Consider the following 1,153,433-nt stretch of genomic DNA (forward strand, 5'->3'; position numbering starts at 1 on the left):
AGAAATCATTTCAATTGGCCTCCCTGGGCCCAGAGGTAGAGCTCAGCTATCTTGAGCCTGTGGGTGGTCTGCAAATCCCCAAACAAAACAGTGATCTGTCAGCAAGGAAGAAATAGAGAACTATTGAATAGGCGTCCAAGGGAATCTGCTATCCATGGATGATTTCGTTTATTTTAAACTTCACTATAATTCTGTGAGGGCAGTACTATTATTAACTTCATTTTACAGGTAAGGAATTAAAGTTAAATGTCTTGCCCAAGGCCTTTCAGCAAGCAGGTGGTGGGGTGATGTTTCAACTAGGGTCTGACTTCAGACACCATGCTCCTTAAGAGTCATTCTACGCTGTACGGATTGCCTCACACTCACACCCCACATCATTTGTACTGAAAACTGGGCTACTGCTAGCACCCTGTCCCATTAGTTTCCAGGAATAGATCACAATTTCAAGGTCCAATCTGAAGAACTCCTAAGTTTTTGTGAGTGTGTGTGTATGTGGGTGGGTGTGTGTGCAAACACAAAAGCCAATAGGAGAGTTTTTCCTTTCTTTTCTCTTTCAGTCTTCCCTCTCTCCCTGCATCTCTCCTGACTTAGTCTTTCACTCTCTTTCTTTAAATACCTGTCAATAAACAGATACTTTATGAGAATATTACTTCTCTTTTTTTAAAGCCCCACCCAGAAATCTGTGGAAATAGCTCCTGGACTACCCAAGACACTGACACCATTTCTCCAAGTTTCAGAGAGTTTGGTCGTGATGTGTTAAAAGGAGTTTAATTAAGCAAAAGAAAATCCAATAAACATATATTTTGCAACATACCATCATACTGTCCTGATATTTATTTTCAACAGAGCTTCAATTTATACATGTTGAAAGAAAGAAAAAAAGAAAGAAAGAAAGAAAGAGAGAGAGAAAGAAAGAGAAAGAAAGAAAGAAAGAGAGAGAAAGAAAGAAAGAAAAAGGAAGAAAGGAAGAAAGAAAAGAAGGAAGGAACGAAGGAAGGAAGGAAGAGAACAATTCAAAAGCCAATTCACTGAGTTATTTGTTTCTCTTAAGTACTTACAGAGCATACAATCCCATTTCTGAATATAAGTGCATCTTTAGGAAAATTACTTAAGTCTCTAAGCCTCATCTTTCTCCTGCGAACATAGGACAATGGTGCTAACCCTCTGGGCAAAGGTCATGGTCAGTGATAACGGAGACGCTCTGTGTTCGGCACATAGCAGAGGCTGGTCCAGGTAGGAACTCAGGTCACATTAGTTCTCTCCATGCTCCTGCTTGCTAATAAGTTACCCATCAGAAATTTCCTTCTCTTGAGGTTCACCCTACCTCCTACCCCTGATTTACAGCAGTTTGGGGATACCCACTTTCAGCTGCCTACACATATGCTCCTTCTGTATGAAACCCTTCCCCCACCCACTCCCAGGTCTCCTCTTGAATAACTCGTATTCATCCTCCGTGTTTCAGCTTAAACATCACTTCCCTAAGAAAGCCTCCTCTGATTGCCTCCTAGACCAAGTCAAATCCTATTGAATACTCTCTTGACGCCATGTATTTCTCCTCCACAACACTCAATACATTTGTGATCAAAGTATTGCCATGATGAGCTGTGTAATGTCTGTCTTTACCCCCAGGCTGAAAGTCATCCAAGGGAAGTCACTCTGTCTTATCTGCAGTTGTATCAGCAGCATATAGAACACACTCATAGAAATATCAATTAAGTGAATAAATGAACTCCAAGTAGTGCCCTGCCCCCTGCCCCCCCATCCCCATCACCTCTTTAAGAAGTAAGCTTCATCTCAAAATACATGAGAGCTCCTATAAAACTGCCTTGGACCAGGCAAGATGGCCCCACGCTTTAAAGTGTCCTGCCAACACTGGGCTGCATCCCTGCCTACTAGGTGAGGAATCTGTGGGCAAAGAGGATGAGCCCCAGGAGTCTGTGCTCCAGAGAGTGGACCACACCCAGTATGTTTGCTCCCCTGGACCTGAGGGGAGACCACGGATCCGCTGTTTGCAGGCACGTGGCTGGAGCTGGGACAGAAAGGCCAAGGAAGCCCAGGCTGTGTTTGATGGGACGGGATGGAGGGTGTGAGAGGGAGGGAGAGGGGAGCAGGTTGCAGGCTGTGGCTGGGAACTGATCTTCCTGTGCTGTCATGTTCCAGCTCAGATCTCAGAGGAGTCCAGGAATTCTGAATTCAAACCCAGCCTTCCAAGTCTTAATAAAGGTATATTTGTCAAAGTATACATATATTTTGTTTAACAGTTTGTTAGGTTATTTATACCTTCTAGATGTTTAGACATAAGGTATACAAACCTCCATTTGTACCTTGCCATGGGCCCTGCAAATATTGGGTGGAGGTCTGTCTAGCAGGTTATGGAAACTTTCTGGGACCCCTTTCTTTCTCCCCATTGATTCAAATATTCCTCTTTAGGTCCCATGCCTACCTAGACGGTGGTTGGCCACAGCCCCAAGACCTCCATTTAGTGAGAGTTATCTCGGAAATGGAGTCCCCTTTCTCGGGTCCCTTAGAGCCGGTGTGCTGAGGCCAGCCTCTGTTCTCCCTGATCCAGATCATCAGAGGCTAAGATCGTTGCCATGGCGCTGGGACTAGATAGCAAGGTGGAGGAGGGGGGAGGCTACTTCAGGGAACACCTGGAGGCAAGAATCACTGCTCTGAACCCTCAGCTTCCAAAAGAGCTCCCGGTGGAGATTAGGGGCTTAACAGAGCCTCCCTGTCATGCCTGGACGTGGGCCAAAAAGGGCAAGACCTTATTTTTATAAATCAAGCACCAATCAGAGAGGAAAAATTCTGTGAGACCATCTTCAACAGAAAATGGAGGTGGTCATGGTTCACTACGGAATGGAAGTTTAGGGTTGAAAATTAGATTTCTGTGAAATTCATTGAATGTTAAATCCACTGAGAAAATTCTTTGCATGCAGTTAGGTCAGACACTGGACTAGCAACACTGACACCCAAGATGATTTGCCTCTTAGCATTCTCAAAGCTTATTAAATATTTTCTCCTAAACACAGACTGGTCCTGATGTGTTTAGAATGCAGAGAGGCCAAATCAACTAATTCCTTGTCATGTGGCCACTTCTCTGTTACATTTTGGTAGTGCAAGCACTAACAGCTCTACATTCTTTAGCACCTGGATTTTAGAAATTACTAGAACTAGCTTGTAGCAGCTTGTTACTTACTTGGGAGTTAATTGGCTGGTTAATAGATTATCCAGAATGCTGAAACAATAGCCAGGTCAGCTAATGACTTTCTGCCTTTGTAGGTAGAAAGCTCTCTTCTATTTCTTTGCCTTTGTCAGGATTAGCCCATATTTAAAGGGGTGGGGGGTGGGGGGAAGGGACCTCTACAACCTTATCTGAGCTGGGCTTCACAGAAAATGCCTCTTTTGGGGGGATGGCTGACTTTCAAAGCCCTCTTCCTGCTGATGAAAGTTCAGGGGTTTAGAGGTTTGTTTTTACCATCATCATGAGCTGTGTTATTGATTTGTCTTTATTTTTCTGAGGCTTAGCTATTAAACACTGAAATTCATCCAAGTGTCCAAACTGTAACTTTTTCTTTCTTTTCAAGTATCCAAGGACTTTATTTTCCTCTCCAGACAAGTGATTTTTAATTCTTTTGCTATTAAAAGATTTTCATATTTCCAGTTAATGTTAGCATTCTGAAGTACTTGAGGGGAAGTATACTGATGTCTGCAACTCCTTTGAAATGCATCAAAAAGTAAGATGGATTGATGGATGGATAGGGGATTGGCTAGATGGATAGAAGTGTGATAAATCCAGTATAGTAAAATGTTAAATGTAGAATCTAAGTGGTAAATATGTGGGGGATTGCTGTAAAATTCTTTCATGTTTTCTATATTTTTTAAACTTTCATAAGAAAATGTTAAGTAAAGTAAAAAAGACTTTCACAGACTCCCTGATTATGAGTAGTCCAACCATTCCCTCAGTCAAAACATCTGAATTGTTATCAATCTCAGGCTCCACTGTGCAAATAACAAGGGAAAAAAAAAAGGTGCATATTTGTGTCTGGCTTAAGAGAATAAAGAAAGAGTTTTTTTTAATAAAAAGACTTTAGAACAGTTTTATAAAGTTAAAGTATATGGTGATTACACACACTTGAATAATATCCTTAAACTTGTAGTATCATATAATATCTTGAAAACAAGATTTACTGTAGCAGCAAGGTGTCATGTTCTATACATAGTTGCCTTATATTAGATAACCTGTATAAATTTCCAAGATGGTCGTTTCAATAATACACATCCAGGGCTTCCCTGGTGGCACAGTGGTTGAGAGTCCGCCTGCCGATGCAGGGGACACGGGTTCGTGCCCCGGTCCGGGAAGATCCCACATGCCGTGGAGAGACTGGGGCCGTGAGCCATGGCCGCTGAGCCTGTGCGTCCAGAGCCTGTGCTCCGCAACGGGAGAGGCCGCAACAGTGAGAGGCCCGCGTACCACAAAAAAAAAAAACAAAAAAAACAAAAAAAACAAAAAAACAACACATCCAGAGAAATGATAGCATACATTACTTCATTAATTTCCTCTTCCACTATCTAGACTGCTTTTAATCTTTTAAAGCTATGTATCAATTAAGATTTGTAATCTTTTATAATTTCCTTTATTCAAATTTGAACATTACATGTCCTTGAAATGAAAGATAAAAAATTTATAGGCAATCAATCTAACCATCATGTATTTTTTATCTCATTAGATTAACTTATCACCTCTCTCAACCTTAACTGTTCATAAAAATCTCAGTTCAACTAAGACATATAAAAGGAAATGATTTTCAATTCTCCACACACTTTCCAAGTAAAATATAGACATAGAAAAACTAAAGATACCATGCTCCCCAAAGTGAATCTCTATTTTGTTAAATGTATAATTACTCAATAATTTTCCCCCTTAAGATGGTCTTACACTAATTCAGCTGCCTGTTTAAAAGTTCAATTAAAGAAAAGAATAGAATCTTAAAAAATATAAAAGAATACGTTTTCTTTGGCTCAAGATTATCAAAATACAATTGCTGTATTTCTAAAATAGCAAAGGCCATTTCCTCCTTCATTTTTTAAAAGTTTCTTTTACTTATTGAAAGATGTTAGATTCAGATTTGACAATTTTGTCTAGCGGAGAGAAAATTACACCTATTTAAATATCTAATTCAATTAATTTAGCCAAGAAGCATTAGTCAATTAAAACAATATGCTCCTGTTCACAGTAGCTACATCTTTCATTAAGTGAGCAGCTTTATAATACTGAGGAGTTTGAGAACTACTTCATGAGGATGGAAGCAAATTATGTACCTACACAATCACATGTGTATTCCAGGGCTGCCTCGTGCATCCTAGAAAGGGAGGTGTATGGTGCATGCAAGGTATGACACTAATAACATTTATATATTGTGCAGATACAACCATTCATTACATTAACAAAATAATAAAAATGAAATAGCAAGAAAAGAGATTTGTTGTATAATACTTGTTCCATTTTTATAACATAAAAGCAGGTCAATCAACTGTTTCTTTTGCAGTAATTCTTACCAATGATTTAGAATTTAGATGAGGGCCATGAAAATGGCCTGCATTTGCATTTATCATTCAACAGATTCTAACATATACTCTGCATGAAGTTCAGTTTCTCTGTACTTAACATTCACTATTCAATGCAGATCTCTTGCTTTTTACATTGCCTCATGCTTTCCAAGGAAATTTTCCCTGAAACGAATGGGTGAAGGTAAAAGCACAAGGTGAGCTAACATGGGGACCACCTGGAACACAGCTGCTCTTCTGTACATGATTAGAATCATGTCTCCAAATGGAAGGAGCACCTAGAGAGAGAAGAATCTGTGGATGCTATGCTGCCCAAGATGAGACAAAGCTGGTTTCTGTTTTTCCAAGTAAAAGGCCAAGGATTGTTAACCTCGTGGGTTCAGGTGCTGTGCACAAGGCCACTCAGGATCAGGTGAGACTAAGGTCACCCCCAGTGACTTCTGTGAAGCCTCAAGACAGGACACCACATTTATCCTTAAATGAGCAGAATCTTCTAGCAACATTTAGTATCACTTTTCAGAGAAAGTAGAAGGCTGCAGAAAGAGTGGGCTGCAGCGGGAAGCTGTTGCTTATTTCTACACTGGCCAAAATGATGTTCCTGCTGGTGACAGCAATTTCATTTGTGAGAAATTATAAGCTGCTGTGGCAAAACAATTAGTGCAGCCATTCCCTTCCAGGGAAGTGCATCCACTGTCGCAAAATGCATCCTTTCACAACAAAAGAGGTTTTCAGAGTTGAAAGCATTCTAAAGTCATCTTATTTTGTATGTCTTCATCTGATGGTGGAAGCCAGTTGTCATGGTGGCCAGAAACTACGCTGAGCTGCACGTGAGGTGGATGACTGAACACTTGACAACATCTCCCCAAATCATCCATCAGCCTAGAAGGAGCCCCACCTTCCTTTCTTCTGAGGCATCAATCAGAGCAAAGATGGTCTCAGGTTGCAGCAGCTATGCATGGTCTGGAAGGTTCTCTCTATTTGCCATTTTCTTCATAATCCATCTATCACGTGACCTCTTATTTCCCCAAGTAAGTGGCTCTCAGCCAAAAACATGATCCATGTTAGTGCAGGATCAAGAACAAAAAGCTGACATTTTCATCTCAGGCCAACTATATTGAAAGATTACTAAGTAATAGATAAAAAATTCACAAAATAGAAGAACTGTAAAGGGAGCAGCCATGAGCATCAGCTGCAAAACTCTCTCCTTCTTTAATGGAAAAAAAATTCTGCCTTCTAAATCCTAAACTGATTAGAGCCTTTTCTTCTGCATAAGCTGGGTTCCAGTGTTGACCTGTTGAATCCAGGTCAGCATGATATGCTATCACTTATCTGTGGAATCTAAAACAAAAAAAGAAGAAGATACAAAAAAACACTTCTCTTTCTAATTGTTCATGGTACATAGAGAGAAATACAGTTGGTTTTGTACATTGATCATGTATCTTGCAACCATGCTAAACTCACTTAATAGTTCTAGGAACTTTTTTAGAATCCTTGGCATTTTCTATGTAGAGAATCATGTCATCTGTGAATAAAGGCAATTTTATTGCTTTCTTTCCAGTCTATATGGCTTTATGTCTTTTTCTTGCCTTATTGCACTGACCAGGATGATGCTGAATAGGAACTGTGAAAGTAGCCAGCCTTACCTTGTTCCCAGTCTTAGAGGAGAAGCATCCAGTCTTTCATCCTTAAATATGATGCTAGCTATAGTTTTGTTTTTTTAATAAATTTATTTATTTTCTATTTATTTATTTTTGGCTGCGTTGGGTCTTTGTTGCTGGGTGCAGGCTTTCTCTAGTTGTGGCGAGCGGGGGCTACTCTTTGTTGCGGTGCATGGGCTTCTCATTGTGGTGTCTTCTCTTGTTGTGGAGCATGGGCTCTAGGCATGCAGGCTTCAGTAGTTGTGGCACGCAGGCTCATTAGTTGTGGCTCGCGGGCTCTAGAGTGCAGGCTCAGTAGTTGTGACACATGGGTTTAGTTGCTCCGCAGCATGTGGGATCTTCCCAGACCAGGGCTCGAACCCGTGTCCCCTGCACTGGCAGGCTGATTCTTAACCACTGTGGCACCAGGGAAGTCCTTATAGTTTTATTTTTAATAGATACTCTTTATCAGCTTGGGTTTTTGTCATGAATGTATGTTGAGTTTTGTTGAATTTTTTGCATTAAAGTGATCTTATGCTTTTTCTTCTTTAGTCTATTAATATAATATGGTGAGTTATGTTGATTATTTTAGAATATTGAACTAATCTTGTATTCCCAGGATAAACCACTTCTCCCAACCCTTGCTTTAGTAGGGATATGTTATATTTTATACATAGCTGGATTTGAATCATCAATATTTTGTTGGGGATTTTTGTGCCTGTGTTCACAAGAGACATTGAGCTAAAGTTTTCTCCTCCTCCTTCCTCCTCTTTTCTTTTTAACGCCCCTAGTTTTGCATGCAAATTATGTTGGCCTCATGGAATGAATAGAGATAGTGTAAAATTGGTATTATTTCTTCCTCAAATATTTGGCAGAATTCACCAGTGAAGTCACCTAGGCTTGAAGTTTTCCTTGTTGGCAGGTTTTTAACTTGAATTTTATTTCTTTAATATATGTGAAACTACTCAGGTTATCTATTTCTTCTTGTGTAAGTTTTGGCAATTTGTGTCTTTCAAAGAATTGGTCCATTTCATCCAAGTTGTTGAATTTATAGGCGTAGAATTATTTACAGTATTCTCTTGTCATATTTGTAATGCTGTGGGATCTTTCACGATATCCCCTCTTTTGTTCCTGATATCGGTAATTCATGTGTGTGTGTGTCTCTCTCACAACTCAGTCTAGATTTTATTCATCTTTTCAAAGAACCAGCTTTTGATCCCACTGATTTTCTCTGTTGTTTTTCTGTTTTCATTTCCATTAGTATCTGCTGTTTATTGTTTCCTTCATTCTGCTTGCTTTGGGTTTAATTTACTCTTCTTTTTTCTAGCTTCTTAAGGTACAATATTAGATCTTTACCTGAGGCCATTCTTCTTTACTAATACATTGTAATGTTTTAAATTTAATATTTTTATTTCACGTATTAATTTTCCTATAAACACTGCCTTAGTTGCATCCCACAGATCTTGATATGTTCAAGTATTTTACAGTTTCCCTTGGATAATTTCTATTTATCTATTTTCAAGTTCTTTGCCTCCTCTGTTATCTCCATTCTGCTATTGAACCATTCCATGGGGCTTTTTATTTCAGTTATTATCAGATTTGAGGTCTAAAATATTCATTTGATTTTTTTCTTATAGTTTTATTTATTTGCTGAAAACTTCATTCTTTCACCTCATTTCAAGAGTGTTTGCCTTTACTTCATACAGCATAGATTTAATAACTACTTTAAAATCTTTATCTGATAGTTCCAACATCTGAGTCATTTTGGGGTTGGAATGTGTTTACTGTATTTTCTCATGAGAATTGTTGAGATTTTTTTCCTGCTTCTTTGTATGTTGCATAATATCAGAATATACCCTGAACACTTTGAATATTTTCTATTGAGTCTTTGGGTCCTGTTTAAATCCTATAGAGAATGTTGATGTTTTTGTTTTAGCAAACAATCAATCTGTTTAGATTCAGAGTGAACTCCTGATACACCTTTATGTGTTGTGGCTTCAACGTCAGTTTAGTGTTCAAAGCCTTTGCTGTACTATTTGAGTCTGCAACATGTGAGCATCACTCAGGTCGGGACTCAGAGGTGGTTTACAAGCTCTGCAAGCCTTTGGTATGTTGCTTCAGATCCATTACATGCATGTGCAATTCAGTGATGAGTCCAGGATTTGATACACAAGCAAGGGGGTCTCTTTGTTCAGTTCCTTTCTTTCTGGGATATCACACGCTCTCTAGCTCCAAGGGGTCCCTTTTCCTGGTCCTGTAGTAGAAAACTGGATTTGTATTCTCCCTGCACTGTCCACCTTAAGGGCATAGGAGTGAGAGACCACAAAGTCCACTTGTCAGAGAGAAAGGTATGCTCTCAGAGATTTGGGTGTCCATATTTTAGACCTGAGATTTAACTGTCTCAGTGATTTGGGTACAGTCTCTGCTACCATGACAGAAATATAGCTTCCTGATGGGGGTTTGCCTCAGAGTAGGATTGAGAGAGTAAAAAGAGAGGAAAATAAAGGGAAGGAGTATTTCTTCCCCATGCTTTGACATGCAAGGGTTCCACTTCCTGGTCCTCTAGCCAAAAAGTGAGGGCTTTTCTCAGCTTTTTTTTTTTTTTTTGTCTACACTCTCTGCACAATTCTAGGATTCAGGCTGCTTTCAAGTGTAAACTGGAAGGTATGGTGGATGAAAGAGAGGAAAGAAAAAAAAAGAAAGAAAGAGAAAGAAAGAAAGAAAGAAGAAAGAAAGAAAGAAAGAAAGAAAGGGAAGTCTACCCTGTACCAGTCATTCTTCAAGATTTAATTTTTCTCCCCAGTATGCCTGCTATTATTTACTCTTCAGTGTTCTCAGATAGTTTTATATATTCTGTCCAAAGCTGCAATCAGGGAGATAGGGTAGAGCATGCTTAATCCATCATAACCACTCAAAGTTAATTTTGTGTATAAGGTATTTTCTTTTTTCTCATGGACTTTAGAATCTAACCTAAGATTTAAGATTCACTCCCACTCTCTTTTTTTTCCTCTCTTATTATAGCAGCTTTTTTCAAAGTGTTATCAGATTTTGCTAGCTGTCATTTCTTATGTGAAGGCACTGAAGGTTGTAAAGGGACTCGCAAATAATGGGAACATTGTGTCACGTAAGAGGGTGGGGTTTGGTGTCAGAAGCAGTTGGATCAAGTCCAGTCCTGCTATTTATCAGCTAGGAGGTCTTGAGCAAGTTATCGAATCTGTCTGAACTGCAGTTTTCTCATCTGTAAAATAAGAATCATTACACAAACTTCATAAGATTGTTGTGAGGATTAAATCAGACATTACGTGTGTAGTGCCTGTCAGTGCTAGGCACATAAGACATGGTAACTATTTTTATTGTCAGGAACAGTTTGCATTTTTCATGTTTCTTTAACCAATTCTAGCCAAAAGACATTCTCTTTTGCTTTGTGGTCTTGTTTCAGTGCTCATTATACCAGTAATAATCAGACCTCATTCAAGATCATTGCAAACTATGGATTAAATCAGTCAGAAGCATCTTGAAAATGAAGATTCATAAGGAATCTGTTTGCTTGTGTATTTTTTGAGGATGTGGTTATGGCAGATGGCAGCGACCCAACAACCAGCAAAAAACAACGTCTTCCAGAGAAACATTTACCAGAGGTTTGACCACCCAGAACCCAAGAATCAAAATAGCTGTGGAAGCACAAAGGAGGGCAGAGAGCACAGTGACATCTTCTACCTTTAGCAGAAATCTTTTAGCACAGTAGTTTGCTTTAATATTGTAGCTTGGACTCACTTATTTCTTTGTTCCCTGAAATATCCTGATACCAATTATTTTCTATTCATCAATCCTCATTGTAAGTTTAAAAGCTTGTCACTGCTTGGAATTTCTTTGTTGAAACTGAAGAAGCATTTTTAATAATTCAGCCTTCTTTGGGCCCCCTAATTATCTTTTTCCATTTTCTAATTAGTGGTCACACTGTTCTTTTTTTTTTTTTCACCTCTTTTTAATGTTCTATTGCCTCTCTCATATCTGGCAAGTTATAACTTGCTTCTGCATTGGCTTCTTGAATTTTTTCTTCTTGCTAGCTCTCTTGTTTATGAGCTTATAATGCTTGCTTGGGACTTTTTAATTGCACTCTATTTGAACACAAATGGCTTCCAAACTTTTTATTCTTCACATTTCTACAAGTTATAGAGTCAAATTTAACTAGAGAAGAATATCGCAAGTTCTCTAGAGCAGAACACAGAATAATACAGCATTCCATTAGTTTTTAGCACCCACACTAGAAATTTCACTTGCTGTTAATTCTTTTCTATTCCATTGCTATTGCTACTGCATTCAAAATTTCTGCCATTATTTCAAAAGTGCCAAAATAAAGCAATGATTCCTTCCACAGGGAAACGTAGGGCTGAAAATTGAGCTGACTGCTAATAAAGGAAAAGTATCGGTTATACTGAATGTTGAAATTCCACATCAACCAATAATCAAGTGTCTATTGTCTATATGAGTGCCTACTGTATACCTAGCAATGTACGAAAATGAAAATGAAATATGTCAAAAGCTCCTCCCTTCTCTATACCATCTCCTGCTTCCTTTCATTCTAGCTAACCAATTTTTATCCCAAATACTCCTTCTTGAAAAACATGAACCTTAAAAACTTCTCAAATTTGACTTTCCAGCCCCCGAGAATGTGTAGGTACAAAGAATCCTGAGAGTCCAAAGTGTGGGCCACCAGAACCCCGCTATGCAAATGTGGAAATGTCACTCAGGTTTGTGAGCAGAACTGGCTTGTGAGGGAAGATATCGTGGAGCTCTTCTGTTTTGGCTGAACAGTCAGGAAATCTTCCATGAAACTGGTGTATGTGATTCATTTCACTTTTTTAAAAATGGTATTATTGTGATGGTAAGGGGAGGAGTGAACATCTGAAAAGAGACCTGCATTAGCAAAACATTCTGAGCCGTGATCTGCGTTTATTGCTGCCTTTTGTTATTTCCAAGTTTGTTAAGCTTTTGTAGTCAGCTAAGAAAAAATATATCTTAAATTGATAATGTTGTGTTAAAAATAAATTCCTAACAAAGATAATAAAAATATATGTCTCTGTAACTGGCTGTCAAATCTAAGCTAAGAATTTTTTTTCTTCCCAAACTATTGGAGTAATTGGTCTTGAAACAGCCCTCCTGTTGAAAACAGCTATAAAACTGGAAAAGGTATACAAAACACCGAATTTCTTTGACTACAGGAATGCAGAACTATGATCCCAGGGTAAAGGAAAGCAAAGGAGGTGAGCCCCACAACCGGCCCAGCACTTCCTGGACTGGGGTGCAGGAAGCAGAACGGTCATGGACACTGGTCATCTCAGAAAGTGGAGGGACACAGATTAGAATGCAGACACTGAGTAGGCTGGCACTGATGGGGCCCACCTGGTCTGCAGAGCACTGCCCCATCCATTGTCATGACCTTCTTGAAGCAAACTGCAAGGAAAAGTGAAAATATTTGGCCTAAAGCCTTAAAGAGCAACACTGGCTCCAAAGTCCCCTGCCTGCCAGGTTAGCCAAGGCTTGTTGGGCCTTCACTAAAATTTAACTTCTAGCTTTACCCAATACTCTTCCCTCTTCCAATAGAAGTGTTGATCACAGGAAAACATCTTCCATCCTCAAACTCCATCTCGGCTTTGCTTACAGAGATTCCAACCTGCCATACTGGTGAATTCTAACATTTAAGCAGGAAATAATAACAATCTTATACACACTCAGGAAACAGGAGAAAAGAACACTCCTGATCTATATTATATGGCCAGCAGATACCAAAATCTGACAAGGGCATTAGAAGAAAACCAAAGATCAATATCCCTCATAAACATGTATGTAAAAATCAAATTTCATTGACTATGTTAACAACAGAGCTAAATCATATGACCATCTCAATAGATGCAGAAAGAGCTTTTTACAGATTTCAACATGACCTTGTGATTAAAAATTCTAAACAAAATAGAAATAGAAAAGAATATCTTCATCTGATAAAGGGCAGCTATGAAAAATCTACATGTAACATGATATTTAATGGTGAAAGAATTAATTTTTTCCTCCTAAAAGATCAGGAATGAAGCAAAGCTGCCTTATCTTTTACTCTATTCAGCATTAGACTGGAAGTTCTAACCAGTTCAATAAGGCAACAGAAGAAAATAAAAGGCAAAAAGTCTGGAAAGAAAGAAGTATAACTGTCTTTATTCACAGACAACATGTGTATGTATAAAATTCTAATAAATATATAGAAAATGTTCAAACAATTCAGTGAATTTAGTAATGTTGTAGGGTACAAGGTCAATACACTAAAATCAAATGTGTTTATTTATACCAGCAACAAAAACCTGGAAAATACATTTAAAAACAAAACCATTTATAATAACAAACAATGCTAAAATACTTAAGGATAAATGTAATGAAAAACACACATTATCTCTGATGAAACCTGAGAAATTAAAGACTGAAATAATTGGAGAGTAATCTTACATTCATAAATTAGAAGACTTGATTTTATTAAGGTGTCATTTCTCCCCAAACTGATCTATAGATTGAAAGCAATGTCAATCAGAATCCCAACAGGCTTTTTTTGTAGTAATTAATAAGCTGATTCTAAAATCTATATAGAAATGGTAGGTATAGAATAGCCAGAGCAATCTTGCAAAGAAGATCAAAATTTGAAGGCTTACACTACTTGATTTCATGACCTAGTATAAAGCTATAGAAATCAAGACAATATGTTGTTGGTGAAATGCTAGACATGTAGATCAATACAGACCAATCAGTATAGTCTGGAAATAGACATATATGGCCAATTGATTTTGACTAAGTCATCAAGGAAATTCAGTGAGAAATGATAACAGGTGGTGTTGGAACAACTAGATATCATAAGGGGGAAAAAATCTCAACTTTTAACTCATACCGTATAGAAAAATTAACTTAAAATACATTATAGAACCATGCATAGAAGTTAAAACTCTAAAACTTCTGAAAGAAAACATGTAAGAAAATTTTCACAATCTTAGAAAAGGAAAAGATTTTATAGACAGGACACCAAAACCAAACAATAATAGAAAAAAATTCATAAATTAAATTTGCATCAAAATTAAATTTTTCTCTTCTTTGAAAGACATTAAAAAATAAAAAAGCAAGCTACACACTGGGAGAAAATAATTGCAATACAAATACCTAACAAAGAACTTATTTTAAAAACTCAGAATTTTTTTTCTTTTCCATTATATTTTATTACAGGATGTTGAATAAATTTCCCTATGCTATAGAGTAGGACCTTGTTGTTTATCTGTTTTATGCATGGTAGCTTTTATCTGCTAATCCCAAACTACTAATTTATCCCTCCTCTACCCCCTTTCCCCTTTGGTAACCATAAGTTTGTTTTCTAAGTCTGTGAGTCTATTTCTGTTTTGTAAATAAGTACATTTGTACTATATTTTAGATTCTCCATATGAGTGATATCATATGGTATTTGCCTTTTTCTGACTTACTTCACTTAGTATGATAATCTCTAGGTACACCCATGTTGCTGCAAATGGCACTATTTCATTCTTTTTATAGCTGAGTTGTATTCCATTGTATATATGTACCACATATTCTTTATCTATTCCTCTGTCAATGGACATTTAGGTTGCCTCCATGTCTTGGTTATTGTGAATAGTGCTGCTATGAATATTGGGGTGCATGTATCTTTTAGAATTAGAGTTTTCTCCAAGTATATGCCCAGAAGTGGGGTTGCTGGATAGTATGGTAACTCTATTTTTAGTTTTTTAAGAAACCTTCATACTGTTTTCTATAATGGCTGCACCAATTTACATTCCCATCAACACTGCGGGAAGGTTCCCTTTCCTCCACACTATCTCCCACATTTGTTATTTGTAGACTTTTTAATGATGGTCATTCTGGCTAGTGTTAGGTGATACCACATGGCAGTTTTGATTTTCATCTCTCTTATAATTAACGATGAAAAACAGTGAAATTTTTAAAAAGGGAAAAATATCTGAACAGGTACTTCACAAGGAGATAAAAAAAATAACCAGGAAGCAATGAAAAATGCTCAATATCAATCGTTATGAAAATGCAAATCAAAAATATGAGATACAACTTTACATGCACTAGGATGCTATAATAAAAAAACTGATAAGAACAAGTGTTGGTGAGAATATGGAGAAATTAAAAACCTCAGACACTAATGGTGGGAATGTAAAATGGCATAGCCACTATGGAAAAAAATTTAGTAGTTCCTCAAAATGTTAAAAACAGAGAAACCGAGCTCTGCTCACCAGGGCAACAGCCAGCTCTACCTTCCACCAGTCCTTCCCATCAGGAAACTTCCACAAGCCTTTTAGATAGCCTCATCCACCAGAGGGCAGACAGCAGAAGCAAGAAGAGCTACAATCCTGCAGCCTGTGGAACAAAAACCACATTCAAAGAAAGATAGACAAGACGAAAGGCAGAGAGCTATGTACCACATGAAAGAACAAGATAAAACCCCAGAAAAGCAACTAAATGAAATGGAGATAGGCAGTCTTCCAGAAAAAGAATTCAGAATAATGATAGTGAAGATGATCCAGGACCTCGGAAAAAGAATGGAGGCAAAGATTGAGAAGATGCAAGAAATGTTTAACAAAGATCTAGAAGAATTAAAGAATAAACAAACAGAGATTAACAATACAATAACTGATATGAAAAATATACTAGAAGGAATCAATAACAGAATAACTGAGGCAGAAGAATGGATAAGTGACCTGGAAGACAGAATGGTGGAATTCACTGCTGCGGAACAGAATAAAAAAAAAAGAATGAAAAGAAATGAGGACAGCCTAAGAGACCTCTGGGACAACATTAAATGCAACAACATTCACATTATAGGGGTCCCAGAAGGAGAAGAGAGAGAGAAAGGACCTGAGAAAATATTTGAAGAGATTATAGTCAAAAACTTCCCTAACATGGAAAAGGAAATAGCCACCCAAGTCCAGGAAGCACAGAGAGTCCCATACAGGATAAACCCAAGGAGAAACAAGCCAACACACATAGTAATCAAATTGGCAAAAATTAAAGACAATGAAAAATTATTGAAAGCAGCGAGGGAAATATGACAAATAACATACAAGGGAACTCCCATAAAGTTTAACAACTGATTTCTCAGCAGAAACACTACAAGCCAGAAGGGAGTGGCATGATATACTTAAAGTGATGAAAGGGAAGAACCTACAACCAAGATTATTCTACCCATCAAGGATGTCATTCAGATTTGATGGAGAAATCAAAAGCTTTACAGACAAGCAAAAGCAAGAGAATTCAGCACCACCAAACCAGCTCTACAACAAATGCTAAAGGAACTTCTTTAAGTGGGAAACACAAGAGAAGAAAAGGACCTACAAAAACAAACTCAAAACAATTTAAAAAATGGTAACAGGAACATACATATCGATAATTACCTTAAACGTGAATGGATTAAATGCTCCAACCAAAAGGCACAGGCTTGCTGAATGGATACAAAAACAAGATCCATATATATGCGGTCTACAAGAGACCCACTTCAGACCTAAGGACACATACAGACTGAAAGTGAGGAGATGGAAAAAGATATTCCATGCAAATGGAAATCAAAAGAAAGCTGGAGTAACAATACTCATATCAGATAAAATAGACTTTAAAATAAAGAATGTTACAAGAGACAAGGAAGAACACTACGTAATGATCAAGGGATCAATCCAAGAAGAAGATATAACAATTATAAATATATGTGCACCCAACATAGGAGCACCTCAATACATAAGGCAAATGCTAACAGCTATAAAAGAGGAAATTGACAGTAACACAATAATAGTGGGGGACTTTAACACCTCACTTACACCAATGGACAGATAAGTCAAACAGAAAATTAATAAGGAAACACAAGTTTTAATGACACAATAGACCAGATAGATTTAATTGATATTTATAGGACATTCTATCCAAAAACAGCAGATTACACTTTCTTCTCAAGTGAGCATGGAACATTCTCCAGGATATATCACGTCTTGGGTCACAAATCAAGCCTCAGTAAATATAAGAAAATTGAAATCATATCAAGCATATTTTCTGACCACAGTGCTATGAGATTAGAAATCAATTACAGGGGAAAAAAGGTAAAAAACACAAACACATAGAAGCTAAACAATATGTTACTAAATAACCAAGAGATCACTTAAGAAATCAAAGAGGAAATCAAAAAATATCTAGACAAATGACAATGAAAACACGATGATCCAAAACCTATGGGATGCAGCAAAAGCAGTTCTAAGAGGGATGTTTATAGCTATACAAGCCTACCTCAAGAAACAAGAAAAATCTCAAATAAAAACCTAACATTACATCTAAAGGTACTAGAGAAAGAAGAACAAACAAAACCCAAAGTTAGCAGAAGGAAAGAAATCATAAAGGACAGAGCAGAAATAAATGAAATAGAAACAAAGAAAACAATAGCAAAGATCAATAAAACTAAAAGCTGGTTCTTTGAGAAGATAAACAAAATTGATAAACCATTAGCTAGACTCATCAAGAAAAAGAGGGAGAGGACTCAAATCAATAAAATTAGAAATGAAAAAGGAGCAGTTACAACAGACACCGCAGAAATACAAAACATTCTAAGAGACTACTACAAGCAACTCTATGCCAATAAAATGGACAACCTGGAAGAAATGGACAAATTCTTAGAAAGGTATAACCTTCCAAGACTGAACCAGGAAGAAATAGAAAATATGAACAGACCAATTACAAGTAATGAAATTGAAACTGTGATTAAAAATCTTCCAACAAACAAAAGTCCAGGACCAGATGGCTTCACAAGTGACTTCTATCAAACATTTAGAGAAGTGCTAACACCCATCCTTCTCAAACTCTTCCAAAAAATTGCAGAGAAAGGAAAACTCCCAAACTCATTCTATGAGGCCACCATCACCCTGATACCAAAAGCAGACAAAGGTACAACAAAAGAAAGAAAATTACAGACCAATATCACTGATGAATATAGATGCAAAAATCCTCAACAAAATCCTACCAAACAGAATCCAACAACACATTAAAAGGATCATACACCATGGTCAAGTGGGATTTATCCCAGGGATGCAAGGATTCTTCAATATATGCAAATCAATCAATGTGATACACCATATTAACAAATTGAAGAATAAAAACCATATGATCATCTCAATAGATACAGCAAAAGCTTTTGACAAAATTGACCAGCACAGGGAGATCAGCTCAGTGCTTTGTGACCACCTAGAGGGGTGGGACAGGGAGGGTAGAGGGAGATGCAAGAGGGAGGAGATATGGGGATATATGTATATGTATAGCTGATTCACTTTGTTATACAGCAGAAACTAACACAACAATGTAAAGCAATTATACTCCAATAGAGATGTTAAACAAAAAAATAATAAAATAAATCAATAAATTTTTTAAAAATGAATGAGTTTTTGATACATGCAAAAACACAGGTGAACCTCAAGGCAGAAAAAAAGTGTACATACTCTGATTCCTTTTATATAGAATTCTAGAAAAATGCAAATGTAAACAGAATGACAGAAGATCAGTGGTTGCCTAGAAATGAAAGAGGCAAGACAGGGAGGGAGGGAGGAATTAAAAAGGAACACAAGGAAACTTTTTTTTTTTTTTTTTTTGCGGTACGCGGGCCTCTCACTGTTGTGGCCTCTCCCGTTGCGGAGCACAGGCTCCAGACAGGCAGGCTCAGCGGCCATGGCTCACGGGCCCAGCCGCTCCGCGGCATGTGGGACCTTCCCGGACCGGGGCACGAACCCATGTCCCCCACATCGGCAGGTGGACTGTCAACCGCTGCGCCACCAGGGAAGCCCCACAAGGAAACTTTTGACGGTGATGGATATGTTCATTATCTTGATCGGGGGTGATGGTGTCACAGATGTGTTTTTATGTCAAAATTTATCAAATTGTACACTTAAACTTGGGTAGTTTATTGTGTTTCAATTATGCCTTAATAAAGCTGTTTAAAGAAATAACTATATTTTCCAAAACAAATTAGTGAGAAAAGTGTCATTGCTTGACATTTTTGCACATCTGTTTTATGTCATGCTTAATAAAAGACAGCTGGATTCTCATATATGCTTGCTGCATTCAATATGTTGCATTACGTTGTTTTAGTTTACATATATAAAGAAAACCCATCTTTATACAAATATATGGTTGGAAAAGGGAGATATTTTTCAGATAATTGTGGATATTCTTCCTTGATACCACATCAAAACTTGACAAGTGGTAGTTTCTTAAATGTTAACTTCAGTGTGGATTAAACCAGATTAATGAATTTTCCATACTCTGTTATATTAAAATCTTTGGATCCATTTTATAGTTTGGATGGATCTTTTCCCATGCATGGTTGTACAACAGCATGCATTGGTCACTTAGAAAATATTGGTTCACTGAGTTATGCAGCTCTATCAGATGTTGACACTTTTCATTTTATATATAATATCATTTTAATCAATATTATATATAAAATGAAATGTATCAACATCTGAAATATCTCTGTGTGTATGTATGTGTGTATATATTTCAATAACATACCACTGATCTTATCACAAAGTCTTCAAGTATTGGAAAGCTGTCAAATTCTAATTTTCACTTGAAAACTCAAATTTTGTAAATGGCAACAGATGCTGTTAGTTGTTTTTCTTGAAATAACAGTCTCATTTCATTTATTTTCTAGAAAATGTCTACCGAACATTCAAATCTAAATAACCACAATTTCTATTTCAGTCATTCCTTTAAAAAATGGTTTCTCCTAAAGAAAGTGGCTAGTTCAGCCTGCAACTTGGACAATCTCACAGGGGCTTTTCCTTGAGACAATCATTATACCTTGGTATGCAGCAAACATACTTCTCATTTCCTAACACCAAATGTCAAAAAGTTATTTACTTAAGGGTTGAGATTTAATATAGTTAGTTTTTACATCAAGAACATTCTTAAGGGAAACTGGTGATTTTTTTCCTACAAGCGTATGATGGTAAATTAGGCATTAGGTGCAATGCTCATGGTACAGTTTGGTGCCACTGCATTAATTTTTGCTACATCATCAGCAGTTTTACTCAGCATTGTTTTGAACTTCTCAGTCCAAATAGTAACAAAGTGAAAAAAAAGTCTCTAGGACCCTCTTGGGTCCAGAGACCACACTTTAAAAAATGCTGCCTTAGCCTGAAAACACAACTGTTTGTGCTTGACCCATATCATCCTTCCTAGAAATCAGTGCGCCCTTAACAAGACTAGCCAAGCTTGAAGAAGCCTGCCTCACTCATCGCTTAAGAATTTACTGAGTGATTTCTCTGGGCCAGGTCCAATCCTAGGTGCTGAGAATAGTGAATGCAACCTAAGACTCACACCCTTAGCTCTTACATTCTAAAAGCGATAGACAACAAACAAAAAAGTAGCAAGAATAAGCAAAGTAAATATTTAGGATGCCTGATGGTGACAAGTGTTATGTAGAAAAAGTAAACACATTTAGGGGATGGAGGGCAGCTTTTTTGAATAGGGTGTCAGGGAAAGCCTCACTGATAGGATATCTGAGTTAAATCCTAAAAGAAGTGAAAGAGCTAACTGTGCCGTAAATTATTACAAAATAGAAGCACACACATGGGCATGGCAGTAAAGAATCGGGGAGTTAATACTGTATAATTCTTTGAAGAAGAATGTCCAGTTTTGAAAACTGATGCAACATTGCATAGCAAATATCTACAAGCTTAGGAATTAAATTTTTACCACCATCACCTCTGGTGGAAAAGAGCACTATTTTCACATGAAACTTCAGATGAACCACTCATTAATAAGGAAGATTTTAAAATTAATTTTCTTGTGTTAAAAATACAGCAATAAAGTATATAAACAGGCATTTTGAATTATAAACATATCATGAAGCCATGTTCAGTTTCTTGTACTATTTCTACAAGTTACAAGAACTGTCAGAGGAAACATTAAAATGTTATTGTAGGGGCTTCCCTGGTGGCGCAGCGGTTGAGAGTCCGCCTGCCGATGCAGGGGACACGGGTTTGTGCCCTGGTCTGGGAAGATCCCACATGCCACGGAGCGGCTGGGCCCGTGAGCCATGGCCGCTGAGCTTGTGCGTCCGGAGCCTGTGCTCTGCAGCGGGAGAGGCCACAACAGTGAGAGGCCCGTGTACTGCATTAAGAAAAAAAAAAAGTTATTATATAAATTTATACTTAAAATTAAATTCAGAATTACACGAAGTAGACTTCTTTGAAGAGTTAAATCTTTTTAGAAAAATTGTTCTGTGAGAATCATCAACTCTAAATGTATGAAAATTTATATTTTGAAATTACTTATCAAAATGTATCCCAGTTTTGTTACAAACTATAAAATAATCTTACTAAATCCAGTAACAGATGTGTCAGCAGTAAGATCATTTTCAAAATTAAAGATGATCAAAAACTATTTGCAGGAATTCCCTGGAGGTCCAGTGGTTAGAACTCGGCACTTTCACTCCTGGGGCCCGGGTTCAATCCCTGGTTGGGGAACTAAGATCCTGTAAGCTGCATGGCGCAGCCAAAAAAAAAAAAAAAAAAAAAATATATATATATATATATATATATATATATATATATATATATATGTTTGCAATCTTGCATTTGCCAGGAGCAACTGATATCTCTTTGAATTATATCAAATGAACTAATAAATGAATTTTCAGAGATGTGAGCCAGAAAAATCTTACCATCAATCAAGATAACACATTAGTCAAGTATTATGTGTTACTTTACATAAAAATACAGCACTAAATTTCTTTTTCAGTTTGCAAGGGTTTTTTTTGTTTTTTTTTTTAAGGCAGAGGACGGGTGAATTTGACCTCTCTCTTTTTTTTTAATTTATTTATTTTTTTATTTTTGGCTGTGTTGGGTCTTTGTTTCTGTGCAAGGGCTTTCTCTAGTTGTGGCAAGCGGGGGCCACTCTTCATTGCGGTGCGCGGGCCTCTCACTATCGTGGCCTCTCGTTGCGGAGCACAGGCTCCAGACACACAGGCTCAGTAGTTGTGGCTCACGGGCCTAGTTGCTCTGCGGCATGTGGGATCTTCCCAGACCAGGGCTCGAACCCGTGTCCCCTGCATTAGCAGGCAGATTCTCAACCACTGCGCCACCAGGGAAGCCCCATTTTGCAAGTTTTTGTTACTCATGTATCACTCTTACCCCTATTAAATTTTATAAGTAAAAAAAATGTTTTTCATGGAAAAAATTTTCTGTTTTAGTAACATTAACAGAACTTTTCCCCTAGTTTTTTAACAAACAGCGCTTGTCTGACCAAAAAAAAAACCTGACAAAGTTGTTGCTGGATCTCAGGGTACTCTAACCAGAAGCATACTTCAGACTCTCCACATGGTCCACAAACCAACAGGGCAGTGACTGTATCAGGGCCTTATCTTCGGGTGCCCCTAAATTAATACTGAGTACGGCACAGTCACAGGGATATCTTGGCTTCTTTTACAGGCAATGCCAGGACACTCAGAAACTATTTTTCAAAGGATATTCATTTGAGTATGGAGACTAAATAAATAAACCAATTGTCACACATGTTTTATTTAACTATGACCACACCCATCTCAGAGTATGGATATTTTTTCCATGCAGGAGTAGTCTGACTCACGACCAATACAAATGTCATTGACTGAGGTCAAAGTGTAATGAAGAAACTTATTCACTAGATCTATAGGTTCCAGCTGTAGTCTAAATGAGAGCCAGACAAGTCTGGGCACATTTGGCAAATTGGCTGGGTGTGTCTGCCAAGTATTGACTGGCAGGAGAATGGGAGGCCTCCCAGGAGAACTCATTCTGGGAAAAGAAGATGCTGTATAAAAACAGCTAAGTTCAATAAAGCATCTGTAGTGACTGGAGAGGAGGTGTGGCTCTGTTTCAAGCATGGTGATTGTAACTCGGCTCCCTCTCTGGTCTAACCCCATAGCTGGGTCCTAGGGTTAAGAAGAGGACAGTAAAAACTGTAATAGCTATTTAGCTAAACTATGTGATTGGAGCCTAAGCAGCACTAGTCAGGGCACCATTAACAGAGTGTGGCACAATGGAAGTGCAGACAAACATATAGTGAGAGGTGGTGGAAGGGCATGGGTCTCCATCCACTTTCCTTTACCTTCAGTCTGTTCTCCAACCAGCAGCAAGAGGAATCTTTACAAAACAAATCAAACAACCTCTGCCTAGAGCCCTTCAGATTGCTATAAGGACACAGTTTATCTATGGTAAGATCTTGGGATGGAGACCAAGCTTAAGTCACAAACATGTACACTAAACTGCTATGCAGAGGACAATGAGGGGAATTAACTGACTCCTAGATAAGACAGAGGAGAAGAGTGAAGAAATAGGTGCCCCATCCCAAATCATCAGTAGAGTGCCCAGTACCCATGGATGCTTGGTGATGAGGGCACAACCACGGCAGCATTGCTGGTAGCTGGTGTCCAGGATACAGAGGAGGCCAGAAGAACCTGAGTTCCCCTGACATTTGATGGAAATCCCTGGAAGATCTTTGGACATTCACATACCGTGGAATGGTGGTGTTCAAATAAATCTCATTTAGATCTCAGAGAATGGGGAGTTCCTGGCTGACATCTGAGATAACACTGAATGAATGGAATGAATGAGGGAAAGAGGGAACGAATGAATGAATGAATGAAGGCATCAGGTTCTATGAAGCTAGACTGGAGAATTTTATAATTTTATATACTTCAATTCTTATAGAATAGTCTAGAAGAGTGATGTCTGAGTATCAGATACTCCAAAGTCTCCCCATTTTACTAGAAATACATCTTGATAGTACTTCTTGTACTTTAGCCCTAGATTTCTAGTTATTATGAGCCTGAAACATTGAGGTCAACCTTGTCTCCTCTCTTCCCCTCATAACCCACCTCCAAGCTGTCTGTAGATCCTAATGAGTCTGCCTTCAGAACATATCTAGAGGGAATTCCCTGGCAGTCCAGTGGTTAGGACACGGCGCTTTCACTGCCATGGGTCCAGGATCGATCCCTTGCTGGGAGAACTAAGATCCATGCCGTGCGGCCAAAAAAACAAAAAACGAACAAACAAAAATATCTGGAATCTAACCACTTCTCACCAGCCCACTGCTAACCCCCTAGTCCAAGCCACCACTATCTCTTGCTGGGTTATTGCTGGAGCCTCTTCACTGGTCTCCCTGCTTCCACACTTGCCTTTCTTGGAATCTTCTCAACTCTTTTAAAAGTTGTTAGGTCAGGCCACTCCCGCTCAAAAGCTTTACCAGTTGTTTCTATACCTTAGCTATTGTAAATAATGCTGCTATGAATACAGGAGTGTAGATATCTCTTTGAGATCATGATTTTTTTCCTTTGGATATATATCTAGAAGTGGGATTGCTGAATCGTATGATATTTCTATTTTTAATTTCTTGAGGGGGCCCCCATACTGTTTTCCACAGTGGCTGTACCAGTTGACATTGATGGATGTGTTAATTAACTCAATGGGGGAAATCTTTTCACAGTGTATACATATAGCAAATCATCACCCTGTACACTTTAAATATCTTATAATTTTGTCAATTATACCTCAATAAAGTCCTTTATGGCTTACAAAGCCCTAAGTAATGTGCCTAACCTCCCCCTGTCCATTCACCTTATCTCCTACTATTGTCCCACTGCTCTCTTCCCTTCAGCCACACTGGCTTCCTGGCTTTTCCTGCTGCAACTCAGGACATTACACTAGACATTGCTGCTGCCTGGAACATTCTTCCTCCAAAGAGATGTGTGGCCTGCTCCCTCGCTTTCCTCAATACTCTGCTCAAATGTCACTTTCTCCATGAAGGCTTCTCTGGCCACCCTTTACAACTGCAAAACTGCCCACCTCCTGGGACACTTCCTATTCCTCTTCCCTGCCTCATTTTTCTCTAAATAGACATCACTGTCTGACACAAGGTGTATTTCACTTAATGGTTTTATTTATTGTCTGTCTCTGCCCAATAGAGTGAAAGCCTCATGGGAGCAGGGATTTTTGTCTAGTTTATCAGAAGTGTATCCCTAGCTCCACTAACAGTACCTGACCCTGTAGTAGGTGCTCAATAAATAAATGAATTAATGCATTGTTCATTCTAACTCTGATTTGAGGCCATTGTTCCTTGCACATCTCAATTTATATATAACCCTCTTAACACCAGCCCTATCCTGGAAGCGGATAGTGACATGTGAAGTAAATTGTGCCTGGAAAAACACAGTCCCTCTCAGAAGCCCTAGAGGCATTGCTAGGGCAACAGAGATTATGTTTTTAGCCAGTTTCCTCTCATCATTCATAAATCTAGAGCAGAGACTGGCAGAGAACAAGTTGACCCAGGCTGCGCAGCAGTTAGAAGGGGCCTTTGATAGGCCCCCCTGAGGAGTCCAATGACCCTATGTGAAAACCAACTGGAATCTGGCAAAACCCCCAGAATTCTGGGAAGCTCTGCCTCAACACAGGAAGCACAAATCCTTTTCTTCTGGGCCTGCTGACTGGCCATTCCCCACAGAAAACTCTGTCTCCATAAACAGAAATAACCTTTATGCCAAAACCAGACCAATGTCCCTGCATTGCTTGGGATACTTATGTTCATTGCTTATCCTTTGGTTTTGAGATTAAAACCATGATATTTTAGATTGGCCTTGCCTCTGTCCATGAAACACAATAATTATAACTTGGCTTTTTGTAATGTTTTCTGTAGAAATGGTCTCCATGGGGGGCATTCTGCAATGGGTAAGCTAACCTTGCCTGCCCAATCTGGGTGCTAACACTGGGTGGAACAACCCTATCCCCAGCAACTCTTCTTTACTCTGACTCACCAAAACAATAGGAAGATTAGGCAAGAAGCCTTGCTGCCTCGACAGATCTCACTACCTGTTACAAATTGAATTGTAACCCCTCAAATTCATCTGTTGAAGTCTCAATGCCAATATTCCAAAATGTAACTGTATTTGGAGATAGGGTCCTTAAATAGGTGCTTAAGATGGAGCACCTAATCCAATATGACTGGTGTCTTTGTAAGAAGAAGAAGGGGTGAGTGCACAGAGAGATAACCACATGAGGACACAGGGAGAAAAGAGGCCGTCTGCAAGCCAAGGAGAGAGGCCTCAGAGGGAACCAACCCTGCAGGCACCTTGATCTTGGACTTCCATCCTCTAGAACAGTGAGAAAATTAATTTCTGTTGTTAAAGCCACCCAGTCAATGTGATTTTATTATGGCAGCCCTAGCAAATGAATACATGAATTATTTCTCCTGTTCTATTTCTGTTCCTATCTGATTTACCACACATCATGAAGTGTTGAAAATTCTAAAGATGTGTGTGCCTTCCTATGCAAACGCAGTTCTTAAGTACCTGCTGCAAAGTTCTTGTATATGCCTTGATACATTACAGCCCACAACCAATTCCTATGGCAATGATGAGATGGTCTTAAAAATAAACTTCCATGGTGAGTAGGGAAAACCATGAAGTTGATTTGCAGGAGAAATCTGATCAGAATCTTGCTCTTAATTTGTTAGTGTACGAAGTTGGTTGAAAACAAAGAACGCTGATTCTTGTCATCTAAGCTCATTGAAATATATAAAGCAAAGCACAAACACATTACTTTACAGTGAGAGTTACTTCTTTCTAGTGGCTAAAATACTGCTACTCCTTTATGAAGCATTGTCTTCCCACACACAAACACTGGGGAAGATGTACTGACAACTGGCGATCAGACTTGGGAGTGTGGCATCAGATCAGAGGAGAGTGGTGGATGGACAGTAGTAGAGGTGTTTTTCCAGGGCGTGTTCCCTGTGCCAGCAAGAGCGTTCCTCACCAGGCACCAGAAAACTGGTGCTCTCCAGAGAAGCACCTCTCTCACCTGGAGAGTGCCAGGTATACACTTCCCACTTTGCATGCTCCAAGTTGACCCTGCTCTTTCTGTTCGCCTACTCTTTATCCAAAAAGGAGATGATTCAGTTGATTAGACTTTCTTTTTCTAATGACAGATCACGTTCAGGTTGGAGTTTTAGCTGTTCCCAAATTCTTGGAGCCCTCGTTTACACACAGTTTCTTGCTTTACTCATGAAGACATCAATCATACCGATCGGATATGGATTTTATTAGATGAACACTGAGGACAGCCATTTTTCCAGGGTTTAGGGAGCACATTACTAGGATCTCATGAATGGACAATAATACCTGGTTTTCAGTAGGAAAAAAAAATGTCCTAGGCACCATTGTCTATTGTATCCCCCTTCAGTAATTCCCAAGCTGAGGCTGCCCCTTGCTGCTCTTTAACTTCCATGCCCAGTCGTGTCTGTGCTCTGCTTCTGGGGCAAGTTCCACGCTTGGCACCCCACATCCCTCTTAGCGCACAGGGCAATAGACGTCACAGAAACTCCAGGTGTTCTGGTCAGGATTTGTTTGGTTGCCAGAAATACCCAAACTAGCTTGAATAAAAATAGGACTTCTGGGCTTCCCTGGTGGCGCAGTGGTTGAGAGTCCGCCTGCCGATGCAGGGGACACGGGTTTGTGCCCTGGTCTGGGAAGATCCCACATGCCGCGGAGCGGCTGGGCCCGTGAGCCATGGCCGCTGAGCCTGCGCGTCCGGAGCCTGTGCTCTGCAACGGGAGACGCCACAGCAGTGAGAAGCCCACGTACAGCAAAAAAAAAAAAAAAAAAAAAATAGGACTTCTTACATAGGTACACAGCCTTCGGGAACTTGAAGGTATTAGACCCAAAGCTCACCTGGGCAAAGCAGCCCCAGTTTGGCTCCAGTGTCCCAGAGGGAGGAGAGGAGGATGGTGAGACAAGCAGGGGCTCTCCCAGGACTGCAGCTGATAGACCACAGCTTCTGTGAGAGCTTGTGTAAAACAAACTTCAAAGTTACTTGGCGGCCTAAGGAGAAAAGACAATTGTTAAAATATATATCTTATGTGACTATTTTTTAAATTATAAAAAGCACTCTGCTTTGCCTCTGGGTGAAGGAGTATATTTGACTGCACAGACCCCCCTCTGTTCATGTCTCCTGCTCTTTCAAAACAGCTGTTGGCAGATGGATTCGTAAGAGTCTCTTGAGAGCTCATGCAAGGAGTCTCTCTCTCCAGGTCTACGTTGTTCTCCTCTGGCCTTTCATCTCCATCCTCTCCGTGGCTCTCAGCCATGCTTTTCCCTCACACACTATCTCCATCAGCTTGCGTTCTCAACTGCACATTCTTCCTTAAGTTTAACTTGGCACATGGCTGTAGCATCCATTTATTTAGCCTCAATATTTATTCCATATGATCTTTCAGTGCACATTCACAGTCTCTGTAAATCTCAGGTGAAGATTCTCCCAAGAGGGAGAATCTGATTGGTTGCAGGCCACCCAGCAGCTGAGTAGGTCTGGGTCAGGCCTCCACCCATGATGTGATCAGCAGTGACTGAAGAAAGAAGGTGACCACTAGCTAGCTGTAGAGGATGAGGCACAAGAAGCCAGGAGGGAGCGTTGGACATGGCAGCAAGCAGATCAATATGTCCTCTGCTCCTAAGTCTCCCAGCGCCCCTGAAATAAAACAGCCCTGAAAGCCAGGGCTTCTGATGCCCAATCCAATGCCACATCCACTGGAATATTTATGGTGAGTATACTAAAAGTAGAGTTTCTCCATCCAGAAATAGATCCACATATATGCTGTCATTTCATTTACAACAGAAGTGCCACCATACTGCAGTGGGAAAGGATGGCCTTTCCAATAAATAGTACTGGAGCAATTGGATATCCATATTGGGGGCAGGGAGGGGGAGGATAAACCTTGACCGCTTCCTCGTATCACACTTAAAAGCTAATTTGAGACGTGTCATATATATAAATGTGAAAGGTACAATGATAAAGCTTCTAGAAGACACGTAGGAGAATATTTTCTTGACTTACGCTAGGCAAAGACTTCTTCAACAGTACACAAAAAAGCACCAAATGTGACAGTTAAAAAAAATTTGTTTGATAATTTGGGTCTCAATAAATTAAGAACTTCTGTTTTTCACCATCAAGATAGAAAATAGACAAGCCATAGAATGGGAGAAAATATTTGTAATACATAATATAATGAAGGACTCATATCAAGAATATATAAAGAACTCCTACAAATCAGTAAGAAAAAGACAATCAACCCAAAATAAAAATGGGTAAAAGAAAGGTACTTCTCGGGCTTCCCTGGCGGCACAGTGGTTGAGAGTCTGCCTGCCGATGCAGAGGACGCGGGTTCATGCCCCGGTCCAGGAAAATCCCACATGCCGCGGAGAGGCTGGGCCCGTGAGCCATGGCTGCTGAGCCTGCGCGTCCGGAGCCTGTGCTCTGCAACGGGAGAGGCCACAACAGTGAGAGGCCCACATACCGCAAAAAAAAAAAGAAAAAAAAAAAGAAAAAAAAGAAAGGTACTTCTCAAAAAAAAAAGTATTCAGTTGGCCTATAAGCTTATGAAAAGCTTGGTCAACATTATTATTCACCAAGGAAATGCAAATTAAAACCACAATGATCAGAACAAGAGAGACATATATCATATGATATCATTTATATGTGGAATCTAAAAACAGTTATACAAATGAACTTATTTACAAAGCAGAAACAGACTCACAGACTTAGAAAACACATTTATGGTTACCAAAGGGGAAAGGGAGGATAAATTAGGACTTTGGGGTTAGCAGATACAAACTACTATAAATAAAATAAATAAGCAACAAGGGCCTACCGTATAGCACAGGGAACTATATTCAGTATCTTGTAATAAACTATAATGGAAAAGAAAAAATAAAAACCACAATGAGTTACCACTATATACCCGCCAGAATGGCTAAAATTAAAGACTGAGACACCAAGCACTGGTAAGGATATTGAACAACTGGAACTCTTACACATGGCTGATGGAATCTCAGCCATTTTAGATGACTGGCAATAACCACTGAAGTTAGACTTACACCAATTCCACTCCTGGGTATATAACGAAGACAAGGGAGTGCTTGTGGCAACTAAAAGATAAATGCCAGTGTGTTCCTAGCAGCTTTATTTATAATGACCCAGTATTGAAGACAACCCACATGTTCATCAACTAGAGAATGGATCCATTCTGATATAGTCACATAAGGAACGCTATACCCAATTTAAAAAAGAAAAATCTACTGATGCAGGCTACAACATGAATGAATCTCACAGCCCTGTGGAGCAGAAGAAGCTACACTCAAAAGAGAAATAGTGTTCGATTCCATTGATATGAGGTCCATAAGGACGCAAAACTGTGAATTGTGGTGAAAAATCATATTAGTGGTAAACTCCAGTAGAGGGCCAGGTATGGACAGGCAAGGGGTGAAGGAACTTTCTGAGGTGCTGTAGATTTTTATATCTTGATCTGAATGGTAGTTATATGAGTGTATACATGTAAGTAAAAAGTACTGAGCTTTACACTTAGGATTGTACATTTTGTGCACTTTGATGTTAACTTAAATTTTGTGCCTCAATAAGAAAATACATAAATTCTAAGTAAAAGACTAAATGGTGGAAACAATGATTCTTCTCATTGTTTGTCTTTTCTAGACTGTGTTTGAGGCCATAATGAAATAAGGGAGTAGAAATTAATAGTATTGATTCAGTAATGAATCATGAATAGTCTTTAAAATAATGGTGGCATTGACAATCACATGTACAAAAATCCATATATTCTCTCATAGGGACATGGAAAATACTGTTCCTTTTTCAGTGTTCTGGGGTCTTAATTTTCTTCACAATATACTAGCTTTAACAATTAAACACACAGCACACTCTCTACCCTTATAACATTCTGGAAATCCGTTAGATCAGGAAAAGTGAAGCAGGGAAACAGTTTTTATCTTATCTAATCTGAAAAAAACAGACCAATTGGATTTCTATAAAGAACAGGAAGGAATTGTTAATGCTATCGATGTATAGTTAGCCTTGTGTGCAATGCGCCTCTGGAGGGCAAAGCAACCATAATACAAACAGTTCCCACACTTGGCCTCCTGCTTGTTAGGAAAACAGGAAACAACATTGACATTAGGAAGATAAATCTTGCACGGAACGCTGCTCCAGACAAAAGGGCAATAGAAGCAGCCACCAGACTGAATGGGAGATGAGGGGTGTTGTATACATTGAGATAAAGTCTAGGAAGCATGAGGCTATATCTGAAAGCAATGTACAGAAAAGCAGAAACAAACTGGAGCAGATGGAAACACTTGGGTCTGAATGACAGCTGGCCTTCATCCTTAGTGCCCTCGTACTGACCTCCCAGAAAATTAGATTTGCATCTGAGGGAAAAGTCCACATAAGTTTCCTTAGCCATAATTTATTTTTTAAATTGTATTAGATAAGAAAATAATAAGACTATAAAGAGGAAAAGAATAGAGTGGCAGGATGAAATAGAAAGAAGTTTCCAAATATTTCCTGAAGGCCTGGTTCAACCATGAATGGGTTATATGGCCTTGTGTGAGTCCCCCAACTTTTCTGGACTTCAAGAGCCTTTGCTGCCCTAAAGTTTAGATCAAATCTGTAAAACGTCTCTGAAACAGAAACAATTTACAGTTTGTGAATTCAATACAAAAAGTATTTAACTTTGGATAAATCCATCAAGTTTCTGACTCAAGATATACATATATATATATATATATATATATTTTTTTTTTTTTTGGATGAAATTGCCTTTTCTCCTAGACAACTCAGCTGAAGATAGTACCACTAGCTGTACTTCATGATTCAAGTAGGCCAGGAAGACATTTGACACAATCTGCTAGGCTGAGCAAGTTTTTAAAAAATCTTTTCATCATAACACCTTTGTTTTAGCTGGGGACCAGCAGGAAGACATAAGGTTAAATGTTTTGACCACAGTTGACCTTGAAGGTGGTGGCTGGCCTCAATGGCCAATGATCACAACCTTCAACAGAGCTCATCAATATGAAGGAGAAGGGCAGATTCAACCTCACTCTCTCTTCTAACACTTCTATATCTGACACTCTGCTCTTATCTTTTAACCTTTTTCTGCTTCTGGAATTTGTATTTAAAATCCTCAACCACAGTCACAAAACAGCATTTTAAAAAATATGATTCCCCTCAAACATGATCCATGGACAGCCAGCATCACAAAACCACTGGGTGGGGAGGTGGGGATGCAGTCCTTGTGAACATGCAGATTCCTGGGCCTAGCCCCAGAGTTTCTGAGTCAGAAACTGTGGATATGGGGCCTGGCACTGTGTGCTTTTGACAAACATCCTGAGTGATTCTAAAACACAGTGAATTTGAGAACCATTTATACAGCTTCCCAGCCTGAACAAAACTGAGGCTTCACTGTTAAATTTTAACAGCAACTAAAAAATAAGGTGGGAGGTAGGAGGTTAGAAGTTTAAATCACTATAGCTTTGGTTCTATAATATGGGGTATCATTTTTTAAGTGTTTTTTTATGTGCTCAAGGCTCACCCGAGGATCTGGTTAAAATACAGATTCTGATTCAGTGGATCTAAGGTGGGTCGTCGTATTCTACAGTTCCCACAAGCTCCTGGGTGATGCTGGTGCTGCTGATTCATGGACCACACTTTGAGCAGGAAAGGTGTAGAACTTTGAGATCCACTCTGGAGCAGTGCATCCATCTCATAACTAAGGGATCTGGTCTCTGGCATTCTGTTAACCAGTAAAGCCTCTTGTCAACATGTCTGCATCTGGAACGTTATGGTAGTTGACTTGGGAACAGCCCTTCCAGGTGTTGACAGTATTCTAAAAATAGTGATTAGCATTTGGGGGTTATCAGTTTTGGCTTCATGTCCCACTTTCACCACCTAGTTCTTGTGTATGACGTTGGGCAGAAAACTTAATAACCTGTGCCTCAGTTTCTTCATCTGTAAAATGGGTACACTCCTGATGCCTAATCCTCTGAACTGTTGGGAGAATCAGATGAGAAGAAAAGTAAAAACACTCTGAGCTACAAAGTGCAGCATCAGTATGGATGATGGAGAACTCCATCAGGCTCCAAATTTCAACTTTCCATTTGTGGGACTTTGAATGAATCCCATAATCTCTCGGGGCTTTGGTTTCTTCATCTGTACAATAAATCTGTCTCAAGGAGTTGTTAGGAGAATTAAATCAGATACTGTGCAATGCAAGGCACGTAATATATTTGTTAAATGTTAGTTAAGATAATGTGTGTTATTGTTTATTTCACTACTACAGGTATTTTAGTGCACTCTATTTTTTAAAGAAAATATGTAATACATTCATTAATCAGATTAATGAATCCTTGCTCTTAACGTGATAACTTTCCCTGGGTTTACCTAATGTCTAAACTCAATTAAAACATGAATCTCCTTATCATCTCACACCAGTCAGAATGGCCATCATCAAAAAATCTACAAACAATAAATGCTGGAGAGGGTGTGGAGAAAAGGGAACCCTCTTGCACTGTTGCTGGGAATGTAAACTGATATAGCCACTATGGAAAACAGTATGGAGGTTCCTTAAAAAACTAAAAATAGAACTAGCATATGACCCAGCAATCCCACTACTGGGCATATACCCTGAGAAAACCATAATTCAAAAAGAGTCATGTACCACAATGTTCATTGCAGCTCTATTTACAATAGACAGGACATGGAAGCAACCTAAGTGTCCATCGGCAGATGAATGGATAAAGAAGATGTGGCACATATATACAATGGAATATTACTCAGCCATAAAAAGGAACGAAACTGAGTTATTTGTCGTGAGGTGGATGGACCTAGAGACTGTCATACAGAGTGAAGTAAGTCAGAAAGAGAAAAACAAATACCGTATGCTAATGCATATATATGGAATCTAAAAAAAAAAATGGTCAGAAGAACCTAGGGGTAAGATGGGAATAAAGATGCAGACCTACTAGAGAATGGACCTGAGGATACGGGGAGGGGGAAGGGTAAGCTGGGAGAGAGTGGCATGGACATATATACACTACCAAACGTAAAATAGATAGCTAGTGGGAAGCAGCCACATAGCTCAGGGAGATCAGCTCAGTGCTTTGTGACCAGGTAGAAGGGTGGGATAGGGAGGGTGGGAGGGAGGGAGATGCAAGAGGGAAGAGATATGGGGACATATGTATATGTATAACTGATGCACTTTGTTATAAAGCAGAAACTGACACCCCATTGTAAAGCAATTATCCTCTGATAAAGATTATAAAAAAAAGACAAAAACAAAAAACCCTGGAAAAAAACCATGAATCTCCTGAAAAAGACCATTAAGAGGGATCAATGATGGGAATTTGGGCAGAGACGGTATTAAATTAAAACGAGGCCTTATGGGTGGGACCCTAATCCAATATGATAGGTGTCCTTATAAGAAGAAGAAGTAGAGATAACAGTGGTGCATACACAGAAGGACGGCCATGTGAGGGCACATAGAGAAGACTTCCCTCTGCAAGCTAAGGAGAGAGGTCTCGGCAGATACCAGTATTGTTGACACCTTGATCTTGGACTTCCAGCCTCGAGAACTGTGAGAAAATAAATTGTGCTCTTTAAGCCACCCAGTCTGTAGGGTTTTGTTATAGCAGCCCTAGTCAATTAAAACAGGAAGGAAACACTTGGGCAAAAGAAGCCTTTGTCATGCACAAACCACACCTCACAAATATGCTGTTATTTTTCAGCAGTGCCCCCATTCCACATAATTTTTGCTGTGTTCAGTAAAAATATTTAATGCACCGCTAACATGTGTCATCTTCATACTTTCACATGAGTATGAACAACTCTATGAATATGGAGGGAGAAATCTTCGCCAGTCCTCTGTATGAGTTTTGATTCATACTCTGGTCTCCCTTCCTGTAGCAGGTGTGAGGCTCCCAAAGAGAAGCCACACATGGGGGTCCCTCTATTACCCGGCAGGCCTGGGGTGTAACGGTCCCTCAAAGACATCCACGTCCTAATCCCTATAAATATGGTAAAAGGGATCTTGCAGGTGTGATTAATTAAGGATCTGGAAATAGGGAGACTATCCAGGTGGGCACAATGTCATCCTAGGCATCCTTAAAAGAGGGGAGCAGGAGGGTGAGAGTGAGGCGTAGGAGATGTGATGATGGGGGCAAAAAATTAGGAGTCGTGTGAGGAAGGGGCCACGAGCCAAGGGATGCAGGCAACTTAAGCAAGTTGAGAACAGCCAAGCAAACAGATTCTTCCCTGAAGCCTCTGGAAAGAACACAACCGTGCCAACACCTTGATTTTAGACTTCTGAGCCCCAGCCCTGTGAGATAATACATTTGTATTGTTTTAAGCCACTAAGTCTGTGGTACTTTGTTACTGGCAGCAGCAGAAAAGTGACATAACAAGCTACCACTCTGGTTTGCGGAGGTGACCAGATCCCAGGGAGCAGACCGTCTCTGCAGTGAGTGCGGTCCAGGGCTGAGAGACTCAGTGAGGGGCAGAGGAGGGAGGCCACCTGGAGAAGTGTTGATTCCACCCCTGCCTGCTCACAACTGTCCACAGCAGAGCTGGGCAGTGTCAGTCCCCTGTTCCCTGTCCAGGCACCTCCCTGACCTGGGACAAGTCTCAGCACCCCAGCCTTTTCTGCCCTGCTCATGGGCACCAAACTGACTGTGCCAGGTACTGGAGCAAGGTCTCAGGGGCCCCAGACGTACAGGTACTACTCATTTGGTTGCTGGTTCATAGGGTTCCTGAGGAAGGTGGTCTGGGTAGCTGGGGGCAGCAGAAGGACATTGAGGGGCCCAGGTAGCGGCTATGGAAAAATGTCGGTATTTTTGCATCTTTGACAGCCTCCCTTATGCGACCACCTGATGATACAACCTGGCCGCGCTCCTCATGGGGCTTTGTCCCGGGTCTCTCCCAGAGATGGAGGCCCAACCATAGGAGCAGGACAGATGGAGTGTCCAGCATGCTGATCCTCAAGCTGGCAGCACAAGCCTAAATTAGCTACCCTTGGGTTGGACTCCATGTCTGTTCAACAAGCTGTGGCCCTGGGGGCAGTGTCACATGGCACAGAACCTGGCTATTTGTGTGCAGGAACCAGAAGCTTAGTGCAGTGTATAACCCTGACTATAGCCCTTTATGGGAGTGGATGGGGGTGGTGAGTTCCGAGGTCTCTCCTATCCCGTGTATATCTGCTGACCTCCTGCAACGCCCACCTACAATGGCTTTTCTTGTCAACTGCCCATTGTCTTGATTAAAGATCCCATGTTGTAGGCTGCCCCTTGCCCTACTTGGACAGAGGTCTAGTCTTTTCTCTCTAATTGAGAGTAAAAATGAGAGTGGGGAGAGCCAGTATAATTTTACTTCTTCAATCAAAAAAGACCTCGAGGGCTTCCCTGCTGGCATAGTGGTTGAGAGTCCGCCTGCTGATGCAGGGGACACGGGTTCGTGCCCTGGTCCGGGAAGATCCCACATGCCGTGGAGCGGCTGGGCCCGTGAGCCATGGCCGCTGGGCCTGCGCGTCCGGAGCCTGTGCTCCACAACGAGAGAGGCCACAACAGTGAGAGGCCCTCGTACCGCAAAAAAAAAAAAAAAAGACCTCGAGGAGAAGGCAGTGTTTCATGGTGATGTGTAACAGCACACACGCCTCGTGCAAACACAGTCGGTGGGGACTCTTCCCTTGGGAAGAGTTTCGAGGAAGGAGGAGAGGCAGGGTGAGGTGGGAAGTGCTTGGAGAGTAACCTCAGGCATCACTGTCTTTTTTCCTTCAAGACTGCTGGTCCTCCAACTGTCCAGACTTCACATCCTGGGACAGTGCCAGCCATGGGACCACACGACTTAGCCAGCCTTTTTATTTAGTCCTTGAGCACAGAGCTAAGATCTCTCCCTGCCCCACCCCCCACCGACTTATAGTCTCAATCTTCCATTTGCTTTAAATAGCTATCAGGGATTGTGCACAGAAGACTCTTCTCAGAGTGTAAGTGCTGATCCTCACACTGAAATGCCCCAGTTCCTATTGTCTGTGAATGAAGTAACTTCAGGTAATTCTGGACGATCGGATTTGAGGAATCTGAGGAGAACTGAAATGGGGGGAAAACTACCTTACATTTTCCTCCTCCTGGTAGCATTCTCATTATTCCAGTGATGTGGACAACTACACTTCTCTGCAAAGTTCCAGAGTCTGACTCCTGCATGTCAGGGGTGACCCTCACTCTACTGCTTAAACACCAGGCTCTGTTTTCTAGTAAAATCCAGGGTTCCGAGGGCATAAGTTCCTACCATGCTCCAAGCACTGCTTTAGGAACCATAGGTTCCTAATATTCAAGACAGATGTATTGGTTAAGGGAATTCTAGAACGTGTAACAAACTAGGCTCAAACATGACGGATGTTGATTTCTCCTTCACATACAGTTCACAGTGGGCATTGCTCACAAGTGCATGCCTCATCCAAGCAGAAATCTGGGGACCCAGTCTTCTTCATCTCGTGGCTCTGACAGGTTTAGCACGAGGCTTTCCAGGTCTCTGTGGAGCATGGAGGACGGCCTGTAGGGGCCTAGAGGGCAGAGCAACTAATTCTATTGGGGAAGTGGTTTAACCATGTTAAATAAGAAAAACCAGAACTGCGTTGAATAATCATGATATTATTTGGTATCTTTTTTTGCTTCTTGAACTTGATGTTTATGCTCCCAACGTTTTACTGTTAAGTATCTGTGGAGATGTCCCCTTTCTCCCACATTCAGAGAGTGTCTCTGTAACCCTAGGTTTGCTTTTGAAGCAGATCCATTGAATGGGGACCAGAGATGACTGGTTATGGGAGGCAAACAGGCAGCAGACAGGAGGCTGTTTCCTTCTTCCCGGGTGCACTCAGGAGGACCAGGACCAAGACCGTGGCAGGCACTGGGCCAGGGATGGAGCCAGGACACTTCTGTGGATCCCAGGGCTTGAAGAGGGGGTATGAGGGACTGTGGGTATCTTTATAGTTTCTACCTTGGGAGAGTTACCCCAAGTGTGCATGGGAAGAAAGGAGGTGAGATGGATTAGAGGAGGAGGATGGCGGGCTCTGGTTGGGGACCGGCAGGACATCTAAGGTGACAGAGTAAACAGATAGTTGGAAATATAAATCCAGAACTCAGATAAGGAATTAAGGATGGGCAGAGAGCGACATCAATATATGTATTGCGTGGGCAGGTAGTAGTGAAAGTCGTGGCAAGTAGAGAATGAAGTTGTTGGGGGTTTTTTTTTTTGGGGGGGTGTTCTGTTTGTTTTTTGGCTTGCAGGATCTTAGTTCCCTGACCAGGGATTGAACCCCGGGCCCTGGAAGTGAAAGCACCCAGTCCTAACCACTGGACCACCAGGGAATTCCCAGAAGCTGTTGTTTGGAGTATGTTAGAGACACACACACAAAGGAAAGGTGTCCCTTAAGGGTCGACCCCTTGAAGATCAACACATTCCAGCATCTGGGAGGAAGGGAAGACAGGAGCTCAGGCAAGGCAACAAGATAACCCATCTCTAGGCCAGCGTGGGTACAAAATGACTTTCCTAGGTCCAGAATTCATTCTGGACTCTGAGCTGCTCTGCTGTCCTGTGGTTCTTATTCCTCTCTGGAGGTTGTGTGGCTTTCCCTTGATTCCAAAGGGGCCTGGCCAAGAGCTTGAGATTATGTTTTCCTTATCTCCATATACATACTAGCAAAACCCACCTTACTTGAAGTAACACAGGTAAGTGTACTCCTTTGCGTTCTTTACTACCAAGGAGTGGAGTGTGTGTGTGTGTTTGTAGAGTGTGTCCTGTGTTGGGAAGATGAGGTGAGAAGTGAAAAGGCATAGAGGGCAGCAAAGCGGTGATGAGATTGGGAGGACGGAGAGGTGATAGGGTAGGAGAGTCGAGCCAACAGAGTAACGGAAATGGACAAACTCATCATTCCGGCTTCTTGACACATTTGTCTGGCACCAGAGCCGTGGCTTCCTGTGTCACTCAGATTCCCTTTCTCTTAAATATATCACATAGGCAGAGAAGAGGGTACATATCCCTTCTATTTACATTCCTGATCCATCGTTGTATTTACTCAGAAAGTCAGCTCATCTTCTTCTAAAGAGCTGCTTTGTAGACCATATTGGTCAGGACTCCTGCTCAAAGGGGGAAGAAGCCCAGTTTGGACCAACCTCTGGCTTCTCCTGGCCTGTCAGTCACCTTCCCATGGACCTGCTGTCTCCTTGGGGCTGGGACCACGAAGGGGCGGCTCCTGCATCCACATCCTTGCAGCTTCACCGGCCCAGACCACAGAGACCCTTAGAGTGAGCGCTGTAACCAGAAGGGAGCTGTCCTATTTGCATCACATGTGAGAGCCTTGAAAAAGGTTTGGGGCAAGCACGATAGGGGAGTTGCTGGGATCCACACACACACAGAGTGTCTGCCACATGAGCTGTGGGCCTGGCTCTGGATGTGACCAGCATAGCCGCCACTGCCCTGGACACCCCACTGTAGACTTGCAGCTCCCCTCTATCCCAGTAGGAGGCAGCATTGCCTCTCTTTGTCTGCTCAGCCCGGGCCTCTCCACAGGCTGTGATTCCAGGGTTCCGTCTCAGCCGGAATGGAATTGGAAAAGATGATTTTATCTTCAGAAAACTCTCTCACTCCTCAAATGTCAAGACTCTCCAAGAGTAATCTAGATTTCCCTCCTCCTCTTAAGGTCTCAAATTTTAAAATGGAATTATAAAACAGAAGGAGCCTTTGGAATTATATCACTTCCAACACTCTGGTTTAAAGATGAAGAAATAGAAAAAATAAAGAAATAGAAATACATGAAGAGAGGCAAAGAGATTCAAATATATATTTTAGTATTTGGTAGAAAATTGCTAAGTCATCTGAACCAAACATAAAGCAATCAAGGAGAGAGAAAAATAGCTAAATGAGGTATCGGTTCTCAGTTTCTAGAAGGTAGGAACTAAGCTTTTAATAGAAAGACAACTTGTAAAAAACACCCAAGTAACCTTGAAGAAGAAACACTTGTACAATATTTGGACAAGCACTGTGCACCAGAAATATCATTTGAGCCACAAAGTTTAAGACATAGACATAATTTTAAAGTGGCTGCCAGAAAATTTTTGAAAGGTAAAAAGAAACAGGTGAAATCAATTTTAATAATACTTTAATATTTAACCCATGTATCAAATATATTATTTTACCATGTAATCAATAAAACATTATGAATGGGATCGTTCACAGTTTTTTTCTGCACTAAGTCTTTGAAAGCTGGTGTGTATTTTACCCTCAGAGCACCTCTCAGTTTGGACCAGTCACATTTCAAATACTCAGTAGCCACGTGCTGGTGGTTCCTGTATTGGACTGTGCAGGATTGAACACCAGGTTCATTCCAGACCTTGCAAAGCCTTCAGGATACACTGCACAGACACCTGTGCTCACCCAGAGCCCTTCTGAGAAATGTTTTATCCAAATGGAATATAATGGACTGATAACCTTTGATCAAAAGGAGCTTCCTGTTTCAAAATAACCTACTTTTAACTCCACCTCTCCTCCTCAGATAAAGTCCAGAAGGACACATGATATTCTCATCCTTGTTATTCTTCAACAATGAGCTAGAGTGGACACGGTCAGGTCAACGTCCACGGGAGCTGGATGGAAGAGGCTGTCCTGCTCTCTCCCAGAGGGACGCCACACTCCATGCCGCAGGAGGGATTCACATGCTATCAGCAAGCCTGCTGAGAACAAATGTGCTGAAAACACCAGGGGCAACTTTCACAGAGCCACCCTTTCTTTATAGGGGCTGGTGGGAGACGGAGCTGTCATCAGAGTGTGTTATGAGGACAAACAGAACACCTCGGGCAGATTGCTCCTTTTGACAAAAGCCAAATAAGCAAAATAGCTTTCAGGATTTCCAGACACTTTCACATGCTCAGGAATGGATAGCGGTTCCAAACCCAGCGTCAAAATGAAGAAGAGTCAAGGCCAACCTGGATGCCGGCAAGGAGTGGGTTAAGAGGCCCCCGAGGGCTTCCCTGGTGGCGTAGTGGTTGAGAGGGGAGCCTGGCTCCTGAGCAAGCAAGCCAGTCTTGCTTTGAGTCATACTGTAATGATTTTTCTCTAAAAAATTAAGTGAAGAGACACAGAAACTAGGAGTTGAGAGCTGAGTCTCATTAATGTCACAGTTGGGGTCCACATGGCCCTCAGGACTGGCTGTTCAACTCCTCCTTGAATTCTAAGAGGAATCCATGGAATTCCCCTCGTCCAACACGGCTACTTGTAATTGTTAGTGAAGAGCACTTGAGTTGTCTTTTCAGCACGCTTGGCTTGAGTCCTGTACACTCATAGAAGTCGTATCACTACCTTTTATTTCATTGATTCTAAAACATCATCTCCCAGTTTAAAGGTGTCTTATTTAGTTCTTACAAATGAAACACCATACTCTAAATAGTACTGTCTAAAATAAATCAAATTTATTTACACCCTTAGTGTAAAAGCTCCCCAAGGGCATTGATTTCATCTGTTTTGTTTACTTCTGTATCCTGAGCACCTAGCAAAATGCCTATTACTTAGTAGTATTCAATAATAATAGTAATAATGAACAAAGAGCTATGTATAAATATTTTCTCCCATTTTAAACATGTGGTAACTTGCTATATATACTGTTCTGCATGTTGCTTTTTTTTCTTGAAACTTATTCATATACATTAGAGATTGTCAACAGAGGGGCAGGAGGCAGGATTCGTTTAATGAAAGAGTTCTAAGCAGAAAAAAGCAACTCTCCATCCATGCATTAGTGTACTAATCCCAGGAAGCAGCCATCATCCAGCATGAATTAAACCCGCTGGGCAGGGCATGCCTGGTATGTGACAGAGCCCCTCTTTGTTCTGTTTTTAAGTGAGATGGCCCACACAATAGCCTACATACAGCCTACAGAACCAGTTAAATTTTTAAATGTCTATTTTGCCCTGTGGAATCCTTTTATCTTCCTACGAAGCTAAACACAGGTGACTTACACATTATAGGCACTCAAACGTGTAGGGGGTGAATTAAAAGTTAAGATCTACTAAAAAGTAGCTTATATTAATTTTTTTAAGTTAAGGTGATTCAAACAACAATGAGATACCACTATGCACTTACTAGAGTGGCCAAAATCCTGAACACGGACAACACCAAGTGATGATGAGGATGAGGAGCAATAGGAACTCTCATTCATTGCTGGTGGGAATGCAGAACAGTACAGCCACTTTGGAAGACAGCTTGGCATTATAAAACTAAACATATTCTTACCATACAATCTGTCAATCGGACTTTGGTATTTACCCAAAGGAGATGAAAACTTACGTCCATACAAAAACCTGCACACAGGGCTTCCCTGGTGGCGCAGTGGTTGAGAGTCCGCCTGCCGGTGCAGGGGACGCGGGTTCATGCCCCAGTCCGGGGGGATCCCACACACCGTGGAGCGGCTGGGCCCATGGGCCATGGCCGCTGAGCCTGTGCGTCCGGAGCCTGTGCTCCGCAACGGGAGATGCCACAACAGTGAGAGGCCCGCATACCGCAAAAAAAAAAATAAGATGTACAGGTGTGACATAGCTACATAATATTGCCTGAGAAAGAAACCTGGAAGTGGAGGAGGAAGGGGAAGAAATGGAGCTGCTGTCTCTAAGCTGAACCTGCTCACCTTTTTTGAGCAAAGAGCCCTGGGATGTGAAGAAAAGGAGACAACAGTCATATACCCAGGTAGGTTATTACAGACTGTTGAGGAGAGTTCCCTGTGCTACCAGCCATGTGGCTGACAGGGTCTTGGTGCTCCGGTCAGGTGTCAGGCCTGAGCCTCTGACGTGGGAGAGCCAAGTTCAGGATATTCGTCCACCAGAGGCCTCCTGGCTCCACGTAATATCAATCGGTGAAATCTCTCCCAGAGATCTCCATCTCAATGCTAAGACCCAGCTCCACTCAACGACCAGCAAGCTACAGTGCTGGACACCCTATGCCAAAAAACTAGCAAGACAACAACACAACACCACCCATTAGCAGAGAGGCTGTCTAAAATCATAATAAGTTCACAGAAACCCCAAAACACACACCAGACGTGGTCCTGCCAACCACAAAGACAAGATCCAGCCTCACCCACCAGAACACAGGCACTAGTCCCCTCCACCAGGAAGCCTACACAACCCACTGAACCAGCCTTACCCACTGGGGGCAGACACCAAAAACAACGGGAACTATGAACCTGCAGCCTGGGAAAAGGAGACCCCAAACACAGTAAGTTAAGCAAAATGAGAAGACAGAGAAATACACAGCAGATGAAGGAGCAAGGTAAAACCCCACCAGACCAAACAACTGAAGAGGAAATAGGCAGTCTACCTGAAAAATAATTCAGAGTAATGATAGAAAAGATGATCCAAAATCTTGGAAATAGAATGGAGAAAATACAAGAAACATTTAACAAGGACCTAGAAGAACTAAAGAGGAAACGATGATGAACAACACAATAAATGAAATTAAAAACTCTCTAGAAGGAATCAATAGCAGAATAATTGAGGCAGAAGAATGGATAAGTGACCTGGAAGATAAAATAGTGGAAATAACTACCACAGAGCAGAATAAAGAAAAAAGAATAAAAAGAAGTGAGGACAGTCTCAGAGACCTCTGGGACGGTATTAAATGCACCAACATTAGAATTATAGGGGTACGAGAAGAAAAAGAGAAAAAGAAAGGGATTGAGAGAATATTTGAAGAGATTATAGTTGAAAACTTCCCTAATATGGGAAAGGAAATAGTTAATCCAGTCCAGGAAGCACAGAGAGTCCCATACAGGATAAATCCAAGGAGAAACACATCAAGACACATATTAATCAAACTATCAAAAATTAAATACAAAGAAAAACTATTAAGAGCAACAAGGGAAAAACAACAAATAACATACAAGGGAATCCCCATAAGGTTAACAGCTGATCTTTCAACAGAAACTCTGCAAGCCAGAAGGGAGTGGCAGGACATATTTAAAGTGATAAAAGGGGAAAACCTACAACCAAGATTACTCTACCCAGCAAGGACCTCATTCAGATTCAGTGTAGAAATTAAAACCTTTACAGACAAGAAAAATTTAAGAGAATTCAGCACCACCAAACCAGCTTTACAAAAAATGCTAAAGGAACTTCTCTACGCAGGAAACAAAATGGAAGGAAAAGACCTACAATAACAAACCCAAAACAATTAAGAAAATGGTAATAGGAATATACATATCGATAACTACCTTAAATGTAAATGGGTTAAATGCTCCAACCAAAAGACATAGACTGGCTGAATGGATACAAAAACAAGACCCGTATATATGCTGTCTACAAGAGACCCACTTCAGACCTAGGGACACATACAGACTGAAAGTGAGGGGTTGGATAAAGATATTCCATGCAAATGGAAATCAAAAGAAAGCTGGAGTAGCAATTCTCACATAAGACAAAATAGACTTTAAAATAAAGACTATTACAAGAGACAAAGAAGGACACTACATAATGATCAAGGCATCAACAAAGAAGAAGATACAACAACTGTAAATATTTATGCACCCAACATAGGAGCACTTCAAGACATAAGGCAAAAGCTAACAGCCATAAAAGGGGAAATCAACAGTAACACAGTCAGAGTAGGGGACTTTAACACCCCATTTTCACCAATGGACAGATCATCCAGAATGAAAATAAATAAGGAAACACAAGCTTTAAATGAAACATTAAATAAGATGGACTTAATTGATATTTATAGGACATTCCATCCAAAAACAACAGAATATACACTTTCTTCTCAAGTGCTCATGGAATATTCTCCAGAATAGATCATATCTTGGGTCACAAAAAAAGCCTTGGTAAATTTAAGGAAATTGAAATCGTATCAAGTATCTTTTCCAAACACAATGCTATGACACCAGACATCAGCTCCAGGAAAAAAATTGTAAAAAATACAAATACATGGAGGATAAACAATACCTACTAAATAACCAAGACATCACTGAAAAAATCAAAGAGGAGATCAAAAAATATCTAGAAACAAATGACAATGAAAACACGATGAGCCAAAACCTATGGGATGCAGCAAAAGCAGTTCTAAGAAGGAAGTTTATAGCAATTCAATCTCACCTCAAGAAACAAGAAAAATCTCAAATAAACAACCTAACCCATCGACAGACAAATGGATAAAGAAGATGTAGTACATATATACAATGGAATATTACTCAGCCATAAAAAGGAACAATATTGGGTCATTTGTAGAGGCAGGGATGGATCTAGAGACTGTCATACAGAGTGAAGTAAGTCAGAAAGAGAAAAACAAATATCGTATATTAACGCATATATGTGGAACCTAAAAAAATGGTACAGATGAACCGGTTTGCAGGGCAGAAATAGAGACACAGATGTAGCAGACAAATATATGGACACCAAGGGGGGGAAACTGGTACGGGGAGTGGTGGTTGTGGGATGAATTGGGAGATTGGGATTGACATATATGCACTAATATGTATAAAACAGATAACTAATAAGAACCTGTTGTATAAAAAAAATAAAATTAATTAATTAATTAAATTAAATAGGAAAAAAACACAACCTAAACTTACACCTAAAGCAATTAGAGAAAGAAGAACAAAAAAATACCCAAGGTTAGCAGAAGGAAAGAAATCATAAAGATCAGATCAGAAATAATTGAAAAAGAAATGAAGGAAACAGTAGCAAAGATTAATAAAGCAGAAAGCTGGTTCTTTGAAAAGGCAAACAAAATTGGTCAACCATTAGCTAGACTCATCAAGAAAAAAAGGGAGAAGACTCAAATCAATAGAATTAGAAATGAAAAAGGAGAAGTAACAACTGACACTGCAGAAATACAAAGGATCATGAGAGATTACTACAAGCAAGTATATGCCAATAAAATGGACAACCTGGAAGAAATGGACAAATTCTTAGAAAAGCACAACCTTCTGAGACTGGACCAGGAAGAAATAGAAAATATAAACAGACCAATCACAAGCACTGAAATTGAAACTGTGATTAAAAATCTTCGAACAAACAAAAGCCCAGAACCAGATGCCTTCACAGGCAAATTCTATCAAACATTTAGAGAAGAGTTAACACCTATCCTTCTCCAACTCTTCCAAAATATAGCAGAGGGAGGAACACTCCCAAACTCATTCTATGAGGTCACCATCACCCTGATACCAGAACCAGACAAACATGTCATCATAAAAGAAAATTACAGGCAAATATCACTGATGAACATAGAAGCAAAAATCCTCAACAAAATACTAGCAAACAGAATCCAACAACACATTAAAAGCATCATACACCATGATCAAGTGGGGTTTATCCCAGGAATTCAAAGATTCTTCAAAATATGCAAATCAGTCAGTGTGATACACCATATTAACAAATTGAAGGATAAAAACCATATGATCATCTCCAGAGATGCAGAAAATGCTTTTGACAAAATTTAACACCCATTTATGATAAAAACCCTCCAGAAGGTAGGCATAGAGGGAACTTACCTCAACATAATAAAGGCCATATATGACAAACTGACAGCCAACATTGTTCTCAATGGTGAAAAACTGAAACCACTTCCACTAAGATCAGGAACAAGACAAGGTTGCCAACTCTCACCACTATAGAAATAAAAGGAATCCAAATTGGAAAAGAAGAAGTAAAAGTGTCACTGTTTGCAGATGACATGATACTATTCATAGAGAATCCTAAAGATGCTCCTAGAAAACTACTAGGACTAATCAATGAATTTAGTAAAGTAGCAGGATACAAAATTAATGCACAGAAGTCTCTTGCATTCCTATACACTAATGATGAAAAATCTAAAAGAGAAATTAAAGAAACACTACCATTTACCACTGCAACAAAAAGAAAAAAATACCTAGGAATAAACCTACCTAAGGAGACAAAAGACGTGTATGCAGAAAACTATAAGAGACTGATGAAAGAAATTAAAGATGATACAACAGATGGAGAGATATACCCTATTCTTAGATTGGAAGAATCAACATTGTGAAAATGACTATAATACCCAAAGCAATCTACAGATTCAATGCAATCCCTATCAAACTACCAATAGCATTTTTCACAGACTAGAACAAAAAATTGCACAATTTGTATGGAAACACAAAGGACCCCAAAAAGACAAAGCAATCTTGAGAAAGAAAAACGGAGCTGGAGGAATCAGGTGCCTGGACTTCAGACTAAACTACAAAGCTACAGTAATCAAGACACCATGGTACTGGCCCAAAAATAGAAATATAGATCAATGAAACAGTATAGAAAGCCCAGAGATAAACCCACACACATATGGTCACCTTACCTTTGATAAAGGAAGCAAGAATATTCAATGGAGAAAAGACAGCCTCTTCAATAAGTGGTACTGGGAAAACTGGACAGCTGCATGTAAAGAATGAAATTAGAACACTCCCTAACACCATATACAAAAATAAACTCAGAATGGATTAAAGAACTACATGTAAGGCCAGACACTATAAAACTGTTAGAGGAAAACAGAGGGAGAACACTCTTTGACATAAATCACAGCAAGATCCTTTTGACCCACTTCTTAGAGAAATGGAAATAAAAACAAAAATAAACAAATGGGACCTACTGAAACTTAAAAACTATTGCACAGCAAAGGAAACCATAAACAAGATGAAAATACAACCCTCAGAATGGGAGAAAATATTTGCAAATGAAGCAACTGACAAAGATTGATCTCAAAATATACAAGCAGCTCATGCAGCTCAATATCAAAGAAACAAACAACCCAATCCAAAAATGGGCAGAAGGCCTAAATAGACATTTCTCCAAAGAAGACATACAGATGGCCAACAAACACATGAAAGATGCTCAACATCACTAATCAGAGAAATGCAAATCAAAACTACAATGAGGTATCACCTCACACCAGTCAGAATGGCCATCATCAAAAAATCTACAAACAATAAATGCTGGAGAGGGTGTGGAGAAAAGGGAACCCTCTTGCACTGTTGGTGGGAATGTAAATTGTTACAGCCACTATGGAGAACAGTATGGAGGCTCCTTAAAAAACTAAAAATAGAACTAGCATATGACCCAGCAATCCCACTACTGGGCATATACCCTGAGAAAACCATAATTCAAAAAGAGTCATGTACCACAATGTTCATTGCAGCACTATTTACAATAGCCAGGGCATGGAAGCAATCTAAGTGTCCATCAACAAATGAATGGATAAAGAAGATGTGGCACATATATACAGTGGAATATTTTTCAGCCATAAAAAGAAATGGAATTGATTTACTTGTGTGAGGTGGATGGACTTAGAGTCTGTCATACGGAGTGAAGTAAGTCACAAAGAGAAAAACAAATACCGTATGCTAACACATATATATGGAATCTAAAAAAAAAAAAGTTCTGAGGAAAGTAGGGGCAGGGCAGGAATAAAGATGCAGACGTAGAGGATGGACTTGAGGACATGGGGAGGGGGAAGGGTAAGCTGAGACGAAGTGAGAGAGTGGCATGGACATATATACACTACCAAACGTAAAATAGATAGCTAGTGGGAAGCAGCCGCATAGCACAGGGAGATCAGCTCGGTGCTTTGTGACCACCTAGAGGGGTGGGATAGGGAGGGTGGGAGGGAGACGTAAGAGGGAGGAGATATGGGGATATATGTATATGTATAGCTGATTCACTTTGTTATAAAGCAGAAACTAACACACCATTGTAAAGCAATTATACTCCAATAAAGGTGTTAAAAATAAAAACAAATAAATAAATAAAATATAAAGTTACAACCCAGTTTGGTAGAGCTTGACTTCAGATATCTCTGCATTGTTTAGGCTTTCACTCTCACCCTTCTCAAAGTCCTTCTGTCCATTACCCCATTTCAAAGTCACACTCGTAGGTTCAGGATTTTGTTATGGCAGCACCCCACATCTGGATTAGTTATCAACTACTGAGTAAAATAATACCTCAGAGTTTAGTTTGGCTTAAAACAATTGTGGAATAATGGAAAATATATAGAATCATCTTTATCTACAGTTCCTGGCACACAGCTTCTAAGACCCTTGGAATTTCTGCAAGGATGTGTCTTTTTTTGTTTGTTTTTTGCTGCTTTCGGGATCTTAGTTCTCCGACCAGGGATTGAACCTGGGTGACCACAGTGAGGGCACCAAGTCTGGACCGACAGGGAATTCCCCAAGAGTGTCTTTTATATGCTAATGAGATGACTGGTGGCCTGGGACCTCTAGGTAGCTTCAGGGTGGGGCTGGTGGCCAGAAAGACCAAGCCATGGTTAGAGTGTTGGAAATTTCAGCCCCACCCGCTCAATCATTTCCCAGCCCCTCCCTGGCCCTCAGAGGGGAGAGGGGCTGGAGGTTGAGTTCAATCACTAACAACAAATGATTTGATCCAGCATTCTTATGTAATGTTACCTTTGTCAAAATCCTAAACAACGAGGTTCAGAAAGGTTCTGGCTTGGTGAACACATCAAGGTGTTAGGAGGGTGGTACCCCCAGTGAGGGCATGGAAGCTCCACTCACTTTTTCCATACCTTGCCCTGTGCTTCTCTTCCATCTGGCTGCTCCTGAGTTGTATTCTTTGCAATAAACTGGTAAAGAGACGTAAAGTGTTTCCTCAGTTCTGTGAGCTATTGTAGCAAATTTTATTATCTCACAGTTTCTGTGAATAAGGAATTTGGGAGCAGCTTCACTGGATGGTTCTAGGTTAGAGTCTTTCTGGGAGGTTGCAATCAAGAAGTCTCGGAAGGCTACAGTCATCAGAAGGCTTGAGTGAGTGGGCCAGGAAGATTTACTTCCAAAGTAGCCCACTCACATGACTGCCAAGTTGGTGCTGGCTGTGGCCAGGAGGACTTGGTTCCTCACCTCTGGGGCCTCTCCTGGGAGCTGCTCAGGACATGATGGCTTCCCCCACAGCAAATGCACCCCAAGAAAGCAAGATGAAAGCAACCATGTGTTTTCTGTCTTAGCCTCCTAAGTCATACCCTGTCATTTCCAGCCTCCTAAGTCATACCCTGTCATTTCCACAAAGTCCTCTTGGTCACCCAGGTTGGCCCCAAGGATTATAGAAGGAAACTACCACATAAGAACATAAATAACAGGACAGCCGTCTCAGAGACTGAAACACAGTGTTCAAATATATTTTTCAAATAAATGAATGAATGATTTAATCATCTCCAAGTCCTCTAAACTCAGTCCATTTGGATCTAGTGTTTAGCATGAGAGCTCAGGCTTCTGGCAGCATGAAACTTTTTATTGGCTTTTGTGTTTTCACTCTGGAGGAGCTCAGACAAATGATCTGCTTTCATTGTGTCTCAAGTCTTAAAACGGGGGTTGTAAAATCACCATGAAATTAAATAATTTTAGAGCCATGAAGAATGTTCACTATTAAAATTCTCCCACAGGGCCAGCCCCAGGCAAAATTGTGAAGTGAGAGGAACTTGGCTTTTCTACCCCAAATCTACAAATCTCCACAAGCCCTCCACCCACAACCATTACCTAACTAACACATGCAATATCCAGCTCCATGGACAGACATGTATTTTGCAGAGTTTGCTTGAGGAAGAACCAGTTAAAAATCATAATACTATATCACTGCACATTTTAGTAAATTCAATAAGACCAATTCTTCCCCTGGCTTTGAAACACATCACTCAATCAAAGTTGAGCATCTGATAAAATTATTGGCTTACAACTAGGAGTTGAGGCGTATGGAAATCCTTAGCACTAGGAAAGTTCATTGTGGGGAGATAATCAATGTCTAGATCTCCCTAAGGTGCAGCAGATTCCCGCACCCCATCTCAAGCTCACTTGAAGAACACACGCATTGAGTGGAAAGATAGAGTTTACTTATCTGTTCATTTAACAAATCTTCTCTGAGCCACATATTGTTCTAGGTGCCAGGTTACTCTCACTTCCAGTCTTTGCTCAAATCTCCTTTCAGTGAAGACTAGCCTGACCGTTATATTTTAAATTGCAATTTAAATTGCAGACTTCTTGTATCTTTTTTACTCTGCTTTATGCTTTCTTGTTTCATAACATGTGCTACCTGCTAACATACTATAATTTACTTTTTTTAAATTTTATATTGGACTATGGTTGACTAACAATGTTGTGTTAGTTTCAGGTGTACAGCCAAGTGATTCAGTTATACATATCCATGTATCTATTCTTTTTCAAGTTCTTTTCCCATTGAGGTTATTACAGAGTATTGAGCCAAGTTCCCTGTGCTCTACAGTAGGTCCTTGTTGGTTATCTATTTTAAATACAGCAGTGTGTACATGTCAATCCCAAACTCTCAATCTATCCCTCCTCCTCCCCCTTCTCCCCTTATAATTTACATCTTTATTGCTTTTTATTTGTATCTTTCTCCCCCACCCTGACTCCATGCTAGAAGTTCAGCTCCGGAAAGCAGAAATCTTAACCCGTTTTGTTCACTGATACAGGGCCTGGCTCATAATAGGTACTGAATAGTTGGTGAGTGAACAGAACAAGGCCTGGGGGTACAAGAGTGAATAAAACAGACACAATTCTCTGCCTTCTGCAAACTTACCCCGCTGTCCCACTCTCTCCATCCATGCACAGAGTTGCGATTCACTGGGTTTAATCTAGCAATGATGGATTTAACACATAGTCCTGAACTTTCTGCTGTTTTCTGCAGATGCCCCAGGCAATCTGTGGCTTCTCCTTTCCAGAGAAGCCTAAGTGCCTTGGCTGCAAAACCTACATCCTCCAGGTCACTCCAGATTCTAATTTCACACTTGTTCTTAGGAAAATAGAGTTTGCCCTTCAAATGTAAAATGTTCCAGAGCTCCAGCCCTGCTTCCTGAACTCTCTGCGTGGCAGTACTTCTGGGCTTAAGGAAGAAAACCTGCTTGTTTTTACTCTCAAATCATTCAAAACAGGGTTACAAAGCTACACTCTTTTGTCAGTAAAGTTAAGATTATCACCCGTCCCTTTCCAAACTATGAAAAAGACAATGCCCGTTCCTCTCCAAAAAGCCATATTAAAGGCAAGAACATTCCAGTGACAGTTTAATAAAAAACAGGCCATGCCAAAAGGAAGCATACAGAGAATGACAACTGGAATTAAACAAGGGGGCCAGAGAGGCCAGATTAAAATTCTTAGTGAGCATGTCAGCAACAGGCATATTTTAAGGCGGGTTTTCATTAAAGTGCATGAAAATGGTAACTGGCTTAAGTAACATCCATGACCTTTCAACAGAGATAATTACATTAGCGTATGTGATACAGATTAGACATGAGGAAGTATTTTTCCAGGTAGAAAACAAAATGGGAACAAAAAGCATTATATGTGGAAACCAACTGGGCAGAAAACCAGAGGAAAAAAAGAGAGGATATGAGTAAACGAAGGGCTGTCTCAGAAATTTAAAGGAGTGTTTTGGTGGGAGGGTGGGAGCAGAGAGGAACACACACACACACACAAAAACCCTTGCGGCTTTTGTTTCTTTTGCTGAAGAAAGAAAGGCCCGTAGTATGTGGTCCTGCAAACCTGGGACAGAATTATAACAAACCCGATCCTCTAGAGCTCAGTCCAGTAAGGTAGCCACCAGCCACATGTGCTATTTAGAATTAACTAAAATTAATGGAAATGAAATAAAATTTAGATTCTCAGTCATATTAGCCACATTTCAAGGGCTCAGTTGCCACATGTGACATAGCATAGTGCAGATAGTGATAGTTTCCATCACTCCAGAAAGTTCTCTAGGGCAGCACTGTTACAGAGCTTGATAGTGAAAAAGCAAATACATGTCAATACCTATACCAGCTTGACCTATTATTCTCTTATCCCCCTAAAGAGAGGCAGACTCATAATGCTGTAGTTGGCAAGGACCTTGGCAACCTAGGTCGAAATTCTTCTCACTGCTCCTAAAGCTTTTTTTTTTTTTTTTAACAAATGAGGCCCTGGGAGGTTAGTTTAAGCCATTTATTGAACATATATTTATAAAGATGCCAGAGACACTAAAGTGAATAAAACACAGTCCAAAACCTCTAGATGCTCACATCTAAGTCAGAAGAATGGACATGAAAGAAACTAATTGTATCAAGTTGGTAAATATTATAATAGAGGTGTGTATAAGGCACTGTAACAGATGGATTTTCTAAAAACAGGAACGGCAGTATTTTCAGTTCCACATACTTTTCCAGAACTCTCTCTCCCCCATCAAGAGGCAGAATCAATTTCCCCACCCCCTCCAACCTAGGTAGGCTCGTGACTGCTCTGCAGGATACAGTATGGCAGAAGTTATGCTATGTGACTTCCAAGGCTGCTAGATCATATAAAGAATACAGCTTCTTCCTGGCTCTCTCTCTGTACACCTCTGGAGCCCTGAACCACCTTGTAAAAAGTCCAGCCACCTTGAAGCTGCAATATGGAGAAACAGCAGAGATATAGAAAAAGATGCCAAGGAAACCCCACTGTTCCACCCCACAGATGTTTGGCCCTTTCCATCAACCACCAGCCAGGTGAGTGAACAAGTCATCAGCTGATCCTAGCCCCACCATCAAGCCTTCCAACTGAGGCAGGGACAAGCCACCCTGCTGTGCCGTGTACAAATTCCACGGAATCCAGGAATATAATAAACAGTTATTTTCACCACTAAGTTTTGGAGTAGATTGTTACACAGATATACTAAGTGAAACAGCCACTCTGGGAGAATGAAACTCTTCACTCTATTTAGGGAAGTCAAATAAGATTGTCCAGAGCTGCTGATATTTGAGCTCAGTCCTGAAGGAGGATGCACAAGGAATTCCCTGGATGAACAATAAAGAGATATTCTTCCAGACACAGAATAAATTGTGCAAAATGCAGAAGCCAGAGAGCAAGTCTACAAACTGTTAACAGTCAGGTACAGCTGGAGTGTGGGAAGCTGTGCTCGAGGTAGGAGTTTCATTCATTCATTCATTCTCTTATTCATTCATCCAATAAATACATATTGAGCCCATGGTGTCTGGTACCCAACTCATGTATCACTGAGGATTGCTTTTGACTGCAAATCCCCCCTCCAAAAAAGTGGTTTCAACACTAAGGAACTATTGTTTACTTAATGAGAAAATCAGAGGTTGCCAAGGCAGGCAGCATCAGGTAATGCAATGCAGAGCCACGGAAAGACATGGAAAGGTTGCAGGCAGCACACTGATTTTTTTCAGAAACACAATGGGAAACAAAGGAGAGGGAAAGAAGGGGAAGCAGAGTATAGTAATTTCCACATCATACCTTCACAAGTCACTCTTACACACGCACACACACACATACACACACATACACACACAATCATATAATTATTATTTAATTCAATAAGAATAATAGGACACATTAGAAAACTCTGGTGTAGTATGGGAGATGGATTGGCTGGGACTAAGTCAGAAGCAGGAAGACTAGACTTGTCAAAAAAAATCCACCTTAAACAGACATTTCTCCAAAGAAGACATACAGATGGCCAAGAGGCACATGAAAAGATGTTCAACATCACTAATTATTAGAGAAATGCAAATCAAAACTACAATGAGGTATCACCTCACACTGGTCAGAATGGCCATCATCAAAAAATCTACAAACAGGGCTTCCCTGGTGGCGCAGTGGTTGAGAGTCCGCCTGCCGATGCAGGGGACACGGGTTCGTGCCCCGGTCCGGGAAGATCCCACGTGCCCCAGAGCGGCTGGGCCCGTGAGCCACGGCCACTGGGCCTGTGTGTCTGGAGCCTGTGCTCCGCAACGGGAGAGGCCACAACAGTGAGAGGCCCGTGTACCGCAAAAAAAAAAAAAAAAAAAAAAAAATCTACAAACAATAAATGCTGGAGAGGGTGTGGAGAAAAGGGAACCCTCTTGCACTGTTGGTAAGAATGTAAATTGGTGCAGCCATTATGGAAAAGAGTATGGAGGTTCCTTAAAAAACTAAAAATAGAGTTACCGTATGATCCAGCGATCCCAATCCTGAGCATATATCTGGAGAAAACCATAATTCTAAAAGATACATGCACCCCAATATTCATAGCAGCTCTATTTACAATAGCCAAGACATGGAAGCAACCTAAATGTCCATCAACAGATGAATGGGTGAAGAAGATGTGGTACAGATACACAATGGAATATTACTCAGCCATAGAAAACAATGAAATAATGCCATTTGCAGCAACATGGATGGACCCAGAGATGATCATACTAAGAGAAGTAAGTCAGACAGAGAAAGACAAATATCATATGATATCACTTATACATGAAATCTAAAAAAAAGATACAAAAAAATGATACAAATGAACTTATTTACAAGACAGAAATAGACTCACAGACATAGAAAGCAAATTTATGGTTACCAAAGGGGGAGGGACAAATTAGGAGTTTAGGATTGAAATATACATACTACTATATATGGAGTAGATAACCAACAAGGACATACTGTATAGCAGAGGGAACTATACTCAGTATCTCGTAATAACTTCTAGGGAAAAGAATCTGAAAAAGAATATACATATATATGTATATACATATGTATGTATAGCTGAATCACTTTCCTGTACACCTGAAACTAACACAACATTGTAAATCAACTATATTTCAATAAAAATTTTTTTAAAAACACAAAAAATCCACCTTCGTTTTAAAGCAAATTTGAAGCCAAGTTTGAAGAACCTACTTCATTATTATATGATCTACAGAAGCATAAAAATTGCCTTCTCCAGAATTCCTTTCGATTTAAATGTTTTCTATAACCAAAGCAATAGAGAAAGAGGCAGAAGTAAATTTCTTTAGATTCAGAGAACTTTCCAGTGCTTTAAAGAGGAACAAAGGAACTTTGTAACACAAAGAGTGTCAGCTCCAGAGAGGATGCCCGCCCCCTCCTGTACCAACTGCTCACCTTCCCCCAGCACAGGAGGGCAAAATGCAACTCATTTTTCACTGAACTGCCAAAGCACATTTTCTCTCCACCAAGCTCAGTCCTGAGCTTGATAGATAGAAAGTGTTCAAATAAGAAATGGCTCTGAGATGTTCTAAAATAGTAATTAAGCTGCATACACAATTGCTCTAGCCAAAAGGGTCTCTAATCGTTTTTCTGCAGATAAGAAATAGACACAATTACCCAAAGGCTTCTGAGTGTTGGTGTTCAAAGGGTATATTGAGAGTGAATTACACTGGAAGGTTAGGCTAAACATAAAAGTAAACTGGCTCATTCTTCTAGGAAAAGTTACCTTTTTGCTGAAAAATGAATCTGACTGTGAGGTCTTGCTTTTCTCCCAAATCAGTGTTCAACCAGGAGATTGGAAGTATCTACAGGATGAAAAAGAAACATGTGTGAGTGCTGGGTGTATACGGATGGAAGGGAATGGGCACAGCTTTTTGCTGAGGGTGGAGGATCATACGTAAGAAGTGAAATCTCCCTGCCAGCTGCTCTTGTCCCTGAGTTGCCCCAGCCAGGTGTAGCTCTGGGTAACTCCAGCACAGCAATGTGGGGCCCACCTAAGACAGGCAAGTAAGCATCAACCCAGCTGCCCAGGGTTCTTGGTGTCCTGCAGAAGCCACTGGAGCCACACTCTACCCCTCCTGCCGGCTCCCCAGTCATCCCCTGCATTCAAGCCATGCCCCTCAAAGGAAGGAGCAACTCAGCCCGGGCAGGGTGGTGGCACATGTTAGAGAGTGACCTGTTTGGTTGGGGAATAAGGGAAATGGGAGAGAGGAGTGACTGGGAAACTGTACCTCCTCAACCCCAAGGTCTAAACCTCCCACCCTCTCTCACATGTATGAATAGTGATGGTTCATGTGTCAGCTTGGCTAAGCCACCCTACTCAGATATCTGGTCAAACATTGTTTCAGATGTTTCTGTGAAGGTATTTTTAGATTAACGTTTAAGACAGCAGATTTTGAGTAAAGCAGATTACCCTCCATAATGTGGGTGGGCCTAATCCAATCAGTTGAAGGCCTTAATAGAACAAAGATTGACCTCTCCTGAAGAAGAGGGAATTCTGCCAACAGACCTCCTTTGGACTCAAGCTGTAATTCCTTCCTGGGTCTCCAGCCTGCCAGCCCACCCTACAGATTTTGAACTTGCCAGCCTTCACTGTTGACTATTGTGTGAACCAATTCCTTACAATTTTTCCTCTTTTTCTCTCTCTCTGTCATGCTGGAGGGAAGCAAGCTGCCATGTATGACCAGCCTGATAGAGAACCCCATTAGACTAGGAACTGCTATCCCCAGCCAATATCCAGTGAAGTTCTGAGACTTGTCAACAGCCATAGGACTTAGCTTGAAAATGAATATTCTGTAGCCTGCCAACGGTGACCTGAGTGAGCTTAGAAGCAGATCATCTTGTAGTCAAGCCTTCAGCAGCCCCAGCTTGAATGCAACCTCATCAGAGATCCTGAGCAAGAGGCTCTCAGCTGAGTGACACCCAAATTCCTGACCCATAGAAACTGAAATACTGGATATTTGTTGTTTTAAGCTGCTAAGTTTTGGGGTAATTTGTTACACAGCAGTAGATAACTAATACACTGCTGAAGAAAGTACATCCACTTGGAGGGCAATTCGGCAACATCTAGTAGGGCAGACAAGCCTTCGAACCAGAAATTCTAATCCTGGGTATTGTGGTAAACATTTATTATGCTTTTTAGCCACCAAATACCCTTTGAAAACTGTCCTCCATTTGAGGGATTTCCCACCTTTAGCTCCATCTCCCCGGGGCAGAACCTCGTGCTGCCTCTTTCTCAGCCCCCCTTACTGCTAAAGCATAGGAATATGACCCAGGCTTCACCATTTAGATACACTCACGTGAACCTATGATTTAGAAGAGAATAGGGTGGAAATGATTCTGGCAAGGAGGAACCACATGACGCTGGCCTTTCAGAGGCAGTAGACATGGAGTTCCCAGTGATAAGAGCCATGTCTGGCATCATGGTGAGAACGGCAGTGCCCCTGCTAGAAGCCTCAGCAGCTCCTCTCCCCTGGGGCAATCTGACAGTGTTGGTGGATATTTTCCCTCACTATGAGCTTCCAAATCTGCTTCTCTGCCCTTTCTGGAGATTCTGTTTGAGTTAGAATCCTCTAATATATCCTTTTTACATGTGCCTAAGCCAACTAAGGCAGTCTATTTTTTGCAACTAAGACCCCAAAGGAGTTCAAGGAACTGTTGGGTTGAAGGCCTTAGTTCCTCACTGGCTGGTCATCAGAGGCTTCTCTGAGTTTCTTAGCTGATTTGAGTTGCTATAACAAAATGTCATAGACTGGGGAGCTTAAATAACAAACATTGATTTCTCATGGTTCTGGAGGCTGGGAAGTTCAAGATCAAGGTGCCAGAAGATTCAGTGTCTGGTGAGAGGCTTCTTCTTTGTTTACAGAGGGTCTCCTTGTTGTATCCTCACATGGGAGGGAAAGGTTGGGGGGAGGGAATGGTGTCTTCCACCTCTTATAAGGACATTAATCTCATTAGGGCAGGTCTACCCTCATGCCTTTCAAGTTGGTACTGAACTATATGTTAAGTGCCTGTGATGTGAACACTGAGTATCCTACATGCAACTGGTGCTCCATCTATGCTTTATTGGTTGCTAGATTTGTGGATTCTTGTGTCTATAATGTCCAGGCCTGGACGCTCTCTGTCCTTTGGTCCTTACAGTGGGGCCAGCCCACTGAACATAACTAGAACCTTTTTTTTTTGGCTGCGCCGCAAGGCTTGTGGGATCTTAGTTCCCCCACCAGGGATTGAACCCGGGCCCTCGGCAGTGAAAGCACAGAGTCCTAACCACTGGACCACCAGGGAATTACCCATAACTAGATTCTTAATTAAAGCAGGATGAAGACCAAGCAGTCCCTATCAACCCTCTCCTGGATACGGCAAAATTTCACCACCTAAAAAATTCACCTGGGGGGCTTCCCTGGTGGCGCAGTGGTTGAGAGTCCACCTGCCGATGCAGGGGACACGGGTTCGTGCCCCGGTCCAGGAGGATCCCACATGCCGCAGAGCGGCTGGGCCCGTGAGCCGTGGCCGCTGAGCCTGCGCGTCCGGAGCCTGTGCCCCCCAACGGGAGAGGCCACAACAGTGAGAGACCCGCGTACCACAAAAAAAAAAAAAAAAAAAAACATTCACCTGATGCCACTGGACACTGCAGAGAAGGTGCGAGTCAGCTCTGGACCTCTCACAGCTCCTCTCCAGTAACCCATGCTGCCAGCCCTACCACCCGTTCCCGAGGTTTAGGGACAAGGAAAGTTTTGTGGGAGTAGGTGGTGCCAGCTGTTAGATAGTAGTAAAACTGGGTGTCAGGGAGAGTGAAAGGGCACATCGAACCCTCTCTGAATTTCTTTTTTAATTTGCACTAGAGTTACTAAAGCTATATGATCAGAATTTTTAAAGGATGCCCAATCAACATGATCTTATTTATCTCCTATTCCAGGTAAAAGGGGAAGCATAGTTTTATTTATTTTTTTAGTATATTGGCCAATAAATTTGCATGGGCTCTTAGAAGAACTCTCCTAGCACTCCCCCTTTTCCCCTCCACTACCTTGGCCTAACTATATTCTTGTCCTTTGGATCTTAGCTTAGAAGTAATCCCCTCCAGCATGTTAATTTTACTGCCACACATCATACTGCATGTACTTGCCTGTATAACTGTCTGTTTCCCTGAGAGCAATATCCATGACTTATTCATGATTAAATGCCTAGATCTTGGCAGAATGCTGAGCACATGCTAGATAACTGTTGAGTTTAATGAATCTGGCCCAATCCTTTACCATGCCCCAACATCATTTTATCATGTTTGCTTTACTAGGTGGGAACAAGGCACTCCCCGCCCCACAAGACAGCTTGCTCCAGATTTAGAAAGTTCTAGATATCAGAAAAATAAGTCTTCCTTAAAATGGGCTTACAGCTGCCTTCCTGTAATTGTTTCCACCCACTGGCTCCAGTTCTGCCTTCCTAAGCTACACAGAATAAGCCCAGTACCTATTCCGTCAATCAATCCTTGAGCGCTTGGAGCCACATCCTCCCTTCCCAGACAGGGCGAAGCTCCTTCTCTTTAGTCTTTAGATCAAGCATCTGGATACTTATCAACACGTGTGAAGTATGTGTTTTCCTAGTGAATACTGTTTATAGGAAACCAAATAGACTTCAGACCCAAAAGAGGTAAGACATTTCTTAAGGCCAGCAATTGCATGTTACTTTTCTTTATATCCACTTCCCAGGGCTCAGTAGATGTTCAAATTCAGCTATTTTGGCTATTCTTTTTCTTTTATTGTATAAATGTGAAAAGACAAGCATGGCTCCACAAAGTCTTCCCCTACATTGTCCCTCCTCATGCCCACCCCCAGCCCTGTTGGAAAGAATTCATTGATCCTTCAGATACTTTCACAGCCCTTTGTACAAACTTATGTAAGAGTCCTGATCACAATGTATTATCATGAAATTTCCTGTATGTGTCTATTTCCACACTAGACCATGAACCCCTTGAGGAGGGCAGGGTCTTATTTGTTATTGTATCACATTACCTAACACAGTGCCTGGTACATCATAGATAGTCAATATATGCTGCAAGTAAGTGCCATAGAGTATCTAGGCTAAAAATACCTTATTTGTACACAGGATGCCTTGTCTTATCCATTTTGAATAAAGGGATAAAGTTCTGCTTTGCTGGGCCATTTGGGGGCAAGAAAAGATGACTGTACCTATATTGTAGATATAATGTTCAGATATTTGGGGGCTCTCAAAAGGGAGTCTTTGCAGGTTTTCAGAAGAAAAGGTATATATTTTTTATGCTTCTGTGTAGTAAATTTACAGAGCACAGGCTACGCCCTGAGTTGAATTTAATGGCATGACGCTTCATTGAGGGCACTCGGATGTTCCAAAACATGATGCCTGGAGAGTGCAGAAAATGTCCTCGCCCCTTTAAGGAAACCTCTGTGGGAAACAGCAATCCAAGACAAGACTTCCCCCTGGGAGTCAACCCTTACAATGAAATTTCTTTCTTTCTTTTTTAAAAATGAATCTCTATAGTCACTTTAATCTTCTTTAGCAACCTAATGGATTGGTGGGTTAGAAGTCAATAGCCATGAAAAGCTTTTCCCAAGAGGTATCCTCACAGCTGCTATGAAATCGGAAATGTGTGTGTAGCATGGAAGTGATGGGTCAAGGAGACTTCAGTTCAAAAAGAACCAGAGGGTACTAGAATTTCACTGAGATGCCCCCAAGGACAGACACTCAAATTTACAAAAGTGAAGTCCAGACAAATTCCATGGCAACCATCGTTAGGAGATGTGGGGTTAGTAAGAGAGAAGAGAGTTGGGAACAACAGATGAGCTTTTATCTTATGGCTATTGCAAAGCATGTAACTGTCCATTTCCCTTTTGCAGCTGGCTGTTGAGTGAGCCAAATCTGTGGTCCACCCTTAGGAATTGTGAGTTTACATTCTGTATACAACCTCTTTGCTGAACTATCTTATGTGTCTACCTTATCTTTATCAGTCCTCATAAATTTGTTTGGGAACAAAGTCAGAAATAGTGGAAACTCTCTGTACACAGGGCTTGTTGCCTGGTGGGCTTCTCTGGTGGGACAGTAGGCTAGAGATCACTAATTCTTTGCATGCTCGGGCTAGATACCACTAATTCTTTTCTCTTGGGCCAATTGGTTTTACCAGAGAGGCATCTTCTGACTTTCTGCCTAGGAGTAGAGAGGGACTTAAAGCCTCTTTCCCCGTCTGCATGTGCTTTCAGAACCCAGTGGGGAAGGGGAACTAGGGAAGAGGGTAGTCACTGTTCAGTTGATGTCCTCTTGTGATTTCCCCTTTGCTTGTCCCTTTACTAGATATTAGTGATGGGGGAAGGGTGGTGGACTGAGGTAAGCATGTGTTTTCAACCTACCATGATTAATTGCAAGTCCTTCCAGGGATGTCAGGGCATGGTGGGGCCCTGTAAGTGATTGCATGAGCAGGAACATCAAGTATGACCTGTATCAAGTATCAAGTATGACCTGGAGAACACTCAGCTGAACTTTCTCTTTGGAAACAGAGCTGCTATTCTTCAGGTTACCTACCATTCCTTGGACCATACTAACCTAGTATATTCCTGAGGGACTTAAAATATCCATCTGTGAAAGTTCCAGAAAAAGGCCAGACACTGTCTGCTATGTAGGTTCTAAGCCATCCCCAATTGATCCGGGGTGGCCTCAGCCTGCAATGACTTGAAGCAGGATTTTGGTTCCTCGGCTGGAGATTGAAATCAGGTCGCAGCAGTGAGAGCGCTGAACCCTAGCCACTAGTCCAGTGGCCAGTGACAAGGCCCCTGGCCTGTTGTCTTTGTAGAAGTGAACTCCCACAAAGAGACAGAAAGTAGTGAAACAAGTGTTTAGTAGGAAGAAAAAGGGTACGTGTGAATAAACTCACATGGGTGGGCTCAGAGTGAGAGTTGTGCCCTTGTGTTAGTTTGAATCACTTATGTGGGGCATTTCTTCCAGGTTTCCTTTGGCCAATCATCTTGCTTTGCCTGGTTCTGAGTCCGTATTTGGTTTGTCTCAGGGTCCTCCCCTGTGTGCGTGCACATCTCTTAGCCAAGATGGGTTCCAGCAAAGAGGCCTATGGGTAGGTTGACATCACTCACTTTTTGACCTCCAAGGAGCCTTTCTGCGCATGCATAGTCAGGAAGGTCTCATTGACCTTGAGAATGAGAAATATGTGGTTTCTCTTTTATCTGGGCAGGGCCCAGCCTCTCCTATTATCCTCCTGCCATTATCTTCATCTTGGAGTATCTGTCCACAGGGGACAAACTCCAGCTGCTCAGCCTGGAGCCCATCTATCTCCTGCCTCACAATTACTAGGGACCCCATGGTCTTTGAAACCATTATTGAGAGAGGTTTGGGTACACACCAGGACCGTCCTGGTCCACTTCCTCAAAAGGAGTGCTCCAGATTAGATTCCAGGCTAAGGTCCTGCTAGGGGTGCCTACTCTCCTTCTCTGTGATTATTAACTCTAGAGAGTCCTAGTGTCCTCAGGTGACCCCCAAGCAAACTCAAACCCAGGAAGCTCTGGGAAGCTGGGAGAATGTGGGGAGGCTGCCCACGTCGTGCGAGGCACATTTCTACATACCAGGGATACAACAGGGAAGAACGTAGGAAAAAATTCTGCCCTGGTGGAGCTAACGTTCTCAGGAGGATGAAAGAGAGCTTAAATTTAAAGAGAGCAAGACCATTTTTAGGAACAACCTACCCACTCATTCTAATTTGGTAAGAAAAATAAATACAAGTGGTGCATGTAGGCTTCTAAATCTTAGGAAACACAGGTTTTTATAAACTCAAAGAGTGAAGGTGGTGGCCACAGGGGAGCAGAATGGCAGGTTAGCAGGTCAGCAGTGAGTCAGCAATGTTCCCAAGGCCCCTGTGAGGTCTGGACTGGATGTTCCTCTCCAACCATTGCTGAGCTGGTGATCTAACATTTTAATTTTTCACATCTGCACTTTCTCTATTGGATACAGAAACACAGGTAAAGTGTTGTACACAATGCTCAAAGGATAAATGCTGATATTACAGCCATTGTAATGAACTGTCCTGCTTCTACCCCTTATTCAAGTCTTACTGTGTACACATACATTTCCAGACACACTCCTCTTATCTGAAACTTTGTTCCCTTAAAGCACTTGGATTTATGCTCTAGATAAAATTTCTCATTTAACCCCATAAAAAAACATTTGGAAAATTGCGGTCTCCTTTGACTGTTTAGGGTGTTGACTTCTTTTGTTATCTTAATGCAGAGATCAGGTTTAGGCAGGTCTGGTAAAGGACATTTGTTGATTTGGGGTCATCCAGTATCCATTCACCCTACTTCCACTAATAGGCCCTGCTCTCATTTTCTTTGGGGAATCCACACTCCCTTATTCTTATACCATGTAGATCAGATGTACACCACCCCTCATCTCCCTGTGACACCACCACCCCCGCTAAAGCACAAGGGGTGAAGTATGTGAACTCAGCTAAGCCACTCATTCAAACTCCCCACATGCAGTGATTGACCTAAGGTACCAACACACGTTCTAATCAGAACTACAGAAATGTAATGAGACCTTCTGTGGAAATGCTAGGATAGAAACCAGTGTTCTTTCCTGATGAACCTGAACCTCAGACATTGGAAGACCTAGGGCCACGGACATCTTGAACCAGGAGGACACTGAGAATAGAGCTAAAATTGAGGAAATAGAGCTGAAAGGGTGAGATAAAATAGGGGAGACAAAGGATATAAAAGGAAAGAGGAAAGAGAGATTGGATCCTGTGGACGTTATATGAGCCCTGGATCAACCTGTGCTGGAGCCTGGAGAGAGAGCCCTGGACTTTTCAGTTATGTGAAGCAATCATCTCCCATTTCCACTTAAACCAATTTGCATTACACTGATTGTCATTTGCCAAGAGAGGAGCTTACTTGATAAGCTGGTGTGGCTACCAGCAGAATGAGGAGGAAAGGATGCCTCATGGATGTGACTTGAAGGACACCAGGTCCAGGACCAGCTGACCTGATGGGAGAGAAGTGCACACATCAGACCCTCCTGGTCATCCTACAGGACCTGGGACTGCTGAGAGCTTGGAAAGAGGAGACACTGTTTGTGTCAAGTAACACTGAGCCTATATGGCTATAAATTTGGAGGAGACGTGATTTGAGAGATTGCAATTAGGATAATAACAAAGTGCTTCATAGGTAGATTTCTTAAGTCTCTCAGATTCCAGAAAGGAAATGATTCTCATAGGGTTCTAACACATGGATTCATCAAAAGATCACTGGGTCAAAGGAAAGAACCCAGTTCCCACATTCTAAACCCCAGAAACTTTTTAATGTGAGGTACAAAGTAAACCACTGTCTTAGCTCAGGCTGCTATAACATTAAACAGGTGGCTTAAACAACAGACATTTATTTCTCTCAGTCTGGAGGCTGGGAAGTCTGAGATCAGGGTGCCAGCACGGTGAGGTTCTGGTGAGAACCCTCTTCCTGGCTTGCAGACAGCTGCCTTCTTGCTGTGTCACCTCATGGCAGGGAGAGAGGAAGCTCCAGTGTCTCTTTCTTTTCTTATAAGGGCACTAATCCCAACACGAGGGCTGCACCCTCATGACCTCATTGAAACCTAATTACCTTCCAAAGGCTCCACCTCCTAATACCATCACGTTGGAGGTTAGGGCTTCAACATATGAACTAGGGGCAGAGGGGAGGCAGGGAACACAAATGTTCAGTCCATAACAATCACCAAGATGCTGCAGATATTCAGAAGGTTCCTGGCTGGTGCAGCTATTTAAATTTCATACTATTACAAACCCCTTCTGGTTTTTCAGAGGCTGCTGTGACAATTTTAATAGCTGAGATTCCAGACCCTCAGTTTCGACCTAGCACCCCAAACCAACGTGCCCCATTCTTATGGAGTCAGCAGGTTTCCTCCGCGTTTTCCTTCCTTCCTTCAGTTCCAAGTTTGACCCTGTTTTCTAAATTGGTATGCTGCCCTTGGCTGCTGATCATGGTGACCTGCTAAAGGGGCTTAGCCAAGAAAATAAGCCTCGTTCATATGAAAGACCCCTGCTGGAAAAGCTTAACTTAAACCACATTCCACAAATCACACCACCCCCGGAGAACCCTCCGTTCTAAGAAGACGACTGCACTTTTTGTCTATTAAGTAGAGCTCAAACTCCTGTAAATTCTGTCAGGGATTCTCCATGGGATAATGAGATTTGGGAATAGGATGAACACCAGAGTATATATCGCCAAAGTTTCAAAGAATTACTATTCTTTAAATCCTGTTTTTCATTTTGTTAGAAAATGAAGTTAAAGGGACAGCAAATTACTCACTGGCTTGTTTGTTAATTAAAACAATATGGAGCAAAAATTCCATCTTTGGTCAGCTTGAACAAAGCATTCTCTACCCAGTGATGTATCCTTAAATTCCAGAGTGTGATTTCCATATGGTCCAAGCCAAAACGTAAAATAAAAGAGAAGAAAACTAGGCAGAGATTCTCATCTTCTCTATTAGAGTACACTCACTATTGCAAAAAACAACCCCAATCTTAGTGACTTAACATTAGTCAATTTTCTTTCTTGCTTATGCAAAGCTCAGTTGTCTGTAAGGCAGACAGTGTAGTGGGGCTACCGTCTTCCAGCTGAGCCCTGGGGTTGTCGCTACACCCTCTGCTCCTGGCCCGCAGATGAGGGCAGGAGGGAAAAGAGGAGAAACACGCAGGAGGATGCAGGGGCAGGAGTCCCTACTAACTGCAAGGGAGGCTGAGAAATGCAGCTCCACTCTGTCCCCAGGGAGAGGAGGGCATGGGCCCTCTAGCTGGACTCTGTCACCTCCGCTCTGCCCAACACTCTAAGTCAGCATGCAGGCTTCTCTTCTGTCTTCTATGTAGTTCTTATCAAAATCACAATATTTGCCTCATATTTTGCAGTTTGTAAAGCCCTTGCCTGTGCACTATTTTACTAATCCTCCCAACCATTTTAAGAGACGGTGATTAGTGTCAATGATTAATCCCCACTTTAATGATGAGCAAATTGAGGCAAGAGTGAATGAGCAACAGAGCTGGGTCTGGAACCCAGGGCTTGTGGCTCCAACTGCTCTACTTCCCCAGGGGGACAGGGTAGCGAGGTGGCCAAGGGACCTGGCTCTGGCACCAGACTACCGGGCTGCAATCTGAGCACTGCCACTGGTTGACCACATGATCCATGGCACTTGTTGACTCTCCAGCACCAGTTTACAACGTGGGGCAATTGAAAAACAGCTCTCGTAGGGCCACTGATGAAATTCCAGCTGGTGATGTCCAAGGGGCCTGCAAAGCACCTGGCTTCTAAGAAACATCCTCAATGATTGCTAACAGCAGCCAGGGGAAGAAGACTAAGAAAACATCCAGACTCTCGTAGGGCCCCTGCTTAGAGCTCCAGGGTTTGCTATTGAATAACATTTTCATAAATTTCATTTCCATGCAGAGAAAGAGCCTTCTGACTGCATTTTCACTTTTCATCACCACAGAGGGGTGCCCTCTGGTCTCTTGGTGAGGGACCCACGGAGTTAGTATTCTCTCTCCAGGCTTCCGTCATGACAGCCCTTCATTAATTGCCAGGATGTGCTCAACCCAGAGAGGGAGACTCCAAGACTGGAAACAACTTCTGAGGGTCCCATGATGAGGACCCATGCCCAGGGACCCAGCCCAAGGTGGCCTTCAAACTGGGGACTCACAAACACTTGGACTATTTCATTTCAACACCATGGGTAGTTACTAATGATACCAAGACCCCACCAAGTTTCCGTAGACTCAGTAATTTACAAAGACATTCCCCACTTGACTGTCTCACACTTCCCCCATGAGGGAGACATGGAAGACGTTATTACTGGCCATTTCTAAGACTAAGGAAACTGAACCTCACTTTAATAACCTTTCCAAGGTTGTATGGTTATTAAATAGCAGGGTCAGTACTAGAACCTTGCTAGAATATAAAGCGTGACTGCCTTTCTTTGTATGGAGACCTCAGGTGCAGACTCTGGACAAGGATTTGAAGGCAAATAGTTCATTTTAGAGACGATCCCAGGAAGTGGAGAAAGGAAAGAAGAAAGGGAAGGAGCCAGTGTGTCTCCTGTAGGCAACTGTGCAGCTCATCCTGCTGGGGAGTTCTGGAAGATGGTGTAGAACATGCCACCCCAGGGATGCTTGTCCTGTAACCCCCATCTGTCATTGGCCAGGGGTCCCAGGGACATTAACTCCCGGGCCCATTCAGCTTACCTCATACCCAGGCTGAGAGCAAGCCTTTGTGTGGAGAACCCTGGGGCCTGCAGTAGGATGCTTCTGACATGAGCCCGGACAGGGGGTGTGAAGGGGAAATGGGTGGGGCACCCACAGCATCTGCCGGGCTCAGTGTGGGACCAGAAGCCTCCTTCCAGTGTCCCCTCCTTAGCCCCCAACCTATTCCCACTGACAATCTCTACAGGGGGTCCATAATGGAGACTGGATTTTCCCAAGGGCTGCACATGTTTCCTGAGAGAGACGGGATTAGAAATAGCTGATGATAGGGATATAGATTGAATCCAGCTCTGTCATTTCCTTGGGTAAATCACCTTAGCCTCTTAGAGCCTATTTCTCCACCTGTAAAATAGGGATAATATATATTGCAGTGGATTTGGGAGAGGATTAAAAATAGAAAAACTAAAGGGTAAGCCCCCATGACAGCAGGGACCATGCGTGTTGTAATCATCAATGTATTCCCAGAATTTAACACAGTGTTTGGGAACGAATGAATGAATGAATGAATGAGTGGAAGGAAAGATAGAAGTAAGGAAAGTGGAGGTGGAGAGAGAGAAAAGAAAGAGAGACAGAAAGAAAGAAAAAGAAGGAAGAAAAAGAAGGAAGGATGGAAGGAAGGAAGGGATGATGTCAAGTACCTGGTCCACTGAAGGCTCTCAAAAAGTGTTGGTTCTCATCCTGCCTTCTGGTTCTTGGCCTGGTGGTATACTACGTTATAATAGCTGAACCAGGAGAAAATGAAACCTTTAAACTCTGATAAATATTGTTTCATTTCTCAGGCGAGCCACAGAGTATAAAGTTTAAAAAGTGTTTCCCTAAAAAAGAGGCTCAATGTCTCTCTAGCTGTGGTCCGTCAAGCACTGGGTGGACTTGCCCTCTCTCCTCCCCCTGCCTCCATCCTGTGGTTCCTTCTCCCACCTGGACGGGTGGTTTTTCAGCCCAGAACTGCCAGGTGCAAAGACAAGGGCTGGGCAAAAGCTCCAATTTTCTTCCTGCTTTCTGCACCTTTCCTTTTATGTCCTGCCTGCCATGGACCACCTCTGTTCACCTCCCTCCTCTCCCATCTCCCACCTTACCCTAGTAGTGGACCCCAGCAGTGGACGCCAGCAGTGGACCCTGGCAATGTACCCCAGCAGTGGACGCCAGCAGTGGACCCTGGCAATGTACCCCAGCACTGTTCCTCAGCAGAGTACCCCAACTGTACTGCGAAAACTAGCCTCACGTGAGAAAACTTGCCTCACGTGGAATCTCCTACTTATCTTGGGTCCCAGTGAACGTTGCTGTGAACACTCATATGTCCCCCAAAGCCAGAAACACGCTCTGCATTGACAGTCGTAATGACAATGCTGAGACACCCCAGGCTGATTCACTCCTCCCACAAGCCTTTACTGAGCCACTGTCACGTAGCCGGCAGTGTGCCCGGTTGTGGGGAGACAGTGGCAAATAAGGTAGAACCTGTCTCTCCTCTCACGGAACTTGAAGCCTAGTAGGAGAGGCAGATAGTAAACAAGTAATCACCAAACAAATACATATTTACAGTCATACGCAAGGTGAAGGACACGTACAAGAGCCTGTAGTAGGGAGATGACACCTCACCTGGGCAGGTTTGCTGCAGAAGTGGCATTTGGTATGCAGAGGCTAACTAAGGCAAGAGGTATGAGCAGGAGATGGGGACTGCCTGGTAAAACCCTAGAGCAGGAAGAAACCCACTATGTGCCGAGACCTGAGAGGCCTGTATGACTAAGGCGCCGTAAGTGAGGAGCATGGGACGCCGGTGAAGCCTGAGAATTTCAATGACCTGTCCTGAGGTCACACAACCAGGACATTTGGGGACTGGACTGGATCCTGAGCTGGATGATGCAGAGCATTATAGGTTTAAGTCATTCATTCCATGGACACTTATTGAGCACCTACTGTGTGCCATGCACTGTTTTAGGCATTGAAATAGAGAAGAAAATAAAGTCTCTTCTCTCAAGGAGTTTGATCTTTGTCCAGAGCCCTGGAAGCTCCAAGGAAGGATTTTAGGCAGGAGGTAACAAAATCAGACCTGTATGAGAGACTGGGCTGCTGGCAGTGCGGTGAAAGGTGCAGAGGCCATCTGGGAGGCAGCCCGGTGGTCAGGGTGAGAGCCAACAGCAGCTTGGCCCAGAGAGTGACAGAGGACATAGAAAGAAGTGGACACATTCCAGAGACATTTAGAAGGAAACAGTTATAGCCCTTGGTGATTCATTGGATGTCAGGGTGACGGTGATAGAGACATCACAGGTAACTTCCAGGTCCCTGAAGATATGCAGTGCCTTCTGAATCACCTAAGAATGAATAGTTTGTGGCAAGGTAGTGTAAATATTTGGATTCCTAAAACCATGGACACTGGTATGGGACACCGTAGTTAACCAGAACTCACCCTTTTCTCATCTATGTTTAGCTTAGGATAAATGAAAGGTGCGTGTGAGTAGGGGGTGTTATTTGTACTGGCAGAAGTATCGTTGCTGATAAAAAAAATGTTCAGAATGTCCTTAATCATCATGAGGGTTATATTAGTTTCCTAGGGCTGCCATAACAAATGACCACAAACATGGCAGCTTGAAACAACAGAAGTGTATTTGCTCACAGTTACAGAAGCCAGAAGTCTGAAATCAAGGTGTTGGCAGGGTTGGTTCTTTCTGGAGGCTCTGAGAGGGAATCCACCCCATGTGCCCATGTGCCCCCCTCCCAGTTTCTGGTCACTAGCAGCAATCCTTGGCCTTCCCTGACTTGCAGACGCAAAACTCTAATCTCGACCTCAGTCTTTACTGGCTTTCCCCCCAATAAGGTCCCTTATAAGGACCAGTCATTGGATTTAGGACCTACCCTACATCCAGGATGATTTCATCTCAAGCACCCTAACTTAAATACATCTGCTAAAACCCTATTTCCGACTAAGTTCACATTCATAGAGTTAGGACTTGGACATGCCTTTTGGGGAGATACACTTCAACCCATTACAAGGAAATAACCACAAATATTAGGAAATATGATTGCAGGAAACAGACTCGGAGAGAGACATTTCTGGGTTTCAAGGATGTGCATAGAAATGCACCAGTTTTCTCTTTGTTGCTAAACATTTTTTTTGTGTGTGTGTGTGGTACACGGGCCTCTCACTGTTGTGGCCTCTCCCATTGCGGAGCACAGGCTCCGGACGCGCAGGCTCAGAGACCATGGCTCACGGGCCCAGCCGCTCCGCGGCATGTGGGATCTTCCCAGACCGGGGCACGAACCCTTGTCCCCACATCGGCAGGCGGACTCTCAACCACTGCATCACCAGGGAAGCCGCCCCTTTTTTTTTTTTTTTTTTGCTAAACATTAATTAACATAGTCTTTTCTTTTTCTTCTTCTTCCCGAAGTGCCTTAGAGGAAAGATGAGATTTCCATAGTTCTATCTCACAGCTTCTATATAAACAGAGGAAACAAAGGATTTGTTTCATTGTACATGGCCCTGGAGATTTATACAAATTATTTCAAGCTAAGACTAATTGTTTAGTGTTAAGGTTGGTAATTTTTGTGCCTAAGAGTAAGAAAATAACCAGAGATTAAAGAACAGCTGTGGATGAATTAATTTTATCTCCAATCACGTGGCTGAGAGCTGGAAATGTACCAGGAGGAAAAGCAAATAAATGAATTGAAAATCCTAGTCATGTACATCAGACTTAAGCTGATCATTTCCAATCTATTCCCCACTGCAAAGAATAATAATAATCACAGCTTACAATATTGAACATTTACTTTGTGCTTGCCAACTACTGTTCAAAGCACTCTACATATATTATCTATGTGATCCTCACAACAACGCTATGACAATTATCACCCCCATTTTGCAGAAGAGAATATTGAGGCAATAAGAAACTTGCTCAAGGCCACAAAGTCACTAAGAAGTAGAGAGGCCAGGATTTGGACTCAGGCAGACATCAGAGCACCTACTTTATGTAATTTTTAAAGTCTTCTTTATTTCAAAAATATATAATAACCACTATTTTTTTCCTGCTTAAGGCAAAAATGTTGGATAAATTCCTGCCAGTCTCTACCAAGATCCCAAACTTCTAATCAACCTTCATCTTCCTACCTTCCAAAATGATCATTTGACTGTATTTAATGTCTTTCTACAGAAAATGTTAAGTGTAAAACTGTTTTTTAGGGAAGGCGGTCTCTGTTTGCATATCTAGCCAGTATATAAAGGACTTCAGACACTGGGGCAAGGTCACATAAAGGACACCCTCCAAGATTAAAACCAAGAAAACTCAGATTGTGGATTCTGTTTAAAAAAAAAAAAAGAAAAGGATGAGAAGAAACCTGCTGATTAAAAGAGACTTAAAAGATATAACAATTTTTTAAATGATCAAGTCTAAACAAACCATAGTGTCCATAGATGCACACCAGGTAATAAAACTATTTTTAAAAACACAAGAAAGTGATAGCAGTTAAGTCAGCAGAGTGGTTACCTCTGGGGAAAGACGGGGTGGTGTTTAGAATGGGGCACGTGGAGGGCCTTCTGGGTGTCTCCCCAAGTTCTATCTCTTGTCTTGGGTGATGGTTACAGGGAGTTCAATATGCTCTCCAGGTCCCATTAAACCATTCATTGGCTTTATGTGGTGTTCTGTGTCTGTGTTTTATTTTACCTTAAAGAGGTTTTATAATTTAAGAATAATTTAAGCATATCATTTACAAATACAGAGGTAATCAGGAGAAACGGCTAAAACAGGAGAGGATAGTTCCTTCTAGGGGGTGTATGGCTTAGGGGTGATGAACTCCTATATTTCATTGTAAATCTTTTGATGCTGAGTCTTTCTGATTAAAAAATTAATTAATCTTAAAAATAATATAAACTAGGTATAGTAAAAGCTTACCTGCAGGACTGTCAAAAGGATTTAATGATGAACACGGAGCACCCAGCCCAGTGCCTAGCTCTTAGGAGGCACTCAGTAAATGATGGCGATTCTATTCCTTCTCCCATGCCAAACTGAGGGATGGAGAAATGTGTCCATGGATCCCCAGCACTGCCTGGCACATAGTATGCACTCAATATATATCTACTTATCGAATGAATAAGTGAATATAGGGGTCTTTTTATATAATTCAACGTATTTTCAACATAAGCTTCCTAGAAAATCCTTGCTAGTTCTGACTGTGAGCCAGCTCGGAAATGCCACATCGTATTAAGGCATTTATAATTAGTGTGAGGGAGGTATTGAAGCAGGGTTCGATTAAAATATTTCAGAGGAATATAGCCTCTCTGCCCCCAGAAATAGTTGAATAAAAAAATATTAAACTCTAAATCACAAAAGTAGCATGTATACTAAAAAAAACAATTTTTTTTTTGGCCACACCCCATGGCTGGTGGGATATTAGTTCCCCAACCTGGAATTGAACCCACACCCTCAGCAGTAAAAGTGCAGAGTCCTAACCACTGGACTGCAAGGGAATTCCCAATATATTAAAATATTTTAAGCTGCCTTTTGCCCCTCCCCACCACACTGCTAAATGTGGGCTGGACTTAGTGACTTGTTTCCAAAGAATGGAACAGAAGAGGAAAAATAATAACATTACAGTGGCCAAGTCTGAGATACCACCTTAACCTAGGGACCAAGATTAACATCTACAGTGATAAGTCCTGTTGATGGCTAGCAATGAGAAGGCGGATGCCTCCTCTCTGTGGAATTCTTTCCCCGAATTCACAACCTCAGTCTAATCATGAGAAAGTCAAAATTGAAGGACATTCTATAAAATATCTGACAAAACTGTCAAGATCATGAAGAAACATGGTAATTAATTTGATCGTTGTAATCATTTCACAGTGTGTGTGTATATATATATATATATATATATATATATATATATTATAAAATCATCACACTATACACCTTTAGAAAAAATAAAAGTTTGCTGAATGAAAACAAAATCATGAAAAACAAGGAAAGAATGCAAAACTGTCCCACACTAGACTGTGGCACATGACAACTAAATGTGATGTCTGTCGTATCCTGGATTGGATACTGGGACAGAAAGAGAACAGTAGTGTAAAGACTGGTAGAATCTGAAGAGAGTCCAGATTTTAGTTAATAATATTGTACAATCTTGGTTTCTTACTTCTGACAAATGTACCAAGGTGATATAAGATGTGAACATTAGGGGAAAGGGGTGAGGGCTGATACAGGAACTCACTGTAATATCTTTGCAACTTTTCTGCAAATCTAAATTATTCTAAAATTAAAAGTTTTTTTTTAACCCTGAAATCCTGTTTTTACTAAGCCTTAGTGCATGTGAAGGTGCATAAGGTTATACAGCCTAAGATCCATTCACTGACATTATTACTTTTAAATTTATTTATTTTATCTTTGGCTGAGTTGGGTCTTCGTTGCGGTGCGCGGGCTTCTCATTGTGGTGACTTCTCTTGTTTCGGAGCGCAGTCTCTAGGTGCGCGGGCTCAGTAGTTGTGGCTCTCAGGCTCTAAAGCGCAGGCTCAGTAGTTGTGGCACATGGGCTTAGTTGGTCTGCAGCATGTGGGATCTTCCCAGACCAGGGCTCATCCCCTGCATTGGCAGGTGGATTCTTAACTACTGTACCACCAGGGAAGCCCTAAAAGTTTATTTTTTTGAGTGCTGCCTTTTAGATTCTCTTATTACAAAAAGGCTTCAGAAACAAAAACCAACCCTAAACGTACTGCATAGGAGAAGGGTTATACTTCGGAGTGCGCTGAGGGTGTTATGGAGCATCCTGCCTTTTGAGTAATGCAGCATGAAAGCAATGAAGCAAAGAAAACAAAAGACAGGTAGACTTACGGAGGGAAAAATATTTTGAACACAAATCATCTTGCAGTGACTTCCATTTCAAGGGAATGGCAATTCCTCACTCTCTTCCTTGGGTAAACTCCTGGAATGTGCAGACCGGCGGACTGTGAGAATGGAGGGGGGGAAGAGCTTTTCACGGAGAGGGATTGATCGGCTCAAGGAACTGGAGGAAGCCCAGTAGAGGTGGTGTGGCGAGGCTAATTCAATGACATGCCTCTGGAGGGAGATTAACCCAGCAGAACCACACGCTGATGACTTTCCATGGTCCCTCTGACCCCTGATGTGATGCTTGGAGAAGGAACCTATCCAAAATGAATCACCCACATTTATTTACTCGTGAGGAAACCTCAGACGAACCCAAGCGGAGGAATGTTGTATAAATGACAGGTCTGCACTCTTCAAAAGAGTCTAATGTTACAAAAGACAAAGTCTGAGATTAAAAAAGGCTAAAGACATAACGAATAAATGTCTGCTAGGGACTGGATCCCTGAAGAAAAAATAATTTTATAAAGGGCACTTTGGGGACAATTTGTGAAATTTAAATATGGACTGTATATTAAATAATAGTATTGAATCAATGTCAAATTTCCGAGTTCGATCATCGTACTGTAGTTCCTATGTTAAGAGGATGCCCTTGTTCTTAGAGGATAAGGCTGAAATATTTAGAAGTGAAGGGCCATGATGTCTCCAGTGTACCCTCAAGTGGATCAGCAAAAATAAAATACAAATAATAATAGTAATAGTAATAATAAGACATATATATTGAAAGTGATAAAGCAGGTATGGCAAAATATTGCAATCGGTAAATCCAGGGAAAGGGTAGACAGGTGCTTATTACTCTGTTCTTGCAACTTTTCTGTAGGTTTGCAATTTTTCAAAATAAAAAGGGAAAGGAAATCCCTCAGGCTATTGTACCATGAATGGATTGGAGGGAGAAATAAAGAAGGTTGGTCCAGGTAAGACAGAAAGGTGGCCTGGACTAAGCATTTGGCAATGGACATGAAGAGATGCATGTATGGTTGACGTACATCTGGGATGTGAAGGAATGAAAGGAAGGAGGTGTTATGTTCACACTTGACATGTGACAAGTCTACACCTCAGTTGCTTTCTGACTGGTGTATCAGCAAAATGATACCTTTCAACATGCTACAATAATCATTAAAATCACCATAAGCATAAATGTAATAAGTGTTATTGTGAATGTTATTATTACAAACTACATACTAATAATTTGTTTCCATTGTGATAATAAATGCTCATGGATGAACTGTAACCACAGGTTGAAGTCTATGATCCAGTTGGTGTTGGAGGGAGACCCGGGAAATTATGGTGAAAGCTTCCTGCTGGTTCTGATGTAGTCAGGTCACAGAGCCACTGCTCTAGAAACCCAGATCCATTCTAGTCTGGGTTTGGATTCCAGTCTCTCATCCTGTTGCCTCTCAGTGTTTCAGAGGAAGCCCACTCTCAGGCTAAGTGGGTTTATTAATCACTGTTGCAGGGATTGTCCAACAGACAAACAAGATTATTCAAGAGAACTTGAAGTCAAAGCAGGGGAAGATATCATCACCCTCATTAAGGACTTAGAAAGAGTAGCTTCTTTTTTTTTTTTTTTTTTTTTTTTGCGGTACGCGGGCCTCTCACTGTTGTGGCCTCTCCCGTTGCGGAGCACAGGTTCCGGACGCGCAGGCTCAGCGGCCATGGCTCACGGGCCCAGCTGCTCCGCGGCATGTGGGATCTTCCCGGACCGGGGCACGAACCCATGTCCCCTGCATCGGCAGGCAGACTCTCAACCACTGCGCCACCAGGCAAGCCCAAGAGTAGTTTCTTAAATTCTCTCTCCAAGTCCTGCTCCTCAACTTTCTGATTTCTAAATTTTATCTCAAGGATAGCGGAATAAGAATACATGTTGTGGCATTTACAATTTAAATCATGTGACTTTGGCAACAGTTACAAAACAACCTCAAATCAAGGAAAAACATTGCAGCAAGAAGACAAGTTTCACAACTGGAACCGCTGGAAATTCCAAACCCTGGTGAACGTGAAACAACAGAAAAACACACACTATCAACTTTCAAGCCTCTCTCAGCTCTCGGACACTTGAAAGAATTCCAGACACCAGATGAGGATAGACATCAAGTCCATTACAATGTAATGATGGCTCCTTAGATGATGGCTCCAGGTTCTGCATACATTCAACCAATGTGAATCTAAGAAATCTCTTCTGGCATTCATAAAACCAACTAGTTCTGAAGTTCAGTGTTCATTCTTGTCCGAGATTTAGAGACCCTCTACTTTCACGAAGTGCTTCCCTGGACTAATTCAACATGTGCACATAGATACAGCTAACTTTTCCAAGCCTACCGGTGTAAATCCTTCCTGCCTTAAGAGGAAAAGTTTTAAGTTTAAATGAAAAATGCTGTTTGCACAAAGATATATGTACAAAGACACTTACTGCAAGGTTGCTTATAACAGCAAAAAAGAACCTAAATATTCTTTAAATAAGTTATGGTATATCCATATTATGGAATTATATGCAGTAATTTTTTTTTTCTTTTTAATGAAGTAGCTCTGGTACAGAAAGATCTTTAAGACTATTAGGCTGCAGGGGGAAAGAAAGTTGCAGAATAACATTTTTTATTTTTTTAAACATCTTTATTGGAGTATAATTGCTTTACAATGTTGTGTTAGTATTTGCTGTATAACAAAGTGAATCAGCTATACATATACATTTATCCCCATCTCTCCTCCCTCTGGCGTCTCCCTCCCACCCTCCCTATCCCACCCCTCTAGATGGACACAAAGCATGCAGCTGATCTCCCTGTGCCATACGGCTGCTTCCCACTAGCTTTCTATTTTACATTTGGTAGTGTATATATGTCTATGCCACTCTTTGACTTTGTCCCAGCTTACCCTTCCCCCTCCCCATGTCCTCAAGTCCATTCTCTACATCTGCGTCTTTATTCCTGTCCTGTCCCTAGGTTCTTCAGAACTTTTTTTTTTTTTTTAGATTCCATATATATGTGTTAGCATACGGTATTTGTTTTTCTCTTTCTGACTTACTTCACTCTGTATGACAGTCAAAATGGATTAAAGACCTAAATGTAAGGCCAGACACTATAAAACGCCTAGAGGAAAACATAGGCAGAACACTCTATGACATAAGTCACAGCAAGATCCTTTTTGACCCACCTCCTGGAGAAATGGAAATAAAAACAAAAATAAACAAATGAGACCTAATGAAACTTAAAAGCTTTTGCACAGCAAAGGAAACTATAAACAAGATGAAAATACAACCCTCAGAATGGGAGAAAATATTTGCAAACGAAGCAACTGACAAAGGATTGATCTCCAAAATATACAAGCAGCTCAATATTAAAAAAACAAACAACCCAATCCAAAAATTGGCAGAAGACCTAAATAGACATTTCTCCAAAGAAGATATACAGAATAACATTTTTAAACATTTATGTTTAAAAAATCAAAACTAAATACATATGCACATGTTAATATTATCTCTGTGCATATATATGTGTGTTAATGCAAGAAAAGGTCTGGAAGGGCCTTCTACAAACTTTCATTAGCATTTACCTTTGGAGAAGGAAATGGAGTTGGCAGAAAGCAAGGGGAAACTTTCATTTTTACTCTATTTAACCGGGTCTTGTTGAATTTTTAATTATAATCATGATTTGTACATCACTTCTGTAATTTTCCAAAAATTTGTAAGTCAAATGTATAGAAAATAAATAGCAAAAAAGCTTTGTGAAGATTATTCTATTCCTATTGTGTTCTCCTAACTGCAGATAATGAGCATTTACTACTTTTATTTTTAAAATAATACAAAGTGTTTTTAAAAAGAAAAGATAATCATGTTCTCTAACTGGAGCTGGGGAAAACCAGGCTGTTTCTGAGTAAAAGAGCCCAGTAAGGGATCCCTAAATGGTTCAGGAAAGGGTTGCCAAATTTGCTTCAAATTTGCCACAAAGCTGCTACAAGTGTGGAGCAGTTGGTTTGCTGGGCCGACCTTCTGTGGACCTACAGGGATAGAGAAGCCTTCACCCCGGGGCCCTGTTCCCTGTCCCTTTGGGCCCAGGAGGGAACAGTACCTGGGAGTCTGGGCCACTGCAAGCAGACTGCCCCTCACTGAGCCCCATGATATGTGCCCAACAAAGGCCTGTAGCCGGCAAGCCCCTCTGTCCTTCTGCAAGGACAGAAAGAGCACCTGAGGGGACAACGCTGACTTCATTAGATGCCAGCAGCAGGAACTGCTCCTGGGGGCCAGACTGCTCCCAGAGTGACTTACGGAAGTTTGCACAAAACACAAGAGTGAGAACTTGATTATCTCAGCTCTCTCTGCTCTTTTTTATTGGCTGGCCCAAACAGCATCCCCCTATGCCTGAGACTCTGACCTGCCCAAAAGGAAGATACCAAACATTAACTTTAGAACCAGGCCATGGCAGAGACCCAATATGAGCTGATGTCTCTCAGAGAGGCGACCATACCTCCAAAGAATCAAAGAATTAAGCTAGGTGGTTTTAGCATCATCTTCTTTCCTTAAATTAATCCAGGCAACCTCACTTATTCTTATTTTAAATACGTGCTTAAGTGGAAGATTTAATGGGTACCGTTTTGTTCAGCTAGGCCTATTAGTGAATTAACAATGACAAAATAATAGCTAACACTTACAGTCCAGCATTGATATGTATTGCACGCACTGAACACGTGGGCAGGTGTTGTGTTATGTGCCTGACATACTTCATCTCATTTAATCCTTACAACAGCATTAGACCTGGGTGTTATTATTATCATCCCCATTTGACTGATGAGGAAACTGAGACTGACCAAGAATACACAGCTGGTAAGTGACAGAGCCTACATCCTAATTTGTGTTCATTTGATTTCAAAGCCTGTGCTCTTAACTGCTGTTATTTGGGGGAAAGATCTGTTCTTCAGATGAACAAAAGTCCTAAACTATCTCACCATTTGTACCTGAAATTCAAACCAGGTAGCTTGAGAGGTCCCAAAACAAAATGCTCCAAAAAGACCCTCAGTGTGCTCTGGAAGTCCCAGTCTCAGTGTTTTCATCTCTAGATGGGAATGGTAATACTAGACCCTATCTCACAGGGTTGTGAGAACCCAAGGAGGAAACTCACACAAAGGGCTTAGTTTAATATCTGGCACATAGCAGTTGTTCAATAAATAAGTGATCAAAATAACTAACACTTCAAAAGCGTGCCAGTAAATATAGCAGCTGGATTAGTTTACCAATACAGCCAGCAAACACCTCAAAGAAAGTAGGGTCCAAGCCATGGGATACTGAAAGGGGAAGTCTTAATGGAAGGATGGAAGAAGTCACGAGAATTAAGTCCATGTACTAGGCAATGCTCCTTGGAACTGGAACCCACCCCCTTGGTGCCAGGCAGGGGAGCAGAGAGGAGGGAAGGGAGATGGGAACACAGGGACCCAGGCAGAACAAGCTGGCTACTGCACCTTCCTCTCCATCCTCCCACCAACAGGGCTATCTTAGTGAAATTGAGGTACAATGAGCTCAATGCTATTTGAAAATTGCTAAGACAGTTCTCACCACAAAACAAAACAAAACATTGTAACTATGTGAGGTGATGGATGTGTTAACTAACCTTACCAGTGGTATTTATTTGCAGTACATACATATGTCAAATCTTTATGTTGTATACCTTAAACATACATAATGTTATATGTTAATTATATCTCAGTAAAGCTGAAAAAATAAATTAGTTCAATGCCCTCTCTAAAAGGGGGGAAAGCCATGAAAGGGCAGCATTAAAGGCTGAAAGATGCTTGGGTAAGGGAATAAAAGGAGGCCTTACCTTTTTAGCATCAGATTGGTGGTTTTCAAACTGTGTTCCATGGAACCCTGCTTTGCGGGTTCCACAAATGTTTTCATTAGGATTTCACTTTTTAAAAATAACTAGGTTAAATAATCAACAGACATGCTTAAGAGTGTTATAAATCAAATTTAAACTCATTAGAGACCCCCAACGGAGATAATTTGGGAGGTTAACTTATTTTTATGAAGACCTCAAAAGTAAATGTTCTACTACCTTTCTTTATTGAAAAGAATCTTGGATAATGCAAGACAACTGTTTAAAAAACAACAGAAACAAAACAGAAGCAGTATTTTCAATCATGTATTTGTGTGAACTTGGATTTTCTTAATCCTCTGTGAGCAAAAACAAAATTCAGATACAAACTGGGTGCTGAGACCAATAGCAGACTGCCACTTCCAAAATTTCATGCTCTTCAAGTAGCTGCTTTGTTCTCATTAACTTTATAAAATTAACTTATAAAATAACTGTACACTAATAAAATACCATGTAAAATACTACATACATATGTAGTAAGGTTCTTCATAAGATTTTATTTTTCAAAAGGATTGTGGTACTAAATGGAAAGTTTGGAAACTTCAGCCCTTGATCATTTGGACAATGGGACGGGGAGGGTGAGGTTCCATGCATAAGACCCTCTGGTTCCTGCTCTACACCTGAATGTTAAGACCACCTCTTTCTCTTTCCTGTCCAACCCCCTGTGGCTCTGAAGGCACCAGGACGAGACGGAGATTCAGAAAGCTGAAATGGAGCCTGCAACCCTTTTCTGCTGCACGGGTCCACTACACAGAATAGTGACCCTGCTTCAATGCCCAGCAACTTCCACCAGCTCCTCCTTCCTTACTCTAGGTAATACTGACATAGAAAACAATGCAAGCCAGTCTTGCTAAGATCTCAGGGCTTCCAGGTCTTAACACAACTATGGAAAATTTGCACTCTTATCCAGGAACTTCCTTCCCTCTCTGGCATTCTTCAGTTTAATCCATTGATTAGTGAAAACTGCTAATGACACGCCATAAGGAAAAATACAAACAGGAAAAGGTAGAGACAAACAGAAACGTTGAGCCTGGCCATCTCTTTGGGAAAATTCCAGAAGTAAGGGGTAGACAGAAAGGTGAAAACCTACAAGAGAAAGCATGTGGGAGAGCTGTGGGCCTTTGCACTTTTGTATAAATATACGTAAGAAAATATACGTAAGACCACATTCTATATTCTACAGTAAAGTGCCATTATCTTTGTTATAATTTTCCAAGTAAATGTGGTCACGTTCAAACACTGCAGCTTCAGTTCCACCATATTTCATATTATTTAGCCACTATACACAGTAAGCCTATTTCAACCATAACATCTCTATATCACACACACACAAAAAGTTTCTGCATTCTGCATTTATGCCAAAACATTTCAAGTTAGAGGAATGACACATTATTTCAAGTCAGAGGAATGACTAAGTAGATAATCCCTTGGAGGTGGTTGTTAATCTGAATTGAACTACACCTCGCATAGTTATCCTCTACAGGTTTAGAGATTCTGAAAAGTTGGAAGCTTGTTAGTTTGGTGACTTTCCAATACTATACGAGAATTCTGTCTGAAACAGGAATAGCCGTAGTTAACTGGTGAAGCTGAATCGTGGGTTCATGGAGGTTCAGAAATGTATTCTATTCTATATCCTACTTTTGTACATGTTTAAAATTTCCCATAATGAAGTTTTTAAAAATAAAATGTATCTGCCTTCCTTGAGATCTATTTTAAAATAGATTCTATCAGCCAGCTTCATCTAACTCTTCCTGTGACAGAAGTCACACACTAACCAGCCTCGCCTACGAAGACTAACACGTTCTTTCTCTCTGTTCCCTTTGGCCCTGCTTTGCAATTTTTCTTTATTGAATGTTCTCACACTTCTAACATTCACTTATTCACACTCTTCAGACGTCACTAGAGACTTCTGTCCAATACTTCACTTCCCTATATGTCCAAACAGAGAAGAGAAAAATCCTGAGCCTGATGTAATTCAAGTTCTATTACATATCCTGAAGTTCGGGGTCAGCAGACATGATTACAAATAAAGGTCAACACAAAAACAATGTAAGACTGCTCCAAACTGCAAATGAATTTTCCAGAAATTCTAAAACCACTGAGTCCCTGTGAGGCCTGACAATCTTTATCACAAAAATCAATAGCTTATAGAGAATTTTAGCCAAAATGTGCACAGAAAATAAAACAGTATATTTGCCCTTGGGTTGGGCTTTAGGGAGTAAAACGATGCCTTGTCACCTTAGCTGGCTTGCTGTGGGTAGCTCTCCTGACACTTCCCCAAATAAGACAGAAGCTCTTAGATCTTTGATTTAAACCCTTACATCAATTTCTCAAAGTTGCCATTTTTCCTTCCTTCCTTATCCTTTCTTCCCTTCTGGCTTTGTGACATTAACAAGCTAAGTAGGACCAGAAATCAATTGTCCTTTACCCTCCTGACTTAGTTCCTCCACACCAGCCCCTGCCTGATCTCTTGCTCTTGTTTTCACTCAATGCCCTTCTCTGGCCATGAAGCTTCAGAAGTGAACAGGACACTCTCTGTCTTCAAAGAGGTCATTTTCTTCTCTCCTTTGACCCTGGGTTCCTGTGTTCCAGTGTCCCATCTTGCTGAAAGGTGAGGGCCTGTTTAACTTAAGCCTTGGCATGGAGTCAAGGTAATTGTTGTCAGGTTTTGGGTTTGTTTCTAACAAAAACCCATGGACAAATAATGTATATGAAATAAAAGCGAGACGTGTCTAGCAGTTCTTTTGAGAAAAATCAGGAGGTATTTTAGGTCATTCCCGCTAGAGAGCACTAGACCCAGCACAAGTCTTCAATCACCTCTTCTGCCACCTGCCTTCACCCCTCGCTGCCCCTTATCCCACCCCAGCTGTAGGATTCTAAAAACCTCTTCCACATACACAAGGTCCGTACAGAATTGGGACCTTGCCTGTTGTAGAAAGTTGGAATTCCTGAAATAGATTTTACACCCTTCCTACCGATGGAGCTCAGGCCCCATCTAATTGGTTTCAGACCCTGCCTCAAATAGGGGGTTCTGACACTGCAGTGAATTCAAGGGCTCTAGAGACAGACAGAGCTGAGCCTGAGGGATTCTAAGGGTAGGTGTGGAGGTGCCAGGAATAGATAAACAAAGAACAAAGCTTGTCAGTCTTACCATATCCTGCTCATAATCACATTATATACCTCTCATGCTTTCTAGCAGTTTCTACACATCACAACCCTGTTCTAACTTTATTTTACAGGTTAGGAAAAACTGAGGTCCAGATTCATCCAAAGTTACTTGGCATCCAGCCCACGATCGGCATCCCCTCTGGGCAGGAGTCACTGAAGATCAATTAGGTCTCAGGACACTGATGACAACCTTGAATGTGTGGCCCTTTCTCCTTTGCAACCATGAGATCAGCAGACCCAGGCTGACCCAAGGAAGCGTCTGATCTCTCAGTCCAGCACAGTCCTCTGTCCATGCTGTCCAGCCAGACCTCCAGGAATAAAACTGTGTTTAACAAAACTGTGTTTAAAGCTCAGAGAGACCACACACCGTGGGGAAGCGTGGGGAATTTCAGTAAGAGGCTGTTAGAACTTACAGGATTAGGGCTTTGGTTTGGTGATTTGGGGGAGGGTTCAAGGAACAGAGTTTCACTCTGGACTGGGTGCTGTCAGGAAGGGGGGCTAATCCTTTGATCATGTATCTTAATAAATCTCATCTAGGACAGATGGGAGCAGTGCTAAAGCCGGCACTGGTACAGCAGCAGCAGTGACTGGGATTTGGCGGGAGAGGGGTGTTTGGTATTTTGCAATTTGCAGTGATCTTGTTTTTGTCCATGCTTAGGTGAAATTACAAAGTGGTCTTGTTTATTGCTTCACTTCATCATGGTCTGAGGTTGGTGTCCTGTCAGGTTGTTTATGTCCTACCAGGAAACACCATGGTCCAGCTGGAGTTGCTGGGCCAGCTCCAGAAAACATCCCAGGTGTAGCTATCGCTGGCTATTTCCTGGCTATCAGGGGCTGCTTTTTTTTTCCCCCCCTCAGCTCTCTTTAGTCTTGTCTTTTATGCCTGGAAGATGTTGTGGGGATTAGATTAAATGAAATAGTACAGCACAACACCCCACAACGTCCTGTTTAAGTAACCAGCTCTCATATGCTCTCTGTTGTTTTGGCAATTGTGTCTCCACCTCCCTGAGGACCTGAGAAGGGCCCTTCTGACAAATACCTCTCATTATCATCCCAAACCCAACATTATGACCAATATCTGACTTAGGTGACAAACCTCTAACATCATCCAACCAGGAAGCCACGGTCAGGACTTGAACTCAGACCTTCTGCTTCCTGACCCTTTGCTTTCCGCACATGCTATGACGATGGCACCAGCTAGTCACAGCCCACGCTAGAACCTGGACTTGCAATTCCAAGTCCAGTAGGGCTTTTTCACAAGACTATTGACTTGAGTCTGAAATTCTCCTATTAGAGATCAAGGTCAGGGCAACGACAGAAAGGGCATAGAGTCCGTAGGTTGTCTATCAGATAGGGGCACTTGTGGGGCTTGCTGCAATCCCACCTGACTTTGCAGGGCAAAGGCACAGATTGGGACAGACATTGCAGTGAGACCTGAGGCCAGAAGCTATGCTATGTCACATTAGAAGGGTCTCAACCTTATTCCCCTCCTCTTACCCCCTGAGATTCACAGCCCACCTCCTCATTCTTCTACATTCTCTACCAATTCCCATCTGAGGGCAGATTCTGCAGTGAGTTTGTTCTTCATGATCTTTGCAGACTCCTCAAATGACACAAAGATCAGGTCAATCAATGAATGTCCAGGAGGAGGGTCCCTCTCCATTCTGCAGCCTTCACTCCTACTTCTGCTGGAGGCTCATAAGTCAAAGTTGGAAAAGACAACATATTTAGGCTAATTTATACTTACTTCTGGTTCTCTGGGCTTTGGGGTAACAAAGGTGGAAAACTATGCAGAAACAACTTCTTTTCAGGGTTTTCAAACTATTCTATGGGGTTGGGGGGCGGCGAGAGAATGAGTTTCTCCTTTACACAGGTTTTATAACCCACAGAAAAATATTTTTCTACCCCTCAGCTTGGGAAACAGGCAATTCTCAACCCAAGACGGGCTCTACAGTGAAGAGACCTAGCTTTCTGTAGAAGACTCACTCTCAAATTTTCCTTGTGTTTATTTTCATTCATCTCAGCACAGAATGTTCTCTCAGGCAAGGTCAATTAAGAGACACTCTCTGAAATACAAATACAGTTGAGTTGGATCATAGAAAGAGGATTTGGTTAAATATAGAAATAGTGGTTTCAACTATTAAATTATTTTGCTTCCTGCCAAGTCAAAACTGCATCTCAGTTTTCTTCTCCAAGATCCCTAACTACCAGGACGAGGTAAGAACAAAATAGGATTTCCACCAACACCACAAATGGCCAACCTTCCCGTGCAGAGTTTCTGTGGAATTCCACACCACCTTGATACAACCTGTATGCTCACCCGAGGGAGGAGAAAAAAGTGAAAGACGCATCCATGTAAATTACAACATGAACATGATACCCCCAAGGTTGTTAATAAATACTTTATTATGAATCATCACGTGGGAAATGAGTAGAAAATTAGGAATCCTTTTTACAAAATCTAATGTTTCTGACTCTGGTGTCTTAGGACCAAAATGAAGCTATTTTTCATTCATCTGTAAGCTCCTAATGTGCTTTACTCAAAGCACTATTAAAACATAAGGGAGGGCTTCCCTGGTGGCGCAGTGGTTGAGAGTCCGCCTGCCGATGCAGGGGACACGGGTTCGTGCCTCGGTCTGGGAAGATCCCACATGCCGCGAAGCGGCTGGGCCCGTGAGCCATGGCCGCTGAGCCTGCGCGTCCGGAGCCTGCGCTCCGTAGCGGGAGAGGCCACAGCAGTGAGAGGCCCGCGTACCGCAAAAAAAAAAAAAAAAAAAAAAACCTCATGCTGGATTGATTTTGGTTAAGTTTGGATAGGCTCTAATTATTTGGTAATCATGGAAAGAGATCGTTTAATTTATTCATAAAATCCTCTGTTAAGACTTTCAATATTCTGGCTCTTTTAACACGAGAATTAAGAGGCAAAATGCTCAAGTCCATCACTGTAACCTAATGGATTTAAGCAGTTTTAAAAATTGCGTCGTCCCTATTAGAAGAAGCTAAAAGGCAGGCTAAGGCAACATGGAGAGCAGGAAAGGAGGAAAGTGGGACACCAAGAAGGGGACCCAAGGTCAAGAAGGAACCGGGCTGCTTTACCCACAGCACCAGCTGGAGCAGTGTCCATCTGCTCAGGAAGACCCAGGCTGAATACCCAAATGAGCAAGATTGTGATGAATTTCGCCGCCCACATGTTATCTCCACAATTTAAATTTCTTTCCCGCAAACCTTTTTTCTCTGAGGGAGGAAACTAGAAGAGGGATCCTATCTGCTTCACCTTTTTATCCCCCAACTCCTGTCCCCTTGCCTAGCATATAACAGGTGCTAAATAATGGCTGAATTAAAAATCTCTCCACCTGGGACATCTCTAGGACAAGTCTAAGAGGTTTGAGTACCATCCCCACGATCAAAGTCTTCCCTCGGGGATGGGGGGTGGGGAATGACTTAGGAAGCTTTTTTATCTTCATGGGGATACAAGGCATGGAAATGGAAGGCTTCGTTCTCTGTTCAAGGGGTTTTAAGTCTCAGTGAACAGAGGGAGGGAAATTTGGAGAAATGGGCAACTCTTCTCATTCCCCAGAAACTGTGTTGTGCTGGTGGTGACGGGCCTATCCTATAAACCCTATAAGACAGGTGGACAACAGGAGGCCGAGAAAAGAAAAACCCTTTTTCCTGACGTCTTCCATTCCCGTGGCCGTCATGGCGGATGCGGGCTCCTCCCCAGCAAGCCTGTCCCAGCTCAGCCAGGTTCAACTGAGCTGCCCTGAGAGAAGATGGATGGAAACCGGGAGACTTCAAGGCACTTTGCCTTGCCCTTGGTCTGTGGGGTTTTATTCCCATCACTGGGCCCAGGAAAATGTATTCAAATGACAATCTCCTGTCCACATACGGACCCCTTGAAGTGACTGGTTGGGGGGAAAAAGAGCCTTACGCATTTTAACAGCAAGCTTGAGTCTCAGCCCTGGGAGGGCCACACTCTGAGACTATAGAACATGGGCCTGCACTGCCCCGTTTCTGGCAGGCCAATAGAGGGAGCGGTGTGCACCCCGCTGGGGTCACTGCAGCTCAGACCCCGACCAGAAGCCTGGGGCTGCTGGCAGTACACCAGGACCCGGACCACACTCCTACTCTTTCCTAGAAACCAAATGCTGATGGGATCAAAGAGCTGGAAGCCACTTCCTTATTTTGGGAATGGATCTTTTAATTTCATAACTGGTAAAGGGCATTTTCTATGCAAAATCGCTGCTAAGCTATTCACCGTGATGCCTAATATACCAACCCTAATTCTTTTTTTCACTGATAGTCTCAATTTGCTCTTCCCCAGACACAGGTTTCTGGATTAATTGTGTTGATCTTTCTCAATCAAAAAAGTGGTGAGATATCTCCAGAACACTAACTTTATGAACGTGGACAGTACGTTATTATTACATGTCCATTACTACAATGACCAGAATATTCTTTACAATGCTTCAAAATTGGGTTTGTAATGACTACTTGGACAGGAAGCTTACCAATGACTCACATTTTATAAAAAGGATTTTAAGTCCATGTGTATAATGCTACCGAGATAGAATTCTCTAGGAAGAGAATTCCTCTTTTATTTATTTATTTTTTGCCAACAATTTTAGAGGCAGGGTGTTAAACTGATTGAAGTTTCACAAGATTGACATTATTGCTTAAAGTGCTTGAACTGGTTACATTAAAAAAAAAAAGGTACAGATTATTTTAAATAAAAACTAAAAAAAAATTTTTTAGCAACAAAGTCAAATAAATGAATGCCACACAAATACAGTAACTATTTTGGTTATACAGAAATGGAAGCCAAAATAAATTAATGCAATACCGAAAAACAAATTTAATTAGGCAGAAACATAGGAAATCATTTTCCCTGACCCATGCCTCTTACATGAGTTAATCACACTAGTGCTGATAAATGCCTTGACCATATAATAGCAAACGAGGGCAAAACATTTAGTGCACAATATTTTAATACACAGGAATATACAAAGTTGATCAAAATGCAATGCTTAAAGATAAAATCCATCTGTAATAAAGCTACACTCCAATATCTAAAATAAGCCCTAAGCTCCAGTTAGAACATAGTTTCATTGTTAGGCATGCCCATGAAAATTAAGGGTATCCATGAAAATAAATGCACAGGGACCATTTCCGTCATTTTTTCCCCATTTCATCTGAAATCCAAAATATACCAGGCTATAAAACCAATATGACTGGTTTCCTAGTCAAAGCACCACCCTCTTGTGCTGCTCCTTGGCTCTCTTCAAACCAGCCCACTTCGTGTTGCCTCGGAATGGAAAATGCATCAGAGTAACAGGACTGGGCGTCAGCATTCTACCAACATTGACTTTCAAACACTGTAACATAATCTAGATGTTAAACAAGAAGTAACCAATAAAGCAAATATTCCTTCTCTTTTTAAAGTGAAAAACACTGCAACTTAACACCCAGCAGTTAAAAGAAATACAGCAGGCCTGCTCACTCCTGCCAGAAAATGACACACAAAAACCCTGGCCATTTGAGGGAATATTGCTGAGCCTTTGTGCTATTGTTGACCTCAGAATGGTCTCACACATCCCACACCATCTCTGCTTCACACAATGAATGAGGGATGAAAAATAAAGAAGTGTTTATGTGCTCTAGTCTTCACATAAAGTGAAATGACTGAGGGGGAAATGTAGCTGCCTCGAGTTTCTTTCGTTTATTAAAGAGGAAGGGGGAAGAAGTTCCCAGATAGCTCTAAAGTTTAAAAAACTGATGGAGTGTTGGCGGATAAGTGTGTTTTGGTCTTTTTTTCAATCTTCTTTTCCTGCAACACACAACCATTTTAGTGTCTTTGTATTATCTTCGATACTTATTTTTTATTCCAAAAATTTATCTGTGAATACTGAATTTTAACTAACCTTTTCTACTAAAAGGCATTATTTCAGTTAAGTCACTGGGAGAAACTTTTTACACATCAAAAAAAAAAAGTACTGAATCTATGACTTAGCATTCAGATATTACTTCCATAGACTTTCAACTGAAACTATTTTTTCTAATAAATTAGCTTCAAGAGTCATTTCAAAGATAATTTTAATAGTTTTTCTCATGTATCAGTTCCAAATATATTACGGATCAATCAGCGTTTTTTTAAACTTTGCAACCTGCAGTCAAATATATGGTTTATGTATAGTACAAACAGCTCCCTGTATCAGTCACCTTCAACTGGAAAGTGTCTCTCCTTAAAAAAGAATAAAAACACACCTTCCAGGTACGCCATTACTGCATAAGTTTTGTGGAGGAAAAAAAGACAAAATATTTATAAATATGAATTCACCTCTAAACAAGGCAAGATATATTTTCATCACTTTTATAAAACAATAATGTGAAGATCACCCTGTTTTTGTCTTCTCCAGTGAAAAGTAAAACATTTCACTTCAAGCACGAACAGATGAAGTGTTGGCATGCTTATGTAAGTTGTGAGCGACAAACAGTTCAAGATACTTCAAAGATAAGAAATCCAGTTTTCATCTAGATAAAGTGCTATGTTCTTAATTGTCGCAAAATGGCCAGTAACATTTTCAATTTCAATTTTAGTTCACATTATGCCACAAGTTTGCATGTTCCTTCGCTGATTTATTAGGTAACAAAATAACAGGTTCACAGTATATTATAGCGTATGGAAGTCAACTGTCTTCCCAAAGGAAGCCAAGATCTACAACTCATAACATTTGTAGGAAACCAAAAACCAGCTCAACAGCAAAACACTGTATCGACCCTTTTAATAAAAGGTGCCAATACTCAAAAGATTTAATAAATACATATGTAACAAAAAGTAACTACGGTGAGATGAGGTTCTTCCAAAAAACTCCATTTGTCAAGCAAGCGTCCTGGAAGTCTGAGCCAAAGAAACGCCACCATTTTGTTCATCCCTCCACCCGCCCACTGACACTTCCTTTGACCCACTTGCATCCCCAGCTAACTCCAGTATCTCCTGTAGGGAAGGTTCCATGTTAGCCCTGGGACTTGCCAGGGCCTCAGTACACAGACTGAAATGCTAAAACGTGAACAGCTGTACAATGTGGCTGATGGGAGGAAAGGTGCAGAGCCTTCGTTCTTCCTGGGAAAGGACGGTGTTGGTGCTGCCTAGCTAAGGAGAGCTGGGCGGAAGGCAGTCCCTGTGGTGGCTCAGCTCTGCCACCACTGACTGCGAAACACCAGTAGGATCGGAAAGATACCTTGGGAAGCTTAGCAGCTCCGGATAAAGGAGATACAACTCACAGGACAGAAGAAAAGCATCACTAAAAACAAAGAGCATAGAGCTATTTTCCTGAAACTTGGTTTTGGTAGAAAGATAAGAAAAGCAACTTTCCGCTGTGCACAAAAGCTACCTCCTCTTGGCTTTGCCTGCCCTGAGCTCCACACCTCCTCAGCCTCTGGAATTCTCATGGCTGGGTGAGCTCAGCCCGGGGCAGCCGCTAGCAACCGCGAACGGCTTCTGTTCACCCTGTTCCACCCGGAGGATGAATTCAGTTTCGAGGTTACTCACTTTTAAACATTTTCACTGGCAAAACTTAAAGCTATAGTTGCAGCTCTAAAAGGTGAGTATCTACCCTGTTCTTCTGTCCTTCCGTCAGAAAAGAGGCAGAGAAGCTAAAAACGGGAAGCGGTGTTTCCAGGGACAAGTTAAAGGAATGCATTGAAAGGAGACCCTGGAAGCCATTTAGGAAGATGAGCAAAGACCCCAAAAAGACGGTCGACGTTCACAGGAAATGTCCTTCTAATTCAGCCAGACACAGCCAGTGGCATGGCATGTACCTGATCCTAAAATTAGCAAGTGTTATTCATCTAAAACTTACTACAATCTGATTGCAGTTACCTCTACCTCAGACTAACATAAAACCACGAGTAGTGAGTGCTGCATGTAGAAAAACAAAGGGGGAGAGTCACACGGCCAGGCCCCTGACCTCGGAGCCGTGCCGCTGGTGGGCCGCGGGGGAAGAGGGACATCTGCAGAGAAACCAGGTAAGAGCGCTTTGAACATTTCCCCACTCGACTTAGTTCCACAGTCCTTTAAGTTATTCTCTTGACTGATAGAATAAAATATATCCAGATTCTGAATTTTTTGATATATCTGATGTCAGGCCATAGAATTCTTCAATAGCTTGGGCATCTATTTTCTGCAAGCAAAAGAGAAAACAATACACCGGTTTAACATGATTCCTGGGAGAAGGAAAGAAACGCTAATGGAATGCACAAGAAAATGTAAGAAACACTATCATAAAATTGGGACCTTTCAATAGCAAATGGATAGCTCCACAGACCTGACAGAGGGACATGATTACATACATTGCATATCGCTGGGGAAGAAAGCCGCCCTTTAATCTATCAGCAACCATAGGTGGGCGCTCTTTGAAGAAGCCAGGACTTCCGTCTTTCAAATGGTAAACTGGGGGAGCTCTTGGGAATAACCTTAATTCTTTCAGGCCATCAGAGTTTATTCCCTTTAGTGCTACCTTAAGTGGGCTAAAACAGACCACGTCTTTGAGTGTGGAATTCTCTCCAGCTGGTATTCCTTTACAACAAAATGAATATGTGGAATACTTTGGTATCATATAAAGATTTCCAGGTTTAACAGATTGAAAAAATATATATTTTAAAATAATAATCAATACAAGAAAAATTTGGTATAATAAAAGAATTTTAATAGAACTTTGAAGTTTATTATTTGGTCCCAGAGAGGGCTTTAGTCACTGTAGGAAACAGGACTTACACATGGGCAGCAAAGAGATCCCATGTCTACGCTAATCAGTTAACAAGAACACAGTACTGATAAGTCCACGATCACACCCCTTTCTCCCCTTCCAGGGAGAATGGGGAGCAGCAGAATTTACTTTTGAGAGAAACGTAAGTTGTTTTCAAGTCAGGTTATGGGAAAATAGGCCTACTTTAGCAAATGTCCACACACACACATCCCAAAACACCGTCTCTGCCCCACTTCTCTCTGATACAATCATCTGCATACCAACCTCTACAATGTCATCATCAAACAAAAGCCAGAAGCCATGACTTTTCACAATAGTAATATAATGCCCACGATTAGGACCACTGGAAAAGAAGAGACAAAGAAAGTCACCAAGTTAACATTTATTTCTCCATAAAACTCTATGTAGCTCTCTACATGCAGTGATTTACTAGGGAAAAAAACCCTCTATCTTCAGGACAAAGAACTTGGTATATATGTCTATTTCCACATTCCTTTGGCCACAACTCACAGAAGGACACCCAGGGACTGGAGCTGTGCTGGGCATAAGAGAAAGATGAGAAAAACCTCATCTTAGTCTTCTAAGGACTCGCGATCTGCTGGGGGAAACAGACATTCAAATTCAACAAATATTAACACATAATTATGGTACACCCACTATGTGCCAGACGCATTCTGGCTGTCAGGCTAAAAAGCAGTGAACGAAACAAAGTCCCCACTTTCTTGAGATGAGGGTTGGAGAGGTAATAAACAAACTAAAATACAAATATATTTCAATTGGTGGTAAGTGCCGTGAAGAATATAGCAGAGCAACGGGATGGTGAGCGATAGAGGGAAGGCGGCATTGGATATAACGTGCTGAAAGAAGGCCTCTCTGATGACAGGTGATTTGAACAGAAGGAATTTCCCTGAAGGAAGGGGAAGGGGAGTGTGTGTGTGTGTGTGTGTGTGTGTGTGTGTGTGTGTGTGTGTGTGTGTGTGTGTGTGTGTGTGTGTGTGTGTGTGTGTGTGTGTGTGTGTGTGTGTGTGTGTGTGTGTGTGTGTGTGTGTGTGTGTGTGTGTGTGTGTGTGTGTGTGTGTGTGTGTGTGTCAGAGAGAGAGACAGAGAAAGAGAGAAGCCATGTGACCACGTGATGGAAGTGTCGGGAATGGGAAAGAGCAAGTGCAAAGGTCTGGGGGAGGCGTAGGGGTGGGAATAGTTCTTGGTGTGTTCACCCAACAGCAAGGCAGCCAGAGCCCAGTGAGCCCGGGGTGAAGGAGGGACGGGAATGGGCTATCGCAGCTAAGATTCTGGACTCTGCTGTGAGTGAGCCAGGAAGACACTGGGGAGTTTTGAGGAATGACGTGATCTGGTTCAAGTTTTAGAAAGATGTGACACTAAAATGTATAATAACAAGCACGAAAACAAAAAGAAAGAACAACCAAACAGCTGCTACTATGTAGTTGGATCTGCACAACGGAGGGAATTTTTAACTCTAAATCTAGAGTTTTGTTTTGTTTTTTCAATGCACCATCAAAATTGGAAAGCTGAATTTGCCTTAGTTTGCTTTCTTTAAATACAACATGCCCCAAAGGGTCTGTTCCCACCTTTGTCAGGCCACTCTCTCCCCTCCCTCCGAGCTCCAGCCCACAGGCCTCCTCTGTTTTCATACACATCACCATTCCCATCTTGGTTCTGTGCCCGCTGGAGCTTGCCTGAAATGGTCTTCACCCATGTTTGCCTTCTTGGCTCTTTTTACTCCTTAGGTCTCAGCTCAAATGTCATCTCGGTAGATAAATCTTTGCCGACCACCTTCCCTAAAGAGGTGCCTTCGTTGCTCTCTGTCATTGCCCCGATCGTTCCTCATAGCACTAATCAAAATCATAAAGTGATTTTGCAGTGGTTTGGTTTTGGTGGTAGCAGCCTGGTGCGTTTACTTATTAACTATCTGTCTTTCCCACTAGATGCTCAGCTTCATGAGGGTAGGGCCCCTGTGTGTCCTGTTCACTGCTATAACTTCAGATCTTGCTACGGAACCCAGGAAACAAGGGTTTAAAAATGCTTGCAGGAGAAATCAATGAAAGAGGCTGTGCACCTGGGGCAACTGTGGGCCGGGGGGTCCTGGCACAAGAAGGAAGGGCTGAGCTCCCTAACCTCAGAGCTTTCCAGAGCCCACGGCCAGAAGCCACCTGCTCCATGTATGAGAACAATTCCACCTCTAGTGGGGAAGAATTTAAAGAATCCTCCTTAGTAGCATGCGTGACTCGGCACCAGCTCAGCCTTGCTGCCAGGGCTGCTCTGACCTTGGGCCCCAGTTACAGAGACCGACTATTCTAGAACCCAACCTCCTACTTGCCCCCCAGTTCTCATAAGTGGGTCTCTGCCTTGTCCTCACCAGTGTTCCCAGGGACCACCCACAGAGATCCATACTGAAAACCCCTGCGTACCCCACACACCTGACAGCTTTTGCTTCTCCACCTCCTGTCCACACTACCCACCTCGGCCACCAGAGACCCTCCAGGTGCCAGGCTCTGCCTGCCCCCAAGACCTCCTCCCAACCCAGTGTTCATGGCTAGTTTCCAGATCGCTGAACCCCTATGTTCTTTAAAAGAATTGACTGTTAGAAGTATTCTTCAGGCGAAACAGAAAGATGGCTTATAACTGATCGACAAATACAACTTTCTGAGAACGTAAGGCAATTACCTGTGACTTAAAGTTACTCTGCATGGGACAAAACATGAGGTGCTTCAGATGTGAAGTCACAGTTTCTGATGCCATCCACTCAGTACAGGGCAAGAAATCAATCCATCCATCCCTCCACGTGGAACCACGCATCCTCTTGGTAATGGTCTGTTCACCACAACCCAATCCAGGAGAATGGAGAGGAAAAGACACCTGCTCTGTGACAGGCCCTAATCTGAAACCTATAAGGGTGACGGCATGCCGATCCCAGGGAGGGGACACAAACCCGTCCCAGCCGAGCAAAGGATAGCAAACAGGTGAATTTTCGGCAGACTTTTCCAGGCTTACACCAAATTATGGAATAAAAAATACTTCCTCAAAAGACTTCCAGCAAATATACTTTGCTTCTCTACATCGAGAGGCCTTCTCTCTTACTCCCTCTTTTTTTCTGATTATGTACTTATTATAGAATATTGGGGAAAGACTAAAAACTGCATAAAGAATATTTGTTAAGAGTACATTTTAATCATTCAAAATGCCAAAAAATTTTTAGATTCCATCTACTGCTTCTAGTCTTTATTCACACATCTTAAACCACTTCTGAGATACTATACGTGTAACCTGGTTTCTTAGTTAAAATCATAGCATAAACATTTCTTTCTCCATGTGATTTCAAACTCCATAAGCGTCATTTATATCCAATGGAGACTTAGTACTTCCCTTATGAGAGAACGTTTAGATTATTTTTATTACAATGCAATTGTTTTATTTTTTACTTTTTAAATTTATTTTTTATTATCTTATTTTATGTTTGTACATTTAGGTTCATTTTGAGGTGATAGATAAACCAGAGCTTGGAGGAGACTCCCCAAAGCACCATTACCGCTGAGTCTCACCAGCCGGGAAGGGTGCGGCGGGGTCCACCCGGCGCAGCCCGGGTCCACCCGGGGACAGCCCTCCCGCTTCTCCCACGCCGCGCTCCCCACCTGCCCTCACCTGCCGCAGTGGACCACCACCGCGACCAGGTCGTACATGCGGTCCAGGTTCACCGCGTCGCTGGAGGTGTTGAAGAGCCGCAGTTCCAGGGGGAAGACCACCCGGTAAGACAGCTTGGTGTACCTGTGGAGCTGCTCCATGTACTTGAATCGCTTGAGGTGCAGGGCCAGAATCATGGGCAGCTTTTTGACTCTCATCCTAAGAAACCATGACGTAGAAAATCAGTGGTAGCCAACCCCCATGAGAGGAAGAGAATACACCGCCACCTGCACAAATGGAGAGCAGGAGGGGTCCAACAAGCTTCAAACCAGCAAACGGCCAAACCACTCGCAAGAATAAAAGGATACTCGCTTATGTAGAGCTGCCTTCTACAGGCTCGGCTAGCTGGAGCCTAGCCAGCAGAGAAAAGCGCAACGGAGGGGGGGTCTCTGTTTGGTCAAAGGAGACATCCCAGAACTTTCGTACCAATGAAAATACGTAGAATTGCTCTGCATTACTGCCCTCTGCCTCCCAGGGAGAACAGTATTTGGACAAACCCCCTCACCCTGAGATAATGGAGACGAGGGGGAGAGTTTCTGAGAGAAGGAGGTTGGGGAGAGGACAAGCGGAAAGGTGCAGTCTGGACACACGGGTTCTGAGGACCGACCAGCAGGGATGCCTCAGATACTGCCCACTGCGGGCCATCAGGTAACCAGGCAGGCAGGGCCCACTCTCCCTCCCTATCCCTGTGCTTCTGGGCAAGTGATTTCCCTTCTCTGGCTCTCAGGTTCCTCGCTTGTAAACACAAGGGTTGGCTTAGGGCTACATTTACCCAAACAGGCTCATGAGAGCCCTGGAGATGTTAACGGATGCGGGGTTTCTGGGGCCAAGTCTGCACAATGCTGCCTTCTATCCTGAAGTTCCTCCTCGCACATTAGCATACTGAGGGATTTGAGAAATCCTGCAGAAAAGGATTTTCTTTTGTGTTTGATGCAGCATTTCGCCAACTTACATAAACATGGAAAGCTTTTTTCACTAGATGACCATTAATATTTCTCGGTAGGAAGTCACAAAGACCACAGTTTACGTGGATAACTCTCCTAGAATAGAGGATTTTCTGGTTGCCTTCCAGGACCCCCTCTATGAAGGTCCTGAATCAGTGTAAATGCTGTTCAACTTGTGCACATTTTCAATGCATATTATTTGTAAAGGACAAATTTTAAGAGAGTATTACTCAGAAATCTATGGAGTAAAAACCCTGTTCGTAAAAATAAGCAAAATAACAACATCAGCAGAAACATAAGATTTATAGTGAACCCTGTATTTTTCAGGAACATGACATTTTAATGTATAAACCTCCAGGGCTAAACAGAAAACACCTTCATGCCCCATAGGAAGACCTAGATTACATGGGTGGGAGAAGAGGTGAGTTCCTCGACCACTGGCAAGTGTTAACTCCTGCCTGCCACCACAGTGACTAACCTTTCTTAAGTTTTGATGCACCAAGAAAAGATGTGCATGTCTGAGGATGGAGGGCTGGGAGACTGGGCAGAGAAACTATTTCGACCTCAGCTCTAGACCCCTGAGGGTTTTAGGCGGCAGGAATGGGCGTCTGTGAGTTACCCTGAATATACCACAACCACGGGCAGGGTAAACGTAACTCACAGTAAGCCTTCACAGGATAATTAAAATGTCGAGTTTCTTGGCTTCTGGGGACAGAACACAGGGAAGGACTGGCTATTTCACATTGTCCAAGAGCTGGAACTGGCTGGTGCTGGTAAAGAGATGGGCAACTCTGGGTCCTGTATCAACTCAGAATATGATAACTTTCTTATCACCTATCCACAAACTGATGTTATTGATTTCCTCATGATTCCTTATTAAGTGATTTTTTTTTTGGCCTGTCTTCTAAATAAGGAGTTCCAATATTTAGGCAATACTAACAATATTATCGGGTGACCACTGTGTGTCATGTACTATGCTAAATCCGTTTTATAATTTGCCTTTAATCCCAACAGGAGAGTGCTTATACTTGCTCACCATTTGTTTACCCAGCACGAGTATCTGGCACATTGAATGAATGAACAAACAGATGAACAAACAATCAGATGAAAGGGCAACCTCCCCAGGTAGGCGTTCTTATCCTATTTTACCAGTGAGGAAGGTAACTGACTTCTCCAAAGCTACTTGGCTACAAGACCATGGAACTGGGATTCAAAAATCAGATCTGTCGGGCTCCACTGTCTGGTTCCTTGTGACGACACAAAGCCATCCCCTGAGCTAAGCCCTTTACGTACCTTTTCTGGGCTTCCTGTTTGCTGCAACACGTTTCACAATAATACTTCTGTTCACTACACAGTGTTTCTGTGTTGCTGAAGTCTCTGCAGAGAAAAATATTTTCAACTTAAAAGAAGTCCAAAATGCACTCAGTTTACCATGTTTTAAACCCCCTATTACCTGTAGGGTAATTTTTAAGTGAATGTGGGGAAAGAAGTAATGAGAAAAGATCCTTTTTAGAAGCAGGTGCTATGACGCATGAGAGCATGTCCACTGGGCTGGGTTATGATTTCACCACAAGAGATTTTCAAGTATAGCTTTATTTAATGGGACACAGATAGATCTAAATTAGGATTTCCAACTGATTCAGAAAAAAAACTCAGGGTTTAACAGAGAGTACCTGTAAATTGGAAATAAAATTACAATGGAGGGCTTCCCTGGTGGCGCAGTGGTTGGGAGTCTGCCTGCCGAGGCAGGGGACACGGGTTCATGCCCCGGTCTGGGAAGATCCCACATGCTGCGGAGCGGCTGGGCCCGTAAGCCATGGCTGCTGAGCCTGCGCATCCGGAGCCTGTGCTCCGCAACGGGAGAGGCCACAACAGTGAGAGGCCCGCGTACCGCAAAAAATAAATAAATAAATAAATAATAAAATTAAAAAAATTACAATGGAAAAATACTAACTCTAGTAAAAGCCAACCATTTCAGTGAAAGTCGAGTCCAAAAATGTCAATCAAACAAAATGCAAGGCGTCATTATTACGTGGTTAATGAAAAATGGTCTGTCTCAGGTGGTATTTTCAAAGAGTACAAAAGTAAAGATAATAAAATTTAAAGCATATTCAATGGCCCTTATATTGAACTAAGGAAGTCCCAAATGATCAGGAGATGTCTACCAAGCCCCTGCTCCCTACCTCCCCACACGCCGGGAGATAACTTCAGCCTGCCTCCTGAGAACAAATGCCACTGGGATGTTATATCTGTATTCACCTTATCATGAGGTTTTACTGTACTACCTATAGTTTTCATTTTTTAAATGTCATGGCTTTTCATTCTTCTCTGGTCCCTGAGATTCTACTTAACATTCCTGTGGTACTGCTTCAAAGGCTGAATAGAACATTCAGAATATCATAATACCCCAGAGTCTTGAAAAAGTCCATGACATTTCCTTATTCATAGGGAGTGTCCTAGCGCCAGAGTGATCAGATTTATTTAAATAGAAAATGTTATTTACATGGTGTTAATGACTCAACCACTTAAACAGAGCTTATCAAGAGAAAACATAGGTTGTTCATTCATTAAATTCCCCAGTGGCTACTGACAGTACCCTGGGCTAGGTGCTGGGGGTCCGCAGAGAATGCCTGCCCTCACCCAGCTCACAGTCTGCCAGAGACACGTGCAAGAAGCCACTTGCAACACAGTGTTCACTGCAGGCTAAACATAAATCATTTCACACGATTGACTCCCCTGCCTAAAATCCTCCAATAGTTTCTCAATAAAACTCAAATCTCTTACCATGGCCAACAGACCGTCTGTCCTCAGAGTCCTGACTGCTCTTCTGGCCCACCTCCCGCCCCACCCCATCTCCTTCACTCTGCTCCAGCCCCGCCGGCTGGCCTTCTCTGTAGCTCCAGAGTGCCACGCTCTCCCTGCCTCGGGGCATTCGCTGCTGCTATTTCCCCTGCACTGACAGCTTCTTTCCAGATGCTTCCATGGCCGGCCCAGCTCACTGCTCAGAGCTCAGCTTAAATGTCACCTCTTTGGAGAGGACTTCCCCAGCCACTCTCTCCAAACCCATCCAGCCCCTACTCCATTGCTGTCTTGTTTTCTTCTGAGCACTTATCACTATCTGAAGCATCCTCCTATTCGATGGATCACCCGCCTCCCCTCTGTGTGGGCAGTGACCCTGTCTGTCTCATTCACTGCTAGAACCCCAGCACTGAGAACAGGCCCAACCCATAACGGCCCTCAATGATGTGTGTCGGCTGAACAAAGGAACAAAGAGAGAATCGTGTGTATAAAGTCCAGGGGAAAGCACAGAGGACAGAGAAATGAACTGGCATTATTCAGGACGTTTCCCCAAGGGGTGATCTCTGAGTCAAGTTCGCAAAAAGGGAAAGTGAGCCAGGGGGTAAGAGTCCAGGGTCCCAGACAGAGTGAAGGCTGAGGCCCAAAGGCATGAATGCAAGGTACAGAGCACGCTTCTTAGAAGCTGTGTGGACCGTGTGGCTCTCTAACTGGTCTCTGCAGGGGCGACAGCATCAGACAGTGCTTTTTGGATCACTTCTGGCAGCGCTCTGGGGGAAGGACTGGAGGGGGTCAAAAAGCAAGGAAACAGTTTAGAAGGCAATTACACTCAACCCTCAGATTTCAAGTGCTTGGTGCCTAATTCAGACTCAAACTTAGCTGAATGCATACTAGCCAGCTCTTCATGGAGTTAACTGATGTGAAATCTCTTCTTGGCCCACACACGGTTTATTGGGGTGGAACGGGAACAACCAAGGAGAAGTGGGGGATGAGCCCGGGTGATGGTGGAGATTCACATTTTTGGAATGTCTACCACAGACAAATCTCTTCATCCAACTAAAGAATCAGAATAAGTAAGGCAGGCACAACAACAAATAAGGAATTAAACACTTTCTACTCTCTCTTATTCTCCCTCCCCCCGTCAAAACAAACAGAAGTTTTTGTAGACCCACTACGTAGAAATATAGCAGAAGTTGGTACCTAATGTGAAGACCTGATTCACAAATAACCACCATCCTGCCCAGCCCTAGCTGGCTGGAAGCTCAATGACACAGGAGAGACAGGGTGATGCTTTTGGATCATCTGTGAGTTGAGAATTGGAAAATGCGGCTAAGTTAGGAACACAGAGTGGCCCTGGCAAGAAACTGAGGCAGAGCAGACCTGTCAGGTGATGCTATACAGTTGTGGGAACAAAAGCAGGCAACAAAGGTTGAGGAAACTTTTCAATGAGAAAAATCAAAGAGAAGAGGAGAGAGTAGAGAGGTCTTTTTGACACTTGGGATAAATTACAACAAAGCACAGAGGAGAGGTTACTGGGAAAGCACAAAACTCTTCGTATTTCTTTAGAAAGAGTCAAAGTGGCAATGAAACACTTTTTAAAAATACACTTTGGGAACAAATCTAATATGAAACACATACCTGTAAACGGAAACTATGAAACCTAATGGAAATGTATACAAGAAAACTTGAAAAAAATGGAGAAAGACTATGTTCCTGGGTAAGATGGCTATAGGCTGTAAAGATAGCTACCATGTCCATGTTTAATGTCTATGTTTGATACAATTTTAATTAAAATCTTAACTTTTCACTCAACACAATAGCTAAAAATTTGAATTTAAAAGAATTCTCAAGCTAGGCTTCCCAATAATTTTCATGTCATGACCCACATAAAATAATGGTGCTACGTAGAAATGAAGCAGCACCGATGCGGCTGCTTCTCTGGCAGCTCCAGGCTCTGCCCAGCCTCCCAGAAGCTGAGGGGATCTACACGCACCTGTAACCCATCTTCTGGGGCACACCAGCTGGGAAGCTTTGTTCTAGAATCTGCAGCAGTGGTTCACCCAGCTGCTCATCAGAATCACCTGGGGAGCTTTAAAAACAATCTCAATCGCCCCTCACCCTCCCCCAAGCCTAATTACAACAGAATCTCTCCAGGTAGAACCAGGCACTATTGTTCTTAAAGCTCCCTAGGTGGTTCCAGTATGCTGCGTGGGCTGAGAGCCACTGTCCCCAATGCTTTGCAAATATTAACATGCACTCATGCACTGGGAAATCTTGTCAAGACGTAGGCTCTGAGTCATGCACTCATTCTTGGAGGAGACCTGAGATGCTGCCGTACTAATGAGATCCCAGGTGATGTCAACGGCCCTAGTTCACAGACCCCTGTTTGAGTAGCACAGATCTAGAGCGGGGGTTCTCAAACTCTGGTGGTATAAAAACCACCCAGAAAAATTAATTAAAAATAGATGCCCAGGCTCACAAAAGTCGAATATGGCCTGGGCCTCAATTTTTACCAACTTCCCCAGGTGATTCTGATATGCACCAAAGTTTGAGAACTACTGACTAGAGTATTACAGAAGGTCAAAAAAAGAAATCCAAAAGAAAGACATGTCAGATATTAGCAAGCACCATATATAAATAATAACCAAAACCAAGACATAAGTGAGGGAAACAGAGAAACTAGTAGATGAGCATATGGCAATGGATGTGTGATGGGGATGCGTGTAAACTTAGCACATAGAGCAAGTTTCCAAAATGAATAGAAAAGACATTTCTTTAAAAAGAGAGTAATTTTAAACAAAGAGCTTTGGGAGAACTAAAAGGCTGACCTCCCTGGCCCTGGGAGAATGGGAATTTTTAATGACAGGAGGACACAGGAAGAGGAGAGTGGTTTCAGAACTTGGAGCACTTTGAGGAGAAAGGTACGTTTCTGTGCAGGAACCACAGGGAGGGACTAAGGCCCTGAAGCAAAAGACAAAAAATACCAAAAAGGACATGGGGGGATAATTAAGATAAACTTCACGTATTTTAAGTTTTTGCCTGAGGCCATTCCTGAACTTTTTAAAAGAAAAAAAAACCTTTCTCAGCATCCTCCTATGATACAGATGGTTTACTCTGCCTAAGACACAGTGCTGAGATGTGAAATATCAGAATCATAGCTCAGCTACAATATGGCTTCAGTGCCTTCTCTAGACCTGTATCCTGAATTAACCACCATTTATATCATCATTTCTCTGGGACAAAAGTTCACGGAAAACACGCTGTAATTGATCATCTAAAGCCCTTCAGGAAGGAGGTGGCAGGGATCTTACGTTTAAATCCTACAATGTTAGCTTGATTTTTAACTTCTTTCAAAATCAAAACAAATGATAAAATATCACATCAGAAGAGAGATGCAGGCATGATGTTAAAGAAGAAAACTCATAATTCTAGTTTGAGAAAGAAACCCTCAAGAATGCAAACCAAATTAAACCATGAAAGGGGCCAAAAAAGATCATAATCATTCCTCCTCTTTTGTCTCAAATAGAAAAAGCTAATGGATCAGCTGGCATCATTTATTCCCTGGAACTTTCTCCTGCACTTTGTTCTTTTGGGAAAGGCTGGAAAGCTGCCACCCCCATCACAGAACTGTCAGCGGTGAATGGCAACACCTGGCAGGCCTCTCTTTCTGTTGGGGAGGTGAGACCTTAGGCATATATGAGGGCAGGTCTAGGTAAGTCAGTCAAGGTCTGTGTTAAGGATGATGTAAGATGGGGTGGGGCAGGCACTTCAGGAATATCCGCCTGGACAGTCAGATGAGAATCTGATGTTGTTTAAAAGGTATTCTGAGGCTATTCTGTACCCACCCATCCTGCTTTAACGCCTCCACATGCCTCTAGCCTGCCTTCATCAGGTATGCATCGCCAATATACACATTTCTCCATGGAAAAGAAAAGGGGGGGCAGAAACATAACTCTGGGTTACATTTGTTTATAACAAGGTTCCCCAAAGTTTGGAATTATAACTAACTAAAGTTAGCCCTTTACCTGCTTAGTCTCAAAGCTACAGTCACTGCCATCTGCCCTTTTGAACAGCCCAGAATTTCTTAGAGGGGAGGGGAACAGTCAGCCTCCCAAACTAACTCCCCTTCTCAAAAAGCAGAAATGGGCAAGTAATACCTTTCCTCCCACCCCCTCACCTACGACCAGCGCTGGCACAACCTTAACTTTTTCGACTCCCTGTGAACACAAAACCCTGAGGAAATCAAAACTAGCTGCTTTTCACTGGAATATTAGGAGCCCATGCCATAAACTGAACCATTCGGAAGAAAGAAAGGCCATCCAGGCTCACAAAATGCTTTGCAAACAAAGAGGTAACAAATGTATCCTAGACACCTGGACCCAAGGCGTTTGGAGACAAGGGATGAAACATCAGACCAACAGGACGTGCTGCAGTAACCCTAGGGGGTGAGGGTAGGCTCAGAATCCTGGGAACTGGAGAGTAATCAGCCCCCAGCTCACACAATACATGATGCTCAGATGGACCAGGATGCTCTTCCAGGTTGGAGTTGGTGCCTTTGCCCTGAAAAACGACTTTCTAACAGCCAAACGGCCACAGCAAGTCTCTTTAATCTAGTCTAAAGAGTTCTAAGTAAACTGAACTCCTGATAGAACAATTCTGTTACACAATTCCCACTGATAAAGATCAACAGTGGCTTGAAAGTGAAAGACAAATACCATGTGGTATCACTTATATGTGGAATCTAAAATGTGACACAAATGAACTCATCTATGAAACAGACTCACAGGCATAGAGAACAGACTTGTGGTTGCCAAGAGGGAGGGGAGGTGGGGAGGGATGGACTCGGGTTTTGGGATTAGCAGATGCAAACTATTATAGACAGATTGGATAAACAACAAGGTCTTACTCTATAGCACAGGGAACTATATTCAATATCCTGTGATAAACCATAATGGAAAAGAATGTATATACATGTATAACTGAATCACCTTGCTGTACAGCGGAAATTAACACAACATTGTAAATCAACTATACTTGAATAAATTTTAAAAAATAAACAAAAAAAATAAAAATCAATAGTGCCTTGTAGTGACACAATAAAACGTCTCTGAGCTGACGTATCATAAGCAATGGGAAGGCCCACCTGACCACCTGGTCTATACTGGCACCCCCAATACCAGGCACTCTCTAGACGTGTTTAATGTCCTTCAAAGCACTGATCCCTGTCCATGGATTCCCACTAGACTGTAAGCGCCATGAGATGCATACCTGCCGCTCACCCTCGACCTCCAGTGTCCACAACAGAGCTGGGCTAATTATAAGCACTCATGATCACTTGTCGAAAGGAGGAGAAGACAGTGAGGACAGGAGAAGGGAATTGTGCTTCTGTATCAACTTTGAGCACATTTTCAACACACAGGTCAATGCACAATAGCTACAGTAATCCTGGGCATGTGCTGCTCTTATACCCTGGGCTCCTTGCTTTTCCTCAACCCTAATCAAGAGGAAGTTTTTTTTTCCATAAGTGAGCTCCATACAATGCTGAAAGATGGAGGAAAAGGTAACGCCCTCATTGGTTCTCAGCTCAAAAGTGCATAATTTTTTTTTTTGGCCACGTTGCACAGCTTGCGGGATTCTTAGTTCCCGGACAAGGCATTGAACCCCGGCCACAGCAGTGAAAGCTCCAAATCCTAACCACTGGACCGCCAGGGAATTCCCATAATGTTTTAAATAACAGAATAGATAAGCGTAGAAAAAGAAAGTAATGGTAGGCAACTGTAGCACTTTTTAACTTAATTGTGTGACTCTGTGATTGTGTGTGTCTCTGTGTGTGAGAGGGAGAGAGGCCGATGAGAGCCCAAAGCACACATCTGTATTAAAGATCAAAACCTTATTTTTAAACTTAATGACTAATGACTTCCACTTGATCCTCTCTCTCCTCAGCAGGACTCTTCTCCAGACCACATACACTTATTTTTAATCTCTCTTAGGAAAGAAGAAATAGAAAATAATAGGATTATATTTGTTTAACAGAAAGGAAGATTATGTCCTGAAGAAACACAAGATTTTTCCCCCATGTACTTACTAGCCTGATCAAAAGCTCAGACCACTGTCAGAATTCATGAGGTTACCTTAGACAGTGGGTAATAGATGTATTCTGCTCCACATCAACAGAAAGGTCAAGAAAATCTTCATCTTTGCTACTAACCTGGAGCAAAAAAAGAAAAAAAGTATTAGGCACAAAATACATAATAGGCAAGTAGATAAAACTTTGAACACCTACAGGTAACCAAAAACCATAGCTGCAGTAAAAGTCAGGTATGGCTTTGTATACTCTCTGGCTACCAGTTACCTTGAAAACAATCCAAAACAAGAGGAAATCCTAAATTCTCCATTTAACCTTATCTGTGTCCAGCTTTGATTCAGGCTTTTCATAATTAAAACTCAACCAGATTTCTCTTCCTGTCCATTCATTGCCCCCACTGTTTCAAAGCAGGAAATATCAAACAGGTATCCATATAGCTCAGCCTGGCAGAATGATAACAATGGAAATGGAAAAAGGACAAGAGCCTTAAAAAACCTACTGCTCAGGTGATCACCCTCCATTCAGCTGTCTGCACTTCTTGCCAGTCCCCTGAAATCACTCCCTTCCTCCTGTGCCTAGCCATTCAAACTGTGTGGGGGGCCCGGGGGCCGAATGTGCTATGGGCTGGAGGGTCTCGGTCTCTGTCTCTGTCTCTGTCTCTCTCTCTCTCTCTCACACACACACACACCTGTCCTCTGGCCCAGGAAGTGTTGTCCTTTGTAGAACACGCCCATGCTGTCTGTGGTACCACTCAGACCTGGAGCTAGCCGGGAGCCTGGGCTCACAGGGGCCCAGCAGACTGGACTGCTCTCAGCCACACCCATCACCAGCCCTGGCTGTTTCTTGGCCTGCACAGCTGACACCACACCAATTCTGGGTCTGGACTTATCAAAGCTCACCGAGTGGTGCTTGCCTTCCAGCAGCTCACCAGCTAGCCTGGCATTTCACTGTCTTGGAGTGGGAGGGACAAACTAGCCCAGCAGGAACTTTGAGGTGCCCAGTCAACTGGCAGCAAAACAACAATAATACTCCTGTAAGTGAGTCAACTATCCTATGACCCAATACTCCAATAGTCAGAGATGTGGACACAATCCTTTATACTTTTATTAGTATACCCAAGAATGGGTATTGGCAGACTGCCCAACTCCATATCCTGTCTCTGCCACTTATAAAGTGGATGACACTAGGCAAGGTACTTAGCCTCTCTGTACCTCAGCTTCCTCATCTGTAAAGTGGGAGCAGTAAGAGTATCTATTTCATAAGGTTGTTGTAAGGATGAAATAAGACAATACATGTAAAGTGCTTTAAGAGGTAAGCACTCAACAAATCAAGGACGGAAAAAACATTTAAAAGTGCCTAAAATGGTCAAAAAGTTGGGAATGGGTTACTACGTTTTGAGTATCATATTAAATGAAACATGAGACTGCGCTCCTGCACTTCCACCGTCACCATGAGAAGGGTAACCCAGGCTAGCCCACTGCTGCCCAGAAAAAGATGAGAGACCCACAGAGGAGAGCTGTTCTCACTAAGGTGCCCCAGCTAAGCCCAGACAGGAGCACCATCCCCACCGGCCTCAGACACATACGTGAGACAGCTGAAATGCAGACGTACGGGCTCAGCCAAGGCCAGTTGGATCAGGCGACCCCCCGCCAACCCATGGTTGCATGAACTACAGTAAAAAAATCAGAGTGGATTTAAGTCTCAGAGTTTTAGGGAAGTTTGTAACAAAGCAACAAATAACCAATACAACTACTTAACATGACAGGCATTCCTCCTTTTACTGAACTTGGCAGATAGTGTGTTTCTTTCAATTTGAAGTTTTGTGGCAACCCTGTGTCGAGCAAGTCTAGTGGCAACAGCATTTGCTCACTTCGTGTTTCTGTGTCACATTTTGGTAATTTTCACAATATTTAAAACCTTCTTCATTATTATTATGCTTTATGGTGATCTGTAATCAGTGATCTTTGATGTTACTACTATGACTCACTGAAGGTTTGAATGATGGTTATCACTTTTTAGCATTAAGTATTTATGTACATTTTTTAGACATAATACTATTGCACACTTAATAGACTACAATATAGTGTAAAAATAACTTTTATATGTATTGGGAAACCGAAAAATTTGTGTGACTCGCTTCATTGTGATATTCACTTTATTGCAGTGATCTGGAACCAAACCCACAGTATCTCCAAGGTATGTCTGTATGTATATTTTATTTTTATTCATTTATTGTCTATTTCCCCCTTACTAAAGTGAAAGTTCAAAAGACTGGCTTCTGTAATGACTAAGATCCTGCCCTTCCAACACTCCTCCAGAAAAGTATAAACTCAAATAACTATAAACTAACAGCAACTACCTGAAGGCAATGGAGGCAGATGGGGAGTCCACACGTGGAGGAAAAGAGCTGCAAATAATGAGTTCATGGTTTCACAGCCTTTAGTGGGATCCATGGGGGGAAATGCAGTCTTTCTGGTCTAGGAGCCAGAAAAACCAATCTGGGAAACCATGTCCACTGAGGAGAAGGGAAGGAATCTGAGAAGGTATCCCCAACTCTGTCTACCCACATCTCTGGCTGACCCCTGAGCCACACACATGCACAGAGTACACTCACAGCAACTTGGCTGGTGACAAAAGGGATGACCCAAGAGTCAAACTGCTGCCTAGGAAACAGTTTGTAGTATGAGTCCAACCAAGATAACTACCTGCTAAAACTAAAGAAACTCAATACTAATTGGAGAAGAACAGCAGAACCCAGTCTCTCAAACTGAACATTCTCAGTGTCCTAGATATGATCCAAACTTACAATATGTGAAGAACCAGGAAAATGGAAGATATTCTTAAAATAAAAGGAGGCAACTGAGACCAATACTGGGATGACCCAGATGTTGGAAGTAACAAACAATGATTTTAAATAAGTTTTTATAAATATCTTCAATAAAGTGAAATATATTCACAGTGAACCAAAAAATAAGACATCTCAGCAGAGAAATAGAAACAAACAAAAAGAATCAAATGGAAATCCCAGAACTAAAAAATTAATACACTGGATGGACTTAACAGAGAACTGGAGATGACAGAGGAGACACCAGTGGACTTGAAGACAGAACAATGGAAATTATCCAAGGAGAAGAATAAAGGAAAAAAAAGAAAGATTGAAATAAAAATTAACAGATACTCAATAAACCTGTTAGATATCATATACGTAATTGGAGTCCCAGACGGGGAGGAGGGAGAACAGGGCAGAAAAATGATTTGAAAAATAATGGCTGAATATTCCCTAAATTTGGTGAAAGACGTATATTTATAAATTGAAGATACTCAACAAACACCAAGCAGGATAAATACAAAGAAGGCTAGCCAAGGTCAAACTGTTGAAAGCCAAAGGTAAAAAAGCAAATCTTAAAAACATCTAGAGAGGGCCTCCCTGGTGGCGCGGTGGTTGGGGGTCCGCCTGCCGGTGCAGGGGATGCGGGTTCGTGCCCCGGTCCGGGAGGATCCCGTGTGCCGCGGGGCGGCTGGGCCCGTGAGCCGTGGCTGCTGGGCCTGCGCATCCGGAGCCTGTGCTCCGCGACGGGGGGGGCCGCGGCAGTGGGAGGCCCGCGTACCGCGAAAAAAAAAAAAAAAAAAAAAGAGTAAAAAAAAAAACATCTAGAGAAAAATGACACATTACAGTGAGCTCCCTGGTGTCCTAGTGTTTGGAATTCCAGGCTTTCACTGCTGTGGCCTGGGTTCAATCCCTGGTCGGGGAACTGAGATCCCACAAGCTGCATGGCATGGCTAAAAAATAAATAAATAAACACTTTTTTTTAAAAAATGACACATTACAAGAGAATGATTCTGTTGGAAGCTGGCCTCTCATCAAAAATTACAGAGGCCAGAAGACACTGAACATCTTTAGTATGCTAAAAGAAAAAGTTATCAAAACAGAATTCCTGTATCCGATAAATATATCCTTCAAGAATGAAGATAAAAGTGAACAGAATTCATTATTAACAGACTTGCACTACAAGAAAGGTTACAGGAAATTCTTTAAACCAAAGGGAAAAGCTACCAGCTGGAAAGCCAGATCCTCAAGAAAAACTGAAGAGCATCAAAAATGGGAATTATGACATTGTCCTGTGGGGGTTATACTATACATAAATGTAATACATGTAGCAACTATAGCATAAAGGTCAAGGTAGGTCAGGGGTGGAAGGAATATGCACCTACACAGTTATAAGTTAACTATGTTTTATGCGAAATGGAACATTATTAATTGTAAGGGACTGTGAAGAGTGAAGAATATACTGTACTCTCCAGAGCAACCACTAAAAAACAACGTACAAAGATATACTAAGAGGAAAATTAAAATGGAATTGTTAAATGTAATATACACACACACAAATAATCCAAAAAGGGAAAAACATTTAAAAAGCAGAGAAGGAGGAAGAGAGAAACAAAAAGCTCCGGGGGAATAAATAGAAAACAAATAATAAAATGGGAGCCTCAAACCCAACCATATCAATAATTATATTAAACACTAATGTAATAAACTTTTCAAGTAAAAGTCAGAAATTGAGTTGAATTTTTTTGAAAGGCAAAACCAGCTACATACTGTCCACAAGAGCTATACTTTAAATATAAAGAAACAGATAAGCGCTGAAAAAAAATGGATGGAAAAAAATATACTATGTAAAGAGTTAATATGCATATATAGTGGGCTATTTAATATAAGAAAATAGATTTTAGACAAAATTATGAGAAATAAAAATGGTATTTCCTAATACTTGGGTCAATTTACTAGAAAAACATAATAAAAAATATGGAAGTCCCTCATAACACAGCCTCAAAAATATATGAAGCTGGAGCAGTATTCACCAACAAAATGGAATGAACCACATGCTACAACACAAATGAATCTCAAAAATGTTATGTAAGTGAAAGAAATCAGACACAAAAGACCACATCTTGTATGATTCCATATATATGAAATGGCCAAAAAAGGCAAATATCTAAAGACAGAAAGTAGCTTAGCGGTGGCCTAAGGCTTGCAACAGAGATTAACTGCCCAATACAAAGGATCTTATTGGTGTGATGGAAATGTTTTAAAACTGGATTATGGGCACAAAAACAGAAATAAAAATCAATGGAACAGGCTAGAAAGGCCAGAGATAAACCCACGCATATATGGTCATCTTATCTTTCATAAAGGAGGCAAGAATATACAATGGAGAAAAGACAGCCTCTTCAATAAGTGGTGCTGGGAAAACTCGACAGCTACATGTAAAAGAATGAAATTAGAACACTTCCTAACACCATACACAAAAATAAACTCAAAATGGATTAAATACCTAAATGTAAGGCCAGACACTATAAAACTCTTAGAGGAAAACATAGGAAGAACACCCTTTGACATAAATCACAGCAAGATCCTTTCTGACCCACCTCCTAGAGAAATGGAAATAAAAACAAAAATAAACAAATGGGACCCAATGAAACTTAAAAACTTTTGCAGCACAGCAAAGGAAACCATAAACAAGACGAAAAGACAACCCTCAGAATGGGAGAAAATATTTGCAAAAAAAGCAACTGACAAAGGATTAATCTCCAAAATATACAAGCAGCTCATGCAGCTCAATATCAAAAAAAACAAACAACCCAATTGAAAAATGGGCAGAAGACCTAAACAGACATTTCTCCAAAGAAGATATAGAGATTGCCAACAAACACATGAAAGGATGCTCAACATCATTAATCATTAGAGAAATGCAAATCAAAACTACAATGAGGTATCACCTCACACCAGTCAGAATGGCCATCACCAAAAAATCTACAAACAATAAGTGCTGGAGAGGGTGTGGAGAAAAAGGAACCCTCTGGCACTATTGGTGGGAATGTAAATGGATACAACCACTATGGAGAACAGTATGGATGTTCCTTAAAAAACTAAAAATAGAACTAGCATATGACCCAGCGATCCCACTACTGGGCACATACCCTGAGAAAACCATAATTCAAAAAGAGTCATGTACCACAATGTTCACTGCAGCTCTATTTACAATAGCCAGGACATGGAAGCAACCTAAGTGTCCACCGACAGATGAATGGATAAAGAAGATGTGGCACATTTATAAATGGAATATTACTCAGCCATAAAACGAAACGAAATTGAGTTATTTATAGTGAGGTGGATGGACCTAGAGTCTGTCATACAGACTGAAGGAAGAGTGAGGGAAGTCAGAAAGAGAAACAAATACCGTATGCTAACACATATGTATGGAATCTAAAAATAAAAAGTGGTTCTGATGAACCTAGAGGAGGACAGGAATAAAGACACAGACATAGAGAATGTACTTGAGGACACAGGGAGGGGGAAGAGTAAGCTGGGACTACCAAATGTAAAATAGCTAGCTAGTGGGAAGCAGCCGCATAGCACAGGGAGATCAGCTTGGTTCTTTGTTACCATCTAGAAGGGTGGGACAGGGAAGGTGGGAGGGAGGTGCAAGAGGGAGGGGATATAGGGATATATGTATACATATAGCTGATTCACTTTGTTATACAGCAGAAACTAACACAACATTGTAAAGCAATTATACTCCAATAAAGATGTTAAAAAAAAAAAGCAATAAGTGGCTGTAAGAATCCCACCCCTGAAAAAACCTGGATTTTGGTCATAGTTACACAGCTGAGCAAATCACCCCCCACAAAAAAAAATCACCGAATGGATGAATTTCATGATAATTAAACTGCACCTCAACAAAGTTGTTTTTAAAAAGTAAAAAAAAATCATGAAGCAAAAACTGACAGAATTAGAGGGAGAAATAAGACAAATCCCACAATTATAGTTAGAAATTTTAACACTACTTTCTCAGAAAATAATATAAAATTATGGGGGAAAAAAATCAAGAAAAACACAGACAATCTGAATAACTCTACCAACCATCATGACGTACTGATAACTACAGAATACTATACCCAACAACTACAAAATATAAATTATTTTCAACTCGGTGGTTCTTAACAAGGGAAACTGCCTTTCAGGGGATATTTGGCAATGTCTAGAGACATTTTTGTTGTCACATCTTGGGGGATGTTACTGGAATCTAGTAGGTAGAAGCCAGAGATGTTGCTAAACATGCACAGGGCAGCACCCCACAAAAAAGAATGATCTGATCTGAAAGGTTAATAGTTCTAAGGTTGAGAGACCCTGTTTTCAAGTACATTTACCAAAATAGACCGTGTGTTAGGATACAGAACATGTCACGATAAATTGTAAAAGACTGAAATCATACAGAATATATTCCCTAACCAAAACAGAAAGAAATTGGAAAATATTAAAATACCTAGGAAAAGACCAAATATTTGAAAATTAAACAACACACTTCTAAGTAATACATGGGTCAAAGAAAAAAAATAACAAGAGAAATTAGAAAATAATTTGAACTAATGACAAAGAAAACATATCAAAATTTGAGAAATGCAGCTAAAACAGTGCTAAAAGGAAAATGTATAGCTTTAAATGTGTATATTAGTAAATAAAAGAGCAGGGACTACCTTTTCTGTTTGTTTTAACTGCTATATCTCTAGTACATAAAATAATTTCCAGTATTTAATAGGTACCCAATAAATATTTACTAAATAAATGAATATATAACTGAACAAAAGACTAAACAAATGAAAAGATATCTAAACACCAATAATGGCATCTGGGTGGCAGAATTATGAATGATTTTCTTTTTATACATTCCTGTGCCTGTGTTTTAAAAAATAATTCACAGGTATTATATTTTTTAATTAGTAAAACTTTTTTTAAACATAAATGGCCCTTCTCTGAAAGATAATAAAACGATTATGGCCAACTGAAGTTATACATAATTTAGATAGTTCTACTAAAGGTCCGGTACTTGAAGGGGGATGAAAACAAAGACACACTGTCTCCCTTTAGATGCAAATCTTTCCCTGTACTTGTTTCAGGGAGAGGGAAGAAAGGTACAAGTCTAATTAAAGAACTGGAGAAAGTTACTGTAACTTTCTCAATTCCCAGTGCAAACTGCTTCCAGAATTAAGAGTGAGAAAGCACTGCTCAGGTGGATTGCCCCACTGGTGACATCAAAACATGGCACTAAACCCTTCCATTTGGACTTTTCTCTCTCCCCCTGTCTCAGACTGACATAGTCAAAAGCAATGAGTGATCAAGCAATTTTTTTTTTTTTTCCTTTTCTCTCTTCCCAGAAAGCTGCCAGAAAATAAAACCATTTTCTTCCCACACACAAGGATCTCATTCTGGTCTAAGTGAAAACACAGCTTGTCTCCAAGGAAACATATGTATCACTAAGACTCTGATACTCTCAGCAGGTACAGGCTACATCTTATTCTCCTTTCTTCTCCCCCGATTTTGGGCATGGAGTTCCCCAAAAACTAGTTTTAAAAGGGTGGAAGAGACCCTACTTGTTCTTGTTTTTAATTCATTACAAATCAATTAATAGAGCAAATTAATATAGGGGGCTTTGCTAAGTTCCTGAGTAATTAAAAAAAAAAAAGAGCTTTGCTAAGTTCCTGAGTAATTAAAATCCTATTCAAATGTGCTTCTAAATCCCCAGCCACCTTTGCTGGGCTTAGCAGAAAAGGTGACCAGGTGGCAGCTCCACGCTGTTCAGCCAGGGACTGAAAACGTGCTGGCTCAGAGTCGGTGCCAAATTGCTGGGCTCAGGAAGAGTGGCAACCGCAGCCCACCTGAGTCCCGGGGACTCAGAACCACCCCTCAGCGACTGACTCCCCCTGACCACAGCGCCCATCCCCACTCCTCTCTGTGAAGGGCTCAGAAGCTCTACTGAGTCAATTTTAACCTCTGCAAACAAAGCTAGATGGGGCATACAATTGGTACTTAATAAAGCAGCTCTTTAGACAACCTTTTGGCTTCTCAGTCTTAAAGCCACTGAGAAGCACTGAAAACCACAGATCTGCAAAGCAAAAACTCAGTTGAAAGAGAAGGTGGGTGGGGGGGGCGGGAATTAACAACAACAAGAAAATTAAGCTCCAACCAAGGGAACGTGGAGGCTAGACTGGAAAATCCCCACGCCTCCTGTTCTGGAGTGCCTTGGTTAAGGTTATCTGGGACAGTCAGCACTGAATGACCCCCTTAAAACTGTCTCTCCAAGTCTACTGCAGAGTGAAACCGTTTGTCTCCATAAACCCCTCAGTTGACATCTGCACTGCAATCACAGGCAACATTTACAAAGGGTGAGACCCAGAAAAAGAAGAAAATTATCGTCTGAAAGCATGAAGACTTGCACAAAGCGTTTTGCACAATTGGAGGAACTACCAGCTGAGACTGCCCCTACGGCGAGGCTCCCCCAGGGGCTAATTTGCTGCTCCAGATCTAGTGCAGTTCAATCCCACTGTGAGTGTTCCACTAATGGTCTTGGCAATTCTGCCGGAAGCGCTCTGTAAAGGCTGCTTGCCCTGGGCAGAGGACATTACTTAAACGGGGCCCCGTATTTCTCATCCTGTGAAGGAAAACTTTAACTTAGGTCTTCTTTTACACTAAGTTCTCAACATTCTACAGTAACAACAACTAAAAAGCCCTCAGACTATGCATTTTCTTAGAAAGTAGAGGGCTTTCTAACAACTAGAGCTTTCTAAAAATGGAAGGCATCGCCTGGGAAGATTGAGTTCCCTATCTCTGGACAGGATCCAGCAGATGCTGGGTGACCAACTGGCTAGGACGTCACAGAAGGGACTCGGGCACTGGGAGAGGAAGGATTAGGTGACTTGTAGGATCCCGTCCAGTTAAAGGATCTAAGAAAATGGAGGTGATTATCCAAGTAACTCCAGAGCGGGGAAGGTGGGAAGCACTGCTGCCTCAAATGTAATCATTTCAGGGGATAATAAATGTAGGTTTTTCAGAGTGCACCATCCTCCACAAAGATGCACCCACACACTCTCATTCTGTTCCACAAACGAAGTATAAATGGTTGGAATCCCACTAAAACAAACTCTATGGTATGATCCAAAAGTTTTGGAGGAATCTTTGGGCACAGGCTTCCGATCCATGGTAACCCTCCATGAGAAATCAGGCTCTGTAACAGCTTCTGCAATACAATTATCTGCGGGTGCAATATTTGCATTGTTGGGATCAACTGACCTGTTCTTAGACAAAAAAAAGAAACTACAAATGTGACTGAGCCTTTCTGAAAATCCACACAGAGAATCACAAGATGGATGTAGTAACTGTTAATTTCAAAGATAACCAAAAGGATTAGACCAGCTCTACAGTCTGGGGCAGGTTTCCTGGCTAAATGTAGAGATGTGATGCCCCATTGTCTGGTTCCTGTATCTAAGCTCACAGAATACTCTGTACTCCTTCACGGAACTTTGCAATTGTAACCACAAAAAGTTTCAGAAAGGCCAGGCTCTCACTGCATCCTCAGTGTCTATACCTTTACTTAGCAGACGTGGGAAGAAAAAAAAAAGTATTTATTGAATAAAAGAATACTCGTCTATACAAAAGCCACTATATAACTACCAAAGTGAAGAGACATCTGAGAATAGTGGGTATAGACAAGAATGCGGAGAATAAGAATGCTCATGCACTGGGTGTGTAAAATGGTACAACCACTTGGGGGATTTGATATTTTCTAATGAGTTGAATGATAAGCCCATCTTATGACCCAACAAATCTACTTCTGTGTATATATCCTAGAGAAACTAGATTTATGTACACTAGATTATATATGTATTAGAATGTTTACAGCAGCATTGTTCATCGTTGCCCCAAGTTGGATACAACCAAATATCCACCAACAGTAAAATGGATTCATGAATTGTGGTATATTCAGGCAATGGAATACTATATGACAATGAAAATGAATGAACGAAAGCATCATGCAACAGCACAAATAAATCTCACACGGGATAGTGAGGAAAAAAGCAAAAACAAAAACAGGACACTAAAGAATACACACTGCATGATTCCATTCATCTAAAGAGCAAAAAAAAAGCCAAACTGAACTATTTATTTTAGGGATGCACAGGTAAGTTTTGAGTTCTAGCAAACATTCAAAGAACAGATAAATCAAAACGTACACATACTGTCTCAAAGAAGATAAAGAAACTGGAGGTCACTACTCTACTTTGGGCAGGAGAGTAACATGGAAAAGGGCAAGAGAAAAGCAAGAAAACCCAGTAGGAAGTTACTGCTGTAGCTTAGTTGAGACTGCCAGTCAAGAGCCGATGGGTTCCTCCACCCTTCTAGGTTCTTCTGGCTGCTCTAAAGAAGTAAATTGGCATGAGATATTAACAGGAGAAAGTGGCGATGGGTGGCCTGAGCCAGGGTGGGAGCAGGAGGGATGAAGAGAAGCAGAGGATTAAAGAGAGACACAACAAGACAGGACCTGGTGACAGACCAGATACAAGAGGTAAGGTGAGGATGGTACCAAGGGATACTCCCTTATTAAAAGAAGGGAAGAAAGCAAAAAGACTGCAAGTCTGCAGATTATACTATGTACAATATAGCCCTAATTTTGATGTTTAAAAAGGACATGAATTTACTCTAAAAATAAATTTAGTATCAAAAAGAATTAAAAGGGGCTTCCCTGGTGGCGCAGTGGTTGAGAGTCCGCCTGCCGATGCAGGGGACACGGGTTCGTGCTCCCGTCCGGGAAGATCCCACATGCCGCGGAGCGGCTGGGCCCGTGAGCCATGGCCGCCGAGCCTGCCCGTCCGGAGCCTGTGCTCCGCAACGGGAGAGGCCACAACAGTGAGAGGCCCGCATACCACCAAAAAAAAAAAAAAAAAAAGAATTAAAAAACTGCAATGGATTAAAACATAAAATGTTAAAACTCAGGAGTTCATCACAAAACTATAATGCAAAAGAAGGAAAAGGAGATGAAGGGTTCCAAAGGCTCTAGCATTGCTGGGAAAGTGGAAAAAAAAACAAACCAAGTTAAGGATGTGTATTGTAGTCTCTAGAGTAACATCTAAAAGAATTTAAAACTAACAACAACAAAAAAAAAATAGGAAGGAAGACAGATGTTTCATTGATACAAAGGCAAGAGAAAAAAAAAAAAGTATAAAATAGGTGGGTTAAATAGAAACAAAGAATAGGATGGTAGAAACATACTGCCATTTCACAATACAAGTTAAACACCACAGGATGTTTCCAGAATGTGGGAAATTCTTTCAGACAAACAACCTGATTTCTTCAACAACTAAACTACAAGGGAAAAAAAGGAGGGGTGGTAACTCATAGACTAAGACACATACTGACCAAATGCAATGTGTGGACCACGTTTGGATACTGATTTGAATTAACCAGCTGCTTTAAAAAAAAAAGTGACATAATCAGAGAAACGAACACTGAGTGAACAATGATTTAAAGGAATTCTTTTTAGGTGTGATAATGGCATTGTACCAATGTTTTTTTAAAAAAGATTTCTTACCTTTTGGAGATATATAACAAAGTAATGAAGAAATTACAAATGGAATGATGTTACCTGGGACTTGCTTAAAAGCAGACCAGTTCAGTGAAGTGGGAGGGGGCGTGAAAGGCAAGATGACTGAGATGGGCCAGTGTGTTAACAATCATTGATCCTCAGTAATACACATACGGGATGTATTATACTATTCTATTTCTGTATGCACTTGAATTTTACCGGAACAGAAGGCGAAAGGGAAGGAGGAGAGATCTCTAGATAGATAAGTATGTGTAGAAAATGTTTTGGCAGGATATATTTCAAAATGTTTAAATGGTTATCTCCAGGCTAACGTGATCACAATTTTTAGAAAATGTTACAAATTTATCATCTCTGGGTGGGGAGATTACTGGTAACTTTTAGTCTCTTTTTGCTTAGCTATGTTTTCTAATTGTTTCTACAATGAACAAACCAGAATGCTTCAAAAATTGTTTAGAAGGATAGAAGACTGCCAAAAAACAAAGAGCCTCCCACTTAAATCCGCATTTCTTAACCATTTCTGGGTGCCAGTCCCTTGGCAGAGTCTGATGAAACTACTGTCTCTCTCCCCAGAAAGATGCACAATCCTACAGAAATTTTCATATGACGTTCTTAAGAAACTCTGAGACCTCAGATGAACCCATACTTTCTATGTTATTAGTAGTCATAATAAATAGTAATAGTTGGCTTTTATTGCACAGTTGGTATGTGCCAAGCATGGTTCTAAGTGCCTTCCAAAAGCTAGTTCATTTAATCCTCCTAGCAACCCTACGAGATAGGCACTCTCATCATCCCCAATTTACAGATGAGGGGAGTGAGGTCAGAGAGGGTGAATAATTTGCACAAGGTCCCACAACTGCTGACTGGCAGAGCCAGCATACAAACTCAGCAGCCTGGCCCTAAAGCCTTTAAAAAGCTTTTTTTTTTTTTTTAGTTAAAGCTGGGCTTTTAACTACCACATTAAGAGGCCACTCAGAGAGTTAAATCAAATATACAAAGCCAAGGCAACATCCTGAATCACGCCCCGGAAAATGTCTTTAAATTCAACTAACACTAAGTGCCTACCTACCATGTGCCAGACTCACCCAGACACATAAGCTAACCCAGCCCTGGCAACAGTGCTGTCAGGGACTTGTTCCACACACCCAGCTAACTGCTAGAAAATCAGAAGCCAAGCCTGGGGGCTTCCCTGGTGGCGCAGTGGTTAAGAATCCTCCTGCCAATGCAGGGGACACAGGTTGGAGCACTGGTCCAGGAAGATGCCACATGCCATGGAGCAACTAAGCCCGTGTGCCACAACTACTGAGCCCACATGCCGCAACTACTGAGCCCACATGCCGCAACTACTGAAGCCCGTATGCTCTAGGAGGGCCTGTGTGCTGCAACTACTGAGCCCGCGCCTAGTGCTGCTCCGCAACAAGAGAAACCACCGCAATGAGAAGTGCACGCACCACAAGGAACAGTAGTCCCCACTCGCCGCAACTAGAGAAAGCCCGTGCACAGCAACTAAGACCCAAAGCAGCCAAAAAAAAAAAAAAAAAAGTCAAGCCTGTCTTCTGATTTCAAGTTCACCATACACAGCTGACTCCCTTTATGTTGGGGAGGTGGTCTGTTCTAAGTCACACATGACCTCCCCGTGGCCAAACTCATTTCAAGATAACCAGTGGAGGTCCAGTTCAATACTTCCAATTGGTAGACCCTAAAATTAGCCCATGGGGCTTCCCTGGTGGCGCAGTGGTTGAGAGTCCGCCTGCCGATGCAGGGGACACGGGTTCGTGCCCCGGTCCGGGAAGATCCCACATGCCGTGAAGCGGCTGGGCCCGTGAGCCATGGCCGCTGAGCCTGTGCATCCGGAGCCTGTGCTCCGCAGCGGGAGAGGCCACAACAGTGAGAGGCCCGCCTACCGCAAAAAAAAAATAAATAAATAAATAAAATAAAATAAAATAAATAAAATTAGCCCATGATGCATAGCAATCTAGTTTTTGAGATTTTCCCTCATCACTCTACTTCAGCCAGCTGAGACGTCTTAGATGGAGACATGCTTCCAAAAGTTTGCATCGGAGGTTCATACACATAAACAGAACAGTATGCATATACTGAAGACAACTGCTAGGTGCTACGATACTACACTACACTCACGCACAACATACTTAGTACAACTGTACACAAGCAAATTACATGAAAGCCCTCCTGATGCTTACAGTTTCACAGTTCAAGCATCGAGTTTCATTGGTGAGCGTTCCCTGAAAAATCTCATGGACCCAGGTGAGTTCTGGTTTATTATTCTCCGCAGGTTCGTTCATGTTGCCATTTTTTAATTTTCCATTTTGTTTCTCCTGTTTCTTCTCTTCCTGCAGGATGTCCGCAATAGTGTTTAGCAAATAATTTAAAAATTCGTGAGCATCCTGCTGCATGTAGTTATCAAAGAGATCTGGAAAGGAGAGGGTCGGTATTTCAATCTCTGGCTCTTGAAAAGCAAATAAAATGCTAATTTTACAAACCACACTTCAGTTTTTATATTGAAAGAGTGGACAGGTATGGAATATATATTCACCTCTATTTTGCAACTTCAATGGGTAAGTTTTTAAAAAATTTTTGTTTACTTCCACTTTTTACCACCCACCAAGAACTAAATTTCCCATATCTTCCTAAAGTCAGTCATATATATAAAAAGCTACCAACATTTTTATTTGTTCTACAAAAAAAAAGAAAAAGAACAGGAATTACTTGATAAGCTCCCTGATAAAATATCAGTATTTAATATGATGTGACCACCAATGATCAATTATTCACTTCGTAATCTATCCAGAGCAACAGGGTCTCTTCCCAAAGATCATATTAAACCCTGGACCAACCTGGAAGCAGCTTAAATGAAACACATAAGGGAGATGAGGGATATATATGAGAATGTATCTATCTGAGAGTGTTCTGAAACCAAATACAAATGATTCCAGCAGCCTGTTACTATTCCCTGCCATAAGGACAAACTATCAAGAGATGAATGCAGCTGTGAAACTTCATTATTAATCATGTGCACAAGGAGACTTGGGAGGGCTCTGCTTCCTTCTCAGATTATTTCTATTCTGGTGTGTATAAACTACAACAACTTCAAAAGGCAGCAATCAAATTAAATGAGACTTTATAAGACAAACATCTGATTAACTGTGCAAGTCTGTTGCAGTAAGGCTGAAATCTAGGCTAAACACAAGTTGCCATATCAAATATTTCTATAGTCATAAAAATTACCCATGCAAAACTTGTGGAATAACCTCATCTCTACCACCACTTCTCACACACACAAAAAAGAATATAGGGCTTCCCTGGTGGCGCTGTGGTTGAGAGTTCGCCTGCCAATGCAGGGGACACGGGTTCGTGCCCCGGTCCGGGAGGATCCCACATGCCGCGGAGCGGCTGGGCCCGTGAGCCATGGCCACTGGGCCTGCACGTCCGGAGCCTGTGCTCCGCAACGGGAGAGGCCACAACAGTGAGAGGCCCACATACCGCAAAAAAAAAAAAAAAAAAGAATATAGAGAAAAAAGAAGAAAATCAGGTGACAGCAGGACATTTTTTATCACAGAAAAATATCAGTTTGATATCCTTCAACTTAGTTGACAAATAAATATCAAAGGTATTATTTTTAAAACAGCAGAGGCTGTGATTAGACAATCTGCATTTAGTTTAATCACTTATGACAAGTTTATAAGATAGTACTATTTTATTCAATTATTGCATCAACCTATGTATTCCAATCAGTGTCCTGCCTTGGGCAATTTCTCCTCTTACAATGATCCTACCCAGAAAAAACTCCTTCCAATGTGGAGCAAAAAGAAAAGGTCATTCCAAAATGGAATGATAAACTTGAATTTTTAAATATATTTTTAATCCAGTTTTGTTTTATATACTGGCTGGAAAAGGAGAAATATCTTTTCAAATCATATTTGAGTAGGTGGCCATATTATTTTCCCATTTAAAAAAAAGGGTTTCGTTTTGAGGATATCCAGAACTGTCAATTCTCCTTATTTCAGAGCCTGAAACCCATTCATCTCCATGCTACTCACCATTTTCTTTTCTCAGCCTCGAAATGAACTTCTTTGGTGGGATCACGCCAACCTTCTTCTTCTGCGTGGCGATGCTGTGGAAAAGGTCTGCCAGGCAAGTCAACAAGTTTTCCTTCTTTTTTTGCTGGGCCTTGTATGCCAGCACATTCTCCCGGAAGGGCCGGCAGAAGTACAAGGCCTGAAGCACGGAGTTACAGTAGCATGTGTTTCCGAACTGCCAAAGGACAACAGGGATGGTTCAAATCAGGGTCCAGGGCTGCACCACCTCCGAACCAGGTGGGGAGAGGGCCGCCCTCCGTGGGAACCAGCCCAGATTCCGCACATCACAGCCCTGCTCACGGTGGTAGAAGACCAGTATATGCCACTCTGAACATCACCAGGGAAATGAATGCTAGTATATGCAAGCCTGGTAGCTCTCTAGCCCATTATAAGTCTCTAAAATGATAAGAAGCACTCGGCCTTGATTTTAAAAAATCTAATGAAACTTTCTGGTGCTTAAAAAAGAGAGAGACACTGAAGAAGAAAAAAATCGACATGATGTGGAGACGCAGAAAAGCAGCTGGCTACACAAAAGATGTCACAAGGCAACACATCAAAACTCCTATGACAGGGAAAATAAAAATCCCAATCAGAAAGAAATCCAGGAACTAGGAACCACTTGCTCAGCTAAAACAGTCTTCACCGAACGGGGACTTGTTTTAGTTTCTCTCTTTCATGATTCCAGCACGCCTGCCATTGGCTTCAGACCACATTTCCTCACTTTCTCCAAAGCAATCTTATTTCTGCCAAAGTAGCAATTGTCTCAATACAATAGTACCACCCAGTTCCTGGTCTCCTGCAATCTGATTAGGGCCCACAGAGTAATATTCTGACCTCTCAAAAGCCACGGATACTCAAGATTATGATTAACGAGGGAAAAAGTCATCATCTCCCTGGTTTTCAACTGACTACACAACCAACTCTGTGGGTGAACACATAGCTGAGACATTCACTTTAGAATTTTTCATGCACGTTAAAATGAAAAGGAAAACAAACTAAGGAAATCAGAAGATTAATAACAGATTACGAACTGCTGTGTAAGATTAAAATAGAACATGAGCATTTCAAGATTGGTTGTTGGCTTGTGTGTCGTCTGCCCAAGAGCAAGGCAGATGCACCACCATCCTTAATGTGACATTTCTACGTATGTTAAGATAGAACATTTCCTATTTTTATATATTTTAATCTACTTTGACACAATTATGTAAAGAGACAAACCTCTTTTTAAAGAGAAGCTGTAACTTTCATGAATTACCATTCGAAATAAACATAAATGAAACTATTAATAAGTTTAGGTCTCACAATGCTTCCACAGACTAGGAGATGGCCTTAGTTCTTTTTTCCTCTATAGTCTGCACTTGTCTTTTCCCTGCACAAGGTAGAATTCCAGCAACTTGAATAACTATCCTCACAGAGCTTAAGCAAGAGGCCTTTGCACTATGCCTAAAAAAACTGCATAAAAATTAGGAGTCAGTATTTCATCAACACAATGTCCTATATTCCAGTACTGTAGCCTCCTCCTACCATTCTTTTCTCTGTTACTCAGTACCTCACCTTCACCCAGACACCCTTTAGTAACACTTGGCCCTGGGCCAGTGGACAACGTCTGGGAAAGAAAAGGAACTAACATTTACCGAGTGTCCACAATGTGCCTCAGCCTCACGTCAGTACCTTCAATAGGAGCTCTCATGGATCCTTCATTATAGGCCGAGAGGTAGAAACCATTATGATCTCCATTTTACAGAGGGGGAAATGGAGACACAGAGAGGTCAAGTGACTTGCCCAAGATCGCACAGCTAGTGAACGGCATAGGCAGAATTCAGACTTACGTCTGTACTACCGCAAAGCCAATGTCCACTCCATTATCCCACAGGCGGCATTCACTCAGAGAATAGTCCCAGCGGAAATTACCACCTAGCACACCTGAACTGACAGACTACTCAGAGCAGTTGTTCCAGAAAACCAGGTGCATTATGAGTTAACACCGGATGTCGCTTAAATCCTCCACCCGAGAGAGACAGGATCAGGTGGGGAAGAAAGCTCATGAGGGTGGTGGGCAATACTGCTTTACTACTTGGTCATAATCAACTTGTCTAGGACACAGGCCCTGGCAAGTATGGCCGTCTAGAAGGGGACCATTGCTGAGCACAAGCAAAATGAGGCCAAGGGATTTTGAGATAAACTGGCCCCAGTTTTCCCAACTCCCCACCCATACTTCAAATACCAAGTTGTGCTGTTAAATAGCTACTGGTGATAAGCTGGAAACTCTTTCGATGCTCTGGCTGAACTGATGCACACTGAAACAAAGCTACCACGGAGCCCACCCAGATGGTGAAGGGAGAACATACAAAAGCAGATGTTGCTACAAAGGCTAATAATATCACTGTGAGAGTTATGTGTGCAGAAGAAATCTTTTAAAGCACAGGGGAAAAAATGAGAATCTGACCCGATAATGCACTAATTAAACACTTTCTTCTGGGGCAACTCATACTTTCAAAAACTGGACTAAATTTCCCCCACCCCAACATTTGCCACTTACGGTAACCAAGGAGTATGAACGATTATTTAAAGCTTGATAATAACGAAAATGGGAATGGAGTTGCTTCAAGAACTCTAAAACATTGGATTAAGATAGTACATTTTAAAATACTTACATTGACCAATCCGAAGTAGTGTTCATTGATTGGAAACTGCTCTGGACCAATGTCTTTTTCCAGAGCAGAGGCATTGGTGCCCTAAAAGAGAAAAATAACAAAAGTTCTGTTGTGTGTAAAATAGACAAGAAAGCAAAATGATACTTGAGAGAGTCCACTATTGAGACCAGCATCTCCTCGGGTGGCCTGGAGTTTGGTGACGGTCACGCTGAAAGAACAGGTGTCAGAAGTAAACCGCAGATGAGGTAATGACATCAGCCTACTCCTCTCCTCATCCAACTTCATCATTCCCTCAAACCTGTTCTAACCGGCTTCAATTCTCTTCTATTAGGAAAGGAGGTTTGGGACAGGCAAATCAGCAAATCATCATTCAGAACTTCCGAATAAAACATTCTAAGCTCAGCCAGCTGCAGTAGCTTTTATACTACTGGTGTATAGAATCGTACCACCACTTTCAAAGTCAATACCATCATCCTGATAAAGATTTATGTACCTTGCACCCACTACGTGCCAGGTACTATTCTAGGCTCTGACAACAGAAGAGTGGACAAAGACAGGCTGAAAGAAAAAGCAAGTACACTGGACAGTACATCAGAAGGTGACAAGTGCAGTGAAGAAAAACAAGGCAGGAAATGAGGGTGGGGACTCCAGGGAGTAGGGGGTGAAGGGGGGGCATGGAGGGGGAAGGAGTGGAGGGTAGATCATTGCAGCTTAAATAGGGTGGTCGGGGGGGCCTTACTGAGAAAGTGAAATGTCCAAGGGATATTGTATATAATGGAGAAATACAATTTAAAACCTAACAGTTCCCAAATGCATCAAATTGGTGAGCCATGTGTACTCAAGTTCAACACTCCAACACGATGATAATAAGTTCCTGGGTACTCCCACTATATTCCAGGAACTGCACTATTTATTCTCACAACATCCTATTAGGTAAGTACTTACTATCATAATCCCCATTTAACAGACAGGAACTTAAGGCTTCGAATGGTTAAGAACCTGCCCAAAGACCACAGGCAGTAAGTAAGTGGCAGGGCTACGACTTGAACCCAGGAGTCAGACTTGGGAGCCCACGGTCTTAACCAAAGGCTATGCAGAGCAATCCTATGACAAAACCATTTACTGAACCCCGCTAAGGGCCAAGGGGTCACTGACAAAAGCACACTGATTATCACTCCCCCCCGCCCACCCCTGCAAGGCCTGGAGGAGTCTGCTGGGATTAGGAAAAGCGACCAAAGTTCAGTCCAATCAGGTGAGTAGTTAGGGCGTGGGTAGGACCACACGCCCCACGTATACCCGTGGCTCTAACATCATTCTACAGCTTCTCACATCCTCAGGCTATCACGGAAGACTCACAGCCCACAGAATCTCAGAGATTTGGGAGACAGGTATTTTAAAAAGAGACTGTTCTGTTTTATAAAAACTAAATCTGCTGCTGCTACTTATTCTGGGCTCATATAACTAGAATCTCCCATCACAGAAAGAAATGGCCAAAAGGTGGGCTGAGAACCAGTTAAAATGGTCACGTGTCAACAAGCAAACATGAAATGCAGAATAACTCAATTCTAAGCAAACACAACCTCCGCAGAAACAGTACATTCCATCCCCTTATCACAATATCCTTTGTTTCTACTTGTTTTCTAGGTCCATCATACTGTTCCACCAACCTAAATTCCTTTACTCATTATCGGAGACCTTGAGTTTAGCCGTCATCTTTGTGCACAACAGTTTCCCTATCTTTTCATGGGGGCGGGCAGGGGAGGCAGGGTTTCATTTCATTGCCTTCACAATAATGTGACTCCATATACAGGCAGAATTTTTAAAATAATACTTATATTAAAGCAGGATTTTATGGTATAGACAAAAATCGCTGAAAGTTTTCAATAAAGCTACATCTCAATCATAAATCGATGTAAATAATGTGTATTAAATATACCCACAGCCATTTTTGAAACAACATTAGAATATATGGCTTAGAGCCCAGGAGGAATGTCAGATATGAAAGTATAGCACATGGAGACAGATCTCATTAAATCTAAAGATTCAATCCATGACTTCTGTTATTCGGGAATTCTTGGATGGAGTGCTTTTTTCTATCTTAATATTTTCCCACTGGAGAGGGAGCTGGTGGGGGGTGGCTGGCTGTGACTCAGGCTAAGTACAGTGACCCAGGGGCCGTGATTAAGAGGAATAATACCCTGGGTGGGAGGAATAATATAATAATAATTATTATAATAATATGATAATACCATGGAGGTAGCAGGGCAGGAGCGCCCACAGCACAGCTCGGGGGAGAAGAAAGGGAGCTGGCCGTGTCTTCAGTGAAACCTGGCCCTCCCTCCGGTCAGGTCTGCTCATCCCCTCTCACAGCCCCTGCACACACAAGGTCTAGAAGGGTCAGGAGGGGAGGTCAACCGCGCTCTGATCCCCAGCGTCGCTTCCAGACCCCTGCACCATCACCCATCTCGTCAAAACATCCACCCTCTGCAGCCCATGCCTCCCAGCACCATACAAACCCCTTCCCTTCTCCTCGTCTCGCCTGACCCCTCCACGCCCCGACGACCTACCTTTACACCCTGTCTCCTGCCATCGTGCTGGGTAGCTTCAGGATCCACGTGGCGGCGCCTTCCCATACCCTGCTCTCTCAGCAACTCATGCCCTCTTTTCCAGCTGTCTTTTATTTCACTCCACTCCAGCTACCCACTCCCAAAGACGCACCCTGGACCTGGTCGCCACCCCAAAACCCAGCCAGGCTGGACTCTGTGTGCCGGCTCATCCCATCAGAGCCACTCGTACACCCGCCAGGACCCCGTCGCTCCTCTCCTTTCTCATTCAGCTTAGAGTCCATGGATCATGATGTCAGTGGCTCTTATAAACACCACTTACCTTATGCTTTGCTCACACCACCTGGCAAAAAACCCACCCAATGGGCACCAAAGTATTCACCTTCTCTGAACAAACGCCCAGACAGATGTGCAGCGCTAGGGGGGAGAAGTCGCACCTCAGGCTGATTGCATTCGCTCAAACTCACCAAATTCAAGCGGCCCACGTCCCCACACTCCAAGAGCCTTTCTCTGAGGCACTCATTCTCCACGCCACAGCGACCTTTTCCAAACTTCCCCAAGCGCCTCGAAACTATATACCTCTCTGCCCCTCTCACTGGCTTCCCACTCAACAGGAAAGAGAAGAAAAAGAAAAAGATTAAACCAGCAGAGAGGAACTCTCTTAAGTTCACACTCTCAAACCTTCAAACCTATGCGCCTACCTCTCTCAATGATGGAGACCTCGCTCTCGTGCAGGTCAATTGCTCCCGCACTATTAGATCCTGCCCGGCGGAATTTAACATGCCTCCGTGTCTCTCATGTTAAAAATACACATACACGTCTTCTTCCCACCTCTCCCAGTCCCCACCCTCTTTCTCACCTCCCCTTCATAGCTAAACTTCTTTAAACAATTGTCTATTCTGACACATTTACAAATGAATCAGATGATTTCTAAGATTTACTTCAAATGATCCAGTGGGGAGAAGTGGGAGGTGCGCGTGCGGGGCTTTTTATACTATTCCATTTATACTTTTACATATATGTTTACAGGCAGAGTAATGGTCTCCCAAAGATGCCCAGGCCTTCATCCCCAGAACCTGTGATGACGTCACCTTACATGGCAAAGGTAAACTTCGATTGTAGAAGGGCTTAATTTGCTAATCAGGACTTAATTTGACCTTAAAATAGGGGGACTGCCCTGGATTATCCAGTTGGGCCCAACGTCATCACAAGCATCCTTAAAAGTGGGAGACAGGGCAGAACAACAGACCGGACCGCTACGATGTGTGAAGGACTCAACCTGCCTTCGCTGACTCTGTAGGCAGAGGAAGGGGCCAGGAGCCAAGGAACCAGGCAGCCTCTAGAAGCTTAAAAGGCAAACAAACAAACAAACAAACAAACAAAAAACCAGTTTCCGCTAGAGCCTCCAGGAAGAACACAGCCGCACACTGCCTTCATTTTAGCCCGGGGCAGGGGGGGCCTAGCTCAGACTTGTGACCTCCAGGCTATAAGGTAATATACTTGTGCTGTCTAAGCTGCTAAGTTCACGGTAACTTGTTACAAAAGCAATAGAAACTAATACAATACATCTGAAGTTTTCCATAATACTCGCTAAGACCTGTCTCTATTTCCTCACCTCCCCATCTCTCCTCAAAATAACCCCTTCTGGATTCTACCCCTGATGAGCTCCACACATGGTCAACTCAGGAAGACACATTTAGCTGTTGGCTTTCTACAGGTGCTGTCTAAAGCCCTCTTCCCTCCCTCCATGCCTCTTTCTGTAGGGTCCAGGCAATATCCAGGCTTCAATCAGCAGCTACATGCCAACCATTTCCAACGCTTCACCTTCATCCCAGAAAGCTCACTTCTGAGCTCATTCAGGCGGGGTGAAGACACAGTTCCACTTGCTTGTCTCGCAGGCCCTCAAAATCACTCTACCCCAAAACAAGAGCTTTCACTTCTCCTTCCACTCAAATCCAGTCTCTTCCTGTTTCCCCACTTGTCCATGACACCACCTTCCTCCTGGCTCCTGCTAGAAACCTGAGGGCCACGCCTAACGTCCTTCTCCACACTCGACACCCATCCACCACAGCATACTACTGACCGATTCACTCTCCTTAAACCTCTCAAATCCCTTCGCTTCTCTTGAACCTCCTGCCACCAGTGAGACCAGGCCACCAGCATCTCTCATCTGAATTACAACAGCCTCCTAAATGGCCTCCGACACCCACCTTGCTCACCTCTAACCCCACCATCAACATGGCAGCAAAACTGCTCTTTCTAAATACAAATCTGCTTTAAAACGCTCCAGTGACTTCCACTGCTGTCTCCAACGTCACCTCCTGCCACCCATTCTCTCATACACTTGGCCTACTAGGATGGCCTTTGTTCTGGTCCTCAAATCCCTCAAGTTCCCTCCCATCCATCACCTGAATGCTCTTCCCCTACTTCTTCACCTGGCTGTACCCTATCATCCTTCTCCGGGAATTCTTTACCGGCCACCCCTAGATTCAGATAGTCTCTGTAATGGACAGAATAGTGGCCCCTCAAAGATGTCCACACCCTAATCCCTGGAACCTGTGAATATGTTAACTTATGTGGCAAAAGGGACTCTGCAGGTATGATTGATTTAACAATCTTGAGATGGCGGGGGGCAGTTATCCTGGATGACCTCAGTGGGCCCAGTGTCATCTAGGGTCCTCATGAGAAAGAGGCAGGAGTATCAGAGTCAGCGAGGAGATGTGACGACAGAAGCACAGTTCACAGAGAGACCAGAAGATGCTACACTGCCGGCCTTGATGATGGAAGGGGCCCAGAGCCAAGGAGTGCAGGCAGGGCCTAGAAAATGGAAAAGGCTCTCCTAGAGCCTCCAGAAGCTGTGCAGCCCTGCCGACACCTTGATTTTAGGAGTTCTGACCTCCAGAGCTCGAAGAGAATAAATTCCTGTCGTTTTAAGCTGCTAAGTCCATGGTCCTATTTTACAGCAGCAACAGGAAACTAACACACCCCTACCCCAACAACCTCCACTCTGTCTGTCTCCCTTACAGTGTTTACTACAATTCTTATTTATGTAATTATTAATATCTGTCCTACCCCCTCAACTACGTGTCTCACAGGAGCAATGACTTATGTCTGACCTGCTTAATACTGCACTCTCAGTGGCTGGCACAGATTAGGCCCAGGCCTGCTGGGTGGGTGGGTGGGTGGGTGGGTGGATGGATGGACGAATGAGTGGATGGTTGGTTGGATGGATGGATGCATGCGTGCACAGATGGGGATGGTTAGGGCTGTGCAAGTTGCTTCCATGTCCATGATCATTTGGACACAGGTGTGTGAGCTCCCCCGATCTACTGTTCAGTCAGGCCTACATGGTGCTCCCTTCCATTTCCCCATTCTCCCGTCTCGTTTATAAATATACACCCTGGGAATTCCTTCCCATGGATACAGAATGTCACTGATACTGACATCTGGAACCAACCTCTTGCTTCACATGCTAGCGTCTTCCACTGGTAACATGAATTTTTGTGCATCTTTAACAGATTTTGGAGTTCTCTACGTTAAATGTAAATCTCTGTATGATAAAAGGACACACACATGATGGGGAATGTTTCATGACAGATGGTGGGAGCTTAAAGATCAACTAGACAGTATAAATCGAAATTTTAAATGAGCACATCCTTCAACCCTGCAATTCTTCTTTAAGCAATTTGTTCCACATCTAAACTCACACAGGTAGAAAAGATACAGAGACTATAGCAAGGACCAAAATAATCCAGGCCTGGCTTAAACAAGATGGAAGTTTAGTTCAAGAGGAAGCAGCGCAGGCCTGACACGGCAGCTCTGCAGGGCTGGGGACTCAGGCTCCTTTTATCTTGTTGCTCTGTCATCCTCAAGAATGCATCTTGGGAACCAACATGGTCACTCCAGCCCCTATCATCAAACAACCTCCGCCAGGGGGAAGCAGACAAGACGGGGAGAGACTGCGCCTTCTCTTCCAAGAATGTTCCTGGAAGTCACATACATCACTTTTGCTCATGATCCCGATGGCCAGAGTCTCACCCAGCCACACGGCCACACCTAGCTGCCAGGAGAGCCTGGCAAATGGGCTCTATAGCCAGCCAAAATTAGAGATGGAAAAAGGATACTGAAGGAACGATCATCAGGCAACATCTCAGATGGTCCTCCCCAGCAAGGTTTGCAAGAGGAAAAAGTTAGAAATAACTGGTTAAATAATTACAATAGTAAATAGGATGGAATACCATGTAGCTACTTAAAAAAGTAAAGCTACTCTATAGGTATGGCTATGAAACTTTGTCCAAGATACAGCAATAAGTATCAATAAAAACGTGTGAGAGAGTAAGTGTGTGTACAGGACAATTACTGGAAATGTCCTCCTTTCAAGCAGCAGACGCTGAGCCCTCTTCGTGTCCAGCACGACTCTACTTCTGAGGGACACAAAGGGACAGAGCGGCTCAGGCCTGCCTTCAACACCTGCATTCTCATGGAAATTCCAGAACGAATACTTGAGAAATTATTAACACTTGTCACCAGTGTCTAGGAGTGGGGCTGGCAGATGACAAGGCCACCGGGGGCTTTTGTTTTCTCAACTGTTCAAATTTTTTACCATGAGCATGTATTATTTTTGTCATAAAAAATGTAAAAGAAAGTTAGCAAACTAATATCCTGCAGACCAGTTATCTAAGGCCCACAGCACACAACTCAGAGCTTTATTTGGCCATTTTTCCCCCCGGTATGAATTTGTTTTCCCCTCTCTTGGCCTTAGTTTCCTGGCTGAGAAGTGGGATATTCAGCCTGCCTATGGCTCAGGTGGCAGAGAGAATCAAACAAAACGGGGAACATTATCAGCACTACGTAAACTGCAAGGTGTGCTGCAAACCCAAGAGCCTGCAGTTCTACTGCGGGCACCAAGCACAGTGATACATAAGGCAAACGGAAGGCACTGAGAATAACTGACCAGATGCTGAACAAAAAACTAATCTATAGCAGTAAATCACAGGGTCTGGGGGTATAAGAAACACAGTTCTCAGTTTCATCAGTAAAAAATTTGGTAACCTTTGAAAACAATGCACCACACTTTATTAAAAATAGAATCTGGGCTGGGACAAGTTCCAACAAGAAGACTGTAATGCTAGCTCTTCACAGCACTTCTGAAAGCAACTGTGTGACTGCCAAGGGGTGGTACAAAAACACAAAACCAACAATAACAACAACTTGGGAAGGATGAATCATAAATGTATAAGACGGGTATAGAAAGGCATTTCTTTTAAAGCAATTTTAAAAGCAGTTTATAGGAAAACATGTTAGAATGTCTTCCTTCGGGGGAGGGGCGAAGAAGACAGATTTTCGCCCAGGAGGATATAATCAGAATGATGGCACTGCTAGGTCTATAAACACCAATGAGAATATCACCTCACACCGGTGATACTACAAACAATAAATGCTGGAGAGGGTGTGGAGGAAAGGGAACCCTCTTGTACTGTTGCTGGGAATGTAAATTGATACAGCCACTATGGAGAACAGTATGGAGGTTCCTTAAAAAAACTAAAAATAGAACTACCATATGACCCATGAATCCCTCTATTGGGCATATAATCAGAGAAAACCATAATTCAGAAAGAGTCATGTACCACAGTGTTCACTGCAGCACTATTTACAATAGCACTACTTATTTCCAAAAATGGAAGCAACCTAAGTGTCCATTGACAGATGAATGGATAAAGAAGATGTGGCACACATATACAATGGAATACTACTCAGCCATAAAAAGAAATGAAATTGAGTTATTTGTAGTGAGGTGGATGGACCTAGAGTCTGTCATATAGAGTGAAGGAAGTCAGAAAGAGAAAAACAAATACCGTATGCTAACACATATATATGGAATCTAAAAAAAAAAAAATGGTTCTGATGAACCTAGGGGTAGGACAGGAATAAAGACGCAGATGTAGAGAATGGACCTGAGGACGTGGGGAGGGGGAAGGGTAAGCTGGGACAAAGTGAGAGAGTAGCAATGACAGATATACACTACCAAATGTAAAATAGATAGCTAGTGGGAAGCAGCTGCATCGCACAGGGAGATCAGCTCGGTGCTTTGTGACCACCTAGAGGGGTGGGATAGGGAGGGTGGGAGGGAGACGCAAGAGGGAGGAGATATGGGGATATATGTATATGTATAGCTGATTCACTTTGTTATACAGCAGAAACTAACACAACATTGTGAAGCAATTATACTCCAATAAAGATGTTAAAAAAAAAAAAAGAAAACCAATGAGAACATTGTATAATATGCAGGAGGCTAAACCAAAAACAGAGACCAGGAAGGGGTCTTGGAGATCAGCTCCATTCCACAGATGAAAAAAACCAAGGCCCAGAAACATAAACCTCCTCCCCCAATTCTGCATCCTAAGGCAGGCAGGATCTCTTTCAAGACTGTACAAAGTGGAGAAAGGCCTGAAATAACATGTAAGGATTTCTAAGTACACAGAGAAAAAGTCACTGGTTATAAACCATGAATTAAAATATATGACAGGAGAGGTGAATATTGTTGCTAAAACTACATTTTTAAGTCTATATTCAAAAAAGGCTAGTTTACTTATCAAGTACGTTTTCAAAGTACAAAAGTACATAGAGGACTAATTCTCAGAAGCACTAGTATTCCCAGACTTCTGATGACAAAAGGTCATTCCTAGAGCCTTAAGGAGAAAGTGAAGCAAAAATGAAGTGATGTAGTTCAAGATTTCAGGATGAGTCAGGAGCCACTTGCCAGAATTCAAGGATGGTTAAGGAGGAATTATAGTCACTGGCTTCCACATAATTAGTAATAATAATAATAGACATCACAAAAATAACACTTACTGTGTCCAGTCACTGCTCTGAGGACTTGATGTATATTTTACTCATTTTAATCCTCACAATAATGCTGTGAGGTGGATGTCATTATTGTCTCCATTTTAAAGATAGGAAAACTGAGGCACAGAGAGGGTAAGTAACTTTATCCAAGTTCACACAGCTAATAAGTACTGGAACTAGGTTTGAATTCACACCATCTGACTCCAGAGTGTACGCTCCCAAGCACTACACAATATTGACTCTCAAGGTGGCAGGGTCCCCTCAGAGTCCCAGAATTGCAGGAATGAAAAACCGAGGAAATAGAAGGGGTCACAGAGTTATACAGGTAAACCCCTACCTCTGAGGCACCATTCAAAATATTCTAGAATGAGGAGCACAGGTGTCCTTCTCTGTAAAATCACCACAGAACACTGCAACCTATTTAAAGAGAATATAAAATTGAGGTTGAAAATCAGGAGAAACTTGAGATGTAGTCAAGAGGAAATAGATTTTTTTTTCAAAATGGTTTCAGGCTGTGGATTTTTATCTAGCCAAATAGGCAAAGAAAATAATATTGTTTAAAATAGGAAAAAGTGAAAACAAGATCAAAAAGCAGAAATGAGTTCTAAGAAGTAAACCATCTGACACCTAATACTAGAAAAACGTGCACTCTCACTTCCCTAACTTCTAAATTTTTGGATACTGACAAGAAAAAAAAAAAAAAAAGGAACAGAAAGAGAAAGGACCCACCACAAGTATGCAGAACAAAATGTGTTAATATATTAATACAGCTCATCTCTCAGTGTTGGGATTATTTGGGAGGGGTGAGTGGGGAGAAGTAGTATGAATTATATATCAGGGAAAAAACTGCCATTATTTTCTTATCCAAAGAAACTGGCAAAGCATCTGCTGTGTCTCTACAGAGACAGAAATGCAGATTGCAATTCTGAGCCTCTTGGCTCAGAACTAGTGTGGCCAGTTCTCTGGCCCCTCAGAGCCGTCCCCTCTTTCCCCCCATCTCCTACTCAGCATTTGCCTTCAATGTCACTTCTTCACAGCTACCTTCCCTGACCCTTCCCTCTCTCAGAATCCTGTGTGTCTCTTCATACAACGAATCACAATTTTTAATAACTTACTTATTTGTGACTATTTAACACCTGTCTTCCCACTGGACCACAGGTTGGCAAATGACAGTCCATGGGCCAAATGTGGCCCACCAACTGTTTTTGTAAATAAAGTTTTATTGGAACACAGCTGCGATCACTCATTTACTTACGGTAGCTACTTTCACAGTACGACAGCAGAGTTGAAGAGCTGCGACAGAGATATCATGGCTCACAAAGCCTAAAATATTTACCATTGAGCCCTTTACCAACAAGTTTGTCAACCCCTACACTAGACCATAAACTCTACGAGGACAGGGTTGTGACTGACTGGTCTCCTAGGATCACGCAGAACATCTGGCATACAAAAGCACTTACTAAATTTGCTGACTAAATAAACTTGGTAAACAGGGTAAGCAGTATGTACCGCTCGTTGTTCAGAGAACCTCATGTCTCTGTATTCATCGACTCCACTGTCCGCCAACCAAGGCAGTCCCACTTACTGTCCCCATGCCACTCATGCAAGAACAGAGGGAACCTGCCCGGGCTCACTCAGCCAGTAGAGGCAGCGCCAGGACTCAACCCCAGGCCACTCTGGTCCAGAGCCTGAGCTCCTGACCACAAGTCAGAGAAGATGGTCTTCTCATTCATACTTTTAGTAATTCCTTAGCTGCAGACATAGAGACTGGGCAGAGGGCCGCTGCTTCTGAGAGTGTCCTCTTTGGCTGCTGGCCATCACACATCACCTATCCACGGGCGGGCAATACCCAGAGGGGCTATGGATGCCGCCCATCCTGCTCAGAGAGCACACACATCACCTGGTCCCATCGAGCAACACTGACACTCTCCCTCCAGATAAGTCACACACTCAGACTCACTATCCCCATTTCATAAGTGAGGGAAATGAAATTAATGGAGGTTAAGTAACTGGCCAAGGTCAAGTGTTAGTATGAGGCAGAGGTCAGCTGTGAACCCTCAATCTTAAGACCATCACGACTCCAACTCCTGGCTCAACAGTGCTCCTCTGCCCCCCTCCAGGCTTCCGCAGGAAGGCAGTTAAAGAGCATTTTCACTCTGCACCAGGATAGCACGTCATTTCCATGGCTTATACGATACTGGGGAGAGAGAAACAACTCTGGAAAAAACCTCAACGTGACTTCACTTAATGATGTAACGCAGAAGCAAAAATGTCTGCAACTGAAGAAAGATGACCCTGGGATACATAATGATCCCAAGTCATCATAGGAAGGACAGTAAACAGCAGCTAGAGCCTCTGGCTTGTAAAACAACTCTCTTTGTGGCTAGACACAGCTTAACAAAGTCCTCAGGCAGAGATGACATTTCAACTCAAAAGGAGAGGGGCTTCCCTGGTGGCGCAGTGGTTGAAGGTCCGCCTGCCGATGCAGGGGACACGGGTTCGTGCCCCGATCCGGGAAGATCCCACATGCCGCGGAGCAGCTGGGCCCGTGAGCCATGGCCGCTGAGCCTGCGCGTCCAGAGCAGGCTCCAGAGCGGGAGAGGCCACAACAGTGAGAGGCCCGCATACCGTAAAAAAAAAAAAAAAAAAAAAAAAAAAAGGAGAACAAAGAGCTGGGTCTGTCTTCTAGCAGAAGGTGGAGGAAGAAGTATTTACCCAGTCCCTGAATTCAGTGACCTGGAACCAAGAACCTCACTCCCAACCCAGTGTTCTGCAAAGGCACCAAGCTGCCTCCTCGAACATGAGGTCTCTTAAGCTCCTACTTTACCCAAAGGTACCCTTCTCATCGTTTCCCTGAAAGGCAGCATTGGTGTCACAGGATCCTGGCAAAGCCCCAGGTCAAAGAGGCCAAGTCCTCAAATTTAACCAATAGGGTGATTTCAAGTACTTTTCTCATCCCCCTCTCTAGTTCGAGCTCAAGGTCTTCATCAGTGAAAAACCAGGACAGCATTATCCCCACTTCACAGTGTGGAATCCCTGCCCTTGCATCGGTGCTGCACTACCAGAGATATTTTAGTCTAATGTACTGAAACCACCCTGTAATGTATTGATTATGAAACATAAAATATAAAATTCTGTGCTCTCTTCTCCCCTCCCCAGACAGGATGGCAAGGGGAGAAAAGAGAGGTAGCAGGTCTTCACAGCGGTACTGCTCAAAGCGTTATTGCTCTGCCGGGGAGCAAAGTTCAGAAACTGAAAACATGTACAATGAATGGACCGGGTAAGTTTGCACCTGTAGAGTTTAGTAATATAACAACTGGACTTGGTGTTTTAAGCATCTTTGAGGTTTCTATTCCATTTTGCAATTAATGTTTTATTGTATTTTACCAAAGTATCAGTCTGTGACAGATTGAAAATAAAACTGGTCCTTCCCTACAGACTGAAAATAATTGCCAACAGCAAAACAGTTAAATGAAATTGAGCTTGTTTTCTGAAATGTGTGAATAGCTGCTCAAGCTCACTCCTAATATGAGAAATGCAAACTAAAAATATACCAAGACACCATTTTTTCCCCCACTGGCAAAGATAAAAAAGCTTTTGGATAGCATCCGACTTTGGCAAGGCTGTGGGCTACGAGAGTCACACATATTGATAGTGGAGGGCAATTTGGCAGTTACAAATGCATCAAAGTTACAAATGCAGATCCATTTCTAGGAAGTCAGCTGACAAGATACACCCCAAAGTATGCAAAATGATGTAGGGACAAAGTTGTTCCCTGAAGCCTTGTTTGTAAAATACCAAAGACTGGAACACTACCTTCAAGCCCATCAGCTGGGGGCTAGTTAAGTGAATTCAATATGTTCAGGCAACTGAATACTCTGCAGCCATAAAAAAAGAATGAGGATGCTCTTTACTTACTAACACAGACCCAACTCCAAGATACAAAAACAAAGGGCAGATCAAGACTGTTCAGTACATGCTACAAGCACTTTTGTGTTTTTAAAAACTAGGAGAGAAATATAAACATTCTTGCTTGGGTATGCATAAGATACCTCTGAATAGAAGCGGAAGAAACAGCAAATACTGCTGGATGCCAGAGACAAGAATTGGATGGTGGGTATAATTGCAACATACATCCTTTTGTACAATCTAAAATTTCTACCATGTAACTCATATTAACCTTTTCAAAAGCTTTCTTTAAAAATTCTTTTAAAAAAGGAAGAAACTGAGCTTAGTCGCCTCACGTGTTTTTGTTAGGAATACCTAACTGTACACCAGATAACACAAGAGGGTATGTTTATGCTTATCAGATGACTGAAAATTGTTTACTACATGATGTGCCCTCGTTACTAGGAAAGGAAAAACACAGTATCCTGACTGATGATTACAGAAGCTTTGCCACACACCCTCAGTCCTGCATCTTCCAACAACATCTCAGTCGGAAATCACAGCTTCTTCCTCCTTTTGTCCGCTCCACGCACTTCCCCTCCCCGGGCTTGTCTCAGATTGGAAGCCACAGTGAGTTTATAACATGCTAGCTCATCTTCTCAGCACTGCTCACCAGGAGCAATGGCTCTCATACAGACCCAGAGACCTAAACTCACCTGCCCAATGCCACAAAAGTGACAAAGTGGCAGGATCAAGATTGGAACCCGGGACCTCGGATCCCAAGATCAGGGCTCTTTCCACTACAGCCTTTGGACTCCTTAGCTAGTGGGAAGGAGGGGGCTCTAGAAGAAAACTGCAATTAAATGGCCAGGCACTGGGCTAAGTGCTAGACACAAATGATTCCACTTACGCCCCACAATGCCCCAGGGAGGGAAGTTCTCTCATCACCCACATGCCATGGATGAGAAGCAGAGTCTCTGAGAGGGTGGATGATGGCCAGCTCTCACACCCGACCAACCGGATCCCATCCACACGCTGACCTGCCTCAGGAGGAAGCTCGCCAGCCTGCAATCCGCAAACCGTTTAACAGGGCTCCTCCAAGAGCCAGTTAGGTGAACCACCATAAAGAACCTCTTATCTGAGCCAATGTCTCCCTAACTACAGACCATGAATGCCCAAGGGAGGGGAGATAATCTTAGGTGGCACGAATATGAACATTTTTCACTTTAGCAACTACGCTTTTGATATGTATTTAAAAAGCACATAACCAGCTCATCAAACCCGTTACTTCACAGATGTCATAGCACAGAATGAGGCCAAATTAAAAGAAGCTGAACAGATTTAAGGACAACTACTAAATAAATAAGTTCAGGTGGTTCTGAGATATAATGAAAACCGTGAAGGACAACAAACTGACACTTGAAAATCACGGGTCTAAGGAAGTGGATCCAGTCCATGGCTTTTCTCTAGAGGAAGAGAAGCTTGGGAATACCCCAGCCCACAATACACAAGAGTTCTAAATGTCACTTTATTTGTATTTATTTTATTTTCATCCGCCCTCCACTCTCCACACCAGCCAGCCTCTCTCAGATGGATGAGGCAGGACGCCAGTTACCAAAGCATCCTGAACACTTGTATCTAAATGACAGTGTCCTGTGGTGGCTTAACCTTGGGTTGACCACAGGCCTAGTTTGCCCTGAATAGCTCTGATTACACCTATAGATCAATTAGTATCAAATAATTAGTTTGAGCATGCCCCCTCTCACTTTAAGTGTCTGACCTGGGGAAGAAATTGGAGAGCTGACTGGCAGAGATGTGACCTCATTCTAGCCCTTCACACTCAAGAAACAGTGAGAAGGGAACCCCACTTCCTCAGCACCCGCAGTCAGAACCGCAGCATCTGATGAATTTTACCTCTGCTCTTGCCCAACCTCCTTCCCCAATCCTATTTTTCCCAAAATGCCCACTAAATGTAGATGGCAGGTCAAAATGAAAGGATCCCATTGGCTCTTGCAATACCAACAGTTCTGTGCTTTGAACAAACTGAAGGAAAATGTTCATTCGCTAAAAGAGAATTATGAAAAAGTAATACGCGTGAGGGCATCACAGCTCACAAAACACTTCCGCAGGCAAGATATCCTTTGATTCTCCAAAAAAAAAGCCGTGAGGAGGGTATTTCATCATGCCATTTTGTGTTGTAAAGAGATGGGGAAACAGGCCTTGAGATTTACCAAGCAGGATTTTAAACCCCAAACTGCTCCACTTTAGAGCTGTATGGAAAAAAGAAATTGTTTTCCTTTTCTCCCTAGGGTCTTAAGTGTGCTCCCCAAACCAGGAGGTCACGAGAGAGGATGCTAGAAAGGCAAAATCTCAGCCCCACTCCTAACCTAGTGAATCAGAATCTGCATTTTAACGAGATCCCCAGGTAACTCCTGCAGACAAGACAATTTGAGAAATCCCTGGCAGTCCAATAGTTATGATAGTTATGACTCCGTGCTTCCACTGCAGGGGGCACGGGTTTGGTCCCTGGCCAGGGAACTAAGATCCCGCATGCTGCACGGCATGACAGGGAAAAAAAAAAAAAAAAAAAATATTGGGGCTTCCCTGGTGGCGCAGTGGTTGAGAGTCCGCCTGCCAATGCCGGACAAACGGGTTCGAGCCCTGGTCTGGGAAGATCCCACATGCCACGGAGCAGCTGGCCCCATGAGCCACAATTACTGAGCCTGCGCGTCTGGAGCCTGTGCTCCGCAACAAGAGAGGCCGCGATAGTGAGAGGCCCGCGCACCGCGATGAGGAGTGGCCCCCACTCACAACTAGAGAAAGCCCTCGCATAGAAACGAAGACCCAACACAGCCATAAATAAAAAAAAATAAAAAATAATAATAAAAAAAAAGAGCTGGTGACACGTACGTGCGCCGAGACAGCGCGAATTGGAGGGAAAAAAAAAAAAAAAAAAAACCTCAATAGGTTACCAGAGTAATTCAAGGTAAACTACAAATAAAGGATAATTGAGACAGCACCCAATTTAAAAAAAAAAAAAAAAAATTGAGGAGCACTGCTTTACTGCAAGGCAATCCTTCCATTCTCCCATGCTGCATCTCTTCCTTCATTTATCCAGTAATTATTTACTGTGAATCTACCACACTGTGCTGAATGCTGGGAAATCCCCAGTGAATAAGATAAACATAGCTCCTGCCCTCGTGGGGTTGCCAGTCTAACACAGTGGTTTTTTTCAACCTTGGGTGCTGATCAGAATCAAGGGTGGCACTTAAGGAAAAAATGCGGGTGCCTAAAACCCACTCCAGACCTACCTACACCTCCTTACAGTCAGAAACTGAGACTGAAGCCCTAGATGCTCCTTATCAGACAAGCTCCAATTCATGCAACTACGGTGGAGAACAATGTGACAATACCTAGGGAAGCTGCGGGCGAGCATATCCTAAGAGCAGCATTTCCACTTCCAGGACTATATCTTGGAGAAATGGAGGCATGTGTGCAAAGAAGATAGGAACAAGAACATTCACTGCAGCACTGTTTCCAGACAGAATATTCTGGAAACTATCCAACTGTCCCTAAATAAGGGAATGAATAAGTAAACCATGGTGAAGTCAAAAAATACTGTTAAAGAGCCCTTAGAATGAATAAATAGAAAATAAATAGATGTATATGTGTCAACATATTCTCGAATATAATTGTTGAGTGAAAAAAGATAGTCACAAAGTCTATACAGTTTTACACACACAGATATACTGCTTATGGATTCATAAATAGAAGTATAAAGACATGCATGGTAAACACATACCATCTTCAGGAAAATGGTCAGTTCTAGGAGGAGGGGATAGGAAAGAGATAGCAGTGGTTAGTGTTTTTTTTAAGGTAGCATATCTAAAAAATGATCTTAACCAAATACGATTAAAGTAAAGTCTGTTAAATCTGAAGGGTTGGCATTTGGGTATATAACATATATTAAATTACATTCTTTTTTTCCATACTTTTTTGGGTGCTAATGTTTTGTGATTTAACTTCTTTAAAATTACTTTCAAAAGCTTCACAGGGGATGTGATATATAACCAGGGTTGGGAATCCCTGTTACAGGAACATAAAGCAATAAAACTCTACTATTTAATATCAGGAAATACATCTACAGAATGGCAATGATCTATAGCTCTTGAAGTTAAATTACTACCTTAAATAATTTTATATAGACTTAAAAAAACCTTTCACATGGCAGATAATTTCTATAGGCTATATATATTTTTTTAGGAGGCCAAGGTTATTACCCAAGGAAAGCAACATTTCTCAAACTGTGATCCTTAGCTCACCTGCCACAGAAGGAAGAGGGAGTGAGAAGAGGAGGGAATATTTATTAAAATGCAGATTCCAGGTTTTCTACCTTAGACCTACTTAATCAAAATCTCTGAGGGCAGAAACCCAGAGGCTGAATTTTTAATAAAAGAATGCACCTGTGGGCACAATTCTTTCGTACACCGAAGAACCACTCAGGTATATTTTTTAAGTTAATGTTACTCATATTTTTAAAACCATACGTGTCTGCGTTCAATAAGGTGACATTCATCATACTCTGAAAATTAAAATAAAGTACAGGGAATGTTTTCTAAATACTTGAGATCATAATTCCACAAGTACATTCAAGCAGATCCTGATAAAAACTGGTTTCCTGCACAGTGTATCTAACCTGAAGGACAAAGAAATGTGTTTCAGGAAGAGGAACATAACTTCACATTGCCTTTCTGAAAGAACTTCAAAAAGCAACTGGGTAAACAAAGCTCCACAGGTCCAGCCTTGCTGCTATTCTCACCGGAAGAGGCCCCAGACACGATTTTCACCAAAGCCAAATTCGATTAAACAAGGCATGAACGATGTAACTTGAACTGAGGCCTGGCTAGCACAGTAAAAGATCCCAAATTTCCTCTCAACACTCAAGACTATCTTCTCCATTCTAGTCTATAATCCTTTTGCTACATTTTCCCCACCTTGTTATCATGTCCTCAGCCTCTATCTTCCATTCCATCCTTATCTTGCTTGACTTTTTCTTTGGTCTCCCTGATGCTCCCCTTCATTTTCCTTTTCCCTACGTGCAGACAAAACCAACACCACAATCCTGACTTTCAAGCCCTGGAAAACTGCTCTGGAGCCCCTGGATTTAAAACAACCCAGGGCCTCCCTGGTGGTGCAGTGGCTAAGAATCCGCCTGCCAATGCAGGGGTTTGAGCCCTGGGCCGGGAAGATCCCACATGCTATGGAGCATCTAAGCCCATGTGCCACAACTACTCAGCCCGAGCACCACAACTACTGAAGCCTGCACACCTAGAGCCCATGCTCCGCAACAAGAGAAGCCGCCACAATGAGAAGCCCGTGCACCGCAACGAAAAGTAACCCCAGCTCTCAGCAACTAGAGAAAGCCCGCGCGCAGCAACGAAGACCCAATGCAGCCAAAAATAAATAAATAAATAAAAGTTTTTTAAAAAATAAATAAATAAAACAACCCAGCGCAGGGACTTCTCTCAAGGTCCAGTGCTTAGGACTTGGCGTTCCCACCGCCAGGAGCCCGGGTTCAATCCCTGGTCAGGGAACTAAGATCCCACAAGCCATGCGGTGCGGCTGAAAAAGAAAAAAGAGAGGAAAAAAAAAAACAGCACAAAGGGTGGTGGCGGGGGGGATAAATTAGGAGTTTGCGATTAACATATACACACTACTGTATATAAAATAGATCACCAAGAAGGACCTACTGTGTAGCACAGGGAACTCTACTCAATATATTGTAACAACCTATAATGGAAAAGAATCTAAAAAACAATATATATGTGTGTATATAACTGAATCATTTTGCTGTACACCTGAAATTGAACAACACTGTAAATCAACTATACCTCAATAAAAAGTTTTTTTTTAATAAAATTAAAAAATAAAAACCCAGCAGGGAAGAAGGGAGAGAGTGGCATGGACATATATACACTACCAAATGTAAAACAGATAGCTAGTGGGAAGCAGCCGCGGAGCACAGGGAGATCAGCTCGGTGCTTTGTGACCACCTAGAGGGGAGGGATGGGTGGGAGGGAGGGATACGCAAGAGGGAGGAGATATGGGGATAAATGTATATGTATAGCTGATTCACTTTGTTATAAAGTAGAAACTAACACACCATTGTAAAGCAATTATACTCCAATAAAGATGTTAAAAAAATTAATAAAAGAAAGAAAAAAACAACCCAGCAAAATAAACACATGAAAAGATGTTCAGCCTCACTAGAAAACAAGAAATTGCAAATTTTAAACCATAAAGATATCATTTCACACCCATCAGACTGGCAAAACATTAAGTCTAACAATACTGAGTGCCTGCAAGCATGTGGAGCAACTGAAACTCTCAAACCTTCTGGCTGGAATGCAAATTGGAGAGAAATAAGGCAATATATTAGAGTCAAAGATGCCCATTTCCTTTGACCCAGCCATTTCCTTCTAGGTATGCACCACAGAGAAACTCTAAACAGATGCACAGGGAGACAGGTTCAAAACTGTCATGGCACACATACAAAATACTAATCCAACAATAAAATGAATAAATATATTGTAGCACATTCATGTGATGGAATATTATACAGCAGTTAAAATAACCTAGAATTACATGTATTTGCATGGATAAACCTCAAAATCATTATTTAAACAAAAGCAAACAGATTTTTCAGCATTACAAACGTGAGGAAGCAATACTCAAATCTGGTTTATGAATACCTACGTATCTAGTAAAGGTATAAAAACATGTGTTAAACACCAAATTCAGAATAGTGGTCATTGTCTGGGGGGAAGGGAATGAGATGGAGAAAGGTTCACTTGTATTTGTAATATTTTATTTCTTCACAGGATGGAAGATACTGGGTGTTCACTCTTATCAGTCTCCATATTTTTCTGTATGCCTGAAATTCATCACCACCTAGAAAAAGGGTCCCAAGTCTGAGCTACTTGAAAGCATTTGGCGGTTCTGAGAGTAGAATCAGAACTTGATGGGGATTTCCCTGGTGGTCCGGTGGCTGAGACTCCGCACTCCCAACGCAGGGGGCCCGGCTTCGATCCCTGATCACGGAACTAGATCCCGCATGCCGCAACCAAGACCAGGCGCAGCCAAATAAATAAATTTTTTTTTTAAAAAAAAGAACTTGATGGGCAGGAGGAAGGTTGAACCTACAAATGGAAAGCTCAGAGAACCAACAGGGTTCCCCTCTCACTCTTCAAACTACCCATGGCAAATAATCATTCTCAGAATTGTGGTAAAATTCCATGTAGAGGACTTACGATGTCCCCAAAATTCGAAGCCACAATCCCAGAACAGAAATATTCCGAAAAGCCTTTAGTGCCGGGGTTGGTTGCTGACACAGAACTTATTTGCCTCAAGAAATGTTTTTGCTGGTTCATTTTGGGGTGGCCTATTCTCTTAAAAGATCAGCAAGGTCTTTCAAACCCTTAGACTAGCATTTGGTTCCACCACAACTGAAGGTTTATTGTAAGAAGTTACATAAAATATTTAGGCCAGAAAAGTTAACTAGACTAAAAGACACCATTTTTTTACATCTCTCCCAATCGATTTGCTTTGGGCTGGCTCCGTGGGTAGGCCAGAAATAAAACCACCAAGAGATACCTTTCTGATGATACCACAGAATTAGATACCATCATAAAACCTCAACTCATTCAAACTAACTAGACAGACTGGGGCAGGGGGGAGAGGGAGAGGGAAGACGTGAACTAGACAATCTTCTCTTAATTGCTCAAGAGAATCAAAACTGAAAATTACTTTCAGTTACAACCCAAACACACCAAAATTCCACATTAATGAAAAATAAATAGGTTTTATTGTTTGGGTGAACTGGAACACACATAGTTGATATCCAGAAAATGGTATCACGTTAATTCTAACTAAATATTGTCATTCAGCTTTGTTTTCCCTTACGATTCCAAGAAAAACAAAGAAGAATCTGTAGACCTAATTGTCAGGTCCTAACCCAACACAAACTCCTCCATATTAGATCTGAGAGGCCAGAAGAACAGAATTTTTCTTTAAACATTAACCCATGCCACCTCAGGCTGCAATTTCTAAATCTGACAAGTATCAGTGGAGACGCTCACACATGACCTTAACCTCTCCGAGCTGATATATTAAACTCAACTTACGATTTCCAATTATCTTTGACAACGGGAAGGAGTAACAGTAATAGAAGAAGAAGCAAGTTATCTCTTCCAAATTTTGAGATTTACATATTTTTAAGTAACTTTAAAGTTTTTTCAACTATTCTCAAAACACTTGCCTCAAATAAGTAACTGACTTACCAACATAAAGTGATCTCTATAAAAATCCTCTAGCGTTGTTACAAATGTTTACTAATTCTACTTCCCCTTCATATCAAGGTGACTTCATCTATTTACAAGAATTCAAATCTGGCACTCATAGTGATGTCCAATAATATCCTGGGGTTGTTCAATGAATGCTGAAATGGTCATATCTGGTAAATTCAACACAGTTTTAAACAAAGTAGTTAGCCACTCAAGTAAAGACTCCAGAAACTACTACTCACTAAGAAGTTTCTGACAACCAAAAATATATATATCAGTTTTACAAGCTGAGGAAAAAAACTAAGGTCCCAAGAAATATAACAATTTGTCCAGAGACACCATTAGACTCAGGCTTAGCTGGAGAAACACCCAATGGCACAGATTCCAGTTCTAAGTTACGCTGACTATAATCATGTCCTCATATCAAATTAAAAAAATAGTCAAACTTGAGTCAAATGCAAACTATATTACAGAAACATCCTGCTGTGTTCATTAGTCCACTGAATCGCTTCTGAGATTTTGTTCAACCTTTATCCCTGTGGATACCACACTGTATTGAAATTGTTTCATCTTTACCAATGTTTTACCCACAAGATAAGAAACCACTGAGCTCCTTGGGGACAGGGACTCACCTCATTCAATTAAGTACCTGCACATAATATGTGCCAACACTAATATAAAGGTCCTCAACAGATGGCCATTTTCGGGAACAAAATGTAATCTATTTGACACACAGCATTTCTTCCATGGCACAACTTACAGCGCTATTACAAGTGAAATTAAGATCTGATGATTTAGGCCAATTTGCATCAGTACAAGTCACATTTCTAGAGGGCACATTTGGTTTCTCCTAACAAATGCTTCCTCTTTAGAAAATTTCTCAGGCTCTTCAAACAAAATCTACCCCTAAAAAACCTTCCATTTGTAGGGCCATAAAAATATGTAGGAAGTTAAATCCATTGGTCTGGACAAAAGTCAGGATTATCAACAAGGAACATTTCCTTATGCTTGGTAGCGGCTAGTACATTTTAAAAATTACAACACACCAGCCAAACAAGCTTTACTATCTCTGAACCAGAAACGCTGTGTGGCTAAGCTGACAAGCCCTAAGCAAGTTGATCAAGAATCACTATGGCAGGAATTCACACGAAGTGAAATTAAAACAAATGGGAACTCACATTAAACTGCCAATGGACTATAAAACTTCAGTGGGGTAGGGGACAAGCGGAGGGATGTGAATATTTTCCACAACTCCTGTACCTAAAACTGGCACAAGAAGTGTGGGGAAAAGAGAAGGTGTTTATTTTTCAATCACACAAAGGATTTGCTACAAGGTTTTTCCTGCTCTGCTGGGTCCTTTCTTGTCGGCTGGATGAAACAAATCCACTTCTCAATGCTAGGTCGGTTTGCACAAGTCTTACCTAGAAGGATGATATCTTTTAACACTCTTTCTGGACACACATCAGCCTGTTTAAAATATGCCAAATGACCTGCTTAAAAAAAACCCAAAAAACTGTCACTCGTTCTAACTACGACTCAGACCAGCTGGGGCCAAATGGAGTTGGGAGTGGGAAGGATCAGTAAGAGCCCCAGAGAGAAATGAAACAGTGAGGAGAGACCCATAGAAAACCTACCTGGAAACAATTCATCATCAAGTGAAGAATCTAAAGAGAGGTCCAATGAAAACGTATGTTTGATCAAGTGAAAAGACAGCAGTCTCCTCATCACCGAGCCTCCTCTGTGGGAAGCAAGACTGGGAGGGGCCACACTGACCTGAGCAGCCTTTTATAAGGGGCGGAGTTAAGGATTCCCATCCCAGCCTCCCTATACTGCAGTCAGCTTGGTTTGCATAAATGAACATGTGGGTTATCTTAGTGGCTGCTTCCATCAGGTACAAGAAGACATCAAACCCATTGCCCTTTAAACCATTGAAGATGACATAATAACGAGAAAGATGATGTTGATAACAACTAACACTCAATGAGTACTTGCTACATACTAGGCTCAGTAACTCATTTAATACAACAGTCCCATGAGGTAGGAACCATTATCATCCCCTTCTTATAGATAAGGAAAGTAGTAGAGAGAGCAACTTGTTCAAGGACAAAAAGCTAGTATATATTAGAAGCAGGTCATTGAATCCAGAAGTCTGACTTTAGAGCCCAAGCTCTTCATATCACTTACTCCAGGCACAGTGTCCATACAGAAACTAGAAACGTAAGACTCCCTAGTTATGAATTATTGGTTCCTCACCTCACCTGGGTGATGACCCTAAATTTGGGGCCTTTTTAGGGACTCCATATGAGGTGCCAACTTTCCAGACACAGTGCCAGCCCGCTCTTCTCATGTCCTCCCTGCAGCTTGCCTCCCTGGCCAAGTTTTACTGGAAACAGGTTGTGACATTCTACTCAGGTGTGCTAAGAAGCCCCAACTGCATTGAGGGCCAAAAAAAAAAAAAAAGCAGGGGACTGACTTCATCTTGGGACATGTTAGCTCTCAAGTTTCCAGCCTGGTTCAATACAGAGAGGTGTCACCACACACAAGCAGGACAGGAACACCACCAAGAGCTTCACTGCCCTGTAAGCCCAAGGCCACCCCAGCAGGCACGAAAGAGAGTATTGGAGATGCTCTGGTTTCAGAGTTCCCCTCAGGAGCTGGTCTTAGCAGACAGAGAGATGGAGAGGATCTTTTCACTGCACCAAGCAACATTAATGCCACTCGACAGGAAGGAGCAGAAGACCTATCTCTGTGTGGAAAAGGCAGGAAGAGAGGAAATGTAAACGTGCCAGGAGCCACTCACCACAGCTGGTCCTGCACCAGTACCTTTGCAGCTATCACTCTGGGAAGGCCCAGCAACTGCTCTGCCGACCACAGCGGTAGCCACGTCCAACGGTGCTGAAAACTGAAGCCAGCACCAGTGGGTCTTGATTCCACCCCTGAGCTAACACATGGCTCCTTAATGCTCCTTTCCCATGTTGTTAATCTTGCAACAGAATGTGGGACAGAAGATTTATAAAGCTGGGTGATGGGGGAAGGGCAGCCAGATCACCTTACTCCCAGGCTTCTCAATCAAGCCTCCTCAGATTCCCTTTAGTGGCCTGTATTATTAGCTTCAAGGGAGGTTCCCCCAAACTGGCATTAAAAGAGCATGTGTTCCATTCAGCTGGGGGGAGGGGAAACTAGATGCGGGGCGGGGGAACCCTGGAGAGCCAAGGCAAAGCACACACTCTCTCATCCTGCACAGGAAGGCAATGCCTTACTCCAGGGGGCGAGCTGTGCTCTCCAAGGCTCTGACAAGTAGAGGTACCAGCAGGATGCACCCTGGGGACCCAAGGGCTGGAGGCTGTTCCTGTAGAAAATGAAAACGAAGGGAAAGCAATGGGAGAAACCCAAGTTAAAGTGCTCACCACGTCATGGACCCAGTCCAACTCAGAGCCCAGCAAGGTCCCCTTGCTGTGGCCACGCCCACCAGTCCGCGCTTGGGTCTACAGTGGATCAGGCAGGATAATCCTGGAGACCAACTCCACGCCCCCAGCCGGCCCCACCCTTAGGGCCTCTAATTGTTACTGCCTTATAACCTTGTCCCCCTTTCACAGATGGGAAAACTGAGGCATCCAAAGCAAATGCCATGCTTTCCTAAACCAGGTAGAAGTTCACTTCCGTAACCACAATTTTGCACTTTTTTACAGCTCTATCACATTTCAGATTTCACCAGATACACCTATTGCCTCTGCAAAGTGAATCTTAAATACAGTTTAAGGAGTGAACCCAAAAATGAGATGAGGGCGGTCAGGGAGTCCGGCAGGGCTTTATCTGTGGCAAGGACAGGATGGGTGCCCCCCCAGCCACCAGCTTCTCCTCCAACCCGGTCCACCGGGACGTCCGGGTTCTGCCTCCCCCCCAAGACGCTTCCACCCTAACCCGAGGGCGGAGGCGCAGCGGCTCGGCCCGGGGACCGGCAAGCGGGGTCCCCGGTCGGGACCGAGAAGGGGGCGGGGGGCTCGGGGCCGCGACCGGCCCGCCCAGCCCGGTGGCCGGGAACTTCTGGCGGGGCCGCGCCGCCCCCGCCGCCCCCACCCCCACCGGCCGCCGGGCGGGCGTGCGACTCGGGTTTCCCTTTCTTCGCCTCGCCGCGCCTGGGGCGCGACCCCCGAGGCGGCGGCGGCGGCGGCGGCCACTCACCATATTACAGATGGAGGCGATGTTTCGGACAGTCATTAGTCTAAAGGTTACAGCGATCCCGCACCGCCATCTTTATAAGGTGAAAACAGGACCGGCCATGGTGAAGCGCTCGCGGGGAGGCCGGGCGCGGCAGCGGCGGCGGCGGCGGCGGCGCGGCGGCGGCGGGGAGGCGGCCTGGGGTCCGCCTTTCAGTTTGGCTGGGAGAGGGAGGCCGGGAGGGAGGAGAGGAGGAGGGGAGGGCGGGGAAGGCGGGAGGCGGGAGGGAGAGCGGAGGGGCGGGGAGTGGCGGAGCGAGGGAGCCTGGGCCGCGGCCGGCGGCGCCGGGAGGAGGGGCGGTCCGAGCGCCGCGTGCAGCCCGCGCCCCGAGCGCTCCCGCCGCGCGCCCGGCCCCGACCCGGCCCCGGCCCCGGCCCGGGTCCCCGCGGCTCCTCCTCCCTCCTCCGCCCGCCCGCGCCCCCGGCCACCTCTGCTCGGCCTTTTTTCTTTTTCTCTTCTGCTGTCCTGCTTCACTCTGAACGGGTTGGAATGCGCGGCCAGGCCCTCGCTCGCGCGGCTGCCGCAGGTCCCCCGCGCGGACCCCGACGCGTCGGCGGCCTCCTCCGGCCCGCGGCACCGCCCGGGAAGCAGGGACCGCGCCCGCGTGGGGTGTCGGCCGGCGGAAGGGGCTGCCCTCGGGCCGGGGAAGCGGGGCACGTCGCCGGGGACAGGGGGCCGCTTTCGGTCTTCATTTGTTCTTTCCTGCCGCGCGGCACCCAGCAGCCCCGGGTTTTTATGTTTGGGCGAGTGGAGGAGGCAAGGGGTAGGGGTGACTACATCCAACTTTTCGTTTCTCCCCGGGGCTCCAGCCAAATGGCACCCGCGGGGACCCAAGAAGTAAATGGGGTCAGGACACGGGAGTGTCCAGAGCCCTGGCCAGCCGCGGGCCGGCTGCCTGATCGAGGGCGCGGGGAGGGGACAGGAATCTGGGTCTGAGGGGAAGCCAGCCACGGCGCGCTCGGCCAGTTTGTGACATTAGCAGGTACAAAGGGAAAGTCTCGGTTCTGGACAAGGACTAGGGACGGTCCAAGGAGCGATTTGAATCTAGAAAGAACGAAAACCAAACTTTTCCGCGTCTTCTAGAAATACCTACCTCTCTTGCGGGCACCCAACCTCTTTAGGTTTTGAGAAGGGTCATTGTATCGGCTTATACACATTTCCTGTATAAAAGGTCGTGGGTTTTGACTCAAAGCGCGAATCCACACCATTTAGCAGATATGTTCCTGTGAAGTGGAGGAGCCCATTTCCGAAGGTGTGAAACAATTCTCATACAAGGTTGCAATTCAGTGCTTTCAACAGAGAAGTTGTACAAGCGCAACGCGTGATAATTCTTAAACCAATATATTTAATGACAAATCGAATTAGAGGAGAAGGTAATATAATTGAAGATAGCTTTTATCTAACCAAGAGGAACATACTGGGAAAATAGCACGCTTCCTGTCCTCCATTATCTATTTAGTGTTAGGCATTGTAAGATTTGAGAACCCTCGATTGCTAACATCCCTAGGACCTGGGATGGAAATAAGACAAACAACAGCGACTAAAGTTTCCTTGGGGTCATCTTGGCTCTGTATATTTAATGGATTTAAGGAATAAATTCCTGCTTATGTTAAGTCATTCTGCCTACATCTTATTTCCAAACAGATCCTGAGGATGATGATAGCTCGCTTTGATTTTTCACCATTGTCAATCATGATGCTCTTTACATTCATAATCTTCAGGCACCAACATAATCATCAGGTAATAGATGCTATTATAATCGCCTTTTGTAGATCAGTAAAATAAGGCTTAGGGTATCAAGTATCCTACCTCAATCATGTTCCCCAAATGTTACAACTGAAGTTGGTGTGCTCATCTGGCTGAGCATCTTAAAGAGAGGAAAAGGCAGCAAAACACCCAAGCTATGGCCAGTTGGGTAACTGACACCTGGAAAGGTTTAAATACTTGAGGAAAGTCATAAAACAAGTTCAGGAGCAACCTCAAGGCTAAAACTCAGGCCTTGGGACTCAATTTCACAGACATTCCACTATGAAGGCATTAATCCAAAACCTTAAATGATATGGAAATTTTATACCATAATAGAGTTCAGTATTTCTGCCAACATTGGCATAATGGATAGCAAAGTCCACAGGATTGAAAATGCCATTGACATAATGAAAATTGAACATCACTCGATTACCGAGTGCTACGTTAGCAAGGCATCCTTTGCATGCTTTTTAACAGCCTAAAGCCTAAAACTGAAGTGTTCAATATAGACAAACATCCAGATTGAAACTCAGGCAGTGAATTACAAACACAGCAAATCAATTGAACACGGCAGATCTTGTCAGACTCATGAATAATTAAATACATTTTTACACTACTACAAGGTTGGTATTCATAGATCTAAATTGGAAAAGGCATCAGTTGAAGAATAATTGTAACCTCAATCTTGTTCAGGGAGGAAACATTACTTGGAGGTGGTTAGAAGTAAAATGATGAAAATGTTGACAAGCTAATAAGAGAACTTTGAGGAAAAGTGTTCCACATATAGGGGCCAGCTGGTATAAAGGTATAGAGTTAAAACTGGGAAAAGTGGGCAAATGGAGAGACGGAACATAGGCTAGCACTAAACAGATGAAGGCACATGATCCAGGCCTGGCCAGTGAGAGCACCTCATGGCCCAGCCACAATGACTGGTTCAGCTAGGAGGATGTAATATAAACTGAGCCAATGAGAGTTGGCCCTGGGTCTTTGGGGAAAGAAGTGCTCCCCTTCCTGAGTTTGCTGAGCTGATATGATAAGATCTAGAGCTGCCATCTTTCCACTTCCTGAGAATGACAAAAAATAAAGCTGAGAAATGTAAAAGAGATCCTAAGGACATCATTTATCCTGTGGCTGCCAGATCTGTATCCTGGACTCTTCAGCAACTCAAGGTGGTTAAGTCCTTGTTTTCTTTGGTAGTTCAAATTGAATGTCTGCTGCTCACAACTGAAACAATTCTAATACACCATTGTCTCCCTGTGTCCAAAATTCATTAGGTTCATTCTGAATTCATGGTGTTTCCTTTTCCTCTCTTCTCTACCCACTCCATGGATTTTTCCAGGTCTTCCTCCTCTAGATCTGCCTCCTCCGTGATGCCATCCAAGATTGCTTCCCACCACCACCAATGAACTATATCCAGGTGTTTCCATGCTCACCCTTCTGTCGTTACCAGTTTTGTGTCAGTGCCCCCTCCTGCTTCCCCTCTTTGCTTAGTTAACACCACTCAGCCTTCAGATGACTTGAGACAAATGGGATGCCTTTGTCATATGTTCTTACAGCACCATCAGTCTTCCCTTCATGGACCTTATATTTGTGAATATGCTTATGCCATCTAGCACACAGCATGGAGGCAGTAGAATGGGTGGTTAAAAAATGAATCCTGGATCCAGACTCTCTGGACTAGGTGTGTGATCTTGGGCAAGTGTCTTAACTTCTCTATGCAGAAATTTCTGTATCCATAAAAAGAAGAGGCCCCTTCATAGAGTGTTATTATATAGAGTACAAAAAATATGCCTGACATGCACTAACCACTACATAAGTGACACTGCTATTATTATTGTTCATGTAATTGATTAATGTGTGCTTCCCAACCCTCATTAGATGTGAAGTGAGAGAGGTCTGTTTTTGCTCACCATTTTACACCTAAGAAGGACACAGTACCTTGTCTGTAAGAGCAGCCAAGAAATCAGATATTAAATATTTGGACAGTTGCCTCTCTCCAAGTGGCCTGGAAGCTCCTGGAGGGAAGGAACCTTGTCTTGTGCATTTAAAAAAATCTCATCCGGTCTCAGGCACTGTGCCTGGCACATTCGTTCCTTTCCCTTTTTTCCTTATTGCCAAATAGGTTACTGCAGCTCATGTGAGATGCAAGTGCTAGTAAACGTTTGGCTGTCTCAGGGGAAAACATTTTCCTGACTGTACTTTAAAACCAAACTGGTTTCTGAGGATTATATTTCAATTCTGTGAGGAACTTTATGACAGCCTTTTCCCTTTGTCATCATGTATCAAACAAATCCTGAAGACATGCTTTGGGCCAGATGCTGTGTGAGGCGCCGGTGGTCCCAGGATAAGAGAAGGCAGTCACAGCACTCGTACTGCTCAGTTTCTAATGTGAAACTGTTTATGAACGTCTTCACTACTTTTTGCATGCACTTAGTACAAAATAAGGATAAGCTAACTTTGGAGTGAGTTCCTACAACGGGGAAACTGCGTCTAAAATCATGCATGTATTTATGCGTGGTTAAGATTCCCTAAGTCTTTGAAACAATTGGCTTATTTTGAAGTGCCGACTGAAATGCCATTGAAGGACTCTTAAGCTAGGTTGGAACATGATTAGATTTCTATTTGTTAATACATTTTGATTAACTGAAAGAAGAGATGACTGTAGCTGGCTACTGTGTGGGGAGAGAGGGTTGAAGGAGAGCAAAAGGGCTCTAGGGGAGGCCAGTTAGAAATCTGTGGAGAGGGAGTCCCAGAGCTGCTGGGAGCCTGAGTTTAGGTAAGGAATAGCAATGGAAAGGGGAGAAGCAGATAGATCAAAGACATTTTTTTTTGGAGGTAGTTAGCTGAATTTGGTGATTTACTGGGATGAGGGACAAGGATAAGAAACCCAAGTTTCTGACTAGAATGAAAAGGAATGTCATTTTTTATAATAGGGAATGCTGGAGGAACAGGTGCAGGTGTAGGTGGCTGAGAAGAAGTGAACTTGGTTTCAGAGGCGTTGAGTTGCAGATAACCATGAAACACCTGAAAAGTTATATCAGGTACCACTGGGGCTCAGAAGAGATGTCTGGACTGGAGATAAACCTAAAGGTAATTAATATATAGAAGATAACAGAGGGATAAACCTAAAGGTAATTAATATATAGAAGATAACAGAGGGATAAACCTAAAGGTAATTAATATATAGAAGATAACAGAGGACATGTGGTTATGGATGAAATGGCCTAGGAAGAGTTTTGCCAAGGAGGTTTTCTTTTTTTTATGAATTTATTTATTTATTTATTTTTGGCTGCATTGGGTCTTCGTTGCTGCGCGCGGGCTCTAGAGTGCAGGCTCAGTTGTTGTGGCGTGCAAGCTTAGTTGCTCTGCAGCATGTGGGATCCTCCCGGACCAGGGCATGAACCCGCGTCCCCTGCATCGGCAAGCGGACTCTCAACCACTGCACCACCAGGGAAGCCCTGCCAAGGAGTTTTGACTGAGAATAGATAAAGGGATAGTCAAAAAGAGCTCCACCATGCAGGATCAGACGGAGGAAGAGCAGCCAAAGAAAACTAACACAGTGCTGCTAATGTGGTAGAAGAAAAGCAAACAAACATGCAACATTGCAAACTCCAGAGTATTTTAAGATGGGAGGAGGTAGTCAGAAGTATCAAATACAGCTAAGAGATCAAAGAAGATGATTAATAATAGTGACAATGTTCAATTCTTGAACAAAACTTTAACATGCATTTAATCCTTCTGACAGCCCTATGAGGAAGGCATATATATAATCCTCATTTTAGAGAAAACTGAAGCTCAGAGAGTTTAAGTAACTTGCCCAGATTCATTTAAGCATTATTTCACCAGAACCTATTACTCAAAAGTTCTTTGAATTCTATCAAAGGCAGTTTGCATGGAACAGTTAGGATATTGGATATTAGCTAATCCATATTGGAATGGATTCACAAATAAGAGGGAGGTGAGAAAACAGACTAAAGGTGTTTGGCTTTCAAGGGAAGAAGAGATAGGGAACTAGACAATTGAAGAGCTCAAAATTACCTTCATGGAATGGGTCTCTGCCTGGTTTGCAAGCACCTCCTTTAAATCAAATATTTACATCACTCTCCCTTCATGCTTCCAGGCCTGCAGCCTCACCCTCCGATGATTATTCTTCCTTCTATTTCAAGTCCACTCACTCCTCAAAACTCCGTTCAAAGCTCACTTCCAGAGGAAGACTTCCCAGTTTCACCTTTCTTGGTAGGTTTTTATCAGAGGTCACTTTTGACGTTTCATTAAGATTTTTTTTTTTTTTTTGATGTGGACCATTTTTAAAGTCCTCATTGAATTTGTTACAACTTTGCTCCTGTTGCATGCCTTGGCTTCCTGGCTGCAAGGCATATGGGATCCCGGCTCCCTGGCCAGGGAGCAAACCCACACCCCTCCAGCCCCCGCCTCCCCCGCATTGGAAGGCAAAGTCTCACTCATTGGACTGCCAGGGAAGTCCCTTGATGTTTCTTTAGAAACCTGAAATGCCTGGCACAACGCTAGGTGCACACAGGAGTCTCTCAGATAATTAACAGGTAATTAATTCTTTACCTACAACACTTGGCTCACTTAATCAGAACCATTTTACTCACCACCCTGCTTTCCTGGTGGTTTTCTCTTTCCTCCAAGTTCTGATCTGAATTATACAGAATTTACAGCCCTCATGGGTATGAGGAGGGCAGGGTTTAGAAGGTAAGTGTGTGGCGAGGAAGTTGAAGCAAATGAGCTTCCCTCATTTAGAAATAAGACTTCTAGAAAGATTTGGTCATAAAATAAGGAGAGATCTCAGCACCTTAAGGGAGGCAAGGGAATCAATGGAAGGGTTTGGTCATCTTATTTATCCCTTTTACCATAATTATTAGTACATTTGTCATCAAAATGTGAGGCGTTAGTGAATCTACAAGTAAGGCTTGATGGAGTGCCCTTATTAGAAGGGTAGGGGTCATGTCAAGGGCCCAAGAGTTTTGGAAAGGAGGAAGTACGTCCATTAGATTGAGGAAATTAACATGAGATGGCCTCCATCTTCTTAGTAGACAGGAATAGATGCTCCATCGCTCCCTAGAGGTTTTGACTGCATTGTTTACTGCCATACCCCTTAGAATAGTAAGGCACATAGAAGGCACTCAATAAATATTTGTTGAATGGGCGATTGAAAGGATAAGATTAGAAGAAGACTCTCTGGGGTAAGAGAATAGTTGTTCTAATAGCCTAATCAGATTTCGAACAGACTTTCTTTGGGGGCATTTACATTCCTTCCATGTCCATAAACACTATTTACAATAAAGGAAAGATGTATGCCTTCTCACCAGATTGTACCTTAGTGTGCTCCCAGCCCATATGTGATCACTTCCATAGTTTTAACAGCCTCCCGACCACCACTGCCACCTGGTGGAAGGGCAGGGATTCACAAGTGGCACCTGGAATGAGACTTCCCTCAGGCAGCAGCACCTGTAATTCTCCTTTTGTGATCATGCCCTTCTAGAAAGCTGGCAACCATGTGGTTCATTGAAAACAAGATAAGACTGTCCTGAACTCTCTCACTGTACAACTTTGTCCCCAGTGAAGGCTTAGGGTTCTACTCTTGCATTTCTTCTCAGAAAGTAGGGTCAGACAGCCAAATTAAGGGTGACACTGATAAGGCCACATGAGCAGATCCTCCTACTGGTGGCTGTGGTGCTATGTACCTTGAAAAGCACTATACACATGCCAGTCATCACTCACTGTCACCAGGGACCAAAAAGAGATAGGCTCTGAGGAGGTGACAGCTCTGAATGCTATACATACTCATTTGATAAGCCTTTCAAGTTCTGCATGAACTAGGTAAATAGATTCAAAAGTTTCAAGAGTACTAATTGATTCAAATGATTACAAGTGATTTATGCTGTTTTTGATGGAATTCTGGTTCAACTGGAACCTTTGAAACAATGATCTGTAGATGTTTCCATTTGAAGCACACTATACTCATTGCTGTTTAGACTTTATTTTTGAATAAAAAGGACTATTCAAGATAGCTTACTTGTCTTCTTTTTGGGGGGGTAATTATGAGCCACTTAGTTGAAGTCACTGTTATAAAATAATGTTTCAGCAACAGCTATTATTGATTCCTATAGGTTATTACTAAAAGAGCTGTTGATATCATGTCTAAGCACAAAGCATGAAACTTTCCTATGTTTTTAATATTTTAAATTGAAACATACATTCAGAAAATTTAATTTTTAATTAAAACATAAATACATGCATAAATCTTAAGTGAATTGTCACAAAACAGGCACACCTGTACACCACCACCCAGGTAAAGAAATAGAACATAACCAGCATCCTGAAGTCCTCACCCACACTCCTCTCAACCACTGTGCTCTCTCCCCCAAAGGTAACCCCTACACTGACTTCTAAATCCATAGCTTAGTTTTGCCTGAGTTTTCTGTTTGTGTTGCTATAAATAAAACCATGCAGTGTGTAACTCTTTTTTGCCTGGCTTCTTTTGCTCAGTATTATGAGATTCAGCCATTTTGCTCAGAAAAGCTGTAGTTTGTTAGTTTTTGTTGCTGTATAGTATTGTGTTGTATGAAGATGTCACAGTTTATATACAAATTCAACACCATCAGGTATTTGGTTTGTTTCCAGCTTGAGGCTATTACCAAAAATGTTTCTATGAACGTTCTTATATGTGTCCTTTGGTTAACATGGGCACACATTTCTGTTGGATATACATTTAGGTGTAAGTTGCTGGGCCATAGGGTAGGCATGTGTTCAAATGGGGTGATAATGCCAAACCGGTTTTTAAAGTGGTCATACTAATACTTGCACTAGCAGAGTGTCAGAGTTCCTCTTGCTTCACACCCTACCTATACTTAGTATTATCAGACTTTTTTTTTTTCATGGTCTAAATCAGCATTGTTTTAGGTCTGTGGAGATTGAGAAGTATAAAATACAGGGACTGCCTTGACCAATTATTGCATTTGAATAATTTTTAAGTGAATGCTTTTCCCTCTTTTCAACCTGAAGAACTTCTCCTTTTCCTTCAAAATGTACCTCATCTGTCTCTGAAGGCTTCCTTGATCCCTTCCTGCAGTTAACCACTTCCACCTTTGAACCTCTTTTTTTTTTTTAATTAATTATTTTATTTATTTATTTTTGGTTGCATTGGGTCTTCGTTGCAGTGCGCGGGCTTCTCATTGTGGTGGCTTCTCTGTTGCAGAGCACAGGCTCTAGGTGCGTGAGCTTCAGTAGTTGTGGCACATGGGCACAGCAGTTGTGGTTCACGGGCTCTAGAACGCAGGCTCAGTAGTTGTGGCGCATGGGCTTAGTTGCTCTGCGGCATGTGGGATCTTCCCAGACCAGGACTCGAACCCGTGTCTCCTGCATTGGCAGGAGGATTCTTAACCACTGCACCACCAGGGAAGTCCCTGAACCTCCTTTGCATAGCATTTATTATGTATGATGAATTTTTTAAAATCCCATTCTTATTAAGCCATTTCTTGGTGTTAGGGACTTCCTCATATGCAGCCCCTTGCATATGGACATACTCCCTCTGTCCTACATATACAAAACACTACCTATCTTTCAAAATGTGGCAAAATATTACCAATATTAAACTGCCCCTGATCTTTTAGCTATAAAAAATTTTCCTCTTTTTGTTGATCTTTCATAATATTCTCAATCAGCGCCTCTCAAGCTTTAATGTGCATATGAATCACTGAAGGATGATCTTGTCAAAATGTAAATTATGATTAAGGCAGATTCTGCATTACTAGAGCCCAGTAATGCCAATGCTGCTGGTCTTTCGCGTCTGCTGAGGAGACAGAGGTGAAGTCCCCGTTAGTGGGGGACTACGCTGGGGGGAGGGCCCCGCGGCTGCATCTCGCGGCCCCTCAGAGCCCGCGGCGGAGGAGGAGGCGGTGGCCAGGCCCAGGCCCCAAGGCCTCCGCGCCAACCCGCGCGCGCGCGCGCGCCCGGCAGTGACCCGCGAGCTGAGATGGGTATCCCAGGAGCGAGGCCGGAGACCTATCAGACTTTTTAACTTTAGCCATTTTGGTGAGAGAGTGTGTGTGTGTGTGTGTGTGTATTTCATTGTGGTATTAAAATACTGTATTTTAATAAACAACGATTGTGTTTCCTTTTATAGCAGAACAGAGGGAACCATATATAACTTAATAATGCTCATCAAAATATTTTTGGTACTGAGTCCACATCATCCTATTTCCTTTTAAGCCCATCTCAATGAGCAGTCCATGTCCCAACTAGTATAAAAATAATAACATATATATGTGACAGGTCCATCCATTTTTTGGTAGCAAACAGAAGGATTCATCTAATATCTCCTCGAAATGAAACAAGATAGAAAAATGAATAGTCAATGACTATAAGCAGTAACAGAAAGCAACCAGCTTTAAAAAAAAATGAAGTTGTAGAACAATTGAATATTACACTTAGATTCATCTAATTCAACCAACTTGGAACCAGGAGAGGTTAAATGATTAAGATCCATATCGGTTGCAGACAGAGGTAGAACTAGAATTCTAGTCCATACACCCCTGGTCTTTTATAGGATACCCAAAATTTTAATCAATGTGCTTTCTTAAGTCTAAAATTTCTCTTTAAGCTCAATTTAATTTCCCAGAGTCCAGATTAATTTTGTAAGTGCACTTAGTTAACCATGAAAGAACACTCTGTCCACATGTTGTAATTATATAGCCATGCTTTCTCTCTCTGACTAATTAGAAGACAACTCAACACTGAAATCCAATCTCAACAGAACATGCTATCTGGCTATCACTCTTCAGAAAGGCAAAGCAGTCTGCCTAAATTCTCACTACTTTCTTTGCCAGCAAGTCAAGTCTTAGAGTTTTATAAAGCAATCCATGTAAATACTCTGCTCTGTCTTCCTCTGAGGACTCAAGGGGGTCAGGGGGCTAGCTCTATAATGTGATGGCTTTCTTGTAGGAAGATGTCACCATTGACCCACAATCAATAGACCATGGACTTTGAATTATGGTTCTGCAATGATCTATATATATTGATCCAGAGCTTCTAGATGACAAATGGCACACAATTACAAATGTCTAGCCTCTGGCTACTGACCAAAATATAGCTAATTTATCCCTATAAAGTTCATGGTTTGAGGGCTTCCCTGGTGGCACAGTGGTTAAGAATCCGCCTGCCAGTGCAGGGGACATGGGTTGGAGCCCTGGTCTGGGAAGATCCCACATGCAGTGGAGCAACTAAGCCCGGGTGCCACAACTACTGAGCCTGTGCTCTGCAGCACACAAGCCACAACTACTGAGCCCGTGTGCTGCAACTACTGAAGCCCGTGCACCCCCACGGCTGTATTCCCCACCCCCAACCCCGGTGAGTCAGTGCATTCAACAATGCTATTTAAAATTCAATAAATAAAGGCAAATGAAATTACAAAAATGGATCATCACTTATTAAAAAAACCAACTAAACAAATCTGTTGCTCAAAATGTCAAGCATTCGGGGACTTTAATAAAATATTGAAAGTATGTTCCCTAGAGGGGATAAGCAATTCAAAAATAGGACGTATGAGAACAGTACTAAGTGATCCTTCAAATACAAATGGCACCCCATGTCCTAATGGATACACATCCATGTTACCTGATGCGATGCCACATATCATGCAGTGGGAGTCTCTGGGGCCCAGTGGACAGCAGCTGTGCAGGATCTGAGGCTACAGATGTGAACAACAGTGGTACATGGGAATTCACAGGAGAGATGAGTTCAATGTCATGTAGAGCCACGCTGTACAGGATTTACTGTTGTGAAAGTTTCCCAGAGTTCTAGTAACAATGGGTAGTCAGAACCTAGATTGTCTCAACCAGGGCAGAGCGCTGTATGGGGTCCAGGACTGCATAGTACTACTCCTGTCTGTTGGGCTCTTCTTGAAGGAGTTAATGTATCCACCCTCTCTTTTCTTGAATTAACAGTGGTCATTGATCTTGGAACCTTTTTTTTTTTTTTTTTTTTCCGGTACGCGGGCCTCTCACTGTCGTGGCCTCTCCCGTTGCGGAGCACAGGCTCCGGACGCGTAGGCTCAGCGGCCATGGCTCATGGGCCCAGCCGCTCCGCGGCATGTGGGATCTTCCCGGACCGGGGCACGAACCCGCGTCCACTGCATCGGCGGGCGGACTCTCAACCACTGCACCACCAGGGAAGCCCTTGTGACCTTATTTTGAAGTAACTGCTCGGGTGTGTACCCACTTGGTGTTTTGTCCCCAAGCTCTGATGAGGTAATCCCATAAGGCTATCCATTCCATAGCTATTTTAGAAATCCCTAGAGAAGTTTGTTAGAAATGCAGATTCCATGCAGATTCTAGGGCTCTACTCCCAAAGACTCTGACCCAGTAGGTCTTGATGGGGACCAGGAATTTACATATTAACCAATGCCCCGGGGGATTCTGATATATATGGTCTGTGGCCATACTTTGAGAAATGCTGTCTCAGAAGGCTGATGCCAATGCTTCATGGTACCATCTCCAACAGCAATTTTAAAAACATACTTTTAATGAATATAAAACCTGAATATAAAAATCCTGAATTCGTGATAATATGAAACCCTCCTGTAATTATCGAGGTTGTATAACTCTGAAATTGGGGGGGCGCGTAGGCAAAGAAAAAGAGTTTATCCTGCCTTTCCCATATGAACTGTTTTTTGGGGGTAATCAAATAGTGTTTGAGAGAAAGTTGTTTGTTATAGAAGTCCAGCTAATAAATGCAGAAGGAGTGATTTTTAAAATTTTGTAATTTGTTTTACAGCTATGAAACAAGAGTTTAAGGAATGAGCATAAGTGGAAGCTAAAGCCATTCAGTGAAAGGGTAATGGCTAACTTGGTAGTGGAGGACACCACCTCAACCCACTAATAAAACCTAGAAAAATGGGACAAGTATGCCATTACGGGCCTTGCAACGTGATGCACCAGAAGTATGGAAGGTTTTCTCGACCCAAAATTCAACTTGAATCTCCAGTTTATAGAAAATAAACAAGTTAAAAAAAGAAAAAGAAGTTAAATGAAGATAAAGAAACACACTAAATGCCAGTAAGGGGAAACAGACAAATCCAGAATGTGGGTCATTTTACAGGAGAAATTACCCAAATTCTACAACAAATCAGTGATCAGGTAAAGGAGGAGGATCGTTATCAAATAAAAGAGACTTAAAGACATAGCCAAATGCTATGTGTGGATCTTGTTTGGATTCTGATTAGAAAAAACCAACTGTAAAGAGAGAGTTTTGAGACAATCGGGAAAATCTGAACATGGACCTGGTATTAGAGGATAATAAAAAAAAATTATTAGGTGTAATAATGGCAAATAGTTATGGTTTAAAATGTTTTTATCAATCTAGAAATGCAAACTAAAATTTTTACTGGTGAAATGACATAATGTCTGGAACTTCCTTGAAAATGACTGCGTAAAAATAAAGGGGGGTGGGCAGATGAAATGAGATTGGCAAAATATTGCTAATTGCTGAAGACTGGTGCTGAGTATGTGAAGCTTCTCCTTATTTGGGGGTATGCTTGAAATTTTTCATAATAAAAAGTTTTTTAAAATATACTTTTGCTATAGGCACTCACCCATTACAAGTCAGGCTAATGAGTCAAGAAGTTGAGGTTATTATTACTCAGGAATTAAGCGTTCCCTTCTACTGGCAACTCCCCTATAAATGCCCAGAACTAAGTTTTCATATCCTGAAATCCATTTTTTTCTCTCACAGCCCAAAAAAGCACTGGTGGTTTTTTTTCCCACATTACTCTCTTCTGTAATAGCTTAATGAGATGCACAGAATAAATGGAACTCCATTTGCTACTGCTACTTTGGCTGCTCAACAATCATTAAAAGACCTTTAAATCATCACTCATCTATTAAGTGAAAGAAAATCCTTGAGAATTCCCTGGCAGTCCAGTGGTTAAGACTTCGCCTTCCAATGCAAGGGATGAGCGTTCGATCCCTGGTCTGGGAGCTAAGATCCCACATGCCATGCAGCCAAAAATCCAAAGCATAAAAACAGAAGCAATATTGTAACAAATTCAATGAAGACTTTAAAAATGGTCAACATCAAAAGAAATTTTTAAAAAAATGAAGGGAGGGAGGGAGGAAGGAAGGAAGGAAGAAAACCCTTGTCATTAAATTAAGGGAAAACCACTCTTCATACTCAGGAGTTCGGGGTGTTTAAAATGCACTATTTAGATAGTGAAAAAGTGTTGAAGCAAACATGGTTGTACCTTGTTGTAGCCTATGTCTAGAGGAAAAGAGGAGCCCTCTTAGAATATTTACAACCTACTTTGTTCTTGCTTACCTAACAGAAAATGGCTTCGGATTAAGAATTAAAATTTCCTGAATCAAGAAGTATTCTAATTAATCAATCTGAGCACATTTGTAAATGTTGAGGTCAATACTGTAAAGATTGGTGCAGTAATTTAATTCTTAGAGGCTATTTGGCTTTCATTGCCTTTAAAACTAAATTTGGCTACTTCACTCACTCCAGGGTGCCTAATTAACAACCACAACACAATTCTCCTGGCCATCATTCCTGCAAACGTCTATCTCCAACCCGGAAGACATCAGCCAGGGTATTAACTCAGGCCCTTTTTATTATCGTCATTCTATAGTAATATTTCCAACTTTGTTTTTTAAAAGTCTTAGTCAATAATCTACCAGTTGCTATTATGGCTTTTCTGTGAAATGTCAAGTGCTATTAAAATCAAGGTTTAGGGACACTTAGCAGAATTTCTCAAAGTGTATTCTGGGAATACCTGCATCAGAATCAACTGGTGGGTTAAAAATGCAGATTCCTGGGTCCCCTCTCCAATCAGACTACATCAGACTCTCCGCTGATGAGCCTGGAATTCTGCACCTTTAGCAAGTGTGGCAGGTAGTTCTTTCACACACTAAAGTCTGACAACCAAGTTTTCAAGAATGTGAGGTTTCTCTCAAGTCTTTGAGAAAAACAGAGGATAAAGACACAAACAGCAGCAGGAGAAAGCAATCAGCCAGCATGTGGAACACACCACAGCACAACTGACCTGTCTACCAGCTGATAAACAGGTAAACAAAATTTAGTATGTCCAATCAATGGAATATTATTCTGCCATAAAAAGGAATAAAATCCAGCACTGCATAGCACTACTCTTGTTTGTTTAGCCTTGAAAACATTATGCTAAGTAAAAGAAGCCAGAAACAAAAGACCACATCTTGTATTATACAATCCCATTTATGTGAAATGTCCAGAATAGGCAAATCCAAAGAGACAGCTAGAGGATGTGGGGAGGAGAGAGGTAGGGAGTGGCTGCTAGTGGGTGAGAGTTTCTTTTTGGAGCGATGAAAATGTTCTGAAATTAGATAATGGTGATGATTGTACAACTCTATGAATATACTAAAAAATACTGAGTTGCACACTTTAAAAGGGTGAATTTTATGGTATCTGAATTATATCTCCAAAACTGTTATTTAAAAAGTTAAAGGTGTTGGAATTAAAAAAAAAAAAAGAAAAACGGAGGACATTTTTTTCTTCACCAGAAGAGGCTTAAGCTTTGAAGACATAACTAAATACAATAAGTAAACCTTGTTTGAATCTTGATTCAAACAAACTGTAAAACAAACATTTTTAGACAATGGGGGAAATCGAATATGAATTTTGAATTATTGTTTACTTTCTTAACAATCATGCTGGCATTGTTGTCAGGTACGATTACGTCTTTTGAGATTAATACTGAAATATTGAGGGGTGAAATAACATGATATCTGGGGGTTTTCTTTAAAATACTTCAAGAAAAAAGGTAGATAGATGGAACAAGTATGCAAAATAAATGCTGGTTTTGGTTGATAGCTGTTGACTGGAAGATAAATACACAGGGACTTGCTGAATTTTATCATTGGGCATATTTGGGAATTTTCATGATAAAAATTTAAGAATGAAGGAACTCAGGGCCTCTTGATTATTTTAATGTGTTTTGATTCCAAAAATTTCAGTTGTACCTGCAGTGTTAGGGTGAGATTGAAGGGCAAATATTAGAGGCAGGTTCTTACTTTTTAGCTTTTCAACAGGAAAAGGTCAGAGGGAGAATTGAGAATAATTCCATAAACTCAGAAAAATTAATGGACAGACTACAAAGGCACTGAGCTCAAAGTTCCTTGGTCATTTTTAAAAAAGAGAAAAGCGGGACTTCCCTGGTGTCGCAGTGGTTAAGAATCCACCTGCCAATTCAAGGGACACGGGTTCAAGCCCTGGTCCGGGAAGATCCCACATGCCACGGAGCAGCTAAGCCCACGCACCACAACTACTGAGCCCGCGTGACACAACTACTGGAGCCCACGCACCTAGAGCCCGTGCTCCGCAATAAGAGAAGCCACCACAATGAGAAGCCCCTGCACCACAATGAAGAGTAGCCCCCGCTCACTGCAACTAGAGAAAGCCCGCACGCAGCAACGAAGACCCAATGCAGCCAATAAATAAATTAATAAAAAAAATTTTAAAGGCCACTTTAAGTTCTAAGAGGATAAAATTCTTGTTAACTGAATATTCAGTTGATATTTACTCTAAGCAATGAATTAACTTCACATCAAAACAAATTTGTACTTTGATGTGCTGTGCTGGACTTAGGATTTTATTGTTGAGAACTTCCTAATTTTATAATCTTGTTAAAGATTTAGTTGTCTTAAAAATCTAATACTGTACACACACACACACACACACACACACACACACACAAACAACTTAATGCTGAATCTTTGACCAGGGAATTAACCCAAATTGCCATATCTTTCTTATGGGAGCATACTACTTGTTTTCAATCACTGATTTCAGTATTTTTATAGAGTGTGGCCTATCTGCTTCATAATCAGATGCAATTTCCTTCTCAAATGTCACCTGGCCTGACAACCATCTTGCCACATGAAAAATTGTTTTAAGTGAGTTTAAGTATGTGAAATCACCTTGACTAGGAAATCCTCCGCCTGGGTGTCAGAAATCTCAGACATGTGAATTACAAACATTTTTTTAGGTTATTGATATTGAGGAAGTTGATTGCAATGCCCTCTTTATGAAGATCTGTGGAGGAAATTTCCTTCAGGAATCTTTGTGCTTCTCTTGAGTGTCTGATTTGTTTCCATTTTCTGATTTTCGCATTGACTGCTAAGCAGCTCAGAGCAAAATTTTTGGCCTTCTTTCAGCAAGTGTACAGCGCTTCATGGGTTATATTTTGTGTACTAGCCCCAGACTTTATCTTATTTTCCTGCAATCCAATTTCCTCACTGTTTTAAAAATATCATTGTAATATAGTCTTATAAACTACATTCATATTCTTTTTGGACTAAAATGGGATATAAACAATGAATAAATGAATGAACAACGATAAATTATTAAAAAATTACAAATATCAAAACAAATACAAAAATATTACAAGTCATTTTCATGTTGCTGGTTAAGTCCATCTCACTTTTAACATGTACCACTTCCTTCTTTATACATGGATGTCAGCCTCTCTTCTGACATTTATCAACTATGAACGAGCTGGGCTTTACCACAAAAACAGGACTAAGAGAGCTTCAGGTTTATTATTAGGACTTTTCTACATTGGAAAAAAAAAGTGGATTAAAAAAGGTCTGAGGAAGGGGACTTCCCAGGCAGTCCAGTGGTTAAGACTCCACACTTCCATTGCAGGGGGCGTGGGTTCAATCCCTGGTCAGGGAACTGGGATCTCACATGCCACGCAGTGTGCCCAGAAAAAAATTTTTTAAAAAAAAGGTCTGAGGAAGATACTAGGATTAATGTGTTTCCGTGCAAGGCAGTAAAAAAGAAGAGGAACATGTGATATATATTCCATCCCAAAGAGGGTGGAGAAAAGCAGTGTTAAACTGTTCCCAGATCACTTCCCAGCAGCTTTTTGTCCAGAAGTCTTGGTGGCTGCATAGAGAGTGCAGGCAATTGGCCATTTTTATGTTTGGGTCTGTGGATCTCAGGGAGCCTTTCTGTGGGTTGACCCATCATTTCTAAGTAACTAAAACTATCTTCATTTTATGTAGGGGAGATTGCTGGGCATCAGAACCAAGCTTCTCCACCTCATCTTCCAAATTTGGCTGAGACCTTCTGCCCACTTCTGGTAACTGGATCCATCTCCTAGTGATCTATCAGGTCACTGATAGCCCTGCCTGCTCTTAACCAAGTGGATTGAAAAAGGTCTGAGGAAGGGGACTTCCCAGGCAGTCCAGTGATTAAGACTCCACGCTTCCATTGCAGGGGCCGCAGGTTCAATCCCTGTCAGGGAACTAGGATCTCACATGCCACGCAGTACAACCAGAAAAAATTTTTTTAAAAAAAGGTCTGAGGAAGATACTAGGATTAATGTGTTTCTATGCAAGGCAGTAAAAAAGAAGAGGAACATCTTCCTACAGCCAGGGTCATGTTGTTGAATCTCAGCTTGGCAATCCAGAGCCTGCTCCCTGCTACAGAGTCTCTGTTTGGAAGACTCTGAGAGAAGAAGGATGAAGAGACAGTGAACAGGTGTTCCCTCTGCCACCTTAACCCATTTTACTATGATCTTATGAATATCTGCAAGGTAGTGACTGGCTGCTAGGATTTATTGATAAATTTTATTACATTTCTTTTCCTCAAATCATCTTAATCACATCTTTAAACCACAGCTTGGGGGCTTCCCTGGTGGCGCAGTGGTTGGGAATCTGCCTGCCAATGCAGGGGACACGGGTTCGAGCCCTGGTCTGGGAGGATCCCACATGCCGCGGAGCAACAAAGCCCGTGAGCCACAACTACTGAGCCTACGCGTCTGGACCCTGTGCTCCGCAACAAGAGAGGCCGCGACAGTGAGAGGCCTGCACACCGGGATGAGGAATGGCCCCAGCTCACCGCAACTAGAGAAAGCCCTTGCACAGAAACAAAGACCCAACACAGCCAAAAATAAATAAATTAATTAATTAATAAACCACAGCTTGCATCAGGTCCTATCATCCTCCATTTTTAAATGCTTGAACATCTACACACTACTATATATAAAATAGATAACTAATAAGGACATACTGTATAGCACAGGGAACTCTATGCAATACTCTGTAATGACCTATACAGGAAAAGAATCTAAAAAAGAGTGGATATATGTATATGTATAACTAATTCACTTTGCTGTACAACAGAAACTAACACAACATTGTAAACTAACTATACTCCAATAAAAAATTAATAAAAAATAAATAAAATAAAATGCTTGAACAGCTTTCCATTGTTCTCAGCATAAAACACAAACTCCACCAGGGCCTCCTGCATGGTCTAGCCCCAGTCTCAGGCCACTCTGCTCCTACATCCTTAAGTTCCATTTACACTCTGGGTTCCTTAACAGGTCAAGCGCTTTCCATTCTACCTCCAGGCTCTACCATAAGCTGTTCTTTGTGCCTGTAGACCCCCAACTCCACTGGAGATGCCTACCTTGATCAGCCAGTCAAACGTAGGCCACTTGTTTCCCTTCGCTCCCGACTCCACCCACTTGAGGAGAGCAATGTAGTACAGCGTTTTGAGGGGCTCTGCCTTCAAACTGTTTGGGTTCAAATCCCAAATCCACCACTTGTTAGCTTCCCTGTGACTTTGGAAAGTTACTCGACATGTCTCGGCTTCCCCACCTATAATGTGGGGATGATTAAAAATATTTTGAGGATTAAATGTGTTAACAGAAGGTAAACTCTTAGAACAGGAATAGAAGTTCTCACTTTAGCACATACTCCAAGTTAAACCCACTTAATCGTTTGCCAAGTTTTGAGTCCGTCACTTCGGGAAGGATTATAGTGCCTCCCTCCCTACCTCCCACCTCACGCCCAACATAGCCCCCCCGCGCCACTCCCACCCCCCCAATCTACTTATTGAACCCTGTGAATGAATGAACAGAGAGCATGAAGAAAGGAGGCTGGTCCTCCCAAGTTTAGGAGGGACCATGGGGTGAGCGTGTTCAAGAAGACGTGGTCCGAGCCTCTCTTTAAGCTTACAGTTTAGCAGGACAGGTTCTAAACACATACTGAACTTGCGTAGTCGTAAGAAGGGGAATCTCTTGGGTCCTGGCTCAGCCCTGGGGTAATGGCTAGAGCTTCCTAAGGAGAGTCCAGAGGAAGGCACTTTGGCCTCAGAGAACCAGATCCACGAGCGCCAAAGCCTGGGGAGGCGTCAAGACTCCTGGAGCTTCCGAGAAGCTTGCTCCGCGTAGGCTTAGCTCATGCTCCCGCCACGGAAAGACCAGAAAGACCCTGACCGGCCAGGGACCACGGGCACCAATGGCCGGACCCGCACCACCCGCCTCCGGAGACTTCCCGGGGATTGGCTGCCCGCCCCCCCTACCCCCTCCTTCTCCTCCTCCCGCCCCGCCCCTACCCCCTCCTTCTCCTCCTCCCGCCCCGCCCCTACCCTCTCCTTCTCCTCCTCCCGCCCCCGCCCCGCCCTGACTGCAGTGGCTCGGCGCCGCACGCCCGCATCGCCCTCAGTCTTGCTGAATTGAGCGGTGAGTGTGGGTCAGCGCAGGGCGGTGGGGGTGGAGGGGCACTCGGCCGGTCCGCGGGCCCGGGTGGGGCTGGGCTTGCCCCGTGTCCCCTCGAGCTTTGCCCGCCCGGAGCTCCACTGTTCCCGGCGGCCAGAACGCAGGGGTAGAGCAGCCCTCGGCGGCCCGGGGGGGCGGGCGACTGTGCCCGTCCCGGGGCCGCGCTAGGCACACGCGCAGCGCCGAGCCGCCCCGAGGCTTCCCGGCGGCCAGGCCCGGGCGCGGTAACAAGTTTGCGCTTTGCTTCCCCAGGGCGCAGCCGCGGCTACTTTGTAGCGGGTTCGGGCCAGGCCCAGCCTGCGGCGGCAACAGCGGGTCTCGGACCGACCGTGAGCCTGGGGAGTTTGTCTCCAACGACTGCGGGTGCAGCGGTCTGAGTTCGAAACGCAGGTATGTCCCCGTCCTTGAGTGAGGTGAAATGACCCGGGCCCGAGCACGTGGCCAATGGCGACCGGAGGGTTCCCAAGCACGTGTTTGGTGCAAAGGCCCGAATCCGGCTCTCCTTTAACAAAGGAAACGGACGTTCACAAGCAGAACAGCTGCTTCTAGTGGGTTTTCAGACTCGGTTAAAGAAACTGCTGAGGTCCACGGACACTGACGAGAGGAACGCAGGAAATCGTAGAGAACCCTGTGAAAAACCCAAATCGCCCTTTCCTGTGCCCTTTTAAGGTTGACGCAGTGCCTTAAGAGGCTAACACAGAAGGGTAAAGAAAGTCTCCATAAAACCCAGAGAAGAGATTGTAGAACTCCTCTTTGGATCCTGTCTGGAGTCACAGCTGAACCAGAAGATTTTCTTTCAGTTTTAGCTCCTTAGTGATATTTGTATAGTTAATAGCAAAGTGATAAACTTAACCTTAGGTTTTTTTTTTTTTTTTTTTTTTGCGGTAGGCGGGCCTCTCACTGTTGTGGCCTCTCCCCTTGCGGAGCACAGGCCCCGGAGCACAGGCTCAGCGGCCATGGCTCACGGGCCCAGCCGCTCCTGCGGCATGTGGGATCCTCCCAGACCGGGGCACGAACCCGCGTCCCCTGCATCGGCAGGCGGACTCTCAACCACTGCGCCACCAGGGAAGCCCTTAACCTTAGGTTTGACGGTACCTTCAGGCCTGCTTTTTAGACTCCTCTGGGGATACCAGCTAGTGTTTTCAAATAGAGAAGGGAATATGGGTATTGTGGTCATCTATGAAGGTGGAAAAAAATCTAGACGATGGAACAGGTGTACAAAAGGCTTTTTCTGGATATCCTTTGAGACAATCTGAAAAGAATACCTCAAAGGTTTTTGTTTGTTTGTTTTTCTCTATTTGTTCAGAAAGGTAATTTTAAAACTTTTCTTTTTATAGGTTGAAGACTACAGGTACAAGCCAATGAAGCTGGAATGCCCTGACACTGGTATTTTAACTGACTTACACCAACTATCACTCTGCAGTTGACAACATACAAGTGCCTCCAATGAGGTCAACTGTTCTCACACAACTTGTAGCAACCATGTATCTGCAGTGGCTTGGGAGTTTAGGGCAGTGGGATAGTGCTGGTGGTTTAATTCTCACAACTCTGTGAAGTGGATACTGTAAAATTACAGATGAAGCAGTAGTTCAGGTAGTGAATTGAGATTCCATCACATATGCATAGCCCTGAACAGGGAGCCTCATATGTACCTTTTTGGCTATGTAAACTATGAAAAGTCACTTATCTCTCTTGAGATTTAGTGTCCTGGTTAAACAGTAGAAGTATTCAGATGGGGATTAGGTCAGTTTGGGGGTGGGGGGAAGTGTTAAGGACCAGAGACTTATTGTTGAGAATATAAGCTCTTTATAGTATATAGTTACATTGAACCTAAAAGAAGTCAGGGCTTCCCTGGTGGCGCAGTGGTTGAGAGTCCGCCTGCCGATGCAGGGGACACGGGTTCGTGCCCCGATCCGGGAAGATCCCACATGCCGCGGAGAGGCTAGGCCCGTGAGCCATGGCCACTGAGCCTGCGCGTCCGGAGCCTGTGCTCCGCAACGGGAGAGGCCACAACAGTGAGAGGCCCGCATACAGCAAAAAATAAATAAATAAATAAATAAAAACTAAAAGAAGTCAAAATTTGGCACGAAAGGAGCATCCATCAGCACGTTAAATGCTTCTGATGAATGTAGCATAATGAGCTGTAAAAAGGAATTTAAAGGACACAATGATGCTGGATAGTTAGAATTTGAAAGTATTGGAGGTGATGGGAAAGTTTTCATATGGGAAGAAATGTGTCAGTGTAGCAAGATTAACAGCCAAGTGTGTGCTAGGAGTTCTTCCTGTTGATCAGCTCTGAATGTTTACAAATACCTCATTTTCCAGAAGTCTTAAAGGTATTCACCTTGGGTTCATTTTTAATGCTTATTTCAAAATATTGTTTTAGCCTCTGTTTAAACTTCATTTCTTTTTATATTCCATATTATTCTGTAAAATCTAGCTTCCTAATATAGGAAATTTATTGAACAAATGTTAGCGTAATTGCTAGAGGGAAAACAAGGTAAGGGAAATAGGAAGGGCGTGTATGTGCACTGTGAGTGGAGGACATGATGATTTCAGATGGAGCTGGTCGGAGAATGACTAACTACAGAAGACCTGAAAGAGCTGCAGGAGATAACATGGTTATATACAGTTGATCCTTGAGCAACATGGATTTGAACTTCATGGGTCCACTCATACACAGATATTTTTCAATAGTCAGTACTACAGCACTATGTGGTCCGTGGAGGGCCATCTATAAATTATTCAGATTAACCCCTGCATTGTGCAAAGGTCAACTGCATATATTTGGATGAAGAGCATTTCAGGCAGAGGAAAAGTAAGTGCAAAGGCCCTGGGGAGGGATGTGTTTAAAGGTTTGGGGGGAAAGCAAGGTTAAGATGCAGAGAAGTGACCTTACGGGAGGATTTGACAATAGTTTGTGTGCAGGGCTAAGGTGGATATTTTAGACCATTCTAAGATGTCAGCTTGCTTTCTGGCCTCTCAGGCGTCTGAATGCTGTAACTTAACCTAGAATGCACCCATACACTTTCCCACGTTTCTATAAGCACTATCTTTCCTCCCAAGTGCTCTTGTTATGGATTTCTGTAGCACCCTGTAATGGCCTTATCATACTTGGAAGCACATTTTGTAGTTGCTTGTGAGCTTGCCTAATTGCCCCTGCCCATAAAGTCCCTCTTGGTTTCCACTATATTCCTGGGGTCTAACCAAGTGCCTGGCATACTATAGGTTCTCAGATATTTAACTTGAGCCCTAAACCCATGATGACTATAGTACAAGGAGCAGTATCATTTATAATTAAGTTTAGTACTATCGTTAATTGTGTTGGAATGAATTATAAATTGCATTCAAGCAGGTGGCTTACTTAGGAGTGGCATAATAAGAGCCTAGATTCAGATCCCCACCCTATATGACCTTAGACCAGTTACTTCTTAACTTCAGTTTATCTGTAAGTTGATAGTAATGACAGTTACTAAAAAAAACCCTGGTGAGTAGTAAGCACTTAGTAGTGCTATAGGGCCATTTTGACAATACCGTATGATCACTGTAATATTGAATCAAAATGAAAATACTGATATTTGATATTTATATGGTACTAAAATGCTGGCCTTAATGTTCATAAAAAACGATAGAGCACCTACTAGGGCCAGGTACTATTCTAGGTGAACACATCCATGAACAAAGCAGATCAGTGGATGTGATTGTGACTGGTCCATTGACGGAGGCCTCCAGTGTAAAGGCTTGTGATGCTTCCTTAATTGAGTCCTGTGACTAGTTAGCACTGTGGTGGCGGAGAGCGTATTCGGTAGGTTAAAAGCCTAGATGAGGTGACTTCAAATGCTAGCTACAAAAGTCTGAGGGCTCTAGCAAAGATCTCAAGGACGACCACTGGTTTCACAAATGGCTCCACTCCACTGAGTCCTGGTGTTGGTTCTTTGCCCCTTGAGGAGTTACTTGGGCTGGGTAGACAGGTGGAGACCCTGGGTCTGCCACAGATCCTCCCCCTCCCACTAACCAACCTCAGCCAGTTACAGTCTTGTTCATACTTCGGTTTTCCAAATAATTTTTTTTTTTTTTTTTTTTTTTTAGTAACAAGGCTTTTGGCTAAAAAGCTTGGAAGTCCACTAGACTAAACAACAGCAGGTGAAAGATGTGAGCAGTTTTATAGCCAGGGGGTAAAACTTTGGAGGAAAGACAGAACAACTTTTTAGTTGCTTCGGAGTCCAGAGTTTAGAACTATAGAAACACTAGAACTGCGCTGCCCAGTAGGACAGCTCTTAGTCACACGTGGCTATTTAAGTTAAAACTAAAATTAAAAAATCGGGGCCCCCAGTTGCATTAGCCCCTTTTCAAGTGCTCAGTAGCCCCACCTGTGGCTAGGGGCTACTGTACTGGATGGCAGATACAGGACATTTCCATTGCTACAGAAAGTTTATTGGCAGTACTCTTCTAGAGGTTATATGGTGAAGACAGAAGGAAAACCTAGAGAGATGGTGTAGTAGGCTAACGGCCCCAAAGAGATCAGATTCTCGAACCTGTAAATGTTACCATATTGGAAAGAGGATCGCTGCAGATGTGATTAGGTTAAGGGTCTTGGGATGGGGAAACTATCCTGGATCATCTCTGTGGGCAGGCAGGAGATTCCGTGAACAGAGGTGGAGGCCATGTGAAGAAGCAGATTGAATGTTGGCCTTGAGATTGGAGTGATGCAGCTTCTAGCTGAGGGATGTTGGCAGCCACCAGAAGCTGGAAGGTGTGAGGAACATGTTGATTCCCAGTCCCCCAGAGCCTCCTGGGGGAGCATACACTTGATTTGATCCAGTGGAGTTGATTTCTGACTTCTGGCCCACAGAATTGTGAGAGAATAAATTTCTGTTGTTTCAGTAAGCCACCAAGTGTGCGGTAATCTGTTACACCAGCCTCAGGTATCCAATACTGATGGAAAGCTTAAGATCACAAATACAGCCAGAGCTGGAACCTCACCTCACCACACCACACCACCTCCTATGCTGTGTTTTCACTAATACCTTACTGGTGGGTAGGTGAGGGTAGATCTTAACTATTAGTCAATTTAAAAATTTTCAGAGGTATGGCGATTAAGTTAACATTTGTTTAGATTTGAATCACGAGATATCAGCATGTGGCTAAAATACGGAGGATTAGCAAATGCTTCATAATAAAATACAGATTATCAAAACAAATATAAGAAATCAATGTATGATTTATTGGAATGTCATTTATGTATACTTTTAATAAATTTCATTACACAGTATAAAACACCATCCAAAGTTCAAGTTGTAAAAATCTGGTAACGAAACTAAAACAATAGGAAAAAATTATGTTGGTTATATAATTTTTGCCTTGTAGGCCATACAGCTTTGGCTAGCAGTGTCCCAGAGGTAACACAGACTTGCCTCATGTTTCCACAAAAAGTAAAACTGAATTTCTGGGAGGGTTAAAAAAAACAGTATAACAAATAGAACTAGTTTTCTCAGGGTCACTACCACAGGGCTCTGACTTGTCATCCATACATTGGAATTTTGATGTACTGAATATCTAGGTTACAACAGTACTGATACTGAATAATGGCAGCTTCATGCTAGAGACTGGTAAGGAAACTAGGGCAAAGACCCAAGTTTCTGAATAAGAAATTCACACTTGTTGAACTCAGTATTCTTATGGGACCATCACACTCAGTCAAATAAAACATGGAAAACCTGAAGGTCAAAACTCAGTCCTTGTTGAAAAGATTGTGTGTTGGTTACATGTTGCTATTTACAGTATTGCCTTTTGAAACTCTTCTCAACCTATGGAATCTCATTCTGATGAAAGAAGTTAGGATCAAAACTGAGCCCTATCTGTCTACCTTTCATACCAAGTTGCAGACCTGAACAGTTTATATCAGAAAATTTATTTAAAATTGGAATTTACATAACGAATAGGAGGCTTCATTAACTTTTGACCAAAATCAGGTCCTGATTGGGGGCTTGGGGGAGGGGGGGTAGAAGAGAGTGTCATAAACTGCCCACCATTCCTTGCAGCCTCTTCTGCTTCCTCCTTGCTAACAGACTTGAATACCTGTTTCCAACGTCTCCCACAACAAAAAAGTTTCATTATTAGAAGTCTGAATATTTCTGCCTAAAAGTGGCCACTATTTTTTGAGATGTTTCCACAGTTACATTGATCTCTAGCTCCCTGTTTAAGGTTTAACTCCCAGCCTGCAGGTAACCCGATTATTCAAATGAACTCAACTTGAAATAAGATAGAAATGCTCCCATGTTGAGTTCCTCATTCCGAGCTAATGGTTTCCTAGGTTCCTCCTAATAAACTTCTAGCTCCATGCTATCTACTTGCACACTCAACTCTACAGGTTTCACTCTGCTTAAATCACTGTTAAGTGCCTTAAATCTACAGAGCCAATGAAAAATGTCTGAAGAAGCTCAGCTCATTTTAGTTTCTCCAAAACCAATGAAACAAAACTGTAGGACTGCCCTGAATATGCACCCAAGTGGCAGGTTCCTGTGCAGCTCTATTTTGGTTTGGCCTCTACAGGATCATTGACCACAACAGCAGGAGAGATCATCTTGCCAGAAAATTTCTTCAGTTAAAGTTTTCTTTCAGAATGAGTTGGTCTAAATTTTTACCCGTGTTTTTCTTAGAGTTAGTTGGTTATTTGAGCAAACCAAATTCTGACCCTCTCAATTTTCATGTCCCATGGTGACTGGCCAGCCACTTCTTGCATCATCGTGGGTATCATCTCTGCCTTCTTTGAACCTTTTATGCCAAAGACTCTTGCTCTTGACATTACTTCACCATAAACTACATTTAACATTTCAAGTGTCTTGCTTGCAGATTTACTTAACTTTACACAAAGTTTAATGTGCATTCTTTGCTCTAAATTACGGTCACTCATTTTTATGGTTGAAAAAAATACTGTCATATCTACTCACAAAGATAGCTGGCAACCTTGAAAGCACTGTTGTGGCCAGCTGAAACGTGTTATAATAATATCCGTGCAACAGTCACTCCTCTGATGTCAAAAGCCACACATGAAAACTTAGTCAAAATTAAAACAGAAGAGTGCAAATAATCTTTGAAATACATTACATTAACTATGTGCAGGGAGCATTTACCCCTACCCGCCCGCCCCCCAAAGAACCTAAGATAAAAATACATCCTAATGACATGGAAGCTGCCACTTGGCTTGGCTGTATATTTAGAATGAGCTAGTTCAAAATGATCTTTTTTTGTTGATTGATAGGCCAAATGCAAGGTACCAAAATAGTTTACTTCCAAATATATAACAAGAGAATGGATGCTGTTGTCTCCAGTCTGCTTTCAATTTTGGTTATATACCAAGAAGCAGAGTTGCCGGATCATATGGTAACTACTTTTTTGACGAGCAAACTGTTCCACGGCAGCTACACCATTTTACATCCACCAGCAACGCACAAGGGTTCCAGTTTCTCCAGCTCCTCGCCAACACTTGTTATTTTCTACCAAGTTTCACAGTGGTACGTGAAAATTCAGGTATCTACAGATCTCAGTATTTTCGCAGTCCCCGTCTGCCTTTCCCCCCCTTGGCAGTGCTTTTTCTTCAGTGAAAATACAGACTCGGGCTCAAGACTTTTAGTTAATAAGTATAAACTACTTTAAGATAACTTTTTGTTGTTTGCCATGCGCAAGAATTCAGTACATACTGACACGCTTCTTTACTGGAGGAATCTGCATTACCTTTTTAGGAGGTGAATAGGGCTGCTTTTAAGTGTCTGCATTAGAAACGAACTTCAAAATGTAGATGTGACCTTACCCTCCCTTAACTATCGGTACAGCAGCCAAATAAGCACGAGCTAGAAACAGGCTGGGACAAGAACCGACCATTTAAGCAAGGCGGTTCATTCCTCTAAGCATTGTATCTCACCGTACTGCGTGCACTCGAAAGTGCGTTAACCATAGGACCACAAACTCGCCCACTATTTTTAATTCAAATGTCCCTTCCAAGGCTGCAAACCGTTCAACACAGACGGAGCGAGCGTCAGTACCCGGCAAGGCCCAATCAGGTCGCGCTTTACTACCTGCTAAGCGGCAGCAGAGCCGCGCGGACCGCGAATCTCCGCCCGGCGGAGGAAAAGGCATGGGAACGCGAGGAAAAGCCCGAGCTCGGGTGGCTAAGAGACCCCACGGCCCGGGCCCCGCCTCACCTCCGCCTCGGGCACCGCGGGTCCGGGGTTCGAGACAGGCAGCTACCTGCCTGCGGCTAGTCAAACTCCCTGGCCGCGCCCACTGTCCCTCGACGCCACTCGGCCCAGGTTGGGAGCGGACAGACACTACCAGGGGTCCGAAGTACCGGAAGTGGGCAAACCCCTCGGCAGCGAAACCAAGTGCCCAAGGACCGGAGAAAGACCTGCACCCTCGCGAGAGTTCTGACAAGCCCCCACAGGCCGCGAGAGCCCTCGGGGACGCGGTCTGCCAATCACCAGATGGAGGCGGTCCTGGGCGCACCCAATTGGCTAAACACGGGAAAGCTCGCGTCCCGTTGGCATCTTTTCCGGCCCCAACTTCACCTCCTCAGCCTGAATCCCCGCCCCATTTATCGGCCCCATATCTCAGCTGAAGAGGTGGGGAGCACGAGGGGATATGTCTACGCTTCCCCCCAGTTCCTAGTGCAGGAGCTCGGGCTACCTGAGTAGAATCCCAGCTCTTCACCCGTGGCATTTTAGGACCATTTCACGCCCAGATTCTGACATGACCTGTCTCATTCCTAAGCTCAGCATTCTACCCTGTGTCCCCAAACTGACCCAGTCCTGGGCAGAGAGCTGATTTTACCTGTGCTTGGGAGTAAGCAGGCTTCCATGGACTTTGCCAAATTAAAATATTTCTCTAAAAGCTTTCTCATCTCCATACCTATGTCCTGCTCTGCATAGTATGCAGTGAGAATTAAATTAAAATTGCTTTTTTTTAAAGAAAAGCTAATCCTCCTGTGCCTTAACTCATTAAATCATCAAAATAATCATCAATGAAGTAGGTACTGTTAATATTTTTCAAGTGAAGAAACCAGAAGCACAGGGGAATTTAGTGACCTGCCCACGTTCTGTGTGCTCTCCAAACAGGAACTATACTCTGTCCTCTTCACCCGTATCTCCCTTACTTTATTTCGGGACTTCATAATTGCTGGATTACTTCTACAGACAGCCCCTTAACTCCTCTCCTTGCCATCCTCTACAAAGCCAAGGATTAATCTTCCTAATGCAAATCTGATCATGTCTCTCAAATCCTTCTGAAGTCTCTGAAATGTCAAATCCTTCTGTGGCTCCTTATTGCCACTCTCTGGCAGACAGTGCTATTTATTGAAGTATTCACACCTACAGATAAGTACACAAGCCAGGTTGGGTATATACCCAGAAATGGAATTGTTGGATCATAGTTGTGCCATGTCCAAATTTAGTAGATATTTTAAAGCAGTTTTCCAAAGTGTTCGCACCGATTTACACTCTGATCAGCAACATCTGAGAGTTCCAGTCGTTCCACAGTCTCATTAACTCTGGGTATTTCCCATCTTTTTTCATTTTGGCCATTTTGGTGGCTGATAATTATGTCTCCTGTGATTTTAATTTGCATCTCCCTGATTAATGAATTTGAGCACCTAGTCATATGTTTACTGGTTATTTAGAAATACCTTTATGAAATTTCCATTCAATTCTTTGCCCATTTTTCTGAGTTGTTTTTTAGTTGATTTTTCCTAACATTTGATTATAAAAATGTTCAAATATTTAGCAAAGTTTAAGGAATTTTACAGTAAACACAACTAAACCTACCACACATTCTACCATTAATATTCTATAGAACCTGCTTTATTACATTTCTATCCTTCTCTTTATCCATCTTCATGTTGTTGCATTTCAAATTGCAGATAGCAATACATGTCCTCTAAATACTTCAGCATATATGTAATTAGAATTCAGTATTTAAGGTTTGTTTTGATGTAAAACTTACATTAAATGCACAAATCTTCAGTGTAGATTTGCTGAGTTTTGAGCAAAGGAGTTTTTCAATGCCACCTCCCAGTCATTCTCCATTTCCACTCTCCTGGGGGCAATGACAGTTCTGATTTATTTTTTTCCCTGCTGTAGATTAGCTTTACCCTGTTTCAGAATTTCATATAACTAGAATCATACAGTATGTGCTCTTTTGTGACTTCTTTCACTCAGCATACTGTACTCCTCCATGTTGTTGCATATGTCAGTAATTCATTTCTTTTTACTGCTGAGTAGTACTCTCCTGGATAAGTACACCACAGTTTATCCATTATAAGAGGACTTTTTTAATATGCATCCTTTATCAAGTGCATGTGTTGCAAATATCTCCTCCAATTCTGAGTTCCTTTTCATTCTTTTAAGGATGTCCTTTGAGGGGAAAAGTTCTTAGTTGTTTTTTTTTTAATTTTTATTTATTTTTGGCTGCGTTGGGTCTTCGTTGCTACACGCAGGCTTTTCTCTAGTTGCTGCGAGCGGGGGCTACTCTTAGTTGCAGTGCGCAGCCTTCTCATTGCAGTGGCTTCTCTTGTTGTGGAGCATGGGCTCTAGGCACGTGGGCTTCAGTAGTTGTGGCATGTGGGCTCAGTAGTTGTGGCGCACGGGCTTAGTTGCTCCGTGGCATGTGGGATCTTCCCGGACCAGGGCTCGAACCCGTGTCTCCTGCATTGGCAGGTGGTTTCTTAACCTCTGTGCCACCAGGGAAGCCCCCCAAAAGTTCTTAGTTTTAATACTCCAATGTATCAACTTTTGATGGTGCCTGGTTTTATTTAAGAAATCTCTGCCTACTCCAGGTTATGAATATTCCTTCTCTGTTTTCCTCCAAAAGCTTTAGTTTGCCCATTTAGAATTGTAATCCATTTTGAACTGATTGTTGTGAGTGATGGGATATAAAACTGGGTCCAGACATCTTTTTTTCTATGTGGCTATCCAATGAATCCAGCGTGGTTATTTAAAAGACCACTTCTCTCCATTTGCAGTTATCATAAGTCAGGTGACCACATATGTGTAGACCTATTTCCCACTCTATTCTGTTTGATAGGTTGGTTTTGTCTATCTTTGCACCAATACCACATGGTCTTCATTACTACAGCTTTATAATTATTCTTGATAGTGTACCAGTGAACTGAATTTTTAATTTAATTTAAATTTAAATAGTATGTGGCTAGTGGCTACCATATTGGACAGAGCAGATATAGAACATCCTCATAGGAAGTTCTGTTGACAGCACTGCTTTAGAAGACATCTAGAGGCCAATACCAGATAGTTCATTTCACAGCCACAGGCCATCTTGAGTTATGGCTGGGCTGCTCTTCAAAAACATCTGTGTAATATCTTTTTAAAAGAAATTCAAATTGCATCTTCCCAAAGATAGGTAAGATGTCCAGCTCTTTTGACCTTGCACTTTTAGCAATGAAAATATTATTTCAAGTGTGGGAGAGTTTAATGCTTTGGGAGACATTTCCTGTGATCAGACACCATAAAATTTGTAGCCCCAAATCACAGGGAAAGATTCTTACTCTAGTACCATTACCTGTAGTTTATTATCTCCTGTCATCCAAGGTCACACTTAATAATTCTCTTTCAGAGGGCTTTCCTGGGCTGTCACTAGCTGTGTTTGAGGGTTTGCCCTCAGACCTGCAATCAGAGGTCTGAGTCAGATCTGGCTCCTGTGTGTAAGGGATTCCTCAAGCCATACTGTCCTGTTTATTCCATCAGTGACATTGGAGTCTTTTGACTTGTAAATGATACATATGTACTTATTATGTCCTTCGGGTGTTTCTTTTTACATTAAATGTATTTATTTCTCCCCACATTTGATACCTTTCTTTTCCAATGTCTTGTGTTTTATAGTTACTGTGATGGCTATTTTAATTATTGTTTCCAGATCTGAGGATAGCACAGGGCTATAGTCATGATCTAAATTCCCACTGGGGCAACAAATATTTATTAAGCACTTACTCTACAAGATGTCCTGTGCTGGGCCCTGGAGATAAACTCTGACAACCAATAATATTGGGTTGGCCAAAAAGTTCGTTCGTGTTTTTCCATACGATATATCAGGAAAACCCAAATGAACTTTTGGGCCAACCCAATAGTTACCATGAGCATCTGCTCTAGCCCAAGCACTTGCATTTGTTATTTTTAATGATCATAGCGACACTGTAAGGTAAATACTGTTACCACACTTTTCAGATGATAAAACTAAGGTTCTGGGGGGTCAGATTCCTATGGCTACTAAGTGCTGGAGCTGAGACCGAAGCTATGAATCCCACCACCACCACCTCTATGAGAGCTATTAGACTTCAAAGGTGCTTCGTTACCTCTTGAGGAACATATTGTCTAATAGAGGAGGCAAGCCCACCATAACCACAACCCCCAGCAGAACAGATACTACAAAAGGGAGATGGGGTGAAAGCACAGAAGAAATGAAAGGTGGCAATGAATCCTGCTGGCAGGTCTGTAGGATGTCATAGCTGAAACTAACCTGTGGGAAATGAGCCAGATGGCCCTAGCAACTTGGTCTTGTAAATGCCTCCTGAAATCCTTTCTCCGCCATGAAGTCCTTCTGGAATGATCTGAGGAGAAGCAACAAGCTTCCCTCTCCCTCTCCTCCATCCTCAGCGAGGCTTTTCTCTGACCCCCACTTCTGAAGAGGAGGCATTGCTAACAAGTGGCCAGTGTCCTCTTTAGGAGAACAACTCTCCAATGACCACCTCAGAACCAGAATCTGTTTGTGCTAGGCTGCTTTGAGACACCCTCCAGAGCAAATATTCAAATTAATGTGCAAAAGGACCTGCAAGGATGGGCCCTTTAAGAAGACTCTGAATGTAAATGTGACGGCTGGATCTCTAGCTGCTATCTTTGACCATACCCTCGATGTTATGGGTTGGATTGTGTCTCCCCTAAATTCACATGTCCAAGTCCTAACCCCCTCAGAACGTGACCTTATTTGGAATGTGATGTTATAGGGTCATTGCAGATGTAATTAGGTAAGAAGGTCATACTAAAGTAGAGGGAGCCCCTAATCCAATGACTGGTGTCCTTATGAAAAGGGGAAATGTGGGCAAAGACACACACCCCCAGAGAACACTATATGAATATGAAGATGAAGGAAGAGATACTCTACAAGCCAAGGAATGCCCAAGGTTGCCAGAAAACCACCAGAAACTAGGCGAGAAGCCTGGACCAGATTCATTCTTCCAGCCCCCAGAAAGAACCAACCCTGTCGGCTCCTTCATCCCAGACTTCCAGCCCCCAGAACTGGGAGACAATATTTTTCTGTTCTTTAAGCTACCCAGTTTGTGGTACTTTGTTACAGCAGCTCTAGGAAACTACACTAAAGATGGCAGAGAAATAAGGTATAAGGAATCTGAGCCCCTGAGAACTGTATGGAGCACAACTTCCGCATCAGCCTTGGTCCTGATAAACATCTGCCTTGTTCAAGGCCCTGTGATACTGTGATTTATAATAAATATACATCAGGCCTTTGTCCCTGTTTCTGGCACAGAGCTCCTAAAACCCTTGGGACTTTTTAAGTGTGAGATCAATAAAGTGTCTTTTGTTATGTTAATGAGGTGACTTTTGGAAAGCACCTAAGGATGGGGGCTGGTTGCCAGAGGACCCAACCCTGTGGTTAGAGGGTTGGAACTTTTAGTCCCTCCCCCGCCCTGACACACACACACCAGGGAAGGAAAGGGGGCCCGCGGTGGACTCGATCACTAACGGCCACTGATTTAATCAATCACGCCTAAGTAATGAAGCCCCCATAAAAACCCAAAAGGACGGGGTTCAGAGAGCTCTGGGTTGGCGAGTGCATGGAGATTCTGGGAGAATGCCTCAACGAGGGCATGGAGACTCCACCCCCTTCTTAATATGTTGCCCTCTGCATCGCTTCCATCTGGCTGTTCCTGATTTATATCCTTTTATAATAAACTGGTAATCTAGTAAGTAAAATGTTTCTCTGAGGTCTGTGAGCCACTTTAATCAGTCGAACCCCAGGCTAGGATCGTGAGAATATTTGATTTAAGCCAGCTGGTCAAAAGCACAGGTAACAACCTAGACTCACAGTTGGCACTGGATGGGGGGTGGGGGCAGTCTTGAGGGACTGAGTCCTTCAGCTGTGGGAGCTGATGCTCCCTCCAGGCAGACAGTGTCAGAATAGAGCTGAACTGCAGGACAGCCAGCTGGTATCCAAGCATTACTTGGATGTGTGTGGGAAATCCCCACACATCTTAATTGGTGATCAGAACCTTAGGCACTATTACTGGGCCTCTGTTATTTGCATTAAAACCAATCCTGAGGGCTTCCCTGGTGGCACAGTGGTTGAGAATCCGCCTGCCGATGCAGAGGACACGGGTTCGTGCCCCGGTCCGGGAAGATCCCACATGCCATGGAGCGGCTGGGCCCGTGAGCCATGGCCGCTGAGCCTGCGCGTCCGGAGCCTGTGCTCCGCAACGGGAGAGGCCACAACAGTGAGAGGCCCGCGTACCGCTAAAAACAAAACAAAAAACAAACAAACAAAACCAATCCTGATACTAAGGGTAAAGGTCAAACTCCTTAGGATGACATACTAGGCCCAGTAAGACGTGTCCCCTGCCTTCTTTTCTGCCTTCCCCCTTAGAGCCCACATACTCAGTCACATGGCACTACTTAGCTCCCAAAGCCCTCTCTTAAGCTCTTTCCTCTGTGCATGCTTCTCCCTCTGCCGATAACATCTTTCTTATACTCTGCCTGTGTTCTTTCTCGCCCTCCTTGGCCTGGCAACTTCTTAACTTAGGTTTTTGCATTCTTCAGAATCCTTCCCTGACCTCACTGGGACTGGCTTCTGATCCCAGGTTCCCAGGGCTTCCTGCTATCGCAATGTTTATTAATTATGTTGTAGATTATGAACTACTTTTAGAGTTCAGTGCCTGACCCACCATAAATACTCATTACATCTTTGCTCAGTGATGAAGCATCACCAGGGATTTTCCTTGACCCACCTATGGGAAGATGTGTTCTGAATTTCTAAACAATTTTTAAAAAGATTTACATAGATTTTGTTTGTTTGTTTGTTTGTTGAAGAGCAGCCCAACAATTAACTTAAGATGGCCTGTAGGACTTACCTGGTAGCGCAGTGGTTGAGAATCCACCTGCTAATGCAGGGGACACAGGTTTGAGCCCTGGTCCGGGAAGATTCCACATGCTGCGGAGCAACTCAACCCTGACCTGCACTCTAGAGCCCACGAGCCACAACTACTGAGCTCGTGTGCCACAACTACTGAAGCCCACATGCCTAGAGCCCGTGCTCCGCAACAAGAGAAGCCACTGCAATGAGAAGCCCGCACACCGCAACAAACAGTAGGCCCCGCTCACCATAACTAGAGAAAGCCCACTCACAGCAACGAAGACCCAATGCAGCCAAAATAAATAAATAAATTTTGGGGGGGAAAAAAAAAAAGATGGCCTGTAGCTATAAAATGAAGCATCTAGAATTGGCTGCTAGATGTCTTCTAAAGCAGTGCTGTATAAAGAACTTCCTGTGAGGATGAAATGTTCTATGTTTCATATGTCATGTTTCATATATACAGTATGGTGGCCACTAGCCACATGGATATTTAAATTTAAATTTAACTAAATTAAAAATTCAGTCCTCAGTATGGTAGGTTGAACAATGGCCTCCAAATAGATCCAAATCCTAGTTTCCAGCACCTATTAGTTGTAACTTATATAACAAAATGGACTTTGCAGATGCAATTAAACTAAAGATCTTGAGATGGAGAAATTATCCTGGATTATTCACGTGGACCCTAAATGTAATTACAGGTGTCCTTATAGGAAGGGGACAGAGAGAGATTTGACTGCATAACAGAAGAAAAAGACAATGTGACAGCTGAAGCAAGATGCTATGCTGCTGGCTTTGAAGATGGAGGGAGGGGCCTTGAGCCAACATATGCACGGAATGGAGCTCTAGAAGCTGGGAGAGGCACAGAAACAGAGTGTTCCCTAGAGCCTTCCAGAGGAGCGTGGCCCTGCGGACACCTTGATGTTGGCCCAGTGAAACTGACTTCCAACTCTGACCTACAGAAATGTATAATAAATGTGTGCTTTAAGCCAACAAGTTTGTGAAATTTGTTACAGCAGCCATAGGAAATTAATATACTCAGTAGCACTAGCCTCATTTCAAGAGCACACTTCTAGACAGTGCAGTTCTAGAATCCTCTGCCTGGTGAGGAAGCATATCTCCTGGACAGTACATCTTTCAGAATTTAGAAACTCTGAATATTAATATGCTCCTGGCACCCAAGATGAATTTATGATACAATTACTTTGCATAGGAAAACCAAGCTAAGAAAGCTCACCTGTCTTCTGCTCAAGCAGATTATCAGGACTAGTAAATCAAGGCCTTTCTTTGACATTGTGATCCATCTCTTTCAAACAGTCAAGACAGTTTATAAATGGCCTCATTTTTGTCATGAAAGTTGATACCAAAGAGACTTATTTCACTTCAATTCATCTTTCTCTTTGGAACACCAGAAACATCGTCAAGTCCAATACAAATTATACTTCTCTTGCTAAATGCCTCACATAATAGTGATCTCGATGTCTTTTTGTTTGCTGTGTACACATGCAGTCCAGGCAGGAGTACATCAAACGTGTGAGGGTGAAAGAGACTCTTCTGATGTTTGCTTCAGAAGGATCCTCACACAATAGTCTTCACAGCATTGCATTGCAGATTACAGTTTTACTGCCTCTACCTGTCTGCACACGTGCGGAGGTTTTATAACAGTTAACAATTGTTAGGAAAGTAAAAGAGCTACCTTCTTCAAAAATGGTGTGGAGAGAAAACCACCACCAAACAAACTCTATTAAGGCCATTACTAAATCACTCTGTATCACATTCCTTACCATCAACACTCTAAAACCAGCTGGAAAAGGTGGCCCATAGCCCACCACTGGCAACTTTTCTGTTTAAAATTTTCTTATTGTTCTAAAATATACATAACATAAAATTTACCATTTTAGGGCTTCCCTGGTGGCGCAGTGGTTAGGAATCCGCCTGCCAATGCAGGGGACACAGGTTGGAGCCCTGGTCCGGAAACATCCCACATGCCGCAGAGCAACTAAGCCCGTGCACCACAACTACTGAGCCTGTGCGCCACAACTACTGAAGCCCGCACGCCTAGAGCCCATGCTCTGCAACAAGAGAAGCCACCACAACGAGAAGACTGCGCACACAATGAAGAGTAGCACCCGCTCACTGCATCTAAAGAAAGCCCACGTGCAACAACGAAGACCCAAGGCAGCCAAAAATAAATAAATAAATTTGTATAAAACAAAACAAAAAACACACACAATAAAAAAAATTTACCATTTTAACCATTTTTAAGTGTACAATTCAGTGGCATTAAGACCATTCACAGCGTTGTGCAATCCTCACCACTATCCATTTCCAGAAATTTTTCATCATCCCCAAACTGAAGCTCTATATCCCTTAAACAATAACTCCCCATGCACCCTTCTCCCAGCCCCTGGTAACCTCTATTCCACTCTCTGTCTCTATGAATTTGACTCTTCTAGGAACTTCATATAAGTGGAATCATGCAAGCTCTGGCTTATTTAACTCAGCATGACGTTTTCAGGTCCATGCATGTTGCAGCATCTATCAGAATTTCATTCATTTTTAAGGCTGAATAATACTCCATTGTATGTATATACCACATTTTGTTTATCCATTCACATCCATCTGTGGGTATTGGATTGTTTCCATCTTTTGGATCTTGTGACTAACACTGCTATGAACATTGGTATACAACAGCGGCATATTTTACTACTAGGCTATGCAAACCTATTTAACCAGAATTTATGCAGGGTGAGAAACAGGTTTAAAGTCTTTCCTAATTAGTGGTTATAAAATTTGGCCGTACATTAGAATCACCTGGGGTGTTTAAAAAACTTTCCAGTGCCCGCGCTGCAGCCCAGACCAATTACATCAGATTACCTGGGAGTGGGACCCAGGCATCAGTATCTTTTGTAACTCTTACTAGTTGATCCCAATGTGCAGCCCAGTTTGAGAACTAGTGCCCTAAACAGTGAGCTAGTAAACACTGTTTCATCTAAAGTATTCTTCCTTTCCCTACAATATCTAAATCACACTTAGATTTCCCATACTTTCAAATCCAATTTAGCTGAATTAAATTCATCTTTATATTTTTAGGGTCTTTTAAGGTCTTCTAGCCAGAGGACTTACACTTATAATTTAAGTTTGGCAGGGGGGTGGGCAGGGGGAAATCTCAGATGTACCTACCATTAGTATGGAAATGTGTGTTCCTATCAGACAAAATGAAAACGTTCAAGAATAGAAAAATAAACTTTTATGCAATTAGATCTAATAATAAAACTAGACACATTTTCTTTCATTTCAGGCCTAAAAATTAGCTCCCACTTACACAATTATTTAATATTGCTTTGGAAATCCCATGCTAATGTAATTATACATGAAAAGAGAAAAGCACCATTTTTTGCTGGTGATGCAACTGATATCCTAGAAAATCCAAAGGAATTAGGTTTAAAAAAAAAATCCTGGAGGTATAAAAATAGGTTAATGGTGAGAAAAAAAAAGAAAGTCAATAGGATCCTTGTATAACCAGTCATAACCAGCTGAAAAATAACAGACCCAATTTAAAAGTCACTAAAGTGTATAATACTTAAAACAACGAAAGATATAGTATATATTTATTTGTTTAGTCATCAACTATACCGGGTAGTGCTACAGAGAACAGCCTGTGGAGCAGGCTGCTTGGTGCCCACCCTGGCTTCCACCCTTAGTAGTTGTGGAAATTGGGAAGTTATTTAACCTGAGTCTTAGTCTAACCATCTGTAAAATGGAGATGATAACAGTATCTACCTCATAGAGTTGGACAGGTTACACGAGTTGAAAATGTAAAGTGCTTAAACAGTCCCTGCTACATAGTACCATTTCTGTGCTAGCTTTTAACTTTATTACTGGCAGTCTTTTGAAAAGGGAATTGGACAGATGGAGAACTATAGCATATTCTTTTTTTTTTTTTTTTTTTTTTGCGGTACGCGGGCCTCACTGTTGTGGCCTCTCCTGCTGCAGAGCACAGGCTCCGGACGCGCAGGCTCAGCGGCCATGGCTCACGGGCCCAGCTGCTCCGCAGCATGTGGGATCTTTCCGGACCGGGGCATGAACCCGTGTCCCCTGCATCGGCAGGCAGACCCTCAACCACTGCGCCACCAGGGAAGCCCTATAGCATATTCTTGAACAGCATGAGTTTACAAGCATAAAGGATGGAGGGAGACAGAAAATAAATAATGAATCATTGGGTGCATAAGAAATGAAATCTGAAACTTGAGACTATTTATGTCTGTTTACCCTATTTAATTTATAACTGCATAAATGTGTAAATTATAGCATTTAGATTTTAATGTAATTCTAATTAACTATAGAGAATACTAAATATAAAATTATTTAAATAGAAAAATAAATGGATTCAAATATAATATATATTATACATAATATATGTGAAAGAAAAGGGCTATTACCAGCTTTTATAGCCTATTATGCAGCAATTACAGACTAGTAGTGGTACAGTAGAATTCTACTTCAATTTAGAAGAATTCAGAAACAGGCACAACCCCAAGAAGTTTAAAGAAGAAAAAAAACAGAAAACCTGGCTGTGTAAGAGTTTTCAAAATCAAAGGGATAAAGGAAACTCATGAATACATTTTGATAACTGGATAGAAATTTGAAGAAGTTAATAAGAATTTAAACATAAAAGCTTAAATTAATGGAGAATTATTAGAGAATGATTTTTTGAAACACATCAGTGGAAAAGTCAATTTCTCTCTTCTTTGAAGAACTCAATAGAAAAAAGACATCTGAATTTTAAATATCTGTAAAATGGAAAACAAAAGCACATAACAGAATAGGAAGTTTAAAAATCAAGTATGACACAGAGTTAATCCATCACTTCTCCCAGTCTTCACTTCTGCGATCCTGGATCAGAGTCTCTCTTACCTTGACCTCTGAAATAGCCTCTCCTCTAACTTGTCTCTCTGGTTCCACCCTTGCCTTCCTAAAAATCCATTCTCTGCATGACAAGCTGAGTGATCCTTTTTAAAGATCTTAATAAGACCTGGTCAACTCTCACACTTAACACTCTCCCTTGCTTTTCTGTGACTCTTAAAATTTAAACCCCTCGTCAGGCTCACATGGCCACAGTGATCACTCACCTCCCCCCGTCTCTGCTCTTGAACGGCCCCACCTGAGTCTTGTACCAGCTGTTTCCTCTGCCTAGATCGCTCTCCCCAGCCCATCTTCACGAGGCTGGGTCCTTCTTGTCCTTTAGGTCCAGCTTAAATATGTCTTCCTCCAAGAAAACTTTGTCTGAGTCCCCAGTTTAAGGTAAAAATAAAACACTATCATTTGGGAAGTGTTTTTCTGTATGTCAGGCACTTTCTGACACTTTACATGCAAAATTCAAGCACTCTCACGAGAACCCAATGAGACAGACTCTATTATTATCATTCCCATTTTACAGTAAGGAAACTGAATCCCAGCAAAGGTATGTAAATCCCAATATACTGCAAGAAAGCAGCTTATCAGAGTAGTAGTGCCAGCTACTCACAATCACAACGCTACAGCACTTTCCAAAGTGTGATTTTGTGTGGGCTCCAGACTTGCTCTCTGTCACTAACAGTAAATGTGCTGTTTTTCATCAAACATCTGGAGAAACTTCCATACCTTTCTGTAAATTCTTTTAATTTCTCAGAAATATCTAAAAGGGGAAGAAAAAAGTCCATGAAAACTATAAAACTTCATGCTTTTAGCCAGTGAGAAGGTAATAAACCCTGCCTACAGTGTTTTCATGCAAGCTATAAAAGCAAACAAACAAACACATTACATTACATTCTGTCTCCTCTTGACACAATATAAACCTATGTCTGCCTTGTTCACTGGGGTATGTTCAGCTCCTAGAACAATGGCAGGCACATGGGAAATACTCAACTAATGTTTCCTGACTGTTGAACAAATGGATGAGTACATAAGGGAATAATTAAGAAATCAACTTGATAAGAAAAAAAAAAAAAAGACCAGGAGAACCAAAGGGTCACTTTTATTCTTTTTTTTTTCCAACATATTTATTGGAGTATAATTGCTTTACAATGTGTTAGTTTTTGCTTTATAACAAAGTGAATCAGCTATACATATACATATATCCCCATATCTCCTCCCTCTTGCGTCTCCCTCCCACCTTCCCTATCCCACCCCTCTAGGTGGTCACAAAGCACTGGAGCTGATCTCCCTGTGCTATGTGGCTGCTTCCCACTAGCTACCTATTTTACATTACATGTCCATGCCACTCTCTCACTTCGTCCCAGCTTACCCTTCCCCCTCCCCGTGTCCTCAAGTCCCTTCTCTATGTCTGCGTCTTTATTCCTGTCCTGCCCCTAGATTCTTCAGAACCATTTTTTTTTTTAGATTCCATATATATGTGTTAGCATACGGTATTTGTTTTTCTCTTTCTGACTTACTTCACTCTGTATGACAGACTCTAGGTGCATCTACCTCATTACAAATAACTCAATTTCGTTTCTTTTTATGGCTGAGTAATATTCCATTGTATATAAGTGCCACATCTTCTTTATCCATTCGTCTGTAGATGGACACTTAGGTTGCTTCCATGTCCTGGCTATTGTAAATAGAGCTGCAATGAACATTGTGGTACATGACTCTTTTTGAATTATGGTTTTCTCAGGGCATATGCCCAATAGTGGGATTGCTGGGTCGTATGGTAGTTCTATTTTTAGTTTTTTAAGGAACCTCCATACTGCTCTCCATAGTGGCTGTATCAATTTACATTCCCACCAACAGTGCAAGAGGGTTCCCTTTTCTCCACACCCTCTCCAGCATTTGTCTTTTTTTTTTTTTTTTTGCGGTACGCAGGCCTCTCACTGCTGTGGCCCCTCCCACCGCGGAGCACAGGCTCCCAACCCGCAGGCCCAGCGGCCATGGCTCACGGGCCCAGCCGCTCTGCAGCATGCGGGATCCTCCCGGACCAGGGCACGAACCTGCGTACCCTGCATTGGCAGGTGGACTCTCAACCACTGCGCCACCAGGGAAGCCCTGTTTGTAGATTTTTTGATGATGGCCATTCTGACTGGTGTGAGGTGATACCTCATTGTAGTTTTTTTTTTTTTTTTTTAGTTGCATTGGGTCTTCGTTGCTGCGCGCAGGCTTTCTCCAGTTGCAGCGAGTGGGGGCTACTCTTTGTTCTGCTGCGCGAGCTTCTCGCTGCGTTGGCTTCTCTTGCTGTGGAGCACGGGCTCTAGGTGCGCAGGCTTCAGTAGTTGTGGCTCTCCGGCTCTAGGGTTCAGGCTCAGTAGTTGTGGCGCATGGGCTTAGGTGCTCCGCGGCATGTGGGACCTTCCCAGACCATGGCACAAACCCGCGTCCCCTGCCTTGGCAGGCAGATTCTTAACCACTACGCCACCAGGGAAGTCCTCATTGTAGTTTTGATTTGCATTTCTCTGATGATTAGTGATGTTGAGCATCCTTCCATGTGTTTGTTGGCAATGTGTATATCTTCTTTCCCACCAGCCATTTTTAAACCATCTGCTAGCTGCAACCTTATCTCAAGGTTGTTCCCCCGTGTAACCATGCAACCAATTCAGACCCCAATCAATCCTTATTTAACAAGCACCCTTACTTCCTGCCAGCTCCCATTGTAATTCTTAATAAACAAGTTATGTAACAACTGTAACCTTGCAGTTTTTGCCTTGATAAGTCTCCCCTATTTGGTAGTCTGGTGGAACACAATTCAAGTGCTTCTTGAAGCTGTCTCCCATCTTAATTCTATTTGTAGATTAAGGTGTTCATATCATTTATCATTGTAACAAATATCATTCAAAGGATTACTCTTAATTCTAACAGAATTGATTACAATGGCCCCTGCTTTCTGGCATCTTTCACTGAGTCTTGGTAAATGTTGATAAATAATTCAATGAATTGTTAAAACATCTGAGGCTTTTCAGTTGGCTAATAAACTCTTTTGCCAACTAACATATCTTGTGCTCCATCTGTTACAAACTGATGGAAAGACAGTATCTGTCCTACAAAATAACTTAAGATCTAAGTATCAAAAATGTGTCCATTAATAATTTTGAAACTATTTTCTATAACTTTTCATGCCCTACAAACTTTACATAAGGAAGCAGAAAAGGTGTATATCCTTTAACGCAATATTGTGTGGCTAAACACACCTCGAAATCACTCATGCCAGTTGATAGAATAAGACCTTATCCTTCCAATAGACATTTTCTTTTTTTTTTTTTTTTTTTTTGCGGTACGCGGGCATCTCACTGTTGTGGCCTCTCCCGTTGTGGAGCACAGGCTCCGGATGCGCAGGCTCAGCGGCCATGGCTCACGGGCCTAGCTGCTCCGCGGCATGTGGGATCTTCCCAGACCGGGGCATGAACCCGTGTCCTCTGCATCGGCAGGCGGACTCTCAACCACTGCGCCACCAGGGAAGCCCCCCAATAGACATTTTCTAACATTCCAATTACTACACTCTCATTTCACAACTTTTCCTCCTAACTTTGTTAGAACTCAATGGTGTGAAATAAGGGCTGAATAAGTAGATTTGCATATATGCATAAGGTTTCTAATGTACCCGAATACTTGAAAAGGGAAACAAAGTAAGTCATGATCAGAACTCCAAAATGGCATATAATCAACTTTATTCATAAGTTTTTGGAAATTTACATCTGACAACAACCAATGCCGAAGTTCAAACCTGCTACTCATATTGGCTGTAAGTGAACTCTATCTTACATTTAGTTAAGCAATGCCCAAGGTCAGCTTTACATGCATTACTTAATCCTCACCACAACCCTCTTCATTGTGATTCAACAAATATGCCTGTCCTTGTGAAGCTTACATTCTACCAGGGAACAGACAATAGGTATACAAATAAGTTTATAATCTAGTGTGTCTCAAACCTCTTTAAAAGTGACCCTTGAGCACTGAATTCCAAGGGTCAGTAGCTATCAATCTTCTCCTGAAAGGAAATTCATTAACAATAAACTTTGTATCAGTTTTTGTCACAAAGGCCACAGAGAAAGCAGTGGTGGCCTACCTACCCTTTACTGTTTTTCTCCATTTTACAGAAGAAAATTGAGATTGTGTCAAGAATCTAGATTTCTTTTCTGATCACTTCCCCCAATTGCTTAGAACACTCCTGCCACTCTAATTCAGCATCCCATGACCCTCATCTATCCAGGTACCACAAAATGCCCAATACCGAAAGCTGAACGCTCATCTTTTAATGGTTTCTCTAGTTTCAGTGCAAGAATTTAACTACTGTTTGCTTACACACACAGGAAAGGAACAGATAGAGGACTGCTGCTCAGGAGCCCCCCTCTTACTATGCCCTGTACCACTCCAACAGTTTTCATATTTTATCTTCTTTTGATATCACTATCACTATGAACAATAAACCCACCTCTAAGGATGTACCCAGAATACTGTTCATTTTTTGGCATAGCTTGAAATAACTTTTCAAATAATTTTCTCTATGTGAAGTTGTCAATTTGCTATAATGTTCATTAGTTTGTTTATATTCAACTTTCAGTTGTCTTTTTGCAAAGCTGAGTAAGTATATGTATGTATACATACAGGCATACCTCGTTTTATTGCTTCACTTTATTGCACTTTGCAGATACTGCATATTTTACAAATTGTCGGTTTGTGGCACCCCTGTGTGGAGCAAGTCTGTTGGTTCTATTTTTCCAACAGCATTTGCTCACTTTGCATCTGTGTCACATTTTGGCAACTCTTGCAATATTTCAAACTTTTTCATTATTATTATTATATTTCTTATGGTGATCTGTGAAGTCACTATTGCAAAAAAGATTGACTTGATGAAGGCTCAGGTGATGGTTAGCATTTTCTAGCAAGAAACTATTTTTAATAAAGGGATGTGCTTTGTTTTTTAGACATGTTGCTACAATAAACTACAGTATCGTGTAAACATAACTTTTATTTGCACAGGGAAACCAAAATATTTGTGCGACTCCCTTTATTGCAGTGGTCTGAAACCAAACCCGCAATATCTCCGAGGAATGACTGTGTATTTTTTCTTCTTTCCTCTGCTCTATGAAAGGTTGCACACTAGATACCAGTTCTGCATCTTGCTCTTATTTTCAGTAATGGTATAGTCTTTTTTTTTTTTTTTTGGCTGCGCTGCATGGCACGTGGGATCTCAGTTCCCCAACCAGGGGTTGAACCCATGCCCCCTGCATTGGGAGTGTGGAGTATTAACCACTGGACCACCAGGAAGGCCCAGTAATGGTATAATCTTTAGCAAGTTATCTACCCTTCCAATTTATTCATCTGTAAAACGGGAAGAACACTGTGTGAGAATTAAACGGAATAATGTAAGGACAGGAGCAATGGAGTGACACGTGCAATACGATAAATGCTACCTCCGCTTGGTCCCTACAGCCCCCCTCGCTGCTGCTGCCCATAATCGTAAGACAGCTACAACTCATACCAGACAAACACCCTTTAGACCGTAGATTAAATGCTCACGGGTAATCAGGAGAGTACAGCAGATCATCCCAGATTAAATGGTCTACAGCTTTCTCCCTAAGGGAAATAGAGAGAAAGTTTTCAGTCAGTTATTAAACACACAGTTTGAGACAAATTTAAAAGGATTTCCACAGAGCCTGTGTACATGTACACTGGATTCTTTCACTTTCCAACAAAATCAAGGTTTCCAAATTCCCTTATGTATTTGAACACATTCTCTGGTGGATCCAGAAAAGTCTAAAAAGTGTTACTGGGATGAAAACCTTTTCTTTACCAACTTAGGTTGAAGTACTGGGGGCCTGTGAATTAACAGATTAATAGAAGCCAAGATTATTATACATGTAGGCAAGAGCATGCTGTAAGGAGTAAGGATTTATATACCAGCTTAATAGGATGGGGGTGGGGTGGGGAAAGGTATTAAGGCCTCAGTGGGAAAGTACGGAAGGTTCTCCCAGGATGTATTTACACAGTTCCTTGGCAGGTCCTGATGCCAGAGAGGGCTTACAGCAGCTGAATACTTAGAAAGACCTGCTTTACTTATCAAAGGGAAGTTCAGAGAAAATTTTCTGTATTTTTGGTGTTTTTCTTTTTTCTTTTTCCCAGCAGCTGCTGTTTGTTCAGATGGTCTCAGTTTCAATAGTCATTATGCCATTTTGGTGAGGTGAGTCCCTTCATTTCCCTGCTATAACCTATCATGAAGTTTCATAGGCAAGGAGCTGGGGAGATTGCTATGGGGAGACATGGATTAGAAGTCGGGAGGTTAAGAGATCTGCGAACAAAAACATAGATAACGATGAATACGCATAAAAGAGCAAAACCCAACACAGAGCCCCATTTTTCACTGAACCAGTCTCTTATTCTCGAGGTCAGTCCAATTAATCAACGGTGCTTCACTCATTTTATGTAGGATGTCAACCCGTTCTTTTATACGGTTCAAACTATCCTGTACTTTTGATTTATTTACATACAAGCAGCACTGTCTGCCAATGATGGCACACTGTGTTCCCTGTTGGGCAGCCCATGTAGCCAGGAGATGGCGATTTCAGAGCACAGAGGCGAAACTGCTAACCCCTGACGGATGTGCTTTCAAGGTCTGCGGGGTGCCAGTGAATCCTTGTTCCATGACTTTGGAAATGTTCAGAATTGCTTCTTCTAAATCAGAAGTTTTCAAGCTTGGAAAAAGGGTCCTTACTGAATCAGTATTGCGATACATGAGTGGCCTGCCTACAATGTCTGGTTGGATGCGTCTACTTGGTGCTACTTTATGCCTGAAGGAGCCCAGGTTTGTAATCCAGCTAGCATTTAAAGTGGGATAACTAGTGAGGGAAGGTGCCAGGTAGCCAAGTCCACATCGCCCTGACCATTTAGGTGGGAACCCTTTATATACCTTATTGCCACATAAAATAAACAGACCAGAGGTGTTCACAAACAAGGTCAGAGTGGAACCTGTGACCCACCAGGTTGGAGTTCGGTGTCCATGGTGGCCTTTGTCGTTAGTTATGTTGGCATCTGTATATCTCCATTTCCCATGTGCCTCTGTCAGGCTGTAAGAGCAAAACAGGCTACGAAATATCTGGTAAGAGGAGACCTTCAGTCTGGTTTTGGCAGCTACCGAGAAAGGTCATTCCAGAATTTTGGTCGACCCATTTGTGGCCTGGGGTATCAGGCAGACCAACCAGGGGAACAGCTGAGCTGTTCCAGGTCCTATTTGTGTGGCCTGCAGACCAGGAATACTGTCCAGTGACTAAGCAAACATTTGTATCATTATAATAATCAGTCTGGAACTCATTTATAACATCTTTGGAGGATTTGAAGGTGTCATCTGTTGGAGTCAAACCAGTGTTCGATTACAGTATTGTTTTGGTATGTTACCTAGGAAGGGTCCAGTGCTGTTTTTATTTTCAATGCAAAGAGAAAATTTTCCCTCCAATACCCTCACCTGAGTGAAGGACAGACCTCAAGCCTCCATGGGGGTTCCCCAATGCCAAGCCACTCTGCCGTAGGAGGAAGCAGAGTGCCTTCCTTACTTCCACTGCCCAGAATGGGTCCACCAGGTGCTTGCACTGGCAGGGACAAAACCTAGTTCAGGTTCTGGTGCGTTATTTAGACGCTGACATAATCAGCAATTAGACTGATTAGTTAAGGTGGCCAGGGTCTGAAAGATTGGTGTGAATGGGTGTGGTGGCCATGCTAAAACTGTTGAAAAAGCAGTAAGAATTCGCTGAAGCAAGACATAGTCTGAAAGGGAGCCCGTAGTGGGGGAACAGAGGGAGGGATAGGTTTAGACAAGCAACCTCCAGTCAGTCCTTCTGTAACTGAAAGAGGAAGGGTTTTGTTTAAATTTCTATGTCAGAGAATTTTGCAGGTCAGGCAGAGGTTGCAAGGGAAGATAAATGGAGACAAAATTCTTGATCAGAGATCTTGGGTAAAGCTGGCTACTTGGTGGTGTCGTCTGCTTCTGGAGCCTGAGTAAGCTCTTGAAATCCTCAATTTGAGGTCACACATAGGGATGGCCTTCTAATTGTCCTGGGGGGTGATGATATGGATCTAGCTTGGTATCTCATGTGAATCCAGGAGGACTTTTATTCTGATGACAGGGTAGATGGTTAGCAGTACTTCCTAAGGCCTCTCCCAGCAAGGTGACAATGTACGTTTTCTTCTAAAAATGTTGATGTATACTCATCTCCTGGAAGAAAGGGATGGCAAGGCCTGTCAGTGAGGACCATGCTTTTTTTCACCTGTTGATGAGATGCACCAAGTATAGAAGTTCTCGTATATAACTAGTCAGAGTAATGAATTGTTCACTCATGTCCCCATGTTGCTCACCCAATCCAGGAATGGAAGGTTTAGAGATGCCAGCTGGCACTGGGGTGACTAAAAACTATTTCAAGAGGGGTCCCTTTGGAGTATCCTGGATCTGTATAAGGGCCAGGGATAATGCTTCTAGCCATGTAAGTCTAGTTTCTAGATAAATTTATTTTCCCCCTGGCATTCTTTTTTATGTCTACATTTTAAGGTCTTCCTTCCCCTGAGGATAAGGGATGGTAGGGAGTATGAAATGTTAACGAATATCCTCTCTGAGTCTTTGTGAGCAAGTGATTTGTTTCTGCTGTAAAGTGAGTTCCTTGGACAAACTAATGGTTACCAGTGGAGGCCGGGGGAGGCAATATAGGGGTGGAGGACTGGAGGGTACAAACTATTGGGTTTGCAGGCTCCAAGGATGTACTACACGACACGGGGAATACAGCCAATATTTTGCAACAACTGTAAATGGACTGTAACCTTTAAAAATTGTATGAAAAATTTAAAAATTAAAAAAAAAGTTCCTTCGTCAGATTCAGTTCATAAAGAAATGCCAAAACAAGGAATAATCTAAGTTATTAGTTTGTTACAACTGTTGTGGCATCAGTATGTCTAGTTGGCTAGCACAGACCATCCACTAAACATGCAGACAATAACTAAACAGTGAAAAGAGCCTAGGGCTGGAGGTAAGTCTATAAAGTCCACCTGGAGTGCCATAAAGGACAGTGTGGGTCTTGGAGGACTCCCTGAGCTACATTGGTTACCTCCAGAAACTTGGTAGATTTATAGGTGGTACACTGGGAAATAATTTGTAGGAAGTACCAGTACCTGCAGAGGTCAAGAATCTGTGGAACTGCCAAAGTGTGCTAACAGCCTGACAGACTCTAAAGGCTTATCTAGTCGGTGTAAATGTTTGTAGCTTTCCCTTTTGCCAATGTATCAGCCCTAGGAAGAGCTATGAGTTCTGTAGCTTGGGCTGATTTTCTAGTGGGCAGCATGCAGCAAGTGTTTGCTGTGGCATAGTCAGCTTCCCTGAAAATTTTGTTTACAAGAGCCATAACACAGAAGAGCATGTCTGGCTTGCTAAAGGACATGTCCAAGAGGTCTTCTTGTGGTTTAGAAATCATCTCGATGGTTATAAGGTAACCATGTGGAATGGCTCTTTATCATGAGGGGTTTAAGAGTATTAGAGGTACAAGATGATGGAGGGGTATTTAACAGGCCTGTTCATAGGTGGTCTTTCATTGAGAAGAGAGGTGTTATGTTTTATGGACTTGTAAGAACTGATACAGCATGGGAACAAAAAGGTGAAAAGGGGAAGCTTGTGTAAGGCTACTGGCTTCTGAATCAAGGTGGCAGCCAAGTTAATGTACTTAGGCACAGGGGATGTCTGATGCCATAGGGTCCAACTGACATGAGAAATATTCTGTGGGGTGTATGTGAAAGGGAAAAGGTTGTCCTGGAATACCTGCATCTATCCCACTCTTTTCATGGCAATATAGGTGGAAAGGTTTGTCAAAACTGAGTAATCTGAGGGCTAGGAGATGGACAATGTGAATTTCAATGCTTCAGTAAAGGATTCTGTGGTATATCTGGGAGGAAGGCATATAAAGGTTTGGCGGGGACAGCAAAGTTGGTAATCCATTAGTGGCAAGAGCCAACTGCCCATAAAGATTTGCATAATTGTTCATCTTTGGGAGAGGGATGGACAAAATTGAGTCAAAGCATTTGGGGTGAGTTTTTGCATACCCTGAGATATTTCATGACAGGAGAAGGTAACTATTGTTTCTACCCAGTGAAGTGTGACTCTGGAAGTTTTATGACCTTTGTCAACTGGTGCATTTAGATGCTCTTCTCAATTTTATAGTCTTTATATCATTCTAGTGCGTTGTCCCGGCCTTCAATGACAAATACCAACACTTGTACTATCAATGCTAAGGTTAAGTTTGAATCCATCACTTCTGCTCTGAGCTGTGTAAAAATATCACAAAGGTGCTCACAATGAAAGGAACTTTTCTTCTGGTTCAGCTGTGACTCCAGACAGGATCCAAAGAGGAGTTCTACAATCTCTTCCCTGGGTTTTATGGAGACTTTCTTTACCCTTACGTGTTAAGACTCTTAAGGCACTGCGTCAACCTTAAAAGGGCACAGGAAAGGGCGATTTGGGTTTTTCACAGGGTTCTCTACGATGTCCTGCGTTCCTCTCTCGTCAGTGTCCGTGGACCTCAGCAGTTTCTTTAACCGAGTCTGAAAACCCACTAGAAGCAGCTGTTCTGCTTGTGAACGTCTGCTTCCTTTGTTAAAGGAGAGCCGGAAACACGTGCTTGGGAATCCTCCAGTTGTAACTGACCACGTGCTCGAGCCCGGGTCATTTCATTTCACTCAAAGACAGGAACATACCTGCGCTTAGAACTCAGGCCGCTACACCCGCAGTCGTTGGAGACAAACTCCCCAGGCTCACGGTCGGTCCGAGACCCGCTGTTGCCGCCGCAGGCTGGGCCTGGCCCGAACCCGCTGCAAAGTAGCCGCGGCTGCGCCCTGGGGAAGCAAAGCGCAAACTTGTTACCACGCGCGGGCTAGCAGGCCGGGAAGCCTCCGGGAGGCTGGGCGCAGTGTCTGTGCCTCGCGCGGCCCCGGGACGGGCACTGCCGTCCCTCCCTCCCACCCCTCCCCGGACCGCCGAGGGCTGCTCTACTCCTGCGTTCCGGCCGCCGGGAGCAGCAGAGCTCCGGGTGGGCAAAGCTCGAAGGGACGCAAGGCGAGCCCAGCCCCACCCGGGCCCGCGGACCGGCCGGGAACCCTCCCCGCCGCAAGAGGCCAAGAGACCGCAGACTACGGTAACACTCACCGCCCAACTCGGTGGCACAAAGAGACCCACAACCCGCGGAGGCCCAGCAGGTGGGGCGGGACCTGGAGGAGGGCTGCGGGGCGGGCAGCCAACCCCCGGGATGGTTGGGGAGGGGGCGGGACGGGAGGAGGGCCGTGGGGTAGGCAACCAATCCCAGGGAAGTTTCGGGCCGAGAGGGGCGGGGGCCCCGGTCTTTCGACTTCGGCGGCGGCGGCGGGAGAGCTAGCTGACTGTGCGCCGAGCGTGCTTTTTGGAGCCTCAGGCAGTCCGCACGCGGAAACCGGATTTATCTGGCGCTTCCCCAGGCCTTAGCCCTCGTGCATCTGGTTCTCCCAGGCCAACGTTCCTTCCACAAGATCTCTCCTAGCGAGGCCTTCTCCTGTATCCTCTCTTCAGGTTAGCGCCTGGTCCAGGGCTCCCGGTCACACAACCCCCTAGAATGCTGAGCTGCTCGTTCCTATGCCACAGTTTAATTTGAGTGCCTACTATGTGCCATGCACCCTTCTAGTCTTTAAAAAGGCGAAACAAAGGCCTTTGACATTCTAGTGGAGAACAAAAACAATCAAGATGTAAAAATAAAATGTAGGGTAATAAGTGATAAGGAGAAAAACCTAAGTATTTTATTACAACTTGGGAAACTAAAGATAGAGACAGTAGTCTTTGCTGTGAACAAATGCCCCTTATGGCACTAAGAAACAAAGAAGCAAAACTTGTCATGACTAGCGTTACTGTGCTGCTTTGGAAAATATATTTCACTGTAGAAATGACTAAATATGATGGAAGGCTGTTTACCAGAGATCCCGAGTAGGGTCCTATTTGGATCCATATTGCAGAGGGGACCAAGATGGACAAGGACAATGGCCCTGGGCTACGGGACACATGGTCCACAGTCCTGGTGGCAGTCACTAGTGAGAGGATGCTCGGGAAGGAGGCTAACTGTCATGGGGATGGGATAGTGGTCTTCAAACCCTTCAGATTCCCAGGTCTCCTCTCCCAGCCCTGAATAGGCCTGCAGCCTGCTTTATCCTCCCCAGTGTTCTGCCAGCTGGGGGGAACCCTTCCCCCAGAGCAGCACCAATCCCACTGCTCTGGTCTGGGCTCCAGTCCTATTAGCTTCCTCAGCCCTGCCAGGCTATTTATTTTTTATCTCCTGCCTCTTCAAATTTCTCTCTCTTTTGCTCTTCAGTCTGGCTCAAAAAATGGGTGTAACCACTATTCACACTGCCCTTTGCTTATGCTGATTCACTGCCCCATTTATAACTCTGTTTATTTCATTGATGTCTCTTTTCCTCCCTCTCCCTTTTCAATTAAATTACATTTTATTTTCCCCAAGCTATTTTTGCCTTCCAAAACATGTTTGTTTTCACAGTACAGCTGAGTAAAGCCAGGGGTGAGGGGAACAGTGATTGTGAAATAAAGTGGAAAGAGAGAAATGCTCAGTCCTTGGAAGGAACTGCCTCCTGTTGGGCTGTGTGTATTCATTTATAGAACTCATATGTATTGAGAACTACCATATGCCAAGCCCTGTGGTAGACCTAGAGGTACATAGATAGTAAGAAAAAGAAAAAAAAAAAAAAACAGAACAAATCATGGACCTTGCCCATGTGGAACTTTTAGTCTAGTGGGTAAAACATATTAATAAAGAATCACATTTTTAAAACGTGAAATTACCACTGAAGAGCTAAGAGGGAGGTCAGAGTCTCAGCTGTGAGGTTGAGGAAGGGGTGATTAAGCAGAAAATTGAAGATGAGTTTATAAGGCAAAGCAGAGGAGCCTGGGGTTTAGTTCCACATAGAGGGAAGAGCATGTGCAGAGTGTGGGCTCCAGGAAGGAGCTCAGTGCATTCATGGGAATGTACGAAGGCTGCTGTGACTTCTGCACAAAAAGCCAAGGGATGGGGATGGAGAGAGATGCAGGATAGGCATGATACAAACTGGGCTTGTGGAGGGCGGGGTTATCTGGAGATGCTGGTGGCTGCCAGAACTTGTAGACCATAAAACTGCCCATATATAATGCTCATTAATAATGTGTTGTATACATGCAGGTCAGGAAAGTTGATGTTTGCAAGGCTGGCATGTGTTCAGGCCAGCATGTTGAAGACCGTAAGAGCTAACCTTTATCGCCCACTTACTACATGCTCTGAACTCCTTAAACTGCTCTACACAGATTAGCTTATTTACTCCTTTCAGCCACCTACTGGGTACACAATTTCTCATTTTGTACCAGAGGACCCACATATTGCTAATATTTTTTGAGAGCTGTTCTCCTGCCACTCTAATAGTTTAGGTGGCTGGTAAACATATTAGGAATTGTGAGCACATCCAAACAGTGGGTCAGGTTCCTCCCCAACACGTGTACACAAACATAACCTTAGGGAAGGAAACTGAAATCATAGCTGCAATGGCCAAATGGTGGACAGAGGATGGCAGCATGGAATTCTCAATTTCTGTAACTTTGAAGGTGCTTTTCCCTAAAAGTGATTGTGAAATTTCAATTAGAACTCTGAGAAAATCTAGAATTATGTTGATAGCCATATTAGAAGTTGCATGTTGACCAGCTGAACCTGAACAATGGTACTTCCTGTCCTACAGTATTTGATTATACTGGATTTTAAATATTGCTTTTTCTTAAAAAAAAAAAGCGCTCTTTAAAATAATTACATGTTATCCATGAGAAATGGAATATTGCCTGCCATGTCAGTAAACAAAGGATGTCACAGTCATCAGCGATTGCAGCCGCAGCCGAAGGTAACCTGGTGAGCCCCGAGGGAACTCAGGAAGGAAAAGAATACCTGCCATCTAGCAGCCATCAGACTGCAGCCACTCCCTATGGTGAGTCCTGAGAAAACACCGATGTGAAAACACTGGCCTGGAGAGCTGAGGTGCATATCAAAGGAATGATTTCAATGAGCCCAGACTCTTGCATCTTCCTATGCATAGAAAAGCGCTAAATTCCTTAACTTGAGATATCTGGTTTTCTTTCATTTACAATAATCTTTTGACATTCAGACTACCTGCCCTTTGTTGCAAAACTCCTATAGGTCCTGGCCCTTACCTCGCCTCCTTGGAGCAGTTCTCTCAGGGTTACTTGAGATGCTACCTCCCGGGCTTGAAGTCCTAAAAATTTCCACCAAATAATACATAACTCTCAACTTTTAGGTTGTGAATATATATTTTTAGTCAACATCCATTATGCTTAGCATCCAATGTGCTCTATGAAAGTAGTATATAAATTATATTTGGCCAGTTAAACTAATTAGCATAAGGTATCCAATTGAAAGTACAGCAAAAAATGGACTATTTAATTCTATTAAAGAAAATGGAGTGAAGAGCTAGACCTGCTTCTTCAGTAGCACAATTTAATGAGACTGCTTCAGATGAGTCCTGTTCTACATCAGAAAAGGAACACAAATCCCTCCAGCTTCTATTTCTGGCTCTACCACAGGCTTTGCTATTATACCCAGAGCAAGATGGAACCTGCTACTTTTTTTCCATCTGCAAAACGTAGGCAATGCTTTTAGCCTTTTTCACAGGAGGGGCAGGATTAATGAGAGCCACAAATGACCTTGACCTGTTTTGTAACTGCAGATGCCTTTTTATTGCTATATTTTCATGAAAAGTGAAAATCTGCTGGATTTTTTTTTCTGACGAGTTAATATTAGGCTAAAACTTTAAAGTCTGGAATATGTACTTTATCAGCTGCTCTTTAAAATTCCAGTATCCAAATTTAAACAAAAGGAGAATAAGATAAATCTTTCAAGTGATAATCAAAACAGTAGGAGGGAAGTGAAAGGGTTGCCTTACAAATTGAGGTCTATTTGTTTTTTCAAAACTGTTATTTTCAGTAAGATTAGTAAGACTGAAATACATTATTAAAGCCATGTTGAATGAGGCTAGCTTGCTGGAAAAAAAACATGCCAAAAGTAAGTTGGCGTGTCAGGATATGGTCCACGTGTTTACATGTCAAGCCAGTTGAGGAGTTTGTGATAATGTGCTTTAGAATGATTGTTGATCACTCTGAGATCTTTCCATCAATCCCAATACTGATGCCGCAGGCCTGGGATTGATGGTACATGAAGAAGAAAAATTCTTAAACGTGGTGCTTTTGCAGAGCTCTGACTAGTCAGAGAATATCTTTTCCATCCTAGGCAATGGTTACTGGTCTACATCACTGTAGGAGAACGCAGTCCTTATTTCAGCAATTAGGTCAGATACACATTGTGATATACTTGCTTTTGAAAGACAGAATCTAGGTCAGAATCATAAGGAACGAAATCAACTATTTCAAAATACATAGCTGGTTAGTGGGAAGTGCTTAATTCCCTATGCCTATAGGTTCCAGGTGGAGGTATTTCTAGTAGAATAACATGCTTGTCTGTCTCTGCTCCCTTCCTTCCTCTTCCTCAGGGAAGGAAGGGCTTCTCTCCTGGATGAGTTTGAAGAAGGAGCAGACCAGGAAGGGGCGGCCTCTCCCTACCTCGGGGACTCTGAGACCAGCTGAGCTGCAGTTGCTGGTGTGAATTCTGTTTACTGCAACTGAGTCCATGTAACATATTTGCTTTGTGCTTCTGGCCATGCTATTATTAACGTTTGTTATCTGGAGTCTGGGATGAATTTTACATAATGAAGAAAATTAATCCATATTCATAAAATTCTCCCATATCAAGTCTTATCTTATTTCAGAAACTCAGAGGAGAAATCACCCATTTTATAGATGCCAGAATCCAGATGAAATGTAAAATAATGGATATTCTGTCTTTTGCTTGTGTTCACATTCTTTCATATTCTTCATGGCAGTGGCTGTAGAAGTATAGAGGGAACGGGAAAAGTGCAACGTTTTTACATATAATTTTCCTACTTTAATTTTAACTAAGACTGTGGGCTGTACGAGGCCATCTCCTTAGATCTAACATAGTAGCTAACACACACTTGAAGCTCAACACATATTTGTTGACTGAATGAATTATTAAATTCAGGGCATTTTAATTGAAATGTTTAAAAACCATTTTAAGGTATTTCATAATGCCCTTAATCAAATTCAATAATAGATTACTTACAGGTAATCTGATCCAGCCTGGGGGTCTTACCAAGCTCCTTTTTGGGCAGACCCATCACGAAGGTCATGAGTGTACACAACTGAGGAAGCTTTTAAGTATTTATCACACAAAGGAGGGAACGACCACATTAGCATAGACCTCACATAAATATATAATACAGAAATACAGAATCCCAGCCAAACATTTCTGGATGGGAAGAGTTAAAAAGGATAGCATCTATCATGGACACTGATTACAAGGAAAATGATATCAGCCCTCTGGGGCCTGAAGCTCTAGCCTGTGCCTAGTAACGGCTGTCATTCATCATCTACCTCAACTCAGCCTGTGCCTGATGAGCCCCTTTCTACTTACTAAGTGTACTTCCTCTGCCTCCCTCTGACCTTTCTACATCACATCCTCCAACTGCCTGTCCTTGCTCCAGGTGACATACGCCACTAGGGGTTCTCCTTCTCCTTCCCCAGACTCCTGGGGACTCTCATTTTCAGCCTCATGAGTGAAGGGTGGGCTCACTTCCATTCATGCACTTAATTGGGCAACAGGCACTAACTGAGCACCAGCTCTGTTGAGCACCGGGCTACGTGCCTGGGATACAAAGATGATCCAAACATAGTCCTGGTTCTCCAAGAGTTCATGGGTGACGGTCAGACAGTAAGTGATGTGGTCGAGGTAGCACCGGGCACTGTGGAGACAGAAATGAGACACAAAACCAGCCCCAGAAGAGTTCCAGGAGCAGGACCTCCTTCCTCAGGTTGCCATGTCCCAGAAGAGATGGAGGTGGAGGTAGGCTTAGAATTTTTTTTTTAATTTTTAAATTTTTATTTTTTTTTTTTACAGTAGGTCCTTGTTGGCTGTCTATTTTTAAAATAGCAGTGTGTACATGTCAGTTCCACGCTCCCTAACTATCCCTCCCCCCCACTATTCCCTCCCCACCCCGGTAAACATAAGTAACCATAAGTTGGTTCTCTAAGTCTGCTTCTATTTTGTAAATAAGTTCATTTGTATAATTTTTTTTTAGATTCCACATATAAGCATTATCATATGATCTTTGTCTTTCTCTGACTTGCTTCATTTAGTATGATAATCTCCAGGTCCATCTATGTTGCTGCAAATGGCATTATTTCATTCTTTTTAATGGCTGAGTAGTATTCCATTGTACATATGTACCACATCTTCTTTATCCATTCCTCCGTCAATGGACATTTAGGTTGCTTCCATGTCTTGGCTATTGTAAACAGTGCTGCAGTGAACACTGGGGTGCATGTATCCTTTTGAACCATGATTTTCTCTGGATATACACCCAGGAGTGGTATTGCTGGATCATATGGTAGCTCTATTTTTAGTTTTTTAAGGAGCCTCCATACTGTTCTCCATAGTGGCTATACCAATTTACATTCCTACCAATAGTGTAGGAGGATTCCCTTTTCTCCACACCCTCTCCAGCATTTATTGTTTGTAGATTTTTTGATGATGGCCATTCTGACTTGAGACTTGAGAATTTTGAACAAGTCCCAGATCCAGAACAAAAGGCTTTGTGAAGCTGAGTTTGTGCTCAGACGAAGAGGAATAGTTAGATGTGGGCCCAGCAGAGGAAGGAAAGGAAAGTTCTGCAGACGTTACAGAAAATGTCAGTTTAGATTTGGGGGCTTAGAAACAGCGCTCATCCCTCTTTTTGATGGGCCTTATTGGCACTTTTTTAAAATTGGGGTTAGAGAATCAGGGCTAAGGCATGAAAAGGGTTCATTTACTAAAATTCTTATAATACATCAGGAAAAGTTATGTGTGTGCTGTAGGTATTTTACTGCCATTTTAGAGGAGGTTTATGGTTTCTTAACAAGCTTCATTCATTATAACGTGCATACTTGTATAGACAAGTTGAGGAGAAAGCTTAATTGACACTAATCCCAAAGGTGTTGATGGGAAGGGCTTTTTTTGTTTGTTTGGTTGTCTTTGAAGTGAAGATCAGAGGTGATTCTTTGTCACCCACAAAACTTTGATGTTTTCCTGCCCTAGTGCTTACAGTCAGGATGTAAACACAAATATACACTGGCAACATCCACAATCACTTTATGACTAGGTGAGAAATTTGTTAAGGAAACTATTTGTCACTGCTCAATGTGGCTTTGAAATGTTCCTGGGCCCCCTGGAGGGAAAGCTAGTTCTAGAACAGAAGTATTAACATCCATTAACAAACAAAGTCTACATAAAAAGCCAGTTTAACAGACTGCAAATGAATGTATCAAAATGGCAAAGAAGAAACAAAAAGGTCGGTGGGGGGATGGGGGGGACACTTGCTTTAGTACAGTTGGAGTGGGAGTGTATAAGGATGTGAGTCTGGCTGAGGTTTGGAGCCGGACGGGCTCAGCTTTGAATCCTGGCTCTGTTATTTGCTAGCTGTGTGCCTTCAAGTGAATTACATCTTCTCGGCTTCCTCATAAATTCAATAGAGATAATATTGTTGTTAGGATTAACATTGCTAACATATTAGCAATTACATAGTTAAGGTGCCTAATATATAAGTACATGCTCAAAATGGTAGATATGTTGATCTTGAGCAAAACAGTCATTTCACAAAATTTTAACTGATATCTTAAAGGATATGGTATGAATTTTAAGTGTACTAAATGCCCCAAATGCCCTACCTTGCCAGCTCTTCATGGTATGATACTGGCTTACGTGTTTCATTGTTGCCGTGGATGCTGAAGATGCCCGAGCGGATTCATCAAAGGATATGGATGAAACCTGGTAGAGAACCTGAGGACCAATTTATGCACACACATAACTACAATTATTCCATATGTTGTATTAACACAAGCACCGATGAGTTCTGGTTATATCTGGCTCTCTCTTACAAATATCATCCTCTGCTTAATTTATAACCTGATATACCTAGGTGGAAGTAGTACTTTTGTTAGGTAGTTAGACATTAGCAGCAAGGAGGTGACAGTGGTGAGAAAATCAAGACGAAATTAAGTCACACACCCAGCCATCTGGGGACTCTCCCTTGGCACCACCCAGACGGGTAAAACTATGGTCGTGTGGTGGGCAGCTTATCCTGATAATAGAGGGGCACAGTAACACAATGGGAGCTCCCCCGGCTGCGCATGCCCAGACCAGACAGGCGTATAACCTATAGTAAACCCAAACTCATTATACCATAATTATAAAAAAATCTACATGTGGTTTTGCCGCCCCACCCCACCCCGTGGGCGTTTCTTAGCGATTCAAGGGTGAGAGCATGCGCAGCAGTAAACTTGTTCCATAGCTCGGGACTGTCAATCAAATAATGATACCCTGTCACTCACCCCCACCTCCCTGCAAAATGCTCCTTAAAAGCACCCTTAAGCGTGTATAGGAATGCTGCTTTCCATTCGCAGAAACAACCCGCTCTCTCTCCCTCTGAGAGTGTACCTTTGGGTCGATAAAATTAGCTTTGGCCTTGCTTCACTTCGCTGAAACAGCCCGCTCTCAGAAACAGCCTACTCACTCTCTCTCTCTCTCTTTCTCTCTCACTCCCTCCCTCCCCCTCCTCCCCTCCCCCTCCCTCCTTCTCTCCCCCCCCCCCCCACCCAGAGTGTACCTGTGCTTAAATAAACTTTGCTTTGTGCTTAAGCGTAACGGGGTAGTTTGCAATTCTTTGCTTACTATCGTGAACCGAGATTGCTGGTCCGGGCCTTCCGTTGACCTCCTCGGTTCAAGCTATTTTGTTATAACGTACGTTCACCCCGTGACACTGCTCTTACCGTGAGTCGAATCCGCAACGGTACGTTTGGGCTACTGCCTAGTAGCTCCCGCGGCTTTCTGGTCAGAGGTACGTTTGCGGCGCCTACTTTGCGGCTTCCCCGCGCCTGCTTTGCAGCTTCCCGCAGCCTGCTTTACGGCTTCCCCGCTTTCACATTCGCCAAAGGTAGGATTGCGCCCGCCGGCTGCCTTGCACCTTCCCAGGCTTTCGTTCATTTGCATGACAGTTGCCCCTCCTGTCTTACATGCCTCTGCTCCTTGCCTCATTCACCTGAGAAGGGACTACTCTGTCGCTGCTAACGTGAAATGGCCCTAATGCTGTTTTATTTTCCTACTCACAACTCTCCTTCCCGGCCTCTCGCTTGCGTCCTTCACCACTGCCGGCAGCAACGGTGGACGAATTGCCACCTTCTGACTCTGTTAAGTGTTTACACCTCTACTGTCAAGCCGACCTCCCTGATCAGCTTCCTTGAATTACGGCTATAGAGAAGGCTTCACACCTCTCTCTGGCTCAGCTTACTAGACCTCCTAATCATTTTTTCTGTCATTGACTGGAACCGAGATCAACAGTGGGACTCTGGGAGGTCTTTTTCCCACTTTCATTTCGGGGCCCTTTTTTCCTCTTCTGAGACTCGAAGGAGGTATCTTCTGTGGATAGGTCAGGCTGATGGCCGCCCCCAAACACCCAATCTGTTATATTTGTGAGGACTTCCAGCAGTTCCATACACTTTTTGGCCAGACCGCTCTAATTTGGGATCCCCTCATTCTTTTCCTTGTCGTCTCAAACATGTTTTACATGGTCCCTAAGGAAAACCAACTCTTCCTCCCCTCAGACACCCAGAACAGTGTCCATCACTTACCAGACCTTGCCGATTCCCAGCCTGTCAGGAATCTCCAGGGACTTGCCTTTACGGTCCTGATCACCTGCATAGGAGCCTTGGCCCACTGGCAATGGGAAAGAAAGAATATCCACGCTATTATGAGATTCAGGAGCCAGAGAGTACAAACAAACGGCTCGTTAAGGAGAGGGAATCTCTATTGGTGACACAGCCTCAGTGCGGTGTATTCCGTCTACCTAAAAACCAATTGCTCATCCAGGTGAGAGAATCTCTGTAGGTGACAGAACCATTGGCACATGGTCTGTTCCTCTCCCTGAATGTTGCGTGTCCTCACTGCCAGTAAGGCAGGGGGATCTCTGTTTGTGACACAAAGATCTGGCCTTTGGGCCAGAGGGGACAGACAGTAGTCCTGGAGGGCTATGACCAGGGCCCTCCACTGATACCAGGAGGAGGGGACAGCCTCTCCTGAAGGCAGTCGGGGATACCAGGACGCTGAGACTCCCCTGACCTCAGTGTTGTGTATTCTCTCTCTTTCCAGATGAGTAACCAAACCTCTGGCCTCCTGCCGCCTGAGCCTCCCTTAGGCTGCATCCTCAAGAGCTGGTCGGCCTCTGACCCTGACACCCTAAAGAAAAAGAGAATGGTCTTTTTCTGCAACACTGCTTGGCCCCAGTATAAGCTGGGGAGCCAAGAAGAGTGGTCCTTACATGATAGAATTAACTTTAATACCATCCTTCAACTAGATCTATTTTGCAAACGGCAAGGAAAATGGAGCGAGATTCCCTATGTTCAAGTCTTTTTCGCTCTTAGCGATAAGGAAGAACCCTGAAAGACGTAAAATTGACTCTGCTGTGCTGGTCCTGATGAGACAGCCCCCATCCTCTCCTCAAGAGGATCCATCTGAGCGGGGCCATGCTAAAAGGGAACCTGAACCAGATAAGAGCCAAAGGGAGAAAATCTTTAAACCTGGAGATAGCACTAAACCCACCCCATTCTCCATCTATGTCCCCCTTTGCCACCGACAGCCCCCTTAACGCCTTACCTGGGAGATCTGACTCCCACAAGGCCTCCCCCTAGAATTTGCCCTTTGGTGGAGACAATGGGTGAATTTGGACCCCAACTCATTCAGAAGACTTTTACTCTTCTAGAGTTAAAGCACATCAGACAGAAACTAGGTAAATTTTCTGATGATCCTGACCACTACATTGACAACTTCGGCGTTTGACTTAGCCTGGAAGGATGTCATGATAATCTCAGAGCAAACTCTTTCAGATACTGAGAAAGAAAAGGTCCTAAAGGAGGCCTGCAACTTCGTGGACAGCCTCCATTTATCCAGCTCAAAATATCCTGTGGAGGAAACCACCATTCCCCATAAGGACCCTCACTGGGATTACAATAACCCCAATGGACAATGGGAAAAGGTAGATTTTACAATCTGTATAAAAGCTGGACTCAAAACAAGCAGAAGGAAACCCATTAATTCCTCAAAGTTTTCTGCCGTCAGCCAGGAACCCAATGAAAACCCTACAGCCTTCCTGGAAAGGCTCAAGGAGGCCATAGTTAAATATAGCAAGCTAGACCTGGACTCCCTTGAAGGAAAAACCATTTTAAAGGATAGGTTCCTTACCCAGTCTGCACCAGACATCAGGAAGAAGCTTCGAAAGCTTACGCAGGAGCCCAATGTTAATCTAGATGAATTCCTAGCTACAGCCACCACTACCTTGTATAACTGGGACCAGGAGAAGGAGGTCAAGGCTCGGGAGAGGGAAAAGAGAAAAAATAGGCAGGCCCAATTATTGGCAGCCCTACAGGGGCAAACCTCATCCGGAGAAGCCCGGACCCGTCCCAACGGAAGCCAAGACCGGTGCCAGGTCTGCAAAAAGCCTGGCCACTGGGCGAGGGAATGCCCCAACAAGGACAAGCCTCCTAAGATACCCTGTCCAAAATGCCAAAGAAGTGGCCACTGGGGAACCAACTGCCCCTGGGCTAAAAGGCCAAGGGGCCAGGGGCAGCCCCTTGGATGGCCCTAGATTGACGGGGGCCCTCCACTCCAGATGGCCCCCGTATTTAATGTCAGTATTACTGGACTGGAGCCAAGGGCAAACCTGGATGTGGCAGATAGGACCATATCTTATTGGATACGGGGGCTGCCTACTCTGTCCTAGTTTCCTTCTCTGGACCCTTCTCCTCCGACTCCTGTCTGGTTACAGGAGTCTTGGTAAACTTACTACTAGGCCTTTCACTCTTCCTTCGTATTGTTACTGGGAAGGATATACATTCTCTTCTTCCTGGTCATACCTGAATGCCCCCTCCCACTGTTAGGTAGGGGCATCATGAACAAGCTGGGAACCAGACTGCTACTTGGGGGAACCACTGCAGTAACACCCCTGCAGTTCTTAGTCTTAGAGACACAGCCCCCTCTGAGGACTGGCACACCAGCCTTAGCTGAGTTGCCAGTAGGCCCCCAGGTCTGGGCCGATGGAATGCCAGGGGGAGCTATAACCTCCTCCCCAGTGCTTATCACCTTAAAGGACCCAAACTCTTTCCCCAGTCAGAAACAATATCCGACTCGCCCAGAAGCCCCAAGGGGACTGCAGCATCTCATATCCAAATTTTTACAACATGGGCTACTTATTCCTTACAGTTCTCCCTGCAACACCCCTATCTTACCTGTTAAGAAGCCAAACAGAGAATACAGACTGGTCCAAGACTGAAGAGCTATCAATGAGGCAGTTGTCCCACTTCATCCAGTAGTCCCCAATCTGTACAACTTGTTGGGGACCATCCCAGGCACAGCCTCCTGGTTCACTGTGTTAGACCTAAAGGATGCCTTCTTTTCCATACCTCTGGACCCGCGGTCCTACTACCTCTTTGCCTTTGAGTGACGTGGGGAAGGGAATAGAGAACAACAACTCACCTGGACAGTCCTACCCCAAGGGTTCCAAGACAGCCCTCACCTTTTTGGCCAGGCCCTGGCCTAGGACCTCCAAGATCTACGCCTGGAAGAAGGGACTATCATCTAGTATGTGGATGACCTTATTTGCTCCCCAGACCACAAGAGAGCCTTAACTCATGCTACCCAGACACTTAATTTTTTGGCCAAATGAGACTATAAAGTCTCTAAGTTCAAGGTCCAATTGGCACAGCAGGAAGTCAAATATCTGGGAGTAATCCCCTCCCCAGGGCAAAGCAGGATTTCCCCTGAGAGAATACAAGGGATTTTAGATTTGCCAGAGCCAACTACCCAAAAACAGCTCTGAGCCTTTTTAGGCCTCATGGGTATTGCAGATTCTGGATTCCTAATTATGGACTAAAAGCACAACCTCTTTATGAGGCCCTGAAAAGAAAATCTGACTCTGAACCTCTACTCTGGGGCCCTAACCAAACCCGAGCTTTCCAGCAGCTAAAGACATTACTGTCTCAAGCCCCAGCCTTGGAAATCCCAAGAACTGATAGACCTTTTCAACTATTTGTGGCAGGAAAACAAAGGATGGCTTTAGGAGTCTTAACTCAGGAACTTCTCCCTGTCCAGAGAGACCTGTAGGATATCTGTCAAAGAGACTGGACCTGGTGGTCACTGGATGGCCCAGCTGTCTTAGGGTAGTTGCTGCTTTGGCCTTATTGAAGGAAGAAGCCTCCAAGCTTATGTTGGGGCAACCCCCAACAGTATATACCTCCCATCAGGTTACCTCTCTCTTGGAAGGGAAAGGCCATTTCTGGCTCACAGATAGCAGGATCCTCAAACGTCAGGCATTACTGTTGCAGAATCCAGACCTACATGTCACAGTCTGCTCCTCTTTAAATCCAGCTACACCGCTCTTCTTCCCTGAGGAAGGTCTACCAGTTCATCAATGTGAAGATATAATATTACATTCCTTGTTGCCCTGACCCGATCTAACCGATACTCCACTACAAAACCCTGAGGAAGTTTGGTTCACTAATGGAAGTAGTTTTGTTTCTGAAGGATATAGAAGGGCAGGTATGCGGTGGTCTCCTTGACACAGGTTATTGAGGCCCGGACTCTTCCCCCAGGGACCTCAGTCCAATTAGCAGAAATAATTGATTTAACTCGAGCCTTAACCCTAGCTGAAAATAAGGCCCTTAATGTATATACTGACTCTAAATACGCTTTTTTGGTTCTGCATGCTCATGCTGCTATCTGGAAGGAATGTGGCTACCTGACAGCCTGAAGCAGCCCAATTAAGTATGGACCTCAAATTCTCTCCCTCTTGAAGGCAGTCCTCAAGCCTTCCCAGGTAGCAGTGATTCATTGCCGAAGTCACCAGAAGGGTGATGATGAAATAACAAAAGGAAATCGGCTAGCCAATCAGGCTGCCCGACAGGTAGCCCTTCATCCCTTTGTGATAGAGGGCACCTTAGTTCCTTCCCTTAGTTCTCTCCCTTCCCCGTCTTACCTGCCTGAGATCAAATGGACCATACATCATGGGTACCACCTTGACCCAGACAGATGGTACCAGAGAGAAAACTTAACTCACCTGCCCCAATGGATCCAATGGAAAATTATTAAATCTTTGCATGAGGCTTGTCACATAGGGAGAGGTGTCTTATACCAGATTGTTTTTTCTATCTTCTCTGGGAAGGGACTTTACTATGTATTTAATAAGGTAACCTCATCATGCCCTGCTTGTCTGACTAACAATCCTCAGGGAAGTAAGCCACCATCGTTGTCCCTTCCCACTCAGAGACACGGAACATATCCAGGGGAAGACTGGCAAATGGACTTTACAATGGTTCCTCCCTTCCGAGGATATAAGTACATTTTGGTGCTTGTGGACACCTTTACCGGCTGGGTGGAAGCTTTCCCTACCAGGACAGAAAAAACTTAGGAGGTAGTCCAGTAGCTTTTAACTGAAATCATCCCTAGGTTTGGCCTTCCATCGTCTCTTCAGAGTGATAACGGACCTGCCTTTGTTTCCCGAATTACTCAGCAGATATCCAAGGCTCTAGATACTGAGTACAACCTTCATTCTTCCTGGAGACCCGAATCCTCAAGAAAGGTAGAAAGAGCCAACCAACATTTTAAAAATACCTTAAGGGACTTCCCTGGCAGTCCAGTGGTTAAGACTCTGCACTTCCAGTGCAGGGGGCAAGACTTTGATCCCTGGTCGAGGAACTAAAGATCCCACATGCCGCGTGGCATGGCCAAAAAAAAAAAAAAAAAAAGCCTTAAGAAAAATAACCCAAGAGACCTCCCTCAGTTGGAAGGAAGCCCTCCCTATTGCTCTTTTAAGGACCAGAACAGCCCCAAAGGCCTTACATAACCTTAGCCCTTATGAAATGCTGTATGGTGGGCCTTTCTTACGAGGGGACCTACTTATGGACTCTGACACCTCTGCCATTACGTCTTATGTTACCTCCCTTGTACAGTTCCAGCAAGCCCTCCAGGACTACAGGATAAAAAGGCTTCCTTCCCCAGAGTCTGCTCCTTGCCTTTACTCTCCAGAAACACAAGTGCTCATCAAAACTTGGAAGGATGGCTCCCCTGATTCTCAACTTCAGCTGACCTGGAAGGGAACCTATCCAGTCTTGCTCTCCTACTGCAGTTGTTAAAGTACCAGGGATTACCAGTTGGATTCACCATTCCCAGGTAAAGCCCTGGACAGCCACCGAGTCCAAGGACATCTCCCCAGCTAAGTACACCTGTGAGCCTTTGGAGGACCTCCAACTCCTGTTCAAATGAAAACCGCAAGATAAGTACATTCTAAATTCCTAAACCCACCATTCCCACAGCTGGCAGAAGTAATAGCCCTACTGTATCTTCTGACTTTTCTCATTGTGCATGCTCTCATTCTATTCTGCATATCATCACAAAATGAATTCACATGCTGCCCCTTATTTCCCTACTATGACATCTCTCCTTGAAGTTATTGGACTTTCCCCCTTTCCCTTTATTTCTTCGTATTCTCACCATCCGCTGACACCCACTGTAAATCAAGTTGCAAAATTAACCAATAAAACTGACTGTTGGATATGCCCCAAAGGAACCCAAAACCTAGAGGAACTCTACCTATTGGCCCTCCCTACCTCCATCGAACAGCTGTATAACTTAATTGGTCAATATTATGGGATGGATTACCTTTTATATGGGGGCCAAAGGCAAGTAGACCCTGACTCTTTTGCCTTAGGCCTAGTTGTCCACATAGGTACAGCCTCCAAGCTTCTAGGAAAGATACAACTTTGTTTCCAGAACCTGGAGTGATGGGGACACATCTTGGGCTGGTTAAACGACTCCTTTTGTAACTATACCCTCAACTTTAATCAGACTAGCCTGGGGTGGGATTCCTGGTCAGAAGAAGATGAATACAAAGTATACGAAGGTAATTTCACTTTGTATTGGGGAAACTCAAGGAAAAATGCAACGAAGAAGTATATTAGTGAGGACCATATCCCCATAAACAGCTCAGCCCTGGGAACAAATTATGTAGGAATTGGCATGACCACCAGACACCTACTTAACTTAACCGTCCTACAAAATCCTCCTCCAAAATATAATGAAATCCAATTAATATTCAGAAATTTATGCCAATCCCCCCATCACACTCATAATCAGTCAGAACCCAGATTCTCCCCTCTGTGTATAGATGATTACTTCCTTGGGGTTTGATCTTCCGAATATAATCCTAGGCCATGGGCCCCAGACTTTTTCCAGAGGAAAACTCCCAACAGGTCAAGGCCTGGCTCTGGGGACCACGACAGGGATATCCTTGAGGGGCACCGGATTTTCATTCCAATGTGGTACTGGGGTATATCTAGATCTTCCCACACTTTGGAGGGGCACCTGCACAATCATTGCTGCTGTCCCAGAGGCAACCATTGTGACTACAAAGGATTTAGCTTCCTCAAGAGATGTTCCCAACCTTGGGTCATTCCTCAAAGAAGCCTTAAAACCTGTCCAAGAGACAAAAATGAACTACTGATTGGGGAGGACATACTCATGATAACCTAATTCTTTTTTTTTTTAAACATCTTTATTAGAGTATAATTGCTTTACAATGGTGTGTCAGTTTCTGCTTTATAACAAAGTGAATCAGTTATACATATACATATGTCCCCATATCTCTTCCCTCTTGCATCTCCCTCCCTCCCACCCTCCCTATCTCACCCCTCTAGGTGGTCACAAAGCACCGAGCTGATCTCCCTGTGCTATGCAGCTGCTTCCCACTAGCTATCTATTTTACATTTGGTAGCATATATGTGTCCATGCCACTCTCTGACTTTGTCCCAGCTTACCCTTCCCCCTCCCCATATCCTCAAGTCCATTCTCTAGTAGGTCTGCATCTTTATTCCTGTCTTGCCCCTAGGTTCTTCTGACCATTTTCTTTTCTTTATTTTTTTTAAGATTCCAAATATATGGTATTTGTTTTTCTCTTTCTGACTTACTTCACTCTGTATGACAGTCTCTAGGTCCATCCACTTCACTACAAATAACTCAATTTCGCTCCTTTTTATGGCTGAGTAATATTCCATTGTATATATGTGCCACATCTTCTTTGTCCATTCATCTGTTGATGGACACTTAGGTTGCTTCCAGATAACCCAATTCTTGATCAGCCTGAGTGATCCACAGTGACTTTAGAGGAGTTTTTTGGGTTTGCAAGTATACCCCTCTTGAGAGGTATTGAGAGAAGAGTATTCTCAATCTTACCATCATGGTTCAAGAATCTTGGAAGGCTACAGCAGCAGCCATTGAGAAACAAAAATCAGCCCTAGATTCTCTGGCTGAGGAGGTTTTACAAAATAGGAGGGCCCTTGATATTATGACAGCCAAGGCCGAGGAGTCTCTTCCCTGCTAAATGAAACACGCTGCTTCTATATTAATACCTCTGACCAAGTTGAAGAAAACCTTCGGGTTTTAAAAAGAAACATCAAGCTAACAGAGGATCTGAAAGAGAGAGCAGGACAAGGCCCTAGCTGGCTTTCTTCCCTCCTCTCCTCTATGGAGACCCAGATATGGACAGGGGTCTTGCCATTGTTGGGACCACTAGTCCTGATAGTCTTTGTTTTGTTGTTAGGCCCTTGTATCATTAACCTACTTGTTTGACTCATTTCGGAACGCCTACAAGCTGTTCAATTCCAAATGGTTCTGTGATGTGGCTACCAGCCGGTTCAGCCTGGCCCTGAGACCCAGATCTACATGGGACCCTTTGATGGTCATCACTCCAGACCACCTCCTTGCTGAAAGAGACAAAGAGGAGGGACCCAGTCAAAACTCTGTCCCTTACCAGCAGGAAACAGCCAGAGTGGTTGTCGTCCATGTCCCAAAGAATTGGGTCCCATACTCTTGAGATGGGAATGTTAGGTAGTTAGTCAGACATTAGCAGCAAGGTGATGACAGTGGCGAGAAAGACAAGAAGAAATCTAGTCACACACCCAACCATCTGGGGACCCTCCCAGACAATAGCAGCAAGGAGGTGACAGTGGTGAGAAAAACAAGGAGAAGAAATCTAGTCATACACCCAACCATCTGGGGACCCTCCCTTGATTGCACCCAGAACAGATGAAACTATGATCGTATGGTGGGCAGCTTATCCTGATAAAGATACAGTAATACAAGGGGAGTTCCCTGGGCTGCACATGCCCAGACAGGTGTATAACCTATAGTAAACCCAAACTCATTCTACCATGATTATAATAAAATCTACATGTGGTTTTGCCCCCCCCCCCGTGGGCGTTTCTTGGAGATTCAAGGGTGAGAGAATGCGCAGCCCGCTCTCAGAAACAGCCCCCCCCTCCTTCTCCCTCTCCCTCTCCCCCCCCCACCCCCCAGAGTGTACCTATGCTTAAGTAAACTTTGCTTTGTGCTTAAGCTTAACATGGTAGTTTGCAATTCTTTGCTTACTATTGGGAACCGAGACTGCTGGTCCGGACTTTCCGTTGACCTCCTCGGTTCAAGCTATTTTACAGTGAACGTCCACCTGGTGACAATTTAATCAGCAGAATGGTCCTCCAATCTCTGATTGTCCTACTGTGCCTTAAAGCTTCAGGAGAAAAGAATAGGGTATTGAAGAAGGAAACCACTGCCTGGCCCGTCAGTACAACCAACTTCATCCGTGCATCCATCCATGCTTTCATCCATGCGTGCGTGCATCCATCCATCCACTACCACGTTTTAAGCGGTGGGGACACAATGTTAAGCAGACAACTACCCTCACAGAGTTTTCAATCTATGAATCACTGGGGTGGCTGATCTTCCAGCCAGTTTGCCCTCATATCAGAGCAAAAGAAGAACATTTCATCCCAAATAATTGTTTATTCTAGAAAATTTAGAATATATACAGATAGAAAGTGTTGATCATCTTTAATCTATTTCCTAGAGCTAATCATGGTTCAAGAATCTTGGAAGACTACAGCAGCAGCTATTGAGAAACAGTGCAGGAAACACAACAACCTTAGGGTATTTTGAGAAGAGAGGCATTTAATATGGGGAGTTAGTTAACCATTAACATTTTGATGTATCTCCTTAAGGTCTTCTGTGTTTGTGTGTGTGTAACAATAGTGAAATATTGCAGTACATAATTTTACGTCTTGTTTTATTATTCGCTTAACATTATATCATGAGCAATTTCCTGTGCTATTAAAACTTAAAAATATGACTTTTAGTAGTTGCTTGATGTTCCATTCTATAGATCTATTAAATTAATTTTTGCTAAAAGTTTAGATTGTCATTTTTACCTTTTTTTTTTTTGCTTTTAATTAATACTAAAATAACATCTTTAAACCAAAAATTGTACCCAAATCTCCTTAGGATTTCCCCTTAGATCGCTAGAAGTGTAATTTCTGGGTCACTGGATATGAAAGTTTTATGGCTTTTGCCAAATAGCTTTCCAGAATAGAAAAGATTCCATTCTAGAACATCTGGAAAATTTAAAAATCGTTTAGCTCAGTGTTTGCTGTCATGCATATCAATCACAATGCCATATTTGGCTGAATGACGGTTTCTTCTTACAGGTCAATGTTTGGACACAAGCTTTGTAAATTATAGGTTTTGAGAGGGTGACTTTGAATGAACCATGCTGAAAACAATGGACGTTTTTGGTGTTTTTCTCTCTCTTTTTTCTTTTTTTCTTTTTTTCCATTCCTTACAGCTCACCTTCCTCATTCCCTTTCTTTCTCTTCTTACTCATATCATTTCAAACCCTCCACCCCATTTCCGTGCCTCCACCTATGCTGGTAACCCATCCTTCCATGTTTTTCCTCAAGCTCACATAATCAGATACACATTTATGCAGACACATGCACGCGCACGTGTGCACACACAATCTTGTTATTTTACAGAAATGCTATCTCATTATATTCACTTCCACATAAAAGAAAGAAAAAAGAAAACAGTGCCTCTGGTGGTGAGTTCAGCAGGGTTTTCTGGGAATCATTACTGGAGGTCCAGCTTAGAGCCAACTGTCCTAGCTCTTTCAATAATAACTTCCGGTATTAAGTTTCTAATTAAAGCAGCTAGAGTGGTGCCTCTTTCTAATTAAAGCAGCTAGAGTGGTGCCTCTTTTCTTCACATGAATCCTGGCCTTATTCAAATAGTCTCCTGCCAAATCCCATGATTAATATATGTCACTGCTCTTTAAAATTCTTGCCCGTATGATGGGTATTAGTGATATCTTGGTATTGCTTAATTTTTTTTTTTTTGTGGTACGCGGGCCTCTCACTGTTGTGGCCTCTCCCGTTGTGGAGCACAGTCCCCGGACGCGCAGGCTCAGCGGCCATGGCTCACGGGCCCAGCCGCTCTGCGGCATGTGGGATCTTCCCGGACCGGGGCACGAACCCGTGTCTCCTGCATCAGTAGGCGGACTCTCAACCACTGCGCCACCAGGGAAGCCCGGTATTGCTTAATTTTGGATATGAGTCTAAGCATTTTTTTTTTCTTTATCTTTGCCATTTGTGTGAATTGCCTATTCATATCCTTTGCCATTTTTCTTTTGGGTTGTTTAACTTTTTCTTATCCATCTTGAAGAGCTCTTAATAATATATTAACTTCTAAGTCTTTGTCTTTATCAACAGTAATTTCCACCCTCAATGTATTGCTTTTTAAATTGAGTTTGTTTCCTAAATATAGTCAGGTCATTTGATGTACAGTAATAATTCCTAACCCTTTCTAAATACTTCCTGATCACAGGGGCTGGAAAGAGAAAAACACATTTCACAGACTCCCTTGCAGCTAGGAACGTGATGTGAATTAGGTTGCACCAATGAGACGTACTCATGCAAGGTCTGGAAGATAGAAGTGCTATTTTTGCTGGAAAGCAAGTTGGAGAGACATGAATATTTGTGGCCTTACTTTGCATTCTGTTGTCTGATCACCAGCTTCCTGATCATGACAGTTGAGGAGGCAGTAGTGGTAGCAGCAACAAATTTCTGACATCTGGATTGTAACTCTGTTAATGTGCCCTTGAAATCAGTCATACGGTGGCAGCCACCTTACACTCACTGGTTCTCCTGGCCCTCTCAATACTTTTGTAAACAACTAATTCCCTATATTAAATGCCTCTCTTCTTGAAATACCCTAAGGTTGTTGTGTTTCCTGCACTGTTTCCTGACTGATACACTTTAAGATATCTTTTACCTTGAGAAGTTTAAAATTTTTATATAGTCAATATGTCTACTACTTTTATTTTATGAAAGTTTATGAGATTCCTGACTTGGTTAAGAAACATCCATGACCCTAGATTACGTGGAATCTCCTGGATTATCATTTAAGATTTTTATTATTTAATTTTTATAATTAAGTTTTTCTATCTTATTCTATAAGACACGGATTGAGTTTTACTTTTTAAGGTGGTGTTATGGACTGAACTGTGTCCACCTCAAAGGCATATGTTGAAGCCCTAAGCCCCACATGTGACTGCATTTAGAAATAGGGCCTTTAAGGAGGTAGTTAAGATTAAATCAGGTCACAATGTGGGTCTTAATCCAATATAACTGATGTCCTTATAAGAAGAGGAAAAAATACCAGAGATTTGTGTATACAGAGAAAAGACCATGTGAGGACACAGGAAGATGGCCATCTGCAAGCCAAGGAGTGGCCTTAAGAGAAATCAAAGCTGCCGCCACCTGGATCTTGGACTTCCAGCCCCCAGAACTGTGAAAAGATAAACTTCTGTTGTTTAAGCCACTTGGTATTTTGTTGTGGAAGCCTTAGCAAACTAGTATAGGTGGATAGACAATTGTATCAACATTACTTATTACTTAATCAGCTTTCCCTCATTGAACTGAAATACCATTGTATCATGTATAACTTTATATATATATAAAGGGGTCAATTTATGGATTCTCTAGTCTGTTCTTCTCTTCTGTTTACTACTATGTCTATACAACACTGATTAGATTATACTGGTTTTATGGTATGTTTTGATGTTTGATAAGGCAAATCCCCACTCTGTTCTTCTTTCTTCCCCCACCCCCATGGGTTACTCCTTGAAAAATATCATGATACATGTATACAGTTGGAAAAACCAAATAGTACCATAAAGCTTGTAACTAAAAAAGGAGTCTCTCTTTGGCCCTTAGTATGCTTGTGAATGTTTAGCAACTGACTGTCTGGAAAAAGGAAAAAAAGCTTTGATGTATAGTGTTTTCTGTTCCAGTGATATAAATACTCCCACCATGACTGATTTCAAGGTCCCACTGTGATACCACTGAATAGGGAATTGGGAAGAGATGTGCCCAGCTGGCTTCTCAAGCCAGAATTAAGTCAGCTCTAGCACACCACTGCCCACTCCTGAATTCCTCCTCTGAAACTCTTTCTGGCTTACATCCATACCTTTAAACAGTGTGCTTCCATTACTATTTCCAGGGTATACATTTTAGGCATTATCTATTGATATCCTATGATGGATGATGGGATACCATCAAATACTTTTCTATCCCCATGCTCTCGCGTACTGTCCCAGTAAAGTTCTATCACAATTTTTGTTTAAATGAATAGTCAGTGTTTATTTTATTATAATTACCTATTTATATGCCTAATTACATGCTGAGTTACAATGTTATTATTATGACTATATCCTACTTGGTGAGGCAAGTAACTTACCATGATAAAATTTCCCTTATTATACATTTTTTAAAGCTCCTTTTTCCTGATGGCTGTTTCTCAAGTCCCTAACTTGTTTCTCCCAAACTTTCCAAGAGTAAAACCTGTGGTAAAGCTGGGAGCTTGATAGGCTGTCATTCGGTGAGAATGAGGACTGATCTGCTTGCTGCTGCTGCCACTTGAGGTTATGAGGAGAACCATTTGTTTCTATCATTATTCTGGGTAGAAAAAATTAAAAAATTATTTCACATGAAAAGTGACAGCACCTCCAACATGCGGCTGTGGGATGTAAATTTGTATTGCTAGGGCAGTCAGGGGAAACCCCAAGCTCAGAACTGATGTTATGCGGCTCACAGTTTGCAAATGCCTCCAGGCATATGGCCAAGCCTCTGTAGAGGAAAGCACCTCCCACTGGCTCAGGGTTCCCCCAGATCAAGTGCAGTCAAATAGAGGCTCACAATAAAACATTACCCAGCACAAAAAAGTGACTCATCAGAATGAGAGGCAGCAAAAATGCTAAAAAAAAAATAGACTTCCCAGAATTTAAGATATTGGCATTACTAGCTACAGAACATACATGATGCATAAACATTTAAAGACAAAAGATGAAGTGAAAATTGAGAAAGGAGAAAATTTTAAAAATTAAACTCTGTTTGAGGAAGAATCAAATAGAACTTCCAGAAATTAAAAAATATATATATATGTATACATATAACCATTGAAATTATGCCCATCCTCTTTGAAGTTTTCCTTCTCCTTCTTTATCTAATAAAACTGGTATCTTCCCCAAGGCACTGCCCTACAGCCTTCTCCAGAGCTGGCTGTTGTTTCTCCCGTACCTTTCTGATGTGTCTGAGTATCACTGCCACTCTTTCTCCCTCTTCCCCAGATTTTACCACCCTGCTACCGTTTGCAGTTGGTATCTTCTACTGATTCATAGGTTTTCCCCCTTCATTTAAAAATTATTTTAGCTCGTGCTTCCTTGATACTCTCTCCAACACGACTCCTATCTTAAGTCATGGCATGTCAGTATCCATGCAGGCAATACTTCCAGTATCCTCACCTCTCAGTGTTCATTTCTTTCAGTTGCTGAGTTGCATTTCATTGTATGTATATAGCATCATTTGTTTATCCACTTCCCTGCCAGTGGATCTTTGGGTTTTTCCAGTTTTTCACCCATTGTAAATAAAGCTGCTATGGACATTCATGTTGGTCTTCGCAGTCAGATACAGTGACAAACAGACTCAGAGGTCGTCCACAGATTCCAGCAGGCCCTTGCTCTCCTTTGCTCTGCTTATGGCTGTTTTTTTTTAAATTGAAGTATAGTTAATTTACAATGTCATGTTAGTTTAGAGTGTACAGCAAACTGATTCACATATTAAATCTATCTATCTATCTATCTATCCATTCTTTCTTTTTCAGATACTTCTCCATTATAGGTTATTACAAGATATTGAATATGGTTCCCTGTGCTATATAGTAGGTCCTTGTTTTTTACCTATTTTACATATAGCAGTGTGTATCTGTTTAATCCTAAACTCTTAATTTATCCCCACTATCCTCTTTGGTAACCTCTTTTGGTAAGTTCGTTTTCTGTGTCTGTGAATCTATTACTGTTTTGTAAGTAAGTTCATTTGTATGCCTCTAGCTCTTTAAGAGCTAGTCCTGCTAGCTGGCAGTAGCCCCCAGACCCACTGCAAATGCTTGGTGGTGGACTCACAGCAGGGATAGCTACATAAAGATAGCAGCTTCCCACAGACCTGTCCACAAGCTCCTTCTTTATGATCCCATTGCAATAGCTGGCCATGTTTAGCTTCTCAAGAATTACAGACTTGTCTACTTACACCAGGGCACAGAGCAACTGCTTGTGGCTTTTCCTCTAATCCACTAACTCCACCTTTTAGACTCTCTCCCCAATCATTAAGATCTAAATCCTATAATAAATCCCCTATTCCATAACACCTACAGTGGCTTTGCTTCCCTGACCAATATATGCCCCCAAAGCTGAAATAAACCTTATTTCTTTGATGTTCATTTCCTTTTCCTTTGCCTTCCTCTTTTTTTAAAAATGAGAATGTTTTTAGCAGCTTGATTTGTGATAGCCTCAAATTGAAAATAGCTCAAGCATCCATCAGTAGTAGGAAGGGCAAATAATGTATATTTTATTCATAGAACGAGATGCTACTTAGCAACAAAAAGAATTACTAATATCCTCAGCAACATGGATAAATCTAGCAGACAAATGCCGAGTGAAAGAAGCCAAACAACAAAGAGAACATACTGTATGATTCTACCTATATGAGGTTCAAAATAGAGAAAAGTGATTTATGGTGATGGAAGTTGGGACAGAATGTTCTTGGAATACCCTTTGAAAAGGGCTATGGACAGGGAAGGGACATGAAGATTTTTTCTAGTGATCGAAATGTTCTATATTGTGGTCTGGGTGATGTTCACAAGGATATATACATATGTTAAAATGTTAGCAAGTTGTTCAATGATGATTAGTGTACTTTGTCTTTGTATATATGTGGAGAGAGGGAGAGACAGAAAGGGTAGTCTCCTAGTCTCTTGTCTGGACTCAAGCTCGTTTTTTAAAAAAAAAATTTAGGGAACTTCCCTGGTGGCGCAATGGTTAAGAATCCATCTGCCAATGCAGGGAATAATCAGGGACCAGGGTTCAATCCCTGGTCCGGGAAGATCCCACATGCTGTGGAGCAACTAAGCCCATGTGCCACAACTACTGAGCCCGCAAGCCACAACTACTGAAGCCCGTGCACTCTAGGGCCTGTGCTCCGCAACAAAAGAAGCCACCACAATGAGAAGCCCGCACACTGCAATGAAGACCCAATGCAGCCAAAAAAAAAAAAGGAAATTTTTAATTTGAAATGATTATAGATCCACAGGAAGTTGCACAGATAGTACAGAGAGGTGTCTTGTACCATTTACTAGATTTCCCTCATTGGTTACATCCTGTGGTGTTCATTTCTTCAGAATCATTTCCATCATCATCATTTGGCTGCCCACTACCAGTGGATTTGGAACAGCAGTGTCATTTCTTGACAAAAATGTCCAGAAAAGCTTGTTTCATCATTTATCAATAATGGTTAACATTTTTGAAAATACAGATTTTAATTCCCTAATTTAGTTAATAACAAATAAGTTAAAAAACAACCTTGATTAAAAATTAAAATGATTATAAAAATAATGAATTATAAAAGTAAGTAAATGCTTACATTTTATCAGATTTTTATACACATTTGTGTTATCCTTGACAAACTAGCCTCAAAATGTCACATATTGTCATATGGTTCTACTGCGCATGCCTAACACTTGGCTCCCTCACATGTGGTGGAAATCTGACAGCTCCTTACAGGTCTAGACCATGCTCACTGAGATACGTCCGCAAGTCACACACCTAGATGTAGCAGCAACGTCAAATTGCTATAAAGTTTCTAAGCGCTTACTCAGTTTCTCTACTGGTAACAAAGAATATGCAGACAGGGCTGGTCAGTAGACTGATCTAGAACATTGTTAGTTCTGGTGCCAGAGGGGAAAAAAAGGCTCCTGATGGGTTGTGCGAAGTCAATTAAATGCATGGCTGAAGTGACAGGCAAAGCTGTGGTCACTGTTTTAGCTCCAAGCTCCCTCTGTTTTTGGAACTTTCTTTCTTTTGAGGATGGCCATTTTTAAGTGCTCTTTTTATGTTTATCCACCATATCTATGTCTTTGTATTTTGGAGTGGGGTCTGCATTAGCTCAGGAGTCAGATTGCCTGGGCTCTAATCCTAGCTCCACTAGATCGTAGCTGCATGACACAGGGCAAGTTACTGCACCCCTCTGGGTCTCTGTTTCCTCACCTTTAAAATGGGAGAGAAAAATAAGAAAGTTATGGTAAAGATTAAATGTGTAAAGCACTTGGAACAGGGTATGGAACATAAGTATCAATGAATACATTTTTGTTATTAATGTTATCAGAAGTACCACCCTTAGATATGTTATGTCAAGCCCTTGGAAAATTATTATCCAAGTGTTAACTTTTTAAAATCTAATTTGAAGGAAAAAGCTGAGAATGTCTCTTCTGTTCTAGATTGGGTTTTGCCTTTTTCAGGAGCCCATGAAAACTGTTGGTTTAATGGGGGGGTGGGGTGGGCAGAGCTGTGGGAAGCTAAGAACTAAGGACTTTTGGGAATAAGATTACATAGGTTTAATATCCCCAGCTATCTTCAGAATATCAATGTTTGTTTGATAATTCTGGATACACTCATCTTTATTGACATTGTTAATTTTTTTTTGCAATGCATGATTTAGTAAAATATTAACTTAGACACAAACAAAATAATAAAGTGTAAGAAGGGATGACTGACCTCTGTAATCAGATTGGGCTAACATGAAAATGGAAAGATTTTTGCTGTTGTATCTATCAAGGTAAAATATGTGAACATCAAAGCTAAGAGATACCTTTTGTTGTGGTGTGGTAAGCTTGGTTCCACTCTCCGAGAAATAATAACTATCATTTACCCAATAGCTTCCAAAGTCAGAGACAATCCTTCCTTTAATAGGATTTTCCTATGTAGTCGCTAGATGTGTTCCTGATAATATCATAGCTCTGATCTACATACTGTGTTTCTTTTCTGTGTTTTAAGAAGTTGGCACTCATATTCCCTTTGGTTTCCTTGTTGTATCTGTAGCAGTTAATTCTCTTTACTCTAAAATGATTTTTAAAAAAATGCCCCCAAGTACTTAGTGTGTTTTTCTGGTGAGATAATAAATCAGTTAAGTATCTATGACTTATACCAAGGATTTCATTTGGTCACTATTCATTTTGCTTGGGTACTTTTCATTTTTCAATGTGGTAGAGCCTATTTATATACATTCATTATTTTTTAGTCTCTAGCACAGCATAAAACTCTAGCTATCTAATGGGAAGTGGGTCAAAAGAGTTATTCTTTTAAATTATCTATCTATCTATCTACCTATCTATCTACTAAGGAAAGAATTTGCAATAAAGGTTTAGGGAAATCCTCATGGTGATTTTTGAACTGGAAATTGTAGAAAATGTGTCCAGTTTCCTCATTACTTTTAATTCCCCATAATTACCAAATGCCTCCTGAAATCTTCCCTCTCTCATCTTCAGGGAGGCTTCGCAGAGTAATTAGGGGAAGACAGAGCCCCCCTATCATATTCCAAGTTCCTACAAAAGCATTGGTCTCTTTAGGGGCTTCTTTCTTTTTCCATGGATATTTTGTCTAACACTATTATAGGTTTAAAATACATCTTCATGTCCTGAAGAGTGATTCTCCCAACTATCTCAGAGTTATCTTGGCTCTTCTCAAACATTTATTGTTCCATATAAATATTAGAATCAGTTTTTCAAATTCCCCAGAAAACCTAACAGGAAATTGGATTGGGATTGCAGTGAATGTATAGCTTAATGTGGGAGAATTGAAGTATTTGGAACAATTTTATAATTGATGATTTGGCAAAAGTTGCCCATAAAAACCATTTGAACATGCTGTCTTTTGGGGAGAGGAAGAAATTTTTAAATTTCTTTAATATTTATTGGTTCTGGTGGATTTAATTTTTTTTTTTTTGCCATCCAGCATCTGAAATACCTTCCTTTTGGGGAATTCCCTATTGTTTGAATCTTGGCTAAAGGCAGGACCTGTATTCCACTGTAAGAGTTGAAACAATCAGATATATACTTTCCTCTGCCCTCTAGCATCTAGGACCTGGGAATATGTTTTTGGCTCAGCTCGTGGGACCATCATGCCCAGGATTTTAAGGCTGGAGCCAATGAGCAGAGAATCAAGGACATTCTAGAGAGGTTTTTTTGTTTTGTTTTGTTTTTGTTTTTTTGTTTGTTTGTTTGCACGTGGCAATGGTATGAGAAATAGCATCGAATGTTTAGGAACAACAGTGTCTAGTGGTATCATGGTGTCCTTTCCAATTATGGCATGATTTACCTTTGGATCCTTTTTTTAAAAAGTTCATTGCTGCATTCAGTGAACTAATATTTTATTTTGGTTATTTGTAGGTATGTTCATAAGAGATATTGGCTGGTAACTTTTCTTGCACTATCCTTTTTTCTTTCTTTTTTTTTTAACAAAGCAGAATTATTTTCTGTTGCTTGAACATAGGAACCATGACTAACAAAGTATTCTCTTCAGATCTTCTTTTTCACATTGAATAAATTTTAGTATTCATATTTTTCTAGAAAATTATTCCACTCTGGGAGCAGATGAGGGTGTCCAGGTGGAGGACTGTCCTTGTGACTGTATGATTCAAGAGTGGTGGTCACACAGAGGATTAATACAGCGGGAGTGTCCCCACGCTCTGTGTTCTCTTCTCCTGCCCTGGTCTAGCTTTGTTGCCTCAACTTCTCCCCTGCCCCACATTGAGGAGAGTCGTGACTTGATTTGTTGATTTCTGGGTCTTTGGGATTCTACATGGAGAGAGTGGGTATGGGTGACAGGGCAGGAGAGGAGGGAGGAAAGACAAAAGAGACTGAAGCTTCCAAGAAGGAGGAGAGCATCAAGATTCTGAAGCAGTGTCAGCATGTGAGCAAACAAAATCCCTTAATGACAAGGAAGTGTTGCTGTGGGATATGACTCAGACTCTGTTACTGATCTTTGAAAATACAATCAATGACTAGAGTTACTTTTTAACTATTTCTGGTTTTCAGACTTTTTCCTTCGAATGTGCTTAATGTTTAATTTAGCAATATGAGCCCCAGCTTACATCCAGGTTACAATTGGATAACCACCCCCTTTATTTGTTCAGGTCATTGACTCTTATCTCTGACTAAGTTAAGTTAATTCTTCTCACCCAGGGGGGAGCTGCCCAGTATTAGGGGGTAGGGAAGCACCTTTAAGGAGCTGAGAGTAGACTGGCTCCTCCTTACTTGGCTGGCACTTTTTAATTTTTATTTGGCTGAACTTGCCAGTGAGGCTCAAGAATTCTAACTACTCTAGTTGACTATTGTTGAGTAATTCTTGAAATGTATTTTATCAGTGTCATGGGAATTTTCAGAATTTATATTTCATTGTTTTTTATTTATGTATATGTAGCATTAATTCCTAATTATCCCCAGTATCCTTTTCCCCTTTTGCCTTAATAATAAAATTACCAATGTTTTAGCTCTCCAGAATAAGGACCACATTGCCCAGCCTCTGTTGCAGCTAGGTGTGGCAAAGGAATTTTTTTTTGCGGTACGCGGGCCTCTCATTGCTGTGGCCTCTCCCGTTGCGGAGCACAGGCTCCGGACGCGCAGGCTCAGTGGCCATGGCTCACAGGCCCAGCCGCAACGCGGTATGTGGGATCTTCCCGGACCGGGGCACGAACCCGTGTCCCCTACATCGGCAGGCGGACTCTCAACCACTACGCCACCAGGGAAGCCCATGGCAAAGGAATTTGAGTGGAAGTTAATATTGTCCTTCTAGGAAATGTCTTTTAAAGGAGAGCACACCCTTCTTCAGGCCTTCCTGTCTTTCTGCAGGTTGAAGTGTGGCAAAGTGATTGGAGCCAAACAACCAACTTGGACCATGAAGCACAGAGCCTCCCCTTTAGGATGGTGGATAAATGAGATAGACATCTGGATCCTTGATGATTGTGGAGCCACCCTATCAGACTGGCCTACCGCACTATGTGCTGCATACATGTATCAAAAGAGAAATACATTTCTGTCTTTTAAGCTACTGTTATTTGGGTCTTTTGTCACACACAGCCAAAGCTAATCTGAAATGATACATGTACCAGATATGTAACCATATATTGTTTGATGTGTCAAAAAATTACTCTCTAATTTTGTTTTTAATGCACATTCTTTAATCACTGGGAACCCCAAAAAACATGGCATCATAGTTATAGACTAGATAGCTACTTAAGAGTATAAGCTGCAAAGGAGCCAAGGTTATTATCATTAACACTGAGGGTGGTCTAACCAGCAGGAGAGTCCATTCTTCTTCTTTTTTTAAAAAAAATTTATTTTTATTTTTTATATTTGGTCGTGTTGGGTCTTCGTTGCTGCGCGCGGGCTTTCTCTAGTTGCGGTGAGCAGGGGCTACTCTTTGTTGCAGTGCACGGGCTACTCATTGCGGTGGCTTTTCTTGTTGCGGAGCACGGGCTCTAAGCATTTCAGTAGTTGTGGCGCATGGGCTTTAGTAGTTGTGGCTCGCGGGCTGTAGAGCGCAGGCTCAGTAGTTGTGGCGCACGGGCTTAGTTGCTCCACGGCATGTGGGATCTTCCTGGACCAGGGCTTGAACCCATGTCCCCTGCATTGGCAGGTGGATTCTTAACCACTGAGCCACCAGGGAAGCCCCAGAGAGTCCATTCTTCTAATAGAAACTTAATTTTGTTCAGATACCTACTCACTCCTGTTCAACACAACCTGGGATAAGCAAACCTCACCCCTGCTCTAGGGAAGGTCTGGTGAACTAAGTGTTATCCCACATCTCTGCTCAGAATTTGGTTTAGGAGGGCCTCTGTGACCTAAGTTGGGTCACTGGGATATGAGAAGCAGTTCCAGGAGCTTCTGGGTAAGTTATTACTCATTTTCTCAGGGAGTTTCTGAAAGCTACCCTCTCTCACTTTCCCTGACTGTTGCTGACAAGATGCAAGGCCTGGCACTGCTGTACTCATCTAACTATCAGCTTGAAGATGAAGCAGACACAGAGGAAGACAAAGACAGTTAAGTCACAGGCCTATGGAATCACAGCCAGTGGATTTGGATCATCCCAAAGTGGGTTCTATCTCTGGCCTTCCAGTGAAGGGAGCCAATCAACTTCCCTGTTATTGAGGGAAGATAAAATTGGGTTTTCTACAACTTGCAGTTAAAAGCATTTTTGTTGCTGTTGTTTTTTAATTGTAAATGTTTTTTAACTTTTTTTTTTTTTTTTTTTTTTTTTTTGTGGTATGCGGGCCTCTCACTGTTGTGGCCTCTCCCGTTGCGGAGCACAGGCTCCGGATGCGCAGGCTCAGCAGCCATGGCTCACGGGCCCAGCCGCTCCGCGGCATATGGGATCCTCCCAGACCGGGGCACGAACCCGTATCCCCTGCATCGGCAGGCGGACTCCCAACCACTGCGCCACCAGGGAGGCCCTAACTTTTTTTAAGAATTAATTTTTATTGGAGTATAGTTGCTTTATAATGTGTTAGTTTCTATTGTATAGCAAAGTGAATCAGCTATGCATATACATATATCCTCTTTTTGGGGGATTTCCTTCCATTTAGGTCACCACAAAGCATGGAGTAGAGTTCCCTGTGCTATACAGTAGGTTCTCATTAGTTATCTATTTTATACATAGTATCAATAGTGTATATATGTCAATCCCAATCTCCCAATTTATCCCACCCACCACTTTCCCCCCTTGGTATCCATACGTTTGTTCTCTACATCTGTGTCTCTGTTTCTTCCCTGCAAACCTGTTCATCTGTACCATTTTTCAGATTCCACATATCTGCGTTAATATACGATATTTTTCTCTTTCTGACTTACTTCACACTATATGACAGCCTCTAGTCCATTCATTTGTCTCTACAAATGACCCAATTTCATTCCTTTTTATGGCTGAGTAATATTCCATTGTATATATGTACTACATCTTCTTTATCAGTTCCTCTGTTGATGGACATTTAGGTTGCTTCCGTGTCCTGGCTATTGTAAATAGTGCTGCAATGAACATTGGGGTGCATGTGTCTTTTTGAATTATGGCTTTCTCTGCTAATATGCCCAGTAGAGGGATTCATGGGTCATATGGTAGTTCTATTTTTAGTTTTTTAAGGAACCTCCATACTGTTCTCCACAGTGGCTGTTTACATTCCCACCAACAGTGCAAGAGGATTCCCTTTTCTCCACACCCTCTCCAGTATTTATTGTTTGTAGATTTTTTGATGATGGCCATTCTTACCAGTGTGAGGTGATACCTCATTGTAGTTTTGACTTGCATTTCTCTAATAATTAGTGATCGTGAGCATCTTTTCATGTGCTTGTAGGCCATCTGTATGTCTTCTTTGGAGAAATGTCTATTTAGGTCTTCTGCCCATTTTCTGATTGGGTTGTTTTTTTTTTGATATTGAGCTGCATGAGCTGTTTGTATATCTTGGAGATTAATCCTTTGTCAGTTGTTTCATTTGCAAATATTTTCTCCCATTCTGAGGGTTGTCTTTTCATCTAGTTCATGGTTTCATTTGCTGTGCAAAAAGCATTTTAAAGTAATATGGCCACACTGTGGAAATAAACCCTCAGCTGGAGGAGAATACTTGGTTCTATTCCCAGCCTTGCCACCAATTAGCTGTGTGACCATAAGCAAGTCACTTCACCTCTCTGAAACTCAACTTCCTCATCTGAAAAGGTGAGGCTTTTGGACTAGATCAGTGGTCCTCAACCATGGGTGGCTCTGCTCCCATAAGATATTTGGGGAAATGTGGGGCATTTTTCATTATCACAATAAATGTGGAGACATTGCTGACATTGAGTGGGCAGGGGACAGGGATGCCAAATATCTACAATGCTTGGGATGACCCAAAACAATGAAAATTTGTCTCACCCAAAACGCCTCTTGAGATACTGTGCTAGATGCTCCTCTTATCTCTTGCTTCTCTTCTGACTCTGGGTCATTTATTCCTTTCTCTTGATTTCTGCTTTCTTATTCTTTGCCATCCACTGGTCTCCCTTTGACTGCCTAGACAGAGACTTTATATCCGTGTTTCTCAGTTTTGGTCCCAAGGACAACATGCATCAGAATCACCTTGGGGAACTGCTAAAAATTCAGTTTCATGGGCCCAACCTATGCCCTACTGAATCATCATCAAGATCCCCAGGTGACTCATATGCAGTCTATAACTTGCTTTACATGTTTCTCCATGTCACCAGGCCACAAAATGCCAACAATATAGATGTTTTCTTAAAAAACTTGAAAATCTTTAAAGTCACTTATAAGGTTTAAAAAAATAAGGTTATCACCCATCTTGGTATTTGAGTTCTTTGCATAAGTTATTTCACTAACCCTCACAGAAACCTAGTGAAAGAAGTCTCCTATTCCCATTTTACAGGTTAAGGAAAGGGCTTCCTTATCATTACAATTTAGCAAATGCAAGCGCTGAGACTTGAGCCCAGATATGCTTGACCCCAAAGCCTGAACTCGCTCCATTATGCTATATAGTCTCGTGGGGTTCTCTGTCTTTGTGATACTGGCTACCAAATAGACACACCAGAAAAATGCCTGGCTCCTACTTGCAACGATGCTTTGTTCACACCAGTGATGTTACATCTACAATACATGTGACAGATGTGTGATTTGATTTATTGTTAACAAAGAAAGATCCAGGTCATAAAATAGTAAGTGTATATAGTATAATCCAATTTGTTAGCTATATTCCAAATGTTAACAGTAGGAGGCATTGCAGAATATATTTTTAAAATGTAATTATATTACACAGTGTGGCATAGATGGCTGGCTAACCCTTCCTTAGCTCAGAGTTATTACTTGGACACAGCTGCCCAATGAAGGATTACATATCCCAGCCTCCTTTGCATCCAGATCAGGACATATGGCTAATTCTCACCAATGGGATGTGAACAGAAGTGCTGTGTCACTTCTGGGTTAGGTTTTTTTTTTTTTTTTTTTTTTTTTGCGGTACGCGGGCCTCTCACTGTTGTGGCCTCTCCCGTTGCGGAGCACAGGCTCCGGACGTGCAGGCTCAGCGGCCATGGCTCACGGGCCCAGCCGCTCCGCGGCATGTGGGATCTTCCCAGACCGGGGCACGAACCCGTGTCCCCTGCATCGGCAGGCGGACTCTCAACCACTGTGCCACCAGGGAAGCCCTGGGTTAGGTTTTAAGTAATGGGCTGTGCCTTTTTTCTGCTCCCCTCTGCCATCTGTCAGCCAGGTGCAGAGAACTCCAAGGAAACTGGGGCTATTTGACCCACAACTTGGAAGGTGCCCAGATCCCTGAATGACCATGTGTAGGAACAGTCACTGGCTGGGCAAGAACACCTACTGTTACATGAGCAAGAAACAAGCTTCTGTTGTGCTGTCTTGTGGAAATTTGGGGTTTGTTATGGCACCCTACCTAATACAAGTAATTGTGCTACCCTATCTAATACAAGTTATACAGACTGATCAATAATTATAATCTTTATTTTCGTCTTTTTATAAATGTGTGATTTAAAAAAATAACAATAACATTTATGGGCTTCAATGCTCTAGTTATAGCAATGAGCATCCTCACTGGTTTTTTTGTTTGTTTTTTGTTTTGTTTTTGTTTTTGCGGTACACGGGCCTCTCACTGTTGTGGCCTCTCCCGTTGCGGAGCACAGGCTCCGGACGCGCAGGCCCAGCGGCCATGGCTCACGGGCCCAGTCGCTCCGCGGCATGTGGGATCTTCCCAGACCGGGGCACGAACCCGTGTCCCCTGTATCGGCAGGTGGACTCTCAACCACTGCGCCACCAGGGAAGCCCTCCTCACTGGTTTTTAACTCTCAAAACTCACATCATCTAAATATATTGGAGAGATCCATAGAAGAAGGAATAAAAAGCTGGCAGGATGACTAGCTGCCTCTTTCCTTTTACATAGAGTCAGACCATATATAGAAAGTCATTTAAACATCCTTGAGTTATTACTACACCAAAGGGACAAAGAGGTGTCAAAGATTCTGAATCAACTACCAAAAATTTGTTTTTCCTTGCATTGAGTGGCACTTTATACACAATAAGTATGTATAAACATGGGACAACTGTTTGCAAAGTGCTCTTAAGTCATACAGAAGAATGGATAAAAGATTTGCCTATCCTTTATCATTATACCTGGTATAAATAAAGGAAGCTGAGTTTAATACCTAATTGACTGCAAAGAATCACAGGTTTTTGAAAAGTTGGGCAGTGCCTTGGATTTAATTTCCAGTCAGTTATGCTGCAGCGTGTTATCCAACAACTCATATGAATTGCAGTAACATAATCCAAAGGCAATTACAAACAAAGCTGACTTAACCATGAGGTTTGACAAGAACCATGAAGAGTACACATTGGAAGCATTTTAATAGGTTTAAGATTTCATGAAACATTAAAAAGAAGATGAAGGAAAGGTTTGGAATTGCTTGAGGTAACAGAAGACATCAAACTGGTTTAACTGTTTAGAATGAGAACGCACGAAATGAAAATTTTGTGAGAGGGTTTAGCTCTAAATATAAGAGAATATTTATTTTCATGGACAGTATCAAGGTAAAATGGCAATGACATTTGGTTTCTCATAGTTCCATGATTACTGTGTTCTCTCCCTTAGTATCTGTATGGGGATGGAAACAGACCTTTGTGGACAGAGACTTGATTTTAAATGGATCCTTCACACTGCCTGGCTATGTCTACATGAAACTAGAATATCTAGATCAGGAGCATAAAGCTTTAAAAGTGCCAAATGATGCCAAAGTTTCTGATGTTTCCAAAGATCCAAGCTTTTATACAGATGTTTCCAAATATGTAGATGCTGATGTTGACAGTTTAGTTGACAAAATTCAGATAAGTGCTGGGAATTTTTATTTTTAGCACAGCTATTTTTAGCACAAGGTTTTATCAATGTTTAGTAATGGATGATAGGGTAACTGCTTCAAATTCTTGACCCCAGGAAAAGCCCAGGTATTCAGGGAGGCATTTGGAAACGTGCCCATCCCTCCAGGCTTCTTTGGGTACCACTACCCCTGTCACTTGAAACCTAATAAGTCCTCTAAACATTCCTGAGTTATTCCAGAGAGGTGAAGGCATTTCAAAGCTGTGGGGAACCTGACAAAATGACCTGATGGGCAGCCAAGTAATTTTTGGCTGGACATGCAGTAGACGCTCAATAAATACATGAGAAAATGTGGCAATCAGGGCTTCCCTGGTGGCGCAGTGGTTGAGAGTCCGCCTGCCGATGCAGGGGACACGGGTTCGTGTCCCGGTCCGGGAAGATCCCACATGCCGCGGAGCAGCTGGGCCCGTGAGCCATGGCCGCTGAGCCTGCGCGTCCGGAGCCTGTGCTCCGCAACGGGAGAGGCCACAGCAGTGAGAGGCCCATGTACCGCAAAAAAAAAAAAAAAAAAAAAGGAAAAAATGTGGCAATCAGAAGAGAAGGTTCACAGCCTCCTTTTACCACATCTGCCCACTGACGGCATCTGAAGCCACATCTTAATATAGGGGAATTTCCTACGCTCCCGTCTAAAGCCAATTCTTCCACTCTGCACTAGAGCCCATTCACTCTTGCCTACTCAAGATTCTTAACCTACTCTCATCAGGCTTCTTGTTCTGCCCACTCCATCAAATCTGCTGTCATCCGGCAAGGCTGCAGAATCCATATGAACCCATCAGTTCTCCGTCCTCATCCTAACTTAACCTCTTTGTAGCCTTTGACCCATTGGATCACTCCTTCTTCCTTGAGCCTTTCTCTTCACTTGGATTCCAGGACTTCAGACCCTCTAGTTTTCTCTCTACCTTGATGCTGGCTCTTCTCACTCTCCTTTGCTGTTTTTTCCTCTTTCTCCAATCTTTTGAAGGTGGGTTATCATCAGAGTTCAGTCACTGACCCTTTCCTCTTTTCTAGGCAAATGCGTTTTCTTGGCGATTTTACTTAATCTTGTAGTTTTAAAATTATACCTACGACTCCTGAAGTTACATCTTCACCCTAGCCCTGTCTCCCAAACTCCGGATGTTCATCTTTCTAACTGCCTTCTCCATGTCTCCACTTGGATGTCTGACTGATTCCTCAAACTTAGCACTTTCCAAACTCCACGCCTGATCTTCTCTCAATGAAAGGCAACTCCGTTCTTCTAGGTGCTCAGGTCAAAAGCCATGGAATAAATCCTTGACTCTTATTCTTCTCACACCCTACATCCAATTCACACCCGTGGGAAATCCTGCTGGTGTTACCTTCACAACAGGTCCAGAACCTGCCCACGTTGGGCCACCTTCGCTACTTCCACATAAGCGGAGTCACTGTACTCTCTCACTGTGGAGGCCCCTTAACGGACTCCCTGTTTCTACCCTTGACCGATACAGTCTATTCCAACACAGCAGCCAGTGATTCTTACAACACGGAAGCCACCTCATGCTGCTCCCCTGCCCGCAGTACCCCCCACTCCATGCAGGGGAAGAGGCCCTATAAGGCTCCACGTGATCTGCCCCCCACCTCTCTTCTGTCACCTCCCTCCTCGCGCCTTTGTCCCCACCCACACTGCCCCTTGCCAGCCTCTGAGGCTCCAGCACACCCCTGCTCTGAGCCTTTCTCCCGTTATCTGCTTGTCTGCTCTCTCAGCCCCTTCAAGTCTTTGCTCAACTGTCACTTTCTCACTGGCGCCTCTTCTGATTACCCTTCTTAAAATTCCAACCTGAGCCCCCAAATTCCTGAAAATCCTTCCGCTGCTCTGCCTTGTCTTTTTCCACAGCACGCTCATTATCTTCTAAAGTACCGTACACTTATTTCTCTTTCAGCTCTATTATTTATTGTCTGTCTCCTCCTCCCTGCCACTAGTTCTTTTTTATTTTTTAATTTTTAATTTTTTTTCGGTACGTGGGCCTCTCACTGTTGTGGCCTCTCCCATTGCAGAGCACAGGCTCCGGACACACAGGCTCAGCGGCCATGGCTCAAGGTTCCAGCCGCTCCGCGGCATGTGGGATCTTCCTGGACCGGGGCACAAACCCGCGTACCCTGCATCGGCAGGCGGACTCCCAACAACTGCGCCACCAGGTAAGCCCCCTCCCTGCCACTAGGATGTGAGCTCCCATTCAGGCCAGGATCTTGGTCTGTTTTGCTCACTGATGTACCCCGAGTGCCGAGAACAGAGCCTGCCACATGGTGGGCACTCACTAAGGATTTGTTAAGTGAATTGAATCAATGAGTGGAAGAACCATCATCACAGGCCCAAGCACTTTCTCTCATTTAATCCTCAAAATAGCCACATGACATAAATGTATGTATTTCCCCCATTTTTCAGATGAGAAGTCTGAGGCACAGAAAATTTTTATCATTTGCCCAAGATCGCATGATGGGAGGATGGCAGAGCCAAGGTTCAAGCCCAGTCTGCATGTTTGACTTCCCCACTATCCTTATGAATTCCTGGAGTGAGTATTAATTGGTGCAGCTCTTCTGGAGGGTAATTCTGCCTATGGATAAACAGCTTTACAAATGTTCATACCCTTAATTTTAGAGAACTAATCAGGGAGATGCACAAAGGCCTATCAACACCATTGTTTGTAATGGCAAAAAACCAAACAAAAAACCAGGAAAGAACCCAAGTGATGCATAGCAGGGAACTGATTTTTTAAAAAATCATGGTACATTCACACAACGGAAAACTACGTAGTCAGCACTAATGATGGTATAGAAGAATGAATAATGAAACGGAAAAACCTTCCCAGCATATGTTAAATATAAACAACAAAGACGACAAAGCAGGATACAAAATTGTATACACATCATCATTCCCCCATTTTGAAAAATTATTTATGCACAGACACAGAAAAATGACTAGAAGGAATATACCAAAATGTTAATAATAGCTCTTCCTAATGGTCTGATTATGGGTGATTCTTATTTTCTCTGTAAATTTCTGTGTATCTTTTTATAATAAGAAAACATCATTTTTAAAAGGAATCTCTGCCTTAACATTAAAATATGGCTTTCTATTTATATGCTACATTAATAAATGTTATGAAAAAAATTCAGCATACCTGAATAGGTGAAATGAAACACTAGATCCCTGTGAAATACCCAAGGGTTCTAAGAAGTTAGATTGTTACGACTGTATTTCATATAGCCAAGACTAAAATAGTTTCATTGTACTGCAATATTCTTATCTAGGTAAACTGTATTCAACCATTTCATTTAAGCCCACTAGATTTTCCAAGTTTTAATAAGGTTTAGTTTTTCTTTTCCTTTCTTTTGGAGATATCCCCCAAATACGTGTTATATTCTTTTTCTCTTTGGAGCACTAGGATCTCTTAATTGGAGAGAAGTATCTCATTCCACAGCACAAAAGTACCTCAAGTTGTTTCAAGAAATTGCAAACAGAACATTTAGACTGTGTCATCACATTAAGAAATCGCTGTATTAAGGCACATTCCTAAGCAATTACTTACATATAACTTTTCTCTTTTAACTCCATTCCTGGAGAATAATCTTTAAAGCCCATCTTGGAAAATGTCACTTGTGGGTTTTTTGTTTTTTCTGATCACAAGCCATTTTAAAAGCTTTCAGAAACTGATATAGTGTGAAGGATACTGTGAGGTTTCTTAACATCGAAAATGAGGGCAATGCCAGAATGATTAGTTAACTTACTAAACAAAGAAGGAAAAGGACACATTTAGGTTTGCTTGCTGAACAACTGGAAAGATTCAAAAAGGTTAATGTTTCTACATTAATGGTCATGCAATTGGAAGTGACTTTTTTTTTTTTTTTTTTTTTTTTTGCGGTACGCGGACCTCTCACTGTTGTGGCCTCTCCCGTTGTGGAGCACAGGCTCCGGACGCGCAGGCTCAGCGGCCATGGCTCACGGGCCCAGCCGCTCCGCGGCATGTGGGATCCTCCCGGACCGGGGCACGAACACGTGTCCCCTGCACCGGTAGGCGGACTCTCAACCACTGCGCCACCAGGGAAGCCCGGAAGTGACTTTTATAATAGATAATTCCTGAAGCCCAGATAGAATTTTAACATTCTTGTGGGTTTAAAGATAAAATGTTTCCAAGGACTGGGATGAATTTATTAAAAGAGAGGCTGCGAAGAGAGTGGAGGGGCTGACAGGAGGGGCCACACTGGAGAAGGACACTCACCACAGAGGCACACACACACGTGTACGCACGCACACACCCAACTGTGCACACGGGCCCCCAGCAAAGTGGCCTCACTTCTGAGACCTGAATATGAGCCAAACGCCTGCTCGAAAGGGTGTGTTCAGCACAGGTCAACGTAGCCCAAGAGAAGGGGAAAGCTACTGAAGAGAGAACAGATGCGCCATCAACCTTGAAACGGAAGACAGGGGCTTCGGCCTGAATGCCACGGCCGCAATAGAGGCTATAAATGAATGGAGAGGTGACTGCCAGCATATCACACGGCTATAAACAGATAAGAGAAGAAAACTAATTCGCTTGGGAGAACCTAGTGGTCCAGTGGTTTTCAGCAAACGCCTAGGCGGGTCTGGAGCCTAATGGTCGCCCACCTCCCCCAGCTCTGTTTTCACTCACACGCCCTCAGCACAGTCTTACCTTTTCAGGCGCCGTCAGGGCCACTGCCCTTCTCACCTCAGACCCCCTTCCGACCCTCCAGCAGAGGTGGAAACGCCTTCCTACGAGACCCCTCTCCCCGGGGAGGAGTAGGGAGCATCGGGCCAGGTCATAAGGCTTCCTAATCCCGCAAGGGGAGGAAAGGCCCACCCCTCGGAACAGCCCACGCTGTCGGGCACACAGCCTGTCTACCAGGTACTATCACACCTGTTTTTACTCTCGAGGAAACGAGGCCTATCCTAGCTCACTCAGCTGACAAGCAGCAGCGTCAGGACTTAAAATCAGTTCTGGGACTTCACTGGTGGCGCAGTGGTTGAGAGTCCGCCTGCCGATGCGGGGGACATGGGTTCGAGCCCTGGTCCAGGAAGACCCCACATGCCGCGAAGCAACTAAGCCCGTGCGCCACAACTACTGAGCCTGCGCTCTAGAGCCCACGAGACACAACTGGGGCCCGTGTGCCTAGAGCCCGTGCTCCACAACAGGAGAAGCCACCACAATGAGAAGCCCACGCACCCCAACAAAGAGCAGCCCCCGCTCGCTGCAACTAGAGAAAGCTCGCGCGCAGCAACGGAGACCCAACACAGCCAAAATAAATAAATTTATTTTTAAAAAATCAGTTTTGCTTTCCTCTAAAACTCAGGTGCTTTTAATCACCCCATGATGCCACATCAGAGTTCTAGTCCTAATGGTAAATCCTTAACAAATGGTGGCAAGAATTTCTGACAGAAGCTGGTTTTAGAAATTCTGGTTGTGCTTTTTCTTCCCCCCCTTCTGTCCATTCATCGTCTCCCTCCTTCTAGTCTTCTCTCTCCCTTTATCTTTTCTTTTTTCTAATCTGAAGGGGCAGCTTTAGCCCACAACTCTTAATATCCAGACTTCCATCTCTGATATGGACAACTGAAGTTTTCTGCCTCGTATATAAGGTGTGGCCTCAGAGCCCGTCCCCTCCCCGTATACCCTCTATCAGCCTAGCTGGCCAACCCCATGTTTATAGAAGTTCTGTGCCAGGCCCACATTTCTATGCACCTATTACATGCTTTCAGAGTATCTGGAATACTGTGCCTCTCAGGAAGCAAGGCACATCACCCAGGCTGCCTGCACTATTTCTGCTGTGCCCTTTCTGGATCCCTTTCTTGCTTGCAATGGGTTAAAATCCCAGGCTTCTCATCTTTCTTACCCCTGTTGAGAAAGAAAAAGAGAAAGAATGTTCAGATGGGTGGATGCAGGATATGGACCCTTCCATGTAGGACTCCCCCAGAAAGCAATTGAAAATTGAACACATGCTTTAATTTTTTTCCATTTCAAGCCTTGTGTTTTCCAACAGAAGAAAATGTTCTCCATGGAAACAACTATTGGGATAAAATATGGGAGTGAAGGTCATAACAAGCTTGTGGTGAAGAAACGTGAATAGCAGAAAGAACAATCTGGTTCACACCTGGGGCCCAGGCTCTTCAGATGGGCGGGGAGCGGGGTGCGGGGCCTGGCCAGGCAGGGAGGCCCAGAGAGGGCGGGCCGGGCCCAGGTGTGGGCCTGCCTCTGTTCTCCTCTGGCTGCTTATGTGAGGCTGCCTTTTACTCCAAAATCTTCTGGAACCTAAGAAGAAACATGATAAAATAAATGGGCTGACCCATAAAATAAATGGGCTGACCCAGGAAAGGCTCAGCCTTTCCTGGGGGCTGAGTCTTTCCTGGGGGCTGAGTTCTAGGAAAGCCCAACCAGCAGTCCTTACCAATGGTCCCTGGAGCTCTGTTTATAAATAAATTAGGAAAATAGGACTAATGGATCAGAAGGGTGTAGTGTAAAGCCATAATATCTGTGTACACGTGTGTGAGTATGAAGCCTACTATTTCAGATAAGTCAAGTGTGTTTGGATCAGGGACCTCAGACGTGGCTCATGCATTGCCTCCTCCAGGAAGCCTTCCCTGACTGCCCCCAGCACAGTCTCCAGGGTGGATTAGGCCTTCCTCCCCTGTACACAGCAACCACTCAGCACACCCAGCAGCGCCTTTACCTGGTGTACTTCTCCAGCTGTAAACTTCCTGAGGACCAGCGCTGGTTTTTGTTTTTGTTTTTTTGTCTTCACGGTACAACAGCTAGTCCAGGACCTGGCACACACTAGGCCTTCAAGACCTGTGTGCTTGGAAGTGAGGCATCTTAAGGTCTGGATGCAGGGTAACTAGTGGTTTATATTCAATTGCTCTGGAGCCAGACTTCTTGGAACAAATAACTAACGCTCTTAGCCTGTAGGAACTGTGGACTCTTAGACCTTAATTGCCTCATCTTTTTTTTTTTTTTTTTTTGCGGTACGCAGGCCTCTCACTGTTGTAGCCTCTTCCACTGCGGAGCACAGGCTCCGGACGCGCAGGCTCAGCGGCCATGGCTCACAGGCCCAGCCACTCCGCGGCATGTGGGATCTTCCCGGACCGGGGCACGAACCCGTGTCCCCTGCATTGGCAGGCGGACTCTCTACCACTGCGCCATCAAGGAAGCCCAACTGCCTCATCTTTAATATGGGGGCATGATTGGCACCTGCTTCTTTGGACTATTGAGTGTTGAATGAGGTAATTATTTCAAGAGCTTAGCCCAGAGTCTGCCGCTTAGCTTAGTAGGCCGTCCATAAATAACAGCTAATCTTCCTGTATTGTTCGGTGGAGGGAAACTTTCAGAACAAGAACCAATGAACTCCAGTTCTGTCCCTACTTTGCCTCTAAACCAGGTTTTAGAGACCGCCTCATCCTAAATCCTGTTTCTCTCTCTGTGGCATGTGAACAGGTCCAGCTTTCCCGGAAATGACATTCTAGTCACTTATCAGCAATCTGAGCTCTGTGACCGAGGCTCGTGACTGCTCACTGCTCAGGGAGCAAGTCAGTTTAACTTCGGCATTTCCAAGGAAGCTGATGACATCAGCCTAATTCTGTCCACTTAAGGACAGTGGACGTTATTGCACTTCTGTGCACTTAAGGACTTCTTGCTGGTTGCTGGGTTATAGGATGAACATGAGACAGATGGAGTGTTGTTTGCTTCCTTGGTGCTTCCAAATCTCTAAATACGTCACAGATTGGGAATTTCTCAAAATTAACATCCTCCATTACTCACCCCTACCCCCTGCTAAGCCCATTAATTATTACCTCACCAGCTCACATAACAATCTTATGCGATGGGCAGGCTAGCCTCCCTTTTGTGGATGAGAAATCAAAGGCCCAGAGAAGTTAAGGGAATTCTCAAGGTCACCTTGAGAACAGTAGTTGGGGGGAGGGGCACTGTAGAACTCAGGACTGGACAAAGAAACCAATGTTTTATTTTATAACATGTTTTGGCAATGTTAGAAATATTCCCTTCCTTAAAACCTTTCAGTACTATAGCAGAGACTGCTATATCCATTCTCCCCTCTTTCTTAGTAATAACGCATCCAATTTTTAACCAGGCACACGGGCAACGGGAGAAAGACTCTATTCCCCAGCTTCCCTCGCTGGTAGATGCGGCTACATTATTAAGTTCTGGAAATGAGAGTAAGTGGAAATGATGTGTATCCCAAAAGGGAGAAAACATATCATCCCTCCTTCTTTCTGCTGACTGCCATGTAGATGTGACAGCTGGCACTCAAGCAGCCATTTTGAACCATGAGGTAGGGGTAAACTCTGTCCTGAGGATGGCAGATGAAAGATTGAAGGTGCTAGTCCCTGATACCGTGGACAGTCATCCTAGCCTCTGAGGGATTATGCAAACCTTAGTTCATGTGGGAAGTGATATATTTCTGCCTTGTTTAATAGATTGCTATTTGGGGTTTCTGTCACTTGCAGCTGAACCTAACCTAAACAAAACAAATGGTTTCTACTGCACTAAGAAAAAAATCTTAGATACTCAATGAGGGCTGCCATGCCCTGCATGACCCAGTCCTAGCTTACTTTTTCAGTTTCGTCTCATCCCTACATTTTCACTCCACTCTCCTTTTTTCTCACACGCTGTTTCTTCTGTGTATTCACCTGGATAACTCCTGCTCATCATTGGGGTCTCAGTCTATGTGCCCCATATTCAGAGAGGCATTCTTTAACCAAGCTTCTTTTATGCTTTTCCTTTCTGGCACCTAGCTTTCCAATGTGGAAATATATATTTTATTGCATGGTTAGTTGTTTAATGGCTGTCTTAACTACTAGATATTAGCTCTAAGGACTAAGGGACCCAATGCTCTATACCCTGGCTGTACACAATGCCCACCTGTGGCAGATCGTAGTTTCCAACGATGCTGATAACAATATTTCCCATCCCATAATCGCTTCTGCAGTGTGATTTTCCACTCTCCCATCAAGGAGTAGAAACTATTTCTCCACCTCCTTCAATCTGGGTAGGCCCTGTGACAGCTTTCACTCATAGGCTATGGCAGAAGTGACACTGTACCTGTTCTAGGTGTGGCCTTAACTGGGCTGGCAGCTTTCACCTTTGGAAGCCAGTTGCCATGTAAGAAGTGCAAGTACCCTGAAACCACCATGCTGTGCGAAGCTCACGCCAAGTGGAGAAGGCCTGGAGGGTGAAATACCACGTGAGGGGAGAGGGAAAGTCCATGGGGCACCTGCTGTGCAAGGGAGCCACCCTGGTCTTCCAGCCCAGATGAGCCTTTGGATAACTCTAGCCCCAGCCACGACCTGATGGCCACCACATGAAACCCAAAGCAAGGACCCCTGAGCTGAGCCCAGCCAAAGGACAAATTTATAAGAAGTAATAATAAATAGTTGTGTAAAGCCATCTTGTTTCGGGATGGTTTGTTAGGCAGCAATAGATAATGTGAACCTGGGCACAGAGTAGGCAACTGGTAAATATTTGTCAAATGAATGATGGATAGATTTGTTCTTTTCATTCTTTGATTGCTGGAAGCTAAAGGTCCACAGTAATGCTGAGACAGACCTAGAACCGCTGTGTCTTCCAGGGTGGAGCTCTGGCTCTGGGCCACACCCTTCCTGGAGGCCTGTGATTTGATCCTTGCGAGACTAATGCAAGAGGATGATTTCTCCGCAGGAGTGGGTCCAAGAGTTGAGGACACACATGGGAGCAAACACTGGGGGTGTCAGCTGGTTGTCACTGGCCTCCTTGCCTCCTGCGGCACATGCCATCTTTAAACCGCCCTAAACACACCTAAAGTATCTGACCAAGGAGGGAGATGGGCGGGGAGTGAGGAAGTTCATGAGATACCAGAAGGTGGTGGTGAGAGAGCGTGAATGATGGCCATGGCTGTCTCTGGGCAGGGGGGTTACAGGCTGTTTCAAATACTTCTTCCTTTTGCTCATCTGCATTTCCTAAATACCCTTCAAAACATCTTACTGTTTTACTAAAAATAAGAATATATTTGTATTTAAAGACTTCATTTGTGCTCTGAACTTTGCAGAAGGTGAAAACAACCAAACCAAACTGAGGTAAGACGAAACAGCCAAACAAAACTCAGGCTCCAAAACTTCATTCTCAGCAGACTTTTTTTAGTCTTAAAGGCCATTATTTCAGGAAATAAAGAAATAAACATACCCCAACATAGCTTATGAAGGACAAACAAGAGTGAGCATCAGAGCGGGGTGCAAAGGGGGAGGCGGCAGTCTGGAAACCAGGTACAGAGCATGCCCTCGTCTTTATTCTTCTGTGGAAGATTCGGTTTGCTCAGCTTGGGCCATCAGTGCCCCATCTAGCAGCATCCTGGAGTCATCAAGCTCCCTGATTTATAATTATCCGGCTTTAAGTGGCTCTTTGGAAACTATTTTCGTCATGATGCTCCTTGGTGTGATTAATTATACCTTATTAAGAGACTGACATATATTCTCTAGAAATGTAAACTTTTCTAATTTGGGGGGAGTCATTTTCAGCTTAGCCAGCTCAGGAAGCACATGAACACTGAATCACCAATGGAGAATCACTGCTCCTAAAGTGGGCAGCTAAATCTGATGAGCAAGAAAACCCAAAAGCAACAACAACAAAAAACTTGACAAATTAGCTTGGGAAGGGAATAACTGTCTTTTCAATAGGATCTCCCAGGATTCTCCTAAGGGCAAGTTCAAGACTGTTTAATCTCATTTTATTCAATAGACATTTATTGACTCTTGCTTGTTATGCCTGGAGCTATTTGGGCGACTGGCTCCCCGTAACACATGGCATTCATTTATTCATTCATTCACTCATCCTGTAAGAAGTTAGTCAGCACTTATTCTGTGTCAAGCATTGCTCTACGTCTAGATTCTTGTGTTACATCAATGAACAGAACAGACATAAATCCCTGCCCTGGTGAGCTTACATTCCAGTGGGAGGGGAGAATAACTATAAACCTTATACATAAGCAAACGATATAGTACATTAGAAGGTGGCAAGTGCTGTGGAAAATAAGGCAATAGTAACAGGATAAGGGGTATCTGGAGGACCTGGTGTGTGTGTGTGTGCGTGTGTGTGTGCCCGAGAGTTTATAGTTTTGCAGTTATTAAATAGGGTGGTGTAGTGGGTTGAATAATGTCTGAAAGAAATGTATGAATCCTAACCCCTGGAACCTGTGAAAGTGACCAACCATATTTGGGAAAAGGGTCTTTGCAGATGTAATTCAACTAAGGATCTTGCATTAGAGCTCTCTAGAGAAACAGAACCAACAGGATAGAAATAGAAATAGAAATAGATATAGGTATATAGATGGAGATGGAGATAGGAGTTGTAGATAAGAAGGGATTTATTATAGGAATTAGCTTACACAGTTATGGAGGCTAAGAAGTTCCATGATCAGCCGTCTGCAAGCTGGGGAGCCAGGAAAGCCAATGGTATAATTCAGTCTGACTCTGAAGGCCTGAGAATCAAGGGGCTGATGTTTTAAGACCGATCCGAGTCTGAAAGCCCAAGAACCAGGAGCGCTAAGGTCTGAGGGCAGGAGATGATGGACGTCTTAGCTCAAGGATAGAGAAAGCAAATTTGCCCTTCCTCCACCTTTTTGTTCTATTTGGGTTCTTGACAGCTTGGTGGGTGATGCACGCTCCTGTCGGGGAGGGTCATCTGCTTTACTCACTCTACTGATTCAAATGCTAATCTCGTCCAAAAAAGAGGTGTTGCTGGATTTGAATCCGGACATTCTGGCTCTGAGGTTAAGGTTATAAAGTCCTACATTCTCATCAGTGGTTGACAGAGATTCCTCAACAAACCTGAAAGCTCCTATTTGCAAAGAATTACAGAGTGTCACAGTTGGTGCATATATACATACACACATGGCATAGAGCTGCCAAAGGTGAAACAGTGTTCAGTTTTGAATTTTAGTACATTTGCATGTGTGTGTGTTTTAACTTCTCTAACCCTGAGCAGATCTGTTGCCATATGGAGCAGATTGTTTCCAAGATGGTTATGACAATATCTGTCATCTGGCAAGCCCTTTGCCTCTCCTCCAAGGAAAACAATATGAAAAGAATATATATATATATAAAAAATACATATATATACATATGTATGTATAACTGAATCACTTTGCTGTACATCAGAAACTAACACAACACTGTAAATCAACTATACTTCATTAAAAAGAAAATAAAAGAGGGACCATCACTAAAAATTATACAGACATCAAAAGAATAATAAGGAAATGTTATAAAAAATCTTGACCATCACTAAAAATTATACAGACATCAAAAGAAAAATAAGGAAATGTTATAAAAAATCTTATGTCCATAAATTCAAAATCTTCGATTAAAGGGACAAATTCCTTGAAAGATACAAACGACCAAAGTTCATTTAAGAAGAAATATAGAACTGGACTAGCTCTATATCTATTAAATGATTTGAATTCGTAATTAAAAACATTTCTACAGGGCTTCCGTGGTGGCGCAGTGGTTGAGAGTCCGCCTGCTGATGCAGGGGACACGGGTTCGTGCCCCGAGCCATGGCCGCTGAGCCTCTGCGTCCGGAGCCTGTGCTCTGCAATGGGAGAGGCCACAACAGTGAGAGGCCCACGTACCGTGAAAAAAAAAAAATTTTCTACAAAGAAAAAAGAAGAGATAGAGTCTATTTCCCTTCCATTGGGTCTGGGCTGCCCTTTGTGACTTGCTCCAGCTAATTAGAAGATGGTGGAAATGACATTCTGGAACTTCCAAGGCATGACTTAAGTTGCTTTTAGCTTCTGCTTTCACCTAGGAAAAGCAGCCACCATGGAGAGAACTCGAGGCTATTCTGCTAAAGAGAGAGGACGCCTGGAGAGAGAGGCTCTGGAGGACCAGACAGAATGAATCCAGAGAGGCCACAGGGAGAAGCACGGAGCATTCCAGACAGATGGGTGAAGCCATCTCGGATCTTCCAGCCCAGCTGACCTGTCAGCTGAATGCAGCTGGTGGAGTGAAGGAGCCAATGCCACATGAAGTAGAGTCTTCACACAGAGCCCTGCCCAAATTCCTTACCCACAGAAACATGAACAATAATAAATGGTTGTTGTTTTAAACCATTACGTTTTGGATGGTTTGTTATACAGCAACACATAACTGATAAACTCTATCCGAATCCCCTCTTTCTATTCCTGAGGAATGGAAGAAGTCAAGATTGAGCCTTTTACTTTGACTCACAAACCTGCGAAAGACCTGGAAGGCCTGGGTTGACCCACTCTGTCTCCACTTACCTTCATGTACCCAATAAAGGAGATCTAACTTCGTTAAAAGCTACTGCTCTGACACCAAAATATTATCAGTGGATTTCTCTGGATGATGTGGTTATAGGTAATTGCCTGCATTTTTCAATTTTTCTAGAATTAGCAAAAATTGCTTCAATAATGAGGACAGATATGCCATAGCTCTCTTCCATAATTACAGCAGCCACTCCCAATCCTTTTCTTCCTTCCGGTAGGGCCTTAAAGAGACAGGTACTCACTTTCCTAGTCTCCCTTGCAGCTTGAGGTGACCAGGCAACCAAGTATTATCCAATAAGATACAAAGGCAAGACTGCTGAAGGGCTTTTGAGCAAGAGTTTTCCTTTCTGGAAAAATAGAAAAGAAAAAAAGAGCTACACAGGAGAACTTTCTCTTGCTCTCCTCCCTCTGCTTCCTGACTTCGAATGTGGTTACTTAAGATTGGGATGTTTGGAGCTCCTGTAGCCATCTTGTAACAATGAGACAATAAGTCTATAGATTAAAAAAATGTCTGCTTAAGAAAAAAAAAAAAAAAAAGAACAGAAGGATGGAAAGCACCTGGCTTCTCCATATCTTGGTATCACCAATGGTTGCTAAACAACCCTGAGATTTTCTACCTGTTCACTCATTGTTAACTGACAAATGTATTGATACTTACGGCTTAAACCACTGTAAGATTTTTTTTTATTACTTGCAGCTGAAAGCATTCCTAGCTGATACAATAATCCTGTGGGTATTTAACATTCCATTACCAGTACTAATTTTTTTCCATGTAGCTAAATCCAATTTCTTGCACTTGTAAATTAATCCTTTTCCACTTATTTTGTCTCAGCAGAGACAAGGACTTGCTGGTAATCCATCTTTGCATTGTTAAACCTGTTAGATATGTAATGGCTCTTGTCAAGGGTTAAACTTTAGTTACAGTCCAGTTTATGGACCTATTTGTCTATCTTCAGCTGTGGTGGTAATAATGTCACTGCTATGTAAAACTCCTGGTGGCTTTGGTAGAAGTGGTTAGGTGGCGTGTGTCCTGCTGCCTTTCATCTTGGCTTCACCAAGCAGGATGGCATCATGCCCTCACTGGCCACTACACCCCCATACAAGTAGGCACACTCAGGAAGGCATGCAGAAGGTCTGCACAATTCTCCAGAAGCAAAGGTAAGGGAAAACTCAGGTTAATCTCAGCCACAATGACCCAAACCATTTAGAAAACCTAAAATAGTTTTCTACCTTTATTTTAACTTTAAGTTATGGCAATTTGAAACATATACAAAAATAGAAAAGTATTACACACCCTCACGTACCTAGCATTCAGCTTCAACAATTATTAATTCATGACCTTTCTTTTTTATACTATACACCTCCCCACTTAACTATTTCCCATATTCTTCTTTTTTTTTAATTAAAATTTTGGCCATGCCTCGAGGCTTATGGGATCTTAGTTCCCCAACCAGGGACTGAACCCAGGCTCCTGGCGGTGAGCGCCAAGTCCTAACTGCTGGACCACCAGGGAATTCCCTTCCCGTATTCTTTTTTTTTTTTTTTTTCCGTACGCAGGCCTCTCACTGTTGTGGCCTCTCCCGTTGCGGAGCACAGCCTCCGGACGCGCAGGCTCAGCGACCATGGCTCACGGGCCCAGCCGCTCCGTGGCATGCGGGATCCTCCCGGTCCGGGGCACGAAGCCGCGCCCCCTGCATCGGCAGGCAGACTCTCAACCACTGCACCACCAAGGAAGCCCCTTCCTGTATTCTTTTGAAGCAAATCCCACACATATCATTTCATCTATATACATGTCAGTACGCATCTCTAAAAGCTAATGAGTCTTTAAAAAATCTAACCACAGTATCATTAGTACACTTAAAGATAGTTCCTTAATACCATCAAATATTCTGTCAGTGTTCAAATTTCCACCGATTATCTTTTTAAGATTGATTATATTATATATCATGGTTTTTAGTTGACACAGAAGTAGCACATACTCATTGAAGAACTTTGGGAAAGCATGAAAAAGCACATAGAAAACAATTTAGACTCACAATCCCAGAGCTAACGCCGGTCTCTATGGTGCCGTGTATGATTAGAAAAAGATGGCCCTTCCCAGCAGGGCCAGCCCTGTGCCAGGGTGTCAGCCACTGCTCTTCTCCCAAGTAGATGCTCTTGCACGGTGCACAAACTGGCCATTGTGTGTTCGTGGCCCTGAGTATTTCATCGATGTCTACATTTTGGAGTATAGCCTTCCAGATTTTCAATGGATATATACCTAATTTTGCATAATTGTTTTCATACTGTACATTCTGTTTTGTAACCAGCTTTTTTCACTTAACAGAAGACCACAAACATTTTCTCATGTCATTAAATTTGCTTCCAAAGCATGATGTTCTGTGGCTGCATAGGGGTACACTGTGTGGCTGTACCATAATTGGTTTAAGCAGTGGCCAGTTGTTTAGACCTATTGCCTTTGCAGTGCAGTGCCTGCCTTTGGTGGATAAAACACAGGCAAGAACATTATGTCCTTCTGAGGAGGAACATTAAAACACACAGGGGAGTCTCTGCACACACACTGAATGATCATGCCATTTTAAATTGGTTCCACCCATTGGTTTGGGAAGAAAGCAAAGGTATGGTTCCATTTAGTTCAACTCATGCCTGTGGGGAAGGGATCATTGTCCCTTGATGTGTTTAGATCCCTAGCAATTCCACAGTAAACAAGAAGCTTCGGTGAAGAGCAGTGAGGCAAGAAAATAGAACACGTCTATTAGAACAGTTACTCCCAAAGTTACACAACCAGGAGATTTGGGGTTTGGGCAACTAACCTCAGCCAATGTGTGAGGCTGACAGAAGGCAGTGGGCTCAGGGGTTCTCATGGACCAGTATTGTGGGTGTTAGGGCATGAACACAGCCGCCCCTGGATGCAAACCACCAACTGACTAAGAAACACCACGGACTCGGGAGCTGGCCCATGGATTCTTGGAAAATTGCCAGCGCTTGAGAATTAAGAAAAACATTAAGGTTAATTGCAAAGCATCCATTTGCCCAAACCCCCAGCTCACAGTCAGTCCAAGCCTGAGCCACAGTACTTTTATGCCAGCTCTTGTCTTCTGTACTAAGTCCACTAAATGAAAGGCCTCAGTTTAATGAAGTCATTGGGACAGGGTGAGGTCAGAGGGTAGATGTAAACCAGGAATTCCTAACCCCAGAGGCCACTCCCATGGGTCACAGAATTTGGTAAGTGCCTCGAAATCCCTCAGAGGGGAAGGCCACTTAAATGCAAATGATCAGAATTATGTTGGGCAGCCTAAAGAAAGATTAAGAGGAAAAGTCCTCCAATATTACATCAATTCGTAAATTAAAGTTCAGAAATTGATAAGGAACCCAGGGCATCTCTGGAGGGCACCTCTCCGGATAGGAGGAGGTACAGAGTGTGAGGTCCTACTCAAAGGCGACTTGCACACTAAACGTGATCTGGTAGGTAATCAGGAGTCCAGACCCATAATGAGCCATCTCTCATCACTTCCAAGGAGCTGCATTTTCACCCAGAATTTCACTCACCTCTCGCATCAGAAACACTATTGGATGATGTATTAGTTTCCCAGGGCTGCTGTAACAAAATACCATAAGCTGGATGACTTAAAACAACAGAAGTATATTCTCTCACAGTTCTGGAGGTTAGACGTTTGAAATCCAGGTGTTGGCAGGGCCACGTTCCCTCCAAGCCCCTACAGGAGGACACTTCCTTGCCTCTTCCAGTTTTAGTGGCTTCTTCCGGCTGTTCCTTTGTTGTGGCTGTGTAATTCTAATGCCTGCCTCATCTTCAAGAGGCTGACTTTCCTCTATGTGTGGGCTTCTATCTACATTTCCCTCCTCTTATAGGAAACCATCATATTGGATCAGGGTCCCCGTAATGACCACATCTCCACTTGATTCCATCTGCCGAGATTCTATTTCCCAATAAGGTCACATCCACAGGCACCGGAGGTTAGCACCTCAACATTTCTTTTGGGGGATACAATTCAACCCATAACAGATAGAAAGTCAAAGGTCTGGGATTATAGATCCAGCTTCATCGCCAATTGCTGTGTGATCCCGAGCAAGTCACTTACCATCTCTGGCCCCCAGATGCCACAGGTATCCTTGCTGCCTGCAGATTCAATGCAGTATGAATAAAAGCCTAATTTATTGCAGATTGGTAAAAGAGAAAGGACTCACTGTGGAAAGGGTCTGCCAGGGTGGGCGCAGCATCACAACTCTGAGAGGCAATGCCAAGACAGGGTGGAGAGGGCTGTGGAATGCACTTCCTAGCATGGCAGATCGGGTACCTCGAGTGGGGAATCAAGGGCACAGGATCCCTCCAGCAGCCAGGCCCTCAAGTAAAGAATCATCAGCAGAATTGCCATGCTCCTCCCTCAGGTACCCGGGGCTGCTAACCGCCGGGACAGCATCCATGATCATCAGTCCGAGAACCCAGAGAGCACAGTCCATGACTCTGGGCTTCCAAAGCTCATCATGGGCTTCCCTGGTGGCGCAGTGGTTGGGAGTCCGCCTGCCGATGCAGGGGACACGAGTTCGTGCCCCGGTCCGGGAAGATCCACGTGCCATGGAGCGGCTGGGCCCGTGAGCCATGGCCGCTGAGCCTGCGCGTCCCGAGCCTGTGCTCCGCAACGGGAGAGGCCACAGCAGTGAGAGGCCTGTGTACCGCAAACAAACAAACAAAAAACAAATCTCATCATGAAGCCAGCACTAACAGGTGAGACCCACTCAGCTCAGACAACTCAGTGTAATCAATCCAATTACATATGTCTCCCCTTAGCCCAGCTTAAATATTTAGACAGCCACAGCGAATATGTGTTCCAAATGCAGAGGCTGGGAGTGGGTGAAAGGGTTTTAGCTCTGGGTGAGATTGAAGGAACTTGACATGTTATTGAATCGAGGGCCGCAGAAGGTGAAGCCGGGCAGTTACACATCCCAGGAATGCGGACGTAGCGCTCCGTGTGTATCTGAGGCTGACAGGGTTTAACAGTCTCCATCTGGGAACAATCACCCGCCAGCGGCCGATCCGCCGGGAGGGCTGCCCTGGCTGCACGCCCCCTCCCCCTACCAGGCCCTCTTCCTTCCCTCCCTGCGCAGCCGTGGGCTGTGGACTCCGAGTGGGATGGGGAGGTGGGGAGGACGCGAATGTCCCCGTTACTCCGCGGGACCGGCTGCACGCGGGAGTCCTGGAGAAGGCAGGGCTGGGGGCCGGCTCACCGAATGCCTGCAATTCCAGGAGCAGCGGGCTGAGGAAAGAATCCATTCTCCCCCCGTCCGGGAGACCTGGGTGGAATGCCACGGGGGGACGGCCGTCTGGGATGCCAATGGCTCGCCCGGCCGGCTGCAGCGGGCGGCAGTGAGGCCGGTGAGGGTAGGGGCGATGTGTTCACGTCCCGTCCCATTTCGTACCTCGGGCTTTCTTTGTGCGAATGGGGGAGGGGGCTTTCATCGGTGAAGTTCAAAGCGCCGTACACGAATTTCCTCTGCTAATCCTCACTCTGATCTGAATTTTGTTGTGTAACTAAACTGATTACAGGAATCTGGTGAATCGGGCGAGGCTGGGCCCCTCGGACAGGCTTCCTCAGGCTTTGCCCCAACGAGGCCCGCCAGCCCTGGGGCAGGGCAGTGGAATGGGGAGGCTGATTTATGGCCCAGAGATGCAGGTCCCATAGCCCAGCATAGCCCTGTTTTATACATGATGCTGAGGGTAGCCAGTGTGAGAAGACAGATGTATGACTTCAAAATCTCCCTTCTGTGTCCCCGAATGACAGCTCTGACTACCTCCTGGTTAGCTCCACAGGCCCTTCAAGCACTAAAGTCAGTACCTCCTCGCACCCTACTTTCTCCGGCCGGTACTGCCCTTACACCCGGGGTCCTGGGACCTCTGCCCCAGGGCACTTGGAGGCGCCCCTCTCCTGCTGACTTTTGGCTGTGCCTCTTCTCACTGGGACGTGCCCACCCTGAGCCCGTGCGGACCCCCGAACCACCTTATGTTCCCAGGCCCTAGAATTCCCCGCCCAAACAGCTTCAAGCTTCTCCCAGAGTCTGCGAAGGCCTCTGGGCCGGGTCAGTCCCCCAGAGGATGCTTTCTGCTTCAGGAGAAGCTGTTCATGGGACAGGTGGTGTGCAGGGGCTGCGCGGGCCCGAGTACCCACGTGCCTGACTCCTCATGATGCAGGGGAAGGGGCAAGCTTCAGCCACGGGCCCTGGCCTGTTCCGCTGTGTTATCCAGCCCTGGGATACACCACCAGCCAGTTTCTGCAGCCGGGAACCCTGAGCCAGAAACCCGCCTCAGGTCTGGATCCCTCCTCCCGTTCCAAACAGACGCTCCTCACCAACCAGTCACCACGTTCTCTGGATGCCACCTCCAGGATGGCTTTTGTATGCCTCCCTTCTCGCCATCCAAGCTGCCTCTGCCTCTCCTGCGCTCCTGGATGGAGCAACAGGCTCGTCGCTGGTTTCCCTGCCCCCACACTTGCCCCTCTCCAATTCCTCCTCTGCACTGTGGCCACAAGGATCTTTCATCCTTTGATCTTGTGACTTCTTTGTTATTTACAGTCTGAATAACCCCTGCTTGAACTTCAGCTCTCAACTTGGAGGTCACCCCTGTGGAAGCCTTCCTGACACTCCTGGATAGGGTCAAAGACCAGCCGAGGAACTGCCAGGGAGCCTCACACACTTGGCCCCCAGCACCTCTCCATCATGCATTACCAGTGTCTGTGAATTTCCTATACTGTGAGCACCGTGAGGGCACTGACATTGCATGTGTTGGTTCCCAGGTCCACAATACCTAGCACAATGTCTTGGGCAGGTTAGATGTTAAACAGATATTTGTTGAATGAATAAAGGATCCAGACGGATGGTGTCTTTGCTAAGACTAGGACCTAGGTCTCTTGTCAGAGCCAGGTAACTTCTCAGACCAAGAGTTGAGGGGAGTTTAAACATGGCTGTTAAGCTAAAGCATCCTTAGACATGTTCTGACATGGAACAAACTCTATTTATTACAATTCCTCTGTAGGAGAGTATAGTATAACAAAGATGGGAGAAATCTTAACATTCTCTGGGGGAATATTTGAGCAACAAGTAAATACGGTGCTTTATGAAGTGTTTTTTTTTGCTAGGTGGGTGTGCAAGTTTGGGGCCAGAGCAGAATTGCTCAGGACAGAAAACTGGAGGCTGTGCTGCTACTAACAGCCCTCATTCTCCCCTTTCCCTCAAACCACTCTCAGTGTCTCCGTAGGTAACACAGCGTCCTCCGCAGTCAGGAACAGCTGTGTGGCTGAGCTCTGGCTATTGAGATGTAAGCAGAGTTGTTGTATGGGACTTCTGGGAAGGCTCTGTAAAAGGTAGAGCGTGTGGATACTCTTTTGCCCTTCCTTGGTTCCTCCTTCCTGTTGCCTGGCATGTGGATGTAATGGCTGGAACTCCTAGCAGCCATGTTGGATCATGGAGCAAACTTGAAGGATGAAAGCAATGAACTAGGATCGTGGAGCAGAGAGCTAAAGAGTTTGTGGAGCTACTACAGAAGCCCTCTAGACTTCTTCTATGTAAGAGAGGAATAAGCCTCTTCTTGAAGGTACCACAATCAGGTCGCTAAGATGAGCAATTAAGCGCTATTTCTTTCTTTTTTATTTTTTTTGCGGTATGCGGGCCTCTCACTGTTGTGGCCTCTCCCGCTGTGGAGCACAGGCTCTGGACACACAGGCTCAGCGGCCATGGCCCACGGGCCCAGCCGCTCTGCAGCATGTGGGATCTTCCCGGACTGGGACACGAACCCGTGTCCCCTGCATCAGCAGGCGGACTCTCAACCACTGTGCCACCAGGGAAGCCCTAAGCGCTATTTCTAATTGAGTCAGGAGTCAAATGGTTAGCTTGCCTGGGGTGCTATATGCCTCAGTTGGGTGTGCTCCTGATCCTCAGCCCAGGGCTCTCTTACTTTTTCTTCCTTTCCTTCCCTCTTCCCGTGCTGGCACAGCCCCAGGAACCCAACGATTCCTGCGGGCTGCCTATAAGCAATTCCCTCCCAACTTGGCAAGGTGCACCCGGGCTCAGGTAGTGCACTTGGGTGCAGCAGGAGATGGAGTGCCAAAACTGTTACTAGTAGGGGAAATGCAAACATAAGTAAGACTCTACAAATGTTGTAAACAAAGAGACTCTTTCTCAGAAGTGTGGGGCTTCTCATTACTACAGAACCTGTTTCCTGGAATAAACAGATGACATGTGATTGTTTTCTTGAAACTGTAGACAAAGAACACCGCCAGGATAGGCTGTTCAGAGCACTCTGTACAGCTCCTGCAGGGACTCAGGGTGTAAAGGAGAAGTGGGGGGACTGGAGAAGATACCCGTGTTCCAGTGGGAAAGGGAAACAGAGTAAGGGGAGTGAAGGCAGCCTTGCCACTTCCCAGCCCCTTCACCTCCTGTGAGGATACCCCTCCTTCTGACGGTGCCATCACACTTCCTATAAGGGCCTCAGCGGTCACCGGGCCTCTCAAATGTGCGGCTGCGGAGTTTTCCCCACTCTCAGAGCCTGGAAGCGGGGGCTGTTCACGGACTACTGTGAGAGCACCTCCGAGGACAGGAGCCTGAGGGCTTTGAGAAGTGGGGCGACTTGCCCAAGATCACAAAGCTAATTGGCAGGGTCAATTCAACAACAACAATAGTAACAGCAACCAAGAGCTATATTATTGCTAACACAACATGAAATAAAATATACCTTAATTTGTGACAGACATTCTTCTGTGTACTTTACCCATTTCAACTCTTTTAATCCTCAGAATGACCTCATGGGGCACTCAGATACCCATTTCACAGATGAGGAGACTGAGGCACAAGTAGGTAAAACTTGTTCCCAAAGCCAACCTGCTGGTTCATGGCAGAACCAGGACGGAGGGCCTCTCACTCCAGTGTTCCTTCTACCACAGCACAGGTGTTTTTAAAAAGGCCTCCAAACTAGAGTAATTTCTGAAAAGGCAAACTCTTTTAGTGTCTTCCTGTGATGGCATGCCTCCGTCTGCATGGGACTGGGAGAGAGAGGGACTTCAGTGACAGGCTGGACTCACACGTGGTGTTGGGGGACAGGGTCCAGAAGCAGAGAAAACTTTGCTTCCTCCCTCCCTGCTCTGCCCTCATCCTCTTCCGGGGCACAGAGCGCCTGGATGGGCAGCTTGGCAGGTAACATTCCCACGGGGTGGTGTGAGCAGGTGACCTTTGCATATCTGCACTTGGGGACCAGTGACCCTTTGAACAACAGGTGCACTGATAAAAGCTGGTGCCTTATTTTTACAGACAGGATCCTGTTTGAAATGCCCGAGAGGGCTGTGTGTGAAGCTTGACGGATAGCAGGTCTGTGGGGACTCATTCACACAACCTATTATCAGCTATCACCCCCTACTTTATCTCTCTTGAAAATGTAGGTTTTTGATGTGATTGTTTAAATTTGAGTATCTCTGTATTTACGATTCTGAAACATACTCACCAAGGGTGGGGGGCTTCTAGAGATTAGTGACATTCCCTGCAACAGGTGAGTGCTCGGGGGACGTAAAAGTGGATCTGGCCCAGGCCATTAGGGAGACACCCCTACGTCCAGTGGGGAGGCCCATGCTCTGTGTGCTTTGTTTGACAAATATTACTGAACCCCTTCTCTTTTGCATCTCGACTCACTCCCTGTATGATCTCATAGCTTGAGCGACATCTTTTCACCCATGACTCCCAAAATTATATCCAAGTCACTCAACACTTCCACTTGGATGTCCAGTGGACATTACACACCAACATGTCCCAACGGAGCTCCCATTAGACATGAAAATGAACATGCCTCACCCACAGCTTCCCCATGTCGGTTAATGGCAACTATCTTTCAAGATTTCAGGCCAAAAGCCTTGACGCCAACCTTGACTTTCTCTCTCTCTCAAACCTGATATTCAGATTCTCAGAAAATCCCACTGGTTCAAATTTCAAAATATTTCCAGGATCTGACCACTCTCACCACCCTCCCTGCTACTGCCCTGGTCCAAGCCACTCTCTTCTCTCACTTGGATTATTGCAGTGGCCTGCTGATTGGCCTCCCAGCTTCCACTCTCGGCCTCTTCGTCTACTCTCAACATGGCAGCTAGAACAAACCCGTTAAAACGAAAGTGAGATCATGTCAGTCCTCTGCTCAGAACCTTCCAGTGGTTTCTTAACTCCCAGAAGGAAGGCATAGTCTTGCTGGATGCCCAGGTGCCCTGTGGTTGGCCCCCTCCCTCCCCATTCCATCGCAGACCTCCTCGCCTGCCCCCCACCTGCCCCTCCTCGCCTGCCCCCCACCTGCCCCTCCTCGCCTGCCCCCCACCTGCCCCTCCTCGCCTGCCCCCCACCTGCCCCTCCTCGCCTGCCCCCCACCTGCCCCTCCTCGCCTGCCCCCCACCTGCCCCTCCTCACCTGTCCCCCACCCAGCGCTGCTCTGCTCCAGCCTCCTTCCTCTGCCTGTAGCGCCGGGACCACATCAGAGCCCTGGCACTGACGCTGCCTCCTGGAACTGCCCCCGATGTCCTCCCCACCTTGTCCACCACCAGCTCCCTCACCTCCTTCAGGTACTTTCTCAGTGAGCTCTCCCTGACCAGCCTATCTAGGGTTTTACCTTCTGCTGGCACTTGATTCCCCCTTCCCCCGCCAAGGTAGACACTGCTGTCGCCGCACCCAGATTGTTTCCTGGGCCAGTTCACTCACCGCAAGCTGCTGTGAGTGTGGTCGCCAATGGCTCCGAGATGCCCTGCTTCTCTGGGGAATTGTCCTCGACCAACAGGCTCTGCCTTGGCTGAGAAGTTACAGCCCCTTCCTCACCCACCCCAGGGCAGCCCACAGCCAGGAAATGCCCTCACGGAAAACAGTATTGTTTGCTATTACTGAAACCAAAGAACATATACTGCCCAGAAACCAAGCCCAGGGAGGTAACTAAGTCGCTGACAAGTCAATAGTGCAGAAACTTCAAGATCTGAGCCCCACCTGACTGATTCCACATCTCCAGTCCCTTAGTCACTCCTGGCTGGTAGCAGTGCAGCCTTGCTGGAACACAGCCCTGAGACACCCCTGTGAAATGTGCCAGAATTAACCTCTAGAATGAGTTAGGCAATGGCCCTCAGCTGGCTTTGGCAGGGCTCCAGCTCAGGAAAAAAGGAGCTTTCCCCCTTGCCCGTGGCTGTTCCTATCTCTGTCACGCATTCTGATCGCTCACCCCAATGAGGAAGCACAGCTTCACCTGGGTGCCTTCTACCGAGTACCTTTCTTCATCCACCTAGTTTTCAGATCACATCTGGAGGCAGATGAATAGACTTCCCTTGTTTACCTTATCATTTGACCGAGACCTGAGTGGGCAGACTGTGGGAGGCCAGTAGTCCCAAGAAGAGCTGACAGATGCCTTTGGACAAACAAGCAAGTGAGCTGGGTTACTGGCAAATCATCCAAGATAGGGAGGAATAGAACACTGGGATCAGAAGCCAGCTTTCATAGGCTGGAGAAATTAGATGAGAAGGTGGAATGAGTTTGTGGGCAACAGCATTAGCAGCTCAAGACTCCTGGCTTGACCACCAAGGTCAGGATTTGTGCAAGTCCTAGGATGCATAGAGGCCTGAGGACTCATTGATTCCTTCAACATACATTTGCTGAGCACCTACTATATACCAGGTGCTGTTTTATCTACTGAGGATGCAGCAGGGGACAAAACAGACTGAGTGACTTCCCTCCTGGATGGACATTTTAGTGAGAGAGAGATGGACAAAGTTAAATATATGTTATGTTAAGTGAGCACTAAGAAGAAAAAAAAACAACAGGAAGGTCTTAGGTTGGGTTCCCTAGAAGCAGAGCCTGAGACAGGGATCTGGTGCAGGTGGGTTTTTTTGTTTTGTTTGTTCATTTTTTTTTTTTTTTGAGCGAGAGTTCTTAGATGAAAGGGAGTGAAGGAAGCAGAAAGTGAATGGAAAAAAGTCAAGAAGAATGTGGGCTTAGGTCTGATCCACGAGAGACTCTGGAGTATTCATATAACTCTTACACAATTGTCCCTACCTTGAAGCATGAAAGCCAGCACCTTGGGTCCCCTTATCTTTCAGTCATTGGCTGTGGGCTGCCCTGGGGTGGGTGAGGAAGGGGCTGTAACTTCTCAGCCAAGGCAGAGCCTGTTGGTCGAGGACAATTCCCCAGAGAAGCAGGGCATCTCGGAGCCATTGGCGACCACACTCACAGCAGCTTGGGGTGAGTGCACTGGCCCAGGAAACAATCCGGGTGCAGCGACAACAGTGTCTACCTTGGCGGGGGAAGGGGGAATCAAGTGCCAGCAGAAGGTAAAACCCTAGATAGGCTGGTCAGGGAGAGCTCACTGAGAAAGTACCTGAAGGAGGTGAGGGAGCTGGTGGTGGACAAGGTGGGGAGGACGTCGGGGGCAGTTCCAGGAGGCAGCATCAGTGCCAGGGCTCTGATGTGGTCCCGGCGCTACAGGCAGAGGAAGGAGGCTGGAGCAGAGCAGCGCTGGGTGGGGGGCAGGTGAGGAGGGGCAGGTGGGGGGCAGGCGAGGAGGGGCAGGTGGGGGGCAGGCGAGGAGGGGCAGGTGGGGGGCAGGCGAGGAGGTCTGCGATGGAATGGGGAGGGAGGGGGCCAACCACAGGGCACCTGGGCATCCAGCAAGACTATGCCTTCCTTCTGGGAGTTAAGAAACCACAGCAGCCTGGTTCTCCATCAGTTCTGTGTAAACCTAGTTTCCTTCAACACATTTACTTTTGCTTCAGTTAAGCACAAACTCTGGAGTGAGAAAACTGGATTCAAATCCCAGTTCCACCACTAGCCAGTTCCACAATCTTGGACAAGTTGCTTAAGTTCTCTGTACCTGTATTTCCTCCTCTGTAAGAATGTGTATAACCGGACATACTAGTACCTACCTTATAGGATTACTGGGAGGATTTAATAAGTTAATATACAGCAGCACTCAGAATTGGTCAGCCTTGGGCTTCCCTGGTGGCGCAGTGGTTGAGAGTCCGCCTGCCGATGCAGGGGACGCGGGTTCGTGTCCTGGTCCAGGAGGATCCCACATGCTGCGGAGCGGCTGGGCCCGTGAGCCACGGCCGCTGAGCCTGCACGTCCGGAGCCTGTGCTCCGCAACGGGAGAGGCCACAGCAGTGAGAGGCCTGCGTACCGCAAAAAAACAAACAAACAAAAAGAATTGGTCAGCCTTATTTAATATGGGGGTGCGGGGACCCTAAAGGGTGTGAATACCAGAAGGCGAGGGTCATTGGGACCATCTGGGAGACCAGTTGCCATGTTCCTCGCAAGGAAATCAGTGTGTGGTTAGGAAGGGGGATTAGATGCTGCAAACCCCAAACAGAACACCACACACACACACACACACACACACACACACACACACACACACACACACACACACACACACACACACACACACACACCCAGATATCTACTGGTTTCCTACCAGTAAAATGGGGAAATACTAGTATCTACCTTGCAGGGTTGTCCTGAGAATTACTGTGGAGCTGGTTGCTTGGTGCACTGAAAGCAATAAACAGATGTTAGTTGTTGTAGTTGTTTGTTATAGTTATCAATTTGCTACTCCCTTTCTGCCCTGATTGAATCCACCCTGTCAAGTTTTAGCTGTGCTTTTGCCCTAATTGGCATCTGCTACCTTCACTTCTCATTTTCTGGCCCCTCGGCCCTCAGCACCCACTGCAACCATGGCAGCTGTCCTGCTGCCCTCCTGTCACCTGGTCCACGTCACCTCCTCTTTCCTGAGAATGTGTGAGCGACTCAGGCTGTCTTTCCTTTTCTCTCTTTGAATCCTTCTCTCTACCCAATTTCTCATCTTCCCCTTAATCATTTCTCCCTGTGAGTAACTGGTGTAAGTTATCTCCTGGAATTTCTATCTGTGCTAGATGTTAAGAGGTCTTAGAAGAGAGGAACCCTAAAATCCTTCCGTGGCACTCTCAGTAGATGCAGAAGCGGGGCTTACTCATGTAAAATGTAATGAACGTTACTATACTGTCTAAGATAAATGCATTATTTTGTGGTTTACAAAATAATTTCATATTCACCAAGGCACAAAATTCTGTCCTGGTAACACAGTAAGAACTGTTTAAATTCTAGAATCCCACTGAAGTTGCATGAAGTTGAGCTCTTGGAAGGTCGACCCTAGGGGCTGGGTGATCTAGACTTTGTGGAGTGTGTGGTGAGTTTAAGTGCTACTGTTTTTAGATTTTAAATCCTGCCTGCTGTCCTCTGAGAATCCATTGCTTGCACAATGGGCAGTACACAACAATTCATTCATTCAATTATTCTTAGCAAATGCACTAAAGAATCAGCTAGGAATCACTTATCATGCTGGATGCTGTGTTACAGCAGTGAATAAAGCCGACTCCGTCCCTGCCTTCGTGGAGCTCAGGGTTTGCAGTGCTGGTGGTGTGGAGGAGGTGAAAAAGATATTAAACTAATAATTACACAAATATTTAATTCTGTGGTTTAACTCTGGTGGTTGCAGAGGGCAGAGCCCAGGAGGTGAGGAGACTGTTTCACAGAATATCTGACCCCATTCACCTGCCCCAACTTGCGCTGCCCTGTTCCGCTCTCCCTGCCAGGGGCTGACCCCTGAAGACCGTACGCCAGGAGAAGGTTGGAGACGAGGGCACAGGGAGAAAATCTAAGATACTTTTATCCCCTTTTCCTTCCCGCCTGGGTGGTAGCTGCTCCACGATCCTAACTCCCACCAGACAGGCCTGCTTTGATTTTGGCTCCTGTCTGGGGGCTCCTGCCTCGGCTCTGGTTCTCCCATCTCCCTTCACCCCACACCTCCCCAGCCTTCAGGTGGTAGCTGCTTCCTGCTGTTGCCAATTTCAAGACTGTCTCACCCCTGTAACAAATTCCTCGGCATGCACTCCCTGTTTGAAATCCACAGTGGTTTTTCTTTGCCTAGTTGGACTCAGACTGATGGAACGACTCTCTGTATTTTCAACCCTGTCTATCGCACTTGCTGTAGTGCCTGCTGTTGATGCGGGGCTGGGTTGTGACTTTTTCATGAACAAGCATGCAGCCCTGGGCTGCAGGCAGGGATGGCCCACAGCACTGTGCAGAAAGCACTCGGGTGGGACAGGGACTGGGATCGTGATATTGATATTAATTTCCTCACTTTAGAGGTGAGGAACCTGTTCTAGAACCTCACGTTTCCCGATTCCCAGCCCCTTTCCTTTAGGAACCCACCTGTCACCTCCAGGGTCCCACCCATTATCCAAGGACCTGCAATCCTTGCACACTCACCCCCCGATTCATCTGACTTCATTTCTATCCAAGCGAGGATTATTTGTCTGAGCCCACAACCCATAATTCCCACCCGGGAGAGCTGTGGTTTCCATGGTGTCCTGGGAGGAGGGGGTTGGACAGTTATTTAAGCAGAACAGCGGTCCCAAGTCCAGGGGATCAGCCTGCAGCGTGATCAGACAGCAAGCTGGGACTGCCGATGGAAGGGCAGGAAGTGGTGACGTGCCCATCAGTGATTCTCTTGTCTCTGAACCCCAGACCCTCCCAGGCAAGTGCCCAGTGCCCCAAGCAGCAGCAGGTTAAAATCAACTAACAAAGTAAATCCCCTACATATGAACGAGTTCCGATCGGAGAGTGTGTTCATAAATCCAATTTGTTCCTAAGTCCAACAAATTTAGCCTAGGTACCCAACTAATACAATCAGCTATACAGTACTGTACTGTAATAGGTTTATAATACTTTTCACACAAATAATAGTACTCTATACAGTACTGTACAGTAAAGTTCACAAAAGCACAACCACTTGTAGAGGATGCACGCACGTGACAATGTACACCAGACACGTGAACTAATTTATGTGATTGGACCTGTGAACACACGTTCGCATCTTTGAAAGTTCACAACTTGAAGGTTCGTATGTAGGGGACTTACTGTACAGTCTCTTGGTCCCGAACTGGCTGCTAGAGCCCAAGTGAGGATGAGGACCAGCCAGTGTTTTCCACTGGGGACAAATGTTTCTCTCAACCAGCCCCGTGTGCAGAAAGCCTGACCGCCCCAGACACAGCAGCCAGAAAAATACACACTCCTCATAATCCTACAGTTTCTCGCTAATCAGATGTCTAGACAAGAGCGGTCTCTGCCCCCTTTCCGGTTTGCAAATCTGCCTTGACAAGTCGTATCCTCTTGACAATACCATTAAAATGCTCTTTTATTTGCTCTGCAGGCCTTGGGCGACTTGGTTGCTGGAAATGCTATTAGTTTCTGGATCAGCTCACTTCTCTGGAAATCACGCTCTGATATTCCTCTGCTTAAGTTTCATTCTCTTGAGAGGAGGTCTGTTAACAAGGCAGTTAGTACTCTGAGTATAAGTATAGAGTTCTGTGGGGTTCACGGCCAGACGGCCTGTGAATCAACCTGATTCAGGGTTACGGTGACTCTGGAGAGGGTGCCATTCTCACTGCAGCCCTGACGGGTTCAGAGAACACAATGTGCTTCTTTAATGCGGTAAGGAAAACGGGGGAGAGGGGTTTCAATTTCCATCCGTCCACTGGAGCCAGGAGAGGATCTGTTAATTTCTCCCCCTTCGTACGCTCACATAATGAAGGCTGAAAGCAAGATCTATTTATGTATTTTAAAATTAGCAATAGGATAGTAGGGATCAAGGCCTGCTAGAGAATCAACCCCAGCTTCTCAAATAAGAAGCTGGGGCGGGGGACTTCCCTGGTGGCGCAGTGGTTAAGAATCCGCCTGCCAATGCAGGGAACATGGGTTCGAGCCCTGGTCCGGGAAGATCCCACATGCCACAGAGCAACTAAGCCTGTGCGCCACAACTACTGAGCCTGCGCTCTAGAGCCCATGTGCCACAACTACTGAAGCCCATGCGCCTAGAGCCCATACTCTGCAACAAGAGAAGCCACCACAGTGAGAAGGCTGTGCACCACAACGAAGAGTGGCCCCCACTTGCTGCAACTAGAGAAAGCCTGTGAGCAGCAACGAAGACCCAACAGCCAATATATATATATATATATCCTCATGCCAAAGAGAGACATTAAAAACAAACAAAAAAAGAAGCTGGGGGACCTGGGCACTGGGCTCACAGTCCTCCCCACCACCACCCCCTTCCAAACCCCACCCAACCCACCCCTTATTCTTTGAGAACTGGACCCAGGGTTGGTGTCACCCTCAAGGTCTCAGACAGATGCAGCAACTCCACTTGACATAAAAAAAAAAAATCCAGCATCTTTATTATTTTTGAAAATAGTACGTGCATAGGATATTTGGAGCCTCTCTATTTGCAACCAAATGCCTGCTCTGTCACGTACTAGAGGTATATGCTCTCTGTACCTCAGTTTTCTCATCTGTAAAATGGTCATAATAAGAGTTCCTACCTCTTAAGGTATGGTGAGGATTAAATGTGTTTAAACATGTGAAGTGCTACAACAGTACCTAGTATGTAATATGTGTCAAATCCATGTTAGCAATGGTAACAATACTTTTAAAAAAGTTTTAAAATTCAAACATTATAAATGGGTAGAGTGAAAAGGAAATGTTCTTTTGAACTTGATCTGAAGCCTCCTAGTTTTCCTCTCCAGAAACAATCACTGTTACCAGCTTACTAGTTATCCATCAAGAGCTATTCAAAGCATATTCATGCACAGATATAGTTATTTATATAGGTATACACACAATGGAGAGAGAGAAAGCTATAGATACAGATAACTCCCAATTAAAAGAAAAAAGTAGATATTATATACTGGTTTGCATTTAAAAAATGGAGTACAAGAAAAAGGTTTGTTACAGATCAGAAAACAATCAAAAGATTGTTCCTTATTAATCCCTGCAGATCCAGCTCATTCTCAACAGCTGCCTAGGCCCCTCTGTCTGGATGTGTAGGGACACCTTTAACCAGCCTTATGGCATTTAGGTTGTTTCACCTCCTCTGCCTGGATTGCTTTGGCTCCTACCCTGATGCTCCTTCCCTTCCCTCATGTTAGTTAAGTGGGAGGACTCTTCATGAGTCTTTTCTTGAGGAAGTTGAAGCAGACCCTTGCTTCTCCTGAAATAATCAGGCCTCAAGCTGACTCCAGAGGTGAGCCAGGCAGCTTCTGGAAGCAGCTCCATCTCCAGGTTGCCGGCCCTAAAGTCCACGAGGAATAAATTCACAGACATTGAAAACAAACGTATGGTTACCAAAGGGGAATGGAGGTGGGAGGGATAAATTAGGAGTCTGGGGTTAACATATGCACATTACTATGTATAAAATAGGTAAACAATAAGGACCTACTGTATAGCACAGGGAACTATATTCAATATCTTGCAATAACCTATGGAAAAGAAGCTGAAAAAGAATATATATATATATATATATAACTGAATCACTGTGCTGTACACCTGAAACTAACATGACATTGTAAATCAACGCTACTTCAATTTAAAAAAATTCCGAACACTTGGGTCTGGTCAGCCTTCCAAAAGTTTGCTGAGTTTTAAAATGGATTTGAATGATTTTCAAGAAACCATCCCAAGAAGATAGATGTTGGATGTATAAATAATTGCAGATCATAGACAGGTGAAAGTCTGCACATGTATTTGTACATCAAGCTCGTTTTTCTGGTCTTTGGGAACCCGAAAAACAAGCCATTATACTTGCACAGCCATTTACCTCACTTTCTGAATTAGGTTTTTTGTTTTTTTTTAGTTGCTCTAAGAGAACATTTAATTTTAACATCACAATAATGAGAGCTCTGGAAAATAGTCTCCCTCCCACCCTGACAGGCTTTGCTGTGCAGTAACTTCAGGTATCAATAACGATTGGTATGTTAGAGTATTGTCCAAAGATTAGATAATATGACTGGAAGGAAAAAATATGTCTCCATTTCTCTCTAGGACGGGGAACATTCCAAAAGCTACGCCTTGACGCAAAATTTTGAACGTTGGTAAATTTGTTTGAAATAACCAAAAGGTCACCAGGGAGGCAGCTCAGATAATCAAAGGTCAAGGTTTTCAGCCAGATGGGCCTGCATTCAAACCCCCGCGGGCTGTTCCACCACTTATTAGCCGTGTCACCTTGGTGACTTGACCTCCATAAACCTCAGAGACCTGAGCTTTGACGCAGGAATCAGGTAAACCCTGAGACAAGTGAAAGGAATGAGAGGGGAAATGAGGCCCACCGTGGATGAGCCTGGCAGGTAGCAAGCGCTCAATAACTATGCATCACTTAAAGGGCCAGGCATCTCTGTATTGCTAAGCCCTTGGAAGCACAGAGATGATAGAAGAGAGACCGACCGGCAGCCTTCCTCATCTCTCTTTCCTTTTAAATTTTGTCTGTTGAATTTAAGCGAGGGGGCCAAGGCCCCCCACCTCACACAGGGCCAGTGTCTGTGGGCTCGGTGACAGCTGGGAGAACCATTAGGCTGACCTGGGGCCCCAGAAAGTTCTCATATGGTTTTCACATCACCAGGCTTGTTTTGACTTTCCTGAGCTTCTCACCACAATCCCTCTGTGACTCTGGGAGAGACGGAGTGAGGCCATCTCCAGTGAGAGCTGCACATACACGCAGCCAATGGCACAAGGAAGGAAAACACTTCCCAGGTCTGTGCCGGACACCCCAGAATGGTCCCTTGCAGCGACTCTCCCCTGGCTCTCCTTCCCAGGCTCCCAGCCTCTAGGCTGTGTTGGCCTCCCAAGGACTCAATTGTGTCTGCTCTTTCTTCCCAGAGGAGGACGGGTGGGGGAATTTGACAGGCGAACAAAAGCCATGAGCAGCGTCTGGTCTGGCCGAGGAGGTCCTTGGGCTCTGCTGGGCTGACGTGGGCTGGACCCTCCATCAGCTGCTCTGTGACAATTGCTCCTTGGGTCAGTTCCAATTCTGGCAACTGGTCATCCAGAAATAAAGATGGGTCAAGGAAATTAGACCCTTCCTAGGTGCTGGGTAATGGAGTGGGTTCTGGATAGAGCTTGTGAGTACTGTGTGAAGCCTCATCAATAATAACGATAATAATAATAATAATTCAAGCAATATGTGTTGAGCTCCATATTTATTGAGCTCCAACGATATACCCAGCACTGGACTAGAGCTGAACAAACCAAGTAATGGTGAAACTTTATTGTGTTGGCATGGGTGCAAAGCACTTTTCATATGTTATCTTAACTAGTCTGCTCCTTAGCCTCATGAAGTGGAGACTGTAATTAGTCCCATTCTTCAGATGAACAAACTGAGGCTCAGAAAAATAAAGCAACTTGGCCAAAATACCATCACTAGAATGGAGGCCACAGGTAGGATGGTGGGCAAAAAGTGAACCCAGGACCCTGACAATTGAGGAGTGACCATTACCATGTACCGTGGACCACCCGAAATGTCCACCCTAAGACTTCCGTTATGTGTAGTGCATCTAACCTTAATGCCTCCAAGATTCCTTCCCATTCTGGAATCCTGACTATGAACACAATGCACAGCTTGGCTCTCAGCCCTTCACCTTCTAACCTTTAGAGCCATGCAGAGCTTTACCCATTCCTCTGCTTTCCCCTCCACCTCAGACTGGGGGCCTTCCCCTGGCTAAGGGAGGAGAGGGCTTCCCAGCCCTGGAGCCAGCCCTGGCTTCCCTCCCCCTCAGCCCAGGGGAGCATGGCTCCCCCTGATCTTGCAACCTCTTCTAATTCCTGAGTCCCCGCCTTGTTCTGAGACGAAGCTGCCATTTCTACCATGACGCCCCCACCCCCTGCCTGCCAGGGTCCTCCTTACCCATCTTGCTGCCTGTCTGGTGCTTGGGGGAACCCCCTGAACTGGGCTCCTGCTGGGAGTTTGCTAATAGGGATAGGGAGGGAAGGAGAGAGTCTGTGACGCTCTGGAGAAAAGCTTCCAATTACTGGCTCTAAGGGGTCAGTTTGGTGGGAAATGGAAGGCTAGTACTTTTTTTTTTTTTAAGATTTCTCTTACTTTTTCAGTTCTTTTTTTTAAAATTTATTATTTATTTTGGCTGCCTTGGGTCTTAGTTGCGGCACGTGGGATCTTTTGTTGCGGTGTGTGGGCTTCTCTCTAGCGCACAGGATCAGTTGCTCCGTGGCATGTGGGATCTTAGATCCCCGACCAGGGATCGAACCCACGTCCCCTGCATTGAAAGGCAGATTCTTAACCACTGGACCACAAGGGAAGTCCCTGGAAGGCTAGCATTTTGAGGTTCCAGGCCTTAGGTCTGGGTATCTAACTTCAAGGGAGGAGGGAGCATAACCTCTTCTGCCTGCATTTTCCACTCTGGACACTGCATCTTTATCATCAGCTGGTCGTGACCAACAACTGCACCTCCTCCTTCAGCTCAGTTTCAAGCATCCCCCTGACCATCACCTCCCACTTTTTCAGCTCCCTTTCCCCACAGCTTGTCTCACACCATTCTCTGGCCTTGGGGGGCAGAGGCTCCCTTAAGTCTACAGGCAGTGTACCCCCTACCCCACGTCCCTTCCTCAGTTGCCTCTATCCCCCGTTTAGTGTCCATGGTCCCCGTCTATAGTCACTTCCTTGCAAGAACCCTCAACCCCTTTCCCTCTCTCTTTTTGTTGTAGTTGCCTGGCAAAACATGAACCCTACTTAAAGCTTAGTCCACGTCGGCATGCAGGCCGATGAACAAGGCTAGAGGAAAACACCTCCCATGCTGGCTGGTCTCACTTTACCTCTTTGACCACGAAACTCAGGTCAGTCCTGAGTCTGCTCACTGATCCTCGTATGCGTCCCGACCTCTCCTTCCACGTCGTCACTCACAGGTGATGGCCTTGCTTTCTGTTTCACTGCTAGAACGGGAACAGAGTGACGAGAAGAGACTCCCACGCGTCCCCTCCCCCTGCCGCCGCCCCATCTGCTTTGCTCCCATATCCGGACTTCCGCCAGTTGGGAGAGAGGCCAGCGCCAGCTGCATCAAAGCCAAAGATTTTCCTGAAACTCAACCAACCTCCACTTCCTTTAATCTCACTGGCCAGAACCGTGTTGCATCCTCCTTGCTGCAAAGGAGACTGAGAAAGGAGAGGCTGCCCTTTTCTGCTTCTGTAGCAAAAGGAGCGAGGGCCAGGGGGTTGCGATCGGCTGTTGCAGTGTCTGCCACACATACAGTCTCGTTCCCTGAGACTCATTCACAGCAGCGAAGCAGTTTCCTGTATTATATGATGTTCTCCCAGAGGCTCCCTCCCTTCTCAAAGTGGGGGGCAGCTCATGGACACTGTTGTCCTAGGTGGAGGAGGGTCCTCAGCCAGGCTAAGAGGAAGGGGATAGCTCTTCCAGGCCTTTTGACTTCCTATTTCCCCCTCAACCTTAATCAACACCCTAACTCTATGGGACGCCATCCCTACAACCTAAACTTGAGCACGGGGGGTTCTGTTTTGTTTATGCTTCTTTCTTAGGGATTGGTAGCCATTTCTTCATATTCCCTCAACCACTTATTTATGCTGGGAATTGAGCTTGCTTTATTAAAAAAAGACAGAGATACAATGAAACTCTAAACCGATTAAAACAATGAAGGTTTAGCAATGAAGTCGTGGAATAGTTACACCAGGGTGTTCAGGATGAGGAAAATGCATCCAGTTAAGTGCAAATCTCAGGTCTGAGCTTCTTAGGAGACAAAATAGTGTGTGGTGGCCACGAATGAGTGAAAGGGTGTCTGGGGTGGGGAGAGAGGGTATTGGATGAAGAAGGTCAAAAGGTACAAACTTCCAGTTATAAGATAAATAAATACTAGGGATGTCATGTACCACGTGTTAAATATGATTTAACTGCTGTACGTTCTATATGAAAGGTGTTAAGAGAGTAAACCTTAAGAGTTCCCATCACAAGGAAAAACATTTAAAAATTTCCTTAAGGGCTTCCCTGGTGGCTCAGTGGTTGAGAGTCCGCCTGCCGATGCAGGGGACACAGGTGCGTACCCTGGTCCGGGAGGATCCCACATGCCACGGAGCATCTGGGCCCTTGAGCCATGGCCGCTGAGCATGTGCGTCCAGAGCCTGTGCTCCTCAACGGGAGAGGCCACAACAGTGAGAGGCCTGCGTACCACAAAAAAAAAAAAAAAAAAAAATTTCCTTAATATTCTATCTATGTGAGATGATGGGTGTTTACTACACTTATCGTGGTAATCATTTCATAAGGTGTGTAAGTCAAATCATTATGCTGTACACCTTAAACTGATAGAGTTCTGTATCTTAATTATAGCTCAATAAAACTGGGGGGAAAAAAGAGTGAAAAGGTGTCTCACCAGCCCATTGACTTGGTTCATAAAACATGCGAGTTTTGAGATCTGGGTCTGGGTCAGCTCCTTTTTGTCGTGGATGCCCCTGAGGAAGGGTGGTGGCAGTGTCTGCTCTAACAGCCACCATGTTGAAGTCTCACGGCTGCAGAGGCTTCTCACTGGGGACTTGAACTTGGAGGTGACCAATAGGAGCCTGAGGACAGTGGGTCATGTTCACCAACTGGGAGGTGTCGGAAGAGGCAAACACCAGTCACTCCAGGGACATTGCATTTGTCACAAGCCCACCGTGGAAGAAGTAGAAGCAGCCATGCATGCAAGGCCACATAAGGTGGATGGACAAGAAACCCTCGGGGTGAGCCAAACAGGCCTTTTTCAAGAGAAGACTCTAGAAGGCCCGCTGACCTGGTTAAGGAAGACACTGCAGAACTCCTCTCAGGAGGTTATTTGGGGACTTCCCTGGTGGCGTAGTGGTTGGGAATCCGCCTGCCAATGCAGGGGACATGGGTTCAATCCCTGGTCCAGGAAGATCCCACATGCCGCAGAGCAACTAAGCCCGTGTGCCACAACTACTGAGCCTGCACTCTAGAGCCTGCGAGCCACAACTACTGAGCCTGTATGCCACAACTACTGGGGCCCATGTGCCTGGAGCCCGTGCTCTGCAACAGGAGAGGCCGCCACAGTGAGAAGCCCACGCACAGCAGCAAAGAGTGGCCCCTGCTCGCTGCAACTAGAGAAAGCCCATGCGCAGCAGCGAAGACCCAACACAGCCAAAAATAAATTTAAAAAAAAAAGAGGTTATTTGAACAGTAAACAGTAAATAAGGTCACGAGAGAGGCACGGTTTTGGTAACCTTCAGTAACCATGGTTCTGTGCATCCAGTTATTATCCAGGAAGACCACACTGTGGATGACCACGGAAGTCCCACGGCTGTGAAGTGAGGTGAGCATTGTATGACTGAGGGTTGGCCAACTTTTCATCCAGCCCACGGTGGACTCTTTGGTGGTGCCTAAGAGTTGATTTTGACAGAATCCACTTTCTTGATGGGCAAAAACTTCAGTGGTTGTGGTGGCAGCCGTGGCAGAGAAGGTGAATGATGTGGGAATGAGGGAGGTGGCAGAAGATACGATGCTCTTAGGCAATTACAATTAATCTTCAAATATTGTTTCAGGAAAGAACCAAAATGTTGGAGGCAGAAACCCTGGCTCTTATGGTGGTAGAGGTCACTCTTCTGGCAAACCACAAGCCCCAGGTGGCTCTGGTGGCTCCAGGCTGTGGCAGGTGCTGGGGTTGGGACAGATATCACCACTGGGAGATAAGCCTTGGCAGGGGTGGCAAGAGGGAAAAGTGACAGGGCAGCTGCACTTCAGTCAGGGCTGACAGCCATCCTATGTGTACCGTGTGGCACCCCAGGTCCCTGCTGATGGGTCGTTCTTATTGCTCAGGTTTTGTGCCATAAGACGGATGAATATTTCCAGTGTCATGCCTCAATAAAGCATTGTGAATTCAGCCAAGCAATACTTAGCCCTCTAAGCCAAATTTTACAGTATGTACCTTCAGGCCAAGGCCTCTGAAATAACCCCAAGTGCTCCTCCTTTGGGGCCTTTTCTTTACTTGGACTCAGTGTCTTATAGGGTCCCCAGATACCCTGGTTCAGAGGTAGCCACAGAATCAGGGAACCTCAGAGTCCTGAGGAGACCTTAGAATTGTTCTAACCCAACAACCTTATTTTACAGAAGGGAAAACTGAAGTACAGAGAGGATTACTCTTTGGATTCAAATAAAAACGGGCTGGACCAGTTTATTATTAATTAATTAATTAATTTTAGATCTTTAAATTTTACTCAGTTGAATTTTGTTCTTTTTTTCCCCCCCACATCTTTATTGGTGTATAAATGCTTTACAAACTTTTCTTAGTTTCTGCTGTATAACAAAGTGAATCAGCTATACGTGTACATATATCCCCATATGCCCTCCCTGTTGCGTCTCCCTATCCCACCCCTCTAGGTGGTCACAGAGCACCGAGCTGATCTCCCTGTGCTGTGCGGCTGCTTCCCACTAGCTATCTATTTTACATTTGATAGTGTATATATGTCAATGCTACCCTCTCACTTCGTCCCAGCTTCCCCTTCCCTGTCCCCCATGCCCTCAAGTCCGTTCTCTATGTCTGCGTCTTTAGTCCTGCCCTGCCACTAGGTTCATCAGTACCGCTTTTTAAAATTCCATATATATGTGTTAGCATACGGTATTTGTTTTTCTGTTTCTGACTTACTTCACTCTGTATGACAGATTCTAGGTCCATCCACCTTACTACAAATAATTCAATTTCATTCCTTCTTATGGCTGAGTAATAATCCGTTGTATATATGTGTCACATCTTCTTTATCCAATCATCTGTTGATGGATATTTAGGTTGCTTCCATGTCCTGGCTACTGTAAATAGTGCTGCAATGAATATTGTGGTACATGTATCTTTTTGAATTATGGTTTTCTCAGGGTATATGCTCAGTAGTGGGATTGCTGCGTCATATGGTATTCTATTTTTAGTTTTTTAAGGAAACTCCATACTGTTCTCCATAGTGGCTGTATCAATTTACATTCTCACCAACAGTGCAAGGGGGTTCCCTTTTCTCCACACCCTCTCCAGCATTTATTGTTTGTAGATTTTTTGATGATGACCACAGTGACCTCACTGTGGTCTTGATTTGCATTTCTCTAATGATTAATGATGTTGAGCATTTTTTCATGCATTTGTTGGCCATCTGTATGTCTTCTTTGGAGAAATGTCTATTCAGGTCTTCTGCCCAGTTTTGGATTGGGTTGTTTGTTTTTGTGATATTGAGCTGCATGAGCTGCTTGTATATTTTGGAGATTAATCCTTTGTCAGTTGCTTCGTTTGCAAATATTTTCTCCCATTCTGAGGGTTGTTTTTTCGTCTTGTTTATGGTTTCCTTTGCTGTGCAAAAGCTTTGAAGTTTCATTAGGTCCCATTTGTTTATCTTTGTTTTTATTTCCATTTCTCTAGGAGGTGGGTCAGAAAGGATCTTGCTGTGATTTATGTCATAGAGTGTTCTGCCTATGTTTTCCTCTAAGAGTTTGATAGTGTCTGGCCTTACATTTAGGCCTTTAATCTATTTTGAGTTTATTTTTGTGTATGGTGTTAGGGAGTGTTCTAATTTCATTCTTTTACTTGTAGCTGTCCAGTTTTCCCAGCACCACTTCTTGAAGAGGTTGTTTTTTGCCTCCTTTATCAAAGATAAGGTGACCATATGTGCATGGGTTTATCTCTGGGCTTTCTATCTCATTCCATTAGTCTATATTTCTGTTTTAGTGCCAGAACCGTACTGTCTTGACTACTGTAGCTTTGTAGTATACTCTGAAGTCAGGGAGCCTGATTCCTCTGGCTCCGTTTTTCTTTCTCAAGATTGCTTTGGCTATTCGGGGTCCTTTGTGTTTCCATACAAATTGTAAAATTTCTTGTTCTAGTTCTGTGAAAAATGCCATTGGTAATTTGATAGGGATTGCATTGAACCTGTAGATTGCTTTAGGTAGTATAGGCATTTTCACAATATTGATACTTCCAATCCAGGAGCATCATATATCTCTCCATCTGTCTTTGATTTCTTGCATCAGTGTTTTATAGTTTTCTGAGTACAGGTCTTTTGCCTCCTTAGGTAGGTTTATTCCTAGGTATTTTATTCTTTTTGTTGCAATAGTAAATGGGATTGTTTCCTTAATTTCTCTTTCTGATCTTTTGTTGTTAGTGTATAGGAATGAAAGAGATTTCTGTGCATTAATTTTGTATCCTGCAACCTTACCAATTTCATTGATTAGTTCTAGTGTTTTCTGGTGGCATCTTTAGGATTTTCTATGTAGAGTATCATGTCATCGGCAAACATTGACAGTTTTACTTCTTCTTTTCCAATTTGTATTCCTTTCATTTCTTTTTCTTCTCTGATTGCCGTGGCTAGGACTTCCAATACTACATTGAATAATAGTGGCGAGAGTGGACATCTTTGTCTTGCTGCTGGTCTTAGAGAAAATGCTTTCAGTTTTTCACCATTGAGAATGATGTTGGCTGTGGGTCTGTCATATACGGCTTTTATTATGTTGAGGTAGGTTCCCTCTATGCCTACTTTATGGAGAGTTTTTATCATAAACCGGTGTTGAATTTTGTCAAAAGCTTTTTCTGCATCTATTGAGATGATCATATGGTTTTTACTCTTTAATTTGTTAATATGGTGTATCACATTGATTGTTTTGCATATACTGAAGCATCTTTCCATCCCTGGGATAAATCCCACTTGATCATGGTGTATGATCCTTTTAATGTGTTGTTGGATTCTGTTTGCTAGTATTTTGTTGAGGAGTTTTGCATCTATGCTTATCAGTGATATTGGTGCTATCTTTGTCTGGTTTTGGTATCAGGGTGATGGTGGCCTCATAGAATGAGGTTGAGTGTTCCCCCCTCCACAGTTTTTTGGAAGAATTTGAGAAGGATAGATGTTAACTCTTCTATAAATATTTGATAGAATTCTCCTGTGAAGCCATCTGGTCCTGGACTTTTGTTTGTTGGAAGATTTTTAATTACAGTTTCAATTTCATTACCTGTGATTGGTCTGTTTATATTTTCCAATTCTTCCTGCTTCAATGTTGGAAGGTTGCACTTTTCTAAGAATTTTTCCATTTCTTCCAGGTTGTCCATTTTATTGGCATATAGTTGCTTGTAGTAGTCTCTTATGATCTTTTGTATTTCTGCAGTGTCAGTTGTAATCTCTCCTTTTTCATTTCTAATTTTATTGATTTGAGTCCTCTCCCTTTTTTTCTTGATGAGTCTGGCTAAAGGTTTATCAATTTTGTTTAACTTCTCAAAGAATGAGCTTTTAGTTTTATTGAACTCTGCTACTGTTTTGTTTGTTTCTATTTCATTTATTTCTGCTCTGATCTTTATGATTTCTTTCCTTCTACTAATTTTGGGTTTTCTTTGTTCTTCTTTTTCTAGTTGCTTTAGGTGTAAGGTTAGATTGTTTATTTGAGATTTTTCTTGTTTCTTGAGGTGAGCTTGAATTGCTATGAACTTCCCTCTTAGAACTGCTTTTGTTGTGTCCCATAGGTTTTGGATCGTCGTGTTTTTGTTGTCATTTGTTTCTAGGTATTTTTTTTATTTCCTCTTTTATTTCTTCAATGATCTATTGGTTATTTAGTAGCACACTGTTTATCTTCCATATATTTGTGGGTTTTACTGTTTTTTTCCTGTAACTGATTTCTAATCTCATAGCGGTGTGGTCGGAAAAGATGCTTGATACGATTTCAATTTTCTTAAATTTTCTAAGGTTTGATTTGTGACCCAAAACGTGATCTATTCTGGAGAACGTTCTGTGTGCACTTGAGAAGAAAGTGTATTCTTCCGCTTTCGGGTGGAATGTCCTAAAAATATCAATTAAGTCTATCTGGTCTATTGTGTCATTTAAAGCTTTTGTTTCCTTATTTATTTTCTGTCTGGGTGATCTGTCTATTGGTGTAAGTGGGGTGTTAAAGTCCCCCACTATTATTGTGTTACTGTCGATTTCTCCTTTTATGGCTGTTAGCATTTGCCTTATGTATTGAGCTGCTCCTATGTTGGGTGCATAAATATTTATAATTTTTATGTTTTCTTCTTGGATTGATCCCTTGATCATTGTGTAGTGTCCTTCATTATCTGTTGTAGCTGTCTTTATTTTAAAGTCTATTTTATCTGATATGAGAATTGCTACTCCAGCTTTCTTGTGATTTCCATCTGCATGGAATATCTTTTTCCATCCCCTCACTTTCAGTCTGTATGTGTCCCTAGGTCTGAAGTGGGTTTCCTGTAGACAGCACAGATAAGGGTCTTGTTTTTGTATCCATTCAGCCAGTCTGTGTCTTTTGGTTGGAGAATTTAATCCATTTACATTCAAGGTGATTATCGATATGTATGTTCCTATTACCATTCTCTTAATTGATTGGGGTTTGTTTTTGTAGGTCTTTTTCTTCTCCTGTGTTTCCTGCTTAGAGAAGTTCCTTTTGCATTCTTTGTAAAGCTGGTTTGGTGTTGCTGAATTCTCGTAGCTTTTGCTTGTCTGTAAAGCTTTTGATTTCTCCATCAAATCTAAATGAGATCCTTGCTGGGTAGAGTAATCTTGGTTGTAGGTTTTTCTCTTTCATCACTTTAAATATGTCCTGCCACTCCCTTCTGGCTTGCAGAGTTTCTGCTGAAAGATCAGCTGTTAACCTAAAATAATAATAACCATAAAATAATGTATGCACTGTCTGATATATACCTCTTATCATTACTAATAATAATCCATCAAGTACTTTCTCATAATTTCATATTCACATCCTCACCGGTCTTTGAGGTAGGGAATACACAGTAATTCCTTTGATTAACCTAAGATCACATGGGAAGCAGGTGGTAGAGGTGGAACTTAGACCTGGAGACACAAACATCTCTACCCTCTGCCCACCCCACACCACCCCATGATGCTTTGATTGTCCAGTGCATGTGGGCCAGTCATTGGACATGAAAGCCCTTTGAGAAATGTCATCTAAATTCCATTTTTCTCTCTTCCAGAGAGACACACAAAATGCAAGCAAGAGAAGTAGAAAGCTCCCAAGGGCTCTAGGGCAGTGTACCCTGGCCCAGGCAGGCCCTGTTCTATTTTAATGTCATGAGCAGGACCCATATGAGCCAAATAAGACCCCAGAATAGACTGTTCATTTACACATGGTGGTGGGGGGGAGCATGAGTCGGAGATCTGCTCTTTGACCTGCCTGGTATTCATTTCCTAAATGTAAGCAACCTGTTTTCACTCCTGGTCCCAGGGATCCAGTGGGGCTGATCTCACCCACTCTGCTCCAGGGCTGGGCACATAATCTACACCTGGCCAATCAGCATTTTCTATCCTCTTGGCCAAGATGATTGCCTTTGGGTTGGGAATGTAACCGAAGCCAGGCCAATGAGACTCAATCCTGGAACTTTTACTGGAGATACTGGGAAAGAGGTTTTTCCTTTGAGCTGAGAGTTGCGAGCTATGTGGCTGAGGTAAGCCTGGAGCTTCCAAGGACAACCACCTGGCTGGAGCCTGCCTGAGAACGAAGACGGGCAAGAGAGGAGAGGCTGGCCTGGGACCTGTGGACCTATGGACCTATGGATGCTATTGGAGCCTACGAACCCAGCCATACCTGAACCCACCAAGTCTACCTGTGGATTTTCCAGTTACACAAGCCCAGAAATTCCACTGTGATCCTTAAGCCAGTTTGAATGGAGTTTCTGTCATTTTTTTCTGCAGGAAGTATCCTGAATGCTTGGCAAAGAGAGATTCTTTTCCTATCTTCCCTAGATAAGATGACAACCACTCCCCCAGCCTTGTCGTTCCTCTCCTCCTTAGCTGAGACCAGTCCTGCTCTCTCAGCTAAAGGCATCATGGATTATTCTTCAGCATCACAGGCTGACACTGTGATGACCCCATCTCCAACGATGACCTCAGGACTGAGGGATTTCAGTTGGGAGACAGCTGTGAGCAGAGGCTTTCTATGGAAAAGACTCAGCCTTTCTATTGCTTTGCTGACTCAGGCTTTCTATGGAAATCTCTCTTCATCGTTTTAAGCAATTAGACATCAGCTGTGACATTAAGCCAGCTTGCTACTATATAAGCCATCAACATGACAGTAGTATCCACTTCCCCAAAGCCAGGGTTTCATTCATTTATTCCCTGCACTCACCGGGTACCAGGCTTGTGACCGTTAGCTCATGTTCAGTAAATCACACAGCCGAAGAGAAGGAAAAGTTGAAGTTTTGCAGAAACTAGGGCAGAGCAGTCCATAAATTTTTACTGGCTTCACTTTTCTCACTCAAGTAAGTGTTTAATGAGGTAGAGAGAAATGTATCATCACAGGTTTGGAGTTATTCTCCGCCACTGGCCTTCCAGAGAGAGTAAAGCCATTTATTCCATAGCACAGGCTGGAGAATCAAACCATTTCAGGTGTCTGGTCTGTCTCCAGAGGGGCTGAATCTGTTTGTACTCATGCTGGCCTTTCATCACGGAAGGAAGGCAACCCCCTGGGGGCTTTGTAGAGGCTAGTTTGTAAATCTAGCATCTGTCTATAAATGTGTTTTAATTTTCACCTCTCCCTCTTTGGCACCTCTCCACCTGCAGCTTTCTTCATATCTATTCTATTGGGAGGACAGGAATGAGTGGGCACAAATAAGAACTGGCCCAGTCCCTGGGGTCTGGCAGGACTTGCTTTGGGGCTGTGTACATGCATATCTTGTTCTTTTTTCTATGCTCTTCCAACCTCCAGCCTTGGCTGGTTGGCTGGTTCCTATTCTTGGACTTGACTCTGAGCCTAATACTTCTGCACCTACAGCAGTGCCTGACACATAATAGCCACGCAATCCAGGCTAAGTTGATGCACAGCTCCAAAGGCCCCACTCCGATTTATTCTACATGGTGCTCCAGCGGTGCCATTTATACAGGAAACAATGTGAATGGGGCTCCCTGGAATTGGGCAACTCAACAACTGCATGCAATATATTGGGTTGGCCAAAAAATTTGTTCGTTGCCCGAACGTACTTTTTGGCCAATCCAATATTTTGCTGCTGAATAGACGAATGAATGGATGAATGAAATCCTGGTTGGTCAAGCTTTGGCTTCTCTACTTGAACACCCAAGGTTCTCCTTTCCACTACCTTGCCTTTAAATTCTATTCACAAATCTTGACTGGATGGCATCAGCCTCTAGATGAATCCTGTTCCCATGCCAATCTGCTTTCCATTTAAGCAATTTGATTGCTTACTTTAGCTTCTGGACATGTTCTGCTCCAGCAGCCAATTATTTAGGGTTCCAGGCCCTCACCAGCCTCCTGCAGATTTGTGGTTCCCTTTATCCCTTCTTCCCTCTCTTTTACTGCTGCTTGATCCTGCATGTGGACTTTTGCTCCTAGAATGTCAAGGCACCAGGGTCAGTGGTTTTAGCTTCTTTGTTTCTTGTAGAAAAACAAATGTCAGAAATGGACAATCATTCAAGTCGGTCATTAAATTGTGGTCCATTTCTGACATTAGCTGTGGTCGCAACGTTTCTTCTCTTATTTCCTTTGGTTCCTCAAACCCTACTGTGAGGGCACCTCGTGCCTATTGGAACCTTGAGGTTCCCCACTGGGTTTGGGCACTAGCAAGTACCAAAACAAGTCTAAACACCCTGGCTTCCAGCTTCCAAATCCTTCCATCATCTGGCAACATCTTACTCATCCAACCCAAGTTCCCACTCAATCCTGGCACAATTCCTTCTGTCAGTGCAGCCTTTTTCACTCCTCTCCAAGATGCCACATTCATTCCTCCTTCAAATGCACCCTCTCATCCAAATCTCACTCATCCCTCAAAGTCCAGCTCAACTTCCAGCTCTTTTAAGAAGTCTCCTATGGCCACTCCAGCCCTATTGATCTTCCTTTCTCCTTAAGTACAACTTGACATGCTTTGTATGCATCACAATATATCATCCATTCTTTCCTCTGTAAATCTTGCCCTCCTAACTAGCCTATACATTCCCTGGGAGCAGGGATCATGCCAGATGATTTCATTGACCTTCACATGGCCTCACACACATGATAATGTAAGCAAATAAACTTGACTAATCCTACCTCATGGTTAAATACCTAATATTTCTGGTGTATCTTCTTTTATTTTTTATAAATTTATTTATCTTTTATTTTTGGCTGTGTTGGGTCTTCGTTGCTGCACACAGGTTTTCTCTAGCTGCGGCGAGCAGGGGCTACTCTTCCTTGTGGTGTATGGGCTTCTCGTTGCAGTGGCTTCTCTTGTTGCAGAGCACGGGCTCTAGGTGCGCAGGCTTCAGTAGTTGTGGCTTGTGGGCTCTAGAGCGCAGGCTCAGTAGTTGTGGCTCACGGGCTTAGTTGCTCCACGGCATGTGGGATCTTCCTGGACCAGGGCTTGAATCCGTGTCCCCTGCATTAGCAGGCGGATTCTTAACCACTGCGCCAATATGGAAGTCCCCTTCTTTTTTTACCGTTTTAAAAGCACTGGCTTTTTCAACTTTTCAGCATCACGTTGATGAGGACAATTGAACATATGTTTGCCAGGGCTGCAGAACAAACTAGAATACTCTCCTCTAAACCCCTGCTGGAGCCTGTTACCTATACATAATGGTCACATGGGAAGAACATACGAAGCAATCAAGTTTCTGCGGATGATTTAATGCTCAAGTGGGGCTGTGGCATTTGTCAACAGCCACCAGTGTTCAGCAAATGTGCTTCTGGTCACTGAGCACCAGGACTATTGTAAAGCATTATCTCTGCTCTGAATGGGGCTGATGTTATGTAATAGATGGACAGAAGGTGGAAAAAGCAAAGCACCAAGAAATAGATGAATGCCACTTTTCCTTTTTTAAAGCACCTTTCAGAGTACCTGGCTTATCGTTGGAGTTAAATTGAATTTCACTCCACCGACCCAGTTCTAAGTACACAGTCCCTCGGTACCTGGGAGGCCCCTCAGTTGCCAAAATCTGCAGATGCTCAAGTCCCTTATATAAAATATTGTATACAGTCTGGCTTCCTTTTCTGTGGGTTTTGCATCCATAGGTATGGAGGGCTGACTGTAGTTTCTTTTTCAGGCCTCGAGACTTCTGGGGAAAATGAAGAGGTGGTTGAACTGAATGCTTAAGTTAAGTTCAAGAAGTGATAGTCTTTCCTCTTCCCACCCTGGGAATAAGCTGAAAGTCTTCATTTTGTTCTTGTTTTTCCGATTAGCCAGTCCTCAACTTTCTATGCTCTGACCCTAAATTGACATACTAACATCCTGATGAAATCCCAGCCCTGTAGCTGTGGTTGGGGAAATGCTCTTACCCTGGTGGGTTATATGAGAAGCAATTTTTTAAAATATATATGAGAAGTCATTTTTAAAAATATATATGAGAAGTCATTTTTAACAACTGTAGCTCCTACCACACACCACACACACACACACACACACACACACACACACACACTCACAGCTTGGGACTCCAGTCTTTCCCCAACCTGCTGCCTTCTTCATCCTTGCATTTCACACATTCCTTTCCAAACACAAAGCCCCTCCACCTGCAAGTTGCATAGAAGATGAAAAAGCAAGATGAAGGCTGAGGATAGAGGGGACTTGGCCCTGGGGAGGCGGGACGGTAGAGCATCCTGAGAGGCAGGCGGCAGGCTGTGGGTGGTAGGGCTCTGGAGCCAGACTGTCTGGGTTCAAACATTGCCTTTCCCACTTCCTACCTGTATCATCTTGAACAAACCACTGAGCTTTTCTGGGTCTGTCTGTAAATAGCAGGACAACAGTATTAGCCGTGTCTTGTGTGTTTGTGGTGACAATTAACTGAGTCAATACATATGGAGCACTTGGAATAGTGCCTGGGACATGGTATGTGCCTAATCGGCATTATCATTGTCAGGGAAGGCACATGAGTCCCCTCAGGACCAGGATAAGACCCACACGAGACAGAGAACAACAGCAAACAGTCTGACCCGTTCCTGCACAAAATCTGCTCTATTCATTAATTTTATTTGGCAACTATTTACTGAGATCTAGTATGTGCCATGCACAGAGAATACAGTCCCTGCCCTCATGAGCTTACGGGCCAGCCTGTCTGTACCTGCACAGACTGGACGCTGGCTGTGCAGCATGGTGGCCAGCCCCCAGGAAGGTCCAGGAGTCCCTCACCATTACTCTCCCTCCTCGTCGATATATTTCCCACGTAGATTCCAGAATCAGCCACCCATCCAAATCCCAGAAAAACTCACCCCCTTGGCTCCCTGAGACGCCACACCCCTTCCTCTGCTTCTGCTTCCCTGAGCCACACCCTCCCTATTCCCATCTCATTTTAGCTGGTCCTTTGGTTCCCGAAGCATTTTCAGTGGATGTGACTTGCCTGTTCTGTTCTCCTTGCGCCGTCCTCACCATCGCCCTGTCGTTTCCTCATCTTATCCCCCAGTCTGGGCCGTTGGCCTCAATTCTGCTTCCTAAGACACCAGCCGGCCAGCCACAGCACCCTCTCCATCTTTTGCCCCTGGCAGTGGCCTCCGACTGCAAAGCCATCCTCTTCGTTCGTCTCCTGGCATCAGTGAAAAGAGTGAGCCGAGACTGAGCCAGTGCGTGGAGCAGCCCGGGAGCCTGCCTCACGTCCAGAACCCTTCTCCATCTGTGCTCTCATGCCCACACTCCCCGTGCCCCCTCCGGTCCTGACTCCCCTGCCATCCCCGTCCACAGTTCTAGCTTCCTCAGGCTCTCTCCACAGCCTCTTTTCTCAGTGCTTAGAAAATGCACAGCTTCTTTCACGTGTTGACTTTTTCACAACACCTAGAAGTGCTAGTATGTGCTACATTTATGCTTCTAGGTTCTGGAGACGAAGCAACGAAGAACACAGCATCTCTACTCCTGTGGAGCTTCCACTGCAGTGTAGAGAGCTGGACAATAAACAAGCAAATAGTGTTGCGTGAAGGGTGAAGGATACAGCGAGTTTAAGCACAGCCCAGTGGCCCTGGGCCTGGGGCTGAACTGGGGAGGAGGGATGGAGGGACGGGGGACGGGTCATGCCATAGAAGGGCCTCCTGTGGGTCAGGCTGTTTCATAACGATGAGGGAGAAGCTGCGAAGGGCTCCCTTAAGATGCTGCTTGGCCAATTTGAGGAATTTCTTGAGCCGGCTGCTGTACAGCACAACTGTCTGGAAATTGTTCTCCAAAATGTTCTTGGGCTAGGTGTGTGCTGTTACCTCAGGGAGCCTGCCACATTCTGCCCCAGAATCACAGCGGGTCTGGTTGATAAGCAGTGCACTAGCTCATCCAAAAGACATGGTTCCATCTCTTGTCTGCAGATAGGGAGAGAGGAATGCCTTAGCTCTTGGCTCTACTGGCTCTTTTGGCAAATAAACACAAGAAAGGCTTCAGCCTGGCTCTTTTCACCCTATCTCCTCATCCAGGTCCAGGTAAGGAGGGATTTGGGAGAGGATTTGACTGAGCTGTTAATGGGCTACTTCCCAACAATTGATCACGGGACAATCCATGCTGGAAAAAGAACTCTGCTTCATTTTCATAACGAAGATATAAAAGGATTAAACTTTTACAATTTACCAGGTACTTTCATGTGCCTAATCTCAATGGACATTCAACATATGTATGGCACAAAATCTGTTATAATTTATTTACCATTGAGCTAAATCTATTTTTTAGTTAGAATGGGGGTACACATTCTCTGCAAAAAAGTTAAGTTGTTGTTGTTTGCTTTTAGAGCCAGTTAAGAATTGTCTCAAACTACACTGGAGTTTTCCTATCTTGAAAAACATTTAAGGTCCTGGAGCAGCTAACTTTACATTCCAAATGAATTAATAATGGACCTCACAGAACATTCCCAGCAGAGATGTCCCAGCATACCAATCTTCATGTTCCTCAGGCTTGGAATGTGTAATTCTTCTACAAGCTACTTTCTGCTATGTGCAACTCTATTTTGGGACTAGATTGCTTCTTTATATAGAAACCAGTACTCCTGTCAAATCAAGTGAGTACGTGAGTCATTTGTGCATTTCCTAAAAACAATCGCATCAAATTTTTCTCATCTGCTATACATTTTCTTTTTCAATCAGAAGGGAGATGCATTAACAATGCAGATATCTTGGTGAAAATCCTAAACTCTCATAGAATACTGCTAGAATGAAAATGTTTTTTGGCAGTGACTGAATTTCATGCTTGTTAAAGAAATGATCACATCACCATTTCCATGTTCACAAACCAAGTAACTTACATATCTCTGCTACCTTGGGGCCCCATTTCTATAATTCACACTATGACCCATGATATTTTAGATACTCCTGAATAGCCTGAGCCAGGGATGCTGATTAGGGCTTAGAAAGAATTTGATGGTTCCTGTGATTTTTGAGAGCCAAATAAAGCAACGAGAATCAGTGGCTTTGGCCCCAAACAAGGTTTCATTCCTCTTCATTCCACCATCCAGGTGATTCGGGGAATGGAGGGAAGTGAAGCTTGTTCTCTCATAACATAGGTGGATATTTATGAAGTTTTGATTTCCTTTTAGCTTCGAACATTATGCTAAGGAGTTGAGGCTGTGAGGAGAGGCTTTGTCTTCTCTGCAAAGACAAATAAGGAGGGCTGAAGTGTCCTTAGGTGAACTTTCAAGCACCCCAAGGGAAAGTCGGAGGGCAAATATTAGATGTGTCCAATCTACATAGGAATTTGGAACCAAAGATTCTGCTCAACAATTGGCTCAGTTGTCTGAATCTTTCTGAACCATTTCTGCTTGTGCATATCACCTGATCCCAGTAGCCTGTCAAGTGTCCCAAGAGCAATCATTTCTGGGGAACCGATACTTATTCCCCTCGGCTCCTTAGTCTTCTGTACAAATGATGGGTTGGAGAGAGAAGGGGCAGGATCCTTGTATGCTTGAAGGGTTCTTTCCACTGGAGAAAAGAAGAAGAAAATGATCTCAGAGAAAATCAGCACTGCCTAGCTCCAATATTTTAAGACCTTTCATTTAATGACGAGAACTCCTAACCATGGCTTTATCAATAATGCAGTCCTGTCAGTTCCTAATGCTCAACGTTTTAAAAGGCTTTGGGAAAACGAGCCCTGTGAGTTTTCCTACTCTCCGTGAAAACACAGCGAAAATTCCCTAGCTGTTCCAAGTAATGTTTAAAACTTGAATATATTCTGAGTTATTGCCACCAGATTACTTATCAAATAGGTCTTCTGTGTTGCCAGAAAAACGACTTAGGCGATTAAGACTTAAATCATTGAGAGGAGAAGAAAATCTCAGATTTTGCCCTGAATGAAAAGGAGAATTATTTCCACTTTTTCTTTTACCTTCAGTTTATATATTACATTGAAATAGAGAAAGAGGGCGGAGGAAACCTTCCAGAATGAGAAAGATAAAACCTGATAGAGTAGCAAGGGAATATAACTGTAGAACACTAGTCCTTCTTTCTCCCTGAGTGTGGAAAGGGAGGGGGGAGTGTGGGCCACTTGCTACCATAGAAACCGACCAAGGTATGTGGAGGGGAGGGAAGGCCCATTAGAGGAACTTAAAGATCTTACTTTTTTCAAAGTTAAAGTGTTCTGGTCAGTTGGTGATCTTTCTAATGGCAAGAGGTGTGTGTGTGTGTGTGTCTGTGTGTGTGTGTTGTGTTCTTTTTATTTGAGTTCCAATCTGCCTTCCCTCCTTTGCCTTTTGAACTTAGTGATTCTTTCATCCCAGCCTCTACTAAAAAGAAGGTTGACAATTTAAAAAAAATCATCGCATCCCCACTGTGTACCAGGCATAGCTCTCTGTAGCGGAATCCACAGAACTGTAAGACATTCAACACATGGTGCACAGAGCCATTGGGTGAAAACCTATTATGCTTACTTCTATCTGTTTCTATTTCCACACTTACAGAGCTCTTAGAAAATGAGCAGCTCAAAATGAATTCTCTCCCCTCTTTCATCCAGATGCTGCTTCTGAGCCATGGTTCTTTTTAATTTTTAAAATTGAATGATAAAAACTCTATTACAAGTCATCCTCAGTGAAGATGCAGGCGACGCATCTCCGGTGTTTCCTGTTCCTTTACACGTCCGTGCATAGGCAAGCACCTTTCCTTTTCCCTTATCAGTCCCTTAATCCTTTCCAAACTACTATGGAAGGCAAAGGAGCAATGGATCAGGTGTTTGGAAAGCTGGTGAGGATGCCAATGTCTGCCTTTCAGGAAGGGGGCTCTAGGAGAAAAGATAACAGCTCAGTGTAAATGTGCTGCTGTGGGGCTTCCCTGGTGGCGCAGTGGTTGAGAGTCCGCCTGCCGATGCAGGGGACACGGGTTCGTGCCCCGGTCCGGGAAGATCCCACATGCCGCGGAGCGGCTGGGCCCGTGAGCCATGGCCGCTAAGCCTGCGCGTCCGGAGCCTGTGCTCCGCAACGGGAGAGGCCACAACAGTGAGAGGCCCGCGTACTGCAAAAAAAAAAAAAAAAAAAAAAAGTGCTGCTGTGGATGGTGAGTACTTCCCATCACTTGAAGAATTCTAGATTAGGTTGGACAATCTCTTAGCAGGGATATTGCAGGAGAAAGTTGGACTAGATGCCCTTTCACATGTATATATATATATATATTTTTTTAATAGATTATTTTTCGAGCTGTTTTAGATTCACAGCAACATTGAGCAGAAGGTACAGACTTCCCATATGTAGCCCGTGCCCCGCCCCCCAGACACAGAGCTTCCCCAGTTATCAACATCCCTCACCAGAGTGGTACATTTGTTTCAACTGATGAACTTACAGTGACACATCACCATCACCCAAAGCCCATAGTTTACATTAGGGTTCGTTCTTGGTGTTGTACATTCTATGGGTTTGGACAACTGTATAAAGACATGTAACCACCACTGTAGTATCACACAGAGTAGTTTCACTGCCCTAAAAATCCTCTGTGCTTCACCTGTTCATTCCTCCATCCCTGGTCCCCATGGGCAACCACTGATCTTTTTGCTCTCTTCTTAGTTTTGCCTTTTCGAGGATGTCATAAAGTTGGGATCATACAGTATGTAGCCTTTTCAGATTGGCTTCTTTTACTTAGTCATATGCATGTAAGCTTCTTCCATGGCTTTTCGTGGCTTGATAGCTCATTTCTATCTAGTGCTGAATATTCCGTTGTCTGGATGTACTAATATCCTTTCAGTTGTGTGTGTATTTCTATAGATTGCAGGATATGGCTGAGTTCAGATTTCTGAATGAGGGATGTTGCTGATGCTTGTGCAGAGACCACAACTGTACACAAACAGGGTGTGTGAAGCCGTGTTCAGTTCAGGTGACAGAGATCCAACTCAAACTAGCCTAATCTCGAAAGCAACTGTGTTGACCCCTGTAACTGGGAATTTCAAGGAGTGAGTCTGGATTTTCAGGTATGGCTGAATGCAGAGCCAGAAAAGATGCCATCAGGGTCCTGCCTCTCTGCCTGTCAACTTTGTTTTCTTGTGGGTTGGCTTCATTCTGAGGCAGACTTCCCCACATGGTGGCAGGATGGTTACCTGGAGCTCCAGGCTCACCTTCTACCAGCTGATTAACATCAGTGCAAATGAAGCACCCCTTCCCCCAGCAAAACTCTCAGGGAGATATTTCACTGGCCCAGCCCTGAATGAATCCCTGAGGCTTATTGGCATCTACTCCTGCAATTAGGGATTGGTATCTCCCCATTGCCATCATCAGAGCAACATGAGAATGGGGCAGGGGTGTTTTCCGAAGGCAAGTTGAGGTGCTCTCACTAAAGAATGGAAAAGGATCTGAGCAAGCGACATCAGTAAATACTCCCTGTGCCAGACAGTAGGAAAACAGTTCAAAAAAGCACAGAGGGGTGTCAATACAGAGTACATAAAAGCAACGAAAATAGTGGTCTTGAACAGTGGTCTCAAAGCAATCAGTTGAAAAAGAATCTCATTATACTCTTTTATAATTGAAAATTAAATGTAAGGTAGGGCCCAAACTCTCCTTTTTTGGGCCCCTATGTTCTTTGGGATGCTGGAAAAGTGTGGAGGAAATGGTGGGTTCACACTCACCTTCCTTTCCATTTCTAGTGTGTTAGGTTAACCAGAGGTGGGTGCCGAGAGAGAGAGAACAGTTTAACCACCATAGCATGGCATCACAGGAGACCACCTCACTATGAACATCCTGGATATTTTCTGCGTTACTCATCCTTTTCAGATTTGGCTCTGTCTTTTACAGGATATATGACCTTGAAGGAGTTTTAAAGCAAGACTTTGTTTCCTCATTTATAAAATGGAAGGGTGGTGAATTCCAGATGGCCACAAATTCTTTGACATTACTCCCCTCTAAAGGTGGGATCTATGCCCCGTGCCCTTTAATCTGGGTGGGCTCTGGGACTGACCATCAGAATATAGCTGAAGTGATGCTGTGCCAGTTTCCATGCACTGGCCTTAAGAGATTGACAGCTTCCGCTTCCTTTCTTAGAATACTCCTTCTAAGGGAAGCCACCTGCCATGCTGTGAGGGGGCCTGAGCTAACCAAAGTGGGAGGCAGGCAGGGAGAGATGCTGGCCAGTCCCAGCTGTTCCAGCCATTCCAACTGAAATGCAGACATGTCACTGAAGAAGGCATCTTGGACATCCAAAGCAGCAACAGAAAACTGCAACAGGAAGTAATGATGACACCTACTTCTTAGGAAGAGGTAAAAGGTAAAAGGAGATTTTTGTTTGCTAAATCCCTAGCCCACAGCCTGAAATAAAACAAGTCTTCAATGTATATCAGTTCTCCTGCCCCTTCCCCTTCCTTTTTATTAATTCTATGAATTTCTTAGAAGGAATAACTCTCGTGGCATCCACTGAGGCAGAGTGGCATGGAGGTGGGCTATTTGTTAGATGTTTGGAATTTGAAGAGCTTTTCTCCATCTTTCTCTCTTTTCTGTGTTCTTTAAAGCACAGCCAGATCTCTTAGACCTAAAATAAGAATACCAAATTCAGCCTCTGTGTTTCAGACAGAAGAATCACAGGCTTGGTACAGCTCATGGTACTGAAAATCAAGCCCCAGAAGCTAAAATGATTCAAAGCGAAATTCCCCTTGACAACTTTCGTCATGTCTCTGTGTGGTGTGTGTGTGTGCGTAAAAAGCAGTTAAACAAAAACTTTAGACTACATAATTATTTTACCACATAAGCATGACAGAATTACAGGCTTTTTTTCCGGGGGGGGGGCATTGAAAAGTACATGGTTACCTGTAATTATAGTCTTGCTAAGTTTGATTTTATGGCAAAAAACATAGTGCGTTTTTGCAATTTTTATGAAGAGCAAAATTCAAGTTTGACTCAAACCATGCAGAAAAATATAGTGCATTTTGGATATACTCTTTTCCCTTCTGACTCAAATGGCTGAATTTCTTTCATTCCTGTGACCTCCCCAGAAGTCAACCTTTTCTTGTGTTTATTGTTAAGGTTGTGCACCTTGCTAATTATGTTGCCCATCCTAGAAGACTTGCTGCTGAGTCATTTGAGATTACTCTATTTCGTCCTTGAATTCCTGCAAACATCTAAACCGTGATAGGCCCCAGGGTTCATCTCAACGTCTGAACTGGGTCTACATCATAAATTCTGTGAAATACCTGGTCAATTAAGTCAAGGTTGCAAGGGGGAGTCAAACTAGATGCCTGACATGTGTAGATAAGGGAATTGGTTTACTTTACTTTTACGTTTCAACCTTTAATGTGGGTGTGGACCCAGTGCCACAGTGTTTGCTGTCATTTGCCTTAAGGATAAAAGCCTCTGGAACATTTGGGGGCCCACCAGGTTAGGAGGGTGGGAAGGAGAGGGGGCGAGATGGAGGGAATGGGGAGGTGGTCAGCCTGAGTGTCTGGAGACATTTTACAGCAGTTCCAGCCACAGAATGTTGCTTGGATGGGGAATTCAGCCTACCATTGAAGATGTCTTTCTGTGGTGGGAATGTAAGGGGTGGAGCTTGGGGTTTTATGAGTGCAAATTGGCATCAAGTCACTTAAGTAAACTTGCCATTCCTCATAACCAGAGACTAAGTGCAGACCCTTTCTGATATCTGCCTCCCATCTAGTCAGTATCCAGAGACAGCTGGGGTAACTGTTTCTTTCCTTTTCACATCTCTTGGAGGAGGTGTGAGTGCATGTGAGGCGCTAGAAAGCTTGTTCTATAATTACTTCTAGATTTGCCTCTGGGTATGCTGTACATGCACTCGACCGTATGTGTGTTCACGTGATCTTGTCAGAGGGTGAATGATCCGCCACCCTGCCAACAAGAGCTAGAGCAAACTGGGTGACTTTATTTTTCCCCAAAGTTAAAGTCACATTTCAGGGAAGTGGGTACGGGGGTCTTTGTTACTGATTGCCACTGTAGCCAAATCTATGATCCGGGATGCCACTCCGGATGCACCCGAGTCAGTGCAATCACGCCCCAAATTAAGGAGACAGGCACGAAGCCGGGCAGCCAGACGGGCGACCCCGAGCGCTCACACCCTCGAGGCCCCGGCCTCCCGGGCGCAGGTTCCCTGAGGGTGGGCGGAGCTGGGCCGACCGGTCAGTTGGCTGCGGGGAGTAGGCGGGCGGGTTGGGCATCCGGGCGGGTGCAGATGCCTGGGAATGCTAATGGGGGTCCGAGGCCGCGCTCTTCGGGGACGGCAGGCAGACAGGCCAAGAGGCATCCCCCACGGCCGCCCCCAGACCGAGCTCCGCTTCCCGGAACCGAGGCGCCCCCAACCCCACAGCCACAGCATGTGCCCCGTGCCGGCGCAGCGGAACCCCGGCCCGTGCCCAGCGCCGCCCTGCCCGGCGCCGCCCTCCTGGGCGGCCGCCATTGGCTGCGCCGTCGGCTCCTGCCCACCCGTTGCCTCCTGTTGCCGGCTGCCCCATTTTCTCCGAGCCTCACGGGGCCCTGCACTGGCTCCGGGCGACCCCAGGGGCGTGGCGCGCGCGGAGAGGCGCCGGGGGCGGGGTCTCGCGCAGGGCGCCCAGGAATTGGCCGCGGGAAACAAGGGGTGGGGCCGGCCCCGGAGAAAACAGCGCGCGCGCAGCCCTGCTGCAGTCCCAGCCTGGAACCCGAGCCAGCCTGAGTCTCCTGCCGCGCCCGCTCCGGGGCTTTCTTTTTTTCTTTCCTTCTTTTTTTTTTTTTTTTTTTTTTTTTTTTTAATACCGCGGAGCCCCCTTCCCGGTCCCCCAGCCCGCTCCTGCGCAGCGCGAGCCTCTTCTTGTCTCGCAGGTCCCGTCCCGCGCGGTGAAGCCCCTGCCGAAGCGGCGATGCGCCTCATTCAGAACATGTGCACTATCGCCGAGTACCCCGCTCCGGGCAGCGTAGCCGCCGCCGATTGCTGCCTGGCGGCGGCGGGCCGCCGCCTGGTCAAGATCGCTGTGGTGGGCGCCAGTGGCGTGGGCAAGACAGGTGAGTCTTAGCGCTCCGGCGAGACCCGCTTACCTCCGGGGCTGGAGTTGGGCGGCCCCCACTGAGAGTTGCGGTTAAACGAGGCGTGGGGGAGAGGTGGGAGCTGCAGCCGGATCGCCCACCCTCTCCTACTGATCCGCTGCCCCTCGGGAGGGACCTCAGCCATCTTCGTTTCCACTTCCCTCCTTCATCAGATGAGGGAAACAAACTGCTGATGGCCAGACGACCCTCTACACCACGGACACAACTGGGATTCGAATTTTGGGGTTCTTGAGCCTCTGGCAGTCCCTGGCACAGAATGGGGAGTTAGTGAACGTAACCTCTCCCGGAGATCTTTAAGGTTAGGAAAGGCATTTGTCTGCGGGAAGGCTTAGGTGTGGCTCAGCCGGGCTCCGAGGATGGTGGTGGACCAAATGACCCATCCAGCTGGACAGAGCCATAATTCACGACGCCTTCCAGCCCCCTCCCCGTCGCTGCAGGGTAGGAATTTCACGTGGTGGTCGGCTGGCTTTCTCTGAGAGTTGCTTTTTAGGTTGGGGGAGGGGTGGAGACCAACCTAACTTCTTGTGCCAAGGTTAACTCTCTTTCCCTTCTCTTTTCTGACCTGCAGCTCTGGTGGTCCGGTTCCTCACCAAACGATTCATCGGTGACTATGAAAGAAATGCAGGTGAGGAAATGTATTTGAGGAAAATGCTGTCAGCTTGCACCAGTACTGCTGTTCCCTTTTTTTTTTTCTTTTCAGTGTCTACCAGGCAGGTTCCTTCAGAGTGACAGTCTGAGCACTGGGATCCTGCCACTCCCAACTTCCCTTGCCCCCGTCCCGTGCTCCCCCCCTTCCCATAACTGCCATCTGGCCTCATTCCATTCCAAGCCCATTCATCATTTTATCAAGTGCCTGAAAGTATTCCCCTTGGTATGTTTTAACTATAGGGACCCCAGTTGGAAGCACCCTTTGTACTCAAGAGCCTCTCCCTTCAAAACACTCCTGCAAAAGTCATAAAAAAAAAAAAAAAAAAGATGGCCAGCTCCTCCCCCTACCCCTCGCCCTCTCTGCTGGCTGCCTTTCAGAGGTGACCTTTTAAAGCAAAGGCCAAAGGAGAGCAGTTGTAAACCTAAAGTTCTCTTTTCTTAACAAAGAAAAATAACGAAATGGTAAAATTTTAGGAGGAGAGTTCCTGAATACATGATAGAACACTTTTTCAATCCCTATGTTTAAGAATATCCACTGGGGAGGCTTAAGGGCTTTCTACCTATGCTCTGTTAGCAAATTGTTTAATTCCTTAGACCATATGAAGTACCTACAGGGGATTATTTGGAACGCACTATATAAACCATCCCAAGATAAGGCATGGCAGCCTTGTGCTTTGATGTAGAGTCAGCTATGTTATGTTACACTTATATTCCAACTGATAATGTTGGTTTTGAATTTACTAACAACATTTGCCCACCAAACCATTATATCTAATAGCTAGAATATAAATTTATGCCAAAGAGCGATAAGTACTAAAATAAAATAAATTCCACACATGCTGAACAAGAAAAATTTTTTTCAAGGAAATTCTCTAAACATGGAATCTTCGTTTAAAATTCGACAGCTAAGGTTCCAAAAACGTACGAGCTTTGTCCTAGTTTTAATAAACCTGCTAATGCGGGGTTAAAATTGCAGTTGTTAAAAAAAAAAATCTGAAATAAGCCCATTAAACAGAACAAACTACAGCATATTTTTGTGCATTGGTTCAGGTTATAATTTCTAAGTTAAAAAAATATCCCACAATGTTTTAAAAGTTGTACAAGAAGGAAGGACATAATCTTTGTTTTTTGAAATTTTGCCTTTATAGGTAATCTCTATACCAGACAAGTCCAAATAGAAGGTGAAACCCTGGCTATTCAGGTTCAAGACACTCCAGGTATTCAGGTGAGTATCTGAGATATGTGACTAGATCAAAGGGGAGTCTGCTTGGCCGTGGAATTGTTCGATTGTTTTCAAAGTACCTCATGCTGAAGGAGGAGAGAGACTTGGGGAGTCACTAGGCTTTTATATGTTGTTTGACACTTCAGTTGTATCTGGCTATTGGTCAGTCTTAGCCTGGCTTAATTTGGGAGACTTGGCTAAGGGGCAGAAATCTTCTTAGGAGGATTCTACCCAGCAGGAAAGACCAAACCAAACACACTTGGATTTGGCAAAATGCCCTTGCTATGGTTAAAAAGGTCAGTTTTTACATTTGTGTTTTTGGCATTAGAAATCAAACATCTAGGTAGAGTCTCCAAACACTTGGAATCATTTTTATATGGTGGAAAGTTACGCTATAGACAAAGAGCCATGTGCGTGTGTGTGTGTGTAGTTTTTTTTTTTCCCTCTTGAACTGGGCAGTTATCCAGGTTTAAATGCTTCCAGCTCCTATCTTTACTTCCCCAGACTTACTGTCTAGCCAGTTAATTTCCCATTTTATGCAACTACAAAGTCTCTCTGCATGGAGTTCTCTGCAGGTCAATTTTCCACTCGAGTGTGGTGAGCTGCTCTGTTATTTATTCCAGCTCTGTGCAGCTGGATCAACATATTGTCGAGAAAGCTGAAGCGTGGCGGGGATAGAACTTGTTTACGGCCTGCAACCTGGTGTTCCCGCTAAGGGCTTTTTGAATTCTCTCTCCAGCTGAGCCAGGGCTCTCTCCGGCCCTCACCCTTCACCTTGCCGTCATCTCTTTCAGGTCCACGAGAACGGCCTGAGCTGCACCGAGCAGCTGAATAGATGCATCCGCTGGGCAGACGCCGTGGTGATCGTCTTCTCTATCACCGACTACAAGAGCTACGAACTCACCGGCCCGCTCCACCAGCACGTGCAGCAGCTGCACCCGGGCACTCGGCTGCCCGTGGTCGTCGTGGCCAACAAGGCCGACCTGCTGCACATCAGGCAGGTGGACCCTCAGCTCGGACTGCAGCTGGCCAGCATGCTGGGCTGCTCCTTCTACGAGGTGTCCGTCAGCGAGAACGACAACGACGTCTACAGCGCTTTCCACGTGCTGTGCAAGGAAGTGAGTCACAAACAGCAGCCCAGTGGCACGCCAGAGAAGCGACGGACCTCCCTCATCCCCAGGCCCAAGTCCCCCAACATGCAGGACCTGAAGAGGAGGTTCAAGCAAGCCCTCTCTGCCAAAGTCAGGACTGTCACCTCTGTCTGAAGCCGAGCTGCTCAAGGGGGTTTGGTTTTCCCGGGAAGAGGCCCGAGGTTCTGCAGGAATGTTGGATGCTGGCAGTTATTCATGGTTCCAGGAAGGGCTGGAGCAGAGGGGCCAGGAGGGCCCATGGAACTGCTGCAGACGAGGAAGCGTTGTCCTGAGCAGGGGGACAGAACTGATGCAGCTTGAACGAGCCCACCGCCACCCTCCGAATACGTGAAATGTCCTCCATGTCTTTTCCTCTGGAGTGGGGACGGGGCACGATCGCTGGGGATTTTGTTAACTACCTTGTAAATGACAGTCAGTTGTAATTTCAGCCAATATATTGATGTGATTTACATTGGGAATGAAAGAATGGATTAAGCATTCACAGGCTTTCCTCTTTTTTTTTTTTTCTTCTTTCTTTCTTTTCCTTTTTTTGTTTTTCCCTCCTCCCAAGAGGAGGAATTGCTTTTCTTACACGAGTATATGTGTCTCTGGAATACGCTTCCTTATAGAATGCCCTTCTAACCTGAAGGATACCCAGATTTCTTTTTCTTTTAAAGAACAAGGAGAAAATACTACCCCACCCCACTAAAAAGGGTGGAGTTTATGGGCCGAATGTTATATATACAGACATGTGTAAGCTTGTGGGCCTGCATCCTCCTGACATGGGGTGAGCATGCTGAGTTGGGTACCTGTTGAGTGGTTGAGAACACAAACTCTTCAGCCCCAGACTTTGAGTAATTGTGAGACTGTATAATTTTTTTTTTAAATCGTTGCATCAGGTACAGAAAAACAAAATGTGTCCATTTATTTTGGTCTGATTTGTGTAAACACAGCAATGACGCTGGGTTGTTTCTAGACCTGGCCGAGTTGTGGCTTAACTACAGAAACACTATCTTAAAGCGAGTGAACAGATGCAGGGGTGACCGCCAAATCTCCTACACAGATGCACTTTAAAAAGCCACTCATGCTTTTGGCTTAAACTGTAATTAATTTATTTTATGTACAATAAAGCTCATTTTAAAAGAGCAGACGTCTGACTTGGTCTTAATTGAAACGTTCACCTTCTGTCCTTCAGACAAAGTATTACTCAGCACCTTGTACTTCTTGGGCACGTCGAGTCGGGCATGATACCTTCCTGGGGTGAGCACTTAAGTCTCACAACAAACCACTGAAGTGCATGCTATTCTTATCCCCATTTTACAGATGAGGTAACAGGCTTGAAAACAAGTAAAATAACTTGTCAAAGGCCCCGCCCTGCGAGAGTTGTAAATTGTAATTTGCTGCTTTCTAGTCAAGAGTATAGCACATCTCCTATTCATTTCCTTCCTGATCCTCCAGGTAAACCTAAGACAAATGTCTGGCCCTATATTTTATGTTGATAAGAGATCGCTTGGCTAAGCCATGAAGATCATGCTTCTACACAAGACCACTGTTTCTCCATATGTGCTCTATTGGGCAAACCCTCCTTGGGTATGCTGCTTTCAGAAAGTGCACTTTGTTCTCATTTTGTAGAAGCTCATAGCAGTTGATCCGGGGCTGTTCAGGAACCCCTCCCATGTAGCACCTGCCCCAGGTGATGTGCTAAAACTGCCAGGCCTCTCATCTGCTTCCATCCGAGCCTGAGAGACCTTTCATACAAGCTAAGTGAGTCACCACCTTTATGGGCAAATAGTCACACCTTATATTTGTCTGTGTAGTGCTTTCACGTACCTGATCTCATTTAACCCTCAGAATAAACCAGTGGCGAGGGTGGGGGAGGTAATACAACCATTTTACAGATGAGAAAAACAGGCTCTGAGTTTTGAGTGATGTCCTCAAGTTCACACAAAGGGCATGAATCAATGTCTTCTGACTATATTCAATGTTCTTAGTCCTTTATAATATTTCATATATGGGCCACTGCTACATATAGGGGGCCTTGGGACCAAGAGAAGCAGCCATAATGAATAGTTGAGGGTCTACTATGGAACAGATGTTCAAATCTGTTTTCCCACAGGGTAAATGTCCTGCCTGCTCTTGACAGGGCTTCTGGTGATGTCCCAAACCTTCCTTACATGGAGAGCAATTTTCTACACTTCAAGTCTAACCGAACCTCTGAGAAGGTGTTGGGGTCAGGGAGGGAACAGCGCTCACATGAGATTCTAAAAACGTCTCATTTCAAAGGCAGTGAGACAAGGATCTCTGACTAGATTCTGTTCACGTTTGTTTTTATTCATTCTATGTGGCTATATTAGTAATGTCCAGTGAGTGAGAGGTTCATCTTTATATATTTACCAATGGTCTTCTACCCATGTTCTGGAATTAAAGGAGATGAATTTTCCCGGGGACTTTATCTTGCAAAGGTGCTGAGCGGCGCCAGACGTCCTCTATTTATGAGAGGTGCCCTGCTTCCTCCTCTCCTTTTCCACCTGCTCCAAGAGTCTGCAGACCTCACAGCAGGCCTCTCCTCCTCCTTTGTGAGCTGCCCGTCCTGACCTCCTGGCACTTCCCCGTTGCCCCTCACATCCCCACAGCACTGGACTCGGTCTCTTACATTTCATTTTAGAAATTCAGGTTGAAAGGGTCTCAGGGCTCCAGTCTACCCTGGGGATAAAGTGGTTTGCTGGAGGCCATTCTGGGAGAGAGAGATTGACTCCCGGCTGGAAACCACCCAAGTCCCAGTTCTGTCCACTGTCTCAGGCTGACTTGACTATTTATAGTTCTAGAATACACCATGTTTTCTTCTCATGAATTTAGCTTCATATTTCATTACTTTTGTTCACCCCTTTCATTATACGCTGAATCCCTCTTTGGTTTTAATTTCTGATCTATAATCATACGGCACTGAGAAATGGCCTTCTCCCACCTGGGTAGGGGATGGCTTCCTTTGCCACCTGGGTAGGGGAATGGAGGGGTGTGTGTGTGTGTGCAGGGGAATGGAGAAAGGAATCAGAATTTACTGAGCATTTACAGTGTGCCCAGATTATAATCCTCCTTTAATCTTCTGAAGAATCCTGCAAGGAAGGTAATAATTCCACCTCCAGTTTAAAGATGAGGAAACTGAGGCTCAGAGAGATGAAAGCTGGGGTCACACAGGCAGTAACATTCACTGTTTCTACTGACTGAAAACCTCTGTGCCAGGCACTGTAGGGGGTACTTGAAATAACTTCTATTCTCCACACCAACCCCACAATCCATTTTCAGTCCCTGCTACAGATGCGGAGAAGGGAGGCTCAGAAGAATGAGCTCCTAAGTGGCAGATTCGGATCCAGGACTCCACCACATCTGCCTGATGCCACGGCCTAGACGCCAGGCAGCCGGCCCTCCGCTGCCCAGCCCCGGCTCCTCTAAGCAAAGCCCCCAGCGCACGGAGCTCTCCTCTCCTCTGCTTGCAGATGCTGGCCCTCCCTGCCCAGCCCGTGGTCCCTGTCGGGCTTCCCTCCACCTCCCTGCTGCTACCCTGGGCTCGTGGCCCCACTTGGCTGCCGTGGCCACATCTGCTCTTGCTATCAGCCTGCTGCTCACTGGCCTGCAGTCCCAGCTCAGTAATAAAGACGTCCAGGCTGGGGCGGGGGCCAGCACAGCCCACAGCCCGTCTGCCTCAGCACCGGACCCTTGTCCGTCGAGATGTCTGGCTTTCGAGCTTCCTCCCTGCTGCAAATCAAAACCATCCGAACACTCTGCAGCGGGCCTGGCGCTGTGCCTGGGACCACGATGGCTCCCTGTCAGCGCCCGGCCACAGGGCTGCCCTGAGCCCCAGGTTCAAGAGCTGCGGGCCTGCCTACAGTGAGCCCCTCGTTCTGGTGAAAAGCGGGATTCCGACATTCATGTTACACCCTGCAAGGGAGAAAGCAGATGTGCTTTCTGGACAAACGCACAAGTCTGTGGGCAAATCCCTCAGGAGTGACCAGTTGGGTAACTCCAGGGCTGCACCAGTGGGGGACGGGCTGCCCGGCCAAGTCTCTGCTGGTAAATCAAGACAGGGCGCCTGGCAGTGGCCACGAGGAATGACAGGGCTTTATTTGTTACAATAAATAATCCAGGAGAACTGGTGTTTTCTGCACTCCCTTCAGAGTCTAAAAGGAGAAACTTCCAGAAAGTTCTTATTGTCCTCATTACTCTCCTAATTTGGCGAGAAGAGAACAGGATCGGGGTTATCGCTGATTGTGGCAAAGATCCTGACAAGCATCCTCCATGCCTCCGCTCTCAAATACCCGCCGTCGTCTGGTTTTGTCTTTTAAAATAGAGATGGAGTTTCTCTTAATGTTTTCTGGGCAGCAATGGCAGACGATATTTGTAATCCTGGATTACTTGTTGTTGGGATTCTGTTTCTGGTAACCGGGGTTTAATAAATAATAGTAGTCTTGGGGTGAGCCTGATGGAAGTCTTTGTCATTGGGTAACACTGTAATGGACGGGTCTGGGGTCAACGGAGCCATATCCATAGGCCCCAGTCCTCTGGGGACAACCCCTGGCTGCCGTACCTCCAAACACCTGTCGTGCCCGCTATGTTTGCCGGGAAGCAGACTCCAGAAGGACGGTTTACAAAAGTGGAAGTCAATCGCTAAGGAGTATTTACACCTCTATCAATTGTGTCTGTGAAGAGTGGCTGATGAGATCCTTGGCAGAAGGTTTGCATTTGTCTGTGCTTGTTTTGGCTCTGGCCAGCCAGGGTTTAGGTGGTGAACACTCAGACCCAGGCGGAGAGAGGAGAAACCACAATAAACACCCAGCTCGGCCTTTTAAGCCACCTTCAGGTGGCTGACATCTGGCGGGGGGGGAATCCCTTTAGAACTGGTGCATTTGGATGAGGTTGAAATGGTTCAGTCAGGGTGTCAGTCTCAGAGTCCGCATAACTACTCTGTAGCTAACATTAGGGATGGAGAAAGTTCTATCAGGGACAGGGCTCTGCGTGGGCAATCATTAGACATTAACTGCCAATAATGGTGATTCTTCTGTGCTCTCAGCCAGCTTGCCAAGTGCCATGTTCTAAATGCTTTACACGTAGTAATTCTTTTAATTCTCACAACAACTCAATGTGGTGTGTCCTATCATTGTCCAATTCATAGTCAACTGAGACCAGGAGAAGTGAACCACTGTGCGGAGGAGGCAGGACTGTAACCCAAGCCAGGGGATGGGGCTCCAGGTGCTGCTCCTGGCCTCTGGGCTGCATCATCCTGGAAGTAGGTGGGACCAGGGCATTATTCCTCCTCTGTTTTCTCGTCTCCTTGTGGACCCTGGGAATGCTTCCAGATTTTCTCTTCATTTGACATTATCCGCCTTTTGAGACTTTATCATTTTGTGGGGTGAGCTCCTTGGTGTCCTCAGCAGTGAAAACCCATATTCCTTGGTGTCCCGTACAGGCTGTGTTAGGGATGGCGTCCCCCTACAGCAGCCCTCTCAGGAGGTAGGTACCACTCGTTATTATCAGGATTTACAGATGGAGGCACTAGGGCTTGGAGAGGTACACACTGCTGGGAGTGGCAGAGCTTAAACCCAGACAAAACTATGGAGCTCTGTTCTAACCACTGCTCCTTCATAGGACACCAAGAGCATGATCGTTTCTCCCTCACCTCCTCCTCTCCCGGGCAGTGAGCCCAAGAAGAAGGCAATGCCAGAGAGGTTTTGGGAAGCTCCGCCCAGGGGCCCGATGTGCTACTTCCAGAGTCCCCTTTTTTTCTTATCTGGTGAAGGCTCTTTGCGGGATTTACACCAAGTCGTGCCTCCTACCTTCTTATTCAAACCAAACTCTGATCCCCATGATCTTCTTTCAGCTCACATTTCCTCCAAAGCCTTCCGCTACCTGATTGTCTGCCTGGCTCAATTCCTCCAACCAGCGACCACAGAGATGGAAAAAGACGATTATAAACTAAACTTTTGACGTTCTCCCCATCACTCAGAGACTGCTTTGGACCATATTTAATCTAGTACTGAGAGCATTTTCGGGACATAGTAACTGCTGAATGATAACATTTACAATCAGAAACTTCCTGTTTATCATTTCAGATGAGCAGCTTTTGAATATTCTTTTATAAAAGAGAAAATAAACTTGTAAAAATACATTCAAGGCACAAACACAAATACATGTCTACTGTGAAACATATTCAAATGACACAAATATAATGAGAGCGAGACGTTCCCTTTTCTTAGTCCTCCTATAATATGCTGCTACCCAGAGGGAACCACTTGTTAGCAGTTTGGTTTTTCTATTTCCCGAAAGTTTCCTTTGCATATAGACATATGGTTTAAAACTTAACCTCGGGAATTCCCTGGCAGTCCGGTGGTTAGGACTCTGGGCTTCCACTGCTGAGGGCCCGGGTTCGGTCCCTCGTCAGGGACCTAAGATCCTGCAAGCCATGGGGTAAGGCCAAAGAAAAAAAACCAAAAAAACCCAAAACACTGATCCTTGAGCAGATCCTCACACAGGGCCCGAGTGTCAGGAGAAGCACCAGCTGCTCGTTCTGTGAGAGCCATGGAGTCCGGGATGCGCCTCTCTCCTTCCCCATATCATGGGCAGAACCTCTCGGAGTGCCTGGCACATACCACTGTATAGTTGGGAATGAATGAATGATTGATTGAATGAATGAATGCAGATTGGAGACACACAACAGGTTACTTCTTTATTTTTTTATTTTTGGCCGCGTTGGGTCTTTGTTGCTGTGTGCGGGCTTTCTCTAGTTGCGGCGAGCAGGGGCTACTCTTCATTTTGGTGCATGGGCTTCTCATTGCAGTGGCTTCTCTTGTTGCGGAGCACGGGTTCTAGGCACGTGGGCTTCAGTAATTGTAGCACACGGGCTCAGTAGTTGTGGCTCGTGGGTTCTAGAGTACAGGCCCAGTAGTTGTGGCACAAGGGCTTAGTTGCTCTGAGGCATGTGGGATCTTCCCGGACCAGGGCTCGAACCCATGTCCCCTGCATTGGCAGGCGGATTCTCAACCACTGTGCCACCAGGGAAGCCCCCAGGTTACTTCTTTATTTTTAGAAAAGAGTGATCTTTGCTTTAATGATCATCTCTTTGGGGCTATTTGCCATTTTCTTCCTTATTCAAATTCAAACTTTTAACTGAGTGGAATGGAAGAAGCATCCAAGGTCTCCAGTATTTCAGCACCGTGAAGAAACTGGTGTTAGGTGGAAAACATACTTGGACAAAATAAAGAACGCTGGTGTCTAGAAAACCCGCTTCAATGACATCTCAAAATGATTTCCAACTTCACAGTTTTCTCATAACAGTGTTTTGTAGAGAACTAAAAACAGAGACACGTGAATGTTTTGGTTTACATTTTATTTCCTCTGTTTAATCCATACTAGCCACTATTTTGCAGCTTTATCTCTTTATTACAAACTTCTTTTAGAGATGTTAGAAATTTCCATGAACTATACACCTACAACTGTGTGGGTTCCAAGCAGTTCGTTTTTGCTGGAGTTCTTATATAATCTCACTCTGTCAGTCTAGGTTTTTCTGTTATGGCTAGAAGGAAGAGTTAGACTCACAGAAAAGAAAGCTTTATACTTCTAGAGAAATGTGATATCACAAAAGTCACATGGGGTGAGGTTCCAACCTAGACTCCCTGGACTAGATATCTTTATTGGGGCCTTCCTTGGGGAGGAGAGGAAACCTTTTACAGGCAGGCACAGCCCTCCAATCAACCTCTCTCCCACTCCTGTTCCAAGCAGGCTGGCAGCCCTGCCCAGTAAGCAAACTGGAACAATGCAGCCCTTTGTACAGGCAGGCGATTTACAACACAGGCAGACAATCAGCACTGCCCTAGCCACTACCCCTCCCTTCTGGCCTTTTCAGAAATGTCTCAGATCAAGAGAGAAACAAAGCCTCAGATCCTATTTGCAGCATTCCCTCCTCAGCTATATAATCTTAAAAACCAAACTTTCCTCACACTCACGATTCTAAAGCATGGGTAACTTCTCCTTGAGCAACTGCAGATCAAACATCTTGTCATCTACCAATACTCACCAACAGGCACTCATTTAGAATGAATGAACTTGCAGGTGGAATCAGAAAGATCACAGAGAGAGGGTTAAGGATAAAGTGGAATTATCATGAATTAGGCCAGCTGAAAGGCAGTTTGATGCCTTTAGAAAACTGAATTTTTTTTTTTTTTTTTTAAGAATCTCAGTAATGCCAGCAAAGTACTTCACTGTATGGGTATCAAGATCCTTTGGGCAAAGCAACCTAAGTGTCCATCGACAGATGAATGGATAAAGAAGATGTGGCACATATATACAATGGAATATTACTCAGCCATAAAAAGAAACGAAATTGAGTTATTTGTAGTGAGGTGGATAGACCTAGAGTCTGTCATACAGAGTGAAGTAAGTCAGAAAGATAAAAACAAATATCGTGTGCTAACACATATATATGGAATCTAAAAAAAAAAAAAAAAAACAGGTTCTGAAGTACCTAGGGGCCGGACAGGAAGAAAGATGCAGACGTAGAGAATGGACTTGAGGACACGGGGCGGGGGAAGGGTAAGCTGGGACGAAGTGTGAGAGTGGCATGGACATATATAACGTAAAACAGATAGCTAGTGGGAAGCAGCCGCATAGCACAGGGAGATCAGCTCGGTGCTTTGTGACCACCTAGAGGGGTGGGATAGGGAGGGTAGGAGGGAGACGTAAGAGGGAGGGGATATGGGGATATATGTGTACGTATAGCCGATTCACTTTGTGATACAACAGAAACTAACACACCATTGTAAAGCAATTATACTCCAATAAAGATGTTAAAAAAAAAAAAGATCCTTTGGGCATCATTCAGTCATACCCACGATTAACAGGGACACTGGTTTGGGAGGCATATCTTGGATGGGGACAGAAAATAGTATTGGGATTTCCAGCTCGGGTAGGTCTCCTCTTCTCAGCAGATGCTCAGAAGCCAAGGTCTGGATGCAGCCGGTCAGTTGTAAATAACAGTTCAGGGATGTTAGTTGGCCTTAGGAGTCGCGTGGACAGCACGATTACCTAACAACGGGAGGGGCAAACACACCGCAGACAATTAGGAGAGCCAATCCCAGCTTACTAGATGATGAGAAATAAAATGCAACACATTCCTTTGGGGGAAGGCATGGAGTGGGTACTGTGGAGAAAAAGGCAGAAGGCGGCAGCTTGAATACCACCAGACGCTAGCATCCTGGGTGTAAGGAAGGGCGCACAGGCTGGGAAGGATGGCCGGCGGGACGGTGGGCTGCGTCTGCTGAGCCTTTAACCAGTGGGCACTGAGCAGGGCTGAGCCCAGCCACCACCTTGCTGCTGAATGGAACTTGATCAGACCGTCGCTTTGTGATCCAGTAATGTGACCCCAACAGAGAGGTCTCTCCCTCTTCTAGGAAGCCTTTGCTCCTTCAGGGAAAGAGAGAAGGCACACTCAAGAGCTGGCTGTTGCTCTGGGTGATAATGATGATGGCTGTATTAATTTCTTAGTACCCCAAACTTCAATAACAGAAAGTTATTGTCTCACACTTCTGGAGGCCAGAAGTCCAAGAGCAAGGTGTTGGCAGGGTTGGTTGATTCTAAGGGGTGTGAGGGAGAATCTTCCTTCTTAAGCTCCCTTATGTCTTCACATTGTCTTCCCTCTACGTGTGTCTGTCTCTGTGTCCACATTTCCCCTTTGATAAGGACACAGTCATATAGGATTAGAGCTCACCCTAATGACTTCATCTCAACTTGATCATCTGCAAAACCTATTTCCAAATAAGGCCACATTCACAGGTACTAGGGGTTCAGACTTTAGCATCTTTTGGGAGGGACACAATTTGACCCATAACAATGATGATAATAATGATGATATCTGCTAATATTTATTAGCTCTTATGGTGGGCCAGGCACTGAGGATGATCTCATTTAATATCCATTTAATCTTCATAACAACCCTATGAAGTAGGTACATATATTATTCCTATTTTGCAGATAAGGAAAATAAAGTACAGAAAGGTTAAGCGACTTGTCCAAGGACACACAGGAAGCAGAAGCAGTTGAGTCAGGATTCCAACCCAGGCAGGCTGGCTTCAGCGTCCAAGTGTCTGTCTGGTCACTCCTCTATTATCAAGGGCTCTGGGAAGGCTGCTTACTTCCCTAGTCCACATGGACCTTTGGGCCTCTCTGGCCTGTTGTCATGATGTCCCTTTCTGCTTCCCTGAGACTGGGCCGTTCTTCTGGGGCAGAATTCCCTCTGCAGCACTGGGAGAGCTCGTTCCCCAGGGCTGGGCTGGAGCAGTGATGCGCTCTGTCAGGCTGGTGAGGTTTTGCCCAGGCAGGGGTTGTACACCCAGTAGATAAGGAGGTGACTATGGGAAGTGGGAAGGAGGTATGAGTCAGATGCCAGAGCCCAGCCCCTGAGCGCGGGGGGTCACAGGCCGGCAGCAGGCCTGGCTTCAAGGGGCCACACCGCCTGGCCAGGCCTCTTGCGGGGAAGCAAGTTGGCACTCACACCTCACTCTCTACCCCTCCCACCCCCAAAGCTATCCCAGATGGAACCAAAGCAATGAATTAACCAACTCACTGGCCGAAACCAGAACCTACGCTCCAATGTGGAAGAAAAGCAGAGGGAGGGGAGGAGAGAAGGAAGCATTTTATAATTTTTTTGTGCTTGTTGTTGTTAAAGAAATGAGGTTATTAAAAAGTTTTCTGTTTAAAACAAAAATTAATCTTTGAAAGCAGTGATGTTACTATTTTTTGAAAGAGAATTATCCTTGAAAATATATGCCTAATGTCGGCCAAGTCATATTTCTGGCAGAAAAAAATACACTGCAATCTGTGCTCACATTTTTCCTAGAAAGCCATGTGATCAGAGTTTGAGGGCAGATAGTGAATATTAGCATCCCCTTATCACACGGTGTAGATACCATTTGAATATGTGGCTCTGGAGAGAGAGGAGAGGGTCTCTACTCACTCCTCGGGGGCTTCTGGGCCAAGTCCAACAGATGGTTGAGAATGGCGGCGCCCAGACCAGCACGCTCACCAGATGCTAGTAGAGCTTGGCTCCACCACTGATGGGCTACATGCCCTGGGGAAGGTCACTTCACCTCGGGCCTCACTCTATCCTTCCCAGAAGAAAAACAACAGCCCCGAGCTTGTAGCATTGTGGCAAGGATTACATAAGGCCAAGCGTGTAGAGCATGTGAGGTGCTCAGCAATTCTGAGCTGCTACTTTATTGTGTTTTGTGATTGGGTCATAGGCCTCCTTTTGAATCTTATGAAAGCTAAAAACTCTCTAGAAAAATATGCATATGTGTACACACAAGATTCTGAATATAGTTTTAGGTGAGGTTTAGGTGGATAACTAGGACACATAGACAAGTTAAGAAACCCTTATTCAGATATTTAAAAAAATGCACACATAAAGACAAAAATCCTTTGCAAGAGAATAGACTCTTGAGAGGTAGGAGAGGCCAGGGAAGCTAATGGCCACAGCCCCTCCCCTGCCCTCCTGCTCGCCAGGCTCCACCACCACTGCCAGCCCCTGGGGTCCTTAGTTCCAATGCCAAGATGGTGAATTCCTCTCTGGCTGAGGTGAGGGCAAGTGTAATGGCTAGTGTGAGTCCCACAGGATGGTTAAGTCTTATTAACAGGGTTGAGGAACTTGGAGGGGAAAGGCTGTAGACTCGGTTGATGTGGACACTTCTAGAACAGTGATAACTAAGCTAAAAGAATCTGTCACCCTCAGGCCGTGTGCTGGGCTTTCAGTCATGGCTGACAGTGACTATGGGTTCGGTCACCTCCACCGAGCTGGAACCAAGGAGCAGGACCCTCACATCTAGACAAATGGGTATTCAGACAGCATCAGGGCTAAACCAGAGTGTCTGGGGCATGCCCTGTGGAGGGCTGAAAAGAAGCAGATGGAAAACAAAGGCAGCCTGTGAAGTAACTGAGGGGGTCTTTGAGGAGGGGAGGGAAGGAGGAAGCTGAGACCAAGGACTCTCGCCAGACAGTACAGTCGTTAAAAGCACAGCCTTATGAGTGTCCAGTTTGAGCTGGGCCCCAGCTGGCCACCTGCCAGACGATGGACCCTGGAGAACTCTGAGCCTCAAGTCCTCATCTATAAAGTGGGAATAATAATATCCACCTCACACGATTAACATGAGGATCAAATGTGAACATATATATATATAAAATACTTAGTACAATGACAGGCTCTGGAGGGGCTTAAAATGGTACCTGCTATTATCGACTTCATTATCATCACCATCTTCACTATTCTCATCCTCTGCTGTATTCCCTCTATTCAGCTCACAGCAGTCACTGGGGTGGACTCAGAGGAGATAAACGTGCCAGAGCCATCTTCCCCAAGTGTAAATCTGATTGTATTTACTCATAGTTTTAAAATCCTGACTGCCTTCTCTCCACCATTTATAAGCCTGACCCACTGCTGTGGAATAGAATAAAGAAAGAAGAATGAAAGAAATAAAGACAGTCTAAGAGACCTCTGGGACAACATAAAATGTACCAACATTCATACTATAGGGGTCTCAGAAGGAAAAGAGAGAGAAAGGGCCTGAGAAAATATTTGAAGAGATAATAGCCGAAAACTTCCCTAACTTGGGAAAGGAAACATTCTCAAGTCCAGGAAGTGCAGAGAGTCCCGTACAGGATAAATCCAAGGAGGCACACACCAAGACACATATTAATCAAACTGACAAAAATTAAAGACAAAGAGAAAATATTAAAAGCAACAAGGGAAAAGCAACAAATAACATACAAGGGAATCCCCATAAGATTATCAGCTGATTTTTCAGCAGAAACTCTGCGGGCTAGAAGGGAGTGGGAGTATATATTTAAAGTGATAAAAGGGAAAAACCTACAACCAAGAATACTCTACCCAGCAAGGCTCTCATTCAGACTAGATCGGGAAATCAAAAGCTTTACAGACAAGCAAAAGCTAAGAGAAATCAGCACCATGAGACCAGCTATGTAACAAATGCTAGAGGAACTTCTCTAGAAGGAAAAGGCCACAACTAGAAAAAGGAAAATTACGAATGGGAAAGCTCACGAGTAAAGGCAAACATACAGTAAAGGTAGGAAATCATCCAGACACAAATATGATATCAAAATGCAGGATACTGGAAATGCACTTGAAATTAAGAGACCAGCAACTTAAAACAATCTTGTATGTATATAGACTGCTATATCAAAACCTCATGGTAACCGCAAACCAAAAATCTGTAAGTCCAACCGTCTTGGAGAGCATTCCAGGACTTTAGAGACTGATGGCTGTTCAGCACTCCACACCCCACCCCCTGGCCACCACACACCCCTCACCACTGGCTCCACATTCCAGCCACCCTAAATGATTTGCAGTTTCACAAATGGCACTTCGGGGATGCTTTTTCATCTGGAATGAGAGTTCCCAACTCTTTGCCTGAAGTCCTCTTAATCATCCTTCAATAATCCACTCAGGCATCACCACCTCCCAGAAGCCCTCCCAGACCACCCCTCTCTGAAGACTGAGGATGTTCCCATGGCTGTTGGTATCACATTGTATTCCTTGTTTCTTTGTTGTGTGCTGGCACAGTGCCTGATACCTAGCAGGTCCTCAATATAGTGAGTTAGCCAATGACTGATTAAATGAATGAACAAAAACAAGACTAGAAAGGAGGCAGTGAGTTTAGCCAGCAGGAAGTTTTTCACACCAGGAGGCTCTGGTATCTCAAACAGCTCTGCGTAAATTTGTTTCAAATCAGTTCAGCTCTAAACCCACTTGTCTAAAATTCCGATTTTGAAGAACAAGCAGGATCACACCACTAACATTTCCTTTATAGTATAATAGCTGATGGTCCTTAAGCATTTTCACATCTTAGGCGTCTTTTGTTCTTCAGAACGCTTTTGAGCATTTCCTGTTTTTGAGCCTATTCAATTAAAAGCGTTTCTGCCTTATTTGACTGAAAATATAAAAAGTTAGCTAAATGGGTGGAAATGGCACTCAAAAATGAAAAAGAAAATGCTTAAAGCAATCTGAAACTGGACTGTTGGATATGAAATTTAAATTTTATGAACATATGTGTGATATGAGGTAAATTAAGCACTAGAGCTCCTTTCGGAGGATTGGCTTTTTCCCAGGCAACCAAGGGCACTGATGAAAATTTCCATCGGGGAGGCAAGGGCGAAGGACACCAGGGTGCCTCTGAACCAAGCCCCTAAAAAGCTGCCTTTGGGGCTCCACACAGGCTCTCTACTCCAGCCGAAGGAGGGGCATCTTGTCTCTGTGCTCAGCCCACCCTGGCTTCTGCAAGAGTGACCCAGCCTTCTAGCTTTCTCTCCACCTTCCGCTCCTCCAGGCCATAACTTGTAGGTGCCAGCATCTTCCTGTTCCATTTCTGCTGAACAGGGGGAAGCCGGCAACCCAGGATTTAGACTCCATATCCCTCTGGTTTCTAACATTGTGAAGTGAAAGAAGAGGGGGGTAAAAATAGTTTTTCTCTATTTTTCTTCTGACCTTGGGAGACGCTTCCCAGTAAAAGCGATTAATACGCACAGGTACCAACACGCATATTCATCCAGCTGATGAACTGGTTTTGGAGCACATGTCAGATTCAAGGCACCACACACCCCCATTAGCACAGGTGCTGCACGTATACACGCACGTACACACGTGTGTTAAACATAAAATGTTTGTATCGTTAAACCAGTGGGGCAGTGGATTAATTAAACAGACATGACAAGCTTTCTGCAAAACTCACTGCCTTCTCATTGCCTGAAGGGTGAGTGTGCTGTGCTTAGGCTCTCCTAAGGAACCCCATGAGATTTCAGATGCCTCATCACTTTTGTCCCTCCTGATGGCTGTTTAAAAAGAAGTCGCTTGAGGGAAAACAACAACAAGAACAAAAATCTTCCATTGCAAATGACTTCAGCATTGTTACGAAGATTGCTACAAATATCAAAGACACATGAAGTGCGTAGGAATGAAGGGTAATGTTAAGAGGAACAATATGAACATATTGTGTAATGTTGTGTAATGCCGTCTAGTATTTCAAATTATAAGGCCCTAAGCTAACTCAGGTAAAAATAAAATTTTGAATCTCACTGACATTTTCCTTAGAGTAAGAAATTTCAGAACAAATTAAATGTAGACCAAAAAAAAAGGAAGTCGCTTGACTCTTCTCTTTGGGGCTTCAAATTTTAGAATAACCTGGAGCCACGATTTACATCCAGGATTTAGGTATCCTTGAACCTCCACAGTTGTGCAAAATTGTATGCGTATGAGCATATTTCTGGGTCTAATTATTTTTTTCTTTTACATTCTTACTAAATGTTCAGCTCCAGAAATGTAGACGCACATAAAGTGTGGCTGGGAAACATGCGCTAGCCCACGAAGAGCTGTGATGGCAGGGTCGGCTTGGTCACTCGGTCTTCCTCTGTTTCCTGAGCTGGCCTTTCCCTGTATTTTCTGGAAGGGTCCCTCCCTGTTATTTTCCTCCCACAATCGCAGGCTTCTTCTGGCCTCTTGGCCACGACCCAGCTACAGGGTTCAGCCTGCAGAGCTGTCTGGAATGAGAGAGGCTGGTGCTGAGCACACGCACCCCAGACCAGGGCAAGCCTGCAAAGTCTCCTGCTCATGGCTGTGGCTGTTTGCAGTGGGGTTGAGAGGTTGCCTCTTTGATTCTTTTTTTTTGTAGTCAGGAAAGAGGGCTTTCTCCAGCTGCCCACTTTCTCTCAGCATGTTTACCAAGAACCACAGATGGAGAGCGGAGAAAACACCCCATTTTAGAGTATAACAACCATCCTCTAGGACTAGCAGCTGCTAATGTGGCTTCTGGATTCCACTGTTTCACGCTATCCTTACCATTTTTTGTAAAGGAGAATTCATTTCTGGATGTGCCTTAAGTGACTCTATCAGCAGTTTCCTTTGAAGAGCAGATCCCCGAATGCCTTGCAAATCTCAGCTCACCAGCCTTCTGCTCCAGGGGAAGCCGGTGCCATCTGAAGGAACCTCTTGCCTCCAAGCCCCCAGGTATACCCATCACAGCACCTGCCTATGTTCCCGGAACACTCATGTCTAGCTGGAGCGTCCGTGTTTAATGTCAGTCAATCACTTACTATTAGAATGTAAGTTCCACGAGAGCAGGAATGAGTCTGGCTTCATCACCGCTCTACCCTCAGCACAAAGAACAGTGCTTGGCACAGAACAGATGCTCAATAAATGTTTACTGGATAATCGACTAATCCAGTTTAAGAGACTGTAAGTTCCTGTACCTGGGTCCAAAAAGCACCCATGTTGATATATAGTAGGTATGGATCATAGCAGTTGATACAAAAGACAGAGTGGTTTTAGTTGTCCATAATCCCAGAATCAATAACAGGTTGGTGTAGTCTCCAGAAAAGCTGCTTTTATCTTGTGCTTCAATAATGCAAGTACAGTTTCTAGTATTCAATATGCAATGAATAATCACGACAGCTGGTGCCAGATCCTGTTTGAGGGATTAAAGTAAGTGCAAAGTCCTGAGGCTGGAGGGGAGCAGACCAGCAGAAGGGTGGTAGGAAAAGAAGGCCCAGCGGCAGGGAGGGGCCGTGGTAGGAGGAGGAGGTGGCCCCAGTGCCTCTGCACTGATCAGCCCAGGGCAAGGGCGCTCAGTTGTAAGTAAGCATGAGAGGGAGAGACCTGGGGGCCCAGGAGAGCCGCCCGGGAGCTGAGGCACTCAGGTCCACGGCACGGGCTGGGGTGGGGAGGCTAGCAGAACTGAAGATACTCGGTTTGGAGAAGAGTGGCCCTGGGGGAGGACCTGTGGAGGAGGGGAGAGCCTGATCTGCTCGTAGATTCTGTGTGGCCCAGGAGTTAGAGGCAGCAGCTGTGAGCGAGACTTCAGATGGGGCGGATTTGGCTTCGGCAGGAGGAAAGAGTCCTGACAGCCAAGGTCTCCAGGACTCAGGTAGGCTGCAGGGGGAGGGGCAAAGCCTCATCCCTGGGGACCTTTAAGTGTAGGCTGGATTTTAAAGACAGAAGTATCAACACGTTCATTATAGCTGCTTACACGGAGGGCAAGTCAGAGTCACTCTTCGTTGCCGACGGGTCTTTGGGGGTGTGCTGGTGCACAGGTCCAGAGGGACCCGCCCCTTCAGTTAGTTCCCAGGGCTCCTCCGACAGAAGTCTAAGCAGGTGACAGATCTGGTACGCCTGCCTTTTCACGGCCAGGCCTCATTCCCGCTGCTCCTCTGAAGGTTGTAGAGCTGGTCCTGTCTCAGCTCTGGGCTGACTCAGCTGCCAGTCTGTTGCGGTCTAATAACGGGAGCTCTTCCTCCACAGGTGTCACGCCAGCAAACAGGCAGGTAGTCCGCTTGCATTCACAGACTTGGAGAGGGAGGTACTATGGTAAGTACCTCCGCTCTGGAATCTTCGTAGGCCCTGGTAACTCTTCAGGGGCAACTTTTTGCACAAAAGACAAGCAGCAGGCAAGCCTGCTCCTTAAGCCCCAGATTCTCTGAGCCACTCTCTCTGCAGATGATTGAGCACAAGGTCGGTCAGATTGCAGCCGAGCCACTGAGCCACTACAGATTTCAGGTCTCTGCTGTCAAACTCAGGTCACACGGCTTTGAAAACGTCTGCATTTTATCCTTTTAGAGTGGGGATTAACACGTCTGGCAGGCTGTTAACAATGCATCGTTTGGAAGAGCTAAGAATTTCGTTCACCATGTTAGGGGCAGTGAGAAGTGTGCTTTCTGATAAAAAAGAATGTCTTGCTCAAAAAGGCAATTGCTCACCAAACAGATCCTGAACACTGTGGATAGAGAGGGTGTGAGACGAGGCAGAATTTACCATTTTATCAGAAATTCCACCAGCTATGACCATGACAGGTGTGAGTAATGGTAGAAATGGTCACAGCCAATGACTGGTCACTCCCTTGCTTAAGAACATACCATGGCTCCCTAGATACAGGTCACCTTCCTAAGTAGGGTGTCTGGAGACCCTCAGAAACCAGGCCTTCTCTACGTCTCAGGTGTTCTGGCCATCCTGACAACACCAAGCCAGTTCTCCTGCCTCACATCAAGCCGTCAGGCCACAAGGCTTCCGGAGCTCCTGCCCTGTGCTCAGGGCTGGGAAGGCCCAGCCTTTGTCCTCAAGGAATTCGTGTTTGCTTGAGGAGGCTTTGTCAGCAATGGGAAGCAGTCAGTGAGCCCGCTAAGTGCTGCACTACGGAGTACAGATTACGGATGCCAGCAGAGATGGGGGCTCCTTGGGGGCTCCTTGGCTGGCGGAGTGCGTATACACAGAGTGGGTGGAGCTGGGAGACAAGGGCACCTGTACACTGCCCCCCACCCAGACCAGCAGCCAGGCGTGGCTGGAATACCCACCCTGGGCTCCATGCGCCTGTGGTGGACAGTCCCCCACGTAAGCCAGTGTCCTACCTGACGCACTGCACTGGCATCTCTGTTCTGCTTTCTCTACACCACAGAAAGCAGCTGGTTGCATGCAGACATGGCAAAGCTGAAGACAGGCCCCGAAAGCAAGTCTCAACTGGGTGGGGGGCGAGGGTCAATGGGAAGGTGTCCCAGGCTCCCGGTCCCCCAGCAGGACAGTTCTGAGGCCCCTCAGCCCCCAGACGACAGAGCCTCGGTTGCCCATAGCAGTAAGCAGCCAGGCAAGGCACTCTTTTCCCAACCACCCTGCCCTGTAGCCTAAATGAGAAAACTGAGGGCTTTTCTCACTCCAATCACCTGGCTAGTAAAAGGCAGAGGGAGGATGCAGACTCGGGCCTGGAAAACCTAGAGGGCTGTGCCTTAACCACCCGGCATTTGCGTGGGGAGGAGGACGGGACCTGGCAGGAGGCTACAGAGGAGAAAGATACTACACTTGTCATTGTCATGACAAGGGGCCTTCCCAAACTCCTCCAGCCCCGTCCTCTCCCTGCCACAGGGCGGAGATGGTCCCCGGGAGTCACCCTCAATTATCTGGAGCCTGGAAAGCAGCCAAAACTCTTGAGTAATTAAGCACTGATTGGACGCCAGAGAATACAAGCCCAGTAGGAATTGGGAATAGCACTTCAGCACTTGCCACTCAGAGGTAGGAGAGGTCTCCCCCTTCCCTCCACCCACAGCAGGTCCTGGCCCTGGGACAGGCAGAAGCAGCAGGGGGAAAGAAGGCAGCGGGATGGAGATAGGAGCGCAGGGGAATCTTTTTTTTTTTTTTTTTGCAGTACGCGGGCCTCTCACTGCTGTGGCCTCTCCCGTTGCGGAGCACAGGCTCCGGACGCGCAGGCTCAGCGGCCATGGCTCACGGGCCCAGCCGCTCCATGGCATGTGGGATCTTCCCGGACCGGGGCACGAACCCATGTCCCCTGCACCGGCAGGCGGACTCTCTACCACTGCACCATCAGGGAAGCCCGGGGGAGCCTAATGTAGGCCCTGGTCCGCCCTCCCCACTCCTGCCTCAGGCCTCCCGTTCAGACCATATCACTGAGGACTCGGTACCTGGGTTCCTGGCTTCAGGGATGGCACAAGGTCTTTGATCATTTTGGCTTCGGAGACTGTGACCCCGCCCACCACGAAGAGGATCAGAAGAGGGTGGTCGCTGGGATGAGGCCGGCTCACCTGCAAAACAAACCACCCCCCGGCGTCAGAGGCGTCTTCAGGTGAGATGAACAACTCTTAGAGAGGGTGGGATCTGTTAGGGGTCGGATGTGTTAGTGGTCTGTGAGCTCACTGACCAGGAACACGCACAGCATGTCACCCTCGTACAGCCCTTTCAATAAATATTTTACCAAAAGCAAAGTTACAGGAGTGGGCACTATTAAATAAGCAGAGAAGACTGAGGGCAACTTCCCCTCCTATTCGGTCTGCAGGTCTCAGCATAAACATGATCCTGCCTTACAGAGCTCCGTGCATCTCCTTCCAAGCACATGCCACAGCCTGGGGTCATCGTCTCTCCCCTGACGGCTGTCTCCTCTGATGGAACACAAACTCCATGAAGCGGTGATCTTGTCGGCCGGGTTCACTGCTAAATGCCCAGTGTACCTAGTGCAGTTTCTGGCTCAGAGTAGATGCTCAGTAAATGTCTGTGGAATTGACGGATGGTTAGAGCCCTAGGAGGGGGTGGTGGAGGGTGGACAAAGATGCAAGAGCCCTGCACCCGAGTGCAAACTTCACGCCCTTACCTTCTGCAAACCAGCCTCAGCTGAGGTTGGCCTCAGCCAGAGCTGAGGACCTGCTCTGCATGCAGCACTGCACTGGAGGTCATGGAGAATTCCTCCTGGTGACTCATGATTTCACCAGTGAGGCAAAGTATTATAAAACAACTAAAATGAGAATGTCTTCCAGTAACCTCTCAGGAAACGTGCAAGGCCAACATGTAGACCTAGTGACTAACTGAAGGGGACGAGAGGGGGTTCCTGAAGACAGTGTGTCTGAGCCCTACCTGGAAGCCCGGGATGGTTCGGTGGGGAGTGGGCAGAAGTGTTGTGAGCCGAGCGCCGCAGGCAAGCGGTCACCAGGTCGGGGGAGCAGGCCAGAGGCCCAGCCGGGACAGCAGCATGGAGTCATTATGGGAAGGATGCTGTCAGCTGCCTGCATGGCCACTGAAGCCCGAGGTGGGAGAAACAGGCTTGACTCCAGCCAGGAGAGGGTAGACAAAGGTGGTAAATGTCTGTACTCATTCACACCCACTAACACACAAGCCATCTTTGGGCCAAGGGACAGTCCCCCGGAGAAGCAGGGTGGGACATCAGGCTGACAGGAAGAGAGGAAGCCCCTGCTCTTACCCCGGCTCCAACTCCTTTCTCAATTTGGTTCTTTTGACTCCCCTGCCTAAATATACCCACTTCTCAATGTCTTGTTTTAAAAACACTTAAAAAGGTAATACATTAAGTATTTCCAGTTATATAAGTTGCTCCTTGGCTTCTGGAGAGGAAACTCAGAGTGGAGAGGCGGGGAGGGAGGTAGAGAAATAGGGGAATGGAGGGAGAGAAATGAAACGCAGAGAGAAAGAAAGAAGGAAAAAGTAGGTCTAAACTTTTTCAAAATGGGTGGTGGTGAACACTGAAAAAGTTACAAAACTCTTTGATCTTTACCTCACCCCACCCCCCAACCTTCTGCGCTGTAGCTCCGTCCCCTTGACTGCATTTGTTGACTGCTGTCTTCCAGTCCGCGTACCACACACCCACGGCCATCCTGCTTTTGTTCCACTGTTCCCCTGGAGCTGCTCTCACTGCAGTCACCAATGGCCGTCATATGTAGGAGTTGATAGACAGTTCTTTGTCTTCATTTAACTGGACATTTCTGTGGCATTTGTCACAGTGGATAACACCCTTCTTGGCTTCCACAATAGCACTCTCTCTTGGTTATTTCTTTTACCTTTCCACTGATTTCTTCTCAAATTTCTTCATAGGTTCCTTTTCTTGGTCTGCCCTTTAAGTGTCGACGCTCCTTAGGGCTCCATCTTTGGCCCCTTGCTTCTCTCACTTGAGGACCTCATCTACTCATATGCCTTCAATAATCTTTTATATGCTTCCCAAATCTATGTCTTTAGCATCACTATTGAGTTCCTGTGGCCATCTCCACCTGGATGCCTCCTGGGATCCCTCAACTCAACAGACTTCAAATTTGATGCATGATCTTTCTCCAACTCTATTCCTTCTGTTGACGTTCTAAGAGCATCACCTCCTTCACAGTCACCTGAGCCAGACCCTTGAGAGTCATCTTGGACTGTGCTGTCTTTTTCATCTCCCAGATCAAGTCCTGTTAATTCTTCCCCCTCCAGTTCACTGATATCTCCTTGATTTCCACTATCCCTGCTCTGGTTGGCTCTCATTCCTTCTTTACTAGATTATTGTTAGAGTCTTCTAATTTGTTTCCCTGTCCCTGGTCTGGCCACCCCCCACCCCCCACCCCAATCCAGTCTCCTCATTCCTGCCTAAGTAAGCTTTCGAAAGTGCAAATATTTATTATGGAAGTTTTGTGCATTATCTTATCCGATTGTCAAAAATCCTTGGGAGGCAAATACAATCATTGGCATATTTTACAGATGGAGAGACTGAAGTTTACACGTCGTGACTAAACCTTGGAGCCAGGGGCCAAACTGCAGAGGCCACACTCTTAAACACCCCTCAGCTCCATCACATGCTCACATTCTTTCCGGGGAGTCTCCTAACTCTGAGGATAAAGTTCAGACTCCTCAATTTAGTATATAAGGCTCTTCTCACATGGCTTTGCTTTATGCCTCTATTTTCATCTCCTCCATATACACTATTTGCTGGAGTCACTCATGAGGACTTGAGCCATCCATGAATGCAAGGTCTTTTTTAAAAAGCTTTTTGTTAAACATACAACACTTTACTGAACGTTTGCACTGAAAAGAGCATTTATCACAAGTGTTCAGTTCAATTTATTTTCACAAACTAAACAAATCCTTGTGACCGGTACCCAGATCAGGAAACACAAAGCCAGCACTCTGGATCCCCACTCAGGCCCCCTTCGTGTCACTACCTCACCAAGGGGTAACCGCCATCTTGACTTCTAGCCACTCGATACCAGATTTAGTTTTGCTCAATGATATACCCTGGGGATTTGTCCATATTAGTAGGAAAGATCTTTAGCCCACAGGCATTGGTTGGGATCACACCAGTGGGTTTTAGCCTGTCTGTGCCCATGACATTCCAGTTATTAAACAGTTAGAGCACCAACTGCATCATCTTGTTTTATGTGGCACGGACAGTTTCCTCTGCGTAAAGTACCCCTGCCTCCCCTTCTTTACCTCCTTCCTTTTTACTCTCTTTAAAAGGCACCCTCGCCTCTAAAAAGTTCTCCCTAACCACCTCTCAACTCCTGCCCCATGACCCGAATCTGACTGATACCTCTGCCTTGGCCTTGTCACACTGGACTGCGACCTTGATAGACCTGCCTATCTCCTCTCCTATACTGGAAGCTACTGGAGGGTAGGGATTGATCATATTTATCTTGGTATTTTGGGGTCTGAGCATAGAGCTAGCTTATGGTAAACTTTCAACAAATGTTGCATGAATAAAATGAATGAATGAATGAATGAAGGAGGTCCACAGGTTAACTGGAGATATTCTTCTTTTCCTTGAGATCTTTTAGACACTCTCTCTTTGCTTTACATGTGGTTCTTCCTGGCTGAATAACTAACCGAGGTTCCTTCCAACCCTACAAACAATTGTTTCTCACTTAATGCTGGGACTGAAATACAACTGGCTCCAGAACTTCAAGTGGTACATTATGTTCCCAAAGACATATGCTTTCCATAAGAGAGTCTGGACTCTGAAGTACATTGTGAGAATCTTGGAAGGATGTATTGAAAGATGAAAAGGAAAAAAGAAATGAACAGCAACAACAAAGAACAATACCCTTTGGCCAACGAATTGAGGGAATGTTGATTGTGGTACAAATTAACGGGCCCCATTAATGCATGTTGCTGTTTGCTATTTTGGTTTCTGTTTAGATTTATGTTTTGATACCAGATTTCCTTTTAGAACATGTCAAATCGGCAAGCTATTGGGAAGTGGGGTCTTTCCAGTCTTTTCCATCGGAATAACACATTCCTTATAATCAGCCACATTCGGCTGAGTCCCATTTGTATGTGGGTTCATGGTGTAAGGCACTTTGATGATGAAAGATTTAAGCGTCATTACTGCCGTCACAAACACACAGATTAATGAAGCAAGTCAGACTCACTGCTCTTTCTTTCATTTTCTAAACCTTCGCCAGCTGGGATTGTAAGACGTCAGGTTCTGGTCAGAGAAGATAGTTTCTCCCCACCATCCATCCAGCCTTTGAAGCAGGGGCTGCCGACACCTTCCCTGCAGCTGTGGCCCCGAGAGTGCTCTTTGATGTCCTGACTGGTTTCTATGAGAAGGGTTTCCTCTGCTCCCCGTTTTTCTGGAGTTCTCCAGGCGTTTCAAGAACACGGCTGCTGATTCTCCTCCAATCTGTTTCTCTACATGTGTGACTTACTTGTCCCCAGCACAGGCAAGGGTCAGGTCCCCCACCCTCCAACAATGGGCCAGGCCTCATAGGAGGGAGACAGCGTAATGGGAGCGTTGGCCCAAAGGGCACTGGGCCCTGAGAGCCGCCATGCTGACTTTGAAGGTGGCTTGGTAATGGCTTTACTCCCAACAGGAGGTAGTAACAGCACTACCACCACTGCCGAACACTTCACGTCTAGCACAACTTTTTACTCATTTATTCATCCAGTCCACAAATATTTATTGAGCAACTACTATGGGCCAGACACTGCTCTAGGCACTGGGGACTCCGCAGCGAACAAACCCGAGAAGACTCCCTGCTGCGCAGAGTTTATATTTTCGTTGGGGAGAGTGACAAAATACAAAAGTAAATTGGTAAGTGAAGAAGGTGATAAGTGTTGTGGAGGAAAATAAAGCAGGGCGTGGGGCAAGCATTACTCTGCACAATCTCAGACTCTGTGAAGTAGGTAGAAGCTCCATTTTACAGATAGAGACAGTGAGGCTTACAGAGGTGAAGTGACTTGTCCCAACTTTTCCAATTCATAAGCTGTAGCGTTGAGACAGAAGTCCAGGTCTGTCTCATACCAGAGTGGGATACATTCCATGTGCTCTCATTTATAAACAGATTCTTCAAACTGAAAGCATTTTTACTAGCTTTCATCACTTAAAACTCTGTACTTTCAGTTCTTCAGCAACATCAGCCAATTACCAGGTTCCTCGTGGGTCTTTATTTAATCTCATCGCAAAGGCTGCCATCTGCCAGAGTCACTCTGCCATCAGCTCAGCCTAACTGTTGCCTTTGCTGCAGTGGATGGCTTCCACTTTCCAGAAACTTCCTCCCCAACCCTCTCTGCTTTCTAAGCCCTCTCAGTTTCTCTCCTTCCTCACGGATTCTCCTCTTGCTTGACCTGCCCCATCATGTACTGTGTTCCCGACTGCTAGGGCCTCTTCTCCCAAACACCGTCCCTGGGTGGCCCTATCTTGTCCACGGTCTGGGCCTCACATGGGCCAGTGGCCCCTCAGCTCTGCTGAGCTGCAAAGCTGTCTCACAGGCACCTAAACTCTAAAATGCAAGTTATTTTCTTCTCCATTCCTGCTTCCAAGTCAGAGAGAACGTTAGCACCTGCCATCCAGCCATCCCTGACTGGGTGACTGACCCTGGACAATGTTCTCTCATTTACTTCCACATCCCACCAATGCCCGGTCCTGTGGGACCCACCGGCGCTGCATCACTGCCCTCATTCCCTCGGCCCCTACCTCACCCCAACTCTCATCTTCTCACCTTCTCTCCCCAACCTGATGCTAGTCTGGCCATGTCCCCCCACCCCCACCCCGCCTGCCCTCAGTGCTTCCAGGTGATCTTTATAACATATACACTGGTTATATATTCCTAAAAAACATTCCATTGAACCTCACTGTTTTTGGTCGAATGTCAAGCCTCCAGCCCTTCATGATCTGCCTTCTGCTTATTTCTCTATCTTACCTTCTTCCACTCTTTACAGGCTGCTCTTAGACCCAGCCATTTGGAGCTACCTGGATTCCTTTCATGTAGCCTGGCATTTCATCACTTTGTTCCTCACTCCTACAGGTTGGACACATTGAGCTCCCCTTCTCTGTGTCCTCACACCCCACCCAGATACCACTTATCTCTCGTCCCCTCAACCCTCAATGTTCTTGTCCACGTCCCTAACGAACTGTAAGCTCTCCAATGTAAGCTATGCCATGGAAGGTAGGATGGCTACTTTGTCTCTGTATCTTCCTTACCCACAAGACTGACTAGCACACAAGAGGCTCTTGATAATTGCTCACAGGCAAACAAAGTTCGTAGCCTGCCAAAACCAAGGTTTTGTTTAACGATTCCTACCAAAATCCATCTCACTAGAACTTATGGATCATATTTAGCGAATGTTAGACAAAAATCAAACCACAGTATGTAGCATAATTAAGAAGAAGAAAATATAAACAACGGTTATAAATAGTATTGCAAACAGATTCCAAGACTTGTGCTGATTTAATCAACAAACACCAAATGCTGAGATGTTTTCCTCTTGTCAGAAATGCCATAAAGTATAATGGACCTAAGCCAACAGTTCACGTCTGAGTCTCATTTTTCTTGTGCAAACAATGAGGAGCTGGACCAGATGACCTCCAGGCACGTCCAGCTTTCACAGTCCAAGGATCTGACATCAAGTTGCACCTAAGGCTCATCATTTTTGTCCTTTATCCTTACAGCATCCTTCACCATTGCTGTAGATGCATCTGTAGGTATCTGTCCCACCCACACATGAATAGTCTCCTCCATCCCCATGGCCATAGGGTGGGCTCCTGGCAGCCATGTAATTACGGTGTGATCATGCCCCCCAACTTCAACTGAACGGTTCAGGAATGGGCCCCGACCCAGGCTGGGCCCACTCGAGACCCTTCCCTGGGAATCAAGACTTGACCTAAGACAGACAAGGCCCAGTCAAAGCTGAGCTCTTAAGAAGCACCAAAAGCTGTGGCATAGCTCTCCAGCCATTCACTCAACTCATATTTATTGAGTATGTACACAATGCTAGGGCTGTTCTCAGCATCTTCTGCAGGCCACAGCAAGCCTTCAAGAACTCTCTGGTTTCCTGATGGCTTTCTAGTTCTCGGGCCCAATCCTTCCTGAGGCTCACCGCATTGCCGTCCTTAGGTTCCTGGAAAGGCCCCCTCGGTCCTCATAATGAGGACTTTCTTTGATGAAGTTCGTGCAACCTGGTGGCAGCTTAATTGCCACTGAAGTGTTTCAACTCTTACTCCTTCACCACCTCCAGCTTTTTAGGGCTACCCTGAGTAGTTGTGCCCTCTCTCCTTGTGGGCCTTTTTCTATTGCTGCCTAAGGCCATGGAGCTCTCACAGGAACTCATACTAAGGGCCCAGAGGCAAGCACTGGGTCTTCTTTGAGTGTTTTTCATAAATCTTTTCTTTTTTCCAATGAAGCACAGCTATATAAGAAATGGAACAACAACAACACAAAGTTTCACAATGCTCTTAAAAGGAGGTAAAAGGGCCTCGCGTAAGTTCATTAGATACAACCCACGCCCCTCACAGCAGTTCCAGCAGAGAAAACATCTTGACAAATCAAGTCCTTTAGTCAAAACAAGTTGGAGTCCAAACACATGGAGTAGATATAAAATATATTATTTTCAGGAGACTGAAATCCAAACCACAAATTCCAGAAACGCATTTTCAAAGTGCTGCCTATTAGACATGCTCGTTTTAAATTAAATTGTGAGAGTGGTAAGGTATGGTTCGATTTATTTATTAGATCACTATCAAGCTTTTCTCTACAGGGATCAAGGTGCTCCACGCACAGGCATTTGGAGAGAAGACTTGACTGTTTAAAAAACGTGAGGTTCTGTCAAAGCTGTTTCTCTCGAGTTTGATAGTCCCCCTCCCCCCAGGGCACTGCCCTTTGAAGCCGACAGCACCATGTGGCTAACCACAAGTCTAGCCTCTGGTGGAGGAGTGCGCTGAGCTGACTCCAGACACTTGCTCAGAACTGCAGGAAGAATGATCTCGTGGGCACCCAGCTCTGCTTCCCAGCCTGCCTGCTTTCCTTGACAGGGCCTGATGGGGCGAACTTGGGAGAGCAAAGTCCTACAGCTCAGCACTCAGAAAGGTTTTTTTCCCCTTAGATTATATTATTTAAAATGATTGTGGGCAAATAGCAGGCATGCTTTTCATTATCAAAGCCTTTCTGGGCTCACTTATTTTGAAAGCAGATCAGAAGCGTGAGTACATTTTCTGTCCTCTAGATCGAAGGGAAAACTCCTAGAATCAGCCAAACACTGCCCTTGATGGGCCAGACAGCCAATCCTACATTGAGGTAAAGTGCGGACTGCATTTTCCTAAAGCAGCCTCAGCGATAGTTTCTGCTTCTCATGCTCTGGTTCCCTTTTTCATAGGAAGACAGTATATCCCTCCCCTTGAATCCAGGTGGGCATTTGTGACTGCCTCAACCAACAGAATACTGAGGAGCGATGCCCTGTGGCTTCTGAGGCTTCCCACCTGGCAACCTCTCTTAGGATGCTTGTCCCTGGGATGCTGTGAGGAAGCTCAGGCTATGTGGAGAGGCCTCTGTAGAGAGGAACTGAGTCCTGTAGCTCACAGGCCGGGTTGAGCTACCAGCTGATGATCAGCATCGACCTGCTGACCATGGGAGTGGACCATCTTGGAGGCGAATTCTTCTCTGCTGAGCTCTGCCCAGAAGGCAGATACATGAACAAAATAAATCATTGATAATATTTTATGCCAGTGTTTTGACATGGCTTCTTACGTACCAAGTGATAACCAGAACGGGTTGGGTGGGGGATGAGAGACTTCTGTGGAGAGTCTGATTTATACAGGAAAACAAGCTAAAGCAATGAAAAGAAAGTGACTTTAACAAGTTGTAGCCTGACACAAATGAGGTTCCGACTTTAGTAAGGGCAAAATACAGCTGCCTTGACTTCCCTCTCACACAGGGTTTATTTGAGGCAGAGAATCTTGGACACACAGGCATTTTTCCTAACTTTCACTGTCTGCGGACATTTACATCAATAAGATTGATTTCTGTGAGCCACTTCCGAGGCCTCCCTACAGCACTGGGGCTGACTGAAGAGTGCTTGCGGGGCAGAGGTGGAGCTTCTGAAGTGCTCCTGGTGGAGTCTGGGGTCCGAGTTGTTTTGGGCTTCTGCCTCCGTGCCAGGTGGCCAGGGTCTAGCCCAGCTGGCCTCTCTTCCCTTGAGCCATTTTGTCACGGCACGGGCACAGAATTTCACTGGCTCCCACACCTTGCTCCAGGAGGGAGGGTCTGTGTCCCCTGAGACCGAGGACATCAAGGCTGGACTCACAGGATAGAAGAGAAAGGGGGTCTGGAAAAACACCGCACAGCCGTATAAACATGGCTGCCCACAGGCAGAGACAGTCCATGTCTCTTAGCAAGAGCAAGTCGGCAGTGAGACAGGAAATGCTTGTGACTTTGGGGGAAGATGTCAGTTCTCTTCTGTGTGATTCATTTGTTCACTCAGCAGTTAATCTGTATGCACCAAATGCCCACATACGGGCTCTGTACAGCAATACAAAGACACTCAAGGTGGCTCTTTTCTCAAGAGCCACAGTCTGGCCAGGATCATGAACTTGTGAAAATAAAAATAGCAAGTACATACTTAGCACTTCCTGTAGGCCAGGTACTGTTGTGAATCCTCTGTATGTATGAGCTCACTTAATCCTCACCCCAGTCCTGTAAAGTAGGTACTATTATCATCCGCATTTTACCGATGAGGCAACTTAGGCACAGAGGGCTTAAGTGACAACATATCCATGGTCACACAGCTGATAAGTGCGGGTGCTCGAGTTCTAACCCAGACCATCTGACTCCGGATGTTACCACCACTTCTTTTTTTTTTTTTTTTTTTTTTTTTTTGCAGTATGTGGGCCTCTCACTGTTGTGGCCTCTCCCGCTGCGGAGCACAGGCTCCGGACGCTCAGGCTCAACGGCCATGGCTCACGGGCCCAGCAGCTCCGTGGCACGTGGGATCTTCCCAGACCGGGGCACGAACCCGTGTCCCCTGCATCGGCAGGCGGACTCCCAACCACTGCGCCACCAGGGAAGCCCCCACCACTTCTTATTGCCTCTTGTAAACAAACATGGGCAGTAGAAGGAGGTGAGTGGTGTTAATAGAGCATAAACTAGACGGCCTTCTATTATTTACAAAAGCAAACAGAAAAGTGAGAGACGTGGAATAGAAAAGCGACCCCCAAAACTTCCCCTGACAACACACCCCCCCCTACCTAACACTGTTCGGACATTTCTCCTGCTGGCTCCTCTGAGTCTTCACACTACAAAACCAGCCTCTTTGCTTCTGTTCTCTCCTCCAGAGAGACAAAGAAAGTGGAAGAAACAGATTTCCATGTTGTCTGTGGACAGAAGACGAGCCCACCAGGTTTCTTTGACAGAGGCGAGGTGGGCTTCCGTCTCCCCCAGCAGGGCAGTGCTGGCCGGTGAGTGGGAGCCCGTGGGTCGCTGCTTCTCTGGGGTGACATAATGACAGAACAGTGACTGGCTTCGCCTTGCTTAGTAGCTGCTGCAAAGGAGGGTCAGGGAATACTCTGAGGGTCACTGGAGTTGACTGGTCTGGCTGCTGCCTTCTCTCCCTCGTAAAGTTGTTGAAACGTAGCTTCGGCTTAAGGGCAGTAAGCTGGCAAGAGGAACCACTGACTGAAGCCTGCTGCTCTCTGAATGGGCGCCCTCAGAGGCCCACTCCCAACCTTTAGCGGGTGCCTGCTGTGTGTAAGGCCCATGCAGGTGCCCCATGCTGAGGATGCAGGAAAGAATGAGACCCGGATCAGCCCTCCTTTCTCATAGCCATAGCTTTCACCTCCATTTTTTTTTTTTGCAGTATGCGGGCCTCTCACTGTTGTGGCCTCTCCCGTTGTGGAGCACAGGCTCTGGACGTGCAGGCTCAGCGGCCATGGCCCATGGGCCCAGCCACTCCGCGGCATGTGGGATCTTCCCGGACCGGGGCACGAACCCGTGTCCCCTGTATCGGCAGGCGGACTCTCAACCACTGCGCCACCAGGGAAGCCCTCACCTCCTTTTGATTGTGGCCGAAAGCAAGAAATTCATTTAAATCACAAGTGTGTATGTATGTGTGACTCAGTTATTTGGCTTCACGTTGCTAGCCTGTTCTATTTTTCTTCGTTAAGAAGTGCTGATTACAACCCATTGAACTGAGATCTTGATCCACTAATGTGCAGTGGATGAAGCCGTTCAGTTAGAACACGCTAGTCTGGAGAAAGATACCTAACACGTATAATGATAAAGCAAGGAATAAGTGCAGTCACAGAAGTGCGCACAAAAGGTACAGAGCCCTGACGAGACACTGGGGCCTGGAAAACCCTCTCCTGTGTTTTTCCTATCACCGTCATGGGGACCCCCAGTATACTCTACGGTAATGTCTGCTGGTCTCTTTCCCAGAACGTTTCCTGCTGGCTTCTCACCCCCCGCGTAGGCTACAGATACTGCCTCTGGTGACTCTGAGCCAAAGTCATCTGTGAAACCGTCTGTGAGTCCACAGACAGGATGGGGACAGACGAGTAGCTCAGTTCCCTTTCCAGCCCTACAGCTCTCCCATTTGGGCAACAGTACCCCAAGCACAGAAGGAGCCCACGTGGACACCTTTATTTCATCAGGCTCTGTCTGTTTGTTCCTTTCGGGCGCAGCATTAGTGTGTCTTGAGTGAGAAGTGGGGGAAGCAGTCCCAGAAGCAAAGAGCAGGGCAGCAAGTGGCAGGAAAGGAATGGCTGCTGGCTGCTCTTACAGAATGAAGATGCAGTGTGTGGAAACAGCTCACACCACTGCGCAAATTTCTTCTCCTGGGGCTGTACTGCCAGTGAGTCCCGGGACCAAGTCCCAGAGAAGCAGACAGGGTAACAGCAGATGACCCTGGGAGAGCTCCCTCACAGGGGCTGTGTCTTGATGACCAGTCCGGGCGTGGAGTTGACCGAGGAGCTGCATAGATAGTGGAGAGGGAAAGCGTCTGTGCTAATGAGTCATCAGGAAGAAAAGAATTAATGACCCATGAATATTTAACTTTCAAGAAAACACCTGGCAGCATCCTGGCGCCAAGAAATGCGTTAAGAGCGCGGGCTTTGGAATAAGACTGACCTGGGAACAAATCCTGTTGTCCCATTTCCTGTGTGCTGTTTGAAAAACACCTGAGAACGGAGGGGAGGATGACTCAATTTTGGCCTTCTGGAAGTTCACATCTACTGCTTAAGCTTTTTGAGCCTCAGTTTCCCCATGGGTAAAGCAGGGATAATGAAAGGGTTGTTGTGAGGTTTGAATATGAGAATGGCTGATTCCCTGGTACAGCTGACCACAGGTTAGCTGTTTGACTTTGGTAGTGAAAAGCATCAGAGAACAGGACCAGGGAGACTGGTGAATGGCCGTGGACATGAGAGGCTCCATCTCTTCTATCCACATCCTCTTCTTTCCACTGGCCTTAAACCAACATAGAAGACACCCTCTCCTGATGGCGTCGCCCCCCATCTCAAAGACGGAGGTCTTTGAGAAGTCACTGTTAGGTCCTCAAAGCCCTACAGTTCCTTTTTCCATTTATCCCAATTTTGTTTAAACTTTGAACACATGGGCCAGAGGTAAATTTCCTTGCCAAGTTCTGTGGAATGATGGGAAGAGCCGGCCACGGAGGCCCATGTAGAAGTGGAACAAAATGATTCTCCCTTGGGCTGCTGGGGTGAGGAGGGCTACTGGGCCAGTCCACCAAGACTCTCCCACCCCCTTCAGACAGATGAGAGCCCCTGGCTACTGAGAGCAGAGGCCCGGCAGCTGCGGGCCGAGGAGTGGATCCTGACAGCTGCTGGAAGAACACACATTCCTTTTTCTTAAATCCATTACATGGAAACCTCTCTTTGAGATCAGTCTCCAGGGGCGGGGGCATCTCTTCATGAGCTCTAATTCCAGGGATTTGAATGGAGAGAAACACAGCAGGCCAGTGCTGGCCCAGGACGGTTCTAAACATCCTCTCAGGCAAAGCTCCCCTTAGGACAGCGAAGCTTCCGACCGCAAGAAGAGCTACAGAAAACACTCCGTATAGTTTAAAAGGGTAATTTAAAAATGTGACGTCTCGGGCTTCCCTGGTGGCGCAGTGGTTGAGAGTCCGCCTGCCGATGCAGGGGACACGGGTTCGTGCCCCGGTCCCGGAGGGTCCCACATGCCGCGGAGCGGCTGGGCCCGCGAGCCATGGCCGCGGAGCCTGTGTGTGTCCGGAGCCTGTGCTCCGCAACGGGAGAGGCCACAGCAGTGAGAGGCCCACGTACAGGAAAAAAAAAAAAAAAAAAAAAAAAAAAAAAAAAAAAATGTGACGTCTCATGGTTCATGAAACAGTGATGGAAAATGCAAGTGGACAGTCCTCCTACAACAGACGGTCTATGCTGGCCTCCAGAGAGTTGCAAAGTCCGTTAGCACATTAAAGGCACTGTGAAATCTGACAGCAAAGAATTTCGGGTTAATTTCCTGTTTATCCCATGGGTTTCCAAACATATTTGGTCACAGAACCCTTTTGCCAGGACACAGTTCTTTCCGCAGAACATCACTGGCCTAAGAGCGAGTTAAGGCCTCCTCTCACTGACACCGTGCCTCCTTGCAAATTAGAAACTCCTGCAGTAAGCAGACTGCAGACAGGTTCGAGCCTCCACGTGTGCCCTTGGCCTGACCATGGACGCAGCAGCCTGACTGGGAAAGGACAAAATGAGCCGTCCTCAGACTTGACGGATCAGGGCAGGAAAGTCCACTCTTGTTATTTTAGTCTCTCTCCAAGGTTAAGTCCAAGCTTATGAATGAAGGAATAGGGTGCTCGGGTGGAGAAGGTCAGAGACCACCTCTAGCCTGGAAGCTTCTGTACAAACTAGCCACCACGAAGGGCTGCTGGACAACCCTGGGCTTACATTTAACATGGGAGTCCACGAACACTTTTGAGAAGCTGGACTGTGCTGCATTATTAAAAATAACAAAACAAAAACAGAGGGAAAATGCACCAGCCGCGCGTTGCCTCAGAAGCTGATGATAACTGGGAGCATTGGGAAGGAGACTGGGTGTCCATTCCAGCCGTTTACTGCTTGGTTTAGAGTCTGATTGGCTTCCGTCCTCCGGCTTTTGGAGTGGACCAGTTTTCCTGGCACATGCATTTACTGAACTCTGAAAGGCCAGATCTTCTATGCAGATTAATTCATGATTTCAAAGATGCTTTGAAGCTGGCAAAACATTCTGTTATTTCCAAGAGTTATTACAACTCAAATCCTGGCATAGATGAGGAGGTCAGCCTGTAATCTTGTTTAGATCTTTTTAAATTTAGAAACTTTATAGTGGGTTAAAAATAGATCACATTTGTGTACTTTTCCTCCTTTCATCTCCACTGCAAAGGCTGTTCAGTAATTTTGACCTACCCTTAATACTAACCAGGGAAATCTCATGCTTGTCACCCAGGAGTCTGCTAAGCCAAAATAAAAGTCATTTTCAAATGGATTTTGGGGTGATGCTAGTTATACAACTGAGCAGAGTTACTCATTATCCCACATAATAAGTTCTAGAATTAAGAGCACCGGGCTACCACTAAGATCTGTGAATGGTATGTGGATTCCTGTTAAGTGAAAATGTGGGCCACGAGGGAAGTTTTCAATAGTGCTACCCTGGAGGGCTTGTGTCCTTACCTATTGATCAGAAAAGATCATAATGCTTAGGTCAAGAGAAGCTGTATGAGGCTGGAAGGTCAGGCTGCTTATAACCGAAAGTTAAATGAAGATTGCACCCGATTTCAGAAGGGCCAAATACTGGACGTTCTCCTTTGTGGTACTCGCCAGGGTTAAGGGGGTGCCAGCATTTTCAAGCCCAGCAAAGATAGCATTACACTCAGGATTACCTCGTCATGGTTACTTTACCTTCATGAACATGCTAAATCCAGTTTTAAGGAGATCAGTGAGGCCTGAAGACATGTGTTCAATGTCAACGGGATCTGGCCTCTCGGGATTAAATATTTCCTCCACAACCTGCTTCAACAACGGCTTATAGGATGCCTGGAAAGACAAAACATTGTGCTGTAAGTAAAAGGGTTTGTTTGATTTGCCTAGAGAGAGGGTAGCTTTCTCTGCACCAAACGAAGCAAAACCAGTTTATTCTGATACTCAGCAATGGCTGATTCTCTGTGTGTGAAAAGACAATATGACAACATTGATTTGGGGGGGAAATTTTTATCCCACTACACTAGCACTATTCCTCACACTCCCTTCCACAAGCAAATGCCTCTTACCAGAGCTATAATCCTAGTATGGCTAATTTTTCAACCTAGATTTAAAGTGACAATTTTTTGCATGAAGTATACTGAAAAGCAAAGTATTGTCAGCTGATACAGACAGGAAGACAATCTCCTAAACATTCTTAGAATTACGCTCCCTTCTGCTAGGATCCCAAATGTTTTCTTACAATGTATTGTCACTATCCAAGTCCAAAGCAATCCCTCCGTCTTTTAGAGAGGTCAACTTCAAGTACAAACTGGCCAGAAAAAGCAGCCAAGATGCCCAAAGAAATCTGACCAAGGTCAGGGCTTAGAGAAAGCAAGCCACGTGGATTATGAGGACTATGAGGACTATGAGAACTTCAGTAGAATTAAGCTGATGTGAATTTACAGCAACTACAGTTTGGTAAATGGTGCTAAATCTATCCACATTTAGGTAGTATTTGGAGGCAGCTGCCTCTGACCAATGTATATTCTAAGCATGTTCCCCCACCTCTTTCCTTGGGTCTCCTCACTACCAAGCTTTTCCTCTCTCCTTCCCTTCGCATCGGCTGGACCACCTTCCTCCCAGTCTTGTTGCTACCTCTGCTGCTCCAGATATGTTCGGCAGCCCAGTTTGAGCATGAAGGGTGAAGGAAGAGGAATGTCTTCCCTCAAAGCACTCTGCTATATCTATTACAGGCTCAGGAAAGCCAGGCTATGACAGCACTGTAGAGATGTCATGAACTGTTTCTGTCTTTGCACTGGCCAAATCTGTAACCGGCCTTTAGCCAGTGTTGAGGATATTTGGTATGTTAACTTCACCTCTGGCTTCATCTTGCTTTTCGTAGTCATTTTTTACTCTTATTTCCCCCTTATTCCAACTTTCTTACTTGAAATACCTTAGAAATAAAGCAGGGTATAAACCATCAAAATCATAAACAGTCGTTTAGCTAGAAGGTAACTGGTGCATTTATCAAGGATAAGATGCAGGGAGAAATAGCAGCTGTTGAGTTGAGGGTGCAGCTCTCCTCTGCTTATTAGTCAAATAGACCATCGCATGCCCAGAGATCTCACAGGCAAATGCTCACGAAAGGGAAAGCACTGGGCAGAGACACCGATAACACAGAAATTGAAAAAAACAAAAACTGTGAGTCAACCTTCCTAATACCAACATAGATTTTAAAAATTTATCATACAGGCAAAAATACAGAGGTTTGAAAATACACTTTTTTGATGAGGCTGTGGGGAAACAGACACGCTCATATACTGCTGGTGGGAGTGTAAATTGTTACAATCGGTGTAGAGAGTAATCTGGCAATATCTATCAAAGTTACAAATGCATCCGACCTAGCAATTCCACATCTAGGAATTTATCCTACAAATATGCTAATATATGCAAATGAGATCCACAAAGGCCGGTTTATTGTTTATAATAGTAAAAGATTAGAAACTCATGTGGCCGTCAGTAGGGAGTTGTTTCATAAATGGGATACATCCACATGAAGGAATGCTATGGAAGCGAAGAGGGAAGCTCTGTGCTGATGGTAAAAAGCAAGGTGCAGAATAAATCGTAAGTGGAAGAAGCAAGGTGAGGAACAGTGTGTATGATGGGCGTTTGTGTAAAATGTGCCAAAGGGAATATGAAAGTTTGCATTTGCTGAAACATGCAAAAAATAAACTCTGGTGTGATATACAGAATCACCATGAGCAGTGATCATGGAGTGGGGGACCGGACAAGGGACAAAGGTGGGAGGAAGCCTTTTCACTATATTCCTCTTTTAAAAAGCACAGTTAAAACACCACTACACACACACACACACACACACACACACACACACACACACACACACGGCAAGAATCGCCTTTTTTTCCCTCATCTGTTCAAAATTAATAAATGATTTATGCATGGAAGAGATTAGAGTAAAGCACACCAAAACGTAAACGAGGGCTAACTCTAGGTTCTGGGAGTAGGGGACATTATTTTCTTTTTTTTCTAAATTTTAGAAATTGACAGGTATACTTCTGGAATCATAAAACAATCCAATAAATATTTTCAATGTTAAAAAAAAAAGTTCATGGAATGGCCTCTGAATTCTACAAATCCTCTTCCCTGAGTAAATTTTCTTGAAAACTTTTCTACCATCTCAGCCTTTCCAGATATTTAATCTCTTAAACTTTAATCTCTTTAAACTGCTCTCCGTGGAGAAGTCCTTAGGCCAACACTCTGCTACCTTATCATCATTATCATCAAATATTCATCGACTGCTTCTGTAGAAATAGAATCCAATTTTTGGACAGGCACATGATCAACTGGCTGAAAGACTCCATTCTCCAGCCTTCTCTGCTGTTGGGTCTGCAAGTTCTGGGCAATGAGATGTAAGTAGAAGGGGAGTGGGACTTTCAGAAGTTTTCTATTTTTAAAGGGGAAGGGTATGCTTTCCCCCCCTTTCTCTGTTTGCTGCCTGGAACATGGAAGTGATGACTGGAGCTCCAGCAGCCACTGTGTAAGACAGGGCCATTCCTTAGAGATACTGGAGCAGAGGGCTGGAAGAAACCCAGGTCAGTGGAGACTGGTGGAGCCACTATAAACAGAACACGGATGTACTGAATCAGGACCTACTTATGTGACAAGACAAAACCTTGTATGTTTAAGCCTTACATTTCAGATCTTGTTACTTGCTACTGAATGAAATTCTAACTGATACAAAGCACAAAGGGAAGATAAAGAAATAAAAAGGCCATTTCTTCTTTCCAGGAGTTTACAGTTATTTGTTTTATTAGTCTACGTATAGTTATATAGAATAACATTAAGCAGAACCACAGAGAAGTACACATATGCTGTCACATTTAAGAGAGGAGAGAGTATACCCTCAACCTACAGAAAACAAGAGGCTGTTGCTCCCCGTAGGATGTACCTTCTGTAAGAAGGAAGAGTAGTGATCCTGAGAAGAGCTCAGGTATAGGAAAAAGTTGGTCCTGTTGTCCAGCTAAAACACTATGCCTAGGGCCTCCTCTGTGCAAAGTACAGTGTACCAGGGTGACAGGACTGCTCTCAGGGCTCCAGAAGCCCCCATGTAGACTGTGAGACAGGGAAAGAAGGAAGCGTAGAGGGTTAGGGATCTTGCTCTCTCTCTTGCTCCAATATCAGCTTTCCAATTTCTTCTTTAAAACGACTAAGCACAGAACAACTAAATAACATTGTCCATTTAAAGAGCATGATTTGGGAAAAGACTTTCTTAGGTACAAAGCAGTACTAGTCTCTTGACTTCTTAGCAAACACATTTCTTAGTTTTCCCAATTAGGGTTTTAATCATGAGAACTTTTGGCTCCTTCCTCACTTAGTTTGGATTTTTTTCTTCCCCAGATCATGTCACTGAAATCTGATTGAAATGAATAGCTTTTGGCAGTAGCTTCTTAGATGAGGATCCTCTAACTGTCATGGAATTTTCTATTCAGCCAGAAGCTACCCACTTCTCAGCAAAGGACCATAGAAGGTGGTGATGGGGAGACAGTCTTGCCCTAGTGCCCTGCTCACAAGTTTTCCTCACATGTTAAAAAGGACCAGCGGGGAGATTAGTCATGTAGTTTGTCTACATAAGAGTATTAACCATAGAAATGATCAGTTTTCATCATAAAGGAAAACTTTGTCTTCTGCTATATCTTATTTCTGTGCTGGTTACTTGAGGGCCCTTGCCTATCTTGTTTACCACTGAATCCCCATGGCCCATAGTAGGTGCTCAGTAAAGACTGTTGGATGAATATGCTCACAGAGGTTTAGCTAATAAAACTCTACTCTCATGTCAAAAAAAAAAAAGAGTGTTAACCAGAGTAATTTAATTTTCCTAATCAAACATTCACTGTCAGTTCATCTTTCAGGGGGGAAGGAGAGGAATTAAAAACAGACAAATTCATCCTTATTTCTTGCTTATACCACATCCAGTGTGTGCTGGCAGTAAGGGGTCTGTGCCCTACAGTGCAGGGCCTACGCAATCATTCAGACACCCAGGTTCCTGTTATTGAGTAGCTCCACCAGTCCCTAGAGCACTGGAATCCCACACTGAAGCCTTTGCGTCTCATCAGCAGAGGATGAAAGAGAGAGAGTATGGAGGATTTCCAGAGAGATTTTATGGGCTCAGCCTGAAAGTGATCTGTATTACTTCTGCCCATTGTTCATTGGCCAGAATTAGTCACAAACTTACATTTACCTGCAAGAGAATGTGGAAAATGTGGTCTAACTATGCCAGAAGGAAAAGGAAATGGAGTTTGGGGAACATGTATAATAGCATTGTCTCTGCCACAGACACACCGTAAAGTCTGGATTCAAACATTAATATAACTATTTCCTTAATAACTGGCAGGTTGCTTGTTGTAGGCAAAGGATTATTAAACCTCTCTTCCCTTCTACATAAGAATCTGACCTTTGGTTAACTTTCTAGCTCTGTTTCCCTGGAAACCTGATAAGGGAAGAATGTCAAACTCTAGCCAGGCAAGATTGCTTATGATAAAAATGACCCCTGCTTAGTAAATTGCATTAGACTGGGAGAACTATAAGTACTGGACAGAAAGCCAGGGCTTTGGGCTTCTCTGAGTATGATGACTCTTGTGTAGTTGGCCATGGCCCTTGGAGGAATGCTGGAAGTCATGTCAGTGGAGTTGTTTCAGAGAAATTGGCTCCTATAGGATATGAGGGTTTTAAGCCAGAGGACTCCTGTCCCTACCCTTCCCTCCATGTGAGCCTAGTTCCCTCACTGCTCAGCTGTCACTTCAGGACCAAACCGAACAGCTCCTGGGTAGCTGCATGGACTGTTTCATGATGGTCACAAGGACTACTCGAGAGGAGAAAAATGCCCGCTGTTCCCTACCGCGAGCTATGTTCCTGTCCTGGGCAGACGGGTGCAAATGGGGGCTATGACCGCAGAGATGACTCATCTACTAGGCACAGAATGCACGATGCCTAAGGCCCACAGGACTGTTAGCGACCCATGAAAATGCATTGATTTCTTTTAAAATGAGAAGAAAAAAATGAACTTTTCGGTCAAAGATAATGTTTTGATATATAATATTAATATATTTGTCTCTATACCAATGAAACTATAATTATATATATAATTGCATATGTGTAAATATAAGAATATGAATATATTCAGTAAATGTATTCAAATAAATATATTTATATATAATTTTTATTATAATATTTAATAAATACTTCTTCACATAAATATATATATATATATAGATTTTAATACAGGAAGAGGGCCATGAAGGCAAAAGTGCTTAGGGCAATGAAAATCACAATGTGGCCCTGTATGACAGTCTCATGAGGCTAGCTTGAAGGTTTGGTAGAGCCTAATGAGACCCCCATGGGTGTTACACATGAAATAGATGAAGTTTCAAAAAAAATCAGAAACTCTCTCTTTTTCTTTAAATGACCAATATCTGTTCCAGGACAAACTGGGCTTTTAATATACCAGAGTTAATCAAAATATGAAAAATAAAATACTTGTTTCTATGTCTCTGGTTACTCTTCTGCGGTATATGATTAGATCTAGAAGGTTCTTATTGACCTGATTCCAACTCTTGAAGAAAGGTGCTGAGCATAGCAACAGTTGATGACATTACACATAAGTCAGAGACAATTTTGAGAAACTAGTCTAACTCCAACAGCTTTTTTTTTTTTTTTGCGGTACGTGGGCCTCTCACTGTTGTGGCCTCTCCCGTTGCAGAGCACAGGCTCTGGATGCGCAGGCTCAGCGGCCATGGCTCACGGCCCCAGCCGCTCTGCGGCATGTGGGATCTTCCCGGACCGGGGCACGAACCCGTGTACCCTGTATCGGCAGGCGGACTCTCAACCACTGCGCCACCAGGGAAGCCCCCAACAGCTTCTTGAATTTGGCGCACCTTAAAGGTGGCCTAGAACAGGGGTCCCCAACACCCGGGACATGGACCGGTACCAGTCCTAGGCCTGTTAGGAACTGGGCGCACAGCAGGAGGTGACCGGCGGGCGAGCGATGCGTCATCTGCCGCTCCCCATCGCTCGCGTTACTGCCTGAGCCATTCCCCCTGCCCCCAGAAACCCGTGGAAAAACTGTCTGCCATGAAACTGGTCACTGGTGCCAAATAGTTTGGGGACCCCTGGCCTAGGATATCCGTTTCCGAGAAAACTGGAGTTGTTGCCACAATCACACCCCCAACAGTCGTGTTGCTGACCTTGGCTTTGCTGGTTGGTGTTGGTGCAGCCAGGACCTCTCTTGGTCCTGCCACTGCAGATGCTTCTCTCTTTTTTGCAAAACCGACTCTGAACAACCAAGTTTTCAGAACTAGATTTGTACTGAGAGTATTTATTTTGTTTCAATCCAAGATTGTACAGAAAAACATTTGTTCAAAACTGGTCTTGGCTTTGACTACTCCATGGCTTATTTATTTTTATTTTTTGCTGCAGTATGACTGATTTTTTTTCTCCTTTCATCTTCTTAAGGAAAATGGTTTGCGCTGCAGATTAAAAAGTGGTTCATTTGTCTATCTGTTCATCCATCCATCCATCCTTCAAACCAGAAGCAGATTACTTAAAAATTTTTTTGATTAAAGTCCCTTCAACTTCAATATGAGGAAATCAAAGCCCAAAGCTATTCATTAACTTGCTTGAATTCACACAGGCAGTTAGGAGTTAGACTACAGGACAGAGCCAAGTATCCTGGCCCCCAGCATAGCCCTGTCTCATGCAGAGCCTTTCAAAAAGGATGCTAGCAGGTCTAGGGTTAGGTAGATAGAATCAGAAGGAAGAACAGAGCTTAGTGCTTGGAAAAGACCAGCTGGTGGCCAGAGCTGGGGATTGTTGATGTTGATGAAGAGACTGGGACTACAGACTGTTCAGAGTGCATATTTCACCGGGCACAAGATGAATCAGGCCTCCTTGGGCCCTGCTGGCTCTAAAGGCTCTGGTTCAACATGCCGGAGGCACAGAGGACAGTGCGCATCTGTGGGGAGTTTCCTCCAGGGAAGCACAGCACTTTGAGACTTCTGCCAAAACCCGTCATGCAAGAGCCGTGCAATATTTTGTCTGAAAGGGCTCATAAGCTCCTTGCCCTGAGTCATCTGAGAAACAGCAGCACATCAAACACTGACATTTAGGAAGGAGGTTAAGCCTCCCATTAAACTGGAACATTTGTAGTAAGAAATGAAAGCGTAAGAAGACTTGCTGCACAGGCAAAACTGGGGCTTACGTTTCCGGTCAACAGAGTCTATGGACAAACATGACTTTTCCAAACAAACGGGTGTCAGCAGTAGACTCTGACCAAATGCCACAGCTAATAGGACAGTCAGCTTAAGAATGACTCCCTTTCTGTGTAGCCCATCTCCTAATAAAGGAAATGATGAAATGCTACGAAAGAGGACAAAGAGAAGGTCTATTTTGTCCTTTACTACAACTGTTAGAGACAATGCTTACATAGCGCTGTCTATGTGTCAGCTCCTATTCTGAGAGCTTTACATATATTATTCAGAGCACTTTTTTTTGTTTTGTTTTGTTTTTGTGGTATGCGGGCCTCTCACTGCTGTGGCCTCTTCCGTTGCGGAGCACAGGCTCCGGACACGCAGGCTCAGCAGCCATGGCTCACGGGCCCAGCCGCTCCGCGGCATGTGGGATCCTCCCGGACCGGGGCATGAACCCGTGTCCCCTGCATCGGCAGGCGGACTCTCTACCACTGCGCCACCAGGGAAGCCCTACTTTTTATTTTTAAACAAAAATAGAATAATGCTTTACAGAATGATCTACATCTACACCCAACAGATGTACATCTACACCCAATAGAACATGAACCCCTGTTTTATTCTGAATTCTCCAAGCAGAGCCCAGGACAAGGATGCAAATACAGTCCTTGCCAAGTATATTTAGATCCCACTCATTTTATTGGTTGCACAGCATTTCACTAAGTGTCTGTATAATTATTATTTAACCCCCTCAAGATACACATATACTCCCTGCCTTGTCCCCACTTCCACTCACTGACATTTAGGATTTTTGGTGAATGACTTGATGTTATTGACTCACTGTAAGGGAAGTGTATGCAACAAGGGAAAGTTCATTTTCCAAAGGCAATGGCTGCTCAGACAGGGTTCTGAGGTCTGGAGAAACTGTGTTGGTAGCAGGGAGATAAAGTCTAGGAAACTTATCACTGTCCTTATTATGCCCAAGATTTATAGCTAATACATGTTTATGTGAAGTTGGCCAAATTAGTCACTATGATGATCATAAAACTGAAAAGACCTCATTAATTTAGTGGTTTATCTTCCCTTTGCCAATGATAGCAGCCACTTGCTTCTTGATACCTTTTGGTCTAAATTTCATCATATATCAACAGTTCTATCATGTCTTCTAGGACCAGTCCATACTGCCATATTTAAGATTGGTAATTTTTTTCATGACAAAACTACAACTGATTAATTATCTGAGTGATTTTATCTGTATTTCGTGGTAGTGATGTTCTCAGATCATTGAACAAAAGATGGGAATTTAGGGCTTCCCTGGTGGCACAGTGGTTGAGAGTCCGCCTGCCGATGCTGGGGACATGGGTTCGTGCCCCGGTCCGGGAAGATCCCGCGTGCCGCGGAGTGGCTGGGCCCGTGAGTCATGGCCGCTGAGCCTGCGTGTCTGGAGCCTGTGCTCTGCAACGGGAGAGGCAACAACAGTGAGAGGCCCGCGTACAGCAAAAAAAAAAAAAAAAAAAGATGGGAATTTATATTACTAAGTTGAATGCTAATTTCTAAGGTCTTTTGTGTCTTGATGGGTGATTTCAGTATCTGAGATGAGCACTATCGGTCATTATTTCTAGACCCTCCAGGAGAACCGCAGTGCAGCAAGCGGGGAGGTTTCGGGTTGGCAGCAAAGACCTGGCATCAGGCCCTGGCCCACCTGTGTGCCTGCTTCCTGGGTCTCGGGATGAGAATACCTCTCTGGCCTACTTGTTGTGAGGATCAAAGGGAAAACCAAATGTAGGGGACTCTTCAAGTATCAGCTACTATACAAATATATGGGAGGAAGAATCTGGATTTTGTTAGGTTGTAGCAGGTAACCTTAGCTGTTGTCTACCTGCCCACCTTAGAGAGTCAGCACCCTCAAGTTGAAGCCCTCACTATGTCATAGTCCCCACTAACAGCTCGTTCAACTCTCCAAAAAGCCTTAGCAAATGGAGCGAATTTTACTATTTCATGGGGAGATGGAAGAGAAGATTCCTTCACACACTCCACAGCAAAACCTAATGATCTTTTCTGTCAGAAACATCTGTTCTTCCTTGAAAGCTCACCTCTGGCCACCAGGAACCTGAGGGTTGTCTCTTCCTTGTCCAATAGAGACTGCCCAGCCTTGATGGCTCCAGCTTTTCTTCATCTTCCCTTTGGGCCTTTCCGTGCCTCCCCCGCACCTCACCCCACTGAGTTTTGATAGAGCAATTACCCCTTCAATCTTGGATTCTCATACCGTCTTCCTACTCCCTGGTCAAAACATCCTTGCAAGGTTCTCCTACTCTCCTAAAAAGTGGTGGGGGCATTTTAAACAACAAACGTTTTTGCTGGCATCAACTTCTTTTTTCCTTGCCATAACATTATTAGGTAATTTTGCTACTCTTAGATCCAGAAACTTGGGCACTAAGGCCACCCCACATCTGGCGCTTAGGGACTTGCTTAAGGTGACAGAACAGCAAGTTCTGTTCTGACCTGTAATCCAGTGCTCATCTCACTGCATCAAGCCTGAAATACAAACAAATTGGGAAGCTTTCAGATTCAGGGGAACCCAGAACTCTGGACTACAAGGGCCTTGGATTTCATCTTGAACAAATCCTTCATTTTAGAGAAGTTAAAACGGAAACTTTTCTTTCAGTCTCTGAATCCTAAAAACACAACACAGATTAGACAGTTACTTTAAAACATATGTACTTGCCTGGTGGGTATGATTTCCAGGAACATATACAGACTTAAACTGTTTCATGAGATTCCGAGCTCCAGCAATATCCCGAAGCGAAGTAAAGAGTTCATCCACGGCACTTCTGGACTTGTGAAATGTCAGGTTAATTGAAGAGTCACAGCCTGAAACAATCCAGAGATATTTGCTTTGGTGAACAAATCTTTACATTGAGTTTTAATCATGACAGGTTGAGCTCATGTAACATGGTTGTTGTTGCTGTTGTTTTTTAACCCTATTCCCCCCTGGCTGTTCACCAACTGGGCTGTTTCAATCATCCCTGAGCAATGAAACACATTGACTGTAAATGCCTTTGACAGAAGTAGAACTCAGAATTGCCTGGGATTGCAGCCACTGGCTTCAACCCCTAGACTACAGAAGTTTCACAAAAAGAAAGCTCCCCAGGGTCTAGTGTCCTCAGAACACAGCTTTGGGAAAAATGGAGACACAAAGGAAAACACAACAGAGTACTGTGACGAACCGCTCTCACTTGAATCCTACCAACAGTTTCCATAAAATAGAACAGCAAGAATGAGAAACATCACAGAGTTGCTCCAATAACAGAACTTGCTGGGATGGGCATATAATGCGCTAACAAAGCATATGGCGTATTTCAAAAGGCAGCCATTCAAAGCTGATCAAACACAAAGGGGGCCTAATAAGAAGACTGTTCTCGGAAGTGGTTCTATTTCTTTTTGAAACTCATAATAGATGGATTTCTTCTCTGTCTTGTTAGAAGCTCATGCAGAAGAGGAATGATCGTGGTAAGTCAGAAGTTCAAAAAATAGAGAAAGATTCAAGATGAGTATTTTTGACTGTTGAAATATTGCAGGTACATGAACTCATCAATCCCCATATCACCCTTATGAGACAGGAGCTATTCTTTCCCCCATACAAAGGATGAGGGAGCTGAGGGCCAGAGAGATTATGGAACACTCCCATCAGCACACTGTCTATGTTCAGCCCATGTTCGTTCAGTCATTCTGGACTGGTTCACCTGTAGGTTTGGGGAACAGTTCTTGTGCCCTCTGCTTCCTCCCTCAAGTACCTGCATGTCTGTCTCTGTGTCTGTCTGTCTGTCTGTCTCTGTCTCTGTCTCTGTGTATCTCTCCTCCTGTCTGGGGGCTTTCTCTGGTTAGAAGCATGGAAGTCAGCACTCAGAAACAACATAGCTTTCTCATCGCTTGGGGGGTACCATTCTGAATTGTGGTCTCCATAGCCTTATGGAGGGGGCAGTAGGACTGAGCCCCAGTTGCCCCCAACAGTAACTCACTCATGAATGCCTCCTCTACTGGCTCACTTCCCTATGTTCTGACCACACGGCCTAGGACATCTTCTGAAATACAGTACTTGCACCCAAATCCTTGTCTCAGGACACCAGAGCTGCCAGCGTGATTTTAACACAGGCAGCTTGGGTCCAGAATCTATATTCTTTTTTTCAGAACAGATTTATTGAGGTTCAGTTCATACACCACACAGTTAACCCATTTCAAGTGTATAATTCAATAGCTTTTAGTATATTCACATAGTTGTACAATCATCATTCCTACAATCAACTTTAGAACATTTTTATCACCTCAACAAGAAACTCCATACCTGTTAACTGTCACTCCCCCTTTCCCCCTACCCCCACACCCTGGCACCACTGATCTGCTTTCTGTCTCTATGGATTTCCCTACTCTGGACATTTCATATAAATGGAAGCACAGAATATACGGTCTTTTGTGACTGGCTTCTTTCACTTAGCACAATGTTTTCAGGGCTCATCCAAGTTGTAGGATGCATCAGCACTTAGTTTCTTTTTATTGCTGACTAACAGTCATTGCATAGATATACCACATTTTAAATATCCATTCATTGGTTGATGAACATTTGGGTGTTTCCACATTTTGGCTATTAGGAATAATGCTTCTAGTTTTACATGTACAAGTTTTTGTGTGGACATACATTTTCATTTCTCTTGGGTACATATTTAGGAATAGAATTTCTGGGTCATGTGGCAACTCTGTATTTAACCTTTTGAGGAATTGCTAGGCTGTTTTCCAAAGTGACAGCACCATTTGACATTCCCACCCTCAGTGTAAGAGGGTTTTCTCTGCATCCTCAAAAATGCTTGTTATCAACTATCTTCTTGATTGTAGCTCTCCTAGTGGATGTGAAGTGAGGAGATACTTGTTAATTTTGATAAAGAGAGAAGTTTTTAGGGAGTAGAGGTAGATCCAAACAAGCTTCAACTAAAATGGAGTGTATCTAAAGCACATAGGGACATCCAAAGGAACCCAGTGGCAGCAGACACAGTGTGTAGATAGTTGAGCCTGTACTTTCAATAACTGTGGAACACTGTATATAACTCTTAAAGGAAGGGCAAAATTCTGAACTGTTTTTACTCACACTTCTGACACCAAATGTGTGGGCTTTTCCCCCCATACCAACCAATTCTCTAACTCTCCACACATCAACTGAGTGTCCTACAATTCAAATCAATTCTGCCACTAGCTATGTAGAGTTAGTGCAGACCCCACCCAGACTGCCCCCACTTCAGATGCCAAGTTTAAATCCCAGGTTGCCAGTTGCACTCCTGACCTATCAATCAAGGGTTCCCATGACCCATTCCTCAGGTTCAATAATTTGCTAGAACAGCTCACAGAACTCAGGAAATTTGAGTTTAAAGTAATTTGCTTTACTTACTGGGACCAGTTTATTACAAGGGATGCAACTCAGGAACAGTCAAATGGAAGAGATGCAGAGGGCCAGGTATGGGGGAAGGAGTGCAGGACTACGATGCCTTCTCCAGGTGCTCCACCTGCCCAGTACCTTGATGTGTTCACCAACCAAGAGGCTCTTCAAACACTACTGTTTAGGAGACTTTATGGAGGTTTCATTACATAGGCACAATTGATTAAATTATTGGCCACTGGTGATTAATGCATCTCTCAGCCCCTCTCTTCCCTCTGGAAGTTGCAGGGTAGGGCTGAAAGTTCCACTACTCTAAACATGCCTTGGTTTTTCTGGCAACCAGCTCCCATCCTGAAGCTATTATTCCCCCAACCACCAATCATCCCATTAGCATATAAGACACTCTCATCATTCTGGAAATTCCAAGGGTTATAAGAGCTGTGTGCTAGGAGCTGTGGACAAAGACCAATATGCATATTTCTTATTGTATCATAAAAATCCTCTGACCAGTCTTTATTTCCTGGTCTCCAGAAATGTCCAACTCACTGTCATTAAAAAAATCAAAAGGGTGGTAAAGCCTAGTGAGAGGAAGCCTCCCTGTGTTCAGTGAACTCCAGTGGGGAAGCAGGGATTCGACAGAAAATTCAGGGAGTTCGTGTACACTCTCTAGAATTCTATGCCAAGCTTTGTGTCATTTTCTGAGAAGCATGTCCACAACTTCCTCCTGATTCTTAAAGAGGTTCATAACCAAGAAAAGGTGAGACCCACAGGTCCAGAGCATCTATTGATATCATACCATGCTTGCCCTTGGCATTGCAGCTCAGCTGAGATACATCAATTTGCGCATTAGTCAATAATCAGCCAGAAGAAACCCTGGAAGCTTATGGCTTCTCACTGATTCATGTGGCTTCTTTCCTTAAACTCCCAGCCTGAGCTATTTAAAATATGGGAAATTACATCAATTATATCTAAGTGTTGTATACTATGTACTACTACTCCTTTAAATTAAAAAATGGCATGAAAACAAGAAGAAAGCATTACTAGTTCTAACACCATGCATAGTGTTTCAATTCTTCTAAAGCACAATTCAGCTAATAGGCTAAACTTCTTAAATTTAAAGTAATTCTATAGAACAGAAAGGTTCATACAAATTTTTATATGGTCTCCTTCAACTTTTTGAAAAGTGAGGACTGTAATGTTCATCCATTAGGCTGAGTGGAATAGAATCATCTCCTGGATTATAGAGTACTGAAAATTATAAATTATACATGGAAATTGTAGATTATACGTTGGAAGTAGTTTAAGCAAAGGCTGTGTAATTCTGAAGAGTTAGGTCAATTGTGGAGCAGGTTGTTGATAGAAGAAATGTTTACAGATTACAGGTAAATTGAACTCAAAGGAACCCAACAGAAAAATAACACTGTCAGAGAAATTGCTGGAAGAAAAAAAAGTGCAAACTTTACAAATAAACTAAAACCTTCCTGAAAAACAGTCAATTATCTCCATTGTTCAAACCAACTGCACAAGGGCAACTTCTGTCCAGTGGGTCTGTCCAGCGATCCTTTCCGATGTGTCTGTTATCCTCAAAGCAAGTCCTCTAAAATGTACATGTTTCTGGGACACTAGGCCAAAGGGGTCTCATCTCTGAGCATCTTCATAATTATATCAATCTTCACCAAAAGCAGGATTTACATTCACTTACCTAAACCCTATAATGAAAGTCTCTCACACACAGAGAAATGGGGATAAGAGAAGATAAATGACGTGTAAGATTGCAGCACCATCTCCAGCAAAATGTCCCTCTGACCTCCTCCACGTACACTGCCTCCCAGCATTCAGAATATCTCCTCTGTGAGTGCAGCTCATTCCATATCATGCTGCAATTAATAGCTAAAGGAGATGCGGGTGCAAAAGCTATGAAATGGGATGAATTCTTTTTTGGTGTAAAAGCTATAATCACTGAAAGCTCACTTATAGAATCACTTATGCCAGACACTATTCTAAGAAGTTTATACATATTAGGTCACTTAATCTCCTCAGAAACACAGTGAGGTAGGTACTATTATCATCCCCATTTTGCAGATGGGGAAACTGAGCCATAGAGAAGTTAAGTAACACACGGTCACTCAAGTAGTAAGTGGTAAAGCTAAGATGCAAACTCTTGCAGTCTAATGCCCAAGATGGTTGTGTTAACCACTCTACTCTGCTGCCTTCATACGTGCTGGAGTCCACATACATAAAAGATCAGTAAAGCACTTAGTTCACCCTTAATATCGAAGAAGTGCTTTTACAATGGAGTGAATGGCAGATGCCTTTCTTCTTGGGAAGATCTGGGCCTGTCCCTGAGGGTAGATGCTAATAGTATGGTTTGCAGTTATACCCCAGGCCCATCTTTTGTGGCCACACAAGGTGTGGGATCTCCCAGGCCTGCTGCACACCCTCCATTGGATCTCTGCCCTGTAAGGCGCTGTATTCAGTTACTTCTAATAAGCCCCGGACAGCCTGTTCCATTAAGCCAGCTTATGAGATAACGGTGTTTTGTAAGGGACCCCTAAGTGTACAATTCCAGTCAATTCTCATTTAATCCACTTAGTTAAATAGATAATAAGCCAGAAGCTGATCCTAGCCTTTGGCCAAGCACAATCTGCGTACTTCAGTTGCCTGCTCCTTGATAAGGGAGGCCCCCAGTCCCGCAGGGCACCCTTGTGTTCGCCTAAAATAGGGGATGACTCATGCCCCTGCAATTTCTTTCTTTGGAGGGCTTGGGGATCTCTTGGGCAGGGGTCCAGTTACTCCTCGGAGCAACAAAATAGGGCTCCTGTGTCTACATCTGCCCTCCCTCGTCCCCCTCTCACCCGTCTCCACTTACTGGAGTTGCTTTACTTCGGCAGAGGGAGGACAGCGGTTTCCATGGCTCTGTGCACTGCAGGGATCCACATTTCCAGCAAAAACAAAGGTAAAATGGAGAGAAGGCTGAAGAGCTCAGGGATCTGAAACCATGCACCTCAGACTGGGACTTGAACCCATGCAGCCAGGACTCAAACGCAGCCAAAACCCAGTCTTCCAAGTGAGATCACACACCTGGTCTCAGGACTTAATGAAGCTCAGCTTCTTGATGTCTCATCACAGAAAGAATTTAGTGAGAGACAAAGTGATAGGTAAGAAGTGGATTTATTTAGAGAGAAACACACTCCACAGACAGAGTGTGGGCCATCTCGGAAGGTGAGAAAGGCACCAGGGTATGGGGTTGTCAGTTTTTAGAGGGGTGGGTAATTTCATAGGCTAATAAGTGGGAGAAGTATTCCAGCTATTTCGGGAAGGGGTGGGGATTTCCAGGAATTGGGCCACCACCCACTTTTTGATCTTTGTGGTCGGTCTTGGAACTGTCATGGCGCCCGTGGGTGTGTCATTTAGCTTGCTGATGTGTTACAGGGAGCATATACTGAGGCTCAAGGTCTAGTTGGAAGTCGACTTGTCCACCACCTTGGACCCTTTTGGTTCTAATCAGTTTATGTCATGTCCTCAGGCTATGTCATTCTTTCAAAGGTTGTGCCCTTCCCCCTTCCCTCCTGTTTCAGATCCTCCTGGGAGGGCTGAAATAAAGCTGGACTCCTCACTCCAGTCTGCCTAAGTCCTTCTGTTTGGTTCTCTCACGGAGCAGGCTTGAACCTTTCTGGTGCATGGGGAACTTTTTCAAAAGAGCCTGTCTTCCAGAAGTTTGGTTTTATTTCTTAGGTATTCAGGAAAACAAAGCATCTTGTATCAGGAGGCTGCCTTATCCAAAGCTTCAGTCTGGATTAGAGATGAAGCACCCTCACCTAAGGCCTTCACACACACACACACACACACACACACACACACACACACACACACGGAACCTGTATGGCTGGATAAGCTGGGGGACATGGCTGGAATTGGATTTTAAATGTCTCCCTATTGAGTGATATTATTCTCCTCACAGTTATAAAAGTCCCTTACATCTGACTGAGAAGAGCTAGGGTCAAAGAATATCAGTTGAGCCTGTTCAAGGGGTTCTTTTCTTATCTGGATCCAAATTATCCAAGGATGGCCTCCTCATCCTTCTTCTGGCCCAGAGGTTGAGAACATCAGGTCCATTTTCCAATTTGCATCCCCCCCTCCTGTCTCTCAGCAAACCCCTGGCAGCAGGGGACCCATCTCTGTGGGCTCCTGGGGCAGTTAGAGAAAAGGTTGGCTTGGGAGGGCAACGCGGCCAGAAAGCAGAAAGGGCAGAGCGCTGAGAAGTCATGACCTCCCTCATCCATCCGGCTGTCTGACATTGCCTTTTCTCTCTTTTCAAACCATTGTTTTAAAGATGGAGTCCTTTTTCATGGATCTCTATAAAAGGTTGGCAAATGAAAACAAAAGCAAACAAAATAAAAAACCAAATAAACCTTAGCAAGTGGTATCACATCTGAAATCCTTTAGGGAGGTTGACTGTGTAAAACCACTCTTGAGTAGGGAAGTCTTGGTACTATTTATAATAGAAGTCCTCTTTTTCAAATGTGATTGGGACGAATAGGTGATTAGAAGTCATTTAAAGAGGGGGATCATGAAAAATTGATCTCTCTCCCACACATATACATACACATATATGCGTATTTGTGTGTCTGTATAACTTTGTTTAAAATTAAAACACAAACATCTGTTTATTCACTACTGTTTTGAGAAAAGTCTTTTGTTCGAGTATTATCTGCTGATTAGAGTTCTTTTTTAAAAAAAATTATGTACTGTGTATAACTTCCAATTTTAGTCCATTTAAAGTGGAATAAGAAGTTAGACACCTGGGGCTCTCCTGGTGGCGCAGTGGTTGAGAGTCTGCCTGCCAATGCAGGGGACACGGGTTCGTGCCCCTGTCCGGGAAGATCCCACATGCCGCGGAGCGGCTGGGCCCGTGAGCCATGGCCGCTGGGCCTGCGCGTCCGGAGCCTGTGCTCCGCAATGGGAGAGGCCACAACAGTGAGAGGCCCATGTACAAAAAAAAAAAAAAAAAAAAAAGTTAGACACCTGTAGCACAATCTGAGAGCAGAATTCTTCTAGATTTTAATGGTTTTTTTCTCTTCAATCTTTCACAATCATCTTGTTTATACCTAATTCAAAAGCATGTTTAAAATGACTCATCTTTACTGAGTCTTTCAAAGCATTCAATTTGGTTTTCTCTGAAACAATTTTTTTTTGAATTCATATTTCCTCAGAGAACATTTAACTAAACATTTAATTTATTTAATATCAAATACAACTGGCATAAGCAGGTTTGGGAACAAACATAACTGGCTCCTGGGAATCACACGGCTCAACCAGGATGAGCAGATGTGCCCAGGCAAGTGGAGGTTGTCTTAGAGCTCTGAAGGGGTCAGAGTTTTGGCATGAGTTGTTCTATTTTACTGAGGGATCGCAGGATGTAAGTTATTTTGGTGAATGGGTCGTGTGGAGGTTGGTTGAGAACACATGAATTATATATATGTATTATTTATATTCATTGTATTTATATTATACATTATATTGTATATAAATGAAAAATATTATACACACATATTTCTGAGGTCTCATATTTATACTACAGGGCAATGTATCTGTGTCATCAATCTAATATTTAATGACCTAGTGTGACTTCTAAGTTCTAACATAAAAAAACCCATAATCTGTTTTTTTTTTTAATCAGCCTTCAGGTCTTACAGGGCTGACTTCTTTCCTTGTAGGATCCTTGATCTACACTACACGGCAGGGGCTCCTCAGCAGGGTGCGGAGATAATGATGTAAATATGCTTGGATGAGAGTGTTAGTGAGCCTGGCCTAACAAAGAAAATCAGGGTCAGAAGGTGTCCCGGTGAGGCCACAAAGGGCCCAAGGCAGGGCTCATGGAGACAGGACCACCCCCGGAAGTCCCTCCATAGGTCTGCCCTCGGGCTCTCAGGCCACATCGGTCCCATGCCCCCTTGGTTCACTGGATCTTGCTCAGTGTCCTGGAATCTCCTAGCCTGTGGCCTCTAGTTATTGCTCCAATGACAGAGGAGGAAAGGAGGGGAGGGGTGGCGACATGCTCCAGGGAAGCCGGGGCTCTCCCTGCTTCTCCGCTGGTCTCTAGCATAGCGCCTGGTTCCTAGAAGCACCCATGGAATATTTCTTAAATAAATGAATGGAGAAAACAGAGAGATAATGGGAAAAAGAGCTGAATCAGACCAAACACGCCATAAAGTGTGATTCTTGAGGAGCTGATAAACTATCTCTGCAGGAAATTTCAAACAAAGGGCTCCCAGATGGGTCTGAGCAAGTGCAGCCTCCACGTGTAAGTGGATCATCTCTCATAAAGGCTTGCTCGGTGAAGAGCAACCTCAATTGGCTGCATAAATTTGGCTTGTCTGTTTAATAAGCAAAACTAAACTGTACGTGGTTTGGGTGTACGTGCATATGAGATAAAACTTTTAAAAAGAAAGACAATGATAAATACAAGCTTCAGAAAATGGTTACCCCTGGGGGAGGAGGTGGGCGGGTAAGCAACCCTTTGGGATAGGGCGATGAATTCATGGGTGTTTATTATGTAATTATGCTTTATAATATATCTATATTGTATAATCTTTTAAATGTATCAGCTATCATCTTAAAATATATAACAGAACACAAAACCAGTCACACTACTTTTTTATGCCTCCAGCAAATTCAGCTTTTTATAACAGTTGGAAAAAGGGAAGAAATGACAGCTGAAATCTATTATAATTAGGCAGTTTGGGGAGGTGTGGTGGACATGGAAAGTCTTGTACAGCCACGAGAGAATGTGACTGCCCAGAATTCTAGCCCAGGGTCTGAGGCTTTTTGTGACAAAACATGCGGTGGGGGAATCCTGAAGGAAGGAACATCGTCAGGAATACGCTTTGGAACTTGCATTTTTCATTAAGGCAGGGAACAAAGTCAAGTTGCTAGTGAGGCCCAGAAGGCAGGATGGAGGCAGCGGGACAAGCAGCCTCTTGATCCTGAACGTCTGTGCTGCTTCAGGAAGAGCCAAGGAGGCAGCAAGACCAATAACCCTGGGTCATTGCAGAAATAAGGAAACGGCCCCAACCATTCCAAAGCATTTCCTCCAAGATGCTTCTGAAAAGTCTCTCCAAAGCAGCTTTTTTGACTACCCTAACTATACCAACACAGTTTCTTTATCTTAAGATTTTATGTGGTTAATTAAGTATAAAAACTGCTGTGATGCCGCATCATGTTAAGTAGTACAATTTCATGTCGGTTATTATGTTATCCTATTAAATCAATCCAAGTCACCTTAGATAAAGGGACTGTGAAGTTCAGCATTCAGAGTAAGCGAAATACCAGGTTTGAGGCTATTTCTTTTCTTTTCTTTTGGCTGCGCCATGCAGCATGTGGAATCCTAGCTCCAGGACCAGCGATCGAACCCGTGCCCCCTGCAGTGGAAGCGGGGAGTCTTAACCACTGGACCGCCAGGGAAGTCCTGAGGCTATTTCTTTGTGTGTGTGTGTGTGTGTGTGTGTTACACGGGCCTCTCACCGCAGTGGCCTCTCCCGTTGCGGAGCACAGGCTCCGGACGCGCAGGCTCAGCGGCCATGGCTCACGGGCCCAGCTGCTCCGCGGCATGTGGGATCTTCCCGGACCGGGGCACGAACCCGTGTCCCCTGCATCGGCAGGCGGACTCTCAACCACTGCGCCACCAGGGAAGCCCTAGGCATTGATTTTTGATCAGTTACACAATCTCCTATTATCGGAGCTATCACCATAGGAAAAATCAGATTTCCCTTATATCATTTCGACTTTGGGCCCCCTTTCCAGGAATGAAACCTGCCACAAGTGGGAGAAATGCCCACATAACCACTTAAGCTCATGGTAATGAACCTTCCCAGTCCCAAGGAGGGCGGCTCCTTAACAGTAATCACAGACACCATCTCAAACCCGTATCTCACTCCCAATGCTTCCTAATAGGTTGATTGTTTTTATTCTGTTGAATTAATTCTATTGACTTACTAACTTGCCATTGATACCATAAGTCCCCTTTCAAAGCGTGCTGACATTTCTGGTGGTTCTGAATAGCTCGACTTGGAGTGCTGGCCTCTCAAAGCTGACTTGAGAGATTACCTGCATCTGGTTGTTTTCACAAGCTGTCAGGTGACATAGCACCTGGAAGCCTCAGAGACCACTGTGACAATGACTACTGTTGATCTCCAGACTAGGAGAAAACAAGGCTATGCTACATGCACGTAAAGGCGGTACCAGAGCATGGCCATGAGTTGAGCACAGCTGGCAGCTCTTCTGTTAATATTTACTTGCTTCTTGTCTGTTCTTTTTGGGGTGCTACAAAAGCTGAAGCAGCAACAAAGGTAAGAAAACACGGAATAGATATAAACGTATGGTGGGGTAAATCTGATCTGCTTTATTTTTCTTTAAATTGAGTAAAGACTGCCATCATTTGATTTTAGCAGGGAATAGTATTCCCCCAGGGCACAGTTTCAGAACCAATGAGCTAGTTCGACATTTCAGAGAGAGGGAAATGGAAGCCCAGATGCTCCTTCCAAGACCTGCTGAGGCCAATCCCACCTGTCCTCCAGGAAGTGTGCCTCATGTACCACCACCTGCTACCAGCCCTGCACTTCGTTACCCTGCACACTCCCACACTTACCCTGTAGGGACAGGGTAATTCTCCAGTGCAGAGATGCGTGTGTGTTGGGGGTAGGGGTGATTCTACCTGACGCAGCTGCAGCAGAGGCCTAGGGCTCCCCCAAGAAGATGGCCTGGAAGGCTTCCTGGAGGAGCAGGCCAAGAAGGAAGCTGTGAAGGACCACATCAAGGTACACCCTTTCTGCTTCTTTCTGAATCCTACTTAGCCCAGGCCCAGTCTTGTTGCCAGTTTTACAAACAGTACCAAAGGTCCATTGCTTGCGAAGGATTCTTAAGAGATAAGGTTGTACCTTATTCTAGAAATGCCAATAAAATTGCGAGTGTGGGAATAATACGGTGTTGTTTTTAGCTGTGATATGCCACTGGGCAATGCTTTTTTTTTTTTTTGGCTGTGCCGCATGGCACGCAGGATCTTAGTTCCACTACCAGGGATTGAACCCATGTCCCCTGCAGTGGAGGCGTGGAGTCCAAACAACTGGGCTGCCAGGGAAGTCCCTGGTCAATGCTTTCTTGTCCAAGTTACAGTGAATAAATCACTCAGGGTTTGGCCTGTCTGCTAATTACACAAACCTGTGCTACAGCTAATCGTTCATTTGTAGAAAAGGATGCAATCAGAAGTCCAAATCATGGCACATTTAAAAGCCTTTCATTTCAAATGACTGTCTGGCCCTCCTCTGCCTCTTAGTCTCACCGTCATTTAGAGGAGCTTTAAAAAAAAAAGAAAAAAAATCTAAGTGTTTTCTTTTCCATTATATTTCTTGAGCTCCAGCCTCACTGAGCTTGTTATCATGAGGTTTGTAAGTATGGAGGGACAGTACTGTCTCTTTATTTATATTTTTGGGAAAGGCTAGGTGGTTAATAATACGGAATCATTTTCTGATCTATCTGAGAAAAAGAGAAGAATGAAAAGGGAAGCTTATAGGCCTAAAGTTTCTTTCATCCCTTTTGTTTCTTAAAAGAATGGAAGGGCAAATGGAGTTTATTTTTCTTCTGGTAACAGCCAGATCAAATGAGACCCCCGCCTTGCCCCTCCCCCAAGACACACAAAAATCACTCTCAGCCTCAGTCTAAGGCTCCCCTGCACCTGTCGTTGTAAATCGCCATTGAGCTGAGCCAGCACTGCTACGCCTGAAATTTAAGCTCCCACTAAATGAGGCCTCTTATCTATCACTTTTCTGTATTTTCTTTTGGAGGCAGCACAGTTTAGCGTGGAGGTCAGCCGTGCCTGATTCGGAGATGGGACACAGTCCAGAGAGGCTTGCCAGTGGCCCTTGGCATGGAGGGGAAGGCGAGAAATACCACCATTGCCCTCGTCTCTTTTTGGAGCAGAAGGAGCCTTGAGGGCGGACCCCAGAAGCAAAAGCAGGGAACCCAGGAAAGCTTATAGGCAGAGGCCTGCCTTCTGCAACTCTGAGCTCAGGTCCCAGTGAAAAGGGGAGCTGGGGTCTGGAAGGGGCGACCTTGAGGACAGAGCCAGGCTTCCTGACGGGTGGAGCGGGCTGCTGTCTGCAGGCTTCTAGGCGCTTCTACCTGTGCCAACCCCAGTCCAGTCTCAGGTGGGCTCTCACCCATCTCCTCCAACCTCTGATGGAGATGGCTCAGATGAATCACATGTCTACGGGGCGATTTAAACTCTGCCGACAAAAATGAATTATCACAGAGGCTCAGGGGTTCCAGGTTTTCACTTGCTTCTGGGCAGGGACATTCTTAAGCCCAAGGCTGTTTTCACAGTTACTCTATGTCCATCATGTGTCATGGAGGGTGAGTGAGGGGCCTGGCTCGGAGCTCTTTCCCCTGAAGGATGGGTAAGGGGAAGGTGGAAGAACCACTGAGCTCCAGCCAGCTCTGGGACCTGAAAGTGGAATGTACACTGAATAGCAAGCAAGGTCTCAGCTTCTTGTTTCCCTGAAGGGCAAGGGAGTCAACAGGGAATTTAGAAATAAAAACTCCAAATGGCTAGGATTTCTTTGGGGCCTCCACTGGGGAAATCGTCCAGGTTGGTAACATCTGAACTCTCTCTTCACATACCAGCCCACAGCTGCCTTCATTTCTGCCCCCAGTGGTTGCCTCCCTGCAGGTGAAGCAACTGTGCGATGATAGCTCAGGACCAGGTTTATGGAACAGTCATGTCCACAAAGGTTTCATTGTCAGCTGGTAAAATGAGACAGTTCTCAGAACTGCAGTGGGTTTGGTGCCTCTTGCAGAGCCGGGCACCCAGGATTTGGTCAGTAAATGGAACGTGCAGCTAGGTCACAAATGTGTAACTCTTCCGGAAGAAAGATAAAACCAAAAACCAAAAAAGAAACCAAAAGGAAACCAGACCAAACTGAACCTCTACGGAGAACTGTTGGCTGTGGCCATGGCAGTCTGGTTACTGGCTGTGAAAAGCCTCAGGGCCCATTCAAGGCAGGAAACCTCTAGAAGCAGCCTCATCTTGCCATGGCCACTCCAGGGGCTTCTGCAAAGCCCACACAGCCACTCCAGTGGCTCTTGCTTTGGATACCGAGCTCTTGCTGTGTGCTCGGCAACTTGCATGTGTTGACTCAGTCTATCTCGCAGGATTCATGTTAAGAAAGGGCTGGAGAAACGTATAAGGATAGAGGTTCCCAAGGTGCTCATAGTTACATTGTTTATAGCAGTGGAAAAACTGGAATTAAACATCTATCAATAAAAACTGATAATAAAAAGTTGATGTGTTTGATCTACCATTTATTTATCAAAGATGTCTGTGCTAGATGGTTAAGTGATGAGAGTAGGTTGCTGAACAGCAGGTATAGTACATGTGCCATATATATATATGTGTGTGTGTGTGTATATACCTATAGATATATACACACACGCATACATATCCACACACAAGTATATACAGCATAAGCACACACATACAACCACACACACATAGACATCTATGTATTTGTGTATACAAGTCCAGAATAACACATTACAAACTGTTAACAGTCATGATTCCTCTAGAACATCATTGCCCAACAGAACTGTCTGCAAGGATGGAAATGTTCTACATCTGTGTTGTCCAATATGGCAGCCACTGGCTATAGATGGATATTGAGCACTTGTAATGTGGCTAGTGTGACTGGGGGATCTCAGTTTTCAATTGCATTTAATTTCAATTGCCACGTGTGGCTAGAGGCTACTGTATTGGACAGCACAGCTCTAGCATGTAAGTCCAGGGAAGGCAAAGACTTTTGTTTTAAGTACAGATGCATTTGAACCTCCTAAAACAGTGTTTGTGCCTGGCACATGATAGGCACTCAATAAATAGTTGTCGAATGAAATAAACCACCACCTGTTAAAGGTTGTTGTCTATGGAATTATGGGAGTCTTCTACTTTCTACCTTATGTACTTCTGTGTCATTTTGATTTTTTAATAAGCATATAAGTTTTAAATTAGCCAAACGATAAAGATATTCCAATTCGGAAGTACAATGTACGCCAATCTCATCCTTTTCATTTTCTTAGCTGCCCAAAGTACCGCTCCCTCTGGCTGGTGGGGAAGGCTGGCCCCTGGGTAGCGCGATGTATTTATTCCTGGCTACCTGGACCAATCTTCCCCAAATGAACATTGCTGGGTGCCACAGTTCCACCTGCCTCACCTTGCCCCCTTGTTCCTGATTCATGGTGGAAATCATACACTCAACTTCATTTTCTCCACTTAACAAGGCCTTCAGGGTTTCCACTTTTCTAAGGAAGTCAGCAGCAGAGTCTATATTTCTAGTGAGAAAGAAAACCTGACAGAAAAGACTGTCCCTGCTGTTAAATGTGGGGTCAGGCACACTTCTCTGTTATTTACAGGGTCAGCCAGGGTCCTGATTTATACAACCTCTCAACGGCGATGCGTGTCTTAGAACAAGGCCCGAAGGTACCTCTTCACTTCCCCTGGCGCCGTCCTGTCTGTCTGTTCCTCTGAGTCCTGCCAGCACCCACTCAGTTCCCTCCACAAGCCTTGGTAAATGCCACCGCCTGGCTTCCGACGGCTGGCCGCCCCTCCAGCTCACGTCCTACCTGTTCCGCTTCACAGTCTGACTCTAGAAACTGACTTAAGACCAGCCCACTCTGCCTCCTTCAGCTCGCAGATGCTGTGTCTGCCAGGTTCCTGCTTCCCGAACCTCAGCTGTTCACTTACCACCTTCCCTCCTATATACTGCCTGTTGCGTGATTTACTCAGTCTGTTCCTGCAAGTTAACTTGAAATCAACTCATTTATTAGTCCTATGTAAACTGATCTGACGTGCTAATATTTACTTATTTTAACATGCATCAGAAGAGAACGTAACTGAAAAATAGAAAATATTCACCGGCACCCCTCCCCCCCGAAGTCCCCTCGCAGACCACCCTTTAGACTGGTGTGCACTCATGGGTGTGCAATTGATGCTCTTCTTATACAATGCCAGGACCACGTGTCTTTTCATAAGAAGCTCGTCTGCTACTCAGAGGCAGGGTCCTCTCTCCCCCCATTCCCACCACGGCGCCAGTACTGAGCTGCACGTGCGAAATTGAGAGTCAGACAACTTTAAGGGGACAGCTCCTAGGTGCTGGGAACTGCGTGACGACAACCCCGGGGAGTAGGTGCTGTTCTGTTCATTCTTCAGATGACGGCACGGAAGCTGCGATGGCTCGTGGAAGGCTGGTTTAATGAATAATCAGCTCCTTTAAAAGGGAAACAGCCTTGCAGCGTCAGGAGTCCAGGGAGGCAGGTGCCTCTCTTGCAGTACAGTTCTGCTCGCCCAGGCCTTCTTCATGACCACGCAAACCCGGAATCTGCCTTCATTCAGACCTACTTTGCTCTGGACTAGCTTCATTAGGGCTGTTCCCTTGCTACGCAGCTGTGATCAGGCCTCGCTGCCCCTTCCTACTTGCCCGTGGGGTTCCAGCCACTCTGGCCTTCTCTTGTTCCCCAGCAGATCGCAAGGCCAGGGTCTTTGCACTTTTCTTCCCTCTACCTGTCCTGGTCGTTACCATATATTAGGTCTCAGCTTAGGTTACTGCCTCAAAGAGGCCTTTTCTGATCACCCCATCACAATTAGGTTGTCTCTCTTAAAGCACTTCATCAACATTTATAAATACATACAAATGTGTTTCCTTTTTTGTTTTTTCTCCCTCCCTCCCTTCTTTCTTTCCTTCCTTCTGTCTTGTCATTACACATTTACTGAGTGCTAGCTACTTGCTAGGCACTGTAGGTAGTGTGTGCTCTCATGCAGCCTACACCTCAGTGGGGAGAAGCAGACAAGATGTAAATAAATACGCAAGTAAACCAGTCATTATGTGTCCTTAGGCATGAGTGCTCAGAAGAAAAATAGAGGCAGGAGCTATTTTAGACATGGTAAAGTAGGGCTTCTTGGAGGAGGTGGCATTTTAGCAGAGACCTTTCAGAAGTGAGTAGGCAAGCAATGCAGACACTGAGAAAAGAGTTTTCTAGGCGTAAGGGCAGCATGTGCAAAGGCCCACCGAGGCAAAAGGGGCTGAGAGGGTTTCCAGGAGAGCAACGGGACAGAGCGGTTGAAGTGAGCTGCAAGGGGAGAAAGGAGGCAAAGCAAGTCAGAGAAAGGAAAAGTCCGAGAGACAGGCAGAGGCAGATCGTGGGGGGCCTTGTGTGGAGTCCACAGCAGATGAGGGAAGACAGAGCACACACACGGATGAAGAAGACGGGAAAGGGAGGTACTCCCATAAGGCTGGATACCTTCTTGTGCTGATGAGTGGGTTTTAGTGGAACGTGTGGGCCTGGGAGAGAAGCAGACCATCTGGCAGGGGCTGCCGGCTGGCGGTAGAGAGCACACGAGCTTTGACTTCACATGCCTGAACATTTTCAGTGTCTCCCCACCCCTTCCTGACGGTAAGAACACAATGAAACTCAGTGGGGCAAAAAGCCACATCAAATAACACGACAACCATCCAAATTGCCATAGGAGGAAGCTGGCATGTTAGAGCTGCTTCACGGCCACCAGCCTCTGTTGTGAGAGCTCAGTGTTGTCACGCCAGGGTCACCACGGAGGGTGCAAAGAGAAGGGCAGCCCGTGAAGCCCGGGATTGGAATGGGCGGCAGAATTTGTTGGAGAGTGAGTTGACAAGTGAAGGGAAAATGAAAACCCCTGGTCAGGGAGGTCAAGAGCTGGTGCTGACCTGAAAATTCAAGGTTGGCTACGGTACCTTTGAGAGAAGGGAGTTCTGGTATTTTTCCAAGGAAGGAGTCGAGGGTTAGGCTGGATTTAAATTTCACCAGGGCAGAGCCCATTCATTGATTCACTCAACAAATATCTACTGAGTGCCTGACGTGCGGCTCTGTTCTAAGCAACAGCAAATAAAACATAAAAACTTCTTCCTGCATCAGACTTCCTTTGTATTTCCACCACTTTGCCTAAAAATGATGATAATAGTTAACATTTATTGAGCACTTATGTGTCAAGTACTATTCTAAGTATTTTATATGTATTAATTCATTTAATCCTCAGTACTATCCTATAGGTAGATGCTATCATCACCCCCATTTCACAGCTGAGAAAAATGAGGCACAGAGAGGTTGAGTAACTTGCCCAAGGCCACACAGCCAATTAATGGCAGAACCATAATTTGAACCCAGGTAGTCAGGACCCAGAGTCCAGACTCTTTTACCACAGCGACAATCAATAAACAACTAAATGATTATGATAAAAAGTACAGCATAAACACAGTAAAATAGCCCACATTTAAGCAAAGAGCTAGAAGGGTCAGTTTACATTATGACAAGTTTAAGTCCTAGGTTATGTGGAAAGAAACTTATTTTTACTACCTGCAAGCACATACTGAGACTAGGGTTAATCTAGTGATCAGTAATCTAACAAGCAGAGGGCTCTGCTGCCTGTTGTGATGAATATTAAAGCCTGGACTGCAACTCGAGTGCCCATAGCTAATAACTAACACTTAATATCCTTAAAATGATCTGTTTTCTTGAGAAGGCTATCCAGTCGTCATTACAATCTTACTGATTAAGATTTGCTCAACAGTCCTCACTCGCACTCGAGCTCAAAGTAACTTAATATTTCATGGTACTTTTAAAGTTAACTCATCTTAAATATTACAGGGTGGTCACTGGTGTTCAATCAACGACACCCTGGTCTCCTCTTTCTGGTGTGTGGTAGGATTACACGTGTCCCTGAGTGAGGTGGGACCGTGGGGTTTACTTTGGGCTGTCAAATATGAGTGGCAGTGACATGTGCCACTTCTGAGGGGAAGCCTTTAAAAGCCTGTGTGCAGGTTACCACCTCCCCTTCCCCCTACCTCAGTGATCACGGAGGCCATATCCAGAGCAGGTCTCTGGCCGTCTGGCATAGCCCCTGCACACCAGAGGTGGGCACAGAGCACAGAGAAGAAACTACCACTGTTGTTTTAAACCACTGAGATTCTGGGGTCGTTTGTGTTTAGCCCATTGTAACTATTACAAACACCTACCCTCCAAATTCTGGGTGCAAAGAGGAACGAATAAAGAATCTATAAAGCCAATTAGAAGGGGAAGGAAAACAAACATTGACCATGACTATATTTTAGGTATTTACATGTTATCATACCTAATCTTCTTGGCAACACTGAGAAGTAGGTATGACCTCCATTTTACAGACACAGAAACTGAAGTTCAGAGAGGGAATGGGACTTAGCCAAGGATATATAGCTAGTAAGTGACAGAGGTGAGTTTCAAATTCAAGTTTGTCTGAATTTTCTGATTATACAATGCTGTCAACAAAAGCATATACAACTAGATTCCTCTAAAGGCCAAACATAGGACCACTAAGTGGGAAAGGCATTCAGTCATCCAGTCATTCACCAAACACGTACAGCATGCTTACTATGTGTCAGGCACTGTAGCAGGATTCTTGGAGTGAAGAAGGTAGCTATGGTCCCTACCCTGAGGAGCGGACAGTCCAGTGCCAGCTACAGACGAGGAAAGCAGCAATTTCAGTGTGGTGTATGAGCTATTTGGCTAGGGCAAGGATGGGGTGGGGCTTGAGAGTATACACCAAGTCATGGAAGGAAAAAACAAAAAAACAAAAAACCCCACACACAGCAGAGAAGGGAAATCTAGGAAAGCAAATGAGAGATGAGGGCCAAATAAAGACATGCCCTGCACACATTTGGTAAGAATGTGCCATATGCTTCACCCCAACACACACAACTGTGGTGGCATGCTGCCACTGGCTGATGACATCAAGGCACCAGCAGAAGCCAAGAGAGGCAGCTCCACCCTGCTGGGAACAGCAGCCCTCCCTCCCTCCACAGCTGGCTCGGGAATTCAAACCCAAGCAGAGAGCATGCATTCCCTGGCGGCTGGCACCCCAAGTCAAGAGGACTGAGGGCAATTGGCTTGCTGGTCTTCCCTGCTCATCTATGACTCTTTGCCACACTCACCAGATCTTATACAGGGCCTGACATGAAACAGTCACTCAGCCACTGTTGACTGATGATCTGTAGGGAATGAACAGAAGCTGCGGAGGTAGAAAGGTGCCTAAGGAAGCTTGGGGGCTGTTGAGCACCAACCAGTATGAGGCCTGTGACGACCAGGAATAGACCCCAGAACGGCTCAGGCTTCTTCTGATTATACTCAGCAATGCAGGTCTGAATTCTAAGCTTCAGACGGAGATCTCTCCCATCTAGAAATGAAGAAATGCATGGCTCTCCTGGGTGGAATGTCTCAGGTTAGGGGCCACTAGGCCACATCTAAGCTCATGGGGTTGGGGTGAGAAAAAAATTCTACTTTGGAAGTTAATGGTATAGTCTGTGTCTTTGGGCAATTTAACACTAGAGGGAGAGGGGCTGAGGTCCAAGGAGAAAGCATTTTACTCTAATGAATACCTCGCAAAACAAGTGGGCCACTGGATTGGCCTTGGAAATATTTTAGCAATCCTGAGCATTTTGATATGAGAATATTCCTCATCAAAATAGGATTTGCCCCGGATATACAATGGAGAAAAGACAGCCTCTTCAATAAGGGGTGCTAGGAAAACTGGACAGCTATATGTAAAAGACTGAAATTAGAACACTCCCTAACACCATACACAAAGATAAACTCAAAATGGATTAAAGATCTAAATGTAAGGTCAGACACTATAAAACTCTTAGAGGAAAACATAGGAAGAACACTCTTTGACATAAATCACAGCAAGATCTTTTTTGATCCACCTCCTAGAGTAATGGAAATAAAAACAAAAATAAACAAATGGGACCTAATGAAACTTTATAAAGCTTTTGCACGGCAAAGGAAACCATAAACAAGACCAAAAGACAACCCTCAAAATGGGAGAAAATATTTGCAAATGAATCAACGGACAAAGGATTAATCTCCAAAATATATAAATAGCTCATGCAGCTCAATATTAAAGAAACAAACAACCCAATCCAAAAATGGGCAGAAGGCCTAAATAGACATTTCTCCAAAGAAGACATACAGATGGCCAAGAAACACATGAAAGAATGCTCAACATCACTAATCATTAGAGAAATGCAAATCAAAACTACAATGAGGTATCACCTCACACCAGTCAGAATGGCCATCATCAAAAAATCTACAAATAATAAATGCTGGAGAGGGTGTGGAGAAAAGGGAACCCTCTTGCACTGTTGGTGGGAATGTAAATTGATACAGCCACTATGGAGAACAGTGTGGAGGTTCCTTAAAAAACTAAAAATAGAACTAGCATATGACCCAGCAATCCCACTACTGGGCATATACCCAGAGAAAATCATAATTCAAAAAGACACATGCACCCCAATGTTCATTGCAGCACTATTTACAATAGCAGGTCATGGAAGCAACCTAAGTGTCCATTGACAGATGAATGGATAAAGAAGATGTGGTACATACACACAATGGAATATTACTCAGCCATAAAAAGGAACAAAATTGGGTAATTTGTAGAGACGTAGATGGATCTAGAGACTGTCATACAGAGTGAAGTAAGTCAGAAAGAGAAAAACAGATATCGTATATTAACGCATATATGTGGAACCTAGAAAAATGGTACAGATGAACCAGTTTGCAGGGCAGAAATAGAGACACAGATGTAGAGAATAAACGTATGGACACCAAGGGGGGAAAGTGGTGGTGGGGTGGTGGTGGTGGTGTGATGAATTGGGAGATTGGGATTGACATGTATACACTGATGTGTATAAAATGAATGACTAACAAGAACCTGCTGTATAAAAAAATAAATAAAATTCAAAAAAAAATAGGCTTTGCCCATATAATATAGCTTAAGATAGCCAGGGATATGACCTATATAAATCTACCATGGAAGAGAAAAGAAAAAAAAATTTTAAAAAGCACTAAGCAGAAGGGAATTTGGCATTATTTAAATAGGACATTACCCTTCTGCTGCTAAAGAAAATCTTCTGAAATGATAAAAAATAATTAAAACAAAACAAAACAAGGGCTTCCCTGGTGGCGCAGTGGTTGAGAGTCCGCCTGCCGATGCAGGGGACACGGGTTCGTGCCCCGGTCCGGGAAGATCCCACATGCCGCGGAGCGGCTGGGCCCATGAGCCATGGCTGCTGGGCCTGCGCGTCCGGAGTCTGTGCTCCGCAACGGGAGAGGCCACAACAATGAGAGGCCCACGTACCACCAAAAAAAAAAAAAAAAACAAAAAAACAAAAAACAAAACAATACAAAGGTGTGAGAATAAGCCAATGATTCAAGATGGTGTGACTAACCCAAGAAGGCAAGTGTCAGACTCCAGCCTTGCTGGCCTTCATGACCAGAGTAGGCCTATGGCATTCTCAAATCTCATTTTAAAGTATTAGTCACTTAAAAAATCCCTGCAGAAGATAGGCATTGGGTTTATCCATTATGTAAACGAAAACCTAGCATAACAGGGCTAACATGAAGAGAGACCCTGACTCACATTGCAATGGCTCTGTATGATCCATCTCAACTCCCCTGTTCTTTCCCAACCCTTCAGGATGTCTAAAAAAGAACCACAGAGAAGGGGTGAATTCAGACACATGGTACACCTTTATTTTTAGCCCACTGAGAACATTTTCTTTACCAAACAATGTAATGAAATGAGAGCCTAAACATAAAAGCTCCAGGATGTTGAAATATCAGTGGTGCAGACAATTATTCAGCAGATAAGTCTTTAGAAATTGACAAGGATGATATGCACTAAAAATATTCTCAATGAACTTTACTGAGGGACAGATAACACTTGTAGTTTTAAACACATTCTGTCTTTTTTAGTTGTGTCTGGATTAATATAATTAAGCATAAGACCTCTCAATACTTAACGTCAATTGAGACTAAGACCGAGAATTCTTTTATTTCTTTATTCATCCAAATGACATATTATCTCATTTTAAAAAGATTTCCATGCAGCAACAATGTTATAGAACTCATCACCCAAAAGGTCAGTGTCTGGGAAAGACACTGGAAATGATATTGCTTTATAACAACCATGTCTTGGAAATGTTAAGCTCCCTCTCATGCCCCAAATGTCTGGGATTTAAGAGTAGAACCTTGACAAATAGGGTTAAGCAATAAAGGAAGAGACTATCAGGCAAAAAAGAATATCAACTATATTATTCTAATCCTTCAGAATCCATGCCAGAGAACCATGGAACCCTATAAAGAAATAGATGTTATGACTCTTCTATAAAAGAAAATCAAATTGCCTGTATCTGTTGTTCTAATGATACATTTATCATCCAAACTTTGCTCTCAGTGACATAATTGGCTGGCCTCTCTTCTCATGTGTCTTACAGGACATCACAGATGAGCTATTTCAACTTTTAATCTGGTTTTAAATACATTTCAGTTGATTAGCTGGGCGCTGTCACCTAATGCTTGAACAGAAACATCCCTCTGAGCAGAGCTATAGGCAGATGAGGTGACGCCCAGGTCAACTGGTGGACGTGGAAGGCGTCCTCCTAACCGTGTCCCTCCTGCAGTCAATGTCTTTGAACTATCCAAAGGTAATCAAACCTTGCGTCAGCCCTAGCTGCAGAGATTTCTTGACTACCTTCTCCCTCCTGAATTCCATTCCCCCAAGGCCTTGGTTTTCCTGTCAACTAGCTAATTTCATAGAGGAATCATGGAACATTCGAGCTGAAAGGGCCTGTGGAGGCCATGCAGTACTCTCACGTTACAGACCAACTCCTTTCTGTTAGTGAAGGTCTCTTTGCAAAGGGTGAGTGCTTAATCTAAAGGGACTTGTTTTCTGAAAGAAATTTCCATGCATCAATTTACACCAGTAGGAAGGATATTTTCCAGAAGCCACTGTCTACCTCACCTCTCATCATGTAATAGTCACCCCTTTTCCCCCAGAATCTAGTGTAATCCGGGTGCCACAGTACCCACCTAGTCTGTCTTCAGATTGGGCTCTGGAGGAAGTACTGACTTGAGGCTAGAACAAGGCATATTTACAGTGAAGCTAAACACGAGCATATGGGCAGACAAAGGGTTCCTCTGTGCATGTGTGTGTGAATTTATTAATATGATAATTCTCAAAAGGCATTAAATATTAAGTCTAATTAAATCAAAGTATATATTTTTTCCTTCACCATTAATTGCAAGCATTTTAAAGCTTGCTCATATCAAGCATGATGGTAATGTACAGGGCTGGTGGAAATGTAGATGTGTAAAGTCATTTTGGAGGGCAATAGAATGGCACCTACCAAAATTATAAATATACAGGCCTTTTGACCCAGCAACTCAGCTTTTAGGAATCTATCCTAGAAATAGTCTTACTTGGGTACAAAGAAGCATATAGAAAGGTGGTCGTGGGACTTCCCTGGTGGTCCAGTGGCTAAGGCTCCACACTTCCAATGCAAGGGGCCTGGGTTCGATCCCTGGTCAGGGAACTAGATCCGCATGCACTCCGCGACTAAGAGTTCACATGCTGCAACTAAAGATCCTGCATGCCGCAACTAAGATCCCACATGCCGCAATGAAGATCCCACGTGCCACACCTAAGACCCAGCACAGCCGAAGTAAATAAACAAATAAACAAACAAATATTAAAATCTTAAAAAAAACAAAGGTAGTCGCTATGCCTGGCTTACAATTGAGAATAATTAGAAACAATTATTTAATATGTGCATCAATGCATATGATTAAATTAATAACACAGAATATTATGCAGCTGTTAAAAATAGAATGGGTAGATCCATATGTGGTCACCTGGAAAAAAATCTAAGATATATTAAGTGGGAAAAACCAAGTTGCAGAATAATATGTAGACTATGATATCATATCTACTTTAAAAAGCCCTGTATACTTCTAGGTGTACCTTTGCACATACATTTGAATGTGAATACTTAGAAAAGAAAGTGGAAGATTAGATCCAAACTGATGACTGGGGTTACTTCTAGAAAGAGGAGTGGAATTAAAAAAAGGGAGACATCAAGAGGAACTCGTGTTTTTACCTGTATTGGTTAAATTTTGTTCAATGAGACTATATTCATATATTACAAGTGTTATAAATTGAATTTAATTTTACATTTAACTTACCTTTCTTTAGGGAACTCAAGACCTAGCCCCAAATCTGTTTGCCTCCTTATTTCTATAGCTTGAGCCTCTGCTTAAGATTTTCTTCTCTCAAATCCTCTTCCCCCAACACATACATTTGGAACTTAGGCAAAATCAGACCATATCCTTGTCATGAAAATAGGTATGAGGATGTAACACTGATCTTTTCATAAATGTTTCTTTTTTCATCAGTTCTTAGTGTTAATCCATGGGAAAATGAGTTGTGTTTCTGCTAAAGTTAAGGGCAAAGAAACTCAAATCCAAAAAACACCACCACTAATAAACAAAACCAAGGGGACAGAATTCCTTATTGACACAACATTACAGCTCCCACTAGGACATGGCTTTCTCACAGGCTTCAGTTATCAGATATTTCTGGGCATACTTTCCAAGAAATGTAAAAGGGAACAGTTTAAAATGGAATGATTCTTTTGCTGACTTTAAATTTAACTCTCTTTTTCCTTCTCCAACCTTCCACTTACAGAAAGACCCATGAGAACTGGGCTTTTCTCTTTTTCAAGAAGGAATAATGAGTTTGGGATTTATACATCAAAATTTTTTTTGTCTTATTCTTATATTAACTGGATTTTAAAAGCAAATTGTGCATCCTTTTTTTTTTAAATTTGGCAGGGGAACGCCCAAGATGGCCCCCGTGCCCCAAATGCTGCAGTCTTTTTATTTATTTATTTAATTATTATTTTTTTGCGGTACGCGGGCCTCTCACTGTTGCGGCCTCTCCCGTTGCGGAGCACAGGCTCCGGATGCGCAGGCTCAGCGGCCATGGCTCATGGGCCCAGCTGCTCTGCGGCATGTGGGATCTTCCCAGACCGGGGCACGAACCTGCGTCCCCTGCATCGGCAGGCGGACTCTCAACCACTGCGCCACCAGGGTAGCCCCATCACTACAGTTTTTATCCCCCCACTCAAAAATATTACATGTGTTTCTATAGTTTAACATAATACAGATGCTTATTTTATTTTCTTGAAAATCTTAAGAGTTAAAAGAAATAGGCTCTCATTCTTTAAAAATCCTCATTTAACGGTATCGGAGCCTTCCAGAGTAAAGGATTAGTATTATCACTTTTCAGAATGCAGGGATCGTTTTTTCTTTGACTCTTAGGTATTTATAGTAGGAAAGCTGGGAGGTACAGGAAAGTACTCATCAGAGGAGAAGGGTAATAATCTTTGGAATGAAATTGGCTGGGACATGTCAAGCTCAGCAGGTTTAAAGACACTCTTCTTATTTTCCTATTATTCTATTTTGAATCTCTTATCCTGCTGGCAGAGTTTCCAGCCTGCAAAGACTGCTCACTGTGCTCTGATGTGTATGAGCGTTCTCATGCAGGCCATCACGGGAATCCAGCTGTCAGAGCTGAGTTGGCCTTTGCACTGTTCTTACATGCTCTTTTCTCCCTATTTACATATATTTGATCACTCAGATAGTAAAAAGTCTTGGCAAATTGCACTACAATAATCATTTTCCACCTTGGCTCACCGTGGAGAAAAATATCTGTTGTATTGCATCCAACGTTTAGGCAAGATGGCCATTTGGAAAGAGCTCTCCATTTACAGGGAAACTGCCAGACAGAAGTCAGGTGTCCCTTCATTATTCAGAGCAAGCTCTGGCCTTCGTGAACCTGTGGCTGATCAAACTCAAGTTCCATTAGGGATTAGGACTGTAAATATATCAGTCCTGTCCAAATTAATCTATTAACTCAGTACACCTTCATTGCAAATCAAGAAAGTGAAGGGTGTGTGTGTGTGTGTGTGTGTGTGTGTGTGTGTGTGAAATTTAACAATTTGATTCTAAAACTTCTATGGGAGAGCAGAGGGTTAAGAATAAGCAAGAAGAACGGGCTTCCCTAGTGGCGCAGTGGTTGAGAGTCCGCCTGCCAATGCAGGGGACACGGGTTCGTGCCCCGGTCTGGGAAGATCCCACATGCCGCGGAGCGGCTGGGCCCGTGAGCCATGGCCGCTGAGCCTGAGCGTCCGGAGCCTGTGCTCTGCGACGGGAGAGGCCACAGCAGTGAGAGGCCTGCGTACCAAGAAAAAAAAAAAAAAGAATAAGCAAGAAGGGACTTTCCTGGTGGTGCAGTGGTTAAGAATCTGCCTGCCAATGCTGGGGACACGGGTTCAAGCCCTGGTCCAGGAAGATCCCACATGCCGTGGAGCAACTAAGCCCATGCACCACAACTACTGAGCCTGCGCTCTAGAGCCCGCGAGCCACAACTACTGAGCCCACGTGCCACAACTACTGAAGCCCGCGTGCCTAGAGTCCATGCTCCGCAACGAGAAGCCACCGCGATGAGAAGCCCATGCACCGCAATGAAGAGTAGCCCCAGCTCGCCACAACTAGAGAAAGCCCGCGCGCAGCAATGAAGACCCAACACAGAAAGAAAAAGAAAGAAAAGGAAAGAAAAGAAAGAAGGAAGGAAGGAAGGAAGGAAGGAAAGAAAGAAAGAAAGAAAGGAGTAAGCAAGAAAATGTTGAAGCTGACAGTGAGAGGCCCACATACCACACACACACACACAAAAGTTGAAGCTGAACAAGGCTCATTATACAGATATAGTAATGAAGACCGTGTGATACTGCCAAAGGGAAAGACTAAAGAATGAAATGAAAACAGAGAGCCCATGGACAGTCACACATACATGGAAACTTGATATATAACCAAGATGATGCCGAAATTCAGTGTGGAGAGGATGAACTATTCAACAAGTGGTGTGTGGACATAATCAATATAAAATTTGATCCCTATATCATTTATTATATGGAAAAAATCCAGAGATATTAAAGACCTAAATGTGAAAGAAACAAAAATCTAAAATTTTTAGAAAAAAATGAAAGATGCCATACACAAAGTGAAAAGACAAGCCTTAAACTACTGTAAGATATTTGTAACATATAAAATCAACAAAGGATTAGATAGACAAAAGAAGACATCAGTAAGAAAGTCAATAGAAAAAAGACAACCAAGTAGAAAAATAGGCAAAGAATATGAAGTGGCAAATCAGAGAAGAAATCATGTGAATGGTGAAAAACATGCCCGTATATGCAACTTTACACAACAGTCAGGGAAATGAGAATGACACAGATATGAAGTCTGATACTACCCAGGTCCCTGGGTAGTCAGGGATACAGCAGAGGCAAGGAGCCTCAGGTGATAGAGGGCAGGGCTGTAAGTAAGAGAGAGATGAAGGCTGAGTGCTCGGAACGCAGCATGTGCTGCACAGATGCGCTCTCTTCCCTCTTATAACTCACGGGAGTATGGTTCTGAATCAGCAGAGCTGCAGCTTTCCTAGCACTCTCACAAGGCCCTGTGCCCCTAAAAGACTGGAAAGTCACGGCAGAGGCAGCTGCATTGTTGAAGAAGAAACAAGGGATTTTGAGTCAGAGGATCTGGACTTACTGTGGACCTTTGGACAGATGCTTTAACTCAGCATTTCCCTTTCCTCTTCTACAAAGAGAGAGAACTACAATGACCTCAATGTGACTTTGAAGATGCCAACCAGCTAGTGAAAGTACAACTTAAACTGTACCGACCACACAGATGTACATTGGGGCTGATATGCCACTGCTAGTGGTCACATGCCAAGTGTCTTCACTGTCACCAATGGTTCACATGTGGAAATACCATTCTTTCCAACTCCTACTTATATGTATGAAGTGATGACCCTGGATGATGCAGCCACCAGCATAAGCAAACAACAGGAGTAAATGCTGGATCCATTCCTTGCCCTGTCAGTGTGTAACCTTCATGGGGGTGGACAGGCTAGATTTAAAACAATGGTTTATAGAACAAAGGGCGTCTACGCTTCACCTCTCTAGTGGAACCCAGGGAAGCAGAAGCCCCAGTTCCTTCTACGTGTCTATTTCCAGAGTTGTAATGTATATTCTCTTCCTCCCACATCCTGCCTTCTATTTTCTTCTCTCTACACAAGCACTTTTAATACCAATTAATTAAAAGCAGGCATCTTAAGATATGGCTTAAAAAGACTCTTTTGCATCATCATAATTCTGAGCATAAAGGCTTCTGGAGGAGAAACAGGATGAACAGCCAGAGAGACTGACTTTGATAGATGTTGCTGAGCCATCAACTCTCTGAGGGACCCAGGCAAAGCCATGTGACCTCTTTGGGGCTCCATGTTCTCATCGTAAGTTCTCAGAGGACATTAACATACCCTCAGAACACTAGTTTACTATATGTACAGACAGGTTTATTTTTTACATTTAATACTTATATTTATGTGTTTATATTTTAAGAGTAGGATCTTTTCCAATAAGTACATTATAAAAATCTTGTTCAGGATTTCAGAGCCAAGGAACCCAGGGACTGCACAGGGCTGCTCTTCATAGGAGGTTAGCACTTGTCTCCAACAACCACATGTGGCTTCAGCTGTTTCTGAAAGCTGTGCCTTCCCTTTTGATGTCTGAGGCCCATTACTTTCATTTTTGACTGAGCCAACAGGTGTTCTCAGACTCTTTTCTTTATGGGCTGTCTTCCCTTGAGGTTCGGGGTAGACAGAGTTTTCCTACAAGATGACTGAGAAGCATGGAGAAATAAATTTCCCCTGGCCCACTGGCTCCACTACTGCCACTGCAGTCTGCTGTGACCACCATGAAGTCTTGATCTTTCCCATTTCTTGGAAGATGCAGGGGATACACAGCTGAACCACAAGGCCTAGACCTAAATGCTGCATGGAAACAATGAAAGTACAAATCTTTCATCCTTTGATTTAGGGCCTAAATGCACCGGGCCTGTACCACCAAAATGCCAGAATGGGCAAGATGTCTTTGAGCCTTGGTGCAGAATCCAGAAGAACAGAGGGAAGTCCAGCTTCTGGGGGAGCCTCCTGCTGGGCAGGTGGTGCCTGGCATGGCAGCAAGCATCTCGAGTGTGCCGGGCAAAGCTGACCATGCCTCTGCCCTGGGCAGAGCTGGTGAACTGACGGCCTCAACACACACACCTGTGCACCCAGCAGGACAGCAGACGCTAGGGCACAGGGTGTGAGACATGATGAAGATGTCCCTAGACTACATCTGGGGACAAAAGAAGAAGTAGGTAACGCCGAGAGTGGTACTACTGAGGCAGGATAATAATTTAAAATGTTAACGAATTTCATATACACGCACAGAAGCACATTTCTTTTGACCCTACAACCCATCCCCTGAGGGGGATTGACAGAGGCAGAGGTAGGCTTCTAGTCCCCAAGACTAGAGAAAGGTCCCTGGGTTGGGGGCGTCCAAGGGAGAAGGAGAGAACCCTTGGATATGTCTGTAGGTTTATAGAACAAAGGGTGTCTACGCTTCACCTCTCTAATGGAGCCCAGGGAAGCAGAAGCCCCAGCACAGTAATGGCTGTGTCATACGTCAGATGAGGTCACAGAGTCTTCCATGGCCCCATACTGCATGTGGCCTGGAGTGGCCTGGCCATAGATGAAGCTCTGAAGAGACTCACAGAGCTCACTGGGCCCTTGCTTAAGAGCAGCAGAAAGCTTCTCTTGGCCTAATGGAGTTCTAAGAGACTCAGAGAGATAGAGAGCTGGGCCCAAAGAGGCCTTGCATACAGCTACGTATTAGGGACTTGTGGACTGACAGCAGAGATCCTGTGGAACAAGGATGCTACTGGGGTGCCTTCAGGGACAGACAGCGTGTGTAGCGCAGGTACCAGCTCCTCAGAGCCTTAGATATGGCCCTGGGAAAAAGGTGGGAGGACCTGGAATTACCAGACAGTAAATTTCCCATTTCCCAGGGGAATGGGAACACATGTATAAATTAAGAGAGTTAGAGAAACAAAATTTTAAGATTGCATTAGTTAGGTACCTAAACATTACTGGTGCCTAGTACACCGGTAGAAATCAACCCATAATAGATGAGTCTAATTTATGACTAACCCACTCCAAGAGGTGGTTTTGCTTGTTTATTTGACTGACTGATTGACTGATTCATTTATTCATTCATTCATTCCCTCCCTCTCTTCCTCCCTGACCTACCAAACAGCCAGATACTCTGCTGAGGACTAGCAAAGCTTTTTAAACAGGCCTCAAACGCCTCAAAAACCTTGAGGTTTTCTACCCTCAAGATGTAGTAATAGGGGGAGAGGCAGAGGGGTGCCGAAATGGAGGCACTGACAACTAACTCTAACGCACTCTGGTAAGGACTGTGATGAAAGTGCATACGAAGTGGTCTAGGAGCACAGAGGAGAGCTTGCTAGTCTAAGACTTGGGAGTCTGTGAAAACTGACAACTCCCATCTATCCAAACAGTACCCTTAGGAAAACGACCTTAGGATCAGAAAGCTGTCATCCACTCAATCACATGGAAAATGTGGGAATGGGCCGTGGTGGAGACATCATCTGTACACCGAATATCCATGGAATCTACCTCATTTTCCAGCCCTTCTTCCAGTTAGGAGAGGCCATGTGACTAGTTCTTGCCACTAGGCTATAAGAAGGGGACTCCGGGAGCTTCTATGACCCTCCAGCTCAGCTGTCTTCTTTCCCTTCCATGGTACCTGTGGAGGCCTCTTATTCCAGGTGGTGTAGCTTCAAGATGTCTGAGCCTCCATCATCCTGAATCTTTGGGAACATGTGTGGAAAAGAGACTCCACTGAGCCACAATCAACATGTAATATGAGCGAGAAATAAGTTCTTAACTGAATTGTCCCTTAACTTCTAGGGTTATTTTGTTACTACAGCAAAACTTAGAATATTCTGACCAATGGTGAGATGATAGATTAAAAGGGGGAGGTGGGTTATTAAAATGCACTCCAATACTGTTCAGAGGAAAAGGGGCTCTGCCTCCAGGTGACCAGTATTTTAAGAACAATCTCCTGAAAGAGATGAACGTGACAGGCAGTAGTGTGATACCTGTATTTAGAGCTGGTACCTGGACGTGGGTTCTGATGACAAATTGGTAAAGAGAAGGCTGAACGGAAGACAAGAAGGGGCGGAAGATAAGAGGAAAGCAGGAAAGCCACACTTCTGCGTTCTCTGTCTATCTGTCTACGTAATGGTCAAAAGCCACTCCCTACCCCTACCCTCTCGCACCCCTCGACCCCAGATGGTCCCATGGGGGGGTGGTCCAGACAGTAAGGCACCTCCATCAGGGATCTCTCTAGGGGGCAGTCTAAGGGTAGTTTCTCCTCTCTCTGCAGCCCCCTGAAGTCTACTGCAAGGGAATGAATAGCTTAAGAGCAGACACCTTTGAAAGGGTAACAACTCCGGTGAGAGAAACAAAGCAAATAAGCTAAACAAGGCTAGTTTAATTTCACTCTGAATATGGTTTCTCCCCCCACCCCCTGCCATACTAAACATAGACTTTAAAATATTTTCATTACTACTGCAGCAGTTAACTTTAAAATATTATTTGAAATAAGTAGTAACCACATATGGGCCACATCTAGGTGAAGCAAGTGTCAGGGAGCTGCTGGCCAGATTGCAGAAGGCATTTTTCTTTCCTGATATGTGACTCATGATTTAGTGTGGAACAGGAGGGTTTATAGCTTTACAATCTGCTAGTGACAAGGGGACACATGGTGGAAACAGGTCCATTGGAAAAATGATAATCCTTTCGTTCCCCCAAATGTTATTCAAATTCTCCCCTGCTTTTTCCCAGATAAAAATAGAAATCTTCACATGACCTAACTATTCCTTGGGAAAGTCACTAAATAGCAGGGAATGGATGATAAAATGACAGCTGGCATCCTCAAATCTAGTAAAAGTATTTTTTTTAGTAGCCACAGAATAGCAGAAAAATGTTTACAGGTTCATAATGTCCCATAGGACTGGAAACTTCCTCTGCTGGTCAGGTTGAATATGAAGGCCTGTTGGACAAGTAACACCACCACAAACAACAGCAACAACTATAGCAACAGCTACATCACCTGAGATCTTGTAAAGCACCAGGCCCTGAGCTCCACCCATCACCTCCTTCAATCCTCATACAGAGCCCTCTAGGGAGTCAGTATTATTATTACTGTCCCTACCTGGCAAACGAAGACTCTAAAAGCAGTCATTTCACTATATTAGTTTACAATGAGAGAGTGGTGAAGAATGTGTGTTCAGTTTAGTTTGTTTCATACCCTATAGACTTGGTGTCAGTATGTGCCAATGGCTGTGACTCAGTATCCCAGCACAGCCAGCCTCGAGTAGAGCGGAAAGGAAGGACTACACCTCTGGTGTGTCTACTATGTAAAGAAGTTCACAGACAGTGATGAACACCAATCCTGTAGGTATGAATACCTCCATCTAAAAATAAAGAAACAGAAACCAAGTGAGTCCTAGGGAGAGCCTCCCGTGGAGTGACGGCCAGTGTCTGCCTGACAGGCGTCACATGTGTGACTTGGGAAAGTCCTTTCCATTCTCAGTGCGCTAGTTTCCTCATCCAGGAGATTGTGAGGGATGAGTGAGAAGATGAAGGTGAAAGGCTTTGGAAGTCTCAGATGCTGCACACGCGTGAGGTGAAAGGAGGAGAGGGAGGTGGTGGTAAAATGCCAAATACATATAAAATCCTCAAGTAGGTAATTATTAATGGATTTATATTAAAGCTTATCCAGAAAAGCAACTTTATCCAAGCCAACAATAGCTGACAAGGCTGGGCAGGAGTATTTGATGAATGATAACAGTGCAGTCTGCAGCAATGGACCCATGAACACTGCTGACTACTCCATGGTTTGCTCAACTTTTTTTTTTTTCTGTCTCATTTGCATTTGTTTTTATTTAAATTTATATTCTTTTTTTAAAAAAATTGAAGTATAGTTGGTTTACAATGTTGTGTTAGTTTCAGGTGTACAGCACAGTAATTCAGAGATATATATCCTTTTTCATATTCTTTTCCAATATAGGTTATTACAAGATATTGAATATAGTCCCCTGTGCCATACAGTAGGTTCTGTTGCTTATCTATTTTATATACAATAGTGTGTATCTGCTAATGCCAAACTCCTAATTTATCCTTCCCTCTCCCCGCCTTTCCCCTTTGGTAACCATGAGTTTGTCTGTGAGTCTATTTCTGTTTTGTAAATAAATTCATTTCTGTCATTTTTTTAGATGCCACATATAACTGACCTCATATGACATTTGTCTTTCTCTGTCTGACTTACTTCACTTAGTATGATAATCTCTAGGTCCATCCATATTGCTGCAAATGGCATTATTTCACTCTTTTTTATGGCTGAGTAATATACTATATTGCATACATATATACAATATATCCATTGTATATGTTTGGTCAAACGTTTTATAGTGTAGTGGTTAAGCCACTGACTCCTGAGCCAGGCTGTCTGGGTTCAAATCCCAGTTCTGCCACCTGCTGGCTGTGTAACTGTGGGCGAGCTCCCTGACCTCTCTGTGCCTCTGTCCCCTCATCACAGAGGGGGACATCCCAAGTACCCACGTTTGGGGGTTGGTGTGAGGATTATGAGCAAGAACACAGGAGCAGTGGCTGGCACAGAACGCTGCTGGCTAAGCGTGAGCTGTGCTGTTCTCATGTCCCCTCTCTGCTCTGGGCAGTTAACCAGCTTTCTGTCGCCATCAGGCTACACCTCAGTGGTGGGTCCTCAGAGCATGTGGCTTTGCCCCACTCCTCTGGAAACTTACGGTTATAACCTAAACCTGAAAAAATTCACTTGAACCCTATGAAATAGCTGTTTTGGTAGTTCAAAAGTGGGGTAAAATCAGCAATTTCATATTCTTCAACCTAACATACATGGACAAACAGATCCAAAGCTCAGAAGAGCAGGGAAAAAAAAAAAAAGGGAACAAGCAGTCTAGCAAAAATCAGAAAGGGAGAGTCAGATGAAATGTAAATAAAATAACCATGGCTTACACAGCTGCATCTGTATCAAAGAAATGCATAAATTAAGTACAGGATTTAATCATGTCTTTTAAGCACAAACATTAGCTCAAGGGGCTGGTGGGTTTGCAGATGTACATGTCTGAGTAAGAATTGGGAAGAGGAGGATTTTTTTTTTTTTTTTAGGGCCATGAAAGAGACACAGAAGGGAGCCAGGGAGCCCGTGCCTATGTGCGTGGCCGCACACTCAAGTCTTTCATCGGCTGCTTTTCTTCTCTGCTCCTTTAGATCCACAGAGGAGAATCTCAACCCGCCCTCTTCACCCAACCTTCCCGCTCCTGATGTCAAGCCTTCTCCCACACTGCACCCTCTTCTCGAGACTTCCTCACTCCATCTGTCGGCGATTTTTCTCCCACTCTTCAAGTTTCACCTCCCATCCTCTCTCTCCCACCAAGACAGCCTGTTTGGGGGGGAAGCAGAGAGCAGATACGTGGCCAGGCTTCCCAACACCAGGTGGCAGCTGGTGTTCAAGGGTTCTCCCTTTGCCCTTGTACTGGAGAGGGGGGCTTAGGGCCGTGGGTTTTAGCCCAAGCAAGAGGTCATCCCAGCATCTGTCTCTTCCTGCACCCCACTGGCCTTCTTTCTGCCAAATTTGCCAAGTCCCATTTCCCAGAAACAAAATACCTGACCATAATGTAAGCTGTAACCAGATCTGTAACCAGATCCCACAGGCTCCATGTGAAACAACTGTTACTACTGTTGGTAACTTTTTTTTTTTTTTTGCGGTACACGGGCCTCTCACTGTTGTGGCCTCTCCTGTTGTGGAGCACAGGCTCCGGACACGCAGTCTCAGCGGCCATGGCTCACGGGCCCAGCCGCTCCGAGGCATGTGGGATCCTCCCGGACCGGGGCACGAACCCACGTCCCCTGCATCGGCAGGCGGACTCCCAACCACTGCGCCACCAGGGAAGCCCTACTGTTGGTAACATTTACTAAATGATTGCTAACATGATAGAACCTACGCTAAGGCCTTTATGTCTTTTAGAACATTCACTCCTCACTATGGTCCTGCAAAACAGGTGCTGTGGTTATCTCCATTTTTCATATGTGGGAACTGAGACACAGAAGGGTTAAGGGATTGGCTTCAGGGGCCACCACTGGTAGGTGATAAAGCTGAGAGTCCAAGCAGGCAGCTGGACTCCACAGCCCCTGTTCTTAGCCTAACTCTAAATACCCCCAAGAAACCATCTCCTTTTGCTGTAACCTTATAGGACATTCATCAAAAGATTCTGGCGGCAGAGTCTGCCTCAAGATTGGGAACGGAGAACATAATATACTTAACATACACGGAAGTAGAAAAACATATGCTTTTCTGTGATGGTGCTCCAGGACAAAGGCAGTGGGCAGCCACGATGATTTGGGACTGAGAAAAACAGCCCTTGTATTGCCTGAAATCGAATGCTGTGTTCAAGAAAAGGCAGCTCTTTGGCTGAGGGAACACTTTCCAAGGACAGAAGACGGCCGACTGTATTAAGCTGGTATCCCACAGTAGGCTGAGATACGTACTGCTGTGGTCAGCAACTCTCTGGGAACCTTAGATTTGTTGGTCAAGGAAGGCTATAAGGGCTCCCAATTTTCCTCCTGGCTTCGGAGTCTCTGAAGTATCAGAAGAGGGGCCTTGGTATGAACTTCTCCACAGCCAGAGCTCTAAGTTTGGGAGAAGCCCAAGGCCATCTGTCATCCCTGGAAACAGTGGCCGTCTCCCCAGCAGCATGCAGAATCACCCGTCACATTTGGAAGGAAAACCTCCTTGCCCTTGGAGACTGGCAGGGGAGATGCTGTTGAGGGGCCAGAGGAGAGTGGAGAGACTTCATAGCAGAGGTCAAGGTGACTGCATTAGCTAGGACTCTTGATCACAAGTAACAGAAATCCAACTTAAATTATCTAAAGGCAAAGAGGGGAGTTGACTGGCTCAAGTAACTAAGCCGAAGGAAGGGCAGGTGGCCGGCTGGGTCCTGGGACAGTGAAACCAGGGCCCACGCTGCCCTTTCTGTCTTTTGTCTCTTCTCCTCTCTGATGATCAGCTGAACTCTCCTGCAGACTGGCATCTTCCATGAAGCGTGAGATGTGGCTGCCAGCAGCTGTCACGAGCCCAGCTTCACAGCTAGGAAGGGAAACTCTGCATTTCAATTAGTAAAGTCCTAGGCAAGAAATCCAACTGGCCCAGTTCTGTGGCCAATAAGGAGAGGTACTGTGATAGACAACCCCCAGTAGAATCAAACAGAGGACGAGGAAGAGCAGTTCTTCACATAAGACGCCCAAATGGAAGACTGGTGAGGGGCAGGCAAAACCACAGATGGGGTTTCCCTGGTGGCGCAGTGGTTGAGAGTCCGCCTGCCGATGCAGGGGACACGGGTTTGTGCCCCAATCTGGGAGGATCCCACATGCCTCGGAGCGGCTGGGCCCGTGAGCCATGGCCGCTGAGCCTGCGCGTCCGGAGCCTGTGCTCCGCAACGGGAGAGGCCACAGCAGTGAGAGGCCCGCGTACCGCAAAAAAAAAACCAAAACCACAGATGGCCACCAAAGGATCTTGTAGTCTTGGGCCATCAGGCCTCTGCAGTACTGAGGGGAGCTGCCTCAGGGTGTCCAAGGGGGAAACGACAAAGGGGACAGAGTTGCTGAAATCCTAGCAAAATTGGATCGGAGGTCAACATGAAATACTTCTTTCATAACCTAGGTCTTTGATGTTCTGGGGAACTCACACAGCCTGGGAGACTAAAGTCACATAGGGAGGAAGGCAAGTAGATTAGAGGTACTCCATAATTATAGAAATCATTCTGAGCTTCAAATGCAAATGTTGCCCTTCCAGAGGAGTGGGATGCAACCATCATATGTGCCAGGAGGGTTGGAAAATGGGAGGGACCCAGTCTGGGCTGAACACCTCCACCTGGGCGGTGCAGAGGCCACTACGACAGCCAGCCTGGGAAGCACACACCTGGGTCCGTGTGCGCTGGGTGTGTGAGTCTGCTGACATAAATAACCCTGGCACACCGTGTACACATCAGATGAACAGGAAAGCTGCAACATCTGGAGAACTGTCACCATCTGCCACTCGGAGAGGAACACTGAAAGAATCAGCAGGATAGGAGCAGTATGGGGTCTGAGTTTAAAAAAAAAATGTTGGCAGCTGCCACCAGCTCTCCGTTGCTGAGAACAGCAGCGATCTTCCTGACGTGGCAGGTTACGGGCTCTCACAAATCCCAGCTGACCCCTCACAAAGGCTGGGGTCCACATACCAAGAGGCTCCAATGGGCATCGCTCACCAAGCACATTTACGAGCTTTTGTTCCCATCTCTTCCGTAGCCTCACAATGGCAGGCGCGCACCAGGTCCCACAACAAGAAAGAGAGAGGTGGCTTGTGGAGATCTCAGCAAAAGCATTCTCCTTGTGCCTGACTCCTTTGACCTGCTCATCAACTGATTTTATCCACAGAGATGAGACTTGCACTTAGTGCTGGGTTTTGTTTTTTCTTTCTTTTCTTTCTTTCTTTCTTTTTTTTTTTTGGTTTGGCCGAGCACACGGCTTGTGGGATCTTAGTTCCCTCACCAGGGATCAAGCCTGGGCCCCCTGCATTGGAAGCGTGGAGTCTTCACCACCGGACCACCAGGGAATTCCCTGAGTGCTGGTTTAGATGAAACCCCAAACCCGGGAGAGGGATGTGCTCACATCAGACCAAGGTGATGCTTATATTTTCATGTGTTAATATAAATCTAAGTTAACCAGCCCGAGCAGTACTCAGCCAGGGCTGTTTTTTATTAACTGGCTGGTCGTTCCTGTTTTTAAAAGAGAGGACCATTAAACCCGACAGACGGCCCCCTTGTGTAGTTGAACAGTAAACGTGATTGTTAGGATCCCAGTTGCCATCCAGGCTCTCCTTGGAACACAAGTTCTTTGTACATGAGAAATAGAGTCAGACACAAAGGAAAAAAGGTTCATTTTCTCCTACTGCATCAAAAGTGTTCCTTTAGACTGAAAGGGGCTATTTTGCTCCCCAAGGCGGGAAGGAAAAACAATGACACTCTGAGTGCAGTGAGAAAATACGCCCCTGCATAAACATTTGATCCCGGTCTGCATTACAAGGTTATGAACTTGTGCACACATATTAAAATCTGCCTGGGCTGTGAGGCCCTTGTTGATACTATGAGGAAGGTACTACGAGTTTGTTTATTTCTGTTCAGGAAGGGAATTAACTGGGCTCTTATCCCAGCTCTGTCTGGGACCAGGTACTTTTCTCACTTATTGATTAAGGGAGGGAAGGCGCTGGACAAGGGGTTTGCTATGGTGTCTTTTAGCACTAACCTTCTATAACGTGGTGACTTTTTTCATGTGCTAGAGAGGTTCTCATTACTGACATTTCTTAGCGTTTCACTCCCACCCTCAACAACTGACTTTTGTCTGCTTACCATCTGATCCAACCATGTCTACGACAGACTGCCCTGCTCACAGCCACCACAGGACAAAGGAAAAGCTCCCATATGGGTGGCCTTAACTTGGGGACAGTGGAGTCCTATGTCAGTCACCCACTGCCGAAACTGAGGAAAGGGGTCTGTGCCCAGCTCTGGAGAACTTTTCTTCCTCCCCAGGGACACCTTGCCAGTCCATCCCGAATGGCCCTGGTACCTTTTGGCAAGCTCTACCAGCAAACAGAGTTCAATCAGGGAAGTAATTTACCAAAAATAATAACAATAAGCTGATAATAATACTTAAGCATTAACTGGAACCTATTATGTATTAGGCATGCAAAGTACAAAGGGTTTTACATATACTATCATATGTAATCCTCCCAATAACCCTTGGAAATAGAGAACACTATTACTCCTGCTTTAAGGAATAAAGAATTGAGGCTTATAGAGGTAAAGCCTATTTTGGCAGTGTGATGCCCAACGAGCCACTTCAGAACTACTGGATGAAGTGTCTTCCTGCCTAAAAGCAGGAGGTTGGCCTGGGTCAGTATTTCCCAAAGTGTGGTCTGTGACCCATTCTCCCCAGTTACCAGGGATGCTTGTTGAAATGCAGACTCCCGGATCACCCCAGATCTACCAGATTGGAATCCCTGGGGTGAAGCCCAGGAATCTATCTGTTTAACAAGAACCCCAGGTGATTCTTAAGCATATTAAAGTCTGAGAAACCAAGGTATATGATTCCCAAATCTCACGCAGCTCTATTATGATGGCCTGTGGTTTCCTTTTCTTAGAGACTCTTCAAGAATGCAAGCTTTCCTCTTTCATCAGACCCAAAGTTAACCCCCAAATATCCTGCACATCTTCTTTAGATCAGCTGTATACAACACAAGACCTTGTTTCATTTGTAGGACATAGGCAAGTTCTTTATCCTTTAAAATGTTTAAACCATACGAAACAAATCCCTCGCATTTAGAAGGAATGCAAAAACAAGATGACATGACCTTAACCAAAAGAATTTTCTTAACATTATTTTACAAGTAGAAGTCAACAAACATATGGAACTAGTTACTGAGAAAAGGGTCACTGGATCAGAGAACATTGACAATGAGAGAGAGAGAGAGAGAGAGAAGGAAGGAGGGAAGGAGAGAGAGGGAGGAGGTATTTCTAAATCAAAACACACACACACTCAGATCATACACATAGAAGAAAACAGGTAAAATTAGGCTGTAAGGGAAGAGCGTGAGAGCAAACAGGCCTTCTTTTCACTGAGAACAAGTAGCTCTTGTCACCACTGGCCATGGTCTTGAGTCTTCCTCCTAATTTATTTCCTTATTTCCCCTAAAAATGTCCCTCTTACTTTTTGTCTTCATTCTTTTCTCTAATATGCCTTTTGGTCTATTTATTTTTGTCCTTTCCTGCTGAAACCGAGGTCAGAGTGACAAAATAGTCTGCACTCAGTGCACCTTGTAATGTCATCATCTTACTGCCCGTCATGGAAGGATGCAAAATCCTCTTAGCCGAGGCCTCAACCCTGGCTACCAAGATGGCCAAATGTCTGCATCAATCATGCGGCCACCAGGCTCAGCAGCTGCCCGCTGCTATGTTTCCATGGAGACGCACATGTGCTTTCTCCATGCACCTCATCCCTCTTTCTGACACACACACACGTGCATGCTAATATTAGCCAACATCTCCACCACAACAAAAATTCATTATGCGTCAATTGTGCAAAGCACAGTCCTAGGTGCAATGAGAAAAATCAAGAAGTAAAGATGCATTAGATCTTTAGTGGTCTCCCCCTTCAAGGACCTCAGCACCTATTTGTAGAGACACTGAATGCTCCAGAAAGCAAGTACGGTAGGAGTTCAGGGGTCATAGTGAGTAGACTGCTTACAAAACAGCCTCCTGGGGGAAGTGAGACCTGGGTTGGGTTTTGGAGAAGCCGAGGAGAGCTGGCAGAGCATGTGGGGTAGAGGGGAGGTCTGCAGTTTCCCTTCCCACATCTTTTGATAACAGTGCCCTGATTTTCCTTAAACTCACCCTTAGCTCTGTGATTCAGGTGGGCCTGAACCTGACCTTGTCCCCCAAAGCACCCTAACCACCTGGCCACCGTGAGGGTTCAGAATGTGTACCTGATCCAGACCAGTCCAATGAGACTGGATCCTGAGACCTTTGCAGGAACCATGGGTAGGGAGAAGCTGTCCTGCTCAGAGGACATAATCCTGGAGCTACTGGTGGCCATTTTACTACTACATGGAGGGGGCTGACCAACACAGAGGGAGGAAGAACCAAGACGGAGATCTTTGTCCTGAGGACAAAGGTTGAGGAAACCAGCTCTAGCCCTGGACCATTTAATTCATGTGAGTTGGCTCTGTTTTTGCTTTTTAAAGCTAGTTTGGCTGATCAGCTTTTGTCACTGTAGGCGTAAATGTCTAAGAGTGTTCATGGAAGAGTGGGAAGATGAGCCTCACTGGTTGATGCTGGTGAAAGGACAGCTGGAAGGATCAACTGGGGCTAGACTTGGCAGGAGATGAGAGGGAAGGCGTGACTGCACAGCTAGGGAGTAAGAACTTTATGTCCTATAGACAGGAGGAACCACGATGACCTCTGAGAAAGGGAATACCGATCAAAGAGGAAATGTTTTAGTAGGGGGTCAGGCATGGGGTAGGAGGTGGAACAAGATGAATTCTCTGGTTTCTTCCAACCTTGAGACTGTGTGGTAGATGGCAGTACTGGTGATAGTCTGCATCATGGCTCAGAGGGGTAGGACTGCAATCAGTGACATTCACAGGCAGTTATTGACAGGTTGGAGTTGATACCACAGTGGCAGTGGTGGGGATGAGGAAGGAGGCGTAGAATGACACTGGAACAGTACTAGTCACTTTGATGACTAGCTGTGGGAGGCAAAGGAAGGAGAAGGCAGGTGGTATTGAGGGTCTGCTCCTCTGAGTTGGGAGGATGATGCTTCCACTGATGGAAAGCAGAGGTGGAGCTGGTTTGAAAGGGGGGAGTACTTCTCCCACCCTGAGACTTAAGGGGCAGTGTTGGAAGAAGTGGGACTGGAGCTCAAGGGACCATGGTGGTCCCTTAACCTCTCTGCATAGGGTTGGATAAGATGGCCTCTGAGGTCACGGCCAATTCTGTAGCTTCCTGATTCCAGGAGGGAGGACAGGGTTGCAAATGCAGATTTGGTAGTGAGGGAAATTCACAGTTCTCAGTGGCCTCAGAGGGTCCATAGCATAAGCTCCAATCCAAAGCAGGAATCTCCTTTCCAGAAATGATAACAGACGGCCATTCAACCCGAACAATTTTTACTCCTGGCACCTTATAAACTCTGAAGGCCATCAAGAGTTTGCCACCAGGTAGCTTTAACATAAATGATTCCTTTCATTGAGCTAAATGGACTTCCCTCTAAATTCAATCCACAGGTTGTACTATTCCCTCCTGAAGATGACACAGTTAAGAAGAGCATAGATGGGCTGGACAGTGGCACGGCGGAGGTAATTTTCCTTGGCCACACTCTTAAAAAGTGGCTGTCCTCTCATCTATTTTTTCTTTTTTTTTGCGGTACGTGGGCCTCTCACTGTTGTGGCCTCTCCCATCGCGGAGCACAGGCTCCGGATGCGCAGGCTCAGCAGCCATGGCTCACGGGGCCAGCCGCTCCGCGGCATGTGGGATCCTCCCAGACTGGGGCACGAACCCGTGTCCCCTGCATCGGCAGGCAGACTCTCAACCACTGAGCCACCAGGGAAGCCCCCTCTCATCTATTTTTAAAGTAATATGTTATAATGACAGTTGTGTTAAGACTGTGATGCAAACAGTTTAGGGGAAACAGAATGACCATGAGCTGGAGTATGAAAGCAGATGACAGCTATATATTCTTGCCTCACCCTCCCCACTCTTTAATCAGTGGTAGGAAACCTGCCTCATCCCCAGGCTGGCTTCCCAGGTGATGGAATTTGGCTGTCTCTGAAACAAGGTCTGATCCTTTTTACCCAGAAAAGCCTATCCAATATTTTACTTTCATGGTCAGTGTGAATCTTTCTTTCCCAAATTAATTATCTCCACAGATGACACAGCTTAAAATTCTGAGCTTGGATGAGATCCTAAAAGGAGAGAGACTAGGAGAAGGGCCAAGGCCTCAAGTTCACATAAAAGTGAGTTGTTTATATACAAGCTCATTGATTTCCTTCTTTCTCCTCCCCCAGAACGACACACACACATACTGGCTTTGCTTAAACAAACATGGGTTTGACCAAGTTTAAATCTTCACAAGTACTCCATTGGCTACTAAAGCATTTTAATTACCCTCTATTAAAAAGAACAAAGGTATTTTCCTAAGCCTGCAAATTATTATCAGAAATGCCCTAGTCACTAATCAAGAACAAAAATTACGAGTGAGATTACTATTGGGATCATATGGGTTCATCAGCTTTCTGATTGAAAAAAGAAACTATTCTACTTTATCATCATTATTTTTGCTGTTGTTTTCTTCTGATGCAACACGAGGTCAGAGGAGCAGAAGGAATATTTGGGGTCACTTGCCCTACCGCTTTAAAAATGTTTACATGTACTTGATTCTTCTGCACTAAGAATTTGCTGGAGGTCCTTGAACTGTCGTCTCTTCCCCATTTCTTGGAGCCAGGTTCTAAAAGGCACTCTATCAGGGCTTCCCTGGTGGCGCAGTGGTTGAGAGTCCACCTGCCTGTGCAGGGGATGCGGATTCGTGCCCCAGTCCAGGAAGATCCCACATGCTGCGGAGGGGCTGGGCCCGTGAGCCATGGCCGCTGAGCCTGCGCGTCCAGAGCCTGCGCTCCGCAACGGGAGAGGCCACAGCAGTGAGAGGCCCGCGTACAGCAAAAAAAAAAAAAAAAAAATGTAATAAAATAAAAGGCACTCTATCTTCCTGAGAGCACCCATGACCTTGACTTGACATTTTGTTTTTGTGATTCCCTCCCCCAACATTCTTGACCATAAATGGAACTACTTCAGACCTAAGTTTCAAAGGTAGAGTTAACAACCCAACTGTGTTCAAAAGTGTCTCCATCGAAAGAACTCAAATTCTCTCTTCTAGCCACAATTACCTATTTGGTTTTCTCAGGAAGAGGGGAAAATAAGTTCTCCGAGACAGGACTCTCTTCCGTAAACCTGACGGGCAGCAGTGTGTGTTTCTCCGTCAGCCTTAGTTCCGCTCTCCACAAGACATGCGATTGATAAGAACAGAGGTGGTGGGAGGAGAAAATGTTGCTCTCTGATTTCATAAACTGGCCAAGACAAGCAGCAATAACTACAGAACTGTAAAGTTTCATGTTTAAGACCTTGACTGACTCACCTCAACTACTTTGATTTTATATTAGATCTCATTTAAGTTATGTGTGGAAGTTATAAGGTAGGTTAGCTGTGTACATGTTTGAAATCAAATTTGAAAAATCAGAGGTGCTTCTCTCACCCCAGTTGTTTAAAAATGCATGAGTATATGATTTCTGTAATTGCTTACTGCATAAGAACCAATCCCTGTAAATTTCTCTTGTTTTGCCAGCTCTTTAAATAAAATACATATGTTCCCTGGGAAACAAACAAACAAACAAAACAAAACAAAAAAATAAAGTTGCGTGTTGTGTAGTTATCTGAATGGTTAATCAAATACATGGAACTCAAAAGATGCATAAGAAAAATCAGACATGGGAGTGAAGGATTAGTCATACATTTGTCCTTCCCAAAGTACATTATGTTCTTGTTATTAATTGGGAGAAAAAGTAATACAAAGGTTTTATTGAATTATTCCCATTGAAAAGCTCAACGATGGATTAATGAAAACCAGCACATCTTTCCCTAAAGTAAACCACTTAGCAATGTTCTGGGCACCAATTTTAGAAATGGAAAGCTTCCAGGCTGTAATGTTCCAAGACTTTTCAGTTAATTAGTGCAGAGAAATTATTTTTATCTCTGCATCATGTGAAGATTCAAAAAATAGGTCAGGAATGTTTTTCTTCCTATTGTTAGTTGTTTAAGTTCTGGACTGGTTGAAGGCACAAGCGGTTAGCAGAAGGGTAAAGTTGTACGTATCACCAGATCAGATCTGATCCAGCATTAAGTCATTAGTACTAACTGCTTTAGCCAACAGGCCCAAATTTTTCAAAATATTAAAGAGAGACATTTTACTATACTAAGAGGAGCCTCACCCTTTCCTAAAACCAGTGTCTTTGCCAGTGTCCCCTGAAGCTTCCTGGTTATCTCCATCCACGTTCCCAGGCACATTCTATAAGAGTTGCAACTGAGTGGCTGAAGTTTTCATTTCATTAAATGGATGGCTAAACAATATTGGTTTGCAATGTGGAGACAATATACTGAAGTACTAAAATCCACCTGTGCGTGGATTTGCAATATGATTATAAAGAGAATATTGACCTCGGGGGATTTGGGGGGTGGGTCACAGAAAAATGGACTCAGAGTCAGAAGGGATCCTTGAATTTTTTAATCCTATTCCCATCCATTGTAGTCGTTTATCCAGCCTTTACTTGAATGCTTCTAATTATGGGCCAGCATGAAATTGGATGGGCTAAGATAAGCATTTTAAATAAAATATCACCATGTTAACTTAGTCTGGAATTTAGAAAACTGTATCAGTTTAGATCCCATCCCACAATGGAAAAAACCTCACAGAAACTGCGAATAGTTACAAAGATGACATTAACTACGTGACTCCTGACCTCAAAGGCAGAATACATGGTGGAAAATATTAATAGATACATTAAAAAAAAAAAAACGAAAAACCTCACATAGTAACCCAAACTGCACACAGATACACACACTCACACACACACACACACAAACACACAAACACACGCTGATGCTACTTATTCCATGTTGTAACCATTCATTCAAAAAGCATTTCTTGACCACCTACTATGTGCAACACCATCATGGCCAGTGGAGGCTGAGCTGGTGAATATTAAGTTTCATGCTAATCTTTCCAGACCATTTTTGCATTCTGGTGCATGTCTTTCCTTTTCTGGGAGCTGCATTGAAAGTATCCCAATAAATGAAGTGGACTATGAAAGCTCAAAAATATGAGGAGTCTAGTATTGATGTTTCTCATAGCATCTTAACTGATTTTTAAACATTTCTTCACTTATGGCATAGACTGTATTTGCTGATCTCCTGCCTCAGCCCAGGGTCCTTGGTCCCTCTTGCAGCCCCACCCTAATGTCCACTTTCCTGCAGCTGCTGAGGGCATGTTCCCCTTATTCCACCCCTGTCACAGGAGGCCCACATCCTTTCCCCCTCATTCTGCGCACACTGTGACATGTGATCCTGCATCCCTCACAACTTCCTCACCCTCTTCCCGTGTGGATTGGTCAGAATCTGCACGTGCCCAATTTTTTTTTTATTTTATTTTATTATTATTATTATTATTTTTTGCGCATGCCCAATTTTTACAGCACTGTGCAGATATTCAAAACGATGCCCACCTTACTGACATTTTGGCACCTAGCAGGGGAGGAGCGGGGCGTACATTCTGTAAAAAGGGCTGTGCTGTGCCCACATCTGCTCTCCAATGCCTCCTCCAGGACCTCCTCTGTAGCCAGGATGTCTGGCTGGATCAGCCCTTTAGGCAAACTCCCCACGGCCGTATATGATTTGATTTCATTTGGTTTAACAGTTGTTATGGAAGGAGCTTAGAAACTCACAATTTGTTCATATGGTTAGAAGATCATAGTTTGATTCCTTCCTCTATCACTTGTTACTCAAATGATTTGAGTCTAGTTTCTTCATATAATACTCTATGGTAATACTACTACTAGCTATTATGAGAATTAAAATGACATGGGCAGACATGCCAAATACAGAACTTCATAGGTGCTAAATGTGTTGAACTTAGATCTGATGCATAAAGACTTCCTAGGAACAAGAATTTAAAATGGTAAATCTTACCGTAAAATGACATCTGATTTACAGTATCAACACTTTACAGTTCAGCCCTGACATGCTTAGGTGCTCAGATCTACTTGGACCCACCAGACTACCGGGACTCTGGGGCCAGGGCCTCCTGCCCTGCTCTATACCATTCTGTCCATTCCTAATTGTCGGCTTTCTGTTTTGCTTTAAGGAAATGTCCAAGGATTCAGGGTTAGTAATCTTCCCTCTTTGGAATCTGAAATGCCCTTGACTGACTGCATGTGTGTTTTTATGATTTTCTCCTCTATACATCTAAGGTGGGACTGGGGTGAGCATGAATCCACTTTGAGGACCTGAATCCTTTCCCAGTCAGTGTCAATGGTCATCTGTTCCCCTGCTGCTGAGACCAACCTTCTGATTCCTTAAGTTCCTTTCCTCCTTACATGTTACTTCCTAAGCCATATGTACAATCTCTGTTTTCAGACTTCTAATGATTTCTCCAGCTATTTCAACTATCCCTCACTCTAGCCAAAGCAGCTTTTCATCTGGTTTTTCCCATTTTCTAGAGTTGTTTAAATAAAAATAAACTTTATTTTGTAGAACAGTTTTAGATTTACAAAAAAATTGTGAAGATAGTACAGATATTTCTCAAATACCCCTGAACCTAGTTTCCCCTATTATTGACATCTTATACTAGTATGATACATTTGTTACTATCAATGAACCAAAATTGATATATTATTATAACTAAAGTCATATTTTATACAAACTTCCTTAGTTTTTAAACAAACTGTGGTAAAATATACATAACATTGACCATTTTAACCATTTTTAAGTGTACCATTTAGTGGCATTCAGTGCATTCACATTATTGTACAACCATCACCACCATCCATCTCCAGAAATCTTTCCATCTTGCAAAACTGAAACTCTGTGCCCATGAGACGATAAATCACCATTCTCTCCTACTCCCAGCCCCTGGAAACCACCATTCTACCTTCTGTCTACCTTCTGGACTAGGTATGCCAAATAAGCGGAGTCATCCAGTATTCGTCCTCTTGTGACTGCTTTACTTCACTTAGTATAATGTCTTCAAGGTTTATCTACATTGTCCATCTTTGGCATCTTTAACCAACTTCAAAAAGGTGCATTCGTGCATATTCTGAATCTTCCTACCATGGCTTCACTCTACTTTCTAACTGATTCTCCACTCTCGAGTTGGCCCTAGTGAGCCCTAGCTTGCCTCTATTTCCGGGACCTATCCTAAATCCCATTTAGCATCTGGGATCCAAGAACCCCTCACAGGAACTAACATTTTAAAAGCACTTGCTATGTGGTTCCTTGTTCTAAACAATATACACATATTATATAATATGTATAATATTATATACATATAACACACATATATAATATATATGATAACAAGAAACACATACTATCTTGTTTAAACTTCACAACACCCCTGTGACGTAAGTACTATTATTAATCCCATTTTACAGATTAGGAAAGTCAAGCATAGGGAGATTAAGTAACATGCCAAAGGAATACTGTTAACAAGTGGTAGCCCCAGAACTAGAAGCTAGGCAGCCCTATATGTCCTGAAATGTCTCCTAGTTCCTGTAAGTCCTGGCTTTCCTTTCATGGGGGAGGCAGTTCAGTTCTCTGCGCTTCTTATATATCCACAAATGGACACATTTCCTCATTAAACTACAGATGTTGCTGATTCCTCTTGGACTCCCTCTCCATTGCCCTATTTGCCAGTTTGGGCCTGGTGGTACGTGTTTTCCTGAGCCTGGTCTGAGCTTACGAGGCCCCTTTGCTCCCAACTCTGTGGACCACCTGGGCTCTGGAGCCTACGTCTCGTGCCCTGCTCTGTACGATTCTAACTTTACTACTAGATTCTGTCCCTTCACCTTCCCTACCTCACCCCCATGGGTGCTGAGGTGCTTCCCAGTTCCAATATAACTTCAGGCAGATCCTCTCACTCATTGCTTTTTCAGTTGAATGTAATTATTCCACTACAGGCCAGGTGGCTCAGGTGCCCCATTAACATTTTACTTTGTAATCTGGAAGACTGGCCATACAACATAATTCAAAAGCCATAGTGGTTCTCTGACCTGGATTAATAGAGGCAGTTTTATCACTGGACAATGCCACTGCCTTCACAGAGACAGCACAACATTTAGTGCATCCTCACTTCATTTCTAAAGTCACTTCTGTCTCATTTGGACATGACCACTGTGCTAGGTGCTGCACTCGGGCCGAGTGTCCAGGCTGCTGCCATGCGGCTGTGCAAGGCTGCAGCAGGGAGGAGTGAGGTGCTTAAGATAGAAGCAGCGTTGAAACGGAGCAAATCAGAACGCGCTGGTATACTGGCTCATACTGCTGAGCCGGCCTCTGTTAGCGTCTGACCTTCCAGCCTGCGGCCACAGGGCAGACAGGTGATCAGAAGTGCGTGTATGGGAGTGAGTGAGTGAGAGTGAGAGAGAGAGAGAGAGATCTCATACAGGGGCAGCCAGACGTTGCTTGGTGATGGTTCCACAAAAGTCATTCAAATATATGCTCTAAAATCCTATGTAAACTCATTGCTTTCGGCATGAGTATTCACCAGTAGGAAAACAGTTTAGTAAAATACAGTTTGTGGTAGAATATAACGCAGTTGTGGAACAGTTATGGGCTGTTTTCAAATATCCCATCTTTCATCCTTCCAGGTAGGTACACAGTAAATGTACAAGCCCACCTCCCCTGAAGCTGGCTTGGCTGTGTGTCACTTTGGCTGGCGGAAAGGAGCTGAGGTAATGGGTGTTACTTCCAGGCAGAGTTTTAAGAGCCTGTTTGTGATGTCCTGTTTCTCCTTCCCCTGCCTCAGTGATCTTGGAAGTGTGCACCACAGTGGGGCCCAACCCCTCGGGTCTGCGCCTCTGTGACTGTGACCAGTACAGCCTGCTTGCTGGCTTGAGTCAGAGATGCAGAGTGAGTGGGATATGAATTTGAGTTGTGTTAAACTCCTGAGATCTGTGTGTGTGCGTGTGTGTGTGTGTGTGTGTGTGTGTGTGTGTGTGTTATGGGAGTTACCATATTATCTTATATGAGCTGCAAGTACATTATGGAAAACATTAATAGTTTGAGCCTGGGCTGGAAGACAACATGCAAAAATGAAAATCATTGTTAGTTTTTCTAAAAAGGGCAGGTTTCTTTAATATGGTTACATTTTTTTTTTCACTTATGAAAATGTTTTAGAAGGATAGAAAGCTCAAAGAATATAAAAAACAACTGGTTGATTCTAAGATTCTATTCTTGTATAAATTTGGATTTAGAGTAGAAGGCTTTATAAAAGAAAGCACTGGGAATAAATTTCAGCTCTTCTGCCAAAGGGTGCTACTGTATTTAAATGAAGCAATGCATACCCAGTAGCTTTAACAAACAATTGCCCATCGCCAGGGAGGCATTTCGCTTTTCTTCTAGAGTCAAGTAGAAAATTATTTCCTCCTTCAAAGTCACAGGAAATTGTTGCTCCCCTCCCTGCAGCTTGCTCTTTAATCAGAAGTATAATCTCCAAATAAAGATCTCTCTCCCAGGGCTTCACTTCCTCCTGAAATACTGAAAAGTCTGGTGGAGTGGAAGGGTGGCTACAGGACAAAGTGCAAAGCTTGAGGAACGATAGAGAAAGTGGGTTCAGTAAAGTTGGAATGCTCACAGACCCTGGCATCAAAGGAGCTCCCATTCCTAGGGAGCCAAACACCTGCGACGTGTGACAACCTGCCCCTCCCCTGAGGCGTGGATTGGCGTGACTTGGGCCAATGGCAGGTGTGGGAGTTCCACTCACAGTGAGTGAGCCCAGCTAACCCCCAGCACCTACAGCTCATCACAGCTGTATCAATTGCACCCATCGTTTGCTACAGCATTGAGAAAGATTGGAGCAGAGATTTTGGCATTCACTCTGGGGACAGGCAGCCTAGATCTGAATCCTCATTCCAGTTCTTACTAGCTGGGTCATCTTGGGTGAGTTACTTAACCTCTCTGTACTTCAGTTTTCTCTTCTTAAAAAGGGGAATAAAAGAAACGAAATTGAGTTATTTGTAGTGAGGTGGATGGACCTAGAGCCTGTCCTACAGAGTGAAGTAAGTCAGAAAGAGAAAAACAAATACCGTATGCTAACACATATATATGGAATCTAAAAAAAATAAAAAATGGTCATGAAGAACCTAGGGGCAAGACGGGAATAAAGACACAGACCTACTAGAGAACGGACTTGAGGATACGGGGAAGGGGAAGGGTAAGCTGGGACAAAGAGAGAGTGGCATGGACATATACATACTACCAAATGTAATATAGATAGCTAGTGGGAAGCAGCTGCATAGCACAGGGGGACCAGCTCAGTGCTTTGTGATCACCTAGAGGGGTGGGATAAGGAGGGTGGGAGGGAGGGAGATGCAAGAGGGAAGAGACATGGGGACATATGTATATGTATAGATGATTCACTTTGTTATACAGCAGAAACTAACACACCATTGTAAAGCAATTATACTCCAATAAAGATGTTAAAAAAAGGGGGGGGGGGAATAATAATAGTGCCTACCTTGAAGGCTGCTGGAGGACTGAGTGATATACGTACAGCTCTCAGCTTAGAGCCTCACACACAGTGAACACCGTGTCAGTTACTGCTGTAATTACTCTTACTCAAGTCACTGTAACTCCATTGTGGTGGCAACTTTTACTTCCAACCATAGCCCCACAGGAGAGTTACCTCCTTGCACTGATGCTGGGAACGGAGAGAAGCATAAGGGTTGTGCATAACTGACAATTCTTAGAAGAAATTCAAATATTTGGGTTCAATATTTACAGCATCATTAAGTTTCTAAGGGACCACTTACACCTGACTGCACTTTATGGGAGAAACTGTGTGCTATTACAGCATCATTTATGAACCTGAATATTGGCTAAGGGCTTAGGACTAGTTCCTAAAAACATTAAGGAGGGGTCTACCATATTCTTCCCTAAGGTAGAAGGTCGGCAGTCACACCCTTTCCCCCATCACGAGGCTGAGGGAGACTGTCAATACAGTATTGTCAGATGATGACTGGAGCAGTGTCTGGGGGTGGGGCTGGTGCCTTTGGATCTACTGAGCTCAAGGAGCCAGACCACAGGCCAGAAGAAAGATACAGGCATCTGGCAAGGAAGGACTAGCAAAGGCGGCATTTGTTCTCTTCTATATTATTCCATGCTGTTAAAGATGGAAGGATCTGAGGCAGACACTTTGTTCAGGAATAAAGACTATATGACTGGCTAGTTTCTCTTGTGTTTTAGCTACTGGGAGAATGAACATATAATAAAGAGGGAAACTGATATAGAAGAGCTGGTAGACCTGTACAACTGTGCTCAGTATTTAGGCTTGTGAGTGAGAAACACCGAGGCCAGAACGATCCGTTCAATGAATTCTCATAGCCTAAGAAGGAGAAACAGACCGCCTATGGCAGGTGAGAAAAGGCCCTTGCAAGGTTTTTTGATGTGAAACCTGGATTCAGGTATGAGATGGAAAGGGGGTTTGATTTAAAAGATTCAGGGTGATTTCTTTACTTCTTTATTTTCTGTCATGCCCAAGAGAATTAAGCTCCACAGAACAGAGATGGCCACAGAATAGTTGGTTTTGTTCACTGCTAGATCTCCAGTCCTTAGAGCAGGCTTGGCACGTGGAAAGTGCTCAATAATGACTCGTAGAGAGAATGGAGGAACGACAGGTTTGTTGTGGAGAGGGCAGCAGGGGAGAGCAAGTGGTCATCATACCTGAGGAAGAACTGGATCACGAGCCCCGACGCCAACAGCACCAACACGGAAGTTTATTCTAGAAGTTGCAAAGAGTTGGGGCTGAGCAACACTGAAAGTCACCTCCCAGAGCAAGGGAGTGGACTCATGGCCCAAACAGAAGTCCACTGGGTGCCTGGCCACCCCTCTGCCTGGCACCTGTTCCTGCTCTCAGATGGCCTGTAGGCATTTCTAACAAACACTCTAATCAGCGTCTGTATATCTGAGCCCAAGCTTCTCATGTATAAAATGGAAGTAATGGATCTTTCATTGTAGTTGTGAGGATTAAATACAGTAATATACGTAAATGATGCGGCACAGCACTTATATGTGATTAGGGCTCGACAAATGCTAGTTGTCGTTGTTATTATTATTATTGTATCAAATTGTACAGATGGTTTATTTCTTTAAAGTTTGTTTTTAGATTTATTTCCTAATTATTGGATGTTTATTATGATTAGTTGGGGTTTTTTTGTTTTGTTTTCTAAAAATTTTACTGAAGTATAGCTGATTTACAATGTTGTGTTAATTTCTGCCGTACAGCAAAGTGATTCTGTTATACATATATGTTCTTTTTCATATTCTTTTCCATTATGATCTATCACAGGATATTGATTATATTTCCCTGTGCTATACAGTAGGACCTTGTTGTTTTACGATTAGTTGTTTTGAACATTAAAAGGGTTTATTTTGCTTTAAAACAAACAAACTAAGGAAGGAGCAGTGGATAAAGGATAAGCAGGGTGACGTCAATCTCAGGTAAAGTGTGTGCTTTACAGAATTGACCCTGGAATGTGATCAAGGCATCGACAGCTCTGGTTCTGGTCCCTTAGGAGTGAAGCTACACTTCAAATATGGCCTATTTGATAAGCACTTAGGATAAAGCAGGGGCAAAAATAAAATCCCCCTTCCCCCTGAAAGTGTTTCAGCCAATGTGAGCTATTAAACTAACTCACAAGTAAGGTAAAATATAAGGTAAAATATGAAAGTTATTTTGGGACTCAAAAGGGGCTGAGGAAGTCACCCTGCAGCCCTCCACCTGCCTGCTCCTGGGGATGCAGATGTCTCCCAAAATCCCAAACCAATGGGTGTGAATGAAATACCAGGGTTGCAGACTTGCCAGGGGCTGAGGGAGTGACACAACATTTTTCTGTCTTTTCTATTTTCAGGATATTCTGAGGTTGTCTTTACAAAAGGATACACATACAGAACTGTTTTCTCCTCTGTTGTTAAAACTTTATATTCTCTTGCCCTGTGATGAGGTACTGTAAACATATACTAACAAGATGAAAAACCTTCCCACAACCACTAGGAGACTTCATTTGTACGCATCACATTTCACTTACAAGACGCCTTGGGTGACTGAAATCATTAATTCAGAAATAACAGGGTCAGTCTTGCCAGACTGAAAATGGCTATAATGAAAATCAAAACAGGATTCTGACGTTCGTCCTGGCACTGACCCTCACGGGGGTATGTTATTAAGAACACAGTCAATCCCAGTTATTGACACTCCTAAGAGGAAGAGACACACTAAATTAAAAAAAAGATCACTAATCTAAAACCGTGTTTATTTTCTGTTTGAAAAGAAGTTAGAGACACATATTCAGAAACATACAGTCATCTGAGTTGATTCGCTTGCCCCACGTCTCCACTCAGCTCACCTACTCAGGCCAGAAACCTGGCAGTTGATCAAGTCTGCTGCCACTGCTTTACCGTCCTGACCCACCCAGTCCCTAGTTCCTAAGTATCTATCACAGCCCCTTCTTCTCTGCTCCCCCCATTTACGTTTTCATCATTTCTGGATGACTGCTTGTCTCGTTCTTCTGAGAGCTGTTGTGCAGCCTGGGTCCAAGGGGCACTTACACACCGACTACAAAGTGAATGGTGCCCCCCGGGGTTGGCAACACCCCAGCCTCCCTTCACCCTGCCATCTTAGACACCTTTTAACATGCAAATATGGTTATGTTGTTTCATTTCTTAAAATCTTAAAAATTAATTATAATGATGATGTTGAAGATGATAATAATGGCAGGTACATACCACGTACATGGCACCATGCTAAATATTTCACATGTTCTAACCTTAGTTCTCACAACAACCCAATTATTCCCATTGTACAGATTATTCCCACTTTACAGAGGATGGAGGGAGGTTCAGAGGTGTTGGGTAACTTGCCAGGGTCACAGAGTTTTATCCTTTTATCTTGGAGGCAGAGTAACAGTGGTTCATAGCAGGGCTGAAGAGATGGCAGACGTGGGCTGGAATCTTAGCTCTGTAGGATTACATGTTATTTCATGGAAAGTGGCAGTTAGTGATTACTATTTCAGGATACAGTCAAACTTTAGGGAGAGCATACGGATCATACCAGGCCCTTCACAACATGGTGCCTGCCTCTCTTTCCAGCTTTATCTCCAGCCACAGACCCTCTGGAACCCCAGCCATTCCCCCAAAGGACACAGGTATTGCACTCCTGTTGGTTTGCATACCCGACTCCCTTTCCTGCAATGTTGTTTTCTTCTTTGACAGGTAAATACTATTCGTCCATCACACTTTGCCTCGTCCCTCCACGCTGAGATAAGCACTGTTGCCCCAGAGACCACAGCACCTTCCTTTATTTTTTCATCGGATCTCTGACATCATTTATTTGCATCTGGGTCTGCCTGCTGGACTGTGAGCCCTTTGAGTGCTGGGCCCAGGACCTACTTATTGTAGCCTGGTACTTCGTAGGTACCTGGCATCTAGGAGATACTCAACAAAGTTTGCAGAACTGGATTGAATTGGTGTGGGGTTGGCTCAGTTAATAAACAAACATATTTCAAGAATTCACCTTCATTTTCTGTGGTAGACTAGTTTAGGAACGTCTGCTATAGGCGACGGAAGAAAGGACATTTGGCTCAGAATTCTGGTTTGGGTGTCTGACAATCTGAAATTGGAAACCTGACAACACTGTCCTAATGATGAGAACAGCATAAACCTTGAAAATACACTTTTAATACAGGCTGGTTAGAATGCCAGTTTAGCTAGGCACCCCCATGTGACTGGCGCATTCAGATACAGCCTAGGGAGAGAGCAGTCAATTTACTTTCTAAGGATTAAGTCTCCTGCCCTGCTGTAATTTTAGACTTCCAGGCTTCTCATATGGTATAAACATCTCTCTATTAATTGAAAACAGTGCTGGTTAACATTTACATCTCAATTTCAAAGCATTTTGTATTCCTGTACTATCCTTGGAAAATATGTTCCGATGGACATGTGGCTAATCTCTCCTAGACCTCAGGATCAGTGCTTGGTAGAAGGGTATTAAAAGATAAATTCAAGAGAACTTGTCTTATCAAAGGAAATCGGAAGATCACTGCTGGAAAACAACCAAGCTCCCTCTTTTCAGAGGAGGAAACCAGGGCCCAGAAGATTGAGTGACTTCCCCAAATCACATAGCCTTTGAGCAGAGGTAGCATCATGTGGGAAGGTCCTGAGTCAGAAAGAACTTGGGTTTGCTTTGCATTCCCAGCTCAGTGGGCAGAAGCCGAAGGGTTTCACTCAGGAGAACGCCAGGATCCGATCCATGTTTTCAAATATAAAGACCACATTGCTGCTGGGAGGAGAAAGGGCAGCTGGAGGCTCTGGCAGTGGTGCAGGTGTGAGGTGATGGCAGCCCAGGTGGGGATGTGACAGTGGAGTGGAAAGAAGGGAATGGATTTGAGGTATATTTTAGAATTGGAATCCAGAGGACTTGCTGTTGCAGGAGGTAAGGAGGAGGGAGGGTCAAGGATGATTCTTATGTTGCTGGCTTGGGTGGACGCAGGGACCATTTACGAGATGGGAAGAAACATAGGCAAGGAACCAAGAATTCAGTGGTGGACATGTGGTCAAGTGAGGCTTGAAATGGAAACAGTACAATAGATGTGGACTGCTCCGTGTCTGGCAAGAGTAAGCGTGGTGGCAGTGATGTTGGTTTTTGTTTGTTTGTTTGTTTTTACTACTGCTGCATTCACTGCCACCCCAGTGGGGTTACCAAGGCCAAAGGGAAACATCAGAATTATGGTGTAGTTTCTACAAAGGCTAGTTTGACTACATAGTGAGTGGCAAACACATTTATTGGTAAATTGATGGAAATGTCTTGAATGTTCCATATAAATTGGCATTCACCGAAATGACACTGATTCTGATGACTCTCCTATATGCTTAGTCTGAGGCCTGCTTTAGATTATAGCTATTAATGATGATGGAGCTTGTACAGAATTTGTTACTGAATATTTCCACTCCTCCAAAGTAAACAGCTTTAATTCTAATAAACAGCTGATCAGTATATATACTGGTATTCCTATTCCAATATACATTAGGTGCAGACAAATACTGTGTGATTCCACTTATACGAGGTACCTAGAATAGTCAAGTTCAGAGAGTCAGAAAGGACACTGGTAGATGCCAGGGGCTGGGGGGTGGGGGGCTTGGGAGGGGAAATGGGGAGTTAGTGTTTAAAGGGACAGAGTTTCAGCTTAGGAAGGTGAAAAATTCGGGAGATGGATGATGGTGCGAGCTGCACCACAATGTGAATGTACTATGCCACCCAACTGTACACTGAAATATGGTTAAAATAGTATGTTTTATATTATGTGACTTTTACCACAATAAAAAAAATTAAGAAAATACTCACATTCCTGTTTGACAGATTATTGTTTGGATGTTATTTAGCCATTCTCTAAAAATGGATACATTTATGATATAGTTCAAAAGTGTCTTTCCCTGTCGGTAGAAACCGAACATCTTTTTAGGAGAACATGCCCTTATTCTGTTTTCCAGCATCTTGATTTTTGGCCAGCTATACTCTCTGATACTCTTCTACTGCTCTCTACTGTTCAAAATTATTCAGCAACCAGCTAAGCTTGCATACACAGCAATCTACTGGGGAAGAAGTAACTTTACTCTCTGCATTTCATCCTAATTTATTTTAGGGAGATTTACATGACAGAAATATTCAAAATAATGATTCATGAGGGACAACAAATATTTTTCAGAAAATCCATTTTCAAAGATTTCCATGGGGTACTATTTATGATCATTATTCCCTACTCTCTCTTAGAGAAGGTATTTTTATTGAGTTCTAGTGTGAACTACTTGATCCCTTGCTTTATTAGAAAGGCTTTTGACAATGTAATGGTTCATCCTACACAAGGTATTGTTCAATGCCTTTAGCATAAGACCTGGATGACTGCTAGACAAGAGTCTACAAAAGTTCACAAGTAAAGGAACAAAAGGGCATGATAACTCTGCCTAGCCACTTAAGGACACTAAATCCTACAAAACCAAATTCAAATGTTCAATATATACATTTGTCATTTTCCATGCCTATAGAATTGGTTTTAAAGGTAGACAGGACTAATGCCGCAGTGCCTCAGAAATTTGCAATAAGTAATATTTATGACTCTTCTTTTGGATTAAATTTTTCTAAAGGGGGAAAAAAGCCATAATTTAAAGCAGCCAAAATAATCTAAAAACAATAGTTGCATGTGTACACGTGCATGAAAATATTCAAAGGAGATGTATTTACTTTAGCTTAGTGGAGACTTCTCAAATTTCAAGATCCAATTTAAACATAGGTTGCTTGAACAACCTACGTTTTCCAGACAATCGCTATTTTTCTTTAGCCACAGAATAAAGTGTCCTGTAGAGGATCTGTTCTCAGTTCCAGGAACTGAGGGCTCCGTTACTATGGTCCTTTCAACATGTGGATTCTAATGCACAAAACCCATCCAGATCATGAAAATGGTGACCTCTGCTGGGAAAATCAAGAGGAACCTCTCTTTTTCTCCGGTTTGGTTCCATTACCTGGAACATGGAAAAAGAAACATTCACATTTGCTTGGGGGTAAACCTCACAGCCTAGCCTGCCAGTAAACAGGTGCTCGTTAAGACTGATGCTCTATCTGATCTCATCTACCCTGAAGAATTTAAATTCAGGCTGTTTTGTTGGACATCTATTTTCCTAAGAGAAAGCTCACTCCAAACAATGACCCCACATAGCTTTCTGACTGAGTACATAGGGTATCAGTTTGCCACTCCTCTGCAGAGCAGCAGCAGTGACTTGTGTCATGAAGGATGGCATCGGTGGAATCATGGACTTTTCAAAAAGCATGTCTCAGGCCCACTCACTGTTGCCTTTGCTGAGTTCCCAAACAGGAAGCCAGGGAAACAAGTTGTAATTATGACACCAGTTGGTGAGTTATGCCAAAGGTACTTTTTGTAAAGCTCTAACTTTGGGAGAGGCAGGGGCTGTGTTGGATGTATTCATATTGAAAGGAAAGGGAGGAACATGTATAATGTCAAAATCACTGACATAACAAGTTGGAGAGTTTTTAGTGTTGGCTTCTAAGAGCAACTTTTTGTGCTGCTCTATAAAATAATGACCTCAACGCTGAGTCACAAAGTCACCACTGTCCAGGGTGTCCAGCAAACAGCGCTGGGAGGATCCAACCCACTTTTAATTCTTATCAGGGAAACAGAAGAGCCAAAAGCTGATTGACACTGGAATCTAACGCTTTCCAACGGGACTAGACTCATAGGAGAGTCTGAAACTTACAGAGGATTAAGTTGCTCTGAAACCAGGGTCCTTTGGGGGCATCTGTGACCTAAGAGTGATCATTATATGATAGAAAGAATTGCTTGTAAGCTGTGAATCCTAAACAGGCCTAAGTAGGTCTTCTGGTTGAGTCATCAGTGACAAACCTTAGGTCAGCAGAGGCCTGAGACTGTCTGTGATCCTGATACAGCAGGAGAGGGGCACTTAGAGCCGTGTGCAATGTGTCACCTTAGGTACCAAGGACTTATCTGGAGTCCTCTTTTCCTCCTGAGCCATCTTAGACTCCCCAAAATCGCTCTAATGAAATGCAACTGGATTTCGTATCCTTCCCAATCATGTGGAAGGTGGGAAAAATGATACTGCTTACTTGCCTACACCTTTTATGAGCTAAAGTGTGAAGGAACTATCAAAACCTTCTGAAATTTATTAAGCTGAATTCGGTCGCCAGTAACACATTTATAGCTTTTTAAAAAAAGCTATGGGGAATTTTCAGTAGGGCATGGGTATTTAAAGACACAACTCATTTAATTGGGAGCCATACAGCTAAGCCTCAAACAATTTAAGTTTTAAAATTTCTCTTGAGGTTTTAAGAGTATTGATCATAAATACTTCTTTAATATTGTTCGACTGTGTGACTGCTCCCAGGCGGTAGAGGTAATCCTCACCCTGCTCCTACCCAGCTCTAGCGAACTGGGCATGATATTCAGCACGTGTTTGTGAAAACATATGAACATGCTTTATGAACATTATTCCACAGAGTACAGTTTTAGGGTCTTTCTACTGCAGCAAAGTCATTTTGGTTATTTCCAATAAATATTTATTTCATTTGGCACAGTGCTTAGCTCCATATTTCATTAATTAGCCTTATGTTTCATCCTAATAGAAGCCTTTCAAGTTACTGAGGATCCCAAATGCATTTATAATAAAATGCTAATATCATCTTTGTGACTGGGGATTTTGGCACTGATAAATCTGAGGGTGTTTTGAAGCAGTGTCTAGTGAAAATCCTAGCAGAATTTTACAGAACTGGCAGTTTTATTCGATTAAAAAAATCACACCCCCAAAGGTGTCTGGAAAACTTCCTTTAGAAGATTTCAAAACGCCAGATGCAAATATTTTTGCATTAAAAAAGCCAGTTCAGGAACACAAACATCAAATGTTTATGATTTTAGAAGACCCACGTATCTGTCTGGAATTCTGGGTCAGAGTTGGCAGGTTAGTGTCAAGTTAGGTTTTAAAAAGCTTCTCCAAATATGTAACAGATGACACTCTGCAATTTCAGCTATGTTTACGCATTCTAGAACAAAACCCTAAACACACTCGGGAATTTCCAATCAGATCAGACAAACACCAGAGAGAGCGGGTTGGGACTGGCATTTTTTCAAACGATCGCCAAGAAATAATTTCTCATTAGACAATGAGCGGGCAGAAGGGGCGTACAATCCTCTCAATACCCTGCTTTTGCTCTTGTCCTTGTCTGACATCAGGGAGGAGGATAGGAAAGCGGGCTTGGTCTAACTGCCTCCCTCGGATCTGGAGGGTGTCTGAGGCTGGAGGCTGGACCTCCAGCCTGGTGCCGGCTCCTCCCTCCACAGCTGCCCCTCTTTGTATCCTGGAGGAGGTTCTATCTTTCCCTCTCCCTTCCCTCCCCTGGGCAATTTACGAGGGAATAGTACAAAGTTTTCTTAAAGTTGCCGACCACATGTAAGGTTTTTCAACTTCTTGTACTTTCTACTTTCTGTATCAAGGGAAAGTTTGATGATTAGAATCGAGCTCTGCAATTCTGCGGCCAATAATGAGTTCCAGCATGACTCTCTGAGTTTGTGGTATGAGCTATTAAGTTTCTCTCAGCAACCACTGTGTGCTGGGTGCTTCAGGGAATACAAAGGTAAGTCGTTGCCATTCCTCACCTCAGGAAGCTTAGGATCTAGTCGTGGGATGATAAAAGTAAAATTTAAGTTTTAAAATTTCTAAACTACAAGGCAGAATTCAGTATTAGTGATGAGAGGGGGTAAAGAAGTGTCTGAACCAAATGAAATTGCCAACATTTGAACATTTTTCTAGTCTAACAAAGTCAGAATTTCCCATGGCTCAACCCAATACTTTGTGAGAATTTAGAGCTTGATACATAGTGCTTTGTAACTTGGTTGCAAACTCAATAGTTTGAAAGGATTTTAAAATGAATGATTATGCATCACTCCCTTTCTCCCTTCATTGTTCATGATTCGTTTTTCTAAAACAGAGATGAGCAAACTCATTTTCAAATGGCCAGCCCTTTCTTCACAAGCCTTCCTCCTCAAGACAGCACTGGAAGATCCTGCTCTCCTTTTCCTACCCTTCACATCAAAGGAACTGCAGGTGATCTCCAGGGATATGGGTGTCTCAAAAGCCCCCACCAAGGTGCATGTAAGAGAAAGAGCAGGTTGAGACCAGACAGTGTCAGGCCAGCTCATCACACGTGTCAGGAAGGTAACAGCTTTCCTATCTCTGGAACCTTGCAGGGGTTGGGAACTGCAATTTATCAGCTATGGGAGGAGGACCAGGAGCCTTACAGGAGGGAAGAGAGAGGCAGCTGGCCACACCTCCCTTCTTCAAGGGAGCAGAAACAGGCAGAAGCTGGGAGAGAGAGAATGCCTTTTTTTGTTTTTTGTTTTTGGCTGCACCTCATGGAATGTGGGATCTTAGTTCCCCCACCAGGGATCAAACCCTCGCCCCCTGCAGTGCAAGCACGGAGTCTTATATCCACTGGACCACCAGGGAAGCCCCAGGCTTGAAGTTTTGACTATTACATGGGATTAGACATATAAATTACTAAATTAAGACGTTTGTATTTTCTAAGTGTGACCAGAAAAGTTATGGACTTGCCCAATGTTCATCCAAAAATAGGGAAAGAACTAGACCCCATTGAATAACTGAAAGTAACACTGAGAAACAAAATAAGATTGCTTTATGATCTGACCTCCTGAGCCATGCTTATTCAACGTACTGGTTACATGATTTAGAAGGCCTATAGGACCTGGGGCTCTAGCGAGGATTTAAGTGTGGATGATCAAGTCCAAGAGGAAATGGCTGCTGCTAATATTCAGGTTTTTCAACATCAAAAAATCAAGCTTCAACCTATGTAACACTTGTTTTTATAGTTTCGTTTCCACTTATCTCTTTACCTTAACCTTAAGGTACAGATTAAGACATCTTCTGAGGGATGGCAAACCTCCATTGGAATAGCATTTCTGACGTCTGTGGCTGAATTTACTCCATTTCTGGACTCATTTCCATTTAGGTACACTGACTCAGAGCAGTGTAAAGAAATACATTTCCCTTTATAATACATTGACTCCAGCATGCTTTTTCACGTGATTATTTTCCTTCTCTTCCTTGATTTAATCTTGCCACCCTATTCCCCCCTTTCCTTGCTGATGCAATGATGCTTTTTCTTGACTAAAAGATGTATATTACTGGGTTCTGCTGCATGAAAATAATAATAGGTAATGTTTATTGACCATATACTTGTTCCAAATCCTATATATATATATATATATATATATATATATATATATATATATTTTTTTTTTTTTTTTTTGCGGTACGCGGGCCTCTCACTGTTGTGGCCCCTCTCGCTGCGGAGCACAGGCTCCGTACACACAGGCTCAGTGGCCATGGCTCACGGGCCCAGCCGCTCCGCGGCATGTGGGATCTTCCTGGACCGGGGCACGAACCCGTGTCCCCTACATTGGCAGGCAGACTCTCAACCACTGTGCCACCAGGGAAGCCCCCCTTATATATTTTTATCTCTAATAGTTATAATGATCCTGGGGAAAAAGTAGCAGTATCCCCATTTTACAGAAGGAGGAAATGAAATTTCAGAGAGGCTAAGTTAGCTGTTCCAGTTTATAAAGTTAATACATCAGGGTGCCTGGACTCTCACCCGAGTATGTCCAATCCCCAGCTTCATTTGTTTCTGGAGGATGCATAGAGTGGGCGTCATTGTAAGAATGGAACAGGAAACCTGATGATGTTCCTAGCTCTGCGAATGACTTATGGATTATTTGACTATTCTTTTAATCTCTTTTGGTGAAGTAAAAACCATGCTACACGCCTCTGTTTATCTTAAAGGGATGTTATGAGACAGATATACCACTGCTGATAAAGCACACTAAGAAGAGGTGATATAAACAGTCTTATTAGCAGTATAACTTCAGTTTTTCTTTACCCATATTATAATTTCCTTTATAGTATTATATTGTATTATATTATATTAATTTCAGCATTTGAAATGCTATAACTTAGGAGTTCAACTTATGATAAAGATACTCTTTAAGTTTCCCTAGTGTGTCTATTTCAAATATAATGCAAAAAAAAAAACAAAACAGGGGCTTCCCTGGTGGCGCAGTGGTTGAGAGTCCGCCTGCCGATGCAGGGGACGCGGGTTCGTGCCCCGGTCCGGGAAGATCCCACATGCCGCGGCGGCTGGGCCCGTGAGCCATGGCCGCTGGGCCTGCGCGTCCGGAGCCTGTGCTCCGCAGCGGGAGAGGCCACTGCGGTGAGAGGCCCGCGTACCGCAAAAAAAAAAAAAAAAAAAAAAAAAAAAGGATGAAACTGTCATGCAATTCTTATGGTAGTGACTTCAGAGGAGCTCAGTAATCTCTATCAGGCAAAACATTTGCTCCTTTGTTTTATATAAAATAGCCATAATCTAATATGTGTTCTCCATTTCTGCATCAAATTATATTCATTCCAACTTTCTTTTTCCATTTCTTTTGTTCCACTTTCTTCCCAATCTGCCTGAGGTATTTTGTCTATTCAATATTCAGCCTTTTCGTTGGTAGACAATGACTTCTCTCTCTCCGCACCCTCTTTCCCCTCACCCTCTGATGCCCCCTTCCTGCCCTCTCTGCTCAAATGTTTCCAGCTCAGCCGCTTGCCTCCCTTTATGTTTTCCTTCCCCGACTCTCCTCCTCTGTCTTCACAGTTAACATTCTGGCATCACTTCCCTCCCTCTCATCCTTCATGCCTCCTTCAACTTTTCCTCATTGCTACACTTATAAATAGCCTCCAAGTAATCTAGCATTTATCCAAACACCCTCAGATAATCTCCTGACGCATCTCACAGAAAGCAGTTAACTGCAGCAGGAAAACTCACCATGCTCATTTATTACCCTCTTAGAAGGAGTGCTGAAGCAGGGGTCAGAACTGAAAGAGACATCCTACCTGATTCAGCAGCTCCTGAAGGGGGAACGTGCGATAGTTGATAAGAAAGCTGTCTTCTTACATCCAAGGAGGACTGCAAATGTTTCTAAAGAGACGAGCTGCTGCAAAAATATATAAGGCTCTGAATGAGAGAATCTCTGCATGCCCTATGTGTTTTATGACTACAATTAATAATAACTTATTATTGTGCACTTACAATGCACCAGACTTGTTTTAATTACTGAAAGTGAATTATCAAATTCAGAGCTCTTCATACAGTTGTGCAGTTTGTGTACTGCACTGAGGAGTCCCGAAGAGGGGAGAGCTGAGGCTGCTTGTTGAACTGTAGGTAGAAGCTATCATTATTCCATTTTTCAGATGAAGAAGATGAGGCACAGATGGGTTAAGTAACTTGCCCCAGTGGAAGAACCACGTAAATTACAAAGTTAAAACAGGGCCTTTAATATGTTTTGACAAATATATAATCTATCACCCCGTATACTAGTCCCTTACTAAACAGCAAGCAAATTTCGGGCAGGCACTGGGTCCATCTTGTTCATCCTTGTAGCTACTATTTTTGGATTGGATGAGAAAATGAAGGGTAAAAGTCATGAAACACCAAAAGGGTTGTTTTTTTTCCAACAAAAGAGACATACAGTGATGTTGAAGAAAATGCCCACTCTTTTAACTATTAAGCATTAGTTCTATCTTTACATCAGAACAGGGCTGAGGTGGTGGGAGGAGAGTGTGGGAGAGTCTAGACACACACACTTGAACGCGGAACAGACGTGGCTGCAGGGGAACAATGCAAGGCAGGCCCCTGGTGTGCAGAATCAGGACATCATGCTGATGGGGGGTGGAGAGTGGGCTGGAGGAGGGAGGGAGGTCCAGCAAGGGGTATTGGAGGGCATCCTGGGGGCTGAGTAGATCTGGCCCGCAGGAAAGCTTGTTTATAGGCGGGACGGGAAGACTCAGGAGATACATGGCTGCTGTCCGGTATGCTTAGGGAGAGGCAAGTTTAATAACAATGGTGACCATGCATTAAATGCTCATGTATCAGGCCCCGCGTGTTGTAGGTGTTATCTCATTTCATCCTCACCAGAACCTCTGGGATTGGTACTACTCTTCCTCCCATTTCAAGATGAAGAAATTGAAGCTAAGCAAGTTGTTAAGGTTTTAAGGACAGTGAAAGGCAGACAGACTCTGGATTCATTCCCAGAGCTGTGATTTCAAAGTCTATATTCTTTCCCTTCACCTTAGGAGGAGAGATTGGGGTTCGAGGGGGGAGCCCCTGGGATCAGGGTTCAAGGGGAGAGCTCCTACCACAAAGAAGACTAGGGACAGGATGGAAGCTTCCTGAGCCTGGAGGACCAGGAAAATCACACAGGTTTTTGAGGATGACCTCAGCCTTGGGGAACAGGACTGGCACCCAGAGATAAAACTTTGGTTAAGGTCAGAGGAGAGGAGGTGATCACCAGAAACAGATTAAGAGCCTGGTTCTCATGTCTGCACACCTGAGCAGAACCAGCTTCAAGGTCATTTGGCTTTGCTCCACCCAACTACCAAGTCGGGGAAGTGCCTTTAGTTCTCTCTCTTTCTGGAAACGGGGGTAGAGTTGTACCTGTGTAGCCCTGTGCTGGCAGGAAGTCATTCTGGCATGAAAATGTTGAGTTCAGATGGTTCTATCTGCCAATATTTGCGCCGAAACTATCTCAAATCCTTTTGGAATGAGGCAGGGTATGAACTTTAAAAATGTACGTGTCTGTGCAGTGGATACATTTCCCCAAGCAGCCTTAAAAAGTGCACTTGTATTTTCCGTAAGTATGTTTTTTTCCTTTAATTGGATCTTTTATTGACGTGCTGCAACTAAATTATCAGAATACTCATTACGATGCATGTCTAAAAGCAGCTCTGTGTTTTGGCCTCAACTGTGTTTACAGGCTCCATGTAATTTTTTACATATGCTGTTTCTTTCCTCAAAATGACTGCTTCAAGAAAACTGAAGACACAATGACAGTGGCAAGGGGCTGGCACACATGGGTTTTTGGGTCAAAACAAAATGCCATGCTGCACAGCCTGGGGAAAAGTGGGCAATATTGCTGGATTGCCACCCTAAGTTTCCAAACTGCAACGATAAAAATGGCCATAAAATAACTGAACTCATTTAAACTCTCTGAGACAGGTACTTTTCTTTTGACGCTGAAATCATTTAGAGAGCTTTGCGCTTGACAGCAGACACCCTCAAGAGCAGAGCTGGAGACAGGAGGGAGAGTGGGAGATCCTCGGGGCTGTGAAAAGATGACCGGCAGCCCGAACTGTGGGTCTGCTGCCAGCACCGTGGTGAGGGCCCGAGGGTGCAGATGGGGCTTCTGCCCCCGTCTGGCCTCCTTGTCCTGAGGCTGGCCCTGCTCTGGGTTTGCAGCAGGCGGCACTGGAGGCCACTCCTGGTCAGAGGGGCACCCTCAGGCCAGTGGCCGCCCTGAATGGCTGGGGGAGGGATGACAAATACCCTCAGGGCTGTGGATCCCAGTCGAGTGTACCTGAGGAAGCCCAGGTATTCTGGACACATTTTTGGATGAACCATGACCAAACTTTGAGGGTCCCGATTTTTTTCTTCACGCTGCTTTGTTACTTTACTTGTCTGCAAAGCCCTAACATTTCACTAATATCTTACACTGCCTCTGACCACCCTGAAATTATGACAGGGGAAGTGGAAAGGACAGGGGACTTGGAGCCAGAGAACTGGATTCTACTTCTGGCTCTGCTCCTACTGACCTCGGACGGGTTAATTAAACTCTCTGGCATCAGTGTCCTTCTCTGTCAAAGGTAGAGGATGGATGCAAGACCCAGTGTTCAGTGAGGAGCTTGGAGATCGCCTGGCCCATTCGACACAGGGACCTGAGGGGTGAGGAAGCTGAAGCATCACACCGCCTCGTGCTCCCCTGGAATCTCAGGTGGTGGGTCCTGCAATGTGTCCAGAGCTCTCCCGCGTCCTCCCCACTCTACACCCACACCACGCTGTCGCAGATGAAGTCCTGTCTGCCTGTGAGATTCTACAGAACTACGTAGACTGACATCGTGAACTACGTAGACTGACATCGTTTCTGTCCCCCACTGTTGACGACACAAAGGAACACTAAGGGAGGAGTGAGGGTTCCTGCATAACATCACAAAGCATATTTACCATCATCATCAACATAAATAGAAAACTTTCCTAATATCTACTGTGTTAATGATACCATCACCATCTATTGCTGGTGAAATTACTTGACCTCTAATAATATCTATTGTAAGAAAGGAAGCAAACTGATACCAGAAGAAACTATTGTGTTTACTTATGTTTCCTTTTCTAGATTCAGCTTCTTAAAGGCAAGGACTGAGTGACTGCTGTTTGAGCAGCACTTATTTAATTAGCATCATGCCTGGTCTCTGTAAAACAGAAAGAGAAAGAAAGTTTGTAGATAATCCAAAACCCTTTAATCTCCCTCACACTTTTTCCAATAAACCTTTGTTGAAAACTGCTAAGTACCTCCTGCTTTGAGGAACTAACAGCTCTCTTGATTCCACATGCAAGGAGAGGGGCAAAGAGAGAGAGTGTGCCAGAGGGAGGAGAGTAGGGGAGGGGTCTGACGAACTCTAAGTCTTCAGTAGGGAGGGTGGATGTAAGTGGATCACCGTGGTCTTCCCTGCACATTCCACTGCGGGGGCTGTCTCCATTGGAGGCTGCCTCGTGTCCCGGCTCTAGAACCCAGCAAGGCAGGGGACTCAGAAGCTTGCTGTGAGGCCCTGGTGGTGGCAGAGAGGAGGACTGGTCCTGCTGATGGCAGTAAAGACATTGAGCTGGGGTCTCTCTCCACCCCAGATCTAGCCAGAATGGCACTCGGGTCGCATTTAGCCTCTGCTCTGTGTCTATTTTATTTTATTATTTTTTTTTTTTGTGGTACGCGGGCCTCTCACTGTTGTGGCCTCTCCCGTTGCGGAGCACAGGCTCCGGATGCGCAAGGCTCAGCGGCCATGGCTCACGGACCCAGCCACTCCGCGGCATGTGGGATCTTCCCAGACCGGGACACGAACCCGTGTCCCCTGCATCGGCAGGCGGACTCTCAACCACTGCGCCACCAGGGAAGCCCTGCTCTGTGTCTAAACAACGTTAAACAGATGCCTGAAGTCTTGGTCCTGCCTTTTGAGCTGCTTTCTTCCCCCATCTTTGGATAAAAGAGAGTAAGTCTCAAACAAAAGGTCACTTTGGATTGCGGAGGCGCTGGCCCTCACACATTCACAACTCCGCGTCAGACAGGGACCAGGCTTATTATTTGAATTTTTAAATGCTGAAGGAGACAGAGGGGCCCGCAAGGTCACGCTGACATTCCAAGCTCTCTAGCCTTTAGTACCCACTGTCTCCTGGAGCTGGAGTAAAAAGATCTTAGGGATCTGATGCACAGATGATAACAGAGCAGTGATAAAAGCCCTCCAGCTGGAGGTGACGCCCCTCAGCATCACCGGAGCCTCCGTCCCGTTTCCTGTGCGGAGCATATTGGAAACACATTGGACTTCTTTTCCCTTTTAAAAATGCTGTTTTATGTTTCAGCTTTCAAGATGTCCTAATTTCTGCATCACAGCATCTTCACACACCAACTCAACGTGTTTCATGTTCATTTGGGGAGAGCCTACCCGCCCCTCTCCTTCTAAGGCATCAAAGGGAAGATGCTGGCTTAGGGGATAAGCGGCTATAGGGGTGTATGGAGTTTGGGGTGAGAAGAGGGAGAACACAATGAAATTATGACTAATTTGGTCCATCTCATCCCAGAGAACCAGAACCCTGTGAATTATTTATGATCCTCCTGACCCCCACAGCAATTCAGATTGTGGTGCCTGCCAAGAACAGATTAGGCTGTCTGCATCTGTTCCTCTTCCCAATCAAGCAAACCTCCTTGTCTGAGGAAGGAGAAAGGCCAGTGGCCAGGACAAAGGATCAGCCCGAGAGAAGAAGAAGATAAGGCTGCATTCCGGGGCTTCTACTGAAAAGCCACTCACTGGAGGCACAATCAGATCATTTTTCAAAACCCAGATCAAGTACCTGGTTGCCTCTGCACATCTAAGAGACTCAGAATAGCAGCATCACCAGGAACATTTCAGATGTTTAACCTTTATCTTGCTTCAGAGGCATGCGTGACTTCAGGTCCGTTACAGACTAGGTTTGGCTCAGGGGACCATGAACTTCTTCCCCCAAAACCGAGGACCCCTCCATGCTACAGCGCTGGATATGTTACATTTAGGACTGTATCCCTCTGAGCCCACTTGGAGCTGTTCCTGTTGGTGCCATTCATAGCTTTTGAAGGTGGCTCATGATAAGAGACTAAATCTCCCTTATTCATTCTCAAATGCTTATTACCATATTCATGAAAATGAAAGGGAATATTAATTTCAAAAGAGCTATTTCAGCTTTCCTAGTGCCTATCCCTTCTCATCAGCATCTGATTCAATCCAACTTATATTTCTTGAGCATCTCCTAAGGCCTTGGTATGGTTCTAGGCAATGAGTCGAAGGGTACAGACAAAGGAAAGACAATCTCTGCCTCTGGACTTAAATGTCTGTAAACAAATACGTAAATAATAGGTCCCACCTATATCTTAAGCTCTACAGGCACAGAGACCTTGTCCCTCCCGCCCTCCTTCCCTCCCCCACTACTTCATTCTCTCCTTCACGTCACCTGCCAGGCATTGCTCTTGGTGCTGGGAGTACAGTGGTAAACGAAAGAGAAAGATCTCTGTCCTTCTGAGGCATACATTCTAGAGCTGTTCAATACGGTAGTCATCAGCCACATGTAACTACTTAAATATACATTGAAATTAGTAAAATTACACAGTTAGCCCCTCAATTGCACTAGCCACACTTCAAGTGCTCCACAGCCACAGGGGGCTAGTGTCTGGTCACCCACAGTTCCACTAGACAGTGCTGTGCTGGAGTCTTGTTTGTGATTAGATCTTTAGAGTCCAGCACTGTGTCAGGCACATAGTAGGCACCATTAAGCAGTTGCTAAATGTTAAGTACAACAATAAAGGTATGTTCCAGCACAGAAATAGCAGAGGATGAAATATTTTACATAATAGATGGAGGTCAGGGAATACTTCCCAGAGGAGAGAGGAACTGGTGATAGGGTTTGAAATATATTAAAAGTTTTTATATACATTTGGTCGACAAAGGCAGCTTGCTACAATTCTAAGGGGAGAGTGGAAGAGGATTCCTTTCCAAGTTAAATTGCCACTTTAATGGTAGCACTGGATAGCTGCCCCTCAGACAGGGTAGGCTGTGACGTGGGAGAAGAGGAAAAGGCCACAATAACAGCTTTCAGACTCCTGAGGAATTCTCATTAGGCGGAAGTAAACAAAAAGCATGCCCTCCTTATTTTAGGAAATAAACAGTTTGCAGTAAATGCCTGGAATAGTGCTGGTTTTTAAGTATCACTATGCTCTTCAAAATGAATGCTCTATGAGGCCTCCTTTTTAATCAGAAAATATGCTAGTCAGAGCCTTCCATAAAAAGAAGCAGTACTTAGGTGTCCATTCCTTAGCCACAAAGGAAACTGAATAACAACATACACACGACATGTGGTCAGTGATGGAGACCTCTGGGGTCTGATTCAGAATCGCTCTCGTCTAGAGTCATCTGATCCAGTGGGTGTCTTAGCTACATAAGAACCAGAAGGTTGGAGAGCGTGGAAAGAAGACATAAACAAGCGTCATGCAGAGGCCAGGTCAGTCTGACTTCAGTTACCAAGGTCTGCTTACCAGAGAAGCATGAAGACAACCTGGCTGTGTGTTGTATAAAGGTGACCTGGTGGCTGGCCAGACACCCACTGTCACTGTCATCAAAATATGTCCTATAACTAACAATTATTTAGCTCTCACTACATGCCAGACGTCATTTAATTCATTTAGTTCCTACAGCAACGCTGCAAGATGGGTACCATTATGATTCTTTTTTTTTTTTAAGATGTTGGGGGTAGGAGTTTATTAATTTATTAATTTATTTATTTTTGCTGTGTTGGGTCTTCGTTGCTGTGCGAGGGCTTTCTCTAGTTGTGGCAAGCGGGGGCCACTCTTCATCGCGGTGCGTGGGCCTCTCACTATTGCGGCCTCTCTTCTTGCGGAGCACAGGCTCCAGATGCGCAGGCTCAGTAGTTGTGGCTCACGGGTCTAGTTGCTCCGCAGCACGTGGGATCCTCCCAGCCCAGGGCTCGAACCCGTGTCCCCTGCATTAGCAGGCAGATTCTCAACCACTGCGCCACCAGGGAAGCCCCTATGATTCTTTTTTGACAGACGAAGAAACTAAGGCACAGAGAGGTGAAGTGACTTGCCTAAGGTCACACAACTAATTGGCAAGTGGTAGAGCCGGTATTTGAAAGCAGACAGACAGGTCAAAGAAGGCAGAATGGTGGGAGGGCTCAACCCTTGCTTATACTGTTGGGGGCATCCTAGAAACTTTCCAGGGTGATTCCCTTGCCTGAATCCCCAAAACAGGTGATGCGTCACCGGGAGAGTAGAGAGTAAGGGAAACTGCTTACTGCCAGGGGGCATTTTTAAGTCTAATGCATCCCTTTTTTTGCCCCCTAAAGGCTCAGTGTTCTCAGGAGAGATGGGGATTTCTAGTCAACTTTGGTCATGACTGCACTCCCTGAATCCATTGAGGCCAAGGCAATAGATGCTGACGAGATCTGCAAATTCTGTACTTTTCCATGAAGTTCCAAGGGGCATGAATAAGAGTGACCCATCACAGCTGATCTCTGCTGGTGGGAAAGCCCCTGTCTTGCCTGATGGAGGTCAGGCATCTGACCCTGCTCAGCCAGGAGGACCAAGAGCCCCAAGCCTTGGCCAATGCTGCACCCACAACCACTGAGTTTTTCCAGTTCAAGAAGAGGAGTTCGTGAGGGCCCCCTGTCCTTGCACATTAAACTGAAGACAGCTGCAGGCAGCAAAGGCTCTTCATACTCCTTTATTGATAGGTATGCCCATTACAGCATTACAAATACACCAGCCCCCGTCTAATGAAAGATGGTTAATTTTCTTAAATTGGCATCTATTTCTTGAAGTCCTTTCATCCCATAAAGAAGAGTCAACTGGGCTTCCCTGATGGCGCAGTGGTTGAGAGTCCACCTGCCGATGCAGGGGACACGGGTTCGCGCCCCGGTCCAGGAAGATCCCACATGCCACGGAGCAGCTGGGCCCGTGAGCCATGGCTGCTGAGCCTGTGCGTCCAGAGCCTGTGCTCCACAACGGGAGAGGCCACAGCAGTGAGAGGCCCGCATACCGCAAAAAAAAAAAAAAAGAAGAAGAGTCAACCTATAATAAGATGGAATAATAAAACCTGCAATCAAAGAGATACAAAGAGTATCATGTTGAAAAAAAATAAGACTTATGTGCTCTTAACATGACTGAAGCAAGCTTCTTGGCTGTGCTTTATGATGACATCCAGATTCTACTGAAATTGTCCACATTTTATGTGCATTCAAAAATGTGAAAGGCATCATCGCCAACAGGGCATTCCGCTGTGTACCTGCCTTTGAGTAAGTGTTCCTGTACGCCATGCCCTCCCCCACACACTTCGGGAGAAAAGAAGAAGAAGAGGGGGCCCAGAGCTCTGTGTGCCCCTGGCAAAACCTTTCCCTTCCCATCGCTGCCTCTCCTTCAGCACTCACGGTCTCACTATCACAACTGCCTTGGACACCATTAGGACTAACCCCAACATATCCCGCACCCCCTTTTTGTATCTGTCACCAAGGTTCCCAGTTATCCCTCATCACTCCTGTTCCCAGTATGGCTCTACACATCCCTACTCTGCTTCCATTTCCCCCTGCCCAACTTCCAAATTCCTGTGCCTTCTGGAACCCATGTCCCTCAGCAGGAAGATCCTCAAAAGTCTCAACTTCTGCTTTGAAACATCCCTTCACCTTCTTGCTCCACCCAGGAGTAGGCTCTCCGCTCACTCACCACCCTCTCAAGCAGTGACTGTTTTCTCTCCTACAAATTTCACAGCACTGGGCCTGGAGGGGATGTAGATTCTCCTTCAGTTGGGAGCAGTAGCAATACTGCCCATAACAGCTGTGTTTCAGGGATATGAACAGACTTTACTTGTTAGGCTTTCCAGGCAAACTGTTCTACGGGATTAAACCCAACCCAAGTGCAAGGATGCCTCCCATGTCCTGGCTGAGTTACCTAAGTACCCTACTTAGTTAACTTTGTGAATTTGAGCAAGTTGTTTTCTTCCAACCCACAGGTTTTTATCAAGTACAACCTACTCTGTGCTAGGTGTTGAGAGAAGTTTAAAATACGGACTCTACCCCCCCCTCAAGCCTTATCTAGCTGGGGAAACAGGAGTTCATGTGGGAAATGACCAAAGGCATGTGAATGAAGGCCACACATAAAAATCACTCTCATTCAGGGATCCCAGACTCAATGCTCCAGAGGATGGGAAAGAGCATGAGTGTAGGACCAAGCTGAGCAGAAACCCTCACAAGCTGGAGAGCATGCCGCCACCTGAACGCGGCAGCTCCTACTGACCTCTAGCCAACTGCTGCCATGGCCTGTGGGTCCCAACAGCCAGATGGTTCATTTTTTTCAAGAGACACTAGAAATGCAGATTGTAAAGTGAAATCTGAATTTTAAGTGATAACTGGTAATTCAAAAACTTAAAAAAACAAAACAAAACACTGTGAGGGATAGCTTAGTGTAGTGTTAAGAGCATGGATTCTGGAGCTAGACTGCCTAGGTTCAAATCCTAGCTCCAGAATTTACTATTGGTGTGTCCCAGGACAAGCTACCTAACTTCTCTGTGTCAGCATCTGTATTTGTAAAATGAAGATAATTAACTGTATCTCCTGTTAACTCTATAATCTGCTTAACAGTGCCTGGAAGCACTCTATAAATTTTTTTTTTTTTCACAGTACATAGGCCCCTTACCGCTGTGGCCTCTCCCGTTGCGGAGCACAGGCTCCGGACGCGCAGGCTCAGCGGCCATGGCTCACGGGCCCAGCTGCTCCGTGGCATGTGGGATCTTCCCGGACCGAGTCTCGAACCTGCGTCCCCTGCATCGGCAGGTGGACTCTCAACCACTGCACCACCAGGGAAGCCCTATAAAATTTTGAAAACTGGCCAACAGCAGTCAGTCAGGTTGCCAATTGGCAACTTCTACTCATTAGCCATGCATCTTGTATACCCATGGGACGTCAGACCTACGCACGCAGAGGATCAGTCTTAGTGCAGTTAAGTTGGTATACAAGACAGCATTTTTAGGTGCTGATGAGTGGGGCAGAGTGTAAGGGCTGGGAGATCTCAAGAAGAGATTCATGTGGAATGGAGACACTTCTTGAAGAAGGCGAACCTGTGCTGGGCTCTACTGAATGCTGCTATTGGCTAGACAGCAAAAAAGACAGAGAAGGTTACAAGGAGGTATGTTAGAGTCTCTGCAGGAAAGAGATGATACAGTCCAACTGGGTAATTTGGGGAGAGTTTAATAAAAGGGCTATTTACAAAGATGTGGGCAGGGCTTAAGGAAACTAACAAGTGGAGGTACAGTGCTCCAGGGCTAGAAATGACAGAGGCCACGTGCAGGTCTGAAGAGGCAAGGGAAGGAAGCTGTGTCCAGAACACGAGAAAGCATCTCTGTGGAGAGGGTGGCCTGACAGGAGGTTGGGGTGGATACCCGAACGTCATTCTCCTCCTACAATCTCCAGCTGCTGCCTCTCCATTAGCCGAACACAACAGGAAGCCACAGGGCAAGGGAGCCCATTCGTGCAGTCCATACAGGACAGCCTTTCCCTCCCCATGCCCACACGAAGCAGAGTGAAGAACAGTGGGTAGTGGAGAATGGCCAGCATGATGGGATGAAGGAAGCAAAAGGAACAGAGGTTAAAACGTGTTAGAGGCTTCCCTGGTGGCGCAGTGGTTGAGAGTCCGCCTGCCGATGCAGGGGACACGGGTTCGTGCCCTGGTCCGGGAGGGTCCCACGTGCGGCAGAGCGGCTGGGCCCGTGAACCATGGCCGCTGAGCCTGCGCGTCCGGAGCCTGTGCTCCGCAACGGGAAAGGCCACAGCAGTGAGAGGCCCGCGTACGGCAAAAAAAAAAAAAAAAAAAAAGTGTTAGAAAGCAAGAATGCTCTTCTCAGCTTTAGTCTTTCAATCTACCATATTCATTTGCTCTCCTTAAAGTCCAATAAATAACAGGAAAACATTTTACGATGTTGGAAGGACACCGTGGCTATACATGCGTGCTCAGTGAGTGGGGGGGAAGTGAGAGAAAGGAGGAAAAGTCGGCCAGTGGCTCAGCGTGTGGAGAGCTGCATGCATAAAACACTTTTTCAAAATAGCAAAAGGTTTCTAGGGAAAAACAACACAAGCACACAAGTCTACAAAACTGTTGAACCTGAATTCTTAGCCAGGTTCTTGGAGACAAGCTATAGAAAACAACTGATGTGGTCTTAATGGACCTGAACTCAAACCCTGAATAATGGAATGTGACAGGGCAAAAGATCCAAGAGAAGTGTTTTCCAATTGTCTATAATTTCATTATGATGCAGACCTATCTTACTTGATTCAGCCAAAATTTAAATGAGCTGCCTCTATGTACTTTCTTTTTTGATGGTGTCTATTATGTCCTGATAACAACAATCTAAATCCTGCTGCGGAGGCCTGGGTCTCAAGAGTAGCTCCCCAAAGCACTGTGTGGACTCTAATGATTTCCCTTCATATTGTGAACCTGACCTCCCAATTACCTTTGATAAACCTGCCATCATCCATAACTGGCTATAAACTCCTACTCCTTGTAAACTATGTTTTTTTTTTTTTTTTTTTCCTGTATCAGCTCTAGAAGTAACAAGTTTCACATTGTCAGGAAGCACTTCCTCTGTCTGGGACTAACTGCCTTCCAGGGACCTTAAATATCTTGGAGTCCATTCTCCGCAAAAGCATTTTCAAAAGTCCTCATAGGCACTACGTGAACTAAAGATTCCACATGATCAAATGAGTTTGGGAAATACTGATTGAGATTCACAAAAGTTAAATAGATTTTCCTTAAGGATGAACTTCTGAGAGCTTTTAATATCAGATGCAAATGGTGAAGCTCCTGGAAGAAGTTACGGTGTGGAGAGATTCTCAAATTTACTTGGCTAAAGAATACCTTTTTCCCAGCAAGCATCTTGCAGGACAGGTGTGCTGCTGAGGACACTTTGGAATGTGGATTACAAAATAAGAAACTTGGGCCCCACGAAAGGAAATGCCTTGCTCAAGGCTTCCCAACTGATATGGCTCTCTCCTGCTTCTAGTAATACTGAGATTTAGCATTGACCTTGTATGTAACCTTCTTTCATAGACACAACTAGTCTCAACCTCCATTTCTACAGACTGAAGAATCTCAACCTTTTGGTTTTTTCCTACTATGGCATGTGTCCTCTCTCACCATCAACCTTTGCCCCCCTTTATCATTTTAATTGCATTTCTCTGAATCTTGCCCAATTCTAAACTGTTTTTCTTAAGGAACAAGGCCAGGAACAGCATATACATTCCAGGTAGGAACACAGGATAGCTCTGGACATGTTTTCAGTTTGGCTTCTTGTAACTTTCCCAAGGTCCCAACATTTCATTGGCCCTCCGGCCTAGAAGAGCCAGTGCTCACTGTACTTTCTGGGGCTGCACTGATAGCTTGGAGCACATCGTCTTCTAAGTCAAAGGCTTAAGTTTCATTTCCTGCCCTAGATTAGGCTGGAGACCATCTATCCTTTGTCATATTCTCCCATAGTGTCCAGTCTCCCACATGAGTACTGAGTCCCCAAAAGTTCTGCATTTGCTTTGCTGAGTTAATATTTTAGAAGTTTCATTCCAAATTATCCTGCTCTTGCCCCCCCAAAACTACATGGACTGCATTTCTATAGCTTTGCAGGATCTTCTTGATGTTTGTTTACCTTTGACAGTTAACTTTGGAATTATGTCAAATTTGCAGTTCCTTTCTTTAAATGATTCAAAAATATTTTCTATAAACTGTTTCTTAGGGCCTTGTACTGCTTCTTCTAGATACAATAGAGATTTCTATCCAATTAGAAGATTGCCTTTAAAATGAATAATGGCTTTTACACAATAGCAAAGATGCTGGCAATTAAAAGAACAGCAGCCAAGCAAACAGGTTTGTGCTTTTAGATGCAGACACACTGAGTTCTGCTGAATGTCAAGGCTGAACTGGGGGATCCAGCTGCTCCTTACACTGCAGCAATGAGGACAGAACATTCTTGGCAGGAAGCCCTGTCCTTGGGGGCAAGTTGCCTTTAAATTAGACCTCCCAGTACCTGGCAACGTTCTGGGCTCAGAGTAGATGCTCAATAAACATTTCTTAAAGGAATAAGTGATTGAATAAAGGAATGAACAAGTGAACAAAGAAACACTCTGGAAAAGATATATCTTAGGCGTGGGGTTGGTCTCAGCTCCCAAGCATGAGTTTTCAGTTCCCTCTGTTCCATTTCCCACTCCTTGGGATCTCGCCCCTCCAACACACCCTTTGTACTCTGAGGACATTGCTCAGGGCACCAAATATCAGGAGGCAGGCTAGTTAGCCATGTCTTTAGATCATGAAAGTATAAAATTTCTCCACTTCTTTTGTTCTTAGGAGAATTAAGGCTGTAAAAACATTAACGGCAGACTCTTCAAAATGCCTTTAGGAAAAAAAGGTGACATTTGTTTCTACAGAGTACCCTGAAAAACCATTCAGTTCAAACACTGTTCTAAAGCACTAAAAATGTCTCCTTTAGTATTCACATTTGCACTCTATTTTTCCCTCTAAAAAAGCAAAAAGACAGCAGAATATTATGTTTGCCAATTCATGAAACAATAGTTATTATACTGTATCTGTTTCTATGAGGATATTGTGATGGGGCTGTGCTCATAATAGAACCTTCATTTTAAATCCCTGTACACCTTATGAATTTCACTCCATCTTAGCTTTCCGCCACCCCAAGAAGTCGCACAGGTTCCTTTAATAACCCCAGTAAATAGCTGCAGCCTTCCACAGCTGCAGAGTTTTACGTCCTGGGAGATTTTCAATGTTACAATTCATGCTTCCAATCAAAACAGTGACAGAGTTGACATGATTTACTGAGAAGAAAGCCTTGATTAGGGACTCGCACACTACCCAGTAAATATTAAACAACTACAGGGAATTTTTAATATGCAATGCTCTCTTTGTTCACAACAACAACAAGCCAGAAATAATTTCCTGTGCTACAGCTAAGTGAAATGGAAACTCGTTTCTAAGGTTCCTCGCTGTGTGCTGTGCACATTTCAGCAAAGCAGCCTTCACCTTGGAGAAGCGCTGGCTCCTTAAACAGCTCCATCCTTCTCCTTTCAAATGGAAACCAGCTGTACTTTTAAACTGTAAGGAGAGTACCTATCCAGGAGGTCAAAACCGGGCAAAAGGCACCTCACTGGGAAACGCATCAAGCTTCCTTATCTGGGTTAAAGCTTTCGGTGAATTGTCAATGACAACCTGCGACTCGGAATTCAATTCCTTGATGCTTTCAGAGCATTATCATTTCTTCCTCTCAGGAGGTAGAAATAAGCACACAATATACTATTAATTGGGGGCTTCAACAGACCTTGATTTGGGGGGAGAGAGAATGATTCTGGAAAGACAAATCTGGGGATTTTCCCGGGAGGATAAATAATTTTGAAAACCAGTTTTAGACTTTAAAAAAAATGGCTTAACTCCTTCACTGGGATCATTTGAGAACACCCCATGCCGCAACTCTCTGCCCCCAAATTTCCAAAAACAACAGCAAAAAATCCTGGCAGAAGTCAAAGGGTCCATGGCTCCTAAATAGCTTTCAGGCTCAAGTATGCAACACCAACGAGAAAAGTCCAGCCGTGTTATAATGAGTCACTCCTTGACAAGAAAGAGACTCTAGAATATAAAACTGAACAACCAAATAGTTAGTACTATGAACTGTATGACTTACAAATCTCAACAGGGTAAGTTTGAAATTGAGAAAGGCTGGGATATCTTATTAGCATAAAATCACACACACACACACACACACACACACACACACACACACACACACACACACACACACACACACACACACACACACACACACACACACACACACACACACACACACACACACACACACACACACACACACACACACACACGGCAGCAAAGGCAGGGGAGGTGGATGCAGAGATAGCACTATGATCCTGGTCATGTAGGTTGTCCTCTGTGATGGGCTCCATAATTCCAGAGGAACCCAGGGCTAGCTGTCTGGCCTGGGGACCACTCTGATGGACTTTTTGATATGCTTCTTAAAACAAGGTTAAAAAAAGAATACTCTCTCTCCCTCCCCTTCTCTTTCTCTTTGTTTCTGTGTTCATGTAGGATAAAATTGGTACCCCTTTCTGCCTCACTGAATTTCTGTAGCTTTTCAGAAGAGATGAACTAACTAACACCTTTCTGGAACTGCTCACAAGCCTGTTCCAGCCAGCTGGCAAAAAAAATCCATCTGTATTTATGGAGTTAATTGACGTCTATTAATTTTGCTCAGATTCTCTCTCCTCCCTCCACCTCCCTGTCCCCGGCTTTTTTTTTTTTTTTTTTTTTAAAGAGAGAAAGCTAATGAAAACCATGTTTATGTGCTCAAAGGCACAGAGGAAATTCATTACTCTGAGGAATAGCACACTCCACAAGTGAAATGAAAGTAATCTTATTTATGACAGGAAGGGGCCTCAGCTAGACTGAACGCCACCACACTTAGGCTGTTACACAGAAAAGAAGCGACAGAGCTGCTGCACCAATTCCAAATGGCGGCCTCAATGACAACAAACACATTTGCAGTCTGTGCTTGAAAACTTAGAAGCCCCCCTCCCTCAAGACAGCCATCTAATAGAGACAAGGAAAGAAACCTTTTTAGAATGGGCTGTTCTTCCTAACACTTTCCTGTACTTTCCTGGGACTCCTTGTTACTAAATTTCAAAAGGACACTTGGTCAAATCATTAGTTCATGGCATTTATCAAGTACTGGCTTGTACGTGCAGCTATACTAGTTTCTTGACCTAATACTCTTATTATAAAGGCTTTTTACTATAGATTCATGGGCCATTTCCCATGTAAATAAATAATGCAACTGTTTAAGTAACACGTTTTCACAATAAATGTCTGCTTCTGCCCTTGCAGACAATTCTCCCTTTCTTTCTTGAAAATCCCATCAATGGTACATATATTTCTTACTTAAGGACTAGGTTTTTCCCCTACTTGTTTTTTCACATTCATTTAGTCAACAAAATCATTTAGGTTTTGCGTGCTGGAGGCTCTTGGAGAGACAGTCTCTTCACTTTTTCTTCTAAACTACTCATGAGTACTTTACAAAATCGTAGCAAACATTATGTGGAATTTTGGCAGTAATAAGATGGTTTTATAGTATTTACGGTGTGGCTTCCTAGAACAACTTTTGCTGGAAGGTCCTCTGAGATAATCAGGCCCACCCCTCATTTATAGAGGAATAAACAGGCTCAAGGGCATATCGTAGACTGTATATCTTCCTTTTTATTAAAAAAAAAACTTTCCTATACTCCCAGAGACTTCCCATGTTTACCACGGAAGGAAAGGACATTGCTTGGATTCTATGCAGTGAGACGTTTATATTCCCCTCATCTATAAGAGAAGGGCCTGTCTCTTCTTTCAGCATAAAATAAAAAGGGGCAACTAAAAGAATCTGGTTTTCTGAAGTCACATACAGAGACACAACACCAGAGAGCTATTGTTAATTAATTAATTAGCTAATTTGATCAACACATCTTTATTAAGCCTCAAGGTGCCAAGCAAGTGCTGGGCCCTGGAGGAAACAGTCACACACCCTTTCCCATGCAGCTCCCAGCTGTGTAGAGAAGCCCGACAGGTAAGCAGGTGAACCTGTTTACATGACGATGCGGCAGCTGCTATGAGGGGAAGCCCAGAGCCCTACGACAGAGACAGAGGGGGCCCCTCCAGGATGAAGGGAGGAGTTGGTCTGCAGACGGTGTGGCCGTGACTGTTCCAGGCAGAAGTAACAACTTTTATTAAAGTCTGAAAAAGAAAATTTCAGAGCTTTTGATAAGTCAGCGTCACTGGTCCACACCGGGAGGCGGGGGGCCGAACATAAGAAAGGAATTATAGTCAGAGTCTCTGCTTTTAACTGGCCACACCTAAAATCCAAATGTTCCTTACTTGCCTTGCCTAAATTAAACGTTTTAAGTGTGGTATGGAACATCATTTGCCCGACTATTCTCCCCTGTAAGCCAAGACACTGATCTCAGTTTGGCTTTGCAATACACAAAGGTGCTTCCACTTACCTTAAAAAGTCCTTGAATTCAATTCCTACAGCATTTATCAAGCACCTCAGAGGCGCTACTCTCTCCACTATCTCAGCCCTGTGTGTACAGATCACCTGCATTAGGGCTCCCTCAGCCTTCCCATGAGGTCCAGGGAGGACTGTCTCACCCACTTCTGTAATCCTAGCACAATGCCAACCACATAGAGGGGATCAATGAATGTTTGTTGAATGATCCATGTGTTTGGTGGGACATAGCTCAATTCTCAGAACATAGTTAAACATACCTTAAAAAAAAGTGTTTCCTACATAGCATGTTTCAGTGCAGATGGGAAATGGACAGTAAAAAAAAAATGGTTTGCGGGGAAGCGGGGTCCCTGTTCTCTGAAAAGCAGCATAACTCAGCATTCCCTGCTATTAGGGCAATGTGACTACTTTTTCTCTGAGCTTATAGTACTCACTAGAAGATTTTACTGGTGTAGTACTGGGTGGCAGATGTTTTTAATAAAAAGTAGACATTACAAACTAATGATTTAGCAAAACAAACCAAAAGCCAGCAAGTCAGGAGGGAGAAGAGGAACTTAGTGAAAATGCCCAGCTTTATTACAGCGTTTACTGTTTACCACCTCAGTTTCTCATTAAGTAAAGCTCACTGTATTTAAGGCAATTTCCAAAGAGTTAAGTACAGAAAAACACAGTAATAAAGACTAACCATACACTTGGATGGTCAGGACACAGGTCAAGATTATGGATTTTATGTCTCTGAGCCACCACTGTTGGTCCTTAAACACCTATCACTCATCAGCATTTTTTGAGGACCTACTATGTGCCAGGCACTGTGCTGTTCCTGGAAATATAGAGGTGAGGAACACAACAGCTCTGGCTTGAAGGAATTTATAACCTAGTAAGGGATACAGAAAAGTAAGTTTAAAAAAAATACAATTATCTAACCTTTGGAGGAAGCAGCATGACAGTGAGGGCAGGCTTCCCAAGAGAAACAGAATCTCTCAAAGGCATGTTGTCAATCATTGGGTGGTTCAGATAAGACTTTAAAAACTGATCTCCGCATGTCTCCCATCACTATTAGAAAAATATCTCAAGTAGAATGCCCGTTAACACTAGCTTATCTTCCAAGATGGTCATATAGCTTTATGGGCTCTCAGGAGCTTTGTACTCATACTACGTCCTCAAATAATATGTTTATGAAAATATATTTTGCCTTTAAAAACATATGAAGTTTGGGGGTGGGGAATGGAGAGCAAACTGGCAAACAGTTTGGATACTCTCATCCTCCTCCTACATTAACTTGCTCAGGCCACACAGAGGCGCTCTAGATTAAAGAATGAGCGAGCTTCTCTTTCCCACTCTACATTCTTTCTCTGCTCTACCAGGGGCTTTCAGATACCAAAATGGGTTTATCTAACATCAGGAAGGCCAGCAGCTCTTGTAGGAAAGCAGCTGTTTTGTTCAGCACAAAGTACAGATGTTTTTGACTGAAGTTCCAAAATAAATCTTATTTATGCAGGAAGAATTACATGAAGGTGGAGACTGCTTCTTAAGAGAGGGGGCTTCTATTACTAAAAATAACTATTTTTTCCACCCGATCACCTCTGGGGGAGGACGGAATAAATAAGTAAAGCAAACAAACAAAATTAAAACATTAAATAATAACAACAACAAACCACAAAAACCCTCACAAAATAAAACAAAACTCTCAGAATAATGAGAAGATTTTTGAAAAGGACTCACTGCTGGAAGCAGCTCTGACAGTATTCCCCTCGGTGCTGGTTTTGGATGATCTTGCTCGAATAGGAATGAATCTTCCTTAACCTTCATCCTGAACCAGTCAATAATCCAATGTTTGTAACATTACAGTCAGTTGCCATGGAAATAAATCTGATGTCACAAAATTATTTTTGGTTATCGTCCTGGATCATATAGGAGCAGAAAGCAAGAAAATCATATCCGCCCTGTGTTAACGTTTTCATTTGTTAGGGGTCAAACAAATTAAGAACCTATTTAGAATGTATATTGTTATAATACAAATCTTTAAAAAGTCTTCAAAATATTTATGTAGATTTTTAAATAAAGGGCAAAAAAAGTTTTTTTATTTAAGTATCTGTTGTTTATAGGGCTTATAAAATAAGCTACTGCTGAGTTTCTAATTTTATTTTTTATTTTATTGTTCTTTTTATTAATGTACAAAATTTTTATCTAGCTAAAACACCTGAGTTCTTTAGCCATCAGTGAGTATTCTAAATATTCTTTGTATGAGACAAAATGAATGAATCAAGTTAGAGATGAGTAAGAGGCTGTAATTAGAAGATAGGTGAAAGAAAATGTATACTTGTCACTTTGAGGAACATTTAATTTTAAATTAGGTTTGTACAGATTTTTTTTTTTTTAAGTCTCTTAGGGAACCTGAAAAAACATGAATCTTTCCCAAGATGGTATTTCAGGACATTCAGAAATGATCAAAATCTTATCCTCCCTCCTGTTTCCATCCCCATTCCCTTCCCTAAAAGAGAGAAGCAGCAAAAGTTGTTGCATAATACTCATGTTTGGGTGGGCACCATTGACTAATTATAACACAATAGGCTATTTTCTGCTTCATAAAAATAAGGAGGGCAATTATCCAGGGGTAGGGGTTGTTATGCAATGGACCACATGGACCACAATTCACCCACTGGAAATAAATGTGGAAAACATTTCAGTCACATATAAAAAAACAAGGAGAGAAAATATGAATAAAAACTAGTTCCATAAAAAACATGCTGAAATAAAAACATATGAAATAGTGAAGTAACTCGCCCAAATTTCTGCTGCTGCTGCTAATGCTGTTTTGTGTCTATATTTAACATGAAAGATGAAAAAGTAAGTGTTGTATGGGTTTTACAAACCTCAATAAAGTTGTTACAAAGTATTTTCCCCAATTTTCTTTTATCTTCTAAAGTTAAACCAGCTAGATTACATCAGGATAGGGATTTTAAAATATCCAAGATTAAATTTTTTAAAATTAATTTTTGGGAAAAATAAAGAATAATTTGTTGTAGTATAAAGAGTCCTGGGCCGGGGATCAAGAGACAGGAGTTAGGGTCAGCTCTACAACCCATGAGTTCCGTGCCCCAGGCAGGTCACTCTAGCTCACTGGTGGATTTTATCTGTAAAATGGAAGGGGTTGGACCACATGATTTCTGAGCCCTTTCTAGCTCTATCAGTCCTTATATATAAGGATTTTGGTCCTTATAACCAAACTCTTAGAATCATAATGTACCAAGATTGTCAAAGAAAATCAGCCAAGGGCTACTGATTGGAGGCTGAAGAAGCAGCTGGCTAAAGGAAAATTTGAAAAGGATTTCAAAAAACATTGTATCCAATTGGTCCTTTACTCAAGCTACTGATGATCCTGGCACTGGTGGCCATATCAATTCTTATTCCTCCTGCACTTCTCCAATCAGTTTCCCACCCTCCCAGACCATTACTACAAACCCTCCCTCCTCCTTGACCCTCCAATGCCTCCTCCCCCAACCTCACTGCCGGCTGGCAGCCTGGCTTCCTCCTTCACCAAGAAGCAGAAGGCATCAATCAGGCCCTCCACACATTCCCACCGCCCATCTTCTAAGCTCTACACCTGTGTCCGTGGGACTCTGACTTTCCTCCTGTTTCAGTGGATGAACCACCTCTGCTGCCAATGAAAACTGAAGTCAAATCGTGTCACTTCTCTGCTCAAAAAACTTTGTGACCCCCTTCTCACACAGAGCCAAAGTTTTTACGAAGGCCGACTAGGTCCTACCTGCTCTGCCACCTCTCCCCCCGCCCCGACCCATTCAGTCCACCCTCCTGACCGCTGTTCTGGAATAGACCAAGCTAGCCATTGCTTTGGGGCCTTTGCACGTGCTCTTTCCTCTACCTGGCAGGTCATTCCCCCAAATATTGAAAAGGCTCACTGCCTTGCTCTCTTCAGGTCTGTTCACATGTCTCCTTTCCAGGGAGGCCTCTCCTGACCATCCCATATAAAATAACACACCCATATCCCCTCTGCCCCTGTACCCTCCCTGCTCCCTTCTCCTGCTCTATTTTTCTCCAAAGCTATGATCAGCATGTGACATGCTGCATGTTTGTTTACTGTCTTCCCACGCCAGAGCGTAAGCTCTATGATGGCAGAGATTCACTGGATTTTACTCACAGTTCTACTCCCGGGGCATGTGATAGGGCCAGATACTCACACTCATTGAACGATTTAATTGATTTCTGTGACAGTTAAGCATTTAAGAAAAAGTTGGTGGAATTTTGATATTGTTACAGAATGAACCAAGCATTTATAAACTATAATAAAGTACTATAATCCATTGTTCCTAGATTACTAAAATGGCAAAGAAAATACTTTGAACATCCCACCCAGAGGAAGGTAGATCTAAATCTTACAGCACCCCAACATTGCTCCAAATAACATGAGATCCGAAATAAGGCAAAAATGCCACACTCCTGACAAGCATTGCTCCTGACGGCAATAATCCAATGTTCTCACACTTCAGAGGCCAATTTCCTTCTGGTGATTTCTCTCCAATTCATCCTGAGTGGACAGAATCACTCAAGTCAGAGTGATTTACATTCAGTCAATCAATTCCCTGTCAGCAGGAAAACTCCACTGGGCTCATGATGTGCAGTTTTCACGCTTGGAGTTTCCCTTATTGCTAGACAGACAGTTCAGGGGACTGGACCCAGCAGATCAACTCTGGAGACCAAATACAACCCTCCCAAAGGATGCTTAGGACACATAAAAGTAACAAAACTCGTACCAGCCTGACTTTGCTCATTAAGAACTACGTAATGCATGTACTCATGCTGGACATATCTTAGATTGCCTGTGTCTGTCTTACTAGTCTTTAGACTAAGGGCAGCTGTAATGAGGTCTGTTGTAATAGCTTTTCACAGAATGTACTCAAGATGGCTAGTTATGAAGCAGAGCAGCCTGTAAAGCTACAGAAGTGATAGCTCAGTTAAATGTTCCAATTGCCACTTGATGAGTAAAGAATAATACTCAATGCTGAAAAGATTTTTGGTCAGTCAGGCTCTCTCATGCCCAGATAACAGGAGTGAATGGCAGCACATTTCCTAAGGGTATATACAATGTGACTCGTATTCACTAGGAATCTTAAAAAAGGTTGCAGCCCTTGACCTAGTAATTCCATTTCTATGACTTTATCCTAAGGAAGTAGTCAAAGATAAGTACAAAGATTTATGCACAAGGAAGTTCAAAATCTAGAAACAACTGAGAAGTCCAAAAATAGGAAATGCTTAAGTAAATAACAGTAGATCTTAGAACATCATGCAACTATTAAAGGTAAATTAAAAGAAAACTAACTTGGGTAGTATTCCTGATATCAAGATTAATCTATACTTAAGCCTTATTTATAGAGGTATATGTATATTTATACATACACGTGCCTATGAATTGAAAGAAACTTACCAAAATATTTATAGTAGTTATCTCTAGGTGATGGGATTAAAGTTGATTTAAAATCTTTAGTTTCAGAGTTTTCTACCATAAACACATATTACTTAATTTTGAAAAATATCATTGACCTGATTATAAAATGACATTTATTCTTTCATCATTAGGAGAGGAAATAAGGAGTAAAAGTCCCATTTGGATTTAAAGGGATCAGAGAATCTCAACACTAGATGAGCATGTGATCATAGCAGTATTGCTGAAATTCTCTCATCCTTTCAGACTAATCACTCTTGTAAAAATCACCTCCAGACAGACTTCCAAACAAATGGTGTACAAAGTTAAGCAGCGGTGCTACTCAGCTGCCCACCCCCAGCTTCCCAGCGGGTTCTCTGGTGGTCACTCATTGATTTAATTTAGATTAATATGGTAGGTCTTAGGTGGCTACCCTGCTTTGGATCCCAAGCAGTGCTAATTATTATCATAAAAGACAAGCGTCTCAGGAGTTTAAAGTTCAGGCACAGAGACCACCGTCTACACTTCTGCTCGTCTGCTCACCAAATTACAAGAGTCTGGTGAGTCAATATGAAAGATTCCAAACACAAAGGTCAACACTGGGTTGCTGACCTTCCTGACCCCACCTCAGAGCCAAGAGCTGCAAATCGGTTTTTCCTCCCACAACAAAACTATTAGCAACCAGCTCTTCTTGGTTGATTCTTTTCTTTGACAACTATTTTTGAGTAGAGAATAGTTCTTCCGGTGCCCACACACTAAATTAGCATGCCATTTCATGACTTTTCTTCACGGCCGTTAATGTACTTGTAACAGAACTGTACTTGCTAATGTTAATTCACATTAACTAGAAGATATTCTCTTTCAAATCAGACTGTGGTCCCTCTAAAAATTCATCTGGTCTAGAGTGGATGTGAAAAGCCAGTTTATACACAGCTTATGAGTTAACAGGTCACTGTTTCAGAACAACTTTGTGATAGACAGACTTTTCAGAGCCTTGTCCAGTTGCTTTTTAGAAATAATTTTCAGAGAGCCTAAAAAGGACAGACACAGGGAGAAGTTAGAAAACTGTCAATAAATACTCTTCTTGTGTTTCTACTTCCCCATCCAGTCAGTCACTAAATCCTGATGATTCCCATCTGAATAGCTCTGGTGTTTACATCTTCCAGTCCACAGACACTATTCTGTACCTGGAACTAGGTTTCCTAAGAGATAAGTTCAGATCTCAGGGACTAAATGCTGTTCCCTACCCATGGTGCTTTCCTCTTCCTCCTGGGCACACAGCTAGCCTGTGTTTCCCAACCTTACCTGCAGGTAGGAAGGGCCATGTGACTGACTGTGGGCACAAGTGATGCTGTCTGCCAACACCACACCTGGCCCACTGGGACCTCCCCAGTGTGGTCACAGTAACCATGCACTGAAGAAGATGGAGCCTGGGGGTCGAGGTTACTGCTCAGATGAGAGTCTATCATGACTACCAGTCTCTGCCCTTTGATGAAAAGTTGTGTGGCGGGTCTTAATGCCAGGGTAGATGGTTTGGCTCTTTGGTTTTTTTTGAGTTAAATTTTTGTCCCAGACATTCCTCCTTCCAGAATTGCTCCTGTAGCCACTTCATCATCTCTCCCTGAATTGTCTAATCCAGCATCAATGTGAAAAAAATCTTATATTAAAAAAAATCTTATAATCTTTTAGAAATAGCTTCTAAGAATATACTTCACTTATGATGAAATGCTAATAATGTGAACATTTCCATTAAAGCAGAAACCCATTTTAGAACCACAAGCATGAGCTTACTGGGCCATTTAATTAATGAAAGTGCTGTCAAATGTCTGAGGTCAATTTTAAATGATACTGACTAGTTTCAAATATCCTGTTAGTTTTCATCAATGAAAAGTTCAGTTGTTTTAAAAATTGTTTTTAAAAGGGTATCCTAAAACCCCAACACTGAACTTCCTATTGCTAACTTTTTATAAAAGGGAAAAAGGCATTAACAAATTCATTTTTTAGAATGGCAAATTTCAACATAGTTTATTCCTGTAGATTTAGTTTAAAACTAACGGGAATTACCATTTTTTTCTAAACTTGCAAATCATTCCCTAAACAGAAAAACATACTGAATGGTATGAACTTTAAAAGACACAGTGCATGTTTTCCTTTGAAGAGTTTACAGTCTAGTGGGAGAGAGAGAGAGATACAAATAAATAATTGCGACACAATGCAATACGAAATAAGTTCTCCAGGGGCACGTGGAGGGTGAGGGTGTTGGGAAAAGCTCCTTAGAGAAGGTGACATTTGAGATCTGTCAGAATTTGAAGAAGTGGAGGAGAGGAAAAGAAGAGAGATGGTGCCTAGACATTTTTTTTCCCCAGTAAATTTCTTTTATATACTTCAGCAAAATCTTGCTTTGTTCACATAAAGTAAACAGTGCTGACAGATGAATAAGGTAATTGTTCTTCTATAGTGTCTCTAGCCTTGGCCCTGAAGACCAGAAGACAGAACCCAGGTGACACTCTGACGACTGGTGCCAAGCCAGCAGATGGAAAACATTACAGGGCCAATTCTACTCCAATGACTGGATGCCAGCATCCCTGTTTGAAAAATGAGGAGGGGCCACAGGTCCATGTATCATAGAGCATTATGGTTAATGCCAGTGGGGATGCTGTCAAGTGATTTGTGGTGTTGTCGGAAACATTTCTCCCGCCATAGTTTCTTATTCTTTAAGCTTTGGGGGTAGGAAAAATATTGTCTGCGGTGGGTTAGGAAATGAGGTTGAACTACAAAAGGATGTCGAATGCAGGTTAACTATTAAGAGGTGCATACAAAGAGGAACAAACATTGAAGGATGTTATTTTCCTTACTGGGGACCTGGAGTTTTTAAATTGATAGTGACAAGGAATAAGAACACAGTACCTTTCTGTCCTCTCTACCCATAGGTAGCCCTGGAAATATGCTGGAAGCAACATGCCCAGGGACTCTGAGGCCATTGGAGGCTGACATTAAATCAGGCAGCAGGTCTAAAAAAAACTTGCATTCTGATTCCTCGCTATTTGTTTGGTTTTCTGAGAAATTTGTATGTCTGAATCTACAGTATCGTAAAGAACTGCTTATCTTTGTCCATCTAGCAAACTGGAGGTCAGAAAATAAAGTAAAAGTACCTAATTGGGAAAATGGTACCATAGAGAAAAGTTAGGTCTTAGAGTTAAGAGATCAGGTTTTGAATCCCAGCTCTGTGTGACCTTGGCAAGATTACACTTTTTCCTGATCTCTAAAGAAGGGATTAATTCCTGCCAAACTACCTCACAGGGTAATTTAGAGATCAGAATAGACATGAGATAATACTTCAGAGACTGATTGGTCAGCTAGAAAAAAATGCAGGAAGGTTTGAATTTTTCTTCTTAACGTTAAGTAACGACAGCAAAATAATAATTATAAGCTGGATGTGTACAGAGATTTTGATATTTTTATTCATTTCTTTATCCCCACAGAACCTGGCACAAAGTTGGAAGGTGAGAATTATCTATTATATAAATGAATGAATGGGGCCAGGTAAATCTACAGATTAAGCAGTGCTTCTATAGACTTTTTGAAAACTATCCAAAAGGCTAAAGAAAGGCACATTAAACCTCTTTAGTGCATCATAGGCAACTGACTTAATTTATGGTGCACACGGGTAGTTGTGCCTTCTTGAGAACTTACCGCATAGAGAGCCCAATAAATATTTAGACTCATGGGTACATGGGTTTCAATGCAGAACTAGACTCCAGGGAGGAAAATCCTTTCCTATGATACTACATCTAATTTTAGACTCTTAGTTCACTTTTCATGCCTTCCTTCTGATTTGAATTTGCTCCCCCAAAGATGAGTATTGCTGAGATGAGTTGAAATTTGCATCTGTGTCTCTAATTCAATGAATTCTTGACTCCAATAGCGCACTTGGGAAAACTGGGACACCAGCTTCCCAAGGCATACTTTGGGAAAAAAGAATTGCAGACCCACGTGAACCTGGCCCTAAAAATACTGGCGTGGCTGCAGAAGGTTCCAGGAATCCAGGAGACTTAGCCCATACTTAGAAGGTGGAGTCTGCATGGGCAGAATGCTGTGACGTAGTCCCCTGTCCCAAATCCTAAATAAGCTTCGTTCTCTCTTTTCCTTGGCTGCTAAGTATCTCAGCGCTGAATCTAGACCAATCTCAACTATATAGGACCCTACGGTTTTTATTTTATGTTTTATAATTACGTCAGTGATTTACTTTATCTTACCTTTAGCTTCATTTTATTTTCTACTTTCATTCTCTTTTTGCTCTGGCATTATCACAGTTTTTATAGTATGTTTCTCTGGAAACCACTTTGGGTATCTTTTGGCATAGTATTAGTAAATGCGACTCCAAGTGCCAGTCTGGGAGGTTTCCCTAGTGAAACCTGAAGATGAGTGTGAAACCTGTCAAGTGTGAGCTCTGACCCCACTGGCTGGGGCAGGGTCTCACCATGTGAAGTTAATCGTCCAAGAGAAAAGTTCATCCCCAACACTGAGAACACGACTCTGTTTGGGTGGGAGATCACAGGTGGTGGGGGGAAGCCCTGCTGGTGACAAGTCAGAGTGTTCTAGAGACGCGGTCATTCAAATGCATCTGCTCTGACTTGGCACCTAAACTCCACAGTCAGCAGCAGCTCTGTTCTCGGGCATCTGGAAACAACTAGCCAATGGAAACCTGCTGTTCTCAAGATGTTTGCTTTCATTAAGTATTTGTGGCTGTGTTTCTAAAAGCCTAATGGCAAGTCCTGGTAATCACAAGGAAACCTGAAGACTTGAAGATTCGCTTACCTCACCAATATGAAGGGTTCTGGGCTAAATTTTGGCTCCAGAAAAGTCCTCTAAAGAGGTGATGGCTGGATCAACTCTTTCCTATTCAACTCAAACAGGCTAAAACCAAAGGCTTTTTAATCAGCCAGTCCCAGGTAATGAGTTAACAGAATTTAAAGCCCTGTTTAAAAATGGCACGATTGACTTGGAGGAATACATTGATGAAAAAGATGGAAAAGATGGGGGAGGGGAGGAAGGTTAAGGAAAAGAGATCTAAAGTAGCCAGTTAGTAAGTATTTGCTGAATAAAGGGTGAAGGGTGGAATGAATAAATGGTAGGCTAGGACACTACCAGTTCTTTATAAACCCTTGGTTTGGCCTGTTTTTTTTTTTTTTTTTTTTTTTTTTTTGCGGTACGCAGGCCTCTCACTGTTGTGGCCTCTCCCGTTGTGGAGCACAGGCTCCGGACGCGCAGGCTCAGTGGCCATGGCTCACGGGCCCAGCCGCTCCGCGGCATGTGGGATCCTCCCGGACCGGGGCACGAACCTGCGTCCCCTGCATCGGCAGGTGGACTCTCAACCACTGCACCACCAGGGAAGCCCTTGGCCTGTTTTAAAGACTGGCTATCCAAAATTTAAAAAAATAAAAATAACAAAATAAAAAATTCCATCTTTTCCCCTGCAATGACTGGTAGTATTTTTATTTAAAGGTTATTTTTAATGCCTACAGCCATTTCCTTTGCCTTCAGCTACTCCAAGTAAGGTTCTTAGCTGACCCATGGAATGATGTTACTGCAAAAGGGTTCAAGTGTCCCTTTGCTTCTGTCCTGTCACCACTTCAATAATCACACATTGGCCCAGATTACCCCATGAGCATGAGCACTTGGAAGAAGGAAGTCCCTGGTAACCTGGAGGCATTAAAACACCTTCTAAAATTGTAAGCCCTCCTCATCGCCAGAATATCAGCGTGGACTGTATCTGAAACACCTGGCCCACTGGTTGCACTGTACCTTACCTATTCATGGCCAAAGGGGGTTATGATTGATCCACCCTGTTAGCATCTCCACAGCCCTGCTGTGTTGCTCTGTTGAAAGCCTCTATTCTGGTAGTTAGGAATACAAGGAATGGAATGAAAAGGAGAAGGGGGTGGGATAGAGGGGAAGGTGGCTTAGTCCTTCTGGGTGGCCACCTCTTAAATAGAAATCTATATTTGCTCATATAAATACCATGCTAAGTTTTTCAAATTCTCAAATCACATTTAAAAATATCTTTATTGGGCTTCCCTGGTGGCGCAGTGGTTGAGAGTCCGCCTGCCGATGCAGGGGACGTGGGTTCATGCCCCGGTTCGGGAAGATCCCACATGCCGTGGAACGGCTGGGCCCGTGAGCCATGGCCGCTGAGCCTGCGCGTCCGGAGCCTGTGCTCCGCAACGGGAGAGGCCACAACAGTGAGAGGCCCGCGTACCGCAAAAAAAAAAAAAAAAAAAAAAAAAAAATCTTTATTTCCAAGCTGTCCTGGATGAAGCACAGTTAGGGATATCCATTTTACAACAAAATTAGAAAATCAACACTAAAGCAAACATTTCTGTTACTCCACAAAAACATTTTTTAGTTTAATTGATGCCAAACAGCACTGATATTTCCAAACCAAGAAATGCATCAAAGAAAACCAGATATTCTTGTGCTAATAGAGAATGCCCAGTAAGTACAATTTCCAGATCAACCCTACAGGAGGAAGACCGCTCCTCTCCAAGCACAAGCTGTCACTTCGAAAGCCTTCTCAGTGCGTTCTACTATGGTATCATACCTCCCACCTCTTCCCCAGTTATCCATTTCCATTGTCATCGTATCTCCATCGTAAACACTAAAGACTCAAGTATTTAGAAAAGAATTTTAAAACGCTACTCAGTTCATGCAGGAGAAACTACCACACTGTGAGTTCCTTGAAGACAAGCCAAGTCATCTTATTCACCTGTTCCTTGAAGACAGCCCACGTGGCCTGCTGTTGTGCCCCACAGAAGATAACAAAATTTATTAATTGGAGTCATATTACTGAGTTCATGGATTTAATTTTTAAAGAAAAGTTTGTCAAAATCCAACCTTTGTTAAATACACGTGTAAAACTAACTTGATTTGCACAAGGACACTTTCATATATTAAAAGTTTCAAGAAATCTTTTAACTTAGACTGAATTATGTTCTTAAAACCTATTTCAGTTAGTATGAATGATATAAATGACTCAAGTTTTTCATTTTCTTCTCTCCCCATCTTAGGAAAATTCCAAAAATTTTTCCAAAAAAGCAAGCTATCACCACCAAAACAACAACAAAAATCCCCAAATTCCTGTGTTAAATTGTTGTTAGGAGTTTTTTTCCATACTGCTTAAGTTAACCCTCTGTTCCCCTCAGAGACACTGGAACTCTCTGCTTTTAGGAATAGAATATTCTAGCTGGAAAGGACCTTCCAAGAACATTCAGTCCAGGGCCTTCCTTTACAGAAAAGGAAAACTTGCCCGGCCGCCACTGTTAATTAGAGGCAAAACTGAAGCTCCACAAGGGCAGGAACTAACATTGTATTTTCAATGCCTATCTAGCACAATGCCTGGTACACAGTAGACATTCAATAGATATTTGTTGGATAAACAGATGACTTAACAGGAGCTGAAAATGCTGTCTCTGAGTTTCCTGTCCAGTCTTACTATGGCACCATGGCCAAGCCATAAGATCAGTTTTGCAGCGATACACTAAATGGGAAATAACGATGTCAGAGCCCGTGCTTGGAGATGGGCTTCTCCAGGGCTGAATTAATCTCTTGCCAGTTGTGGATACCAGGATGACATTACAAAGAGAATCCTACAGATGCATCCTGGCTTACCATCGTGCTTCTATTTCCTAACCTCTATTTTTTAGGTAGTCACTCCAGGAGCCAGATCCTTCTGGATGTCTGAACCCCTCCATACCTTCCACGCAACCAGAGTAGTAGCAACTGCTTCTTCAAGGTCACTGGAATAAGGTGAGGTCCAGGGCACTAGAAGGAACTTAATGAAATGCAAACTTTCAAACCTGAACTATTTAAAACAAAATAAAAAAAATTTTTTTTAAAAGGAAAAAGCAAGGAATGGAGAATAACAAATTCCAAAGTTGAAAATGGTTACTAAACTCTTCTAGATTTTCCCTACTAGTAAAAATGTGAAGTTAAAACTTCTCTGACTAAATGAGATGTGCATGCTTTACTCTTATGAAACAGCAATGTAGTAACTGTCACCCTGATGACCTGAGAGAATTAATATACAACAACATAATAGATCCTCTTAAGGTCCTACTGACCATAGTAGCAGTGAAAGATGAGCCAGCCTCATCCAGAACTGTGGACCGGAGTGCTCTAAACTCAAGAGCTCTGAAAACATCTCCCCTCAGCCAACCCAATTCTCCCTAGTCTTCCAGGCTGAGGGGCAGTGACCTAGTAAAATGGGCGCATCTGCCCAGCACTGGTTTCCTAATGGGCTTAGATAAGCCCATCAGAGAGGCCCCTCTCAGCCCCCAGTGTGATAATTTCATGTACTCTTTGCATGTGTCACTTTGGCAGTTCTTTAAATTCTTCACCTGGAAATCTGTGGATGGTTTGTAGAATAGTAGGAACAATTAATATGCATATATTTAATGAAAAATATGTAAGATTTTGTGCTAATTCAGATTCTATTATTTTTTCTAGGATAGACTAGTGGTAGCAAATACTAAAGTTTTAAGAAAATCATATGAGACAAAATGCTTAAAATTTTATATAGTAACTTCTTTTTTTTGCGGGGGAGTACTCAAATTAGACAAAAGACTGCCAGTATTTTATTTTCTTGGAAAAAAAGATATCAGTGCAACTTGGTAAAACTTGGTTTTTGTAGAATTCTTTGTGAATCATACCACAGTATTACTTATATGTTCTGCAGATATGTATTCTCTGCCCAATTAAATTATCAGTGAGGGACTGTGTCACATTGCTTCATAACATGACTCAATGCTACCTATTCAATATGGATGGAAGAGAAGAAGGAAGAGAGGAAAAGAGGAAGGAAAAAAGAGGTAGAAGGAAGAAAGATCTTCCCTAGGTTTCTAGGTTTCTCCTGGTCAAGCATTTTATGGATTAAGTATAAAGGGGGAGCACCTGCCGGGCTGTTTTCATGTTTGCTGAAGTAATTTTTTTTCTGAATTCCTCTACCACAAGTTTGATTACTTACTTGATGAAACATCCTCAGGGCTTTTGAGGGATAGGCAGGCCAGTGTATAGTAAGCTAGCAACCTGAAAATGTGAGACAGGTAGGAGGGGGGTTGTTTTCTGAACCATTTCCTTGATAAATGCACGCTCCAGATATTTTATATCTTGCTCTAGGATGCTATTGGTTGAAACCTTCCTTTAAAAATGGCAGTTTCTAATACCCTGTTTTAATACACGAGGAAAGACACACTTTTAGTAATAAAAAGATTATATATATGGGGCTTAAACAAATATCAAATGTTTCTGAGCTATAAAAATTTCCTTCTGATGGGTGGTGTGTGTGTGCACGCATGCATGTGCATTTGAGTGTAAGGGGAATCATTCTGTAATTTCACACTTTCACTATTAGGAAGAATCTGGAAAAAGTTAACACCAATATTCAACTTTGAAAAAATTCTACCAAAAATATTTAAACCAAAGGGCGCACACATTGTTTTCCATTAACTTTGTTCTTCTCTCTGACCAATTCTGCCTTAAACAATGCACGTTTTTATGACCTGGGCTTAACTAAAAAATGCATTCACTTTGACTTCATTAAGCTATAAACAAGTGCATGACCTAAATGGGATTTGGTAGCCTCATTTCTTGGGATAAATTCAGCAGCAGTATGGTAGATGTTTAAAATGCATAACTCTGGAAAAGAACAAATTGTCTAGAAATATATCCACACACACATGATCAACTGATTTTGATAAATGTGCAAAGGCAATTCAATGGACAAAGGATAATCTTTTTAGTGAATGGCGCTGAACCTACTGGACATTCATAAACAAAAACATGAACCTTAACTAATACCTCCCATCTCACATGAAAACTAACTCTAGACGGATCATAGGTCTGAATGTAAGAACTAAAACTATAAAACTTCTAGAAGAAAACACAGAAGAAAATCATTAAAGTCTCAGGTTAGGCAAAGATTTAAATATGTCACCAAAATCATAATCCATTTAAAAATGATAAATTGGACATCATCAAAATGTAAAGCTTCTGATCTGTAAAAGACAGTCTGAAAAGACAAACGCAATCTGGGAGAAATATCTGTAGAACATCTGGTAAAGAATGTGTATGCAGGAAACACAAGAACTCTCAAAACTCACTAATAAGAAAACAACCCAGGGACTTCCCTGATGGTGCAATGGTTAAGAATCTGCCTGCCAATGTAAGGGACATGGGTTAGAGCCCTGGTCCAGGAAGATCCCACCTGCCGCAGAGCAGCTAAGCCCGTGCGCCAGAACTACTGAGCCTGTGTTCTAGAGCCCGCAAGCCACAACTACTGAGCCCGCGTTCTAGAGCCCGCAAGCCACAACTACTGAGCCCAGGTGCCAAAACTACTGAAGCCCGTGCACCTAGAGCCCGTGCTCCACAACAAGAGAAGCCACCGCAATGAGAAGCCCGCGCACTGCAATGAAGAGTAGCCCCCGCTCTCCGCAACTAGAGAAAGCCTGCATGCAGCAACAAAGACCCAACACAGCAAGAAAGAAAGAAAAGAAGAAAGAAAAGAAAAGAAAGAAAGAAAGAGAAAGAAAGAAAGAAAAACAACCCAGTAAAAAAAAATGGGAAGAGATCTGAACAGACACTTTACCTAAGAAGGTATATGAATAGCAAGTAAGCATGTGAAAAGATACCCGACATCATTAGTCACTAGGGAAATGCAAATTAAAACCACGAGATACCACTTACACAGGTATCAAAATGGTTCAAAAAACAAGAAACTGACAATACTAAGTGCTGGTGAAAGTACACAAAACTGGAATCCTCACACATTGCTAGTGGGAATGCAAAATTGCATAGGCACTTGGGAAACAATCTGGCATTTTCTTTTTTTTTAATAGATCGTTATTGGAGTATAATTGCTTCACAATACTGTTAGTTTCTGTTGCACAACAAAGCAAATCAGCCATATGCATACACGTGTCCCCATATCTCCTCCCTCCCATCCTCCCTATCCCACCTCTCTAGGTCATTGCAAAGCACTGAGCCCATCTCCCTGTGCTATGCTGCTGCTTCCCACCAGCCAACTATTTTACATTTGGTAGTGTATATATGTCATATATGTCAGTGTTACTCTCACTTTGCCCCAGCTTCCCCCTCCCACCCCACGTCCTCAAGTCCATTCTCTATGTCTACCTCTTTATTCCTGCCCTGAAACTAGGTTCATCAGTACCATTTTTTTCCTAGATTCCATATATATGTATTAGCATGGGGTATTTGTTTTTCTCTTTCTGACTTACTTCACTCTGTATGACAGTCTCTAGGTCCATCCACGTCTCTACAAATGACCCAATTTCATTCCTTTTTATGGCTGAGTAATATTCTATTGCATATATGTGCCACATCTTCTTTATTCATTCATCTGTTGATGGACATTTACGTTGCTTCCATGACCTGGCTATTGTAAAAAGTGTTGCAATGAACATTGTGGTGCATGTCTCTCTTTGAATTATGGTTTTCTCAGGGGATATGCCCAGTAGTGGGATTGCGGGGTCATATGGTAGTTCTACTTTTAGTTTTTTAAGGAACCTCCATACTGTTTTCCATAGTGGTTCTATCAATGTACATTCCCACCAACAGTGCAGGAGGGTTCCCTTTTCACCACACCCCTTCCAGCATTTATGGTTTCTAGATTTTTTGATAACGGCCATTCTGACTGGTGTGAGGTGATACCTCATTGTACTTTTGATTTGCATTTCTCTGATACTTAGTGATGCTGAGCATCTTTTCATGTGCCTCTTGGCCATCTGTATGTCTTCCTTGGTGAAATGTCTATTTAGGTCTTCCACCCATTTTTTAACTGGATTGTTTGGTTTCTTTGATATTGAGCTCCATGAGCTGTTTGTATATTTTGGAGATTAATCCTTTGCCTGTTGTTTCATTTGAAAATATTTTCTCCCATTCTGAGGGTTGTCTTTTTGTCTTGTTTATGGTCTCCTTTGCTCTGCAAAAGCTTTTAAATTTCATTAAGTCTCATTTGTTTATTTCTGTTTTAATTTCCATTATTCTAGGAGGTGGGTCAAAAAGATCTTGCTGTGGTTTATGTCAAAGAGTGTTTTTCCTATGTTTTCCTCCAAGAGTTTTACAGTGTCTGCTCTTACATTTAAGTCTTTAATCGATTTAGAGTTTATTTTTGTGTACGGTGTTAGGGAGTGTTCTAATTTCATTCTTTTACATGTAGCTGTCCAGTTTTCCCAGCACCACTTATTGAAGAGACTGTCTTTTCTCCATTGTATGTTCTTGCCTCCTTTGTCACAAATTTGGTGCCCATATGTGTGAGGGTTTATCTCTGGGCCTTCTATCCTGCTCCATTGATCTATATTTCTGTTTTTGTTCAAGGACCATACTGTCTTGATTACTGTAGCTTTGTGGTATAGTTTGAAGATGGGGAACCTGATTCCTCCAACTCCATTTTTCTTTCTCAAGATTGCTTTGGCTATTTGGGGTCTTTTCTGTTTCCATATGAATTGTAAAATTTTTTGCTCTAATTCTGTGAAGAATGCCATTGGTAGTTTGATAGGGATTGCACTGAATCTGTAGATTGCTTTGGGTAGTAGAGTCATTTTCACAATATTGATTCTTCTAATCCAAGAACATGGCATATTTCTCCATCTGTTTATGTCATCTTTGATTTTTTTCATCAGTGTTTTATAGTTTTCTGAGTATAAGTCTTTTGCCTCCTTAGGCAGGTTTATTCCTAGGTATTTTATTCTTTTTGTTGCAGTGGTAAATGGGAGTGTTTCCTTAATTTCTCTTTCTGATTTTTCATTGTTGGTGTATAGGAATGCCAGAGATTTCTGTGCATTAATTTTGCATCCTGCAACCTTACCAGATTCATTGATTAGCTCTAGCAGTTTTCTGGTGGCATCTTTAGGATTCTCTATGTATAGAATCATGTCATCTGCAAACAGTGACAGTTTTACTTCTTCTTTTCCAATTTGGATTCCTTTTATTTCTTTTTCTTCTCTGATTGCTGTGGCTAGGACTTCCAAAACTACATTGAATAAGAGTGGTGAGAGAGGACATCTTTGTCTTGTTCCTGATCTTAGTGGAAATGTTTTCAGTTTTTCACCATTGAGTATGATGCTTGCTGTGGGTCTGTCATATATAGCCTTTATTATGTCCATTTTCTGGAGTTTTTATCATAAATGGGTGTTGAATTTTGTCAAAAGCTTTCTCTGCATCTATTGAGATGATCATACGGTTTTTATTCCTTAGTTTGTTAATGTGGTGTATCACATTGATTGATTTGCATATACTGAAGAATCCTTGCATCCCTGGAATAAATCCCACTTGATCATGGTGTCGATCCTTTTAATGTGCTGTTGGATTCTGTTTGCTAGTATTTTGTTCAGGAGTTTTGAATCTATGTTCATCAGTGATATTGGTCTATAATTTTCTTTTTTTGTGATATATTTTTCTGGTTTTTGTATCAGGGTGATGGTGGCTTTGTAGAATGAATTTGGGAGTGTTTCTCCCTCTGCAATTTTTTGGAAGAGTTTGAGAAGTATTGGTGTTAGCTCTTCTCTAAATGTTTGATAGAATTCACCTGTGAAGCCATCTGGTCCTGGACTTTTGTTTGTTGGAAGATTTTTAATTACAGTTTCAATTTCATTACTTGTGATAGATCTGTTTATATTTTCTAATTCTTCCAGGTTCTGTCTTGGAAAATTGTTCCTTTCCAAGAATTTGTCCATATCTTTGTGATTGTCCATTTTATTGGCATATAGTTGTTTGTAGTAGTCTCTTATAATCCTTTGTATTTCTGCAGTTTCAGTTGTGATTTCTCCTTTGTCATTTCCAATTTTATTGACTTGTGTCCTCTCCCTTTTTTTCTTGATGAGTCTGGCTAAGGTTTTATCAATTTTGTTTATCTTCTCAAAGAACCAGCTTTTAGTTTTATTGATCTTTGCTATTACTTTCTTTGTTTCTATTTCATTCAATTCTTTTCTGATCTTTATGATTTCTTTCCTGCTGCTAAATTTGGGTTTTCTTTGTCCTTCTTTCTCTAGTTGTTTTCAGTGTAGGGTTAGATTGTTTGAGATTTTTCTTATTTCTTGAGGTGAGATTGAATTGCTATAAACTTCCCTCCCTCTTAGAACTGCTTTTGCTGTGTCCCATAGGTTTTTTTTTTTTCTTTTTTTATTAGTTTCTGCTTTATAACAAAGTGAATCAGTCATACATATACATCTGTTCCCACATCCCCTCCCTCATGCATCTCCCTCCCTCCCACCCTCCCCATCCCACCCCTCCAGGCGGTCACAAAGCACCGAGCTGATCTCCCTGTGCTCTGCGGCTGCTTCCCACTATCTATCTACCTTACGTTTGGTAGTGTATATATGTCCATGCCTCTCTTTCCCTTTGTCACAGCTTACCCTTCCCCTTCCCCATATCCTCAAGTCCATTCTCAAGTAGGTCTGTGTCTTTATTCCCGTTTTACCCCTAGGTTCTTCATGACATTTTTTTTTTAAATTCCATATATATGTGTTAGCATACGGTATTTGTCTTTCTCTTTCTGACTTACTTCACTCTGTATGACAGACTCTAGGTCTATCCACCTCATTACAAATAGCTCAGTTTCGTTTCTTTTTATGGCTGAGTAATATTCCATTGTATATATGTGCCACATCTTCTTTATCCATTCATCCGATGATGGACACTTAGGTTGTTTCCAGCTCCGGGCTATTGTGAATAGAGCTGCAATGAACATTTTGGTACATGTCTCTTTTTGAATTATGGTTTTCTCAGGGTATATGCCTAGTAGTGGGATTGCTGGGTCATATGGTAGTTCTATTTTTAGTTTTTTAAGGAACCTCCATACTGTTCTCCATAGTGGCTGTACCAATTCACATTCCCACCAGCAGTGCAAGAGTGTTCCCTTTTCTCCACACCCTCTCCAGCATTTATTGTTTCTAGATTTCTTGATGATGGCCATTCTGACTGGTGTGAGATGATATCTCATTGTAGTTTTGATTTGCATTTCTCTAATGATGAATGATGTTGAGCATTCTTTCATGTGTTTGTTGGCAGTCTGTATATCTTCTTTGGAGAAATGCCTATTTAAGTCTTCTGCCCATTTTTGGATTGGGTTGTTTGTTTTTTTGCTATTGAGCTGCATGAGCTGTTTATAAATATTGGAGATTAATCCTTTGTCAGTTGCTTCATTTGCAAATATTTTCTCCTATTCTGAGGGTTGTCTTTTGGTCTTGTTTATGGTTTCCTTTGCTGTGCAAAAGCTTTGAAGTTTCATTAGGTCCCATTTGTTTATCTTTGTTTTTAGTTCCATTTCTCTAGGAGGTGGGTCCAAAAGGATCTTGCTGTGATTTATGTCATAGAGTGTTCTACCTATGTTTTCCTCTAAGAGTTTGATAGTTTCTGGCCTTACATTTAGGTCTTTAATCCATTTTGAGCTTATTTTTGTGTATGGTGTTAGGGAATGATCTAATCTCATACTTTTACATGTCCCTGTCCAGTTTTCCCAGCACCACTTATTGAAGAGGCTGTCCTTTCTCCACTGTACATTCCTGCCTCCTTTATCAAAGATAAGTTGGCCATATGTGCGTGGGTTTATCTCTGGGCTTTCTATCCTGATCCACTGATCTATCTTTCTGTTTTTATGCCAGTACCACACTGTCTTAATTACTGTAGCTTTGTAGTATAGTCTGAAGTCAGGCAGCCTGATTCCTCCAGCTCCGTTTTTCGTTCTCAAGATTGCTTTGGCTATTCGGGGTCTTTTGTTTTTCCAAACAAATTTTGAAATTTTTTGTTCTACTTCTGTGAAAAATGCCAGTGGTAGTTTGATAGGGATTGCATTGAATCTGTAGATTGCTTTGGGTAGTAGAGTCATTTTCACAATATTGATTCTTCCAATCCAGGAGCATGGTATATCTCTCCATCTATTTATATCATCTTTAATTTCTTTCATCAGTGTCTTATAATTTTCTGCATACAGGTCTTTTGTCTCCTTAGGTAGGTTTATTCCTAGATATTTTATTCTTTTTGTTGCAATGGTAAATGCGAGTGTTTTCTTGATTTCATTTTCAGATTTTTCATCATTAGTGTACAGGAATGCCAGAGATTTCTGTGCATTAATTTTGTATCCTGCTACTTTACCAAATTCATTGATTAGCTCTAGTAGTTTTTCGGTAGCATCTTTAGGATTCTCTATGTATAGTATCATGTCATCTGCAAACAGTGACAGCTTTACTTCTTCTTTTCCAATTTGGATTCCTTTTATTTCCTTTTCTTCTCTGATTGCTGTGGCTAAAACTTCCAAAACTATGTTGAATAAGAGTGGTGAGAGTGGGCAGCCTTGTCTTGTTCCTGATCTTAGTGGAAATGGTTTCAGTTTTTCACCATTGAGGACAATGTTGGCTGTGGGTTTGTCATATATGGCCTTTATTATGTTGAGGAAAGTTCCCTCTATGCCTACTTTCTGAAGGGTTTTTATCATAAATGGGTGTTGAATTTTGTCGAAAGCTTTCTCTGCATCTATTGAGATGATCATATGGTTTTTCTCCTTCAACTTGTTAATATGGTGTATCACATTGATTGATTTGCGTATATTGAAGAATCCTTGCATTCCTGGAATAAACCCCACTTGATCATGGTGTATGATCCTTTTAATGTGCTGTTGGATTCTGTTTGCTAGTATTTTGTTGAGGATTTTTGCATCTATGTTCATCAGTGATATTGGCCTGTAGTTTTCTTTCTTTGTGACATCCTTGCCTGGTTTTGGTATCAAGGTGATGGTGGCCTCGTAGAATGAGTTTGGGAGTGTTCCTTCCTCTGATATTGTTTGGAAGAGTTTGAGAAGGATGGGTGTTAGCTCTTCTCTAAATGTTTGATAGAATTCGCCTGTGAAGCCATCTGGTCCTGGGCTTTTGTTTGATGGAAGATTTTTAATCACAGTTTCAATTTCAGTGCTTGTGATTGGTCTATTCATATTTTCTATTTCTTCCTGAGTCAGTCTTGGTAGGTTGTGAATTTCTAAGAATTTGTCCATTTCTTCCAGGTTGTCCATTTTATTGGCATAGAGTTGCTTATAGTAATCTCTCATGATCTTTTGTATTTCTGCAGTGTCAGTTGTTACTTCTCCTTTTTCATTTCTAATTCTACTGATTTGAGTCTTCTCCCTTCTTTTCTTGATGAGTCTGGCTAATGGTTTGTCAATTTTGTTTATCTTCTCAAAGAACCAGCTTTTAGTTTGGTTGATCTTTGCTATCGTTTCCTTCATTTCTTTTTCATTTATTTCTGATCTGATCTTTATGATTTCTTTCCTTCTGCTAACTTTGGGGGTTTTTTGTTCTTCTTTCTCTAATTGCTTTAGGTGCAGGGTCAGGTTGTTTACTCGAAATGTTTCCTGTTTCTTAAGGTGGGATTGTATTGCTATAAACTTCCCCCTTAGAACTGCTTTTGCTGCGTCCCATAGGTTTTGGGTCGTCGTGTCTCCATTGTCATTTGTTTCTAAGTATTTCTTAATTTCCTCTTTGATTTCTTCAGTGATCACTTCGTTATTGAGTAGTGTATTGTTTAGCCTCCATGTGTTTGTATTTTTTACAGATCTTTTCCTGTAATTGATGTCTAGTCTCATAGCATTGTGGTGGGAAAAGATACTTGATACAATTTCTATTTTCTTAAATTTACCAAGGCTTGATTTGTGACCCAAGATATGATCTATCCTGGAGAATGTTCCATGAGCACTTGAGAAAAATGTGTATTCTGTTGTTTTTGGGTGGAATGTCCTATAAATATCAATTAAGTCCATCTTGTTTAATGTATCATTTAAAGCTTGTGTTTCCTTATTTATTTTCATTTTGGATGATCTGTCCATTGGTGAAAGTGGGGTGTTAAAGTCCCCTACTATGATTGTGTTACTGTCGATTTCCCCTTTTATGGCTGTTAGTATTTGCCTTATGTATTGAGGTGCTCCTATGTTGGGTGCATAAATATTTACAATTGTTATACCTTCTTCTTGGATCGATCCCTTTATCGTTATGTAGTGTCCTTCTTTGTCTCTTCTAATAGTCTTTATTTTAAAGTCTATTTTGTCTGATATAAGAATTGCTACTCCAGCTTTCTTTTGATTTCCATTTGCATGGAATATCTTTTTCCATCCCCTTACTTTCAATCTGTATGTGTCTCTAGGTCTGAAGTGGGTCTCTTGTAGACAGCATATATATGGGTCTTGTTTTTGTATCCATTCAGCCACTCTGTGTCTTTTGGTGGGAGCATTTAGTCCATTTACATTTAAGGTAATTATTGATATGTATGTTCCTATTCCCATTTCCTTAATGGCTTTGGGTTCGTTATTGTAGGTATAGTCCTTCTGTTGTGTTTCTTGCCTAGAGAAGTTCCTTTAGCATTTGTTGTAAAGCTGGTTTGGTGGTGCTGAACTCTCTCAGCTTTTGCTTGTCTGTAAAGGTTTTAATTTCTCCATCAAATCTGAATGAGATCCTTGCTGGGTAGAGTAATCTTGGTTGCAGGTTTCTCTCCTTCATCACTTTAATTATGTCCTGCCACTCCCTTCTGGCTTGTAGAGTTTCTGCTGAGAGATCAGCTGTTAACCTGATGGGGATTCCCTTGTGTGTTATTTGTTGTTTTTCCCTTGCTGCTTTTAATATGATTTCTTTGTGTTTAATTTTTGACAGTTTGATTAATATGTGTCTTGGCGTATTTCTTCTTGGATTTATTCTGTATGGGACTCTCTGTGCCTCCTGGACTTGATTAACTATTTCCTTTCCCATATTAGGGAAGTTTTCAACTATAATCTCTTCAAATATTTTCTCAGTCCCTTTCTTTTTCTCTTCTTCTTCTGGAACCCCTATAATTCGAATGTTGGTGCGTTTAATGTTGTCCCAGAGGTCTCTGAGACTGTCCTCTGTTCTTTTCATTCTTTTTTCTTTATTTTGCTCTGCATCAGTTATTTCCACTATTTTATCTTCCACCTCACTTATCCGTTCTTCTGCCTCAGTTATTCTGCTATTGATCCCATCTAGAGTATTTTTCATTTCATTTATTGTGTTTTTAATCGATGCTTGATTCATCTTTAGTTCTTCTAGGTCCTTGTTAACTGTTTCTTGCATATTGTCTATTCTATTTCCAAGATTTTGGATCTGGGAAATAGAATCTTGGATCAGCTTTACTATCATTATTCTGAATTCTTTTTCAGGTAGACTGCCTATTACCTCTTCATTTGTTAGGTCTGGTAGGTTTTTATCTTGCTCCTTCACCTGCTGTGTGTTTTTCTGCTTTCTCATTTTGCTTATGTTACTGTGTTTGGGGTCTCCTTTTTGCAGGCTGCAGATTCGTAGTTCCCATTGTTTTTGGTGTCTGTCCCCCGTGGCTAAGGTTGTTTCAGTAGGTTGTGTAGGCTTCCTGGTGGGGGGGACTAATGCCTGTGTTCTGGTGGTTGAAGCTCGATCTTGTCTTTCTGGTGGACAGGTCCACGTCTGGTGGTGTGTTTTGGGGTGCCTGTGGCCTTATTATGTTTTTAGGTATCCTCTCTGCTAATGGGTGGGGTTGTGTTCCTGCCTTGCTAGTTGCTTGGCATAGGGTGACCAGCACTGTAGCTTGCTGGTCGTTGACTGAAGCTGGGTGCTGGTGTTGAGATGGAGATCCCTGGGAGATTTTCGCTGCTTGATATTTTGTGGAGCTGGGAGGTCTCTTGTGGACCCGTGTCCTGAAGTTGGCTCTCCCACTTCAGAGGCACAGCACTAACTCCTGGCTGCAGCACCAAGAGCCTTTCATCCACCCGGCTCAGAATAACAGTGAGAAAAAGTAGAAAGAAATAATTAGTAGAAGAAAGAAAGAGAGATTGAAAGAAAGGAAGAAGGGAAGTAAGGAAGGAAGGAAGAAAGAAAGAAAGGAGGGAGGGAGGAAGGATGGAAAGAAAGGAAAGAAAGGAGGGAGGGAGGGAGGAATGAAAGCAAAAGGAAGAGTGAATGGAAGAAGAGAGGGAGGGAGGGAGGAAGGAAAGAAAGAAAGAAAGACAGGAGGGAGGGAGGGAGGAAGGAAAGAAAAAGAAAGTGGAAAGAAGAAGGGTGGGAGGGAGGGAGGGATGGAGGAAAGAAAAAGAAAGAAGGAAAGGAGGAGTGGAGGGAGGGAGGGAGGAAGGGAAGGGAGGAAAAAAAGAAAGAGCAGGTAAAGTAAAATAGAATAAAGTATGAAATATAGTAGCGTTATTAAAATTAAAAAGTAATTATTGAAAAAAAACACGGACCGAAAGAACCCTGGGACATATGGTGGAAGCAAAGCTATACAGAGAGAATCTTACACAGAAGATTACACATACACATTCACAAAAAGAGAGCAGGGGGAAAAATCAAAAATCTTGCTCTCCAAGTCCACCTCCTCGATTTGGGATAATTCGTTGTAAAAAGAGGAAAAGGGCGAAAAGTCTGAAATTTTGCTAAGTCCACCTCCTTAATTTGAGATAATTCGTTGTAAAAAGAGGAAAAAAAAAAGGGGGGAAAGTCTTAAATCTTGTCCTCAAAGTCCACTTCCTCAATTTGGGATGATTCGCTGTCCATTCATGCACTCCACAGACGCAGGGCACATCAAATGGACCGTGGAGCTTTAATCCGCTGCCTCGGAGGCTGCACAGAGAGATTTCCGTGTCTCTGCTCTCACAGCTCCCGGGTCTCAGCCTTGGACCTGGCCCCGCCTCTGCGCGTAGGTCGCCGGAGGGCGTCCGTTCTTCGCTCAGACAGGACGGGTTTAAAGGAGCCGTTGATTCGGGGGCTCTGGCTCACTCAGGCAGAGGGGAGGGAGGGGAATGCCCTCTCCTCGCGCAGCAGGCAACAAAAGGGAAAAAAGTCTCTTGCCTCTCCGGTAGCTCCAGACCCTTTCCCCGGACTCCCTCCGGGCTAGCACTAACCCCTTCAGGGTCTCTTCCTGCCGCCAGCCCCAGACCTCTCCCTGCGCTCCGACTGAAAGCCGATACCCGAGCCTCAGCTCCCAGCCCCGCCCGCCCTGGCGGCCGAGCAGACAAGTCTCTCGGGCTGGTGTGTGCCTGAGGGCACCGATCCTCTGTGCCAAAATCTCTCTGCTTTGCCCTCCACACCCCTGTTGCTGTGCTCTCCTCCGCTACTCCGAAGCTTTCCCCCTCCGCCACCTGCAGTCTCCGCCCTCGAAGGGGCTTGTAGTGTGTAGAAACCTTCCCTCCTTCACGGCTCCCTCCCACTGGTGCAGGTCCCGTCCATATCCTATTGTCTCTGTTTATTCTTTTTTTCTTTTGACCTACCCAGGTATGTGGGGAGTTTCTTGCCTTTTGGGGGGTCTGAGGTCTTCTGTCAGCGTTCAGTAGGTGTTCTGTTGGAGTTGTTCCACGTGTAGATGAATTTCTGATGTATCTGTGGGGAGGAAGGTGATCTCCGCGTCTTACTCTTCCGCCATCTTCCTCCGGCTCACGAAGGACATCTTTAGCTGCAAACTTTATTTCTAAAATTTTTGTTTGTGATGGAGATTTGAATCCAGATCCAACTGAGTCCAATACCCTCAGTCTTAAGACCTTTGTAAATCTGCCTTTCCTGAGACGGATTGATCAGTAAATGGGAGAAGATATCAGCTTTCCTGCTCCCCAAATGGCTTCTCCTTCTCCATCACCTTGCTGGTTCTTCCTCCGTCCCATAGGTTTTTGGTGGTTGTGTTTTCGTTGTCATTTGTTTCTATGTATTTTTTTTATTTCTTCTTTGATTTCTTCAGTGATCTCTTGGTTATTTACTAGCACACTGTTTAGCCTCCATGTATTTGTGTTTTTTAGTTTTCTTCCTGTAATTGATTTCCAATCTCATAGCGTTGTGGTCAGAAAAGATACTTGATACAATTTCAATTTTCTTAAATTTTCTGAGGCTTGATTTGGGATCCAAGATGTGATCTATCCTGGAGAATGTTCCGTGTGCACTTGAGAAGAAAGTGTATTCTGCCACTTTTGGGTGGAATGTTTTATAAATATCAATTAGATCTATCTGGTCTATTGTGTCATTTAAAGCTTGCGTTTCCTTATTTATTTTCTCTTTGGATGATATGTCCATTGGTGTAAGTCGGGTGTTAAAATCCCCTACTATTATTGTGTTACTGTCAACTTCTCCTTTCATGGTTGTTAGCATTTGCCTTATGTATTGAGGTGTTCCTATGTTGGGTGCATAAACATTTATAATTGTTATAAATTATATATCTTCTTCTTGGATTGATCCTTTGATCATTATGTAGTGTTCCTCCTTATCTCTTGTAACAGCCTTTATTTTAAAGTCTACTTTATCTGATTCGAGTATTGTTACTCCAGCTTTCTTTTGATTTCCATTTGCATGGAATATCTTTTTCCATCCCTTCACTTTCAGTCTGTATGTGTCCCTAGGTCTGAAGTGGGTCTCTTTTAGAGAGCATATATATGGGTCTTGTTTTTGTATCCATTCAGCCAGTCTGTGTCTTTTGGTTTGGGCATTTAATCCATTTACATTCAAGGTTATTATCGATATGTATGTATGTTTCTATTACCGTTTTCTTAATTGCTTTGGGTTTGTTTTTGTGGGTCTTTTTCTTCTCTTGTGTTTCCCACCTAGAGAAGTTTCTTTAGCATTTGTTGTAAAGCTGGTTTGGTGGTGCTGAATTCTCTTAGCTTTTGCTTGTCTGAAAAGCTTTTGACTTCTCCATCGAATCTGAATGAGATCCTTGCTGGGTAGAGTAATTTTGGTTATAGGTTTTTCTCTTTCATCACTTTAAGTATATCCTGCCACTCTTTTCTGGCCTGCAGAGTATCCACTGAAAAATCAGCTGATAACCTTATGGGGATTCCTTTGTATGTTATTTTTTGTTTTTCCCTTGTTGCTTTTAATATTTTTTCTTTGAATTTAATTTTTGTTAGTTTGATTAGTATGTATCTTGGTGTGTTTTTCCTAGGGTTTATCTTGTATGGGACTCTGTGCTTCCTAGACTTAGGTGACTATTTCCTTTCCCATGTTAGGGAAGTTTTCGACTATAATCTCTTCAAATATTTTCTCAGACCCTTTCTTTTTCTCTTCTTCTTCTGGGATCCCTATAATTCAAATGTTGGTGCTTTTAGTGTTGTCCCAGAGGTCTCTGAGATTGTCTTCAATTCTCTTCATTCTTTTTTCTGTATTCTGTTCCTTGGCAATTATTTCCACCATTTTATCTTCCAGCTCACTTATTTGTTCTTCTGCCTCAGTATTCTGTTATTGATTCCTTCTAGTGTATGTTTCATTTCAGTTATTGTGTTGTTCATCTCTGTTTGTTTGTTCTTTAGTTCTTCTAGATATTTTTAAAACATTTCTTGTATTTTCTCAATCCCGGTCTCCATTTTGAGATTCTGGGTCATCTTTATTATCATTATTCTGAATTCTTTTTCAGGTAGATTGCCTATTTCCTCTTCATTTATTTGGTCTTGTAGGTATTTACCTTGCTCCTTCATCTGTGACATATTTTTTTGCTGTCTCACTTTTTTCTTTTTTTTTTTTTTATGAGTGGTTTGTGTTCCTGTCTTACTGGTTGTTTGGCCTGAGGCTTCCAGCACTGGAGTTTGTAGGCTATTGGGTAGAGTTGGGTCTTGGTGCTGAGATGAGGAACTCGGTGAGACCTCACTCCGACAAATATTCCCTGGGATCTGAGGTTCTCTGTTCATCCACGGGTTTGGACTTGGAGCTCCCACTGCAGGAGCTTTGGCCGGACCCTGGGCTTGTGAACCAAGATTCCACAAGATGTGTGGGGTGGCAAAAAAAAAGAATAATAAAGTAAAAAATAAAATTAGACTAGGAAACTAATAAATATGTTAGAAAGAATATAAAAATAAAAATATATATGAATCAACAACTGGAATGTACATCAGTACCACAACAGTAAAAGAGAAGGGAAAAGAAGAAAAAGGGGGGGGGGAAGCCCTTGGCTGTGGAGGGCGGGGCCTAAGAAAGGGTGAGGTTTGGGTGGTGGGCAGGGCCTATGCTCAGGAACCACAGGGCTGGAAAGGGCCCTGGGGGCTGTGTGGGTGGGGCTTAGGCTCAAGGAACAGAAGGGGCCCAGGCATGCCCTCCACCCCTGGTCTCAGAGGGCAGGGGACCTCACCTGGGAGCCCAGCAGCCTTCCTGGGTTACAGTGGGCAGGGCAAATGCCCTCATCTCCTCTTCTGCTCCTCCTGTCTGGGGTTTGGGAGGACCCCTCCCACCTGCCTCTCCTGATCTGTCTGGCCTCACTCCTATGCCCCCAGGGCCCACACAGCCTGGAGGGGGCTTTGGAGGAGGGGAACCGGCTTGGGAGCTCAGCAGGCTCCCTGGCCCCAGTGGGCCAGGTGATCGCCCGCTGCTCCTCTCCCACTCTTCCTGGAGAGTCCCTCCCGCCTGCCTCTCCTGATCTCCCCCGCCTCAGGGGTGCCGATCCTGTCTGGCTTCCACTTCTCCTCCCCCCTCAGTCCCCCTACATCCTACCAGTTCACTTTGGGGTTCCTCCCATCTCCTTAAGTGTCAGAGTCTCCCACCAACGGCCAGCAGGCACGCTAGCTGTGGGTAGACTCTAACTCCATGGCTTCCCACACCACCATCTTGACTCTGCCTCCTGGCATTTTCTTATAAAGTTAAACATACACGTATCATGTGGCCCAGTAATCTCACCCCTGGGCATTTACCCAAAGGAAATTGAAGCTTACATTAACATAAAACCCTATACATGAACATTTATAGTGGCTTAATTCATAATTTCAAAAACTGGAAGCAACCTAAATGTCCTTTGATTGGCAAAAGCATAAACAAACTGGCACCTCCACATATTGGATTACCCAACAGTAAAAATAAATGAAACTACTGATGTACACAATAACACTGGTGGATCTCAGACATATTATGCTCAGTGAAAGAAGCCACATCCTGCCTAATTCCATTTTATGATATTCTGGAAACAACAAGATCATAGGAAGAGAAAATAGATTGCTGGGGCTGGTGGTGGAGAAAAAGGTTGACTACAAAGGGACAGTACAGTATAGGGAAACTTTCAGAGTGATGGAACAGTTCTGTATCTTGACTGTAGTGGTAGTTACATGACTGTATTTGTTCATTAAAACTCATAAAACTTTACAACAAAAATAGTAAATTTTTCTGTATGTAAACAGAAAAGTGAATAAACAATCAATATCTCATATAAATGTCTAACAGAGGACTGTCCAAATAAATTATGGGCCACTTCACAAAGGGATAAAATATTCCTTTCAAAAAAGAATAAGCTAGGTTTAAATGCAATAGCCAGAACATATGTCTAAGAGAGAAAAAGCAAGTTGCAGAAGTGTAGGCATATGGTGATTCCATTTTAATGAACCTATGCATGTGTATGTTAGTAACTCTATGGGAAAAAAAAAACTAAGGAGAAATAGTCACCCAAATAGTAAGACAGATATTTTCTGAGAAGTTAGATGATAAAGGACTTTCATTTTCTATGATATACATATTATAATAATGTATGAAGTTTTTAAACAGATTTTTTTCATAATACAAAATCATAAAGATATAAAATCTTATGTTTTGAGCTGAAAATATCCATGTACTTCCCCATAAGAGCATAGAATTTAAGTGATTTCCTGACAGGCAGTTAAGAATAGGCTTTAGCAATAATTTGAAATAGAAGCTTGATTCAGAGTCTAGAGTCAGATCTGAAGGTAAGACTGGCAGTTTCCCCTTGAGCCAGCATTTGTGCCACCCATTAGCAAGTGCTACCAGGTTTAAAAGAACATTTTAGTAACCAATGAAAAAGGCAAACCAACATGAGACAATGACCTACAAGCAAAGGTGCATGAAAAGTGAAGGTTTTTTTACAGCTTCCAAACCCTATAAGTGCTTTTTAAACACTAATGTTCTCTTGAATCTGAAGTTGTTTTTTTCACAGTAAAATGTCTAATCTCTCTAAAACCACGTATATCCATTATAGGCCAGAGAACTCCTCTTGGCCAAGCAAGGCAAGAAAAACTATGATAAACATGACAACAATCCAACAATGAACATAATATCACAGTTCAACGAAACCCTGGGAAATGTAGTACTTGACTATTTTCTTGGAACCTTCTTCTTCCATGTAAGCCAGAATATGGAAGTTTTTATTAAGATTGCATTCAGTGAAAATAAAATGGCGATGCTATAGATTCTACAGAAGTGTTGGTCAATGTTAGGCTTTGAGTGTAACATTAAAAAAAAAATTAATTGGAAACACAAATTGACTCCTCAAGAGTCACATGGTTCCCAAGATTTTCCTTAAGGAGAACAGCATGTTGAAGAGATACTTCTGAAAAGAAAAACGAATACAAGTCTAGAAACATTCCTGTTTTCTGATTTACTGGGCTATTTACTGGCATTCACTGGAGTCCAGTAAGAGAACTCTATAGATGAAGTTGTGAACCCCTGGGGTTGGCAAATCTTTTCGTGAGTCTGAAGAGGGTTCTACAGACCAGGGAGTCTGCCGAAATGAAGTCCCCTTTCCTTGGCCCATCCTCAACTGTAAAGGAAACTGCATTTTTTCAGATACATCTTTTCAGATCGATAATCGGGCTCCTGTATATTTCCTTACAGATGTTCCAATGTTCCCAGAAGAGCTTGTTTTAACTAGCTTTCATTTTTAAACAGTCTGGTTTTAATGAAAATGGGCTTGAATGAAGAGTTTTATATAGCAATCATGGCTTATGTCTGAAGCCTCTAAGTCTTCTCCATTATGAGTTTTACTCTAAGTACAAAAGGATGAAGAAAAGAACATAGGAAATAAAACACCTAACAGAAAAAGAATATATGTTTATAGTATTTTAATACTGACAAAAATATTCCTTCAAAAAGAATTTGCATTCTGAGATTTCCTTCTACCAGCACCATAGATTTCCTCATTCTACCATCAGTGGTAGTCTGCATGCTCTAGTCTACACCCTTCAGACTTCTGAAAAGCTCTTCTGTACTTTCACTTTCCATTCCATTAAAGGGGAAGATTGATTCTTCCTTAGAGGGAACCCCTTTTGGAATCAGAGGTTGGCTCTCAGGCCATGATCTAAAACATATACCATAGGTGTCCAATCAATGTTCATTCTCCCTTTCTTTCTCACTCTTTGCTCTTGACAGTCTCATTTCCAATCCAGGTTACACATCTGATTATCAGATGCATCAAAACAAGACCCTTAAAATACCAATTTCATCAGATAACTTCCTTGCTCAAAATTTTCCAGTGGCTCCCAACTGCCCACAGAATGTAGGCTGAACTTATCTTCCTGGCATTCAGGGCCCTCTGTAATCTGACTCCAGTTACTTTAAGATTCTCTAGCACATGTTTAAGACAAATTTCTAGTGGACCAGTTTTCTCACTGATTCCTGTCTTTAGATGGCAAGCCCCAAGCAAAAACTTCATTGTCCTCAATTTCAAGCATATCTTTTGCATGAGGACTGGCTGCCCTACCCCTGCTCTGCTAGATCACAATAGCCATAGTAACAGCTGCCAAATAATTAGTGCCTCCTGCACATCATGCACTTCCCTTATGGTATCTCATTTCATCATGGCAACAATTTGTAAAGAACGCATTTTGATACTTGTTTTACAGATAAGGAAATTGGAGCTCAGTGACATTGACTTAAGACAATGTTGTTGTTATAGAAGGGTGAAAACAAGATTTTCTCCTAAGACTATCTGATCCTAGAGCCACTGCTGCCTTTTTTTCCTGGCTCTGTGCTGCCTTCATCTATCTCTTCTGCTCTGAACCTTGTCCAGATTTATCTTTGAAATCACTAATTTGACACTTAATCTCATTCTGTTTTGAACAGCTAATTACACGGTTCACTTGTGCTTATACCTTCCCAATGTGGCTGTTAGATGGCAGTGACTTTACACTACCAAGAAACCACCTCCAGCAGCCTCTAGCACGGTGCTATGGATGTAGCAAGGATGCAGCGGGTGAGTGTGGCCTGAAATCCTACATATATATTCCTTTTTGAACTGGGTTCTCCTCCTGGCTTCCTATTTCTGTTAATAGCACTGTCACTTTTTGTGGAGTTAGTGTTATCAAATGAAGAGTATATCTTTATGGCTTTAGCCCATGAAACTAGCAGAGGGTGTGACTCATAAACGATGTGAAGAGGGAGGTTAGCTTGACTGTAATATCAGTTGTCTAGCATGAATGAAATATTGAATGAATGGGGTTAAGGAAATCATCTGAAGAAGGATCTTTATAAATAATCCACATTGGAATTATATATTTTTTCTCTAAGCATACCTCAATTTCATAAGGCAGGATTCATTCAAACCAAAATTTAATTTCCTACAATGTAATAAAAATGAAACAATTTGAGATTCTATAATGTTTTCTTATGGAAGCTGGCTAGCATGAAAGTTGGAAAGCATACAGCTATGTTTAACACTGCTACTTTGCTCTACTTTGGCTGAAAACTTCTTTTCAATATTCTAAATTGTGCAATGATAAATACCTCTATCTTTTTTGCAAACCACAGCCACATTAAGTTCTTCCAGTGGACACTTCTTACTCATTGACTCTTAGAGCAGGTTCACTGTGGAACGTCCAGCATCGTCAACAAGCATTGTGCTTTTCCAGTGATTCATGCCTTACTGATGAATTTGTAAAGGATCTTTACTAAGAGTGAAAATTATAACTAATTTTGAAAATGGAGGTTAAAAGATTTTATGTTTGTTGATATAAAGTCTTTTGTGAACAAGATAAAAGCCTTGCTGAACCTAAATAATTATTTAGGTTTTGGATGTTTATTCATTTCCCTTATTTGGTGGAGAGAGAGAGAGAGAAAACCACAGGGACTATTTAGTCTATATATCTGCTACCGGACGATCTGTGAGTATTTTTATAGGCTTCTATTATGTGGTCTTTAAGCAGCATATTCATGCCAGCTGGGTGGAATGGAATAGAAAACACATCTCTGAGAAGAAGCTATTATTGGGTCAGTAATATGCTAACTAAAAGTGTTTATGCAACCATCTGTGGGATCCCCAATAGCAGAGGCTTGTTTCTAGAACCCTCGGTGCTGCTGCATCTTACGTGGTCTCTACTAGTTTTATGGATGCCTGAAACATTCTCTCTGATGATGATGGGAACAAAGGTGTTAGTGAACCTGGTGGATTCATAAGGTATGTTTTATACTTAATAGGGATTTACAATCATGGCCTATTAACTTGGTAGACATAGAGAGTTCCTAGGGAGCCAAGTTGCCCTAATGACAGTTCTGTGCAGAGTATATCAACATCACATTACATTGACCTATTTACAACACTTGTGCATAGTAAAACAGCATTTAAATCAGGAGATGAGATGTCCTGTGTGAGTAACTATGTGAATAACTTGTGCACCCGGTCTGGCACTTTGGGAAGTGTAAGAATTTAGTTTTGCAAGAGTAAGTGTTGGGCAAATATGAGAGGAACAAAGAGAAGGAGCCTCACTGTCTCTGGCTTTGAACACGGAAGCAGTCCCTTTGTACGTGTAGTTTATGGCTGGTTTGATGTAGCTCTTAAGAAATGCACAAATTATCCCTTTAAAAACTGTGCTTCATTTCATTACTTCAATGGTAATAAAATTACTTGGAACTGGTAGTGTCAGAATAAGTTTTGTTCTTGTCAAGTACTCCTCAGCACAGCTGTTTCCTAGGCTTACCCAGCTCTTCACTTCCATCATCTCCTGCCCCCAGGAGTTTCCTTATTTCTGTATCTGCCCTCTTTTCAATATAACAGCATGGAGCAAAAACCACTCTTCTTTGTTAAGATAAGCTGAGGGACAAACAGTCTGTGTGAAAAAGATAAAACATGTTTCAAATATACTTAGAGCCAAGACCTGGTCTCATGGGTCTTATTAAGGCAGAGCTGGATAGTGCTTCCAGTGACTTCTGGGCCCTTTGGTAATTGATAATCCTGATATGGTTTACAAAGCTGGTCTTGGTTGGACTGTTACACAATTTTCTCTCATTCTCTGCATGCCATGGCGGTGGAATTGCCATCAATTCCCCAACCCAAATCTGGAAGAGTATAAAATCACTGCTCTGGTTTCAATGACCTGACATTACAGACATTTATTTCTATGCAGGTAGTAGATGGCTTCTCCTAAAGCAAATAAACAACAACAACAACAAAAACCAAAGATCTGAGAACCCTGGGCTCTGATTCCCACATGGCCATAATCAGCTAGAGCTGAGCTGAGCCCAGTCCCTATGGTATAATTCAGGTCCCCTGATCATATTTCCATTACCTATCTGGTCCTTGCAAGTATGTGAGTTTGCTATCTCTGTAGAATTTAGAGTAAGATAAATTGCACAAGGCCTTTAATACTCTTGTTTTCCATATTTGTATAAATCAAACCAAACCTGGATTTTACCAAGGTATATGACGAATTTTAGGACACCATTGAAGGCATAAGTGTGTTTGAGAGTTGATGGGGACAGAACAGATGAAAAAGCACTAAGTTTGCTAGAAGAACCGAGATCTTGTCTTGGTTCCTTTCATCTCATTTCTAGGCCTTAGTTTCCAAGGAGTCTATACGTGTCTGATTTGCATCATTAAAACAATACTAAAGCCCAGAAAAACCCAGATGCATATTTATATGTGTTACTTATCAGTTGGAGTTTACCAAGGCACCGATATGTGCCACATAGATAAGGGAGTTAGTCCTAATATTTAGTTACAGAGTATTCCGATATTCAAGGAGAGACATTTAAAATAATAATAACCACCACCACCACCACCACCACCATTTGCTTATCTGCATGTATTAGTATTTTGGTAATATTTTGCAATTGTTGCTGCTCAACAATATTTATTTCTCACGGTCTCTTGCCTTAGGTTGGCCACATGACTAATTCTGCTCAGTGTAAGTGAACACTGCTTGTGTAATCTCCAGGCTGGTGCACGTGCTCCTTCTCTCCCTTCCTCCCTCTCTCCCCTCCTCCCCACCCCCTCTACCTCATTTGCCTGCTTCAGGTGTAAGTCAGCAGAGCCTCAGGATGGAAGCACTTGGGTCCCTAAGCCACTAATTAGAGGGGAGTTGCCTGATGCATGTCAGATTTTGATGTGAGTGAGAAATAGACTTCTGTTATATTAAGACACTGCAATTTCAGGATTTATTTGTTATCACAGAGTAACTTGGCTTGTAATATAACAATCAGTCAAGATAGATAAATTGGCTGCCAAAGCTGATATAAGATTGCAACTGTCATCTATAATCCATAATTTCAAATTTTTATATTTATCAAAATGCCTTGCTTTATTACAAGCATCATATTAAGCTTATATTAAACTTATGAATTTTTAAAGACCTCGCTGCTGTTACTTATTGTTTTTGTAATATATTTTAACTTATAAAATATATTTATACTAATAAAACACTTATATACTCTGTTTCGGATATCAGGGCTCCATGCAAAATTTATGTGGAATAAAAAGGATTCCACCTCTAAAGTGTTGGAAAATCACTAGACTAGATGATATCAAAGCTTTCATAAAATAATAAGATTCAACAACAATAAGTTCCGTACTTCCCTCTATACAACAAAAGCACAACCACTGCCTTGAAGCAACACAAGAGGTAGAAACCATACCTACGAAATTCACGCTATCCATTGATTTCACATTCTGCTAGGTGTAACAGACAGGAAGAATTACCAAGAGCTGTAGGAAATCCTAAAAGAATGAACTAACCCTGTTATTTTTTAATTTAGTTTTCAGAAAAGGGATGTGAAGCTGTTAATAATAGAACTCCCAATAAACATGTGGAACTAAAACATGTGGCCACACTTCTATGTCTCAATTCCACATGTCGGGATTGTGATACTTATCTGTATTAGTTACCTACTTCTGAGTAATATATTACCTCAAAAATCAAAGGCCTAAATAATATTAAATATTTATTATCTCAGTTTCTGTGGATCATGAATTCAAGAGTGGCTTAGTGCAGGGTTCTGGCTCTGCAGGCTGTGCTTTCAAAATAGCCCATTCACACTGAGAGCAAGTTGGTGCTAAGTGTGACAGGGGCTTCAGCTCCTCACCACATGGACCTTCTCCATGAAGACGTCTCTCACGACTGAGTGTCCTCATGATGTGATGGCTGGCTTCCTCAACAGGGGGTGATCCAAGAGAGAGAGCAAGGTGGAAGCCATGGTATCTTTTATGACCTAGCCTCGGAAGACATACTCTGTCACTCTGTCATGTCTGCAATATCCTACTGGCACAAAGGCTTACCCTTTCCAACATGGGAGGGGACTAAACAAGCATGTGAATACCAGGAAGTCAGAATCATCAGGTGCCATCTTGAAGGCTGGCTACCACACAGTACTCTTCAAAGAGGAATGTCTCATCCATAATTAAACATGTAAAGCAGACACCTGTTCAAACTGTGTTTACCAGTTGGGAGTGAAATGTCTCTCCAAATATATTTACCTTAATCACACTTTTCAAAAATGTCATATTTGGGGGAAAACACTGGAGAATTTTCATGAAGACCTGTATATTCACAAAGGGACATGCTGGCCTCCAAACAATGGACTCTCCCCTGGAAAGTATGCAGTTAAAAGGAACCAGAAATGTCTTGTTGACATAGCAAACCTGTTATTAATCTTCTCATGTACTGATAACCAATTAAACAAAGAAACTTCTCAGCTTAGTTCAACATATCATATAGTTTGCCTTTCTCAATCCAAAAGAATGAAAAAGGAAGCACGTACTGGACTTCTTAGAAATTTGAACTTTAAAGCTGGATCTAAATATCACAACAACAGGGCTTCCCTGGTGGCACAGTGGTTAAGAATCCGCCTGCCAATGCAGGGGACACGGGCTCAAGCCCTGGTCCAGGAAGATCCCACATGCCGTGGAGCAACTGAGCCTGTGCGCCACAACTACTGAGCCTACGCTCTAGAGCCCGTGAGCCACAACTACTGAGCCCACGTGCCGCAACTACTGAAGCCCGTGCACCTAGAGCCCGTGCTCTGCAACGGGAGAGGCCACTGCAATGAGAGGCCCACTCACCGCAACAAGGAGTGGCCCCTGCTCGCCACAACTAGAGAAAGCCCGTGTGCAGCAACGGAGACCCGACACGGCCAAATATAAATAAATAAATTAAAATATCACAACAAGTAAATAAACGATGTATCCAGGAAAACATATATGGAAAATTCTAGTATGATAAAATATTCTCTGGGGAAAAAACCCACTTATTAGTTTCCTCTTTTTTTTTTCCCAACCAATTTTTTTTTTCCAACTCAACATTTTATCCTAATTTCCTCCATTTATGAAAATGTCATAATGGAGCCCCAGCATCACTCTGAGCTGACCGTCTTTCTTGGAGGTGCCTCTTACAGTCTCTTCTTGGGATGACAAGATTGCCATCCAAATGCTATGTCTTGGAGCAAAGCTGGGCTGAATCTTCACAGCTTGAGGTATTAGGGCTTATTCTGTCTTTTGGAACCTGGAAACCAGAAAGCACCTAGACTTTATATGTTAGAGCAATAATGGAGCCATAGGCACTATTTCTAAAAATAAATACCACCTCACCATTCCTGACCATGGCAATGGGTTTAGCTATCGACCAAAACCCAATTTTATTATAAATTAATTGACTTTCAATGGAAGAAAACAGGAGTGAGAGAGGAGGCTAGGAAAACATCTCTGTCAAGCTCTGCTTCAAAACGCAGATGGCAACAGCAGATTGGATGGAACCAGGAAAGGTACTGTGGGGAGTCAGACGAAGCCCACATCAGTGAAGAGTGAAGTAAAAGTGAAGGCTTCGAGCCAAAAAGAGGCTGGAAACAGATGGCAGCAAAATTAAAGCATCTGATTAGGCTGGAGATCTTAGGTGGCTGTCAGCTAACAAATATAAACAAATTGGGGAGACTTGACATATAAGAAACAGTGTTAAGAAAACAACTCAGTCATGCTTAACTCTCAATAATCATTGACCACGTTACTGTGAAGTTCCATGCATTTGTAAATAAAGATTAAATTGAATAAATATAAAGCACAAAAGTAATAATTATCTGGAAGAACATTTCTAGATAATTATAACAAAACATGGGGGGTTAGAATGGGGAAAGATGTTAATGTATGCTAGAGGTTATCTATCTTGTTGAATAAAAAAAGCAATTTGTAAAGTAGTATTACTTTTAATATTGTTCTACTTTTCTATATACAAAATATCTAAATATATATGGCAGAGAAAATGCTTTGTTAGGACACACACCAGATTTCTGAAGTGGTAACTGAGAGAACATTTGTGCTCTTCTGTATTATTTAAATTAAAAAAAAAGAAAAACTCTTTAAAAAACCATCCTTTTTAAATAAAAACTTTTAAAAATAGCAAATTTCCCAAAATATATTTTTAAAATATAGAATCTCTTATTTTTTGGCATTGATAAGCTGATGATGTTTCCTGCATTTTGTCAGTAAAACATTCACAGTTCATGCTAGACATTATGGCAGCCCTGGATGTGCTCTCCCTTCAAGAAAGCACTTGCCTTTGAGCTGGATGGAGTGCAATTAGTGGACAGCCTTCAGCTGTCACCCACTGGCATTCTCCTCTGCTTCTGAGCCAAGGCCAAGGCCACACTCCTCCCGGCTGGACCAGCCAATGACTAAGGATGGTGAAGGCATCATCCTTGAGGGCCCTGCCACTCCCTCCAAGGAATCTCCCCTTCCCAATCTGTTTGGGAACAGATAATCTCTGCTCCCAAATCCCCCTTGGGTTGGTCACGTCTTTGTCAGATCTGCATCCAGATCTGAGGCTCTCCCTCCCTGGTCCTGCTTCCCCCTTCCTTCCTTTCACAGTTGTCTGACACATACTTTAGCCAAAGGTTTTCCTGCTCAGTCCTGCTCCCCCCCGTCTTTTATCTTTCAAAGCTATTACCAGCTACCCCATAACCCTGTCTCAGCACCTGCTTCTTGGAGGACCCAACCAACAAAGACATCTTTTGGGGACTTTATACACTTTACAAGAACTCTTCTTTTTTCTGAGAACTCCTCTCTCCACCCTCACCCCATAATCCCTTGCCCAGCCTTGTTTTTCTCATTTGGCTTTGTTCTGACAGTATTGCCTGTGGAGGGAGCAGACACATAATCCAAGCTACACCAATTACTATTTTTTAAATCATCTCTTTCTTCATGTTTTTCCCCATGTTCAATATTAGTTATCTATGTTATACATATTAGTGTGTATATGTCAACCCCAGTCTCCCAGTTCATCCCACCACCACCACACCTACACCAATTACGACTGTAACAGATAAATTCTTCCCAGTTTCCCCCACTTAAAAAATTTTTTTTATTGATGTATATTTGATTTACAGTGTTAGTTACTGCTGTACAGCAAAGTGACTCAGTTATACATGTATATACATTCTTTTTCATACTCTTTTCCATTATGGTTTATCACAGGATATTGAATATAGTTCCCTGTGCTATATAGTAGGACCTCGTTGCTTATCCCAGTTTCCTCTTTATGATGTGCATGCTACCTCAATTAAACTTCTCTCACTTGTAACCACAATTCTCAGCTAATATAGTCAATGACTGTGTCTCTCACTTCTAGTATATGCATGCATTGGACTTATATTTTATGGAGATTCCTGAAAGGCAAGCTGAAAAGAAAGTATCCATAAAGAAAATGCCATTTTCCCAGTGATTTCCGTCATAAAATGACAAGTTTAGACCTTAAAGGTTTGATCCCAAGAAATGTAGCTTGGATTAAGCATTGATTTTGAGTCTGGAGACCCAGTTACAAATTCCAGCTTTGCCGTTAACTGGTTATGCATCACTGGGCAAGCCACATCACTTTCCTGGGGCTTGGTTTTGTGATTCATAAAATGTGAGGATTTTAGCCTAATTTATTTCTAAGGTCTCTCCCAACTCAATAGTTTAATAATGTGCCTAACACTGTTTTTCCAGAGACTATGACAGTGTCTGGCACATAATACGGGCCCAAGAAATATTTTCTGAATTGAATAAATTAATAAGTAATTATGAATTTTAAGGATATTTTTGAGACTTTAGAAGTAAATGAAAATATTTAATCTTGAGGGCAAAAGAAATATGATTTAAACTTGTCTGTAGTTTCTGGAATTTTGCTTTCTTCCCTTCTCCAGCCCACGCCCCGTCATCCAAGCACCCTCAACCCTGTCACTCCTTTCTCCTGCTAAACCTGAACTCAAGTTAAGCCCCTTCTATCCTCCTGTCCTACATCAGGTTTTCTGAGCAAGTAGCATAAAAAGTATCATGCAATAATAGTATATATTGTACTTGTTTATCGTCTCCCCCAGCTAGAATGCAGCTCCATGAAGGGATGGATATTTGTCTGTTCTGTTCACTGTTGTGTCTATAGTGCTTAGGGCAGTACCCTGCACTTGGTAGGTACTTAATAAATATTTGTTGATTGAATGAATGAATGAATAGTAATTCTAAATATGGAACTGTCATTCAGAAAGCTATTTGGGCTGAAGATTTAAATGTGAGGACTTTGAAAAGGGCATAGGAAAGGGGAGGGTGCATTTGTCATTTTAATAGGGCAGAAGACATTCCAGCAAGCACCTGAAGCAAGTGGGGGAAGGAGCCACTCTTTCACTTACTAAGGTCCTGGACCCTGTGCTTGGCTTGAACACAGTCCAAAACAGCAACAGCAACAACAGAAGCAACGACAACCCCTACCCGAGGCAGAGACAACAGCAAGTCCAAAGGCCCTGAGGCAGGAGCAGTCCTGGCCTGTTTGAGGGACAAGTGGAGGCCTATGTAGCTGAAGTGAAGTGACCTAGGTAAGAACAGTAGGAGGCGAGGTCAGAGGGAACATGGCAGGTGGGGCTTGTAGGCCACTGGGGAGACTTCAGCTTTTACTGAGTGAGGTGAGAAGCTACTGAAGGATTTTCTGAGCAGAGGAATGACATGGTCTGAATTATATTTTTAAAGGCCGATTTTGGCTGCTGTGATAAGATTACAGAGCAGCAAAGGCAAGAGCAGGGAGACCAGTTTGGAGATAATATAATTATGCCTGCTAGACAGATGTTCCACAGTCATTCCAAAACTACTGGAATCCACTGTGTCCTCCCCAGATGCGTTTCTTTTACATATTCTTCCCATCTTCAAAAATAGCACTACTTGGGGCTTCCCTGGTGGTGCAGTGGTTGAGAGTCCACCTGCCGATGCAGGGGACACGGGTTCGTGCCCCGGTCCGGGAGGATCCCACATGCCGTGGAGCGGCTGGGCCCGTGAGCCATGGCCGCTGAGCCTGCGTGTCCGGAGCCTGTGCTCCGCAACGGGAGAGGCCACAACAGTGAGAGGCCCGCGTACCGCAAAAAAAAAAAAACAAAAAACAAAAAACAAACAAAAAAAAAAACAAAAAAAAAATAGCACTACTTGACCCCTAGTTGCCCAGTTTAGAAACCTTCTTTTACATCTCACACCAGACCCTGTTGAGTCTTCTCCTTAAGGACCTTTGGAAGCTATCACCTCCTCTCTACCCCACTGCGATGGCTCAGTTATCACTGGCCTGGACTAGGACAGTAACCTCATAATGGGGGTCCTTGATTCCAGTTCTCCTCCTCAGAAGAGTCATTTTTTCAAGACCCAAATATGAACACAATGGTCCTCAGCTTCCATGACTCCTCCCTCCTTAAGGAATAAAACTATTCTGGGTAGCCCGTCACATAAGGCCCTTCATGAAGTAGCCTTGCCTGGTCATTCAGATGGGGCACTCACTATTTGCTCTCTTGTAGCCTATCATCCAGCCTTAGTAGAAAAGTTGTTCAGGGACTTCCCTGGCGGTCCAGTGGTTACGACTCCGTACTTCCACTACAGGGGGCACGGGTGCGATCCCTGGTTGGGGAGCTAAGATCCCGCAGGTCGCTCAGTGTGGCCCAGAAAAAAAAACAAACAAAACGTTGTTCAAAATATTCTAACCACAGAGACTGTGATTTAGTAGGACTTACAGTTCATCCCTCTTCTCCCTCCTCCTCTTTCTTCTTTTTAACTTTACAAAGCTCCCTCAGTGATTGAGTGCAGCCAGGTTTAGAATGACTAGTTATCACATTATATGCTTACAGTTTTGTCCCCATCTTAGACAGTGAGTCCAATAGGAGGTGAGAGTATTTCTCTTCACTGTCATTTTTTTTTTCTTTTTGCCAGCACCTAAGTGTATCCACCTATCTCCCCACTCCAATTCCTACCTCTACTCCCCCCAAAAGAAAGCCTGCCTTGGGTCTGGAATGAGCTGTATGGACTTACAGTCCACTTAGTTCAGAACTATGCTACTAAAAAGAAACAAAGCTACTGCAATGGAAAATTCAACTAAAGAGTATGCCTTTTGTAGTCCATGGACAGTAACAAGACAATAGCATGCTGTTTCCTGGTGGCAAAGTGTGTGTCCCACCACATCACAGCAAAGGGGTGAGACTCACAAACACTTGGGTTACCTGGAGAAGAATTCAAGCAGATTTATAGCATTGTACTTTTTGCTTGTACTAGATTTTACTAATATTGTTGCTTTGACTGCATGCCCTCTACTGGAATTCATATTTGTTTTATATGTGGCTTTTTATTTATTAGTATTCAATGACACTTAGTACTTGTATTTGCTTTTCTGACCCTATAAGTACAGTGTAGTCACTTTGTTTATCAATGCAATTTGTGTTTTGTTGGCCTGCTATGCACTAGTATTCCATGGCCCATGTATTTCTTATTAGATATGTAATTTAGCTCTAAAAATGTAATTTTGAGGGTTAGTAATATATTACCATATATCCAGAGCCTGTGATTTCATACACTCTACAAATATATATATATATATGTATATATATACACATACATACACACATATATAATATCATTTTTCACTCTCTGTATAATAAAATATATTTAAAAGTTTATTTTCCCCAAAATTTCCTTATAAAATTAGATTGACTCATATATCTATATATCTTATATTCTCCAAATAAGGTATTTTTCTTTGTGGGATTAACACACAATACCTGGTGCATGTATAGCAGGTACACTTATTGAATGAAAAACACTTATTTAATGAGTGAATGAATTTATCTACTAATTATTTACGTATTTGGGAGAATAAAAAAAGCTTATGGGGCTTCCCTGGTGGCGCAGTGGTTGGGAGTCCGCCTGCCAATGAAGGGGACATGGGTTCATGACCCGGTTCGGGAAGATCCCACATGCTGCGGAGTGGCTGGGCCCGTGAGCCATGGCCGCTGAGCCTGTGCGTCCGGAGCCTGTGCTCCACAACGGGAGAGGCCACAACAGTGAGAGGCCCACGTACCACACACACACAAAAAAAAGCCTATGACTATCTCAATGTACATTCCTATTAACTAGGAAAACCTTTAAAATGCCTTGAAATGCTCTTTATAAACAAATTCTCTCATACTTATAATCTAACTTCTTAAAATATAAAGGTTTACTAAATGTCCATGGAATAAAAAAATCATAGCATTGAAGAGCTGGAAAGTCTCCCAGAGATCACTTGGCTGACCATTCCTTTTTTTTTTTTAATTATTTAATTATTTATTTATTTATTTATTGGCTTGTTGGGTCTTTGTTGCTGCGCACAAGCTTTCTCTAGTTGCGGGGAGCGGGGGCTACTCTTCGTTGCGGTGCGTGGGTCTCTCATTGCGGCGGCTTCTCCTGCTGCAGGGCATGGGCTCCAGGCGCGCAGGCCCAAGTAGTCGTGGCATGCGGGCTCAGTAGTTGTGGCTCATGGGCTCTAGAGCACAGGCTCAGCAGTTGTGGTGCATGGGCTTAGTTGCTCCGCGGCATGTGGGATCTTACCAGACCAGGGCTTGAACCAGTGTCACCTGCATTGGCAGGCAGACCCCCCCCCAAACCACTGCACCACCAGGGAAGTCCTGACCACCCCATTTTAAAGATGAGGAAACTAAAGATCAGAGAGGTCACTCAACTATTATTCAAGGTCACACAGCTACTAAAGGGCAGAAGTGGGACCAGAATCCAGCTCTCTAGATTTTCAATGAAATTTTTGTTTCTACTCTACTATGAGGTTTAAAAATCCATATTGAAAAATCTTTTCAGAACAAATCTTCAGTGCCTACAACTGTAGAGTCAGCAATGGCATAAATGACTCATAACATCATTTTTAAAAGAGCATACATCTTTTGAAAGACCATACACATTTTCTGTGATAACTAGAAGATCATAAAATAGGAACAAGTCTTGGAAAATAATGTTTCAAAAGGAACCAGAAAGTTCTAGTTTTAATGGTACCTGATATTCCCATTTTAACAATGCTATGTGTTCTTGCAATGATGTGTATGGTAATTATTTCCCCAAGTTTTGATTTCATTTTTCATACTCAACAAATGTTTACTGAATGTTTAGTCTATTTCAAAAACTGTCCTAGGGGCTTCCCTGGTGGCGGAGTGGTTGAGAGTCTGCCTGCTAATGCAGGGGACATGGGTTCGAGCCCCCGTCTGGGAGGATCCCACATGCCGTGGAGCAACGAGGCCCATGAGCCACAACTACTGAGCCTGTGCGTCTGGAGCCTGTGCTCCGCAACAAGAGAGGCCACGATAGTGAGAGGCCCACGCACCGCGATGAAGAGTGGCCCCCGCTTGCCACAACTAGAGAAAGCCCTCGCACAGCAACGAAGACCCAACACAGCAAAAATAAATAAATTAATTAGTAAACTCCTACCCCCAACATTTTCTTAAAAAAAAAAAAAAAGGAAAAAACTGTCTTAGGACTTAAGGAGAGCAGATGAAAAAAAAGACAAATTTCCTCCTCCCATGGAAGTGCTTTTTGCAACATAAGATCTACCCGATATGAATGTATCATTACACCTCTCCTCTGCTCTTCTCAAAAGAGTAAAAACACAATTCTCTTCCAAGCATTTTCTTTACAGGTTATGTTTCCTCTTGACCCCTTAACTATCTGCTCCCTATCATATCCCCTCACCTGTACACAGTCACACACACACATCAATGATACACACATGTGGTATGTACCTACAGAGGTTAAGTAACTTTAGCAAACTCACACAGAGGAACTGAGATTCAAACCCAGGCAGCCTGGCTTCCTCATACTCTAAACCACATGTGTCACTGCCATTAGCTACTCCCTCCTCCTCATTTTGTTCCCAAATGACAGGATGACAAATAAGAGTGAGCAGAGGGGCAGCAGTGCATGGTGAATGAAAGAAATCTGTCAGTTGGAAGCATGGGACCTTTCTTGGCCCTGCTCCCTGTACCCAGCCATCTAATCTGAGTCTATTTCTGTGTAAAAATTTCTGATAATGGTGTCTGCTCTGACTACCTCACATCAGAAAATTATATGCAATATTTTAGATAAAAGGTCATAAAAAATATTTTTTTTTTAGAAAAGGACACAGAATGCACTATTAAAACTATGTAAAAATGCACAGGTAAAATTTGTTTTTCAGTGGAGCAATTATAGGTCCTTTTTTTGTTAAAATTATTTTAGGTCACGTAAATTTTCTTCTTTTGGCTTTTCAACATTTAAAAAATTTCTTTGATTAACGTATATTCATTCATACGTTCATTGACTCATCCAACAGATATTTATTTATTTCTGCTATAGACAAGATACTATATTGAAGTTAAAAAAAGAAAAAACAATGGAAGATATTTTGATATACATAGACAAGTCTACAAATATTCTAATGTGATATGCAAAAGTAAAAATTGTTGTCCAATAGAGTTAAGGACTTTTTTCCTTTAAAACTCTATCTTTAATATTGTTTCTATGTCCACTTTTGAAATCAGAAAATTTTAAAAGTCTTAAAAACACCTCTGAGTACTTAAGAGAAACAAGATCTTATAGGCAACAGCTTATCCCCCAGTAATGCTGGACGAATGAGATGTTGATTAGACTTTTTCAAAATGGCAGATGGGGCAGTCATGGGCACTGCTTTCTACCAGCTCCAGATTAAGTGGCGGCAAACCTCGCTGGCAAGGGTCTGGCTACAGCTGACGTGACTGACTGAGCCAAGACAGACAGTAGAGGCCATGAGGAATATTTCAAGATGACAAAGAGCTCAGAATTGCATTCGATTATTCTACTTCAATAATACAGATAACATCTCCATGTCTGGAACTGAAAATTACAGCACTTCCACTGGAGCCTAACGGTTTTATGTACAGTGGTGGGAGGCTATGAAGGAAGAAGAGAAACCAGAAGGAAGCCATAGAGATAATGTACCTGGATGCTGACACCATCTCTGGCCCCATACCAATCCATCCTCCATGTTGAGGCCAATGTTTATAAAACACATTTATGATCATGTACTCCCAGGCTGAACCTCCTTCAGTGGCTTCCCACTGCTTTATGTCCCCCATTGCTTGCTTCTCATGGCCCCCTCATGCCCTGGATCATCTGGCTCCTGTCTCCCCATTCTCTGTGGGCTTCAGCCATGCTTCCTTCAGTTCCTTAAACTCCCAGTGCCCCTTCTTGCTCTCTCGGAAAGCTGCCCACTTCTTTTGTCTCTCCACTCCCTGTCATCTGTCAGGAGGCAGCTTAACTGCTTCTTCCTCAGAGACGCTCTCCCTGAGCACTTCTTGATTGGTCAGGTGCTCTCTCCTAACATCATGCTAGTTTCCTTCACAGCCCTTATTACAATGCTATAATTAAGCGGCCATTGGTGTGATTGTTTCATTTCTGTTCCTCTCTCTGCTAAACTGCAGAGACCATGTCTGTCTTGCTTCCCACTGTATTCCTAGCACCTGGCACAGTGCAGGTACTCAGGACCCTTAGTGAATAAAAGAATGAGTAAGTGGGGCTTCCCTGGTGGCGCAGTGGTTGAGAGTCCACCTTCCGATGCAGGGGACACAGGTTCGTGCCCCGGTCCAGGAAGATCCCACATGCCGCGGAGCGGCTGGGCCCGTGAGCCATGGCTGCTGAACCTGCACATCAGGAGCCTGTGCTCCGCAACGGGAGAGGCCACAGCAGTGAGAGGCCCGCGTACCACAAAAAAAAAAAAAAAAAAAAAGAATGAGTAAGTGTAATTTGTAAAAAGCAACAAAACTTTGAGCACATTTTATATCACTATGGCAGACTGGCTAGATGCTGACTCCTTAAATCTTCTTCCCAACACTCAGGAGATCCCTTGTCAGCCTGCCTTCCTTCCAGCTGAGTTCTGGGAGTGTGAGACTATGCTCTGGCCAACAGAATGTGTGCAGAAGTGATGGTCACCCCTTCCAGGACTAGCAGTAGAACAACCTCCACAATCTTCTGGGCCACTCTTTCCCCAGCAGTGTGGTTAGAAGCTAATGACTCTGAGATGCTGCAAGCACCTGCGGGAGGGAGCCCAGGTCCCTGAGTTACCTATTGGGGGAGGGCCACCTCAATCATAGTGGGCTGGAGTAAGAAAATGAAACTTCAGATTAAGCCATTTTGACTTTTTTTTTTTTTTTTTTTTTTTTGCGGTACGCGGGCCTCTAACTGCTGTGGCCTCTCCCGTTGCGGAGCACAGGCTCCGGACGCGCAGGCTCGGCGGCCATGGCTCACGGGCTCAGCTGCTCCACGGCATGTGGGATCCTCCTGGACCAGGGCACGAACCCGTGTCCCCTGCATCGGCAGGCGGACTCTCAACCACTGCGCCACCAGGGAAGCCCTGTGCTTTTTTTTTAAGTACAGTGGCTACAGCTAATTAATACAATTGCTATGTCATTAAATTGTTTCTCAGTCTGGATACAGAGTAAAGCTAGTGACGCTGAAGTAGACTAGTGGTGTATCAAAGTGTTGACCTACCTGAAGTTAAAATCCTGAGGTTTACCATCATTAAAAGAAGACTTCAATTAAAGAATAAAGCCAGGATTTTAAATTAGTTCTGCATACACTAACGTTGAGACTTCCCCTGACATTCTAGTCAAAGGGAAGGAAGTTCTGAAAGTCTAGGATGCAAGGAAGAGAAAACATACAGAAAAGACCTGAACATATTAAAAATGAGACGAGGCCATCAAAGAATAATGACTGGTCCCTCAATTAGAGCTAAATTTCCTACACGGCCCGAACCCATAGGTCAGATATTCAGCAGTAGGACCCTGGCTTTTAATAAAAGTGCAGCAGGGAATCTAATTATTTAAAAGATGCAAAACAGATCACATCACTCTCCTTCTGTTCAAAGGTTTTACACTGCCTTTATAATAAAATTCAAGATCCTTAAGGGGCCACGAGCCCTCACATGCTTGGGTCGCTGTCTCTGTCTCCAGCTCCAACTCTGCCACTCTCTCCGCTTTGCGGCTGCTGTTCCCCCTCCCTTCTAGCTAATTCCTGCTCATCCTTCAGTTCACAGATCAACTGTTACTCCTTTAAGAAAGCGTTCCCCAACCCTCCAGATTACGGTGGAATCTTGATTGACTGCTTATTACAAACTTCTTGTCACAAGTCTCAATGTCTGGCACCTTGTCAGTTCTCAATAATCATTTGTTAATTGATGAGGTGGAAGGTCATGGGAGACAGTAAAGAATAACAAGAAAATAAAGACCTTACTTTACGAGCTGGAACACCCTTGAGCCAGTCTTCCCTTGAGGTGGCAGGATCTTAAATGTTCTAGTTAGTGACAGATCCTTGGTCCTTCAGATGGGACCAGTCCAACTTAAAACCCAAATGGAAATCACGACTTATACAGTGTGCATTTTGTAAAGAAGGTGAACATGGAAGTGGAGAAGGAGTCCATTCTTGGTCCACTTTTAGGCAATTTTAGGTCAACAATTGAAAAGAAACAGCAGTCACAAGTGACTGCAGAAGTATTTTCATACAATGCAGGCTACACAGCATTCAAAAAGGAACAGGCTACGGCACATACAACAACATGGATGGCTCTCGCAGACAAAATGTTGAATAAAAGAAGCCAGACAGAAAAGAGCACATACCGTATGAACGCAGTTATAGAAAGCCGAGAACTGGCAAAACTAATGTAGGGTGAAATAAGTCAGAACAGTGGTTACCTCTGGGGAGACTGATGGGAGGAGGTACAAGTGAGCTGCTGGAAATACTGTCCATACACATAGGTGTGTACACATGAAAAATTCATTAGGCTGTAGACTTATGATTTTTGCACTTTCCTGTATGTAAGCGGTACTTTAATGAAAAAGAAAACAGGGACTCCACTGCTGAAACCCTTGCAATGGCCCTATCACAGTCTATAGGATAAAGTCTAAATTCCTCAGGAAGGCATACAAAGCTCTTTGTAATCTTAGCCCCTCCAGACGCTCTCATCTCAACATCCAGCGCCCCACAGGTGCACAATACACTCCAGGCACATGGTTCCCCCTGAATTCTCTAGACGGGCCATTTCATTGCTCACCTCCATGCTTCTGCATCTGCTGTTCCCTCTGACTACTGAGGAACACCTGCTGTGCACCTGACACACTCCTGTTCCTCAGGGAATAGCTTTGCTCTGTCCCCTCGGTGAAGACTCCCTGGCCTCCCCGGGGCTGAGGCAGGAGCATCTTCTCCTTAGCTGCCCTCCTGTGTATTTTTCATCCCTCCTATAATTTATGACAGTTATCATTCTATATTTTAGTTGACATTTTACATGTCTATTTCCCCACTAAATATAAGGCTCCTCGAGGGCAAGAATCATGTACTGATCAGCTCTGTATCCTTACCTGCTGGCATGGTGCCTATCAGACAGAACGTGCCTGATAAACATTTGCTGAACTTGAACTGGATTATGCACAGTAAGGCGCATAACTGGTAGCAAAGAATAAGGACATTTTGACCAATGTTAGTTTAAAGAAACTAAAACATTTTAGAGCATAAGAAGGCAGAGATAAGTGAGGTAAAGAATCAAAATGAGGGACTTCCCTGGTGGTTCAGTGGTTAAGAATCCACCTTCCAATGCAGGGGACGCGAGTTCGATCCCTGGTCGGATAACTAAGATCTCACATGCCGCGGGGCAACTAAGCCCGCGTGCTGCAACTACAGAGCCCGCGTGCTGCAACTACTGAGCCCGTGCGCTCTGGAGTCTGTGGCCACAGCTAAAGAGAAGCTCGCACACCACAACAAAGATCCCGCGTGCCACAACTAAGACCTGATGCAGCCAAAAATAAATAAACAAATATTTTTTAAAAAGAATCAAAATGGGGCTTCCCTGGTGGCGCAGTGGTTGAGAGTCCGCCTGCTGATGCAGGGGACACGGGTTCGTGCCCCGGTCTGGGAAGATCCACATGCCGCGGAGCAGCTGGGCCCGTGAGCCATGGCCGCTGAGCCTGCGCGTCCGGAGCCTGTGCTCCACAACGGGAGAGGCCACGACAGTGAGAGGCCCGCGTACCACACACACACACACACAAAAAGAATCAAAATGAATAGCTTAGTCTTCAAATATGAGGTCTTAAAAAAACCAAAAAAACAAAAATGAGGTTTTTTTTAAGTCCAAGTTGAAAATATTACACTTAAACAGATTAAGAGGAGAGAAGCAGTCATGACAATAATTTAGGGGTATGTGTTTGTGGGTGTAGGGTATGAATTAGGTCAGGATATTCACAGTATAGCGGTAATAATACCTAATTGCAGTATCTAACACTTACTGAATGCTTACTATCTACTAGGCAATTTGCATTCATTATCTGATTTAATCTTCAAAGCAACCCCCTGAAGGTCTGCTATTAATCTCCACTTTACATATTAGGTAACTGATGCTCCAGGGGAGTAAGGAGCTTGCTGGAGGTCACATTGACAGGATGTGTCAGAGTTCGGATTCTAACCCAAGCCTATGAGTCTCCAGAGTCTGTGGCAGTGAGACTTTTATCAATGACACTCTCAAATGAGCATCTCAGAAGCTCATATTATGGTGCAGTAATAGGCAGAAAAGTGACACAGCCTCTCTCCTGTGTTTACTTGTAGTATTTACATGTCCATAGCTGGAGACTTACCCTTGGGAAGGAACTCCCAGGAGTCCCAGAGGTATGGAAAATAGCCTAAAAATAGGCCCATTACAAAACCACATATGAAGCTATGTGGCAATTTCCTGTAAGGTACTCAATCCAGTACCTGCTAGAACAAAAGAGAACTACCCTAGAGGAACCCACAAGAAGACATATCTGAAGAAATGGTTACCAATGGCCACATGCCAAAAAGAAAAAAAAAAAAAAGAGAGAGAAAAAAGAAAACACCTGGATTCAACAGAATCTTATGACAGACACATGGGTCCTGCAACAACGCACAACACACATTGTACTAAATGTCCTGGCAAGCTGAATGCCACCCGGTTTATTCTGGGCAAATCTTGGACACAGTGTGTTTAGTGTGGCTTCCTAGGGTGCTGGGTATTGGAGCATGTGTGCCCATTTACTTGGCCTCTCTCCCGACTGGCTGCAGTGAAAATGACCTCTCTGGCCACAGCAGACCACCATCAGAAGGACCACCAGCCTCTTAGAGACTCTTCATGTGGTTCATGAAGGCTCGGTATTTAACTGAAAAGGAAGGGTAATAAAGTACCCCCAGATGAACATGTGTATCCCTGGCATCTTTACCAAATTATGTTGCCAGATCTTTCTATGTTATTCCTCAAGGTACCTTCCCAAACCAACATTTCTAGGGTGTCCTGCTACTCTGTAATATAACTAAGAAAAAAAATTTTTTTCAGGTCATAGGGGAAGGCAAACAGACACATTTTTTACATTGACAGGCCTAGAAAAATAACAATGCACTGCCTGTATTACACAATGGGGCCTTGTATTTGTACAGCTAAGCTGCATTAAAATACCGCCAGTGGACCCAAACTAAATCAATTTAATGACCTCAGGTGAGGACCCAGGGGATGTCCATTGTTACAGCAAATCTCAACCATGCAGCCTCGGCCACAGTCATTGAGCCCCATCAATGTCTCTAAAATGTTACTGTGAAATGTATGTTTTGGCCCCAAAGAAATGACAGCAGCTCCTGGACCTAAGGAAAGGAAAAATAGTTGATTTTATAGGAAAGTGCTGATTCTGTTTTATTCACAGCAAAGAGACTTACGTCTAATTTTTTTCTAAATATTATTCAATTAAATTGCAGAAATGTACATGAACTACAATTTGAATAATAGCAAGGAGAACTATCCCGACTCCCTCCTAGAAACAGGATTTTCCATAATATATTGTTTTTTTCTAATTGTTAGCTTCTCTAGTAATGAACCACTTTTTTTTTTTTTTTTTTGCGGTACACGGGCCTCTCACTGTTGTGGCCTCTCCCATTGCGGAGCACAGGCTCCACACGCGCAGGCTCAGCGGCCATGGCTCACGGGCCCAGCTGCTCCACGGCATGTGGGATCTTCCCGGACCGGGGCACGAACCCGTGTCCCCTGCATCAACAGGCGGACTCTCAACCACTGCGCCACCAGGGAAGCCCTGAACCACTTTTAACCACTAATAATTTGTTGCTATACTTTCTTCCATGTCCTTTGGTTTAAGATTCTTGTATATTTTGGAATACAGTGATGGGAGGGAAGAAGAATAAGGGTGCTGAGTGCTTCGTCTCCTAAAGGATGGAGTAGAAAGAGAAATAATGAGGACGTAGAAGGAGATGTTGGGAAAAGGAGGCAAGTTGAGTGCAGCTGATAAAGACAAAAATATCAGGGACGGGGCACTTGCTCATCAACACGGGGAGAAAGTATGTGCCATCAAGGCTGGGAGGGAGGGTAACGAAGGGCCTCTCATTAGTTTTCCAATGTGGTTGAGCCTAAAAATAAAGTCATACATACCTTGTGCTGTGTTAGCAGCCAAAAAGTAAAGTTATGAACACTACTGTTGGGCAGCTAAAGGGCAATGCAAAAACTAGCAGGAACTTGACCCTTACAGAAGGGAGACAGCTTAGAGGGTAGAAAAGCACTCAGCATTCTCAGCACAAGCCATCTCCAGAATTCAAGGAAAAGGTGTCTCCCCCTCATCCTCAGCACCTCATTTCCCAGTGTCTCTGAGGCTATCAGATAAAATCTGACCATTCACAGGCAGCTGAATTTATGACGGACTCAGCTCATTACAAATCTAATTACAAATGTGATGAATTTTAACAGTCTACTTTAAGGAACAATGCTAAGGCAGAGAGGGCAATTTTAGTATTCCATGCTATTAAAGAGATTATTTAAATGAGAGTCCTATTTCATTTATAAGTAATACTTCACTGGAATGTTTCCACGTAATTGTGTGGCATAGAGCAGGAGAGTCATTATTTTAAGAAGAGATCTAAATTAATGTTATATTTAGTAAAACAAAAATAATATGTTTTTAATATACAAGTCAGTCAGACAACCACATAGATAGTTGACTGTGTCTTCAGTTCCAATGCACATAATATTCCAGGGAAAATGGCTGTTTTAAATATATGCAGAATTTCACTGGACTGGCTACACATTGGAGTCACCTGGAGAACTTTAAAAATTGTTATTCCCAGGCCACTCTCCAGGCCAATGACTTCAGAATCTCTGCAGGTGAAATCAGGTACCAAGAGCTTTAAAACCTCAGGTGATTCCAATTTGCAGTCAACGTTCCAAACTATTGCCAAAAAGGAAAGCCAGATTGCCCCTAACACACTGCCCTCAACTGAATCTTATGGTTGTGGCCTATCACTCCATCTTCTTTTACCCCTCAATCTGGAATCTTACCTACCACCAGTTTTGGGATTTGCCTCCCCAAACAAACAAACAAATATGCAAACAAACAAACAAAGCTGTGGATAAAATGTCTTTTTTATGGTACACAATGGTATAATAGATGTTTCAGAATACCTGTGTAAATAAGAGTACTAATATTAGTAATTTTTTTTAATATTAGTAATTTTTATTATCATCAGTTGAACTCATACTATATGCTAGGACTTGTGCTGGTTAAATCTTCCCACAACTGTGAAAGGGAGGTGTCATTAGCCCCATTTTACAGGTGAAGAAACCTAGTAAAGGACAGAGCCACCATTTGGAACTACCATTGACCTGGCATGACAACATCTTGTTTCATCCAATCTTCAAAGCAACCCTATGAAGTAGACGTTTTAGAGAGAAGGAAACTGAGGTTCAGAGATATGAACTATCCCGAGGTTCTGTAAGTACCAAGTTGCAGAGTTGGGGTGTGGATACTGGTAGTACCTGACTTCAGAGCCTGCCTGATCACTTAAACACTAACTTATAAAATAAGCAGAGCCTGATTTACTAATATCCATTTCGCAAATCCCTTCTGGTAAAGTCTTTTCTTTTTCCTGACTGTGGCTGGGAAGGGGCAATCTGCAAGCCTCCTCTTCCATATAGCCAAGTTTCAAAAACTAATTCAGAGCAGTGTAACTCAACTCGAGACTCTGTGACATGGCAGGAGGTTGGCTGAGATGACTTCAGTTATTCTCAGAACAAATTTATATTGCTCCTTGCAATTGTGCAATCTGAAATTTTATGCATTAAGAAGTCCCTAGATCTATAGTGACTAGATACATAAAGCAAATTCTTCTTTTTTAATGACAATCTATCCACTTTAAGTGGGAAGAACAGAATCTCGTAATGAAAGGATTCTTGCACTCATTTGGTCCAATTTTCTCATTTGTTTACAAATGGGGACACTGAGGTCCAGAAAAATGATTCCTTCAAATGAGCCAAAAATTTTTTTCCATAATACTTAGACCAAGACAATATGCCCTGCTCATTGGATATGGAACTAATGAAGAACACACATGGGTTTAAAAAAAGAAATTAAACACAGAATTAGGTCAGAGTGCTAAGGAACTAGAAGCCTAGTTAATTCCACTTCCTTCCCATGCACTTCCTCTATGAAAAAGATATTGTGCTCTGTATTATTCCAAAGCCATCATAGGGCTATCAGGGAGGGCCATTTTCAGGCTCTGATTTATGAAGAGCCTCAACGTTTCATGTAGCATGAAATGTCTTTTTTCATTCTCATTCTCTCATGAGTACACAGTGGCTACCTGTCATGTGATATCACAACAGACTAAATGCAAAAGGAGATAAGAGAATCCACCTGTTTTTCATTGACAAAGACATTAAGGAAACTTGCAAAAATTTAAAACAATGACAGTCACTACATATGTATTTTTTTGTTTTTGAAAATATAGTTGTTTTTTATGAAGATACATTTACTGTCTATGTTTACACAGTTCCATACGTTACTATGTTAATGTAATGAGTTTATTATCATCAGGCTTAATTTCTAATACATAAACAGTAACAGATAAAACATATAAACAAAAGCTCTCTGGGGTTTCTGAATTATTTATAAGAATGTAAAAAGGTCCTGAAGAGCATAAAGTTCAAGAACTGCTGCTTTACTGGGTCATAACACCTAGAGTGAGCTATGAATTCAGAAGTTATCCTGTAATTATTTTGTGAGTAGCAAAAATAAACTGCACTGTATTTTCAGTTAAACGCATTAACCAAGTGCTTTTATATGAATAGCATACACTAGAAATGTCAATCATGAATATATCAATATTTAAAACATATTTTTGTAAGCTTGTTTTGACATTTCTCTATTTTAAATGTGCTAAGAGCTTAAAAATATTCGGCCTTTCTTGAGTTTTGAATGTCCATTAGTGAAGAAAACATGGAACTGAACTCAGGCTTTGGCACTGCCATCACTCACGGCAAGTATTTATTGAGCACTTACTCTGTGCCAGGCCTGTTTCTAAGTGTTCTCCACTTGTCCTCTCATTGAGTCCTCACAACAGTACTAGAGGATGGCTTGTTCAAGGTCGTCTTCTGGTAGGTGGGAGAGCCAGGATTCGGAACTGTCCCCAGAGCCTCTGCTCTAAACTACTGTGTAGACCACTGCAACTTATCCAGTCCACTCCTGTTTGAGGAACGTTCCTCTCCTTCTTGCCAGAGTAGAAGGCATTTTGAGTGCAAATGAGGAAATGGGAAATACAAATCAGAAAGGCTCTTAAGTATGTGACGGAATGTGGATGAAGGTCCATGGATCTGCCTTCTGTTGCCTTTACATTGTGGGTTCCTTTAGGGCAGAGTTGTGCTTACTCCAGTTGTGTTATTTATTCATTTGGAAAATAACACCCTATGTGTGAAATGCTTCAGGGCTGGGAGATTAGATGGTAGTTTTTAAGGACTTTTTCCCTGGGGAGGTGTGACACAAGAAATTCTCATAAAGGCAATATGTCCACCTATTTCCATGATGCACATCTGACTGCCTTACTCAGTCCTTCTTCAGCACTTTAAAAGGAAACGTGATACTAGTAGACAATGATACAAGAGAAACAATCACTTTTCCCAAACCCACATTTGGACAGAGGGGTGAGAGAGCCAGCTGGCCTGATGTTATTACATCCAGATGTGGCACAGCCTTTAGTCTGGGGAGGTATGCTACTAGGTGATTTTAAAATATACATTATCATTATTGCAGTTATAAAATACAATATGTACCATCACCATCACTGCTAGTAGCAGTAGTCTCTCATGGAAGAGTGTCAGGCACCTTACTTCTGTAGAGACAACTGCTGATTTGGAAGTTTCCCACTGCATTTCTGCTCACTCTAATCCTAGTTATCAGAGAACCAAGCAAAGAATTATAGGTATTCTTTGCTTAAGCATCTTAACACACAATATTATTTCTAGTCAGTCGGGCAACTCAGGAGTGGGGAGAGTGGTATTCCGACTAATAACCAAAATCAGGAGCTCTTCCTACCTGTGTTTTCTAAAATTTACTCTAATTTTACAACTTTTATCCTGCCATGATATAAATGTAATAGCAGGGAAAAATTATGATTCAACCGTGACACAGAAAAAGAAAGTATTTTCACTTCAAGTGAGAGGAGATGCAATACCACACGTGTGATTAGACACAAGAAAATTTGCTTTCTGAGTATCCTCCAGGGATTTAGTCTCCTGAGTAACAAGACTGCTATCATTACACGGAACCCATATAATTTAATAGGTATAGAGTGATATGAAACCACTATTAAAAATGTGAAATAACCTTGGCCTACCGAAAAAAAATCATTCATCTAGTAATTTCCTGAATTCCTTTCACATTGAGATGACAAAATGGAATCTTTATTTATAAAAATATATGCTCGTACTTAAAATGTGTTAAGACCAAGTCCTGCATATAATAATAATAGGAGCTTAACATGGTGAGGATTAATTTAGCAATTTCATTTTCTTCACCATTGGAAATAATATTGGGAATAATGTTTTTGTCTGACTTTATTCATAATTTATTTGTGAATACTGATATTATGACTTTCAACTTAAATGCACAAAACTCTATAATCAATCTTTATATTAGAAGTCCTAATAAAAAAAACCCAGAGCAATTATTCTGTATGCAATTTATCCCCCAATGTAACAATTCTCCAAAGCTAATAAGAGGGGTAGAGTTCCTTAAAGAAATGGTACCGTACAATACATTAAAAATAATAATTCCCATTTTAAAAAGAGATAAAAAGGGAAGGAAAGAGAGGGGTCTGATTTCACTTTCACAAATTTATCGAATGATCCTTGGGAGCAAATACTGTTATGCCCTTTAACAGACAAGGAAAAGTGAAGGTCAGAGAGGTGAAACTCACCCAAAGTTTCCAACCTGATAAACAGGGAAGTTAGGATTCAAACTCAAATCTTTCTGGCTCTAGGGCAATACTGCTTATCATTAACTGAGAAAAGTGAAAGACAACTGCATAACCTGAATAAGATTCACTGTTATTTGATGAAGGTGCCCAGAATGTGTTCAAGGTCTCTTCATCCCAACTGACTTTCTTAATGACTAAAATTAGATTTACTTGATTAAATTAACCCTCTAGGCCCAGAAGAATATAACCAGCTCTTGGAAGAGGGCTCCTATGGCAAATTCTCTGCTTATCAGAATTTTTTTCCAGCTCAACTCTAGGCATTAGCTGTCTATTCTGGATTTCCTATCATTTGTGGCTAATTTCAAGGCAAACTGCAGTTTCACACTCCCTTTCCTTTCTTAACAAGTTTGTTCTTTATATAAAATATCAGTGTTATCTCAAGTTTACCTTCACCATTTCAGCAATAGCTCCCAACACATCCATTTTTCTTTTCTTTCTTTTTTTTTTTTTTTGTGGTACGCGGGCCTCTCATTGTTGTGGCCTCTCCCGTTGCGGAGCACAGGCTCCGGATGCGCAAGCTCAGCGGCCATGGCTCACGGGCCCAGCCGCTCCGCGGCATGTGGGATCCTCCCAGACCGGGGTACAAACCCGTGTCCCCTGCATCGGCAGGCGGACTCTCAACCACTGCGCCACCAGGGAAGCCCAACAACACATCCATTTTTGATCAAACGCTTGAAGCAGTGGGAAGGGTGCTGTTAAAGAAACTTCTATCAATGTCCTGGTAATGCGAATGAACTTACGGAAATTGTAAATGGAGGGAGGGATTTATTACTTGGGCAGATGTCCTGAAGACATAATTGAGCTCACTTATGCCTCATTTTCAAAACTAGAAGCAACATTATTAACTTTCTATATCAAACTATATCACTGAAGGTCTTTGAAAACAGACATGAGACAGTAAGGTGTAGAAGATTCCATTACTGAACAAGCTCACTTTCAGAAGATGCCCTAACACAGTGAAGTGTGACATTATCTACGTGGGAAAAAAACAAAACAAGACAAAACCACCACAGTCTTAAAATATGTCCCTATGAAGTTTCAATTCTAGCCCCACCACTTACTATTTAAAAGACCTTGGATAAGTTTCTTGACTTCCTTGAGCTTCAATTTCCTCATTTGAAAATGAGGCATTAAAAAGGCACAGATTTCATAGGGTTCAAAGAGATAATCCATGTAGAGGAGTTAGTTTAGTGCCTGGCACATAAAAAATGCTCAATATATACAATGGAATATTTCTCAGCCATAAAAAGAAATGAAATTGAGTTATTTTTAGTGAGGTGGATGGACCTAGAGTCTGTCATACAGAGTGAAGTAAGTCAGAAAGAGAAAAACAAATACCATATGCTAACACATATATATGGAATCTAAAAAAAAAAAAAATGGTCATGAAGAACCTAGGGGCAAGATGGGAATAAAGACACACACCTACTAGAGAATGGACCTGAGGATATGGGAAGGGGGAAAGGTAAGCTGTGACAAAGTGAGAGAGTGGCATGGACATATATACACTACCAAATGTAAAATAGATAGCTAGTGGGAAGCAGCCACATAGCACAGGGAGATCAGCTCAGTGCTTTGTGACCACCTAGAGGGGTGGGATAGGGAGGGTGGGAGGGAGACACAAGAGGGGAGAGATATGGGGACATATGTATATGTGTAAGTGATTCACTTTGTTATAAAGCAGAAACTAACACACCATTGTAAAGCAATTATACTCCAATAAAGATGTTAAATAAAAAAAAAAGAAGATATGCAGATGGCCAACAGGCACATGAAAAGATGCTCAAAATAAAAAAAATTAAAACACTAAAAAATGCTCAATAAATTACTATTTATAATTAAAATATTATTAATATTTTATTTGGGGCCATCTCTAATTTTCCACTATGATGAGTGCTTCTAGAAGCTTCCTTATACAAGCATGTTTCTTTTTAGAAAATAGTCAATTCGTTTTTCCAATAGTTACAGAAGGCCAAAAAAAGCAGGGGGGGAGCAATCAGAAAAATATAGAGAAAGGGAGGGGGAAGAACTCTAGTCATGGCAGCAGACACCTTGAGAGTGGCAGGGAAACTTTCAGCAGAAGATGATTTCAGTAGAATAATTATTACACAAATGACAATCATGTAGTTAGCAGTGGTCATAGATTGCTTATACCAGTTAGCACAGTAAATTCAATACAGCTCTTACAAGTTACGACTATATATATCATATATAAATTAATTCAAGGATACAGACCAGTGAAGTAACCCAGGGAAAAAGATAACAGAGATAAACTTTGGTCTAAATATAAAAGGGAGACCTGGAAAGAAAATGAATACTTCTACTGAAGAACACTTATGATACAAATAATAAGTCAGCTGTCAGATTAGGAGAAAGCATGGAAAATCTCTGCAATCCTTCTGAGAAACTATCCTAGCAAACCATCAATAATACTCTGGTTCATCTAATAGATTTTATTATTTTTCTTAAAACTATACTTAGTCATATTTAAAGACATTAACTGTTATTCTGCTTTTATACTAATAATATCACACTTCAAAGTATGTCATAGTATCTTTTAGGTCAATATTATTCAAAAACACTGACACTCTATTTCAAAATTTTTTGTCTTAGAAAAATAATTTAATAGTAATTTTCTCTTTCCATTTGGTTTCTGTTACTATATCTTATCAAAATAGAGTTTGGTTTCTTTCTAACTTAAAAAAATTAAATACATATAATGATTCTTGTTGCATTCCACTACCATACTACATGTTTTGTCATTTTTCAACAGTTTGAATACATGCACAACACAACCCTATACACTGGAGAAATAAATAAGGTGGATGACTGAAGGTTTAAAAATGGAAATGATCAACTGAACCCTTGAATAAGAACACCATATGTTTTTCATCCATTTTCTTGCTACTGTATTCATTGAACAGCTCTTACAAGAATAAAACCTTAAGGAACATGAACTTGTGGCAAGACCAGACAGAATATTCTGGAACTATGCTTTGAAGTAAAATTATTCCCTTAACATCAGGAGATTTAATACTACCATTTCACCATGAAAATAATCACAGATGAATGGTCTGACCAGGACTAATTGTCTTTGAAGTTCTTTAAATTCGAGCATTAAAAACAGCACTTGACAAAACTCTTTACCTTATCAAAATATTACAAAGAAAACAACTTGCGGGCAAAGCTCAATCTAATTTGGCTTGTATCTAAAATTAAAGCTACAACGTTAAGCAAATTAAAAAGTGTATGAGACTCATGTTATGAAGACAACCTAAATTTGAGAGCCTGACCTTTGGTGCTTATTTTACATTATCAAGGTGATGAAGTAACTGCTGGGTGACATTGGCCGTTTAGCAATCAAAATCAGAACAATCAATATTTGTAGTCTTTTGTTTTATGATATGTGTTCAAATTCTGTACCAGAAAGTGAAGCTGTAAAAACAAATTTTATAGCTGAAGCAAAACACAAAAAATGAATATCCCGGGTTCACAGGAACATTTGCTTGCACCTGGATGAGTCCTTTGGGGTGTTTGAGAATCAGAACATTAAAAACTGAAGGCTTTCCTCAGTGCTCTAGTAGCCCCCTCCCAAACAAGATTAGATGAAGCTTTAGCATGTGCTGTTCCTTCTGTCTGGAAAACCCTTCATGCTGCCTGCATTCACTTGACTTATCCTTCAGAGCTCAGCTGAAGTGTCACTTCCTTGAGGATGTCTAGCCTGACTTCCCAGATTCAACCCTCCTACAACAGTGTACCTCTCCTCCATAGCACTTATCGCAGCTGCTACTTTACATTTTTATGTGTGGTTATTTGATCAGTTCCCTTCCATTAGACTATACGTCTCATGAGGGAAAGGGGACATGGATGCTTGTTCTCACCTTACAACCCCAGAACCTAGCACAGAGTTGGGCACAGAGTAGATGTCTAACGCATGTTTATGGAATGATGAAAGGGAAGGGAAGAAGTAATTACAGTTGGTTGGTAAGGCAGTTGGTTGGTTGGTTAGGTAAAAATGATGACTAGAATTCTACCCCAAGGCAAGCATAGGACAGTGGTATCCCCCTCACTCTGTCTTACTTGGTTCCCTTCTACCTTCTTCCCTCTTCCTTCCCTCTGCAGCTCATGCTACTGAGAACATGGAGCAAGTCAATACTATATATCATAGCCTTCTAGTTCCCTCAGTCACCTTTACATGCTTTACTCACCCTGGATCTCACACCTTCCTTTTGGTCAATATGGTCAGTATTCATTCACACTTACACTTCAATAAGGGCTTTCTGGAAGTGGGTCTTAATCAAGAGTGGCTGTAACAGCACGGTGGCAAACTTTCAGAATTGATTTCACAGCAGGGCCACAGATGACAGATCCCTGAGGATAGGGGTCATCACTAAAGCCTATGGGAATCCAGGGGGTACAGAATCTGCTTTGTTCTATGGCTAGGAGTGGAAGGGGGCTGATAGTGTTTGAGGTTTAAGAGGCCAAGAAATCCAGAATATCAGATCCTAACAGTCTACAGAGTATTCAGAGAGCCCTTACTGTTCTCCAGACTACAGTCAGAACCATCTTTCTCATAAACACTGTCCTATGGCTTGTTAAAACTCAAGTATTAATGTAACTTGTGCTTACCAACATAACCTGTGATGGTGAGAAAATAAAAGATGGCCAAGTAGAACAAGTGTAAAGGGGCTTTTAAAATTTTTATTAATAGATTTTATTTTTAGAGAAGTTTTAGGTTTAGAGGAAAATTGAGCGGGAAGTACAGGGAGTTCCTGTATTACCCTCAGCTCCCTCTCCACAGTTTCTAAAGTGTCTTTTAAAAAATATAAATTTAACTGCCAGAAATAAAATGCTCTAAAATCTGTCCCCTTTGTTTCATATTAATTGGCAAATTTTCTATTTTAGATAAGGATCAACACTAATAAACCTTTTTTTGTGTGTGTGGTACACGGGCCTCTCCCTGTTGTGGCCTCTCCCGTTGCGGAGCACAGGCTCCGGACGCGCAGGCTCAGCGGCCATGGCTCATGGGCCCAGCCGCTCCGCGGCATGTGGGATTTTCCCGGTCCGGAGCACAAACCCATGTCCCGAACCCGTGTCCCCTGCATCGGCAGGCGGACTCTCAACCACTGCGCCATCAGGGAAGCCCTAATAAACCTATTTTAAATAACTTTGTAGTTTGTTTCAAAAGTAGAAAAGTTAATAAATATTGATGAAAGAAAGAAAAAAGAAAGAGAAAGAAAAGAGAAGAAGGGAAAATTCAAACATAATTCTTCCACTCAAAAGTAACTACAAAAAGTTTATTGGTATGTATCTTTCCATACTTTTTCCTGTGTATATATTTTTAATTTTTAAAAACAAAACTGGGATAATATTCTACGTATTATTTTGGTTAAACAGGTGATAGTTATCCATTCAATAGCCATTTGTGCACTTCATTAAATATTCTTCAACATTATTTTAATGGTAGCATAATATTCCATTTTAATGGATAACCATCATCTATTTAACCAATGCCTCCTAGCTCTGGATATTCAATATTTATTTGTGAAACTGCAAACATCTATTTTCCCAAATTCACTCTTTTATACATCTTTAAAGAATGGCACTTTGTAGGATGGGAAGACCAATGCAGTGAAACACTAGACAATTTATTTTAATCTTTATACAAGATACTAGTGTTGGCAAGGCGGGGGAAAAAAGAAAAGCTCTTCCTATGACCCTTGTTTAACTTTAGACAGATGTGCATGGTTCAAGGCCAGCAAAGTGATAAATAGGTTTTGGCAGCTCATTCTCCCTACCTTGAGTAGGATTACAGTGTGTCATTGGAGTGGATCATTTAGAGCAGGAAGCCAAGGACACTGTGTGGTGTTCTCCCAGGAGAAATTCACAGATACCTCATAGAAGTCTTTGGCAGGATTCTCAACATGCACAGAGAAGCACAGAAAGTGGCTTTATTATAAGGCTCGGATTCAGCTGAAGGATCCGCTAGGGAATCCAGAGAAGGGAATGCCTGGGCTTGGGTTAAAATAGCTGGTTTATTCTTGCTTTCACAGAGCACAAAAGCTTTACTGATTTGCCCTGCAGTCATCTGCTAATCTCACACCTTGAGATAATTAACACATACACATCCTCATTAACATTGAGTCAGTGACTCTGAAGTGAAGGAGATCCAGGAGACTAAATTCCTAATTCACAATGATTTACTCTACTTCATATCTCATTGCAATTCAGTGTAGCTATCAGCCCAGCACAGACAAGGCAAAGACGTTTCTTCAACAAAAGCAGCAATATATCAAGTTTGCTGTGAAATTTCCCAAATGCTATGCTTTAAAACTGCAGTAGTCAGTTATGGGTATATAATTTTACCTTCTAAGTGACTTTTTAAAAAAATTTTATTATTATTATTTTAGTACATGTGCTGCCGAAGCGAGCACTATGACCTTTTTATTTTTAAAGATAGAGTTCTGCAGTGGGAAAAAAAACCCCAAAATGCTACCTTTGTTTATTCATTTTATTATAATTAACTTTTCTTCAAAAAGGGGAAAGCTGGCTAGTTTTGTTTTTTTTGGCCTGGTAATAAAAGCAATGCAACATGATACTATATAAATCCATACAATATGGAAAGGAATACTCTAGAAAGTAAAAAATCACCTTTAATCCCATCATCCACAGATAGATGCTATTAAATGGTTGGTAGCTGGTGTATATTGTCAGAGATTGTTTTCCCCCGACACTTAAATATTTTAAAAAATATATTAGACATACTAGCTTTGTAACGTTCCTTTCTACTTTAACAGTATGCATATACATCTTTCTTTATCAATCAAGTTTAAATGGCTGCATAATTAACTATTTTTAATACTTAAAAAAATCCTGACATATTTTTACTTTGACAATTACATTAGTAAGACTTTTTTCTTCTTTTTTTTGGTCATGTGTTTAATGTTGACATCTGACTTGTATCTAAAGAGAGAAAATTCTTAGTAGAAATTAATTAAAATAAATAACCTAACCATTTATAGTTACAAATTTCTACATAAGCAAAGACTATGCACAATAAAAACAAAACCATTAAAATGTCTAATAAATGTTTACTTCTTTTGAGTTGGTTTTATCAGTTGTTTACTTCTGAAATGAATTAAGTTAGAATTTTTGACATTTTATGTGTTGCTTAACATGCGTTACTTAAAATGAGGTAAAAACAATAAGATCAGATGATCTGTACAAAGCAAAAGCATTAAAAGAAAAATTCAATTAAACTAAGAAAGATACTCACTAGACTTTATTAATTTGAAATTAAGTTAATTATGAAAAGTAAAAGTCAATTAATTCTCAAAAAGAATCGTGATTAGAAACCAAAATGATGAAAGAAGAGTGTATAGATAAAATTTTAAATTGCTTAAGAATCTTTTAAGTAATACATCATCAGTAGAGTGCATGAAAAAGAAGTCATTGACTAATGATATGTAAAGTGATTGATTTAAGAGGGTAAATTAAAATAAGAAACCAACATTATCAAATGGTTTTGATGCTGTATATATGACAGCACCAAACCTATGCTTACTGATTATTTCCTACGCTCCTGCTCACAGCACAGACTGATGATGATCTAGAAAGATATACCTAATCTATATGTTTACATAGCAAATGGCTGATTCTGCTTTGAAACAGTGTGTCTTTTTAATGTTTATAAATTATAATAGATCTCTTTAAGATTCTGATGAAAGCTGTATTTGAAATATATATCCATTTTATTGCAGACACAGAAGATTCTTCCTTTAAGTACTCTCCCTTCTTGCTTAGTAATGGATGCCCTAGAAAAAAGACTACATTTCTTAGCTGCGCTTTAAGTGAGGTGTGGCCATGTGACTAAATTCAATGAGATACAAGCTTAAGTGTCATGTTCAACTTCCAGGAAGTTTTCTTAAAGGCAGGGATCATGGCCTTCTTCCACTTCCTCCCCACTTTCATCTTTATTGCTGGCTTGAGTGTTTAAGTTGTCATTCTGGACTATGAGGAGAAAACCAGAGGCTTAGTAAAGCAAAACAACAAGAGGGAAGGAGCTTGGGCCGCTGATGATTGTGGAACTGCCATACCTGTCCTGGATGGCTTATCTCTGGAGTTTGTATAATTTGAGAGGAAAGTGGACTTATATTTTGTTAGGCCACAGTTACTTGGTGTTCCGTCACTCACAGCTGAACCTAATATTAAGTGATACAGGTATAAACACATTGGAGTTTGCATATAATTTTGGGGCAGGGGGAGGGATGTTCATGGAACCCAAATTAAGAATATCACTTTAGAAATAGGATACAATGATAACTACTTAATGTTTGTACTCTGTAATTAACAAATTTTTTCACATCCATTGTCTCTCTTGATCTTCACAATCAGTCTGTGAAATAAATATTGTTTTTAATCCCATCAGTTTACAGATTAAGAAACAAACAAACAAACAAAAAACCCAAAATTGATTTAAAAGCAAAAACAAACACAAAACTGAGGCTCAGGGTATATCTCTTGCTCAGATAATAATAGAATGAAAACTGTAACCAAGGGGAATGATTCCAAACCCCATGCTCTTATCACTGTTCCAATGACTGTAGTACATGTTTAGGTATTCCTAACTTTCATAAAAAATCATTCTTAAAAACATCTAAGCAAGTTAGTAACAGGCAAGAGCAGTCAGGGTTAGATGGCTGCTCCAATGTATTAGGGCCCCAGGCTCCTTCTGATTCATTGCTCCACCATTCCTGGGGTGTTACTTTCATCCTCATAGTCCAGGATGGCTCACCACCACTTCACATTGTAGCCAGTTAGAAGGGGGACAGGGGTAGGGAAAGGTATGACCCTTCCCTTCAATGGCCACAGCCAGAAGTTACAAACATTGCCTTTATTCCCCCATGTGCCAGAATTTAGTCACATGGCCATGGTCTTCCCTTATTGACAGATACTCAAGTTATTCCCACTTGTTTTTTGCCATTACAAACAATGCTGTATTAACATTCTTGTATACAGAGCCTATGTACTTTCACTGTTATTTCTATAGGATAGTTCCCCAAAAGTGAAACTGCAGTAAAACTGCATTTTTCTACATTATGAACTAAAATGCTTAAAGGAAATTCTGTAGTTGGGCTTACAATTTAATTGATAAAGATCTCTAACTCTTGATGGCATGGTCTCATACTGAGCAACCCAGTTTTGACAATGTCACCATATTTGTTCAGCCATGTTTTGACAGTTATTTGACTATTTTATTGTATCTCATTCTTATCCATAAAAATTAATGAGCAATGGAACAATGAAAGTTTTGCTGTTAGTGAGATTTCTACTAGAATTTTTTTTTTTTTTTTTTTTTTTTTTTGCGGTACGCGGGCCTCTCCCTGTTGTGGCCTCTCCCGTTGCGGAGCACAGGCTCTGGACGCGCAGGCTCAGCGGCCATGGCTCACGGGCCCAGCCGCTCCGCAGCATGTGGGATCCTCCCAGACCGGGGCACGAACCCGTGTCCCCTGCATCGGCAGGCGGACTCTCAACCACTGCGCCACCAGGGAAGCCCTCTACTAGAATTTAATGGAAAAAAAGTCCTTAAGAACTGGAGATGTTGGCTCTTTTCTTCCCTGCTTTATTCCAGACACCTAACATAGGCTCTCAATACATACCTGTTGAATGGTTGCAAGAAATCAACAAATATGATAAGCCACTATTAGAGAAATCAAACTTATATCCCTACTAATATATAGATAATGGAATACTTTGCTGCTATTTTTAAGAATGAGTTAGACCCATGTCTACTGGGGGATGTCCTTGATGTATAAGGTAATTAAGTGATAAATAACTAGCCCAAATTTTGTAAAGAAAATAAAAGAAAATAAAACAAAAAATGCCAAAGCCTGTACATGTACATATAAACATGTTCATATGACTGCAGAAAAAAAGTGTGGAAAGATACCCTGATTACTGCAGGCGCAACAGGTATATGGGAAAGGGGATGGTGGAGGCCAATATTCTAACACTCTCACATTACTTTTGTAATTAAAAAAATACCAATTGTATAAAACTCAAAGACTAGTTATATAAGCTAAATATTCAGAGTAAACACTGGCTAAGACTTATTTTGTTCCAGATAGCAGAATTTTAAAAAAAATTAGAGTTGTAAAGACTTCTGTGATCTTATTTCAATTTTTTTTTACGTTTTTTTTTTATTATGGGAAATTTGAAACCTATACAAAAGTAGAAAGAATAGTACTATAATAAAATCCCTGACACAACTTCAACAATTATAACTCATGGCCAATCTTTTTTTATCTCCATCTACCCCCTCTCAAATTATTTTGAAGTCAATCCCAGATATCATATAATTTTAGCCACAAATATTTCAGTACACATCCTTCAAGATAAGGACTTTAAAAAACACAACCAGAATAGCGTTACCATGCCTAAAAAAATTAACAGGGCTTCCCTGTTGGTGCAGTGGTTGAGAATCCGCCTGCCAATGCAGGGGACACGGGTTCGGGCCCTGGTCCGGGAAGATTCCACATGCCGCAGAGCAACTAAGCCTGTGCACCACGACTACTGAGCCTGCGCTCTAGAGCCCGTGAGCCACAACTACTGAGTCCGACAGCCAAAACTACTGAAGCCCATGTGCCTAGAGCTCGTGCTCCACAACAAGAGAAGCCACTGCAGTGAGAAGCCTGCAAGCCGCAATGAAGAGTAGCCCCTGCTCGCCGCAACTAGAGAAAGCCTGCATGCAGGGAAGACCCAAGGCAGCCAAAAATAAATAAATAAATTTATTTTAAAATAATTAAGAATAATTTCTTATAATCTGATGAAGTAGAAACCAATGAAGGTTAGAGACTTGTTGCTGGCAAAAACCACAGTAAGAACCCAGGTCCTCAGAGCTTTAATCCAGCAAGTCTTCATTCATTCAAAACACTTTGATTACGAGTTAATGTTAATGAAGCCCTTATTAATGAAGGCTAGATTCTGTGAAATGTACTGTTTGGTCATACATTATCTCATTTTATCCCCTCAAGAACCACATGAAGTACATAATATTTTTGAAGAACTAAATAAGGTGTTACAGATCGAATGAGAATTACATGAGATAGTACATATAGAGTGTTTAACCCAGGACCTGGCACAGAGAAACTATTTAGTACATAGTGATTTTTTGTATTAGAGGGATCCAAGGACAATGAATCAATGGGTTTGGCTCAGTTAGTAAGGATCACTTTCTTGGGAATTTGAAATTGGGATGCAAAGATTGAGCTAGTTAGCTGTGAGGAAGTGAAGTATAAGGCTATATAGAACATAGCCAGGGAGTTCTACATGGCACATCAAAGCTCTTTGTTGACTAAGCTTATTGGAGAAGCAGAAACCAAGGGAGAAACAGAAGATGCTGGTTTTCTAGGAAGAGGGCAGGCAGATGTACACAGATAATCTAGACAAGAGACAGTCTTGAGATTGAGACCTTCTGAATGAGACTGAACACTCAAAGATGTTTTAGCTCCTCTTAAACTTGGCTGTACTTCCTATGACTGGATTCAATAACATTTCCCATTTTTCCTTATAATCAGTCCCCTTTCCACTTGGTCTAGTTCAGATGGGTTTCTGCTTCTTTCTACCAACTTGTTCTTCTCCTCGTATTAGTAGTATTTCTACCACAGCTACTCTCTATCACTGTTTTGTACCCTAGTACACCTAGCCCAGTGTTTCTAACACAGGACATGCCCGATGAATGCCTACTCAGGGCTTAGGCTTCTCATCCCTTTTGCTAAACATTCAGACACAAGAGCAACCAAAATTCACCTCTGAGGTGACTACCACTGGCTTCCTTAATGGTTTCATGTACCATGGGGTCCCCTTCAGGCAAATCAGTCAGGCAGAGCAGATCAGGCTGAATTTTCTAGGGGGTATTCAGAGCACCACTGGTGACCACTGTCAAGAGGGATACTTTGTTTCAGAAATTACACGTGAATCATATTTTAACTAATGGGACTATATTTTCCCTCAGATTTATTTGGTCTTCAAATCTCAGAGACCTCTGCTGACAAAAACCACAGTAACATCAGACATTTCTTTCTGGTTGTGTTATGCATTCTCACTGCATCGTGCAGTCATTTGTTAAACTCTGTAAATGGAATTATCTCTATAGACGCTAACAGTTTGCCACTTATTCTCATCGTCAAGTAATCATAATATGAATGTAAATGTAAGAAGGTATCTAATCACCACCTAGTTTATGTGCTTTTAATGTTTCTATTTTTATATATTAGAGCTCCTTGAAGTAGGACATACTTGTGTTTCCACAACATAGACATGACAGTAATATATGTGTTGTTTTTCCCTCTGGAAATGTACAAAGCTTTGAAACATTCACTTTCTACTGCTTGGATAAAGCTAATTTTATGGGTCCAATAGGGTTGATGGGGTCCCTATAATTTACCTGAGCCATGTTTAGCTGCCAGCAGTAAATACTATTGGAATGAGGCCAGCATACTCAGCATTCCAAATGCTGCTCACCCTGTGAGCACTACATTTGGATTGTCCTTCTGCAAATGTGATCAAGATGCCAAAAAGAAAAAGTAGGAGACAGTAGTTTTCCTGCCAAAAGATCTGTAGACATAAGAGGGCCAACTGACATCTATGTGCAGGGATTATTTACCAAAAAAATAAGGGAAAGCAGTTTTATAGCAAAAGGTATAATTTCTTAATGGCATTTAATGAAATCTGAACCTAGAAAGGGTTCTCCTCAGTCTTAATTTTCATGCGTTACACGAAAAAGCTTCTATCATAGTTACAATATTTCACTTGGACATCTGGTCTGGCTACTCCACCCCCTTTTAATCTTTTCCAAAGAAACCTTTTATACACAAAAACATTCAGTTATTTTCTTTTGGCTAAAAAAAAAAATTCAATCTTATAAAGTAGGTGTTCTCTACAGCATCAAGGTTGATGAAAACCATATTCTTGCACAGGAAGTTCAAAAGACAGAATGGCAGGCAAGAGCTGACCCATCTGCTATGGAAACATGTTACCATCCTTCAAGGGCCAAAACCACTGACAAGAACACACCATTATTTATGAAAAGCCTCTGCTCCCCAGCTCTGGTCAGCCTCCTTCCAAGCTGCTGCCGGGCTGAGGGGGCCTGCTGATATCTGGCTGGCGTTGAGTCCTCATAACTGTCAGAAGCAGAGGTGCTAGTGAAATATTAAGAGCAAAATGAGGTGGGTGGACCAATCAGTGGCAAAACAAGTCTTTAAAAAGCTGTGAGGAAAAAAGGACCTGCCAACTCTAAGCATTTCAATATAATTCTCCATCAAATTTGATGAGCCTTTAAATGGTAACAAACAGGGGCTCCTCGGCAGCATCTCTTTACACTGGCCCGGAGTTGGCTGCTGACACACTTGGGGCTTCCCTTCCCTACTGGCATTACTTTTTTAAGGACAAATTATTTCTTCATTCAGCAGCAGAGGAGAATCTGGAGACAAACAGGCTTGGTAATTACCCTAACTTAAATGCACTGGAAGAGATTTTGTATATTGTTCAAACTTTGCCAAGAAAAGGTCTTAAGAATGCAATTCAGTAAAGACGCAGACGTAGAGAATGGACTTGAGGACACAGGGAGGGGGAAGGGTAAGCTGGGACCAAGTGAGAGAGTGACATGGACATATATACACTACCCAATGTAAAACAGATAGCTAGTGGGAAGCAACCGCATAGCACAGGGAGATCAGCTCGGTGCTGTGTGTCCACCTAGAGGGGTGAGATAGGGAGGGTGGGAGGGAGACGCAAGAGGGAGGAGATATGGGGATATATGTATATGTACAGCTGATTCACTTTGTTATACAGCAGAAACTAACACACCATTGTAAAGCAATTATACTCCAATAAAGATGTTAAAAAAAAAAGAATGCAATTCAGCTATCAAAAGTATATTGTTCTAGCATCCAATAGCATCATCATGGAGCTTACACTGTATTTTCTTCCCATTAGGAAGAACCTTCCTTTGTTCTGAGAAAATCTAGCATCAGGGGATACATATGCAGGTAATCAGCCTAAGTGTGATCACTTTTAACTTTAAGATCCCACAGTAAAAATAACATAAAAATAGAAGTTTTCCACATGTAGTTAATTCAATATTAGATGAGTGCTTTCAAAACGTTATTAAGATGATTTCTTTAAGTGCTTGACTGTTTAACAGATTATATTGCAGCTTTAAGATCTAATTTTCACTCCTCCCTTTCTCAAATGCACAAGTTTTCTGAACAAATCACACTGGCAAACTCCAGTAATACTTATATCCTTGTTTGGCAAATGCTGAATCGTCTCCATGGTATTAAAAGCTTATTCTATCTTTCCTGAACTCATGAATATTTATTTCTCAAAGGTCGTCTAGTCCAATCATCCTATATCAAAAACGAGGCATAGAACATTTAACTTGCACAAGATCACATAATTAGCTGTCGCTATTAGTTTCCTGGATTTTACATCTAAAATATATACTAGTTTTCTTTGTGATATACTTCAAGTTTTGTTTTGTTTTTTTCCCGTGTCGCGCGGCATGTGGGATCTCAGTTCCCTGACCGGGGATCGAACCCACGTCCCCTGTAGTGGAAGCGCAGAGTCTTAACCACTGGACTGCCAGAGAAGTCCCATGATATACTTTAAATTTTTAAGTTTCCTTTTCAGGCCAAAATTCTACATGAGAGCTTGCGTGCGTCAAGTTCAGCCAGGTGCACTGTGATCACTGTTAAGCTCCTGCATGTTTAGGAGCACCATCACCACTGAAACTACCATATAAAATGGTTGATTTGTCTGAACCCTCTGCATGGTTAACAGGAACTATTTATTGGCTAAATTATAGGAACCATTTTCTGAGCACTATCATTTGTGTTGAACTATGATGCCTTAATTAGCTTCATTTTACAAACAAGGAACTGAGGTTCACAGAAGTTAAGTGCTTGCCTGGGATCACAAAGCCGTAAGTGGCAGAACAGAATTTTACAGCCAGGTCATTATATCACCAAGCTTATATTCTTTCTACTACACTAAATTGCCTTTAATCTCAATTTACCCTTTTTTTTTAATAGCAAATAATTCAAATTATCAAAGTACTCATAGGTCAGAAATCTATTTTAGTCCCAGAAATGGAAAGAGAGTAGTCATATTAAGGAATTAATGAATAATTTGTAGCAAAGCCTGATATTAAAGGTGCCGTTCTGACAAAAAGACAATCCATAATTTTAAAAGCTATTTAAATTTTTTTTATTTGGGTGAGAAAATACTCCCAAGGTTTCAATTTTCATTCTGTGCTTTGCATGCTTCTCTAAACAATACGGTCCAAACAAGAAGTCCTTTTTCTCTCTTTCACCCTCCCTCCCTCCCTTCCTTCTTCCTCTCTCCTTTCCTTGCATCCTTCCTCCTGTCCTTCCTTCCTTCCTTCCTTCCTCTCTCTCTCTCTCTCTTTCTTTCCTTTTAAGGGACTAGGATTCCAGGTCAAAGTTCACATGATGGCTTTCACTGTCCAAGGCTACTTTCCCAGCTCAGGCCCTTCCCCAGTAAGATGGTTTTCCTGATAACTTGGTTTCTACAGCAAATCAAGAAGCATCCTTGGGCAATTACTCTATGTGCTGGTAATGTTCTAAGAGGTTCACTTCATTATGATGATACTGCTATATGGCACATGCTATTGCTAGCCCTACATTACAAATAAGAATCCTAAGGCACAGAGAGGTTAAACAACCTGCCCAAAGTCACACAGCTAATAAACAGTGGAATCAGAATATGAACCCACTTAATCTGATTCCACTATCCATGGTCTTATCCACAATACTGTATTGGCTAATATAATAAAACAATCAACCTGTCAATGGCTATAATCAGTTCTTTTACTCACACTCACTGAGTTAAGATGGAATATAGAATGAGGTGTAGGTCAAGTAAGACTTACACCTCACTGTATCATCTTGGGTCTGAAATGAGTTTTTCATCAGATATCCTGCATCTAGGCCATGTGTGCCATCACTGGCTATGATGCCTAGCTAGGCAGACATAGCACTGAGAATTTATTGACCTCTTATGGTTGTCCCTGTCCTCTAAGAGCTACTCCCCTTTCACCAGGAGGAGTCTGAACAGTGCTGGAAAGAAAGTGGGAGAGGAGAGATTGTCCATTGCATGTGCTCATCCAAGCACCCGAAGTATTTTTTAACAAGAATCCAAACTGGAAAGAGTATTCAAAGCACCCAATAATTACCATTATATGTTTCCTGGCACAGCAATTATTAGGCTCTTACTAAATGCTTCCCCTTCCCTCACAATGTGCTTCATAACTTGGACTTACTATCCAATACTAAATCTTCAACTAAGAGCATGAGGAAGTCACTTTCTCCATTACAAATCACCATTGAGCCAAGACCTTAGGGAATAGTTTGATGGCCATATGGCATATACAGATACATATCTGTGCTATACAGAAAACATATATAAGAAGATATATTATGTATAAATACTCATTTTAATAATATACGTGAAGAAATTCCTTTCTTCACTATTGTAATAGTTAGGTACTCCTGTTGTATAACACATAGGAACAGATGGCCTGGGTTATATATTTGTTTAAAGGCAATGCCAGCAATGCTTTGCCTTTGTAAAAGGATACTATCATACAGAACCAAGCGTTCTAATAGTGAAAAAACTCCCTCCCTCTCTACTTTCCTTGACAACTGCTCCTTAGCCTATGTATGCTCTGAGTTTTCATTTTATGTTTATATTTTTAAGAAGTCTTGCCATTTGTAATGACCAGGTTCTCTCTGTGTTTAGGGGCAAAACAAATATTTTGTAAACCATGGATTAACAATATCCTCCCCAATCTCCACTCAGGAATCCAAAACCTTCTGCTTCCAAAGGTCTTAGAGAAGATACCTGGATAAAACTTTAACTCTACTGTATTACAGGATTTCATGGTATGTTTAAAATAGGTTCTAGCAATTTTTAAAAAAACTATTAAATTATGGTCTACCATAAAAACTTTCAAGACTTCATTCTCAAAGTTTCAAATCAAAATATCACATACAGAGACAGGATTTTTTTTTAACTTGAACTTTTAATTCAAGTTTCCAGTTAGTCCTTCAAATGGCCCAGTGTGACAGAAGGGAATAAGAAGGTAGGACAACTTGAGAGGCCTTTCTCCTTTCAGTCCATAAAGAACTGGACGGGAAATGTGGGAAGCCTTCCTTCAACCTCTGAGAACTACTTTTTATGCAATTAGGAGATAGGTCAACAACCGGGTTTCAAAGCCTCAAAATAAACATACCACTGGGGGTGCACTAGCAGTGATATTTTAATATCAATGGCCTTTTAGGGAATAGCAAAGTTAATTTTGTATGGCTAAGCACTCTAGAAAGGCATTAAAAGCAAACACACACAGTACAAAACTGCCATATTTCATCCAAGCCAAGATACCAACAGTTGTAAGATATGTCCCAGAGATGTTAAAATTTGGAAAAAAATGTGCATCTTAGAGTAGATGAAATACAGTAAGTATGTGATAATTCCAGCTTTGGGGGTTATCCACTACATTATTTCAATTAGAACTGCAAACTACAATCCACCTCCTGAAGCCCGGTAAATGAAACATATGGTTAAATCTATACTTGACCACACAGAATTTCAGGCAATTATCTTAGTGTGTGGGGTAACGAAGTCTAGGTGGTTTCTGTATAATCAATCCTTTACATTCTGGGAGGGATATTTGTTGTCATAAACAACTTTTTATTAAGACCTCAAGGAGAAAACACAACTGAATGATGGTTATATTTTCATATCAGGATGATTCTTAATTCGTTATTTAATTTTTTAAATAGATTTTCTATGTTGATTTTTTAAAGTTAAGACACAGTTCACATACCATAAAATTTACCATTTTAAAGCATGCAATTTAGTGGATTTTAGTGTGCAACCATCATCACTATCTAATTCCAGAACATTTTCATCACCCCATAGAGAAGCCCAGACCCATCAGCAGTCATTCCCTATCCTTTTCCTGCCTCCCTCTTCCCCACCATGCAAGCCGCTGGCAACCATTAATTTACTTTTGGTCTCTATAGCCTTGCCTATTCCAAATATTTCACATAAATGAAATCATATAATCCTAACACTGACCCTAACCCTTTTGTGTCTGCCTTCTTTCATTTACCATGTTTTTGAGGTTTATCCAGGTTGTAGCATATGTTGGTACTTCATTTATTTTTATGACTGAATAATATTCCATTGTATAGATATACCATATTTTGTCAAACCATTCATCAGCTGATGAAGATTTGGATTGTTTCTCCTTCGGGGCTTTTATGAATAATATTACTGTGACCATTCACATGCAAGTTTTTGTGTAAACATACATCCTCAATTCTCTTGGGTATAGGAGTGGAATTTCTGGGTCATATGGTAGCTTTATGTTTAACTTTCTGAGGAACTGCTATGTATTTTTGAAAGTGGCTGCACCATTTTACATTCTCATCAGCAATGTATGAAGGTTCCAATTTTTCCACATCCTCACCAACATTTATTATTATACTTTTTTGAAAAATACAGTCATTCTCATGGGTGTGAAGTGTTATCTCACTGTGGTTTTGATTTGCATTTCCCTCATGGCTAATGAAGCTGAGCATCTTTTCACACGCTTATTGGTCATCTTTGCATAAACATCTGTTAAAATCCTTTGCCCATTTTTCAGTTGGATTGTCTTTTAATTGTTGAGTTGTAAGAGTTCCTCATATATTCTGAATACTAGACTACTAGCAAATATAGATTTGCAAATATTTTCTCCAATTCTATGAATTGTCATTTCACTTTCTTGATAGTATCCTTTGAAGCAAAAATTTTAAAATTTTGATCAAGTCCAATTATGCTACTTTATGCAATTAGAGATATGTCAACAACCAGGTTTCTGGTTTAAATGATTTCTCTGTTTAATTCTATAGTTACAAAAGAGACAACATCTACGAAGTAGAAAAATTACAGAATGCATAGTCAGAAGACACCCAATTAATTTTGTCATGAGACATTTATAATAAAAGAATTGTTCTTCTATACAAGTTAGGGCAAAACTGCTTGACAAGGCATCAAAGTAAATCTGAGCAATTTCTTTGACTGGATAAAAGTTAGGACCTCTAGATGGCCTATCTGCTTATAGAATTTTCATATTTTAAAATATTTTAGAATCTGTATCTTGACTAAATGTTAATATTATTAATTCATAGAACATCTTTGCATGGAATCATTTCTAAGGAATGTGGAGTTATACAAACATATTTCCCCTGTGACATCTCAAAACATGCTCGACCATTAAAAGAAAATTAATTTAAAAGACATCTGTGCCAGTATGTGTATTTGCTTCTTCTACAGAGAGCTACAACAGCCAGAACCTCACTTTGGTAATAATAAAATATGCTATGGTGACTTCCAAGCACCGTATAGTTTTTAAATGGAAAACAAACTGGAGAATCTTTGAAGGTTTGTCAGAAACTGCAACGTCTGGGTGGCAAGTGGGATTTCACTGGGCCCAAGGGACATTGCAAAACCCTCTTCCCAGCCATCTGTTGCTTTGTATCTGCAATTTTACTGGAAGCCAGTCAAAAAGAGGATAACAAGTGAAAACTATTTTGGCAACAAAATAAAAAATAAGAAACCCGAAACAAACATATCCCCACAAACAGATTTTCTGTTGGATTCAAATCATATATGACAGCAATTTTTAGAAAATGTACAAGCTAAACTCACTGAAAATGCCAAGAGACAGAATGAAGAATGAAAGGAAACCAGGAAGGGACACCTCTCCATGAAGCAACTTGTCTGTTTAGTTGTGTTTCCTCATAAGACAGAAGTTCCTTGAGGGCAGAGACCAAGTCTTCTTCACTCTGTCCTCCAAGAACCTCAGGTATGGCTAAATATGTTAGGAGATGGTATAGGAAAGCATCATATGATACAGATAGGAAATAAATGAGCTTGAATGAAAATACCTACAGTATGTGATTTGGGATGGGGAAAGAACAGTGACTGTGGAAGTGGTATTCTAGCATGAGGTCTTTAATAGCCGTTCACTCACTCATTCAGCAAATACTTGTGGAGAACTTACCATGGGTACTGTCTTACATGCCAGGGATACAACTATAAACAAAATGAATCAAATCCCTGCCCTCATGGAGTTTACAATTAAATGCTAATAGTTATGGAGCATTGCTCTGTGCCAGGCATTGTATTCAGAGCTTCATATGTGATCTCTCCTTTGATCTTCATGCCACTCTTTGGGATAAGTTGCTATTATTATTCTCACCTCACAAGTGAGACAACTGAGGTTTAGGTTTAGGGACTTGCCTAGGTCCAGGAACCAGTGACTCAAACAAAGGTCTGCCTAGCCACTGAACCTCTAATCTTCACAGCTGCACACTCCATCAGAGATTCATTATGTGACTCTAAGACCACAATCTTATAGCTGCTGTCATGCTGTTTAATTTTGGACGGCAATTATACAAGTGAATGTTATAGCATCTTGTCCTATATTATACCAGTATAGTCATTAACAGATGAGAGAGAAAGCCTCAAGATTTGTAAAGTTTAAAGCCATGGACTCCAAAAAGGAAAATGTGTGTCTGATTGTTGTTGAAAGGAGAGAGGAAAGCGTTAGGAGATACAATGTTAAAAGAGATATTCATATGGGAAGAAACAATGTTATGAGTTTTTCTAAGATGGAAAAGCGCTATCTCCCAACGGAAATAAAGAATTGACTCTTGTCACCTAAAGAAAAGAAGAAAATAGGTAAAAGAAGAAATCTGGCAAACTCTGTGCTAGGGAGGTATGTAAATCCCAAAGTGACTATTAACAGGAGATTGAGAATGCAAAAAAAACCTAAAAAACACTAGAGTATACATTATCTCTGATGGTCTTTCAGTAATTCAGACTCTGGAAAATACCTTATATTTTCATAATCCTCCAAGAATATCTACATAAATCTGATTGTTACATAAAAGTTAATTATGGGTTATTGTTCTATCAAATGTCAGTTTATTTCAACCTTCAGTTCAAAAATTTAGAACATCCAAAGTCTCTCTTGAATCCTGTGGCTACAACTTTCATAAAAACAGCTTAGGTGGCCTGTGACAGAACACAGGCAAACTGAGTATTTCTGGGAGAAAAGATATACTCTGAAGTATACGGCTATGGAGTCTGGTACTTTTTAATCTGTTTTAGCAATATCACATCTTCACTATTAAGACACAGTTGGTCATGCCTTTTTTTCTAATTATAATAATTTATAGTTTTTCTCTTAAAAGTAATTCTTTTAGTTTTCGTTCTTCTGGGATATCAAAACTCTCAAAAGATGCAGAGATTTAGTAATTAGAGAAATACAAATCTTCCAAGGTCAAAATCAACATCACTGAAGGTTTTTAGGTAAGTGTGGCAAAAAAGGAGACATCAAAATGACAACAGAATGCTATACATGTAAAATAATTCCAGTGAATCAGAGCTAAATTAGAAATTGCCACATGATGTGCAAATTGCAGCCCAGATGTGTGCTTCATTTCATTGAACAAATATTTACATAGTATAACAGGCTTTGTGCTACACATATGTAGACAGAGACATAATGGCACATTCTCAGCCTGTGATGAATTTACATTACAATTTGTCTGATAAAATACATAATAAAATACCATGTAATATTAATTAATATTAATATAACATGATAATACACTACGTAATATTAATTTATTACGTGAAAAAAGCAAGGCAGAGTCCAATGCTAACAACATTTGTATAAAAAGGGGGAAATGGAGAAGAAAATATATATGAGTTTATGTATATATATGTATATATACATACACACATATATATGTGTATATATATGTATATATACATACACACACATATGTGTATATATATATATATCTGCAAGAAAACCCAATATGTATCTGTTGTGCTTATTTCAATTGTCTCCAGAAAGATAAAAGGTGTACCAGGATATTGATTCCACCATTTCTACCATGACCATTAATGTTAGAAATACAAAAGCAGTAAACAATTACAAGTCTTCCCCACTTTTCCAAATCACTAATGTCACTCATAGGACTGTTTCAGCAATCTATTTTTTCCACATGGGATCACAAAATTTCACAAAGCTGAGAGTTAAAATAGAAAAGCATAAACTATCATTACATTCCTCCTACTCTGTGCCTACTGCACACATAATTATTAGCCATTTCCCTCACTAAATGCCCCCTAGTGGGTGTTAATGTATTGGAGGGTTCGGTTCCTTAATAAAAAAAAGTATTTATGGATAAGCGGTATGTGAACGTTTATAAAACCCTGGGCATGACACTGAATTAAACCTCATCCCAGTTATGTGAAAATGGAAGTATAAAGGAAAAACTAGTGTAGAAACACCAGAAATACCAATAAATGATGGTACATGTAAATTAAAAGGAAGCCAAAGTGGTTATCAGGGAACTGGTGGCAAAAATGAAAATAAAAGGAGTCTTATCTGTCATGTTAGTTAGTTACCAGAGTTCTTAGCCTCACTTTTGCTAAGTGGTTAAGAATCCAGGGATTAAATTACCAATACTTATTACCTGAGTGAGCTTGGGTAAGTTATTTAACTTGCCTCAGTTTCCTCATTTGTTCAATGCAGGATAATAATAGAAACCAGTTAATAGGGGCCCTATGAAGAATAAATACATCACTTGGAATAGTGCCTGGCACAGATGTGTACAATAAATATTATCTATTATTATTATTTACTACATTCTAAAAGTATCAGCATTCCGAATGATGGCCCTGGGGTTATTAAGAATCAGAAATAAAGATGATACAAACAGATGAAGAGATATACCATGTTCTTGGATTGGAAGAATCAACATTGTGAAAATGACTATACTACCCAAAGCAATCTACAGATTCAATGCAATCCCTGTCAAACTACCAATGGCATTTTTCACAGAACTAGAACAAAAAATTTCACAATTTGTACGGAAACACAAAAGACCCCAAATAGCCAAAGCAATCTTGAGAAAGAAAAACAGAGCTGGAGGAATCAGGCCCCCTGACTTCAGACTATACTACAAAGCTACAGTAATCAAGACAGTATGGTACTGACACAAAAACAGAAATATAGATCAATGGAACTGAATAGAAAGCCCAGAGGTAAACCCACACACCTATGGTCACCTTATTTTTGATAAAGGAGGCAAGAATATACAAGGGAGAAAAGACAGCCTCTTCAATAAGTGGTGCTGGGAAAACTGGACAGCTCCATGTAAAAGAATGAAATTAGAACACTCCCTAACACCATACACAAAAATAAACTCAAAATGGATTAAAGACCTAAATGTAAGGCCAGACACTATTAAACTCTTAGAGGAAAACATAGGCAGAACACTCTATGACATAAATCACAGCAAGATCCTTTTTGACCCACCTCCTACAGAAATGGAAATAAAAACAAAAATAAACAAATGGGACCTAATGAAACTTCAAAGCTTTTGCACAGCAAAGGAAACCATAAACAAGACGAAAAGACAACCCTCAGAGTGGGAGAAAATATTTGCAAATGAAGCAACCGACAAAGGATTAATCTCCAAAATTTACAAGCAGCTCATGCAGCTCAATATCAAAAAAACAAACAACCCAATCCAAAAGTGGGCAGAAGACCTAAATAGACATTTCTCCAAAGAAGATATACAGACTGCCAACAAACACATGAAAGAATGCTCAACATCACTAATCATTAGAGAAATGCAAATCAAAACTACAATGAGGTATCACCTCACACAAGTCAGAATGGCCATCATCAAAAAATCTACAAATAATAAATGCTGGAGAGGGTGTGGAGAAAAGGGAACCCTCTTGCACTGTTGGTGGGAATGTAAATTGATACAGCCACTATGGAGAACAGTGTGGAGGTTCCTTAAAAAACTACAAATAGAACTACCATACGACCCAGCAATCCCACTACTGGGCATATACCCTGAGAACACTATAATTCAAAAGGAGTCATGTACCACAATGTTCATTGCAGCACTATTTACAATAGCCAGGACATGGAAGTAACCTAAGTGTTCATCGACAGATGAATGCATAAAGAAGATGTGGCACATATATACAATGGAATATTACTCAGCCATAAAAAGAAACGAAATTGAGTTACTTGTAGTGAGCTGGATGGACTGAGTCTGTCATACAGAGTGAAGTAAGTCACAAAGAGAAAAACAAATACCGTCTGCTAACACATATATATGGCATCTAAAAAAAAAAAGAAAGCTTCTGAAGAACCTAGGGGCAGGGGCTTCCCTGGTGGTGCAGTGGTTGAGAGTCGGCCTGCCGATGCAGGGGACACGGGTTCGTGCCCCGGTCTGGGAAGATCCCACATGCCGCGGAGCGGCTGGGCCTGTGAGCCATGGCTGCTGAGTCTGCGCGTCCGGAGCCTGTGCTCCGCGACGGGAGAGGCCACAACAGGGAGAGGCCCGCGTACCGCAAAAAAAAAAAAGAACCTAGGGGCAGGACAGGAATAAAGACGCAGATGTAGAGAATGGACTTGAGGACACGGGGAGTAGGAAGGGTAAGCTGGGATGACGTGAGAGAGTGGCATGGACACATATACACTACCAAATGTAAAATAGATAGCTAGTGGGAAGCAGCCACATAGCGCGGGGAGATCAGCTCGGTGCTCTGTGACCACCTAGAGGGGTGGGATAGGGAGGGTGGGAAGGAGACGCAAGAGGGAGGAGATATGGTGATATATGTATAGCTGATTCACTTTGTTATAAAGCAGAAAGTAGCACACCATTGTAAAGCAATTATACTCCAGTAAAGATGTTTTAAAAAAAAAGAATCAGAAATACCATCACAGCTGTTAGAGACTAAATAAATTATATAAATAAAGAAATCTGTGCACATGCATGCACGTATATAGAGAAACGGTTTCTTAATCTGATTATTCAATTAGTCATAAGAAAATTTTTCTATCCAGGCTAGTTAGCAAAATTTAATTGCCTTCATTAAATGAGGTGTTGAAAGGTCATTAGGACTACATTACAAATTCCTATTATCAAAAAGATGCTTTAAAAGGTATTCTGACAAAATACGCATGAGAATAAGACTTGGATGAGGGATGAATAGCTGGAGATGAACAAACACACAAAGTTCCCTATGGAATCTCATATGACCTCAGCCAAACCCAGCAAGTATCAAGAGATTGTAGAAATTGAACTTCTGGTTTTATTTCAGCCTTATTCTGGGTCCTGAAAATTCCCTTTCTTTTTTAGTATTTTCAAAGTATCTCTCTTTTCTACTGAGTGGAAAGTTTACTAATGTTGGAAGTAAGGTGTACAAAACGGTTTGTAGGTTGCCACCGAAATCTCATGACTATGCAAATGCTCAGAGTTTTAGCATAAATAATCATCACTACCCCAAACTGTGTTGCTGAATGAACCACGCAAACCCACAGCTGTGAGATTAAGTACAGAAAAGACAGATCTCCACTTCTGGCACAACTTCAAATGCCTCATCAGAGACAGAGAAATGTCAAACACAAAGTTTACACTGAAACACTGCAGCTCCCAGGGACAGGGAAGAAACTACCAGTGCGTTCTGTATGGTAAACTACTTAACACACTTCACCCTTCATGCACTGTAAAAAGGACTGGCTTGCAGAAACTCAGTTTGAGTGACTTTACGGGGCTACATGAGTCACTATCATGTTGTGCAGAAACCCAGCTTGACGAGCTGCACATCCAAATGCGGCTGTTCCAATAAGACCTGCTTTGATCTCTGGTCCTGTTCCTTTCTCTGACCATGGTTATACCATTCCTGTTGCACTAATCCAAAGAGCAACTCACAGAGCTTCCAGAATGATATTCTCCTTTTAATAAGAGCTGATCTTCTGAATTCTGGATGGCAAAGGTTCTAGTGGATTCTAGTCCACAGTACATGTGTAAAGTTTTAACTGTATCTGCTGACACAGAGAAAGTTACTCATGGAAGAACTATCTTTGATGCACTGCACACAGTCTGGCTGTGCTGAGATAGTTGTTTGAAATGAAAAAGCAAATATGTTAAGCATTGCTTGTAAATAGAAATGTTAAAAACACTGGTGGAAGTTAAAAGATATAATGGTAGATAAACCTCCATTTACAGTAACAACGAAAAAGGTAGACTTAAGGGAGGACAGAGGAGATGCAGCAGGCACGGAGGGTTCGTGCCAAGGCCACATTAAAACAAACAAACAAACAAACCATAAGAAGTTTCTTCTTAAGGGAAACTCAGAGTGCACCTGCCCCCAGATTTTGGTACCCAAGGCAAAAGGGATGTAAATTTCCTATCCAGGCTTCTTGTTGGAAGATTTCTTTCTTCATTGTTGGAAAGTTTTCTCCTTGTTGGAAAGTTTTCTGTTAGAAAGTTTCTGGAGCACAGAGAGCCAGCTGCCATATCATGAGGACACTCAAACAGTCCTATGGAGAGGACCATGTAGTGGGAAACTGAGATCTCCAGGTAACAGCCTGTTAGGAACAGAGGCCACCTGACAACATCCTTGTGAGTGATCTTGGAAGCAGATTTTCCAGTGGTGGTAAGGCCTTTAGATGACTGCAACCCCAGCCAACACCTTCACTGCAGTGTCACGAGATATCCTAAAACAGAACCATCCAGCTAAGCTGCTCCTGCTTTTTTAACCATGGACATAATAAGAAAATAAATGTTTGTGTTTTAAGCCATTAAAAAAAAAAAGAAAAGGGTAAACTTAAAAAGAACTTAAATAAACTTGAAAAGCTTAAAACTTATGTGAAAAACACTGTTTTAAAACACTCCTCTAAAACACAATTGCAGATTTGAGTGAATGGAAAGATATCCCTGGTTCTTGGTTAGGACATCTCCATCTCAACATTATCAAAATATACCTGTGATCTCTAAGTCAATTTATAAATTTTGTGAAATCCCAATAAAAACACCAAGGAGCCATTTTTTTTCTGGAAATAAACAAATTGACTTTACTAAATACTAAAGTTCATATGAAAAAATAACTGCACAAGATTATCTAAGGAAAACAATGTAAAGAAAGAGCTGTGAGGGAATAGCTAAAAGAAATATTAAAACCTACTACAAAGTCTCTATAACTAAAATGGTGTGGTCTTGGAGCACAAATAGACCTATGAAACAGAAGAGCAAGTCCAGAAGGAGAACTGACAGATGGAAATTAATATATGATAAGATGCATCCCAAAATGTGGGAATAAAGATGGCTTTTTAATATAGGGTATTTGCACAACTGGATAGTCATTTGAAAAATGATAAATTTTGATCCATTCTTCATGTTTCCCATAAGCACAAACTCCAAATTAATAAGATATTTTTAAAATAAAATTATGCAATTAATTTTTTTAAATGGGTGAATTCTTAAATAATTCTTCTATAACCTGAAAGTTAAAAAGGCTTTCTAATTGTGACTCAAAATCCAGATGCAATCTAAAAACACTGATATATTCGATTATCTTAAAAAAATGCATGGCAAAAAACACTGTATGCAAAGACAACACATTAGAAGAAAATATTTGCAAGTACATCCTAGATAAAGGACTAATATCCCTAATTTATAAAGAACTTTAAAAAACTGATCAAAAACAGACCAAAAATATTACAGAAAGATGTACAAAAGACATGAATAAAAAATTCCCATGAAAGATATAAATGACATTAAAATATGATAAGATGTTCAACTTCACTTAAAAGAGAAATCATATTAAAGCAATACTGAAATACCTCACCCAACAGATTGGCAAAAAATCAAAAGCTTGACAATACAGTCTGTTGTGAGGCTGAAGAGAAACAGGCCTTCTCCTACATAGCTGGTGGGAAGGTAAAAGGGTCCAACCCATATGGATGGGGAATTTGGCAATATCTAACAAAACTAAATCACTTACCCTTGACCCAGCAATACCATGACTACAGTTTATCCTGATCATATAATTCCAACATGTATACATAGGGTTACCCGTTGCACCATCATTTGTAATCACAAAATATTAGAAATTACCTAAATATCCAACCACAGGATGTGGTTAAATAAAGTATGGTGCATTCGCACCATGAAATATTAGGCAAATGTAGTAAAGAACAAGAAAGCTCTCTGTGAACTGATATGGAATAATTTCCAGGACATATTAAGTAAAAAAAAGCACAGTATAAAACAGTACATACAGTATGCTGCCCTTGTATAAGAAAAAGGGGGAAGTAAGAAACCATATATTTCCCTTTTTATTTTTGCAAAAGGAAACACAGGAAGAATAAATCAGAAACCAGTAAAATTGGTTACCGACAAAGGAATGAATGAGGTGGGTGGAATACAAGTTGAAAGTGATGGAGGAGTAAGTAACATTTCTGAACACATCTTCTGTATAATTTTAAATGTGGAAGAATGTTAATGTTGCACATATTCAAAAGTACAATTAAATCAATAAGCTTCGGAGAGAACCCTGAAACTGAATGCAAACAAATAAACATATGATCCCAACTGAAAAATAGAACCATGTTGTGGCGCAGGTGGGCAGGTGAGGGAAGAAGTGATCCAAGTAACCTGAGAACACAATGCTTTGATAAATACCTTCAGTTCGGGAAGATAAAGAACTGCAAGCAAACCTTGAACTATATTTCGTAGGCTTCTTTTTCATAGTGCTGTGAGTATAGCAATTCTGAAACTGCTTTTTTCTTTTTGTTTGTGCACTGTAGGATTAAGCAAATGGAGTAAATGTGTTGACGTTGCTGAGAGCCAGGGCTCTTGCTGTGAAAAAGTGAAATGCAGTTTTTTAAGGAAACTCCATACTGTTCTCCATAGTGGCTGTATCAATTTACATTCCTACCAACAGTGCATGAGGGTTCCCTTTTCTCCACACCCTCTCCAGCATGTATTGTTTCTAGATTTTTTGATGATGGCCATTCTGACTGGTGTGAGATGATATCTCATTGTAGTTTTGATTTGTATTTCTCTAATGATTAATGATGTTGAGCATTCTTACATGTGTTTGTTGGCAATCTGTATATCTTCTTTGGATAAATGTCTATTTAGGTCTTCTGCCCATTTTTGGATTGGGTTGTTTGTTTTTTTGTTATTGAGCCTACTTAAAAAACTACAAATAGAACTGCCATACGACCCAGCAATCGCACTACTGGGCATATACCCTGAGAAAACCATAATTCAAAAAGAGTCATGTAAGCAACCTAGCCAGGACATGGAAGCAACCTAAGTGTCCATCAACAGATGAATGGATAAAGAAGATGTGGCACATATATACAATGGAATATTACACAGCCATAAAAAGAAATGAAATTGAGTTATTTGTAGTGAGGTGGATGGACCTAGAGTCTGTCATACAGAGTGAAGTAAGTCAGAAAGAGAAAAACAAATACCGTATGCTAACACATATATATGGAATCTAAGAAAAAAAAAGGTCATGAAGTACCTAGGGGTAAGATGAGAATAGACACAGACCTACTAGAGCATGGACTTGAGGATATGGGGAGAGGGAAGGGTAAGCTGTGACAAAGCGAGAGAGTGGCATGGGCATATATACACTACCAAACGTAAAATAGATAGCTAGTGGGAAGCAGCTGCATAGCACAGGGACATCAGCTCGGTGGTTTGTGACCACCTAGCGGGGTGGGATAGGGAGGGTGGGAGGGAGGGAGATGCAAGAGGGAAGAGATATGGGAACATATGTATATGTATAGCCGATTCACTTTGTTATAAAGCAGAAACTAACACACCATTGTAAAGCAATTATACTCCAATAAAGATGTTAAAAAAAAAAAGTGAAATGCAAATATGGAATGGGGCAAAGGCAAGGAGGAACCCTGGGGGTTGGAGTAGAATGGCAGGTACATATATTCATCTACTAGACATATATATAGTTATATAACTAATGATATAACTATATATAGATATAACACTCATTTTCTAATGTATATATACTTCTAATATGAATTTGTATGTATGTGCATTTTTATTTATTTGTATGTATGTTAAAAAAATTTATTTTTTTCCTAATTTTGTCTGCTGAAGGGCCTAGATGCTATGACACATCATTAACAATGACTATACCTAGTGCCTAGATCTTGGTTTCTATATACCACTCCCCACTGAAAGGAACCAGGGAATTAAAAAAAAAAAAAAGGCTGATTCTAGGGATGAAGCAAGAAAGGCATAAGATGAGCCTGGAATATCTTGCTGTGCCAGAAAGTAAGGAAATGTCCCAAAATAATGAGGCATGTCAAATGCATATGGGAGCCAGCTTGAAGACGTTAACACCTGCCAGATCTGAGACAACTGGCACCAAAATTAGTGAATTATAATACATGAATTAAATAGGAATCCATACTGATAATAAATAGATAAATATATACATAGACAGCGGAGAAGAGAGTTTTTCCTTCTCGTAGAATGTCAACTAATGAGTAGAGATATGGTGGAGTTAAACACCATTTCTTTTGGTAACCATCACTGTAAGAACGGTATGAGCAAGAATCAATGGGTGATAGTTTTATGTGGAGCAAGATATGTGCATTGTTTCAAAGCAAATGACCATAAATTGCTTTATTAGTTGCAAGGGAGAACACAGTAATTATATTACAGGAAGAAACCCAACAAAACCTTGACCAGGTGATTAATATCACAGCTGAAGAGGGATGGTTCTGTATATGGTACCCTGAGAAATCTACAACTTCACTTACGTAGTATCCTAATGGAGGCGAACGGTGTGTAAACTGAATCTAACACATTGAATAAATGGATGGAGGATGGTGGAAGCCAGGTTTCTAACTGTTGGTGTGGAAGTATACAGAAAACCAAGGGGAATGAGGTTAGCATAAGCCATATGGTAATGAAGTAGAGTTGGAGACATCAGTATAAACTAATGTTTAGCTTAATCTGAATAGAGATAGTTTTATAATGGAAATATTTATAAATGTATTTATGTGGCTTTATACACATACATATCTTTCCTTGCTTTGTTAGCTGAGAGGGTCTAGAAGAATAACATCCCAACAGCAATGAGCATACTAAGCACCAGATCTTGATTTCTAATACCATTCTCCAGTGAAAGGAACCAGGGCTCCTTGAAGAAATAGCTGAGGCAGGAAATGTAAAGAAAACCCATAACTCCAGGCCAATCAGCAGAAAAACATGAGAAAAATCTCAGTTGAGGAACATCCTGCAAAATATCTGCACAGTACTCCTTAAGAATATCTAGGTCATCAAAAATACCGAAAGTCTGAGAAATTGTCATAGCCAGGAGAAACCTAAGGAGATATGATGACTAAATGTAATATGGAATCCTGGAGGGATCCTGGAACAGAAAAAGAATATTAGGCAACATTGCTAATTTTACTATTTAAAAATTTCCAGGACTTCCCTGGTGGCGCAGTGGTTAAGAATCCGCCTGCCAATGCAGGGGATACAGGTTCGAGCCCTGGTCCGGGAAGATTTTACATGTTGCAGAGCAACTAAGCCAGTGCACCACAACTACTAACCCTGCGCTCTAGGGCCCGCGAACCACAACTGCTGAAGCCCGCACGCCTAGAACCTGTGCTCTGCAACAAGAGAAGCCACTGCAATGAGAAGCCCGCACACCACAACGAAGAGTAGCTCCTGCTTGCTGCAACTAGAGAAAAGCCCACGTGCAACAATGAAGACCCAGTGCAGCCAAAAATAAATTTTAAAAATAATATTGTTTAAAAAAATTTCCATATTTGAATATATTAATTTGGGTTTCTGATTTGTTACATGGATTTTATGAACGATTATATTTCAAGACCACTTGTATTTCACAGTTTATCATGTTCAAAAATCAATGTCATATAAAGATTAAGATAAAACATTTATTGTTCTATTCTTGAGTGTATTAGGAAGTAACTGCATACTTAGTATCACGATGAGTACATTACGGAAAGTGAAAGAAGTAAAAAGTATGAGATCCCTATTCTCAAGAACAAGCTACAGAGGGAAGTAGGAGGTTAGTCTAAGATAAATTGCACTTAAAAATAACCACAGTGAAAGTCGTTCAGAACTCCTCGGCAGAAGTGGAGAAGGCTTCATGGACTGGTGGATATTGAACTAGGCCTGGAATTCTGATGTCACAGAAGGTATGGAAAAGGGTTTATGGAAGGGCTTTGGAGTTCTACTTTATGAATCACTTTGCTATACTGCCCTGCAATAAATGTCACTCAAAAAAATGATTAATGACCAAGTGAATGGATGAAAGAAAGAAGAAGGGATCATAGAATGGAAGAAAGGAGGGAGAGAGGAAGGAAGGAATCAGGATGCACTAAAATTTCTAAAGTACTTTAACCTTACAACATCAAGCTTCTAGACTTAATGCATAAATTAATTTAAATGGAAGCATTTAGATAAGATTCTCAACTTTGACTTTAACATCACCTCACTATAAGCATGACTGGGATTTACTGTTCAGCCAGTAGGGCTCAGGACCCCAGGCCCATAGAGGTGAGTAGAGAACAGTACGAGTCCTGGCATCTGCCATCAAAGGGTCTGCAAGCACCATCTGAGCCAAGTGGGAGCCCTGACCATTTGCAACGTAAGCTCTCCAACCTTTTCTCCATTCCCGGGACATAAACTATTCTCAGTACGTTCTACTAAAGTAGTGTGATATGGCAGTTAAGGGTACAAGTTTGGGAATCAGGTCAGGTTTGAATTCCTGGTTTGCCACTCACTAGCAAAGCTTTGTTATTTCCCCAAGCTTTAGTTTCCTCATGGAGAAAATGGAGACTAGTAGACTCTTTGGGATCACGGAGGATTATTCCATCCATCTCCAAACCCGGTTTCTCTAATCCACCCATTTCTGTCAATTGCTACTGCCTAAATCAAATTACCATATTTTCTAGAGTATAGGACACCTATTCTTACTTACTATCTCACCTATTCTTACTCATTCTCACTTCCATCCCATCCACTCTCCACACCAACCATAGGATCCCATTTAAAGTGCAAATCTGATTACCTCCACTCAAAACCTCTTGCTGGCTTCCCATAGCTCTTAGAATAAAACCCAAACCCCTTTAACTTACAAGACCTTGTATAATTCTGTTTACTCCCATTACTTTAGTCACATTTGCCTTTCCATCTACTTCCCAACCCCAATCCCTTTGCCTTTTGCTTAAGAATTCAACCCAAATGATGTCTCTTAAGGAAGCCTTCCTTGACCTCAAGACAAACCTGGTGATCTTAGTGCTGCTCCCCAAATATTTCTGGGTTTCCTTCTTCTAGGCACACAGCAGAACTACTTCTCCTGTCCCCTGTAAGTTAGGACTGATCATATCCTTACTCTAGTCAATGAAATGTGAGCAGAAGCTATAGTTACTTCTTAGTAAAAGGTTCAACAGTCAGTCTTGTCTACCATGCTTCTTCCTCTTCTCCTGAGAATGGCCATGTGTTTGTTGGTGGCTGCTCTGTCAACCTGTGTCCCTGACTGAGGAAGACAAAAATACTAACACAGAACAAAGCCTTTAGCCCACTCTTTGATGGACATGCAGTATAAACAAGAAATAAATTTCACTGTTTTAAGCCACTGAAAATTTGAGGTTGTTTTTTATTTCAAAATAATCTATCCTATCATGACTGGTAGATTTAAATTAGAAAGCCCACTAGAATGCTCTCCCCATTAATAGTCTCCTCTGTAACACTTTTCACATTGCAATCACATAATTACATGGGAGTCATTTGTTTAATAACCCTTCTGCTAGAATACAACCTCCACCAGGGCAGGGAACTGTTCTCTTGCTTGCTTCTAAGCCCAAGCACTTCACACGGTACCTAACATAATTCTCAATAAAAACTGCATGAATGAACAAATTAATCCAATGAGATGATGTGTATAAAGTTATTAGTATAGAACAAAGATCTAGAAATTGCTCCATAATGATGAGCTATTATTTTTTCTTTTCTTCTTCTTGTTTTTTATATAACTATATAACAATTTAATTAGCAACAGTTTAGTGTAATGATTAATGATTAAGAGTTGGACTCTGAACCAGACTCCCCAGGGATCTGAATCCTAGCTCCCCACTTGCTGGCTATGTGACTTGGGCAACTTAAAGTTTCTGTCCCTGAGTTTCCTCATCTGTAAAATATGGGACAATAATTGTACATGCTTCATAGGACTGTCATAAGTATTAAATTAATTAATTTGCAACAGACCTAAAATTATGCTTGGCACATATATGTAAGTAATATGTTTATTAAATATATAAATATATCATACATACCACACATACTTTATTAATATATAACAGGGTTTAGCAGCTTCTGTTGAACTACATATCTACTCCTCCCCAAAACAGATGCATAGAGAGGCTCTGGGTTAGATGAAGTAAGCACACTCCATCATTTATCTCCCATTATAAAACCTGTACAGAGTGCATGAAACCAGAATGCAAGAGACCAGACTTTGAAATCTCATCAAACTGGTGGGAAGTATACCATTTCCATCTCTTGTTTCCCCCAGACTGAGCTCAAAACATCCCCAAACCCAGAAATTAGAATGACTGTAGATTTCTCATCAGAAACCACTGGAGTCCAGAAGAAAGTGAAACAACATTTTTTAAGTGCTAAGAGAAAAGAACTATATTCAGTGAAAATATTCCTTAGAATTGCAGGTGAAATCAATATTTTCAGATGAAAGAAAATTAAGAGAATTCACTTTCACTAGACTTGTTTTTAATATATGTGAATAATGTTTCTATGTTCCATTTGAAGTACTAAAATATTAAGTTGATATATTAAGTATATATATTGTAATCCTTAGAGCAACCTCTAAAAACACTATACAAAAAAATAGAGTCAAAAACAAAATATATAAATTAAAAATGCAATACTGGGCTTCCCTGGTGGTGCAGTGGTTGAGAGTCCACCTGCCGATGCAGGGGACATGGGTTCGTGCCCCGGTCCGGGAAGATCCCACATGCCACGGAGCAGCTGGGCCCGTGACCCATGGCTGCTGAGCCTGTGTGTCCAGAGCCTGTGCTCTGCAACGGGAGAGGCCACAGCAGTGAGAGGCCCATGTACCGCAAAACAAACAAACAAACAAAAAGCAATACTAAAAAGTGCTCAAACCACCCAAAAGAAGGAAGGAAAGGGAAAACAGAAGAATGAGAAATACAAGAAACAAACAGAAAACAAATAATAAAATGGTAGACCTAAATCCAAACATTTCAATAATTACAATAAATGTAAATGGTCTAAACACACCAAATTAAAAGATATAGATTATAGAAAGGATTAAAAAATAAAAGGAAAACAGGTTTATAGACAAATTGGAGCACAAGATGAAGAAAATAGTCAATATAGTTAGGAGACTTAGAAGCATGTCATTCAAGAAAAAAAATGAAAAAAATAAGATCAACCCAAAGAAGAAAAGATTGAGACATGTATCTTTAAATTATTTTAAAAAATGTATAGTGAGAACCCGTTTGTTACCCTATGCCAGATTCATGCTAGAAACTTCCACACACATAAAAGTAGTATAAGATTTGCTTTCATCCTGATTCCCAGAAGGCCAAATTAATAAGCATCAATCAGAGGTAGAAAGGTTATCAATCACTGTAAGAAGCCAAAGAGAGAGCAGACATGTTCTCTCATTGGTAATATCTTCACGAGAGCTGGACAAATATTGAAATTGGGGGATACTGTGGGAGGAACTTAAAGAAAGGCAATTACATCAATAATTTAATCTTTTATTACCGAACCTGGATATGTAGCTGACAGATTGTTCCCACTTTGGACTTGCTAATTTACATTTCTTTTCCTAACATGTCTATTTATAGTGTGGGAATAAAGAAGACCATAAAACTCTCTTCAGCAGGTTTCTACAGACACTGGCCTTCTAAAAAATTCTAACAATGGGCTGTTTTCTCCTGAATAAAAATAAAATGCTTCAGAGGACATGTTTAATCTGCCCAGCATTCATCCTTTCTTCTGATATCTTTATCTCTTTCATTCTGTCCATGAGCATTGGATGGGCTAATTTCTCCTCCAGCTCAAGGATAAAGATGAGACCTTCACCTAACCAATCAGAGCACTGAATTCCTAGGCCACAGGATTGATTCAGAAATGGGCACATCATCTAACTATAGCTATTCAGAGTAAATAATAGGACTCTTATTTGAGAAACCAGGATAGAAATACCTCTTGTTTTTCTCTGTATATGAACCTGGAGAATGTATAGTAGCCAGGATAGACTAGATTATGTTATAGTAAAATGCCAAAAGCTCAGTGACTTAATGTAACAAAAGTTCTCCCTCTTACTACATGTCTATCATGGATCAGCAAAGGAACTCTACTCACTGAAGTCATTCAGGGACCTAAGCTGATGGAGACTCCATCTTGACAAGTTTCAACCATCACCATGGTGGGGAGAAGGGGACATAGTGAATAATGCACTGGATCATTAAAGCTTCTGACAAGTGACACATGCCTCTTACGTACATATTTTATTGGTCAAAGTAAATCACATCACCATACCTAACTTCAGGAGACAAAGGAGCATAATCCTACCACGTACCCAGAAGGAAGAAAGCTGGAAATATTTTATGAACAACTAACAGTTATACAGGATATAAACCTGGAATCACTAGGCGTGTAGAGAAGAACACAGGCAGAGGGGAAGGAGTCCGGATAACACAGTTTGCGTCTCTGGATCCAGTTGTACCTGAAGCTGGATGGCCTTGGACTCTTAGTTTATGTGAAACAATAAACTCTGTTTTTTCCTTAATTCAGTTGGGTTTTCTTCCATGTCTGACAACTGAAAGAATCCTGAACCAAATGTTTCTCAACAAACAACAGAGCCAGAACAGTACTTCTGGATTGTGAGGAAGATGGTAGAAGGAGGACAGACGTTAACATATCCTTGAAACACCAACAGGTTTTTAAGCAACCACAGAGCCTCTAGCTGCTACCACCTTGTCACATATCTTGGATTCTGTACGCGATAAAAGTTGAAAGCACTATTGGAGATAGAAGGCCAAAGGTGCATTAATTCTAACTGCACCTACACAAAATTTCTGCATCTTAACAGACTCTAAAACAAAACAAAACAAAACAAAAGACCGAGGGATTTTTTTTTTTTCCTACACTCAGTGTAACTCAAAACCTGCCCAGAAACCAAATCTGTGGAAACTTGAGAGAATTCTAAGCCATGCTGGCTCTCTTGAGTCTCTGTGTCCCAGCCCAAGGAGAGCTGAACACAAGAGCACACTTCAACTTACCACTTCCAAGATCTGTCTTACCAGCCCCAGAGTAGCTTTGAGGAGGAGAGTCTTGACTCCTGCAAGACTTACTTGAGACCATTAATCAGGTAGAGAAGGGGTGCAGCCTTGTCTTCGGAGACAGAGCCTTTGGGTAGGCAAGGCTGGGCTCAAACCCTGCCTCTGCTACCTCCCAACTGGGTGCCCTTGGGAGCTTCTTAACCTCTGATCCTCAGATTCCTCATCTGTATTGAGGATGGGGGTGGGGTGCAGTGGTGAATAGCATCTACCTCAGAGGTAATAGGTGATTTTAAAAAGGTGAAGCATTCTATACAAGGCCAAGCACTAACAGGCCTTCCCCTGCTACTTCCTTCCCACGCTACCACCTGCTCTCTTTCTTCTTAATTTGCAGGTGTAGAAGGGGAGGCTGCTGGTGTGCAGGCAGACTAGGAGTTCTGTGTCCATTAGAGAAAGAGCTCTTTGCAAAAACTGGTCACATCCAAGAACAAGTCCACCAACCCTGGTTTGTATTTCTGTTCATTTCTCCTTTTACACATTTCTTTACACATACAAGCAGCACAGGTAATTATCTATATATATGGAAAATCAACGAAGGGTTTCTTCAAACAGTGAGAAGATAGTAATCAGCAAGACCTATTTTTCTATCCAACCAGATGGATAGAGACTGTTAACAAATAAAACATAAAGACAAGAGGACCTTTCAAGGAAAATCTTAGGTTTTTTTTTTTTTCCTTAAAGAAAAATTTCCAGAAAGAGCACACTGGACTTCCATTTCAGTAAGCTGCACTCAATTCACCAAAAAACCCCCCATATTTATTGAGTATTTCCTGTATGCCAGGTACTAGGTAGAATGAATGGGATATAAATACGAGTAAGAAGTAATGCTGACATTAAAATATTGTACAAGCTCAGGGCAGGAGCTTTCTCTTGTTCTCCACTGTATCCCCAGAACCCACTCCTGCCTGGCACATAGTAGGCACTCAGTAAACACATGGTGACTGGTGAAATGATGGGCTTGAGTCCATCACAGTCTACCAGGAGTTAAAAGTACATGATATCAGTCATATCAGCGACTGCATATCTCCATCTATAAGTAGATGGTGATTAGATCAAGAGGTTTAGTGAAACCTAAAACTGAAATGAGATATGATCACAAAGAGAGCTCATTCAAATATTTCTATCAGAAAAAAAAAGTGTTTAGAAAATGTTTTGATGACATAAGATCTCATAATTGAATATGTGGAGTTCAGTCTAGAGCAAGGCACAATAATAAAAACGGTAATCATGGTAACATACGATTTACTGAGTACTCACTAAGGGCAGCCCAAGCATTGGTCCTCCCCCACTGTGTGAGTGTGGTACCCGTGATTCCCAGCTTCACGGAGGAAGAAACTGAAAGCTAAGAAACAGCCAAGGTCACGGGCCTAATTGGCAGGGACACTTTCAATTCTGACTCTCAAAGACTTCCTTCCACACCTCCCTCCCCTCTCTTTCATCCACCACATACATTTACTTCCTCTTATAACTGGCAAGGCATCCACTTTTTTTTTTAATGGAAGGCTTTTGTTTCAGTAGTATCCATATCACTTGGGGTTCAAAAGCCACTTTGGGAACCAAATATAACTGATAGAATTTGCCTTCTCTTGTAGACCTGAAAGGAACCTTTAAGAAACTGGAAAGAAAAGGCCCAACACGAATATTTACTTTACAATGTTGCCCCTGAAATTGAGTTTCTGTCCAAAGTAAGTAAAAGGGTGGACTAGGGGGAGAGATGGTCTTAAAGCCAGTTTAAAAATCCTGTGGTTTGATGGCTAAGAAAAAAAAATCATTCCTTAAGGTCAACAGACACTGTTAGCCTTGTGAGGACTGCCAGTGTTTGGGAGAGGCATGTCTTAGTCCTGAAGTGTGCTTTCATTTCAGAACTTTCCAAACTCCTATAGAATGCTGTGATCTCCTGTGGAAAACAGATAAATTGAGGTATTCCAATAACACAGACAAAACCCAGACCCCTGGGGCCAATCAGCAGTGACATCAGACCAAATTCCAAAGTTGGCCTTTACCATAAGGCGCTTACACAGAAACCAGCGTCTTGTTTTCCCTCAGTAATCAGGTGTGAGAGTGTTGGCTTTTACAGAATAGTAATTACTATGGGAAGATAATGACCTTCCCTCACAAAGGCCTCATCTGCCTTTCATAACCAGGAAAGCAACTGGACCCTTGTGTGTGTCACTGACAGTGTCTTTTCTATCAAATCAAAGTTGACCATAACAATTGTTCAGTGAAATCACCCCAAAAAATAAATCAAATCTCATCACTTCTTTGATTAAAACTTTCAAATTAAACATGGTTATTTGGTTATTTTGGGAGATCTGAATTAAAGTTATCAATGGGAAATTTAAAAAAAAATCTTGACCATACATTAAGGGGGGAAAAAAGTATCCTATACTTTTACAATCTGGTGACAAAAGGACTTTGCTATTCTCCAAGTATTCAATGCACGTAAGACAAACTAAATCACAAAATAGTTCTTAGTGGCTACATCCTTATAACTTAAGACAGATATGACTGTTGCTGTCACTACCACCACCAAGACAGCAGTTGTCATTTACTGAGCACTCACAATGTGCCCGGCACAGTTTTAACAATGCAATGATATAGGTGCTACTAGGATACCCATTTTGCGGATGAGAAAATGAAGACACAGAAATGATACATAACTTGTAGGGCCACATGATGAATAAGGATTTTGACTCAGGTAATCTGTGGAACTCTAGTCCTAAACCACTGTGATAGGGCCATTAATAACTTGTTTTGGGTCTGGTAGGGCAGAGCCAAGTTGCTAGTAACGAAATGAGGGTTCACGGTTAACAGAAGTTGCAGAGACGTGGGATGTAGTCCCTGTTTCACAGCCCACAGTGAGAGAAATAGACAGTATCAGGTTAGAGAGACGGTCAGACACAACTGACCCAAGAGGACTTATTGCCTGGATGAGAAGAAAGAAAATTTGTTGACATTTTATAAGGTCACTAAAGTTTAAGGTCTCCAAAAGGGCTTCAATATAAAGTGGTCAAGGCATCCCATCACAAAATAAAAGTAAAGCCCTGTATTTCACGGAAAGTAAAAAATTGCTGGCTGTCTTCCAAGCTCTGCGTGTATTTACAGAGTGCCATTAATATTCCCAAACTGCCCCATGATGTCTCTTCTTCCAGCCAAACACATGACCCTGGGTCCCCAAACACCTGGACCTCTAGCTGCAGATTCAATCGTTTAGCAGATGTTTGCCAAGTGGCTAATACGTGCCACAGCTTGTGCTTGATACATTCCTCTAAAAACACTTATAAATGTGTGGATCTCAAGTTCCTGTTTATAAAAACATGACGCAATGATAAGTGAACTATTTCCAAACTAGTCAGGACGGCCGCTTGTCCTTCTCTTCCATTCCGCTAACAGGCAGGTGGAGGGAGAACACGGCAGTGATGGGAAAGCAAAGCCACAAACTGCCCTGCAGCTGGGGACCCACAGCTACTACAAGAGAAGGAAGCAAGGGACAGATGCTTGGGCTGGCTGGAGAGCACAGGCCCTTCTAAGAAGCAGCCACGACTCAGCCCCAACCAATTCCTGCCATTCTTTACATTTTTCAAAGAGAAACCAGAAAAGAAAAACAAAACAAAACCCAAAACCCCCGGCTATTTATCTGAAGCTGCTCTATTCTAGTTTGGCTTCCAACTGAAGGTTTCACAAACACTGAGGAGGCCAAACACAACAGGGCCACAGAACAGCTGAGGCTTGCTGGGTACGAGCCTGCAATCCAATTTGCTTCTGAGGTGCAGAAGGAAAGAGGCAGGCTGGCTTGGGAGAAGGCTGTCATGGGCAGTTACTCGGGGGCCCTTCCAAGTCCACAAAAGAAGCGACTCTGTGAATCACAGGCAGAGCTGCCTCAGTGCTGTGCTGTGACCCGGTCACACTCAGAAGCGCACTCTGCAGAGACAAGGTCTGGAGAAGCAGCAAGGTATGTAATCTTGACTCCCTCCATGGACGAAAGTGACATTTCAGCCAGCCCTGCCTGTGTATTGCTTAATATTATATAAACACAGCTAACTGGTTATGACTGGTGCAGTGACTGGAGATGCATTAGCAATTTGATTTTTTAAAAAGCAGACATTAATCAAGAATACTAATATAAGCAGCTACCAGGATTGCTCTCATTTTTCTTGTCTTCTTTTCCAAAATGTGCTGTTGCTTTAAGTATTTCAGCTGCCATCATCACCTCCTATTATCCATTTAAACCAGCTTCTGAAGTAATGGGATCACCTAAGGAATAACTTCCCAAGACTCACTTACTTTGGTGCCAAGTAAAAAAAACCTAAAGGGAAAAAAACTCCTGGACCCTGACTTCTGAACCCTGACCTGCTGACAAGCTCCAGCTCACTCACCACAAAAGGAAAGGAAGAGTCCGAGCATAAATACTGTCCTGGCAAGAACTTCAGCCACCAAATGGAACAGCTGTGTCACAATAAACAAGGAGAAATAAACAAAGTAAATAGGTAGGAAGGAGTGACTGGAGCCACTCAGTCCGGAATTAGTAGGCAACATGGCACAGAGACAAAGAACTCTGGTACTGGCCCCAGACAGGACTAGGTTTGAATTCTAGCTCCTTCACTTAATAGCTATGTGACGGGCACTGACAGACATGGCCAGCAAGTCACCAGTTGAGTGCCTGTAAGATGCTCGCTGATACCTGAGACTCTGCCAGCTGACCTACTCCAAGTTGACAACGCCCACCCCGTTTAGTAACCTGGGACCTTGTTTAAGTGCCCTGGAAGAGAGGGTGAGGTCCCGATATCTCCAGTGGGGTGATGTCTCAAGGGAGAGCCCTTTCCCATGCCTGATCCAGGGGGCTCCAGATAGAATACACTGCTCCAACTCCAGACAGATCCCCAGACCTGGCCCCTCAACTTTCTGATAGAGTAGGGCTCGGATAGGACCTATAAAGCTGTATGGTGAACAACTCTCTCCAGTGATGCTGATATAGCTGGTTTGCAGAACAGTACTTGGAAACCACTCTAGAAAAGAATCCAAATGGATCTTCACAGGCACATCTGTGGTAACAACAGTCTAAGAATTCCCATCCCAGGGAACCAGAGAACAAAGGCTCTGTGTGCTCCGGTGATAAGCCTGTTGGAGTAGAGTGCTGCTGGGGTAGGGCTCTGTCCTACTCGAGGGCCGACATCTTACTGTACCATTCAGACTATGCGTTCAGTGAGCTAGATCACCCCATAAGATGGTGCTGGTGCCATGTCTAAACATTTTTGGTGTACAGTAAATATTAATTCCTATTAGTGCTGACTGGCATGCTAGGAACATGGAAGCAAGCATTTAAGAAAGCGAAAGACCAACTCTATCAGTGCCCTTCTTCTCATACAGGTAAATGCATTGGTGTCTGGTAACCCAAATCCACATAGTTGGACCAATGAAAGCTGAGGTTCAGGTGATTATACCCCAATGTGTAAGACTTTCTTCAGAGAAAGGAAGTATAAGAAGAAAGTTCATCTCAACTACACATGGGTTAAATTTCCTTTTCTTACAAAGTTAAAAGACAATTTTTAAGTTCCAAATATGTATGTGTGAAAGAAAAATGTGAGAGTCAATTCCTAGATGAGCAAAGTAACTTTGGAGGAGAAGAATATCTAGATTTACTCCCAAGAAGATGATATACCGTTTACAGTTTTTGGTTTAACAGGAATAGAAGAAAAAGGTTTCTGCGATACAGCAAACAGAGATTTATAAAGCAATATTCTACAGAAAATAGCACTCATTATCAAATATTCCTTTCACAGCATAACATCTCAGAACCAGCTCTAGACCCCAAAGGCCAGTCTAGCCTCCATTCCATTTGAACCAAGTCTAGGAATAGAGAAAAGTGAAGAGCATTATGAAAATGTTATAACCCGGTCTTTACCTCTTCCTTCACGCAGCACAATTTAAAAATGGGAGCTGAGAATACAAAGGTGAATAATAAACAGTCGCTGCCCTCAAGGAGCTTAAGGTAATAGAAGAGAAAACAAACAATAGTAGCGGTATACTGTTAAGTGTTATATACCGCAATCCAATGTGATAGGTACTATTATACGTCCATTTTAAAGAGGGACTAGTGGAGGTAAAGAGAGAATAAGTAACTTGTCCAAGATCACCAGGTAGGAAGAACACACATGTGCAAATATCAAGCACATGAGGCAACATAAATGTAAGTGCCCTAGGACTGTCACAAATCAATACTGAGGCATGGGGTCACTTCGGGCTGGGATGATTAGAGAAGGAATAAGATAGGCAATGATATTTGAGTTGCATCTAAAGAATAGGTAGGAGTTTTACAGGTAAGAATGGGAGGCAGGGAATGTATTTTATGCATAGGAAATGGTATTAAGATATAGCACAATTTAGAAAATACTTTATTATAGAGATGAAAATAAAATTATTTAAATCCCGAGGAGAGAAAACTTAAGGGTTCTTAAACATACTATATACCTGGATCTAAAGTTTTTCTCATTCTCCTTCACTAGCACTTTGCAGTTTTCCTATTCACTGTAGCAACAAAAAATTATCACATATTCTTCTATATGTATGAAAAGCAAAACGTGCTCAGGCTAGTCAGCTCCTGCCTTGAGAAGCAAAACTCCAAAGCCAGGATGCATGCTCCTGTTTCTATGAATGGGCACACATGCCTGACGATGGGGCCTCAGGTTACACATAAGCAGGCAACTGATACATGGGGCTGGGAGCAAAAACCCTCCTCCACTTTATATTAAACATTATATCCTCTAAGTCTTTTTTAAATCAATGAATACTGAATAGAATGCTGTAATTTAGGAATGCTAATTTCATGACTGAACTCCCATGGTTTAGGGCCTGATTATTAGGTGTGGAGGTGGGTGGTAGGAGGGTGGGAGTGGCAGATGTGGTGCAAAAAAAAAAAAGTTATTTTAGAAAACATTTCTGGAGAAATGGTTCTATCCAGGCTGGGACGGGGGAAGGTTTGGGAGAGCAGCCGGAAAGGAATACACAAGCCGGCTGGGGAGAGATTTGCTAAGAAACATTAGTTAGGAGGCTACAGCTGGATACTACTGACAGGTGTTAAGGATAAAGGGAAGGGAATCGTGCTGAGGGGGTTGAGGGAAAATTGGAGAGATTAAGCTAGAACTCAGGGACATCTGTGGCATTGAAGACTTCTCCCCTTAAAAGTCACCCCCTGACAACACACACTTTGCCCACCCGGTTTAGGATTGCACCTCTTGTACTTAGCACCACCTTAGAGGCATGTCGTCCCTTCATAAAAACTGGCTGAAAAGAAAGAAGGAGGGAAGGAAGGAGAAAGAACTGCGGATTTAAAAAATAAAAAGTCTGGGCTTCCCTGGTGGCGCAGTGGTCGAGAGTCCGCCTGCCGATGCTGGGGACACGGGTTCGTGCCCCGGTCCGGGAAGATCCCACATGCCGCGGAGCGGCTGGGCCCGTGAGCCATGGTCGCTGAGCCTGCGCGTCTGGAGCCTGTGCTCCACAACGGGAGATGCCACAGCAGTGAGAGGCCTGCGTACGGCAAAAAATAAATAAATAAAATAAATAAAAATAAAAAAATAAAAAGTCTGATTGTATTAGATTATATGACACTGGTTTTCAGATGATGGTTTATACGTGACATTTACTTTCCTTCATGGAATTGGTCCGTTGAAGCCCCTTACAGTGTGAGACAAATGATCAGCCCACCTAACTACAGTTATGAGCTGCATGGATGAGACAGCCGGATTCCCAAGAATCACCAACTTGAGAGGAAGCTCTCCTGCCCCTGTGGTTATGTCCACAGGCTAAAGAACTGCCCCAGACATTCTGGGGCTGGTTTCTTCCTTGTTATATTCAGGTTGGAAAAGAATTGTCAGAGGATCTAAAAGTTAAGTTAAAAAATGTTTTGCACTCCAGCTATGGCTGAACGGCAGGCTCACAAGCAGGCAAGGAAACAAGATGAGGGGATGAAAGAGAAGAAGGGCAAAGTAATAAAGATGAAAAAAAAATAAGGAGAAATGGGGAAACAGTGAATTTAACCAAAAACCTCCAGAATTTAAAATCTGATAGGATAAAAATATTAAAGCACAAAGTAACAGTTCCATTAATGGCTGATACCATTTGTTTTCACTGCATGAAATATTTTCTTCACTATACTGCAAACAATGGGAGTTCCAAACTCTCACTGACAGGGCATGGTTTCCTTTTGATATTCCATTCTCTTCTTCAACCAACCTTTCTGTTCTCCAAAGCAGAGTTCCTCTGGTAAAGCTGCAACATATTTGTAGCATTGCAGTGTCAGATGAAACACTGGAGCTGAGCCAGAGCTGCTTTCTTATTCCCTCCTTCATTCAATAAATACTGTACTTATGAAGGGCCTTCCACGTGCCCCCAAGCATAGTCGACACTTGAGATAAAATGGTGAACAAAACTGATGGAGTTTATGGTCTGGGGCCGGTGGAGGTGGGGGCAGACACTAATCAAATTATCACACAAATATATAATGAACTGTTCACTAGACACATGATGAGGGTGGAGGGCGCTGAGCTAGCGAGGAGGGGCAGAGGAGGCTGAGCCTAGGACACGTGGCCTGAGCTGAGCTCTGAATGGGTTAATTGGACTAGGGTGGGGAGTTAGTTGGAGGGAATGTAATGTATTTAAGGAACTGAAAAGCCTGTGGCTGGAACATAGGGTGCAAAAGAATAAAAAGCCTCCAGAGTGAGAAGGTGATCGTGGAAAAATGACATTCTACTGCTCTGAGAAGTCCAGTGCAGGGGGTGTGTGCCTTTGGTCCAGACACAGAGGACGCTGTGGGTGTAGCACAGTATTTGGTAACCATTTCTAGCTCCTCCCTATACCCTGGAGAGTAATGACCCAGATATTTTTTCAGCCTGATCATGTTCATTGTTGCTCTTCCATTATTTTAAGCAAAACACTGATTATTTTTCACTGCCAAATTGGAAAACAAGAGCCATGTCCTTAAAAAGGCCCATCAAAAAGCCAACAAATCTATGTTCCCAGAACTTTTCCCCGGATCTTTCACATGTTGAATCTGTATTTTAAAAAATGATAAGGCATAAATTGGCTCAAGAGAGAACTGCAGAGACAAAAACAATAAGGAAGTAATTAGAGATCTGATATTTTGATTATAATTTGCACATACCCTACCAAGAAGTTCCAGCAAATACACCCTGGTGGTTTTGTTCTATTCTAAACTCTGGGTTTAGCGGCCCTGACATATAACAGCCTCAACACTTCCAGCCGAATATCTGGAAGGGCTGTTGCTCTGAAATGTTACAATCACTCTATAATCAAAAGCCATTAAATACCCAACTCCAAAATAAAAGGCTGTACTCATCTTGGATGATGTCATTTTGTCTGGGCTTCTGCATTCTCAAGAACAACTTGAAATAATCAAGAATACAGTGTGCAAACTCCCAAAGTGAACAGTTTTATGATTTCTCTCACAGAAGTGTGAGATTAGGAGGAAGGAAGGGAGAGGGGGGATGGGACACAAGAGATTAAAGTATGAAAATAATAACAAAGATACAATCACAGACAAAAATCGGTGTCTTGGTATCTGTTTCTGGGAACGAAATGTAACGCATTCTGCTTTTCTGATAGCCGAAAACATGTGCTTCACTTCTTGTACATCAAAGAGATGCCCCGAACACTGTAAATTATAACTGAAGTGTTATTGTTTACATGGTGCATTGTTTCTACGCTTTGACAGAAAGGGTGTGCATTCCCAGTGAGGAAGTATCCAACTACATTTTAACTATGCATAAACCTTTTTTAGCCAAAGATTAAATGCTTTGCAAGGTGGTGATTTCTACAGAAAAAAAAAAAACCCAATCCTACCTCATTGTATGAAAAAACCAGATCAGATTTAACTGTTGTTCTTAACCACCACAACAAAAATAAGGAAATAAAGAGTCCAATTATTTTAGAGTATAGTTTGGACAAAACCACAGCATCTAGAATTAAAACCCTAAAATCATTTTACATGTTGGAAAATGTAAATTGTTAATGAACATTGCACCCTAACAGTTTCCTGTTCCAGATGGCTCTCTGTCAGGTTGGCAACAACTCAAGAGCTTGACGAAGAGGTGCAGGCATATGTCTTGTGTTTAAAATGAAAGGAAAAAAAAAAGCAGAAGGGGGCTTCATTTCATAAACACTTCAGGGAAACTTACCGTTCCTTTTGGGACCAAGTCAGTCCAGGTGCTAAGCACAGAAGAAACAGGCAACACACGAAGGCAGAAAGAAGTCAGGCTTCTATGGGAATTACATTCTTGGTTACATTTACAACTAAATTTCAAAATACAAATGAGTATCACCATGGTTGTACACATATGTTCTCCTGGTTTTTAAAATATTAATCTTCTCTTCTCACATAATAAAATTATAAGTCAGAGCCTAGAGCCTGTTGTGTCTCTCTGTAATTTTCTTCTGCCTCAATTCTAGGCTGAACTACTTGTACCTAAGTGTTTTTCCTCCTACCCAAGGTCCTAATGGTCCTCCTTTTTGGCTTAGAGTATTCTCCTTTATACTCTGATTATGGATAATCTGACTTTTGAGGGATAATGTCTCTTAGAACTTGGGACATGGATTCAGAACCAACATTCTCAACAACCATCTTTCCAATGTTAGTTTCAGAAACCATATGTGACATTATACCTGGGGCCCTCTTTATCCTAGGCACTCTGACCTTAACAGATAAACTAAAAAACACATTTAAAACAAAATCTCACCTGCTATATTCACTTGGGACGCATATATGGGATGTGAATTTCTACTTACCAATAAATAGATCACCAAATACATATCGAAATACTAACAGCAGATTTCTCTGGGTAGTGGGTTCATAGGTAATTTTAAATTTTATTCTGTGTTTATTAAAGAGCAAAAGATCTTCCAACTATACTACAGTGAACAAGTATATGGCTGTCATCAGGGAAGAAAATCCGATTATAAATATTTTAATGAACACATAAATATGAATGGAGCTCTAAAATTCACCCAGATGACAATCTCTGCCCTTCTAATTCTTATATTCAAAGAATTATATATAATTACACAGCCATGCATGACAGGCACAATTACTGCTACTCGAGTGTTGAGGGGCAATTGCATGGTGAAAGCAGCTTGAGTTCTAAGAATTCCCTTAGTCCACAGTTGTTCTGATGCTGTTTTTTTAAACATTAGTGAAAATTCCAGACAATTATTTTTAGGCATACAAATACCTACTCTTGAAGCAATTATTCTGGTGCCAATGACATCTTTATCCATTTACAGGCAAAATACAAAACCCAAGAGGGAGAAGATAAGATGTATTTTTTTATTTTTATTTTTATTTTATTTATTTATTTATTTATTTATTTATTTTTGCGGTACGCGGGCCTCTCACTGCTGTGGCCTCTCCCGTTGCGCAGCACAGGCTCCAGACGCGCAGGCTCAGCGGCCATGGCTCACGGGCCCAGCCGCTCCGCGTCATGTGGGATCTTCCCGGACCGGGGCACGAACCCGTGTCCCCTGCATCGGCAGGCGGACTCTCAATCACTGCGCCACCAGGGAAGCCCAAGATGTATTTTTTAAATATAAAGAAATAAAACTGGTTTATTAGTGAATGTTCTCATGGTGGACGTATCTAGCTTTTGTACGTCAGTATCCCTTCCTCTGTGGAATTACTCCAGACCCTATGTTAAATGGCAGTACTGGACTGTCGATCACAGCCCACCACCCATTTCTGCAAATCCCTGCCCCGACCTCCCTCCTGCTCACTCCCAACACAGCTATGAACACAGGACTCAGCTTGGCCAAAGAGAGCCCCATTCCCCCGGCAACTGTGAGTGGAACAGTAACAGTGACAGTCAGCTTCGTTTCCTAGGATTGATCTACAACCCCTGGAAGAAAAAAAGCTCTCTTTTCCTGAGTTGCTATTCTGGAATGACATAAGCCAGGAATGTCTGGGAGGGAGAGAGGTCACACAGAGGCAGCTGTGATAGAAAAGAATGAGGTCAATACTTAGAAGGATGAAAAGCTTAAAAGATGCAGAGAGTCCCAATCACACTGTTGGAGCCCCTCCCCAAAAATTCCTAAATATAGCTCTGTCTCCAGACTTGCCATATAAGCAAATATGAACGGCAAATACCAACTAGGAAGACATGCTAGCAAAATATATGACTAAGTATTAATAACCTTAATAATACAAATGCTCTGATTCAAAATCATTAAGAATAAAATTAATAATCAGTAGGAAAAAAGGAAAAGACCATGAGCCGGCAATTCACAAAAGATGAAAACAAATGGCAAGTATCTGCTTTTCATCAATATTCAATTGATGTGGCTTCTTCTACACTGTTCTTGACATTTCCAAATTTTCTACAAGGAGAACGTATGACTGTAATAGTGGAGGAAAAACCTTAAAGATATTAAAACAAAATTAAATTTAAGAATGTTAACCTGGTATCAGCAGGCAGGATAAATGGTTGGGCAGGCGTGGAGACAGGGATTATAGAGGGAAGGCCATGGGAGAACAGGGAGCATTTTTGGAGAGCTGTAAACAGCATCTCAAAGGAAACAGAGCTGGGCTGCTCTCTAGGAGCTGAGGTTGAGTCAATGAGTCCATTGCTTCCCTCCTGAGATGACAGTGATAGCATGAAAAAGATAGAATGGTTTTGAGGAGGAGCTGATTTAGAAGTAGGGAAGGGAGTACATTGATTCCAATAAAAATAAAAAGCAAAAGAAGCTAGAACCATAGAATGGTAGTGAAAGAAGAGACCTTAAACTCACCTAATAAAACTCTCATTTTATGATGAGGATCCTGAGTCCAAAGGAAGCTAAGTGACTTACTTTCAGGTTACACACCTATGGGCATATTTAGGAATAAACATCAGGCCCCTTCCCCTCTGTGCTCTTTTCAACCATACCACCCAATCACTCCTGTTTGATCCAGAGCTATGTGTTTAAGAAAATTACCCTGTATTCCATGCATTCCATTTGTTCTCTTTCATGACTGAGAAATTTATAGTCTAATGTGCAGTTAATAAGAATCAGCAAGTATTAATCTCTCTGTCACACACACAATTATTACTATTGGCATCATGTGCAGACATAAAAATTAACGATATGGACAGTCTGTCTCATGCATTTGTGCATCTATAAATACCACTGCAAGAAGATACGTTCCAGTGTCTTAGTTAAGAATGACTGTTTTTATGAGCTGGTATGGAAAAATTAAGTACTTGAGAAAGTAATTTGTAGTGATCTCTTAATATTTTTTCAAAATTACATAACTGGTTAACTACCTTAATAGGCAGCTCTAAATATTTTTATACACAGCTTGTGATATATTTTAAATATGAACTAAACATTGTAAACTTCACTTGATATAGCTGTTTTGTAATATGTGCTGTGGTTAACTATTTTAATATGTTGGACAGTAAAACTAAATGTAACAGTTCCAACATTTCTCATGGGAGTGATTTAGGGCAGACATATGTTTTTCATTAGAGTTTCCAGCAGAAATCTTAGAAATCAAGAGGAAAAATAGACCCTATTATACCAAACAGTGTTACAAACCATAATAGAAAACAACAGTCTTTAAAGCTTTTGTTTTGTTTTGTCTTGGCAGCCCTGAAACAAGAAATCTGAAACACTAGAAATGAAGGTATATACCTTAATGAAAAGTCTAATACTGAAATGCCACAATAACTGAGAATCCATAAACTAGAACCAAGAGGTGAGGCAGAATCTTTTCTGAAATGAATTTTCCCCTGCATCCTGAAGTCCTCTTTCAGCTGAGTGAGTGGATTCTGCTGTCATGGTTTTCTACACTGTCACCTATTGTAATGAACTGAAGTTTTCATTCAAGTGTGGGTAACATGAAGGCTGGTAATGAACTTTAAGGATCACCCTTCTAGTTACCACAGCAACATCCTTTGTCATTGGCAGTCCTCAAGGTCCAAGGAACAACTTTTCAAGGGAAAGATTTCTGAAATCTTGAAAACTATTTTTCAATTGAAATAGTGCCCCTAGGAGCAGAAATCTGCAGAAATGCATATTTGATGAATTATTGAGGGAAAGCTGTGAGAGGAGGAAAGAATGCAGAGGTGACAGAGTAAAGGAAGCACAGGAGGAGAAATTCTCATCAGCTCCTCATCTTTTACAATTCTCTGTTGGGAAGTGCTTTATATTTTACAAAGACTGACTTTCTACAAGGCTGGGAAAGTACTTGACCAGTGATAAAACATGCTTTGTTTGAAAGACATACCTCTACTAAAGTAATAAACAAAACGTCTATGCCTTGTGTTGATGGAGATGAAAGTTTTCATAATAAAGTGGCAGCCATAGGGCTTCCCTGGTGGCGCAGTGGTAGCGAGTCCGCCTGCCGATGCAGGGGACACGGGTTCGTGCCCCGGTCCGGGAAGATCCCACATGCCGCGGAGCTGCTGGGCCCGTGAGCCATGGCCGCTGAGCCTGCACGTCCGGAGCCTGTGCTCCGCAACGGGAGAGACCACAACAGTGAGAGGCCCGCGTACCGCAAAAAAAAAAAAAAAAAAAAGAAAAAAAAAAAAAAAGTGGCAGCCATAAATAACAATAATAATTTTATATGGTCTATGTTTACCTGAACTTTTTCAAAAGAGGAAAGCTGTCAAAAATAAATCATTGCAGGCTTCCCTGGTGGCGCAGTGGTTGGGGGTCCGCCTGCCGATGCAGGGGACACCGGTTCGTGCCCCAGTCCGGGAAGATCCCACATGCCGTGGAGCGGCTGGGCCCGTGAGCCATGGCCACTAGGCCTGCGTGTCCGGAGCCTGTGCTCCGCAAGGGGAGAGGCCACAGCAGTGAGAGGCCCGCGTACCGCAAAAAAAAAAAAAAAAAAAATCATTGCAAATACGTTTGTACTCTTGGTTGTAGAATGTGACTTTGTCTTACTAAGGAGATAAGAGTAGATATATATGCTTTCCACTGGAAAGTAGACCTGAAAGTACCATAATCTGCCTTCCACAAGCCATTGAAAATGAATTCTCAGCTCCTTCTCATTTGAAGTCCTCTGTTAGATTTCCACAGGAATGCAAGTGGATATTGGTTGAGAGCTCACTAGACTATTCTTACCTTCAGTGTCCTAAGAACAGTGCTTTCCAAACTGGACCTGCCTTTCCTCATTTATTATCCATGGTTGATCTTAAACAGGGCAAAAGACAAGTGGGAAGGAATAGAGAAGAAAAAACTTAGGAAACAAGATTCCTTAAAATCAAAACTTTAAAAAAGTTAAAGATGATTCTAAAAATCATGGTGCATCAAGAAGGTAATTTGTACATTTTAACCCAATCAATGTGAAGTTCAGATTATTCCAGTTAGAATAACAGGAATCCTGCCACTATTTTATGCCAAAATTTTGGGAATTACATAGCAAAGGAAGCACAACTATGGATCTAGCTAGAAAAATACCATCTTCCTGGAATTTGAGGAGAACTTATGCACCATCCTTTCCACAGAACTGACTTTTCACACCGTAATATTTTAAAGTCCTAAAATGTCTTAGTAAAATTCCTACTGACACAAGTCTCAGTGTCAGTTCCCTGTGCTGGGAAGCTCTTCTCATGGGGGTGAGTCAGACTTGCTGGCTGGCTTTATTTTCCTAAGTTGTCTTCCTAATATTAAACCCAAAATTGCTTCCCAGAATTTTCCATCCAATAGACAGAGTTCTGTGGGAAGTCTACTTCCACTTATATGGTATCTTTACAGAATCTATTTGGAAGGAAAAGCTATGCTACTTCACTGGTAAACTCATGCCAGATTAAAATGTACACAAATGTGATTTTTTTTTCTTTTAGTTAAAAAAAGTCAAAAAAGGAGGTCACTAGGTCCTTTCCTTTGCTTTCTGACCGAACTGTAGTGTCTAATTTCATCTGCCTAGAGATCTTTCAGATTTCTAGTAAGTATTAGTTAGAGATTTAAACACTTTTCTCTGTAATCAATACCTGAGGCAGTACCTAGTATAAAGATGGCAACCTGGAAGCCTACAGGCTGAATTCTGCCCTTCAATAAGATCTCTTTGACTCATGCAGTGTTTTAGAAAATGAGCCAACTTTTTAAATTTGGTTAATTAAGAATATTAAAAAAACCCCTCAGATTCCTGATTTCTTGAGAGACTGGCAATATTAGACTCATGCTCTCCTGGAAACAATTAGAGGATCTCCAGTTTGACACAGTCATCACCACTCCCTATTGCCCCCTTTATTAAGACCAACTATCTTTTGCTAATTATCACTGTGCTTTCACTGTTGTTTTTCCAAAACCTGATCTACTTTACTTATTTATATTAGTTGCTGGTCCTTGTAAGCATTTGAGCCTGAGACTCCTATTGCAACTCATGATTTCAAACATTTTTAAAGTATGGAGATATCTTATAATTATGTTTTTGGTATCTGTTACCTAAAAGATACAAAGGAAAAATTCTATAGCTTCAGCAATATCTTTAAATGAAATTCTATTTTATAAATTACAATTATATCTACAAATATTTGTATATTTATATGTGAAGAGTAATACTGAGTATATGGATGAAGCACAAAGCACACACAGAGGAGTGAACCTTTTGCTCTAACTCCTAGATTTTCCCAGGGATCCATGAGACAAAGGTTGGGAATCACTGATCTAGTAAAAAGAATTCTGGACTGGGAATCAGGAAACACAGTCTCTAGTTCCATCCTTGTACTGGATAGGCTATTGGCTGGTGATTTGAGGCAAATTAGTCAACCTTTTGGGGCACTGATTTTCTCTTGTGCAAAATGAATAATCTGGATAATTGTTGAGAACCTTTCCATTCATAAAACATAATAATATATGCCTTATGAGTCTTTACACCTATTACAAAAACCCAGGCAACTATGGGACCTCCCAAAGTGTACCTGGGTTTTACCTAAAGACAAAAGGTTTATTAGGGAGGGAACTGCCATGGAAAAAATGGAAACACAGGGAAAACTGCAACTCTACTATTTCCAAGTTTATATACAATTTTATATTTTCCATTCCAAACCATGTTTGAAAAACTAGCAGTATATTTATGAGTAAACTGTCTTAAAGAGAACTCAGCATTATAGATATATTTCATTTGAGCTCAGATATTTGGGGTATAATTTTTTAGGCATATAAGTTTATGGGCTCAAACGTACATATTCTTTTCAGATCAAAGGCGATACTGTTTACAAAAGCACTTTGAACACTACAGTATTATCTAGGATTATCAGATATTATAATGCTGTTATTACCTGATATTCCCACCTGACTCCAAATCCTGTGCTCAGAGCCTTTACTCCACCACTGCCGCCCCCAGGGTTTCTATGCTTAGAGAGAATAATGCCAGATACATAGACATGTTCAATGAATACTGATAAGTTTAAAATATTTGTGCTATAAGTCCAATGATACTAGCACACAATAGTGTGTTTTTTCAGTATATGTTATAAAAGAAAACTAATACTATAACTGCACCCGGGGAATCACTCCATCTCACAGTATATTATATTGCCTTAGAATTTCCTCTGTCAGGGAAGCCTATAATAATAACTGCAGCAAATTCAAGTTTCTCACATAATGCCCATTCTCACCTTCTTTCTTTTAACAGAACCCTGACTTTGTTCATGACCAATATGTGCCCAGTTAAAATATTCATCAGATGCTCTGGTAGCCAGAGGTGGTCATGAAATCCAGTTCTAGGCAACGATTACAAGTCTTCTGGGTAGGACCTCCAGAAAGCTATGGTTCCCCTAATATAAAAAAGGGCAGACACCACTAGTATATTCCTTTTACTTTCATCCTTCCTCCCTCCTTGCCTAAAGCAGGGACACAATACATGGAAGAGGAGTGTCCACCTCATGACCATGATGATGAAATATACTGACAGGAAAAAAAGGAAGAAAGGGAGGAAGGAAGGAAGCCTAAAGGAGTGTGAGTTATGTTGCCTGTCTCTGAACTTCCTGCTGAGAAAAAACTAAATCCCTATTTATTTTTATTTATTATTTAAGCTAATCTTGTAAATTTTCCATTACATATATCCAGGTACAATCCTAATATAATACAGAAATTGATAATCCCAAATTATCAATAGGAAGTAAAATAAGAATCTAATAAATATAAATTACAGTTTCTGTGGTATTATCATGCCTCTCTCTTGAACCACAGAGTTTTTAGATATTTTGAATCTTTCATTCCCTAGCATTACACTGAACCTAACTAAATAGATCTAGCTCTTATTGACCTGATCTTTAAAGACACTATAAAAATTCAGGGACGTAAGTTAATGAGTAATATAAAAATTGTTTACCAAAAAAATTGTTTTCCAAGAGTTGTGGGTGTTAAAAACCATATGCAACTTTTGTTTTTCTTTGTTTCCTGATTCCAGAGCCTTCTGACCAACATACCTTAGAGCACTGATTTGCCCTTAATAGTTTACAGGTGTGCCAAGCTGCTGCTTCAGTTCACAGGTCTGGCGGGTAGGGCCTGGAGTGATCAAGCCCTTGCTGCTGCTTGCCCCCAACCACACCAGCCTGTTCACTTACCTCAGTAGACTCTGCAAACATTCTTACTGCCTGTGTGCAAAACAGCATGAAAAAGGTTGGGAAGCACTGCCCTATATGACAGCTAGATGCCATCAAAATAATAACAGCAATGGAAAAAAAATTACCTACTACAATGCTCTATGGATCAAAAATTAGCTCACACACGTCACATCATTTTATTCTCAGCAAAATCATGAGTGGTCAATAGGGCGCTTATATTTATTATCAAGGTTCAGAGATGGTAATGTGCCCACTAACACACATTGCTAGGAAATGACAGAGCCAGGACTTTTGAATCAAGGATTTCTGCTCTAAGCCTATGCTTTTTCTGACATAGCTCCCTGTAGGATGATAGTCCACATTTGCACAGATCTTTGAAATGAGTGTTTTGATTTCATACTCTGAAGAAAGTTCAAATGGTTTTCCTTTGTTTTCTCTTGTGACTGCCATGCAAATACTAACATATATGGAAACTGATACTCTTTGAACTTAGCAGGACTGAGAAAGCACAACACTAAATGACACATTTAGGCCGTACCAATTTTCTTTTTACATCTCCCATCCCTGACACCCTGAGAGCCAACCCTTGTCATTTTGTGTGAGTAGAAAAGAGAGTTTTTGCCCACCACTCTCCCCAATAGTGCCTATTAAAAAGAAAATAATACGTTGCTGTTGACTATGCTTAAGTTTTGTTTTGTTTTGCCGAACACAATTTCTCATTGCCCTTTCCATAAAAGGGAAGAATAGAGAGAAATGAAAGAAACTATCAAAAGTAAATTTCATTTTTAACATATAAAAGGAAATATGAATTTTAAATATCAGGTAATTATTGTCGAGAGGTATTATTGAAATAAAAGGAATTTAAGTTTGCTACTCCTGTTTTAGAAAGCTAGACAACCAATAGATTTCAGTGACTAGATATAATATTTTAATTTCTTTATAGCAATGGAGAAACAAAGAGGATACATGCACCAAAATAGGAGGTATGAGGAAACTCCTATAAGTAGCTATTATAGACAGATTCAAAAGCACAAGTAATATCTATAATATTAACCAAATATTAATTCATTTTTCAGAAAGTGAACATGCATGGCATAAAACAATAAGTTTAAGCAAGCATAAGTTACAGAATACAATATGCAGTGGTTACGGAAGTAAGCCTGTGGCAGGTTTAGAATTCCATGTTTAAAGACAAGGGTGTGAGATCCAGAACACCTAGGTTCCAATCCTGGTTCTATCACTTAGCAGTTGAGTGATGATAACATGCTTAATTTTTAGTACAGAAGAAGTATTGATTTCTTGATTCTATCAACAGTTAAGATTAGTAAAATTACAGCATTATATAAAAAGTAGAATTCTTATCTTGATTGTTTGTTTTCAATAGTACTTTTAAACTAAATCTCATCAACCACAAAATGTCCACAAGACATAAAGTAATTTCTGCCACCCAGTAGCAAGTAAGCTGAGATTATAAATTGGAATAACATAAGTGCAACACTGTGGGAAAGTTCATGGTAAAAGCCAAACTAACCTAGTTCCATGAAAGGCTAAGCACATTTGGAAGACAATTCAATTCTTCCAGTACATACTGCGTATTCCATCCTATTCTACAAGACTGAGTCACCACTGCCTCAACACTATCCTATTACTCCTTATCCTGAGATGTAGATTAAACATTCTCTTCAGCAGCTAACTGTAAACATAAACCTTACTTCTCAGGACCCGTGACTTTTCAACATACTTAATAAGGGGCATGTCTATACTGGCCAAGTAAAAATCTACCATCAGAAAACCCTGTCCACAAGGGTTGATCAATGCATGTGTGTTCCACTGGCAAGTTGACTTACGTCAAGTCTAAGTAGCACATCTTATCCACCCTGTTTGAACTGTACATCCAAAGCTAATCTAGGGCATTCTTCACAGAATTAGAACAAAAAATTTTACAATTTGTATGGAAACACAAAAGACCCCAAATAGCCAAAGCAATCTTGAGAAAGAAAAACAGAGCTGGAGGAATCAAGCTCCTGGACTTCAGACTATACTACAAAGCTACAGTAATCAAGACAGTGTGGTACTGGCACAAAAACAGAAATATACATCAATGGTACAGGATAGAAAGCCCAGAGACAAACCCACACACATATGGTCATCTAATTTATGGCAAAGGAGGCAAGAACATACAATGGAGAAAAGACAGCCTCTTCAATAAGTGGTGCTAGGAAAACTAGACAGCTACATGTAAAAAATGAAATTAGAACACTCCCTAACACCATACACAAAAATAAGCTCCAAATGGATTAAAGACCTAAATGTAAGACCGGACACTATAAAACTTTGAGAGGAAAACATAGGAAAAACACTCTTTGATATAAACCACAGCAAGATCTTTTTTGACCCACCTCCTAGAGTAATGAAAATAAAAACAAAAAATGAACAAATGGGACCTAATGAAACTTAAAAGCTTTTGCACAGCAAAGGAAACCATAAACAAGACGAAAAGACAACCCTCAGAGTGGGAGAAAATCTTTGCAAACGAAGTAACTGACAAAGGATTAATCTCCAATATATATAAACAGCTCATGGAGCTCAATATCAAAAAAACAAACAACACAATTAAAAAATGGGCAGAAGACCTAAATAGACATTTCACCAAAGAAGACATACAGATGGCCAAGAGGCATGTGAAAAGATGCTCAACATCACTAATTATTAGAGAAATGCAAATCAAAACTACCATGAGGTATCACCTCAAACTGGTCAAAATGGCCATTATCAAAAAATCTAGAAACAATAAATGCTGGAGAGAGTGTGGTGAAAAGGGAACCCTCCTGCACTGTTGATGGGAATGTAAATTGATACAGCCACTATGGAGAACAGTATGGAGGTTCCTTAAAAAACTAAAAATAGAACTACCATATGACCCAGCAATCCCACCATTGGGTATATACCCTGAGAAAACCATAATTCAAAAAGAGTCATGTACCACAATGTTCACAGCAGCACTATTTACAATAGCCAGGACATGGAAGCAACCTAAATGTCCATCAACAGATGAATGGATAAAGAAGATGTGGCACATATATACAATGGAATATTACTCAGCCATAAAAAGAAACAAAATTGAGTTATTTGTAGTGAGGTGGATGGACCTAGAGTCTGTCATACAGAGTGAAGTCAGAAAGAGAAAAACAAATACTGTATACTAATGCATATATATGGAGTTTAAAAAATGGTACTGATGAACCTACTGTCAGGGCAGGAATAAAGATACAGACACAGGGCCTCCCTGGTGGCGCAGTGGTTGAGAGTCCGCCTGCCGATGCAGGGGATACGGGTTCGTGCCCCGGTCTGGGAGGATCCCATATGCCGCGGAGCGGCTGGGCCCGTGAGCCATGGCTGCTGAGCCTGCGCATCCGGAGCCTGTGCTCCGCAACGGGAGAGGCCACAACAGTGAGAGGCCCGCGTACCACAAAAAAAAAAAAAAAAAAAAAAAAAAAAAAAAAAAAAAAAAAAAAAAAAAAAAAAAAAAAAGATACAGACACAGAGAATGGACTTGAGGACACGAGAGGTGGGGTGGGAAGCTGGGGTGAAGTGAGAGAGTGGCATGGACATATATACACTACCAAATGTAAAATAGATAGCTAGTGGGAAGCAGCAGCATACAACAGGGAGATCAGCTCAGTGCTTTGCGACAACCTAGAGGGGTGGGAAAGGGAGGTGGAAGTGAGGCTCAAGAGGGAGGGGATACAGGGATAAATGTATGCATATGGCTGATTCACTTTGCTGTACAACAGAAACTAACACAGCATTGTGAAGCAATTATACTCCAATAAAGATGTATAAAAAATAAATTTTTAAAAAAACCAAAGCTAATCTAGGTAGGAGTATATACTTTGTACTATAAAATAAGATGTCTCCAAAATTTAAAGATACACTAAAATTTCCACAAATTCGTATTTTTTTTTACCTTCAACTGCTAACTTTACAAATTTTCCTAATATAAACACAAATGTACAGAAGTGTTTTTAAACGTGAAATCACATTTAAAAGCAAGAAAATGCAATATCCTGAGCAATCATAAAACAGAGAAACCAATAAAGAATGAAATTCTGGGTCAATAAACACCTTGAGCGAATATCGAATGAACACTGACTGCTTGACCTCAATTCTCAAAATAATATAGTAACACACTAATGCTGCAGAAAGCTATCCAAACACCCTCGTTAAAACACACCATCTTTGTTGTCTGTTTCTGGAATTATGTGTGTTAAGAATAACTTCCAATTATACTCTCCTAGTGTTCAAATTGACTTTGAATCAAATCACTGTTCTAAGCTCTATATAAACCATATTAAGCCTTTCTAAGTCAATATTCATTTATAGCCAAACACACACATGGAATCACACTCAGTGCTGTACCCTAATGAAATGGGAACAACTCCCACAAGTTTTCCTTACGTAGATTTTAAGTTGGCAAGCAGGTTCTGTACTGGGCAAGGAAACGTTTCATTTCTGTGGGAAGTTCATTCGGGTTCCATCTTGTCAGGGTTTCATTTTCCATGACCAGACACAGGAAAGCTCAGCAGTGGGCACAAAGGAAAGCACACATGCACGGATGCTCAGGTGGACAGAGACACAGCCTGCTTCTGAGAAAGCTGGGTGCTCCCCCGAGGGAGGCAGGACAGGGGACAGGAGGAAAAGTCAGATGATATGTAACCTCCCTCAGCTGAGCCTTCCCCAGTGGAGAGGTCTACATGCACCCACACACACATATCCATGAATGACTGGCAACCTGGTATGTTTTTAAAGTATTTATGTTTTACATGTAAGTTTTAATAATTTCTCACTCTCAAACAGGCCCAGGCTCAATCCACACTACTAGCAATAAGCTTTACACAAAATATAAAGAATATTGAATTTGATATGAAACAACACAAATGAATATCTCCGTAAGTTATATCCCAGTTCTTACTAGAAGTGAAAATGGTTAGATTTTAGGATATTTAATTATATACTTCCCCCAAATCAACAGCCTACTTTACTGGGATGTTTGGGGATTATTTTGGATACTACCAACTAATTCAGATTCAAGATGAGATATGAGAAGTCAAAATACGAAGCTATTCTTGAAAATGGCAATTTTCATCCTATAACATTGTACAACATCTTAGGGAAACAGGTTTTTTCTTATTGTTTTTAAGTTTGAAATGACAATCTCAAAGAGAATATGTCAACAGAAATCCTTTGAATAGGATGGATGCACATCATTTTATTTTTCCTTAAAGATATTACACCCTGTGAGTATTTTGCTATTTTAACAAGGCTCAGGCTCTAAGAATATGAATACTGACAAGCAACTAGAAGGCCATTTCCCTACCACTACTGGAACAACAACAACAACAAAAAACCTACAACAAAAACCTCTAATCCGAAAGGCTGGCTAGCATTCATCAGGCCTCATGAAATTCTGAACAACTCCAATGAAGATGGTTACATCCCATTTCCAAATGCCTTTATTTTTAAATCTGTTTTCTGTATCAGTGACGTTTATGTCCTCTATTTTTGTTAAACACTCACCTGTGACTTTCTGCAGCAAAGGTGACAATTCAGGCTCCTCACAAAAGACTTGAGCCAACGCTTTCTTCACTTTTTCTTCACCTTCACCCAGGTCTTTGTCCACTGAGAACTCTCCACTGACAGAATAAATATATATCAGGAGGACCAGCAGCTCTTCGGGGCTGTAGTCATCATTAGTCCTCTGGTTCGAAGGCTTAATCATGGGAAGCAGCTGATTTAACACAACAGACATTGTCGACTCCCCAATGCTCTGAAATAAAAGGGGGGAATAGGCACATATGTCAGTCTTGTACAAAGACGTAATTTATGCACTACATCAGCTCAAAGATAGCTTGCAAACAAGTCTGTGATGTTCACTGACTAGATTGCTTTTTATTTGTTTGTTTCTTGTCCTGGAGAGAATACTGCAGGAAATTTGGCATTAGAGCTGTTGTTTTGAAAGATCTAGTTCATAAAATGGCTGGTCAAGTTGCATACCCTTTTCTATTATCTTACATATTGCTTAAAGAAATAAGAAATAAGAGCCATGTGTAAGTATTTCAGATGCTAGAAATTTTAAATAAAAATAATATATTTGTAACATATGATTAAAAATAAAAACATGCCAGCACCTATATGCTGACATTCCTTCAGAGGAATTACTTTGGATTTTATAGCATATTCTTTTAATATTCTTTAAGGTGGCAAATATTAGTCAGAATAGATTTTCTTTTTATAACAATGAAAAGTCATTTTCTGCTAAATCTGGTCAAACTGGGTAATGACACTTCAGGATATCTTTGGGTTAGTCTGAAGATAATTCACATTTAAAGTTTAAAAAAAAATGTGCTTTTAGATATTCCACCAATTTCCTGAGTGATATTTAGCAGAGAATTTCAAAATTCCTTTCATGTGATAACAGCATCGCGTTACTGAGTTAGCTGCATAACTTCTAATGCACTATGCACATTTCTAGTACAAATTCTGAGGTTTTTGGTCAATAGATAAATCCCCATTTTAAACAATGTGATTTAATTCTACTTATAATCTAAAATAACCCTGTAAAATAAAACTCAACTATTTGTATTTATATTAAAATCAGGGGCCAAATGATCACGAGTTACAACTTTCATGTTATTCATTCAGAAGCATTCACTGAGCATCTACTATGTTCCAGGTACTACTCTGGGTCTGGGGAAGACAGCAGTGAACGAAACAAATCCCCTGCTATCATAGAGCTTACATTCTAATGGGGGAAAACAGACAATTTAAAGCTAAGGAAGTAAAATATATAGTATTTTAAATGGTGGTAAGAGCTACAGAGAAAAATAAAGCAGGAATGAAAGATGGGACTTAAGGGTGTGTTTATGTTGGTAAATATGCACTATTTTATTTTTTAATTTTTTAGACCATAGTCTTTTATTTATTTATTTATTTATCTCTCTATCTATCTATTTTTGGCTGCGTTGGGTCTTCGTTGCTGCGCGCGGGCTTTCTCTAGTTGTGGTGGGCAGGCGCTACTCTTCCTTGCGGTGTGCGGGCTTCTCATTGCACTGGCGTCTCTTGTTGTGGAGCACAGGCTCTAGGTGCATGGGCTTCAGTAGTTGCAGCACATGGGCTCAGTAGTTGTGGCACACTGGCTCTAGGGCACACAGGCTTCAGTAGTTGTGGCCGCAGGCACAGTAGCTGTGGCTCACGGGCTCTAGAACACAGGCTCAGTAGTCGTGGTGCACGGGCTTCATTGCTCTGCAGCATGTGGGATCTTCCCGGACCAGGGATCGAACCCGTGTCCCCTGCATTGGCAGGCGGGTTCTTAACCATTGCGTCACCAGGGAAGTCCCTGGTGACTATTTTAAAGAGGAAAAGCCGTGTTAAGAAGGGAGTATTGGAATAAAGAAAGACCTATAGAAACTCCCTCTCTCTGAATGAAGTTGATGGCAAGCAGCTGAATGTGGTTCTGTATTGGGACGACTACCCAAAATGAGCTTTTCAAGTCATTTCCACACCTGGGAAAATCTGGACATATCATCTCAAGGTTAAGGTTCATAATTACATTTTTTGGTACACTAGAAACAGCTGTTACCATTTATTTCCACTAAAAATCTTGGATGTTCACAATGTACCAAACAAAAATAAAATGAAATGACTAAAGTACAAAAGGAAAAGAACAGAATGGAGATTTTACTGTTATGTGGTGACAAGACATGGTTTATCAAGTATAAACATACCCACTTCTCAAAGGAAATGGCTGAAAGGTTTGAAGGCATCCTAGGACTGTCCTATGGCCTCAGAAGTCTCTTGGGAGGAACTTTCAAGTGTTTGTTCTTTACTTTAAAAGCTGCCGGAAAGCAATTTAAAAGAAAGGAGCTGTGTGGCTGGCTTGTTAAAAGAAGGGCCATGGGGGCTTCAGCTTTCGCTTTTTATTTTTTACCCTATCACCAACTCCTTGGATGATATTAAACAGATTCTTTCATTGCTTTATATCCCATTTCTAAAAAGCAGGTGTATACATCAAGTATCTGTCCTATAGGAACCCTGTGATTCTTTCCCCAGAGCAAAAAGATTTTTTTTTTTGCGATAGTTATAAAAAGTAAAACAGGGCAGGGTAATCATCATAGTCATTTAAGAAGATTCACTCGCTAACATCTGGCCATAAGAGCATCATTTTCAAGTTGTTGATCTGTCACTGGAGAGCAAAATCCCTCCTCAGTGACACTGCAGTGGACTTCCATTGGCTAGCTCGTACCTCTGCACACCAATTTGTAAAATTACACTTTAGTCTGCTTAATGCATCTGAAGAAGTTAATAACTGAGCTGAATACAAAGCCAAGAATACTGATTAGTCTTAAAGAAGCATTAGATATTGTGGAAGTAAAGAGATTCCGTTTCAAAAAGCCAGATTCCAATCTTGACTGTTCCACTAGCTAGTATTTTAACCTCTTTGGATCTCAGTAAACTTCTTAGGATGTCTTCATCTCTAAAATTACATGATCGGACTAGAGGGTGACTGAGTCCTTAAGTCATAGTTATGCTAAGATCTCCATTTTTACTTTCTTCTCCCCCTACCTTAAAAAATTACCATTGGTGGTAGAAGGCAGTGAATCTCGCTGTTCGCTACACAGCAAAATATATCAATAAATACTTGAAAAAGAAAAGCCTTCCTATAGAAAGAAATGTAGATGCAGAAATATTGTAGATATGTGTGTAACATGGGCTAATATACGTTCACGTATTTCCTAACTCTGTCCACTGAGAAGATCTAGAAGTAGTTACATCCCAGTAGCAATGAGCACTCCAGTGGTCAGATCTTAGTTTCTAGTATCATTCTCCAATAATAGGAACCAGAGATCCTTGGAGAAATGGCTGATTCTAGGGATGGGGCAGGGAAAATACAAGAAGAACCTGGAATATCTTGTAGTGCCAGAAAGTTAGGAAGTCCTTAGAAAACAAACAAATGGGGGCATGTCAAAACGACGCAAGAGACAACTGGAAGACCTCCCAGTGGTCAAAGCTGGAACGATTTGCACAAGAGAATAATTAAAGTAGTAGTAGTAATGGATTATAACCCAAAGTATAAAATAAATATGCATCACTCCACACTGGTATGAATAAGTGGTTACATTAATGTAGGGGAAAAGAAATATTCCTTAACAGAAGAATTCCAAATAACTTACCTACATAAGATACTTCTCCTCCTGGAGACAGAACTTAATCGCCCCACCTCTTAAGTGTGAGCTGAACATGGTGACTTGCTTCTAAAAAACTGTGTATGGAAAGGGGAGGGAGGAGTGACTTTACCTTAGTCAGAGGATCAAGGTTAACATAACCAGTGATAAGTCACATTGATATCACGTGTCCCAAATATGATGTGATGAGAATGGCACTTTACTTTTGCAGTATTCTTCTCCCAAGCCCATAACCCCATGACAAAAACATCAGATAAATCCTAATTGAGGGACATTCTACAAAATGCCTGACCAGTACTCCCTCAAAACCGTCAAGGTCATGAAAAATAAGGAAAAAATGAAAAACTATCACACACCAGATGAGACTAAGGAAACATAATGACTAAATGTAATGTGATATCCTGGATGGGATCCTGGAACAAAGGACATTAGAGAAAAACTAGTGAAATCAGACTGAAGTCTGGAGTTTATAATTAATAGTAATGTACCATGTTGGTTTCTTAGTTTTGACAAATGATTGAGTATACACAATAGTGTAAGATTTTAACAGTAGGGTGAGGGGTATACAGAAATTCTCTGTATTATCTTGGCAAGTTTTCGATAAATCTAAAGCTATTCTAAAATAAAACATTTATTGGAAAGGGAAGAAGAAGGGGAGGGGAGGAAGGGAAGACAGTAAGCGACAAAGCCACGTACATTTTGATCTCTTTTCTGTCAGACTGAAAATTCCAAGACAAATGATTTCAGCTCAGTATGAGGAAGAACTCCTACAACCAGAGCCAAGGTAAGAGACTGACTCAGGAAGCAATGAACTTCCCATCAAAGCAAAGGGAAGCAGGGTGATCTGGCAAGGATGAAGCAGAGAGAATCCCACGCCACCTTGGCTTAGAAGGTGAACTAGACCTTCCTAGTGCTATCCATAAAAGCATGACTCCAGACTGGATGCATACTCATCTTCTGATCTTCTCTGCTCTTAGAATGAAACCTCAACAACAAGGAAAGAAAACATCCTAGATGAAACTTCCTAGACTGAAACTTTTTTAAAGGTAAAAGAAAGAATCTGAGGTGGGTTAAAAATGAGGAGATGGGAGTAAGATTTTATGCCTGGGTTTGAATTCTGGCTGTACCACTTACTAGCTGTATGACCTTGGGTAAGTCTCAGTTTTCTCATCTATATAAAATGGAAAGAGTATCACAAAGGCCTGAATATCAAGCAGTCCCAAGCCACAGGCATTTTCATAATACTGGGACGACTGCTTAAACTACTTTGTGGTTTAAAATAGAGTAACCCCACAACGGGACAGTCTTTGTAAGGACTCAAACATAGGGGGAGGCCCTCTTTTCTGAGGGCTAATTTTAAGGAAAGCACTTTCCCTTACATTTGAGGATACACAATAATAGTTTTTGTTTCATAAGGTTATTCTAAAGATTTAATAATAGGAGTCACAAAGCACAGTGCCTGGCACATAGTCCCTGATAAATACTAACTATAACTATTGGGTTGGCCAAAAGGTTCGTTCGGTTTTTTCTACAAGATGGCTCTAGTAGCACTTAGTTTTCTTTAACTTCATTTGAAACAATTTTGTTAGACTGTATGTGACAGCTGTCATATCAGCACACATTTAAAAAAGACATCAAATTTGGTGAATTTTTGTGTAGCCATTTTGATATTGAAGATGGAAGAAAAAAGCAACATTTTTGGCACATTACGCTTTATTATTTCAGGAAAGGTAAAAACGCAACTGAAATACAAAAAAAGATTTGTGCGGCATATGGAGAAGGTGCTGTGACTGATCGAATGTGTCAAAAGTGGTTTGCAAAGTTTTGTGCTGGAGATTTCTCGGTGGACAATGCTCCACAGTTGGGTAGACCAGTTGAAGTTGATAGCGATCAAATCAAGACATTAATTGAGAACAATCAACATTATACCACACGGGAGATAGCCGACATACTCTAAATACCCAAATCAAGTGTTGAAAATCATTTGCACCAGCTTGGTTATGTTAATCGCCTTGATGTTTGGGTTCCACGTGAGTTCAGCGCAGGAAACCTTCTTGACCCTATTTCCGCATGAGATTCTCTACTTAAACATAACAAAAATGTTCCATTTTTAAAACAAATTGTGACAGGCGATGAAAAGTGGATACCGTACAATAATGTGGAACAGAAGAGATCGTGGGGCAAGTGAAATGAACCACCACCAACCACACCAAAGGCCTGTCTTCATCCAAAGAAGGTGATGTGTATACGGTGGGATTGGAAGGGAGTCCTCTATTATGAGCTCCTTCCGGAAAACCAAACGAATAATTCCAACAAGCACTGCTCCCAGTTAACCAACTGAAAGCAGCACTCAGTGAAAAGCATCCAGAATTAGTCAAGAGAAAACTCATAATCTTCCGTCAGGATAACGCAAGACCTCATGTTTCTTTGATGACCAGGCAAAAAAATGTCACAACTTGTCTGGGAAGTTCTGATTCTTCTGCCGTATTCACCAGACATTGAACCTTTGGATTTCCATTTATTTAGGTCTTTACAAAATTCTCTTAATGGAAAAAATTTCAATTACCTGGGAGACTGTAAAAGGCAGTTCTTTGGAACTGGAACAGTTCTTTGCTCAAAAAGATAAAAAGTTTTGGGAAGATGGAATTATGAAGTTGCCTGAAAAATAGCAGAAGGTCGTGGAACAAAAGGGTGAATACGTTGTTCAATAAAGTTCTTGGTGAAAATGAAAAAGGTGTCTTTTATTTTTACTTAAAAACCAAAGGCACTTTTTGACCAACCCAATACTACACAACTACTACTACTACTTATTGCCTACTACCCCACTGACTCCCTTCTTACCCAGCAGAAGTGATTAAGATGTTTGGTAAGAGAATGAAATACCTTCCAGGAATAAGAAGTTAGCAGTCTCAAAGGAGGCAGGAGCGGCCTACAAATACTGGATGTGTAACCACATCTTGGAACTTAACTGCAAAGTTAGTCAAAGGTTAAAGGCAATATAAACATTATTAAACACTGCCATTAAAAAAGCACACACAGAGTAAACCACAACCAAAGGGAAAAAAAATGGCTTCTTTATAAAGTACCAGGGATTAAATTTCTCATTCATTTTGATATAAATGGGCTTACTAGTAGGAGGTGGAAGACTGGAGCTGTGTCTGGAATGACAAAAACTTTTTTTAAAAAAATTCTGCAGACTGGGGCTTCTGTTATTTTTGAATGAATCCCCAGTAACTCCATACAAAAGGCCCTCTGTAAAATGCATGTTGTCTTTAGAAAAGCCAACTTTGGGGCTGAATTAAGACACCTCTGCAAAGTCAGAGTCAGTCTCTGTGCTGGCGACCTCTGCAGGCATGAGGTGCAAAGGGGCCATATGCAGTGTGGCTGTAGAGCAGGCCGGCAGCTCCACACCTGTTCCTCTGGAATGCAGAGCCTGCAGACACTTAGGGGAACTCTAAGCCACTCGAAAGTGCTGCTCTGCAGAGACCCCATCTCTACAATTCCTCCAAGCTTCTGCTCAGTTAGCGGGTGCGGGCTCAAGGGATGCTGCCAGGGAGTGCCTAAGGCCCTTCTGCCCCAAATATCACTTGTGTTAATGGCCTTTGCCATTCTTGCATTAATACTTGCCACAAGGCCTTAAATTCCCATAACTAAAGCCACTCTGCTTCTTTGGGGAATGGGCTTTACATGCCCCAGGGAAAATGCAAAAATGTAACTTGGTGTGTATTAAGGATAATTAATTGCTGCTCTCATGCATTCATCAACAAATATTTATTGTGCACATACTATGTGCCAGACACAAGATTCAAGGAACTTACAGGAGAGTGGGGATAGGAGCAAATAGTCATGATGATGCAGTAAATAAGTGCTTTAGTAGAGGTATTCATTTACTTTGGAAATACAGCAGAGCAACATCTAAATCCTCGAAGAGGTGGTACCTCAATTGAGTCTTAAACAATCAACATCTAATATCAGGGAGGAGCAAAGCTCTGAGAAATGAGTGATGGGATAGGATCCTTCATTCCTTCCTTCAACAACTATTTAATGCACACTTACTAAGTGTGTGGTAGGCAGAATAACACCCCCTCAAAGAGACCTACACTCTTGTCCCCAGAACCATAAACATGTTATATTATATGACCAAAGGGACTTTGCAGATGTGATTAAAGTTACAGAACTTGAGACGGGGAGATTATCCTGCATTATCTGGGTGGGCCCAATCTAGTCATGTGGGTCCTTAAAGTAGAGAACCTTTCCTGGCTGTGGTTAGAGAGAGACGCAATGATGAAAGGTCAGAGAGAAGCACACTGCATGTTTTAAAGATGGAGGAAGGGGGACATGACCCAAGGAATGCAGGGGGCCTCTAGAAGGCAAGGAAACAGATGTCCCCTTAGAGCCTCCAGAAAGGAATGCAGTGCTGCTGTCACCTTAATTTTAGTCCAGTGAGACCCGTGTTGGATTTCTGAGCTACAAAATTATAATGTAGTAAATTTCTGTTGTTCTAAGCCACTAAGTTTGTGGTGATTTGTTACAGCAGCAATAGAAAATTGATGCAAGTGGTTTATGTGAGATAGGGCATGTGAAGCTCTGCATCAGGCCCATAGCCCAGTCAGAGAACCTGGTAAAAAGTAGGGCTCCATAAATATCTGCCCAATGACTAAACAAACAAGCAAGAGCAAGCATGAATTGGTTCCTGGGTGGTATGTATTCCATCCGTGCCACTAGGGAACCAGTGAGTGCCTTCAGGGTTGTCATAGAAAAGGAAGGCACAGAGACACACCAAATTTAAAATTTGCTACTTAATAATTTGCTCCCTAATTGGCTACTTAAATTTGCCTAGAATTAGTCCAAAATCATGCAATTGCAAAAGCCAATATTTACCAGGCCCAGAATAATCATATAGGACAGTGAGTTTCAAAGTGTGAGCCACAGACCTGAGATCCCAGAGACCTTTTCAAGAGTTCCACAAGGTCATAACTATTTTTATAAAAATATTAAGGCTTCCAACACCTGTTCTCAAGACTGAGGACTATCAAAGAAAAAGGGGGATCACAATTGAGCAGAAGGTCCCTCGGGTACAAATTCTTTCCATGTCCCCCGTTTCTTGTTTGTAGGAAATAGGCTTCATTCAGCCTCCTTGACCTTCCCTGAGTTCCAAAGGGCAGGTTCAAAGAATTACTAATCAGGGAAGGGAGGGAATACAGAAACAAGGGAGAAGCAGTCAAGAAACAATAGTGCAGCCTTGGGTAAGGGTCCTGGTTCCTCCTCAAGGAATATACATAACAATATCTTTGAACTCTTCTGCAGAACTAAGGCCTCCGCCCAGGTGGAGGATGGTAACTTCAGGCTGAGCACAAGATTCCTGGAGCACCACCCTGCTACCTACCTCCCCACCAACCAATCAGAAAAAAGTCACACACCCCGCAGCCCTCATCCCCAACTTTGCCTATAAAACCTTTTCCTGCAAAACCATCAGGGAGTTCAGGGTTTTTGAGCACAAGCCACCCGTTCTCCTTGCTTGGCCCTGCAATAAACTTTTCTCTGCTCAAAAAAAAAAAAAAAAGAAAGAAAGAAAGAAAAGAAAATGAACAAAAAATACTAAGGTATTCTTTGCCTTGTTGACATTTGCACTAATAGTACAAAAATAATGGTGGGTAAAAGTGCTGGTACCTTAACACAGATCAAGGAGAGAGGCTCCAAACTGTGATAACATTGTATTTTTGAGCACTGTGTTATGTACTCACAGTTGGAATTTTTAAAAAAGCCAGTTTCACTTAAGAGTGCTCTCAATGAAGCAGTGAAAATTATTAATCTTACAAAATCTCAAAGCTTAAATAAATGTCTCTTTAATATTTTGGGTAACAAAATAGGAACTATGCATAAAGTGCTTCTGCTATATACTAAAGTACAATGGTTATTTTGAGGAAAAGAATTCGTGCAAGTATTTGAGTCATAAACTGAATTGTTGCTCTCATGCAATATCATTGTTACTTGAAAAAATTTGAGATAGAGAAATTATAATTAAAACTTGGGTATTTGACAAACATTTTCTCAAAAATGAACAAAGTGAGCCTGTTTCTTCCAGGAAAACAACTGACATATTTATTGCCAATGATGAAATTCTGGCTTTTAAATTAAAATTCAGTTTTTGGAAAACTTGTATCTGCCACTGCCAGAATCTCTATACTTAAAGACATCTCTGACGACATCTACGGTGACATTAAATATGTGATTTTTTTCTTTGAATTGCACACTGAAATGTGTCAACGTTTGGAAGATCTGCATACTTCAGTGAGCCAATGTTGTACAAATGACCCACGCATGATGTAAGGAAATCAGGCATAGGCAAAAGATCCATGCAAAATGCAGGATAGACAAGTGGATTTTAATGTAAAAGAGTACAGAAAGCTTACTGATATGCTTTCCAATTCCACATTACAAATTACCTTTAAGAAATTACTACTTGTAGAGTCAACGTATGGTATCAAAACACAATATCTGCAAACATGAAAAGGCGATCAAAATATTCCTCCCTTTTCCAACTATGTATCTGCATGAGCCTGGATTTTCTTCAAATATTACTTCAACCGAAACAACATATGGCAGCATATTGAATGAGGAGGCAAACACAAGAACCCAGCTGTTTTCTCTTCAGGGAGACATTAAAGAGATTTGCAAAAATATAAACCAATGCCATTCTCACTTTTCTGTTTGTTTGTTTTGGAAACACAGTTCTTCTTCATAAAATGTATTATTTATGTTAGCTTGTAACAGGCTTGTTATTATGATTTTTTTTTTTTTTTTGCGGTACGCAGGCCTCTCACTGTTGTGGTCTCTCCCATTGCGGAGCACAGGCTCCGGACACGCAGGCTCAGCGGTCATGGCTCACGGGCCCAGCCGTTCCGCAGCATGTGGGATCTTCCCAGACCGGGGCACGAACCCGCGTCCCCTGCATCGGCAGGCGGATTCTCAACCACTGCACCACCAGGGAAGCCTGGCTTGTTATTATTTTTAAAGGAATTGATAAATAAATATTTTAAACTATTCTCAGTTTTAATTTCTACTATAGTAAATACTAATATTTACTGATTTAAGGATGTCACATCCTAAAAAGAAAGCTCATTATTTTCTACAGTCTTTTCCCGTTCTCATGCAACATAGGTCCTTTAAATCAGAGCTTCTCAAAATTTCATGTGCATGTGGATTACCTGGGGCTCTTGTTAAATGCAGATGCTAATTGACTAGGTTTGGGGATAGGGCTTGAATATTCTGTATGCCTAATAAGTTGTCAGGTGATACCAGTGCTGCTGGCCAGTGGACCACATTCTGAGTGGCATCTGGACTGGATCACTCAACAATTTCTAGACTGCAGTGTGTATGGGAAATAAACCATCCTGTTTGAGTCACTGTATTTGTGGATTCTCACCTTAATCTGAATACTAACTAATATAACTCATAAATCTACATCTCCAGCCAAATTTCTCTCCTTTTCTTGCTGCCCATACAGTCAACTGCGTATTGGACATCTCCACTTGTATTGAATATATCTCATCTGCAAATATAATTCAGCATGTCTAAAACTGATATGAAGATTTTTACCCCACTATCTGGTCTGCAGTCTGTATACCATACTGTTGTGTGATACTATCATTCTTCCAATTGAACAAGACAGAAACTTGGAGTTTATCACAGCTTTCCCTCGTCCCTGCCACATCAAATCAGCCACCAAGTCCTGATGATTTTATATATGCCTTCCTCTACCGCCTAGGTTGCAACTACTATTATCTCTAGTCATGATTTATCTCATTCTGAACCAAAAATTTGATCTCCTTAAAGTTATTTCATGGTTTCCACTGTCTTCAAGATAAAGCTTTTATAGGACACATGCATTTCTTTTAGCTTTGTGGCCCTAATTAACCGTTCAGCCTCATCCATCATGAATCCTTTCCTTACAGGCTACATTTCAGTTTTGCTGAACTACTTGCATTTGCCTCTGTGCTTTTGTACATGCTTATATCCCTGCCTAGAATGTTTTTCCCTCCTTTCCATCTGGTCTCACAATTCAACTAAAACATTATCTCCCCTGACTTCCCCTGTGTGTTAAGTGTGCCTACTTTGTGATCCCTGAAAAGACTCTACTTCCCTCTACCATGGCTCTTATCACCCTGAATTTAATTGTTTATTCATTAAATTGTTTATTCATTAAACATCTAGCTCCCTTCTAAGACTGAAAAATTCTTGATGGCAAGAACCACATCTTACTCCTAATGGTATCTCCAGCTCAGTCCTTTGAACATAGCTCAAAAGTATACTCATCTCTACAATGAAGTAGTTGACATCAGAAAAAGAGAAATGAACATTTACAAGGATATAATTATGATTATTTCATTTAATCCTCCTGATTACCCTGTAACATTGGGCATTATTATTTCAGAGGAAGAAACTGAGGTTGAGAAAGGTGATTTGTCAAGGGCGTCAGCTGGTGAATAGTTGAGCTGGGATCCAACTTAAGACTGTCTTTCTCCAAAAGCTACATCTGATCCACTATTCATTTCCTCTCCAGTGCTTCCCAGTCAGAGGGAAATCAGAGTTTGTGGGGAAGGGGAATCCAGAGCCTTGAGACAGGCTATGATGCTAGGATTCTGACTGGGACAAATCACCAAGGGAACTCAGCAAATAAGATAAATCAGACAGAGCAAGAGCAGCAGTAGACCAACTTAGCATGTCAGAGGCGATCTACTGACTTGCAGATCTTTAGAGTCCCCAAGTAAGGTAGATGACTGGCCCCAGAACCTCATTCAAGGTTAAAAATCTCTGGTGGAGGGTTATGTACTTCCAGTCACAAATGTTAAGGCAGAATTTCTCATTCAGGGTGTTTCCATGCCATGTTTACCCTACACCCCTAAGCCTAAGGGACAGCTGGCTGGAGCTCAGGGCAGCCAGTGACACTGGGCCAGTGGCCTCCAGTCCTGTGTAGCTGTCAACCCAGTGTGTCCTTTACAAACAGCATAATTTTCTATGTATACCTACAACTATGTAAAAAAAAGGATGGGACATGGTAAAGAGATATGAACAAAAAGAAATCAAATCCTGAAGTCATCAAAGAGGGTGGAAATGGTCTCCAGGAGCAGCTAATTTAAAGATGGTAGATTGGGGCCATGGCATGGGCTTCAGATGAGAAGCAGCAGGAATAGGGTCGTAGATCAACGGTGTGGAAGTTGAACAGGCTCAGTTCCCTTAGCAAGAGAAGTGAGAAGAGGGTAAGACACAAGACAGAGAAGGGCAAAGATCATTCAGGGCCACATAGCCCATTGTTAGAAACTTTGCTTTTCTTCTGAGATGAAAGGGGTTTTGAACAGAGCAACGGTATGATCTATGTTTTAAAAGATTATCACTCAGGTTGTGGTGAAGAGAACAACAGACTTTAGAAAGGCAAGGGAAGCAGAGAGACAGGTGAAAACAATCTCAATAATCCAAGCAAGAAAAAATGGGGCTTGGACTGAGATAGGCACATTGGAGGTGGTGTGAATTGGCTGAATGTGGAAATATTTTGAAGCTAAAGCCTGCACAGTTCACTGATGGATTGAATATGAAGTATGAGAGAAACAGAAGAGTCTAGAATTATTTCAAGGTTTTTGAAGAGGTTCTGAGTAGGAAGAGGTGTTTCAAAGGAGATAACAGAGAAGGGAGAATTGGAGTGAAATGTATGAATAGGACAGATACAAATATTCCAGAAAGGGGGGTGGGTGTCTGAGCTCAGGACAGGCAGAAAGGGACCAAAGTGAATGGCAGGATTCTGGAGAGAGCAAAATAATGTCATAGACAAGAAAGTTGGAAGAATGTATCAGAAGACAATAGAATAAGCAGACGTAAGGTAGCACAATCAGGCTGATCTCAAAGTATGAAAGTGTTTCCTAAAATTTATCCCTCTAAGGAGCACTTGGAACTTGCTGGCATTCTATGTCTGTGGAGCCAACGATTCCCTGGCACTGGGAAATGGTGAAATCCTCAGCAGAAGTAAAGACAGATTCTACAAACTTTCTCTCCCACTGAAAATGCCCATGAGAGAAAACCTGTAGTAGAATCACACAATGAAATAGAACACAGCAATGAGAATGACCTCCAATTTCATAAAACAACAATATGGATGAATCTCACAAATAAAATGTTGAATGAAAGAATCCATAACAAAGAACATATTATACAATTCCATTTATGTAAAATACAAAAGCCAGGGAAAACTATCTAGGTTTTTAGAAGTTCCTACCCCTTGAAAGGAGGAAGTAACAGGGAGGAAGAAAAAGCAGGGCTTCCAGGGTTGCTGGTCATACTGTATTTCTTGACCTGGGTGCTGATGACACAGATGTTTTCAGTTAGGAAAAATTCATTGAGTTGAACTTTTCTACAGTATTATATTTTACTTCAATAAAAACTTTTTAAAATGCCATTATACCTGGCCACATTTCCTGCATCCTGGGAAGAACAGAGCTATCTACTTAGAGTTCTTATTACAAATTAGCATTTACCCAAAGCAAGAGCAGGAAAATATAAGAAGCTTACAGGAGTTATCAAATTATCTAATTTGACTGCACTTACCTTCAGCTATGGGTAAAAGCTAGGGCCTTGATTTCAGAGAAAGATGGAAAGAACAACTTTTAAAGGCTGTTCATTTTAAAACACACATATGTTTCAGGGGGGATAGAGACTTTTTTTGTAATGTTTTTTCCCCATCTCTTGGGAAATGATGTTACGCTGTGCTTTCAAACAGAACTGCCAAGTTTAAGAGGCCCTTTTCTGTACACAGGCCAGCTGGGCCATAAGTTGCATGAAACGAGGGACAAGCTACTTCTTCAGAGAGCAGAACAGAATACCACAGGGAGTTGGGGACCGTGCATCCAACAAAATCTCCAGCCATTTGTCTTTATCTGGCCACCTTTAATGATGTAAGAGCCCTCTCTGCCATGTTATCATCAATCAATTACAATGATTGAGCAGTATCTAAAAAAACCAGAGTTTTTAAAATGCAACTATCCGTGACCTAAATTTCCTGCTGGTTCTGTTGGCCCCAGGTTAGGCCAGTTTGTCTATCATCAAGGGAGCCAATAAAAATAATAAAAACAGGTCAATGCTGGGCTTTCTGAAGCCTGTATAAGAATATTCACACTCCTCCAATCAGCGCCAAGTCAACGTGTCCACTCTTTGCTTGAGCTCTCGATAAATTCTGTTCTTACTAATAAAATATCCCATAGAATGTATACATTATCTAAAAATCCATTTTTTTTCTTCCTTGCTTGCTTGCTTTTTAATCTGGCTAAGCAACAATTTAACAGCTCTTAACAGGCAACTGAAAATGATGTCATTTTGTTGACTCCAGGAAAGGAGTTACATTTTGGCAAATTAGGGGATACATGAGAAGATGAAAATATAAATTTTAGCTATCTTAATGGAGAATGTGATACTGCACTTCAAAGCCTGTGACAGAATTTGAATTCCAGGATCCATAGAGCAAAGCAAAGACTACTGAATGGGGAGGAGACAGAAAAATGTAGGGCAGGGTGGGAGGGAGACGCAAGAGGAAGGGGATATGGGGATATATGTATACGTATAGTTGATTCACTTTGTTATAAAGCAGAAACTAACACACCATTGTAAAGCAATTATACTCCAATAAAGATGTTAAAAAAAAAAAAAAAAGTGTAGTGCAGGCACGGGTAAAAGAGGCCAGCTTAGAAGTTGCCTGTGAAAACCACAACAATTATCTTAAGTATTATTTCAAAACATTTTGTATCACTTGACAGGAAGTAAGAAGGAAAGGGCACTGTACTGTCCAAGGCCTCAAGCCCCCTTACGAAAGTGACCAGCAACACAAAAATTCTACTCAGTAACAAAGCACCATTCCTCACATCCACGACCTGCCTGCAGAAGCCCGTGAGCTGGGTGGCAACCCCAACCATAATCTCAGCAGGCTGGGCCATCTTATTCAGAAGCAAATCTGGAACACTCTCTGCTCCAGAAGGGAAGTTTGGACAAACTCCAGAAGATGCCTAAATGCCAGATTGGAGACGCAGAGGCACAATCGTGAAGGCAGCCAACTTGACTTGAGTGGTATCTCCTTTCCTTTCTCCGACTTTGCCCCTCCCTTTCTCCACCAAGTACTCAGAACTCACTGGCTTCCTCCTAGCACCAGTGAATGAGCCATTCCTCCTCTAAGAAATGAATGACTGGATGGCCAAACTCTTCCAGGAGGATTCTGCATTTTAAAAGAGGAGAAAGACAGAATCTAAGAGGAAGTGAGATGACTCTTTAATGATTTAATTTCTGGTTCAGTGGTAGCTGGGCAGCAACCACCTGTCATAGAAAGTCTTTCTAGAGCTCCTCAAATAACATTTTACAGAAATTAACTAAATGCCCGAGTACAGATTCAGAAGTAAGTATCTCATTTCCTTAAAGAGACAGTATGAAAGGGTGTGATTTAAGTCCCACTCTACCACTTAAAAGGCATTTAACATCTCTAGGCTTCAAGGTCTTGGTAAAAAGGAGGATAATACCACATCCCTCACCAGACTTTTAGCTCAGACTCAGACTTTCATGGAATATCAATGAGGTGAGCACTTTATAAACTATAAAGAAGTTTGTACTTGCTTTACTACTACATTTATTACTACTTTACCACGTTCTTCACCAAAGCCATATTTCTATTCAGACAGAGGCCTGGGGTCCCAGATGTACTTATGCACCTCCAAAGATTCAGCTGTGCACTGCCCTCCACCACCTGGACTTGGCCACTTGTTGAGCGGTGTGCTTACACCACTGCTACACTGCCTCATCTCCACACTGTCAACGCTCTCAGGCTCCCTGGGCACAACTTGACGGCTCCCTCATCCCTACCTAGTGGAGGCCACACCAGCAACATGCCCACATCCAACCCAACTAGTCCCGTGGAAGCTCTGGCCTCCCTCTTGGTCACCCTGAGAACACCACCTGAAAGAAAGGGCAGTTAACCTTCCTTATAATAGACTTTAAGACCAATGAAAGGCAGGGGGACTGGACAGAAGTGGCATAAAGTCTTAACCTAGCTCCTCCCCTGCAAACAATTACAAGCAGCAAGAGCGCTACATACAGCTACAACCAGCTGTGTTTCTTGGGAGGCAACGGCCAGCTCAGTAATGTACCCTCTTGTATCTGCTTTACTTCCTTCCTTGACTCATTTTCCTTTTCTCCTCAGTATTGCTGCTCTGCAATTCCACGTTCTTCCCCTTTTAAAGCATTTTCATACAACTTTTGCCTCAGACTCTGTTTCCTAGGAAAAGAAGACAAAGATAATTAGAGAGGCCGCAAAGATGAAGTAGGCAATAGAGGGTCTTGATATTGCTCAAGTGTTAGGGAGGGAGGGAGGGAGAGAGGGAGGGAGAGAGAGACAGACAGAGAGAGAGAGAGAGAGAGAGAGAGAAAGAGAGAGAGATGTGGCCACTAGTGGATATTTATAAAATTTTTGGAGGAGAAAGTCCTTGAGGAAAGGGGAAGTCTCTGCCTGTGCTTCTGTAATCAATGAAAAATAAACAGTAACCAGTGTGATGAAAAAAAGGATCTAATTGTTACTTTAAGACTGATGGCATCTTAGTCCCGGGGAGCTTTGGAGTGCAAAGAAGTCTACACTCCTTGTACTGACGTGTAAGGCCCTCTAGGATCAGGCTTGCCTCCCTCCCCACCTTTACCTAGTACCACTCCTCTTTCCCACCCCTCCCTTCAGTCTGTTCTGGCCACACTGGTCACCACCATTCAGTTCTTTTCAAGAGTCAGATCTGAGTAGAAAACTCAGTGTTAGACAAGTGCTATGAAGTACATGTTACCCAAGGAAATAAGAGTGATTATTTTGGACCTGCTCTATCCAATACGGTAGCTGTTAACCACATGTAGCTAGTGAATGTTTAAAATGTGGCTAGTCCAAATTGACCTGAATTGTAAATGTAAAATATATACCATATTTTGAAGACTTATACAAAAAGTAACATATCTCATTAATAATTTATTTTATCTTATTGAGATGATAATATTTTGGATATATTTGGTTAAATAAAGTATATTGTTAACATCATTTCACCTATTTCCTTTTATCTTTTAATGTAGCTATTACAAATTTGAAATTACATATGTGGCTGACATCATAGCTCACATTATATTTCTATTGGACAGTGCTGCTCTAGAGTCTACTACTTTCACCAAAACTCAAAGTTCAAAACTAGCACCAGGTATTCAACATTTATTGAGTTAGATATAATATATATCTTCACATTTAATTTTAATCCCTAAAAGTGAGATTTTATTATCTTTATTTTACTGGCAAGGAAGCTAAGGTTTAGAGATGGAGTAAATTGCCCAGAGTAGAAAATCAAGCACACAAGACTATTAGACCACAGAATGATGGACTCCCAAAGATGCCCAGGTCCTGATTCCCAGAACCGACTATGTTACCTTACTTGGCAAAAGGATCTTGAGATGGGGAGATTATCCTGGATTATTCATATAGGCCCAATGTAATCACAAGGGTTCTTATAAGAAGAAGGCAAAAGGGTCAAAGCTAGCAAAGACAATATGTGACAACAGAAGCATGTGTACTTTGAAGATGGAGAAAGGGGCCATAAGCCAAGGAACGCTGGCAGCCTCTAGAAGCTAGAAAAGGCAGGGAAATGTCTTCTTTCCTGGCATCTTCAGATAGAGTGCAGTTCTGTCAACACCTTGATTTTAGCTCTGCAATACCCATTTCAACGTCTGTCCTTCAGAACTGTAAGATAATAAATTTGTGCTATTTTAACCCACTAACTGTGTGCTAATTTGCTATAGCAGCAATAGGAAAACTACTACAGAAGACCATTACTAATGCAGAGTCAGGGATTTGGAACCTGGTGAGCATTCTGGATTGCAGTCGTGGTCCAGGGCTAGTAGTCAGGAAATAGTAGCAATAGTGACAATTATGATTTTAGGATATAAATTCATCCTCAAACGAAATGAGCCTATTTTACCAATAAAATGTAAAGCATGTTCATCTGATTTTTTAAAAAAGACTTAATTTTTTTAGAGCTGTTTTAGGTTTACAACAAAATTGAGAGGAAGGTACAGAGATTTCCCATATACCCCCAGCCCTGACACATGTATAGCCTCCCTCATTTTCAACACCACTTACCAAAGTGGTACTTTTCTTTTTAAACCAAGAATGAACCTACCTTGACACATCATAATAGCCCAAAGTTCATAGTTTACCTTAGGGTTCACTCTAGGTGTTGTACATTCTATGGGTTTGGATAAACATGTAATGTCATATACCCATCACTGTAGAATCATCCAGAGTATTTTCACTGCCCTAAAAATCCTCTGTGCTCTGCCTATTCATCTCTCCCTCTGCTCCTAACCCCTGGCCACCACTGATCTTTTTATTGTCTCCATAGTTTTGCCTTTCCTGCAATGACGTATAATTGGAATCATACAGTACGCAACCTTTTTGGACTGGCTCCTTTCACATAGTGATAGGCATTTAAATTTCTCCATGTCTTTTCATTATTTTTAGCATGGAATACTACTCCATTGTCTGGATATACCACAGCTTATTTATCCATTCACCTACTGAAGGACATCTTGGTTGCTTCCAAATTTTGGCAGCTTTTAATAAACATCCATGGGCAGGTTTTTCTATGGACATAAGGTTTCAACTCCTTTGGGTAAATACCTAGGAGTGTGATTGCTGGATGGTATGTAAGAGTAGTTTTAGTTTTATAAGAAGCTGCTAAACAGTCTTTCAAAGTAGCTGTACTATTTTGCATTTCCAGCAGCAATTAATGAGAATTCTTGTTGCTCCACGTGCTTGTCAGCATTTGGTGTCATCAGTGTCCCAGATTCTGGCCATTCTAATAGGTGTGTACTGCTATCTCATTGTTGTCCCTGATGACATATGATGTAGAATATCTTTTCATATGCTTATTAACCATCTGTATATCTTCTTTGGTGAGGTGTCTGTTAAGGTCTTTGGCCCATTTTTTAATTGTGTTGTTTTTGTATTGTTGAATTTTAAGAGTTCTTTGTGTATTTTGGATAAGAGTCTTTTATCAGATGCATCTTTTGCAAATATTTTCTCCCAGTGGCTTGTCTTCTAATTCTCTTGATACTGTCTTTACAGAACAGATGTTTTTATATTTTAATGAAATCCAGCTTATCAATTATTTCTTCCATGGATTGTGTCTTTGATATTGTAGCTAAAAAAGCATCACTATACCCAAGGTCATCTAGGTTTTCTCCTATTTTACCTTCTAGGAGTTTTATCGTTTTGCAGTTTACATTTAGACCTATGATCTATTTTGTGTTAATTTTTGTGGAGGTATAAAGTCTCTGTCTAGATTCATTTTTTGTTTGTGGATGTCCAATTGTTCCAGCAATTTTTTTTCCAGCACCATTTTTTGAAGAGACTCCATTGCTCCATTGCATTGCTATTGCTCCTTTATCAAAGATCCATTGCATTGCTCCATTGCATTTTATCAAAGATCACTTAACTATATTTATGGGGGTCTATTTCTGGGCTCTCTATTCTGTTCCATTGATCTATTTGTCTATTCTTTTACCAATACCACACTGTCTTGATTAATGGAGCTTTATAGTAATATTTGAAGTCAGGTAGCATCAGTCCTCCAACTACGTTTCTCTCCTTCAATATTGTGTTGGCTATTCTGGGTCTTCTGCTTCTCCATATAGACTTTAGAATTAGTTTGTTGATATCCATAAAATAACTTCCTGGGATTTTCATTCAATTGCATTGAATCTATAGATCAATTTGGGAAAACTGACATCTTGACAATACTGAGTCTTCTTAGCTATGAACAAGGACTATCTCTCCATTTATTTTGTTCTTTGAGTTCCTTCATCAGAGTTTTGTAGTTTTCCTTATATAAATTTTGTATATATTTTGTTAGATTTATAACTAAATATTTGATTTTGGGGGTGTGTTAACATAAATGGTGTTGTGTTTTTAATTTCATCTTTGCAATGTAGGAAGGCAACTGACTATTGATATTAACCTTCTATCCTGCAACCTTGCTATAGTCACTTATTAGTTGCAGTAGTTTTTTTGTCTATCCTTTCTGATTTTCTATATAGGTGATCATGTCATCTGTAAAGACAGTTTTACGTCTTCTTTCTCAATCTGAACACTTTTTATTTCCTTTTCTTCCCTTATTGCTTTAACAAGGACTTTCAGTAAAATGTTGAAAGGAGTAGTGAGGGGACATCCTTGCCTTGTATCTGATCTTAGTGGGAAAGCTTCGAGTTTCTCAACATTAGTGGAAAAGCTTCCAAAGTTTTTTTCATAGATAGTTCCCTTCTATTCCTACTGGGAGTTTTACTGGGAGTTTTTTTTTTTTTTTAATCATGAATGGGTGTTGGATTTTGTCAAATGCTTTTTCTGCATCTATTGATATGATCATATAATGTTTATGCTTTTTTTAGTCTGTTGATATGAGGGATTACATTAATTGATTTTTGAATGTTGAACCAGTCTTGCACACCTGGGATAAATCCCACTTGGTCATGGTATATAATTCATTTAATACTCCTTTGGATTTAATTTGTTAATATTTTGTTGAGGAGTTTTGCATCTCTGTTCATGAGAGACATTGGTTTTAGTTTTCTTATAATGTTTTTGTGTGGTTTGGGTATTACTGTAATGCTAGCCTCACAGAATGAGCTAGAAGTATTCCCTCCACTTCTATCCTCTAAAAGAAATTGTAAAGAATTGGTATAATTTCTTCCTTAAGTATTTGGTAGAATTCACCAGTGAACTAATCTGGGCATGGTGTTTTTTTGTTTTGAAAGGTTATTACCGATTCAATTTCTTTTAACAGTAGGACTATTCAGATCATCTATTTCTTCTTGTGTAAATTTTGGCAGACTGTGTCTTTCAAGGAATTGGGCCATTTCACCTAAGTTATCGAATTTGTAGGCAAAGAACTGTTCATAGCATTCCTTTGTTATCTTTTTCATTTCCATGGGATTTGTAGTGATGTCCCCACTCTTTCATTTCTGATATTAGTAATGTGTGTCCTCTTTTTTTTTCTTAGTTAGCCTGGCTAGCACCTTGTCAATTTTATTGATCTTTTCAAAGAATCAGCTTTTGATTTTATTTATTTTCTCTATTGATTTCCTATTTTCAATTTCACTGATATCTGCTCTAATTCCTATTTCTTTTCTTCTGCTTACTTGGGTTTAATTTGCTCTTCTTTTTCTAGTTTCCTAAGATAGAAACTTAGATTATTCATTTTAGATCTTCCTTCTTTTCCAATATAAGCCATAAATGCTGTAAATTCCCTCTAAGCACTACTTTTGCTACATCCTACAAATTTTGATAAGTTGTTTTCATTTTTAGTTACTTCAAAATAGTTTAAAATTTTTCCTGAGATTTCTTCTTAAACCATGTGTTATTTAGAAGTTTGTTTACTCTCCATGTATTTTGAAATTTTCCAGTTATCTTTCTGTTATTAATTTCTACTTTCATTCCATTGTGGTTTGAGAGCAGATATTATATTATTTCTATTTTTTTAAATTAGTTGAGATTTGTTTTATGACCCAGTTGTGGTCTAATATTCACATGTGTGAATTTTCCATGTAAGCCTGAGAAAAATCTGTATTCTGCTATTGCTGGATGAAGTAGTCTACAGATGTCCACTATATGCAGTTGACTGATGGTATTGTAGAGTTCAACTATGTCCTTCCTGACTTCCTGCCTGCTGGATCTGTCCATTTCTGAGAGAATGGTGTTGAAGTTTCCAACTGTGATAGAAATTCATCTATTTCTCCTTGCAGTTCTTGCCTCATGTAGTTTAATGCTCTGGTTTTAGGTATACATATTAAGAATTATTATGTTTTCTTGGAGAATTAACCCCTTTATTATTATATAATGACTTTTATCCCTGATAACTTTCCTAGCTCTGAACTCTGTTCTGTCTGAAATTAATACAGCTACCCCTACTTTCTTTTGATTAGTGTTAGCATAATATATTTTTCTCTATCCATTTACTTTTTATTTAAAAAAATTTTTTTTGGCTGCGTTGGGTCTTCATGGATGCATGCAGGCTTTCTCTAGTTGTGGTGAGCAGGGGCTACTCTTAGTTGCAGTGTGCAGGCTCCTCATTGCAGTGGCTTCTCTGGTTGTAAAGCATGGGGTCTAGGCACATGGGCTTCAGTAGTTGCAGCATGTGGGCTCAGGAGTTGCAGCACACGGGCCCTAGAGCGTGCGGACTTCAGTAGTTGTGGCACGTGGGCTCAGTAGTTGTGGCTCGTGGGCTCCAGAGCACAGGCTCAGTAGCTGTGGTGCACAGGCTTAGTTGCTCCACGGCATGTGGGATCTTCCCAGACCAGGGATCGAACCCATGTCCCACTGTGCCACGAGGGAAGTCCTATCCATTTACTTTTAATCTATCTGGGTCTTTACATTTAAAATGGGTTTCTTATAAATAACGTATAGGTGGGTCATATTTTTTTAATCCACTCTGTTAATCTCTTTTAATTGGTACATTTAGACCATTGACATTGAAAGTGATTATTGATATAGTTGGATTAGTACCTACCATATTCATAACTGTTTTCTCTTTGTTGCCTTTTATCTTTGTTCTTATTTTTGTCTTCCAATCTCTTTTTGCTTTTGTGCTTTTTTTTTTTTTTTTCCCTGCGGTATGTGGGCCTCTCACTGTTGTGGCCTCTCCCGTTGTGGAGCACAAGCTCTGATGCGCAGGCTCAACAGCCATGGCTCATGGGCCCAGCCGCTCCACAGCATGTGGGATCCTCCCGGACCGGGGCATGAACCCGTGTCCCCTGCATCGGCAGGCGGACTCTCAACCACTGCGCCACCAGGGAAGCCCCTGCTTTTGTGCTTTTAACTGAACATTTTATATGATTCAATTTTCTCTTCTTTCCTAACATACCAGTTTTATGGCCTTTTTTTTTAAGTGGTGGCCCTAGAGTTTGCGATATACACTTGCAACTGTTCCAGGTCTACTTTCAAATAACATTATGAAACTTCACAGGTAGTGTGAGTCCCTTATAATAATAAAATAATCCTAATTCCTTTTTCTCCCATTCCTTGTATCACTGTTGTCATTCATTTCACATATATGTAAGTATACATATATATATATCATAAGCATAAATATGATAAATAAGCATACAAATGTATTATAATGTTGCTATCATTATCTTGAACAAACTGTTCTCTATTAGATAAATTAAGAATAAGAAAAATAAAAAGTTTTTATTTTACCTTGACATTTCTTCTTTGATGTTCTTCTTTTCTTTATGAAGATCTTAGTTTCTGACCTATACTATTTTCCCCCTCTCTAAAGAACTTCTTTTATCATTTCTTGCAAGGCAGGTCTACTGGTAACAAATTCCCTTTTGTCTGAAAAAGTCTTTATTTCCCCTTCACTTTTGAAGGATTATTTTTCAGGATACAGAATTCCAGGTTGGTGAGTTTTTTCTTTCAACACTTTAAATATTTCACTCCATTCTCTTCTTGCTTGCATAGTTTCTGAGAAGAAGCTGGATGTAATTCTTATATTTGTTTTTCTATAGATTAGATATTTTCTATAGATAAGGTATCCCTCTGGCTTCTTTCAGAATTTTTATCTTTATCTTTGCTTTTTCTGTAATTTGAAAATAATACACCTAGGTGTTAATTTTTGGCATTTATCAGATATGCTTGGTGTTCTCTAAGCTTCCTAGATCTGTGACTGTGTGCCTGACATTAATTTGGGGAAATTCTCAGTCATTATTGATTCAAATATTTCTTCTGTTCCTTTCTTCTCCTTCTGATATTCCCATTACACTTTATGTTACACATTTTGTAGCTGTCCCACAGTCCTTGGATATTCTGTTCTGTTTTTGTTTTATTCTTTTTCCTCTTTGCTTTTCAGTTTCTGAGGATTCTATTGATATATTCACTAGCTCAGAGATTCTTTCCTCAGCCATATCCAGTTTACTAATAAGAACATCAAAGGCATTCTTTATTTCTGTTGCAGTGTTTTTTATCTCTAGCATTTCTTTTTGATTCTCTCCTTGGATTTCCATCCCTCTGCTTACATTGCCCACCTGTTCTTGCATTCTGTCTACTTTATCCATTGCAGCCCTTAGCATACTAACCATAGTTGTTTGAAGGTCCCAATCTGATAATTCCAACATCCCTGCCATATCTAGTTCTGATGTTACTCTGTCTCTTCAAATTGTGTTTTTTACCTTTTGGTAACCCTTGTAATTTTTTGTGATAGCTGGATATGATGCACCAGGTAAAAGGAAGTGCTAATATACAGACCTTTAGTAATGTGGTAGTGAGGTGTAGGGGTTGGGGAAGAATTCTGTTGTCCTATAATGAGATCTCAGAGTTTTAATAAGCAAATGCCTCTGGACTGTGAACTTCAGAAGTGTTTCTCAGTCCTTTTCTCCTCCCTTAGGTGGAAAAGGATGGCTACAGTGAGCTGGACTTGGGTATTTCCCTTTCCTAGCTCAGTTAGGCTCTGATAATACCCCAGCAGGTTAGGCTCTGTTTAACTACTTTCCCCTGAGGGTAGGCCTTCTTGAGAAGAATAGAGTGCTCTGGCATACTTTAAAATGGTTCCTTTTCCCTTTTGAAAGCCCAAGGGGAATTTTTCTCTTATATTTATTGTATAAGTATGGTCAAGTTCCTGGAGGTAAATATCCTAACACTGTAGGGGCTGTCCTATGACTGGATTTCCCTGGAGTTTTCAGCTCTCTGAGTTAGTTCTTCACATTGAGCCTCCAGCAATTCATCAATTACAGTTCCTGTTTCCCTACCCAGCACTGGTCCTTGTGGCAGTTTCCACTTGCGAGTCACTGCTCTGAGGAGCTGCAACTCCCTGTGTTTGTCTGTCTGTCTCTCCAATCTCAAGGGCAGCACATTGCCCTCCCCTCTCTTGCAGTCCAAGGAGGGTTGTTGATTTTTTATTCTGTTCAGCTTCTTGTTTGTTAGGCTGGAGTGGAAATTTCCCAATTGTGAAACTAGAAACCAGCAGTCTGTTTATGTGACTTTTATTATCCTGATCACAAACCATATCATTTAAAAGGGACACCGTGACATTCTAAGGGAATGCTTTTAAATGCTGAGCAACTCATTCTTTGGGATACACAATTAATATTGTTACCCTTGTGCCATAGGAGGCCACATGGAAAAGCAGAAGAACAGAGACGTTTTGTCAGACAGACATGGCTACAAATCCCTGCTTTCCAACAGGCTAAGTGACCTTGGACAAGCTATGGCGACTTCGAAGAGCTTCAAGAGCCACATCCAGAAAAGAAGAGCTGCTTGCAGAATTATTCTGGAGATTAATAATAAAGCATATATATATATATATATGAGATGACAGATGTTAACTAAACTGAGTATGGTAATCATTTCACAATATATGTTAAGTCATCATTAGGCTGTACACCTTAAATTTACACAGTGCTGTATGTCAATTATATCTCAATAAAACTGGGGGGGGGAGATAAAAATAATACAGTATATAAAGTCAGTGCTTAGCAAGTGAAATCTATTATTATTACTATCAGTCAGTCTCAAGGCCTTTACCCTTGCTACTCTCTCTTCCTGGAACCCTTCCCCTCAGACATCTGTGTGGCTGCCCCCTCACCTCCTCAGGTCTTACTTAAGTGCCACTTCTCAGGGAATAACCTGACAAATTACAACAGTCCTCACCTAATCCCAATTTACTCCATCTCCCTTCTCTGCTTTCTATTTCTCCATAGAATTTTCACCATCTATTTCCTACATATTTTGTTTATTTGTTTACTGTCTGTCTCACCTTACTAAAATGCTCAGTGAGGCTAGGATTGTTGTCTGTTTTGTTCACTGCTATATCCCTAGTGTCTAAAATGTGTATGATACGTAGTAGGAACTCAATATTTGTTGAATGAATGGATGACTGAATAAATAAAGTCTCTGAAATAATCACCTTAGGCACAATACAATTTTTTCTAAGTCGTCTTTCCTCAGGCACACTTTTTTTGTTGTGGTGGTAAAACCAAACAAACAAAACACATAGCACAATATTTGCCATTTAAGTGTACAGTTCAGTGGCATTAAATACACTCACATTATTGTGCAACCATCACCACCATCCATCTCCAGAACTTTTTCATCTTCCCAAAGTGAAACTCTATGCCCGTTAAACACTAACTCCCCAAAGCCCCCTCCCCCAGGCCCCAGAAACCACAACCCTACTTTCTGTCTACGAATTTGACTACTCTATATATCTCATTTAAGTAAAATCATAAAATATGTATCCTTTTGTGTCTGGCTTATTTCAGTTAACATAATGTCTTCAATGTTCATCCATGTTGCAGCATGTGTCGGAACTTCCTTCCTTTTTGAGGCTGAATAATATTCCATTGTGTGTATACACATTTTCAATCTATCTATCGGTAGACATTTGGGTTGTTTCCACATTTTGGATATTGTGAATAATGCTGTTATGAACAGAGGTGTATCAAATGTACTTTTCATAGAAAGTAAAAACAGAATGAGGCCTTAGAGGTCATGGATATCATTGGCCAAAATGCCAATGTCCTTTCTTTGCCTTAGTGGCAAAAAGAAAAAAGTCTGTGAAGCAAATTAGCTGCTTGAAGAATGGAAATCATTAATTCTTCATTGGTAATGCCTAATATATTTTTCCTTCATGCTTGTAAAACATACCTATTGTATGAAAAGGTCCACAAAGAGATATGAAGGTTGGAAGACATAACAGAAAGAAGATTTGAACTTACAAGAAAAAAAATTGAGACAAATATAAAGTAATTCCCTAGCTTGAAAAAGGCAGTTTCTGAAAATGAGGAAAAAGCATTATGGCAACCTGAAGTAAAATAAAGTTTTTTCCCTACTCCTCACACAAATGGTGATATGTGAACACAGGAAGCAAGGTGGAGCCCATTCACCACAAGGCAGCCAGCAATCAAGACTTGGCTTGAAGGTACTAGAAGGACCAAAGATCATATCCTGGGGATCAGAAGTTGCTGTAATATCGAAGATGCTGACAAAGAAAGACTCTCCACATACGGGATTCTTTGTAATCTAGGTCCACACAATAAGATTAAACATTTAGTGGTATTTGGGAAAAGGGGTATGTGGGGGTGAATGGAAGAAATATAATAGAAGAGTTGTGATTCTGTAAAACACTAACTTCATGGCTTTTACCCCTTATAAAAAAATGAATGTGTTATACTATTAATCAGCTCTTCCTCTGGAAAACCTTTCTACCTGCTCCATCTAATAATAACCACTTTGCTTAGAATTCCTCATCCTCCTTTTCTACCTGGTAATTCCTACTTATTCTATAATATCCAATTTATATGTCCCCCTCCTCTGAGAAGTCTTCTCAAACTGGTGAGATCCTTAGCATCACAGATATTGATGTTCCCTCCTAGGCATCCCCATAATATTTTGTAGCCTCTTCTAGAACTTAGCCCACTGTACTATAATTATTTGTGTACATGACTTTCCCATTTGGCTACCATGTCCAAGGCACATGTTTCATTTATTTGTAAGTTAGCATCTCCTAGTAACTGATCCAGCTGGACTTGAACAATGACAGGGGAAGCAAAACTAACTTATGAAGAATCAACCAAATATTTTGCAGCAACGTTGATATGGCCAAAGTATAAATAACAGGTCAAAAAATTCCAACCCTAAAACAGTGTCACATTTCAAGATATCCAACTGGCCAGTTGCTTCTAGGCATTTCCAGATGCTACTTGTAATCTGGCAAGTGAACCAAGACACTTGATTTGGGTTTTAATTTTGTTGAAAAATCATGTAAAAATTACCTGGTAACCTAGGATAAAGACAGTGCCAGATGCTAAGATTTTGCATTAATTAAACTGTCCATCAAAACCAGGAGGAGAAAGGAAGAGTTTTTCCTTCATATGGGACTAATCTCTGTAACTTGAAATGTTTACCCCAAGAAAGCACTTCATTATTTAAAACTCTCAAGATTAATAATGTCATATGTTTTATTTTCTTAACAGCACAGATTATTGGTGGGCTATTTATTATTAAAGGGGGACCACAGGGCTTCCCTGGTGGTGCAGTGGTTGAGAGTCCACCTGCCGATGCAGGGGACACGGGTTCATGCCCTGGTCCAGGAAGATCCCACATGCCGTGGAGCGGCTGGGCCCGTGAGCCATGGCCACTGAGCCTGTGCTCCGCAACGGGAGAGGCCACAACAGTGAGAGGCCCACATACCACAAAAAAAAAAAAAAAAAGGGACCACAGTGTTCTAGAGTATTACTGTGCTAGATACTATGATAAGCTCTTTTGCTAAAATAATGCACACACACAATACAATCATTTATAAATGATAATAAACACGTTTTAATTCATTGCTGGCTTGTAAGAAAGTAAAGAAAATCTGTTCAGGCAAACAAACTAAAACACAGTGAGCTGGCAACCAGTGAGCTGAAACCAGACTTTGGATAATGAGCCAACAGAAAGCTGGTGTTGCGTTGGGGAAACTAGTGGCTTTTGCATAGGAATCCAGAAATTGGGCCTTGAGCACCCTTCAAGGTGAGAGAGCTGAATCTGCATTTGCTACGTTAATTCAGGACACTGAAGTGGACTACAGCAGTTGTGGCATATTGGTAGTGTCCCTAGAGACCCTTAGCTTCAAGGGAGGAGCCTAACCAAATCATCTCTGAAGGAACACACTCCTCATTCAGGCCTGCAGAAGTACCAAATGTTATTCTACCAGAAATGAGCTCACAACGAAAAACTATAAAACATACAAGGAAGCAAGCCATGGATGAGTCAGCAGACACACCATTAGCAGATTCAGACCCAGTGACTTCAGGACTGAAATTATCAACTAAAGAATATAAACTGATTATATATAAAATGTTCAAAGAAGTAAAAAGTGAATTTTTTTTAAAGGTGGGAATAATAGACTATCTAAAATGACCTTTAGTGTTTTTTTTTAAAAAGGAATAAAGCAGAGTTTTTAAAAGAGAAAAACACAGTATTTGAAATTCAAATTCAAATGTTGATTCCAAATACTGAAGAGAAAAATAATGAAATAGAAGATAAATCTGAAGATATTACCGTAAATATGGCAAAGAAACAAAAGACAAAAATATGAAAAGATGATTAAATAAGAAAGTCTAAAACAGGTCTAATTGGAGTCCCAGAGTGAAAAAAATAGGTAAGAGACATAATACGAGCAGATATAATACATGAGAATTTTTTAGAATTGAAGAAAAGCATAAATCCACAGACACAAGAAATACAATGTATACCAAGCAGGGCAAATGGAAAGAAATCCACAATTAGACACTGTAACAGTATAATGAAATTGTAAAATAATAATAATAATAATAATATAAACAGACACACACAAACACAAATCTGAAAAGAAATCAAAGAAAAATGGATTACAGTTAAAGGAATTGACATTAGAGTGACTACAGATGTCTCAATAGCAGTAATAGAGACTGGATATAGAAGGATAAATAATATTGTCGAAGTCCTGAGTACTAGTCATCTTTGTGCAGTTAGCTCCTATTCTATTGCCAATCACACCTTAAACTGCTCAGAAAACACTGGTTGAAGAAATCAACTTATTCTTCATCTCTATGCCAATTAAGTGATTAAATTAGCCGCTAGGAAGAATAAACCGAGACTCATAGTAATGAAATCTGAAATTGGTTTATTTCCTCATTTTTTTTAGAGTCTTGGGGCGGGAGAAGGCAACAATAAATTCACCACAAAGTGAAAAACATCTGCTAATATGAAACAGTTAGTCCCTGTACCTTACATCTCACTCTGGTTCTCAGTCAAGAGAAATGCCTTTTATTTAGTACAGTTGGCATGGGATGTTTTTGCTTATAATAAAGATCCATATCATCCACACAAATGTTGCTGCCTGTACTGTGCAGCACAGATGGCCGTTTTGCGTGTTTGTGACAGACCATTGCACCACACTGTCTAGAGAAAGTCTGACTCAGCTCCAATTTCAGTTTACTTTGGAGTTTCAGATTCTGCTGACTGCACACTAAACTTTTTTCCCCAACAATGGCTGCATATATTTAGCCTTCTCCATAGAATTCCACAGGAATTTGAATTGAAATTCAGGAATGCATAAGGTACCTAACAAATAGCAAAAACTTCAAATCATTTTTAGAGTTAATAATTTTTCCACTAAGTAAAAAGCAAATACTATTAGTACAGAAATAAAATTTATTTCTTAAAACAAAGCCATGTAAGCTGATATATTGTAGCTTCGTTTGAATTTCCTGTTTTTGGAGACTAGGAAATTGGATGTACAATTCACTTGAGACAAAAATTGTAGTATTTTCCAAATTATCCAAATATAAATGCCCCCAAATCCAACTAAATTTAAAATTTCATTTGCACATGGAGTGAGACTAAATAAATGGTTTAATCTGCAAGTAATTCATTGAGTTCATATGATAATCATGTTTTTCTGAAATCTTTCCATTTTCTTTAGCATTTATTGTAGGCCAAAATTAACTCCTGAGTTAAGTGAAATATTACTATGAATCATATTTATATTTGCAGTTAGTTTATTTATGCCTTGTCTCTTTTTTTTTTCCCAAAAGGAAAAAAAAAAAAGATAGTGAAAAAAGAGCAGTGACTAATTTAGAAACACTGTGGTATCTTTAAATTTGCCTCCATGGAATATTTTATCAGACTACAGGCCATGACAGTTTTAGAAATTGAAAAGCACTTATCTATCATGTAAAACAACTGCCCCTTCCAGTGACTTTGGATATGTCACTTAGGCACTGTCCTCATCTATAAAACTAGAGCACTGTACAAGTGAATTTGAAAGGTTCCTGGTTCCAGCTTTACAATCTCATGATACTTATGGAATCTTTACACCTCCAAGTTCCTGGCTTCCTTAATTATTCATTAAGAATCCATCACCAGGGCTTCCCTTGTGGCGCAGTGGTTAAGAATCTGCCTGCAAAGGTCAGAGACACGGGTTTGAGCCCTGGTCTGGGAAGATCCCAAATGCCACGGAGCAACAAAGCCCGTGTGCCTCCACTACTGAGCCTTCACTCTGAAGCCCGCAAGCCACAACTGCTGAGCCCGCATGCCACAACTACTGAAGCCCACACGCCTAGAGCCCGTGCTCTGCAACAAGAGGAGACACTGCAATGAGAAGCCCGCACACTGCAACAAAGAGTAGCCCCCGCTCACCACAACTAGAGAAAGCCTGTGTGCAGCAACAAAGACCCAATGCAGCCAAAAAAAAAAAAAAGAATCCATCACCAAGGCTGTGAAATCATAACCAGAGTGATGGCTTGTTGCCAATTCCATTCTTTATATCTCTCTACCTTCCACATAATAGCCCATTTTCAATGATTTCTATCTATTCAAATGATATTTCTTCACTTTATTTTACAGAACAGGTACATTAAATTGAGCAAGACCTCTCAATGTTGAAGATAATAATGGAATGTACCATAATAAAAAATGTATCATTGAATATTTAAATTAAATAACACAGTCAAACTAAAAACATGCCTATCTCCAAAAACTTCTTCCAAAAGTGTGCAACTTAAGGCATAAGTAGAGTACACTTTGCTAAGCTGAAAAATATTAGATAGACTTTTAAATACAGATACAGATAATCTGTATCTGAAAATACAGATAACACTGAAAGGAGATTCATTTTTGTGAATTGATGGAATATAGTACATAGTTGAAATATATTGCTCAAACACTCCTTCAAGCTCTCCTTGGGGCCTTTTGGGAGTGAACCAATGTGATACCTTGGGGAGGAAATGGGACTATCATCTTGGCCAGCAGATCACTGAGCCAACACACAAATGCTCTCACTCCCACCACACCGAAATCGCCTCTACTCCCATAAGCCTAGAGGAAGGACCCAAATAGGGAAAAAGGAGCAACTGCCAGGCTCAGCAAGCAGGCATCTGAGGACAAGCCTTCTAGACCACTGTCCTGACTCTTCCATGAGCAGGCTGCCAGCCAGGTGGGTCAGACAGAAGCACTTATCAAACGTGTCGACATAAATGAAATCAAATGTGCTTCCCCCTCCTCTACTTCATCTTCCCTTTCTATTAGCTTTACCCCCCTCTTCTCCCTTCTCTTCATCCATTCATTCTTACATTTATTTAACAAATATGTATCCAGGCACTAGGTGCTAGACAGAAGGGACATGCCCCCTTACACAGCTCATTGTCTAGTAGGGGGAGTGACATATGAACAGCCAATTACAATACAGAGGGTTGGTCTGAAGCTAGTGAATAGAATTCCTGATGTTATGGTACAGTACATTTGAGGCACCCAATCCAGAACTGGGAAATCAGGTAAAGTTTCCCGGAGGAAGTAAAGATGATGAAAAATCTGGAGGAAAGATGGTCAGAGAGTAGACTTGGAGAGGGGAAAGAGGATTAAGGAATTTTTTTGGAAGTCAACATAAATCAAGGGAAAAAATCCTAAGAAATGAAAATTACCATTTAACAGGATTATAATAAGAACATACCCAAACTTTGGGGCTCTTATGAAAACTTCCATCTCCCTTACATCTTGGTTATTTGGATGATGGAGCTACATTCCATTTCTACATCCACAGGTGGCCTGAGAGAACAATAGGCTGTCTGCTCTTGGCTTCATAACTGCATGACACTGACACACAGAACAGTTAATCCGAGCAAGTACAACAGTTAATCCAAGCAAGGACAATGACGAAGCCAATTCCATCAGCATTTTCTGATATAACAAATGCCTTTCAAAGATTACTAAATTAACTAGGAAATGTAATCTACTCCAAAGAAATGTCCCATAGAAATAAGTAATTCATTTCACTGACTTCAGTGCTGTAACTAATAGTAATAGCCATTTTAGTAGAGCTTGTTTCCTATGCCCCAGTATTCTACGTCCTTACTTCACGCAGTAATAAAACCACCCCTTTAGCCTGGCACACGGCCACCCAGAAAAAGACTACATTTTCCAGCCTCCCTTGCAACTAGGTATGGCCATGTAACTAAGGGGTGATCAGTGAGATGGTGAGCTGTGGTGATAGGTGTAACTTCTGGGTCATGATCTTAAAGGGAACATGCTGTACCCACCACTACCTTTCTGTCCCTATTTTTTTAATCTGTGGGATAAGGAAATGCTTGTGAAAGTTAGAGCAGCTATTTGGGATCATAAAACGGAAGTATATACAGCAAAAACAACCAAATTGAGGATGCCTGGGCCCCCAGCACCAAGAAGCTGCCTTGTTAGTCATAGACCACTGATGGAGATTCTTACATAAGAGAGAGTGATATTTCTATCTTGCTTCTGTCTACCGTATTTTAGAGTCTATTTATTATAGCAGCCTAATACGTATCCTAACGAACTGAACCATCATCTGCCTTGTGAGTCCAAAGGCCTTTCCAGATGGTCGGTGCACTGCCCCAAAGCAAATATTTGGCAACAAGGAACTCAACTCATCAACAGCTCATTTTTGTACTTATTATTTGCTTCATGTCAAATGGCAATAGTGTTAAGCAGAAAGAACAAACTTCATTTGTTATCATGAGTCCTTGCAGAAGCTTGGAAACTTTTTACTTGCTCTAATATAGCCAGGCCGCCCATGAAACAGTCCTTCTAGCAGCTACAAGAGATTAGCTTTCCTGACGAGCAAGCATTCTCTTTGTAGGTTGTTTTATTGTGATGATTTTGACTCATCTCTTGCTCAGGGGAAAAAAAACTTTTAAAACAAATTAAATGAAATACAAAAACAGCCTCCCCAAACAGAAGCCAGTGAACATTACCAATTGCTAATCAACTCTTACACATTACAGAGTCTATTACTTCAGGCCACAGGGGCTGACTCAGTGGGACTCACAATTCAAAGGGAAGTATGGATAGTAATGAATTCTCTGGAAATAATCCTTTGCAATATTAAGTTCAAGACAAGAATGTATATAAGAACCATATCACAAAACATCTTATCTTACTCCCTTAAGTAGTAGAACCACGGCAATTTTGACCTAGAATAATATTTTGCACTAGCAAACCAACAGACTGATATCCTTAAAAATATTGGTCTGAGCAGGAAACTAGTATTTTTAGATAGATTACAGAAGCAATTTCCAATGTTCAATATACTTTGAATTATAATACACGATATCCTTATTTGTTTGATTTCAAGTAGCTCTTCATTATGCATGCAAAGTACTTTCACAAATTAAAATTAAAAAATTTTATCTGACCTAGTAGAGAAGGGAGAGAAAAACCTCCCAGGAAGATGCAGGGACTGTGCTGGACTCTGTAGATCCCAGGAAGACAACATTATCCGCGACCTCAAACTGTTCAAAGTCTAATGAGGGAGGCGGGGTAGGGGCGGGTTGGACAGAGAGACAGGCCCTCAAACCCAAGCACGTGCAGTGTGGTATTTGCCCTAACAGCTGTCAACAAAAGGTGCCATGCGGGTCACAGAGGAGGGATTGATTCTATCCAGAGACAAGACCAGAAATATTCATAGAAGAAGTGACATGAAGGATGAGCCTTTATGCACGGTACCCTCGAAATCTTTCAGAATGAAGGATTAGTACTGTGTGTGAAGCCAGAGTAGAGTTTCTCAACCTGAATGATACTGTCTCTCTCGGGGGCATCTAGAAATGTGAGTGGGGGGGGTGTGAGGGGGATTGAGGGAATAACTGAGGAGCACTACAGGCTTTAGTGTGAAGGTAGAAAGGGGGGCTAGGGGCACTAAATATCCTTCAGTCCAAAGTGCCAATTGCATCTCTCCTGGAGGACAGGGTAGGTGAAGTTATGTGGTAGGATAAAAGACAAGGGTGAAAGTGTCTTCAAAGTGGCCTTTATAATCTTTCTCTCTTCTCTCCCATTATGCAGGTTGTACTCCCCAGGGCTGTACGATATGGCTGTATACTGTACATTTAGGGGACACAATTAAAATTATAGACATCATAGATTTGTGTATTGATTATGAAAATTTTCCAGCAGAAGCAGTGGAGTGAATTGAGGAAAGAGGACCTTTTCTTATTCCTATTAAGATATCTAGACTAGTGGTAGTTCTATTTTTCTCTCCATCTCCACACATGTAACAATGACAACTGGTCCTAGTGGGGAAGGAAGTGATAGTTCTGATAAGTATAGATGGAGAGAAGAGAAGAGTAAGGCAGATGGTCTGGTTTCTCACTGTGTCCCACCCAAGTGTTCCATGAATGTTAAAGATTATCAACAGCTGAGCCCAGCCTTCGGTCCACCTACACTGATCTTGTGCCTGTAGCCTGCCCTCAAAGCTTGGAACTGGCTTCTAGTCTCAAGGTATGATAGAGCAAGGTCTACCAGTCATCATCTATTTGACCTAGTCCTAGCCCCAGGTTTCAGACTGCTATACAGTGCTGTTCCCAAATTCCCATTCTGGGTTTCAAGTTTCCTGCTTCCTGGTTTCTGATTACTGTTCCCTGGCAGGGGCCTACCTCCAACTGAGAGAGTCCTCCAAGCACCCAAGTTGCCCCAAAGCAAAGGTATCAAACATGGTTTTTTAACTCTATTCATTGTCTAATTGAATTATTCCAATACATTAATTTAAGCTACTAGTTACTAAGGGTAATTTAAAGCATGCGTGTATCCACACATGCACATAACTGAAAATACTTAATTAACTGTGATTACAATCTATGAGTGAGACCATCAGACACTCTTAATTAAACAGAAGTCTAAGGTTAATTTGTAACAAATGAACCTTTTTCAAAATAAAAGCATGATACATAAAAGTTAATAAAACTGGCTCCACATTAATTAAATTTATTTTCCTTCAAATTTATTTGCCCCCCTCTGAATGCAACATGAATAGCCTTGTGAAAGCAAGGTAGAAAATCACGAAGTATACAAATCAGTAGCTACTAACAAAAAAATCAAGAGGGATACTCTAATGTATAAACAAAAGTCTACAGGTAGGACTTATTCTAGAATCAGCATTTTTCAAGATTTTGCTCAAGTTGTGATCAAAAGGCAATGCTTAACATTGACCCAACTCTTAACAGCATGCCAGGCACTGTCCCACACACTCTGCAGGTTAACTCATTTGATTTTTACAACAGACCTATGAGATGGTTCTATTATCATACTCATTTTATAGTCTGAGTCTTTCCCATCCTTCAAGGTCTGGTTTAAATTTTACTTCCTCACAAGTCCTTCTTTAATTACGCCTACCTCCCCCTTTCCACTATTTTATTTGTCTCTCTTTTATAGGACTTACCACAGTTTACCTTAAAGTTCTTTATGTATGTTTCTCTTTCTTGCCATTACATCACAAGTTGTTGGAGAGGTAGACTCTATCTCATTCATTGCTGTATGCCTACACTGACTAACAGAGATTCTTGCACAAAGTACATGCCCAGCAAATGTTAGTGGAACTAACACTAGCATTAATAGGAAAAGAAAGAAGAAAAGAATTTGGCAGCAGCTTTTTTTTTTTTTTTTTTTTTTTGCGGTACTCGGGCCTCTCACTGTTGTGGCCTCTCTCGTTGCGGAGCACAGGCTCCGGACGCGCAGGCTCAGCAGCCATGGCTCACGGGCCTAGCCGCTCCGCGGCATGTGGGATCTTCCCGGACCGGGGCATGAACCCGTGTCCCCTGCATCGGCAGGCGGACTCTCAACCACTGCGCCACCAGGGAAGCCCTGGCAGCAGCTTTAAAACAAAGAATCATGAATAAAAAGCAACTAGCAATTATTCTCTGTGTCTGCAGATGAGAGAACCAAAGAGATACAGAGATTATGGGATAAAACATTTAATTAAATAATAGGTAAACATATAACCATAATTATACTGAAAGAAAACAGGGGAATGTTTACATAATCTTGAGAGGTGGAAGGCATTTCTAAACATGACACCAAAAGCAAAAGCAAGCAAAAGAGGAATGAAATAAATGGTCAAGATTGCCAGCTCTGAGTCAGGCTGCATGAATTCAGTTCCCAAGATGCCATTTGTGAGTCAATTTCTTCACTGTAAAATGGGGGTGATAATAATAATACCTGCCTCATACATTTCACAGGGTGGAATGAATGAGATAAAAGTTCTTACCACAATGCCTAACACAATGTCTTCCATATATGTTTAAAAGCAAATCAACAGAGGAAAGATAGATGTGACTGCATAAAAATGCCTTTGTATTCTAAAAAAAAGTATCTATAAATAAATATATATCAAAAAACAAACAGGATGAAAAAAGATGGATACCCTAAATATATGAAGAGCTTTTACAAATTAACAAGAAGAGTAAAACCCTAATAGAAAAAAAATAGGAAAGCAGAATTGAGCATTTCACAAAAAATGAATATATACAATCAAATGACCAAACATGAAAAAATATCCACCTTAATTAAGCAATTGAAGGGTGTTAGTTAAAATGAGATATAAATTTTGCTTATTAAATCAGCAATACTGATGATGGCATGAAACAATGGCATGCTGACAGAGCTTTGTGAAGAGTTTAAATTTGCACATTTCTATAGGACATTTTGCCAATGAGCATCAAAAGCCTTAAAATGTACATACTTTTTGACCAAGGAAACCTAGTTATTTATAATACAGCAATAATCAAATACAAAATGAACCCTTGTTTATAAGAGTGGAAAACTGGATGAGAATAGTTAGTAAATTACAATGCTTTTACAACACTGAATACTGTAATCTCATGGAAGATATTTAACGTCATTAATGAAAAAATCAAATGCTAAAACAGCACTACTACATGATTTTATTTTCATTAAAAAACAATAACAGAATATGTGTGTGTGTGTATACAGACACATAAAAAAGATCTGAAAGGAAACATACCAAAAGGCTAACATCTATTGTCTCTAGATAATGAAATTATAGGTGCCTTTGGAAAGCTATAACATATTCTAAATTTTTTTGATAAATATATTTTTGTAATGAAGAAAATAATAAAAATTGTCTTTTTCAAAAGAAAAAAAATTAACCATTAGGAGATAGTCCTGCCCTATCATTCAGAGACCCCTGATGTTAGATGGTGTTCATCACCACCAATCAATGGTGGATGCACTGTGCTCCTTGGAAGGGGCATACAAGAATGAGAATCAGCCTACAGGTTCTATGGGTATATAAGCAGTTCAAGTAGTTCAACGGAAAAATTCAATTAAATACCAAACCAACTCAAGGGAATATCACATGCTTAATGGTTAAGTGGCATTAGGGAAAAAAAAAACAAAACCCACAACTAAGCAGTACTGGATAAAGTTAAAACCTTAATCTCATGCTTACTCAGCAGCAAAAAGAAAAAAACAAAAACAAACATTAATTATGAAAGTTTAGTGATCTGTATGGTTATAATTCTAGAAACACTTCAGTGTGTGTTTATCTATGCTATAACTCACTGCTTTCTGCAAATTTAAAGGGACCTCTTGGCTGACAGTTCAAATGCTTGGTCACAGCTAAGGGAAAAAAATCAGTTCAATCACTTTTGGAAACAGGCAAAAGGAGAAGGTCCTCATGCTTCAAAAATGGTGTGTGTGTGTGTGTGTGTGTGTGTGTGTGTGTGTTTAGTGTGCCTTTCCAACTTCATAATAAATCTAAGAAAGGCTCAACTTCAGAATGAAGCCAGTCTGAATACAAATACATTTAACCCCCTCCTCCCTGCATGGAAGGGAGGTAGCACGCACAGCACTGTGTCACTAGATTGTACACTGGTTCATTCTTACAACTATTACTGAAAAAAAGTCTCAAGAGTTCAGAGTAGACCTATGGTATTGACTTGTGCCTTTTAAAACTAATGAAAGAATAGATCCAATCGAAGATTCTTAATTTCATCTAGTAAATTAAATGTTGAACACAATAGGCTAAAAAAGAGAGAGAGAGAGAGAGAGAGAGAGAGAGAGACCAAGTACATAACTGCTTAAATTGCTATCCATTGTCTACCCACGTAGGGTGGTCACTTGTTTTCTTCTGCCCAGCACTGAGTGCCCCTTCTCTGGTTAAGAGCACCCAGGTTTCCTTTGGGGGACTACTGCTCACATTTTGGCTCATATGATGGGGATGACCTCATTCCTAACTTCAGGAACTAATGAGTAACCCAGGAATGGTCATGCAATATATTCATTCCCCTGGACAGAATGAATATTCAGCAGCCACATGGCCCAGGCCACGACCATCTGGGGCAAGAATTATGAGACTTGAAACTTTTCTTTAAGCTCTTGGGAAAGAAGCATATTTTTTCTTCCCTAGCTCCATGCATAGAGAATATAAACCTATTGCTGCTGGGGGCATCTTTGCCATCACTTGGAAACAGTCTACCTAAAAATGAAAATAATAAAGAAGCGAGTAGAACCAAGAAACAGAGAGAAACAGACTCCTAATAAACTATTTTTTTTAAAAGTTGGGTCAAACCATGCCTGAAGCCACTCAACAGATTTGGATTTCTGTCACACAACACCAAAAGGAGACAATAAATATGGGGAAAGGGAGGCTAGACGGTTTAACAAAATACCACAGACTGGATAGATTAAAGAACAGACATTTATTTCCCATAGTTCTGAAGGCTGGATGTCTGAGATAAGGGTGCCAGCAAGTTCAGGTTCTGGTGAGGATCCTCTTCCTGGCTTGCAGAATTTGCTGCCTTCTTGCTGTGTCCTCAGGTGGTAAAGAGAGAGCAAGCTCTCTGGTTTCTCCTAGTAAGAGCACTAATCCCATGGCGAGGATCCCACCCTCATGGCCTCATTTAAACCTAATCACCTCCAAAAGGCCCCATCTCCAAATACTATCATACTGAGGGTTAGGGCTTCAACAAATGAATTGGGAGAGGACACAAATATTTAGTTCATAATACTACCTAAACTGCCCTTAGACACACACAAAAATAGACTGGAGGAGTTTATACTATGCCACTTCCAAGCACATCTGTGTAACCCTTCATTGTACTAGAATCCATCATTAGAATGTTGGCTATATCCTTTATGCATAACACTGCTTAATCCAAAGCCTAGTCCAGTGTCTGGCACATAACATCACTCAAAAATATCTGCTGAAAAATGAATAATGTGATATAAAAATAAACAGGAGGGGTATAACAACATACAGGAAACTAGAGATTCTTTTTTTTTGACATTTTCTTTATTTAATACTAAATCTTTGAAATCAAGCCCATATTTTATGCTTATACTACATTTCAATTCAGATGCTAAATTTTCATTACAGATGTTTGATCTGTATTATTTATTTTTAAACATCTTTATTGGATTATAGTCACTTTACATTGTTGTGTTGGTTTCTGCTGTATAACAAAGTGAATCAGCTATACGTATACATATATCCCCATATCTCCTCACTCTTGCATCTCCCTCCCTCCCACCCTCCCTATCCCACCCCTCTAGGTGGTCACAAAGCACCGAGCTGGTCCCCCTGTGCTATGCGGCTGCTTCCCACTAGCTATCTATTTTACATTGGGTAGTGTATATAAGTCCATGCCACTCTCTCACTTCATCCCAGCTTAACCTTCCCCCTCCCCATGTCCTCAAGTCCATTCTCTACGTCTGTGTCTTTATTCCTGTCCTGCCCCTAGGTTTTCAGAACCTTTTTTTTTTTTCAGATTCCGTATATATGTGTTAGCACACAATATTTGTTTTTCTCTTTCTGACTTACTTCACTCTGTATGACAGACTCTAGGTCCATCCACCTCACTACAAATAACTCAATTTCGTTTCTTTTTATGGCTGAGTAATATTCCATTGCATATATGTGCCACATCTTCTTTATCCATTCATCTGTCGATGGACACTTAGGTTGCTTCCATGTCCTGGCTATTGGAAAGAGAGCTGAAGTGAACATTGTGGTACATGACTCTTTTTGAATTATGGTTTTCTCAGGGTATATGCCCAGTAGTGGGATTGCTGGGTCAAATTCTAGTTCTATTTTTAGTTTTTTAAGGAACCTCCATACTGTTCTCCATGGTGGCTGTATCAATTTACATTCCCAAGAACAGTGCAAGAGGGTTCCCTTTTCTCCACACCCTCTCCAGCATTTATTGCTTCTAGATTTTTTGATGATGGCCATTCTGACTGGTGTGAGGTGATACCTCATTGTAGTTTCGATTTGCATTTCTCTAATAATTAGTGATGTTGAGCGTTCTTTCATGTGTTTCTTGGCAATCTGTATATCTTCATTGGAGAAATGTCTATTTAGGTCTTCTGCCCATTTTTAATTGGGTTGTTTTTTTTATATTGAATTGCATGAGTTGCTTGTATATTTTGGAGATTAATCCTTTGTCATTTGCTTCGATTGCAAATACTTTCTCCCACTCTGAGGGTTGTCTCTTCGTCTTGTCTGTGGTTTCCTTTGCTGTGTAAAAGCTTTTAAGTTTCATTAGGTCCCATTTGTTTACTTTTGTTTTTATTTCCATTACACTAGGAGGTGGGTCAAAAAGGATCTTGCTGTGATTTATGTCATAGTGTTCTGCCTATGTTTTGCTCTAAGAGTTTTAAAGTGTCTGGCCTTATCTTTAGATCTTTAATCCATTTTGAGTTTATTTTTGTGTATGGTGTTAGGGAGTGTTCTAATTTCATGCTTTTACATGTATCTGTCCAGTTTTCCCAGTACCACTTATTGAAGAGGCTGTCTTTTCTCCACTGGACACTCTTGCCTCCTTCATCAAAGATAAGGTGACCATATGTGCATGGGTTTATCTCTGGGCTTTCTACCTTGTTCCATTGATCTATATTTCTGTTTTTGTGCCAGTATCACACTGTTTTGATTACTGTAGGTTTGTAGTATAGTCTGAAGTCAGGGAGCCTGATTCCTCCAGCTCCATTTTCCTTTCTCAAGGTTGCTTTGGCTAGTCCAGGTCTTTTGTGTTTCCATACAAATTGTGAAATGTTTTTCTTCTAGTTCTGTGAAAAATGTCATTGGTATCTTGACAGGGATTGCACTGAATCTGTAGATTACTTTGGGTAGTACTGTCATTTTCACGATGCTGATTCTTCCAATCCAAGAACATGGTATATCTCTCCATCTGTTTGTATTGTCTTTAATTTCTTTCATCAGTGTCTTTTAGTTTTCTGCAAACAAGTCTCCTGTCTCCTCAGGTAGGTTTATTCCTAAGTATTTTATTCTTTTTGTTGCAATGGTAAATGGGGGTGTTTCCTTCATTTCTCTTTCAAATTTCTCATTAGTGTATAGGAATGCAAGAGATTTCTGTGCATTAATTTTATATCCTGCTACTTTACCAAATTCATTGATTAGCTCTAGTACTTTTCTGGTAGCATCTTTAGGATTCTCTATGTATAGTACCATGTTCATCATGGTTTGTTTCCTCTTTAGTTCTAGGTCCTTGTTAAACGTTTCTTGTATTTTCTCCATTCCATTTCCAAGATTTTGGATCATCTTTACTATCATTACTCTGAACTCTTTTTCAGGTAGACTATTTCCTCTTCATTTGTTTCGTCTGGTGTGTTTCTACCTTGCTCCTTCATCTGCTGCATACTTCTCTGTCTCCTCATTTTGTTTAACTTACTGTGTTTGGGGTCTCCTTTTTGCAGGCTGCAGGTTCGTAGTTCCTGCTGTTTTTGGTGTCTGCCCCCAGTGGGTAGGGTTGGTTCAGTGAGTTGTGTAGGCTTCCCAGTGGAGGACTGGTGCCTGTGTTCTGGTGGATGAGACTAGATCTTTTCTTTCTAGTGGGCAGGACTGCATCCGGTTGTGTGTTTTGGGGTGTCTGTGAACTTATTATGATATTAGGCAGCCTCTCTGGTAATGGGTGGGGGTGTGTTCCTGTCTTGCTAGTTGTTTGGCATGGGGTGTCCAGCACTGGAGCTTGCTGGTCGTTGAGTGGAACTTGGTCTTCGTGTTCAGATGGAGCTCTCTGGGAGAGCTCTCGCCGATTGATATTACATGGGGCTGGGAGGTCTCTTGTGGTCCAATGTCCTGAACTTGGCTCTCCCACCTCAGAGGCTCAGGCCTGACACCCAGCCAGAGCACCAGACCCTGTCAGCCACACGGATCAGAAGAAAAGGGAGAAAAAAAAGAAAGAACCAAAATAAATAAATAAATAAAATAATGTATTAAAATTAAAAATTGGGGCTTCCCTGGTGGCTCAGTGGTTGGGAGTCCCCCTGCTAATGCAGGGGACATGGGTTCGTGCGCTGGTCTGAGAGGATCCCACATGCCGCGGAGCAGCTGGGCCCATGAGCCATGGCCACTGAGCCTGTGCGTCCGGAGCCTGTGCTCCGCAACAGGAGAGGCCACAGCAGTGAGAGGCCCACGTACCACAAAAAAATAAAAAAATAAAAAATAAAAAAAATAAAAAATTGAAAAGTTATTATTAAAATTAAAAAGTAATAAAAAAAAGAGCAACCCAACCAATAAACAAATCCATCAGTGATAACAAGCACTAAAAACTAAACTAAGATAAACATAAAGATCAGAAACTAGTCCGTCGCATACAGCAAACCCCAAGTCTACAGTTGCTCCCCAAGTCCACTGCCTCAATTATGGGATGATTCATTGTCTATTCATGTATTCCACAGATGCAGGGTATATCAAGTTGATTGTGGAGATTTAATCCGCTGCTCCTGAGGCTGCTGGGGAGACTTCCCTTTCTCTTCTTTGTTTGCACAGCTCCTGGGGTTCAGCTTTGGGTTTGGACCAGCCTCTGCCTGTAGGTCGCCTGAGGGCATCTGTTCTTCGCTCAGACAAGACGGGGTTAAAGGAGCAGCTGATTCGGGGGCTCTGGCTCACTCAGGCCAGGGGGAGGGAGGGGTATGGAATGCAGGGATAGCCTGCGGTGGCAGAGGCCAGCGTGACGTTGCAACAGCCTGAGGTGCACCATGTGTTCTCCCGGGAAGTTGTCCCTGGTTCACGGGACCCTGTAAGTGGTGGGCTGCACAGGCTCCTGGGAGGGGAGGTGTGGATAGTGACCTGTGCTTGCAACACAGGCTTCTTGGTGGCAGCAGCAGCAGCCTTACTGTTTCATGCCCGTCTCTGAGGTCTTCACTGAGAGCTGCGACTCACGCCCATCTCTGGAGCCTGTTCAGGCGGTGCTCTGAATCGCCTCTCCTTGCGCACCTGGAAACAATGGTCTCTTGCCTCTTTGGCAGTTCCAGACTTTTTCCCGGACTCCCTCCCGGCTAGCCATGGCGCACTAGCCCCCTTCATGCTGTGTTCACGCAGCCAACCCCAGTCCTCTCCCTGGGATCCGACCGAAGCCAGAGTCTCAGCTCCCCGCCCCTGCCCACCCCAGCATGTGAGCAGACAAGCCTCTCGGGTTGATGAGTGCTGGTCGGCACTCTGTGCAGGAATCTCTCTGCTTTACCCTCCGCACCACTGTTGCTGCACTCTCCTCCATGGCTCCAAAGCTTCCCCCCTCCGCCACCCGCAGTCTCCGTCTGTGAAGGGGCTTCCTAGTATGTGGAAACTTTTCCTCCTTCACAGCTCCCTCCCAGAGGTGCAGGTCCCGTCCCTATTCTTTTGTCTCTGTTTTTTCTTTTTTCTCTTGCCCTACCCAGGTACGTGGGGAGTTTCTTGCCTTTTTGGAAGTCTGAGGTCTTCTGCCAGTGTTGAGTAGGTGTTCTGTAGGAGTTGTTCGACATGTAAATGTGTTTTTGATGTATTTGTGGGGAGAAAGGTGATCTCGTGTCTTACTCCTCCGCCTTCTAAGAGTTTTCAAAACTAGAGATTCTGACGCTACATTCCAACACTTAATCAATCTGAATTCCCTCTTGATATAGTCAACCTATTCTTCATCTTCGCTTTAGCCCAACATTCAACTGGCACAAAATACTTTAATAATGGAAAATAATGTCCATTCAGTGGCCTCTTCTATTTTACTAACTGGGGAACAGTTCTGAAATTTTAGTGGAGACAGATGCTTGTGTGTGTGTGTGTGTGTGTGTGTGTGTGTGTGTGTGTGTGTGTGTGTGTGTGTGTTGTATATGTGTCCTTATCATAGCCTATAAAGTCCCAAAGGGTCTTTCTGACCTCATCTCCTTCCCATGCCTGCTTTGCTCCAGCCACACAGGCCTCCTAGGTCTTCTCTGAAAACACCTGGCACCTTTCACCTGAGGACCTTTGCTTTTGCTATAACCTCTGCCCGCAAATGATCTATATGACTTACTGCCTTATCTCTCTTTAGGTCTTTGCCCAAATGTCACCTTCTCAGTGAGGCCTTCTTGACCATTCTATTTACAAAATTACAAACTTCTCCACCAGTAATACTTCCTATTCTACACCATTCATCACCTTTTAATATACTACATAATTTACTTATTTATTTTCTTTATCATCTATCTCTCCACACCAGAAGATAAACTCCATGAAAGCAAAGATTTCCATATGGTTTTTGTTCTCTGTTGAACCCCCAATGCCAGGGAAATAATCAATGCTGGATAAATGAATAAAATAATTATTCTATAATAACCTAAATGGGAAAAGAATTTGAAGAAGAATAGATACATGTATAACTGAATCACTTTGCTGTACACCTGAAACTAACATAAGTGTTAATCAACTATACTCCAATATTAAATAAAAATTAAGAAAAAGAATATGAAACAGTAAAACCACAGCTGGATTATTAAATGCTCTGATTCAAATTAAATTAAATATGAATAGTTTCCAATCCAATGAACTATAGTAGGTTATATCTGTGAACTCTTCCAGAAGTTGAAACCAGAGAGTTGCTGTATTTTTAAAACCAGAATTGCTATAAAAAGGTCCCTGAGGGCTTCCCTGGTGGCGCAGTGGTTGAGAGTCTGCCTGCCGATGCAGGAGACACGGGTTTGTGTCCCGGTCCAGGAAGATCCCTCATGCCGCGGAGCAGCTAGGCCAGTGAGCCATGGCCACTGAGCCTGCGTGTCCGGAGCCTGTGCTCCGCAACAGGAGAGGCCACAACAGTGAGAGGCCCGCATACCGCAAAAAAAAAAAAAAAGAAAAGAAAAAGAAAAAAAGGTCCCTGACATTACAGAAATTAAGATATATAAAATTATTTAAGAACCAAAATATGTTATCACAAAAAGCTATACTGATAACCAAGAAATATAAGGTTTGCATTTACTTTGCTTTAGATCTAGAACAATATTAAATGTAAAAGTTGAGCAATATTTGCTTGCAGAAAAATCAAGTTTGAAAATATTCATAAATTATTTTTTCCTACATACGTCAAACATGACCATGATTATTTATTTGGCTTCTCAACAGAAACAGGTAAGGCAGTATCATAGAAAGCAACAGAGACAACACTTTGTAACCCCAAGAAGGGTTTTCTATAGGAAAATTAAAAAACATAAATTAGAAAGGGGTTTCCTAGATGCCACAAGGTTCCCCATCCACTGTCTGTAAACTTTCCCGTCCTAAGAGCACCCCTTTCATGGTCTCTTTCCAGTAGAGACCACCCCTGGAACAGGGAAAGATGAGCTCAGCCCCAGGGGTTGCCTCAGCCCTGGCTGCTCCTAAGTGCCTATACAGAGGAACAGTAATATTTATGTCAGGGGTCCCAAGCTGCAGGCCCTGGGAATCAAATGTTTTTTTTAGCAAAAAGGGTATTTGAAAATTGGGAAATTTCCCATAAAATATTCAAACTTCCAACTTCTCTTAAAAATCTGCAAGTTCAAGCAACACTGAGGCTCCTGCTGAATAAAAGGAGAATCTAAAGAGTCATCGTCCCCTTGAGGCTGGGCATCTCCTCTTAGGGTCACTACGGTTTCCACAGCTCCCTATTGTCTTCCACCTTGTTTACATCACCTACCTGGATGCTGAATCCAACACACTCCTTATTTTTGTTTTTTCAGAGATTATAAAAAATTATTTTTAATCAAAATTTCCAAAATAAAGTGAGTGATTTCTCCATCCCCCAAGATACAAGTCTTGTTGGCTCTCCCTCAGGCTTATAACAAGTCAAATGGAAAGAAAAGCAAGAAGCAGCTGTGAAGGAGAAAATGAGGTCCAGAACGAGGGCGGATCACACTCCCTTACTTGTTTTAAGCAAAAGCCCTAGATTTAAATCCTGCTGCAGAGAACCGTGAAGTCAAGGTCAGAGCACTGAGTTGTTCTTCCAACCACTAGACCACTAACCATGTGACTACTTGCAAATCACTCATCCTTGTCTATGAAATGGGGATGATGACTCCTCCCCTGCCTTCCTCACAGGGTTGTTGTGATGACTGAATGGGATAAGGGATGTAAAAGTGCTCTACAGAGAAGTGGTGTTGCCACACAGCAAACGTGCATCTTTCATTAGGATGGCACATTTAAAAAATGTTATAAAACAACAGCATCTTACATGAATTTTTGAGGTTGATAAATGGAGAAAGCTTGATTTTCTATTCACAGTTAATGGCACAAAAGAAATTAGTAAGCCTAAGACTACATACTCAGGAAATGCAAATATATATTTACATATACTGAAAACCATCTCCTTTTAAAAAACCCTATAAGCATAAATAACATCTAACTTGTCAGATTGCTAAACTGGGAAACGACTAAATTTCCTGAGAACTAAAGATAAGTCTAAGGTCAAATCGGTTCAGCCAAAAAAGGTTTTTAGGAACAATATATAATGACCAAAAAAGTCTATCTAAGAATGACGATGTAAGAAATGAGCAAAAATGGTCTGTGCAGAAAACTAAGACAAATACTGGTATTAAAAGGTATGTAATGAGCCAGGATTATCAACCACCTCCAAAGAGAGCATAACAGGATTTTGTAAGTGGTTAACCAGCTTTAAGATTTCAGACAGTCAAGGTTGCTGTGATTATGTTACAGAGAAGCAGACTTCCAGAGTACAAGTATATTCCGGTAACAGTAACGAAAAGGCAAAGATAATTTAAGAAAGTCCTTGAGGCATCTTGTCACTACATCCATCACTTAAATCTATGGGTCTCAGTAATTTGGAATTGAAAATTAATCAAAATGGCCCACAGGTCATTGGTCAGGTTTATTTAGTCATCAAAAATGTTGGCCTAATTAACCAGATTATGAAAAATTGTCTTTTCTGGAAACTTTACCTTACCAACAAAGGGAACTTCTGAGACTAAACAAAACTAAGAGTAGTTACTTAATTTTTTCAGATCCCTCCTTAAGGGGGAAAAGGAAAGTATAATGGAGTGCATGAGGGGATATTTTGTTCTCTCTCTTTTTTTAAAGTAGAAACTTGAGTGTTCTTTTGTTTTTAATCAAAGTTCTTTTTAAAAAAATATTCTTATCAAAGTAAAACATGAATATGGTTCATAAGATTTGATTCTAATACTTAAAGGGGTCATAATGGACAGCAACAGCCTCCTGTTTACCCCTTCCCAAGCCCACTCCTACGTCTCAGAGAAAACCACTTTTGGTTGATTTTTGGTTTTGGTTTCTCTAGAGATCACCATCAAGTCACTAAATAATGTGTTATAGTTATACTACTTTTATAAATCACCTTTTTCTTACATCACTATTGATTTTCTACTGTGAGAGACTAGAATTTAGCTCACCTGCATCCCTACCCCATTCCCAAAATATAACCACACACATATAGATATCACCTATTTCTATCACAACTCTGGTTTCTCTACTGATTACCTCCTTCATTTTATTTTTTGTAAACTGATTTTATTGAAGTATAGCTGATTTACAATGTTGTGTTCTTTCTGGTGTACAGCAAAGTGATTCAGTTATACATATATAATAGTTTGCATCTGCTAATCCCAAACTCCCAATCCATCCCTCCCCCATCCCCCTCCCCCTTGACAACCACAGTCTGTTCTCTGTCTGTAAGTCTGTTTCTGTTTCGTAGATAAGTTCATTTGTGTCATATTTTAGATTCTGCATATAAGTGACATCGTATGGTGTTTGTCTTTCTCCTTCTGACTTACTTCAATTAGTATGATAATCTCTAGGTCCATCCATGTTGCTGCAAATGGCATTGTTTTGTTCTTTTTTATAGCTGAGTAATATTCCATTGTATATATGTACCGCATCTTTTTTATCCATTCATCTGTCAATGGACATTTAGGTTGCTTCCATGTCTTGACTATTGTAAACAATGCTGCAGTGAACATTAGGGTGCATGTATCTTTTCGAATTATACTTTTCTCCAGATATATGCCCAGGAGTGGGATTGCTGGGTCACATGGGTCACATGGCGACTCTATTTTTAGTTTTTTTAGAAACCTCCATACTGTTTTACATAATGGCTGCACCAATTTTTTTACAAATCACTTTTTTCTTATGTTATTATTGACTTCCTACCGTGAGAGACTAGAATTTAGCTCACTTGCATCCCTACCCCATTCCCCAACATATAACCACACACATATAGATATCATCCATTTCTATCACAACTCTGGATTCTCTACTGACTACCTCCTTCATTTTAAATACCATAAATACAATAGTTATACCTTTGTTTCTTCTTCCACCCACTCTAGACCATACATTTCATCTCACAGGTCTACATGCTAACAAGAGTAGGGTTTTCTTCTTTTCCTTCTCATCCTCCTCTCACCACTACTATCACTCTGTTACCTTCTAACCTTTGGGATTTCCTTTTTTGGGGGGGGGTGGTGGGTTGTCCAATTATGTAAAGAAGAAATTCACTATTATCTATCACAACCTCTTTAGAGACTAAAATCATATGTTATTGCTGGTGATGTATTTGTGCCTTACTTTTGAAGACTGACTGCTATTCATTATGAAAATCCATTTTAATAGCATATACATTCTGTTCTTCATGTTACAGGTGAATATAAATCAAATTTCTCAAAGAACAATGATTAATAATTCTGCTGCCTTCAAGATTAGGTCAACTTATCTTTGAAACTAGAGGTCTTCCTCTAGTAAAATTCTAACTCTCACTGGTAGATATTACGGATTTAGGATAACTTAATTGTTTGGAAGGACAGATCACAGACTAGCTGCAGATTAACAAGCATCATCCTTTATCTTAGTCCTCTGTACAGAGTAACAGAGAATTCTTTTCATCACTACCTGACAACCTCTGGCACAGTCATTCTATAGCCCTCCTGCCTCCATCCCAGCTCACAACACAAAACAGTTCATTATCACACTCAGGGCCACTCATCTGAGTATCATGGCTGTAGGGACAGATAGAGCTGCCGATAAAAAGTCTGGGCAGTGTTTGGCATTAACAGGATTACAAGTTAGTGATGTGATATGGAAACCCCACACGTCTGCCGAAACAGGAAAAATCAACGTGTATAATGTAGTGGTTAAGCAAGCTAGAAGCACGGCTCTGGAGTCAGAATTTCTGGTTGCAGTGACCAGCTCTGACCACTACCAATGATGTGACCTAAGCCTCTGTACCCTGGGTTCCTCACTTAAGAAACTGAGTTGTTGCAAAGAGGAAAAATAATGATATATGTAAAGCATTTAGCATGGTACATAGCATATAATCAGAGCTTAACAAATGAGACTCACAAAAATGATTACTATTATCACTATTATTATGTTATTGGCCAGAGAGCCTTGATTGTACCTTTTTCTTTTTTTTTTTTTTTTTTACACTGAATCTAATTACATCTCCCACTTCTGCACACCTGGAAGTCAAATGACTGTCCTTCCCTTTCAGAAATCTGCCTTTACTTCCAATGGCAGTCACAGCCTACAGGCCTGGTGGGCAAATAGCCAAGCTGGCCCTTCTGGGCTGAGCTCCTGAGATGTTAACCCCACACTCCTGCAGGTTCTGGTTTCATGTTATGTCCTTCAAATGCTTTCACCATGTCACTTCTTACAGTCAGCCCTGATTTTTAAGGTTTTTAGATTTTTAGGTTTATGGTTTCACATTTTAGGTTTAAGCTTTTAAGATTTTTAAGGTTTAAGAATAACCTTACATTTGGAATCAGCTAACAATGCTAAAACCAGATGTGCTATCTTTCAGACAGAGTGAAGAAATCCAAAGAAAAACTGATACAGTACTACCTGGATTGTGGCTGAAGTCCACCAAATAGTAGCTACTGCTAACAAGCCTAAAGAAAAAAAGACAATTTTGTCTTAGGGCCCTATTAGACATGTTTGGGGCAGAGGAAAGTACATTTCTATGGAAATTTTCAAGATATTAAAAATAAGGTAAAAACAAATGAGAAGAAAACAGAAATTTAGCTCATGGACTTAAAATCACCATATGTGAAAAGTGAAATAAATAGCCACTCTAATCTCAACTGGTAATCTTTCCTTGCAGTCTTTCTCGTTTTATTGGATCAAATATTTCAAGCCTCATCTGTGTTCTATTACAACCCTAAAGACAACATGAAATCTAGGATAGTGTTTATATATAAAAATCATTTTAAATTAGGAGGTGATATAAACTGATATCCAGATTCCCCTTTCCCCAAGTCTTTATATAATTATATTGTCTTTTTTTTAAATCCTGAAATGACAATTTTCTCCTTTGGCACAGAGCTTTTTGGCTCCACTTTTGATGCCAACATAGTCTCATCAAGAAAATAAATTAAAAGTAGGTGGTCTGGTTAGTCTTCACAATGCTACATTTTAATCAGGCGAAGCAGTGAAAAAGATGATTGTCGAACTGCTGGCATATCTTCAAACAACAGTGCAAGCTGTCCATTTTACTCACAATGAAAAAGCTCTTCAAGAGATTTCGATAAAGGTTTCCCTCCTACTTGCAGTCCATATTTGTAATGTTTATATAAGTGGAGGATATAAATCTTCCTCCAATGAACCCCATGGTTTTTAAAGCAGACTTCACGTTATAAACTGCCTGTTTCCGTTTTGCCTGCCTAAGCAAGCCAGGCGAAGCCCGTTGGCGAGAGACTGGAACTAATTTAATGTGCTCCAGGTTTAAGCCCCCAGCCTCTGCGCCTTTACAGAGAGATTTTACACAGTGGATTACTGCTGACTTTAACAATGATTCATATGATAAGTGGCTTTTGATTTGTTTTTTAATGTCAGAAAATGTGCATTGGCAAAAGAAATGTCATCAGAATCATTTTTTTAAAGCAGTACCCATAAAAAAGAAAAATTTTTCAACTTTTAGAAAAACAAAACAAAAAAGGCAGCCTAAATCGTATTCATGCCAAAGGCTTGTTCACATGAATTTGTAGCTTTACTCAATGTAAAAGAATACAAAGTTGTTTACAGACAGTTAGATTTAAGACTGGATAAACTCCAAGATATGATTGGTTGAGTTGATATACTTTACCCCAAGACTCATTCCTGTTATTAAAAATACCAAAGCCACACTGAAGATAGACAAAAGCATCATTCTTTATCCAGCCTCAAAGATACCCTGTGTGCTTTTTTCAAAGATGCAAAATTCCTTGAAACCAACACTAATTAAAACAAAAACACATTCACAAAACCCCTAGTAAGATCCATCATCTCAAAGTATGTCAGGGGAGGAAAGTTTCCTCTGTTTACCTCAAAGGAACAGAGAAGCAAAGACATTAATTCGAAAGAAAACAAACTGAGAAACAAAAGTATATATTGTACTATTATTCTAGATTTCTGCATTTAAGGGGCCTGAACCATTCATCAGAATATGCTTTTAAAATGCCAAATGTAATAAGATCTACTTGCCCCAGTCATCAGTTAGTTTCTCCTATTTTTTTCTTGATGTTCCTTTGAAAGGGCCCAGTAAAGTCTTACAGTAGGGGGCAGTATTGTAACATCACGCATATACTTGCAACGCTTGGCCTGACCAAGGGAGGAAAAAGAACCATTATTCTTCATTAAGATTTAACCATGTTGCCATAATTATCCTAATTTATTACAAAATTTTAGATTTTTTTTCTCCTGACGTCCAACTTGCTTTTTCACCACCTACCTACAATATTAGGATGTCTTAAATAATACAAAAGAGCAAATGCTTTTTACAAAAAAACCCACCCAAGTATCTGAGACATGCTGATTGTTACTTAGCAGTGGAAGGAGAACTATTTATTAAATGTTATATTTCAAAAGCATGAAGACTTCTCCAATTGCAAATATCCAGATGTTCTTTATTGTAAATATATTATCACACTGGGAGATGGTAAAAAAAAATAGAATGAATATTTCATCTTCGTCTAAAATGAAATGCAGAGCTGGTTTATAAACACAAGTCAATGTGACCCATGCTAATTGATGTTAATTTCAAAAATATGGGGTAGGAAAATATTTACAAGTACAAGAACATATTTGTATTTTCCAGAAATAAACTTTTTCTTTGCATTTTCCTAGGATAGCTCTTGGCTGGCCTGCTAGGAAATATGGAAACTGAAACTGTTTGTACTGAATGCTTGGCTTCCAATGACTTACTATGCTTTGGGAGTTTGTAGAGGAAAAAAGCAAATTCTTTGCCAGGTCCCAAGAATAAAACCTATAGATACATAATGAAAATTTTTTTATCATACATAATGATAATCCATATGGCTTTCTGCATATTTGAGTGACTGGAACTTTTATTTAATATGCAAAAGTCTTAAGGTCACTAAGCAAAATAATAACTAATTATTTGACCTTAAAAGAATCAAGCCTTATACAGTCTTAACAAGTGTTTATGCTTATCTTTGTCTTTAATTTCAACTCAAAGGTTTGTTTGCTTGCTTGTTTTAAGAGAGTGAGGTATTATAGAGTCAAACAAGGATTTTTTCCCCCAATCTAATAATTCTACTGAAAAATTCAATGTTAAAACTATTCCTTTATAGATATATAAGCTAATATTTTTTTTTTTTTTTTTTTTTTTTTGCGGTACACGGGCCTCTCACTGTTGTGGCCTCTCCCGTTGCAGAGCACAGGCTCCGTATGCGCAGGCTCAGCGGCCATGGCTCACGGGCCCAGCCGCTCCGCGGCATGTGGGATCTTCCCGGACCGGGGCACGAACCCGTTTCCCCTGCATCGGCAGGCGGACTCTCAACCACTGCGCCACCAGGGAAGCCCAAAGCTAATATTTTTAAAGGTACAAAAAGAGATCCTAAAAAAATTGTTGAGACATCAAGAGAAGCCAGCAAGAATTCATGCAATTATGTTTAAATGCTATGAAATTTAAATCTCAGTGCTTCAAGTTATGTTATAGTTTATTCCTTACTCTTTTCTCTACTTCTCCACTTCTGTTTAAGTTGTTTTGGAGTTAGAGCTCTTCTGATTGTGTGTGTGTGTGTGTATGTGTGTGTGTTGTGTGTTTGTACATTATCCTACAAGACTCTACTGTGTATGCTTCTTGGAGAATGTGGTCTGCCCCTATGCCTTTCATCAAGGTCTTCTCAATTGTGATAGTTTCCTTTTTCAAGGCTTAACAGAAAAACTGGGTCTCTAATTACCACCAAACTTCCTTCAAATTGAGCTAAACAATGTACATTTCTGTTGCCAGCTGGGACATAATTCTTCATAATTATTGTACAAAAGAGCCTGTGACAGTTGCAACAAGGTAATTGGCTAATGGAAGAGCACCAGGTTTGCATTTCCCTGAAACATCTGTTTGAAACTCTGGGTCATTTAAAGAGTATGTAAAATTGTCTCATCTTCTAATTAGTTTCTCACCAGCCAAAATATCATTGCCAAAGTTGTTTTAAGTAGGATACAGGGGCAAGGTTCTTCTGTTGTGTAGCAAAGCTGATATAACCACTCAGTTCTCCAAAGGCAAGAACCATTTCCTCTCCAAATGTTGGCATTTGTGACAGAGAAGGTGGTGGCATTTTCTTTCTAACAATAACATAATTTCCATATTATTTAAGACATTTCTCTCTTACCTAGTCAAAAAGCACCCAGACAAACCACAGAAATGTTTACTTACTTTCTTGCTTTCTTCCTTCTTTACAAACCTGATGAATGATTGAGGAGCTGACCCACAAACAAACAGGGTATGGGCTTTGGGTTGTAGTATAACAAAAAACATTTTTGGTTTAAAAACTGTGAATCACTATGTTGTACATAGTGAAACTTGTATAACATTATACATCAACTACACCTCAATAAAAATAAATAAAGCAATACTTAATAGCCTCAAAAAATAAATAAAAGTATATATATGTATAGTCTTTGTATTATATATGTGTGTGTATGTATATATATCATCTTTGTCTCAGGTTCCTGGAACAGAGGTCCTAAAACCCTGAGTGACAAGAGTGTCTTTTGTTATTCACAACAAGCCCCTTTGATTATCACACCTGAGCTTATACTAATGCAGTGACTTGGGGTAGGGCCCCTAGAGAGCTTCAGGATGGAGCTGGTTACTAGAAAGACCAAGTGATTACTGGTTAGAACTTTCTGCCCTACCCACATTCCCATAGGGAGGGGGCTAGAGATTGAGCTCCCTAAAAACTCTTGAACAAAGATATCTGATGGGCTTCTGGATTGGTAAACATGTTAATTAACTTGCTGGGAGGGTGGTGCAATGAAGAAGGTATGGAAGCTCCATATCCCCTCCACCCCTCATACCTTGCCCTATTCATCTCTTCCACTTGGCTGTTCCTGAGTTGTATCCTTTGTAATAAACTGGTAAATGCAAAAAAGTTAGTGTTTTCCTGAGTTCTATAAGCCATTCTAGCAAATTATTGAAATTTGGATGCTTTATATCTTTTATACCATTTATAGCCAGTCAGTCAGAAATATGAGTGGCCTGGAACTTAGAACTGGAACCTGAGGTAGGGGCAGTCTTGTGGGACTGAGCCCCTTTAACCTGGGGGATCTGATGCTAACGCCAGGTAGACAGTACCAAAATTGAATTGAGTTATTGTACACCCAGTTGTTGTGTGGAGAACTGGAGAATCAGTTGGTATGAGAAAATATCCTCAGTTACATTTCCAGAGTACAGATGGGTTGAAATCAGGCTGTCTCCCATTTGACCAATGAGTTTCCAAGTGTATTATCAGCTTAGGCTGCCATATAAAATACCATAGACTGGATTGCTTAAGCAAGGCTATAAGTCAAAAAGATCAGAATGCCAGCATGGTTGGGTTTTGGTGAGGCCTCACTTTCTGAATTGTAGACACGGCCTTTTCTGTCCTCATATGGCAGATAGAAGGACAGCAAGCTCTCTGGTGTCTCCTCTTGTAAGGGCACTAATTCCATCCTGACGGTCCCACCCTCATGACCTCATCTAAACATAATTACCTTCCAAAGGCTGCATCTCCAAACACCATCACATTGGGCGTTAAGGGGCTTCAACATATGAATTTTGAGGGGGACACAATTCAGTCCATTGCACTAAGACTGTTGGCCAAAATCAGAAATAAAGCTTGTAGTCTATAATATTTCTGTCTATGAGTAGGTGACTATTCTGCACTTGAACTCTTTAAACTAGGATATACAAAACTAGAGTCAACCCTAGAGTCATTATAATAGAGGCTCACCTCAATTCCTACCTAGCAACTACTCCTGATCCTCTTTCCACCCCTCTACCTGCAAACTCACCCTCAACAAAACCTCACTGAGGATGTAAGTAGTATTACAAATGTGAATCTCTGAAAACTTTGAACTGTTATTTAAAGTGGATTGCAAATGAAAAAATTACTACAGTGTCCTGGTATAATCAGATTTGAAAGCAAATACAAGCACTGTCTCTGTGAATAATAACAGAGTTTTTTCTCTGCTTAAGGTGAAAGCAAAAAGTCTGTTTCTGGAAAAAAGATTGGGGTCTCCAGTTTGGAAAACCAGGAGCTGGGATAAGCACTCTTCTACTAACTGGAAGAAGTTTCGTTCCATGAAGTACAGAGTCTCTGGATGCAGCAAAATGTGTTCACATCAAATCCTGACTACATATTTACTGTTGAAGGATAAATGTAGATAAAAATATATTCTGGGGGCATACATTTAATCTATATTAGGGCATGTGTAGCTTCTAATAGACTAAATCTCAAAACACACACACACTCTTTCTCTCTCTCTCACACACACTCTCTCTCAATGAATTCGCCTCAGTTATTCATCTCTGAACATATTTAAATTTTCTCTGATAATTCATCAGAGATATATAAATCTATTCTTAAAATCCAATTTTAAATTTTAGTAAAGTACGAGTATTTGCTAGAAAATATAGCTGATATCATCATTTATAAATAACAGGAACACAGATCTTAAAAAGAGAAAAGTATGGTCAAACATTCCCTTTAGTTTGACTCTAGTGAGATCAGGGAGTGTAACTGAAGATCCGTAAGTAAGATTTTCAACTTTAGAAAGATCAAAGGAATTCAGGGTTAAGATGGCAGATTAAACATATATCTAAATATGCTACCTCCCAAAGCCCTAAAATTACCCAAGAAAGATAACAGAAAAAAAAGTTGTTTTTTTTTAATACAAAACCCCACACATACAAAGAAAACTAGAGATGAAATAACAGCAACAAAATTTTGGAAGCTTGAAAGTCAATGCATAAGTGTTAAAGGATTTAGGAGAACCAAGAAAGCCAGGCCCTAACTGGTGGAAAAGCTAAGAAGCAAAGCTAATTACACTGCAGAATCCACAAAAGGCTCAGCAAATGGCAGCAAGAGGTTCTTCAGAAGTTGGGAGGGAACTGGGATACATTAATAATAGGTGGGATGAAACTGTTTGAGTCCCTTCCAACACTCCACATCACTTGGCAACCACCTCTCCCTTACCCTGGTAGCAGACAGGAGGGTTATTCTCTGGAGAGAGTAAAACAGAGGGTTTTGGTCTAGGGATTGGCTGGCAAAGACATGGGAATTAATTGATTGTACACCAAAAGGTGGATGCTGACACTATCCACCTGCTATGATCTGAATGTTTGTGTTCCCCATAATTCATATGTTGAAATCCTAACCTCCAAAGATAATGGTATTAGGAGGTGGGACCTTTGGGAGGTGTTTAAGTCATGAGCCCTCATGAATGGGATTAGTGCTCCAGAGAGATCCCTAGTCCCTTCCACCACATGAAGACATAGCAAGAAGATGCTGGTTATAAACCAAGAACACAGCCTTCAACAAAAGGTAACCATGCTGGCACCCTGATCTTAGACTTTCTCAGCCTCCAAAACTGTGAAAAATAAATTTCTGTTGTTTATGAGCTATCCAGTCTGTGGCATTTTGTTATAGCAGCCTGAATGGACTAAGACACCACCCTTTCTTCTACGTGGGTCTCAGAAGATATATCTAGACCTTTTCCACTCCATGCAGGCAATTGGAAGGGTACCTTTTGGGGGAATACTTCTAACACAAGAGAAAAGACCTAATACTGATTCTGATGGTTTATCAACAAACAACTCACTTGATCACCTATAGTAAACCTCAAATTTGCAAGCCTACCATAGGTTCAGCAAGTCCAATAAGCTGTTTAGACATCTATTCTTAATCTTTACTACTAGGGATTATCCAACATCCGAGGAAAGCTTTTAACATAGAAGATGGAGGAAAACACAAATTAGGAGAAAAAAAGGCAATGTGGAAAAGGCATGCAGAGAGAAGATATTGTATCCATAGAACAAGAACAAAATGATATTTTTAAAAAATTATAATATATAGAGTACACACATCCACACATACAAACACACTCACACAGAACTCTTGAGAATAGAGGTTTAAAACAAAAAACAAACAAACAAAAACTTGAAACTCTGACTCTGATGTGATTAATCTTACGGATAATTATAGGACCAAAAAAAAGAGGCTATTGAAACATGTACAGAAAGTTAGTAATTGGTACAAATCAAACAACAAGTTAAAAACAGTTATTTATTAACAGTTTCAGGGAGGTTAAAGCAACTTGTCCAGAATCACATAGCTAGAAAGTGGTGAAAAGTACATGAATGCAGGTTCTAGGATTCTAAGACTTGCTCTTTCCACATCTTTTGCCTTTAAATACCTTTAATTCATTGGTTCTTAATCTGTTCTCTTTGCAATCCTTTCAGTTTTTGAAACTAGCTGAAAATATCCAGAAAACTTCTAATAGATAAAATAAAGGACATAAATGTTTAGAAGTTCCAAAAAGGCAGGAACCAATGTTAACCCATGTGTGTCTAGTGCCTAGCCCTGAACCTGGCAAAACTTGGAACTTAATAATACATTTTTTGCTAAAAAAGAAAATAAAAATGTATGAAGGGAGGAGGGAAGGATTAAAAAAAAAGTGTTCATATTTTACATTTTTCAAATTGCTGTGTTGACAAAACTAATAATCCTTAATTTCCAAAAAGGCTAAACTTAAATAATGTAAGTACCTGGGTCATGGACCAACAAAAACGTGGCTGAGTAGTTTGAAAAGTCAGTAATAGAAAGCGGTAAGTAGTTATATCAGGAAATAATCACTTTTTACATCTATTATATTCTAAAATTAATAGTTGACATTGGAAACAATAAGCTAGTTTATCCGTGAAGTAACAGCTGGGTACTGTGGATATTATCAGCAATGGCTCTACAAATGTTTATTGAATAATTCATTATATGTCATATACTTTCCTGCAAGTTGTTTTTCTTAATAATCAGAACAATCTGTGACATTGCTATTATAATTGCCCCCATTTTATAGAAAAGGAAAGCATGGCACAGAGAAGTTAGGTCACCTGTGCAAGGTCCCCAAACCTGGATTTGTGGCAGAGCCAGTGTGCAAACACAGGCTTCTGACTCCCAGCCACGTGTTCCATGCTGCACCATGGCTAGCAGGGCAAGGGCAGCGGCCTCTCCTCCCAATCAAAGTCATAGCTACTTGACAGAATTCCAAAGAAATAGAAGGGTACACATTTTCAGAATGAAGCACAGGAAGAATTGGAAAAGTCTTATAAATTAAATATCAGAGAGATATAAATCTATTCTTAAAATCAAAAGTTTTAAATTTTAGTAAAGTATGAGTATACTTTATATACATATATACGTACATATATATTATATGCATATAAAAGTGTATCTTGAGTTAAATGATGAATTGAGTGGGTAATGTTTCTGTGATTTTTGGCAAAAAAAAAAAAAGATTTCAATGGAATAGACTAACCCCAGAAGCTTGGCCCTTTGAGAGACTGCCTGCCTTAGGCAACTAAAGGGCTCTTAAAAAGAGGTTCCTAGAATGTGTTCTATGGAGGCAATTCAAATTGGCCATGGTAATGGATCCAGTATTTGAATTCCTAACAAACCCTAATTTGAATTCACTGCTCCTGTGCACAGATTTAGGGTGGTTAGTGTGACCAAACCTCTCAGTTTGCCGGGATCTGAGGGATATCTCCAGACTTAGTACGCTCAGTGTTAAACCAGTGCTAATAGTGGAGTGGGAAATAATTTATAATGAACGTAATTTCATTACATAGCCTCTGCTTCATTCATTCACAGATGTATGCCCTCACTATGGACTCAACTAATAAGCTCTCAGGGATTATCTATGCTTGTTGGGCACTGTGTTAAGACTAGGAACAAGATGACAAGACACAGTCTCTGTCCTCAAGAAACTACACTACAGAGAAGTGACAGATCAGTGTTTGTAGAGCCCTTAGCCTGTTTGGCAAGTGACTTTAAGATCTTACACCACATTCTAAAATTACAAAACTGGAAACAGTAGATGATGCATTTTGAGTGTAGTTTATGCAAACAGGAGGATGGGGAACTCCAATCAGGAAATCCTTACTCAAAGAAAAGACCTGGCACTATATGAAAAAATTGGTAAATGAATGGATATACTTTATATAAGTTTTTAAATGCTGATGTGTGGATGCAACTTTTTTACGTTACTCTCTTTTGAACCGCTTTTTAAATTAAAGAGTCATCTTCTAGCCCTGATCACCATGGATAAGACTTCAACTATAGTTTTAACTTCAGAAAGTGGGTTCACTCATTCTCAGTTCACTTTTTTGTTATTTTCATAATATCTTGAGGTGAACCCCTCCATGACAGACATCTGTACTGCGCAGACACTATTTGACTCTAATGCTTAAGATTCTGGTCTCCAAACTGTGGGTAGCTAGGGGAGCAGGTGGGTGGAAGTGGGGAGAGGAACAGGCTGAAGTGTTGATACTAAGAGGCTGCATGGGGAATTGACACAGGAGTGTGACTGGAAAGATTTGTTTAGGCCAATAGTTCTCAAACTGTGGTTAGGGGACCCTGAGGAACATTTTCAGGGGGTCCACAAGGTCAAAATTATTTTCATAATAATACTAAGACATTATTTGCCTTTTTTCCACTCTCATTCTCTCAGGAGCATACGGTGAAGTTTTCCAGAAGCTATGTAACATGTGATATGACAACAGATTGAATGCAGAAGCAGATAGGAGAACCCAGCTGTCTTCTATTAAGCCAGACATTTTAAAGAGATGTGCAAAATGTAAAACACTACCACTCTTCTCACTAAATGTTTATTTTGAAAAACAGTTATTTTTCATGAAAAAATGTATTATTTATATTAACATGCAATGTATTTATTACTGTTTTTAATGAATCATTTTTTAAAAATTTCTAAGATGGTTGATAATCGATAGATATAACCCATATAAACAAAAGCTCTTTGGGGTCCATAATAATGTTCAAAAATGTAAAGGAGTCCTATGACCAAAACGTTTGAGATCCACTGGTTTAAACTATAAACTGAAAGGTCATTAATGTCAAGTAAGGAGTTTGAATTTTAGGCTTAACGAGGCTAATTTCTACTTTCTATGTTACTAGCTCACCTTCACTTTTCCTTCCCTTCTTCAGTTGTCTTATAATATCGGATGGGTGGTATATGCCCAAGCTAAACTTCCTCTAGCTGAATTTTAAATTATTCAGGCAAGGCACCTCTGTTCCTTCTCCTGGGAAAAAAAAATTCCAGCACTTAGTAGAATTCACTGTTGGGAAAACATTCTCCTGCCCTCAAAACCAAATGCTCCTTTCCCTCCCCGAAATTGGTAAAGTTAACCATGTATCATAGCTTTAAAAGGACCAGGACTTGAAAGAGTCAAAAGAATACAAAATGTGAGAAGTATGTTTAGCTTGGTATTTTCAGTGCACCCAACTTGACACAACCATGATGAAAGCAATTAGCTTGTCAGTAAGAATTTGCCCATTTCACTTCCCAAACCAACAACACAGCCCAGGACAGGCTGGAGAGAGCATCCAAATGAAAAGAAAGCAAAAGCTGTTTGCACATGAACAGAGAACAGCACAGTGAAGTATTAAGAAGATAGTGAGTGTGTGTGTGTGTGTGTGTGTGTGTGTGTGTGTGTGTGTTGGGATGGAGGGGAAAGAGATAAGGAATTATGGACAAATGACTAATATTCATTAAGATACAAAGAAAGCAGTTCATAATAGACATGGAGTTTTAGAGGAGATATTTTTATACAATTGCTATGTGGGATCATTTGTTCTTTTGAAATGATGGCAGTTTTTAAAAGGAAACCAATTGAACCATTCAAATTCTGCTTTACAAGTGAACCTTAACTCATTTGCAGTGATTACAACAATAAATTTTTTAACAAGCACTTTTGACTTTTTCTATCTTGTTAGCAAATATAGTTGATTAAAAAAAAAATCTTCACATAACTAGGTGCGGGTAGACAGTGGGCCAAGAAAAATATTCAGCCTGAATGCATTCAGTATGGCTGTTCCAATTGTTCAAATATTGAAAACTTCTGTAGTAATGATAAATGAAGTATGTGTAAACACATATGGTACACATCAATAGTTTCTAACAGTGGCGATTATACTAGAATTATTTACTAGGTTTAGAATAAAAAGCACTACCTTTCTACAAAGTTTACTGTCTAAAAACAACCTAACTGCATATAAGATTTTAGATATAATTGTCTCTAGCATAAACATAAAGAGATGATGAGTAACAATAGAACTCAAGTTCACAATCCTTTTATGTTTTATTGTTGCAGGTGTATAGGAAAAAAATTTCTCTTGGAGATGCACAGTGCCAAAACAAAAACTCTAAAACCTTCTTTGGAAGAGAATAAGAAGAAAAAACACCTCTGACTTAATTCACTTCTCTTAAGGGACCTGACTTCTGTTACAAAGAGCAGGGTGAAATTCAAACCAGAGTGAGTGGGACCTGCAAAGTCTAGCTGCCTTCACTTATGCCCTGTAAAAAGGTTTTTTTGTCACAACCCTTAAGAGTCCATACACAAAAACTTCGTGCTAGTTCAAGCTAAAAGACAATTTAAGAATTAACATGTACAAGCAAATAATGCAGCATATAGGAGTACCAGTGGAATTCTGCTTCAAAGAGTTCTTAAAATTTTTTCATTCATCCAATTAATAATGCCATGTGTTTTTCCCCCCATGTTTAACATAATTTAAGACATACTAAGATCAAAATACCAAATGATAATAATAATGGTTACTACCACCACCACTACCACCAGAGCCTACAAGTCCTCAAAATTTGCCCGCCACCTTCCTCACCACACCTCTGTGAGCTCATCCCCCACTACCCGACACTCACTCCTCAGCAGGGGCCCCCAGGCTGCCTCAGAGTTTTGGCCCTTCCTGCTGCCTCTGCCTATAACACTCTTTTCCTAGATGGCCTCATGGCTCACTCCCTCTCTTCATTCAGCTCTCCACTCAAACGTCACTCCTTCAGAGATGTCCAACTTTCACCAGATGGTATATAATATCTTCCCAAACCCCCGCTACTTATTATTCCCATGACCCAGACTCATTTTTCATCAGAGCACTTATCACTAATAGTGACACTCAAATTACTTAAAGCCAGTAGAACAAGGGAACCAATCAATGGAAGAGAGCTATAGACAACCTGTCAGTTTATAAGCTCATTATCATAAATGCTTTATATATGTGTTTGCTCGTTTACTGTCTGTTTCCTTAACTAGAATGTGTGTTCTATCAGAGAAGGGACCCTGTAATATTCACTGTTCTAGTCCTACCATATGGAACATGACTATTAGTCACGTAGTAGGTGCTCAATAAGTATTTGTTGAAATGAGTAACTGAGTACTTTCTGTGTGTCTATGTATTAATATATTCTAACAAATAATCAGAAAGGTGAAGAATATTCTTATATGAAATAAAGTTGGAAAAAAAGAAATGTAGTTGGATATTGAGTTATTCAAAGATCACATATATGTACACACACGCAAAATTTTATAGCATTAGATACAATAAAGCAGTTAATAATAACACCTTACTAACCATAAGTCAATATCTTTGATGATTCAGAGGTCAACTGCAATGCTTCACATACAGAACAAGAGTCCCAAAGATTTAGCCAGTTCTGACTGATTCTACTGCTGAGCATCTAGGGGAGGGGGCGATGTCTCTAAGAAAATAATATGGCATACTGAAATTAAAAATTTGAAAAGCTAATCTATATTGTTAGATTTAGGGGGTATTTGAAATGCTATCTTCTCTTTCCTTTCAACAAAGCAAACAAAACTTCCCATACAGGAAGTAGTACAAATGAATCTCAGCTATATCATGATGTTTATTTTAATCATGGAAAAGAACTAGTATTGATAAAGTCCTGGCAAATAAGGAGGTAATGGTAGTATTAGTAACAGCACCAGAGTAGTAGCAGGAACAAGTGCAGCAAGTGCAATGGTCAAATCTGTCTTTTGAGGACCTGTGGCCTAGCAGGCACTGTGCCTAATGCGGTGTATACATTATTCCTAATGCCCAGAGCCACCCAAAAGCTACCTCAGTTACATAGCTAAGAAGCAGCTTCAGAAAGATCAAGTAACTCCCCTTGGAGACTTGAAAGTAAGGTAATATTGATCATTAGAGCATTTCCTCAAGGAAAGGAGGTAAAAAAGTAATGTCCCTGTTTGATTGATGAAGAAACTAAGAAGCAAAGGATTTAAAGACTGAAAATCAGGTCTCCTGACTCCCATTCACAGGAGTCTTTGTCTACTGAGACTAAAAAAATACCCCACACATTCTTAAATTTGTTAAGACCATGCCTCGTAACAAAAATTGTAGAATTAAATTAAAGCCCTACTCGATCCAAATCTTATAAATTAAAAGGCCTTGCTAGTAGTCATCTATTCTTAAGAATATTACAATAGTTTGGAATGTTTATGCCTTCCCATCTCTAACTCCTTCTTCAGTGGTGTTTTATAATATGAATTCCCAACTAATAGATATTTTCCAGATTTTGCATACAATTTTTAGAAGGTGATTGTTTTGATTGTTTGCTTACTTTTTACTTATTACTTATATGAACTTCAAATCACGGCTATTGTACTAGAAAGAAAAATAAGTTAAGATTAAAACAGCATCACCAGGAGACAAGTTAGAGGAAGGCAGAACAAGAGTAACAATGCTGGAAGATGGTGATGAGGAGCTAAGGAATAGGGAGAACCCAGCAGTTCTACCGGAGCTACATTTCCAGTCCTTGACCCCCATCAACACCATGGGAGGCTACAAGAAGAGGCAGCAGAGGAACAAAATAACAAAAACCTATGTTTAGCAACACATGGGACTGATTCTGTTCATTGTGTCTCCTTGTTCCTGGTACCTGACATTACTGTGAAAGAGTCAAATTTCAGTATCACCGAGTTTCCTGACCACATTGTTTTCCCATTAGGCTTATTACTAAAACAGCTTTTCACAACATCAGTTAACACTTTGGAAATATTTGTTTCTATACAACCATCTCCATTTTATCTGGATTATGTCTTTCCCCCTTTTCCCCGCTTTGTTTCTTTAACACAGGAAAAATGGTACAAATTTTAATCATGTTCTGAAACAGTGAGAGAAGCAACAGTGACTCAATGAGTTAAGAAGAGAATAAAAACCCTGGTGTTGAAACACAAAACCCCGATTGTGTTACCAGCACAGTATTGCACGTGTGTTTGCTCCAACATTCTTCTCACAGCTTTGATCGAAGAAATTATTTTTAAATGACTGCAAAGCATACCAATATAAGTGGTTGCCAAAAAGCTTAATTGTCAGTTTTATCTATGGGACAGTGGATATCTATGATAAATTTAAAAAATATTAAGTGATAAACATTTGCTAATAATATCTTGGACTTATTTTTATTTGAAGTTTTTATTTGGTTTAATAACTTATTGAGAGAACTACTTTAGTGACAGTTAAGGAGGAAAAAAAAAGACACAAATTAAATTCATTAAATTTAGAAGAACTTTTCCAAATAGCATTTTTTTATCTATAATATTGATTCTGAATGACTTGCCCAGTACAGTAAGTCAGAACTAGCTTTGGTTACATATTTAATCATGATTTCAGAGATATGTCAAAACATCAAAGGGCTATCATCGCAAGTAATAAGCTGGAAGAAAAGAACTGGTGCCAAAAAGTTTAAAGCCCTGATTTGTATCGTGTCTTACTTAATTACTGTTATCTTTGAAAAGTAACATAATTTCAGCTTTATGCATTTAATTTGGGACCCAGATATTTGTAGACATGGGCAGTAGCAGATTCTACAGAAATGTATTTATGTAGTACCTCAAAGGAAATTTTGTTTTTCGCCCCCAAAAGAGCATGGACTGGTCACCAGATGTGGAGGCCATATGGCACATGAGCATGAGAGCCCTGGGACAAAAGAATGGAGCTAATAAGCCCAACAGGCAGGAGCAACCACTCTGAGATGATGGACAAATGTTCAGTTCTGTTGACTTTCTGGGGGAAAAAAAAAATATATATATATATATACACACACACACACACACACATACACACACACATATATATGTATATATTACACATATATATAAATCACTTTATTTTTAAACCAAGAAATACAGCTTAGCCAGTCATTTTCTCCAACTCTTTATTTTTTTGGTTTGAAATGAAATTTATCCATGTGTAGTTTATTACTTGCTCTGAATTCTGTCCTTTTCACATGCAATTCATGTTGAAATTAAAAGAAAGAAAACTGAAACAGGAACAGATAGTAGTGACTGCTTTAACTAGTGAACACATAAATTTTGTTTTCTATAACTCTCAAGGAACTGTTACAGCTAATCAGTCACTAAGACCTGTATGTTCTGTTTCTGGATTATCTGTTGAATTTAATCCTTCCTCCCCAAGCCTCAGCCCTTTCTCCACAAGTGTGCATCTTATATTTGAACGCTGCCACATTAAAAGATCCTGCAGCACCCACGCACTATCAGAACTCTGTGACTTGGAATATACAGCTCCTACTACTCTGAGTGCCTTTCCCACCCTTCCCTAACTGGTAAATTCCCTTTTATCCTTCAAAGCATAATTAAAGAATCAACTGCTCATGAAATCTTGTTTGGCTTGCCCAGGCAAAATTATGTCTTTTTAAATGCCTTTTTCAATGAGCCACTGTGAAGAAACCCACCAATACATTTCTGTTCTAATGAGAAAGGGATAAAGATAACACTGATGGCAGCTGGCACTTACAGAGGACTATTATTTATGCCAGACACACTGTTAAGTACTTTATGGGAACTATCTCATTCAAGGTTATAAACTTAATATATAAAGAACTGTTACAAATGTACAAAAAATGTACAAAAAAATAAATTCTATCCAATTGAGGTAGATTAAAGATGGTCACAAATTCTTTCCTTCTCCTCCCCTTTTGAAGTCCAGTTTTATTCCCTCAATCCAGTTGCACCTTTTACCAGTTCCCCTGGAACACTTTCCCAGGGAGACCCAAGCCTCCCGGTAAGAACTCTGAGCACCCTGAGACTGCCATGTGAAAGGGACATGTGTAGGCACTGGAACTGAGCCCATCTTCCCAGCTGTTCCCCTCAGGCTTGGACATGTAACTGTCGCCATCTAGGACCCTCTATTTCAGCCCCCCTCCCAGCTGAATACCACCAAGTCACCTCACTAGCTGCCATGTGGAGCTGAAGAACTGCCCAGCTGAGCTCTGCTTGAATTCCTGCCACAAAAAATTATAAGCTATAATAAAATGCTTGCTTTAAAGTCACTAAATTTGGGGGTAATTTGCTGTTGCAGCGATAGATAAACAGAAAGCCCGCTACTCACTGAAAACTACGATAATCATTTTCATGTGTTTTTTCCATTATTTCTTCTAATTTTGTCTATGTACCTAACTTCCCTTACTTTCTTCATCCTTTTGTTGTTGTTGTTGTTGTTATTTAACAGAGCTGGATTCATACTGTATATGCAGTTTTGATTTTCATATCCATATGAATAAACGCTTTTTCCATTAGCATTACATGATTAACATTTCCTCACCTCATTAAAAAATATTCTTCAATAACTTGATTTTTAATGACTACATACTGCATTCTAACATTCTACTGTGGAATATTTAGGTTGCTCCTAATTCTTCATTATTATAAATAAAACTGCAACGAAAACCTTTCGAAGTAAATCATAACAGCATCTCTGATTGTGTCCTTAAGACAAATTACCAGAAGTGAAATTACCAGGAAAGTTATAAATCTTGAGAGTCTGGTCATACATTGCCAGAGTGCTTTGACAAAATTCACTCTCCCAAGAGTAATGTTTCTTGATGACCATGCCATTGAGCTCTGCCCAACACTAAATTATCAATTGTTAATCTTTGCTCATTTCAAGTGGTAAATTGCTTTTCCATGTAGCTTGAGTTTACTTTTTTTATTAGTAGGAAAAGTAAATATTTTGTCATATGCTCATTAGCCACAGTTCTTTCTTCATCTGTATAATGGCTGGCCACATTTTTTTTACCATTTTTTTCCTGATGAACGATTATGTTTTTCTTATCCATGAATGAATTCTTTACATGTCATGTATATCAATCTTTGTTTTTATGGCAATACTTTTCCTATTTTGTTTGCCCTTTATAGGGGGTTTTCATTTACTAACATCCTATATAAAATTTTAAAGGTAATAATAATGACTAAAATTTCTTGCATTTTTCATGTGATTGGCAAAGGGAAGGTACTTTACATAAATTTTTGTATTCTAAAGGCTTAATGAGGTTGCTGTTATTATTAACCCCTCCAATTTATAGATGAGGAAACTGAGGCTTAATGAGGTACATAATTTCCCATAAAAGCACTTGGTAGGGGTCAAAGGCAAAATTCAGATTGGACCATCTGATTATTTACTGATTGATTGATTGATTGCGGTACACGGGCCTCTCACTGTTGTGGCCTCTCCCGCTGTGGAGCACAGGCTCCGGACGCGAAGGCTCAGCGGCCATGGCTAACAGGCCCAGCCGCTCCGCGGCATGTGGGATCTTCCTGGACTGGGGCACGAACCCGCATCCCCTGCATCAGCAGGTGGACTCTCAACCACTGCGCCACCAGGGAAGCCCGGACTATTAGATTTTAAAGTCCTTTCTCTTGGGGCTTCCTTGGTGGCACAGTGGTTGAGAATCCACCTGCTGATGCAGGGGACACGGGTTTGAGCCCTAGTCTGGGAGGATCCCACATGCCGCGGAGCAACTAAGTCCGTGTGCCACAACTACGGAACCTGCACTCTAGAGCCTGTGAGCCACAACTACTAAGCCTGCGTGCCACAACTAATGAAGCCCGTGTGCCTAGAGCCCGCACACCGCAACAAGAGAAGCCACGACAATGAGAAGCCCACGCACCACAACAAAGAGTAGTAGCCCCCCGTTCGCCACAACTAGAGAAAGCCTGCGTGCAGCAACGAAGACCAAAAGCAGTCATAAATAAATAAATAAATTTATTTATTTTAAAAACTAATAAAGTCCTTTCTCTTAACCACTAAGCTATAGTTTCTATATCTAGTGATTTTCCCCCTTTGTGATTAGTTCCATGACTTTTATGTTTGGAATGTTCTTCCTTATCCCAAGATAAAACATATGTTTTCCAATATTTTATAGTAGATTTTTTGGTCTTGGTTTTTAATTTACCCTATTTATACAGCAATAACCACCCCCCACCAACTGCTTTTGTCCATTTAAATATTCTTTCTTTTCCCACTGGCTTGTGGTACTGCTTTTATTAGATACACTAAATTTATTAATATACTAAAATACTACAGCATCTATTTCTAAACTATTTTGTAGCAGTACAAATTATTAGTGATTATTGTTATGGGAAAGGTAGTGATTATTATTGAATTAAAAGGGTAAATAGAAAAACAAAAAATACTAGAAAATATTAACAAGCATTATTGATATATAATTGATATTATATATTGATAAGTATCATAATGTGGGCTAAATGGACAAGTCTTTCAACCAACACTACTGTTTTTCATGTTTTTATTGGCTATTTTTAAGAATAACTTAATCAAATTCTTTAAAAAATCATTCACTGGAATTCTAAATGACATTGCATTAAATTCATAAGTCGAGAGGAAATTTTTATTGAACACCTACTATGTGCCAGGTGGAAAAACAGCAGTAAACAAAACATACAGGATCCCTATCTTCAAAGAGCTGAGGAGATACAAATAAACTAGGCAGTAAGAAGACAGGGTGATCCATATAAGATGATGGCAAGCACCTGTGGAAAGTCAGCTAATTTGGACTCGAAGGATGAGGGAAGGTATTCCGGATAAGTAGAGAAAATGATCTAGTAAAAGAAAACAGCATGTGCGAAGACACAGAGGACAATGAAATAATTAGATGTACATATTAAGATCACTGTGGCTAAGTATCTCATTAAAACACCTCTAACACCAGAAACCAACCAACCTACAAAATCCCCTCTATCACCAACAAAATTATTATTATTATTTATTTTATTTATTTATTTTTTTGCAGTACGTAGGCCTCTCACTGTTGTGGCCTCTCCCATTGCGGAGCACAGGCTCTGGACGTGCAGGCCCAGCGGCCATTGCTCACGGGCCCAGCCGCTCTGTGGCATGTGGGATCTTCCTGGACCGGGGCACGAACACGTGTTCCCTGCATCGGCAGGCGGACTCTCAACCACTGCACCACCAGGGAAGCCCTAACAAAATTATTTTTAACACTCCTTGCACAGTTGTCATGTAACTACATTTGCTGTGCGTTATTTGCCCCCCAGTGAAAAACAGAAGCCCCTGCAGAGGGACATTTGGGAGATCTCGTAGCTGTTAGGGATGTCCTGGATCTTCTCATGTCTTTTTACCATTTTGTCTTGCTGAGGGAGAAGATGAAGCATGTAGCTGCCAGAATGGAAAGGTGGCTAGTATGGGTGGCCACTGCGAGCCTCTCTTCTGGCCTCTCTGTTGAGTTTGAGCACCCTCTGTCCTTCAATAATAAAGATCCTTCCTATCACCATTCAATAATTTTGTATAAAAGAGCACCAAACATAATTTCAGGCACAGAAAGAGGACAAAATTAAGTACAGTTTGAGAAAAGAGCATTGTATGTGAGAGACACCAACATAAAATTTTAAATAAAGAGCTCTATTTTTTAAAAAAAAGGCAAATAGTCCATTGCCTCAATTACATTACCCCTCAAAACTAACAATAAAATTTGTCTCTGTGTGCAATATTTAGAAAGAAAATCTAGGTTTTAAATAGACTCACACAAGCTGTCTATAGTGACGATTTGCCCATCTTAAATAGATGACTGCTAAAGTACCTCCCAGGAATGAGAATCTATGGATGATACAGTCAAATATGGCTGAGATTTCTGAAGTAAATGAAGATAATACAAAGTTTTTGCAAGCACTCAAAAACTGTGTTTGTTGTTTGGATTAAACCTCACTATACTTGAACATCCAGGTTTCAGAATTCGCACTATGGAGCCTAAACCCTCTCCTCCTATATGCATGACTGGTCATTCATGATGTATGGATGAAAACTGGCAAATAAAATGAATTTGATATACTGAAGGGGCTTGCTTCTTGAAAAAAATACAGGGTATATTGTTTATTCATTAAGGAAAGACAAAGGCTGATTTCTGCAAAAAATCAAAAATCAGTGAGCCTGACTTTATATTTTCTGGTAAATTGGTGTACAGATGATTGTCTCATAAATAGGCAGCACTTCATGTCCTACACTAGATATGTAGCTTGACAACAACACTTATTTAGCTTATATTTTCAAATAAGCCTTTTGAAGTAATGTAGTATGATTGCTGAGAGCACAGTCTTTGGGGTTGGGCAGAGTCAGGATAGAATCTAGTCCCTACCACCTACATGTAACCTTAGGCTGATACTGCTCTAAGCTTCTGGTTCTTCATCTGTCAAACAGTTGCTAGAATTGTAAGATTTCAATAAAACAATGCATGTAAAGCACTTAAGCCTGGTTCTTGGCACTGAGCAAGAGCTCAATGGTTGTGGTAGTGAGGATCGATTATCTTATAACTTCAGTACAAACATCTTGTACAAACTTCAAAATGATTTCACAGAGTGAAAGGTGAAAAAGGGAGTGGTTTGGCAAAAGAAAGACTGGGAGCTTTTGGTGAGATTCGTAGATTGGACAAAATTGGACCAACTTATATTAGACATGATCAGCTATACCCTCCTCTATGACGTTTCACAGCAAAAAAAAAAAAAGGGAAATTTAGGTCCAAACTAGTATTCTTAAAGTTGGCTTGCCTATGATCCTTGATTCTTTCTTATGTGCATAAAAACATATATATATTCCATGTGACCATAAGTAGTCACAAATTCTTTCATGTTCTGTTGCTTCACCCATAAAATTACCTCACTTATACGGGTTTGGTGAAAATCAATTTGAGATAAAAATCAGATGAAAATGTCTCACTAACTGTGAAGAACTACATTCATTGAACCAATATGCACTGTGAGCCTCTCTAATATATCAGGTAGGTAAACTAAGAGTGAAGGGGAAGCATGGGTAAATAAGTCTTAGGATGCTGGTCTGTCAGTATTGGTGTGGCTATAGCAGAGAGAGATGGATGTAAGTAACTATCACTCATGTTATAACAAATATGCATATTATGGATGCATGTGAAAGGGGCTTATGGCATACTAAAAAAGAAACCATTCACGTGTTAAGACATATATCTTTTATCAATTGAAAACTAACCTTTTAAAAACCCTTCTTAACATCTAATACGATGTTCCATACCCAACAGATGCTCAAATTTTGTGGTGACTGCAGTCCTTATTATTTAACTGTTTACTGCTTGACTTTACTCATTATATAATGTAATGTAATCTCCACAACAGCAGAGACCTTGTTTTACTTGTTTATTGATGCAGCCTCAGTGCCAAAGAATGGTGTCTGGTGTCTAGTAGGTACTCAATAAATATTTGTTGGTTGAGCAGATGGATTTTATATTCTGGTTAAACAAGAAATAATCTCCAGGAGATTGGTTCAAGATGGCGGAGTAGAAGGACATAAGCTCAGTCCCTCTTGCAAGAGCACTGGAATCATAACTAACTGCTGAACAATCAGTGACAGAAGACACTGGAACTCACCAAAAAGATACCCCATATCCAAAGACAAAGTTGAATCTGCAATGAGGTGGTAGGAGGGGCACAATCACAATAAAATCAAATCCCATAACTGCTTATTGGGTGACTCACAAACTGGAGAACACTTATACCACAGAAGTCCACCCACTGGAGTGAAAGTTCTGAGCCCCACGTCAGGCTTCCCAACCTGGGGGTCCACCAATGGGAGGAGGAATTCCTAGAGAAACAGACTTTGAAGGCTAGCGGGATTGGACTGCAGGACTTCAACAGCCCTGGGGGAAACAGAGACCCCACTCTTGGAGGGCACACACAAACTAGTGTGTGCATGGGGACCCAGGGGAAGGAGCAGGGACCCCATAGAAGCCTGAACCAGACCTACCTGATAGTGTTGGAGGGTCTCCTGCAGAGGTGAGGGGTGGCTGTGGCTCACTGTGGGGACAAGGATACTGGCAGCAGAAGTTCTGGAAAGTACTCCTTGGCGTGAGCCCTCCCAGAGTCTGCCATTAGCCCCACCAAAGAGCCCAGGTAGGCTCCAGTGTTGTGTTGCCTCACGCCAAACAACCAACAGGGAGGGAATCCAGCCCCAACCACCAGCAGTCAAGCGGATTAAAGTTTACTGAACTCTGCCCACCACAGCAACACCCAGCTCTACCCACCACCAGTCCTTCCCATTAGGAAGTTTGCACAAGCCTCTTAGATAGCCTCATCCACCAGAAGGCAGAGAGCAGAAGCAAGAAGAACTACAATTTTGCCACGTGTGGAAGGAAAATCACATTCACAGAAAAATAGACAAAATGAAAAGGCAGAGGACTATGTACCAGATGAAGGAACAAAATAAAACCTGAGAAAAACAACTAAATGAAGTGGAGATATGCAGCCTTCCAGAAAAAGAATTCAGAATAATGATAGTGAAGATGATCCAGGGCCTCAGAAAAAGAATGGAAGCAAAGATCGAGAAGATGCAAGAAACGTTTAGCAAAGACCTAGAAGAATTAAAGAACAAACACCTAGAAGAATTAAAGAACAAAAAACAGAGATGAACAATACAATAACTGAAATGCAAAACACACTAGAAGGAATCAACAGCAGAATAACTGAGGCTGAAGAACGGATAAGTGACCTGGAAGACACAATGGTGGAATTCACTGCCACAGAACAGAAGAAAAAACAATGAAAAGAAATGAAGACAACATAAGAGACCTCTGGGACAACATTAAACACAATAACATTCACATTATAGGGGTCCCAGAAGGAGAAGAGAGAGAGAGAAAGGACCCAAGAAAATATATGAAGAGATTATAATCAAAAAGTTCCCTAACATGGGAAAGGAAATAGCCACCCAAGTCCAGGAAGTGAAGAGAGTCCCAGGCAGGATAAACCCAAGGAGAAACACACCAAGACACATAGTAATCAAACTGACAAAAATTAAATACAAAGAAAAATTATTGAAAGCAACAAGGGAAAAACTACAAATAACATACAAGGGAACTCCCATAAGGTTCACAGCTGATTACTCAACAGAAATTCTACGAGCCAGAAGGAAGTGGCACAATATATTTAAAGTGATGAAAGGGAAGAACCTACAACCAAGATTACTCTACCCGGCAAGGACCTCGCTCAGATTTGATGGAGAAATCAAAAGTTTTACAGACAAGCAAAAGCTAAGAGAATTCAGCACCACCAAACCAGCTCTACAACAAATGCTAAAGGAACTTCTCTAAGTGGGAAACACAAGAGAAGAAAAGGACCTACAAAAACAAACCCATAACAATTAAGAAAATGGTAATAGGAACATACATATCAATAATTACATTAAATGTAAATGGATTAAAACCTCCAACCAAAAGACACAGGCTCGCTGAATGGATACAAAAACAAGACCCATATATATGCTGTCTACAAGAGACCCACTTCAGACCTAGGGACACACACAGACTGAAAGTGAGGGGTTTAAAAAAGATATTCCATGCAAAAGGAAATCAAAAGAAAGCTGGAGTAGCTATACTCATATCAGATAATACAGACTTTAAAATAAAGAATGTTAAAAGAGACAAGGAAGGACACTACTAAATGATCAAGGGATCAATCCAAGAAGATATAACAATTATAAATATATATGCACCCAACATAGGAGCACCTCAATACATAAGGCAAATACTAACAGCTATAAAAGAGGAAATCGATAATAACACAATAATAGTGGGGGACATTAACACCTCACTTACACCAACGGACAGATCATCCAACCAGAAAATTAATAAGGAAACACAAGCTTTAAATGACACAATAGACCAGATAGATTTCATTGACATTTATAGGTCATTCCATCTAAAAACAGCAGATTACACTTTCTGCTCAAGTGCACGTGGAACATTCTCCAGGATAGATCACATCAGGGTCACAAGTCAAGCCTCGGTAAATTTAAGAAAATTGAAATCATATCAAGCATCTATTCTGACCACAACACTACGAGATTAGAAATCAACTACAGGGAAAAAAATGTAAAAAACACAAAAACATGGAGGCTAAACAGTACATTATTAATTAACCAAGAGATCACTGAAGAAATCAGAGGAAATCAAAAATACCTAGAGACAAATTACAATGAAAACACGACGACCCAAAACCTATGGGATGCAGCAAAAGCTGTTTTAAGAGGGAAGTTTATAGCAATACAAGCTTACCTCAAGAAACAAGAAACATCTCAAATAAACAATCTAACCTTACACCTAAAGGAACTAGAGAAAGAAGAAAAAGCAAAACCCAAAGTTAGCAGAAGGAAAGAAACCATAAAGATCAGAGCAAAAATAAATGAAATAGCAACAAAGTAAACAATACTAAAGGTCAGTAAAACTAAAAGCTGGTTCTTTGAGAAGATAAACAAAATTGATAAACCTTTAGCCAGATTCATCAAGAAAAAGAAGGAGAGGACTCAAATCAATAAAATTAGAAATGAAAAAGGAGAAGTACAACAGACACAGCAGAAATACAAAGCATCCTAAGAGACTACTACAAGAAACTCTATGCCAATAAAATGGACAACCTGGAAGAAATGGACAAATTCTTAGAAAGGTATAACCTTCCACGACTGAACCAGGAAGAAATAGAAAATATGAACAGACCAATCACGAGTAATGAAATTGAAACTGTGATTAAAAATCTTCCAACAAACAAAAGTCCAGGACCAGATGGCTTCATAAGTGAATTCTATCAAACATTTAGAGAAGAGCTAACACACATCCTTCTCAAACTCTTCCAAAAGACTGTAGAGGAAAGAACACTCCCAAACTCATTCTATAGGGCCACCATCACCCTGATAGCAAAACCAGACAAAGATACTACAAAAAAAGAAAATTACAGACCAATATCACTGATGAATATAGATTCAAAAATCCTCAACAAAATACTAGCAAACAGAATCCAACAACACATTAAAAGGATAATACACCATAATCAAGTGGGTTTTACCCCAGGAATGCAAGGATTCTTCAATATACACAAATCAATCAATGTGATACACCATATTAACAAATTGAAGGGGCTTCCCGGGTGGCGCAGTGGTTGAGAGTTCGCCTGCCAATGCAGGGGACATGGGTTCGTGCCCTGGTCCAGGAGGATCCAACATGCCACGGAGCAGCTAGGCTCATGAGTCATGGCCACTGAGCCTGCGTGTCCAGAGCCTGTGCTCGGCAGCGGGAGAGGTCAAAACAGTGAGAGGCCCGCGTACCACAAAAAAAAAAAAAAAAAAAAATTGAAGAACACAAACCATATGATCATCTCAATAGATGCAGAAAAAGCTTTTGACAAAACGCAACATCCATATATGATAAAAACTCTCCAGAAAGTGGGCATAGAGGGAACCTACCTCAACATAATAAAGGCCATATACAACAAACCCAAAGCAAACATCATTCTCAATGGTGAAAAACTGAAAGCATTTCCTCTAAGATCAGGAACAAGACAAGAATGTCCATTCTCACCACTATTATTCAACATAGTTTTGGAAGTCATAGCCACAGCAATCAGAGAAGAAAAATAAATAAAAGGAATACAGATGGGAAAAGAAGTAAAACTGTCACTGTTTGCAGATGACATGATACTATACATACAGAATCCTACAGATGCCCCCAGAAAACTAGTAGAGCTAATCAATGAATTTGGTAAAGTTGCAAGCTACAAAATTAATGCACAGAAATCTCTTGCATTCCTATACACTAACAACGAAAGATCAGAAAGAGAAATTAAGGAAACAATCCCATTCACCACTGCAACAAAAAGAATAAAATATCTAGGAATAAATCTACCTAAGGAGGTAAGAGACCTGTACTCAGAAAACTCTACGACACTAATGAAAGAAATCAAAGATGACACAAACAGATGGAGAGACATACTGTGTTCTTGGATTGGAAGAATCAATATTGTGAGAATGACTACACTACCCAAAAGAGTCTACAGATTCAATGCAATCCCTATCAAATTACCAGTGGCATTTTTTACAGAACTAGAACAAAAAATCTTAAAATTTTTATGGAGACACAAAAGACCCTGAATAGCCAAAGCAGTCTTGAGGGAAAAAAAGGGAGCTGGAGGAATCAAACTCCCTGACTTCAGACTATACTACAAAGCTACAGTAATCAAGACAATATGGTACTGGCACAAAAACAGAAATATAGATCAATGGAACAGGATAGAAAGCCCAGAGATAAACCCATGCACCTATGGTCAACTAATCTATGACAAAGGAGGCAAGGATATACAATGGAGAAAAGACAGTCTCTTCAATAAACAGTGCTGGGAAAACTGGACAGCTACATGTAAAAGAATGAAATTAGAACACTCTCTAACACCATACACAAAAATAAACTCAAAATGGATTAAAGACCTAAATGTAAGACCAGATACTATAAAACTCTTAGAGGAAAACATAGGAAGAACACTCTTTGACATAAATCACAGCAAGATCTTTTTTGACCCACCTCCTAGAGTAATGGAAATAAGAAGAAAATAAACAAATGGGACCTAATGAAACTTCAAAGCTTTTGCACAGCAAAGGAAACCATAAATGAGACAAAAAGACAACCCTCAGAATGGGAGAAAATATTTGCAAATGAATCAATGGACAAAGAATTAATCTCCAAAATATTGCTCATGCAGCTCAATATTAAAAATACAAACAACCAAACCAAAAAATGGGCAGAAGACCTAAATAGACACTTCTCCAAAGAAGACATACAGGTAGCCAAGAAGCACATGAAAAGCTGCTCAACATCACTAATTATTAGAGAAATGCAAATCAAAACTACAATGAGGTATCACCTCACACCAGTTAGAATGGGCATCATCAGAAAATCTACAAACAATAAATGCTGGAGAGGGTGTGGAGAAAAGGGAACCCTCTTGCACTGTTGGTGGGAATGTAAATTGATACAGCCACTATGGAGAACAGGATGGAGTTTCCTTAAAAAACTAAAAATAGAATTACCATATGACCCAGCAATCCCACTACTAGGCATATACCCAGAGAAAACCATAATTTAAAAAGACACATGCACCCCAGTGTTCATTGCAGCACTATTTACAATAGCCAGGTTTGAAGAAACCTAAATGCCCATTGACAGATGAATGGATAAAGAAGTTGTGGTACATATATACAATGGAATATTATTCAGTCATAAAAAGGAACGAAATTGGGTAATTTGTAGAGACGTGGATGGATCTAGAGACTGTTAATACAGAGTGAAGTAAGTCAGAAAGAGAAAAACAAATATCATATTAACGCATATATGTGGAACCTAAAAAAATGGTACAGGTGAACTGGTTTGTAGGGCAGAAATAGAGACACAGATGCAGAGAACGTATGCACACTGGGGGGGAAACTGGTGGGGGGCTTCAAGGTGGTGGTGTGATGAACTGAGAGATTGGGATTGACGTATATACACTAATATGTATAAAATGGATAACTAATAAGAACCTGCTGTGTAAAAAATAAATAGGGCTTCCCTGGTGGTGCAGTGGTTGAGAGTTCACCTGCCAATACAGGGGACACGGGTTCGTGCCCCGGTCTAGGAAGATCCCACATGCTGCAGAGCGGCTAGGCCCGTGAGCCATGGCCGCTGAGCCTGCACGTCCGGAGCCTGTGCTCCGCAATGGGAGAGGCCACAACAGTGAGAGGCCCGCGTACCACAAAAAACAAACAAACAAACAAACAAATAACTAAATAAATTAATTAAATAAAATTCAAATATTCAGGGGGAAAAAAAAAGAAATATCTCCATTTGGAGGTAATTTCACCCCTACAAAAGCAAAATACCTTTGCTTTTAAAATCTGATCTATATTTTCCTTTTCTTTCTCTATTCTTTTGTCATGTTAAGCAGGAATACACTGAATTAGTCCTTTTCACAATCAGTATATGCATTATTCATAAAGAGAATTTAATTCAGGTGGGTGCCATTAGAAACTATTCTGGTCAGTTGAGTGCTGATGACTTATGCCTTGGTTATTGTATTTTATCATATTTAAATAGGCAGCTTTCTTCTTAAGAGTTATATTTATTGGATTACTGGTAATGTATCTTTTTCTCTTTTTTTCTAATTTAGACTACAATTATAAAAAAAAAATTCTATAGGAGCAAAAGAAAAGAATCCACCAAACAAAAGTTACCTTAAAAAAAGTTAACTGAAAATGTTACATATATTAAAGTTTCATGTAATTATCTTCCTTCTACTCCCCAAATACCATGATGTACTCTACTTGTATAAATGTTATAATGTTTTAATATTTTATGTTTTTCTACCAATACTTTAAGTTTAAAGTTAAAAAGTATGGGTATCAAGTATTTGACAAGATACAAGAAAAATTCTATATTTTTCAGTGAGAGTTAATAACCAGGAATACCAAACCCAAATTTTTCCAATTTCATTTCCTCATTTTTTTAAAAAGTATGAATCCAAAATGTTTCAAGGAAAGCAAACTTCAAACACTAATATATCAAACAAAACAGCAACACAAAACAACTCACTTAAAAAAAAAAAAGACTATATCAACTCTACATGGACTAAGTACAAAAAGGAATCTTTTGTCTGTTGTCAAACCACAATAGATTTTTTTTAAAAAAATCACACGACTGGATAATAACAGAAATATCTCCATGTGGCAGGGTGGTAATCTATCAATTTTTAACACATTTTGTCCCTAGGAATAGGGTTTTTGGCAATTGTTTTGCATATGTGTTCCTTTTTTTAAGAGCTCAAAATCAGGAGATTTAAAAAAAAGTAAGAATAGTGTACCTGCATACTGTGTTAGGGAAAATTCCTGTTAAAAACATACCGTACAGCCAATATGTAATCACCCAGCTGTGGATTGTTTTTCTGCATAGATATGAAATTACATCAATTACTCTAGAAGAAGTATTTCCATAATGTTTGTAAAGTGACCCTGCAACAGTATCCTGCAAGTTATAAGCTAGCACTGCCCCTATGACTAACACCGAGGAAGAGGGTGTAGAGGACTGCCCCGTACAGTACCCCTCATGAAGGACGTCTGCTTTGCAGACGATTTGCAGATCATTCGACATTCATCACAGCAAGGGCCAACACATTCTAGAGAAAAAGGGACAGACTGGTCAGCTTCCATTCAGTACTCTTCCACTTCTGCTTTCAGTCCCTCCCCTTAGAAGCAAAGATGGGAGCAAAGAGGGAGTACCAAGGACAAGACATTCAGTCAAGGTGCTCAGGTAAACCAGGCGTGGCCAAATCCTCACGGTGTCCCTCGCCAGAAAGAAATTTGAGATCCTGAACAAATATTTCTCCTACTTTTGAGGACTGGCAGTGCTGCCTTCTCCCCCAACCAAAAAAAAAAAAAAAAAAAACCCTCAATAAATAACTCATTCTAGGGACTTCCCTGGCGGTCCAATGGTTAAGACTTCACCTTCCAGTGCAGGGGGTGAGGGTTTGATCCCTGGTCAGGGAGCTAAGATCCCACATGCCTTGTGGCCAAAACAACCAAAACACAAAACAGAAGCAATATTGTAACAAACTCAATAAAGTCTTTAAAAACAGTCCACATCAAAAAAAAATCTTTAAAAAAAATAATAATTCATTCTATGTAGCTCTTCGAGAGTGGTAAAAAATAGAAAATTTTTTAGATTTCTCCACACTCAGGCCCAAGCCTACTGTCTAGTCTCACGTGCTCACTAACATTAAGCGAGCCTCTAGCACCCTCAGAATCCTAAGTCACAAGTGAAGCCGTGGGGTCCTCGAGATATTCAGCCAGCCTTAGGCATAGCCTTCCTTCAGAGAGACCTGCCATTCCGTTGCACCCAAGACATCCTGTGAATTGGCATAAGTAAGATTTGGTTTCTCCAAGACTAACTAACATTATAAAAACATCAATTAGATCGTGTTATTGCCTTCCATTCTTAAAAACCCAGATGTTTAAAAAAGGAAAAAAGAATCCCAGCAACCGTTGGGTTGGCCAGCATAGAACAAACAGTTAGAGGGAGTGGCTGGTATAGAAGATTCAGTCAGTGCAGGGAAGCACAAACCATTATTATTTCCCTTTTGGTCAAGGAAACCAGAATGGTTGTACCCTTCTTGTTTTTCACAAAACCAAGACCCACCCAGATGTGCCTTTGGCCACTGGCATAAAGTTTGGATTTGAAACTTTTTTGGTAGACCCACAAAACGTTAGAACCAAAATTGTTAGCCTTGAACTTACTTTGCTTGATTACTAGCTCTAGCTTCCAGCTGGAATAACATATGATATCATTGCTTCTAAGGCAAACCCAGTTTAAAAGCAATAGTTTACTTAGCCTATACATTCAACTCTCACTTTCTAATCAGAAGTTTGGCAGAAATTCACGTAACTCCAAAACCTGGCAATGTGCCCTCCCTGGGCAAAGGAACAAGAAGTTCATGTGTGTTTTTATTCTATTTTCCATTTGTCTTTCTCTTTTATTATTAAAAAACACAGTACCTTAATGTGATAGGAGAGAAAAACAACATTAAAATAAAATATTCTGCTGGAGAAAAGTGAAATCGAGATGCTATATCCTTATGGAGAAATGTGTAAGTCTCATAAGGTTTCAATAAAAGGCTTGCTGAGGAGCAAAACTCAAGATGAAATTCTAACCTGGAGGCCAAATTTATAGATATATCAATAACAAACAAATTAGTAGAAAACATTAAAATGACCTCAGTATTCACAGAGAAAGTTGTCAGCTTAAGTGTATATAAATTGAAATCAACATTAATGGGTTATGTAGACCCTATTGTGTTTTGAAAACTTTTTTATCCTAATGCCTGAGAACAAGCATAAGTGGAGTATGAGAAGAAAGCGGCCAACAGTCATTTGACGTCTTGCCCCAGGACAAATAGTCTAGCAATACACGGCAGTAAAGGGCATGGCTTCAGTATCAGACACGCAGGTTTTAACCAGATACATGTGGGTTTTAACCTGACACTTACTAGTGGTCCTTGGTCCTTGGTCCTTAGTGGACCTTGGGAGGTCAAGTTCATAACTTGTCCAACCTCTGCTATACAGTCTTCAAGGCTAAATCAGAAGCTCAAGAAATTTATTTATAAAATACTATAAATGCAGTACTCAGGTACTCCGACCAGCCCAGGAAATCCTACTTGGTCCTGTATCCCCAAAATTAGCACAAATGGTACTAACGTACTGATATCTAATCCACATTACAAAATAAACTATATGCACATCCAAGAAACCATATATGTTTTGGTTTTATAACTTCACTATCTGACAGGCAGTATGCGTTCAAGAGATCGTTATTATGTGGAATGGAACAGAATATTTTCTTTTGGAGAAGGCATTTTAACTTTTTCCCTCCACCATTTGGAAGTGACACCTCTCTTGGCAAGAAACTAGAGGGAAGAGGCTTCTCTAGAGGAGAGAGAAAGTGATGAAAAGATGATTTATATTTCTGAGGACTAGTAAAGTTTATTCTATCTACAGATGAGACAGTGTTTCCCCAGGTGTTCTGAACTGTGGGGAAAAAGGGGTAGAGTTAATACCTCAAAAGGGTATAATCACATGAGCCCCTGAAGAACCAACACATTAGACTACTCAGATCCCTTTAATTCCAAATGTCCTTCATCTGGAACTTTTTCCCATAAATATCTGTGGAAAAATTTTTTAAACTCTAATAATTTAGTGTTGCATTAAAATAAGTTATATCTCCTACACTATTACCAAATATCCCAGAATCTAGTGATGTTTAAGAGTGCAAACATCAAGACAATCCATTATTTTGATAACTTCCCCATGAGATCATAAATTATCAGAATTACAAGACTTACAGTACAAACTTCTGTGATGAAAACTGCAGTAAAAGATGGCCATGTTAATTGGAATGTTTGGCTGCTATCACAGAGGCTCAAAATTATAGTGGCTTAAACAAAATAGCAATATATTTCTCACTCACATAAAGACCAGGTTAGTGGTCCAGCGAACCTACTATGGTTCTTCCATCCTTCCATTCAAACATCTTCAACACATAGCTTCCTCTCATAATTCAAGTCAGCCACTCCCATTCTTGCCATTCTGGCTGCATTTCAACACACAGAAAGGGGAAGGGGAAAGGCACATACCTCTCCTTTCAGTGCACAGCCTGAAGGCGGCCCACAACAGTCCTACTCATGTCTCACTCACCAGACCTGGTCACATCAAGCTGCAAGGCTAACTGTGAAATCACTATCCTTTTGGGTGACCATGTACTATGTAAAAAGGTGACACCAGGTGGTGAGAACATTAAGCCTCTGCCCTAAAGGCCATAAACAAGACATCCCTTTAGACTCACTTAAACCACTCAAATCTTTATCCATTTATTGCAAGCCAATCAATGGGAAGTAAACTCCATGTTTATAACAAACCTCTCAAATTCCCACAGGCAGGCAGTAAAGCCTGCTACTGTAAGTGTGAAAATGAAGATTCTGTATTCTGGGACATACTCATGAATCAGGTCAACAAGGTCCCCAGTTTCAACTGTCTTATAGTCTAGCAGAGGGAGACAATGACTATGTAAACAAAATAACATCAGCAAATGAAAAGCAAATATAAAACAAAGTGATGAGGAAAGCTATTCAGGGAAGGCTTCCCTGAGGAGATGGCATTTCAGTTTTGATCTGACCAGCCATGAGAAGAACTGGAAAAGAACATTCTAATAAGAGGGATTAACAACTGTTAAAGCCCCAAGTTTCCCTATTTGTCAGAATCAAGTTGCTTTAGCTCTAGTTTTCTTTATTTAGGCCTGCTACACATGGGAGAGGAAGAAAGAATGTGTGTGTGTGCGTGTGTGTGTGTGTGTGTGTGTGTTCAACCTCAGGAAGGGGAGATCTATAACTCTACTACTGGAATTATTAATACTTAACAGCTAGGAATAATGTGGAACACTCCAAAACCAGGAAGAAAGAGGCCCTAGGGCCATCAATAAAGAAAAGAAGATAAACAAAGCAAATGGGTAGAGAAGTTGAGAGACAAGTATAGCCTTTGTATTCAAAAATTATTATTTTTTCACTTGTTCTAAATAGTGCTTCTGGGTGTATATATTTCTTAAATAAAGTTAACTAATTTCAGTTATATTGTTCTAACTAAATTTTAGTTCCAAATGAGAAATCAGCAGTTGTACATAAAAGCCTTATACATTTTTAATCAAAATGAGTTATATACAAAACAGGTTAAAAAAATAAACAAATTTAATAATTAAATATTTGTACGTTAGTATCGTAAATTAGTATTATATTTTAAATATTACACAACTTATATTTCACTATAGGGACCCAAGTTAAGTCAACACATTCTTAAGCTACCGAGAATCCACTCATAAAAATCTTAACCTAAGACTTAATAGCGCCAGCCTAAGAGATCATCCCCAAAGCATGTATTCCTTGGTCCTAGGGAAGTTTAGGGGAAAATTCAAAAATTAAAATTCAAAATTTAATTACTTAAATTATCATGATGTATTCACAGCATAGTCTAATAGTCACAAAATTGCCTAAAAGAAAGACCACCTTCTTAACTTATGAAAGGTGCTCCAGTGAGATGAATATCCCAAGTGACAAATCTTTTATCATACTCATGGCCGGTGAAGGCAATATGCCACTCAAATGCCACTATTTTAACACAATGGCAACAGAACAGTCAGGAAAATACTAAGTCAGACCCAAGATCTGGGGAAATTTTCATCCACTTCCTATTTTCAAAACGCCATTTCATTGACTGGAAGACACAACTGATTATAACACACACCATTATTTTATGTACCCCAGCAAGAGAAAAAAATACTGCACTTACAGTGAGAAATGCCATTCATTCCAAGATGCACCCCAGTTTCAGAAATGTGAAAATGTGAAAAAATGGATATTTTAGAATCAATAAGAAATGGTAGTATTCTTCAAGCCAAAGCTGCCCCTTTTCTTTTCAGAATGGAAAATGACTTTAACTATTTTCAGCTCAATCAAAAAGAAGTTTTCTTCTGTATTAGGTTCATTCCTACCTCTCTTTGTATACAACTGTTTAATACAAATGTCCAAAGAGGCAACTGATAAATTCCCATTTAACCTTTTTCCAAAAATATTTAAGACATTTCATTCAAAACAAGCTGCTTCCAGCTTGCTATAAAGAATAAGAAGGTTGGAGAAAGAACAGGCTGCCAGCCAATGAGGGCAGATTCTGATTCTGAAAGTGCTGAGCCCCACAGTGCTCTCCACACGCAGGGCCCCTCCCAAGAGGAGAAAAGACAGAGTTCAGCCCATTCATTTGTCCCGAACTTGCCAACCGGATAACACCCCTCTCTGTAAGAGAGGAGGGAATAAAGGGTCAGTGACAGACCAAGAGTGTGCCTAGGAAAACCTCTGTTGGTGGAAATCGGTGGTGGGCTGGGGGATGTTCTCCTCTGATAAATGGCCTTTGCAGTAAATTTGATGTAATACTGTGAAAACCACTGTGAAATAGTAAGAAACATATATTTGGTCTCTGTCCCCGGTTCCTGGCACATAGCTCCTAAAACCCTTGTATTTTCCTGAGCAACAGGGGTGCTAGGAGCATCTTTTGTTCTAATATTTGGTCTTGGACCCTGATTCCTGGTACACAGAACTCCTAAATCCCTTGGAATTTCCTGGATGATAGGAGCATCTTTTGTTCTAATGAGGTGATTCTTGGTGGGTTCCTGGGTAGCTCCTGGATAGGGACTGGTCACCAGAAAGACCAAGCCAAGAATAGAAGCTTGGACTTTCAGTTTCACACCCCCCCACCCCCCTCCCCATTCTCCAGGAATGGGAGAAGGGCTAGAGACTGAGTTAATAATTAATCATGTCTACGAGATGAAGCCTCCATAAAAATCCCTAAAGTATAGAGTTTAGAGAGCTTTGGGGCTGGTAAACACATCCATGTGCTGGGAGGGTGGGACACCCCAACTCCATGGGAACAGAAGTTCCTGCTCTTAGGACACTTTCCGACCTCACCGGAGTTCTAATAAGCTGAAGCTTAAATAAATGTTTCGGGAAGGGTAAGCTGGGACGAAGTGAGAGAGGGCATGGACATATATACACTACCAAATGTAAAACAGATAGCTAGTGGGAAGCAGCCGCATAGCACAGGGAGATCAGCTCGGTGCTCTGTGACCACCTAGAGGGGTGGGATAGGGAGGGTGGGAGGGAGGGAGACACAAGAGGGAGGGGATATGGGGATATATGTATATGTATAGCTGATTCACTTTCTTATACATCAGAAACTAACACAACATGGTAAAGCAATGATACTCCAATAAAGATGTTAAAAAAATAAAAATAAAGTGTTGGAAAATAAATAAATAAAAATATAAATGTTTCCCTGAGTTTTGTGAGCCATTATGGCAAATTATGGAACCCAAAGAGTGGGTCGTGGGAACCCTGATTGACAGCAGGTTGGTCAGAAGTATGAGAGGCCCAGACTTGCAACTGATGTCTAAAGTGGGGGGCAGTCTTGTGGGACTTAGCCCATAACCTGCGGGGTCTGTGCTAACTCCATTTAGTTAGTCATAATTGAATTACAGGATACCCAGTGGGTGTGACACCCAGTAGTGGGTTGGAAGATTGCTTGGTGTGGGAAAAACCCCTACACATTTGGTGTCGGAAATGTTAAGAGTAGAGCGTAAAGAAACAAGAGATTTTCTTTTAACATGCTCCACAATTTTCCTTCTCAGCAAAAATCCTATGAAAAATCTCCGTAACTGTAAACAACACTCAGGTCTGACTTTAGGGATCACCTTTTTTTGCCTCTTCCCTCACTCTTCATCCAAATAATATCACCAGCACTTCTGCAAGTGACAAATCAGGACCTCCCAGGTTGTTGGTGAAGTCAGGAACAGACCTAATTGAGCCATTACATTTCCAGGACTAGCTGTCTGGCTTGGGACCTAATAGAAGCTCTAGAGGACTGAGAAGGTAAAACCCACCAATTTGCTATAGAACAAGCAGACATACTGTCATTTAGTTTAGCTAAACTTGATCTGTACAGAAGAGATACTCTGAAATTTAGTATCTCATAAAGAAAACTAATTCTACCTATTAAAAACTGCTTTGGCAACTGATAAAATGCTGTGTCGACTTTTCATTGCAAAGACAGATAACATTTAAAACTAAAGCAACGTTTACCTGGAAAATCGTGAGTGGCTCTATAAATCATTTATATTTTATTTAAACATCATTTTCTGGACTTCCCTGGTGGCACAGTGGTTAAGAATCCGCCTGCCAATGCAGGGGACACGGGTTCGATCCCTGGTCCGGGAAGATCCCACATGCCGCAGAGCAACTAAGCCTGTGCACCACAACTACTGAGCCTGCGCTCTAGAGCCCGCAGGCCACAACTACTGAAGCCTGCGCACTCTAGGGCCTGTGTGCCGCAACTACTGAGCCCGCATGCTACAACTACTGAAATCTGCACGGCTAGGGCCTGTGCTCTGCAACAAGCAAAGCTACCACAATGAGACGCCCGCGCACCACAATGACAAGGAGCCCCTGCTCGCCACAACTAGAGAAAGCCTGTTCACAGCAACAAAGACCCAATGCAGCCAAAAAATTTAAAAAAAATTTTTAAAAAGTAATTTTCCAAGTTGTATTTTTTTATTTAGAAATATAAATTCTACCTAAAAAAATAACTGGAGATAGATACTACATATATATTTATAAAGTATGTTTTTTAGAAAGTATAAACACAGCTGCTTCCTCTACTACATAGTTAGCTATCGTTTTATAACCACCAATAAATTATGGTCAATAAAATTTTTCTTTGAAACAATTAGCATAAAAACATCAGATATACAATGTAGAAACAATGAGATTTAAATCTGGATTTAAGAAAAATACTGTTGAACATCATCAAATAGTAAGTAAAAAAGACAGTAACAGTTTTCTACGTAACAGTCTCATTCTTCCTCAGTAAATTTTAATTTAGAAAAACAAAATCTAGGTGAGAATATATTAAAACTATTACTTGCATAAAGTAAACTGGCATTTGCAGTATTTTTGGCTCAGCTAAAAGAATAAATAAGGACTACTATTTATTGAGCATTTACTATATGTCAAGCACTGTACTTAGTGATATACATATGTAATCTCATCCAATCCCGACAGTAACACTATGATGTAGGCACTTTATTCCCATTTAGATGAGGAAGCTAAATCAAACTTTCTTTTTTTTTTATAGTAATAAAAAAAGAATTCTTCAAAGGCTACCACAAAATTAAGTAAATCCGTCCTTTGATTAAAAGAAAAGCAGGGCTTCCCTGGTGGCGCAGTGGTTGAGAGTCCGCCTGACGATGCAGGGGACATGGGTTCGTGTCCTGGTCCGGGAAGATCTCACATGCCACGGAACGGCTGGGCCCGTGAGCCATGGCCGCTGAGCCTGTGCGTCCGGAGCCTGTGCTCCTCAGCGGGAGAGGCCACAACACTGAGAGGCCCGCATCCAGCCAAAAAAAAAAAAAAAGAAAAGAAAAGCTACTTTTACAAGTGAATACACTCATTAATAGAATCATAGATGCAGCCACGTTCAGGTTCAACTTCGTTTCTACATTTTTTAACTTGAAATCGAAACAGAATTACTTGTTAATTAGCACATATGTACTGAATGCCTAAAACACAGATTGTGATATTGGACCTTGATGAAAATGGAGAGAAAAAGGAATTGAGAAGACGCTTTATCCTCTTTGGTTTTTAAAAACATTCACTGCAAATAATTATTAGATTTTTCCCAATAATAATCAAAAAAGTTTCTCTTTTGAGCACACAGTATTATCTTTCTGTCATATTCCAGGGCCTGGGTCAAACATAAGTCTAATGAAGAGTACCCAGATCTCTTGCTGACTAGTCATTAAATCGCCAGAACCACTGAGCCAAGAGATGGCAGTGAGTAAAAGGAATGCAGTAACCTGTGTTTAATTATACATTTCCAAGACCAATTTCTTTTTCTTTACCAAGGCTGTCTACGGAGTTACTTAGGCCATGAAGTCAACACTGAGGTTCAGTGACGGAGGCTGGGGAGAGAGTGGTGGAAATGAGTCTCCAAAGAAATAAACAGCTCTCAGCGCTGGCTGAGATTTGCATTAGGTGGCTCTTAAGCCCTTAGGAAAAAGCTAGACATTGTCCTCACGCTCGAAATAAACTCAGATGTTCTACTTTCATACCGAAGTCTGTAAATAGGGCAGCTCAGCATATGACTCATTACAATAATGGATGAGTGTATACTAGATAAAATAAGCCTGTTCATTAAACAAAGAGCAATTGCTATGGCTGGTGTATAAGTTCGCCTGTGCAAAAACACTAACTTATAAGGACCCAGAAATGACTGAGAACACAGTGCTGGTCAGGGTAATGTGCAATTATGATAAAAGTGGGGTTTTAGCATTTTAAATGTTACTTCTTTTTCCCTGTCTTTTTATTCCTTCTCCACTTGCTGAGAGAAGCACACTAAGTACCGTGGTCACATCTGAGGCAGTCTAACATGGAAAAGGATTCCAAAAATTAATTATAAATATAAGATGCCATAGAATTAATACTGTGTCATGTTTCTTCAGAAATCTCTGGTGAGTTGAAGGATTATCATTCTTGGGAGAAAACTGCTGTGCCTTGTTTTGAAACACTCTTGTTAGATTTTGGTGCTAGAGATTCACCTTGCAGGGTGTCAGTGGTGGGCAGGGGTGAAGAGGTTGTCCTGGTGGCAGGGCAGGAGGAGGGAGAGAGGTTGTAGCAGTGGCCTAGAGCAGGTTGCCAGAGCCCAAGGGAGTGCATGGCGGGAAGCAAGGGCATCCCAGTGCAGGGGGTCAGCATCAAAAGAGGGTGAGGAGGGCATCTTCGCATAGTGGGTGGCAGAGCTAAGCAGGGGTTGTTGGAACCCAAAGTGGCAGAAAAGAAACTCACAGAGGCTGGCGACAGTGAAGACCCAGTGCAGGGTTTCAGAACCTGAGCAAGATGAGGGGTGTGTCTAAATGGCGACACCAAGGCCGCTGTGAGGGAGTGGGGTGGGCAGAGAAGGGAGGGGAATGAAGCAGCAGCCCTACACATGTTGTCAGAACCAAAGGAGGTGAGACAAGCATCCATGGGAAGGTTGGGGGACAGCAATCTCCCAAAATAGAGTGTCAGAGCCTGAGCAGGGAGGTGAGAACATGCAAACAGGGGAGTGGCAATGGCAATATTCTGGCATGGGATGTCCAAGCCTACAGAGGGAAGAGGGCATCTGTGCCATGGGAGCAGCAGCGGGGCTTGGTGTGGGGTCCTGGAGCCTGAGAGGGGTGAGGAGGGCACCCATACAAGAGGTGGAGGCCAGGCAGCACAGCACTAGAGGTCAGAGCCTGAGTGAGGTACAAAGGGCATTCATGTGGAGAGGTTTCAATAGGGGCACCTTTGTGTGAAGTAAAAGAGAACATCCTTGTGGGCCTGGCCATAGCCTGGAGCGGGAAGACAAGCCCAGGTGAGGTGAGGAAGGCACCTGTGAGAGGGGCAGCAGTGCTAATGGAAGACTGGTTACCTACAGAAGGGATTTATAGATAAGGAAAGGGAGAAAACTAGAATGAACCCTATGGTATTACATTAGAATTGTGACCCGGTTTTTAATAAGTAGATATAGATATAGGTGATATAGATACAGTTACAGAAAAAAATATAAGGAATAATTGATAAATCCACAATCATAGTGGGAAATTTGAAAACACTTCTGTCAGAAGCTAGTAAGTAAGGAGATAAGAATTTTTTTTAAATGTATCTTTGGGGCTTCCCTGGTGGCGCAGTGGTTGAGAGTCCGCCTGCCGATGCAGGGGACATGGGTTCGTGCCCCGGTGCGGAAGGATCCCACATGCCGCAGAGCGGCTGGGCCCGTGAGCCATGGCCGCTGAACCTGCACATCTGGAGCCTGTGCTCCACAACGGGAGAGACCACAACAGTGAGAGGCCTGCATACCGCAAAAAAAAAAAATGTATCTTTGAATCATTTACATTTATTTGAATTATTTATATTATAATAACATATATTTTAATATATATTATATATGATTACTATAAGCTAAGAGACATTTATGGAATACTACATAAAACAATTAGAGAATAAACATTCTTTTTGAGTATATGTGGACCATTTAGAGAAATGAATCACATACAAAGGAAGTCACATAAATAAGGAGATTATATCATTCAAAACACATTCTCTGACCACAATCTAATGATCAAGTAAAAATAAGTTTTTTTAAAAGACCTCATATATTTATAAACTTAAAAAATATCATGCGGGATTTCCCTGGTGGCACAGTGGTTGAGAATCTGCCTGCTAATGCAGGGGACACAGGTTCAAGCCCTGGTCTGCGAGGATCCCACACGCCACGGAGCAACTAGGTCCGTGAGCCACAACAACTGAGCCTGCGCGTCTGGAGCCGGTGCTCCGCAACAAGAGAGGCCGCGATAGTAAGAGGCCCGCGCACCGCGATGAAGAGTGGCCTCTGCTTGCCACAACTAGAGAAAGCCCTCGCACAGAAACGAAGACCCAACACAGCCAAAAATAAATAAATTAATAAATTAATTAAAATGTTAAAAAAATATATCATGCAATCTAAATAATAAATAAATCAAAGGGAAAATCATAATAGAAATTGTGAAATATTTAGAACTGAATAAAAACAAAGACAGTCAAACTTTTGGACTAAGCTACAGCAGTATTTAGAGGGAAATTCATAATCTTAAATACATTATTTGAAAATAGGAAGTTAAAAAAAGAACAACAGAGTAAAACCAAAGAATACAGAAGAAAGGAAATAAGATAAAAACAGAAATTAATGAAAAATAAAACAGCACAAATGAGTATATCAAAATAAAAAAACTAAAGCTGATTCTTTGGAATGACTAATAAAATTCTGCTAATACGAACCAAAATCAAAAGGAGAGTTAATTTTGCAATACAAATACCAGGTATTGAAAAAAGGAATTACAACTATATATTCAAAGGAGATTTAAAAATTTTAAGAGAATTCTATAAATAAATTTATGCCAATTTGAAAATATAGATGAATGGATTTAAATGAATATAAACTACCAAAATAATCTCAAGAAAAAACAGAATTAAATAGATCTATAAACACTTAAGTAATCAAATTGGAAGTACAAATCTAAGTCTAACAACAACACAGCAGGTCCACATGATTCTAAATTTAGGCATATTTCACTTTTAAGCAACTGAAAATTCCTTTCTTATACAAATAGCTCTGAATACAAAAAATGAAACTCACTCTGATTTTACCTAACTACTGTAAGCTTTGTTGTGAAACTGGACAACATCAGCACAATGAAGAAAAATTATAAGGTAATCTCACCTACAAGCATAAATGCAAATGCATAAATAAAATATTAGTAAACGAAATCTAGCAGTGTGTGTGTGTGTGTGTGTGTGTGTGTGTGTGTGTGTGTGTGTGTGTGTAGGATCAAGTTAAACTTATCCCAGGAATGCTGTAATGATTATTTAAAAAACTATAAATACAATTCACCACATTAACAGATTATGGGAGAAAAACCATATATATATTCATCTAAAAAATTTCAGAATCTGTATTAAGTGAAATTCAACACTCAGGCAGGATAAAAACAGCAATAACAACAACAACAATTCAGCAAAATAAGATTAAGAAGGAACTTCCCTAGCCTGATTAAAAACAAAACAAAACATAATATTTAATGGTAAAATTTTAGAACATTGTCTTTAAAGTCAGGAATAAGATGAAAATGCCTATTTTCATTGCCTCTGTTGAGTAGGGTTCTAGTATGCCTGGTCAGTGCACTAAAAAAGAAAGTGGTATGAAGTGTGGAAAGGAAGTAACAAAACTGCCATTATTCGCAGATAATATTATTGCCTGCAGAGGAAATACAGGACAACCAATGAATCACAGCAAGAAACAGAAATCAAATATTAATAATATTTTTATATGAGATCTTAGTGTATCATGTATCATTGAGAAAAGGATGAATATCTTTTGGTTCCAAATAACAGAAAACCAACTAAAATGGCTTAAACAATGAGAAGAATCATCATCTCACAAAACAAGATATTCTGAGGTAAGACTCAAAGTCATCTTTAAGAATTTAGGTTCTGTTTATCTTTTTCAGGATCTCAGTGAGCTCCCTTCATTATTACAAAATACTCAAAGTGTCACAAACATATATCAAGAAAAAGGAGCTTGTTTCTTCATTATGTATTTTTCTACAAGGGCAAAAGAAAATCTTTCTTAGAAGCACCTCCAGCAAACTTCGCTTTGCCTCTCTTAGGCTAGAACTGCTAAACCAATCATTAGGTGGGGAGATGAGAATATTAGTATAGTCTGAGACCAATCAGGATTTGCCTGAATCATGTGGGAAAAGAGTGGACACTGGAACAAAACTGGTGTTCTGCCAACATGAGAAAGAGGGAAATGACTGTTAGGTAAGTAATCTACAGCACAATGGAATATTTCATAAATGGTGTGGGGAGAATAGGCTATCCATATGGAAGAAAAGAAAATGAGATCCCAATAATATCATAAACAAAGATAAATTCCAGGTGGATTAAAAATTCAAATGTCAGGGAGGGTGGGAGGGAGATGCAAGAGGGAGGAGATATGGGGATATATGTATATGTATGGCTGATTCACTTTATTATAAAGCAGAAACTAACACACCATTGTAAAGCAATTATACTCCAATAAAGATGTTAAATAAATAAATAAAAATTCAAATGTCAAAAACAAAAATTAATTTTTAGTGGAAAATACTGAACAATATATTTAGAAATTAGGGGTACAAAAAGATTTCTAATATAAAATATAAATAAGAATAAACCATAAAAGATAATATTCATTAACTAGAGTACATCAAATGCAAAAATTCTGTACAATAAAACATATAGGAATTAAATTTAAAAGCCAAACACAGTCTGGGAGAAGTATTTGCATGACATAAAACATTTTTTTCTGTTACCTAAATAGATAAATAAGTATAAAAATGAGCAATTGATAGAAGAGGAAAACTGAATAGCTAATAAGTACTACAGAAGGTGCTCAGCCTCATCAGTTGTCAGAGAAATGCAAATTTATACAAAGATAGTATTGATCCATTATTTAAAAATGTTTAAATTTGATAATACTGAGTGCTGGACACTATGCTAGGAAACAAACTGTCATTCAGTCCTAGCAGAAGGGTCAACTAGTTCAAAGTCTTTGATGATCAGTTTGGTGATATTTAGTAAACTCAACAATATGCATGGTCAACAAAATAACAATCCTCTCCAAGGTATATGCCCTAGAGACACTCTCTCACATGTGGACCAGAAGACAAGTTCCAAGATATTCATCTCATTCTTTCTAACCACACACACACACACACACACACACACACACACACAAATATGGAACAGTCTAATTATACATCAATATGGATTCCATAAATTGAATATTTATACAATTAAATCTATACATGTCAATTTGTATTATCTTAAAACAGAATGCTGAGAGGGAAAAGCAGGTTGTTTAGGGATACTTATAATGTGATATCACTTACATAAAAAGTAAAACCCATAGCATAATACTCTGTATTATTCATGGAAAAATAAACATTTAATAAACATATAGAAACAAGGAATCAAGCTTGTGATTACCCCTGGGAAAGGAAAAAGGAGAATCAGAGCAGGAAAAGGGTACAGTATCAGAGATGCTTCAACTTTATGTCTAGTTTTATTTCTTTAATGAAAAAGGATATAAAGTAAACATAAAAAACTAGTAAATTATATTGAATCTATGTGTAAGGTACATAAATATTTGTCATATTATTTTATGTGTTTGAAATACTTTATAATTTTTAAAAATACATTTTCTTAAAAGCTTCCCATGAAAATATTTTATCAATAGTGAAAAGGTCCTACTCCACATACATCTCTCTTCATGAAAGTTACAAATGAGGACTTCCCTGGTGGTCCAGGGGTTACGACTCCACTCTCCCAACGCAGGGGGCCCCGGTTCGATCCCTGGTCAGGAAACTAGATCCCACATGCCGCAACTAAGATCCCGCATGCTGCAACTAAAAAAAGATCCTGCACACCACAACTAAAGATCCCGCATGTGGCAAGGAAGATCCCATGTGCCACAACTAAGTCCCGGAGCATTCAAATAAATAGGTAGATAGATAGATAGGCTAATACTTAAAAAAAAAAAGAAAATTACAAATGAAGTTTGCCTCCCTTTCGTCTATTATAAGCATCATTTTAAGCCACATGCTATATGTTGTTTAAGGATTAGAAAGTAGTGTCAGAAGAAATGTAAACAGTAGCAATATTCTACAGGAAAAGTAGCAAGGATTAAATAAAGATGCCATGAAGATCAAGAAAGGTCCAAATGGCATAAAACTGAAAAGAGATCTTCAAAGTTTAGTCAAATACTCAAAAAACATTCTAAGTATTGAATGAGAAGCCAAAGACGTTACTGTCAAAAAAAAAAAAAAAAAGTAGATATAGAAAAAAACTGTTACTTGAATTTTAAATTGGGGGCACTTAGAGAATATGATATAGGGCATATGTCAACAATATGATTTATTACTAAGATTATAATAAACATCAACATTTTTCCCTGGAATTAAAAACTTTAATTATTAATATCCCAAGAAGCTCCTAGAGCAACATACCTGTAGAAGGAGCCTTTCAAAAGCCAGAAAGTTGTCCCACTTGGCAGTCTGCGGGTGTTTCAGAGTTTGAACAGTGGCCAGCCCAAGCTGTAGGAGCCCACAGTGATTCCCTAGAGCTTTGAGGTTGTTCTTGAAGAGATGAATATAGGACGTGAGCTGTCCCGGAGTGACTCTCCCTGGAAAAACATACAAATTTATCAGTGTACCCTCTTCTGGGAGTGGTAAAAATAATGAAGAGAATGCCATTAATAATACTACTGCAGGGCTTCCCTGGTGGCACAGTGGTTAAGAATCCACCTGCCAATGCAGGGCACACGGGTTCGATCCCTGCTCTGGGAAGATCCTACATGCCACAGAGCAACTGAGCCCGTGCACCACAACTACCGAGCCTGTGCTCTAGAGCCCGCGAGCCACAACTACTGAAGCCCGCATGCCTAGAGCCCATGCTCCGCAACAAGAGAAGCCACCGCAATGAGAAGCCCATGCACCGCAACGAAGAGTAGCCCCCGCTCACCACAACTAGAGAAAGCTTGCGCGCAGCAACAAAGACCCAATGCAGCCCAAAAATAAATAAATTAATTAATTAATTTAATTAAATTAAAAAATACTACTGCCTTACATCAGCACAAAACTTCAGAGTAAACTGCAAGCTTGCCTAAGCTATTGTGACTCTTAAAACAACGTGGTGACAACAGCAAAGTTGAAACTATTAACTGCGTTTTGCAAACAAGAAAACACATGTTAAGTGATCTTGCCAAAGCCATATTGCTAGTAGAATTCATTTTATAATTCTGAAATACCCCATAAATAAGTTATCAAATAAAGTCATATGAATAAATATTTCTTGAGCTCAACATGGAGTACCTCTCCAAGACAAGTGATATAGCAATCTAAGAGGCAAAAAAGCAAGGTTTCTAATTGTGTGCCTATGTCTATAAAGGAGAAATCTGTTATGACTATAGCTGAAACTTTATCACTGATATCCGTGGGTTCATGACAATATTCATGAGCATAAAAGCTGGCTGTTTATGGAACAAAAATGTATGGAGAACTAGAGTGGCAAAAACCCTGGAAGATGAGATATCAGAAGAAATGGTTTGGTATGGGTGACACAGCACATTTACTACAATGGTCACCTCTATCTAGAATGAGACCCCCACTTCATAAAAGACTGGAGTACCAAAAACAACAAACAAAAACAAATGAAAAACCATCTGTTGAAGGTTCACTCTTTCAGAGCTTCTAAGTCCAACTTTTGCCTATAGCAGTCCTTCCACTTAGTCGCTTCCCACTCTAATACGTCAAATTTCACTCCTGCCATTCATCAATGCTATGGACTGAACTCCTGAACACCACAGATTCTCCTCATTGGGCAAGAAGATGGCAATGGGGCCAAACATAGATGCAAGTCAAGTAATTCTTTCCTTTACGTCTTACCTACACCCTGTTTGTGGTTTACTCTCTGATGCCTGAAATCCCAGTTTGTTTGTTATGTCTAGTTTGTTAATATTCGGCAATGAGACCACCTGTATTTATTTAGCACTTTATCGTTTACACAGTGCAAGTATGTCCTCTTTTGATTTTCACAGCAACTCTACAGAGTAGCAAATAAGTGAGAGTTCAGTGTCTTACACGGTGCTAAATGGCATTTGTCAATTAATGGTTTTGCTACAGACTATAATACACAAAAAATAAAGACCTTGTTTCAAGCAACTTATAAGACTGCAACATATTCTATCTTTCATTACATATTTTGAAGAGATTACGGATTTTGAAGTGCCTTATTACCTGTTTATCAGGGTGAGCATGTAAAGAATAAAAACAGTGGGAATGATGAGCAGGGAGCTGAGTTTCACTAGTTTCTTTGGTCCCTCGGCAAAGCATGGTTCATTCCTGATTCTCAAGCAGCAAGCTAATGATTTGCTTGCTTAAGTACTAATAAGAGAAGAGACTCATTAACCCTTTCTCTGCTTGGTTTTGAGTCAGGTTGATTAAGGTATAATTTACATACAGTAAAATTCATCCTTTTCTGGTTCAGGGTGTTCTCAAATCAGTTCTATGAATTTTGACAAATGCATGTAGTTGGGTAAGCACTGTCACAATCAAAATATAGAATATTTCCATTACTCCAAAAAGTTCCCCCTCTGTAGTCAATTCTCTTTTCCCACCCCCAGCCCTTGGTGAACACTTATCTGCATTTATCTGGCTTCTGTCCCATAGTTCTGCCTTTCCAGAATGTTCTATAAATGGAATCATATAGTATGTACCCTTTTGAGTCTGGCTTCTTTCACTTTAGCATAAGGTATTTGATGTTCATTCATGTTGTTGCTTATATAGGTAGTTTGCACCATTTTCTTGCTGAGTAGTAATCCATTGTATGAATGTGCCATGGTTTGTTTAGCCATTCACCGGTTAATGATCATTTGAGTTTTTTCCAATTTTTAGAAATTACGATAATTTGTGTAAATTTTAATAATTCAAAAATAATTCAAAAAGACACATGCACCCCAATGTTCATAGCAGCACTATTTACAATAGCCAGGACATGGAAGCAACCAAAATGTCCATCAACAGAGGGATGGATAAAGAAGATGTGGTACATATATACAATGGAATACTACTCAGCCATTAAAAGGAACAAAATTGGGTCATCTGTAGAGATGTGGATGGACTTAGGAAGTGTCATACAGAGTGAAGTAAATCAGAAAGAGAAAAACAAATATCGCGTATTAACGCATATATGTGGAATCTAGAAAAATGGTACAGATGACCTTATTTGCAAAGCAGAAATAGAGACACAGACGTAGAGTACAAATGTATGGATACCAAGAGGGAAAGGGTGGGGTGGAAGAAATTGGGAGATTGGGATTGACACATATACACTATTGATACTATGTATAAAATAGACAACCAAGGGGAACATACTGTATAACACAAGGAACTCTACTTAATGCACTGTGGTGTCCTAAATGGGAGGGAAATAAAAGGGAGGAGATATATGTATATGTATGGCAGATTCATTTTGCTGTGCAGTAGAAGCTAACACAACATTGTAAAGCAACTATACTTCAATAAAAATTAAAAAAATAAATTGAAAAAGATTCACAAATCAAAGTCCACTAACATTTTCAAAAAAAATAAAGAAAGAAATTGTGAATAAAGCCTTCACAAACATCTTTGTACAGGTTTTTATGTGTGTAGGTGTCTCTGGACATGTGGTTTCATTTTCCTTAAGTAAATTTCTAGGGTTGTTGGGTCATATGCTAAATGTATGGTTAACTTTATAAGAAACTGACAAACTAAGTTCCAAAGTGAGCTGTCCCACCAGCAACAAATGAGATTTCTATTGCCTCACATCCTCACTAGCACTTGGTATTGCCAGTTATTTTGGTTTTAGCCATTCTATTAGGTATCTAGCAACAATTCACTGTGGTTTTAATTTGTATTTTTCTAATGACTAATAATGTTGGTCTTTTCATATGCTTATTTGCCACCCTATATCTTTTTTGGTGAAGTTTGTCTGTTCAAATCTTTTGCTCATTTTTATTAGGTTGTTTATTTTCTTCCTGATGAGTTGTGAGTGTCATTAACTTTTATTAATCCATTGGCTCAACATATATTTCTGTGCCGGGGACTGTTCTTACTGCTAAGAATAAACCCATGAACAAATCAGACAAAAATCTGTCCTTATGACCAACAAATAAAGAAGGCAAATGATTCCTGGATGCTCTCCTAATTAATTCAGCTCATTACATGTCATTCTCTTCTTAGGGGATGGGGATCTTTTGTGCAGATGATTAATATTTTTACACAAAAACATCTTGACATATTAAATATTAACATTAAATATATGAAAACAAAGTTTCACATGAAATGTGTTCAAATCTAACACTGCCATGAGCTCCATTTATTTGTTTATACACTGTGCTGCAGGTGACGCAGTGTGGTCCCTGGACACACCGAGCTTTGTGTATCAAGAGAGAAAGTCATAAAACAATTATACAAACAACTGCTTAATCATTATTGTGGTAAGTATTGCTAAGGCAAAAACTAAAATGTCCTGAAACCATGAAAGGCTCTATGTGATATGTAATTGCCTACCTCTCCAACCCTATCTCCTGGACTGAAGGAGAAGGAATGTAAAAGGCTCAGAATACATACAATCCATTCGTAACATAACTGTCTTTTAGAGAGACCTCAAGAAATGGAAATCATCAGAGAAAGTCACCAGGTCTGTTTAGATTTCAACTGCAATAACCATATGTTCAATTTAAAGATAAGAATGTCTTCAATTCAGGGACTTCTCTATGGTGACGCAGTGGTTAAGAATCCGCCTGCCAATGCAGAGGACTTGGGTTCGAGCCCTGGTCTGGGAAGATCCCACATGTCGTGGAACAACTAAGCCCGTGCACCACAACTACTGAGCCTGTACTCTAGAGCTCACGAGCCACAACTACTGAGCCCACGTGCCACAACTACTGAAGACTGCATGCCCTAGAGCCCGTGCTCCACAACAAGAGAAGCCACCCAATGAGAAGCCCATGCACTGCAACGAGGAGTAGTCCCCGCTCGCCACAACTAGAGGAAGCCAGCGCAGCAACAAAGACCCAACACAGCCAATAAATAAGTAAATTTTTTTAAAAAAAGAGAATGTCTTCAATTCAAAAACATAGTAAACTTTTTATCCAGTTAGCATTTTCCTAGCTCAGACTTGGACTCAGTGACCATATTTACATAACACTGCCTTCCCACATAAGGCATGAGATCCAAAGGAACAAATGGATATATTTCATAACAGGAAATGCCAACAGAACACTACCTTGTGAATGAGCAATTATTCACCTTTGCTGCTCCATTCTGTTCCCCTCTGTATACCTTTTTCTTACACACACAAGCCATTAACACTTCCTTATATATGTCATGAAAGCAGGGGTTTTTTTTCTAAAAATTCATAACATGTTAATTGGAATTTAGTAAAAGAGTACTTTACACAAATGCTTTAAAATATAGGCTAGTGACATTTTTTAAATATAAATTTAATCACAATCTTACATAAAACAAGTCAAAATCAACTGACTGACTACCAAAAATGCTATACTGTGAGGCTAACAACTTGAGAAAATTTCTCAGTTCATATCAACTAAAACTGCAAGCAACTAGAACCAGGTGTTGAAAAAGTAATAGACAGAACATTTATTCACATCTCATATTACCAAAAAAAAAAAAAAATTGTCAGGCAGATTTACATGGTGATTTTAAAATGTCAACCCAAGAAGGCTTTGCAACACATTTTTTTAAAGTCCTAAAAACAAGGGTTATTTTATATCAAAACTGCATAATACATAGCAACTCTTTGAAAAAGGACAATTTTGAAATTTGAAAAATAGTTTTCAAGTAAGAAAATCTATTAGGCTTTCTTTTTCTTTTTTATAGTTTTTAAGGAAGTGAAACGGGCTTCTGATTTCAATTTAGTTAAGAAATAAACACAAAACTTTAACAACCATCAGTTCTATGTATATTTTGAAACTCTTACTGAAATAGAATTATCTCTTGGGAGAAAGGGGACATATTTGGAAAATAAAAGGATTTAATATATTTATATTATCTGTGATCCTTACAATATTGAATTCCATTGTATTCAAATGAAATATGGAACTTACTCTTCCATTTGTTATATACATTTGATAAACTATAACTTTCTGAACCTGTTTTGTGGCTTGGTAAGATATATTTAAAATATCTACACATATATGATTCTTTGTTGATTTTCTTAAAAAAAAAAAAAAGTATTCTGTCAGTGCTAGATTTGATTTAATCCCCAAATTGTGTCTTAATGGTAGAAAGTAACCATCAGAAATTTTGTCTAAAATAGCATATTTAGCTACTAAATGTTTTCTTAAAAAAAGAAAAAAACTCTATAACAAATAATAATACTGTCATTGCATGTTTTTTTTGGTTTTTTTGCGGTACGCAGGCTTCTCACTGTTGTGGCCTCTCCCGTTGCGGAGCACAGGCTCCGGACGCGCAGGCTCAGGGGCCATGGCTCACGGGCCTAGCCGCTCCGCGGCATGTGGAATCTTCCCGGACTGGGGCACGAACCCGTGCCCCTGCATCGTCAGGCGGACTCTCAACCACTGCGCCACCAGGGAAGCCCTGCTAGTGATCACGAGCCCTGATAACTAGTATGTGATTTTGCAAAACAAGTTTTCCAGGAATGCGTGTAAATTATAGCAAAAGCACTTATACTAATATGTAGACAAAGGTGGCAACTCTACTAATATTAAACTGTTGGTTGGTGGGCAGCACTGTCAGGGAAAATTTCAAATGTTATTTCAACAGTTGGCATAAGAGAGCCAGAATCTTGTGTACAAAAGATGGTTTCAGAGTTTTGTAAAATGTACGAAAGGTTCAGAGGGTAGCATGAACACATCGGTTTACATCCTCTTCTCATTTCATCAGAAAGACAAAAAGGAATTAAAAAGGGAAAGGAACACACAACAAAGAGATCGATCGTAAGATAGTCCATAAGCAGACAAGACTTCAAGCACTTTTCCTCCCCATCTGCTGGTTATCTTTGTAACTTACATTACATACTTAAACTTTCTTCTTTTTTCTGTCAACTACAGATGGTATGCTATGGCTTTTTGTCTTCCAAGCAGAGGATATTAGTTCCCCTTACCCTTCCCTCTATTTCGTATTTCCCCCTTTCATCTTCCAAATCATCTGTACTTTTATTTTCATCCGGTCAAGATTGATAGCATTTATATTTTGTTTTGTAACCATAATTTAGTCTAATGTGCTTTTTCTATAGCATGATTCGAAAACTTCAAAATTAGTCAATAGTGTTTTATCATTATAAACTATATAACTATTAATGACAGACCCAATGTACAAGCTATGATTACATTTCCTTATGCATATAATATACTTGGGTCCTAGAATGCGTATGGGCTTTTTCTGAGGGGGTGGGGGAGGAGCATTCCCTGCTTTAATCAAAGTTGTAAACTCCCCTAATTTCAAATACACTGTCTTATCTTTGAAGTCCGTGTTGTGTTGTTTGTTTGTTTGTTTTAAATTGAGGTATAGTTGATTTGTGGGAGTTTTTTTTTTCCCCTCCCTGAATACTTTACTACCAAACTCCTTCATCCCCCAGTTCCATCATGGGCAGATTGTTCTTTAGGCCTTTTTGCACAGTCAGCAGCCTGGAACGCCTTTTATTGCTCTCCTCTATTGGAACACTGCTTCGCTAAATCCCTGATTTTTCTTTCCTGCTATACTGCCTTGTTTTGCTGGACACCCTCAAGTAACTTCCTTGGAAAAGATGTGTGGAAAGCAAAGTTCTCTTATCTTTGAAAAGGCTTTTTCTTGCCCTCAAGTTTAATAACAGTTTATCTGGACCTACAATTCTAGGTTGAAAATAATGCATTGCTTCATTATCTTCTGGCTCAGCGTTGCTCATAAGAAATGTGTGCTAGTCTCATTCTTGTTCCTTTGTAGATAAGCTTCTTTTTTCCATCTTGAGGTCCATAGGATCCTCTCATTCTCTTGTAACTCTGAGGAGTCACAGTGATTGTGTTTAGAGGGTTTTTATTCTTTCCACTTGCTTTTCAGTTAAGCCTATTCTATATACTTGATATGCCTTTCTTCACATCTGGGAAAGTCTTACATTCTTTCTTTGCTAGTTTCCTGTCCTCTGCTTTCTCTCTCTTTCTGAAACTTCTAATAGTTCTTGGGCCTCCTGACTTGGTTCTCTATATCTTTTATCTTTGGTATCATATTTTCAATGTCCTGTTCTTTCTACATTTTAGGAAATTTTCTTGATTTATCTTTAAACTTTGGCTGAATTTTATTTTTACAATAATATCCTTATTTCTAAGAGCTTCTTTTTAACAAGAGCTTTATGAGCTTTAACTCACATACCATAAAATTCACCCTTAAAATGTACAATTCACTGATTTTTACTATATTCACAGAGTTATGCAACCATCACCACTATATAATTTGAGAACATTTTCATCATCTCAAGAAGAGAGCCTATACTCAAATTTTCCCAGTTATGAAAAAGATATACAGCTATAAATCCATACATATTAGAATACAGCCTGAATAAAATTTTCAGTTGGGAGATATAACTGTACTTAGTTATACCAGGAAACTGAGAAATAGCAGAAATGAGAACATTCAGGTAATTATAGCTTTAAAAGAATTCTGGCTTTTTTATATGTAATAATACTGTGGTCATGCACTAAAAAAATTTTTTTAATTGAAGTAACAGAGGAATAGAAGAGTACTAAATCATGCAGCAAAATAAACAGTAAAAATAAACTCCCCCCCCGCCCACCAAAGGCTTTGCCTAGAATATGTGACAAGGCACTGCAGCAAAGAGGGGCCCTCTGCCCAGAAGATACAACCAATTTCAGACTCAAAAGTCTCAGGTATAATGGAGGTGAAAAGTGAGGTGTATAACATAAAGCTTACACATCTTAAGTATGTAGTTCTGTTCACTGTTACACACACATCTATCCACGTAACCACCACCCAGATCAAGGTATGGAATATGTCCAGAACTCTAGAAGATTCCGTCAATACCTACCTAGTCAATAAGCTCACAACAGCACACTATTACTTTTAACTCTCTCAACACAACTCACTATTTTGTCTGCTTTTGAACATCATATAAACAGAATTACACAGATATACTATTTTGTATCTAGCTTTTTTAAATTCAACATCATCCAAAATCTCAATCTTTTTTTTCTCACTGTGTTTTATTGTTCTATATGACTATAATAGTTTCTCTATCCATTCTACTTTGAAGGATATTTAGGTTTTATAGTTCAGGGCCATTATAAATAATGATGCTATGAACGTTCTACTACATACCTTTTGGTAGACTCATTTCCACTGGATACATGCCCAGGTGTGAAACCACTGGATCAGTGTACACTTATCTAAAGTTGATACTGCCAAACAGTTTTCCATGGTTGTATCAATATAACCACACATTTTAAATATGATCAAACTTAACATAATTTTTAAAGTATACATACAATGTTTAAAATCTGGCACAACTGTATAATTAAGTTTCCTTCATGGTATTTTACGCTGGGTAGCCAAAACTCTAATAAGAAAGAGAGAAAAAAAAAAGTCACAATGGAAACCACATTGCCATACTCTTAGTATGCACCTTTATTTTATTTTTCTCATTGTTTGTTTACTTGCTTATTTACTTACTTTCTTACCTAATTACATAGAAAAGGCCTGGAAGGCAAGATACTGATTTCGGAGCAAAGGTTACATTGAAGAGTAAGATGACAGGGAGGGGGGATAGACAATTACTTTTTATTTTACTAATGTTATAATATGAATTTTAAAGACTATTTTACTTTTTAAATAGTCTCTTGGTTCTGATATAAAATAATGTCTGTTTCATGTGGAATGAATAGACCAGTATTTTTCTCTGGGAAATCTGAGTCTATTACTATCACTGATTTGTACAATGGATGAAGCATTGGCTTTCAACAGAAAAAGAAATATAAGAGTAATAAGAACTGTTGGTTTCCCACCTCTACTGAGGTCAAAGCACAAAGAAATATGGTTAACACGCAGGTGGAGAAATTTAAGTCAGACGTGAGAAAAAAATTCCACGATCGTGATGACTATTAGGCATTGAAACAAGTTATTAACAGGGGGAAGAGGGAAGACATTATAAATCTTCTCCCATAGGGATTTGAAGGGCAGTATATACAGCCATCTGTATAGTGAAACTTGGATAAAACCCAGCTGGGAATTGATGTCCATTTTTGTAACACTATAAATACTGAAGAAGGATTTCCTGGGATATCCTTTAAACAGTATATGTCTCTTGTTACACAAATTTTTGAGCTCTATAGTATTACAAAGACAGAATAAGAAAGTAATGTGAAAAGATCATTTTAATTATATGAATCAATTCAATCAAATGGATCCAAAATTGAGAAATCTATTGCAAGATACGTTTTCAGGATAGTACACAATAAAGTATAACTGCTGCAAGACCATAGGTCACAAATAGAAAATAAACAGCTCTCCCTGAAATTTTTACAAAAAAGTGAAATATAAAACCACCAGAAACATTTACGGTTTGGCTTTCTTTGGAAATGCAGCCTTCCTGCGGCTAAGTTAAACACTGCATCAGTGTTTATAAACTCAGCAGAGAGCACAGAAAGGAACAGACAGATTACCCCTGTTATCTAGGGGGCAGATTACCAGCCTGCCAGGTAAGGAGCCTTTCCTTGGTGGGTCTACCCTGACTTGGAAAGAATAGGCTCCACGTAAAGCAACTCCCACCCCACAGCCATGGATCTTCCCTTGGGGTTTTTTAACTCCTAGCCCATATTCTCATATGTTGAGGATCCCTTCTGTTGAGAAAATATAAAGATTAATAAGAAGAGGAGGAGGAGAAAAAAATGAAGAAAAAGATACACCAATTAAAGTTAAAAATATAGAGTCAGAGGGCAGATGCTTGAAGATGGGATATTAGAAATTCAGATTCCCATTTTGTGGATGGGGAAACAGAGAAACAGAGGCAATTCAGGTTCTGTTTTAGGTGATGAAGTGTAAGAAGGAAATATGCGCTTAGTGACCTTAAGGCTTTCAGGCACTATTAATTATTAATTCAATAAAAACTCTTTCTGTCTCTTTCTCTAGATTCTTCACGCCCCTAAATGGATGTGTTCCTTACAACCCTGCCTTCAACCCTCCTCTCACTCATTCTACTTTCTTTTCCTGGATGATCACCCTTATGTTATATTTCCTTTAGAAATTCACTATTTAGGCTCCAACATAATCACTAGGTAACTAAATCCCCAATCTCCACTTTCACTTCTGGAAATCATTACTCTAGTCACATGTTTTCCAACTAAGATGATCAGGAAGCAATCATACAGGCAATGTAATTCCACCCCTAAATCTGGTAGAATACTCTTCATATGCAATTGTATGACCATTGGTCATTATTTTTATAATGTCTTTTATCTGCCCAGGAGACAGTAAATAATTTTATCATGCTATATCCTCCTTTTACAAAACATGCTGAATTTCACAAACATTTATATGTTACATAAAAAATCATCTCATCTAATTGTCGGGTTAGCAGACAATAGAATCCCCATTTTGAAGACAGGAAAACAGATTCAGAAAAGTTAATTAACTTGTTCATTTGAAAATAAGACAGTATTTTTTCATGTTTCCTATCCCCTACAAGGACCTAAGAACACATAATAAATACCTTTTAAATGAATGAGAACAATTGTCTATTTTGGCTAAATCTGGATAATGTATAGAAAAAATTTCAATGAGTTTTTTTCCCCCTTCTACTGATTCCAATGATCTCTAGAAAACTGTGCTAATCTTGGACCCCTGAGAATATGATACTCTTTTAAATAATGGTTCTTGAAGGTGTTCCATGGACCCCTGGGTCCTTGAGGCACTTTCAGGTAGTCAGAAAAGTCAGAACTATTTTCATACTAATACAAAGATGCTACTTGATTTTGTTACTATCCTGTGTTTGCATTGATGGTACAAAAACAGTGGTGGGTAAAGGTACCAGTGCCTTAGCACAATCAAGGCAGTGGTATCAAATTATACGAGTAGTCAGTTTCACTTTCAGAATGGTCATGATGAAAAAGCAATGTTACTAATTTTATCAAATCTCAACCCTTAAGAAAACATCAATATTCTGTGTAAAGAAATGGGAAATATACAAAAAGCACTTCTGGGGCAACCAAAGTATCAGTGCAACCATTGCCTCAAGGAAAAGCACTGATGTGATTACTTGAGTTGTGAACTGCTATTCACACTGTTTTAATGGCATAAAATTTTTACCGAAAAGACAACTGAAAAAGTATGGTTCTTCACACATTTTTTCCAACAAGTAAATGAAGTGAGTCTGTCACTTCAAGGAAAACAATTCACAGTTTGTATTGTCAATATCGAAACTCAAGTTTTCATGTGAAATTATAATTTTGGAAAACTTGTATCTGCCCCTATATCTTTACATTCCTAATACTTAAAGATTTTCTAATGATAACAGTGGTGATATTGACAAATGTGGCTTTGTTATATTGTATAATATATGTATTATATATTTTGAAAATCTGCATAATTTCGAAATCTGCATAATTTAAAGAACCAATATTGCCCAAGTGACTAATGTACAATGCTATAAAATAATATGTGCATAGAAGAGCCACTCAGGGCTTCCCTGGTGGCGCAGTGGTTGAGAGTCCGCCTGCCGATGCAGGGGACGCGAGTTCATGCCCCGGTCCAGGAAGATCCCACATGCCGCAGAGTGGCTGGGCCCGTGAGCCATGGCCGCTGAGCCTGCGCGTCAGGAGCCTGTGCTCCGCAACGGGAGAGGCCACAACAGTGAGAGGCCCGCGTACCGCAAAAAAAAAAAAAAAAGAGCCACTCAAAGTGCAAGAGACACCAATGGGTTTTAATGTACCAGAGTATGGAAAATTCAGCAATATGGTTTCATATTCCACATGGCAATTAACCTGTAAGAAATTACCTCTTGTAAACCTGGTGTAGTAACAAAGAATATCTGCAATTTTCTGGAAAGTTATTAAAATACTCCTCCCTTTTTCAACTACGTATCTTTGTAAGGTCAGCTTTTCTTTATATACTTTATCCAAAATAATGTATCACAGCAGACTGAATGAAGAAGCAGATATGAGAATACAGCTGTCTTCTATTAAACCAGACGTTAGAGATGTGCAAAAATGTAAAGTGGTACCACTCTTTTCCCTACATTATTTTAATTGAGAAAATATAGTCATTTTTCACAAAAATGTTACATTAACATGTAATAGGTTTATTATAATATTTTTATATTAATTAATAAATATTTTTAAAATTGTCCCTGCTTGAATTCCTGACGTGATATTTTCTATCTATCTCACGTGTATCAATAGATATACTCCACACAAACAAAAGCTCTTGTTGTCCACATAGTTTCTTTTTTTGTTGTTCATAGGTTGTTGTGAACCTCAATAGCATTTTTTTTTTTTTTGGTCGCACCACATGGCTTGCAGGATCTTAGTTCCCTGACCAGGGATTGAACCTGGGCCCCCAGCAGTGAAAGTGCCGAGTCCTAACCACTGGACCACCAGGGAATTCCCCTCAATAGCTTTTAACAATGTAAAGGGGTTCTGAGACCAAAGAGTTTTGAGAACTGATGTTCTAAATCAGTGTCACTCTTGGGTTCCATAGGAGGGAGATAGAAAAAGCAATCCATTAAATAAATACATAACAAATACCAACTGACAGTATTAATTCAAGAATTTATTTATTCATTCCATAAACACTTACTGAGTATATAGTAACTTCAAGGTCTTGTGTTAGGTGTGGACAATACTAAGAAGCACAGATAAGAATTCTCAGCCCCAACTACTCAGGGTCTGGTGGTAACTGCTATAATAGAAGTATGAACAAAAACAGTACCGATAGGGATAGAAGATGTCATCTTTTAGAAAGAATGACAAGGGATGCAAGATATGATGGAGAAAATGTTGGGGGAGAATTTTAAAAGCCTGAAGAATGCAATAAGCATTCTTTTTTTGGAGGGAAGAGAGAAGTAGGGTAAGGCTTTAAGATCAGTAGCAATTATTAACCAAGTATCTATGTGCAAGGCACAACAGGGGATACAAAAATATCTACAGTCTTCCAGGAAACTAGAATTAAGGGAAAAAAGCATAAAACAATTATCAGAAAGAGGAAGATAACCAGAAGAGCAGAGTGACATGAAGACGAAGGGAAAAGCATCAAGAAAGAAGACATGATCAGATGCTACAACACATCAGGAGGAACAAGAAATATCATAACGGAAAGTTGTAAATAGAAATATTAATACATATAACTGAGAGTAGAAACACACATTGTCCCTCTACTACTCATTCACACGCATCAGGCAATCCATTCATTCAAGCAGCAAGTACTAAGCCACACACTATATACCAAGCCAAACAGCCAATGGAGAATATGAAATGGACACTGTCTAGCAAAGTTTTGGATCCACACACATTTAACTATTTTGCACTGTGGTAAGTGCTAAGACAGAGCACTAAGAGAAATAAAAGAAAGAGCTGTGGGTCCTCAACAGCCAGAGCAATCAATGCAGCTTGCTGAGGAGGGTGTAGGAAGGTCAAAGGGGAATTAGATATGGTTCTACAGAGAAAGTGACATTTGTATTAGATCATGAAAAATAAGGTGGGTTTGACAGGAAAGTGTTTGTGTGTGCATGCGTGTGTGCACAAGCACGTAGTGTAAAGTGAGTGGTTATATTAGTCAAGGTCCCAACAGGAAAAAGATGGCACTCTAACAGGAAAAATAAGGCAAACATAACAACAGGAATGTCTAAGAAGTTAGGCTAAGGGAAATCAGGAGTGTTAAGGAAAACCAACAAGGGAAGGGTAGAGGGAAGCAACCAATTGCATCCTGGCAGGGATGAAGCCAGGCAAACAATACCCTAACCATACCCTCCCCCCACCCTCTAAATCTCCTGCCCATGCCTCCCATTGGCCAAACCGAACTGAGAGGCCAAGGGCAGAAAAGCATGCTGAGGCAGTCCATAACGGTTAGCCTCCAGAAGCACAGGTAGAGAAGGGTGGAGGAAGCCTGGAGGGATAATCAAACGAGAATATTTCAGGCGAAAACAACAAAGACCTGGATCTACAGAAGTTCCTGCTGAGGAATGGGGAGTAGGGAGGAAAAGCAATTTGAGTGGATGGATGAAGCATGAGGATAGAAGTCAGAAAGATTTCTATAAATAGCATGCTAAGGAGTTGGGACACTATCTTCAAGCAATGGGGAACCATCAAAGGGTTTTAGACAGAGGAATGGCACAACCACATCTGTGTCTGTGGCTCTATAGCCGCTCCTCCACACCCCCCACCAGTAGTTTGATTCCTGATACAGAAGTCAGACAGACCCAGGTTGTATCCTGGCTTACTTGCTATAAGACTATCAGTCAGGGCCCAGGTAGAAGGTAGAAAATACACCAGTTATTTGAGCAGAGAAAATTTAACATACAGAATTGTTAACTGGGTAACTGAAAGGTAAAGGAGAACTCCAAGGTATCATGCAGGCAGCAACTGTTGGAAGCAGCTACCACCAGTAGGATGGAAGAAACACAGAGGCTGGAATTATACCTCTTGAGAACGGAGTGCTACTTGGCTAGGCTGGTACCTCTGAGGAGGGGGTGCCATGAAGCTGGTTCTGCAAGTACTGGAAGAACTGCAAACTGATTCAGTTGCTCCCACAGGAAGGACCTGCCACTGCTGGGGTGAAGAAGTGTTGCTGGCATGACATTGACAAGCAGAAGCAAAATCCACAGGGAGCAGGGGAAAAGAGGCAAGTTGCTTCTTCCCCTTCCAGCCTTGCAGTTTCTCTCTGGCACCCCTTATCAGTGTAGCCCACCAGGAAGCCAGCTGAAGAGCAGAATGTGGTCTGCATAGTGCCAGCCCCAGCACCACAGAGCAGAAGGGTGGGTTGAGATCTGGGGAGGGGGGAGACGAGTACCAAATAGACAAGACTACTGGGAGGATTAAATGAAACAAACTATATAAACTTGTTATAATGCCTGAAACAAAGTAGCTATCCAATAAAAGTCAATTCCCTTCCTCATTCCCCTCCCTTCCTCATTCCCCAAACTGTGGCAAGAGCTAATACATGAAGACAAGGATATGTGAGAGTTCAACAGCGCATGTTCCCTATGAGGCATCCAGATTTTCTTATCTCTTATCAATTACCATATATCAAATGGTACGTTAGTCTTATTAGGTTTTAACCTATCCATTTTGCAAAGTTTCACAATCTCCACACCCAGTTCACACATGCATGTACACATGGATGTGTATGCATACATGTTCCCCTTAATCCCAAACAAAATTCTCCACAATGAAGGCAAAAGATATAAATGTAATCAAAACACAGAACTGGATGAACTTAATACCAATAGTAGGAAGCAGAGTACTCTCAAAAATGTTGAAAAAAGTATACATCGAATAAAATTTTAGTGTTTTGACTTATTGCTATTTTTCAAAGCCAGTACTGCTAAATTGTAAAAGTAGGAAATGATAGTGGGTGTGGCATTGGTGGGAAGCAAAAATCACTAATTTCATCTGGGACTTCATTAAGAGAAGCATGGTGTCCAAAAAGAGGCAAAGAACAACACATCTTTACTCAGCTCTGGACATCACATTTCAGGACAGACATTAACAAACCAGAACTTTGTCAGTGGCTCAGAACTAGAATATGTGTTGGTTAAAGGCTAGTCTTTTCACAAATGGTTGAAAACACTCATCACATTTCATTTGGAAGAGAGACACTGATGGTGATTATGTGGGGCTAACACTCCAGTGCCACCAAACAAGGAGAGTAAATTCAGAAGCTTCACAACGCAATGGATCAGATTATCATCTGGAAATGTAGCTCAAGAGATTTTTCCTGTACAAGTGTGACTACAGAGGCTTGGGAATCCCAAATACAGCCAAGGTGATTTGGGGGGTGAACAGAGTCAGGGAAGAGGTAATAACTAAGCTGAAAATGGAAAAACTATTTAGAATTCTGCTTGAAGAAAGAATGTGTTATCAAAAGGGAAATATTCAGCATAAAGACTAGAAAAAGACAACTTAAGTGGAAAGAATGAATTGGTACATTTCCAAGAAAGAAAGGGGGGAATCACCTAATTTGATTGGTTTGTTTTGATTTTACTCCCACCAAACAACCCTCTTATAATATAGTTTCCCACGTAGACTTCCCCATAGATAGAATATAACTGCAGCACACCAATTACAGTTTGCTTGATAATCATAATCTTCACTCTGCTCAGAGCTTTCTTCCTCCTTCAAAATTCCAGGAAATAGTTTCCCCATTTTTATGGATAAATAAATTGAAATTTGGCTAATAAGTAACAGAACTGTGATTCACCTCCATGTGTAACCGACTTTGCACTCCATCACAATCAGGAGAGCCGGAAGTCCCAGAAAACAGAGAGAGATGTACAAAAAAGTGGCGACAATCTAGTAGTGAATATCGCAAAGAAATGAAGAAGAATGAGGGCTGAGAAAAATGCCCTTATATTTAGTAGCCCAGAGGACTTCTCAGCAAAAAAGTACCAGAAGCCAGACTACACTAGATTAATAAGCAAGAAAATAATAAAGAAACAGGCGTTGAGCATAGAATACTTTTTCAAGAAATCTGGCTGCAGAACAAAGAACAGTGTCATAAAGAGATCTGTTTCACTTTAGCCCTAATAGGCTCTTTCTGCCAGCCATTAAATATAGCCACTCTGCAGAGAGCTATGGGAAAACCGGTGAAGATCCCCCAACCACAGTATCAGTCCAGAGGAACAGATTCTCTGTAAATGGAGAAATTGAGATGGGCATCTTCCTCTGTGAGTGAACATTTTGGGTCCAAACAAATGGGTTTCTTAGAGTCCATTTGTTTTTTACTTTCAGAATACATTTTCCATGATGAAAAGCCAGTAGGAAAAATACAATTCAGTTTACAATGTTTTAAAAAACCACTTTTCTGGAACATATATGTTTAGTTAACTGACAATTTAATAACAATCTCTTGGAAAGAAGGCATATGTTTATATGTGAAATGATAAAATGAATTTTTTTCTTGCTTTTGGCAATTCAACTTTTTTTCCCCTAAGAGAATGATGTTTATTTCTCTTGGTGCTCATGATATTTTAATATTAACTTACCTTTTTACTGAGAAATTTTATATTTAAGAGCTGAGGCTTCAATAATGGGATCCCTCCCAGTGAATTTAAACATAAGAAAAGTCTTCAATCTAGAATTAAAATATCTGTTTAATGTCTCAAAAATACCAGAAGCCTCTATCACAGTCAGAAAAATGTGTACTTCAGTAGAATTTACAGCAGGGGTTGAGAGAACAGTGCATAGTTTAAAATACATTTCATAGCTTTAAATGCTGCTAGAAAAAGCATTCCAGCCATCTAGGATATCACAGCATGATTTTTCTTTTTTTAATGATAAGCAGATTTCAAATATCAATGTTTTATTATGTTTAAATTCCAGCCCTTTTCCTTACTGTTCATAGTTATGTATCTGTTGGTATATGGAAATGAGACACACCAGAAATTCTGACCAGTGATATGAAGCAGAAATGCATAGCCACAGTGTGTTATCTTTTACTAAATTATAGTTGGCACACAGATAGAATAAGATTTGGGCCAATCTTTTTGGTTCTTCTTACAACAAAGTTGGCTAACAACTGTCTGATTCTTTCCTTCTTTTTTATTTTTCCTCTCCTCACCCTCCCCCATGTCTGGAGCTTGGGGATAAATCAAACCATCTTATCTAAAATTGTTTTGGTTGACAGAAAACTCAAATATTTAAATTGAATTCCTTATGGGGCTACCCACTTTTTTTTTTTTCCCTGGCTCTGATTATTTTTAAAAGATACAGAGCTTTAGAAATGTAAAGTGTTTTGATCTTTCAAGAGTCCTGCATTGATTGAGCAATAAAAATTGATTTATGCTCTGTGATAGCATCATAAGGTTTTATCACTGAAATGCAATATAAATTAACCTTATCACCCAGACCCTTTGCACATTCCTACTTTTCTCTATTCATGATGTGAATTAGTTCTTATTTCAACATATCACAGATAAGGAAATATTTTAGGTAAACATATGTTATTAATGTGTACCTATAACTGTGGAAAGAAGAGAAAAGGAAAGAAAAAAAGAAAGGAAAGGAAGAAAGAAAGAAAGAGGGGAGGGACGGAGGAAGGAGAGAAAGATATACAAGAATTATAGTCGAAAGCCAGGATGATCTCAAAGAAACAACTTTATTTCTACTTCAAAACAACATGTAGGACTCTGGCATTGGTTGTATGAAGTTAGGATAATTTTATAAATAAAAAGCATATTCTCTCACGTTAGAATGTCTAGATTTGAATTCCAGTCCTACTCCTTATCAGATGTATGGGCTTGGGCAACTTAATTTCTCTCTATTCCAGCTTCTTTATCTGAAAAATGGGATACTCATAGTACCCGTCTCAGAATTACAGTGAAGATTAAATAACACATGTAAAGAGTTAGAAGAAAACCTGGCACATCATACGTGCTCAATAAATGTTAGTTATTTTCACTTTTCTTATCATCCTTCATGTTCCTTAAAGCCCTCATATATAATCACCTAAGACACTGAAAGTTATGATTTTTGTTCATATTATGACCCTCTAATTTTTTTCCTTCTAGGTTCATCCACATTCATTTACTTCCAAAATTTTGTTCTTCTATTTCAACTTGACAGTTTGATTTTTTTTGTACTCATTAGGAATCAAGAATTTGGGTGAGAAATCTCAGCAAGAAAAGTTTACCCATCTAGTAAAATGTACTAATATTTATTGGATACCGAAGAGCAGATTATAAGAGAAAACTTATTTTTTAAATAGAGAAATAAACTTTTACAAGTTTCCAGAAATAAATTCTACCTATTAAAACCAGATTCAATATCCATATTTAAATATTTCCATACTAATAAAATTATTTAATTTAAAAAGGGTAAAACCCCAGATTCCTTTTCTCCAATAAAAACATTAGTTCTCTGACTTTTTAATCCAAAGAAAAAAGCCATTTAAAATTTAAATTCCATTGCAGCCCCATTTTTCTAATACTAAGGACAAAGCTCCATGTGAAAAAAAATGAGAAATGAGAAAAATCAGGCATTTCATACTGTGGTGAAGAAGGGGTAACACTGATGTGACCAGACAATCGGCAGACCACTCTAAGGGTGAGAGGCCAGGACAGAACATGTCCATCTCCTCAACTGATTTGTCAGCACAGTCATTCATTCATCAAGTCTAAACTAATAAGCGATCACTTCTCCACAGTAAGTGCGGAGGTGGGGGCAGGGGAGTAGGAGTGGGACAGAATGAAGGGGAGGAAGTTCAGACCAATTTTGAGAGTTCTAGATCAAATAACTAACAGCAATGATGCCTTGTAAGCAAGGACTCTGTCGGACTTCCCAACGTTGAGTCTAAGAAAAGAGCTCACGGTTGAGCCCCGAGAGCATCTGTATAAATTCCTTCCCTACTCTTTCATCAGTTTACAAATGTGTTCAATACTTTCAACTAGATGCCATGCTGGCTAGGTCGGCCCACAGATCAGAGCAGACTTAAATGAACTTCCTCAGAGCCTGCGGTCACTGTCTGTGGATAAGTGGATAACTTACCCATACTCATCTTGATTGGCAGGTTTTCTCTGCCTGCTGCTTCCACTAGATGTCTCCGGACTTCCATCACTGCCTCTTTGTGCTTCGTGTTCAATAAGGCTTCCCACAGGGCTTTGGCTGCGGGGTCACTGCAATAAAACCACAGAAAGAGCTTTAGCGTAAATTTCTACTGGATAACGGAAAGGGCGGTGAGCAAAATAATTTCTTAAGCATCTTTTCTGAGTACTAATATAGTTCTTCCCACTGACAGTTCTAAGTATTAGGATTAAATAAAGAACATCTAACCCATTCTAATCAGCACAAAATACTGAGAAATTAAGGAAACAATAAAATCAAGCCACCTAAAAGGGGGGGCATGCTGTGCTGTGAGAAGTATGGGAAAACCATATGACTTTTTTTTTTGAGAATTTGCACTTAAAAGTATTTCAGAGTATAACTGAACATTGCTAGAGTAACATATAAATGTTATGTAAGCCAAAATTAAATACATGTCCAAAAATGATGTATCAGTGATTACAAGCATATAAATTTCAGGTAATGTACTTGTCTGAGAAACAGACAGCAATCAGCAATGAGAATTTGTATTCAAAAATTACTCAACAGAATTCCTAACAAGTAGATTTCCTAGTGAATGACAATCAGGAATTAGGCTATGAAACAATGGCCTTAAGTAGCCCACTTTGGGCCTTGGGCTGGAAGGACGGCACTGACAAAGCCCTTACAATTAACCGTTGATAAGAGCACGAAGCAGGGCATTATGCAGGGTCTCATCTGGGCTCACTTCTCCAACAGCCCTCTGTCTCATCCAACGTGCCACATCCCCATTATAAATGAGTACAGTGTTCTTTCCGGAAGATCTCTGCATGTAGCCAAGTATACACATTTGTAGTAACGTTTTAAAAACTGAGTACAAAGAAACAAAGATGACTTCTTTCCCTTTCTAAGGACATTTTCCTCTACTTAAAGCTCCAGAAACACCTCCTACTATCCAGTTAGCAATAGTTTGAAAATTAATATTTTTTAAAGTTTTACCTTACAAGTTGTATCTAATAAGATATTAATTTAGCTCTAAAATTATACCTAATAAGGTTTATCTTTCACATTTGAATTTGATTTGGAATGATGTATTTCAGACTGAGTTTAATGTCTGACACATAATAAAAACAACTACTATTTAATGAAAGGTTATTATCATCTATTTTTTCTGCATTAACTCACATCACTGCTCAACATATCCACTTGTTTTGATCTGACCAAAACTGTCATCATTAATATTAAAATTAATATTCTAAGTTTAATTTAAATGAGCAGGTAACTGCATGCCAAGCCCTATTCTCCGTGGTTGGAATATAGAACAAAACAGGGCAAAAGCTTTCAATGATTTATTGTCTGGAAGAAGAGACAGACATGTAAGCAAAGTTGCTCCATGCTAAGGTGGAAGGGGAGGGGCAGTAGAACTAAGTGTAAAAGACACGGTGGGAGCTACTCTGGGAGGACCCTGCCTTCCTTGCCAAGGCTTGTTGACTTCAGTCTGTAAGTGATGAGCAGCCAAGGAACATGAGATTGATTTCACTTTCTGAGAAGGTTAGCATAGTTCAGCAGTCATGAACAAAGTCCTTTTTTTTTTTTTTTTTTTTTTTTGCAGTACGCGGGCCTCTCACTGCTGTGGCCTCTCCCATTGCGGAGCACAGGCTCTGGACGCGCAGGCCCGCAGCACGTGGGATCTTCCCGGACCGGGGCACGAACCCGTGTCCCCTGCATTGGCAGACAGACTCTCAACCACTGCGCCACCAGGGAAGCCTGAACAAAGTCTTTATCATCACTCAAAACTAGGACTATACTTATAAGTGGAATCTAAAAAATAATACAAATGAGTCTATTTACAAAACAGAAACAGACTCACAAACATAGAAAACAAACTTATGGTTACCAAAGGGGAAAGGGAAGAGGGGGAGAGATAAAATACGACTATGGGATTAACAGATACACACCACTATATATAAAATAGATAAGCAACAAGGATTTACGTATAGCACAGGGAACAACATTCAACAACTTGTAATAACTTACAATGGAAAATAATCTGAAAAAATATATATATATATAACTGAATTACTTTGCTGTACATCTGAAACTAACACAATATTGTAAATCAACTATACTATGATAAGGAAAAAAAAATCTTTTTAAAGCTAGGTCTATTTGCTATGGGGCTTTGGGAGAGTTACTTAATTTCTCTAAAGCTCTGAAGGCAATGGAGAACCACTGAGGAATTTTGAGCAGGGGAGGTACACTCCTCCCAGTTTCCCAAATTTATGGTCTACAATCATTCCCTACTTTTATTCTCCAAAGCACCCCAAGCCACAGGGATTTCTTCTATACTCTCAACTCCACATACAGAACCTCTAGAGTAGAACTTTACTGCCGCCCTCTTTTCCATGAGAATAATACAGTGTCTCCAAGATCACAGTAGGTCAGCTAATGCTGTGGTTGCCCCATCAGACTACTGTAATGGTTAAAATATGGGTTCTGGGGTCAGATAAATCTGAGTTCAAATCCCACCGTTCTCCCTTCACCCACAGCAGCTCCATGGCCCCTTTGAGCCTCTGCAGGCACTCCAAGCACAGGGACCTCTTTCCCTCCTTTGCCAGGAATGCTCTTCCTACCAACATCCCTCTCTCTCTTCAGATGTCTGCTGAGATGTCACCCTCACTACCCGTGTAAAAGAGTAACGACAGCCCACCCCAGCAACTTATTCCAGTACACCCTTCTCCCTCACACGGTTTTACTGTCCTGCATAATTCATATTACCATCTGATTCATTCTGTTTCCATGTTTCTCTGTTTCTTGTCTAGCTCCCTTATGGAAGGTAAAGTCCTTCTATGAAAGCAGAGATTTTTTTATACTCATTGCTAATTCCCCACTACCTAGAATAGTGCCAGGCCCGTCATAGATACACTCAACAAATACTGAATGAACAAACAATGCTTGCTAGTTGCATAACCTCATGCATGTAAATAATCCTCTCTTTTCCTCTGTTTTCTCATCTGTGAGATGGAAGTAACACAGTGACTACCTCACAGGGTGGTTGAGGGTTAAATAAGATAATGCACATAAAGCACTCTCCTGATTCACAGTAAATGTGAGGAGCTGTGTGGTGGTGGTGGTTGTTACTATTATTACTATTGCTGTGAAAGATACTGTCTTAAAATTCAATATGCTCAAGGGTTTGTAATATATTAAATGAATCCACTTAATTATATTGAGTATGTTTTTCATACAATCTCGATTTGTTCAAGTATACTGAAGTCACCTGGGACTTGTACTCTCAGGTTCTTTTCTATTAAAACATTAAGAAGAAATATATAGTTTACATGGTCTCTGACACCGATGTGGAGCCGGGTCATGAAAATTGCTTTGTCGATATAAACAATTCTGATTGTCTAGATACGACAGTTGCTAATGTTTACTTTCTCTCCAAAACAGTTTTCTGAACATATACCCCCGCATTACACATGGTCATTTAAAGTTTACCAAGCTAACATTCATGGACTAATTCTGGTTCTCTGAATAAACAGCACTGAAGAAGATCAAAGTCAAACTTACCAGCAGCTCTGCTGTGTCCTGCGCCCACTTCTTCACTAAGTCTTTCTTCCTGCTGCTTGGTGGCTTACACATGTACTCCTATATCTGGATTTAAGTTGAGTGCAGGAGTTAACCACTGCCTTTCTCTAATATCCTCATAAAAGTTGATCCAATAGACATCTCACACTATTGAAGTTTCACATGAAATCATGTGAAACTTGGACACATGAGGTCCAATTTTATAAGCCAAGGAAAGTTCATTGAAATTCACACTATAATTATGACAGTATATTTTATATAATTCTCTATCCTCTCCAAACTAGTTTCCTAATGAGGGAATAAGCAATACACAGAGGGCTATCACAAAAGGGTCAGTGCAGTGCACTAGTGGTAGCAGTACTGTATACTGGTAGAAGCATGGGTTCTGGAACCCAACCAGGAAGGGTTCTGGCTCTCCCACTTGCTGGCTCTATGACCCTGGCAGAGTTAATTAACCTGTCTATACATGTTATTTTCTCTCTTGTCTGGGGATGGTAATAGTACTTATTCAGTGGGTTGTTATGAGAAATGAATGTGCTAGTATATCTAAAGACCTAGGACAATGCCTGGCACTTAATAAGTGCCCAATAAACACAGCAGCAGCAGTAGTAGTAATAAAAAGATCCATGGTCAACAGACAGCAGAAAGTAACACAACACTGTAAAGCAACTATACTCCAATAAAAAATTTTTTAATAAAATAAATCACTAAGATTTCTAGGAAAAAAATAACAAACAGGCATAGAGAACAGACTTGTGGTTCCCAAGGTGGAGGGGGGTGGGGAAGGGATGGACTGGGAGTTTGGGATTAGCAGATGCAAATTGTTATATATAATGGATAAACAACACTGTCTAGCACAGTCCTACTGTACAGCACAGGGAACTATACTCAATATCCTATAATAAACCATAATGAAAAAGAATGTATACATAGATGTATAACTGAGTCCCTTTGCTATACAGCAGAAATTAACAACATTGTAAATCAACTATACTTCAACTAAATTTTTTAAAAAATCAGTGGTCAGGATCTTTGCATAAGATATATAGAAGGAAGCCTGTTTTAGAAGTACATTAGTCTCTTCCACATACTTACATACACATATGGATAACCACTGTCAGTAGGTTCATTTTCTAATATGAAAAGGTCAACAATATATAATGCAGAATTCATAATGAAACATATTAAGTCCAACTCAAGCAATTGCCCTACATAAGACAGTTTGATGTGAAGAATTCTGACTTTCAGGAATAAAATCAGAAACTTTACTACAGATTACTTAGAGAATCAAAGCTACAGGGAGTTAGAGTTTTTTGTACAAAGATTTTTAAGCAATGACTTTGGTGCCAGCTTCTTACCTCATCAATTTAATACTGAAATTCTGTAGACTGCACACTACAAGACATTTTAAAACTACAATTGTTAACTTTATGAGGAGTTCAGGTTCTATAAATATTTCCAGACTGACTTATAAAGTGGATGTACAACTTTTGGGGTAGAAGTGAACATCAGAAGTAATGTTAATCATCTTTACATCTTCAGCAGGATGCTACCTAACCCAACACAAACAAATGTAAATCTATTTCTAGTTTTTGAAGGCATCTAAAAAAAATTATAATATGCCTGAGAAAAACACTACAGCTTCAGACAAATCAAATTGTTATTAGATACTATTTATACCTAATCTAAACTCTGTGCTCTACTGTAAACCTACTTCATCTTGCTTAGTCTTTTAGCCTTTTCTCTTAAATTCAGGAACAGCTGGACAACATCTTTTTAATAATTCAGCCCACCCAAAAACAATTTATTTTTTTCATGGCTGACTTAAGGAAGAGTTTTTAAAGGTAAATCTGCCTGCTAATGCAGGGGACACGGGTTCGAGCCCTGGGCTGGGAGGATCCCACATGCCGCGGAGCAACTAGGCCCGTGAGCCACAACTACTGAGCCTGCGCGTCTGGAGCCTGTGCTCCACAACAAGAGAGGCCGCGATAGTGAGAGGCCCGCGCACTGAGATGAAGAGTGGACCCCGCTTGCCACAACTAGAGAAAGCCCTCGCACAGAAACGAAGACCCAACACAGCAAAAATAAATTAATTAATTAATAAACTCCTACCCCCAACATCTTCTTTAAAAAAAAAAAAATACTGTTAAATACCATTACTACATTCCATTTTAGAAGCATTTCAGAATTAACAAAACAAGTTCTTAGGTCTCACGTGATCCTCACCTCATGAGCTAAGCCAATATCACTGCCCCAATTTAAACAGCCCCAGAGGGACTTCCCTGGTGGCGCAGTGGTTAAGAATCCGCCTGCAAATGCAGGGGACATGGATTCGATCCCTGGTCTGGGACAATCTCACATGCAGTAGAGCAACTAAGTCCGTGAGCCACAACTACTGAGCCTGCGCTCTAGAGCCCGCGAGCCACAACTACTAAGCCCACGTGCCACAATTACCGAAGCCTGCTCTGCAACAAAAGAAGCCATTGCAATGAGAAGCCTGCATACCGCAACGAAGAGTAGCTCCCGCTCGCCACAACTAGAGAAAGCCTGCACACAGCAACAAAGACCCAATGCAGCCAAATAAATAAATAAATAAATAAAATAAGGAGCCTCAGAGAAGCCAACTGACTTATGTAACTACACTCAACCTATAAATGGCAAAACCAGGACTCATTCCCAAGTAACTGGCTCTGAGCCAGTAATCTTTCTACTATACCATGCCATGCCTGTATTATGCAAATCATCAGGGAGAATCCATTATTTACAGTATCAGTTATTATAAGCTTTTCATGTTGGTTTTCTTTTCCAATTTTTAATACATCCTCTATTCTCCCTTTAAAGTCACATGTGGGCCCACGAAGGATAGAATGGGACAGAGTGAAGAGTAAAGTAGATTCACATTAACTCATAAGCGGGTCAAGCTTGCTCTTGAGATTTTGCACATTTTTTGTTTCAAACCATATCATACTACTCTCCTTGTGGGTCACCATTAGCCATTGACAGTCACTTGTGACACAAGGCCAATCATGTCCCACTTTTAGTCAACTTTCTTCTTTAAATGTTTCTAAGAAGACTTCACTGAATTTTAAATCATTCTACATATATATCATTTATATAACTGAACTGACAAAAAACTAAAGTCTAAATTGTCCTGAGGTATTCTTAGCTCTTATTTGATGTTCATTATCTCCTTGGGAAAGAAAGAAGGAGAAATAGCCTCTAGCTACTCTACCACTGATAAAACTGAGACAAAATGAAGTCACTTGCCTAACACAGCCTATTGTTAACAATAAAGGCAGGAAGATTTAGAGATAGGAACTAACACTCAAAGTGCCAGGGGCTGTTTCTGTGACCTTGGGTAATTCAGTTTACTTTCTGGGGCTTTACATCTCCTTATAAATATTATTAATGATATTATTTTTATTTATTGAGAACTCACTATGTCACAGGCAATATGACTATATTATCTCATTGATCAATAACCCTCCAGGATAAGAATCATTGCCCCATTCAAAGGTGAGAAAGCTGAGTCTTAAAGAGATAAAATACTTTACCCAAATCACATAGCCAGTAGGTAAGGATTTGAACCCAGGTCCCTGTGAACTCCAAAATCCAACTATTAACCATGATTCTACACTATTCTGTAAACAAAGGCTCAAACTAGAATGCTAACTCCTGAGATTCCTTGGGTCCTTAACAAGCTATATTCATATGGTTTCCCTTATGCACTGGTACTCCAAGTTCACGTGTATGAATTTGATTAATTTTGTAACACTCAGTGAAAGATAGGGGAATATCCTATGCTGTTACTTCTTTTATTACAACCCTTTTTCTTTTTCACAAGTCCAGTGGTAGTAAGAAAGAGAGTTAACAAAAGAATATTCCCAACAGCTTACGGAATATTTTAAACAATTTTCTACCCTTTTCTCTGTTTTTAAAGTTAAGTTTTCCAATGAGGTAAACTTTATTTCACTGTAGCTACTAGAATACAACTTTGTTTCAATAGATCCCTTGAAAGATATAATATAAAAGTACAATATTCATCCTATGAAAAAATCCATTTTATTACTATGAAATGTGATTAGTTTCTATATTGTCAGTAACTACATAAGATGTCAAATACATACTGAATTTATATCCTTTTTTAATAAACTGATTACCTTGTATCCTTAAAAGTCAAACTATTATGACAAATTGTCATGTTTGAAGAAGACTACAGGCCAGCAATATACACATAATAATAACCTGCTAGAATTAGCTTTGTTAGGTCTCAGGAGACTTCTGTACAGGAAAATATGCTCCTTTCAGTTAATTCCTGACTTTTCATTCACCAGAATTACTCAACTATGAATGAAATCTTAGAAGCTGTCTCAGTTTGGCATGTATGAAATGTCAAACGCAGTCTGCTAGAAACTAACAGGAAATATTCATCATCAACTAAAATATAAAAAAGACAGTATTAATTTTTTAAAAGTGGCTAAATGTTGAATCATGGTGCTACTTCAATCAAATGGAAGGCATGCAATTAAGAGACTGAGGGTAAAATGTGAAGACACACAATTATCTTACAACTAAACTCAGAGAAATGGTTTCTCCATGGCATGCACAGGAAGCTAAGCTTACTCACACAATTTGCAATAACAGTCACAGTATTCCAACAGAAATACAGTGATACAACAACAACAAAAACAACCAAATAACCATTTTCAACTAATTTTAAACAGAGAGCAATCTGAGTCATAGTTTTTCACAGCAGGTTATAATGGCTTCCATCAGTGGTGAGCTTAATGAGCTGTGAAGGCAGGTTTGTTAATTAAATTATTCACAGAGGTTTCAACAGTCATCTTTCCTCTTGACTACTTTTTAAAACAATTACCTCATCTTAAACAAAATTATCCGTTAGCCTTCATCTCAACAGAAGAGAAAACAGCTAAACACAGAGGATACTGAAGTAGACCCTTGGCACTGGAAAGCAGTTCTTTGTTGATTCTTTCTCTCAGAACATGAGCACTTTCCGTAGGCTTGGCACTCACAGAGGTGCTGCAGCCACAGCTGTGAGCAGCCTCCAGTGCCCTGTCCTCACGGAGCTAGCAATCCAGCAGGGAGGCTGGAACTGAGCATGTGCCTGAAGACTGGGTGACAAAAGCAGAGAAAGGAAGCTCAGGGAGAGAGTAGAACACAGAACCTGGTCTGGGTGTGAGAGTGGAGGTCAGAGGGTAGCTGAGGATGTGACAGTGAGGCCTGAAAAATGAGCAGGAATTAGCCAGTTAAAGAATGGAGTAAGATCAGTCTAGGTAAGAGTAGCATCATGGGCAGGGGTTCTGAGAAGAGAACTTGAGACCTTTTCAAGGAAATGAAAAAAAGTATGAATGGAACATGAAAATCTAGACTGACACTGCCCTTAGCATATGTCAAATTATCCAAGGCCTGGTAACCCACATTAGGGATGGTAAACATTTTTTCAAGGGCAACTGAAGGGTCTTCAGCAACAGATTGACCTAATCAGATTTGCATTATTAAAAAAATCACTCTGGCCCCATTTTAGAGAAGGGATCTAAGGACTGGGCAAGAGGCTATTGCATGGTGAAGGCAAGAATTGATGGCTTGGACTAGGGTGAATTCCTAAAGCTATCACATCATATCATTCCCCTGCTCAAAACCCTTCCATGTTTCCTACTACTATTACACTGAAATCTAAGTTCCTTATTTTGGCCAACAAGCCTATATACTTTGGTGCATTTCTATATCTACATCTTGATCTCTCAGCTTCTCACCTTCTCAGCTTCATCCATTAGGACACAGCCTCACTGGCCAGATTTCAGTCCCTTGAATGGGTCATAGTAGGTTCCCAACTAAGGGCCTTTTTATTGGCTATTCCCTTTGCCTAGAACCCTCTTCCTCTAGATGTTCATTGATTAGGTCTCATTCATTTAACAAATATTTGTTGAGCACCTACCAATGTCAGTTCTATTGTCAGAACAGCTCAAGGCTTCCCTCCTTGACCACTCTGGCTAATGTGGTACTTCCTATTCCAAATCCCACTTGCCCTATTTTAAACATTCGTCACTAATTCAAATTAGGTATTGTTAAATAGAATTTATTTTAATGAATTGGCAGGAAATTGGTCACAGGGCATAAAGGACAGAAATATTCTGGCTTTATCAGAATGTCAGCATCCTGTGCCCATGGATGGCAGTGCACTCAGACCATCAACACCCCATGGGCCATGGACTGTGCCAGCCACTGAAGGTATAACAGTGCACAAGGGTGAACAAGTCAGGCACAAACCTTCTCTCAGAAAGCCTTCAAAGCCCAGCTGGGGAGAATAGACACTAAACTACTAGTTATAAGCTAATGCACTAAGAGCTGTTATAGGAAATAAAAGATGAGGAGAGGAAAAGAGTAACACCTGGGATGGCCAAAAGGTGGAAAAGCAGGACACTGAGGACCTAAAGAAGTTTAGTGTAGCTGCAGCCAAGAGTGTGAGCACATAGGAGGGACGGGAAGGAGGTGGCAGGAAAAGATGGGGAAGGTGAAGGCTGAAAAAATAAGCAAGGTGCCGATCTAAGAAACCTTTCTAAAACAAGTTGAAATTTTACTCTTCACTCAAAGGGTAATGGAAAGCCACCAAAGGATTTTACCAGGACAGGGTTAGAATCAGATTTATTATTACTTGCAGTTAAATGTATGTATAAATAGCCAGTCTTACAAAAATAACTCCCCAAGATGGACATTAAAACTATAATGCTTTCAAAGTATGCAGATAAAATTTAATTTTTAAATATAATCCATTTATTTCTTCCTATTGAAGTTTCTTCTGTTGGGTTTTGTTCATTTTTTTCAACAAATATGAGTGCTTACTTTGCACCAGGCCCTATTTTTGGGACTGGGGATACATTAGTGAACAAAACAGACATAAAACCACTCCCCTAATGTAATTCATGTTCTGAAGTTTATTTTCCAAGCACAGCACATGAAAATCATAAAATAAAAGGAATTCAAATCAAAGGTTCCTTAGAAATCATCCACTGTACTTTCTCTTTTACAGAAAAGAAAACTGTGACTGTGAGAAATTAAATACCTTGTTCAAGGTCACAAAGTTTTGGTGGAAAAGCCACTATACTACAATAATGAGTAGAAAACAAAAATTGCACAGAAGCTGTTCTAGGACCCCCAAAAAACCACATCAACACAATCGGCCTTTCTGGTTCAACTGAAAGGAAGAGATTGTTTTAAGGAGGTATTGTATCCACTGTCCCACTTCTTAAAGAATATTCCCATAACTACCAAATACATTGCTGAAAAAGATAAGATCCCTTCAAAACGTTAAATTCAATATTGCTTTGAAGTACATTTCAGGGAAGGAGCAGAGTAGAATGGAAAAAGCAGGAACGCTGATGCAGCTCCAATATATGATCAAGTCACTTATATCTACTCCCCAAGTCTCATTGATCCTATATATCTCTTAGGAAAGTGATCTTCATTATTTGCTCAGGATATTCACTTAAGAATAAAGTACCATACAAATCTACTTTGTACTGTTCTACCAGAGGAAAGAGCTGTCATTTTATTTATTTGTTTGTTTATTTGTTTATGGCTGTGCTGGGTCTTCGTTGCTGCACACGGGCTTCCTCTAGTTGTGGCGAGCAGGGGCTACTCTTTGTTGCAGTGCACGGGCTTCTCATTGTGGTGGCTTCTCTTGTTGCGGAGTGCAGGCTCTAGGAGCGTGGGCTCAGTAGCTGTGGCTTGCGGGCTCTAGAGCGCAGGCTCAGTAGTTGTGGAGCACAGGCTTAGATGCTCCACAGCATGTGGGATCTTCCCCGACCAGGGCTCGAACACATGTCCCCTGCATTCACAGGCATATTCTTAACCACTGAGCCATCAGGGAAGTCCGTGTCATTTTAAAAGCATGAATAAATGTATTATCTGTTATCAACTTTCAATTAGCATAATAATCTTGTGAACTACATACTTTTAGTTTGGTATTCAAAAATTTTAAATGTCCTAAAAAATGCATGTGCCTTCTCTATCAAGCTATAGCTAATAGAAATCTACTGGTGTGACTGGTTTCACATCATAAATGCACTAGAATGACTTTACACTGCAGAGATCACAACCATGTGTTAAGAAGCTAAACACAGTGCAGGATAAAACACTGTTTAAATCCAGGATAAACAATTGCACACAAGCTTTATAATGTTCATAGTAATAAAGTAACACTCTCCACATGATATATAATCAAAGTTTCCTCTCTTTCCAAAGAATACTCATCATTTCTTCCTTCAATATGATGCCTTCACTCAGCACAGCAATAGGCCTACAAAACCCTTTAAAAAATGGACTGGAATATAACATATAAACTATTTGACAATCATATAAAATAATATGGGAAACTGAACTTCATCTCAGTACAGATAAACATATTTTATTCCTACTCTCTACCAGCTCATTAATGATAATAACCATAATCGATACAAACTTATTCATAATTTCCTCATACCAAACAATAAAATAAAGGAAAGACTGTTATACATATGGATTCCTAATGCATAAACAGATTAACTCAATATGAAGACTTTAAATTACTAACACAATTAGATTACTTAAAAAACCAAATCCCCTCCATGAACATTTTTCTGACTCTGAGGCTATATTTTGAGTTCAATGACCCATTCCGAAGGCTAGCGCTTGCTCCACTGGGGAATTCTACTCTAGGCTGGATTACATCTGTGTGTTTTGGCTTGAACTCAAGACTTTGAAAGCTGCGGATTAGTTCACGTGTAAAGAAACTCTAAGATAAAGAGTTAGTGACAGTTTTATAGAGGCTCTTAGAAACAAACTCAATCTGTTCACTTTACCCCTTCTATCACTCCACTCCATGAGGAAGGATAATTTCAAAATCAGCACACCCTATTATTCTATTATCATACAGTGATTCCAGAATCTATTACTCTATTCACCCTGGGTGACACCACTGTACCTTACACATATAAGTGTGAGGTTTCAAAGACATTAAATCGAGAAAACTTGATTTGTTGAAATTATTATAGTCTCGTTGGTTCAGGTGGAATATGAATTTATGTTGCTCCTATTATTTACCATCTTAACTCCCACATATTTTGTTAAGGCATTTTGTACCATGTCCCTTGGCACCTTAGAAATACAGAACCTTGCTAAAGTGTTAATAAGGATGTAAATCTGAGGAGAGAAGAATATATAATAGTTCTTTCTATAAGCGTGGTTTAGGGGTCACCATCTGTTTAGGGACTAGAAAAGAGAACCTAATGTGAAGTTGCATTTGCACAGCAAGCATACTATGTTCGCTTATAATGAGGATGAGGTAGAGTTTCTCATAAAGCTAATTTTTTTTTTTTTTTTTTTTTGCGGTACGTGGGCCTCTCACTGTTGTGGCCTCTCCCGTTGCGGAGCACAGGCTCCAGACGCGCAGGCTCAGCAGCCATGGCTCACGGGCCCAGCCGCTCCGCGGCATGTGGGATCTTCCCGGACCAGGGCACGAACCCGTGTCCCCTGCATCGGCAGGCGGACTCTCAACCACTGCACCACCAGGGAAGCCCAAAGCTAACTTATTTGAATTAAAGTGTTTTCAGTACTGTAAGAGAAATAATCTTCTGTGTGTGTGTTGTGTGGAAAAACTAGAGGACTTCACATGACTAATAAAAGTATGGAGCTTTATGTTGTTGAATTTCTCTGCTCCTTGAAATCCAAAAATCTGAGAACCACTTCACAAAGATCCATTCCTAAGGAACAGAGTAAAAAGGAATCATCAGGTTTTCTTCTAGATTTTTGTAGCCAAAATTACACTGTTAGTAAAAGAGATAGGAATTCAGAGTAAAATCTCAAAATAAAGGGATTATAAGGACACAAGTCTGAAACATCCCTGATTAAAAACACCCATCACGGAAATAATTCAGCCAAGAAATACTAATAAATGCTAAAGAGGTGGGTTAAAGTTTGATGAGGAAAAGGATATTTACATAATCTCAAAATGTCTCCTTTAATCAAGTAATCAAAGTTATCACTATGAATGGTCAAAGTTAAATTGTGTGCCACCTGACAGAATGCAATGAAAAGAACACAGCATCACTTGCATGCTATGGCCAAAAATGCATAATCTGAATCTAATTATGAGGAAACATGAGACAAACCTAAACTGAGGGACATTCTACAAAATAACTGGCCTGTACTCTTCAAAAGTGTCAAGGTCATGAACATCAAGGAAAGACTTATGAACAGTTATAAAGGACACTAAGGAGACGTGACAACTAAATGCATTGTGTGATTCTGACCAATATCCTTTTGCTTTGATAAAGGATATTATTGAGATAAGTGGCAAAATTTGTGGGTTAGATGGTAGTAGTACAACAGTGTTAATTTCGTGATTGAGATTAGAGTGGAGGATATCTCTTTGAGAGAAATACATACTAAAGTATTTGAGAGTGATGGGCACAGGCAAATTATTCTCAAATGGTTCAAGGGGGGGAAAAAGTAGTTTCTTGTACTATTCTTGCCACTCTTTTGTATGTTAAAAAAATTTTTGCAAAAAAAATTTTAAGGCATCAATCAATTCAAAGAAAAATAGCAAGTAGCTTTGAAAGGTCAGTATATGAATAAGGTACTCTTCAATTAACAAAGTTTGGAAACACTGTTCTAAATAAATGCAAGGAAAAAAACTCAGTAATACCAAGCACCTAAATGCTAACAACACTTTCTAAGTTAAAAATTACGCTGGGAGCTTGGCCAAGGTGGTGAAGTGGGAAGACTCTGAGCTCACCTCCTCCCATGGGCACACCAAAATTACAACTGTTTACAGAGCAATTATTAATGAGAAAGACCAGAATCTAGGAGAAAAGATCTTCTACAACTAAAGATATAAAGAAGGAACCACAATGAGAAAGGTAGGAGGGGTGGAGGCATGGTATAGCCAAGACCCATGCCCTTGGGTGGGCAACCCACAATTGCAAAGGTTCTCCCCAAGAAGCAACGGGCTCCTTGCTCCACACAACAGGCTCCCCACATCGGACTCCACTGCCTAGGGGTCCAGCATCACCAAGACAAGCCCTCAGAACACTAGGTTTTGAAGGTTAGTGAGGCTTGCTTTAGAGAGACCCAGAAGGATGTGGGAAATAGAGACTCCACACTTAAAGGATGCACACAAAATCTTGCACTCTCTGGGACCCAGCGAAGCAGCAGTCATTTGAAAGGAGTCAGGGTCAGAACATTCTGCTGATCCTGGGGAGTCTCTGAGACAACTGGAGCTCACTCTGGGAATATGGATGCTGGAGGCAGCCATTTTGGGGAGATCATTCTAGGTGGAACGATCTGGTGCTGACAAGCAACACTTTCAAATTCTCCCTCCACCTTATTAGCCCCAGGGCCTGGTCCCACCCACCAGAGAGCCCGCTCCAGCCTCAGGACCAGCCTCATCCACCAGTGGGCAGGCACACCAACCCCAGGATCCCCTGGGCCCCAGTCCCACCCACCAGTGGGCCAAGACACGGCTCCACCCACCAGTGAGATGGCACTAGCCCCAGGACCCCTGAGCTTCCGCCCCACCCACCATAGGAGAGGAACTAGCCCTGAGACCAACGTCATACACCAATGGGCAGACACCAGCCACAGGACTTCTGCCACAGCAGAACATGGCCCATCCATCTGTAGGCCAGCACCACCCCAGGGACTCTCCGGGTTTCCACAGCCAGCCGCCCATGACCCAGCCCCAACAACCAGTGGCCAGTAGCCTCTGCAGAAGGCAGAGCCTGGCAACCAACAGGACCAGGGCCAGCTGTGCCTACCAGACCACCAACAGTACTCAGCCCACTAGAAAAGAAGGACCCACGGAGCCAACATAGGGGGCACCACTAGAGCTTATAGTTCTAGTGATAAGAGGGGAGTGTGCTGCTGGGACACACAGGGCATATCCTACAAAAGGCCATTTCTCCACGGTCAGGAAACGTAACCAACATACCAGATACACAGATATAAAAACAACAAGTTAGGCAAAATGAAAAGACAGAGGAACATATTCCAAATGAAGGAACAAGATAAACCCCAGAAGAAGAAAGAACTAAATGAGGTGGAGATAGGCAATCTACCTGAGAAAGAGTTCAAGGTAATGATGGTAGAAATGACCAAAGAACTCAGGAGAAAAATGGATGCACAGAGTAAAAAGTTAGAAGTTTTTAATAAAGAGTTAGAAAACATATAAAAACAACCAAACAGAAATGAAGAATACAATAATTGAAATGAAAAATACACTGGAAGGAGTCAACTGTAGACAAAATGATACAGAGGACAGATCAGTGGGCTGGAAGACAGAGTAGTGGAAATCACTGATGCTGAACAGAAAAAAGAATAAAAAAATACCTGCAGGGGCTTCCCTGGTGGCGCAGTGGTTAGAGTCCGCCTGCCGATGCAGGGGACACGGGTTCGTGCCCCGGTCTGGGAGGATCCCACGTGCCGCGGAGCAGCTGGGCCCGTGAGCCATGGCCGCTGAGCCTGCGCGTCCAGAGCCTGTGCTCCGCAACGGGAGAGGCCACAACAGTGAGAGGCCCGCGTACCACACACACACAAAAAAAAAACCTGCAATCCAAATCCAGCAATACATTAAAAAGATCATACACCATGATCAAGTGGGATTTATCCCAGGCATGCAAGGATTCTTCAATATATGCAAATCAATCAGTGTGATACACCACATCAACAAATCGAAGAATAAAAACCAGATGATCATCTCAACAGATGCAGGAAAAGCTTCTGACAAAATTCAACACCCATTTATGATAAAAACTCTCCAGAAAATGGGCAAAGAGGGAACATAATAAAGGCCATATATGACAAACCCACAGCAAACATCATTCTCAATGGTGAAAAGCTGAAAGCATCTCCTCTAAGATCAGGAACAAAACAAGGATGTCCACTCTTGCCACTTTTACTCAACATAACTAATGTTGATGAGGATGTACAGAAAAGGGAACCCTAGTATGCTGTTGGTGGGAATGTAAATTGGTACAGCCACTATAGAAAACACCATGGAGGTTTCTTTAAAAACTAAAAATAGAACTACCAGAACTACATATGATCCAGGATTCCACTCCTGGGTATACAGCAAAGAAAATGAAAACATTAATTCGAAAAGATACATGCACCCCAATGTTTATAACAGCATTATTTAAAATAGCCAACAGATGAATGGATAAAGAGGATGTAGTATATACAATTGAACACTACTCAGCCATAATAAAAAGAATGAAATACTGCCATTTACAACAACATGGATGGACCTGGAAGGTATTATGCTTAGTGAAATAAGACAGAGAAAGAGAAATACTGTATGTTATTACCGCTAATATGTGGAATCTAAAAAGTAAAGCAAACGAATGAATATAACAAAACAGAAACAGACTCACAGATATAGAGAACAAATTAGTGGTTACCAGTTTGGGGGTCAGGGCGAAGATAGGGTTAGGGGATTAAGAGGTACAAACTACTATCTATGTATAAAATAAATAAGATACAAGGACATATTGTACAGCACAGGGAATATAGCCAATATTTCATAATAACTTTAAGGGGAGTTATAATTTATAAAATTTTGTATCACTACGTTGTACACATAAAACTAATATTGTAAATCAACTATACTTCAATTTTTCTTTTTTAATTTATTTTTGGCTGTGTTGGGTCTTCGTTGCTGTGCGCAGGCTTTCTCTAGTTGTGGTAAGCAAAGGCTACTCTTCGTTGCGGTGCACTGGCTTCTCATTATGGTGACTTCTCTTATTGTGGAGCACGGGCTCTAGGCGTGCGGGCTTCAGTAGTTGTGGCACGTGGGCTCAGTAGTCGAGGCTCACAGGCCCTAGAACGCAGGCTCAGTAGTTGTGGCACACGGGCTTGGTTGCTCTGCGGCATGTGGGATCTTCCCGGACCAGGGCTCGAACCCGTGTCCCCTGCATTGGCAGGCGGATTCTCAACCACTGCGCCACCAGGGAAGTCCCTCAACTATACCTCAATTTTTTAAAAAAGAAAAAATTATGCTGCATGCTTCTGAAACAATTTAAATTCAAAATGCTCAGAATAATCTCTCTGTACGAAACATAGGCTCTGAAGACCTGTGGCTGCTTCCTTGTGGAACTTGACATTTTTTAAAGCATGGGCATCCTTGAAGCAACGAAAATCCTAAATTACAATAAAGCCAAACTCTAAATTGTGTAAAGCCCTCAGAAACTCTTATATTGTGCTCCTCACAGAAAAGGAGAAATGTAGTCACAGACTAGTGTTGGGCAATAATGGTTTGGGGCTGTATCCTGAAAATCCCTTTTCTCACTCCACCGTTAACACTGTCCATAAAGCAATTATCAAAATTGAATTCTAATATTGGAAAAGCCATAATTGGAATAGTTATGCAATGTATCACTCAGTGATAAAATCCCAGAAAAAGAGGAAAAAAAAAGTAAGGATAATCCTGACAGGAAAATAAAGTGATATTATTCCACATATAAAGTAACAGCCTTCTGTAAACAAAGTACAAATATAGAGGCTGTTTTTAGTACAAGAAAAAAGAAGAGTTCTGTAATTAGAACTTGGGCTCAAAATCCAGGGCACAGCTTTGCCAGCTCTGTAAGCTTTAACAAGTTAATAACTTCTGTGAAGATTTTTCTTCTTTCAAAGATAAAAATGATACTCACTTTAAGGACTGTTTGGATGACTGAATTAAGTACTTAAGTAAAATAGCTAATCTCTGATGCACACTAAACCCTTATGAAATACTGTTTTCTCTCCAGAAGACCAAAATCTCTAGGTTGTGAAAAAATATAGAGAAATCTAAACTCTGGGGTCCGTGCTTTTGCCAAAGAGAATAATTTAATTGTCAGTTATGAAAATGGGCAAAATGTTAAATAAGAGGAAGGTCTTGCCCAGGGTATATCCTTAGAAAATAAGTATTTGATTAAACTGAGTCATTAAGCAGACACTGAATATTCTAAACTGATATCACTTTGGGAAAAAATTTGGAATTATAAATGCAGATAATCATAATTTATTAAAAATTCCAAAGTGCTGAGGGTACTGCATTCACTCTGTAAAATGAAATTCGTAACTTCTATGAGTTTATAGTTTATCAGTAAGAATAATTATTAACAACATATGGAAGATTACTAGCAAAAATATTGCTCCTAATTATTTTTCAACTTTTAAATATTTTCCACAGTAAATACAATTTTATTGTTTTTTTCTGAATATATAAATGATATGTTTAAAAGAATTCAAACAATACATAAATATAAAAGGAGATTAAAGTCACCTGAAATTCTACCACCCTGGTATTTTATTACCTGATGTTTCAATCAAGAGAGGCTAGGTAATATTGTGATAATAAATGACTCCAAAAATCTCAGAGGCTTACAACAACAAAGGTATATTTCCACTCGTGTTTTAGGTTTACTAAGAGTTGGCTGGGCTCTGCTCTGTCTCATCTTCACTCCAGGATTTAGGCTGAACATTACCAGTTGTTGAGACAAAGAAAAAGAGATGTCAACCACGCGTTACCTCTTAAAGCATGGCTTCAGCCTATACACCAAAGGCCTAAACAAGCAATAATGCCAGGCCTTGCTTGGGGGGCCTTGCTTGGGGGCGGCAGGAGAGTAACCAGAGGGAAAGGAGGGAAATTGAAATATTTAGAAAACAAGTATATAATCTACCAAACCTAAATGTGTATTAAAGAACCGAATGTGAGATTATTTAAGGATCTCTCACCATGGCTTACATTATTCAATTACTTTTATTAATGATGTGAAATATACATAATATAAAATTAACCATTATGAAGTACACAAGTCAGTGGCATTTATTGCACTCACAATGTTGTATAACCATTACCTCTATCTAGTTCCAAACATTTTCAGTATTACAGGAAACCTCATACTCATTTAGCGGTCTTTTCCTCTGTCACTTTCCACCCACTTCCGACAAGCACTAATCTACTTCCTATCTCTATGGATTAATCTACTCTGGGTATTTCATATAAATGGAATCACATAATATGTGACCATTTGTGACTGGATTCTTTCACTTAGAATCATATTTTTGAGGTTCATTCACACTGTAGCATGTATCAGTACTTCATTCTTTTTCATGGCTGAACAATATTCTATTTTATAGATATACCACTTTCATTTATCCATTTATCCTTTGATGAACATTTGGTTTTTTATAACGTTTGGCTATTGGAAATAGTGCTGCTATGAATATTCATGTATAAGTTTTTCTTTGAATACCTGTTTTCAATTCTTCTGTGTATATACCTAGGAATGGAATTGCTGAGTCATACATTAACCCTAGGTTTAATTTTTGAGGGACTCCCAAACTTTTTTTCATAGCTGCTGCACCATTTTATATTCCTAACAGCAAGGTATGAGGGTTCCAATTTCTCCACATAATAAGTACATGAGAAAGTGCTCAGTATCATTAGTCCTAAAGGAAATGCAAATTCAAACCACAATGGGATACCATGTCATGCCCCCAAGAATGACTAAAATTAAAATGATAGATGTATTAGTCTGCCCAGGCTGTTACAACAAAATACCACAGATTGATGGCTTAAACAACAGAAATTTATTTTCTCACAGTTCTGGAGGCTAGAAATCTAAGATCAATGTGACACCAGGTCTGATTTCTCCTGAGCCCTTTCTCCTTGCCTTGCAGATGGCCACCTTTTTCACTACATCTTCATAATGTCTTTCTCTGTGTCTCTATGTATGTCCTATTTTTATAAGAACACCAATCATATTTGATTAAGGGCAACCTTAAGGCGCTCATTTTAACTTATTACCTCTTTAAAGGCCTTATATCCAAATACAGTCACACTCGGAGGTACTACGGTTTAGAGACTCAACATATAAATTTTAGGGAGACACAATTCATTCCAAAACAATGAACAATACCAAATCTTGTCAAGAATGTGGATCAACCAGCACCCATACCTGTTGCTGGTGAGAGTGTAAAATAGTAAAAACACTTTAGAAAAACATCTGGTGGTTTCTTTTAAACCTAAACAAATACTAACCCCATAATGCAGCAATTCTACTGAAATGAAAGTATAACCCAGCAATTCCACTAACATGAAAGAGAAATGACAGTGTATCTCCCCCAAAACACTTCTTCAAGAATGTTCACAGTAACTGTATTCATAATAGTAGAAAACCAGAAACAGATGAGGTTTAAGACAGCTAAACAAACTGTGGTATATTCATGCTATGGAATAGTACTACAAAGCATTAAAAAGAGATAAAAACAATGTGGTGAATCTCAAAATATTATGCTTAGCGAAAAAAGCCTGACACAAAAGAGTACATACCATATGATTTCATTTGTACATTTCACAATTTTATAAATAATGCTTCAATTAAAAAGTCCACCCAGGTGGGCCCAATGTAATAATAATAGTCCCTATAAGAAGGACACAAGAGGAGGCAGAGGCAGAGGAAAAGGCAATGTGAAAATGGAAGTTCACATTAGAATGATGTGGCTACCAGTCAGGGAATGCCAAGGCAGTCTCTAGAAGCTGGAAAAGGCAAGAAACAGAACCTACTCTGTAGTCTTCAGAATAAACCAGCCTTGCCAACACCTTGATTTTAGGGTTACAAGACTGATTCTAGACTTCTGAACTCCAGAACTCCAAGAGAATAAATTTGTGTTATTTTAAGCCACTAAATTTGTGGTAATTTGCTACAGCAGCAATAGGAAATTAATATACCTATCACTGGCATCCCAGAAGAAGAAAGTAGGTGGAGCTGAAAAGGTACTAGAAGAGATAATGGCTGAACACTTCCCAAATTTGCAAAAGACATAAACCTACAGATACTATAAGCTAAGTGAACAACAAACAGGATAAACTCGAAGAAATCAATACCAAGACACATCATAATTAAACTTCGCAAAACTAAAGGCAAAGGAAAAATCATGAAAGTATTAAGAGAAATGATACCTTAACTATAGAGGAAAAACAATTCAAATGACAGTGGATTCTCATTAGAAACCATAGAGGCCAGAAGGAAGTGGCACAACATTTTTCAAGTGTTGAAAGAAAAAAACTGTTAACCCAGAATAATATGTGCAGTGAAAATATCATTCAAAGATGAGGGGAGGGACTTCCCTGGTGGTCCAGTGGTACAGAATCTGCCTTACAATGCAGAGGATGCAGGTTCGATCCCTGGCCAGGGAACTAAGATCCTACATGCCACGGGGCAACTAAGCCTGTGCACCTCAACTAGAGAGCCCGCATACCAAAAAATACAGAGCTCACGCACCCTGGAGGCTGCCCACCACAACTAGAGAGAGAAAACCCGCATACCGCAACTAGAGAGAAGCCCGCATGCTGCAGTGAAGAGCCTGCATGCCGCATCCCGCATGCCAGAACAAAGATCCCACGTGCCACAACTAAGACCCAATGCAACCAAAAATAAACAAAACAAATTAATAATAATAATAATTTATTTTTAAAAAAGATGAGGGGAAATAAAAATATTCTCAAATTAATGAAAACTAAGAGATTCTGTCATCAGCAAACTTATTCTAAAAGAATGGCTAAAGGAAATTCTCTAAAAAGGAAAGAAAAAAGAGGAAATCTTGAAACATAATGAATAAAGAAAACAGTAAGCAAAAATATAGATAAATACAACAAGCATTCCTTCTTCTGAGTTTTCTAAACTAATAGAAGCAAAAATTTTAACACTGATGCAGTTCTAAACGTATATAGAGGAAATATTAAGATGATTATAAGTGTGGGACGGTAAAGGGAAATAATGCATGGTAAGCCTTCTACATTTCACTTAAACAGGTGAAATAACAACACCAATAGATTGTGATAAGTTATGTATATAAAAAATGTAACGACTGGTGCAACCACTGAGAAAACTATACAAAGAGATACACTACAGATAAATCAAATGGAATTCTTAAAGAATGTTCAAGCAACTGACAGGAGGGTTAGATTAAAGAAACAGAAATGAAAGACAGAGGATAACAAACAGAAAGCAAAAACTAAAACGGCATACTCAAGTCCTAACATTTCAATAATTCCATTAAATTTAAATGATCTAAATACACCAATTAAAGACAGAAAGCACATGACAAATTCAAGTTTTGCTTTTTTGGGACTCGCTGGAATTTTTTTCCCAATATTTTCAATCCATGGTTGGTTGAATCCACAGATGCAGAACTCACAGATACAGAGGACTGACTGTATATAAATTTGACAACTTAGATGAAATACACCAGTTCCTCAAAGTATATCATCACAATTCATCCAATACGAAATAGATAATTTGAATAGTCTTATAACTATTGAGCAAGTTAAATTTGGAATTTAAAAAAATCCAAAATAGAAGTCTCCAGTCCCAGATGGTTTCACTAGGGAATTCTACCAAAGATTTAAGAATTAATACTATTTCTACACAATCTCTTCCAGAAAATAAAAGAGGAAGGAATACTTTTCAATTTATTTCTTGAAGCTAGTATTACCCTATTTTTAAAAAAGACAGTACAAAAAATAAAATTACAAATATCTCTCATAAATATGAATGCAAAAATCTTTAAGACTTTGACAAAATTCAACACCCATCATGATTTAAAAAAAAAACCTCTCAGTGAAATAGAACTAGATGCACACCTCCTTAATGGATAAAGAACATCTTTTAAAACACCTACAGTTAGCATTATATTTAAAGATGAAAGACTGATGCGTTTCTCCTAAGACTGGGAATAAGGTTAGGATATCTGTTCTCACCATTCTTATTCAGCATAATGGTGGAAGTTCTAGCCAGGGCAATAAGGTTAAAAGGAAAAAGCATGCAGGCCATAAAGGAATAGATAAAACTGATCATATTTTCATACAACATGATTATCTACACAGAAAATTCCAGGGAAGCTAACAGATAAACTCCTAGAACTAATAAGTGAATTCAGCAAGGTTGTAGGATATAAGATAAACATTAAAAAATCAACTATATTTTTATACACTATCAATGAACACGTGGACACTAATAAAATTACAATATCATTTATAATCACTCAAAAAATGAAAGACTTAATGTATACATCTAACAAAAACACGTATACAGGGACTTCCCTGGTGGCGCAGTGGTTAAGAATCCACCTGCCAATGCAGGGGACATGGGTTCGAGCCCTGGTCCGGGAAGATCCCACATGCCGCAGAGCAACTAAGCCCGTGCACCACAACTACTGAGCCTGCGCTCTAGGGCCTGTGAGCCACAACTACTGAGCCACGTGCCACAACTACTGAAGCCCGCACACCTAAAGCCCATGCTCCGCAACAAGAGAAGCCACGGCAATGAGAAGCCCACGCACCGCAACGAAGAGTAGCCCCTGCTCGCCGCAGAGAAAGCCTGCACGCAGCAACAAAGACCCAATGCAGCCATAAATAAATAAATAAATAAATAAATAAATAAATATTTTTAAAAAACATGTATACTGTATAAGACTTGTATACTGAAAAGTACAACACACTGATGAAAAATGTCAAAGATAACCTAAATAGAGAGAAATACCAAATTTCTCTCATAAGTGTGAGAGTCAACAGTCAACATGTCAACTCTCCCCAAATTGCAATATAAATTATTAATATAATTTCTATCAAAATTCCAGCAATATTTTTATATCTACAGATTATTCTAAATTTTATATAGAATGGCAAAGGAACTAAGATAGCAAAAACATTTTTGAAAAGAAGTTAAAATGGAGAAATCAGTCTACCTGACTTTGAGACTTATTGTATAGCTATAGTAATCAAGACTGTGTGGTACTGCTAGAGAGACAGACATACAGATAAATGGAATAGAAAACCCAGAAATAGGTCCAAACAAAAATGCTCAACTGATTTTTGTCAAAGGTGCTAAAGTGATTCAATGAAGTGAAAATAAGGGTTAGGCAGGGTTCTTAAACTTGACACCGAAAGCACAATCCATAAAAGGAAAAACTGATACACTGAACTTTATCAAAATTAAGAACTTCTGCTCTGTGAAAAGACCCTGTTAAGAGGATGAAATGACAAGCTACAGACCAAGAGAAAGTATTTGCACTTTCTCTTATCTGACAAAGGCTTATGTAACCTCAATATTTAAAAAAATCCCAATTAGAAAGTGGGCAAAAGATGTGGAGACATTTTATCTAAGAGGATATGCAGATAGAAAATAGTACACGAAAAGATGTTCAACATCATGAGCCATTAGCAGAAAGCAAATTAATACCACAATGAGTTATTTTTGAACACTTAGTCCTTTCCCTAGGCTGGAGTGTTCTAGCCCCAGATATCCACGAGGCTTACAATTTACTTGACTGAGGTCTTTGCTTGAAAGACATCTCCTCTGAAAGGCCTTTTCTACCACACTGTTGAATACACCCTGGTCTATACTATAACATAAGACTTAGAAGCACCCCTATAAAGGCTGTGGTTGGCTAACTCACCAGGAGTTAGATTTTTAAACTTGTGGATTTTTGCTTGGCAGTGAACATCAACCTAATTAAGAACTTGTCGTTCAAATGTAATGAGTCTTTCCATTCCTCCTTTTCCATTTTAGCTACTAACTTCAGAGCATTCTTGGCCTTATTTAAAGGAGTCATAGTTTCCATTTAGATTATGGATCCCAAAGCCACAGTGACCCAGAGTTCAGTCTTCTCACAACATGGAGACCACAAATCATTTAAAATTTTTCAATATGAACAAGATTCTGGGGATTGCCTGCACATTCCTTAACTAACAAACACCATGTATGTGAGCAATTGTAGAACAAGAATTTCTACCTTCAAACCTTCTTTTCTTAACATGCATTTTTTAAAAATTATGAAAAGTACTATTAAACAATTCTTTATCAAGAAATATAACTTAAATGTCTCTGGCATACTAAATTATTTAACTATTTCTTAGTGGACACTCTTATCCCTTCATTTGAAGAAAAGAACCCTGCTTTATTTCACCCCACCATCCACAAATTACTCATCAATTCTGTTTTCTAAACCTGTAACTGAGACTAGATGATTTTTAGAATTCCTTGAAAAAAGTTAAATATAGCAAACTGTATGCTGAGAAGAGGTAAGCCTTTCTCCTACTCAATTTGCAATGTTTACTTAAAAAGTAAAAACATAAAATAAAATAAAATGTCATTTTTGCAGGGAGGTCCAAGTGGGGACGAGAAGATGCCCACAGTCTGTACCAACAGTAAGGTCGTTCATAACACTGCTATGTGATGACACACCGTCTTGTGTGCTGGCTTTTCACCTCAAAGTCAACACTAAATATACAGTTACTTAATGTTTCCATCTGAGTTCAGTAATTCTACCTGCAGGTAAATTTAAAATCAAAGTAGTATCTCTGATTCCGCTCTAATAAAAATTACCTTTCTTCCCTCTGAAAAATGTTAGTGTCTTTAACAGTAATATTTAATTGGTATTTGGAAACCAAGGAAAGAAAGAAGAAAAAAAATTACCACTACTTAGGGGTAATTTAATGATTTTTTAATGAATTTATTTATTTTTATTTATTTATTTTTGGCTGCATTGGGTCTTCATTGCCGCGCACGGGCTTTCTCTAGTTGCAGCGAACAGGGGCTACTCTTCGTTGCGGTGCGCGGGCTTCTCATTGCGGTGGCTTCTCTTGTTGTGGAGCACGGGCTCCACAGTAGTTGTGGCTCGCGGGCTCTAGAGTGCAAGCTCAGTAGTTGTGGTGCATGGGCTTAGTTGCTCCGCAGCATGTGGGATCTTCCCGGACCAGGGCTCGAACCCGTGTCGCCTGCATTGACAGGTGGATTCTTAACCACTGCGCCACCAGGGAAGCCCCCGGTAATTTAATGATTTTTGACTTTGAGTTAGTGATTTAATATACACCATTATCAGGTTACTTAACAATGTGAAAGTTAACAAAAAATTGGCTCATCAGTGTTTAGGGTAAAACCACTGCTGCCATTTGTCTCTTACTCTAAGATCTACTCTATTTATTCCATTGCTCTATAGTCTAAGAAAAAACATTCCCACCTCCAACATAAAAGTTAACAAGAAAACTGGACTTAAAATATTGCTTTTTTAGGGACTTCCCTGAGGCATCAGGGTAAGGGTGCTTCAGGAACTGAAAAAGTAATAGGTTAGGAGACTGGAGCTGGGGCAGAGAATAGAAACCCAGTTCAACAGAAGAAAAACATAAGAACAGAAAAGATTCTGCCTCCTCTTGGACAAAATATTCCACATAATCCAGGGACCAATGGACAGGAACTGGAAAGCCATGTTATAATGCACTTAAGTTATCAATTTTTCATCTGCATTGGCAGTAACTTTAATTGCTATCATTATAAACAACCTTTTATAAAAATTATTTTAGCAATAAATTTTGATTGTCAAGATTTAAATCGTAGGGCTTCCCTGGTGGCGCAGTGGTTGAGAGTCCGCCTGCCGATGCAGGGGACACGGGTTCGTGCCCCGGTCTGGGAGGATCCCACGTGCCGCGGAGCGGCTGGGCCCGTGAGCCATGGCCATTGAGCCTGCGCGTCCGGAGCCTGTGCTCCGCAACGGGAGAGGCCACAACAGTGAGAGGCCCACATACCGCAAAAAAAAAAAAAAAAAAAAAAAGATTTAAATCGTAGTCAGAGACTTGCTTTTTAAAGATTATTCCATTGCAGACAAGCACCCATCTGTTTTGCATTTTAGTACTAACTTTTTTAGCCTCACACTCATTTCACTAAGAACTTTCTGGGGGGTGGTGATAGTAGTGATTATTATTATTTTGACAAAAGTACAGTATACACTAGGACAGCTGTAATTTATTTCAATGTCTCTTTGCAAAGAAATTAATCAGCACAATTCCCTCAGTCTTCAAAGCAACTGTAAAGAAAGTACTATTTTTTTCTCCCAACTATTGCTGTATGCTTTTATTTGGTTACAATTTTCTCACTACCTACCTCTTTATCATCGGCAACCTGACTTCTGGTCTCACTATTTCACCAAACTTGCTCTCCTTAAAGCTTTCTTTGGATCCCTCTAGAACTTATCACTTCCTCTGACATTTATGACCACACTCTCATACTTCAATGGCACCGAAAGCTCATATTCCATGGCAACATTTGCTCACAATCTAATGAGAGAAAAGGCACCCACTAAAAACAAAGACCAGGAGTGGAAAATACATATGAATGATCTTAGTTTCAAGTGCTCAGAAGCAGAGCTGAGTCACAGCAGGTACTCAGTTGAGAAGAATTTTTATTTTAAACTGAAAAGCCTTATAAGTCATTTAAGCCAATGCCCTCATTTTATAGCTGAAGTACGGAAAGCGTGTCAGTTAGGATGACTTTGGTTGCAAGTAGTAGACAAGAGCAAGTCAATTTGACTTAATAAGGAAACATACTCTCCCACATAATACGAAGTCCAGACACCTCACTGTAACCCACTGCTGCTCTTGCCCGTAGCACCCTTGGCCACACCACCTTCAGTGTGTTACCTTCAACTTCCGGTTGCGAGCAACAAGGTCTGTCGCAGTTTCAGGATATACATCAGAGTCCTGGGAGTTGGGGGAGAAGTGTAAGAGGAAAGGGAAAGTGTGTCTCTTCCTTGAATCTCTTCTCAAAAGCAAAGAAACTTGACCAAGAAACCCTAAGAAGACTTTTCTTTTGCCTCCCCATTTCTAAAGCAACCACTGGCAAGGAAAATGGGATTCCAAGACTGGTTTGGTTTAAGCCTTGGACTAACCTTGGGGTAGAAAGAATGCTGAGGAGTCAAGGTTAAATAAATAGGCCATAATCAAAATATTACTTGTAGGACTTCCCTGGTGGCGCAGTGGTTAAGAATCCGCCTGTCAGTGCAGGAGACATGGGTTCGAGCCCTGGACCGGGAAGATGCTGCATGCCACGGAGCAACTAAGCCCACGTGCCACAACTACTGAGCCTGTGCTCTAGAGCCCACAAGCTACAACTACTGAGCCTGTGTGCCACAACTACTGAAGCCCGTGCACCTAGAGCCCACGCTCCGTAACAAGAGAAGCCACCACAATGAGAAGCCTGCGCACCGCAAGGAAGAGTAGCCCCCGCTCACCACAACTAGAGAAAGCCCACGCGCAGCAACTAAGACCCCACACAGGGCTTCCCTGGTGGCGCAGTGGTTGAAAGTCTGCCTACCAATGCAGGGGACACAGGTTCGTGCCCCGGTCTGGGAAGATCCCACGTGCCGCGGAGCGGCTGGGCCCACGAGCCATGGCCACTGAGCCTGCATGTCTGGAGCCTGTGCTCTGCAACGGGAGAGGCCAAAACAGTGCGAGGCCCACGTACCGCAAAAAAAAAAAAAAAAAAAAAAAGATGGATTCAACTCTTCTCTTTTGCCACCTTCTCTGGGGAGCTCACATGTTCCTTTTGTAACTATCTTAGGCTTCTGTGGAGGTGGCATAGGGTAACAGTAAGCACTGACTTTAGAGCCAAACTGCCGGGGTTCAAATATAGGCCCCCATCACTTGTGTGTGTCATGTTACTTAACCTCGTTCCTCATCTATAAAAGAGTATGATAGTAGAACTCACCTCATAGAGATGTTGTGAGCATTAAATAAATTACTATACATAAAGTGCTCAGAACCATGCCTGTTACACAGTAAGTCCTCTTTAAGTGTGTGCTGTTATTATTAAGGGGCATCTACTGTTTCTGCCTGCCCAGTATCCCTTTCCCTTTCTTCTGATAAATGTTTCAGTTTCCCTTTGAAGAACCACCCATCTGCCATGCCATCCGATCCTGACACAACTCTCAGTCAGTATGAACTGCTCCCGACCCCCACTGGGCAAAGGGTGACCACAAGGCCCAAGGTAGGCCAATCTTGCCTTTTCCCCTGGAATCTGACTCATAAGCAGAATGACTCAAGACAGAAAGCAGTTAAAATTCAGTCTCTCTGGTGTCAGTGCCTTGAAGAGCTTTTCCTGAGTTCTTGCCCCCTAGGGCCCTGGAACTGTATAGTCCTTTACAAAATTTGATTAACAGTTCTTCCTTTGATTCTATTAGCTTTCCAATCCCCTTTAATAAATTCCCTTTTTGCCGAAATTAGCCAAAACTGATTTCTGTTGTTTGTGTAACCATTATGTTGAACAAACAGGCCTCCCCAAATTAAATCATGAAGTAACCTTATTTTTCTCTCTCATGTCTCTTTACAGCTATTCATGAGCCTAGCTTCTCCAGCCCCTGCATACACAGCATATAAGTTAAGACAGTGGCTCAGAAATCAAACATTCTGGGCTCAAATTCTAACTCCAAGCCCTGCTAGCTATGTTACTTAATGTCTTTCTGCCTCAGCTTCCTTCTCTGTCAAATGGAATAAAGACACATATCTCATTGGGTTATTTTAAAACTTAAATGACTTCCCAAATGTAAAATGCATGGAACATGCATGGCACACAGTAAGTCCTGAAAAATGTTATAGAGCTGATGGCAGTGGTGTCCAGTGAGATGTCCTTCTTCCTCACAACCTATCACATTAGGCCCTGACCATTCTTGTTTCCACACCTATGCTCATGCTAGCCCTCTTTCCTTTTCTAAATCCTTCAAGACATAATTGAATCAAGCACCACCATTTCCACAAAGCCCACACTGATCTACAAAGACCACATTAACCTGTTACTTCACTTACAGGAATTATAATCTGTAGTAGACACATGAGTCTTGATTTCATATCATTCTACTGTTTTTTAATTGTACCTGTATCTAAATCATGACTAGAATAAGAAAAGTGTTCCTTGAAGGCAAGAATGATATTTTATATTATTCTATGTCCTTCATATTACTTACTCCAGAGTAAGGCTCATAGTAAGTCCTTAATAATTAACTTTTGAATGGCCCTCTGAGCAGCTAAAAATATTTCCAACCATAATTACTTCTGGGTTTGCATAGCTTCAAGCCCTTAGGCCTATATTTTAGTATATATGTTGCCAAAGTGAGCACAGGGCCTTTGCTTTTATTGTGTGCATAAGCATACAAAAAAGACAGGGTACAGAACTTTCTTTTTTCTTCCCACACTGGCCCATACACACTGGGCATCCAGTAAATGTCATTAACTAACTACAAAAAAGCTGAAAACTTCAGGAGCTGGAAATTCATTCCAAATATGATAGGAAATTCCAAATGTATCTGCTACTGTTAAGATTGGAAACTATAAGGCTGAAAAGCCCTGTTTTGTTTAAAACTTGGAGATAAGGGAAACGGATACTCACACATTTTTTCTCTCCCAATATATTTTTTTTTCCTCAAGAACTCTTGATGAAGGACGAAGTAGAAAAGGTAACTATTGTATCTTTTTATTGTCATGTTTCTGAAGAAATATTCTTTTATTTTTGGAACTCTGCATAACATAAAGTACCCCATCTTCTTTCTCTGGTTTCTCTAACCATGTGAAAAAGTATACGTAGAAATAAAAACATTTCACGCTGATGCCCAAGAGTGTATGATTTACATATAAAAAGATGGCACTGTTTCAGAGCTATGTGGGCAGTATTTTAGCCATGTGGAAAAGTCAACTGGGAAAGAGAAATTGAGTAAGCCTAGCCTCAACTCCATGTGAAGCTGTCTGTGGGTGCATAAATTGACTCACTTAGCTGACCCTGGGAACAAGTTTCTATTACATCCAAATGACACCTCTATAAAATTCCATACTTTTTGGCTTATGTTGTTTAATGAATACGGTTATTTCAAAGTTAAGAAAAAATTCTTTTTTCTAAATGCTATCCACTGTGAATTTTTCAACCAGACTGATTCTTCATTGTTTCCTTTCTACAGGAACAATCTACAAGAGAAAGAAAAGCGAAGAGAAAGAAAAGGATGAGAGAAAAAACTACACATCTTACTTGGACTGTGCGAGACAGCCGGGTGCAACCATATTCTGATTCTCCTCCTCGGCCTGGAGTGCAGTGAGTTCCACCATGTTAACCATCACATCATTGGTGTGGCCCGGAAGCTGGGGAAGCACTGAAAGGATCTTCTCCACCAAGTTGTCTCCATGATGTCCAACCGCCCCTGTTTAAGCAGACAAGAAAATATGAACTCACAAAATGGGAGGAAAAAGCAGCTAAATTAATGTTCTATAATACCCCTTCTATCAAAAACAGTGTCCATTTTTAGCTTCTGTTACACAAATCAATAACATAAACCTAACATTCTGCCCTTAGTAACACTAATCAATCTCACAATTACCTATAAAATGTATGTCTTGTGTGTTGGACTTAATGGTCCCTGAGAGCAGGCACTGTGTCTGCTCTGGTTACTGCTATAATTCCCAGCACCTAGCATAGTGCTTACACATGGTAGGCATCAATAGGTATTTAGTGGATAAATAAATAATAAACATTTGGAAGGTCAGGTAAATGGCGTGATAGGATGACACTATCCTGAAAATTTAGAGCTAAAAGGATTTTCTTTATTTTACTGATGAAGACCTTAAGACCCAGAAAGGGTTAGAGACCTGACCAAGAATAGCAGATCTCCCCTTTGCTAGAAGTTTATCTTTATCATGGCAACCATTTATCTAGTTCACCCTCTACCCACCATGTCTAGCAGGCAACTTGGCAGCTAGTAGGCTCACTAATTATTTGTTAGATGAAGGAAAGAACAAATGAATGAATAGTAACAGTTCGCAGTGATAAAAGCATTTATACAGTTTTCTGTGTACCAGGCACTGCTCCAGGTGCTTTACATATATTAATTCTTTTAATAACAAATGAATTAATAAGCTCAAATTAAAATTCAAGACCAATGACACAGTTTAATGCTTTTTCCATGAGACCAAGTTATCTTTCTAAAAGCCACCAATGCTTGGAAGACATGATTCCAACAATGGGTGGGACTGGCCAAATCAACTTGTTTTGATCCCACCCACTTCAAATCAATTAATATTTTACTTCCTAATGTCTATCTCTATTGTTTTTGCCATGTCATATTAATTGCACAGAAGAACTAGGTAGAAAAGACTAAACCATAAATCCAAGGAATCATTGTCAGCACCATCGTCTTCTTCGTCACAATAGCTAATATTTATTGAGAGCTTATGACGTACCAGGTATTAACTTCCATACTGTACATTTATTATCCACTTAATTCTTGGAACAACTCTAATAGGTAGGTATTATTATGCTCATTGACAGAGTAGAAGATTCAGTTTAAGTAACTTGCTCACAATTATATATGTTGTAAATTACAGAGCAAGAATTCAAACTCAGGAGGCAGAACTCCAAAAACCACACCATTAAAAAAAAATAAATAAATCAGGCCCATAAAAATGACTTAAGACAGAATCAGCATGAGTGCTTCTAATGTGGCTTCCGATGTTAAAGAAAAGAGTTCTAATTCTACCAGTAAAATATTCACTTATTAGGCCTGGAAGGAACCATGTCTTATTTATGTTGTCTATAGTTTATGGTTGTCTCCCCAGCACTCATACTACAAGCTACTCGTTAAATACTTGCTGAATGAATGCCTAGTGACTATAAGTGGCCCTGAGATCCACAGGGCAGTCAGAAGTCTCTAAGTGAATAATATCTTTAAGCCTGGAAAGAATGGAGATATGATGATTACCCCATAGCATCATTTCTCTCTCCACTAGTAACCTCCTCACTTATTTAAAAACTTCCACTCATCACTACTATAACTCTTCTTTGAACCTGGTGCCCAAATTCTGAGCCGTGCCCCCAAGCTATTCTTATTTTTATCTGCCATTCACAGACACATGGTACAGACAAGTAGTCTATATGTTCTGCCTTTCTTTCCTAACTTCTTTAGCCCCTACAATCTAGCTGCTACTCACTCTTCCTCCCTATGCTAAATGCAGGGGTCTTTGGCAAGTCTCAGTTCATTAAACCTTTGGCAAATTAAAACCGTTGACTAATCCAGTCCTCCTGAAACTCTCCAAATATGAGAAGTCAAGACATGACATACTTATTTTTCCTTAAGGTTTAATAGCTAATAGTTATTTTTACAGTAGAGGAGTAGTTTTTTTAAATTATGGCATATTTACTGAAGCAGTTCTCAAACTGTGATTTTTATTTTCTTCTATTTATTTATAGATTCTAAACTTTCTATGGTGAACATATATTCCCGTTGTAATGAAATTAAAAAACATGCTATATGCACATATAAATATCCCAAAATTTTACCAAGGGTTATCTTTGAATGGTAGGACTTTGGTTGATGTAAATTCTACCTAAAATTAATTTTTCCCATGTTTTCTGCAAGGAGCACATGAGACTGACCTAAATTAATTAGAAAAATAATTTACACTCTTTCAGAAACTGTTTAAAATATTATATATGAGAATTAACAAAATGCCAAATTTACATGAGCAGGATTACTCAACTTTTTAGGTTTAGTCAAAAGGAATGTGTATTTAACATGTGTGATAATGAAGGATAAAGCAGGTATAGGCTTTCAACTCATGTCCTGCTCTTCTCTGAATACAGTTTGTTGCATGTCCAGCTTTAGAGGGTTCAATATACATTTAAAAAATTTAATTAATGCCAGTTACATGACTCAAACATAGACTAAGCATTTGGGGCCTCTCAATGTCACCATAACTTCAGATTCTTCCTCTATGAAATGAATAAAATGCCAAGATTTGTATCACACTTAAATTTTCAGAGAGCTTAATTTTTCCATTATTATAGAAATTTTAAAGTATTATTTAAGACACTCAAGAGTGGAAGTCAACCTGAACCCAGTTATTTTTCCCTGTCCAACTGTTAATCTAGCCAAGAGCAATGGGGTCTAGTCTGGCCACAGAATGGTTTATTTCCCAATGCCTTTTTTTCTAAAGAGGGTATAGGAACAAGAAATTGGATATTGGGCTCTAGTGGTCCCATCCTCCATTAGTTCCTTGTGTGATCTGAGGCAACTTCCAAAAATGTGGTGCTATTTTACCAAGCTAAAAACTCAGAGTTGGTCCAACCAACACCTAAATATCTTTGAAGCTCAGTATTTGAGATCCTAAATTCAGCCAATTGTTTCAAAGGCTAAACTTTTATAGTTAACAGCACCGGAAAAATAGCAATCCTGTATGACCCTGTGGATCATATGTGAATGTATGTGCCAGTATCATCATCATAAGGCATATAACATCTTCACTTGCCTCTACTTATAAGGACTAAAGTGAGAAGCAAGAATTGAGGCATCTTCACAAGAGCTCAGTCATACTGTAGTAGGGCTTAAAGATAAAAACACAAGAGCCTTCTCTACATTTCACAAACAGGATATTTTGGGATTGTGCACAGTGTCCCTTTGTGTTGAGATAGGGTTACTGGATTCTTGGAATTAGTATATTCAAAAACTCACCTCCTGGGACTTCCCTGGTGGCGCAGTGGTTAAGAATCCGCCTGCCAGTGCAGGGGATGCGGGTTCGAGCACTGATTCAGGAAGATCCCACATGCCGCGGAGCAACTAAGCCCATGAACTACAATTACTGAGCCTGCGCTCTAGAGCCCGCGAGCCACAACTACTGAAACCCCTCGCGCCTAGAGCCTGTGCTCTGCAACAAGAGAAGCCACCACAATGAGAAGCCCGCACACTGCAACAAAGAGTAGCCCCCGCTTGCTACAACTAGAGAAAGCCCACGGGCAGCAACAAAGACCCAACATAGCCAAAAATAAAAATTAATTAATTTAAAAAAAAACTACACAATACACAAATCTTAATTAAAAAAAAAAAACACCTCACCTCCTTTCTGATTCCCCATGACTCCTTCTTAAGAATATTTGACTGTCTTTCATTATTTTGAGATGTTTCAGTATTTGATGACATTTCTGTCTTCTAAGAACAGAATATTTCATTATTGCTCCTGATGTTTCCTTCTATGTAGAAGGACAACAATTAGCATAACATTTCTGAACTTGCCTCACCTCCTTCAATCAATCACTTTTCCCCTGGGTTGTCAGGTTCTACTCATTCTGCCTAGGATAGGTTTTACCCTTGGAAAGAGGGAAAAAGACTTTCTCTGGTCCACTGCTGATGCTGAGTGGGTAAACCTTCCAACCCAAGAATTTGGTGTTAAGAATCTCACTTGCCCATAGATGTAAGCCACATTCTTTAAGGTTCACTGTATCCACCATAAAACTGGTATTTTGGCCTCTGCCTGCCAACTCTTTATTCCATATTCAATTTAGAATCTGGATGGTTAAAGGAGTGTTAGTTACTCTTTAATACTACCATTTCTAACACTACCTATGGTTGGCTCATATCAGTCAAATCTAGTACAAAGGGGATGCATTAAAGTAGATAATACATACTAGTCAAAAGGCTGTTTCAGTTTGCCATATACCAGGCAGGACTTTGGGGGGATGGAGGCAGGAGAATAATAAGGTAGTACTTATATAAGTTTATTCAGTAAGTAGTTTTCAGCACACAGTAATTTTAGATAAGAGAGTCACATAGCATTCATTATATTGCCCCAACTTAAATCTTCTCATACACTCCCTCTTTCTGTGAATGGATTCTGAAATTGCCCAGGCTAGAATACTTGGCATGTCTTCAAATTCTTCTTAAACTTCTACCATTATATCAGTCACCACTCTATTAATTCTCTCACTTAAATACTCAACTACTCCTTTCTTCATCCTTCCTATTACTGACTTGGTATAAATTCACATCATTTCTTACCTAGATATTTTAATAGTCTCCTGATCAACAGTCTCCTAGCCTCCAGTATTTCTTGCTTTTATCTCAAGCAGCTCATTGCTCCTAGGCTGGGCTCCTCTATGGATGCATGGGAGGGTTGAATTTTATGAGAAATATTTTAAATTTATGCTTTTATCTAGATAATCCACAACTCTGACCAGCTGCTCAAAAAAAAGTTCCTTAATTTCAAAACAGTTAAGAATCACTGCACACCACACAGTATGAGTTAGTTGAGCCGACAGCTATCAACGTTATTCCTCTCTACACACTTTAAGGATACAGCCCAATTGATGAACAAATTAACAAACTGCTACATCCATACACCTGAATATTACTCATTAATAAAAAGGAGTGAACTACTGATAGAAGCTACAACATGGATGAATCTAAACCGTATCATGCTAAGTGAAAGAGGCCACTCAAAAGGCTATATACTATATGATTGCATTTATATGACATTCTTGAAAAGATAAAACTCTAGGGACAGGAAATGGTTCCATGGTTGCCAGATATGAGAGCAAGAGGAGAGACTGCTTACAAGGGGTACAAAGGGAATTTTTTGGAGTGATGGCACTCCTCTTATATCTTTTTTTTTTTTTTTTTGCGTTACACGGGCCTCTCACTGTTGTGGCCTCTCCCGTTGCGGAGCACAGGCTCCGGACGCGCAGGCTCAGCGGCCATGGCTCACGGGCCCAGCCGCTCCGCGGCATGTGGGATCCTCCCGGACCAGGGCACGAACCTGTGTCCCCTGCATCGGCAGGCAGACTCTCAACCACTGCGCCACCAGGGAAGCCCCCTCTTATATCTTGATTGTGGTGGGTGGTTACATGACTATATGTTGTTCAACAAAACTACACACTATATAGGATGAATGTTGCTATATGTAAATTATACTTTAATAAACTTGATTATAAAAAAAGCAAGCAAAACAACAACAAAAAACCTACCCATCCCCCCTCAGTTCCCACTCTGGAATCAATAAATCCATCCATCACATCATCCACCAGAGAACTCATTCAACAGAAAATCTGTACCTGCACTTTGCCTGCCTAAAAACTTATTATGGCTCCTCACCAAGCATGAAATTTAAAGCCTTTGGAACGTGGCCCCAGTGTCCTTCCTCATCATCTTTATCACCCTTCCCTCCTGATCTCTTACCTCTCCCTCAGTCATTCATCCCAACCTTAAGCTCTACTAAAAAATTACCTAAAAAGAATTCCCAGAACAACCCATGCTCCTTCTTACATGTTTGCACACATAGGGAGCTTTTAAAAGAATACTGGTTCCAGCCTCTGCCCAGACCACTTTTAAAAATCAGACTTTCTGGGGTGGTTCAAAAGTGAGAACCACTGGTCTAGAAACGGCCACCCCTTAAGAGAATATTTGTACCTAAACCCTATGAAGGCACATATCATTCATACGTGAATTTGCTAAGCTCTGTGCTTCCTCATAGACTATGAGTTCCTCATAGACAAGAGTCTTGACTGTTTGATCTTTATGTCTGCACTTTTCAAACTTTATGGCACCTTCAGATCACCTGAGGATCTTGTTAAAATTGTGATTCTTAAGCCTGGGGTGAAGCCTGGGATTCTGCATCTTTAATTTGCTTCCAGATGGGCTTGAGGCTGCCAGTCCCCAGGACACACTGAATAGGGAGGTTTTATGTCACTATCACCTAGCACAGAGCCTACATATAAAAGTTGCTCAATAAACATTTATGAAATGAATCGAAATCATCCATGTCATTCTTTACACTCCCCTAAGTAACCACAATTGTAGTGATCTTGCAGGATTATACAGAAAGACTCTTTCACTGACTGCACTTCATTTTTTTTTCTCTAGGTATGACAGAATACAGTTCTTGACAAATGGTTAATTCTAACCAACTCTCACTTACTTTAGTGGCAGATAATAGGTCAGGTAGTAAAATTCTTCTGGGTTACACGTATGGCAAATTACTCTTGTACTTATGTTCTTAGTCTTATACTTAGGGGGAAAACACACATTTAAAAGAATAAAACATTAAATCATTTTAAAGGCATATCATTAATTAATAAAAGTATTAAAAACATATTCCCCATTATGTACCAGGCAGTGTCCTAGGAGCTAGACATGTTAACTTATTTTACCCTCTCAGTCTTCTGGTGGGTACTATTATTATCCTCATTTCACAGATCAGGAAACTGACTTATGACTAGGGAGGGGCAGAGCTAAGGCTACTGTAACCAGCCACTCATGCCTATTACACAACCTAGATAGTGGTAGCAGTTACCATACATTGAGGATCTACTGCAATCCCCTTACTCCTTACATATATCATCCTGTATAATGTAAATCTGAGCATGTCATATCACAGCTCAAAACCCTCCAAATTTCCCATCATACTTTGGTTTTTACTCTAAGTCTTTACTTTGCCCTACAATGCATTCCTTCTGCCTGTCTCTCCAACATTATCTCCTATCACCACCCTCCTTGCTTGCAGGGCAAGCTGAAGGAAGCCACACGAGCCTCCTCAAACATGTCAAGCATATTCCCACCTCAGGTCCTTTGCACTTGCCATTCCCTGGGTCTTATATGTTCAATACCAAGGCTGTCACATGGCCTGCTTCCTCTCTCTTGTCAATCTCTGCTCAAATGTCACATCCTCAGAGAGGTCTTCCCTAGCTATGCTATCTAAAATGGAGACCCGGGCTTCCCTGGTGGCGCACTGGTTAAGAATCTGCCTGCCAACGCAGGGGACACAGGTTTGAGCCCTGGTCCAGGAAGATCCCACATGCCGTGGAGCAACTAAGCCTGTGCGCCACAACTACTGAGACTGAGCTCTAGAGCCTGCGAGCCACAACTACTGAGCCCACGAGCCACAACTACTGAAGCCTGAATGCCTAGAGCCCGTGCTCTGCAACAAGAGAAGCCACCGCAATGAGAAGCCTGCGCACCACAACGAAGAGTAGTCCCAGCTCAACGCAACTAGAGAAAGCCCGCGCACAGCAACAAAGACCCAACACAGCCAAAAATAAAAAATTTTTTTAAAGCTTAAAAAATAATAAAATAAAATAAAATGGAAACCCTATCACTTTTTAATCTCTTATCTACTGTTTTAGTTATATAATGGATGGATGGATGGATGGATGATTCCATATGTTTCCAACAGCACTTCAAGGTCACTCTTTTCCCCTGTTTACAAATGAGAAAACCCTCAAAAGGCTCAATGAGAATCAAACAACAAGTAAGTCACTAAGCTAAGACTTGAAGTTATTATACTGGTCTGGATCTAACACCTGCAATCTAGTCAGAGCCTTAAATGGCTTCTCAATTGTTCCTCATACCTATGCTTATTTTAAACAGTATCCTCTGAACCCTAAAATAAAGATATTAGTTGGTTATTTTGCATTTTGTGGAAAATCAGATTAGAGGAGATGGGGGAGGAAAGAATAAGTCACTTCTTTGAATACTAAGGCAGCACCAGAGTCCAACAACTGTGTTTAGTCTCGGAAGCTGCTAGCTTCTAGAGGCCATATCAGCATCATCTCTACTAACCAGGACGATGATAGCCTCACATATGAGAGAGATGATGGGCACAGGCTCTAGAGCAAGCTGCCAAGGTTCAAACCCTGACTCTGCCATTTACTAGCTGTGTGATCTTGGGTAAGTTAGTTAACTCCTATATGTCTCCGTTTCCTCATCTGTGAAACGGGGATAATTATAAAAGAATTATTATGAATATTAAAGGAGTTTATATATGTAGATTGCTGAGAAAAGTAGTATGCTCTCAAATGTTAGCCACTATTAATAGTCTCAAATTTCAAGACTTTAACAAAATAATATACAATCACACCTTAAAGCAAATATAAATGCACAACTATACCATAATCCCAGGATTAAGAACCACCCATTGGATTGGGAGTTAACCTTTAACTGACTAAATTTAATTTTAAAGTTTACATGAAACTAAAATTCAGGAGAATTGAACCAAGAAAGGAAATTTAATTCCCAGGGTTACCGCCACCTCCTATCTTTTGATCTTGAACTTGTAGACTATCAACAAAGCTCTCTAGTCGATCTCAAGAGCCAGAAAAGAATGGAAAGAAAACCAGACTCAAACTTTTCGAGATTCATAAATCACATCTACCTCTTTAATTGTCCCTTGAAACAAATTAGAAGCCAGAACAGTCCGTAGAATGCTGTATTTAAATCCCCTATGCAAACATGCCTGAAGCACTCTGCAGAGACACAAGCTTCTGTGTGGTCTAGACATGGTAGAAGTATGCCAAAATCATAGCAACAGACACTGGTGGCCATTTACTTCTCAAACAATTGCAACAAACTTTCTCTATTTTTCAGCCCTGAGAGCTTATCAACTGCTTCAAGGGAGCAAGGAACTTGTCTATCTTGTTCACCACTGTTTCTCTAGACCTGGAATAACGCTTGGCACATAGTAGGCACTCAATAAATGTTTACTGAAAAAAAAAACCCAACTATTAGACAAAGTGGTATTACTTTCAGCAAAGATGATGACAAAAAGAGACATTTCTCAAAATTGTAAGCATGATATTAACACTGCCGAATATTTATGAACTGTTGGAGGTGATTTTTGGTAGTGTCAGTTTTACATCCAAGAATATATACATAAGCATATAAATCTTCTAATGGTAAATTATCAAAAATGGCATCCAAAATATTTAACAACAAATAACAAATTAATATACTAGGTATATAAATTAACATCTAAATAAAAAACTAAAAATGTATTTCCCTTTGATCGCTATATTAAAACTGCTGTCACATAACTTAAATTGAAATTCAAACCATTCAAGTCATTCCGATAATTTCCAATTACCTTTTGATTTTTAGAAACTGTTGGTGTAATCATCTATATGCTACAGCTATCCCTGGCTAAACAATGCCCCACATTCTGTCTAAACCACAATATGATGCAAGAAACCACACCGGTATATGTATAGCTGATTCACTTTGCTGTACAGCAGAAACTAGCATAGCATTTTAAATCAACTGTACTCCACTAAAAAATTTTAAAAAAAAGAAAAGAAAAGAAACCACACCAAATTCTTGTAACAACAAGTCATGAGCTCCCCAGCTCCTTATGCTTGTGGCAACCAGGAAACATCAGTAAAAAAAATTGAGCATGGTGATCGGGTATGCTCCTGGACGCCAGAGCCTGGATCAAGGCTGGAAAGCACCCGTGCCAAAAATAATGCCACCAACACCACCTACCCTACCACCCCATCCAATTTTGGGCCACTCTGGAGCAGAGAAGTGCTGCATCTCTACAACCATCACTACCAGCATGAGTTCCCTCTGCTGCCTCAGCACCCCTGGGGGTCAGCTGCATCCACACCAGAATGCTCCTAAGTAAGCCCTGTGACTCGCCTCCACCAGGCAACAGTGACAGGTAATTCTCAACAAGTAGAGAATTTCCCTTTACTGGCTAGTACAGAAGTACTCTAGTATTTAAAAAGCAGGTTTGACAATACAGCCACAAACCAACTGAAAACCAGCCCTGAGGATTACCAATATGGAATAATAACACTATGTTGAAACATTTTTGAAATAAATGAACCATTAAACTGACCATCTGGAAGGTAGTTTGGAGGGTTATCCAAAAGGTATCCGTTAAAAAAAACTTCAATTTATAAGTGATTAGGACATAGTAACAAACTTGTTCCAATTAGTATCTATCCTCCAAAATCTACCCTCCACCAGCCAGATATAATTTTGATCCCTTCTGAAGGAGAGAATGTCATAATTTAAAAATGGGAAGTAGATCATGGACCTTTTCTTGGCTACACGATGCCAAAGCTGACTGGTTTCAGAGGGGACCACAAATCAAACTTGCTCCATGCACCAGTAGAAAGGTAAATAGGTTGAGCCCCAGGGACACCCCTTTATGCCACCCACTCTGGCTTCCCTTTATCTCCTATCCCACCAGGCCACTGCTGCTGCCACCCACCACCCCATGCAGGCACCTCTCCCCTCTCAGGAGATCTCACCCCACTTGAGCTCCCTCACCCAGGCCTGGTAGTGTTCTCCTCCCTGCATGGACACCTATCTTGCTTAGCCCCACCTAGACGCTTTTCCACTGAATTATTCAGGGAAGTACGAAGAAAGCAGAGTTCTTATAATTTTAAATGTACTTGGGAAATACCTCAAGGTATTTTTGGGAGGTTCCCTCCCATTGCTTTATCATCAGCTTGCACAGTTCTCTTGGCATTCTATCGAAAACAATACTTTCATGGTTCCTCCTAAGCCCTGGACAAAGTAAATGAATTTTTCTTTCTCTTTACCTGTTGCCTTGAATTTACCCAGAGAAACCTCCCATTTGCTCCCTTTGAACAATGCCCCTTTTAACATTAAATATTCTTTTACATGGTCTCATGTACCTAAAATGTCTTCTCCCACACCAGTTTGCTTAATGAGTACCTTCACCAATTTAAAGCACACCCTGGAAGCCCACCTACTGGCAGAAGAAAGTGAACACTTTCTTAAGTTAAGTGAACACTTAACTCTGACAATCCAGAAAACAAAAGATGCTGACCTCGGACACTAATAGAAATATTGGAGCAATCCTGTCACATCTGGCCTACTACTTAATGTTTCTGCTTTTCTTTTTTCCAGTAAAGAACAACTTCAGAGCCTCTATTTTTTATTCTTGAAATGATAAATAATATTTAACTCACCTAATTTGTTGAGAAGATCAAATAAGGTAATGTGGAAGTGATTTTTATCCATTAAATAATCACATAAATGTGATTAGCTAATATTATTATTTCCTTTCTCAAATACTACTGTGGGCCCAAATTGTCAAATTTTAGAGTATTCAGAAAATGTGTGCCCCGCTGCATTTGTGAATGACTAGTGATGCAACTTAGGAATCTCAGAAGTATTTTCAATCAGAAAAAATAAGTATACTAAGCTCAATGAAAGTCTAGTTGGCAGCAACCTTTAATTCACCTGTTCATTCATCCATTCATTCATATTTACTGAATACCTACTATTTTCAAGGCACTCTTCTGAGTGCTAGTTAATAAACAGTAAACAAAATAGAGCCCCTCCCTTCACGAGCTTCCATTCAAATGGGAGGAGACAGGCAACTGACAATCAGTTAGCATGTTGGGTAGTGGTAAAGACTATGACAAATAAAGCAGGGTAAGGGGTTAGAGAGTGTCTAAAGAAAGTGGTCAGGGAAGGCTTGTCTGAGGAGGAGACATGTGAGTGGAGATTTGAAGGAAGTGAGCGACAAAACCATGTAGACACCTGAAGGAAGAGCATTCCAAGCTGAGCTGCACAAGAACATCAAAGGCCCTGGGGCTGGGACATACTTCGCATGTTGAGAAATGGCAAGGTGGCCAGCATGCCAGGAGAGCAGTGTGTGGGGGAAGATCAATAAGGGATGAGGTGGGATAGGTACACACAGGCAGATGATGTATGGCCTTGAAAACCGTGCTAAGGAACTTAGATTTGATGGTGGGTGTGATGGGAGGGTTGTGAGCAAGCAAATAACATGTCGTCAGTTTTATGTTTTGATGGGCTTACACAAGAAACTGCATGATCTGTATGTCTTCTGTACTTCTTTAATATTTGTATTTTTTTAACTATTTACATCCTCTACTCTGTTGTGACAAATGCTGCTTTCAGACTGAGTAAAATGGATTCTGATAATTGAATATTGGATTTGGTGACATGGAGGCCACCAGTGATCTTGACAAAGGAAGTTTCTGAGGAGTACTGAGGGGCAAACAGCCTAATTGAAGTCAAGGGAAAATTGAAGCAGATGATTGCAGAGATAGCAAGTACAGACAAATTTCTAAGTTTGCTAAAAATGGAGCATAAATGAAACTGAAGTTGGAGGAGCCTGAGGGGTCAAGAAAGGAGATGTTCCATTCTGTGTGTATGCTGATGGGGAAAACCTAGTAGAAAAGACTGTTTTAAAAAAATGATGAAAGGGGAGGGTATTTGAAAGAAGTAAACCTATGAGAGAAGTGAAAAAGGAAAAGATCTAGTCTGCAAAGGAGGAAAAGTTGGTACTAGATAGTAGCAGGGACAGTACATCTTTTAATATGAAGGAAGGAAAGAAAAATATGTGGGGTACAGAGGTAAAAAGGTTGGTAGACTTAGTGATCAGAAGATACAGAAGTTTTCTGGTGGCTTATATAAAAGCAAGAAAGCTGAGGGGGTGAACATGGGGAGGGAAATCTGGAGGCTTGAAGAGAGAGAAAGTATAAAATAATTGTGCTGAATGGCAACTTTGTCTTCCTAGCGCCCTTATTTTCTAAATCATTCTTGACTACTTCGTATTGTAAGCTTTTAGAGGACAAGAAGCTACACGTACCTTGTTTTTTCTGTATTTAGAAGAGTCATATACAAGGAAGAGATGCATAATATGTAAAGGAGTAGTTGCTATGATGCTGGATGGCCAGGACATTAAAGTTTGCCTAACTGGAGTCTTTGGGCCGGGGACACAAAAATATGTGACCTTGATTAATTATGAAACAATATGTCACATTTTGGGCAAAAAGAAATAGAAGCATAAGCAGTATATACCACACACTCAAAAACTCAACAAGCATATACTCACACATCAGGTGTTTTTAATCCTCTAAGAGTTCAGGGGTGTTACAATGATTACTTTTATTTAAATCACACTGACAGGCTGAGCACCTGGTTACTTCAGTCACATAATTAAGCTTACATCTCAGTATTACCACTTAGCTTACTTTCTATTTTATGATCTGAACATGAATCTTATAAGGTCAAAAATTCAAATGCACCTGTTGTGGTTTTTTTTTAACTTCATTTGACATTTTTTTTTAACCTACTGAAGGGAATGCTTACCAAAGTCAGTTTCCTGATTATTCTCCCTGAACTTGGGTGTGGCCAGCCTACACTAACAGCAGCATTACATCTACCTAATTAGAGAACAATAAAGTTGACCTTTGAAAATAAATGCACATGTCAAATATCAGAAAATGTTTTTTCTTCACCTATTTTAAGGGTAACATTTGTTACTTATGTGTATAAATATTATTACAATTTGGGATTACCCAATCTTCAATAGAATGAGAGCTAAGAATAAATAAACGTTTGAAAATATTTTCACCAGAAAATGAGACTAAATACAATTGTAGATATTTTCTACAATTCTGTTTAGCCTCATTTTCTGGTGAAATTTAAGTTCAGCCTCATTTATTAACACTCATGTAAAGAATCTTGAAAGTCAACTAACTGTAATATTTTCGTGTTTTGTGGTACAGGTTACCTCCACTTGTTCACCTGTTAATACTTCTCCAACAACTTAAAGCTTTCTTATGAAGGATTGTTGTGAATACTGATATTTGCACATTTCGAAAAGGTTCCCAGGTGGACAGCTCTCCTCCATGTCAGCATAAGTCTGGTTCTCCCATCTCTGAGCTAGATGCAGTTGTTCTTGTTTAAAAGGGCAGTGTACGCTGAGGATGTATTTACCCAAGACAGCATTTAACAAATTGATTTTAATTGCTGATTTGCTCGTCTGTATCCCCCCTCTAGACGATAAACTGCGGGATCAGGGACTGTGTCCAACTAGCTCTTCTTTGACTCCTCAACCTGACACATAGTTAGAGGTCAATAAAATATATGTTGAATCAGTGAAAGTCCCAGCACTTTGGAAAGCGGTTATGAAGCCTTCCACAGCAAACGCCACTTACCTGTGAGATCCAGAGTTCTGTCCACAAAGACCACTGATGCCCTGCCTGTGGCGGTCTTCCTCCTGTTCTTGGCGGGAGCAAAATTGGCCAGATCTGCAGCGATGATCCGACTGAGGGAACCTACAGCAAAACACTCCTCCCGTACCCCTAAATGCTCACACAGGGAACTGAGGCCGGACACCAGGCACCTAATCGTCAGCAGCAGCTCAGGGGTTAGGGTAGTGGCATCCACCTCAGCCAGGCTTCCCAGCCTCCTCTTGTCCGGTCGGGCACGGTTGAGGATATGCACATCCTGGGGTAATAGTGGGAAAAGGGAAACAAAAGCTGGAGTCAAGGCAAGGTGGGGAGCAGCAGATGCGAGTAACAACGGGACGTGCAGCACCTCAGCCGTGTAGTTCATGTTGCCCATCCACTCACACAGCTTCTCCTCCAGTTGCTCGAACACTGGCTGCTGCCCTTCCAGCTCAGCCGCCGCCGCCGGCGGCACGTGATTAGCCGTGAGGTGGACTGCGTGATTCACAGCCGTGACCACCACACAATACTGGAAGTGACTGCGGCAGATGATGTCCCGTAGGGTCTCCACGGTCCGGCCTTTCAGCAGGCAACTCAACACAAACACCGCTTTGGGCTGCTCGGCTCCGCCACCAACTGCGGCGGGCTCGAACTCCCGCAGGTAACACGCAGAGTTCCCCACCGCCTCCAGCAGTCGTGAGGACCCGCAGCTCCAGTGCAGGCTCTCGGCGCAGGCGGCGTCCAGGTAGACCACGGCCCGTTTCACTTTGGCCAGGACCTGCTCCCAGGCTTGCTGGGTGAAGGACAGCACGCCTGGGGTGCTCATGGTGGGGATTCGCAGACTCAGGGCACCGAGCGCAGGAACTTCTCTCAGAACTCACAGCTTCCGGGAATTGGGCTCCGGGAGACATTGACAGTCAACACAGTACACGTGGGATGGCCTCCGACTCATCCAGTGTGGGCGCATGGTAATGACGTTACGGAGCGTGATTGGCTAGCGGGAGACGTCGTGGGAGAATGGTGAGAGCTGGGAATAAATGGGCGGGGCTCCGAGGCTCCCGGGCGCCTCAAAAGTTCGGGGAGGTGGGAAGGAGCTGCCCAAGAAAGAGCTGAGCGATTTTCTTTTCGTCTCCCTCTCTGCTCAGATTATCTTCGCTGCTCCTTGAGAAATCTCAGGAATGATAAATCCTAATTCTAAGTATGATATTTTCCTTGGATCTGAACGCATTTCTTTAAAAGTGATGTGTTGCCCACCAAAACTAAGAGCAGCCAGAGAAGATAAAAACAACCAACTGCTGTGTGATGTTTCTTAGTTTATACATTACTATCACATACATTACTGGACACAAACCTCTAACAGACATAACGGTTTCTCTTTCACTTTCTCCATCTTCCTTCCCTCATCTCATAGGCACTAAATCTTGATACACTTTAAAAATCTAGAATCCAGCCCTTTCTCCTCATCCATCCTTCCTCTCACTGCCTTAATCCACCGTCTTCGGTCAACTGAACAATAGAAGTGACCCTCCCCCACCCCCATCATTTCCCAGTTTTCCATCTCTTCTCCCTTCCATTCAGTTTGCTTCCTAGTAAACTAAGCTTGTTCAACCATTTTTCTGCTTAAAATCCTCTCCTGGCCCAGTTGCCTACAGAATACAGCCAGATGCGTTATAATGGCACCAAAAACCTTCATGATTTCTCTGTGTCTCTCCAGCTATCCCAGCTTAGAATATTAAACAGCTGCACAATGAAGTCAACAGATTGATCCCAGAATGTTTTACAGTTCATTCAATCACTATTTATAAAGCACTTATTAAGTGTAATCACTGAGTTAGGCTCCAAAATACAGTGGTTAATAAGATATATTACCTGATCCATGAAAAATTTACACCTCTGCTAAGTAGTTGCCATATCTGGGATAAGTTTTAACATATCTGTTTTCCTTAACATATCTGTTCTGCTAGATGGTGCGCTAGAAGCTTGGTATCCCCAACACTAGAAAATAACAGGTATTCAATAAATGTTTGTTGAATACATGCTCAGTTCATATCAGTATAATAAATAATATATTCAACCAACTTTTAATGGACATGTACAATATTCCAGACACCATGTTGGACACTGAGGATGTAGATAGAAGTAAGCCACAGTCTTGCCTTCAGAAGAATCTGAAACAAAAGAACCCACACATGTAAAGCAAGCAAATGCAATAAAACATTACAGAAGCAATGTTTTTAATTTTTTGTTTGTTTGTTTGTTTTGCCGCACCATGCAGCATGTACGATCTTAGTTCCCCAACCAGGGGTCAAACCCCTGGGCCAGAGCCCCCTACATTGGGAGCACAGAGTCTTAACCCCTGGACCTCCAGTGAAGTCCCAGAGCAATGTTTTTTTAAAAAAAAGTGTTCAAGAGTTATAAAGTGGGAAAAATAAACTCTAAGTGAAGCAGAAAGGGAAGTGGTCAGAAGAAGTTTCATATAGGACATAAGTTTTGAGTTGCCTTCAAAGAAAACCAGGTGTTCACCAGGTGTACAGGATGGGGAGGAGCTTTCCTGGCAGCGAACAAAGAGTGCAGCATGGGGCTTCCCTGGTGGCGCAGTGGTTGAGAGTCTGTCTGCCGATGCAGGGAACACGGGTTCGTGCCCCGGTCCGGGAAGATCCCACGTGCCGCGGAGCGGCGGGGCGCATGAGCCATGGCCGCTGAGCCTGTGCGTCTGCAACGGGAGAGGCCACAACAGTGAGAGGCCCGCGTACCACAAAAAAAAAAAAAAAAAAAGAGTGCAGCATGAACAAAGGTATAGAAGTATGAAACCTTACAGCATGTTCTCTAGAGCTACAAATGGTTTAGTATACCTTGAATGCACTGTTTGAAGAGAGGCCCATGAAGAAATAGGAGCTAGGAACTAGAAAAGAAGGGAACAAGTTTCAAAAAGAATAGAGTGGTCAACAGTAGTGAGTGACAGAAAAGGGAAAAGTGAGATGGAATCTGAAAAAAAAAAGAGTTGGCAGAATATGAAATTAGGTTCAAAGAAAGTAGCTTGGCCCCTAAAATTCAAGGAGGGAACAGTTCTAGGATATAATGAGATCCATAGTGTGGCCCTAAATGCAGACTGCTGACGTGGATGAATGAAGATTGTTGAATAGTTAGATTCTAGGAGATCAAAAAACAGACGAGCAGAATGTGCAAGTTACTTGTTATGATGCCAAGTGGTAAAGGAACGGAAGACTGTGTACCAGACCCCAACATCATCTGTGAATAAGGGGAAATGAAGAGAGAGAGGCAGAGGTGGTTAATAAGGAGGTATGCACTGGCAAGGAGGAGGATTTTCAAAAGGAAGTGGCACCATAACAGTCTGGTAGTGGCCCACCAGAGCAAGGGAAATGGCAGTACTTCCTCCAGGCTCCATAGTACAACAAGGCGAAGAAAAATGGTGGGTCTACAGTAGAGAAGGATGAGGAGATGTGCTGTCCCTAGAGGGAAGTTAGATTTCAGTTTCAATGAATGAATAGAGACATCTCTGCTAAAATACTGAGAATGTGGGACATGTATATATAATGGAACAAAGTTAGGGACTGAGAGTTAGATACAGAGTTGGAATTCAGGCCTGAAGAAACTGGGAGGGAATAAGCACAGAGTATGTAAGGGAATGACACTTAAAGAGTTGACAAAAAGTGACTCAGAATGAGGAAATGTGGGGGACTGCATAAAGTTGGGCAATACAAAACCTGTACAGCCACATGCCACCCAAAGGGCTGCCAGATCATGAAGGGGCTTATAGATTATGTAGTTGGAAGTTGGGATTTTATTTTATGTGTAACAGGAAACTATTGAAGGGTTTGTGTTACTTGAATTGCAGTGGGGCAGTGGAGATGGAGAGAAGTAGACAGATTTGGGATATATTTTGTAGGAAGAAGTAATGGGTCTTGCTAATGGATTTTTATAGGCGTGAGAGAGACTCAAGAGGGAAAGGGGAATCAAGGATGATTCCTTAGGTTTTAGCTGAACAACGGGTTGGATAGTGGTTATTCATAATACAATGGAGAAGCTTGGGAGAGAATGGAAGTGGGACAGGACAGGTTTGGGAAGGGAATTCACAAGTTCTGTTTTGGGCATAAGTTTGAGATGCCTATTAAATACCCAAGAGAGGCATCAGGTGAAGCATCTGAGTGAGCAGCTTGTCCTGAGCTTAACGATAAATTAACAATGCAGACAGAAAATTGAGAGTCATAGATATATATCACATAGACAGTATTAAAAGTCATCGGGTTGGATGAAATAACCTTGAGGGACGGGGTAGACAGAAAAGAGTAGAAAACCCAGGAAAAAATTGATTTCTTGATCTCAGACATCATAGCAGGGTTAGATGAATTCTTGCTAAAATTGCATGCTTAAGACCATCAGGTTTACCTTATTTAAATGTGATTTGTTCTTTTGTAAATTTTTTTTTTTTTTTTTTTTTTTTTTTTTTTTTTTTTTTTGCTGTGTTGGGTCTTCGTTTCTGTGTGAGGGCTTACTCTAGTTGTGGCAAGCGGGGGCCACTCTTCATCGCAGTGCGCAGGCCTCTCACTATCACGGCCTCTCTTGTTGTGGAGCACAGGCTCCAGACACGCAGGCTCAGTAGTTGTGGCTCATGGGCCTAGTTGCTCCGCAGCATGTGGGATCTTCCCAGACCAGGGCTCGAACCCGTGTCCCCTGCATTAGCAGGCAGATTCTCAACCACTGCGCCACCAGGGAAGCCCGTGATTTGTTCTTTTCTGCTCAAAATAGCTAGCAATTATTTTCTATTCTCTTTTTTTTTTTTTTTTTTTTTTTTTTTTGCTGTACGCGGGCCTCTCACTGCTGTGGCCTCTCCCGTTGCAGAGCACAGGCTCCGGACACACAGGCTCCGCGGCCATGGCTCGCGGGCCCAGCCGCTCCGCGGCATGTGGGATCTTCCGGGATCGGGGCACGAACCCGTGTCCCCTGCATCGGCAGGCGGACTCTCAACCACTGCGCCACCAGGGAAGCCCTATTTTCTATTCTCTTAAAGTCAAGCATATCTCCATCTCATTTCTAAGTCCTCTCTATTCATGATCAACACTTAAGGATTTACTAAGCACTTTCCATTTGCTTGATATTGTAAGAGAGAATCTGGTGAACAAAAAAATTTTGTTTTCACCCTTAAAGAATGTGAAGTTTACATAGCAGTGTAGATGTGAATAGATGATACAATTGCCAGAAACAACTAGCAACATAGAATTTAGTGTTAAAATATGTCAGAATGCAGAGGAGGATGGATAATTGAGGCTTAATTCCTTGTTGTGGTATCTAGAGATGAAGGAAAACTCTACACCTGTGCAGTTTCTCAGGCTGTTCAAAGGACAGAAGGCCTAAGCCATAACATATGTTGAAGAAAGTAATCAATAAACAATTTATAATAGGATAGAAAAGAGTTTTATCTGCCAGACTGAGGACCACAGCCTGGAAGACAGCCTCTCAGATAATTCTGAGGAACTGCTCTGGAGAAGCATAGTCTTCAGCACAATTTTATGTCTTATCAGAAGAAAGAACATCAAACAAGTCAGGGAAACATTCTTACGTGGTTTCAAAAAAAAGGAAAAAGATCAGCAGGTACACAGTGAATAGTATGGCCTTGGCACCTGGAAAATTAGTCTTATCATTGAAGGAGTACCAGCACTACTGTCCCAGGAAAGGAGGCATTTTATTTTATTTATTTATTTATTTATTTATTTATGTATTTATGTATTTATTACTTTTTGGCTGTGTGGCATGAGGGATCTTAGTTCCCTGACCAGGGATCAAACCCACGCCCCTGGCAGTGGAAGCGCAAAGTCTTAACCCCTGGACCACCAGGGAAGTCCCTAATCTTTATTTTTAACGTGGACATTCTTCTGGTCAACGTGCCCTTTTCTTTAATAATTAAAGAAGAGGTACAAAGTATGTTTCATAGGCCACAAACAGGCTAGTTAGAATAAAATTCAAGTTAACTCACGGATAAGCCAGAATGACTTCCCCCTACCTCAATATATGAAAACTTCTTTTACCAGTCACCTCTAACTTGTCAAATGCTTTCACATTTGAAACTTCATTTTACCTTTGTTATCCTTCCAAGAAGTGAGTATAAAATGCTATTTTAATATATCAATTTACTGATAAGGAAAGTGAGGAACATTGAAATGACATAACAAAAGTTGGCAGCAAATAGTATAGTCGAGCCTAAATGCCTTATCTATTCAAAACACATCTATGTGTACTTACTATCTACTAAATACTGAGCAAGGCACTTTTATTTGATCTTTACCTCCTGTCATCATTTTAATCATCATCTACTGAGCATTCCCTTTTAGTACTTCTCAGAGATAGATACATTAAAACTGTTGCTTTGTTGTTTTTGGCTTTTTTTTTTTGCCAAGAACCAGCAGATCTCTCTCACACACACACCAACACAGACACACACACACACAATGGAAAACAAATATCAGAATATATGGCATATCGTAGTTTGATAAGGTCATACTTTTATATAATATCTTCAAGCTACCTATCTTTGAAGTCTCCCCTCGTGGGAGATAAAGATACCTTTAACTAAGGAAGTCTATCCAGGCAAAGAACTCAGTTTGGAAGCAAGGAAGGAAGAGGTTTTTTAAGACTGGTTATTAGTGATTTATGGGCTTCTCTGCTTATGAAAATCTTCATTTTCAAAGCTTAACTCAAATGCTACCTCCACCATGAAGGCGATTCTGATGCACCAATTATTATTCATCAATTCTTCAGTTTAAGTAATGCCTTGTAAGACAAGCTCATTTCAGGCAGCTGAAAGGAGAAAGAGGCTCTTCAGCAAAAGGCAGTTGGTTCTCCCATGAAACCATCATTACAGACTCATAGAATGATAAATAGAAACATAAACAGACAGGACTGTGAGTGAGTGCCTTATGACACTCTCGAGCAGAATGTAAAATCTTCACTTTGTTACTGTCAGTAGAGGCCAAGAAGCTCTCCTAAGTGCTAGGCACCACACCAGGAATTAGAACGACATATAAGAAGATGCCCTGTTTGAGGGAGGATTTGGTGAAGTCTTAGGAAAACAGATACGTAGTCAAATAATTACTATATGATGTGATAGACACATGCCACGGAATCGGCATAGTGTGCAGAAAGGAATGATTAGCTCTGCACTCCCCACTCCAGAATAACTCTAATCTCATCTGTATATCCTCTCTCTCCCTCACTCCACTCCAGCTACATTTGGGTTCTTTGAATGCTCCAAGTACGCTTCTGCCTCAGGGTTTTTGCACTTCCTATTCTCTCCACCTGATAGGGCTTCTCCCAGAAATCCACAATGGTTTACTTCTCTCCATTCAGGTCTCTACTCTTGTACTACCTCATTAGAGTGGCTTTCCCCGGCCACTTGATATAAAATTGCATCCTATCCCTCTTCATCACTTTGCTCGGGGTCCCCCTTTCCTGCTTACTCTACTTTATAATCCTTATCACTATCTGACATACTGTACACTTATATGTTTATTGTCTGTCTCCCTTTCATTAGAATGAAAGCTTCACGAGAGGAAGGACTTTGTTTTACTCATTGCTGAATCTACATAGTTTAGAAGCGTCCTTGGCACTTGGTAGACCCTCCATAAGTATTTATAGAATAAATAAAGAAATGGGATTCAGGAAAGATTTCAAAAGTTGACTATATCTCAACAGACTTTAGAAATACGCAAGGGATTATCCTCTTCAGATAAAGGAGGCTGAGAATAAGAGTGGAGGAATGTTCAAAGGTTAGGGAGATTAAAACCACATGATTTGTTTAAATAGCATGAGATGGTGTGGCACTGGTGGTATAAAAACACTTTGTGCTCCTATTAAGACCCACTTTTCCCTTGTAGGTGAGTTAATTGTTTACCACCTTTCTGCCTTTCTCAATAAATTGAGAGCTCTCAAGGGCAGGGGCTGTGCTTTTATTTCCCAAGTTCTTAAGCAGCGGATATTCAATAACTGTTAAATAAACGAAAAAATATGATGAAGCACTTAAAAAATGAACATAGTTTGACATACACAAATATGGAAAGGACCTCCAAGACACTGCTGAGGAAAAAAACAAACCAACCAATCAAATAAAAAAATCTACACAATGATACATACAATATTGTACCCCTTAAGACTCATTAATCTCAGGTTCTTTCACCAAAACAATACACGTGTAGCAAATATGTATAAAATTTCATAATGCTGCACGTGAAACAGAAAAAAAAGGGCTACTTCTGGAAAGGAGGGTAGTGGATGAGAAGGTCTTTGACTTTTTGACAACGAGAATGCATTATTCATTTTTTAGTTTGGCTTTTGTTTGCTGTTAAAATTAATTTTTCAGTTAAGTGGGCATGAATTATGATTTCTTCTCTAAGGAGAAACAGGGACTGATAAGGCAACGATTCTGGATCAAGTCTGATACAAGTAAAGAATGAAACAAGGCCTTCCGGAAGATTTAATAAAAACAAAACAAAACGAGAAAGCAAGCAACAAACGCAGAAAGTAACCACGGTACACTCTCCAGCAACAGCAATACAGGTTATCAGAAGGAACGTTGGGGGAGGGGAATCGTAGCCTACGTAGGACGTCACAGGAGAAAGCCACGCTAAAATGCAAGCGAGATCCCGTGGGGGCGGGGCCAACTACGGTGCGCAGGCGCAACCAGGCTCAGGTGGCCGCCGCCGCGGAAGCGAAGCCACCTAGAGACTCCGAGCTGCTTGGGTGCTGCTGCGCGTGCGTTTGCGCGGGCGGCGCGGCGCCGGAGTCGTGTTCTTTGCCGCCTCCGCTGCCGGGGCCATCTACCCCGGATTTGAGTCTCGCGCCTTCTTCGTTCGCTCGCCGGCGGGTTCGCGCCCCTCTCGAAACCCCGGGCAGCGAGGCTGGGGAAGGGTTGGAGGGGGCCGTTGATCGCCGCCTTTAAGTTGTGCTCGGGGCGGCCATGTCGGCCGGCGAGGTCGAGCGCCTAGTGTCGGAGCTGAGCGGCGGGACCGGAGGGGATGAGGAGGAAGAGTGGCTCTATGGCGGTACGGAACTTCCTGTCCCTTCTCTCTCTCCCGGGTTCTCTCAGGCCTCCCTTCCCGGCCCGCAAACGGCCGGCGTCCTGGGGCCCTCACGCCGCCGCCTGGGGCCTCTTGCATGGGGCCTCATGCGGCCTGACTTAGGCCGAGCGCGGCGTGCGCGTCCCCCGCCCCCCTTGCCTCCTCCCGCTCAGCCCACGCCCCCAACACGCACCCACCAGGTGGCGGCTGGGACCCTGCTGAGCAGGGGGCTAGGGGCCGGGCCCCCAGCCTCGCCGTCCACTCCACCCGGGCTTCTCGGCCGCCTCGCCTCTGTGCTCTTTCCTCTTGTTTTCTTATATCGATTCTAAGCTGGTTGGTGTGTCTCTTGCCCCTTGACTGTGGGATGCCCTTCCTGTCCCAGGAACAGTCATTCTGTAATAATAGATAAATAAAGTTGATGATGTAAAACTAACGTCTTGTTTCTTGATGGTCAGTTTGTATGGAATGCACCTGCAAGGGTACCTCCTTGTGTGAAAGTCGTGCTTTAAAAATAATTAATTAAAAGAGAGAGAAAGAAAGAGATGGAATACATTATGGCCCATAAAGAAAACCCCGAATGTCTCCTGTATTAAGGTGAAGTTTTTCTTTTTTAAGAGACTGCGTTTTAACCCACATAGAAGTACCTCATGTCCCTTAGGTTTATGGATTTCAGTATCACCTCGTGTATATCTTTTTCATAAAATAAGTTTATTCATCTCTTACTTCCCCCTTGAAAGGGAGTTGTTTGACATCTGGCTTTTAACTTCCATGAAGTCACAGTCCCTTCTTGTCTGTTGCCGGTACTAGATTTGAAAGTCAATGTTTGTTCCTTGCCTAAAATGCGTATTCTTGATTGTCTTTAGGATAGTTTAGTAAAAGTGCACGTTTGGGCACCACGCAGCTCCTTGATGATGTGACTTCGACAAACTTTGATAAACTTGTAAAATACGTTATCTTTGGCGGCAAGATTTAGCATTTGTAGTACTGTTTGAAATGTAAATGTATAGGGTTTCTTTTACAAAGGTCTAGAAATCTTTAATACTTCTTAAGTTTATTTTTATAGAAGTAAAGTCTGATTTTTTAAATTTCTTTATTTTTCATAAAAGATATATCTTGTTAAGTCATTATAAGGTGATCTAACTTTGGATGTGCTTATAGGCCCATGGGACGTGCATGTGCACAGTGATTTGGCAAAGGACCTAGGTTAGTGCTTGTGATGATCACTTCAGATTTTCATAATACTGGTTTCTTTAAGAGTGGATTGTTTGTTAATTTTATTTATTTATTTATGTATTTTTTTTGGTAGATGAAAATGAAGTTGAAAGGCCAGAAGAAGAAAATGCCAGGTTAGTGAAATTTCTTGTTGATGCTTTTGCAGATTGTGCGGTACAGTGGTTCTGTCAACAGATCGTCAGAATTATTTTGTTATAATCATTGGCTTGATTACATTTTGACAAAGATAGCAAGACACTGAGTCCTTTATAGTTTATTACTATTTCAGGATGTAATACCAATTCTGTTTATTTGCTAGTAGCCTAGGGGACAAAATGTTTTTGAAGTAAGGGTTTGGATGTTTTTCACTATTAAGTAACTTTGTACTCTTAAATGAGCTCAGTAGTGGAGTATACAGTATAACCATCAGACTACTAAGAAAAAAAGTTTTAACTTAAAAAATTTTTTAAAATAAAGAATTCCTTGGGTAACTACTTTTACAGCTTAATATTTTTGATGGTGTAATGCATTGTGGTTATAATTTCAATGTTTCGTATTTATTTAAAATTCGAAGTGGAATTAATGAATTTGTTATAAGATTGATTGCCTCTGTTAGATTACTAGAAAGATCTGAGTATCATTTACAGAACATATCAGGGAGCCAGAAACTTATTCTGAATTTCAGAATAGCTCATGGATACAAGTACATGGATATGCTGACATCACTGACCAGATGCCTTAGTGTCTTATAATGGGGGAAGCGTGATTACAAAAAGGACTTTTAAAGAATATTTGGGTTTAAAAAGAGGAAGAAATACGACTTCACACCCACTAGGATGGCTATAATCAAAAAGACAGATAGTTAACAGGTGCTTGTGAAGATACGGAGAAATTGGAACCCTTAGACACTGATGGTAGGATTGTAAAATGGTGCAACTATTATGGAAAACAGTCTGATAGTTCCTCTAAAGGTTAAACTTAGAGCTACCATATATAGCAGCATTCTTCATAATAGCCAAAAAATGGAAATAACCCAAGTGTCCATCAAATGGATAGATTTAGAAAAGTGGTATATCCATACAGTGAAATACTATTTGGCAGTAAAAAGAAATTAAGTACTGATATGTGTTACAACATGGATGAACCTTGAAAACATGCTAAATGAAAGAAGCCGGTCACAAAGAACTACATATTGTATTTCTTATTATATTAGATGTACACAATAGGTACATCCAAAGAGACAGAAAGTAGTAGTTACCAGGACAGGGGAAAATGGAGAGCGACTACAAATATATAAGGTTTCTTTTTAGGGTGATGAAAATGTTCTGGAATTAGATAGATGCATACATACATACATACGTACACTATTCTGTAAATATACTTAAAAACCTTTCAGTGGACTGTGAGTGGTATAAACCTTCAAATGAGTGGATTGTGTGGTATATGAATTGTATCTCAAAGCTGTTATTTTTTAAAAAGTTAATGGAGGGAAGAAGTGAGAAGTGGAAACAGCTCAGGGGGTGCTGAGATTATTGTTCCTCGCTTAAAAATACCACTATGTTGGAAGATTTTTTTTTTGTTTTTATTTATTTTTTTGGTTTGTTTTTTCTTTTATTCATTGCTGTATCATCTGAAATCTTGTCATTTAGGGTTTTTTGTTTTTTGTTTTTGTCCACCTTTGGTGGCATGTGGAACATCCCCCTGGGATCGAACCCCCCACCCTCTGCAGTGGAAGCTTGGAGTCTTAACCACTGGACCACTAAGGAAGCCCTTGTCATTTAGTTTTGAAATGGATGTATCCAACCCAGTTCCTAACCCTACTCTCAGTTAACCACAGAGTTGGGATTTGTGTAGTTTAATAGTTATGAAAGTAATATTTCTTCATACCCTGTTTTTTCAGTTGATCAAGAAATTAATGATAACAATCAGATACACATTTTTGTGAACTAATTTTTATTTTACTTTGTTAATATTAGTTCTTGGCTACAATTCTTGAAGTGTGTTTTCTGATTAAGTATTCCTTAATTCCTCAATACACAGCTTGATTAAATTGATTGGAGAGGAACCCTTCTCCCTTCCCTATCACTGTCAAAATGTCTTCATATTCCTTATTAACACTTTATCTGGAAAGCTATTAAGTTTATTTCATCCAAAGGAAAAGATCTACCCTTAAAATGTTATTTTTCTAGATAAAGCTTATAATTTTATCATGTTTTAGTGTTTTAATGGTGATAGAGAATTAAAACTTTAAAAAGTCTATTGGGGAAGAGAGCTCTGCCAAACCTGTGTTCTGCTATACAGTGCGGTACCTACTTCGTTGCCCTAACTGAGCCGAGTCTTTGCTATTAGAGTTTTCCCCAGCTTCTTTGTGATTAGCCCATCGTTAAAACTGTTCTTAACCATTGCACTGTGCTGTCTCTGATTGTCTTGTTATATATCCAAGTTGTGGCTAAACATACTGTTCTGTGACATAAAGAACAAGCTCAACTTACATCTGAGAAGTGTACTGTATAATTATAATTGCATTTTTTTTGGGGGGGTCAAGCAGTAGAACTATGAAAATTTAACAGATAAGTTTTCAGGTTTTGTCCTTCATTTTGCTTTGTTTGGAGATTGTGTTACAGAATACCACTATAGAGTTTAAATTGGTTTATATAGAAACTGCTTGACAAAAAGTGAAGTTTAGAAGAGATAAGCAGAAACCCAGTGAAAAGAGCTTTGAACTATATCAACATCTAGACATTTTTCCTAGAAATGCTACTAAATAATTGTCAGTGGCCTTGTATTTCAATTTCTTTATCTATAAAATGAGGTTAATTGTTAATTCCCACTTTCAAAATCATAATTATTAAAAATATAAGGAACCATTTGCACCGTGGTACTAAAAGTTTTATTTCATGGTTAATGGCCATATGCTTGAGTCTCTTGAGAATAAGTGTTTATTGTTATATGTCAATTTTGTTGTAACAGGGCAAATTCAAGTATTAACTGGCTTTTAAAAAGTAATTATTTTTTAATGCATCAAAATTAGGTCTGGAGCTCCTTAGTGTCAAATTCGAAGGCAGTCTTTACATGAAAGTAAACTTTTTTTTAAATCTTAAAATTTGTTTTTTATACAACAAAGGACATATATCCAATAAGACTGATGAAACAGAAAACTAGGAAGAAGCATGTGTGTTAACTCAGTACTGAGTTAACGTCATCATACCGCACATCTGAGTTCCTTGGGCACCAGGGAGAAGAGGAAACTGTGTGTGTTACATAGCCCTTGGCAATTCCTAGAGTACCTTGAAGTTCAGTGTAGTTTTAGGATAAATAATATTGATTAAGTATGATGCATATTTTAAAAATGTAAAAACTCAAATTATACCTCACCGTCAAATTGCAAATTTGGCATCATTAACAAATTGTGGAGGCAATTCCATTCTACTTCCAGTGTTGAGTGTACACATTTTATGTAGGGCATTAGGAATAGCAGAATAGGACAGGCAGTTTTTACCATCTTTTTTCGTCTCTGGTGGAGACAGTAATTTCAGGAAACTATCAGACATAGATTAAAAATACTAGTATGCTCCATCTGTACTTCAGAAAAGTAATACCAGTTGTGTACTTACTTTTGTTGTTTGTAGTGCTAATCCTCCATCGGGAATTGAAGATGAAACTCCTGAAAATGGCGTACCTAAACCGGTAACATAAAGCTTTGAGATCTGGTTACTTATCTGTTTAAAATCTTTATCAATAGCTTCCCGTTCACTTAGGAAGAAAACCAAAATTTAACATGACTGCCAGTATTTTGTATGATCGGGCCCCTTTTATATCTCCTGTGTCATCTGGTGCCGTCAAAAAAGTGTAACCATGAGAAGAAATAGTGGGAGGAGAGTTCAGATGAAATGGGGCATGTGCAAAGGCTTGATGTTTATTGCTACCAAGGAACCTAGTGGTCATAGGTCAATTAGATAGATCATAGTGAGCCTGGTTTTCAAGGCAGACATTGAGTCTTTCAACCCAAGTTTGTCAAGTTTTTTAGCAAAAAATTATTTTTTATATAAGTGACAGTCTGACCTCATGCCTGTTAAAAGTGATGTTTTAGGGGATGAACAAATCATTGGTCCCATGAGTATTTTAACGTTTTAATCTTGTAAAAAGAAGGAAATTCTTATTCTGCAAGCTTGAACTTGTATACAAAAAAGTATTTAGCCTTGGTGATCTACTTTTTAAATTTACTGTTATGTGACTAAGCACAGAACAGCCTTTTAGAGCCAAAATAAAGCCTTCATAAACGTCCCTACTTTTACTCATAGAAACAAAGTATTCCCTCAATCATTTGCATGCAGGGCCTTTTCTATGTGTACATGAATGTCAAGAATAAGTGAGCTGCTTTTTAACTATTTGGTGCTTTTAATGGTGACACTGTGACCCTTAAAATTAGTTGTTTTCCTCTTACCTTCATGTTCTTTTTGCTAAGAATTCCTCAAATATTTTAAAAATATCTTCTAGGTATTTTAGTACATTGCCTTAGATCCTTTGTGCAAGAGGAGCAGTTATAAATAGTAGGAAAAAATACATGTGGTGTTATTTACAAAAAGACAATGTTGAAAAAAGGTTTTACTTCACATTCTTATCCCTTTTTATCATTGCAAAACATCAAAGTTGTAAATGAGTTGAAGTAGGTAGTAGCACTATAACTTTTTCTCTAGAATTAGCTCAAAAAATGAAAAATGGTTACCTTTTCAGTTATTCATATCGGACATTGAAATGGATTATTCAGTGTATTTTGTGGTTGTTTATGTTGATATAGAAAGTGACAGAGACTGAAGACGATAGTGATAGCGACAGTGATGATGATGAGGATGATGTTCATGTCACTATAGGAGACATTAAAACGGGAGCACCACAGTATGGGTAAGTTATTTTTAAATAACAACTGTGTGCTTAAATCAAAGGTAGTGTGTCTGTATCAATCAGTGGTTGATTCCAATGTTTTTACATTTTTTCATCTTACCATGATATGAAAGAACTCGTTAAAATTTCACATGATGTGTTGCTAAGACAGTAGGTAAAAGCTGTTGACACAAAAAAATATTTGTAACTATCTTCGGTGATGGATGTTAACTAAACTTATTGTCATCATTTTGGCAGTTTATATGTATATCAAATCATTATGTTGTTTACCTAAAATTAATACAGTGTTATATGTCAAGTATCAATATATCTCATGACTAAAAGGAATTTCACCATGAAAATATTTTTTTCTTAAACATAAAGTTAATTAGGTAAAGTTACATGGAAGCAGCAGTTTTTGATTCCTGAAATTGAAATGTTTTTACAAATGAATTGAGTGATACAGATTTTTTTTTTTTTTTAATTATTTGTTTATTTGGCTGCATTAGGTCTTAGTTGCGGCACGCAGGATCTTTGTTGAGGTGCATGGGCTCTTCGTTGCAGCAGGCGGGCTTGTCTAGTTGTGGAGCGAGGGCTTCTGTAGTTGCTGCGTGTGGGCTCAGTAGCAGTGCGCTGGCTCAGTTGCCCTGTGGCATGTGGGATCTTAGTTCCCCTACCAGGGATCCAACCTGCATCCCTTGCACTGGAAGGCGGATTCTTAACCACTGGACCACCAGGGAAGTCCCCAGATTCTTTAATTAGAATTAGAAAACCTTAAATTGCTGTTTACGTCTATATTGTTCTTACATTTTATTACTTATCCAGACTTCAGTTTAGGTTTTTAATTTTTTTGTCCGATAAAAACAATATCAAAAGTATTTCTTTTTGCTTTTCATAATGTATTTTTCAAGTGGTTAATTATCCTGTATGCTATTTATGCCAATAGGTTGTCTCAAAGTTTATAGTCTGTAAAGTTGGATCAAGTGAATGGACTGTCATTGACTCATTGAGCACATAAAGAATCTTACAGAAAGATTGGAAGGGAATAAAGTACAGATTCTGATTTTGTTATGGTGGTAGAATATGAGTTGACGTTTTCTCTATCCTTTTCAGATTGGATGTATGATGTGGTACTAGTGCGTTGGGAATATAAACTTTTCATTAATTGCACTATAGTTCATTAAGCAGCCTTATCTGAAATGAACCAATATATACATAAATCCTTTTGAATATTTTATTCTTCAGTAGAGAAATTTTTTCAAAAGTTATTTGAAAGAAGCTTAAAGGTAATTCAGTTGTCATAATCAGTTTTGCATTATAATAATGACTGCTGATGTAATTTTAAGACCCTAGCAACTTTTTTAGGGAGGAGGTTTGAGAAGAGACTAAATTATTCAAGTTAGGATAACTCTTGATGTTCTCCTCATCCCCACTTAAAGTAAATAATTAGTGTTGAGCTATGATATTAGTAAGCCTTTATGCTAATAGGCCTTTATCCATCTGCATTATGCAGAAGGAACACTTTAACATAATATTATAATAATCAATTGCATATTTAGTAAATACTTATATTTAATATAAAATTATTTGTATTTTCAAGTACAGAACAATTAAAGCATATGGTGATTACTTTTTATTAATATGACCAATTTTGGGGTGGGACTTGCATGCAAATATTAAATACATATAGACTCCCATAGTACTTTATCTGAACTTTATTTCTTATAACAGTTTCCAGTTTCATGGTTTGAATTATGCTTGCACGTGTTTATGACCTTTAGATTCTAAATTCTTTGAGTGGTTTATGAATTTTCCTATTCCTTACATTGCCTTAAATATAGTAAGTATTTAGTAAGTGTTCATTCACTAAATTGCATGTTAAAAAAGCAGTTGTCTTTGAACTTTTTTTCTCAACATTTGATTACGAAAATTTTCAAACACTCGAAGTTTAAGGAATTGATGTGAACACCCATTTATTTACTCATCACCTGGATTATACAATTTACATTTTGCTGTGTTTGCTTTATCACCTATCTGTCTATCTACCTACCTGCCTGTCTCCATGCCTCCACCGACTCATCAATCCATCTTTTTTATTTTGTTTTAAATTTTATTTATTTATTTAGTTGTGCTGGGTCTTAGTTGCGGCTTGCCAGCTTCTTAGTTGTGGCACATGGGCTCCTTAGTTGTGGGATGCAAAGACTTAGTTGCGGCTTGCATGTGGGATCTAGTTCCCTGACCAGGGATCGAACCAGGGCCCCCTGCATTGGGAGTGCAGAGTCTTAACCACTGTGCCACCAGAGAAGTCCCCTTATTTTGTATTTTTTATGCATTTCAAAGTAAGTTACAGATCTTTCTGAAGCGTATAAAGCTTGTTTGACCTTAATATCTCAAGATATATCCATTGAAAACTGAGAGAAAGCCAGGGAGAAAATAATATTTGATGAATATTTACTTTGTGCACAGCATTTCAGAGGCAAATTTAAAGAGCAAATTGTTTTCAAGGAACAATACTAAATTGGTTTATTATAAGCTGTTAGAAGGTAAAGACTAGAATTTTTTTTAGGTGACATACTTTTGTTACAGAGTTTATTGTATCTGTAAGTAAGGTATGAGGAAAATAAAATCTTAGGGTAGGAATAATTTACCTTGTATAGAGGAGTGGTTTCTTAGCTGTATCTTTGAAATTCAGCAGCTCATTCATTAACACTTTTCAAAGGCAGTTTGTTTGGCACTCTAATAATTGATGATGGGAATATCAACTGTCCTTATTTATCAAAAGTAGTGAGGAAAGGGCTTCCCTGGTGGCACAGTGGTTGAGAGTCCGCCTGCCGATGCAGGGGACACGGGTTCGTGCCCCGGTCCGGGAAGATCCCACATGCCGCTGAGCCTGCGCGTCCGGAGCCTGTGCTCCGCAATGGGAGAGGCCACAGCACTGAGAGGCCCGCATACCGCAAAAAAAAAAAAAAAAAGTAGTGAGGAAGATAGACATGTGAGCAGATACTTTACTTGCAGTGTAAGTGCTTGAATAGAAACATGTACAGGGTGATTTGAAAGCTTTGAGAGGACAGTTGCTAAAAAGTCTACATGTGTGGAAGAGAAGATCCTAGAGGAGGTAATATATGAATTTGTTTAAATAATTCTTGAGACAGAAGGAAGAGGACTGATGACTTTGGCAGAGGAAACTACTTAGATGTAGTGGAAGCATGACTTAGACGAACCACAAGACTGGAGGATAAGGTAGATGAGAGAGGATGCTTGAAACCACAGAAGAGGGGAGTTAGGATGTTTTTGCTGTGTCATCATGGAACCCTTAAAGGTTTTTAGGCAGGTCACATTGTTTGAAAATATAACTCTAGCAGTAGTAGTTGAGATGGACTAGATAGAACTTAGTTAATAGATTTGAAGTAATCATCCAGATGGGATGATAGTCCAAACTAAACCAGCAGCAGTAATATAGGGGTAGATGGAAGAATTCGATGTATTTGAGTGAATAATAAATGGAAATAACATGGGTAATGGGTTGGTTGTAGATAGAAAGGGAGACAAAGGATTCAGTGACTTGGAGCTTTCTAGAGTAGTTCAGTGTGTATATAACAGTGTATTACCATATATGGGTAATGTGGGAGGAGCAGGTTAAGATAAAATTTTTTGATACATTTATTTTTAAGTTTTTGTAGACATCCAAGTATGTAGGATCTAGCCCCTAGAGAAGCCTGAGACCTCATGGTGGGTGCTATTGAACGGTATCAGATTTACTTAAGTGCAGTTTTCCAGACAGCTAAGGTTCTGTACACACAATGAATGTGAAGGCTTGGAGGCATTAAAAAAGAAAAGTAATGTTTTAAAGGGCAGAATGGGGAAGGAAGGAAAGTAGCTGGGTGGGAAGCAAAGAAGTTCATTTAATGAACTATGGTAAGCCTTTTATAAATACTGTTTTGGTTTATCCTTTAGCGGTTCTGTAAGAGGACCATTTGGAGACAGTCCTTGGTTTTTGTATTTTGACTTTCAAACAGCTAGGACTTTTGTGCATCATATATAGATACCTCAAAGTGCTTTGGCTGTGCTGAATTTAGCTTGTTGAAATGTAAGCATCATGGGGCAGGAACCATATTTGTCCAGCTCCTCATTCTCTCTCCTTGGCTTAGAACTATATGTGATGTATTGTTGGTGCTTAAGCACTTATTAGAGAATTAGTCAATGAGATGATTAAACCTTTCAAGTTGGTAATAATAGTACAACTTGACAGTAACAATATATTTTAGGCTCCTTCATACTTCTTGCATTTATAGTAGTGGATCTTTATACAATTATTTGAATACTTTATTGAATATCCTTATTTTTTTAAGCAGAATAACCTAGGTCTCATAAATTTAATACATTGGAGACAAAAGATGGAAATTGTTAGGCAGACCAGAAGCAGTGAGTTTTCACAAGTCCATTTGGATGACTGGGAGGCAAGGAAGTGAAAACAAGGCATATAAACTATTCTTCCCTTCCCAGCCAAATTTCTCGAAAGTTTGTTAGGGTGGGATATTGAGTTAATCGCAGGTAGGTTTTTGAGATGGAAAATTAGTCAGGCTTTTTAAAAATATTTTTTTTATCTTTTATTAAGCAAGTGACAGGCTTTTTAAATTAGTTTAAAACATTTTCTAAAATGTTTGAGTTAGTGTCAGTCTATCTAGTTAATATGTGGGTATATAATTTATGTGTACATGTTGAATATATTGCTTTTGTTTACTTTAAGCATCAGGATAATTTTTTTTATTTTGCTTTTAGGAGTTATGGTACAGCACCTGTAAATCTTAACATCAAGACAGGAGGAAGAGTTTATGGAACTACAGGTAAAATTTGTATTTGCATTTGCATCAATAGAAAATAGGGCATATATCTGAATAGGTTATGAGTAGATTTTAATAGCTATTACAGCTCAATTAAAAAGAGAAGTTTTTGACCATGTATCATAGAATGGGCACTTTTCTATAAATGGCTAGATAATGAATAGTTTAGGCTGTGTGGGTCACATAAGGTTCCTGTCACGTGCGTGTGGTTTTTTGTTGTTGTTGCCGTTGTTTTTTGGTTCTACAGCCCTTTCTTACAGCTCACAGACTGTACAAAGACAATGATTTAAAACATGGAAGTTAACTTCTTGGTACAGGAATCCCTTATTATAAACAAGAAGTCTCTAATCTCTCTATTTTATCTTATAGCTACACCATAAACTTTGACCTCACTTTTTATTTGTGGTAACCATTACTACTCTGTTTGGAATCTTGGCCATATTTAGTGCTAATAGTATTAAAAAGGTGTCATTGTTTTCTGTTTGTCTGTGGTATCTCTCAGCTTATTAATATAGTTCCTTCATTTTGTAATTTTCTAAAGTAGGAACGAAAGTCAAAGGAGTAGATCTTGATGCACCTGGAAGCATTAATGGAGTGCCACTTTTGGAGGTAGATTTGGATTCTTTTGAAGATAAACCATGGCGTAAACCTGGTAAGATTATTGTGGATTCTATCAGTTTCAAAAGATTTTTAGTCTAAACAATTATTAGAAAAGTTTTTTTTCAGCATCAGTTTAGAATATTATTTTTTAAATGTAATTTTCAGTATCTTAAGCACATGAGCAATAATGAACCTGTATTATTAAATCTTACAGGTGGCCTAGCATTGTATAAAAGTAGACTTACATATTGTTTTATTATAATGCCAGTTCTTTTTTTTTTTTAACATCTTTATTGGAGTATAATTGCTTTGCAGTGGTGTGTTTCTGCTTTATAACAAAGTGAATCAGTTATACATACACATATGTCCTCTTATCTCTTCCCTCTTGCATCTCCCTCCCTCTGACCCTCCCTATCCCACCCCTCTAGGTGGTCACAAAGCACCAAGCTGATCTCCCTGTGCTATGCGGCTGCTTTCCACTAGCTAGCTATGTTATGTTTGGTAGTGTATATATGTCCATGCCACTCTCTCACTTTGTCCCAGCTTACCCTATAATGCCATTTCTAAAGGGAGTAATTTTGATCAAAAATTTGTATAGTCCTGTTGCTTTATGATAGTAATTGGGAGAATTGGTAAAATTAGAAGATGAGACTAATAGAACTCTAAATTTATTTTTACAGTTTATTATATTTTATGTGCTGCATAAAAATAGAATTGAAATATTTGTACACTAAAAGTGTTTTATCTTTAGGTGCTGATCTTTCTGATTATTTTAATTATGGGTTTAATGAAGATACCTGGAAAGCTTACTGTGAAAAACAAAAGAGGATACGAATGGGACTGGAAGTTATACCAGTTACCTCTACTACAAATAAAATTACGGTAATTAGTAAATATTCCAAAATACCCCAGCCTTTTCTACCATCCCAGTTTTGCTCCCTAAATACATCAGTTTTTCCCTGTAAAGGTGGTTAAATGCTATATGATAGTTTAAAAATTCCATTTTACTGTGTTTGTTTTTTTTCCCTTCCTTCCCTTTCAGAGTTTTATATTAATGATTATCTGATGTTTTTAGTTTCAATTCACAGACTAGCCACAGCTGGTTTGTCTTTATGTGGCCTATCAATTAAAAATTATGTGGTATCTTAATGGGGAATATGTTATTTAACTTAGGCCGAAGACTGTACTATGGAAGTTACACCAGGTGCAGAGATCCAAGATGGCAGATTCAATCTTTTTAAGGTGAATTTTAGTAAATTATCCTTGGTTGCTCTCATTTTTTGTTCTTGAGTCTGCTCCCATACCACTACTCAAGGGACAAGATTAAAGTGGAAATAGCTACCTTTTTTCCAAACCTTCAGCTTCCTGGTGACTTACAAATTTGCTGATTGTTGTTTTATCTCCACTTTTGCAAGCATGTGAATTATAGCCTATTATACTAACAAATGCAAAGTAAACCTATTCTTGCTATATGTTGTGATTTTATTTTGAGTCAAGTGTGTGTTTGCTTGTAGGATATAAAAGTTCATGCCAACAGGCTAAGCACTCATTGTAGACCCCGCTATAATCTTTATCAGAATTGGAGACTTATTTGTCCTAATTTTCTGTTAAAAAATGGTAAGGTAGATAACATACTGCTTATTATCTGTATGAGACTGCAATCATTGGTATAATGTCTTCTGCAGTTTAAGATGGCTCAAGAATCTTAGGTGTTCTTTGACAGTCACCAAGAAAGACTCAACAAAATTAGGATAAAGTCATAGATTTTTTAAGTTAATATTAAAAGGAGCAGGTGTAATGAGGGACTTGCAGGTTGATACCACTTGGGTATCAAGTCTGACTTCTGGCTTCTCCATTCCATAGGATCAGTCCCAAGAATAATAATATATTTTCATACTTGTGTGATACACAGCAACCTACAAACTTCTTTCAAAATCTGATTGTAAACTCTTCTTCCTTTACCTGAATTCTTAATTCTTGATTCTTGTATTGAGTGACACTGGGATGAAGACCGGGAGTGACTTTTAGATTGGGTTATATACCCAGGGAACTTTTGTGGGCAGGAACTTCTCTGTGTCCCATTTGGGGCTACAGCCCTGTCCACCAAAATACTGCCTTATGCAATGCATGTGCTATATCCGCAGATGTAGCCGCTCTGCTGGACACAGTTCTGTATAGAGAATTTAATTTTAATTTACATCCTACTTTGGGTAAGTATTTGGTTCTTGTTCTGCTGTAAATATTTTGAAAGTGTGTGATGATGTCTATCTTATTTTAAATGGTCATCAAGTTCTTTTTGGTGATACCTACTTATTGAGACATTGAATATATTGTTTTTCATGATTGCAATGAATAGTTAGAAAAGTTATCTTCATGAGGAAATAGTTTGTTTGCAATGGTGCTTTTAATTTTCTTCTAACAGAAATGAGAACTGCCTTTTTAAACTGCCAGCTTCTCTATACTTTGTCTTTTTGCAGTAAACTTCTAAAACTAAAGGATAAAAAGAAACTCTTAGGGTCTGGTCTCTTATTGGAGGTAGCCATTGTGAATAAGTTATATACATACAGTCTACTGAAAAATTATTTTGAAGTTTCTTTTGATCATGTGAGAGGAGGTCATTGTTCCATTCTGATTTATTTAATTCTGAATGAATAAGGACTTGAATTTGACAGGTATAGTCAAATTATTTAAGAAATCAGCTTTATTGGATCAGAGAGTTATTTCTGGAGAAGAACATCCATGGCTTTGTAGAGTGTGGTTTAATTTTAGAAAGCCTAGAAACCAGAAAGATGAATTGGAGGAGTTACTCCCTGTTAGTGATCAGGAGAGTGACTTATAGTAACAGTATTCTGGCAGCAGTGTATGGTGTGGTTGGATGAAGTCCAAGCTCTTGTCCACTTATCTACCATTTGAACTATAATTATTAGGATTGATGAGAAAGAGATAGAAGGAAAAAAGCTTGCCCAGCTTTCTTGATGTATCTGAGTACCTTCAGTGTGCCCAGCACTGTGCTAGATGCTACAGTAAAAGAGGATCTTTGTATTCAAGGAGCTCATGATCTGAATGATGTGTACATGTGAACTAGTAACCATGATGTATTGTGACAAGTGTTATGTTGGTGTATTGACAAAATGCAGTAGGGAGTGTAGAGGAGAGATTGGGTTATCCTGCATTGCAGAGTCTAGAAGGATTCAAATGGGATGTGATAAGTGAAAAATGAGTGAGTTTTCGTTAGTAGGAGACAGGGGAGTATAGAACATTGTAGGCAGAGAGAGCAATGTGAACAAAACCAAATAGCATTAAAGGAGAGTTGGGGTAGATGAGAGATAGAGGAGAGAAACCTGGAAATGGTAGAAATGATGAGAAAGATCTTAATCTAAAACTAGCTTGCAGACATATGTATGGGCAGTAGGAAGCCATTTGTAAGTTTTTGGGTAGGAGATAGTATGAGCAAATCTGGTTTTTAGAAAAAGAACTGGTACCAGGGTAAGCTATAGAATGTAAGAGGGAAAAAGGGAGACAGAGACTAGATAGGGAGCTGTTGGAGTACTATAGGTACGAAATGAAGAAAGACCCAGACTGATACTGGTGGATGGACAAAGGAACAAATTTAAGAATCAAAATTTAAGCTATTTTCATATCTACTACAAAGATATTTTTTCATCCTTAGTCAAGTGAGAGACAGGCAACTCATCAGCATCTTTAAAATAATTTTTTTTACTTTTTATTAAGTAAATTTTCAAACATTCTAACAGGTAGATAGAATAGTACAAGTGAACTGCCATGTGTTTATTATGGCAGTGTCTCAAGTGATTTATCAACATTTTAACATTCTTAAAGTCTTTTTATATTCTTCAATATAAAATATTTTTAATATATTTTTTAGCAAAATGAAAGATGAAATTTAATAAGTATAAAAATAAAATCACTCAACTGGGTACAAAAGCAGTTGTATAATTACATAATTTGGGGTGAGGGCAAGAGAGGAGTGACTAGTGAGAATGGGTGCACACCTGCACAGATGTTTTTTTTTCCTCTGTGGAAGCATGTATGAGTTTTGTCTCCATTGTTGTGAATTTCATAAGCATGTGTCTTGGTCTGTTATCAGTCATTGTACCAAGCTTTCATTTGTACCTTTTTAATCTGGAAGTACATATCCTTCATTTCTAGGATATTTTCTTATGTTGTTGTTATTATTTTTTTTTTTTACTTTTCCTCTGCTTTCATCTGCCTTTTGGACCTCTTATTCAAAAATTGGACCTCCTTATGCTGCTTCCTTTAATTTTCTTAGTTTTTCTCTTTTCCTTTCTCTTTATCTGGGAGATTTCTTCAGCCTTAGAATGCTTCTGTTCACTTTTTCATTCCTGCTATTGTATTTTTGAATATCCAAGAAGATTTTCCTTCAGTATTTAACTTTAGCCTATTCGTATTCAGTAATGCAGTATTTTTTCCTCCCTCTATCTTTCAAAAGATCTTAATGTTAATGATAGATTGTTTCTGTTAGGTTTTCTTTTTGTGCAAGGTCTGTTTTCTACAAGTTCATCTTTAAGTTTATTGTTTTTGGCTTCTGACTGACTTTTCTCAAGTATTTGTTGATCCTTGCCCATTATTAACTCACGAGAGAACGGGCCACTGAAAAGGTGATTGGAAGCTCTGTGCATTTGGGTAGAACTTGTTGATTGTAGGCTTTACTGTAGGGGTAAAGTTTTTCTCACAGTCTCCTATGTCAGTATCTTTATCTTTGTTTTACTTTTTGTTTTTTCTTTTTGTGATAATCTGAGTTTTCAGAGAAGAAATTCTAGTATCCTGCCTAGAGGGTTTATATTTATATTTGGCTGCTTGAAATGTTCTGGGAGCTAGAGTTATCAGTTCCTGAATCTTTGCGGGTCTTGCTGTGAAAATCAATGTCTTTGCTTTCTCATTGCTGACTTAGGATTCCGATTCTTTGGTCTGCTCAGTTACGATTTTTTCATCTGCTTTCAAAGTCCTAACTTTTGTTGCCTTCCCAGTCTTTTTGTTCTTGTGGGTTGAAACAAAATTGTAATAAATAATTTATGTGATTTTCTATTTTTTCTTTTTTCATCTTAACATGTAAATGTTTTCCTAGGTTATTAAAGTTTTTTGATAAATAACACTTTATAAATAGTTGCATAATCCATTATTTGGGTGTTTCAGAATAATTTCTTTTTAGATATTATTTTGTAGTATTAAACTTTTATAAATAATGCTGTGAAGGGCAGTTCAAGGAAATTTTACAAAATAATAAAGTTTCAGCATAATTTGAGTAAAAATCTGATAATTTGTTTTTATAAAATCAGTCATAATGTCTTACAGTCATTTCTTAAAATATTAGATCATGTGGAAAAAATAATCTCATTATGTTGTGATTAAACAAGTTTTGAGTCTATGTAATGCTGAGTGCAACATCTGAAGACAGAGTGATAATGATAATGCAGGGTGATTAGGAGGGTTGCTAAAATGGTAAAGATTTTCAGAATTGTTTAGTATAATGAGTATATTATGAAGAAATTAACAAGAAAAGAAATCTAAGTTAGGAAACACAAGCAATTTTTACATGTTTGAAAATGTACCATGTCTTCTGATACCTTTTCTCACTTCTTCCCCTATTGTAAATACTCTTTAATTTATAATCTCTTGCCCCTCTTTCTACTTCTTTCCAACCCTTCTCCCTTCCTCCTTCCCAATTTTTATTATTTATTTGTTTACTTATGTGTTTGTTTATTTTTAAGATTTAACATATTATTTTATCTTTATTACTTTCTTTAAATTGCCTTTCCAGAGATATTCATCTTTATGTAGTTTTTGACAGAATAACATTAATACCCCACGTTTATGAAGTGGTTTCCCATTATCTCACCTGATCATCACAAGAGCTTGATGAAATAGACTGAGTAGTTGTTACTGGTATTTGATAATAGGGATAGAAGGATTAAAGACTTTCTCAAAGCCTCAAGAGCAGAGACTAGTGTCTAGGCCTTCTGGTGCCCAGTAGAGCTCCCTTTCTGTGAGACCAGATTTGCTGATCTGCTCCAGTACTAGGGTTCCAGTTGCTCTCCAGATCCCAACTTTTTTTTTTTTTTTTTTTTTTGCGGTACGCGGGCCTCCCACTGTTGTGGCCTCTCCCATTGCGGAGCACAGGCTCCGGCGTGCAGGCCCAGCGGCCATGGCTCACGGGCCCAGCCACTTCGCGGCAGTGGGATCTTCCTGGATAGGGAAGATCTCAACCACTGCGCCGCCAGGGAAGCCCCAGATCCCAACTTTTTTTTTTTTTTTTTTTTTTTTTTTTTTTTTTTTGCGGTACGCGGGCTTCTCACTGTTGTGGCCTCTCCCGTTGCGGAGCACAGGCTCCGGACGCGCAGGCTCAGCGGCCATGGCTCTCGGGCCTAGCCGCTCCGTGGCATGTGGGATCTTCCCGGACCGGGGCACGAACACGTGTCCCTGCATCGGCAGGCGGACTCTGAACCACTGCGCCACCAGGGAAGCCCCTATTGGAGAATTTTGAGCAGGGGAGAGACATGAGCTGATTTACATTTTTAATAAGATTGCTTTGGCTATGTACAGAGGATGGATTTTAGAGAGGTAAGATCAAAGCAGAGAGACAGTGTAATAGAACAAATGAGATGTGCTGGTGGGTTTGACCTGAGTTTTAGGAGTGGACAGAATGATAAGTGGTTGAATTTGGTATATATTGTCAAGGTAAAGTTGACATTGGCTGTTCACATGTATTGGATCATTGCTAGGTTTTTGTTTTTGTTTTTGTTTTTATTTTCTTGAGCAACTCGGTGCCATTTACTCATAGGAAGAAAACTTGGAGAGGATCAGATTGGGGGATAGCGGGAAATCAGTAGCTTTATTTTGGCCATGCAGGTTTGAGATGGTTAGAAGACATGTGAGAAGCTGGGTATAAATTATTGGAGCTCAGGGGAACAGTTGAGACCATAGTGTCAACTCTGAGTATTCCTGACATCCCCAGGAAGAATAGTGCATTTTTTCTTCTGTGTTCTCATAGTATCTTTTATCCCAACTGTTATTTCGTAACAGTTGTTGTATTGCTTTGGTGGTTTGTGTCTGTCTTTTCCCACAGTCTGGAATTTTGTTGTATTTCTCTCTGTGGTCTCAGTTTCCAGTACATAATAGATAGTCAATAAATGTTTGATGAATAAATCATGTTTATTTCCCGTCACCACATTCGGTCAGTTTTACCTGTCAGATGTCTAACAAATCTGTTTCTTTCTTTCTGTCCTCATTGTCTTAGTGCTGATCCTCATCATCCCTCATATAATTAGTATTAACATTAATATCTTATTTGAAAATGAGTTCCACATAATGTTTATTTGAGAGGCAGATGGTTTCTGGAATTGAATCAGTGGTTTGAATATATCAGAGTCAAGGTGTCTGAATTCTCTTGGCCTTTGCCTCATAGGGAAGGAGAGTGATGCTGAATTTAGACTGAACAGGAGCAGTAGAATTTAGATAGGGCCTAAGATATAGTGATGTTATTTAAGTATAGGGCAACTTGAACTTTATTTAAATTTAATAAATTAATGACGATTTTTAAGATAGGAAGGTGATTATAAAAGCAAAAGAGCATAAAGAAGATTTTCACCAGTCTAAAGGAATATGACTGGACCATACTTCAAAGGATCTGACAGGAGCACAAAGGATGGGCAAATATGGGAGAAATTATGAAGTAAGTAGATAACTGGCTTGAAAGTGAACGTAAAGAGTGAGAAGAGGGATTAAGGAGACAGGTGATTGACTTCAGGCTTCTGGGTATACTGAATTCTTCAAGGCCTTTCTTGAACTCTGAAACATGGAGTCTTAACTGAGTATCTTGGACTTATTTATAGTGATCTGAGGGAATTTATGAAAGTCCTTAAGAGTTATAGTTTATTGGACTTTTAAGTGACATTAATTTGAACTTTTTACTAGTTGGGAACATTTTGGTCCCATAATCCATCTTTGGTGCCTTTCACCTAATGCTGTTCTAAAATAAGTTTAATTTTATTATATACTGGGCAACGAAGCATTCTTCATATTTAATTTCAAATCAAATGTTATGAATTTATTTTAACATCTTTACTGTATTAGGTTTGAGTGTTCCATTGAATAAACAAGCTAATAACCCTTTTTTTTAAGGTACAGCAGGGAAGAACTGGAAATTCAGAGAAGGAAACAGCGCTTCCATCTACAAAAGCTGAGTTTACTTCTCCTCCTTCTTTGTTCAAGACTGGACTCCCACCAAGCAGGTTAGTGAGATACTGATGATTCAGTTTATTGAAGGCATCAGTATCTTCACCTTTAGTGCTATATGAAGTATAAAAACTGAATGATATACCAAAAAACTGGAACATTCTGCTTGGTTTTAGTACAAAATGAATTCTTTGTGAAAAACTCTTCTGGGTGCTATTTCATCTAAAAAAATCTAGGTAAGCAAGAAATGAACAATGGAATATAGTTACATGTATATATAAAGAAACAACAATCTCACATTCAGGACAGGTGGTGACAGCAAAGGTCGTGCTGTTTTCTGTGCTTATTATTCTTACATAAAGAATTATTGAACTTCCTAAGTCTAGATATACTGGCCTAAAGATGTTTCACTGATTTTAGTAAAAGAGGTTGTAGAAATTTCAGCCTGAGAAATTTTTCAAATTAAAACCATTTTCTTTTCTTTCTTTGGTTTGTTGTGATAATACCTAACTTTGAGTTCTACACGGTACCAAGTGTAAGAGGCAAAAATGTTGGCAAATGTCCTTTTAACTTAAACATAACAAGTGATTAGCCCATTACCAGGAAAATGGTAATGGATAAGCCAAGACTAGGGAAGTTTTATGTCAGCAGTTTAATCTTGGGTTAAAGATGACTTAAACCAGTTATTTCTCTGAACCTGAAACAAGTCAGTAACTCAACTATTACGAGTTCTCAGCCAGATCATTTTCCTTTTGTGTTACTTTATTTTATGTAGTTTCCTGATTTTGTCATTCTGATATTTCATGCTATATGAATGCAGAAAGAAAACTTGTAATTTAGCCCTAAAATAAAGATTTTTGAAACTTTCAGCCAAAATTCAATATCATAAAGCCATCTCAGATTTTGACTGTCTCTTCTTAACAATTTCTAGTCATGCATATATACACCACCAAATGTAAAATAGATAGTGAGTGGAAAGCAGCTGCATAGCACAGGGAGATCAGCTTGGTGCTTTGTGACCACCTAGAGGGGTGGGATAGGGAGGGTGGAAGGGAGACATAAGAGGGAGGGGATATATGTATACATATAGCTGATTCACTTTATTATACAGCAGAAACTATAATACAGCATTGTAAAGCAATTATACTTCAATAAAGATGTTAAAAAAAACATAAGGGGAAAAATGACTAAAACAAAAAAACAATTACTAGTCACGGGCTTTTCCAAATAAGGTTTTCTAAACCAAATGCAATCTCATAAAAGTGTTTGTCTAAGAAGTTATGATAGCTGAGGAATATTGATTCTTTTAATATGTAGTATTCTTTTTTTTTCATATTTTAAAAGAGGCCAACCTTCATTCATTGAGTTTATGGTGTTCTACATTCTAGAATGATATTAAGAGCTTGGACTCTAGAGCCAGACTTCTGGCTCAAATTCTGGCTCTATTACTTACTAGCTGTGAATTACACTAGCTGTGTATTACTAGCTAGTGTGTATTGGGCACATCGCCCAATCTTCTTGTTCTTTCATTTCTTAATCTATAAAATACAGTAATAATACTACATAATACTCTAACTGGATAGTTATGTATATTAAATGGATTAATTTATGTAAGGTGTTTAGCACAGTGGTACATACATAATAAATATTCTATGGATGTTTGTTATTATCATAATTAAACTAATTGAACTTTTAAACATCAATAGCAGTTTTTCTGTGTTTTGCCCACTTCCACCCCCTCCCCTCTTTTTTAAAAAAAATTTGGGCCAGATTTTGTAGGACATTGTGCCATTATAAGGGTTTTGGCTTTCCCTGTAAGTGAAATACATGGGGAGTCACCATCAGATTTTGAGCAGAGGAATGAAATAATCTGATTTAGGTTTTTAAAGTCTCGATTTAACTGCTTTATTAAGCTCAGACTACAGAGGAATTAAGGGCAGTAATGGGGAGGCCAGTTAGGAGGCTATAACAGTTATCTAGACAAGAAATAATGATAACTTAGACCACGGTGGTAGTGGTGCAGATGGTGAGACGCAGTCAGATACTGGACACATTTCAAAAGACATAAAAGATCTTTTATACCTGAGGCAGAAAAAACTATAGGAGGAATGATTTTTGGAGGGAGGAGACCGAAAGTTCAGTTTAGAACCTGATAAAATTGAGATGCCTACTAGTTATACAAGTGGAATATTTGCATGGGAAGTGCATAAATAGATCTGGAGTAAGGGGAAAGGTATGGACTGGAGGTACAAATCTGGGAGTGATCAGTGTTTAAATAGTCCTTAAATGAATCTGTGAAATTGAATGAGATTGTAAATGAGGTAAGTATTAATAGAGAAGTAGTAAGAAGACAGAGCCTTGAGGCACTTCCATGCAGGTCAGAAAAATAAGGATGGAACAATAAGAGACAAGTAGAGAAGAATGACTAATGAAATAGGAAAACCCAGTGTGTATCTTGAAAAGGGTGTGTTTCAAAATAGGAAGAATGTTTTAACTATCAAATAATATTGATTGGCCAAGAAGAAGAGGACTGGGAATGACTTTTGGATTTTAAAATGCAAAGGTGGTGGTGATTCTGACCAGGACGTTTTCAGTGGTATAAGGTGAAGATTTAAAAAAAGACTTTGTGGAATGGATTCAAGAGAAAATAGGAGGAAAGGAATTAGAATGAACAATTTTTTGAGTTTTTTTCTTTTTTTTTTTTTTCTTTTTTCTCTTTTGAGGGGGCAGAGAAATGGGACAGTATCTGGAGGGAGATGTGGGGTCAGGAGGAGGGTTTTTTGCCAAAATGAAAGAAATTACAGCATGTTTTTATATTTATGAGAATGAGTTACTAGAGGGGAAAATTGATGATGCAAGAATTGAGAAGGGACAGTTGTTAGAGCAGTGTCCTTAAGAAGGTCGGGGGTGGGGGGTGGGATGTAATATGCAAGTGGAGGATTTAGCCTTAAAGAGAAGCATGGACAATTCACTCATTGTAATAGGAGGAAGGGCAGGTGAAGGTAGGTGGGTGGTTAATGGTGATGGAAACAACTGAAAGTTCTCTTTCTGATTGCTTCAGTTTTTCCCAGCAGCATAGAATGCAGACTTATCTGGTGAAAATGAGAATAGTGGAAGAGGGTGTTGAATGTTTGAGAGGAGAGGAGAAGGTCTGAAATAGTTATTTAGAGGTGTGTGAATAAACCTGGGGGAAGGGAGCAGGATTGCTAGGCAGTTACCTGGAGGGAAGTGTGGGGTGAAGAGATGGCTTTTTTTTCCAGGTGGCAGAAATCACAGCATTTTTATATGCTGATGGGAATGAGCAGAGTGAAAAATTTATGACACGGGGAGAGAGTGTACATTTCCAACTTTTCTTGAGGTTAATGGCCATAGGTTGAAAATGAAACAAGTCAGCTTGTCTGGGTGTGTTTGTCTTTCCCTTGTCAGGTATTCATGTGTTCGTGAAGAGTAGCTAGAGTTGAATTTAGCAGGGGTTGAAGTTATACCAGGCACATATGCCCAAGGGAGAGAGGGGCAAGGAAGGTGAGAGTGTACTTGAGAGAGTGATTATGTGAGATGGATAAGGAGTGATGGGAGGACACTGGTGGATAAGGCACAGTAAGAAGGAGGTTAAAAAAAATGACAAAAATTAGCAGATTCATCACTTATGCTGAAAAGAATAGATGATTACCACCACAGTTTGTAGAAACAGACGTAGCATGTTAATACTGTCACTTTTGGATGCAGAGAACAGTACTCATTGCTCATTAGAAAAGTTTGTTTTCTGGATTCATCTTCGCTTGATCAAAAGGATACTTCTCAGCCACTGTGAAGTATTTCCCTAAATAAATATCTGTGTTTTATTCTTTATAAAGTATTTCCATTTTATTCTTTGTATTTATGGAAATTAGATGTTTTTGAAAGTAAAATTTTATTGACTTTAGGGAGAAGACAGTAATGTCATGTAAGTCATAATAGAGGCTGTACAGCAAATATTTAGCAGTAATGAAGTGTACTACTGACCTAATCATTGTATTTCTGTTGTTTAAAATCTTAGATTGCCATATTAATATATAAATGGCTAATGGTATGTTTGCAAAGAAAAATTTTTTTTTTTACGGTTCTTTGTACTTTATCAGTAGGAATGTTGGATTTCTAACTTTCTGTACTGCCCAGCAAATTGTTAATATTTGATATATCAGAATGTTTTTTTAATCTTTAAAAGTTTTCATATAGATCAATAAGCAGAATATTACCATTACTACCAGAAGCCCCTGTTGTGCCCACTTCATTTATTGTTTTCATTTTTTAATGTTTTATTTTGAAAAAAGTTCAGACTTAGAGTTGCAAGGAAAGTATTAAAGTCTACACACCGTTCACTCAGATTCACCAGTTGTTTACATTTTGCCATATTTGCTTTATAATTTCTCAAAAATATTTTTTTCCTTAACCATTTGAATGCTAATTGTAGACATGGTGCCCTTTTACCCCTGAGTACTTCAGCATATATTTCCTAAGAACAAAGACATTGTGTTCCGTAATTATAGGAAACAGTTAATCAATGTCAGAACATCTCATAATGAATCAGTACTTTAATATACAAGCCATAAATTTTGCTGATTATTTCAATAATATCTTTCATGGCAGTTCTTTTCTTTCCTCCTTGATTTAGGATTTAGTCCAGGATTATTCGTTATAATTAACTCCTTTATCTCTTTATTCTTTTTTGATCTGGGACAGCTTCTTGAACATTCTTTGTATTTGTTGACATTGACTTGAAGAGTACAATCTGGTTATTTTGTAAATCATCCTTCAGTCTGGGTTTGCTTGATGTTCCCACGTTATTAGATTCAGGCTTTGCTTTTGGGGCAGGAATACTACATAAGTAATGTGGTATTCTCAGTGAATCAGCCTGTAGGTACATGATGTCAGTTTGTCCCATTTTTAGTGGTGATAACTTTAATTACTTAGTCGTGGTGGTGTCCTTTGCGTTTCTGCAAAGTTACTGTATAAATAAGTAATCTGTGAGGAGACTGCATAAATATTCTGTTTGTCTTTGAACTTTCCATGAATTTTAATGTCCGTTTATGATTTTTGATTTAATCAATTATTACTGTAATGACTGAAAATAGTCATTGTCTAACTCTGTTATTCCTGTTACATTTATTAGTTGGCATTCTACTCTAAAAATGAGCTTTTCCACCTCCCTCACCTACTTATTTATTATTAGACTCATTAATTTTTATTTTATGTGTGAGAGAGTTATAAATGGGGTATATAAACTATATATATACACATACACACACACGTATATGTATACACACATATATATATACTGTAATTCATATTGATGCTCAAATTGTTCCAGATTTGGTCTGTGGGAGCCTCTTCAGACTGGCTCCTCTGACCTTTTGACATGTCCCCATCATCTTTTTTTGAGGATTTCTTTATTTTCTGATGTTTCTGTCTTATGTTGTACTTTCCCTGCCCCTTCCCTAGAAGCAGTCATTTCTTGAAGGAATTCTGATGCTTTTTAGTGGGAAATGGTAATTAGAAACCACGGTCTTGGCAATAGTTACGCTCATTGCTATTGGGGTGTCACTATTTCTAGGTCTTTCCAGCACTCAGAGCTAGGAAAAAGCAAGCAATTTCAATGTGAAATTGCCATATGTATGTTATTTTTATAAAATTTTAATCATATAGTCATGTTTCTTTTACTTCTAGTTTGACACCACAGGTTCTACTCCTCTTTCCCTATTTTGTATTGCATCTTCCTTTTTCCCCACAGTGAGAACCTAGTTCCAACAAGTTCAGTATATACACTCATTTGCTTAATACTGAAATGCACACAAAATAGATTAGAACTGTGCACTTACCATTACAAAAAACAAACCTATTAAATAGAGTTCAAGATTTCTTTCAATTTTTCTTTTTCTTAGATTGAGAGTATATAGTTAAAATATTGTGTTCAAAAATTTCCTTCAGAGTAGTTATATGTATTCATCACTTAAAAGATAATTTGATCCATTGTTTGTTTCTGTTCAGTATTAACATTTCTTTTCCTCCATGCTTATTGACTTACTTTCTACATATCTAGAACATTTAACATAGTTCCAAAGGCAAGACTGTCCAAAAGTATACTCATATTAGTCACTCTTTTCACAATTTTTTTCACTCCTGTCAATAAACAATTTCATTTCATCTAGTTACTGGCTTGTTCTTCCTGTGTTGTTTTTTTTTACATAAATAAGCAGCTACATAAACATGTTTTTCCTATTGCTTTGAAAGAGTGTCTTATTACTCCTTTAAAGGATTGGCAAGAGTGTAAATAGGTGAACACCAGGGATAAAATTAACTTTTTTTAGAATTTTACTTTGAAAGACTTTAATTATTCTGAAATGGAATTTTAATGAAATATATATTTAATATAGGCTTTTATGAAACACAGAATGTTGCTGTTAACTGGTTACACTAACAATATTTATTTCTATTATTGAAGAATTAGGGAAAGAAACACCAACATTTCAAATAAGGTTTTATGAAACTGCAGAAATTAATGTTATTAATTTGTAAAAGCACTGAAATTTATTTCTGGATAATATATATAACCTGAAGTAAGCCTTTGGTTCTTTTCTCATTTCTGCATTTTGACATCATACTGTCTATGTTGAGAAGTATTTCTAAAAATATTCTAGAATTAATAAAATGTTGATAACAAAGACATCTATATTTGAATACCACTAGCAGTCTTAGTTCCACAACAAGTATTTCATATAACTTGAAGAGAATGATACTATCGGAACATGCTAAAGGACTTTAGAAAAAGTATGTCAAGGAAAAAAGAAACAGAACAAGGGGGGTCAGAGGCAACAGTATGTAAGAAAAAACATAGAAAATTTATCTCACCAGAAACAGCACCTCTTCTCAGTCTCAGACAAGTACTGCCTCCAAAAAAGCCAATTCAAGCGTTGGGAAGTGGCAGGATCAATATGGGAGGGCCGAATCACCTGATCTAAGGTAAGGCTATTTTTAAACATTGGATACTCCTGATGTTTAGGTCATCAGTGTTGTTTTATCTCATTAGAAAGATAATAAATTTTGACTAGGCTGTACCATTTTCCCCCCTGAATTACACTGTTTCAGTATAGAATTGGGGGTTTTTACACTTACCTTATGAATCAGCCCTTATCACCTCATGTCTCGCCCCTTGTCTCTCTAGCTTTTTATAACATAAATCGCCTGGAACCATGCTAATGGGTGCTCAATAAATGTTTTCCTTCCCCTTGCTGCAGGTTTAATTTTCCTTTCTCGTATCATACCCTATTCAAAAACCCCTGGGTGCTTTTCACTATCTGGAATAAAATTTAGCTCTCTGAGCCGGTCTTTAGGACCTATAAAATTGGACGCCATTGAATCTTTCCAATCTTTATTTCCCAGCTACAGTGCATAAACCTGCCATTCTATTAAGTGGGTCTAGGAAGTACTATCTCCCTTATTGTTGCTATGCTTTTTATTCATAATCCACCCTCCATAGAATTTTGGTTTGTGTTCTAAATCTTAAATTTACAAAGCATACAAACCTTGGATGGATATTGTAAACTCTGAGCCTGTGAAAATGGGAATAATAATTTCTATCCTAAGCGATATAATGAGAAGCAAGTGTGTTAGGATATGAAAATGTTTTGCCAACAATAAGCAGTTATACTTTGCTTGACTATACAATCTAAGCAGTTATACTTTGCTTGACTAGAAATACAGACTAAGATACCTTCTTAATTTATCGCTTGAAGTTTTAAATAAGGTAATAGTATATGGGAGTGTATTTTGTTTGTTTTTGTTGGTAAAGAATTTAAAGCTTTCTTCCTGGGCAGCTTGATGCTGTATTAATGTGTGTTTTGTTTTGTTTTTTATGAATTTATTTTATTTTATTTTTGGCTGCGCTGGGTCTTCGTTGCTACGTGGGCTTTCTCTAGTTGTGGTGAGCGCGGGCTACTCTTCGTTGCAGTGCGCGGGCTTCTCATTGCGGTGGCTTCTCTTGTTGCGGAGCTCGGGCTCTAGGCGCACTGGCTTCAGTAGCTGTGGCTCGCAGGCTCTAGAGTACAGGCTCGGTAGTTGTGGTGCACAGGCTTGGTTGCTCCCCGGCATGTGGGATCTTCCCCAACCAGGGCTCGAACCCGTATCCCCTGCATTGGCAGACAGATGCTTAACCACTGCGCCACCAGGGAAGTCCCATGCTGCTATTACTTTAACATCTGAAATTTCTTTTATATAAACCATTTGACTTATAATTTTTATCTTAAAATAGTTATGCTTTTGATGTAACAGTTTATTTCTTGAAATGGCCATTTTATAAGGAAAATATTAGTTTTTAAATCTGAAAGTGATACGTTTCCGTACTTAGACTATATAACTTCCCCCTCGCTTCCCGCCCCCACTTCCCCCGTGCCCCAAAAGATGGTTTGGTAACTCAGAAAACTCCCTATTCTGATTTTGTGATTAGTCTCAGGGAGTATAGGTAGTAGGAAATTTGACACTGTATTTTCAGTATGTATTTTGTGCTTTTGAAAATTAAAAATTAAAAAGAAAAAACAACTGTAGATGAAAGCTACATACACTTTCTTATAGCATACGATAAAAAATGAGATTCCAGCTCTTGTAATTAATGTAACTGAGAAATGGGGAGTTTATTTTAAAGCATTCCTCAAGTCTCTTTGTAAAGAACGATTAAATGATGGTTGAGATCGTTTTCATAAATTACAGTATTTGGAGACCCAGACTTTTCTCACCCTGTTACTCTTAATTTATATATTATTGTGTTTTTTAAATCTTTAAGCTAACTATAGTATATAACAATAACATTTTATTGGTGCAAGTTTGTTTTGTACAGATTTGTAACTCTTGTAAAGCGAATTAATGAGAAGAATGAAGTCGTTTTAATGAACACAGAAAATTGGAATAGGCAATATGGATGATTGCTATAACCTTATGCCAGTGTCCGATTTATTTCTGTATTTTGTTTCCATTTTACAATCTTAAACTATGCTCCTTTTAGGTAATTAGTTGCAAATTCTAGATTGTTTTATTAAGCTTGTTTTCCAATATCAGAATACTTTTAAACTAACCCAGACTCTTGAAGGAGGAATAGTTAAAAATTGCTTTACAATGTATAATCACTAAGATATTTAAACCTGCTCACATGTTTTATAAATAGACAAACAAAACTTAAAAGTGGATGTTAAATGAACATTAAATCTAAGATTGACTCCCTCATTTGTTCTTGCTGCTTACTGTTTTATGTCTTGATGAAATCGTTTACTGAAAAAATGTACCTGTACTTCATAGCATTTGAGCACTCTGAATGCATGTTGCTATATTGTGTAGCTTGTAAGATTTTATGTGATTGGACATATGAAGGCCTTTTTTTTTAAATTACCTGTAGAAACATATCTTTTCCTGTCAGTGATACATTTAAAAAATGCAACTAAGCATAAATATGGCTGGTAAAGCTTTATTCCAAGCTCTGCACAAAAGTAAGTAAACTTGGCTGCCCTAATAAACACAATTTATGTCCTCCAGTGAGTCAAATTTTAGCATATTTCACCTTTAAGTATTCAAGGTTTTTTGTTTGTTTTTAATATAGCTTAACAAGTAACGTGACATTTTAAAAATTCAGGACCCAGAAAATTAGCGTGGAAAACATTCTGTGGGTAGGAGGGGTTTGGAGTTGGTCATACCCAAGCCTGAATATTGACGTTAGCGCGGTACTTCACAAAAGAGCCTCTTTCCACATCTGTGAAAATGAAACTGATTGGACTTACACCTTACTTTCAGTGTACTTACAGATGAAATAATTTTTAAGCCTGTGAAAATGCTATTGCAGGGCACCACTAAAGTGTTAGTTCCCTTTGGATCTCTGCTCCCATCATAGGCTTTACCAGTCTCTTTGAATATGGTGTGATAGGAAATTACATGTCCTGAAGACAGTTTTTAAATTCTGTGATTTTTTTTTTTTGGATGTGTATCACTTTTCTAGAGAGAATTATTTTTTATTAAGAAGTCTCCACTTGAAAAATAGAATGTAAGTATAGAAGCAGTACTGTCTGTCCACAGAACTCAAAAGATCAATATGAAAATATGTATGTAATGAAATCCTTACCATAATTGTTAAACCTTTTTAGATATGACTTTAAATTTATTGAGTAATAAAAACATTAATTTTTTTTTTTTTTTTTTTTTTTTTTTTTTTTTTTTTTTGCGGTACGTGGGCCTCTCACCGTTGTGGCCTCTCCCGTTGCGGAGCACAGGCTCCGGACGCACAGGCCCAGCGGCCATGGCTCACGGGCCCAGCCGCTTCGCGGCATGCGGGATCCTCCCGGACCGGGGCACGAACCCGCGTCCCCTGCATCGGCAGGCGGGCTCTCAACCACTGCGCCACCAGGGAAGCCCTAAAAACATTAATTTTTATTAACTACTTTAAGTTCTTTCTAGAAGAGGACAAAATATAAGTCTCTTCTTTGGGCATGCCATTAGTTGTAGTCCTTGACTTTAGCTCTGTATTGGAGTTACATGGCGAGCTACAAAAAATATTGATGCTTCGGCCTGAGAGACTCAGATTTAACTATTTGGTGTGCACTCTGGGCATTGGGGGCCTTAAACGCTCTCGAGATGATTCTGATGTGCAGGCCAAGTTGAGAACCCCTAATCCATTAGTGGGGTGTGAAATCAATTTGCTGGTCTCAGCCACCAAATATTTCTTGGTTTTATTTTGGTTTTTTTCCTGTCTTATTTGTAAATATTAATAAAATCATATTTGATATTAATGTTATTTTTCCTTTATAGTAAGTGTAAGTAAGTACTGTTTTATGAAACTTTTTTAATATAATATATATACTGGATTGCTGTGCAAAATGTATTTCCTAAATAACTGTTTTGTGGTTTAAAAAGTTTAAAAACTACTGTACTCTATCATACTTTCACTTAAGATGGACTCAGCGGAGAAACTTTTTTCTTTTTTACTTTCATCTTTAAAATGGGAATAATAATAGTTGCTACCTCATAGGATTATTATGAGGAGTAAATCTATATAAAGTGCTTAGAACAGTGCTTTCCTAGCACCAAAGTAAGTGTTCGATAAATACTAGCAATTGTTATTACCAAGAAAAGTAATCTTCAGAGCTAGTGCTTTGTTTTTCTCTTAATGCACATTAAAGACTTTTGTTATGAAGACTGTCCTTCATTTTGGCTGGTAAAAAATAAGCTCAGAGATAAATTGGTGGCCAGAGATTAATAACTAACCTTTTATCTGTTTTCCCTTGGTTCTGATTTTGTTACTCTTAGGATTTCTATTGTATCTATGTAAGCAGCTCTCATACCCTTTCTGGAACATCAGAATCATCAAAATATGTCATTTTAATTTAGTTCCACTAAAATTTCAGAGGTGTTTTCATATTCATCTGTGCTAGGAGGATAGGTAGAGGTTTTTGTGACTATTCACTGCCTGTATTAAACTGTAGATTAATGAAACTGTAGCTGTCCACTGTGGTTAGTTGCTCTTTCAGCTTTTTACTCTATGGTTGAGTCCAGTATAGAGAAGAGAATCTTGATAACTGCATTAGCTGTCTGCCTTATTGAACAAATTTGTAAACCCAGTTAAACCTATGCTATGTAGAAATCCAAGTTACAGTAGATCCTCATGGTGAAGCTCTACTAAATTTTTTTATTCATTGAAATAGAAAGTGGTACATCAGAAATTTTAATAATAATATGGTTCAATATTGTTTTCCATAATGTGACATCAGAATTGATGTTTAATTATTCACCTGTGTTAAATATTAAGTGATTTTTGTTACTTTGGTACATATGTGTCTGTTGTAAAATATTTCTAACAAAATTTCTGATTAAGGTAAATCAATTTGTGTGGTAAAAATGCTTGGGCAAGGAGCTGTTACTATTATGGACATGTAAGGAATTGCAATTTTCTAGACTCCCTCTAGTGATATACATTTATTAAGGCTAATTTCTCATTTGTATGTTTTCATTTTATTTATTTATTTTTAAAAATATTTATTTATTTATGGCTGTGTTGGGTCTTCGTTGCTGTATGCAGGCTTTCTCCAGTTGGCGGTGAGTGGGGGGCCACTCCTCGCTGCGGTGCATGGGCCTCTCATTGTCGTGGCCTCTCGTTGCGAAGCACGGGCTCCAGGCGTGCAGGCCTCAGCAGTTGTGGCACGTGGGCTCAGCAGTTGTGGCTTGTGGGCTCCAGACCTCAGGCTCAGCAGTTGTGGCACACGGGCCCAGTTGCTCCGTGGTATGTGGGATCCTCCTGGGCCAGGGCTCGAAGCCATGTCCCCCGCATTGGCAGGCAGATTCTTAACCACTGCACCACCAGGGAAGTCCTGTATGTTTTAGAAACATAGTATTTGCCATTTTGAATCTTTAGTGATAGAGCAATCCATTTAAAGCTGAAAAAGGTAATCAGACATCTCTGAACATATTGAAGATAAACTTTAATAAATGAGTACTCCCATGTGTCCCAGAATTTTTGAAAGCAGAAGTCGTTAGAAATCCATGGTCAAAGGTTATAGAATCTTTCCCCTTTTGCTACTTTTAACAGTTCAGAGAATTTATAATCCAAGTTGCAAATCCAAACAAATTTGTGAGAATTTGTTCTTGATGGGAATAAATTTAAGAAGATGGAGAGGGGAGAATCCAGCAATTGAGAATAGAAGAGAATGGAAAAGAAAATAGTAGGGTAGAAATAAGGATTTTTACTATGAAGTTTAGGTAGTAATAAATGGTGAGGGAAATCCTGGTTTCAGAATATACACCTTTATCGTTTGGGCTGTTGGATCTGAGATGTGTTTATATATGGGAGAGCTGATGGCATGTGCTTTGATATGAAATTATAGTGGTCGTAGCTTTGTAAGTCTTTTAAGTTCTAGGCAAAAATAAGAGCAATATTTGTTTTGTCAGAAGTATTTCAATTTTTCTAATGTGTGACTGTTAGGGTAGTTTCCCAGCTGCACTGAAGGGTACACGTTAAGTAAAATCACTTTTGATCTTTGAGATCATGAGGGAACCTAGGTGGTCAATGACCTAGGCATAAAATCAGAAAGGCTTGAACATTTTTTAAATGTTATGAACAGAAATCTTAAGTGGCAGGTTAGTAAGCAGGAATTAAATATGTAGTTGCAGACATTTCAAATGCCATTATAGACTTTTTATAGTTCTCTCTTCTTGTTTTTGTGAGCATAAAATTATTTATGGGACTTTTCAAGGTTTACATGAAACATACTTTCAGTAGTTCTTGATTTCCCAAAGTCTTAAGTTTTTCAAAGGCTGCTTATCTTGCTAGAAGGCAGCATGGCTCAAGGGAAGGGGTCTGAGGCTTTGGAATCAGGAGGACTCAGGTGTGAAAGTTAGTTTTGCCATGTAATCATTACTGAGGTCAGTGACATCACTCTGGCTCTAGCTTTATCATCTCTAACAAGTATATATTAATTTTTTAAGTTACGGGTTATTCTGAGGTTTAGGTATAGAATGTAATCATTCAATAATTGGTAGCTGCTGTTATTAGTCATTTTAGGAACCTAACTGTGGTGACCTGAAGGATCTATGGTACTTTGTTTTACTTCTATAAAATTTTAAAAACAGAATTGTTCAGAACTGAAATATAGGTGAAGAGAAATTCATCTAATTTGCATCCACTTTTCATTGCCAATTCCTACAAGTGACTTCTGTTATCTTGTTAAGCATATATATTTTTATAAAGTTCTTAGCTACATGTAAAAATGGCTTTAAACGTTATTTTATTTTCTTTTATTGTTAGATTTTCCTATTAAATTTGCAGCATTATTTTGTGATAGACTGTTTTTCCATCTACTCACAAACTTTAATGGTTGTAAATACAATTGGAGGTGGGGCTGGCATTTAAATATTTGAATTTTTCTATCTAAAGGCAAGTTATCAAGAATGAAAAAGTAGTTCCCTATTTATTTTTTCTAATTCTCAGAATAAATCACTAAGGAAAATAACCTTTATGTATCAAAGTGAGCATCATTTCTTTTCAAGCCCTTTTGAGGAATTTTTAAGATTTCTGTAATAGAACTATGATATGTGTTACAATTATAGTGGCCAAAAATTTTTATTTCCATTTGTTTAACATTTTCTACTGATTCAGTTCCACAAAGATAAATTCACTTGGAGACTATTAAAAAATAGTAAATTTTGAAGAAAACCTACAAAAATACTTAAAATTTAGCATTATGATCATTGTTGGGTGTGTTGGTCTTAGCTTATTAATAAAACTTAGTTTTTATGACTATGCAAAGTAGTGAGATCTAAGTGAAGTTTTTTCAATGTGTGTTGTGATCTGATTTTATTTTAAATTATATTGCAAAGGGTTTTAGCCTTTATTTCTCACCTAATATTTGTGTTATTGTCCAAACATCTAATTAGGTGAAACTGAAATGATTGAATTTTTATGTTACAGGAGATTACCTGGGGCAATTGATGTTATTGGTCAGACTATAACTATCAGCCGAGTAGAAGGAAGGCGACGGGCAAATGAAAACAGCAACATACAGGTTTAGTATTTTAAAAGTTATTATTTTTTTTTAAATGAAGGATTATATCTGTGTTCTAATTTAATTCATTCATAGCACTATGCTATGTGTAAGGTGATTTAGATGCTACAAAGGGGATTTAAAATGTGGAATCAATCACCATGTTATTACAAAAGCTGTTCCATTTAAAATTTATAACCTTTGGATCTTTTTCAGTAAGATATTTTTTTCCTTGCTATAAATGTGATATATAGGCTCATTGGACTAAAAAAGGAAAATATTGGAAAAGTTTAAAGAAGAAAATAAAACCGTCGATAGTTCTGCCATCTAAAGATAACCACTCTTAACATTTTGGTACATCCCTTCCTTGTCACTAAGCAAGATTGGGATAGATACTACTATGGTTATATTTTTGTGTATCCTTTTTTTTTTCATATAAAATTATCATTTGCATTTTCCCATATTCTTAAAAATATTTAACAGCTCCTCATGATAGATTTATTGTATGGCTATACCATAATTTATTTAATGTGAGATTTCTCAGTGAAGTAGATCTCTTTGCTTTTCAAGTGAAAGAATGAAAGAAGATAAGTTATTAGTAGCTTATATAATTCAAGTTTGAACTTTGAGTAATTGAGACTTTCAGCTGTTAGCTTGACCACACTTTTTTTCATTATTTATTTTCTTTCTCTGAGTACTTTAAAAGATGTCCAGTGTTTTGATTCTTTATTACCTTTAATAAATTATGTAAATGTTCTTTTTAGCACCTTTTAAGGTAAATTATTTCTAAAATGGAAGATAATCCTCTTTTTTACCCCCACCATTAAAATGTCATGCTTTCTTAAAATAATACTGCTTTCTACTTTAAAAACTAGCTTATCAGCATAAGCCTTATAAAAATTACTGTACTTAAATGTAGGAAAAGTTAATGAAAGGAGATTATATGTTTAGATGATATGCTTTAGCTAGCAAGGATTTGAAAAGTATAAATTAAATATATAACATCATGTTGCCTGTTTTTTCTAGTTTTCTCAAACATGTTTGCACATCAGATTCCCTTGGGGAGCTTGTCAAAAATTCAAATTTCTAGGTGCCACTCTCCTGTAGGTTTGGTTTCTGTCCCTTACCTGTTCACATAGATCAATATTTTGTAAATACTTTTACTTTTTAAGTATAAACCCTTGTTCCTAAAGGTACAAGGCTCACATGAAGAAGTTTCTTATGTATCTGGCTGCCTGTTAGTTGCACCCTATTGATGCATGCCTTATAGTCTCTTACTTTGCAACCTGATAATGACAGGCCTTGGTACAGTGAATATCTGGTTCTCTTACCACGTTAATTTCTTAATGTTGGTATCTATGACTAATGATTATATCGCCTTAATTTGAATACTTTAACTTTGGTTGAGTAACAAAGATAATACTCATTACATTTTATTTATGAAGTACTTAATTGTCTCATTTAGAATATTTTTAAAACAATTATTTCTTAAGAATTTTATTTGTAATGATTCAGTTTTGTCTAGGCTTTGAATATGAACATTTTAAAAAGTGTGTTTGAGAGTGGATACTCAGATCTGTATAATATCTGTATAATATACACACACATCACACACATAGAAAAATTACTCCTGCTTTCCCAGAATATATGTAAGTGAATAAAACTTATTTCTTAGATTAAATGAGATTCATTTACTGAGTTTAATCTTAGATAAGAACATTTATTCATCTTTTTAATTAACTGTGCTCTAATTTTAGGTCCTTTCTGAAAGATCTGCTACTGAAGTAGACAACAATTTTAGCAAACCACCGCCATTTTTCCCTCCAGGAGCTCCTCCCACTCACCTTCCACCTCCTCCATTTCTTCCGCCTCCTCCCACTGTCAGCACTGCTCCACCTCTGATTCCACCACCAGGTAAATAGTAAATAAGACATTTGATTTTGAAAGAAAAATAACCTATGAGTGTTTTTAAAATTTTGAATTTAACAATTAAAGTATGTATTTTAAAATAGCATCTTCATTGATTGCACTACATTAAAAGTAATAGAATATGAAATTGATTATGTAAAATCTTCAGTAGATTCACACTGAAACAGATGTATACGTGTCTGTCTTTTTCAGTAAAGCAAAGAAGCAATGTAGTAAAATAGGGAAGAATGGACAGACACTAAAATTGTGATCCAAAAATATAGTGATCCTCAAATTAAAGTTGCTAGTTGTATATGTATAAATTCACATTGAATCATATTAACTTGTTTTGAAAAAAATTTAAAGATACTTTCAGAATGGCGTAGGTCAGAAAAATTACATCCTGTGAAAGGATTGAAATGAAAATCTCAGTCTGTCTGGTCATCTTTCTTTGTATACTGGTTTCCTTTTAGGAGACTGTTTCTGGGTGCCAGGTATCTGATATTTACTTCTACTACACAAGAGAGAAAACTAATGTCAATTTTTATCATATTCTTAGTCACTTTTGGTTATTTATTAAAAACTAGATCAGTGACAGTAGAAAAAAATTCACAAATAATTACCAAATTTTATACTTTCATCCTTTTGTCTGAAGACCTTTGTTATTTTATTCACGATAGGCTTTCAATATTTATATCCTTTAATCAATTTTTAATGAAACTAACAGGATTGATTGAGATAATAATTACTTTCTTCCTAGGGAGAATGCCAGTAGTAAATATTAAAAATTAGCTCCTGGTCCTAACCAGAACTACATCCGCTACATATGTTAAAATTTGCTTTCTATTAATAAAATCAGTTTATACTAGAGAGGCTTGTCCACTCACTTTGCATTTTCAAGAGAGTTGTCTTTGTTTTAAGCGGTGGTGATTGTAATTAGAGTACAGAAGCACTTAAAGGGTGTGACTAATCCTTCCCTGTAATACTCATCCTTGGCCTCGAAAATTCACCTACTGCATTAGCCCCACAAGCACAACGCCTTTGATTTTCTTCTGAGATTACTTCTGCTTTCAAAAAGGATAATTATGAAACCTGACTACGGCTTAGGGAACCTGTTGTCTCAAAAATAGAGGAAAGAGAAGACTGGAGAGGTTACTCCAGAGAACATTATTTTTAAAGTTCAGTGAATTTCTTGTTCCAACAATAAATTGCTTGTTCTGAATCCGAACCCATTCAGAAGTTGTGCCTGGATCTGTGACTCTTGAATCTTTAATGTGATGAGAATTAACTAAATGAAAAGAGAAATTAATGATGACTTAGTGATCCATAAATGAGTTCTTTGCCCTATGAAAAAGATAAAATGTAGAAATAGTTAGTTTTGAACATATTCGATTTAATGAGATAAAAGATGATCAATGTATGTGATTATAGTCTTTACCCTACATTGCTTTGTAATCTTATTTAAGCTTTACCAGCTACTAAAGGTGATTTAAAAGAATTTTTTGTTTACTAGCTAATATAGTATATTCCCAGATGGCTAACATATATTTCAACACTTGCTATTTATTAAAGTAAGTGAGAGAGAGGTGGTATGAACTAATGATAAAAAAATAAATACTTCCCTGGTGTAAGAATATTTAGAAGCCCTGTAGGATATCGATAGGCAATGGCATTATCTGGATGTGCGTTCTTTTTCAAAATGGCAAAATCATTCCATTTCTTTGCCGTATAACCTCTGTTTATAAGGATGACAAATCTTTTAATTATGTTTAGCTTATCTATGGCATTATACTGTAGAGTACCAGTGATTATTGCTTAAGCTGTCTATTTAATATTAATTTTCAGCTACATGCTTTCCATATTTTAAACACCTGTCCAGATTTCCTTTGATGCTTATCCTTAGAGAATATTTCCATGTCATCCTGTCAACATTTAAGGAATACATATTCAGATGAATTCTATTGCTGGTTAAGCAGTACCTATCTGTGGTATATTTGCTGGGGGTGGTAGTGAGGGAAAGATACCAATTCATATTAAAACCAAATATTTGTAAGTTGAGACTATCTGGATTACTCCTTATTTTACTAGATTGTGAGCTGTTGGAGAGAGCATAGGCTGTGTATTTCCATTTATGTTTCCCCGCAACGCTAATCACAGAGGCCTGTGTATACTTGACATTCCCTTAATATGTTAGCTAATTGAGTTAACAAGGTATTTATGTATCCATAACACCAAAGGGATTTTCAGATTGACAGTTGATACAGGCACTTATTAATCAGAATGAGCACTGGCTTTAAACTACAGTATGGCTGCATAGATATATATATACATATACCAGATGAATGTAGGCCTTGATTAAAGCCACATTTTCAGTTACCACTTACCACAGAGTCACATGATTATAGTATATTCTGTAGAGTTTGCTGTAATTTAGATCACCTTAAGAAGCATAAGCAACTAATGAAAGAAAGCTGTGGTTCAGGAGTCTTTTTGTAAGTACTGCCTTAAAAAGTACTCCATTTGTCTTTGAGAAACCTTGGGTTATCTTTTTGCTTCCTTGAGAAATAAAAAAAGGAAAAATGAAAAAAAATCTTTGGAGAATTAATTTGAACATTTTAGTGTTGCATTTGTTAACATTAGCTTTCAAATGTTTAAGTTTTTAAGACTGTAGTTCTGTATATGATGGAACAAATATAGTAATGATGTATTATGCCCTTAATTTGGGGTGTTATCCAGATTTGCTTGGAATAGTCCTATTATACGTTTTGTCCCAGCTTAATTATTACTATTCACTCTCAGAAACGCCTTGGTGTGGAGGATTAAATTTATGGTCAGCTCTTGGAGGTTTACAGATGTGGCTTCTTGCATGAGTGGACAGTTACTCCTTAGCAGCGATGAATTGATAGAGACAGCTTCATTCAAGGGACTTTTACTTTCAGATAGTTAACAGAAAAGAAGAGGTGTGTTGCTTCCTCTCCCCCTCAAATACACATACATCTAGAACATACATGAAAGTGACAGGCCAAAATCGTATTTCTGGCCACAATGGATTTGTACGGAGAGCAGAGGAGGTTTTGTTTTGGAGAGTACAACAAACATGTAAGGTCCTAAATGAATGTTGTGAGTTCTGGATTAGCTTTTTTAAATGAAAAAGTATTTAATATGGTTCCTTGCCACCATACTAACAGTAGCTTGAAAACAAACACTCGTTATTCAAGATCTTCCTTAATTTTCAGAGAATCTATTATTTTCATTTTCTAGTGAACCAGAAAATTAGATTATTAGATAATCTAAAATTAGACTATTTTCCTGTTAGCAGTATGGTTTCTAGCACAGCAGCTAGCAAACGTTTTGGTTACAGACCCCTTTATACTCTTAAAAATTACTGTAGACCCCAGAGGGCTTTTATTTATGTGTGTTATATCTATTTTTTATTAGAAGTTAAACCTGAGAAATTAAAATATTATATTTAAAATATTATTTTGAGAGTATGCATAATAATCCCATTACATATTAAGATAACATTTTTATGAAAAATTATTTTTCCAGAACGACAAAAAACATTTAGTGCAAACAGTGGCCTTGTTTTACACTTTTGCAAATCTCTTTACTATGTGGCTTAATAGAAAAAAACCGGATTCTCTTATTTGCTTCCACATTAAATCTATTGTGATTTCACATGTCATGTAGCCTCTGGAAAACTTCATTGTACACTTGCAAGAGAATGAGCATGAAAATGGCAAATAACATCCTAGTGTTTATGAAAGGAGTTTTGACCTTGCAGATTCCTAGAAGGGCCTTTGGGATGCCCAGGAAGCTCCAGATAACACTTTGAGAACTGCTGCTTTGCCAGAAGCTTGGCCTGTATTCGATGAGTATTTTCTGCATCCTTGAGGAAGTACAATTTTGTCCCTTTATTTGAGAAGCTATTTTGTGAATATAACATTTATTAAGCTGATTTTATAGTTCCATGAAGATTTTTGGTCTTACACAGCAAATCCGCATATTAACTGATGCTGTTTGCCAAAAATGTAAGCATTATAAAAATGTAGTTTCTAGAAATACCTTTTGAAAAATAATTTCTTGAAGTTTTTGAGAACTGTACTCGTTTTCTATTTTGTTGTGTTTTTCTGTATTTTTTTAAAAGACCAAGAGTCTCTCAGTGTTTTCAGTAAACTCAAAGTAGGGTATAATGCTAATTATCTGTAACGAATACTATTTTTTGGCACAATTAAAGTTAATTTAAATTTAAGTTTTAATAGAAAATAAAAGCTCCTTCAAGATGTTGATTTTTTTTAAATGTCTTTTTTCCCCATGGATGCTCCCTTTATAATAGTTATATTTTTAATACACCATAGATGCTGTATTTTGTAGAATTTAATTATGGTTTAATATTTGCCTTTTGTTTGTGCTACTCTTCCTGTCACTTTGCCATTAGATGTGAGCTTGTAGAGATTAATTCCTTTACAAGTTATTTGTAAAAATATTGATATTTCTATCAGACGTTTTTATTTGTCTAACAGAATTTTTGTTTTCCGTAGGCTTTTAGATTACTTTATAATAGGAGGAGTAAGAGATCTTAATAAAGATAAAATAGTTCACCCATTTTATAGTTAATGTAAAATTATCTTTTTTACTTCTTAGGTGTGGAGTATGCTGATAACTATTTTTGTTGCTTTAAGTTTAGTGACCATAGCACCTTTTAACATATTTTTCTTTAAAATTACTTCCATTCCTTTTTGCACCTTTGTGATTATTTTACTTTATTAAGAAATAGTTTTATAGTAGTCTACATCCTGGTTTTTTTTAAAGGGTACATGGTAGATGATGTATGTGTATATATAGTATTTAAAATATTGATGAATAGAAAAGCATGTGGTGGAAGGTAATATTTAAAGATTTTTATACAACTTTTTGTACTCAGTTTTTTTGTGCAGACTTTACTTACGAGCTTGATTACTTGAAAGTAGAAATTGGTGAGACATAAGGAAAGTGATCAGGCTATCTATTTGTAACATACTAGTGTTGATGAAATTTGTAATTTACAAGTGAGAAATAGGAAGCATAGTTCACATAGTTCTTCTGCTGTGCTTTTTTCTTTCATTTGAACTGAATAGAGAAATGATAGGTAGTAACTATATGTATTAGTTAGCTCTTGCTCCATAACAAATTACTGTAGAACATAGTGGCTTAAAACAACATACATTTATTATTGAACAGTGTTTGTGGGTTAGGAATGTGGGGACAGCTTAGCTGGTCCTCTGCTTCAAGTTCTCTCACAGGCTTTGAGATGGTCATCTCAAAGGCTCGACTAAGAAAAGATTTCTGTTCAAGTTCACTGACCTCTTTGTTGAAAAGATTCACTTCCTCTCCAACACGGTAGCTTGCTTCATCAAAGCGTGAATGCTGAGAACACAATAGAGGAAACCAGCAAAATAGAAGTCACTCTCTTTTGTAACCTAGTCACGGAAGTGACATCCCATCATTTTTGCTGTATTTCGCTTGTTAGAAATAAGTCATTATATCTAGCCCACACTCAAGGGGAGGATATAAATACCAGAGGTATAAAAAGACATGAATATCAGGAGGCAGGGATCACTGGAAGCCATGTCAGAGATTGCCTATCACATAACTCTTTTTTGCCATAGCTATATAAAATAATGATGGGATATATTGAGAATGCATTCATAGATAATTTTTATTCATTTATCTTTTGAGTACAGAGCCTCTGTTAACTTTGTGAGAATTTTTGAAATATAGATGAGTTCCTTTTGATATGATGTTTTGCTGGTCTGCTGCCTTTCTGTTTCTTTGTATCGATTCCTTCAGTCCCTAAGTAGGATTTTAGGTGCTGTACTTCTTTACATTTACAAGTACTTATTATATACTGGAATTAGTTAAATCCTATTCTCTTTCTTTTGAAGATGCCAGATAGTATAGGCTGTCATAGAGCTGTACTGTTTTACTTAAGAATGTCACATGCTTTGTTTGTTTCATAAAAATTTGAAATGGAATTTATTTTATGTGTTTTGAATATTGAGGTGCTCAGCAGTGCAATTAGTAGAGAAGTTTGGATGTAATCCAGTGATTCGCAAAGTATGGTCTCTGGTCAGCAACATCATCATCTCCCTGTTTGGGATGCAAATTCTCTGTCTCACTCCAGACCTACTGAATCAGAAATTCTAGGGGAGGGGCCCAGCAATCTGTGTTTCAACAAATTCTTTACAGCCACTATGGAGAACAGTATGGAGGTTCCTTAAAAAACTACAAATAGAACGACCATATGACCCAGCAATCCCACTACTGGGCATATACCCTGAGAAAACCATAATGCAAAAAGAGTCATGTACCAAAATGTTCATTGCAGCTCTATTACAATAGCCCAGAGATGGAAACAACCTAAGTGTCCATCATCGGATGAATGGATAAAGAAGATGTGGCACGTATATACAATGGAATATTACTCAGCCATAAAAAGAAACGAAATTGAGCTATTTGTAATGAGGTGGATGGACCTAGAGTCTGTCATACAGAGTGAAGTAAGTCAGAAAGAGAAAGACAAATACCGTATGCTAACACATATATATGGAATTTAAGAAAAAAAATGTCATGAAGAACCTAGGGGTAAGACAGGAATCAAGACACAGACCTACTAGAGAATGGACTTGAGGATATGGGGAGGAGGAAGGGTAAGCTGTGACAAAGCGAGAGAGTGGCATGGACATATATACACTACCAAACGTAAAATAGCTAGTGGGAAGCAGCCACATAGCACAGGGAGATCAGGTCGGTGCTTTGTGACCACCTAGAGGGGTGGGATAGGGAGGGTGGGAGGGAGGGAGCCGCAAGAGGGAAGAGATATGGGAACATATGTATATGTATAACTGCTTCACTTTGTTATAAAGCAGAAACTAACACACCATTGTAAAGCAATTATACTCCAATAAAGATGTAAAAAAACAAAAAAAACAACAACAGAAAAAACAAATTCTTGAGGTGATTCTGATGGCCACTGAAGTTTCAAAACCACTAATCTATTCATTCCCTTTAGAACCTGAATATCACTTTTCCAAAAACTTTTGGCCTGTAATAGAAATCTTGCTTTTACTATTGTATGCAAAACTTTCCAGGAAAACAAACATTTTTTCCCTACTCATTTTACAGATAAAGGATACAAAAAAGAAACACAGTGCATGCTTTGTGTATTTCAAACCTGTTGGCTGGGCAGCATGTATGTTGGCCAGGAAAGGTGGGATTGTTGAGGGAGACAGGACCGGGAATTTTGAGATGCATTTTCTTTTTCATTACACTGTTTCTTTTGTTAACAAAAGTCGAATACCAAACGGTGATTATTTTAGATGAAAATTGTGTTGGTTTAACATTATATCACATATTAAATTTTCTTAGTAGCATTTTGAAAATACATTTGCTAATTGTCAAACAATGGATTGTATAGTGTTTCATCAACTTTTAAGTTCTGTTTCAGTGAACACTTACCAATAAAGATTTTCATTGAATTATCTTAGATGAAATATAGGTTTCACAAGAAGGACCCTTTATAAGTTCTCATGCCAGCTTTCTGATGTGTAGATACTGTTTGGAAAGACATCTGTATCTGTCTATGTTGCATAATTTTTGTGTTCTTAATCCTTTTCAGTTGATTTTTTTAAAATCTGTCCTATGATACTACTGTAGTAAGATTAAAATTTAAAGCAAAATGTTTGTAATTTTAACTACCTTCATAGCATACTTAATAGTTTGATTATATTCTTTTATTTTTATGTTTTGTGAAAGTTTTTGAGGAATAAATTTTGAGAGGGCTGATTAGTATTTTCTTACTTCACATGAATTCACATTGTAGTTAGCTGAAGTGATGCATGTTGCTCGTGTATTTACTTAGGTAAAGTTATTAGGATTACAGAGTGGGTTGCTGAATTTGGTATGGTTTTTTATCTTACACACCTAGGACAATAGTCATTCATTTAAATAGTCATGTATTTAAATGTGAAAACTAGGTCACATAGTGAAGTCCAGTAGTGCTCTAAAAAAATCTATACTGTTCTAAAGAAAATCAAGTAATAGTAGACATTAAGAACATTTAATATGCTCTACCTTCCTTAATTTCCCATTTAGTTTGGTGTCTGGGACTCTGCTAGTTTGTATTGTTTGCTGGATTCTTTTAGCTTAGTAATATAGGAAGCAGCAAGGTACCTCAGGATGGATGAGAATTACCATGAAGTGTAGCTCATTTTAGTAGACTTGTGGATGCCTAATGATTTTTGAAACATGATGGCTGCCTTATATATCTTTTTCAGTCTTCTTGGTTTTGTAAGTTTAGCATATCCTTTTATTGCATGGGTGGTTAAATAAGTTGCTTCATTCTCCATTTTAAGGCCACTTGCTGCTTTAAGATCTTTTTGTATAATCCTCTTATTCTGGTAAAACATGAACAGAAAAAGTTTAAATAAATTATTGGCAGATGTTTCATTGACAAGCAAACACTTGAAAGCAGTTTTTTTCATTATTTTTTCTTATGCATTTAGTTAATGAATTAGATTACTTTTTCCTCTTTGGGAATAGTTTTGATGCAGTTTTTAAGATTGGATTTAGTAAACCATTCTGACTTTGTTGAAGTTATTATGGTATAAAATGTTCCTTGAAAAAGTTATTTATTTTTAAAATTTTTCTACTTAGAAATGTCGTTTTTCTTCAAACAAGAAACTGTTATAATTTGCATGACACATACATTTTAAATTAGGATTTATGGGCACATTTGACCAATGTAAATTGAGAATGTTTATACATAGCTTATTTCTTAAAGTTTATAATGTGTGCTAATGAGTGAGAGTCACTCAAATTAGTATTTACTGACTTCTATAGAAGTAGACTTAGTGTGCCCTAGGGGTTTATATATGTGAATTGGCTATACCCCCTATCCTCCCACAAGTCAAGGGAAGTAATAACCTTTCCACAGTCGTGTCAACAACAGTAAAACAGTTCACACTAACACTTGAACCTCCCTCGTAGCTTTACTAAAGTGAATATCCATCGTCTTCCAAGTTACCTTGCACTACCTGCAGTATTTAAGAGCCCATTGATCACTTTCCCTGTTAAACTGTTAAAATAACAAGATCAGATGCTGATTATCAAACTTAGTGTTAATTTCATGGAGTTTGATATTTGTGTATGCACAAGTGTGCTTTTTTAACTGATGTCTCACTTCGTTTGTGATTACAACTAGTGGGGGAAACCTTGTTATGAAGTTGTTAGACTGGGATTTCATCAGGAAGTCTGACGTTACATTTGAATTGTTGGTCCTCTGCAAGAAAACAGAATGCTGCTTTTGACTGAATAAGCCAGGACAATGAGGCGAGGGGTTTTATTTCAAGGTTTTCTTTGGTGATGGCATAAATACATAACAGGTTATGAAATCCAATTACTATATTAAATTTCATCACTTGTTTTTTAGGTATTCCAATAACTGTACCACCTCCAGGTAAAACTTTTTTCATGTTTTCTCCATCATTGTTAATAAACATGAAATTTCAAGCTTACAGTTACAGGAGGGACAGTGTTGATGTGGTTAGAATGTGGAATAGGCTATTGGGATTTCAAGGTCCTATTTTCAGCTCTGCCTTTGCTTCATTCGAGTTTTGATTAAGATATTTAGTTTTCTTATACTTGTCTTACCCATTTCTGTAGAAGTAGAGATTCTGAGAAAATTCTTACCATATCAATTTATTAAAGAAAACAGTATAGGATTAAAAATAAAATTTTTATTAAAAATTGTTTTTTCAGACCAATGAATTTTTTATGTATGGAGTGACTGCAAGAGAAGAGAAAGATCATTTATCTGATTTTATCATGGTTTCTGATTTTTTTATTTTTACCCTGCTGGCATAACTCAATGTTGTGAGAAAGTATGTTCTGAACCACACAGATAGATTGACAGCTGGACAGATGGTTGTTCATAGAGCAGTGATTAAATTGTTCATTGTTGTAAGGATATGATCAATAGGAGTTTATATGTGGCCCAGTGTTTTTTACTTTTTTTTTTCAGTTCTTTTTAAATTTTTTTTATTTTTTGGTAGTGTGATACAAATATGATAGCAAGTGTATTTACTGAGTTCAGTATTAAAAGTCAAGAAGTATAAAGAGAATGAGAGGTGACAGTGCTTGGAAAGGTGGGTCTAAATTCAAAATGACCTTGATAAACAGAAAATAGTGGAGTTTAGATAGCATGGGATAGTATACATATTTAGATGTGGGATAGAGAGTCACTGATTATGTATGAATATGGCTGAAAAAGACTTATTAGGAAAAGTCATAAAGGAATCATTGGTGTGTCTTTATAGGTTAAAAAGAAGTGTGATTGTAAGGCTATATAAAGTAGGATTGTGACTCTAGGACTAATGTAGTAATTGCTAAATTTTACACTGCTAAGATGCTTAATAGAGGAGACCCTAAAAACTGGACACAGTGAAGATGAGCATGGTGAATTTGAAACAGCTTGAAGCAGGGCTAAAAATGGATTTAAATGGACTTCTGAGAAGGGTTAGGAGAACTGGGATTCATTTTTACCAAGAATACTAAAAAGGAAGCTTAGTGGAAGTGTTTTCAAACATGTATTTCAGTGGATTGCTTTTTGTCCTCATGCAGATCAGCATATGAATTGTAGTGAGAGAAATTCAAATTATATAATTTAATGTGCTTCCTAATAGTCAGTGTTATTAAAGCTTGGCAGGAATTGGTGTCATAAGGAATTGGTATCATAAGTTGTAGAATCTTCAAGTCTTGTTGGGATATTTTATTGCCTATCTGAATTTGAAAGTGCAGAGTAGATTAACTGTTAAGGTCCCTTGTAGCCATACCCTGTGGTATTTCATTTAGGTTTTGTGAATTATTCAGAATGCAGACCTCATGATATAAAGGTACAAATTATTTCCTTTCTAAACTAATTAAAAAACTATATTATGTGCTTTTCTTTATAAATTAGTTCTTTAGGGTTGTGCTATTTAAAGCGTATTTTATGATGGATGTTCTCAGCCTTAAGTATTTATATATTTACTGGTAAGATTTTATTTATAAATTATACATTTTAAGGAAATTTCTATACATGTAAACTCAAAATATTTTTTGAAAGAGGTAAATGCTATTTTATTTGCTTTTCTTCTAAAATACTTAAGATATATCTGGTGGCAACACTACTACTGTTTTATATATGGAAAAGGTAAGGCATTGAGATTAACTTTCTCACACTCACAAAATGGGCTGTGTGTGGTGCTGAAAATAAGACCGGGTGTCCTGACTCCCAGTTTGTGCTCTGTGTATTAGACCAGACTGTTCATGTAAAGTTATATTCCTCCAAAAATCTGTTCATAAATTTAAGCTCCATTTTTTTCCTGTCCATTATAACATAGAGAAGCACGTTATATCCCCAGAGAAATTTAGTGACACACAGCAACCTTAACTCTTGGCATTAAGTGTACGTTCTGTTAACTTTTTTTATCTTATATTGAATGTTTCAGGTTTTCCTCCTCCACCAGGCGCTCCACCTCCATCTCTTATACCAACAATAGAAAGGTAATCAGTATGGATACTGTAAACTTTTTTATCATTGATAGGCTTCTGACAGAAGAATCATATGTATCTTGGTAATATTTTCAAAGGTTTAATTTTATAAACAATAGTACCTGCCTTTTAATTCATAAGTCTAGATCTATATTAGTTACTTTTATATAAGATGTTGGACCTATAGCCTAATAACAAAACAGGACAAAGAAAACTAAATGATAGTATTTTGAAATATCTTGCTTTGATTTACAATACTCTTATTAAAGAAACCTCTAGATTGTAAAAACTTGGCTGTAGTCAAGTTTTGTGGGATGTACAAACATGACTAGTAATCATGAATAATGCATGTCTGTTTTAGGATTAAGTAAGGATAATAACTATTTTCAGGGACCACAGTAAAGCAAAGCTGCCTTATTCCTTGCTACCCAGTGCAACTCAGCTTCCACAAAGGAAGATTGGATCCCTTCTGCGTGGCAGTAGCCTTATTTTTTATACCCTGCGTTTATGGTTTGTGTTATTTGGAATGCTGTGGTAAAGAACATTTACCTCATGGATGGCAATACCATGTTTAACCCCATAGGTTTTGGAATCACACTAACCTGGTTCAAATTTGGCTTCAGAATTTCCCAGCTTTGTGTTCTTAGCCAAGGTTCAGAACTATTCATTGAGACTCAGATTCCTCTTTTACCAAATGGGGGGTTGATAGAGTTGTGAAGATTAAAACAGCTAGTGAATATAAAGCATCAGCACCATTCTTTGCAGATAGAAATAACTAATAAATGGTAGCTATTACTATTTCCTCTTAAGTGGCAAATAAACTCTATAAAAAATACCGTATTTCTGAAAAAGTGATTTAAACTATATAAAAAGAAAAATTGTGAGAATTTTACATCAATAACATCAAACCGTGCATATGATTTTCAAACAAAATGATAAAACTCAGTGAAGTGTGACTTGTGAGACCATAGGATTTAATTTTAAGTTCTTGTTAAACATTTGTTTTCACAATCAAAATATTGAAAAGTAGTATTTGTTGATTCTATCAGTAGGGCTGAATTTCTGATTTTTAATCATTAAAGTCAGTTTTTTAAGGCAAAATTTTAACTAAAGTCTGAAATACTTTGTTAGCCTCGAAGTTTCTGTTACTTATTGTGAGTCAGGCTGAATTGATTGGATTACTCATGTTAGTACTAACAAGCTGTATTTTCTTTACAAGTAGGTGTTAGGTTTTGAGGTTAAATAGCCTGTGTTTTTAAGTATTAAAAAATGAAGTTACAGAATTACAGGTACCATTATATGGTGGTTAAATAAAAGTCATAATTCTGCCTTATGTTTTGCATTTGCACCAAATTAAAATTCAGAACTTCCTTGCAACACATAAAAATATATTTTTCTTCGACAGTGGACATTCTTCTGGTTATGATAGTCGTTCTGCACGTGCTTTTCCATATGGCAATGGTAAGTGTTATTTTTCAATTGCCCAGATTCAGTTTGAATCAGTAAAGTACTTAAGTACTTTTAAAACAATAGAAACATACTTCCATGGTTTAAAGTACTATCTTACAGAGCAATTAAAAAATATTTACTACAGGAATAACTAGGTCTTACATATATTCCAGGTTACTTAACAGAATACTTTTCATTTCTTTATCAACTCTACTTTTAAAAATTAACAAATGGTGACACAACGGGGATATTTGTCCCTTGCCTTTTCCTAAAAGTATTTAGGATTTGTCACCAAATTGTCCATCTTCATTGTCCATAATCTTTTTTGTTTCTTAACTCACGGTATCTGACTAACCTCTTTTCTCATCTTTCCCCCTCACTGGTTTATCTTTTCTTCTAGATCATTTGGCAAGTTCTCTTTCATGTTCACTCTTGACAACTTTATCCCTTCTAAGGCCTTCTGATACCACTTTCTGCTTAGATTTCTTGATCCATTCGTTTATTTTAAAAGAGCTGTGCATTGTACTAGGTTTTTTTTGTTTTTTGCGGTACGTGGGCCTCTCACTGTTGTGGCCTCTCCCGTTGCGGAGCACAGGCTCCAGACGTGCAGGCTCAGCGACCATGGCTCACCGGCCCAGCTGCTCCGCGGCATGTGGGATCTTCCCGGGCCGGGGCATGAACTCGTGTCCCCTGCATCGGCAGGCAGACTCTCAACCACTGCACCACCAGGGAGGCCCCTGTACTAGGTTTTAAGGATACAGTAAACTAGACATAGGTTTGCTTGCCTTCAACAAATTATAAGCTAGTGAGGAAACAACCAAGTGACAGAAGAGGGTATCATAGGAGCATGGTGGAGGGGTCTGCCACTCCACTGGAGTGGGGTGTAGATGATTTGATTTGGGGTTCAAATCATGTTCAGAAACATGGGGGTGTGAGAGAGTGTGGTAGGCTTTATGAACTGAATGAAGTGTGGTGTGGTCCGAGTGTAGAGAATACGATGAACATCTAGAGATGAGATAAGAAATGGTGCAGGGGTGTTACAGCCATGCTGTAGAGTTTAGACCTTAGTCAGAGGGCTGTGAGGAGCCATTTAGTTTTATGCTGATTTGCATAATTGTTAGGTTTACATTTGAAAAGCGTCCATTCTGGCTACTTACTGTGAGGAAATTGGGGATTTGTAGGGTGGGAGAAAGGTGGGAAGGGCAGAGATGCCTGCTTGATTGGGAGAACAAGAAGCTGTTAGAGTAATCCAGGGGAAGAAATTTATAGCCCTGAATTCAACTGATACCATGGGGGATGGAGAAAATTAGTGGTTCCAAAGGCATTTATGGAGCAGAATTTGTAAGTCTTGGTGAGAGATCAGATCATAGTATCAGTCATATACTTTCTGTTAACCTTCTAGGTATCTGTGTCAGGGTTTTGTACTGTCCTTCAGACCCACCTTGTTCAAAGCCACATATTCCATTCATTCACATCAAAAGGTAGTCTTTCTGTTATTTGTTTCAGTGGTTATATCACATTTTTTCCCCTGGGCTCCCAGGAAGTCACACTCTTTGGGTTGGAATCTTGCTTCCCCCTCTCATTATTTATGTGACTTTTGTAGATCTTTAATCATTAAATGGAGAGCATAATTCTTCCTCCTAAGATCAGAGAGAATACACTGAAGCATGTTAGTCCTGCCATTTAACAAACATTCAAATATTAGCTGTTATTTTTCTGATTATCCCCATCTCCAACAAGCTCCAAGTTCCTTCCCTTTTCTGCACTTGGAGGCGGTTATTTTTCACATCTGTTAATTGAAATTTGAATATAAAGGACTCAGCACAGTGCCCATAATATGTACATACTCGATAAGCATTACTTATAAAATTAATTAAAATTTATTTTTACCTTTTTTATGGCACTTAACATTTTCTGCTTTGTCATTAAATTCCTGTGTATTTGTTTCAGTACAGATGAACTTGAGGGGTAGCCCATATCAGAAAGAATAAGACTTTATTCTTGAGATTACCTGCACAGTTTCCTTGTGGAAGATTTCATTTTTTAAAAACTGGCTAATTAAGCCTTTAACTTTTTCTCAAAGTAATACATGCACATTTTTAATAAAAAAGCAAGAGTTTTCTGCTCACTCTTTACCACCCCCTCAGAGATGAGCTTTTTCCCCCCCTTTAATGAGGATGTCTTTAGTACTAACAATGATAAAGCATAGCACAAGAATTAAATAGAGGAAAGTTAGGTTTCTTTATCCCAAACAAAGCCTTGGAATGAAGATGATAAATACTACTTCCTCTTTATTGGTAATTCTGTTTTACCTTTGTTTATTTTAGAATTTTGTAGTTCATCCTCAAACACTACTAAGTAACTGTAGATGGAAACAATGATTTTTCTTGATGTGCATATTAAGATTGTGCTTATAAAGTAATACCTAGTTTAAAAGTAATCTTTGCAGGAATATTGAAGAACTGCAGAGACAAACATTTTTAATGGTTTTTAGTTCTTTTGATGGTCTGCATGGCATTTCTACATAGGCTTATCACCCTATTTCTTGATTATATAACTTTATAAATTTAGATCTGTTATCTTCCTAGTGTGATAGATGTGTATTTTACTCACTTACCATCATTACTCCTCTCCTATTCCCCTGAAGTGAAATTATATTACTCTGTTTCTTCCTCTTTTTATTTATATACCTACCCTCTGTTTCATGTACCATCAGTCTCTACTACTGTGTCTTTCCAAGCCTTCACCTCTTTTTCCACCTCTGCCTCCCTGCTTTGATCACCTATACTTCTAATATTCTGTCTTGTAACCAAAATTATCTGTGCCCTGACAAATACTTTATTCTAAAAGCTAAACAATAAACCATAGTCACATTATTATGACTGTGTAAGTATTCTGTACTAAAGTGATAATTATACTCAAGCCCCTCAAAGAAGAAATTTTCTATGGCAGATACATTAAAAGTATCATTTTTTTTAACACTTCATCAACTGTGCAAAGTCATACCACATTTTAATTGGGTTCATATTTGAACCATGAGTTTCTCTACCTCAAGTATACAAAGATATTCTTTAATACATTTTTCCCCAAAAAAAGTTGTCAAATTTCTTTTTCCTGTGTAAGTTCTTAAGCCATCTGGAATTAATTTTTGCCTACGTTATAAAGTAAATATGTAATTGTCCCAGTGTTACTTGGTTATCCTTCCTGAGGGATCTACAGTGTCATCTCTCCATTCGTGTATCAAGTTTCCCTGCATGCATGGATCTGTTTCTTACCTTTCTAGACTATTCATTTGGTTAATTTAACTGTCCCTGTGCTAATAATGCCACACTACCTTAATTTTGAGTTCTATAGTAAATCTGATATCTGGTTCGGCAAAGTCTATCTACCTTATTCTGCTTCAGAAGTATTTTGGGGCCATTGCTCTTACATATCTATTTTAGAATCAACTTTGCAAGTTCCATGAAAAACTCTGTTGATTTTTATTAATAATTAATGCTTATATTATGCGTACAAGTATGACAAACACTGTTAATTCATGTAATCCTGACACTTTATAAAGCAGGCATACTGTTATGACCCTCATTTTATGGACTAAGGAATTTAAGAACAGCCAGATTAAGGCCATTTTCCCAATGTCACACAATAAGTGGCAGAGGCAGGCTTTAAACCTTATAGCCTTGCTCCAGAGTCCTTTCTCTTACTATACCATGTTATTTGTTACATTGATGCTCTAGAACAGTTTGTAGGAATTCATACCTTACAACATTGAGTTAATGTATAAAGAAGTACTCTCCATTTAGGGAGGTGTTCTTTAATGTGTTTCAGCTGAGTGCCGTAATTGTCTCCATACACTTCTTGCACATCTTGGGTTAGATTTAGTCATAGGTACCTATCTTTTGTTCTTATAAATGGTGTATTCATTTAAGCTCCATGTACTGTTTGTATTTGCTTGTATTTAGAAATATAATTGGTTTTTGTTTTATTTATATGTATATATATTGATCAATATATATGTTGATCTTGTAGCCTGTTACCTGTTGAACTCTCACTATAATTTGTTTGTGAATTCTCTTCAGGCAGTATCATCTGCAATTCCTTCCGTTTCAGATTCTTATTCCTCACCTCCCCCCACCCCCAACCCCCTTTTTTTGGTCTTATTGTTCTGGCTAGGATCTCCATATAATATTGAAGTACTGAAAGTGGAGTTCTTGTCTGGGGACACCCCCCCCCCCTTTTTTTTTAAAGGAAATGCTTTTGTATTTATACTACTAGGTTTTTACTCTTAGGTTTTTGATAAAACCCTATGTCAGTATAAGGAAAATCTCTTCTTGTTTTCCAAGGGCTTTTAAACTGTGAACGGATATTGAGCTTTATCAGATGCTTTCTGAGTTGATCATACTGTTTTCCTTCTCTGTTAATGTGGCAGATTTCTAAATTTTTCTAATATTGAGCCACCTTTTATTTGCTGAGGTAAACCTAACTTGGTCATGATTGATTACCTTTTTATTCTTTAAAAATAAACACTGACTTATTTAGGATTTTGACAACTAGGTTCATATGTAAGATTGTTCTGTGATTCTCCTTTATTTGTACTGTCCTTAACTGGTTTTAGTATTAAGGTTATACAAGCCACATGGGATAAGTTAGGCAATAATCTTTTTTTCCTATTCTCTGGAAGTTTGTATATTATTAGCGTGATCTGTCGTAAAAGTCACCTGTAAAAGCCATATGGTCTTGTGGGTAGGTTTTAAATTACAGATTTAATGTCTTTAATAATTATGGTACTAGTCAAGATTTCTTTTCACTCTTGAGTTACTTAATGTGTTGGTCTGAAGTATATAATGTTCTCTGTATTGTTTAATCTCTGCAACATCTGTAGTTGTAGTCCCTTATTGGTTCTGATAATTTTTATGAGGTCTGTTTTTTCTTAATCTTGTCAGAAGATTATCATGTTTTATTCGTCTAGTCTTTAAAAACCAACTTCTGGCTTTGTTTATTGTATGGTAGTTTTCTATTTACTTGATTTCTACTTTTATCTTTATTATCTCCCTTCTGTTAGATTATTCTATTTTTTCCTAGGTTCATAAGTTGAAAGCTTAATTCATTCACTCTCCATCTTTTCTAATCTAGTGTTTTTTAAGATTAATTTCCCTCCAGAACAGTTTTCATTTCTAGACTTTTGATATATTGTGTTTTTGTTTATGTTCGGTTTTTAAACTATTTTAAATTTATGACTTTTTTGACCCCTGAGATATCAGAAGTGTGTTTTAAATTTGATTTATATGGAGATTATTTTCCCATAATTTAAAATTTTTACTTCTAATTTAAATTGTATGGTGGTCAGAGAACATGGTGTCTGTTATACTTATCCTTTGAAAGTACATAGTATATTTTTATAAATGTTTCATATGGGTGAGAAGAATGAGTATTCTTTACCTGCCCTGGGCAGTATTCTATGTTATGTCCATTAAATCAACTTTGTTAGCAGTATTTTGCTTGGTCCTCATATATCTATAGTGATTTTTTTGTTTGCTTAAAGTGTCAGTAATTGAAAAAGTATGTTAATCTCCCATGATCATGGTGGATTTTTTTATTTCTACCTGTATTATTTCTATTAGTTTTTACTCTATAAAAAGTAAGGCAATGGTGTTAGATATTTGGAAGTTTAATTTGTTCTGTCTTCTTGGTCAGTTGCATTCTCCACCTTCAAGTAGTCTTCCTTTCTTTCCCGAGTAATCCTTTTTGTATGAGTGTGCTTTAATACAGCTACTCATATGGAAATTGGGGGATATTAGTATTTTATTTTATTACTATTTTATTAGTATTTTCCTTTTTCCCCCCATTCTTTTACTTTCAACCATTTTGTGTGTTTTTTATGTCTCTTATCTTCAGCATTTATTTTTTTTTATTTATATAGTTACTGTTTATTAAATTTTTTTTTTTATTAGTTTCTGCTTTATAACAAAGTGAATCAGTCATACATATACATCTGTTCCCACATCCCTTCCCTCATGCATCTCCCTCCCTCCCATCCTCCCCATCCCACCCCTCCAGGCAGTCACAAAGCACCAAGCTGATCTCCCTGTGCTATGCGGCTGCTTCCCACTATCTATCTACCTTACGTTTGGTAGTGTATATATGTCCGTGCCTCTCTTTCGCTTTGTCACAGCTTACCCTTCCCACTCCCCATATCCTCAAGTCCATTCTCAAGTAGGTCTGTGTCTTTATTCCTGTCTTACCCCTAGGTTCTTCATGACATTTTTTTTTTAATTCCATATATATGTGTTAGCATACGGTATTCGTCTTTCTCTTTCTGACTTACTTCACTCTGTATGACAGACTCTAGGTCTATCCACCTCATTACAAATAGCTCAGTTTCGTTTCTTTTTATGGCTGAGTAATATTCCATTGTATATATGTGCCACATCTTCTTTATCCATTCATCCGATGATGGACACTTAGGTTGTTTCCAGCTCCGGGCTATTGTGAATAGAGCTGCAATGAACATTTTGGTACATGTCTCTTTTTGAATTATGGTTTTCTCAGGGTATATGCCTAGTAGTGGGATTGCTGGATCATATGGTAGTTCTATTTTTAGTTTTTTAAGGAATCTCCATACTGTTCTCCATAGTGGCTGTACCAATTCACTTTCCCACCAGCAGTGCAAGAGTGTTCCCTTTTCTCCACACCCTCTCCAGCATTTATTGTTTCTAGATTTCTTGATGATGGCCATTCTGACTGGTGTGAGATGATATCTCATTGTAGTTTTGATTTGCATTTCTCTAATGATTAATGATGTTGAGCATTCTTTCATGTGTTTGTTGGCAGTCTGTATATCTTCTTTGGAGAAATGCCTATTTAAGTCTTCTGCCCATTTTTGGATTGGGTTGTTTGTGTCTTCAGCATTTAAGTAGAATTTTTAAAAGTACAAATCAATAATCTCTGTCACTTAATTCAATGCCTTTTGTATTATTGTGATCTTTGAGCTATTCACACTTGTCTCCCATATCCCCGTTCTTTCTAATTCTGTTTTGAATTGACTGAATTTTTCAGGTGAATTTTAAAAAATTCTATTTTTCCCTACATTGTTTTGAAATAATATACTTATTTCTATTTTTTAGTGGTAACTCTTGAAATGTAATATGCATATATCTCGTAGAAATTTTTTTTGGTGAACTCTGTTGTTTATAACTTTCGCTTATTTTTGTTTATGAATGCCTTTGTTTTAGTCTTATTCTTGAAATATAATTTTGAGTACCTATTTCTAGGTTGATTGTTAACATTCTTTCAGCACTTTGAAGATGTCCTTATGTATTCTGGTTTACATTTTTGATGTATTGGGAAGTTTGTGGTGTATCTAATTCTCGTTTGCTGTTCACCTTGCAAAATGAAGTCTTTATATGTTAGATCTTTAAGGTTTGTTTTTGGGTATTTACCCAGACTGTGGGTATTCACCATGTTATTTCTCTATTCTATGTATAAAATAATTTTCTTTTTAATCTAGTGAAGCATTTTTGTGGGATATTTACTTTTTTTGGTCTTTTTTGTTTTTTAAGTACCATAACTTTTGTTTTTAATTATTATTTTCTTTTCTCTGTAGTTGCCTTTCCCCACCTTCCTGGTTCTGCTCCTTCATGGCCTAGTCTTGTGGACACCAGTAAGCAATGGGACTATTACTCAAGAAGAGAGAAAGACCGAGATAGAGACAGAGACAGAGACCGAGAACGAGATCGTGATCGAGACAGAGAAAGAGAACGCACCAGAGAGAGAGAGAGGGAACGTGATCATAGTCCCACGCCGAGTGTTTTCAACAGGTATGTTCAGCGTGCAGTAATTTGTACACCTGTATTTTATATGCACTTTAGAATTTATATTCAGTGCCAGGATGGAAAATCCACTACAATTGGGAAAGGATTGCTTGAAGAGTAGTTAGGATAGCCGTTTTAAAAACATCAAGGCTGTTTATTCATAAGGATTTCCCACTATCTAAAGCAGCAGCCTTCAACTTTGCTTGTTCATTTCTTCCTTAAAACAATTTTGAAAACGTCATACCCCCTCACATATTTTTATCTTGCCATCAAAAATTTTTCACCTTAAGTATTAATAGTTGGCTGTATAGATATAATTTCCAGTCTGTTATAAATCTCACAATTTTAAAATAAAGTTATCATTATTCTATTATCCAATGGATTAAGAATACTAAAGTGATTTGCTAAACATCATTATCCATTTTTTAAAAATGTATAAACAAGCTCTGTAACAGTTGGAAATTCTGTGTTTCTTTTTGTGCTTGAATTCTTACTTCTGAGCCACGTCCCCTGAAGAATTTTATTCTAATGCAAAATATTTTTTTTCTTGAAAAAGTTTTTTTAATCCATCCTGTCAATATTCCCTGCAACATACCTATGTAAGTTAAAATGTATTAAAAAATTAATGACCATAAGATTAAGTATTTAAAATTTTTTTGATTTTATTTATTTATATATATAAATATAATACAAATTCTGAAAATACTTTAACAGAACTACATTCTTTAATGTGATGGAAGAGCTTCTTCCCATCCCTAAATAATATTTGTATCCATGAATGAATGTTACTACTGTTAGGGGAAAAAAGGCTTTGCCATTAATTATATTTCTTTTTTTTTAATATATAGATGTAAGCATTGAGAAACCTTGTTCACATAAAATATGTAAATAAGAATTGATGGAATTTTGTTGCGGCTCTGTCACTCAATTATTTGAGCACTTTAAGATTTAGTGATATGTCAAAATTACACAGCTAACCTGTCATCAAAAGTTATTTTTAAGAATCTGTTAGCTCATGGCTCAGTTTTCTTAAAAGCAGATAATTGGAAACCACCTGATTGTTACTCGGTGAAATTGTTTTCTACGGCTGCTGCAATAAAAGTACCATAAACTGGCTAGCCTAGAACAACAGAAATTTACTCTCACAGGTCTGGAGGCTAGAGGTCTCATATCAAGGTGGCAGCAGGTTTAGTTCCTTTTCGTAGGCTTTGAGAGAATTTGTTCCCTGCCTCTCTTGTAACTTCTGGTGGTTGTTAGCAATCCTTGGTATCCCTTGGTTTGTAGATGATGCTTCACTCCAATCTGTGTCTGTCTTCACACAGCATTCTCCTCTCTGCGTCTGTGTACAAATTTCCCTATTTTTATAAGGATAACAGTCTTTGGATTAGGGTGCAACCAAATCCAGTCTGACCTCATCTTGCCTTGATGATTACATCTGCAAAGACCCTGTTTCCAAAGTCTTTAGTTTTCTCAGTTTCTTGGAAGAACAACAAAAGGGCTTTACCAAGACTTATCAGAAGACTACCAATTATACTTAATACTCTTTATTTTAGAGGTACCCTGTTCAACTTAATATGCTTAGAAAGGGTTAGGAAAATGGAAATATATCTTTTCCAAAATGTCTTTAAAAAATGAAACACCTTTATGTGTATTTGATATTTATTTTCATGCAAACCTGGAGCTGCAAATTTCCCCCATTCCATTTATGGAAAATAGTTACTAAATAACTTAATTGGTAAAAGACAGCTCCTATTGTCAAGCCAACCAGCCACATCACACCCAATTTCTATGGGAAAAAAGTCTGACTTCATTTTTCTGTCCAGTTAAATGAGTTAATCCATATTTCCTATCTAAATCTAAGATAAAATAGTCACAGAACTCAAAATAAGGTGCTGCCCCCCCAGCACTTTGTTTTGCTTTCCTTCAGAAGGAATTTTTGGTTTTGTTTTTTTACTAGTTCAGGGAAAATTCTTATGACTCCACCACACTACTCTACACGATATCTGACGTTAGAACATCCCAGGACACAGGCCAAAATATTCCATTTCTTCATACTTTGTAGCAGACAGATGTATAAGAGAGAAAGGCCTAAAGCCCTATAGAAGCTTTATGGTTCTTTGAATAAAATAGGTCTTACTGACACTAATATTTTAAATTAGATGATCTTGATGCCATGATGGTTTTTATACCCTGAGCCAATAATGTACTATAGTAAAATTGGTGAAAAGAATGCCTTTCTTTTGTAAAAGGCCAGGAACATGATGGAGGAGAGGTTAGCCAGAGAAGTGGCATATGTGTTACCTGCAGGTGTATCATTAGGCAGTTCATGTTTGGGAAAGAATAAATATGGAAGTTGGGGACCTGGAAATAGATTCCCTAAAACTTTCTGTGCCATTGGAAAGAATTCATTTATTGCTAGCATAAAGAATAAAGTCAAAATTCTTTTTATGATCCATAAGTCACAAATTCAGTGCACCTTTCTATAGTTTAACCCTGGTTCTCTCCCAAGGCAATATACTGCATGCTCTAGCTACACTGAACTAGGTAGTTGCTCTTCTGGAAAGCCTCAGTAGTTTAACACTTCCCTTCTTCATGTTATTCCTATCCTCTCTGCCTCACAAACTTTTACTGATTCTTCAAGGTTCAGCTCATATTTGTCTTCTGTGAGCAACTCTGAACCTGAAAGAAAGAATTAATTATTCCTTCACATGCTCCCTAAGCATTTTGTGTATTTTCTTTAAAGCATGTCTTTCTCTTTCAGGGTGTTGACTATCATTTTTCATCTCTGTATCCTCAGCACTTTGTACAGTAATGCCTGGAACGTAATGAATGTGTCAGTGAATAAAATGACTTAACACGTATCAGGGAGGAGGGTGAATACAATAGAGAAAAAACAATCTTGAAAACTGTCGGTGAAACTGTATTAGCTAGATAGGTTTTGAAATGGATAAAAATCAACCTTTATATCAAAGCATTAATTTGGGCATCTTTCTAATTAACATATCCATTTAGGTACCTTCACAATGTAGAATGAAATAAGCTAAAGATAACTTTTTTTTGTTATCAGCTATTTTTATGGATAAGATAAATGTAAGGTACACAGTTTTCTGATTTTGCTGGATGAGATGAAGTAATGTATCAGTTCAAGATGTGAGCATATGCTTGATTCAGACAGCATTTGTTTTGTTAGATGTGATCACGTAATCATACTTCTTAATCCAGAAAGGTCCTTAGGGGTTATCCAGTCTAAATTTTGATTTGTCAGATGAGGAAATGGAAGCATAGAGAAATTAAAGCAACAGTAGAGCCATACTATCTACTGGAAATATGGTTGAGATATTACTTAAAATCCTTTCTAGTCTTGAAATTAGGTAGTTTAAAAATTCTATTATTTTTCATTTGTTTTTATTACTCTTTCTGTACTTGATTTTCTTTTTTCTTTTGGGGGTGGTGGGGAGCCAGATTCATTCTTTCATTCATGTAACTGACATTTTTTTAAACATCTTTATTGGGAGTATAATTGCTTTACAATGGTGTGTTAGTTTCTGCTGTATAACAGAGTGAATCAGCTATACATATACATATATCCCCATATCTCTTCCCTCTTGCATCTCCCTCCCACCCTCCCTATCCCACTGCTCTAGGTGGACACAAAGCACCGAGTTGATCTCCCTGTGCCATGTGGCTGCTTCCCACTATGTAGCTGTTTTACATTTGGTAGTGTGTATGTGTCCATGCCACTCTCTCACGTAACTGACATTTTTTGAGTCCCTGTTATGTACCAGGCACAGAGTTGTGTGCTGAGGATACAGAATTACTCATACACTGTCGTTATAGATTTAACCGTATAATATTGTCACGATATCTAGGACTGGTTAGAAGTTTAAAACTTTATGTAAAAAAAAGTGCAAGAAGAAACTCCATAGGATTTATTAATCTTTTTCCTTCCTGTAGCTCCTAATAATATGACTTACACACTGTAGGCACCTGGTAACATTGTACTGACTAAATAAGTAAAGGTATGGTATATACATACGTGTTTGTGTGTGTGTGTGTGTTGAAGTGTATGTTTTGAGTTCGTGTGGTGGGACATGTGCTGTTAATAACTTCAGTCACATAAGTGCATGAATTCTGTTAAATTCAAGGGCATTACTTTCTGGGAAGTTGAATTGTTTCTAATGTAGTTAAAATTAATATATTTGAGATAGTACTGTTATCTCTAGAATGTACATGTTCACAAGGTAAGGAGCTTAATGCAAAACTTCATAGGAAAGAAGTCTGAAATGAATTGCTTTGCTAGAGCTTGTAACTTTTCTTTGCATAAATAATACAGTGTTTATAAAATTCTTTGTCCATTTCAAACACACTCATGCACAAATGCTACTTTTTATTGAAGCTAAAAGTGTTAATGGTTAAATCATATTTGATTTTCATGTTGCTAGCTGTAGGGCATCAGGAGTAATGTTTACTTAAATCTGACTAAAAGTTCAAGGCCAGAGAAGGAAAAAAAGGTGGAAGAATTTTGTGTTGTTCTGAATTATCCCAGGAATAAAGTGTTCTCTGGAAAATCCAAATGAAGTATAAGTAAAGGCCATTTTTTTCTCAAGACTGAGATTTCAGCAATATGGCATGTAGTATGTGTTGTTACAAATAACAGAGTCATTGTTTTGAAAATTACAGACCAGTTTCAACATCTGTTTTTTAGGCCGCTTAATTGTGGGCCAGAGAGAAGGCTGGTCATTCTAGGGTGTTTGAAATGAGCTCTAATGATTTCCAGGCTCAGAGAAACCTTTGTGCTGCAGCTGCTTATCAGAGAAGGGGTCTTTATATTTTGTGTACGAGACCAAATCTTCCACCATCTGTGTAGGAAGGGTCCCATCAGATGGCTGCCTTCAGAATCTTAAAGGCCTCAAAGCTAACAAGAATTGGTGTTAGGGTGAGAGGGAAAAAAGAGGGTTACAAAGGACAAATTATGAGATAATTGACCTTAGTTATTTTTAGGTAAATCCAGTTGGAATCATTACAAAGAAGCTCATTTTTTAAAAAGAGGATAATATTAATGCTAATATTCATTTGTCATGGTAGGTGTGAGTTTATTCTCCTTTAGAAACTTTATTAGAAACAGTCACCTTTACAAAAAGCGTTCTGCTTCTGAAAATTTTAACATTAAATTTAATGAAGATGGTGAGCCTGCCTGTTAGTGGCCATTTGAGGGCCTGCTCTTGTTCCAAACACTTTATAAATGTTATTGCCAGTTCTACAACAACCCTGAAAAAGACTGTTGCCAGTTTTACAGATGAGAAAACTGAGTGTTCACAGAGGTTAAGTAACTTACCCTGGGTCATACATTTAGTAAATAACAGAGTCAGGACATGTTCCTGGGCCTGTTTTGCATGGACTCTTCCTGCTACTCCACACTGCCTGTCGTGGTGCATTGCCTTTCTGATGACACGCTTCCACCTTCCCAGTACCAAGTACACATTTATGATTAGAAAAAAAGTCGTGTTTGTATATATGTGTCCATATCTCTGTGTGTGTGTGTGTGTGTGTGTGTGTGTGTATATATCATCCATATATATGCATATATGAATACTTTTTAAAATAACATTAAAAATGTATCACAGGCAATAATAACTTGGTCGGCAATATGACTTGGCTTTAGGTGTTGCACTCCTGAATTATCACTTTTGCTAAGAGACCACAGTTAGGCTTTGTTTTTATATGGCTTATACTTCCACCTGATTCTGTCTCCTGTTATTCCCTCTCAGATTCCTTAACATCTTGAGGCTATGTACAAATTCTAATTTAATAATTTGTATTAAACATACATTTCTAGAAACCAAAGCTCTTTAGCACACAGTGTTCTAGAAGATATTTTTATTCATTCTAAGAGAGTTTACTGACATTAGGGTGTAGAAAATGTTGACTTCTATGCTGAACAAAAAGAAAAAATAGACTTGAAGGATTAAGAGAAAAACAGAAGTATGTCTCCATTTTCACGAAAGGACATGGAGAGACAGGTCTAAGGAGGTAAAGATGACTACCGTCTGTCCCAGTTTCACTAGTCCATTCTCTCCAAAATCAGAAAATGGAGGCAGAGCTTAATATGGATTTGAAGTTGTTCCCATGGTCCCCTCCCTCCACCCCCAACCCCACCTTCCTCACCACACAGGATAGTGTTAAGTTATTGGGATGTCAGAATTCAAGTATGTCCATAGGCAATTTTCTGCCTGCATTTTGTGTGGTTATTGTGGAAGTTGCTTTTTCTTTTCAGTCTTTTGTATAATACTTTATTATCAGCGCCACTTTTCGAACAGGATTTGCTCACTTCGTGTTTCTTTGTCACATTTTGGTAATTCTCACAATATTTCAAACCCTCCACCAGCAAAACGTTATGACTTGCTGTAGACGCAGGTGATGGTTAGCATGTTTTAGCAATAAAGTATTCTTAATTAAGCATGTACATTGATTTTTTTAGACATAATGCTATTGCACACTTAACAGACTACAGTATAAACTTTTATATGCATTGTGAAATCGAAAATTCGTGGGCTTGCTTTATTGTGATATTTACTTTATTGTATTGGTCTGAAACTGAACCTACGGTTCATATCATTGAGGTATGCCTGTATTCATAAATTTGCACATCTACTAAGAATGCCAATATATGACAGTTTACAATTGCCTGCTTTCTAATTTTCACTGGAAAATGGAAGTTGCTTTGATGTCACTCTGTTCTTAATGTTTATACCACTTCATTAGATGAATATATACTTTATGTGATTCAAAAACTTAAGAACCTTTATCTACTTTCCACTATGTTGTCATAAGCCAAATTTTTTTTTTTTTTTTTTTTTTTATTGGTGGTACGCGGGTCTCTCACTGTTGTGGCCTCTCCCATTGCAGAGCACAGGCTCCGGACACGCAGGCGCAGTGGCCATGGCTCACGGGCCCAGTCGCTTCGCGGCATGTGGGAGCTTCCCAGACCGAGGCACGAACCCGTGTCCCCTGCATCGGCAGGCGGACTCTCAACCACTGCGCCACCAGGGAAGCCCCAAGCCAAATATTTTTAATATATTTTTAGAATCTTAACTGTGTGCCTAAGATTTTATAAATATCCTAAGAATTTTGGTTGGAAATCTGAAATATACAAACATGCTTTTAATTCTAAAAAGTAAAATGAAGCTGCTGATTAAAATTTAAATCAGCTACAGCTCCCAAATTTTGAAGAAAAACAGCATTTATATAAAATTTCTACCCTATAACAACTGTGAAAGCACAGAACTTGGCCCTTTAACATAATGTGTAATTATTATATATTTTGTATTCTTGTATTATTAGATCTAGTACTAATTTGGGAACAGCATTGTTTTCCTCTCAGTTCAACAAATATATACTTTGCACCTATTCTGTGTAAGATGCTAACATTGGGACTTCTGGTTTGGACTCAGGTCACGTCTTTTGTAGCTTGAAGTCATTCAGAATCAACAATCCAGTTGTCAAGAAAACTTGTTTCTATTCTGATTTCAGTGATGAAGAACGATACAGATACAGGGAGTATGCAGAAAGAGGCTATGAGCGCCACAGAGCAAGTCGGGAGAAAGAAGAACGACACAGAGAAAGACGACACAGAGAGAAAGAGGAAACCAGACACAAGTCCTCTCGAAGGTTTGCTCTTTAATAGTGAATCATTTTGAAGCCAAGAGAAATTGATTTGACTTCAGGAAGTAAAAGCAAACATTTCTAAGTAACCACTAGAGCATATATGTGTTCCTAATTGGAAGACTATAGTTGGTTCCTTATAGGTTTCAACAAAGATATTGAAATCTAACCAGATTATAATTCCCATAAGCCAAAATAAGCATGGAATAAAAAATGAGAATTAGACTTACTACATTATCTTGGTGGGGGGGAATTTGTCATATGAATCAGTTTTTAGTAGTAAATGTTATTAAACAAACTGATGTTCATTTTAATCAAAGAAAATTCAGGGCCTTGTAGCCCCCCCACCAAAAAAAAAAATCAGCATTAAATTTTAATGCCTATTGTTTGCCTAAAATCAACTCTAGGAAATATTTCCTGTTTTGATCTAGTGCTTCAGTTTCTAATTTGTAATTAGTCTTTTAGAATGAAGTATATGGGCCCTAGTGGCCCTCTTGGCACAGTGGGCGGTGCATCGGTCTCATAATCTAATGTTTATGGTTCTTAGGGTTCTAGGAAAATATCAGTGAAGGTGAGCATTAAATGTAAATATAATCTCAGCATAAAAGTCACATAAAAAATGATTACTCCCCAAAATGTGTTTGAGAAAAAGAAAGTATTAGATTATTTAAAACCCACTGTTATACCAAGAATTTACCTAAAGTAGGTTGATCTGTCACTACTTAAACATTTTTAAGAATACACCTTTCTTTTTTCTTTAGTAATAGTAGACGTCGCCATGAAAGTGAAGAAGGAGACAGTCATAGGAGACACAAGCACAAAAAATCTAAAAGAAGCAAAGAAGGAAAAGAAGCTGGCAGCGAGCCTGCCCCTGAACAGGAAAGCACCGAAGCTACACCTGCAGAATAGGCATGGTTATGGCCTTTTGTGTACAGTAGTGCCAGAAATAGATACTATAAATCTTATTTTTCTGGATAATGTTTAAGAAATTTGCCTTTACTCTTGTTCTGTTAGTTTGAAAAGTTAACTTTTTTCTTCTAAAATAAAAGAGTGAATTTTTCATGTTAAGTTAAAAATCTTTGTCTTGTAATATTTAAAAAAATAAAAAGTAATGACTTTGTATTGAAGAAAGTAATGTGAATGAGTCACTCAGCAGGGAATTTAAAGAGCTATGTTTAGCTGTGTACATAATAGCTGATTGATAAAGGTCAAGGTTCCCTCTTGGCCAGTTTCCTTGAGTTAGTTAATCAAATACCAGTCTCTTAAGAAGTTGCACTGCAAAATGCATCAAAATGCACCTCTGAGTCTTGAGATTAAAACTAGTCTTTTATCATCACTGCTGTGGCACTGTTGCTATGCATATTAAAGAACTCATACAGTTTTGATACTGCAACTTTTTGATAGCAGGTTTTCAGTGTTCTAAATTTGGGTTCATGGTGAAACTAAAGGGGAACTTTTCTATCCAAAGTAATAAAATCTAATGGCATTTGGGTGACCTCTGAAATAACTTGCCCTAAATGTAGTTTCTGGCAGGCACATGGACAAATACTCGTCACTGTGACACAAATTTGAATTGCCTCACCACCATCTTTTATGAGCTAGGTCAAGCTGGTTTGGCCTTTCTTGATGGTTCTTCCAAGGCTCATTGGTTGAGCAGCACGTAGAGTTTGTATACAATTACTAGCTATACTGTGAATAAAAATAAATAAGAGCTTTAGATTAGTCATTTCCCATTACATTTAAGAAAATACAAGTTTATATAATTCTGTGAACATTTTTAGGGATAGCCCTTAGAAGATACTTGTCAGTGATGGTAGCAACATGGTTTTGAAAGAATGAATTACTAAGAACTTTTAAATAGTGATAATAGAAATGAACTTAGTATCACATACTAAAAGACAGCTGTATAATTTTTGAAAAATATTTATTTCTCATTTCATGAACATTTTTCAGCAATGCACTTTTTAAATCCTCTGTCTGGAAATTGTTTTTAAAATGCCCATAATGTACCCTTTGCAGACCTCAGCATATACCAGATTTTAATTTAACTGTATGATTTGAATTCAGTGGGGCATACAAACCATGTCAGCTGTTTAAGAGCTTTTTATTGATAGAAAAATATAAACTTAAAGTTATGAGAAATGCTCCACACTGAATAAAAACTATTAGTAATGTTTATATTTTGTGAATTATATTTTCTGAGGTGTAATTGGCTTTTCATTAAATCCTACTTTTCCTGACATTAAAGTTTATATTTTTACATTGTAGCCTTCAAATACAAAAATTGATAAGATAAATACATTGTTTCAACTTAGCTTGTTTGGGATTTCCTGTTTTTCTATGACCCATCATTGATTCTATAAAAAAGTTCCAGGCCAAGAAGCAATGGTGAGAGTAATTTTTCCTTTAAGTTCTTTTAGCATCCTTGCCAAGCAAGCATGTATCATTCCTGATGTACTTCTGCCATTGACAGCAAGAAGAATATCACCACATCTAAAAAAAATAAAATAAGGTACATGATTAACATTTTGAGCCACAGCTGAAGTTAATGCAAGTTTTTTTGGTGGTCCTAGTTTTTGCTCCATCTGTCAGTTTTAATTATATTATCAATACTTCTAATTAAGGTTCTCCCTCACTTAAATTCTTCAAATTCTATCGTTCAGCTTGTTTTAGAAAGAATGCTAGAAGTATAGGAAGTTGTTGTATGGGACCAAGAGTAACAAATCATTTTGGATTTCTTAGAAATGGAATGCTGCATAAATGTTTTATATTTCTTACCAATGAAAAAAGATATAATAGGTGCCTTATTTCAAATGGGGCCAGGCTTTTTGCATGTATAAAACAATCTTTGGATATAAATTTTTTGTTAAGTAGTCATTATTATTACCTGATTCTTCCATCGTTGTATGCTGGTGTTCCTTCAACAATGGATTTGATAAAAAAAGGTTTGTTCCCGTTGTATTCTTCATAACCTCCTACAATGCAGAAGCCCAGACTTCCAGCTGTGTTTCTTCGCAGTATAACATCTTTACAGTTGTACAGGTACCTGAAATAGAATGAAATCAATGTAAATGCACAGTTAATTCGAACTCATAGTAATTACTGTGATTCATCTCCCATTCCCTTTATTGGCATTTTTTTTAGGCTTAATAGCACTGGATGGGTCTCATTCAAAATTGTGTCATAGCCCAGTCACCTTTGTGCTTTTAGCTGGCTTTTTCTTTTTCTTTTTCTTTTTTTTTTTTTTGCGGTACGTGGGCCTCTCACTGTTGTGGCCTCTCCCGTTGCGGAGCACAGGCTCCGGACGCGCAGGCTCAGCGGCCATGGCTCACGTGCCCAGCCGCTCCGCATGTGGGATCTTCCCGGACCGGGGCACGAACCCATGTCCCCTGCATCGGCAGGCGGACTCTCAAACACTGCGCCAGCAGGGAAGCCCTAGCTGGATTTTTCTAATTGAACTTCTCTTTTCCAGAGCTAACCACCCTTTTAAAAGAGACACCATCTATTATGTTCTGTTTATATGTCTACTGGAAAAGAATCATTTCTGGCTTAAAGATTTCTGACAAAGGTTTAATTTCTCAACTTATATTAAAAAGTTAGTTATGCCTAAATCTTTACTGATGAACCACATTCAAGCATACTTACAGATATATTTTTATTTCCTTATGGATGTAAATAATTTTTAATGAAGGAAAAATTCTTTGAATAAATGGTTAATATCTCAGTGAAAAATGTATTTCATTAATTCATTCATTCATTGGCTGAAGTTCTGACTTTTGAAAGATACCAGTTTATACATAGTTTTACATGTTTGATAGGTTATAGAGAAGAATGCAGGCAGCATAATACAGTGAATGGAGATTGAGGTACATTTAAAGATTGTAAGAATGATTCATACTGAAGGAGAAAAAACTGGCGGTAAACTGAATAGCAAGTTATAACAGGAATGGGAGAAAGACCACAGGTCTTTTGTAAATGGGTAGAACCCTCAGCTAAAATAGAAACTTTGATTGAGGAAGCTGTTCCTTTCATTATTCAGTGGCAGTTGGATCAGTGTTAACATAGGTGCAGGCTAAGTACAAAACTGTTACAGTTATGACAGAGGTATGTCAGGAGCTGGATTTGACTCCAAAATACCCCAGTCCAGGAACTGGTTTGAAAGAGAATTAGCATTTTCATGTTGGTAAAAGTCAAGATTTGGTGATTTTGTTTATAAACTGTACCTTGAAATACTAATTTTTTTTTGAAAAACCAATAAAAAGTCTCTTGAGAAATGTTCTGGTGATGAAGTTGGTCATTACATTTGTTACTGACCTTGCTAATCAATGTAATATGACTTTTTTCATGGCATTTTGACTCCCATTTGAAGTAAAACAAGCTTTGGGTTTGTCTGGTGGGTAACTTTAAAATGTAGTCCTAAAATTCAACTCAGTTTTGTATCTGTTGTCATACATATATATCATTTACAATAATTTCACTGAAATTGCTGAAAAATATGAATTCATTAAATGAAACATAACCATATTTTTATTATAAAATACTCATTTTGCTGTATTTCACAGTAATACTTGATGTTAGTAAATTCATCCTGTAGGAGTTGTGGTGTGTTTGATACCACATTTACACAGTGGCTCACTGACTGCTCATGTTCAAAGCAGGTAATTGTTCCCCAGACACTAGAGCATTATGTTCCCACCTATGCCCAATGTTCGGAGGAGAGCTGGTCGGTGCTTCTTACCCAAGGTTATGATTAAATATGTTTTAACGTTCTTTAAAACATATAAATGGGTACATGGAGCAATACTCGAAACTTAAGTATTTCTCACCCTTTTGACCATTGGGTTTTTTCATTAATTATCACTTTGGACCTTGACTCTTGATATTTTATTCCATGTGGACAAGCTATAAAAATAATCATCTAAAATTTTTATGTTACCAATACAAAAATTTCAACATAACATTAGTGAGTCATTCTCATTTTCTTACAAGCATGTGGTGACATTTTCCAGAGGACATGTGATAGGTGATCTGGCACGACACTGGATGCATAAGTAGATATGAGAGTCCAGAGTTATCTTGTATTAAGCCAAACATTAAAGAGGTTTGCAAAAAACATACACTGCCACTCTTGTAATTTTTTAAAATACTGCTTCTTATAAAAGATGTTATTTATATTAATAATATAATGGATTATTTTAAATGATTTAATAAAATTCTTCAGATTAATTTATAATAAGGTAAAATATTAATAGGTATAACCTATATAAGCAAAAGCTCTTGGGGATCATCAATACTCCAAATAACTGTAGGGGTCTTGAAAAAAAACTTTGGGAATTGCTGCTGTAGACATGTTTATCAAACTTGATGTTCCACTGGTATCTCAACCTCAGCAAGTCCAAAACAACTAATAACTCCTCATTCTTCCTTACTGTGTAAAATAATTACATTAATGGCCCCAAGTCATCACCCTTCCCTGGTATCATCCGTGCCACTTATTGTATAATTCTGTGGTGCCCCCCTCCAATTCTGGATTCAGCCATAAGATCATCAGTGGGATGTTGGCCAGAGCCAGCCAAATCTAGACACAGGAGCACGGCCAGCCAAAATTAGCAGAGCCACCTAAACGACCCAGAAAGGACTGCAAATGCATGAGGGAGCCAGCCAAGATCAATCACGCCTGGCCTGGATCAGCTGAAGCTGATCTGTGTCTGATGTTCCCTGCAGAACGGGCATTCTGCACATCAGAGGGGCCGCTCACTGGGGGCCCAGGGCTCTGCAGCCTTGGCCTGCACGCTCCAGATGTGGGCAGCCTCACTTCCATCTTCCGTCTTTGACTTTCACTTTCTGCTACTGAGGTTTTGTAGCTAGTTTGTTACATAGCATGATGGTGAAAAGTAACTGATATTCTTAACTCTCCTAGTTTGGTTATATCCTCCAGCTAGATGAAACATACCACCATTCACTCCAATGTATTTTCTAGGTTCCCAAAGCACCCTGTGCCTACATAATATTTTAATTATAACTTCTTTAATTCATAATTTTTAATAATTTACTATGACATGTTGTTGCTTACTGTATTACGAAGTCCATGAGGGCTATTCCTAGAACCTACTCTATTGATTATTTCATTCAACAAATGCCTGCTAAGCAGAGCCATTTAAAGACCTACAGAGACACTAGGTATTCCTGTGGCGGCTCCACCCACTATTACAACAAACACATTAGAAGTGCCTTCATATCCCACCATAAATATAGGTGAGTTTGGGGCAATTATAAAAGACTAATTTTGCTCCTTAAATGACTTCGCCAGGAGTTACTCATTTGATTTCTGATTGACTGTTACTTATTAGCAAACATCACACAGGGAAGGTAATGGTGGGAGGTGGGGAGGAGAATGGGAAGAAAATTGAGGCCTAAGAGGCTAAGCAATGAAGAGAAATACGCTGCTGAGTGCATGACACATCCACTGAATGACAGAGATCTGAGGCATTTACACTCCTGCAGAACTTGTTTACAGTAAAGAGAGAAACGGTTAAGACTCAAATTATAAAAGCTAAATATAGGCTTCACATCCTCCTAAAGGATGCTCACCAAACATTGCGTAGTGGTTAAGATCCCTTAAGATCCCAACCAGGCAGCCTGGTTCAAATCCCAGTTCTGCATATTAACTAGCATGTTACCTTGGGCAAGTTACTTAACCACTCTGTGCTTCAGTCTCCTATCTTTAAAGTGGGGATAATATTAGTACCTAGATCATAGGACTGAGGTGAGCTTTAAATGAGTGAAAAATGCAAAGAACATGTAAAGCTCTTAGCAGAGTGCCTGGCACACAGAAAAGGTTATATCAGTATGAGCTACTGTTGCAGTTGTTATTTCTATTCTGGGTTTGGATGTACTTGACACTGTCCCTGTCCTATAGTTAAAATGTAAAAGTTTTTGACTTAAAAAAAAAAAACATGATATTTGCCTCCTTGCTCTTCAATACAGACAATCCTCATCAAAATGCTTTATGAAGTTCAGGAAAGTGAAAGTTTACATACTTAGGCAAGAGAAGAAATGAGTTAATGAGTATCACTATCATACTAGTCCAGATGAGAGCATGTTTTCAAAGACTTCCAGATGTGGAGTGTGGGCCCTGAGAGCCAACAGTGAATAAAGCAGAAGGTCTTCAGTGTTTTCTGAATCCCCTCCAAGTGAATGGCATCTGATAATTTGTATAGCTTAGAGCCCATGTCTGGAGCTACTGCCCAGGGGTGTACAAAAGGCACCCTGATAAGGGTGAGACATATTTGCATTGTCCTTAATAACCTACTTTTACTCTCTGCTACTATTTATTATATCTGACACCCACTGGTTCAGCATACTAATGGCACCCTCTTCATATACATTCATTCTACGTGTTGGACTGCACTTAAGGACATGATCACAATGTCCTAGAAAAGAGATTGTTTCCAGACCTGCTGACATATCACTTTTCTTCACCGGTAGGGAATCTTAGGTAAGTGGCTGGATCATACTTTAGGGCAAATAGTTTTCCCTCAAAATCTGTTAAGCAAAAGGGGAAAAGGTTTGACTGGGTAAATGTATAACTCGGAGGGAAATGTCTCCTTTGTGAATTAAAAAAAAAACAAACCAAAAAAAAACTATTTGCAGCCTAAATCTCTAGTGGTTCCGGCAGGTAAGTAACTTTTGCTAAGGCCTGAAACTCTTAGGACATCACTAATGCCAAATGACTAGAGACATTTATGCCCATGGTATTGCATCAGTGAGGGAGAACCTGGCACCTTTGGGGCTCTATGCAGTCAAGATCAGAAATGCCAACCTGCAAGATGGCCCTGGTTCCTTCCTTTTTTTTATAAACCTCCAGCAAACAGCCACTCCAAGAAAAATTTAGCTCAAAGGTTTAAAAATGAACCAGAGACACATTATAAAAGAAAAGGCGGAGAGTAACAGTAAAAACAGTAACAGACAAAAACCACTCACCAGAAAAATGCTACCACAGAAATGAAATGCTGCTAGAGAAAAGGAAATTTATAACCAACCCTGTTACTGTGAATTTAAAATACTTCTGAAACAATGGCTCTGTAAAAGAGATTAAGGCAGAGATATAAGATTTCAAGGGGAGATATAAGACAAGAGGAGAAGAAATGGGCCGAGAAGAAAGACGTGGAAGGGAAAAATAAGAACACAGAAATGAAAGTGACTACAAAGGCAAAGATGTACTACTGAAAACACAGTAAGGGTTATGAAGGACAGATCAAAACAAACAAAGAAAGCAGAATGAAAGTAAACAGAATTGAAAAGGATTCAAGAGAAAATGAAAGATATAAAACAAAAAGAGGTAACAAATACATATCTGGACTCCCTGAAAAGAAGACGCCAAATAACAGACATTTATCTTGAACGTTAGGTAGAAAGACCAAGCCACATAGAGAAGGAAAGAAATGAGACAGGCCTCACTTCTCCACATCACCACTCAGTGTGAGTCAGTGATGCAATGCCTATGAAATCCAAAAAGAGGTGATCAGATAGTTTTATAACCAGGTAACCTATCACAGGGTTGTACAGATATAGCATGATTTCTTTAACTAGTTCCTATTGGTAGTGGACACAACAACAGTGCAATGAGCATCATCGTACCTTCCTTTTTTTTTTTTTTTTTTAGAGGGAAATTATCTGTTAATCTAGGTCCAAACCATATTTGCATTAATTCTCTGGATACTGCCTGCAAACTCACACTAACTTTTTTTTTTTTTAAGATGTTGGGGGTAGGAGTTTATTAATTTATTTTTATTTATTTTTGCTGTGTTGGGTCTTCGTTTCTGTGCGAGGGCTTTCTCTAGTTGTGGCAAGTGGGGGTCACTCTTCATCGCGGTGCGCGGGCCTCTCACTATCGCGGCCTCTCTTGTTGAGGAGCATAGGCTCCAGACACGCAGGCTCAGTAGTTGTGGCTCACGGGCCTAGTCGCTCCGCGGCATGTGGGATCCTCCCAGCCCAGGGCTCGAACCGTGTCCCCTGCATTAGCAGGCAGATTCTCAACCACTGCGCCACCAGGGAAGCCCCGTACCTTCCTTATGAATTCTTTTTGCAACATTGCTTATGAAAGATGAAAACAACCCAAGTGTCCACTACCAACAGGACTGGCTGAATCAATATGGTACTTCTATACAAGAGAATACTATTGGCCATAGAAAAGAATGAGGCAGCTTGATGTGTACTGATGTGAAATGATACCCAAAGTATATTCTTAGATTAAAAAAAATTATTGTACATCATAGTGTATATGTTACCATTGTATGTGTGTGTGTATATATATACCTAGACTAGGGGTCAGCAAACTACAGCCCAGCCCAACACCCAATTTTATAAATAAACAGGCATGCCCATTCATCTATGTATTGACTGTCTATGGCTGCTTTCACACCACAACAGCAGAAATGAATAGCGGCAACAGAGACAGCATGACCCTCCAAATCTGCACTCTCTGGCCCTTTTCAGAAAAAGTTTACCAACCTCTGACATAGACACTCCCTGGAAAATTACACAAGTCATTGGTAACTGTGACCTCTGTTGAGCAGATCTGAGGGGCCAAGGGTGGAAGACTCCCTTTCACTCTCTCTCTACCCTTTGGTGCCCTCTGAATGTTCACTGTGCTTATTACTACGAGGAGAGGAGGGGATGAAGGAAACTAAAAATTGCCAGGGGGACTGCAAACCAGTGCTGTCTTTGCTGGCTTCACACTTTCTCTTCTTCTAAAGGAAATGAGCAAAATCCAGATTGGACTTCTGATAAGAGCAGGGAAGTGCTGTGCCCAAAGTCAAGGGCAAACGTAGAGGGAGAGAAAGCCATTCACTTGGTTGTACGTGAAGTAAAACACGTCTCACATTTGTTCTGTCTTTACATGAATGAACGGCAAGGAACTCTGTTTTATAAGACAAGTAGCTTTTAAGCACAAAAATATTTTTTAAATGATCCATTTTAATAGATTGAAGTTTTAGAAATTTTTTTTTCATATGATTTTAGTTAAAGTAACATTCTCTTCTTCCACCCAGGAAGAAAATTTTTTTAAAAAATTAAAACATTTTTTAAACTCAATGCCCAGTTTTTAACTTAAAATGTACTCGTTTAAAAAATATTTTATCAACTAGTGAAGGCTAAAAAGGGAATCTCAGTGTGTATTTGAGGTAGGGATGTTTTCTAAAACCTCATTTAAAATTAAAAGAGAGAGAGAGAGACCAACCTATCTCCACCCTCGAGAAAAATGTACTAAAACCAAACATCCTACTTTCATTCATTTAATCCTCTGCCAGCATATCATCATCAGTGACTCTAATGTTTAACATTTAAGTCATGCATTTGGAATTATTAAGGCAATCCTTTGAAGGCCAAGAGTTTATGCTCTGATGCAGGTGAGCAAACCCCAATTTATCCCTCCTTCGAATATTTGATTTCTGTATCTAGCCATTTAGCAAGGCTGCCTTCAAATCCTTTCCTGAACTTTCCGAAACATTTATCTGGCTCCCCTCTAATGCTCTAGTTACATCTCACTGAGATGACAAACTAGTTGCTTCCTGAAGGTTTACAGGAGGACTTTTCAAGAGTAGGAACAAGGGAGAGGTGATCTGAGATAGGCCCTCAATCAACACAGGACCCAACATCTGGGCAAAGGCAAAATGTGCTGCTGCGTTGCTCTGGGTTTAGCTGGGGCCACCGGAGAGCTGGAGAGGTGAAGCCACAGACGGGTTTTACCTCCATGCAAGTTCCTAGGCCCGCCACTAGCCAGTTGAGAAAAGGTGACCTTGCCCTGCTCCAGAGTGTGTGAAAACAGCGCCCTCTCTCTGTCGACTGAGCTTCCTGACGCACATACAACGCACACAATCAAACGTGGCAGCCCTACGAGCTCCTCGCCGTGAAGGCCAGTGTTTCCACATCCAGGCTTTCGTCCCTGCCCAAGAATTACTGCAGTTTCAGTTACAAAAGGGAACACAAATTCTTTCAAATAGACCCGCAACCAAGCCTGGGTCTCATTAACATGTCAGTGCCCTGAATCAGCCCAAGAGAGTGAAACAGTGGTCTAAGAACTATCATTGTTTCCTCCCACACCTCCCCAAGGACGTCACGCTGGGACTCACCGTGGTAATTCCAGCCACATGACCCAGGATGGGGACCGGTTGCCAGGTGGGGCCGTGCCTTTGTGGTTGGAGTCTAGCGCTGCTGGGCTGCTGCCTTCTTCCTGGGGCTCGCATTCTCTGACTTCCAAAGCTTTAAGTACCACCGAGGAGGATGTGCTTTTCAATAAAGCAACCGCCTCGCTCCGGCTGACCTCTGTTAGTTCAATCCCGTTCACATTCAACAGAACGTCACCTAGTGACCGGAGAAGCAGAAGCCATTCTTAGTAAGAGTGCAAACTGGAAAGGCAAAGGGGCAGGGACTGACTGGGATGCGGGTACGTGGGGAGGGCAAGGGGCACTTCCTTAGCCTCCCGTCAACATGCGGCTGGGTTTTCACACCTCAAATAGCGAGCGGTGCGCATGTGCCAAGGCGCTGGTAAATCATGTGGGGGGGATTCTAAAGCACACCTATTGGTATTTGGCTCTTGCCTTAAAAAGGAAGAGAGGGAGGGAGGAAGAAAGGAAGGAAAGAGAGGGAGGGAGGGAGGAAGGAAGGAAGAGAGGGAGGAAGGAAGGAAAGAAGAGGGAGGGAGGAAGGAAGGAAGGAAAGAAGAGAGGGAGGAGGGAGGAAGGAAAGAGAGGGAGGGAGGAAAGAAGAGAGGGAGGGAGGGAGGGAGGAAAGAAGAGAGGGAGGGAGGAAGGAAGGAAGGAAGAGAGGGAGGGAGGAAGGAAAGAAGAGGGAGGGAGGAAGGAAAGAGAGAGAGGGAGGGAGGGAGGAAGGAAGGAAAGGGAGGGAGGAAGGAAGGAAGAGAGGGAGGGAGGGAGGAAGGAAAGAGAGAGAGGGAGGGAGAGAGGAAGGAAGGAAGAGAGGGAGGGAGGAAGGAAAGAGAGGGAGGGAGGGAGGAAGGAAGGAAGAGAGGGAGGAAGGAAGGAAAGAAGAGGGAGGGAGGAAGGAAGGAAGGAAAGAAGAGAGGGAGGGAGGAAGGAAAGAGGAGAGGGAGGGAGGGAGGGAGGAAGGAAGGAAGGAAGGGAGATAAAATAGCCACGTTCACTATTTAATCAAAGAAAACCTCCTTTTTTTTCCTTTTCTTCCCATTTTTAGCACAAAGGCGGAGCATGTGGCCAAAGCGCCCAGCACCCACACGGAGCCAGGCATGTAGTAGGCACCCAATAAATAAGGGTTGAATGAATAAATAATAAGCTTCCCATGAGAGAGTCTGACAGATGAGTCTGCGGCAGTTAAGAACAGTGGGCCTGGAACTGTGTTCCTAAAGAGGTGGGAAGAAGAGGTTCCGTTTCTATTCAGTGCAAAGGTGCTGACAGCTACCACTGGTTAAGCCCCTACTGTGTGCAGGGCCATCCTATCATATAACCCTCTGCTCACGTTCTCTCACTAATAAGTCACTTCGTGGTTGACCTCATCGTTCTCCACCCGGGTGCTTGGGTGAAAAAGAAAAGAGAAACTAAAGTACATACCTCCCCTACCTCCATTTCCTATCTTTTTATCTCCCTCCTGTTTTTCTGCCTCCTTTGAATATCAACTTTCTCACACAGAATAACTGTAGCAAGAGTAAAAGGACAGGAGGAGAAAGACGGGAAAGGCCTTGAGTTCATCCTGAGCCCCAGAGAAGCACCGTTAGGTTGGCTGACTGAACCCCTTCACACATGCCATCCCCCTGTTACCCCTCAGGCTGAGCAACTGTACTTCAAAAACTTCACATTTTATTTCTTGAATCTGAACACCCTGAAAGGGCATATCTGCTCAACCATCAGCTACCCATCCATGTGAATTGACAATACTATCAAAGATACAAATTGGACATCTCTTTCCTTCACTCTAAGGAGCCCAAGTCACATAAGATTAAAGTAGTGAATCTACTTTATCATCAATGGGAAAGTACCTGGCTTGATATTTTCACTTAATAAATATTCACTGAATCAAAATCTATCAAATCATTTCTCCTATCCAACCCATAAATGGAACAATTCATGAACAGTTTCATCACTGGATCAATCCACCAAAGAATTACTTAGAATGAATGGAACCAAATTATGCCAGTTAATCAAGGCAACTTGCTCATAACTGTAGCTCTTCCCTATTAATTCTTGGCATTGTTTGCAAATTCTCACTTTACCAGCAAGCAAGGTGGCCCACATCAACCCACATGAACCAAGAGGGGTGAAACCCGGTCCAGGAACTATACCCAAACCAATCATGGTCAATGGGTAACAGATGCCCTGGCCAGATCACCCTCACATTCTCTTGTTAATTCTGGAAACAGTTACCTAACCCAGTAAGCCGCTAATTCCTTTTAACACTCTGCTGCCCCAGTACCTTAAGTCTCTTTACTTTTTACCTGTTTTTATTCTTCCATCTCTGCTTATGACTCCTCCGGGCTCAACACTGATGACATAGATTGGCAAATTCCACTCCCTATGTGATGCTCCCCCTGCAACGGTCATGCCGAGTGATTCACTGGGGTCTTTTTGGACACTTACCACCTTCTCGTGACAAGTGACCGCAGAGTGGAGGGGCTGCAGGCACAGACAGAAAAACAAATATAGCACATTTGTTCATAAGTGGGTTTGCATTTCTTACATACAAAAAACTACCAAGATTGCGTAAATATATGATGGTGGTTCTTGGTTGTACATAGAGAGAAGGAGGGAGAGAGAGGCAGAGAACTCCTCACTTGGTCCTCACTCTCAACAGAGTTACATTATCCCAAATTCCATAGGCTGACTCAGAGAAAAGTTATATTCCAAATGGGAGAAGTAAAAAATGGGAAGAGGAATAGGTTGGAGACCACTGGAGAAATAGTAAGTATACAAAGTGAACTGCACCCAAAATTTTTCAGGTGACCCATTTATTCCTGATACAGTGAGTCAACATTTCGTAAAACTCTCGTCTTGCATGAACATCAGGAAGTTTTTCTAAGTTAAAATGTAACCATATTTAAATTAAGTAGTTCCAGTTTAATTTATGCAGGTAATCAATGACAGAAATCCTCAAAGAAAAATAATGAATTTCCTAGATATTATACTCTAAAATCTCACCAATATCTAGGTTTGCCCCAGCTGACAACTTTACTCTTACTTTAGCAGTCCTAAATAATGTGCAGTTATAGCCTTTAATTTTATTACATAAAACATAATATATACATTATATAATACACATTGTAGACCAAATTTTCAAGAGCAAATTGTGATTTGATTCAACAACACTAGATTAAAAACGTTGAAGCCACATTCAACATTATCTTGAAGCAATAAGAGTAGGTCAAGGGTACTGCTTTATCAATGAATATGTATCAATATATATTGTTCAAAAAAGTTATTCTCCTTCCTGCTTGGGCAGTGACCTAGGAGACTAGGTGGGCATTTGCACTGCAAATAAATACTTATAACACTTGATCAAACCTCAAAGAAGTCTATGGCTCAAAACATAGCTTAAGTTCTATCTAAAGAAAGAAAATTTAAAAACACATCTGACAAAAATAACCAAGCTACAGAACAAAATATAAGTATACTACCTTTCATTTTTTTTAAAAAAAAAAAAGGAGGGAAATAAGAATTTGTACTGATACTTGCATTTTCATAAAGAAATTCTGGAAGAAAAAGTGGTTTCATGGGGGTGGAGGGGGAAACTGGGAAGATCAGGGAAGGGTGAGAAACTTAGTATATACTTCCCATTTTTTTAACCCTGTGAATATATTATCTATGCAACAAATCAAATGAACTATAATCAAACTTCTGTAAATTTGATGGTTGACATCATACAGAACTAATGCTTTCATGTACAGAATCAATTTTTAATGCTTCATTATGAAGCAAGCTAAGCCTAGGATTTTTGTGCATTTATTATCTGATGATTTCCTATGGTTTTAAATAACCCACATCTGTTTTAATGGCCTTATTGTATACAGTAATGCCCTGTGACTGTATCCCTAGCCCTGAACATTGTGTTTAACACATTGATGATGGTAAGTACATGTTTGTCGAATAAATGGATGGATGAATTGCAAATTGCCACATTGTTTTTGATAGTAATAGAATAATAAATTGGAAATTAAGAGTATAGCAAGGTATATGTTACAATTCGTACTTGTAAGGTCCGGGTTGTGTTTATATAAACCTTAGAACTTTGAAGTGCCCTGTAGAGATTGGTTGTCAGATGAAGGCTGTAAAACTGAAATGGGGCTTTCTTCAGAGAAAAGTTTCAAGACAAGACAAGCAAGTAACAGTATGAACATAGTGGTTCTAGCATTCCAGCTGAGGCAAAGGAGTAGACTTGGAGGGGATCTCAAGATCTGTCCTTAGTACATGACTTTTCCTTTTTAAAAAGCAATTAGATTCAGGATGTCTCTTCCTTTAACCACAAATATCTCTCAAAAGATCCCAGCTTGGAGATGCAGGCAGTTCTGAAATGCCCCCAACTCAGGGCAAAGCTCTAAACCCAGAGACTCCAACAGGCTGCCCTGCTGCTTCAGCTTGTTCCTGGGGATATTCATAAGGCATGTATTCCCTGGGCTCTCAAAGAAGTGCTTAACTCCATTATTTTTAGGGGGCCTGGGGTATTGTAAGGGTAGTTAGTCAATCTCTCAAGGTGGTGCCTTATACACATATGGAATGCTCTGGAAAATAAGGACATCTTTTTTATGTAAATATACACACACAAGCACACACACACACACACACTTTATCTCTTCTTGAACAGCTGCCTAGTATTTCATTGTGTGAATATGCCATATCCACCATTAATGACCTTTTGGGTTTTTTACAGTCTTTCACAAAATTAAACAGTGTCACTGTGAATATCCTTAGACACACATATCTTGTGCACTTGTGTAAATATTTCTTCAGGCTAATGTCCTAGAAGTATAACTGCTAAATCAAAGAGCCTGAGCATTTAACATTTTGACAGATATTGATAAACTACCTTTGAAACAGCTCTATCATTTATAATCTCAACAATACGCTGTGAAAATGCTAATTTCCCACAATTCATCGAGTACGGGGTTTTAGCAATACAGTATTTAGAATGTTTACCCAGGTGAAAAAAATTCCGATACTTTAATTGCCTTTCTAGTAGAAAGTTTGAACATCGTTTGTTGCTATTTAGGTTCTATATAATTTTTTTAAATTAACTAATTAATTAATTTATTTATTTTTGGCTGTGTTGGGTCTTCGTTTCTGTGCGAGGGCTTTCTCTAGTTGTGGTGAGCGGGGGCCGCTCTTCATCGCGGTGAGCGGGCCTCAGTGTCACGGCCTCTTTTGTTGCGGAGCACAGGCTCCAGACGCACAGGCTCAGTAGTTGTGGTGCACGGGTCTAGCTGCTCGGCGGCACGTGGGATCTTCCCAGACCAGGTATCGAACCCGTGTCCCCTGCATTGGCAGGCAGATTCTCAACCACTGCGCCACCAGGGAAGCGCTATTTGGGTTCTAATAGTAATAAGCGAGAGATTTCATAATACTGTAATCACTCCAGGTTCCTCTGACTTCATCTATAAAATGGGTCAGAATGCCCACATACGGCAAACCTGTGGCTAAAAGAAATGCAGTTAAATGAAGATATGGCTTTTATCTGAGAATACTTTGGTTAAAAAATATGTTGCTAAATTCATGTGAAAGCAGCAAAATTACATATCCTGTGAAATATTCCAGAAGTTCCATTGGCTTCTCTCCTGCCACTCCAGTTAATAGGGAGTGTTACTGAGGCCTTAATTATTTTGTCATGAATAAATATTGCCTGAATAATGTACAGACTGGCCAGATACTCCTTTAGGAAAAGAAAAAATTATTTGTTGTTTACTTCCATGTGTCAGGCCAGGCAAACCGAGGCTCACCATTAAAAAAAAAATTTGATCAATGAATCACAACTGGCAGGAGAAAGATTGAGTGCTGAAACCTAGGATGTCTGACCCTAACTCCTTGCTCTCCCCTGTACACCGCTCTGCTTTTAGAGGTACCATTTAAACACGTGATATAAATTAATCTATCAAGTTTCAGGTGATGGTCAGAAAAACACACATGAAAGAATTAATTACCCAACTATTCCAGAAAGAATTTGTCTCACTGAATAGAGAACTCAAACCAACTTCAGTGCTGTCAAATAAAATACATGACATATAAGATTTGAATGCTGAAAGCTATGTCCTCCTGGCTGCAGAGATGTGCTGTCTATGCTTTCAGATACAAGTCCCTGGAGACAGAGTCTTTCCATCATACCTCCTCAGTGCTCACCAAGCAGTCTTGCTGCACTGAGCACAGGGATGTTTTGTTGAGCAGGTACAGGCTCAGCATGAATGTCTGGGCTACCCCAAATCAAGGTGTCCTGTGCCTCTAACAGCCACTCGGTTCCCCACCAGAGAGAGATCCATGTTAGGGACAGAAAAACCCAAGTCATCATCCCTCGACACCCCGAACCCTTCACACCCAGAGGTGCCTAACTTTGGTTGGAAGAAGAAGAGCTACATACAACAGAGATCTTCTTTTCCACCCGTGTTCTGTTCCCACCCCCTTCCCTACTGTGGAGACCTCAGAATATTCCCTAATGTTTAAAAATATAATTTTTATGACACAGTTCAAACTGATTAAAAAGTATCATGGGCACCTGAATACTCATCATTCAGCTCTTAAAATACGTTATGGAATGTTTGCTTTGGATTTTTAAAAGAAAACATTTCAGACGTATAATAAAAGTATAAAGATGAACATAATGACCTACCCGTGTACTCTGCAATGCAGCACCAGAAATACAGGTTCTGTGTGCAGTTCAAGTCCCTCTGTGATATTCCTCTGGTCACGTTTCCTTTCCTCTCCCACAGAGGTAACCACACTCCTAAATTTGATGCCTGTCATTCTTTAACTTTTCAATTGGCTAACAACTTCTCTGTCTCACAAATCTTGGTTTGCCTTCTTTGGTATTTCTTTGAATCATTTAAGCTCCTGCTTTCAAAAAGCCATGTTGCTTTCTAAATAAAACTTTAGTAGGATCATAAAAAACTAAATCATCAAATGTCTATGTGTCTTAGTTTAATTTTAAATATGCCAGTGTGTGTGTGTGTGTGTGTGTGTGTGTGTGTGTTTGTACATTTCAGAAGGCAGATAGAACTATAAATTAAAATGAAAATAATTACAATTTCCCACTAGACCAGTCTGTTATATATGTTTTCCAGGAACTGGACACATGACAGGAGGTTGCAGCAAAAAATTTATCAGATTACCCCAGCTGTTTCCATGATTCATGATGGTTAGGAGGAAGGGATTATAAAGCCCACAGTGCTGGTGGAAGCTGCATTCTTAGTGGTGTAATGAACCAGAATAGAATATGGTCTAGTTAACTTAACTATAATTAGATTAAAACTTTAATTAATTGAGCTAATAAGCTAGTTTTCCATTAATAAATACCATTGGTTTAATTTAAACACTAATGGTATTTATTAGCAAAAAGACACCAGGGAGTCCTTATCCATAAAAGGTTTTAGCAGGAGGTACTTGGTTTTTCTAGATTGTTTATTGTAAATAAACCTGAAATTTATGGATTTATGGGGCATGGCTGTCTGACTGGCTGGAGAAAGGAGAGGTGGTGTAGCTTTGTAGGCTGTGCAGTTAACAGTATATAAAGCAGAGGTATTCCAAAATCAAAAATTTGAGTACTATTTCTGTATCCACTGCTCAAAAACTCAAACTCATGAGTTATTCCAAACTGAAACACAGCCTTATGTAGAATGTAGGCATTCCTTAATCTCTGTTGCAAGAAGAATGGGCTACCTGTAAGATTTTAGTGACAAGTGATTTAATGAAACCAGGTCCCAGGAGGAATGATGGCTAGAAACTCATTGCCATCACAACAGGATGCCGAGCCACGGCTATAGGACTCTGAATTTGCACTAAACAAGGTTTGTGTTGCTTAGATACCCATCCAAATGGAGAGGTTACAGTATTACCTCTAATAAAAGCCATGACAGAAGTACATATTGTGCTGAGTCACCTCACTTAAAGATAGGCTACACTTTGCTGCCCTGAAGGAGGCATTCTGCCTAGAGATGCATTCTGCTTCATCCACAGTGTTTTAAAATTTTTCTGGAATTTAACGCCGTAAGGACACATGCTCTCTGGTTTGTCCCAATCCCAATTATTACACGAACTTCATGAACTAATGTTACATGAACTTCAAGTGTTTTTATTATCTTCCTGGGTCCTTCTTGCAAAAACAAACTTACTAAAGGGGAATCATTAATTTTCAGGCAGACTGGGAACTTCAAAAACTAGAAACCAAGCAAACCTTGTTTCATTTCAAAGTGAATGGGAGCAGTCCTTAAACCAAATGCCTGTTGGAAAAACACGACATCCATCTGGCTTAGGCTAGAAATTAGGTCCCTATATGAGGTCTGGTTTTCAAGATCAGGTTTCAAAACTCTCACGCACCTTCCTCTCTCCTGCTTGGATGAAAGACACCTGTTATCTCACCAGTTCTCGAAGATGGGATTTGGGGCTTTCCATTTTACAAGACAAGTCAAATAGTGTTTAAGTGATGAAGTCCAGAGGTGACACTTAAAAATGTTCAGGTATGCAGCCTTCCCAAGAAAGAGCTCCCTGCAGGAGCTGTGGACATACCCTGGCTGGGCCTCACCTTGGGAGTGTTGCTCCTGTCCTCTGGCCCTGGGGACTGGCTGCCGCTGCTGTTCCAGCCAGCTTCCTGAAAGATGTCAGGACTCTGCTGCCGAAGCTGGCGGGACACGACGAGGTGAATGCGCCTTTCACTGGCCTGTGTGATAAGACACAGGTGTTAGCCACTCTGAGCTTCCATTCAAAGCACCCAGCACCAGTGGCTTACCAAGATGAGTTTGGTTTTACCTTTTTTTAGTGAAAAAAAATTATTTCTAGTATTTTCCATGGCCATGCCCCCTTTGTAATTTAGCAAGAACTTGAGTTATTTCCTTTATCCCTAAATTGGGTAATGAACGTCGCTTCAAGCGAAAAACTAGGGAAGGTTTGACTCATTCAACAGTCTTTGAAAAGATACTGTTGGACATTGCTAATTTATTTTTAATGAATGAGTTCCACTGCACACAAGCCATGTCTGTAGGACTTTCCAGCTAGAACAGAATGTACAGTGTAAAGTGGTAGCCCAGCCCAAATCCCAGATCGAAGGTCTAAGACCACAGGTAAACAATAAAGAAAAAGAAATGGAGTTGGTGGCAGCAACACTACCACTGCAGGAAGAGGAATCCTGTGTCTGACAGTTTCAAACATTTGCGCATTGGAAAGGATGAGCATTTCAGAAATCTGAGGATGACGGCAGGTTATAATGCAGCCTGATTAAACTCCTTTGCCTTGATCCTTTTTTATGTGACAGCCACTAATTGTGATGACTAGTCCTCTCTGCTATGTACCCTGACACTTGGACAGAGCATTGCAAATAGCAAATGCACTGATTATTAGGAAGGTTCATTCCACACCATAAATTTACCTATTGGCTCTCTGCCACAGATGAGTTTCACTTGTGTCTCAGGGTGTGGGTCATTATTCCAGAACTGCTGACTACTGAAGTTCCAGATCTGCAGGCTAGATAGACTAGACCTTGGACCTGTGAAACATCTATAACAAGGCTCCCTGGTGGTCCAAGATGGCGTAGTCTGCTGACCTCCCTGTCACTTGAGTAAAAGCTGACCGTGGCTAAGTCATGACTAGATTTGATTAGAAACCAGGAAAGGCTAGGTTTGAGGACAAGGAAGGCGGAGAAGAGAGGAATAAGTTCTAGGCGTTCCCCTCTACATCCCATCCCCAGACGGCTGAGCATCACAGCCCAGATGGACAGCGGCCTGCCTGCTCTCTTGCTTCACAGGCACAGTTGTCATACCATGGACAAGTCAGGTCGTGAAAGGGGGCCATGGAAAGTCCATGCTCTTCTCCATGGGCTCAGACAATGGGAGTGGAGATATTCGCTTCCTGCCTCTCTGCAGCTTCGGTCCCATGACCCATAACTCACTCCCACTCTCCGGAACAGGGACCTTGTCTTAAAACCTTAAGCAATAAGAACCCCCCAATAAATCAAATCCCCACAGTTGTCCAGCCCAAATCTTCAAGACTTTACATTCTTATATTAATGTCTCTTCTCGGCCATCTCTTGAAGAAGCTTAGGGGTCATCAGTTGGGTGGCTGTACATTAGATGAATGTTTAAAAACACCTGCTAAAGTGCAGTGTCTACTGTAAACAACATGGTGGATGGTGGGCCAGGAGAGTTGACTCATTTCACATAAATGTAGGAAACGCTACAAAGAAAGTCTAAGTCCGCTCACTCTCCTTCACATCAAGCCTGATCATCACCTCTGCTGCCCTGCCCAGTCATCACTAACATACCCTTCCTCTGCTCATTTGCCTATCTTGAATTCCCTGGTGTCTCTCATCATATATAAAGCCTGTGTCAGAACAGGATAAAAATAACAAGCCCAGGAAACAATAATGAAGCAAGCTGACATGAAGAACTATGGTATTAACCAACTAAACTCAGTTCTTGGAAGAGTATTTTGTAATAACTGTCTCTTTCTTTATACCGTAGGTCTCACTTATCCAAATGAGGTTATCTCATTTGGAACTTTCTGAAGGAAAAATTACTAAAAGATAAGAAGTGGCAAACATTCAAGTCAAAACTTCAACTGCTGAGCCCAGATGTGTTCCTTATCTTCAGGGAAACTCCGACGTTTTGAAGGATCTCATTGGTGGTGGTGGGTTTGTATCCAGGCCCACATGTTGCACCATGTTCATTCTGGACCGGCAGCAGTGGCAGGCCTAACCACCTCGTGATAATTGAGAAAATCTGAGGCTTTTACATACTGAATCAACTTGCTAGGCAAAATCCCAAATACCAAGAAGTAGCCTAAGAGCTATTTAATTCACATTTTCCAGCACAAATTTCTCACTGGATTTTCAAATGCTGACTTTGGCGGGAATGCACCCCAGTAAATAGCCCTGGTATCAACTTACTTGGAAATAAATTCCCTGCAAGGCTGGATCCCCAGCTCTGACCAGCCACCTTATAAATTGCTCTCAGAGAGATTCTATTTGATGCTCTTTCTTACTGAGCATTTGAAGTTGAAGGTGGAAAATGGGCTAATGTGTTTATCCTGGCTCTAATTCTCAGGAACAGCTGGATTCAGTGTCGAGAAATGGCCCTTAGCACTAGATAGTCTTTCTTTCCACTGGTGTGAGTGTGGGGTGAGTGTGAGAAGAGGGGAGTCACAGAAAGGCTGAATGAAGGAGAGAATGGCAGGAACTTGTTTATTTCATACTCACATAATCTGTGCCAGGAAGATGGGGGCAGCAGTTCTGTCATTTAAATAACAAACCTTGGGACTTCCCTGATGGTCCAGTGGTAAAGAATCCGCCTTCCAATGCAGGGGACATGGGTTCTATCCCTGGTCGGGGAACTAAGATCCCACATGCCATGGGGCACCTAAGCCCACAGGCCACTACTACTGAGCTTGTGTGACTCAACTAGAGAGGCTGTGTGCTGCGAACTGCAGAGCCCACGTGCTCTGGAGCCCGTGCGCCACAACTACAGAGTCCACGTGTCCTAGAGCCCACACACCACAACTAGAGAAGAGAAAACCCACACGCTACAACTAGAGAGAAACCCGGGCGCTGCAACAAAAGATTCTGCATGCCTCAGTGAAGATCCCGCATGACACAACTAAGACCGATGCAGCCAAAAAATAAACAAACAAACAAAAAATAAATAAAAATAACAGACACTCGAAGAGGGAGCACAGCAACTTTCTTGCATTTCTTGGGATGCTGTAATTTGGGCAAAAGGACTGTTTAACAATTGTGACTCTTTCAAGTGGCAGACCAGGCTATAGGTAAATCCTTTTTACTTTTTCCTCTCCTCTCTTCTCTTCTCTCCCTTAAACATTCTAGATTTTGATCTAGACAAATTCTGGACACAGTGGTTACCAGTTGCACCGCCTGGCTGCTGTATCATTTTCTTTCTACTCTAAGAGCCCAAGCATTAACTCCCTCTTCTCCTTTCCTTGGCTGGGGGGAAGGGATTCTGATGGCCTCTACGTTCTCCCCTGTGGACCTCCGTTTGTTGGCAGGTCTCATTCTACAAACATTCTGTCCCTGTGGCTGACAGGTGCCTGCTCTGGACCAGCCACTGCACTAAGAGCCTTGGGAACATGGCTCCTGCTCTCAGGGAGCTTGTTCTACTTCAGGGGGAGTCAGAAGCAGGTGCCAGGAAAGAGATATGGGTAGCACACAAAGGAGTCTCCTGAGGTGGGACCAATTGCTTCTAGCTGGAAAAAACAGGACAAATCTCATATTCAGAGAAAACCAGAGGGCTAAAACCGAGTAGCATTTCTCATGGAAAGGCTTGTCTTTGTTTTGTTTGATGACTTTCTCTCTGCTCTTTTGAGATTTGACTCAAAACTGCCTATAATGTTTATACGATGGGAGAAATCAGAGGTCACAGAAGGCAGCCATAGGCCGGCAGCCTCATTTATATTTAGCCCATTTCAAAATAATACGATCCCATCTCTTACAGCTGGAAGGAAGAGTCTGAGAGCACTACACTAATGCCTCACAGAGCAAACATCTTCCATCGTGTTCAGCTTGGAAATGGCTCTTTTCTCTACAAAATCCACTATGGTTGATAAGAACTGCTCATATTGTCAGGATGCAACACGGACCAGAAGCTTCACAGAGAGACGTAAATCAAAGATGCCATTGCACGAGGGGCCAGGAGAGGCATTTTGCAGAGCTGTGCTTTGGAGCCGAGTGAGACTTTGTACTGACCCAGTGTTGCATGGGTCCATGAGGTGGCTGTTCAGCCAGTAATAGCTAGGGCAGAGCAAGAGTTGCTAGAGTGCCTGTACTTCAAGGTGTGACCTAGCCGAAGGAAGATTGGAGTTAAACCAAATGTACTCTAGCATTTGCTGCTTTTTAACCACATATATATATGCATATGCTTAAAAAACACATTTGGTAAACTGTAACTCATGTGGGTTTGGTCACTGCATTGATATATTAGTTTCAGAAAATATCAAGTTCAGAGCTACCACACTTGTGCCCCCTCAATGCCACAGGGTATAGTTCTACACAAACACATAAAACAGAGGACTCCAAACTGACTGTTGGGCATTGAGATTGTGCTGCTCACAGCAGACAGACCATGTACACGGCCCCCTTTATGACATAGTATAGACCCGCTTGACTGGAGGTCCCTCTTCTTACAGAGATAAGAGCTGTAGTTGGATTTATAATAATAAGCTATTTACAGAGTTCGTCTCTACTTAGTGCTCCATCCATTAGCATCAGAGGTCTTTTTTTTTTTTTTTTTTACAAATAATTATAGTTTTATTTTTTATTTCTGAAGACATTGTAGTATATAATAGAATGTTACATGTCAGGTGCAAGATGCAATAACTCTTCCTATCCCTCCGAAGGAAAATCCCAGCCATAGGTCACTCTGTGGGAAGATTGAAAGAAATTGCTGCTATATAACTCTTCCCATGGCATTATAGTTTCTATCCTCAAGAGGTCATAGACTCCACTGTATTTGATAGACTCTGCATCTAAGACTGGCTCAGGTCTGGAATCTGAGAGAGGGATTGTGATTTCTCAATAGCAGCTATAAGCCAAGAGAATTAACTGTTAAACTATGAAAAGCAATGAGAGTTTGGTAATTTTACTGAATAAAACACCAACACACTAACAATCAACGATTTTCTTATATATCTTTTTTTTTCAACGTAACAGTAGTGTTTTTTTTTAAATTGCACATGTCTATAAACCTAATAAATATGTTTCCTCTTTTTTTTTACACAGCAAGTTCTTATTAGTCATCCATTTTATACACATCAGTGTATACATGTCAATCCCGATCTCCCAATTCATACCACCACCACCATCCCCACTCCCCCTGCCGCTTTCCCCCTTGGTGTCCATACGTTTGTTCTCTACAACTGTGTCTCAATTTCTGCCCTGCAAACCGGTTCATCTGTACCATTTTTCTAGGTTCCACATATACACATTAATAAATGATATTTGTTTTTCTCTTTCTGACTTACTTCACTCTGTATAACAGTCTCTAGATCCAACCACACCTCAACAAATGACCCAATTTTGTTCCTTTTTATGGCTGAGTAAAATTCTATTGCATATATGTACCACATCTTCTTTATACATTTGTCTGTTGATGGGCATTTAGGTTGCTTCTATGACCTAGCTATTGTAAATAGTGCTGCAATGAACATTGGGGTGCATGTGTCTTTTTGAATTATGGTTTTCTCTGGGTATATGCCCAGTAGTGGGATCGCTGGGTCATATGGTAATTCTATTTTTAGTTTTTTAAGGAACCTCCATACTGTTCTCCATAGTGGCTGTATCAATTTACATTCCCACCAACAGTGCAAGAGGGTTCCCTTTTCTCCACACCCTCTCTAGCATTTGTTGTTTGTAGGTTTTCTGATGATGCCCATTCTAACTGGTGTGACATGATACCTCATTGTAGTTTTGATTTGCATTTGTCTAATGATTAGTGATGTTGAGCAGCTTTTCAGGTGCCTCTTGGCCATCTGTATGTCTTCTTTGGAGAAATGTCTATTTAGGTCTTCTGCCCATTTTTTGATTGTGTGGTTTGTTTTTTTAATATTGAGCTGCATGAGCTATTTATATATTTTGGAAATTAATCCTTTGTCTGTTGATTCGTTTGCAAATATTCTCTCCCATTCTGAGGGTTGTCTTTTCATCTTGTTTATGGTTTCCTTTGCTGTGCAAAAGCTTTGAAGTTTCATTAGGTCCCATTTGTTTATTTTTGTCTTTATTTCCATTACTCTAGGAGGTGGATCAACAAAGATCTTGCTTTGATTTATGTCAGAAAGTGTTCTTCCTATGTTTTCCTCTAAGAGTTTTATGGTGTCCCGTCTTACATTTAGGTCTCTAATCTATTTTGAGTTTATTTTTGTGTATGGTGTTAGGGAGTGTTCTAATTTCTTTCTTTTACATGTAGCTGTCCAGTTTTCCCAGCACCACTTATTGAAGGACTGTCTTTTCTCCACTGTATATCCTTGCTTCCTTTGTCATAGATTAGTTGACCATAGGTGTGTGAGTTTACCTCTGGGCTTTCTAACTTGTATCATTGACCTATGTTCCTGTTTTTGTGCCAGTACCATATTGTCTTGATTACTGTAGCTTTGTAGTATAGTCTGAAGTCAGGGAGTCTGATTCCTCCAGCTCCATTTTTTCCCTCAAGACTGCTTTGGCTATTCAGGATCTTTTGTGTCTCCATACAAATTTAAAGATTTTTTGTTCTAGTTCTGTAAAAAATGCCATTGGTAATTTGATAGGGATTGCATTGAATCTGTAGATTGTTTTGGGTAGTACAGTCATTTTCACAATATTGATTCATCCAATCCGAGAACATGCTATATCTCTCCATCTCTTGGTATCATCTTTAATTTCTTTCATCAGTGTCTTATAGTTCTCTGCATAAAGGGTTTTTGTCTCCTTAGGTAGACTTATTCCTAGGTATTTTATTCTTTTTGTTGCAGTGGTAAATGGGAGTGTTTCATTAATTTCTCTTTCAGGTTTTTCATCATTAGTGTATAGGAATGCAAGAGATTTCTGTGCATTAATTTTGTATCCTGCGACTTTACCAAATTCATTGATTAACTCTAGTAGTTTTCTGGTGGCATCTTTAGGATTCTCTATGTATATTATCATGTCATCTGCAAACAGTGACAGTTTTACTTCTTCTTTTCTCATCTGTATTCCTTTTATTTCTTTTTCTTCTGATTGTCATGGCTAGGACTTCCAAAACTATGTTGAATAATAGCAGTGAGAGTGGACATCCTTGTCTTGTTCCTATCTTAGAGGAAATGCTTTCAGGTTTTCACCATTGAGAATGATGTTTGCTGTGGGTTTGTTGTATATGGCCTTTATTATGTTGAGGTAGGTTCCCTCTATGCCCACTTTCTGGAGAGTTTTTATCATAAATCTGTGTTGAATTTTGTCAAAAGCTTTTTATGCATCTATTGAGGTGATCATATGGTTTTTATTCTTCTATTTGTTTCTATGGTGTATCACATTGATTGATTTGTGTATCTTGAAGAATCCTTGCATGCCTGGGATAAATCCCACTTGATCATAGTGTATGATACTTTTAATGTGTTGTTGGATTCTGTTTGCTAGTATTTTGTTGAGGATTTTTGCATCTATATTCATCAGTGATATTGGTCTGTAATTTTCTTTTTTTCTAGTATCTTTGTCTGGTTTTGGTTATCAGGCTGATGGTGGCCTAATAGAATGAGTTTGGGAGTGTTCCTTCCTCTGCAACTTTTTGGAAGAGTTTGAGAAGGATGGATGTTAGCTCTTCTCTAAATGTTTGATAGAATTCACCTGTGAAGCTATCTGGTCCTGGACTTTTGTTTGTTGCAAGATTTTTAATCACAGTTTCAATTTCATTACTTGTGATTGGTCTGTTCATATTTTCTATTTCTTCCTGGTCAGTCTTGGAAGGTTATATACCTTTCTAAGAATTTGTCCATTTCTTCTAGGTTGTCCATTTTATTGGCATAGCGTTGCTTGTAGTAGTCTCTGAGGATGCTTTGGATTTCTGCTGTGTCTGTTGTAACTTCTCCTTTTCCATTTCTAATTTTATTGATTTGAGTCTTCTCCCTCTTTTTCTTGATGAGTCTGGCTAATGGTTTATCAGTTTTATCTTCTCAAAGAACCAACTTTTAGTTTTCTTGATCTTTGCTATTGTTTTCTTTGTTTCTATTTCATTTATTTCTGCTCTGATCTTTATGATTTTTCCTTCTGCTAACTTTGGGTTTTGTTTGTTCTTCTTTCTCTAGTTCCTTTAGGTGTAAGGTTAGATTATTTATTTGAGATTTTTCTTGTTTCTTGAGGTAGGCTTGTATAGATATAAACTTCCCTCTTAGAACTGCTTTTGCTGCATCCCATAGGTTTTGGACTGTTGTGTTTTCATTGTCATTTGTCTCTAGGTATGTTTTGATTTCCTCTTTGATTTCTTCAGTGATCTCTTGGTTACTTAGTAATGTAGTGCTTAGCATCCCCATGTTGGGTTTTTTACATTTTTTTCCCCTGTAATTCATTTCTAATCCCATAGCTTTGTGGTCAGAAAAGTTGCTTGATATGATTTCAATTTTCTTAAATTTACTGAGGCTTCATTTGTGACCCAAGATGTGATCTAACCTGGAGAATGTTCCGTGCATACTTGAGAAGAAAGTGTAATCTGCTGTTTTTGGATGGAATGTCCTATAAATATCAATTAAATCTATCTGGTCTCTTGTGTCATTTAAAGCTTCTGTTTCCTTATTTATTTTCATTTTGGATGATCTGTCCATTGGTGTAAGTGAGGTGTTAAAGTCCCCCACTATTATTGTGTTACTGTCGATTTCCTCTTTTATAGCTGTTAGCAGTTGCCTTATGTATTGAGGTGCTCCTATGTTGGGTGCATATATACTTATAATTGTTATATCTTCTTCTTGGATTGATCCCTTGATCATTATGTAGGGTCCTTCCTTGTCTCTTGTAACATTCTTTATTTTAAAGTCTATTTTATCTGATATGAGTATTGCTACTCCAGCTTTCTTTTGATTTCCATTTGCATGGAATATCTTTTTCCATCCCCTCACTTTCAGTCTGTATGTGTCCCTAGGTCTGAAGTGGGTCTCTTGTAGAGAGCATATATATGGATCTTGTTTTTGTATCCATTCAGCAAGCCTGTGTCTTTTGTTTGGAGCATTGAATCCATTCACGTGTAAGGTAATTATTGATATGTATGTTCCTGTGACCATTTTCTTAATTGTTTTGGGTTTGTTTTTGTAGGTCCTTTTCTTCTCTTGTGTTTCCCACTTAGAGAAGTTCCTTTAGCATTTGCTGTAGAGCTGGTTTGGTGGTGCTGAATTCTCTTAGCTTTTGTTTGTCTGTAAAGCTTTTGATTTCTCCATCGAATCTGAATGAGATCCTTGCCAGGGAGAGTAATCTTGGTTTTAGGTTGTTCCCTTTCATCAGTTTAAGTATATCATGCCACTCCCTTCTGGCCTGTAGTGTTTCTGCTGAGAAATCAGCTGTTAACCTTATGGGAGTTCCCTTGTATGTTTTTTTTTTTTTTGTGGTACACAGTCCTCTCACTGTTGTGGCCTCTCCCGTTGTGGAGCACAGGGTCCAGACGTGCAGTCTCAGCAGCCATAGCTCACGGGCCTAGCCGCTCCATGGCATGTGTGATCTTCCCAGACCGGAGCACGAACCTGCATCCCCTGCATCAGCAGGCGGACTCTCAACCACTGCGCCACCAGGGAAGCCCCCCTTGTATGTTATTTGTCATTTTTCCCTTCCTGTTTTCAATATTTTTTTTTGTCTTTAATTTTTGCCAATTTGATTAGTATGTGTCTCGGCGTGTTTCTCCTTGGGTTTATCCTGTATGGGACTCGCTGTGCTTCCTGGACTTGGGTGGCTATTTCCTTTCCCATGTTAGGGAAGCTTTCAACTATAATCTCTTCAAATATTTTCTCAGGTCCTTTCTCTCTCTCTTCTCCTTCTTGGACGACTATAATGCGAATGTTGGTGCGTTTAAAGTTGTCCCAGAGGTCTCTTAGGCTGTCTTCATTTCTTTTCATTCCTTTTTCTTTATTCTGTTCCGCAGCAGTGAATTCCACCATTCTGTCTTCCAGGTCACTTATCCGTTCTTCTGCCTCAGTTATTCTGCTATTGATTCCTTCTAGTGTAGTTTTCATTTCAGTTATTGTATTGTTCATCTCTGTTCGTTTGTTCTTTAATTCTTCTAGGTCTTTGTTAAAGATTTCTTGCATCTTCTCAATCTTTGCCTCCATTCTTTTTCCAAGGTCGTGGATCATCTTCTCTATCATTATTCTGAATTCCTTTTCTGGACGGTTGCCTATCTCCACTTCATTTAGTTGTTTTTCTGGGGTTTTATCTTGTTCCTTCATCTGGTACATAGCCCTCTGCCTTTTCATCTTGTCTGTCTTTCTGTGAATGTGGTTTTTGTTCTGCAGGCTGCAGGATTGTAGTTCTCCTTGCTTCTGCTCTCTGTCCTCTGGTGGATGAGGCTATCTAAGAGGCTTGTGCAGGTTTCCTGATGGGAGGGACTGGTGGTGGGTAGAGCTGAGTGTTGCTCCGGTGGGCAGAGCTCTGTAAAACTTTAGTCCACTTGACTGCTGATGGGTGGGGCTGGGCTCCCTCCCTGTTGGTTGTTTGGCCTGAGGCAACCCAACACTGGATCCTACCTGGGCTCTTTGGTGGGGCTAATGGCAGACTCTGGGAGGGCTCATGCCAAGGAGTACTTCCCAGAACTTCTGCTGCCAGTATCCTTGTCCCCACGGTGAGCCACAGCCACCCCCCGCCTCTGCAGGAGACCCTCCGACACTAGCAGGTAGGTCTGGTTCAGTGTCCCCTGGGGTCACTGCTCCTTCACCTGGGTCCCGATACGCACACTACTTTGTGTGTGCCCTCCAAGAGTGGGGTCTCTGTTTCCCCCAGTCCTGTTGAAGTCCTGCAATCAAATCCCACTAGCCTTCAAAGTTTGATTCTCTAGGAATTCCTCCTCCCGTTGCCGGACCCCCAGGTTGGGAAGCCTGACGTGGGGCTCAGAACCTTCACTCCAGTGGGTGGACTTCTGTGGTATAAGTGTTTTCCAGTCTGTGAGTCACCCACCCAGCAGTTATGGGATTTGATTTTGCTGTGATTGCAAAATCACCCCATCCTACCGTCTCATTGTGGCTTCTCCTTTGTCTTTGGATGTGGGGTATCCTTTTTGGTGAGTTCCAGTGTCTTCCTGTTGATGATTGTCCAGCAGCTAGTTGTGATTCTTGTGTTCTCACAAGAGGGAGTGAGAGCACGTCCTTCTACTCCGCCATCTTGGTTCAGGCCTTAGCATCAGAGGTCTTAATGACCCATTTCTTTAAAAAAAAATTCATCCTGCGTCTGCATTCTCCACTGGTTTCTTTTCCAAGGATCCCAGAGTGAGACAGCCTAGCTTTAACTGTGGGGATGGTTCTTCCTGCACCTTTGGGGGCTGCCCCACTTTAGCTCCCCTTCCAGCTAGGGCTCAAGTATCATTTTCAGTTCATCTGTCTTGTGCTCACAAAGCCCTGGGGAACTGTGGAGCACTGGTTGCACACAGCCAGGAAGCCACAGCTATGGAAGAGATGGCAGACATCATCTAATCCAACATTTCCTCTGTAGTTTGTGCTTTAATTCCACTCCAAAACCCTTGCCGTGTTGTCACCCAGATCATGCTTCAGTGCCTCCAATGATAAGGAACTGTGTCCCAAGGCAGTGCAGCACTAATTAGCAAGTTTTTTAGACAGCACTAATTAGCAAGTTTGTCCTTAGGTTGAGTTTAAATTCGTCTTTCCCTTGCTTGCCCATTGGTTCTAGTCATGCCCTCTCGGGCAACCCCAAATCAATTTCCATGTGACAAGCCTATTTGAAAATAGCTCTCATTGCCCTCCCTGATCTCTTTTCCTTTCCAGATCAAGTATTCCTAGTTTCTTCACTATTTAACATGTTTTCAAGTGCCCTCAAAAATGTGATGAACTCTTGATGACTCACTGTAATAAAGCTGAGTTGGGTGTGCGTATGAGATTTGGGCCTAGAAGACAAATCTTGGTCTGACCAGCAGAGCAGGGACTTTTTTTGGATGGACCAGCTGCACCCGGGACCTCACTGATGGAGTTCGCATTTTGCCATTTCACATGTGCATAGGGATTGTCTCTGTGTTCTATGGAGCCAAGAACTCCACAGATGTCTGTCTTCGTTATTACTGCGTAACTGAAAGATGACAGGGAAGCTCCCAAGACGCTGCTGTGAAACACATCACAGCAGTGCAACCTGGCTCTGAGATCACATGTGGCACACGGACCCTACCTGGCAATACAGACAACAGGAGGCATCTGAACACGGTTACCCACTGATATGCTAGAAAAATAACAAAGTTGTCAGCCATTCCTGTTGATATGGCAACATACTGCACAATGAGGTACAGAAACAAAATCCTTGCCTAACGGTCCTGCCAGTCAGCAAGAGAACATTTGAGAAACAGAAATCTCTCTCACTAAAAGGAAATCCTCCTACACCGTTGGTGGGAATGTAAGTTGGTGCAGCCACTGTGGAAAACAGTATGGAGGTTCCACAAACAATTAAAAATAGAATTACCATATGATCCAGTAATCCCACTCCTGGGCATATATCCAGACAAATCTGTAATTCAGAAAGATATATGCACCCCTGTGTTCATAGCAGCACTATTCACAATAGCCAAGACATGGAAGCAACCTAAGGGTCCATCGACAGATGAATGGATAAACAAGATGCGGTACATATATACAATGGAATATTATTCAGCCATAAAAAAGAATGAAATAATGCCATTTGCAGCAACATGGATGGACCTAGAGATTATCATACTAAGTGAAGTCAGACAGAGAAAGACAATATCACATGATATCACTTATATGTGGAATCAAAAATATGACACAAATAAACTTATCTACAAAACAGAAACAGGCTGCCAAGGGGGAGAGGGTACGGGGGAGTTTGGGATTAGCAGATGGAAACTATTATTTATAGAATGGATAAACAACAAGGTTCTACTGTATAGCACAGGGAACTATATTCATTATCTTGTGATAAACCATAATGGAAGAGAATATGAAAAAGAATATATATATGTATAACTAAATCACTTAGCTGTACAGCAGAAATTAACACAACATTGTAAATCAACCATACTTGAATAAAAAAGTTAAAAAAAAAAGTCTCACTAAGCAATAAGTTAGGGCTCCAGAATTACAACTCTAGGATGAGCTAATGGTGTTGCTAGTCCCTATAAAATGAGCTTGGTGAAAACAAATCTGGTGTGTGTTGATTTGTTCACCACTGAGACTTTAGCACCTGGCATACATAGAGCCTGGTACATTCTGAAAAGAATTCTGAGTATCTTCTCTGGAGAGGCAGCAGCTACTTTAGTGCATTAAGGGTGACCAGAGTCTGGCCAAGGAAAAGGGAAATTAAGGAGGCTTTGAGGAAAAGTGCTGAATAGGACCTTAGGATTTGACAAGGGTAGAAAAGAAGATTTGAGACAGCAATTTGATCTATTTTTCCCACTAGACTTTAGCTCCAGGTACATCTTTATGTTTCCAGAAGCATATCTTTTAAGTGCTAAGAAATTAACGATGACAGTCTGACTTATACAGGGTCATACAGATGTCAGTGACAAGCTCAAAATAAGAAATTAATTCCTGAGTAAGCAGAATGACCTAAGTCCTCAAACACCATTTCTTTTATGGTATCTGGAAGTTACTCTGATTCTGTTCCGTGGTAAAAACAAAACAAAATCATGTCGGGGAATATGAGAGTTGGAGAGGGTAGTGAAGTTTCAAGATCCCCTAATATTTGGAGTGTAGCTGGGCAGGAGATTCACTCATAAAATTCTGAGTTGAAAGGCTGAACAGTTTTGCAAGTCATGCTTTAATCATGAATGCATGGAATTTGGAGCCCTATATAAAAATCATTTGGACTCTAAGAATTCAGCTCACGAGAATGTTTCTAAAATTAAAAAAACCTGTTTAGTCTTATGTGCATTAAATTTACTACCATACTGCATTAAGAAAATTTGTTTAGATAGGGATTTGATTTGATATTAGCTGTGCTAATCTATAAAAAAAAAAATCACACACACAGAACTGTCAGGTCTTATTTCTTGGCCATTCTTACTGGCTCCAGGGGACAAAAGTTCTGCCCCAGAACTCATGAGCTGGAATCATGTATTTAGAACAAATGTAGGCAATGGAGTAGTCCATTATTTAATTTCTGGCTCTGTGTAAAGGCCTATCACATTCTTTTAAAAAGTCTGAAGAAGCTGCTTGTCAATTGTTCTGTGGTGAAGTAACTTCTCATTTAAATATTAATTCATGTGAGGGGAAAAAAAATCACATGGGCCAGTATTAATGAAAACCCATGTATCACAACCTCTGCAAATGGCTTTGAATTATTTCAACTTCTGCATCAAGTCTGGGAAGCTGGCTAAGAAAAAAAAGGCACAAAAAAGAGATACTCAAATTTGAAATCCATCATTGCTTTCTTCATTTATTAACTGTATATATTTGAACTCCTAAATATGAATTCACTGATCCATAACTGCGGGTAGATGAGAGCATCTCAAAACAGGCATAACTCTCAGCAGAAATCTTTCTCATATTGAATATTGGGTAGATATATGTGGAACCTCCCGGGTTTGGGATGTTGAAATGTCTTTTTCCCCCCTAGGGTCTCAAACCTTTGGCCCATATATCTTTGTTCTATTATTTTAGGTATGACACCAGACAGTTCAACAACTTTCGTAGAGAGATTCTAGTCGTGGTGCTCAAAAAGCTTAAATTGACAAGGGAGAAATATAAAGTTGTACTAAGTTGCTAAATAAGGCTATTGCCCCATAATTGAAGCTTCTGTCTCCATCAGGTTTGTCTCTGAGAGGAGTGCAACTCTCCATCTGTCTAAATCTGGAGTCTGGTCCTTAGGGCTGCTGCCGAGTAAGCCAAGGTTAGGGCTCCACATATGTAAAGCTGGTCAAATTTAAAACAGTTGTGGCTTCTCTGTAATAACTTTTCCCTGAAATAATGTAGAAAATGGCAGAATGTGTGGGACTGTGGGAGAAAACATGACCAAAAGGACATGTTGTTTGGGAATTTCTTTGTAAGGCAAGTATGATTCATGCAGTGGACAAACAAGGCCAATGCAGCCAAGGATTGGTTGGAAATTTGAGTCTCAGCTTTTTTTTTTTTTTTTTTTTTTTGTGGTACGCGGGCCTCTCACTGTTGTGGCCTCTCCCTTTGCGGAGCACAGGCTCCGGACGCTCAGGCCCAGCGGCCATGGCTCACAGGCCCAGCTGCTCCACGGCATGTGGGATCCTCCCGGACTGGGGCACGAACCCGTGTCCCCTGCATCGGCAGGCGGGCTCTCTACCACTGCGCCACCACGGAAGCCGAGTCTCAGCTTTTGAAGGGCATTTAGTTTAATCACCCCAGCTTGGTGTGTGTTACGAGTATCTCATAAATAAAATTCATGCTTGAGATCGCTTAACTGAGTTTGCCCAGCATTCTACTTTTTCCATTTCTTTTCCAACTAGTTTTGTCCAAGCTTTTTTTTTTTTCTCCCTCCTCTTCCACTGCCTGTAAAGCACACTGGCTTTGTTTGGTAAGCAGAAGAATCTTTTAGGAAATTCCACTGTTAGGCAAGATTTTATTTCATAGATTAAGTTTCTCAGGGAAAAAATATTTTCCTCTTCTGTTACTAATCTACAAAAGTAGAATGTCATTTGTAATCAAGAGTTTTCCAAGTGACATGAGTAAGGGAGTTTTTCTTTCACCTATTGGGAAGGATAGTTGGCAGATGATCTTCAGAATGTGAGCTGCACTGACTGACCTGCAGAGGGAGTTGACAAGTGTAACAGGGAAAAAAAAATTGATGATCACCCAAGAGTCTGCTTTTTAAGGAGAAAAAAAATCATGCTTAGAGTGCAGTTTCTTCACAAAGAAAAAACCAAGGGCTTTTCTTTTTCCATGGATTAATATTTTCAAAAACATTGTCTATATCCTGTTCTCACCCATTGGCACATACAGGCTACACCACCGGCTCAGTGCTGACTTAATTGTATTTGAGGAGAGGTGGGAATGTATTCCAAGCTCCAAGAGGCCAGGACTGTGTCAGTCTTGTTCACCGTTGTACTACACACCTCTTGGTACTTAGAAGGTGCTCAACCAATAATAACTGAGCAAATACAAGGCGACAAAAAGTAGAGTTCTACCTTGGGGACAAATAATGTAAAAGTGGATTTGGTGCTTGTTCTTCAGTAAATGGTTTGACAAAAAATATCCTTATGAGATGGAATTAATGTGTGAATTATATATAATTGTACATTTTTATAATTTGACTAAACTTATTCATTCAAATATTTATTGAGTGCCTATTACTGCCAGGCATATCTCTAAGTGCTTGAGATATAATACTCTACTGTACTATACTATGCTAGATTGGCAGGTAATAATACAATAATTTGTTGGTAGAAGATAAAGAAGATTAGGGACTTCCCTGGTGGTCCAGTGGTTAAGACTTAGCGCTTCCAATGCAGCGGGCATGGGTTCGATCCCTGGTTGGGGAACTAAGATCTCACAAGCCTCGTGGCATGGCCAAAAAAAAGAAGATCAAGAAGATTAGAGGATACAGAATTGAGAATTGAGGGTGGGAGATGCCACTTTAAGTGGGATTGTCAGCGAAGGTGTCTCTGAGGAGGTGACATTTGAGGAGAGACCTGAGTGAAGTGTAGGAGTTACATAGACATTTGTAAGAGTCTTTTGATCAGAGGGACAGCAAGAACATCAGCCTTGAGTTGAAAAAGTTCTTAAAAATGTTTGAGGAATGGGCTTCCCTGGTGGCGCAGTGGTTGAGAGTCCGCCTGCCCATGCAGGGGACACGGGTTCGTGCCCTGGTCCGGGAAGATCCCACATGCCGCAGAGCGGCTGGGCCCGTGAGCCATGGCCACTGAGTCTGCGTGTCCAGAGCCTGTGCTCCGCAACAGGAGAGGCCACAACAGTGAGAGGCCCGCGTACCACAAAAATGTTTGAGGAATAGCAAGAAGGCAGTGTGACTGAGCATGGTTAAACAAGGGGGAGAATACCAGAAATACTCCCCTTTGCTTAAGATGAGGTTGCAGAGACAACTAAAGACCAGATTAGTATGGTTCTGCAGGCCACTGTAAGGATTTGGATTTTTAATCTGAGTGCCTGGGGAAGCATCAGAGAGCTGAGGGCAAGAAAGCGACATGGTGGAATTGACTCTGTAAATTGGTCATTCTAACTGCTGAGTAGAGAGAGAGGTGAGGATCATGGAATATGGAAGCAAGGAGACCAGTTAAGAGGTTCTTGCAGTGGCCTAGACCAAAGATAATGGTGGCCTAGCTGACCCAAGCCATGGAGTTGGTGAGAGATGAATTGTAGGCTGGGGATGTAGAAGAGTAAAGATTCTTTTTGGCCCAAGTAACTGAGAAAATGGTGTGCCATTTCTAGAGATGAGGAAAGACTGAGGGGAAGAGCAGGTTTGGAAAGGGGTGGAGGGGGGAGAAGTCAAGGGTTCACTTTTGGACATTAAATTTGAGATGCCTTTTAGACAGCCACATGGAGATACCAAGTAGGCAGCTGTCTATGTAAGTGTGGTGTTCAGAGAAGTTGGAGCTGGGCATGTGAACTTGGGAATAGATGGCATAAACTCCAGAAGGGAAATGTCTCTTGTAACTCTGGTTTTGTGCTCTCCCGGCTCCACAGGGCATGACCTCAGGCCCCATAGGACAGATGGACGGCCATCAGGTTAAGAATCACCTTGGACCTGGGGCACCATCAAAAGTCCCAGCTCGGGGACCAAAGCACCACATGTACTTCCTGTCCTGGTAGACGGAGGAAGCAGGGTAAGTCCCCTTGCACCCTCTGCCTCAGGCTTTCCACCTTTAAAATGACAATAATTTCAACTGCTACTTGGTTCTCCTCAAAAAAGAGGGATAAGATACCACACATACGACAGTGAAAAGAGTTGCCAACACCTGGAAGAACTCCATGACTGGAACCCAAGGGTAGGGAGATTTGTTTGTACTGAGATGATCAAGTCCTTGAGAGTAGGATCTGTCTTCTGAATGTCATCCTCCATGGAACTTGGTACAAGGACCAGTCAGCTACTGCTGCTGACTCTCTGTCTATACTTGAAGAATTAATACTTCAGTCACTAAGTGGAAGCTGACATGATGTGCCAGATAACTGCAAACGCATCTTAAGACAAGGCCTCTGTTCTTGCCCCTCTCCTATCAGCTCTCCACTGCCTCTAGAGAGATCTTGCTAGAAAATCATGTCACTTCCTTTCTTAAACCCTTCCAATGACACCTCATGGCCTTGGGGGTAAGGTCTGAGCTCCTTATCATGGCCTGTAAAACTCTACATGATCTGGCCCTTGCCTACCACTCCTGCCTTATCTATTGCTGCTTTTAAAATGTATACCACTCTCCAGGTGTTAACCATTTCTCTAACTGGCTTTTGGGGAAACATTCTTTTGTGTTGTGTCTCCTTAGAACGACCCTCCCTGCATCATGCACCTAGAGAACTTCTGCTAATCCATCAAAACCCCAGTTCAAGATTTTCCTCCTCTGTGAAGAATCTCTAGACCCCATCTCAGTAAAAAAAAAAAAAAATCTCTCCTTTGCCTACACCAGCACTATACTTAATTTCACCATTACACACTGTCACACCACATGGCAGTCATTTAGAAAAAGTCCACCTCCTCTACTAGACTGTGGACTCCTTTGGGAGACCAGCCTAAGAGGTCATCATCTCCCTGTTCTCTGCACCCAATCCAGAGCTAGGCAAGCAGCAAAAACTTAATACATTTTGGCCAAATGAAGTGGATTAAAGGGTTAGAATACAAGAGCCCAGAACAAAGCCTGTCTCTCTAGGGATAAAGCTGGAAGCTCAGAGAACATTAGAAAAGCTCATGATGAAGAATAAACAACCCAGTCAAAAAATGGGCAGAAGATCTAAATAGACATTTCTCCAAAGAAGACATACAGATGGCCAACAGGAACATGAAAACATGTTCAACCTCACTAATTATTAGAGAAATGCAAATCAAAACTACAATGAGGTATCACCTCACATCAGTCAGAATGGCCATCATCAAAAAGTCTACAAATAATAAATGCTGGAGAGGGTGTGGAGAAAAGGGAACCCTCCTATATATACTGTTGGTGGAAATGAAAGTTGGTAAAGCCACTATGGAGAAGAGTATGGAGGTTTCTTAAACTAAACACAGAGTTACCATATGATCCTACAATCCCACTCCTGGGCATATATCTGGAGAGGACTATAATTCAAAAAGATACATGCACCCCAATATTCACTGCAGCACTGTTTACAATAGCCAAGACACAGAAGCAATCTAAATATCCATCAACACAGGAATGGATAAAGAAGAGGTGGTACATATATACAATGGAAAATTACTCAGCCATAAAAAAATGAAAAAAGTGCCATTTGCAGCAACGTAGATGGATCTAGAGATTATCATACTAAGTGAAGTAAGTCAGATGGAGAAAGATAAATATCATGATATCGCTTATATGTGAAATCTAAAAAAAAAGATACAAATAAACTTATTTACAAAACAGAAATAGATCCACAGACATAGAAAAGAAACTTATGGTTACCAAAGGGGAAGGTGGGGGAGGGATAAATTAGGAGTTTGGGATTGACATATACACACTAGTATATATAAAATACATAACCAACAAGGACCTACTGTATAATACAGGGAACTACACTCAATATTTTGTAATAACCTATAAGGAAAAAGAATCTGAAAAAGAATAAATTATACATATATACGTAAAACTGAATCACTCTGTTGTATACCTGAAACACAACATTGTAAATCAACTATAGTTCAATGAAAAAAAAAAAAAAAAACGACAACAAAAAGAAAAACTCATGGCGACCCAGCCAAAGTCAACAGGATGCATGCTGGGGCTTGGTAACATCATGTCTGTCTGGAGAGTGAATTAGTTTGAACTAATGTCAGGCTATCGTGAGCTCTATTTGCCTGACTAATGATAATTTGTATGCCTCTCTTATAGGGGGACTTCCTTAGGTTCATATTTGAGTTCCCTTGGGCTTTCGAAGGGGGCTGGACTTAGCCATGGAGACAGGTCTCAGCCTTAGCCAATCCTACAGTGGTTTCTTGTCCACAGGATCCCTGGAGGGCACATGGCACAGCTTCTTACAGGAGTTGGTACAACCAGATGTCTTGGAAGTGTCCAGAACACATCTAAGTGAGCTCTGGGTCTATGACTATCATACTAGGTACAGGGGTGACACAACCCCACTGACCTTGAGTGATCTTAACCTGGTGAGGTTGCAACACCTTGCCTAATGTGTTTACCTGCCGTCAGACTGGATGACTGGCAACACCAATGGAATGGCCATGACCCCAAGACACACCGTTTGCTCGACTAATATTCTTCCCTGGCCCTCCACCCTCAACTCCTCGAAAGGGAGGCACTGTATGTCACACGGGGTAGTAACAGGGTAGGTGGGTCAGGGTGATGAGTGTTCCTGATCATGCTGGCAATTTCTGACTGGGATCTTGTAATGACCCGTGACCCACCTGAATCAGATGAGCTGCACTTTCCGGGCTGCCGTACCGAAGGTCATGTCCATTGATGGCTAACACACGATCGTTCTCCTCCAGCTGACCGTGTCGGTCTGCCACGCCACCATCCAGAACGTTGGAAATAAACACCCCAGGCTCATCCACCTTGCGTACTAGTTTTATTCCAAGCTGCTCCTCCGGGCTGCTTTTGTTGAGGATCACGTGGAAACTATCATCCCGGGGCCCGTAGGTGTCCAGGGGCTGCCCATCAGTCCTGCTCCGGAATTTCTGCTCCCGCAGCACCGTCAGCCACAGCACCTGGCAGGGCTGCCGCAGGAGGTGCAGGGCATAGTTGTGCCGTACGTTGCCGATGTCCATCCCGTTGACCTAGGGCAAGGGGACCTCAGAATCTGCAGCGACCGAGCCGTCTGCTCCACCGGCCACAACCCTGCCCCAAAGGCCCAGCCCACAGACTCACTGGGGCCCTTCCTGAAGGACCACTCTGCTCTATCACCTTCTCCGTCCAAATACCCCCCATCTTCCAACAGGACTTGTAACCTGGTTTCCTTGAGTATTAGCTGCACACCTTTTCAACTCTCTCTCAGCAGACACCATCTTTCTTCAGTCTGGTCCTTACACAGGCCCTTGAATTTATATAGTCCTAACCCTCCTTTCTGTTGCTTGCTAAACTTATTTTTCAGCTGAAGGGGGGAGGAAAAGGAAGAAAAAGTGGGAAGAGGCAAAAGAAGAAAAGAAAATTTCCGATTAATGTTTACATTAAACTGTTGTTTAAATCAAACTGAGTTGGCATTTTCTTTCCAAACATCTCCAGATGAATTTTTCTCCCTGGATCACCTGTACTGGAACTTCTAGGCCCCACTACTGCGTGCGTGCGTGTGTGTGTGTGTGTGTGTGTGTGTGTGTGTGTGTGTGTCAAGTCTCCAGGTGTTCACCTACAAGTTCTTTTGCCCATGTTCTCAGCAAAGGAGAGAAAAAAAATCTCTACAGTTTCAAACAAACTGATGTGAATGGAAGCTTCTAGGCTCTTTTATTGAAAGGCTGGATCACATTATTAGGCCAGCTTGGCCCACTCATTTGTGCCTCACTAATGATCTTCAGAGCTGATGCTGCATGGGGCTTTCTGGTTTTAATTACTCTAGGCAGGCCCAGCCTGAAGGTTTCAGATCCCAGTTGTGGTCACTGCCTGAGAAGAAAATAATTTCACAGCAGCACTCCACTCTGTGCTTAAGGAAGGAGGCCTCACAGAAGAGAAACAACCTTCTTGAATTTCTATGGTTTGGTAAGATTTCCTGTACTTGCAGCCAGCTGTTAGAAGAATCTTGGAATGAGATTTCACGGGCCTGCCTGCAGCGTGCCATCACTAGTCCTCCGTTGCATCTCCAGGGATGGATGGAGGCTCCCTCGTGCTTGGACAAGGCTCATCACCTTTGTCCAAGCACAGGTGAGCTCAAAGACCTGGCTCTGCTCTGACACCTTATCCCGGGTCTGGTTTTCCCCATCACACCCAGGCCAAAAGAAAGTCAGGGTCGCCTGCTAAATACTCCTGGCAGCTCTTTTGCTTGCAAGTTCCAGTTGAAGGTCACAAGAATCAAAAAGGTTTTCCTTATGCAACCGTCCCAGGCAGCATAGTTTCCACAGAACTGGGAGGAAGCCATGCAGAGTGTCGCTGATTGCACGGCTGATTGTCCCTTGAGGTTGACGGGCCCTGCCTCATACTCCACCTCGGAGGCCAGTGAGAATATCAGTGTTTCTACAATAACTGCTTTAAGTTCTTTCTCCTCTTATTCCAAACAATAAGAATTTCTTTGCCAGAGAAACAGCTCATGATGTATCAGGAGCTGGCCCCTCAGCAACCCAGAAGGGATGGGATTAAACTGTCATCTGAGTATCAGACAGGAAATATATGACCAAGGCAGGGATTTTTTCTTATCACTTTTGGCACATGTTGGACTTCTGTCTGATAAACAACTCTTCCTTTATCCTTTCTCTTCTTCTGAAAATTCCTCCCTAGCATCCTTCCCCTCAGTCAAGCCTCAGAGGACAGTAATGTCCAACGTGTTCTCTTCCACCACCTGTCTCCCCTGGAATGTCTGTGGGTTGGCAGAATAGCTTAGGGATTTGTGTTTGTGTGTGTGTGAAGGGCCATTAAGCTATAGGAAATTTACTTTAGAGGGGTGTGTGAATGTAAGTGATTAGGTAAAATATAAAATGTTCCATTTATCTGCTCTAAAAACAATTTAAGAAGATATAGGTTTCAGTTTCATATTGTTTTATGTTATTCTACTTAAAGTGGGAGGAAAGGGTGAGAGAGTAAGAGAGAGGAGGGAGGAGGAAAAGGAAGAGAGAAGAACGCAGAGGTAGAGAAAAGGGAGGGAGAAGATAGCAGAAGGCCGAGGAAGGAGGGGAACACAGAGACAAAATGATACAGAGGGGCTTCCCTGGTGGTGCAGTGGTTGAGAGTCCGCCTGCCGATGTAGGGGACGTGGGTTCGCGCCCCAGTCCGGGAAGATCCCACATGCCGTGGAGCGGTTGGGCCTGTGAGCCATGGCCGCTGAGCCTGCGCGTCCGGAGCCTGTGCTCCTCAACGGGAGAGGCCACAACAGTGAGAGGCCCGCGTACCGCAAAAAAAAAAAAAAAAAAAAAAAAAAAAGATAGACAGTATTTATACAGAGAGAGAAAGAGAGATCAAAAGAACAAGAAAGGGAATTCCCTGGTGGTCCGCTGGTTAGGACTCCGCACTTCCCCTGCAGGGGGCACCTGGTCGGGGAACTAAGATCCCGCATGCTGTGTGGCATGGCCAAAAAAAACCAAACCAAACCAAACCAAAACAAGAAAGACAGAAGGGTTAGGGACCTATCTCAGATTACAAATCTTGTATGAAGAGCCATATCAACATAAGAGCTATGGAAAGTGACGGCTCCACATTTATGTTAGTGCTTTACCCATGCGTCCGTCTGTCCATCCATCCATCCATTCATCCACCCAATGATGTGCTCTGAAGTGACTTTTGCTAAGACCCTCTTCATAGCTCCACAGCCGTGGTCTCTACCTTTAGGATGATGTCTCCTGGCAATAGCCGGCCGTCTCTGGCAATCACCCCATCACGATAAATGTGCTGGATAATGATATGGACCAGCGGGGTTTCATTGCCTCCCACAAGCCTAATGGAGAGGCTTTCATTGGGATCCGCTCGATTGATCTTGACTCTGGTAATTTCACCATATGGAATCAGGTGATACAGCCTTGGAAAGACTAAAATGGACAGAGACAGTATTTATTTAAGACACCCCCCCAATGGACATTTCCAACCACTCCTTTTCTTGCCAAACTTTGGTTCCAGCCAAACTAAACTATTCGTCGTTCCTTGTACATGTTTTCCATCTTCCTGCCTCTGTGCCAGCATAAGTTTCTCTGCCTGGAATGTTTTCCATTCTAGGCCTAAACCCAATTTTTCCTTCAAGGCCTGCATGAAATGATCCCTTCCAATTAAACTCTACCCTGACCCTTTTCCCCCTGCTCTCTCTAAACTTCCCATTTCCCATAAAGCTTTATTTCTCATGGCACCGAGCCTTCTATTATTATTATTATTATTATTAATTATTCATGCCCATTTCTTATACCCACCATTGGACGCTAAGATCCTTGAGGACATAATTTCTGGCTGTTTTGTACTTCTGTGCACAGATCTCTGTACACAGGAGACTTCAGCCTATGTTTACTGAATGAAGAGGAATGAACGAACAGTCATTATGGAATGGACTGCAGTTTGATCACTTACTAATCAACGGGCAAAACAGAACAAGCCTGTTCTGCTCTTTTTGATCATCTTGAAGATTTCCTCCTGGGAGGACCTGCTTTTCAGGCTTAGTGAATCAGTCCTCTCTACCCGACCCTGTTGTCAGTAAAGGGAAGTCAAATGGCCTAATTCATGATCAAGGAAAGAGGCCCAAGCCTAGCTGGTGGCATCAAGAGGTTCGTCCCCGATCCACTTGTATGGCTGGATTCAGAGCCAAAAGGAGATTCAGAGACCCAGGCTGGTGTTTCCAAACTTTATCTTTTCACTGAGGACTCTTTCCCCTTGAAATCTGTCACAGGTCCCCCGTCCTGCTGGGACCCCACACAGAAGAGCTTCTCAGGCTATGTAGTTTGACAGTGACAGTCAGACCTTTGTTTCACAGGGGAGCATGCGTGAGCTCGGAGAGGAGAAGTGACACGACTGGCTGGAGGTGGCAGTTAGGTGGTTGTCCTCAGAGCCAGGTCAGAACCCGGGAATCCTGATGACTGTCTCTCCTGTCACCTTCCTCAGAGTCCCCTGAAGCCAGGGGTCCACAGCCGGCAATGGGTCCACAGGGGACTTGGTCTACAGACCCATAGCCAGCAGCAACGACTGGCGCTGTTCTCCACCTCAGTTGGAATAGAAGCCTACGCGGGGGGATGGGGTGGGGGGGACACCAGGAAATGCCAGCCACGCAACACCTAGTTTGACGGGAGCTGCAGCTCCTCCCCAGTTGCTTGAGGCTCGAGTTAGGATGTTGAAAGCGCTGATGCTTTTGTCTCCTGTAGCTGCTGACAGCTGCCTCTGCCCTATGATTCTCCCTTAATTATGTCATCGGGAAAGATCAAAACTGCAGGCCTGGTTCTACATAAAATACTCTTTCTGACTATTTTCAAAACCCATGACCTTAATGCATTTTCCCTAATGAACTATGAGTTCATGAATGAGTACTCAACTCTCTAGGAACAATACAGCAAGAATTAAAATTATTTCTAAGTATTGCAGAACATGATAAACAAAGCAATTTAGCGGCCAGAGGAAGCTGGAGACGTTGTAAATGTGGGTCTTTACCCCCCACTGGGAGTTAATTGATGTAAGCAATTGGGCTTTGCTGTAAGGCTGTGGGCAGCAGCCTTCATCTGTCAGCTCCTGGTGCTAACAGTGCTTGGGTGACTGAGTTCAATTAACGTTTAAACTATCTTGATTACCTTAAGTAGGCTCTATCCACAAGTATTTGTTGGAACAGGTCTGGTGACAAGGAAATGGAAGTTCTTAAAAAAAATCATTTTGAGCAAAGAAAGATTTGGAAATTATCATCAAAGCTGCTGGTTTTCTCTCTCTCCTCCCTCTCCCTTTCTACTTTTTTTCCCAACAGATTTACAAAAACCATGCTCCCAAATCTAACCAATCAAGGATGTTTGATAGTCTGAAAGGACATACCCAGTCACACTTGGAAATGTTAATTAGAGCTACAATAATGAGACCCTAGTGACCTTCCCTTCGAGAGTTAAAGTAATTTTTAAACTGCCAAACTAGTGCTGGTCTGAAAAGAAACAGTTTTCAATATTGTGTCCTTACTTAAGGACTAAGTGATATAGTATCATTTACCAAGTGTTTATTATATGCTGGCCATTGAGCTAAGCAATTTGCATGACATTTTGTTGTTTGTTTAGTCCTCACAGCAACCCTTTGAACTAGATTATTATCATCCCTGTTTTTTTGGATGATGAAATACTAAAGCTTAGAGAAGTCAGGTAACCTGGCCAGGTCACACAGCTGATAAGTAGTGAAGCCAGTCTCTTTACTGATATGAAAAGGATGGATAAACCGTGGGCGTTCACCATACTAACCGCGGGTTACTTACTGAAGCAATGAGATCCTAAGGCCATTTTTAAAAGCTTTGTTGCCTCACAAATCCTGTAGCAGCCTCATTGAGTCTTAATACCTCACCCCACTGTGGAGTAATAGCTTCCTGGAGCACCTGAGGAAATCCATTCTCTCCTACTTGAAGCCCCTGCACTCATAACACAGCTGCCATCTTCATCTTCCTGAAACACAGCTTCCATCCTGCTATAACTCTACGCAAAAGCTTTCAGGTGTGTTCACTGCCCCAAGTCAAGACTCCTAAATGGCATCCAGGACCCTTCTAATCTGGCCTTAACCTCATCTCCCACTACTTTCCAGCACAGTCAAGATCCCCATGCCCATCCAGGTCATAACCACTCCTTAAACACGGATTACACTGTCCCACTGGGAAGTGGTGCTCCTCTCTTGACAGCTGCCATTTTCGTTTATTTATATCTCACTCTTTATGGTATTTTATTGTTTTAGTCTTGAATGAACTTCTTGGAGCCAGGAGCTGGATTTTATAATCTTTATATAAAAGTACAGAGCTTAACTATATAAACAGCTCATACGAGTCAATATCAAAAAAACAAACAACCTGATTAAAAAATGGGCAGAAGTCATGAAAAGGCATTTTTCCAAAGAGGATGTACAGATATGGTCAACAGGCACATGAAAAGATGCTCAACATCACTAATCACCTCACGCCTGTCAGAATGGCCATCATCAAAAAGTCTTCAAATAACAAATGATGGCGAGGATGTGGAGAAAAGGGAACCCTAGTACACCATTGGTAGGAATGTAAATTGATGCAGCCACTATAGAAAACAGCATGGAGGTTTTTCAAATAACTAAAAATAGAACTACCATATCATCCAGTAATTCCATTCCTGGGTATATATCCAAAGAAAACAAAAGCATTAATCTGAAAAGATACATGCACCTCAGTGTTCATAGCTGCATTATTTACCAAGATAGGTTGCTTCCATAGCTTGGCTAAGTGTTCATCAACAGATGAATAGGTAAAGAAGATGTGGTATGTATACAATGGAATACTACTCAGCCATAAACAAGAATGAAATTCTGCTGTTTGCAACAATGTAGATGGACCTGGAGGGTATTATGTTAAGTGAAATAAGTCAGACAGAAAAAGACAAATATTGTATGTTATCACTTACATGTGGAATCTAGAAAATAAAAACAAACAGAAACAGATACACAGATATAGAGATCAAACTAGTGGTGACCAGTGGGGAGAGGGAAGAGGAGAGGAGCAAAATGGGGTAGGGGATTAAGAGGTACAAACAACTATGTATAAAATAAATAAGCTACAAGGGTATATTGCACAGCACAGGGAATATAGCCAATATTTTATAATAACTATAAATGAAGTACAATCTATAAAAATATTGAATCACTATGTGGTACATCTGAAACTAACATAATATTGTAAATCAATTGTACTTCAGTAAAAAAAAAAAGTACAGAGCCTAGGCCAATGTCTTACACATAGTAATCTCTTATTTTAAAAGTTTCTGCAATAAACATGCAAATCAATCTTATTCAGGTAGGAGAAAACTTGACATGGAATGGAATTAAGGAGCCTTTAATGGGGGGAAGACTGGCAGAAAGGAAGTTATAATCCTTTTACTCATTACAGAAACATTCAGCAAAAACTATTATGTGCCAGATATTGTGCTTGGCCTTGAGAACACAAAGACTTAGATAAAGAGCCCCTGCCCCCGTTGGTACAGTTAACGATGAAAGGTGACATTGCTATAACAGAGATACAGGGGACTGAGGGAGTCAAGGAGGGCTCCCAGGAGGAGGCAAAGCCTATGCTGAGCCTGGAAAGAGGAATTAGGATGCCAGCTGAAGGGGCATGAGAGTACAGGACGGACACAACATGGAAGTGAGAGAGACAGTATTTACAGGACGGCAATAAGTTCAGGGTAGTCAGAGCATGTAGCGTGTGTACAGGGTGAGAGGGGATAAGCAGGGGTCTTATACGACTGCTCGCAAGTTCTCTGAGGACATGATAAAGACGGTGGTTTTGGATTTACCTCCCAACCTCGAAGGAGTGGAGGGTGCTTAATCCAGTGGGTAAACGAGTGGGCTCTGTAGCCAGAGGACCCAAGTTAAAATCCTAGGTCTGCCATTTTCCAGCTGGGTGACTTTGGACTAGTTACCCAATCTCTCAGAGTCTAACTTTCTTCTGTAAAATGAGAATCACGATCACTGTCCTTAGCACTGTGACCTTTAAATGACCTAGAGCACTACCTGGCACCCAGGAAAGCTCAAAAAAAAAAATTAAGCTACTATTATTACTGCTGTAAAGGTCTAATATTAGATGAAAAGAAAGGACAGGACAGTATTTTCTCAGCTCCATTTATACTGGGGAAAACACATAGGATCTAAGATCCAGAAACTTCCTTTGCATAGATTCTAGAACTACATTAACCTGGATTCCAAGTTTAGAAGGGTAATTTGGGGCAAGCTAAGTAACCTCCTGGTGTCTCAGTTTCCTCATCTGTAAAACATAGATAATAGTAGTAGCTACTTCAAAGAGTTGTTGAGGATTAAATGAGTTAATGCATGGAAAACACTCAGAACCACACATCATACAAAGTGGTAATAAGGATAAATACCTACATAGCATTTAGTATGTGCCAGGCACTGTTCTAAATGTTCTTCACTTAACTGCATTATTCTTGGGACTTCCCTGGTGGCGCAGTGCTTAAGAATCTGCCTGCCAGTGCAGGGGACACAGGTTCAATCCCTGGTCTGGGAAGATCCCACATGCCGCAGAGCAACTAAGCCCATGCACCACAACTACTGAGCCTGCGCTCTAGAGCCCACGAGCCACAACTACTGAGCCTGCATGCCACAACTACTGAAGCCCGTGCACCTAGAGCCTGTGTACCGCAACGAAGAGTAGCCCTCGCTCTCCACAACTAGAGAAAGCCCACGCATAGCAACGAAAACACAAAGCAGACAAAAATAAATAAATAAACAAATAAATTGAGGCATAATTCAGTTAAAAAAAAAACCTATATTATTCTTTATATGCACTAAGCTAGCACATGAAGGTAAGGGTTCCAAAACCTTTTCCCTCAATCTATGTAAAAAGAGAACAATAATTTCTGCCTTTGGTTACTTATGCAAGAAGTAGGCTAATCAAGGTAAGACATATTTATGCCCTTGGGAAGAGAGGTGTCATAGAAAGCGGTGGTGGTGGGGGGGCGGTCTGGTTGTCATCACGCCTGGAGGCGTCATTCTGGAAGCCCAGCCTTACTGGGAGGCCACTTACCGTCAGGGGCAGTGGTGTTTTCAGAATTCTCTCTGCCCTGCTCAGCTTGGTTGACAACTGTACTTCCACACTTTGTCCTTCGAAGAACACTCAAGGCTCGGTTTATTTTTTTAAAAGATCTGCTTCTGATGGTGGATCGCTCAAAGGGCCGTGCTGAGGACAAGAGAGAAGGAAGGGAGAGTAGCTACGCATTCACAGAAGTCCTCTTTTATGGACACGGCTGGTAAGACACGCACAACCCATCGGGAACGGTGATTACTTCTAGGTGGTGGGATGATAGCATTTGCTTACCTGTATATTCTCAGTTTTCTACAATGCAGTATGGATGGTTTATTTAAAATCTGCTTGTTTTTTTTCCCTGGGCTGGATGGAATATAACTGCACTTTTTTCGAGCCACCTGGATGGGAAGGTAGGGACACCGAGGGAGTGATGAATCACTAGGTCTAACTTCAACCCCTTTCGCCAGGTCAGATTACACACATTTCTAATGATCTCAGGTCCTCGCGGTTTCATTTCACTCTGGAGAACTGGATGTTGGGTTGCTGCCAAAACTACCAGAATGTTTTTCCCTTGAAAAAACGTTTCTATAACTTTCCAGAGAGGGCAATCCCAAGGCCAAGGAGCCCATTCCCGGACAACAACCCCCTTTGACTCACCCCTTGTTCGGTTGCTCCGGCCAGAGTCCAGGGGGCTGTTTGGCTGACTGTCCTCTGCTGTGGACACGTAGGCAGGGTTGTCTAGGCCAGGCTCGTCTGTCATTAAGGAGATGGTGGCAGCTGCAGAAACCTCTGGGGAGAGTGCTGTTGCTGTGAGGCTGGCACAGCCGTCTGGACAGCCATCCTGAGAGTGCCTCTTCCTGTCTTTGGTGAGGCCATAGTGGGAGGCGCCTTTGCAGCTGCAACAAAACCAGCAGGAGGTCAGAGGAGGCTTTGCGCATTGTTCAACCAGGACTCTTCTAGTACACGTGCTTGCTACCCTTGGAAATTGACTTGCTCATCCCTGGTTCCTCTCCCTTTTCACATGGACGTAAGTCAATGTACACTTGCCAACCAAATGAATGAATGACTTGAAAGAACAATTTTTAAAAGATGTCTACAGCAATCTGTTAAAGCACTCTCTACACTAGCCCCTGGAATGCAAATTATGAGAGCTGTCATGGGGTCTACAAGACTAGGGCTTGAGGCTGGCAGTCTTCAGCTATTTGGATGTGGTAATTCCTTCTTGCTGGTGTTTATTTTGACCATGAAAGTCCTTAGTCACCCTCTCAGTCCCTTCTTTTGGGTTTAGTTCCCAAACCACTGACCATAAATACAAAGCTCCTCCCAGATTCCATATTTAACTGTCCATGGAAACAGAAATGCCCTCACTACAAAGCCACAGGAGTTGGTTCAGCTTCACATTCTCTAGAGGCAGGCTTGCTGGTTTCCAGTCTCCACTTCTGGGCTGGTCTGAGTGGCCAGGACCAGGGTCTGGGGGCTCCCATGTGCTAAAAGTTTTCATGTCTTTTAACATTGGGAAGGTAAAAGAACATTCATGGTCTTTAAAAAACAGGTCTATATCCATTCACCATGCATGTTAAAGAGCAAACGTAAGGGCCAGGACACCGAGGTTTGAGCCAACCTGAGTCCATATTTTGCTATGGATGCTCTTCCACTGTCACTGGGCAAGTCGTCTCAGCTCTTAGGTCGGGTTTTGATCAGCAAATGGTGAGGATTTAACTCTCTCATTCACTGTGGTGAGGAAGTGCTTCAGACAGCCAAACCAGCTACCAGTGGTTATGAAGGCAAAAATCAAATGGGTGAGTCCCTTTAAGAAGTGGCCATTTGCATATAATGGATGTTAATTAATAAATTATTACCAACTCAATACAGAAAACCTTATACGGTTGAGCTATTTTAAATAATGCTTTGGGAGCCTGTTTGGAGTGATGCTTATGAATGGAATCAAACAGCAGTCTGCAGTTGATGTGCACATGATTTATATGGCCTACAGAATCAGATCTATGGTTTTTGTCTGGAGGGGAATCCTTGCTCTGAAATTTACCTAGCTGTGTGATCTGGGATACAATTTTGTTAACCTGGTTAAACTTTCTAACCTGCACATACATCTTGGGTTGCTGTAAGGTCTGGTTGACATTAAGTCTTGTTAAGAGTTTAGTTCTAATGTATCTTGCCAGATATATAGAAAATTCTCAACAGATTGTAGCTACTTCCATAATTCAACCATTCTAAGATGCCTGTTTTGTCACATTTTAACTTCTCTGAGGTTAGGATGTGTGGGTGATTGATGGGGTCCCACAGCTTCAGGTTGCCAAGCTGCAGTCATGACACAAATGCCACTGTCCAAGGAAACATGGTCACAGGTGTCCATCTTGTCCCTTCCATTGAGTTGCCTCCACTCTTGGTACTATGCCATTGAGTTTAATTGCTCTTCAATGTCTTAGAAAAGATTACATTATGATTTAGCATTGCAATGAAAAGTTACTGTATATATGGAAAGTCTCAAAAATGGAGCAGTGGCATGTAAATTTGATATTGGTGGTAAATATTTGTTGTTAGAAGGAGCGCAGCAATTTCTGATTTTCTTGCAAAGAGACAAGCAAATGCTTTATTTGCTTAGCAAGAAAGATACCCCCAAGGAGATGAAAAGTGATGTCACACTTTGTTACTGAGATCATCCAAAAGGACAGGCCTAGTTCATGCCAAACAGTACAACTAGAGGGCAGGAGAGGTCACCATATTTGTCTGAATGGATTTCAAAGTCTGATCTGACCAACACATGCATTGCAGGGATAGCTTTAAAGGTGTTTTGGAATGATTTAACCAGTGGCAGTTTTAAAATTTTCTTGTTAGGGGACTTCCCTGGTGGTACAGTGGATGAGACTCCATGCTCCCAATGCAGGTGGCCCGGGTTCGATCCTTGGTGAGGGAACTAGATCCCACATGCATGCTGCAACTATGAGTTCGCATGCCGCAACTAAGAAGCCCTGGAGCCACAACTAAGGAGCCCGCGAGCCACAACTAAGACCTGGAGCAACCAAACAAATAAGTTAAAAAAAAAAAAAAGAAATAAAAATTTGTTTTCTTGTTGGTACATAAAATATGATGCTTCTTATAATCAATGATGATGATTTGATGAAATGTGGTGTGTTTTTTTTGTGGTACGCAGGCCCGGACCGGGGCACGAACCCGTATCCCCTGCATTGGCAGGCGGACTCTCAACCACTGCGCCACCAGGGAAGCCCTGAAATGTGGTTTTAATATTAGTAGAAAAGGACTCTGATTATACAACCCTACTTCCTTATCTTATAGAAGATGAAGCAGGACCCCGGTTTCTAATGCTAGTTTTTCCCTCACTGAAAGAGTACAAGCTCCCTGCTTGAATTGGTGAGGTTTTACTGTTCTGATTAGCTACTTTGGCTTTGAATTGTTCTGCTTAAAAATAGCGAAGTGGTTGATATGAGAAACTCAAAAATTGGAAGAAACATTGTGTGATGGAAAAAATGAAAGTCAGCGTGCATTTGAGCAGCTCCAAAGTCATAAACATACGAGTGGAACACTTCTCTGTAAGCCAGCAGTATCGGGTTAACAACGCATGGTTAGGAAGTTCCTAGGCTATTTCGTTGGACTGGAAACGGTATTTCTTTTCTTGGGGCAGCAATGTCCTTGACCATGTGTCCTGTCAGAGCAGGAAATGAATTTTCCAATTGGACAAATGGCTGGTAAAGGCACAAGCCATGGCTTTCTGAGGGGACATAGCATATCCCAGTGGAAAAAAAGTAGCATCTTATTCTGCTGCCACATCTGTGAGAAGAGTTAAGGTATTTAGACATCTCTGAATCCCAAGACTATGCCATTAAGAAGCCATTTCTGTTTCAGATGCTTGGGGTTCCAAAGACACAGTTTAGTCCAGGAAAGGAAAACCTCATAAAATGACTTAGAAGCCTCCTCTCTGGCCTCATATCCCAGACATCCTTACAATATCTGGGGAGGGTAGATTTAAACATTCAGACTCATAAACCTTGTATAAAAATGGTCTGCTAAAGAGGCTCATACTTGTGCAATGTTGCTTGTTTCAGCTTCTTGGCTTAGCTTGAATCTGAGGCACAGGGTGATCTATGAAGGTAGCAGCTTGTACTTACTAATTATCTCTTTTGTGTTGACTAATCCTGGGGCCTCTTGATTTACAGGCACAAGTGAGGGGAGGAGGGGGAAAGAGCTGATTAGCCTTGGCCAGTACAGGAACATATGCTGAACCCTGGGTTGTGTTCAAAGCAAGCAGGATTTATTCTCCCTTTAGTTATCCCTGAGCACTAAGTACTCTCAGGTGGTGATGGGCGATGGCCATGAACTTGAAGGATGCACACAAGAAACATGGAAAACCATTTTTCAACCACTTTGGATATGCCAACTGTTCAAAGCAACTCTGATGACCAGTTTTGTTAATAACAGAGTTGAGATCCTGAGCTCCTATATCAAAGTGAGTAGAGGCAAATCTGTCTTAATATAAGAATGCTGACACCGGATGGGTGTGCCATGGAATTTTTGTCTTTTTTGCAAGGATAGGTGGGGGGGCGGGGAGGGAAGTAAGAAGAGAAAATGACCCTCCTTGCAAAAATTCCTGAGTCCATGAGTTCACTACTAATGGGGGTTGACCTGAAGCAGGATGGACCCCCGGCATACTTCACAGAGGCTCTGAGGGGCTCAGAGCTCGGCCAACCGGGTGGCACAAGCTAGTTTGCAGGGGAGGGCTCCTTTCGTTTCTTTTCTTTTCTTTTTTTAAAGGTTATTTTGATGTGGACCTTTTTTTTTTTTTTTTTTTTTAAGTCTATTGAATTTGTTTCAATATTGCTTCTGTTTTATGTTTTGGTTCTTTGGCGCCAAGGCATGTGGGATCTTAGCTCCCGGACCAGGGATTGAACCCACACCCCCTGCACTGGAAGGCAAAGTCTTAACCACTGGACCACCATGGAAGTCCCAGGGAGGGCTCCTTTCTGATGACAGAAGAATAAAAGTGGTCCACGACAAACTGAGCCTCAATATACTCATTATAACAGTCTGGGTAACTACACAACCTCCCCTTGAGCCTTCTAACTTCCTTTGCATTCTTTCTTTCTCAGTTCACTTCTGAATTAGGTAAACATTGAGTCTGCTCTCATACTGAGTTCATTAATTGCCCAGTCTGCTCTTACTTGAAACCAGGGCTTGCAAATTCATATGTTAATCAGGCCAGGTGGGGGACTGTGTCGAGCAGTGCTGTTCCATTTCAAGGGTGCAGCAACCTCCACAGACCTTCACTGAGTGTTACTTCAAGAAGACCAGCCCAAGAGTCATTAATCAAGAAATGAAAGTTATCCAGATTGGAAAGGAAAAGTGAAACTGTCACTCTTTGCAATGACATGATATTATATATAGAAACCTTCAAAGACCCCACCAAAAAAACTGTTAGAATAAATGAATTCAGTAAAGTTGCAGGATACAAAATCAATACACAAATATTTGTTGCATTTCGATACACTAACAAAGAACTGTCAGAAAGAGAAATTGAGAAAATAATTCCGTGTACAACTGCATGAAAAATACCTAGGGATAAATTTGACCAAGGAAGTGAAAGATTTGTACACTGAAAACTATAAGACATTGATGAAAGAAACTGAAGATGACACAAATAAATGGGAAAATACTGTGTGCTCATGGACTGGAAAATATTGTTAAAATGTCCATACTACCCAAAGCAATCTGCAGATTCAATGCAAACCCTATCAAAATTCCAATGGCGTTTTTCATAGAAATACAACAAACAATCCTAACATTTGTATAGAACCGCAAAAGACCCCAAATAGACAAAGCAATCTTAAGAAAGAAGAACAAAGCTGGATGCATCACACTCCTTGATTTAAATCTATATTACAAAACTCTAGTAATCAAAATAGTATGGTATTGGCAAAAAGCCAGATGTAGATAGATGGAAAAGAGTCCAGAAATATACCCACACATATATGGTTAATTAATTTATGACAAAGGAGTCAAGAATATACAATGGGGAAAGGACAGTCTCTTTAGTAAATGGTGTTGGGAAAACTGGACAGCCACATGCAAAAGAATGAAACTGGACCCCTATCTTACACCATACACAAAAGTTAACTCAAATAGATTAAAGACTTAAATGTATGACCTGAAACCATAAAATTCCTAAAAGAAAAACAGATGGTAATCTCCTTGATATTGGTCTTATAGATGATTTTTTGAATCTGACACCAAAAGCAAAAAAAGCAAAAATAAACAAATAAACTAAAAAGCTTCTGCACCACAAAGGAAACTATCAACAAAATGAAAAGGCAACTACTGAATGGGAAAAAATATTTGCAAATCATATCTAATAAGAAGTTAATATCCAAAATATATAAAAAAACCCACACAGCTCAATAGCAAAAAAATATGATAAAAAAAGGAATATCTGAATAGACATTTTTCCACAGAAGACACACAGATGGCCAATAGGTACACGAAAAGATGCTCAACATCACTCTCTAATCAGGTAAATGCAAATTAAAACCACAATGAGATATCACCTCACACCTGTTAGAATGGTTATTATCAAAGAGACAAGAGGTTACAAGTGTTGGTGAGGATGTGGAGAAAAGGTGAGGATGTTCCTACTACTGGTAGGAACATAAATTGGTGCAGCCACTATGGAAAATGATATGGAAGTCCCTCAAAAAATTAAAAATAGAACTGCCATATGATCCATCATTTCCACTTGGTATTTATCTGAAGAAATCGAAAATGCTAACTGGAAAAGATATGTGCACCCCCATGTTCACTGCAGTATTACTTACAATACTCAAGGCATGGAAACAACCTAAGTGTCCTCTGATGGCTAAATAATGAAAACGTGATGTATATATATATACCACAGAATATTTTTCGGCCATGAAAAAGAATGAGATCTTGCCACTTGCAACAACATGGATGGACCTTAAAGGTCCTGCATCACCTGCTGCAGGAAGAGGTGATCACTGTCAGAGAGCGGCAGGCTCTCCTTCGTGTCCTCAGACAAGGCACCTGGGAGATGGGCCATCGGGAGCCTCAAGGAACCACAGTGCTCTGGCTCAGAGAATGCCTGTGTCAGGGTGCTGGTGACCCTGGGGGCTGAGGGTGGGCCTCGGCCACGTGTGCCTGTCTCCCAACTCCATCTCCAGGGCCCCCACCCTGGCCCTCCTGACACCATGCCTCCAGGGCTTTGCAACACACTCTAACCCATCTCCCTGTTCCCAGTCTTTCCCCTCCTCCCCACCATCCAATCCATCCTAACCACAAACATACCAACACAATTTCTTTTTTTTTTTTCTTAAAAAAATTTTTTTTATTAGTTTCTGCTTTATAATAAAGTGAATCAGTCATACATATACATCTGTTCCCACATCCCTTCCCTCATGCATCTCCCTCCCTCCCACCCTCCCCATCCCACCCCTCCAGGCGGTCACAAAGCACCGAGCTGATCTCCCTGTGCTCCGCGGCTGCTTCCCACTATCTATCTACCTTACGTTTGGTAGCGTATATATGTCCATGCCTCTCTTTCGCTTTGTCACAGCTTACCCTTCCCACTCCCCATATCCTCAAGTCCATTCTCAAGTAGGTCTCCAACACAATTTCTTTTTGCTCAAAAACTTCCCATGGAAATATTTCCCAGTGCTTACCGGGTCAAGTCCCAACTCCCCAGGCTGACATCCCAGGCCATCCCTGAGCTGTATTGATCATGGCCTCACCACAGGGGCTGGCAACACAGAAGGGGGCTGGGAAGAGCTAACATCTATTGCTCTACTGTGTACTATGCGTTATGCTTCACGTACGTGGTCTTCTTAAACCCTCCCAGTGGTCCCAGCTGTCAAGTCAATTAAACCACCTCCACTTTGCAGATGAGGGTGCAGAAACTTGGATAAGGCTTTCTTCCCTTCTACCTATCAGAGTGGAGCTGGGATTTGAATCCAGGCTGTGAGGCCATGCTTTCTCCCCTCCCATGGCCTCGCCTCCAGCCCAGAGCATCCCCTGCACTCCAGACTCCTGCATCAAACGGCTTATGCCACATCTTCACTCCCATGTCCAATAGGCATCTCAAACCTCACACATCCAAACACCCCAAGCTTCCCTGCTCTTCCCACCCCTTCCCCGTTTTGCCTTACATCCTTCTTGTTGTTCAAACCAAAAACCCCGGAGTCAGCCCCGATTCCTTTCTTTTTCTCGACACTCCAAGTATAATCAAGCAAGATCTATCCAGGATCTAACGCCTTCTCATCACTTCCACCGCCACGGCCCTAGTCCAAGCCACCATCATCAAAGCCTGGGTTATTGCAATGGCCTCCTGAGAGGTCTTCCTGCTTCTACACTCTCTGCCCTGCCCCGTCCCCATCTATTCTCAACACAGCAGCGGTGTGATCCTTTTAAAATGGCTCTCCAATGTTACTGAAACACAAGGTCCTCACAATGGCCCACAAGGCCCTGTATTCTCTGTCCCTGTTACTTGTACCCTCACCTCCAACCCCCGCTCATCTGGCCTCCTGCTGGGCCTCACACTTGCCCAGCACACTCCTGCTTCAGGGGCCTTGCATTCTGCTGTCTCTCCATGGCCCCCTCCACCCCTCTCTGTAACACTTGCTCCAGATTCCTGTCGGGTCTGCTCCCTCATCTCCATCAGGTCCGTGATTGAAGTCTACCTTCCCTGAGTACCCTTTTTAAAACAGCAACTTTTTCCCTGGCACATCTTAACCCTACTTATTTTTCCTTCCTCTTCCTCCCTGCTCATTTTTTCTCTATAGAGTACAAACTCCCAATGGGGCGGGGGTGGGGGAGTCTAGTTCCATAATTAAGCCCATAGAACCAAACTTTGAAAACTTTATCCCTTTAGGATCAAGAGGGCTTCATCATATTGGTGCTTGGGAAAGAGCAAGCTCATGGATTCCCATGTCCCTCCTGGCTGACGGTCAAGACATACCAGCCCTGCCTCAGCTGCCCAGTCAGCTCTGGGCACATCTTGCTCCACGGGGCTGGAGGGGACTGGAGAGAAGGGACAAAATCTTGCTCACCTGGTGGCTTTCAGAGGGTCCACATACCATATAGATTTCCTAGGGCAGGCACTCAGCAACCATTTACTGAATTGAGCTGAAGTCCCCTTTTGGGTGTTCTGTCTATTGAAATTACCAAACTGGGAATTGATGATTCACCCACACAGTCCTGCTAACATATAATTGTGGTTGGTTGTGATACCCATGCCAGGCTCCCTTTTTCCCTCAGCAAGCTCATGATTTCCCTGCACTCTGACTCGAGATGAGAAAAGTGAAAGAGGGAAAAGTGAGACTTTAAAAAAATTCTTCTTTTCACATACTTCCCTGATAACTTTAATAGGATTTTATTGGGTCTGGGTTGTAAAACTATCATGTATATAGGAGGAATAAATAGTTGCCATATACCTTCTTTTGATGGATTATGCTGCTACAACAGGATGGGTGATTTTGAAATACTTTGTTTTTTTCATTCAATGAGCACATAAGGAGGACCTTGTTTCTTTCATTCAATGAGCACATAAGGAGGACCTCCTGAGAAAGAGGGCACAGTGATGTGGAACAAGCTCAGGCTTTCAAGTTTAAAACATTTGAGTGTGAATCCTAGGTCTGGCACTACCAGTCTGCGACTTTGGACAAATTCCCTGATTCCTCTGAGCCTCATTTTCCAGAGGTAAAATGGGCACAAGGTTTATTTACACTGAGATTTAAAGATTCACGCCAAGTCCCTAACAGTACCTGGAATATAGTAGCAACTCAATAAGCAGTAATCAACATAATTATTGTATATCAAGCATAATGTTAGACACTATGGATGCAAAGAAACATACTATACAGTGTATGCATGTGAGGAGACTGACATGAAAACAGAAAACTGCCATGCCACATTATCAGAGAGAGATGGAGGTACGAGCCAAGTGTTGGGAGAGCTCAGAGAAAGGGGCCATTCACTCTGCTTGGGGTAATCAAGGAAGGCTTCCCAGAAGAGGTGACATCTGAGCTGAGTCTAGGAAAATGAGTGACATTAGTCTGACAGACTAGGTGTGAATGCCACATTTAAAGACCCAAAGGATGCAAGTGCACGGTAGATGCCAGGTTTCCTGAGTTCAGTGCAGACTTTATCCCAAGGGATAAAGTAGAAATGAAGAAAGTACAGAGCTGAAGTGAGACCAAAGAGGAGGACAGATGCTGGGGGTGGTGCTGGAGGCCGCCTGACTACCCGCCTGTTGCCGCTTCTGGGGTTCAGCAGGGCTAAAGCCATGCCCGTGGGCACAGGAGACAAGTGGGCACTGAGAAGTCGGATGCCAACATGGGAGAGAGTAGGGGAGAGCAGGAGGGACGAAGGGGACGACAGAAAGCTCCAAGTCACCTCCTCACAGAGGCTCCGTGACTGTCGTTTAAAGTGGATCATCTCTCCCACCAGCACCCACTTTCACTTCCCAGCACTTAACATCTTTGGAAATGATTCTGTGTGTTTACTTACTTCTCTGTTAAATCACCGTCTCCCCCCAAAAGTAAAAGTCCAACGTGTCTTGCTCACCACTAAATCCTCGACACTGCACGCAGCACTCACAGACACGGGGTCAGCCATGTGTCAGAGCAGCCTGAGAGATTCTGGGAACAGCTGTGTTTCTTTCTTGCTCCCTTTATTAAATGCTTTCTGTTTATGCTTTTAATTGTGTTCGCCTAGATACGTTTTATTCCCTTTGATAGATTTTATTGAGGTATAATTGACCTGTAACATTGTATTAGTTTGAGGTGTACAACATAATGATTCGATATTTTTATATATTGTAAGATAATCGCCACAGTAAGTCTAGTTAACATTCAATTAAGTTTTTTTCCCTTGTGAAGAAACCTTTTAAGATCTACTCTCTTAGCAACCTTCAAATATGCTGTGCAGATTATTAACTGTAGTCCCCATGCTGTATAATACATGCCCATGACTTACTCTACAACTGGAAGTTCATACCTTTGGGCCTCCTTCACCCCTGCCTCTGGTAACCAATCTATTCTCTGCATCTGTAATTTTGTTCTTGTTTTTAAGATTCCACATATAAGAGAGATCATACAGTACTTGTCTTTCTCTGACTTATTTTACTTAGCATAATGCCCTATGCTATGTTTTTTCTAGCTCCTTTTATGAGATGCTTTCTGTTTATACTTTTAATCATGCCAACCCAGATATGTTTTCATTGTTGCAGGCTGTCTTGATTCTTTTTTTGGAGGAAGACAGGCTATGTTTTTTAAATACGTGATAATGTTTCATGACTTTTTCAATGCAAAACGCTAGAAATCTTTATTATGTTTAAGATAAAAATAAACGCATCAGTCATCTTCTTCCAAAACAGATGCATTGGAGCTCTCCAAGCCCACACTCCAGCAGGACCCACCCTTGCTAATTAAGTCCTGATCACTTTACTTGGAAAAGACTCAACACTAACACAACTTCTCATACGACCACCCTGGTTTTCAGGCAGCCAGGTCCTAAGTACCAGAACTCTTTGGGGAATTGTCTGAGTTCAGATTGGATAATTATATTCTATATTTCACTCACTATACCTGCAGCTTCTGAACTAATCTCTCTTTAGTTTAAGGATATTAAGTAAAGTAATTCTTCCTTGTTTGGATTACTTTTTCTCCTCTAGGTTAAAATTCATGTACCCTGGGATCGAATTATACATGGCCACTCATGAAGCTACCAGAAGCCATACATTACAAAAAAGTCATTAGCACTTTTGTATACTCATGGGTGAAGCAAACATCGGTTAGTAAGTAAAAGGGTCATCAGCTGGGCAAGCCCACCATCCGGGAGTCAGCTTAGGCCCGGAGTATGAACTTGAGTGAAAGGCCCTCACCCTGCAGAACTGAGGGACTTCTTACATCACCACCAACCGTGCTGTCCTTCCTCTCATTAGCCCCATTCTTCTGCCTCCAAACCATGGGGAAAACATCCCCAGAAATTCCAACCGCCCCTGCCTCACTTGTTAAGGAATCCCAGAAAGGGAAATTTAAAACAAACTGGAAAGCGACGTGGAAGCATAGGTCAAACTTTGGGCAGCCGGAACCCCAGTCCCTTGGGCCTGGTGAGGTGGGGTGAGGGGCAGGGTGCTCTTACGGTGGAATCAGCTCCACAAACAAATGGTCCGATGACAACTAAGCCAGCACATGTGACTCAGTTTACCAAACATGCCGATGTGTTCCTGTGGGATTGATGACCCGGTGCTGTACAGGCATGAGAAACAGCTGGCCTGTCTCTGCACAGTGTCTATTTTTATTTTGGGGGAGGCAGGGAAAAGCGGATACTCTTTTACCTAATGTTAAGAGCTCTCCTTTATTTTTTTGTTAGTTTGCAGAGGTAGGTCTGTCAGACAACCTGTGGCTTCATCTTTTTATCCTTCAAATCTCAACTCACATATTAATAACAACTTATAATTACAGCCAGCACTTACTATACACTTACTATGGACCAGGCACTATTCTATGTGCTTTATGCATATTAATTCATTCGGTCCTCACATCATCCCAATGAGGAAGATCCCTATCGCCACTTTGCTAATAAGCAATTAAGGCACAGAGAGGTTAAGTAACTTTCCCAAGGTCACACAGCTGGTAAGTGGAGGGGCTGGGATTTGAAGCCAAAGCAGACAGGCTTTTGGTTGAGGTGTGCACCTCGGGACTGTACTCTGGTGGCTGATGATCTGGAGGCAACTGCAACGTAGCAGGCAGGGAAAAGGCAAGGAACATGAGAAGGTTCTTTATAACCACATACTCTTCACTACAGCTATCGTTCACTGCCAGCTACTGAGTGGCTGCTATGAGAAATACAAACAGCATGAGCTGGCAAGTGTGGCCTGTTCTAATCAAGTCGGCATCTTCAGGCCTGCAGCTGACAGCCGTGAGCTTTGAGCTGCTTGCGCCTTTGCTTCTGCCCTGTCAACAGGGACATTTGTCAGCAGAGCACACTTGGTGGGCCGGTGCTGGAGGGAGGCAGCTGCACGGTCCCCATGTGCCCTGAGGTTTGCTGTCTCCCTGCCGTTCTTCCTCTCCAAGCACAACCTAATTACCTGAGAAGAGGTGCGGCTCCAAGCATCCTAAGAGGCAGTGGCTTAAAACGATCTCCACCCGGTGGGTGCCTAACTTCTCGTGATTTACTTCTTCCTCCTCTAGAGGGAGATCTTTAGTCCAGGTATTCAGATACTCAAATACACAGCATTTGAGGTGGAAACAATTTACCAGGGGAAAAGAGGCAGACGTATCCGTCCCATGCCAGCTAGGAGTGCATCATCTCCTGTCCTATTAATAACAAGTCATAATAGTAATCACCTGAGCTGTTACTTATTCCATGTTTGGTCTTTATCACCAGGCATAGTAGCGGGGCTTATGCTATCAAACACTGCCCCAGCTGGCTTATATTATCCCCATTTTACAGAGGGGGAAAACGAGGCTCAGAGAGGTTAAGTAATTTATCCAAGATGACGCAGCACTAAGGCAAAGGAGCTGAAAATTAAACATAGCTCTGTCTGGGATTTTGTTGCTGATTTAAACCGTGTGTAACTATCAAGTTATCTTGGTCCTTAACATGGGTCAGGCGGTTTTAGGCACTTTCCCCTCTGTTCATTCAATCCTTACAACCACCTAATGAGGTAGACATAATTATCATGCCCACTTTGCAGATGTGGAAATGTAATACAAGGGTTCACTTGCCCAGGGTCACACAACACCTAGGGTGATTGGCCACCCGAGTTTGCCTTTGACTGGGTTCCTGAGATGTAGGACTTTCAGTTTTAAACCCAGGCCAGTCCCAGGCAAACCAGGATGAGCTGGTCACCTTATAAGGGGCAGAAACAGAGTTTAAAGTCAGAGTCATGACTCCAAGGAACATGCTCTTCACCATGTACTCTATGACATTTGTTCCCTTTTATTTGGCCCAAAGTTTTAATAGAAACAAATGAGTGAGGTGGGAGCTTGTGTGGTTTCAGGTGCCTGCCAGTGTGTGCTCAGATGACATCCTCTTAGCAGGGCCTCCAAAAGGCCACCCCCAAACCGCTGCTTCAGCTCAGCCTCACAGCAGCCCTGGCAGGTCCAAAACACACACAATTCCAGGGCTTTCCAGCAACTAGAAAAATCGACTCCACTGTTTAATTAGGAAGACCCACACTGATAGGCAGGAGTGCCTGATAAATACCAGTGCTGTTCCCTGGGGTGATGCCTAAGAATTCCAAAGCCCAAACCAGATGTGAAGTTGACAGTGGTTAATGAGGGATGGTCGAGGGATCGGGCACAGTCCACTTGCCAGATCAATTCCTCACAGAGATGTCACAATAGTTATCCATTCTGTGAGTCTCCAGCATCTTTGGGGTCACGGAGTTGTTCTCCTGGACGTTTTGGGGGAGGGAGAGCAGACAATTCCCATACCATAGATGACTGGAGTTTTCAGTCAACTGTCCGTGGATGAGAATGAGAGAGAGAGGGAGAGGGAGAGGGAGAGGGAGAGGCAGGGCGGGGTGATGTTTTCTTCTTTTTGGCTAACATTTAGGTTCATGAAATTCTTGGTTCCATTCAGAATTATCATCTTTACTTTTTTTTTTTTTCCCCCCCCGTTGCGGAGCACAGGCTCCGGATGCGCAGACCCAGCGGCCATGGCTCACGGGCCCAGCCGCTCCGTGGCATGTGGGATCTTCCCGGACCGGGGCACGAACCCGTGTCCCCTGCATCGGCAGGCGGACTCTCAACCACTGCGCCACCAGGGAAGCCCTATCATCTTTACTTTTAAAACACTTAGAAATGACCAAAGTCCAGCTTCTCGTTTTTGGGAAACTGGGCTATGGATAAATTGTGCTTTCTGTTTCAGGGTTGAGTAGGAAATGCTTTTAGGGGAATGGGAAAGGGTGGATTTCACGGTGGTAAGGGTTTCTAAATATCGGAACTGACCGCCCAGTGAGGTTTTCCGACCAACTCTGAAAGCAGCCTAGGTTTCCAGCCACCTGGGATGAGTCTTTGAGGGCCTCACATTTCTGTGAAGTCTGCACAACGCTGGGGGCTGTTCAAAGGTGACAGCTTGGCATGGGGATGGGGGAGGAGTGGGAGAAGGTAGCAGGGCATTCGAGTGGAAATCGTTTCCAGATGACATTTTAAAGCGTTTCCTTCTTTCCTCAAAGTGTCCTCCATTCCAGCCCTTAGGATAATTACGAAATGCTCCAGTTTTTCCAAGCGCTTTTTGGGCTGGGTGTCTGGAACCCTCCTGGATGCACTTTACACGACTCTCAGGTACTGAGAAAGTGGGTTCCTCCTCACTGTGTTTGAGAATATGTCACACGAAGATATTTGGCTCTTTTGTGCCAAATCTTTTTGCATGAAACAAAACTCCTATCTTTCCAGCTAGCTTCTATTTGCTAAATGAGCTGCTTCTCTCCTGCAATATATTGAAAGGAAACAACCTGACTTCTGTGAATCATACTTCATTTCCCCCAAATTGTATTATGCAAATGGCAGAGGGGGCGGATGCAGGAAATCCTGACTCTCCTATTTACTTATTGGATAATAGAACACCTCTTTCTCCCTCTCTCTTGCCAGGCCTACTTTTCGGCTACGGCTCTGCCCGATTTCTTTGGTGTGGCACACAGTCACTGCACTCGACAAGGCTTCTGCCGTGGAGCACGTCTGCAAACTGTTCCTCCTCATATGCAATGACCTCCACCACGGGCCTCTCACCTGGATCTGTTTGAACGGTGGCCACTCCGACTCATTTTATCCAATGATAAATCTAATCTCACGTCTGATTTCTCCGTTGACGCTTCATAGTAATCTCTCTGTTCTCTGAGCTCATTCCTTCCTTCCACAAATACCCGAGTGGCTTCCAAACGTAAGCCCCAAGGCCAGGTGCTCCTAAGACTCTGCCCTCTAGTAGTGATCTAGCACAGAAACAAGATAGGCAGATGCACACACATGGTCTGAACCACACCTGCTTAACCCCAGGACTCAGTGTTTCGTTACATGTTGACGGACACTGGTTACATCTCTTTGACTAGATTGCAAACCCCCTGAGACCATGTCTCCTGTATCCTCCACCATGCATACACAGTTGAGGGCATGATAGATATTCATGAAATACTTCTTAGTTTTATTAGAATCAAATAGAAATAGTCCCTTTCTTAAATTTCAAAAGCAGTAGAGGTTCAGAGAAGAAATTTTTGAAAATATAGAAGAAAAAACCCATAATTCTACCCCCAAAGAAAATTCTTGCTAGTCTGTTAGTATTTATTCTTCTAATCTCTTTTTAATACATAGACACACCATATACATGTTTACGCTTGTGTTTCTTCCATAACTGGACCACGTGAAATGCACATTCTTAAGCCATTTGAGATTAGTAAATAAATCTATTATCAGTGTATGGACACGCTTGTTCCCCTATCCAGTGGTTCTTAACCTTATGAACAGAATAACCTGGGAAGATTTTTTAAAAATCCAGCCTATCAGGTACTTTCGACGAATTAAATGAGAATCTCTGCGTGGGTCTACCATACATCAGTGTTTTGTAAAGCTCCCCAGGTGATGTCAATGTGTAGCCTGGCTGTGAACCACTAGTCCAATCCTTTCCATCTCACTGATTATTTTAACTGATTGAGTTACAGAATCTGCTTAGGACTGTCCATTGGCCAATCACTGCTGTGTGAATTCTTGAAATCATACATTTCTCACTCTTAATGTCTGAGTGACTAGGTGTCCCGGCTTCTAGGATACTACTGAGTTGTTTCCCTCACTCCTCCCAGAAGGCTGTGCTGGGAACCATCTGAGGAGATAATGTCTGGGGTAGTGGGAACTGGGTGTGCAGCTCCCTCAGGGAAAGAGGTGGGGTAGAATAGGGTTTCTTTCCCTGCTATGGCATCATCTGGACCTGCAAAAGGGAAGCAGCCATTTACTCCACTGGAGAGCATCCACTTAACCCTGACCTTCCACAGGGCATGGGCTGGGCCGCGGGCGTGGGAGTGCGTAGAGGGTGGTGGCTACAACGTGCTGCACAAATCAGTGTTTCATCTAAAATGCAACTAGTTGAATTCTTACAGTGTTCTTTGCATGATATAGTTAAGATATAATCAGGCAAACAACCCATCAAGAGATGGCCAGCATGATCACAGCATATTCCCAAAACTTACATATAGCTCGAAGGGTAAATTGAAGGTCCACCTCAATAAACACAGTGATGGATTTTTATGGCTTAAAATAAGCCACGTTAAAGTTTTCCCTATTATCTTAGATGGTTAAAACCTTTTAATACAACATATTGGGTTCTCTTTCAGCTCTAACTTCTATAAGCCTAAAATAATAAATCCCTTTTGGGAGCTATGCTGAGTGCTTGATATATGGTAGGCTCTCAAGGAACACTTGTTAAGTGATGATGCAGGAATATTTTAATAATTAGATTCCTGATTCCAACAACCTATATAAAAATGTCTCTCTGTTCCTGGTTTGATAGTCTCATTTAAAACTGAAATAACTTTAACAATACTCCTAACTTTTCCATCATCCCATTTATTTCCACACACTCTTAAAAATCTTCCCAGGGTGACTCCTGGGAAGATGGCCGAAGAGTAAGATGCGAAGATCACCTTCCTCCCCACAAATACACCAGAAATACATCTACACGTGGAATAACTCCTACATAACACCTACTGAACGCTGGCAGAAGACCTCAGACCTCCCCAAAGGCAAGACACTCCCCACGTACCTGGGTAGGGCAAAAGAAAAAAGAATAAACAGAGACAAAAGGACCTGCACCAGTGGGAGGGAGCCGTGAAGGAGGAAAGGTTTCCACACACTAGAAGCCCCTTCACGGGTAGAGACTGCAGGTGGCGGAGGGGGGAAGCTTCGGAGCCACGGAGGAGAGCACAGCAACAGGGGTGTGGAGGGCAAAGCGGAGAGATTCCCGCACAGAGGATTGGTGCCAACCAGCACTCACCAGCCCGAGAGGCTTGTCTGCTCACCCGCCGGGACGGGCGGGGCTGGGAGCTGAGGCTCGGGCTTCGGTCAGAGCGCAGGGAGAGCACTGGGGTTGGCGGCGTGAACACAGCCTGAAGGGGGCTAGTGCGCCACAGCTAGCCGGAAGGGAGTCCGGGAAAAAGTCTGGACCTGCCAAAGAGGCAAGAGACTTTTCTTCCCTCTTTGTTTCCTGGTGCGCGAGGAGAGGAGATTAAGAGCGCTGCTTAAAGGAGCTCCAGAGATGGGCGCGAACCGCGGCTAACAGCGCGGACCCCAGAGACGGGCATGAGACGCTAAGGCTGCTGCTGCCGCCACCAAGAAGCCTGTGTGCGAGCACAGGTCACTATCCACACCTCCCCTCCCGGGAGCCTGCGCAGCCCGCCACTGCCACGGTCCCAGGATCCAGGGACACCTTCCCCGGGAAAACACACAGCGCGCCTCAGGCTGGTGCAACGTCAAGCCGGCTTCTGCCGCCGCAGGCTCGCCCCGCATCCGTACCCCTCCCTCCCCCTGGCCTGAGTGAGCCAGAGCCCCCGAGTCAGCGGCTCCTTTAACCCTGTCCTGTCTGAGCGAAGAACAGACGCCCTCCGGCGACCTACACACAGAGGCAGAGCCAAATCCAAAGCTGAGCCCCAGAAGCTGTGCAAACAAAGAAGAGAAAGGGAAATCTCTCCCAGCAGCCTCAGAAGCAGCAGATTAAATCTCCACAATCAACTTGATGTACTCTGCATCTGTGGAATACCTGAATAGACAACGAATCATCCCAAATTGAGGAGGTGGACTTTGAGAGCAAGATTTATTATTTTTTCCCCTTTTCCTCTTTTTGTGACTGTGTATGTGTATGCTTCTGTGTGAGATTTGGTCTGTACAGCTTTGCTTTCACCATTTGTCCTAGGGTTCTATCCGTCCATTTTTTTGTTTTTTTACTTAAAAATTTTTTTCTTAATTATTTTTTATTTTAATAACTTTATTTTATTTTACCCTCTTTTTTTCTTTCTTTCTACTTTTTCTCCCTTTTATTCTGAGCTGTGTGGATGAAAGTCTCCTGGTGCTGCAGCCAGGAGTCAGTGCTGTGCCTCTGAGGTGGGAGAGCCAACTTCAGGACACTGGTCCACAAGAGACCTCCCAGCTCCACACAATATCACATGGCGAAAATCTCCCAGAGATCTCCATCTCAACACCAACACCCAGCTTCACTCAACGACCAGCAAGCTACAGTGCTGGACACCCTATGCCAAACAACTAACCAGACAGGAACACAACTCCAACCATTAGCGGAGAGGCTGCCTAAAATCATAATAAGCCCACAGACACCCCAAAACACACCACCAGACGTGGACCTGCCCACCAGAAAGACAAGATCCAGCCTCATCCACCAGAACACAGGCACTAGTCCCCTCCACCAGGAAGCCTACACAACCCACTGAACCAACTTTAGCCACTGGGGACAGACACCAAAAACAACGGGAACTATGAACCTGGAGCCTGCAAAAAGGAGACCCCAAACACAGTAAGATAAGCAAAATGAGAAGACAGAAAAACACACAGCAGGAGAAGGAGCAAGATAAAAACCCACCAGACCTAACAAATGAAGAGGAAATAGGCAGTCTACCTGAAAAAGAATTCAGAATAATGACAGTAAAGATGATCCAAGATTCTATTTCCAAGATCCAAAATCTTGGAAATAGAATAGACAACATGCAAGAAACATTTAACAAGGACCTAGAAGAACTAAAGATGAAACAAGCAGCGATGAACAACACAATAAATGAAATAAAAAATACTCTAGATGGGATCAATAGCAGAATAACTGAGGCAGAAGAACGGATAAGTGACCTGGAAGATAAAATAGTGGAAATAACTACTGCAGAGCAGAATAAAGAAAAAAGAATGAAAAGAACAGAGGACAGTCTCAGAGACTTCTGGGACAACATTAAATGCACCAACATTCAAATTATAGGCGTTCCAGAAGCAGAAGAGAAAAAGAAAGGGACTGAAAAAATATTTGAAGAGATTATAGTTGAAAACTTCCCTAATATGGGAAAGGAAATAGTTAATCAAGTCCAGGAAGCACAGAGAGTCCCATACAAGATAAATCCAAGGAGAAACATGCCAAGACACATATTACTCAAACTGTCAAAAATTAAATACAAAGAAAACATATTAAAAGCAGCAAGGGAAAAACAACAAATAACACATAAGGGAATCCCCATAAGGTTAACAGCTGATCTTTCAGCAGAAACTCTGCAAGCCAGAAAAGACTGGCAGGACATATTTAAAGTGATGAAGGAGAAAAACCTACAACCAAGATTACTCTACCTGCAAGGATCTCATTCAGATTTGATGGAGAAATTAAAACCTTTACAGACAAGCAAAAGCTGAGAGAGTTCAGCACGACCAAACCAGCTTTACAACAAATGCTAAAGGAACTTCTCTAGGCAAGAAACACAACAGAAGGAAAAGAACTACAATAACGAACCCAAAACAGTTAAGAAAATGGGAATAGGAACATACATATCGATAATTACCTTAAATGTAAATGGATTAAATGCTCCCACCAAAAGACACAGACTGGCTGAATGGATACAAAAACAAGACCCATATATATGCTGTCTACAAGAGACCCACTGCAGACCTAGAGACACATACAGACTGAAAGTAAAGGGATGGAAAAAGATATTCCATGCAAATGGAAACCAAAAGAAAGCTGGAGTAGCAATTCTCATATCAGACAAAATAGACTTTAAAATAAAGACTATTAGAAGAGACAAAGAAGGACACTACATAATGATCAAGGGATCGATCCAAGAAGAAGATATAACAATTGTAAATATTTATGCACCCAACATAGGAGCACCTCAATACATAAGGCAAATACTAACAGCCATAAAAGGGGAAATCGACAGTAACACATTCATAGTAGGGGACGTTAACACCCCACTTTCACCAAAGGACAGATCATCCAAAATGAAAATAAATAAGGAAACACAAGCTTTAAATGATACATTAAACAAGATGGACTTAAATGATACTTATAGGATATTCCATCCAAAAACAACAGAATACACATTCTTCTCAAGTGCTCAAGGAACATTCTCCAGGATAGATCATATCTTGGGTCACAAATCAGGCCACAGTAAATTTAAGAAAATAGAAACCTTATCAAGTATCTTTTCCAACCACAATGCTATGAGACTAGATATCAATTACAGGAAAAGACCTGTAAAAAATACAAACATATGGAGGCCAAACAATACACTACTTAATAACGAAGTGATCACTGAAGAAATCAAAGGGTAAATCAAAAAATACCTAGAAACAAATGACAATGGAGACACGATGACCCAAAACCTATGGGATGCAGCAAAAGCAGTTCTAAGAGGGAAGTTTATAGCAATACAATCCCATCTTAAGAAACAGGAAACATCTCAAATAAACAACCTAACCTTGCACCTAAAGCAATTAGAGAAAGGAGAACAAAAACATTCCAAAGTTAGCAGAAGGAAAGAAATCATAAAAATCAGATCAGAAATAAATGAAAAAGAAATGAAGGAAACGATAGCAAAGATCAATAAAACTAAAAGCTGGGGCCTCCCTGGTGGCGCAGTGGTTGAGAGTCCGCCTGCCGATGCAGGGGATACGGGTTCGTGCCCCGGTCTGGGAGGATCCCATATGCCGCGGAGCGGCTGGGCCCGTGAGCCATGGCTGCTGAGCCTGCGCATCCGGAGCCTGTGCTCCGCAACGGGAGAGGCCACAACAGTGAGAGGCCCGCATACCACAAAAAAAAAAAAAAAAAAAAAAAAAAAAAAAAAAAAAAAAAAAAAAAACTAAAAGCTGGTTCTTTGAGAAGATAAACAAAATTGATAAATCATTAGCCAGACTCATCAAGAAAAAAAGGGAGAAGACTCAAATCAATAGAATTAGAAATGAAAAAGGAGAAGTAACAACTGACACTGCAGAAATACAAAAGATCATGAGAGATTACTACAAGCAACTCTATGCCCATAAAATGGACAACCTGGAAGAAATGGACAATTTCTTAGAAAGGCACAACCTGCCAAGACTGAATCAGGAAGAAATAGAAAATATGAACAGACCAATCACAAGCACTGAAATTGAAACTGTGATTAAAAATCTTCCAACAAACAAAAGCCCAGGACCAGATGGCTTCACAGGCGAATTCTATCAAACATTTAGAGAAGAGCTAACACCTATCCTTCTCAAACTCTTCCAAAATATAGCAGAGGGAGGAACTCTCCCAAACTCATTCTACGAGGCCACCATCACCCTGATACCAAAACCAGACAAGGATGTCACAAAGAAAGAAAACTATAGGCCAATATCACCGATGAACATAGATGCAAAAATCCTCAACAAAATACTAGCAAACAGAATCCAACAGCACATTAAAAGGATCATACACCATGATCAAGTGGGGTTTATTCCAGGAATGCAAGCATTCTTCAATATACACAAATCAATCAATGTGATACACCATATTAACAAATTGAAGGAGGAAAACCATATGATCATCTCAATAGATGCAGAAAAAGCTTTCTACAAAATTCAACACCCATTTATGATAAAAACCCTGCAGAAAGTAGGCATAGAGGGAACTTTCCTCAACATAATAAAGGCCATATATGACATACCCACAGCCAACATCGTCCTCAATGGTGAAAAACTGAAACCATTTCCACTAAGATCAGGATCAAGACAAGGTTGCCCACTTTCACCACTCTTATTCAACACAGATTTGGAAGTTTTAGCCACAGCAATCAGAGAATAAAAGGGAATAAAAGGAATCCAAATCGGAAAGGAAGAAGTAAAGCTGTCACTGTTTGCAGATGACATGATACTATACATAGAGAATCCTAAAGATGCTACCAGAAAACTACTAGAGCTAATCAATGAATTTGGTAAAGTAGCAGGATACAAAATTAATGCACAGAAATCTCTTGCATTCCTATACTCTAATGATGAAAAATCTGAAAGTGAAATCAAGAAAACACTCCCATTTACCACTGCAACAAAAATAATAAAATATCTAGGAATAAGCCTACCAAAGGAGACAAAAGACCTGTATGCAGAATATTATAAGACACTGATGAAAGAAATTAAAGATGATACAAACAGATGGCGAGATATACCATGTTCTTGGATTGGAAGAACCTACACTGTGAAAATGACTCTACTACCCAAAGCAATCTACAGATTCAATGCAATCCCTATCAAACTACCACTGGCATTTTTCACAGAACTAGAAGAAAAAATTTCACAATTTGTATGGAAACACAAAAGACCCCGAATAGCCAAAGCAATCTTGAGAACGAAAAACGGAGCTGGAGGAATCAGGCTCCCTGACTTCAGACTATACTACAAAGCTACAGTAATCAAGACAGTATGGTACTGGCACAAAAACAGGAATATAAATCAATGGAACAGGATAGAAATCCTAGAGAGAATCCCACACACATATGGTCACCTTATCTTTGATAAAGAGGCAGGAATGTACAGTGGAGAAAGGACAGCCTCTTCAATAAGTGGTGCTGGGAAAACTGGACAGGGACATGTAAAAGTATGAGATTAGATCATTCCCTAACACCATACACAAAAATAAGCTCAAAATGGATTAAAGACCTAAATGTAAGGCCAGGAAGTGTCAAACTCTTAGAGGAAAACATAGGCAGAACACTCTATGACATAAATCATAGCAAGATCCTTTTTGCCCCACCTACTAGAGAAATGGAAATAAAAACAAAAATAAACACATGGGACCTAATGAAACTTAAAAGCTTTTGCACAGCAAAGGAAACCATAAACAAGACCAAAAGACAACCCTCAGAATGGGAGAAAATATTTGCCAATGAAGCAACTGACAAAGAATTAATCCCTAAAATTTACAAGCAGCTCATGCAGCTCAATAACAAAAAAACAAACAACCCAATCCAAAAATGGGCAGAAGACCTAAATAGACATTTCTCCAAAGAAGATATACAGATTGCCAACAAACACATGAAAGTATGCTCAACATCATTAATCATTAGAGAAATGCAAATCAAAACCACAATGAGATATCATCTCACACCAGCCAGAATGGCCATCATCAAAAAATCTAGAAACAATACATGCTGGAGAGGATGTGGAGAAAAGGGAACACTCTTGCACTGCTGGTGGGAATGTGAATTGGTACAGCCACTATGGAGAACAGTATGGAGGTTCCTTAAAAAACTACAAATAGAACTACCATATGACCCAGCAATCCCACTACTGGGCATATACCCTGAGAAAACCATAATTCAAAAAGAGTCATGTACCACAATGTTCACTGCAGCTCTATTTACAATAGCCAGGAGATGGAAGCAACCTAAGTGTCCATCATCCGATGAATGGATGAAGAAGATGTGGCACATATATACAATGGAATATTACTCAGCTATAAAAATAAACGAAATTGAGCTATTTGTAATGAGGTGGATGGACCTAGAGTCTGTCATACAGAGTGAAGTAAGTCAGAAAGAGAAAGACAAATACCGTATGCTGACACATATATATGGAATCTAAGAAAAAAAATGTCATGAAGAACCTAGGGGTAAGATGGGAATAAAGACACAGACCTACTAGAGAATGGACTTGAGGATATGGGGAGGGGGAAGGGTAAGCTGGGACAAAGTGAGAGAGTGGCATGGACATATATACACTACCAACCATAAAATAGGTAGCTAGTGGGAAGCAGCCGCATAGCACAGGGAGATCAGCTCGGTGCTTTGTGACCACCTAGAGGGGTGGGATAGGGAGGGTGGGAGGGAGGGAGACGCAAGAGGGAAGAGATATGGGAACATATGTATGTGTATAACTGATTCACTTTGTTATAAATCAGAAACTAACACACCATTGTAAAGCAATTATACTCCAATAAAGATGTAAAAAATAAAAATCTTCCCAAGTGATTCTACAGTTCATCCAAGGTTAACAGCCACTGGAGAGGGGAACAGGCATGTTGACACACTGATACTAGGGTTCTTTCCACACTCCTTCTCCCACTCTCCTCACTTTCTCTTCCCCCCCCCCACACAAACACACACACAGCTTATAATATCCTCGAAGTGGGTAAATGTCTTAAGGTACTATTTACCAACCATGTGTTCTTAATGATTTCCAATAAGCAGAGTTTAGGGTTTGCATCCTGTTAAACGTTCTGTCTGTACCATGACCCTTGAAAACTTCAGTGTTTGGTTTTGACCATTACTACCCTGACTGAATCCTAAACGTGGCAATAGCCCCGACTTTCTATCACTTGTGAGCTCAGAAGTTGCCTTTTTCATTTCAATCCATTTGATTCGTTTTCCTTTTATTTCTCTAGGAATTCAACAATCCCTAGGGAAGGGATAGCAAAGAAAGGGAAAAGAAAAAGAACGTAAGGGAAACCTAAATTTTGGCCGCTTGTCAACCATCTAATTTATCACTCAACCTGTTCACGACTAAAATCTATCATCGGAGAACTGCACTGAAATCAATGGGGGTCAAACAGTTTAATCTGTCCAATTATTCCACAGGGAGTAAACAGAGTTCCCAGATTTATTAGGACAACGTGGACTTCCAAGTTGTTCAATCCAGCTTTTACCCATCTGCCAACACTGGGAGCTGGAAATAGGGAAGTAAAGTCACAGAGTATTATATAAAACCACAGGGTTTTGATAAGAAACACTCCAATGTTTAAACTAAAGTGGGCTTTCCCCCACTGCCCCCATTTTAAAATTATAGTCAACAAAGCTTTCATTGGACCTTGGTAGCACTATGGTCACTATCTTGTTGAAATTTTGTGGTGATTTGAAGAGCTAGTGATGGAAAGTGAGGTTTCCTGTCCCAGGAATAACCAATGAACCAGGTTGGAAGCAGGACTCAGCTGGATGGACATTTGTTGAGCCCTGTACTACTCTTTCATATGTGGTATCTTTCACATTTACTGGGCAGCCTAAGTATTGTTGGGTCTCCATTTTATAGATGGGGAAACAGATTCAGAGACACTAAGTCACTCACCCAAGATCACACAAGAAGACCAAGATGATTTTCCTGGAAATCATTCAATTCTAACAACTGGTAAATGGCAGATCAAGAAATGAAAAACGGGTCCATATGACTTCAAGCCCATATCTTACTATCGGTCAACATTACCTCCAGAACTAAGCCAATACCTGGGAAGTTCACTGCATTTCCTAAGGTTTAGGGGAAACATACACAGTTGGGCAGTTTGGATCTTGCACAAAAGTGCCCAAGCGAGGGCTTGGAGGGGTGGTGTCAACATCCAGCTAGTGCTTTGCCTCCCAAGCCAAGTGCCAGCAGAGGATTAATCTGCCAAGAGGTAGGGGCCCTTTTTGTAAAAAAAAAATAAAAAAAAAAAGTCTCTGTCCACTTGCAAAGGGGTTGCTTTATTCTAATTTGCACATGATCTAAAGGAGGTTTAGTGTGGAGGGAATCTTGGAGTGCACAGGTGGGAATTTCTGCTTGATTTGGAAGATTCCAGAAAGCTCTCGTGTGTAGCACAGACAGTAGTCATCTATATTTTGTAGCCTCTGCAGCCACAGGGCCTTCACATACTTCACATGCTCTCATGCTTCTCCTTCACTCTCATTTAGAGCTCCGAGAGCCACTCCATGTGAGCTATGGGCCCTCCTTGTTACGGATTTTAAAAAACGAATGAAAGGCTCTGCTATTTGCCCAAAGTCATAGAGCTGGTAAACCAAGAGGATTTAAACACGTCTTTTCCACCTCCTTCCTTCTAGTTTTTCAGTTCTGTGCTTTCAGCTTAGCTTATCTAGCTAACCACACATAAAGATGCTTGCTTTCTTCTCTGCAATTTCAGCTCTATTTTGATCTCAGCAAATCTCAGAAATATGTCTGTCCCTTAGTCTACAAAGTTGACTGGCCATCACCACCATAAGGAAAGAACTGTCAGTCAGGCTGGTGACTAGAAATAGCTCAAGTTTAAGATTTCTTAAAGGTAGAGACTCAGTCACAAAAGGTTCTTGAATCAAAAATGTGGTAGTGTTGGTGCAGCCATTATGGAAAACAGCATGGACATTCCTCAACAAAGTAAAAATAGAATTGCCATATGATCCAGCAATTCCACTCCTGGGCATATACCCAGACAAAACTATAATTTGAAACGATACACGCACCCCTATGTTCATAGCAGCACTATCTACAATAGCCAAGACATGGAAACCACCTAAATGTCCATCAACAGATGAATGGATAAAGATGTGGTACATATATACAATGGAATACCACTCAGACATAAAAAAGAATGAAACAACTTTCAGCAACATGGATGGACCTAGAGACTATCATACTAAGTGAAGTAAGTCAGAAAGAGAAAGACAAATACCATATGATATCACTTGTATGTAGAATCTAAAATATGACATGAATGAACATATCTACGAAACAGAAACAGATGCACAGACATAGATAACAGACTTGTGGTTGCCAAGGGGGGTGGGAGGGTGGAGGATGGAAGGATTGGGAGTTTGAGATTAGCAACACAAACTATTACATATAGATTAGATAAACAACAAGGTCTTACTGTGTAGCACAGGGAACTATATTCAGTGGAAAAGAATATGAAAAAGAATATATGTATAACTGAGTCACTTTGCTCTACAGCAGAAATTAACATAACATTGTAAATCAACTATACTTCAGTAAAATTAAACAAACAAACAAACAAACAAAAATGTGGTAGTGAATGCTATTATCCTGTGCCTGAAATAGTGCCTTCCTTTCAGGGAGAGGACTCGGAAGGCTGGGAAGGGGGTGTCCCTGGGGGAAGGCACTGGCAAGCTGGGCTGATTGTTAAAATAATGAGGTTCTTTGTTAGCTCAATCACATTTTTAGGAAATACCACCTGATCAGTGCTAGCATGTACCCTGTCATTTAATAAAAAATGGGCAAAGGGGTAATTTGCAAATTGGACTTTGCAAGTTGCCAGCGTCTATCTAATTACTGTTTAACCAAAAATAATCGCTTGGTTATGGGTATTCAATTTTTTTTAAATACAGGCTATTTGTTTAGAAACTGCCTAAAAGAAAATTATAGCATGTTTTGGAACTTTTTAGAAAGAAATAATGTAATAAAGATTCCAGGATAATTTAAGTCACATTCAACAAGAAACCTCTTCTAGTCAATGATGATATAAACAAACAAAAAAACTTAATCACTGGACACATTCCTAAGTGTCCATTTCTACGTTTACGTTAGAAATTCAATTTGGGAAATTTATACATGTCGATGTAAGATGATGAGGACTGGTTACTGTGTAAGTGACACACAACTTCTGAACTTCTTCCATTACCCTGAATTCTCATGTCTGAATTACCATGAGTCAATCCACCCATGCCTGGCACCCACTGGGGAAATCAACAAGTGTAACTTCATATTAGAATGGCAATTTCTGGAAGAAATCTTGAAGTCGAACGAAAACTGTTGGCCAAGTATCTAGTAAAGGTACAGAACAAACTACACCCCTTTGCAGTCACAGCCATGAGAGGCTCTCCCTCCAGTAGCCAAATGGCCACCACCTCAGTGCCTTTCTATCTGCTCTAGTCTCTGCTTTCTTAGCCTCTACTAGGCTTCTGAGGGTAAAATTATTCCCTTTTCTTTTGAAACTTTGTAACCTTTGGCATTTATTAGTTGTGAATTCCTCAGTCTCTCCAGTTAAATTGTATCTTAATGACAGAGGGTCTTAAAATCTTTATATCCTCAGCAGCTAGCTCCATGGAAGGCTCACAACGTTTGTAGAATGAATTAAAACGTAGAGCAAAGTCCTCTTTGTAAGGTATACACTCAGAGAGTAGCAGAAAGTAAAGTAATAGAATATGAAGTAACAGCAAATGAAGCCTAAATGAGGGGTAGGGAATGCATGAATTAGAGACCAAATACATGCTGGGTCAAATAAAGTTTCAGACTCCCTGACCATCCCTCCCCTCCCCCCACCGAAAAAAACCCCAAAAAACCCAAGGGGGGAAAAAGAAAACAAAAAAACAACCCAAGCTTGTGTTTATAGACCTTAGTTGCAACTAAAATATATCGCTAGGAATTTATAGAAATTCAGTTCTATATTCTCAGCACCAGGTCAACTTCTTCATTGCATCTTTATAAACTGAGATACAACTATATCCATTCACTGAAACTACTTCTACATATTCAATGAACTAGCTGACTTCCAGGTTTGTACCTTGAACGGTACAAATAAGCTATTTTTTTTTTAAGTCAAGGGTTGTTTAATTATCCATTGTAACTAACTTTCTTCTATTTTAGGAATTTATCCATTTAAATGTTTTCCTAATTTGGTGTGGTACTCACTATCTGATGGCTTCAAAATCCTTGAGAAGGGGTCTGCCTGATTCCCCGCATCCAGAATCAGTGCTCTCTCTCTCTCTCTCTCTCTCTCTCTCTCTCTCTCACACACACACACACACACACACACACACACACACACACACACACACACACACACGCCTGGTTCGTCTCTGTTGTTATAAAGGTCTTCAGCCCCAGGGCATCCCTGGCTCCATTTTGCAGGCACAGTCTAGTCTCTTTTCAAACTCTTCATTATGCGTAGGAAATGCTTTGATGCTTCTGGACACTTCCTGTGCCTTTACCTTCTTGGGCACTGTCCCCATCACTCAGCCAAGCCTGAATTCTGGCTTCTCACTGGATCAGTAAAACCCATGCCCACAGATCCAACAGCAGAAGGTGGAGAGTGCAGCAGGGGGTCGCAGCAGGGAAAGGCAGTGCTGGGGCTGACAGCTTGTGGACTCTGAAGACAAAGACCTTGTGAAAGCTACCCCCTCACTGAGAGACTCAGATCTTCCCCCAAAATCAAAGAGCAAGCAGAGGGATTCTAATCCCATTACACGGGCAAAATGCCTCCAGCAATTAGATGATGCTGATGCTGATGCTGATGATTGTGGTCTGATATAGTCTACTTCTTTCATTCATTCATTCAACCCCCAAAGTATTAATTTTGAGCCTACTACATTCCAGTTTCTGGGAATAAAGTTTTTAAGTTTTCTAAGTTTACCTAAACTTAAGTGCCCATGTTCAATTAATTGTCTTTCTAATTTGTCTTCTGAGATGCCTTAGAATCTTGCCTAAGGTTGTTGCCTAACCCTTTGTGTCTGTTTTCCCTCTGAGAATGGCTCCTCCATTTGAAAGGACTTCAAGCAATCAGTCATGTAGGCTAACCCGGGAATGATATGGAAAAGATTTAAAAATCTAGTGTGAGGTTCTGGCAGATCCTGAGTTCACTTCCTCCCAGAGACACACTGAATCTATAGCTACAGTTTCGAACAATCTCTATGGAAAAAAGACGAAGAACTAGCTGAGTGACTCCTGCACTGGGAGCAGATGAGAGGGAAACCGCACGGAAGCACGAGAGAGAGGCTGAGACACAAGTTCGCCATAAGTCCCATCCCTGGCACAGAGTCCCACAACCAGGAGGGAACTCAAATCCGGAGCTTCTCCCTGAAAACCCCACATCAGGCACCCAGTCTTTTAAGACCTGCACCTGAAAGATGAGCCCCTCCAAACACCTGGCTTTGAAAACCAGCGGGGTGCATGTGCATGAGACCCAAGAGGATGTAGCAAACTGAGAAATGACTCTAAAAGGGCTCTCAAGACCTGAATCACCCGCCCCAGGGCACAACACAGAAGCAGCTCTTTGAAAAAGCACCCAGACTTTATGGGAAAGACGTTCATTTGCTAATGTCAAAGCAGTGTCCGCCGGAGGGGCAGGGGCTTGCTGGGATACTCGCCAGGAATAGAGGCTGGTGGATGCAAGCCACACGCTCTCCCTCTGCCTTGCTAAAGCCTGCGGGTGCCATTGTTTCCTGATGGGTGCCCCACTCCAGACTGCCAGTATCAGCTGGAGGGTAGCTTCTATATACACATCGGGTGCTGCGTTTACGCAGCTGCTGCCCAGGGGACGTCCCTTGACTGGCTGGCTCTGAGGTCAGGGGAGCTTTCTTCCCTGTGTCCCATGGGATTGCAACGACTGGAGAGAGAGATCTTGGCAGGTCACCCCAAGGCACTGCCCAGACCAGACTGAAACACACCTCCAGTCTTTCTGAGAAAGGCGCCTACTGCTTGCCCAGGAGCTCGGCTTAGTGCAGCCTCTGGTGTGGCAAACTTCTAGGAGGTACGGAGGTGCACTCAGGGAATGGAGGCTGGGGTTGCAATCTTTGCACCCTCCACCTGCCTGCCTCCAGCTCACCAACATCTTCTAGAGACGGGCTTATACCCTGTTCTGGCACCCCGATTTTTTGTGGCTGGGTCCAGGGGGACACCTCTACATCGCCTGGGTCTGGTGGCCTGCGAGGCTGATTCTTGTGGGTCCCACAGGACGGTAACCACGGAGAAAAAGTTCTTAAACTGCTACCACCCTCAGGGCACAGCAACAGACTCAGGAGCTCATTCTCCTGAAAGAGGCCCATTAGCTTATCATCTTAGCTGCAGCCTGAGGGGCGGGCATTGAATTAAAAACACATCTGAGGGCTGACTGTAATCCCTTCCAGAGAACTGGGAAGATGGACACCATCTTCACACTCTCCAGAGCACCAGTATCACTTGGAGGGGAGTTCTTACAGGCCTGGTACCTCAATTTTTACATCTGGTGCCCTGATTTTTTGCGACTGCCACCCAGGGAATATCCATTGATCATCTGGCTCTATTAGTCAGGCCTTACAGTGCTGGGTCCCACGGGACAGTAACAATCAGAGATAGCTCTTGGCAGGTTGCCACCCCCAGGGCACTGCGCAGACAGCAGACTGAAACACACCCCCAGCCTTTCTATGAAAGAGGAATATTTGCTAGTCCTGTAGCTTTGGCCTGAGGGGCCAGCTTCAGATTCGGCACACACCTAGGAGCCTACACAGGTGCTCTCAGGGGGAATAGAGGCTGGGGGACACCATCTTTGTGCTCTCCCTCTGCCTCGCCATAGCTCACTGGTATCTTACAGAAAGCAGCTTATACACACATCTGGAGCCTTACTTTTTGCAGCTGCACTCAGGAGACATCTCCAGATCACTTGGCTCTGGTGGTCTGCAGGACTGTATATATTTGTTTACTTTAACAGCTTCTGCCTGAGGCTCTGGCTTCCAATGAAGCTGAATCTAGATGCTGACTAAGATCCTTCTCGTTGAAGCACTGACAGGTCTTGGCATACCCTCAACTACGGGGAGCTATTAAAAATAAAATAGGCTGTTGGACAATCAGAAAGGTTTGAGACAACCAAGAGCTCAGGCAGTGTTGAATGATGAGGTTCTTCTCCTACATGAGCCCACTACTTCAAGACTGGGACAGGTGGCTGTTTCATCAAGTCTTAGAAAGCAACAGAGAGAGTCAAGCAAAAGGAAGAAACAGAGGAATATGTTCCAAATGAAAGAGCAAGATAAAACCTCAGAAAAAGCCTTAATTAAATAGAATTCAAAGTAATGGTCATAAAGATGTTCACTGAACTTGGGAGACGAATAGACAAACAGTGAGAATTTCAACAAAGAGATAGAAAATATAAGAAATATAAGAAAGGACCAAATAGAAGTCATGGAGGTGAAAAATATAATAACTAAACAATAAAAGCAAAAAACCCACTAGAGGGGTTCAATATTAGACTAGATGAAACAAAAGATCAGTGAACCCAAAGACAGGGCAGTGAAACCAACCTAATCAGAGCAACAACAAGAAAAAAGAATGAAAAAAAGTGAAGATAGCTTAGGGACTTAGGGGATAACATCAAGCAGGCTAACATTTTCATTATAGGGGTCTCAGAAGGAGAAGACAGAGAGAAAGGGGTAGAAACTTATTTGAAGACATAATGGCTGAAAACTTCCCTAACCTGGGGAATGAAACAGACATCCAGATCCAGGAAGCCCAGAGAGTTCCAAATAAGAAGAACCACAGAGACCCACACCAAGGCTTCTTATAATTAAAATGTCAAAATTTAAAGACGAGGAGGGAGGGACTTCCCTGGTGTTGCAGTGGTTAAGAATCTGCCTGCCAATGCAGGGGACATGAATTTGATCCCTGGTCTGGTAAGATCCCCCATGCCATGGAGCAACTAAGCCCATGAGCCACAACTACTGAGCCCATGCACCACAACTACTGAAGCCTACATGCCCTAGAGCACATGCGCTGCAACTACTGAGCCCACGCACCTCAACTACTGAAGCTCATGCACTCTATGGCCTGTGTGCCACAACTACTGAGCCTGTGTGCTGCAACCATTGAAGCCCGTGCATCTAGAGCCCGTGCTCTGCAACAAGAGAGGTCACCGCAATGAGAAGACCATGCACTGCAATGAAGAGGAGCCCCTACTCACCACAACTAGAGAAAGCCCCTGTGCAGCAATGAAGACCCACTGCAGCCAAAAAAAAAAAGACAAGGAGAGAACCTTAAAAGCAGCAAGAGAAAAACAACTGTTACATACAAGTAAACCCTCATAAGACTATCAGGAGACTTTTCAGCAGAAACTTTGCTGGCCAGAAGGGAGTGGCACAATATAGTCAAAATGCTAAAAGGAAAAAGTGCCAAGAATACTCTACCCAGCAAAGTTATCATTCAGAATTGAAAGTGATGTGTTTTCTAAACAAGCAAAAGTTAAAGGAGTTCATCACTACTACACTGGCCTTGCAGAAAATGTTAAATGGACTTTAAGTTGAAAAGAAAATGTGCTAATTAGTCACAAGAAATATATGAAAGTATAAATCTCACTGGTAAAGGTAAATATATAGTATAGGTAGTGGGTTAATCACTTGTAAAGCTAATATGAAGGTTAACACAAAAAAGCAGGAAAAATAATAACTACAATTATTAGTTAAGGAATATGCAAGATAAAAAAAGATGTGAACTGTGACATCAAAAACATAAAATGTGAAGGGAGGGGAAGAGTAAGATGTAGAGCTCTAGAATGTGTTCAAACTTAAGTTTTAACAACTTAAAATAGACTGTTATAAATATGTTTTTATATGTAAGTCTCACAGTAACCACAAAGCAAGATCCTATGGTAGATACTCAAAAGATAATGAGAAAGGAATCTAAGCATAACATTAAAGAAAGTGATCAAACTACAAAGGAAGAGAGTAATAGAAGAAAAGTAATTGCAAAACAATTAACAAAATGGCAATTAGTACATACCTATCAATAATTACTCTAAATGTAAACGGATTAAATGTTCCAATTAAAAGACAGTGGTTGAATGGATAAAAAGAACAAAACCCATCTACATGCTTCTTGCAAGAAATCCACTTCAAATGTAAGGACACACAGAGACTGAAAAGTGAAGGTATGGAAAAAAATATTCCATGCAAATGGAAACCAATGGAAAGCTGGGGTAGCTATATTTATATCAGAAAAAACACACTCTAAAACAAAGACTGTAAAAAGTGACAAAGAAGGGTACTAAACAATGATAAAGGGGTCAATCCAACAACAGGATATAACATTTGTAAATATCTAGGCATCCAGAATAGGAGCACCTAAATATATAAAGCAAATATTAACAAACCTAAAAGGAGGAATAGACAGCAATGCAATATATAGTAGGGGGCTTTAGTACTGCACTTACCTCAATGGATAGCTCATCCAGACAGAAAATTAATAAGGAAACACTGGCCTTAAATGACACATTAGACCAGATGGGCTTAGACATATACAGAATGTTCCAACCAAAAGCAACAGAATACACATTCTTCTCAAGTGCGCATGGAACATTTTCCAGGATAAATCATATGTTAGGCAACAAAACAAGTCTTAGTAAATTTAAGATTGGAATCATATTAAGCACCTTTTCTGACCACAATGGTATGAAACTAGAAATCAATTATGAGAAGAAAACTGGACAATTCACAAATATGTGGAGATTAAACGAATGCTACTGAACAACCACTAGGTCAAAGAAAAAAAATCAAAAGAGAAATTTAAAAAATATCTTGAGACAAATGAAAATGGAAGTACAACATACCAAAACTTACGTAATGCAGCAAAAGTAGTTCTATGAGGGAAGTTCACAGCAATAAATGCCTAGCCTCAAATAACAAACAAACAAACATAAAATCTCAAATAAATAGCTTAACTTTACACCTCAAGAAACTAGAAAAATTAAGAACAAATGAAGCCCAAAGTTAGTAGAAGGAAGGAAATAACAAAGACCATAGAGGAAATAAATAAAATAGTAACTAAAAAGACAATGGAAAAGATGAAACTAAGAGCCAGTTCTTTGAAATGATGAAAAAAATAGACCAATAGTAAGGAGATTAAATCAGTAATCAAGTCTCCCAAAAAACTGAAGTCCAGGACCAGATAGCTTCACTAGTGAATTCTACCAAACATTCAAAGAATTAATAGCAACCCTTCTCAAATTCTTCCCAAAAATAGAAGAGGAGGGAGCACTTCAAAACTCATTTTACAAGGCCAGCATTACTCTGAAACCAAAACCAGACAAGACAAGGAAGACACAAGGAAAGAAAGTTACAGGCCAATATTCCTAATGAACATAGATGCAAATAGCCTCAAAATATTAGCAAACCGAATCTGACAATACATTAAAAGGATCATTCACCATGATCGAGTGGGATTTATTCCCGGGATGCAAGGATGGTTCAACATCTGCAAAATCAATGTGACATGTCGTATTGACAAAATGAGGGACAAAAATCATATGATCATCTTAATAGATGCAGAAAAGGCATTTGACAAAGTTCAACATCCATTTATCATTAAAAAAACTCAAAGTGATATAGAAGGAATGTACCTCAACATAATAAAAGGGCATATATGACAAGCCCACAGCTAACTTCATAGTCAATGGTGAAAAGCTGAAAGCTTTTCCTCTAAGATCAGAAACAAGAAAAGGAAGCCCACTCTCGCCACTTTCATTCAGAACAGTATTGGAAGTCCTAACCAGATCAAGTAGACAAGAAAAAGTAGTAAAAGACATCCAAACTGGAGGGAAGAAGTAAAACTGTGACTATTTGCAGAGGATATATATAACACAGACGTTATATATATACATATAGCTATATAAAATCCTAAAGTCTCCACCAAATAAACTGTTAGAATAAACAAATGAAGTAAAGATGCAGAATACAAAATCAATATACAAAAATCTGTTGCATTTCTATACACTAATAATTTCTCTTTCTGACAGTTCATTAAAAAAAAATCCCATTTACATTTACATGAAAAAGAATACCTAGGAATAAATTTAACCAATGAAGTGAAAGATCTGTACACTGATCAGGAACAAGACAAGGCTGCCTACTCTCACCACTCTTATTCAACTTAGTTTTGGAAGTTTTAGCCACAGCAATCAGAGAAGAAAAGGAAATAAAAGGAATCCAAATTGGAAAAGAAGAAGTAAAGCTGTCACTGTTTGCAGATGACATGATACTATACATACAGAAGCCTAAAGATGCTACCAGAAAACTACTAGAGCTAATCAATGAATTTGGTAAAGTAGCAGGATACAAAATTAATGCACAGAAATCTCTGGCATTCCTGTACACTAATGATAAAAAATCTGACAATAAAATCAAGAAAACACTCCCATTTACCATTGCAACAAAAAGAATAAAATATCTAGGAATAAACCTACCTAAGGAGACAAAAGACCTGTATGCAGAAAATTATAAGACACTGATGAAAGAAATTAAAGATGATACAAATAGACGGAGAGATATACCATGCTCCTGGATTGGAAGAATCAATATTGTGAAAATGACTCTACTACCCAAAGCAATCTACAGATTCAATGCAATCCCTATCAAACTACCACTGGCATTTTTCACAGAACTAGAACAAAAAATTTCAAAATTTGTTTGGAGAAACAAAAGACCCCGAATAGCCAAAGCAATCTTGAGAACGAAAAACGGAGCTGGAGGAATCAGGCTCCCTGACTTCAGACTATACTACAAAGCTACAGTAATCAAGACAGTGTGGTACTGGCACAAAAACAGAAAGATAGATCAATGGAACAGGATAGAAAGCCCAGAGATAAACCCACGCACATATGGTCAACTTATCTTTGATAAAGGAGGCAGGAATGTACAGTGGAGAAAGGACAGCCTCTTCAATAAGTGGTGCTGGGAAAACTGGACAGGGACATGTAAAAGTATGAGATTAGATCATTCCCTAACACCATACACAAAAATAAGCTCAAAATGGATTAAAGACCTAAATATAAGGCCAGGAAGTGTCAAACTCTTAGAGGAAAATATAGGCAGAACACTCTATGACATAAATCACAGCAAGATCCTTTTGGACCCACCTCCTAGAGAAATGGAACTAAAAACAAAGATAAACAAATGGGACCTAATGAAACTTCAAAGCTTTTGCACAGCAAAGGAAACCATAAAGAAGACCAAAAGACAACCCTTAGAATGGGAAAAAATATTTGCAAATGAAGCAACTGACAAAGGATTAATCTCCAAAATTTATAAACAGCTCATGCAGCTCAATAGCAAAAAAACAAACAACCCAATCCAAAAATGGGCAGAAGACTTAAATAGGCATTTCTCCAAAGAAGATATACAGACTGCCAACAAACACATGAAAGAATGCTCAACATCATTAATCATTAGAGAAATGCAAATCAAAACTACAATGAGATATCATCTCACACCAGTCAGAATGGCCATCATCAAGAAATCTAGAAACAATAAATGCTGGAGAGGGTGTGGAGAAAAGGGAACACTCTTGCACTGCTGGTGGGAATGTGAATTGGTACAGCCACTATGGAGAACAGTATGGAGGTTCCTTAAAAAACTACAAATAGAACTACCATATGATCCAGCAATCCCACTACTAGGCATATACCCTGAGAAAACCATAATTCAAAAAGAGACATGTACCAAAATGTTCATTGCAGCTCTATTCACAATAGCCCGGAGCTGGAAACAACCTAAGTGTCCATCATCGGATGAATGGATAAAGAAGATGTGGCACATATATACAATGGAATATTACTCAGCCATAAAAAGAAACGAAACTGAGCTATTTGTAATGAGGTGGATAGACCTAGAGTCTGTCATACAGAGTGAAGTAAGTCAGAAAGAGAAAGACAAATACCGTATGCTAACACATATATATGGAATTTAAAAAAAAATTTCATGAAGAACCTAGGGGTAAAACGGGAATAAAGACACAGACCTACTTGAGAATGGACCTGAGGATATGGGGAGGGGGAAGGGTAAGCTGTGACAAAGCGAAAGAGAGGCATGGACATATATACACTACCAAACGTAAGGTAGATAGATAGTGGGAAGCAGCCACAGAGCACAGGGAGATCAGCTCAGTGCCTTGTGACCTCCTGGAGGGGTGGGATAGGGAGGGTGGGAGGGAGGGAGATGCATGAGGGAAGGGATGTGGGAACAGATGTATATGTATGACTGATTCACTTTGTTATAAAGCAGAAACTAATAAATAAAATAAAATAAAATAAAATAAAATATGTAACCTTTAAAAAAAAAAAGATCTGTACACTGAAAGCTATAAGAGATAGATGAAAGAAATTGAAAACACAAATAAATGGAAAAATATTCCATGCTCATGGATTGGAAGAATATTCTTAAAATGTCCATACTACCCAAAGCAATCTACATATTCAATGCAATCCCTATCAAAATTCCAATGGCATTTTTCACAGAAAAAAATCCTAAAATTTGTATAGCACCACAAAGACCCTGAATAGCCAAAATAATCTTGAGGAAGAAAAAAGGTGAAAGCATCATGCACCCCGATTTCAAACTATATTATAAAGCCATAGTAATCAAAACAGTATGCTATTGGCATAAAATCAGACACACAGGTCAATGGAACAGAATAAAGTCCAGAAATAAACCCACATGTATGTGATCAAGTAATTTATGACAAAGAAGCCAAGACTATACCATGGGGAAAGGACAATCTCTTCAATAAATGGTGTCGGGAAAACTGGACAGCCACATGAAAAAGAATGAAACTGAGACACCATATTACACCATACACAAAATATAACTCAAAATGGATTAAAGACTTGAAACCATAAAACTCATAGAAGAAAACATAGGGAACAAGTTCCTTGACACTGGTTTTGGTGATGATTTTTTGAATCTGACACCAAAAGCAAAAGCAGCAAAAGCAAAATTAAACAAGTGGGACTACATCAAACCAAACTAACAATCTTCTGCACAACAAAGGAAACCATTAACAAAATATCCTACTGAATGGGAGAAAATATTTGCAAATCATATATCTGATAAAGGGTTAATATCCGAAATATATAAATAACATATAACTCAATAGCAAAAAACAAACATGAAAATAGGCAGAAGATCTGAAAACACATTTTTCCAAAGAAGATACACAGATGGCCAATATATACATGAAAAGAAGCTCAACATCATGCTCTAAATTGTCAGGTAAATGCAAATCAAAACCACAATGAGATATCACCTCACACCTGTTAGAATAGCTATAATCAGGCTTCCCTAGTGATGCAGTGGTTAAGAATCTGGAGACACGGGTTCAAGCCCTAGTCTAGGAAGATCCCACATGCCGTGGAGCAACTAAGCCCATGTGCCGCAACTACTGAGCCTGCGCTCTAGAGCCCATGCTCTGCAACAGGAGAAGCCACTGCAATGAGAAGCCAGTGCACCACAACAAAGAGTAGCCCCTGCTCGCCACAACTAGAGAAAGCCCGGGAGCAGCAACGAAGACCCAACGCAGCCAAAATAAATAAATAAAATAAATTAACAAGAACAAAAAAGACTAGCGATTATCAAAAAAGACAAGAGATAAGTGTTGGCAAGGATGTGGAGAAAGGGAAACACGTGCACATTGTTGGTGGGAATATAAATTGGTGCAGCCACTATGAAAAACAATATGGAGGCTCCTCAAAGAATTAAAATTAGAACTACCATATAATCAGACTCTAATTCTGGGTGTATATCCGAACAAAAACTAACTTGAAAAGATATATGCACCCCCATGTTCACTGCAGCATTATTTACAATAGCCAAGGTGTGAACACAACCTATGTGTCCATCAATAGATGAATGAATTAAGAAAATGTGATATATATACAACAGAATATTATCCAGCCATGAAAAAGAATGAAATCTTGCCATTTGCAACTAACGGGTAGATCTTGCAGGCATTATGCTAAGTGAAATAAGTTACAGTGAAAGACAAATATCATATGATCTCATATGTGTAATTAAAAAAGAAAAACAAGCTCAGAGAACAGATTGACAGTTGCCAGAGGCAGGTGTGGGTGGGGTAGCACATGTGGGGAAAATAAGTGAAGGGGTCTGTCAAAAGGTACAGACTTCCAGTTATAAAATAAATAAGTCATGGGGATGTAATGTACAGCACAGTGACTATAGTTTTTTTGTTTTGTTTTGTTTTGGGGTTTTTTTTGCAGTACGCAGGCCTCTCACTGCTGTGGCCTCTCCCATTGCGGAGCACAGGCTCTGGACGCACAGGTTCAGTGGCCATGGCTCACGGGCCCAGTCGCTCAGCGGCATGTGGGATCTTCCCGGACCGGGGCATGAACCCGTGTCCCCTGCATCGGCAGGCAAACGCTCAACCACTGCGGCACCAGGGGAGCCCTCAGTGACTATAGTTAATACTGTATATTTGAAAGTTGCTAACAGAATAAACCTTAAAAGTTCTCATCACAAGAACAAAGTTTGATAACTATGCATGGAGTTAGATGTTAACATTATATTAGCTTCAGGTATACATCATATGATTCTATGTTTGTAAACACTGCAAAATGATTGACACAATAAGTCTAGTTATATGTCAATTATATCTTAATTTTAAAAAATAAATAAAAAGCAAGAACAGCCTACACAGCAACCAGTGAGAATAGATCATTGACCAATATGAACTGAAGCCAGCCTATATGGACTGGTGGACCATTATCTACCCTGGCACCACCTTTCTTGGAGAAGGGAAGGGCAAGGCATGTGATCTAACTTACAAATCAGGGTACCCATAGCTAAACGGATTGTGTCCAAGATGGAGTTGTGACTCCCATCAGATCAATCCAAGTTGGGACTCTGCATTTCAGTTGGTAGGAAGAGGCTGCCTGTGAAAGAAGCCATACTAGGGGAAAGCAGAGCATGAGACAGTGAGAGAGAACCTTACTGATGAAGGCATGGAGACCCAAAATCCAGTGATGCCTGATGTCTTCAGTACGAGCCGTCCTATTTTTGCTTGTTTGACATCTACAGTTAAAGAGTCCTGACCAACACACACACACACACATATATGAAAACAGAGGTCAACACAACACAATTAAGGCACGAGAGGTGGCTGGGGAGAGAGAATGAAAAAACTTAAAACACCAAAACTTAGGCAATGAACTGACACAGTCTAGGAGATAGGAGTGCTGGAGTTGGATTGAGAAACCCAACAGCTACTTTGCCCCATACGCACTGATTCATGAAAGAGAACAGAATCTGCCCAGGGTTGGGGAGGAAGAGAGAATTTTTCCATGCCTCTGTCTTCTCCCTGATCCAGAGACAGAGACCGAGAGGTGTTATTCCAACTGAAAAAGAGGATAGTACAGGTGCTGATTTTTGAGGCAACCAATCTACTAGAATCACATTCACATATTTCTACATTCATGTGGAGACTGAGGTTCCCAGGAAACAAGAGAACAAAGGTCAAAGGGAGAAGGGACAGCATGTACTTGGCCAGTGAAACAGAAGAAAAAAATTGTTCAATCTCACTTGTAATTAAAGTATAACATTATAATTAAAGAAACAACATGAGATAGTATTTTCATGTATCAAATTGGCATTGATAATATCCAAAGTACTGGTCAAAGTGTTTAAAGTGAAGCACTTTGATAAAAGCTTATAGCAGGAACTTAAATTTTTAGAAAGCAACTTGGCATATGTATCATACTTTTAAAATCTCCTACTTTGAATAAGTAATTCTACTTCTAAGACTTCAGTCTAAAAAAATAGGGATTTATATTAAAGGATGTTCATCACAGATTACTTAGGAGAGTTAAAATTTGAAAATTTAAATATATTGCTAAGTAAATGTCCCTATGTCTAGAGAATAGTTCAATCAATTATGACATGCCAAAAGACAGAATACTAGGCAGCCAGTGAAAAACATTTTGTTGACGTATTTCTGGGTAAAATTATTTATTTCTGGGTAAAATTACATAATGTCTGGAATTTGTTTAAAAATATTCCAGCAAAAAAAAGGGGGGTGGTGCAGGGATGAAGTAAAATTGCAAAATGTTGATAATTGTTAAAACTGGGAGATGTTCACATAAGAGTTCATTAAACTATTCTCTCTACTATTGCATGTTTGAAAAACTCTACCTTACAAAGATAAAATCATAGTTTTAAAGAATAGCAAATAAAATAGAAACATGACTCAATTATGAATATTAAACATTAGGAAGTACAATATTAAATAAGAAGTGCAAGATAGAAAATTGCTTATATATTCATATAGTTTCTAACCTTTTAAAATATATTTTAATATATATTTTATATTTAAATATAAATATATATAAATATAAAAAATATATATTTTAAAAGGTTAGAAACTATATGAATATATATTTAAAAATATGTACTATAAGCTTAATTTCATTCAAGTCTTTTTTTCCATGCATAGTTTAGAGCATAGAGCTGTCCAAAAGAAAAATCAATGAAAGCCACATAGGTAATTTAAAATTTTCTAGTCACCATATTTTATAATGTAAGATTTTTAAAAACAAGTGAAATTTTAACATATTTTAACCTAGTATATAATTTTATCATTTCAACATCAATAGAAAAATTATGAGATAATTTACATTTTTTTTTCATACTAAATCCCTGAAATTGACTCTTTTACGTCTACAGCTTATCTGGACTTGGAAGTGTTACATTTCCAGTGCCCAATAGCCACACGAGGCTCGTGGCTATCATAACGGCAGTACAGAACTAGCCCTTTTAAGCCTCTCTCCCTTCGTACTGGACTCCTGGGTAGTCTAATTGCACACTAAATAAATCAGCTAGGACAATGATGCTCTAACCCCTAGCCTGTTCTCTTAGAAGACTGACACGCCAAGCTCAAGTACACCCGGCCCTGTCGGACAATGAAAAGGAGTCCTCAGGGCCCACGTACTTGACCAGGTAGAAGCCCAGCTTCCCTTCCTTTCTTATTTCTTCTTCTTTCTCTCATCAAGGTCCTGACATGAAATGATTATGCCTCTCTGACAGGCCTCCAAGGGACCTTGTTCATGTTCTTCTCTCTCTCTTTCTCTCTGTTACTCTCTTCCATTTTCTCTTTTGCACAAAAACATGCATGTACCTATGCTGTATGGACTGAGTTTTGTCCCTTCAGTTTTATGTTAAAGTCCTAACCCCCAGTACCTCAATATGACACTATTTGGAGATGGGTGTCTTTAAATAGGTAATTGAGGTTAAATGAGGTCATTAGAGTAGGCTCTAATCTGACTGGTGTCCTTAAGGAAAATTAGGACACAGAGGGTAGAAAGGGAGGACCACATGAAGCCACAGGGAGGAGACGGCCGTCTACAAGCCAAGGAGAGAGGCCCAGAACAGATCATTCCCTCATGGCCCTCAGAAGAAAACAACCCTGCTGACACCCTAATCATAGACTCCTACCCCAAGAACTGTGAGAAACTACATTTCTGTTGTTTCAGCTCCCCAGGCTGTGATACTTTGTTATGGCAGCCCAACCAAACTAATACACAGTACATGCAACTTCAGCCTTCTCTTTCCTCTAGTAAGCTAAGTTCAATTGGCATTAGTTGAGAATTTTTCTCTACTTTTGTCTAGCGAGGAAGTGCTGTGGACATGACGCAGGGAAAGAACACTTTATGGGCAACAGAATTCTATGATTTGCAGAAAACTGGGTCAGAATTTAAAATATGCCACCTGTCCCTTTTCTGCACCAGCTTGCTGTGTTCTCTAAAGCAAACCACTTAATTTTCCAGGGACTCAGTCTTCTCATCTGTAAAGTGAAGGCTTGAATTAGATCATTTCTCTTGCCCCGAATAATCTTAACATTCCACAGCTCAGCTTGGCTCAGACACGAGTCTGTCTCCTATTCTACACCCACAGCTTCCTGGATGAGGCACAGAGAAACAGACAGTGGTTAGGACAATATTTAGCTTTCAAAATGTTTTTAGTATAAATTATTTTAGCTTGAAGCTGGTTGTTTGCTTTTGCCTGCTCAGATGCTTCCCCGCTATATAAACATATAAGCTTGGGGAGAATGTAAAGGGAGGTGAATGAACTTGCGATCATTGTGTAAACTGTGAATGAGCATTAAACGTGAGACTGAAATGCCTCACGTTTGTGATACGTTTGAACCACGCTGCTGGTAAACCACGATTTCTGCACTTCATTTTTCTTGACATGGGACCATAACGAACGCTTGGAGTTCTAAGAGGGAACTTAGGACTTGTCCTATCACATCACCATCCTGGTGATGTATTTATTTCTATCTCTTCAGGGACGCTTAGGAGACACAGTGTGGCCTCTCTGAGGATTAGAAACCACCTTCTGCCTCAGTTGTTCTTTTTTCTGGTGTTATAAGAAATATCTGAGTCACGGACGGACACCAAAGCATCTATTCCAGCCTTCTAATGAAAAACAAATAAAGGCAACATTATTTCTAAATATAACTGCAATGGCTTAAGTTCTTCAGAAAAGGTGGACCAGGACTTCCTTGGTGGCGCAGTGGTTAAGAATCTGCCTGCTAATGCAGGGGACACCAGTTCGAGCCCTGGTCCAGGAAGATCCCACATGCCATGGAGCAACTGAGCCTGTGCACCACAACTACTGAGCCTGTGCTCTAGAGCCTGTGAGCCACAACTACTGAAGTCTGTGCATCTAAAGCCTGTGCTCCTCAACAAAGAGAAGCCACTGCAGTAAGAAGCCCGTGCACCGCAATGAAGAGTAGCCCCTGCTCGCCGCAACTAGAGAAAGCCCGCGGACAGCAACAAAGACCCAAGGCAGCCAAAAATAAATAAATAAATAAATTTATATTAAAAAAAAAGAAAAGGTGGATCAAGGACACCAATGCCATCACCATAGTCAGTGTCCTCTTATTAGAGAAAGCACCTGCTGACACAAGGCCACCGGCTATAACAGCTAAAGCCTCAAGGAAACCCACAGACAAGAAACCCTTGTGTTGCCAACTGCAACCAGGCTTAAACAAAATGTTCACTTTTGGTAAAGAGCCCTACAGAAGGCCTTCCCGCCTTGAATGTACCAGCTCGGCCAGAGCACAGTACTTATAGTCACCATAGGAAATTTTCCTCGTGCCAGTTGTAAAATAACATCCCCAATATGACTGTTTGGAGAGGAAGTTCCAACCACAAGAGACAGACTAAACAGCTGAATTCCTGAAAGCATCCAAGTCATTCACGCTAGAACAAAGGCGTCAGATTTGGCTTTGCTGGTGCTCAGCTTGTGCTGGGCTGCAGGCTGGTGGGTCTCTGCTGAGGCTATCTCACCTGCCCATGAATTCAGGTCCAGCCTTCCGTCAGGGAAGGCTCCAGGCTGCCCCAGGAGTTGCTAGCAAGCATCATCTGCTCTAGATATTTCCCCCTCCAGAAGCCAGCTACACCAATGCTCTTTTCTCCCTTTGGGTCCAAAGATCCCATCAGGGGAGCCTATTTATTGTTTTCCTGGCTTATACAACAACAGCAGGGACATTCCCCCGGAAAGGGCTCTGGTATTAAGCACATATGCCCCCTGGATGCAGAGAGGGCCACTCAGCAGCACAGAGCAGGATTTTGTTTATTTAGTTAATTGTCTCTGGGCAGCACAGCTGGCCTGGCCTGGGAAGGGGAGAACCGAGCTTTACCTTTTATTAAGACTGTAGTAATCCTCTAGGTGACCGTGGAAGCAGGGGCTGAAGGACACGGGGTGTTGAAGAGAAGAAGAGGCCCAATAAGTCACACGCAGCAACTCGATTTGCCTGAGAAGCATGTTAAAAAGAGAATCCTGGGCTCCACTCTTCCATTAGGAGTTAGAATCCCAAAGACAGTAGTTCTCAGCCAGGGACTCTCTTGCCCCCAAGAGACATTTGAAAATGTCTAAAGACATTTTTGGTTGTCACAGCTGGGGAGGGTGCTAGTGGCACCTAGTGGGTTGGGGCCAGGATTGCTGCTAAATATCCTACAATGCACAGGACAGCACCCAACAGCAAATTATCCAGCCTAAACATCAATGCTCCAAGGCTGAGAAACCTCGCTCTGTGGGTTAGAGGGGTGCCAAGTACCTGTGTTTTTAAATAAACTCTGCAGGTGATGCCAATGTACTCTGAGGTTTGAGAACTTCTACCCATGTGTTGTCAACTAGCTGACAACATCAGGTTGTCAGGGCAGTGAGGGTGGGTTGAGGTAGACATGGAATACACTCCAATCAGTAGCACTGAAGACAGTCACAACATACTTTACAAATTTATTCCACGTAAGACCCATGGGAGACTTTAATAGGACTTACAATGGGACCGTGGGCATGAGTAAACATAGGGTCCAGTTACCCCAAACAGAAAAGCAAGGGAATGCTGAGCAGCTGTGCCTCTGAAACATCAGCCTCACTGCCAATTTTCCCATCATTATAGCTTTGTTGGCTTAATTGATTCTTCAAGAGTTTGCAAGTCCTCTTTGGCAGTGTGCTATGCTTCTGGGTAGGGCCGTATCTTCAACCTTAAGTGTCATAAGTGGACCGTGGGGAGAACAGGAGTTACATCTAGGGCTTGTATTTTAGTTATCTGTCATGTCACAGAAGGCTAAGGGAAAGATGTGAAAAAGTTCAGGAGAAACATCTTAACTGTCTTCTAGTGCTCAAGAGTACCATATTGAGAGTCAAATGATTTCTGCTCTACTTTTTCTCTCTCTTCAGCAGCCATACACTTGGGCCAAGCTGCTATCTCTGGGGGCCCTGGTGTCCTTGCCCAAGATAATGCCTGACCTGTCTAACTCGCTGAACTGCTGTAAGGATCATTGAGAGAAGTCTGAGAAAGGACCTCTTAAAAAATTAAAATGAGGACTTCCTTGGTGGTCCAGTGTTTAGGACTCAGTGCTTTCACTCCCATGGCCCCAGTTTCAATCCCTGTTTGCGGAACTAAAATCCCACAAGCCACGTGGAGGGATCAAAAAAAAAAATTAAAATGGAAAGAAGTGATTGTGCTTGTGGGTGGAAGGAATGAAACCAGTAGCGGTAACCTGTTGTAAACGGAAATGTTTTTCTATTAAGTCATGGAGTTGAGATGATGGAAGGTGTTTATCATTTTCTTGGAATAATTATGATTCCTCATGGCTGTAAAGAATCCGAAGAGAAATAGAAGCAGACTTTTCTTTCTGCATCATAATTTGAAGGCTTAGACTTTTTTTTTTAAGGAACACAAAGAATATAATCAAAGTCATATGAGACCCACCAATATTTCCATTACAAGCTAAGCCTGTTTAATTAGGCTCTGTAGACCCCGAAAACAACTGAGACCAGGCTTTGTTGTTTTGTTGCATAAGGCATGATTCTTTCTCCTTTTTGCAAATTCTACTACAATTGTTGTCTTCCTCCTGAAATATTATTTCCATGACATAAAACCTGCATCCTGATATGGCCAGAAATGAAATATCTCCCCTCCATCCAGAAAAGCAAACTATTTTACTCTGTTTACCTACAAGGGCACATGAGAAATCAATTCAATAAAATTAATTGGCTCACTACATTGTAATGAAACTGAACATTATGTTTATTATTAGTTTTACCATTCTATTCTATTAGTGAATATTTTAAAACACCACGTTAATGTTCTCAAAGGTAAACATTATTATAAAACATGTTACTCCCTTGATATAGATTGGAATGAAATGAGGGATGACAAAAGCCAGGGAAATGTGGGTTGGTTCAATGGTCAGCCACACGTCCCTGAATCAGCTCCCCAGCCCCAGCACTGTATGGACGCCAAGTATATAAGTACTTCCCACTCAGTCTCCCCTTCCTGCTACATCAATCTCATTTCCCCTGTGATTTCTCATTCATCTATTGGCTCAGATCATGAGCACACGGGGCTGGGACTATCTTTACTCCTACGTTTGGTAGAGCATCTAATAACTTGATAAAGGCACCAGCACCCCCATTTTGCAGAAGGGTAACCTCAAATACTGGAGTATTAGACTTAGTCAAGGCCAGTACTTCTGAGAGGTTTTCAGGGACTGCACCAGTGTAAGCCTTGTGGGTTAATCACTTGACCCTGACCTGAAGTCTTTCCACCTGCTTTTAATAAGTAACTGTCTTACCATTGTTTTGTTAGTTATTCCACATAAAACTGTTTTCCTTATTTGACCACGAGGAAATAGGTAGAGAATAACTAAGGCCATTTCTACATAAATGCGATGCCCTCTGTGAATATACCTCCTCTAGTCTCAAGTTCAAATCAAACAGACTCTCGTGAGAATCTCATGGGAAATGCCTAACAGGATTTCCTCCTTTAACTGAAACCACTCATCACCCAGCGGAGATGAAGAGATTCTCACTGCACCCCTCCTTTGGAAGACGATCCTAACAGAAATGGTACGGCCCCTGAGGTTGCCCCCGAGGAACTGTTACTTTGGCAGACAAGCACAAAATGGTCATAGCAAAGTATCTAGAAATGTCTCTGAATGGAAGGGTGCCTAGAACAAAAGCAACTCCTGACCTAAAAAGGTTTCCCCTTTCTCCTCCACCTTTGTCCTAGAACTCAGTGTGTTCTATAATTGTGCTCTATCAAAACTTGCTTAGCAGTGTTAATGTACCAACTCCGGATTAGATCTCAGGCCACGACATTCCTAGTCTAGTGCTTCTGTTCTCACGTCACTTATTTACAAAGAGTTTTAGATACTGAAGTGACACAGCTTCCTTGGATGAATGCTCTAAATGCCCCTCAAGAGACTTTGATTGCACTGAGGAAGCACAGAATGTTCACGAGAAATTTCTCCTTTGTTTTTCTATAATTAGCCAGCTCTCTTCCTCTTCTTGATTCCCCACCTAATGATGCATTGACTTGGGTGAACAACAACACAAAAGATGTGGGAGACTGCATTTATTATACTATGATGCAAATATTAGCATCAGGGTGGAATTTCTGCTCCAACCCCAGGAGCATTACTTACTTTCTCTGCTGGTAGCAGATTCCAAGTATCGCTAACATGGTTTCAGCAGCGATCACTTCCTGGTTACTCAGGAAAATTTACCCTTTCGTTTATTGCTTTATTTCTAGCCTAAGCTGGTCATTAGCACGCCACTAGTGAAAAGACTCACCTCTAGGTCTGTTCCCTTTGCATTTTAGGGTGGCAGTGGGGAAGGTACATTGATTTTCCTGTGAAAAGTGACTTGCCTTAAACTGTGCGAAAAAGATATATATTTAAAGGCAGCCACCTGCATGAACACCTGGCACTTTTTATGCAAACACCCAGCAAATCATAAAAGAATTGTGAGAATGCCTATAAATGCTTCGAAATGGTAAACAACACCCTTGAAGTTCTATGTGTACAATAGCCTTAGTTTCATCCTTTCTTAATTGAATGAATCTTTTGTCTGAGGGCCAATTTCTCATCCTATGTCCAGTCCTGCTCCTGGGTGGGGAAGGGAGGGAGGGAGGCTGTGGTGTTTCTATCAATTGGTAGCCAGATGCTGGTTCTTTGGAAAGCATTGATTAGTTTTATCCCTTTTATAGGAGGGCACGTGCTCATGCGCACATGCACACACATCGTGAGAAGTTACAAAGGATTGGGATGTGGCCACTTTTCAGGCTCCATTAGTATCTTCTCACTCCCTCTACTTTCTCTAACCCAACTTTGCACCCAGCCACCAGGCTCTGCCGTCAGCCTCATGAGACTCAGTGATGCCCAAGCCCCTCAGCAGTGGGCAGCCCTGGCACCTTCCTTTGCATTGCCTCCCCATCTGACCGGAGTCCCAGCAAACCACATCCTATCACACAGCCAAGGCAGAGAAGGTCTTTGTCATTGAAAATGGAAAGAGCTTTCCATGAGTAGCACTCCTTCCTCATAAAAATACACACTCTGGTCCATCCAGTTCCTTCTTTTCAGGGGCTGATTTGAGACAGTATCCTAAGGCTGGGTGGAGCTCGGCCACTGTCAGTAACTGCTTCTCTATTCTCATTCAGAATGTGAAATGTTAGGGGATCCAAAGTATGTAATGAAATTTGCATAGCAATTGGTTTCAATCAGCCACTGGCTAAATATAAATGTCTCATAAAAAACGAAAAACAACCCACAAACAATCACAAAAAACCCCACTCCCAAGCCCATTACCCAGAACATAGAGGAATCGAAAGTGAGTCATACACAGGGCCCTCAGGGTGAGTGCCTGGATGGCTCCTGGGGCTGGGACACTACAGTGTCTGGGCTTTATCTGCACCCCTTTCTACTAGCCTGGCCACAAACCCACTATTTTGAGTGAGACCTCACCTTCAAGCCTAAGAGCCAGGATCAGCAATGACAGAAAAACACCTTTGGCAGCACTGTCTTTTGCTATTTAGAACAGCTTGTCTTTACAGTTCTGCTGCATTTGGGGCTCCTAACTCCAGGTGAAATGCAGGAAAGAGACACACACATAACTGGAAGTGGGGTAGGAGATCAGAACCCCTATACTTCTTTGCTGAATGGATCAGGGTTCATCTCTGGAAAACCACTAAATTACAAATTTGGTCCAATTAATCTGAGTTAAGTCTTACATTTTAGAAAAGCAGTCAATCCGCTTGCTCTGCCAGATGGCTTAAGCCCACTATCATGGCATGTGTTTGGATAAAAGCTCTTCCCCATGTAGCCCAAGTCTTGCTGGATTCATCTGCGATTCAAAAGCTGTGATTGAAAGAGACTTCAAATTCGCAGGTGTACGGCTCACTGGGGACATGACACAAGATTCAAAATGCAGGTGTCATTAGCGTCTAGTCTCATGATTTTCACATGGCCAGGAAAGGCCAAACATGAACACACCGGAACAAGGGCTGTTTTGTGGGGGCAGGGAGAGAGGCGGGGTGGGGGGAGGAAAAAAGGTAACTGAAGACCCTCAATAGGGACAACATGTCCTACACCTTCTGGAAGCAATCAGAGGGAGTAAGCCAAACAGCTGACTGACATTCATGCACTTTCACCTGCCCGACTCCCAGAGAGCTGACTGGCTGAAGGGGCTCCAGAAAGAGGATGAAATCAACTTGGTCCCACTGAAAGCGGGGTCAGTTCCAAGGGCTTAATCTGTTTCAATTCTTTTTTCTGCTTTAAATAAGGTAGATTTCCTGACTAAAATCGGATCAGCTGTGTAACCATCCTGCTTCATCGAAGGAGCCACACGGGTTAAGGGCTCCCTCTGGCACGAATGGGGACACAAGGACCCTCTGCCAGGTGAAGCTGCCCAAGCTAGACCTGAGCTAGAGAGATGTCCGCTGTTCCCTTCCCAGAAGGTCCCCAGCAATATTTCCTACCCTTCTGGCCCTCTAATCATGCAGAGTCTCAAGAAGTGGGAACATTATTTTACCTCCTGTCTGTAAGATGTACATAGATATTTACCCACGCGTTATGTCTGGGCTGATAAATGCTCACATATTCCTTAGTTCTTCTTTTAAAAATGACTCGTTTCAGTATAAGATTTTAGAACTTCGGTAAGTAATATTTTATTTTTATTTTTAATTTTTTTTTAAAGGTGAAAGCAAGTTTATTTAGAGAGATACAAATTCTGCAGGCAGAATGCAGACTGTCTCAGGTGAAAGTGGCCCTGAGGTGGAGGCGTGGTTAGTTTGGGGCTCGGTAAGTAATATTTTAGAACTTTGACATTCTTCTTCTAGTAGCAGGAACAAGATTATACAAACATTCTTTCATTTGCAGAAACTGATTCAGCTCTCACTTGTTTGCTTTAACCACTGCTCTGATCCCTTTAGAGTGTGTGTATACAGAAGCCTCCAAATACCAGGACTTCTGTTATCTAAAACTGATGCTATCAAAGACATTGTTTACTGCATGTTTTAAGAGTAAAAGTTTGCTTTCAGAGGACAGCGACAACAGCTTCTTGTAAGCTGCAGGGGAATCCACCCCAGCGAGGTTGCTCCCTCTTTTGCCATTAGCGGTAGTGTTAATTTCTGCCGTCCTTGCATGGATCATCTATGACAAAGGTTGACTTGGCCACAGTTAAAACTGGAAGTTTACTATTTTCAGTTGTTCCAGTTCTGTTTGCTCAGGCTACTAATCAATACCAAATCCAATGCATTTAAATAAAATGGCACAGCAACTACACTGTTCTTGCCAATAGCTTCAAATGACAATGCAGCATCACTTAAATGTACTCCGACACCAACCTCCAAGTCAAATGCTACACCAGCTTGCAAAGCTCATTAAGAAGAAGGATTGGGACTTCCCTGGTGGCACAGTGGTTAAGAATCTGCCTGCCAATTCAGGGGACACGGGTTCGAGCCCTGGTCCAGGAAGATTCACATGCCATGGAGCAACTAAGCCCATGTGCCACAACTACTGAGCCTGCGCTCTAGAGCCCATGAGCCACAACTACTGGAGCCCATGCACCTAGAGCCCATGCTCCGCCACAAGAGAAGCCACTGCAATGAAAAGCACACGCACCGCAACGAAGAGCAGCCCCTGCTCGCTGCAACTAGAGAAAGCTTGTGGGCAGCAATGAAGACCCAACACAGCCAAAAATAAATAAATAAATAAATAAATTTAAAGAAAAAGAAGGATTATTGTATCAGGAACAGAGCTTTCTGTTGGAGTCATCATTGGCAAAGAGTTGTTACAGATTTGTGTCCTTGCTTACTGGGGTCAAACATTTGTCTTTAGTAAAATAAAGGCATTGGAATAGATTCTAAAAATAACTGGCAGGAATGTGTTCTATGACTTGAGGCTTCTCCAGTGGTTGGGTGGAGGTATCGACCAAGTCAGGACACAGAATAAACTTCAGCAAAATGCTCTCTAAAGTCAGTTGACTTGGCAAGGTCATGTTAAAAAAAAAAAAAGAGAGGCTGGGTTGAATACAATGATTTCTCGGAGGAAAAGAGTGAAAAATCAGTGCCAAACTACTCGCATGGTGGAAAGTTCTACACTTTGGGAAGATGAGACTTGGTTTCTAAAAAGCTGATCAGCATATTCCATTGCTTTTTTTTCCGAAAGAAATTTATAGTTCATAATTCTTTAATTCCACTCTCTATTTATATCAAGTGGAAAAAGAGGACATCTATTCAGACATGTGTCAGAAACTCAGGATCACCAAACAGTTCTGAATACTTAAGACAAGAACAGTAACATGCTCAGACAATGGACATTATTAAGCTCAACAGAGAAGAATACACATAAGTTGAAACAGGAGGATTTAACACTTAGCAATAGCTTTAAAATCTGTAAGCTCACCCTGAGTCATAAAAAAATTAGGCCAAGAAGCTTGAAAGAACACAGATCTATGCTTTTAAAACACGCAAACACTGAAATGAAAATGTTAACACATGAAATGTTAAACTCCTTAAAAAATATCTTTATAAGTATAAATAAAAATTTGGAGAATTAAACTAACACAGAGAAGTTTTGACAAGAAAAAATTAGGTACAGGAATATTTGGCAAATACACACACACATAAATCAGCTGCTCCAGATGACATATACCCCCCGGGGAATAAAAGAATTTGACTAATATGCTTACTGAACAATGGTGCAGTAAAGATGAATAATTATTTCTGAAAAATTACCTTGCACACAGGGGGATGTCAGAAGATTGGAAAAAGACCAACAACATGTGATAGTGATGTAGAAAGAAAACAGAAGGAAAGGGCAGTGAAAAATTAGTGTATGATATATGCAATTGCTGGTTTAAAAGCTGTGGAATAAACATTACGGAGGCAAAATTTAAAAGGTTCAGAATACCAGGGGTGAATAAACAAAACAATCTGCATTTAGAGGACCGCAGATGAGCGGTCTGAGATTATGTTGAAGACATTAATACAGTTCTTGTTGTAGTTAAGACTGTAAAGGGATGGGGAGGGGGGCATTAAGGTGAACATGTGGTGTCTTGGGAAAGATTTTATTTCCACTATTAGTCTAAAGATTCAGAAGGGGGGCTGAAAATGGACAGAAATTTCAGACAAAGAAGGTATTAAGCCCAGTCATAGGGATGTGTTTCAGAAGGTGTCTTAACAATCCGCCATCACATCAGTCTCAATCATTACCCTGATGGACGACCCGAGATGGGGTGTCACAAAATTTATGGATGACACCCAGGTGGAGAGAGCCACAGAAGATGGGAGACAGGTGGAAGAAAAAGAAATAAACTAGGTTAGGTTAGACACAGACACATCTGCAACTGGAGAGAATCCACTGAAAACAATGATATGAACAAGCTGGAGAAATAGAGAAAACAACACAATTTAGGGATGAGAAAATTAACCATGAATTCACACCAAGCAAGAATGGGGGTGTGTGGAGAGGGAGGTCATTGCTATTTGACATTCCAATGTAAACTATATTCAGAGCATGAGACCCAGAGTAAGGTTTAACTAGGTACAAATCCCTCCCCCACCCTCGTTCAGGAATAATCCAGCAAAGAAAGATGAAAGCAGAAGCAACAGGAAGTTACATCGCCCAGCCTGCCCAGATGCCAGCTCTTTTTCTGTGGGTATCACTGGTTACTCACAGGAATCCTTTGCTGTAGGACTCACCATTCCCATTTCACAGATGAGACAACTGAGGCCAAAGAGGTTAAGGCCACATAAGGAGACGTAGAACTAGAAAGTGTCAGATCTAGGGTTTGCAAACAGCACAGCCTGACTCAAAGCCCACGCTCGTCCCAACGTCAGATGCCCTCACAGCTCCCTCCCTCACTGCCTTCTGGTTTCTGCTCAAGTGTCTCATCCTTTATGTAAGAGAGTCTTCCTTATATCAATAAACCAGGGCAAAGAGATGCTGTTTTATTTCACAACACTTATTTCTATTTGATATGCTATTTATTTTCTTGCTTATATGTTTATTGCACAATCCTCAGTCTCGAACATGACTGCCATTTCATAGGCACTCAATAAATATTTGTTATTAAATTATACGCTTCCCAGAAATGAATGCTTTCTTTTCCTTACCTAAATGAACACTAATTCATCTACCACTGGTTGCCTAGTTTGGAAAATTAAAAAAAAAGAACCCCCCCCCCCACACACACACTTATAAAACAAAACGCTGAACAGAGAATAAGAACTTCTAAGAAGTGGGAAATGTCTTGCTGGATTTTTCCAGAATATTAATTTATGTCTACTGTACCAAGAAGTCAGTCTGTTTCTGTAAGGTACTGTTTTCATGAATAGAAATTCCCTTTTTTTGTTAAATAAAGAATCTAAAGGCAAACCAAATCATTGGATTCCTTGGAGGTCCACATGCCTTGATCTAACTCTGTCAACCAAACCAAGGAACTAAGGGGAGATGGACCTGTGTGCAGAGAAACTGAGTGAAAGGTGAGAAAATCAATTCATTGAACGGATGCTTTCTTTACTGATGTCAAGCAACTGAATGGGGGATTAAAAAACAAACAAACAAATTGACCACATTTCCCACAGAATAACCTATATTGTCTGGTTCTTTTGTAACTAAAGAAACAATGCCTGAGTTACAAAGAACGCTTTTTCATAGTCTCCTTTACCCTCCCCCGTCTTGTATTTGAGTCCTAGATACCATTCTCGTCTAGTTGCTATTTGGACTTTTAAATTCTCTGACGTTAACTATAAGTGTTTGGGGCCTTTTCAGGGAGAATCAGTACCTCTCAGGGGTTGAATTGTTTTTTTGTGACGTTAAAAGGAATTATAATTCCCTGATGGAGTTGGGCTGCCATCCTAAGTAGAACCCAAGGAGATCAAAAGAGGGGAACCTCCTCAGGGAGAAGACTTTAGAACTCAGACACTGACATCACCACCCAATACCACCACATGGGTATCTTTTTAAAATAGAAAAATACGCAGGGAGCAAAGAAAGGAAGTTGGCCTGTAGAGTAGCAAAGACGGAAGCGTAAGAAGAGCTCACATTGGTCATTAATGCTCACGTGGCAGGCATGGTAATGGAGCTGCATGTGATCTCACTTAGTCCTCCATAAGGCTGATCTCGGAGGTTAGGGCAGCTAAGACACACACTTAGCAAGTGACAGGTCCGGGGTCTGTCTGGCTCTCTGGAGTCTACACTCATGACCATAATTCTACATGACTTGCACATCCCTGATGACACTTCGGACCTTAGGGTTTGTCACATGGGGGGGAGTGAGGGTGGAGGGAGCTTCTACTTTTGATGGTGCCCAGATGTTTTTCTATAAAAACTGCAGCAGCATCTTGGAGGGAAGGGTTATTCCAAATGCATTTGTAACAGAATCCCTTTGATCCTCTTTAATCTATCGTCAATTAGCTCATGAGGCCAAAAAACATTTTTGGCTGACCACTTTAAAGAACGTCTTTGGGACCACTTGTAGTCTGCCCCCTTATGCCTACTCCAGTGGAAAAAATAGTTGTACATGCTAGAAAGTCTTCAGCATAATTTCAACTGGCCAGAGAAACTACCCAAATATTTCACCCAGAAAAGTTTCATCTATAAAGCAGTTTACTTTTTGGGTTCAGAATCCATCTCAGTCCCCCCACCTGGCTCTAGTGAATTGTAAAGGTCTGGAACAACCTGAGACACACCCCAGCAATGCCATCTCCATGGCAGCAAAGGGAGATGCAGAGGAAAAGCAGCCCTGGTCCTAGAATCAGGATGCCTGCATTCCAGCCTGGCTGGATCATCTTGGGGAACTTCCTTAACCTCAATGATGCTTAGTTGTCTCATCAATAAGATGGGGATTCACTACATTTGCTATGAGGTTCAAATGAGGTAGTTTATCATCACCATGGCTAATGTTTATAGTGTCCTTGCAATGCTCCAAGCATCTACTAAGTGCTTCATGTGTATATTTAATTTTTACCCCATGGGGTAGGTACCATCATTAAAAACTGATTTAAGGATGAGAAACTTGGGGCCCAGCTGAAGTAATTACTCTATCCAAAGTTACACAGCTGGTAAGTGATGCGCCAGAACTTGAACTCAGATCTGAGTGACTTCTGAAGCCACGGTTTTAATCACTACAACCTGAAGCTTGTAACTGCTTCATGATTGGGCTCCGCCTCTCTGCTGCCACCATTTGTAATATGAAAGCCTTGGAATTATATGAAAATCCTTGGATTGCCACATTCCAATATGAAGCTTTATTATTGTCAAATGGCCTCAGGTTGCATTTGTACAAAATTGATCAAGGAAGTCCCATGATAGGCCTCTCTGAGCATGCCCAGGTGGTCATATACCCTCAGAGGACACTCACTTCCTTAAAGGCAACGTGTGTGGTCCCATGCATCATTATATAACATCTATGCCATTGCTTTGCCCAAAGCTGTTAAAGTTTTAACAACTAACTCCAGTTTTATTGTTTCCTGAGGAAACATTAGAATATTGAATGTGTTAGCATCGTTTCTCCAAAAATGTCATGACTTGTTTGAGGTCACACAGCTTGTTACTGGTAGGATTGAGTTATTTGGGTGAATTACTATACCTCAGTTTCTTCTACAAAATGGGCAGACTGGGCTGGATCATCTCCATAGCCCCCTTTGACTCAAAAAAAAAACCATGGCTCTGGGCCACGGACTCCACCAGCCAAGAGACACGCTGGATCCAGCGTTCCTATGCAAACTGGGGAAGGGGGAAGATGGGTAGGAATGAGGAAAAGAGAAGTAGGAGCTGCAATGACACGGAGCTAAGTGGTGAGGAATGACTGCAGGGAGGAAGCATGGAAGATGGTCCAGAGAGAAGGACCCACCACAGAAGCAGAGCTGTGTAGGAGGCGGGGCCCTCATCCACTGACAGATGGCTCAGGTGCCTCCCCAGGCTTCACCCAGGAATGCTAGTCACCCCTTTCTCAGCTCAGGTAAGGCACTTACCTACCTCTTCAGTGAGGGAGGAAAGGAGGGAGGGAATGTATGGTTTCAGCAACTCCGTTTCCTTGATCTTAGCCCATCCCTGCTCACAGTGGATGAAGTTTAGTTATTATCAAATGTCATTAAATCGAAGACTCCATCTATTGTAGGTGCACCATTATTTTACAGAAATAGAAAAAAGAAGCACTGCCCATTATCTTTGTATAGTGCCACTTACAAGATGCAGCCTACTCTCATACTAAGAAGTATCTTAGAATTGATGAGTTGTTCTAATAACTACTGCTATTACTACTAATAAAACCCATAACTTAAGGGTTTGCTATGTACCAGGAACTGTACTAAATGCTTTATTTAACTGCATTCAATACTCACAGTCTGTGAGAGAGGTGTTACTACCCTCATTTATAGATGAGAAAAAGCTCAGAGAGGCTAAGTAACTTGCCCAAGGTTGCTCAGCTGGCAGAGACTGAATAGGAAGCTGAGTCAGCCTGACTCCTGAGCATGTGCCTTTAATCACTAAGTTATCTCACCTCCAACCTTCCAGGGGTGGGCCACTTGATTACGGATTTCAGGGTGACAAAAGGACTCCCGTCATAGTCTTGGGGCCCTGGTTTCTCTCTCTCTCTCTCTCTCTCTCCTATTCTTCTGGGTAGAACTGCCAATGAAGGAAGAGGGTGGGGAAGGGGCCACAGGTACTCCCTTGGCCCACTGATCATCAAGAAAGCTCTGGATACGTAGGAGTTAAACACAGGAGCAGTGGGCTTAGAGGGGCACCAGAGTTCCCAGAGCTTGTTGTATAGGGAACTGAAAGAGAAATGAGGAGGGGGAGGGACACAGACAGATGTTGGTATCTCAGTGCTCTCACAGGAAGGGGGGTTACTCTAAGACCTAGGATTATACCTCAAGGCATGCATGAGCCCTTCCAAGAACCTGACCAGGGACCTAGCCAGTGCGAATTCATGATTCTGTTTGTTTGAAGAGGACTCCTCTGAATGCTTCAGTTTTCTGTATGAACACCAAAGGGGGGAAAGCGGGGTGGGTGGTGGTGGTGGTGGGATGAATTGGGAGACTGGGACTGACATATATACACTAATATGTATAAAATAGATAACTAATAAGAACCTGCTGTATAAAATATAAATAAAATTAAATTTAAAAAATAAATGCTTCAGTTTTCATAACCCTGGAGCCTCCCCTGGACCCACTCTTGGGGTTTATGAAAGCAGGTGCAGTTCGGGGTAGAGGAAGCTGGAAGTGAGTGGGGTCCACATGGGTCAGGCAAAAGAAGGAATGATGCTCAAGAAGGGGGAAAATAACTAGGAGAAAAGATGCCTGATTCTCTCGCCTGCAAGTTTTCTTTGGCTTGCAGATAAGGGCCATTTCCTGCCCTTCCAAGGCCAATCCCACAGACTGGCAGTGGGAAATATCCTGTTTACTTTAATGAAGGGGTTGTGTTCTGATGCCAACCGGTCCAGAGAGCCTGTTCCTCCACGGTGGTCTCTAAAGCGATGACACCCGTGAGGAATGTGGGGAGACTGTAATAGAACCCTTATGTAGAATTTCCTGATCCTTTAACAATATTTTTGTATGTCTTATAATGGATATAATACAGTAATACATGTGCATAATTTATAAATAATCATACATATGACAGGCATATGAACAAATTTATTGATACAGGTCTGTGATGGAAAAAACTGGGAGATTATCACCTTAGGGAGAAGATATTTCCCCATCCTCTTTAAGTTCCCTCTCTTAAAGCTTCTGGGTGACAAGGTCATCAAAAACACCCATCTTGGTTAAATTCACAAGATTATTCAGATTATTATTTGGATCTTGTCTTCCTTACATTTCCTTCAGTTTGATAGGGAATTAAAATAATTGCTGTATTTTTCTTTTTCAGCTACTAACCCAGGATTAGGGAGTTTTCCAAAGTTATATTCCTCAGAATTTACCTCAAGAACACCTTTGCTTCCATGGAGTCTGGAGGGGGAAGGGAGGAGAACTCGGGATATGGCAACCAGTTGTAATGTGTAAAGTTTATTTAGCTCACGATTCAAACAAACTATAAAAAGTTATGAGGCAAAAGGGAAAATTTGAACTGGCTGCATATTTGATATTAAGGAATTATGGTTGTTTTGGTGTGATATTAGTGTTATGGTTACATTTCTTAAGACTCTTTATCCTTCAGAGGTAAATACTAAAACGTTTAGTATTAGCAGATGAAGTATGATGCTTGAGATTTGCTTCAGAGGGGGATATAGAGGAAAACAGATATCCATGAATTGTTAATTATTGGGGGTGGGTATTAGGGTACATGGGGATTCCTTATACTCTACTTTTGTGTTGAGATTTATCATAAAAATAAAATAAAAAAATCACCAAACATGAAGCAATCAGTGAAGCCTGATATAAAAAAAAAAATCCCCACTGTCTTTCATCCACCTGACATAGTCAGGTGACACCAAGAAAGACACAATTTGCCAAGCACTGAAGTGATACCTGGAAGCCCTCGGGTTTTGCCTTTTAGACCAGAAAGCAAATGGTTTGGGACTGGTGCTGCTTTTCTGCTGGCAAAAGAGAAATTGCTAATTCTCAAGGAGAAAAATAAAACCATTAAACAGGATCACTATGCTCTTTGGACAAAGAATCATTACAAAGCACCATTTTGATGAGTGAAGTGTAAATAAATCAGGAACATGCGGCTTCAATTTCCTTCCAAATACACAAGTTGTAGATTTAAGGAAAAATGCCCTATTAGACATGTGTGGAGCTGCCACGCTTTGAAAGACACTGAGAGTCACTGAACCCAGATGGGCCCTGGCTTTGCTCCTCTCCATTGGAATAGGATTTCTCCACCTCACTCCATTTCCTCTGTAAACTCTCTCTCCTTCCTTCTAAGTCCTAATCTAAACTCAACTTCAGATTCTCAAAACATAGGATGAGAAATCCAGAGATCAGCAGGGTTTTTTTTTTCCCTTTTCAATTTTGATGAAAAAGAAACAATTTCTTTGAGACTCAACTTGGAAAGCGTTTCCTGGCAAACCCATAGAGTTCACCCTATTGGTTTAAACTTGGAAAGTGTTGGGAGTCGTTAACACAGTGCAAATGAAGTGGGGAGGAAAAGGATGCTGAGGTCATCCCACTGCACTCCTCTCCCTCAACCCTCTTCCAACTCATTCACAGAAGAAAGAATCCAACAGCAACAATCTAGATATGCCTTGTGCCCTTAAAAAAAGATGCCTCCCGGGCTTCCCTGGTGGCGCAGTGGTTGAGAGTTCGCCTGCTGATGCAGAGGACACGGGTTCATGCCCCGGTCAGGGAAGATCCCACAGGCAGCGGAATGGCTGGGCCCGTGAGCCATGTCCGCTGAGCCTGCGCGTCCGGAGCCTGTGCTCCGCAACGGGAGAGGCCGCAACAGTGAGAGGCCCGCGTACCGCAAAAAAAAAAAAAAAAAAAAAAAAAAAAAAAGCCTCCCCAGGCTTTGTAGTTCATGGCCAAGTCTGGCTGAAGCCAGCAGGGAGGAGGCCAGTGCTGCTGCATGACCTTCACCTAGAGAAGGGGAAATGGAGAAGTCGGACCAGGGCAAACCATCTCCGCAAACCATCTCCTCATTTGAAAGCCCAGAATGCCCAGCTGGGTGTGATTTAAGGCTCTTTTTAGTCCGTGAACCCCAACAAAGACAGTGGAATTTGTCAGAGGTGTGTTTTACAGGTTGGTTCAAGGAAGTTCTGCCAGGGAGGCTATGGGTGGTTGGGCTCCTTGGACCCAAGACATGTGTCCCAGGAACGACACACACAGGGCTGCCTCATAACTCCTGCTGCACTTGGCAGTTTCTCCAGGAGACATTTTTCCACAACCTTAAATGATTCAAGTTGCAAAACTGCGGTTGTTCATTTTAATTTCCCGAGCACAAAACTCTAGGGGGAATAAACCTTCCCTCCTTAGAGCTACTATCTCTACAGGAGTCAGGGGAAAGAGTGTAATTTTTGTCTCCAGATACGGGCATGGATACTGTTCATAGTGATGCCGGTTCCCAACCAAAAATATTTGACTGTAAGCTAGAAAGAGAGCCAGCATGCCCTGGCTTTCTGAGAAGCCACACAGCTACAGCAGTAGCACCAGTTTCAGGGATCTCTCATCCCCCAGCGACGATGCCTAGCTGCTTTATAGATACCTTCATCTCTAAAATAAAGGACAGTTACCTACTTTGAAAAACAGGGCACCAACTTACTGTATGCCTACTCAAAACTCACTCAGACTTTACACCATGGGCATGAACACAGCATCTACCAAAATAGGACACAAAATAAGAAGTCTTTTCAGGGGCTGTAGGAGCTAGAAATTTGAAAGGCTAGGGAAAGATGACAAAACTTTCAATTTTCTGGAAATGGCTCTTGAGAGTAGGGGCTGGACCATAAAATGCATCTCACCACCCCACCAAACTCTAAGGTTTTTCCCTGGGATTTTTGCTAAACAAAATATTTAAACAAATGTTACAAAAGCCATGGGAGATCACTGACCACAGAAGCAGCCATCTCAGTTACTCATGCCCGGTGCTGCTTTCTGCAAAACCTGAGATAAGACCAGCTTGCCAAGGAATTAGCCAAGACATGAGGCAAATCCATTTCACTTAGTTCAACTTAAGCTTATACCGCGCAGAAGCTGGGTGTACAGAAATTAACATCTCTCAAAAAGCTCTCCTTCTAAGGACTCACCAGGCAGAGGAGACGGACAGGAACGCTGCAGGGGATACACAGCAGAGGAGACGCGGAGGAGACGCACAGAGATGATTTTCCATGGGCGGGGATGTCAGAGTGAGTCAACATCTGAACTGGATCTAAAGGTTCTTAAATTATAGTGCCCATAAGGATCACCTGGGGAGCTTGTTAAGAATGAAAATAGGATGGGCTCCATAAGAATCACCTGGGGAACTTAAGCATGAAAATGGATGCACCCTCCCCTGCCAAGATTTTTGTTTTAGTGGATTGATTTAGAGCCCAAACATCTGCATTTTAAAAGACAAACCGGGCCCTCGGTTCTTCTGTGGGGGGATCCTCAGAACCCACGCTGTTTCAAGGACTTCATTCACCTGTAAGTCTTGTAATGCATGAGGCTGTAAGTAGACCCAGAACGATGAGAAGGCTGGAGTGGGAGTCCGGGGCTGAAGGCTTGTAGAAGAAAGCATTGCCCTTGATCCTTATGGCATGCTTTTTGTAGACCCCAGGAGCAGTCCAAGACTCCCTGTCCCCTAACTTCAGACTGGGACTCCTTTACACCAAATGCTCTGGTTTTAGGCTTCTTCCATGGAATTCACTCTCCTCTGGGTCATGGCAACAGGTGTCAATGGAAATGTTTAAAGAAGCAGCTGCCTAGGGTCATAAACTCTTGGCCCTCAAGGCCAAACCAGGCAGAAGCGATCTGCTGGATTGGACATGGTGTTTTTGTTTTATTTTGGGTTTAAATGCCTTTAGACACATACTTATTTTCTCAGCAGTTGTTCAGAGGCCTCATCTCTTCCTGTGGTCTTATACCTGAATGAGTCACATGTTCAGATAACTCCTGCCTGGTTCCTGAGGCATTTGAGTTTGAGAACTCTAGGTGCCACCTCTTAAGTTTGAATCCATTTACTGGATTAGCTCCAGTTTTCCAGCGGGGCCCCAAGGGAACAGGACTCAGCCTGAGAGAGCCTTCGTGTCAGAGAGAAAGGAAAATCCAGGAGGAGCTCTGCGGCTGGAAGCTCGGGACACAGGGCCAGCCTCACCGTAGGCCCGGATGCCAAAGCTCAGACGAGGGTGGCAGGGGGAAGCCTGGCTTCCCACGCTTCCCAGTGAGTCCCCTCCACCTTCGAGATCCCAGCGGCCTACAGTGGCACCTCATCACCCCACGGCCCCCGCTCTGAGAATGCTGAGCAGGCCCAGCAGTACCACTCGCTGCTGTCAGTTGCTTTCCAAACCTTTGCTGACCAGCCAAAGGCTTAGCCACCTCCTAACCCTTTTTACCAGTGCAACTGACCCTGCCTGAAATGCTTTCTCCCTCGAGCTCTGACTCTGCCTAATTCCTCCCTAATTACTTCAAGATCCCACTCAAACCCCCAACTTCTCCCCAAGCTTTCCCTGATCAGTTTCACCAAAATGCACAATCTCCACCTCCTCTCAACCGGTTACCTGCCCTACTGTTTAAAAGGCTTACCCTCTTATGCCTTGGATCATTGTTTATATTTCTTATCTGCATAAATGTTGTCTTCTCAATTAGATCCTCAGCTCCTAGAGGGTGGGTAGTGTGACTAATTTTTTACTGCCCGTATTCCTTCCAGCACCTGCCACAGTACCTGCAATGTGTCATTAATTCACTGATTAGTTCATGATCACCAGCAGCATCAGGTAACAGCTGCACAGAATTCTCTTATAAAGCATCCCTAGCAACTGGAAGCTTCCAAGAAAGTTCTGTCAAATCAGTATGGGAACATGGTCTTTGCAATTTTCTGGCATCACGCTTCCTGGATTGCTTCACATTTCAGAAAGAATGGCCAGCTTGCATTCGCTCAGTTATTCAACAGAAAAGTTGCCTTTGATTCATGTATTTGCAGAAAAGAAAACTGTAAGCCAGTATGAAGAGCCTTCCTTTAATTAGGCTATAAAACAGAAAGTAACTCAATGGAAAGGCTCCTCATTAGCACCTGTCATGGGTTGAATGGTGGTCCCCAAAAGATATGCCACCCAGAACCTGTGAATGTGATCCTACTTGGATAAAGAGTCTTACAGATGCAATTAAGCTAAGGCTCTCAAGATGAGATCATCCTGGATTATCCAGGTGTGCCCTAAATCCAGTGACAAGTGTCCTTATAAGAAGAGAAGAAGATGTAGAATTAGAGAGCACACACAGTGGAAGGCCATGCGAAGACGGAGGCAGAGACTGGAGGGATGCAGCCACAAGCCAAGGGATGCCTGGAGCCACCAGAAGCTGGAAGAGGCAAGGAAGGATTCTCCCCTACAGCCTTCACAGGGTGTGGCCCTACTGACACCTTGATTTCAAACTTCTAGGCTCCAGAACCGTGAGAGAATAAATTTGTGTTGTTTTGTGTATGTAATTTGTTACAGCAGCCCTAGGAAACTAATACAGCAACTAACAAGGAGAGCAGATGGGGGCTGGGGGTGGAGGTGGAGGGGTGCCGGTGACAAGGGTGGGGAGGAATGCTTTTTGGCACTAGATTTCACAGATACCTTTGGCATCCATCAAGAGAGAGGAAAGGGCCTCTTCACCATCCCAATTAATTCTGCCATTGTATATTTTTCTAGAAAAGCTTCCACAATGTCATTATCACCCCAGAGATGCTCACTATTCAGGCTTAAGCTAGATACTTTCTCTTTGAACCTTCTTATCCAAGGTGGACTGGGGTAACATTCCAATAAGGTAGGACCAGGAAATCCTGAAATGAAGAGTCCTCAAAATGAATGACGTGCCTCCAAAGACCCAGGTCATTCATTCTTTTCTCTACTTATGGAGCATTTATTGAGCATCTACTGTGCTGGGCAAATTGGTTAGTCTGTCTAACTATAACAGAGGCACTGGTTATAGCTAAACATGTGGGGATCTCTATCTAAATCTGACCAGTCAAGCTTTTCTAGTCTGGGCTCTTCGGACTCTGTTTATAGAGTCCTCTTCACTTGCCCACTGACTCTAACTTATACATAAGCCAACTCTTGCCATTTTTACCTCTCTGGTGAGTAAGGAGAACTACATTTTTGTAAATTCTGCAAACACTGAGGCACACACAGCAGCACCTTTCACCTGATTGCTAGAAGCTGTTCACATCAGTCTGCAATCCTCTTTCAAAGCTTATTAACAAAAAAGAGCCTAAAAAATATCACTGTAAAGGTTGGAGACATGAGTCATTTCCTCTTACAAAATGGACATAGGTCATGGAGGAAAATGTCCTTCTTTTTTAGAGATGCATAATGAAATATTTAGAGGTAAAACGTTATGATGACTGCAATCTACTCCAAACCACTTCTGTAAAAAAAATAAAACAAATGAGGCAAAAGTGACAAAATGTTAATCATTAAATCTAGGTGACATGAATATGGGTGTTCACTGCAGCGTTCTTTCTGCTTTCCCATGTATAAAAATTACCAAAAGTAAAAACAAAATGGATGTAGATTTTTTTTTTACCTATAGGGCTATCTTGCCCCTGTACTGATACTCTTTGTGTTTGCAGGTATGGAGACCGACTGTCTCAAAAAAGCATGATATCTGCTCATAACTAGAAATGCCTGATAGAGACTGCACATCTGTGCATGCAGCCTCTGTTCTTAACTGTTCTTTGGTTCTATTTATGGAAGGAAGAGAAGACACATCTATTGAGAAAAAGCAGAGTACCAAAAAAGAGAAAGCAGTGTTGGCACAGAAGCAGGGAAAAAAATGCCTTGCTGGGAAAGCACTGCATCTGTAAGATGGTGTTTTTTTGTTAAGTCACAGACAGCTAAGCACGCTGCTTTAAACTGCCGGCAGTGTGTTTTGTCCAAGTGCATCTAGTGCATGTGGAATTTATTCCTCTAAACCGACATACCAGCCGAGAAACGGACTCAGGTCCCACCCCCGACCATACCCAATATACAAACACAGGCAGGCACAGTGAGAGGGGGACTCACATTTCTGAGTACAGGAAGTGTAGGTTGCCCACATTGTCAGTGTAGTTGGCAGGGCTGAGCCAAGGCAGGACCAGCAACAGAAGCGCCTTCATTTTCCGATTAGAGGGCAGCTTTTTCCCCAGCCACCTTCTGTCTGTCAGCTGCAGGGGCCCAGCCCAGTCCAGTCCCTTTAAACAACCCTTGTCATGTTCCCACAATCAGTAGATCAGAGAGAATCAGACTTAGAGCCCTTAGCTGGAGCTGTGCTGATAAATCATGGGCTCATAAGAGGATTGTGTGCTCTGATTCTCAAATGGGGAGATGTGAGAACGGAGGGACCCACTGTGGTTGGTGAGAGGGCTTAGGCTGAGAGCAGGCAGCGGGGAAAGGGACCTGGGAAAGGGACCTGCCCCTCCTACAGGATGCCGACTGGTTCTTGGGAAGCAGCTGGTACATTTACATCACTGGCTGGGAGCAGATGGGCTGGAAGCTAATCTGTGTTGGAAGAGGGCTCGAACATGGGATATTCAGAGCCCACCGTGTGAATGAGCAAATACTCAGAAGCTGTCCTCCAGCTTGTTGGAGGAAGACACCGGATGAAATCAGCATTTTTGGAACACAGCTTGGAGCTCTGAGCTCAAAGTGAATCTTTGGATATTGTGACACAGGAATGTTAAAGTGAACCAACTCCACCTATACATGTATATTTAGAATATGCATTTAAGGTATTTTACCTGTTGCTGTCCTGACTACACTGACAGAGGCAAGAGAAGTGATGATTTCCTTGTTAAGTTGTAAACTGTCCCTATGTCAGAATAGGCTGTCATTCTCTCTGAGACTAATAAAGAGCCTTGACAGACAGACATAAAGCTCTGTCCACACAGTGTATATAGGCTCTTGATCTGTAAGAACAAGTCACTCCATTCATCCTGCTCCCCTGAATAATTGAATTAGGCTCTGATACTAGCTGTCAGATTCTGGGCATTTCATTGAAGCTCTGAGCTTCAGTCATCTCATCTTTGAAATGGAGCTAATAATGCCTTACCTACCTGGTTCTGTAGAGGCTGGGCCATATCACCCCTTCCAGCACTGAGATCTGTGATTCTAGACTTTACTGTCTATCTTAACACTAGGGCTACTTTGCATGCCTAAGCTCTGGAATGCCACAGAAGCCCCAGACTCCTCTCCTTCTAGTTCATATTATATTTACGAACATTAAAATCCATTTTGCTAACTGAAGGCCTAAACCTTACCTTAATAGAAATGGCTCAAAGGGATGAATGGATAAAGAAGAAGTGGCACATATATACAATGGAATATTACTCAGCCATAAAAAGAAACGAAATTGAGTTATTTGTACTGAGGTGGATGGACCTAGAGTCTGTCATACAGAGTGAAGTAAGTCAGAAAGAGAAAGACAAATACCGTATGCTAACATATATATATGGAATTTAAGAAAAAAATGTCATGAAGAACCTAGGGGTAAGACGGGAATAAAGATGCAGACCTACTAGAGAATGGACTTGAGGATATGGGGAGGGGGAAGGGTAAGCTGGGACAAAGTGAGAGAGTGGCATGGACATATATACACGACCAAACGTGAAATAGATAGCTAGTGGGAAGCAGCTGCACAGCACAGGGAGATCAGCTAGGTGGTTTGTGACCACCTAGAGGGGTGGGATAGGGAGGGTGGGAGGGAGGGAGACGTAAGAGGGAAGAGATATGGGAACATATATATATGTATAACTGAGTCACTTTTTTATAAAGCAGAAACTAACACACCATTGTAAAGCAATTATACTCCAATAAAGATAAAAAAAAAAAAAGAAATGGCTCAAAGGGATAGTTAGTTACATTAATGACAACCAAGCAATTACAGCAAACTCCACTTCACAGGAAGAAGGCCAGACAAAAATCTCCGGGATGAGACCAAGTGCAATAAACAGTGTAGTCAGAGGGAATTTGGCATCAGAGATCTGCATTCACCCAAGGCAAGGCTGAAAGAGTTAACTGCGGTAGACCCTGAGAATGTACAGATTTAACTCCGACACTTTAGATTTGAGATGAGCAACCTTGAGAAAGCATAGCATCTATTAATTTATAATTTTTTTGAGGTCCTAATTTGAATTCCATTCTCTTTGTCTGGAGAATGCAAGAGTGAGTCAGATCGAGTGAAGAGCCGTAAAAAGGAAATTAGGTTTGGAATTTAGATGCTGTAGTCAAACAGGCTTGAGTCTGAACCTTAGCTCTGCCACGAATGAGCTGTGTGACACTGGGTATGTTGCTTAACCTCTCTGAACTTCCATATCCTCCCCTGTAGAGGAAAGACAATGATAGTATGCTTAACTCACAGTGTTGTTACCAAGGTGGAATGAAATAATGCCTGTAAGAACAAAGGACTCAATGAATGTTAGCTATTGTTATAAATGCTGTTATTAACAGCCACTAGTAATAGTGGATGAGCCTAGCTGCTATTCTGGTCCTGACCTTTCTTTCCTCCTGCTCTATTAGGGATGTGGCATGTTACAGTCTTCTCCTGAATATAGAGTTTCAGAGTCCTGGGACATACTCTTCTTGAATGTCCAAGATCTACTGTATAGAGCATAACTCATAAGCAACATCATATATAACACATGCTGTGGGCTTCAGAGTGTACTGGATTGTACTTCTGATAACCTTGGTAAGGTCAGATTGCTTCTCCAAGTCTTTGTGAAAAAAGAAGGATGTCTGCCTTTCACCTCCTTGTATTTCCATAGGATAAGATGCATTAATGGATATGATGCAATATAAAAATGAAGGTATTGTTTTTTGTTGTTGCTTCTGTCGCTCTTGCAGAAACTGCTGGTTTCTTATCCAATATCTAATTTCCTCTTCTTCCTTTTAACAGCACCCAGGTTTTGTTCGCGGTGGTGATGCACTTTGCCTCTCCTATAGATAGGCAGCCATGTAACATGATACTAGCCAATGAGGTATAAGAAGAAATGACTGGGTTAGGCATCCCAGAAAGCTCTTTAAAGGAGGGAGTCTCAGTTTGTACATTGCATTTTGCCCTTTCTGCCTGGTTCTTTCTGCATGGAACTTGGATGTGATGATGGATTTTGAGCAGCCATCTTGCAGCCATGAGGTGACTAACTTGAGGATGAATGCTAATCGAAAATCAGGAGCCTGGATTCCTGATGGCATCATGGCAACATCATACTGGTTGTGGGCTTCCTAGCCCCTGACTTTGTGTTAAATGAGAACAAGAAAACTTTTACATAGTTAGAACAATATAACCTGAATTTTCTATTACCTGCCATCAGATGTAATCCTATCTAATACAACCTTTTGGAAATAAAATCCTACCTTCAAATGCTCATGGATTGCTCTGTAGCTTCCTTGCTAGTAAACAGTCCTAACCCTAATTATTGCGCCCAGGCTCTACCTGCCTGAGTCCTATTTATCCTTAAATGTCAGCTCAGACATCACCCATCACCAATCACCTCCTGTTTTCCTGTCTCTTTTCTCTTCACTAGACAGGGAATTCGTTGAGGGCAGGAGTTCTACTGGTCCTGTTCTCTATTGTATCCTTACCACAGTGCCTAGAATGCAGTAGATGCTCAATAAATATTTGTTGAATGAAAGAGAATTCAACTCAGTTAAAGAGACCATTTTTTGGACCAATCTTTCTTGATCAGAGGCAAATTAGCAAAAAAGGACTTCAAACTTTATGACAGTGATGGCAGAGATTGAGCATGTATATGGATGGATAATAAAATGTCCAGGAAGAAAGGAAAAAGGTAAGGAAGATTTCTGGAAATAAGTGCCCAGGAGACTGTGGTTTCTTTAAAGAATGGCTTGGAGCATAATCTGATGGACACTCAATGGTTCTCTCAGAAAGTAACGCAAAGGCATTACCCCATCTCTTTTGTGCCCAGGAGAGCTAAAAGAGCAGCCCTCAGCCAGGTAGGGCCAGGAGAAAATTGAGTTCAGGGTTAGAAAGTCACATGAAGGATGTATGTATGTCAAACACAGGGTGGAAATGTTGACCCAGGCTGAAATGGCCAACAAGACTTGTCACCTCCCCACCTTTCTGTAGGGTAATACTCCCCAGACCTTCACTCTGGCAGTAAAATCTTCCCTGCCCTGTAGGCAGCTAGCTGAGCCTATGTTTATGGAACACACTCCAGAAAAGGGCCCCTGATAGAAGAAAAGGTCAGGAGAGGTTCCAGGGTAGGTCTTTGGGGAAGAAACTTCCAGGACATTGGGCTTAAAGTTAATCAAGAAAATAACCCTAAGAAACCTTCAGTCAGGTGTGCTAATGCCATCATGTTTTCATTCAGGGCTGTTTTCAAAACACTGAACAATGAGCTCTTTATTCGTGCCAGTAAATGCTGAAGGAGGGTCAACTTCACTATCTCCCATTTTTATTATCTCCCATGAGACAGAAACTCAAGAGGAACGTGACTTATCCCATGAAACAATTCAATGTGTGTGTGTTTTCAAATTCTCTTTTACCTTTCAAAGGTCATTTTCTCAGAGGCAGAAATCATGGCTTATATAGATTTTTCTTTCATTCTGGGCCTGGCCTGTTGTGGATCCTTGTTAAATATTATATATGCAGATGATGATACTGCATAAAGCTGTAGCCTTGAGACTAAGATAAGTCCCACTCAGGATCAAGGAAGGAAAAGCTTCGCCTCCACATGCCCTCTCACTGCTGGTCTGGGTCAAGAGAGATGCATTGAATTGACCCTCTACTGTGCCCTCACCATGTCCACTGCCAATGTCCCTTGGTTGGGGAGGCTGCCATGTGACTCAACAAGCCCATCGCCCTCGTGTGCATTCTTTAGAGTAGACCCACGTGACAGGAGTCTGCTAGCATCTAAGAGGGCAGAAGTCAACAGAATTATCCAGAAAATTCCAAACATTAGCTCACATGCTCAGATCTACTTCCACAGAAGAACCCTCTAGTCTGAAGTCAGAAATAGTTGTCCAAGTCATTGCTGGTCCAGCCAGGCATGCACACTCACAGTTGGTCCTACATGTTTTACTTCAGGATTTACATTCAACCCAGGGTCTGAAGTAGTAAGATAACAATGTTTAAAAATGACATGAATTCTGTAGAAAAACAGCCAGCATCCCTGGCTCAAGTCTACTGTTATTATTAGCGTGATCCTATGGACAGGCCATGAACAGAGACCTTGGGAAAACAGTTCTCGAACACATGTTCTTTTCTAAAGGGACAATGGAAACATTCTAAATGTGATTCATTTCTGCAAGAGCTTAGTATTCAAGGAGCCAACTGAAATAAATTCCCATTGTATAGGTGGAGAAACCTACATGCGGAGCTTCTCATGAAGCCCTGAACTGTTAGCTCTCTAGGACCCCCTGGAAGGGAGTGTGTGGGTCCACATCAGTCTCCTGGTGGTTCTCAAACAGAATTACAGTGAAGTTCCCCATTCTAGGTCGATTCTCAGCCTGCCTAGTTTACATTCATCAAAGCGCCATCAGCCAAAGAATTTTTTTTTTTTTTTTTTTTTTTAGCTGCACCACATTGCATGTGGGATCTTAATTCTCTAACCCAGGATCAAACCCATGCCCCCTTCAGTGGAAGCCCAGAGTCTTAGCCACCGGACCACCAGGGAAGTCCGAAAGAATTTTTTTTTTAACACATTACATTTTAAATACTGAAACCAAGAATGCAAAAATGATAAATAAATCTGTCTTCTAGTACAAACATATGACCACACTCACACACAAGCAGCCACCAACCTGGAGGCGTCATATAGGAATGTAAGGCAAACACTTGCCTCCTGGTAACCTCTGAGTTTTCCTAGTTTAAGGGACTCCAGTGGTAGTAACTACTTAATCTAACCTCTCTTCTAAGGGGAGGAAGAGGTAGTCTACCGGCCCAGTCACAGGCCCAAGGCCCAAGAGGGCTCTAGAATCATGCTCTGGATTAGCTCCAAATTCTGAATCCTGGCTAATGCTCAGGAAGCCTGAGGGAAGGAAGTGTATATTAAGCATTTGATGACTAACAAATATAACATAATTTTAGAAATGTTGGTTTCAACCTACTTAGGAAGCCGAAGTGTGGAGAGACTCACAGCAAGCATGGGGCCCAACACCTTCCTTCCATGAGAGTTTCCTCCTCACCGAGGGTGCTGAGTGGGCCTGTGAAGGACTCTGAGGCCGCAGCTCAGAGAGATGATTTCAACTAGCTTTGGGTTCTTTCCTCACTGTTGTCTTTCACATGTGCATCTCGTTATCAGCTGAGTGTTCAGCAGGTCTTTTTTCCCAGGCTTCCTTGAGGTGTGTGGGTCACACAGCCTGCGTGGGCAGGGGAATGAAATTCCCACTCTGGGCAGCTGAGGTGCACTTGTGTCATCTCTCTTCTGCACCCCAGAGGGCCCCCCCACTGCCTTTCCCAGCCCTTCCCCTGCACCACTTCTGCTCCGGCCTTGCTCTCAGATCCAGGTGCTATCTTACCCCAATTTTTAGGGATATTCTTGGCCCCAAATCAGTTCTTGATCAGGGGCTGAGGAAGGACTGCTGTGTTTCCACTTTCTCAGGGAGTGCTCCTATTTCTTTCCTTGTCTCTCTCCTCTCTACCCTTCCCCTTGCAAAACTCCAGCGGTGGGCAGAATAATGACCACCATCCCCCTCAAAGATGTCCACCTACTCATCCTCAGAACATGTGAATATGTTACCTCACATGGCAAAAGGGATTTGCAGATGTGACTAAGTTAAATCTTGAGATGAGGAAAGGAGCCTGAATTATCCAGGTGGATTCACTGAGTGGATCCCAGTGTCCTTATACAAGAAAGGCAGGAAGATTAGAGTCATAGAAAGAGATATGGTGATGGAAGGAGAGGAGACAGACAGAGAGAAAGAAGGGAAAGATGGGAGAAGAGAGAGAGAGATATTTTATGCTGTTGGCTTTGAAGATGGAGAAAAGAGGCCACAGGCCAAGGAACGCAGGTGGCCTCTGGAAGCTGGAGGCCATGAGGAAAGGGATTCTCCTCTAGAGCCAAAAGGAACTAACCTCCCAACACCTTGATGTTAGTGAGACCCGTGTTGGACTTCGAATCCTCAGAACTGTAAGATAACACACTTGCATTGTTTTAAGCCACTATGTTTGTGATCATCTGTTAGAACAGCAATAGGAAACGAATACACCCCCCAAAACAAATATATAGATGGCAAATGTCGGGAACACAGGAAGGTGGGAGGGAGGTCTACCAGAGCCTTTCTCCTCCTCATCTCCTCACTTCCCCTACCCAGTGTGACCTCACTCTTGGCTCTGGCTCCCCATCAGCATCTGTCTGAATCTAACCTCTGACCCCAGACCAACTTCCCCTTCAGACAATGCCTCTCCTACCTGGGTAAAACTTGCAGCAAAGGTCACGCATAGACTCTCTTACCCCTTCTCCTCTGGCCACACTTCCTTCCGGGCAATCAGAGAAGAGCCACACCCTAGTTTACACACCAACAATCACAGAGGGTCAGAGGCAGCCCAGAAACCTGAGATAGATGCATCTGGTGCAACATCTTAGGGGAGAAAAGTGAGTTCACTGATGTAATTGTATGGAAAACATGTGTGAAGCATTACACCCAGGCCATTGCTTTGGACGCAAACTTCCATGTTAGAGATTCTGCGTGTGCCCAAAGACAAAGACTCAGATTCATGACTTAAGGAATGTGACCTTTAGAAAAAACACCTGCACCTGCCTCTTGCCCTTGTTACAACAGGAACCAAGATAAATACCAGCTTCCAAATTTCCTCTTACAAAATAACTGTGGTATTATTGTTCACGATTTATTAAGCACCTTAAATGGTCTAAGAGAGTAACTCCTATGCCCAAGACCCAGGGGTGCCCCTGGGCCGTCCACACGAGGAACATTCAGGACCATGGCAATGTGAGTGGACGAAGTAAGAGGTGAACAGGTGGAGTGGGTGATGTTGGCCACCAGCAGGAGTGGTCAGACCAGTGTTCTACCACCAGTGTGTGTACCTTGGCTGAAAACTTTGCAGGACAAATCACTTGAAGGACAAAAGGTTTCTAAATTTCTCCTTTTAAAAACTTAGTTGAAAATACCTCACATCTCCTCAAAGGAGAGATGGACGTTGCCAATTCTCATACAGAGAAAATTCTAATAATCATAGGCCAAAGTGGGAGACATTTTTTCCTTACATAAAAAGATAAGCAGACTTCCCTGGTGGTGCAGTGGTTAAGAATCCGCCTGCCAATGCAGGGGCCATGGGTTCGAGCCATGGTCCAGGAGGATCCCACATGCCATGCAGCAACTAGGCCCATGCACCACAACTACTGAGCCTGCGGTCTAGAGGCCACGAGCCACAACTACTGACCCACGTGCCACAACTACTGAAGCCCACATGCCTACAGCCCGTGTTCCGCAGCAAGAGAAGCCACTACAATAAGAAGCCCGCGAACCACAACGAAGAGTAGCCCCACTTGGGGCAGACATCAGAAGCAAGAAGAACTACAATCCTGCAGCCTGTGGAACAAAAACCACATTCACAGAAAGATAGACAAGATGAAAAGGCAGAGGGCTATGTACCAGATGAAGGAACAAGATAAAACACCAGAAAAGCAACTAAATGAAATGGAGATAGGCAATCTTCCAGAAAAAGAATTCAGAATAATGATAGTGAACATGATCCAGGACTTCGGAAAAATAATGGAGGCAAAGATCGAGAAGATGCAAGAAATCTTTAACAAAGATCTAGAAGAATTAAAGAACAAATAAACAGAGATGAACAACACAATAACTGAAATGAAAACTACACTAGAAGGAATCAATAGCAGAATAACTGAGGCAGAAGAATGAATAAGTGACCTGGAAGACAGAATGGTGGAATTCACTGCTGAGGAACAGAATGAAGAAAAAAGAACGAAAAGAAATGAAGACAGCCTGAGAGACCTCTGGGACAACATTAAACACAACAATATTTGCATTATAGGGGTCCCAGAAGGAGAAGAGAGGGAGAAAGGACCCGAGAAAATATTTGAAGAGATTATAGTTGAAAAGTTCCCTAACATGGGAAAGGAAATAGCTACTCAGTCCAGGAAGTGCAGAGAGTCCCATAAGGAGAAACCCAAGGAGAAACACACCGAGACACATAATCATCAAACTGGCAAAAATTAAAGACAAAGAAAAATTATTGAAAGCAGCAAGGGAAAAAAGACAAATAAAATAAAAGGGAACTCCCATAAGGTTAACAGCTGATTTCTCAGCAGAAACTCTACAAGCCAGAAGGGAGTGGCATGATATACTTAAAGTGATGAAAGGGAAGAACCTACAACCAAGATTACTCTACCCTGTAAGGATCTCATTCAGATTCGATGGAGAAATCAAAAGCTTTACAGACAAGCAAAAGCTAAGAGAATTCAGCACCACCAAACCAGCTCTACAGCAAATGCTAAAGGAACTTCTCTAAGTGGGAAACACAAGAGAAGAAAAGGACCTACAAGAACAAACCCAAAACAATTAAGAAAAGGGTAATAGGAACATACATATCGATACTTACCTTAAATGTGAATGGATTAAATGCTCCAAACAAATGACACAGGCTCGCTGAATGGATACAAAAACAAGACCCATATATATGCTGTCTACAAGAGACCCACTTCAGAACTAGGGACACATTCAGACTGAAAGTGAGGGGATGGAAAAAGATATTCCATGCAAATGGAAATCAAAAGAAAACTGGAGTAGCAATACTCATATCAGATAAAATAGACTTTAAAATAAAGAATGTTACAAGAGACAAAGAAAGACACTACATAATGATCAAGGGATCAATCCAAGAAGAAGATATAACAATTATAAATATATATGCACCCAACATAGGAGCACCTCAATACATAAGGCAATTGCTAACAGCTATAAAACAGGAAATCAACAGTAACACAATAATAGTGGGGGACTTTAACACCTCAATTACACCAATGGAAAGATCATCCAAAGAGAAAATTAATAAGGAAAGACAAGCTTTAAATGACACAATAGATCAGATATATTTAACTGATATTTAAAGGACATTCCATCCAAAAACAGAAGATTACACTTTCTTCTCAAGTGCGCACGGAACATTCTCCAGGATAGATCACATCTTGGGTCACAAGTCAAGCCTCGGTAAACTTAAGAAAATTGAAATCATGTCAAGCATCTTTTCTGACCACAATGCTATGATATTAGAAATCAATTACAGGAAAAAAAAGTAAAAACACAAACACATGGAGTCTAAACAATATGTTACTAAATAACCAAGAGATCACTGAAGAAATGAAAGAGGAAATCAAAAAATACCTAGAGACAAATGATAATGAAAAGACGACTATCCAAAACCTATGGGATGCAGCAAAAGCAGTTCTAAGAGGGAAGTTTATAGCTATACAAGTCTACCTCAAGAAACAAGAAAAATCTCAAATAAACAATCTAACCTTACACCTAAAGGAACTAGAGAAAGAAGAACAAACAAAACCCAAAGTTAGCAGAAGGAAAGAAATCATAAAGATCAGAGCAGAAATAAATGAAATAGAAACAAAGAAAACAATAACAAAGATCAAGAAAACTAAAAGCTGGTTCTTTGAGAAGATAAACCATTAGCCAGACTCATCAAGAAAAAGAGGGAGAGGACTCAAATGAATAAAATTAGAAATGAAAAAGGAGAAGTTTCAACAGACACCGTAGAAATACAAAGCATCCTAAGAGACTACTAGAAGCAACTCTATGCCTATAAAATGGACAACCTGGAAGAAATGGACAAATTCTGCAAAGGGTATAACCTTCCAAGACTGACCAGGAAGAAATAGAAAATATGAACAGACCAATCACGAGTAATGAAATTGAAACTGTGATTAAAAATCTTGCAACAAACAAAAGTCCAGGACCAGATGGCTTCACAGGTGAATTCTATCAAACATTTAGAGAAGAGCTAACATCCATCCTTCTCAAACTCTTCCAAAAGATTGCAGAGGAAGGAACACTCCCAAACTCATTCTATGAGGCCACCATCACCCTGATACCAAAACCAGACAAAGGTACTACGAAAAAAGAAAATTACAGACCAAAATCACTGATAAATATAGATGCAAAAATCCTCAACAAAATACTAGCAAACAGAATCCAACAACGCATTAAAATGGTCATACACCATGATCAAGTGGGGTTTATTCCAGGGATGCAAGGATTCTTCAATATATGCAAATCAATCAATGTGATACACCATAGTAACAAATTGAAAAATAAAAACCATATGTTCAACTCAATAGATGCAGAAAAAGCTTTCGACAAAATTCAACACTAATTTATGATAAAAACTCTCCAGAAAGTGGGCATAGAGGGAACCTACCTCAACAGAATAAAGGCCATATATGACAAACCCACAGCAAACATCATTCTCAATGGTGAAAACCTGAAAGCATTTCCTCTGAGATCAGGAACAAGAGAAGAATGTGCACTCTCACCACTATTATTCAACATAGTTTGGGAAGTCCTAGCAATGGCAATCAGAGAAGAAAAAGAAATAAAAGGAATACACATTGGAAAAGAAGAAGTAAAGCTGTTACTGTTTGCAGATGACATGATACTATACATAGAGAATCCTAAAGATGCCATCAGAAAACTACTAGAGCAAATCAATGAATTTGGTAAAGTAGCAGGATACAAAATTAATGCACAGAAATCTCGTGCATTCCTATACACTAATGATGAAAAATCTGAAAGAGAAATTAAGAAAACACTCCCATTTACCATTGCAGCAAAAAGAATAAAATACCTAGGAATAAACCTACCTAGGGAGACAAAAGACCTGTATGCAGAAAACTATAAGACACTGTTGAAAGAAATTAAAGAAGATACCAACAGATGGAGAGATATAACATGTTCTTGGATTGGATTGTGAAAATGACTATACTACCCAAAGCAATCTATAGATTCAATGCAATCCCTATCAAATAACCAAAGGCATTTTTTACAGAATTAGAACAAAAAATCTTTAAATTTGCATGGAGACACAAAAGACCCCGAATAGCCAAAGCAGTCTTGAGGGAAAAAAAAGGAGCTGGAGGAATCAGACTCCCTGACTTCAGACTATACTACAAAGCCACAGTAATCAAGACAATATGGTACTGGCACAAAAACAGAAATATAGATCAATGGAACAGGATAGAAAGCCTAGAGATAAATAGACACACATATGGTCAACTAATCTACGACAAAGGAGGCAAGGATATACAATGGAGAAAAGATAGGCTCTTCAATAAGTGGTGCTGGGAAAACTGGACAGCTACATGTAAAAGACTGAAATTGGAACACTCCCTAACACCATACACAAAAATAAACTCAAAATGGATTAAAGACATAAATCTAAGACCAGATACTATTAAACTCTTAGAGGAAAACATAGGAAGAACGCACTTTGACATAAATCACAGCAAGATTTTTTTTGACCCACCTCCCAGAGTAATGGAAATAGAGAACAAAAATAAACAAATGGGACCTAATGAAACTTCAAAGCTTTTGCACAGCAAAGGAAACCATAAACGAGACAAAAAGACAACCCTCAGAATGGGAGAAAATATTTGCAAATGAATCAATGGACATAGGATTAATCTCCAAAATATATAAACAGCTCATGCAGCTCAATATTAAAAAAACAACCACCCAATCAAAAAATGGGCAGAAGACCTAAATAGACATTTCTCCAAAGAAGACATACAGATGGCCAAGAGGCACATGAAAAGCTGCTCAACATCACTAATTATTAGAGAAATGCAAATCAAAACTACAATGAGGTATCACGTCACACCGGTTAGAATCAGCATCATCAGAAAATCTACAAACAACAAATTCTAGAGAGGGTGTGGAGAAAAGGGAACCCTCTTGCACTGTTGGTGGGAATGTAAATTGATACAGCCACTATGGAGAACAGTATGGAGGTTCCTTAAAAAACTAAAAATAGAATTACCATATGACCCAGCGATCCCACTACTGGGCATATACCCAGAGAAAACCATAATTCAAAAAGACACATGCACCCCAATGTTCATTGCAGCACTATTTACAATAGCCAGGTCATAGAAGCAACCTAAATGCCATTCGACAGATGAATGGATAAAGAAGAGGTGGTACATATATACAGTGGAATATTACTCAGCCATAAAAAGGAATAAAATTGGGTCATTTGTAGAGATGTGGATGAATCTAGAGACTGTCATACAGAGTGAAGTAAGTCAGAAAGAGAAAAACAAATATCGCATCTTAACGCATATATGTGGAACCTAGACAAATGGTACAGATGAACCCGTTTGCAGGGCAGAAATTGAGACACAGATGTAGAGAACAAATATATGGAAACCAAGGCGGGGAAGCAGTGGGGGTCGTGGTGGTGGTGGGATGAATTGGGAGATTGGGATTGCCGTGTATACCCTGATGTGTATAAAATGGATGACTAATATGAACCTGCTGTATAAAAAAATAAATAAAAGAAGATTAAACAAAAAAAAAAGAGTAGCCCCCACTCACCACAACTAGAGAAAGCCCGCACGCAGCCACGAAGACCCAGCACATCCAAAAAATAAATAAGTAAATCATATAAATAAATTTAACAACAACAAAAAAGATAAGCAGTGCCCTCCAGGAAATCTTTTTGGGGATCAGGAGCCTCAGAGAAAGCTGCTCATCAGATTTTCCAGTATCTTTCACATTTCAAATGGACACAAATGAACTAAGCCAATCACAAAAGTACAAGCATTGAATGATGATTCTTATATGAGGTGCCTAGAGCATTCAAATTCATGGAGACAGAAACTATTGTAGAATGGCGATTGCTAGCGGCTGGAGAGGAGGGAATGGGAGTTTTTTTGTGTTTGTTTGTTTGTTTGTTTTAATGGGTATGAAGTTTTAGTTCTAGAAGATGAAAAAAGTTCTGGAGATGGATGGATGGATGGTAGTGGTGGATGCACAACTGTATGAATGTACTTAATGCCACCAAACTGTATACTGAAAATGGTAAATTTTATGTGATGTATATTTTAACAAAAAAAACCCCCAGTCCTATTAACACACACACGCAACTCACACCCCACAACTTTGCCACATACTGTTTCCTCACCCTGAACCACAGCCATTAATACCGAAGACCTTTCTTATTTTGAATGACTCCTTCCATTGGTTGCAAAGCAGAAGGCAGAGAAATAGGCATCTCGGGAAGCAGCCGGGCCCTGGAACACCCCACCCTTCCAGCGGCCGCCCTGAGGGTGGGGCTTCACTGGATTGGCCGAGGAGAAGCCCCTCCCTACCTCATTTGAAAGTGATGGTCAAGGTCGCAGCGCTGCAGCACCTGTGCGCAGTGCTCTGTGAACGGGCAGGTCACCAGCAGCTTGTTGAGGAGCTTGTTGACCAGGATGCTCGATTTCTTGCAGTGCTGCAGAATCACAGGCTTGCGATCCACAGGGCAGAAGTCCTTCTCCACCAGGAAGTTGGTGAGGCAGAGTGTGCAGTAGGTGTGTCCGCAGGGAGTGTCCAGAGGGTCCAGCAGAGCTTGCAGGCAGATGTGGCAAATGAGGTCATCGTCCACTTCTTCCGTGTAGGTGTAGAAGTGGTTTTCCTCAAGGGCGTGGGCTTGGCCGCACACCACACACGGCGGGGCAGGGCCGGCATCTGGGTCCTCAGCGGGGTCCAGCTGGTTCATGGTTGACTGGGAGGGGGCAGGGCAGTGTGACAGGAAACCGACCCAGGAAAACGATGTATCCTCCGGAGAGAATCAAGATCTTCTAGGAGCCATCCACAAACCTAAAAGAGAACAAGACTGCTCATCTTGGTTATGGACGTGAGGCGGTGCTGCCAGTGGACAGAACTGGGCCGTGACTCAGAAGGCCAGGGCTGAGTGCCCACTCAGGTGACTGACATGACCTGGGGCCAGCAGCATTGCCTCCTATGCCTCAGTTTAACCACCTATCCCAGCAGGAATAATATTTCCCTTTAACGTCCTCATGTTGGTGTAGTGAAAATTATTGGGGTAAGATCTGGGAAATGCCCAGAAATACACCCTATGAAATGTAATTTGTTAATAAAATAGCCCAGTGATTTATAAAATTCTCTGTCAGAGCAGGACAAGAAGAAAACCAGTTAACGCTCTGATGGCTTTCTCGTATCTGTCTTCCCTACCGTTCTCCAAAATTCAGAAAATATGGGACCTCAGAGTCTTCAGCTAAATCATCTGAGAAGAAATGAGAACTCTTTGGGCAATTGTATTTTTACGATGACGAAAGCATTGTTTTCTTCTGTATGCGTTTCATTTACTCAGTCATGTAGTGGTAAAGTGGGTTCTGGAACCACACTGCCTGGGCCAATCCCGCCACCACTGTATGACAATGATTTAAGCCTCTGTTTCCATGTCTGTAAAGTGGGGATAATAACAGACTACCTCAGAGGGTTGTTGTGAGGATTAAATGAGATATGAGACATAAAGCTCTTAGAATTATGCCTGGAATATAGTCAGTGCCCAATAAATATTAACTATTCTTACATGTATTTGTTACTGAAGTCCTTCTGTCTCCAGTCTAGCTCAGTTGGCCTGGAAACGGAAAGCTATGGTTCCTCTAAGGGGTCTTTTTGCTTTGTTCTCATAGTTCTCTTTCATTCAGTTATATATATATATATTTTTTCAAACTAGCAGAACACTATCACACTATGTATTTTCCTTTAGTATCAGAGTTTAAAATGGAGTTTTCAACATGCCTGATTAACATCTAGGAAGTCTCCTGATCAGTCAATAAACATATTTTTTGGCCTTCAGTCATTTTTATTAATGAGCTGCAGTAATGTGAGATGAGTAACAATGATAATCATAAACATCTCTGTTTTCAAAAAACATTTTTTGAGCGCCAACCTTGAGCTAGGTAATGAGTTGGCTATGGGGGAGACTTTCAAGAGAGCTTTAAAGGACATGCCTGCCCTCATGGAGGGGTGGACATGAGCACAGTAATGAGAAGCCCGGGTAAGCAGTGCAAACAGAGGTCAGCGCTAAGGGACCCTGGGTCAACGCTCATGACAACAAAGAATCCTGCAATACCCCAGCCCCCAACTCAACTTTCTTCTTTTCTGAAAGTAAATAAAATAACTTTAAGCTTTCCACAGGAACATAAGGACACATGAATAACCTAACAGGAAACTAGCCACATTTGGAAACAGCACAGCAGTTATAAACTGCCTTGCAGTTTTTTCTTTTCCAAATAAAGTCCGAGGTTGTTTGTACAAACATAGCCTTATCTCAAAAAGAAAATACATTGACTTCAAACTTTCACTGAGTCAGCTTCGTGTTTACATTTCTGTACTGCAGTAATATGGCTTGAAGAACGCTCTGGTCAAGAGGTGGAAGTAAAGTACCCTGAATGTGAAACATTTAGAAATCATAGCATTTTATTTAGCATCAAAAGAGACCACAGGCAGCTAAGGTAGAGGGTGCAGGAGGGGGTGAAGTTGTTTCTAGTCAAATTTCATGGAAACCTACACAGCTGCTCTTCGTGCTCAAGGCTGATAGAAGGTACTGGAACCACACAGGAAATGCTTTAAGTGGCATGAAAAACAGTTGAAAAATAAACATGAAAATGGAAATGGGCCACCCAAAGGTTATCATCTGCTATAGGAAAAGAAGGTCACCTATTTTGAACTAAAGCTCTAGATCTTTAGACCTGTAAGAGTTGGGTCAAATACTCCCACGTGTTCTTTCTTGTTGTGCAGTACTGGAGACTGATAGGAATGCAGGTGATAGCTCTGGTTGGACCAGTGGAAAAACAACGTCACATTTCTAGGCCATTCCCTTGTTGGTGAAAAGGTGGAGTTGGACCAGATTTTTGGTTTTCACTCTGCTCTGGAAGGTGTGTCAGTTGCCTCAGGGTCTTCCAGGGAAGGGAAGGGGGATGGTGGGTTGTGTCCACTTTTCCACTCCACCCAGACCCAGCTCCACTTTTATTTCACACGTTAGATTTCTCATAATATTTGGTTCAAAACACCACGGTTTAAGTAAAAAAAAAACAAAACAAACAAAACAAAAAAACACCATCAAACTAGATACTATGAAATCCCTTTCAGAAATAGAGTTCTATATATCTGTGCTAATAAAGTGGAGGTGTTTTATTTTGGGGTGGTTGGCTTTTGGGAAAATCTTTTTTTTTTTTTTTCTTTATAACAGCTTTTTGAGTATGCCAGGCACCATGTGCCAGGCACTATGCTGGGGCCTTATATATATTATGTTATTTAATCCTTACAAATCCCCAGGGATTTTGTTTTGTTTTGGCAGTACGCAGGGCTCTCACTGTTGTGGCCTCTCCCGTTGCGGAGCACAGGCTCCGGACGTGCAGGCTCAGTGGCCATGGTTCATGGGCCCAGCCGCTCCGTGGCATGTGGGATCTTCCCGGACTGGGGCACGAACCCGTGTCCCCTGCATCGGCAGGCGGACTCTCAATCATGGCGCCACCAGGGGAGCCCTGTTTTGTTTTTAATTTAACAGATGAGGAAACTGAGGTACACTAGGTAAGTAACTTGTCAGTTGCACAAAAAAAGAAACAAACCAGCACGGGCTCCTGACTCCTTACTGCTCTTCACCATTTTGCCACTTTTCTCCCAGCATCTTTTTTGATTATGACCAGTGAGAATCCCAAAATGTAACTAACTAAATAAAAGAGCCCCAGGAAATTAGAAGGTTAAAAATCTCTTTAGGCCATATTGCAGATGGGTTTTCCCAAGATCTCTGAATAAAAAGATGCTTTGACTTTACTGAGTGTTAAAATGCCTGACACAGGATGAGTGAATTGGGGCAAGCAAAAAAGGCAGGTTTTAGCTCCAACGCTAATTTGTTTTTGTTTTCTTTCTTTTTTATCTGAGACGAATTTGAATTCCCTAGCAATTGTCCCTATGAGAAAACCAGATTCTTCACATAATATTAATGTAAACACTGCTGTATATATTTTTCAACTTCGCTTTAGGCTAAATAAAGCCTATATGTGTGTCTATATGAATAGACACAGATTAAAAGAGAACTGGCTGACAAAACAGTTTGGGCTCTAAAGAAAGAACTAGGTAGACTTTAAAAAAATGCGATTCATATCATTTACCTGACGTTTCTTATTTCCAGTTTACATCTTATAAGCATGTATGATGTATCATGTTTTTAGACATATATGTGCCTTGCTGATGAGCTGAGAAGAAATTATCAAAAGTCATTAAGGCTTAAAAGGTAAACTCTTTTCTCCCCTAAAAGTGAGTGAGAGGGCCTATCCATCCACATCAGTCAGTGTGTCAGCTGTCAGCACTCTGATCCTGGCTGGGGTAAGGCAAGAGAGCTGCAGGGTGGTTTTTTTGCAGTTTGGAATGAGAAAGAGCAGGAAGTAGATTGCCTCCTTGGGTGTGTGGTTTGGTGTGGAACTCTTATTCTGCCTTGATACAATGCTCTTGTGACTTAGGAACCATTTTTCCTCCTTCTCCTCTTATGTAGGGTAGAAGAGACACCCGAGGGGACTTTTATAGAAATGTGTAGTCCACCAATGTCATGCCAGGAAGTGCCAGGGAAAATAACAAAATCTCCATTTCTGTTTGTCCTTAATCCCTGCTTCCTTTCCCACTGGTTTATCTTGCCTGAAATCTGTCCAGAACTTTTTTCTACCTAACTTTCAAATTCTAAACGTTTGTGGCTTGTCAACAAAGATACATTTCATAGCAAAGGTGAATCAGCACCATCCGCAGCCAAGAGGGTCGTTAGAGGTCATAGGTACACTGTCGCCTGCACTGGAAAATTCAATAGAATGAAGACTTAATATCCTTAAGAACAGGCTTCAGGAGGGAGATTAAGAGGTATAAACTTCCAGCTACAAAATGAAGGAGTCAGGGGGTGAAATAATACAGTCAATAATAATGTGTAGTATCTTCATATGGTGACATATCATAATTAGATTATCGTGGTGATCATCTTGTAATGTCTAGAAATATCAAGTCACTATGCAGTGTACCAGGAACTAACATGGTGCTGGAGGTCAATCATACTTCAACAAACAAACAAACTCAGAGAAAAAGAGATCAGATTTATGGTTACCAGAGTGGGGGGAAGGGGGGATGGGTCAAGGTGGTCAAAAGATACAAATTTCCAGTTATAGGATAAATAAGCACTAGGGATGTAATGTACAACATGATTAATAAAGTCAACACTGCCATACGTTATATATAAAAGAGAGTAAATGCTAAGAATTCTCATCACAAGGGAAACAATTTTTTCCTTTATTTTATATCTATATGAGATGATGAATGTTCACTAAACTTACTGTGGTAATCATTTCATGATGTATGTATGTCAAATTATAATGCTGTATACTTTATACAGTACTGTATGTCAATTATATCTCAGTAAAACTGGATGATAAAAAAGCACACACACAAAAGAACAGCCTTTGGGATATAGCCTATTTGGAAGTAGAAAAAATTTTGTATGAGATAACCTACCAGAACAATGGGGTCCCTGGTGGCTATTGTCCCACTAAGTTTCCTTTAAATGCACACTGCCTTTATAGAAAATGGTTAACTGATGTAGTCAGAATAATCCATGTACTCCACTTTGGAAAGGTGCTATAAACATGTCATCTGGCATGCTGCACTGACAATTTCACATTTTCCTTCTACTGAAAAGTCAAGACATGACTCTAAAGCATCTCTTGAATAGTTGCATGAATCCCATGTGCTATTCAAACAACAGTAATGGGACCTCATAATATTAAAAAGAATGTATCCTTGTAGTCAAATGGCAGTGTGTCCTGCATTGGTACTTTACCCTTGACAAACACGAATCATGGTAGCCAGAAACTTTTTGGGTTGAAAGGGAGCCTTGAGAGATGGTCCTTAGATGAAATAGGCCTTTATTACTTTATAAAATAGATCATTCTGCCTTTGGATAGCTCTAATTTCCTAGGGAGGGAAAGTCCATATAGTGACCAAAAATTTGCCTCCCTGGAACTCACCCACCCCCTCATGGGTGCCATTTAGAATATGTCTAATTCCTTAAATCCCTCAATTCTATGAAGACAGCCCCCAAGTCCTCTCCTAGGTTCAGTAGCCTTAGGTGCATCTGACATTCCTTCAGGTTTCCTTCAGACTCCAAGAGGCTGACCACGCTCTTCTGAAAGCTCCCAACTTAACAGTGTCCTTCCTACAATTTATGGATAGCATCCAGGACAGAATGAAGCGGGAATAACCAACTGCTCCCACAGCCAAAGACTGCATCTGCTTTCTTGGTGGCAATACACGCCTTGGCTGTTGCTGCAGTCCTGACGGGGCTGAGCACAGGACACTGCCCTGAGGCCTGAAGGAATCTATTAGCAATTCTTGGCCACAGAGGGAAAAAAAAATTAAGGGTAATAAGGTAGAGAAGTAGATACTTTTTTTTTGTGGCCTCTCCCGTTGCGGAGCACAGGCTCCGGACGCGCAGGCTCAGCGGCCATGGCTCACGGGCCCAGCCACTCCGCGGCACGTGGGATCTTCCTGGACCGGGCACGAACCCGTGTCCCCTGCATCGGCAGGCGGACTCTCAACCACTGTGCCACCAGGGAAGCCAGGGAAGTAGATACTTTTAAAAGCAAAAGCAAGGGCTAGGAACAGTTTAGAAAATGCAAAGATATTTAGTGGCATTAGTTAGATTTATATAAACAGAATAAAGTCCTCAATGGTTAAACAGTTCCAGTATTAGAATTCTCAGCGTATAATCTGATCTGAAGAATGGATGGTATTTGGGGAATTTGGGGCTCTCCCATTTGTTTGTAAGCATTCCTTTATTTTGACAACTCTTGTTGTTCTAAAATATCCTGACATATGTAACACAAAAGAAATGGAAATCATTTAAACAAATGGTAAATCAGAGATAATTTTTCCTATCCAGAGCATTAACATTGATGAGCTTTCACTGAAATTCACTAATAAATGAAAACATTAAAATAGTGGCAGGCCAAGGGCAGCTGACGGAGGGGTGGGCGATGGGATAAACTAGAAATCCTGAAGCTCCAGATGATCTTTGAGAAGGAAAGTGTGTGAGGAGCCTTATTAGTCAGGCACCTTGGACCATTAGCGTTCTCCCCTTATCTGTCAGAAAGCCTTGCTTCTGGAAAATTCCTACTTAGCCTACGACAAACACTGTCAGAAAAAATCCACTGAAGACATTCCTAAATAACAGATACTTTTTTTTTTTTTTTTTTTTTTTTTTTTTTTTTTTTTTTATGCGGTACGCGGGCCTCTCACTGTTGTGGCCCCTCCCGTTGCTGAGAACAGGCTCCGGACGTGCAGGCTCAGCGGCCATGGCTCACGGGCCTAGCGGCGGCTCCGCATCACGCGGGATCTTCCCAGACTGGGGCATGAACCCGCGTCCCCCGCATCGGCAGGCGGACTCTCCACCACTGCGCCACCAGGGAAGCCCAATAACAGATACTTTTATCCTATCAGCACTATGTGGTCCGTGTTGCAGCCTAAGGCAAAAGGAAATGTGAGTACTGATATACATGTTTTTGTGTATTTTTTTAATGGTTAATTTTCCCCCAGATCATTAAGACAGTTGTAAAAATGTGGGAGACATGAAAAATATGTATATTAAATGTACAACATTATTTTAAGTTTAAATATTTTACTTATACTAAAACCAGAATTTTTTCCCCATAGTTTCATTTTCCTGGCTTTAAAGGACGCAAGCCCATCAATACTATTTTCAAAATCTACCTCTTTGCCTGTCTGATATTCAGTTGAGGAAATTGCCATGTCTGACAATTTCTTTTGACCAAGTGATCATCTTAAATAACCTTTAGATAACTTGAGCTACCAATCCTTGTCTTTATTTAAATTCTGATCACCATGGATTTCTTTTGCATTAATTTTGGCTTTTAAAAATAATACATTAAAATATTATTTATAGTGATCACTAAGTTTTCTTTGGTGCCCCCTTAAAATCTGCACCCTAAGGTGAGTGCCACATTTGCCTCACCTACTCATGGCCATGTCACTGTTATTTTTAGAGACTCAGGTAGAGAGAGTAGGGTGTTGAGGCTGTGGTTAGGACCCAGATCAGCTTCCAACACCTCCTGTGGGCCTCAATCTTTTCCTTGCACCCGCCCTGGTTCTCAGCCAGGTGCAACGGCAAAAGTGGAGAATTACAACCTTGTCACAGGTGTGCCACTAAATTTTAACCAAGGTCTAAATTGACTGCTCTAACTGATTGTTATGCTTGATAGAGGCACCAGGTGAGCCGTTTGCTGAAGGGCTCATGAGGCAAGAGGAAGAACTGGCTTCAAATGAGAGGAAGAAAGTGTAACCTACAGCCAGGTCCCCAAAACGATCACAAAACTATTGGATCCTGAAAGAGCTTTGTTCTGTGAGTGTATAAGAGAGCCCAGTCAAGTGATAGAAACCATTCTCTAGAGCAAGGACACTCTGTGGACTGTGGCTATACAAACAGCATGAGACTCTGCCCTACTGTAGTCAGTGTGCTTCATAATTTTTGCTGACTTATTTAATGTTCCAAATCTTTGAATCCCTTCAACCAACCTTAATGTTTTATAGTGTGTCTCAAACACGTAAAGACTAAGAATCCCTTAGTCTTTCCCTTCAAGAAACTAAGCTTGTGGGGAGGGATAAACTAGGAGGTTGGGATTAACATATACACACTACTATATATAAAATAGATAACCAACAAGGATCTACTGTATAGCACAGGGAACTATATTTAATATTTTCTAATAACCTATAAGGGAAGAGAATCTGAAGAAGAATATATATATTACTGAATCGCTGTGCTGTACACCTGAAACTAAAACGATATTGTAAAACAACTATACTTCAATTAAAAAATTTTTTTTAAATCCAAGATGAATTAGCCATCAAAACAAAACTGAGCTTAAGGTTTTCCTGTTGTTGATGATACTTTAAAATCTGGATGAAGCTGCACAGGGCAGAAAGGCTGCAGAGTTGGTTTGAAACTGGTCACTAAGGCCACACCTTAGTGCAGAGATCACAGTCACAGGAACACCATCTGGGACCATGAAGACCAGAAATACACCCACAGAGGAATAGGGTAGACTAGTGCCAATAAATTCTTCACACCAGTAGCCTCGTCTCTCTTTCTAAAATGATTATCTAGCAGGCATGTTTGTCTAACCACTGCCATAGCTCTGGCTTCAACTCCTAAATTAGATTATTGGGGGAAAGTAATTGCCAAAGTTAGGGCAAATTCTATCTTCCTCTATTAAACAAAGTAAATTTACAGTTACATTTTAAATTATAGATAAATTATGTGAGACTGGGAGGTATCAAAGTGCCATCAATTTTTTTATAAATACCAACTGTGAACTAAGGTGTATAAGAGGATGAAGAAATGCTCTGTGGGCTATTCCTTAGCTTATAGACACATATGTAACAGGGAGAAATTAGTGCTTTAGTGACCTGAATAAAAATAGTCACACACTGGATAAAAACTGTCTTTGAACAAAGAGCCTAGGTTGGAAGTGGAGGCTGGGAAGGCAGGGGCGCCATATGCATTGCAGAGGACAGACAGAGGGAACAGAGGGAGGGCAGGTGCATATGGGCTGCTGCAAAGGTCAAGGTTAGCTCTGCTCCTACTTAATATCTAAATCAGTGGTCTCCGAGAGAGTAAGCAATTCACTAACGCAGTCTGTGAATGACACTAGTCTGCATAGTGTTGCCAACACTAGAAAAGACAGAAAAAATATATATAAATGGTCTTTAAAGAAGTTGAAATATGGTCAGGAAATGAAAGAACTGAACTAAAAGGAGACAATGTAATATATCTGGAGTCAATAACTGAGAACACAGATGTTCAGAAAGTGGGGAAAACAAGGGAAGTGTTAAGTGAGAAGAGTCCCGGGTGGCAAGCCAATGAGATGCAAGTTTTAGAAGTTAGTGATGGACTTTCACAAGCCCGAGGAGCTTTGCCTCTTTTGACAGATTTTACTGTCTTTCCCCTGGGGTGTCATGGCACACCTTTAAAACTTGGGTTTGTTTGTAAGAACTCTGGCCCAGAAGAGATATCCTTCCAGTTCCTGGTCTACAAACACGGTGAAATGGAGCAGATCTCCTGCCAATAACAAAAATGAAAGTAGAGTATTTTGCATTGACCAAGGGCTCTGTTCATGCATCTAGTTGCCATAGGGTCCTGGGAAGTACTGATGTCAGAGGAGAAGCATGGTAAAGAAGCAGGCTGGCCTTCTTCCACTCAAGGCTGAAAAACGTACTCAGGAAATGCTTATGGTTTTTTTTAAACAGATAACCAAGCTTTAAGGAAGGAAGGACAAGGCGGAGGAAGGTATTTGAATTCTCAACATTTTTCTACTGTTTCACTTCTACAGGTGTTCACGCATCATCTATTACCTGCCTGACATTTGTCTGCATTTCTGTGGGAGTTCCCATAGCAATTCAATTTCATCCTCAATGAGTTTAAGTCTATTATGAAAATGGAGCTTACATATAGAAAAAAAAAAAGTTAAAACACTGCAAGAGAATCCACAATGAGTATGGTCCTCCAAAATAGGAGCCAGGGACGTAAGTGTGGAGGGAAAGAAGTGAGAGAGCAGTGTAGTCTGGCCCAGAACAGTCAAGGAAAGTTCATGGAACAGATGGTCCTCAGGGAGGATCATGAAAGATAAATGGGATTTGGACAAGTGGGAAGAAATCCAGGTGGGAGGAAGAACCTGAGCAAATTCCTCAATCAAGGAAGAGGAAGAGGAATCCACTCGTTGGTGTCTGATGTTCCCACATGATGATCTGTATTTGAGATTTTAAAATTATTTAGAAGTCACAGGATTTTGAGTTGGGTAATGATCTTAGGTTCTCACCAAGTGCAAGAATCCTCTTTACAGCATCCCAGACAGATGACCTATCAGCTTCTGTTTGAAACACCTCCAGTGATGGGGAGCTCATCAGTTTGCCAACAGCTGAATGCTTCCCTCTTGTTAGTATAACCTTTGGCTCTTGTTCCGCCTTTCAGTGTAACATAGATCACATTCATTCCCTCAAAACATGACGGCCCCCCAAATTAAAGACAGCATTGTGGTTTCTCTCTTGTCTTTTTTTTTTTTTTTTTTTTTTTTTTGCGGTACATAGGCCTCTCACTGTTGTGGCCTCTCCCGTTGCAGAGCACAGGCTCTGGATGCGCAGGCTCAACAGCCATGGCTCACGGGCCTAGCCGCTCCACGGCGTGTGGGATTTTCGTGGACCGGGGCACAAACCCATATCCCCTGCATCGGCAGGCGGACTCTCAACCACTGCGCCACCAGGGAATCCCGTCTCTCTTGTCTTTTTGTCTCTGGTTCTTCCAGTTGTCTTCCTGGGTAGTCCAGGTAGTGCTAAAGTGTCCACCCAGGATGCCCTCTAGTTTGTTAAGGTCCCTTTGAAAACATGGCTCCTGGAAGTGAAAACTTGTGGTTTGGGCTCAGGGCTCAGTGGAATAATCACTTCCTTAACCAGGATATTACTTGTCTATCAAAGCAACCTAAAATGACCTTTACTGATTTGCTTTTGTAGATAAATTACACTATTGACTAAAAAAATTCGGTAGGTCTTTAGAATATAAAACACTTAACTATTGTACTTTGAACATAGGAATAAATAAGGGTAGTGGTGAAGGCTGCCAATTCTAACTCTCCTTGCTGGATTCTGCACAATATTTCAGCCTCTAAGTGGACAAGGAATTTCTCTATAAGTAGTGGGAGGGGCCTATGTGAAGGAATGTCCCCCCAAAAGATATACCCACATCCTAACCCCCAGAACTTGTGGATGTGACTTGATTAGAAAAAGCTTTTGATGATTTAATTAAGTTAAAGATCTTGAAATGAGATCATCCTGGATTATCTGATTTATCCTAAATCCAATGACAAGTGTCTTTTTAGGAGACAGAAGAAAAGACACAGATACAGACGAGAGGGTGATGTGAAGACAGAGATAGAGACTGGAGGGATGCAGCCACAAGCCTGGAATACCTGGAGGCACCAGAAGCTGGGAGACGCAAAGAAGGATTCTTTCCTGGAGCTTCCAGAGGAAGCAAGGCTCTGCCAACACCTTGATTTCAAACTTCTGGCCTCCAGAACTGTGAGAAAATAAATCTGTGCTGTTTTAAGATGCCAAGTTTAATTTGTTACAGCGGCAATATGAAGTGAATACAGGGTCTCTGTATTTCCAGGGGTATTCCCCAGGAATGCGGTACACATTCTGCAGGATCCTCTCCAACGCTTGTCTACACGGTTTAGGGTTTAGGAACAATATGCTGAGTGGCAGCCACTTAGATAGCTACATACTTCGGGATAGCAGTTCTGCCCTGGTATAAAAACCTAATAATTTTCTTTTAATCCATTGTTAAGTTAGAACACAGATGTCTTCAGAGATGACTGTTAAACCAAATTTGCTAGGGCCCCAAAGGGGAAAAAAGACTACAGGTAGAATAGCTGAGTTTGTATGTGTGCTGTGGAAGACATAATACAAGCATAATGATAATAATTAATGAGGAGTTTGAAAACACCAGATGACTCATATATTAACATGAGTATGCAGAAGCCTAAGCACTCAGCATACTATTCAAACAGGCCATACGACTGACCGAAGTAGTCATAAGCAAGTTATGTAAATCATCTCAACAAATAGCAATGACATATTTAGTCCTCACCATCATATGTGTGCTGTTGTCATGCTCTACACCAAGAGGCTACTAAAGAAAATTCTTGGAGAGTTTCCACTCTGCTGTTGGTGAAGTCTTTTATGTCCTTGTGACAAATGCATCAAACACAAGAAGCGACTAAGAGTCATTGGAAAATAATGGTGGAATTTAAGTCCACACATTTCAAGTCACATATTAGTGATACTAAAAAAAAAAAGTCTCTGGTTAATTGGGACAGAATCTAACAGTGGTTCAATCTACCATGTCAAGGAGCATGGCTCCCTGGAACAGGGGGGGAGAAGTTCTTCTAGAAAGGCAGGCACAGAAGGGCAGGGGTGAAGAGAACAGGAATAAAGAGATAAGCATAGAAACCGCAAATCTCAAATTTGGAGGTCATCTTGTCTACCCTCTACCTGAATCCCAGGAATCCCTTCTCTCCTCTCCTTTTAGAATATAATATAAAATAAAACATAATGATTATTACTATTTAATGAGCAGTTCACTAAGTGCAAGATACTATGCTGGGTACTTTTCATGTATTATCTCATTTAATCTTTAGAATAATCCTATGAGATCAGTGATTATAGTCTTTATTTTACAGATGAGCGGTATATGCTTCTAAAGAAACACAAATCTTCTTTGTCACTCATTCATTCAGCAAATAGGTACCAGGTACTAAATATACCAAAAAACAATCACCTTCAGTGACAGGGAACTCAGTGCCCTAAAAGGCAAACTACTGGATTTTTGGACAACTCGAATTTTTAGAAAGTTCTTCCTTATATTGATCTGAAATATATCTGTGGGTAACTAAGGAACAGGTCACTGTGGTGTCCTCATGTCCCTTAGAACAAAATAAGAGGAAAAGATGGATGTAAGAAGTTTATAGGGGACAACCAACATTTTCTGTTTTGTTTTTTTTTGTTTTTTTTTTTTTGCGGTACGCGGGCCTCTCACTGCTGCGGCCCCTCCCGTTGCGGAGCACAGGCTCCGGACGCGCAGGCTCAGCGGCCATGGCTCACGGGCTCAGCCGCTCCGCGGCATGCGGGATCCTCCCAAACCGGGGCACGAACCCGTGTCCCCTGCACCGGCAGGCAGACTCCCAACCACTGCGCCACGAGGGAAGCCCCCATTTTCTGTTTTTGATTTCAGCTCAGTGCAGTTTTTGTGCTTTGCAATTTGTATGACTTTCATGTAAACCTTTATCCTTTGGAGATAATAGATGGTTAAATTCTATTAACCCAGAAAGAGTGATGTAGTCTTCCTTCCAAATGGTTTTGAAAAGCCCTTGATACTTTGGAGGCCCTGTCAGAGGCCAATAAATTTGCCACCCACATAAAAGTGAGTCTATGTGTTGCCAGCACAGAAATATCAAGAATAGTTTTGTACCCCCAGGGAGTCCACGGATACTGAGACAATGAGGAGGACACATTTTAGAGCATCCCTCATATGTCCCCTCTTGGTAGCATCTTACAAAAATGGCCTTTTAAGTAGTCAGAATCCTAGCAGACCCTATTTCTCCACTTTAAGTGAGGAATTCAAATCTAAAAAGGAGACACTGCAAGCCAGAAAGCCAGGAATCACTGCTCCAGGAAAACCCAGTGTTTATTTACATCGCAGAATCCTACTGCCCACAGTTCTGCAAAGGTTCAGGCATTTCAACTGGCAGTTCCCCTCCCCTGGAAGTCCAAGATAAACAAGATAATCTTTGTTAATCAGGTTCTCCTTTTAAGCCTTTGGGGGCCTTTTGGGAAGTCTGTTTTGCTCAGAGAATCTTTGGTTCTCAAGTTACTACTGTTCCCATCATTATCATATTCAAACTGTAGCATGACCTTAGAAGTCTAGCTGTATCCAATATAATAATTGTTTCCTATAATAATATATGATTTAACATTTATTGAGTGCTTACTATATACCAGGCACTTTATATAAAACCATTTCAGTTATTCCTCGTGACAACACTGAGTTTGGTAAGTATTCTGTTTTCCAGATGATGAAACTGAGACGAAGAGATATTAAATTGCTTCTTTAGTTTAGTAATTACATGGAGGTACTGGTTCTCTAACCCAGATCTGACTGATTTTACCCATGGTGCCTTCCTTTCAAGAAAATAATACTACTAATAGCTGACATTGTGCCAGGGACTATTCTAAGCACTTTGTACCTTTCAACTCATTTCAAACTTCACAATAAGCCTATTTTACAGCTGAGGTAACGTGAGGTTAAATAACCCATCCCAGGTCACAAAGCTAGTAGGAGGTGGAGCTGGGTTTTGAACCAAGGGAGTCTGGTGGCTGAGACCGGGCCACTCTTCTAAAGCAGTAGCACTATTCCACCTAGAATTCAATAAATAAGACTAATATTTCCTAGGGAGGCATTGCCCACTCCCCTGCAGTCAACCTGACCTACCCACCTAGGTGTGCAGCCCATCCAGCTTCTGTTATGGGGCCCAGGGGCGTGTGAAGCACACCATGTTAGCATCCCTTTTGAGGGAAAAGGTAAACAAGGAAACTGATGGAAAGGGAGGTTGAGGGGCTTCCCCAGGTTCCCCTAAGCAAGCTAGCTGTCAAGGTCAAGGTTTTGAACCCTTGGTGTCAACCCACTAAGCTGTTACCTTGCTCTTGAATGGTGAACAGGTGCCTTATCTTTTCAGGATGGGGTGACACCTGGAGAAGGTCCCAGGGCCCTGGGAACATGCCTGCCCTCATGCAATGGCTCCAGGTCATCAAAGGACACATGATAGTCCACTGAGGGAATTATCATATCCAAAAGACCTACAGGTCCCCCTTCTTCAGTCCAGGGCAGGCTCCTCCTCCCAGCGACTTGGCCCTGCAGCTCACCAGGCTGTGGCCAAGGGTGTTTATCTGCAAGCCTGGAGGAGACCAAGCACCAATCTGCCATGCAGATAGCACAATTGAAGGCAGCCAGGGCTGCCTGCCAAGTCAGATTACAGCAAATGACAGCAGGACATTTCCCCCAAAGGCCTGCGAAGGACCACATTTTGTTGTGGGATGAGAGCCTTGAGGAGGGAAAAGGCAGGAGTAACAGCGGCAGACAGCAGCTCCTAAACCCTGCCTGGGAGGTGGGTGGAGACAGTTTAAGCATTTTCCTGCCTCCTGCCTGTTTCCTTTCTCTGCACTGTGAACATTGGTGTTAATTACTTACAATTAATAACCATAACAAGAACTATCAGGGCCCCTAACAGTTGCAATCACATTAGACCTTTTATCTTGGTAAGGCCAGACTATCTCTTCCAAGCAACCCAGATAAATGCCTTAAAAAAGGATGTATATAGATGCTCTCTATATGTTACCTCATGTACTTCTCAGGAACACTTTATATTGTAGGGATTATTAGCTCTTGTTTTACTGATGAAGAAACTGAGGCTCAGAGAAGTAATATAAGGAAGATGTAAATGAAAGAGACTGTACATTTTTTAATCAAGTCTTTTTGCCACTTAACCAAGGGATGGAGTTACTACAGGAAGGGAACCACTGTGGGTCTTTTCATCCCTTTGGACAAAACTCATGTATACATTATCCAAGACACCAACTGCATTCTGGATCACTGTGAATTCCAGTCTCTGTAATTTTTTCCCTTTCTTATATCTGCGGGTGTAAGGACTTCCCTGGTGGTACAGTGGTTAGGAATCCGCCTGCCAATGCAGGGGACACGGGTTCAAGCCCTGGCCTGGGAGGATCCCACATGCCGCGGAGCAACTAAGCCTGTGTGCCACAACTACTGAGCCTGCACTCTAGAGCCTGTGAGCCACAACTACTGAGCCCGCGTGCCACAACTACTGAAGCCAGTGCGCCTAGAGCCCGTGCTCTGCAACAAGAGAAGCCACCGCAATGAGAAGCCTACACACCACAAGGAAGAGGAGCCCCCGCTCGCTGCAACTAGAGAAAGCCCGCACATAGCAACGAAGACCCAACACAACCAAAAATAAATAAGTAAATAAATAAATTTATATCTGTGGGTGTAGTGTCCTTAGCTTTTTTCCTTTAATAGCCAGGGGCTCTGACATATAGTGATGAAATGATTGGTTTAACCATACATGAACTACTATGCAAAGAACTAACAAACCATGGTCAACAGAGGAAAGGCAATCTTGTCGAGAGGTTTGTGACTTTAAAGACACAATTTTCTGGAAGATTCAGGATCTAAGAGATCTTTTTCTCTCTTCTGCTGACAAAACTCGGAATCAAGTGAGCACACTGGTGAGGGACAAGCAGCCGTCACCACCCAAGGACAAGGCTCAGGGGAAAAGGACAGACCCGAAGGTCACTTGAAGAGCTACATAAGCCTCTGAGGAGTAAGAGAACCTGGCAACAAGTGCGGAGCAGAGTCTCTGGAGAGAAGCAACTGTCTGAGACAAAAGTGTTCTCAGCTTGTTTCAATTTATACTTTTGGAGAACTGCCATGCACTTTGAATTTCTGGGTGGAGGAACATGAGTATTCATAGGAATATGAATATTCCTAACATATTATTCCCTTGCTAACTGAAATCTCAGAAAAATAGCCCATGAAGGAATCCAGAATGAAATGCCTCCCTCACAGGTTGAGTTTTCTCCCCCATTTTTCCAGCTCTTCCCGGCGGGGACCTGGGTTTGGAGATGGCTTCTTTTCCCCTAACAACAGAACTGAGTGCAGAGTGTGGCTATTGGGCTGTTAAGAACAGAAGTAGCAACAGGCTGTGTGGTCAGGATTAGGAAAGCAAAAATGGATCCTAGAGGTAAAATTACTTAAAAAAGAAAGGTCCTGGCAGAACAATCTCCTTGGTATATTTGCTAAGAAAAGAAAGAGAGAAAAAAATGGAAGAGTTCCAAAAAATTAAAAATCAGACCTGAATTTATATTCTTGTAAACACTGAGGAAATAATCTTTACTTTAACCAAAGGTCAGCAGGCAGGCACTCAGGGTCTGAATGTAAACAATTCTAATCCAGACTGCAAAGTGGTTTTAAAAAGAACAAAGAACAAAGAAAATAGTAGACTTTTTTAAAGAAAGAGGGAGGAACACTGGAGCACAGGGCTGCTGAGTAAGGGCAACAGAGCTTACCTGTTGGAGGAACAGACTTTCAGGAGAAAAAAAATTGAGGTCATCTCACAGGTTTAGATGGAAATTGCCTCTGGTGAACGCAGAAGGGAAGACAAAATAAGGCAAATAGGCAACTCTGAATTCAGCCCCCTCCCAACACGGGCTGAACAGGTCTGCATCTTTGAGTTAAGTTTCAAAAAAAGTCCCCACTCCACTTCAGAGTTTAAAAAAATAATAATTAGTTCAACTTCCCAGACAAGCAGAGGCAGGATTAATGATTAAGAGAAACAAAAAGGATTAAATATCTGGACTGGGAGAAAGTTCCGGTGCCACCAAAATGTCAACGGCATCTCTTTTCCTTTCAAAAAGGACTTCTCCCGCTGGGTCAAACACCCAGGGCTAAACCATTCAGCTTATATTTTTCATTCAAATTCTTCCTTCAGATCCGTCAGGGGCCAGTGGTCTAAATGCCCGGAGAGAAAAATGGAGGGTTTCAGCTCACCTTTTCGAGTGCTGCCTGGGGCTCTCAAAGCAGCAGCAACCCTGCAGCTCTCTCCCCTTGTGGGTTAATCCAGCAGCTCCTTGGGCCACCTGAGCAGGACCGGCCTCCACCGGTCATACAGGTGCCTTGAGGAAGGAGGAGGGCACTGGTCGGTGGAGACCAGGAAATGTGTGACATCAAGGGAGCCTCGACAGATAAAATATTGCTGGGACCTTAGCTATTGAAACAGTCAAGTAGGTCCCGCCCACTTGTCATTTACCTGAATACCTGTGAGCAGGTGGGTGGCGTCTCTGCGTGGACAAATGAATCAGAGCAATTTGCCCTATGGAATTTACTTTCTTTCCTGAGCACAGCGCATGTACAGCTCCGTGGACAGATCTGAATTTATACGCCTGGTTGCTTCCTCAGTCCCCTCCTCCCACCCCCCCCAATAGCTGCCTACAAAAGAGTTAAAAAGAAAGTTTATTTACTTTTTTCATTTTAAAAACTTTATTTTTTAAAATTGAAGTATAGTTGATTTACAATATGATATTAGTTTCAGGTGTACGACCCGAATATTGAATCAGGTGTAGTGATTCAATATTTTTATAGATTATATTCCATTTAAAGTTATTACAAAATAATGGCTATACTTACTTCCCTGTGCTGTACAATATATCTTTTTTGCTTATTTATTTTTTACATAGTATTAGTTTGTGTCTCTTAATCCCCTACCCCTATCTTGCCTCTCCCCACTTCCCTCTCCCGACCAGTAGCCACTAGTTTGTTCTCTATGAGTCTGTTTCTGTTTTGTTATGTATATACAGAAACAGACTGTTTTATCTTTTAGATTCCACATATAAGTGATAACGTAGGACCTTAAAACAGACAGTCATTTAATAAGCATAAAAAGGAAGTGTGTGAAGATTGACTGCTTGGAATATATCTGAGATTTATCCCCAAATTGCCTTTCTTGATGGCATCCATTTGGATCCCTAGTGCTTCTCTGTTCCAATAAAATAAATGACAGGTGACATTTCAAATTCATTAAAAAAAAATATATATAAATATGATGCTTGTTAGCAGTTTCAGAGTCAAGTTTTCAAACACTTTTCCCCCACACCCTCCCCCTCCCAGCATTTCATCCCATATTCAGGAGTTTGTGAAACTTCCTCCTATCTCCCTGGCCTGGCAGAGTCACATGGAGGTTACAGTTCACTGCTGGCCTGCAATTAGGAGCAATTTATTTTTTATTTATTTATTTATTTTTACATTTTTATTGGAGTATAATTGCTTTACAGTGGTGTGTTAGTTTCTGCTTTACAACAAAGTGAATCAGTTATACATATACATATGTCCCCATATCTCTTCCCTCTTGCGTCTCCCTCCCTCCCACCCTCCCTATCCCACCCCTCTAGGTGGTCACAAAGCACCGACCTGATCTCCCCGTGCTATGTGGCTGCTTCCCACTAGCTATCTATTTTACGTTTGGTAGTGTATATATGTCCATGCCACTCTCTCACTTTGTCCCAGCTTACCCTTCCCCCTCCCCATATCCTCAAGTCCATTCTCTAGTAGGTCTGTGTCTTTATTCCTGTCTTACCCCTAGGTTGTTCATGACATTTTTTTTCTTAAATTCCATATATATGTGTTAGCATACGGTATTTGACTTTCTCTTTCTGACTTATTTCACTCTGTATGACAGACTCTAGGTCCATCCACCTCATTACAAATAGCTCAATTTCGTTTCTTATTATGGCTGAGTAATATTCCATTGTATATATGTGCCACATCTTCTTTATCCATTCATCCGATGATGGACACTTAGGTTGTTTCCGTCTCCGGGCTATTGTAAATAGAGCTGCAATGATTCAGATTCGAATGATAGTACAGTAATAAGGTGGTTTTGTCAGCTGGTTAGAGCCCGGAAGGAGCAGTTAGAATTATTTCTGTCCCAAGCGTGGTGTGTGTGACCCTGGGCAAGTCATTGTGTTGCTTCAGCTTTTCCAGTAGGAAAAGATTGGAACACTACAACTCATCTGGTGTCACAGCGGCCGCTGTGAGCTATTGCGACTGACTGTTAAACCCTTTCATCTTTCAGATGAAAGGCATCTTTCAGAGGACTGTAAACAGCTTCCATCATTGTATTTAAATGTCGTGTATTTCTGTGGCCCCCGTCTAGTATCTCTGGACAATTTATTTACTCTCTGGAATGTACTACCTGGGGAAATCGTGGGTTCTCCCTCCCGGGTGGATGGCTTGCTTGCCCAGAGATATACTCTATTTTTTTCCCTTGAAGAAAGAAAAAAAAAAAAGTTGAAATTCCGGCTTTTCCCCCCTACTGTAGCTCCCTTTTCTCTTGATACTGGAAACGCTTTGGTTCCATAGTTCTAACACTGTCCTTCTTCAGAGGTTTTTGGATTGGTTGGTTGGTGTTTTGGCTGGGGGGAGGGGTGGAGGAAGAAGGATAAGTGGGAGGGGGAGGGGAGGGGGAGAGGTGGGGGGAGGGGGAGGGGAGGGGGAGGGTGGGGGAGGGGAGGGGTGTGGGGAGGGGGAGGGAGGGGGAGGGGAGAGGGAGGGAGGGGGGAGGGGAGGAAGGTGTTGATTCCATTCTCTTGGCCTCCACATTGACTGGGTGCCGCCAGTCATTCAATACCTTGTAAAACAACCAGGGAGGGAAGGAGGAGAAATTCTAGTCAGGGGCTGGGGTGCAGGGCGGGCTCTGGATACTTCACTTGCAAAAGAGCTGGCTTCTCGCCCCAGACGTCCCAGAATGCTCTAGACTACCTGCCCCGCCTGGGAACTGGGTGCCCTTTGTAGAGAGCTGAAGCTTAAAAAACAAAACAAAACAAAACAAAACAACCCATTCACGTTTTTATCCAATGGAAACTGTGGTAGGTGTGGCTACTACTTTATTATTAACAATGACAACAAAATAAGACTAAGGCAGCAAAACCTTATACTTGCCGGTGTTTCCGGAATAAGTACCGGCCCGCCAGTAGGAGGGCCAGCCCAGCCTCCGGCCTGGTGAATCATCCAGAAGGCCTGCGTACACTTGCCTTCCGTGTGTGTCAATCATCTTTGAAGGGCGCCAGGCCCCACCGGGGAGGGGGAGAAAATCACAGACTTAGGGAGGGTAGACGGGGAACACGGTTTCTGAGTAAAAGAATTTGCAGGAAGTGACAGCGCAGAAAGCGTTTTCTAAAGCCATCGAGGTTATGGGGCTTCACTTGCTGCATTCAGATACACAGCCTTCTGCTCCTGTGGTTTGATGAATAAAAATTGAGAACAGAAGTGGAACCATGAGTGGAGCTTACTCCCAGAAACGGTGTATAAAAGGAAAGGAGGGCTTCCCTGGTGGTGCAGTGGTTGAGAGTCCACCTGCCGATGCAGAGGACACGGGTTCGTGCCCCGGTCCGGGAAGATCCCACATGCCGCAGAGCGGCTGGGCCCGTGAGCCATGGCCGCTGAGCCTGCACGTCTGGAGCCTGTGCTCCGCAACGGGAGAGGCCACAGCAGTGAGAGGCCCACGTACCGCAAAAAAAAAAAAAAGGAAAGGAAAAAGTAGATGTATCTCTCACACAGTAAGCCCCTCAACTTGGTACTCCTGGATTTAGAATAATCTTTAAAGATTAAAAAAATCAATATGGGCTTCATTATTCCATTAGGGCTGTTGCATTATTTATGGAAATGCTATTTCTAAAGTACTGGTGGAAAGATATACACAATAATCATAAAAAACAAACACTGAATAAGTGCTTAGCTGGTGCTACTTAGTGTTGTAAGCACTTTGTACCACAATCCTATAAGTTAGGCACTATTACTATTTGCATAGACGCTGGAAAACCGAGGCATAGAGATGCTGAGTACTCGCTGAAAGCCAGCACAGCCAGCAAATGGCAGGGCCAGAGCAGTTTAACCCACTGGGAAAAAATGGGGAAAGGTTCTGATTTCATGCTCCCTGGACAACTTCCTGGACACTAATCAAAGTTCTTACCCATCCTCTATTCAGAAGGAAGTGTCTTGTAGAAGTAGCCCTGGGAAGTGCAGTTTCTGGGAAGGACTGTCTCCAATTGCAAATGAATTACTAATCTGGTTTATACACTGAGTATGTAAATATAGAACATATAGACATGTGGATACATTTATACATATATTTATGAGAAAACACACCAGGACATCCATCATCCCTGGGTGTATCCTCAAAATCATCTTTTTGGGGTCTGTCAAACCAACCCCAAGCAGGGAAGGCCAACTTGAGGGGCCCCTCCAGAATGATCGGTTGTAACTCTCTATGACATCATTTATGGTTATTTCTCTCTAAAACTTCAACAGTCTATCCCTTTAAAATCTGCAGATGTTATCAGAAGGGTCATAAGAGCATAGAACTACATACAACTGGATTACATGGACAACATAAAATTAAGTTCCAATACAACCACTACCAAGTTAGATGGTTTAGACCAGGCTTGGCAAACACTAGACACACGCCACTCAGTTTCCTCTTCCCATATCATTCTCACTGTCATTGCTAGAAGGCCGTGGTGCCCTTGAGCTCAGAGGTAACCTTGGAATCTTCAAGACCCAAGTCCAAGCACAATAGCAATTTCTATCCTTGGTTTGAGAGTAAATGGGAGGGATAATCAGGAAAGGAAAAGATTGGTGTTGGCTGGTGTCATTAGGCAAGATTTCATGGAGAATGGAACATGAATCAAACCTTTTAGGATTTGGAGAGATAGCTGAGAAGGGTACACAAATCCAGGCAGGACAGCAGGGATGATCCCAACTTGTGTGTGTTGGGGAGGAAGGTATGAGAGGGGCATGAGGGAAAGGACAAGACAATGAAAAGTGCACCTTGCTGGGGTAAAGAGGAGCCATCCTGTGCTTGGTTTGGATAGGTAAGGTGGGCCAGATGATAAAGAGCCTTAAGCGCTGACCCTTCACGTCTTCACATTACTGCTGGCTACTTCTCTCATGATGATTAAACTGAGAAAGGAAGAAAGAAAGACAGAAAGAGGGAGAAAGAAAGACAGGAAAGAAGAAAGGAAAAGAAAGGAGGGAGGGAAGGGAGGAAGGAAGGGAGGAAGAAAGAGAAAGAAATTCAGCATCTAGGGCATGGGTCATTTATTAAGAGCGACAGTATTTTTGGTGTTGAGCTAAACTTCTACGATATGCCATTTCGGCTACCATATGATCATCTCACTCTTTAGAAGCAAGCCTCCTTTGCCATCAACATATCCTGTAAACTTTGTTCTTTGGAGAGACAGGTGGAACACATTAGAAAGCTCTCTGAACTCAAGGCTGGGCCTGTCCTAGTTAGCCAGCCAGCTCACTTGGGCTTTTTGATTAGTCTGAATTCTTTTATGTATCTTGACAGGGAAATCTATGGGGGGAAAGGAGGTCTGTTTTCAAAGCTCTTTCCTTCTAGATCACTACAATGAAGGTTGGCATTCTCAAGGATTCTTCCCGGCAATGAACTATTGCTAAGACCATACCTCAAGATTCGTCAGAACTACTTTAGCCCCTCTTTGCTTCCTTTTTCTTCCCCCACAGCATATTTGTAGAGTTGTCTAAGATGACTGAATGCCACAACAAAAGTGAACATATTCCATCTGATTTTAATAAAAGGCATCTCTTTAGCTGAAAGTATTTAGCGTTATGAGATGGAATTGCTGTACATATTGCATCATGTTGGCCTCAGTTTCTTTTTTTGAACTAGCTTAGCTCCAAATCTTTTATTGGATAATTACAAGTACTTAGCAAGGTACAAGTAAGCAGAACCCAGGGGGCAGTTATGGAAAATAATAGTGATAATCACAGGTGTCAGCTGATGGGATAGAGGCCGTCTGGTTCTGTGTATGTGGAAGAGATTGCATTTCTCTCACAAACTCACAGACCATGTGTTATCTGGCTTGCAGATGAGCTTCTAGGATACTCGATGGATGTACAGTTTGGGAGCACTCTCTGGGTTGTCTGCTTTTGGCGAGAGAGCATGTACATTGGTCACTGGAGGTGGCACACACTTTGTGACTGTTTCCTACACAGACCTGCGGCCAGCATGGCACTCTTCTTTAGTAGAAAAAAGAAAAAAAGACATCATTATTGCTCTCTCTGCAAATGTCACAAGGCCTATATTCCATAAATGTAAATATCTATGTTTTTATGACTCCATCCTTGCATAAACCAGGTGGGTTATTCAATTTTTTGGCTGATGGTTGTTGCTATTTTGAAGGTTTTCGTATCTTTCTTTCTTGGTTCCATCATATATAGCTACTATAACTGACCCAATACCATGTGTCAAAGGTGTAAAATGTCTCCTCTCCTTCTGAACTTTGGCCTCATCCTGGGAGCTTCCATGTCCTTGTAGACAACCCCTCTACATCCTTGACCTTGTCAACTCTAAGGACATTTATCACTACTCCTCTTAAGCTGCCCATTTTTGGGGCCACCCCTTGGATCTTATTATCATGCAAAAATCTTCAAATTCAAGAAAAAAAATCTGAGAATGCTGCTCCCTCCTATATTCTTTTAGCCATTTCCACTCTCCTACCCAAATTTTACCTTCCTCTTTGAATTGATTGTGGTCGCTGGTTCTTGACTCCTAGAGGCTGCCCAAGAATATTGTTCCCTACTGTTTTCACTTTAAGCCTGTCTGGTCCAGATCCCACTTCCTTGCCTGCATCCTCAACTTCCTAATGGCCTGGCAGAACCAGGGTGCCAGGCTTCTCTCTTCCTATAAGCACGATGGTTGGTGCCACTCTATCTGTACGCTCTGCAATGCCAGCCGCGCTAGTCAAGTTTCCTCAGCAATCCTGGTCTGTGACTCTTCTCTGCAGCCATCCCACCTTCATTTCATTTGCCTTGCCTGGCACACTAGGCTTTTCATGACCTGGCCCCTGCTTGCCAATCATACCTCATCAACACCTCCACATCCTTTCCACCCACAGAATACCACTCACGCCCCAGCCCCCATGCCCTGGTAACACTGTGTTAGAGGGACTGCCCCCCCACACCCCCATTTCCACAGGAGAGTGGTTTCCAAAGCAAACTCGGGCCATGCTTCGCCCTTCACGCATTCTGCCCCTGCAAGTCCATCACTGGAAAAATGGGAAAAAAAAACATAGGCAAGCTTGGCTTCTCTCCTCCCCTTTCTGTCTTGGGAGTGAGCCCGAGTTTTCCTCTGCAGCTCCACCTGCTGAGTCTTCCCCAGGCAGGCTTCTGTTTGAGAAGCTGCCATGCCCAGATCTGCTCAGGCTGGGTGTCTTCAAGCTCTGTTTTCCCTTGTTCCAGGCCTCATTTTCCAATTTAGCTATTACCATTTGAAAGGCGATATTTTGGCCTCCATAATTACTCCTTTGAATTTTTCTCCAATTATTCCAAACTTAGGAGAGTCACTGTCCGTTGGGGTCCCCTTGGATATCCCAAAAAACCTGAGTGTGGTTCCCATAACAACCAGGGTCTCTCACTGCTAGGCTCGTACCCATGCAGCATCATCTTAACAGTTCTTGCTCATTTACCTTCGCCTGGATTGATGTTATGCACTTTTATATATTCTCTTACAGAATCCTGGCAGAAACCCCATGAGCTAGCTCTACTTAGCAGATGAGGAAGCTGAGTGTCTGAGTGGTAAAGTAACTTGTCCAACATGCCCAGCAGGTTACAGGCAAACCTGACACTCAGGTATTCCTCCTCCTTCATCTTGGGTAACTCCTTCTCCCTCTTCATGTCTCAGCACAGATGCCACTTCCTTTATAGAATCTCCTGGCTTTCCGAAGCCGACATCCGCACCTGCGCTGTGCTGTCCTCATGCCCTACGCCAGCAGTTATTGTTCTGATTATAATTTATTACAGACAATCCGCTCTCTAGACAGCCAGCTAATGAACACGACTTTTCATAGACCTTCAGGACGTAGCCCAGGGCCTGGAAGGAACACAGCCCAGTGCCTTCAATAAATATTAGTTAAAAGAACTAAAGATGACTATAAAACAAGGGAAGGAATGAGGGAAGGGAGGGAATTCCCATTATTAGGTTAAATTTGCAAGTATTCCCTCCTTCCTTTTCCCAGGAGTCTGGGCTTGTAGACTTTGGGAAGGGAACTAACTTTATTACATTTAATTTTCACAGTAATACTACATTCTAGACATTCATTCTTCATTCATTCACTTATTCAAAGAAAATTGGTAAACACTGTTAAGGATGAGAAGAATCTCTGTTTTCAGGAACTCATAATCAATGGAGAAGCAGAGTTAAAGACAAAGGATTAAAGCACAAGTGGAAATTACCGGGTGCTTGTGCAGTTGCAGGAAAGAGGAAGGTCAGCTTGTTTCTTCTCATGTAAAGGCTTTAAGTTGTTAAAGAGTTTTGCCCAAGTTCACCCAGCTAGTAAATGACGGTGCTGACACTGGGGTGCAGATCTGCTTACTTTAGAGCCTGTAGCTTTCCCAGGCTCCACATAGCCTCGCCTTGGCCCTTAGCCAAGAAGGGGGCTCATGGGAACAGGGACTTGTCCTGCTTCTAGATTTTGTGTGTGTCACTCCAGAGAACCCGAGGCTTCTTACGCCTTAACAATTTTCACGAATGTAGAGGCGGGTTCTCTGAGTGGGTAGAAAAGCTAACAACTTCTCAAATGTGGTCTCAGAGTTCCATGCCCAAAGTCAGGACTGGCTGGCACCTTGAGAAGAACTTGAAAAAGACTTGTGCTCTCAGGTGACAGTAACATCTGTAGATATTTAGACGAATTGAAATTCCTTTAAAGAGGAGTTGACGACTTCGGTAAACCTTAGTTAAAATCTTCACCTCAAACTTCATAAGCTTTTTCAGTGTTGTATAATTTAAATCCCACTTAATTCTATTTTTTGTATACTCAGTCCTCAGTGAAGAAGACCATGTGACCATTCTCTTCACAAGCCCTCCATATACTTGCTGTCTTTTATGTTGTCTAGTAGAGCGCTCTGTCTAGGCCTAAGGGCCCAACTTCTTCAAACTTTTTCCTGAGAAAGTTGAAAGTTCATAATAACTAGTAACATACAGTGACTCACAGATACACACACAAAACGGCCAAGTAAGGGATGGCGTGGAAAAGTCAAAAGCAAGAGGGGAATCACGTTGCTGATTCCTTCGGGTGTGATGAGCACAGAAGAAGCTAACTTTCTAGATAGGGAAGTGTTTTCCTTCCCACTGAACTTTTGCTTCCATCCAAGAGAGGGCAGGTTCTCAAAAACGGGGATCATTGCCAAGAATCCTGTCCTTCAGTTCTCCTAAGTCAAAGAATATAAGAAAAGATATCAGGAAAACCACTCACCATTAATGTGGAGACAGCTCTTGGTCTGAATCTGACTAACAGAGTCTCAGCAAAGGGAAGTTCGTTTGTCTGTTCTCAGATCATGAGCTGGTGAAGATGCTCCTTCTTAGCTTGGACAATGAACCTGGATGGTTGCCTCTCTTTTCAGCCCTTCTTAGAGCTGAACTTCCCTGGGCACCTGCCACTACTCCATGATGAGGTGCCTGGAGTAAACAAGGGCGCTTCCTGGTGGTCGTGAGGCCACAGCAAGGTGGAGCAGTGAACATGGATTCCGGTGATGTGGACGAAGGCATCTCCATGGCCAGTTCTGGTAACTCTGGCTCCAGGAGCTGCCAGCTCCTCCCAAGTTCAGCGTGGAAGCTGCCCTTCCAGTCGAAGTTTAGATTATCACAGAGTGATGAATACTTTCCCCTCCTACTCTCCCTCGCCAGTTATGAGAAGGTGGGGTTGTTGTCATCGTAAACCTTTCCTGGAGTCCCCCATTACTGGGTGGCTCAACTAATCCTGCATTGGAAATGTTGACCTCAACTGCAACCAAGCTGCCAAAGTGCAGACAGCAGAAGCTCATTCTCCCTGGGGTATGAGACTATCTGAAAGATGCCTGCATTTTATTTTCAAATCCATTCAGCTCAGTTTAATGAACTTTTGCAGAGAGTTAAGAGCTAGAAGCAGTGTTATAAACCGGCCCGGGTAATAGTGGCCCCAGATCTCCAAGTTCTCTGTTTGTACTGCCTTAATTGAGACTTTTTCAATATCAGTACTGGCCATCAGCCTAGGGAGGCTAGGCTGGTCTTTTCAGCTCAGCCTGTCCCCCTGAAGTGAAATGATCCACGTGGCAAGGGAGAGGCTGGCCTTCAGTCCTTTCTCCCACTTTCTCTGAGTCACCCCAGGAGGTGGATGGGCAGTACGGCTTTGACAAGTCCTGCCACGGGTGTATTCCCACCTCTGTGTTGGGTGACTCTCACTAAAGTGTCCCCCCAGGGTGGCCAGTCCTTTTACATGATTTGGCTGCACCTGGATCAACACTGTTTGTGTTCCATCCACCCACCTATAAACTCGCAGCTGTGACTATGGAGTGTGTGCGGCAGCAAGCCAGGTGTACCTCAGGATGCTTTTCTTCAATGTCATATAGCTGTGGAGTTTTGGCAGAGGGGACAGCAGTCGTGCTGGGCATGTTCCCTCCTCATCTCTGCCCCAAAGGGATGCTGCACACACCAACTCCTTTGAACTTGAACGTGGAAGAAGACCTGTGAGTCTTCTGATCTACCCTCTACCCATCTGAAGGTAGCATCATCTCCAGAATAAAGGAACAAGGAACCACATGCCAGAGGTCACCAGCAGGTCAGTCCCAAGTGCTAGTCATCTCAAAGCCAAACGTTCTAAACTGATTGCCATTATTTCTCTCTGCCCCCATCCACTCTCCTACAAATCTCCTTGTTCTATAGAAACTGTATACTACCTACCCTCTTCATCCGTGCTTAAATGGAAAGAGGAACACAGAAAGAGTAATCGGGGTCTGTCAACGCGCATGCCCAAAGTAATGGAAATGAAGTAACCCTCTGTAATGATCCAAGGATGGATTGACCCAAATGTAACAAGAGAGCTCTGCTGTCTATGATCCTGACACCACCATTAGGAGTTAGTCTGGGTCCTGTGAGAAACAGATGCCAGGATGAAGTTAAGCACACAAGGACTTAATTAGGGAAGATACCTGTGTGAGCGACAACAGGACAGGAGCTGAGAAAGGTTGGGAGAGCACATGGAAAAGCTTAATCATGTGTTTGTTGAATGAATGGGTGGATGGGTGGATGGATGGATGGATGACTGTATGAATGAATGGGCAAAGTATAGTTTGGAAAGGGAAGGAGAAAGGAAGCATCTGGATACAAAATGATGTGAATTAGCAGAGTTGCTATTAAGTTATAGGCAGGGTAGATATTCAGCTGAGGCTGTACGGGCTGTTTACTCCTGACATCTCTTCTGATTGTTCAGGTCTATTCAGACTGGTTGATGCCTGTGCTGTACTGATTGTTAAATATTTTGAAAATCATCCCTAGTTACATGGACTATCATATCGCCTAGAATATCTGGTGATGTTTTCACAAACGGAAAGTTACTTATTTCTGATGGCCATTCCACCGCAACATGGGGCCACCATACATACTAAGAATTCTCGCAGATGGTGGTGGTGCCATAATCAGGGGAGCCACCCAAATCCATCTGTTGTTCTGTGACTCTGATGGAGGGCAATTTATCAAATTGAGGCTATGTCCATTCCACGTTTCTGAGGAGCTGCTGAGTTTTGCTCTACTCTCCCTAGGAAAGAATTTATATTACTTCCCCCCACCGCCCCAGTAAAAATATACCAGCAACCAACGCTGGTGGACTTCTTTGTTCTCTTATCATAAGCACGGGACGGCCTCCTTAAACTGGAGAGTATTTGAAGAAAAAATAAACTGAGACCAAATGAAATGTGACCTGTTATTAAAGTTTTTATACTCACAACATGCTGAAGTAATGGGAATACCTGGGGGGCAAACTGATGAAATGTCTAGACTTAAAAGCCAGGTGGACAAGAAGCAGAACTGGCAGATCCCATGAGGATGTGGGAGTTGGAGACAGGGGGGAACAAGAGAAGGGAACCCAGGAACCCCCGGAGATTGTACCAAGGACTCTGAAGTCTCATGGACGGTGGTATTGGGGTTTAGGCCAAGTTTAACTAGTGCTCCAAAGAGTATATAAGAGGGTACACCTGGTATCTGGGGTGTACTTAGGCTAGCTGGATTTGTTGATTCTTTTTTTTTTTTTTTTTTTTTTTGCGGTATGCGAGCCTCTCACTGTTGTGGCCTCTCCCGTTGCGGAGCACAGGCTCCGGACGCGCAGGCTCAGCGGCCATGGCTCACGGGCCCAGCCGCTCCGCGGCATGTGGGATCTTCCGGACCGGGGCACGAACCCGTGTCCCCTGCATCGGCAGGCGGACTCTCAACCACTGCGCCACCAGGGAAGCCCTGGAATTGTTGTTTCTTGTAACCAGAAATGAATTATGAATATCAGTCCAAAGTCAGAGACAGACTAATTTGGCTTTCATATAATTCTCCAAGACTGAAAATCTGTGCCCATGTCTGGGATGGGGCTGAACCACTTGGGTGGGAATAGCAGGTCACAGGTCACCAAGAAAAGAGCAATGCAGGAGCAGGAAACTGGAAAAGATGATGCTTTGGAGGTATAGAATTCTGAGGGAAGTGACATGCTTTCTTACGTGCATTTAAACTCCCCTTCCAGAGTAATAGAGTGGTTTCATTTTCTGACACAGGGCACAAGCTCTCTTTCTCTCAGAGTTCTAGTCATTGCTTCTCTCCTGCATGGTAATGCCTTCACCCACCCACCGAAACACACACTGCCAGTAGCCCGGTAGCCCTGAGTCTGCACTGTCCCTCTGCTCACCTGGGAAATGGCCCCTTTTCATAAGCTGTTTTCAATGACTGGATTTGACTACAGCACCTGTTTGCCACCCAGATTGATACAGTGGCCCAAAGTCACACACAGCCCTCTTCTTTCCTCTGTACCAAACGTCTGCAGGAAAGAATAGCTAAAAATCCCTGCCTCTTTTTGTGGCAGGTGAAGACAGAAATGAGTTTAGGGCTGGGCAGCAGAAAACTCAAGGAATTTAGAGATATACCACCTCAGATATTTATCAAACTTGTGAAAATTAGGAAAAAGAAAAAGCTTAAAAAAAAAAATCAAACCAATCATAAATGAATTGGAGAGAAGAAGTAGAATTAAGCATATCCACCATTGTGAAGAACATGGCATTTCCTTGTCACTCCATCAAAACCGCACACCTTCAGCCAAGGTACCAATGATGTCCTGTTGCCAGATCCATGCTGATTCTCAGTCCTCATCTACGACTTTTCCCTTTCACTCTACTCCAGCCACACTGGCTTCCTGGCTTTTCCTCCTACACAGCAAGCATACCTCCACCTTACAACTTGGTATTGGCTGTTCTTCCTGCTTGGAACACTTCCAGGTTCCAGGTGTCCACATGGCCTGCTTCCTCCCTCCTTTAATTCGGACTCAAATGTCACCATCTCAGTGGGGTCTATCATGACCACTCTATTTATAATTACAAACTCCTCCCCCTTGTACTCCCAATCTTATATACCCTGCTTTACTTTTACTTTTTTCCACATCATTATCACTTCTAACATGTTATGCTAATTGCTTATTTATTATGTGTATTGTTTATTGTCTGTCTCCTCCCATAAAATTTCTTGAGATCAGGGATCTTTGTTTTTGCACCAATGCCCAGATATAGTCTAAGGCATAGTAGGCGCTCAATAAATATTTGCAGAATAAATAAATTTCAGAGGCATTCAAACACAAACTTTAACTAAATGCTGTTAACGTGATGAAACAAGGGCAGGAAAAGAGGCAAACGAAAAGATAAAAAGACCTGAAGTAGCATATTAACATCAGCAAAGGTAAAATTTAAGTTTAAAATCACTAAACAGGACCAAAAAAAGATATTCCATTATGATAAAAGACACTTTTTATAAGGAAGGTATAACAGTCATAATCCCATTTGCATCAAACACTAAAGTATGCATCAAACGTTAAACATCTAACTATAAACCAAACACTTTTAGAAATATAACAACAACTTGATTTTTAAAAAACACAGTGCTGGTGGATAACTTTAGGATGCCATTAGAATGACCTTGGAATTTTGAACAGAAAATCAGACAAGACAGAAGAGATGCGCAAAAATAACGCAAGGTGATGTAATGATCTATAAGAGTTGTTGAAAGGATCTAAAAATACTTGAGAATAGAATCAAGTAACAAAAAGATGAACAGGCTTTAAACAAGTGCTAAAGCAACTTCTCTCTCCTCACATACTCATCAGAGAATTAAGGGAGAATCCAAGGAACCTGGATCACAAGATCACTGCAAGACTTGGGAGTCTCCATTAGCCTAGTGAAGTGGAAGCTGCCAGGTCAGTTATGGTCTATGACCAGAACTTGTATAGCATAACTTCTCCCATATTCTAATGGTAGAAAGAGTCACAAGGCCACCCAGATTCAAAGGGGTGAAAAAATACTTTCTATTTCATAATGGGAAGTGTCAAGGTCACATTGAAGAGCATATGGGATGGGAATTGGTAGTGTGGTGTGGTAGCCATTTTGGAAAATACAATCTACTACAACAGATAATTGGAATACTTAAAAAGAAATTTTAATATATTATCTTTACAATTTACCATGCAGTTGAACATGTTAAAAAATTTAATAAGTTAAGTTATAAAAGTACCCTAAGAAAGGATTATATATATGTGTGTGTGTGTGTGTATATATATATTTTTTGCTAGATTTATAAATTAAATAATAATGTTTGTAAATTACACTTAAAATCTAAGTAGGTGGATTCTTCTTAGAATATAAAAAACTGGAAAGAACATCACTCACACCCTAAGAAAAAGTAGAATAATCTACAAAATCATAACTCTTCTGGGGTCCATTAGTGACCTGAAGTTGTAGGGCAACCAGCTAGCCTGAAATCTAAGAGAAGATAGGCACTTCCAAGGAAAAAATATGAGTACTAGCTAATCTGAAGCAGAGCATGGGAAGAAGGCAGATCTGCCGTGAAAGCAAGTAAGAAAAATTCAGCTAAAATCTGTAGTAAATTTCTAAAGTCAAGTTTGGGCTATCATGAGAGTATAGACACCCTGGAGTCACATGCAAAAAGAGGAGTCATACCTAATGTGGAGGCTCTTCTCCACAGACCTCCTGCGAAAGACTGGTGCAGGGTAGAAGGTGGGAGAAATGCTTCCTCATGGATCAGGCCTGTGGAAGTAAGATAAGAAAGATCAAACTTCTCATCAGAAAGGAATAAAGCCTAAGGCAATGGGGGAACATCTTTAAAATGCTGGAAGGGAAAAACTGTCAACCCCAAATTCTACACCCAGTGAAAGAGCCTTGCAAATATGAAGTGAAATTCAGACTTTTTCAGATAAACAAAGACTTAGATCATTTATTACTAACAGACATGAACTACAAGAAATCTTAAAGGGATTTCTTTAGGGAGAAGGAACATGATTTGAGACAGAAACTTGGATTAACACAAAAAATGAATGGCACTGGAAATTGTAAGAATGAATGGACTGTGGAACTCAGTACACTTAACATCATTTTGGGAGCACATCTGTAATCCAATGTGATTATACAGGCTACTTAATTTGCCTGAACTGCTCTGAAGGAAATTCAGCACTCTAAAGTATAACGAGAATGGTTATTTATGTACTATTTTGGGGAAAAGGCAACTTAGTTAAGGAAGAATGAGATTGGGACTAAGTTTATTAAAGGGCAAAGAAATTTTAATTTGTGTGGTCAAATGTTAAAAAAAAAAAGTAATGGAGATAAGAAAAATGCAAGGAAGTAAAATGAGCATTGAAAATCTAAAGAAAAAAAGGATTACATTAAAAAATCTATCACTTTAATAATTTAAAGCTTAAATTAAAAGAAAATAGTACCAGAATAATGTTCTGACACATGAGCCATCCTCAAAAACACCTAAAACTTATACTAACCCAAAATATCTCTTTGACTGTATCGGACAATTCTGGAGAAAGAAGGAAATAAGGACATAGGTGAATTGACTAATTCTTTTTGTTTACAAACAATTAATTTTATAGCATTTGGTATGTGCTAATGTCTATTCTAAGTACTTTATGAATATTAAATAATTTAATCCTCACAAAGACCCTATGAGGTAGATACTATTATTTACATCTTACAAATGTGGTCAAGGTCACATAGTAAGTTCAAGATCGAAAATAAACATATTTCCCCTGAAGTCTTTGCTTTTAATCTCTGTGCCATACTGCTTCCCAATATAATAATTGAACAAAACTCTACATTTCAAATAAAGATAATTTTCATTACTTTTTATATGCTGCAGAACACTTATAAAGACTGATCATGTAGCTGGCTACAAAGAAAATTTCTGAAACTCAAAAAATAAAGATTTTATAGGTTATATTATCTGATCCTAATTCAATGAATAAGAAAAGAATTATGAAAAAATGACCAAAAACTGTCTACTTGAAAATTAAGAAATACTTAGAAAATATTTGGCTTAAAGAAGAATAAAAAGGGAAATTACCAACCATCTTGAAAGGCTGCCTTGAAAAGGTAACCTTTGTAAAATACTCTAAGACTCTATGAAATTATACTAGAAAAATTTTACAACCAAAAGCCCTTCCCTGTGAAAGAATAAATATGAGAAGTAAAGAAACTAAATCCACATTCTAAGAAATTAGAAAAAGAACAATAAAGAGTGATTATAAAGGCAAAATCTTAATATAATAGGAAGGAAAAAAGTAGTTGAATACATAAATAAATTTAAAATCTTGTTGTATTAAAAATCTGTACACTTGATAAACAACCTAATTTTTTAAAAGGAGAAAAAGCAAAATTATAAAAGATCAGGAAGTAGAAAGAACATATTAAAATGACTAAACATATTAAAAGAAAATATAATTTGAAACTTTATGGCAACAAATTTGAAAACTGGAAAAAACATTGAAAGGAAGAAGAAAAATGATCTATTTTTGCAGATGATATGATTGTAAACCTAGAAAACCCAAAGGCATCTGGTAAAAATCCCCTAGAATTAAGCAGAGAACTTTGTAAGGTAAATGGATCCAAAAATATGCCAAAAAAAAAAAATCATTAGCTTTTCTTTACTCTAGCAATAAAATAGGAATGGAAAAAAATCATTTAAAATCAACCCCTATGGAATATTTGGATATAACAACAAAAAAAGGAAATAACAAAATCATACTAAAATATGTAAAAGGAGAAATGGAAAGACATGCCATATTCTTGGATGAGAAAACTCAATGCCATAAAAATGTTCCCTCAAATTGTGTATGGATTTCATGAAAACTCACAATAAGGTGGGTATTTTGGTTGTTTGCTTTTGGCAATTGCATAAAGTGATCTTAAAGTTTCTAGAAAAAAATTAAACACTAAAGAAAAGCTAAGTAATTTTAGAAAAGTAAAAATGGGGCAGAGACTTCCTCACCAGTTATTAGAACTCTGTAGAAAGCGACTGTATTCAGATAAGCACCTTATTTGATCCCAGTTTGATTGCACATCCAAGGATATAGTACAAATATAAAGATAAAGCAAAGCTCTTGCGAGAAATCTATTAGATTATATGTACTATATTGTGCAGGAAAACTTTCCTGATCAAAACTGAGAAGTCAAAAGCTACGAGAGAAAAGATAGGCATATTTAACTCTAAAATTATAACTTTTAAAGCAAAGATATCATAAAAATATCATTGACCATAGTAGGTTTGCAGAAATACATATCGTGCAGATACTATATTTAATTTTTATAATATACAAATATTTATTATAATTTGACAAGAGAAAGAAGAACAAACCAGGGGACTTCCCTGGTGGTCCAGTGGTTAAGACTCCATGCTCCCAATGCAGGGGGCCCAGGTTGGATCCCTGGTCAGGGAACTAGATCCTGCATGCCGCAACTAAGAGATCCTGAATGCCGCAACAAACATCCTGAAGATCTGTCATGCAGCAATTAAGACTTGGTGCAGTCAAATAAATAAATAAATATTAAAAAAAAAAAAAAAGAACAAACCAGTAGGAAAATGGACAAAGTCTGTGAATGGGCAATTTACAGAAAAGCAAATCCAAATGTCTGAGAAACAAGGAAAGATCCTCAAATTCACCCAAAGTGAGGGGAATGCAAATTAACAATGAGATATCATTTTATACCTACCAAATTGACTAAAATTTAAAAGATCTGAAACACTTCTTGCTGGCTGGGTTGTAGGAAAGGGATCACTTTCATGGTCAGAATGAAAAATGCTACAGCCTCTTGGGGAAGCAGTATGGCGATATCTACTTCAAATTTAAAATACATATACTTTTTAGGCCAGAAATCTTTTTCCTGGGAAACTCTCCAATAGAAATAAAGTCACTAGAACATAAGGGTTCATATAAAGTGTTTTCTTGGAAGGAGGGAGTTGTTTTATTTTTTTCAAATTGTCTGTGAAAGCTACAATGTTTCAAGCAACAGGGAATGGCTGAATAAACTACGGCATAGCCTATGATAGAACAACACAGCCATCAAGAAGAATGACATTGAGTTCTGCTAATTGACAGGAGGAATTTCAGAAGGTATTGTTGACTGAGTAAAGCACAGTGCAGAAAAAAAAGGGTAATATTTTTCTATTTTTGTAAAACAAACAATGATCAGAAAGCACCTGTGTGTGTTATGTGTGCATCTTTATATGATTATATAGCCATGGGTAAAAATAGGAAAGATACATATTAGATTATTAATAAGGGTTATCTGGGTAGGTGGTGGGTTGGGAATTGATATGCTTGTAAGAGAAGAGGAGGCACCAAGCCTAAAAAAAGGAAAACAAACAAAAAGACCACCCACACATGACCACACACATGTACCTATGCTTAAATCCATCACATACATGCATTTGTGAAAATGTATGAATGTGTATTGTTCAGATATATAGAGCTCACCCGGCCAGTTCAAAGGACTCTGCCTCCCAGATAACTTTTTCCTTTCTAGGAACATTTGCTATTCCATTTGTACCCCTGTACCAAAACATTCCCCAGGTAAGAATTTCTGATTCTGGGATTCCCATTCTTAATTCTAAGACCTACCCTCCCATGGCATAGTGTTTCATCTCAGAAACAGTGCTCAGAAAGGCTCCAACTTCCTTCTAGAAATGAATATCTTTTGGCCTTTCTACCTCTGTCCCTTCTTGTCCATACTTCCTTCTGTGAAATGATTCCCAGGTTAACCTTTGTAAGTAAAGCAAATCACACCATTTGGGGCAGCTTCTCTAGGGGGGCCGGGTCATGGTTCTTCTTTCCCCACAACAGAGAAGCCAGAAGGCGAAGGTACCTGGATAATGACCAGTTGCTCTTTAGGTCATAAGTCCAAGAACTTTAAAAGTTGTCTAAGTTGTGAACTTCTTCAGAATCAAATATGAGGTAAAATATAAGAAGACAAGAAAACGAACTCGAGATACCATTGGTCAGCCCACGCTGCTGACCGCCCCCTCGGTGTTTACGGAATGTTTACTAGTTTCACATTCCGTGCTCACATCCACCTGCTTCCCTCCGCCTCCTTGTGGTGGAGCAATTTCCTTCACTTCAAAGGAAGCTCCAGGTGCAGGGAGGACCCAAGGGGTGTGGCCTACCCTCAGAATCTGGCTCCTCTTCTTAATGAAACATGTCCTCTCTTCATCTTATCCCAAGTTGACTTTTGGAGCTATTCCTCAATTCATTCATCTGCTTTTGAACTCTGTGAGAAAGAAATGTAGTTTTCTTTTTTCCTCAAGTCACTGACCCTAGATTTGTCATGACGTTTCAAACTGATTAACCACAGAAATAGGAGGGATAATTACACATGTCACTAAAGAGAAAATGACACAAGTTAAAGGAAGGTGAATAGGCTGTGGGAGATTAGTTTTAAGCCATAACTTTTGGGATGGTTTGTTAATGCAGAATTAGTTAACTGATGCTGTGTCCAACCTCTTTGCCATAGGATATGCTTCTCCCAATAAGAATTAGGGACCATTTCTCCACCCCTGTGAATCTGCCTGCACTGGCCTTGGCATGCCGTGGGAGTTTCAGAGCCTAGGCATTGAGGGACTTTGCAGCTTCCACTCTTGCCCTCCTGCAACCCTGAGATAGCCATGCTGTAAAGAAGCTCAGGCAAGTTTACTGGTGAATGAGAGACCTTTGGAAGAGAATGGAGGCTCTCACGGATGGCCAGCACCTACTCCCAGACATGGGAGTGAGGCCATCTTGAACCTTCCAGCTGAAGGCAGCCTCACGAGTGGTCCCAGGCAAAATCTACAAAGAAGTAGCTCAACCAACCCCCAGAATTATGAGAAAAAATAAACGGTTGTTGGTTTAGTCACTGAGTTTTGAAGTGGTTTGTCATACAGCAATAGCTGATTAATAGAGTGGCTTGGATGTTTTAATTGAGTATCTATCTTTTCTTTCTCTAGTCTAGTGTTTCATGTATAACAGGGCTCCTTTTTAAAATTTTTTTCCTAGAAATCTGGGAAAACACATTCTCTGCATGGACACAACTAATTCCTAAATACCATGTATTTAATAGTTCCTGGGAGATAGATGATTGCAAAGGCAGGCACTACATCTTATATCTACTCTTCAGTATCCCATACCCAGGATAGTATGGCTGGTGGGAGGTTAGCACATGTTGACCAAATTAAGTGTCTCCTGGGACACCTGTTGCTGCTTTCATCTCATTTTCTTAATAACTGCGTGTGTCACAAAATGAATAGTGACTTGTTGATTTGATTTAGCTGGCCAGCTCTGCAGATGTTCCCTTGTTGCCTCACTTTTCCACATAGAAAGCTCTCAAAATCCCAACACGGAAGAAGACAGCCTCTCTCCACTTGTGGAGGAACTGATCTCATTGGTCAAGAGTGTACTGATTATAGTACTACTAGTGACAGGAGCAGCAGAAGCAGCAGCTAATGTTTATTGATACCTTATCAATATGCCAGTCATCACGCTATTCACTTTACATGAATTAACTAATTCAGTTAATTAGTAATTTATCATTTCCATAAGGCAACTGAGGCACAGATGGGCTAATTTAGCTGCCGAAGCTATCATGGTTACATGGCAGAGCCTTAGTGCTTAGCAAACACTCTGACTCTTCGTGGCTAATTGTATAGTTACAGCTGAAAGGTTTAAACTAAGGAATATTAAAGATAGTCATTTATAAAAGTTATCTAACAAGAAATCACCTACAAATGACAATCTCCAAAACTTTTAAATATCACTGTAGTTCTCATTAGTCAAGAAACAAGTATTACTGAGAGTATGTGTCTGTGTGTGTACACAGAAAATTATAAAACATATAAACAAATACAAAAAATAACATCATATAAGAATCTTGGCTTTCAAGGCATTTACACTATTTTGAAGAGAGCAGACCTATACGATGAAATGGCCAAAGAATAAGACAAGATACAACTAAAAAAAGAGCAAAGTAGTTCTGAGACCTCACCTCTTGCAGGGAAGAATCTGAGTCATATTTCAGATCTCCCTTTCACCTCGAAGCAAAACCACAGCTTTCATGTTTGGATGTCACGGCACTAAAAGATGGTTCAATAGCCCAGACTAACCTGTGTTAGCAACTAGAGTAATCTCCAGGAAAGAATATTTACTTTGGGATTAAGATGATCAAAACTGATTCCTTTTCAAGAAGCTTAGCAACCCAAAGCTGAAAACACAGCTGGGGAAACACTTGAATGTGGGTCCATAAAAACTCCAGTGAAAAATCCATCCTTCTGCCTCATGACGTGGATACTACACAACATACATGAGCCTATGGGGAAGCAGTTAATATTTTTATACAACCTTGTCGGTGAAGAGAAGAGAAAAATGTAGAGAGACATGCCCACCCACATCTTTGATGTGTGTAATGTAAATATCTTTCTTGTTTTATTGAAGTAAAGGCTAAAGGATTCCGTTAAGTCCACCTAGTAAATTGTAACATGGGGAGATTATAACCAAACTTGTAAAAATCTGATTTATCTTCTCAAAATTTAGTGCCAGTAGAATTATTTTTGTTGGGTGAAAAATAACTGTTCTATTTTTTGACCAGCAGTTAATAGAATTGGAGCCAATTTTCTCTATATAGGATTATTTTGACCTTTCTGTCCCTGGAAGGATAGGCCTCTATATATTAACAATGATTATCTCTGGTAGTATGATTAGGAATTGTTGGTTATTTACTTCTCTTTGCTTTTCATTATTTTTGAAATTTCTCAAAATAGCATATATTGCTTTTATAACAAAAAGATATTGATTTTTTAAAAGCAATCAACCTACCTAATTTCCTTACTGATAGACATTTCTACAGTATTCAAATAATTTGCCCTTAACTACTTTGCCTACCAAATAAATCCTTGTCTTCATTTTATTTAAAAACAATTTTCCAAGGAGGATGGACCTAGAATCTGTCATACAGAGTGAAGTAAGTCAAAAAAAACAAATACCATATGCTAACGTATATATGTGGAATTTAAAAATACAGTACTGATGAACCCCGTGGCAGGGCAGGAATAAAGATGCAGACGTCGAGAAGGGTCTTGAGGACACGGGAAGGGGGAAGGGTAAGCTGGGACGAAGTGAGAGAGTGGCATGGACATATATACACTACCAAATGTAAAATAGATAGCTAGTGGGAAGCTGCTGCATAGCACAGGGAGATCAGCTCGGTGCTTTGTGACCACCTAGAAGGGTGGGATAGGGAGGGTGGGAGGGAGACGCAAGAGGGAGGGGATATGGGGATATATGTACGCGTATAGCTGATTCACTTTGTTGTACAGTAGAAACTAACACAACATTGTAAAGCATTTATACTCCAATAAAAATGTGGAAAAAACAAATTTTCCCTTCCAGAAGAATTCTTATGATCAATTTTCACTGATACCCAGAAATTTACGCCAAGGCTAAAAAAACTTTGATACAGGACTTGAGCCTTGGAAAAAGAATTACTGTGAGGAGGAAAGAAATTATGCCTTAAAATTTTTTTTTCAGATGACTTGCTGTGTAGTTCATTAGCAAGAGACACAAGAAGTACTTTCTAAAATAATGGTCCAGAGCCTTGCTCTTTGAGATAACAAGGCTCTGTTTTTGCAGGTGGCCTTCTACTCAAAGAACAAAAACTGGAAGCATCCATTGAATTGCCCTGTTTACATGTGTTGAGTCATGCTAATGGAAGAGAGCTAATCAAGCGCTGGGTACAAAGCCCTTTATGTAAAGGAAAAGGACCAGCTTCAGTTTCACTAACCCCAGATGCAAACACTTTCATGTGTCTCTACAAAGACTCGAACCTACCGAGGAGGACCCTGGAGGCAGATCAGGCCAATAGAAGGATCATGTGAGCCAGAAATGTGAGCCACATACAGAATTTTAGATTTTCTAGTGGCCACATTTTAAGTAAAAATAAACAGATAAGTAAATATTACCACTATATTTTATTTAACTAAATATATCCAAAATAGTATCACTTCAGTATTAGAAAGGTATTTCGATAATGTACATTCTTTTTTTAAAAACAGCCTTTGAATTGCAGTGTATATTTTACACTTACAGCACAGCTCACTTTGGACTAGCCACATTTCAAGGGTTCAAGAGCCACACGTGGCTAGTGGCTGCCTTACTGGACAGTGCAACTCTAAGATGAAAATGTTATTCTCACCAAGTAGGATTACAGGGTCTGAAGTAATTTTTTTACATTGAGACATAATTCACACACTGAAATTCATCCTTTTAAGGGTACAATTCAGTGGTCTTTAGTATCATCACAAGACTGTTTATCACCACTCTCTGTCACCACAATCTAATTCCAGAATATTTTCATCATCCCCAAAGGAAATTCCATACCATTACCAGTCACTCCTAATTCTCTTCTTTCCCTAGCCCCAGCAGCTACTAACCTACATTCTGTCTCTATGGATTTGCCCCTTTTGGGCATTTTATATAAATGGACTCATTTATATGTGGCCTTCTGTATCAGACTTCTTTTAGTTAGCATAATGTTTTCAAGTTTTATCCATGTCGTAGCATGTATCAGTACGTCACTTCGGTTTTTTTTTTTTCTTTTTTTCAGTACGCAGGCCTCTCACTGTTGTGGCCTCTCCCGTTGCAGAGCACAGGCTCCGGATACGCAGGCCCAGTGGCCATGGCTCACGGGCCCAGCCGCTCCGCGGCATGTGGGATCTTCCCAGACCGGGACACAAACCCGTGTCCCCTGCATTGGCAGGTGGACTCTCAACCACTGCGCCACCAAGGAAGCCCACGTCACTTCTTTTTAAGGTTGAATGCTATTCCCTCGTATGGGTATATACATTTTAACTATTCATCCGTTGATGGGACTTTGGGTTCTTTCCACATTTTGGCTACTATGAACAATGCTGTTATGAACGTTCATGTAAAAGTTTTTGTGAGAACATATGTTTTCAGTCCTACTGAGTATATACCTAGGAATGGAATTGCTGGGTCAAATGGTAACACTGTGTTAAACTTTTTAAGGAAAAACTTATTAAACTGTTAAACTGTTTTCCAAAGTGCACCACTTTATGTCCCCACCAGCAGCGTATGAAGGTTCCAATTTCACCACTGTTTGTTATTGTCTGTCTTTTTTTATTATAGCCACTTTTTAACAAATGTGGAGTCAGCTAGTGTTTCACAGATTAAAAAATATTAAAACTGTGCTTACAAAAATGCAACAGGGGCTATGATATTCCTACAGGTTTCAGAAATGAATGATTAGGCTCACATTTGCCAAGTTTACCTGTAAAGAAACTCATTGCAGCTTTGTTACAAAGCTGTTTTATTCTCTCTGTGCCATCAGCCATTGAGGTGAGTTCTTTTAGCAACAACAATTAATACTTATCAGCAATTCCCCAGTGTTTTATATATATTAGCTCATTGAATCCTCACAGTGGCCCTAGGGGGTAGGTGTTATAATTACCACCTTCATTTTATGGTGAGCATTCTGAGGCCTGGTGAGGTTAACTAATTCCCCAAGATTCCACAGCTTAGGGTCCATGCTTTTAAGCCATTAACTTACTTTATCTCATTTGTTAACACTGCTTGGTAGGAAGTAATCACAGCTGCATCTGCATCACCTGTGAACATGTTAAAGCACAAACTCTAGGGCTCCAGCCCAGAATTACTGCATCACAAACTCTGAGAGTGGGATCCAGCAATTTCTGTCTTAACAAGCTTTCCGTCATTTTTATGTATGTGAACATTTGAAAACCACTGATCTAGAGCAAGAACATCATAGGATCACAGTTTATGGACAAACCCCTATGAGTCAGATACAGTGGCAGGTGTTAGATGCATTCAGTCTTGAGGCTTCAACACTGAAAAGGACATTACTGTCCTTCTAGTGCTTAGAGTCAAGTGAATTTGATAGATGGTTGGCTCAGCCTTACCTTGTACTGTGATTGGCTCTAAATTAAGGTGTGCACGTGACGCTCCGCCCAGGGAAGGGTGAGAAAACTTCCCGGAGGAAATGCCTTATTGAGTTTCCAATAAACTTAGAAAGCCGACATCAGTTTCAGGTTATTCAAGTCTATTTGTTACTCCTGTGACTTTCCGGAGAGAATCCGAATTCTAGAGCATGACCTTCAAAATACTTTACTAACGGGCTCCTACTTCTTTCCCTACTTCATCTGCTCCGTAGCTCCTTGCTACTCAAAGCGGGGGGGGCGGCACAGCGCGCTAACATCACCTGGGAACTCGTTAGCAATGCAGAATTTCAGAGCTTACTCCTGACTTACAGAATCTGAACCTTCATTTGAACAAGAACCCCAGGTGATCTGCATGCATACTGAAGTTTCAGAAGTACAGCTCTAGCTACGGGAAGAACCGGGAAGGACCGAGCCATTCTCCAGAACTGCCCAACTATAACCTCTGTGCAGCACCGTCTGTCCAGAATGTCCTTCCCTCCTTTGGCTTCTCTGACCCCCAGAGAAGTTGGACATCCTTTCATGACAGCACCCGGACTGCAGGTTGTTTATTTACTTGTCTTCAGTACTAGACTGAGAGCATCTCAAGGTCAGGGAGATCATTTTATTTTCCTCTGTAATTTGCAGGGATTCGGGACTTACTTGCCGCGTTGCACATAATGGGTGCTCAGTCAATGTTCCTTTGATGAAACAACGTGTGGATGAATGAGATGTGACAAGTACTCAATGTAGACACCACATCTTGGGTGAATTTTACCTCAGGACTTATACTTCCCTCTGTCACAGTCACATAATTCTGGTTTGTTTTCTGGTTCATAAGCATCAGAGAGAACCAGACAGAAACTTAGGGCAACAGGGGACTGGGAAGTGGCCAGGAGTTAAAAGAGAAAATCTAGTTTGTCCTTTTGAAAAGATTGCTTTATGATTTCTCATTATATATATATATATATATATATATATATATATATATATTTATTTATTTATTTTTTTGTGGTACGGCCTCTCACTGCTGTGGCCTCTCCGCTGCGGAGCACAGGCTCCAGACGCACAGGCTCAGCGGCCATGGCTCACGGGCCCAGGCGCTCCGTGGCATGTGGGATCTTCCCAGACCGGGGCACGAACCCGTCTCCCCTGCATCGGCAGGTGAACTCTCAACCACTGCGCCACCAGGGAAGCCCTGATTTCTCATTATATTTTGATTTACCAGATCCCACATCAAAAGACAGAGACCGGGACCTGACAGGAAGGAGCACAGGGTTGAGAGCTGGATTCTGAATACAGTGATGATCCGGGGTGAATCACTTTGGCCCTTTCATTTCACCTCCTTGGGCTCTGTCTCCTCATTAATAGGTGAGGGAGTTGGACTAAGCAGTCCCTTAAGTTTCCCCCCACCCCATCATAGATCGCTTTAAACACTAAAGTTCTAATATTTGTTAGATATTAATGTAATCTAATGTAGGCAACTTTGGGAAATTAAGGTTTTATTTGAACAGGCCTCTGGAGGATAATCAGTTTTCAAAATCTCTTTCATAGGCAAGTAACACTAAGCTATCTGCTTCCCTTATTTCCGTAGACATTTTAAAAAACATGGTATATTATATTTTAAGGTTTTCATGAGAAGGAAACTATTGAATGGAACCTGCTTCAGAAAGATGTAGGTGTGTCATAAGCCAGGAAGTGTGGATTTTGGTCAAGAAAGTTGGCATTTGCAATAAACCCAACTTTGTTCTGAGTGATTAAGTACTTTAGAATCCCCATTGATGCCTCAAAGAGTGCATCGATTAGAAAATACTGACAAATTCCACAACACTAGCCTTGCATGTTAAGGCCCCGGTGTCGCGGGAGGGAACAGTGAAGCCCTGTTGGCACACACTGGGCGGCTCTCACACACGGAGACCGTCAACCTGGCCGGCCTGGGGAGACTAGGGCTCCCCTTGTTTCTCTATCACTCCCCCACCCAAGGGCTGGCAAAGGACCATTATCTCTCATTCTGACATCGGAAGAGAGAATCTGAATGCCAGGAAGGAAGTTTTCCAAATCGGTATGAAAACAAAATCCTCTTATTACAACAGGATACAGTAAAGAAAACAAAGAACGATGCTCATGAGAGGAAAAAGGTTTAAAAGTATAAACAAAACATTTCTGAGAAAACAAAAAATTTCTGAGAAAACCAAATACCCCTAATGCAGCACAGTTACTTGTATTTGCTGGGGAAAAACAGCATCTCTGGAGAGATGAGAGAATGTGTAGGGCTGATGCATATGTTGCCAGAAAGATCGCTCACCTTTGTCTATGTCACAGGACTTTAAAATCTAACTTCAGTAACTGGAAGTCAATGGCATTTTCTTTCACAATTCCATTTCTCTTAAAAGTAAACTATTAATCTTTGGGAGGAAAGTTTTCATGAGTTTTGCCCAGAAATGAATATGGTTGTACAAGAAAGATGGAAAGAGCCTGTCTTTTCATTAACCAGAGATTAAGGAAAATGGTATGTGGCAGTATTTAGTCATAAAGAGCTTTAATAACTTATCCTAGCTCTGGCTGGAAGAGATTTCAAAATAGTGAAATCTAGCGCTGATGTTGTCACTCAGGTTCCATCCTCCTAGACTGAGCTTGCAGTACGGCTAGAATACATCCAAGTCTGCCACTGTGAATTGCTTGACTAAAATGAGAGCTAACTTCATCTCCTTTACTCCGGGGGATGGAAGGGGAAAGAGGTTTGACTCCATAGAACATGAATGAAAATGAGTCAAGAGCCATTCTTACACAATCCGTATGTGCCTCTCAGATATTTGTCAAGAGTACTGTGACTAAATGGTAGGAAGAGGGTTAGGATAGAATAAAATATCATTTCAACCACTTGAATTCTCAACTGAAGTAACATGGATGCGTTTCATTTCCGCTAGAGCTACAGAGAATGTGTAACTATCCAGAGATTTATATGTAGTCCTCCTAGAATCCTCACACAAACAGCCCGATGAGGTAGGTCTATTATTGATCCCATTTTACAGCAGAGTTTAACAGCTTGCCCACGGCTGCTCGGCTAATGAGTAGCAAAGGCAGAATGTAAACCCAGGTCTGTTTGCACCTGGAGCTCAAGTTCTACGCTTTGAACTTCTTTTAGTTTAAATGACAACCTTGCACTGAAAAATCTATTACATTTATAGGTAGTTACTCCTTAAAGGAATATAGGTTTTTCTGATTTCCAAGTTACTTTTGTAACCTATGCTCTTAACGCTGTCCTTTCTTCTTGCCTCTGAGAAGCAGACTCTCAGTTTCTCCTTTTCTTGAGGATCTTCAGGCTCACCTTCTTACTGGCTGTCTCCTCTCAATACACTCATGCTCCAGTTTCCCTTGTTTTGAATAAGTCTTTACTTGACTCTTTTGTACCTTCTAATAATTACTCTATTTCTCTCCTTTCCTCAACAAGTGGTCTCTTTTGCCGAGACTTCCTGGCCCTCACTGCCCGTCCCCGACTCTGCTGCAGTTGCATCCTCACGGGCACTTGTGATCTCTAACCACCAACCCCGAAGGCCTTTCCTTGTTGTCCTTCACCTTGACCTTTCTTCAGCATTTTGTCCTGCAGATCATCCACTGCTTGGAGAGCTGCTTGTGCACATTAGACACACAAAAATTTAATAGATGATTGGTTAAAAATATACTCAAAGATTTTCTAGTTCTTAAATACAATGTATATATGATTAAAAACAAGAAAAAAATTTTTACATGTAAACATCCTTCTACATTTTTAAAGAATTCATAAGAAAATGATTCTAGTTAAGGAAACTGCCCAACATTTCAACAACAGCCCTCTTTTGCAGAGTAAGGAATAAATTCAATAGTATTTAAAAAGATTTATATATATTTGATTAATATTTTAAAAATTTTAGGTATATAACATATAAAAATTAACTCCAAATGGATCATTGGCATGGTGACTGCAGTTAACAATACTGTATTATATATCTGAAAGTTGCTAAGAGAGTGGATATTAAAAGTTCTTACCACAACTTTTTTTAATTAAAAACAATTTTTTTATCAGAGTGTGGTTGCTTTGCGATGTTGTGTTGGTTTCTGCTGTATGGCACGGTGAATCAGCCACATGTATACATATATCCCTTCTTCCTTGGATTTAATGGTAATGTTTTAGTGTATGTCTATTCGAGCTATTTATAAAAGCAATATATTCATAAACATTTTAAAAATTAGATAATACCGTAATACTGTTTTCTAATCTGCCTCTTTAACATAATACATTTTGTGACTACTTCTTTAAAAAAAAAGTTCTTACCACACTAAGAAAATTTTATAACAGACTTCACTGGTGACGCAGTGGTTAAGATTCTGCTGCCAATGCAGGGGACACGGGTTCGAGCCCTGGTCCGGGAGGATCCCACATGCCACAGAGCAACTAAGCCCGTGTGCCACAACTACGGAGCTCACGTGCCACAACTCCTGAAGCCCACACGCCTAGAGCCCACGCTCTGCAACAAGAGAAGCCACCGCAATGAGAAATCCTCACACTGCAACGAAGAGTAGCCCCTGCTTGCCGCCAACTAGAGAAAACCCATGTGCAGCAACGAAGACCCAATGCAGCCAAAAATAAATAAATAAATTTATAAAAAAGAAAAATTTCTAACTATATGTAGTGATGGATATTACCTAAACTTAATGGTAGAGATTTTGCAATATACACATATATCAAATCATTATGTTGTATACTTAAAACGAATACAATGTTATATGTCAGTTATACTTCAATTTTAAAAGAAGGATCATTGACTTAAATGCAAGAGCAAAAGCTAAAACTCTTAGAATAAAACATGAGTCAATCTTCATGAATTGAAGATTGAATTAGGCAATGATTTCTTAGATATAACACATAAGAAAAAACAACAAAAGAATAAATTGGTCTTCATCAAAATTAAAAAACGTTTGTGCTCCAAAGGACACCATCAAGAAGATGAAAAGAGAAGCCATGAAACAAGAGAAAATATTTGCAAAGCATATATCAGATAAGGAATTTATCTTCAGAATATACAAAGAACTCTCCAGGTTCGCCTCAATTTCTGTGCTTGAGCAATAAAGTGGAAATAATTTTAAAAAGAATATATAAGGAACTATTACAACACAACAACAAAAAGACAAGCAAGCCAGTTGAAAACAGGGCAAATGATTTGAATAGACATTTCTCCATGGAAGATATACAAATGGTCAAAAAGTACATGAAAAGATGTTCAGCGTCACGAATTTTTAGGGAAATAAAAATCAAAATCATGAGATACCACTTCACACCCAGTAGGATAGCTGAAATAAAAAAGACAGACAAATGTTGGCCTACAATGAGATATCATTTCACACCCATTAGGATGGTTACTATTTAAAAAAAGCAAAACAGAAAAAAAGTCAACCCAGGATGTGGAGAAATTAGAACCCTTGTGCATTGCTGATGAGAATGTAAAATTGTGCAGCTACTGTGGAAAACAGTATGGTAGTTCCTCAAAAAAAATTAAACATCGAATTACCACATGATCCAGCAATCTCACTTCTGGGTATGTATCAAAAAGAATTGAAAGCAGGGACTCAAACAGATATTTGTACACCATGTTTAGAGCAGCATTATACCGCATAGCCCAAAGGTTAAAGCAACTCAAGTGTCCATCAATGGATGAATGGATAAACAAAATGTGGTGTACACATACAATGAAATACTACTCAGCCTTAAAAATGAAGGAAATTCTGACACATGCTATGACATAGATAAACCTCGAAGACGTAAGGCTAAGTGAAATAGGCCAGTCACAAAAGGACAAATACTGTGTGATTCCACTTATATGAAGTACCTAAAGTAGTCAAATTCATAGAGACAGAAAGTAGAATGGTGGCTGCGAGGGGCTTAGGGAGAGAGGAATGGAAAGTTATTGTTTAATGGGTACAGATTTTCATGTTGGGTAGATGAAAAAGTTCTGGAGATGGATGGTGATGATGGTTATACAGCAAGTGAATGTACTTAATGCCACTGAACTACTTAAATATGGAAAAAACAAAACAAAACCAACGAAGCAAACAAAAAAACAAATGTTGACAAGGATACAAACAAAAAACAAATATTGGCAAGGATATGGAGAAACTGGAAACCTCATACATTGCTGAGTTTTTAAAATGGTACAATCGGGACTTCCCCTGTGGAGCAGTGGTTAAGAATCCACCTGCCAATGCAGAGGACACAGGTTTGAGCCCTGGTCCGGGAAGATCCCACATGCTGCAGAGCAACTAAGCCCGTGCACCACAACTACTGAGCCTGTGCTCTAGAGCCCGTGAGCCACAACTACTGAGCCCTCATGCCACAACTACTGAGCCCGAGTGCCTAGAGCCCGTGCTCTGCAACAAGAGAAGCTACTGCAATGAGAAGCCCGCGCACGGCGAGGAAGAGTAGCCCCCACTTGCCGCAACTAGAGAAAGTCCGTGCACAGCAACAAAGACCCAATGCAGCCAAAAATAAAATAAGTAAATTAGTTAATTAAAATGGTACAGTCACATCTGAGTTTGGTAGTTCCTCAAAATGTTAAACAGAGATGCCATATTACACAGCAATTCCACTCCTAGATAATATATGTCCTAAAAAATTAAAAATATATGTCCATATAAAATATGTACACAAATGTTCATAGCAACATTCTTCATAATAGCCAAAAAATGGAAACAGCTCAAATTTCCATGAACTGATGAATGGATAAACAAAATGTGGTATATCCATATAATGGAATTTTACTCACCAATAAAAAGGAATGACGTACATGCTACAACACGGATGAATCTTGAAAACATTATGCTAAGTGAAAGAAGCTTGACACAAAAGGCCCCATATCATATGATTCAATTTTAAAGAAATGTCCAGAATAGTCAAGTCCATAGAGATAGAAAATAGATTAGAAGTTATCAGGGGCTGGGCAGAGCAGGGAATGGAGAGGGACGTGACTGGGTCTGGGTTTCATTTTGGGGTGACGAAGATGTTCTGAAATTTGATAGTGTTGGTGGTTGCACAACCTTGTAAATGAATTGTACACTTTAAAGGGATGAATTCTGTAGTATGTGAATTATAACTCAGTAAAGCTTTTTCAGAAGAAAAAATAAGTAGGGATTAGCTACTTGCAAGCTAGTGTTCATTTCCTCATTCATTCATTTACCAAATATTTGTGGCACATCCCTTGAGCAAGGGATTGTGTTAGGTACTGGGCATAACAGCATTTGGAAAAAGATTCATGGTGACTAGATTGGAAGGGCACCAAGAGTCATATGGACAGGTGACAATATTGGGAGTTAGCCAATACAGAGAATCACATCGCTTCTCAGTCAAAAATCATTTCTTGGGCTTCCCTGGTGGTGCAGTGGTTGAGAATCTGCCTGCCAATGCAGAGGACATGGGTTCGAGCCCTGGTCTTGGAAGATCCCACATGCCACGGAGCAACTAAGCCCGTGCGCCACAGCTACTGAGCCTGCGCGTCTGGAGCCTGTGCTCCGCAACAAGAGAGGCCATGACAGTGAGAGGCCCGCGCACTGCGATGAAGAGTGGCCCCTGCTCGCCACAACTAGAGAAAGCCCTCGCATAGAAACGAAGACCCAATACAGCCAAAAATAAATAAATAAATTTATTAAAAAATCATTTCTTTACATTCTTTTTACCATAAATAGACAAACCAAGGAAGGAAAACAAGCTCTTCTTCAGCTCTTTTGTGATCCAAAGAAAGCTCCATAGTGTCTGAGGGGCTTCAGAAAAGAGCTTTATAATCATAAAAACCAGACTTGAATTTTTATTTTACTTTTGAAATCTAATAAAAAACACACCATATGCCCGTCTTTGCCAAGAGCCTGAAGTGAAAAGTGAAGCTAGGAGAGCAGCAAGTGGTCTGGAGGCCTGGACCTTCATTCCTCACACATCATTGACAAAAAACACTGTATATAATGAGGGGCCAAGGAGCTGAGGCCAGCTTGGTTGGACAAGAACGGCATGTGAAAGTGCCACCTGCTCCAACATATCTCCTTCTTGTCCCCTCAACGGCATTTGCCCCAGGTACATTCATAGGTTTTAATGGGGCTGTGTGGCATGGGACAGTTCGTACCCAGACTTTGTCTCTTAGGCCAGTGGTGTCTTCAGGGAGAAGGAAAGCTTACCTAGTGTAACAAGACTCCCCTAGATGGTGTGAAGAGGACCGGGTTTGGAGTTATTGATTACCTATTAACTCTCTTATCACTGTCCTTGAAGGTATAGCGATGTCCTCAGGCTGTATTCATCATCTTTCCTACTGTGAACTGCTCATTAACATTTATAAGAAAAGCCCAATCAAGTTTTGTTAAACTGATTCTAACAGAGTTGAGCAACCTTGTTGAACGTTTAATTTGCTTCCAAATAACTTGGTTGACTCTCACATTACTTCCATAAGAATTCCTACGGATGGTGAGCTCTTATGTTGAAAAGAACTCAGTTACAAACAACTCCATCAAAAAAATGAGATTTTTTTTGCTTTGAATTGATTTTTTCCTTTGACTCCAATAAAATGATATAATCCCAAAATAAATGCTTCCAACCTAAAGAAAATTCAAACATTAAAGGAATCAAATAATTGTTGGCTGTATGGAAGCAAAGTAATTTATTTCTCTTTCTAAAATGTGCCAATGGGTAAGTTGGTCTTGAGTTACCACCCCTCTGAAGATGGATGCCATAATCTGCTCAAATGTAATGCTCTGAGCAACATGGGTGGGCTTGGAGGGCATTATGTTAAGTGAAATAAGTCAGTCAGAGAAAGACAAATACTGTATGATCTTACTTATATGTGGAATCTAAAAAGTACAACAAACTAGTGAGTATAACAAAAAAGAGGCAGACTCACAGATACAGAGAACAAACTAGTGGTTACCAGTGGGGCCGGGGGTGGGCAATATAGGGGTGGAGAGTGGGAGGTACAAACGATTGGGTGTAAGCTAGGCTTAAGGATGCAGTGTACAGCACAGGGAATACAGCCAATATTTTGTAATAACTGTAAATGGAAAATAACGTTTAAAATTGTGTAAAAATGAAACAATGCAAAAAAATTTTTAAATAAAAAAACTAAAATTTTCAAGAAATGTAATGCTCTGAGTTGACCCAGAACCTGTTAAAGGCTCCACTGCCATTGCTGCCCTGCTGAAGGATCCGGAAGTGGTTTTTAGGGAGCTTGTGCCCTCCTAACTAGCCAGTCCTCCTCCTGCACTTCCCACGGGAGGATTCCAGGTGGGTGTTCAATGGGAGCGCTCAGCTCCTCTGGGTCAAGTGGACCCAGGATTTACATAATTCCAACTTCACAAGTCTTTGAGGGAAACTGCATTTAGGAAGCAGCGAAAAGAGTAGATTGTGGGTGTCAAGTTCACAATGCTCCAATCTGAGGGCATTTTTCTTTAGCACCCCTTCACGTTTTCAAGTGGAAGTGAAAATTAAATTCACTGGGAACAGAATCATCTCCACGATTTCCATTAGGCAAAGCCTGGAGGCAGCCATTTTGTTGGAAGGATGGCACAAGTACAGACTTCTTGAAGCTGAGGGCACGGGGCAAGGGCTCAGGTTTAGAATGTTTGTTTGGGCTGACTAGGGGGCTACCTGAGATGGGAGGGGTGGGGAAGCCCCCTCTTCCCTGCCTCCAGCCATCCCTCGGTGCACCCACAAATGAAACAGGACTGGAAGCTGCCCTTGGAAGCCAGAATAATGGCCACCAAGAAACAGACCAAGCTCACACCACCTCTAGCAAAGGGACAGAGTTTCAGTGCTAAGAGCTTGCTCTGGCTCCTTCTGGTCTGTGTTGGCCCATCCTTTCAAATATGTCCAAGGCAGTGCCAAAGCATGGCTTCTCTCCCAGACCTGGAAAGAAAGAGTGTTGTAAAAGATGCAGTGTGCCTTCCAAATGGCCCATCTGCACGCAGGCTGCAGCCCAGCCCAAGGGTGCTCTGAACCAGGAGCAAAGCCTTTTGCAACAGAACAGAACCAGAGGTCAGAGACAGGCTCAGACATGGGAGGGGAGGAAAAAGACACCCACTTCCCTTTTCTGCTCAATCTTTGGGGTGATCAGGGTGGTGGTGGTTAGTCTGTGCCTCTTCCCAACAGATCTCAGCTGGACAACACTGAGGCCAACACCCCTGGCTTGGATGGAGTCTTTTGTTTTGTTTTACGTGACAGAGACACCACGGTTTGATTTTTTTAAAATGAATGATACCATTTTGAACAAAGGAAAAAAAAAAAGATCCTCTCTATGTACCCACAATAAAGACGACGAATATATCTATTTTTCCCATTACAACAAAACACTCTTCTAGCGAAAAGTCAAAATCTACACAATGTACTGATACTGTTTTTTTCTATTATGTTTCATTGGTTGGGGGGAAAAAACCTTCAATCATCTGTGGAAATATGAGTATTTTTCCACATAATTTCTTGCTTAAATGCTGTGGCCTCTCCCGCTGCGGAGCACAGGCTCCGGACGCGCAGGCTCAGCAGCCATGGCTCACGGGCCCAGACACTCCGCGGCATGTGGGATCTTCCCGGACCGGGGCACGAACCCGCATCCCCTGCAACAGCAGGCGGACTCTCAACCACTGCGCCACCAGGGAAGCCCAACTGTATCACTTTTAGAAGTTGGAGGTGCAAATCAGGATAGGACATGGGCCTACCTGGGTGGGTCAGGGCCTACCTGGATGCAGAGGCCAGTTCGAGCAGGCCAGTCCAAGTAAGCCAGTGAGGGGAACTAGGTGCGAACTTTGCAGTGAGGCCCACTGGGCTAGAAGTGCAGTACTACGGACTGGGTCAATATGAAGAATTGGGGGAGGGGCTGGGGGGCAGAGGCCCATGAATGTGAGGGATGCAGCCACTTGGAAACAATTTCAGTACCCAATGGCTGGTTTTCATGGGGTCTGTATATCCAGTGGGGGTGAACGATCAGGAGCCGGGTGGGATAATAGAGGTGCCTGAACAATCTTGATTGGGTAAATTAATTCTGGGCCTGATCTCAGGTACAATAATCCCCTTCTCCTCGCACCATTTTTGGGATGATCCTCCTGTGGACCTCCAACAGAAAGCTTCTAACAGAAAGCTTTCCAACAGGAAGACCTGAAGACACAAAAAGATTCCTGAAAAATCTAGTTTTACTTTATATTTGATAGGAAATCTAATCAAACTGGCTGTTGGCTGTCAGATTAAAAGTGAGAGTTTCTTCTTTCACTTCTGTTGCTACTGTCCACGGAGGCCTCTTTTCTTTTCATTAGGACTCTGATCCCAACACAGTTCCAAACCACCCTATCCTGACATGCTTCCCCATGGCACAATTCAAAAAAATCCCCCAACTTTCCACATTGGCTGCACATTTGAAGCTTCTGGGGAGCTTTAAAAAACCCTGATGTCAGACCCTCACTTAAGACCAATCAGATCAGAATTTCTGTGGGATGGGACCTGAGCATGGGTATTTTTTTCAGTGCCCATGTGATTCTAATATATTGGCCCCAAGTGACTGAGGTATGCCTGGTACAGTGATTCTCAATCCTGCCTGCAATTAGAATCACTCTGGGACTTAAGATAAATCTCAGGTGAATTGATTCGGAACCCCCTTGCAGGTAGAGAAAGGCTGGGCACTGGTATATATTTTTTAAAGTCCTTGAGAATCCCTGGCTTAGTGAGATGCCATAGTTATCACATGTTTGAAATAAAATCTGCTAGAGGAAAGCAAGGAAGAGAGAGTGCAGAAAGTGCTGGTGATAAATATGAATGTGGTGAAATATTTGAATGTGATAAATATATGAATATAGTGAAAGTGAAACCAGGCATTGGGTACCTTCAAAGATCCTGGTCCTCTGATTCTTCTAATCCATTGAATCTTCACCTGTGAGGGGAGGCAAGTGGGCCATTGAGGGGACCAGGGGGAGTTGGAAGGGGCAGATCTAGGGCCATATTATCCAGGAACTGCCCCAGTGTGAGGTCTACTACCTTCAGTTTGGCTGCTGCAGTTGGCCAGGCCTTTGGAACTGACACTGGCACTCAGCATGGGTCTCCAGTGACCACTGGGGCAGTGGTTTCTTCTCTTCAGGGCCCCCTTCTCTTACACAACTGCTCCCCTGAGATGTTACAGCCCCCATACCCCTCTCTACCCTGGCCAGGAGGGACAGCCCACAGACAATGACTGACTAGCAGGGGTGTTGGAGTCTGACTCCCTTGCCTCAAGGTGGGGTGAATTCTGAAGGGTAATCCATGTTCTCTGTCAGATCAGGCTAAAGCTAGAGTAACTGTGGCTCTATCTTTGCTTACAATTTCGTTGCCCTATCCTGCTTCCCTCACTCCCCTTCTCCTGAGAGCCCTTCCTCAAGAAATCCTTTGTACAAGAATCCTTGTCTCAGGCTCTGCCTCTAGATAACCTGTCTTATGACAATAGTGATTAGATAGTATGTGGGTGATGGGGAGGTTGGGGCAGAAAGAATATGAACTTGGGAGTCAGATATGTCTGGGTTCAGCCCCAATGTTATTACTTCTTAGCTGCAAGAATCCATCAAGTTACCTGGAAGCTATGATCCTCTGTTTCTTCTCTTTACCATGTGGGATGGCCACACATCCCTTGCAAGGATGCTGTGAGGATGACATTAAATGCAACAGGAAAATGGATGTGAATGTCCATGGCACATAGTAGGGATCCAGTAATGTCAAGTTTTCTTGCCTCCTGGAACCTTCCTGCCATCTCCCTCTAAACTTGGTTTTCCACTGTTCTCTTTGGTCCCCATGCACAATGATTTTCTTAGTCTCTCCATTCTCTTTCTCTTTCTTTCCTTCTATACCTTCCTTTTACTATCTCCCTTTCCCAGGGTTTCTCACCTCATTTTTTTGTAGTGCTTTCCACTTCCTCCAGCCATGATAGACTAAGAAAGATATACAGTAATATCCAGAAATACAGATCCTTGTTCTGTGGGCCATGGCCAGGGAAGCTGCAGTGAAGTTATCCGTTTTTGCCAGCTCAGCAGAATTAGGCTGCGTTCAGTTTTATCAACAGGACTCAGGAGGCTGGTTTGTGGCTTTTTCTGAGATAGTGTTTAGCCAGGAAAGGATATGCTATTTTCCTTGTAAGATGAAAATAAGGCCATTAAAAGCCAATTACACTAGTGCTTGACATAAAGAACCCTCATCAATTTCAGTCTTCAATTTCTGGGCCAAACAGTGAAGCAGAGGGAGCTGATCCCCACAGTCAGGACTTGAGACAAGAGTTTACTGGCTCAGCCACAAACTAGTTGTGGGACTTTGGGGAGATTGCATAACCTCCTTAGGGCCTAGTTTTCTCCATCACCAGGAAGGCTCTATAGCAAAATATGTGCCAGCTACTCTACAAGGGACCTCCTAGAATTCATAAAATGTTTTTTGGGGGAAACACTGGAACCCTGTGCAGAAACTGATTGAGAACAATATATTTTGTTACAAATATTCATGTGAGTAACATTATGAAACCATTGCAATTCAACTCTCCAGGGCATGGAGTATATGGTAAGTCATGTCTGTCATGATAACACTCTCCAATGAAGAGAGTGGGAAATCTGAAAGTCACACATTAGCCTTGAGTGCCCAATACCAGCTGCTCAAGTGGATTTTTATAATAATAATTATTATCATAAGTCTAATGGAACAGTGTGAACTAAGCAATATTCTGTGCCCGCCCAACTACTTTTTCTCTCCTTCTGGCATCAGCACTCCCTTTCCCCTGGGGATCTCCGTCTCCACCCCTTGGTCCTAGTGGGGCTGTGATCATGGCGTCTCATTGCCCGACCGGCTCACCCCGCCCCCCTTGCAGGACGAGTGGGCACAGGACCCAGCCTCTGCTGAGCACAGTCCACTTCTCTCTGGTCACAGGCATTGGTCCAAGGGGTAGATGGTTCATCAAGTCAATCGGAATCCTTCTCCAGCATTTTGGAATAAGAGGGAGAAGGACAGCATCCTCTGCCTTTTTGAAAACAAGCTGTAAGGATGAGGCCTGCCATCCATCTTTCCTGTCACATGGGGAGGGGGTGGATAGAATGCTACCAACACAGTCGGAAGCACGAGAGATGTGCAGAGGCCAGATGTGGAGAGAGAAGAGAACACGGACATTCTTTGAACCAGATCCCCCCTCTGGACTTCCCAATTAGGTGAGCCAATGAAATCTCTCTTTTTCTTTAGTTGGTTTGAACTGAGGTTATGTTACATAACTTGCTACAAAGTTAAAAAATCTAATTTTAAAAATATAAACTTCCATTCAGATAGATGTTCTCCTTCCTCAAGTACCTTATATTAAAGAATATATGTGATTAGAATAGAATGAGTCCATTCAGTGTTAATATATTGCAATTACAATTGACCCTTGAATAACATGGGTTTGAACAGTGTGGTTCCACTTATATGCAATTTTTTTCAATAGTAAATACAGTGCTACACGATTGAACATTGGTTGAATCTGAGGATGTGGATCATATATACGGGGAAACATGGATACTGAGGATATAAGTTATATATGGATTTTCAACTTTGGTTAAGGTTGGTGCCCTTAACCCCCAGATTATTCAAGGGTCAACTGTATTTCAATATTATTACAAAGAGAAGTAGAATCAATATCTTGGTGTAAGTTATATATGATTTAATGTAAAAAAAAGTCTCTTGGGAAGTAGGGGCATAATTTGATCAATATTCTTTCCAACACAAAACCCAGACATCTTATAATGGGCTTTTACTACTTTTTCCAACATAGGATGTTTTAGGGCATCATGAGCTTGGGAAGGCTAAACAAAGAGAACACTTTGCTCATCCTTTTTCATCAGTGCATTTCTAGGTGGGCACAGATTTTAGGTCTCTTAGTCAAAGGTGTACTCTCTGCTCAGAATATTAAAGAACAACCAAGAGATGGGAAAGGGCAAAGCAGTCGTCTTGAATCTTGGGTCTCCCGGGTTTTAGTCTAGTACTTTTACTATCAGGGGTGCTGTGTCCGTTTAATTCAAGTTTATATTTCTCACATCTGTTTCGCATGCACATGCATGTATGTGAAAGTATTTCTTGTCCTAACTGTGATGGGGAAGATATTTAAGTCTGTAAATATTTACTAAGTGTATATAAAACAGCAGTGTGGGCTGCTACGGCCAATGAAGGAGAATTACAGCACTGGGGCCCCACTTCCGGCTCCACTGCTCATTCCTGTGTGACCTTGGGCAGGCCAATTAAAACTGTGTTCTTGCACTGCATTTAAGCAAAGGAGATGCTAATCTTTATTGACCAGCTCTCCAGAAGCAATAACCTCTGAGGACAATACCTGCTATTCAGAACAGAAATCGAAGAGGTATCTCATTGGGACGGCACTTCTATTACTTTTTCTCTCTCTCTCATTTTTTTTTTTCCTCTCTCTTTTTTTAAGGGAGGAGGAGTGGTGGGGCGAAAGGGATGTATCCTGGACAGGCTTGCGAAAGACAAAACTTCATTGTCTCAAAAAAATTAGTGAGCATCTGCTTCTGCATGTCACTGTGTGGTAAGAAGACAACCACGTGAATAAAGTAGCCAGTTTTGCAATTCGCCTCAGAGAAGGTGGTAGGAAAAGTGGATGGCAGGGCGATTGTCACCACATCTCAGGGACACTGCTTGGCCTTTCTTGCCCCTTAAAATAGAATAGCAGGGCTTTGAGACAGGATTTGGGTGTTAAGGTGATTCTGTTCCTCACTCTTGTGACTTTAACAGAAATCGTCTCACCTTCGAGTGCCAGGTTTTGATACTAGAAACATGGAAATAATAATGCTCATATTTAGGGCTTCCCTGGTGGCGCAGTGGTTGAGAATCTGCCTGCTAATGCAGGGGACACGGGTTCGAACCCTGGTCTGGGAGGATCCCACATGCCACGGAGCAACTAGGCCCGTGAGCCACAACTACTGAGCCTGCGCGTCTGGAGCCTGTGCTCCTCAACAAGAGAGGCCATGATAGTGAGAGGCGCGCGCACCGCGATGAAGAGTCGCCCCTGCCTGCCACAACTAGAGAAAGCCCTCGCACAGAAACGAAGACCCAACACAGTAAAAATAAATAAATTAATTAATAAACTCCTACCCCCAACATCTTAAAAGAAAAAAAAAAGTCTAGTAATAGAAAATGGAAACCTGACTGCCCTGGGTTTTAAGAAATTCCACTTTAAATGAAAGAAGTAGTCACTTGAATCTTGACAGTAACCTCTAAAAAAAAAAAATAATGCTCATATTTAGGTGTGTTGAAACAGTTATACACAAACACCTAACAAAATGGCAATTAGAAGCAGCCCTGGTTTTCTACCCCCTTCCATTTATTCATTTACTTTGATAATATTTGGCAATAGGACAGCAGATCCCTATATTTTGTTCTCAGGGAGCAAATGCTCAGCAGACATTCAGTCCTACACACACAGCCAGCGGATCCCATCACAGTCCATATTTAGACTCCAGAGAAATGTCTTGGATTTATATTGTTCCTTTATATCAAGGAACGAACCAACATGTATAAAGAAACAAGGCCAAGATCTGTTGTTTAAAACTTCTGTTTGGAGTGAAGGTGTTATAAGCTTTCTCTTATACACAGGATCTAGGTAACCTTTCTCCCATCCACCCCCTCCAAAAAAAAAAAAAAAAAGCAATTTAGGCAATAATCTGGATGACCTACATGGAAGAATCTTGGGTTGTACTAATAATTTAGGACTGAATTATTGCCTCAATTTTTTCACATCCCTTTTACCACTGAGACAACAGAACATATGCAAAAGAAGTTTTATGAGTGGAAATCCAATTTCCACTGGCAAAGAATCTCATAATGCAAATGGGAGAATCCCAATAATCAAGTCACATGTAACCTCACATTTGCAACATCATAGACATGGAGAAAGGAATGCTCTGGCCTCCAAAGAACTTGTTTTGCTTTTCCCAAAGCAGTAGTTCTCAAATTCTTTTTGGAATCTATTTCCAATTACAAAAACATTTCATGATCCACTAAACTAATCTGTTTGTACCAACCATTGCATGAAAAATATAGTCATAGAAGATCGTGGGTGCAACTTTCATGAAATTTCCTGAGTAATTTCAAAAGTAAAAGATTGATCTATTCCAGGAGCAAGAAAATACTCCCAGTCCTGATAATAATCCCCTAATTTGCAAGTGCTTTGCTCTGTTCATATCCTTTCACACTTTATTTACTTTTTCACATCAACCCTGTGAAGCTGTAGCATTGCCCGGTTCTCAAGATAACATGAGGTAGGTATAATTTTTCTTGTATTTCATCACTTCTAAGATGCCAAAGGGTGGAATATGCACCTTTATTTTACGTACCACCCAGAAAGAAAACAGTATGTTGCCTATTAAACGACGACACACAATCAACTGTAAAACAAAACAAAACAAAAAGACCATGCAGTTTCAGATATGTTAAGATGTGAAAGAATGAGTGTCTCAGAACTGATGAACACTGGACTTCCCCTTTTACAGAGGAGGATATTTATGCCTAGTTCAAGGTCAGGCTGCTGATGGAGACTGAAGCCTGAAGCAGCACTCAAACTCCGACCTTCTGACCTGAAACCAATGTTTGAAGTTTTAAAGAGAAGTCTAGAAAGGTCGAGAATGTTTCTAACATAATTGTGTTAACATTTCTAATTGTTGGTACTCCTTTGGAGATTTAGACGTTAGAAAACAAGCCAGATTGTCGGGAAGGGGAGGAAACAGCCCCTGACAGAGGGTGGTGGCTGGGGCAGTGGCAGAGCAGCTGGGAGAGCTCAGCAGGAATTAACTCCCCTGCAGAGATGTCCTTCTCCCTCTGGAGTGCTTCCCTGGCTGTGGAACAAGCTGACTTGATTATAGAGGAAGCACAGGGCTCCATATCAGCTTCTTGACCTTTTAGCCTTCTCTTTAAAAAGTCAGTAAAAGAAACATGAGGAGAGAGAAGAGGAGGAGTAGAGAAAATGAGTCTGTGGTCTTAGTGATTTTCTGCTGAGAATAGAGCACTGGCAAGCATATCAAGCACATGCTTATTTGCTAACAATGAGGGGCACGAGTGATTTCTTTTAAGCCTTGAGGTGAAATTGATGATAAAGAGCCACCAGTTACAGAGGGACCACCCTGCATCCATAACTCTGAAAAACACATCAGCTTAGGGGGAAATGTTGTCAATGGTGGAAACAACCAAGGAGACTGTGCCATTATAGAAATACTGCGCCTCGCTGGTTTGCAAAAGAAAACTCCCCAACTTAGCGGAGGAAGTGGAGGGCCTTGGAAGGCGGTTTGTTTCCTTGTGGCCAGTGACTGATTTTCCACCAAATGTGCATTGGCTAATTCTCACAAGAGTATTTAGAATGAAGGGAGGGTTTCAGGTTCGACTCACATGAGCTGCTTTTCTTTGGACAGTCTTTGTTTCCTTCCGTCTGGTCGGCAGTCCTTCCGGGACCTTCCTCAATCCCTGGCGGGGGCTGAGACCCAGTCCTTGTTCGGGATGAAAAGGTATTGGAAGGCCGGCTGCTCTAATTGGAGTTTGCACCTGCAGACCCCAGCCTCGGAGGCGGCTGGGCTCTGGTGCCGCTGTGTGTGTGTGTGTGTGTGCGCGTGCGTGCGTGTGTGTGCGCACGCGCGCGCGTTTGATTTTTCTCAATGGACACTGGGACACTGCACGTTTTTTGGCCTAAATAGGCTGGAGAGGATCCAAGCTGCTCAGCCACTTTCTCCACTCTGGTGGGGAGGGACCCTCTTTTCTCTCCTGTCTAAGAAGGAGGGATTTTCAGCCCTGCAAGTGTATCCAGTGTATTCTGATCTAATCTCTTCTGGCCCCAAGAGAACTTACCCCGATAAAAGGTGCCCTTCAGGTAGTATGAGAGGGTGTCACAGCCGGGCTTTCACCCACCCAGAAGCTGCTGCATTTTTTATGAGTTTCTCACACTTGACTCTAGTAACACAATCCAGGTAGCGCTCAAGCACGATGGCTACAGCCACTGTGCTCAGCCCGAGGAGAGGGAGATGGAAAAACTGCCCGGGAAGATTTAATTAATGACTGTGCCTCTGTCACCCTCACAGCACCCTAGTGCCTGAGCTCCAGCCGAATGCACATATTTAATGTGTACAATCTGATCAATTTTGGCATCCAGATATGCCCACGAAATCATCACCACCGTTGACTGAAAAAAATGCACAACCTAAAAGTTGAGAATTATGTTTTACTTGGCGGACAAAATTGAGGACTTAAGCCCAGAAGGTAGCCTCTCAGGTAGCTCTGAGGGACTGCTCTGCAGGGGTAAGGGAGGGGCCAGAACATATAGAAGTTTTGCAACAAAACCTGGGTAGTCGGAACCTCAAATGATTACTATTAATTAAAGAAAACCTCACATCTCAAGTTAATAAATTTAGCACCTTGTATGAGAAGATGCAAGAGTCTGGGCTCATTGAAATCATTCCTTTGATATGCACCTTAACTATCTAGGGCCTGGATCTTGCTTTTCTCCATCCTGAACGCCCTCAGGGTGCACTGTTTGTGGTGACTGCAGTGGCTGCTCGATGGATGGTCGCAACATCCTTTGTTTACTGATATGGCAGGTGACACTCTTCGTCCACACCACAGTTGAGATAATAAACATGCCCATCACCTCCCAAAGTTCCCTTATGCTCCTTTATAATCCCTCCCCTCGCTTGTCCCTTCACTCCACATCCCCAGGCAACCATAAATTTGCTTCCTATAACTATAGATTATTTGCATTTTCTAGAATCCTATACAAATGGAATCAGACAGAATGTTCTTTTGTCTGGCTTTTTCCACTCAGCAAAATACTTTTGAGATTCATTCATATTGTATGTATGAATAGTTTGTTCCTTTTTACTGCTGAGTAGTTTTCCATGGTGGTCTGTCCATTCATTCACCTGTTGATGGCCATTTGGGTTGTTCCTACCTTGAGGTGATTACAAATAAAGCTGCTGTGAATATATGTGTACAAGACTTTGTGTGGATATAAGCCTTCATTTTTTTTTTTTTTTTTTTTTTGTGGTACGCGGGCCTCTCACTGTTGTGGCCTCTCCCGTTGCGGAGCACAGGATCCAGACGCGCAGGCCCAGCGGCCATGGCTCACGGGCCCAGCCGCTCCGCAGCATGTGGGATCCTCCTGGACCGGGGCATGAACCCACGTCCCCTGCATCGGCAGGTGGACTCTCAACCACTGCGCCACCAGGGAAGCCCATAAGCCTTCATTTTTTGGTAAATTCTGAGGAGTGCAACGGCTGGATCGTACGGCAGGTATATGTTCAACTTTTTAAGAAACTGCCAAACCGTTGTCCAAAGTGGTTGTACCATTTTTTTTCCCCACAAGTAGTTGCAGTTCCTATACGCTTTCCAACATTCGGTATGGTCATCCTTTCTAGGTTTAGCTATTCTAAAATGTATGTAATGGTGTCTCAATCTGGTTTTAATTTGCTTTCCCCTAATGACTAATAATGTTGTGCATCTTTCCATGTGTTTACTTGTTATCTGTAAATCTTATTTTGGCAAAGTGACTGTCCAAATCTTTTGACCATTTCTTAAATTGGCTTGTCTATTTTCTCGTGATTTAGTTTTGAGAGGTCATTATACATTCTCCCAGGGATATTTTTTATTTAAAAATTATCCTGGAATGTAAGATATCGTGTAGAAAGTTTTCATGGAATTTTCAGCACTAAGAACACATGTGGAACAATTTGGGGGCCCAAGGCCTTCTAGCCCCTGGAGATCACTCTCCCTATGTGCCTTGCTCTGCCTTATAATGATGAAAGCAGGCTATGTCAGAAGTTAAGACAGGCCTGGGCCATGCCCACTTTTTGAGGCTCTTGAGATATTTAAAATAAAAGAAAGTCCAAAATAGACATGTGAAAAGCGTGATATATTTTAAATGTATATATTGAACAAATTAGTGCTTTTGACCACGTGCAAAAATTCAGCATGTACATAACATGGGAGAGGATGTCAAAATTTTAAATTTGAGGCCCAATGTGGGGGCTGAGACAAAGGACTCTGGTGTCCCACTGGCCACCTTGTGATAAGCCATGAGACACCAGCACCAGCCTAGGCACTTCCCGCATACCCCGTATACCTTAAAGTCATATCTGGCATGATCACTCTTTAGTCATTTATGCTTGGGATTAAATGAATGCCACAGAGGTGGCTATGGAAGAAAGGACCATTTCCCAGCTAGACACAAACTTCCTGCCGGAATGGTGACACTGGGAAGGTTAATCATGGCCATCAGGGCCTTTTGGAGGGACCCCCCTTACTCCACCCACATGCCAGCCTATGGGGCCAGAGGCTTCCTTTGGGTGATTAGTCTTGGCCTTTTCCACTTAGCTTGAGGTCAGAATGACAGGGTGACTAGAAGTGGGGTTGCTTCACCTGAAGAATTCCCAGAGGCCTCTCAGCCAGACCCACAGAAACTCCTGCCCTCTGGGGAACTTCACCATCACCTCTGGAACTTTAATCTCTTTTCACCTCTCGTTGTATCAAGTGCGGTGGTTCTCCGTATGGGGTGGTTTTGCCCTCCAGGGGACATTTGACAACTTCGGGAGACATTGTTGATTGTCAAAACTGGGGAGATGTTACTGGCATCTAGTGAGCAGAAGCCAGGGATGCTGCTAAATATGCTACAAGACAGCTCACCACCACCAAGAAATATCCAGCCCTAAATGCCAGTGTTGGCGAGGTTGGGAAACCTCAGTCTTGATGGTTTAATCAGGTGTCAATCAGAACGAACAGAGAAAATGACTGATGTAGATTCTGAAAAAGCGGTTCTTTGTCCATTAAGCAGACAAGCACCACAGTATGGACGTAGAGAGTTGATCAGGAAGCTTGAGGGGTCGTGAAGGGTGGGCTACCCAAGACCTTTCACTCTCTCACCACCTTCCTCTGCCTTCCCTTCTACCTCCTGTTAAGAGCTTTGAAGTATAACAGACCTGGTTTCAAACTCAGTCCTGCTGCTTGGTGACTTTGGGCATGTTACTTAACCTTTTTTTTTTTTTTTTTTTTTTTTTTTTTTTTTTTTTTTTTTTGCTGTATGCGGGCCTCTCACTGTTGTGGCCTCTCCCGTTGCGGAGCACAGGCTCCGGATGCGCAGGCTCAGCAGCCATGGCTCACGGGCCCAGCCGCTCCGCGGCATATGGGATCCTCCCGGACCGGGGCACGAACCGGTATCCCCTGCATCGGCAGGCGGACTCTCAACCACTGCGCCACCAGGGAGGCCCTTACTTAACCTTTTTAAACCTCAGTTTTTCTACCTGAAAAATGGAAATTATCATAGTACTTTTCAGAATCATGTGAATTAAACAAGATAAGCCAAGCCATGTAAAGAGTTTTATGGTGTCTGGCACATGAGAAAAACTCAGTAAGTGACCGATTATTATTATTTCACAAGTTGAGCACCTGCTGAACTCAACGCACCTTTTCCAGGTGTTTCCTGGCCACTCAGTGCATGTTTGTGACAAGTTTTTATTAGTCTACAAAGCATTTACTCTAAAAGTCTTAGTAATGATAACACTTACCCTTCAGAAACAAAGCCCAATGGGTGTGTTGGATGCACTGTATTTTGAACCTCACTTTAGTGGTAAAAGAAATGAATGAAAAATGATTTAAGTTAAAACAGTGTAGTCTTAGCACTATTTACAATAGCCAAGACATGGAAGCAACCAAAATGTCCATTGACCGAGGAATGGATAAAGAAGATGTGGTACATATATACAGTGGAACATTACTCAGCCATAAGAAAAGAACGAAATCATGCCATTTGCAGCAACATAGATGGACTTAGAGGTTATCATACTAAGTGAAGTAAGTCAGACAGAGAAAGACAAATATCATGTGATATCACTTATATGAGGAATCTAAAATATGACACAAATGAACTTATTTATAAAACAGAATTAGACTCACAGACATAGAAAACAAACTTATGGTTACCAAAGGGTAGATGTGGTAGGGGGAGGGATAAATGAGGAGGTTAGGATTAACATATACACACTACTATATATAAAATAGATAATCAACAAGGACCTACTGTATAGCACAGGGAACTCTACTCAATATTCTGTAATAACCTACATGGGAAAAGAATCTGAAAAAGAATGGATATACGTATATGTATAACTGAACCACTTTGCTGTACACCTGAAATTAACACAACACTGTAAATCAACTATGCCCCAATATGAAATAAAAATTAAATTAAAAAAAACAATGTAGTCTATATTGAGGTATTTATGCATGTGTGTAGATGTAAGCCTAAATATTTGTTTTGGTCCATGGAAAGAAATTTACACAATGAAGTTTGTCAGAAACACAGCACTAGCTGGGACTCTTGGAGCAAATCCTTGGGAACTCTTGGGCTGTCCTGTTCCAGGACGGAGCAGGATTCCATGTCAAGTGACTTGGATAACATCTCACGTGGGGTCAGTTACTTTGGCACCAGAAGGGCCTCTTTGCCAGATGGCCAAGCAGAGACTGTGAGGCTCGAGCCAGACTGAGCTCAGGGTGTTTCTGGAAGGTCATTGTTGCAAACCCAGAGAACCAGTTCTGTGAGGTTGGCTCAAAGGGGATATTTAGTCAGAGTAACAGAGAGGTATGGTAATGGAGTGGAGGAAGTCTGGGTAAGGATTATAACCAGCACAGTCAAAAGGCTCTTCTCAGCTTTCAAAAGAGTGAGAGAGAAGTAATGCTTGGCCCTGGCCCTCAGACAATGCCTCGATTCTTGCCAACTGCAGGAGAGCGAGCCCACAAAATCGCCAGTGAGCCAGGAGATAATCCTGGTGACAAGGACTCAGCCAGGCAGCCCCTGGGCCAAAAAATAAGGGCAGAAAATTTGGTTTAACTATATTTCTGCCTGTGTGTTTTCTCACGGGGGGGTTGACATCTTTAAAAACATAGGTATGCTCTGTACTTGGGGCGTACACAATGGAGCTAACACAAAGCAAGAATCCTTTGGGCTCCTTTGGCAAGGGAACCCTTATGAAGCTTTGGACACTGAAGCCATGAAAGAACTGCCTAGGAACATTCTAGAAGACAGGCTAGATCTCCCAGTGTTTGGTCACCAGCCTAGGAGTGTGGCAGAGGCTACTTGTGCAGGGGGTGAATGAATAGATGTAGGAACTTCCTTCCCTCACGTGGGCTGGTCTCAGTAGTAAGCAGTCAGAATGTGTAACCATTAGTAATTCCCCTGCTGGGCTAGTCCATAAAAAGAAAGAGATTTACTTACTTAAGTCAAAAGGTTCAAGGACCACAGAAATTGCCTTTTAGTAATAGGAGTGGCTGTCACTGAGGAATGTCACAAAGAACTGTTAATTCTACTCTTTACTTACCCTCTGTCTAACCAGCTGAGAGAAGATAGATTTATGGAAGGGAGTTTGAGTGACAGGCATTCTGTCCATTCTTCTGATTCTCTGTGAATTGAAATCAGCAGGAGCAAGAGGTCTGCATTGCATTATCTTGACTTTTCATACAACAATGTTCTCATAAGAGACACCCTCATCTCTTATCTATGGACACCAGGGAAAAAAGGGAAAACAACAGGCATTTTTGCATGGCCAGTGCTTATGTTAGTGTCTCGACAAAAGGGTTTTGAATGAATGACTGATCAGTGGGAAATACCATACTTCTGTGAATGTGTTGGTGAGGATATTGAACACTGTATCACTCACAGTTCCCTTTATAAAGTCTGATGTGGTCAATTTCTACTCCCAGTTTAGGTGAGGAAACCTTTGTACCTATAAAGGAATGGCTTTCTTTCTTCCCTTCTGAAAATGTGGATGATGTCATTGGACATATCTCCCTTTTGCTCTAGTTGCCAGGAAGTTCAGGTTTAAATCTGATGCCCAGCTCTACCAATGATGAAGGCTCTTGTGGCATGCACACTTGATTCTTATTTCCTCTGCTCTTGTTATCCTAATCTTATTTACATTTCCCCTGTTCCTAATTTAAATTCTTGATTATATTTCCCGTCATTGTATGTTCTTAGCCTCAGATGCCTCTAATTGCTAGGCGGGTATCAGTAAATGACTGAAGTAAGTGGGGTAATAGGGCATGGAGTGGACTGTGGCAAACAGAGAGAGGTCCTTCCTGGCCATTCTACTCAAATAGCATTGTCCCCTTCCCCCATTGTCCATCTCTAGCCCCTAACCGTGCTTATTCATAGCATTTATCATTTTCTGCAATTATCTGATTTATCTGTTTACTCTCTCTTACCACTGCTATATCCCTAGCACCCAGAACAGTGCCTGGCACAGAACTGTCACCCAATCCACATCTGCCAGGTGAGTGGATCAAGGCATGAAAGTGAGACCAGTGTGGCTAGGTTTTTACTACATTTTAACAGAATTTGAAATTTGGATTTTATATGAAATCTCCTGATTTTTAGATGTTGGTGGCAAGTATAAAAAATTAAAAAACCCCTGCTGGCCAGAAACGGGCCATGTTAGCGTGAGCCACTGTTCTACTTTGTATTTGCCAGCTGTAGCCACCAGTTTCTCTGTGGAATGAAGTAGAACACAAATAAATAAAAACCCGCATCTATTTTATGGTTAATGAAGCACCATTGCCCTCTAGTATTTCATTATTGTTCTAATTTTACATATGAGGAAATTAAAGCCCCTGAGGGCATAAAGTGAACCGGTGAGCTTAGAGGTGGAGGAGGCTTTGAAAGGCAGGGCTCCTCCGGGTTCAGAGGTGGCCTCCTGGTCAGATATTCAGGAACGAGGGAGGAAGAGCCCGTTCTTGTGTCAGTTCCTCTTTCCTTCCTGTCCCAGAACCAGGGGTTGGGTAGATGCTTCTCGCAACACAGGCTGTGACCTCGAATTCAGAGTCAGCCTCATGCTGGGTCTGTTTCTCTGCCTTTCAGTGCAGAAGGGACCATCAGTGTAGATATTTCTTAAACTCCTTTCACATACCTGGCTCCCCTGCCACCAGTCAAGAACTATAAGCTTAAAATGTTTTAGGAGCATGTGCGAGTGTGCACACACACACACACAATTGAATAAACAAACACACCTTGCAGTGCCTCTTTCATTTCTGTATCTTCAATATGATGTTGATCTTATTTGTTTTAGGAGACCATCTCCTTATATCATCGGTAGAGTTGTAGGTTCTTTGTGATCTAGCAGACAATACCTCATTTTTGAGAGCATGCCCAAGTTCTGACCAAGACTTATTTTCTTATGTATTTACCTTCTCAGAGAAAAGCTTTAAAATAAAATTCCAGTATTGAAATTTAGGTCTCTAACATTTTTAGGAAACTCTGAGATGTGGAAAATTCTCTATAAATTATAGGATTTTTTTCCTTCTACAAGTTTGCCTAACCATTTTTTCCAGAATCCCTTTGTTAAGAAAGAAAAGCTAGGCTTTATTGGCATTTCTTAATTATTATTTTAAATTGTGGTAAAATATACATAATATAAAATTGACCATTTTCACTATTTCTAAGGGTACATACGGCTCAGGGGCATTTAGTACACTCACATTACTGGGCAACGATCAGCACCATCCATCTCTAGATCTCTTTTCCTCTCCCCAACCTGAAACTCTGTACCCATTAAACAAAAACTTCTCATTCTCTCCTCCCCCCTGGCAACCACTATTCCACTTTCTGTCTCTATGAATTTGACTACTCTATGTACCTCATATGAGTGGAATCATACAGTATTTGTCCCATTGTGATTGGTTTATTTCACTTAATATATAACGTCCTCAACGTTCATCCATCGGTGGTATGTGTCAGAATTCCCTTCCTTTTTAAGTTTGAATAGTATTCCATTGTATGTTTATACCCCACTTTCTTTATTCATTCATCTGTCCATGGACATCTGGGTTTCTTCCATCCCTTGGCAATTGTGAATAATGCTTCTATGAACAAGGGTATACATATATCTGTTTGGGTTCCTGTTTTCAATTATTCTGGGTATATACCCAGAAATGGAAGTGCTGGTTCATACTGTAGTACTATTTTAAGTTTTTGAGGAATCACCATACCAATTTCCCATTTTCCACAGTGGTTGCACCATTGTGCATTCCTACCAACAGTGCACAAGAGTTCCAATTTTTCTGCATCCTCACTGACACTTGTTATTTTGCGGATTCTTTTCTTTTGAGAGCAGACATTCTAATAGTTGCAAGGTGGTATTTCCTTTTCCTTGTGGTTTTGATTTGCATCTCCTAATAATTAGTGACACTGAGCATCTTTTCATGTGCTTATTTGCAATTTGTATATCTTCTTTGGAGAAATGTCTGTTTTGTCCATTTAAAAATTGGGTTGTTTTTATTGTTGAGTTGTAGAAGTTCTTTATATAGTCTTCATATTAACTCCTTATCAAGTATATGCTTTGCAAATATTTTTCCCATGCCATGGGTCGCCTTGTCACTCTGTTGATTGTGTCTTTTGATGCTTAGAAGTTTTAAAGTATGATGCACTACTGACATTTCTGAGCTTCCACTTTCGGTTCCACCGGCTCTCAGCGGATGTGAACTGTAGGGAAATGAGGACTGCCTCACAGCTGCGTCATCAGAAGGCTAGAAGTGCTGCCAGCTCCTTTCCAAACAGACTTTTAGGGCAGTTTCAAGAACCTCCCCACTCTCCACCCTTCCACCCCCAACACACATTCAGGGTGTAGAACTATTTTAACAATAACTGAATTTCAAGATGGTCCCCCTTCAGCTTCGGGGTGGCCTTGGTTGCTGCTGGGTTTGTCAGGACAATGTGACATGGTTATTGGCCTGGACCTCAATGGGTGTGTATAACAGCCAGTCCCAACAGGTCTTGGTGAATAAACCAATAGAAGAGACGAGGTCTCCATAGTCTGTCTCCTCTGTAACGCTAGGACCTTTAGAGGCCAAAACAATGAAAAGACTGTGATGGCCTCACATTCCTCCAAATATATCAAAAGTAGAACAACAGTAAGCCATAAAATGAGCTTACAGAAGGGCAATAAAGCTCTGATTTTTCTCAAAATAACAATTTCAGAGTTTCTTTTGAAATGCCCAAATCTATTCTTTTAAACTTCTCTTTTTTTTTTTTTTTTGGGGTACGCGGGCCTCTCACTGTTGTGGCCTCTCCCGTTGCGGAGCACAGGCTCCAGACGCGCAGGCTCAGCGGCCACGGCCCACAGGCCCAGCCGGACCGGGGCACGAACCCGTGTCCCCTGCATCGGCAGGCGGACTCTCAACCACTGCGCCACCAGGGAAGCCCTTCTCTTTCTTTTAATTAGTGATGTGTTTGCTGCCTCTGCTTTGCCAGTAACCTAATCTGTTTTTGATCCACCTATTGGGAAATAATAATAACAGCTAATATTTATTATATGCTTTTTTAATACAGCAGGTTCTTATTAGTTATCTATTTTATGCATCTTACTGTATATATGTCAATCCCAATCTCCCAATTCATCCCACAACCACCACCACCACCACCCCTACCTCTGCTTTCCCCCCTTGGTGTCCATAACGTTTGTTCTCTACGTCTGTGATTATTTCTGCCTTGCAAACCGGTTCATCTGTACCATTTTTCTAGATTCCCCACATATGCGTTACTATATGGTATTTCTTTTTCTCTGACTTACCTCACTCTGTATGACAGTCTCTAGGTCCATCCACGTCTCTACAAATGATGCAATTTTGTTCCCTTTTATGGCTGAGCAATATTCCATTGTATAAATGTACCACATCTTCTTCATCCATTCATCTGTCAATGGGTATTTAGGTTGCTTCCATGATCTGGCTATTGTAAATAGTGCTGCAATGAACACTGGGGTGCATGTGTCTTTTTGAATTATGGTTTTCTCTGGGTATATGCCCAGTAGTGGGATTGCTGGGTCATATAGTAATTCTATTTTTAGTTTTTTAAGGAACCTCCATACTGTTCTCCATAGTGACTGTATCAATTTACATTCCCACCAACAGTGCAAGAGGGTTCCCTTTTCTCCACACCCTCTCGAGCATTTGCTGTTTGTAGATTTTCTGATGATGCCCATTCTAACTGGTGTGAAGTGATACCTCATTGTAGTTTTGATTTGCATTTCTCTAATAATTAATGATGTTGGTCAGCTTTTCATGTGTCTCTTGGCCATATGTATGTCTTCTTTGGAGAAATGTCTATTTAGGTCTTCTGCCCATTTTTTGACTGGGTTTTTTTTTTTTTAATATTGAACTGCATGAGCTGTTTATATATTTGGAGATTAACCCTTCCTCCATTGATTCATTTGCAAATATTTTCTCCCATTCTGAGGGTTGTCTTTTCATCTTGTTTATAGTTTCCTTTGCTGGACAAAAGATTTTAAGTTTCATTAGGTCTCATTTGTTTATTTTTGTTTTTATTTCCATTACTCTAGGAGGTGGGTGAAAAAAGTTCTTGCTGTGATTTATGTCAAAGAGTGTTCTTCCTATGTTTTCCTCTAAGAGTTTTATAGTGTCCCATCCTACATTTAGGTCTCTAATCCATTTTGAGTTTATATTTGTGTATAGTGTTAGGGAGTGTTCCAATTTCATTCTTTTACATGTAGCTGTCCAGTTTTCCCAGCACCAATTATTGAAGAGGCTGTCTTTTCTCCATTGTATATCCGTGCCTCCTTTATCATAGGTTAGTTGACCCTAGGTGCGAGGGTTTATCTCTGGGCTTTCTATCCTGTTCCATTGATCTGTATTTCTGTTTTTGTGCCAGTACCATATTGTCTTGATTACTGTAGCTTTGTAGTATAGTCTGAAGTCAGGGAGTCTGATTCCTCCAGCTCTGTTTTTTTCCCTCAAGACTGCTTTGCCTATTTGGGGTCTTTTGTGTCTCGATACAAATTTTAAGATTTTTTGTTCTAGTTCTGTAAAAAATGCCACTGGTAATTTGATAGGGATTGCATTGAATCTGTAGATTGCTTAGGGTAGTATAGTCATTTTCACACTATTGATTCTTCCAATCCAAGAACATGGTGTATCTTTCCATCTGTTTGTGCTATCTTTGATTTCCTTCATCATGGTCTTATAGTTTTCTGAATACAGGTCTTTTACTTCCTTAGGTAGGTTTATTCCTAGGTATTTTATTCTTTTTGTTGCAATGGTGAATGGGATTGTTTCCTTAATTTATCTTTCTGATCTTTTGTTGTTAGTGTATAGGAATGCAAGAGATTTCTGTGCATTAATTTTGTATCCTGCAACTTTACCAAATTCATTGATTAGCTCTAGTAGTTTTCTGGTGGCATCTTTAGGATTTTCTATGTATAGTATCATGTCATCTGCAAATAGTGATAGTTTTACTTCTTTTTTTCCAATTTGTTTTCCTTTTATTTCTTTTTCTTCTGATTGCTGTGCCTTGGACTTCCAAAACTATGCTGAACAATAGCGGCGAGAGTGGATATCCTTGCCTTATTCCTGATCTTAAGAGGAAATGCTTTCAGGTTTTCACCATTGAGAATGATGTTTCTTGTGGGTTTGTTGTATATGGCCTTTATTATGCTGAGGTAGATTCTCTCTATCCCCACATTCTGGAGAGTTTTTGTCATAAATGGGTATTGAATTTACTCAAAAGCTTTTTCTGCATCTATTGAGATGATCATATGGTTTGTATTCTTCAATTTGTTAATATGGTGTATCACACTGATTGACTTGCATATACTGAAGAATCCTTGCATCCCTGGGATAAATTCTACTTGATCATGATGTATGATCCTTTTAATGTGTTGTTGGATTCTGTTTGCTAGTATTTTGTTGAGGATTTTTGCATCTATATTCATCAGTGATATTGAAGTATAATTTTCTTTTTTTGTAGTATCTTTGTCTGGTTTTGGTGTCAGGGTGATAGTGGCCTCACAGAATGAGTTTGGGAGTGTTCCTTCCTCTGCAACCTTTTGGAAGAGTTTGAGAAGGATGGGTGTTAGCTCTTCTCTAAATGTTTGATAGAATTCACCTGTGAAGCCATCTGGTCCTGGACTTTGGTTTGTTGGAAGATTTTTTTTTTTTTTTTTTTTTTTGCGGTACGCGGGCCTCTCACTGTTGTGGCCTCTCCCGTTGCGGAGCACAGGCTCCGGACGCTCAGGTCCAGCGGCCATGGCTCACGGGCCCAGCCGCTCCGCGGCATGTGGGATCTTCCCGGACTGGGGCACGAACTCGCGTTCCCTGCATCGGCAGGCGGACTCTCAACCACTGCACCACCAGGGAAGCCCTGTTGGAAGATTTTTAATCACAGTTTCAATTTCATTACTTGCGATTTGTCTGTTCATATTTTCTATTTCTTCCTGGTTCAGTCTTGGAAGGTTATACGTTTCTAAGAATTTGTCCATTTCTTCCAGGTTGTCCATTTTATTGGCAAAGAGTTGCTTGTAGTAGTCTCTTATGATGTGTTCTATTTCTGCAGTGTCCTTTGTAACTTCTCCTTTTTCATTTCTAATATTATTGATTTGAGTCCTCTCCCTCTTTTTCTTGATGAGTCTGGCTAAAAGTTTGTCAATTTTGTTTATCTTCTCAAGAACTGCTATTAGTTTTATTGACTTTGTTATTGTTTTCTTTGTTTCTATTTCATTTATTTATGCTCTGATCTTCATGATTTCTTTCCTTCTACTAACTTTGTGTTTTGTTTGTTCTTCTTTCTCTAGTTCCTTTAGGTGAAAGGTTAGATTGTTTATTTGTGATTTTTCTTGTTTCTTGAGGTAGGATTGTGTTGCTATAAACTTCCTTCTTAGAACTGCTTTTGCTGCATCTCATAGGTTTTGGATCAGTGTGTTTTCATTGTCATTTGTCTGTAGGTATTTTTTGATTACCTTCTTTATTTCTTACGTGATCTCTTGGTTATTTAGTAACGTATTGTTTAGTCTCCATGTGTTTGTGTTTTTTGTGTTTTTTTCCCTGTAATTTGTATCTAATCTCATAGCATTGTGGTTCAAAAACATGCTTGATATGATTTCAATTTTCTTAAATTTACCAAGGTTTGATTTGTGACCCAAGATGTGATCTATCCTGGAGAATGTTCTGTGTGCGCTTGAGAAGAAAGTGTCATCTGCTGTTTTTGGATGGAATGTCCTATAAATATCAATCAAATGTATCTGGTCTATTGTGTCATTTAAAGCTTGTGTTTCCTGGGCTTCCCTGGTGGCGCAGTGGTTGAGAGTCTGCCCGCCGATGCAGGGGACATGGGTTTGTGCCCCAGTCCGGGAAGATCCCACATGCCGTGGAGCGGCTAGGCCCATGAGCCATGGCTGCTGAGCCTGTGCATCCGGGGACTGTGCTCTGCAACAGGAGAGGCCACAACAGTGAGAGGACCGTGTACCGCAAAAAAAAAAAAAAAAAAAAAAAAAAAAAGCCCTTGTGTTTCCTTATTAATTTTGTGTCTGGATGATCTATCCATTGGTGTAAGTGAGGTGTTACAGTGCCCCACTATTATTGTGTTACTGTCAATTTCCTCTTTTATAGCTCTTAGCATTTGTCTTATGTATTGAGGTGCTCCTATGTTGGGTCCATATATATTTATAATTGTTATATCTTCTTCTTGGATTGATCCCTTGATCATTATGTAGTGTCCTTCCTTGTCTCTCGTAACATTCTTTATTTTAAAGTCTATTTTATCTGATATGAGTATTGCTACTCCAGCTTTCTTTTGATTTCCATTTGCACGGAATATCTTTTTCCATCCTCTCACTTTCAGTCTGTATGTGTCCTTAGGTCTGAAGTGGGTCTCTTGTAGACAGCATATATATGGGTCTTGTTTTTGTATACATTCAGCAAGCCTGTGACTTTTGGTTGGAGTATTTAATCCATTCACATTTAAGGTAATTATAGATATGTATGTTCCAATTACCGTTTTCTTAATTGTTTTGGGTTTGTTTTTGTGGGTCCTTTTCTTCTCTTGTGTTTCCCACTTAGAGAAGTTCCTTTAGCATTTCTTGTAGAGCTGGTTTGATGGTGCTGAAATCTCTTAGCTTTGGCTTGTCTGTAAAGGTTTTAATTTCTCTGTCGAATCTGAATGTGACCCTTGCCGGGTAGAATCTTGGTTTTAGGTTGTTCCCTTTCATCACTTTAAATATATTTTGCCACTCCCTTCTGGCTTGTAGAGTTTCTGCTGAGAAAGCAGCTAAACTTATGGGAGTTCCTTTATATGTTATTTGTTGTTTTTCCCTTGTTGCTTTCAATAATTTTTCTTTGTCTTTAATTTTTGCCAATTTGATTACTATATTTCTTGGCCTGTTTCTCCTTGGGTTTATCCTGCCTGGGACTCTGCGCTTCCTGGACTTGGGTCGTTATTTCCTTTCCCACGTTAGGGAAGTTTTCGACTATAATCTCTCCAAATATGTTCTCGGGTCCTTTCTCTCTCTCTTCTCCTTCTGGGACCCCTATAATGTGAATGTTGTTGCATTTAATGTTGTCCCAGAGGTCTCAGGCTGTCTTCATTTCTTTTCATTCTTTTTTCTTTATTCTGTTCTGTGGCAGTGAATTCCACCATTGTGTCTTCCAGGTCACTTATCCGTTCTTCTGCCTCAGTTATTCTGCTATTGATTCCTTCTAGTGTAGTTTTCATTTCAGTTATTGTATTGTTCATCTCTGTTTTTTTGTTCTTTAATTCTTCTAGGTCTATTTTAAACATTTCTTTCACCTTCTCAATTTTTACCTCCATTCTTTTTCCGAGGTCCTGGATCATCTTCACTATCATTATTCTGAATTCTTTTTCTGGATGGTTGCCTATTTCCACTTCATTTAACTGCTTTTCTGGGGTTTTATCTTGTTCTTTCATCTGCTACATAGTCCTCTGCCTTTTCATTTTTTCTGTCTCTGTGAATGGGGTTTTCATTCCACAGGCTGCAGGACTGTAGTTCTTCTTGCTTCTGCTGTCTGCCCTCTCTGTTATATGTTTTTTATATGCTGTGCATTTTTCTGTGCAGGATGTAACATCACTAATTTAATCATTATGTCAATCCCATGATGTAAGTACGATTATAATCTCCAGTTTTACAGTGAAAGTAACTGTGACACAAAATAGTCACTTGCCTAAGATCACACAACTAGTAAGTGGCTGAGTCAGGATTTGAACCGAGAAAGTTGGGCTCCAGAGCCTCATGTCCTAAAGTCTAAAACCCAACTGTGTTAATAAAGAAGCAGACGTAGAGAATGGACTTGAGGACACAGGGTGGGGGAAGGGTAAGCTAGGAAGAAGTTAGAGAGTGGCACTGACATATATACACTTCCAAATGTAAAACAGATAGCTAGTGGGAAACAGATGCATAGCACAGGGAGATCAGCTCAGTGCTTTGTGTCCACCTAGAGGGGTGGGATAGGGAGGGTGGGAGGGAGACACAAGAGGGAAGGGATATGGGGATATATGTATACATATAGCTGATTCACTTTGTTATACAGCAGAAACCAACAGAACAATGTAAAGCAATTATACTCCAATAAAGATGTTAAAATAAAATCCAACCATGTTAACCTGACATGTGTGACACACCTCCACCAACCTGCACCTGCCTTTTCAGCCCCTCCCCTTGCCTCTGGCCCTTCCACACACCTCTCCCTATGCCTCCCTTCCTGCCCTTCCTTACTTTGTTAATCCCTGCCAATTCAGGGTTCCCCTCGGGCATCTTCTCTCTGTCCACCCCATCTAGGTTAGGTGCCCTCTAGGTTAGGTGCAGGCTGTTCAGACAGCTCACATTGCACTTTGCTGCACAGATTTATAACTGTCTGACTCTTGTCTGCATCTCATGGTGGACTGAGAGTTCCCTGAGGGCTGAGACCAAGGCTTTAAATCTCTGTGTCCCAACCTAGCCAGGTACCTGGTTTCGGGTAAGTGCTTACTATCTAGTTTTAAATAAATAAATAAGGCAGAGCCCAGACTAGGACTCAGAATAGAAAAAGGAGCAGCGATTGCCCAAATAGTAGTTTTCAGCCTGGAAATATTGTTGGTACCCTGAGTAGACCGTGAGCAGCCCATGTCCATATAGATTGGAACAGTGTTGAATGGAATAGAATCAGTAGTGTGAAACTCATGCCTTCAGTCCTGGTACTGGGGACATATGCCCAATTCGTATGGAAGAGACTGCTCCCCACAAAGCAAAGACAGTGACAACACATACTCGCACAGATGTTTACCATGGGTCACAGAATGACTTTTTTGAGTTTTTCAAAAATGTTAAAAGTGAATGAATATCTTCTTTACCTTCCCTTCTCTTCCTAAATAATTCAGTCCTTAAAGCTATTATGTGGGCTGAGTAAGGCTGTCACCCTTGTGGGGGGTGGAGGAGATATGGTGGCTCAGACAAGGTGAGATCAGCCACAGAGAAGGGCTGACCCGCACAAGGGCCAGAGCCTGGATGGGCAGTGTCAGAATCCAAGTGGGATGAGGAGGGCAACTGTGTGGGGAAGGGGGCAGTGGTCATGATAGCAGTTGGTGACATTCAGGGGATTGATCAAATAAGCAAGTGTATTAAGGATAATGGAAATCAGGCTCCATAAGTGTTAGAGAAGGAACTTACAATATGGAAAGGGAGAAAGCTAGGATGAACCCTGTGGTGCTGGATTGGAATTGGAAGTACCAGAGTGAATTTATGGTTTTCAGTATATATGGACCATCTACAGAAATAATATAGATGTATATATACACACACTAGCTCTGTCCACTGAAAGAGTCAGGGAACAGCAATACCTAAGTTAGCAGTGAACACACTGAGCAGTCAGAATTGGGATTCTAAATAATCCCGCACATAATGGAACCAGAGCTCCTTGGAGAAATAGCTAATTTTAAAGCTGGAACATGTCATTGTAACAGGAAGTAAAGAAGTGTTCAAATGATGATGGGAACATGTCAAAAGGGCACATTGACAGTTTGGGAATGAGATATTTACATAATTTCAAGGTCATTTTCTGACAACACTTATTAATTTAAAAAAAGGAAGAAGAGTAACTTTCCAGTGGAGTACCCTAGCAGACACCCGTTTAATCAAGTGATCACAGTGAAATTTAAAATCATCTTCCGCCTGATAGGATGCAATGGGAAGAACACAGCATCACTTCTGTGATATTCTTGCCAAAGTTGTAGAACTTGAATCTAAACGTGAGGAAATTCAGACAAACCCCAAGAGAGGAACGTTCTACAGAATAACTAGCCTGTATTTTTTAAAAGTGTCAAGGTCATGAAAGTGAAAGAAATACCAAGGAAAGGTTGCATATTGGAGCAGACTAAGGAGATGGGACAACTAAATGCAGTGCTTGATTCGAAAGTACTCTTTTTGCTATCAAGGCTATTATTGGGACAACTGACAAACACTTGAACTGATCTGAGGATCCAAAGACAATTAATGAAAGCTTACTGGGGTCTGAGGATTAGACTATAGTAATGTATCAACATTAAGTTCCTGATTCTGTGGTTGTGTAGGAGAATGTCCTTGTTTATGGGAAATGCACACTAAAGTATTTGGGGAAGATGAGGCATCACTTTGGCAGCTTATTCTCAAAGGGTTCAGGAAAAATATAGTATAAAATTCTTTGTAGTATACATGCAACTTTTCTGTAAGTTTGAGATTTTTCAAAATAATCGATATCTATATCTATAACTATATCTACATCTACATGTAGTAGATATCTTAGGTTGGAATTATAATGTTTTTCAGACTTGCCAGGACACAGGTACCCAGAGGCTGCTTTGGGAGGTTAAAGGTTGGAGTGGCTGCCCCAAGAGTAGAATCAGGGTATGTCTGCTTCATGTTGGTTCTCTGCTGAGGTGTAGGAGATGGGCATTCTCACCCCACTCATTTAGTAAAGGAAGGACAGATTACTGAATAACTAGAGAGAGAGAACACAGTATCTATAGGGCTGATCACGTCGGCCACTTGACTTATCTGATGATGGGCTCCCTGCCAGAACCAAGGAAGTAGAAACACTGAGGGCCCGTTTGTCCTCTGGGGAAGTCTGTGGGATAACTAAGGCCCAGTTCTTTAGTGTCTATGTGGAATGTGGATTGTGCAGGGGATCCCATGTTCATCTGAGGCTTGGCCTAAAATGCTGAGAATAACCACCATTGCCTATTGGGCAACCTTCTAAGTGTCAGAAACTGGGATAGGTGGCTCATGTGTTCTTTTTATAATCATCACAATGGTTCTCCTTTTAAAGTATTGTCCCCATGTTATAGATGAGGAAATAAAGCTTGGAAAGGCTTAGTAACAGGCTCATTGTTATGGGTTGAATTGTATCCTCCCAGATGCATATGCCGAAGCCCCGTATCTCAGAATGTGGCTGGATTGGGAGATAGGGCCCTGAAAGAGGTGATTAAGTTAAAAAGAGGTCCTTAGGGTGGACCCTAATCCAACTGATCGGTGTCCTTATAAGAAAAAAAAATTTTGGACATGCAGAGGGACACCGAGGGTACAGGTGCACAGAGGAATGACCATGCAAGGACACAGCAAAAAGGTGGCTGTCTCCAAGCCAAAGAGAGTGGCCTAACCTTGATGTTGGACTTCTAGGCTCCAGAACTATGACAAAATACGTTTCTGCTGTTTAAGCCACGCAGGCTGTGATATTTTGTTATGGCAGCCTGAGCAGACTGGCATGGTTATGCTAGGCATCTGGTGGAGATGAAGCTGGTGTTCAAAAGCAAATCCATGTAGCTCTGTTCTATGTCACCTTCCTACACACAGGGCCTCTGCTGTGAAAATTCTTCCCACCTCCTCCAATAGGCCGCCCAGAACAACAATCCAAAACCTCACAGACTGAGTAGATCCCTCCTCTACCGTCCCACAGCCCTTACTATACGGCATATAGTTAGTGGCACACAACTAACTCACAATACTGTGATCAAATTGAGAGTAGGGCTCCCTTCATCTGTATCCCCAGCATCTCCCATGGGGCCAGGCACATGGTATTTAAGTAGTTTGTATGTATTGAGCACTTACGTGCCAGCAAAGATTTTACATGCATTATCTCATTTAAACCTGAAGACAACTTCTTGAGGTAGGTATCACCATTAGTCCCATTTTACATATCAAAAAACTGAGGTCAGAGGGGTTAACTGAGTTACCCCAGGACATAGAGCTAGTAGGTGGTGGAACCAGGATTCATGTCCAGATGGTCTAATTCCCCCGTCCATCCGTGCTCTTCACCCCCTGCCCTGCTGTCACAGTCTTGCTGTAAATGCCCACTCCCTCCCTACCTGGGGGGCTGTGCTGATCAGAAATGCTCTCCCTCAGTACAAGTCCCTACTTCATGCTAAGCCCAAGTGTGAAGCTCCCCTCCTGTGGAGAGTCTTCTCACACACAACCTCCTCTCTCAGCCCCCACTCTGTACTCCTTCAGCACCTCCTGGGCATACGGTCTGCACCACGCCCTGACATGTGGCCCAGAGCTGGGCACTGGGGCCATCACTTATCGACATTTGTTGAACTGGCATCCATGCCCAGGGATGGAAGTAAACAGGGATACATAACATGGTGGCAGGGTCTTGGATACTGTGACTCTCCACATCTGGATTATCCAGGAGAGTTCCAATTGCTAAAATTCTATCCTCTCATCAGATCATTTGCCAGAATATGTGGCAGAGAATGTCGTCTGGTATTTGGTTTAGGAAGTAGAGTCACCATTCTACTGGAAAGAGGCAGGAGTGGAGACAAAATGAGCTGTCTGTCACTCACCTTCCTACGTGCTGCTGGGCAAATCACAATTTCTCTGGACCTAAGTGTCTCCGAGGGTAAAATTGCAGTGGCAATGCCCATTTCTCTGGTAGAAATGGGACAAAACCTGTGAACGTGTTTTGAATACTGATGAAGAATAATGTTATATAAACCCAGTCACCATTAGTGGGATTACTTCTGTTTTTACTGACCTGCTTGGCCAGTAAAAAATGAAATAAAAAAGTAGTTTTTATTTTTGAAAGTAAAGGAAGACGTGTCCATGAAGAGTGCAGAAAAAAATCAAACATAAAGAGAGCAAACGTCCTGAGGCCTTTCTAGAGTGCTTTGAAAAAGACAGAACTAGATATTTCTAGGTTCTTCTCAACAAGTTGGTGTGTGTGTGTGTGTGTGTGTGTGTGTGTGTAGTAGGTTGGGTGGAGGCTGGGCTGCAGTAGTCAGGGGCAAACTTTTCCCCAGTTGCCTGAGATACCACCCTCGGGAGGAAGCAGGCCTCTTACCTTTGCTGCATTGTGGATCAGTTTCCAGCCGTGTGAGGCCTCTGGGTAAAGTCCATTTGGGAGCTCAGTTTTTCTGACTCAGCAGTAGCCCAGGAAAATTTCCCTTCTCTTTCCTGTGCCCCGTCTTCCAGACATGCACGAGAACCACTCTGCCCTGGAGTTAATCAGCTCGTCCTGTGCCCCTGCTGCAGGCTTTGCACAGAGCTAATGCATCAACCTAAGAGCAGCCTCTGGGGAGCTTCCAGGGAGAGCAGCCGCTGCAGAGCAGCCACTCAGGGGCATCAACGACAAGTCTGTTCTGGTATGGATGGGGCCGAGGCTCCCTCCAACTTCCTTTTGCTCTCGCCAAAGCCAGGATCCTTTTGTTCACCTTTAGGGCTGCCAAGTCAGGCCTACCGCACCCCTGGATGTTGTTTTCCTGCAGGCAATGGGACAATGAGCTTGGAGCCAGGGAAGGGAAATCAACAAGGAAATAAACACAGGGTCACTGCCTCTCCATGTCCTCACCAGACTGGGACATCACCATGCTGGGACCACTTCCTAAAGAGGCAGGAGCTGGCTGCTGCCCGGACGGACCTCAGAGTCCCAGGCATCTTTTAATTTTTATATATGTATAGAAGTGTGCATTTACATCAGAAGTGTGAGATCTGTATCGGACAAATCAAGCAATCCTGACCACTCCAATGTCTTGCCAAATCTTTCAAAGATTTTCCATAGGCGGCCTCTCTTGTAACCAAACACTGGCAAACATTTGTAGACAAAGGAAAAGAAGGAGCAAGTTTATGGCTGACACTAGCTAAGACTTTTAAAGATACAGATAAAACTTTTAAAGATATCCTCTAAAGATACAGGATTATTGTTTACATAAAGATTTCTTCTACTTACTCTTCAATGTCACAGTCATCATCGGTAGCATCAACTTTGCTAGCATTTATTGACATATATATATATATATATATATATATATATATATATATATATATATTTTTTTTTTTTTGCGATACGCGGGCCTCTCACTGCTGTGGCGTCTCCCGTTGCGGAGCACAGGCTCCGGACGCGCAGGCTCAGCGGCCATGGCTCACGGGCCCAGCCACTCCGCGGCATGTGGGATCTTCCTGGACCGGGGCACGAACCCGTGTCCCCTGCATCGGCAGGCGGACTCCCAACCACTGCACCACCAGGGAAGCCCCTTTGCTAGCATTTATTGAGAACTTACTGTCCATCAGCTCCTGTGCTAATGACCTCACCTGTGTTAGTTCATATAATTCTTGACATAATTCTGTCATTCTTATTCCCATTTTGTAGATGAAGAAAATGAAGATTAGAGAGATTAAGTCACTCCTGTAAAGTGACCCAGCTAGTTAAAAATGTAGAAATTGCCTTTCTGGAAGGATGCTCTTCTGAGTCTTGCTTTTCCCAACAGTCAGCTTAAGCACTTCTGTGGACTGACAGCTCCAGTGATGGCCAAAGAGTTGCTTAAACAAACTCTTAGGTCTGGGAATAGAATTCTAAACAGAAACATGGCTCATTGGTTAGTTAAGTGGTCTCTCCCTGGAGTTATGAATTGGTGTCACCTTCATGTAACTTGTACATAGGACACACCTAGCCCAGAGCCTTCTCTTCTCTTTAATCCAAGGGGGCGCTGCTGACTGCTGTCACCCGGCTCTCCACTGTGATTCTGATTTACCCACAAGGAAGTGCCCTGTAAATCTCTTGGCCTCTGCGTGTGCTTCAGTTATGGCCTGATCACAAATTTGTCTTTTTGACTTTAGAAGCCTAACAGTTACAGGCTTCTTTTTTTTTTTTTCCGGTACGCGGGGCTCTCACTGTTGTGGCCTCTCCCATTGCAGAGCACAGGCTCCGGACGCACAGGCTCAGCGGCCATGGCTCACGGGCCCAGCCGCTCCGCGGCATGTGGGATCTTCCCGGACCAGGGCACGAACCCGCATCCTCTGCATCGGCAGGCAGACTCTCAACCACTGCGCCATCAGGGAAGCCCTATAGGCTTCTTTTAATCAATAATCCAGGGGATGAACTATTCTAAGTTCCAGCCTGGAAACTTCTGCTTGATGAGAAGAAATCAGCATGTGTATTTTCAGTCCTCAGGTCCTACTGCAACTTTTTTTTTTTTTTTTTCGGCCTCATCTTTACTTCCAACTGTTAGCATGTAGCTCTCCTACATGTGCAGTTACCCAGGGCAGCTGGCCGCTGGTCAAATGAAAGTAAAACCTTTTATTAGGAGACAGGGAGATACCTCCCAGCAAAGTCCAAGTTGTCCATTTTTGTAAATATATGACTTGCAACATCAGGGCAGCTTCTTGCCCTTCGGACGCTTGCATTTGGTTTGGTGGAGCTTGGGGGTACTTTGCTCTGGGTCCACATACGCCTTTAAACTTGAGGCTGGTCAGCTTTTCATTCTCAACAGAAACTAAAGACTTATTTAGTGGATTTATGGCAATAAAAAAAAGAAGACTGGAAAGGGGCCGGGCATTTAGTTTAGATGTCATTTCATTTTTCTTTCCCAGTGGTTTACAACTAAACACAGTGTCCAGATATGTTTATAGAATCTGGTCTTGGAGTTCTTTGATGAGAAGACGCAATTTATAACAGTCAAATGGGCCTTTCAACCTTATCGTATGAAATGAAAACCAAAATATTGGAAAGGAGCTGATGTAATGAAGGCTTTCATGTTCCTCATCTGCTTCACAGCTTTTCACCACCAGGGGATAAAGACAGTGGATTTGGGAACTGTCAGACACTTTGGGGGTTTCCATTAAGAAAGGTAAGTAAGGTAGATGGATTTTATTTCTCCTTCCTCTCCTTTGAGCATCTAGATCAGTACTGATTGAATTGGTTCCAAGAGTTGAGTCCATTCTGGGATAAACAATAAACACACAAACTTCCAAAAACATTTTTTTGCATGGTCATGTAACCAAGGCAGCTGACTATTGGAAACAGAGAGAAGTCACAGATGAAAAACAGGACGTATTAATTTAGCTTTACAAATATGCCCTTTCCAAAGCCAGAATTACTCACTCCCTGGCAGCTCACGGCATGGGGACCTGGGTCTACTCAAACTCCATGGCTTTAGAATGTCCTTTCCATGTGGTGTGGGATGTTCCAGATGAATGACAGGCTCCAACTCAGCAGAAGCCTCTAGATGAAATTTAAATCCTCATGTATTTTAATCATCATGGGAAAGCAAAGGCAACTTTGCCATGCAAGGAAAAATTGCCCATTTTTAGAGTGTCCCACAAAAGTAACATGCCCAGTTATATTCAGAGAAAATGTCCTCATTTTGGGTGCATTTTGAAGGAGGGATATTAAATCTGAGCTATGTAAAATGCTACAGGAGCTATTTCAGTATTATTTTTATTTTATTTTTTATTGAAGTATAGTTGTTTTAGTTTCAGGTGATAGTTTTACAGCAAAGTGATTCAGTTATACATATATATATACGTGTATATATATATATATATATATATATATATATATACTCTTTTTCAGATTCTTTTCCCATATAGGTTATTACAAAATATTACGTATAGTTCCTGTGCTATACAATAGGCCCTTGTTGTTTATTTTATATATAGTAGTGTGTATATGTTACTCCCAAATTCCTAATTTATCCCTTCCCCCCATATTTCAGTATTCTGTGATCAAGAAATCAGAACCTGAGCAAGCTTTCTCTCAGGCTTGTTTTTACTCTTATAAGATGCTTAGGGTGAACATGGATTTATCAAAATAGGAGGTAGAAAATGGTTTCCTTAAACCATTATGTATTGCTTTTCTTTTCCTCGTCTAAGCACATAACTGATAGTTTGCCCACCCGTGCCCACAAATGGGAGAGGCAGTGAGGAGTCCGAAGCTCCACTCAGAGGCTTTAAATCCCACCTCTGTGCCAACGACTCCCACATTTGTATCTCTGGCTCAGGCCTCTTTTCTGAGTTTCCGACCGTGTTCTCAGAGTCTCACTACCATCTCCAACTCCACGCATCCGAAACCAGCTCTTCATCTCTTCTTGTTTCCATGTCAGCCAATGGTCCTTTCAAACACCAAGTGCTGCAGCCTCTCCCTCCAGTCCCACATCCAATCCATGAGTCCGTTCTGACCATTCCACCTCCAAAACTGATATCAACTGCAACCACTGCTTCTATTTCCACTACCACAATTGCCGACCCACCTTCAGCTCTCACCTGGATTACTGAGTTGTCTCCTAGCTGGTCTTCCTGCTACCCTCCTCGCCTCCAGTCCCTCTACCAAATCTATACTCCACATTCCAGCCAGAGCAGACTTTTTCAAAAGTAATTCAGATGATGCCATTAGCCTATCTAAAAGCCTCAAGGCTTTCTAGTGCAATAAGGAGGAAATATAAAATCCCCGACTTGGCCTGCTAGCCTTGGCATAATTTGATCCCCGCGCTCACCTCTCCAATGTGACCTCAGTGACACTAGCTTGGCTTCAGTTTCTTGAACACTCCCAGCTTTTCTCCATCTCACAGCTTCGCTATTCCTGGGCTGGCTTGTACTGATCTCCACCTCGCATCCTTAGCTCCCCTGCCAAAATCATACAAACTCACTCTCTTCCTGACTCTTTCTCATCTTTCAGGTCTCAGCTCAAATGTCATTTCCTAGAGACATACTCCCCCCACACCCATTTCCTTTGTAGTACTTGATGTGGTTTGTAAGTATATTATTTATTTGCCTATTTGCTTAATATAGAACTTATATAATTTACCCTCCTACACCCACCCCTCCACCTACAACTAGGTTTCCTTCCATGAAAGCAGGAACTGTATCTATTTTGTTCGCAGCGACATGTCCAGGACCTGGTACCTACCAGGTTCCAGGTTTTTTTTAAGTTGAATGGAGGAATGAGTAATTGAGAAAAAATTGTTTTTCTCTCAATTCAGATCACTTAAGGAAGAGTTTCTTAAATAGTTGTTGAGAGGGACTTACTTGTCCTTATTCATAGGCAGATATAGTTTTCCCTGTGTAGATGTAGAGAATTAGCAAATAACTGTGGTCTTAGAGAATCTAACCAAGTTCTCCCTTCCAAGGAACCACTTGCTATAGCTTCTGGAAGTGCCACCCCACAGCCCAGGGAAACGTGGAGGGAGGAGGGGGGTGAACTGGTATGGACCCAGGACTAATGTATTTCTGACTTGCCGTGTTGGATTTTGTAATTCATTCCCCACGAAAACAGTAAGGCAGAGCAGAGACGGTACTGCTATAAAAACTTTGGGGGACCAGCTTTGGGAAACCAAACACCATTTAGATTTGGAACATCAGTTTATAGGGGAAAATGTGTTCCAAATTCTAACAGCCAACATACCAAAAAACCCCTCAAAATGAAAAACCAAACCTCTCAGAACAAAAATTCTTTCTAAGCGGGAGCGGCCCGTTTTGTGTTTCATGTGAATTGTCAAATATATGGTGACTCATCACCAGCCACATCCTCCCTGACTGCTCATCTTAATTTGGTTCCTAGTGAGCACGTGTTGGATGGCACTGGGGAGGCCCGTGAGATAATTTATTCACACAGGCGTTGTGTTTATTTGGGTTGAGGCACAGCCAGGAAACATTTATTTTCCTGTCCATATTTCAGAAGGAATTTCCTACTCATTCCCCAGGAAGGAGCAATCTGGAACCACACTTCCAGGCACCTCCCTAGCTCCCATCTTGCTGCTCCCAAGAGGAGAAGTAATGACCAATCTCACTGGTGAAACAGAGTGAGCAGGTCCTTCCCTGGGCCCCCTACGCGAGGTACTGGGCTGCACGGAAAAACAAGGGCCTCTTTCCCTTTGCCACTTGGATTTTTTCTGGTGAGTCTCGGATGAAGGGAGGGCATGCCTGTGTGGCCCTCGTCTCCCTGTTATAGACAGGCCATGTGGGGATGCCAGGCCTGAGGACACCAGCCTCTGCTTTCTTGCTTCAATTTTCTTCTCTCTCGTTGGTTAGAGGAGTCAGACTCTCGTGGGTCTTATAGTTCAGGGAAGGTAGCAGGAAGCTGCATTGGTCTCCGTCCAGCTCCTCAGAATGCACATGCTGTATTAAGAATCCCCCTTGCTCTAGATTTCTATCCTCAACCAGGAGACACCTGCTTCCCCCCAACGTCGGTAATTTGTGTTTGTATTTTAACTTGTTTCTTTCATAAACATCTTTTCTATACCTATGTATAAAATGCACACGAAAATAAATCTCACACTGGAGTTAGAAAGTGTGTAAATCAGGTGTCTGCCTTGTCTCCAATACCAGTGGTAAAATGAAGTCTTTCTATAGTCTAGATTTTTCAACAAAACCCAGGAAAACTCCCTGAGGAATTTTATATTAAGCGGCTTTGGGGACTTCCGTGGTGGTGCAGTGGTTAAGAATCCGCCTGCCGATGCAGGGGACACGGGTTCGAGCCCTGGTCCGGGAAGATCCCACATGCCGCGGAGCAACTAAGCCTGTGCACCACAACTACTGAACCTGTGCTCTAGAGCCCGCGAGCCACAACTACTGAGCCCACGTGCCACAGCTACTGAAGCCTGCGTGCCTAGAGCCCGTGCTCTGCAACAAGAGAAGCCACCGCAGTGAGAAGCCCACACACCGCAAAAAAGAGTAGTCCTGCTCCCAGCAGCTAGAGAAAGCCCGCGCGCAGCAACGAAGACCCAACACAGCCAAAAAAGAGGAGAAAAAAAAAAAAAAAGCAGCTTTGCCCTCGAGTCAACCCAAATGCACACAGCCACGCATCCAATCTCCATACCTAGGATTTCTGTTCTACACTTTCATCATCCATGTAATAATAGGTCTACAATGCTTTGCTCACAAATCAGTATCATGTCATTGAAGGGAACAGGCCTAGAAGGATGTAGGGGATTGCTCAAAACCACAGTGAGTTTTGGTGCTGGGCACACAAATCAGATATCCAGCTCTCAAACCTGCATGCCAGGAACCCCAAATTAATTCGCAGGGGCTTCAGTTTCTCCTAACAGGTTCCTGGGAAAACTGTTTGCAATCTCTGGGGAAAGGCTGTCTTTTTCATATTTATACACATTAGGTGCCCCAGATTACTGTCTTGAAGGAGATTTGGGGGCAGAGGTTGGGCAATAAAGAAAAATAAAACGAGTTGTTACATCAAGAAAAATCCAGTTTTCTTTGCAATGTCTCTAAGTTTTTAATCAGAGTAGGAAGAACACATAGATTTGAACTCTTCCACTAAGTCACAAATATTAGAAATTCTGAGCAGTCTGCTTATTAGCTCCACGAAAGATGTATTTACACACATATTTCTTTATGCTTTAAATTTTTTTAATTTTTTTTATTGAAGTATAGTTGACTTACAGTGTTCTGTTAGTTTCTTATTAGATACTTTTTTTTTTTTTTTAAGTTAAGGATATTTCCCTTCGAGGTGAAACTGCCTCTTTCAGGACTGTGTGAAATGCCATGAGACTAAATATTGTACATTCTGGCACAGTCATAGAGAATAGGACCAAACTGTAATCTATTAGGCAAAGACTATAGTCTCCTCTAGAATTTTGTTTCCAGCCCTGAGGATACTGTAAATACTTAATAAATAATAAATAAATATCACAATAATAACTACTGTGAATGAAAATAATAATGTAAGGGGAACTCAGATTTCTTACAATCCAGAAAGAAATTCGTGGAGTTATCTAAGACTTTAGGAAAAAATATCCCAAGATTCTATGACACTTACCTCTATTTTCAGGGGACAAAAGGCTTTAGATTCCTTATTTTGAAAAGGCCTGGTCAACTGCACTGATGAATTGATTGTGTCGGTTGATTTTAAAAACTACATTGCAACGAAAAAGCAATTGGAAAACATATAAACGCATTTTGTCTTTAAATGTGACGTTCTCGAAACTGGTTCAGAACAGCTGGACCCCATTTTGTGTTTGTTTTTTCAAACAGATTTAGTGTTCTAAACTCGATCCAGCTGTATGTACTAATTGCATTTCAGTGACTAGGTTGGATGTTGTCTTTTCGGGAAAACCTCATTTAAAAAGAAAACGGATGCTTAAATCTCATTGTTGTTGCCTTATTACTGTAGTCTCGATGCTATCCTTGGTCAGAGAGCCTTCATCTCGGTACACCAAGCCTGTGCTGATGTTCTGGGGGCATGCGGCACAGTTATTAGAACTGAAATGTCCAGAGCAATTGTGCCAGAGGGCCGCTGAAGACCCTTAAATGGATTTGTACCTCTTTCCCCAGCCCAGTTACTCATATTCATGTGTACATACAAATGCTTTGAATATCAAGAGAAATTATTTTTGTTTAAAAAATTATAGAAGTAAGGGCTTCCCTGGTGGCACAGTGGTTGAGAGTCCGCCTGCCGATGCAGGCGACACGGGTTCGTGCCCCGGTCTGGGAAGATCCCACATGCCACGGAGCGCCTAGGCCCGTTAGCCATGGCCGCTGAGCCTGCACGTCCAGAGCCTGTGCTCCACAACGGGAGAGGCCACAACAGTGAGAGGCCTGCGTACCGAAAAAAAAAAAAAAAAATTATAGAAGTAAAACATTCTTAGGGAAAAAACTCAAACAAGTCTGAAGAAAAAAGGGCCTCATCTAAAATATATGTCTTTCTGCCTCTTAGCGCCCGACATCAACAACACACACAAACACACACTCACTTATTCCCAGCCTCTAGGGATAATCATTAGATAGATAGATAGATAGATAGACAGACAATATTTATCTTTGTGTATGTATATGTGTATATTTATGTGTGTGTACACACACACACACACACACACACACACAGAGGTCATAAATTATTTGCATCTCTTATTATCTAATGCTGTGTAACAAATCAGTCCAATATTTTGTGGCTTAAAAGAACACTAACCATTTACTATCTCTCAGCTTCTATGGACCAGGAGTTAGGGAGAGGCTTGACCAAGTGATTCCAGGTTCTGGGGGGTTGAGGGTTCTCATGAGGTTGTAGTCACGTGTTGGCTGGGGCTGCAGTTGTTTGAAGATCTGACTGGGGCTGGAAGATTCGCTTCCACCATGGCTCACTCCCACAGCTGACATCTTGGTGCCGGCTGTTGGCAGGAGGCCTCATTTCCTCTTCATGTGGGCCTCTTCACAGGCTGCTTGAATTTCCTCATGAAATAGCATCTGACTTCCCCCATAGGGAGAGGTCCAAGAGAGCAAGGTGGAAGGTGCAAGGTGTGGTATGATCTAGCCTCAGAAGTTCTGTTATCATACAGGTGGTCCAGGATCAATAAGGGAGGGGCTATACAGACGCATGGATCTCAGGAAGTGAGGATGACCAGGGGGCATTTTGGATGACGGCTTTGAGAGAGCAACTCCCATTAAGAGGTGAAGTCTATTTCTCCACTCCTTTATTCTGGTCTAGCTTTGCAACTTGCTTTGACCAATAGAAACTGGGGGAAATAACATTGTCAGGGTCCTGAGCCAAGCTACCAGATTTCCTTTGCTGCTCTCACCCTCTTGGAGTGCTGCTGCTATGTGAACAGCCTGGACTAGCCTCCTTGAGGATGAGAGAACAGGAAGAGAGAGGGGCCAGGTGGAGGGACCCGTCCCCATCACCTCTGCTTAGGCCTCAGATATATGAGTGAGCACAGCCAACACCACAAACCGCAGAGACAAGCTGTCCTAGCTGAGCCCAACTCAAATTGCCAAATCACAGAATCATGAATAAATATTGTTGTTTTAAGGCACTAAAGCTTTTGGGATGGTTTGTTAAACAGCAGTGGAAAACTGATACAATATGATAAACAACAGTCCGTATTTTGTTGTTTTTAAACTCAACAATATACGGTAGGCACCCTTTCATGTCAGTACATAAAGATCTTCCTCATGTTTTAAAAAATGTTCCAATATAGAAATTTCATAATATGGAAATGCCACAGTTATTTAACATATTTACTATTAATGGACATTTAGGTTGTTAAAAATTGTTTGCTAAGGCAAGCAATGCTTTATGAACTTTATTTCTTGCTTACATTCACAGAAGTGGAATTGCTGGGTCAAGAGAATTATGTATTTAAATATTTCATGTGTCAAATTGCACTTCAGAAAGTTTATGCCAATTTCCATCCCACTTAAAAGTGTATCAAATTTTAAAGGAAAATCCTAATAGCTACTTTCTGTCCTCTTCCTGAATTTGCCCTAGTTTGAAGACAGGAGATTGGGAAACAGAGCTGAGATGAGGTATAGGACTGTGTGAAACTAGTACTTGCTTTAAGCTGTAGTGAGAACAGACCAAGGAGTCAGACGCACGAGCAACGTGAGAGAGGAGTAGACAGAATCTTGGAGGAGGATGGCACCTCCCAAAGGACCCAAAGACACTTTTTCTATCTCTGAGAGATTTTTTGGAAATAAGCTTAATAGATAAGGCTGCCAACTGAAAGCTTTTAAAAATATATGACAGTATTAAGCATTAATTCTGAAGAATTAAAGACAGCCATCGTGGTTAGGGTCCTATAAAAATTTAACATTACAGCAGCTTAAATCCGACATGTCTGTCAAATTTTTAGCCAGAGCATCTGGATGAACCCCAGACCCCAGGAGACCCTCTGTGATTCTAGCAAATAGCCATGATGCCTAACAGGCAGCATATGGCAGATACTATAAAGGGCTTTTAAAAATTATTATTATTGGAGTAAAATTGCTTTACAATATTGTGTTAGTTTCTGCTATACAATGAAGTGAGTCAGCTATATATATACCTATATCCCCTCCCTCTTGGACCTCCCTCCCACCCCTCACGCCCCATCCCACCCATCTAGGTCGTCACAGAGCACGGAGCTGAGCTCCCTGTGCTATACAGCAGGTTCCCACTAGCTAGCAATTTTACACATGGTAGTGTATTTATGTCAAACCTAATCTCCCAATTCGTCCCACCCTCCCCTTCCCACCCCCACCCCCATGTCCACATGTCCATTCTCTATGTCTATGTCTCTATTCCTGACCTACAAATTGGTTCATCTGTACCATTTTTCTAGATTCCACATATACGTGTTAAGATACGATACTTGTTTTTCTCAAAGGGCTTTACATGTATCATTGAATTTACTTCACAGAGCAGAGGAAGAAACTAAGGCACTGAGTAACTAAGTATCAATAACTTGCTCAAGTTTATAGTGGTATTAAGTGGAAGAACTGGCATTCTCCCAGAGGTTCTGATCACATCAACTTCTGCACAGTCAACCTATTGGCTGCCATCCTTTCTTCCTGGAAGAGGCTGGAGATGTGTTTCCTTCCTGCCTCCCTTGCAGCTAGAATATGTGATCCAGTATTGACCAATGGGACCTTAGGAGATGTCAGCTGAGGGACTTCTGGGGAAGACTTTCCCTCCTAATAAAAGAAGATGCCTGGAAAGAAATCTCTGTCTTTCTCTCTTTTTCATTGTCTCTCTCTTCCAGATATTGTGGGGTATAAATGTGTTGCCTAGAATGTGGCAGCCTTTTTGCACCTATGCTGCCAACCTTGAAGATGTCAGAGTGGAGAGAGGAAAACAGCTTCCATCCATAATGATGCTGTGGATCTGCTGATCCAATCCTGTCCTTGCCCGCCTACCCCTCAAATTCTTGTTTTGTGAGATTACCAAATTCCTTTCTGTTTAAAACCACTTTTAATGGAGGTATTCTGTTACTTGCAGCTGAAAGTAACTGAACTAAAACATTACTCTGTTATGCTGCCTCCCAGAAAATTTAATAATCGTAACCCAGGTATTTTAAAATTGTATTTTAAACAGAACTAAGAAATCTTGAAAGAAGAATCCAGAGCATAGCTTCCATAAATAATCATGGAACTCTTGTTTGATTCTACTCTTTTTGCTACAAACACAGGAAAGGTTATTAAGGACAAGTTTCAACATTTTAAAATGACTCATTAGTGACAAGTACAAAGGGAAAAAGCTAATTCATTTTTTAAGTGATGGAAAATCCTGGTTTTAAAAAGTGTTCTTCGGGCTTCCCTGGTGGCACAGTGGCTGAGTCTGCCTGCCGATGAAGGGGACACGGGTTCGTGCCCCGGTCCGGGAAGATCCCACATGCCAAGGAGCGGCTGGGCCCGTGAGCCATGGCCGCTGAGCCTGCGCGTCCGGAGCCTGTGCTCTGCAACGAGAGAGGCCACAACAGTGAGAGGCCCACGTACCGCAAAAAAAAAAAAAAAAAAAAAGTGCTCTCCAATGTAACGGGCTGTGCAAAGGCCAAGTACTTACTTATTGTTGAAATAAGAGGGAATCAGAAATATTAATTGGAAGTGTCCCCACTATGGACCAGGAAACTTATATTCTGCCCTGCCCTTTTACCATGACCAGTTTTCAAATTTTTATATAATTATTCATCAAGAAATGGTCATCTATATTTGGAAAGTTTAAAAATTCAAAATGGCTCCAATTTCTGCTAGTCTCCACTGGAAAACAGGATCCTCATTCTCTGATGTTCTAAGAAAGGATATTATTTAAGGGAATGAAATCTTGAAAGCAGTTTTGATGGCAAACAAAAAAATTTTTGCTTCAGATTGTACTGCCCTCAATGGTAATCTCACTGCAGGTAAATTAGTAGGGGATTAACATGGCAAACTTCACACCATCTGGTGAACCGCCAATAATGGCTGAGGTGATTGTTGGGAGGGGGGTAGTTTAGGATGGATAGTGGGGGAGGGAGAGGCTGAGTAACTGTTGCTGCCCTGAGACCACTGCAGCCCTAGGAGCAGTGGTTTGTCCTGCTAACCTCCCTCTTCTCAGTTTCCCCTCAGGAAGAGAGGCCAGTGGGAAATGTGGAGGAGCTGCTTCCTGAACCGGTGTGGAGAAGTGGAGCTTTGTGGTGGCATGGAGGTGCACGTTGTGGTTGCATTGTGTTCCCCCCTCCACCATTCAAGTGTTGAAGTCCTCATCCTCAGTATCTCAGAATGTGACCATACTTAGAGACAGCGTCTTTGCAGAGGTAACTGAGTTAAAATGAAGTCATTATCCAATATGAGCCCTAATCCAGTGACTAGAGTCCTCATTAAAAAGGGAACTGTGATCACAGAAACACACAGAGAAAGACAATGTGGGGACACAGGGAGAAGATGCCATTACAAGCCGAGGAGAGAGGCCTGCCACACCTCCTTCCCCCGTGGCCCTCAGAAGAAACCAACTCTGCTGACACCTTGATCTCTGATTTCTAGCCTCCAGAACTAGGAGGAAATAAATTTCAGTTGTACCAGCCCCCCAGACTGTGGTATTTGTTATAGCAGCCCTAGCAGACCCATACATTGCACTGTTCAGATCTCCCTCAAGAGAACCTGCCATGGGGAGCATTGTGTACCGACAACCCCCTGCTCCCACCATCAGATCCACGGCAGCATTCACACCAAGGCCACGCTGCCTGGGCCACTCCCTGCTGATGACTGAGCAGTGGGGGGCACTGGAACTGGGCTTTTCTGCCCAACTTGGGATCCTCTAATGGGTTGCCATTGCTCAAGCCTCCTCATCAGCCTGGCAGAGACTTTCTCTGAACCTCACTGTAGGCTGAAGCTCTTCCTACTGAATCCTCCTTCCATGTAGCTCTTCTTTCACAGGTTTTACAGTTTAATTGTGCTGTCTAAGGCTCTCTCCACCTTCTTCAGCAACTTCCTACTTTATTCTTCATAGACTATATATATATCATATAGACATACATAGGTATATATCATAGAGATATATTCTTCCTATCTATCTATCTATCTATCTATCTATCTATCTATCTATCTATCTATCTAATTTTCAACTATCCAAGTCTTTTTTCTGTTAAATAAGTTTAAAAGCTTCCCAGCTAGTGTATATGGAACATCATAATTCATCAAAAGCCAAATACAGATGGAAGTCGACAAAGAGTTGAGAAAACATCTCAGAATATCATTTTCTGAGCTTAATGACTTCACGAATTTCCTTTAAATAAGAAAATCGACAGCTTGACCAAGGGAATGGTAACACATATTGGCATATTATTGGTAGAAATTAGTGTTAAGTACTTGGAGGCAGGAGAATGGGCCAGCTAAACCTTACAGGGTGGGATATTTCTGTTTCTATTTACCATATTGATAAAGAGCAAACTCAGCATCTCAGTGAATTTGACCCCTAAATAAGACAAAGAGTTATCTCTTAAATGCAAGGAAGGACTTATCAAGCAAATCAAAGAACTCAAATCTCTGCCTCTACAGCATTGAAGGAGGGGAAGTTTCCAGCTAGCTTCATGTTAATTTTAGAATTGCAGAGCCCAGGACATGAAGCCAACCAAAGTCACGCACACATCGTGGGTAAACAATGCCACGCCAGCTGCTTTGGACCAGGCCAAACATATGGAGGGTGAAAACAAACAAGATTTCCTCCCAAACATTTGTTTATTATTCTTTACAATCTTTGTTCTTGGAGAAGAAAAATGAGATTGGTTAGAATTTTGGATCCATGTGTTTGTTTGCTTGCTTATTTATTTTTAAGTCTATTAGTTTTCTCCCATTAAAAATTAAAGGCATCCCCATGAAAGAAAAAAATCTCAACAACCAGGGTTTCCCTGGTGGTGCAGTGGTTAAAAATCCACCTGCCAATGCAGGGGACATGGGTTCGAGCCCTGGTCCGGGAAGACCCTACATGCCACAGAGCAACTAAGCCCGTGCACCACAACTACTGAGCCTGTGTTCTAGAGCCCGCTAGCCATAACTACTGAGCCCATGGACCACAACTACTGAAGCCCACGCGCCTAGAGCCCGTGCCCTGCAACAAGAGAAGCCACCGCAGTGAGAAGCCCGCACACCACAATGAGTAGCCCCTGCTCACTACAACTAGAGAAAGCCCCCGTGCAGCCACAAAGACACAACTCAGCCAAAAAAAAAAAAAAAAAAAAAATCTCAACAACCCAGAGGTAGATAAGGGAACAAATGAAAACCCCTCAGTGTCTCCTTCCCCAACCCCCATTCTCCTTTTGCCCCGTGGCTGTCCCATCCCACTTGTAGAGGAATGGTCCCACTCTGAGTCCCACTGTTAGTCATTGAGTGTGCCTCCTTCTAAACTTTTTCCTGTGCACACGAAAAGAAAGTAGACTCTTTCAAGAGAAAAATTCATTGCCCATTTTTTTGAGGTAACCAATGCTTTTTGTTACCACTCTCGAACATCTCAGAAAGATGAAAACAGGAGAAGGTCCAAGCTCAGGAACTTCCTGTCTGTGTCTGTGTGCCTCCAGAGACTCCTATACCTAATTTAATTAACATAAATTTACATAGTCACATGTGGCTGGCGGCTACTTGTGGGACAACACAGACCTAAGAACAACACAGACCTAAGAAAGTGATCTTTCTCCAACGAAGAAATTCGTCAAAATGAAGAAATTTCCCAGTTCGTCAAAAATGGAAGGAATCTGATCCAGGTCCCCCAGCTCCCTCTACCTGGTCTCTTTTTCAAGTGATCCAGCCCTGATCCACTACATAATTTGGACTCTGAAAACTACAACTTTAGATATAGGTGATGAAGTTTTTAAAAAGCCACACTCATTGGAAGTCAAAGTAGAGAGGGAGAATGGGGTTGGTCCCCAGTGCTGTTTTCCTCTTGAGATAAAGTAAAACATAAACTGTCTGTAACCACACATTGGGAAATTGATGAAGTCTATTTCTGTGCCTTTATTAGGACAATCACATAAATAAATCCTGTTAGATGTTCACATGTTTACTGCTAAGAGGTCTGCAAGGAAGGAAATCCCCAGCCTGCCTTCGTTCTCCAGGCCAAATTTAATTGGCCTCACTCTAAAATACTCAGGGGCATTTTGATTCTTACCTGTTTTGATTCTTGTCTACTTCCTGGTCCTCACTGTGGAGTAGTCATCATCTTTCTTCTTGGATTCCGATTTGGGAAAACCTCACTCATTTTCCCTATTTGTTTTGTGAGCTTCTTATACTACATCCTGGCTAATCACAATTATCTGTAAACTGCTCAATGAGCAAATAGTGGGAAAGTTTGAAGGTGATGCTGCGTGGGGACATGAAATATCAGACAGTCTGTTCTTGGAACCAGAGAGGGTATGATGTGTGACTGGTATAGCCTAGACACACTCTCAAATTCAAAACCAGGTTTCTATCTTATTTTCTTCTATTTCTTCTCAAATTGTTTTTGTGGCCAGAGGATATTACTTTACACACAAAGTCATTTTGAAACTTCCAAGCATCCCTGAGGCAGCAATCACATTTGAATCTAGTGGATACATGTGGTGGTTTCTGTTTCCCAAATAACAATGAAAAAAAAAAAAAAACTCATTTTTTCCGATTAAAAAATAATTCTGGCTTATTATTTTTAAAAGTACAGAAAGTAGAAAGAAGAAATTAAAAAGTACCAAACCTTCCATTCTAATCACAACTAGTAGTATTTTTTATGAATATTATTTTAGACATTTTTTTCTGTATGTATACACAAATATATAACTCCTTTCTTAGGCTTGCAACATCTGGAAAGTTATGAAAGCAGAACTCAGTTCCATAAAGAGAGTAATCATATGGGTCCAGAAGATGGTTCAAAATGTTGCCTTTCCACAGGCAAACAGAGCCATCTCAGATGGGAACCTGGCCCGAGCATCTTCTCTGGTCTACTTTCCTCTTCTCCCCATCCCCACACAATTCCCAGTCTTTTCTAGCCCCTGCTAGTTTCCAGAGCGCTCAGATCCACTCTGGAGGGCTAGGGTCTTATCCTGCCTCATCCTGAAAGAGCTCTTCTTCCTGTGCAGGGAAGGGCATGAGCCTTAGAGCTGCAAGGAGAGATCAGCTTTGAGGGCCAGCACTCACCATTAAGTTCATCTTGACGGCCAAACCTCTGTCCACCTAAGTGCTTCTGTCTCACGTTCTTGCACCATTCTGTGCTGGAAAGCTGTACAAAGAAGAGGGGGATGTGACTTATTCTAGCACTTAAGGATAAGAAGAGACATCAATAAAACCTGAATTCCATTGCAATCTTTTGGCAGTCAGGCCAGACTCCTGCCCAGGAATTCCCCTTTTAAGCCTGAATGTTTTTCATCTGTAAAATGGGGATAGTGATACTCACTTCCCAGGGCTGTTTGGAAGGTAGAATGAGATACATGTAGCAATTTACATAAGGCCAAGAGTAAGGCAGACCCCTAGATTCCTGGCTCACTGTTCTCCAAGAGTCCCTACAAAGCATCAGCACCTGGAGGATCTAGGATCTGGTCCTTAGCTTTGCATGTCCAGAATTTGTATTATTATTATTATTATTTATTTATTTATTTATTTATTTTTTGCGGTACGCGGGCCTCTCACTGTTGTGGCCTCTCCCGTTGCGGAGCACAGGCTCCGGACGCGCAGGCTCAGCGGCCATGGCTCACGGGCCCAGCCGCTCCGCGGCATGTGGGATCTTCCCGGACCGGGGCACGAACACATGTCCCCTGCATCAGCAGGTGGACTCTCAACCACTGCGCCACCAGGGAAACCCCAGAATTTGTATTATTATTTCATCTAGATAGGGCCATGGGGTAGGACAAGCTATTGTGCATAATTTAATTACTTTATGGGTTTTTTTTTTTAGTTGAATTCTCACAGAGTAATCTTACTAAGTTCTTTGGGAGATGATGCAATTTACATAACATACTGAAAACATGAAGCTTGGCTTAGAAAAGGTGCCATAATGTTCCATACACTTTCTTTCATCTTCCAAGTCAAAGGATAAATCCTAATGAGAATAGGAAATGGGTAAACTCAGCAGGTTATTTTTCTAAACAGCCTCATGACCCTGGGGCAATTTGTTTATTCTTTGGACCTCAGTTTCCTCATTTGGAAAATGAGCAGCTATCTCTAAGGTGCTTTCCAGACCTCAGACTCTTTTATGTCTATATTCGACAGGCTCTAGAACAGCACTGGAGCAAAGATAGCTCTCAAAAAATACTTGTTGATTGAAATGGGGCCAAGGTAACAAGATGCACTTTTAGCTGTTCCATGAGTGCCAGAACAAAGTGTTCCCACAAAGTCGTGGAAGAATAAAAGGTTAAATGGAGGGCTTTTGGGAAACCTTAAAGCAAGAGGGGAGAGTACTCCAAAGCAGAAGTTGGCTAGATTACCATAGAAGAAATAGCAGGAAATTGCACAATTTTGGAGTAACCAGATTAAAAATGCTAACGAAAGGAGACATTCCACTTTCAAGAGACAGGAAGCAGGAGACAAGAGGCAGTTCTTGCTCAGAGTGAAACAATATAGAAAGTCAACTGGCTCTAGATGTCTCCTCCCCCACAAATGGTCTGTTCTTGTTAGAGAGATTTAAATATAGGACAAAGGGTTATCACTCCCACCAGCTGACAAAGTGCTCTAATGTTTCCAATCTCAGTTCTCTTCCTTGACCCTCCCTTCTCCCCTAATTACCCTTACATTGGTAGTTGCCTCATCCCCTTCCATATTTTATCTCCTCATACCCAAAGGGAAAGACAACTTTTGGTTTAATGACGCTTCCATGTCTTCTATGGATGCCATAAAGAAGCCTTCAGTTCTAAGGATGCACCAGGCTTCTCCCATGTTGCACTGAGTGAAACCAATATTCTGGGGGGGGAACCAGAGGGGTACAAAAGGGACATGGAGACAGAAGGGACAAATGGAGATGCTGTATGATTATAACGGACAACAGAACTTTTCCAAATGTGGCTGAGACTGCTGGTCGTCTGCTAACATCTATTCTTCCCTTCTGAATAGAAATTTAAGCCAGGCACATGGAAGTTTCACTAAAGCATCTATTTCCCAGCATGCTTTGCTGTTAGGTTTGACCATGTGATTAGGATCTGGCCAATGGGATTTGAGTGGAAGTGATATGTTTAAATTTCTCACTATGCCCTTAAAGAGAGGACTTCTGCCCTTCCCTTTTGTCCTTCTCTGCTTTCTGGCTGAGATGTGGATATTGTGGTGGGAGACAGAACAGCTATGTTGGGCTATGTTAGGGATGAATTGTTTCCTCCCAAAATTCATATGTTGAAGCCCTAACTCCCAACATGATTGTATTTGGAGACAGCCTTTAAGGAGGTAACTGAGGTTAAATAAGGTCATAAGGGTGAGGCCCTAATCCAATAGGGCTGGTTCCCTTATAAGAAGAGGAAGAGACCCCAGGGATATGCACACACACAAAAAAAGTTCATGTGAGGACAAAGAAAAAAGGCAAGTAAAGAAGAGAGGCCTTACTAGAAACCAACCATGTTGGAACCTTGATCTTGAACTTCCAGCCTCCAGAACTGTGAGAAAATAAATTTCTGTTGTTTGTGCCCCCCAGTATGTGGTATTTTGTTATGGCAGCCCTATCAGACTGATACAGGCTATGAGATAAAAGTCATATGTTGAGGACGACAGGACAATAAGATTAGGAGGAGCCTGGGTTCATGGTGGTTGTGAAGCTGTTATACCAGCCTTGGGTCACCTTCCTGATTTTCTACATGAGAAAGCACAAACTTCTGTGAAATCACTGTTGTTTGGGGGTCTTTATTAAGGCATCAAAGCTTGTATCCAAACTAATATGGTAACCCTCCTAGGTAAAGAAGGATTGGTAGTCAAAGTGAAACATTCCTATGTTGTATGTTTGTAATTCGTTATAATGTTTAACTGTATGGTAATGTCAGTTAATAATTCATCCATAGTGAAGAAATCATTTCAAACATGTCTTGCAACCTGATTAAGATCCCTAACTGGAAAAAAAAGAAAAAAGATCCCTAACTGGATATTGACTGAAAACAATTATTTGAAACAAGATGATATCAACTAAATATATGTTCTCCTAACTGCTATCCCTACAGGGATGTTCTGGTACATCTTTGTAGTTACCCTGCTCTACCATTTTCCATTAGATAGAAAAGGAGATGGCATTGGGGATTCAGAATGGTCCCTAGAAAAAGGCTAGGTACCCATGGTGTCTGTGATACTTCTGACTTGTAGACTCATGCACCCTCAAGAAATTAAGCAGAGATGAAAATTATGATCTATAATTGTTATCATCAGAAATGTCACACACAAAAAAGAAATGTCACAAAAAGAATTTATTATTATGGAAAGGATTTTGTGGTAAGCTTAAATTCATTATACTTGTTGGTTATAATGTTAAAAAAAACTCAGAGTTTAAGTCAGTTCCTCTCTTTGCTTAGACTATGTAGACACAGACTCTAAAAGTTATGCCTTAAACTTTCTTAAAAGCAACAAAGTTAATCGTCTTGTAATAACTTTGCGGAGTTGATAGAAGGGATATGTTGAGATAATTTGTTTTTGTGTATGGAAGCCTCTCCTATATCATGATTCTGAAGAATGGCTTGGCGGCCTGTGAAATCTTTATAGAGTGCACATGTGTGTATATACAATACACTTACAGACTCTGCACGCTATTTGTCTTCCACCTCTCAAAAGTCCTCTTCAGAACCGAAGCTACCTCTGCATTTGCTTATTTCCTGTGACATTTGCTATTTCTCTGCATCTGGTCCAGTATCTTTCCTCTAGGTTTACAATAACCATCCCACCCGTTAAGGATATATAGACAGCAACCTCCCTCCAATGCTTAATTCTGCTCTTTGAGTGTATGGCACTATTTTTGCTGAGTATTTTTAAGGATTCACAAAATCAAGTACAAACTTTTAATTTGTCATTCTTGAAGTGTGAGAACCTGACCTCTGATATAGAGGTTGTCTCCTATCATTCCATCTCAAGTAAGTTCCATCTCTTCAGCTTTTTAAAAACATACAGTTATTGAGCATCCATTACGTGCCAGATGTCATATTAGCTTCTTTTGCATACACTGTCACAGTGAATACTCACAGAGCAGACTCTGTTGATATTGTCTATCCAATATCACATACTCCCTTCTTCCTTGTTTACAGAACCTAGATTTTGTTTGCTGAGGAAATGGACTTGCTTTCCCACTTTCCTTTGCTGCTAGAGGTGACCTTGTGACCAGCTGGCTAATGAATGTAAATAGAAGTATAGTGATGGTGGGAGATTAGCTCAAGATGGCGGAATAGACAGACACAAGCTCACCCCCTTCTTACGAAAACACCAAAATCACAACTAACTGCTGAACAACCATCGATAAAAAAACGCTGGCACCTACCAAAAAAGGATATCCTACATCCAAAAATCAAGAGGAGGCCACAGCGAGACGGTAGGAGGGGCGCAATCGTGATCAACTCAATCCCATACCCACCAGGTGGAAAACAATTATACCACAGAAGTTATCCCACAGGAGCAAAAGTTCTGAGCCCCATGTCAGGCTTCCCAGCCTGGAGGTCCAGCAACGAGAAGAGGAGTCCCCAGAGACTCTAACTTTGAAGGCTAGTTTGGTCACAGGACTTCCACAGGACTGGGGGGAACAGAGACTCCACTCTTGGAGGGCTCACACAAAGTCTTGTGCATTCCAGGACCCAGGGGAAAAAAGCAGTGACCCCATAAGTGATGGGCCAGACCTAGCTGGTAGTATTGAAGGGTCTCCTGCGGAGGCAGGGGGCACCTGGGGCTCACTGTGGGGATAAGGACACCGGCAGCAGCAGTTCTGGGAAGCACCCATTGGTGTGAGCCCTCTCGGAGGCCACCAAGCAGCCTGTAGGCTCCAGTGCTGGGTCACCTCATGCCAAACAATCAACAGGGTGGGAACACAGCCCCACCCATCAGTGGACAAGCAGATTAAAGTTTTACTGAGTACAGCCCTGCCCACCAGAGGAACAAGATCCAACTCCGCCCACCACTTATACAATGTTATATGTCATTTATATCTCAATAAAACTAGGGAAAACAAAACTAAAACCAAATAACAATGGCTTTTTTGAATCTCATTATTTTTCATTGACTGCCAGGCATTGTGTCTGAAGAACAGGAGAGATAAGTAGTATTCAATCCCAGTAGTGGGCATGCCTCTTCTTCTGTCAGGCCATTATTGTGGGGGAACTGAGTCAATCTACTCGGTGGTTGAGCTAGATTGGGGTTTACTGTTGCTATCATTACCTTCAGTGCATCACACACTTCACATTCTTCCAGTGGTACCCTGTCTTACCTTCTGCTTAGTGAGAGGGCTTGGGCACCAGAGTAACTTTTTCTGAATGTCTGCTCCATCCTCAGATTTCAGCAGTCACGATGAAAGGGTTCTCCTTCCCTGTTCCTGCTCCTCTTCCTGTAGTGGACTTGTTGCAGTGGTGCCTGTTCCTTTGTGCTAAGCTTCTGATCTGGGGCAGGAGGGGATTCTCAAATCTCCTGGTCCAGCCTCAATCTTAGGCAGGTACTGTGCACTTGGCCTTGCAGGGAGGGCCTCTCACCATTCCTGCTATTCCCCTCCCCGCCCCCCATGGCAGCAAAACTCTGTCTCATATTGGTGTGTACGGTTGGACAGGAGATATTTTTCTGTCCCTTCCCCAGCAGTAGTAGACCTCTGCTTTGTACTGATACAAGATCCAGGCACCAAGAGATTTTCTTGCCCCTTCTCCAGGGAAGATGATTTTTGCGTCTATCCTTCCCCTAGAAGCAGTGGATCTCTGCCTGGTTCCTGGGGGGCAGGAAGGAGGCTTTTATATACCTCCCCCAAAGGCAGATGGGTTTTCCCTCTACCCCTCCCCAGGGAGCTCTGGAGGTGAGATTTTTTGCTGTATTTCCCCCAGCAGCATAAGGCTTTTGCTTTGAATGACAGAAAGGTTGGGGAAGCATGCAGTGGTTTTTACCTGTTTGCAATGGCATCTAATTATTTCCTACACATCTGGGTTACTGAGGGGTGCTCTCTCTGGTCCCCTGCCCTGCCCTCAACTCCTGTGAATACCTGTTAAACGCTCATGGAGAAGAGCTTGAGTGAAAACTCACCTTGTGTCTATAACTTCCAGTTATATTGTACTGGTACACCAGCCAAGTTAGGCCTTTAGGAATTTGCTAAAATTTTAGCTTGTTTCTTCCAACTCTCTTCTATGGCAGCCACCACTTCTCCCTGAGTCTTGCCAAAAGTGGAACAGTCTGTGTATCTTATTTCTCCTAAGATAATCTTATCACTTTTTTGAATTCCATTTCTTTGGTTGCCTTGAGACGTCAGTTCTCTGACGGACTTAAGAAAAGTTATGATTTTATAGATGTTCCAGATTTTTCTCATTGTCAGTATGGGAGCAATGTACTCTTGTGGTTTTCTACATCCTAAGTAGAAATGGAACTTTGAGAAACTTATCAGTTTTAAATTTAAAATTTGTCTCAAATCTGACCATCTGAGGGGGACCTTCAAGACGGCGGAGGAGTAAGAAGTGGAGATCACATTTCTCCCCACAAATACATCAAAAATACATCTACATGTGGAACAACTCCTACAGAACACCTACTGAACGCTGGCAGGAGACCTCAGACCTCCCCAAAGGCAAGAAACTCCCCACGTACCTGGGTAGGGCAAAAGAAAAAAGAAAAAACAGAGACAAAAGAATAGGGACGGGACCTGCACCAGTGGGAGGGAGCCGTGAAGGAGGAAAGGTTTCCACACACTAGAAGCCCCTTCGCGGGCGGAGACTGCAGGTGGCGGAGGGGGAAAGCTTCGAAGTAGCGGAGGAGAGCACAGCAATAGGGGTGCGGAGGGCAAAGCGGAGAGATTCCCGCACAGAGGATCGGTGCCGACCAGCACTCACCAGCCCAAGAGGCTTGTCTGCTCACCCGCGGGGGCGGGTGGGGCTGGGAGCTGAGGCTTGGGCTTCTGTCGGAGCGCACTGGGGTTGGCGGCATGAACACAGCCTGAAGGGGGCTAGTGCGCCACGGATAGCCAGGAGGGAGTCCGGAAAAAAGTCTGGAGCTGCCGAAGAGGCAAGAGACCATTGTTTCAGGGTGCATGAGGAAAGGGAATTCAGAGCACCGCCTAAACAAGCTCCAGAGACGGGCGTGAGCCGCGGCTATGAGCGCGGAACCCAGAGACGGGCATGAGACGCTAAGGCTGATGCTGCCGCCACTAAGAATCCCGTGTGCAAGCACAGGTCACTGTCCACACCTCCCCTCCCGGGAGCCTGTGCAGCCCGCCACTGCCAGGGTCCCGTGATCCAGGGACAACTTCCCGGGAGAACGCACGGCACGCCTCAGGCTGGTGCAACGTCACGCCGACCTCTGCCACCGCAGGCTCGCCCCTCACTCCGTGCCCCTCTCTCCCCCCGGCCTGAGTGAGCCAGAGCCCCCGAAGCAGCTGCTCCTTTAACCCTGTCCTGTCTGAGCGAACAGCAGACGCCCTCAGGCGACCTACACGCAGAGGCGGGTCCAAATCCAAAGCTGACCCCCGGGAGCTGTGCGAACAAAGAAGAGAAAGGGAAAGCTCTCCCAGCAGCCTTAGGGGCAGCGGATTAAATCTCCACAATCAACTTGATGTACCCTGCATCTGTGGAATACCTGAATAGACAACGAATCAACGCAAAATTGAGGCAGTGGACTTTGGGATCAACTGTAGACTTCGGGTTTGCTGTCTGTGACTGACTTTTTTCTAATTTTTATGTTTATCTTAGTATAGATTTTAGTGCTTGTTATCATTGGTGGATTTGTTTATTGGTTTAGTTGCTCTCTCCTTTTTTTTCCTCTATTACTTTTAAAAAATTTTAATAACTAAAATTTTTTAAAATTATTTTATTATTATTTTTCTTTCTTTTTTTCTCCCTTTTCTTCTGAGCCAAGTGGCTGACAGGGTCTTCATGCTCCATCCTGGTATCAGGTCTGAGCCTCTGAGATGGGAGAGCCAAGTTCAGGACATTGGACCACCAGAGACCTCCCAGCCCCACGTAATATCAATCAGTGAGAGCTCTCCCAGAGACCTCCATCTCAACACTAAGACCCAGCTCCACCCAGCTGCCAGCAAGTTCCAGTGCTGGATGCCCCGTGCCAAACAACTAGCAAGACAGGAATACAACCCCACCCATTAGCAGACAGGCTGCCTAAAATCATAATAAGTTCACAGACACCCCAAAACACACCACCAGATGCAGTCCCACCCACCAGAAAGGCAAGATCCAGCCCCACCCACCAGAATACAGGCACCAGTCCCCTTTACCAGGAAGCCTACAAAACCCACTAAACCAACCTTACTCACTGGGAGCAGACACCAAAAACAACAGGAACTATGAACCTGCAGCCTGTGAAAAGGAGACCCCAAACACAGTAAGTTAAGCAAAATGGGAAGACAGAGAAATATGCAGCAGGTGACGGAACAAGGTAAAACCCACCAGACCAAACAAATGAAGAGGAAATAGGCAGTCTACCTGAAAGAGAACTCAGAGTAATGATAGTAAAGATGACCCAGAATCTTGGAAATAGAACGGAGAAAATACAAGAAACGTTTAACAAGGACCTAAAAGAACTAAAGAACAAACAAACAATGATGAACAACACAATAAATGAAATTCAAAATTCTCTAGAAGGAATCAATAGCAGAATAACTGAGGCAGAACAATGGAAAAGTGACCTGGAAGAGAAACAGTGGAAATAACTACCTCAGAGCAGAATAAAGAAAAAAGAATGAAAAGAATTGAGGACAGTCTCAGAGACCTCTGGGACAACATTAAACACACAAACATTTGAATTACAGGGGTCCCAGAAAAAGAGGAGAAAAAGAAAGGGACTGAGAAAATATGTGAAGAGATTATAGTTGAAAACTTCCCTAATATGGGAAATGAAATAGTCAATCAAGTCCAGGAAGTGCAGAGTCCCATACAGGATAAATCCAAGGAGAAACACGTCAAGACACATATTAACCAAACTATCAAAAATTAAATACAAAGAAAAAATATTAAAAGCAGCAAGGGAAAACCAACAAATAACATACAAGGGACTCCCCAGAAGGTTAACAGCTGATTTTTCAGCAGAAACTCTGTGAGACAGAAGGGAGTGGCAGGACATAATTAAAGTGATGAAAGGGAAAACCCACAACCAAGATTACTCTATCCAGCAAGGATCTCATTCAGATTTGACAGAGAAATTAAAACATTTACAGACAAGCAAAACCTAGGAGAATTCAGCACCACCAAACCAGCTTTACAACAAATGCTAAAGGAACTTCTCTAGGCAGGAAACACAAGAGAAGGAAAAGACCTACAGAAACAAACCCAAAACAATTAAGAAAATGGTAATAGGAACATGCATATCAATAATTACCTTAAATGTAAATGGATTAAATGCTCCAACCAAAAGAAATAGACTGGTTGAATGGATACAAAAACAAGACCCATATATATGCTGTCTACAAGAGACAAACGTCTGACCTAGGGACACATACAGACTGAAAGTGAAGGGATGAAAAAAAAATTCCATGCAAATGGAAATCAAAAGAGAGCTGGAGTAGCAATTCTCATATCAGACAGAATAGACTTTTAAAAAAAGACTGCTGTAAGAGACAAAGAAGGACACTACATAATGATCAAGGGATCAATCGAAGAAGAAGTTATAATTATAGATATTTATGCATCCAGCATAGGAGCACCTCAATACATAAGGCAAATGCTAACAGCCATAAAAGGGGAAATCGACAGTAACACAATAATAGTAGGGAACTTTAACACCCCACTTGCACTAATAGACAGATCATCCAAAATGAAAATAAATAAGGAAACACAAGCTTTAAATTACACATTAAACAAGATGGACTTAATTGATATTTATAGGACATTCCATCCAAAAACAACAGAATACACTTTCTTCTCAAGTGCTTGTGGAACATTCTCCAGGATAAATCATGTCTTGGGTCACAAATCAAGCGTTGGTAAATTTAAGAAAATTGAAATCATATCAAATATCTTTTCTGGCCATAATGCTATGAGACTAGATATTAATTACAGGGGAAAAAAACCTGTAAAAGATACAAACACATGGAGGCTAAATAATACACTACTAAATAACCAAGAGATCACTGAAAAAATCAAAGAGGAAATAAAAAATACCTAGAAACAAATGACAATGAAAACACAATGACCTAAAACCTATGGGATGCAGCAAAAGCAGTCCTAAGAGGGAAGTTTATAGCAATACAATCCTACCTCAAGAAACAAGAAACATCTCAAATAAACAACCTAAACTTACACCTAAAGCACTTAGAGAAAGAAGAACAAAAAAACCCCAAAGTTAGCAGAAAGAAAGAAATAATAAAGATCAGATCAGAAATAAGTGAAAAAGACATGAAAGAAACAATAGCAAAGATCAGTAAAACTAAAAGCTGGTTCTTTGAGAAGATAAACCAAATTGATAAACCACTAGCCAGAGTCATCAAGAAAAAAAGGGAGAAGACTCAAACCAATAGAATTAGAAATGAAAAAGAAGTAACAACTGACACTGCAGAAATACAAAGGATCATGAGAGATTACTACAAGCAACTCTATGCCAATAAAATGGACAACCTGGAAGAAATGGACAAATTCTTAGAAGAACACAACCTTCTGAGACTGAACCAGGAAGAAACAGAAAATATAAACAGACCAATCACAAGCACTGAAATTGAAACTGTGATTAAAAATCTTCAAACAAACAAAAGCCCAGGACCAGATGGCTTCACAGGTGAATTCTTTCAAACATTTAGAGAAGAGCTAACACCTATCCTTCTCAAACTCTTCAAATATAGCAGAGCAAGGAACACTCCCAAACTCATTCTATGAGGCCACCCTGATACCAAAACCAGACAAAGATGTCACAAAAAAGGAAAACTATAGACCAAAACCACTGATGACCATAGATGTACAAATACTCAACAAAATACTAGCAAACAGAATCCAGCAGCACACTGAAAGGACCATACACCATGATTAAGTGGGGTTTATCACAGGAATGCAAGGACTCTTCAATATACACAAATCAATCAACGTGATACACCATATTAATAAACTGACGGATAAAAACCATATGATCATCTCAATAGATGCAGAAAATCTCTTGCCAAAATTCAACACCCATTTATGATAAAAACTTCCCAGAAAGTATGCATAGAGGGAACTTACCTCAACATAATAAAGGCCATATATGACAAACCCACAGGCAACATCGTTCTCAGTGGTGAAAAACTGAAACCATTTCCTCTAAAATCAGGAACAATACAAGGATGGCCACTCTCACCACTATTATTCAACATAGTTTTGGAAGTTTTAGCCACAGCAATCAGAGAAGAAAAAGAAATATAAGGAATCCAAATCGGAAAAGAAGAAGTAAAACTGTCACTGTTTGCAGATATCATGATACTATACTTAGAGAATCCTAAAGATGCTACCAGAAAACTACTAGAGCTAATCAATGAATTTCATGAAGTAGCAGGATACAAAATTAATGCACAGAAATCTCTAGAATCCCTATACACTAATGATGAAAAATCTGAAAGAGAAATTAAGGAAGTACTCCCATTTACCATTGCAACAAAAAGAATAAATACCTAGGAATAAACCTTCCTAAAGAGACAAAAGAGGGCTTCCCTGGTGGCGCAAGTGGTTGAGAGTCCGCCTGCCGATGCAGGGGACACGGGTTCGTGCCCCGGTCTGGGAGGATCCCACATGCCGCGGAGCGGCTGCGCCCGTGAGCCATGGCCGTTGAGCCTGCACGTCCGGAGCCTGTGCGCCACAACGGGAGAGGCCACAACAGTGAGAAGCCCGCGTACCGCAAAAAAAAAAAAAAAAAAAAAAAAAAAAGAGACAAAAGAGCTGTATGCAGAAAACTATAAGACACTGATGAAAAAAATTAAAAATGATACAAATAGATGGAGGGATATACCATGTTCTTGGATTGAAAGAATCAACATTGTGAAAATGACTCTACTACCCAAAGCAATCTAAAGATTCAATGCAATCTCTATCAAACTACCAATGGCATTTTTTACAGAACTAGCACAAAAAATTTCACAATTTGTATGGAAACACAAGAGACCCTGAATAGCCAGAGCAATCTTGAGAAAGAAAAATGGAGCTGGAGGAATCAGGCTCCCTGACTTCAGACTATACTACAAAGCTACAGCAATCAAGACAGTCTGGTAGTGGCACAAAAACAGAAATATAGATCAATGGAACAGGATAGAAAGCCCAGAGATAAACCCATGCATATATGGTCACCTTATTTTTGGTAAATCAGGCAAGAATATACAATGGAGAAAATGCAGCATCTTCAATAAGTGGTGCTGGGAAATCTGGACAGCTACATGTAAAAGAATGAAATGAGAACACTCCCTAACACCATACACAAAGATAAACTCAGAATGGATTAAAGACCTAAATGTAAGGCCAGACACTATCAAACTCTCAGAGGAAAAAATAGGCAGAACACTCTATGACATAAATCACAGCAAATCCTTTTTGACCCATCTCCTAGAGAAATGGAAATAAAAACAAAAATAAACAGATAGGACCTAATGAAACTTAAACGCTTTTGCACAGCAAAGGAAACCATAAACAAGACCAAAAGACAACCCTCAGAATGGGAGAAAATATTTGCAAATGAAGCAACTGACAAAGGATTAATCTCCAAAATTTACAAGCAGCTCATGCAGCTCAATATCAAAAAGCAAACAACCCAATCCAAAAATGGGCAGAAGACCTAAATAGACATTTCTCCAAAGAAGAAAACAGATTGCCAAGAAACACATGAAAGAATGCTCAACATCATTAATCATTAGAGAAATGCAAATCTAAACTACAATGAGATATCATCCCACACTGGTCAGAATGGCCATCATCAAAAAATCTACAAACAATAAATGCTGGAGAGGGTGTGGAGAAAAGGGAACCCTGTTGCACTGTTGGTGGGAGTGTAAATTGCTACAGCCACTGTGGAGAATAGTATGGAGGTTCCTTAAAAAACTAAAAATGGAACTACCATAAGACCCAGCTATCCCACTACTGGGCATATACCCTGAGAAAACCATAATTTAAAAAAGTCATGTACCAAAATATTCATTGCAGCTCCATATACAATAGCCAGGACATGGAAGCAACCTAAGTGTCCACCAACAGATGAATGGATAAAGAAGATGTGGCACATAGATACAGTGGAATATTACTCAGCCATAAAAAGAAATGAAATTGAGTTATGTGTAGTGAGGTGTATGGACATAGAGTGTGTCATACAGAGTGAAGTAAATCAGAAAGAGAAAAGCAAATACCATATGCCAGCACATATATATGGAATCTAAAAACAGAAAATGGTTCTTAAGAACCTAGGGGCAGGACAGGAATAAAGACGCAGACGTAGAGAAAGGACTTAAGGACATGGGGGAGAGGAGGGTAAGGTGGGATGAAGTGAGAGAGTGGCATGGACATATATACACTACCAAATGTAAAATAGATAGCTTTTTGAACGCAGCCACATAGCACAGGGAGATCAGCTCAGTGCTTTGTGACCACCTAGAGGGGTGGGATAGGGAGGGTGGGAGGGAGAAGCAAGAGGGAGGGGATATGGGGATATATGTATACATATTGCTGATTCACTTTGTTATATAGCAGAGCTATCCTTTTAAAATACCAATCAGATCATGACACTTTCTTGCTCAATACACTCCAAAGTTTCCTCACCTAAAATCAAAATCAAAAGTGCCCTCCAAGGCCTTACATGGTCTGTCCTCATTTCCTACTGCTCTCTACCTTGCTCACTGTGCTCCAGCCACTTGGCCTTCCTGCTGTACACTGAACATGTTCTAATTTTGAAGGCTTTGCAATGGCTCTGCTGGCTCCCTGAATCTCCCTTCCCCCAGGTCTCTGCATGATTTCCACCCCACCCCCGCCCCCCCGTCTCCTTCATCTCTGTGCTCAAATGACTACCCTGACAGACCATTTAAATTGCTGCCCACCACTTCCCCACAGCAGGAATCCTGCATACTCTGATCTACCTTTTCTCTTTCCATGTCACATTTATCACTTTCTAGCATATTATGTAATTTACTTATTTATTATCTTTTAATTTATTTTCTCTCTCTGCTAGATTATAAACTCTAAAAGTAGAGGAATTTTTATCTGCCTTTTTTGGGGGTATATCCTAAGTACCTAGAACCACACTTGAAACATAGTAGAGGCTCATATAAATATTTGTTGAATAAATGAATTCATAGCAGGCTTGTTTGTGGGTTGAATTGTTGAAGGCAGTCTGCATATCCATCCCTGGGACAGCAGATGACTAAATGTTGATGTTGCGTATCGTAAGATCTGTAACACAATACAATGTGCAAAACTAAAATGCATATGTACAAAAGCACATTATTCATTTTGCAAACACATGTACATACAAAAACACATATAACATGTTAGAATGGATGGTGATGTGGAAGGGAGATAAAAGGTAAGAAGCAAGGAAGAAAGAAAATGGAAGGAAGGAAAAGAATGGAAGGGACTTCCCAAGGACAACTTATAATAATACATCATGAAATGAGGAATGTGAATTAATTCCACACCAGGCATGGGAGGTTAAAAAAATAATGCACTTCAGCTATTTTGCTAACTCAAATTGCTCTTCACCTTCACACATCAGAACAGAGAGCGTTTTCTGTGATTTCACTCCTCAAGTGGGGAACGTGCAGTTCAAGGTGGGCAAGTGATACAGGAGTTAAGCCTGAGAAGACCTTAGACTGCGATGCTCTGTGCCTTGTTCAGGGGTGTGATGCCCCTTGTCTATAAGGGACTGACAGCACAGTGAGCATCCAGCTGAGTCAGCCGACTCTGCAATTAGTTTACTCACATTTTTTAGCTTGTCCCAAGACCCATATGTTTTCTGCCCTTAGCATTCACTGTTTCTCTCCCTCTTATATCTCTTACAAATAAAATGTTTTCAATTCAAAGACAAAATTCTCATTTAAATTTCTTTTTTGCTGCTTACAAACAATGATGGGGTTTTTGAGAGTTTTGAAGTTACCTACCTACGCAAAACAATGAACAACTGAATATAACAAATCCCAAAGAGGCCAGTTGTAAGAGGCATTAAACAGAAAGCGCTCAGTCCCATGTGGTTCATATAATCTGGAGTTTTCCTGGAATAGAGCTTCACGTTTCTCTGAACAGGAGACATAAGAATTTATTATGAAATTCTCCTCTTCTGACCTTCATGCGACAAACGTTTTGTTTCTAATAACACTGAGCAAGTTCTTGTCCTGTCCAACTTTTTGGTGTGTTACTATTTTGCATTATTTTTTTAATATCCAAAAGCCTAAAAGAAATCATCTACCACCTTCCATAAAGAGATACACGAAGGAGAGGTGGTCAGAGAAATGAAGCAAATCTCTGCTATTTAGGAAATGACAGCATGCCCTAGGGCTGGGACTGTATCACCTGTGTGTGAAGTTCATTCAAGGCAGACCCACTGGGAGATGGGTCTGTGCTCTGAAAAAGAAACAACCAGAAAAGTCACAGGTGAGCTCTGAGAGTAGATCTGGAAACAGGTTAGGACTGAATCAGAAGATTTTGCCAGTGAAGATGGCGACAGGAAATAGAACTCATTCGCAGAGAACGGGTTGAAAGGTCTCCAGCATTTCTCTTGCATAGTGCTTAGAAAGCAAGACTTCCTGAGGTTTTCAGGATAAATGGGCCAGAAACATATGGATTATATTTTCTCAGAAACTCAGATGTCTTTCACAGTGAAGTGGAAAACTGCTCTGAAAGTACACACCAGAGGTTACCCTCAGTCTGCAAACCTTCCAAATGTTTTTTAAGCTATTTCGCTGATTTTCATAACTAAGGGGATTTATAGAGATGACTACTTTCTGAGCTCTGATAATAAATAATAATAAATGGTGGCTTGTCAACCTTCCTAGGCAATTTCCCTGGACTGAGCATGACTGGCCAAGCCCAGAGCCCCACAGCCTGGGAAGAATTTCTAAAAAATTGAGGTTATCGCATCTTCTTCTTCCTGCTCTCATGACCCCCGTTCCCCTCTCTTGTTCTCCAGAAGGGGTGCCGGGTGTGCAATTTACAACAGAGGGAGGATTCCTGACATTGGTTCGTTCAAAACTTTCCTCATGAATTTATTTATCCATCCAACAAGTATTTATTGAACACTTCATATGTGCCAGGCACTTTTCCAAGTGCTGGTCACTTCCCCTTCTCTGTGATGAGGACTGTATTCTTTTTTTTTTTTTTTTTTTTTGGCGGTACGTGGGCCTCTCACTGTTGTGGCCTCTCCGGTTGCAGAGCACAGGCTCCGGACGCGCAGGCTCAGCGGCCACGGCTCATGGGCCCAGCCACTCCACGGCATGTGGGATCTTCCCGGACCGGGGCACGAACCCGTGTCCCCTGCATCGGCAGGCGGACTCTCAACCACTGCGCCACCAAGGAAGCCTGAGGACTGTATTCTTTTCCTAGGGCTGCTGTAACAGAGTACCACAGACTGGGTGGCTTAAATGACAGAAATGTATTGTCTCACAGTTCAGGAGGCTAGAAGTCTGAAATCAGGGTGTTGGCAGGATTGGCTCCTTCTGAGGGCTGTGAGAGAATCTGTTCCGTCCCTCTCACCTGGTTTCTGGTGGTTTTCTGGTGATCTTTGGTGTTTTCTGGTTTATAAACATTATCCTGACCTCTGCCTTCATCTTCACAGACATTATCCCTATGTGCACGTCTGTCTCCAAATTTCCCCTTTTTATAAGGACACCATTTGTATTAGATTAGAGTCCACTCTGATGGCTTCATTTTACCTTGATTACCTCTGTAAAGACCTTACCTCCAACTCAGGGCACATTCTGAGGTACTGGGGGTTAGGACTGCAACATATGAATTTGGGGGACACAATTTAACCCTTAACATGGACTAAACGATATCAGACTGGCTGCCTGTGTTTCCCTTTTATCCATCCACCCCTTTTAGCTACAGAGGTGTAGCTCCTTTGCATACCCTGCTCTCCCAATCCTGGGAAGTAGAAAATCTATCTAGAAGGTGCATTTGGACCTAGCGACCTCTTTAGTAGCTTCCTCAAAAGGCTGTGATAAAGAACAGACCTCCCAATTTGATTCAGAAAACTAATGGGTTATATGGAATTCTCATTCCTCTTCTAAGATAGGAGACAGAGGCACAAAGCTGGGTGGCACTATTGCCTCAATGTCCTGGACTAGCAGCATTATTTTGCATTGAGTAAAATATGATTTGAATAGAATTCTCTTCCTCTAATCAACAGATCATTATAATTCAGTTTGGGGTTGGGGGAAAGGTGAATTTATCAATACTAACATGTTACCCAAGAGAAAGAAAACTGTTCTAAAATATTATTTTCAGATATCTTCAGCCAGTGCTAAATAGTTGTATTACACTCATATAATCAGGGAATTTTATTTGATTGATATATTTTTTTTAGAATCAGGGAATTTTACACCAAAAAGTAGCTTTAGAAATCAACTAAACATTTAATTAAGGAATCTATGTTTCACTAAGGAGAGAGGTTTATTCAAGGTCACAGCCAAGCTAACACTCACCACGTGCCCGGCGTGTGCTAAGCACACTCAATAGACATCTGGTTTCTCTGCATGGCTAGTACGTGGTGGAGCTGAGATGGAACACAGCGACCAGACTCCAGAGCTGGATGCATAACCACTGCACAGTAGTTGCTTAGTGGCAGAGCTGGGCTTTGCGGCCAGGCCTCCTGAACGCGGTCCAGCGTTTTTCCACTGTCCCACCCTGCTTCCTATCTTGCCTTTGCTCTATCTACACTCTCCACACAATTGCCAGAACAAATCTCTGACAGGTGCAACCTTAATCATAACTTTTTCTGCTTATACTCCTGCAATCTCTTGCCTACAAAGAGGTGGTACAAATTCCTCACCTGATCTATTGAAGGCCCGTGACAAAAATTTTCAGCCTTGTTTCTGAACGTTCCCTGTGTGCACTGCTAAACTCTTCAGCCAACTTGGCTACAAGCCCTTCTCTATAAGAGGTCTGTCTCTTCTGCCCTTGCCCAGGCTCTTTCTCAGGCCTGGACTTCCCTCCCTCACTTTGTGTTAAAATAGTCTAAATCCTTCCTCTGTGTACTTTTTCTTGTTCTTCTAACAGATGTAACTTTCTGGGTCTGAGGTTGCTGGTTGTCTATCAATATCCATTCCCCGTCCTCTTTTAGAAAGAGAGGCTCTGAGCTTTAACTAGGCACATAGATCCCTGGAAGGAAGATGTTTCCTCGCTTCTCGCATGACTCGGTGTGGCGATGTGATTCGTTCTGGCCAAGGGTCTGGGAGCAGAAGCAAAGTGTGCAGTGATGGTCACAACTGAGAGGACACAGGGACTCCCTTCTCTCTCCTCTTATGGCATGAAATGCAGACCCAGTGGATACGGTGGGCACAATGCCATCTTCAACCATGCAGCTGAAGGCAACACCACAAGTGATGGCAGAGCCAAGAATTAAAAGGAGCCTGGTCCCCAACACAATGGAGCTGGCATATCTGTCCAGGGTTGCCTACATTTGGACGTTTATGTGTGAGAGAGAAGTATTGCCATCTCGTTTAAACCACTGTTTGGTTTTCGTAATTCTTGGTTCTCTTCGTTATAGCAGCCCACCTTTTTTAGATGAAAGCATTCTTGCTTCTTCCTCCTGCAGCCCTTGGTGTTTTTCCTAGGACATGTCCTCAATTTACCTCAATTTAGAAAACATGGGATTTTAAGTTGGATAGCCCCAGCTTTAATTCTAGCTCTACCACTTATCAGCTGGGTGACTCTGGGCTAGTGACTTAGCCTCTCTGAGCTTCAGTCTCCTTATTTTTTTTTTTTTTGACGGTTTTGCTTTATTTATTTATTTATTTATTTATGGCTGTGTTGGGTCTTCGTTTCTGTGCGAGGGCTTTCTCTAGTTGTGGCAAGCGGGGGCCACTCTTCATCGCGGTGCGCGGGCCTCTCACTGTCGCGGCCTGTCTTGTTGCGGAGCACAGGCTCCAGACGCGCAGGCTCAGTAGGCGTGGCTCACGGGCCCAGTTGCTCTGCGGCATGTGGGATCTTCCCAGACCAGGGCTCAAACCCGTGTCCCCTGCATTGGCAGGCGGACTCTCAACCACTGCGCCACCAGGGAAGCCCAGTCTCCTTATTTTTAAACCTGGAGTAACTTTCCACTATTCTGAGCTGCCTCTCCAGGGTGATTTTCATCAGGCCGTGGGGACACTGTGAGTCACTCTTCTCCACTATAGGAAAATAACAACCACGGAAACCAAAATGTTCACATCTGCTGTTCAGGCACCCTCTCTCGTGAAGTCAGCTGGAAATGCTAACATGTTCTTCAGTTCTCCCTTGGCTGCTGTCTGGACAGAGCCTCTCCCCTCTGTTTGTAGATGTAAGGCTATGATTCACCCTTCTTCTAGCCAACTCTTTGCATAAAGAGATTATTATAATTCCAAGGTCACAGCTCATTGTTCATATACTCATTGATGCTTAGAGTTACAAGGCACTTGAGGGTTGCCTGGTCAAATCTTCTCTGTCAAATCAATGGGGTCCCGCAAGGCCCACATTCATCCACAGCCAGCCTCACCAATGATCATCTTGCCTCCACCGAATGGTGTCCACCGTGTCACACGGCAGCTTGTCCTGTTTCTCAACAGCACAATCATAATCAAGTTCTTTTTGATATTTTTATCCTGTGCCATTCCTGGAAGGCTCATCACTTAGGAATGTTAATTCCCCACACATGGTGGGATATTCGGTGACTGGGCCCAGTAGAAAGTGAATCTAATTCCTTATATACATCCTCAATAGTGTCGGTTTGGGAGGAACTTAACTACGATCCTTCTTCCTCTACTATCTCACGTATGGCTAGTGTTTTCCAAGTCTTTTTGATCAAGCACCTCTGTCAGTAGAGAATTTTTGAGCATGCATCTCCCAACATACACATATTTATTATGTAATAATAGATGTATTACTGCGTTAACATATTATGAAATAAGACACATATAAAGCTAGATATTAAAGGAGATAAGAAATATAGAAGTGGAAGTTCAAATATTTTCTAGCCACATACCAAAGGACCATGTCACCTATCTCTGGACTCCACGTCTCACTCTTGGGAAGCCTCTGAGCTACACAGGATGATTTTCCTCACCAGTGTGTGAGCTCCGTATGCGGGCAAAGATTCTTTCTGTTTGCTGCTATATCCCATGGTTTAGAACAGTGTTTGGCACACCAGACACGCTCAGTAAATGTTTGCTGAATCAGTGAGTGATTCCCAAACCTTTATTTATAACATAAACTCCTCATTTCCAACTGTCTACCAGACAGCTTTACCTGCATCTCCCTAGATACTTTAAAGCCAACACAGGCCAAGCTGAGTTCTGTCTTCCTACCACATAATGTCTCCCTCCACCGAAGTGTCATCTCTTTTTATTCTCTTCCTACATTACACCTGCACCCATGTGGCTAAACTGTCTGGAGTTAAACACAACCAGCCTGACTAAACTGACCTGAGACCATATCATTCAGCCAAAAGGAAGAAGGAAATACTGCCATTTGCAAGAACATGGGTGGGTCCTGCAGGCATTATGCCAAGTGAAATAAGTCAGAGAAGAACAAATACTGTATGATCTCCTATGTGGAATCTAAAAAAGCCAGACTCCTAGAAACAGTGTGGAGCTACGGAGAGCTGGGGGCAGCAAGAATATCGAAACCTGTGAGTACCTCCTGACTCCTAAATTTGCACTCTCGGCAACGTGCAGAAGGTGATCAGGAATGGAAAAAAATAGGAAGATACACAGAGCTATGTGAATATAGAATAACAACCTTTTTTTTTTAAAGGAAACTAGAATGTATCCATTTTAAGCTGTCCTTCCCCATAGTTGTCTTGTTGCATTATCCACTTAATTTATTGTCAATGCTGGCAACAAAAGTCTTTCAAAGTAATTTGGAACTGTCCAGTTTGCAAGTCACATCATAAGATCTTTCATTTAAAAAAATAAGAGAGAGAGAGAGAGTAGAATGGTGGCTGCCAGTGGCTGGGGGAAGGGGTGGGGATGGGGAACATGGGGAGATGTTGGTCAAAGGGTACAAACTTCCAGTTCTAAGATGAACAAGTTCTGGGGATCAGCATGGTGATTACAGTTAACAACTCTGTAGTATATACCTGAAAGTGGCTAAGAGAGTAGCTCTTAAATGCTCTCACCACAAAAAAAAAGAGATGGTAATCATGTGCTATGATGAAGGTGTTAACTAAGGTTACTGTGCTAATCATTTCACGATACATAAGTGTATCAAATCAACATGTCCTACACCTTAAACTATAAAATGTCATATGTCAGTTAAATTTCAAAAAAGTTAGAAAAAAATTAAAGACCGTATATCTCTTAGGTGAGCTCTTGCAACTGCCTGGCAATCCTAATACATCTGCCACCCAACTTGCTCTCTCAATATAGCAGCTAGGGACTTCCCTGGTGGCGCAGTGGTTAAGAATCCACCTGCCGAGACTTCCGGGGAAGATGGTGGAAGAGTAAGACATGGAGATCACCTTCCTCCCCACAGATACACCAGAAACACAGCTACACGTGGAACAATTCCTACAGAACACCTACTGAACGCTGGCAGAAGACCTCAGACCTCACAAAAGGCAAGAAACTCCCCACGTACCTGGGTAGGGCAAAGCGGAGAGATTCCCGCACAGAGGATCGGTGCCGAGCGGCACTCACCAGCCCGAGAGGCTTGTCTGCTCGCCCGCCGGGGCGGGCGGCGCTGGAAGCTGAGGCTCGGGCATCGGTCAGAGCGCAGGGAGAGGACTGGGGCTGGCGGCGAGAACTCAGCATGAAGGGGGCTAATGCGCCACAGCTAGCCAGAAGGGAGTCCGGGAAAACTCTGGAGCTGCCGAAGAGGCAAGAGACTTTTTCTTCCCTCTTGGTTTCCTGGTGCGCGAGGAGAGGGGATTAAGAGCGCTGCTTAAAGGAGCCCCACAGACGGGCGCAAGCCGCGGCTAAAAGCGTGGAGCCCAGAGACGGGCGTGGGACGCTGGGGCTGCTGCTGCCGCCGCCAAGAGGCCTGTGTGCGAGCGCAGGTCACTGTCCACGTCGCCCTTCCGGGAGCCTGTGCAGCCCGTCACTGCCAGGGTCCCGGGATCCAGGGACGGCTTCCCTGGGAGAACGCACGGCGCGCCTCGGGCTGGTGCAACGTCACGCTGGCCTCTGCCGCTGCAGGCTCGCCCCTCACTCCGTGCCCCTCCCTCCCCCGCGGCCGGAGTGAGCCAGAGTCCCCGAAGCGGCTGCTTCTTTAACCCTGTCCTGCCTGAGCGAAGAACAGACGCCCTACGGCGACCTACACGCAGAGGCGGGGCCAAATCCAAAGCTGAGACCCGGGAGCTGTGAGAACAAAGAACAGAAAGGGAAATCTCTCCCAGCAGCCTCAGAAGCAGCGGATTAAAGCTCCACAATCAACTTGATGTACCCTGCATCTGTGGAATACATGAATAGACAACAAATCATCTCAAATTGAGGAGCCAGGAGTCAGTGCTGTGCCTCTGAGGTGGGAGAGCCAACTTCAGGACACTGGTCCACAAGAGACCTCCCAGCTCCACATAATATCAAACGGCGAAAATCTTCCAGAGATCTCCATCTCAACACCAGCACCCAGCTTCACTCAACGACCAGCAAGCTACAGTGCTGGACACCCTATGCCAAACAACTAGCAAGACAGGAACACAACGTCACCCATTAGCAGAGAGGTGGCCTAAAATCATAAAAAGTCCACAGACACCCCAAAACACACCACCAGACGTGGACCTGCCCACCAGAAAGACAAGATCCAGCCTCATCCACCAGAACACAGGCACTAGTCCCCTCCACCAGGAAGCCTACACAACCCACTAAACCAACCTTAGCCACTGGGGACAGACACCAAAAACAACGGGAACTATGAACATGCAGCCTGCAAAAAGGAGACCCCAAACACAGTAACATAAGAAAAATGAGAAGACAGAAAAACACACAGCAGGAGAAGGAGCAAGATAAAAACCCACCAGACCTAACAAATGAAGAGGTAATAGGCAGTCTACCTGAAAAAGATTTCAGAATAATGATAGTAAAGATGATCCAAGATTCTATTTCCAAGATCCAAAATCTTGGAAATAGAGTAGACAAAATGCAAGAAACAGTTAACAAGGACCTAGAAGAACTAAAGATGAATCAAGCATCGATTAAAAACACAGTAAATGAAATGAAAAATACTCTAGATGGGATCAATAGCAGAATAACTGAGGCAGAAGAACGGATAAGTGAGGTGGAAGATAAAATAGTGGAAATAACTGATGCAGAGCAAAATAAAGAAAAAAGAATGAAAAGAACAGAGGACAGTCTCAGAGACCTCTGGGACAACATTAAACGCACCAACATTCAAATTATAGGGGTTCCAGAAGAAGAAGAGAAAAAGAAAGGGACTGAGAAAATATTTTAAGAGATTATAGTTGAAAACTTCCCTAATATGGGAAAGGAAATAGTTAATCAAGTCCAGGAGGCACAGAGAGTCCCATACAGAATAAATCCAAGGAGAAATACGCCAAGACACATATTAAACAAACTGTCAAAAATTAAACACAAAGAAATCATATTAAAAGCAGCAAGGGAGAAACAACAAATAACACACAAGGGAATCCCCATCAGGTTAACAGCTGATCTCTCAGCAGAAACTCTACAAGCCAGAAGGGAGTGGCAGGACATAATTAAAGTGATGAAGGAGAAAAACCTGCAACCAAGATTACTCTACCCAGCAAGGATCTCATTCAGATTTGATGGAGAAATTAAAACCTTTACAGACAAGCAAAAGCTGAGAGAGTTCAGCACCACCAAACCAGCTTTACAACAAATGCTAAAGGAACTTCTCTAGGCAAGAAACACAACAGAAGGAAAAGACCTACAATAATGAACCCAAAACAATTAAGAAAATTGGAATAGGAACATACATATCAATAATTACCTTAAATGTAAATGGACTAAATGCTCCCACCAAAAGACGCAGATTGGCTGAATGGATACAAAAACAAGACCCATATATATATGCTGTCTACAAGAGACCCACTTCAGACCTAGAGACACATACAGACTGAAAGTGAGGGGATGGAAAAAGATATTCCATGCAAATGGAAACCAAAAGAAAGCTGGAGTAGCAATTCTCATATCAGACAAAATAGACTTTAAAATAAAGACTACTAGAAGAGACAAAGAAGGACACTACATAATGATCAAGGGATCGATCCAAGAAGAAGATATAACAATTGTAAATATTTATGCACCCAACATAGGAGCACCTCAATACATTAGGCAAATACTAACAGCCATAAAAGGAGAAATCGACAGTAAAACAATCATACTAGGGGACTTCAACACCCCACTTTCACCAAAGGACAGATCACCCAAAATGAAAATAAATAAGGAAACACAAGCTTTAAATGATACATTAAACAAGATGGACTTAATTGATATTTATAGGACATTCCATCCAAAAACAACAGAATACACATTTTTCTCAAGTGTTCATGGAACATTCTCCAGGATAGATCATATCTTGGGTCACAAATCAAGCCTTGGTAAATTTAAGAAAATTGAAATTGTATCAAGTATCTTTTCTGACCACAATGCTATGAGACTAGATATCAATTACAGGAAAAGAGCTGTAAAAAATACAAACACATGGAGGCTAAACAATACACTACTTAATAACGAAGTGATCACTGAAGAAATCAAAGAGGAAATTAAAAAATACATAGAAACAAATGACAATGGAGACACGACGACCCAAAACCTATGGGACGCAGCAAAAGCAGTTCTAAGAGGGAAGTTTATAGCAATACAATCCCATCTTAAGAAACAGGAAACATCTCAAATAAACAACCTAACCTTGCACCTAAAGCAATTAGAGAAAGAAGAACAAAAACATCCCAAAGTTAGCAGAAGGAAAGAAATCATAAAAATCAGATCAGAAATAAATGAAAAAGAAATGAAGGAAATGATAGTAAAGATCAATAAAACTAAAAGTTGGTTCTTTGAGAAGATAAACAAAATTGATAAATCATTAGCCAGACTCATCAAGAAAAAAAGGGAGAAGACTCAAATCAATAGAATTAGAAATGAAAAAGGAGAAGTAACAACTGACACTGCAGAAATACAAAAGATCATGAGAGATTACTACAAGCAACTCTATGCCCATAAAATGGACAACCTGGAAGAAATGGACAATTTCTTAGAAAGGCACAACCTGCCAAGACTGAATCAGGAAGAAATAGAAAATATGAACAGACCAATCACAAGCACTGAAATTGAAACTGTGATTAAAAATCTTCCAACAAACAAAAGCCCAGGACCAGATGGCTTCACAGGCGAATTCTATCAAACATTTAGAGAAGAGCTAACACCTATCCTTCTCAAACTCTTCCAAAATATAGCAGAGGGAGGAACTCTCCCAAACTCATTCTACGAGGCCACCATCACCCTGATACCAAAACCAGACAAGGATGTCACAAAGAAAGAAAACTACAGGCCAATATCACTGATGAACATAGATGCAAAAATCCTCAACAAAATACTAGCAAACAGAATCCAACAGCACATTCAAAGGATCATACACCGTGATCAAGTGGGGTTTATTCCAGGAATGCAAGCATTCTTCAATATAAGCAAATCAATCAACGTGATACGCCATATTAACAAATTGAAGGAGGAAAACCATATGATCATCTCAATAGATGCAGAAAAAGCTTTCTACAAAATTCAACACCCATTTATGATAAAAACCCTTCAGAAAGTAGGCATAGAGGGAACTTTCCTCAACATAATAAAGGCCATATATGACAAACCCACAGCCAGCATCGTCCTCAATGGTGAAAAACTGAAACTATTTCCACTAAGATCAGGAACAAGAAAAGGTTGCCTACTCTCACCACTCTTATTCAACATAGTTTTGGAAGTTTTAGCCACAGCAATCAGAGAATAAAAGGAAATAAAAGGAATCCAAATCAGAAAAGAAGAAGTAAAGCTGTCACTGTTTGCAGATGACATGATACTATACATAGAGAATCCTAAAGATGCTACCAGAAAACTACTAGAACTAATCAATGAATTTGGTAAAGTAGCAGGATACAAAATTAATGCACAGAAATCTCTTGCATTCCTATATACTAATGATGAAAAATCTGAAAGTGAAATCAAGGAAACACTCCCATTTACCATTGCAACAAAAAGAATAAAATATCTAGGAATAAACCTACCTAAGGAGACAAAAGACCTGTATGCAGAAAATTATAAGACACTGATGAAAGAAAGATGATACAAATAGATGGAGAGATGTACCATGTTCTTGGATTGGAAGAATCAACATTGTGAAAATGAATCTACTACCCAAAGCAATCTACAGATTCAATGCAATCCCTATCAAACTACCAATGGCATTTTTCACAGAACTAGAACAAAAAACTTCACAATTTTTATGGAAACACAAAAGACCCCGAATAGCCAAAGCAATCTTTAGAATGAAAAATGGAGCTGGAGGAATCAGGCTCCCTGTCTTCAGACTATACTACAAAGCTACAGTAATCAAGACAGTATGGTACTGACACAAAAACAGAAATATAGATCAATGGAACAGGATAGAAAGCCCAGAGATAAACCCACGGACATATGGTCACCTTATCTTTGATAAAGGAGGCAGGAATGTACAGTGGAGAAAGGACAGTCTCTTCAATAAGTGGTGCTGGGAAAACTGGACAGGGACATGTAAAAGTATGAGATTAGATCACTCCCTAACACCATACACAAAAATAAGCTCAAAATGGATTAAAGACCTAAATGTAAGGCCAGACACTATCAAACTCTTAGAGGAAAAAATAGGCAGAACACTCTATGACATAAATCACAGCAAGATCCTTTTTGACCCACCTCCTAGAGAAATGGAAATAAAGACAAAAATAAATACATGGGACCTAATGAAACTTAAAAGCTTTTGCACAGCAAAGGAAACCATAAACAAGACCAAAAGACAACCCTCAGAATTGGAGAAAATATTTGCAAATGAAGCAACTGACAAAGGATTAATCTCCAAAATTTATAAGCAGCTCATGCAGCTCAATAACAAAAAAACAACCCAATCCAAAAATGGGCAGAAGACCTAAATAGACATTTCTCCACAGAAGATATACAGACTGCCAACAAACACATGAAAGCCTGCTCAACATCTTTACTCATTAGAGAAATGCAAATCAAAACTACAATGAGATATCATCTCACACCAGTCAGAATGGCCATCATCAAAAAATCTACAAACAATAAATGCTGGAGAGGGTGTGGAGAAAAGGGAACACTCTTGCACTGCTGGTGGGAATGTGAATTGGTACAGCCACTATGGAGAACAGTATGGAGGTTCCTTAAAAAACTACAAATAGAACTACCATATGACCCAGCAATCCCACTACTGGGCATATACCCTGAGAAAACCATAATTCAAAAAGAGACATGTACCAAAATGTTCATTGCAGCTCTATTCACAATAGCCTGGAGCTGGAAGCAACCTAAGTGTCCATCATCGGATGAATGGATAAAGAAGATGTGGCACATATATACAATGGAATATTACTCAGCCATAAAAAGAAACGAAACTGAGCTATTTGTAATGAGGTGGATAGACCTAGAGTCTGTCATACAGAGTGAAGTAAGTCAGAAAGAGAAAGACAAATACCGTATGCTAACACATATATATGGAATTAAAAAAAAAAAATGTCATGAAGAACCTAGGGGTAAAACGGGAATAAAGACACAGACCTACTTGAGAATGGACTTGAGGATATGGGGAAGGGGAAGGGTAAGCTGTGACAAAGGGAAAGAGAGGCATGGACATATATACACTACCAAACGTAAGGTAGATAGATAGTGGGAAGCAGCCGCAGAGCACAGGGAGATCAGCTCGGTGCTTTGTGACCGCCTGGAGGGGTGGGATGGGGAGGGTGGGAGGGAGGGAGATGCATGAGGGAGGGGATGTGGGAACAGATGTATATGTATGACTGATTCACTTTGTTATAAAGCAGAAACTAATAAAAAAAAAAAAAAAAAAAACAATACACTACTTAATAACGAAGTGATCACTGAAGAAATCAAAGAGGAAATTAAAAAATACATAGAAACAAATGACAATGGAGACACGACGACCCAAAACCTATGGGACGCAGCAAAAGCAGTTCTAAGAGGGAAGTTTATAGCAATACAATCCCATCTTAAGAAACAGGAAACATCTCAAATAAACAACCTAACCTTGCACCTAAAGCAATTAGAGAAAGAAGAACAAAAACATCCCAAAGTTAGCAGAAGGAAAGAAATCATAAAAATCAGATCAGAAATAAATGAAAAAGAAATGAAGGAAATGATAGTAAAGATCAATAAAACTAAAAGTTGGTTCTTTGAGAAGATAAACAAAATTGATAAATCATTAGCCAGACTCATCAAGAAAAAAAGGGAGAAGACTCAAATCAATAGAATTAGAAATGAAAAAGGAGAAGTAACAACTGACACTGCAGAAATACAAAAGATCATGAGAGATTACTACAAGCAACTCTATGCCCATAAAATGGACAACCTGGAAGAAATGGACAATTTCTTAGAAAGGCACAACCTGCCAAGACTGAATCAGGAAGAAATAGAAAATATGAACAGACCAATCACAAGCACTGAAATTGAAACTGTGATTAAAAATCTTCCAACAAACAAAAGCCCAGGACCAGATGGCTTCACAGGCGAATTCTATCAAACATTTAGAGAAGAGCTAACACCTATCCTTCTCAAACTCTTCCAAAATATAGCAGAGGGAGGAACTCTCCCAAACTCATTCTACGAGGCCACCATCACCCTGATACCAAAACCAGACAAGGATGTCACAAAGAAAGAAAACTACAGGCCAATATCACTGATGAACATAGATGCAAAAATCCTCAACAAAATACTAGCAAACAGAATCCAACAGCACATTCAAAGGATCATACACCGTGATCAAGTGGGGTTTATTCCAGGAATGCAAGCATTCTTCAATATAAGCAAATCAATCAACGTGATACGCCATATTAACAAATTGAAGGAGGAAAACCATATGATCATCTCAATAGATGCAGAAAAAGCTTTCTACAAAATTCAACACCCATTTATGATAAAAACCCTTCAGAAAGTAGGCATAGAGGGAACTTTCCTCAACATAATAAAGGCCATATATGACAAACCCACAGCCAGCATCGTCCTCAATGGTGAAAAACTGAAACCATTTCCACTAAGATCAGGAACAAGAAAAGGTTGCCTACTCTCACCACTCTTATTCAACATAGTTTTGGAAGTTTTAGCCACAGCAATCAGAGAATAAAAGGAAATAAAAGGAATCCAAATCGGAAAAGAAGAAGTAAAGCTGTCACTGTTTGCAGATGACATGATACTATACATAGAGAATCCTAAAGATGCTACCAGAAAACTACTAGAACTAATCAATGAATTTGGTAAAGTAGCAGGATACAAAATTAATGCACAGAAATCTCTTGCATTCCTATATACTAATGATGAAAAATCTGAAAGTGAAATCAAGGAAACACTCCCATTTACCATTGCAACAAAAAGAATAAAATATCTAGGAATAAACCTACCTAAGGAGACAAAAGACCTGTATGCAGAAAATTATAAGACACTGATGAAAGAAAGATGATACAAATAGATGGAGAGATGTACCATGTTCTTGGATTGGAAGAATCAACATTGTGAAAATGAATCTACTACCCAAAGCAATCTACAGATTCAATGCAATCCCTATCAAACTACCAATGGCATTTTTCACAGAACTAGAACAAAAAACTTCACAATTTTTATGGAAACACAAAAGACCCCGAATAGCCAAAGCAATCTTTAGAATGAAAAATGGAGCTGGAGGAATCAGGCTCCCTGTCTTCAGACTATACTACAAAGCTACAGTAATCAAGACAGTATGGTACTGACACAAAAACAGAAATATAGATCAATGGAACAGGATAGAAAGCCCAGAGATAAACCCACGGACATATGGTCACCTTATCTTTGATAAAGGAGGCAGGAATGTACAGTGGAGAAAGGACAGTCTCTTCAATAAGTGGTGCTGGGAAAACTGGACAGGGACATGTAAAAGTATGAGATTAGATCACTCCCTAACACCATACACAAAAATAAGCTCAAAATGGATTAAAGACCTAAATGTAAGGCCAGACACTATCAAACTCTTAGAGGAAAAAATAGGCAGAACACTCTATGACATAAATCACAGCAAGATCCTTTTTGACCCACCTCCTAGAGAAATGGAAATAAAGACAAAAATAAATACATGGGACCTAATGAAACTTAAAAGCTTTTGCACAGCAAAGGAAACCATAAACAAGACCAAAAGACAACCCTCAGAATTGGAGAAAATATTTGCAAATGAAGCAACTGACAAAGGATTAATCTCCAAAATTTATAAGCAGCTCATGCAGCTCAATAACAAAAAAACAACCCAATCCAAAAATGGGCAGAAGACCTAAATAGACATTTCTCCACAGAAGATATACAGACTGCCAACAAACACATGAAAGCCTGCTCAACATCTTTACTCATTAGAGAAATGCAAATCAAAACTACAATGAGATATCATCTCACACCAGTCAGAATGGCCATCATCAAAAAATCTACAAACAATAAATGCTGGAGAGGGTGTGGAGAAAAGGGAACACTCTTGCACTGCTGGTGGGAATGTGAATTGGTACAGCCACTATGGAGAACAGTATGGAGGTTCCTTAAAAAACTACAAATAGAACTACCATATGACCCAGCAATCCCACTACTGGGCATATACCCTGAGAAAACCATAATTCAAAAAGAGTCATGCACCAAAATGTTCATAGCAGCCCTATTTACAATAGCCCAGAGATGGAAGCAACCTAAGTGTCCATCATCGGATGAATGGATAAAGAAGATGTGGCACATATATACAATGGAATATTACTCAGCCATAAAAAGAAACAAAATTGAGCTATTTGTAATGAGGTGGATGGACCTAGAGTCTGTCATACAGAGTGAAGTAAGTCAGAAAGAGAAAGACAAATACTGTAGGGTGACACATATATATGGAATTTAAGAAAAAAAAAATGTCATGAAGAACATAGGGGTAAGACAGGAATAAAGACACAGACCTACTAGAGAATAGACTTGAGGATATGGGGAGGAGGAATGGTAAGCTGTGACAAAGCGAAAGAGCGGCATGGACATATATACACTACCAAACGTAAGGTAGATAGCTAGTGGGAAGCAGCCGCATAGCACAGGGAGATCAGCTCGGTGCTTTGTGACCGCTTGGAGGGGTGGGATAGGGAGGGTGGGAGGGAGACGCAAAAGGGAGGGGATATGGGAACATATGTATATGTATAACTGATTAAATTTGTTATAAAGCAGAGAAAAACAACTTGTTAATCAACTATACTTCAATTTAAAAAAAATTTTAAAATTAAAAAAATAAAATTAAAAAAAAAGAATCCACCTGCCAATGCAGGGGACATGAGTTTTAGCCCTGGTCCGGGAGGATCCCACATGCCGCGGAGCGGCTAAGCCTGTGTGCCACAACCACTCAGCTTGTTATCGAAAGCCCATGAGCCACAACTACCGAGCCTGTGTGCCACAACTAATGAAGCCCGCGCGCCTAGAGCCCGTGCTCCGCAACAAGAGAAGCTATCGCAATGAGAAGCCGATGCACCGCAATGAAGAGTAGCCCCCACTCACTGTAACTAGAGAAAGACCGCGTGCAGCAACGAAGACCCAGTGCAGCCAAAAATAAATAAAAATAAATATAAATAAATAAATAATAAATGAATTTTAAAAATCGCGGCTACTCTTTACACTCCCCCTACCCACCTCCAGCCTCTCAAAATTCCAACATCCCTTCTACTTCCTCACTCTCGGCTTTATTTTCCTTTCCTTTCCTTTATTTTGCTACACTTTACTCTGCTTTATTTTCCTGAGAAAGTAAAACCAACCAGAGAGTACTCTTCCTGGTAGGACCAGGCACCCGTTCCTCCACGTTCTGCCGTGCCTCCTCTTACAACAGGTGGGATCATACTTGTTCTTAAGTCCAACCCCTCCACTGTGCACTGCCTCCCATCCTCCTGCTTAGTCAAGGGTTTGACTCCTGCAATTTGCTCTGCTTTCTCCTGTATCATTAGCTTTCTCTTCTCTATTGGATAATTCCCATCTGTACCTAAATATGCTGTGAAAACAAAACAAGATCAAACCCCCTTGACCTCTTGTCCCCATCCGGCTCTCACTTCATCTCTCTGTACTCTTTTAAAGCAAATCATTTTAAAGCATCATCGATGGGTCTTCTCTTCACTTTCTCACCTCCCAGTCTCCTTGTGTTTCGTCACCACCACTTTGCCAAAACAGCTTCTGTCAAGGTTGCCAATCATCTCCATTTTGCCATGTCCAGTGGTCAATTCTCAGGTCTCATTTTACTAGACCTCTCAGCAGCATCTGGCATAGAAACTCACTCCTTCCTTCTGGAAACGAATTTTTCACTTGGCCTTTGGGACACCACACTTGAAGTTTCTTTCACCAGCATTGTCATCTCCTTCTCAATCTCCTTTACTGGCTGCTTCTTCTCCACTCAACTATTATCATCCTGAGTGAACAAGAATCAATCCTGGCCCAACTTCTCTTTCCAATCTGTATTCAGTTCCGTTGTGACCTCATTCAATCTCATGACATCAAACACCTTCAAATTTTTATCTCCACCCAAACCTTCCCCAAGAACTCCAGAACTGTGTGTCTAACTATTTTCCCATATTTCCTCCTGGATGTTTAATAGGCTTTCCAAGTGAAGTATGTCTGAAACAAAACCTTTGATTCCCTCCTCCATTGCCTTAAAACATATTCCTTCCCAACTCTTCTCAACTTCAGTAAAGAGTACCAACATTCACCTATTTTCCCAGGTGAAGAACCTAGGAGTGATTCTTGATTCTGTTTTCAATCCATCAGCAAGTCCTGATTTTTCTACCCTCAAAAAAACAAAAAGTCTAGCTACTTCTCAACACTCTCACTGCTACAACCCAAGTCTCAGCTGCCACTTTCTTTTGCCTTGACTACTGCTTCCATTCATGCATCTCTAAAATTCATTCTATACTTCACAACCAGATTAATTTAACAACAATATCAACAAGAAGAACATAAGTCATGTCTCTCCCTTACCAAAACCCATCTAATAACTTCCCATCACATTTCATACGAAATCCACACTCACTGTCATCATGAGATGACATGAGAATCTAACCCCTGCTACCCTCCTTTATCCTGTCACTTAACTTACTGAGCTCCAGCCACACTGACCTTCTCACTCTTTGTCAAACAACCTCCCCTTGTTTCAGTCACAGGATCTTTATGCCCACTCTTCCCTCTGCCTGAATAGCTTTCCCTCCAGATCTTCACGTGGCTTTCCTGTGCCCTAATGATGCTTGGAGAGTCATTCCTTGTCTCCTGCATAAAATAAACATCATGCTCCATTTTTTACCATGCTTTATTTTTTGTCATAAGACTTAACACAATCTGAAATTCTACTATCTCTTTGTTTGCTTATTTACAGCCTCTTCCACTTGGGCTTTTCCTATTTTGTTCAAAGCCATATTCCCAGTTCCTAGATTAATGCCTGGTACATAGGAGGTTCTCAATAAATAGTCTTTGGATGAATTTATATATTTACCTTAATTACCCAAAAGACACTTGGGAGAGTCATGCTCATCTTTTTCTGCTCAAGCCCGTCCCCTCTCCATCCCCCGCCACGAGTCATCAAGTCTTTAGAATCTCCTACTCCAATGTCTCTTAAATCCCTCCTCTTTGTCACACCCAGAGTCACTCTGTAGATCTTTGTCATCTTTCAACAGTTCTACTGAGCAACCTCTGAAGCTGGTCTTCCTAGCTCCCCGCCAACCCAGTTCTTTCCCCATAGGACTTCCAGAGAGGTCTTCTTAAAACATAAATCCCATCATGTCTCTCTTCTGCTTAATAGACTTCAATAGCTTCCCATCACCCAAAGAAGGAAGTCAAAACTCCTTAGCTGGACATGAGCTGGAGTTGGTTCACATTTCCAACCTCATTTCATGCATCCATTTCTCCTATTGTAACCTAACTACCTGTAGGTCCCAAACAGGCATGTTCTTTTGCTTACACTGATCCCTGTACTTGAGAATCTTTCCCCTTTTCTTCACCTAGCTACTTACTACTTATCCTTTGAGATTAAGTACAAAGTCACCTCTTTGAGTCAGCCTTCCTGGTTTCTGTATACAGATGAAATGAGTTGTCTGATCAAGAGACCAGAGCTCCTGGAGTCAGCACTGTTTGTTTTTCTAGGGCCAAATTTTACAGGATTTTGTTTCCAGTGGGTAGGTTTTGTTTTCTGTTTATCCTAACTGAATGGTCCATAGGCCACATTCTGTGGACAGTATGGGTGTTTCCACGGGGGCCAACGCCACCAAAATCTGATTGTGAAATTGTTTTTAAAATTACCTTTGGACATTTGAAATATGATTTTTAAAAAGATCAGTAAAAATCACACATTTCTCCAAGGCAGGCTGCCTTAAGTAATCAAGCCCCCCACCCCACCCCAAGACGCCAGGTGCATCTTAGAATACAGTCAAAACTTGTTTGGAACTTAAGGCAGACCTCGGACTGTCAAAACCCATCTTGCTGGTTCTAATTTAAGGATCAAAAAGGAAAAGGCATTTTTCAAAAGATTCCAAAACCGTATTTGGATAAGATCATTGAGAAGGATTCATGAACCTGTGAATTAATTTCTTTTAAGAAAGGGGAAATACCCAGGGAGGTGTCAGGGGAACTGGGTAGTTTGTTAAATTCATTATAAAGGTGGGTGGTTACTAAGTGTCCATTGACAGATTAATGGATAAAGAAGATGCGGCACATACATACAATGGAATATTAGCCATAAAAAGAAACAAAATTGAGTTATTTGTAGTGAGGTGGATGGACCTAGAGTCTGTCATACAGAGTGAAGTAAGTCAGAAAGAGAAAATCAAATACCATATGCTAACACATATATGTGGAATCTAAAAAAAAAAAAAAGAAAAGAATTGTTCTGAAGAACCTAGGGGCAGGACAGGAATAAAGATGCAGACGTAGAGAATGGATGTGAGGACACGGGGAGGGGTAAGGGTAAGCTGGGACGAAGTGAGAGAGTGGCATGGACATATGCGGGAAGCAGCCACATAGCACAGGGAGATCAGCTCGGGGCTTTGTGACCACCTAGAGGGGTGGGATAGGGAGGGTGTGAGGGAGACGCAAGAGGGAGGAGTTATGGGGATATATGTATATGTATAGCTGATTCACTTTGTTATAAAGCACAAACTAACCCACCACTGTAAAGCAGTTATACTCCAATTAAGATGTTAAAAAAAAAAAGTGTGTGGTTAGATGGCCTCCCAGAGTTGTAAGTCTTCAATGAGATAATGTACCTAAAATACCGTGCATCAGGCTTACCACACAGTGGCATTCAAGAAATGTTTGTCCCACCCTGCCTTTTCCCTTAAATGTCCCCACTATTTGCTGCAGCCCCAAATGTTCTCAAGCCACCTGGCCTCCCAGAAATGACAACATCACTTTTCTGATATCATAACAAGCAGGTCCACCATATGACCTTCGTGGGCTCCTTCCTCATGATAATTTCAAAATTAAAAATTTTGATAGAGCTTTAAATACTGCAACATTTTATTTATTTTTTCTTTCAGGCAAAATGTCATCGATTTTTAGAAATCCTAAAATTCCCATTTTTTGCTGCTGTGAGGTAAAATAAAAACATTTTTTACCCCTGAAAGTTCATTTTTTTCCTTTTGATTTTAAAAGAAATGAAAACACTTTTGTGGGCCCTAAAAGCATCGTGGGCCTCAGGTGCTGTGCCTAATGGGTGAGTGGCTGAGAGAAAGAGAGAAAAGGGAAAGCAGCTTGAAGCTGCATGAGGAAGGGGTCTTGATTGCATGGGAAGTTGTACCCGTCCCTTCCCCTAAATGGGTTTTCCCCACTCCCGGCCCCCTCATCCGCTCTAGAGGGCTGGCATGGGGAGGGACAATATCAGCTCTCTCCCTTGAAACTAAAGGAAAAATAAAGAGGCAGCCTGTAATGGGGTTGGTAAGTGTTAGCTAATGTGAACCACAGCAAAGGCTCATCTAACAAGGAATGAACTCTTCCCAGGCTCGCATCCCCAGGCGTTGGTGTAAGTCCTGCCCCTGGGCATCAGGAATGAATGCCCACAGCCCCTCCAGATGCCCAGGAAGCCACCCACCCGCAGCCCAATCTCAGGGGCCTCATGTCACAGCTCCTGAGAGCCAGCTGCCGTGACTGACAAACAAAACCAAAAGGATGAGCCTGCTCTGGGGGATAGGTGATTCCTGGACCCCTGGGGAGTGTCGGAAGAGATGAACTGCCCACCGAGGGGGACCCTCTAGCCACTTTCCTAAAGGACTGGGCTCCTCCCAGCATCTCTAGAGAATGTCATGAATAAGTGCTTCAGAGGGAGACAGTATGGACAGAAGCTTCTGGGACTGAGCTAACTAACCACAGTAGCCTTCTTTTCAACCCTCCCAAAGGTCTCTGGAAGTCTCTTATTGCCCTGGAGGATAAGTCTTGGTGACTCACTAACATTCTTCCTAACTAGGCTCTTTTCCTGGTATCTGGGAGAGAGAGTAGTAAGGAAATAATGGAAATAGATTGTTCTAGAAATAACTCATCTTGTCTTTTCATTTCAGTTCCTTTGTTTTATTATCAGTTTATTAACAACAGGCACGACATCCAATCATTCATTCATTCATGCAACAAGTGTTCACTGAGGATCTACTGTGTTCCAGGCACTGTTCTAGGGATTTGGAATACAGCAGGGAAATAAAGACCCCTACCTTTGTAGGAGCTGATATTCTAGAGGGCAGAAAAAACCACGAAACCATAACATAACACCGTAGTTTATCATCTCTAAGATTGAAATGATATAAGATGTATCATTATTCTGTGTGCCATGAAAAAAGGACAGAACGCTAATACTCACTGTCAATTATTTTTAAAAATCCTGATTTCATGCATGTTAGAATGTATAAAAATTGTGCAACTTAGAATTGATTACCTATAGTGGATAAATTATATAGTATATTAGGGGATTATGAGAAACAAAAGAGGAGCAGGCAAAGAAGTTTTGGGAGGAGGAGTGGTGACATTGAACAGACTTGAAGGAGATAGGGCTGTTAAATTTTTATAAGACTATTTTTATAGCTCTTTTAGGTTTACGATAATATTGAGAGAAAGGTACAGAGATTTCCCATATGCCCCCTGCCCCCCTACACATGTAGCCTCCCCCATTATCAACATCATTTACCAGAGTGGCACCTCTGTCCCAGGATGAACCAGCATTGATACACCATAATCACTCAAAGTCCACTGTTTACCTTAGGGTTCACTCTTGGTGTTGTCATTCTATAGGCTTGGACAAATATATAATGACATTTATTTATCAATATAATATCATAAAAGGTAGTTTCACCATCCTAAAACTCCTCTGTGGTCCATCTATTCACCCTTCCTCTCCATCCCACCCCAGCAACCACTGATCTTCTTTACTGTCTCCATAACGTTGTCTTTTCTAGAGTATGTTATAGTTGGAATCATAGAGGATGCAGCCTTTTCAGATTGGCTTCTTTCACTTAGTAATATGCATTTAAGTTTGCTTCGTGTCTTTTCACGGCTTGATAGCTCACTTCTTTTTAGCACTGAATAATATTGCATCGACTTTTTTCTTAAACAGCTTTGTTGAGGTATCGTTTACATACCATAAAATTCAATGAATTTAAGTAAATCTACAGTTATGCAAACATTACCATAATCCAGATTTAGAATATTTCTTTTTCTTTTCCTTTTCTTATTGTGTAGGAACACTTCACATGAGATCTACCCTCAACAGTTTTCATATGTGCTGTACAGTCCTGTGAGCTCCAGGTACTGTTACACAGCAGATCTCTACAACATATTCATCTTGTAGAACTAAAACTTTATACTCATTGAACAGCAATTTCCCATTTCCACCTCTCCTCAGCCCCTGACAACCACTCTCCGTTTCTATGAGTGGAATCACGCAGGCTTTGTCCTTCTGTGACTGGCTTACTTCACTTAGCATATCTTCCAGGTTCAGCCATGTTGTTGCATGTTGTAGGATTGCTTTCTTTTTTGAGTCTGAATAGTATTCCATTGTATGTATATGCCACAATTTCCTTATCCATTCATCCATCAATGAACATTTAGGTTGCTTCCACATTTTGGCTATTGTCAATAATGCTGCAAAGAACATGGGAATGCTAATATCTTTTTGAGATCCTGATTTCAATTCTTTTGGATAAATACCCAGAAGTGAGATTGCTGAATCATTTGGCGGTTCTATTTTTAATTCTTTGAGGAACCTCCATACTGTCTTCCATAGTGGCTGCACCATTTTACATTCCCACCAACAAGAGTTCCAATTTCTCCACATTCTTGCCAACACTTAAGGTTTCAAAAATATAATAGCCATGCTAATAGGTGTGAGGCAATATCTCACGATTTTGATCTACATTTCTCTGATGATTAGTGATGTTGAGCATCTTTTCATGTACCAACTGGAATAGTGGCTATTTTTTGAACAACCATGAGCTCTGTGGGAGCAGAGATCATTTTGTTCATTGCTCTGTCCCCACTGTTAGAGTCTGACACGTGTTAGGTACTCAATAAATATTTTTTGAATGAATAAATCACCATGTGCCAGGCACACCACAGATATTATTTCCAAATTCTTATCAAATCAGAGGTAGGCATCAACATTCCCATTTTATGGATAATGAAACTGAGACTTGGAATAATTGCTCAAGATCACATAGTCAGGCAGGGGGAAGATATAGGACCCAAAACATGGGTCTCCCTGACGTTAACACACAGACCCTTCCTCTATACTTCACTGGCGTCTCTGCTGCTGGCCATTTTAATATCATTTTAGTGCAAAAAACCAAAGGCAAATTGAGACAGCAGGCAAGCAAGACCCCTGGATAAAAAACCAGACTCACAGAAACCAGAATGAAACCTCCAGGAACAGAAAACCCAGTCTCGGAAATGGGTGTGAATTGCAGAGTTGCAAGCAGGTTGGCTTGTTATCTCAGATCTCAACTTCTAGCTGCCTTCACTTTAAAATAAATTATATCAGTGCATTAAAACTCCCCACTTCAAAAGAGATGATTATTATAAAAATCTTTTCTCCTCTTCGACAGTTTTAGCTCAATCCGTTAAAACACAACTGTTAAAAATGAACTGACTTTGATACTTTACAACGTGTAAGGCCAAATAACAATGCATGTGGAAATCTACCACAATCTTTCTCAGACTTAGTAAGGCCTCCAATGTATAGAAAAACATCTTGGGTAAGACCCGTTAAGCCAATATTGGCTTAATTCAAAAGTATACATAATTTGAAACAACTGCTTTTTCCATGGTCAAGTGGGTACCCTATTTTTCTTTAATAAAAACAACAGAAAGTCCAAATTAAAAGTCAATTTCTCCCCTAAGAAAGCTATGTTTCATATTAACAAGGCTCTACTGAAAACCACTCATGCTATGAGCAGGGGTCTCCATCATTACCCCATGGTGGGAGGATTGTGAGTGGCTAGCCAAGGTCCTGAAAGACTTGAAATTTTGCTTTCAAATGTGAGGGAATAATTAAACTTGGTTTGAACAAACCGGCCTTTGGAGCAGTGGAGGCAGAGATCAGAATGTAAGTACCAAAGGCCTTGATCAGGCGAATACCCAGAATGGATCCTATGTACCAGTAGCCATGCTTTTTTTATTGTGGCAGAATACTGCATTGTGTGACTTTACTTGTACAATGTTTACTTACCCATTTTTGTGGTGATGGACATTGGGTTGCTTTCAGATTTGAAGTATTATAAGTGAAGTATTGGCTACAGCCAGGGACTGGGGGAGGACTGGGTGGTGTTTGTGCTAAGGACTGAACTCTGTTCCCCTAAAATTCATATGTTAAAGCTCTAGTCTCCAAAGTGACTGTATTTGGAGAGAGAGCCTTTATAGAAGTAATTAAGGTTAAATGAGCTCATAAGGGTGGGGCCCTGATCTGATAGGATTAGTGTATTTGTAAGAAGAGACAACAGAGAGCTCTCTCTCTCAAGATCTCTCTCTTGGTGCACAAAGAAGAGGTCGTGTGAACACACAATGAGAAGATGGCCATCTTCTTGGCCAGGAAAACAGCCCTCACCAGAACTCAACCATGCTGGAACCCTGATCTCAGACTCCCAGGCTCCAGAACTGTGAGAAATGGGTCTCTGTTGTTTACACCATACAGTCTGGGCTATTTTGTTATGGCAGCCTGAGCAGACTAAGAAGGGTAGATTGGGTGTGAGCAAGTCACTGACTAGACAGGGACACAAAGGAACTTTTCACACAAGGGTGAAGGAAAACAGTCTGTATCTTGATCTGACTAGTAGTTACATGGGTAGATACATAGGTAAACAGATTTACCAAACTGTTTCAGGTTTGTACATTTTTATGTATGTAAAGTTTACTTAAACTTCAAAAAGTCCTTCCTAATTCTTAGTCAGTTAAGGCTGCTATAACAAAACACCATAGACTGGGTGGCTTATAAACAATAAAAGTGGATTTCTCACAGTTCTGGAGGCTGGAAGTCTGAGATCAGAGTGCCAATATAAACGTTGTGGGCTCTCTTCTGGGTTGCAGACCTCTTGTGGTATCCTCACATGGCAAAGGGACCAGATATCTCTCTGGAGGCTCTTTCATAAGGGCACTAATCTCATTCATGAGGGCTCCACCCTCATGACCTAATCACCTCCCAAAGACCCCACCTCCTACTACCATCACTTTGGGAGTTAGGAATTCAACATACAAATTTTGGAGGGACACAACATTCAGATGTCAGTACCAAGGGAATCTGCATTTCAAAAAGATACCAATATAGTCCTAATGCCTTTGAGCAATGCTGGTAGGAGGGAAATTGACATATATTATTTATGTCTGATGTATTTCTATACATATTTGCCTGTAATAATTAACACAGGGGATTATACAACTTGCCCTAGATTGAGCAAGTACGAAATGGTCGAGCTGGATTCAGGTCCTGCCCCTTTCCCTAATCACTGCATCTGCTAGTAAACCCATTCAGCCAAGGGAATGTGCAGGAAGGACACCCTGAAGCATCCAAGGCTGCAGAGTAGGCAGGGCGGCCTGAGGTCAGGAGGGCAACTCTGTGGGGCACAGAGCCTGAGTTACCCGCTCTGTGGGACACCCTGCCTGTGATACCCCATAGGAAGGTAGCTGAAGCAAGGCTGACTGGAAGGAACAGGCAGTGAGGAACCACGGCTCCAGGAGAGGAACTGCAAAACCAGCTGGGCAGCCTGGCCAAGAACAACAGGAAGCTTCCACCACACCCCTGCTCGCTGCAGCCCTGGCCCAGAGACCGGGGTCATTTTCTCCAAAGGGCCTTCTGCAGATGTTACATAAACAAAACCTCCATTGACTCCAGTCTGAACCTGGCCAAAAATAGCCCACGGGCTTTCCCTCAACTCTGCAGTTCACCATCCCTCAAGGTCCCCAGCGTGGATGGGCTTCTTCCCTCCGTGACCACATGTGCGGACATCACTCTACAGCATCCCCAAGAGTTTTCCCCGGGCAGCAAAAGGCGGGGTCCTTTTGTTTTCCCTGGCAGGCATCCCTCCACACTCTAAGACCTTTGATGGCTACTGGGCCAAGGGACACATCTCCCCTCACCAACGAGGCAGGAAGCAGGTTCTGAGAGACAGCTGGGTTGGCTGGCAGCAGGCATGAGAGGGGCTGGCTCGGTCTCTCTTGGTCTGTCTCTGTCTCTGTCTCTTTCCCCACTCCCCTTCACAGGATGGAGTTTGACTGAGAGCCCAAGAGCAAAGTCTCCAGGTAAGAGCACGAGGTTTCCTCGTCAGGGTTTCTTTTCGAGCTTGCTATAGTGATTGAACCCTCTGCTCCTAACTTTTTCTCTGAGCTCCTGTAAGCTCCCCTGACTCCATTTATACTTCATTTTGCAGAAAACTGTTCCATCTGTGCACATCTGGAGATTCACAGAGCTGTGACATAGCATGGGGTCACCCTGGGCTTTACCACCTCGACACAGGCCCCTGAGCTCATGATGATCTTTCACCCTGACCCCCTGAATTGCCCCAGAATCCTAAGTCATAAAAATAACAAAACACCTACAATTAAAAAAAATTTGTTAAATATTATACTATGTGCCTGATACTATACTAAGCATTTTATGCTGTTTTATGTTATTTCTCATTGAATAGTCCTATGAAGTCAGTACAATGATCATCTCCAGACTACAGAAGAGCAAACTGTAATTTAGAAATATTATAGGATGTGTCAAAGATGCGGCAGAGGTGGAACGCATACACAAGCCTGTTGGGGTAGTTTTCGTGTCTTAACCATTGCCTCACATGTCCCAGAAAAGTCAGTAGGGGCTTGTAACACCTCTTTTCCACAGTCTTCCTTGTTCAAAGTCTAAGCTACTGTACCTGTTATCAGTGTGATCGATCAATGTTTAATTACACTGTAATTGCTATCAGTGTAATTGTTACTAGTGTAATTACATTGATCAAATAATTGTCCAACCAATATTTATTGAGTATGTTATGTTCTCTAGGCAAGATGCTATTTGAGTCTACACAGGCCAAAAAAAGAAAAAAGTATGATGTACAGTATGTGAATATTTAGCTCATATTTTATTAACAGTTATACTTCAGTTGTGAGAGGGTCTTGCATTTCCCAAGTTGGAGATCCTCAAATCAGGTCTCCAGCCAGGAACTAGCAGATCCGTCAGCCTGGAGGAGGGAGGGTGGGAAGCATATGGGGAGCTGGGAGGGACCCCACCAGATCCACAGGAAAGGTCCACACTCAGGCCGAGGGACCAGTGCCAGGACATGGAGATCCATCAGGGGACTGATGTAACCCAGGAAACCCGGGCATTCAGAGGAATTTAGTTCAGATTCAGATCCTCTCTACTCTGGCAGCCTCTGTGAGGCTGGCTGGTTCCAGGGTTGCTCTAGGATAACCACAGGACTGAGGCAGCTGTGCCCTTAGACCGAGTCAAAGCCTTAGTTTATATCTAGAAAAAAGCCCTTCCTCTCTGGGTTCCCACAGTTTTATTCTTTATTCATGTTATTCATCCATCCAACCCTCCCTCCCTTCCTTCCTCCCTCCCTCCCAGAAACATTTCTTGAGCATCTACTATGTGCTAGAACCAGAGAGGCAGAGATCAGTAATGCGTACAACATGATCAATAGAATGAACACTGCTGTACGTTATACCTGAAAGTGGTTAAGAGAGTAGATCCTAAGAGTTCTCATCACAAGGAAGTTTTTTTTCTTTTTTTTGTATCTATATGAGATGATGGGTGTTTACTACACTTATTGTAGTAATCATTTCATGACATATGTAAGTGAAATCATTATGCTGTACACCTTAACCTTACACAGTCCTATATCTCAATTATATCTCAGTAAAACTAGAAGAAAAAAAGAAAAAAGAAACAAAATATTCATCAACTGCTGAACCCAAGTACAAAGTCTGGTATGTCCATACAATGCAATATTACTCACAAGCAAAAGGAATGAAATATTAATATATACAACAATATGGAAGAATCTTAAAATCATGATTAGTGAAAAAATCCTGATAAATCTTCTCCCAAGAAGAAATTCTTTTTCTTTTTATTGTATCTTTATGAGATGGTTAAAGTTATCGAAACCTGTCATGGCAATCATTTCACCGTATACGGAAATCAAACCATCATGCTTTACACCTTAATCTTATGCAATGATGTACGCCAATTATTTCTCAATAAAAATGGAACCAAAAAAAAGCAATGCAATACAATCTTGACTTCCAGGAGTTCAAACTCTAATGGAGGAAGTAGAAAAGAAAAATAGTGGTGACGCAGAATATTAAGGGAAGCGATAGATATCATCACAGGCTATGAAAACATGGGGAGGAGTCCAGACTCAGTCTTCTTGGGAGGTGCTGGTGGTGTGTGTGTGTGTGTGTGTGTGTGTGTGTGCCCGCCTGTGCCCTCACACAGGGAGGGAGGGTGAGGATATACGGGGGCTTCCAGAGGAGACTGTTGGGGACACATACTTTCTTCTCTTGATGCTTCCTTCCATGTGGACACTTTCGCTAGACCACTGCTCCTGGCTTCTTACCACCCCTTTATTCATCTCCCTGCCGGGGGGAGAGGGATGACTTATCTGATCACTGAGTCCAGGAGAGGGAACTGGGACAGAGTGACTCAGTCATTCTTCGGCGGGGATGTTCCTTCTGCTCCCCTGTGCCGTAAACTTGACAGAGTCAGGCTTTTGCCAGGAACTTACTCATTGTAACCTTCCCAGCAAAAGCCTAGGAAGTAAGTTCAGCACAGAGGGAGTGATTGGAAAGCCACCTGGCTACTATATTTAAAGCCACGCTCACCAACCCAGCTGTTATCAGCACTGTCATTTTGATCTCCATTTGCCTTATTGGACTCTCTCAAACCCCAATACAGGCAATGCTTACTTGGAGTCTGGTCAGACATGTAGATGCGTGTAGGGGGGTGGACACTCCACTCGGGCTGGGCTGAGAGTAATCTTCACTCCATGTGCCAAATGAGACCAGGATGACCCTGAGCTCTGTAGAGAGAGGAGACACATTTTCAGCGACTTTCTTTGCTTCATCCCGTTTTAGAGCTTCCTGTTACAGGATGAAAGAAGCAGATCAGGACTGTCCTTGTTTAAGAGTCTGTAGCACTTGGACAAAGGTCATGAATGGCCTTTGGTCCAAGCCTGGAACTCCCACTGATGTCCCAGATCAGACTCTTGGAAGAACTGCCTGCCTTCCTTTCAGTCTGCCTTTATTTTGAAAGGGGCCCTTTTGTGAATGTGTTTTGGCTTGTTTTTCTGGAACACCTTTGCCCTGTTGTTTTTCATGCTTGTTGACTTCCTGTGGAGCTAAACTTGGAAACATATTTGTTCCTAGAAGAAAATGCTGTAACCGTATTAACCTGTACCTCTGGGAAGGCCTGTCAGGATTACTGCCCCCTTTTTTCTCAGATGACAAGTTGCTGAGATGCAGAGGGACCCAATGTGGCAGACCACTCAAAAAGCATTGGCAAAAACCCAGAGGGTTCCACTTATACACACCCTAGTATTCTCACATCGGACAATGCCCTTTCCTCACTGTTTCTATCAGCTGGTTCCTCAATTGGTAACTGGGCTGGTTCCTTTCTGCCAGGTTTTATGACACAAAAAACTTCAGAGTGACTAATAGCCCAGTAGAGGGAGCTGTGTTAAACAATTTCCCTGAGTTGAATGTAAAATACTTTCAGTTAGCCAAGCAGGTGGTCCCTGTGGATATTTTGGAAGCTTCATTTATCAATAGGTGGTTACCTAGTCAAAAGCTCTGAGCCAGAGCAAAGCTTTTGCAAGGCGGTGTCTTGGGGTTTGTGGGCTGCCCTGGATTGTGCATCTTGCTTCCATCAGCAAAACTTGGTTTTGGCTTAACATGACAGTTGCCACAATTCGACAAGCTTGTAGATTCCAGAGGCAGGGCCTGGCTCCAGTGTAGTGAGGGAGATGGGTGATTCCGCTGACTTTGCACTCACACACCAGGCAGGGCTGCTCATGTTCACAGTCTCCGGAGACAGATCCTGAGCCAGAGAAACCTATCACTTAGGAGGTTTGTTAGCGACTGGCTTTGGAGGCAGTGGCTGGGAAGGAGAGAGAGTAATAGGAGAACCTTACAGAAATGCTTGGAACTGGTGTTCATCTAACCCATTAGCTCCTTGTGGGGTGTCGGACTGGGCTAAATTCAGATCCTGGGTGGCCCTCGGTAAAGACTTTTATTGAATACACCTCGGATACAAGACCGTTATGAAATTGGAAAATATCAAGCAAAAGCAATATGTGTGGTATGTGTGTTTGGATTTATGTAAGAACAGGAATTGCCAAAATTGATTGCAGGTCATAAGAGATAATAATGGCAGAGACAGGAAGGCTGGAAAGACTAGCATCTTTGAGGACTCACAGTTGCTCACAGTATTTTTAATGAGCAAACCTGTTGGGAAATAAGAAGGAAACAAGATGGTACATGGGGAGGCTTGACCATGTCTATTAGTTTGCTAGGGCTGATGTAACAAAATCCCACAGACTGGGTGGTTTAAAAAACAGAAATTAATTGCCTACAGTTCTGGAGGCTGGAAGCCTAAGATCAAAGAGCTAGCAGGCTTGGTTTCCTCCGAGGCCTCTCTCCTTGGCTTGCAGGAGGCCACCCTCTTGCTGCCTCTTCCCGTGGTTGTCCCTCTGTGCACTAGCACCCCTGGTCTATTTCTCTCCCTATAAGGACACCGGTCATGTCAGATTAGGACCCACTCTAACGCCCTCATTTAAACTAATTGTCTCCTTAAAGAACTTACAATGACATTCTGAGATACCAGGGGTATCAATGTATGAACATTACAGGGGACACAGTTCAGCTCCTAACACCATGAATGTCTATGACAAGGAAATTGTACTGATTACTGTAAGTAACGCTAGTTGTTATAACAGATAAAGCCTGAAGTCTTAGGGTTTACCACCATAAAAAAATTATTTTCATCCACATCAAAGTCTGTTTCATTCAGTTAGAGGCTGTGGGGTAGCTGGACAAAGGGCAGTCATTTAGGGACCTAGCAACCATCTTCAACATGCAAGGGACACTTTGGATGAAGAAGTTAGGTGCAAAGTGTGGAGAAGGCATACAACTCTTAGCGGCCTTGACCCAGAAGTGACACATCACTTTCACTTCCACTCCATCAGCAAGAGCTAGTCTCAAACTCCCACCTGGATGAAAGGGACTGGAAGACGTAGTTTGTATCTAAGTCCAGGAGAGGAAGCAGGTTGGGTGATCACCAAGCCAGTCTCTGCCATAGGAGTGAAACAAGCCAGTCTCAAGTCTAAAGATGGGCCAGTTGTTCTGGGGACTGGTGACCAGGTACTACTGAGAGAGTCCAGCAAACATACTGTGGATAGAGGCAGTAAGGGACCCTTCAAGATTCCCAAAGCCAAGATGAACCTTGCATCTTGAGAGGAGCTTCCCAACCTTATTCATGTCCTGGCACACGTAGAAAATGATCATTCGTGTACTGTGTATGAGACTACAGATGAAGCTATTCAAGGCCAGAGGTGAGAGTTCAAGAGGCTCTAACCACTCCAGGGGGCCACCTGACCGCTGTGAAGTAATAAACTGGGGGAGAATTACAAAAGAAACCCAGACATGGACGTTCATACCCAACAGAAAATACAATGAAGGACAACAGAATAGAATAGCCTAGAAATAAACCCACACATACACGGTGAATTAATTTATGACAGAGGAGCCAAGAATATACAATGGGGAAAGGACAGTCTCCTCAATAAATGATGTTGGGAAAACAGGACAGCCACATGCAAAAGAGTGAAACTGGACTCCTATCTGACACCATACACAAAAATCAACTCAAAATGGATTAAAGACCTAAATGTAAGGCCAGATACTATCAAACTCTTAGAGGAAAACATAGGCAGAACACTTTATGACATAAATCACAGCAAGATCCTTTTTGACCCACCTCCTAGAGAAATAGAAATAAAACAAAAATAAACAAATGGGACCTAATGAAACTTAAATGCTTTTGCACAGCAAAGGAAACCATAAACAAGACCAAAAGACAACCCTCAGAATGGGAGAAAATATTTGCAAATGAAGCAACTGACAAAGGATTAATCGCCAAAATTTACAAGCAGCTCATGCAGTTCAATATCAAAAAAACAAACAACCCAATCCAAAAATGGGCAGAAGACCTAAATAGACATTTCTCCAAAGAAGATATACAGACTGCCAACAAACACATGAAAGAATGCTCAACATCATTAATCATCAGAGAAATGCAAATCAAAACTACAGTGAGATATCATCTCACACCGGTCAGAATGGCCATCATCAAAAAATCTACAAACAATAAATGCTGGAGAAAAGGGAACCCTGTTGCACTGTTGGTGGGAATGTAAATGGATACAGCCACTATGGAGAACAGTATGGAGGTTCCTTAAAAAACTAAAAATAGAACTACCATATGATCCAGCAATCCCTGGGCATATACCCTGAGAAAACCATAATTCAAAAAGAGTCATGTACCACAATGTTCATTGCAGCTCTATTTACAATAGCCAGGTCATGGAAGCAACCTAAGTGTCCATCAACAGATGAATGGATAAAGAAGATGTGGCACATATATATAATGTAATATTACTCAGCCATAAAAAGAAACGAAATTGAGTTATTTGTAGTGAGGTGGATGGACCTACAGTCTGTCATACAGAGTGAAGTAAGTCAGAAACAGAAAAACAAATACCGTATGCTAACGTATATGGAATCTAAGGAAAAAAAGAAAAGAAAATGGTCAGAAGAACCTAGGGGCAATACAGGAATAAAGACACAGACCTACTAGAGAATGGACTTGAGGATATTGGGAGGGGGAAGGGTAAGCTGTGACAAAGTGAGAGAGTGGCATGGACATATGTACATTACCAAATGTAAGATAGATAGCTAGTGGGAAGCAGCCGCATAGCACAAGGAGATCAGCTCGGTGTTTTGTGACCACCTAGAGGGGTGGGATAGGGAGGGTGGGAGGGAGGGAGATGCAAGAGGGAAGAGATATGGGAACATATGTATATATATAACTGATTCACTTTGTTATAAAGCCAAAACTAACACACCATTGTAAAGCAATTATACTCCAATAAAGATGTTAAAAATAAATAAATAAATAAATAACAGTTTATAACTACAAAAAAAAAAAAAAGGATTAAAGACTGAAATGTAAGACCTGAAACTGTAAAACTCCTAGAAAAGACCATAGGAGGTAACTCCTTGATGTTGGTCTTGGCAGTGATTTTTTGGATGTGACACAAAAAGCAAAAGCAACAAAAGCAAAAATAAACAAGTGGGACCACATCAAACAAAAAACTTCTGCACAACAAAGGAAACCATCCACAAAATAAAAAGGCAACTATTGAATGGGAGAAAATGTTTGCAAATCATCTATCTGATAAGGAGTTAATATCCAAAATATGTACAGAACTCATGCAACTCGATAGCATAAGAACAATCCAATTTAAAAATGGCCAGAGGAACTGAATAGACATTTCTCTTTTTCTTTTTTTTGAATTTTTAAATTTTTTGGCCACACCATGCGGCATGCAGGATCTTAGTTCCCTGACCAGGGATCGAACCCATGCCCCCTGCAGTGGAAGCACGGAGCCCTAACTACTGGACTATCAGGGAATTCCCTGAATAGACATTTTTCTAAAGAAGAGAAACAGATGGCCACTGGATACATGAAAATGTGCTCAACATCACTAATCAGGGAAATGCAAATCAAAACCACAATGAGTTATTACCTCACACATGTTAGAATGGCTATCATCAAAAAGACAAGAGATAGTAGAGTTGGAGAGGGTGTGGAGAAAAGGGAACCCTTGTGACTGCTGATGGGAATGTAAAATGCTGCAGCCACTATGGAAACCAATGTGGAGGTCCCTCAAAAAAATTAAAAATATAATTACCATATGATCCAGCAATTCCAATTGTGAGTATATATTTAAAGGGAATGAAAACAGGATATCAAAGAGATATCTACATCCCATGTTCATAGCAGCACTATTTACAATAGCCAAGACATGGGAGCAACCTAAATGTCCACTGACAGATGAATGGATAAAGAAGATGTGGCACATATATATATACACACACACAAAAAATGGAATATTATTCAGCTGTGAGAAAGAAAGAAATCATGCTATTTGCGAATGGATCTTAAAGGCATTATGCTAAGTGAAATAAGCCAGACAGACAAAGACAAATACTCCATGGTATCACTTATACGTGGAATCTAAAAAAAAAACAGTCAAGCTCATAGACACAGAGAATAGAGCAGTGGTTGCCAGAGGCTGGGGGCTTAGGGAAATAGGGAGAGGTTGGTAAAAGGGTACAAAATTTCAGCTGTAAGATGAACAAGTTTTGAGGATCTAATGTAAAACATGGTGACTATAGTTGAGAACACACTACTGTATGATTGAATTTTGCTGAGAGTAGTACTTAAATGTTCTCAAAACACAAAAAAAGAAAGGACAAATATGTGAGGTGATGGATATGTTAGTTAACTAGATGGGGAGAATCCTTTCACAACATATATCAAGTCATCATAACGTACACTTAAATACCTTACAATTTTATTTGTCAATTATACCTTAATAAAGCTGAAATTTAAAAAAAAAAAAAAAAAGAAAGAAAAGAAAAGCGCAAAGAAGGAGAAGAAAACAGAACATAGGTTCCTGAACATTGAACATAGGTTCAATGTTAAAAAATAACTTATACATGCTATCTTTGGTTTGGTTTAAATCACCTCCACTTTCAATTAACAAATATTTAGCTTCATCTATTAATAAAGCCTCAGTTGATGCTTACAAATTATGGAAAAATGTAGGTAGATCACATCACTGCAGAGAGGCTAGAGGCCGATTAAACAGCTCATATGTTTTTAATGGACTCTCCACTGAAGGAAATAAACTTGCATTCCCGTGATTATCAGAGAATCTTTGCAATGTTATTGACTCTGGACATCTTAGACTACAAATGCCAGGTAACACTTATAAGTAATTTACAGTGTACTTGGAGATTAAATGGCATTTTTGCCTAAAACCCAGCTCTTTCACAGAAATTATTTTTGCTTCCCACGAAGTTATGAAAAATAAATTGGAGAAATCTTTTTACTGAGATTTTTAAAGCAAACAAATAGCTTTCAGGATAATATCCAAATCCTTTGTCATTTCCTTTCTCCATTTTCACCAAATATAGGACTGTTTAACCACACAGGAAGAAGTTGGTGGATTTGGAAATTTGCTGAATTCTCTTATTTGAATCAATCCACATTAAACACAAGCTGTTGTTTTATGAGCAAGTAAAGGATAAACATAACTTATGCTGAGTGGAATATGGAAGAGAATTTCCTCTTAGCCCAGAGATCCTGGAACAAAAGAATGATTCCTTCAGAAACCTGAAGAGAGAAGGATTTCCTGAAACTGTATCAGACCAAACCAGGTACATATCAAATCCCTGCCCACAAAAATGCAGCCTCAAAAATCACGGACCCCTGAGGTCTGTGCACCACTGTGGGAGGGGGTGTGTGTGAGATGATTTTAGATGTAAAGATGAACAATTGTAACATTAATGTATTCCATTTAATGTATGTTAGAAAAAATATATCCTGCAAAATTAAACCATGATTCCATCAATAATGTTATCCAGAATGAAAGTAGACTAACATTTTAAATTATTAGGGAGGCAATTAATAAATAGTAAGCACAATTGATCCTCATTATTCATGGATTTTGAATTTGTGAATTCACCTACTTGCTAAAAGTTATCTGTGACCCCAAAGCCAATACTTACAATGCTACCACGGTCATTTGCATATGTGCAAAGGGACAAAAAATTGGGTTGCCCAACCCTCAAGTTCTCAGCTGAGATTGGACAGGTGACTCGCTGCCTTCTTCTTTCAGCTCCCACACTGTAAACGTGTCCTTTTCGAGGTCTATTTAGTGCCACTTTTTTTGTGCTTCTTGTTGATGATTTTGCTGTTTAAAATGGGATGAAGAGAGAGAGTAGCACTGACATATACACAACACCAAACATAAAATAGATAGCTAGTGGGAAGCAGCCACATAGCACAGGGAGATCAGCTCCGTGCTTTGTGACCACCTAGAGGGGTGGGATAGGGAGGGTGGGAGGGAGACGCAAGAGGGAGGGGATATGGGGATATATGTATACGTATATACACTTTGTTATACAGCAGAAACTAACACACCATTGTAAAGCAATTGTACTCCAATAAAGATGTTAAAAAAAAAGATTGAAAGAGAACATTAACACACACAAAAAAATAAAACAAAACGGCCCCCAGGTGCAGTTCTGAAGCGGGTCTAGTGTTCCTGAGCGCTAGAAAGCTGCGATGAGCTTTATGGAGAAAACACAGAAAACACATGTGTTAGATAAGTTTTGCTCAGGCCTGAATTGTAGTCCTGTTGACTTTGAACTCAACGTCTATGAATCAATAAGATATATTTTAAAAGGTGTCTTTAAAAAGAAACACACATCAAACCAGGTCAAGTATTGATCTGTTGGTGACAATGTTGTGAGCAGAGGCTCATAGGAACCTAACCCCTGCATTTCCCCCAGGAGCAAAGTTTCACTACTTGCTAATTCAGTGCTAGTTGACTGGTAGTTATGGCCCACTCGGAGAGGCATCACCCAGATCACCCTTTAAGGAAGGCCTTGCTGCCCAGCTGCAGGGAGTATGGTCAAGAGCCTTCAGCTGGCAACTCCTCTAGGTCCAATCCTACTTCCTCCCCTGTGCTTCACAGGTGCTGATCCCTAGTGAATGTCTTGTATCCCAATCTTCATCTCAGCTTCAATTTCTGAAGAACCCAACCTGCTAAGGTGGTTCACAAATTTGGCAAGTATACATTCCCTAACCAAACTTGGGTCCACTTGCCCAAGCACAGTAAAGCCAACCTACTGACACTGTGTTATGGTGACAGAAAGAGCAGCATTTATTTCAGGGTACCACGTTAGGGGTCCAGGCAGCTAGTACTTAAAAGACCTGAACTCCCTAATGGCTTTCAGGGAAAGATTTTTAAGGATGGGGTGAGGGATGGGTGTTGTGGGGTGCATGATCAGCAATCTTCTGATTGGTTGGTGGTGAGGTAATTGGGAATCAACATCATTAACCTCCTGGTTCCAATTGGTCTATGGTCTATGTGCTCATGGTCAGTATATAGTTAACTCCTCCCACCTGGTGGGGTCTTAGTATCTGCGAAACAGCTCACAGGACATGGCTCAGAATACCGTCTATAGCCCTTGAGGAGGAAATAAAGATCCTTAACTTTGTTTAATGGCTCAACTATTATTATTTTTGTCTTGCTTGACTGTTTTCCTTTATTTCTGCATTTTCTCATTTCTCTGATTAAATTTATTATTTGGAACTGAGGGAATGCCTAGGAGGCTAAAGTTTTTCTATGAACAAGAGGCAGGCAGAGGACATGGGGCGGGGGGTGTCTGTCCTGGGAAGGCCTGATAGGGTCCTTCTCAGTTACATATAGAGAAACACTTTGCTAAGACCCTCCCTTCTTCCTCTCCTGCCCTCCACAGATATCAGCCTACCTGCTCTTATCTTCCTGGTTCTGGACTCTTGGTCCAAATCCAAACTCAGACACCTACCCCCAGCCCAAGGCCACTGCTTGAGGCTGTAAAGCCTGGGTCTTGGTCAAGGACTTATTTGAGGAGATGTGAGGGAAATGGTGGGGGACTGAAATCCACCTTGTGCTCCCCTCACCAAATCATGGGTCCTGGGAGGAGCGGTGCCTGTCCCTAACTGGCTCCCTGGACCCCATGGCTGGCAGTGGCCAAGGCTGTCTCCCGGGGCCCTACCCTCATGGCCTGCATCCCTCCTCTCCTCTCTCCCTCTGAAGTGAGGCCTTCACCTCTCGCCTCAGAATCTTCCGTTGCTTAGGCCCCTCCTTAATTACTCCTCAATTCCTTCTTCCACCAAGAGGAAGAGAGCAGATGACAAGAACAATTCCACTTCCAAGCCTTCCGAAAGCTTTTCCCCTTGAGATTCAGTGCTCATACCAGCAAGCACCCGTGAGAGCTAGCTCACATTTTTATTCCCTCCCAGCCTCTCTAAATCATATGTGTGTTCTGCAGGCTAAAATAAAGACAGTATAAGTATCTCACTGGGATATGCTTCCAAATATCCAGGAGGAATTTATAGGGGCTTACTACATGTCAAACACTCTGCTGAGGGCTTCACATATTTTATTCCATTTAATCCTCCTAACACCCTTAAGAGGTGGGTATTAATATTCTCATTTAATAAGGGAGGAAACACAGGCTTAGAGAGGTTAAGGAATTTGCCTTGCACCTAGGAACTTGAAGACTAGGATATCAGAGGCGCTCTTCTCTGACCACAGAACTAGGTGTGATGTCAGGGGACTCGGGTTCAGCCTGAGGCAAAAGCTCCTGCTGCCAGAAATAGCAGAAGAACAGCAGGAACCAGGCAGCAGGACTGTCCCTCCCTTTGGAGTGAGGGGAGAACGATGTTCTCTCTCCCCTTTAAAGGAGGGAAACAGGGAGTGAGAAATTAGGAGTATGGGCTTAACAAATACAAACTACTATACATCAAATAGATAAGCAACAAAGATCTCCTGTACAGCACAGGAAATTATAGCCATTATTTTGTAATAAGCTGTAATGGAGTATAATCTGCAAAAATACTGAATCACTATGCTCTACACCTGAAACTAACACAAAATTGTGAATCAACTATACTTCAATTAAAAAAAAAAAAAAGAAAGAAAGAAAAAAAAAAAGGATTCAAGCCTAAAGTTGCACCAGGATGAAGAGTTGAGCATTTGAGTTTGGTTGGCTTCGTTTAACGATGTGCCTAATAATTATCATCATTTAAAGACCATTTCCTCTGCACCTGCATTCAAAACATATCCAGGGTCCAGTGTTTTAAGGAAGAATTACTCAGACCCTCTAATTTGCTCAAATGCAGCCCATTCTGAGCCGTGTCACAGTTTGTGGATGTCAGGGTCTCTCAAAGTCGGGAGGTGGAAACAAGAAGTGAGGCTGATAATTCCTGACCATTTGGTTCTTGAAATTTCAAAGGAGGAGTTGGAACAAGACTTGAAAGGAGGTTAAAGACTGAGCTGTGGGTTTCAGTTATAATTTATGTCATTTCTTCTGGGAGAAACAAGACAATTGACAGCCTTTGACAGATTTCTGCTTGCATGTTTTGTCACTCTTTGGAGAGTCTTCAGAAATAAATTGGTTGTAAATCAACTATACCTCAATTAAAAAATAAAATAAATATTAAAAAATAAGTTGAATCTCATCCCCAGATTCTTAGGCTGAGCCTTGCTGTGGATCATAGCAATGTGATGGGCAAGATGACTCTTCTTTTATGTTTCTCCAAGATTCATCAAGAAGATCATTTTCTGTTGGTGAATAATCTGATTTATTAGTCCACCAATTGGAGACCCAAACAGGGATGTTAGCGGCATTCCAAGCTTCAACCAGACACCCCAAGCTGTTTGCCCGTCTGGTATGCTAGAAGCCCTGGGGTCATTCTCCTTATAGTTTCTGGGATTCCTGGGCCCTTAGATTTCCAGCCACCATTCGCTGATACTCAGCTCGCTGACTGGCTGTGCTGTGTTTCACAGACTCATCCCACCGAGTAGAGGCCCTAGGGAACTGCCTTAACTCTCAAGCATCTTTGCAATCTACATTTTTGTGTTTAAAAGAAGAGACTGGAAAGGGCAGCAAAATCAGAACTCGTCTCTAAAAATCCTGGAGACTGGAGGTTAAGATTACCAGCTTTAGAGTCAAATGGATCTGGACTGAAATCCTACTCTATTGCTTATTAGCTGTCTGACCCTGGACAAGTTACTTGACTTCTCTCTGAGCCCCAATTCCTCATCTGTAAAATGCATATAGTTGTACATGCCTCATCCCACCGTTGTGAGGATGAAGTGAGATTATGCATATTACAGCACTTAAAGATGGAGAGGCACTTGATATTGGAAGACTGTTAGAAGAGAAATTCAATATATCATCAAAACCTCTCATCCAGAATCCTAAAAACACTAAGTGAAAGAAGCCAGAAAAAAGGCCACATGTAGTCACTTATACAAAATGTATGTCAAGAATAGGAAAATCTATAGAGACTGAAAGTAAATTAGTGATGGCCTAGGGCTGGAGGGTTGCAGAACTGAGATTGAGTGCTAGTGGATATGGCATTTCTTTTGGAGGGGATAACAAAAATGTTCTGGAAATAGATAATAGTGGTGGTTGTAGAAATTGGTGAATATACTAAAACCCACTGAATTGTACACTTTAAAAGGATAAATTTTATATATGTAATTATATCTCAAAAAATGGTTATTTTTTTTAAAAGAACTATCTTTTATGAGCTAAAACCGTGGATTTTGAAGCTAATTTGTTTCATGGACTCTCTACCTCTTCAGCACTGGAATTAAAATGATCCATCTCATTGGAAGACTCTTTCTAGGTGAATCATTTGTTCTCTGATGATCGCACAATAAATGTCAACCCATTGCAATTTCAGCTTTTGTGGAAATCAGTAGCACATAGCTGTCTTGTCATTCCATGAAAGGCTGCTGAGCAGCCTGAATTCATGGGCAGGAAGAGCCAATCTACCCCTTTAGATGGGGAGGTGCCCTGCATCTCAGCTCATCTGGGAGATGGTCCAGGTGGTAAATGAGATGTTTTCCCTCCATCTGGGAGGGAAAAACAGAGGCAGGAAACAGAAATGAAAGTCTATTGGATTAACTGTGAATATTTTGATGTATCGTAGCCGTTGATTCTATCTGAATTTGTGTGTGTGTGTGTGTGTGTGTGTGTGTGTGTGTGTTGGAGGGGGGTGAGGGAGGAGGGTGACTTTGCCAAAAGGAAAGAGGGGAGGAGTTTTGGATGAATCAGTGCCTATTGTGAAACTAGAGTGGATTAATTCTGGAATTTCATTGAGCACATTCAATGCTTCCAAAATATAATTGAAAAAATACACAGTGTTTTCAGATTCACGTCTCAGACAGGGTTGTCAGCACTGCTTAGGGACAATTTCTTTCAGTGGGAGTAAGGTTACAGATTTTGATAAAAATTATTCCTTCACTGTTTAGAATGTCTGAATAGATTTGTGGTCTTTCATTTTGCTTTAAAACATGATTAAATATGCTTTAAAAATCAAAGACTTCTGTCTCGTTCTTGAATTTCTTCCAGACTCATAGCTGGTTAATATTACATACACCATGCTGATTTTTTTTTTTTTTTGGTCCTATAATGTCAACTGAGGTTCGTTCAAAGAAAAAAAAAAGGTTTATAAAAGAGAAGGAATCATTTGTATACCACATTAAGATATCAAGAAATTTACCAAAATCTTTATCAGGAAAATTTAATTTTAAAAACTCTTTGCTGGAACTTCTAGGCGGAGTATACAGCTAGTGGGAGAAGCTGAGAGAGATCTCAGGGCAGGAAGAGAAACAAAGTGAAGGTAAACCTGAATAGGTTTACCTATTACTACCTCCTCGGACTAGCAAGGACATATTCGCTCTTTTATTCCCTTTGTTTTTATTGAGAATGTACTGTTTATTCAGAGTTGAGACTGAAGGTCCTACTTGCTATGCCATGTACTAACAACATTTAGGAGACTACGTAAGGTATCTTAGCTCAAGATGCTATAGCAAAATAACCATAGACTGGGTGGCTTAAACAACAGAAATGTATTTTCCACAATTCTGGAGGCTGGAAAGGGTAAGTTCAAGGTGCCAGCCAATTATGCTCTTGATGAGAGCCTTCTTCCTAGTTTGCAGGTTATTGTCTTCTTGTTGTATCCTCACATGACACAGAGAGAGAGGGAGAGAGAGAGACAGACAGACAGACAGACAGAGGTTTCAGTCTCTTCCTCTTCTTATAAGGGCACTAATCCCAACATGGGGGCTCTACCCTCATGACCACATCAAACCTAATCACCTCTCAAAGGCCCCACCTCCAAATAGCATCGCATTGGGGATAAAGGCTTCAACCTATGACTTTTGGGGGGACACGAACATTCAATCCATAGCATGGGGAAGGAAAAATACTCCCACATGGATGACCTGACTATTTAACAAGCAGCAAATAACAACACCTACCATGTATTGACCATTTAGTATGGACATACCATTTAGTATGTCTGGACACTGCTAGGAATTTCATTTATTCTTCACAAAACCCAGTGAGGTCTTTGTGATCCTGTCCAGTTTATAGTTGAGAAGATCTGGGAGCTTAAATAAATGGGCCTAAGGTCAAGCAACATGGGCATAGTTTGTCCAAAATTTGAACCCAATCCATTTGGTTCATACTTTTGACTCTGCAGACTTGCAATCTTGAAACTGGGTTAATAACACTCTGTTTCCAGAATCTGCCACCACTTGTTTCCACGTCCTCTGGTGAACTGCTCCTTCTAATGTCTTTCACTCATGAGTGATGGAATTGCTCAAGTCAGAAACCTGGAAGTTAGTAAAGGTGCTCCCTTCTCCTCAGCCAGAACACCAATAGATCGAGTTCTAGAGGTTCTACCCCTTTCGTTTCCTTGCAACCCATCTTCTCCTATTCAGTGTCTGTTACTATAGTTCAGAAGTTCATCATTTCGTTGCATTACTTATAACAGCCTCCTACCTGTCCTCTCTGACGCCAGGCTTGCCCCCTCCCATCCATGCTTCCCGAAGATGTTTTCACTCCCAAGAGTCATTTTTCAAAAAATCTGAATCCTATCTTTTTCATCTACTGCTAGAAAGCATTCACTCTCTTTTCATTGCTTCAGGATAAATTTCAAGTTTCTTGATATTCCTTAAAATGACTTTATTGTTTTGGCCTTATCTTTCCAGGTTCATTTACTAATACTCCCCGACTCAAGATTAGATTTGGTCACAGGTGATAGAAAACTAAAAATAACAGTGGTGTAAACTATAAAAAGTTGATTTTCCTTCTTCCCATATGACAGATATGTTTTTCCAAGTCTCTAAAACTCAAGCTCTTTCTCTATCACTGTTCCATTTTCTTCATCACATGGCTTCCACATCATCAGCCAAGATGATGATGATCTCTGCTTGAGATCCAGCTCTCAGATCCGCATTTTAGCCCATAGGAAGGAGGAACCAAAGGAAGTCTTACTCTTCCCCTGATGGTCCTGTCTAAGAAGTTCCACTTAAGAACCTCCATTTAGTTTCCACGTAACTTTGTCATATGGCTACATTTGCTGCAAAACAGATTGGGAAATGCAGTCACTGTTTTTGGTGGTCATATATCCAACAAAAAACTGGGGACAAGTAGCAAACTCTGATACTTTCACTCTCAGTTATTTGCAGCAGCCTCCGCAGAAGCTGTTCTTTCCGCCGTTGGTGTGCATCTCACCCGCACGTCCCTAGGAGCACTGATAATGCACCAGACATGTGGATTTTCTTCTGTGCCTCGTCATTAGGCCGAGAATTCCTTGAGGGCATGGATGACTGTCTGGCACTCAAGTCCCAAGTTTCTTTTTTTGTTTTTGCTTTTTCTTTAAATAGATCACTCCCTTTAGCTTAAAAGCAGAAACATAACTGTAGATGTCTGAGAATGTGGATACAGCTTATAATTCTGCACAAGAAACATTCATTGCAAGGGTACTCCAACAACTGATACAGAGGCCTCTTTGAGGAGGTGCTCTTAGAGCTGAGCCCAGAATTAGGGGAAGGAGCCAGTCACGCAATGATATCAGAGGGAAGAGCCTTGTAGGCAGAGAGTTCAGCTAGGACAAAGGCTTTGAGTTGAGGCAGGAAGGACTTGGCATTTCCAAGGACAAGAGGAAGCAGTGTGGCTGGAGAGCAGCACTTAAGAGGGAGGGAGGAGGTGCTGCTTTGGGAGTGATGGTAGGAACAGACTACATGCCCAGTGTAGGCAGCGCAGCATGGAGGTTATAAGTGTGGGCTCTGGAATGGGCCACTTGGACACCCATGGTTCTACTACTTACAAACCGGGAGATCTTGAGTAAGTTACTTAGTCTCTCTGTGCCTTAGTTTTCCCATCTGTAAGATGGTTATAGAATGTATCTTTATAGAGTGGTTGTTAGATTTTAATGAGTTAATGTGTGTCAAGCAACATCTGAAACATTGTGAGTACTCACTGGTCCTTTACGCCTTCATACCTGCCTTTCCTAATGTGTGTCCAGCTTCCTGCCACTCCTGTCTTTCCAATATCTTATACCCACATCCAGGTTCCTGTCACCCCACCACTGCCCCCCCCACCCAGCCCCACTCTCTACATTCAGTTAGTTGCTTTCTCAGTTAGGATTAGGTCAGATTGTATATAACAGAAAATGTATAGCAGGTGTTAAACAAAGGAAACTTATTTTCCTTTCAAGTAAAAATCCTGAAGTGGGCAGGCCAGGGCTGAGGTGATTGCTCTGTGGATATTAGAGACCCTGGTCTTCCCATCTGTCTTCTCTATCGTTTTTGACTCTGGCTTCAGATAGTTGCTGGAGTTTCAGCCATCATCACGTCCACATCCCAGAAAGATGAAAGGTGGAAGGGAGAGAGGACAAAAAGGTGTACTCCTTTGAAAACTCCTCCTGAAGCCCTATCCAATAACCTGCTGTCATTACATCGGCCAGAATGATTCACATGGCCACCCAGCCCCAGCTAGAAGGGAGGCTGGCACACTGCATGGGGTTCGATTGCTAAGACCAAATCCTGCCGGGATAGGTCCATCTTCTTTCTCGTTGTCCAGATTCTAACCCAGACTCTCATTCTTTGTCTCCTATGCCACTTCCCATGGGCTCTCTGCCTAAAGGTTCCTGTCTTCAACCCACTTTACCCATGAGCAGTCTTCTGGATGTTAAGTGGTTCCCATCTGCATCAAGCAGAGCCACAGACCACTATCTCACAACCTGCATCCAGCTGACATAGTTTGATTGACCTTCATGGTATTTTGAAAAATAAGTGAATTGAATTACTTATCAAAATTTAACAAGCCAAAAATCTCTCTAAAATCCTATGTTTACCTCTTTCAATAGCAGAGGCTCTGGGCCCACACCCTTGAAGAGCAATAATTAGCTGTGGTTGAGTAATCACTCACGGCTTTGGATAGAGTTTGGGATTTCCAGTTTGCCCCAATCCCTACCTACTCTTCCTCTTGCCTCACACCAAGACCACTTCCCTGATTTATATTTCCTGAGCATCCCCTGGCAGCATTTGAGGTTATGGGTCTTGACTGAAAGTCTAAAGTCTAAAACTCCTTGTCTGCTCTTCAAGGCCCTCCTGCAATCTGGCCTTCACCCATTCTTCTGGTATAACTTCCCATGAGCACCATTGTGTGCCCTGTGCCCCAAACACTCCCCACACAGCGCCTCTTGACTGTAAGTTTCACGAGGCCAGAGGCCATGTCTGTTTTGTTCATCAAATTATTGCCAGCCCCTCTAGCAGTGCCTAGCTCATAAAGAATGCTCAATAATTCATTGTTCAATGAAGCAATGAATCAATACTGGTATATTTTGCCACTTCCCTGTCTATGTTCATGTTTCCACTCTCTAAAGTGACCTTCTCTTGTATCCACATATTGGGACTTAACCATCCTTCAGAGTCAAACCCATCCTCTGTGAAGCCTCCACTGACCCACTTGCCGGAAGTAACTTTCTCCTTCTCTGAACTCCTGTTAAACTCTCGTGCTTTTAGGAGTCATGGAGCTCCCAGGCCATAGTTCAAAGTCCCCGGGGCTTCTATACTCTTGAAAGACACCAAGTTGGGGAAGACTCAACAAGACTGAGACTCAGTATGCCAGATGACTCTGGTGACTGTGTTTGGGGAGGAGTGAGAAGAAGATTGGAGGCTACTGAAGCAGTCCAAAGCAAGAAATGATGGTAACTGTGGCCCGGGGGTTGGCAGGGAGGGTGGAAAGAAGTGAATGGATATGAGAGATTATTAGCACATAAGAGTGTTGGGACTGGATGATATAATGGAAAAAACAGTACAGGCAAAGGAAAGGGAGGGTTTCAAAAGTGACGACTTGACTGCTGGCTCATGCAAGATATGAGTAGCACTATCATTCCCTGAAAGAGGAAATAGGTAGGGAGAAGCAGGCTTTGGGGGTTTGTTTTGGCCTCGTTGATTTTGAATATCCTTGAGACATTCAACTTGAGATGTCAAGTAAGAGGTTAGGTATATGGGTTTGGATAAACCTTTCTGGGTTGAGGATATAATCTTGAAAATTATCAGAATTTTTAGTTGTTTAAACTCTGGAAATGGTATGGTTGCTGGACGCTGAGGGAGATAGTATGGAATAGAAGAAGATAACAGGGCTCGTGGCCAAGTCTTGGGAAGCCGACACTTAATAGCCAAGAAGAAACTGAGCCTGCAAAGCAGATAGAGAGGGAGTGCCCAAAGACCTAGGAGCAAACCAGGTAAGGATTGTATTGGAAAGCCAAGGAAGAGAGTGTCTCAGGTGGAAGGAGTCATATGTTGGTGAGAGGTTAAGAAAGACTGGGACTGAAAGAGACCATTGATGTAGCGTTGTGTGTGTCATGGGTGACCTCTGAAGGAGCCATTTAGAAGACTGCTGGGCCTGGTAGGAGAAAGCTTACTGGAGAGTGTTGGTTGGGAGATGAAGAAAGGCAGACAGTGAGCACAGCTGTGGTACCCTAGGACAATGCTGGATAAGTGATGTGGACATTAAGCTTATCCCTGGATATGGCTGAAAGTATCTATGGGATTCAGTGATATGGAGATCATGGGTGTCCTTAGGAAGAGGCAGCCACTGTGGAAGGGTATTAGGGTTGGAAGAGAGGTTAGGGGAGTTGAGGATGGGAAGAGAAGGAAATAGAGACAGTGAAGTCGATGTGGCCTCATAGTGAACACCGACTTCCCTCCACTTTGTCTCTCCGCCTCCACCTGCATAAGTGCTTAATGGGAGCCTCATTAACTCGTCTGCCTCCCCCAGCAAAAGAATGGACAGATAGTGGCAAGGAAGAGGAGGTACAGTGTATGAAGAAATCCTTCAGCCTTTCTCTGTATCCCAAAGACAGTTAGTGCATTGGATTTTTTAATATATATATAAACCATACCCCCTATATTGGGTTTCCTCATTTGTGTGTGTGTTTAAATGATTTTAATGTCAAACCTGAGACCCGCTGCTGATTTAGAGTTCAAAAGACTCTCCCCCGTAGTCCAGGGACATCCCTGTGTGGTTTCTAAGAAAGATGAGGAGTTCAAAAAGTGAAGGCACTGTCACGCGTAAAGAGAAAATGAATTCAGTGTGCAATGCAGGAGGGACAGAGAGTAGAGCACGCAGCTGGGCTCTGGGATTCCATCCATCAGAAGTGAGAGAGAGACAGTGCTTGAAACTCCACACTTGCATTAGAGGACAGGGTATTCAGATGACACAGATGGTGGTGAAAATGCAAAACCAGAAAAGGTTTAACAACTGAATTTTTTTTCATCAGTCATTTAACCTGTACTCTAATGGCTAAGTACCTAACCCAATTTTAGGCAACTGGATATTTACAGCAAAAGATTAAAAAATTGAAAAATTTAATTGATCATCTGAGCTTTAGAGAAGCCTTGCAATTTAATTCCATCACTCCTCTGGACTTGTAACTGTCCCACAGCAATATAAGGTGAGCCGTGAATGTAATTTTTAATTTTCTATTAGCCTATATTAAAAAATTTAAAAGAACTAGGTGAGATTATTTTAAGAATTTTTTAATCCTAATATATCCAAAATAGTATAATTTAAATGTATATTCAATATGCAAATATACTAATGGGATATTTTCAGTTCTTAAGTTCACACTAAGTCTTACAGCACATCCAGTTCTCACGAGCCACATTTCAATTGCTCAGTAGCCACATGTGGCTAGGGCTACCCTACTGGAAAATGTCGAGCCTCTAAACAATCATTAAAGAATCATATACAAAGAAAACCCACCTAGTTGGAAAATAGGGAATATTTATGGAGTACCAACTATGTGATGGCCACTGGGTTGACAATTTTCCTTACATCACATCATTTGCTCATCACTATAATTCTGCCACATAGATAACATTATCTTGTCTCTATGGAGGGGGAAACTGAGTGATTAAATAAATTGTGCTTCACTAAGAAGCATTAAGGTCACGTTTTAAACTCAAGCCTGTGCTTTTTTTTTAACATATAACCTTTGACAACATAAATAATCAATTATAAATAGACACTTCTCCAAAGAAGACATACAGATGGTCAAAAGACACATGAAAAGATGCTCAACAGGACTTCCCTGGTGGCACAGTGGTTAAGAATCCGCCTGCCAATGCAGGGTACACAGGTTCAAGCCCTGGTCCGGGAAGATCCCACATGCCGTGGAGCAACTAAGCCCACAAGCCACAACTACTGCAGCCCGTGCACCTAGAGCCCGTGCTCTACAACAAGAGAAGCTACTGCAATGAGAAGCCCATGCTCCGCAATGAAGAGTAGCCCATGCTCGTCACAACTAGAGAAAGTCTGTGTGCAGCAACAAAAACCCAACCCAGCCAAAAATAAATAAATAAATAAAATATTAAAAGATGCTCAACATTGCTAACTATTAGAGAAATGCGAATCAAAACTACAATGAGGTATCACCTCACACTGCTCAGAATAGCCATCATCAAAAAATCTATAAACAATAAATGCTAGAGAGAGTGTGGAGAAAAAGGAACCCTCCTACACTGTTGGTGGGAGTGTAAATTGGTACAGACACTATGGAGAACAGTATGGAGATTCCTTAAAAATCTAAAAATAGAGCTACCATATGACCCAGCAATCCCACTTCTGGACATATACCTGCAGAAAACTGTAATTCGAAAAGATACATGCACCCCAATGTTCACTGCAGCACTATTTACAATAGCCAAGACATGGAAGCAGCTTAAGTGTCCATCAACAGATGAATGGATAAAGAAGATGTGAGATTGATATATATATATATATATATATATATATATATATATATAAAATGGAATATTACTCAGCTATAAAAAAGAATGAAATAATGCCATTTGCAGCAACATGGATGGACCCAGAGATCGTCATACTAAGTGAAGTAAGCCAGACAGAGAAAGACAAATACCATATGATGTCGCTAAGGCCACCAAATATTTAACACTCCAGAGAGCAACAAGAAAGGAAAGGGACACCTCATCAAATCCAAATTCTTATTAAATAATAGATGTTAACCCACCTGAGAGCACCTTTCTCATATAATAAGCATTACAGAGGAAAAAAAGAAGTACACAAAATTACCTGGCCCTGACCCACCTTTGCATGCTCTACCCTCCTCATTTTCTCTCACAGGAAACTTCCTGGCTCCCATTTGGGCACACCCTGTTCCCTCTGGCTGGAAGATTCTCCCTTCACCTCTCGGAGCAATTAAATCTTTCTCATCCTTCAAGGCCTACATTTTAAAGGTCACTTCCTACAGGAAGCCCTCCCTGACACCCCAGGGAAAACGGATCATTTTGCCTTCAGGTATTCACAGCATCTTTCTGTCAGAGCCCTTATTACACGTTTGTTCTAAATCTGTTTCCCACAGAGTGTGAGCTCCCAGAAGCAAGGAGAGTGCCTTATTCAATACTTGTTGAGTAAGTGTCTAACTCAGCTATCAGCTAGGGTCACCTGGGCCTTTAAACTCTAGATAAGGTGGATCCAATTCCAATTGCACAGATTAAGGAAACCTAAGGGTTCTCCAAATTTGGGGAGAAGTTCTTATAGACTTCTGATTAATTCAGTTCTCATGTCCTGACTTCATCAAAATTCACTCTGCTCTATGTCTTGTAGCTAGTTCTTCAATTCTGCTCTGGCATCAGCCCCTATAAAACATACAGCTCCTTCTCTGACTCTCCCCACCCAGAAAGCAACCATGAAAACAAGGTATTTTCCTAAAGACAAAGTGATCACAGGGAGGGGTGACATTGCATACAATAGAGCAAACAACTTAAAATCATGTATTAGATCTTTCTGCAACCCTGCTTTTGCTCTGTATGGCAGAGTTGAGTCGTTTCCACAAAGCCAAAAATATTTACTGTCTGGCCCTTTACAGAAAAACTTTGCTGACCCCAATCTAAGACATTTGCAATGTGGGGTTTAAGAAAAGAACAGATTTTGAAGTCAAACAGTCCTGATCCAAGCAGTGGGCCTGTCACTTTCTAAGTGTGGCCTTGGACTCGTTACTTCACCTCTAAGGCAAGTTTTCTCATTTATAAAATAGGGTTAGTGTATATTTCACCAAGCTGTTGTCACGCTTCGATGAGCCCACAGGTAAAACACTCAGTACGGGGCTGGACACACACAAAAATACTATTTTCCTCTCTTCTCTTTTTCCGTCCACATAGCAATTGATTGTAAAATAATGATGCATTCATCTGGTTTTCAGTAATTCCTGAACAAAATCGATTGCTGTTTAGATAATATTAAGGCAAGCAGACTGACACACAAAGAGATTCTCTTAAAGTGAGCTTCAAGGGCATTGCTAAATTTGCATGTTGCTCTTTTGTTTATAAGTGGCATAAAACCAAGGAAAAGTGGCTTTCTAAAAAAGAATATTTATTGGTTCACATAACTAAAAATTCCTGGTTGGATCTTTGTATATGGTGGGTCCAGACACTCAAACCCTGCCATCAGGAATCTGTGTTCTCTTTGTCCTCTTCCTGGCAAGGACTTCCTTTGAGCAGTTTCATTCTCAGGCAGGCTCTCCCCACGCAGTGGCAGATGTCCAGGAGAGCCACAGACTATTAGCTCAGCACAGGGGTCCACAAACGATAGCCCTTGAGTCAAAACCCACCTGAGGCCTGTGAGCTAAGGAGAATGTTTGCATTTTCAAGAGTTGTAAAAAATGCAAAGAAGACTATGTGACAGTCAGAAAACATGGCTGGCAAAGCTGAAAATAATTATTATCTGGACCTTTACAAAAAGAGTTTGCCAACGACAGGGCAGCTCCAATACAGAAAGAGCTATTCTTGTCTGTTGTTTCCAGTAAAAGGTCCAAGACTGCCTTCCTGGGACCACTTGTTTCCCTGTACAGCATTCTGGAAATTTTTCCATCTGTCTCAGATGTCAGCCAGAATTCAATCAAGTGCTTCTCTGGTTCTCCCTTCAGCTGCCCTTAAGTTTGTAACCTTGCTCCTTTCTCAAAGTTCTATTTAGCACAATCTGCTTAGTCTTTTTGATGGTTTCATTTATTTATTTGTTTGTTTATTTATTTATTTATTTTTAACATCTTTACTGGAGTATAATTGCTTTACAATGGTGTGTTAGTTTCTGCTTTATAACAAAGTGGCATGGACATATATACACTACCAAATGTAAAACTGATGGTTTCTTTTTTCTCACTACTTCTTTCTTACCTGTAATCACTTTATATGCTCTTATTTTATAGTCTCTATCTGAGATCTGGTTTTGGAAAGATTGATACTTCTATTGTTCTTCCTGCTGGCATTGGCTCATGCATTTGGTGTTTTTAAACATCTTGGATTGTGAATTCATTTCATCCAGTGTTTTATCCACAGGAACCCTGGAGCTCTAGGTTTGAGGATGTCTCTCTAGTAAGGCTTCTCCTCTGCTTTTGCCAGGAACTTTGGGAGCACCTAAGAGCTGTCTCTAAGCTAATTTAAATATCCAGGAGCCATATAGGGAGTTCACCGCTAAAGCCCAAAGCTAGTGAGGGCAGGACTGGGGTTTCAAATTTTTCCCCTGCTGAGCACTCACTCCAAGAAACGTGAGCTTGCCTGTCATTTCCCTTGGTCTTTTGGGGGCCTTTTTTTCTCCTTACCCTTTCACTAGGAGTAAGAACTTTACATGGGAGATCGAGGTTTCCTGCTGTCCCAGAGTACCTCTAAATCCTCAACTCCTCAGTTTCTGAGATCATCAAATCCCCCCAGGTAGCCCCAGCTTCAGTTTGCAGATTGCATGCTGGTTTTCAGTTTCCATTTCATTTTTGGTCCCTGGAATTTCCTTTTCTCTCTTTTGAGCCCATTTTGACATTTAAAGGGATGCTAGCTCTATTTTTTATGGCCTTTCCAGGTGTCTCATAGCAGGAGGGCTTTATGTAATGCAATCCACCATGTTGCCGGAAATAGAAAGCCCGTTAGGCCCCTGATACCCTGTGTAAGACTCTGGCAGCACCATGTGCCACCTGCAGACATCTTCCTCTGCTACTGTTTTAGCCCGTAGAACAGCACCTCGTGAGGTGCTCGCAAGAGGTTCGCTGGAGATGATCATTTGAGTGAGTTACCAGGAGAGCACAGCAGAGGCTGCTGATACAGTGTTTTCCGTGTAGGTACTCGATACCGTCATATGTAGGGGAGCAGCACCGTGAGGGTGGGCAGTGGGGGGAGTTTTCTGAGCACAAGCTGTAGAATCAGATTGACTAGATTCACGCCCGAGTTTTTCTGCTTCCAAGATGGGTAACCTTGGGCAAGCCATTTAACCTCTCTGCACCTTCATTTCCCAACGTGTGAAGCAGGAATAAGATAGAACTAACTCCAGGGAGGTGTTGAGAGCATTAGATGAAGCACTGTACACAAAGGGCCTGGCACACAGTATCTCTCCACGAGTATCTCTCTCTCTGAGCCTTTGTTAGTTTAAGGGAAAGGCCCTCCGCTGGGGAGGCTCTTCTCTAAGCTCTCACACAACAGACCAGCGATGGAGGGATAGCTCATCAGGGTTGTCCTGCCCCTTCCCAGAAGTAAAAAAGAGAAGGAGGATGAAAAAAAAAAAAAAAAACCCTGAGGTCATCACCTTTGTAACTGAAGAGATTTTGACCCAGTCTTCAGGAAAAATAAATAAATAAATAACATTCTAAAAAAGTCCCTTTGAGAGGGAGGAGATATGGGGATAGATGTATATGTATAGCTGATTCACTTTGTTATACAGCAGCAACTAACACACCATTGTAAAGCAATTATACCCCAATAAAGATGTTAAAAAAAATAGTCCCTTTGAAAATGTAGAATTGGGTGAGGATTACCTAAAGTTTGTGTGCATTGATCTAAAAATGAAACTCCACTGTAATAAACCATAATGGAAAAGAATGTGAAAAGAAATATATATATATATATATATATATATGTATAACTGAATCACTTTGCTATACACCAGAAACTAACACAGCATTGTAAATCAACTATACTTCAATAAAAAATTTAAAAAGAAAAAGAAAAATGGGGGCTTCCCTGGTGGCGCAGTGGTTGAGAGTCCGCCTGCCAATGCAGGGAACACAGGTTCGTGGCCCGGTCCGGGAAGATCCCACATGCCATGGAGCGGCTGGGCCCGTGAGCCATGGCCACTGAGTCTGTGCGTCCGGAGCCTGTGCTCCGCAACGGGAGAGGCCACAACGGTGAGAGGCCCGCGTACCACACACACACACAAAAAAAAGAAAAATGAAACTCCACAGAAGGGTCTCAAGGGGTTCTCAAGCACAGAGATGTCAGCCTCATTTAGGGAGGTTGTGGGGAGAAGCAGCAAAGCACGTGGGCCTTCCAGCAGGCGGGGGTGGGGCTGCGGGGAGGCAGGGGTCTCTTAACCTCTACCACTTTGGATGTCTACACCACCCTCCATCTGCCTCTCATCTAACGCCCAAGTGTCAGTATTGAAGTGCCACACAAATTCCTTAGAAACATTTACTCTCGAAAGGAGAACAAAAGACCATCAGAAGCTCCTAAGCATTTTCAAGGGAGATTTGAGCTGATGCAAAATGCAAAAAAAAATCTGTAAAATATAAATACATTTCTGCTACAGATTAGAATCAGCATTGTTGAAAAGATTTTTTTTGAAGTATTTGCAAAACATTTGGCTACAAGAGCAGTGATTTGTCAAAAAAGTATTTCCAAATGGGTCATTTGGCACTGCATGGCAGGAGTGTGTAGATTAGGAAGTGGTCCTCAGGCTGTTTCCTCCTGAGAAGTGGTTTGACCCACTGGGAAATGTGTTTCTCACTCAACAAGTGCTTATTCAGCAGCCTGAGAGGCGAGAGAGGTGATAATGGCCACATATCAGGAGCAATCTTTCTAATTTTTTTTTAAGGTTGCCAACATTTGTAGGAGCACCTACCTATGCGTCTTTAACAAAATTTTGTAGGATTCAGTTAAATTCAGATTAAAAACTTGCTACAAAGTTAATCTGTGATCTTTACAGTTAAAATCCTTTTTTGTTTTCCTGCTGTATGTTTTGGGGGCACAAGTAGAAAACACTTCACACAAATTATTGTGATCTGTGTTGTTCCTATACAGCCCATTAAATCTTTTCTCTTTTTTTAAAGTTTATTTATTTTATTTATTTATTTTTGTCTGCGTTGGGTCTTTGTTGCTGCGCGCAGGCTTTTCTCTAGTTGCGGCGAGCGGGGGCTACTCTTGGTTGCGGTGCATGGGCTTCCCATTGCAGTGGCTTCTCTTGTTGCGGAGCATGGGCTCTAGGCACGTGGGCTTCAGTAGTTGTGGCACGCGGGCTTAGTTGCTTGGTGGCATGTGGGATCTTCTCGGACCAGGGCTCGAACCTGTGTCCCCTGCATTGGCAGGCGGATTCTTAACCACTGCGCCACCAGGGAAGTCCCCCATTAAATCTTTTCATTATTATTTGTTTCTTTTTCAGTACGCTGATGTCTCCACATTGTGACAACTTCAAATGATGCCCATTTTGCCACTTGCTGAGCAGGGCAGAACTAGAATCTCTAGGCTGAAGTTCAGGGAAGCACATTTTGCCTTGATACACAGAGATAACTACTAACTCTGAGAGCTGTCCATTCCTTGAATCCATTTGGCTTTGCCCAGCAGTGAGTTCCCATCACAGAGAGCAGGAGAAGCCATTATCAGGAATGCTGTAGGAGGATTTCTTAGTTGGGTGTGGGATTAAAACATAAGATCCTAGGTCTATTCCAACCTTAAGATTCTATGATCTCATCTTTTAAAAATAATATTTGCATAGGACTTCAAAGTGTTCAATAAACCTCACATGATCTCACTGATTTTTTTTTAAGTAATGGAGATTACTTCTTTCTGACTTTATAAGTGCAAGTGAATATAAATAATATAGACTTCTGAAGAAAGATGGCTGAATTAAGGCAAAGTAGAGATTCTCCTCCCTTGATATCTAGTATATGAACAAAAATAATGAAAACCAACAAGAAAAGGAAATTAGCAGTAGCAAGCAAATAAGGAAATGGGTACAAATAAGGAAGTGATGTCATGTACTTCAAAAAGGAGAGGACAAGGAAAGAAAGGGGAGCTTTTAGAGGAGTAGAGGTTCTAACCCTGTGCTCACCCTGGAAACCTTGAATTATCAAAAATCTTGAGCATTTTCATTAAAACCTCCAAATCTGGTGAGAAGCAAACTAGCTGGCTATATTGGGTTATAGAACAGGTTAATAAGAATATGAATTCAACATACCAGGGACCAAAGGGAAAATGATAAAACAAGACAAAGATCTGGAAAAAAATGGACATTTCGATTCTATAGAAACAAATCAAAGACCAAAACAGCATTCTTATGGAACTAATAAATAAATAAAAATGGCAAAAAGCTGAATAGACACAGCTCAAAATAAAATTACAGATAGAAAAAATTGCTTGAGATAAACACAGTGAATGTATGTGAAAATCACAAAGCAATCTGAGCCTGTTTGTTATTCCTAAAGTAGAGAATCCACAAATAGGACTGACTAAATATGCAAAGATATAAAATAAGAAAATTTCTCTGACACATGAAGAAATGAATCTGCAGACTGAAAGGGCACAGCAGGACCTGGGAAAGGAGATACTGAATAACAGAGACACAGCCTCTTTAATTTATTGAACATCAAAGGACTTAAAGGAAAAAAAAAAGTCCTTTGGCATACTGACATAAAAAGTAAGGGAAGGGCTTCCCTGGTGGCGCAGTGGTTGAGAGTCCGCCTGCCGATGCAGGGGACACGGGTTCGTGCCCCGGTCCGGGAAGATCCCACATGCCACAGAGCGGCTCGGCCCGTGAGCCATGGCCGCTGAGCCTGCGCGTCCGGAGCCTGTGCTCTGCAACGGGAGAGGCCACAACAGTGAGAGGCCCGCGTACTGGAAAAAAAAAAAAAAAAAAAAGAATGTGAATGAGGGACTTCCGTGGTGACGCAGTGGTTAAGAATCTGACTGCCAATGCAGGGGACATGGGTTCGAGCCCTGGTCCGGGAAGATCCCACATGCCGCGGAGCAAAGTCCGTGCACCACAACTACTGAGCCCGCCAGCCACAACTACTGAAGCCTGTGCACCTAGAGCCCGTGCTCCGCAACAAGAGAAGCCACCACAGTGAGAAGCCTGTGCACTGCAACGAAGAGTAGCCCCCACTCGCCGCAACTAGAGGAAGCCCCCGCACAGCAACAAAGACCCAACACAGCCAAAAATAATTAATGAATTTTTTAAAAAAGAATGAATGAGATGAATGGGTTGGCCTCTAACTTTGATAATCAATATTCAATGCCAGAATATAATGAAGCACCATCTAGAACTTCTGAGGGAAATTGTGACTCAAGAATGTTTTACCCATCCAAGAGGAGTTCTAGTATAAAAGCCAGAGACAAATATTCTGACATAGAAAAGGAGAAGAGAAGACACACGCATGGGTCTTTCTTGAAACAACTATTCAGTGATGAGACTCAGTCAATTTAAAGATGAGGCAAAATAAAGTATTTGGGAAGGGAAAAGCTGGGATAAAACGGACGTATCATGAACATATAATTCACTTAAATACCGAACTGATGATATGAAACAATTATGAGAGTAATGTTTCCACAACAGAATGTGAATGTTGCAAACTATGATACTGTAAAAACAGTAGCAGAGTCAGCACTGAGAGGTGAGGGGTGGTGAGATGGGAGGAAGTGCATCTTTCATATACACGAGTCATTCCATACTGTTTAAAATTGAAAACTGTTCTTAATAAATAATGATGACAACATCTTAACGTTTTTCATGATTTCTTTTCTTAACCTTATTTCCTCAAGAGGCTATTTTAAGGAAATAATAACCTTTGTGGTAAAGATACATTTAACGAAAGGGCAGCAATTCCTTCAGTTTTACTTTAGTTTTACTTTTCTAATGTTTAATTCAAGTAATAGTAAATCTATTATTTTATTAAAAATAGCATGTGTAAAATGCCCATATTTCTGTAAAAATATTTCTTCCTCTCTAGGTCTGTGTCTTCCAGTCTCTTTTTAGCATACCTTCCCCTCTCCTCTCTTCTCCCTTCCAAATAGTACCCTGATTTTCATTTAGATATCCATCTCTCCACCAGAAAATGTATGTCCTTCAGGGGACTCTGAACCCAGCTCCAGCTCTGGGGTGGATAATTACCAGGATAATCCCATTTCTCCTTATCTCAGGGAGCTCAGGGCAAAGGCAACCAGAACGTGGCATAGTCCTGCCACAGAATCTGGAATGGGCTGTGACCCAGCTAAGTAAGGCCAACGTAACTCGAGGGAAGGTTTTCTGGGGACTTCTGGGGAAAAAGTTACCCTAGTTTTTACGGTATACCCACCATGCTCACCATGGGAGGTTCCTTCCCTCGCTGTGGACTTGGTGTGGGAAGGTGCAAAGCCTAGAACAGCTACAGCCATTTTTACAACAAGTGAAGCCAGCCTGAGGCTTAGGCCTCCACAGACAGAGGGTAGAGTCACAGAAAAATGAAGTTGGATCAGACTACCCTGTCTCTGAATATCAATTAGGGCAATCAACACATTTCCATATGAGTTAAACCAATTTGAATCAGATTTTATATATTTTTTGGAATGGAAAACATTGTAATTGATACATCTGCTTAGAAAGATGTGAAGTATCATTCATCGAATGATAATTGTTTGGGGTTATTATAAACGTGTACATTTCTCCATTGCTTAAATACTTTATAATGAGCATGTTTCATTTTTATAAACACAGAATAGTCATTCTTCTTGGATATTAAATTGTTAAACATAAAAGCCGTATATATTCATTAAAAAAAAAAAAATCCAGACACTTTCACTACCAGGTGCCCCAAATAGAATTAAGGAGAAAGAAAGAATGTTCTCTGATCAGAAAATATGATAAAAATGATTTTAAAAACTGTTAACATCTTTATTATGCTAAGCATTTTATATGTATTATCTCATTTAATTTTCAAAACACATCTACAAAGCAGGTAACATTATTGTCTCCATTTTATAGAGAAAGAAATATCTTTTTCATTTTTCTGTGATTGCCTGAATTTCCTTTGAAAAGAGACAAAGTCTTTAATAACATGATTAAACATCAAAAGTTTATAACATGCATGTGATGGAGAAAATTAATATGTACACATGAGCAACGTTACTCAAAATGTAAATGCAGGTAAGAGATGTTTTCCTGGTTTGTTAGGCATGGGTTAGATTGGAAGTCCCCAGGCTTTTGGAAGTTGGGGGTTGCTGGGCTTTCTCAACTTGTAAAAACGAAGTCCCAGATATCTCTCTCTGAGAGCTGCTACCTCCTAAAATTGGACCTGTGGTATTTTTAATAATCTACCTTATTCAATGTTGTCTCTCTAGCACTCATCACAGTACCTGGTACAAAACGGGTGCTCAATGAATGCTTGAAGGAGGAAAAAAAGGAAAGGAAAGGAAAGAAGGAAGGAAGGAAGGGAGGAAGGGAGGGAGGGAAAGAAAGAAGCAGGAGGGAGGGAGGGTCGGAGAGAGGAAGGAGGAAAGAAGCAAAGAAGGAAGGAGGGAGGGAGAAATTATTTTCAGCTCCACTTCTGATCCACCCACCTGTACCTTTCTCCAAGTTGACAGTGCCTTGGGACGAACATGGTCTTCCGCTTTCTCCTTTTTCTCTTCCTACTGGTGGGAAGACACATGATGGCAGGAGCTCAAACAGCCATCTTGGGCCATGAGAGCATGAAGGAGAGGCTACATTTTGAGGATGACAAAGTAACAAGATAGAATCCTAGTTAAGCCACTATTCAGCCTGGACTGCCTCCCAGACTTCTGCATGGGGGAATAAAAAAAGTCTATATTGTTCCAGTTGCTGCATTTTGGGTAGAAATAGCAGCCTGATTCTTGACCAGTTGAGTCAAGTATGGACACATTCTAATAGAAACCAAAGTTACCGGGGTGGTAAAATCATTGCCATTTCCTTAATTCAGTTCTTTATTTTATTTTTTTAAATATTAGATTTCTAGAAACTAGTTTGAGGGAATTTATTGGATCATATGATTAAAAACTCCAGGGGATTTAGGGCCCTAGGTATAGTTAGATCCAAGGATTAAACAATGTCTGTAGAACTCAATCCCTCTTGGCCCGTCTTTTCTCTATATTGAGTTGAATCCCAAGCAGGACCTCTCTATGATGTGAAGGCCGAAGCTCCTGGCTCACAGTATCCTTAGAGAGAGCAGTTTCAGTGGGGAAAAAACAAACAAACAAACATACTCTTATCCCCAGAGTTCCCATAAAATCCTCAAGGTTCACTCTCATTGGACTCTCATTAGATCACATGCCCATCTCTGAACCAATCACTGTGGCCAGTGATTCAGGCCGGGGACATGCGCCCACCCCTGGAGCTGGGGATCGTTCACCTCTACCTGAGCCAGGTGCACTGAGAGTGGGAAAGGTGAGGTTTCCCATAAAAGCTCCAGGTGCTCTTCCCAGAAAGAGGGGAATGAATACAGGCAGGCAACAGCTGCAGATGTCTACTATAATTTATTCCTTGATTTAACAAATATTTATTGAAGCACCAAGAATGTGCCTGATCTTATCTTAGGCAATGGGCATGCAGACTGAAGAAGGCAGACAAAGATCCCTGCTCTCCCAGGAGGTCCTCACATTCAAGAATGATGAAGCAGTTTCTTGTGTCCTCTTAAAAAGCGTATGTGTACCTTCTTCTGGGAATACTACCAAACTCACCAGGGGCTCTAGAATAATCTTTAGGTCCACAAAGACGCAACTGGGGCTTTTAAATCACGGAGAGGGAGCGTGCAAATGCTAGGTGGAGTTTTCCTTGTGAAGATGAGAGGAACAAAGAGAGGAGCCATGAGAAAGTAAAGGAAATACCCCCAACAGTTTATAGGTGGAGTCTGGGCATTTTCAGGTGATGTCATCTCATTCCAAGGAGAACTCAGTTATTCTTTTTTTCTCCTATCCTAATCTTACTGCAGAGTTTAAAGGGCTGGAAGAAATATTAGTCTGACATATGGGCACCAATTAGGCTTTTACAGGTCCAGGAAATAAAAGACTAACTTCTGTAGTTGTTTCGAGTGAAAATCGCAAAGTAATTTGTCTGCTGGAGAAGTATGGAGGCGCTTGCCGTGGTTTCCTGTTTTGCACACTGTCTCCCTCCATGCCAACTTGTCTCAACAAATTTATTTTCAATGGCGGTAGGACATACGCTTGTAATTTTAGGAATGGAGGCACTTGAGATAAGGTGGAACTTTTCACTGGAAAATGAGCTCCAGTGAAGCTGTTTCCTGGCTTCATATTTCAAGATATGTTGGTTATCCTTCCAAAAGTGCCTGCATCAACAAAATTGATTCAGAGCTTTGTGCAAACGTCTGACACAGGCACGGGCCATATTTTACGTGACACATAAACATTGGCTTTGTACCCTGTCTCCTCAGCTCTGGTCCTCCTCTCCCCCACCCAGCTACCACGTCACAACTTGGCCGATACAGCTAACCATAAGGTTTTTATTTATGTAAACAAATATCTGGTGAAGAAAGAAAATGGAAATAATCAAATTTTGGTGGTGTTTGCGGGGTGGAGGTGGCAGTGGGGGAAGAGTTGAGAAAAGATCAGCAATGCATTTCATTCTCCTCCGATAGTCACTAGGGTGTTTGGGGACCTTTTACATCCTTGCCAAAAGCAAAACAAAGGGGCAGGCTTGATAGAGGTGAAGAAAGTTTTTGTGCATACCCTTTGATTCAGTTTCTTAAAACCAAAGTGTCTCTTATAGATGTGCTTACAAGTTATTTTCTCCCTCTGAGAATCAGTTTTCTTTATCTGTGAAATGGGATTAATAACACATAGCTTCTAGGGTATGGTCCTATGTAAAGCACCAAGCATGCTGGCAGGCACAGAGGGAGTGCTTAGGACAAGGTAGTCACTCAACACACACACACACACAAACCCCCAATGTCATATTTACGGCGTTGTTTATGTCACATTTAGAGAGTTGGTCATAAAGCCTGGGGCTACAGTCTTTCCATATACAGGTGACCCAACCTGCAATGTCTCTAGACTCAACTCAGGAGCCACCCGGGGCGTTTGAGTGACAGGATTGTTCAGAGAAACCCACTTCAAACCTAGACAAAGACGGCTCTCCTTGATGGCTGAAGCATCTGTTTCCCAGCCCCCAATAGGCCATTTAGATAACAGAGGCAAGTCTGAGATGAGAAATAGCTGATAGCAGCCCAGAAATAGAGCAGGTCTGAGGTGGAATAAAAGCCCTCTGTTGCCCATCAGTGTCAGTGGCACCTCCGTGTGAAAGGTGCTGGGAGCTTCCCATATAAGGCAGAAGATGGCTCTCCAGGAGACAAGGGTGGGGTCTGGAAAACTGCTGAAATGGAGCAGGTCTTTGCTCAGGTCATCAGTATGACATAGACCCTGGAAGAAACCTTCCAGACTGTCACATTACCCAAAGAAACTGAGGCTCACAGAGGTTGAATGAATTACCCAAGATCATTTCCTTAGATGGAGGCAAAACTAAGAAGGAGAACTCGGGTCTCCTGCCTCTCAACCTGTCAGTGCCTTCTCCTTGTTTCCTGGGGTCATCCGACCTTGTTGGAGCTTGAGAGTGATTACTCTGGGCAGAACCCAGAATGGAGGAGAGGGAAGGCCCTGTGAAGCAGGGTACTGCCAAAGGAGAAAGAGAAGGAAGCTTCTTTTTTAAAAAAGACAGGAGAGTGAGAAGAAGAGAAAGGAATGCATTTTTAAGTATAAAATTGATATATGCTTACAAAAATGAGCATTGTATAAAATAAAAAGTAAAAATCTCATGCCACTTGTCAAGTACAGCCTCCCACATCCTGCTCCTCAGAGGTAAAAACTCAGTTTTTCTACACATTTATATGTATATTTTTTTGGTTGACCACAGATGAGATTATACAATAAATATCATTCAGCAATTTACTTTTTTGACTTAATAATATATTCTATTTATCTTTCCGCATGGATGCTTCTAGATCTACCTCAATGTTGTAAGTGGCCCTACAGTGTCATCACATCGGTGAAAAGTGATTTACTTAATGAGTTCTCTAATGATGGGCATTCAGATTGCTTCCAGCATTTTTCTCACTAATACAAACAAGCCAGCAATGAGCATCTTGTTCAAATACCCCTATCCACCTGTATGAGCATACCTCTCATAAATATTTTAAATTAGGTCAAAGAACATACACATTTTAAATTTTGATAGATTTGCCTAACTTTCAAAGACTGAATCAATTTGTATTTCCATCAAGAGTGTAGGCCAATTCCCCTTTTTCTACGCCCTCATCAGCACTGGATAGCATCCATCTTCCTGCTATTTTCCTTGTGCTCTTTCAGGCATATTCTTGACTCTGAGTAGAGTCGAGCATCCATTTATATTGTGAATAGCTCTTTGTAATCATTTTTGTGTAAGATGCTTGTTTTAATCTTTTTCCCCCACTTTTCTGTTTGGTTTTCAACCTTTTCTTGTTGGATTATAGAAGTTTTTTTTGTAAATTGAATAAATTAATCTTTGAGATATGGGTGGCAGTTATATGTTCCCATTTATTTTTTGTCTCTTGGCTTTCTGTGTTTGTTTTTCTGTTTAAAATGTTTGTGTGGTCAAATCTATTCTTTAGACCTTTTGGGTCTTATGTCTTGTTTGAAAGAGCTTCACGGTTTCAGAGGATAAAATTCTATCTTTATTCTAAAGCTTTTATGGATTTTCTACATATTGCAAATAACAGACCAAAATGGAATTTATTTTAGGTGTGATGCAGGGCCTCAGCCTCCTCTTTCTCCCTTTCTCTCTCTCTCTCTCTTTCTCTCTTTTTCCTGTCTTTCTTTTTTCCCCCAGATCACTAGCCTATTGTATCAACACTATTGATTAATTGACTGATTTTTCTTTGACCACTTATATAAAATGCCACTGTTTCCATAAATCAAATTACTCTTCATACTTGGGTTTTGCTCTGGGCTCTATTTCATTCCACTGATTATTCTGTTCAACTGTGTACCAGCAGCATTCTGTTTCAAATACTGTAGATTTATGACCTCTTTAGTTTCTATGAAGGCTAATCTCTCCATAACTATTTAATAAAATGAAGGTTTTTTGTGGGTTTTTTTGTTTGTTTTTAAAGGACACTTGGTTATGCTCCAAAGAAAGGACATAGTATTATATTTTACAAAACCCATTATTGTACATATCCTTCAGGTTTTAGGTCAGCAAAATCTTACAATGTGTATATGCTTTTTCCTCCCAGGTCATTATATGTTCCGGACCTCTGGGCACACTGAGATTTGACCCTAGTTACTGTTTTAGTGACAACAAGGGGTATCTGTGGTGGGTCTTGAATGAGCCTCCCCTTGCAAGCCTTCTGTCCTGGGTGAGGTCACCACAGGGCTTTCAATCAAAGGAAGGCTCGTCCCCTCCGACACAGGAGGATGAGCTACTTGTACTAGCAAGGGAGGCTCAGAGTGACATGGGGGTGCTAGAGTGTCAATTCCAACATAATGTCTCCCTTCCAGGTTTCAGTGTCTCATTCTTTTCCAATCAATTCCCTGACTTTTACATGAGAAACTTGGTAAGGCTGTGAATTCAACTGACATTGCAATTCTGCAACCCTCCCAATTACATTTTATTTGATTTTTAGCAATATAAGCCTGTGGCTATAATAAATAAAGGATTCTTTTAGGGCTGCCATGGAAACTTTCTGGCTCTCAGATCATGACTTGAACTGAGATTGAAAGAACGTTAGCTGTTTGTAGATGCTCCAGTGCCCTCAGGAGAATCCATCCAGCACCACAGTCCTTGCTTCCATTTGTATGTCATCACAGCCACCCAGTTTGATTAATTGTGAAGCCACCAAATGCCATGAATTATTAGGATCCATTTCTCCTTGGCAAGGAGCTGATCATTGCACTCAAGCTCATAAAGAGAGAGAAAGATTAATTATGGGGAAGTGGCTCATGGGATTATGGAGGCTAAGAAGTTCCCTGATTGTCTGCAAGCTGGAGACCCAGGACAGCAGTGAGGCAGGGGAAAAAGGAACAGATTCCTCCTTCCTCCACCTTTTGTTATATTCAGGTCCTCAATGGGTTGGATGATGCCCACCCACATTGGGGAGGGCAATCCACCTCACTAAATCCAACCATTCAAATATTAATCTCATCCAGAAACACCCTCACAGACACATCCAGAAATACTGTTTAATCTGGGCACCCACTGCCCAGTCAAGATGACAAATAAAATTTACCATCACACCCTTCAATCTGGTGCTTGATTTTCTCCACATATTGGCATTTGAAATCTACAACATCAGCATCTCTTGGTGCTCAGGTTTATGATTTGTTTGCAAGGAAAACTTCCGGAATTGATGACCTCTTTGTGGAAAAAGACAGAATAAAAGAATATAAATCTAAACAAGGAGACCAGAGCACGGGATGCAGGTGAGAGTCTGTTTCCTTGAGCACTACTAACACGAAACCACCAGCTTGTAAATAAGATTTTGAGCTGAAGTCATAATGTCCCTGGAACGTCATGAGTGGGATGATGAACATGAAATGTTCCCCTCTGTTCCTATGATGAGAAATATATCTCTTAGTTAAGATTCTATAGCAAAATTCAAGACATCAACTAAAGGATTATGCTTATCCTAAGGATAAATCAGTGCCTACCACTAATACAATGGATCTTAAAATATGTCCCCAGACCATCAGTGTCAGCATCAATTGGGAACTTATTAGAAATGCAAACTCTCAGATCCCACCCCAGACTTACTAAATCAGAGACCCCAGCAATGTGTGTTTTAACAAACCCCAGATGATTTGATGCATATTAATGTTTGAGAATCACAAGTTTACACAGACCTGAAATCAATCAAGTCCCTGCTTCTCCACTTATAATCGGTGTGACTTTGGCAAGACTTTTAAGCCCAGCCGCAGTTTTCCCATGTGTCAGCTGGACCCTGACCGTAGCTACCTGATAGGATTGTTATGAAAGTTAAATAATAAAATAAGTGTACAGAGCTTAGAAAAGAGTCTGTCACAGAGCATTCAAAAACTGTGGGTTTTTTGGAGCCATCTCTCAGGGCTGTCATGAGGATTAAAAGGGACTATGTTATTAAAGTTTAGTATAGCAAACACCAGGCACATAATAAATAGTCTGTGCTCAATAACGCTGGCCAGTAGTCGTATCAGTGGTGGTGGTAGTAGCAATTATACTTAACACCTGTATTGTATTTATCTTTACTAGGCATGTTTGTAAACCTTGTACAGACTGCATTTTAATACTTAAAATGACCCAATTAAGCATAATTATCACCGCTTTTGAGATGAGGACGTCACGGTACAGAAGCGTTAAGTTTCTCCATCAAGACTATATAGCTATTAAGTGATGGAACAAGGATCCACAACCAGGTTGTCTAGTCCAGAGTCTGTGTGCTTAAGCACTAATCTGGGAAGATATGGAAGAAATGCTAGGAGAGAGAGAGGGGAAGAGAGAGGAGGGGAGGAGAGAGGAGAGAGAAGATACCATTTTATATTTATTCCATTTTCCAAAAATGGAATCCATCTTCTTGCACAATTTGCAGCCAAAGAAATGATGAATAATGTTGCCTCCAGCCTGAGGTGGTTCCAAGGAAGGGAAGAAAAATGTTTAGTAGGAGCCCCCAGGGGCAGCTCTGGGTTTACATCTTTTTCACTGGTAATGATCTGGGAAACAGAAAAACATTACCTGTCAGTGTCATTGGAGCTGGTGCTAGAGGGAAGGGCCCCACAGGACACACGAAATGTTCTAATAGAGAGAATTCAGAAACCCTGGCCCACTTGGGCCAAGACAGCTATAGAAAAATAATCCAAATAGCACTCAGGAGAGGAGACAGGGGAGAGGCAAGGAAGGCACAGGTCTTTAGGTCAACTGTCCTGCTGTGACAGGAAAGCCAACACTCCCCAAAGAGCCAAGGCCACAGTAGGGAGAAATTGGAGAGGTAGTGCCCCAAAAGTGGAGAAAGGGAACCCCTTTCCTCCTTCCTTTGCAGCCTGCAAGGGCACACCTGGAAGGTGGCCTTTTGTAGTTGCAGGGAGACTTCAAAAATAACTCCAGTTTCTAAAGATACTCAGGGAAAAGCAACCACAAAAGACTGAGGAAGAGAAGAAAGGAATTCTCAGATGTGAGAAATCTAATTAGGTTGGTAATGACTGGAGGACAGTGAGATTCATTTGCTAGTACATGAAAAAGAGAGTTTCAATTCAGTTGATCTGGTATTTATTACATGCCTACTATTTGCTAATTACTGTCTAGGTTCTGGTGAAGTAGAAACAAATGAAACCCAGCCCTGCCCTGAGAAGTTCATAGTTCTATCAATGCAGAAGGAAAATTGTAATTAGATAATACATGCAGTGTAAAAAAGGGCCATTAAAAGGATATCCCGAGAACACAAAGTAGGGATATATAACACAGTCCAGGCCCAGAAGGGAGCAGGTATCAGGGAAGACTTCCTGGAGGAGGTAGTGCTTGAGTTGAGTCTTAAAAGATAAGGAATATATCAAGTAGTATGCCTTTGGCTGCATGTAACAAAAAATCTAAACTCAACTGCCTCACAAGATGGGGGAACTTATTATACTACAAAATATAGAGTCTAGAGACTGTCAAGGACCCAGATTCTTTCCATGTCTCTCTTTTTCCCACCTCAACATGTTAGCTGTGTTCCCAAACCACCATCCCTCACGGTCATAAAATGGCTGCAGAAATTCCAGACATCACATCTGGACATACACATGTCAAGAAGAAGGTAAGGGTCCTTCACTTTCTGTCTTTCTTTGAAGGAAGTAAATCTTTCACAGAAGCCTGACCTACACACTTTCCCTCATATTTCATTGTCCAGAATGGCTATTCATCCCCACACCTAATCCAAAAAGGAAAAAAAACACCATAATTAGGGGGAAAAGGGATTAAAAAAAAACATAATTAACTTAGTCCATTAGGGATCCACCGCCCAAGAGCAGAGTAGTTACCCAAACAAAGGCAATAAGGGCCCAGATTGCAGAGGATGCTATATAAACTGCATTTATAGGGCAGGTGTTTACAGCAACCCCGTTTTTTCTCTAACAGTTTTATTTTGGTATAATTGACATATTTAAATTTTCACATGCTTAAAGTAAACAATTTGATATGATTTGACACATGTATGCACTTGTGAAAGATCACCACAATCAATATAATGAACATAACCAGTACCCCTAAAAGTTTTCTCCTGTCCTTTTGCAATCCCCCCTCAGGCTCCTTCCTACCCACTCTTTGCCCCTAGGCAACCACTAATTGACTTTCCATCCTTATAGATTAGATCATATTTTCTAGAATTTTAGAATTTTCTATAATTGTCAATAACCATGCATAGTGTACTCTTTCTTTTTCTGGCTGCTTTCAATCAGCAAAATTATTTTGAAATTCACCTATGATTTGTGTGTATCACGTGTTCATTCCTTTTTATTGCTTAGTAGTATTCCATTGCATGGATAAACTGCAATTTGTTTACCCATTCATCTGTTAATGGACATTTGGGTTGTTTCCAGTTTGGACTATTACAAGTAAAACTGCCACGAACCTTTGTGTAGAGGCTTTTATTTCTTTTGAATAAATTTCTAGGAAGATAACAACCAGATCATGTGGTAGGTATATGTTTAACTTTTTAAGAAACTGTCATACTGTTTTCCGCAGCAGTTATACCATTTTATATTCCTGCCAATGCTGTTTGAGCATCCTAGTTGCTCCACACCTTCACCAACACTTGATAATCTTTCTAATGTTACATAGTCTCATAGAGGTCAACAACTCTTTCTATAATAAATACTTTGTAACACCCCCTGTATTATCCAGAAATAAAATTTGTTATTATACCTACCCATAATGAGTAATTACAAAAATGTCAACACAATGCCCTAACTGTAAAGTGAAAGAGAAATTTTAAAAAAATTTTCTAATAAAATAATGTGTGTTTTAGTATGTAAATAGGTGGGCATAAACTAGAAGCCATAATTAAGTAGTCAAATGCTCACACATGCACGTGGAGTCACTGTGAGGGCTCCAATGACAAACATAGATCAATGGAAGTGTGTCATTTGGAAACTCAATCCCCATAAGCGACACTGCCCTCAGTGATGTGATTTACCAAAATGGTGAACAACTTTACCTAAATTTCCAGACAAATCAAAGAGTATTCTTTGTTTTGTTACCTAGGAAATGCATTTGTGTAAAATTTAATATTTATTAAAACTATGGAAAAATTGCTTTGTACTTACTTATAAAGTTAGATCCTAGGCTCAGATGCAAAGAGATTTATTTAATTTTTTATGTACCTGAATGTCCAGTGGGTGTTAGAAAGCCATGTGGGCAAGATCTCTGATTATATTCTGACATTAAAAAAAAAAAGTCTGGGCTTCCCTGGTGGCGCAGTGGTTGAGAGTCCGCTTGCCGATGCAGGGGATGCAGGTTCGTGCCCCGGTCCAGGAGGATCCCACATGCCGCGGAGCTGCTGGGCCCGTGAGCCATGGCCACTGAGCCTGCGTGTCTGGAGCCTGTGCTCCACAACGGGAGAGGCCACAGCAGTGAGAGGCCCGTGTAGGGCCAAAAAAAAAAAAAAAAAAAAAAAAAATCAAAAAAGGACGTTATTGGTACAACTTGGGAAATTTATAAATATGTACTGTAAATTATTAATGTAAAATAGAATTGTATCAGTGTTAGATTTCCTGAGTATATAATCTGCAGTTATGTAAGAGAATGTCCTTGTTATTAGAAAAGTTAAGATGAAATATTTAGGGGTAAAGTATTAGGATGTCTGTAATTAAATCTCACATGATTCAGCCAAGGAGAGAGAAAGAGATTTTCTTATGTATACACGGAGAAAATAATAAAACAAAAGTGCCAAAATATTACCAGTTGGAGAATATAAATGAAAGGTACCCAGGTGTTCTTTGAAATATTCTTGCATCTTTTCTGTAGGTGTGAATACAGTCAGCCCTCAGTATCTGTGGGTTCCACATCTACAGATTCAACCAACCATGGATCAAAAATATTTGGGAAAAAATTCCAGAAATTTCCAAAAAGCAAAACTTGAATTTGCCTTATACCGGTAACTGTAGCATTTACATTGTATTAGGTATTATAAGTGATCTAGAGATAAAGGATACAGGAGGATGTGGCTAGGTTATACGCAAATACTACATCATTTTATATAAGAGACTTGAGCATCCGTGGGTTTTGGTGTCCACAGGGGTCCTGGAACCAATGCTCCATGGATACTGAGAGACAAATGTATTTTCCAAAATAAAAAGCTGAAGAAGGGGGAAAGCTTTTTGTTGGCTGCAGAGTTTAAAGAAAGCAAAGTTTTGCAGTATGGGGGATAATTCTTTGCCATGTGAGGCAGCTGTATGCTTTGCAGAGCATCTAGCCCTTCCTGAGCTTCAATCTACTAAATGCTGATAACAATCCTAAAGGCTGTGGAGTCCACAAGTGCCCCCACCACATTTCTATTAAGAGAGAAAGAGATAGAGCGAACCTGCTCTTGGTACCTCTCCATCACTGGTGGGGACGCCAGGTAATGATGGGCACTGGGTCAGGGGTCAGAAGAATTCGTAGCCTTTTAGAGCTAAACAGAAATGATCTCATTTGTCAAAGAAGAGTTCGTGGACCAGCAGTGCCAGCTTACCCTGGGTGGGGGGAGATTGAAATGCACAATCTCAGCTCCTACCCCACTACCCCGCCCCACCCCCAAACCGACGAATCAGAATCTGTGTTTGATATTACTGCACGTTCAAATTTCAGAAGCACTGCTTTGGACTGAGGTTGTTAAGCCGTGGTCTCTGAACACGTCCCTGGCATGGCGTGGACCTGGGGAGGGGGTCACCTTCGTTCCTGCTACAACCAAAGGCTCAGCTCCTTGGGCTTCCACTTAAGCTTTGGGTTGAGGAACAAGCTAGACAGCTAAAAACATTTGAAAGCCACCCCCCAGCTCTCATTTTACCAATGAAGAAACAGAGGCCCCTGGAAGTGATGGGACTTGCCAGCACACACTGGATCCATGGATGAGAGTCAGGACTCAAATCCAGTACCCCAACCCTGAGCACAGGGCTCTTCTCACAGTGCTCTCGGCTTGTTTTCCTCAAATAAGTCCAGTAAGAAGCTGGACTGGGTGACCGCGGCTGTCACTGAGCACCGGCAGACCACAGCCGAGCCCACTCCCCGCTAGAGGCTGGGCCGCAGACCCCTGCAGCATAACCCACCCTGGCCTGACAGACTGACCACCTTTATTTTCCACAGTGCCCACTTGCAGACGTCTGGGCCATCAGCAAATACTTGGCGTGTTGGCTCAGATCACTAAGGCTTTTGTTGGAGACCCTCCAATACCGCCACCAATCAGCCCCCCATCCCTGCCTAAGTCCGTGCAGGTCAAAAGAAACAGTTTTCTTTCTAATCTAAACTGAGTTAGCTCTGGGATCTGAGATTCATTTGTTGCATTTCTTAACAACAAAAGAGAAGGCTGTCACGGTGGATGATCCTCCCAATTGTTTTACCTCCCAAGGGCTGACTGAGACATTTTGCCTGCACAGGCCTTTACAAATTATCATCTGCCCCTTAGGCAAAGCCGTCTTTATTAACTCATGATCTGAGGCATTATTAATTTATTACTCTGCTTTGTGTAGTGGCTTGTCTTAAAAAGGCCCGCAATTAATCACATCTCCCTGCTCCAAGAGTCTCAGTTTAACTTCCTTTTATGTTTTTACTCCTATGCACGAGTTTGAAACGGTGAAATGACCCTAAAGCATATAAGAAATCTCAAATTGGGTTTTTTCGTGTTCAAAAAGTGGAGCAAAATCAATTTAAAAGAAATATTTTCTTCTCACTGGGAAAGATTATGACCAAGTTTTATTTATTCAGATACAGTCTTTCCTCCTCAGAACTGGAAGTATGCCCCCGAGGAAGGCACACTAACCAGCCACTCAGACTAAGTCAGTAAATAGGCTGATCCAGTTTTCCTGTTCCAGCTGACTGATAAACACAAACTAAACAAAAGCATGAAAGCTAAAGGGCAAAGTGGGAACTGAGTGTTCTTTTGCTTTTATGTTTTCTGCTATTGTTTACTAACTGGAGGCAGAGAAACCAGTGAAAAGTCCACTCATATGTCTACCTTAAATGAGTTTTTAAATTGTATATTCTTCTAACTGGCTCTGGATAGATCAATGATCAATCTTGAGATTATCCAAATTAGCTCAAGTAAAAATTGTGCAGATTGACCAGCTGCTACTGCCTGGTAACTGGGTCCAAGAATCTCACTGTTGGGCCACAACATGTGCATTTACTCTTTTTATGAGTCCTTTGTCTCAGATTCACACACGGGAGGCTGAAAGCCCAAGAGCACCAATGTTTGGGCTTCACCTCTCATTGAAATCCTGGTTGCCCCATGCAATGGGCTGAATTGTGTTCCCCTGAAATTCATATGCCGAAGCAACGCCCAGTACTTTAGAATGTGACTGTATTTGAAGATAGGGTCTTAAAAGAAGTAATTAAGTTAAACCGAGGTTGTTAGGGTGGACCCCAATCCAATATGACTGGCATCCATATTAAACGAGGAAAATTGGACACAGACATGTACAGAGAAAGACCGTGTGAAGACACAGGGAGGAGATGGCCATCTATAAGGGAAGGAGAGAGGCCTCAGAAGAAACTAATCCTTCTGACACCTTGATCTTGGACTTCCAGCCTCCAGAACTGTGAGAACATAAATTTCTGTTGTTTAAACCACTCAGTCTGGGGTACTTCGTTACGGCAGCTGTAGGAAACTAATACACTCAACTTTCATTCAGGTCTTAAGTTTACTATTTAAGCTAAAAAAAAATAATACACTGGACTGTAAAAGTGACATATACTTGTAGTGAGTAGAAATCACCTGTGAAGAGAATTTGGAAATCTTGGCAAACTCATAGCCATCAGGTAGGCAGATTCTTGCCAGGGACTTGGTAACTGACCAGTTGGAAGTCATACTCTTAAAATGAGCTTCTCCTGTTACAGGAGAGGAAGGGACAGATTATGCATGAGCTGGAGAGGCTTCTCTGAGTTTCTTACCCAGGGGAGCTGACGTAGCCCTATGCACATGCCTCCTGGTACAAGAAATGTGGTCTGAAGATTTGAATGAAAGTATATATGTATCTCAATCACTAGGTGAATTAAGATAATTAACATAAGCTACTTCAAAACTTTAGGGTCTTTATATGAAAAAGTTTGATGTGTCTTTACAATAAAAACTGATGTGAAGACTTCCCTGGTGGCTCAGTGGTTAAGAATCTACGTACCAATGCAGGGGACACAGGTTCAATCCCTGGACCGGGAAGATCCCACATGTCGTAGAGCAACTAAGCCTGTGCGCCACAACTACTCAGCCTGCACTCTAGAGCCTGCAAGCCACAACTACTGAGCCCACGTGCCACAATTACTGAAGCCCACGTGCCTAGAGCCCATGCTCCACAACAAGAGAAGCCACCGCAACGAGAAGCCCGTGCACCCAACAAAGAGTAGCCCCTGCTCGCTGCAACTAGAGAAAGCCCACGTGCAGCAACAAAGACCCAAAGCAGTAAAAAAAAAAAAAAAAAAAAGATGTGGCTCAGCAGGAGTTCTCCTCGATTCAGGGATCCAGGATCCCTCCATTCTGTGATGCTGCCATGTTAACACGGGGCTTTCAAGACAAATACTGTATGATATCACTTATATGTGGAATCCAGAAAATACAACAAATTAGTGAATATAACATAAAAAAGCAGACTCAGATATAGAGAACAACATAGTGGTGACCAGTGGGGAGAGGGAAGGGGGGAGGGGTGGTGTAGAGGGAGAGGATTAAGAGGTACAAACTGTTAGGTATAAAATAAGCTACAAGGATATATTGTACAACACAGGGGAAAGAGCTGATATTTTATGACTATAAATGGAGTATAACCTTTAAAAATTGTGAATCACTATACTATACACCTGTAACTTATATAATATTTTATAGCAACTATATTTCAGTAAAAAAATAAATAAAATTTTAAAAAAGAGCCTTTCAAGATCACCATGGCAGGGGGAGAGAAAGAGAGCATACAGCCCAGCTTTTAACTGCCTAAACCCAATGTGACAATATGCTTATGACCCATTTGTTTCAACTAACATCAAGGGTAGTTGGGAAATGTAGGGGAGCACTTAGAATGTTTGCTGAGCTATGAGGGTTTCTGTCACATTTTTTGAACTTTCATTATGTACTAGCTATAGCACTAAGAACTTTACATATAGTGTCTTGCTTCATTCTTTTTTAATAAATGTGGAAACTGAGACTTAAGAGCTTAAGTTGCCCAAGGTCAAATAAAAGTAAGTGGTAGAACTCACATGGGAATTCAGATATGTCTATTTCCAGAAGTCCATAGCCCTAGGCTATACTGATGGGAAATTTTTTTACTAAATATCTCAAAGCCCTTATCTTTACTTTTATTTGTCTTCTGAATCACTCTGAAAACTGAGGGGGGAAATGAAAGGTTAAAATCCTGAAGTATGATGTCTGCACCATTCAAATTATCTGGGTGACTTGAAGATATGGAGACTTGGGTTTAAGACTGGTGATACTCTTATATCAAGTGCAGCATTTTATTTTTAATGTGAAAACATTTCACTGAGATAGTATTTCCTCATCTGCTTTGCTTTATTTTAAAAGGAAGATGTTCAGATGTTTCACACACTTTCGGCAGATCGTTCCCAAAGTTTCAAAGAAACGAATAATGAAGTAAGATGATGGCACACAGCTTACAGGGTTGAAATTTCATGTACACCCCCAGAAAAGGAGATGCTGCCCTCAAGATAACCTGTGACTCATAAACTAAGAACTGTGTAACGCTGAATAGTCAAAAAAGGCCTGAAAAAATACCAGAGCAGGGAAAGGTCACTGGCCCCAAACAAATCAGACTCACCGAACGTTGATCAGACCCATGTCTTCTTCATGGCTGAAGTGAATTCTCCTTGCCTATTTGAGTTGTGATGGAATATCATTTTTAAATCATTGGTCATCTTTAAAATATGGTCTTTGGCTTTGGCCCCAAACCCACTCACCCATTTGGTTTGAACACTCAATAACTTCAGTAACTCAGTGATTTTATTTTTTTTAAGTTATTAAGAGACACATTTATATGGCTCAAAACAATACTCTGACCTGTGAGACTTGCCCTTAATTTGACCTCGTCTCCAAGAACCTTACTGGAGACAATAGGAAAACCTCAAATATTCAGACTAATTATATGGTGGGGGAGGATAGAAACCAGATGAAGTTAGTGGAAAGTCTGAGTTGTAAAAGATTTTAAGAAATACCGTCTTATTTTTTTCTGAGCTAGATTCAAAATCAACGTGTTGTTAATAAGAGGCCAATGGACAGATACTCCCAATATTAGTTCCTGCACTGGTGCCAGTCAGTGGCTTAGGGCCCTGTTTTCACTGGTTTGAAGCAAAAAGAGAAAAGCAAGATTTGTGCAGTGATTTGCTCATGGGTTTGAATTTATTCTGCTTTCAAATTCTGAGATTATTTAATTCTTAGTGTTTTTATTTTAATTTTATTTATTATTTTATACACCAGGTTCTCATTAGTTATCCACTTTATACACATCAGTGTATACATATCAATCCCAATCTCCCAATTCATCCCACCTCCACCCTCACCCCCCCCGCCACTTCCCCCCCTTGGTGTCCATACGTTTGTTCTCTACATCTGTGTCTCAATTTCTGCCCTGCAAACCGGTTCATCTGTACCATTTTTCTCGGTTCCACACATATGTGTTAATATACGATATTTGTTTTTCTCTTTCTGACTTACTTTACTCTGTATGACAGTCTCTAGATTCATCCATGTCTCTACAAAAGACCCAATTTCGTTCCTTTTTATGGTTGAGTTATATTCCACTGTATATATGTACCACATCTTCTTCATCCATTTGTCTGTCGATGGGCATTTAGGTTGCTTCCATGCCCTGGCTATTGTAAATAGTACTGCAATGAACACTGTGGTACATGACTATTTTTGAATTATGGTTTTCTCTGGGTATATGCCCAGTAGTGGGATTGCTGGGTCATATGATAATTCTATTTTTAGTTTTTTAAGGAACCTCCATACTGTTCTCCATAGTGACTCTATCAATTTACATTCCCACCAACAGTGCAAGAGGGTTCCCTTTTCTCCACACCCTCTCCAGCATTTGCTGTTTGTAGATTTTCTGATGATGCCCATTCTAACTGGTGTGAGGTGATATCTCATCATAGTTTTGTTTGGCATTTCTCTAATAATTAGTGATGTTGAGCAGCTTTTCATGTGCTTCCTGGCCATGTGTATGTCTTCTTTGGAGAAATGCCTATTTAGGTCTTCTGCCCATTTTTGGATTGGATTGTTTGTTTTTTTAATATTGAACTGCATGAGCTGTTTATATATTTTGGAGATTAATCCTTTGTCCATTTCATTTGCAAATATTTTCTCCCATTCTGAGGGTTGTCTTTTCATCTTGTTTGTAGTTTCCTTTGCTTTGTAAAAGCTTTTAAGTTTCATTAGGTCCCATTTGCTTATTTTTGTTTTCACTTCCATTACTCTAGGAGGTGGGTCAAAAAAGATCTTGCTGTGATTTATGTCAAAGAGTGTTCTTCCTATGTTTTCCTCTAAGAGTTTTATAGTGTCTGGTCTTACATTTAGGTCTCTAATCTATGTTGAGTTTATTTTTGTGTATGGTATTAAGAAGTGTTCTAATTTCATTCTTTTACATGTAGCTGTCCAGATTTCCCAGCACCATTAATTGAAGAGACTGTCTTTTCTCCATTGTATATCCTTGCCTCCTTTGTCATAGATTAGTTGACCATAGGTGCGTGGGTTTATCTCTGGGCTTTCGATCATGTTCCATTGATTTATATTTCTGTTTTTGTGCCAGTACCATATTGTCTTGATTACTGTAGCTTTGTAGTATAGTCTGAAGTCAGGAAGTCTTATTCCTCCAGCTCCGTTTTTTCCCTCAAGACAGCTTTGGCTATTTGGGGTCTTTTGTTCCTCCACACAAATTTTAAGATTTTTTGTTCCAATTCTGTAAAAAATGCCATTGGTAATTTGATAGGGATTGCATTGAATCTGTAGATTGTCTTGGGTAGTATAGTCATTTTCACAATGTTGATTCTTCCAATCCAAGAACATGGTATATCTCTCCATCTGTTGGCATCATCTTTAATTTCTTTCATCAGTGTCTTATAGTTTTCTGCATACAGGTCTTTTGTCTCCCTAGGTAGGTTTATTCCTAGGTATTTTATTCTTTTTGTTGCAGTGGTAAATGGGAGTGTTTCCTTAATTTCTCTTTCAGATTTTTCATCATTAGTGTATAGGAATGCAAGAGATTTCTGTGCATTAATTTTGTATCCTGCAACTTTACCATATTCATTGATAAACTCTAGTAGTTTTCTGATGGCATCTTTAGGATTCTCTATGTATAGTATCATGTTATCTGTAAACAGTGACAGTTTTACATCTTCTTTTCCAATTTGTATTCCTTTTATTTCTTTTTCTTCTCCGATTGCTGTGGCTAGGACTTCCAAAACTATGTTAACTAATAGTGACGAGAGTGGACATCCTTGTCTTATTTCTGATATTAGAGGAAATGCTTTCAGTTTTTCACCATTGAGAATGATGTTTGCTGTGGGTTTGTCATATATGACCTTTATTATGTTGAGGTAGGTTCGCTCTATGCCCACTTTCTGGAGAGTTTTTATCATATATGGGTGTTGAATTTTGCCAAAAGTTTTTCTGCATCTATTGAGACGATCATATGGTTTTTATTCTTCACTTTGTTAATATGGTGTATCACATTGATTGATTTGGATTTATTGAAGAATCCTTGCATCCCTGGGATAAATCTCACTTGATCATGGTGTATGATCCTTTTAATGTGTTGTTGATTCTGTTTGCTAGTATTCTGTTGAGGATTTTTACATCTATATTTATCACTGATATTGGTCTGTAATTTTCTTTTTTTGTAGTATCTTTGTCTGGTTGTTGGTATCAGGGTGATGGTGGCCTCATAGAACGAGTTTGGCCGCTTTTCTTCCTCTGCAATTTTTTGGAAGAGCTTGAGAAGGATAGGTGATCTCTTCTCTAAATAATTGATAGACTTCACCTGTGAAGCCATCTGGTCCTGGACTTTTGTTTGTTGGAAGATTTTTAATCACAGTTTCAATTTCATTACTTGTGATTGGTCTGTTCATATTTTCTACTTCTTCCTGATTCAGTCTTGGAAGGTTGTACTTTTCTAAGAGTTTGTCCATTTCTTCCACATTGTCCATTTCATTGGCATAGAGCTGCTTGTAGTAGTCTCCTAGGATGCTTTGTATTTCTGCGGTGTCTGTTGTAACTTCTCCTTTTTCATTTCTAATTTTATTGATTTGAGTCCTCTCCCTCTTTTTCTTGATGAGTCTAGCTAATGGTTTATCAATTTTGTTTATCTTCTCAAAGAACCAACTTTTAGTTTTACTGATCTTTGCTATTGTTTTCCTTGTTTCTCTTTCATTTATTTCTGCTCTGGTCTTTATGATTTCTTTCCTTCTGCTAACTTTGGGTTTTGTTTGTTCTTCTTTCTCTAGCTCCTTTAGGTGTAAGGTTAGATTGTTTATTTGAGATTTTCCTTGTTTCCTGAGGTAGGATTGTATTGCTATTAACGTCCCTCTTAGAATTGCTTTTGCTGCATCCCATAGGTTTTGGATCATCGTGTTTTTGTTGTCATTTGTCTCTAGGTTTTTTTTTTTTTTTTTCCTCTTAGATTTTTTCAGTGATCTCTTGGTTATTTAGGAACGTATTGTTTAGCCTCCATGTGTCTGTGTTTTTTACATTTTTTCCCTGTAATTGATTTCTAATCTCATAGCATCATGGTCAGAAAAGGCGCTTGATATGATTTCAATTTTCTTAACTTTACTGAGGCTTGATTTGTGACCCAAGGTGTGATCTATGCTGGAGAATGTTCCATGTGCACTTAAGAAGAAAGTACAATCTGCTGTTTTTGGATGGAATGTCCTATAAATATCAATTAAATCTATCTGGTCTCTTGTGTCATTTAAAGCTTCTGTTTCCTTATTTATTTTCATTTTGGATGATCTGTCCATTGGTGTAAATGAGGTGCTAAAGTCCCCCACTATTATTGTGTTACTGTTGATTTCCCCTTTTATAGCTGTTAGCAGTTGCCTTATGTATTGAGGTGCTCCTATGTTGGGTGCATATATATTTATAATTGTTATATCTTCTTCTTGGATTGATCCCTTGATCATTATGTAGGGTCCTTCCTTGTTTCTTGTAACATTCTTTATTTTAAAGTCTATTTTATCTGATATGAGTATTGTTATTCCAGCTTTCTTTTGATTTCCACTTGCATGGAATATCTTTTTCCAACCCCTCACTTTCAGTCTGTATGTGTCTCTAGGTCTGAAGTGGGTCTCTTGCAGACAGCATATATATAGGTCTTGTTTTTGTATCCATTCAGTAAGCCTGTGTCTTTTGGTTGGAGCATTTAATCCATTCACGTTTAAGGTCATTATCAATACGTATGTTCCTATGACCATTGTCTTAATTGTTTTGGGGTTGTTTTTGTAGGTGCTTTTCTTCTCTTGTGTTTCCCACTTAGAGAAGTTCCTTTAGCATTTGTTGTAGAACTAGTTTGGTGGTGCTGAATTCTCTTAGCTTTTGCTTGTCTGTAAAGCTTTTGATTTCTCCATCGAATCTGAATGAGATCCTTGCTGGGTAGAGGAATCTTGGTTGTAGGTTCTTCCCTTTCATCACTTTAAGTATATCATGCCACTCCCTTCTGGCTTGTAGAGTTTCTGCTGAGAAATCAGCTGTTAACCTTATGGGAGTTCCCTTGTATGTTATTTGTTGTTATTCCCTTGCTGCTTTCAATAATTTTTCTTTGTCTTTAATTTTTGCCAATTTGATTACTATGTGTCTTGGCATGTTTCGTTTCTCCTTGGGTTTATTGTGTATGGGACTCTCCAAGCTTCCTGGACTTGAGTGGCTATTTCCTTTCCCATGTTAAGGAAGTTTTCAACTATAATCTCTTCAAATACTTTCTCGGGTCCTTTCCCTCTCTCTCCTCATTCTGGGATCCCTATGATGAGAATGTTGTTGCATTTAATGTTGTCTCAGAGGTCTCTCAGACTGTCTTCATATCTTTTCATTCTTTTTTCTTTATTCTGTTCCACAGCAGTGAATTCCATCATTCTGTCTTCCAGGTCAGTTATCCATTCTTCTGCCTCAGTTATTCTGCTATTGATTCTTTCTAGTGTATCTTTCATTTCAGTTATTGTACTGTTCATCTCTGTTTGTTTGTTCTTTAATTCTTCTAGGTCTTTGTTAAGCATTTCTTGCATATTCTCGATCATTGCCTCCATTCTTTTTTCAGGTCCTGGATCATCTTCACTATCATTATTCTGAATTCTTTTTCTGTAAGGTTGCCTATCTCCACTTCATTTAGTTGCTTTTCTGGCATTTTATCTTGTTCCTTCATCTGGTACATAGCCCTCTGTCTTTTCATCTTGTCTATCTTTCGGTGAATGTGGTTTTTGTTCCACAGGCTGCAGGATTCTGTTTTTATTTTTAAATTATTTGTCTTTCAAGAAATGATGATGGAATAGGCTTTAACAAAAATAAAGAACTTGTTCATTTAGCAAAACAAAAACTTGACACCCCTTTGTCTGACTCCCAAATATTTTTCGAATCTTACTCATCTGTAAAATCTAGCAATGTTGGCCTCAGTGTCTTTAGAGACCTATCTTTCTTAATGAACAAGTAACAGGTTGGTAAATATCTGGATATCAATCATATCTTTTGCCACAGAGTCAGTAGAGAGCAGTGTTTGAGAGCCTGGACTTCACAATCAGTCAGACTTCAATTTCAACCTTGGTTGTACCACTGACAGCAGTAAGATCTTGAGCAAGTCACATGACATCTCTAGACCTCTGTGTCCTCATCTGTAAAATGGGGATAATAACAGCACAGTATCTATTTCTTATAGTTAATGTGAGAAAGAAATGAGAAAGTGAATGTGAAGGAATTAGCACATAGTAAACAATCAATGAACATTATTATTATTAACATTATTAATAAATAAATGAGTGCTTGAAACATGGACTCTTAGCAAGAGTTTGGATTGAACTCTTCCATATATTATGAATTTGCCACACAAACTGTCTCTTCTGGGATGTATCCAAAATGAATTGGTTTGGCCCCTGTTAAATGAGCCCAGCTTTCAGATTACAGCGTATTAAGTGTTGAGACTTTTTTACTTGATTCTCCCCTCTCCAAGAACAAAGGGAAGAAAGCCATCTCTGCTCTCCCCCCACTCCCCATCTTGGACTTCCTGGCACCAAATGCTTTGGCCGCCATGCTGCCTTGGATGCCCCTCATGTCTTTCAGTTTCCACAGAGACACTAGGACAACCAAAGACAGACAGTGGTGGCTGCCCTCTGGGCTCCTATCACACCACATGCAGACTCTCAAAGGAGCTTAGAGACAATGTCTCTTTGACCTTTTCATTTTATCCACGAGGTAACTACAGTGGAGGATGTCAAAGTGACATAGCTGTAAAGTTAGGGAGGAAAAGAGTCAAGGCTGAGTGCATGTTCAAAGTCATTAATTCTTCCTCTCTAAATAACACACTGTATGACCATAATAACTTCCTTCACGGGACTAAGGCAGTTTGCACATATATGTACCTGTCCATCACCAAACATTGAAGCAGAGTTAACTTGGGGATCTAGCTGAATTGTGTCGATCATTCATTCATCACCACCTACCATGCTGAGCCCCTCCCTGCCTCTCATCTGGCATCTCTTTCTGTCTCCTCCCAACCCCCCAGTGCCCTCAGATCATGCTATTCCAGCCCCCTGTTATCTGTTCTCATAGCACCTTGTATTTCTCTTTCCCAGATGTTATCACAATTCAAATTTTACTTCTCCCCTTCCAGACTCTAAACTCTCAGAGTGGCTCAGTCTGTTTTTGCTCAACATTGTATCCCAGCTTTTGGCATGATTCCTAGAACATCACAGGCCTTCAATAAATATCTGTTAAATGAATGGATGGAGGGAGGGAGGGATGAAGAGATGGATATATGGATGGATGGATGGATGGATGGATGGATGGATGGATGGATGGGGTACCCAGACTATTATCATCCTTTGGAACTCTAAGATTAGGATCTCTCACTACTTCCTGTCCCATCAAAATGCATTGCCTTGTTTTCCATGTTTATATCTCCTTGCTCTCTGAGTCTTTTTAATTTTTTAGACACATCTGAATAAATGCTCTCCAGAGCAAAGCACATGCATTTTAACAGGAGTCGTGGTCAAAACAAAATGCCTGAGGAATAACTCTAATAGGCTCCAGGCCTTGTGGACGTGGGGATGAGTAAGAGATTGAGTCACAAGTCTCTTTGGTAACCTCTAATTCAGCAATTCTAGTAAAGAAGTGACTCAAGTAAATCATGGAGTTGGCATAGTGAATGGTTAAGAGCCTGGACCTGGACTCTGACTCTACCACTTGGTGGCTGCGTAACCTTGGGCACATTACTTAACTTTTCTGTATCTCAGCTTCCTGCTCTGTAAAATTGAGATGATACTATTCAGTCCATGGGGTTATGGTGAGAATTAAATAGGACATTCTATCCAAAACACTTAGACTAGTACCTGGCCTGCCTCAATAAATATTAGCTATTGTTTTATATGAACTCATGCCTTGTTTTCTCCCTTTTTTTCCCACAAAGAAACCATAAACTCTTTTTTAAAAAGATTTATTTATTTAATTTACTTAATTTTGGCTGCATTGGGTCTTTGTTGCTGCACGCAGGCCTTCTCTAGCTGCAGTGAGAGGGGGCTACTCTTCGTTGAGGTGTGTGGGCCTCTCTCGTTTTGGAGCATGGGCTCTAGGTGCGCGGGCTTCAGTAGTTGTGGCTCATGGGCCCAGTTGCCCCATGGCATGTGGGATCTTCCCGGACCAGGGCTCAAACCCGTGTCCCCTGCATTAGCAGGTGGATTCCCAGCCACTGTGCCACCAGGGAAGCCCTCATGTCTTGTTTTCTGCCCCAGATAAAATGACTGTGTTGATCACACTCTTCCTCTATCAGATTTCACCATCTGTCTCAAAATCCAAGCCAAAGTTTGACTTGCCACCACTGAGAAAGCTCATAGGACTTTGTCTTTGCTTGTAGGCCTGTAGAATGCTGTAGAACAGCATTCCAGGTGGCCCTGGTGGACAATATGATGTCCCCATGGCGTGGTGATTTTAGAGGGCAATCTCCATGTGGAAGCATAAATTCTGGAATGCATGTTTTTTTAAAAAGTCAGCTGTACAAAGGAGGTGGGCTCTGCTTAGCTGAGATCATGTCTCGGGAGCCCAGATGTAGCAGATGAGGACACACAGACCCCGTGTTCTGTCCAGGTTTTGGGTGCGGAGCCCTGTTTCCAAGGCAACAGTGGCATCAGACCTCTGTCTGATGGCCCGGGATCCCTGGTGACCTTTACCTTTGGCCTCTCCCGCTGCTGATAAGCCTCTCACAGGGCCTCTTGGTAACGTTCCCGTTTCAGTGTGTTTACCTTTATGACAAAGGCACATCTCATTATTAATGGAGGCTCGGGGCGAACGAGCAGCTGCTGTTTCTCACTGTGCTTTACAGACTTCAGAAGCCTCCATTAAACTCCTTGGACAAAAGTGTCCGAGGGGTCTCGGCTCACACACCACTCACCCCATCCCCCAAGTCCTTGTTTACATGGAAAGTGAAGGAAAATGGAGAGCAGCCAAAAAAGGTGAAATTCAAGGAACCAGACACTGCTGCTTGGATTAAAAGCCATACATTCCCTTTCCCGCTTTTACTGAAGCCTGGCTGCTGTTGAAACCTAGAGAGAGAACTTCTCATAAACTGGTGGGCCCGCAAATAAAGGAAAGGAATGTGGCCACATCCCAAATTTCCAGGGACAATGATCTCAAACCTTTTCCAAAAAAGCTCTGTGTGAAATAAGCCAATCACAAAAAGACAAATACTGCATGACTCTACTTATATGAGGTACAGAGAACAGTCAAAATCATAGACACAGAAAGTTGAATGGGGGTCGCCAGGGGCTGGGAGTATAGAGGAGATGGGGAATGTTGTTTAACGGGTAGAGTTTTTAAACATTTTTTTAATTTTTAAAACTTTGGCCATACCATGTGGCTTGCGGGATCTTAGTTCCCCAGCCAGAGATCGAACCTGTGCCCTCAGCAGTGAAAGCGCCAAGTCCTAACCATTGGACCACCAGGGAATTCCCAGAGTTTCAGTTTTATGAAATAAAAAGAATTCTGGAAATGGAAGGTGGTGATGGTTGGACAACATTATGAAAGTATTTAATACCACTGAACTGTACACTAAAAATGGTTAAGATGGTAAATTTTATGTGCATTTTACTACAATTAAATATATCTATATACATATATATTTATATATAATTATATTATATGTTATAAATATATACTTATATACATTTATATATAGTATAATATGTGTGTGTGTGTGTGTATATATATATATATATATATATATATATATATATATATATATATACACACACATATATATTCTGCTCCTTGGAGAGCAACTTGCATTAATTCAGAGCCAAGGGCATGACGTGTGGAAGTAGCTTCTCTTCCAAGCCGTTTAGAAATATGTGTCCAACTTAATTTTGCCTGGGACTGGCTTGAAGAACAGATGACATTAAAGTGGCTCTGGGCTGGCCACACTGAGGAAGGTTCAGGAAAACCTTGTGGAGTTAGTCTGTTGCAAAAGTGTGGAGAAGGCAACATTGGTCTTTTGCTCATCTCCCATTTCGTATATTTTCCCTAATTTTATCTGGCTTTTAGTCTCTTGTCTGACTTTCTTTCATCACAGAGCAAGATTTGCCACCTCCTTGAAAATAAAACTGTTTTGGGGCCTTGCACCTGGTAGACACTTGTTAAATATTAGTTGAATGCATAAACTATTTCCCCTTGATAGTACTGATTATTTGTAAAATCCATTTACTCTTTCCAAACCTCTTTCATTTCTGTTACTTCACTGTGTCCTCCAAACACCGGTCTCGGGTTTGCCACCCCTGGGAACTTGGCATGAGGGCCATTAGAACTGCCTTTTATCAGGTGAGAAAAACCAAGGTGCGCTCGGTGAAGGTCACGTGGACAGTATTTGGAGATGCAGGCATGGCATCAGTGCTCCTGACTGTTTTCTCAGTGTCCTTTGCACACAGCCAGGATGTTTCACTCTCAGGAGAATAGCTGACATTTATCAAACAGGTATTATGGGGGCTTCCCTGGTGGCGCAGTGGTTGAGAGTCCGCCCACCAATGCAGGGGACACGGGTTCGTGCCCTGGTCCGGGAAGATCCCACATGCCACGGAGCGGCTGGGCCCGTGAGCCATGGCCGCTGAGCCTGCGCATCCAGAGCCTGTGCTCCGCAACGGGAGAGGCCACAGCAGTGAGAGGCCCGTGTACCGCAAAAAAACAAAAACAAAACCAAAAACAAACCCATGTATTATGTGCCAGGCACCATGCTGAGAGCCTTACGTGTGTTATCTTCTTTAATCCCACCGTAACCCTCCGGGTAGCTATTATTATTATTATCCCCATTTTACAGAGGTGTAAAATAAGGTATGGTGTGGGGTGGTAAAGGGAAAGTCACATAGTTAGTAAATGGTGCAGTTAGGATGGGACCCCAAGCTGTCTGGCTTAAATACATGCACTTAAATACTATAAAGTTACTGAAAGTGATGTAATATTACCCTGCAAAGAAATTTTCTCAAGGAAAACTAGAGAAAGAGGGAATGGTAATCAAAAGGATGACTTCCTAAAGGAGGACCCTCAGGTAGTTGGGGACCAAAGGAAGCATATGGGGCTAAAAAGGACTCTATCTCTGGTAGTCCCTAGTCTTTGAAATCTATTCAAGTGGAATAGATTTTGTAGGAAAACGCTCAAATAGATTCTGGTTTAAAGGGAAATTCTAGATTGTTGCCCCAATTTTTACTGATCCCGGTTAATCTTTCATGTTGCCCAAGGGAATCATTTTCAATACAGAGTCTATTTTTATTCTCAGGCGCAGAGGATTTCACTACTTGTATCTAAATCATGTCTCCACTCTTTTGATTCTGTTCTACTTATGATAGAGAGGATGATATTGATCTTTTGATCCTATTTTTCTGCCAATGATACTACAGTCCACAGAAAGACTTAACTAAAAATAAATAGAATAATATTCTCACAATGAGTATTTAAGAATTGCAATTACTTTCCCTCATAATATGGTAGGTATAATGCTTATTATTATCAGAAATAACTTCAGAGTGGATATAATTTTAATATTTAAGAAAAAGGAAAAAGAATATTTCCTGTATTTGTCAGTACTTTTAAGGTAACAAATGAAAGAAACTCAAATAAAACCACCTTAAATAATGAAGTAAATGGGTTCATATAACTAGGAAATTTAGAAATCAAGAGGGCCTGAGGATCCTTTAAGACTCAAATGATGTCATTTGCTCTCTCTCCCTCTCTGTCCCCACTGCCGGTCTTTGCTTTTCTTGGTATTTGGGCCTCAGTTCCTCCCATGATGATTGAACCTCTGCCATGAAGAGGAACATGGCCTCTTACAGCTTCAGGCATAATCACTCCTAATGAAAATTTCCAGAGGAAACAGAGAGGTTTTCTCTCTGAGCATTTAAATATGCAATCCAAGAAAGGACCCTAAATGGTTCTTGTTTGGTCAAACGCTTAATGCTGGGCTAGTTCCTGTGGCCATGGAGAGGCTTGAGATTGGCCAGGTTATCGAACACATGCTCACTTCCATGGTCAAGATATGAGTGCTGTGATTAACTGCCTTTCTAGATCCTCTGGGAGAGGGAGTGGGTGCAGTGCCCCAGGGGGTGTTAGAAGATGTAAATAGAAATTGGTCAGTGTCATGTGGGTCATTCTGTGGCCCTGGCAGAGCATAAACTGCAGTGAAGGTCAACTCCAATCTAGCCTTAATCGTTTGAGCTAAATAGGGGATTTGGGCTAGAAATAGAAAAATTACATTATGGTCCAGAACCTACTCTCCCAATGACACACACAAAAAAGTCACACACACAAACACCTACTGACTGAGTGCCTACAATATACTAGAAAGACACACAATGTTGTGTTTAGTGAAGAACAGACTCTATCGATTATCAAATGTGTGACTGGATGAGCTACTGCCCCCTTCTTATGTCCTAGTCTTTAGTGGGAATAACGGAATTAGGAACATACCTCATAGGAACATAAATGTGTTCATATATGTAAAGCAGTTGGTGTACTCCCTGCCTGGCTCACAGTAAATCCTATCTAGTTGTTTGTTTTTTTTAGTACTACTATTAATATTAGTATTAGTATTATTTGACCTTCGGCAAGTTGCCTCACATCTCTGTGCTTCAGATTGTCTGTCCATAAAATGGGAGTGCTACACCTATTTGAAAGTGTGAGGTATAGGTAAAAACAACACATACAGAGCACAGTATATTGCAAACAAACAAGGCTGGCCATCATCAGGTGGGAAATGTCCTTGCTTCACAACTCCTGGCTCCGTTCCTGCACCCTGACCATGGAGAGAGAACCAAGACCCAATGGGAGACAGAGCCCTGCTGTTTACCCCTCTCCAGTGAGTGTAATCCCGTGTTACTTTTTTTTTTTACATTTTTATTGGAGTATAATTGCTTTACAATGGTGTGTTAGTTTCTGCTTTATAACAAAGTGAATCAGTTATACATATACATATGTTCCCATATCTGTTCCCTCTTGCATCTCCCTCCCTCCCACCCTCCCTATCCCACCCCTCTAGGTGGTCACAAACCACCTAGCTGATCTCCCTGTGCTATGTGGCTGCTTCCCACTAGCTATCTATTTTACATTTGGTAGTGTATATATGTTCATGTCACTCTCTCACTTCGTCACAACTTACCATTCCCCCTCCCCATATCCTCAAGTCCATTCTCTAGTAGGTCTGTGTCTTTATTCCCGTCTTACCCCTAGGTTCTTCATGACATTTTTCTTTTCTTAGATTCCATATATATGTGTTAGCATATGGTATTTGTCTTTCTCTTTCTGGCTTATTTCACTCTGTATGACAGACTCTAGGCCACCATCACCCTGATACCAAAACCAAACAAAGATGTCACAAAGAAAGAAAACTACAGGCCAATATCACTGATGAACATAGATGCAAAAATCCTCAATAAAATACTAGCAAACAGAATCCAACAGCACATTAAAAGGATCATACACCATGATCAAGTGGGGTTTATTCCAGGAATGCAAGGATTCTTCAATATACGCAAATCAATCAACGTGATACACCATATTAACAAATTGAAGGAGAAAAGCCATATGATCATCTCAACAGATGCAGAGAAAGCTTTCGACAAAATTCAACACCCATTTATGATAAAAACCCTGCAGAAAGTAGGCATAGAGGGAACTTTCTTCAAAATAATAAAGGCCATATATGACAAACCCACAGCCAACATCGTCCTCAATGAAATCGTGTTACTTTTGAATTTTCAGTCACTATAAGAACCCCTTTGGTCGTTCCCCGCCTACAAACAGTTTTAACATTTGATCTAGTATAGTTTGATATACTAGTATACATTTGATAGTGAAAGAGAAAAGACAATTTCTCACCATTTAAATGATCCTTGACTCTTCTCTTTTCCTGCTTCATGCTCCCTGTTCCGATCCATAGAGGCTTGTTGGAAATTTTAGCCTTAAAAAAGACCAATAAATACTGCCTAAATCATAGGCCACAAGAACTTGGGAGAAGTTAACACTATGATAACGATTAAGGTGGTGCCTGAGCAAAGGCTGAAAATGTTAAAGGTTGTTTGAAAGTGGATTCCCAGTTGTCTCTTATGTATACCAGGAGCTGGTCCTATGCCAGCTTGGTCTTCCATAATTTCTGGTGGAACTTTATCACTTTGCTTTCTTTCTGATGGCAAGTTACTCTTAAATCTCTTTTCCCGGAAACAGAATCTTGTTTTAAGCTCTCTTAGAATCTGAAAGTAGGCAAAATAATAGCTGGATAAAATGTAACACTTTAGAAAGTTTTGCCTGGGCCAACATTATTTCCTTGTGGCGTTTTTTTGCTTTTTAACTTAAACACCTATTTATTAGTAACAATGCAGGCAGTACAGCGGACTCTTGGCATTGGAAATGGGGAATGTTGGATATAGGGTTTTGTTTTTTCTTGTTTCAACAGCTTTATTGAGGTATAATTGACATATAATAAACTGTATGCATTTAAAGTGTCAACTTGGATAAGATTTGACATATGTATACACCTGTGAAACCATCACCACAATCAGGAAAAAGAAGATATGTCACCCCCAGAAATTCCTGGAGTTTGTATGTCTCTTTCCCCTTCCTCTAGAATATGTGCAATTTTTCTAGGGTAAAGAAAAACACTATTTATTTATAATTAGAAGCAAAGATTTTTAATACATATGGAGAACCTGGGCAGAGGAGCTGGGAATGGGATGACAACTCCATTACAAAGCTGACTTTTAGAATTGTAAGAGGAACTAATTACCCCATTATGGAGACTCTCTGCTTTCCTAGCTGCAGGTCTCCTAACTATGAAAAAGGCTTTTGGGGCACGAGTGTCCTTCAGGGATTTCTAAACACTCCATAAACTAGGCTCATCCAACCCGATGGGGCTGTCTGAGGCCTTATTATAAACAGATGGGAAAGAAAGTATATCGACTGTCTGTGACCTTTTTGGAGTCACTTAGAAAGACACCAGTGAAGGGGATGGTCATGGAGATGAAGTCCCTTGATTTCTGAAGCCAAATTCAACCCACAGGATCCAACAGGCCCAGATAAAGCTCAAGACATACATTTAGAAACTAACCTAAAAGAAAAAAAAAAAGATAAGACCGAAGGAAACATTCATCCTCTTCTGATTCACTGCAGCTTCTGAGCTGGATCCCCTAGTGAAGGGTTGAAGAATTATGAAGCGTTTTGGCTGGGTGGGAAGGAGTGTTCACCAGATTGTCTTGCAACGTTCAGTGCAGGAAATTATCCATCCGGTGGGAGAGGATAACCCTGCAATTCCATCCAGATGAGGCATGATCAGAGCCATGAAGGGTCTACGTTGAAAAGTGAAACAAAACCAAATGAAATCAAAGGAGATGAGTTGAGGTTAGAGTGAGGGATTGGGAAGGATAGACGCCTTGGAAAACACGTCAGTTCTAAATACTCCTGGACCTCAGAAATATTTCTATTATTCCCTCTCAGAGCTCTGATTCACATCTCTCAAATTCCTTGGAAGTCCAGGCCTAAGGGGAGGGGCAAAGGGAACATCTATTGTTCAGGGGATGGGGGGTGTAATGTGTAATTGCTGAGATTCATTCAATGTGACCGAATCTAAATAAACACACAGCTTTATCAGTTAGAGATGAAAGGGTCTGACCAGCTCTGAGCCTCTTTCCCTGACAAGCATAGAGATACCAAAAGGGAATCTTATCAAGGGGTTTTAGAATGCAGAAGGAGATACGAACAAGCAGACTTAAAACATACACAAGGTAGGATCTGGGGACAAATTGAGCTGACTTGAATTCCCTTTGTCTTTCCTTCCATTTTTCTTTTTCTCTTGTAAAAGGTGATAAACGTCTGCGTGCAGTGACAGTAGAGAATTCAAGAAAAATTATATTTCTAAAGTAAAAGGAAAACCGGCCCTGGCATATGTGAAAAGCCCCTTCTCCTTCACGTTGGCATAGTGAGCAAGGCTTCGTTAAGCCTTGGAATCGCTTGTCAAGGCATAAAGATCAAAATTCCCTGGTGTTGGCCAGGCTCGCTTATTCCTGCTTCGGGGGATCCCCCAGTGCAGCGGAGCCGGGCACAGACACCTGCCATGAAATTAGAAGCTGCCCTGAGCAGGGCAGATGGGTGTTTCAGTTCTGTCTTCAGATTTGCAGGGACACCCCAGAAAGGAGGCAGAAGTATCCGTCTCTCTCCCAGCTGGGAGGGGATGCCTAAGGTCCCTGAAAGGTCCCTGTTCAACTAGGCAGTTTACCATTCCTCAGTCTTTTCTTTCTTTTTTAATGTTACAAGCTTCATTTGTGTTCATTTAAGATAAATGAGAAAGTACAAATGGGCCAAAAAGAAGAAAACCACTGTTAACACTTTCTTAAATATTCTTCCAAAGCTTTCCACAGAAAACCAAATGACAGATAAAACTAAACTTTTTTTTATAATTTACTTGTTTCTCCCACTACAATGAACATGTCATAGTATGTTTTTTTTTTTGTTGTTGTTGTTTTTGCGATACGCGGGCCTCTCACTGTTGTGGCCTCTCCCATTGCGGAGCACAGGCTCCGGATGCGCAGGCTCAGCGGCCATGGCTCACGGGCCCAGCTGCTCCGCGGCATGTGGGATCTTCCCGGACCGGGGCACGAACCCATGTCCCCTGCATCAGCAGGCAGACTCTCAACCACTGCGCCACCAGGGAAGCCCCTATAGTATGTTTAATTAATTGCCCTGTATTAGACAGTCTGGTTGTTTCCAGCATTTTATTCTTATAAACAACCCGTAGCCTTAAATCTTTGTGCAAATTCCTTATTTCCTTAGGATAAATTCCTAGGTGTCGGGTCAAAACTGTGCATATTTTGAGGCTCCTTAGAATGGTTGTTTCCAAATTGCAACCTTCCACTCACCCACCTTCCACGCCAAGTTTTATCAGTCCTCACTCCCATCTATTCTACCTGTGGCTAACTCTGGGTAGCATCACTTTTCTCTTCTGCTAATCTGATTGTGTAAAAGTGGGGTCTCGTTGTTTCAATTTGCATTTCTTTAATTACTAGTAAAATGAATTTTTTTCATTTGTGTATTATCCATTTGTTTTTCTTTCATTAACTTGCTATTCATGCCCTTAGTGCATTTTTCTATTGTGGTACAGTATTCCTCTTTTTCTTCATAAGAACCCTTTATATGTAAAAGATATTCGGTATCAGCTTTTAATACAAGTTACATATTTCTTTAAAGTTTGTCATTTGCCCTTTAGCTTTTTAATAGTGTTTTGCCATATACTTAAAATTTTTTCAGATTTCTTTTTTTTTTTTTTTTTTTTTTTGCGGTACGTGGGCCTCTCACTGTTGTGGCCTCTCCCGCTGCGGAGCACAGGCTCTGGACGTGCAGGCCCAGCGGCCATGGCTCACGGGCCCAGCTGCTCTGCGGCATGTGGGATCTTCCCGGACCGGGACACAAACCCGTGTCCCCTGCTTTGGCAGGCGGCCTCTCAACCACTGCACCACCAGGGAAGCCCTCAGATTTTAATTAAAAGGTTTCTGCCTTGGAATCTTGCTTACAAAGTTCTCCATTTGTCTCTGCTCTCTGAGGGAAGATGGGGGCTTTTAGACAATGCTTCATCAAACCTCCATGGCTATCCTTTATGCATTTTTAAACAAAAAGAACAGAGGCAGTGAATAGACGCAGTGAGACTTAAATTACAGTGGAATAAAATTCCATATATTTTTGCTTACCAGAGTTGGCTTGCTTTTGCTAATTTATCACAGAGCATGAAAAGTCCAGCAGAGCCCCCCAAGAGAGAATAATGCCCAAAGGCAGGCTGCTTCTTCATCTGAATGCTCAGATTCATTTGGAACCCTGTTTCTTTTGGGGGTAGTTCTGAGCAGGCACACTCACCTTACCTTGAACTCCTTTCTCACCCCTGAGCACCTTATGTGTTAAATGCTCAGTTTGTTAAACTTGTTGGAGTACTGCCTCTAAAGCAGGGCCAAGGCAAGAGCTCTTTGTTAAGGGAGTGTTTCCCAGAGACTTGCTTAGGACTCAAAAGCGATCAATCCATGGGGGTAGGAGAAGGGTAGGGGGGGTGGAGTCCCCTACTCAGCATTACCATCTTTCCAAAGACTCAAAGCCTCAGAAACAACTGACTTCTTGGAATTCCCTGGGTGTACATGTGCTTTGCACATGAGAAATTCATTTTGCCTAAAGGGGATTATTTCCTACAGCAGGGTAATAGCCAACAGGAAAACCTCACCAATATATTATCTAGAAATCCACTCTGTTATTTGACACAAGTCTCAGCGTCTAGAGTACATCTCAGTTTTGTGCCTGCCCAGCACCTATTCTCTCTTCTTGGGTTGATGGGACATTGATCTTTTTGAAGAATCATACTGCCCTCATGCTCCAAATATGTAATTTGAGGATGGAGGTGCTGAGACCAGCCCCTGACACTATATAGACATACCAGTCAGACCTAGACAATCAGAGCATTTCATTCCCCTTGGCTACAGTGATTGGTTCAAGAATGGGCACATGACCCAAGCTGGACCAATAAAATTCAACTCTTAGACTTTCATTGATATTATTAGGAAAGAGACAAGTTCTTTTCACTAGGGATGCTGAGCAAATAGGTTGTGAGCCTGGACTTTGGTCTCCTCCTTGCCCAGTCATGGGAAGAGCCTGTCTAAATGAAACCTGCTCAGAGGAAAGCAGAAATAGAAAGTGTCTGAGTCCTGACTACTGCAGTAAGCCCCTAGACTGACCCATGCCTAAAATTGGAATCCCCCTAAACTGTTTCCTGAGCCAGTAAACCCTCCTCTTTGCTCAAGTCCATTGAGATGAGAGTTTCATCACCTGAGCAATATTTCTGAAAATAGCAACTTCGTATTATCTCTAGACACCTTGGCAATAAAGGCAAGTTTAAAAGGAGTTGATCTGAGAGTCTGGATTGTAGCCCTACCACCACTAATTACTTTCAAATCCTTGGGCTAGTGGCTTTATCTGTGTGGGCTCACTTTTCTCATCTAAAAGAGGTTGTTGGAAGAAAGAAACTCTAAATATCTCTTCGAGGGCCATAAGTCTTGGCTCTGTGATAACATTGTGTCAACACTTCAAGTTAATCTGAGATTCTGTCTCCAACTGCCACCTCCATACCCAATGACAAATGACACTGATTTATTTTTTTATTTAATTTTTTTTGCGGTACACGGGCCTCTCACTCTTATGGCCTCTCCCGTTGCGGAGCACAGGCTCCGGACACACAGGCTCAGCGGCCATGGCTCACGGGCCCAGCCGCTCCGCAACATGTGGGATCCTTCCAGACCGGGGCACGAACCTGTGTCCCCTGCATCGGCAGGCGGACTCTCAACCACTGTGCCACCAGGGAAGCTCCAACACTGATTTATTTTAAAAGTTGAAAGCCAAATCATAAGGACTACATATGCTTTAAGGGACTAGCAGATAGAGCAAGACTATCTCTAAAACATTACTAGGATGTAGATTTCTCCAGAATTATGTTAATGAAGTGAGTAATATACTAATACATTAACTATTGTAACTATTGTATAGATTGGTAATAAATATTTTGCTTTTAAAAGGTCTACTGCTCCAGTTTTGCTGAGCTAAAGTAAACAAAGATCCTAGTATGTCAACAGATGACACAAGTGTTCAGAAATGATGCTGTCTGCTCCACGCAGATGAACAGAGAAAACAGGAAGAGAAGCTGATCACACTCCCAGGTCTCCTTAGTCATATATCCATTACTTACTTTGATGAATTATCTCAATGCTCAGGACTTCAGACACAATCATGGGATGATCTTTCAGAAAGAAAAATTGAATCATATCATTCCTCTGCTTCAAATCTTTCACTGATTCCCGAGTGCCTTCAGGACTAAGTTCAAAAACATTGATATGGTTTATAAGCCCTTAGTTGTGTGAGCCTTGCTTTTAATTCCATATTGCATCATCATCTCTTGCTGTTCCTCTTTACGTATCTAACCTACACTAAGTAAATAGGTGAATGCATATAAAACACTTAGCATACTTCCTGGCATTTAATAAGTGCTTATAAATGTTGGCTATCACTATTGCACATTAGTGAAACTCGTAGTTCCCCAAAGATGCATCACTGGTCCTGGGCCTGTTTGCCCTGAGTCCAACCTCACCCTCCCCTTGCCTTGTTATTATCCACCATGGCTGATGCTTGCAAGCTGCATTGTTTCAGATGGCCAGCTGGTTAGCTTAGGCCAGTGGGAGGCACTGGTGAAATAATAGAGGATGGGAAGAATAGGGTATTGCTCCCCTTGCTGTCTTGGTGGCTTCTGCAGCAGTAATTATGTCTCTTCTATAGTTCCAGCTCTTACCAAAGAGGCGCACTGTGGTTTCAGCTTCTTGTCCCTTCTTTCTCCCTCTAGGAGAGGTGATACAGTAAGTCCCCTACATGCGAACATTCAAGTTGTGAACTTTCAAAGATGCGAACATGCGCTCATATGTCCAGTCACATAAGTTAGTTCACGTGTCTGGTGTACATTGTCACGTGCATGCATCCTCTACGAGTGGTTGTGCTTTTGTGTACTTTACTGTACAGTACAGTTGCTGTGCAACATGAAGGGCTTATTAATGAAGACCTGATGGATTTGGAGGCCCAGAGAAAGGACGAAGAGAGATAAGAGGAAGAAGAAGTAACTGAAGAACCAAAGGGATTCACAACACAGGAAATGGCAAGGGGATTTTCTTTGAGGAGGCACTGTTAGTTTTTCAGACACAGGACCCGAATGGTACGCGAAAGTTGCAGCAGCCGTTCAGAATGCAATCCAGTGCTACTGTGTCATCTATGAGGAGAAAAAAAGAGCTACTACCCAGACGTCCCTGGATCGTTTTTTCAAGAGCGTAGATAGAATTGAATCCAGCACGGGACCAGAACCTGTGTCATCAACGTCAGGCGTGAGTGAAGTTGCAGCTTGCCCTCCGTCTCCTATTGCTGACGATCCTTCAGCTCTACCATCTCCCACCTCCTCTCCCTCCTCCAGTCAGTAACTCTCCTTGCCTCTTCACTCGATGCCAGTCCCTGTATGCCAGCTGTTGTACTGCACTACTGTACTTCCCAAGGTACTGTACTGTAAGATTAAAAATGTTTTCTTTATTTTTTGTGTGTGTTTGTTCTTTATGTATTATTTGTGTGAAAAGTATTATAAACCTATTACAGTACAGTACTATATAGCCAATTGTGTTAGTTGGGTACCTAGGTTAACTTTGTTGGACTTATGAACAAATTGGACTTACGAACATGCTCTCGGAACGGAACTCGTTCATATGTAGGGGACTTACTGTAGCGGCTTCTTGCTGATGCCTTTTCCTGCATGGACTCATTATCCCATGTTTAACTCTCAGCATCTCTCTCTACCATACAGTCAATCCCGTGCTTTAAATTCCCTCTGTTGTAAATACTTGAGGAGGTGTCTGTTTTCCTGCAGAAAACTGACTGATTCACACAGCCTGCCTTCCCACCACAGGGCCTTTGCTTATTCTCTACCTGTGCCTCCTCATCCCCAAGGCCTACTCTTAGTCATCTTTTAAGACTTTGTTCTACCATCACCTCCTCTTTGAAACTGTCCCAGTTTTCCACCCACTTCTTCCTGAACAATGAATTGTGTATCCCTCTTCTATCACATCTCTCTCATAATAAGCGGTTTATTCTTGGAAACCAGTATAGACTTAATTTTCTTAAGAGCAAGTACATTGTTGTATGAAATGTGGTATCACAGACCTATCACATAGAAGAAGTAAGTGTTTATTAAATGAATGACGGAATGCAGAACTAAAGAAACACTTTTCAAATCCAGATAAAAATAATTGTATACTGTCCTTGTGGCAGATACTGTAAGTTACCCACTCAATAGTCACATCTCCTTTTTTCTTGCTAACAGAACCCTAGTTCTGTTTGGAGCAGCAATGTTTCCAGCCTCCCTTGCAGCTCAAGGTGGCCATGTGACAGGTCTATCCAGTGAAACAAGTGAAGACTTCCAGGGAGGTTTCTGGAAAAGCTTTGCTCTCCTAATAAAAGGGAAAAGTCATAGCCCATACTACTCTTTCTTCCCACCCTATTTTTTCTGTGCCTTGAATGTTGATGTGATATCTGGAGCTACTGCAGCTAACGTGAAACTATGAGCGTGAGGGAAGCAATAAGCATGAGGGGGGAAATAACCCAACACATGTAAGATAGCAAAGCAAAGGATAGAAAGAATATGGGTCTCATGGCATCACTGGATTTCTTGATAGAGGAGGAAAGTTAATTCTTCCTTTTAAGCTATTGTTCTTTCAATTTTATATCACTTGCAGTCAAATCCATTTCTAATGGATAGAATCTGCCATTCAGGAATAGTCTACTATTGTTCCCTTTTATCATCCCAGATAAGGATGGCACAGTCACAATCAGATGATCCAATACCAGTGACTAATATGGGGAGTCCAAAGAAAAAACAGTAAATTCATGGGTATGGTGGTTGATTTTATGTGTTCAACTTGACTAGGCCATGGTATCCAGCTATTTCGTCAAACACCCATCTAGATGTTGCTGTGAATGTATTTTTTAGGCAAAATTAACATTTAAACTAGTAGGCTTTGTGTAAAGCAGATTATCCTCCATAATGTGGATGGGTCTCATCCAGTCAGTTGAAACCTTAAGAGAGAAAGGCTGAAGTTCCCCAAGGAAGAGAGAATTCTGCCTGTAGACTGCCTTTGGACTTGAGAGGCAATATGAACTCTTCCCTGGGTTTCTAGCCTGTGGCCTGCCTTATAGATTTCAGACTTGCCAGCCCCCATAATTATAGGAGCTAATTCCTTAAAATCAATCAATTTCTCACATATATATATGAAACAGAACCATGTATCCTATTGGTTCTGTTTCTCCAGAGAACCATGACTAATATATTGTGTATATAGAAGCTCAGGGAAGGAATAAGCTTTTTAAAAATATATTTATTTTTTGCATGCATCAGGTCTTAGTTGCAGCATGTGGGAATCTTCATTGCGGTACGCAGGCTTCTCTCTAGTTGTGGCACGTGGGCTCAGTAGTTGCGGCACACGGGCTTAGTTGCCCCGCAGCATGTGAGATCTTTTTTCCCCGACCAGTGATCAAACTGGCATCTCCTGCATTGCAAGACAGATTCTTAACCACTGGACCAACAGGGAAGTCCCAAGAATAAACTCTTAGTGGGAAACAAAGACCCTTGAGATATACACCTCAGTGGAAACCATTAAGAATTTTCATTCCAGATTTTGTTGAGCATGTTTATAATTTTTGTGTGTGTGTGATTTTGGGGTAAAGAAAAACTTGATTTATTCCACTTTCTCTTTTGATCAGAGAGTAGTCTACATTCCTTCCAGGATCAATTTAATTAATCTTCAGCCTCCTTCTTTTCCTCTCTGTGAAGTTGGATCTGTTAGAACCTGGCCCAGTGGCCAGTATCTTCACGAGCCAGTTTTCTACCAGGTGTAGATGGGAGTCTCCTGGACCTGGGGATTGTATCTATGATCTCATTCTATCATCCATGGGGATTGTTTGTTGTTGTCAGAGTTAAAATTGTAACCCTGTCTTCTGCTGCCTGGAATGAAAGGTTATGGGATGAGGAGAACATATCAACATGAGTGAATTATTTATGAAATCAGGTTTTGGCATTTTAATTTCTGAGCATCATGCTGGGCTGGATTGCTGGGAAATGACAGCACTCTTGAGTAGTGAGATGAGAGCCATATTGAAACACAGATGTTAGTCTGGTTCTCACCTGTTCTTCACTAATGGCGGCAAACTCTGAAACAGGCTGGGTTCAGGCAGAATCAGGCAGTGCCAGGATCTGACTCCGTCTTCCAGGTCTGCTTTACATCCTGTAGCCAGTTAATCCCTTCAATGAGTCCTTTCCCTTGGGGGCCACCATTGCCATCTCTTCCTCTCCTGATAGAGGGAGAGAAGTCAGAAAACCCCTTTCTCTCTTAGATACCTCCCAGAGCCTCCTTTATGCAGATGGCTAATCTAATCAGAAAACTGTGAGTCTCTTTAAACCTTCATCTAGCAAGAGTGGGCAAACCATGGCCCTTGGGCCAAATCCAGAGACTACAGGTAGCCTACAAAACCTAGCTTATTTACTCTCTGGCCTTAAAAGTTTGCTGACCCCTCTGGATTCTAGAGGTAGTAAAGCCTTTAGCAATGGGAATTACAGGCATGAGTGAGGGGTGGAGGAATTTTGTGGTATGAGGCTTGGGCCAGCTTTGTTTAAAAACAAACAAAAAAAAAGATGCAAAGAGAAGTCCTTGAAAGATTGCGGTTGAGCAACTTGTCCACAGGAAACGGATGCACTGTTGATAGACTTCTGTGACTGGGAGAAGCCTAGTGTCTTGATTACCATGGATTCTATTGAAAAGGAAACACTAGGTGTTTCTCTTAATTATACATACTTACCAGGTAAGTGTGTATACTTACCAGGTACTGCCCAGAGCACTTTTCACACATTTATCCCACTTAATCTCCACAACTCCATGAGGAAGATGTAGCTACTAACCCCGGTTTGTGGATAATTAAGATAAATCATACATACCAAACTGGTCCAGGATATACAGCAGGTTAGAGGAAGAACGCAGGCTCAGATTCATGACTGTCACCTTACATGCCACCACCCTATGTTGCTTTCCGGTTCTGACCAACATAGTGCAGGAGGTTTTCCTTCCACATTCCGTTGGAAGGCTCTTGATTCTTGAACATGCTTGCCCATGCTTCTCTGCCCTTCTGTTTCCCATCCTCTGGCCCATCTTCTCGAGCCTACTTCCTCTCCTAAACTTGGTCCTGGCGCGGGGGTGGAGAGAGGTGCAGGCAGGGTGGTCATTTAACTGTATTATGCAACCGTGTAATAGATCCCAGTCCTTCAGGAAGTTTGACAAACTGGAATATGTGTTTAGATTTCTAAACTCGGAGACATTTCAGAGCAAAGAGGATCAGGCTGTGTCCTCCAGATGGTTACAAATGGTTTTACTCTTCTGTGTACGATAGAGATGCAGCTGCCACTGGAACACAGCTGTTTACAGAGTCTGTGCAGGGGAGTATGCGGGGAATGTCAGAGTTGTGGGCTGGCTTCTTTATCCCTGAGGAAGGGAGAGCAGCCTGGCTTGCAAGTTTCTGATGTGAGAACATGCCCGTTTGTTTCAAGAAGAATTTTTTGAAGAGTTGTAAAGGGTTCAAGGCTCCCACCCTGCATGATGCAAGCTTGGGTACAGTGTGCCAGTGGGTGTGTATTAGTTTCCCGTGGCTGCCATAACAAATTACCATGAACTGGATTGGTTAAAACAACAGAAGTATATTCTCTTATGGTTCTGGAGAGAAACACAGAAACCCAGAATCAAGGTGTCAGCAGGGCCACACTCCCTCTGGAGGCTCTAGCGAACAGTCTGTTCTTTGCCTCTCCCAGCTTCTGTGGCTGATGGCTGTCCTTGATTCATGGCTGTGTCACTCCAATCTCTGCCTCTATGGTCACAATCACTTCCTCTTCTGTCTTCTCTGTGTTTCTTATGAGGACACTTGTCACTGGACTGGGGACCTATACAGATAATCCAGGATGATCTCCTCATCTTAAGATCTCTAAATTAATTACATCTGCAAAGACCTCTTCTTCCAAAGAAGGTAACGTTCACAGGTTCTGGAGATTAGGACATGGACATAAGTTTTTTGGGTCCACCATTCAGTCCACTGCAGGTGTGTACTAGCGTGAGAGAGAGGAAAAGAGAGAGGCGAGGGCATGGAAGAAACCAGTTGCCTACCCTAGGATCCCAGCATCGATTCAGCCAGCTCCAGCCCCTAATCCCATTTTTTAGTCATGGGGAAATGTATCATTTCCAGTTTGCAATTAGTGGTGAGTATCGTAGACACAGTACTCAAACAGCGTAGGTGTTTATGTTTATCATGTAATGAGAGTTAAGAGATAGACATCTTAAGACTATTATGCTGTTCTATCATCGTCTGGGACCCTTCTGCTCCTTGTCTCCCCATCTAGCCTTAGTACAAGGCTTTCATCCTTAGATGACCTCATGGTTCAGCCAGGCTGCTGAAGCTTCAGCCATCACATCTACATTTTAGGCAGGAAGAAGGAGGAAGATTAGGAAGGGCAAAGTGGTATATGCTTTGTGACTTGGCTCACTTAAAGAGCTTCATAGAGGGTACACCTAGTGCTTACATCTCATTGGTCAGAACAGGATGGGCCATAGCTGCGAAGGAAACAAGGAAAATAGGTGTCTGTGTGTGTGTATGTGTGTGTGTGTGTGTGTGTTTAATCTAGGCACACGGCTATGTTGAATAAAATGAAGGGTCAATTACTAAGGAAGAAGGAGAGACTGGCTATTGGGTGGGCAACCAGGGCTCCATACCATGGGGGCCTTGTAAGCACACAAGTCTTAGCACTCATGTGGCAGAGGCAGAGAGCAGAGAACAGAGGCAGAAGCAGAGAACACTGTCACCTCCTCTAACTTGTAATAATAATAAAAGTAGCTAACATTTGCTGAGGGGTCCCCGGCACTGGGCTTTGTTCCTCCCAAGTTCATTAAACTTTACAACAACCCTCTGAGATTGGTCCTATTGCACTGTGCCCATTTACAGATGAGAACATTGAGGCTCAGTTAGAGCAAGTAATTTGCCAAGGATCACATGACTGGAAAGTGGCAGAGCCAGGATTGAACCAGATATGCCCATCGCATAGCCCAGGTTCCACGATGACTGCCCCACCTGGCTGGGCTGCTCTGAGACCTTGAGGAGGCTGGAGGGGAGGGCTTAGGTCACCCCTGTGGGACAGTAACTGAGGGAGCACGTCTGCAGAGCTGCCTCATCTTTCTTATTTTTTTTCGGCTGCACTGCACAGCATGTGGGATCTTAGTTGCCCCCACCAGGGATCAAACCCGCGCCCCTGCATTGGAAGCTTGGAGTCTTAACCACTGGACCACCAAGGAAGTCCCTTGCCTTTCTTTGTGCTACATTAACTAGGTGAGCAATACTGACTTGGCGACGATCGGTGTTATATGTCACTACTCCTTTAAAAATATTTTTCTTAATGGTACAGATGAACCTGTTTGCAAGGCACAGATGTAGAGAACAAACGTATGGACACCAAGGGGGGAAAGCGGCCTGGGGGTGGTGGTGGTGGGATGAACTGGGAGATTGGGATTGACATGTATACACTAACATGTATAAAATAGGTAACTAATGAGAACCTGCTGTAGAGCACAGGGAACTCCACTTCGCCGTCCAGTAGAAACTAACACAACAGTGTAAAACAACTATACCCCAATAAAAACAAGTTCTTAATCTTCCCACTTACCCCATAGCCTCCTATATTCATATATAGGATTATATATGAATTATATTATATATAGAGAGATGTATGTGTATACAAAATATTTGAGTTAACACTTTGCTGATTCCTGACTGATTGAACGCGTGGGGTGGCAGGGGGACTCTGCCCGACAGAGCTAACCCCCAGCGCACAAAGCCCCTGCTCCTTCTCTGCCTGAACATTCTGTCCACTTTCCTACCTCCAGGACTTTGTACCTACCAGCTCCTTTTCTGGAATGCCCTCCTTTCTCTCTCTCTCTCTCATTGTAAATGTAAGGTGCTTCCTCTAAGACCCCAGATCAAGTGTCCTTTTATCACAATGTCTTCCTTCTCCGACAGCCCTTGCTGACAGCTCTCTCCGCTCCTGTCCCCTCCCCTCCCCTGTCCCTTTCTCTCTCTCGACCCCTGTCCATTCTCAACACCTCTTTTTGGTACCACTCGCTTGGCCTGGAGTTGTCTTTTGGGCCCACATGGGGTGGCACATATTTTAAGCCGTATGTTTTCTGAAGGCCAGTGGTGCATCTCATACTTTTCATGTCCCCTGAGTCCTCCACACCCCAGCCCTTCATGCCCACCTCTCTCCAGAAGCCTGTGAGGAGGTCACAGTGCCTTATAGCACTGGTTCAGCGAGTTACACGCTCACTGAAGAGCTCTTACACACCCTCGCGTGTTGCATGCACATGTTTGTGCGACAATCCTGTTTATGTAGCCAAGAGAAAGAGAAGGGAAGTGGTCACACAAGGCAGGAGCAGATGCAACGTGTTTCTTGATGGGGTTTTTCCTTTGCTCCTGGGTTCCCTTACAGCCCCCAGCTGCCGGCAGCACTCTGCAGATGGCGCTCTGCCAGAGTTGGGAAAACAAGCGCTTGCTCGGCCACTGTCTTTTTAGCCCACCCTGGGGTGGTTCACCCCACCCCAGGAAGAACTTACACTAACAACCCATGTACTTGCGTTTGTGGGACTGTTTATAAGCAGCAAGCTCTCCTGGATCTGACCTGGACTCAGCACCAATGAGACTACATCCTCATCTGGGAGGAGAAGGCAGGGTCAGTGCCCAGGAGACGCCAGCTGGACAACATCTCTGCCCCAGCTCTCAGCATCCCTGACGGCCCAGTTTCTTGACTTTCTGAGTCTCACTGTCACCTAGAATAACCACTCCATCCAAGTGGAACTCCAGGTGCCTTAGGAAGGACATGAGGCTGATGGCAGGACAGGGCCAACCACACTGTACCTCCCTGGCTTTTCTGATGATGCCCAGGGAGGTGAAGCTTTATGCCCACAGTGGGTTCGTTGCCTCTCCCTACCTTTGCTTTCTGCCCAGGGCTTCTGAACTGGCTTCACCAATCGGTATCAAGAGGAGCAGGCTCTCTGTTGTGTGTACATTGTGAACCCATACATAGGCCCCCTTAATTCACAGTGACATCAGCTCCATTGTGAGTGATGGCATTTAACAGATTTTGGGGAAAACTCCAAATTCCACCCCATTCAGTCTTATCAAGGATAAGACAGAGAGCTGATGTTATACTGAAGTATTCCCTGAGCTATTTCTTTATCCTCTGAATGCTCCTGGCAACTCAGCCCATGAATTAGATGTGTAGTCACGTTCCATAAATGGGATAAGCGCCCAGTAGGTAAGTCAATTGATTTACCTAGTAGGTAAGTCAACGACCATTTACTGGACACAACGATGTGGGGCACACATCTAGATTCCGGGCCTCGGGAGCACCTGAGATCCCCTCCTCTTCTTCAGGTGCCCGCCAAGTCCCATACTAAGTTACCACGTCTTGCAGACTATTCCTTTGCAGAACCCATCCCTGTCTTCCCAGGCCCGTCATCCTCACCACTCCAGGTGAGGCATTTATCTGCTCGCACCTGGATGGATGAAGAAGCTGGAGGCAACAGTGCAATTTGTCTTCACTCTACCTTAAAATCCCTGTCTTTACACCCTCCCTCTCCTCCTATCTTTATCTCATCCACCTCTTTGCTTTGCCCAATTTCTCCTCTCTCTCTCTCTCTCTCTCTCTCCCTCCCTCCCTCTCAGAATAACCTACATCAAGTGCACAAATCTTACCTGTAGAGTGCCATAAATTTGTACATAGGTGCACACCTGTTCTATCCCCACCCAGTCAAGAAGATACAGAACATTTCCAGCCCCCCAAGCTGACTCCTTCGTGACCCTTCCCAGCTAGCACCCCCATCAAGGGCAGCCACTATTCTGACCTCTATCACCATAGACTAGTTATGCCTATTTTTGAGCTTCATATAAATGCAGGCATACAATAAGAATTCTTTTGTGTCTGTTCTATTTCAACTTTGTGCTTCTCTCACTCAGCATTGAGTCTGTGAGATTCATCCACGTTGTTCATAAAATACCAGTATTCTAGCTTTCTTTTGCTGGGTAGCATTCCATATGAATGAATACGCTGCAGTTTCTTTAGCCACTCCCCCACTGATGGACATTTGAGTTTCCAGTTTGGGGCTATTCCAAATACAGCCGTTGTGAACATTCTGGTCCAAATCTTTGCTCGTTCCTTATGTCCTTCCCCGTCAATTCTCTCCGCGAGTTTCCAATCCCTTCCTTTCCTCTGTTTCTTCACCTCAGCCTACAAACGTGGCCAGAACTCTGAACTCTTCTAACTTACAAGGAAGAAAGAAAAGAGTTTTAAAAAAAAAAAACAAAAACTCCTTCTTCTGACCAGAATCCACCTATTCACCACTCCTCCCATTTCCTTCCTATGTCCCCATATGTCCTCCCGGAGGCGAGGCCGACCCCTGTTGGCTCCATGTCTGAGGTGTCCACTTAGGGTGCAGCGCCTCGTGGGGCTAATCCTGACTTTCCTCCATCTCCCGGCCCCTCTCCTATCACGCTTACAAACGCAGGCACATCTCCTCCCCTGGAGCTTGTGATAAAGTGGCACCTAGGATGCTTTCTGTCCTCTCATCTCTCTGCCTGCAGATCCAATCCTGCCCTCCCAGACTGACTTCTAATTTCACTAGTATTACCTCCTCCATTCCCCTAGCTGGGAGTAATCCTCCATGTCCGTGCCGTTTGTCATGTAAGCCTCTTTCATGGCATTTACCATCTCGTCTGCTTCACCTTACTGTTACTTGGGAGTACGTCACATTACCTGCCTGGGCCTGGAGTCTCTGGATGTATTACCTGTGTCTGTGTCATCTCTGATTTTGCCCAACACTGAACACTGTGGCTGGCACTGATAAGGCTTATTACTAAATGAACGCTATTATTCATTTATTATTTATTATTAATAAATTATTAAGTGGTTTATTATTAAATTACTTGCTACCTGTCCCTATATTATGAAGATTCTATCTCTGAAACACATATGAAAAGTTTAAAGCTTTTAAACCTTAAAGAACAAGGTGAGGAAATCTATCGTGTATGTGTGCGTGGTTGTCAGAACTCTCAGTCTAGGGTGGCCTTGAGTTGGCAAGCACATCAGTGCCTGACTGTTTGGGGGCCTTGGGGGGCCACTCAGGCCATGAGAGAGCAGGCTGCTCTCGAATCAGGTGGTTTCAAAGATCCTTTAGCCCTGAGTCAACCTCACTGAGGACTGGAATACTCAGAAGACAGCAGAAGAGGGGAATGCTCACAGGCATTTAACAGACCCCCATGGCTGACTGCAGCTAACTCAGCCTTGCAGAATTTCTTTGTGATGCCTCACAGTCTATTTTTTATCCCAATATTTTCACTACTTGACGACAGCTGGTTTTTCTATTTGATTTCTGTCTGTGTGCACCAGGGTGTGATCAGAAGAAACCAACTTTATCCTCCAGTTTTCCTCTTAGTCTTGAAATGCAACCAGTCTAACTAAACCCACATTTACCAAAAGTTAGGTGGGTATGACATCACTTTTGGATGCCAAACACTTAAGTTTTTCACCATAGAATATGTCTGTGGGACTCTGCCCAGCAGCCAGGGGAATGATGCCCTGTAGGGGAACATGGCCTTCTTTGTAACACTCATACCCAGGCAGTTTTGTTCCCTCGGTGGGCTGTCCTTAAGAGATGGGCTGGGAAATTATCCTCTCCTTTCCAATGACCACTATCAAAAGGGCAGTGTTCTCAGTTGCCCAGGACTAACATTTCAGAAGAAATGCGAGTTCAATGACTTCTTAGTGTTACATTTTAATCCAGAAATATTATTTATCTAGTGGTCTGAATATCAACCTTGGTTTTTATCCTCAAGGGGAAAAGAGAAGACGGCAAAACTTACTCAAGAGGCAGTCTCCAAGTTGGGTCTTGTAATTATGAAACACTGACATTTTCTGGGAGGAAAAAAAAACGATTGGCTTTTTGAAAATACACAGACCTTATTTTTTAGAGAAGTTTTAGGCTCATAGCAAAGTTTAGTGGAAAATACAGAGTTACTGTATACTCCCATCCCCACGCATATGCCCCCGTTATCAACTTCCCCGACCAGAGTGGTACATGTGTTACAAGTGATGAACCTACATGACACATCATAATCACTCCAAGTTCATAGTTTAAATTAGGGTTCGCTCTTGGTGTTGCACATTCTGTGGGTTTTGACAAATGTATAATGATATGCATCCACCATTATAGTATCAGACAGAGTGGCTTTACTGCCCCCCAAAATTCTCTGCACTCCACCTACTCACCCCCCTCCCCCAACCCCTGGCAACCACTGATCTTTTTGTTGTCTCCATAGTTTTGCATTTTCCAGAATGTCATGTATTTCAAATCATATAGTATGTAGCCTCTTAGTGGCTTCTTTCACTTACTAATACACATTTAGAGTTCCTTCATGTCTTTATGTTCTTTGATAGCTTATTTCTTTTTAGCATGGAGTAATATTTCATTGTCTGGTTGTAGCACTGTTTATCCATTCACCTACTAAAGGATGTGTTGTTTGCTTCAAAGTATTGGCAACTATGACTGAAGCTGCTATAAAAATCTGCATTCAGGCCTTTGTGTAGACAAGTTTTCAACTCGGTTGGGTAAATGAAAATGATTTTTTTTGCATTTATTTATTTTTAACATCTTTATTGGAGTATAATTGCTTTACAGTGGTGTGGTAGTTTCTGCTGTATAACAAAGTGAATCAGCCATACATACACATATATACCCATATCCCCTCCCTCTTGCGTCTCCCTCCCACCCTCCATATCCCTCCCCTCTAGGTGGTCACAAAGCACCGAGCTGATCTCCCTGTGCTATGTGGCTGCTTCCCACTAGCTATCTGTTTTACAGTTGGTAGTGTATGTAAGTCCATGCCACTCTCTCACTTCATCCCAGCTTACCCTTCCCCCTGCCCACATCCACACGTCCATTCTCTGCATCTGTGTCTTTGTTCCTGCCCTGCCCCTAGGTGCAGCAGAACCAGAAAATGATTATTTTTTGAAACAAACCTGACAGCCACCCTTTCTGACTCCCATCATATGCACAAAGCTTCACCAGCATTTGCGGGATTCTGTACTCCATAGAGGACTGTTCTCCATGCTATAGCGGAGGATGCGGAGAAGAATAGGTGTTTCTGTCCTTATTTCATGGTATGAAAGGGAAGGGCAACATGTAAACTCACTGAGAAACATAACAGCATGTAATTTGTGCTAAGAGAGAAACTCTACAATGGCAAAGTGGAAGTTAAAAAAAAGCTAAATAATTAACCACACCTATAACAACAGAGAAAGAAAGAATAAGAAAAGGTGAAAGTCAGTACCTATTTCCCTAATATTTGGATTTACACTGTAAAGCAACTGCAGTGTCTTTACATCTCCCACTGCTTTCAGTGTCTCTCCCTCCCCTCAGCCTCCTCAGTCCAGTGGGGACACAGTGTAGGTCCCCAAGCAGCAAAGAGTAAAAATGGGGCTTTCCTGGTGGCTCAGTGGTTGGGAATCTTCCTGCCAATGCAGGGGACACGGGTTCCAGCCCTGGTCTGGGAAGATCCCACATGCCGCGGAGCAGCTAAGCCGTGTGCCACAACTACTGAGCCCACGTGCCACAACTACTGAAGCCCGCGCGCCTAGAGCCCGTGCTCCGCAAGAAGAGAAACCACCGCAATGAGAAGCCTGCGCACGGCAAGGAAGAGTAGCCCCTGCTCACTGCAACTGGAGAAATCCCGCGTGCAGCAACGAAGACCCAACAAAGCCAAAAAAAAAAAAAAAAAAGAGTAAAAATGGCTGCATGTACCCCTTTACATGGAGGAGTTGGTGAACTTATGTCTAAATGAATGTATTGCCTTTGTGCTTGGTTGAATGATGGCCCCCAAAAGATATGTCCATATCCTAATCCCTAGAACATGTGAATGTTACATTACTTGGGAAAAGGATTTTGCAGATGTAATTAAGTTAAGGCTCTTAAAATGAGGAGATCATCCTGGATTACCTGGATGGGTGCTAAATCCAGTGATAAGTGTCCAATTAAGAGACACACAGAAGAGAAGACGGACAGAAGAGGAGGAGGTGATGTGACCAGAGAGGCAGTGACTGGGATGATGTGACCACAACCAAGGAAAACCTACAGCCACCAGAAGCTGGAAGAGGCAAAAAACAGACAGTCCCTAGAGCCTCCAGGAGAAGTGTGGTCCTCTGGACACCTTGATTTCATGTTTCTGGCTTCCAGAACTATAAAAGTATAAATTTCTGGGACTTCCCTGGTGGCTCGGTTTAAGACTCCACACTCCCAATGCAGGTGGCCTGGGTTTGATCCCTGGTGAGGGAACTAGATCCCACATGCATGATGCAACTAAGAGTTTGTATGCCACAACTAAGGAGCCCACGTGCCACAGCTAAGGAGCCTGCCTGCCACAACTAAGACCCAGCGTAACCAAATAAATAAATAAATAAATAAACAAACAAACAAATTAAAAAGAGAGTAAATCCTAAGGGTTCTCATCAGAAGGAAAAAAAATTAAAAAATAATAAATTTCTGCTGTCTAAACCACCCAGTTTGAAGTATTTTGTTATAGCAACCGCAAGGAACTAATACATCCTCCTAAGGTCATTTTTACTTTAACAAACACAATCTATTGATTGATAATATTGTTTTAGACATTATCAGTCTTTTTGGCCATCCAGCTTCTGAATCCCTTCCATGTTTAGCAGTATATCAGATGCATCATGTATGATATAGTTTCATTTCAGATTATTTGTCTGTAAAGTTCTAGCCTTTCACATTTTGTTGAAGACCTGGGTGAGCTCGGGAACTTATACTCACTCTATACTTTTACATCTGCCCTGTCTTGTTCCATTAACTGAACTCTCCTTGAGTTCAGGAATCAATTTCCCACAAATGTTTTCAGCACACAACAAATACTGGGTGTGCACTTAGTACCATTTGACCATAAAACAGAAAGTCCACATGGCCTCCATGAATTAAAGAGGCCAACAATGCTCTTAGAAATATAAATTTCTAATAAATCCCCCTTTTACCAGCCTTTCCCTTTCCCATATATACTCAGACTTACTTTTCTAATACATAAATGTAATGATTCTTAAATATTTTCATTGGCTCTCCATTGTATAAAGGCCAGAGTTGAAAGCCACTTGGAAGGGACACAACAAGGAAAGGACTTCACAATCTGGCTTCAAACTTCCTTTTAGGTTAATCTGTCATCTTTCCACCCTCAAATTCTGCATGCCTCAAGGGCATCACTTTCTTTCAGTCTTCAACTTGAGCCAAACTGGGATACTCAACAACCCCCAGCATGCTAGCCTCTTCACTTTCAGCACACCATTTCTCCTCCCTCTATTGTATCATTAATTGTAGCAGAAACAATAATTTATGAATATCAAACTATTTCAATTTCTTCCTGGACACACTGGAAGATTACATTTTTCCAGTTCCACTGTATCTTGCTGGTGTCATATGTCTAGTTCTGGCCAATGGTATCCTTGTGGATGTGATGTGGGTCACTTCCTGATCTGGCTTCTAAAATGTCCTGTGGGATTCTGCATGCTCTGTCTCTCCGATCATCTGATGGCTGGATGTGGAAGACTTCAAGATCCCATAGGACTGTGGGATGAAAGATCCAGAGTCCCAGAATCACCATATGGAAGCCCACATACCCAATACTCAATTAGAAGTGAGAAAAAAATGTTGTATTGTGTTGTGTTAATCACTGAGATGGGATTGTTTGTTACAGCATTATCTTATCCTGACTAATACATTCATTCTTGAACAGCAGCTAAGTATCAATTTCCATTAGTTTCTATGAGTTGCCCTTAACACTCCTTTCTAGGTATTTTCATAAGGCTTTGTTGGTATTGTTTTCTTAACAAAAACTTTAATGTTACTTTTAATGATAGGATTAATAGAATAATATCATAGACTGCTTGGAAAACAGTTTCTAAAAATTACTTATAAACCCATCACTTTAGCAATAACTTTTATAATTTTGCATAATTCCTTTCTGTCTTTAGTACACACATATTTTTCACACATATTTCTTTTCTTTTGAATTTTATTTTATTTATTATATGCTTTATACAACACGTTCTTATTACTTATCTATTTTATACATATTACTGTATACATGTCAATCCCAATCTCCCAGTTCATCCCACCACCACCCCACCACCACCACATTCCCCCCTTGGTGTCCGTATGTTTGTTCTCTACTTCTTTGTCTCTATTTCTGCCTTGCAAACTGGTTCATCTGTACCATTTTTCTAGATTCCACATATATGTGTTAATATACGATATTTGTTTTCCTCTTTCTAACTTACTTTACTCTTTTTGACAGTCTCTAGGTCCATCCACGTCTCTACAAATGACCCAATTTCGTTCCTTTTTATGGCTGAGTAATATTCCATTGTATATATGTACCACCTCTTCTTTATCCATTCATCTGTTGATGGGCATTAAGGTTGCCTCCTTGACCTGGTTATTGTAAATAGTGCTGCAATGAACACTGGGGTGCATGTGTCTTTTTGAATTATGGTTTTCTCTGGGTATATGCTCAGTAGTGGGATTGCTGGGTCATATGGTAATTCTATTTTTACTTTTTTAAGGAACCTCCATACTGTTCTCCATATTGGCTGAATCAGTTTACATTCCCACCAACAGTGCAAGAGGGTTCCCTTTTTTCCACACCCTCTCCAGCATTTGTTGTTTGTAGATTTTCTGATGATGCCCATTCTAACTGGTGTGAGGTAACACCTCACTGCAGTTTTGATTTGCATTTCTCTAATAATTAGTGATGTTGAGCAGCTTTTCATGTGCTTTCTGGCCATCTGTATGTCTTCTTTGGAGAAATTTAGGTCTTCTAAATTAGGTCTTATTTAGGTCTTCTGCCCATTTTTTGATTGCATTGTTTTTTTTTTAAATATTGAGCTGCATGAGCTGTTTATGTATTTTGGAGATTAATCCTTTGTCTGTTGATTCGTTTGCAAATATTTTCTCCCATTCTGAGGGTTGTCGTTTTGTCTTGTTTATAGTTTCCTTTGCTGTGCAAAAGCTTTTAAGTTTCATTAGGTCTTATTGTTTATTTTTGTTTTTATTTCCATTACTCTAGGAAGTGGGTCAAGAAAGATCTTTTTGCGATTTATGTCAAACTATTCTTCTTATGTTTTCCTCTAAGAGTTTTTATAGTGTCTGCTCTTACATTTAGGTATTTAATCCATTTGGAGTTTGTGTTTGTGTATGGTGTTAGGGAGTGATCTAACATCATTCTTTTATGAAAATTTTCCCAGTTTTCCCAGCACCACTTATTGAAGACACTGTCTTTTCTCCATTGTATATCCTTGCCTCCTTTGTCATAGATTAGTTGACCATAGGTGGGTGGGTTTATCACTGGGCTTTCTATCCTGTTCCATTGATCTGTATTTCTGTTTTTGTGCCAGTACCATATTGTCTTGATTACTGTAGCTTTGTAGTAGAGTCTGAAGTCAGGGAGTCTGATTCCTCCAGCTCCATTTTTTTCCCTCAGAATTGCTTTAGCTATTTGGGGTCTTTTGTGTTTCCATACAAATTTTAAGGTTTTTTGTTCTAGTTCTCTAAAAAAATGCCACTGGTAATTTGATAGGATTGCACTAAATCTGTAGATTGCTTTGGGTAGTATAGTCATTTTCACAATATTGATTCTTCCAATCCAAGAACATGGTGCATCTCTCCAACTCTTTGTGTCATCTTTGATTTCTTTCATTTAGTGTCTTATACTTTTCTGAGTACAGGTCTTTTACCTCCTTAGATAAGTTTATTCCTAGGTATTTTATTCTTTTTGTTGCAATAGAGAATGGAATGGTTTCCTTACTTTCTCTTTCTGATCTTTCACTGGTAATGTATAGGAATGCAAGAGATTTCTGTGCATTAATTTTGTATCCTATAACTTTACCAAATTCATTGATTAGCTCTAGTAGTTTTCTGGTAGCATCTTTAGGATTCTCTATGTATAGTATCATGTCATCTGCAAACAGTGACAGTTATACTTCTTCTTTTCCAATTTGTATTCCTTTTATTTCTTTTTCTTCTCTGATTGCCATGGCTAGGACTTCCAAAGCTATGTTGAGTAATAGTGGCGAGAGTGGACATCCTTGTCTTGTTCCTGATCTTAGAGGAAATGCTCTCAGTTTTTCACCATTGAGAATGATATTTGCTGTGTGTTTGTCATATATGGCCTTCATTAAGTAGAGGTAGGTTCCCTCTATACCCACTTTTTGTAGAGTTTTTATCATAAATGAGTGTAGAATTTTGTCAAAAGCTTTTTCTGCATCTATTGAGATGATCATATGGTTGTTATTCTTCAATCTGTTAATATGGTGTATCACATTGATTGATTTGAGTATATTGAAGAATCCTTGCATCCCTGGAATAAATCTCACTTGATCACGGTGTATGATCCTTTTAATGGGTTATTGTATTCTAGTTTGCTAGTATTTTGTTGATGATTTTTGCATCTATATTCATCAGTGATATTGGTCTGTAATTTTTTTTTTGTATTATCTCTGTCTGGTTTTGGTATCAGGGTGATGGTGGCCTCATAGAATGAGTTTGGGAGTGTTCATTCTTCTAAAATTTTGGGGAAGAGCTTGAGAAGGATGGGTGTTAGCTCTTCTCTAAATGTTTGAGAGAATTCACCTGTGAAGCCATCTGGTCCTGGACTTTTGTTTGTTGGAAGATTTTTAATCACAGTTTCAATTTCATTACTTGTGATTGGTCTGTTCATATTTTCTATTTCTTCCTGATTCAGTCTTGGAAGCTATACCTTTCTAAGAATTTCTCCATTTCTTCCAGGGTGTCCATTTTATTGGCATAGAGTTGCTTGTAGTAATCTCTTAGGATGCTGTGTATTTCTGTGTTGTCCATTGCAACTTCTCCTTTTTCATTTCTAATTTTATTGATTTGAGTCCTCTCTCTCTTTTTTTTTTTTTTTGATGAGTCTGGCTAAAGGTTGATCAGTTTTGTTTATCTTCTCAAAGAGACAGCTTTTAGTTTTCTTGCTCTTTGCTATTGTTTTTTTGTTTCTATTTCATTTATTTCTGCTCTGATCTTTATGATTTCTTTCCTTCTACTAACTTTGGGTTTTGTTTGTTCTTCTTTCTCTAGTTCCTTTAGGTGTAAGGTTAGATTGTTTATTTGAGATTTTTCTTGTTTCCTGAGGTAGGCTTGTATTGCTATAAACTTCCCTCTTAGAACTACTTTTGCTGCATCCCATAGGTTTTGGATCATCGTGTTTTTGTTGTCATTTGTCTCTAGGTATTTTTTTTATTTCCTCTTAGATTTCTTCAGTGATCTCTTGGTTAATTAGTATGGCATTGTTTAGCCTCCATGTGTTTCTGTTTTTCACGGTTTTTTTCCCTGTAATTTCTTTCTAATCTCATTGTATTGTGGTTGGAAAAGATGCTTGATATGATTTCAATTTTCTTAAATTTACTGAGGCTTGATTCATGACCCAAGATGTTGTCTATCCTGGAGAATGTTCTGTGTGCACTTGAGAAAAAAGTGTAATCTGCCGTTTTTGGATGGAATGTCCTATAAATATCAATGAAATCTCTCTGTTCTATTGTGGCATTTAAAGCTTGTGTTTCCTTATTAATTTTCTGTGTGGATGATCTGTTCATTGGTGTGAGGTGTTAAATTCCCCCACCATTATTGTGTTACTGTCAATTTCCTCTTTTATAGCTGTTAACATTTGCCTTATGTATTGAGGTGCTCCTATGTTGGGTGCATATATATTTATAACTGTTATATCTTCTTGTTGGATTGATCTCTTGATCATTATGTTTTGTCCTTCCTTGTCTCTTTTAACATTCTTTATTTTAAAATCTATTTTACCTGATATGAGTATCACTACTCCAGTTTTCTTTTGATTTCCATTTTCATGGAATATCTTTTTCCATCCCCTCACTTTCAGTCTGTATGTTTCCCTAGGTTTGAAGTGGGTCTCTTATAGATAGCATATATATGGGTCTTGTTTTTGTAACCATTCAGCAAGACTGTTTCTTTTGGTTGGAGCATTTAATCCATTCACATTTAAGGTAATGATCGATATGTATGTTCCCATTACCATTTTCTTAATTGCTTTGGGTTTGTTATTGTAGGTCTTTCCCTTCTCTTGTGTTTCCCACTTAGAGAAGTTCGTTTAGCACTTGTTGTAGAGCTGGTTTGGTGGTGCTGAATTCTCTTAGCTTTTGCTTGTCTGTAAAGCTTTTCATTTCTCCCTTGAATCTGAATGAGATCCTTGCAGGGTAGAGTAACCTTGGTTGTAGGTTCTTCCCTTTCATCACTTTAAATATATCATGCCACTCCCTTCTGGCTTGTAGGGTTTCTGCTGAGAAATCAGCTAACCTTATGGGAGTTCCCTTGTATGTTACTTGTCATTTTTCCCTTATTTCCCTTTTAATAATTTTTCTTTAATTTTTGTCCATTTGATTACTATGTGTCTTGGCATGTTTCTCCTTGGGTTTATCCTGCCTGGGACTCTCTGCATATCCTGGATTTGGGTGGTTATTTCCTTTCCCATGTTAGGGAAGTTTTCAACTATAATCTCTTCAGATATTTTCTCGGGTCCTTTCTCTCTCTTCTCCTTCTGGGACCCCTATAATGCAAATTTTGGTGCATTTAATGTTGTCCCAGAGGTCTCTTAGGCTGTCTTCATTTCTTTTCATTTTTTTTTCTTTATTCTGTTCTGCAGCAGTGAATTCCACCATTCTGTCTTCCAGGTCACTTATCCATTCTTCTGCCTCAGTTATTCTGCTATTGATTCCTTCTAGTTTATTTTTTACTTCAGTTATTGTATTGTTCATCTCTGTCTTTTTGTTCTTTAATTCTTATAAGTGTTTGTTCTTTGATTCTCCTAGGTCTTTGTTAAACATTTCTTGCATCTTCTCGATTTTTACCTCCATTCTTTTTCCGAGGTCCTGGATCATCTTCACTATCATTATTCTGAATTCTTTTTCTGGAAGGTTGCTTACCTCCACTTCATTTAGTTGTTTTTCTGGGGTTTTATCTTGTTCCTTCATCTTGTACATAGTCTTCTGCCTTCTCATTTTGTCTGTCCTTCTATGAATGTGGTTTTCATTCCACAGGCTACAGGACTGTAGTTCTTCTTGCCTCTGCTGTCTGCCCTCTGGTGGGTGAGGCTATCTAAGAGGCTTGTGCTAGCTTCCTGATGGGAGGGACTGGTGGTGGGTAGAGCTGAGTGTTGCTCTGGTGGGCAGAGCTCAGTAAAACTTTAATCAGCTTCTCTGTTGCTGGGTGGGGCTGCGTTCCCTCCCTATTTGTTTGGCCTGAGGCAACCCAGCACTGGAGCCTACCCGGCTCTCTGGTGGGGCTAATGGCAGATTCTGGGAGGGCTCATGCCAAAGATTACTTCCCAGAAGTTCTGCTGCCAGTGTCCTTGTCCCTGTGGTGAGCCACAGCCACCCCCCACCTCTGCAGGAGACCCTCCAACACTAGCAGGTAGGTCTGGTTCAGTCTCCTATGGGGTCACTGCTCCTTCTCCTGGGTCCCAGTGCACACAATACTTTGTGTGTGTCCTCCAAGAGTGGAGTCTCTGTTTCCTTTAGTCCTGTCAAAGTCCTGCAATCAAATCCCACTAGCCTTCAAAGTCTGATTCTCTAGAAATTCCTGCTTCCATTACTGGACTCCCAGGTTGGGAAGCCTGACATGTGGCTCAGAGCCTTCACTCCAGTGGGTGGACTTCTGTGGTATTAATGTTCTCCGGTTTGTAACTCACCCAACCAGCAGTTATGGGATTTGATTTTATTGTAATTGCACCTCTCATACCATCTCATTTCAGCTTCTCCTTTATCTTTGGATGTGGGGTATCTTTTTTGGTGAGTTCCAGTGTCTTCTTGTTGATGACTGTTCAGCAGTTAGTTGTGATTCCGGTGCTCTCGCAAGGAGTGAGGCACATCCTTCTACTCCACCATCTTGAAACAATCTCACACACAGCATATTTCTAAAATGTAATCTTTATTTCTGTCTCCAAAAATTATTATAAGGTAGAGATATATATAATTTTGTGTCTCACATTTTCTCTTCATATAACGGCATAGGCATTTTTCTACATTCAGAGATTCCTCAGAACCATCACCTTTAATGAGTGTATAATATTGCATTAAATGGGTTGGCTGTAATTTACTTCATTATTGTTCTGTTTGGGGGCATTTGACTGTTTTTATTTTTATTATAGATAAAAATATGGTGAATATCCTCAAAATATAGCTTTTCATATTTTGGTCCATTTTCCTAGGATAGACTCTCAGGAGTGAGTTTACTGGTGCGAATATTTTTATTGGCTTAACGCAGTCGGCCTTCCCATCCATGGATTCCACTTCCAAGGATTCAACCAACTGCAGATCTAAAATATTCGGAAAAAATCATCCAGAAACTTCCAAAAAGCAAAACTTGAATTTGTTGCACTCTGGCATCTATTTACACAGCCTTTACATGTGTATTAAGTAATCTAGGGATGACTTAACGTATACAGGAAATTGTGCATAGGTTGTATGTAAATACTACACCATTTTTTATAAGGGACTTGAGCATCCCTGAATTTGGGTATCTGTGGGGGTCTTGCAACCAATTCCCCCATGGATACTAAGGGATGACTGTGTTTTTTTCTAAATTGCTTTCTAGAAATTGTTGTACTAATGTACGGTGCCAAGAGCAAAGTGTACAATGCTCATCTTCCTGCATCCTCCCATAGATTATTTATACTATCTTTAATTTAATTAAAGAAAGATTGAACTTATTTGTATTTTAATTTACTTATTACTAATTGAGTTAAACTTTTCTCTGTATGATTATTTACTCCTATTTTCAATTTGGTTAATTTTCTGTTTGGGTCTTTATAGAGTTGTCTATTTTTAACTATTGATTCATTTCTTGCTTGTGTTTACAACATACTTAATAAAGGTGTCAATCCTGTGTCATGTCATCCATAACTATTCAAATTTATTCATTCGGCAAATATTTACTGAGCACCACTTTGTGTCAGGCAATATCTAGGTACTGTGGACACATCAGTTAACAAATCAGATAAAATTATTCCTGTCCTCATGTTTCACCTCTCTCATTGGACAGTAATTGTAGGCTTAATTGTATTATCCCTTCCAAATATACTGAGAGTAGCTAGAGGTTAGGGATGAGATTATAGCTTATTTATTTTGATTTCTCCATTGCCTTTCATCACATGTATGGCACATGGAAGATGCTCAATGCTGGTTTGTGCATAGAGACAGAGGCCTACAGGGAAAAATGTTCAAATTATGTTTCCAGCTCCCTAACATCTGAGCTCATTTTAGCTTAATGTTTTGCATGCACTATAATAAAAACTGGTCTCTCTACTGCCACCAGCCTAAGAAGGATGCTGACTCCATGATTATCAACCATAGCTGCCCATCAGAATTACCTGGAAAATTTAAAAAACAAAAACAAACCACCTCATTTCCAGTACCCACTCCTAGACTAACTAAGTCAAAATCTCCCATATTTTTTAAAGCTCCCAGTGATTTTAATGTGCAGCCAGGACCAGAAACCACAGAAGAGGCTAAGATGTTTGAAGGAGGATCAAGTGAGAGGAACTGGAAGGTATTTCTTCTAGGGGGCAGGAAACAGAGCTGCTTGAGTTCTTTGCTCCTCCTTCCCTTTTTTCTGTATGTAAATAGCACCCATTCATCCAGGTCCACCCCTTACAGAGAGTGACCATGATGTGGAAAAGTCCAGAGCCAATATTTGATGGAAAGGATTATTCACTTTAGACAGTGTAATCCTGAAAGCTACACTCAGATGGAAGCTCTGTGAGAGCAAGGACTTTGTTCTGCTTACTTTGTGTCCCCAGAGCCTAGTGCCATGTCTTGGGGATGCTTGTTACTGCATCTAGTCCAGCCTGACTAATCTACTCCTTGAACCTTCTGTGACACCTTTCCCAATTCTCCCAGGAATAAATGAAACACATCAAGAAAGTACTGTTAGCCTCCACCATTCCCAGAGACAGGAGAAAATGCTGTGACCCGTTTGTCAGGCACTGGCTAGGACCTCTCTTACTGCAGTTACTTTTGGCCATCTGTTACTAGCGGGTGGCAGTGCAGGTGAGTTCCTGCAGGCTGGCAGCAGAAGCAAGTATAGTAGCCCTGCCACTACTAGGAGGCTGATCTCACACCAGCTACTGTCAGAGAGGAAATGAGAGCTTCTGGATGCCCCCACTTAATTCAAAAGTGGTTTGGAATGGGGTCTATTTTAAATGGACCATCTGGTATAAATTCACATACTAAAAAGGGATAAATACAAAATCATCTCGTCCCCCTCAGAAACATCAAAGTCTTGGCTGTAGTCTTTTCTTCCACCCCTAGATAATGTAAATGCCAAAGCAAACCTCTTTTGTTCTCCTTCCTCAGAAATGTTCAGACCAGGAGGCCTCATCATAAGTTTGGGAAAAAAGCAATTTCTCATGATACCCGGAAATATTATTTTTCTAAGTCAATCATTCTGTTTTCCTGTAAACTGTGAGCAGTTTACAAGAAAACAGAATGATTACCAGTTGCTTAGTTAACACTCACTGGAAATTAAATCTGATAACATAACTGTAATACGCAAATGACGGGCACTTTGGAATTCTCTGGTATTTGTGCTTGGGATGAGTTTTCCACAGCCTGTTTCTCTACCATATAGTAAACAGAAATAGCCCTTAAAGTTTTTGAAAAACTCAACCATGAAAAAACAACAGTATAGGGATGTGTTGGGCAATCAAGAGGTTATTTTTTTGTTTGACCTCCATATAGAGATGTTTGTCACTGTTGGTATGTTTCCCCTGGGGAATCATCTCTTGAAATCAAGAAGAAACTCATCTCTTGGACAGGTTGGAGAGAAGTCAGATGGCATCTCATTTCCATTTCAGAAAGACCAGAATCCTTTCCAGTTTGTGCAACAGCCTTGCCCAAAACACTGAGGTCACATCTTAGTTTCTCCAGGAGAAACAGTTGCCCAAAAAGCCACCATCCTGTCTACTTTCGTTTCAAGTACTTTCTATACTCCCTATGATGTGGGAGGTCAAATAAAGAGAGCGACCTTCAGTTCCTGGTCAGACATGATGAGATGTATTCCCCAAATGTTCATGTTCTGATTCGCAAGCTTTAGAGGCAAAGGAAGTTCAGCTCTTCCCCTAGCCTGAAACTATCGTGCAGAACTTTAGGCCATGAGAGGACATAGACCTAAATAAACATTTCTCCAAAGAAGACATACAGATGGACAAGAGGCACATGAAAACATACTAACATCACTAATTATTAGAGAAATGCAAATCAAAACTACAATGAGGTATCACCTCACACCAGTCAGAATGGCCATCATCAAAAAATCTACAAAGTTTAAATGCTGGAGTGGGTGTGGAGAAAAGGTAACACTCCTACATGGTTGGTGGGAATGTAAATTGGTACAACCACTATGGAGAACAGTATGGAGATTCCTTAAATAACTAAAAATAGAGCTACAATATGATCCAGCAATCACACTCCTGGGCTTATATCCAGAGAAAACCATAATTTGAAAAGATACATGTATCCCATGTATCTTTTCAGCAGCACTATTTCATTGCAGCACTATTTATGATAGCCAGGACATGCAAGCAACTGAAATGTCCATCAACGGAGGAATGGATAAAGAAGATGTAGCACGTATATACAATGGAATATTACTCAGCCATGAAAAAGAATGAAATAATGCCATTTGCAACGACATGGATGGACCTAAAGACTGTCATACTGAATGAAGTAAGTCAGACAGAGAAAGACAAATATCATGTGATATCACTTATATGTGGAATCTAAAATGTGACACAAGTAGAGTCACAGATGTAGAAAACAAACATAGTTACTGGGGGGGGGGGGTGGATAAACTGGGAGATTGGGATTGACATATACACACTGCTATATATAAAATAGATAACTAATAAGAACCTACTGTATGGCACAGGGAACTCTACTCAATACTCTGTAATGACCTATATGGGAATAGAATCTAAAAAAGAGTGGATATATGTATATGTATAACTGATTTACTCCGCTGTACAGCAGAAGCTAATACAACATTGTAAATCAACTATACTCCAATAAAAATTAATTAAAAAGAAAGAAGTTTAGGCCATTAGGAAATCTAAGAATTCCTCCATTATAGCCCAGAATCAGTTGGTGTCTTCCAAAACATCTCAAGTAAATGTCAAGCTTTGCCAAGTGAATCGAAAGACATTTAAAAGTGGCATTTTGGTGGAACATGATAGGAAGTAGTAAATAGCTTTAGGGAAGAGGCAAGGTTATCTTGGATTTATGGGTCTTGCAAATATTTATGCAAGGTGCTAAAAAGTAGCATCTCTCCTTCTTAAAATTATTGGCCAAAGTGGGCTTATGCTTTTACTTTGTAAGTAAATATTGCTGCGACATCCTAAACAGATTTATTAGGCTTGTCACCAACAGCCAAATATTTATGTAAGCTCCATGGGTTGAAAAGGTAATTTAAGGAGACTGTTTTAACCACAGCATTGTAAATGTTTAAGGTAACATCCTGTCTCTTTGAAACCATCCCACCTAGCCATATCATCATATTTATAATAAAAAGACAACTTGTTCAAAGTGATGCATTATTTCCTGCTGTCCAGAGTGAGGCTTCTGTCTTTCTACCACAGCCAAGCAGAAAAAAAGAAATGATTTCAGAGAGATCCTTCTATGCAATACCTGGGAGGAAGCCACTGAAAATGTTACTAGTGGGAGGTGAGAGAGAGAAAATGTAGCTGTTGTAGCAGATGCAAACACAGGCATACCTCAGAGATATTGAGGGTTCGGTTCCAGATCACCACAGTAAAAAGACTATCCCAATAAAGCATGTCACACGATTTTTTTTTCATTTCCCAGGGCATATAAAAGTTGTGCTTACACTATACTAAGGGTATAATAGCATTATGTCTAAAAAAATGATATATATACCTTAATTAAAAGATACTTTATTGCTAAAAAATGCTAACCATCATCTAACAACACAGGGTTGCCACAAACCTTCAATTTGTAAAAACAAAAACAAACAAAGAAACACAGTATGTGAGAAGCGCAATAAAGCAAAGTGCTAATAAAATGAGTTATGTCTTTAAAAAGGAATAGTTTTATTTATCTATTTATTTATTTATTTTTGGTTGTGTTGGGTCTTCGTTGCTGCACGCGGGCTTTCCCTAGTTGCAGCAAGCAGGGACTACTCTTTGTTGCAGTGTGAGGGCTTCTCACTGCAGTGGCTTCTCTTGTTGTGGAGCACGGGCTCTAGGCGCACGGGCTTCAGTAGGTGTTGCTCCCGGGCTCTAGAGCACAGACTCAGTAATTGTGGAGTACAGGCTTAATTGCTCCGCGGCATGTGGGATCTTCCCCCATCAGGGCTCGAACCCGTGTCTCCTGCATTGGCAGGCGGATTCTTAACCACTGCACCATCAGGGAAGTGCTAAGAGTGACTAGCTTTTGTTTGTTTGTTTTTAATTTAATTAATTTATTTATTTATTTATTTTTGGCTGTGTTGGGTCTTCGTTTCTGTGCGAGTGCTTTCTCTAGTTGCGGCAAATGGGGGCCACTCTTCATCGTGGTGCGCGGGCCTCTCACTATTGCGGCCTCTCTTGTTGCGGAGCACAGGCTCCAGATGCGCAGGCTCAGTAATTGTGGTGCACGGGCCTAGTTGCTCCGCGGCATGTGGGATCTTCCCAGACCAGGGCTTGAACCCGTGTCCCCTGCATTGGCAGGCAGATTCTCAACCACTGTGCCACCAGGGAAGCCCAAGGGAATCGTTTTTTAAAATGCAATTAGACCTTGCTAAGAATACACAGATATATTTACTAGTTGTATTCATTTTTCAATCTATTTTGCTTTAAAATACCTCAATAACTACTGATAAGATTTGGTCCCAAGTCTGGTCTGATTATCAGAATAAGCTGTGTGTGTGTGTGTGTGACTAGCTGAGTGAATTCTGGGCTTTGCTAAGCTCTGACCAGTCTCATTTGCTTGTGGTCCTATTGGTCTCAATATCAGACTATGATATATCATTTAGGACTCCTTCAGTTGCTCATGAAAGAAACCAAACTCAACTAGCTTAAACTACACAGGCCATGCATTTGCTTACATAATGGAAAGGTCCAGGAGAACACCTTCAGGCACAGTTGGATTCGGGTGCTCAGAGTCGTTGCTAAAATCCTTTGCTCTGCTTTCCTTTGTATTGACTTCACTCTCAGGCAGGTTTTAGTTTTGTGGTGGCCAAGATGAGCCCCAGAAGCCCCAGAAATTTTTTTTCTACCAGCAAAACTATGGACAGAGATTTAGTTCAGACTGGGATACACGGCTGTTCACAACCATCATTGTGACTTCATGTGCCTTCCTTTGGAAACAGGGGTAGCTTATGGGAGTGGGGTCAGCTGTGATGTGACCCCATAGATTGAAAAAGGAAAAGGTGTGGCTTCTGGAAAAAAATCTGAGTGAAGTAGCAAAAGCTGGAGTTTGCTGAATGAGTAAAAATGATGGATACCTTTCATAGTGATGCACAATCACAAGAAGCTCATTTTCAGATTCTAAAGATGACACAAAGATATACGTGCTGAACAAGTATCTAGAGACCAGAAGCTACCTGCAAAACTGGTAGTTGGTGACATGCCGAGAAATTAAGAGGATGGGGGAGATTTAAAAAAATAGTTCATTTGTGTAGAAGTTTACTAAATGCCCATCACTAAGAATTTCACCAGATCTGCTCAAATTTGCTAGCATCCCAATATTGATTAACCTAATGGCATAGTTAAGGATTAAGACAGTTTATCCCAAACACAGGCCCTGTTTTACCTGAGGTGCTTATAAAAATGCAGAATCCTGGGGCACAGACCTCCTTGTCATGCCATCTGGGAATAGGATATCAGCATTTTCACATACTCTCTAAGAAATTTTTAATAAACTGGCTTACATGGTAAAATCTGGGGATTTTACACCATGGGGTGAAGGTTTCCGTTTAATTCCATTTGCTGTCTTCTCAGCACCTGGTTAGTTGACATCTTGTTGATGCCACATGCACAAGAAACAATGGCCCCAGGTTATGACTAGAGTACAGATGGAGTGTTCTAGATAATAGAATTAGTGGAGTAAATTGAACTGGCTCCAATTCTTCATCTCCAGAGACACATCCTTGCCTTAACCTCATATTGGCAGAGAATACTTCCCCACATCTTGACTTCGAGTTTGCCCATATATCTTACTTTGGCCAATGGAACATGGACAGACGCAACAGTACCTAGTTCTCAATCTGGGCCTTAAGAGACCTTCTGTATCTCCAATTGCCCTCTCACATTTTTGCCAAAGCAGTGAGAGGAGTTTCCCCTGAGTAGTTGCCACCTTTCATTCCAGGCCCAGAGTGGACACATTTGGAGCAGAACTCCCCAGAGAAGTCTGGCTGGACCCATAGCTTGAAGCAGAGCCTCCCAGACACACCAAACTTAGATCAGCCAAGTTCACTGATAGACTCATGAGAAGAAGTGATTGTTGTTTTAAGTCACTGAGTTTAGGGCGGTTTCTGAAGCAGCATTGTGTAGTAACAGAGCTAACCAATACAGTCAGGGGCTATAAATATCTTTGGGAGATTGGTTTGTTTTGTTTGGGGTTGACTCCTACCTGAATTGAGGAAAGCAATTTGGAGAATAAGCAGTGGCAATTTCAGTAGGAGGGAACTTTCTGGGTGACAGGTGGCCCTAGCTTCACGGGAATCCAGAGAGATGAAGGTGAAACTTGTGTTCATTGTTAAGTACCATTATCGTAAACAGCAAATATTGAGGGCACTTACTGTACGCCGAGTGCTGGGGGAAACTGAGAGGTGTATAGTAGGACCAGTGCTCTAGAAAAGCTATGATCCCACTGCAGGACCAAACCTGGGATGGAGGGGCTGAGACCACCCCCTGACACTATATAGATATAGGAGTAAGACCTAGCCAATCAGAGCATTTCACTCCCCTTGGCTACAGTGATTAGTTCAAGGATGGGCACATGACCCAAGCTAGACCAATAAAACTCAATTCCTAGACTTTCATTGATATTATTAGGAAAGAGATAAGTTCCTTTCACTAAGGATGCTTAGCAGACAGGTTGTGAGCCTGGACTGCGGTCTCCTCTTTGCTCCATCAGGGGAGAAGCTGTCTGAATGCAATTCCATCTGAATTGACTCAGACTGGCTAGATTTCTTTCAGGGCACACTGATTGAGAAATAAGAACTTTAAAGTGAAAAGATTCTTCCTGATTCTACCCACCACCCTAGTATTTACACCCAACAACGCTTCATCACAGAAGTTTCCAAGCCCCCAGAGCTGAGTGGATTGACTTGGAGTTAGTGACCTTGAGCAGTCCTTCTTCACTAGTGGCTCGCAGGGTTTCAGGAGGGCAAAGCTGAAAGCTCACTTGATGCAGTAGCTCTAATTGAATCCATTTCCTTCCTGATGTCTCTATTCTTACATTATGATTGAGACTGCTACCCAGGACCTCTA

At 41.4% G+C, this 1,153,433-nt stretch overlaps 5 protein-coding genes and 1 long non-coding RNA gene across 48 annotated transcripts; 3 read left to right on the forward strand and 3 right to left on the reverse strand.

The window, feature by feature from the left end:
- Window positions 1-91,896: 91,896 nt before the first annotated feature.
- USP46 (ubiquitin specific peptidase 46) lies at window positions 91,897-151,147 on the reverse strand (the record flags this gene model as incomplete). 3 transcript variants are annotated; one of them, XM_079703412.1, is made up of 9 exons in its annotated part: window positions 91,897-91,998; window positions 92,848-92,926; window positions 96,241-96,438; window positions 98,517-98,600; window positions 106,151-106,227; window positions 120,740-120,969; window positions 122,597-122,774; window positions 125,290-125,370; window positions 151,112-151,147. In XM_079703412.1, 9 exons carry the CDS (start codon window positions 151,145-151,147, stop codon window positions 91,897-91,899), a joined length of 1,065 nt encoding a protein of 354 aa, XP_079559538.1. The 3 variants fall into 3 exon arrangements, with proteins under 3 accessions (XP_079559538.1, XP_079559537.1, XP_079559536.1); XM_079703411.1 differs by having other exon boundaries at window positions 122,597-122,810; XM_079703410.1 differs by lacking the exon at window positions 91,897-91,998 and having other exon boundaries at window positions 92,737-92,926; window positions 122,597-122,810.
- A 20,562-nt stretch (window positions 151,148-171,709) lies between these two features.
- Window positions 171,710-176,345, forward strand: LOC307049733. The gene is made up of 3 exons (XR_013810759.1): window positions 171,710-171,848; window positions 172,796-172,844; window positions 176,092-176,345. It is a non-coding gene; the product is annotated as an uncharacterized lncRNA (long non-coding RNA).
- Window positions 176,346-295,906: 119,561 nt separating this feature from the next.
- RASL11B (RAS like family 11 member B) lies at window positions 295,907-299,649 on the forward strand (the record flags this gene model as incomplete). Its single annotated transcript, XM_079714593.1, has 4 exons — window positions 295,907-296,472; window positions 297,083-297,139; window positions 298,311-298,387; window positions 299,179-299,649. Exons 1-4 carry the CDS (start codon window positions 296,331-296,333, stop codon window positions 299,647-299,649), a joined length of 747 nt encoding a protein of 248 aa, XP_079570719.1. The 5' UTR covers window positions 295,907-296,330.
- Window positions 299,650-308,493: 8,844 nt separating this feature from the next.
- SCFD2 (sec1 family domain containing 2) lies at window positions 308,494-710,808 on the reverse strand (the record flags this gene model as incomplete). 2 transcript variants are annotated; one of them, XM_079718751.1, is made up of 9 exons in its annotated part: window positions 308,494-308,586; window positions 319,021-319,140; window positions 333,990-334,124; window positions 344,256-344,401; window positions 546,724-546,973; window positions 643,700-643,875; window positions 663,955-664,082; window positions 695,460-695,628; window positions 709,971-710,808. In XM_079718751.1, 9 exons carry the CDS (start codon window positions 710,806-710,808, stop codon window positions 308,494-308,496), a joined length of 2,055 nt encoding a protein of 684 aa, XP_079574877.1. The 2 variants fall into 2 exon arrangements, with proteins under 2 accessions (XP_079574877.1, XP_079574878.1); XM_079718752.1 differs by lacking the exon at window positions 319,021-319,140.
- Window positions 710,809-718,950: 8,142 nt separating this feature from the next.
- FIP1L1 (factor interacting with PAPOLA and CPSF1) lies at window positions 718,951-784,855 on the forward strand (the record flags this gene model as incomplete). 39 transcript variants are annotated; one of them, XM_079702456.1, is made up of 19 exons in its annotated part: window positions 718,951-719,035; window positions 720,209-720,253; window positions 720,357-720,396; window positions 723,892-723,949; window positions 725,061-725,164; window positions 729,923-729,987; window positions 730,529-730,636; window positions 731,336-731,466; window positions 731,758-731,826; window positions 738,745-738,854; window positions 745,687-745,794; window positions 753,269-753,362; window positions 755,099-755,255; window positions 764,719-764,745; window positions 766,778-766,832; window positions 768,226-768,281; window positions 775,873-776,086; window positions 783,611-783,748; window positions 784,504-784,763. In XM_079702456.1, 19 exons carry the CDS (start codon window positions 718,951-718,953, stop codon window positions 784,649-784,651), a joined length of 1,812 nt encoding a protein of 603 aa, XP_079558582.1. In that variant the 3' UTR covers window positions 784,652-784,763. The 39 variants fall into 39 exon arrangements, with proteins under 39 accessions (XP_079558582.1, XP_079558593.1, XP_079558592.1 ...); XM_079702467.1 differs by having other exon boundaries at window positions 738,751-738,854; XM_079702466.1 differs by lacking the exon at window positions 775,873-776,086 and having other exon boundaries at window positions 784,504-784,855.
- Window positions 784,856-785,653: 798 nt separating this feature from the next.
- On the reverse strand, window positions 785,654-914,429 carry LNX1 (ligand of numb-protein X 1; the record flags this gene model as incomplete). 2 transcript variants are annotated; one of them, XM_079701785.1, is made up of 10 exons in its annotated part: window positions 785,654-786,235; window positions 786,630-786,788; window positions 794,875-795,106; window positions 797,211-797,388; window positions 803,489-803,623; window positions 824,099-824,470; window positions 827,154-827,356; window positions 833,035-833,187; window positions 833,692-833,930; window positions 914,038-914,429. In XM_079701785.1, the coding sequence occupies 10 exons, from the start codon at window positions 914,427-914,429 to the stop codon at window positions 786,100-786,102; spliced, it is 2,199 nt and encodes a 732-aa protein (XP_079557911.1). In that variant the 3' UTR covers window positions 785,654-786,099. The 2 variants fall into 2 exon arrangements, with proteins under 2 accessions (XP_079557911.1, XP_079557912.1); XM_079701786.1 differs by lacking the exon at window positions 914,038-914,429 and adding an exon at window positions 899,747-899,838.
- Between the last annotated feature and the right edge of the window lie 239,004 nt (window positions 914,430-1,153,433).

The sequence above is a fragment of the Hyperoodon ampullatus genome (genome assembly GCF_949752795.1).
Source record: "Hyperoodon ampullatus genome assembly, chromosome: 1".
NCBI lineage: Eukaryota > Metazoa > Chordata > Mammalia > Artiodactyla > Ziphiidae > Hyperoodon > Hyperoodon ampullatus.